The following is a 927500-nucleotide window of genomic DNA, read 5'->3' on the forward strand; positions in this document are numbered from 1 at the left end:
AAAGCAAAGCAACCTCTCCACTGCTGACTGGAGTCACTGAGGATATTAGGAATATATAATGGTGGGAGGATTGCAGCAACTTTCACAGTTTTGCTCCAGATGTTCTCAGAACACTGGGTTCGTATCTGGATGAGTGAATTTCTGTTTGTGACTCAACAAAAATGTCTTCTTCTCTCAGACGATCGTTCGTGAGTTTGCCACTCTGGACTTTGAGGAGGACATTAATAAGATCAATGCAGCCATCTTCTACTCCATCTCCTCCACCCAGGCTGGCCTACAAGGGGTGGAGCTGGGCAACTACCTCATCAAGAGGGTTGTGCGAGAACTGCAGGTAAAATGAAGTGCTTGTATGTTAGACTGTGGAGAGACACACACTTGCCTGTGTGTTGTGTATAGATAAAACTAATGCAGTATAATTTAACAGCCCTGTAATCTACAACTCAGGCAAAGATTTGATTACGTATTACAATTCATTGCTGATGGGACAGACAACATTGGGAACACCTCTCAGTACAAACCAGCACAGTTCAATAGCACCACATATTCCAACCTCCAACATGACTGCTGGAATGAATCAAGAGCGCTCGCACAGGTTCAGCATAAACTTAAAAAAAGCAGTTGTATTCTATTAATTTCATTGAGGTGTAGCAAATTAATTGGAAAGTGAGTGTAGGGGCCTGGTTGTTTTTTTAAGCTGCATTTAAATACTCTAGTTGATCAGTAATTATTGATGGACCTCGAGAAAAAATCACACGTAAACATTCTGAAAAGGGGTTCTTTGATTGCTTGTTTCATTTTTAAATACATTTCCACATTTAAAACCCTTAACTTTAAGATCCAAACATGAAAGCCAGAATGTTCTCTAAATGCAAATCTCTAATTTACTTGTTAGGTGTGGGTCTGAAAGCAGCTCGAATTAAATAGTACACTATAGTATTAAATAGTACACAGACAAAACAGCTTCATAGTTTTATTTTATTTTGTAAATCAGTTATTCATTTCCTCAGCAATTTCAATTTACTCCCTCCGAAAACATGAACATTATGCTTTTGAAATAAGAAAACTATATGTCTACTTAAATAAGATATCTTCAAGTTAAATGTATAAAAGGTCAGATCAGTGATGGTGTGTCGGATTTCATGTGTTTCAATGAGATCGCTCATTTTGCTGAGGGCCCCTGGGCGACCCTCAAGGACCCCTGGATATACTTGGTCCTGAGTTTTGTAACTGCTGATTTCAGGTATACACAGAGTATTCAATCAATAAATCAAAACCTTTCAAAAGTCAACTCATACACAACATTATTATCTTTATTGACCTGTGAAATCCAGCGACCAGAGAGGAGCCAGTCCAATCAGGGCAGCATTTAAATCATCCGTTTCCATTATAGGTCAATAATGAGAGCTGTCATGACAGTGCACTTGCACGGCTACTGTTGGCTCCAGCTTAGCCCCTCTGCTCCTCTTCCATGCAGTCGCATCAGAAAGGCTCATTTGTCTCCACCTTGGGAACAACTTGTTTCGCTCTTTATGACGTGCATGCTTTAACTCAGTTAAAAATCCACAGCAGCCTGCAGGTGGGACCCATCTGGCACAGTGTCGTTCCAGGGAGAGATATATCTCTGTGACGGGCTAGGTTTTAGTTTCATTGCATTTAAAAAGTTTAAAATGTTTCTTGCTGCACTAAAGCATTAATCTCTCACTTGTTTTAGCATTTGCTTACACATTCGCGTATGCACACACACATAAACAAAGCAGTTGTCCCTAAACAGGCAGTAATGAAATCCCATCCATCCCTCTCAATAAGTGTGGAAGAGCCCTTCACATTGGGCCACTCCAGTGAGCTCTTGCAAAATGATTGGAACATTGAATGGAACATCAAAATCCACTCTGCCAAACAGATGGGAAATAGCTCTTTATATTGTATCCTCATAAAATCAGGTTTCCCAGCCTAAAGCTGCTTCCACTTTAGTTGTTCATTCAACAGGACTGCTGCAAGCACTTTACTTATTGGCATTTTTATTAATGGCAAGGTACAGTTCAGTGAGCTCAGCAGATATCGTTGTTGTTTTGGCATTAGGGTGGTTTGTGTCTGAGGGTGGAAAGTAGGTTATAGTGCACTGTGTTTGAAAAGCCATACAGATGGAGAATGTTGTCTCCATCAAAAAGTCTACGAGCTTTGAATGTCGACAACTTCTCCTGTCTTGTTTGTTGTCGGTATGAGGCAAAAAATAATAATCTAAAAAAAGGTGTGCTACTTTTTTCTCCTCCATACAGCCCTGCAAAAGTGAAGTACACAGCAGCCCACCCGAGATGGAAATAGAAAGAAAACTCTTACCTTTTCCTGCTGTTTGATTTAACAACACTGTAGGTCTTTTCCAAGGCAGCCAGCGTGACAGGTCATTGCAGAGACAACGCAGGTGTAATTAATAACAGTAATTATTGCCCTGTTCCATTTAGACGGAACAGGATTGTAGTTCTAGTATTGTGCAAGATGTGGCTGTAACACACTGAAGAGAAAAGACACGGAATTGCTTCGATCAACCACATCAGTGGTTAACCTGCTATGACTTCAACCTCCCCAGTCTTGCATTATTCAAGATCTTTTTTTTTCATCTTTCGTGCCCTTTTGAACTACTTTTGAAAAAATTAACGAAACTTTTTAATTAGTGCAGTCTAGCTCATTTGCTGTGCAACATTTTCCTATTGGTTCAGTTAGTTTTTTCACACAGAAGAATCCAACTGAACTTAAATCACCGCAAAGCACATGAAACCCTTCATTCGTTGTTCAAACGCGTAACAGTAATTACAGAAGAAGCTTCTGGACGAATAAATATGACTTTTAATTCGTTGGATATCTCTTCTGTTTTGTTGTAATCATGCAAGCTGCTGCAGTCTGCATCTGTGCGACACCCAGAAATGCAAAACACAACTGGTTTCATTTAACAGAAACTTGTGTAGTCACCTGGTAGTCAGTATGGATGGAGTTAATGTCATAATCATAAACCAGTTGGGGCCAAGACTAGTTACAGAGGTGTTTAAAAAAAGTATATACAATTTGAAAATAAAGTAAAAAAAATCATATAAAATTAAAATAAAGGCTTATTCTATTGTATTCTATTTGGTCCTAGCCACACATCGGCTTGATTCAACTTAACAAGGCAGATGTGGCGACAGCCTTGAAATGTATGATGAATGAGTCCGCCATTTTTATTTTTAGGTATCTCAATTACACCGAATAACCAAAAGTCTGAGTGGGTAGTTTTGAGATGTTAACTTCTAAAAGATGAGCAAATGTTGTCCACATTGTCAGAAAACTGCCAAAAATGTTAACATCCAGCATTTCTAATATGAACAGTTGGTTACATCAGGGTAGTTGGTGGCTTTAATCATACAAGCCAGTTGCATTAAAGAAAGCTGAAGAAAAGATACCGCAAAAAAGATAGGGTTTGGACAAACAACACAGCCCTCTAAGGGTAAGTCTGTTTCCATCGCACATCATTGCATTTTTTTTCTTGATAGATTTCTTTCATGGCCAAGTTTAAAAATGTGCATAAAATCAGATAAAACAAGCATCCAGATCCTGCGGCGAACGAGTAATATGGACTGCATTTATTGAACAGTTTGCTACTGCAACAGTATCCAAAGTGCTTTATTATTCCTTCTGGTTCACAGACAGCAAACCTCTTACTTATTGAATCACAACTGCCCCATAGTTTGCTGCTACCGTCATTTTTTTTTTAACGCCCGTCATAACGGAGCTTCTGCCTCAGTCAGTTATATCAAATCACCAAACGTAGGGCCACCCAAAAGTGCAATTTCCAATCACAGTTAACATTAAAGAAATATATATATAGCGAAGTAAGTAGGCTGTTTAATATTAGTCTTTAGCTGCCTAGCCAGCTGGCTTTCACCTGTTATAGCTCTCTTGCTTGTTGGCTGACTTGTTGTGGTTGATGGATCAGTTAAGCGACTAATAGGTTACCAAGAGAGAGCCAATTTTTACCTTGCCAAACAAGTCTGATTCTGTTCTTTTCATCTGCTATGGACAGTAGATTCAGCCTTTTGGCTTTGTACTGTCTGGAAATTGAAAAGATCTCTTGTGTGTGTCATTAATGCCTTCTCTGGATACTTTTATCAGAAGCACTCCACCAGAACAGTTATTTTTTATCCCCCTTCGGGGACTCAAATTTGTGACCCTGACAGTAAAAGTGCCTCACTCTATCTTTGGAACCTCTACAGGACTTGTATTCTGCAGGGGTGCTGGCTCTCTGACGGAGCTTTACCTTATGCAAAGGTGAAGAGAAGAGCAGTGCTGCCACAGAGGGAGCACAGTCATGATGGAGAGATGATAGATTAGAAATGAAAAGGTCACAGTCATGATTTAAGGTGAAAGGAGGAGGTCTTGCTTGTCTTTGTAGATTGGACCCTGGAGCACAGTTCTGCCTCTGTTCTTTTTTTTTCCTCTCTCTATATCCTTTTCTCCATGGTCCCTTTTAACCCATCCTGTCCCCTCTAGCCCTATTTCCACCCTCTTTCTTTCTCAGCCCTGCCTGCTCTCAACATTGGACTACACAAATAGCTAGGAGATCATGATGGAGTAGAGAGAGAGAGAGAGAAAAAACACAAAAGGGGGAAGGTGGGTAAAAAAATCATGGATGTATATAGGAAAACAGTGTTGCAGGCAGACAACAGCGTGCCTCTTCAGGGGACACTTCCACTCCCAGAATTTCAATCTTCTGCCCTCCACATTGCTGTGTCACTTTTCAACCCAGATGCCAGAGTGTTCAGATAGGTGGAGAAGAGGGGGAGTTTTGGCCAAAGGCGAGCATAGTGGGGTGAAGGAAAACTCTGGAGATGGGTGAGTGGAGGGGTCTTGATTAGACAGAGCCTCGGGGAGAGGGGAGTGAAAGAGGAGGACGGGTATTAAAGGTGAGAGTGCAGAGGACTGATGAGGGGGAGGATTGAATAAGAGTGTGGGAGGAAGAATGGGGATCATCCATCTCCATCAGCAGGGCAGGATCATGAAGCAATGGAGGCGATTTGTAATGCCGTCCCTGTCTGAGGAGCCACAGCAGCAGTCAGAGCACACACAAGAAATGTTGTTTTGATACTCAGAAGAGCGGAGTGTTAAACCTTATCTCTGCTGTTGCAAACTGGTGCCTTTTGGTTTCTGTTGGGGATCAAATAGCTGCTTCCTCTCATCTGGTTTCTTTATAGCATCACCTTGTTTCCCACTCACCTCCCTTTCCCAGTTTTCTTCCTTTGTGTTCTGTTTTCTTCTCTTCAATCTGTTTAAGGTAGTTTCAGGCGATTCCTCTGTGTTGAACTCGGCTTGCAAATGATGCTGGATTGCATCTTTTTGTACTGTTTCCATAAAATAAATTTACATTTTTTAAATCTTTACCTTCCTCCTTCTAGAGCGAGTTCCCCCACATGGCTCAGTTCTCCAGCCTGTCACCCATCCCAGGCTTCTCCACCTGGCTCCAAGGCCTCCTCAGCCAATACAGGAAGGAGGGGCGTGGCTCAGACCTCCTTTCTGAGCAAGAGTGGCGAGAAGTGGAGCAAGCCACCGACTCAGGCCCAGGCACCCCTTCCATGGATGCACTCCGCAAGCTGATCGGCACCAGTGAATGGATGCGCTCTGAGCGTCTCTCCTGCGTTCTGGAGCCAGTCCTGATGCGGCTCTGTGCCTGGTACCTCTACGGGGAGAAGAGACGAGGCTATGCTCTCAACCCAGTGGCCAACTTCCACCTGCAAAACGGGGCGACTATGTGGCGGCTCAACTGGCAGGCAGACACCAGCCCTAGGGGAGTGGCCAACTCCTGTGGCATCATGGTGAACTATCGTTACTTCCTGAATGAGACTTCCAAAAACAGCTCGCTTTACCTGCAGAATAAGGTCATTACTGCATCCGAGCACGTGCTGGGACTTGTGTCCCAATTTCAGAAGAACAGCAAACTTTAAGAAAGACACACAAAAAGTTACATTGCACTTTTTAACAGCGAGTCTCTAACTGTTAAATTTTTATCGTTGTTTGTTCTGAACCAACTGATTTTTGGTCAGATAGTGCTCCAAGACTTGGAGCAGAATGTGTCTGTGGGAAAGGTGTTAGGATGGAGGTTCCACTGTATTTAAATGTGTCCCATCTGCTGTATGTAGTGCATAGATTAGTGTTTTTGCCTCATTGGCTTTCTGGCGGAAGCTGTTTGATATTCCCAGGCTGAGAGACTGTAGCTAATGAAGCACAAGGCATCTATCAATGCCCCACTATGTTCCTGGATAACAGCGTGTGTAATGGTGAGCGAGAGTGCAGCTACTGGAATAAATGATGTTTCGTTTCTTGCACTTGGCTGGACTCTCTCTCTGCAAAGATGTTCCAGAACAGGGCAAAATCGGATTTTGATTCACCTGCGGTTACACTAAAGTTCAGCACACACACACGAATGGAATCAGACTGGGATTATGTCATATTAGTTACTTTAAACGATAGGTATTTGCATGTATTATGACTACACACATAGTTGACGATGTGAGCTGGACCCTTCTGGTACCATCACTCTGGTGATTTTTCAGATAATTATGCCAGTACACACACACATGCCGCCAGCCTCTCCAGAGAGCCATCACTGCTGTTCTAACGGCTCCGTACAGGTGCCAAGCAGGACTCATATCGGCCCACGCCCCATTGTTGTGAAATAATATATTACAGCAAGTTGACTGTGAAATTACATTTTATGTCTCCAAGGAGCCAAACTTTCTCTTCCTTTTTCCATACTCTCTTTCCCCCTCTCTCTCTCTCTCTCTGGCTTTCTCTCCCCTTCACTTTTCTCACTGTGTCGCTTTGTGTCCTAGAAACTAATGGAGTGAGAAATAAAGTTAAAGTAAATGGCTAGATTGATGGTGTTCAGTAGTGAAGGGGGGGGGATAAAGAAGCATAAAAAGGACAGTTGTTCAAAGGATGCCCTTGAGAGACTGTGAGTGTCTCCAGAGAGACATGCTGCTCCATGTGCGTGGGGGACGACAATGACGAGGAGCAACTCTGTCACACCAGTATGGAGAGGGATGCACCTATGGTATGGGTTGCCATGGAAACACCGATGACATATTCCGCTCCTGCTGCTGGCAGTGCAGGCTTGTTCACCTTTGCCCACTGAGGTCTAACCTCAATGACCAGAGAGCAGTTCAGGTTAAAAGTCCAGTGCCTTTTAATTATGAAATTAATTATGAAAAAAAGTAATTACTTTTTAAAGTAGTCCATCAGGTATTTCCCAAAGGAGTAAGAAGACAAATTACTCATTCAACGAGCAGTTACAGCACTGAAATATGATTTATGGACACACCAGGTCTCTCTAAATGAAATGATGCAAAGCTCCTCAGTAGGGGCTTTTCACAGGACGCATCAATCCAAGCTGCACCTGGCTGATGGAGGACTTTTAACTGGGCTAATCAAGTCCACTTTTCATGTCCTAAATTGAATTTATTTGAAAACGGCTGGTCAAATGAGTGAAATCCGAGCAAGTAATTAGTTATATCAACGCAGCAAAGACGACGCCTGATAATGTTTAACATCGTTGATCAAATAGCAGCGAAATTGGATTGTTATATCAGAGCCTTTTCTATTACTAGTTTAGCAGCAAGTCCACGGTGGTGCAGTGTGTACTCAGAGCAGTCTCCATTTATATCTAATCAGATTGCAGTTTTGTCACATTTCAGCCCGGCACATGATAATGGATTCACAGCCAAGTTCAATATTGTTCTGGGGTGTTATCTGACATGTCTTCAAGGCAATACTTTCCCAAAAAGTAGCAGAAGACCTAATTACAATTGATTAGAAACTGTCGGCTGTGGAAACACATACCCCATCTTCAAATAGTCCAGTAATTCAGACAAGCTTTGGAATTTATTTTAAGATGGGAAGTGCATGGAAGGGGGGGGGGGGGGGGCGTAGCATGGCTCATAGGTAGAGTGGCCGTCTAGCAGCCAAAGGCTTGCTGGTTTGAGCCTCACTGCCCCTGGTGACCATGTCCAAGTATCCTTGAGCAAGATACTGAGCCCCTAATTGTTCCCGATGGCCCTGCAATGGACTTGAGATACGTCCAGGGTGAACCCCGCCTCTCGCCCAATGTCAGCTAGGATAGGCTCCAGCCAGGCCCCTTGACCCTGTGTTTCATTTCTTTTCCGTTGATGTGCGGAAATTGCCTTACAAACGAAGGTAATCATTTTATAATTCACAGTGGCCAGAAACTGCAGTTTTGAATGAGTAACAATGGAAATAAGGAAAAAAAATTCAGGACTGTATAATTATTGATTCAGAAAGTCTTTCAAAAGAAAAACATTTTTAAATCATACAAACACTTTCTTTTGAAATTTCATCCACCCATCCATCCACCCATCCATCCACCCACCCATCCATCTATCCATCCACCCATCCATCCATCCATCCATCCACCCACCCACCCACCCATCCACCCACCCATCCATCCATCCACCCATCCATCCATCCATCCACCCACCCATCCATCCACCCACCCACCCACCCATCCATCCATCCATCCATCCACCCACCCACCCATCCATCCATCCATCCACCCACCCATCCATCCATCCATCCATCCATCCATCCATCCACCCATCCATCCATCCATCCATCCATCCATCCACCCACCCACCCATCCACCCATCCATCCATCCACCCATCCATCCATCCATCCATCCACCCACCCACCCATCCATCCACCCATCCATCCATCCATCCATCCATCCATACCCCTTGTCTGTTAAGGGTTGTGGGGGGAGGGAGGCTGGAGCCTATCTCAGCTGTCATTGGGTGAGAGGTGGTGCTCACCCTCATTTTTGGACTAAATGCTTTGTATGTAAATTTATATTTATTTTGGGGGGGATGGGGTCCTCACAACCATATGATTACCAGTACTTTGATTGTATACTATAGAAATCCATCCATCCATTTTCTATACCACTTATCCATTAAGGGTCACAGGAGGGGGGGCTGAGCCTGGAGCCTACCCCAGCTGACATTGGGTGAGAGGCAGTGTTCACCCTGGATGGGTTGCCAGTCCATCACAGGGCTATCAGGAACAATTCAGGGTTCAAGGACTCAAGGACACTTGGACATGGTCTCCAGGGAAGTGAGGCTTGAACCAGCGACCCTTCAGTTGCTAGATGGCCACTCTACCTGTTTTGGAATTCAACAAAACTAAATACTTAAATGTCATTCAAGGTTTCTTCCCATTCAATAAAGAATAAAAATTTCAAGTTTGCACACTTCAGTATTTCCTTTGTACAGGATGCCTGTCTTGTAGATGTTTCAAGTAGGAATAGATTAAATATAAAGTGACGACCAGAAAGTGAAATGTAAAAATACAACGTGAAGGGAAGAAGGTGCTCCAGGTCTGATATTAAACCATCTTATCGTCATCTCATCCTGCATCAGACAACAGTCTTGTCTGACCCACAAACAAAGAAACATCCCCTCCTTGGGGTTTTAGCAAACTTGTACTGTATTTCTCCGTGAAGCTGATTTTAAAAAGTTGGCGATAGTTTGTTAGGGCATCAACCATGTGATCATCAATGACTCAGTATATCATTTTTCCATATCCGATATCACAACCTTGATGACTGCATTCTCACTTTCTCTCCCTTGAAAATACTCATCAATCATACATTTGTAAAGATGCATTTTGCTTTACCTTGCCATCTTAAGAAGAGTAAACTGTGGAGCTGAAATACCCTGCTTCTGCAAGCCTGCTCTTTTTATCAAAGTTTTTTTTCCGAAATGAGAGCATTTAGCAGCGTCTTTCATTAATCTACACCATTCAACATTCTAAATGACATTTAAAGTACAACTTTGTGAATTTTTTACAGCTTTTGTGCAGTGTAACGCACAGCTAGCTGAACACTAAGTTATGGTCATGCAAACAACCACAAAGCTTGGCTCTTTAGTTTTACCGATCTTGCAGGAATGCACAAAATCATGTCTTTTGGATTCCAGTGTGAATGTACTGAATGAAGCTTTTACAGCAGAAAACATAGTGCGGTGTACTTCTCACGGCTCACATCCCACCTTTTTTCTATCCAGACACATCTCCCTCTTCATCACGTCACTCAAACTCTCGTCCAGCAACGAGATGATAGCGTAGGCTGATGGACTGGGTCCAAATTCTTTGATATCCGATCCGGGATCAGGCCAGAACCGAGAATCAGAAACACCCCCCGCCCCCCATTAGACTGCAGCATTTTGGAGTAACACTTACTCTTGACATTTGAGAAAATCAATGAACCCCTCTTTTTGCGCTTGAGTCATTTTTTTATGATGAAAGCTTTTGTATACATGTTCTAAATGTCACTGTGGGATTTATTCAAAGCACTCTTTGCACGTAAGTGATGATGTGAGGAAAGAGGGATTTTCAGTTGAGAGGGAAGAGAAAAAAATCTGCCTAAAGGCTGCCTGTGTGTGTGTGTGTGTGTGTGTGTGTGTGTGCGCGCGCGCTAATCCATTCTTCTTTGTTACTGACGCTGGTCCTCGATCAAGTCTCCCTCTTTCTTTTGTTCCAGTTCCCCTTCTTTCTTCACCCCAGCAGTAACCGGACCGCTCACCCAACACCCATCCAGTCCCTTGGTGACTCACCTAATAGAAGACCTTTACAGTTTAGGAGCAATCACGACACACTACACACATGCATAGCTACACACGCTCGAACACTGTTCACATTCTGCTCTACCTGCATTTTGCATGTTGTCACCTTTAGAGGGCAGCAGTGCTTCATTCTGGGAACTGTTGCACTTCTTATGGTTTTAACAAGTCTTCTTTAATGTGCCGGCTACCTTCCATGTCTCCAATTTATCATAATCTGTCTCTTCCTCCACTGTCTATCAGTGATTACCTTACTTTCTGTCTTTCCTGTCTAGGTCCACGCTGGTATTTCTTTCCCATCACTCAGCTCGATGTCCCAGTTGTGTGGTGAGTTTGAGATTGACAGATCTGCTATATCTGGTTACAGGCTGTAATTAAAACTCATTTGGCTTGCTGATGGCATCCATTGCAATTAGTCAGTATTAGTTGACCTGACGTCTTGTATCAGATTGGATTATTGAATAGAAACTAAGAGAAAAAAAGTGATGAACAGACATGCTGGCATCACCCAAGGGTAACAGCCACTCAAGGCCATACAGTTGCCAGACAGCTTGAAAATTAGTCACACACACACACACACACACACACACATGGATCAGGTAGATTTTTTTTTTTTAAAGAAGAACAATCAGGTAAGAAATATGGGTTTGTTCTTCTGTCCAGTGATCAGGTCACTGATGATCCGAAGTAGACTAAATTCATCACCTCTTCATCTTTCAAACCTGTGACAGACAGACAGACAGACAGATAGATAGATAGATAGATAGATAGATAGATAGATAGATAGATAGATAGACAGACAGAGACAGACAGACAGACAGACAGACAGATAGATAGATAGATAGACAGACAGACAGACAGACAGACAGATAGACAGACAGACAGACAGACAGACAGACAGACAGACAGACAGACAGATAGATAGATAGATAGATAGACAGATAGATAGATAGATACTTTTTTTGATCCCAGAGGGAAATTCAAACCTCATAAAATGAAACACCTGAAAAAACCTGGAAAACCTGCCTTTTCCTTTTAAAACAAGTGTCTCCTGCTACCGATGTTTCAAATTTTTTCCCACAATTTTGAAAGTAGCAAAACCAACCAACAATGAAATGCCAAAAAGTTGGTAAAACAGATGTTCTGATTCACAGTGCGCATATCAGATTTTTATATCTTGTCCTTCAGCGAAATTTAAATAGTAACAATGCAAACTCCAGCTTCTCCATACTGGAAACATTTCTTGGATCGACACAGAGATACATAAATCTTTGTGAGTTGACTCACTCCACAAGACTGCCACAAGAATTGAACCCCTGCACATACAGTACAGTATGTGTTTCGCAACAAAGCCAGTTGCATGTGGGTGCATCAGCTCCTCAGCAACCTGCCTGCTTCTGGAGAGAAACTTATTGAGAGTGGTATGTGTCCTTTGATGCTTCGATATAAGAAGTGAGAAGAAGACATGAGAGGGGAAGGCTGGACTCAATGTTTTATATCTTCATTTTGTAGTGAGATGTTATGAAGTTGTAGTTGGTCCGAGCCAATGATTTTTGCTACTGAGTTTTGCTCGTCTAAAAGCTCACAGGACTTTCACTTTTGTTGGACGCTTCAGGAAACAAAGCATCTGTTGTTCATTCCTGATGATGTATGTACTGTGAGAGATCATGTGAGCGTGTCTGAGATGTCAGAACAAAGGAATCTGGACCAGTAACAGCTGTAGCCTGGAGGTATAGTTCCTGGTTGTCCGTTCATCATGTGTGTAAAGCAATATCTTTCAAATGCCTTGAAGGCATTGCTTCAAACCTGATGTATTATCGACTGGGACTCAACGATGAACCTAAAAGATTTAGGTTCAAAGGTCAAAGTGCAGTCTCTCTGGAACACCTTTGGGTAATTTCACCAAATTTATCACAAGTTTCCACTCATGGATGTTTGTTGCTGTGTCATATTCTATGTGCATTTTTAAAAATGTTTTTGCTCCAACACAAACTCCAATCTGGGTCAAATAATAAATCCTCAGGGTAATAAACAATTGTGGCAGAGAGTAAGATGCTTGGCCATCTGCTGGTGTGAGTCCACACTCCTCATGAGGACTGGGTGCAGGGTGGGGTGTGGGGGTCACAACTATGACAGCAGAATGAGAGAGAGATCTGCTGATGCTGATTGGCTAAAAAGGAACTTTGTGGGGTTGTGAATGGTTGCAAACAACCGAGAGGCATCTGTGCTGAAAGACTTCATGAGCGTGAGCAAGAAACTAGAGTTCCCGACTGAATCATCACCCAACCTGACCTGTAAGAAGACTGTACAGTAGAGGGGGACTGAGACAGCAGCCCCTGAATAGTCAGCGTTTTCTTCTATTCTGGTAGTCAAGTCAAATCAGTGGTGTCAGCCAGGAGAAAACACACATCAAAAGCGTTAATGATGAAAAAATAATCCTTAATTAGGAGGCACCTCCTTTTATCTCGTCAGTAATTGTTGTGGAAAGGCCCATAAGGTACCAACAAACCCATAATAATGACTGTCATGAACTGTTTTGGAATATTAGCATGCTTAAAATTATGGGTTACCGGGGCAGTTCGCAGTTGAATATGAGGCAGCCAGGATGAGAATCAACCCTTTTAAGTCTGAGGCCATGGTCCTCAGCTGGAAAAGGGTGGCCTGCCCACTCCAGGTCGGGGGGGAGGTCCTGCCTCAGGTGGAGGAGTTTAAGTGTCTCGGGATCTTGTTCATGAGTGAGGGTAGGATCGACCAAGAGACTGACAGGCGGATTGGGGCGGCATCCGCAGCGATGCGGTTGCCAAACTGGTCCATTGTGATGAAGAGGGAGTTAAGACAGAAGGCGAAGCTCTTGATTTACCAGTCAATCTACGTTCCAACCCTCACTTGTGGCCATGAGCTTTGGGTGATGACTGAAAGAATGAGATAGCAAATACAAGCAGCCGAAATGAGTTTCCTCTGCAGGGTGGCTGGGCTCTCCCTTAGAAACAGGGTGAGAAGCTCAGTCATTTGGGAGGGGCTCAGAGTAGAGCCGCTGCTTTCGTGTCGAGAGGAGTCAGTTGAGGTGGTTCGGGCATCTGGTGAGGACGCCTCCCTCAGGAGGTGTTCCAGGCATGTCCGACCGGGAGGAGGCCTCGGGGCCGACCCAGGACACGCTGGAGGGATTATATCTCTTGGCTGGCCTGGGAACGCCTCGGGATTCCCCAGGAAGAGCTGGTGGAAGTGGGTGGGGAGAGGACGGTCTGGGCTTCCTTGCTAAGGCTGCTGCCCCTGCGACCCGAACCCGGATAAACGAAGGACAACGAAGACGAAGACAGTCCAAGACCCCTCAATTCTATACTTCCCATATTACAACCAAGAGGTCTTCCTCACTTGAGTCCACATCTTTCCAACTCTGAGCTCAGCTTCTCTTAAGTGTGGTCTCTGAGTCCAGGCTCAGTCCGAGTCTAAACCTAGAGCTGTAGAAGAAGTTCTCCTCATCTCTATTGAACTCACTTCTGTATACAATCCCTGTCTGAATAGTGCAAAATGCCTGAAAGCATAAAAACCCCTCTGAATCGTTTCCTTGTCTCTTATTTAAATAGACTATTTTGAGATCACCCATAAAGTCCTAACAGTAATTAATATTTTATTTCAAGCTCACAGGTGTTTCATTTATACTTGAACAGCAGCAGAGACAAGCCTTTTTAATGAATTTCAGCTCGTCTTCAAAAGATTTCCTCATCTTGTGGAATCTGATGAAATGTATAACACATACAATGGCAGACTTCTTACTCCTCCAAATGAATAACGAGGTAATGACTTTCCTTGTCACTGTAGTTTGTCATTTACAGTCACCGCAGCATGCATTCTGGCAACCCATTAAGACTATAGACCTCCACACTTTCAATCTATGCATCCACTGAGTTATACTCCACATGGGTTTATTGCATGTCTTTCGCTTGGATCGGTTCCCTCTGTCTCAATTCTGTCTCTACCTTCCTCCAGCTAGACATGCATAGAGGCTGCAGAGCTGCATATTGAAAGGATATGTGGTCTCACTTCCTGAAGCTGTGAGTCTCATTTCAAAAGATGCAGCAGCTGGGCTGACACACAAGACTCGCCTTGTGAATCCATGCTCCTTTGCAGCGGGAGAAAAGCAACGGCGGAATCTGACAATGGTGTGACAAATTGCGTTTTCTTATTTTTCATTCCCCTGATTTATTCCTTCCCACTACCGCACTGCCACCCGTCAGCGACCCACTCTTCCACCCATGCTGCTCAGCCATTCCCCCATTCTGTTTCCCAACCCGTGGCCTCCTTTAGAATGGGGGCCTATAGCTGTGGTAATGAGGGAGGTTAATTGGCCTTACTGGCTCTTTAGGAAATTGCGTAGTGCTGGCAGCCGTGATATGGTTGGGCGACAATTTTCTCCGAATTCCCATATGTTGAGGTTAATACGAGGGTTCAGCAGAGTGATGGCTGATAACCAAATCAAGTACCTTCCCAAATTACAACTTTTTTCACATGAAATTCCCTCCTTGTGTTACTTTTCATCCAGTGCTGCTCAGGAGAGACACACTGTCAAAAGTCACCCTGTGGAAGGGTCATATCAGATTCAAATGAATACGTTGTTGCATGCATTTCTTCCTCACTTCTATCGGAAGCACACCAGGAAGGTCTCTCTAATACAGGGGGAAGAATTCAAACGGGCAAAAAAAATCCCTCCGTGTATCACTTTTCTTGCATATTCAAATTTTTAATCAAAATATTATGTCAGCAAGGTATAAACAGGGTACTCCAAAACCTAGAAAACTACATAGTGTACTGTAATGTACTGTAAATGTGCCGACAGGCTTGCTTGCTATAGTCCACTCCATGTATTTAAGTTATTCCAACCACAATTGGTAATCACATCAGACAACTTAAACTTGTGAGGCTTTCATTGTGGTCCATGAAGTGAAACACATAAATGTGGGTTGCGAACATATGAGGCTTCACAGTGGATCTGGGCACGAAGGGACAAATAGAAGCTTTTTTGAAGCAAGTTAACAATTTGCTCGCTGCATTTTTACTTATGATAGGCAAAAAAGATCCTGTTGAGATTTTATTGTGGAGACTCACATTACTGATGATAGCAACCCACCACTCTAACTCATGTGCCAAAACTTCCAAGCTAGATGGAGCAGTCCATTGTTTTCAGGAGAGAAGCATGGCCCCCGATGTAGAGGTGCTAACTCTCATCTTGACCTACTCAGCCACCAACGACCCCGGGGCCTGCTCAAGAGCACCGTTAGCAATCCCGAGGTCCACAAACATACTCTCTCCTCTCTCTGGGTGCACCTTCAGATCCTGTTCATGAATTTCAGAAACAGATTAAAAGGCGGCCCTGTGATAGAGTGGCGACCCGTCCAGGGTGAACCCCGCCTCTTGCCCGAGAGCCGCTGGGATAGGCTCCAGCCCCCCCACGACCCGTAACAGGATAAGGGGAAGAAAATGGATGGATTGGAGATGAAAAGGCAAGTCAGTGTAACACCAGCTGGGAGAATGTTTGACTGAATGCTGGGAATATGGACACATGCCTGTGAATGTCTGTGATAAATTTGAAGACACTTCCTTGAGGCATTCCTCAGATATTTTATCATCAAGAAGAATGGGTCAGATATTGTGTAAATATGAGGTCACACTGACCTTGACCTTTGACCTCCAAAACCTTTTATGTTCCTCTTTGACTCCCAAAAACGTAATGCCTCCTCAGAAAGTCTGCTGATAAAGGCATCTTGGTTTCAGTAATCTAATAGGCAGCCCTCTTCTTTCTTTGGGGAGTGTGATCAACAGGTGCAGCGGAGAATTTAGTGCCATAAGAATGATTTCCATTTAGACATCTTGGGTGCTTTTGGTCTGAATTGTAATCCAGCTAAACTCAAATGTATTACCTCCCAGCTTCTTACTTATGCAGTTTCCTTTAAATTTCTAGAAAGATCACACACACACACACACACACACACACACACACACACACACACACACACACACACACACACGCACGTATATCAATAACTGTGGAGCCTCTTGAAATGGAAGACCAAAGGAACATTAATGGGCTTATCAAGGCTCTGGCTGCCCTCCCGCCAACCACAGAGACATCAGAAACAACCTTGCTGCCACAGACTGCTTAGTGCTTAACCAATATAAGGCAAAGCAGAGGAATAAACTTATGGGCTGAGACGGATATCCAAAGAGAGACCAGGGAGAGGGAAGGAGGATGAGAGGAAAAGCACGAAAGTGAAAAGATATATAAGAGAAAGTTGAGATCCAAGCAGCTTTGATGTACACGTGTGATATCATTCATTCTATGGTTCCTGCTTTAGCTGAGGCAGAGCCTGAAGTCCAAGATGAGCTCTTTCCTTAAACGACTGTACATCAGCTCTGATTAACCTGATGTGTCACACGCTTAACCGTCTAATTATTCTATGGCTGCAGCTTGTGTGATCACTCTGGGCTTGAATGTAATACCACACAATATTGTAATGAAAGAATAATCAATTTCCTCAGCTGCATCAAAGGCCCATTAAACTGGCTCTGAAAATCAAGGTCAATCCATTCTTTTCAAATCAATCAGTCAAATTTTATACATACCGCTGGAAATCATAAATCAGAATTTGCCTCATGATGCTTTACAATCTGTTGAGTAGTGAGGCTGGTACAGTTTGATTCACAGCAGCTCTACACCATTGTTCTTTCATACTGATTTTTTCGGTACTCTTATTATTTCAAATATATCATGTGTCACACATGGAAAAATATATCTCCAAAAATTTGAGCTAAGCCCTGAAATTTCAAATCAACTGTTTCCAGATTATAATGAGGGCAGAATTTCTAACAACCTTGCAGACCTGTTGTATTTGACAGAGGAAGCGCAACTCCTCATCAGTGCTCCTCCTAGATCTCTCTTTCATGTTTTTTCATTTCTTTTTGTGACGTGACTGAAAGGATAGTTTAACTTCAGGCTATTCAACCGTTGACCTGTTACACTCTACTCTGACTCTTCAGTTTTACATGAGGGGGAGGCAGGACCTTGCATAATTTGCAGCGCGCTACCACAACTTACATAATGAGTGTTTAGGGCCTTCAGGTTGGACTGCGGTTCATCTCTGTTGTAGTGTTGTGGTGTAGAATTGTTCTGGGCAGTGTGAGGCTGAGGTGAATGTGTGTGCCACTCACCGAGGGAGTGTCAACCTTGGAATTAGCATGTAATGCCTCTGGAAGCAGTTGTCAGGGTGCAATTTCTAATATACAATGGTGGGTGCTTTTTGTTTTTCAAGAAAAAGTCTAAACTGCTGTTTATTTTCAGCAGAAATGAAATGTGTTGCACCACAGTGAATGATTTATCATCACTGTCTGTGTGACATCAGCACAGTGATGGGAATATAAACCAAAGTATACAGGAAAAAGACTTTCAATAGAAGACTGTGATTTATCCTCAGGGGACCATGAATGTTTGTAACGCATAGCACAGCAAGCTCTCGAATTGGTTGAGAGATTTCAATAGTGTCAGTAGAAGGAGGTGAGACGAATATAGCATCCAGATATCATTTTACAGTTGTTGAGATTCTACACTGTAATGTACTGCAGTTAACCTCATGGTGGTGCCAGGGTAAAGGTAAGGGGGGGGGGGGTGATTATGGTGAGGGGGGTTCATCCTCTGATGACTATGAATATTTGCAACAACATTCAATGATCATCAAGATATTGTTACGTGGGGTGGAGGAGGGAAGTAGACCCAAGGGCAGACTGAGAGTGGGACAGTGCACAAAAGAGGTTTATTGGAAACAATGGAGGCTGCCAGGACCCTTGGCGAAGCAGGAGTAGCAACAGCCAGGACACCCGACGCCGTGACAGGAAAGGCGTCCGCCGGGACCCCCGACGCCGTGACAGGAAAGGCGTCTGCCGGGACCCCCGATGCCGTGACAGGAAAGGCGTCTGCCGGGACCTCCGACGCCAAGACAGGAGTGGCATCCGCCAGGATACCCGACGTCGAGACAGGAGTGGCGTTTGCCAGGACCCCCGACACTGAGACAGGGTTTGCCCTGGGTTTGCTGCACTAAGCGAGGACCCCCCAAGACCAACCAGGTCCCCGAAAAGTCCTCCAAATACTGTGACTCTCTCTTTGGTTTGCCGTGCCATAAAGGCAAAATATTGAAATAGAGTCATCTTCTGTGGGAGGGGGGCAGTCTGCTGGGTCTTCGCTGGTTGGGCCATTCTGTTATGTGGGGTGGAGGAGGGAAGTAGACCCAAGGGCAGACTGAGAGTGGGACGGTGCACAAAAGAGGTTTATTGGAAACAACAGAGGCTTGAGACAGGGACACTGGAGGCTTGAGACGGGGAGGCTGGTGACTGGCGGCTTGAGACTGGAGACGTGTGACCGGGGACTGGCGACTGGAGACAAACAGTTAGTGACTTAAACACACCACAACAGCACATTAGTGCAATACACAAAAATGGCCCGACACTGCACAGGGGAAAACACAGAGGTTAAATCCATGAGGGGAAACGAGACACAGGTGGTGCAATCACCCAGGTGAGACACATAAGGTAATTACATGAGGGAGGTCAGGAAGACAAGACATGACTACAAAATAAAACAGGAAATGACTTCAACATAAAACAGGAGACACGAGACAGGCATTGTGACAGATATGTCAGAAAAACGTGATGGACCAACAATGGTTTTCTAAAAATGACCAAAGTACAGTTGCTAGGTCAAATCTGTCGAAATCAAATCACATCAACAAACATTGAAAGTACTTGTGCAGCAAAAAATGACTGAATTAATAACTTTGGCCAACTTCCACTGGGGGAAAAAAATCGGATGAAAAAAATGCTGTCCCTTAAGTGATAGAATTGCTTCGATAGTGACGAATCCATATGTGGTGAGTAAACTGAGACAGAAAGATTTCCTTGTCCTCTGGATGTTCCAGTGGTGTCAATAGAAAATGGAAAAGTCAGGCGCTAAATGACTGATTATAATGTCTATGCATGACATCCTGCATTAGCATATCAAATCATGCAAGTGGAGCTGCCCTTGAGTTGAGGACGAGGGCAGCTCCAGCATGTGTATGTTTGTGTGTCTGCAACAGAGGAAGGAGGGCCCAAACAGCTCATGCAAGAGTAGTTACAAAAGGGTAAAATTATGACAAAAACAACAAAAATCTAGTTGTGGTAATGATATTTGTGCAAGCGCTGACTCTCTCCATCTGTTCTCATTAAAAGGAAAGTGATCCATCCATCTTTCTGCCAAAGTCATACGCTTAGATCTGGGGAACAAAGAATGTGGACACATTCAAATGTAAATGCTATGTGTGTATGTGTGTGTGTGTGTGTGTATTCTGTAGTTCAATAAATTGTCCATAATAGAGGTTATGGGACCTTCACAATCCTAATGAGAACTGACTTCAAATAGTTTGTGGCCTTGTGAGAAAAGAAAACACCAAGAGTAGAAGCCTGTCATTATTTGGGACTTGTTTGCATCAAAGCAAATGGAACAGAAAATTGTTACAAATCAGCATTAATGCTTTATTCTGAAATGGTCGGTATTAAAACATGAATGGATAAAATGTGATGACGTACCGACTTTTAAGATATCAATTACTTTTCATTATGTTGCAAAGTGGCATGAGCTAATTCACCCTGGTTCAGGCAGTAAGTGCACCATCATTTTTTATTCTATCAAGTCCTTGGTACAAATTTTTATTAACCTATAAGCGAATGGTTTCAACTTCCTAAGAAATGTAGCCTGCAATAACCAAGCTTTTAGTTGTGTTTGATGTGCTGCAAAGATCTGTGTGCTGATTGTTAGCTATTGTGCCAGTGTGAAACAGGGAGAGCAGCCATAAGTGAGGCAATTTTTGCCTCCTGTGATTAAAAAGCACCTTGCGCTTACTCTTCGCTGACATCGTATGATGATGTATAATACCCATCCACATGATGTGAAGAGCTATGATGTTTGCTATTCTACCTGATTAGAGGGCATTGAGAAAGGACCGGGGCTGCTTTTACCACACAAGTAGTACATATGCACTTATCTAGGTGCACCTTACCTATTTTCTATTAAAAGAAACAAAATGATGTTCCATTCATCTATCCATCCATTTACTTCTGCTTATCATGTTGGGGGTCATGGGGGGGGGGGGGGGGGGGGCTGGGATTAACCTTGTCCCCTCTTGGTGTATTTGGACCGTGGGAGGAAGCCAGAGTACCGGAGAGAACCCATGCAGATACAGGGAGAACTTGCAGACTCCACACAGAAAGATCCCGAGCTCGAGCCAGGACTCAAACCCAGAACCTCCTCGCTGTGAGGCCACAGTGCTGACCACTGCACCACTGTGCCGCCCCACAATAAGTTGTTATTTTTCTTTACATTACCTGATGCACAATGAAGAGAAAGGTTCATGCAGACCAAGGATGTCATACTTTGACTGGATGCAGAGCAATTTATGATGATGTCACAACATGTGTAGTTATAGAAAATTAATTGCTTTACCTGAATTTACTGACTGACTTGATACCAAAACTGGCGTAAATGTATTGGGTGGGTGGGGGTCTGGTACTCAGAGTTACATCAGGTGGTGTCACAAAAAAAGTTGTAGTATCCTTTCAAAGCCCTCGTTCAAAAACAAACCAGTGTTTGCAGTTACACCAACAGACCTGGACCTCTTCCCTCTCCTCCTCTGATTGGCTGTGACCCTGATCCATTTCACTAACCAATAAGGGGCAGCGACAAGCAGTGGGTGGGGATACATACACAGTATGTTCAGTTCATGGGCCGGAAAAAAAGAGGCCCTTTAGCACCAAATTTGTCTGATTCACTCAAATACAGATAAATATTTGAAATAACTTTGTCCCAGTACATCAGCAGCAGACAGACACCCAGCCGTTCAGACCATCTGCTCCAGGGCTTCTAGGGCTAGTATTAATGCTAGCGTTGCTATCCCAGCTGCTGGTGGCCAGTGCTATCTGTGGGAGGTAAAGGGGGAACATACTGTAGCAGGAGGCTGAATGTTTTAGTGGTATACAGGACTTAAAAAAGTTTAGGGGCCCACTGATTTAATGGAAAGTTTGATAATTCGTCCTGCCACTGTGTGACCATGACGGAAATAAGCACATTTGGTCCAGAGCGGCTCTCATTCCCACTGAATTATTACTGTTTTTGTATACCAACAACAAGCAGACGCAGTTACACAAGTCAGCTTAAATCATTATAGCTTCCTACCTAAAGTAGAAGATATAAGATGACAAGAACATAAAAAAAACATCTTTGTGAGTTTAAGACACTTATTGCCGAGTACTTCAAAGGCAAACTACACTTTTTGGGTGAAGTATCACTGTAAAGCCTTTGGATAACCACTGTGTAGCTCAGCCTACTAGATTTCTCTGTGTGAGCGCTTCAGTGTAGCGAAGTGCTGTAATGAGAGAAATACATCATCTAAGCATTATAAAGGTAAATGACAAGTGTTGATGATGGAGCGGCATGGCTCAGAGGTAGAAAAGCGGTATAGAAAATGGGAGGATGGACGGACCACTGATGATACCGCCATCACGACTGTGAACGCTAGTCACTGCAGTGCAGATGTGCAAGTGATCATGACAACTAATATGGCGCTGAATGAGTACAGAGAGCTTGTTTGTTTGAAATAGTTATGAGGAGGAACGCTGGAGGAATCTTCTTATTTATTTCATGGTCATGGATCCTCTCCCATTCAGACTGATTTTTCAAGGTATTTTCTGTCACACTGTCCATGGGAAACTAATTGATGGCGTTGTGAGCAACAGCACTGCATTCTATGTCCAAAAACAAGCGAAGAATCTCTGGAAACCAGACGACGTTGCAGATGGATCAATGTGGCGCCATGTGTTGGGCACCACATGGACTTAGGATCACTTTTCAGTGAGGCAGAGGAGGCAGATGGATGTGCTGGTTGTCCAGGGGGGCAGCAGAACAAGATCAATAGCTATTTTTGACTGTGTATTATAAAAATTACATGTTTATATTTCCATAGTATGCAATCAAAGAACCCCACCCAGTTGTTGAGTACAAATTTACATGCAAAGCTCAGCATTTTGTCCAAAAATGAACCAGCCCTCATTAAAGTGTTGATAGAAAATGAATGAATGAAACTTGAAATGTTTTTTCTTTTCTAAAGAATCAAAACAACGGGTCTGTTCTTTCATTTGATATGTTGAGTTTTTTTCAGGTGGCACGGTGGTGCAGTGGTCAGCGCTGTCGCCTCACAGCAAGCAGGTTTAGGGTTCGAGTTCCGGCTCAGGTGCGGGATGTTTCTGTGTGAGTCTGCATGTTCTCCCTGTTCCTGTGTGGGTTCTCTCTGGTACTCCAGCTTCTTCCCACAGTCCAAAGACATCAAGAGGGGACTACGCTAATTGATACTTTAAATTGACCATAGGTGTGAATGGTTGTCTGTCTATACGTGATGGACTGGTGACCTGTCCAAGGTGAACCCTGCCTCTCACCTGTAGCCGCGGGGATAGGCTCCAGACCCCCAAGACCCTTAACAGGAATAAGTGGAAGACGATGGATGGATGGAGTTTATTTTCACAATCATAGCGCAAAATATTCTGGTCTTGACAGTTTAGTTGTAATGTTTAATAACACTAGCAGTGGCTATCACCTGCTGGTGGGGAAAGAGTTAATAACATGAAGAGAAAAAAAGCAGCAGATAAGAAATCAACATCTAACCATGTCAAACTTTTCAACTTTGCATTTTGTCGGGCTAGAGCACAGGACCTCGCTCAACCTTAGCCCGGTGTGTTCGTTGATGGTTGGAGCTGGGAACCACAAACAGGCAGGAGACCAAGGATTACAATCAAGAGTATTTATTTGCGCAATGCAAGATGGGCGGCATGGCTCAGGGGTAGAGTGGCCGTCTAGCAACCGAAGGGTCACTGGTTTGATCCTTGACCCCAGTGACCATGTCAAAGTGTCTTTGAGCAACATACTGGGCCCATAATTGCTCCTGATGAGTAGGTTGGTGCCTTGCATGGCAGCCTTCACCATCAGTGTGTGAGTGTGTGTGTGTGAATGGGTGAATGAGATGACACTGTAAAGCGCTTTGAATGCTGCTAAGGTAGAAAAGTGCTTTATAAAACTAAGTCCATGAATCACCGAGGTTGTACAGAGCTCTGGGTTAATGTCTATCGGTCCCTGACTGCAACAGAGTGCATGTCAAGTCACGAAGTCTGACAAAGACACAATTCCATCCCTGATCCGGTGTTTTATACGCTGTGTTTGTGTTTTATGTCTTATAGAGAGTTAAACAATGTTTCAAATGTAGCTAGATCTTCTTCTTCGCGGGGCAGTTCCCTCTTCTGATTGTTGGACAACTCTTTCATTTCTGTGTATGGGCAGAGAGGATCTGTTGAGAAGCATAATTATCTGACACACGCACACACACACACACGCACACACACGCACGCACACACAAACACACACGCACGCACGCACACACACACACATTTTCCCCACACCTGCTTCTTTGTCTGTCGAAGGTCAAGAATGCACAACAGTTACGAGTCACGTCCACTCTGCACACTCTGCAGACTGGTTGCCTGGTTGCTCTTCTTTGCGATTGGTGCACCCTCATGTGAACTGTCCTTGACTGCTGATAACACCTGCTAAAAAGCATAGACACTTACTACGTTAATACTGAACCTTCTTTGCACGCACAGCTTGAGAAACAAAGCTTATCTAAACATGACGTAGCATATGAAAATAATTTCCAACAAACTGCAACATGAATAATTATAAAATATATTGACATTTTAGACCCTTTTAACACTTAGCTGCAGAGATCCATCAATACCAGAGGTCACAGTAAATGTTCTCTTTGTCTCTGTTTCCTGCTGTCATTCCTCTCTTCTACTTTTTCCATATTCACAAAGATTCTGCACAGCAAGACACAAATCGAAGCTATGCACCAGTTCAGAGTTGCTGTGCGACTACATCTGTCTCTCCTGTCACATTGTCAAACTTTTCTGGGGTAGCCCAAGGCGGTCCTAAACCAAGTGGGACATGTAATCCCTCCAGTGTGTTCTGGGTCTGCCTCAGGGTCTCCTCTCAGTTGGATGTGCCCAGAATTCCTCCACAGGGAGGCGTTCAGTAGGGTAGGAGTCATCAAGGGAAGGTGGGAGGTCTCTTTCCACATATCAGAGCTCATCAAACTGTGCCTCAGGGTGAACTGGAATACTGCAAAGGAAACTAATTCTGACCACTTATATCTCTCTCATTTATTCATTCAGTCAGTCACCTCCTGGTGCTTATGGCTGGGTGAGGATCCTGGAGATTGACTTGTAAATTGAGAGCGTTGTCTTCAGGCTCAGCTCCTGATTCATCATGATCTTGCACAGATACCACACCCCATTTTATCTTCACTTTCACACAACCTCACAATCAAAATAATCTGAAGCAGTAATTCACTCAGAATCCACATGGAACCGTTACAGAGAACTGGATTCTGTTCACATAGAAATGTACCACTCCCACATTATTCACCACAAAAACACCATTTCCTCTGTTAATTCCAATACTATGAAGGCCTGATCAGTGGTGATGGGAACTCCAGGGCCCTGTTCTCAGTGCTGTGCAATACACTACGGACTGTTTTCCTCCTCATTTCTACTCCACAGAACACTGTAACTCCCTAATGACATTTTTTAATGCTAAAATATGTAATATCCACCAGCAACTGACCCTTCATTCATCCTGCAATCCCTCTCCTCTGGCTTCCAATGCCCCCCTCTTTCAACCGTTCACAAGCTTCCAACTCCCCTCTCCTATTGTAATTTCTGACCTCATTCTGAAATCAAAGACATCCACCTGTCAGCTCGACCCACGGCCGACCTCTTTGGTCACCGCATGCCTTCCCTTTAAGCTGTCCCTGATAACTGCGATCATTCACTCCTCCCTAACCTCTGGCTCTTGTCCCATCCTATTTATCATCTACCTTCGTCCTCATGATCATATCTTCTGAAAAATGCAACAAAACCCACCTCCACCTTTAAGACATTAAATCGTGGTTCTCCTCCAACTTTTCAAACTCAACAGTGATAAAACTGAGGTTCTCCACATTGGTTCTAAATCCTCTCTCACTAACACTCCCAGTTTCACCCTCCCCATGGATAACTCCTCTGTTTCCCCCTCCACTCAGGTTAAGAGCTTGGGTGTCATTCTCAACAGCTCCATGTCATTCCTGATCCACATTAACAATGTTGCCTGGTCGGCCGATTTCCATTCTCGCAATATTAATCGCCAACAATGCTGCCATCCTGGTCCACACTCTTGTCACATCCCACCTAGACTACTGTGACTCCCTCCTCATCGGTCTCCCCCTCAAGTCCATTCATGAATTGCAACTGGTCCAGAACTCAGCTGCTGTATTGTCTCCAGAACTCCATCCATCAATCACATCACTCTTATTCTCCAACAACTCCACTGGAATTCATGTCAAATTTTGTATAGACTTTAAAATCCTGCTCCACACATTAAAGGCCATCCTCAATTGTTGTTTTAATGAACGATATCAACTGCATCGGTGAAAAGTAACAGTGACAATAGAAGGCAAAGAAAATTTGTCTGAAAGCAAAAAATCTGAAATGTGTGGAGTACAATTGAAGCAGTATAAACCACATTTTTGTGACTACTTAGGGACAACAGCAGGGAGTTGTGAACATAACTTGTGAGCAAATGGTTGCTTCTTTTCACATCCAGTCACAGAGGAAGAGTCAAGTAAGGCCAAGTCAATTTTATTTGTATTGCGCCAAATCACAACAAAAGTTATGTCATGACACTTTACAAGTAGAGCAGGTTTAGTACCTCACTCCTTCTCTGAATCTCCACCCAGCAATTCTCCATCAGCAAGCACATCCTGCAACAGCGGTGATGAAAACCTTCCTTTTAACAGGCAGGAAGGTGGAGCAGATCCAGGATCAGTGGGGACGGCCTTCTGCTTTGACCAGTTTGGGGGAAAGAGAGCAGGAGAGAGGGGCAGAGAAAAAGATGGACAATGGAGGAAGACAGATATAAAGAAGGAAAGAGAGGGACAGAGATAGAGAGAGAGAGAAAGGGAAGAGACTGATAGACAGACGGGGACGTGAGCAGGTGGTGCTTGGATGGCAGCTTGAGCCTCTTCAGGTCTGTGGCCCACACCAGCAGCAAATCTGGGATGTAGGAGGCCTGAAGGTTCCAGAGAAGAAGATGAGTATGATTTATATATGACACATACAGGAGGACAGAGAGGAAAGAGAGGAGGAGAGAGAAGCCCAGTGCACCATGGGAGATCCCCCAGCAGTCTGATTGTTGAGGACTTTGTATGTTAGAATTTTGAATTCCATTCTGAATTTGACAGGGAGCCATGCAGAGAACCCAGTACAGGAGAGACATGGTCTCTGCTACCAGTTCTAGTCAACACGCAGGCAGCAGTGTTCTGGACCAGCTGGAGAGTTTTTAGGGACTTACTGGTGCAGCCTGATAGGAGGGAATTGCAGTAATCCAGCCTGGAAGTGACAAAGGCATGGACTAGTTTTTCTGCATCTTTTCGATGTGCCTGATCTTAGGGATGTTATGTAAGAAAGCAGTCCTAGAAATTTGCTTAATGTGGGAAATGAACATCAAGGATAAACCTTGATGACCACAAAATATATATTTTACCAGGAATGTAGCAGCAGACAACAAGAGTGTCCCTTCACCAACCCGCAAGTACCACCCACAATTCACACCTCCACCCCAGCCACAGAACAACAGAAAAATTCAAACAACAACTCAGATTCATTTTCAAACACAAATATATTTCTCTTTTTTTTCAGTTCAGTGCAGTCAGTTCAGTTAGCAGTTTTTGAAATTAATCCAGAAAAAAACAGTCCCAGCCCAAAAAAAAGGATTCGAGAAGAATCTAATTTGTCCAAATAGTTAAAAAAGAAAGAGAAAAAAAAATCCAGTTCAATCAAGGGGGAAGGGAAAAAAAATCAATCTGGTCCAAAAAAAAAAATACACCCGCTCTGATTCCCAAAAACTGGCAGTGACGCGTCAGTCTCGTCTGTCAGTAGTTTGGTAGCGTTGTTAGGTTAGCTGTTAGCTTTAGGCTTTTAGCTTCTAGCTTTAATCCTACCGGAGGAGCGATGAGCGGGGTTGATAGAAGACAGGCCAGCGATGGCGGGTATCCAGTCAGCGGTGACGCTTGGCGTCAAACCCACACTAATGGAGTCGGCCGGTCTCAACTTCCGCAATCCGTCAAGGGACTCATTACCCAAACTTTTCGGTACTGGCTGCGACTGGCGAGTTGCACATTCCTCCCAACAGCTGATCGGGGCCGCCATGTTTTAACTTAGCCCCCGTTCATGGGAACGTGCCTGGATTGGCCAGCGGCTGTCAGCAAATCAGGAGGCTTTTTACATCGCCAGCCAATCTGGGGTGACGTTCAAGAGTGTTTCCTAATAATGTGACCTAAAGGAAGCAGGTACAGTATATGACGAGGACTGGTCCAAGCCCAGACCCTTGTGGAACACCAGAACTGACTGCAGTGGTTTCACAGGGGCTATCATTAGTCAGTACGAACTGAAGGTGAAAAGGTGTCCACGAGAATACAAACTAAAGAGTTCAAACTTAAAAATCCAAGATAAAAGTCCAACAGTCCAACTGTGACTGTGTGTTCACACCAAACGCGAATATGAATTTTGCATCGCGTTATTCATGCGAGTTTGACCGCCGGATCATTTTACTGTCCATTTGTGTCATTCGTGCGAATACGTAAATTCGCTCACTTGCCCGAGAAGTGACTCTTTCCGGCAACATTTCTTTCCGCCATTTCACCATGGATATTCAAAGAACTGTTGCGTTGTATCTGCTGTGGAAGGCCGAAATACTTCGGAAAACTAAACGCCGTCGTATCTGGGTTCACAACACCATCTAGAGCCGAGCACAGCTCGGTGAATTTTGCTCCTCCAGGGGCTGTGTCTGGATAACTGCTGCTTCCAGTTATATTTTCGGATGACGACTGGCCAGTTTCACGATCCGCTAGCTAGGATCAGTGACAGAATTTCACAAATAGACACCAACTTATTCAAGCGGTTCTTGTAATTTTGACACGTAGTGTCAGAGCACGTTCTCACACACAGCCAAAATCAACTTATCCTCCATCATGTGACACAGTCAGTAGTGACGTCGGGACATCCCCAACGCTGATTGGCTTTCGTAACGCAAATTTTTCATCAAAGTCGAATATTTTCAACTTGCGTGAATGGCAAAATTTTGCGTTGCAAACAACGCAAATTTTCAGTCGAGCGTTGCGTATTCATGTCATTTGCGTCATTCACGACGCCCGACTGAAAATTCGGGTCATTTGCGTCTGATAGACTTCGTATGGAAACTGTTCACGCAAATGTGCGAATTCGCGTTTGGTGTGAACACTGACAAATTTCACTCTAATAAACATTGTGATGTGTAACAGCTGTGCTAAGATTGCTTGAACCTGAGGAGACTTTATGCTAATTTACATCTACTTAACAGATGCTGAAGGTTTTTAGTCCTGCCAACAAACAGAAAGAGAAAAAAAAGTTTCAAAAGTTGTCTCAGTTCTCTATTTTTAAGTCAAATAACAACATGGTTGCAGTGTAAAAACTGCATTACTAGTCAAGGAACTTTTGTTATTCTCCACAGGAGGAGACTTCATTGAATGAATGTCGAACTGACAAATCTTCTACAGTTGAACCCATCCCATATTAATCTAAACAGCTCTAATTGTAAATCAATGATTCCCAATAAAGGCAAGTTAATGTGGTCCTCAATAATCCAAATTGAATTTTGGGGCAACAGAAAAAACATTTACTCTATCTACAATAATTAGATTACTCGAGGAAATAGCTTTATATGATTAACAACACAGAGAGATATGATCTTCCAGTCGTTTCTACTCTACGTTTATTTATGTAATGTCTCTCAGCTCAAGGCCTACTCATTGACCTCAAAGTATAAGAAAAAAGTGAAGAACAGATTAAATGCCTTTTCTTCTCTGCTTTTCACTCCTTTCACAGCGAATAACATCTCGTCCCACTTCTTCGCCTCTTTCCTCCACAAGTTTTCACACCTCATTTCTTATTTTCTGCCTCATTCTTATTCACTACCTTTCTTTCACTTTCCCTCTTTTCTCGTCTATTTCTTCACTTAAATCCTGCTTTTCCCACCTTTCTCACTTCCCACCACTTTTCTCAATCAGTTTCCTGCTTTGGAGGGTTTCTCACTCTGACACAACTTGAGTTTAGTGTGTTTGGTTGGTTATTCATGTGACCTACGCCATGGATAAACACTTTAACCTCTGCTGGGTTATAAGCCTATCCAATCAGCCTTAGGGCGAGAGGCGGGGTTCACCCTGGAGGGGTCACGAGTCCATCACAGGGCCAACACATATAGACAGACAACCAACCAATAAGCCTAGTCCCCATTTGGACTGTGGGAGGAAGCCGGAGTACCAGAGAGAACCAAAACAGCCACAGGGAGAACATGGAGACTCACACAGAAAGACCCCGTGCTCCAACCCGGAACAGAAAGACCCCGTGCCCGAGCCGGGGCTCAAACCTGGAACCTTCTTGCTGTGAGGCCACAGTGCTGACCACTGCACCACTGGTGCTGCCTTACTTAGAGAAATACATCACCAAAAGATTTCAGCTCAGAGGAGACGCTGTAGAAATGAGTGTTCTTAAATCTAATGTTGCAAGGTAAGGAGGTGCACTGAGGGCATGTGGAAACACTTTAATTTATGGCATCTGTTTCAACTATAAATAAAGCTTTGCTCTCAGCAATAATGTGTGATTGCACATTTGATTTGAAGGAGGGGAGGAGATAAGATGAGAACCGCGAAGTTGGTAATTCACACAGGAAATAGGAGTAAATAAAAACAGCTAATTGAGATACAATTCTCAATAGAACAATTACATGATGGATAAATTCAGCAAATAAGAATGAAGTCTATATTTAAAATAATTTCATATCCATAGCAGCCCGCCCCCTCAAACTCAATTGTTTGATTTATCCTCATGAATCCCCGGCATCGACTGTCAACAGTTGAACTAATGTACTGAACAATCGAATTCAAGTCAAGCCTGAAGACTCTAAACTAAGAGGTAGGTGCAGCCTCGTAACCCTATGTGAACATATATGTTTAATGCGCCGTCAAAGCATTGTGGTTTCTCAAGGTTGAAGGCCATGCGGTTCTTTTTGGAAGAGGAAGTCTGTAGATTGTAAGTGTTAAGTATCTGAGCTAAGACCAGAGCTCCCTTGTGTTGATAAGGGAACGATTGCGGTGATAGCAGGAAACAGATGTGGCTATTCCACTCTGTAAGGGGGGGAATCCTCGCTGCATCAGTGTATCTTGATGTGACTCAAGTGCTTATGTCAAACACTGCTTGAGGAAACTGCTTAGTGGTTGAATTAATCTTAACTGAATCATCTTTGAAAACATGCAATAGCACCACGTTACACTCACAATGCTGACAAATCTGCATACACTTGTTGTATGCAGCACATGTTCATCATGTCATTTGTCTTATATGGCTGCCCGGCACGGACCAAAATATGACCACATGGACCTGCAAACACCCAAAAGAACCTTCATCATTAATTTATCATTACTAATAGCCCGAAGAACAAAATAGTGTTGCAACAGACTTCTAATCCCTCACGCTGCTACATGAAATGGATGTTGTAATCTTCTCTGTGCCTTTGTTCCTTTTGGCAGCAGGGATTTCATCCACTTTCATTTTGACTCACACTTAATCTGCAATTTCACACTGTTTCCATCATATTCAAGCAGGCGACGTGTTTCCCATTAAAATAAAACAAATGAAAAGTTCTTTCAAGGAGTGAAACATTTTCCTACAAAATTATACAGTGAAAATGCATCTGCAGGATTATGATAGCCTCAGTAGAGTGGTCACCAGCATCATTCATCTCCAGCCAGGATCCTTTATAAAAGAAAAGCCTGTATTTTCAATCCAGTGTGAGAGAATGCAGATGGCACATGAAGCTGCACTCATGGGACACTCAACCCAAGTGTGTGTCGATGGAGCCAGATGGTGGGACATCAGTCTGTTGTGGTTCTTAATGTATTGGGCGGGGGCCCGAGGCCAGGAGGGAATCTCTTATTTTACTGCAACAGTTGCTCCTAAATGATTCCAGGGAGTTTTGTTCGCATTTCGTCGACAAGGACAGCAGCTCAAACCACCCTCAGAATGTGATAATCGGAGGGAAAATATGTCTTTGAAGATTCTCTGTCATCAAGGTCGCGGTTTCTCTTAAGAGCTGTGTCGTAGTCAATCGTAGAAAGGGAGGAATTCTCAGAGGTGGGAGAACAGGGGTATCCCACAAGGAATGTGGAAAGTAATTGAGAGCCCTGAGAAATATAGTCACTTAATATGACAGCGTTTTTGTTGACACAAATAAGTCACTTCATCAATAAGTCTGGGCGGGTGACTGCAGGGAGCAAGTTAGGAGTAGGCTAACTTGCAGTGGCCAGTTTGGATAGCGTTAAGTCTATGTGCAGTATACATTCCTCCCAGCAGCACATAAAAAAATCTATTTTTTGTGAAATTTTATGAGCTTTATGAACATTATGAGCACGAATGAATCAAGGACTTGAATGTAACACTCATTGACAGAGGATATGATGCACCATGGCCTCAAACTCTGCTGTCTGTTTCTGGCTAGAATTCATGTGATTATTACTTGAACAGCTACGACTGAACATGAATGGATTCAGGGGGGAAGAGCAGTCTCTAACCCTGCATCTGTCTCCCAGCATATGCTTATTATATCTAGTATATACAGTACGTAGCTGTTCGAACATTGAGTGGTCAGCAGGTCAGGTTTCTCTCCCCCCCCCCCATTGCTGGTGGTGGTGTGGCCTTGGGGCCCATTAGGAGGGCTGGTCCATCTGCTATTTGCTAGAATTGCCATATTGCCAGTCTGAGCCTGCAAGGCCATTCTGGTAAATTGCAGGGGGCAGATTAACATTGTTAATTCACTTGTTACAGAGGCACAAGGGTGAGCAGTGCAGCCATATTAGCCAGGGCCATTACACAGAATGCCTCCTAATGTACGCAGCCTGGGAAATGTCTCATTTCAGGATGTCACTATCATCTCTGGACAGTTCTGCCATCCCCTGCGGTGCTCAGTCGGCTTTTCCTGTCATTGTTTTAGCTTGTTAATGTTGTTAGCCTCCCTCCGCCCTCCATCCCCACTCCTCTAGTTCTGTCTTATCTATCTCCTTTTATCTTTCTCTCTCAGGCAAATCAAGTTGTTCAGAACAGCGGTGTCTCTTGATGAAAACCCAGGGGAAATGTGCTGGGAATTGCTTTCATTTTGTTAAAGATGGCCCATTCTTTTCTTTTGTGTTCAGCAAGACCAGGCACAGCTGTTTGCTCAGTTCAATACCAACTCTCTTACAAATGGATTTTTTTCACCCCCTTCCTCCCTCACAGCTTTGTTGGGACTGTGTGCACAGTTGTAATTTGTTTGCTCTGCTTATCAGAAGAAATGGAATTGAAATGTTTAACGGGCAAATGTTAATAGGATTTATGGCATTTTATCAGGAGAAATGTAGAGTGAATCTACAGCAGTAATAATATTATGTTAATATCAGAGGGAGAGTTAAGAAAGCGCCACATGAGACAAACACCTCAGTCAGGAGCAAGGGGCTTCGTAACTGCACTCTGTGTTCTGAGGGTACATCTAAAGCCTAAATGAAATATTCATCAAAGGAAAGGAAGACATGGCAGCACACAGTGTGTTGTTGAGTTAAAGCACAGGGGACACAAGTTGTTCCAACCTGAAAGAAAAGAGGGAGGTCACACCAGCAGTCAGTGAGCTGTTGACGTGGATGCAAATTTAACAAGATCTGAGTTCTTGAAAGGGGTTGTTTGGGACAAGGTTGCTACAAGTGGACAAAAACTGAGTCACCAGGGAACCAAAGATTTGATCACAATGTTGAAATTACGAAGGACGTGCAATGTAGACGTGATGACTATGCATTTGGAGACAGGAATGCCATTCAATACATGATTTATTTTTGGAATCTTTCTCAATTTAGTAAGAAAAATATGTTATCTTCACAAGCTTTAGAGACTACACAGGCCGATAGGATTCAAAAGTGGTTCTTTATTATATATATATATTTTTTGGAAGTAACACGATCGAGAATGTTGTCACATCATGGCAAATTATAATGTAGCTATGAAATCATGCGATATCATCCATGACTATGCCACTTGCTCAGAATGATGGGTAAATGAAGGGAAAATAAATAAAAATCTTAGTTTCCTCCAAAAATACCTCACCCAAAAAGTGAATTTTTCCGATCACAAGCAAAGGACTTGAGCTCACAGATATTTTTCCCCTCCACCATCACTCCTTCTTGATTCCAGAATGAAAAAAAGCAACCATCCATGTATATTCAGCTTGAAGATAATGGCAACTGACAGCTAACAACAGCAAAACTGCCCAGAAACACTTTATGCTCACTAATCCACAGGCGCTTGTTCATAGATGCTCCAAACTGGAGGGTGCATGGTTTCTTTGTTTTTGTTTGTTTTCAGCTAAAATCAGTGTTTGCGGATTACTGAGAATACAACTGTACACAGAAGGTGAGGATTATACCGGATGACGCCGCTTGAGTTTGTAAACAGATATTTTCAGGGCAGTTTTTAACTGTTTGTCACCATTTGCTCCAAGCCAAATATGCGTAGCTGGTTCTTTCTGCATTCTGGAGCCAAAAAGATGTGATGCTGGGGGGAAAAATCAAATGTGAGCTCAAGTCACTAATCTTGAAAAGCCACATACACATGTAAGGTGTAGAAGTGCTTGAATGCTGTTTGAGTTGTATTCATGTTTCTTGGTTGTTCCCTATAGGCCTAATTAACCCAGAGGCACCATAATAACCTGTTGTTCTGCCTTTGCTGGACACATTTCTTAAAGGAGCAGTGATGCTTCAGGAGAACAGTCATAAATAGTTTTTGATTGCTTATCTGACTCAAAGTATTGAGGGTTTTCTTTAGCATAAAATAGGCTTGATACATTGGTAATGTGATTATCACTGTAAGTTTGCCAAAGCAACAAGGCAGAGTATTTAAAATTCAGAGGGCACTTTTGGGCCCCTGGATCAGGGCCTGGGACAACCGACTCTGTAACAATAAGCAACTTTGCATTTGACTTTGCGCTCTTCATATTTCTTTGTTATACTTGTTTATGTTTACTAGTAGTGAACAAGCTAGTAGAGCCTGTTCTGCTCTATTACCACTGATATTTTACTTTGTTTTATACAACTATACTGAATGCGTTGGACAGCATCTCCATTGTCTTATTGTTTACACCAGGAGCCAGGCGAGGGCTGAGGCCACCTGGCCCGCCATCATAGCGTCCAGCAGACATCTCTGCTGAATGTATGCACACAGACGATGTAAACAAACAAAGCAAAGCGGGGGGAAAGCTAGATCACAACAGCAGAGTATTTGAACTGAACTGTATGCAGGAAACATTTTAAAAATTGTTACCTTGTCTCTTTGGGGACAAAATGTCATACTGAAAACAAATCAGTATCATGATGTTCTTATTTTGGCATTATTTTGATTGATTTATTGCAAAGGAATCACAGTAAAATCTTAGTCGGAAGCAGCAGTCATCCTGACGCAGCTCTTGGACATGGCGAAGAAAGAGCTGTGTGCAACTCCAATGACATTTGTTTTTACAGCGCATGTTAGACTCCCGCTAATACAACAACAGCAATATGGTGACTTTGGCCATGGCTGATGAAAAGAAGTCCGGAGCGAGGAAGTGTGAGGTGCTACACACCTGCACCTCTCATATTTCCTGGATAAGAAAGGTGAATAATAACAGCTTGATTACACACTGTGTCTGTGTGTGACATGAATGAATTATTATCTCTTTCTCAACTGTATTTTTAGGCTAAGAGAATAAATTCCCTGCTAGGATCATCAAAGTATTATAGATTCTGAATAACACATATGAGTTGGCAAATTCTGACAATGTAGAGTTGTCCATGAATAACCCTGCAGGCTACCATCGGGTTTCCAGAGGAAGGGTGAAGCAAGGGGCTCCAGTTTCCAACTAGATGTCAAGGTTTTATTCAAATATTACTAATACAACTGCAGTGTCATTTCCCCTGATATTAAAATGCAACTTTAATATTCTACATTGGTCTTAAAAGATGGTTATTTTTCACCAGAGGTCATATAGGATGATTAATTTGCTCTGAGCCTTTTCTGCTTGGAACAATCATTATTATTTCAACCTTTAAAAATCCACCAACAGTCGATAGTTAATAGTTTTTTTTTGAGGCATCTAATTCCTTAATAACAGCAGGGGAAGAGAGAGGAAATGGTTTCTCATCAGATTTGATAGCAGGATATTGTAGTTCATGGTGGCTATAACCTCTTAGCCACAGGGGAGCATTGCAAAATGTCATGTCGTATACTTTACACTGGTTGTTGTTTTTAATGTAACTTCATTTTTCCAGAGTAGTATTGATTGTATTGATATTTCCAAAGGTTGTTACAAAGAGCACAGAGTAAATACTTTGATACCACCAACTTACATCTGTTCCACCATCTTATGAATTCATGCACGGAGAAGCAAAGCAGCAAGTTTCCTCGGTATTTTATGATCAGTGTCCTGGACATGGTTCAACTTCACCGTGGAGCTGATGAGCAAAATGGCGCTTCAAGTATTCAGGAACAAATGGAGGTTGATTCAAAAAGAGATGTTGCACTGAACATGCAGAAATAACTAAAACTAGAAATTTTAAAATCATGATCATGAAGTACATGCAGTGCAAACATGCATGTACTGCCCAACACGAGGCCAAACCCTGACCTTAAAGGACCCCACCAACTTCTGGGGAAATATTTTCATTGCACATCATTTTTAGTGTCAGGCAAGCTGACCAGTAGCAGTGTTGGTCCATATAACATTCCTCCGCTGCTTCTGTGCTCCCTGCTCAGCACCTCCACACGCGCACACACACACACACACACAGCAGATGAGAGTCGCCGTGGTGAATCAGGTGTGCTGAGGATGTACTCAAATTGACTAGAACTATGCTTCTGACTGTGAGTGCAATAAAACCGCAACAAGTGAAAAGCAAGAAGCAAATCTCAAACCACCTCTTCAACAAGAATCAACGTGCAAAAAAATGAGTTCCACCTGCTTGGTCTGCCATGCTTTACATGTACATTTTAACAACTTGCTTGTTAATGTAATACTGAGTTGTGACACCTCTACTGGCAGCTGTTTCCTCCTGCACATCTCTGCATTGCTTCAGTGGTATTTAGGTACAAATAAATAAAAACAGCTGAATCTATTAATTACCCTGGGTTTGATATTCAGCTGGGTTCAAAGCATTCATTAGGAGCGTTGCGCTTTGCTTGGTTTTGGTTTCTGTTGAATTGCTCCCCTGTGGCTCATGGGCGGAGCCTGCTGGGAGCCTTTCCACCTGCTGGCTGTCTATCACCTTCACCTCATGATGTAATCAGACCTGCAAAGCAGAAAGTCCCAGCTCTGCTGATCATGGACTGTAGTCACCTCAGTGGTAACAGTCATTTGGCCTCTCAGTTGGAATGTTCTGGATATTCCTGTCTGCCCGACCTAATTCTCTCTGCACCTCAGGAACTCGGTACTCTGCTCTGCCTGTCCGCCCTCAGCCCAACCCCCCACCTTGCATATTCCATCATCTGTACAACAAACTGAACAGCATTTTGTGTGCTGGGATCTGAGTTGATGGGTCCAAACATTTTGTTACTATAGGGGATTTCTTTATGAAGGCTGACCACAATGTCGCTCATGACAGATGTTGTTTTGAAATGAATGTTGTTTGAGTCGTGAAAAAACATACAAAGGGAATTTCAGTTTCAACTCAGAAACTTACAAACTTGTTTGCATAGATAGTCAATTATATTTCTGAAAGTAATTCAAGTGGAAAAACAAATCTGATTCTACTGAAAAGGGTAACTGCTAATCAGACAATGAAATAAATGAGCAGTCAGAAAAATCTAGTAAACTGCAAAAGTTCAAGTTCAAGTTAGCTTGTTTGAAAGATGAAACCTTAGCAACCCAACTACAGGTGTGTGTGAGAAGAAATATGTGATTTTCTGGTACTTCTGCTAATGCACCAATGTAAATATGTGTTCTGCTCTTCTTTCACCACAACGGGGATGTGGTTGAATAGCCTGAGCAGCTTTGACTCACATCGATGAGGTGGATTGGCAAACATAATAACGATATATAATTAATTTCCAACAAGCCTCTCATAATAATAAAGGTTACATCCCACGTTGAACCATAAATAAAACCAACATCTCCACGAGAGCTGCCTTGTTTGTGAAATTAGTACCTATTATTTCTGGGATCCATTGAAGGAATAATTGAAATACACTGTGGGCATTGTTACGGAAGTCAGCAAGCAATAGTTAAAAAAATCCTGTTAGTTATGCATAGACTTGATGAGACAACATGCTCCCCTAGGCAACACATCAAACACAGACAGATATTAATCACATCATTCTTGCTATTTGAGCACATAAGAAATCATAGGTGATGCTTTTTCCATTTCCATTATAACGTATTTTCATTTTCCAGAGAAGCAGCAGGTGATTAGTGAACTGTTTAATAATGGTGATGTTGTGTTGTGCATGCTGACAACCTTCTATTTTCAGACTGACAAAGACATATGTCTTTACTGAGCTTAAAAACCCTCCTCCAAAAGAAAGTGTCATTCTACAGCAGTAATAATGCTATTGTTGCTCTGGGTATGATAAACGGCACGCGTTTCCACACTGAATGCTAATGCTGTACAATAAATATGAGGGTTAAAAAAAGGTAGTCAAAAGACAATGAAATAGTATCTAAGTGGAGAATAACAAACAAAACAGCAATGGCACATAAGTCTGCAGTGTTACTGGTGAACGTCAGATATTCTCTGTATCTCACAACCCTCTGTCTTTTTGGCAGGTTTACTGCAGCAGAGCGACTTGGCAGTCCGACCAAGGACAACAAGAGGTTATTAAGTAAATCTACTCTCAGAAATTGTTACCTTCCGCTCGGCTCCCCCTCAGTATCTGCCAGGGGCCCCCTGGGTGATATGGATTGTTTTCAAGCAACAGGCGGTGAAAATGGCCATCTCATTATTTTTAATGGGTGTTTGAGATGGGCTTCATTGCAGTGATGCGCTGTCATTTAGGTGCCTGGGCAGAGAGCGAGGTGAAAAGAAAAATGGATGATGTGCACTGAGAAGAGAACTTCTTCATTGTGATGGAGTTGTGCTCCAACTATAGTTGCATTCATGAGGGTGTATATGTGTGCGTTTGCTTTGGTTAGAGTTGTGTCGACAGAGGCAGCTAACAGAACAAGGTGGGGACGCAAAAGAAAAGAATGTCCCAACCGAAGCGTAACCCTGTTTGCATCTGGCTGTAACCCAGGTGGCTTCAGCACATGCTAATTGTGGTCGTTTTTCAATCTATATCAGTCAGTTGGTTAGCGAGCTCATCTTTATGACACACATAGAGATCTTCTATAACCATGGAGCTGCCTGCAACACCCGGATAAACTGGCATTTTCTCTGCCACGTTTTCCATCTAGATGGTTTTTAATCAAGTCTCCACGCTGTGCTCCCTCATGGCTGCTCTAATCAGACTCTGTCTCGCTTTTTTTGGGAGGGATCTTACATCATCTTTTGGGCCCCGCGTGTCACCCCTCAACAGAGGGACACAGCACAGATACTGCGGTGAACATTCACAATACGGCACAATAATCAGTGTGTGCTTGTCCTATCGTTAAGATTGGTGAGGTTATTAAACTGCATAGCTATGCACAGATGCTCTCTGATGAAGGCCATGAGACATGCTGGACAACTCATTTTTGAAAGTAGATAAAGACCCGAGAAGACGGCTGTAATCTTATTTTGAAACAGAAGTTTGTCACATCCTTTCTGACCTTTTAACGCCGCCTTTGTAACATGTACACATAAGCCACTGTCATTCATAATCACTTGCAGCTAGCGCCTTTAAGGAAAGACAACCTAGCACAGAGTTGTGGCGGGGGGCGGGTCCTGCATCAAGACAGAAAAAGTATGCACACTGTTTTGCTCTCAGTATTTTAATTTTGCATGCAAAGTTTTCATCAGCATGATCCTCTTCAGGTTTTGTGTGGCAGTGAACAAGCATTGTTTTAAAGTATTGTGTTGCAAAAAAAGACACCCCATGCATTTGTTAAAATATTGCATTAAGAATCACTCCTAGGCCTTCGAGTCTTATTCTTTTAGTGTAGTCACATCCAAAATACTAAACAAATCCTAAAAGAAACGATTAAAAAATTCAAAATTGGTTCCATAAAAAGGGCCGGCATGGTCCTCACTTCCCCCTGTCACCATGTCCAAGTGTCCTTGAGCAACATGCTGAACCCCTGATTGCTCCTGATGGCCCTGCGATGGACTGGTGACCCGTCTGTTTCAAAGAGGCAAAACAAATTTAGAAGAATTAAACGCAGTGATTCAAGAAGAATGGGACAAGATTCTCCCTTAACAGTGTGACAGGCTGGTGGGGAACATGTCAGCCAGGATCAGAGCTCGACTGCATGCTAATGGCAGGACCAAGTATTAATCTGAGGATGTGATGGTTCATTTTTTTTTGCTCAGTTTTGAATCCATTCTCTGTTATTTATTGACTTTGATGCCGACAATATTGAGACCTGATCTATTGAAACTGTTAAGGCTTTAGTTTTGTTAGTTTTTCTTGTAAACAATAAACAAAATAAATATCATTTGTATTTGTTTGTGTCTGTCTAAAGCAGCCACACCTTTTGAAACAAAAAAGATTTTCCCACAAATATTTCATTTTGAGATTGTGTACAATTTAAGGGTGAAAACTTTTTTGCACCACTGTATAGTTGGCAATCTGGCAATATGGGATGGGATCCAGGCTCACAGAATCTGACAATCTGTTCACCCGTTGAACAAAGATGCCTTGAGAAACAAGGAACAACATAAAAAGTACACAATCTATGACTGCGTTTCACAAAATATTGCATATCACAAGAAAAATCCCTTTAAAGACCCCAACCTGACAAAACCATCCACTGAGATGTGGAAGCATGGTGAGAGATGAGGGGGGGAAATTGCAAAGGAATGAATGCTTTTAAGAGGAGCTTGGGAATGGGACTCAGGGTGGGCGTCATGTGTAGTGAGCATAAACTCAGCATCCCTCATGGCTCCAGTAATGATGTATGACCTGCGGTGCATGTTTTGGACGGGATAGGAAACCAGCGGATTCAGTGGAAATGCACAGAAAATGTGTGGGGAACGTGTCAGCTCTTACTTCATGGTGCTCATTGTCTTGTGGATATTGCTCTGCAGTTACAGGAACTGTTGAAGAGACTAAAGCTCCATCAGGCCTCATGAAAACATGTCCGGCAAAAAGAGAAATAGAACCAAACAACTTCTTGTGACAACGGTAGTGATTTCTTCCGTTTTATGAGAGAAAATGGGACATCAAAACGCCCTCGCCCTTAATAAGGAGTGTCCTCCAGCGGCAGCGAGTGTGACTTCATACAGATTGACACTTGTGAAGGGCGAGCGAATGGGGGCTGCTCTGAGAAAGGCCCCTAAGGAGTGACAAAACACAGGTAGGAAGTTAAGTTACCATCTGTCACATGAAGAAAGGTTATCGAAAAGAAAATAGGAACCGGCTGGTGAGAGTTTAAAAAGCAAAACCTGAAGCCCTAAGATGACAGTAGAAAAAGTTCAGAGAGATGGTTTTTCGTTGAAGCGGATCAAGATGGGATCCAGGCTCACAGAATCTTAACCGTGTGATTATTCACATAAATACTGACAAACATGCCGATGGACTGCATTTATTCATGTATTTTGTTTGCAGTGCGTGGTATTTTACATACAAATATAGTATGTTCTCAAATATTCAACGGAGTGTCATGGCATATCACAAAAGTTAAGTGAAATTTAAATTGTATTATTATGCATGTTTGGAGTGGTTTTCTGTTGATCTCTAACTTTAGAATCGCAAATATTTTACTAAAAAATTATCATAACTACTTGTATCTTTCATTATTATATTTCACAACAGTGAAAGGAAATATCTCGTCTCATGTCCTCATTTTCTGTCTATCTATCTATCTATCTATCTATCTATCTATCTATCTATCTATCTATCTATCTATCTATCTATCTATCTATCCATCCATCCATCCATCCATCCATCCATCTATCTATCCACATATCACAGTCAGCTTGCCCCAGACATGTTGGCCAAGCTGCCTGATCATCACCAGCACCCAGGATGACATGAACCCACACTCAGCCAAATTGAATTCATCTGCACCAGCAGTACAATTGAACTGCCACCCACAGCATGCCAGAACCTTCACTGAGGAGACAAAGCAGAGAATAGATGCTGTGGTCTGCCAACAGGTGCCTCCTCTCACTTAATTAACACTGTCTGTGCACTGCATAAAAGACACAGTCTGACCAGCCAAATCCATGGCTACAAAACATTTGAATGAATATGACTTTGACAACTGGATTTACTTTGTGAAATTTATTCAGTCTGAGTCAGTCAGAAACTAGAGTGGCTTACAGCAGACAAAAAAAAACAACAACACTTCATCACACACACAGATGTCCTAGTTCCAGGTTGGTTGGGTCTCACTCAGGGTACCCTGCCTATCGATTTCATTTACAGTCCAATTAATTGCCCCTCCAGTGACACCCCCCTCAGCCTTGCTCGGAGTGCTGTTCAACTGGTACTCACTCATTCATGCACCTGTCACGCTAGCAGGTACACAGCAGAGGACATCGTAGCGAACAATGAGCGGGTGAGGGTACTGGAGTAGAAAGGGCAAGTTGGTTTCATGGTTTCTACATGCTGAACGGTCGCAAAACTACAAAAACGAGTTCAAAACGACTTGTTCATTCTTTTCCCCAACACCAATATAAGGCAGTGACAGCAAAACAAACACAAGAATTATACTGGAGAGGTTTGGTCGTAGGCAAAGACTTCCGTTGGCTATTGCCAAAGCACTTTATCAGGCAGCTCAATATGATCAGCTCAGCAACGATCAAGAGGCAGTTGAGTTGCAGCTGCAGATGAAGTGATGGAGTGATGGATGGTGCTCCTACCAGATGGAGGTTATTTGATCTCAGTAACCCTGCTAGCAGGAAAGCAACCATTAACCTTGTAGTGTAATTACAATGTGTATTACATCTTACTGCATCTGCTTGGGAACAGCTTTGTTCAAATAATGGAAGAACTTTTCATGGACTGTTCAATTTACCCATCAGTGATGCCACCACAGGTATAATCACTGCATCATCAAGCCATGCTCAGATGTTGCCCTCCAAAAGCCTGGTCAATGAGGTCTGGACAGTACCTACGAATGCCTTATATGCTACTGAGAAATGTAACAGTTTCTATTCAGTTCTTCATGTGGTGCCAAGAGGCTCCAAGTGTCAGACACCTGCATCATAAGGAACTTGCAGTGCAGTGATTAATGTGGTCTTTCACAACCCAAACCCAAAAGGGATGGACTTAACAGTGTGGGTCAAGTGGCTTTGTTCTGAACAGGTTTGAGTAGGGGGATATCGAATTCTGACATCTAACACGAGAAGAGTATTGACTTGACTTTTACAAACTTGTTAGCACCCACCTCACAAAGCCAAAGCTCTGTCTGCCACAGCTTGTATGGCAGGAGAAGTTACACACTCCATTTACCTTTATGACCCACTCATGATATTAATAAATCTCACCATTTGACTTGTGTGGCTACAGTGTTCATCATGATAAATCCAATAACACATATATAAAAATGCTACAATTAAATTGCATATGACTTGAAATAAATAAATATGTGGAGCAAAACCAAATCAATATGGAAACAGATATGCTAGCTTCAGCTACAAGCTAGTGGATGATGGCCTTTCTGGGCACATGCACATTTCTAGACTTGGAAAACCTCTGCAAACTTAATGAGCTGACAACGACCTTCATGGCACTGCTGTGCACTTAAGTATGCGCTGAGTATGTTACATAAATCCCATAGAAAAGGCCCTGGGGCTGACTGACCAGAGGATCCCACTAACACTGAAGCAACAACACTGAAATGGTTTAAACCAGGTGGTGGCACGGTGGTTAGCACAGCTAGATGTTTTGAGCCCAGGGTCTTTCTGGGTGGAGTCTGCATGTTCTCCCTGTGCCTGAGTGGGTTCTCTCCGATACTCCGGCTTCTTCCCACAGTCCAAAGACATCCACAGGGGTCTAAACTGACCGTAGGTGTGACTGTGAGAGTTAATGGACTGATGTACAGGCACTGACCCTGACATGAACAGTCCTGTGGTATGGGACTGGCCAGGGCTATGTGTTCGAAAGTATGGAAAAACATGAGGTTATGATTCAGCTCCTATTTGGATTGTCGAACAAATGCAGCCCACTTTTATGCCAAAGCACGTTTGCTATAAGAAGAACAGACTTCTGGAGGTGAAACTGAGGGCAGGTTTGAGCTGACGAGGACGAATGACATAACACAAGTAAAGGAAAAGAGGTAAAAGTAACACAAGTGTTACAGGCGGGGTGGCGGAACCGCTGTTCTCATTTCAAACCTTTCTGCACAGGTAGCTTTCTGTTCAATGCAGCATGTATAACATTCATTTTGCAGCAATTTAAAAACCAAAATAGGTGAATGCCAAGAGTCTTTTGTCTTCTTTGAAACTTTCACAGTCTCGAAGAATACATTGTCTAAGAGGGGCAAGCTTGAATCCAGCCAGGTTCATAGCTGAGGCAGGTGTGTGTGTGTGTGTGTGTGTGTGTGTGCACGTGTGTGTGTATGCAGGTGCAGGGAGAAGCCATGTTGAATGCAGGATCTTCATGTCCTGACTAGCAGTTGAATCTGAAACAGTTACTGCTCCTTCAGTGCTGTGGGTGTACAACTATAAGTCAAGTAATCAAAGAAACCAAACAACCAGTTCAGAGTAATAAACCAAGACAGAACCAAAACAATGAATCACAACAAGAGAGGAAAGTAATAGACCCCAGCACGGAATTTAAACGAGTCAATAGCTGCTTTCTCGTTCGAGCCTTCTGGGGTATGGATCCTGGTGTTCGGGAGCAACAAGGACAGGTACTCAGCTGGCAGAAGGGGTGCCTCACCCCTCACTGAAATCCCCCTCCCTCCCCATGCTAGTCAGGTGCATCATGTTGATCCTCTCACCCAAGCCTTCAAAGCTCCCCACTGCCTCCATGCTCAGCTCTGTCAGTGCTCTCCTCACTGCATGCTGTCCCTTCTGTTTCAGCTTCCCTTGTTTGCCTGCTCTCAACTGCACACCTGTGTAAAAAGACACATGCTCACAGTTGTGATTGGAAATGAGGTGAAATCAAAGTCGGAGTGGATAAGTGTTAATTTTAAAGAATATCTTACATCACTTTCGCACAATTGTGTTTTTTGTCTTTGTATTCAAGAGGATTACTCACACTAATCCAATCTGAGATGGTTGGTAGGTTCGACACGTGCTAATTCCTCCGTGTGTCACATTTCCTGCTTAAAATGCAGTGTTCTTAACTATGTGTAACAATTAGCAGCGTCGCAAAATAACATGGGAATATGATTTGTCACATTTGGTGTCACTGGTTCTCAATCCCGAATGAGATATTATGCATCTGACTCTTTTGAAGTAAATCATGAGTGCGGTGGATTTTTTTCCTTTGGTGGAATATCCCTAATCATTTGAATACAAAAAAAGCAATCTGCTCACCTCTAAAAATCCTATGTACAAGTAAGCAAAGGGATGCTGTTGAATAAATAAATAATATCAGTAAAAACTATATGTGTATGTGTATAAAAACTCAAACGAGGAATGTGCATGTGGCAGCTGTTTTACATGAGTGTATTTTGCACAGGCTACATTACCGTATTTATATTGCACAGATAAAAGCATGAGGCTCCATGTGTATGTTATACTCATAGACATGATGCCATCAGTGTCCATTAATTATTGTGCGTACTCTTCCTGAACAGTGCAGCTGGCAAACCACACCTGGATACAGAACATCAGTACACTTTCAATGGAACATCTGTAGAAGGACACCAGCAGCATCTTGGCCAGGGCGTTGTTCTTCAGGACCCTCAGGAAGTGGAGTCGCTGCTGTGCCTTCTTGATCAGTGACGTGAATCTGAATTATGTGACTTCTGACCAGTTTCTCAAGACACTTCACGATGACTGGAGTGAGAGCCACTGTCCGATAGTCATTGAAACTGTTGAGGGTGGAGTTTTTTGGGACAGGGATGCTGTTGGAGGACATGCTGGGTGGGACAGTGGCTCGTGCTTAGGACCTCTCAAGTTGGTCATCTAATAATGGCTACACCTCTTTCTTGTGACCACATTCACAGGCAGGTGAAGAAATGTTGCTCGATGTAATGAGCTGATAACCATCGCTGTGACCCTGCTAATTTCTGACTATGGTCATTTGGCTTTGTCAAACCATGCAGATTGATAATGTCCTGGATGTGCAGATCCTACCTCACATTAGCGGCACATGTGAGTTTCTGGACACCCAAATGTTAAATTCTGAGAGCAGGACATGATAGAATGTATCTTTGGCATCTGCAATAAAACAACAATTAACAACACTGAAATTCAATGGCATATCTGCACAAGTAAATAGCAAGACATTTCTAAGCAAGGTGGCACGGTAGTGCGGTGGTCAGCACTGTCGCCTCACAGCAAGAAGGTTTCGGGTTCGAGTCCCAGCTCGGGCAGGGGATCTTTCTGTGTGAGTCTCCATGTTCTCCCTGTTCCTGCGTGGGTTCTCTCTGGTACTCCAGCTTCCTCCACAGTCCAAAGACATCAAGAGGGACCAGGTTAATCCAGACTCTAAATTGACCGTAGGTGTGAATGTGAGTGTGAATGGTTGTCTGTCTCTATATGTTGGTCCTGTGATGGACTGGTGACCTGTCCAGGGTGAACCCCGCCTCTCACCTGTAAGCCGCTGAGATAGGCTCCAGCCCCCCCGTGAACCTTAACAGGATAAGCGGAAGAAAATGCATGGATGGATTTCTAAGCATTATGGAGAAGGAACGTTTGACAGATAAGAGAAGTATGTGAACCATTATACACCAAATTATTACAATGCAAATCAGAGATCAATTTCATTTGTATGAGCAGAGATTGATGAATTGATACATAAACCCTCAAAGACAAAATACTCTCAAGTGACTTTCAAAGCTTTAATGATAGTAGAAAACACAATCCCTTTAATTGAACATTTACATTTTACCACATGTGGTTTGGGTCCTTTAACTCCCCACCCAAACAATTAGTGGATTACATGCTTGTTCTTGTCAACAGTGAATGGATCCATACTTCTCGCAAATGATGCTTGGGATCCCCAAATCCCTAATCATCCCAGGTACTGAGGCAGCATCGATATGGCAGGACAGAAAGTGAAGCAGCAGGGGTGTTTTTGTGTGTGCACAACAATTTTGTTTTGTAATTGCCTGGATCTCTTAAAGTGAGACATGGAGCACTACATTTGCCAGCTGAACACAGACACACATCCATGTAGAAGTTTAGTAGTAGTCATAAAAGTAAGTACATGAGTAAGGCTACAAAAGTATTCATGCAAAGATTACTCAAGTACTGAGTAACTTCTGATTCCATGTTTAAACAATCTGAACAAAGGTAATCAAATTTTCCTCTCTGCTTCCCATGTCGCTCTTTCTGCCAGGTCACTCTTGCCATCTCCAAATCATGGATGTGGAGACACGAGCTGTTGAGATCAAGAAATATTCCGAGCTTTATGACCCACAATCGTTTGGTCATCAGCCAGCAGAGATGTTCACAAGTCTTTTTTTGCAAGTCCAAGTCAAGTCTCAAGTCTTTGGTCACGAGTCCAAGTCAAGTCTCAAGTCTTTGTGGGCTAAGACTTGGCCAAGTCTCAAGTCTTTGGTCATGAGTCCGAGTCAAGTCTCAAGTCTTTGTGGGCTGAGACTTGGTCAAGTCTCAAGTCTTTGGTCACGAGTCCAAGTCAAGTCTCAAGTCTCTGTGGGCTGAGACTTGGTCAAGTCTCAAGTCTTTGGTCACGAGTCCGAGTCAAGTCTCAAGTCTCCTTGGGCTGAGACTTGGTCAAGTCTCAAGTCTTTGGTCACGAGTCCAAGTCAAGTCTCAAGTCTTTGCGGGCTGAGACTTGGTCAAGTCTCAAGTCTTTGTGGGCTGAGACTTGGCCAAGTCTCAAGTCTTTGGTCACGAGTCCAAGTCAAGTCTCAAGTCTTTGTGGGCTGAGACTTGGCCAAGTCTCAAGTCTTTAGTCACGAGTCCAAGTCAAGTCTCAAGTCTCTAAAAAACAAAAGTCTCATGTCTCTTCTGGTTGCAATGAGCGTTCTTTCATCTGCTGCTATCTGGTCTGCTAAGAATACTGCACAGCTCTATCGAGGAAATTCAAAGCATTTACTGGATTATTATCACTCCTTTATCCATTAGCATACAGCATCAGTACTGATTAGTTGTTTGTTAAATGATCACTTTAAACAGGGTATTGCAATGTATTTTTTAATTACACTGGGTCTCTAATGACGTTTTTCAAGTCTACTATAAATTAACACATTTCTCTATCCTCTCACTCAAACCCAGTGTAATGGTAATCGGATAAACCTGTAACAATAACGTTCCATGGTCAACAATAAACCTGTAACCTGCCTGTAAGCCGACAGTATAACTATGTATTTTTCTATGTTTAACATAAGCCAGTAGATGGTGGCAGCGGAACGTAACGTACAATTTTTTTTACCTAATGTCAATGCCGCTCAATGCAAACAAGTGTGACAAGCAAATTAACACTAATTCATCTTTTCAAATATTCAGTTACAAAGCTAGTAGCAAACTAAGTTAACGTTACATAGCTGATGCTAAGCTAAACATGTTTGCTAGCCGTCCATATGCGCTAATGTGACTTAACGTCCTGATCTGGGTGAGTTTCAGGTGCCTGACAAAATTTGATGTGGTTGATCCTTCATCCTTAATTTTGATACTGCAGACTTTGCAGTCTGTGCTTCTTTTGTTGGTGCCGTCTTGTTTGACGTTTTTATAACCAAACATAATTACAAAGGTACAGCAGAAGCTGCAGGTGTGCTGGTCGCCATAGTGTTACCGTCATCTGAGGTAAGAGTGTGTGAGGTGCGCACCCGCTGTGTAATACGGTTATGAACATGACAAAAAGGAAAGAATGACATTAAGCTCGTCAGATGTTTCAAAGTTTCCTCAATGTTAATACGCCAAAAAAGAAAACATAATCGTTCTTCTTGAGTCCCAAAACACAAGGCCAAGTCGGGTCTGAAGTCTTTTCAGCACGAGTTCAAGTCAAGTCTGAAGTCTCTGTGTGTGCGACTCGAGTCCCCATCAGTCAGTAATTATAAGGATGTGTCATTTAGTCCCCCTCCTCGTTCATGCTGCTGCTCAATGCTTCATCTTGTGTCACCTGATGTACATCATATGACAGTTAAGCTTTTGAAGTAAACGGATCTAAAGATATATATACATTAAAACTTTTCCTACAAGTACAAGAAAAGACATAATGTCTAATAAGACAGAATTAAATGTGATCACACTTTATATACAAAAGGTCAAAGGTCAACTTTACTGTGACATCACTGCCAAAGCTACTATTGTGCTACTGCTACAACACTATATATATGTATATATATATATATATATATATATATATATATATATATATATATATATATATATATATATATATATATATATATATATATCCACATGTGTCTTGTTCCAGTAGCAACTGACTCTTGCTATTTTTTACCACCAGGCACAGAGGGTTCCACCCTAAGTCCAGCATCCTAAGGCTGTACACTAAGCGAAAAAAGGGAGGACGAGGACTAGTGAGCATCAGACCCACAGTTCAGGATTAAACATCAAAAATCCAAGAGTTCATCAAGAAGATGGCTCCTCTACACGAGTTGCTCAGTGAATTCCTCAGACAGCTAAACTCAGACAGCTAAACCCTGATGAGAGACAGGAGGGAGAGGAGCAGACATGGAGGGACAAGCCCCTACATGGCATGTACAACTGCCAGATTGAGGAAGTGACTGATATCAAGAAGACCTCACAATGGCTGGAATATGCTGGACTGTAAAATCAGGCACTCATCATGGCAGCACAACAGCAGGCCCTACGCACAAGAGCCATAGAGACCAAGGTCTACCACACCAGATCAGACCCAAGGTGCAGGTAAGGATGCTCCTGAGACAGTCCAACACGTAGTAGCAGGGTGTAAGATGCTAGCCACAAAAACATACATGGAGAGGCCAAACCAAGTGGTGGGGATAGGGTACAGAAACATCTGTACCCAGTATGGACTAGAAGTACCCAAATCCCAATGGGACATACCACCAAAAGTGGTTGAGAACAACAGGACTAAGATGCTATGGAAGCTGAAGTCCATAGCATCTTAGTGTGTGTGTGTGTGTCCATCAGGGTGACAACTGAAAACATTTGAGAAGTGACCTGTTTTATGTTGGTTTTAACATTCAGGCCATTACTGCTAAACAGAAAAAAAATGAGAAATACTGAGGAAGTTTAAAAGAGCAGAGGACTGCAGGGAGGATGAATACAGATGATAAAGGACCAGGACCTGGACTTAGTGCATCCCCAGGGTTTGTGCTATGGTTCTGATGGTCCTGTCCTTCTCGTCTTCAAACCCCTTCAGGTGGTTTGGGTCAGGCAGCATCCCATATCGATGAGCTGAGAAAGGACGGAGAGGCTCCATGCTAATATTGCCTGCTGAATCCCTGCTGGGTAATGTCATCCATCAAGCCACTGCTGCCACCAGCACAGAGACAGAGGAGGAGTAAAAGATGGGGCTACAGCTTTGTACAGCTTGATAGATGGCTGAGGACTGCTCTTGCATCATTCCTCGATATCCCATAGCTGATTTTAATAAAAGTGGTAATAGGGAAGCAGGATGTCCCTGCAGTGGGTCTCCAGACCCCCAGACAAAGAAATGAATGCCTGGTCTTTGCAGGTCTTCTGGGACAGAAAGATGTTAATCCATATATTACTTTTTACTTGCCATAGTCTCAGTGTCACAGTCCTGATACATCATGGTAGGTATTGATTGGCCCCTGTCATGACAAGGGCTGCTAAATGAGATATATCATCCACGAGGGAAGCCTCCTGCCTTGCTGCTGTTAGTTTGCTTTGAATTTAATTTAGTTTCATGGAAGCTTTAGTTTTCTAAGGGAGGAGGTCTGATATTATGCTCCTTCTCCAGAGGCAGCTTAAGTCTTCTTCATCAGGCTCAGTCTCGTACATCAGCTCTCTTACAATCTCCTGAATGGTTTTATAACAACAGAATATTTCATCAATTTTAAACACTTTTGAGACCATTTATTGATTTTGGTCTGTTTTATTTTGTGCTCAGTGGCATGCTTACTAAATATTTTTTTATGGAAGAAGGAGACAAGGTGCATCAAAATACAGAACAATTAAAATTTTACCATGTGCTTGTGTTTGTTTCAAAACAGGAAGCCAAATTTGAGCAACAAAGCTGAGAGTTGTTTCACTGTTGCATCATGAATGATTAAAAACTGTAAAAACCGTATCAATTTGCTTAATGCAAATAAAGCCAAGTTCAAAATAAAGACAGCCCAAGGTAAAAACGCCCCGGGTTGATGTAACAATTAATTGAGGGGTGTAATATGAATAATAATATCATATCATATCATATCATATCAGAACCTAAAGGATTGCACTGGATCGGCAAACATTCTGTCATACTGACCAATATGGCATGCCTGTCACAAAGAACTAAGCTAAGACTGCACGTGTCAGTGCACATTTGGAGTAAAATCACTAATGTGGATTTCTGTCCAAGTTTGCCTTAAATCCAGGAGTGAGTTGAGGGAACGCTCGCCAGTTCACGAGCCCCAACCTTTCAGTCCTTCCTTCTATAGTCTTTCAGTAATTTTCATTTGAAATGAAATTTAAATAACATGAATTTACACAAAGTTATTGACAAAAGATTTGTTCATTTGGTCCAATTCCAGTATGAAGTGTGAAGTTCCTACAGTTAACACAATCAACTGTCCCTCACTCCTACATAACAGAAACAGCCTCATAACTTTCGTCTTGATGCAAGGCAGACAAAGACCTGATGGCAGTCACACATGGAGGCAGATGACTTGCTCGGTGGCAGTAATGCACATCTGCATTGGTCACCGCTTTCCTGAACATGTAAGACACAATGGGGGAAATGCTCGTCAGACTTTAAGAGGCTTGAAGAGGACACCTGTCATGTTGTAAAGGAGAGCAGCACAGACGAGTTCGGGACGCTCCACCGTGGCGAGACGTGCCTGGTATCGTGCAGAGTGTGATGGCCACACACTTTAACACTGCAGCTGGAGCTGACTCGAAGCAACATCAAGCAAGATCTCATCTCTTTGATTGTTTTAAATAAGTTGAATCCGTATTTCTACTTTCACTAGTCTTTTTTTTACAGCATCTGTTCTACTTGCATAATCAATGTGTACTTCTGCTAACCGTGCTACTCTGTAAAGAATGGCTTGAATGCAGATGAGAAAATGTATCAAAGTACAATGACATTAAAGATTTGAGCATCATTAGCTACTCTCCCTCGGTAATAAACACAAATGTATTCAAGGAGGTGGCCATGCTACAGACACTTGCATACCGTAGGTCCGCTGAGGCCGGTTCAAGTTCACCACAGACGTTCACCTTTCCATTAATCGTATCCTGCAGTCCTAGTTAACGAGGTTGATTGGTTACTAGAGGACAATAAACACCGGGGGACGGGCTGACGGGGGCTGCTTTCTTTTATACATTGCTAATGATGCTTTGAGGTGCTGAACCGTTTCTCAGAATATTTCCATGAGTTAAGCACAGGCACATTTTCTTCTTTTATTTGCTTGTGCTTATTTACAGGCTCAGCTGAGGATTTTTCTTTAAATAATGTAGCAGAAGGACATGAAAGACATCTGCTCCCTCTTTCCCCCTCCTCTACTCTTCTCTTCCTCCCCTCTGTCTATTAACGTGCTTTATAACCTGTCGTATGTCACCTGCCCTCCAGACACCTAACAGTTTACTTGTGTCTGTGAATTGCGTGGCGCAGTCACTCACCTGCAGAGTTGCTGTGAGTTAACTAATTAACTAGTGTCAGCTTTATTAGAGCTCCTAGCAAGGCATTATTGTCAAGGTTCTCTGTGTTTAAGCCGGTGCTTCGGCTTACTGCACAATTTATTGTCTTGTCCTCACCTGACAGAAGGATAAATGGTCCAAAATAGAACGCATGCAAACATTGGCAGACCACAAGGACTGAGGCACTCCCTCCGTCTGAGGAAATATTCTGTGCACAAACGAAGGAGAAAATGGGGCATTTTAAATGTGAACAGCACGGCCTGATGCTTGCATTCGACTGACTGTATTCTATGTAACATTGTGCTAAAAAGTGTCACAGTCAGAAGATAAATGTGTCGTGGGCTATCAGCGGTGGCCAGCAGGAAGAGTGAGGGAGAGAAGCTATAAAGACAAACATTCATTCTCATTAGCTTGTCGCTGAATTACTTACCAACTCCCTACTGCACTGCTTTTCACTGAACTGCCCTTCACTGCCCATCTTTAAAACCACTGAGGACTTTTGCTGTGTTTGTCCTCTTTTCTCAATCTCCCTTCCGTCTCTGCTGTGACACACTTATTCTTGGGGAAACACACAAAACCTGGAGACACATGCTGTTCTTTTAGAGTTTCTGCTGCAAGAACGGAAGCCATACCCTCCTCCTCCTCCTCCTCCTCGTAGGTCTATGGAGTTGCTTCATTGTTGTTCATCCTCTCATGACATGTTTTACGCATGAAGTCCAGTTAATTAGTCTATATCATACATGACCTCATTACACTGGAGTGTGTGGTGGTGGCAACGGGGTAGCGCCTGCATGATGCGGAAAGTATCCTGCAGAGTCTCATAGCCATAATTAGATCACAACTACAGCTGAGTCTCTTTTCATTCACACTTGGCTTAACACCAGTCATGTGACAGAAGCAATGCACCTCGTAGAGTGCAGCAGGGACGACACAGGCCTACTGTATTTTTGTAGGCCAGCCTGGAAGTTGGCATTTTTATAGGTTACCCCAATCAAAATCAGATGGGACTTCTACACTGGATTTTAAATCCCTGGTTAAAAAATGCTGACAAACCTTAAAGGCTTAGAAATTCAAAAGGGAAGTGCAAAATATAATTGTATGGGACAAAGTATGAAAATATTTGTAAAAGATTCGATGGACAACATTTAGACCTCCTGGTCGGTAGGTGTCTCACTCACTCTTGCTGCACTGATCTATTCTTCTGGTTGCCAGATTGACACAACCAACATCATACTAGGTTACAGGAGCAATAATAAGAGATATTAATGTGATCTATCTTGAGCCTAAACATTTTGTGGTGTTATCAGAAATTGGCGATAACAACATGAACCTGTCCAAGGCTAAACATGATGACTTGAGCAAAAATGAGTGTTGGTAAATGTTAGCCCTGTCCGGTTAAAAATGGGCTGGCTCAGCATGGGTTTTCAGCCCCTTTTGGTCTTTCAGCCTTGGCCACCATAGCAAAGCTGAACCGGTACTGACCCTCATCCCGCTCCACTGTTTGTCCGACAGTATTTAAGACACATAACACAATGAAGCCTCAAGTTTCTCAGCCGGTTGATCCAACACCTGACCTCCCGCCGTCCACGACACATCGAGAACACACAATATCAAGGTGTTTATGCTCTTGGCTCAGAAATCCTTAACAGTTTGTCAGACGCTTAGCTAGAATGTAAATAATTTGATGAATTTGGATACATTTTTTTTCAATAATCGTTTCACCTCCATTTTCAGATAAATGAAGATTTTCATTCTGCACTCGTCTAAAAGTTCAGTTTCCATTTGAAAAAAATTGCTGTGTTAAAATTGCCCTTTGCACCTTTAATTTGGCAGCTACTTTTGAATGCAGTCATTGTCCTGTGTCAACCAAGTTAGTTTTCCTTGTATCTTGTTATTGTTCAGTCAAGATCTTGTTTGAGTTAAAGTCTGAGTATGGAGCAGCATGACTTCTCTTGGGCGAGAGCAAAAAGCCAGCCCCATGTTTTGCCAATTTGTCATCGCATGCAACCCCATCAGCATCTTTGAGATGAAGTGACTGTGCAGGGGTGTCGTTGTTGGACATCACTTTTCAAGGTCATCTATCAGCTGAGGGAACAGGAGCAAATGTGCAACTTGGAATCTTCATTGAATTGAGGCTTTTACATGCATTGCATGAAAGAGTCAGACAGTCCAGAGCTCAGGCGTCCTCATGCAGGGCTTTGATCAATACTTTAAGTGTGTAAATGGCAGTTACACAAGCTACTCTGCTTTTTTTTCTGTTTCACAAGAAAACTATGCAACCGTGTTCCTGAATTTCTGCTTGGATGGAGACTGAAACACACACAAACATCTAAACCATCAAACACTCCAGACTACAAACCCAGACTGGTAAATGAATCCAGCCCATATAGATAACACGACATCTTCATGAGGTTATCAATGGGTTTATGGTGTTATTAATGGACTGGGGAAACCAAATGTTGGAAATAATCCATTGGTGATTAAATGAACCGGCGCCAGCAAGAAAATGTGAGGGCGCAAAAACGAAGAGGAGAAAGAAAGTGATAGAAGCCTTCTGTTAATTTTTCTGTAAGCCAGCAATCTGTCTTCTAATGCCAATACTAACACAAGAGTTAATCATGACACACACACAACCCACTTGTATGTGAAGCACTCAGGCACACATATCCATGCAATTAGACGAGGCCGATAAATTACACATGCAATTATATAGACTTAAAAACATTGTTTGATGTGACACCAGAGTGTATCTGACTGCAGACAGGCTGAGGGGAATGAAAGAGAAAAGTCGCTAGCGCTGTGTTTGACTGAACCTGCCCAAAATCCATATGCATTAACACTTTCCTTTAAATTTGAAGTAACCTAACTCAACATTTCATTTCACAGTCCGTCCACAACCACTTCTTCACCCCAGGTATATGTTTGATCCTCGGTCAGAGTGGGGCATGTTGATGGCCTGGTAAAATATCTCTTCATCACACACAAGATGTCTCTTACTTTATGATAATCATGGCAGCCTGACAATCAAAGAGCAGACTGTTGCTTTGACTGTCCCACTGAGTTCAAAGTGTCACGCAACCACAAATTCAATTCCCATGTACGGAGTTGGTTTAGACTTGGTTTAGACTTTTTTGGGGGGGCTTCAAATATTTAAGTTTCCTTTTTTTTTTTTAAAAAAAAAAGAAAACTATATCAGAATATCTTAATCGATTGGAGATTGTTGAATGACATCAATGTGGTTGATGTTACAGTTTAAGGTTCTTCCCACAGCCTTCATTCCACCATTGCTACTACACAGCTATTGAGGTGTATTCAAGCCCTGCATGAAAAAGAACAAGTAAAACTTTAATTTCACTAAAAACTCAAAGGTTTTCACTAAAAACTCAAAGGTTTTCACTAAAAACTCAAAGGTTTAAGGGGATGGACTTGGGTTGACAATAATTCTGAACACAATGAAGGACTAACATTCACTTCTTTGACACTGCTTCCATTGGTAAAATTCACTTGAAATATTCAAGCCTTGTTTTTTGTGTGTGTTCTCAATCGCCAGATCCATCCTGTGCCCCAATTTACACCTTGTCAGGGTTCTAGAGGTGTAGTGGAGGCAGGTGGACCAAGATGCAGATGACAGCAGCAGGCGAGCAGGTAACTGAGGTGGTGGTTTAATAATGATGAGTCCATCTGACGAGGACTCACATCAGAATCTGATTTAAAATCTAAACTGAACTGACCACACAAGAATCATGAGCGAGAATGCGACAAAGGTAGACAGGAAATGTGTGTATGATCATTCCCAGGCGAATCTCTGCCTTTCGCACTGTGGATGTGAGTGGAAGCTACGACTAAATCTCCCGTCAGGTCTCAGATCACACATTGTCAACTCAGCATGACTTGCTGGTAAAGCACAGTAGACATGAGACAGTTGGAAGACTATTTTGACACTATACTGACAGTATCCTAGCATCTGTACCCATGAATTCCTTTCAAAACAGATCATCAATAAAAAAAATCTAGCTTTTATTTAAATAAATATATAAATAATCAATATAGCTTATGGTGATCACAGCTACAGGGCTGCACGGTGGTGCAGTGGTCAGCACTGTGGCCTCACAGCAAGAAGGTTCCGGGTTCAAGTCTTTCTGTGTGGAGTCTGCATGTTCTCCCCGTGCCTGTGTCGGTTCTCTCTGGTACTCCAGCTTCCTCCCACCGTCCAAAGACATGCAATTGGGGACTAGGCTGATTGATACTCTAAATTGATCGTAGGTATGAATGTGAGTGTGAATGGTTGTTTGTCTCTCTATGTTGGCCCTGTGATGGACTGGCGACCTGTCCAGGGTGAACCCCCCCCTCTCGCCCGTAGATGCTGGGATAGGCTCCAGTCCCCTGCGACCCTTACTAGTAAGGAATAAGACGACGATGGATGGATTTATAAACAGAGGCAGCATGGTGGTGCAGTGGTCAGCACTGTCACCTCACAGCAAGAAGGTTCCAGGTTCGAGTCCCGACTTGGGCACGTGGTCTTTCTGTGTGGAGTCTGCACGTTCTCCCTGTTCCTCTGTGGGTTCTCTCTGGTACTCCGGCTTCCTCCCACAGTCCAAAGACATCAAGAGGGGACCAGGTTAATCCAGACTCTAAATTGACTGTAGGTGTAACTGTGAGTGTGAATGGCTGTCTGTCTCTATGTGTTGGCCCTGTGATGGACTGGCGACCTGTCCAGGGTGAACCCTCTGCCCAAAAGCTGCTGGGATAGGCTCCACCCCCCCCCCCCCCCCACGACCCTTAACAGGAATAAGCATAAGAAAATGGATGGATGGATGTATAGATGAATACTTATAAACAGCTTTATGAGAACTGATAATCTGGATCCTGACAGCATTACACACGAGCGATCTCAGGTCTAAGCATCCTTCCTAATTTCTGCATCACCAGGTCTCCTTGTGTAAAAGAGTGTGTCAAACCCTTAACCCTATAATACACAATCAATTCATATGCATCTCTTTTCCAGTGTGACCTAAAATCATTTTCAATCAATCTGTTGTATGGTTGTATGAGAATATAAGAATATTTTAATATATTAAGAGAATATTTATAAGAATAAAGGAATATCAAAGGAAAAATTGAATTTACAGAATTTCAGTCATTATCCATATCCAAATACATGAATGAGAACCCATGCATGATCTATCAACGATACTCTATTCTATATTGTTAGGGCTTTTAACAACTGTTCTGCAGAGCATGTACATCGATAGAAAGTAGAGAATTATGCAATTATTCAGTTAACTTTACGTCAAGTTACGATAAAAACACTCATGTAAAGTCTCACCTGTAAATCAGAAAATCCCACTTTCAAGCTTTTACACTGAAATTATCTTATTAATATTAGCTGAAAGTTGTGGTGGTGCCAGTAGATATTCAACCCAACCAAAATCAAAGAAACTCACGTTTATGCTGAAAATAACTGGGAGTAAAGACCCATGTGAAGCTGTGTGTACCAAATCCATCCTCCACACCCTGGACCCTGACAACCAGCAGGTGTCTCTGCTGTTTTGGGCCAACAGGAGGCGTCCAGGCTACCCTGAGCTCTGTGGAATGGAGGTTTGATAAGAAGCTTCTTATTTAAAGGTCCCCTAGAATGAAAATCATCGCTTTTGTGTTTTTGGTGTTTATTTAACGTCCCCCAGTTGTGGGGAACACACACGAAGTGTGAGGCAGTGTCATAACCTCTGTTTGAAGTATCTCCCCTTCTTTGAATCGCCGCGGGAAAATGGACCAATGGGATTTTGGCTGAAGTGTTACGTTACAGTTCAGTCAGTGCCCCCCCCCCCCCCCCCCACACACACACACACACACACACACACTGAACCCACCCCTTTCACACACGCCCTTTCGACATATTTCGGGAGGGGGAGATTATGCGAGCGACAGTACAATTGACAGTCACACTTAGCGACAGTTAGCCGAGAAAGTGGGAGTACTTTCTTTTCAGTGACAGTGAGGGCAGCCAATCACAAAGTAGTAGTTAAATGAGGTTACCAGATAAACAATGGCAACCGGTCGCCGTCAACTCATGCACTTGCATAAATAATGAGGTTGCCAGATGAGGTCAGAAACGACCCCAATAGGGACAAACGAGGCATTCTAAACCCAACATGATAACATAGCGGTTTCAGAGAGCCTTTAGGAAGCTTCTGAGCCATCACAGACCCAACCTTTTTTTGTGGGGTTACTGTACATATCACACCACAGAACAAGAATTAATACCCCGTTCAACCTCTCTACAGCACCTTTAAATGGCTCATCACCATGACAACCAATCAGACATTAAGAGCATCCCAGTTGTCATGTTCTCGGTTCCAATGCCTCTCATCTTGATGTCAGACACCGGGCCATCTGGAGGTCGAAGGGGAAATGTTTGGGCCTGCACAACTCAAGTGTCCTCCTGACTGTTCAAAATACTCAAGAATATATTATAATAATAATAATATATTCCTTAGAATTATGATGACCTGGATGACTGAGAATATCCACAAATACACTTGATCAATTTGGAGACTTAAATATAAATAAAGACGTAAGTACATGGGCAGTAGCCAAAGACTCTGGCAGACATAAGATGTGGTTTTAGCTGCAAAAGGATTTCTTTTTTGAGCAACTGGTAGGTAATAAGTCACATTAAACTGGTAAATATGGTTAAAATCCAGATTGTTAAACACTATGGAGGGTCTTCTGTGTTCAAAATTCATCCAATTGACGAGAAACAGAATGAAATAAACCTAAGAGTTTATCGTGATCCGTAACTCTCTCCCCAAACCTCATTGCTCAGGTCGAGTCGTGTCAGCAGATGGGTTATTTATTATTTTGAGACTTGGGTCTTGTTGCTTAGCTGCTGTGATTGGCTGAACTGTTTTGATTCTCACTCACCACTGCTGCTTTCACAACATAAAATGAGGTCTTTTTGTTGAACCAAAATGTCTTTTCATTGTCACCTTAACTGCTTCCTTGCACACTCACACTGACTGAGTGCAGCCACTCGGGTAGCTCTGAAAATCAGTACACATTAAAATGTTTGATTAAAATGACTGTTTTTTTATTCTTACGAAAAGAAAGTGTCACAGCAGTCTATTGAAAATTTGGTTCACGTTTAGGTCACAGACTGAGAAAATGTACACTAGACTAGACCACATTTAACAATCGTGAAAAAAAGTCTTTTTGAGGAAGAGCTCCCTGGCCTATTGCTAAAACAAGTAGCTCAACCAGCCCTAGATTTTCCTTTCTTTAACAAAAACAGGCACACAAACAATATAACACAATGTCTCTACGGCTGAGTGACAGTTCTTAATAGAAAGATCAGTTTCTCTCCTTGAAATTAAAGAGCAGTGATTGAAATGCAAAAAAAGGAATTGGCTGGATGGGAATAGTTTCAATGTCATTACACACGCACACACAGACACAGACACACACACACACACACACACACAGTGCTGTTTCATATCCACACTCGTCTGTTTATCCTGTTTTCATATTCTTCTTGAAGATGATGAGTTTCTCCACATTCTTCCTCAGACAATAATGTCCCCCTCACGAAGGAAAATCCTCCCTTGATACAGATGTTCCCCGACAGTGAGGTGAAATGTTTGTTGCTTCCCCACCAGAGTGGATCTGCATCACTGGAATGAAGCTTGGGACCTTGTGTGAGGTGATTTCCTCCCGTGTTATGATTTATGAGGCTGGACTAAGTCTTGGTAGTTCTCTCCTGTGTTGGAAAGACGAGTGTGTTGGTGGCAGGGGATATTATACTCCTTAGGTACTTTACTTTCATGCTGAAAACCTACATTTTCCATGACTGGATCAGGCTGCATATCTTTTGGCATCAAGCCCCCCCAATGCCTTTGCTACAACTTTTCTGTCTGACTTCAGTGAGCTACTGTTAGGACCCTGTTCTACAGTCCCAAGCGGCTGCTACTCTGCAGTCTCCCTCTGGCCTGACGTGGTTGCGACACACATTCATTTTCTGATTGAATTCTATTTAAGTGACGAAATGTTACATCCCAGCAACACAAGATTTTAGTCCGGTGAGTTTGCTTAGGTTGATGGCTCTGGACATGATACCTGGAGAAAGGAAACACATCGTAAGTGGAGTCCATTTACCACCACTCATTACCCTGTTCTCTCATCCCTGCTACAGCACTGACACTAGCTGCAATTGAAATTGATGCAAATAGGGTCAGTCTTTTCTCCTGTTTGCTCATAAAAGATGAAATATTAAAAATGACCCCTTCTGCAACAGAGAACATGAAGAAACAGGCAATGCAGTAAAAGCATCTATGGCCATCACACAAATGCCATGTTGATTTGCTGCCGACTCAGTCTCCTGCACAGCTCTAGAGGACAGATATCCGGTCTCAATGAGGGAATGAGAACTCATTAAAAACACCAGGAGTAAAGCCTCGGGGAAGAACAGATCATTTATTATCTGGATGACGTGTCATTTTAGTGCCAGGTGTAAATGGGTTCTATGACTGTCTGGAGGTAGTTTGGCAGGGGTGTCATGACCTCGAGCATCTGAAGAGAAGGCTTATACAGACTTTTTTTTATCTCTGAAGTTACCTGACCCTGATCAAGTTTTCAGTAAGAACATGTCCATGCTGGGCCTGTTTTGGTGTTCTTAATGCACCACAAGATCTTCAAGGGTATTAATTTTAGCCCTAAATGTTACCACGCATTGGCCTTGTGAATTGTGTATGGATAAAGGTTTTCAAGAAAAGAGACCCACTAGAAACAGCCCTTGATTTATGTTTCATCCAGACATTCAGATGGTTTGGTGAAGAAAAACTGCTTTATGGAGATGACACGTTTGATCAATGACCTGTAGCATTGCTGTATCCAACACCAAATCATCATAGACAGCTTTCTGTGCAACATCAACACAAATGTGTGCACATGTCAGGGGCTGAAAGTAACAGTCTCAACAACATTCTCACATCAAAGCAGCAATTACAAGGATTAACGGTGCAGTAAGCTACACCGACAGCCAAAAAGATGGGTGGTCGATGTTCAATATTCTGAAGGATGATGTCCTGCTAGGAACAGGAGGAGCAGCAGATGTGTAAAGACAGCGAAGAGTCTATATCTGCCTTCCGTACACAAACCTTATCATAGCCTGTCATAACACCTTATCTCTTACACTGGATCAAAAAATACAGAATTATAGCATCTCATGATTTATATGCACATAGATTATTCCTGGTGTAAATACTGGTCTTCTCCGTGGGTAGGTGCACATATCAGGCATACAACTTCTGGCTGCTTGGACATGTGAAATCCATCGGTAGTCTGGACTAGCACCAGGGTCATTTACCGAGAAGCTCATTTGCTGGTGTAATCAGTGACTGAGCCTCCCACTGTAACCGGTGCAGCCGTGTCCTCACTGGCCCTGATCCGGCTAGCGGTCCTGGATGTCTCATGTCTGCTTCCAGGAGCTGTGAAACATTTGTAGCAGCTCCTAAAGTCTCCTCATGCTCCTGATATTGTCAAATATGGTGAGAACAGACAGAATCCAAATCCAAATGACGCAACATAAAACCAGGTAAGATGCATGAAATTCATGGAAGCAAATCATGAATATTCATTATTCTGCTCGCTCGTATAGCTAAACCTTAATTTGATCTGTAAGCTTGGTGAGGCAGTTTGCCTCAGATGACTTTATTAGCAAACATTTCCTGTAACCTGATTTGGACCAGAAGAATATCCTGAAGAAAAGTGTTGGGTTGTTGCAACCTGAGCAGAATGCGACTGAAAAGACTGATCTCTTGAAATGTGCCGACTCTCACCTGAGCAACATCAACCCCATGCAGCAGGCTGACTGCATGTTCTGATCCAAACTATGTTTCTTTCCTGCATGTAAACAAAATGATGATGCCTATAAATAAACGGGGGTGCTGTCATCCCCTTTTAAGCTACACTGACACAAAACACCAGCTTCAAGGCTACAGCTAAACTAAGCATTTAAAAGTGTATAAATATGTTATTTGTCAGCTTTTCAACTCCTATTTCAATAATGTGTTCTCCAGGGAAGTTGCCTCATTTCTGAGAAGCCCAGCAGTAAATATGACAAATGAGGTTTAACATCAGTTCCCACAGCCGTATTGCTTGTTTTCCAAGACGCTAGGCAAAGCAAATATCTCAAGATGACATATTGCAAGGAATATAACAATGTTGGTACTAAAAATTGATCCCCAATCAATACAAACTCTCCTCCACAGCTTCATCTCTTTGCCTGCCGGGTCAGTGACAGGAGGAGGAACTGACAACCTCCACCTGTCCTGGGAGAAGCTAATTCATCAGTTTACACTCTTCTATACTGTACTTTTTCATCCAGGCAGCCATCAACACAGGTGGGGATCATTTCATGGAAAAAAACTTTTAGTTGTGTATACATATTGCTGTCATGTAATATTAAGACATACTGATCTGCAGTGAAACCTGTTATTATTTTATTATTGGACCACATTGCATCCCTTTGATTAAAAGTGAATGCAATATGCAGCTGCTACAGTCTTTGTATTTTTTCACAACATCCCTTAAAACCAATCCAGCATATAATTAATTTGTTCTGACTCACTGATACATCAGCATGTCAAAAAAAAAAAAAATCTCTTACGAGGTGTGAGCACTATGTTCGTTTCAAATGTGCACGCAGGTCAGGTTTGGATGGAAATGGGGAGGTGGACGATCATACAGTGACCATGAAAACAGCGATATTCACTCACCACTGGAACTGGTCCCAAAACACGTCTCGCACACTATAATGTGTGTCTGACATTATTGTGATTACCATTTTAAAAATAAAGAGAAAAAAGTAAAATGCCACCCAGTCTTTTACCTCTTAAGAAACATTAGAAATACCTGATGACATGAAACATTTGACAGTTGCAGGCTTCAAGTCATACCAGTGCTTAAAATCGCCCCGTGAAAAGAAACTTTGCGCCACTTGAACCTCAAATCTGGCAGGAACTGTAAGTGAAAGCTTGCTATTGTGATGCAGGGATTGTGCATCCTCATGCCTGCAATGTAAAAGGAAGTGGAAAAAAACAAACCTCCTGGAACATTGACAAATTCACTGGGTTCCGTATTGGCCCCTGCTCCAACCCTCCACCAGGTTTCATCTCTGTCAGTCCGTAACTCTTCTCACACCCACTTAATGGAGAGACAGCAACGGAAACATAATTGTCATTGCAGAGGGAACAAAATTTAGACTTTTAGTACTTGACATAAACTGGAAAGGAGAAGCATTTTGAGCCAATTATCTCGAGAGAGAGTTGTTGAGAAAATGTTTCAAGTAATTTCTTTCTCATGAAATGCGATTGAAAATGGGACAGCAACTCTCCCGGTGTGACCTTGTTAAAAACTAAACATTGGCATGTGCTTCGATGTTGTTGTTGTTTTTTTTTTATTCTACAGGCTGTTTAGAATGAAAAGCTTTATTTTTCTGAGCTTTTTTTTTTTTTGCACTTTTTTTCCTTTAAAGTATTACCAAAGAAGTGGCCTTTTTTGTTCTCTTGTTTTTGTGTTTCTTTCTGTATTTTTCTCTCATTTGCCTTCAGGGATGACAGCTAAGTGCTTTCAATGAAGGCTTCTAGACAGAACCAAGCAGAGTATGACAATAACTGTATAATATCATAAGCAGCTTAGCTAACCATGTTGCTGACACACAACCTCCTAACTGGTGCACACCCGTCAACTTCAGGGCATCTTGTTTAATCAAGTTTAGACGTGATCAGGCACATGTTTGGAATCAAAGTCCTGAGGTGCTGGATGGGTTTAGAAAACAGTTTTGCAATTAGAGGGAACAAAATGCATTTCACAAAAAGAGGATGGTGCTCATACTGTAATTATTCACTAGGGTGTCTTGTTACCATTCTTTGTTAGAAGCTGCAAGGTGCAGCATCAGTCCTGAATGTGACAAGTAAAAGACAGACAGGGAAACACGACAAATGCTGTGTTATTGTAAATGTTAGACCGAGGTGGGGCGGCACGGTGGTGCAGTGGTCAGCACTGTTGCCTCACAGCAAGAAGGTTCTGCATTCAAGCCCCGGCTGGAGCACGGGGTCTTTCTGTGTGGAGTCTGCATGTTCTCCATGTGCCCGAGTGGGCTCTCTCCAGTACTCTGCCTTCCTCCCACCCCCCGCGACCCTCAACGATAAGATAAGCGGTAGATGGATGGATGGATGGATGGATGGATGGATAGTCAGGCAGAGTTGGTGCTACAGCTTTGGGAGAAATGCCATCGCTCATCCAGTTTGTGGATCGCTCTAAAATCCCTCCCAGGCAAGCGGCCAAAGCAATGAAAAAATAAGACGTGTAAAAAACACAAATGCCCGGTGCGTGAGGAATACTGCACAAGTACCACTCTATCTAGAATACACTTGAAATGATCTACCAACATGTACCAGGCCAGTTTCAGTACTTTTGAAACTCTGTTCACTTCATTTGGTGCAACAAAAGCCTAAATGCTACTTTAACAAGTGCAGGATTGATTATAAGACTTTCATGGGTTTGGAAACTCCAAGTGTGTATGTGTGTGATGACAAATGGACACAGTGGGTGGATGGAAAGAGAACAGAGGGGCTGATTTTGAATGTTGTAATCTCATTTGGGCTTACTCTCTAAATACATCAGTTACAGCAATATGAGAAAATAAACTTTCAAAGACACACAAACTCACACACAAAACACTCTACACTGTAATGTGTGTATTTTGAAAAGATTAACTTGGAACAAAAGAAGTCACAGACATTTTGCTTGACTTGTCTAAGTCACGTATTTTTGTAATGACATTCTTTTTGTCCATCAGATATTTCTTCTGCATTACTGAAGCTGCATGTGTCAAGTTGTCATAGATTGCTGAATTCTCCACTTTGTGCGTCTCCCACAGTTTCTACCCAGAGACTTTGTTGTTATTGTTCCCATAACTCTGTTAAATGAAATCATCTATTAATGTTCCTCACTGATATGGACGTGGCAACTCTGGTGATCCAGGACAGAATACACTGAACAGAGCGAAATGAAAAGGAAGCTTGACATGTAATTATGGCGCCCTTTAACTGTTTAAATCATCAAAACTTGACCCAAGTTTTCACGTCAAAAAAGATGCAACATGGCATTTTTTTTTTGTAACGTAAATCAGTGAATATCTTTGTTGTACAATGTATGAAATGCATAATCACTGATTATGGATGAACCAGACCGGTCTGTGGAAATATCTCCCAGCCGGTGACTGTGAAGGGGAAAAATCCTGAGAAGAAAAGGAGATGTGACTATTTCTCATTTTATTAATCTTCTGAGGGGGAAAACTTTTATAAAGCAACCTGAAAACTGTAACATAGAATTCATTTGACATCTGACAGCAGAATATTGAGCAGATAGCAATGTCATTCTTTGCAATTTTTCCGCATTTCAACTGACACTGGACGAACTCTCTGGAGCAGAATACTGAATGTTTTTATTGAAATTTCTCTCTCTCTCTCTCTCTCTCTCACTCTCCCTCTCTCTCTCTCTCTCTCTCTCTCTGACTGACCCGAGTCCGGTTCAGAACAATGAGTCACGATGAGATTTGATGCATCTTGTGAAAAATTCAAAGACGCCTTGATTGTAAATGTTCTATCATCGAGCCATTCACAACAAAGCACCCCCCCCCCCCACACACACACACACACAAGGGCTGCTGCAACCACAGACACAAAACACGAGCACATCCCTAAACTACATTGATTAGTATGAATTAGTTTAGCTGGATATCTGTTCATGGAACTTTAATGGGTGACCGAGAAAAACTGATGCTAGTAACTGTGTTTATATTTACACTGACCACTACAGGGTGAAGATGGTGAGCCAAACCATCAATGATTGTCCTTGGTTACTGCAGCTGCACACACAAGGTGCTAATATGCTAGTTTATATAGAGCTGGAAGCTGGAGTTATGTCCAAAAATCAGAGTATAAATGGTTAAAATAAGGATAAGGACTTTAATTAAAAAGTTAAAAGCCAACTACGCCACCTAGGGGTTAAAAGGAGCCTGATACTCCATTAAAAAGCTTCACAGGTTCTATCGAAGCAAAGTAAAATCTGGTCAACTGGACGTAAGTTTATCTTGAAGACGTTTCCCCTCTCATCCGAGAGGCTTCTTCAGTTCTAGTGAAGAGTGTGGAAACTCCAGCTTATAAACCTATGTGGGAGTGGTCAGTGCTATTGTGGTGGAAACGACCCTCCCGAGACTCACCTGGCCTCCCCAAACGACAGTCGTTGTGAGGTGTCAGGGAGTTTCAGGGGTGGTCGTTAGGGAGTTTCACCGACCACTCAGATGCTAATGGGCTGTGCTGGCAGCAGCCGTTCCACATGTGTCTTTCAGCTGAACTCTTTGGGGAAGTTTTGAAAGGACTTGGTTGTAAATAGGTGAAAGGAAATGTCGCAGTCCACCTCCTCTGTTCAAAGATGGTTTCTCTATCCTGACGTGGATGGCTTCTTTAACTCCTCTTTCAAACCATCTGTCCTCTCTGTCCAGGATTTGGACATGGTCGTCCTGGAAGAAGTGGCTTTCCTCCTTGAGGTGGAGGAAAACCGCTGAGTCCTGTCCTCCAGAGTTGGCTCTTCTACGTTGGGCCATGCGCTTGTTGAGGGGCTGTTTGGTTTCCCCTATGTAGAGATCCGTGCAGGCCTCACTGCATCTGACAGCATATACTTTGATTGCTTTTCTGGCTTTGAGGGGTGGGATCTTTGGGGTGAACCAGTCTTTGTCTCAGAGTGTTGTCTGGTTTAAAAGACACAGGGATGCGGTGCTTGTTATAGATTCTCCTTAATTTCTCAGAAACCCCTGCCACATAGGGGATCACTATGTTTTTTCTCCTGCCTTCTTCATCTTCCCTCCTCCTGGAGCTCTCCTCCTTTCTGGACCTGGAAGAGGATTTTACAAAGGTCCAGTCTGGGAAGCCACAAGTTTTAAGTGGTCTTTTCAGATGCTGCTGTTCTTTTTTCCGGCCTTGGACGCTGGTGGGGACGGTCTCCGCTCGGTGTTGCAGCGTCCTGATGACACCTAACTTGTGCTCCAGCGGATGGTGAGAGTCAAAAAGCAAGTATTGGTCAGTGTGGGTGGGTTTCCTGTACACATCCACCCTCAGGCTCCTGTCCTCTTGAACATAGACGTCGCAGTCCAAAAAGGGCGGATGGTTGTCTCACTCAAATCCTTGAGAGAGAGGACAGATGGTTTGAAAGAGGAGTTAAAGAAGCCATCCACATCAGGATAGAGAAACCATCTTTGAACAGAGGAGGTGGACTGCGACATTTCCTTTCACCTATTTACAACCAAGTCCTTTCAAAGCTTCCCCAAAGAGTTCAGCTGAAAGACACATGTGGAACGGCTGCTGCCAGCACAGCCCATTAGCATCTGAGTGGTCGGTGAAACTCCCCAACGACCACCCCTGAAACTCCCTGACACCGCACAACGACTGTCGTTTGGGGAGGCCAGGTGAGTCTCGGGAGGGTCGTTTCCACCACAATAGCACTGACCACTCCCACATAGGTTTATAAGCTGGAGTTTCCACACTCTTCACTAGAACTGAAGAAGCCTCTCGGATGAGAGGGGAAACGTCTTCAAGATAAACTTAGGTCCAGTTGACCAGATTTTACTTCGCTTCGATCAACGATGACCTGGATGAATGAGAACCTACACAGACATCTTCACAGGTTCTAGGAGAAAATCAGAGGTGAGCAGAGTTAGAAACAACAACTTCTAGAAAAATCTGAACAAATGTGTCCTAAATTGCAATAATCTAAAGCCCCAGCCAGTCCCTTGTGGTGGTCCAGTAATTTTGTAGTGGTCTTGACCTTTGGTGTGACACACGACTGCAGACCAGATTCATTGATGGGGACTGAGACAAGATAGTTTCTTGACTGTTCAAGAGCACACAGTGGAAGTACTCAGTCTAACACTAATGGCCAACCAGATCCATAGCAGTGACATCACCGTGATGCCCAATAATCCAGCAGTAACACACCTGTTTATGAACACTCAGACTCACATGTTAAAGCCCCACCTGAGTAAGAAGCTAAATGAACACCATACACCTCACATCACGTGCCTCCCAGAACTAGCCAGTGGGGTAACTGCAGCCTAGAACCAGGCAGCAGGGGCTACTCTTATAACGAAGTACCACCACAGGAAGGATCAAACCCTACAAATACCACCATTATGACCAAAGTTAAAAATACCGTAGTTTAGCAAGTCCATTCATCTACAGTAGGAGTGGACAACATGTCAGTGAGGGGCCACACGTAAGACGATCAAGAGACGTGAAACACACCTGCTGGAATACGTTCATGAATCTGTCCTGGTTTTAACCGTACATGTCAGTCTGGGGAACTCTGCGGTTCCTAGGAAAGGATCCGCTTGATTGCTGACATATTGGTGCATTGATCACTGATGAAACATACTGAAATAGGTTTTAAATATATATGAAAATAATTAACTGGGACTGGAACTCTTTGATGACAAATATGTGAAGCCACAATTCCAGCTGACAGTTATTCTGTGGAGGTGAGCAGGGAAGAAAGAGGGTGCGTTCATCCTCAGGACAGCACAGAACAGATACATCTTGTCACAGCTTCGTCACGATGCCCCCCACACCTGCCTGACCCCACAGCCAGACTTCCCGGTGTCTGTAGCTAAAATCGTCTAAAATGGGATTGTGTTTGCACGGTGGTGCAGTGGTCAGCACTGTTCCCTTAAAGCAAGAAGGTTCTGGGTTCGAGCCCCGCCTCGGGTACGGGGTCTTTCCGTGTGGAGTCTCCATGTTCTCCCTGTTCCTGTGTGGGTTCTCTCTGGGTACTCCGGCTTCCTCCCACAGTCCAAAAACATTAAGAGGGGACGAGACTGATTGATACTCTAAATTGACTGTAGGTGTGAATGGTTGTCTGTCTATATGTTTTGGGACCTGTTCAGGGTAAACCCCGCCTCTCGCCCAAAGGCTGCTGGGAAAGCCTCCAGCCCCCGGACCTTGAACAAGATAAGAGGTAGAAAATGGATGGATGTGATTGTGTTTTTTTTCCTTAGCCCTAGCGCCCCCTGCTGTAGACACCCAATGGTCACAGGGCTCCCAGAGGTTCTCAGTCTAGAATAGGGGGAGGCAACCATGTGCCATGGAGAGCCATGAGTATGCAGGTTTTCCTTACAACCAAACACTTTAATAGGTGATTCCACAGATTAACACACCTTCAGCCACGGAAGAGTGTTACACGGCTCTCCATGGCACATGGTTGCCTAACCCTTTGAACACCTGTTGTGCATCTCACAACAGGTGAGATGTGCTAATCACCGCCATGTGGTGAGTGTGTGCAGTTCAAGGGCAGTGAGAAAAACCATAACATGCTGTGAAATCAAGAACCACTCACGTCCAGACTTTCACCCAGCAATATTCAAACAATTAAAAAACATGCATAAATAAAAACTGACCCCTCACGGTCATTATATTGGCTTTTACTGATATTTGCATACCTGTTTTCTAAATTGATGAGGCCAATAAAACAAAGATACAAACATTTATAAAGCAAGCATCTCTCTGACTTTCCATAATTATCTCAAGCACCATTTATAATGCGTATTTCTGGTGTCCCAAGCAAGCGTAATGTTGGATTAAGAGTTGTAATGTTCAGCCAATAGTTGTTGTTGTTTGGGTCAGACTTCTGAGATCTGTCAGGATTAGCAGGGAGGAAGATGCAAGGATAGTTTTGACATCATCTGGATGGCCAACACTCCCACCCTTCCAACGAGAGTTATAAAACCGCTATTGGAGATGACAAGGCAACAGCCTCAACGTCCTTGCAACTAACCAGGTCACACGACTGCAGTTTTCTTTGAAACACTGTCAAACAATTTTGTTGTGAATCGCTGATCTGAGCTGGCCTTCAGCTGCACTATGGAAACACATCTGCATCCTGCAAGTCCTGGCAAAACTTGACCAAAGCAGGTAGTAAGCAAGAAATCTTGTTGCTGCTGTGTTCAGCAGCTGGATCAGGTTGCCTCTAGGACTCGCCTGTGAATGATCCAATTATGAGACACCAAATTGATCTGTAAACTGGATGGAGCAGAGACCTCGCCAGGACATTTGATAAGGTAAGAGAGCAAGATAGTGAGGCTAGTGACTCTGCTGCCCATAACGAAGACCATGAGTTCATCCTGGCTCAATGAAGAAGTCAGGAATGGGGTCAGGATGACTTAAATGCAGCAAAAATTGAAATAAAAAAACCCTTTTTAGAGGGGAGGTCTCCTGACACTTAATTAGTGTATTGTGCTGCTGAAAATCTACGAATGTGTTGCAGTTTCTTATGATTTACAGCTAATCAAAGGAAATTCAACCCAGGGTGTTTTCAGGGTGCTGATGGGGCTGCAGCACCCCTGTTGGAAAGGACTGATATCACAACACCCCTGCGATCTTGTTAGTTACCCAAGACTTTAATGCTTGGGAAGTTTAAAGAAATAATTAGCAACACTGAATGACTCCAACACACCATATCAGAGAGAGAGGGCAGTTGTTGGAGCCCTGTGAGCTTCTGAAGGAGCTGGATACAGGCCGCCATGATATCCAGCTCAAAATTCTGTCTTCTCTGTCACCAGAGAATCCTGATGAAGCAATGAAAGATGAATCCTCTTTGAACGAGAGGTCTGCCTCCTGAAGGTGAGTAACTCTGTCTGTATTAGTGGCCTCGGCAGAGCGATCATTTCCCAACTTGAAGGAATTAAAAAAATCATTAGAAAGGCTGCTACTAATCTCAGAGCCAATTTATTTTAATTGTAATGCAAATTGACCGTATGAACAACATAACAGTTAATCCTGGGTAAACAGCAATAGTTTGTTTAAAAATCTACACACCTCCAAGCCTAGAACACTGGAATGAACTATTAGTTGAATTGAAAGAATAAATAAAATCTAACAATCATGGCAAAAATGCACAGGAAACATTGACAAACAGATCTTAAGCTTTCCAAAAACAAAGTAAAGGTCCTTGTGCAGTGGTTTGTCAGGCCTAACACAACTTTAGACAGTTTTTGACCTCACTCTGAGAAGAATATTTAAGAAGGACTTGCCCCTAAAATGTCCCCATGACCACCAGAACACCCTCTGAGTTGTTTTATTCAGGGAGTTAGTGTTCTGAGTGTCTGCTGGTCCTCAGTTGTCAGGAGGAAAATCATAGAGATCCGCCTGCAAAGAGACACAAAGATCCCTCCTTATTTTTAACCTGGTTTGGTGAGGAGAGTGCTTCAGCTGCTGTAATTCAGGTTGGAGCTGCGGAACAATCAGTATGTGTGCGGAGGAACTGTAAATAATGGAACAGGCATCACTATGCATGTTTACAGCGACTCAGCGTGGCGTCCCCACACACAGGGAAGTCTGATGTTGTGTGGTTCAACATATGCGTGGGTCAGGCTAAAAATGTATTACGCTAATGCCAAGCCTCATTTCAGCACTGAACAACATTAGAAAAGCATCTTGCTTGACGTATGCTTTGTTTTCCATCTGGAAACACTACATTGCATTTAGTTACTGCACGGTACCTTAAAACACACAGGCAGTTGCGAGTGCTCACTTCACCAGCAGCCAACTCATACCTCCTCTCGTTCTTTCATGAAGCAAAACCCCCTACAGTTTGTCGGTGAAATTAACCAACCTGCAGAAAACACAGAACATCTCAGGGCAGAGTTCCAAACAAAAGCGGCTTATACATTAATCAACATGTGATTTTGCAGGGTCTCAGGGGAACTGGCATCAAAGCAGGAATGTCATGTTGCCAAAGCTCCCTAAATCCAAACAATGCAAAGCAGCTGAATTAATGTGAATCCTCTGAGGCACTACATTATTAGCCCTTACACAAGGCCAACGATTTGAATGCCCAAGAGGCGTTAAAAAAGGTATAATTAACTTAAGCTGTTTTACATAAACACCTGAGACAAATATCAGCCTCCTTCAAATTATCTTAAATCTTCACTTGACACTTAGGTCCCTGCTTGCATGAGTTCTTGCTTGTTCCTGCAAGTTCATGCGATGTACAAGCTTCCTGGTAATTGTAGCGTTTAGCGTTCAGGATGCAGGCTCTCATTTAGTCCATGATAATATATGTACTATCTCATGAAGGCACATTTGCATATGAGTGCCTTAACACCATGAACACCTTTCTGTGTGAAAGACAAAACAGAAAATGAGAGAGATTTATGCTGGTGGCCTTAAATCATCAATCATCAATGGAGCTGAGGCAGATTTACACTCATGCTGCAGTGTAGGTGTTCTGTAGCCTATGCAGGCTTTGTGGCCACACACATATGTCTTGTGATAGATTGCATTTCCTCACACACACACACACACACACACACACACACACACACACACACACACACACACACACACACACACACACAAATGCATCATGTAAGGTTTTAAAGACTGCTGATGAGGAAGAGAGAAGCCAAATAAATACAAACTGAACAGTGTTTTGGTGTTTCAGGCAAAGATGTCTGATACCTTCATGATCTATCAATGAAACACATTGTGTTCAAATATCTTTTGTCTGTGTACCTGCGTTTCTCTTGGTTTTCTTGGTTCACTCATGCCAAGCTGATGTCCTGCTCTTAATATTGCTCTGCTTCCAAATTAAAGAAAAAAAAAGACCTTTACTCCATATTTTACAGCACAAAACTCCCCCAGCATAGACAGGGATTTTCATAATCTATTCGATGATTTTAAATTATATCAATGTTGTTAATATTTGTATTTTTTCTCATCTGAGAGGCCAAATTGAACCACAAAAACATAATTAAATATGCAAGTGCAACTTGCGCGAGTGAGAGCACAGAACACCGTCACCGAAAACAAAAGTCCTTTTTGTGAATCGGAAAACATATGATGTAAAAACAAAAGACAGGATGGCACAGGAGATCATTTTTCACAGACTGGGACAGAACAAGCAGTTTTTTCAATGATGATGCTGTGCTGATTTAACAACGGCTACCACAGCAAGCAAACGAGCCCAAGGTGTCATTCTGGCAACAAGTCTCACTTTCTGGTGTACTGACTGAATTTGTGGGTTCAATGCACCAGTGCGAACAACACTTCATCTGCTTGTAATTGGAGCAGGATCAGTCAGCTTTTTAGAGCAGGTTTACCTGGTTGTGAAAAATCTGCACATACACGTGTGTGCGTGTGTGTGTGAACACACGCGTGCATTAGTGTCAGAGAATAAAGATGCACGTGTTGCCAGTGTGTTCCGACTTCTTTTTCAGGATCGCGTTGATTTGGGAAGCAGGCTGAAGCCGGTGATGCTAGATTATCAGAGTGATGAGTGAGAGGGACGAACAGTTGATGGATGAGAGAATATGAGACCCTTTAGGCCTGGTTGAATATATTGCAGGTGTAATTACCGCCAATATCAGCCAATGGCCCATTCAACATTTGTCACAGGTTCAGGGTGTTACTTAACCTAACTAAACTAAAGTAGAATGAGAGCGAAAATGGTAATTGAGTGGTCATTCTAGATAAGGATCTTCTGTTAACATATGCAAAATGATCATCAAAGAGGGAATTAATGAGTCTGAGTGGCTCTGTGGGAGTTAGCAAATGGAGGATATTAGTATCATTATCATTGGATGTTATGGTTGCTCTTGGTATTTCCAGAAATAAGTTATAGGGAGCTGCAAGGAGATAATCCTCACTGCTGGCAAATCTATAAAGCAGCCACTTGCCATAGGAAGCAAAATTTAAAGAATATCTCTTAAATTGGATGGTTTGGTTTTAAAGCCACAGCCTCTGTGTTTCTTCCTGGAATGTATTTTTGCCATTTAAACTCTGCTGCTTCTCAACATTTTTAATAGTTAAAGTTCCTAATTGTGTTTCCCTTCATGACTCACCTTGTCCTGCCTTATCACCTCTGTTAGCTACTCTGTGCCCATGTGACACGTGTTTGGCTCGGGCCTAATCTGAAGATTTATCTTGCATCGTTCCACATAAGAGAGGAGCACTGTGGCTATACGTGCACAGGAGAATGCTGTTGTGCTGTGTAAGTTCATGGTTTATTAGTGCACCTGTCATTTTTATAAAGGCAAACATTCACGACATGCTGATAAGAACCGAGTGTGTGTGTGAGTGGTTAGATGTACATGTGAGTAGAACAACATGCATCACTTTTCAATGCAACTTCTTTGAATAGGTTTCATTATATTGTGACTTGTCAGGGCTTCCATCCATCCATCCATCCATCCATTTTCTACCTCTTATCCTGTTCAGGGTCCAGGGGCTGGAGCCTATCCCAGCAGCCTTCAGGCAAGAGGCAGGGTTCACCCTGGACGGGTCACCAGTCCATCGTAGGGCCAACACATAGAGACAGACAACCATTCACACTCACAGTCACACCTACAGTCAATTTAGAGTCTGGATTAACCTGGTCCCTCTTGATGTCTTTGGACTGTGGAGGAAGCTGGAGTACCAGAGAGAACCCAGCAGGAACAGGGAGAACATGCAGACTCCACACAGAAAGATCCTGTGCTCCAGCTGGGGCTCAAACCCGGAACCTTCTTGCAGTGAGGAGACAGTGCTGCCCACTGCACCACCTTGCTGCTTGTCAGGGCTTTCACTGAAGGTATTTATGAAGTCATTTAGAGAGAAGTATAGTCTTTTAACAAATTAATTTAGGTCGCTAAGTGGGTGCTTAGTATTGGATAACTATTGGTGTATTGGACTGCTGTTGGACAGAAACATTTTATCTCCATATTTCAACTGTTCTTTTATGAATTGATACCCAACTTCATCGTAAAAGTGTCGCACATCTGCTGTGAGAACAGCAGATCTACAAGTTCAACACATGGCAACACATTGTGAGTTTGTAGATCGGCTATTTGCACCAATAATTACAATAATAAAGGAATGGTTTTAGACATACAAGGTTTCCACACAACAGCAAACCCTTTCTGATCTGAGAATTATGTCTCACACACAGAGGAAGTGGTAACAGTGGCATCAATGTTCGTTGCTCCAAAAAAGCCATAAACTAAAAGCTTCTTAACGGCCACATTTGCCAAATCTCCCTTTGCAGTGCATCAGTGTTTGTTGCTGCTGGATTATATTTAAAATATGTCCATAAATCTTCTTTTCCTGGGGTGGCACGGTGGTGCAGTGGTTAGAACTGTCGCCTCACAGCAAGAAGGTTCAGGGTTCGAGTCCCCACTCCAGCACAGGGTCTTTCTGTGTGAGTCTGCGTGTTCTCCCTGTGTCTGTGTGGGTTCTCTCTGGTACTCCAGCTTCCTCCACAGTCCAAAGACATGCAAATGGTGACGAGGCTGATTGATACTCTAAATTGACCGTAGGTGTGGCTGTGAGGGTGAATGGTTGTCTGTGCTGGCCCTGCGATGGACTGGTGACCTTTCCAGGGTGAACCCTGCTTCTCGCCCGAAAGCTGCTGGGATAGGCTCCACCCCCTTAACAGAATGAGCGGAAGAAAATGAATGGTCCACCTGATGCTGTCGCCGCTGCGGTCCAACGTCTGTGGCAAGTGATTGCTGGTGTGTTGAGCAGAATGTGCACTGCGTGACCAGAGATTTATGTCCATTCTTGTCTCATTAACGAAAACTCACAGACGCCTCCAAATGTTTTAGTCATCAGAGCGCCGTGTTAATCTCATGACCGTCTCATGAGGGTCACGAAAATGACACGTAAATGTCTGAAGAATATATCAAAAAGAAAAGGTCCTTTTCTCAATCCAGTTTGAAGCACAGTGACGTGGTGACAGGGATCGGTAAGGTTACAACATTATTGGTTGAAAACATGGTTATGAGGGTTCAATTTATAAAAGCAAAAACACTCCTGTCTTGATCAAACTCCACCCAAAGATCTGCTAGTTTTCATTCCTGAAATGCTGCCTATTATTATGAATAGTCTACGATTGCTAAAATAAGCCACTTGAAATTCTAATTAATACACTCTCTGATCCTAAAACAGAACTTATTCATCTCAATTTTCCTCCAGATGGCAATAACATCGGGAACGAGTTTTTGCTTTTAGACAAAGCACCTGGCAACTAGTGAGACATTCAATGTGAATGCGGTATTCATTTATTTGGGTGACGTACATTTGTCATACTGTACGTACATGTCACCCGCGACTACACTGAGGCAGCTGGAAATGCATAACTTGATTTAATATCTTTTCCTTGGTGGCTCAAAAAGAAAAGAGGCATACTGAGATTTTTTTTTTTTTTAACAAGGATCCTGCTGAAACCTGTATTTTTCATCTAATGACAATGCAAATGTGAAACAGTTATTATACATAAATTAATAGATTTCTGCCAATGAATTCTTGCAGGGCCATGCCTGGTGTAGTCTAGCTGTCAGTAATGAGAACCCCCTGCAGAAACAGGTTGTGTTGTTTTTTTGTTGTTTTTTTTGCTAAGGGTGGAGTTGTATTAACATAATGTCTGCTGTAAAACTGCGTCTGTCGATAATTTTAGAAATACAGTGCTCTATTTTGTAATAGGACAAGCCTGGTTTTTACCTATTGGCTTCCTTTTTAGAAAAATCATGTCTTTATTCTTTCAATTTATATTTGGTTAAAATCAGGCGTTGTATGTGTGTCTGTGTGTGAATCTGTAGTTATGTGTGGTGATATATATATATATCACCACAAGCTCATGTTTTTTTTTACTAGTAGAGCTAAGTTGCTACTTAGCTTTGGCACTGGTTCTGTTGTGTTCTGTTAGGTTATATATATATATATATATATATATATATATATATATATATATATATATATATATATATATATATATAAGTAAAGCTAAGTAGCAACTTAGCTCTACTAGTAAAAAAAACATGAGCTTGAATCGGATTTGAAGGAGTTAAAGTACGAATTCTCTGACATGAGTTTGGCCGTGGCATCACAAATCGATTCGTGGCCATGAGACAACTGCTGTAGAACTGCTGCCACCTCAATACTGAGACAGTGGCAGCTGCTGCTTCACACTCAGAGTGCACCACTGCAATCACAGCTTTCAAAAATATGGCTGCCTTCATACCCACTCACTGTTTTGATGAGAATATTGTCCCTCCATGTTGCAATTAACAGCATTCACAACTGAAACAGTGATGCTGAGCAGTCAAGGGGATTTCAACGATGCCTCATGGTGGGAAATATACGTTGAGGAGTTTTGGACTGGAGTTACTTGAGGAATTATTTCAGCACCCTGATCACTTTCAAAAAAATGTATTAAATTATGCAAGTTTTTGGCATGCAGATCAATTCTCACCTTGCTGAAATATCAGGAAAAAACAGTGAACTAAATCTCTGAGCAATGAAAATTGCCTTATTGTTGCATTCTCTCAAGGCAAAAAAAAAATTGACTTTGATTGCATTTTTTTTTTTTGGCAGAACAAATGTGTCTTCCTGTTCGCAATGTAAGAAAAGTAACTCCATGATATCATATCCAGAATTTCAACACAGTTAAGAGAAAATATCAGGTTTTATTTAGTCGAAGAACCTGATTGGCTGCAGCTGCTTGACTGTGCGTTCAAATCTGTCAATAATAAAAGTGTAATATAACGGATTTCAGCATAATTGAGTACATAAGTAGCATTCCAACAGATACAAATTAATCTCACTTGGGAAATGATGCATAAATGACAATTTATGGCTTCTTGAGGTAATAATGCTGGCTACTTGTTGGAACAGTTTGGTGAGTTTTTCATGAAAGCCTATCGCATACATTGGAGCTGACAGCCACCTGTGAGGAGGGCTATTAAAATTCAGTCCAGACTCCACAAATGTGTCTCTGCATTACTGACGCGTCTAGGAATAGTGTACAGAAACTAGAAGTCATGAATATTTGAAATGGAACTTTGTTCTTTAAAGGTTTCTATAGCCGACCAAGGATGGATTTGAGCTCTTTCCTCCATGTCCTTGAAAAAGAGTGCACCCTTCCACTATATTTTCATTTACATGGAGCATTTTTGAGAGTGCAGCACTGCACTGTTATCACAAGACTCAGTGGAAAACACACACACACACACACACACACACACACAAACACACACACAGACACAAACACACACACAGACACACACAGGAAGACATTGGTAACACCAAGAAACACCCTGCTCTCTTGAGGGAATGTTTTTTTTTTTTTTTTTTTTACACTGGTGTCTCAACACAAACTGCAGTAATGGAGTGACCTGCATGATGACCTAGTAACATTTTTAAAATCTGTAAAGTTAGGTGTTTGAGGGACACGAGTAAAACAAAAAGGAAAAAAACACCTCTAATCATGTTCCGAATGCACAGTGGTGCAGGGTCTTTCTGTGTGAGTCTCCATGTTCTCCCTGTGCCTGCGTGGGTTCTCTCCAGTACTCCGGCTTCCTCCCACAGTCCAAAGACATGCAAGAAGGGACCACTAGGCTAATTGGATACTCTAAATCAGGGGTCTCAAAGTGATCCAGTAAAGGGCCATGTGGCTGCAGGTTTTCATTCCAACCAAGCAAAAGCAACACCTGATCCAACAAATGAGTTGTGTGGAAACAGCTTAATTGATTTAAGTAGAATCAGGTGCTTTTGCTCGGTTGGAATCAGAACCTGCAGCCACATGGCCCTTTACTGGATCACTTTGAGAACCCTGATTTAAATTCACCGTAGGTGTGGCTGTGAGTGTGAATGGTTGTCTGTCTCTATGTGTTGGCCCTGTGATGGACTGGTGACCTGTCCAGGGTGAACCCCGCCTCTCGCCTGAAAGCTGCTGGGATAGGCTCCAGCCCCATGATCCTTAACAGGAATAAACATAAGAAAATGGATGGATGGATGGATGGATGGATGGATGGATGGATGGATGAATGTGCCAAATGAGGAGTATTGCTAGAACCTTTTTGGAAACCCAACTCACTCACACTACTGTAACGTTTGACTACCAACACAAACCAGCAGTGCCTGAGGAATTAGCTGTTTTCAGCAGTGGAGCTCAATCTCTGGAGAGCAAGACTGGCTTTGGTTAATTTCCTGACTATCTTCTCACATTTGGATAATTGTGTTGTACAATGAAAACTAGTATGACAGATAAAAGAACACCTGACAAAAGAACACCGGGTGGACGGAATAAGGTTTCAAAAAAAGGCAAAATATAAATATCTCTGTATTTAATTGACTTAGTAAGTTCAGTTGAGTTTTCATGATGAGAAAGTGTCCAAATGTTGGACATTCTAGGATGTAGCTCGTACTGAAGCCTAGGAGAGCTCATCCTCACCTTGAGTCTGCATGTGGATCCTGCCCTGCTTGCTGATGGGACGAGCCAAGCGAGAATGTGGTCCATAGAGATTGAATGATGGTTTCTGTTATTTTGCCTGCTCCTGTCCTGTTGTACAGACAGCAAATGTATGCAAGGTCTTTATAAACAGCGGATCTGGGTTCCCAAGAGTTCAAAGAATCCACACTTTTTTTAAAAACCACAGACATGCGTGGTAATCTTATCATATTTTGTGTAACTTAGCAACAAAACTAATTGTTAAAGTCCACTGGTCAAGGCGGCTGCAGGAAACGAACACACACACACACACACACACACACACACACACACACACACACACACACACACACACACACACACAGAGTTAAAGTGATTATGAGAGATGTTTTCTCATCGTAGTACAGTAACAGGATACTTATCTAACAGGCTCTAGAATTGCCTCTGCTTCTGTCAGAGTTGCTTGCTCATACAATGCAGGTGGTGCCTGCCCCCCCCCCCCCCCCCCCATGAGCTCGATGATGCTGGAGTCATACATTTGTGAATTTCTTATGTGCTAGCGATATTCCCTACCATTTCTAGTAAAATTACTGAAATGCAGCAATTTAGGGTAATATTTGCTAAAATATTCAGTTGTGACTGCAGGACATTTCATGGTGAAAACCAAACCATCCATGCAGAAATGGAACCACCATGAAAGCAGTCCAATCTCTATCACGTATGCATCTGCTGTGACCTCTGAACCCTGGTGCTACACTATTTCTCCTGCCCTCTGAGGATTGTTGGCCCGTGTCCCATCTTCCTCAGCCTCCCACCCCATGTTGCATCTGGTGTCTCTGGTGGGAACAAAGGAGTCAGGGAAAGACAGGACCACCAACTACTTCCACTGCTTTTCTTGCCCTGCTGCTGACCTTCCTTCTTATTTTGCCCCTTCCTTTGTCCTCTAGTTTTGGTTGATGGCCCTGGGGCCCTTACATTTTCTATGGAGTATCTACTTTGAAAAGAAAGTCCCATCACTATAAAGTGTTCCCTGCTTAACCAGGCAAATGTGCTGCTGAAGCAAACACTTGACACATACACAAAAATACTGCTTTATTCAATTTTATCCTTGCTCTAGAAAAATTCATTCAACTTGCCCCCGCACTCGAGCCTCATTTAGAGGTGTAATTATGTCCATTTTCTTCATTTTGAAGCTTTTAATATGGAACACCTTCACACATAAAAACATGTTGATGCCTCTCCTGGATTTTAAATAGCTTTCGTAAGGCCTGCATTTTTATAGTCACCTTTGTGGTTTAGTTTCAACATAATGTAGGTGATGAAGAGCGGGGAATCCCACACTCAAGCTGTGTCCCAAATCGCATACTTCCATACTGCATACCTAAAATTTTTAAATCGAGTATACTAAGCATACTATGTACTCAATCGTGCAGTGCGCGAGTTTCGAGGGTGCAGTGCTGTCCCAGATCGCTTACCGCTGTGCGATTCACTCACCGGAAATGACGATGCGATGTCTTCTTCTTCTACGCCGATTTGTGAGCGGCTAGCACCGCATCAGCATCAGCATCAGCATCAGCATCAGCATCAGCTAATTACTGCAAACTTTTGCCTGCGTTTGTTTGTCGATTTTTGAAGCAGTAAAACAGCAACATGAACGGTCATCATGCGTTGTTACGCCTCAAACGGCACCGTCAACGCGATGTCCTGCTTCTATTGTCTGAAGGTCAACGGGATGTAGAGTTTATTTGTGTGATCTATTTAGCGAAACATTTTGCTGACAAGTCATTTTATTTTTTCAAACCCGTGTCCACACAGAATTTCAAACTTGTCCCCGTTATTTAACGTAAAGACGACTCTGTACAAGTCAGTGTCGACGGACTCTCACCACTGCTGTCTGCCGCCATTTCAACACAAACGAGTGTGGCGAGTGTCCACGGTTGCATACCCAAAATCTTGACTGATTTGAGTAGGTCATCGGGGTATTTTCGCATACGAGCCATACTTTTTTCCATTTTGAGTTGAGTATACTCAGAGTTGTAAGTACTGTATGTAGTATGGAAGCATGCGATTTGGGACACACCTGGACTCTGATAATAAATGATATGAACACATACACAGTAACATGTTTGAATAAAATGACACATAATTTGGTTATGTGTATTTGTATTGCTTTTAATAATTATGGAAGTGTGCTTAATTTAAAATCTCTCTCTATCTCACACACACGCAAACACACACACACACACACACTGTGTACAAAGTAGGAAAGACGGCAGTTTAATAATCTTGATAATAATGTTATAAATGTAGCTGCATAAATTATTAATTATGTTAAAGGTATTACCTACAGGAGTGATGTATCTCTAGAGGCACTGCGTGTAACTTTGAAACTAAACAAACGAATCCCAGCAGAGATTATTGATTGCGTGACTTTCTCTCTTTTTTCAGGACAACTTGAATGAGTAAATGTTATTTCATAATGACCTCTTTTGGTTTCAGGGAAGGCTCTTACTTGAAATTAATACAGTTGATTTAAACTTAAGCATTTCAAATCTCTAAAAATTTAAAATAGCCTCTTTTTTTTTTTTTAAGTAACAGCAAGCCCTCACGATGACCTGCGCACCTCAGAGAGAGAAGTAACTGGTAAGCAGTGGTAAACAATGTTGCCAAATCTGCTTTTTATCGCAACTTTGAGCTCGTTTTTCTGTCAGGTTGCTTACAAATATCACCAGTGATTGGTTGTGTTAACTGGGGCTTCTTTCTAAGGTGCAGTTGCTTATTTGGGCTCGCTTTGCTCTGAGTATGAGCCTTGCCGCCCCCCTGTTTAATAAAAGGAAATTCATCCATTTGTCTTGTTGTCCTGCTGCACGATCTCTCCACAAACCCGTTTCCCTGGTTACCAGTTACTCCCACCCCTCCATTTCCCCTGCTCCCACACACAAAAGCGCTCAGGTGACAGATAGTGAGTGACATCAAAATTACAGGATTTGTGGACTGTCTTAGGCTAAAATCGCTTTGCTAAAGATGTCTGGGAAAAACTGGCCAACGTATGGGAAAAATTATAATGAGGAGCAAGAGAAAGAGTGAGTTTAGCGATGGGATCCAGCCTCAAGTGGGAGATGGTTTGAAGGCACTGTTCAGATTTTATGAGTGACACACCTGCACATCACATGGATTTAACTCAGCATGCCAGCACTGATAAACACAAAAGAACTCAGCAACTTTCTCTTCAGTGAGGCCAACAGTCATTGTCTTCACTGCGTCAAAACAAAATAAGACAAGACAGGTAAGAGAACTGAAGGTAGCCACTTATGTAGCCTGTCACTCACGAATTACTGCCGAGGAGCATCTCACAGAATTAATAGGATCTGCTTGTACTGATAAAGAAATCAAAAAGGCACCAGACCATATGCACTTCACCAGGAGCCATACAACCTTGCATACTGAGATCAATCAAGAAAAGCTGATCTATGGCAGGCGATAAGCACGGAGCTGTGGAATATCAGGGGGTAATACGGAAAGTTCCCTGACCTTCAAAACATTTTCTATAGAATGTGAAGAAAAAGCTTTTAAGATACACTGCTGCAACAATTACATAATAAAGAAATAACAAACATGGACAGGACGACAACGTAGCCTCGTGTGGATTGAATTTTGCCGTCCTGACTTTTTTTCTCCATGCCTTCCAGGGGGTGTTGCCGTTCTGCCGTCTTCCGCCTGCCTGACTCCATTTGAATGCAGCTGAAGACTTACTGGCAACAGTTGCCGGCCAGCAGCCAGTCCAGCTTATGGGTGGTGATCAAATCAATTATCGCACTACTTTGGTTTGACAGATCTGGCACTGAAAGGAGTACATTTAACAGGAGAGATAGCAGTATCAGTCTAAATCTACAGTTCTCAAACATTCCCAAAATACTCCTTGTCAACAGGCATTTGGTGAAACCTCGCTCCTCCCTGGTGTGCATGAATGCTGTATGATTTTATGATATTTTTACTTCCTATAGAAAGAACTCAATGCTGGGATTTGTGCCAACAGAGGAGCAGAAAGAAATGGCAGGTGTCTAAGGAGCAGCATTGTTATTAACATTCCGTACCTGCAGCTAAATACAATGTTAAGCTCTCACAACTTTTGAGCACCAAGAATCACAGCATCCATCAATCCAGTTGAAGTTAATTCTGCATCCATCAGTCTCAGGGATACAAGCCAATTTATCTCGGAGGCTTCACTAGTCAAGGACAAACCTGACATCAGGAGCAATCAATGCGTTGTCTTGAGACTTTACAGAGTTTCTTTCCATCTTGATTTCCTTTGTCTCTGTAGTGGTGGTTGATGTTGATGTCTCCATGGCTTAAGGACTCAGGCATGGACTCTTTATTCTCTCACTTCAGATGAATGCACTAATAAAGTTTTGCTTTATTCAGTTTACTTTCTGTTCTCACTGATTTATGTCAGGCTCTTGGAGCTTCTCCTTTCTTGCTTTCGAAGAGTCCTTAAAGGAACATAATATCCCATCATGTCTTTGAGGTGAGATGATTGTGCAGGACCAGTTTTTTTCAGTCGTTCCCATATTGAGAAAAAATGCTGAGACTAGGAACGCACCAAAGAACTGCAATGTAATCACGTAAGGCAAATTCTTCCACATATCCACACGCACAGATGCAGACATGCTGGGCTACTTGATCAGACATTTACCATCAGTCTGGAGAATTTCATGTCTGTACACAATATTTTACACATTTATATCACTGCCACTGTACTTTTTCTTTCTTTATCTCTATCTATTCATCTTTTATTAAATATTGCCTCAGCCATTTCTTAAATTTGCATAATAACTGGAGGGCAAAGGAAGAATTAAATGAAGCTGTGGAGGTGTGCCTCTACCCTGATTCTCCTCCGACATGCTAGCAATTTGTCAACCACAAAGCAGCTGCACCCTAAAGCTGTTTTGATGAGGACTTGAAACTAGCAATAACCAAAAACTCACTGAGGACATGCCACAGATAATAGGAATAGTATATTTAAGGTCATTTTCTCATTGATTTCTACACTGTTGGAAATACACACGTGACCAGTCGCCCCCTGCTGGCCAATAATCAAAGTACGGGTGAAAGGTGGTTAGCTTTACGACCCAGAGGCGAAATCCTCCTCTTTTAAGAAGTGGTCCATATTTTGAGTGGGAGTCAAACTCTGTGTAGTGGAGGTGATGCATGGCCACCAAACATTCTCAACCCATGTCATCAAATGTCGACGCCCCCAGCTTGTCAAACCGCATCATTCCTCACACCGCCATCATAATACTTTGGAATGCATCGCTTCTCCGGTTACAGATGTGGTCAGATTTTGGTAAGGATGATCATGTGGGTAGATGTGCCCTTGAGTCAGGGTTTTTCATGTGCGACTCAGAGTGTGGAGCTGTTACTCTGAAGCATCTGATATTGACACAGAGGAATTCACACTGAGGTTAGTTGAAAGGTGGCTGTGTCTCATCCAGACACCAAAGGTTGACAGTACCAGGGACTGAGGGTAGTGACAGAGTGTTGGTATTTGACAGTGGGACATAGAACTCCATGGTGATAACAGTGGTGAATGATTTGGAGCACAGCTGTTGTCTCATTTGTTTCTTAATGATACGACAGGTGATTGGTAGCTCCTCTGGCTCTTGACATAAATGTCCACTCTAATGTGTCCTCGCATGCTGAGTCATGAATTATTTCTCTTCGGTCTCCAAACCCTGTCTTCATATTCTTGCTGCCCAGTTTCACTCCCTCTGCAAGGTTGAACCAAGGCCCAAATTACCTTTTTGAATCTGTGTTGAAGTTCTATTGATTACTTTGAAAAATATGAATAGTGTGTACATGAATGACCTTTAGAATCACCGCCAGTAATAACTGCACTCTGAGTTCTTTCCAGTCTAGACACAAGGCAAACATGTTCATTATGAACCACTGCATCCGAACTGCAGTCCTAGATGAGAGACAGAGTCTTTACATCCTTTACTCATAAATACATCTTAAAAAATGAAAATAGAATCTTTGTGGGACCAATTAAATGAAAAGGACTCATGGCACTGGTTATTTGCATGAGGACTACAGGTTATGTAAAACTGAGAATTGTAAAAAGCACCTGATGGAGATGGTGAATAACTCAATGCACCAAAATAGACCCACAACAAAAATGTATAGAATTTGCTGGAAAATGCGTGAAAGGAAAAGCCTGGAGACTTCCTATATTCACATAAAATAACCGAGTTATTATTTTCCACAAAAGTACTTGGCGTGCTGACTACAGGTATGTCCACCTGAGCTGTAGCCACGTGAATGGAATCTTCGTTTCGCTTAAACAGCCTCTAATGTTGTTTTTGCAAATTTCCAGCCACCCAGACAGAGGACGCAACAGTCGGCCTGAATGGTCAATGATTTCAGCTCTAACTCAGTCAGGGGATGTGACAGCGCACTGTCCTCATCGAGGTCCTCACCTGCTTCCTGTTTGTCCTTGTCACCAGCGCGTGACGGCACCTGTGATGGCATCTGGCACTCTGAGGAAGCGTTCTCTTCATGGAGGAATCCCGGTTTGCTTTCCCAGGGAGATGGCAGACGATTGGGCTTTTTGCTGTTGTCAGAGCTGTGAACAGAGTGCACCATGGTGGCGGGGGGCTTTTGTATTGGTAGGAATAAACTACAGACTAACAGCACAGGTGTGTTTTATGCATGCCAGTGAGAATGGGCAGCTCGTGTGATGGGTTCCCGAGGTTCCTGGTGGTGCCATTCATCCCCTCAGCCCTCTGTGACTCAGCTTACTTTCAGTTCAGACCTAACAAAGCTCTCCTTTCAGGACAGAACTGCACATTTTGGAGTGGCCTTTTATTGTGAACAAAAATCTGTGAGAAATGTGCTCTTTGAGAAGAACTTTTACTTGATCTCGTGAAATAAATGGGGCAGTATTAATTGTATTGATATTTTTGCTGAGTGAAAGTAAGAGCTGATCTAGCAATCTCATTTAGAACCAGATTGGTTCCAACAGAAAACTACTTTAAAACGAAAACAAAATGTACAAAACAGCCCTGGAATTTTCAGTAACGACTTTATTAAATTAGTGCAAAAGACAGACTTAACTCATTCAAAATGTCATCTTTTTCTTTAAGGTGGTCTTCCACTTGAACCCCCACACACACACGCACACACACACACACACACGCACACACGCACACACACACACATACTCTACTTTCTTTTGATGGAGCAAGAGAGAAAAGAGAAACTATCCACCAAAAACCACAGCCTTTTTTTTTCTTCTACAGCACATCTTCTTGTGACTTTCAAAAGAGATGGAGAGAACAAGAGAGGGCAGAGCTGACAGGAGACTAAATCAAACCTGAACATACCGTTGTCATCAACTCAAGACTCCAGATTCCAAAAAAGCAAAAAAAAAAAACAAAACAAGAATGTTACAGTAAAATAGTCAACACATCAATAGCATTAGAAATAGTACATAAAATTCACAGAAAAAAAGCTTCCTCTTTTTTATTTGTTCACTGTTCAGGTGACCAAAGAACTTGCGATCCACGTACATAAGTTAATCAATACTGTATATTTATACAATGGTAAAAAATAAAATATTTGTTTAATCATACTTTTTTAAGGTTTACACCATTACTATAAAGATATACTGTTTTCCACTTCATGACAACTAATGCAATAAAAACATACGTAAATCAAAGAATCAACTCCAGAGTTTCTGACTTTGAAGGCTTATTGGCTACCACCTTGTCCTAAAAGACCACAACCACTGCAGACAAAGAAACTTTGTTCTCTTTGCTTAAAGAGGGAAACAAGATCAAACACAGTCTGGGATGAAGAAAGAAAGAAACACATCAAAAGCTAATGCTCTTCCCCGACCAGGACAGCAGCTCGGCCTTCGTCAGTGTTCCCCAGCTCAACCAGAGACAGAGAGTTCGATAGATAGACATGGAGGCGCGGGGAGGGGGGGCGACAGACAGCAGGGCAATGCACGGGGAGAGGGAGAAAACGGTAAAGTAGAGGTAGCTATGACAGGACACGGGGGCGAAGGAGAAATAGAGAGTGCTGGATGGAGAGGAGGTTCGGTTGTGAAATGGATTTATAACTTTTCTTTGTTACAAGATCAATATACATGTTCAAGTATCTCCTACAAATGTGGCGTGGTTCAATGAATGCTGCGAACAACTGAGGTTTCTATGCCAGTGCCACAGCCAACATGGAGTACAGTGAAAAACTGTAAAAAAGAAATTGGAAAATCACCAGGGAGGCGGGATGGGGAGAGAAAGTATGACTAAAATGACACTAATGTGGGGAAGGGAAAGATGAAAGATGGAAAATAAAGATGAAGAAAAGGAGATGAGTGGCAAGAAGATAAGTGAATTTTTAGAAAATGCCAAGTAGTCGTGCTGGCGGGGACTGAGTGTGTTTTCACGTTTTTGATTTGTCATGGTGCGAAGACTTCTTCTCGCTTCTTTTTTGTCGTCCTCTTCTCTCCTAAGCCTGGGTTGCGTGGGGGAGATAAGTCGTTGCTTTTCAGTGTTGCAAAAAGGACTACGGGAGGATTCAGCAGAATCTACAGGCCTGGTGGGAGAAGAGATAAAAGGAGAGGAGGGGCGGAATGAGAGGAAAATGAGAGGGGAAGAGGAGGAATGTGTGGAATGGAGGGGGAATGATAGGAGATATGGTATCGTCAAGGTCATCACTTAGGCAGGTCAGAGGTAATCAATAACAGAAGACAGAATTCCTTCGTTAGAGGTGCAGTGAGGACAGATCAGCCATGTTCTTAGTCTAAGTCCACCTTTAGGCAACAAAGTAATTGGCTTTAATGTGTAAGTCCACCCCCAAACTGCGTCAGCCTCAACACGATGGACAGTTCCATCTAAATTGCCGAACACAAGCACCTCTCTCCAAAGTTAAAGCAACAGAACCGGGCTTTTGATTTATCATGCCATCAACACACTTCATGGAGTAGCTACCGAGAAAGATTAATTGAGTTTTGGCACGTGGTTGTAGAATACTTAAAATTTAACTGCAGAATGAGTTCAGTTAATGGTACGATGGACAGCTCAGAGGGAGGAAATATGGACATGTGCTCAACCACTTAGCCTGGACTGAACCCCTGTCAAAGAGGAGAAGCTGTTTTAGTTCACACTGCATCGCTTTTATGAGTGCTGATGAAATTCAGAGCATCCCAGAACATATGCTAATGTTGGACCAACGCCGTGTTGTCCCAGCGAAACAGAAATTTTAATGAGGCTAAAAGGGAGAGTAGTGTAGGGATACAGAGGAGACGGGGAGGAACAGATCAGGTGTACCACAAGCACTCTGCCTTACTTAACAGGCTTATCATTAAGCCTTGCTTTTACTGCTAATCTAGAAAAATGCATGCAGCAAAATGTAGTGTAAAACAAGTGATTTGAGGGTGGTAATTTGTCATAGTTGGTGTTTGTTTCTAAAGGGTTTACTGTTGCATTGTGCTTTCTGTGATTCTTCTGTGAGTGCACAAGCGGGACACACTGTTGCTCTCATCATTGCGGTTACAGCCCTGCTGCGCTTTGTTTAAGAGGTTGGCAGCTGGTATCAGTCAGAAAAACTCATCACACGCCTTGGACTATTCACGTGCCAATATGTCGTTCTGTCTTCACCCCCCCCCCCCCCCCAAGCTCTCTTCCTCTCAGTGAGATTAGGGAGTGGTCTTGGACAATGTGCAGTATGATGTTCCCAGACACTCTGGAATGAATTGGACTGTTTTATTCTGAGGCGATCATGGAATGGGTTGAATAACTTATAAGGTGGAGGATAGGTAACAGTAAGACGCGGGCCAATCACATTTCTTTCCTTATGCTGTTGTTTTTCTTTGAATGCCTCTTTTTCATGTTGCACAGCAGGGCTAAGTACGACCCCCCCCCTCCCCTCCCCCACTCCTCCCCTCAGACTCAGAAAGTGTTTTTTGCAAATCTAGCTGTTAGCAGCCAAAATTCACCTCACACTAAGAAGTGGATATAAAAGAGGCAATTTTCCCCCTCTGGCTAAGACGTCAAGGCGTTGACATGAAAATACATCGCTGAATCAATTCCTCTCAGCTCGCTCACTCACACACAGGCGATGAACTTACGGGTCAGGAGCAGATGAAAGAGAGATTTATGTGGAGATTCGGATGGAGAGAGAAAAACTTGTTATTGTCACCGTATAGAAATGTCTCACAAGTGGACCTGCACAAACATAAATAGCTGAATATAAATGAAATGTGTTTACCTTTAGAATCACCATTTTTCTGATGAATTCTCCATTCACACTCGGAAACCAAAAATAAGATGACACATAAAACAAAAGAGCATATTTCCCAAAACTTACATTTTTCGTTCATGTTTACTTACTCTTGACTTTCTCATAAACAGAACTTTAACAACATTTATTTTTCTGTTAGTTGCAGGTGCTGCTTTATTGGAGAAATAGGGTTCATTCTCATGTTTGAACCCTGACGCATTTCCATGCATTGAAGACAGCTTCAGTTTTTCAAGACAAAATCAAGACTGATTTAAACCAAAATGGAGCATAACAGCGAAAAGATTCTTTGGAGTGTTGCATGGCTCGCATATCATAACTTCAGTGTTTATGGCTTTTGACTGAGATGAGACACCGCAGAGGAATATCTGTCAGGGTTACAATGTCTATAATAAGATTAAAGAAGCCTAGAAATGCAGAGTTTGATGATAAAAATACTCAAAATAAACTTGAAAATTAAAATCTAAAAAGATACCAAATGAGACAGATCAAACGCAGAAAGGAAAAACATGATTCTTTGGGAATTGAGAAAATCACAGAAGATACGTTTCCTCCCGATTGTTGGTCACAAAAAGAAATCAAAGACCCTCTGTGACACTCTTTACTCTTCAGACAGATATCAGCGATACCGGTTCAGGCTCTTTCTGTCTTTCATTTTCAGACAGTGAAAGAATCATTTAAAAAGTTCCAACAATCTCACTAAAAAAGTGTGATGAAAATGGAGAATAACTGACCTTACAGAAGAGAGTAGTGGTTTACTCCTCCCTGGGTTGCTTTGCAATTATCTCTGTATTTATGTCCAACATGAGCTGGATGTCAAACATTTCAGCCAAGAACATGTAAGACCTGTCAATCTCCACACCCTCAGATTCTTTGATGCCCTCTTTGATGATATCTCTGATGTAAAATCCATAACGTGTTCCTTAGTTTCACCAACCTCAGAAATTGTCCTGTTCTCTGTGGAAGATTTCAAATGTTCAAATGAAAAAAAAACCAACAAACCACAGGGATGAAAAGTAACAACAAAAGAAGTACAAGATATTTGTGTTTTCTTCGACGTACGAATAGGTCTACCTCTACCGTGACTGCCCCACTGCGCCGACTGAGACAAACATTAAAGATTTGCAGGTTATTTTTGTACGCTGTCACACAACCGATTGTGTTACTGTAATGGTTTGGGCTGCTAAAAGCTGTTTTAGGGCTTTGTGTGACAGCAGAAACTCTGGGATAATTGAGATGTCATTCAAGACTCTGGATAGCGTTGATGTTTTGTGATGTTCACAACCCGTGGCCCCACCGCTAAAAGAATGGGCTCTACACATAAATGTTTAAATGATAAAACAGTGAAAAAGTAAAGAGAAATTTTATACTTCAGAGGAGGTGCAAAGGTGACTAGACCTTGTCCAGGAAAACTGTAATGTAGGTGTGTAACCAGAGCTCTTCAGTACTAATGGGAGGCCAAACATATTGTTTTTCAGAATATATTAGCTTGAAATGTTGAATATTTAATAATGATTTGTGGTCATGATGTCATTTTAAATCGTCAGACCTGGAAACATGAGCGAAGACTTTCTAAACGATGACAGTAAGTCGACGTACGTGGTGCCAGGGGACTGAATATTTAAACTTGTGATTGGGGTTAATTACACAGATATCAACATTGCTTTGAGAAAAGTCCACTGGCTCCAGCTGCTGCATCTACTCCTTGATCCTATTTCTAACGTTTGGATTTAAATCTCTTTATTTTAAATGGAATTAATTATTGTAATGTATACAGATACACTAACAAATATACCAACAAGCCATTTATAAAGCATGAGTAAGAACATCAGTAGGGGCGAGTCAAACGACTATATATCCATTAAGAATGTATGATGCCTTTGAGGAACACATGCTAATGATCAACAACTAGTTGAGCAAACAGTATATGACAATTGTTCAGGTTCTGAAAATGGTTAATGTGCAATCTCCATGTTATATCAGCTAAATATGCAAGAGACCAAAATAAGTCATCGTCACACCATTGATTGGTATTGATGCACATGTGTGCATGTAGCTCATTCATCAGGAGGAACAATGCACCTTTTACTTGTAGATGACGGATCAAACTCCCGTGGCAGCTTGATCCGTAGGCAAAAACAACACGGCACCATCCCTCTGGCATGAGGTGCCTTCAAAAGGACTTGTTTGAGAAAGCTATATTTCTACAAGAGTAAATAAGCCCCTAAACATCCTGTCTCTCTAGCTGGAAAGGGGATTAGTGTAAAGCTGGAGACGGAAGAGGAAAAGTGGCTGTCAGAGCGAAACGAGGGATCAGAGAGGAGGAATGGTGTGGACTAAAACCCCAGGGGGATGGAGGTAAATTAGTGGCATCTGGGCTGAGAGCTGTTTTCTGTGTTTACTGCTAAATATGTTGTTTTTACTCCACCCCCTTTTGCTCTGTCTCCTTTACTCTTTAAATTACATTATTACTCTTGCTGAAATGTCTCTGTTTCTTGCTGAGAAACGCAGAGAAAAGCAGGTGCAAGCAGTTCCCTGCAGGGCATTACATCTACTGCTGCAGCCTGTAATCCTGCATGGAAAAGATTCGGGGATGAGGTTTGAGTTTGTAGAACTAAATTGAGCACATCCAGGGTGAATTGGCACAGCGTAGGATGAAATGAGTGTCCTTGTGTGTGGGTGTTTATGTGTGTAAGTGCGAGAGCGGTAATAAAAAAATACGGGTAAGAACGTAAGCACCCGCTACCCCAGAGATTTATTCATGATCACCTTCTTTCTCATCCCTCATAAGCCTAAAAACATTTCCTTTTCAGGGTCAGCAGCAATGTTCATCCACATGTGCCAAAGACACATTATTTACATTTTGTCCAACTTGGCCAACAGACTGCCTCCAGCTACACTGCGTCGCCTTTGAGAATTCCAATCTGAACAACAGTGAAGCTGCTGTGAGGAGAGGGATGCAACTGTACATGCTGTACTGTACAAGGAACAGCAGTTCTTGATTGTACTGATGGGGGGCAGTGTGGTCCTCTGGGTTAGTTTGCCACCTGCAAGTTGTATCGTACGTGCTGTGAGAAGACTACTTTCAAAGTGTCGATCACTATTATGACTGGCTTTAAGTGTGCATCTTCCAGGGAGAGCGCCTGCTGACTGCATTTAGGTTGGCCAATTAGGAAGTGTTCAGGTGAACAAAGGATGCTTTCACATAGACCTTGCAAATGCATGACCTGTGGGACTGTGTGTGCATGTGTGTGTGTGCTTATGAGAGAGAGAATTTTCTTCTCCAAGGAATAATTCTTAAATTGTGCCCTATTTTATGCTAATCTGTGTGTGTGTGTGTGTGTGTGTGTGTGTGTGTGTGTGCGTGTAGTGAGTGAGCGAATGCGTGTGAAAGACTATAGATCATAAAAGAATGCCTTACAATAGAGAGGAGTGGAAGTAGGACCCTGCAAAGCCCTGGGATTTAGCTGCCAATCCTGCAACGGCAAACAAAGGTCTAAGGAGCATTCGAAGCCACAGTCCATGATGGTGCACTCATGGCTACAAGCTCACCCTCCTGCTTTGTCCTGTAGCCTTAAATGCATTATTTAGGGACGTGAACACCAACCCCAGTGAACTGCTAAGCTGGCTAAGAGCTGGGACACATGCAGCAGAGGACGACATGTTGCTGTGTTTGACTTGGTAGAGGATATCGTTGACGAGATGTGTCATCAGACTGAGATGAGTGAACTGCAATTGCTGCAGAACAATTTCTGTTTTATTAGCCCACTAATAACTAACAACTATAATTAAGCCCCAAAACGCATAACAAACAATAATAGACACGCATCATTCGATGCCCCAATAGTACGAAACAGTATCAGAGCTGAAATGCTGACTGCTACGACAGCCAAGATGTTATGAAGCACACCATGTAAACATCTGGCAGCAGATCCTGACCAATGAGCTGAGAGGCGGGATTCCAACCGAAGGCACAACCTGACTATGGTTACTGATGCTTGTTCACATAAAAGCGTAACTTTTTTATTTTGTAAATATTTGAGCTCAAATCAATATTTTTGTGGCATATTGAGCACACAACTGGATGAAGAAGAATCAGACTAAACTGGAAGATGCGAACGACAGCTTGTAAATAGATGGTTTGCTATGAGGTAAAAGCACTCTCTGAATTCTGCATTCACCAAGAAGTCATGCCAAGGGAAATAACTTTTTGAATTTGAGACATGGCGGGTAGGGCAGCACAGTGGTGTACTGGTTAGCACTGTCTAGCTTTCTGTGTGGAGTCTGCATGTTCTCCTCGTGCCTGTGTGGGTTCTCTCCAGGTACTCCAGACATCAAGAGGGGACCAGGTTAATCCAGACTCTAAATTGAATGTGAGTGTGAATGGTTGTCTGTCTATATGTGTTGGCCCTGCCATGGACTGGTGACCCGTCCAGGGTAGAAAATGGATGGATGGATGGATGGATGGATGGATGGATGAAGGGATGGACATGGCAGGTACTTGATAAAATAAATGACACCTGTAGGTGAAATATTGCTTTAAGGAAAAGTCTCTATTTTTTGGCTGAACAACGAAGGCCAGCCCTCAGAGCAGGTTTGTCAGTAGTTTTGAACTACAGCCGTTTTTGTGCCTTTATACAAAAACAATGAATCAATGTAATGATCGTATGCAGAAGAGCTATTAAGTTGAAATGGGATTTAATCCATTTGTTCATTATGACATATCGTGGGGAGAGATGCCAGATATCACCGATGATGCAACCTCATGGCCAGACCGAGTGTATCAACATCATACGGACCCAAAACCTCTGATCGGTTGCTCCAGAGGTGTTTGCATGGGAAAAAGGAACCCCTTGAAACTTATACCAAAAAAAAAAAAAAACCTTTCGGAAAAGGATTTGTGCTACCTCAAATGTAGCACTTCAGTTCTTGTGAAGAATATTTTAAGATTCCAGCGAGGACACGAATGAATGGGTTAACAACCAGTTTCACCACCCACACAGATTCTTTGGCTAACAGAAGATACACACAAGAGGAAATCTGTCAGTGGGGAAGATATGATTCAGTTCTCTTATTTTTTCCGACAGAATTGACCTGTGTGATCAATTCTATTGATTCAAATGTCTTTTTACACAGACTTACAAACTAATCTGCATCCTCTTGTCGTCACAGTATTGTGAAAACGTACGACTGTGAAGTACTTTTAGGAATAAAGAAATGGTCATCTGTTCACAGGTAGTCCTTTTTCAAGTCTCTTAACCCTCATTCAAACTACATCAATTTTTAAATACACAGAAACATAAAAGCAGTGTCAGCGTGACTCATCTGTCAACATGCTTCAGGGAGGATAGAGTGGAGGGTTTGGTATTCAGAACACAGAGGTCTCCACGCAAGGGACCAACCGTCGTGTTCTGCTTCTCTCAGGTTTAGGCTCTGAAAACTCTCTGCTGTGGTGATGAAAACACTGAGGTTTTGGTTTATTATTGAAAATGACACTTTTGCGGTGCTTGAGTTTGAGTTCAGGTGTATTTTGCACAGGTACATTTGAAGTTGAAGATTTTCGAGGGAACAAAACAATTCAACACATAGAAAATGAGCGTTTTTTTTTTTCCTCCTGCTAGCACTGGACAAGTTGAACAGGCTCAATGAAAATGACGATTAGCTTCAAGATGTGGCTGGCTCATTCTGCATTCTGGAGTCGCACAGAGGTGATGCAGGAGGACAAAAAACAGCTTTGTGTGCTCAAGATACCAACTTGTGAGTCTTTGGGAGACAAAACACAGTTTTTTGAGAGCGGTATTGCTTTCATGTCTCTCTAATGACCTGTAGTGTGGTGGCAATACTGATGTGTGAAAGAATGAATAATGAAATACAGAGTCAAAACAGCCAATGAAAGCAGAGGAAAAGCAAACCCCTTGTTAGCTTGTGTACGCTCAATTGGAGGTATGACACAAGAAGTGCTTTGCAGAAATGTTCCCTCAAGAGACCAGAAGTACACCTTTTCACTGAGGCTCTGATCACAACTGGTATTCAGATCCATCCTGATGTGATCACAGCTGCTCTGCTGAGTTTGTTCACACTGGCTTTAACATGTGCCTCCACGTGTCTCACGATTCGGATCTTTCCTCCCTGCACAGTATACACATAAAAGAATACCTTAGTTTGCATTGTTGTTCATCAGCCCATCTGGACAACATTTTATTGAGGGGCAACACCGGCTTGGACAAAGTGAGGCAGGGGCCACACATCAGCCCATCAGAGAGAGAGGCAGAGACAGAGAGAGACCAGCTGATGGTTGTGAGACATTATCTCAGTAATAACAGCGCGAGCAGCAATGTTTTTCCCAGGTTTATCAGTCAGAGATTCAAATCCTGGGAGGTACAGTGTAATGATAGCTGCGTTTCTCTCTATGTGCCCAACAAACCAACCCACCAAAGTTTGTAGCAGCCATGACAATAGCTGAACTTCTCACATGATCATGTTCACATACTGTATGCCTCTGTTTGCACATCCAGAGTGGTATTTCTGTTTAAACACAGGACATCAGCTGATGAGGTGGTCCTTCAGTGTGGCACAGACCAGCTCTGAATGTGTTTTCACTGATGATCTCTCAAGACGCATTGTGTGTGCGTGCGCGAGCGTGCGCGTGTGTGTGTGTGATTGGATCGCTCAGGATGGATCCTAACACCAGGTGGGCACAGAATCCAAGAAAAAGGGGTGCAAAGTGAACTAAAAGGTTAGTAGGTACCTGCCAGGGACACACATTTATACCCTTTTAGATTCACACTTGAACTTCTATTTTTGAGAAGCTAGCAATGAAGCAACACGACGAAAGATCATGTCATTTCAAGAATTTGAAGAAGACGCAAACGTGGACACACACATGTGGCTATGAGATCAAGTCCCTGCAATTGCCACTCTGAAATTGTTTCGGGGAGACAACCGTGTGGCCCTTCATTGTGACTGAATCAGACAGAAATGAGGTGAGATACAGATGCAGAGACATAGGAAATTAATAAACTGTACTTTGCTACTTTGCTGTGTGGCCTTTATTGCTTGCGGGTAAAAACTGAACAAAACAGCCAAATGTAATCCCCACACCTTTATTTTCATCTCCTTTTCCTATCATTCCCCTGTGGCTCTTTCCATTTTTATTCCCCCTCATGTCTCTCCTGTGGGGTCAGAGTTCAGCTAAGAGATAAGAGAATTGAAACAGGACGCTCTCTGCCTCTCTGTCAGACTATCTGACTACACACTGCAGCGATCAGTCGCCTCTATCTGTCCCCCAGCACAGGTCTCGGTGATGAGCTCCAGCAGAAGTCATCTCTCTGGCTGCCTGAGCATGTGTGGATTGGTGGAACCTCTGTTCCCCAGTGGACACACACACACACACACACACACACACACACACACACACACACACACACACACACAAAATCACTGTAATCTCCAACTTGCAGCTCCAGGTTAACTTAGTTCACTGTTGGATCTGTTGTAACAAGGCAAGCTAGCTTGGGTCCAGATGGAGGGACATGAGCATAATCAGGGGACCAGGCAGCCCAGGAATCTGTCATCTGAAGCAGCTATTTAGTTCATGAATGCCACTGTCGTTCAGTCCTCAATTTTCAGAGGAGAAATGAATGCTACCATCGTTCAGAAAAAGATGACGTACGTGGAGAAGATCCTCCTGTCATCTTGGCATGTCAACCAATTACCATGCTTTGTAGCTCAGACACTGTGGCTGTTACCATGACAACTAAGGATAATATTCCTCAAAAAAGGGAAAGTGCGAAAACCTTCCTGACTGTTCCAGCTGGGAAACTCTCAGCATCGCTCCCATAAAACTTTCAGAGAAGTGGCTGCTTCCCTGCAGACGCTGACTGGCTTTGCTCATGATTAGTGTTAGGTGGTGAAACCGTGACTAATGGTCTATCAGTGCTGGAGAGAGGGGCTTTCATGATGATGCTTGCTTTAATTTATAACCATGTGTCTCGTGAATCTGGCGCAGCTTCAAACAAAGCCTCCATATACACAGCACAGTCATCCGCGATGAATGAGTGCTTCAAGAAAGATATGCATCAATTGACAAATTGATCCAAACCCTGAGGAAGATCAATGGGTTATGCTAGATGCTGTGATTCACAGATACCTGTAAAAAATGAGAAGATGAGACACAGAGATTTTGCCTGAAAGCAAAGGATTATGGGGAGAGTGTGGCTGATTGCTAAAGAGAGAGTGACAAAGGGGAAGAGAAAACAGTGGCACACAAGGTGAGAGAATGAGAGATAGGAAGCAGACACACCATACAAGCAGGAGAGATCAACAGGACATGTGACAGAGAGAGAAAAAAAGATGTTAAGATCAATAGAACACAAACGAAAGAAGGAAGAGAGCTGAGCGAGATGTGACTCTGATCTTTGGAATAATTACTCTAACACCATCCCAGAGGCTTGTCTTTCTTTCAGTGCCTTCTCTCACCACCATGCCTGTTTTTTTTCTTTCTCTCATATTCACAGTGCTACCCTCCTCTCCCTTTTTGCTCCCACCCTCACTACTGCCCTTGATACAATTCATCAAGAACACATCTCGACAGGAGTACAGGATCTCAAGGTCTAAACATCGCTAATTATTTCTCTTCTTACCATGCTAGCTATCGGACATCCTCCACAACATTTGCGCTGTCTTTTTTTTTTTTTTTTAAGTTGAAAGCACTCAGGCAGCAAAAAAAGAACTTTTTGAAGAAACAAGAAAACGAGTAGGTGGGTTGCAAATTTTACTCACAACTCAGAGACAACATTTTACACTGACATCTATGTGATGCTATGAAAATATAAAATATTTCAATTTTTCATTAAATCCTAGAAAGGGTTTGAAAAAGGCTTTCCTTACTTTTTGATAATCTTGTAGAGCACCCACCTCTAGTGATGGGCATTCCGACTCTTCTCAGAGATTCAGCTCCTTTGGCTCGGCTCTCTTAGAAGAGCCGGCTCTTACGGCTCCCAAATGGCCCTTCAGTTTTCATTCAGTATCACGAGCAATTTTTGATTCAGTGTTTTCATGAACGCTTTATTTTTATGTATGAAACTTTTAAAACTGAACACAACCACAGCAATCAAACATACAAATCAAATGAACAAAGTGTGAACACAGTATGAACAGAGTGTCTAGTGGAGATTGGCATTCAGGAAAGCCAGATGCCTCAGTTTGGATGGGCTGATCCGATTTCTCCTCTGTTACAATTTGTCCTGTGTTTGAGAAGACTCTCTCTGAGGGGACCGATGTTGCAACAATGCAGAGTCTTCCTACCATTACCTTAACCAGGCGTGGGGAGCATGAAGCCTTGGCCTCCCACCGTTTCAGTGGGTCTTCAGCTCTCTGGATGAGGGGCTCCTGAAGGTAGGGCCTCACCTCTGGTACAGCATCAGCTGTGGAATTTCTCTCTGCCGTGTGTGTACCTGGCCTGTACCACTACATTCACGGTCTTTGGAGCGTCTGTCCCCCTTCCCTCTTTCACATAATGGTATGATCCTGGTTTGTCCTCGCATATGATTGGCCGCATGATAAACTCCCGCCCCCGCCTGCATGGATTCTCCGCGGAACGGAGCCATGAACAGACCGCTGCTGAGCAGGCGGTTGCAGATTCGGCTCCCTCCGACGGGCATCGGCTCTTCTCGTTCGCTACAAAGCATCGGCTCTTAGAGCCGGCTCGTTCGCGAACGACACATCACTACCCACCTCATTTGCTGCCTCAAGCCTGGTTCATTTGACAAGTGTGAGTGTGCTGTGCCAGACCCAGGCATGGTGGGGGAAGTGGGCTCCGAGGTCTGCTTCAGCCACACAAACACACATACACTACAGCGAGCGACCAAACCCCTGCTGATGGTGTGATGAATTGTTCAGATAAACCAAATAGTGACCCGACACTCTCAGTACAGAGTGTGTACATAACATTTCACCCATCCTCTACTCACCAAATATCTGGCTCGAACAGCTTGACATGCTAAGGTCAGCCTGGGATGGAGCTGTAATCATGCTTCAGCACCATATGAGGGGACCAGGCCAAGTGTGAGTGTGCCATGTCAGGGGAGAAGCCGTGTCACGCACGTGTTCCCCAGGTATGCACCAAATAAAGACTTCACCCAAAATGAAACCGAACCTTCCAACATATTACAGAAGCTAGAGAGCAAAAGTTTGAGATTAAATGATCTTGAATCATAGAGTATGCACACGCACACAAGTCTCAAAGTGTAACAATTAGCCAATGAGAGTTCTCCTCATGGCGGCACGGTGGTGCAGTGGTCAGCACTGTTGCCTCACAGCAAGAAGGTTCTGGGTTCGAGTCCCGGCTGTACCTGCGTGGGTTCTCTCTCTCGTACTCAGGCTTCCTCCCACAATCCAAAGACATGCAAATGGGGACGAGGCTGATTGATACTCTGAATTGACCGTAGGTATGAATGTGAGTGTGAATGGTTGTCTGTCTCTATGTGTTGGCCCTGTGATGGACTGGCGACCTGTCCAGGGTGAACCCCGCCTCTCGCCCGTAGACGCTGGGATAGGCTCCACCCCCCGCGACCCTTAACAGGAATAAAGAGAAGAAAATGGATGGATGGGGTTCTCCTCACGTGGTGTCCAACATGCTGGGTCTGACCTGAGTAGGACTCCAGCTGATGTACTTAAGGGAGGATCAATGAGTAGGTTATTTAGGTGCAACATAGAGGTCATGTGCTTCGTCTCTGTGGTTATCCTGCTGATAATTGTCATCGTCACAAATTTTTGGTGAAACTTTTGCACCGGAAATTGAAAATTGGTTATTAAACAACAGTTCAGAATAATTTTAGTACCTACAGGAAGTATGCAAAGTATTTAGTTTTATGTTCAATTTAGGGTAAAAATTGCCTCATGTTATCTCTACTATGATGCTTATTGCATCTAAAAGGAATGCACCATGTCATAGGTCGGGTGACGAAAGCTGCAAACACAGGCAAAGAAAACATGTTCATTTTCAAAGCTTTAGTTAAAATGTTGCAGTTTTAGTTCTGAGACTAAACTGATCAGGTTAGGTAGAGACAAACCAAATTGGTAACAGCGGTTGTTTGTTTTTGTTGTGATACTCTGGTTCATTAGATCATGGTGCCATAGGGAGAATTTTGAAATCAAGATTTGCTGACAGGATTTTTCGTCCAAGTTTCTCAAGTTGATTAAGAGTTGAATGCTTTGACAACTCCAATATTGCTCTGTTTAAAGGTTGCAGCAGATTAATTTAGAATGGAGATGAAGTTTGATCTATGTGTATAATCAACAGTTTTGTTGCACACCTCCCAGCTAAATGCAAAGGTACTGTACATTCACATAGACTGTTATATTATATGTTTCTTGTAAACAATAAAACATATTACCTCTTGCATCAGTTCTGTTCCATTTCACTGTTTGATAAACCATTATTTTGCTTTTCAAAACAGCATTACAGGTCAAATGGAAAATGGCACATCCGTTTGGAATGAAAAACTAGGACATTTCAGAAAGCTGATCACGGTAGGGAGCATGATTTGAACAGCATTGGCAACGGGACCAAAAATTACAGTTTTAATGGGTTTCAAAGGGACATTTTGTTTTTTTCTTAATCCACTGGACAAATGCAACAAAGCATAACCATCAATGTTGTTGCTAATCACCTACAGCAAAACTATTGCAGATGAGGAAGATAGCACGGATTTGTCCCACAGGTGGAACCACAGAAAATGGCTCCGTCTGCTTCGAAGCCAGTAAAACACAAACGAACAAACAAAAAAAACAGATGCTTGAAAAGACTGTGACAACACAAACTATAGTGATGCAAAAAACAAACAAAAAAATCAATGTTGTTGCTCTTCAACATTAAAAGAAGAAGAATTTGACTTTTGTGTTACATTAAAAACCGTGGTATTATGTCATCAAACTGGTATATAAATAGATTAAAACCCTAATACAGGTGTAATTTAAGCGTAACTGCCCGCTCTGCAGAAGATCAACATTGCATACAACTAAACTCCTATTATGTGTGTCGTCAGTGTCTCATTGAGTGTGTGTACAATTACATTACTAATCTCAGAAATGAAGCTCATGTTAAGCTTAACATGTATAGCTAAGCCTCCATGTATAGCTTTTCGCTCCTGCTCTGACTGCCCATCATCAGGAGCCCCTGCTGCATCCTCGTCTACCTTTGCAAGAAAACAAAAAACAAAACATAACAAAGGAAAAAAAACCAGGAGCTGCCCAGATTTCTCAGCTTAGCAACCCCCTGACAAAATAAGTCATCCTCCTCTTTCATTTCACGACATGTTGCCAACTCATGTTGCTCTCCCAGCTCTGCCCTCAGTAGTCAAGCCTGTCCACCATTCAAATTACTTAAACATTTTGTTCAAGTTTCTATAGTAACGGTTGTTTTGGATCAAAATGCTTTTTATTCATGAAATGTGACCCCCCCCCCCCCCCCGCCCAACCTACCCTTCAAAATGTCTTTTTCCCCACCTTCTGAGGCAGAAATCTCCTTTCAGTAGCACTGATAGACATCAACCTTTCCAGTTTCATCTTGTCTTGATTCTGAAGGTTTTACTGAAAGGATTTTACATCTATAATTCATAGCCTGGTTTCAGAACATTTCATTCCTATAGTAAACGGTTGTTTTTTAATGGCTTTCGATATTGTTTACTGATTTACAGAGTGATAAAAGATAAATCCAACATCCCCTCAGTATAATCATTTGACTCTTAAGTGTCAATAAAGAAATATATTTTTATAATCACACCTCATCCACAGTTTCTGTTTTGGAAATATATCCATCCATCCATCCATCCATTTTCTTCCGCTTATCCTGTTAAGGGTTGCGGGGGGGGGGGGGTGGAGCCTATTTCGGGCGAGAAGCGGGCTTCACCCTGGACAGGTCGCCAGTTACGGTCAATTCAGAGTCTGGATTAACCTAGTCCCCTCTTGATGTCTTTGGACTGTGGAGGAAGCTGGAGTATGTAGGGGCGTGAGTTTATGTAAGACATACGTGTCTGGAGAAAGTTTATGTAAGATATACTGGTCTCCAAGTAAACAGGGTATTGCTAGTACAAGGTCTTAAGTTCAGGTCATATGAGGACGGGACAGTGGACTGGATGTTCCAGTAAACCTGTACCCCAGTACCTTGCCAAACAGGATGCACCTTGCTGAAGAGAAGCACGTACACACACACGAGTAATGACGTCAACGAAAGGTATAAAATGTGAATGCAAGTTGTAAGGAGGGGTCTGTCTGTATGTAAGATGTGAGGTGGTTGATCTGTGCATTAAACCCATAAGAGGCTGTAAGATGATCCGTCGTTGAGTCTCCTTTGTCCTCTCAACTTGAATGAGAGATCCGAGGTCAACTCCAACAAGTACCAGAGAGAACCCACGCAGGAACAGGGAGAACATGGAGACTCACACAGAAAGACCCCGTGCCCCAGCCGGGGCTCAAACCCAGAACCTTCTTGCTGTGAGGCAACAGTGCTGACCCCCCCCCGCCCCCTCATTAACATATTTAAGCGTAGGTTTATTCGCTTGTCAGGGGCGAGGCCATTTGGCGTGAAAACAATAGTTGCAGCTTGACACTGGAGCCTGACCAAGCACCAGCTGCTGCCGTGCTTAAAACAGAGCCCCAGAGTGTGCAGTGTTTCCCTCAGAATCCAACCAAGTGTGTTTCCCATGGATCATATGAGGTCACCAAATATACTTGTGACACTAGAGTGAACGAATGTAAACTATCAGCTTTACTGTGATGATGAAAAATGACCTTTCTTCTCATTTGACTTGACTGTGCCGTCTGTTTTGGAAATATATGCTAATGTAAAACCCGCCTAATTAGTTAATTCAGTCATTTGAATATTTAAACATACAATTGTAATGAGATAAAATCTGTGGTACAAAAAGTCCTGGAGAACATGAACTATGGATGAAGTTTAGTGCTCTATGATAGTGACAGCAGCCAGTGAAAAATGTCCTCTGATTGTCGGTGATGCGGTTGCGAGGATACTTACAGAGTAGGGTGAGCAGGAGTGTCGCAAGCAGCACCAGAGGGCTGGCGCGGTGGGAATCTGCAGAGCTGCAATGCATCCTGTTCTTCTTACAGACGCACACCTGAACTTTGACCTCTGTGTTGTTGGACAAAGGGGGCACCCCTGAATCCGTGATGAGTAGTGGGAGCTGGTAGTTGGCTTTCTTCAGACTGTGCAACAGCATAATCTGGGAGTGTGTGGCTGTGGGGGACACACACACACACACACACACACAGGGAGGTTTGGTGTTCCCTCATCCTGACTGTATTCAACAGTGATTCAGCATTAACGCCACACAACAACTGCATTGGTGCAAAGCCCAGCAAATTGGCTCTATTACACCGAACATACTGTATATGCCTCCAGTAACTGCCAGGCCCTTCCAGACAAGTGAAGAGACTAAAACTGGCACCACTTAAATTGCAGAAGGTTGTTACATTTTGTTGCATCACACTTTAAAATTCCTTAAGCGACACAAGAGCAAATAGTGGATCCAGTTCACTTTGTGCTGAAATATGCCACAGTATGATTAAGCTGCACATTGTATTCATCTGCCATGAATGTTAGTTCAAGGTGAAGTGACTTTGTTTCTTCTTAAGAGAACCTACATTATCTCCCCTTGCGTTCACAGAAACAGTAAAACTTTCATAACAATTTTTATGGGAGTCACTCCTCCTCACTGGTACAGTAATGTCTATAAAAATTACAATGCTTAAGGTTTTGAACCCTGATAACCCAACAAGCAGCAACTGTCCATCAGAATTCCAACTGAGGTGAGAAACTCAGACTTGCCACCGCTTTCTTGCTCGAGTGTGGTCGCTGAACAGTCTGTTTTTATTCGTCCTTTGACGAAGTATTCTCTACTCAGAAAAGAGATGCTGCTGGAAATGTGCATTTTAAGCACCTTTCAGGTCAGAATTTAGGTGGTTTAACCTTATATTTGGATTGCAGGTACCAAACTACTGTTAAGCTGCTGCAGTCTGGGCGCTGCTGGTGAGTGGCGAGGCACGCTAAGTCAGCTGTCCCACACTCAGTGGCAAACCTCAAAGTGATTCTCCCACATGAGGCAGACTATCAGCGATGACTTCGGACTATCTAACCCCAATAAGCAGCCAACTTTTAATTGACTCAGAACATTGCGAGCAGGGTAAACAGGACTGACCACTGTAGCTTCAGACTCCAGCAGGGCGAAAAAAAGAGGATTTGCAGTTTTTTTTTCTTTTTTCCACCTTCACCTGGTCGGCCTTTGCCAGTCGAGACCAGAATGGGAATGGCAGATGAAGTGAAGGCAAAGCTACTGAGTCCTTCTCACAGATGAAGGGAATAATCAAATTGCTGGGTTTGCAGCTTCAAAAAATGGGAAAAATGTCTGATGGTGGCAGCTCAGTTCACCACCCAGTAACACAACTTTCATCCCCTAATGCATAAAACTATCACTTTTATAATATTTAGGAAGTGTCGAAAGTAACACAGTTCGAATGGACCCTTGATGGATTCATGGAGAAAGTGATGGCTGTTGCATACAGAGATATTATTAAAAGCAGAGTAGCAAGTGAGATGACCGATAGGACCCAGAGGGCTGAATGAGAGAGCCGCTTCAAGCGGGTGTGTTACAGTCAGGCATGGCAATGAAGAGACGAAGGGATGTTTCCACTGCGCACATTGTTATTTTCTCATGCAGGCTTCGAATCAGGCTGTGGTTTGTATTTCAGCAGGTAGGGAAGGGTTTCCAAGCTAGTGGGCCTGACAGTGTGTGGGTTTGAGGGTTGGATGCGGTATTTGCCTGATACGCTATTGGAAAGTAGACCTATGCAGGACTGTGGGTGACGTATAAAGTGCATATATGACCAATGGCTCTCTCACTCATTTTTTCAGATATTTTATTTACTTGAAGGCATTGACAGCCTTTTGGTTTGATTTACTTAACATATAGCCTGAAAAAGGGGAAGTAGCTAGCCTGGTAGGTCACAGTACAAATCAAACTACCCAGTGAACAAAAAATTGAACAAAGGGGTGAAAATTTTGAAACATTTTTCACAAACGGAAAAGTGGGAAAAAAATACAATTAGATGTCAAATAGCAACTCACGACTTTTAACGTTATTTTGAGATATGTGTGTTTGCCTTCACACTTAGACACAAACATGCACACACACACACACACACACACACACACACACACACACACACACACAATGTCAGTAGGAGTGGACTCCTCCTCTGCCGGCCCTATCTGTCTCCTACAGCGGCGATGATTGAGGAGTGTCGGTGCTTCCTTCTCCTGCTGTCAGTCACAGGTAATACCTGTGGGCAGGTTTGAGCTCTGTTCTGTCACTCAAACACACACAGACAGTGCTGTCGGCCATGCAACCCTAAATCCATGTCTTAGTTGTCTGTCTACACCCACGAACCCCCAACCCCTCTTTCGATAATTTTTTTTCTTTGTTTCGTTTGGCAGCTTTTTCGTACTCGTACATTTAAAAGACTGAATTGAACTTTTTACTTAATTGCTGATGGAAAAAAAAAGCCTGGTATGACAGGACAAATAAAAAACTCATCAGAAAATCTAATTCTAATACTCACAGTTGACCCTGGTCACGTTCCATGTTTTATCCAGGCCAGGCTGTTTTCCCAGCTCTATCTTGAAGGGCGCAGCATTAGGTGGCAGATCCTTGTCCCGCCCACCAACGATTGCCACATTCATGTCGTGGGCGTCCTCACACACTCGTGCCACTGATGGAACCACATATGGGGCGTTGTCGTTGTAGTCTTCAAGGTGGATAACCAAGGTTCCAGTTCCTGTGGCTGGAGGGCTACCTGCAAACATAACGACACGTCTCAGGAAAAAAATCACGTCTGCTTTGCCTGCGTTGATGCATGAGGAGGTGAAGTTTAAAGATCTGCTATCTTTTCACAGTAAGTAGCGTCTTCTTCTTACGTCAGGTAATTAACCAGTTTTAATTCTGCAAGTTAAAAATGCTTCCAGCTGGAATCCAAGTGCAGAGTGTTACAAGTGGTTCTTAAAAACATGATTGCAAGTAAACTTTGTAAGATCCACCCTGATCTTTTCACTCCTGTGACCCGATTTAACCCGAACAGAACGAAGCCTTGCATCACTGCAGTGCCGGGGGAGCTTGAATCACAGAAGCTCATATTTTGCAGGAGAGCGTTTTGATGGCAGGCTTCTGTGTTTGTATGAGACTTCACTTAATTGGGGGATGCTGGGTTTAAAAGAGGCTTGCTTTTCTCCATTACTGCTCTCTGTTTCACCACGATTAGAGATTATTAAAATGTCCACATAGCATCCGAAACAGCTCCGGAGGTCAGTCGGCAATTAACACCTAAAGACAAGATCTGTAATTGGAAATGGGTCTCCTCCTCCAACTTCAGGTAAGGGGAAGGAGAGGGGTGCAGCGAGTAGATGGGTGTATGAAATAAATGTCAAGTAATGCAGGTGACATTAGAGATGCTGCACACACACACACACACACACACACACACACACACACACACACACACACACACACGGAAATGTTTTTTGCCTAGAAATTCTGATAAAGTGAAAACTATTTTTAGGACAAACATAAAAAAATGGGGCATGACTCTCTGAATATATTAGTATTTCAAATGAAAAGCAACACGTCATGCAGATGAGGTGAATACGCCATCTCCTTAATAGGCTGACTGAATCAGCAGGTCGCAATAAACACAAAGATCCTTTCAAGATGATATGGATGAAAAATAAATGAAGAGATAGAAAGATAGATAGATGGATAGATAGATAGATTTCCATGAAATGAAAATCTTGCTTGTTCTACAGTTATCTTAAAACAGCAGCAATCATGTGTTCAAAGGCTAAATATATTCTCTTTGAAAATGGGTGTGCCGTAAAAACTACAAGAGTCATCACAGCATTGTATGATGTATAATACGTGCTTCATACGTATCTATATTTTACATGTGTTTTTTTATATAATGGATGTGGAAAAATAAACACCGCTTTAGCGTTCTAAAAGTCCTGACACTGATCAAGTGTGGCTTTCTCCTAATGCTGTTATAGTACTCATATAGTTTGTTTCAGGGACTACAAAGACAGCAAAAGACCAGAGAACGCTGCATCTGATGCAGGGTACATGTCTGAATGTCTGAGGGTGTGTTTAGGTAGTTGACACCTCTGAGGGGTTGTATGTGTAGGTCAGACATGTTTAAGTGTGTGTGTGTGTGTGTGTGTGTGTGTGTGTGTGTGTGTGTGTGTGTGTGTAGTTCACACATCTGAGATTGGCTGCTCCTTCAGAGGAAGCAGATTCAACAAAAACAATGATCCTCGTCAAGGGAAGATTGTTACAATATACCAGTGAGTTTTAACAAAGTGGACCTGATAAAATGGCAAGTGAGTGGACATGTCAACCTGATCTTGTCTTCATTTAAAGTTCCTCTTAACACTGATGTGTATCAGCATAACATTTTTAGACAGACGAGCAGTCATATGAGGAATAATTGATGGATTGCAGAGGACTGTTGGGTATTATAGTTTTCTTCATGTGGGGACATCTACGCTTACATGAGAGCATAACTACACTTTCAGTGGCTTCACACAGTCCATCAAATCTCTGTCAGAGTTGATCATGATGTTGATTATGGCCTGTGGTATATTAGTCTACTCCACTACAGTGGTGGTGACATGATGCTGGATATTGGCAGGAACTGCTGAACCACAGCGCCCCAACATGCTCAGTGGGTGACATGTCTGGTGCTGACGCCAGCTGAGCAACAACTGCCTTGTCTCAAACCATTTCACAGGTGAGGAACCTGGATGTCGGCTTCCTTGGCTGGCTTGGTTGCACATGACCTGAAGTTGTAGGGCTGGTTGGATAAACGTCCAACTGACAAATGAACATTCCTGCAGTCAGCATGCCAAATACACACTCCCTCAAAACTTGACACTATGTTGTGGTGGGTTAAAACTGGCAATTTGACAGTGTCCTTCTATTGTGAGCAGTCCATGGTACACCTCTATAATCTGTATAATGACCCTGCTGTTTAATTGCCAACCTAAATTAAATGAATTTGTGAGAAAGAAACCTTTTGCAGGCATGAAAGAAGTCTTGATCTTTTACTTGAACTGTGTTGCATTTGTATTTTGTTGTGCATGTATTATAGATTACTTTATAACAGACTGCCGAGCCATCACAGACACTAGAAATCATACCTACAACTACCGAGTGTTGAACAGAGGTAACTGAGAGCACTTCTGCTGCACAATGAAAATGAAATATTCTCTTTCCCTGGGGTCTGCTGCTTTTGGATATATATGGAAGGAACAGAACTAAACAGGAAGCAAAAGTTTCATATACTAGGACTATGACTCTGACAATATCAGCAACAGATCAAGTGCAGAGAAGAATTACTTAAAGCAAAGAGAAAACATATTAAAAAAATCAAAGACAGCGGAACTTCAGGCGAGACTGTAGATAATCTCTTATCACTGGAGACAAGAGACTGAAGATGGGGCCCGCTTCTCATGTCAGTGAGAAGACGCAAATTTCTGCCTATTTGTTGAGAGAGAGGCCATCTCTGTGCTTGGATAGCTTTAAAGGAAGCTGTTTGTCTTCCTAAATGTCCATGTCCCACACCCAATCATGCAATTTATCCCCTCTCCTAGGGCTTATCTCCCTTGCATCATGCATGTGTCATCATCTGCCTGCTTCAGCAGCAACAGAGCTTATCTGTTGGCCTCTGCTTCACACCGCTTTGTCACAAAACTTGCGATTAAACACACTACACATTCTCAAAGAAGACAGGTAATTCATGGACCATGGCAGCTTCCATCACTAAAACCTGTTTGGCAATGAAAAGAATATAAACCTAATATATTATGTAAAAAGTAAGGTAGTGTAAGGTGATGAGACCTTAAAAGCGTATTTCTAGCGGTCAAAAATGTATTCATCCTCATGTCAAAATGTCCGGTGACACTGTGCGGTAGCAACTGCCACAGCGTCACCGGACAGTGTTGCACTTATTTGAAAAAAGAAAAAAAAATCTCTTAAAGAAGATAGGGTGTTATTATGAGGTTAGAGTGACCTTTGACCACCAAATTCAAGGTCATCCTTGAATCCAAGAGCAAGAAATTCCCTCACGGCATTCCAGACACACTGAATGAAAAATTCATATGTGTGTATGGGCAGACACAAGAATGGATAAACACAAAAACAGTATGGAAAAATCATTCACTTCTGTTGCTGCACGGTATCACATCAGTCAGGAACAACCACTTTGCAGAGTGTCTGGCGTTGTTTTTTTGATGAAACTACTTTATTCTGTGGTATTCTGCCACTGAGATTGGCTACTTGCTATTTTTGCTTTTGCTCTGTACTTTTTTAGAATGAAGAAACAATTATTTTCATGACTTAATTAAACCACTTCATGTAAAACACTATATTCATTTTTTAAGTGCAGCATGGTTACAGGAGAAGATAGTTCCTCTCTTCTCAGCAACGGCTCACCCTGAAAATTAGGTTCATCATATTTAAAGTTATCCAATCATTTGAAGCTCTGACACGTTGCAGCATGTTAGCCGGTTAAAAAGACTCAAGTTTAGACCCCTTCACTGTTTAACTCTGCAGACTCCTTTATTTAGTTTTAATTAGGCTGTGGAAAAGAAGTGAGATGTTTTTTAAAACTCCCATGAATCCCATTAATTCAAGTCAACAGGGTTTTGTACAAATGCGATAATGATGTTTTATTTTCACTGATCATTTCAGCTGTTCAAAGGAACACAATTTAAGATTGATTCAAGTAAATTAATTTCAGAGTGAGAATTACACTAATTAACGAGTCAAATGAACTTAATTGTCTCCATGAAAGTCCCATGGCAATATTAGAAGGAGCTGTGCCTGTAAAGTAGATCAAGGCAGTGTTGGAAATTATCGAGGGCCACAGGCCACTTGGCCCGCAGTTTAGCCAAGAATGCCCCCAAAAATTATGTTCCAGGTGCCAAAATTGTGCCAAAGTTTTTTTTGCCAGCAACTCATTATTCTCCAGGTGTTATTAACAAGGTTGCGCTGATTACGTGAACCCGAGGATGTGTGCCCCTTATCACACACATACAACGCTCCTCACTAAATCTCCTACCGGAAGCTGCCGTGCTGCGCAAGATCATGGATGCTACTTGTTTAAGCCAGTAAACCACCCACCCACCAAACTGAATCAGTCACAGTTCCTCCACCAGATCCTCCCAAAACTCCTGCAAACACGTCAACAAAGAGATGCAACAATTTTGAACTGGAAACTCGACTGCAACGAAGTGTTATCCTAATTGGACATCATCTAAGAAAAACTCCAAATTAACAGCATTTTATTACTGAAAATTATATGTTGAAATTGGTTTCAATTGGCCAAAAGTTGGCCAATTACTGATTATGCTCTAATGGCTATAATCGGCAGATTAAATCAGCTGGCCAAGTTATCGGTCGGACCCTAAAATTTATCAAGCTCGAATGACAACTTTTTTTTCATGGTTTTTCACCCTATCATTTTATAATGCCCCCATTTTTTAGACCGTGGGGGCCAAAATTGCCCCCAAAATATTTTCCTAATTTCATACCCTGGATCAAGGCATCAACTCAGCAGTGCTTCACTCACACGCGCGAGAAAACGTTAACACCGATATAATCTCTGAAATAAATTTAAGATGCATTTCAACCCGCCCAGAGACATTATGTATAGCGTCAGCGTGAGCCCAGTCAATGTGGTTTTTGTCCAACTTTCTCGAAGAAAGCCCTTCGTAAAACTAGAGCAGCCGACTACTCGGCACTAATCGAGGAACACAAGACCAACCCCAGGTCTCTCTTCAGAACTGTAGCCAGAATGACAGAGAGCCAAGTATTCCTGTTTCCCTGGGTAGCAAAGATTTCATGGACTTCTTCAATGACAAAATTCTACTAATTAGAGAGAAAATTCTTCTCCTCCTGCCATCTGATGACAACATGGCACCTATAGCCTCAGAAACCTTAGAGGCAGCTGCAGGACCAGACATACACTTTGATAGTTTTCTCCCATTTGCCTTCATGAGCTTAGTACAATAATTTCATCCTCCAAACCTCCACCTGTCTCCTAGACCCCATCCCAACTAAGCTGCTCAAAGACTCTCTACCCCTCTTTCTTAGATACGATCAATGTGTCGCTGTTATCTGGTTATGTCCCACAGTCCGTTAAAGTAGCAGGAATTAAACCCCTTCTAAAAAAAACACACACAAAAAACCCAAACCTGGATCCAGAAGTTTTGGCCAACTACAGACCAATATCAAATCTTCTTTTTCTCTCCAAAATTCTGGAGAAAGCAGTTGCTGAACAGCTCTGTGACTTTCTCCATAGCAACAGCCTATTAGAGGATTTCCAGTCAGGTTTCAGGGTTCATCATAGCACAGAAACAGCACTAGACAAAGTTACCAATGACCTCCTACTAGCATCAGATGAGGGACTGGTCTCTTAGTGTAGGTTGTGATACCATTGACCATCATATCCTTCTACAGAGACTGGAACATGTCATTGGCACTAAAGGAACTGCACTAAACTGGTTTAGGTCATATTTACTAGATCGATCTCAGTTTTTACTGACTGATGATAATCCCTCTGAAACCACTGCAGTCACTTATGGTGTTCCACAAGGCTCTGTGCTTGGACCAGTCCTCTTCACTCTGTATCTGTTTCCACTAGATCACATAATAAGGAAACACTCAATTAATTTTCACTGTTATACAGATGATACCCCGCTGTACTTATCAAATTATCCTCATGAAACAAATCAGCTGACGATACTGGAGGCCTGTCGTTAGGACATAAAAACATGGATGACCCATAATTTCCTTTTATCAAACTCTGATAAAACTGAGGTTATTGTCCTGGGCCCAGAACACCTTAGAAACACCCTATCTAATGAGATAGGTACCCTTGATGGCATCACCCTGGCCCCCAGCACTACCGTAAGGAACCTTGGAGTTCTCTTTGATCAGGATCTGTCCTTTAACTCCCACATTAAGCAAATTTCTAGGACTGCTTTCTTTCATTTACGTAACATCCCTAATATCAGACACATCCTGTCTCAAAAGGATGCAGAAAAACTAGTCCATGCCTTTGTCACTTCCAGGCTGGATTACTGCAATTCCCTCCTATCAGGCAGCACCAGTAAGTCCCTAAAGACTCTCCAGCTGGTCCAAAATGCTGCTGCCTGCGTGTTGACTAGAACTGGTAGCAGAGACCATGTCTCTCCTGTAGTGGCTTCTTTGCATGGCTCCCTGTCAAATTCAGAATAGAATTAAAAAATTCTAACATACAAAGTCCTCAACAATCAGTCACCTTCATATTTGACAGAGCTCATAGTCTATTATTATCCAGCTAGAACCCTTCGCTCCCAGGATGCAGGGTTACTTGAGGTTCTGAGAGCCTGAAGAGACTCAAGCTGCCACCCGTAGCTCCACCTGCTCACGTCCCCATCTGTCCATCAGTCTCTTCCCTTTCTCTCTCTCTTTATCTCGGTCCTTCTTTTTCCTTCTGTATATCTGTTGTCCTCCATTATCTCTTTGTCTCTACCCTGCTCTCCTGCTCTCTCTCTCCCTCCAGCAGGTCAAAGCAGAAGAACGTCCCCATTGAACCTGGGTCTGCTTGACGTTCCTGACTGTTAAAAGGAAGATTTTCTTCGCCGCTGTTTCAGGATGTGCTGCTGATGGAGAATTGTTGGGTGTAGATTCATTGAAGGAGAGTGGTACTGGACCTGCTCTACTTGTATAGAGTCAAGAGAGAACTTTTGTTGTGATTTGGCGCTATACAAATAAAACTGACTTGACTTGACTTTCCAGAGCTATTGCAAGCGACACCACTGGATTGTTCTGCACAAGATCTCCGCCAATCAGCACCATAACTGGCAAGTAGCAAACAAGATTTGACTTCAAAAAAACAGAACTACTGTACTCCTTTAACAACATGACGTGAGTTTATGTTTTGATTAAAATAGTCTGAGCACAGTGGGAGGGGACATGCTGCTGGAGTAGACTGTGGTGTAGAGCCCGTCAAAACCTTTTCATTTTATCAACTACAACATTACATGTAGGTGGGTATTTAAGTTATATTTACAATAATAATAATGCTTCAACCTAAGGCTTACAGTTTGCTGACTTTAAGTGAAGCTGTTGGCTATGGTTGGTTGATTGTGAGTGGTCACAGATGGTGAGTGGTGAGTGGTGTGGCTTGCTAGTTAGCTTAGCTGTCCCGCCAGCAGGCGCTCACATCCCGACATCTCCTATTTACATCTCATTGAAACTCTATAGAGACATTTAGGCCAGTGATAAACCTCAACACGATTCAATCACATCCAGACTGGAAACAGATGATATCTCACTGAAGCTACATCAGTCTGGCCATACTCAGATTGCAAGAATGCTAAATTTGCTTCCACCTTCGATTCACCTGACACTTGCGGCACATTGAAAAATCATCTAGAAATCTATCAGTTCAGAGCAGCGATCAGCTTGTGCTCTGCCTTCTGACTTTATGGGACGTCAGCTTCCACCTTGCGAGCGCCACCTTCAGCTCCGTTTGTTTGTCTCTCTATGACCAGGTCAGGGCTCTGTAGCTCAATCACAGTGATTCATTGGACTTCATCATTACTATATTGTGTGATGTCATGTCAGGCCGTGTCATTGAAAGGGGGTATGTCCCCTTTTGGTGATTGCATCAAGGACTACAATCCATCATGGCCTCAAAATAAAAAAAAAACAACTACAAATTCAACACAGTGGAGCGGCTTAATCAGTGCAGCCAGAATAGTGCAGGCTGTGCCAATGATTGCCCTGCTAGGTGAACTAGAGGAGACAGAAGAGACACTGACAGAGAGAGACATAGAGGAAGATACTGAGAGAGAAAGAGTTTCAATTAACTAAAAAAGAGAGAAAGATAACTTTGAGTTAGTAGCCTGTTTTGAGTTGTTTGTTTTTTTCCCACCCTGTGGTATTTGAGGACGTCTCAGTGATTTTAAGTTGAAGGACAGCTTTTTGCCTCTCTTTTTTTCTCACACTCACTTATACATGGCCTCAGGAAAAGATATCCTGACCTCTCAAGACATCACACCCATCATTACTGTTGCAGATAGAGTTCGGATGTCCTTTAATACCTACATGTGCTGGTCTTTTCAGAGGGCAGACTAAAACACAGGTGAAAATGGCAGCATCAAGCATTGCTGCATTTGATACATTGTCCCAGCCAAGGGCATAGCAATGGGTAGGGACGGTGGGGACAAATCCCCACAATATCCAGCCCCTACTGTATTAACCCTAACAATATTACTGCTTTCTAGCAGTGTCCAGTCCATTGATTTCCCATTTGGTAGAGTGTAACAAAAACTGATCTACAATCAGATTTTCATCCAGAGGCTGAACTGATGAGATAATGCAGATGAGAATTACCTGGTCCCAGACCAGCTCTGCAATGCACCGATTACACAGAGGCAGAGACACACAAATACATTTACCACACATGCAGCAGGAGTGAGTGGATGTTGAGCGTCCAAGAAGCAACGACCTGTGTGATCTCTTCAAAAGAGTTAGAGAGGTCAAGTGCACAGTGACTGTGATTGGTGGAGCGCTGATAAGCTCCGATGTTACCGCCCTTTGAGGCTTTTTTTAACCATTGGAAGTGGCGTTCGACAAGTACTCTCCCTCCTTCTCTCACGCACACGCAGACTCTCAGCCCTTGTTGGGCTGAACTCTTCCTCTTTGGTGTGCATCAGTGAAAGTGCTGATGTTTTTCCATTGCCCTCACAGTTTGTTTAGCCACTGTTTGCATCATCTATGTTATTCAAAACAATCCACACTTTTACAGTGATCCTGATTCAAGGAATTCATATGGTAAAAGATAATTTAAAAAAAACAAACCCACAAACATTTACATTCTAGCCAAAACATCAAATATACCTTTGTTTAAAGTACTAGTATTTCCTTATTGTTTGATAGACCTCATCAAGACCTTTAAAATTATATAAAACTCATTTCCAGCTAAGATGTCCCCTGCACCCTTTTTGTAACAAGCCATCAAAGCATAGACTGAAAACCTGATCTTAACGTCACGGTTTTTTTCATCTTCCCTCTTTTGTGATTGCTTGTTCAATCAAATCTTGATGAAGTGAAATTGTGGTCAAAAATATATATATAAAAAAAGAAAATATAAAATATATAAGCCTCTTACTCTGCTACCCTCATGATCCCAGCGAGCTAGGCTAGTGAGTGAGCGTGTACATTCTCAGAGCCCTGGCATCCGGTTCACCAAAACTGAATGCAGACTTCATGAATATTCTCATTTACATCAGATTATTAAAACACAACAGCAAGCATTCCTTGTTATTCCATTATAAAGTCATATATTATACAAGGATATAGCTGAATGTCAACCCCATTCAGTTTGAACTACAGTTTGCATGAGGCCTGCTGGTGAACAGACTTCGACTGGAAACACATCGTAGTGATGGCTCAAACAAGTTCAAGGAATTTTTTTAAACTCTATATGTTTCCAAGACAGATTTTGTGCCTATGTTTGCCAGATGGATGCAACAAAGACGTAAGCTGAGAGTCTCTGCAAAGATGGACTTCATCAACTCTTACATTCAGCGTTGGGTTTTGCCCTCAGCTCTGACTCATGACACCTTGTTTTTTCCCCACGGCCCACCTCCAGAGGAGAGCAGCAAGCGGACTGATAGACTCCTGGACTGTCAGGGGTAACCCACAGCAACAGGCTACCAATTGAGATGTCTTTCTTTCTTCCTTGCTTTCTCCCTTTATCCCTTGTTCTATTCTCAAAACACTTTTTACTACCAAAGGTTTTGGCTCTCTTTTTGCTGTGTTATTCATTTAACTCTTGATATTGTATGACTTTCCTTTTTATAGTTGTAAAAAAAAAAGAATAAAAGGTAACATTGTGGTGCACAGCGGTCTGAAATATACCAATATGTTGATGTGGTATGTATGAAATCAGAGATCTAATGTGTCCCTTCAGGATAAATTGCTTTTAGTAGAGGGGATATGAATGCAGGAACCACTTCAAATCTGAAGGGGAAGGAAAAAAATACAACCATTGTGATCATGGACAGGCCCTACGTTTGATCTATTTTCCCTCAACTGAAATAACTTTGGCAAGTGCACTTTAGTGACCAGTCAATTATCTAAGAAACCCCCCCAAAAAGCACTTGTAGAGTAAGTCACCAGTGACAATACTACAACTGAAACATCTCTCTTTCTCATCAGAATAACCAATAAATGCCAGGAGAGCTTTGACACAAACAATCAGTGGAGGATGACTTTCAGTGCCGTTATTACTGGGATTATTTCCCTCTGTCACACTGAAGTGGATGATGAAGGAAATGAAATAACAGCAGCAGACCAGAGGCACCCAGTGACATGCCTCGCAAATGGGAGGGGCAAGAACGGGAAATGGGAACAAGAGCATATATATGAAGGCTAAACTGAGGGGGCTGATGAGAGCTCCATGATGGAGTTATTTTAGAAATCATAATATTATGGCATGACATATCAGAAATATTCTACTACATTAAATGACTCCAATCAGTGTCTCCCAATGAAAAAGGAGGGAGTTTATACAAATCCCTCTGAAATGACTGAGAATAAATATCCCAACTTATTATCTATTTCCTACTATTTAGGATCTAAAGATCATCAACACCACCTGCCATGTGTTCCAAACAATTTTGTCCTTCTCTGATTCCTCTTGGAGCTGCAACTCAATGGCAAACCTAGACAGTCTCGGAGGGTAGCGTGTAACATTTTGTGTGCTGTGACGCATCAGATCCATGTGTCAGACCACGATAACGGAACAAGTTTCAGAGGGTGCAGTGCGTTCATTATAATAATCGATGCACTGCATAAAAGTGGTATAAAAATATTTCCTGAGAGGTAGTTTAAAGAAAAACAGCTGCTGCTGTGCCCCCCTCATATCATGAAGTCTAGGCAACCAGTTATGTTGGCTGCTGCAGCAAAAGCCAGTAAAAGAATTAATGTAAAAAAAAAAAATAAACCATGTAAACTATGATAGCACCTGCATCACAAAACCACCAAGGAGACAAACACACACACACACACACACACACACACACACACACACACACACACACACACACACACACACACACAAAGACAGATATGGGTGATGCCTAGGGCTGAATAATGTATCAAAATTTCAAAATATGGAAATCAGAATATGGTCTAGTGTAATATGCAAATCACAGTCGTGGGTACTATAATTGCTAAAGGCTAAAAGTGTGTCAAAACACCTTTCTAATTGAAGTATTGCGGTGCTGCAGAGATGCAGATGCTGATTCTATGGACTTAGTCTGGTTCATTGCTAAAATCCCATTAATATTGTCTAAGTTATGTTTTTAAATTAAAATGTGAAAGAGACACAATAAGTATTATTCCTTCTAAAATTGTTGCTGTTGATGTTAGTTGTTCAGTCATTGTTGTTTCCAGTCAAAGTCATCACAATTTGATATTTTCAAAATTGTCCAGACCTAACACCTCACTTCATGAATAGATTAATACATTGAAATTCCATTCCCTCCTGAAAGAAATCTCCGTGACGTCCAGTGTGCTTGTGAAACTCCTCCTTCCTTTTAAGCATCAAACAGCCATACTCCAGATATTATAGGAAAACACAGTCATCCAACATATCCAAGAAGATATTTGTAAATGAAAACCCTGTAAGCCACAATTTTCCAAGCTTGAACATTGTATAAAAGAGTATATTGCTTTTCTCTTGTGCACCCATTTTAAGACGTGAAATTCCATATGAGCGTTCAAAACAAATTCTTGAGAAGCCGTCTTGATACACCTTTCATGGGAAACAACAGGACAAAATAACGAGGAGCACGTTTATTAAAAAAGAAAAAAAATTCTCAGTCACAACTCAAACAATACACAAACACTGATGGTGCTACCACAGATGCGACTGATACTCCCTGGATTGTGAGAGGACTTAAAGCGGATCTGAGCCATATTTTCCGCTTCAGTTTTCTGTGACTGTATTTCAGAAGGATAGCAGGTGTCTCCAATAGTTTGTTTCCCATCTCCTCCCTGGATGTTTGCTGAGAACCAGAGCTTGTTTAAACTCGCTCCAGATAACCCACTTCATTCTGTATCATCCCCTATCTGTGTCTGCTGGGTCTAAGCAAACATCATCACATGACACCCTGCTTATCTGATTGGCTAATCAGAGCAGTAAATGAAACCAGCCAGAGCCAATTACAGTAGGCACATGTCATTAAGAGAGATGACTTTGGGGAGAGACGCAGTGCTGGGGACAGGTGCATCACAGCAAGTCTGGCAAATTACAATCAGGATAGAGTTTAGGGTTATCAGTTGCTTGCTATAAAAGCAAGTGATTGGAGAAGGAGGGTATTGATACAGCTTAAAGTGGGCTTACACTGCAGGCCCTTGTCCAGACTCATTTAACATGGAAATTGCTTTCCTTGGGAGATTTCTTGTTTTGGTCTGCTGGTGGAAAAAATAAAAAGAAAGAAAAAAAACACAGCCGAGGGATTGTTCAGTAATAAGCTGCCAGATCAAAATGAAAAAAGTTTTAATTAGTCAGTCTGTTTAACTCCTAATATTCAAAGCACTCAAGCTCGGGTGGCCTAATGGGCCGATTTGTACTGCAACACAGCAAAATTAATCACACCTTGAAAGATAGTAAAGCCCTGTTCAGACATTACTAATTCACACAAGAGTTTCCACATATGTGCCTTATGAGTCAGGACGGATCATCAGAGTGACTTCCTGGGACAACTCATCTTGATTAAGACATTATCTGTCATGGCTTCTGCCAGCTAAATACCAGCATTCATGATCCTGCCTGCTGGCTGCTAACCTGTTCAGTAACATCAGACCTTATCACACACTCCCTCCTCAGTGCCCTAATCTCTGCCATGCACTTGCCCCTCACTCCCCCAGTCAGGCCTGGACAATTTCCCTGTGGTGTTCAGCAGACTGTCAAATGACCTTTTCAGATATTAGTTATCATTCAGATTATTTATATTATGACCGAAATTAAATATTGCTCCAATGGTAGGTTCAGTTCCAGGGTGGTTGTATGATGCTCATTGTCACAACTCGCTATAAAACAAGGAAGTACAAATTAGGCATCGCTCATTAGTAACACCTGTTTGTTCCTGCTCTGAGGCGTTGTTGGCCGCGGTCAAACTGCAGGCAGGTGTCTGATTTGAGAAGAAACTCATCTGTACAAATCTGAGTCGAATCAAATATCAAACCACATCCAAATGTGGCTTGGACCAGCTTTACCAAAATCAGATGTGATGTGGTTGAGCCTGTCTAAATTCAATCTGGATCTGCCAAACATCAGAGGACAGACTTTTTGCTGTCGTGTCCTGGCAACCTTTTCCCTGCAGCCTTTCTTTCTGGCTCCATTCAGACCCTAGACCTTTGCTGCCTTGGAGGATTTTCAAGGTGACTTTAGGTTAACTAATCAAGATTATCACAGCCCATGTGAATCTTTTTTTGTGGTGGGTATACCACCCTGGTAATGATAATCATATGATAAACTCCATTGTTAAGTGTGTGTGTGTGTGTGTGTGTGTGTGTGTGTGTGTGTGTGTGTGTGTGTGTGGCCTAAAATTAAACAAAGTAGGACTCAGTTATTGACATGATCACATACCGTTAAGCCAAAGATATGATGATAATTCCATGAGTTTGAAAATTGGGGATTAAATTGGCTGCTCAAGATGCTCAACCTCAGATACAAGATCCCAGGAAGCAGAGACTTTTAAAAGAAATCCGTGTCTGGGATGTATTAAGTATGTTAGAAACTTAGCAGCTATGCTATCGCCAATGGAATTATTTTTTGACTCAACCACATACAACACTGCCATGATCCATAAACAGCAGAACCTGTTCGAACGTATAGCTCAGCGACTGCAGTACAAGTCCTGTGTTTGTGGCTGCTGTTGTGATGGCTTGTGTGGATGTTGTTTAATTGCTGATGAAGGAGTGGATGCTGTGCAGCTGCAGCATAACCAGCTGTTGATTTTGCGTCACCAGTGGTGGTGGAGCGCTGGCATCCTGTTCACACTAAAACAGTGTTAATTTTAACACAAACCATCTAAATCTAATTAGAAGTGCTCAAAAATGTGTGGTATCAGATTGTTGGCTCCTATAGCTGTGTGGGATGAGGACCTGTTGCATATGGTGCTTCACTGAATCTAAGCCTCTGACTTATTTCATGTCTGGGAAGACACATTCAGATAAACTGAAAGTTCCACCAGCTGTTTCTGACATCATCTAACTTCATTTTTCATTATCTATCAATCATTCCTCTGCAATTCCATCTCCTCCTCTTCTCATCTCATTTTATTTGAATCCTCCTTGTCATTAAAACATCCCCTAAAACGGTTCAAAAACCAAATCAGAAGAGATATGCTGAGTAAAGAGGTTGGGGCACTGTTTTACATTTTGATCATTTTCTATATAGTCATTTTTTTTTAAACCCAGAAGTTTGGGTGTTTTTATTAATACATGGCCTGGTATCACAACCCTCAGACGGAGGCTATTTTGTTAAGTGGGCAGAGGCTAGTTTGCTTTAGCGTGCCCAGCACAGTGATAACTTCTGATCTTGGTATGAATCACTAGAGAGTCACAGCCTGAGCAGAGAGAGAGAGAGAGAGAGAGAGAGAGAGAGAGAGATGTTTCTTCCCTGCCCTAGCTGAACATTCTTTAATCACAGCCATAAAATGGGCCTGTTTACAACGTGGCACATCCCCAAGAGGTGCTGCTAAAAGTTGAGAAATGAAAGCAGTGAGAAAGGGAGAGGAAGTGAGAGACGGAGGTTAGGGAGGAAGTATTAAAGTGCTAAAGTGAGAATGGCAGTGTGTATTTGGGGTTAATGAAGCAGTTCAGCCAGACACCGGCGGGAGCAGAAGGCAAGGCAGCACAGAGCGGTGTTCTTCCAGAGTATATCCCATTACACCGCCATTATCTTGGGTCAAGATGCCCTTTATCCCCGACTCTGAACCAAGCCCTCGCAATGGCATCACCCCTGCTTACGGCTACACAGGGTCATAATTGATTGACTGGGCAAGAACACATTTCAGGAAGGTAGTTAACCCGTGTGTCTCAGGGCTGTCGCCATGAAGGGATTGACACGAGAGAGAGAAAGAGAGAGAGATATCGTGGGTGTCAAACTGACCTCAGCACAAGCAGGAAGCAAGTAAATCCTTCCAGAATTCATATATGATCACCCAGGATCTGCCTTAGAAAGAAGGAAAGATATTTTTTCACATTTCACTTGCTTTATTTTAGATTTTCACCTTTTACTGTTCATTACGTTCATATCTCACCTTCCTCTATGATCTTCCTTTTTTGTCTCGCTGTCATACAGAGTCTCACTATTATATTCCCACATTTATGAGATGTCCTCAGTACTTTTACTCTATCTCCTTGGTCTATTGTTAACAGGGGTGTTATGTTTCTCGAAATGCACAATACGACTTTCAATATTAAATTCATAATTCAATTTGAAAAAAATACAGCAAAATGAAGGATTATTACTTTATGCCCTGATAATAACTCTCATTTATTTATCCATCCATCCATTTTCTACCACTTATCCTGTTAAGGGTCATTGGGGGGTGGAGCCTATTCCAGCAGCCTTCGGGCGAGAGGCAGGGTTCACCCTGGACAGGTCACCAGTCCATGGCAGGGCCAACACATAGAGACAGACAACCATTGGCTCTCCCAGCCACGCCTACCGTCAATTTAGAGTCTGGATTAACCTGGTCCCTCTTGATGTCTTTGGACTGTGGAGGAAGCTGGAGTACCAGAGAGAACCCAGCAGGAACAGGGAGAACATGGAGACTCACACAGAAAGATCCCGGGCTCTGACACGGAACCTTCTTGCTGTGAGGCAAAGGGATGGTGTGCTGACCGTGCTAACAACTGCACCAGTGTGCCGCCCGTCATTTCTTTCTTATCATTTAGAAGATACAGTATGCTTGACCGTATCATATGCACAAGTGATATACTGTACTGTGTAAACCCTCAATGTTAATTTACAATGGTAACCAAGTTAAATTTAGACAATTTATTAGAAAAAGTCTGTAGAGACGGTTTGTTTCAAAATGTATTTATTTATCAGGGCCTGAGCCTGAAGGTACTTCTACTATTTGTTCTAACGATTTGTTTTTGCCAGAGTGTTAGTCCATTTTACAGGAGTGCCTCGATCCCATTCACTCAGTTACTGGTACCTGCTCAGGGCAACCACAGTCGAACTACGGCCACTGGAGCAGCGTGGGCCTTGCACAAAGGCACCTCGGTGGTGGTAATAAAGGCAAGGCCCGCTTCTTCACTTTCACACTCATTTATCATTTATATTCATATATTCTGCTGGTCTGAGGATTGAAACATTAAAACAATTTATCAGGCCCAAAATGTTCAGCTAGCGTTTGGTAACTAACAATAGCAATTGGACTAGTTAACAAATTTAGTGTCTTACAGTTTTGTATTGTTTTTGTTAGTGTGTGACATCATCACGGAATGTTTCACAGCGAGTAAGACCACATGAATTACGTGTCTCATTACCGGTATTCTAACTCTGACCGTATGTTGTTACTTGTGTCAACCTGGCAACCAGTAGAATAGATTGGTGCAGCAGACGTGAGGGAGACACCTGCTGACCGGGAGGTGGGAGGTCACTGCACCTTTAAGTCAACTAGAAAACAAAGTGTTTCCATTGCGGACAAAGAAAAGGAGGCTCTGAGCCCAGAATGGGGGAGGCATTTGGGGGAGACATATATTGGGGGATATATAATTTTTATAAATAATTTATAATATAATTTACAGCATGTATTTATTTATAATATAATTTACAGTATTTACAGTATAATATAATTTACAGTCTATACTGTGATGACCTCTATAATTTTTTATATATAATTGGGGGAGGTATACATATATATATATATATATATATATATATATATTTTGTTATTTTGTTGTTGTTGTTGTTTTTTTTTTGTTTTGGTCTCTATGCCTGATGGATGGATGGAACCACTACTTGGGAGTGTAGAAGGTAAAAATGTTCATTTCGCCCCTCTAAATTTGGTGATTGAAATTCAACCATCAATGCTCAGTTTCCAATTCAGCATTGATATCTTTGATTATGATGCTTTGGAACATTTTATCTCGCTTGATTTCAAACATCCATCGTTTCCCACTGAATCATCAGTAAGCTTAATGGTTTATTACTGCTGAAAACTAAAGCACTCTACGCTGACTTTCAGGCTCGGCCTGAGGAGCCGGTGCTCTGCACTGCCCCACTGACTCATTATGCCTGATCGTTTCCCCGATGTAGTTTGAGGCCGGGTGATCACAGCAGGCTAAAGGCACTACGTGAGTCTATCCATCTGTATTTAGCCTGCCAGGCCGCCTCAGTGTGTGCCGCTGACATGCCACACTTAGCAGTGCAACCATTGTATCTGCACTGGCCTGAAACAGGGAAATTACTCAGCCCATTACAGCAATGAGCGGCACACTGGTTTCCAGCACTTAGTATGGCAATGAGGCAGCACGGTAGCAGACATCACACACAAAGATGAACACATGTAAAGACACACACTGGTGTGCCTGGATGCACGCACACACACACACACAAGGAGGGGATCTCTGCATCTGACAGCCGGTTACCACTCTCAGTCTTCTGAGAAAATGGATGATGAACCTATAATAAGGGCCTGTCACAGGGAGATGGACAGATACATGTGCACAGTTTACACACACACACACACACGCACATGCAGGCACGCACACGCACAGTTTCCTGTTTAATTTCATATCCCTCTGAGCATAGGGAGTTTTGTTCTGTGACCCATCAGAATTCAGCATCCTCTCTCTCTTTTAGCTGCCTGCTTTTTGATTTAAAGCAGAAGAGATGTGATCTGACTCTGATGAATGTTGAACTCTTTCTCACGCTTCAGTCTGAATGAATGGATGTGTGTGTAATACTTAATATTCCTCCAATTAACAAAGGTCTCTTTTGGCATGGTCTCGTTTTGATTGAAATAGACAGACACACATACAGCAGTTCTGAATCCTATAGGACGTCTCGGGCTCACTCAAAACAAAGACCGCTTGGTGCTTTCATGCATAACCTAAAGAGTTTAATAGCAGGTTTGGTGGCAGAAGACACCAAAGAGTGTGTGTGTGTGTGTGTGTGTGTGTGTGTGTGTGTGTGTGTGTGTGTGTGTGTGTGTGTGTGTGTGTGATTGCGTCTCAGACGAGTGGAGCTTTGATAATATATTCATGCCTCCCAATGACAAATGGCACCCACCAGGAGGTGGTTTACCATTTAAATGAGGAGCAGGAGAAAACACTGAGCCCAACACACAGCAGAGTGGATACACAGGGACAGGCGAGAGAAGCCCCGCACGCACCAGGACAAAGACTTTTAAAAAAAACAAGATAAACACAGAATCCAGTCAGTGAACTCAAATCCACTTTACACACAAACACACAGATCCTGAATACAGAAAGACTAAAATGAAGAAAGGAGAGGGGGGGTGGATGAAGATGAGGGAACAGCTGGCTTCCCTGTGGGGAATCAGAGAACTGAAGAGAATTTGTTGGTGTGTAAAACCAGCAGCAACTGATGAGAGTTTATATAAACAGCCTGTCAAGCCCTCTGCTCAAGTTGGAACTACAGCCACCCCTCGATTCACTGCCAGGTGCAGCTGGCTGGGCCAAACTGGTGTCTTTTCATTCATCAACTCAGAAACAGAAACACATCATGTGAGGAGAGAGACATTACTTGGCAATACTGCCCCATTAAGCGATCCAAATGACAGACTCGTTGCAGAAAATTCTCGAGCTGAGATGACCCCTGACCTTGACATCAGCATCAGTGTTACTTCACTACCTTGTGAAATCCCCTAATGCCCGCTGTTTATTTTTTGCCTCGCTTTACTTTGGTGTTATTTCTGTCGACCATCTTCACTTCTCTTCCTTGATCCTTTCGATCCCTGTGGTGTAGGAGCACAGAGCCACACACATCTGCTGCTGCTGCAGGGCTGCTCCAGCTGACCTGCTCTCATGTTGTTAAAGGTGTGTGGTGGCATCTAGAACAAGGTGGAAGCAGATATCCCTCACCTCCTACAGGAGCACTTATGAAGGTCTTCAGAATGAATTGCCTGTCTTACACAGCCCTCTTAGGAAAGGCCCCACCTGTGACCATCTTCGATCACAGCTGTCTTTGACCTCTCTAAAACCAAGGATTCATGCTAGTTTTCTTTTTGTTGAGCTAAATAATTAACAGGTCCCCCATTTCATAAAAGTAATTCTCAAACAGAGCACAAGCAAGCATTTCATCCTCCAACTGGTGCATTTTCCTGTTCCTGCTCTCTGGGCTTCCACGTCATTTCACCCGCTAACCTCACACTCCAGGATGGCATCATCTCATTATCACCGGTGTATATCCCCCCGCTTCCTTCGTCACCCGTCGCCAAAGTGTTGCCTCAGCTGCTGTGGTAGCACTTGTTCAGGCCAGTTAGGATTAATTATAATGAATTAGTTTATATTCTGAGGTTGTAGGATTTATTTTTGTTCCATTCGATTTTCAAGATATTCAGGTGACCCAGCGTGCACAATATCAGGATCCTCACCCACAACCCAGTCTCATGTCAAAACGTGAAAAGGCTCCGTTTGTCCACAGTGCAAAATGTATCAGTTCTACGATGAAGGCCTAAAAACTGTGAAATGTGTACGTTTTTTTCCCCTGTTCTTTTCTATTGGAACGCTGGTAGGTCATGTGACTCTTTCATGCGGGCCTCTTAAAACAAAAAACATGGCGGCCGCTCCTGTCATTTTCGGAGGAAAGTGCCTTATTCCAAGAGAGTTTTCATTTAATAAAGCATTCTGATGACATTTCTAGCGAGAAATATCCATTTTGTTTTCATAATAATCGCTCAGTTCTTGTGTATAATCTTTGGTTTGTTCGTTATTACGATGAATCTTTCACCTCTGGAAGAGAGTCGTTACAGTGTCACGTTTCTGCTGTTGCTATGTTGGTTGCTAAGGACGCCATTACGGACGAGCGTCATTTCAAGATAGGTTTGATTTTAAAAAAGCATTTTAAGGACATTTCTGGCGTGAAATATACATTTTATTTCCATAATATTCGCTGTTCAATAAAAATAATATGAAATGGATTTTAGTGCCCCAGGAATTACAAACATCCGCTTCCGGGGAAGTCGGCCCCCCCGTTCTTCTGTGAGAAAATCCGGAAGTTATCGCTCACTCCAAGGGAAAAAAAACAAATATTTTTATTACTTTATCTTTTGATTAATAAGACAATCTACATATTAGTTTAATTTCTCGATGTTTATTCTACCTACAAAGTCCATTTGTAACCATTATAGATCTAATAATCAGTATTAAGAATATAAACAATGATTCAAACGAATGGCGCGGTCTGCTGACGTCACATCCGTCACAGAGGCTAACTCATGCACTCAGAGGTGGCCTTTTAGTTCTATCATTTCAAGCTGTATTTACAGATTTATTATTGAGTGGAACAAACCACACTGATGTCTGGGTTAATCAAGGATATCATTAAAGAAATCCAAACTATTTGGCAAGTTAAATTTATCCTAACTGTTCTTCATATATTGTGCTGGTAATGTCATGTAATTTCTTTTCAAATGTAACTTTTTTCATTCTGATATGTGTATTTTTACTGCTCCAACAAAGCTGTTCCTCTTCTGGGGTAACTCAATCATTCAGGCAATCACTAACTGAGTGTCTCTGATGCTGTACAGTAGGTATTGCAGTACAACACCTTGATCCTTCCTTTTCAAATGTTTTTATTGTGTTTCTCTTATCAGGTGTTCAAAATGATTACAATAAAAATAAATAATTGATATTAAGCTGTGTTTCAAACAATAATAAGTGATCAGGAAATGAGGCCTGATGACTGAAATAGCAGCTTTGTGCTGTTCAGTGACTCCTGCTATAAAAAGGAGTCAAGGCGGTCTTAAAGATGTGAAAATGTTCCAAAGATCCTTCTTCATGTTTGTCGTGGAACAAGATTGGTTTCAGGCCTTTTTTCAAAGGAGCTCCAAAAGGCTCACTTAACCCTTTGAGGCCTGGCTGAGACATGAGGCCTGTTGACCTTTGACCCTGTTGCTCTTTGGCTCTCATTTGGCCTCTACAGTAGATACAGACCTGAAACTTGAACTGTGAGGCCTCTCAAATTTATAAAATCATAATCTGGTGGAATAATTCTATAACCCCCTCCCAAACAGGAAGTAGCTTCAGGAAGGAGGTGGGGCTTCAAAATTTTATATATTGGTTCCTGGCAGAGGTGTGAACTCCTCCCAGAAATCTCACCTCATTTGGAGCAACTTTGACCAAGTTATGATGCTCAATTGATAGACTTTACTGGACTTTGCCACGCCCTTTACGGACAGCAGAAAGGACTTAGGGGGGGTCAAACCACCACAGATGCAATCCTTATGGAGGACAGAACAACATATTAAAATTTCAACTTCCTGGGTTCAAAGAGAAAAAAACTATCCCCTTTTGAAACTGGGCAAAATCAGGGTCTGTGACTTCTGCATTCCGAGAGCCTTTTGGAGCAGAATTGAGGATCAAATCTGGGTTCTGGTGTTTCTACTTGGGCTACATACACCAAACTTTACACACTTTGGCGTCCTTAGCAACCAACATAGCAACAGCAGAAACGTGACACTGTAACGACTCTCTTCCGAGAGGTGAAAGATTCATCGTAATAACGAACAAACCAAAGATTATACACAAGAACTGAGCGATTATTATGAAAACAAAATGGATATTTCTCGCTAGAAATGTCATCAGAATGCTTTATTAAATGAAAACTCTCTTGGAATAAGGCACTTTCCTCCGAAAATGACAAGAGCGGTCGCCATGTTTTTTGTTTTAAGAGGCCCGCATGAGAGAGTCACATGACCTACCAGCGCTCCAATAGAAAAGAACAGGGGAAAAAAACGTACACATTTCACAGTTTTTAGGCCTTCATCGTAGAACTGATACGTTTTGCACTGTGGACAAATGGAGCCTTTTCACGTTTTGACATGAGACTGGGTTGTCACCCACCACAATGGAACATTACCACTTGTATTTACCCCGCAATGAGTTCTGAGAATGTTTCCCCTGCTGCCTGCTAATCTCCAGACACAAACCAGCCAACAAACTCTGCTTTGTCCCGCTGGCAGCCATCACTTCCTGCTTCATTCATCTGTCACAACCACAAATATAGAATAAACCACTTTTCTCTCATTTTTTTCCAGTATTGTTGTTCTCTTTTTCTGTGCCACCTAGTTGTTTGTAGCTGAAAATCGAAGATGCGAAAGTGTTTTTGTTTGTTGATTCTGTGCTACTGTAGAAACATGTGTGCAACATGGAGTGTTTGACCTTCTCCTCATATGTGACTCATTCATACAAAACGATTCATTTCAAGAAGACACACCCATTGAAAACATTGTTCTATTCTATTCCATTTCTGCTAAAAGATCCCCCAAACACACGAAGGGTTTTATAGCAGGAGTCAATCTGATGTGAACCATACAAAACATTTGTCGATAGTATCCCCATTCTAAGCCAGCAGAAAAGGGTTGAATTTGCTACCTTGTCCCTGGGACTGGCCCACGCCAAAACAATCCTAAGAAACACTTTAAAGAAAAGCACAACGCATAAGGTAAGAGACAGTTTTCCTATTTGAGTTATTACTAGAAGTATATTCTCCAAGAAATACAAATCTTATTTCATAGAAGAATATTTCTACGTCATACTGATGCTATTTAAAACTTCTTCCCCTTCTTATCTGTCCTGCACATGCCTTTCATTCTCAGGTGTTTTAATTCTCACTTCGTCTTTAACCTTTTCATTTGAGGCGGCTTTATTTTCATTCTTTTTACAGGTAAAGATGAAGATATGGAGGTCAATCGATATCCTGTCTAGTCTGCATAGGAGGGTTGTCATACAATCATCGGGCAGATCATAGTGGAGAAAGCGAAGATTTGTTCTGTCAATGACTTGGTGTGCAAAAGAGGCAGGGAGAGAGGGGTGGACACGTCTGTATTCTGCTCACGTTTGCTGGGTGCGCACACACTCTGACAAGCATCAGCACAGGAGTTTGTTAAAGGTCCAGGTGCAGGTTTTTATGACGGGTTTTCCCCTGCTTGTGATTGTAATTTCTTGCTGAACAGCACAGACACCTTATCCTCCTCCCTATTCCACCCCATCTGAATGGTACAGCTCAGCTAAAGGCATTGCAATGTTAAGAGCTAAAAAATAACTATGTGAGCGTCCCCACTGATGAATCATCATGTTACGTTTGCGGTGACGCCGAGCATGTGCTGCGCGCTGCAGCTGTGTCGCTGGCAGCTCAGGAAAATTGATATTGATGATTTCTGTTGCTGTACATTGCACAGTAAAATAACAAGAAAATTAGGAGGATGTACTAATAATTGATAAGAATCAAACAAGAGTTGTCATTTTTTGAAAATAAATATAATTGAGTCTACATCAGTTTCATAACCCAGCGATGGTCAAGGGAGTCTCAGTAAGGACAAAACAAGGATCACAGTTTAAGTAAAGTAATACTTCATGTGTGATTTTAAGTTTATATTGCGATGTATAAATATTTAATAGGTTTAAACACTGTGCCATCAAAGTTGACTATTTAAAACATGTTTCCTTTCATACACAGAGGGGCTGCGCATTGTGTGTCATGTTTGTGTGATGTCAATATCTAGATATCTGTTTTTTTTTTCTTTTTTTAAATCAATGCTACTTTTATTACGGGTTTTTTCCCCAAATGTTTATAACTGAAACATGCTTGTGCTCTGATACTCTCTGATACTCTGTTTAACTCGCTAGCTATATGTACTGTATATATATATATGTGTGTATGTATATATACTGTATACTGTTTGTCCCTCTTGCACCACCATGAAGTTGAGATTCTTGGCATTCACAAAATATCTCCATAACTGTGAAGTGGATTGCTATTAAATTTGTACTCACGATAAAACTACCCTCCTTATGATGTAGACTAAACTGCCTTGTTTATGAAAAAAGGCTGCAAAACTTCTTTTTATCAGCACATTCTATGCCAATTTGTGTACTAATCATAATTTGCTGAGCTTTCAGGCTGTTGTGTACATGAATGTGTTCGGAATATATAGCCAGTTTTTTGGGTAACGTCATGCCAGAGATGCATGCGTCCAAGAGGGCAGAAAGCAGCACTTATGATGACTTTTTGAAAAGTTCTGTATTTTGAAGCTGATCACATGCCTTTGCTAAGAACAGGATATAATAAAATAAATAGTGCCCAGGACAAAACCTGGAGCTCACGACTTCCTTCATGGGTTCCTGGCACTGATGGAGGCTGTGGCTCTACTGCTCAGTCCGCTGAACGAATAGGAGCCCCTTGGCACAGCCTGAGTGGACAGACTGTCGCACAAAACTGCAATAAAATTATTGATTTGTGAAGGAAGTCTAGACCGAATGTTTTGGAGTGAAATTGTCAGCAAAGATGTCAGGGGAACTGTTCCTGTTGTGCTCACAATGACGACGACTTTTGTGTGAACCGCTGTTTTTATCACAGAACCCTTAGAAAAGGAAAGTATTATTTTGATCTTTGGCCTGCAGCTCATGATGTTAAAATATTTGAAAATACTAATTAGTTGTCTTGTTCTATTTCTTTCCCTCTGTGTGATGAACAATGAAACAAAAGCTACTTCTGTAAAGTATCCATGTTCTGATTGTCAGGTTAAAAATTGACACCAGTAGTTTCACGTTAAGGCCTAAACCCCCCACTCTAACACTCAGGTACACCGAGTTTTTCTGCTCCAAATGGCATGCAGTCCCGGGTCAAATGACCCTGACACGGGCATTTATCGGCAAGGCTCTGACTGGCACTGATCATATACAAAACCCGGTTAACTATGGAAATTTTCAACTGGCTTCTGGCTCTTCCAGTCTCTAGTCAGAGTTTGGCTCTCAGCAACATACATGGCAGAATGAAAGTTTGTAATCTCTGCATCTGTTTTCAACACTCAGGTGTTGCTTTGACACCAGTCACTTCTCTTTGGTGTGGTGTGTGCTTACACCAGTGACAAAAACATAAAGGTAACTTCTCCTTGAAAAAGGAACAAGATCTATCGCCTTTCAATGGCAGGTTTACTGTCTTAATGGTCTGAAAAAAACGCATGTGTTTGCAGTGGAAACGGAGTCGAAATGACCATCAACAACACAGGTTAAAGTGCAGAGGGACAAGAAGTTCAAAAAAATGAGGTAGGCAGAGATGATTATAGACAGATACACTTCATGAATGTTGTCTAAATATTCTCTAAACCCAGGCAACAACACAATTCAGGATTCATCTTGAAAATGTGTATCTTGAAAACTTCTCAATAGTATCTCCTTGGTCTTCCTCCTCTTCTGGTTCCATTCCTACTCTTCCTCCCAGCCCTGTCTGCTCTTAATCTTGGCCCCCTATTTCATGCTCAAACTCTTCCTCACTCACTCTACCACATCTATATCTATTTCCTGATATCTACTTTTATATCCCTCCTTTTCTCTTCCTTTGACCCTTCTACCCTCTCCACCTTCTCCTCGTGCCCCATCATTACTCTTCCTTCAATGCTTTCTAAGGCTAGTGCTATTCTGCTACCTGCCACTAATAGAATATCTCAGTCCCTCTAATGGATCTGTCAGAGACTTCCTGAGCACAGGGAAACCAGGCTGATTGATAAGGAGAAGGAGGGAGACAGAGAGAGACAGGCAGAAAGAAAGTAACAGAAAAGGGAGAGAGAGCCTTTCATCAGAGCCTCTCGGAGCAGCAGCTCCTCCAGCCAGTGACCATATGGTCTGTGAAAGCAGAGACACTTTTGGCCGTCCCATTGTCACATGGTGATGACAGTTTCACTGCAGCCAGGTGACAGGGTTGAGCCCTTGCCAAGACAAATACTGTACTTAAACACAGAGACAGGGTTCCTTTCAACATTGTTGCGATGATTCTGCAGCAGTCTTGTTGAAATCCAGGGGAGAAAAATTGTTGGGAATGTGTGGTAACATGTTGGTGAGGCAAGAAGTAGTAACTTGTTAAGTTAAATCAGAAATACTTTGAAGATATTTAATCGTTACTATAACCGCCCCTGCATCTCTCTTTGTGCATCCCCCACCCACAACAGTGTTTTCCCTTCAGGCTGCCACGGGAGGCAAATTCTGGTCTAAGCAATCATTTTCATATGGAGTTTCAACTCACCATTGTCTGTGGCAATGAAGACGGCTGTGTATTTATTGTCATGGACATAAGGAGACTCGCGGTCCAGAGGGGCGGAGGTGTTGACAGTCCCTCGTACTGGGTTCACACTCAGCCAGCCAGCGAGGTCTCGCAGAACAGCATATCTGGGAGAGGGAGCAAAAAGTTTGAATCATGTAGGGACCATCACATCTGCTGCAGACTGGATCTTGCAGAAGAGAACATCAAAACAATAAAACAACAACATATAGAAAACAGTTTACTTTAGCGACTATGCCTCTCATAGACAAACATCTCTGCTGACAAAACGTCTGAAACCTTCCCAAAAAACAAAAGCTTTTTCTCCAGCTGAAAAACACTTCTAACAAAAATATGGGGAGTTTAATGTCCATCATGATCCGTGTTAATCTGATCAACACGAGCAGGACATTCTTACTCATTCCCATCCAGCATATATAATCTACTAATTCAGTTCATATGTGGGATATAGAAGACACAAAAAATGTGATGAGCTCATTGGCTCTAGTGTTTAAGAGACAAGAACATGCTGTGGAAATGGGGTCACAGTCTCCATCATTGGGCGAGCTCCACCCATAGGCGACTAGAGCAGCTCCAGGCGCAGCGGCAGTCCCTGCTGCGCTGAGGTTTGAGAATGATGGAGGATCTATCCATCATGCCTTGAGAGTGAGCTGAGGAGTCGTCCGTGACCCTGCTAATGGCCACTCATCTGCCCTCTGATGGCTGGTAGATGGTGATTGGACGGGACTTCAGTCTGTATTTATACTTGGGTCCTTCAGTCCCACATGGCACACAGGCCATTGATGCCGTCATCTCTCCATCTATTTCTGTCTTGGGTTAACATTCCTAAAATGTTCCCATTGTGTTTCTACTTCTTTATTCCAGCCTTTGTGTCTTGTTTCTAATAGTTTTTAGGGCACCAACTCTTTCTTTTGCTTAGCCTTGTGCTGTTGTTTGCAGGTAAAAATATGGCCTATTTAATGTGTCGTTACTCCCTTTTTCCATTCGCTAGTAGTTCATTGCACGCTTCAGGCTTGTTAATGATGACCAGTTTTGGATAATTCTCTTTATTATCCCAATGTCTGAGCCATTCAGAAGGACTGAACTGACATTTGAGCTGAATATCCTCAGTTTTGTCCTGTTTGTGAACTCTCTTGCATGTTAATACTACTTTATTTATTCTGACCTTTATGTCCTTGTGATTTTTCCACTGACACTTAAATTACCTCCCTGTTAGACAAAAGATGTCATGGCTTCCAAATTGTTATATATTGTAATTGGCCTCATGCTGACAGTCAACCTTCGCAATATTTGTCTTTGCAAATCTTGGTCTCAGTTGGAGCTTAATAACACGAGCTGTCAGTAACACTTGCTTTTCTTAGTGACCAGCACTGGAAAAGAGAGTGATATCGTCCACAAAATCAAGATCAAGTTGCTGTTCCAAGTACCACACACTGGGTTTACCTGCACAGTTGCAGCAATGCTGTCATTATATACGTACATACACACACATACACACACACAGACACACACACATATATATTGGACCACTGCTGTTATCATGAACTGTTATCTGTAATACACGCACAGGGAATAATTGATGTTTTCATTGCCTCCAGAACATTAGTTGACAATAAGCTCCCTTCCAGCTTTTGGGTCACAGGCCAAACAACAAGCGGAGTTTCCGCAGAACTGCAGGACTTATTCAAAAGCTGTTTATCAAAGATGAAACTACAACTTCTTAATCTGAGACAATATCCAGACTGTCTCTGCGTCTGTCCAGAGATGTGTTGTTTTCGCCGTAGTTTCGCCTGCCACAATGACAATGATGGGCTGTAACCTCAAAGACACTTTTTTGGTAGGACTCACCAACAGCATTGGCTCTGCTGAACATTTAGACTCATCCATCTCATTAAGTGTTAAACAACAAGTCGCTGTTACAGATATGCTCCATACATCAGGTTTCCTTAAAGGAGCCATGACAGCCTCCAAGTATTGCTTCAAACTTAAACTCCCATTTGACTCTAAAATGTCTCCCTCAGTGTATGATCTTGATCACAGTGTTTAAACAGACACTTATTGGTTCAAGCTTTGTTTAATCACTGCAGTCCAAACTGATAGAGATTTCCACACACTTCAATCTTTGTAATACTTCACTTTAATCTGAGCTTTCAGTCCATCAGACTTTCATCAGAGCAAATGTCCACAGATGAAGGTCTGACAGACTGAAAGATGAGATAAACTGTCGGCAAAGATCGAAGGCGTACCTATTAAAATGCTGATATAAAAAAAGCCAGTATATCATTGTCAGATTTAAGAAAAAACAAACAAAATAAAAGTTAAATATTAGAAATTGCAACTCCTGGAATCCCAAAGGCTCAGGGATAACCATTAAATGAGCCACTGTTCAGCTCTCTCTGCAAACATGGGGACAGTTCATTAGAGCCCTTTAAAGGGCAAATTAGAAACACATTAAAAAGCCATTAGAATATTCATATCTGTCTATGTGTTTATCTCCAAAACCAGGAAAGGTCCAAACAAATCAGTCAGCAAATGAGACAGCGCACAAACAGTGATAACACATCGTCATTTACAGTCAAATACAAATATCTCTGTGAAAGCCCTGAAGCCTTCACACTGACACACACACATACACACACCGACTAAAAAGCAACCGAAAAGTAACATCCAGAATGTGGCGTTTTTGAACTAATTCTCCAGAGGGATGTGTACACACCATTTGGTTTGGAGCAGGCGACAATATTGCATTTTCCACTGGACTGCCAGTGTTGCACATTTAGGGGCAACACTGAGCTCCTAGAGCCCAGTCTGGGTTTTGGTATGTTTGTGAGGAATGGTCTATGCTTAGGGAAGAGATTCATGGCAGAGGTGCACATACAACTCTCATTACAAATGCAGGCTCCATGCACGATGCAAACCTATGAGGAGTTTTCTATAGAGCTCAACTGAGAGGTTCCAAAATACAGAATTCCATTCATGTTCTCCATAGAAGAGTTACTTCTTTTCCATGATGTCTTGATCATCTGAAGGTGACTCATCACAAGTGAGCCGTTGTGAAATGATCATATCTACACCTGCGGAAGCTTCAGCTTCGAATGATAGCAACCTTGTTTTAAGAAGAGGAGATTCTATTGACAATCTCACAGAGAATTACTTCATGACCCATTCTCCAATAAGTACATCACCAACGTCTCTGATTGGTGGGGCACGCCCTTGAATTTGAGACTGTGTTCATCACTGTCACCCATTTGAGTTTCATTAATTTAGTCTTCATTTGAAAGGAACAGCGCACCGAGTTAGCAGAAATGCTAATTTACATCCATAGTCCCTTGGCAGGTACATAGCTATGAAAAGGACACAGGAAGACAAAACTACAAAGTACATCAGAAATGCCACAGGAAATCCAACAATGTACATGTATATCAATTTAAGGAACCATTTGTGAAGTGCATTAGCATGGACACGGGTAAGATATAGGGTCAAAGTTTGTGATGTAAAATGTGAAGTGCATAGTTTCTTGTCCAATGCGCTAATTTCATGAGCTCCAGTGGTCACACTCTAACATGAATTCCCTTTCTGATGGGAAACTTTGAGTATTTTGATATCAGTGACGAGTTTGCTCACAACGATAAAATGACCAGTTGGTCACAAAATGGATTTTAAAACAATATTTGGAAAGTTCTGTTTGCAATGCCTTATGAGGTGAGTAGCTCCTGATAATTGTGCACACAGTCTTCCTTCACCTTTTCCCCCCATGTTCATCGTATCTTTCGTGCCGATTCAAATATCTAATTGTCATCTGGTTGCTAGTTGGCTTGGTTCCGGGGGGAAATCTTCCTATGAAGAATTAGCTGAAATGTCAATAGCGAAAATTAATAGGACTTTTACCTCTGAGAGGTGAGTGGCTGTTTTTGAGTTTCATTTGATTTACATAAGCTGCTGTCCGTGTTTAGTGAAATCAAAGTATCAGTCAGCCAAATGCTTGCTATTCATGTGTTGAAAGCATGTAACTGGGTAATGGGACTGCCATTTGTCAAGAATGTCGAAACATAACACACTCTCAACACTGACATAAAAATAATAATGAAGACTAACAAAGCTTCAGTTCAGTGAGTGCTCCATAAAGCTAACAAGGCATCTTATTAAGAAATGTGTAAATAATTTAAACTGACAACTAATTTACATGTTCTCATCCCTATTGGCCCTGTGGATGTGTTGAGACACGTGAGCTTTTTGTAGCATTGGAGCACAATGCTGGTGTACATTTTGTGTGTCGCGAGCAGGTGTGTGTGGGATGAAGAGAGTGATGGAGGCCATTTGTGGTAAGAGCTAATTCAGAGAATAGATAAAAGCTGAGTAGTGAGTGCCACGAAAGGAAAGCTCTTTGCATAAATGCTGGTTATTGCTCTTGCATTGTTTTCACTTGAGCAAGACATGCGGCTGTCATCTCTGTTGAAGTAGTGGCTATACAGTGTGCTTCACACTCCTGTCTCAATGCCGATGGCTTTGCTGCATCAACTGTAGAAATTGTGACTGTTGGTGGACCTCTAATAGGGTCAAGAACACGTGCTTTCACGATGTATGTTTTTGAGTGCCTTTCAGGTTGTTTCATAGAGTGGACTGTTTATCCTGACTCAGGGTTGTGTGTGATCTCTGACTCACTGACTGTATGACACGAACACACCTGAATACTGGGGTCCAACAGTGAGGGGATCAAGTGACTGTTATGTTATGAGGGGGTTGCATCATTTTGCTGACATGGTTTAGGTCTACTTGACCCCTAAGTTCACCAACCTCATTTTGAGTGATCACTTCTATCCTAACTCTCCTCATGGGAATGGTGTTTTCATGTCAATTCAGCATGCTCAGATCAATGCATTTTGTTAAGAGAGAACATAATATGGCCCCTGATTAGGGCTGCACAATCACGAATTTGGCCTTCTGAAATTATATTAACATGATTGAATTGTATTGGTGTTTAAAACGCATGCTATGCCTGTAGAATACTCTGCTACAACATAAATCAAACGCTCCTGAAACCGCAGCATAACCAATCAATCAATGCAATGAAACTGCCAAAACACTGGTTAGCAGCAGAACGTCTTTGTCACTGTGTTTAGATTCTTTACTGGTGGCTGAAACTGAAAAAAAAAAAAAAAAACAGGATTGGAATTAGAGAAAATAAATGTTGAACAACACTTACATTTCGTGAAATAAATATAAAATTGTAAAAAACTCAAGACGGTGTGAGTTTGAGCGTGTGAATGTGCCTAGGAGGGAGTGTGGTGTTACAAAGCGGTCCAGTCAGCTTTTGTGGTCTGTGTCGAAGCCACAACACACGGTTACGTTTCCTAGGAGAGGCACATTATACTACAAGTCTGGTGTATTACATTTTAAACCAAGCTATCCCTGAAGAAATAGTCAGGGGACGCTGCAAACTAACAGTTACTGCAACACGATGCTGTGTGAATGAATAACCTTGCAGCTTCAGTGTCTTCATATAAGAGGTGTGAGTGTCACTGACAGGCTCATATGTCACTTCAATAAAACTCCACGAACATTGATCATTTTCAGGCAAGTGAATGTTGTGCCCTTTGGCCCATCTCATTTGCACCCCTGACATGTGAAATTCAATTCAAACTTTTTTTTTTTTTTTTTAAACTTTCACTTACATCAGTGCTAAGACACAGTGAAGCTGTTTCGGGCATCTGAGATGGAAAAACATCTTTCTCCTCCCTGCCTGAAAACTCCTGCCAATTGCAGCTGGAAAAAGGCATGATGAGAAATGAAAACAGTAAACTAAATACTGCTAAAATGCTTCATCGGGCTAAGGGGAATGGCTGAGCATTGTCTGTGGCTCCATCACTAAATTTAGCCTCTGGCATGTGATGAGCTATGTCCTGATTCACATACTGCACTACTGAAAGGCTGCATGCAAAGACTGAAAGTGTCACAGCGATCTGGCAATGCCATCCCACTGATTCGTTGAGCGAATCCTTAGTGACCAGAGTTTCATTGTGCTAGTGATGATTAGATTTTTCAGTCATGAAAAGAAAATGGAATCTGGAGGACTGAAAGATGCACAGTATGTACAGTAAATATAAGTATTAGGTTCAATGGTATAATTGAGAAAAATCAATGGTGAAAGAGGTTGTGAAGGTTGCTGAATGACGGGAACAGTACTTTGTGGTGTAAGGCTTAGTGTGCGTGCAGCTAGTGAAGCACATAGGAAGTGCTCCATTGATCAGACTGCCATTTACCAACACTCGGCATTCGCCCAATTCATTCATCTCGCTCGTAAACCTTAGTCTGGTTTTCCGCTGTGTTTCCGGGGGGTGATGGATATTCATACACTCCCTTCTCACTCCAAATGTGTTTCATAAATTTTTTTTTACAAAAAAAACTAAATGAATCAAAAATCTGTGACGGGTACATTGGTTTGGGACAGTGGGGTAGTGTTTTTTTTTATGATCTTTGCTCCCTGCAGGAAATGTGAAGTCACATACCCCAAAATACTCCTGTTCTTATGCATTTATAGAACTGTTTTGCATATAATAATAATTTCAGACACCACAATCTGTTGGATTGAAGCAAATGAGTCAAATCAATTTTAATTCTCCAGCCAAATACTCACAGGAACACTCCATTTACATTGATTCATCCAAAATATCATTAATATTTGATATAAGTTTTGACCAGGAGAAGGATTTTCAAATATTTCCATTCAAATAGGCATTGACTTTGGTAAAGTTGTAAATAAAATAAATACAATTTAGCGTTTGAAATGTGTATCCTCCCTGTGTAAAGAACTCTTGTCACTATTCATGGGCAATGATGTACAAATATAAATCAGGCAGTAAAAATCTCATAACCTCGCCTCTATATGATGAACGGGCAGTAGCCTACAGCTTTGATGTCTTTTCCCTGACCTGACTTTTTAGAACAACTGCAGCATGTCAGAAATCTCATGAGCTGAAAAGTTTGTTTAAACTTTTATAAAACACTAAAGTTGTTCTTTCTGTAACCAACCATAGTCGAGCGATTTCCTGCTCAACTATCAAATTGAAGAAGACCTCACTAATGAGTTGGACACAGCCCACCACAAACATGGCTGGATGGAACTGGGCACAATTTGACAGAAGCCGGTTTCCCATTGGGTTGAATTATAACATGTTCTGGGGTTGCAGGAAGTTTTTCCCTCCGTCGCTCAAGGGTACATGTTCCGATCTAATCTACATATTTAATGGAGGAACCTTTTTCTCTCTCTCATGTTTCCAAGCTGCCCTGCATCAACTTTCTGAGCCTACGTGTTACTGTAAAGTGACCACTAACTGCTGCTGACTGTCACAGCCAAGACTGAACAATCTTATAGCCTCTGAGACCAACAGAGGCAAGTTTGACAGCAAAAGATCAAATACAGAGGTGGTTTATTGGTTCCTGACAGTCAGATAACACTGCTTGATGTAATTAGATGTTGTAAGACAGCTAGCTTGTTAGCTGTGCAGCTAATGTTAATCAGATCCTTTAGCTGACTCAGCTCAGGGTGGCAGGAGCCAGACCCGGGAAGACAACCACCTTGATAGGGGTAAACAGTGAGAGTGACTGCTAGTTATGCTGGACTCCTGTTAGGCTGATTAAAATGCCCTCCTGTCAGGAGAAAAATAGCAGCGCACAATCTGACAAGAGCAAGAGTCAGACTTGACAGGCGCAACAGGAGATTCCCAGTTGTTTTGACAAGGAAGGTAAAGCATAAACTGCTCCCAGTATGTGACCAACCACTCCCAGTATGTGACCAACTGCTCCCAGTGTGTTAAACTTGGACACCACACATCCACTAGCTTCACACTGAACACTGGAGCTCCTCAAGGCTGCGTGCTGAGTCCGCTCCCGTATGCTCACTGTACTCACGACTGCACACCTGTCCACTCATCAAACACCATCATAAAATGTGCTGATGAGACTACTGCTGTTGGGCTCATCTCCTGGGGGGCGAATCAGCATACAGGGATGAGATACAGAGACTCATCGTGGTATTTGGTGAACAACCTGGTCTTAAATACCACCAAGACCAATGAATTAATACTGGACTACAGGAAGAAGTGGGACACAAAACCAGCCTCACTCTACATAAATAGGCAATGTGTGGAACAAGTGCAGTCCTTCAAACTCCTCAGTGTCCATCTCTCTGAAAACCTCAGCCAGCACCTCTGCCATGGTGAAGAAAGCTCATCAGAGACTCCACTTTTTGAGAGTTCTCAGGAGAAAGAACACGGAGAAGAGGCTGCTGACTTCCTTCTGCCAGGCCGCCATTGAGTCCATCCTGACCTACGGCATCACATTGTGGTATGCAGGCTGCTTAGCGGATAAAAAAAAAATCACTGGAGAGGGTGGTGAAAGCAGCAGAGAAAATCATCAGCTGCCCGCTGCCACCACTGGAGGACATCGCCACTGCACGCTACCTCAGTAGATGTAAAAACGTAATCAAGGACCACTCCCTCCCTGGACATCACCTAGTCAAACTGCTGACCTTTGATAGACACTACAGATCACAAAACACACACACATGCAGATTCAGAGAGACAGTTCCTTTCCCAAAGCCATTCGTGCTCTTAACACCAGCTGTTAATGCCTATTATTGTTGTTTTATTGTCCTGTGTTTTCGTTGTCTGTTTCTGTTGTGTTTTCAAATTTCGTTATGTCAGATTTCGTTGTTTGCCTGACTTGCAATGACAATAAAGATATTGAATTTAATCGAGTAATGATTCAAATTTTATACAAACACTTGGTTGGCAGTTCAAGTGTATTGTATACCTCCCTGCAGTTTGTCTGACTTTGTTGTCTGTCCTCACCCTCTGGTGGCTTGTACTTTATCCTGCTGTCTTTATCTCTTAGTCACTTCTTTTTCTCTCGTCTGCCCACAAGATCATCCAGTGACTGGGGTCTAACTTACTGAGAGGAGACGGCACAGAGCCAATGCTAACTGTCTGTTTCATTCCAAGAGATGCTGACTGTGTGAGCAATAGATATGAGAACATCTTTCAGGACAATGCAAGCTAAAAGTACACAGGTTGTGCTGACGTGTCTGGCCATAGCAACTGTGCGTTTCATCTATATTCACAAAGCGAGAGGGTGGTAGTGAGGGCGGCGGTAGAGCAGGGAGAGCAAGATACGGAGAGAGATCCAGAATGGAGATAAGACAGGAAGGCATGATTATGGGAATGAGGGTGTCATGAAAACGGATTCTCACCACTCTCCATCTTCCATATCCTCTCATGTTGACTTCTGTGGTTGGTGTCGCTGAGGGGATGCTACGCACCTTTAGCAGGTCCAGTTTTTTGATGTACCACAGCACTTCATTCCACAACTGACCCTTTACCCCCAATTATGTGAAAATCAATTTTTCGAAGAAGAGCGGGCTGACATTTGAACTGTCTTGTATTTAAATGGGTCCAAAGCTCCTGGCAGAGATCATGCCGCCAGGGTACTAAAGGCTAAAAAATTGCCAGAGGAATAAAGTAATCATATACACAGCTCACAGAGGCATCCATGACCACTTATCTGGATAAAAAGGCTCACTAACCTGTGCTTGTCTACTGTACATACCTCTAAGCTTTTGTCCAACATTCCAAGTTTATATGAGAGACAAACTTTTACTTTCAGCAAATCCAAAAATCCCTCTTGGAAGGGTCACAATATCTGATTGTTACAGACCTTCTCTGTACTTCTCACTTTTGCCTATTTTGAAACAGCAAATCCTGAGCAAAAGAAACGACATTTATATACTAACATTTCTTTGTGCTGCATACATTTTGAGGGAAATTTAATTGCTTCCTGGATTATGTTCAGTGGTGTTTATCCCAGTGAAGGAAGTGATACATTCTGCTGATGGCGATGCAGGGTTGGCATACTAAGTACACGACTTTGATCCCTCAGACTGGGTATCGTTTCCTAAAGAGTGGATAGTATAAGAGAGAAAAATAAATAAGTGGATGTCTAGCAATTACTTCTGCATGAGCATTCTGCAGCACATGTATTTACTCAGAGGCTTTCCTCTCTTTGCTGATGAAATACATAATTCAGGTGGCATTAAATTTCCATCAAAACATACCTGCAGTCACTCTCCTGTGCTCATTAAACATAAATAACTACACTTCCAATCCTCAAAGGTGTTAAGAGCCTGGGAGTGATGCCGTAGTGCCTGGTTCGATCTCTAACAACAATGAAATAATTGACAGACCTGACCTGAATTTTTACTACGGGCGGATGTGTGTATGACCAAAGAACTAGAACTGGTAGTGGACTGAGATTCAACTATGCTTCCAACTAGAAATGGGAACGCTACATAGTTATTATTCAAGAGAATCAAACAGAAACCAGCGTGAACATTTCGAGGACGGACAGTGGTGAGATCACATCTGGAGGAGGGCTGGGCCATATGTGATGAGAACTGTGCCATCATTTCAAAAACTGAAAATCCCCATAAATCAAATGTGAAAGTCTGTAAAAAAAGATTTTGCAAAATTTTGAAATTTGTTGGCGTCTCGAATAAAGCGAAGAAAATGAAAAAAAAAATCTCTGCAATCATGTTTGTAGTTAAGTTTTCTTTGTTCACATCTGCAGCACTGCATCCAAAAAAAAAAATCTCTGAAAATGTGCACCACCAAAACTTTGTTCAAACCTTCAAAGCACTTTTCAGTTATAATTTAAAGAGAGAGTGTAAAACCATCAGAATCTTTTACTGTCACTTCTACATTAGAGCATGACGGTCATCCCATACACACTATGCTATTAATGTTAATACAAAATGCCACAGAAAGAGCACCAAACATCTTGGGAAGTTTGGTTTGCCAGGGACATACCAAGCAGCTAACCAAATCTGGACTGTGTTCCAATTTATGGTTGTGGAAAAGTGGTGCTGCACCACTGACTCTTGTTAAAAGTCAAACTAACTTTTATGATAAACCAGACAAATCAACAATATCAGGACAGAATTCCCTGAAATGGAAATGTCACTGACCTAATTACTGGCACAGCAAAGATTTATATATATATATATATATATATATATATATATATATATATATATATATATATATATATATATATATATATATATATACACAGTGTGTTTCTGTAAAATATTAGCTATATACCCATGTATGCATTTGTGATTGTGAAGTACTGTTGAATTGTGTATGTTTATTTTGCATGTCGAGCGAGGAAGTGAGGACTGATCACAAGTGGTCAATCATGGTGAATATTGAGGCAGATTTTAATGCCAAATGTTAAATTCACATAGCTGTCCACTTGTCAAAGGGCCAGAGTGGTGGAAAACAGCTTTATCTACGCAGTGTGGTTTGGCAACTTGTCAACTGAGGATGGAGACTGTTTGACTGAGTGGTGAATACTGTAGGTGCTAATCCAAATGTATGGGATGGGATCTCTGCCACAGAAATCTAAAAAGCTAGAACTCAAAAGAAGAGCCTCGAAGTTTTAAAGAACCCTTCTCTCTCTCTCTTAACTGGTTGACAAATAAGCTTGGCTTCTCACCTCTGTCTTTCCTCTTCAAAATTTGAATAATTGTTCTGTGCATGATACCAAATGGAACATCCTAGAACAATAAATCAAATGCACCCTTTCACAAGTGCCTTTTAGGAAGTAAAGCAAGATGTGAACAGTTAAATACCCCCCGATCCTCATGTGACACAGAGCTTCCCTGAGCTGCTTTCTGTGTTTTTGGAATACAACCGAATATCTTGAAAAATCCCAATTCATTCTGCTACACAGTTGACTTGGGAGATTTTGTGACAAACACACGACACTGGATATCAGTCAGCTGCACCGAGTTAGCCAAAGTTAACTAACAGCCATGTTGTTAAGAAAGGCAGCTGGGCTCCTTCAAGCAGAGATCAGAACACAATGAGAACAGCTCAGAAGGAATTCAGAACAACTTAGAGCCAGTAGATAAGGAGACCACGTTTGGTTCAAGATGAAAAAACGTTAACGATGTATTTTCTTGCTAAAACTGCGACCTTAGCAGGTTTTGAATGTGGGTTTTGAGAGGAAGCTCCTATTCCCACTTAACAGTACTGCATACTAGGGCGGCGTGGCTCAGAGGTAGAGCGGCCGTCCAGAAGCTGAAGGGTCGCTGGTTCAATCCTCACTTCCCCTGGAGACGAAGTCAAAGTATCCTTGAGTAAGATACTGAACCTCTAATTCCTCCTGATGGCCATCAGTATGCAGTTCAGGTGTACTGTGAAAGCAGTTAAATCAATATAATGCTGTCTGTGAATATAAAGAGGTTACAAAAGATTAAACTACTCTGAATCAATCTAACCAACCAGCAATTTGTCAAGATAATCGAAAAAGTGTTTTGATGTGTTTTGTTTTAATATAAACTCAAAGGTGCTAAAGAAGCACTGTGAAAATATTGCTTCCTGGTGCTACTCCTCAAGCTCCCCCCTCATCATCTGGTTCAAACCAGTTATCAAGCATTTGGTCAACTAAAGGTCGCACGGCTCGGCGGTGGAGTGCCTGTCTAGCAACCAAGGGTTTGCTGGTCTGATCCTCACTTCCCCCAGTGACCATGTCCAAGTATTCTTGAGCAAGATACTGAGCCCCTAATTGCTCCTGATGGCCCTGCAACAGACTGGTGACTTGTCCAGGGAGAACCCCGCCTCTCACCCAATGTCAGGCAGGATAGGCGCCACCCCCCCCCCCCCCACACCACCCGCAACCCTTAATGGATAAGGGATATAGAAAACGGATGGATCGTCAGCTAAAAATGTGCCGGCGAAGTATGTTCAAGGTTCAAGGTTGGTTTACAGCATACTCCAGGGATGAGTGTGTGTGCGTGTGTGTGTTTGTTTTGGGGGGGCAGCTTCAGCTCTGTCAGTGTGCTGATGGAAGCTACTTTGGAGCATTCAGTCTGGAAAAAGATGCTTCGAGGCTAGAGTGCAGACCACAGTGGACCAAGAAAGATTGGCAGTTACCAGAACCACCAGAAAGACGCTCTCAGATGAGGCACCCAGATGTGCGACATGTTCATGAAAGGAAGACAGGGATTGTAGCATCAGTCAGTCAGGCAGCATGCTCCTCTCTACCAGTCAGACGGATAGTGGATCTGTCGCCCTTACAAAATACACACTGAGTTAGACTTTAAATCCGTGTTTGCCAGTTTATACTGTAACAAATGGAGTAACAGCTGAAGGACTTGAAGACTCAGTATCAGAATCCCTATCAAAAAATGGCCTACATGCGTTTGCCAGTCCATACCCATAAAGTAAGTCCAGAGACATTGAGGCAGAAATCAGCAGAAGGATGAACAGCTTGACCCTGGGCACAGAGGCCACCTGTTACAAGCAGACTAAACACACTAGGGAGGGAAAGGGTGAAAGCGATCAGGGTGGAGCCAGTAATCACACAGGTGAGGACACATGATGGCTGGAGCTGACGACCTCGATGTGAGAGGTGAGTGCGGAATACAAAATAAAATACTTAACGTGGCCTGAGAGAAGAGGAAGGGCAGGAGATGACAGCTGTCCGCCAGCAGCAGAGGCTTCACGAACAAAGACCCAATGTGGTGACTTAATAACAACAGAAGCTGAAAATCAAAGATGAGAATCCAAGGTTTGTGCTGTTACTGGATGGCAGGAGCACAGAGGAGCATGTAAGGTACACAGACCTGTGTATCTGCACACACACAAAATCACACAAGTACATCGTGCTCACTGAGAGGATGGGATTCATATTTGCAAGTTCAAGTAACACAACACAGAACACAGAAAATATCACAACAAAAGAATGCCTCTTTGCAGCAGTTGCAAACTATAACCCTGCAATTAACAGGCAAGAGCACACAAAATCTGAAGCACCACAGATTCCGCTCCCTCTGCCTTTTAGCATATTTGGGAATCTTCTCATTTATTTCATGACACACTGTTTGACCTTTTCCCCTCTCTCCCTCCCATCGTCTCTTATGCTCCCCTACTTTACCAAGAAATTGCCATGCCATGACTCAGTTGGAATAAATTTCAACATCTGATTGGTCCGTAAGCAGCCTTTTCACACCCAAGAGAGATAAGAGAGAAGAACATTAAGTATACTCCGACTTCAGTGTCTTCTGCTGCAGCATGACCTTAAAGTAATACTTAACATTGGCTTGAAGTTAATGGTGCTGATGGAGTCACAAAGACTTGGTGCTGCAGTGAAAAAAACATCTGTGGGAGTTCACGACACATTTGTCATTAATTGAAAGAGAGAATACGCTCTTAGGGTGGAGTATCACTTAAAAACACACGAATGAAAATGTGTAGCAGAGAGCACACCTCATGAAAAAGACCCTACGAAAGCCGTCCTTCCAAACATAAACTTGAGGATGTAATCAGGCTGTTCACGCTAATAGTTGAAGTGTTTACTGGTAGTAAATAGTATTTAGTTTTTTGTATGTACACATGTGCAATGCCAGCAAAAACTTTAAGGCAACATTATGCAATCATTTCATATCTTTTAAAAATAATGATTATGGAATTGTATCATTTTCTTGGGGATGAAACCAGAGATGATGTCACTGAACTCTTCACACACACACACACACACACACACACACACACACACACACACACACACACACACACACACACACACACACACACACACTTCTCCTAGGCCCCTCACTTCCACTTTGTTCAATTTTTAACATTTTACAAAATTATGCAGCGGCATTGAGGTCAGATCAGGGAGTTTAGTTACTTTTTAATGTGTTCCAGCACAGCTTTTGCGCAGCAGGATGTGGTTACTTAATGAATTATACAACACGATACATAGACCGGTAGTATCATCAAGTGGTCTCACACAGATTTCACCCTGATAAATGCTCAGTGGTGCTAATGCACTGGTTTTGTTGTGTTCTGAAGAGTTTAGGTACAAATCAGTGAGTGTTGATTTTTGTTACTGCAACTGACTGAAATATATCAATTTCTATGAATTTGGAGTACATCAAATAGTACCAAAAGACATTACAGAGCTCTGGTTTTAGAGTAAAAGAGCCACCTCTGTTAGAGCAGCTTTTTCCTCACCAAACGCATTTCACTGTAATTGTAAAAGACAATATAGTGCATTCATTTTAGACAGGAAATGGAAAGAAATGTAAAATGACTTATTGAATGTATTCAAGGTCTGCACAAATTTGGCATGTAATAGTCTGGGCTTGCGTTTTTAATTAATTTTTTTATTTAAATTACAATATACATTTAGAGTGAATGGACAGAAATGCTTCCCCACTCAGACAGGATGTCCCTCTCAGCCAAGAGAAGGTTCGGCCCCTGACACTTGTTGCTCAGGCCCGAATAAAAGCTGCACCAGCAAAGAGCAGGCTCTTATTCCGACATCAGATTTACTCTCTGTATCCACTATGTGGCACTATGACTGAAATTCAGCTTGGTGTCTTGAGGCTGCCGCTCTCAGAAATCATGTAAAGCTTGATGAAGACTAATCTGCCACCACATTAAATGGATTTGATGAAAATTGGCCATACAGATTTTGCGTAATCCTGTTGACAGGCAGACAGATGCCACTTAAAACATTACCTCCTTGGCAAGAACTCACAACTGCAAAATAGAATCAATAAATATGGAATGTTTCTACAATTCAGAAATGGATTAGCTGGACAGAGACCATGACTTCAGTTTATCTAACTGTGAACGTTCAACCCAGACTGAAGGAGAGCAATTTCACATAAAAACAGTTTTTAGCAGTCAAACTGTGCAACTCAAACATCAAAGTGAAGTAATAGTTATTATGGGCATTAAATAAAAACTTTCATAAGTTTGTTGTTATAAACTTTAAAGCCTTTCCAAACTTCACTGCTTATGAAGTCACTTGGCTTGCAGAACAGCCCTCAAAAGTGTATCTGCATTACTCAGCTTTTTTTGTAGAGTCTGATCTGCCCACCAGTAGCTGACTCCGGTCCATGGCAAGCGGACTGCAGCCCGCCGGATGACTCTTAAGCCCTGGTGTATAGTGATACTACAGTTATACCTCTGAGACACTTGTCACTACATCATACAAAAAAAAAGCTGTCAGGATACAAAAAAGCTAGTCGCAGTGAACACAAATCACAGCCATGTGGTTTGAACTCTACAACAATAGCATAAAACTCATGTCAAACTTCCAAAAACTCACATAAATGCAGTTTTTGTTGGTGTAAATCCCATTCATCCATCCATCCATCCATCCATCCATTTTCTACCCCTTATCCTGTTAAGGGTCGTGGGGGGTGGAGCCTATCCCAGCAGCCTTCAGGTGAGAGGCGGGTTCACCCTGGACAGGTCACCAGTCCATGGCGGGGCCAACACATAGAGACAGACAACCATTGGCTCTCACAGCCACACCTACGGTCAATTTAGAGTCTGGATTAACCTGGTCCCCTCTTGATGTCTTTGGACTGTGGAGGAGGCTGGAGTACCAGAGAGAACCCAGCAGGCACAGGGAGAACATGGAGACTCACCCAGAAAGACCCCGTGCTGCAGCCGGGGCTCAAACCCAGAACCTTCTTGCTGTGAGGCGACAGTGCTGACCTTGGTGTGAGTTGTATTTTTTATTTATTTATGTATTTTTTTGATTGCTGTTAGGGTTAGCTGTTAGGAGCTCCTAAAGCAGCCGCTATCAATGCTGATCATATATTCCTTGTTGACTTTCAATGATTTAGCCTCCGACCCATTTAGTAGGTTTTTTTTTTTTCAATTTTTTCAATGTGGTGTACTAGCAGAAAAGGAGAGAGGAGCTTTTAGCGCAATCTACTCTCTCATAAATGAAAAAAGTAAATGTCAGGCCAAATAATTGTGCTCTGCTGTTATGTGTACATGGGCAACTTTGAACTCTGGAGTAACTTTTGGAATTAGCCAAAGACCCCGAAGTCTTAATTACAGAGTGAAATGAATAAAGATGTGAGACACTGCTCTTCCAAAAGGTTCCAGACTGATGACTACGCTGGCTTTCACAACATGAAGTATCAAAAACTCTAAATGAGTTCAATCTAAGTTCTCATGCAGTTTCATTAATTTTATTTTTAGCAGATGGAGTAAAACCTAGGGACAAAATAGGAGCTTTAACTTTAATGAGGTAGTCATACGCTTGTTGCGTGCTGTCAGTGCTTTGTTTAGTTTGAGGCGTATCGTGACCCTGGTCTCAAACTCCTGCTGTTATTGTGTGACAAGGCTCCTTGAAGCTGTGACCCTGTAACTTACCTGACTCTCCTCTTCTTCTCCTGACTCTCCTCTTCTCCACCTCTCCTCCATCTTATACACTCTCATCTGTCAGTCTCCACATCTCTTTTGCTCTCCCCTCCTGATTCTCTCTCTCTCTGTTGTACTTTGTGCTCTCTCTCCCCTCCCCTGTGCTTCTCGGTTTGTCCCAGGTATGACATTTTTACTGTACATTCGGGTGCACGTGTGTGTGTGTGTGTGTGTGTGTGTGTGTGTGTGTGTGTGTGTGTGTGTGTGTGTGCTACTGAGCTTGGCCATCACACCAGCTGCAGATCATCACACCCACTGATCAAGCCCCAGTGTTATACAGTAGGTACAGCCGTCCGGTCAACTTACATGTATATCATGGAAGCCACATATGTCCCAAGTTCTCCTATGCCTGGCTTTGTGATCAGAAACTGTCTTTCCTGATTTGGCTGTCGTGTCCCATTCTACTTCACTCTCAGTCTCCAAATCTGTAATTAAGACGACCTCAATTGCTGTTCAACACAACTTGTGGAGATATAGCCACAAGTAATTCCCAGGAAAACCATGAAGGTCCTTGACCAATCCCTGCTGGGATTGTGCCTTGATAGTGCTGGGTTCCTGCCTGTAATGAGATCTCTCACGATGATGTAGTGAATGCTGGATGGACTCATTATGCCCCTAAAACCCATAGGCGTAAACTCGTATGTAGTCCCTGTGAGGGCCCCAAGCCTCGGCCCTTCTCTGGAGTTCTGATTTGTCTTGAAGGTCCATTGCAGTGTGGGGCTTTGATTAAGTTAAAAGGTAATTTTCCTTTTGTACAAAAACAACACGCATCAAACACAAATCAAAACAACCATGCGCCCACATACACCACTGATACCCATTTTCACATCCCATTACAGTTTTTCTTGCTTGTTTATTTTATTGCTTATTAATAACTATCACTTTACTTTTTGATTCGGTGTACATCTCCTGCCTTTGTTGCAGCCTTTAAGGGACAGTCATAAACAAATTGGGGACTCGTCTTAGAGAAGTGCCAGGAGGTGTTCATATGTTTTCTTTCTTTTCTTTAAATTTGTAATTTGTAGTTATTTCTATTGATTAAATCACATTTAGTTGATTACTTTTTGTTTTGAGAGTGCATGGCCAATTTAGATAACTGCATGTTGAAGGACGTCTTCAACACGGGGGTTTGCCCTTATGGGTAAATGACATCACAAGGACTCCTTCATTGCCGCGCGGGGTTAATCATGTATGGTCATGTTTGAGTGCTTGGGGAGATGTACTTGATAGTAAATTTGAGCGCGTTAAGAAATGTGTTTGCTTTGGTGTTTTTGCAGCAGACTTATTTGCTTTCAAGATGTTTTGCAGCAGATATTTACTGAAGATTGAGGGGTGTTGATCCACCTGTGTGTATGAACTTGTTACCTGACGAAGTGCTTCTCCTGGTAGGTTCAAGCAGCATCTCCCCTTTGGGATTTGTTGGGGGGGGTGGGGTGCAGTGTTGGGGTACAGCAGTTAGAGCTTCTCAGGAGCTCTTAGTGCATAATCCTGCTGCAAAGCCTATGAAGACAAGGGGGGAGTTGTGTAGCTCGGTTGTCAGATAAGGGGGAAGTTTCGTTGGGGGAGGGGGGCTGTGTTTGCCTTTTTTTCTGCATTGGTGGGTCTAACATGTTGCATTCTCATTGTCCTTTGTGGTCCTGTATATTTTGTTAATGATGGAAATGAAATAATGATGGATGAGGTAAAATCATTTGTAGAGGCAGCATCTAGAGGTTTCTGGATGAGAGCGCTAGGGAGCAGATTGTCAAATTAGCTGATTATTATAATGTTGGTGTTGGTGATAAAAAAACAAATGAGCATGTTGGGTGATGCTGAGGCTTCACTAGCGAGCCCTGGGTTGACTTTCAAGCAGCATGAAAACATTTTTCTTTCCCTACTACGGGCACTTTGCACCACCCTGGAATTTTGACTGTTGCCAGCATATCTGACTGAACATATTTCCAGTCTCAGCCAAACAACCCATCCATCCATCCATCCATCCATCCATCCATTTTCTACCGCTTATCCTGTTAAGAGTCACGGGGGGGGGGGGCTGTAGCCTATCCTAGCAGCCTTTGGGCAAGAGGCACGGTTCACCCTGGATGGGTCACCAGTCCACGGCAGGGACAACACATACAGACAGACAACCATTGGCTCTCCCAGCCAGACCTACGGTCAGTTTAGAGTCTGGATTAACTTCATCCCCTCTTGATGTCTTTGGACTGTGGAGGAAGCTGGAGTACCAGAGAGAACCCACACAGGAACAGGGAGAACATGGAGACTCACACAGAAAGACCCCGTGCTCCAGCCGGGACTCAAATCCAGAACTTTCTTGCTGTGAGGTGACAGTGCTGACCACTGCACCACCGTGCCGCCCAAAACCACCCTTCACTGATAACATTCTACTTGTATTATTAAAAAAACAAAACAAACAAACTTATGAAAGTCAGAGGGTCAAAGACTTGAAATACTTGGCTCCAGACTAACATTACACCCTACTTACTTTATCCCTATGTCACCTTCCTGTCCTGTCCATTATCACTCTCATTCTTACTCTTCAATTTCAGGCAGATCTGAAGGTGATAACACTGTCTGACCTGTCTGGGGTCAGCCTTTGTAGCATCCTGCAGCTCGATCCTTGTTGTCCATCTATCCGCTGATCTGTCACTCTCCTCTCTCTCTCTTCCTTTCCAGCCTCCTCAAAGCTCCCTGCCAGTTTATTTGACTGACATCTGAACCCCCCCCCTCCCCACATTTCTTTAAAGTCACTTCTCTTTTAACTTGAATATGACCAGAGTGAGAAGTTGACAGGTAGATGCTGAATAATGGATTTGCACACATTTTGAGATTTCCACAAATTTCTGAGTAGGGAGAGGGAAACAACATAAACTTTCAGGTGGCTGGAGAGGGCCTCTTGTTTTTTGGTGCGAACCATTTGCACTGGATGATTAAGAAATCAAAACATGGCAAATAAGTAATCATAACATGGTATCAAATTGTATTTCATGGACACAACGTAGTGGAAACGCAGGGCTCCATACAAATATGAAAACATTAAAAAAAAAATCCTCTGAAATGGGGGTCTGTCATTTTCTTTAACATGTCTGAAATGAGAACGTCTCCACTCAAACTGAACAACAAACTTAGATGTTCACTCTGGAGGTCTAGCCTCCTTCAGTCCTCGTCTTATGTTACGGGGCGTTCCAAAAAGCCACGCAACACAGCAATGCACATTTTGTGCATTGCTGTGTTGCGTCAGAAGGCCTTTCTTTGGTTCTCGCATTTAGAATCAACCCACACTCTTGCATTGCCACCTGATCTAATTAATGCTCTTCCAGCCCTGAAACTAGCTCAGCCCACCTGAAATCTTTCCGTTTATCCTGATGAGCCACTGAGATGGAGGAGTCATAGGTAGTTGCTCATTCTGAAGACCTATGGTCTTATTTACATCAATATTTCCAATCTCACACTTGCGAAAAGCATCCTGTTCTATCTGTCAGCTGTTTCCCTGTGAGACAGATCATGACTTGGCTGGTTTTGACCTGGAGTGCGTCCACTTCAGTGTAGAGAAGAGGCAATATTTACTCAGATTACTTAATGAGAGAAAACTACAGACACTAGACAAGAAGAAATATCAAGAAATGTAATAAAAGCAGAGTTCTGTTCTTGCCTGTTCACAGGCATTGAACACTGTTCAAACTAAGGTCATAAGTGCAGCTGGGATACTTTACTTTTCTTTGAAAACTTTCACTTTCCCTTCAAGCAGCAATTACTGAAGTGTAAGTAGATATTGAACAAGAGTCCTGTCACTAGAAATGAGACCTAATTAAATCAGCCAAACTTTCTTGATGACACTTCTGATTATTTGCTCCCCTCATCGCAGCTTACTGGATTGGCACTGGAGGAGCATGACGTCTAAGAGAGGATTTGAAAAAGTTTACTTTCTGACTAAACTTTCTGAGTACAAAACCACCCTGAAGTACATCTCCTTAATGTGCCCACGCACCAACCAAGCAGAACACTTCAGTAGTAAGAGGTTTACCAGAGATAAACGTTTGTCAAAGCAAGTCCAACTCCCATCAACGCTGTCGTTCTCTGTCTGATGTGGCTTCGTCTCCAGCACTCTCATGAAGTCACTCTGATTGTTGAAAGCCTTAAACGTGGACGAGGCACATCCCTCATAGTTTGGCCTACATACTGAACAGGGTAGAAAAACTCGTCGCTACCGTAATCATGTATCTTAAGGAAGGTTTATATGAGGGATTGAGGACAGAGACCATCTCAGGTCAGCTGGAGCGCCGTGCAGAGGGACGTGGAGGCAAATGTTTGTGTTTCACTTTAATCACTGTGCTAAAATTACATTTCCATTATGATTAGGAATTAATTATATATACAGAAAAAAAAAATCCACATAGTCATTCTTATGAAAGAATAAAGTGGCTGGAGCATTCGGGGCCCATCAATACGAGGCCCAATTCATTATGTTTATGGTCAAAGTAGAACTGATTCATTTGCTCTTCGGCTGAAATCACATACCTTTGCAAGCAAATCATTTGTCTCTCAGCAACCCAGCAAACGCAGGTTAATATTCTGCTCAAGTGTGGGCAGTAGCCCGGATTTTAGTTTTAGTGACAAAAACAGCTTTTTATGGACAAATGCCCCTGTAGACCAACTCAAACAAATGTTTGTCCCTTTAATTAGAAAGAAAAAAACAGAAAATGTTTCCTGCCTTCAAAATACCGTACATATCATTTGTGCCAATGAAAGGACTTCTCTGTACTGTCTCTGAACTGAAAAAAGCAGGAAAGTAAATGAAAATAACCATAAATTGCTTTCTGTTAGTGGTTCTGCAGTCTGCATTTTCATTCCAAGTTTCCTTTTTTTTTATTCATTTACTGTTCTTTCAACTTACACTCTTTAGCTGTCTTGACTCGTCGTCCATGTGTTGTTCAGTTACTCCCTATTTTATCCGGAACAGAACTGTTTATTCCTTGTGTGTCGCATGCTGCTATATTTGCTGCCTTCAAAGTTTCAACTATTAGCAGTTTCCCAATCTTCGGGTGTTTTCCAAGGATAATTCCTTGGTGGGGTTGGGCTTTCTTCTGCGTCTGGTTCTCCAGTGGCTTCATACATTCAGAGAACTAACAGCCAAATGAGTGTGCAGGTGTTTGTCATGAAAAATGAAGCACAGGACATAATCAGCAGTGGAGAGTAATTGAGTAGGAATATAAATTCACTGCAACTTACAGCAGCAGAGTAACATTGTGTCTTCTTTTATTCACATTAAAATAGATCAATCAAAATGAGGTCTATAAATAGCCCTGCAGTTAGAACCATCAGTGCAGTACATTCAGAGCAGCTGATCATGTCTAAAAATACTGGCTAGGGAAACGGCGGAACGCTGAGTATGGAGCCAAAAATCCCCCTTTGGATCACACAGCTGGAGGACAGCAGCCGTGCTCTACTCTGCTGATGCGTCATGGGCGGGTCTGAGCTCAGATGTTAGTCTTCATTTGCTCCGCCCCTGTTTTCCCACTTGATTAAAACTGTCTCATGAGTTTGTATGCATTTCAGCTCACCTGTTCATTTCAGTCTTTGTTTCCTCTGTTGCACCATCATTTTGTCCACGCTTCTTTGGTTCACTTGAAATAAAGTATCCTCACAATTCTACTGAATTCTTTGTAAAAACCCATGACAATGTCCTTACTGCAGAGTATTCGATAAATTCCATATAATCACCGCTTCCTGTAATTTAGCAGCGGCTAAAACGCTGCCCACAATGATGAATCTTGTTAAATAAGCATGACAAAATATTTTATTATCCATCTCCCATTGGAGTTTTAATCCTGTCTGAATGGGGCCAGAGTCTGCATTTGAGTGGAACAGCTGTCCAGAATTGTCACAGATGACTGCGTTGCAAACATTGAAGAAGAGGGATGACTGTAGAAATTATTACGTCTCACAGGAGAGCCACAGGTGACAATAATCCTGTGCAAAGTGGACTTAGCTGCTCAATGTAATGCAAATGTTTCAAAATTAAAAGTGTCCCTTGTGTCCCTTGGTTTGCTGCTCACACCATATCGAATGCACCACATATAGCAGATACATAATACAGGCGTTCCCGTCTAATATCTCTATAGAAACTCGTGTTAGGGAACATATCTCGGAGTAATCAGCAACACACACACACACACACACACACACACACACACACACACACACACACACACACACACACACTCTTCCTTCTAACTAATGAAGTCCCCGCTCCTACCCTGAACCTAACCAGAACTGGAACTCTAAACCCACACTAAAACTAAGTTTTGACCCTGGACAAGCCGTTTTAAGTTGTACATTCAACATTGTTGCTCCCACAGAGGATGTTGGACTTGGCAGGTGTGTGAGAAACTGAATGTAAGCTTAACGAGAGTTGTTGTGTGCCCATTGTTGAAGGTCCCAGCCTGTAGAGAAGTTGTGTGCATTTTTGCGGCTCTTGGCCTATGGTGTTCCTCTCTATGTCTGTCCGTTAGTAATCGTCTCCCTGTCTGTGCTGGCCATTCCTGACGATAGCTGAAACTCACAAAAAACAAACAAACAAACAACAAAAATAGCACCTGCATGTTTATGTAGAGAGAAACACAGGGCTAAAAAAAAGATGCTGAACATCTTTTCTTGTCATTTCATTCAGCGCACGCTCCCTCTCTGTTTACAACTTTCCGAGAGTCAGTCTTTGTCAGTGTCCTCAAGCTGTCAGCAGGTCAGTGCTATCACATGCCAAAGTCACTATGACAAGAAAAGCAGAAGGTATGAAAGAAACATAGAAATATGCCAAAGAAGAGCAACACAGATAGAGATTGAAAGGCAAACTTTATGACCTCCACAAGACTGACTGGGCCATATGGAAACAGATTTCGGCACGCCGGTGTTCAACGGCAACATAGCACTGAAACTTGTTCAGGGTCTTGTATCAAAGGGAAGTCTTCAGTGCAAAAAACAAAACAAAAACGTGTGCGGACCATGAGTTGCTCCAAGAAACTCTCAAGATACAGTCAAAACTACATATAGAATGAAGGGAAAGATATCAATATTTAGTTTGGTTCAGGGTCTCTCCCCATCTGGATACTCAGACACTTGGAAAAAAAACCAAGACGGGGAAGTCTGGCTTTTCCATCTATACTTGCTGGGATACCAGTTTGGTATTCAGGTGAAAGAATGTATTGTAGAACAGGCTGTTTTTGAGATGGACAACAACGTACCCTCAACCTTTCAACTAGCACCACAGGACTGCATCTGATATTCCAGCCCCTGTTATTGCAACATATCATGACATAAATATGGAGAGCATGTTGTGTTCTCTATATTTGGTCATGTGACCCGCCTTGTGCTCTCACTGCCGCCACCTATAAAACCTTTATGAGTCGGGGTCCTGACTCCTACAGAGCCTGCGGTGAAACAACTTTACTTTATGTAGCATTTGACACTGACACACGGACTACATTTTACAGCACATAGAGCAGCATCAATTATTTAAGTCACGATCCAGTGGGTTTTATTTCTTTGGGTCATTATTATCACCGTGTGTTTACTTAACACTATCTCTCACAGGAAATGTAACTCTGATGATGGAAAAAGAGCTATCTAAATTCAATATAAATTAGTCTTGAAAGCCAATAAATGCAGTGATGAGTTTTCTCTCTTGTAAAATGAAGTGCAACTCACACTAAGGGTCTTCCTCTGGCAGCAATAGGAATCATTTTTATTGTAGCACAACAGAACTAATAGCTCTCCTGTTATAATGATGGTAATATTTGACTTTTTCTTCCACCACTGTAAAAGTAAGACCACCATGACATATGACTTGACAGGGGGAACGTTTTAACCTGCACCAGTAAATTTCAGATGACAGTGAATCCTGTTTACAAAGGATGGCACCTTTACAAGAACGTTACATTGCAGGCAGGGAATGCAGGAATGACGGACCAGTGAATACGATGAGGGGATACAAAGAGCATGTGGTGAGCGTTCAGGAACATCTCAGGGGAGGTGAGAACCAACAGACTGGGAAGTAAGTACAGGAGGAAAAATATGACCCAGAAGGTTCAAATTCCAGATCATTCAAACCATTTTACCTGCATCACATCATCGAATGCAAATGCAGGGAGGTAATCTAGCAGAAACAGATCCAGGAGCTGAAGCAGAGGTCTCTCCTTACCTAACACTCTGTATCTGCAATATGTCTGGATCTGTGGCATTGAGTGAGGCCACAAAGCTGCCCACTGGGATGTTTTCCATCCTGGTGACTGTCAGGGGGTCAGGGAAGAAGACTGGACCCTCATTAATGTCCTGGACCATGATTTGAACGGTTGCTGTGGAGCTGGGGCCATAGCCAACATCAGGAACTAGGGGGTCCTCGTTCTTGACTTTGATGAAGAGCTTGTGGAATTCCATTGCTTCATAGTCCAGGGGCTTCATGGTGAAAAAAAAAAAAAAAAGAATAGGGAGAGTGGGAGGAAAGAAGCTCATGATGACACCCTGTCTTAAGATGACACCAGATGAGACGTGCAGGGGGCTGTTTCATGTGCTTTACCTTGACAACAGACAGCATTCCCTCGTTGTTGTCAGGGTTGGTTTGGATCTCAAAGCTCTGTGTAGGATCTCCATTGATTATGGAGTAGATAGCTCTCCATGCTCCTGTGGCTGGATTGTCTCTATCGTCTACTGTCAGGTTCACCACCACGCCCGTCGAGCCCTCGTACACATGGGCCTCGAACTGTTGAGACAAAGACAGACAGATCAGGATGAGTGAAGACAACTGAGGATATCTGGTTGTGAGACGGTGTCTGAAACAGAGTAGCTGCTTTGATTCGAGCCTCTCAGATCTGTAACAGCCGGTGGCAAATGTGTTCAGACTGAATGTGTGGTTCATTTTGATGGATAAAGGAAAGGCTTCTGTCTGGGGTGATAATTTTCCTGTTCAGTGACATAAATTGGGCTTATTCCTAATCTGCATGACCCCACATCCAGAAAAGGAGAGGAAAGGCAGCCCGGTTCGATTGGTTTGGATCAAGGAGATGTGGAAAAGATTCACACTTAAAAATAGTCACTTTTGTCAGTCCTTTTACATCATCAGCTCCACACTGAGAAGCAAACAAAGTTACCTTTGTATTCTTATCTTTTCTGGTGTCACAAGAAGCTTAAAAGCAGATTAGTCTCATGAGACTGAAACTATTTCACACACATCATAAACAGACAAGTGGTTTCCAAATCCATCGACTGTTAGATTGTGCATTGATTTTATCCCAAATGAAAACATGTGTCTCATTTGTGGTGAAGGGATGCTGCAATAAATGATCCCAAACAAGTGTTAATGCATCTAGAAATAAAAATGCACAGATTTTAATCCCAAAGAATGTCACCAAAATATCAGCTAACCAGAATCTGGTGCCAGGGCAACTAGTTCTGGTGCCTCTACAACAAAGTAGGATTAGACAGCCTGATAATTTCAAGATCAAGCTGGGATATTCTGTATAATGAAGGTGGCTGACTTTTTAACAAACTACAAAATACACCATGGTATCATAGGCTGCAGACCGAATATTAAACATCAGTGTAGGGCTCATGGAAAGTTCTCTCAGGAGTTTGACAGAAAAATCCCCAGTATTTTCCCTGGACCACCCCTATGAATGATATAAATGTTTACATTGACCAGTCAGTGGAATGTATTTATGGTACATAGCCAGTGGAGTAATCACAGTCTGACTGACTGGCTGACTGACTGTCTCTCTGTGTTCCGTCACAACTGCAGGAATTACCCAGCTGCAGCTGAAAGAATGATATCAGTATTGATATTAAATACACTATCACCAGTGCCACCCAATTTATTTGTGGCAATCAAAGGGGATTATCATTAGATCTATTTGTGCTGATTAACAGTGAAATTAAAATTCTAGCAATTTCTCATTCAGTTGGCTATTTATTTTCCCTCCTGCTCTGGTTGTTACTTTTTACTTGTTTTCTGGATCCCTCATATTTGTGAAGGTATTTAACTGTGTTGAGTTGCTCTCCACCTCTTCAATGTTGGTGATTGGTCATCTAGTGCTGGCTCCGCCCCTTTCATTTTAGTGTGCGCATAAACAGCTGGGCATCGCTAGTTTGAGTGTGTTGATAACCACCATTGTAGTAATGGTTACCGCTGCCTGCAGTTGTTGAGCACTGAAGATCTTCCAAATCTGTGGACGCTGCTTCGTAGTTCAGGCCCCTGCTCTCAACACCAGCAGGTGAACATTACAGTCACACCCTCTAGCAAGCGCCGGAGAACAGCACCGTCCGAATCGCAGTTAAATTCCACTGAGTTTGATCGTAGGTCTGGAGGCTCGTAAATTAGCAGAGGTTCACGGGAGTGGGTGGATGTGTAGAGAAATAATAAACACTGGCTGGCATAATGGTGGTCTTGTGATTTCAAAGGTCAAAACGGATCACACTTAATCATGATTTCCACAACATCACTAATAAATAGTGACTCATAAATAAAGGATAGAGGCACAGCCTGGGAAGTGAGAGGAAATTACATTCATCTTCAGTTTGAATGAGCCGAGTGGACAAAGGGAGTTCTTGACCATGGACGTGTACAGAAGGAGGATGCACACAGACATCGATGTGCACGAGGCCAGCATCGTATCTGCACCCTGATTTTTTCCTCTTCTCTCTGATCACCTGTTTGTAAAGTTCTTCTTCTGAGACTGTCCTCATATTTGTTCCCTTTCTTCCACAGTACATTTGGACTTTGAAGCACTTGAAAAAAAGTTTATTGAGTTCACAAATATGTTTTTTTTTTTTTCCCTCCTACATGACTCCTCTCTGATTTCATAATGCAGAGTGTACAGCCACATTTGAGTTTATCTCATGGTCAAACCAAAAATTTCCATTTACAAACTCTCAAGTTCTCTCTGTAATCCACACGCACTCTGATCTGACTCGCAGGAGTTGGTGGCTATAAGGCTCTTTCTGCATTCTGGAGCCTCAAAGAAGTAATATAGGAGGGGATAAAGTACTTGCGATTACTTGAGATGCAAAACACAATTTTGGGATGAAGAATCGCTTTAAGAAATAAGATTAGATAAGTATTTCCCTGAACATGGATTCACAGGGAGACGTGTGTGTGCGTGCGTGTGTGTCTCCGTACCCATTAAGGTGTCAGAGCTTACAGTGTAATCTTTCAGACACAAAACAGTGTTTAAGGCTGGTGCAGGTCCAGCCTAGATTACCGCATCTCTTGTCAGCCCACAGTATTGTTGTTTCACAGATTACTCTTTTACCACCACACGCTTTCTTGCTTGGCTCAATTATTGGACGACAAACCAACTGATCTCTTCTTCTGGTCTTTTATCTCTTTTTACTCACCCACCCCTTGTTCAAAACACCTTTGAAACATTCACATCCAGTTAGTGCACAGGGGAGGCACTCTGTGTTTCTAAGGAAGGTGGTTATGTTTCTACCAGGATGGATATTGTTGGTCTCTTTGTCCTGCGTGCCTGTGGCAGTCAGCCAGTCAAGCAAATTAGGTGAGTCATGAAAAGACAGGCTGTTGCTAAATAAATTATTAAAATAGTTGCCATATAAACAAGTAAAATACACTGCAATTTGAATTTAAATAAAATTCATTTTGTAGTTTCAGTGTACAACCTGGGAGCTATGGAAATCATTTTAGCAAATTTTGCCACCACAGTTCACAAACCCAGAAACACAAGCGCCATCAGCAGTACTGAGTGTACTTGATTGGCATTCCCATAGTGTTCTTTTCTTCTGCATCCTTGGATCCTCTGGACTTCAGACTTTTGACAATAAACAGCCAAATACAGCATTTCAGAGCTCTCTCCCTTCCCTTGTGTACACACACACACATACACACACACACACACACACACACACACACACACACACACACACACACACAAATACAGTACAGACATCAGCCGCTCGGATTGGGTTTAATCATGTGGGGCAGTCATGCAGTTGGAGGGAACGCTGCACTCTGTGTGATGTGGCCACTGGGCCCCTGCCCTGCCTCTGATAAGGCCACCTGGAGCACAAAGCAACCAGTCACCTGAAAGACGGGAAGGAAATGACTAACTATTTGACAGAGCTCCTGGCTTGAAATGACTTAAATATATTAAAAGGGACGGGGAAAGATGGCCAGGGAGGAAAAAAGGGTCTGCCTTCAGGTTTGGTTTTATATGTGTGCAGCTGATGTCTGGACTGACTTATATGTGTGTGTCTGTGTGTGCGTATTTGAGCTACTTCCCCCAACACAGGGACAATTACGGCTGGACAGACTCAGTAAAGATGACAACAGGCCAAGAGCCAAACAAACAGAGACAACTTCTCTGCATTATTTTTATTTTTGTGTCATATTTGCCATACATTTCAACCCATACTACCCCATTATATATAATACAGTATTGAAATAAACAGACAATGTTTTAGGTGGCCATAAATCATCCATCCATCCATCCATCCATTTTCTACTGCTTATCCTGTTAGGGTTGCTAGAGCCTATCCCAGCATCCTTCAGGTGAGAGGCGGGGTTCACCCTGGACAGGTCGCTAGTCCATCGCAGGGCCAACACATATAGATTCAGAATTCAGAATACCTTATTAATCCCTTGCGGGAAATTTCAAAATACACACTCAATTGCCTCATAAAGCTATCACAAATAATCACACTTATTACTGGTTGACCGTAATAATGGCACACATTAGAATTATAGAAACAGCACATATACATTTGATTGTGTATGTACGTTAAACCTGAGCAGTCCGTTGCCTGAATGGAGGCAGAGTGAGTGTGAGGCATCGCAGCGTGCACCGCACTGCTGATCGTGGGGGACTGGGCTGCAGCCAAGGTCTCAGTGCTGCCACCCCGAGGAGGTGGAGAGGGCAGAGGCAGGATGGGGTGGGTGAAAGGGTGGAGAGGATGGGGGACGTAAGGAGCACGAGGGGGAGGAGGGAGACTGCGCGCAATTTTGTGTCACCAACACTGGTGGAATTCTGGAGGATAAGCAATGGGGGTTCAGCAGCTGATAAGATTGCTGTGTTTGGATTTGGGGCAGAGAAGCACACATTCCAATCCCTCTTCTCTTACAGTCCAGTCCAAATTTATATTATACTATATTTCCCTGGTCTTCAACATCGCAGAGAGGTCAACTCCTCCGAGTTGGTTTCTACTTTGTGTTTCAGTTCAGACAGACAACCACTGGCTCTCAAATTAGAGTATTTAATCAGCCTCATCCCCTCTTGATGTCTTTGGACTGTGGGAGGAAGCCGGGGTACCAGAGAGAACCCACACAGGAACAGGGAGAACATGGAGACTCCACACAGAAAGACCACATGCCTGAGTGGGGCTCAAACCCACAACCTTCTTGCTGTGAGGCCACAGTGCTGACCACTGCACCACTGTGCTGCCCGGCCATGAATCAAATTTCCCTAAATGCCAAACATCTATGATTCCAAAGAGTTAACCCAAGGGTGTTGAAATAAACATAGCCTGGGGCCCCAAATTGTAAGGGCCCTCCCCAATGATAGCTCATTATATTCGTCAACATCAGCAACAGTTGAGACTTCAATTATGTGATTGGCGATGTACAAGAGACTGAAACAAACTTCACACCTCATTTCCACATACAGTACATATGTCTGGAGGCCGTAATTGCTTATGATTTGTGGAAATGCCACTGGAAGGAAATAAAAAGCCCACTGATTAGCATGCACTGCGAGGCTAACTTGTCCATTCTTCACCTCCTATTCCTGTGAACCATCGATATGGAACGGAGAAAGCAAAAGTTGTTTTTTTGGGGTTTTTTTTTTTGCAAACAGTCTGTAGAAGTTCATTTATGTTATGATGCAATCAAACAAAAAAGTTAGGAAAAAGAGAGCTAACCCTTCCAAGCTGCAATCAATAAAAAAAGATTTGAGAGCAAAAGTTTCAAAATTTGAGTGTAAACATTTCCACTGTGTAATAATTATTTTTTTAATTGCAATAAAATTCATTTGGGGTTATTAACAAAGTCCTGTTTTCAGAGTACAAAGCTGTCTTTGCTGGATTTTTTTTTTTTTTTGCCAGTCAAAAAGGTTCACTTCCTCAATGATGACACAAAACAGGTTTGAGAGCAAAACCTTCCACACTGCAATCAAAAATTGCATTATATTTTGTCCATCAGTGGCTACTAGCTTAACCCATTTAGCTGATTTACCGCAGTTCAGTAACAATGGATTAGATTTCAACTTCCGTGATCAATAACACATAAGCTAAACACGTCTGTTCAACGGCAGTAACATAGACAACCAGCTACAACCTCTTTCAGTCCAAACCAGCCATCCTACAGCCTAAATGAGGTATATTTTTCCCTTCCTGCTGCCAGCCGCCACACCCTAGGACATGGACCATCCACAAAATGCCACATTCAAAATGAAGAAGAAGCAGGTCCGTTTATTGCCAGCTGCCTGCGCCACGTGAAAGAACTTGAACATGTCACGATCAGACGCAAAAATATTACTAGAAAGACAAGACATATTGCGAAGTTCTAAAAGGCTCACTGTTTTAATAGCATTCTTAGTTTGTCTGACACTGACACTTCTTGACATTTCAGACAGTGTCACACTTAAATTGAGCCATCAAACTCAGGCAGACTGAGAAAAAAAAAATTAAATATGACGGAGGAAGCTGCAGCAAGAGCGGAGGAGTATTTTATGTGCTGCTTATCTCTCTTCTGCCGCTTGCTCGCTGTATGTTAACCTAGTGAAGCTACAATCTGGGGCGCAAACTTGTCTCCCGTCTCCATCACGTCAGTGTTACAATGTGTACAGCCTGACATGTGCGGGGAGTCCACCAATTGAACAGGCTATTATTACTGGCAACGTACAGTACATATTTAATTCAATACATCTACCATTGCTTGAACCTTTTCTTGTGAGAGTCAAAAATCAAGTGTTTCTTTTGTGAATTTTACCATTCCTGTCATTTTTACTGTTACGAGGAAGTGAATATTCTTCAACTCATTTTCTGCCTGTAGGGAGATGAGATCACAAATCTACAACTGTGTGGCACACTTTTGAAATGGCCAGGATGCACGGTTCTAACAGAGCTGAAACCTAAAAGCACGCCAATATGGCTTCTTTTTAATGAGCATAGCTGAATACGCTCGGCGTGCCCCTGTAAAACCACCCTTGCGATGTCCTGCCTCCACTGTAAGATACCTGACCAGGTCTTATCTCACTGACAATAATGACCCCTCAGATGCTGGATGCTGACTGTGTGAAAGGTCCTTATGAGGTCAGTAAGCTCAAACTGCCACAGGACAACTTTTAATTAGAAAACAAAACAAAACAAAACATAACAAGTGTCCTGAAATAACCTGTATTATGAATTTGTTCTAAATAAACATGAATTAACTGACGCATACTAAGAATAATCTATATGGTCTTTACAGCCTTTCGCTCTATCGTGCAACAATGGATCAGTATGAGTTGAAATTGAGTTATTATTATAACATTATTACAGTGACACTATGTTCCTTCCAATAGGACCTCTGTCAGAGCAATTTGAATAAAAATGTTGTTTTTCAACAATATTTTTGACGCTCGTTAAAGAAGATGGAATGAAACATTGACTCGTTCACCCATAAATAGCAGAGATACTGTATATATTGAGAGGTGAGGGCTGAAAAGTTTGGGATCCCTAATTTACAACTTCTTTTCTTTCTTTGAGTTTAAAAGCACGAAAACTACAAAACATCTGCAAGCAAGTAAAACACAGCATGATTCCAACCAACTTTCTTCTCCAGATTAAGTGTCTGTGGAAGGACTTGATGATCCCGCAAACCTTGTCTTCACCACAGTCCCTCTTTTCTGTGTAACAGGGATAAAAGAAAGGAATGAAAGTCTGGCAAAGGCTGTGAGAAAGATGTGAAGCCTTGGAGAGACTACACACATCTGTCAGCTTTACCGACTAACACTAAATGCGCTTTGCCTCATTAACACTACTATGGAAATTGCCTCTTATTCCTTATACAGGCTTTTAATTTGTCTTTCTTTGGCCAGCTGGCATTGTTTGTCAGTTACAAACCAGTAACTCTGACCTTTTTCTGCATTCTAAGTACTGTGTGCAGAGCTGAAAACAGATAGAGAGAATGTGATACTGGTTGTTATACTCATTTGGATTTAATAAATATGACTGTGATGTCTCAGCGATACACAAACACACACGTAAGCAATTAAAGCTGAATGAATATACAAATGCTGAAAATAGGATGGAACACTTTTAGGACAGGCGGTTGCTTTGGGAAAGGAAGGGAAACAAGATGTCTCCATTGTTTAGCAACTTATCTTTTGGGCCAAATTTGAGACGCCTGCTTTTAGTGTTAAAGATGTACGTTCCGAAACAGAATTCGAGCTGGAAAGGCGCAGACTTTGGTATTCTTGCAAATTAACTCATTGCACATTAATTTGTGGGAATTACTCTTTCAGGGTACTAAAAGCATAGAGTAACTTCCATGTGATATTATTTAGCGGGGCCAGTTTACTGCAAAATATGCCATAAGTTTATCCAGAAAATTTTGCGCCTGACATGGATGTCAGGGCTGTTGCAAGGAGGTGGCATCATAATGGGTGGAAGGAGAGAGAAAATTTTGTTGAGAAGCCTGCATTGCCTGGTGCTTCCTGAGAAAGTCCATGCATAAAACTCCTTGTTATGTTCCTGTCACTATGAGTGATGTGCTGCAGCTGTGTTGTTAGAAGATTACTGCTCCTGGTAGATGGCGTTAGAAATTATTATAACCTGGCTGCACCTTTGGTCAAAAATCAGCGCCTCATTACTCTTGGTTACCCATAGAAACAGCCACTCCCAACGCTACGCATTTTGAACTTCATCCTTGCTTAAAATTTGTGCTGCTTCGTAAATGTTGCCAACAGCACACTGAGAGAAAAGAAATACTAGTAGCAATCACCATCTACAGTACGTAACTGTAGGCTGCTAGACCATTGGAAACACTTACAGCAACAGCTTTATTTTAAACGACTACTAATAGAAACTTGCATACAAGATAAGATTGTCATTGCCTGGTGTCCATGGCTTGGTCTTAAAATAACCATGGTGATTTGTCCTAAAGAGGCCAAATGTACAGTATGAGGGGATTAAAGGCCTGGTAGACTCCATTATTCTTTATGAATCACTCAGGATGTTTGCCACTTTCCATCCGGAAGGGAGGAAGAAGGATTTGGTGAAGTGAACAAATTTAAGATTAAGAGGACACCAACATTTCTCTTGAGGAGGAGGAAGTGTTCATGCTATTGCCACAGCAACCAACCTGCCTCCTATGATGCAGCATGACACCTTTGCACTTCCATGTACTGTCTGCCATATGACATAATGAGAGAAATGCACTGACATTGAAGAAATGACTTTTCGCTCTGCTTTCACTGTCCGGAACAAGACACAGACAACCGAAATTTCAGACGTGTATGAAATTTGCCAGATATTGGCTGGCAGGTTGGGAGCAGCTAGGGCCCTGCTTGCTACTCATGCCACCCTGTGCACTGCACGCTTAGAATGCCTGATGAAGCTAAAATTTGTGCCAACATAGAAATGAGTCCATGGCTCAGAAATTGGGCTAAAAACAGGGTGAAGTCAAAGCTTTAAGTGAACACAGTTGGATTTGTTTCGTCTTTTTGACATGGTTTGTAAAAAACAAAACAAAAAAACATAGGTTTATAGAGTAACACGTGAAGGCACTCCTTCAATGAAAAATAGATTATGAAAAATTGATTATATGATGCCATTCAACTGTTAAACTATGAGAATGATGACTGTGATTTTTCTTGAATAACAACACACAGTAAGAGGAGCAACATTGATTTACTGATCTATTAATTACCATATTAAAGTTAAAATTCAAACCCTCCAATTTCTGGAAATAGCTAAACTAATTGGTAAGGTCTACGCCAGGGTACTGGAGAGGAGGGTCAGGGCGATAGTCGAACCTCGGATTGAGGAGGAGCAGTGTGGTTTTCGTCCTGGCCGTGGAACCATGGATCAGCTCTTCACCCTCGCTAGGGTGCTGGAGGGGGCATGGGAGTTTGCCCAACCAGTCCACATGTGCTTTGTGGACTTGGAGAAGGCTTACGACCGTGTTCCCAGGAGCATACTGTGGGGGGTACTCCGGGGGTACGGGGTGGATGGCCCTTTACAAAGGGCCATTCGGTCATTCTACCGGAAGAGTGAGAGTCTCGTCCGTGTGGCCGGTAGTAAGTCGGACTTGTTCCCAGTGAGGGTTGGACTCCGCCAAGGCTGCCCTTTGTCACCGGTTCTGTTCATAACTTTTATGGACAGAATTTCTAGGCGCAGCCGGGTGGTGGAGGGGGTTGAGTTTGGTGGCGGGAGGATGTCGTCTTTGCTGTTTGTGGATGACGTTGTCCTCTTAGCACCATCGGGCCACGACCTCCAGCTCTTGCTGGAACAGTTTGCAGCCGAATGTGAAGCGGCTGGGATGAGAATCAGCACCTCCAAGTCTGAGGCCATGGTCCTCAGCCAGAAAAGGGTGGTTTGCCCACTCCGGGTCGGGGGGGGGGGGGGTCTTACCTCAGGTGGAGGAGTTTAAGTATCTCGGGGTCTTGTTCACGAGTGAGGGTAAGATGGAGCGGGAGATTGACAGGCGGATTGGGGCGGCATCCGCAGTCTTGCGGTTGCTAAACCAGTCTGTTGTGGTGAAAAGGGAGCTTAGCCAAAAGGCGAGGCTCTCGATTTACCGGTCAATCTACGTTCCAATCCTCACCTATGGTCATGAGCTTTGGGTAATGACCGAAAGAACAAGATCGCGAATACAAGCGGCCGAAATGAGTTTCCTCCGCAGGGTGGCTGGGCTCTCCCTTAGAGATAGGGTGAGAAGCTCAGTCATTCGGGAGGGACTCAGAGTAGAACCGCTGCTCCTCCATGTCAAGAGGAGCCAGTTGAGGTGGTTCGGGCATCTGGTGAGGATGCCTCCTGGGCGCCTCCCTCTGGAGGTTTTCCAGGCATGTCCAACTGGGAGGAGGCCTCGAGGCCGACCCAGGACACGGTGGAGGGATTATATCTCTCGGCTGGCCTGGGAACGCCTCGGGATCCTCCTGGAAGAGCTGGTTGAAGTGGCTGGGGAGAGGGCAGTCTGGGCTTCCTTGCTGAGACTGCTGCCCCCGCGACCCGGACCCACCGGATGAAGCGGAGGACGACGAAGACGAAAAAGAAGCTCAACTAATTGTAGAATAATTAACAGTAAACCTTTTGATGAATGAAGTAATTTGGTGACACTATAACACTGCAGAAGAGTAAAGTTATTGAATATTGTGCTCCTCTCCGTCTCAGTGTACACAATGTCACGTCCCCATGGTCACGGGCATGGGGGCGTCGCATCATTTGTGTAACTTCTTTCCTTTCTCAGGTTGGAGCTTTACGGGGCGGAGCTGCTGACTAATTGGGAGCACCTGGGCCCGGCGTCTCCCAGCTATAAAGCAGGCGGAGTGATGGTTGCGTTTCTTGAGTTATGTCTTGTTTAGTTCTCTGCATCCATCACACCGCACACATACAACCCCCCTGTACACTCATATACACACTCGCACTCACCACTGACAATACTTATAACCACGCACCATTGTACGTTATGGTTTGCCTTGTGTTAATTTTGCGTTATTAGTAATAAATTATTAGTGTTGTGTCACGTTGACTCCGCATCTTCCTACTTCGATGTCACGATCTCTGAGCCGGGTTGTGACATATGGGGGCTCATCCGGGACCCTTGTAGTTCTGTTGGTTGTGGCTCGTCTGTCTGTCCTGCCTGGTGGTCGGGCAGTGTTCGGCGCTCTTCCGGGTGCGTTTTGTTTGTGACGTCACTTGAGCTAAGGTGGCCGCAGTGCCAGCGGTGGCTGCGTCGTGGTGAAGGGCGCGGAGTCCTGTTCGTGGGCGTGACAGCTTGGCGATAGGTAAGTGAATGTTCCTGGTGTTGGCTGTGTGCGCTTTTGTGGAGAGTGAGTGTTCCCCTGACAGGTATAGAGGCATTGCTCCTTTGGGTTTCGCCTGGTTGTTGTTTTCTTTTAGTGTTGCGGAGAGAGTGGTTGGAGCTACATGCTCGGGAGCACGTCCGTGTGTCCGAGTGGGTCGCCAGGTTCTGGTTGCTCTACTCGTCCTCTGGTTTACTGTGCGTAATTACCCGCCTCCTGTGCCTGCACAAAGACCAGGGTTGAGTTAGGTAGGTAGACACGGCTAGGCAGTGAGCTTGTGGGGTTCGCTTGCTTACTTGCGCTGCGGCTGTCAGTGCACCGGTTGGGGCTTCACTTGTGCGCTTCGTTCTTAGGTTCGCGGTAAGATGGCGTCAGTGGACGACTTTTTTGTTTGCCCCTCGGGGGACTTGCTTGATTTGTTCACCAAGGAGCAGCTGTGCAGGATTGCGGAGCATTATGATGTTGAAGTTGATGATCGGGGCCAGAAACAGCGAGTGAAGGCCGTGTTAAGAGTGAGTTTGCAGGAGAAGGGTGTTCTGCCGGAAGTTGAGTCGCCGTTGAACCCGTCGGCGTCGAGTTTATCCTATGAGCAGCAGAAGGAGCTTCTCCTACTGCAATTAGAACAGGAGAAGTTCAAGCTCGAAAAGGAGAGGTTGCGCCAGCAGGGCGAGCAGGCCCTGCTGATCCAGGGTTTCCCTTCTTTGATTGGCGACACTCCTAGCCGCACTTACCTGGCCGAGCATGATATTGATGTGGGGGATGCCAAACCGATCCAGCAGAGGTTTTATCGGGTTAACCTTGAAAAACGTAATCGACTTGAAGACGAAGTTAAGTACATGCTGGAGAATGGTATTGCAGAGCCTTGCTCATCTAGCTGGTCCTCTCCATGCCTGCTCGTACCAACATCAGGTAACACCCTGCGTTTTTGCTCTGATTTTAGGAAGGTGAACTCAGTGACTAAGCTGGACTCCTTTCCCCTTCCTAGGATGGATGACTGTGTTGACCAGGTTGGCGCTGCAAAGTTTGTCAGCAAGTTTGACCTCCTGAAGGGTTATTGGCAAATTCCCCTTTCCCCGCGAGCGTGGGAGATTGCAGCGTTTATTACTCCAACAGGTTTATACTCGTACACGGTAATGCCGTTTGGGCTGCGGAACACTCCAGCTACATTTCAACGTCTGATGAACGGTGTGGTGGGTGATATGCAGGGATGCGCCGTATATTTAGATGATGTTGTGGTGTTCTCTGACACCTGGGAAGCTCACACGGGCCGTGTCCGTGAGCTGTTCAGCCGGTTAGCAGAGGCTAGGCTCACAGTTAATCTTGCAAAGTGTGAGTTTATAAGGGCAACTGTGACCTACTTTGGCAGAGTGTTTGGGCAGGGTGAGGTGCGTCCGGTGGGTGCGAAGGTTGAGGCTGTGTCGAAATATCCGGTTCCAACTTCAAAGAAGGAGCTGATGCGGTTCCTTGGCCTTGTGGGTTATTATAGAGGTTCCTGCAGGAATTTCTCCACAGTGGTGGCACCTCTCACTGACCTGCTTAAGGGGAAAGCAAAGTATGTCTGGACGCCAGCCTGCCACAACGCATTTGTACAGGTTAAAACACTCCTTTGCAGGGCTCCAGTCCTGGCGGCGCCACGGCTGGACCGACCGTTCCAGCTGTCTGTTGACGCCAGTCACGTCGGAGCAGGAGCTGTGCTTATGCAGTGTCCAAACCAGCGCCTGATTAGGTGGTCCCTCTTCCTGCAGTCGTACTGCTTGGACATTCGGCATGTGAAAGTGTCGGATAACGTGGTGGCAGACGCGTTGTCCAGGGTTCCCTGATCCTTTCCGGAGTCTTCATGTGTTCTGTTTGCTGTTCTCTCCTAGCCTCCTCCTGCCTTTTAATTTGCTTCCCAAGTGCACCGGTTGCTGGGGTAGGCTGTTGGTTTGGGATTTGTCAAGCTTCCAGAACAATCGGTGGTGGTTCTCTTCTGGCTGGTTGATTATGTGGGTCATCTCTTGGTCCTTCTGTCTGTGAATTTTTTCTCTTTCCTTGGTGTTCAGTTGTAGTGGCACACGTGCTGGCTTGTGGGCACGCACTTTAGTTGTTTTTGTTTTTTGCTCTAATGTCGGGGTTCCTTTTGGGACCCCGTTTTTGTGTGTGTGTGTGTGTGGGGGGGGGGTCACGTCCCCATGGTCACGGGCATGGTGGCGTGGCATCATTTGTGTGACTTCCTTCCCTTCTCAGGTTGGAGCTTTACGGGGCGGAGCTGCTGACTAATTGGGAGCACCTGGGCCCGGCGTCTCCCAGCTATAAAGCAGGCTGCCAACCTGGCCGGCTGGCTCTCTGGCTCACTCCTCCTGGCCCACGTCGGAGCGATGGTTGCGTTTCTTGAGTTATGTCTTGTTTAGTTCTCTGCATCCATCACCACGCACACATACACCCCCCCTGTACACTCACGCACACACTCGCACTCACCACTGACACTACTGATAACCACACTCCATTGTACGTTATGGTTTGCCTTGTGTTGATTTTGCATTATTAATAATAAATTATTAGTTGTGTGTCACGTTGACTCCGCGTCTCCCTCCTTCGATGTCACGATCTCTGAGCCGGGTCGTAACAACAAACCTTCGCTTCGCTGTTAAAGGTTGGGGGGGGGGGTGCCAGAGCCCTTCCCAGCTGACTTGGGGAAAGAGGTGGGGTCCATGACAGGGCCAGCACATATAGACTGACAACCATTGGCTCTCACAGTAACACCTACGGTCAGTTTACAGTCTGGATTTACCTGGTCCCCTCTTGATGTCTTTGGACTGTGGGAGGAAGCTGGAGTACCAGAGAGAACCCACACAGGCATAGGGAGAACATGCAGACTCACACAGAAAGACCCGTGCTTGAGCCGGGACTCAAACCTTCTTGTTGTGAGGCGACAGTGCTGACTTTGGTGTGAGTTATATTTTGTATTTATTTATGTATTTTTTGATTGCTGTTGATGTTTGAGGAGCTCTTAAAGCATCCGCTATCAATGCTGATCATATATTCCCTGTTGACTTTCAATGATGTAGCCTATGACCCATTTAAAAGGTTATTTTTCCATTTTTTTAGTCTGTACATCGGGTGTGCTTAAACGTCAACAACATTTAACTCCACTGCTCTCACGCACTCACCTCTCTGCTCTGACCCTCTTATCCGTGACTCGTTCTTCCCACCGCAGCTGAAATTTGGCAGTAGAACATCCAGGCTAACAACATTAGCCATCTAATGTCTAATCACCCATCTTTTTTATACTCTCCCTAGCTCAATGAAGGACCAGTGGCAGGGATGCACACATTAGCTCTGCTGCTGATCCAAGCACAGAACTGAGCGGTAGCTCACCTGCTGTATCACCTCCCCCTTACAAGCAGCACAAGTCCAGTCACCACAGAATGGCAGGTTTGAAACCAACTTGGCGTCCACACACAAACACAAGTAGATGGGGATCAAACTGTTTCATTCCTGGATGTCTGTTAGACTGTGTCGTGAATACAGATGGCTGCTCTGACAGGAAGCCGGACAGATATTTGAGCGGCTGTTCATTTGTCCTAATGGAAAGTACTTTGTGACGTGTTCCTCTTGCCCCAAAGATTTTCCTTGACAGGGACCCCACAGAACAGTAGCCCATCACATTAAACCTCCTGTGACAAGGTTTGAGAAGCATTTGCTCCTTTGGCACATCACAGCAGGGAGGCGCTGCAGCTCAGCGTTTGAAGTTTATCTTCCTGAACATGTTGGTTACTTTCTTCTTGCCTAAAGGTCCCTTTCATCTTTTCCTCTACATTTTTCTGTTCCCTCTTTCCTAAGACTAAAATGTACAAATAAAATAATGCAACACATTGGGCCGTGTCTCAAAAATGCCACAGGCTGTCAAGTGTAAGTGCTTGTTTCTAGCCGGCACATATAACGTTAGCACATCAAGCATCCTCGCCCTGTCACTCACAAATGAACTTGCGCTCCATCTACATATGGACATTAACACATGTTTATGAGGTTGGTCTGGCATAACCATGGAGCATTGTTACTGTGGAAAAAACCTGGTTCTATTGATGCTCGATAACATGGAAACACTGGCTGCCACCTCCTCCTAGGCCTGGTTTACCTACAATGGCTTCAGCAGGTGCCTGCTGCCGCCTTCTATAAACATGAGACATGCTTGCATGTGTTCACCTGCTGAGAGGGGGTCTGTTTCTCCAGATGAGAAGCGCCCACTTCTCCTGCATTGAAATGCATGCACCGCTGAAATGGCAACACACCCGGTGAGCCCTGGGCTTTAAAGGGAATAACATAAGACACTCAGATTGGTATGATTGTGATGTCACACCCAAAACGCATCCATGAAGAATTAGGTGTCTCATGACTGTGTCTTCACTGATGGTGAGACCTCTAAATATCAAAATAAAACTGAACATGCCCCAAATACACACATGCAATCTCACAATCATTGCTTAAATAGAGACTATCATGTCAATCAAAAGATTCTGAGTTCTCAAACTCTGGATGGTGAAGCCCAGCACCCACGTGGCTGGGCCAGGTTGCAATAAAAATACTAATACAGAAGCCACAAAAAGGTAGAAGTCAGATTTAGACAGAAATCACCCCTCAGTTAAATTGATGTTCCAAGCAGCCGCTTGTCTTTCCTTTATCTGCTCTCTAAAGCAGCTTAACTCTTAACAGAACGAGGTGTAGACTCAGTGAAAATCTGTAAAAAGCATCATTTTCATTGAGCCAGCATGAAGCTGGAATTAAACCAAGTGCACATGATCACTCATCCTTCCCACACAATCCTATTCATAGTGTCTGTGCAAAGGACTGGCAACTCACCTCTGTCTAACCCCCCCCACTCGGGTTTTATTATTTCCCCAGCTTTAATCCAGCGTACAGTAAGTGTGCCTGGAGACTTAATGAGCTTACCTGTGTCTTTATGAGACACTAGCAGGGATACCCACCTAGTATTGCCAGGAACATGTGACTTCTAAGGCCCATAATTGTATAAAACTACAAGGGCCCTCTGCTGTAAACCTCCACTACCTCTATGTAGTATTTCATGAGAAGCATATTAATGAACTAAACTGTTCAGCTACAAAGAAGAGTGCAGAGTCAGTGTGTTTTAATATGTTTATGTAAATTAATATGTCGTTGAAATGTCTTTTTTTGAAAACAATGAGAGCAGCATTTGGCGTCACTGTCGTGCAGTGGTCAGCACTGTCGCCTCACAGCAAGAAGGTTCCGGGTTTGAGCCCCGGCTCGGGCAGGGTATCTTTCTATGTGGAGTCTGCATGTTCTCCCTGTACCTGCGTGGGTTCTTCCTGGGTACTCAGACTTCCTCCCACAGTCCAAACACATCAAGAGGGGACCAGGTTAATCCAGACTCTAAATTGACCGTAGGTATGATTGTGAGTGTGAATGGTTGTCTGTCTATATGTGTTGGCCCTGCCATGGACAGGCGACCCATCCTGGGTGTTCCCCGCCTCACGTCTGAAGGCTGCTGGGATAGGCTCCACCTCCCCTTAACAGGATAAGTGTTAGAAAATGGATGGATGGATGGACGGATGGATGGATGGAGAGCAGCAATGTACCCAGAGTTCATCCACAGTGTAGAGTGATCCCATCATTAACCCCAGCTCTTTACTCTAAGCAATACATGATGAAACAATGGGCCTCATTCAGGAAATATACTTACACACATTTGTTCTGATGATAGGATTTTTCTAAACCTTCAATTTAGTCTTAAAGATGGGCAGTAAAGCCCGACGGCTCTGTTACTCCTTATTCATGACATCCAGAGGGAAACTATGGATGTAGACTCATTGCTCAAAGATTGTAACTGTTATTACCTCAGTTTTTTATATTGCGAGAGACAGAAGTTGGAATATAGTGAAGTGAATTCGTCTGTGGTGTCAAAATTTGGAAAATTCACAGAGTAAAACAATCAGTTGTCCTTAAAATATTTATCTCACTTAACATTGGAAGCTTAGGGTTTGTTAGTAGTTGCTAGGTTAGTCTTGTCACTCAGAAGGTCGCACAGCAAAATGCGTCAGGTTTTTTTGTTGTTGCTTGGTTACAATGTGGATGTTCTGGCAAAGACTATGATTAAAGGTAAGATTTGGAGCCATTGACATTTTATCAATTAAATGTCCTACTATATGTCAGACTGTCAAATAACCCTGTATCTCAGTTCTCCTTCGACATGTTTCAAGAAGATCCACTTAGATCTTTACGTCCATTCATGGTTACATCCCATTGCTTAGATGAGCCTTCATTGCTTTGAGGATTAACCATAAACCCTTGCTACTACAAGCCCATGCAGGTGCAGTTTTACATCAGATGGCACAATTACTTATATTTTACCTTTACTTGAAAAGAGATGGTGAAGTGCCCTTATATATGCACACATATGGGTGATGAAATAATGAGCAAGTGTGCAGTGAAATGTAATTAAATCTGTGCAGGCACAGATTGATTCCTTATACTTTATAACAGATGGATCTAAGCTAAGACCCTTTTGAAAATTACTGAAAGACTTAAATCTCATTTTGCAGAAGTTTCAAGGACATATTCAAATTGTACCAGGGCTTCCACTGCCCTGAGCCATTTGGTTATGTCAAATAACACATCCATACAAACGCACATGACGTGCACAAATCCTTCCCTCCAGGTTGTTTTTTGTGATAGATTTCTGGCCACCCTATCACCCAGGGTAAGCGGCGGCGAGTATATCTCACAGCTAGCGAAGCAATCATGCAAGCCCTGGTCTAATCCGTGAAACCCGTTAGCCATTCTGTCAGACAGAGCAGCACTGACAGGGCCCCGCTGCCCTGTGCCTGGTGTTACACCCATCACTACTAACATCTTTATCAGCAGGACAGATGGATTGCAGGCAAGCATATTCTCCAGGTCATCATAGTGTGGGGGTGGGGGTGGGAGCAGACAGAAAGACAGACAGGTGGAGTGAAAGTGCATGAAATTGAGTGAGGAGAAAATAAAATAGAGACCGGCTGTCAGCAGGGTTGAGTGACAGGAACGATAAAGTCCATCATGATCTTGTTATGAGGAGCAGGGGGGAGTCAGACGTGGCGTGGAATTAGCAGGAGCTGGGATGAAGACGGCAAGCAAGAGTAGGGGAGGAGAGTGACTTTGGGATCAGGAAAGACTTTGGTGTGGAAAGAAGGAAGAATTAAATAAAAGAGAAGAGACGTGAAAGGCAAAAGGTGCCATGATTTGGGAGAAGACAAGTATAACAGCCTGCTCTGGTACAAGCATCAACTGGTATAAATTTAACAGGATCCACACGAGCTGCCAGGACAGACTGAGCAAATGTAATACAATCCACACAGCACAGACCCCCACACACCTAAGACTAAAAGCAAATATGTGGAGTTAATATAACCCTGACTGAGATTGGCAGATAAAATTAATCAGGATAAATATCAACCTTCACCAGGGGGGACACATATCTGGTCTCTGGATCGACACAACAACCAAAGAATTCCATTTCTCTTTTTTTTTTTCTTTGTTTCTCCTTCTCGTTAAAGCAGGATTAGACCCTTGCTGGAAAATTAATCAGGCTGGAACTCAATCCCCCCTCAAAAGGAGGAGGAACAAAATGTAATACATTTCCGACCATCCTAGCTTGTGATTTCAAACATGGAAGACAGATTACACCGAATCATCCATCCTTTAAATGAACCTATCAAGGGGAAAATAAATGGCAATTTGGCAAACTAATTTTTATTCTTTTCATGAACAGTTCCGAATATACTCTGTTCATATCATACATATCATATCATGGCATCATATCAGTGATGGTCGACCTGCAACATTTAGCAACCCCCCCCCCCCCACACACACACACACACACACACACACTTCGACAGAGCCTCTTTGAAGCTAAACTGAAAGAGAATTTCTATGTTTTAGAAATCAGTGTTTATCTTTGGTGGGTTTTGGTCAATATAATAATTACCAAATATCTTAATACATATAGAAACTTTGTTCAATTGAATTTCTGGTTAGACAGTCAAGTCAAGTCAATTCAATTTTATTTGTATCGTGCCAAATCACAACAAAAGTTATCTCATGACACTTTACGGGTAGAGCATGTCCAGTACCACACTCCTTCAATGAATCTACGCCCAACAATTCTCCATCAGCAAGCACATCCTGCAACAGCGGTGACGAAAGCCTTCCTTTTAACAGGCAGGAACGTCGAGCAGACCCAGGATCAGTGGGGACGGCCTTCTGCGTTGACCAGTTGGGGGGAAAGAGAGCAGGAGAGAGGGGCAGAGACAAAGACAGATAATGTAGGAAGACATTTATGCAGAAGGAAAGAGTGGGACAGAGATAAAGAGAGAGAGAAAGGAAGAGACTGATGGACAGACGGGGACGTGAGCAGGTGGAGCTACGGGTGCAGCTTGAGCCTCTTCAGGTCTGCAGCCTCCTCCAGCTGCACCCGGGATCTGGGATGAGGGGAGCCCAAAGGCAGTCTCCTCTACTTCAGTGTTTAAACTGATATTTCACCCAAAAAGTGTATTTATCCTTCCAAGTCCTCACAATTGTGTAGCCTGAGTTGCTTTTCACCACTTTGTCAGTTAATCAGAGCTCCAGGCAGAAAGAGCCAGCCACATATATTTAGCCTGAAGCTAATGGTGCCCCACAGCCACTAACCACCAACAACAGCAGGACTGCCAAAGAGCACCAGTTTACAAATTGTCAAATGCATCATCTGGTATAACCCACATCTTCGACATGCAGCTGTGTGCTCATACTGCACTAACAGCTGATGTGGGCTAAACAAGCTACAGCAGCTCACTACACTGAATGAATGAGCACAAGGGAGTTGGTTGCGCTCAGCACTACCAGAAACATGCAATGAAGCGGAAGGGTTAGAGTTAGTTTGTGGATGACTGCGGTTACGGATGGATGAAGAGGATATGGATTATACCAGATAATGTACTTTGGGGTTTGTAAATAGACATTGTTTGCTGTCAGTCACCATAGCCTCAAAATAAATAGTCACGATGAAGTACTGCAGGAAAAAAATGTCTTTGTGAGTTTGTGGAACCTATTAGCAAGTACTTGAAATGTCTCCTAAGGAAATTAATGATGAACTCATGAATGTCATGTTGTAATTATTTTTATTCTGTAGGCCAGCCACTTAAACTTTACTTTTGAAATGATTACCAAACCCCTGTTGGTGCATTCTGGAGCTGGGTATTACAAAATCTGTGATGTCTAAATGCCTAGTTATTTATTATTATTCTTATATACACCAATTGCTTTTTTTAACCTTTTGTCAAGTTCCTGCTCTAATATGCCTGTAGCATAATGTGTTTGCACTTACACACTGTTAGATTGTCAGGGATTGTACCATGTAAATATAATGGAAACTTTCTCATCTGGTACAAAGCAAATTTATTTATTTATCCATCCATCCATCCATTTCGAATGCTGTTAAGTTGGAGGGTCTTGGTGGGGCTGGAGCCTATCCCAGCTGCCTTTGGGCAAGAGGTGGGGTTCACCCTGGACGCCAGTCCATCGCAGGGCCAACACATATAGACAGACAACCATTCACACTCACAGCCACACCTACGGTCAATTTAGAGTATCAGCCTAGTCCTCAATTGCATGTGTTTGGACCTGGAGAGAACCCATGCAGGTACAGGGAGAACATGCAGACTCCACACAGAAAGATCCCAAGCCGAGACTCGAACCCAGAACCTTCTTGCTGTGAGGCGACAGTGCTGACCACTGCACCACTGTGCCACCCTATTTATTAATTTAAAGAGATATATTGTGGTTGAGATGTCAATTTAGCACATTTTTTTACTGTATGTAATCATTGTTGCTCACAAGTGAGTTACGTTTTTAACGCAAGGTGTCCATCAATCAGTCCGACTCATCTTACCAGTCTTCTATTTGGATGATTGAAGCAACTATGATTAATACCTACCTATCTATCTATCTATCTATCTATCTATCTATCTATCTATCATCTATCTATCTATCTATCTATCTATCTATGGTTGTGATATAGAATACATGCTGGATTTTCCTGGTTTCTGAGGCTTTATTGTCAGAAAAGTGATGTCATTTTCTGAACTTTCCAGCCTGTTCCAGCAAACCTAATAATTGCCTTTCATAAAATTAGCAACTACATTGACAGATGATCAATGATCTCATCATTTTAATATTTTGCAAGCGCACCTGTATTTATCCCTAAAACACTCATTACACAATATCAGTATTGGGGTATTTAACATGGGCCAGATGGGAAATATCAAACTGTTCTAAAGTTTAATTAAATAACCCTTTGATGTCTTCAGGCTTCATATCATGAGATACACTGATATTAATCAACGTGGAAAAATATGTTTGGATCATAATGTTTTGATATAGCACGCAACCTTATGTTGTGATATGATAAAACCAGACAAGCAGTATTTCAGCATGAAAGCTGTTAGCATGTATGATTTGAATACTTCCACCTTTACCATGTAAATTACTTGACTTAAACTTATCCAAATCAGTAGACTAGTTATTTGCAGCCAAACCCTCTGGACTTTTTACTCTTACATTTCTCTACAAATCCACCACATAAAAACAGGAGCGAAAACTAATGAGAGTTCATCTGCCAAGAAATGTTTTTGGCAGAACATAACACCTGAAACAGATGTTCACTTGTAAAGTAAAGAACTTTAAAAAGCATCAGTGGATCAAGATAAGAAAAAGCTCAGATCCTGTGTCGGCTGATCTGAGCATCAATGCAGGAGTCGAGCGGTCTGAATTGACAGTAACAGACACCACGAGTAGCTGTCTCTGCATGGTGCTTCAGTAGGTTAGAGCAAGAACCCAGGCAGCCTGCATGCCTTTCATGTTTGCTGAATTTCTATCAAATGTCACCTCATGAAACCCAGCTACAGTGGATTTAATGGAGACCATCACAATAAATTGAATAAATTCATTTGCTTTTTCTGTCATGTTCTCTGTGTTCTGTCCATGTTCAACTGTTGCTACTCATCTCTTCCGCTTGTCTCGAGCTAGAGGAGAGGCATTGACAGAGCTGTCAGAGGTGGTGCGCTCACAAAAACTCCGGTTTTCTTGGAAGGAAGGGAATTTGGAAGGTTTCTTTGATAAGATTTGAATAGCTAGTTGAATAATTTATCAGGTAAAAGCTTGAGAGATGCCACTGACACAAATCCTGTGCAGATACATTGGGTACCTGTTGACAGTCAGCTGTGAGGTCATAGATGATTGATGAGGAGGTTGGAGGCCATTGCAGGGAGTGGAGGATGTAGGATTTATACAGGGCTTAGCACCTTCTAACACTTGTTTTTTAAAAGCTCCATTTCTCCACTCCCTTAAACGGATCCCTTCTTGTGAGAAATGAGAACATTAAGGGGGACATAGACATGGCGCAGGCTACGCAGCCCTGCCGAGCCCTGCCGAGCCCTGTGAGCTGTAACATTTCACATCTGAGCTGTGCTCCTTACAAGCTCCCCTGACACCCCAATGCATCATGGGAGGGCTGTAAGGGAAGTTTGGTTGGGAGGAAGCATGCTGTGTCTCTAAACCTGACAACAGCTGTGGGCGTTTCCATTAAGAGCCATACAACTCAGGGTTACAACTGCACCTTGAGGTGCCGCAGGGATCTTTTTTTCACCAGGTTTCATTCCTTTTTCTTTTTTTTCTAACATCCAGAGGTGAGAAGGGGGGATGAAGACAGACAAGAAAACAGCCACGCCGGCAACTATTGACAAATTCATCATGAGCTGCCAAAATGGGCAGTCATTTAAAGCTATTTTACTTTTTTATACATGTACATTTTATTTTATGGTGCCATTGGCAGGCACAGGTTTAGTCTGTTGGCTTCATTAATGCCTTGAGGCATTGCTGACTAAACAAACCTCCACTGAACTGGAACACATCTACTCCCACTCCTGCTCACAGTTTCCTCTTATCTCGCCGGTGCAACTATAATACCACCCAGTTACAAAGATGTTATTATTGTCACATATGTTCTCTGAGCACACAGATGCACACCATGTTGTCTTAGCCAAACTTTTCCGGAGCTTTGCTGTCAGCACTCATGTTCGGAATCTCAAAGTTACATGAAGCTATTTAAGAACGCATAAAACATGAAATGTGTAGGCTTGTGTTCTGAGGGTACAGATGACTCACCACCAGAAATGACTGAATGTTTTGCTGTGTGATGATGTTTGATAGCCAAGAATGAGCTCATTATGGGATGTTCATGAGTCCTTGATAGAAATCACTATCGACCAGCTCAAACTGAGCATGAACTCTGACCTTCCTCGGGGGGTAAACAAACACAATCCTCACACAACGTCTGTAGCAGCTACATGAGAGAAACAAAGGGACCAATAGAAAACAAACAAGAAGAAGAAGAGGGGTTGTTTCTCACCAGTGGATGTGTGAACTCAGGGGCATGATCGTTCTTGTCAGCGATGGTGATGGTAGCTGTGGCTGTTCCTGTCAGGCCCACCTCGCTTCCTGCCATGTCCTTGGCCACGATCTCTAATTCGTACGTGGTGGTCGGCAGCGTCTGGATAGTAAAGACACAGTGATGTAAGAAAAGTAGATGTGGGCAAGGACCTAAAATGTCCAGATTAAATAAAGATAGATGAGGTGTAGTGAAGAGTAGATCTGAGTTAGGGAGAAACTGATGCTTTAGATATAAGGATACAGTCGTCACAGCTTTCCCTTTTCACAACAGTATGTTGTTGTTATTTTTTTAAACCCAGGCAAACCCCATTTAAAAAGCTGATCAATTGTGTTGCAAGAGAGATGAAGAGGGGCTGCCTGTCTTTTTCCACAAACAGCAGTCAACGCACTGGAAAACAGTGTAAAGCGTTCAAAACAAACGGCAGAGTGTAGTATCTTGGGTATTGCCGGCGTTTCTGTTGTATCTTTTGCTCCAGACTATTTTTTTTCAAACTCAATTCAAACTGAATTATATTAGAGTTTCTGCTTGAACACAGATAAGTTCATTGTTTTGGGTGGGACACAAATTATTGTGTTCGTCTGCATTTTTGTTCCCAAAGATGCTGATCATGTGACCCGAGAGTGAATGCTGATTAAACTTGCTCCCATTTCAGATAAAAGCACAAAGTTAGCAGGTATTAACTGTTTTTTGACCAGTGGGGAAGACCCTTTAGTTATCCAGGTGTTTCTAAGGTATACTGAAGACAAGTGGACTTGATTGAGGGTCTTGATGTTTGTTTCAGCTTTTGTCAGAAAAGGTTTCTTCTTTTCTAACAAACCAATGGAGAGTCCTGGGCTTTCCACCTCCTGTGGGTTTGTAAAAACCTTGAAAGCCACTGATGTTGTTCACAAGTTATTTATTTATGCGGCCAACATGGGAGTTACTTGGGTCACATGACTCGAGGTGTGTCTGTGGGTTAGGTTGTCTGAAGGAGGATCTCATGGCTGTGTTGTTGCTGAGAGGTGATGTTGTAGACCCCTCCCTTAGTTTAGTCAGGGCTGTCCCAGCTTGATACAGATGGCGTCTTTACTGCTGACTCTAACCACCAGTCATCTGTAGCCAGAGTGAGCCAGTGGACTGCTGAGTGCTGACCTGAGGAGTTGACTGTCCTGCGGTGTGTCAGACGCTCACCTGAGGGTGTCTGTGACTCCCCACCAGTCAGTCAGTTACTAAACCCATTTTAAATCAATTGACCCTTGGCACAGGATTTTGCTCCCCAGCTCTTAATGGGTTTTATCCTCATTAAAAAAGGATGGATTCAGTTGTGATGGAAGTCTTCATCTCTTTTCATCCATAACTGAGATTTTTACATGTTTGGCCTTGAAAAATCCACAAATACAGGACCTACTGCTCAACTGTGCAGATATCTGCTTATCTGCTGTCTGACTTGCAGGTTTCTTACGCGCACCCTTTCTGCATTCCCCCTTCCACTTCCGTGAGCTGTTACGGCAGAGTAGTGAAGATGATCCTTATTTCTCAGAGGTATAACCAAACAGCAACTAAATCTGGTATCATAACATCCTAAATTAAGGGACAAAATCCAGTACAATTAGTTGCAGAACTCTTCAATTCAAACCAGCTATCACTCGCCCAGACACACACGCGCACATACATACACACACACACACACACACACACACACACACACACACACACACACACACACACACACACACACACAAAGAAAAGGCGGTTTCCGAGAGTTATTTTCATCTGACACAAACACAGAGCAGAACTGGTAATCCTGCTCAAGGTTGATCAGACATACATCAGCTCAATCTTTGATTATGCATCACCGGCCTGGTCACTGCACTTCATAAAACTGTACCAACAATCCAAAGTAAGGCAATAACAATAGCATACAGACTCCCACAGCCTGTCTGGACTCTAAGCCGCCCAAAAAGAGGCATCGTCATCATCCTCTCACAGTGACACATAGCCACCAACTAGCTCGCACTGGCGCAGTTAATCCAAGACACACAATGGGCCACTGGAACACCACTTTCCATAATCCAGTAAACAAACCATCATAATCAGCACACATCTGCTATTTACAATACCCACATGAATCAATTTACCTCTAATCTTTTTCATTTCACACATCTCACATGAAGCATTAACTCTACTTACATCACGCCCCCCCCAACACATTGTTTTCTGATTGTTTTCTGTAGTTACCTAAATTGCTTTTTTATACTTGTATTTATATTATTTATATGAGTAAAATCTTTCTGAATTGGCCATGGATAGAAAAGGGCACAAGTACTAACCTAAGTTATTAACATTTCGTACGTTTTGCAGGAACAATCACCTTAACATTATTGAAGATAAACTCAAGGTCAGATTAGCTCCTGCCTTAACACTCAGAGAATGCACAGCGTTGCAATGAAATGTCCTCTGTCTGAATCTAACACTTATTAGCATGTTTTACATGACTGCAAGTCTTTTTAACAAAACGGGAGCGCTCTCCTCATGCTCACTAGAGGCATGAACTCCACATCAGATGTGCTGGTTGAACATCTGAAGAACAGGCAAAAATACAGCTATTTGTTTCAGAAAAGTGAAAGTAGAAGTACTGATTCAACGTATACCCCTGAGTGAATGTGCGTAAAAGTTCAAGCTTGTACTCAAAATGTATCAATAGTATCTTTCGTTTAAGTATTCTGTGGTTGTTGTTGTTTTTTTGAAAAATGAAGATGCCGGGTGTTTTCGTCAAGCTTCTAAATTTTTGCCAGAAATCTTTTCCTTCTTTTATATATTTTAGCAAGTGACAACCGATGTTTCCGTGTGTTTCAGCCACCTATGGTGTGATGGAGAGTGAAAGTGATCAGCCCCAATAAACAAAACCGTCTCTCTGATTACATTTGTTACTTTTTATATCTGCTATGCATCAAAACTAAAGCAATGAGCCTGTCTTATAAAAAAAAATAGATTTGAGTGCAGATATTTGTGTAAAATGAAGGTGAGTAAAAATTTTTAAAAAAATGTCAGAAAAATAATGAAGAGGCTACCACTCCCTTCCAGTCCCCCCCCCCCCACACACACACACACACACACATATACACACACAAAGTGTTGGGAGTTAGAAGTCAATTAAAACTAATTTAATGGTTTTTAAGAATTATTTAACCGTTTACATGTTGCTCACAGCACAGTGTAATACAATGCCCAGCAGGCAACAAGGCTGACTCATGCTGCTTCCCCTCTTTAACTTGATGCTCAAATGTGTGGCGGCTGCCCAAATACACATTGTAAATGTCACTGAATGTGTGCATAAACTAATAGGACTCTAACACAGCAGCGCGCTGAGGGTAAGTACAATTTTGCCAGGGCAAGGCATTTTCTATCCTTTCGTCTCAGAGATGATATAGGCCAGGATGGTGTCTGCATATTAGGCAGCACGCATGCAAGCAGCTGTTCTCAGTTTTACCTGAGCTTTGCCTTTGATAAATTCATATTCAGTTTCCGAGGGGGTCACAATGAAAAATGTAACCGTATTTACAAAGCAGATGAGACTGACATTTGAATTTATTTCACGAGCAGGGATGTGATTCAAATCGGTCACAACAATATTGACAAAATGCATATTTACATGTATATTGCCAATTTCCCCACTGAGGGATGAATAAAGGTTTATCTCATCTTTTCTCATCTTATACAATAAAAATGTTGGCCTAGTCTGGTCTGCAAATAGTTCTGATTTTCCATCTCAGCCCCATCAGAAATCTAATTGGACACCCGATCAATACAGTGTTAAATACAAGCATAACGATGCAGTGTTTAAGATTATCCATTTTAAGAATTCCAAGTTCGTTTTTGCACAAATTTCCGCAACGCTTTGGGCATCAATAATTTAGGTTCCTGGACCTGATGGACCTGGTTTGAAAGGAGAAACTCAAGAAAAGAGAAACTCAAAAAATAAGTAGAGCTCAATCGGGGAGTTTGAGAATTCCAAACCATGGCCTCTCCTCCAACACGTCCAGGGTGAGCCCCGCCTCTTGCCCAGTGTCAGCTGGGATATGCTCCACCCCTCCCTGTGCCCCTAAACGGATAAGCAGTGTAGAAAATGGATGGATGGATTGATGGGCCTCTGCTGCTCTTTTAGGATCTTAAGCCCTGTTTTAGGTTGCTATTTGATATTAAAGGTGAAAGAACAAGACAAAACTAATTTGAACATTGTACTTCAAATGCATTGTTTACTCTGTATTTGAATGCAAACTCAGTTTGATATAAGTGGTGTTCCAGCGTCCTTGTTTGGAGTGGTTTTCCAAGCTCAAACCTCCATATTTGCCTTGCAGTCCATTCACTGGACATATAAATTAGAGGGCTGCATTCGTAATGATCATAACGGCAATAACCATTTGTTGCCATAATTCATGCCTAATAGAAATGTTGACTGTAGAGAACAGATGACAGGGGGTAGGGGCAGGGAAAGGTAACGTTTATCTATCTGCTGCAGTGTTTTCTCCCTGCTGGGGGTGTTAACTGTCACATGCTTAATAAACTTCATCCATCTGTTTCACTGGAAATGCTGCTTGAGCGCTCTGGTGTTGGATTCACCTCAACTACACACACACACACACACACACACACACACACACACACACACACACACACACACACACACACACACAAAGCATATAATTTGTCAAGTGGAAAAATGTAATCTAAAAACCTGTAATACATGTTGAAAGTAATCACCAAAAATGTATGCACACTTCTATTTCATTTGTTGTTCTGTTTTCCTACCAATATAAAGATTTTCATTGGGCCCTTGAAATCTGAAATACTTACAGGAGGCCACTGATGGACCACTGGAACTGCTCCAGATGAGCACGTTTTACAGTCCAGTTACAACTGGTGGAGCACCCAGTAAACATCTTCTTATTGTGTCATTTCAGACGACGAGTCGTTTCATTTTTTCTGGTCATTTTTCCTGTCATGAATATAACTGATATTTCTGATTTCATTAGACTAAAGATGAAAAATGATTTAACTGTGAAGAACAGCTGAGTTCAGTTGTTCCCCAAGCAGTGAGATTTCCACATCTATTTACGAGACACAATCAGACTGCAAAACTAACCAAAATCTGGGAACACGTAACATCAAGCACGTTTTGCATGATGTGATAAGCTATTACATCTCCAGCAGATTATTACAACATTGGCTTTATTAGCAATAAAACATTATACATAATTGTTGCATTGATTAATGTAATAAATGCTTATAATGTCATTATTTATCACCTATATAAAAAACATAATTAATCACAAAACTTTTCCAAATATTGGTCAATGTTATAAATTGGTCAAGAGATTATTAGCTTTTTAAACAATATATAATAAAATTGAACATATGGAGCTGAAAACATAATGTAAATTATGTACTTAAATGACTTGTGCATGTTTAATATAATACCAAGGTAGTGTCACATGGTCGTTACACTTTTGAGTTTGTTGTTATACTGATCAGTGAATGTGAAAACAGCCGTCTGGCATCAAACTTTGCACGTACAGGAACAGAAACAGGGAGGAGATTTAATTTGCACGTATACACATGTGGGCTGCACGGTGGTGCAGTGGTTAGCACTGTGGCCTCACAGCAGAAAGGTCCCAGGTTCGAGTCCCGGCTCAGGTGTGGGATCTTTTGGTGAGGAGTTTCCATGTTTTTGCATGTCCTCCCACCGTCCAAAGACATGCAACTGGGGACGAGGCTGATTGATACTCTAAATTGACCGTAGGTATGAATGTGAGTGTGAATGGTTGTTCGTCTCTGTGTGTTGGCCCTGTGATGGACTGGCGACCTGTCCAGGGTGAACCCCGCCTCTCGGCCGTAGATGCTGGGATAGGCTCCAGCCCCCCCGCGACCCTTACTAGTAAGGAATAAGCGGAAGACGACGATGGATGGATGGTATACACATGTATTAACATATTTTCAGCTGGAAATCCATTAACAGTTAGGTTAGCCAGCTAATGCTAGCTAAGCTCCACACTCTTGGGTTGGTGTTGGCCACTTACCCTTCTCAACAGTCTAAGTTTCTCCTTGAACTCAACAGAGGATCCTGCTATGTGAGGGGTTTACATCTGAGTAAGATCTGAACTGATTGAATCGTAACTCATTGAGAGTTCATTTGACTGGATGCAGTAGAAGGGAGCAGCACATTTTATGTTGTTGGGGTTTCCAGTCAATGCTCTTTCAAAATGTTACATTTAAGTACATTGAATTTTGTACAACAGCAGCAACAAATCACGAGTTTCTGTTTGTGACCATCCACAGTGAAGGATTCTGTGTGAAGAGTGTTGCTGACTGCAGTGATTGCAGTTTGATTCACTGAAATCAATGTGACTTTCAATATGCTGCATGTCTGACAGAAATGTAAGAAAATTAGGGTGTTGCAGGTTTGGCTGAAGATATTGAGCTATGGACAAGAGCTATGAACCAATATCCTCCCGACAAGCTGATTCAGAGGCGGCACAGTGGTGCAGTGGTCAGCACTGTCGCCTCATAGCAAGAAGGTTCCAGGTTCGAGCCCCGGCTCCAGCACAGGTTCTTTCTGTGTGAGTCTGCATGTTCTTCCTGTGCCTGCAGGGGTTCTCTCTGGTACTCTGGCTTCCTCCCACAGTCCAAAGACATGAGAGGAGGGGGGACCAGGTTACTAATTGGATACTCTAAAGGTTACTAATTTGATACTCTAAATTGATCGTACCTATGAATGTGAGTGTGAATGGTTGTCTGTCTCTATGTGTTGGCCCTGCGATGGACTGGTGACCTGTCCAGCGTGAACCCCGCCTCACGTCCGAAAGCTGCTGTGATAGGCTCCAGCCCCCCCCCCCCCCCCCCGGCAACCTTCAACAGGATAAGTTGTAGAAAATGAATGGATGGATGGATGCTGATACAGACACTCTGCTCGGTATCCAGCTGAGCTGCAGAAGCAGTTGTCAGTGAGTGTTTGTACTTGTCCTTGTCATTGAAAGGGCTCTAATCAGTTGAATCTGAGGTAAACAGGGAAGATCTAACGATCAGTGGTGAGACAACTTGAGCCTGGTTTTTACTCCAACATCAACCAGACCAAAGATTATGAACTGAAATGACACATGAGGTCAAGAGCACCATAATAACTTTAACCTCGATTGTGGTGTCAAGAACAGACATTTGAAAATAAATGTGGGGCCCTAATAATGTTTAACTGTCTATTCTTATTCATTCAGAACCTAAATGAAACGATAAAGGACATGGTTGCCAAGATGCCAGTTCAGCCCATTCAATAAAGGAGCTGCTCCAAATAAGTGTGATGGCATCCATCCATCCTTTTTCTATACCACTTGTCCGTCAAGGGTCAGGGGGAGGGGCTGGAGCCTATCCCAGCTAACATCGGACGAGAGGCGGGATTCACCCTGGATGAGTCAGGCGTCCATCACAGGGCCATCAGGAGACATTAGGGGCTCAGTATCTTGCTCAAGGATACTTGGACATGGTCACTGGGGGAAGTGAGGATCGAACCAGTGACCATTCATTTGCTAGACAGGCACTCTGCCTCTGAGCCATGCCGCCCCCATGTGATGTCATGAGATTTTGTAAAAATAATATGCCTCTTTTGAGGGGAATTTGCATGTCATGCAAATGTATTTTGTTTTCAATGTATTATTTCCTGCCCCACAGTCTCCTGTGGTGAAAAAACATGAAGTGTCATGTGTGCCTTCACATCAACAAAATTGGTTGCAGTTGATTCAACGTGGTGGGAAAAACAAAGCAAAACATAGAAATCTCATTTTAAATCCAAACAGTATACTAACGCATGCTTCTGTAGGCTTCTACAGACATCTGGGGTAAGAAATGGGCATTGTAGTAACACAATCTTCATTGAGCCAGCCATGTTGTGCTGGTTTCAGCTTTGTATGTGTGGTGAGATGTTGGGGGTTTTGGCTCCTTGTTAGTGTGCCTGTCTCATAGCCAGTGCAAGGCTGAGCCAGTCAGTAGAACACAAAACCCAGAGCCCAGAACACTGAGCTCAGCTGAGCAAAGCACTGCATAAAGAACCACGAGCAAGATACCAGGAAATCCTTCTTTTCTGTGGAAAAGGTAACATTTCATTATTGGTTTGAAAGCACAGTTGTGGAGATCTGCTTAGGTTTTGCAACAAAAGACACTTGTTGGTTTTAAGAAAAAAATGGAGGTTTGAGTTAAAAGAAAATTTAACAACGGCTGCTTATTCACCAGAAATGCCAAAATAATGCGATTTGGCTGGGGAAGGACACAAATTTATGTCCAAATATCCGGATAAAGTCCCCTGTCAGACCAAAACACTGACGTATAAAGCAGAAAAAGTGTGTTTGTAAGTGCGCGTTAACATATGTGTGTGTTTGTATATGTAGAGGGGTCTACTCCAAGCTGCACAGCATTTTTGCAAGTGTCTCTACCAGTTGCCTGTCACACATATCAGAGCCAGGAGGTCCCTCCCAAGCAGCTCTTGCTGGACCAAACACTGTGTGAGCAGATGGTGCTCACCAGACCTGTGAGTCTCATGCAAACAATCACACGTGAATACACACCCAGCAATTCAACAGACTCCACAACACACAAGACGAACACTTTTGACCTCCAGATGGAGAGGAGCAGAGCTCTGGGAAGCCTGCTGTCTCAGCGGTGTCTAAACACATTGAGCGTGGCCTCCTCAGGAGACTGACAACGTCTTAATGACTATTTCTGGAGTCTCAACTCAATTATAAAGTCACTGTCAGTACCTGGCTAGGAAAAGATGTTCACATTCACTCTGGGCAAGAATTAGAGCAACTGGGAATCCTCCCTCCAGTATGTCTGGAAACCTCAAATGGCAAAGTGTTGATTGAGACTGCGATGAGTGTGCTCATTCATTCTCAGCTCCTTTTCAATTTGTCTGGCAACACTTGATTAAACTAGTTGAACAGTAATACTCCTGCAGTAAATGGGAAAAAAAATTATGAAATGACAACCAATGCATGTGTACTTTGGGTCAAAATTAAAGTTAAAATGCAATAATTCAGTTTATTCATGTCACTTGAGCGTGTCCTGCAGCCAGCCAAGTCACCTGTACTGCACCACTGGCCCTCAGAGGGACTCAGCGTTTGCTCCTCGTACTCATACTTTGTACAGTCAAGAATAGTCATCCTGACAATTTCTTGGAGTATGCTACATTGCTACATCTCTGACCAGCCAACGCAGAATAACCAGTGTGATGCTGAAATGACTTTACATCATCAAAGTTCAGAACAGAGACAGTCAAATGGCTGTCAGAATAGAATAAATAGAATCTCAAAGTCAACTAATAATGGCGCCCCTTTCTCTGTAATGCACCGTATGAATTTATTTGTAAAACACAACCGGGAGAAAAAAACAGGAAGCCACAGGTGAATTTACAGAGCAATTGTGTTTGTGAAAGCTGCTGTGAAACTGAACAAAGCACTAATGAAGTCGAGTGCCACATAATATGACAGGCCTTGTTTCTGAGACATCTGATCTGAGAATGACATTTCAGACCGTCACAGTCTGCCTTGAAAGGATTTCATCAAAGCCCTCGAGTAAGGACTGAACCCTGGCACAAAGCAAGGATAAAAGAGCGTGGGGGGGGGGGGGTTAAGTGAGAAAAGGAGAATGAGAGAGAAAGACAGTGGCCTGACATCTGAGACACCACATTAACTCCCTGAATAGGTGTGATATTATAATAAAATTGGCAGGAAGTCCATTGTTCTCCTCTGGCCCTTCACTAGTATCCACTCTCAGCATCAAATCTCTTTTCACATGCTTTGACAAATGATTGCACGCATAAAAAAAAACAGTTCACATGAAAAACCACAGTACTTCTACATGATGAACATTACTCCTCTCAGCCTGATGCCTTCATCTGCGTCATCTGCCTTCTGCAATGCTCCCCCCCCCCAGCTAAGAGCTCATTTTCACTACAATCATACATTTTTTTTCGTCCCTGGCATCATTGTTCTATGACTACTAATCTGTATGTTTTGAGGCCCCTGAACTGGGTTGGTTCCCTCTTTAATCAAATTCTCTTTTCTGATCTTCATTTTAGGCATCTGCTTTTGTTTTGGGATGAATAAACTCAATGTGTGAGTCTCCTGGATGGAAGAGTTACTGAAATCGTTGCCTCAGGTATTCTCATCCGTCATTGTCAAAGCCCAATTATACTCATTGTATCACATCCAAAAAGTCTTTTTTTTGGTGCTTAAGCATCTCTATAATGACAAAAGCTGAGGAAGTTTGTAGTATGATATGGAGCGTCTGTCAACAGTGGAATGGTTAGCTAGCATTGCCACAGAGACCAGGTTCAGTAGGGCAGATGGTGAGAAGTAATGTAATTCATTACTATAGATCGACGGTAATATTCTAATCTTACTCATTACTGTCAATTGAGCATAACTAATCGTTTGGAAGTAATATATTTTGAAAGACAGCATGCATACATTTCCTCATGCCCTCATCATGCTACAGCATTGCATATTGTAACATTTTTTCTGGGCAATTCATTGTACCAAATCCCCGAAGTGCTCCAATCTGAAGCCCTGCTTCTTTCCAGCGCATGGGCCAGGGGAAGTATACCATATCTGGGCGGGGCATGGAGCGATCACACTCGTCACATCACATCATGTGAGTGCGCTATTCCTTTACACCTGGCATTAAAATGTGTTTTTTGTAATCGGATGTCAATCAGATGGCACTTGACCACATTCATTTCCACCTTCTGTTAACATGCCTCTCCTGTGTCCACATGGAGATTTGATTGAGCTCTTTTCAACTCAGGCAAACATCACACCATCTTGTTGTAATGAACGTCTGCAGAGGGAGGCAAGGTGGTGCAGTGGTCAGCACTGTCTCCTCACAGCAAGAAGGTTCAGGGTTCAAGCCCCAGCTGGAGCATGGGGTCTTTCTGTGTGAGTCTCCATGTTCTCCCTGTTCCTGCGTGGGTTCTCTCTGGTACTCCAGCTTCCTCCCACAGTCCAAAGACATGCAAATGGTGACGAGGCTGATTGATACTCTAAATTGATTGTAGGTGTGAGTGTGAATGGTTGTCTGTCTATATGTGTTGGCCCTGCCATGGACAGGCCACCTGTCAAGGGTGAACCCCACGTCTCACCAAAAGGCAACTGAGACAGGCCCCCCCCCCCCCCCCCCGCAACCCTTAACAGGATAAGCGGTAGAAAATGGATGGATGGATGCTGAAATATTCTGGTTGCAGGCCGCAATGTCAATGCATTTGTGAACGTGTAAAACAACAACAGAAAAAAGATGTTGAAGTTGCAAAGTTGTATGGGCTTCTGCTTGCTTTTCAAAGAAGAAGAGGAAGACCTCCTCAACTACTGGATCACAGACTGAACCTGAAGAGAACATGATGTCATGCAGCTGATCCATGTTAGCTGTGTTCAAGGCCGCTGCTCCCAGGCCAGTCCGGATGCAGGTCTGGATGCTGACATACATCATACTGTCGAGGTATTTTTGTTGCACATTGTAATTTATTGTTTTATTCAGACTGGAGATGCATTTACTCTTTGCTGAATGTGTCCCTGGCCCTTTAAAGTAAATTTGCCATATTGGATCCCAGTCCATCCTCAGTGCGTCTCAGGTGCATTTACTCCTGTACTTTCATATGGCGATGAACCGTCAGATTGCAATCCCATGACAACCCCCCCCCCCAAAAAAAAAAACATTTAATGCCAAGTGTAAAAGTGGCAAAACTTTGTCTGTTGCCTAAATTCAGTCCTGATGGAGAGGAACCCTCGGGGAGGGGAGAGGTCTAAAAAGAGGAAGTGATCCTGTTGGATTTGCAATATGAGCTGATGTCGTTGAGCCAAGAGATCAGCAGCCCTCACAGTGAAACCTTTTCTGAAACAGGCTCTACTTTTTTGTCAGTGTATGCTAATGTCAACATCAGCATAGCGAGGTGTTGCACATGGTTTGCATCATTTAATTCATTAATCATCATTAATCACATCATTAATTGTGTGTATTTTTCAGACACAATTTGATTTGTAGTTGCAACACACTCATTGGGGACTGCCTGAGTGAATGTTAATGTTCTTGTGTGTGAAGCCCTTTCACTTACAGTAATGATGAAGTATACAAACCACAACAAGTGAAAGAAGGGAGAACTACAGCTCTCTCAAGGCGTGTTCACACCAAACGCGATGCGAGTTTTCGCGTTGCTTTATTTGCGCAAGTTTGATCGCTGGATCATTTGTTTTGATTTGCGTCAATTGCGCAAACTTTGTTCCCCCACGAGGAGAATTTATTTCCACCGTTTCTTTCCATCATCGGCCATGGCTGACGTTACAACCGTTGCTGGCTTTTACCTGTTGTAGAAGTCCCAGATATGGTGGAAAACCAAACGCTGCCGTATCTGGATTCACGACACAATACAGAGGCACACACAGCTGAGTGAATTTCACCGCTTTCTCAAGGAACTGCGCCTGGGCGACGGCTGTTTCCTGTGGTACTTCAGGTTGACGAGGGCCCACTTCCATGACCTGCTGGCGAGGATTGGTGCCAGGATATTACGGATGGACACCAACTACAGGCGCCAGGACTGTTGATGTGATGTCACTGACAGCAGGGGAATCTCAATGCTGATAGGTTCGCTGGACACACTGTCACGGAATTTGTCACTCAGGTTGAATATTTTCGACTTTTGCGTAGATGCAAATATGCGGAATTTCGCTTCGCGTTATTCATGTCATTCACGCCGCCCGGCCAGTATACACGCAAATTCGAGTCCATTCGCCTCTACATAGACTTTACATGTAAACTTATCGTGCAAAAAATTCATGTCATGTTTGGTTTGAACACACCTTAAGAACACGGAATATCAAATAGAGGGATGAAATATGGAAGAAATATGAGTAGAGAAGTGAAAGACATTTTGATTGATAGCCCATATGAATTGAATATTACATCAAATGGCTGTACACACTATTTTTATCATTTCACCTCTTTGATCCTACATGTACCTGACCAGTAATCAAACACACACCCATCTTTCAGGTGTGTGTGTGTGTGGGGGGGGGGGGGGGGGGTTAAGTGGGGCTTGCTGGACCTCATTAGGTAAAGCCCTGCTGTGTAGCTGTGCTCAGTGGGGTGCAGGCCAGATTGCAAAAGACACTCAGAGAAAGATCAAGATCATAGGCCAACTGAAATAAAACCAGTTTACAGAGAGCAACTCCAAGCTGGGGTCACCCCTGTGCCTCACCACAGACAGTACTTGAAAGCGAGAGTCTGTGGTGCACAGCAGATGGGACATGAGATGACTGGCTAAACTCACCATGATCCCATTGGTGGATTCTGATGAACATTTGTACGTATTACATGAGAAAAGATGGATGGAAACAGAGAAATTCAAAGAACTCCCCCAATTTTGCAAAAACAAAAAAAGGTTTTGTGCCTTCTTAGGGTGGTTTGGCTTTTTCAAGAGAATAATTACGAAAAACGAGCGATTCAAATAAGCTCTGATGTACCGAATCTTTAGCAGACTGATTAGCTGATCAGCTGTTTTATCGTTTCCATGGCGAATTGTCTCTTCATTTCTGGACAGTAGCAGCATGTCCAAAAGCAGGCACAAAAATGCAATCATAACTTGTCTGACTAAAAAGTATTTCTCAAAACTGCTCTTCTCTGATAGGTTGCTCCTCTTCTTCTACCAGGTTTCTCACAGCTATGTGTAACATGGCCTGCACTGCCATCGTCTGACTGCATATTTTACTCACTGCGAACCAGTTTCTGGAAACACACGAAATGCACATCTCATTTTTTGTGACCTACTCCAAGTTCACTTAAAATTTGATTGACAGTTAAATAAATGGTAACAAAACTGGTTACTTTAAATTTTGCATAAAACACTGTAATCTCAGTGTATGTTTGATAGACACTTTGTGACTCTTGGTGCATTTAAGAATATATGCATTAATGTAGTGGCTTGGTTTTGATATGGTTTCAAACTGTCTGGCCCTCTCAAGCATTTAACTCCACTTCACCTCACAGGTTAGTGGCAGCTTCCTGAACTCCACCTCTACAGATGTATAATTAATCACTCTGACAGTAGTTAAGTAGGGGTAGATGGCAGCCTCCCACATGGGCCTCTTAAGCACAGTTAGCAATCACCCTGTTGAGAGAACAAAGATAGTGGGAGGATGAAGCACTGATCACAGGGTTTGATATCCGCTTACGCATTTTTGGGCAATTTAACGCTGGAATATCAATAACTGCGGCTTTGTTCTGCATCAAAACGCAGAGTTTATACATTTGTGTTTGTTTGTGTCACAATTCAGTTAGACTTAGCTTAATTCTTAACAATATTCAGTGCATGAGATTTTAATGTGAAAAGATAAAATGTCTCAAAACTAATGTAAGGCACTGATTGATTTACCGTATTTTCCACCCTATAAGGTGCAGCCTCAATAAATGGCCTATTTTAAAACTATTTTCATATATAGGGCGCACGGCATTATAAGGCGCATAGAATATAAACGACTGTAGTGGCTGGGGTTGCGTTATGCATCCACTAGATGGAGCTGTGCTAAAGGGAACGTCAACAAAACAGTCAGATAAGTCAGTCGGTCAAACTTTATTCATAGAATACAAACCAACGTTCTGACAAATCCGTTCACTCCCAAAACAAGATAGTGCATTCACAAACGGGGAGGGGAACTTTCCCTGATTCAGTAAACACGTAAAAGAAACAGTCTGATACCGCTACGGTAAATCAAACGTTATTGCTTTGCACTATTTCCAGAGTTACTATATTGTGATTGCACTAACAATATAACAATAACTAAATGACTCAACGTTGTTCAAACGTTAATGTCCATGTTCACAATATCTCCCAGCCTCGTTCAGTTGTAAACACGTGAAAGAAACACGTAAAGCTCACTCTTTCAGTTCATTCCTCATCCACCGAATTCTTCCTCTTCAGTGTCCGAGTTGAACAGTTGGGCGAGAACGGCATCCAACGTGTCCAGTTCCGTCTCGTCAAAGTCGTCATTGTCCGAGTCAGTGTTGCTGTTGTTGTCTGGCAGTTCAGTGACAATACCGTTTTTACCGCTGTTACTTTGGCAACGCCCCCTGACTACGGTAGCCATAATTCACCAATATTTATCCATATATAAGGCGCATCGGATTATAAGGTGCACTGTCGGTTTTTGAGAAAATTCAAGGTTTTTGGGTGCGCCTTATAGTGCGGAAAATACGGTAATGATTTTAACTTGTGTGTTGGGGACCAGAAAAAAAAAAGAATATATCAACATGACTAAGTGGGCAGGTTACATTTCCTCACTAAAACTGAACATGAAATTACATGAAAAATAAACAATAGTGTCACGATCCCTGTCCCGTGTTTCCTGCTTTATTTTGTAGTCATGTCCTGTCTTCCTGACCTCCCTCCTGCGATTACCTCATGTGTCTCACCTGGGTGATTGCACCACCTGTGTCTCGTTTCCCCTTTTGTATTTAACCTGTGTGTCTCCTTAGTTCCTGGTTGGGTCATTGTCTTCATCTGTCGTTTTTTGGCTGTCATCATTTGTCGTTTTTTTGGCTGTCATCATTTGTCATTATCACAGTTTTGTCTCGTCTCGTCTTGTCAAGCCTCCTGCCTCATGTCAAGTCTCCTGCCTCTCGTCAAGCCTCCTGCCTCTCGTCAAGCCCACTGCCTCACGTCAAGCCCCCTGCCTCACATCCCGCCTCAAACCTTCGGCCTCACGTCCCGCCTCAAGCCTCGGCCTCACGTCCCGCCTCGGCCTCACGTCCCGCCTCAAGCCTCGGCCTCACGTCCTGCCTCAAGCCTCCGGCCTCACTCCCCGCCTCAAGCCTCCAGCTCTCAATAAACCTCTTTCGCACCATTCCTACGGTCTGCACTTGGGTCTCTTCCCCCCACACACCCCCGAACCTGACACAGTAGGACATTCATTAATTTGGTTTGACGTTTATAATTTTGCTTTGAAAGTCCTATTTGATGTATTATTACCCATACAAGATAGTTAAGTGGTTAACTAGTTACTTCTTTCTAGATAGTTAAGGGATGGTTTATGTGGAGTGACTTGTTTTATAAGCAACGTTAGAACGACACCATTTACTGCAAAAGGATTACCTCACATCTCATCAATAGAATTTCTCTGCATTCTGCACACACACACACACATATTTCACATGCACGCATACACTCAGAGCAGTGAGATGGTCGTGATTCCTTCACTTAAATCACTTGTTCACTATCTATAGTCTAAATGCATACGAGTGACTGTAGTGATCCTAACTGGTTATAAGCTTATTTGATGACAATGAATACAAACTACATCTATCATATATGATGGAAAAGTGTTATATTAATATTCGTGTAAAATGCTCTATCCAGCCCATGACAAAGAGCATCAAAGAGTGCAGCTCATCAGAAGAGAAAATTGTAAAGCAGAACAGAAGCAGTGGCACAGTTATTGTCTGGTAAACATCAGGTGGACCCTAAAACATCAAATTAAGGATTTAGCTCACTGCTCTGATTTAATTCAAAGACTCTTAGATGTACAACAAATACGGGGATTCTTTTTTTTTTTTTTTAATGTTACTGTCTTCAGAAAAAAGGTACATTTTGATGCACAATCACTGATCCCTAGCAGTGATTAAACCTTGGTGCGATGGATAACAAAAGCCTTCTGTTTTGTTATGTTTGGGCTCATGTTTCAGTTAATTTGAATCTGCCTGGATTAGAGTTGACTCACACCTGGAAAATGAGGTTTGGAATTTGCATGCTGGGGTAATGCAACCTGTTATATCGACTGCAGCTGCTAATCCTTTTAATTACCTCTACAAAGGCGGTTACTGTATTTGTTTGTCGGGAGGATTATGCAAAAACTTCTAGAGCAATTTTCATGAAACTGGAGGGCTGATATAGCATGGGCCAAGAAGTCACCCGATTTGGGGGAGTTTCCCTTCAACTTAAAAAGCCCATTGGCCCTACCAGTTGTACACACTTTTCAAAGTTCTTTTGGGTCTAATTGGGATCTTGTAGGCCAAACAATTTCTCTCTCTGAACATTTAAACATTTACTGCTCCCTATGCCATTATTCTCCATATGGTTATTAAAATGCATTTCTTCTCAAGAACATATAGTTTCAAAGCATTAATAAAAACAGGTAAACTCTGAAAATAGGTGAACAGAAACCAATTCTCAGGGCACACGCACTTGTAACAAAAATGAGAGCAGGAATTGTCTTCTTGTGTGAAATACTGGGGAAATTTTTTTTTTTTTTAAATCTCCACACTGAAGCCTCCTTTTGGTACAGTTCATAATATATATATATATATATATATATATATATATATATATATATAAACAAACCAACATCTGCCCTTCCTGGATTGATTACAAGAAAGCTTACGAGATACGAGAATGTCTGGAACTGAACAACATCAACAGTAAACTGAGAGCCTTCATCAGAAACTCCATGGGGATGTGGAGGGCGACCCTGGAGGCCACCTCAAAGTCAACATTCTAAGTTAGCGTCAAGTGCGGCATAAACCAAGGGGATGCACTATGACTGCTCCTGTTCTGTATAGCCCTGAACCCCCTCAGTCTGATCATTACAAAGAGTGGTTTCTGATACTGATTCCAAAGTGGGGCAACAATCAGCCACCTGCTCTGCATGGATGACATCAAGCTGTATGCCACACCACACCACCAGGATCTACAGCAACGACATAGAAATGACATTCGGATAGGACAAATGTGGTCGGATAGTATCAAAGAGAGGCAAGATGATCAGAACTGAAGGGGTTGATCTATTAGAAGGAAATATAGGTGACATCTTGGGCAGCTACAGGTACCTTGGGATCCCACAGGCTAGTGGAAACCACAAGGAGGTAGCAAGGAAGTCAACCACTGCCAAATACCTCCAGAGAGTAAGATAAGTACAGAGAAGTCAGCTGAATGGTAAGAACAAGGTCTGAGCCATCAACATGTACACACTGCTGGTCATCAGATACCCCTCTGGGATCATACGCTGGCCAAAGGAGGAGAGAGAAGCAACAGACCAGAAAGTTCCTCACCATGCACGGAGGGTTTCACCCCAAGTCCAGCATCCTGAGGCTGTACACTAAGTGAAAAAAAGGGAGGACGAGGACTAGTGAGCATCGGAGCCACTGTCAAGGATGAAACATCAAAAACCCAAGAGTACATAAAGAAGATGGCCCCTCTGGACGAGTTGCTCAGTGAATTCCTCAGCTGAAATCTGATGAGAGTGAGGAGGGAGAGGAGCAGATGTGGATGGACAAGCCCCTACACAGCATGTACAACCACCAGATTGAGGAAGTGACTGAAGACCTACCAATGGCTGGAACATGCTGGACTGAAAAACAGCACAGAGGCACTCATCATGGCAGCACAAGAGCAGGCCCTAAATCAAGGCAGGTCAAGTCATTTTTATTTGTATTGTGCCAAATCACAACAAAAGTGACAAAAAAAACCTTCCTTTAAACATCCAGCAGATCCATGCTCAATAGGGACAGCCTTCTTCTTTAACTGGTTGGGGGGAAGAGAGCAGGGGAGGGGAGCAGAGACAAAGAGGAACAATGGAGAAAGACAGATAGAGAAGGACGGAGAACGTGAATTGGTAATGCTAAGGGTGGCAGATTGAGCCTCTTCAGGTGTGTAGCCTCCTCTGGCTGCAGCATAATTCAGAGATCTGAGAAGTGGGGAAGCACAAAGGCTCCGTAGAAGAAGACAGCTCAATAACACATATGAGTGCAGAGGAGGACTGAGAGGACAGAGAGGAGGAGAGACAAGCCCAGTGCACCATGGGAGATCCCCAGCAGTCTAAGCTTATAGCAGCATATCTAAGGGCCAGCCTAAGCAGCCCTAACTATCAGCTTTATCAAAAAGGAAGGTCTTAAGTCTTATCCTAAAGGTAGAGAGGAGGTCTGCATCCTGGACCGAAACTGGGAGACGGTTCCACAGAAGGGGAGCCTGATAGCTGAAGGCTCTGGTTCCCATTCTACTTTTAGAAACTCTAGGAACCACCAGTCACCCTGCATCCTGGGAGCGAAGGGTTCTAGCTGGATAATAGGGGACTATGAGCGCTGTCAAATACGAAGGTGACTGATTGTTGAGGGCTTTGTATGTGAGAAGAAGAATTTTGAATTCTATATTGAATTTGACAGGGAGCCATGCAGGGAAGCCAGTACAGGACAGACATGGTCTCTTCTACCAGTTTTTGTCAACACGCAGCCAGCAGTGTTCTGGACCAGCTCGAGAGTCTTTAGGGACTTATTAGTACAGCCAGATAAAAGGGAATTGCAGTAATCCAGCCTGGAAGTGACAAAAGCATGAACTAGTTTTCTGTATCTTTTTGAGACAGGATGTGTCTGATCTTAGCAATGTTACATAAATGAAAGAATGCAGTCCTAGAAATTTGCTTAATGTGGGAGTTAAAGGACAGATCCTGATCAAGAGAACTCCTAGGTTCCTTACAGTAGTGCTGGGGGCCAGGGTGATGCCATCCAGGGTACCTATCTCATTAGATAGGGTGTCTTTACGGTGTTCTGGGCCCAGCACAATAGCTTCAGTTTTGTCAGAGTTTGATAAAAGGAAATTGTGAGTCATCCATGTTGTTATTTCCTTTAGACAGGCCTCCAGTTTAGTCAGCTGATTTGTTTCATATGGATGCTTTGATAAGTACAACTGCGTGCCGTCTGCATAACTGTGAAAATTAATCAAGTGTTTCCTTGTTATGTGATCGAGAGGAAGCAGGTATAGAGTGAAGAGGACTGGTCCAAGCACAGAGCCTTGTGGAACACCATAGCTGACTGTAGTGTTTTCGAAGAATCAAGTTAACAAGTGCAAACTGAGATCGACCTAACCTGAGTAAATATAACCTAAACCAGTTTAATGTGGTTCCTTTAATGACAATGACATGTTCCAGTCTCTGCAATGGGACATGATGGTCAGTAGTATTAAAAGCTGCACTTAGATCTAATAAGACCACCACAGAGATGAGTCCCTCATCTGATGCCAGTAGGAGGCCAAGCACCATAGAGACCAAGGTCTACCACACCAGATCAGACCCAAGGTGCAGGCCCTGTGTAAGGATGCTCCTGAGACAGTCCAACACATAGTAGCAGGGTGTAAGATGCTAGCCACAAAGACATACAGTACAGAAACATCTGTACCCAGTATGACTAGAAGTACCCAAATCCAAGTGGGACATACCACCAAAAGTGGTTGAGAACAACAGGACTGAGGTGCTGTGGGACTTCAGCTTCCAGACTGACAAACAGCTACTGGTGAACCAACTGGACACAGTAGTGGTGGACAAACAGCAGAAGAGGGCAGTGATGATAGATGAGACAATACTAGCTAACATCAACATCAGGAGGAAGGAACACAAGGAGGTTTGGAAGTACCAGGGGTTAAAAGAACAGCTAGAATGGATGTGGAAGGTCAAGGCGGATGTAGTGCCCATGGTAGCAGGAGCATTCGGGGCAGTGACCCACAAACCGGGAGCGTGGCTCCATCAGATTCCAGGAACAACACCTGAAACCTCAGTCCAGAAGAGCACAGTCCAAGGAACAGCTAACCCTCAAGCTCCTAGGACTCTGGAAGAGGACCCGAGCTATATGACACAGAACCACCCTACAAAAGGTGAGAAGTACATTCTATGGATAGGTAGATAGATAGATAGATAGATAACACCAATTTGATCTCTTCTATGGGTAATTGAGTCATTCCAACACCATCGACCATCCATCTGTGTTAATTTGACAGCTAATGTTATGCCAGTTCAGTTAAATGATTGAAACTGCCTTTTTGTTGGAATATTTGAAACAAGAGCTGGTGTTTTGAATTTCAGACCCCCGCTGAAAATGATAAACCCTTCAAATTATCCCCTTCATCATTTTATTTGGATCAACAGCCCAGGGATTCTATTAGAACTTCCGATTTGATGGTTATATAAACACAAAGGTTTAACTACAGTGACACGAGTTCGAGTATCATCTCAATCTCCTGCTGTGATTGAAAAGTACTGCAATATAGACGCATATCAATAAAACTTGTTGTGTGGAAAATTAAACATGTAACAGGGCTAGGATCCAACATTTCAAAATCATAATTGCATCAAGGAAGTGCACCCAAGGCTTTAACGCACAAGGTAATCATTTAAATGCCTTACAGAGTTTGTGAAGCAGTGCTGTAAAACTAAACACGGGTAAAAAGGTGCTTCACCTCTAAATATTCAAGGATCTGAGCGATTCACTGTTCACTGAGTTGTATAGTGACTAAAAGGCAAGCATTTTGCAAATGGTGTCATATTACTTAAACAGGGAGGTTAAAAAGGGCAAGACTACGGTATTTGTGGCAGCACTGATATTTGTTCTCCATGAAAAGCCACTGTCCAGGTATCATTGGGTGGCCTGATGGTCTCACCCGGGTATGTTTGAGAGCGTGTGGCTGTGTGTAAAGACACAGATCCAAACACCTCTTTCAAAAATATTTAGGCCCGGAAAAAACAAACAAACAAAAAAATGTATTCATCATAGAAATATCACACTTCTGCTGCAGACATTGACGAACAGTGTTTCTTTTGTCTTCTGTCGAGGAGCTGCCTGTCTCGTAGCCCATTTTTATGGTTTCTGGTATTGATCGCTGTTCTCTGCAGAGGCTTTGTAATGGCATTCTGAGATATTATATCACATACACTCCATATGTGTGTGTTTTTTGGAGATACGAGGGGAAGCAGTTACTTTTTTTGTCGACAAAATTAGCATACTCTATAGAAGAGAAGTGGAGCCCCTTTTTTCCAAAATGACTCCCCTCAGCAGATGTGAATGGGAAGCATGAATGTGGTCCATTTTCTGCTAGCTTTTTCTAAATAACACATCTGGTAAATGTCTGTCAAATGACTAGGATATGTTCCTAGCAGGACATATTGAGTAGGCCCCTTTTTTTATGCCCCCAACTTTCCCCTTTATTATACGGAGAAAGTCATCATGTTTTTCCAATATCAATGCCATGTCCAATACATTCATGACAAATAGAACTGCTGACACGACTCTCTCAATTTGGCCTTTTTTCCTAATTTATACAAGTAATATTTTAGGCCATTCTTTGTCAATGGATTATTTTTGCTCCATTATTATATGATGCATCAAATGTTTGCTCAAAGAATTTTAATTAATCACATCCTTGTTTGATTAAATCTGAGTCCTTCCCCTCTGGGTTTGTTAGCTACTCCAGATTGCACAGGACCAAAACACACAGCATCCCTCCAGATATTAAAAAAAAAAAAAACAAAAGCACAAAACACATTTAATGAGCCATTGTGGGAGGATTACAATGTGTTAGCCTTACAATGCCAGCAGTTTCACACATGCAGTAAAAACTATTTTGAAAGTATGGTCTTGAAGGAGACAAGTGTTGGGCTGCCACCCTTCCATGTCTCTAAACAGAACAAAATGAACAGTTCAAATGATTCAGCTGGAGAGGAACTCTACAAAACAGAGAGCAATTCAACATGCATTTAAAAGAAACAATTTCCCCCTGCGGCTGACGCTCAAAAGACTGTCAAGTGGGCTCTGCAGTTCTAGATTTTTTTTCTTTCCTCTCTTTCCTTTACTTATCTAATTTCATCTCTCATCCTCCTTCCAGCTCACTTCTCTAACCCAAAGCTGTAAAGCTTTTATGACTGCAGCTTATTGCGTAATGGGGTGTCTATTCTCCCTTTCCTCTATTTGTTTTGCAGACATACGAGTCCACAACATCAATTTTTCCATGCATGTATTGACCAGTGGTCTGGAACAAGGATCAACCAGTAACATGAGGACTTTCAGGGCAGATTCATGTTGTCGCTATGAAGAATCACATATTTACAGTGACCTTTGACCACCAAAATCTTTTCAGTTCATTCTTGAATGTAGATTAGAAGTCCCCTGTTAGACCCCTGTTACTTCTTCTCATGTAGAGCCTTTGCTGACAAGGCTTTGTAATTTTGTTAACGTAACGGGCAGCTTGTTGGCTGCCCATATATGCACCGTTGGTGTGGAGCATGCTCCTCCTGGCAGTCTGTGAATTGACAATTCATGACCCCATGAACACCCGTACGTGCGTGTTGGAGTCTGTCTTATGTGTCAGAAAAGACAGAAAGTTACAAAGTTTTTCTCATCTAAATAAAACCAGCGTAAACACGATGAAATTCTCAGGTGCCGCGGCATTGCTCAGCAATTTTTAACACATCCTCACTGATGGAGGAGACATCTGTCAGAATCAGAGCTGTCTATTTCTCCTGGCATTAATCTTGCCACAGAACAAAATGAGTGCTGACAATGTTGAGAACAGTTGAAGATGTCACAAGGAAAAAGAATAAAGGTCCAGAGATCCAACCTTAACTTTTTTTTTTTTAACTTCAAATCATCTTCCTTAATGTCCTCACTTGCTCTTCTTTTGACAGACGTTGAAGTTTCGCCTGCTGCAGCTCATCTGTTTCGATGTTTCATGCCTCAGTTTGCCATCCAACCGTGAGCTTTCTGAATGTTCTTTTTTTTCCTCAATTAAAAAAAGTTTTTTTAATTCTCAGGACTCTTGTTGATTAGATGTTGGATTATCAGAAATCTACAGCCGGGAAAAAATGTAATTCAGCTATTTGCAGTGCCAGTGATCCACTCCATCAACAATTATCTCACAACTTTATTTAAATGCAAATCCTTAAGAAAAATCTCCTTTTCTTTCTAATCACAGGTATGCACCCAATCTCACAAAAAGAGAAGCATAGAACCTAAGTTAGTTTCTGACTCTTTTTTACATGACACACAGGTAAAGCATTTGATTTAGGTCAACTAAAAGTCCCTTTCACCAGCACAAGTCACTTGATGCAAAACACTTATAATAAACTCACTTCTCTCTTCGTGTGCTCCTTCATTGAGTTTATTAGATGTTGTTTAAACATCAGTCATTTTAAGATGAATCAAGAAGATGGATCACTTCAGTCCAACAGTGTCTCACTCAGGACATCAAATGCTGATATGTCATTTTAGTGGTGCTAGCACATTTGACTGTTCTTTAGTAAAACAACAACAAAAATGGGTTTCTTAAAATTCTCACAGACACAAAATTATTAGCAGGCAAGCAATTACTCAGAGAAAGAAGAATAAAACAAATGTATTTCACCTTGTATTTCACCATGTCTTCGTCAGCTCAAAACCTTTTTTGGGGAAACAGGAAATAATCTTCAAGTGTAGCAACAGGTGGCACTAGCTGGTCCATCACAAATCTGGTCCTACCTACTCATTCAGCATTGTGAGGGCCAGTTAGTGAACTGGGATGTAACCAGTGTGGAACCGTAGTTTAAAAAAGCAGCAGAACTCTTTTCTTTATGATTTTAATTCTGTCCATATGAAAAGCTGCTGATGTTGTAACAGAATCTGCAGATCTGCTTCACAATGCAATGCTTAATAAACCGGGCTGCTGTAAAACAATACAACGCTTCAGATGCTCTGTTGCTCCCTCACCACCTGTGTGCTCCCTCCACAAAATACCCCTTTCATTGATTGATTGGGGGAGGTGCTTGTATTGTAGCACTGACCATATTTATCCCACCTCATCAAGTCAATTAGTGGGAGAGTGATAAGCTGCTGGAGCACCGGTGTCCCTCAGCTCTCTCTGATGAGTCTGGGGCTAATTGGGGTCAAGGTTGGGTTGAAGGCTGCGGTGGGTTGGAGCAGAAAGCACAAGCCGTGGCTAATCTAATCAGGTGCGCATTCAGACCACAGGCTAATCGTGCCATTTAGTGAGCAGTTATGTATATTGGAGGCTGAAATAGACCTCTATTGCCACATACCCCCACACTAAGTGTGCACCACACATTTAGTGCACGTGTGCTTATGTGTGAGTGTGTGTGGATGTCCCTGAGTGTGAGAGTGTTTGAGTTAAGTGCAATCATCATCCCGTGCCTGCCACCATCACAGCTATCAAAGGCCCATCTGGGAGGCCTGCGTGAGTGGGGAAGCATGCCTGTTTGTGTGTGTACATGGGAGCCGCTCCAGATCCTTCAGAGAAGAGCCCAGGTGTTCCTGTTTAAGTGTTAATTAGATTAGTGCAGATCAAACGCGGGTGCCATTCACTGGGGAGTAGAGGTGGCAGGGCCATCCCGCTGGGGCAGCAGTTCCCAATACTCCTCGTCAACCACCAATTAGGATAAATTAATCATTCATTGGGCTCATTTGATTGGCTCATCTAAACTGCATGGTGACCCAAAAAGAGGAGTGTACAAATTTCAGCAGAAATTAGAAATTAGCATTCAGCATTTTATTTAGTAAGGGTACGGGCCAGACACTCTGTCCACTATTCTGTGAGTCTCCAGCCTTTTTATTGCAGAAATGTTCAGGTAAAACTTTCCATCATTCAGCATATTAAGCAATAAATCTTTCTCAAACCAAAAAAATACCAAGAAACAACAGAGATTCAGCAATAGGGAGGAAAACTCAATTGACTCAGAAATATTCAAGAGATGTTCCTGGGAGTCATTAACTCTTTCCTCGTCAGGGTGTAAAGTTGCAAGCCACCACCAGCATTTTTGAACTTTTCTGAACAGAAAAAAAAAACAGAACATACCAGAAGAAAGAACAAACCCTCTGTTATTATCAAAAAAGAGAGGAAGAAAAATGTTTCTGGATAGTGCATCCATCTGTGCAACATGTAAAAGATGGCATCTATTCATCTATCTCTTTATCAAACTTCAACCTTTAGAGTTGCATTATTCAGTAGTCCAATCATCAGGCACATTAATTTAAGTCTAGAATTTGACCATATTTTACACTGTGTCGAATTTTGTTAAAAATGATAAGATGTAGGCAGACAGAGGCAAAGAGTAAGAGGTAACATTCTCATGACAGAGACTGGATCATGAAGAGAGAAACGTCAGGGCTGCAGCACATCACAGCTACTGGTCAGAGGTTCCAGCTCCAAATGCAATGTTGAAAAGGTCAGTTTCAATTCAAAGAGGTGAAAGCATCAAACGGTCTAGTCAACACAGAAAGACACTAGTTTTTAGTACAGCTGAAAATCCTGTTACATAGTACATGATGGTTGAAACTGGATACACCGTCTAAATACCATGACCTCATTGCTGAAAGACACAAGACTGACTCTACGCCGAATTTTGCTGATATGTCATTTTAACTGAAAAAGGGTAATTTCTCTGTCGATTTTTCAGCAAAACTGTTGTGAGCATATTGAGCAAAAGTGTTTAATCGTGACAAAGTGTCTGATGCGCGTCTCCTGGTCGCAATGTAGCTGTGACACGTGCTGCGTGTCCCTGGCGTGAAAGTGATGGACAGCAAGCATATTTCTCAAAACATTGGTGTGTTCCTTTAAGTGGGTCCTACATAAATTATGCAGACAAAGAGAAACTACAGTGTGATCTCATCAAACAGTTGCATCTACCGACTATGATTGTTCCTTCCCGGTGTTGTTAACATTCAATATTTCAGTTGTGACTATGGTTGTTGCAAAGAGGCGTGGAAGTAAGTTAGAAAATCTGAGCACCATTGTAGCCCACAAGCCTTACAAAGCTGAGTTGGAGTATATGATCATTGTGGGAAAACATTTTCCACACAGCTCTGAATTGTAAAGGCAAACTTGTGTTATGCTTTCCTCTAAATATCTCCCTAACCAACGCAGAAATAATGCACAGAACAATGGAGCCAATTATATTGTTCTTGCATCACAAATGAGAGGTGCTTTTAATGTGCACTTGGGCATCGAGGGAGCCTGCTATTTGTTTTTTTGTCTCCTCCAAACTTCTAAAACAGTCTTTCATTAAGGAAGAAGAAAAGCAGTTGCAGGACCACATACTGAGAGATTAAGTCTGTCTGTCGACTGAAGGCTTTCTAAACACATCTCTCCTAGTGCGTTGTTTCCATTTGGAAAAAGAGAACTGGCAGAATAGAAGAGTCCATGAATATGCATCCAGATGCACATAGAAGTCTACTCACAGCAAATACACAGCGCAAAGACAAGGATATAGGCTGTCTGCTCTTTTATTTACCATGCAAGACATTTCTGAATGATTTTAGCTTCACCAACTAAGCTCCTCATCTTGTTTGATGTGACGAGCTCTTTCGAGGGAATTTCACAAGACAGAGCACATACACAGTGTTTTCTGATAAGGCGTTTGGAAGTAATGGGTCAATCCTTATTGTATTCATGCTGTCTAAATATACTAAATCTGTAGTAAGACTGATATGCTGCCACAGTGGTTGTTGTTGTTGTTGTGTGTGTGTGTGTGTGTGTGTGTGTGTGTGGGGGGGGGGGGTCCACTTCTGTCTTTCCTATCCTCTCCTACTGAAATGGGGACAGCTTGATTATACAGTAATTACTAGAAAATGTCACCACAGTTGATTACCAGTGATTTGTACCACTGCAAAGGGAATCCAAATAAAAGGAAGAGTTGGTGAGGGTATATTTAATGAGGCTCATGCATACCAATGGAGGTATCTCATCTTGACCTGTTTCCAGCATAAATAGATGAAAATTAAAAGAACAAGTCAATGAAAACATGCAATGTATTGCTAATGAAGGAAATACACAGATATTAACAGTCATTATCTCTACTAACTGGTCAATGTAGAATTATGCAATTTTCTACATCCAGCTGTCAAAACATATCCACAACCTCTTGTGCGTCCCCTAAAATCTGGCAAAAAACAAACACATTTACACCATCAAATATAATTTTAAAGATCAAGAATTTAATTCCTGCTTTTCAGAATTTCTGACCTTGGCAATATGGTGCAGGTTTTCAGTGCAGAAGCAAAGGTCAATTATAATTATATGTTGACAAAAATAGAACAACTAACAGGGGCAAGATGATTCACATTTTTAAAGATGAACACATCTTATTTGGGGCGGCACGGTGGTGCAGTGGTCAGCACAGTCGCCTCACAGCAAGAAGGTTCCAGGTTCAAATCTAGGTGCAAGCACGGGATCTTTCTGTGTGGAGTTTGCATGTTCTCCCTGTGCCTGGTTGTGAATGGTTGTCTGTCTATATGTGTTGGCCCTGCGATGGACTGGTGACCCGTCCACGGTGAACCCTGCCTCTCGCCTGAAGGCAGCTGGGATAGGCTCCAGGCCCTGGCCCCAACCCCAGGATAAGGGGTACAAAAAGGGATGGAGGTCTTATTTGAAGAAAGAGAAAAGATTCTACATTGGGAATCACTTTTTTTAAGGAGAGGGCCACTCACACCTAAAACCAGCTTCTTGTGTGGCTGATGAAGTGTGTAGTATGAACAGCTGGATAATCTCTGACACCCTAAGAGAAGCTGGTCCCAGAGGCCTTGACCTGACTGCTGACCAGCATAGGAGCAGACTTTAGTGGACTAAGGTGGCGCATTCACTTTGTGCACTTCACTGTGCACGTGAGAGTAGACTATGGTGGTGGTGGAGGAATGGTCTGGGCTGGCCTATGTCCTGGACATCAGAGACAGCTGCAGGTCATCCGAGGGAACATGAATACAGTTGGATCACCAGGATGCGGTTCTGCATCTCATTTTTGCGTCCATCAACATAATGTCACTTTTCAAGCGGGTGAGACCGTTTTGTATCTCTCAAGCCCTTGAGCATCCTCTGGATCCTCTCCTACTCACAACCACGAAGAGAGGGTGGAGTACTACCTGGACAAGCAACCTCCTTCAGCCAATTAGCGTAACAACACGTGTCACTATCACATGCCAAATACACTCGGAAAAACAACAACAACAAATATTTTCTGCTAAGAAGCTCTGTTAGTTTATCCTCTTGTTGTGTAAATGCTTTTAGTCTATTTCTGCAATTATCACACTTTCCGCTAAGTTTACTCTACCAATGTTGCTTCTTGAGATATATTTTTTCTATTTCTACATTGTTGATGTACAGTGCTGATGTCAACTACAAGAAGCAATCAGGGGCTAAATTACAGTTGGGTGGCAGAAAAGCAGTTGGAGCACATCTCTTGATGGTTGGACATCAGTGGGGGGGTCCAAACATGGCTGCAGGGTTCAACTCTGAACTCGTGAGGTATGGATGCTCTTTGCATGGTGTTGCTCGGTCTCAGGATCGTGTGCACAGTGTGTGCTCCAGTGGTGCCCAACTCACCAGACATATTCCCTACCAAGTATATGTGGAATGTTGTGGCAAATCAGTGTGTTCCCTGGGAATGCAGTGTGTTCCCTGGGAATGCAGTGTGTTCCCTGGGAATGCTCCACAAGCATCAGTCAATAACCTCATTCACTCCATGTGAAGGAGATGCTCTGCATGATGCCATGTAAATTGTGATGACACACTATTGACAGGGACTCTGTTCCTCTCAATGACTGTTGTTACTGGTATACTTGTAAAAAAGAAAAAAAAAGTGGAGTGAGTACCTGCATTATTTACGAATTCATTCAAGAACATAAAAGGTTCTTTATTACTGTGTTTGTAGTTTTGTTCTGTTCTGTGTTCTATGTGTTATGCTTCCAGGCCACAGGCTCATCTCCAGCCAAAAGCACATAAATGAATTATTGTCATAGAACGTTCATATGTACCCTCTGACAAAGCCAGGCAGAACTGATCAATGTCACAGTACCTGCATTTGTTTCAGGTTTTAAAACTATACAGGATCAGCACACTCAATGTAATTTGATGTACAGCCACACTTCGGTAGTCTACTTCCTTGATAATTGTCCCCTTAAGCACAAAATTGTCTACAACAAGCTGCTGACCCGCCATGCTTCATTTCACATGCACCCTTTTGGATTCACCAGTATGTAAATGTGCCCAACTCTGAGAGTTCATCAGCATATGCTGGGTGTGAAGCAGGGAATGCAGATGCAGGCAGATACGTGTTAGGGAGGCTTCTCACGTCCGCCTACTGAGGAGCAGCACGGAAACCTGGACACAGCCACAGTAGCTCTGACACACTCATTCTTCAAATGGATTGATACACACCAACCACAGGCAAACTGACTCATCAATATTCTGAATCACACGGTACTAGAATAGCTTCAGCCTCAGGAATTTAACCCTGAAAGTGAAACGCGAAACGCGTGAAAGAGGAAAGATAAGGCAGAGTAAGCCAAGTGTACTGACCAGGACAATCTGAGTGATTTAAGGCTTTTTGGGAAAACTGAAACAATTAAAATGAAAAAAAAACCAAAACATTAAAGCAAAACTAGAATTTTATTTCAAATACTTTTGTCTGGATGTCAGACAATCTTTCTCTTCCTCGCTCATGCTGTTTGACATTGGTATTTCTACCTCACAGCACTGTTCTCAAAGCCCTTTACAATGTCATCCCATTCACCCATTCACAGACACAACAGTCACACCGATGGTAATTCAGATAAACTCAACTGTAATTAATATTTAACTCATGTGACTGATCAGTTGTTTCTGACTCTCTCACAAATATTCCAACACTCTGTCTCTATCTCTAGAAAGCAAGCAACGCATCCAATACGATCTGGTATTTACGAGCACTTACAGCTCATCTGACTGCAGGTAATTCCTAAATGGCTTCTTCTTCTTCCGTTTGTTACAGCCATGTGGGCATTGTTTATACCACAGTCCTCTGACAGCATATGTAACTTAATTTATTGGTGCTGAACCGCACTCGTTGCTGCCAACAATGAGAGAGTAAAGTGAGATAGCAGAGCAAGCCAAAAGAAAGCACATAATGTAGAAGAAATAGATGTGAATGTGTCACATCTGTATCTGTTTACAGAGAGCGTTCTAGCTGCTCGGGAAGGCCAAACAACTCACCAAGACACTTTATATTGGGTTTTCTTTTCATTTGCCACTTGTCTCCCTGTCTCTCTTCCACTACCGACTACTTTCTGTTGAGTGCAGCCCCATCCAGCATGTCTTAATCAGTTCAATTGCAGCAAATCCCACATTCAGCTTCAGGCTTAATTAGACCATTAACTGACTTAGACAGTATCTAAACAGTGTGCTGTAGTCTCACTTGTACACAGATCAATGACAATTCTGTGTGCAGTCACCCCAATTGATTCAATGAGTAATTTTATTATCACTGCTAACTCTCCATTTCTATTAAAACAAACTTACCTTTAGGCCATTTTGTCCATCCAGCCCTCTTCTAATGATGCCCAAAATTCTAAGTGATATTGATAGTACAGCCATGAAAAGCTGTTTAGTCCTTGTTCTGTTTGTGTAGTTTTATTAAACAACAGGCCTCTGGCAAAAGAACATTATTTAGCAAGAAATGTTGCATAATATCAGTCAGTTTGGCTGGACCTTGATAGGACTTCAGCCTGCTTTTATTATTATTATTATTATTGTTGTTATAAATTGACCCATCATTTCGCTTGAAGAGGGGACAGGGGGTAGATCATCACTAACACTGTTTGAATATGATGTCTGTGCAGGATTCAACAGCCTCAACAGTTCTGACATTACATAATATACCGAACGGCTCATGGTGGCACGGTGGTGCAGTGGTCAGCACTGTCGCCTCACAGCAAGAAGCTTCTGGGTTCGAGTCCGGGCTCGACCAACCTTTCTGTGTGAGTCTCCATGTTCTCCCTGTGCCTGCGTGGGTTCTCTCCTTTACTCCGGCTTCCTCCCACAATCCAAAGACATGCAAATGATGACTAGGCTGATTGGATACTGTTACGGCCTGTGGCCTTTGCCCTCCTTCCTTCACACTCTTCATTGCCCTGCCTCTGCTGATGACATCATGGGAGCCAGCACAGCTACTTGCTTGATTTGGGCTTACCGTTGGCCACCCGAGCCACAGCTATCACCAGGAGTGTTTGTGCTTGTGTTGGGATTGTGGTCTTGTTCAATTAACGGCCAGACCACAGCTCTTGTTACGTCCCATTTTTCTTGCCCTAGATGCCCACTGCAGCCGGCGGGTCGTAACAGATACTCTAAATTGACCGTAGCTAAGACTCTGAGTGGGAATGGTTGTCTGTCTATATGTGTTGGCCCTGCCATGGCAATCTGTCCAGGGTGAACCCTGTCTCTACTGGGATAGGTTTAGCCCCCCCCCCCACGACCCTGAACAGGATAAGCAGAAGAAAATGGATGGCTAGATGGATGGACTGGCAGCTCAGTATGGAATGACAGTTATTCGCACCACAGCATGTAGATTTGAAAAAAAAAAACCTTTTCAGGGTCAACATCATCCACTAAGAGTATGTAAAGTTTAAGACAGTATTAAATATCTAAAACCTTGAAACCAGATTTAAACTGCAGTATCTCTGTCTCCTTCTACTTCAATAATATAGACACGTATACATGAGCAAGGAATGTGAGACAAAATAATCCTTCGCTTCTGGAGCAAGCACTGGCAGTTTTATTGTCACCACCCTGAGACTGCTGGAAGATGCGCGTGTATCGCTTCCTCCTTTCATAGCTCAACTCTATTGCAATATCAGTGGTTAAGAGGGAACTGGTTTGTTCCAACCCCATGAGATTCTTTTGGGCAATGTACTGCACACTGACAGAGGTCACAGCGTGGTCATGGGAAATCGCTTTTATGATCAGTTATGGGAGGCCTGATAAAGAATTCACCTTAGCATAGTGACAAAAGCTGCACTCGGCCTCATCCTTCACATCAGGATCAATCACCCGGTATATTATCACCTATTCTGAATAACAGAGGAGTCATTTTCTTTTACACGGAAATCTTGCTCATCCAAATGAAACGCATAAGGGATTCTCAGAGCTACACAGACAGCATATAATGCTGCAGCCAGACAAGTACATTTTTCCCTCAGAGAACTTTTCTTGTGGTGTAGTTTCATACAGGTGCAAGTCAGAGAGAGTTTAACAAACTTCTCATTCTGCTGCTGCTGTATATGAATCCATTTCACTGAAATGTAGAATAATGCTTTAAGAATAAACTGCTTGTGTAGTATGATACTACCGCGGATCGTATGCAACATGGCATCTCACCCTGGTCCAAACAATACGTATCTCGATGCACATCCCCTGATATGTGACAACCCTTTTTACAATTCAAAAACCATCCATCCATCCATCCATCCATCCATCCATTTTCTTCCGCTTATTCCTGCTAAGGGTAGCAGGGGGGCTGGAGCCTATCCCAGTGGCTACAGACGAGAGGCGGGGTTCACCCAGGACAGGTCACCAGTCCATCACAGGGCCAACACATAGAGACAGACAACCATTCACACTCACAGCCACACCTACGGTCAATTTAGAGTATCCAATTAACCTCGTCCCCAGTTGCAACCCACAATGGCAAGTCTACAACTGAAGATAATAGTGAGAATCTTTATAATCATAGAGTCAATGTTTCTGCCATTAATGTCAAGAAGAACCATCAATAGCTGTTCAGGCACAAGAAAGAGAAGGCTCATGCTCAGCGATGCGAATGAGAATCTCATTTGTAACAAGGATTTCACTCTTAAAAACTGTTGTCAGATGATGTGGTCCTCTTTTTCAAGGTAAAAGTTTTTCGAATTTGTATAAATGTATGTATGATGTTGCTGCTACCTTTGACACTTGCAGGGTTGTGACTGTAGGGGGTGATGCCGTTTGCCCATATAGCGTGATTAGGCAGTGCTATATTCCCTAATTCTATCTTCACACTTGTTGTGAGCCCTGGTCAATGATGACACAGATAATTGGATTTATTTATGCTGCAAGCTCTCTAGCTCAGTGGCACAAACGTGGCTACAGGTGTTCGTAGAGGTGTGTATGTGTGTGTGTCTGTACATCATACATTTGTACATGGTGAGATGGTGAGTGACTTTCCCTCTTTCTTCTCTGTTGGGGTGCTGCTCTTATCTGTGCAGCCCAGAGGCCACAGGACTTATCAGGCACACATTGATCTATACAGGTCGCTGCCAAAACCCAGAACCGCCTCTTGACAGCTGAGCTACGCTTGCCATATACAAACCTCCATCCCCAGGTTTGTACTGACGGGAAAAAAGTCAAATATTGACTCCATTCCACTGAACAAATGCCGCTGGATGTTTCTGGGGCGACTCCCTTCCATTGTGCCTGCGATGTACTCCCACCAGTTTGCTGAGCTGCGGTGTACTGTATCTCCAGCTTTCAGAGACAAGGAAGTCCCTCTGGCTCAGTGCCGCTAACCTCACTTGCCCTTCTGAACAGCTGCCATTAGATGCTCTGCATCAGAAATGCTTCCTTTGAGGAGTCATTGTAAATACACTGTAGTTGACAATGAAACGGAGCACTGCAAAATTCACTGGACAGATTTTGCACCATGCAAAAAAAGTGATTCACAACCTTTGAAAGTGATCTGTGCTGTTAACATGTAGTGTTACTGAGACCTGGAGGACCCTTGAGATCTAACTTGTGAGACAAATGCATTATTGATTGCCCTCTGAATGTTGCATAGCTATATTTGTTTGATTGCATGCAGGGAATCAACGGGGGTCTGAGATGCTCTTAACTGCTCTTTTCTGCATGTCAAGTCCAGTCAGCTCTATTACTGTAGCACATCTAAAAAAACAACCCAGGTTGACCCAAGTGTTTTACAGAGGAGAAAATAAATTTCAGATAGAGAACAGATAGACAACAACAACAACACAATATAACATAATAATAACAGTAAAGTTTGTTTAGATGTTGGACTCAACCCACAAGGAAGCCAACAGAAGAAAAGGTGGGTCTTCAGTAGGGATTTGAAGGATTCAAAGGTGGGAGCAGGTCTTATTTGAAGCAGTAAGCTGTTCCACAGGATGGGGGAAGCTATCCCAAGGCTCTATAGCCCCTGGTATTGAGCCAAGTTTTAGGCAGATCCGGGAGCAGCTGACTGAACTTGACCTCAGTGCTCTGACAGCAGTGTGAACATGGAGAGGTTCAGCTAGGTAAGGATATGTCAGTTCATCAAGAGCTTTTAGCAAGCAGTAAGATTTTAAAATCCATCTTGTAACAGATAGGAAGTGAGGACAGGAAGTGTAACAACTGTAACATGGTCCCTCTTTGTCTTGCCAGTCAAAGGACGAGTACCAGAATTTTACACCAGCTACAGGTGTTCAAAGGACTGTCGAAATAAACATACAAAGAATGGCAATCATCAAATTATTGATATTATAAATGTAGGAATCATTCTCTCTACATATTCAAGAAAAGCCTTGACCTTAGCAACTCAACTACAAGAGGCTAGTCTGGACAACTTAAGTGATCTGACTGTCAAACTTGAAACCACTGTCAAAATATGCACAAGGAATCGTAACAGAAGTGTGACTATTCAAGGCTAGAGGGCCCAGTGTGTCCACATCTAGCAGTGCAAGGTGTCCAAAACACTGACCTCAGTCTTCTTCTAATTTAGATTGATGTTTTGATGATTTGATGATTTTTATTTCTCTTAAACATTAAATAACTGGCAATTCCCTGTGCAAGTCATACAACACAGCCAGTACAAATGCAAAACATGCCTCTGTAGAAGGACAATGTATTTGCGATATAGTAGATAGAATGTGTAGACAAAATAAAGAGATTGAAAAAGAGGATGTACAATATCAACCACAGTTACACCGATCTCCACAAATAGAAGTCTATCAGACACTTTTACTGACCATGACATACACAGGGTGACCATATAGTGATTTCCAAAAAAGAGGACGCTCGGCCCGGCCTACGTAACAAGTAACACAATACCGTAGTATTCTGTGCAAAGCGTCTGTCAATTTCAACACACGCTAATTGGTCCCATGAAAAACAATGAAAAACGGACATTTTCATGAATTTATACAACACCCCCGGACGCCACGGACAGGCTGTAACAAGTGGACATGTCCAGGCAAAAGAGGACGTTTGGTCGCCCTAGACATACATATCTTAGAGTCAATGCTATTCTATAGTTTGCCTAACTGAATGTTAAAACTTAAATCATTGAAACTTTAATAGTCTCCTCATAAATGGTTCAAACTAGACACTAACAAACCAACAACAATGATAATGAGAGGTCACTAAGGTGTGCCAGTCTCTCCTGAACAGTGGTGGCAATCTTAAGACCCTGAAACCACAGAAGCAGACAGTTTTATCAAATCTTGTTGTCTTTATCTTGGCCATAAAGTAGCACTTGAACCGATTGCAAACATGTCAGCTGAGAGTCATCTAGCACCAATGTGAAAAAAACCTGTCTGAACCAGCAGGTGGCAGTAGTCTGCCTTTGTCAAAGACAAAGGAAAACCGGAACATGTCCGGCCGCAGATCTATCAACTACTGTTATGCTCCCTTTGCTTACAATGTTGGCATCGCTCCTAATCACCACAGAGTTGGGATGGATTTTGGAAAAAAAAAATGCCTATAATCGAGACAGCACTGTCCTCTTTTGGGAAAAAATTAAAACAGGATTTAGTGGATGCTTCTCTACTTGTTTGTTTGCTTTCCTCACTTCTCTTCCTCTTCCCATGGTCTGATACGTTTTGGTAGTCAGAGAACCAGCCAATCAGAGCATGTTCGGCCACTGAGAAAAGCCACTTCAAACCAACGGTGCACAATGGAAAGACTAGTAACTGGTGAAGGGCTTAGTCACGGATGACTGTCAAGCATCTGCAATGATCCACCAGTCTTAAAATAAAGAATATCGGTCAATATTTATCCCAAACTGATTCTGTTTTTTCCCAAATGTCAGTGTCAACCCTTGTCAAGCTCAAACCAATCTTTATGTGATATGAATACCAACTATAGTCAGTTTAAAAAAAAAAAAACTTTCACAAGGGAATACAACTGCTACAAAAAAAACAAACATCAGATTTCCTCACACTTGTATGACAGAGCCACCAAAAAAAAAAAAAATTGCAATAATGTCAGCTTTGGCAGTTCCTCACAGAAGATACCAAAATAAAAACTACACAAACATTGCTGCAGCCAATATTGATCTTTGTAATCTATTTCTGTTTCAGACTGTAAGTGTGGTTTTATTTCCGAGTCATCAGCAGTTTCCTTTGGGATTCTGTTGAATACATTGCAAATAAGCATCTATGACAGAAAAATAAGCCAATGTACTAGAGTGAGAGAGAGAGAGGAGAGGGAAAGTGAGAATATGATGCTAGTTTGAGAGCATTTCCAGCTCTGACTCAGACTGGCTACAAATAGATTAAACCAGATTAAATGGAAAGTGGCAAGACAGGACGTTTAACTTCCCATTTGACAGTCAGTGGGCAGTAGGCTTAACAGAATAAGAGCCAATTTACAGAATCCCACTGCTGGGTTCCACAAGGAGAATTACTATATGACCTCTGCACATATGCTGCAATTTGTACCAATGCCAACTTCCCCTTCTCATTTTCTCTTTTACAGCAGATGAAACTATCCCCACAAATCCAAGCGACATGACAGCTGATCATTGTCTCCACTGAAGGAGGGCTGTGTCGGGATCCATACGCCCGGGCCGTTAATGCTGGTCATCTAAAGAGAGATAGGCCGCCTGATAGCATTGTGTAGCACGTGATAGCATTGGGTTAGCTTTAACAGAGGCGATGAAGCAAGCCCAATTTCATCAGCAAAGAGACAGTGGCATGGAAAAGGGAACAATAAAAAAAGTACTGAGCACACTACAAACTTTTTCAATCAATGCACTTTCTGATTGAGGAGGGGTGAAATTAATTCTCGCCTGAAGGGATATTGTGGGTGGGGGTTCACTGGAGAGTAAGAGCTGTTGACAAATACCCTTTATCCTCAGGTCAATGAGGATGGGAAAAAATAAGGGGTGTAAGAGAAATAGACAGCAAAAAGAAAGCTCATGAAGAATGAAACAGCTGGAGGAGGAGGAATGAAGGAGAAAGATCAAGAGGGATGTAAGAGTACTGAGGCTCTCTGAGTCTAATGACGGTGAAGCGTCACCAGGACCTCCCTGACATTACAGAAGCCCTCACCTCCACTTAGCATAGACTTTTCTCAAAGAGCAGCGAGCAGTTGCTTCACCCTAATTATTCTGCCCTCTCCGTGTATGGTTCACTCTCTCGGCAGTCTCCTTCATCTCTCCACTCTCAGGTCTCTCCCTCCCGCTGTCCCTCCATCCATCTCTACGCTGCCCTTTCAATACCACCTCAGGACACAGGAAACTCCACTCTCGTAGATTACCTCTGAATTTCAAGAAGGTCTCACATTATGCTGCAGTACTTTGAATAGCCCAATGTTTGAGTTGGTCTAATACTTTGCATAATTTGCCACTTTGTTTATGTATAAAGGATGAAAGATGTCTTCTTTTTTTTTAAAAGCAGCCAGTAGCAAGCAGTTAAGAGAAAGAAGAATGAAGCTGTGCAGTACAAACAGAGAACTTCAATCCAGTGGAACTGTTTATATTCTGTTTATAAATAAATACATAAATACATATATGTATCAATATACCCTACCAGTCAGAAGTTTGGACACTTTCTCATTTCATCTTTTTTCTTTATTTTCATGACTATATACATTGTAGATTCTCACTGAAGGCATCAAAACTGTGAATCTATGAACACATCTGAAATTATGTAGTAAAATGAAGTGTGAAATAACTCAAAACATGATTGTATTTTAGATTCTTAAAATAGCCACCCTTTGCTTTGATAACTGCTTTGCACGCTCTTGGCGTTCTCTCCATGAGCTTCATGAGGTCGTCACCTCAAATGGTTTTCCAACAATCTTGAAGGAGTTCCCAGAGACGCTGAGAACTTGTTGGCCCTTTTGCCTTCGCTCTGCAGTCCATCTCATCCCAAACCATCTGGACTGGGTTAAGGTCAGGTGACTGTGGAGGCCAGGTCACCTGGCGCAGCGCTCCATCACTCTCCTTCTTGTTTCAAATAGCCCTTACACAACCTGTATGTGTTTTTGGGGTCATTGTCAAGTTTGTCATCATTGTCAACGATTGTCCAACTAAATGCAAACCGGATGGGATGGCGTGTCTCTGCAGGACGCTGTGGTAGCCATGCTGGTTCAGTGTGCCTTCAATTTTTCATAAACCCCCAACACTGTCACCAGCAACCCCCCCCCCCCCCACACACACACACACACACCATCACACCTCCTCCTCCATGCTTCATGGTAAGAACCATGCATGAAGAGACCATCCTTTCATCTTTTTTGCATCGCACAAAGACATGGCGGGTACAACCAAAGATCTCAAATTAGGACTCATCAGACCAAAGCACATATTTCTGCTGATCTGATGTCCATTCTTTGTGTTTCTTGGCCCAAGCAAATCTCTTCTGCTTAGTAGTGGTTTCTTAGCAGCTATTTGACCATAAAGACCTGCTTCACGCAGTCTCCTCTGAACAGTTGATGTAGAGATGTGTCTGCTACTAGAACTCTGTATGGCATTTTGAGGTGCTGCTAACTTGCGATGTCTGAGGCTGGTGACTCGGATTAATTTATCCTGAGTAGCAGAGGAGACTCTTGGTCTTCCTTTCGTGGGGCTGTCCTCATGTGAGCCAATTTCATGGTCGTGCTTGATGGTTTTTGTGATTGCACTTGGGGACACATTCAAAGTTTTAGCAATTTTCCAGACTGACTGACCTTCAGTTATTAAAGTAATGATGGACAGTCGTTTCTCTTTACTGAGTTGATAGGTTCTTGCTATAATGTGAAATCTAACAGTTGTCAAAAAGGGCTGTCAGCTGTGTACCAACCTGGCTTCTGTACAACACAACTGATAGTCCCGACAACATTAATAGGCAATAAATTTCACAAATGAAGCTGAGAAGTGAAAACCATTTCAAGTGACTACATCATGAAGCTCATTGACAGAAGGCCAAGGGTTTGCAGCACTGGCAACAAGGCAAAGGGTGGCTACTTTGAGGAATCTGAAATATAAATCATATTTAGAATTTTTTTTTTAATTCTTTGCTACATAATTTCATATATCTTTCTTCATATATTTGATGTCTTCAGTATGTACCTACAATGTAGAAAGTAGAAAAAAAAGAAAAAAATATTCAATGTCCAAACTTTTGACTGGTAGTGTAAAAAAAAAAAAGTCACCCTCGTAGGGTGGTTCTGTGTGATTCTCTGTTTTGGGTCCTCTACCAGAGGCCTGGGAGCTTAAGGTTCTACACAATATCTTAGCTGTTCCTAGGACTGTGCTCTTCTGGACTGAGGTTTCAGGTTTTGTTCCTGAAATCTAATGGAGCCACTCTCCCAGTTTGGGGGTCCAGCTGTTCTTTTAACCCCTGGTACTTCCAAACCTCCTTGTGTTCCTTCCTCCTGATGTTGATGTTAGCTAGTATTGTCTCATCTATCATCACTGCCCTCTTCTGCTGTTTGTCCACCACTGCTGAGTCCAGTTGGTTCACCAGTAGCTGTTTGTCAGTCTGGAAGCTGAAGTCCCACAGCACCTCAGCCCTGTTGCTCTCAACCACTTTTGGTGGTATGTCCCATTGGGATTTGGGTACTTCTAGTCCATACTGGGTACAGATGTTTCTGTACCCTATCCCCACCACTTGGTTTGGCCTCTCTGTGTATATTTTTGTGGCTAGCATCTTACACCCTGCTACAATGTGTTGGACTGTCTCAGGAGCATCCTAACACACCCTCCACTTTGGGTCTGACCTTGTGTGTTAGACCTTGGTCTTGCTCTAATGGCCTGCCTTTGTGCTGCCATGATGAGTGCCTCTGTGTTGTCTTTCAGTCCAGCATCCATCCATCCATCCATTTTCTTCCAATTATCCTGTTAAGGGTCGTGGGGGTAGATATCAGTATTATCAGTATCAGTCACTTCCTCAGTCAGGCAGTTGTACATGCTGTGTAGTGGCTTGTCCGTCCATGTCTGCTCCTCTCCCTCCTCACTCTCATTGGGTTTCAGCTGTCTGAAGTATTTACTCAGCAACTTGTCTAGAGGGGCCATCTTCTTCATGTGCTCTTGGATTTTTGATGTTTCATCCCAGACAGTGGCTCTGATGCTCACTAGTCCTCGTCCTCCCTCTTTTCACTTAGTATACAGCCTCAGGATGCTGGACTTAGGGTGGAACCTTCCATGCATGGTGGCACGGTGGTGCAGTGGTTAGTGTGTATATATATATATATATATATATATATATATATATATATATATATATATATATAAAAAATCATTTATTGTCATTGTACTTATTACAACAAAATGATTCCTGAACCATCCAAGACTGTGCAAAATGCTTGGAGACCAAATCCAGATCTCTCAGTCAGTTACTTGGTGGAGACTCGTGACAGAAGCTTTAGTTTGACATGCGTAGATGTCTTGGTGGGGGGAACAGGGGGAAATTGGAAGAACTGAAAGAGCAACAGTTAGCCATTCAGGCAAACAGCCTCATCCATGCATTGATCCCCTCCAGACTTGACTATTGTTTCCTCGATAGTTTATCCTCCAAAATCCTCCAGAAACATATATCTAAAACTCTGCTGCTCTGTCTGCTCACCAAGCGTGCACTGCATTACCCAAGTCCTACAAGAACATTCGCTGGCTTACAGTCCCCCAATGTATCTACTTCAAATTTCTTGCTATTATCTACAAAACCTTCAACAATCTAGCTCACCCTCTACCTGTCCAACAATGCCCTCCAAACAATCCCTCAAAGCAAATAATTTCTTCTAAACTGCCTCTAGCACTGTAGCACCCCTGGCCTCAGTTGACACCCCCCCCCCCCCCCTTGTAAAGTGTCTCTGAGTTAAGTGCAACATAAGCAGAAATATCATTATCACCTCAAATCCAGTACATTTCAATGAAAATCTCCATTTACATTGCACTCCAAAGTCTTTTTCTCCTGTTTGAGGACAATCCGCCAAGGTGGTTGCTAAAATTTGGTGAAATCAATCAGAGTTTGAAACTTAAGGATTGCTCTTCAAGTTGGGGCAGTGACATTCAGAGGTCCTGTACCAATTAACAGTGTCCTACCAGCAACACATGCATTGCACAATTTTGATTAGGATAAGATTCATCTGTCTGGGCAGACTAGGGTTTATTTCACATCAGGGTTAACATCACTTTCCGTAAGTGTGTCTTTGACCAAACTGGGCCTGGGTTTGTGAGTTTCCCCTTGTGCCAATGTCAGCAAATAGATGGTGGTCAGAAATCCTCAGACTTCCATGTTGGACGGGCACAATTTGTTTATAACCAGATTGTGACAGAGTATCTTCTGGTATGTTTATTCAATGCTCCATCATAATAAACACAGCTGTGACGTGCTGTAAGCCACTTTCCAGCAACTGTCAGAAGACTGTCACAAGCGGCTGCCCAGCATCACCCACGGGCCACCGTTACACAAATACACCAGAGACTTCTGATGTTGTGACCGCCAACCTTAGGAAGTAGAATGCATTCTTAAACCTGAGTAAACAGATTTTTGTGCTTACTTGGGGGCAAAGAAAACAAGCTTTGAACACATCACTGACATTGATAGGGCAGACTTGATCTGGTGTGAGACGCCTGGCGAGTGTCAGGTTAGTCTTCTGCTAAATGATCCACTTCACCGACCTCTGCATGCCATTTTCAGCCCAGTAGCTGGGTTTTGAATTTTTTTTCTTTTTAAAGTTGTTGCTGTCAACAAAAGCTGTTGAGACTGGTGAGAGGGAACCAGAGCAGTCAGGTTACAGCTCAAGAATGAGCTGAAATTTGCTCTTCAGCCCTGTATACATGCAGGGTATCAGTGTAGTTTCATCACCACGAGGAAACTGACATCATGCTATAAAAAATATTCAATACAGTCTCTTTAACAATCAAACCAGAGTTTTGGACCCATACTGTGACAGATCTTGCAGGGTGCTTGTCAAAGTTTTAGATTTTGACACTTACAGCAACAAATGTTTTCACACATTTACTTCTTTCTAATTTCAGTGAGGCTAAAAAAAAAAAGGCAAACCTCTCCAATATCAGGTGAAAATCTGATTCAGATTTCAGTTTCTTCTCTTCTATATTTTCCTTCATCTTCCATGTATTCAATATTTATTACATTAAATTCTGTTTATCGTCGGCCTGCATGTATCTTGAGGGGTCGGGGAGTGAGGTTTACACACGGCAAGGCACAACTTGCTGCCCACCATTATACCAGCTTCGGCAAACCTACCAGCTGCCTTTCTCAGATGATCTTTTGCCTCATGTGAATCTCAAGGACTCTAATTTCCCCATGCTCCTTTTTTTCACAATCGTCTCCCTCCTGTCTCCTTCACTCGGGGCACTCCATCCCTGCAGACTCCAGCTAACTCACTAAAGCTAGAGCTAAGTTAGTCCCTGGTTGGTGTGTGTGCCATCTTTTGCTGAAGTAACTTTACTAGAGTCAGAAATATGTTTTTTTTTTTTTACTCATGTCAGCTTCATTAAACAGAAAAACACAGTCACTGTCATCTGAAATCATCTATACACTACAAGCAGACTTTTGACTGAGAGTGAGACCAAACTTTAATGACTAATGATTATTTTTCCTTTTCATGTTGTCCCTTAACAGGATGTAGGTAGAAAATGGATGGATGTTGTTGTTTTTTTCCAATAATGATACGTAGTGACGAAAAAATGTGGTGTAAATTGACAGCTGGTCCCACAAATAACTGCAAAGCGTTTAATTAGTGGAATTTAAATGGTGTAAACTCAAGCAAACAGGAATACAGTAATAATTAAAAGGAGGGGCTGCACAGTGTGAGGTGATAATGAATGCACTATTTTTGTGTATCCCTCTTCACATGACAACAATAACTTGTTTCATCTCAGAGCTAATTCTTTTGTCACAATTTGCCAGTTCAGTTGACACATAACTTTTGTTTATCATTTTCCACCCCAAAGTTATTAATGTATTATGTTGCTGTATTCTTCCTATTTCTGTGCAACATGAACGTAAATAATGGATGTTTAAAAATTCATGACAGCTTTGGGGGATGCCAAGCAGGTTACAGGATGGACACAGCAGAAACTCATTATACTTCTGCAAAGCTCAAGGAAAGAGATTACTTCAATTGACTGTTTTGTTTTTTGGGGGGTTTTGAGGATAAGAGACAAACTTCATTTTGCCTCCTCTTTTAATGGTCATCTGCATTTCCAGAGAAAATTTCAAATGCCAGGTAAAAGGGTGAATGTTTACAGAAAATAGGGTGATCAGCTGGACCGTATTGGGACACAGGAATCGTTTTCTTCACTTTGCCATTTTAATGAGTCAATGTCAACAAGGTCAATTGATGTGTATTCATAATTTTCATCAATCATGACTTCTCCAGTGAAGGCATGCTTATAATAATGCCAAGGAGCTTGTTTTCCAGTCACATCCAATGGCTTCTTTGTCATCAAAACTACACACATCTACTGGACCAAAATTCAATGAAATGTTGTGGAAAGACGCACTGAGGCCCACAGGCAAACCCAGTCCAGTTTGGTGAAGACAGATCAAAGGGCAGATCTAGACTTTTTTCTTTTACAGTTTATTTTTTCTGTCAAAATATTACACGGACCATTTGAAGAGCATTCTGTAATGATGCAGTGTTTTTAGAATTTTAGAACTAGACACCACGTGTCAGACAGACCTCCCTTCATTAGCACTCTCAGTGGCTAATGGTTACATTTTCATAGTCAGTCCCACAACATTGTTGCACTCTAATTCTTAACACTCTTCTTACACAAGGTTTTACCATACATGGTGCTTATGTTGTTGCTCATTTGTTCGCCCAGATAGGCTCCTAGGCATGTGTGTCTGTGTTTCAGTACATCGCTGTCGCCCAGTGACGTGATTCCAAATTTACAGTAGCAGCTGTGGCTTCTGATATGTGCCTGGGGAAGAGAGGGCGTGTTTGTGAAAACAATGAAGTCCTGAAACTTTCTCAGTTAGTACATGACATAGACCTGCATATCCACTGGGAATGACCTGTGATTGCCAAACAAAATAAACCAGTGTTTTATATCCCACCAACATTCTGCATTGACAAGCTCCTTCTCTTCCTCTGATTGGCTCTGACACCGAGAGCCTGAGTCGGGAAGTGCAGCCTTGGGCTTGCATTAAACTTAGCGGTGTTAGCCAAGCCAGTGGTGGTGTTAGTGTTTATGTGAGTGGTGGAGGGGGTAAGAAGCAGACCGCCAAATGTTTGGGGGGTATGGAGGACTTAAAACATGACGGACTAAATGGCTAAATATAATGGCACCGTGCTCTCTGAACTCGGAGTGACTTTCTACTTCTGTGCTGAGTTATTGTAATTCATGATGTGTTCATAGTGAGCTGTACCAGTTGATAACATTCATCACCGTCTTCTTATAATCACATTAATGTGTGTTATCAATTATTTCATTCAATTCGGAATAAAAATGATATGTAAACTTAAACTTCAATTAAGGGGTGCACGGTGGAGCAGTGGTCAGCACTGTCCCCTCACAGCAAGAAGGTTTCGGGTTCGAGCCCCGGCTGGAGCTCAGGGTCTTTCTGTGTGAGTCTGCATGTTCTCCCTGTTCCTGCTGGGTTCTCTCTCGTACTCCGGCTTCCTCCCACAGTCCAAAGACATCAAGAGGGGACCAGGATAATCCAGTCTCTAAACTGACAGTAGGTGTGGTTGTCTGTCTGTATGTAAGCAGAAGAAAATGGATGGATGGAAACTTCAATTAATATTTAGTAGTCATTATAACGATGTGATAAAATGGTTTCATCTACGAACTGCTTATTCAGATGAATGTCCAATTTTTTGCTATGCAATGTTTTCCCTTCTGATTGACATGCACAAACTCTTGGTTTTCAACTCTATTATCACATTTGTCCTGCCTTATGTCTCGCAGCCATTCAATCCCCTCGCTGTCTTAATGATCTAATTTCGCACATTCCTCTATTTCCATTTTCACTTCTCTTCCAGCTGTGCATCTCTTGTCATCTCTTCTGGTGAATATAATTTTCTTCCTGGTTGTTAGTCTCAGGCTTTCATTGACTAGTGTCGCTGGGACTCAATTAAAGCAAATGAAAAAAAAAGAGAAGAAAAAATATTAACAACACACACTTTTACCCACAAAGCCCAAGGGATTCAATTTATCTTGAGGAATGCTCGGCCCAAAAACTATGATTGACACATCTAACCTTCATTGGGATGTAATTTTCATCTTTAGCACTCAGAGATCTAATTAATTAGGGGGTATCTCATTTCCTCACTAATGCGACTGGACAGAGGCATGATAGAAGAGGGAGGGAAAGGAGCAGGAGGAGGAAGTGGAGGAATGAGGGAGGGAGAGAGAGAAAAGGCGAAAGCGTATTTCATCACTATGAACACTTCCAACGTTGTTCACTTCGGCGCAGAACAAGAGAGCGTGAGGTGGTTGGGTTCACACCAACTACGCGGTATTGATTACAGCTGCCAGAACTCTGGCGACTGGCCATCACAGAGGAGACACTGCGGTAACACTCTTTAATGGAATCTCTGGGTAATGTACCTAAGTGTTTAAGTTTCTTTTATGGACTTCTTTCTGGGGTAAAGCAATCCTCTATCTATGAGAAAGGGTTGTCATAAGTGCAACTGGTTGTGCTCCTTTTATTAGCAAATTTGAAACATTGCTATTCCATAGCGACAATGAAATTGAAATCAAACTACTAATTAAAAGAGGAAAGATTAACACCATGGCTCACCTACCACTGATGATATTAAAGAGTAGATCAAACTTCAGAGTCTGAAAGCGAAGCAGAGGCGCCTTAAACCTATGTTCTTTCTAATAGCCAGCCCGGGGGGACACCACCGGTTGTAAATATTTTTTTAGATTGTATAGAAGTCTAAAATGCTCCTGATGGGTTGCCGTGCTCTATCATTAATGTCGAGCCTTTTTCAGTGTGGCATGATGCTCTCTAAATTATGGTCCAGCTAAGAGTGAAATAAAGCAGGGGTGCTGGGAGCCTGCTGATTATCCTATACTGTCAGAATGGATCCACTTTAAATATATGGCCTTTGAAAATGACAGTCTTGTTCATGTGCAAGGAAAAAAGAAAAGAACACCGAAAGATAATGTTTGGTTCCCAAATGGTTCCTTGCGCTTGCCTGACTCCATTTGTGCTCCTTGTCAAGCCAAATAGAACATGTACTGATGCCACAAGCAGTTACACTCATGTGACTACTGCAGTGACTCTTCATTTTTCAGTATTTCTGGTGAGAATATGCTACTACTTTGAATTAATAATAATAAATATTTGAAAACTTGCTGGCCTACCATAATTTAATTCAAATGATGTGGGTGGCCTTGTGAAATTTTTGGGCAGGTGTACTATTCTAGCTCTTGAGTATCTAAGTATCTTGTGATTGACAGGCCACTGTCACCGAGGGTTTGATCAGGATAGACACACTCCACCACAGCTTTACTGTTGTCAAACTATGGTCATGTCCCGAAGGAAGGAAAGAAGATTGAAAGAAAGAAAGACAAAGAAAGCATAGCGCCACAAATCAGCGGTTAGCTATTATAAAGCTCATGTTCTCTACACAAAACATGAGGCTTAAAGAAAGATAAAAGTACTGAGAGCACACAGAACATGAGAGAGGACCAAAGACGCATTCCTCATTGACTCTTTTTGAAGGGTAAGAGACCTACGAATATATTTCACACTTCTTGTCTACAGTGGCTGTTGTTCTTCTATGCACTCCCAGCTCTTACAGATATACACATCTGTATCTTTGAGTGACTTCCACACAACTCTGAGGCTCATGGTTCCAGACGTGGTTGGAAAAACATTTTGTCAGGTGGAGAATGTAAACTCTTAGTTTAATTGGCCAACTCATTGCACCTCTTCCCACAGAGGACAGTCTTAGTATCACTGCCTCTTTTCTTTTCCTCCACCCGGAGCACTGACACCCATCTTTGCCTGTGCATCCCTCCTCCCAGCTCATCTACTTGCACCTTTCCAATCTCCAAATCATAATAGGGGAATGAAAGAGAGTTTATAAACTGAAGTGCACATCAGATTTGATGTAATGAAATCTTATCAATGTGTTCCCTGCGCTGTATTATTTGCATATAAATGACATAATATAATAACTCTCTCCGGCCTTTACCTGGAAGGAGTAAATATTTCTCTGTCTGCTTTGTCTCGTTGCTGTGACATGAGGAAACGAGATGCTAATTGAAGAGAGGAAAACATCTTTATGTGACGACTGACATTCAATTATGTTTGGGGGATCAGATTAGGTGGTGGCCCTGGAAATGTTTGAAAACAACATTTTGCAGAGCGGCAACTCTGAAGCCGGCCGAGGATGTAATTTGAATGGCTCTTTGAGGCGCCCATTGAATGGCACTGCTCTGAACAGAATCACTATGCTATGACCTGCGAGTAATTGGATGTCCACAGTGAAGTGTTGACGGGGTGGGGGGGGTGGGGGTGGGGGGTGAGCCCAACGGGACTATAAAAGAGACACAGCGAGGCAGGAAGACAAAGACAAGATAGCTTGGAAGGAAAATGAGCAAGGAAAAAATAGATGGACGGACACAAAAGAAGACAATAGAGAGGTAAAAACACAATGACAAAATTAGAAAACGAATGCAGATTTCTTGTTGACTCTGTAGTTTTAACCCACCAAAAAGTGTTGGCCATGTCATTGACGTCCCCCTCTATACCAGCTTAAAACTAAAGTCCACTCTGCAACAACAACAACAACAACAACAAAAAACCATTAGCCTCGACGTGTCAGCACTGGGATGGTATCTCAGTATCACTCCGTGCTTTCCCAATGTTGTAACTTTAATGAGACAGTGGCTTTATTGGCCATTTTTCTCCAGGCCAATAATTCCAGCTACAGAATGCATCAGCTAATACAGAGAATGATGGGAACTTGCCAGAATCTACATAGCATTTTTTTTCTGTGTATATATATATATATATATATATATATATATATATATATATATATATTTATTTTTTTTTTACTGCAGATTTCAAACAACAACTGAAAACATTCCAAACAAGTTGACATGCTGCTGGATTCCATTAATGGATCAATAGACTGGCTGCCTTGACACACCAACAGCAGACAAATGCATCATGTTTACATCATGTCAATCTTAGCAAGCAAGCTAGTTTCCCTCTTTCTCTAGTCTTGACTCATCTCAGATATGGGATTGATTCACTGAGAACAAGTCTCTGGGGACTTGTCTTGTCTCTTCACCATACACACCATACTTGGCTCAACTTGAAGTCATGTGTGCTTGTCTTGGACATGTTTGTGAAGGCCAGTCAGTTTATGACACTATATCATTCCGATAAAACACCTTCAGTGAGGTTAGGAGGAAATAGAACCCAGGGTTGTGTCATGGCCCTCCATTGTGTTTTCCTGTCTCTCTCATGTCTCCTCCCACTCCTCTCATGTCTGTCTGTCTGTGTGTGTGTGTTTGTGGTGAAGGTGTTGCTCTCGTTCACTTGGTTATCCAGTGCATGTGTCCTGCTTTTCCTCATCAAGTCAGCTGTCTGCCATTAGCTGGTCAACTCCAGTGAAGAAGAACTCTGCCTACACTCGCAGACCTCATCACTTGGTTCTGTGGACATGTACTCGTGTAGTTGCCTCGAGCTGAAGAGACATGCTGTGCTCCATCCTGGCACATCTTTGCCTTTATCACCCTCAGTGTGGCTCTTCAGCTCGAGGCACCCTGGCCAGACAGGTCAGAATTTCCTTGTCTGCCTCCCATCTTCACAACAGCAAACTCCCCTACGTCTCCATTGAAAATACACTAACTTTATCTCATTATTAATGAATTACACTTGGGTCCAGACACTCATAGATTTGAATAAAAGTAGCCCTGACTTTTGTAAATGAGCTCAGAAGAAAATATTTGTCATTGTTAATGTGAACCCTATGGGCTAAAAGTTATTTTTTTACTTCTCTGTTTCTCAAGTTGATGTAAATCAGCTTCGGGTATCCCAAAGCACCACAAACACACATCAGTTATGAAATGTACTTTGATTATAAGGGGGCAGCATGGCTCAGAGGTAGTGTGGCCATCCAGCAACCAAAGGGTCCCTGGTTTGATCCTCACTTCCCCTGGTGACCATGTCAAAGTGACCTTGAGCAAGATACTGAACCCGTCATTGCTCTTGATGGTCCTGTGATGGACTGGTGAGCTGCCCAGGGTGAACCCCCACCCCCTATGGCCCTTAATGTCAGTGGTATAGAAAATGGATGGATGGATGGATTTTGTTTGTAATATTGTTTATAATATTATGTATTTAATTTCAGCCAGTTATGAATGGATGCTGCATGAGCACATCAACAGCACAGTGCAGTCAAACATTAGCCTCTGCAGCCCCTGTTACAATCTCCTAGAACCACCAGTAGAACCTGCCAAACAGCACGCATGCATGTAACCACAGCTAAATGAGTCATTAGACAGGAGAAGCCTCCCCGTCAGCCAAGCACTGTGAGGCAGCAAAGATCCAAGTTCACACCAAACAAACACTTGGTCACTTTACTCAGAGCCAACGTTAAATACCCTCCTGCTGATCAGGTACATTCATCGAGCTGCCTGCCCACCTTCATAGTTACAACATAATCTAAAGTCAACACATTCACAATGCAGGAAGCGGGAAAGTAAGAACTTATACACACAAGCAAAGATTATTTGCTGACAGCTGATGCATGTGGATCAACAAAGAATATGACCCATCCTGTCAACAGAGATCGCTTTAATTTGTAGTCTGTGCAACTGCTTGTTTCCAGGTGGAGAGCTTTAACTAACCATGCACGATTTCTTATCTGAAAGTCACCCTCAGGTAAAACACACACATACACAAAAAAACCTAGGACTGTATTGGGGTGGACTGTCTGACAGGATAAAATAGACTTCTTAAAGGCCATAAAATAAAAACAGAAAGTTTTACCCACCGGGGTAGAAAAATAACATCTCCAATATTCACATAGACACACACATTACCAGAGAGACATTTTATCTTCATGTAATTCACCTTTGTAGAACATGGAAGGGGATGGAGGGGCTCAGCCGACTCCATCGATTGGCTTTCCTTCGCAGTGACAGCTCCCAGATTGGCCAGAGAGCATTAGAGTCAGAAAGTCACACTACCATTAGCAGTCTGTCCTCTCTGGTTACAACCTGCCTGCACTCAGATGCTCAAGAGATGAAAATAGATTGCAATGATTGGGGTGTGTGTGTGTGTGTGTGTGTGTGTGTGTGTGTGTGTGTGTGTGTGTGTGTGTGTGGCCTAGACAGGCTGTCTGTGTAGATGTCTTGGAAATGTGATCATAGTAACCTACTCTAACTGATTGAATATCCTGAGTAACAACTTCAGACCAATGGAGTTAGCTTTCCCCTTCCATTTGCCTCGTATGGTAGATTTAGCGCCTCTCCATGGCTACGTTCATACCTCAGGTCTTGATGCTCAAATTTGATTTTTGGCTCATATTTGATTTATTTATTTTATTTGTGTAGCTGTTTGTTATTTTTTAAATGTGACCTACATCTTACTGCAGTGTGAACGGCTCACTGTCCTGAAGCCACCTGCATGCACAATGACATGACATCACGCACAGCACTTAGTATAAGGACATAAACTAGGACATGGAGGACAAAGATGTGACTGTTATTGCGTAGAGGAGGCAGGAGAATGTAATGGGTCGGAGAAGCAAATGTTTATTATTATGGCTCTGTGTGGAGCAACGTTGGCTACTTTAGCGTCTGTCATGTTTGTTCTGTCACTCCTTGCTGACCTGCGGTGTGATGCCTATGTGTACTAATTATAGTTGTTTCAGGGGAAAGTACGAACGTGTACGGTGTAAAGTTGTGTTTGTACAAATGTGTTCATTTAAATATTCAATACAAAAATTGACCTGATCAGTACATGTGAATATTCACAGTCATGTTAAAGAGCAAAATCACTGCAGCTGAGCATGTGATCTTGCTGCCACACTGAGCGTGTTTTCACCGGGTTGAAGACTGGTCTGATGACACAAACTCGCAAACATAACGCTCGCAGGTTCTCCTGCATCAAACACTAACGAGAAAGTCAACACCAGCAGCGGCGAACTGCTGTTTGAAACTTACAGACTGTCAATAAATATACTAAATATTCTTTCGACACATCTTCATTTCAGCATGATGAGCACCGGGGGAGCTGCTGAGATCAGGGAGCTGCTGACATCACTGCTGAGAGGACCGTGGATAACCACCGCACGGGATGGCGAAGGATGGCTTGTTGTATGAAAGTGTCGCGGAGGAGCTTGGTCGATGCAACTTGGAAAACCTACAAAAAAAAGTACCACCGATTCTGTGACCACAACAGCAGCAGAGGGCAGTTGGACTGGGAACACTACGAGGTTTGCCAGACTGTCACGGGGTTAAATATTTCCCAGACGTAGATGTTGTATGTCACTGTTAACGAGCAAATTCCTGCTGCATGTCACGTGACATGTTTACACCCACACAAGTGGTGGCTTTTTTGGAAAGAAGAATAGTAAGCCTTCATTTTACACAGACTAGACGGCAAATTCCCGCCTCTACCAGGTTGCAAATTTGGGGCATTCTGTGTCTAAAAGGGCTTATATGTGTTGGCCCTGCGACGAACTGGGGTCAAGGGTTCGTACATCAGCCAGTAATTTCTTCATCTTGATTTTGGGGTGAGTGACATCGCTAGCGAAAGTCAACATACTGTCAAATACTGCTTGTCAAATGTTACTGTCCCAAGGTACTCGTCTTGCTGAAGTGACGACGTGTCGGAAGAAATATTTAGCCCTGCTGAACTTGCAGTGTTAGTGATTTTGATTTTACTGGCATGGTTTTAGATTTCTAACCCATAACTTAACCAAAGTTGAATGGACACTTGGACTGAAAAACAACAACAACAAAAAATTAATTACTTACGATGAACTTGTATTTTTCTGCATTTGGCAAGTGACAGTGGTCTAAAGCCCTATGATTTGTCGATTACCAGGAAACAGTGGATGACTGGGAGGCCACAAGCATCCAGTGTGTAGCAGATGATGGTTGCCTCCCTACAGTTGGTTAAATCCTAATTGGGCTTTATCCCTTATATATATATTCCGTATTTCAGAGCACAAAACACCTAAGTGTATTGTGACACTGCACAGCTGTAGCTCATACTTAGAAATACTCCTGTTTTCTAAGAACAAATGAAGCATGAGATTAAACAGGTTCATGTCGGTATTTTTGCAAAGCAGACTGAATTCTTTGAGTAGCCATCTGATGCTTCAGAAGAATCACCATGTGCCAGTGAAAGACATGAACACTCCCGTCTTTTCAGATTTATGGAAATAGCCTCATCTTGTAGCAATATTAGGTGTCAGAAACTACGGCCTGCAATTGATCCAACACCATCGCGTGTCAGAGTAATGTAAGACAGGGAGGAGAAACGTGTTTAAAATAAAGTGAGGAGAAAAACACAGAGCTGAGGAATAAATGTGCATATCAAGACAGGATTTTACGCCTCGGAGAAGGCACTAGAGGGAAAATCACACTGATTTCAATGTGACAAAATTGATTTGCCAATTTTCCCCGGATTACTTTCCACCCCCCCATCCCTGCAGCAGGTGAATACAGAAAGGGCTCCACTGGAATTCTATCAGAAAATTTATGTAAAATATATCATGAGAGCACAGAGGAGTACCGTTTTTTTTCTTAAAGTCCCTATTTGTATATTTGTTTTCCGCTGTAAAATTCTAAAATGCATTTCTCTATGGACGGCACACACATGCGCTACATAATGTCTACAAATCATAGATTCAGAATGACAGATGGACTCGTGCTGAAGCCATGTTTATACAAATGTGCTGAAGAAGCTTAGCTTAAATCTCTACAGACCAAGGAGAGTACAGTTTACAAGTTATGCCTCCTGCACTTCCATCTGGCTCTGCTGAAAAGAAGCAGTACTTTTAACAGAGGAGCAGCACTGTGGCTTGACCATCGATAAATCTCCAGAGGATTTTTTTTTGAAAAACCCAGTAACAAATTATGGACCTTGGTGGATGAGGGGATAACCTGTAGATACAAGGAAAACATGGCACTTAAGGATTATATTGCTTTCAGGTAGTCTTATCTGCCATGGTACCAGTACCACGGACATGATTAGTCAGTACAGCTCTTTGTAAGAAAGAGGAGAAATAAACCCCTGTATTGGATTTCTTTGGCTACAGCGCCATTTAAAATAAAGGCTTTGGCTTAGGGAAATCCTGGACTTGGACACCACTTCATTTGGAGCACGCTTTCACACTAATGTTTTAAATTGAAAATGTTTAGATGACTCTAATGTGATTCTGCCAGTTTTACAGTTGCTGGGCCTCAGCTCTGAGTGATTTGAAGGACATTCTAATGTCAAAAGTGATAGAAGGAATCACAGAGTTATTGAGCTAATTTGGCTACTAGCACTCTTGAAAGGCATTTAATATTTGAACACCAAGCGTTGCACTAAATGTTGGCGGCAGCTAAACGCAGCACTACTGTTTGGGGAGATGTTTTTTGACAAAGCCTGTTGAATACATCCTCACCAGCACACGGGACTTGAATCACTCAATCTCAGTCACGTCACACACACAGCACTGACAGAGCTCACCGCACCGATTACATCTCATTTCACCGTACTTTTAATCAATTACACCTCTATTAAACAGTTTACTGTAGCTCAGAGAGCGGCTCATCAGGGCACTTAGCCGCAATGGTTCCAGCAGTTCCGGATGGGAGGTTTTCAGCCAGGCTTGTTGGACACCACCCGAGCCAGCGGATGAGTGTGTATCACCTCAATTAAACTATGCGCTAAGTGTCTGACAACAGCTAATATTCCTTCTCCTCGAGCGAACCCAATCAATGTTCTGGCATTCGTCAACCTGCTGAAAAAGCAATCATCTTGTTGTCTCGCTCTGGTTAGAGGGGGAAATGGTGTGACGCTCATCTCACTGTGACGCATGCTTGCTGGCATGTACCCGCGCTCCCCCATAGTTAAACATACACACCATGTGCTCTCTTCATCGTATGCAATGGCTGCGGCGTGTCAAGTGAGATGTCAGAAATGCCAGTGAGTATCCACTTTATGAACCTTTCCAGCCAACATACATACCCTGTTCCACTTAGGATCATCACGTTTGCCAAATTTACCTACCTCTCTGTCAAGTAATGTTGGGGAGATGACGGTGACAATGTCGCCTCTTTCTGCATCGATGTAGAACATGTTCGGGGAGGGTTTGTCTGGGGATTGTCTGATGATGTTGTAGCGCAAAGCGGCGTTATCTGTGGCGGGGTCATCTGCATCGAATGCTGTCATTGTCATCACAGTGGTTCCTGGAGAAGACAGTGGAGGGCAGGGATGAGTCCTTGTTTTAAACTCTAACACTCATCAGTTAACAGCAAAAAGATTAAAGCAGTACTTCGGCAAAACCTTTTCAAGTCCTCCAAAATTGGTGTGTCCGGTTAACAAAAGACATCTTCCCCCTCCTGTTTTCCATCTTTGTTTTGCCAGAATGAAGAAAGAGCTAGCAATGTCTTTTTAGCTGGAAGCTAATGTAGACTGATGGCTAACAAAGGAAAAACTGCCCAAAAACATCAATTGACAAACTCACAAGTGCAAAATTTGGTACATTCCATGTCTTCTTTATGAGTCACATGATCAATAATCCACAAAAACTCTAATTTGAGCAAAAAACTAACCAATGACTCATTAATAACACTTCCTGGTTGAACCAGAAATGTAGTTTGATTGATTTTGGCTAAAGTCAAAGTATTTGTAGATTATTTAGCATTCTGAATCAGTTTTGGATAAAATCCTAAAGCAGCTAGAAAAAAAAATCCTGTGTGCTCAAGACACCTATCAGGAATACTTAAAAGGCAAAATCCACTTTTCTGGGGAATGAATTGCCTTAAGTGTTGCATTTCTCTACTTTGTGAGTGCTAAACCCCATTTTGAAACAATCACAAGAATTTAAGCCAATCAACCTAATGACATTCTTGCAATATGGAAGATGAAGGATTAATCTCATGTTTAGATCAAATATTTAAGAAAAAAAAATCTAAATTTCATGTTATCTATAGTCAGACAAAACAAAACAAAATGTATTGTTGTTTGGACTCCTAAAGTATCAGAACCAATCACAACCATAATCTACTGCTCTGTATATCCATTTCAAAACACAGCCAATCCTATAAATATGTTTTCTCCCTCTTGTCAGCTCAAACAACAGGGCGCGTTTTATTTGCTAATGGGAGCAAAAATGGAAATCCTGCCACTGCAGCTGAACTGAAATAGGAGGCAATCATTGAAACATCCTCAACCCTCAATCTCTGTCTCATATCAGTGATGAGATACACTTGCAGCAATTCTGCAGGACATGCACTCAATCCATTAAACATCCTGAAATGAACACACACGCCTCTGCACACAGTCACATAGGCAAATGCACAGATGTGAGTCATATAGACTGTGTGAGGTTTCCCTTTCTCTGGTGCGGTAGTTAAGTGTCTGCAAAGTGCATCTGGATCCAGGAATTCATGTTCTTGCCTGCCTGCTGTCAGACTGGATTAAATAGCTGCTTAATACTTTTTCCAATAGTTTAAACTTTAGGATTCACTCTGGGAGAAGGCCATGACTGCAGTCCAGAAAAGTGGTATGCGAGTGCTGGACGTTTCAGCAGATCTCTGCATTTTTCAATATGGACACAGGTGGGGGCTACGATCAAGTCTCATGTCAGGTCTTAGATCATGCACGCACATTTTCAGCTCAGCTTGAACTGGCTGACAGCGTCAGGTGATTGTTGTGAGTCCATTCTATCAGACATCTGAGAACATGTGGCCACCTACTCATTTGAAAATAGATAAGGAATCAAATATAAAGCTTATGACCAGTGTTGGGCACGTTACTTTGAAAAAGTAATTAGTTATAGTTACTAGTACTAGTTCTCCCAAAAGTAACTGCGTTAGTAACTGAGTTACTGCACCATGAAAGTATCTAGTTACCAGGGAAAGTAACTATTGCGTTACTCTTTTCTTTTAAGTTTAAAAATGTCAAAGATTTTTTTTCAGAAAAATCCAGCTGTGGCTGCTTGGGCGGCGTGACTCTGTGTCCTTCTATGTTAGCGGAGCTCACTTTAACAGCACCTGCTTGTTATCACCATTAGCGGCGTCAACGGTGTTTCTGGCCACTAGTTTAGTAGAAGCGTGGGCTGTCGAGAGGAGCTTTGGCTGACATTGGACATTGACAGCTTCTTTGCTCTTGCTCTGGGATGACATGACGTCCACTCAACATGTACATTTTTACCTTTAACCTCCATGAAGTTAAAGTAGTGCCTATATTTCCATCTTGAAAACGCCATCTTCCCCTGTGACTCCGGACTCGCCACCTCTAATAGTTTGTGTGTGTGTGCGCTGCTTCATGCTGGGTTTGAGTGTAGTCAAGTCTCTGGTTGGCTGAACATGAAATTTTTCTCTATCTTAGCCAATCATCATGACTTGGGTGGTTATCTCGCCCCTCCCCTCCCCCCTCACCAAAGGACAACCCAACCCTACGATCGAGAAAGTAATTAGTTAGATTACCCGTTACTGACAAAAGTAACCTGCCCATCACACCGTTATCCTCGTCATTGCTTATGACAATCAAAGCAACATGGTAACAGGTCACAACAGCAGGAGCAAAGATTCAGCAGCGCTCCGATGGGAGGGAGCACTTCGTCTGGCAGCTACAGGACGGATGGCTGTCTTAGATCAGCAGGAAGAACTCTGCTGTACGTGACTGTATGGTTATGGTTCTGCACACTGTTGAGCCTAACATGGTGTTTGTGCGACTATTTAATAAGCATTTATCAATTAAATGGCATTAATCAGTTTAAAATATTAAAACATCTGCTAGTGTTTGATTGATGACAATCCCTGTAGGCCGTATACACAGCAGTGATTGCAATCTGAACTCTGGGTTCCGAATACCTTTGATTTCACTTTTCAATCAAAAACTACTTTCGTTTCTCTCTCTGAGAAACACAGAGAGAAGAATGCATGTATTTGTAACCAGCCGAGTAGACACTGACACACTGTCATTTCTGGTCTGCCAACGAATACAATAAATCAGCTGCACGTGATTCATAGCCCAAGTGTCGACTAAGACCCGAAGGACAGCAAACATGACACACATTTTAAAATCTTTACACTGGTTACCTGTTTGCTCTCAGATTTATTCTATTTGTTCATAAGGCACTGAATGCACCAGACTAGATCTTCCCAATGCTTTAGTTTATGAATCAGGAAGGCCACTAAGATCCTCTGTCTCTGGTCATTCCACAGAGCTGAACTAAAACTTAAGGCGATGCTGCTTTCAGCCATTATGCTCCCAAACTTAGAAACAGCCTGCGGGAAGACCTGAGAGAAACCCAGGATATTGATACTTTTAAATATAAACTAAAAACCTATTTATTTGGTCTGGCTTTCATGCAGTGTCTTATATTCCAATGGGGTTTATTTTAATCTTTTCAGTATTAATAGAGATCTTTAATTTATCATATTTCATTTGATTATCCATCCATCCATTTTCTATAGCACTTATCCGTCAAGGGTCATGGGGGGCAGGAGCCTATCCCAGCTGACACTGGATGAGAGGCGGAGTATAACCTGGACCGGTCCTTCGTTTTATTATAACTATTATTATTTTACTATAATGACTATTATAATTTTACCTGCACATTTCATACACTATGTTTCAAGTTTTTCTTTCTTATATAATAATAATAATAATACTTATTATTACTTATTATTATTATTTATCTGAAGAACACTCACCTGTTCATGTTTGAGATCAATAATAAAAGAGGGCCAATATGTTAGATGTGAAAGTACTACAATTTCTTATTCCTTCAGTTTAATATTATTTATATAGTTGACATGCAATTTAATTCTGTGTTTCAGTGACACTAAAATTTATTTTTGAAGAAAGCTCCCATACAGGTAGATTTTTCACTTGCAGGTCACTCTATGCTGTCTAATTAAAAAAAAAAAATATTCAGGGATCCTTTACAAAGCGTTTTTCTTATGTAAACCACATAAATGGTGATTTACAATCTGTTTTACTTCATATTCATGTAATTTAGCTTTTTATTATACCTGTCAGTGTTATTTCTGCCTTATTTTAATCCTGGAGGCCAAGTCAAACCTTATTGGCAGGCCGGTTTCGGCCCACAGGCCCTACTTTGGACAGCCCTGACAACCAGAAATCAATCAATAACATTCGGTGCCGCTTACACAAACAGCAGTGAGACTGGACTGAAATTGTGGGGTTTTGCGTTGTTGAGACCCATAATCAGCAGATCTCAGTGCAATAACACCCCATAATTATAAGATTACACAAATAATCAGTGAACATAATGACGAGACTCTGCCTCTGCTTTCAGTTTTTGACAATATGGGAGCTGCAAGAGGAACCTGGTTTCCCTTGTGTAATATTTTCTATTATTATTATTCTGAAACTATTAAACCCAATAAAGTTTCATGTATTCTCTGGCAAGAAAACCCTTGTGATTAACTGACCCACATTCAAAAAGTCCCCCTTCAGTCAAAAAGGGTTTTTCTTCTTGTTCTTCTGTTGAAGGCTTGGGAATGATCTACGTGCAGAGTTTGACAACAGAAGGCTGTTTTCCCATTCGCTGGTGAAAGTATAATTATTTTCTGAGCTCGGTGAAGATCTGACTTCACCTGTACAAACAGCAGGATTTTATGACATATTTGGGAAATACTTTGGAAGAGATTTTGAGGCCTCAAGTGCACAAACACTAAGATTAAACTGTATAGATCCATCCATCCATCCATCTTCAACCGCCTTTCCAAAAACAGGTCACAAGGGTCGCATCCCCAGCAGGGAACCCCCAGCTTCCCTTTCCCTGGTGACCAGCTCTGACGGGGGGATCCCGAGGCATTCAAAGGCCAGTGCGGAGCTGTAGTCCTTCCTCCTAGTCCTCAGTCTACCACGCGGTCTCCTACCAGCCTTCACCACCTCCCTATAGGGAGGAACCCAGGTGGCATCCTGAGCAGATGCCTCAACCATATCAACTGGTTCCAAAAGACACAACGGAGCAGTGATGCTACTCATAAATGAAACATGTAAAAATTAATGTATTTGTGTAATCTGGAATTTGAAAAGAGAGAAGAGTTGGTGGCATTGTAGGGAGTTTAATGCAGTTGTTATCATGATTTTTTTTGTATGATTTTTTTAATCGCTTTCAATATCAATGCTTTGCAACAGAGCATTTACCAATGTTGAAAATCTGCAGTCTACATTAAATGAAGGTCATCTGATGCTACATTGGAATGTAATGCGGGGCAGAGCGCTGTGGGTTTTATCCTCTTGGCATTTGCACTTCAAGGTGAACTATTAATGGTTAAGCAAACCTGTAATCTTTCCTTGGCAGAATAATTACACAGTCACATCTCCTTCATTACCTGTAGTCTGGCCTATTTCACACCTCAAAAGCCACTGTGTTCAAGATGACATAAACAGGGTGCACAAACACACATGGGTGCACAGTTGCACTTGCACGCAGACACACTAACCGGCAGCAGATTAGAGAGTTAAAAACAATGACTAAATTGGTTGTCTTTAACATATCTCAGTGATTCTCATTCCCATTTGGCTGGCAACGTGGGGCAATCCACGTTTTATGTGACAGAGACGAGCTGTCTGTCTCAATTCTCAGTGTCTCCATCAGATGCCACACTTATTGCATTCAGAAACCAGCATCATGCATCAGTCTACAACTCAGCCATCAGTGTTAATCTACTTACATGATAGACATCTAGATTTCTGTTATGGGACAATGGGGATGCGTCTGTTGTAGCTAATCACACAATGACATCATGTGGATGGCCTCAAATAAGACTCATCGCTCTTTTCTATCGGTGTGATGTGGGCATGGGGGTGAAAAGACTCAGTCTCAAATGAACCAGATGGTGGCCTGCTGCTAAACACCACCAATACCAGAGAGATGGTCATCAGCTTCTGCAGGGCCAAGCCATGTCTACAGCCTGTTAACATCAGAGGCAAGGACACAGAGGTGGTGAGGACCTACAAGTATCAGTGACTGCACCTGGATGACAAGCTGGACTGGTCTGCCAACACTGATGCGCTCGACTGGAAGGGACAGAGCAGGCTGTTCTTCCTGAGGAGACCTCGGTCCTTTGATGTGTGTAGGGAGATGCTGGTCATGTTTTACCAGGCTGTGATGGCTAGCATTCTCTTCTATTCAGCAGTGTGCTGTCTGACTCCGATTGACTGAACAAACTGCTCAATAAAGGCTGGGTTCAGTTGTGGGGCAGAGCCTGGACTCTCTGGGGACTGTGGTGGAGGGATGGATGAGGAGCAAGTTCCTGTCTTTTTAGGGAAATGCCAACCACCCCCTTCATCATACCCTGGCGGGGCAGGCCAGCAGTCGCAGCGGTGGGAGGCTCCTCTTAGCACACTCCCGTACAGAGCATCACCGGAGGTCCTTTATTCCAGCCGTCATTAGACTGCTCAATAAGTACGACTTGACAACAGCTATGTGCTCTCATGTGCATCATGCCAGTATCTAGTGCTAGGACCAACCACTCTCTCAACTTATTGTATTTATTTATTTATTGTAACTCCCATGCTGCTACCTTTTCATCCAAACATTGAGTCGTGTTACCTTGAATTTCCCCCATATTGAATAAAGTATTTTTCATTCATTCATTCATTCATGGACATGAGAAGTATGTGATACAATAAAGAGTGAGGTGAGAGTGTGAATACGGTCATGCTGCTTTCATGTGTTACGTGGTTTATGTCTGTGGTGTGTTCAGTGAAAAAAAAACAGGTGTAAAACATGCACACATATGAAAAACAAAATCAATACACAAGGTGACAAATGTTGTGGATTGATTTCATCGCACATGTTGATGGGATATGGTTACAGTTAACTCATGTGTCAGTCTCAAACACCAAGGGAAATCAGCAGGAGCCACTATGGGCACCACCAGGGGATTGACACAGTGTGAAAAGCCAAGATGTCGTGAGAGAACGTATAGAGAGAGAAAGAGAGAGAGAGAGTGCGAGAGAGAGAGCGAGAGACAAAAAAAAACTGAAAAAAACAAATTATACATGCCAATGTTTTTTTATACCCACCAGCATTGTCTCCTTGCTTCAATGGATTCTGACACCAGTGCTTAACATGAATAGACACAAACACATGAAAGAGAATAACTAAATATATGTTTGCCTATTAAACCAAATTAACTTTAATGAACTCTTCCTCACATTGCATTGTGGATGAAATAAATACTCAGGAGACCACTTCCAGAAGCACATGCTGCCTCCGTCTTGTTGTTTTTCATCCTTTATTCAGCCGTTTACTCAGCTCACGTCTAAAGTTTCTGTCTCATATTGAGTTGCAAATACTGTTGCGTTCATGGTTGTTAAGTAGGATGATGTTGTGAGGGAAATACAGGTATATTGGCAAAGCAACCATCAGCAGCAAGGTGGTATACTCGACTGAATGCTGCATTCTACTTGAGCTATCTATGCCATTTGCCTGCCTATTGTTGCCTCTACTCTATTGACTTAGAGCTTGGATATTGATTTGTTTGTTGTCCACAGTTTCTTTGTTCAACCTGTCAGATTATTCTTAAAATCAGATTTTCTTGAGAGCAATTTACTTTGTCTATGCTTGAAAACGTGTCTTTCACAGTAGTTATCTTCTAATCCATCTGGCTTTCATCATTCTGACTTTCTAGTCTTTGCTCATAGGTTTTTGTGCACTAAAACACTGAGATACAACTTTTGTCTGCATGTGTCTTTGTGGTTTACCTATCCAAGTCAGAGGTCTTCAAAGTGGGGAGCGGGTCTCCCCAGGGGGACTCCAGACAGTTTCAGGGGAGACTCAGTAAAGGAGATTAAAAAAATAAAAATAAATTTGTCAAAAAGGAGTGATTGAGAGGAGCCTAAATGTATGGGAAATGTTAACGATACAATTGAAGCAATACTTTCCCCAAAAAGGATGAGGTTAATCCAGACTCTGAATTGACCGTAGGTGTGACTGTGAGTGTGAATGGTCGTCTGTCTCTATGTGTTCACCCTGCCATGGTCTGACGACTTATCCAGGGTGAACCCCGCCTCTCGCCTGAAAGCTGCTGGGATAGGCTCCACCCCCCCATGACCCTTGATGGGATAAGCGGAAGAAAATGAATGGATGGATGGACTTCCCCAAAAAAAGTGTGTTGGCCTTCCAAGGTCTCACGCATAATATTCCTGAATATGATTTTTCCCTCCTGCGTCATTACTTTGTGAGTCCAAAATACAGAAAGAGAAAGCAGTTATATTTAGCTTGAAGCGAATAACAAGTGAAAGTTTCCAAAAATACTGCGGGATGTAGTTCTGTAATTCCTGTCACTCTCTAGCCACATGCTCAGAAATCCACAAATACTCTGATTTGAGCTGAAGGCAAACTCTCTCACAGCTCGTTCGTGGTAGCACACAGCCACAATAACTGGGTTTGTTTTAGCTCAAGTTGTTTCAGGAACTTTTACTGTTGTTAGCCAACACTAAAAAAGTATCCTTTTGAGATCCAGTAGTAGTTGTGGTGGAATTTGAGTTTTTGAGTGTGAGATTAAAAAACAACAACAACTAATGACTCAGGACAGCCCCTTTTCATATTCTAACATCATTAAAACAACTGCATCATCTTAACTAAATAGTTGACTGTACAGGATGATTATTTTGTTATAGGTTTCCATACACAGACATAGGAATGTATATGACTACAGTAGGTAGAAGTCAGAGGGCCTCTTGCTCTAAGCGTTGCCTATGGGACAAAGACTTTGAAAACTCCCGCTGTAGCTCAATAAACTGATTTGTATGTTTGTATTTCAGCACAACGCCAGGCTTTTGCCAGCGTTTTCCTTCAACCAGACTGCACCCATTTGTCTGACTATTTGTCTGTGTGGCACACGGGTGTACATCTGTGCTATCCTACATAACTTGAGCCAATCAACCACAGAAAATCTGCTGTGGAACAGGATGAGTACTCTTGGCTCTTTGTGAAATATTGTGGCTTATTGTCGCGTGCCAAAAGGAATATTTGGCAAGAAAAAAAAAAGGCTCAGTTGCTGTCTACACCAAACAATTGCTTGCTATATACTCTTCACTATTCACTCTGGTTGTACAAAAAAACAAAAAAAAAAACAACCCACACTGGAATTTAAGAAAATGGTGTTACGTTATTAACTGTGAACTGCAAGACTTAATTTTAATCTGAAGTTATATACATATTTGCGGGTCCACAGTGGTATGGTACACTTGCCCTCCTTCTGGGGAAGTGTACTGTGACCCCTGGAGCATTCTTGGACGTTGGATCTGGGATTGTGGATTTCTTACGACATTTTGGGGGGCCTTGCGTAGACAATGCTTAATTAACATGCAAGTTTTTGTTGTAAACAAAAAGCACCAGGAGGAAACAAAAAAACAAGGAGAGCATGAAAACTCCACAGACCAGGACCTGATAGACCCAGAACTGTCTTGCTCTGGGGCAACCTACATTTTAAATGAGTTATACAATAGCAACTCATTTTTGGAACATCTCAGTCTGAAGGAAGTGCTTGTATCTTTCGCGGGTGCACAGTCAGGAGAGAGTGATGGAGGGTGATGGAGGGTGAGCATGGAATCAGTCATGTCAGGAGTGTGGTGGTAGTGTTGCTCTTGTCTAAATCAAATGACTTTTCAGGGAAGGTGACAAGAAGTACATGAATTAAATAGGAATATTATTTTAAACACTTCTGTCAAGCATTTATTTCAAAACAGGAGGAAGGCAGTTTCTCCCGTCTATCCTGACAGCGAGGGACTTTTCAGTCCGTAGCCTCACGTTCAGCAAAAGTCCAATGATACATATTTTATGCTTGATAAAACCTTAAGGAAGCAGGAGCCAAATACAAACGCCAAGCTTTTTATGGAGAGTAGAATAAATACGATTCAGATAGGAAAAATAAATGTACAGATTTGTGCAGGTGGTTGTGATTGTGCATAGCTTCAGAAATGACAGGCAGCAAGTGCTTAAGGCAGGAAAAACGCCACATCTCTACCTTGGCTACTGGAACTATATTGTTGCGACTAAATACACTGCTGCTTACGACCCTGCAGCTGCTGCTCACCGTGGTAATTCAAGAACCGCTTTACTGCATATATTCATTGGAGTCTAAGGTGGATTGCCAGTGCCTGATCATTCCAGCTGCATGCCTGACTCACTGGCAGCCATATTGGATAATTGAATTTGCAATATCACTTATATTTCTTATAGGACAGTTTAATTGACCAGAAGGAAGGCATGGTTATTCTAGTGTGAGAATAAGTTTGCTATATTCAGCAGGGCCCAAAGTACTCTGATCACTGATACAAACACTCCTGAAATATAAATGAGCACATGTATTTGTTGTTTCACGAAACGTTAAATTCAATTCTGAAGGCCTGAAAATATTCAGCTCGCACTTTTAGGGTTTGTCTCTCTCTCATCTTTCACTTTGCCTGGAGTTATCACATTTCTACCCTTTCAAGCCCATTTCTTTCAATATATTCAATTTTCAAAGTAGAAATTTAGTTTTTAAGAAGAAACTGTGCTAACATGAGTATTGTGTTGATGCCCGAGTCATCAAGACCAGCAACTGCAAAAGTGGGACTCCTTTTCGACCCCTCATTTTTGGAAGTGAAGCTCACTTCTATTCCTGACAGTTTTTATTGTGTTCCAGCCTATTTCATGTCTCCGTCACCATTGTGTTTATACATGTATAAACTACAAAACTGTCCCATAAGCCAATATCAGGAGGGATTCACTCAGGGCTTCCCTCTCGGTGGCAGACCTCAAATACCCTCCTGTATCTGCGTCTCTCCTCTCATAATGAATACCAACAGTGATGCCAAATGTCAAGCCCTGAGGCTGGCAGCCAGTGCTTAGACTGTAATGGCCACCTGAACCACGTCCCATGACCCCAACTAGAGCTGACAGACGAGAAGGGAGTCAACTAGGAGACAAAGAAAAGAAGGGAGAGCCTGACTGACACAGATGCAGAAGTTTTAAAGGGACCTACTTCAATATTTCAGGCTTTCAACATTCCTTTGTCAGTCAATGTTCCTCTCTTTTTGTATGAACACAATATCTGTTCAGGATCCCTCACAATAAGCGTCATGACACGGTTAAATAATAGTTTGCCCTACAAGTCAAAAATGAATGAAGATGTATTGCTTGATCAGGGCTTCTCAAACTTTTTAGCTCATGGCCCCCAAATACAAGGTTCCAGATCCTCGTGACCCCTTCTTCCACATGAAGTTGTTGAAGTTGGAAATCTCGCAGAAACACACCCTCCACACAGCCAAATTTAACCCTTGGAGGGGCACGTACCTGAAACTGTTGGATTATTTAGCCAATTATTTTTTAATCCCCATGTTAGATCTCCCCCTCCCATCTACTTTCTTCCGTCATTTTATTCATCTTTTATTTGATGTTTTTCTCCTCCTTCCACTGACACCAATTCCTTCATTTGTCCATCCTTTCTGTCCATCATGGAGGAGAAATGATGGACTTCCCTCCCAGACTTTGGTGTCTTGAACTTCCATACTTCACTGTGCTGCATCTCCTTTAATCAACCCACCATCTTGCTGCATCTCACTTCCACTCTTTTACTTTTCTCCAATAATTACTCCTATTCTTTACATCACCCCTCTTTCTTCCATCATCTCTTAATCTCTATCTTCTTCCTTATCCCCCACTCACCAATGCCCAGCTTCCTCTCCACCTCACACATACCCACTTCTCTTTCCTCTCCCGCTTTTCCTTTTTCACATTTCCCCTTAGTTGTTTCTTTCATCTGTTACTTTAACTGTCCTCCCCTCCTCTCACAAGTGCTTATTCTTAATCTCTCCACTTTCACATTTTTTTTTTATTTTTCCTTCCATCTTCTTTTCTGCTCTCTTCACCTTTCTACATTTTATCTTCCTCCTTCATATTTCCTTTGCTTTAATTTAAATTGTCTCTCCTGGCCACACTTCTCTTCCTCCTTCCCCCTGCGTCATCATCTTCCCTTCTTTACATTTACACCTTGTGTAATTTACTCTCCTGTCCTTGATCTTCTGTTTCTTTTTCCTTCTTCTCACCTCCACCCTCGGTTTAACACATCCTAAACTCGTAACTTCAGTGTCGCTCCAACTTGTATTTGTCCTTTGATAACTTCCAGAAATCCTGCAAACTGGGAAATGGAATGTAGGAAAAAACTAATTGATGAAAATCAGATCATTTTTCCAGACATTTTTGAGAGAGAAAGAGAGAGATCACACAGACCACCCTGGGGTTTTGGTGTGATCCGAGAAGGTATTGATGACTCGGATGAGCCAGTTGTTGGAGTGATGATTGAAGGTGTTGAGCTGCCATGCAATCTGGAAAGTATTTCCGTTAATCTGCCACCCTTGGTAGTAGCTTGTCAAGGAACAAGGAAAATGGAGAGTTTTATACCAATTACACTGCCTGGCCAAAAAAAAAGTCGCCACCAAAAAAAAAAAAAAAAGGTCAGACTGTAATGTTTCGTTGGACTGCCTTTGGCTTTGATTACAGCACACATTCGCTGTGGCATTGTTTCAATAAGCTTTTGCAATGTCACAGAATTTATTTCCATCCAGTGTTGCATTAATTTTTCACCAAGATCTTGTATTGATGACGGTAGAGTGACCGCTGCACAAACCTCCTCCCGCACACCCCAAGGATTCTCACTGGGGTTATGGTCTGGACACTGGTGGCCAAATCATGTGTGAAAATGATGTCTCATGCTCCCTGAGCCACTCTTTCACAATTTGAGCCTGATGAATCCTGGCATAGTCATTTTGGAATATGCCTGTGCCATCAGGGAAGAAAAAAATCCACTGATGGAATAACCTGGTCATTCAGTATATTCAGGTAGTCGGCTGACCTCCTTCTTTGAGCACATACAGTACTGTTGCTGAACCTAGACCTGACCAACTGCAGCAACCCATATCATAGCACCGCCCCCACAGGCTTGTACAGTAGGCACTAGGCATGATGGGTGCATCACTTCATCTGCCTCTCCTCTTACCCTGATGTGCCCATCACTCTGGAACAGGGTAAATCTGGACTCATCAGACCACATGACCTTCTTCCACTGCTCCAGAGTCCAATCTTTATGCTCCCTAGCAAATTGAAGCCTTTTTTTCCAGTTAGCCTCACTGATCAGTGATTTTCTTACAGCTGTTCAGTCCCAATCCCTTGAGATCCCTTCGCATTGCGCGTGTGGAAAAGCTCTTACTTTCACTCTTAAACACAGCCCTGAGTTCTACTGTTGTTTTTCTTTGATTTGATTTCACCAAACGTTTAAGTGATCGCCGATCTTGATCAATCAGGATTATTTTCCGGCCACATTTCTTCCTCGAAGACGATGGGTCCCTACTATCCTTCCAGTTTTTAATAATGCGTTGGACAGTTCTTTAGCCAATTTTAGTCGTTTCTGCAATCTCCTTAGACGTTTCCTCTGCTTGATGCATGCCAATGATTAGACCCTTCTCAAACAGACGAACATCTTTTCCACGACCACGGGATGTGTGGCTGTTTAAGAAATGACAAGCAACTCATTACACCAGTTGGGGTTAAATAACTTGTTGCCAGCTGAAAGATAATCACCCATGCAGTAATTATCCAATAGGAGGCTTGTACCTATTTGCTTAGTTAAATCCAGGTGGCGACTTTATTTTTTAGCCAGGCAGTGTATCAGCCCTTTCAGAAAAAATGCGGGGATTTTTGTGATTGTTGCGGGTAAAAATCCTGGATTATATGGCACTTTTTCTTAAAAATGCAATGGATTATGCAGGATATTCTTGCAATTTTATGCACTGAAGTTGCAGGAATTTGCAGAAATTACGGGAAATTGCAAAAAATTCCAGTAATTTGCAAATACTGTGGTTTGATGAATAAGAAAAAAAAAAAAGATTTCCCCCAGCACTCAGTTCTCACGAGGCTGCTAGTGGAATGCAACTTCCAATGATCAGAATCAGAGTCTGTTATTGTCGCTGTACAGGGGGGTACAGTGAAAAAAGTTTAAAAAAGAGCCACCGTGCACCACAGAATGCAGATACAATAAATAAAATAAACAATAAACCATGTAAGAACAGTAAAAATATAGAAAAAAAAGATAGAAATGTGCAAGATGCGAATGAAAAAAGTGAGAGGAGCAAAAGGAGATTTTAAAGTGCAGACAACAAATTAAGGTGCGGTACAGGATGAGGTAGTTTGATGGTTGTTGATGGGGGGGGGGGTCAAGACAGTTGTGTGTGTGCATTTAACTGGGGGGGGGGGGATGTAGACCGCAGTCACAAGCATACTATGCCACAGGAAGTGCTGGGAATAATTAAGCCCTCATCTTGATTTATTTCAGACCGAAATAAACACATGGCTTAAACTTACAAAACCTTGATGAGTCAAACAGTTTCCAAGTCGATTTTTGTCGGCAAATGAGACGGATTTGCTGACTTCATGTCTTTTTTTTGTGATTTGCAGTTTTCTGATGATGTCACTTCACAATGTTCCCAAGGCAACAGGAGGAAAATGGCAGCTGGTGTGTGAAGTAAACGCAACATTTTTCAACTTTGAAGATATGTGTGACTTTTTTGCAACAAAAATGCAGGGATTATGAAATCATGCCAGCCCAGCATATTTCACGCATTTTGTGCATGTGTACTTTATGCGGCTACAGTGCTGTGTCTTTGAAAAAATGAGGCCCTGCATAACTGTGTGGACTTTGGTCGATGCGTTGAAGTGTGCGATCGCATAATCACGTTTTCCTGGAGGGAGGGAATTATATGCTCTTGGAGGTCATGATTGTCAGTGCTAAGTACAACAAAATCATTTATATGTTGAATCTGCTTCCATTGCTTTGATTTGCAATTTATTTGCATTTTATTGTTTATCAGTTCACCAACTTTCCTCCTTCCTCCTCCACCCACTTTTAGTTTTTTTTTTTTTTTATTATACATCTTTTCACATTTTTTTGAAAAATCAAAAATGAGCATAAAAAGAGTTTCATAGAAACAAACCAAATGAGAAATTTGGGGCTACATGATAAACATGATAAACTGGGTGTATTAGTTTAAAAAAAAAAAAAAAAGATCGCCGCAAGTGTTTAACAAAACTCACAAATTAAGACTAAGAGCTGCTCTCTCAGCCATTTGTAGCTGCTAGGCAACTCACAGGGTTTGGATAACGCTCAAAACCGGGACTCTGTGAGGAGAATAAAAGACCTGTAAAGACATACATATTTTTGGCCCTCATGCATTTGATTTATCAACAATAATCAGCAGGTATCAAAGGTATCGTTCAGCCCCATGTTGGCAAGACACTGAAGAGAAACACAAGAGTCTTTATAGGAGGATAAATGGAGAGGTTTTTTTTCAGACATGGGTTGATGGAAAAAAAAAAGGAAGAAATGCAAAGACATATAAGGTACAGGAAGACAAATTCAGGAGGAAAAAACAACTGTGTGCGAAAATGTGTGAAATTAGAATAAAAGAGCAAATTGGTGGGTTATTGCTGGGCAATATTTGGTGAATGAAAGCTCATGACTCATATTTGTATCACACAGTTCCGAAAGTAATCAGCAAACCCAGTAACAACCTGGGGTGTATTGATTAATGGGAAACTTCAGCAGCCACACCACACCGCCCCATCATCATTAAAGAATATCTCATTAACGTGGATGTGATGCCACCACACATGTCCTGATATCGCACTCATGTTCTGCCAAAATGAGCCCCATGAAAATCATAAAAAGAGGATGTCATTGATCTGAGAAGGCAGCAAATGTTCCTAAGCTTAATGAAACATCTTTGTGTGGGCCACTTTAGAAAACAGGTCATGTGGGACTCTGCCTGGCATGATAATCGAGGTGAAGCAACGAGAAAGAAAAGTTGATAGATCTACAAATGTAATCTCTACAGAAGTGTCTGGAGCAGCAGAAGATGTCTCCGCTGGGAAAGGTGGGATAATAACATGATAGTACCGTCAGCTTGAGCAGGTGGGTGGATAATACGAATGTGTAACAAATAAATAGCGTGGGCTCTCCTATGAAAATAGAAATTATAACAACTTCCCTCGTATCTGTTCTCTACCACATTCATCCTTTTCCAGTCATGAAGCTGATCCAAGATGGCACTGTCTGTGTGCCTGTTTTTCTTGTCTTTGAGTGAATAGTGTGGGCTGTTTGCTGAAGTATGAATGGAATGAGCTGACACACGTTCCAGATATGCAGCAGGACCAAACACTGAGAAGATGGTAGTTTATTAGAACCAAAACCAACGTATAGCGCCAACCCTGCTGCAATGCTACTGCTGGATTGTTAGAAGAACAGTGTTGTGCTAGTTACTGAAAAACAGTAATTAGTTATAGTTACTAGTTACTGCAATTCAAAGGCAACTCAGTTACTAACTCAGTTATTAAAACCAAAAAGTAAAGCATAACTATGAAAAGTAAGTATTTAGTTACAAAAAAAAGTTCAGAACTGTCAACATTGTAAGCTCTGTACTACTTGACATGCATTTTCATCACTGAACCGAACTCCGCTCAGCAATGTGGTCTACATTTATACAAACACTAAGATGTTTCAAAGTGATTGATTGATTGATTAACTTTAGCCTGGCTAGCAGCAGCACTCCCTCGTTGAAAAGAACAACTCAGGCGCTGTCGCTTAGGTGCACGGGGTGAGGTGACATCAGTGTCGGTATCTGTGCCGGTCCCTGACCCGCCAGCTTTAGCAACAAGTTTCGTTGCCATCGTATGCTGCGTGCCTGCGACGCTGCGTGCCTGCGACGCTGCGTGCCTGCGACGCTGCGTGCCTGCGACGCTGCGTGCCTGGATGCTGCGTGCCTAGATGCTTTAACAGATTAGAGCTGCTGTTTGCGGCCGCAGAGAGGGTCTTAGTTCCGAGACACAAGTTGCATTTAACATAACATTTTTCTCCTTCTGCTCAACGAAGGAGAAGTAGTGAGTGTACTTCCACGTGAAGAAACTTGCCCGAGGTTCCGCCATGATGTCTTGCACGTTCTTGCTGTTATAAACAAACACGCCCCCACAGCGCAGCTCACTCTCCTCCTGTCTCTTGCACTTCCCCCAAGCCCCCCCGACACAGGAAGTAAACACAGTGGCTCAGCCGAGATAGTAAAATAACGTAAAATAAACTCATAAACGGATCCTTTAGTAACTATAACTGAGTTATTGAATTTTAAAAATAATGCGTTTGATTATTAGTTACTGCCAAAGTTACTTTTTTGGCTGTAACTAATAACGCAGTCCCAACACTGTATAAGAACAAGCTCCAATGACTGTGATCAAGTCAAGTCAGCCTCAACTTCAGAAAACAAGGTCACACCCGTCCAAACGAGCCATGGAGCTCTGAACAGCTCTTAAGTGAATGAGAACAGCTTTGAAGAATGAAAGCACTGAACCTGACGACACATCCAGTCAGTTTTGTGTGATTCAATTGGATAATTGATAAAATGACAGATAAATATGAGTCATATGGATTTTACAGTTAAATCCACCAAACTATCATATCATATCGACTTCATTTACTCTAAATTCACACTGTTACTACCAAGACCATTTCACTTCACATTGATAGTCGGCCATTTTCCCTCCATTACAATAACAGGCTGTAGATGTAACTGTCAATCATGAGCCCTAATAGGATGCTGCTGTCTTCCTCCGTAATTGGGCTTCAGCAAAACTTTTACAAATGGAAGAGTGAAAGTTAGATTCACAAGAGAATTCATATTGCAGACAAATCTTTTAGTTAGGTGAGCAATGAAGTCTGCAGGAAGAAAGTAGCAGAAGGAGATGAGTTTTTCATTGTCTTTTCCATGAAATGTTTTTTTTTTTTTTTTAGATAACATTAAGTTTTCAAATATATGTCAGGGCGGCACAATGGAGCAGTGGTTAGCTGCAAGAAGGTTCCGGGTTTGAGTCCTGGCTTGGGCATGTTGCATGTTCTTCCTGTGCCTGTGTGGGTTCTCTCTGGTACTCCAGCTTCCTCCACAGTCCAAAGACATCAAGAGGGGACCAGGTTAATCCAGACTCTAAATTGACCGTAGGCGTGGCTGGGAGAGCCAATGGTTGTCTGTCTCCATGTGTTGGCCCTGTGATGGACTGGTGACCTGTCCAGGGTGAAACTCGCCTCGTGCCCGAAAGCTGCTGGGATAGGATCCAGCCCCCCCCCCCCCCCCGCGTCCCTTAATCAGGATAAGCAGAAGAAAATGGACATTGCAGAGGCATCAATGTATGTACTGGCCAATAATAGAGCTGACAGTAAAGTAGGCAGGAGGTACAGTGACCACACACACACACACACACACACACACTAATCTGTGATTCAAACCTGCATCACTCTCTTAGTTTCCCGTTCATATTTCAGTTTCCTAGCCCCGGTTGAATCTCACAGTGAGCTGGAATATGGACTGAGGGCTCAAGGCTTCTCATTAAAATTCAAGACCCTGGAAAGCTATTTGAAGGAAAGATCGTAACCCCTCACACAGGGTTTTATGCAGGAAGCATGCCAGCTATTAAGAGACAGATTACACAAAAGAAGCAGACAATGGTGGACGTGAAGGAGCTTATGCATGATTTCATGGCAGTTTAATAAGGCAGGCTTTTTCACCCCATCTCAGGCATTCCACTCCGCCATATCGCTCTGATTTGATCGGTTGTAGTCTAACAAGGTAAGTTTTCAGGTTAATATCTACAGGGTCTTGGTTGTGGTCCAGTGAAGTGGGCAATCACCAGCCGGCTTCTTTTTGATTAACTCAAGACTGATGACAAATTAAGACCATGAAAATAGACAGTCGTTTGCCCTCATAATCACCAGACTTCAACTGGATGCTGTGATGTTGGGGCAGTTGGAGTTGGAGCACTGTCAACCAGCAATAAACCCCAAATAACTGGGGGTATCTTTTGGAAAATGTAATACACCCTTCCTTAATAATCCACAGACCTGTAGCTGTGCCGAATGTCGTGTGTACACCTCACTTGTGGTACTGCTGTTGCACGTGTACTTGACAAGCCAACAATTTCCTAAATGAAGTAATTACTTTGATCAATCAATTTTTCTTCAAGCTTCACTGCATTGTGCCATTTACTATTATTCTGTAATATTGCTTAGTTATTAAACTTCAATATTGATTCAATTTGTGTATTTCATTATTACTCTCGTGAAAAATTATAATTCTAAATATGGAGATTTTGGGGATTTGAAGTCCGTTCAAGCCTTAAAAAATGCATTTTCGTTCAGATATGAGTAAATGTATGCAAACAAATAACCCAAAACTTAAATAAGACTATGTAATCATCAGTAGTAGTAGTAGTTAGCAGCTAGCATAAAGATGACGCTGTATTGTCCTGCACTGTGGGTGAACAACTCTGAAGACAGTATGTGTACAGAGAGCCAGTGGAGTTAGCATTTTACTAGCAGGTCATACTCTTGTCTTGAATTAGGATTTAAGGAGGTAAGGAAGTGTGAAATTTAAGTTTTATTGGAACCTTTTCCTGACAGATTGTTTCAATTTAGTATTCAAAGCATGTGTGAAATAATGAATGCAGCAGGTCTGCCCCTTGTAGGATTAATCATAAACAGACAGATGTATATGCTAGTGATATGTTGCAGAAGGTAACAGGAAATGTTTGATGATGTCTCTCACAAGTACACGGGTGCAGTTTGTGTGTGTGTGTGTGTGTGTGTGTGTGTGTGTGTGTGTGTGTGTGTGTGTGTGTGTGTGTGTGTGTACAGTATGTGTGGGTACAGTCTACAGTTTAACTCACCCTCCCCACCACAAAGTCCCTATGCCAGTGAAACACACATGTAGAAACAGATATAAAACATATGTTATAAGTCTGTGACTGCAGCTGCCAACTTTTTAAGTTAATTTGTCACTTTTGTGCTTCTTTACCACACTGCATGTTATGGGAGATGGCAAAACTTTTTCCCTAGAGGATAGATTATATAGTTAAATCCTTACATTTCTCTGTTGGATGGATGGATAGATCAATAGATAGATAGATAGATAGATAGATAGACAGATAGATAGATAGATAGATAGACAGATAGATAGATAGATGATAGATAGATGGATAGATTGATAGATTGATAGATAGATAGATAGATAGAGAGATAGATAGATAGATAGATAGATAGATAGATAGATAGATAGATGATAGATAGATAGATAGAGAGATAGATAGATAGTTAGATAAAAATCACAGTTGTGTTCCATGAAGTCATTTGAATCCAGGGACGATCGCCTCTAGAATCTGAACATGGTCCCACACAGCATCACTCCCCTGTCCTCCATCTCCCAGCTCCTCTACCTCTGAGGTTTCATCTAATGACTCCGCTCATGAAATCAAGACAAAAGATGCCTCCCCTTTAGAAGGACACTTCAATTAATTACCTCCGGAAAATCCCCTTAATTCTGTACCAGGAGCTCAGTGAATAAAACTGAAAACCTATTAGTGGGCATTCATCTGATCTCAGCCAGGAAAAGGAGGCAATCAGTGTGAAGCAGCGAGCAACTGTACAGACAAGAGGGATGAGAAGAGCTGGGAGAGGACTCAAGGCTCGGGATGAGTAATAGCTTTCATGTACTGGAGAGCAAAGCCATACGCACCACCATGGACTTGTTTGTTAAATTAGAAGTTTCACCTTTCTTATGATATTCTTCAGGTGAAATTCCTTTAACATGCACGAATGAGTAAGAGTTTGGGGGTGAAAGTGCATAGGAGCTTGGAAAATGCTGCTTTAAAAGTCAGGCGTAATCATGTGGAGCCTGGCTGGAAATAAACACTCAAACACTGTGAAAATATCAAGAGAAATAACTAAAAGTTGTAGGTCTTCACTGCCCCTGTCTCTAGCAAGCGTTTGCCTCCATGTAACTTCAACATTTACTCCAAATAACATGGAAATGAAGATTTCACAATTATCACTGCATTTGCACAGTTGTCAACATCTGTTTCGACACCACAACAACAGTCTACATCAGTCTGAAAATAAGTTTAAAACCTCCTGCTGCAAACACAACCCGTCTTAGAGGAAGTGACTTCACTTTCCCACAATTAGGGCCAGAGCGAGGGATTCGGAGGCCCAGGCCAAAATAACAAAACCTCTTCATTGTAGCAAGGAGACGAGCTCACTTCCTCTCCAGCAACACAGACACACTGGTGTGCCAGGTTGTCTTGAACACACGGGAGGGACCCAGCTTTGCCTAGACCTGGTGGATGTGTATGGTTCCATCCCCCACATATTTGGTCAGGACGGGCACAGTCTGGAGGTTGGAGCTAGGATCTCTGTGAGCCTTTTCGTCCTGGTGATGAACGTGATTGAGCAAATACAAGCCAAGAAAACAAGACCAACAGCAATCTGATTTCAGTGGCGCCATCATGGAATGATTGCTGATGTTTGTACTTTCACATCATTTTCACAAGTAGAAAGTAGAAAGCCTTGCGATGGCTGTATCAACAGCTACATGAGAAACAGAAATAACAAGTCGGTGTGCTCATTGCTCACCCTTATTACTTCCTTATTACTTCTGCCATTTTTATGGATGTCACTGTGTTTATTTTGCGATATTCAAGCCGTCTGTTATTTGTTTTGTATGTTCTTTTTGCCTCTAATTTCCTGTTGTGTTATTGTGGTGTTCTTAACTTTTTTTGATAACCCAATTTCATTTCAACTGGATGGCGGGTTTGTTAGAGTAGATCAGGGGCGAGCAGCCAAGACCATTACTCAATTCCATGACAAGCTTTGCAGATTTCAGATAACTTAGAGAGATTCTGTTGGCTGTGTGATGTACATAATTACATTTCCAACCAATCTGAGTGACCACTTGAGCCACATGAGCCACAATACACTGAAGAGGGTTTTTTCGATGGATCCAAGAAAGGACAGCTGGATTGAATGCTAGCAAGATGAGAGATTTAGGAGAATGGACAGATGGGCTGAGATGGATCAGGCTGACAGAGATAGGTGATGGATACGACGCAGCTACACAGCCCACAGAAATTGAGAGTATTTGTTGCACCGAAAAGGATTGTTCACATTTTCTACAGTAATCAATGACTTAAACTGAGGAAAGGGTGGTCACTGTGTGTTACTGGCCATAAATGTTTAGATGCCCACATAGCCGTCAGTGTGGTCTTAGAAAAGGTCTTCAGCAAAACAGAATGTCAGAAATGAAACCAAAGGCATTCTCTTCAGTTACCTTCTTGGACTGTGTGTGTGTGTGTGTGTGTGTGTGTGTGTGTGTGTGTGTGTGTGTGTGTGTGTGTGTGTGTGTGTGTGTGTGTGTGTGTGCCTGAGTTATGACTTACTAAAGACATCTCATTAAATTGACCTCAAACTTGGCGGGTGCTTTGCTGCTGTCCAAGAAAATCTGGTTAATATTGTAATATTTTGCTCTCTCTCTCTCTCTCTCTCACTCCTGGAATCTGATGAAGCCACTCTCCCAGTTTGGGGGTCAACTTCCACTGGGATCACGTCAGCCTTGACCTTCCACATCCGATCTCGTTCTTTTAACCCCTGGTACTTCCAAACCTCCTTGTGTTCCTTCCTCCTGATGTTGGCGTTAGCTAGTATTGTCTCATCTATCATCACTGCCCTCTTCTGCTGTTTGTCCACCACTACTGAGTCCAGTTGGTTCACCAGTAGCTGTTTGTCAGTCTGGAAGCTGAAGTCCCACAGCACCTCAGCCCTGTTGCTCTCAACCACTTTTGGTGGTATGTCCCATTGGGATTTGGGTACTTCTAGTCCATACTGGGTACAGATGTTTCTGTACCCTATCCCCACCACTTGGTTTGGCCTCTCCATGTATGTCTTTGTGGCTAGCATCTTACACCCTGCTACTAAGTGTTGGACTGTCTCAGGAGCATCCTTACCTACACCTTGGGTCTGACCTGGGGCCTCATGTATCAATGCTTGTGTGGATCTCATACTAAAAATTTGCGGTCGCAACAAGAGAGACAGTTGCGTACGCAAAAAAAAATCTGGATGTATCAATATGTGCGAACACCAGAATCCACGCACGTTTCCTTGATACATCCCAATCTGCGTGGAACTGAGCGCAGATGTGGGAGCAACCGGGCCTGCCCCCGTTACGCCCACCTATAAATACACAAATTCATTTAAATAGGGTCTCCGCTGTCGGCAATCGCAAAATAATGTCAAAGAAAAAGAGGTTCACGGCGTGCGAGCTGGTCGGGGAGGTGGAGGAGAGACAGCAGAGTTTGTTTGACAGCCTGTCCAGTGGTGTCAGTCCAAACAATAAAGGTTGTGAGTGGGATAAGAAGTGAGAGGGTGAAGGCGGTGGGCTCGGAGCAACGCACCCCCGCGAGATGAAAAAAAAGTGGTTGGACCTGTTATTGGCTAAAGTTCAACACTGGGTAATCACTAAATGCAATAACTACAATAATCAATTAATCACACGAACAGGACCTCAAGGTGGAGGTCAAGCGGCGTACAGCTGCCCTCCGGAGGAGTGCCGGCCAGACAGGTGGGGGTCTGGGAGAGGGGTACATGATACATGAGGCCCCTGGTGTGGTAGACCTTGGTCTCTATGGCTCTTGTGCATAGGGCCTGCCTTTGTGCTGCCATGATGAGAGCTTCTGTGCTGTCTTTCAGTTCAGCATATTCCAACCATTGGTAGGTCTAGATGTCAGCCACTTCCATGCCATGTAGGGGCTTGTCCGTCCATGTCTGCTCTTCTCCCTCCTCACATATATATATATATATATATATATATATATATATATATATATGTATATGTGTGTGTGTGTGTGTGTGTATAGATGTATATATATATACATATATATATACATATGTATATGTATATATATGTATATATGTATACATATATATATACACATATGTATATGTGTATATATATATATATATATATATATATATATATATATATATAATTTCTACTCTATCTCTTTCAACCCATTCATGCACACACATGCACATCAGTGTGATTTAAATCATGCCTGTGATTAAAACATTCTTCTTTCTTGACTGAGGAGCAAACAAGGGGAGAAGAAATAGAGCGAGATTCATGACACACTAAAAATAGTCTCATGCCCACAAAATAAATAAAGAAAGAAAGAAAGAATGTGACAGTTTGTACTTGAATATATCATCCAACACTACATGCAGAAGACTGTTTGGCAGTGAACCAAACATTTGTCAAGGGCAAATTTCTGCAGAACATTTTAAACTGTTTTTTTTTTTTGACACTAACAAAAATGTGCTGTGAATCAAGGACATTTTTTCAAGAAATCCTCTGATCATAATCAATCACTTTTTCTTGTGGTTTTTTTTAATGGTTCACATGGTTCTAGAACAAAAAGAAAATGCGTGAAACATGGATAGATTTCTAAATCAGAATGTCTTAATTAGCTGTGTATGCAGCTGAGGGGAATCTTGCTGCATGTCCTGTTTCCTGGCGTCTCAAAAAGCTGAGACATGTTTGCCCTCATCTCTCTTGCAGGATTATTGCATCTAGCCAAGCACGTGGCAGGCAGTGCTTGCTCGCTATTGCCATATGTTGTGCTTCATAAACTTTGTCATGAGAGGTGTGGCCTCCCAGTGTGTGTGACTACGTCCTGGACCTGTGAGAGGCTCAATGAGCTTCCAGCTCCTCAGGACAGTGTTAGCGCCATCAATCCTGCTGTCACAGAGACACACACTGTGTTAAACTCTGTTCAAATGCTACATGGGGACACTCTTCTGTGCCCTCCTCGTGAATTTTGGTAAATGTTTGAAATTCAAGGGGGAAATGGGTCAGTTATATGATCAGGTTTCATAAAAGTAACATTAATACATTAAAGTTTTCAGATGAACCACAGGCCTTAATTTTGCTTGCTATACACAAAATCCAAATAAACCTTCGGAAGGAGACGAGGCTAAAAATTGCTCCACCAAAGACGGAAAGCACTAAAGTGGCAGTTGAAATATGAATAGCCAGGCTCCACTAAAGCACCTTCTGTTTCTTTTTATCTCTGATGCAACCACAGGCAAGAGCAAAGTGCATGATCGAGTACATTCACATACATTCAGCTGGACAGAAATACGGAGCAGACCTAAATCTCACAGGGAAGTCTGTTGGTGGTGGAATGGAGAAGAGGAAACGGATCGTTTACATTCAATCACATTAACTTCATGTGTGACAGAAATGTGTTGTTTACATATGCAAATTAGGCACTATATAATTAAATATGTGCCAATTTGTCTTCGTTTCAAGAACAGAACTGGGCCAACAGCATCCCATGGACCAGGTCACACCACCCTGGACCTTTGTCTACCGGGTACCAAATATCCCCACTGACTGCAACACCAAAACCCCAGGCTCACTGCCATGATATCCACAGTGCACATTGAACCATGGTGAAGGTGCTCTGTCACACTGTGAAATAATGACGAAAATCTGTTTACCATTTAGTGTTAATGCCTATTATGTGGTTCAGCGTTCGTTAGGAGAACGTGTCAGCACCACAGAAACAATGCATGTAATGGAGGAAACACAAAATCCCTGCTTCACCAACGCGTAGCTCTGGATGTCCTTTGATCTTTTTGGGGGGTTAGAAAATGTGACAACTCATTTGATGATGTCATTTAGCAGAAACCGATGCCCAAAAAACTTGCAATAGGAGCCATCTGTTCATCATGCCCTTCCTCAGTTTCAACCCCGTCCTTGCTTTTGTTTTCAGTTTGTGCCAGAAGCAAGGAGACACTCTTGAGCCCCGTTAAACAAGAGGATGCGGTTGGGGGGCTGTCAGCTGAGGAACTGTAGGGGTGGGATGAGGTTGGATTCTGATCATAGATTGCAGGTAGAGGGTGCAGACTCATTATTCACCAACGATGAAACTTGTTTCATGATGTGTCAACACAGTTCAGGTCAGGTGTGGGTTAGACACAACGAACACGCAGACTTAGACATTGTGACTCCACTGGCATTGTTGCTGAGGTGATGATTTATGGTTCGTTATGTGTCAGTGCAACTGTTCATGGTCATTTCCTTTATTTCCTGTGAGATTGTCCTGAAGACACCTCTAGATAAACACCACTGACGTGACCAGAGAAGATTCAACATTTTATTTTATTTCTCAGGAAACGTATTCAACAGCTATAGAAAAGATACATCAATTTTCATCATGTTTTGTGGAAAAGAATATGATGTAAATTATGAATAAGAACAACATTTTTGGGAAAACCTACAGAAAACGGATACAAGTTTGGCATGTAAAAATGCAGCAGAAGTAGCTCAGGTTCCTGAATTGTTTTTCACCAAATTTCAGTAAATAAACACAAAAAACATGGTCACGCATAATAATTCAAAATAGCTACAGATCAAATGCATATTTCAAAGTTATTGAATTCAAACAATCTAACCTTTTCTTTTGTGTTGTGCTTGAGAGTGTTTCCATCAAGCGCTGATTGTTTCAGAATACACATAAATATAAATGAATAGTCTTCATTGATTTATTTGGCAAGTGACTGTGAGGTAAGAGGAAAAACATCCTTCCCACTGAAAGAGTGTGAAATGTTAGCAAGTCATACTGAAGGCATAACATTTTGATAAAGGCTCCAAAATACCCATCACTCCCAAATCATCCAACTATGATACGCCCTCAAGAGGCAGTTTGGGATGTGCATCATCCCTTCAACATATAGGACTGCTATTTTCATTCTGGAAGTTGCTTTCCAAAATAAAATCCAAATGATCTTCAAAAATAATGATGTTTTGATGACGTGTGAACGCTAAGGTTGAAGTGTAGTGGGGTTTGGGGCTGTGTAAGATGAGGTTATGCTTGGGTTAAGAAAACAGCCCTTTGTCGTCATGGTTAGAATAATTAGCCCGTGTTGGAAGTAAACTTGTGCTTGATGTTCTGTGGTCATGTTTACAACTTGCTGTTCAAAAATAAAGTCAAAATGCTGCAGGAAATGTGACTCTTGCTGCTCCAAATTGGACACAAACAGCTGTCTCCTGCTCCAAAGTCTGGGGTTGCATACATTTAAATTCCTCATCTTCTGTATGTAGATGTCAGAGAATCTTTTACAAACATCAGTGAGGAGAACTGACATAAGACGGATCCCGCCAACTGATACAGTGTCAGGATTTGAAGGGTTGAGAATCAGACGCAGTTGATAGCGCAGGGATTACAAAAGGTAGACTACACCTGATGTGAGATGCTTCATTACTATAATTTCACTTCAGTTTGGAGATCAATGTGCCTCCGGGTGGAGATGAATGAGGTAACTCTGTGTAATCAACTTCTCTGAGGAGGCAAGTCAACAGTGTGATTAGTGGGACAAGCGGATAAGACAGAGACACCCCCCCCCCCCCCACGTACAGACACACACACACACACACACACACAGACACACACACACACACACACACACACGCACAGAGGGTGAAAAACAGAGGGTTCAGCAGCAACTACACTGTTCCACTACAAACAAAAGCAAAGCAGGAGAGTAATTCAGCAACTGGTACATTACAGCAGGGGTGTTTACAGGTGTTGCATCAACTGGTTGTGATTGTCTGTACTTTAATGTTATGTTGCTTTGTATATCTGCTTTGTGAGCAAATGTGTCTGAGCTTCCATCTCTAAAAACAAGCCTTTAGCTTAGAATAAAAAGGCTGAAGAGGTCAGAGGAGTGGGGCAGCAGACCTCTGTGCCAGAATCTCCATTAAAAACAAATGAACAACAAACAAATAAAAATATGTCTGAAGTTTTGCTTATATTGTTTAATATTGTGGTGGCAGTTTTTAGAGGAAGTTGTTTATTTCCTCCAAAAAATTACATGTTCCTTTAAAAGTAATCCTCTTTGTTGAATGATCATATCAAACTAAAAAAAAAAAAATCAATGCAGACATTTTGAATGGGGCTGCGGCCTGGTGCCTGTACCCAGTTCATGTGTTCTGGAGTTGAACTGGCCCCTGGGTAACCCAGGAATTCATTTCCCAAAGGAAAATACTGCAAATAACTGTTGCTATTGTCGTTTTGTTTTGAAGGCAACAAAAGTAACAATTAGTCCCATTGATTTTGATAAAATGCACTCCTGTGGAAGACATAAACACCTCCATTCAAGGTGCAAATTATGAAGGCTAGACGAAATTAATTTTGGAAAAAAAAAAAAGAACTGTCCCTATTGACAGCGTTTCCAGAAGCAGTAAGTTCAGTGGCATGCATAAGTTGGCAGTGAGGCGATCCAAACTCTCAGGCATACGCTGTACTTTCTCATATTACAGCTTCCACCACTAGGTGCTGATACTGACTCAGGTTAGCCTCAGGTATGCCACAGCTGGCAGGGTGAAGAAGTTGATTGGGGTGGAGGGAGGAAGTGAGCCAGCGCATGTCGCTGATGTAAACACAATGAGTGAAGCTCACGGTAAACAGATTTTATCAGGTTCAGTATCAGGTTGATCTCCTGTCAGACAGACAAGGGCATAAAGTGATGCTCCTTACACACAAAAACATACAGAACAGAATGCTGTCAACATCATGGTCCAGTCAGCTGCCCCCTCCCCTTTCTGGTTCTACTCATTCAAAGAGGGGCATCATTGTTCCTGGCAAGGCAGTTACTGTGTTACTGAGTTCACCAGATGCATTTAAACAGCTTCACTTACATTCTATGAAGACAAAGTATTCATGGTCAGTGCGCGGACTGCAATGACAAGGTTGACACAATGACGCCAAACATGAAGGGTTGCTCATTTAATCCAAATCACAACATAGCCAAGAGCAACATCCCGGTCTCAGGAGCTGCATTTTTCTCCTCAGTGAAAAGGAAACGGCAGCTACCATCCATCCCTTCTAATGCCCTCACAATATCTGAGTGCTGTTTTTTTCTCGACGTGTTTTATTTTCTTCATCTGGCATTATGTCATAATCCTAATATTTGCTATTTGTTTTTCTCAAAATAGAAAGCAACAGTAAAAATACTACTCTTGATATTTAGGATCATTGGGCATTGATAATATATGCTGGGTGCAGTGGAGTTGTTGTTTCAACCAATTACTGTCTCAGTATTATGGGAATCAATTCTGATGCTGAAATTGCCCCTTCTGCTCAAAATCATAAAAGCTTTCATGGAGGCAATTAGAAGGTTCTCTGTGGTGCATCTGGAACATAAATACTGCATCGATGTTTCCTCAAGGGGCCAAACAAGCCAGTGCATTCATGATAAATGTTATACAAGAGAGAAAAAAATCTAAAGCTCCCGATATGTTTTTATAAGTGCTATAAGTTTTATTTCCATTGGTACACCAGTTTCCAATTTCAGGGAGGGAGAAAAAAAAGAATTCAGCATGAAAATATATAACAACACACAAGGCTGTACCTTGAGGCAGGGTTTAGTATTCTTCAGTAATCGACAATTCTTCAACAACAGATACCTTTAAAGGGAGTGTGACCTGGATACTTTTTTTTTCTGAGAAAGACTTTTTTTCAAGCTCAAACACTTGAAGAGAAAATAATAATAAAAAAAAATTGTTTTCCATCATGTAACAAATCTTTGCTTTTAGTTTTCGTCTTCTTGCCATTTCACAAACATTTTTTCCGTATGTTTCCACCCAAAGCCAGATCATATATACTGCTACAGTATGTACTGATCTATATCCACTATATTGATCATGCTGCTGACTGAAATGTACTGCTGTCACACCACAGAAGTAAAAAAAGAAAAATGTTCACGTTTTAACACCATAAGTAATAATATGACATTCTCGTGTTATTTCAACACTTGAACGTCTCATGTTGTAGTGAGAAACTTTTATTGTTGGAACGATGTACGACTCATATTGTAAAAACTTAAAACTCACGATAAAACATGATAATTCACCGCTATAACAATAAACCTGTCGTGTTAAAACGTGACACTTATTAAGTTATAACGTGATGAATGGAGGGTCACAACATACCCAGCTTAGATGCAATTAAGATGGTGTAGCTTGCATCCATGAAGCTTGTCGTGACCCTCCAGGTGATCGATGAGGAGTGAGGCTACCTCCAGGGGATGGACTCTTCTGTACCATCCCATATTTATATATATATATATATATATATATATATATATATCCCGCCATGTCTCAACCCCAAGCATGAAGTAAAACTTAATGAATCCCATAAATGTGCCATATTGCAATAATCCCTTCTCCTGCTCATTCTTCATTCATGTGCACCAGAAAAATCTTTTGCTCATGGTGTCGAGGTAAATTATTTTCCAAGCAGTCAGCAGCAGGGTAGTTCAGGCTCCGTCACTGCCTCTGCAGAAATATTTTCTCAAGTTTGGGTTTCACCCCTCATCCAGCAAGGAACTATAAACGGTAACTTCAGCCTCCAACTAGAATGGCGCTGCTGTCAGCTGGGAAGATTTAAACAATGTTTTCTCAGGGCTCTGGGATTCAGACATTAATAGGAAGTGTAGAGGCCCTTGCTTTAATGACTTCAGCACATCTGTGCCCTCAGGACATCACTAGTTTCTCACACTGCTTTGGTTTGGTCTGGTCTGGGTTCATTCTTCTTGCAGTGTCTTCCACAGTTCGGTAACTGCAGAGGGTTTCTTAGCCATTACTTTGTCACCAAGGATTTTCCAGAGAGTCTCTGTGGGTTTTAGATCTGGACTCTGGGCTGGCCATGTCATTGTTTCAATATTCTTGGCTTCAAGGAACCGCATAACCCATTTTGCAGTGTGACAGGGGACACTATCTTGCATGAAAATTGCGGGCTTTTTGGGGGACAATATGCAGTGAAGGTATTGCATGTTGCCAAACCAGGTTCACATATAAATTTGCATTCATCTTGTCTATAGCGTGACAGGAGGCCCAACTCTTGCTGCAGAAAACATCCCCCACGCTGTGACATTTCCTCCTCCAAATTTAACGGATTTCTTTCCACAATTTGGGTTCAGTCTTTCCCAGTCTGAGGTGGAACATAATGCTTCCCATCAGACCCAAATCAATTGAACTCACTCTCGTCAGTACACTGTGAACCAGTCATCCTCGGTCCACACAACATGCCATACATTAGCAAAGGCAAGTCTAGCCTTTTTATTCTTTCTGTTGATGAGAGGTGGGGTCACTGCAGAGTGGGCTTTCAGTCCAAATTGTCTTAAATGGCGGGACACAGTGTATCGAGACAGATCGTTGCCCTGTCCAGCACTAGACAGGTGAGCAATTCCAGCTGCAGTGATGACCTGATTCCCCATTGGAAGTCTTTGTGTGATCCTGTCCTCTCATGCACTTGTTCTACATACACAACAAGCCTTTTGGGGGGAATTAAATGAGTTTGTGTCCTTATAAAGTTTCACTGTTCTTGAAATGACAGACTTGGGACACCCAACGTCAATTTCAGTGGCTGAGAGGGTCATCCCTTGGGCCTTCATCTGGACAAGCTGCTGTTGCAGGGTTTCAGTCACCTTAGAGCAGCTTGCCATCTTGCAAAGTAACTAGGAGAGCTGACAGAAAAATAGGGTGTGTCCAACAGTTAGGCAAATTTTGCCAGGTGTAGGATTAACACAAATGACTGGGAGATATCTTAAAGTGTTCTCTACTTTTGTTTGGAGCTTCGATGAAAAATCTGTCATTTAAGGTTTTTATATCCTGCTTGAGAATATACTAAAATCTGCCCTTCATGTTAGACTAAATTTATATCTATATATCTATATCTATATATATATATCTTTTTCTATCTATCTATCTATCTATCTATCTCTCTCTCTCTCTCTCTCTCTCTCTCTCTCTCTCTCTCTATATATATATATATAGTTGTTTCATAATAAATGTTAAAAATAATGTTCCTTTAAGTTTAGATGTATTTATATCATATTACTTTATATATACACCTTTAGAAAATGTTTTTCTGTTGATGGACAAGACAAGGAACCATATATGACAAAGAGACTTAGATTAGATTGGTAGAAGTAGGGCTGTAGTAGTAGTGGTAGTAATAGTTGCAGTAGAAGTACAGTACCTTCAGCAGATTTTGGTGAGTGTGTCTTCTGAGCGGAGAAGCAGCCAGCAGCAGTAGTTCTGCCTTGTCGTTACTACTGAAGGTACCTTCCTGACTGGCTTCCTCGTACCGCCCCTCTGCCATCATACCTAGTTATCTCCTTAACTATTACAGGGTGAGCTTGAGACCTGGCTGCTGGCTGAGGTAGTTGACCAAACCATCAAGCCCCTGTAGTCTTTACATTCATCGCATGCATACTGTAACAAGAGGCTCTCTGTGAATGCACAGAGCAGAAGTGCGTGTCTTGTGTTCGCCTGGGCATTACACCAAAGAAGGACGCAAATCTAAATGTTGTCAGGGATACAAATCTGCTGTGGCATTTTTTCCTCGCTCTTTTAGTTTGAAATATTACTCCCTGTTTCACCGCAGTACAGTGTATGCTACTTCCACTCTTGAAGTTAGCTCTCTTTTGAGCAGTGAGCACACTGGTCGTTGTGCTGCCGCAGTGGGGGGCGTTGAAGGGAGGAGCGTATTCATTTGGCTGTGCAACATCCATCAGCTTCAAGAATGACTGACTTCACCTTTACAGGTGATGTACAATGTGTGCTATGACGTTAGGAATTTGACAATTCCATTACTCTTGCTTCCAAATCTTGTGCTTTAACAAGACTGGTGACTGTATGATCACACCTCACCGCGGTGATGACAAGACCAAGTAATTCCTGATTGATGGATACATCTGCTTTCCCTGAGGGGGTGATTACAGCAGAGAATGCACAGCAGGCCGCTGCCTTGTTCTTGTGTGTGAACTTTGTCATCAGTGCTTGTCTGACAATCCCAGATCAATACTCAATCAAAGAGCTTTTTGCCTTTAGCTGATCTGTTGCTTCTCAGAGCAAAAGCCCAGAAAAGGCGTGCTGGGCTGCTCACGGTCCTCAAAAAAAAGAGAAAAAGAATGTCGCTAGAGATGAGAGAGGAAGTGGAAGCAGGAGTAGTACGAGGTGTCTGTGCAGTGCAGCTTCACTCAAACACAGCAGGACGTGGCACTAATTTGGGGAAAAAAAATGGGATGGTAGGGCGAGAGAGCGACAGGCTGACTAGATGAAGGAGACTGTTTCTTTTAATCATAATGCTATCAGTACACTGTGCCCAGATCAGTCTCTTAATGAAAGAATTGAAGTGCCACGCTGCCTCGAGGAAAATGAGGATGAAGTTCTCTCCAAGCGGTTTGTAAGTTTGTGAGACAACTCCCACTCTGCTTCAAACATACAGTGTCTTTCTGGATTGTTTAGGTCAATCAGGCGGATGACAATTAGGAGCTAAATTGGAATTCTTTTGACATTTTTTTTGTTCAATGAAAATACAAAACATGAAGCTCCCATTTTCTCTCTGATTTGAGCTGTCTTTTCAGTAAACAAGTTATAAATACACCACGCTTATTCTCCATCATCTATGGCACCACAACTCCTGCACACAAAGACGATATTTCAGTGGAGTGATAATGGTTAGACAGGGAGGCTCCTTTTGTTGGAATTAGAATTCTGAAAGTTCTGTGAGTGAAAGTTTGGTGATCACTCACATCTCCTCAACTTAAGTGGTAGAAATACTTTTCTTATTGGGAAAGAAAAGGAAATGAGAGGTGGGTCACTCCAGAAAGAGAGGAAATACATTAAAAATGCAAAAAAAATCTCACTTTAGCTATAAAAATCATAGAGGCCCATACAGATTTGGGTAGGTAAACCCATGAAAGCCTCGGCCCCTTTCCTTTTTTTGGTTTGGGTTGGGTTTGGGTTTCCTTGCCCCCAGTACCCAGGGCCCTCTGAATACTCCTCTCCCAAAAAAACAAACAAACAAGAGCTGAGATATTTTAAGGGGCAGCTAATATTGTTTCCATCCCATTTATATATATATGGAAAAGAATGCTGTATTTGTATTTTGGCAGCCACGACAGTTGTGCTGTCACTGACAAAACAAAAAAGGTAGACAATACAAGTTGGACAAGTTGAAGTTCGATGAGATTTTGAAAGGCGCCATAGCTCTCTTTTCTAGTCAACCAGAGAGAGAGGATATAGAGTGATGGGGGGAGATTGGATTGTCTGGTGGGACTCGTGAGTCTTTGAGAGTGGCTGAGTGCGAGGAGTGGGTCCCAGCCGGACCAAAAAGACAGATAATCAAGCCCAAGTTGATATGGGACTTTGTGTAGGGGGCAATGGAAAATAGAGACTCTTTAATAGATTAGAAGCACTGGAGCGGCCACAGGGAAGCCAGCAGTTGAGCCATTGTCACACCTTAGATTTCCAATCTTCACTAGATGTCCATACTACTGTAATTTAGGGGCTCCCGAATCATGATCATTTCTTGGCAACTGTAGCTCTAACATTAAGAATAAATTCTATCATCATAATATTCATGCATGACAATGAAAAAGAGAGGAAGGGAGAAAAAGAGTGACAGGAGGCTGAGGATGTTGACGCTATTTAGCATGGGAATGATGCAGGGAACTGTATAAAGCCCAAGAGGAGCAAAATGATTTACTCCAAACCACAGAAATGTATTCAAATAAACTGTTTTTCACAGATATTCAGATCAAATCACCATTGAAAATAAAGCCCATTTAGAGTGCCATTTTTTTTCCTCTCAGTGGTGTAATGCCTATCGCTCCCTATGGTAATTCAAAAGAAGATAGCTCAGTTAAGACGGCTCAGGAAAATCAATGAAGCCTCACTGCTGAAAAGAGAACAGATGCATATAAATGAGAGTTTGCCATTGGATTGGATGATGTGTTTGTGTCCACCGGTCATAAGGACAGTTTAGAATGCTAATGTTTAACATCCCTTTCAATGGCTCATCCTTCATCTGCCTTTATTTAGAAAATGTCACCAGCATATCATCACATCATTTTGTGTTAGGACACTGCAATTCACCGGGACTAAACAAAAGTCACTAAGTAATTAGAGGGAAATAAAAATTGACCAGGTGGGCTTATTACCCCAATGAACCAAACAGCACTATGTACACAAAAGTGCAAGGGAGAAAAAAAACAAAATCCACCGTACCACAACAATGCCCCTGAGTTAATTGGGCAGCAGCCTCAGTAGATACCTTCGACATTAATTTGCCCGGCTTTCTCTGCCTGACAAGCTGATAACAAGGCAATGTGGGACAACGGGTCACTGGCTAGAGTGTTGGACAGACAATGAGAGAGGAAGGTACAGAGAACATAATGGCGCAAATAATCATGCTACAAATTGCCTGCCGGTTTTAGTGTAATCTCTCAGTAGAACAATTACCTACCATCTGAATCAATGTCACTCTCACTTCCTCTGCAGCCACTTGACTATGGCGTCAGATGGCTGTCAAAATCATGAGAGCGCAAATACAAACCAAACGAGCACAGGATCAGGAATTGAGGGCATCAGAAACATAACATTGAGAGGTCAAAAATAATCTTGTGGCCATTAAAGTTTTTGTCTCCAGCGTGTAAATTGTGACAGAGAGCAGTTGTGAGATGGTGGCGCTGCTCGCTCTCTCTTCTAACTTACATGCTCGCTCGCTTTGGATGTTTCCTCGCTCTCGATATTTTTTCCTACCAGAAATACGTCAGGGGGGGTAAGGCTCGACAAGACGATTGCCAATCGAAGTTCGTCAGCGGAATACGCCTGTTAATGGTCAGCTGTTTGAATCAATTTTCTTGTGTGACTCCATACCTTCTTCTGTGTTCAGACTATTTGCTACCAACTGTTGATCTAAACAGGACTTCACAATAAAACTTAAAATAAGAATCAAATCATGGAGCTGGCTAGTTTTGGCGCCGCTGACCATTCACAGGTGTACTTCAGCGAACTTCTTCTTCTACTCCTTCTTCTTCTGTGTGGTTCAATGGCATGTTTGGAGCATGACCGCCACCCACCGCCTAAGAAAAATTGATTTAAACAGCTGACCATTAAGGCAAGGCAAGGCAAGGCAGTTTTACTTGTAGAGCCCGTTCTTTCAAACAGTTTGTCTCAAAGGGCTTCACATGGCATCTTAACAACATCCTCTGCCCTCAGACCCTCACATCGACTGAGGAAAAACTCCATAGAAAACCCTTTTAACAGGGAAAAATCTGAGGAACCTCAGGGTGAGCAACAGAGGAGGATCCCTCACCAGGACGGACAGACGTGCAGTAGATGTTGTTACAGACAAGAAAACAGTTGACAATGCAAAAACAGGCGCATTCCGCCGCGGAACTTCGATCGGCAATCGTCTTGTTGAGCCTTACCCCCGTGACGTGTTTCTGGTAGGAAAAAATATCGAGAGCGAAAAAACATCCCGAGCGAGTGTGGAAGTTAGAAGAGAGAGCGAGCAGCGCCACCATCTCACAACTTCACTCTGTCACAATTTACACGCTCCAGACAAAAACTTTAATGGCCACAAGATTATTTTTGACCTCTCAATGTGATGTTTTTTTACGCCCTCAATTCCTGATCCTGTGCTCGTTTGGTTTGTATTTGCGCTTTCATGATTCTGACAGCCATCTGACGCCATACTTGACTGCTGTTGTATTCCAAGAAACCTCAACTTCTAAGACCAGTTTTCCATAAACTTAGCAAAGGTAGCTGAAGCAGCAACTGAATATTGATTTTGTTCACCTTTTAGTTTCTCCGGTTTGGTTCCGGCCCCCTTGGCGTGTGCTTGCTGTGATGCCACAGCAGACGTGTGCTTTCAGATCAAGGGGCCCTTGAACAGGGTTGAAGAACAGGACAGCTCATGTGTTGTGGAGTGGTGACACAGAATTTGCCTACATGGACTGATGCTGTTGTTGTTTCCTATGTAGCTTTGACTTTGGCAGCGTGGGAGAGGTTGTAGGGGCTGTGTAATGAGCAGTCTGCTGCACATTTTACATATAGTGGCTGTGAGAAAAGAACTAAACAAACAAGCACAGCTGCCACACTGCATATGCACGATGACTGTGCTCTACACCCTGCTACTGAGGCCCTTGGGTGACATGAGCAAACATCTGAGGGGTTGGGGGCTATTCCTGTGCGTGTCCTTCTGTTGTGAAATCAACAGCAGTGAGTTTTTCAATATGACAACATCACACATATTTCACTGGCTGGTTAGATCAGTGCCAATGCGATGTCCTCCAATATAAAATCAAAATGGTGCACAAGTGGGACCAATTGCATTTGAACAAATTTTTTTTTAGAAAAATATGTGATGCCACACTTTTGTTTTTGCTCCCATTTTTAACAAGTTGAAGTTAAAGAACCTTAGACATCTCAAATGCACCCCAAGCTTAGTTCACAAATCTGAGAAAATCTGTTGGGCTACAACCTGGAGTCTAGGGCCTCTCTGTGCGTCTACAGGCAGCCTAAGTCATCAGTGTGCTTTTAGTAATTGTATTTCCGACATGTATGTCATATGTCACGCTGAATGCTGTTACTTGTCACGCCTCTGATTCTAGAGCACCACCATGCCATTTGAAATACACGTTGGGGCTGCATTAAGGGTCCCCTTTATGATAGCATGGTGGGATCAGAGTGTAAAATGGGCTTGTGCGTCAGAGCAGAAAGGGGAGCGCCCTCCCTCCCTCTATCTCTTACTATTAAGAGCTCAGGCCTTAATTACTTCAGATATAAACGCAAATTAGTCTGGAGCACAAACAGAGAGAATGTGCTATGAGTAATATCTTCATTTATCCTCCATGTACAATTACAAAAGATATATCACCAAGCTGCAGGATTTAACTTGTCTGTGCTGTGTTTGTGGAGGAAGTACATTACAAAGTAATTACCAAAAACACGACAGTCACACCACAGTCATTTAAGAGCAGCATAGTATTTCAAAGATTTGAAGATCAAACAATTAACTGTGTGCAAATCCACTGAAAAACCCCTGAGAAAGTGCTTACTAGCTGCTCGAAACCCAAACCTGTGACCAATGAACACTGCTTTTTTTGTTTGTGTATTATTGTATCTATTCATTTATATATCCAGCTATTATTTATTTATTCCCTCTTCTACGCATTCTATTTAATCAATGATGTCTTGTCTTGTTATATGAAGATGATGAAGCCTAACCTGGACAGAGACAGTTAGAGAAGCCGAACCAGGGGTTCCAGATTAGAAGCCCTATATGTAACAATGTCTGTAACCTGTTATTTTAACCATCTACAATGTGTGTTCCATCGCCCCTGTCAAATAAACAAACAAACAAATAAATAAATACATTTTCATAACTTAAAATGATGTAATTTAGAGGATACTGACAATGGCTCCCGTGTGACTCACAAAAAAAAGAGTATTTTTTTCTATCTTTTTAATATGCATATTTATGAGGGCTGTCAGTATAAAGCATGAATTCCATTTTGTTCCTTATGAGAAATAAATGAAACATTTCACATATTTAATGGTGCCTTTGCCCTGTGACTCCATACACTGATTTAACATGGATGTCTGCTGCAAATTAAAAAGAAGACCCACATGCATCATTGCTTTACAAAACTACTAAGCATACTCAGTGCTAGAAACTGATGAAAACAGGAAATACATTTAATCAGTTCTCTTTCCAGCCCTGCTATTTATCATTGGCACTCAAACTGCAAGGATACTGTAGTTTCAGTTACCCATCTGTATGACTCAAATAACACAACCAAATGTTCCACGAATAGTAAATTGACTGTACTTCAAGTAGGGCCTTTCTACTTAACGACACCCTTACCAGGAGGAATTAGGTGTTTAGTGTCTTGCTCAAAATGTCAAAGTCTTAGAGGGACGTGAGAATCAAACCCTGCACTTACTAGCATGCAACTCTACACCTGAACTACATCGATAAAAATGCTTGTCAATTTTACAGTGAAAAACTATAAAACAGTTTTAATACCATTTATATAATGCTGTTTTATATCAGCCAGTTAGCGTTGTAGCCCAGAATGAATCGATGACACGTTTCAGAACTTTTTTGTCAGGTTTATTTATAACGGCCAAAAGAAGCTTGAAGAAAAGAAAGGGCTCCATACACACCCCTTAGGCTATTGGGGTCCTTAGAGCATGAATTTGTAGACTGTTCTAGCAGGAGGCCGACAGTATGTCGCCCTTCAGTTACCAGCAGAATCATTTGTATGACTTTAAAAGCATCTCAAATCTGATAGAGTTTAGAAGCCTCTGTCTCAAACCATGATTTGAAAAGCATCTCCAAACATGTGATTGTTTTAAAAAAGTATCTATAAACTGCTAATATTAAAAGTTTCTCAATTCATAGGAATTATTTTAAAAGCATCTGGAAATTAAGTATAAATTTTATTTCCACCCCCCACACTCAGGCTAAAGCAGGATCAGTCTATCTGCTGAAGCCTCTGGTTCGCTGACCATGCTGCTGGTGATTATTGTGGCTATAACCTTGATGTGCTTTATTGTGGAAGATGTATTCTTGTAACATGTGGTCAAAAGGTTCAGTCTGTAAACGCAGATGTTTTGCAATGCAGACTGCACTGCACTGAAACTCGACATTTTTCAAATGTGTTGTAAGAAGTTGTAAGCTGGTATTTACTGGATACACTGCTTTGAAGACACACTCCTATCACCACCACAACAATACATCAACAGTTAATGTTACTCAGGATGTGACCTTAACGCTATTGAAATGCACCGTGTCACTTTGTGAATGCCCGTGTGAGGGAACAAAATCATTGGTTGCTCACTTAAAGGAGCACATAGCAAAAGGGCTTCATGTACCTGTCCAGTGAGAGGATGCAAAAGTGTGTTCACTGCAAAAATGTCTTTTACCTCTCACAGGTCCAGAAAGTACAGACATTGGTCAGAAAATGTCATTTGTGCACGAGTCCAAGATACAGTGAGTGCCCCACGGCAAGTACTTCCATCCTGTGGTGTGTATTATTGTAAAAGGGACTTTTAAATTGAAATACTGCTAGAGGAAGTAGGCAATTCAGAGCACTTCTGCTAGAGTGAGTTTGCGGCCTGTCATGTTGATGCTGACACTGAATGAATAAAGCTACATTACACAAACCTCCCCCTGGTTATTCAAATAAGTATACGACATGGTGTCAGAAGTGGCTAGTTCGGTGGTCTTATAAATATATGCTTTTTGTTTTAGCCTCAAGTGAAGTGAGTTAGTTGTGTAGTTTAGGTTAGTAAAAGTCCGGATGTTGGAAGAGGAAGACAACGCTGAAGCTAACATTGATGTGCACGCACCACCCCAGCGAGAGCTAGTCAATGAAGCGCCCACTCAAATGCCAGCAATGGCTAACCAAAGGAGCGCAAAATTTACAATCCAGCCCTCTGAAGTGTTTGATTTCGCCAAACCCCAGTCCCTAAGTAAGATCCAGGGTGAGCAAAGAGGGAAGCTGGGGTACTGGTGTGTGTAGTCTCCGCCCCATCAGGAGTTGAGACGGGCTGTAGCCATTAGCCATAGGGGTGGCTCTATAGGCCAATGGAGTGAGATAGGGGTCGCCTGCTTTTGTGCGGAACTGTTTCACAGCCTAGATGTGGCGCTCTGCTTCTCCGTTGCTTTGAGCAAACTTAGGGCCGCTTGTGGCGTGTTTGAACCCATAAACTGCTGCAAAGTCTTTGAACTGCTGACTTGAGGAATGCGGTCCGTTGTCACTGAAGAACAGTTCAGGGATACCGTGTCTGGCAAAGATGGATTTAAGATGAGCAATCACTTGCTCTGATCATGTCAGGGTTAGTTTTGCAATTTCTACATACCTTGAATAGTAATCCACTACAAGTGGGCAAGTGATGTTGTTGGGAGAGAATAGGTCGGCACCTACTTTCTGCCAAGGTCTCCCTAGAAGCTCACTGGACATCAGTGGCTGGACTGGGTTGGCACGTTCTTTGATGTAAGTTGTGCATGTTCTCACTAGATCATTTAGATGGCTGCTTAGGCCAGGCAACCAGAGCAACAGTCCGTCAACAATCACAGTGAATAGAGCTCTCTCTGACCAGTCTGCTTTTAAGTATATGAAATACTTTCCACAGCCACATCATTATTCTCAGGAAGCTGAGGTTCACTTGCGCCAAACTGGTTAGAAAATTTTCAGACACCGTGGTGGAAGCTCCCTGAAGAGTTTGTACTAAGTTTGGAAAGACAGAAAAGTCCCAGTGCACGACTACGGCGAGAAATGCTAAGGATTGTGGTCTCTGGGATGAAGATTTGTAAGAATCCAACCAAACACAACACCAGAGAGATAATAAGAAAGGATGGTGGCCAGGTATCCAAAGTCTCTTCAAGATGTGATTGATGGTGTTGTTATCGGGTTTGGATATCATTCCCTGGTAAAGCTACTACAAACAAGGGTTGAAAATGTCAAACGACGCGACACACCAAAGACAAGGAAACGCAAAGCAGCATCAGATGATTACACCGATGAAATACCTGCTGAACAAAGAGCAAGTGTTCAAGACACGTATGAGTGTATCTACTGGGAGCTGAAACATTTGCTACTCCCTGAGACTGTGGAGTCAGCTAGAAAAAAAGAGCAAATGAAGATGTATGAAGAGAGGAACTACAATTCAGATGCTGTGAAAGAATTAATCAAGTCCACCTGGTTCACAGCGTAAAGAGACCAATAAAGGTGAGAGCAGGAAATTATCCCGGGAAGAAACTTTAAGAAAGTTGGTATGGCAGCAGGCGGCACGGTGGTGCAGTGGTTAGCATTGTCGCCTCACAGCAAGAAGGTTCCGGGTTCGAGCCCCGGCTGGAGCACAGGATCTTTCTGTGTGAGTCCCCATGTTCTCCCTGTTCCTGTGTGGGTTCTCTCTGGTACTCCAGCTTCCTCCCACAGTCCAGTGTGAGTGTGAATGGTTGTTTGTCTATATCTATATCTATATGTGTTGGCCCTGCTATGGACTGGTGATCTGTACAGGGTCAAGCCCACCTCTCGCCAGTAGCCGCTGGGATAGGCTCCAGCCCCCCCACGACCCTTAAGAATAAGTGGAGGACAATCGATGGATGGATGGTATGGCAGCACACTTCCAGGAACTGATTGGTGCATGAGTTTGATTGATTCCTTCTTTGAGATTGTGGACAGGAAAGTGGCACATCTCTTAAACTTCTTCAAATACGTTGCTTAAATAAACACAATAAACACAAAAAAGGACTGGATACTCTTCTTGAATTTCAGACTGAAAGAGGTCAGCCCACTGGTTGCTCAAAAGAAGTCATACAGATGGTGCTTCTTCTCATAACTCCTTTTAATGAGAAGGAAGAGCATCTGTTCCATTTCGTTGCGAGGACAAGCCTTGCTTCAGAGGTGCAGATGGATGGCGGTAAGTAAACTGAAGTAACCTGCCAGATTTCTCCACTGGTTTACCAACACCTGAGCACTACTCTTTGCTTGTTTACTTTCATGTTGTCTTGTCGCCCACTTTGAGACACTGTCTAACATTTCACTAGGTAGATTGTATGACTCTCATCCTATATCCAAATGAGCCTTTGAATTTCAGCTGATGCTGAAGCCCGCGTCATCAAAGTTTGATTTTGATTCACGTAGTTTATTCTTTTAGAGTCCTCCCTCTTTGCTGCTTAGACATTTATGTTGACATCGACCAAGAGGTTGTCAACGACCACATCACTTCCTTCAAATCTGCCATCTGCCTGATGTTTGGCAGTTACTCCTGCTTCAACATCGTAGCTTCAACAGCGGAACTACTGTGTACACTGGAGTTCCTCCAACAGGAAAATTTCTTCCTTTTTATATTAAAAAATTCAAGGCATTTGTAATCCCACCTGAGGTTTTCCCTCTCTCTCTCTCTCTCACACACACACACACACACACACATACACACGCACCAAAGTCAAGTGGAAAAAAGGAATCACTCTGATTTCAGACCTTGTTGACATGAGTGTACCTACAAGTGATGTTGAGGTGATGGTGATAGGATAAAAGGTACACTTGATGTTTTATACACTCCAGATATTTTGTTGGAGTTAAACTTCTGAAAGTTTTACAAAATGTGTAGTTTAACATGATAAACTGTCTGGCACACTTTGTACATGTCCAGCTTTGCTGCACTGGTTTTGTACTTAAAACAAGTTGAGAGCTCAGAAACTCTGTGTCCTTGCTCAAGAAAAAAATTCATACAAATCTGCTTCAAAGTTTGCTGCAATGGCTTTTTTTATTTCAAGCAAGCTGGTGAACTTAACAGAGAGAGCAGGTTTGGTCTGAAGAGTCGACAGTGAATGAAAAGACTCAAACACATTTCAACAGTAAGCCAAGGAGTCAGCTGGACAGCATGTAAATCCTGGTAAAGCAAAGAGAGGTTGCTGTAATGTAGGTGTCAGACAGGGGACATCTTCCAGACATCACGCGTCGGAAGTCACTTTCAACATCAAATAGTTGGTCTGATCTTTTCCTGGTTGTTTTTATATTACTGTCTGATTCCACTCTGAAGCATATTGTACTTGATGATATTTGTCGAGCATTTTCAGCTTGATTTTTGCAGTGATGGAATTAAACTGCAGTTTATAATTCATACGACTAATAATTCACCCCCCCCCCATAAAATCAGCACTCTTTACTCTCACTAGTATAAACTGATTTACTGTAATTTTTTATGGGGTATATCTGTCTGGCAATTTCTGGGAATTTTTACAGAATAAGATTGTAGTTTATTATTAAGACTGTTAATTGTTGAGCAGAAAATGTCTCATAGGCGGCACGGTGGAGCAGTGGTCAGCACTGTCGCCTCTCAGCAAGTAGGTTCCAGGTTTGAGTCCCGGCTGGAGCACGGGATCTTTCTGTGTGAGTCTCCATGTTCTCCCTGTTCCTGCTGGGTTCTCTCTGGTACTCCAGCTTCCTCCCACAGTCCAAAGACATCAAGAGGGGACCAGGTTAATCCAGACTCTAAATTGACCATAGGTGTGGCTGTGAGTGTGAATGGTTGTCTGTCTCTATGTGTTGGTCCTGTGATGGACTGGTGACCTGTCCAGGGTGAACCCCGCCTCTCGCCCATAGTTGCTGGGATAGGCTCCACCCTCCCGTGACCCTTTACAGGAATAAGCGGAAGAAAATGGATGGATGGGAAATATGTCATCGCACAAATTTTAGTTTTTAATGGTGTTTTCATGTCAATTTTCAAGTAAAACAATGTTTTTCTTTTACAAGTTAAAACTTTTTTGAACTGTAAAATATAGAATCAAGCAGTTTTTGACCGTAAAATCAAAAGTATCAATGCATTTTTTTTTTTTTAATAAATGAGGAAAATGTTTTACCATAACTTCACAGCAACCACAGCAGCCGGTGTTTATCCATAAAGATAACATTTCCTTTTACAGTGTAACACAAGCAAATATGTAGGTAAGTCAAAGTATTAATTAATTTGTTGTTGTAAAATTCATTTAAGGCAGAAAAAATAAACCCCATATGATGACAAATACCAGAATTTAAAGTCTCAATGCAGTAGAAAAAGCCTCCTGAGATTAAGCACATTATCTTCAGTATTAAGAGGCACTGTAAAGTCTTAATACAAGTTTCACAAACAAAGCCAAAGATTTTTTTAGGTTTTCTGTTCATTGAACCTCCAATTACAGTGTGTTATTTTCAGACAAAATATCATAAGTGAGCAACACGGTTGGAATGCCTCGTTCAAAATACCGTGCATTGGTCCTGTTACGGCTGCTCAAACACAACACCAAGTTATATAATCTTCAAATTGCTGATTATACAGCACAATAACGCATTGATTTGCAAACATCATGTTTGTGTGTTGTTGTCCCTAACCACACTCCATCAAAGTGTTTGCAAGCAACTGAATGTTTTTCTTTCTTTCTTGTTGACCAAAGGCTCTCTTTCCCTCATCTCATCACACAGATATTCATTGTCAAACACAATGCAACAAAATCCTATTACCTTAGCCATCGTTTTTTAACGTCATTGGAGGCCAAATGAAATAGATTGAACTCAAAAGCATTTCAAATTGCTGGGTGAACCTTTCTCCACGTAGTTTCAGGGAAGGCTCAGTGAGTGTACGTGAAAGAATGTCACATTAACGAGCAAATGGACACCATGTACAGTGGAATAGTCTTGATGTTATGTTGTTTCAAGGAGACCTTACAGATACAGTAGTTTTTATCAGTGTCATACCTTCTTTCCCAGAATCAAATACAAAAAAGAACAACAACAAAAAAGCCTAAGGATAGAGCCTTCAATATATTTACATACAGCAGCTGTTAGGCTACCTTGGCTCAATCACTGAGTTTCTCTGGGTTTAAACTGAAACCTTGATTCCAAAGGCATCCAGGAATTTATCAAAACTAAGTCCTTATAAAGGCAGTAAAGCTTTGTGTGTGGGCAGGTCCACAGTCTGAGACTTTATAAACCTCTGCATGACTACACAAACAGTGTTGGAAATAAAACACCACTGGTTAAGTTCTGTGGAAATCACCACACATAAGAAGGACCGGACCTTAAACACTCCATGTGGGTGTTTATGGTCATGACAGCTGGGATGTCACATAATCACCCAATGTGAGCTCACAGACATACATGAAAATACCACGCATGACTCTTGAACACGGGCGGCACGGTGGTGCAGAGGTCAGCACTGTCGCCTCACAGCAAGAAGGTTCTGGGTTGGAGCCCCACGGGATCTTTCTGTGTGGAGTCTCCATGTTCTCCCCATGCCTGCGTGGGTTCTCTCTGGTACTCCAGCTTCCTCCCACAGGCCAAAGACATGCAAATGGGGACGAGGCTGATTGATACTCTAAATTGACCGTAGGCGTGGCTGGGAGTGTGAATGGTTGTCTGTCTATATGTGTTGGCCCTGGATGGACTGGTGACCTGTCCAGGGTGAACCCTGCCTCTTGCCTGAAGGCTGCTGGGATAGGCTCCACCCCCCCGCGACCCTTAACCGGATATGAGGTAGAAAATGGATGGATGGATGGACTCCTGAACACCACAGTACGTGGCGGTGGTGCCACATCGTACGTGTCGTTTTTGATGTTTGCGAAATGTGGGCCAAACATAAATCTCCACTCACTGCATCTTAGTGATGAAGGAGGTAACCTTTAAAGATGGCCCCTCAAAAATTTAAGTCCGGCACTGAAAGGGGGGGCAGGGGAAGAAAGAACACAGGATTAAAGTATCTGAATTAATCTATTGGTCACAGTTGTTTGCATTTTAGTTTCTGATTCTGAAACATTTTTATGAACATGCACCAACAATCTCTCAATGTCTATAATTTAAGAGAGAGAAATAGATATTAATTAAGCATTTGTCTCTATCAGTTGTGTGTCTTCATCCAGTAATGAGCTGTGTGTATGATTTGAAAGTTGGACATGGAGTGATTTTGGCCTCAAGCACAGTCTAGTTTCGGACCACCAGGATAGCGCCGGCCCAGCGTGTGAGGCTTAGAGCTAAGACCTTGCACATGCACACTCCAATGTCAGTGGATACAGTTTATGAGGTAGATAGGGTGAAGAGGGAAAGACTAGCCAAACAGCAAATATGGGGGGTAGGAAGGAAGCAGGAGTGGGTTGATGCGTACTCAAAGCCCTGGGGAATGCAACGCATGAAGAAAAAAGAGAATGAGAGCGATAAAGAGGAAGAGAGAAAGACGAGTGGAGGAGTAAACAGAAATGGAGGAGAGGGCTTGCCAGTAGACTCAGGATTTGGCTGCCTTTGTTATCAGTTTGCACAGATATGTCAGAACACTGTGACATTCTCTCCTACAGCTTCCCCTGCTGCCCAGCCTCCACCACACACACACACACACACACACACACACACACACACACACACATACGCATGCACAGAGGCACAGGCACACATACACACTCACACACCGAGGCAGAAGCACAGTTACGCACACACATGTACACACACAGCTATTGCATGCATCGGAGGAGTGCACAAGCCAGTGCATGAACAGGAATAACACATACAACATATGCACATATATTATAGTGGAGTGTACAGTCAACACACACACACGCTGAGTTAACCCCTTACTGACTCAGTCTTGGAAACAGCAGTCAAAGCAGAGCTCCACACGACTGAGTTGTCCAGGCTAGTAAATCTTCAGGCCAATCTTTTATTTCTGTGGCCAAAAGACGGCAACATTTGTAGAAGCAGATGGATGATGTAATAATCTGAACGATGCAATAATTTGTAACCTTGTGAGTTTTGCTTCAACTGAGTGGCGGCACTCGACCCCGTGCAGATTAAACTGATTCACCCTGAAGATAATCACATTTTCTTTGTGTTATGTTGTTACGTTGTAGAGTTCATGTTAACTCTTAATCATCTGGTCTTCATGACTGTAAACCAAAGAGGTTTTTGTTTTTTTTCCTCCCTTTTTGAATTTCAAGTGTTTTGAACTCCAGAGGCCCCCAGCAAGCTCCACCTCACACACAAACTCCTCATGGGGAAGCATCGTCACATAGCACATCAAGTTAAGCAGAGCAGAACTTGACTACAAGAATTTAGAAGCCCTTGTTTTATACACACCAAATGCAACTCCAACACCAAGAAAAAGAAAGACTAGGTATCAAAGCTCTACAGCGCCACCTGGACACACTTTTACTGCTGCCGGTCAGCTACTTCATGTGTCTTGCTGAATAAGCAAACAGCTGTTCTAAATTAAAATCAGTGAAAACACAACTTAGAAATCCTTGTGCGTGAATGGAAATCATGAATGAAAAATAAATCCGTCTCTACATAACTGAGATCAAATGGCACGTGTTGCTCAAAAATGGACCAAACTGGACAGAAAAGTAGGAAATTATACTGATTTAATAGATGATCTATCTGCTTTGCCACAAGTCATCATCAGATATCAAATTTCTGCTGCACGAGTGCTAAGACCAGTCAAACAGCTCACATTACTCCCATGTTTAAGTCTTTTACTGGTAACTTGTTGGTTTATTGATTGCACAATTTTATAAGCTGTTTTATAAGCACTACATAGCCTTGCATCAAACTGTACAGATTCTCAGGCTCTTTTCTTTTTTTTGCTGACATTTAAAATGTTCTTTAATTTTATGGTTTGAAAACACATGGGGCGGCACGGTGGTGCAGTGGTCAGCACTGTCGCCTCACAGCAAGAAGGTTCCGGGTTCGAGTCCCGGCTCGGGCACGGGGTCTTTCTGTGTGAGTCTCCATGTTCTCCCTGTTCCTGTGTGGGTTCTCTCTGGTACTCCAGCTTCCTCCCACAGTCCAAAGACATCAAGTGGGGACCAGGTTAATCCAGACTCTAAATTGACTGTAGGCGTGGCTGGGAGAGCCAATGGTTGTCTGTCTCTATGTGTTGGCCCTGCCATGGACTGGTGACCCGTCCAGGGTGAACCCCGCCTCTCACCCGTAGCTGCTGGGATAGGCTCCACCCCCCCCCCGCGACTCTTAACAGGAATAAGCAGAAGAAAATGGATGGATGGATGGAAAACACATGGACTCTATGTTCACTGAATTGGCCTATTTTATCATTACTTTGTTATTACTTCACGATTTAAAGGGTTTTATGATAAATCACATATTTATTTGCGCTACATTTATTTAATTTTTTTTTAATGTTTCCTTTTTATGCAGCTATTTCTTGCATTTACTCATCAAGTTTTAATTGTTATTGCTATTTTATTTTGGTAACTAATTTGTTCTCTTTTATTCGGTGTATTTCCTGTGGGTCAATTGTAATTATTTCAAACTCTTCTGTTTATTCAATCATCTAAAGCACTTTAAATTTAAACTTTTTTTGAAAGCTGCTGAATGTATAAAGTCTTACTGGTTTTAACAGGAATTTCACTGATAGAACAGTGTTATTTTGTGTATTTTTCTATAGATATCACAATATATCTTGCCAACCATTCGCCCTCTCTACTTGCAAGACTACAGCTACATTTATTTTTTCCCATCTTGCTCCTGGTGGTCATCAGTGAAGCAGAAAGAGAGGCACCTCTGAGACACTTTTTCACCCGGACGTGAGATTTTTTTTTTTGCTTTTGCTTTTTTCCTGAAAAGTCACAGAAAGCGAAAGAAAAAATACATTTTAGTTCCCTCTTTTGTGATACAGAGTGGTGGATATGTCAGCGATGCTTGTCTGTTACACAACTTCACCATTTTCTCCTTTTTCACAGCCATCCATCCATTTTCTTCCACTTATCCTGTTAAGGGTCGCGGGGGGAGGGGCTGGAGCCTATCCCAGCAGCCTTCGGGCAAGAGGTAGGGTTCACCCTGGACAGGTCACCAGTCCATCGCAGAGCCAACACATAGAGACAGACAACCATTCACACTCACATTCACACCTACGGTCAATTTAGAGTATCAATCAGCCCAGCACAGTCAAACAATCTCCAACAATTCACCACTGACTTTACTGTGTGTTTACCTTTTTGAGGTAAAAATGTGCAATGAGAATTATTGAGCATTTCATTCTGGATACTAATTATTCTCAGATACATCTGAAAAATAGTGCACAGTGATTAAACACCGTAAACCCACATATATTGCAGTGACATTGAATGGTGACATTTGTACAGGAAAGCGTATTAACTAGAATTACTTTAATTATGATTAAAGGAATAAAAGAACTCAAGTGGCTCATATTGCAACCATGTGGAAACAACCGTAAATGTCTTTTTATTCACATCTGAAAAAAATGCTTGTCGTCATTTAAATCTTATGTATTCATCATATTTATGAATGAATTTTAAATTATTCATATATAATGTATAATATTCAATATATATTGAATGTCCAAAAGAGAAGAATTAATACAAGAGCTGAAAGATCTATCTAATTATATTGATATTATAGCAATTATATATAATTTGGGTAAAAAAAAAAATTGAAGACAACACAAATAATAATTGTCTTTCCTTGACTGATCAACTTGGTCATTTTTAATTGTTTTACATGAACTGCAGCTTCATTTCCTATCGTGTGGATGCACACTGAGAGGTGTCAGTGAGCTTCACACCCACCTGTCCATATAGGATTCTTTGTAGAAGGCTTGATCAAACCGAACATCATCTCAGAATAAATGAGCTCTGACCAGCAAGCCTGGAAACACTTGTTGTTCAAAAGAATTTGAATTATTGACACATTATCAGACAGGTTTTTTTTAATCTAATCACGTCAGCTCAGCAGAATATTTAGGAAGAGGATTTGCGGGCATAATGCAAGTAAGACAGGCTTCAGAGCTGAATCCTTCATCTTATTTCTCAGCTCCATTGGATCTGGCATCCATGGCAACCACAGAACCAAGCAGCTGTCAGATCACGCCATACAGAAAATAAAATCAAACTTCACCATTTCATTTTGCTCACTTTGGTTCATTTTGCCAGCCAATAATCCACCCACAAAATACTCGCGTATATGAAGCTCGCGGTTCCAAAATGATCTGCCCAGCATCTTTCAGATTCAAACAGAGTCCAGAACCATAAGACTACATCTAAAACCAAAGTCAGTTCTATCAGGTCCAGTCACAAGAGGTCTCAAGTGCTAAAATTGCTGTGATGATTCAGCTGGTGTTTTGAGAGTTTTGGCACTCAATGGGCTGAACTGATAAGGGATTTTCTGGCAAGGGATTTGTTCTGATCCACTTCCTGTGTTTATTTTCTCAATGGTACAAAATTAAACACCGACAGGTACGCAAGACCACAAATTCTGACTTGTAAACCTGATGCACAAATATTCTCTTTGGCAAGTTACAGTAAAAAATATAATAATAAGCTTTCCGTCTATTCGGGAGTCCACAATTAAAAAGCTATGCGTGAAAATATAAGAGCAATTCCTCAGTATTCTTCTTCGACATCAGAGTCCGTGAAAGAGGTTTCGGATAAACGTAGCAGCCCTGATCTGTGTGATCCAAACATGAAAATGTTTCAGGAGTTTCACTGTGAATTCAAACGCCATCTAGCTGTGGACATTGGTTAGCCGATGACGTGCCAGGGCATGCAGTGCCCATACTAACAAATCATAACAAAAGTTGTCAACGGTAAAAAATGTGTGTGTGTGTGTGTGTGTGTGTGTGTGTGTGCGCGTGTGGGTGCGCGTGCCTGCCTTTTAGAGTTAGAAAGTTAGAAATTCAAATGTTACAATGTATTTTTACTGCGCAACTGATGTACCATCACTCTGTAGGGCACGGCTTATTTTAGTTTTTCATAGTAGTATTTTACTTTGCTGACACAGGCTGCGTTCCGATCAGCACCGTACTCCCTGTTCCCTGCTCAGGGAATACCCTGCGTCGTCAAAGTTCCTCCGTTCGGAACACCCTGCAACGTCATCAGCGCATTCCTCACTTCCTTTGGTCTTCACCAAAATAAAACATTACATGCGCTACAAAATAAAACTGCCTTCACAGAATACACATGACCTTTCATTTTACTTTTTATTGTAATGCACTTACTGTAACATCACATAATGTAACAACTAAATGTCATAAATGTTCTTGTTAATTAAACGTGATTTGAGAAATGTACGATTTGTATGGTCATTCTTAAAAAATATTGTTAAGCAGGTTCTTATGTTGTGATGCTGGAAAGTGTAATAAGCCAATATTTGTTAATTTATACCTGGTATGTAATTGAAAATAATAATGATATGCCGAAAATTACGATTGGAGTGGCACAAAATAAATGTTGATGCTAAAATTTTATCGACATTCTTGTGGAATTTTTGTGCAGGTGCTGTAGCTAGCGACCATACCTACACACGTAAATGAATTCATTTTTATTATTCGCCATTATTTTCCAGGCTCGGACGCACGTCTGCCGCCACTGGCGAGTTTTTTTTTATTTTCCGCGCCCCACGGACACCGCAATGCATCATGGGGAATCTTGCTTGTCAACTTCCGGCAAAGTGTACAGCAGTTGTTCAGTTGTTCCCTGTACAGTGCTCAGTTCCCTTTAAAGTGTTCCCTGCGGTTTGGAACCTCAGTTAAGATGGCTGTATACCGTGCACAGTCCACTTTGCAGGGAACTGCAGGGCGATCGGAACGCAGCAATAGTGACTCTGGAAGCTGAGGGTTTAATGTACCTCTGTTTTGAAGTCATGGTTTGATATGTGCTGTATTCTGTGCTTTTGGCATAAAATAATATGACATGAAAGTCCTTACTTTTTAATTTTGATATGATACAGTTTTATTGTACAAATTATTGCTGTGTCAGTACTGAGGATGGGCATCAGATCCATTCCAGGATCACAATCAATTACTTGGAAAAAACTCTTCCAGTGCAGTAATACTGCCTTCAAAATAATAAGGTGTTGCTCTATTAATAGTATCAGTTGGTCAGAGCTTACTTTGATAGCCTTGCTCTGAAAAATTCAGAATGTAAGTTAAGTGTCCCCTCAATTATTTGTGGTTAGTGATTGGAAAAATCATTCTGTCAGTGTTCCAAATCACAAGTATTAACTTGTTAAAAGATTCAATCAAAAGTCATTCAGTAGAGCCTGGACTGCATAATGCAACTCACTGAACTAAAAGAAGGCTGGACGCTTCATGATTCGGCTTCTCTGGCTTCCAGAAGTTCTGTCACTTTGACAAACAGGCCAGACTCCATTTATAAATCAGACTTTTTGAAGTGACAGAGATGAACAGTGTTCTTTTATAGTTTCAAGTCTCTTTAACGATCAAAAGCATTGCAATAACACTTTCGAAACATATCACGCCAGTGTCCTGTTGATTCTTCTTGATAAAATCGGCCACATTCATCGGCATCTTGTTGATGTTGCTATTGCAGGACTGTCAGTGTCCTTCTGGGTTTACTTGTCATCCTCATTTATCATGTTGATGGTGTTTCCCTTTCAGCTGAAGTGACCACCATGGCCAGTGGATGTAGCTCATCCCGTTAGTCAGCAGGTCACACTTGATGATAAGGGATACCTGCTACACAGCAGGCCCTCCGGCCAGTGCATCAGTCCTGATAGGGACTCTGCTGTAGCCCAAGTAGAACTCAATCATTGTCAAACCCTTCTCCTGCTGGTCCATGTCAGCATGCAGAGGAGAGACTGAATTCCCTGACATGTGTCTTCTTAGTGAACCAGTCCAGTCTCCTCCTGGTGTTCATGAGGAGGAGAGTTTGTGTGATTGTCAGGGTGTCAGATAGGCCGTGTCCAGCTTCCGCTCCTCTTTCCCTACGTTCATATAGAACTGGTTTACAAATGAACTTCTTTACCGCAAACACTTCGACATACTTAAAAGAGTCAACATGTCACAGACTTGGCTGGGGGTTCCCAAAACAATCTGAGGGACTGCAGGCATAGCAGCTGGCTCCAGTACACTCACCCAGAGCCAGCACCACATGCTTGACCACATTCTGGATACCAGCTCCCTGGCAGTGGCCAGTCCTGGAGCCTGAGTGCCCTTCACATTGATCTGCTCGAAGAAGGAAAAGGTGAATTTTTCCCTGTGATTGATTTCTCGGCCTCTGTAACAGAGTACTTTATGTATACTTGTAATATTAGAACACCTGTGTTTTAAGCTGATCTGTTTTCAGGAAAGTGCCACCAGCATATCAACAAGTGAAATCTCATTAATGAGACAGACTTTTTTAACCCTCTTGTGAGAGGAGAATGTCACCCCTTCACCAGGTTACATTTAACAATATGCACCGTGGCTATATACCGCTGCTCCCTGCATTCCAAAAATATATTTCAGAGATCAGAGCGAAGTAAAATCTGGTCAACTGGACGTAAGTTTATCTTGAAGACGTTTCACCTCTCATCCGAGAGGCTTCTTCAGTTCTAGTGAAGAGTGTGGAAACTCCAGCTTATAAACCTATGTGGGAGTGGTCAGTGCTATTGTGGTGGAAACGACCCTCCCGAGACTCACCTGGCCTCCCCAAACGACAGTCGTTGTGAGGTGTCAGGGAGTTTCAGGGGTGGTCGTTAGGGATTTCACCGACCACTCAGATGCTAATGGGCCGTGCAGGCCTCATGCAGTGAGGCCTGCACGGATCTCTACATAGGGGAAACCAAACAGCCCCTCAACAAGCGCATGGCCCAACATAGAAGAGCCAACTCTGGAGGACAGGACTCAGCGGTTTTCCTCCGCCTCAAGGAGGAAAGCCACTTCTTCCAGGACGACCATGTCCAAATCCTCGACAGAGAGGACAGATGGTTTGAAAGAGGAGTTAAAGAAGCCATCCACGTCAAGATAGAGAAACCATCTTTGAACAGAGGAGGTAGACTGCGACATTTCCTTTCACCAATTTACAACCAAGTCCTTTCAAAACTTCCCCAAAGAGCTCAGCTGAAAGACCCATGTGGAACGGCTGCTGCCAGCACAGCCCATTAGCATCTGAGTGGTCGGTGAAACTCCCTAACGACCACCCCTGAAACTCCCTGACACCGCACAACGACTGTCGTTTGGGGAGGCCAGGTGAGTCTCGGGAGGGTCGTTTCCACCACAATAGCACTGACCACTCCCACATAGGTTTATAAGCTGGAGCTTCCACACTCTTCACTAGAACTGAAGAAGCCTCTCGGATGAGAGGTGAAACGTCTTCAAGATAAACTTACGTCCAGTTGACCAGATTTTACTTCGCTTCGATCTACGATGACCTGGATGAATGAGAACCTACACAGACATATTTCAGAGAGAAATAAATCTTTCTTTTAAGTCAGTCATGTAATTAACTGGGTAAACATTACCTTTTCCCATCCTAATTATAAAAAAGGAAAAGTTTATTTAAAAAAATCACATCTACAATGAACGGAAATGCAATAAAACATCAGTTAAGGTGTAGCTTTTAGAAAATGATCTGTACTTGACCATGAGGAGCTTTTGCTGGCTGAACAGAGGAAACTTCTTAACACGACTTGAGGACTTTCAACATGTGTTTGAAACCTGTGTTCTCAAAAACAAAGTATGGTTTCAAACCCACGTCTATAAGAAAAATTACTCAAACCCTCATCTAAGAACATGCTGTATGGGTATGACTCACCAACAACAACAACAAGAAAAATGAGGATGGAGCCTCAGCTTCAGCAGCGTCTTCTGACCATAAAACAGAACATTTTGGCTTCGTCAGCTTCACATATAAATGTAGTATTAGAAGTCTCATGTGATCGGAGCTGTGAGATATGGTTGTTCTTCTTAAAGAGCTGGATTTAGCACCGCTGTGTCACCCTTTTTTTTCCATCAATAGCTGTTGCTGCGATACTAAGATGCTAAGAGGCTGCTTAAATGTCATGCAGAGCTGGTTTGACCTCCAATGGTTTTGCCTCGTGCTGTTGATCTGAAAGCTCTGGTTCATATTTGTTGGGTAATTAATTTTTGCATCAACAGAAGTTCAGAATGGGCAGCAAATAAAACCCTGCAGTGGAACATACATGTGCCCAAGATAAAGGCACTCTGACACACTGACCCTTGAAACACTATACAAGTCGCCTCGGCTGTTATTTTCAGTCAGTGATGGACAGCAGGGGCAATGTAGAGCAACTGATTTTTGTTAATTTTGTATTCAGCAACATGTCATGGAGGAATGAAAGGTGGAATCACGGTGAGACTGTTTGGTAGGAGCTGCCAATACTGATTACAGTTCATACCTTTTCTCCCCCGATCAAGTAATTGATAACGGTCCAGGGCAGGTCCCCGCATCAAAGAATCAATTTTGTCCCCTGTATGTGTAAATGAGTGGATTCATCACATGGAAATCCAGGTCCCTTGGCCTGTATAGGAAACCATTCATCAATAATATAATAGACCCTGGCAGCTAGCTTGCCCAGGGTGTGAGCACCTCCCTCCACAGTGGAACCATCATATAGTGACTGACAGGCATTCACACAACCGATGCATTATGGAAATGGAATCTTATCTTTTTTTTGAAAAGTCAAAAGCAGTATTGTGTGAGTAGCAGACACTTCATCGATGGCCGTAGAAAAAGTTTAATTTAGATGGATTCAATTTCAACTGCCAAAAAACAACCAAAGTACCCTATCCCCCCCCCCCCCCGATTAGCAGCCAATCAATCAACTTGTGTGTTGTGTTGTTATTGCGCCATCAACGACAACACAATAGAAACACACCAAATATAAAATGAGTGTAGACATTGATCAATCAGTGCCACAGTAGGCCAGCTTGACTGATTCAGTTCCGTTTCTTTTCAGGCAATTAAAATGATGAATTGATCACTAAAATTATCAATTCAAATGCAACATTTTATCAGGATCCATTTTTCATCCACATCAACCAGGCTCATTAAGACTGTACGTAAAACTGAGAACCAGCAGGAATTAAAGGCAGCCCTGAGATACGGCTGTTCTACATTCAAACTGCATTTATTAATATTCCAGCTGAGTGAGGACAAGACTGACGTCCAAAAAATGACAGAAGTGACAGCAGCTCAGATAAACATCGTATGAAGTCGTGACAAAGAGAATGTAAGAAAATGTAAAGCTTGAGAGAGGAGGTCAGAGGTGAATATTCTCAAAGCAGTTTATATGGAGATGGGATGGACAGTTTTCTACTGTGGAACGGAAATCAAATTCAGGAATGCTGAATGATGCTAAAACATCTGCTAGTGTTGAGTTTTCTTTCCATTTGACCTCAAATATAAAAGAAGAGGCCATTACAATGTGCAATACATTAAGGAGAATAAAACATCCAAACATTTTGATTCTGTAATCAAGAGGAGCCGATATGCTTGGCCTAATTTTCGATCATACGTACAAATGTTAAAATGTTGGATCTTAGTAACATAAGAGCCTCTGATGCAAAAAAAGACATTAAAAAATGTATTAACTGAGTTCTGGATATTTGGATATGTATGCTGCTGTACTGACGTGTTATTAAAAGAGAGAGTTATCGTGCAATAAATAAATAAATGAATATATCTATATATATGGACAGAGTGCTAAAGAGAGAGAGACAGAGCCATCTGTCTGCTTCATAGATTGCCCAAATAGGGCCAGTAGTCTTCAGTCAATCAGATTTGGATCAACTCCTTGTAGAGCCACACATAGCCTCATACAAATATTTTCACAAATCTAGATTTCTGACTTTTATATGTACATCTGGCAGTGTTCCCCCTGCGAGATATAATGTAGGTCACGAGACCCAGGAGTCGTTCCATAAGTCTGCACTGTGGACCAAGTGAAGCTCTCATAGGATGTTTTGAAGATGTATTATTTAGCTTTAGCTGATGGGCTTTAGATCCAATCCCCCAAAAAACATACATTCAAACCCGCTCGGCTCAGCACCCAAGTATAAATCACATCAACACCACCGTCACATCGAGCCTCAGACCAGGGGACATCCCCATCACTGAGTGTGTGATGGCACACCAGGTCTGTCCCCAGAGTCCTCCTACATGAACACGGTCACCTACCTGTGGGGGAACCCTCGAGCACCTCTCCAGCATAACGCGTCTCCCTGAAGATGGGTCGGTTATCGTTCTGGTCAATAACGGTGATCACCATTATTGCTGGTCCCTCTACAAGGTTACCGGCTAAGTCTGTGGTTGACACTTCCAGCTGTGTGGATGAAAAGAGAGAATAATTGATTTTCCATCATGATACCATTTTTATTTGGGGGGGGGGTGCTAACACAACATCTCTGTAATACTCAAAAAAGATCATTTGCATCGTCTATAAAGAATACAAAGAAAAAAAAGGCCTTAATTTCCTTTACAAAGATCATTTCCTTTTCAATATTTGCCAGATAACCCAATTCTATCTTTGTTATCAGTGATGAGTGAAATCAGGACATGAAGTTTGGGAGACATTGGAGAGTTATTTATTTATTTATTGACGTTTTTTTCTTCTTTTTTGTAACGAGGAAGATCTCATCCTGGCCACCTCAATATTCCATACGACAGAAGACAGTATAGGGAATGACATTTCCCAACTAAACCCTGTATTACTTCCTTTAAAAGTTCACAAAAACTTGCATGCTGATGATTCCTCTACAGGCACTTATACAGGTGAACATCCTTCCCCACATACACACGTTTACTGACCCACAACCCACATTCACCCACTCAGCTTCTCCAGACTTGTGTTTCAGTGGTTCACCAGAGGATCGGGCCAGTTTAGCAGAGCACAGTGAAAATATGCACGATATCCATACAAGCGGCTATCAATCCAGACTGGGCTCCATACTGCATGAATGAATACATATAGTTTATCAGTCTTTGTTGAAATATCAACAAGAAGAGTCAAAATATGACTGCCAAACATCAAAACTCTAACACTTAAAAAGACCTCATGTTGACCTGAGATGCAAATCAAATTCAGGTCCAATCACAACGAATAGACACATTAGTGTTCATGTTCCTATTTTTATAACTTCTGAGGCTCTTGCCTCAGTTTAATCACACACAGTTACGCAGTCATGTTCAGCACATCAGAAACTGAGATGATATGATATGATGCTGTAAGTCAGCAGTAGGGGCACAGGAGACATTTATTGCTGTGAAAATGAACAAGTAAATACATGGGAAAAAAGCTTCCCTCGCCAAAAAACAGGCAACTAATTAGTGAAATTACTGACGAACCACAACAGGACTATGAAAATACAGATAATTGCTGAAGTGTATTAAAAAAAGTTCAATAGCAGTAAAGGTAGATATTAAAGAGTATGTTCACTTTTCTTTTTTTTTTTAATTAGAGTTCATAGAATCTTCTGCTGTCCATATTAACATGAAGCAGGTCCTGAGCCAACTCTGGTTGTCCACTAACGCGTGTAGACCAGTCACCATCACCACTCGGGTGATGCTACATGTTGATATTACACATATTCTAGAAAAAGGTCCATTTAAACACTTCATCCAAATTGCTTCAATCAGTACCGGAGGGTCTGTATACACCAGTATTAAAAAAATCACATGTTACAGTATAAACTTATCATTAGGAATATTGCACTACATAAGCCACTAAGGCGACTGGTTCCCAGTGGTGTTCTTTCTGTGTGTGTACTGGTAGTGATGTTTGTCATGCTCATCTGGACCCCTGCAGAGAGCTTGTTTCAATTCAAACTTTTAGAGACCTAAATGTAATTGAACAGCCAAGACTGAGGCGAATGAAGACATGCTGAAGCTTAAAAAACAATTCCATGAACTAGAACTGGAACAGACAGAACTGTTGACAAATTAATGCCGCTGGAACCCCTGACAATTGCATACTTAATAGCCTAATCTCATAAATGCATTTGACCCTGCAAACTCTCTGTTTTACCTTACGATGTGATGGACAAAGTGTCAAGGGGATGATTAGGAGGAAAACATCAAACAGTCAAACGTGCCTGGATGTGAGGTTTGATTGGGAGACTCCTGCTCTTGAAGTGACCTCAGATTATGTTAAAGCTAATAGCATTTCTAGTGAACGTACATTTGTACAAGGCATCAATGATTCGTATTTGTGGGGATTAAACTGATTTGACAGACTGAGAGAAGCACAACCCAATAACAAAGAGCACTACACTGAATGGATCACAGATCTCCAGCTGGAGCTGATACAAAAGGGAAGCATGATGTGTGCACGTCACACAAGCTATTCTGATTGCAATTTGCCGGTGCAAGTAAACATCTCATCCCATATAAACAGTCCAGAATCCTCCATTGGAATGCTTTCAAACAAAATGACAACAGCTGACACCCCTCTACAGTTGTCCCTCCATTAAATCAGTCAGCTGCAAGTTTTTTATAGAGCGTACAGAACAGCACAAGGTTTAAAAGATCATAGTTAGGCAGGCAAACACACACCTGTAAACTAAAGCATCAGTGTCCATTCATATTTCAGTTAATAGACAAGTTCAACTCATCGCTTCCCAGCTTGTTTTAACCCAGAGATGTAACCGAACCTTGCCAACCAGACTAGCTAGACAATATGGTCTTGTTTTAATATTGTGTGCACATCTAGCATGAGTAGTGCCTGTAATATCCTGGGGATATCTTTTCAGCCTATCCCAGCACAGCATGGTATGTATGTGACTACATCATAGGAACGTCAAGAAGGTTTTTTTTTTACATTCACGCGGTTCCACCATGTATGATCCCTGCTGCAGAGTTAAGAGTGACGACAACAGGGATATCTATAACAGTGTCATCTCACCCTAATACTGTCTGACCTGGTCTTTAAAGATTTGAAGCTGCACGGAACAAATTTCATTTTGTGCATGCATCCACTAGGCTGGGTGTTGTTCAGTTATTCAACTCAATACTAGTTATTATTGTGTCAGCACTCCTGCCAGACCAGAAGAGAAATGAACAAAGAAAGTTCCTCCAACACAACTTCAAGAAAAAGTAGTTTTGGCAAGCTCCTCTTGCTTAGGTCACATAGCAGGTCAGTGTCAGAACAAAGCAAAGTCAATATGCAATAAGAATTTCTAAAATCAATGTATGCCGTTTTAGTTTCATAAATACAAGTAGCATTCAAGTAAGACTCTGCTCCCAAGACCAACAGACCCGACTGGTCTGAGTTTGGCAGAAAGAACGAGAGTTAGTCTCCAGGTGCTGCACCCACATGGCTGCTCACTGCTCTAGAGGACAGGCAAATGCAGAGGACATATTTCATTCTATCCAGTGTACAATAACAATCGAAGCTTCTTCTTCTTAAATATGAGTGGTGAAAATGAACTATATTGAAGTGGCATATGGTCACCAGTAATGCACACAGGAATGAAGGAAACCTGACGACATTAACAGTGAGAGCGTCTGTTTATGGAGGCATATAGTGGTGAATGGTCTTGGTGCTTTTATTAGTAGCCAGCCATAAGTCAAGGCTGCTGCAGAACACCCAGTAAGCAAACCACCTACTTTACGATAATGAAAGTGCTAATTTGAGCCCAAATCAGGATTCGTCCCGAATACCAAGTGTTTTGGACCTAACACCACCTTAACTGAAGTACTGGCAAATCAAAAACAGTAATCCTGTTTGGAATTGGCTGATTCTCGTCAACAAGGCAAATATAGAGATATGTAGATATGATGCACCAAAGTCAGCTCATGTCTCTGTGTATTTGCAGTTGCTTGGGTTGCAGGACTTGTCCATTTCAATACGTCCACATACATTATTCAACACATAGAGTAAAAGACTTGCCTTTGATGTGCTACAAGTAGACAAAAAGCACCACTGTCAAAATAATTGCTATGGTTTGTGGGTATTGCGGTAGAAACCACAAGGCCGTGTTTAAGTTGACACAGTGGCTTTATTTTGTTTATTAGGGAGGTTTTTCTCAGCAGTGGTCTCTCGTGTTTGCAGTAAATTTACAAATGAATGTGGTATTAATTTTAAAGAGCTGTAATGGCACATCTGGGTAGGAGGAATTAAAAGGCTACAGACTGGGACCATGAACATACCTCTTGTGCAGTATGCTTTAATGGAAGATGAAACCACTTTGTATGGGCAACAGTGCCTGAGGGGGCTTGTGACTCCAGACATAATGAGTCGTATGGTTCCAATGACAGTCACAGGATCAGGATCACTTCTGATATAATCTAATACTATCTGCAGATGACAATGCACCCATTCAGGTCTGTGACCCTACAAAGATAAGTCATGACGTTACTTCCATTTCAGACTTAACATGTGGCGAAAGAGATCCCTTCTGTACCTTCATTAGCTGGAGCACAGCTGTGGAGAGTCATCAGAGAATGAGAGAGAGGCTCTTATCTATACCACCACATTACCAGCCGTTCCTCTTACTATCAGTAATGCATGACATCACACGACCTCTCTATCACAGAGGCCATCCCACTGCGCTTGCTCTATCTCATTCCCCCATCTCTCCCTTTGTCCCTTTGTCCCTCTGTCTCACTGTCACTGTGCAGCCTGGAGTATATCGACCAAACGTAGTAATGGTGCAAACATGGGTGATTTGTTGAGAAGCTCAACTGTTTAAGGTGTGACGTTCCCACCCTAACAGAGTTTATTAGGGCCTGAGCCTGAAGGTACACATGAGCAACACATTAGCAGCACTAAAAACACCCACTAAACAGTGTCCCAGCCCCCCCCCCAACACCCACGAGGCAGCTCGGCCAGACGGCCCGGAGCCGGTTTTCACATACACACCCATTCAAAACCTGGTACTACACTGTTCTTGCTGTCAATGAGCACGCACAATATGTGCATTATGCGCATAACGCGCATAATCTAATTTCACCCTCTGAACCTGCATGAAATTCGCTGAAATTTGGCACAATTGTCCAGTCTGGCTAAACATTTACTAATCTCACAAAAAAAAAAAAAAAATAGTCTATAGCGCCACCTACGGAGCCACATAACTACAAGACAATTTTAAGATAATATGCAGCGCTATAACTCCTCTCACGAATGTCCCACAAACATGGGACCAGCACCGTTGAACACGTCTCTTCAAGACGCAAAATTCATACACTCTGACCCCTCACCTATCTACAACAGAATGCCCACAAATTGGACAAAGCTGTCAAAATTAGGACTTTTTTACTCCCCAAACAAAATCCATCTCCTCCTAGGGCAGTGGTCCCCAAACTACGGCCCGTGGGCCGGATACGGCCCGCCTCCACATTTGGCCCGGCCCCCTGAACAATAACAGAGACGCATTTTGATTTTTTTTTTCGATATGTGTATTTGTATTTCATAATAAAATTGAAAACTAGCTATGAACTATTTTCATTATTAACTATTAAGGTGTGTGCACTTGGGCTGCAACGATTAGTCGACGTTGTCGACAAAAATCGATAATAGAAATAGTCGACAATGAATTCCATTGTCGACTATTGTCGCCACACGCGTTTTTTCCAACAGAGTGAGGCATTTCACTTGATGATAATCTCTGCTGAGAATCACTCATGCGCAGTAGCGTCTCTGTCTCTGAGCGGTAACATACAGGAACGCGGCGTCAACATCAGGTACGCTTACCAAAACTTCTAAAGTTTGGTGGCATTTTAGCCTGGATACGGCGAATAAACAGACTACTTGCAGAGGTTGCAAAGCAGACATTTAAAGAAGCCCGTCGGGCAGTTGAACGAAACGGAGTCTGACTCGCCTCGGTGAGATTCAAGTAACATTCAAGCCAATACGGTTTTTAGGACATACATTGTACATTATAAGCGTATTTTCGCTGTAAAGAGAGCTTGAGCGTTATACCAGATGCATTTTAAATTAATGAATGTCAATAAAAGATGTATTTTTCATTGTACCCATCTTTCTTGTTTATTATCATTTGCCAAATAATTAAATCAACTTCATGCTAAATTTAAGAAAAAAATAATAATTATCCGATGAGTCGACTAATCGTTTCAATAGTCGGTGACTAGTCGACAACTAAAATAGTCGTTAGTTGCAGCCCTAATGTTCACACCAAACGCAACGCGAATTTTCAGGTCACTTTATTGGTGCGAATTTGATCGCCTGATCAATATGTTTATATTCGCGAATAAAGCGACGCGAAAATTCACATTGCCATTTGGTGTGAACACAGTCAGTTATTAACTATTTCATACACGCATAGAGCGTGACATTCTAGTCCACCCTTCTGCAGTCCGTGCCCCTATCTGGCAACCCCCAGAAAAAAATCCTAGACCCGAACCCAGAGAGGGTTATTTGGTAGTGTGGCTTTCTGGAAAACAATCCATTTTTACGTTTAGGCACCCCCATGATCGTCACACTTTTTCTGTTATAAACTGCCCCCGATCGGAGAAGGGGAAAGTTATGTGGCCCTCACAGAAAAAAGTTTGGGGACCCCTGTCCTAGGGCATTCATGCTATCGCTTCCAAACTTTCACACATTACTCTCCCAACTGTGCTGATAAAAAGTTGCTAAAGGTTTTTATATGAATTGCTCGGTTTGGATTTTATAAGCCGTCAAAGTAGGTGAGACACGTTTCACGCTTACAATGGAAGTCTATGGGAAGACCATGTCCTCTCAGGGTACATACTGTCAAAAAAACGCTTCTCACGTCTACACCATACATCACACAGCTTTAACAAACACACCACTGGATTCCTGACAAAAATCCCTACAAATATATATTATGTGTCACTTTTGACCAACGTATGCCGATTTATTCAGCTTTTACACATTAAAAACTGGTTGATCCTCCTCTCTCTCCACTCTAGCACAGATCAAAGACAGAGCAGTGGGGAGGGGTTCTTAAAGGGCCAGCTCTCAGCTCTGCTCTCACTCTCTAATCAGACTCAGGCTTCTAACTCCTAAACTACAAGGCCTACAGATTTGGCAAATACACTCTTGGATTCGGGCCGGCGTCAACGACGCGGCTGCAGGCCGCAACAATGCTGCTTATAGCTTTAATTGAAACTATATCCAATCCAAATTGCACAAGGCTGATTCCAGACCAGTTCTCAACGCAATATACAATCATTCTCATTGCTTAATTGTTTTTAATGCCATTTAGGATCATAAAAAAGTAACTTTATTTTAACTTTGGTAATTTTCAGATGTGCTTATTCAATTCACACACACACACACACACACACACACACACACACACACACACACAAACACAACCACACACACACACACACACAGAGCACTGAAGCAAGTCAATCACTTGTTTCCTTCACTCCTTTCTGGCATTACTGTAGCTTGGTAAAGATGGCAAGTGCACAGCCCCATGACCGGAATTGGGCAGCAGACCAAGGGGCTTTGGCTGTCTGATCCCCAGACATGAAAGCTGGCTTTTGGGACATGGAATGTCACCTCTCTGGTGGGGAAGGAGCCAGAACTGGTGGAGGAGTTTGAGCGTTACCGGATAGATATAGTCCGCCTCACCTGGACAAATAGGTCCGGTTACGGAACCCAAATCCTTGAGAGGGACTGGACTCTCCTTTGCCGGAGCTGCTCCAGGTGAGAGGCGGAGGGGCGGTGTGGGCTTTGATAGCCCTCAGACTCTCTGCCTGTATGTTGGGGTTTAGCCCGGTGGACAAAAGGGTTGCTTCCCTGTGCCTTTGGGTTAGGGGAAGGGTCCTGACTGTTGTCTGCACTTATGCGCCAAACAGCAGTTCAGAGTACCCATCCTTTTTGGAGTCCCTGGGAAGGGTGCAGGATGGTACCCTGACTGGGGACTCCATTGTCCTACTAGGGGAGTTCAATGCTCACGTGGGCAATGACAGTGTGACCTGGAGCGGAAAGATTGGGAGGAACGGCAGGCCCTACCTGAACCAGAGAGGTGTTCAGTTATTGGACTTCTGGTTGCACTTTGTCCATAACTAATACCATGTTCAAACATAAGGATGTCCATCAGTGCATGTGGCATCAGGACATCCTAGGTCGCAGGTCTATGATTGATTTTATATTTGTATCATCTGATCTGCGGTCGTATGTTCTGGACACTCAGGTGAAGAGAGGAGCTGAGCTGTCATCTGATCACCATCTGGCGTTGAGTTGCATCAGGTGGCAAGGGAAGATGCCAGGCAGACCTGGGAGGCACAAACGAGTAGTGAGGGTTTGCTGGGAGCGCCTGGTGGAAGAACCTGTCAGGATGATCTTCATCTTCCATCTCCGGCAGAGCTTTGACCGCATCCCAGGGGCAGTGGGGGACATTGAGTCTGAATGGACCCTGTTCACCTGAGGTGAAGGGAGCTGTCTGGTTGAAGAAAGAGGTGGACAGGGCGTGGCTGGTCCATGGGTCTCCAGAGGCAGCCGTCCGGTACTGGCAGGCCAAGCAGTGTGCAGCCATGGCAGTCGCTGAGGCACAAACTTGGCTCCGAAAAGGTTCTGGCAAACCATCTTGGGGGGGGGGGGGGGGCGAAAACTGCATCTTTAAGAAGGGAGACCAGCGGGTGTGTTCCAACTATCAGGGGATCACACACCTCAGCCTCCCTGGAAAGGTCCACACCAGGGTACTTGAGGGGGGGGGGGGGTCTTTTTGACCGTGGAATTGTGGATCAGCTCTTTACCCTTGCTAGGGTGCTGGAGGGGGCTAGGGAGTTTGCCCAGCCAGTCCACATGTGTTTTTTGGATTTGGAGAAGGCTTACGACCATGTTCCTAGGAGCACCCTGTGGCCCCTTACAATGGGCCATTCAGTCTTTCTACCAGAGGAGTGAGAGTCTGATTTGCGTTGCAAGTCAAGTCTACAAGTCCAGTAAGTCGGACTTGTAGCCAGTGAGGGTTGGACTCTGCCAAGGCTGCCCTTTGTCACTGGTTCTGTTCATAACCTTCATGGACAGAATTTCTAGGTGCTGCCAGGTGGTGAGGGTGTCAACTTTGGTGGCGGAGGATGTCGTCTCTGCTTTTTGCAGATTATGTGGTCCTCTTAGCTCCATCAAACCACAACCTCCAGCTCTTGCTGGTGCAGTTCACAGCTGAATATGAAGCGGCTGGGATGAGAATCAGCACCTCCAGGTCTGAGGCCATGGTCCTCAGCCAGAAAAGAGTGGCCTGCCTGCTTCAGTTTGGAGGGGAGGTCCTGCCTCAGGTGGAGGAGTTTAAGTATCCTGGGATCTTGGGTGGGGAGTGGGAGATTGACAGGCAGATTAGGGCGGCGTCCGCAGTGATGCGGGCGCTAAACAATTCCACTGTGTTAAAGAGGAAGCTAAGCCAAAAGGCAAAGCTCTCAATTTACCGGTCAATCTACATTTCAACCCTAAGCTATGGTCATGAGCTTTGGGTAATGACCGAAACTACAAGATTGCGAATACAAGCAGCCGAAATGAGTTTCCTCTGCTGGGTCGCTGGGCACTACTCCTCCATGTCGAGAGGAGTCAGTAGAGGTGTTTCGGGCATCTGATGAGGATGCCTCCTGAATGCCTCCCTTGGGAGGTTTTCCGGGCATATCCAACCAGGAAGAGGTGTCGGGGCTGACCCAGGACATGCTGGAGGACATCTATATCTCTCAGCTAGCCTGGGAACGCCTCTGGATTCCCCCGAAAGAGCTGGTGGAAGTGGCTCGGGAGAGGACAGTCTGGGATTCCTTACTGCGGTCAGTTTAGAGTATTCAATTAGCCTAGTCCCATTTGTATATCTTTGGACTGTAGGAGGAAGCCGGAGTCCTGGGAGAGAACCCATGCAGGCACAGGGAGAACATGCAGACTCCACACAGAAAGATCCTGTGCCTGAGCCGGGGCTCGGACCCAGAACCTTCTTGCTGGGAGGCAACACCGTTAACCACTGCACCACCATGTCACCCGTTATCAAACATCAAATGTCAATACTTTTCAAGGTGAAACACGATAACACTCTTAAGTGTTAGTGTTGTTCCTAATAAGGAAAGAGCTCTGGTGAAGAGCCATTGCAGATGTGGTGTTGTTTGACATCGATACAGTGCCTACATGTGCAGTCACAGTCACAATATCTGACATTGTGTAACATTTTACCTTAAAGCCTAATAACATATCACACAGCCCCAATTCGAATGTCCATCAATAAAAAAATAAGGTATTAAAAGTCTCTTTCCCAACAGACGCTTCTACACACATGCACAAGGTGTTATGACACTTACTTCTTTACAACTCAATCCAGACTGCCCTGCTGTGACACACACTTCATCGCATTAGCTTAGTTGTCAGGCTTACATTAAAACTTCAGAGAATCTTCTGAACCTTTCTTTGTTGTAATTTCCTCCTATTTGCACACACACACACACACACACACACACACACACACACACGCACACACACACACTCATAAAGGCAGAATACAAGGCTGAAGCAAGCACATGGAGGAAGTTCCCCTCCTTCATGTCTGTAAGCTATAAAGTCTAAGCAATAGTTTAATAACCCAAGTCATCATCTTGTGTCTCTGTGCTGCTTCTGTGAGGAAGTGATAGGAGTAGAATTCAGTGGAACTGTCATAGCCAGAAAGTAAGTTAACATTTATTTATTTAACACTTCTTAAAACAAAGTTACAAAGTGCTGTACAAGATACATAGACATAAATATACATAGTGTACATAAAAGCAGGGATAAAATATGAATAAACACAGAACAGTTAGCCATTCAAACATCTGTCAAGGCATTTATTTAACTGAAATCCCAGCAGGGAGAGCAGGACAGTACTGATGGGTTTTAAGCAGGGGGGAACACAATATGTGAAGAAGACCTTTGTAGGATAATCTGAGTAGTCTTTGGGTGGAATTTGGAAGCAAAAGGTCAGCTGTGTAAGAGGGGGTAGACTCCTATTAAGGTTACGGCCCCAGCCATTACACTATCTTCTTAGTTTGGTTTTTCTTTTTTTTAGTTAGAGTGGGCGCTCCTGTTGTCCTCCCATCTGTGTTATTTGACATGTCCTGCTTCCAACCACCAGCCATTGGTCCTCCACAGCTTATTCACACGACTGTCAGTGAGCCCAATCAGCTGTCAGCAAGATGGTCCCCTTCATATGTACCGTTGTTTGGTCTGCATTCGGCGGCTGTCATTGTGCAGTGTGACACTCTTGCTTGCTTGCCTCTGTGTATTTTTGCCTGAGCTGTGTAACATTAGAGAGTTGTTGTGTTTAGTAGCCTGTGTTGAGCCTAAACTCTGCTTGTTAGCCTATTTTTGAATTCAAGTTTTTTTATTGAACTTTCCATAGGCTTGGTACATGACATTTTACTCCATGCAAGGAAGGGCAGTATATACATATGTATAGAAGACAATAGTTCTAACTACAGACTGACTTACCACATCAAATAAAATAAATAAATATACAAGGAAATAAGAGAAAACAGGCAGCAAAAAGCTAAGAAGGTGAGTACAGGCGCCTGAGTGCACATTCACACATTCACCTATGCACACTCACATACACACATACCCAACATGCTTCCACATATTCCATATGTTATTGTTGCAAACAGTATCGTTAGAAAAAAAAAAAACACAAGACAAAAACTTAAACCTCGTGGGGGTCATTTATCTTTATATAGTCCCAAAACCTATCCCACACGGCCACCCCCTCCCTCGCTTCATCACTCAATCTGCTAAGCATACATTCATAGGATGCAGTCTCAGTCATTGCACAGACCCATTCTTTCACCTGCGGAATATTTGATGTCTTCCAATGTCTTAAAATGATTTGACATGCTGTTGTTATGCCAACTGAGATTACAGAAAAGTTACATTTGGATATTTTGGGTAACTGAGATCTATCCCGCAGTAAGCAGGGCTCTGGACATGAGGGGACATCAGCTCCGAGCCAGTTACTTAAAATAATTAAAATCTGAGTCCAGAGAGGTTTGAGCGAGACACATTCCCACATAGAGTGGAGGAGGGTCCCAGTTTCCTCTTTGCATTTCCAACATAAGTCATCACCTTGTAATTTCATCCTAAACATTCTGGATGGTGTGTAATAACACCGATGTAATACGTTACATTGTGTAAGTTTACTCCTTACCTCTCTCACATATTTACCAGTCAGCCACAATTGTTGCCCATCTATCATTTTTGATCTCTCTACCAAGGTCCCCCTGCCAGATCAGCTTTAAGTGGTTAAAGTCATTGTTGAGAGAGGAATTAGTACTTTTGTACAATTGTGAGGCTTTCCTTTGTACGAGTGGGAGTTTCATATAATCTGTTACCACATTATCAGTAATATTGTATGATTTTGAAGTAATACAACTCCTTATTTGCAAAAATTTCCAAAAGTTATCTTTACCCGTCAGATTAAATGTCTGTAACAATTTATCGTATGATAAAAACACCCCATCTTCAAATAGATCATTGATAGTACTTAAACCACTCGAGTGCCACTGTTTCCAATATATAGGTTTCTTCCCAATAAAGACATCAGAATTATACCACAATGGTGATTAACTTTGTAGAGTGTGTGTAAGTTTAAACATTTTATGTAGTCTGGTCCAAACATCCCTTGAACGTATAAGTATTGGATTTGTAATGTTGGATCTTTTCTGTGAGAACACTTGAATGGGTTGGAAAGGCCAACATATCTCCTTTTCTATATCCATCCAAGCTGCTTCATTTTCTGCAGTTTGCCAGTATCTTGCTATTTTGGCCATCTCAAAAGTGAAATGGTACAACCTGAGATCTGGGAGGCCCAGCCCCCCCTCCTCTTTACGCGCACACAACTTTCTCAGTTTGATCCGCGGCCTTCTTCCACCCCACAAAAATGTTTTATTACATCATCTAGTTGTCTAAAAGTGGTGGATGGTATATTCATTGGTAACATCATTGCCACATAATTAAACTGTGGGGCAACTATCATTTTTATTATATGAATTTTTCCCAATAAAGTTAGTCTTAGTTTTCCCCACTTATCAAGGTTTGTTTTTATCTTCTGGAGTAGGGGATTAAAGTTTAGTGCTGTTATTTTGTCGATATCCTCAGAAAGCTTGATGCCAAGATATTTCATCCCCTCTCGTGCCCACCTCAAATTAAACTTCTCCACCATAGATGAAATACATGACCTGGACAGAGGCATCGCCTCAGATTTGCCCCAGTTGATGGAGTAGCCTGAGAATTTTGACAAGGACTGTATTGTATTCATCAAATGTGGCAGAGAACTTCAAGGCTCAGATACCACTGCCAAAATATCATCAGCATATAATAATAATTCATGTTCATTGCCACCTCCCCGTACTCCTCTTATTCCAGGATGTGCTCCAACGGACACTGTTAGGACCTCTAAGAATAGAATAAATAGTAACGGGCTCAATGAGCATCCTTGTCTAGTTCCTGGGCTCAGATTAAAGAAGGGGGAGATTATTCCATTTGTCATCACTGCTGCTTTGGGCTCTTTGTATAACATTTTTACCCATTTGATAAAGTTAGAGTGGAAGCCAAAATGAGATAGGTGGAGAACAGAAACTGCCACTCCACCCTAAGAAAGGCTTTCTCTGCATCCAAAGAATTGGCAGCAACCGGAACATTTTGGGATGGGCTCAGCCACATGAGGTGTGTCAGGAGTCTAACATTATCGATTGATGTCCTATTCTTCATGAAGCCTGCCTGGTTATGGTGGACGATACTTGTTCAAATTGGCGGGATCTGTTCCATCTCTACCTGTTTTGGGAATAAGGGAGATTACAGCTTCATTAAAAGTTGGGGCCACACAACCCTTATCAAACAGCTCCTGATACACACTCTCTAGTACTGGGGCAGCAATGTTGACAAAGGCTTTATAGTATTCCCCTGGATGTCCATCATAACCTGGAGATTTCCCGTTTTTCATTGAAGAAATTGCCTTCCTTATTTCAGCCTCGGTTATGGGTGATTCCAGAGCAGCTGCTTCAAGAGGTGCTAGCTTGGGCACGTCTATATTTAGGAGAAACTGTTCTATGTCTTCTTGTGAGGCATCAGGAGATATGGAGGATGTGTATAGCTTCTCATAAGACTGTTGGAATATTCCGTTTATATCTTTAGCAGCAAAAAACTGTGCACCCCCGTTTTCTAACTGGTACGGTGTTAGCAGATACTTTTTCCTTTGGCTGGTCTGGCTCGTAATTTACCCATTTTCTCTCCACTTTCATAATAATTAGTTTTCTATCTAAAAAGAGCATATTCTGCTTTTTTTATTATAAATCTCATGCAAAGAATATTTAAGCTTACAGAGTTCTTGGTATTTCCTATCCGAGAAGTGTTTTGATGAATCTAATTCCTTATCTTTTATTTCCTTTTCTAGATCTTTCATTCAGGTAAGAGTCTCTCTTCTATTTTTGGTGGATTGTGCTACGAATTTTCCTCTGATAAATGCCTTTGATGCTTCCCATACAGTAGTAATTTCTTCCGTGCTACCGTTGTTAATCTCAAAAAAGGTTTTTAAGTCCTCTTCTGTTTTCTTTCTGAAAGTTGAGTCTGACAATAACCCAGTATTTAGTCTCCATCTATCTCGCCTTTCAGTTTTAAAAGTGGCCTTAATAAAGAGCTCAACTGGTGCATGATCTGTAAGGGAGACTGTCTTCATGCTACAGTTTGCCACATTGACCGCTAGAGATGTACTTATTAGAAAAAGGTCTATTCTGGAATAGGTTTTATGGCAGTGGGAGAAAAAAGTAAAATCTTTAACATTTGGGTTTGTCAGCCTCCATATAGGTCTGCACTGTGGTGCAGTGGTCAGCACTGTAGCCTCCCAGCAAGAAGGTTCCGGGTTCGAGTCCCGGCTCGGGCGCAGGATCTTTCTGTGTGAGTCTCCATGTTCTCCCTGTGTGGGTTCTCTCTGGTACTCCAGCTTCCTCCCACAGTCAAAAAACATGCAATTTGGGGACGAGGCTGATTGATCCTCTAAATTGACCGTAGGTGTGACTGTGAGTGTGAATGGTTGTCTGTCTCTGTACGTTGGCCCTGCGATGGACTGGCGACCTGTCCAGGGTGAACCCTGCCTCTCGCCCGTTGATGCTGGGATAGGCTCCAGCCCCCTTACTAGTGAGGAATAAGCGGAAGACGACGATGGATGGAACCTCCATGTATCAAGTAGCCCCCCATAATCCTTCCCCCCACGTCTCTAGTTTAGTTTTTCTCTAGTTTCTTTTAGTAAAATAAAACTTTCATTCTTATGGACCAAAATCAGAAAACTGTTACGTTTGTTTGAAAACAAACTATGAAATAAATGTCCTACCCATCCTTCTTTAAATTTCTCCGCCTCCCAGCCTTGCATGAGAGTTTCCTGTATCATAGTAACGTCTGCCTGATTATTTTTCAGAAATGATATCTTGCTTCTCTTTATAGGGTCACTACATCCATTTATATTCCAAGAAATAAATCTAACCGATCTACTGGTCATGTTTTCACCCTTCTAATTTAAAAATAAATAACAATATTCATAATAATCATGTCAATAGTGTTGGGGTAAAACCTCACATGGGGCACCAAAATGTTGGGGCTCGTAAAGGGGGAGAGGATTGGCGATCTTACATTAAACTATAAAGAAAATCATTATTAAATATGATTATTACAATATAATCTATTAACGGGGCACCACCCTGGAATCAGGGAATAGCCAGTCCTCTGTTATCGACCTCAAAGGTGAACAGGGTAAGCAAACTGTCGAATTTGCTTGGCCAAATTCAACAGCTATTGAATCAATTAAAATTAAACAATTAATTATTTAATTAAAATCAATTACTATCAGGTCTATTCAGTCTCAATCGAATAGAAGGTGTGATTCCGAGCACTGACCCAATCAAACCAGCAATCAAAGTTCAATCCACACACAATAAAACCAGGAGTCAATTGTTGCAAAATATAACACATTTATTATCACAATATTAATTTTACAATTAACACAGCAATAATCAATAGGCATATCTTCACAATTACGGACTACTATCTAACATCTACTTCTATCAAGGGTGTGTGTGTGTGGGAGAGAGAGAGAGAGAGAGAGAGAGAGAGAGAGAGAGAGAGAGAGCGCACCTGAGCGGGTCAGGGTAACTGACCCAAAATGGCGGACTAGGACGAATAGAGCCAAGATGGCTGCCCTGACTTCCGCTGAGTAGGAAGGGGGGGGGGGGGCAGGGAGGCTGCAGAGTCCTAGTCGCGTGTGTGGAGGTGTGAAGAGTGGGAGCAGAGTGGGGGAGGAAAGGAAAGATCTAACCTTGCTGTAGATTCAGATTAAATGGCGCCGACAAAGACAAAGAGCTCGCTCCCGCTCGCCGTGTGCGCGCGTACAGGTTTCGACCGAGTCTGGTGCGTGCGCTTCCACATACGAGGTTACAGCTCTTTGGACTTCGTAGACGGCCACCGATCATGAACTCAGCTCGGTTGTGGAAACCAAACAGTGATAACTGTTGATGATCAGAGCCGAGGGCCCGGCGGCCCGTCTGATCCAACAGAGTTAACACAGCACAGTGACACAGTGACAGTGATACAGTGATGAGAGCTCGGCGGCTCGTTCACTCGCAGCGTTTACTGTTACACTCTTGCTACGATCTCTGCCCAGACACAGTGATGCCTTCCTATCGTTGCTCCGCTCCGAGGCGGAGATGGAGGTGGCGCTTGCAAAGGGTCCGTTCCTTGGCTCGGATACGCGCCTCCGCGGTCGACCGGGTCGGGGAATTGTCCTGAGCAACACGTCCCGACAAAACTTGCGTCCTTCTGCAGGGTGGAGGAGACCAGCGGGTGCAGGCTGTCTCCTTTGAATCCAAGGACAAAGTCAAAAAAAAAAAGGGATGCGCGGATTTTCCGTGTTAGGGCATGAGGGGAACCGCGGTCACGTGACTGAATTGAAAGTGGAAGTCTGTGGACTGGACTCGTCCCGCGAGTTGTGGACTGCTGCTCCACGAACAAGAGAGAGGAGCAAAGGGAGACACGTGGTATTTGCTCCCTTTCAGCAGACGATACTTGGTGAAGTTATCGTACCTGGGAAAAAGCGAAGGTTTTTTCGGCAGTACGTCTCATTTATAGGTCCACCGCTGATGATGACGTAGCGGGGACCCCCTGGGCTCTCAGCCAATGAGTAGTGGTCTTCCTCCTTTGAAGAGGATTGCCACAGCTCAACCTGGTGGCTGGCGGGAAAGTTTTTATTAGTCTTTGTCCTGTCCCATCTCCACGTGGAACAGAAGGAGGATGAAAATGACATTCGTCAGCACGTGGGCTCTGAATCCCAACAATAGGAAACAAAAGGAGGAAAATGAGATGTTTTTAAATATCTGTCTGCAGCCATTTGCAATGGAGAATGTCATTCAGGGTCCCTTAGCCTGTACCTGCCTATGTTTGAACACATAAAACAAAACCACAATGTAGCAATACAAACTGGACTTGAAACAAAAGGTGTCCGGCTGCTATAAAGCAGCCAGTTTCCTGAGTGCTGGGCGCTCCTCGCCGTTGAAAAAAAGACAAAGAAAGAAAATGGGTAACCTGCAAAAGGGCCGCGGGATGAACGCCGCTCCCATGGTAACCAGTTTGAGTCAAGAGACGCCCCTCCTCGGCCTGCGCTGAGGTCCATTCAGGACAATACAGAAGCATCCTTTTACAGTGAGTGTATACGGCAGCTCACCGGCTCACGTCATCTCAGTCCACACGACATCCTGGTCATTGCATTGTCGACAGTGTTGCAACTCGCGTTTTTTCCTCTCCATTTAAAGTGAAGCAATGCCAGTGTGTACCGAATGCCCAGCTCGCGTACTTTGCGCTTCACCGATGTGAACGCTTTCCTCTTCTGCGCCAACTCTCTCGTCATGTTGTCAGGGAATACAGACAGACGACATCCTTCCCAGACAAATCCCCGCTTTTCCTCAGTAGCATTTATCACCTTGTCCCTCGCCGATTGCCTCAAAAAGCGGATCAGCAGCGGTCTTGGGGGCTGGTCTGTATCCGGCATCGGTACCAGTCGTCTGTGCGCCCTCTCCATCTCCAACTCCCCGTCTGTTTCAATACCAGGGCCCTCCGCAAGAATCTTCTTAACACAGTTGAGCAGTGTCCCATAAGTACCATAGGTCTCTTTTAGTCCCACCAACCTCACATTATTTCGCCTCTTTGATTTTTCGAGGGTTTGTACTCGGTTCCATAATTGCTCTGTCAGCTTATCCTTGCTCCCCTTGTCATTCAACAGTTGCTCCGACGTCTCCTCCAGGTGTGTGATGCGCTCCTCGGCCTCCCCAGCCTCTCCTGTTTTATTCAGCTCCGCTATTGCTTGTTTGATAGACACTACATCAGCTGCGACGCTCTGCAGCGTGTCATTCATCTTTGAAATTCCTGCAAATAGAGTTTCTAAACTATCCGGCATACTAGTGACGCAGGGGAAGCATTAGCGACAACTTGGTTGTCCTCGTGTTCCGGCCTTTTCCTGGTAGACATGCAGGAAGAGCTTCTGAAATATTTCGATGTCGCCATTTCTTTTCAGGTTTTCTTGAAAAAGGAGATTATTTGACGGACTGAAGTACTCGAGGTGAGCGTTAGGTTACTTAATTATGCGCTTTTACATGAATAATTCAAAAAAGTAGCAGGCAAAGGATGAGAGCTCCCCTAACTTGCGGCCATCTTGGTTGCTGCACCCACGTGACTCTCCAGTCGTTAGCCCATTTTTGGACTGTTTTGTTTGTAGCATGCCAATAGTTGTGTTTCGGTCACTTTGTAAATAAGCACGTTTTTTGCATAATATATTAATCCAGCACACACACCATGCAGTTGGGGGTTAAATCGCCATTTGTTTCGATGTCCAGTTTTCTCCTGGTTTTTTGTTTTGTATTGTTTTGTTTTGTTTTCCCTGGGAGTTACATTTAGTCATTTAGTTCTCCAACTCTGTTTTTTTTGTTTTGTTTTTGTTTTTCTTTCTGGGAATAGTCAGTGGGGTTAAAAAGTAGCTTTGTTTTGTTTATTATCTTAGCCTGGATTTACCCTGAAGCAATGATTCCCTTTACTTTCTGTCACCTTGTTCATTTGTTTATATGATCCTTTCATAATAAACTGTTGTCTTGACGTCTCACAAACGTCGGTCTCATATTCGTTTATGTTCATGCCTCTGTTCCCCTAGACTGGGGTGTAAAGCCCTGAAGGGTTTTATATGTGAACAGCAGTGTTTGGAATCTATGTTCAGCAGGTAGCCAGTGGAGGGATGTGAGGACTGGAGTGATGTGGGATCTCCAACAAGTGCTGGTCAGTGGTTCGTAGTCAGAACAAGGCTGATTGACTTAGACAGGAAAAGAGAGCATCACATTAGTCAAGGCCTTAGAAGATAATAGTATGAACCAGAACAAATACTCCATGTTGCTGTGGAAACCATATAAAACAAGACCCTGGCTTCAGGAGTATAAAGTCATAATAAACTACTGATGCTTCTGGGGACCATGGGAGATAAATTATGCAAGCTGACTTGGATTTCTTTTCAAAGTTCTTTACATGTAGTAAATATGGGAGAACTTCTGAGGTTTACAATGAATATAAATGAATTGAATTATAAATTGTTATATTCTGTTGCTGCTTAAATGTCTGCTGAAACATATTGTCCATGTCTTCAGAATACAGACACGCACATGAGCACACACACGAACTAAACCATATATATAAAAGCTCATCTTTCGTGTATATAAATATATATTATATTTATATACAAGAAAGATTAGCTTTCAATCATGCTTTAAAGTATTTTGATTGTATAGAGTTCTGTGAGCAAACATTAGAGATGGACAGAAACAATGTTTACTGAGCTCACATGACTGCATCAGTCAGTCAAGGGTGGATGACGTCCTCCTGGAGGGAAATCAGTTTTCACTCATTTTAAAATACTCAGAAGTGGCAAACAGCAATATCAAAAGTGAAAGTTGGACATCAACATGTCAGAGCCATTTAAAGATGTCAGCTGGCTTTACCTAATATTAAAGCCAGCTGACATCTTTAAATGTTATATTTATGTTACATATATATATAGATATAGATAGATATAGATAGATATAGATAGATATAGATATATAGATATATATGTAAGTGTTGTCAGACAATTAAAAAATAATCTAATTAATTACAGGAATTGTAATTAATTAATGTAATTGATCACATTTTAATCTCATATATGTTTAAGGTCCCCAAATAAAGAATTTGAATTCTAGGACATTAGAAAATTGTAGTGCATGACAGATCAAACAAATACACTAAGAAGAGAAGATTTGAAATCCATATTTTTATTGGTGATTGAATAAAACCTAAGTCAGGGCATCTTAAGGCTGGGTCTCAAATAGAAACTGACTAGTGACGCATGTGTGAAGTGACGAGCCACTGCCAAGTACGGGTCCTTCAGAGGGCAAAGTTTAAAATGCTTGTGTCTGGGTAAAAGTCCCATTGACTTGCCACTCAAGTGTCCTTTAAAACTTATATATATATATAATGTGTGTGTGTGTGCGATGTAATGATCATGTAGATCAATGTTATGACCCGTTATTTTTCTCATCACTTTTGCTTGCAGATTATTGAATGTAGGGTTATGGGGTTTTACACAAAGGACTTTTCATGATTGCCCACTGCTAGATTTCCTCTACATGCACCTTGGGAGTTATAGTTAATTAGTCATAGTCATATTAACTCCTCTATCACATTTTCATTGTATGTAGACATGACTGAGTCAACACAGAGAGTTTCATGTCAATTTTTGCCCTGAAGGTTGTGTCAAAAGACACGCAATCTTGTCAAATACAGTGCAAATTAACAGGGAGTTTTTTGTTTTTTTTAACTCCTCAAATACATAGGCCCTAGTCTTGACTGATGTCAATCATGAGTCATTGATCTTTAAAATAAATCAATATTGAATAAATGTAGCCAAGGGTCACATGGAATGCTTACATTGACAAAAGCCCGGATCCTGCAGGCATTAACTGGATGGTTCTCTGAACATGTCTTGTTTCCATATTGTTTTTGCAGTTTTTGTTCGTATGTCCTGAATTTATGTCTGTTACTGCTGTCCAATGATACGTGGAGAGTAGAAAGTTAATTGGGTGGCATAACAGTGCAGAGGCAAGCACCTCACAACAAGAAGGTTCTGGGTTCCAATCTGACAGGCACCTCTGTGTGTGGAGTTTACATTTACAGCTGAAATGGAATTATTGTTTTACTGTTTGGTATGAATGGAAATTCTTTTAGAGGTGGCACGTCTCAGAGGTAGAGTGGACGTCTAGCAACCAAAGGGTCGCTGGTTCGATCCTCACTTCCCCAGTGACCGTGTCTAAGAATCCATGAGCAAGATACTGAACCTCTAATTGCTCTTGATGGCCCCGTAAGGGACTGGCCACCTGTCTGGGGTGAACCCCACCTCTTTCCCAATGTCAGCTGGGATAGGCTTCCAGCCCCCCAACCCTTAACAGATAAGCTGTATAGAAAAAGGATGCATGGATGGATGGAAACTCTTTATTACCATTTGGGAATATGTGAAAGAAGGTCCTCTGAGACCGGATCAGCCCCAAGCATACGGCAGGTTTAAAATAGAATGTAACCATCTCGCACTAACATCGTCTGTCACTGCCAACTCAGGGGAACTGCAAAGAGTTAGACATTTCAAAGAACAAATCCCCAGAGCATATTAAAGAAATTCTATGGCTTATTCATAGTTTTGAAATTATTGACTCTGCTGTAAAGTGCAAAAAAGAGAGTCATAAAATACATAAACACACCCAATTGGGGAATTGTTGCTTGGTAGGAATGGATCCCGAATCTTGCCCTCCTGACACAACTCATTGATATGTTGTCTGTCAGTCTTAGTAGTAGCATCTACATCATCTTTCTCACAATTCACAGAACAAACTTAACATATTTGTGCATCAAGAGCAACAACATAAGATGGAAATGGAAGTTGGGCTGTGCACATATCAGGGATCCCCTGTGAATTCAGGAAAGTATGGGTAATGTGACGACAACAAAGTTGCTCTATTTCAACACATATTTTTTTTTATCCAGGTCAAAGGAGGCCCTCTTATGTTATGGGCCCCACTGCCTAACCTGTGGGGCTGTGGTTCCTGTTCCAAATAGAAAAATAATAGGAGCCATCACCAAGGCATGCTTGATGGATTTGGTGCGCCTCCTCCTTGACTTAATAAATAATCCACTGGCATTTATGTCGGGACCATGTTAAAGTTTAACACATTACATGCTGCCACCACCCAGTGAGGTGTTAAGAGGTTGTGGTCACTTCATACTTCTGTGAGCTCACCCTGCCTGCGCTGACAGCAGTGATACAAATCATTTTGACATTTCGAAAATCTTGGTGTGTAGTTTATGACACAGTCAGAGGTTACTCCTAGTTCGAAAGTACACTTATGAAAGAAGACTCTAGCTTAGGAGCTCTAAAAAAAACCTGTTAAGTGTGAAACTTATGGCCAATATTCTGGAGAACATGGAAGAAGCTTGTCAGAATCGGGATGTCATGCCACTCAAACGAGCTTCTATGCATTCCATTCATAAAAACCACACGGTAGCCACAACCTGACATATCCCCTGCTTTACTGACCTTTAAATGGGTCTGAAATTTAAAAACCTTCTGGATGGAGCCTGCATCAAGAAAGACGCACGAGCGGTTACAATTTCAATGAAGCCCGTTGTGACGCTTTAAGGGGCATCAAATCTGAATGGGTCATTGAATCCCGAGACTACAGTGAAAGTCACCCCACATTTAAAATGATTGTTTTCTTATTTCACAGTTTGAGCGCTAGTAGACATATCAGAGACATAAATATTAGTGGTGGGTGGATCGATCCAAATATCGATAGTACGAATACTAAGTCAGCATCGGTATCAGATCAGTACTAGCCTGGTGACATCGATTCTTTAATTGAAGTTCCACTCTTGTTTGCAATTCTGTGGTTTCGGCAAAGAGGAAACAGCCGGGTCGCCGGACTTGCCTCTCCTGTGTCAGCGCAGAGCAGGCGCACTTTGCTCCCCCTTCCCCTTCTTGTGTTTAAATGTTGCGCCGTCACTTGAGTCACGTGACGTGACGTGACTTAGACGCGCAAAGCAAACAAACAAGCTATTGCCACCGGCAGACGCAGAGAAAATACAAAACAAGAATGGCAGAGAGGAAGAGGAGCACCGTGAGGCTGTATTTTCATGCCGAAAATGAGACAACAGCAAAATGTGGGATTTGTAAAAAGCTAGTCAGGTATAGTGGTACAAAATGGAGGGGAAACTACCAGCTCTTTATGAAGACTTTTGTTGTTGAGATTTTTAATTCAATTTTGGGACTGAAGTTTCTCAACAGTACTTGTTTGTTTTAATTTGTTTACTGGTTTGCGAGTACTTTTTATTTAATATTTTTCTGAAAAAGAATTGATAATAAAGCATTTTCTATTTAGTTCTAAACTTTGTCCTCATTCTGTTCTTGGTTTTAACTATTTAATAAAAAAAAACACAAAAAAAACACTTAAGATCATGAAAATTAATTGAGATTTAGCAATTCAATGACACAGCCACCTTATTTATTGAAAAGTAGCTGTGTCGGCGCTCCTGGCTCGTATTAACTTAGTATCGGATCGATACCAAAATATGCAGTATTGCACATCACTAATGAATATTTTTAGTACAAACATTAAAAATGCATTACATCCACAAAATGTGATATTTTCACAGTCCATCCCCTTTAATGAGATGAAAAGGACTTACAAAAGGAACATAGTAATGAGAAAGAATTGAAACAAGGAGGCCACTGGGAAGATTTTTACAGAGGTAATAAATCAAGAGAGAAGTAGGTCTCATTTTATGGAGTTCTCTGCTGTTGGTGGACCCCCCAGCCATGAAGCCACACTTGCTTCACCTTTCACACTTGAAAGTTTTAGGACTGTCTATTTCTAACCTGCCCCAGACTTGCAGTAAGAGTGTAAATCTGTGAGCATAAGCCATCTTTACATTACAGGCTTCAATTTGAGTCATTCTTCCACCAAAGCCTTGATATACTTGAATCATAGAGAGCTCTCATTTTGGTCATTAATCTAGTTTTGCTCATATAACATCCCGCCTAAATGACTAATACATTGCAAATGGGACCAAGCCTTTTAAAAATGGATGAAACATTGTTGTAAGGATTGTGGCACAATCCTCGTCAGGATGACAAGTGATTCAGCGCTATAATTATTCAAAGCACTTCCAAGAACAATTAGAGATATATAAGAAATATCCTCACAATTGGTAAGAGATTACATAGGCACACACGCAGCAAACATTTTATTGTAATCGTTCCATCTACACTTCTCAATATATTTCCTCTTTGCCTGTCACTTCCTCACTATAATTCCAAGCTTTGAGCTGTGAAAGCCTGGGCTGATTACAGGGTGGCCATATAGGCAGCGGCATCAGCTAAAGCCCTCGCCAACATGGTCGCTTGCCTTAATGGGGCTGAAGTATAGGGAAAGGTAGTTTAGCTGGGGCGGCTTTTATTGCAGTCTTAAAGCCAGACACACACAGGAAGAGTGAAACGGAAGTGGTGAAAAGGCGCTGAGTCATGCATATGAAAGCATCTCCATTGCCTTCCATTGCCTCATTTTACATTCACTCAGCATTCATCTCCTCCTGAGCCATTGAAGTAGCCCTCCCTTGGCTGGGGAGGTGAATTCAAAGGAGCTCTGCCTGCCAGTCGTTTTCTTAAGATCCCAGTGAAAATGCTCCAAGGTGAGAAGAACCCAACTCCCTCCACATGGTTAGCCTTTATCAGCAGGCTGTGTCTGCACCCTGCAGAAGTCCTGCTCTAACACAGTTCAGACAGTCCCCAGGAGGAAGATCTTTCAATCCCTTAAAATCCTCAGTCCTCTCCATTGGATACACTGTGAATCTGAATGGTCAGATTAGTTGGGGGGGCGGGGGGGGGGGGGGTATAGGAGTCAGGGAGGCAGCTATGGTTGTACAACACATAACAATATTAGCGATTGGCCACATGACCGAACACTGTCAATAGAACATTATGGGTCTCACGCCTCTGAAATGTGAGGCTTTGCTCACATGCTTCGTGTTACATTCTTGACAACTGAACATCAAAAACATTTGAAATGTCTGAAAAAAAACTAGGCGTTCTCATGGGCAGTTATTTTCTTTCTTTTCAGTTGATAAACTCTTCCAGAGAAGTAACATTAAATGATGAAAATAATTAACCCTAATAACCTGAAATGTGTTTGTCTTGAGATAATGAGATAATATTCTGTTGGTAATAAATAACTGAAAAAAAAATTGCCGGCTTTCGTAATTATGAGTAGATGTAAATTATTGCTGAGTGATGCTAATAACACAATGTGTATTCATCCAACTTGAACACTTTTTACTCAGGCAAGAAATTAGCATGAAACTCAAACTAACGGTTGCTGTTCTGAATCAGACTCATTCGGAAAGCATGCACTTTTAAATCTCTTCGCTTGTTACCTTGCAGACAGACCTGACAGAGCATGAATTCCTAGAATTGTAGAAAACACCATTACACCCTGGTAATTTTGGCTTTTTTTTTTTTGGATCAATTTGTTGACTGTAAATAATGGGAAAATGTAAGGTGGGATCTGCAGCCATCCAAATGCACTTCCTGGACATGACTTTAATCTTCCTCATTTTGGTTTCACCATTTCATTTTGGACCCAGTCACAAGGGCATTTGGTTTCCCATCAAATCCAGGACTGGTGGGAGCATTCTGGCCATTTTAGGTGAAGCAAAGAAATGACAGGGAGAAACTGTATGTTTACAGAGTGCATGTATGAAACTGTATGCAGGCAAGCTCTCTCTCTCTCACTCCCTCTCTCTCCCTCTGCCTCACTCTCTCACAAACACAGACACACACACACACACACACACACACACACACACACACTGTTAGATACACAGAATTCAAGGCAAAAATAATGTAAATCAAATGTATCATATGACACGACAAACTTCCATATTCCTGGTTATTGAAGCGAGACTCCATGTAGGAAAAGAGGGTTGACGGATCAGTCCGCAATGCAGACACACTTCAGAGGAAGGCACGAGGTGTGTATCCCAGGCCTTAGGCTTCAATTTGCTACATGTTTGGTCCGAAATATTATAATACAGCACATACTGGATATATTATGTTTATATTAAGTTATATTAAGTTTCTCTAATATTTGTGAAGAAGAACCTTTCAGCTTTTCAATTTTCATGCATCTTTAATTACATCAGAATGTTTTTTCCTCTTTACCAAAATAGTTTCAAATTTCTCTCCGCTCCTCTCAAAAATGAACATTGGGGCATAAGATTCTGCAGCAAACAACCACCGGAACTAGAACATGTTAATCCCCAGCCCTGTCGCATCTGCTGCATTTACCTTCAGACATTTGAATAATTCTATTCCAACATGGAATTATGTAAAGGAAGCAGGCTGTGCAGAGAGAAAAGCCCAGATGCTGTGTTATTATTTCATGCAATGGGGGTGTGTAAATTTTCAGCTGGAGACAACTGCATAATGTCAGTTAAAGTCAGAACAGGAACTCCTGCTTCCACAATGTGAGGTTCACTTACAAGATTACACTTTTCCCAAAACATCTCCATCAACTGATCTGCTGCTTTTGGGTTCATAAACTTGTAGCGTAGGGCTTAACAAAGATACTCTTGGGAGTAATGTGGAGAGTTGTTTGTTATCCATGGGTAGTTTAGGAAGGCAATGGATGAAGGTGGAGAAGCCTGCAGAGTGACAGGCAGAGATTTTAACTTAACTGATTAATTCCAGCCAAGCCAGCAGTGTTCACCAAGTGCCGCGCCAAAAGGACATTCACTGTCATTTGACACACTTTGGGTAGCTTTTAGGGTGGTAATAGGAAAAAAATCTCCTGTATAGCTTCACTTCTCTGTGTCCTTCTCCATGCTTTCTTCAGCCCCTTTCACACTGCACCAAAAACGGGGTCGACTCCGCATTTCGACCAGAGTCCACCGACCCTCCAAGTGACCCAGGTGTCTAGCAGCTCGCCTCTTTTTTGGAACTGTCATTACCATTACTTGTTGCACTTTGTAGTTTGGCCTTGGTGTCTCGCAGTCTCTCTGTGTTTCCACAGATCCACCAGAGCCCCAACCGCCGCCTGCATCGCCCCCCCCCCCCCCCTTATTCCCTACTGTTACACCGGCCTGCGCTCCCCTTCCATGAACCAGTCTGCCATCCAGTCCCCCATCAAGCTGGCTTGGTCTCCCTGCCTCCCCTACTAGAAGCTTCCTTCTTCAGCTGTTATTAACATTTCCATGTTTCCCACATTTTGGTATTGTAAACTGTTTTCTTGTCTGTAGCAACATCTACTGCACGTCTGTCCGTCCTGGGTGAGGGATCCCTCCTCTGTTGCTCACCCTGAGGTTCCTCAGATTTTTCCCTGTTAAAGGTTTTCTATGGAGTTTTTCCTCAGTCGATGTGAGGGTCTAAGGACAGAGGATGTTGTTATGATGCCATGTGAAGCCCTTTGAGACAAACTGTTTGTGAAAACGGGCTATACAAATAAAACTGACTTGCCTTGCCTTGCCTCAGCTCTGCTCAGCTCGCCTGCAGTGTGAAAAAGGCAACCCGCGTTGTCTCAGGTTTCCTGCGACCTCCCTGTTGCATTCTGATTTTGTCACTGTGCCGCCTGTCAAGCTGTCATTGTGGATGCTAATTAAAAATAACAACAAAAAACTGGACTGGGCTGAGAGCTGCTCACTCATCTCTCAATAAAGTTTTGGCCTCTGCCATAAGATCAGTCTTCCTGTTGATGTCCCTGAGACTCTATTTCACTCCTTTTTTTCAAACAATTTACATGTGTATGATCTTACGTGAATTAATCTCTGCTTGGGAACTCCCAACAATCAGGAAACCCTGGCGTTAACTGTGCAAGCACGACCGTGTTTCTAAACAACTTGTATAGCAATTTTGCACATCTTTTTATCGATCATGGCAGCGCCCTGGCAAGGTCATGAGGTCCGCGAGCTGCTCGCCATCCGCGGCAAAGAAAAGATCCCGCGGCAGATTTCCGGAACCGTACTGGACACGGTGATTTATGGGAACATCAGCGTCATTTTGAGAGAGACACGGCGCACTTTTATGTGTAATGATGATGACGTTGTCAGCGCGATGACGTACAAGAGAGAAAAACACAGGCACACAGGCACGCAGCCTCACAGCGAGAAGGTTCCAGGTTTGAGTCCCAGCTCGGGCACAGGATCTTTCTGTGTGAGTCTCCATGTTCTCCCTGTTCCTGTGTGGGTTGTCTCTGGTACTCCAGCTTCCTCCCACAGTCCAAAACCATGCAAATGGGGACGAGGCTGATTGATACTCTAAATTGACTGTAGGTATGAATGTGAGTGTGAATGGTTGTCTCTATATGTGTTGGCCCTGTGATGGACTGGTGACCTGTCCAGGGTGAACCCCGCCTCTCGCCCGTAGAGGCTGGGATAGGCTCCAGCCCCCCCACGACCCTTAACAGGAATAAGCAGAAGAAAATGGATGGATGCATGGATGGATGGATGGATGGACGGACTACCCCTCCCCCCTGTTCTCAGGTGTACTTGATTTCTTTACTCCTCCTGAGGAGAAAGTGCCAAACTTGTACTTCCTGGCACAAACTCTTGATCAGACTTGTGCTGCATAGAACCATAGTATAGAAATGATTGAAATTTAAGTAAAGCAGAGACAAATTAAATTCTGCTACCTTTAGAAAATATACAGTGGACTGAAAAGAATATGTTATCCAGTTCATTATGACATCAAGATGTCTTTAGGCTAGAAAAAAAAGGATATTTAGTATGTGCATCAACAAAATGTATAAACCAATAATGTATACTGTTTATATGCTGTATTAGTACTTCACATCGTCCAAATCCACTTGATTTGACTTTTGATGTAAAGGTGAAGGTTTTTCCAGCAGTGATGGCTTGTTAGACTTGCAGGATTTGGGTTAGGCTTGTAGAATAGTGTAATATAAGGCCACTGGACAAGACCAATGACTAGGCTAGGCCTCAAATCTAAAATGTTGCCATCAGAGACATAGGCAGTTGCCATATCAGTCACCTTGTCTCCTTTTCAATTGCACAAACCAAATGAGTGCTCTGAGGGCAGTCTCCTCCATCCTCTCGATGCTGCTCCCTTGGCCAACCCTAACCCTAACCCTTGGCTGCTCAGACTAGCGCCTCCATTGGTCCATTAAAGTTAACAATAATATGTTGGATTCGTATTTGTTGCTGTGGGTAAAGGTTGTTACTCCAACTTCAACGCTGCCATTTCCTGTTATTATTGTTGTTGTTGTTGTTGTTGTTGTTGTTGTTGTTGTTGTTGTTGTTGTTGTTGTTATTATTATTATTATTATTATTATTATTATTATTATTATTATTATTATTATTATTATTCCTTACGGTGGTGCAGTGGTTAGCGCTGTTGCCTCACAGCAAGAAGGTTCCAGGTTTGAACCCTGGCTCGGACACAGGTTTTTCTGTGTGATTATGTGTGAGTCTGCATGTTCTCCTGTGCCTGCATGGGTTCTCTTCAGTGCTCTGGCTTCCTCCCACAGTCCAAAGACATGCAAATGGGGACCAGGTTATTCCCTACTCTAAACTGACCGTAGGTGTGAATGTGAGAGCCAATGGTTGTCTGTCTCTATGTGTTGGCCCTGTGATGGACTGGCAACCTGTCCAGGGTGAACCCCGACTCTCACCCAAAGGCTGCTGGGATAGCTCCCCCCCCCCCCCCCCACGACCCTTAACAGGATAAGTTGTAGAAAATGGATGGATGGATCATTTCCTTAATTCCAAAAAAATATTCTAATTATATATTACACTTTAGATTTCAAAATCAAGCGCGTATTCCAATTATTCTATTAGCCTTTTTCCCTTTTAGTCTTTTTTAACCAGCTGGAAAATTAAATGCCCCCAATAAAACACATTGTGATGATAAATAAAAACGGGTCAAATCAGATTGTAAGCAGGTAAATTATCTATGGTATTTAAAATGAGAGTGGAGCAGTGCCACAAAATCTCATCACCGATTTGATTATTTTGTCCATCCATCCATCCATTTTCTTCCACTTAACCTGTTAAGGGTTGTGGGGGGGGCTGGAGCCTATCCCAGCAACTTAGGGGTACACCCTGGACAGGTCGCCAGTCCATAGCAGGGCCAACACATAGAGACAGACAACCATTCACACTCGCCACACCTACAGTCAATTTAGAGTATCAATCAGCCTAGACCCCAATTGCATGTCTTTGGACTGTGGGAGGAAGCTGGAGTACCAGAGAGAACCCACGCAGGAACAGGGAGAACATGGAGACTCCACACAGAAAGATCCTGCGCCTGAGCCGGGACTCGAACCTGGAACCTTCTTGCTGTGAGGCGACAGTGCTGACCACTGCATCACAGTGCAGCCCTTGATTATTTTATCCTATTTTGCAATTGTAAGCTTCTGCTTTAGTATATGTCTAGTAAAATGCTGTGTTGAAAGAAAAAGTAATGTCATTTATTTCAACAAGGGGAAATAAGAAAATAATACACACTTTGCCATTTAAAAAAAAACCAACAACAACCTTCCTTGGCTTTAAATAGATTTATGTATTTATAAGGAGCAGTTGAATTTCAGAGTTTAGCCTGCAGGCATTTGTGTACAGTCTTGGCAGGTAATTTGTAGTTGGATTGTAGTTGCTCAATTGTTATCATTGTAGCTGCAGGTTTTTAGACTCATATTATCTCTGAACTTAGAATTCAGGACATCTTTATGTACATCAGTAGTGCTGTGAATGCTAACAAATGACCTCTTGTGATTAATCTGGATATCATGTTTTTTCTTTGAAACAAATTAATCATCTCATCAGTTTTTTGGTGTATTTGATCCAATGCCACAGGTTTGTTTTATTTCACCTCAAAATGCAATTAAATACAAATATCGTAATCTTGTGATTAATCATGATTGAATACAGGATATAATGATATTAATTTATGCGAAATTTGTATGTAATTGTGTTTCAGTTAATTTTCATGATTCATTAATTTTTGAAGCAATTCATAGAACTTGTAAGTAATTCTTTCATGTAATCCATTCCTAGGCAACCAGCTCAAATCTTTAAAAAGAAAGCTGTATGTCTTGGCGATTTGTAGGTTTAAAGACAGTTTAACTGTTGTAAAACTGTTTTTTAAACATCTGCTACCAGTAGGAATGTCTCCGTAAGGATGAATAATCAAAGTATGACTTGTGCTCATCAGCAATCACAAAACACTCTTACATTGTTGGATGGTGCTCTATGCAGATATTTTCCTGGGGTCTTATCTCAGATTCACTGATCAGTAGTGTTCCTCATTACATCAGAAGAAAAGAAGTCCTCAGAATGTCAAAGAAGATAAAAATAGACTGTCTTTGGAGGGGGACGTGAACTAAATGAAAGATGGTAGGTGAAAAAGTGGCAGTGTTAAAAGTATAGAGAAGATAGTGCAGGATAGAAAATATTTCATTCTGCTGGTTGTCTGGCATGATTAAAAAAAAAAATCCTGCTTCTGAAAGGTGTTGAAAGATGCACAAAGGCTTTCCTTGGAGTATCCGGGTACTAAAATGCTTCTCTCTCCCCTCTGAAGGTATCATTCAATCTCCTTTTGTCTGGCACTGACTCCACTCTTTGGAGCGCCAGTGGAGAACTGGGCCTACCTGTCTGCTCTGCCACTGTCTCGGCCAATTCTTTTGTCATGTGCTGAGCTATTCCATCAATACAACACCACAGTGCAGTCATTTTTCTCTTTGTAATGACTGTTTTTAAAGATGGTTTTTTTTCAAAGACAGGCTGGAAAAAATGCCTTATGGTTCTGTAACATCAAGGAAAAACAAGCAATGCCGGAGGCACCAATCCTTATCAGTGTTGTGATTATTAAGAGACTGAGTGGCAAAGTTGCAGCACGCAGGCAGCATCCACAGCGTCTTCCTCTATTTCCACCAATTGCAGCTCGTGAGGAGGAGAAACTTGCTCACTTAACATTGTTCTCGTATTAAAGCAGCACCAAAGTGCTGGATATTGTTTTTCCTTTTCAGCTGAGTTTTACATCTGCTGGACTCTACAAGCTGAAATTCTCCAACAAGCAGAACTGGGCATAGTAATTTACTGCATGCGCACTCGTCTGCCCCTGCAGCTGAGTGGTTATTGCAATGACTTGTATGCACTGGGATGAAGTTTACAGGCTGGTGACTGGATTAGCCTGAAAAATTGTCTGATATACTTATGTTCACATTCTTGATTTAATTATATATTCCAGAAGAATAAATGTGTTTTCTTCCTGAGCAGTGTTGTTGACTCTTTTACTGTTGGAGACAGCGAAGACAGAAAGCTGTTTCCTGTATTAGGAGGACAGACCTGTTGTCGGCTATAGGTAGCGAGGCAGGTCGGTATTTGGAAGACAGCTGGCTGCTACTGCTTCCTGGTTAGGACAATAGCACTACCAAAACACTCCGTCACTCAGCTGCTTCCTGCAGCAGTCACAGCACCTCTAGCTCAGACCCTTGCAGGGTTGTGTCTCATCGTCTCAGTATACTGTACAGTCCATATTTCTCTGTTTCACTCACCATCTCCTGATATTGCTTTACATGAATACTGTGATTTCCTATTTACTAAATAAGGATGATGCTCTAGTATCTACTGGTGTGTTTGTCTTCTTTCAGGCTCCTACGTTACCAAGGGTCAACAAATTTTTTTTTAAAGGCTCCCCACTCTTCGAGAAAAATTCTTACAACCCAACTTTAATACTAAAAGCAAACATCTGACAATAAATATGACAGGTTTTGCTCTTAAAACAGCATTTAGAACATCTTTGCCTGAGCCATGTTATGTTTTGTGCTTCTTCAGTACTCCATCCATCCATTTTCTACTGTTTATCCTTTTAAAGGTCACAGGGGGGCTGGAGCCTATGCCAGTAGCTTTCGGGCGAGAGGCGGGTTCACCAGTCCATCACAGGGCCAACACATATAGACAGACAACCATTCACACTCACAGTCACACTTACAGTCAATTTAGAGTATCGATCAGCCTCGTCCCCATTTGCATGTCTTTGGCCTGTGGGAGGAAGCTGGAGTACTGGTGAGAACCCACGCAGGCACGGGGAGAACATGGAGACTCACACAGAAAGATCCCATGGGGCTCAAACCCAGAACCTTCTTGCCGTGAGGCGACAGTGCTGACCACTGCACCACCCTGCTGCATAGTACTCTTCGTAGAATTCTTTACTGGACCACTACAGACAACAGATGAACATACAAAATCCAGTAATATAAATTATGAACCAGACTAAACTTAAATGTGCTACAATTTGCCCACATTTTGGTTCCCTGACCATGTGTCAAGTAATATACAAGGTTTCACCTACTCCTGTTTTAGGCTGTACTGTATTAATGATTGTCTGCAATATACATTTCAGAAAAAGTACATTTATGGTAACTTGAAGCCCAGATCACGGCCAAACCAGGGACTTGAATGTAACTGCATTGTTCAAGAGTGAAATGCTTTCCTAGTATAATATCTAGCTCAGTGCTTCAAATTCAGGGGTTCAATTTGCGTGCTTTAATTCGCAACAGTGGTTTGAGTTTAGATTTGTGAATCAGAAGTGAGAGAAAATACCCCCTCATTGTAAAGAAAAGAAAAATATTTCCTTCGAATCAGATGGATGCAGTGGCTTTTTTCCACTTCCTATCTTGTGGTCAGTATCTCCATGTAGTAGATGATACAGAGGATTTTTATGACTACCATAGCTGGAAGTAGAGCTCCCACTAATGCGGGCTGTATTAGAGGTTGTTCAGTGCACCCCAGCAGGAGGTGGACAGGCTGAATTAGATGTGGTAATGCCTGAGGCTGAGCAACAGGGCACTCACTGTTTAATCAGGTTATCTGGGAGTCAAGGCACAGCAGTCAGCAGGAGTTTAAGGGGGTAAGGCGGCAGGATGGTGACAACTCCCAGAGTTGAATGATCCTGATGTGAAAGAAGGCTTAAGATGTGAAGAAATGGTAAAATTTTGGGGGAAACTATCCCTGAACTACAATGTAAAATGAGCTTCAAGCTATGTTTCATTCCGATTATTTAAAATATGCTTACATTTGAAGAACTGACAGTTGTCCGAGAGGCTGTTTTTGACATATGCAAAATAAACAGTTTTACTATATTCTGGGGATCAAGTTTAGCCAAGATAATTAACAATGCAATAACAGCAATCAAAGCAACAGACATTATGTGACATTGTGACATCGGGACTATTCTTTAAGGTGAGCACAGCCATGGCGGCCAGTGATATGTTTGTTCTCAGGGAGCAGGTGATAGTTGTGTTAGCGCAGATCTGTATGTGTGTGTGTGTGTGCGTGTGTGTGTGTGTGTACACGCATACGTGCATGTGTCCTTTATCTCTTGCCCACATTCAGGGAATAAGATGACATTAGACCTATCTCCTTGTGTGCAGGACAGCATATCATGCTCTACAAAGCCCAGGAAATTACAGTCCACCCAGGCAGAAGCCAGGAGCGGGATTTGGACAACAGTCTTCAGTTACACCAACTATAAATGAAGAGGGCCTTAAATTTCTTCTTACAACAGTCATGTGTTTTTGACATGTGTGAGTCTAATCTTTTATTATATATGTGGTCAGATTTAGAGTTTAAAATGTGAAGGAATCTTCTTTTCATATTCTTTCTAATGCACAGAAAAAGATTCAAAAGAGGCAGCAAGTTGTTGGTTTGTGTGTTTGTATGTTTGTTCGTACGTGTGTGTGTGTGTGTGTGTGTGTGTGTGTGTGTGTGTGTGTGTGTGAGAGAGAGAGAGAAAGAGAATGAGAAATTCTTCACTGTTTCAAAGTGAGAATAGCACTATGGTGGACATTACGCAGGGGAAGATAAAACTGTCAGAGTCCCCAATGGTCTCCACTGAAGGATGTTTTTTTGTTGTTGTTTTGTTTTGTTTTTTAGAATTCGGGGTAGAGCGTTCTGTATGCCAACCAGCCTGTTTCTGACAAGTTTTAATTTTGCCCACCAACAACCCCCGCCCTCCCCAATATGGGCCAAACAACACTTCACCAAACATAATAAAGGTTATCTTTTCAATGACCTTGGTCTTGAGGTTTACTTAGCATCGCCAAATGGTGAAGAAACCAACACACTAAATCAAGACAATAAATGCATTGCCTCAGACAAATTTAAGAAACAACTTCTACAACATCAGCCTGAACACCTTCCTCAAGCCAGACAACTCTTCTGCAATAGCAAACCTCAAGCTTGTACCTGCTCCCTATCACTTTGCTATGGGACCTCAGAACAAACCTGGGGTTTATAAGCAAATCCTGTCATGTATGACTGAACAAGGTTACATTTTAGGCTATACAATATCGAAGTATACACCAAGACATACAGATCTACAGTAGAGGAGCCAACACATAATCAAATACAACTTTAAGTAACCATGCTTCCCTTATAGCCACTTCATGGATGAACCAGAAGTCCTCTCCCTCTGACATCCTAGCAGAAGAAAGCTGCAACAGCGGAGCACGTACAGCCGAAGGGACGCATAGAAAGGAGAGCAACGACTGTAAAATTTGATTAAACAAGAAAACTGTGTATCTGTGTGCATTCATGAAATCCTCTCCTGGAGCTGCATGCTGCAAGGCTCAAAACTTGCAAAGTCACCACATAAGCAAGTTGTGAGACGAATGTGTTCTCTGTGCGTCTGCAGAAATGAAAAGCCTAGAGCAAATGCTAACAATGTACAGAATTTTAATACATGTCTGATCACCTGTGCTAAACTACTTAAACTAGCATATTTGTACTGAATGTGTATGGTGTGTAAAGAGGTGATTATAATAAATCGCCTGTTTCTATTCCCCCTCACAACGTGTACATTTGTGTGTTAGTGTCAACATGAGAGTCAATATCACTTTGATGGCCAGCAGGAGTTTAAAACTACATTTATAGATTCACCAGTCAAAACTGATGACAAAAAAAAAAAAAAAAAAAAATTTTGGCTGTTTGGTTGCATGATATGTCATTGCATCATGTCATTAGACTGTTTTCTATTTAGGAATCATAATCCACTGCATCATTATGGGAATACTTATGTATCTGTATCATGAAATTCTTAATCTGTAGATTATTCTCTAAATATTTTGCCGGTTTCTAAATCCTTTGCACCTTCAGCTCTAGAAAACATTCAGCTCTTTAAACATATCATCTAGTCATTTTGAAAACTTCTACCATTTGTACTCCACTCATTTTACAATACAAATCGCTCAGGTATTTTAGAATATTCATCATTGTCTCATCGTTGTCTCTGACAACTTCCTCTCAGCTCCAGTTTGCAACCTGCATTGACAAAATAAATACATGTAGAAGAAGAGAAATCTGGCTTCTTTTAGCTCCTGTTGTCGTCATTGTGACAGGACTTATATTTTTGATTAAACAGACCCCGGGTGGAGAGTGCACTCACCCAAAGCCCCACTAACTGCAATGTTCGACTGAGCTCCCGTCTGTTCTTTTTAAATATTCATTCTGCTTTCTACATATTTTAGTTTATTTCAGCTGTTTGCAACTTTGCATTTACATTGCATTTTCTCTGCAGGAAATGTTATTCTAGTATGACGTGTAAACATTAAAATGAATACAAATGAATTCAATCCAATGTTTGGAGTATGTCAAAGTAGCAAAATTGATAATGAAATATATAAAGAATGCAACTTCTACATCGCTGAGGTCAAATCTCGTTTTGAGTTTTTCAAGGGGCAAATACGTGAATCAGCGGTCTCAGTTCAATTTTCGAGGTGCATTATCAATGACTGCAGACCCAAATGGCTTTGGATACAAATGAACAACATAGCATTAAAGCACATTGGAGCAAGAACTGTATGTTACAAAGACATTTGTTCTTATCAACAAAAGCAGTTGGTGTACTTGTTTATTCCAAAAGCAACTGTCTGAATGTAAATGAATGAATATGAGCTGACTTGTCCTTTTATTGCAGGGAGCTGATAGGTTTGCTGTAAAAGCAAACAGCCCTTTCAGGAAGATTATTCCATGTAAGCAACCCGAAAATCTTTCAGTTTAACTATTGACATAAAGACAGCAACCCAGGGCTGCTCTGTACAACTTAAAATTTTTTTTTTTTTTAAATGTGAAAACTGATGACATTTCCAAGGGACTGGTCTCTCAATGGATGCAACCATTTGATATCCACTCCAGCACAAATAGGAAATTCTTGGTAAAAATATTTCTTTTTTTTTTTCTTTTTTTTGTAGAATTGACAACCTTACAAAACTGTTTTGAGGCGATAGCTTTTCAGTTGAAAGCAGAGATATAGAAAATCTAAAATTCAAAAGAGCTGTCAAATCCCAGCTTGGCCTTTGTAGAGTATAGATGGGTCCATGTGGGTTTTTTTAGTGAGTCCATCCTTTGTCACTGTGCACTGTGGCTTGACAGGAAGGATATAGGCAGCACGTACAGGGCCTTTTAAATCTGCTGTCAGAGGACATCACAGGGGAGGATGCCACTTTCTTCTGCACATAACAGGCCGCAGCTACAAACATGAGGTATGGGAGAGCTTTTAAGGATGGCTAATTTCAAATGTATAACACATCAGTGTTATGAACTATTTAGAACGTTACTCGTTAGTTCCATAAAAGACACGAAAAAAAGTGCCCACTGCACATTTGTAGCAGTGGGTTTCTAGTCTACCTCACACAATGATTGTTGTGATGACCTTCATTACTGAGGGTCAGCCATGTACCTGTGTAAACAAGGCTGTTATTTATCACTTCACGTTCTATCCTTCCTCTGTTCTAAGCCAATTAGAGTTCCCCACCACTCTCGACCCGACCTAAGCTTGTCACAAGCCCGCCGATAAGCCCCCACACTCCCCGCACCCCTCTCCCTTCCTCTCCATTTTCCATCTCATTAACATTCATTTTCACTCTAATCGAGCTTAATAAGAAAATAATGTTTGACATTAAATTCCTGTGAACATGTGGCCCAGCTGATCACGGTGTCTGTTGGTTCTACCACTGCAAATTAGCACTCTGTTACTGGTTTGTTTGTTTGTTTGCTTGGCTTGTTGGGGTCTGTGATTCCTGTAACAGCATTCTTTGAATGGTAAATGGACTCAAATTTATATAGCGCTTTTCTACCTTAGCGGTACTCAAAGCGCTTTACAGTGTCATCTCATTCACCCATTCACACACACATATGGTGGAGGCTACCATGCAAGGCGCCAACCTACTCATCAGGAGCAATTATGGGTTCAGTATCTTGCTCAAAGACACTTTGACATGGTCACCGGGGTCGGGGATCGAACCAGTGACCCTTTGGTTGCTAGACGGCCACTCCACCCCTGAGCCATGCCGCCCACTTTCCATCTGTTTTCACTTGACCCCTTCCTCATTCATGCTGAATTTCTGATGCACTCCTTCACTTTGTGGCATGACTTGCAACAGTTTCTGCATCCACATATTCCAAGCCTACACCCTGACCTCTGCATTTAGATACCAACACAGTCTGCTGTATTGATTTCAGCTTTTTCCAAGCCACTACAATATTATTTTGATACATGATGACCTTGCTTGAAGGGAGGAGCATCTTGTTGCCAATAGCAATCAATCATCATCTTTCCTTAATGGGATATGAAGGAAAGAGAAGGCCCACGTCAGTACAACCTTGATGCATGGTTGTACAGTGACAAAACACACTGATTAAGCATATTGTTGAGCAAGGCATGGGGCCTCATGCAGTGGGATTAGAGTTGATTGCACTTACATGAAATTGTAACTGGATATGAAGAACAACATTCTGAAGAGAAAACGCTGAATCGAAAACGTTATGATATTCTCAAAGCTTGGGATGGATTAAAGACTTGACATTTGCTGACATTTTCTGAAAATGTTACTTCAAAAACTTGGGGATTTATATCATGAACATCTTTTAGATGTTGTGTCCCAATCCTTACATCTGTTAAACAACAGCTAAAATTGATATGTCAGCGCCTGGTGGCCGAGCTTTCACCCATGGGCCCAAGCAACTTGCTCACACTGTCTATAGTGGGGGCAGAAGGCTGCAGATGTCAACTGGGGAGATAGACGGACAGTGGAAGGACCTCCTCAATCCCACCAACATGTATTCCATGGAGGAAACAGAGGCAGGGGAGGACTTAGAGAGGGGTCGTCCAATCTCCGAAGCAGAAGTTGCTGTGGCAGTGAAACAACTCCATAGTGGCAGAGCTCCGGGGGTGGATGAAATCTGCCCAGGGTTTCTCAAGGCTCTGGATGTTGTAGGGCTGTCATGGCTGACACGTCTCTGCGACATTGACTACGACATAAGTGCACCTTTATCTGTTGATAAGTGATGTCTGACTGCCCTAAATGTTCCTCTGTACTATAAACAGATACATCTACTCTGTAGTTTTGCCATGCAGCAGCCAATGATCCTCAACTCAGGGTCATATATCTCATTTCAACCAGACAAAAAGCCAAGAGTAAGAGTTGAATGAAACTGACTGGAAGAGCCTGCAACAACCACTTGGCACCATAAAAGGTGATATAGTCTTCACTCTGTTCAGAGTTAGACCACTGATAAAAAGGCAAAGAGACCCTTGTCCTGAGTTATGTGTCAGGCACGGACATATTTTTCTGTACGATAAGAGGACAGCGCAAGACATAGAGGTGAACAAGTAGACGAGGAGGGCAGACGGAGACGCAGAGGGACTGTGAACCCTGAGTTCAAAGAGTGTTCACAGAAAACTAAACAGATTATCAGTGGCAATTACATACATCAGGTTGGAAAGGGGGAAGTTCATTAGTCATGGCCTAGACACAGAAATACTGTAAGGGCATATTAGACTTTTAGGTTGTTTTTTTCACTGTGTTGAAATTATTCAAGCTTTGACTGCTATGTGTGAGTTCTCTCAGGCAAACCATGATAGAAACCCTCAGGTGGCTTTTAAAAAAATATACAAGATCACAACTAAGATAGCCACTCAAGTAAATCAAGCAAACTTTTTCTGGTGCAGTAAAAGCTAAAGCACATGCGACGCTGTATTTTAGTTCATTTACATTTTATTTCTGACCTCAAAATAGTTCAAGTGATATTTAACCCAAAATGTGTTTTTGGCCTGTCAAGTTCTTACAAATTGGTATCTTGAACTCACAAAGACGTTTTTCATCACTTCATTATGACTCCAGAATGCAGAAAGAGCCAGCCATGTACGTTTAGCTTGAAGCCAGCCCAGTCTGGGGAACTCCATGTCTTCTTTATCCAGCCATAAGCGCTGCACTCGACGAACATTTTTGATTCCGACTGAAAACAAACTCGAACCCCTCTGACTCTACATGCATCTGTGGTCGTGACAAGCGCTACCAACTGGTGCACTCAGCTGCACCAAGTCACTTGCACTGTTCACGGTTCGCTGAGTAGGAAGTTTTGTGGTTTGTTTATAGGTCAAATCAAAGTATTTTTGGCAGCTGTTGTGGACATTTATGCTGTTGCTTGAAATTGATGGTAAAGGGGGGCATTAGCTTCTACACTTCCTGAACTCTGGAGTCACAAAGAAGTGATGAAGGAGGGAAAACCTCTTCAGGAGTGAGTGGTCATCTTGTGAGCTCTTGGAAGGCAACAACACTTTGTGGGTGAAGTATCGCTTGGACTGTTACCTCCACCAAGGAGGTAATGTTTTCAGTTTATTTTAGTGGATAATACTGTACTGTCAGTAGTTACATTAACAAGTAACATTACCCAACACTGGGTAGTACATACTCAGCATTACAATATTAAACTACACTCATGTATCTGGCTGACTGAGTTTTCATGGCATGTGAACATTTTTTTTTTTTTATTGTTGTTCCTTTTTTATAATTAGGTCTCTAAAACTTGAATTAACCCAGATTTTCAAATAATTGCAAGATAATTGCAAATGCTGTTTCCCTTCCTGTAACCACTGAAAAGCAAAGTTTCAGTTCAATCATGCATGTAAAAGACAGCTTTGATACAACAGTAAATAGTGATTAAATTAATTAAATATGTTTTTGTGTGTTTTCTCTTCTTAGCCTTTGTCTCTGTTCCTCAACTCATGTCAGTTTTTATAAAAGCCAGTTCGTTTATCAACTGCTTGCACCCAGCTGAAAACCCTAGCTCATGTCTGGTCTCCGAAAACAGGATAAGATCAATTGACTGACTTAAAAAGTAGATTTTCTCTGCCCCTCTCCTCGTTTCCGTTCCAGGGGAGAAGCTTTCGTCAGGCAGACAACTCCAGGGGCACCAAACAAAGCGGGCGCCTCAAACATGCTTTAATGTTCTTTTATCATAAAGGAAAGTACTAACTTCTAAACTGATAGTATCAATTCAGCCTTCACAAAATAATGAGCCCTCCCTACTTTAGCAACAGATGAAGAGTTGGGTGGAAAAATCAAAGTTCTCTTCACAAACCAGCTGCTAGCTTTGACTGTTTGGGTGAAGTGGGAATAATCAGTGCACAAAAGACTGATTACGTGAACACCAAACTTGAAGTAAACAGTAACTGTGCCCTGGGAGATGTCCAGACTGTCAAGTGTATAGAACAGAAACAAACATGGAAGCAGACTGACCTGGTAGGAGTCAATGGCCTCGCGGTCCAGAGAGCGACTGACAGACACATCTCCTGTGTTTATGTCAATGGTGAAGAGACCTTTGGGATCCTGGTCAGCACCAGGGCCCGTCAGTCGGAAGATATGGTTCCGTGACTTCTCTGCTGAAATCACCTGCGGACACACACACAAACACACACACACACACACACACACACACACACACACACACACACACACACACACACACACACACACATACATCAACTACATACTTTTTCAAGTCACAGCATCATTAAAAAACTTGATTAGAGTTTATTGATGTACATTTGAGCGAACTACACCTCGAATGGTGATGCATTTCTCTGATAGCTACCAATTAAAAATTCATATCGGACAAGACTTTGATTTCATTTCATCAGAAAGCAAATTGATCGCATGTAAAATAAGAAAGATTGAGTATTGCACACCCACTTGCTTGTTAATGCATGGTAGGAACCAATTAAGTTAGGAACATTGGAACAGTTATATAAAAGTGTTTGCGGCTTAATTAATTAAATACAAATGTTTTATAGATGATTTTTTTTATCGTTAGGGAGGTTTGCAACCCCATAGCACAATAATTGTTTGTGACCAGCTGGCAAACAACGGTCTTTTCAGACGGCATTTTTGTGACTCAAGGGCTTTTTAGAGAGATGTACTCACATGAGACTACCGCAGCCAGCAGCATCCGCAGGGATCCGAGCAATAGGAATGTTCAGTTAAAAAGAAAAGGAAAAGAAAACCTGTTAGTTTTGCAGATCAGAAAGCTTGCTGATTTTCAGTTTGAGTCAGGTGACAGGAGAGACAAAATGATAACAGCGCCGCTGCACTCTGAAACCCACAGGCTCCTACATTATCTGAAGATTGTTCCCAGTGACAACCCCCAAACCCTCACCGATTGACTGCACCTTGCTAGATAGTTCAAAAACACACTTTATAAAATCTGACCATAATAGGAAAAAAATGGCATTAGAAAATCGGATGTATATACCTTGAAGTGTCATGTAAGTGCAGTCTGTCAAGTGCAATGCCTGAAACGCACTGGGGATGTTCTGTGTGATGCATTTATGTCAATGGTGAACGGCAGGATTTTTTTTTTTTAAACAACTACACTGATTTTATTTGTTCTTCCTGCTACACAGCAAAAAAGGAGCCATTTATATTGTGACTCTGTCATTTAAATGCCTTGAGAACCTTGTCATCAAACAACGAGGGAGAAGACTAGACCTGCCATGAAGAAGTAGAGATGCGTGCTGAGTGTAACTGCTACAGTCACTGTCAGCAGTGACTGGTGGGGTTAATTTGAGCCAGATCCTCCCGGAACAATAAAACGTAACAAAAAAATTAAATAATAATTTGCATATTTTAATTTACAGAACAAATGCTAAGAATTTCATGTTGTTTACTAAGATTTAACGTCATTTGAAAGAGTCAGAGATCTGTCGATGCACTGATGCCAACAAACCACGCCCCTGACACAGAAAAAACAAACAAACAAAAAAAACGTTTGAAATTCGCCGCCTCTGAGGAGCAAGCAGAGAGGAAAAACAGTTACTATTTCAACGCCAACATGTCAAAAAGACAGTTAAATTTCCTGTCTTTGTTCAAAATGAAGGAAGAATCGCATGACGCTTCAAAACGAGTCAGAAAAGCCTCCACAAGCGGCAACGAGGGCAGCTGCAGCGGTCAAATTTTGACGATCAAAGTCGGCTGCAGCAGGAGCCTAGCGCCGCCACAGCTAGCCAGGTTCACCTCCAGCTAGCCAGGTTCACCTCAAGCTAGCCAGGTTCACCTCCAGCTAGCCTGGTTCACCTCCAGCTAGCCAAGCCGCGTCTGACGTGATGTGGGGTGTATTAGACAACGAAATGGTGAGCATACCGTCTAATAATAGGCCGCCGTGCCAATCTTTAAATACTGTAAAAATAATGCAAGATTTGTGTGATTTATTGTGAGCTCTTTTTTTGGTTGTTTTACAAGTTGGACCTGTTGAGAAAGGAATTGCTGACTGTAGACAGTAAGTCCCACCTGTGGGGATGTGGGCATTTGACTGTGCTGCACAGAGTAGCCTAAAAAAATTGTAAATTATCATCACAACATTTATACCATGGATAGTATAATTGAGGCTTGTAATTGAGGCTTGTAAGTCCCACAGTATGGCGAGTGGGCATTCGTATGTTGTTTTCTGCATGTTTTGTGTATACGTTCCGGGACCAGTGGACCAGGCGTAGAGTGGCTGTCTAGCAACCAAAGGGTCGCTGGTTCGATCCTCGACCCTGGTGACCATGTCGAAGTGTCCTTGTTACTGAACCCACAATTGCTTTGATGAGTTGGTTGACGCCTTGCATGGCAGCCTCCACCATCAGTGTGTGAGTGTGCGTGTGAATGAGATGACACTGTAAAGCGCTTTGAGTGCTGCTAAGGCAGAAAAGTACTATATAAAATTGAGTCCATTTACAATGTGCTGATTTCTATAATTTGCTGCTCTTATAAAGGCGCTACATGCAATCCCTCAGTTCATCCTGACAGGAACAAGACAACAATATGTCTCTTTCAGGACCCACCCATCTCTAAAAGTCCATTTTCTGCCTGATTGGACAGCTTTTGCAGGCCTGCTACAGGGACACATTCTTGAACTTTGTTGGTGTGATGTGCCTGAGGCAGATGACTTTAGAAATGTTAGCTCAAAGTAAAAAAGATCAAGAAAGCCCGAGATCTTTGCTCAAGGAAATTTAGTTTCCATATATTTTCCTCATTAATTGCAATGTTTAATATGAACAACAAATCATCTATACATATGTGTATGACATGAAAGGGGAAAAGCATTACATTACATTTATCGAGAGGGGGATTCTGACGTTTTATGGGAGTGGCAGCTGATGGCGTCAATGCTCCTCACTCAAAAGAGCTGGAGATGTGACAGCAGTGTAGCAAGCCTATTCCAGACAAGGTTCGAGTCCTTGCAGCCTCTCCAGACCTCTCATTCATCTCACCATTTATCTCCATGCCTCTTTTTATCTCTTCTCGTCCCTCTCGTTGCTTTCTAGCTTAGAGCTCTACAATATGTCCTTCGTCTTTGTATTAGGTATAGAATTCTCTTATTCTCTCTATCATAATTCCACTTGTCTGTAATGTTTCCTCTCTCACAATACGACATGGCCCTTAACTGTTTTCATTATGTGTCAGACATCTATTTTACTTTTTCAGTTTTTCTCTCCATTCACCTCAACTTACCTTTGGGTGAGGCTTTGGTTCTAGGAATGAAGAATATATCCTCCCTGGTAGGAAAGGACACTGAGCTTGTGTGGGATGTTGTGTGGCATCGACATATCTGGGCTTCCTTTCACACACATTGACACATTTGGGGCCACACTCACTGAGAGGGCTTGACTGTTTATTTTTTCAGAGTTCCTCAGTGAGAATTATGCCAGGTGGGAGTGGGTGTTACTCACAAGTTCCACGCTGAAGGGGAGTGAGATGGCTGCCTTCTTGCAACGATGTCTCAAGAAGGAAAACCCTGACACAGAAGGTCAAATTAGAATTTGAGGCCTTCCTGTAGTCCCTGAATGGGGCACTATTGTCCCACAAATAATGAGTGAGTTCCTGAGCGAGGCTTTACGAGAGGAATGTCCTGCCTGATTTAAAGGTGGTGGGTAGATTTACAAGATAGTCCTGGTAAACCCAAACAAGTTGTGCAGTTGGACTGTGGCTCTGTGCACAGGGGCTTCAACTCCCAGCTCCAGGGCAATTTCTCCTGCATCCTGGTGAAGGTTGGGGACATGGAAGCTGAACCGGCCATGCTCAGAACATCAATCATGAAAGTTAGAGGGTTGTCAAGGCGCACTATGGCAGCAACCTCAGAGCCCACTGGGGGACACCAGCCTAGGAAGCCTTCTAAGGAGGCTTGGTTGAACTGGGGTCCCCTGAGACTGCAGACAGGTGCCAAAGGAACTTCAGTGAAGCTAAAACAGGGGCGTGGGAAGAACTGGGGCAGACTGTGAAGAAGAGACTTTTTGTCATACCATCAGGCTGCTCAGGGAGACACTCAAGTCTGTGTGCAGCAGGGGCATTGTCAAAATGGAGTCAAAGGTATGTGTTCCTCAGCCCACCCAAGGTTGATTGCTTGGGGTAAAGCAATGGTCCAGATTAATCGATGCAAGCCTCCCAGGTTCCAGACGATTTGGTAGGATGTATGATGAACTATTAAAGATTAGACGAGCCTCTTTCTTATACTGCAGTTGCAGTAACTGTTTACATGTGTGCAGTATTGTCAGTGCACGCTCCACCCTACTGTCAACTTCCTACATCTGATTGGTCTGAACTTACCGAGTATGCAAATAGTTTGTGCTCTTTGAGATCATTCAAACAGCCCCCCCCCCCCACTGCATGCTCATTCTCCAAACTGTTCTACATCACAGCCGGAATCTTTGTTAACGTTTGTAAATTTCAAGACTTTGCTTGCCCCGTGTATGAACTGTTTGTCAAACTGCCTGCAATCTTGTGCACCACCTAAAGTTAGCATCAAACTGTTTTTGAACTTCTTTTTTTTTTTTCCATTTTCTGTGTGATCTCTGCATTTGAATAACCTCCTGGTTTAATGAGTGTGACTCCCTCTGCTCTGTTTGTTTGACTAACAAATGATGAGAACAAGCAACTTTTTCCTAAACTCTGCTATAGTCCTGCTCCTAATTTATCTCATTCTTCCACACTTCTATTCCTACTTAATATATTTATTGACCTTGGTATTTAATTGAGAGGGTGATGGAAGAATTTTCTGATTATGACTTTTACCTCTTCTAACATATAATTAAATCCTACCGTATTTCCACCTGTCATCCAATTATACATGGATACATACACACACAAATATGCAACAGCTGTCACTGAGGACAGAGATATCGCTGAGCAGTAATCACAGTGGCAGCCAGCACCTGCTGCGTGTGACAAACTGGGTCAGATGAAGAGAATCAACAAAAGCAGGTGATGAATTAGTTGAATTCACAGATGGTTTGACATCAAACTCACTTAGACAAGAGGGGAGTGGAGGAAAACCATGCCGATACACAATGAGAGAGAAAATGTGAAAGAGAGGGCAGTAGAGAGAGCAGCAAGGATGGTAATGACAAAATAACTTCTGCTAAAGAGTAAGTGAGGCATCTGGAGAAGTTTAGTGTGATTAGAAGACATCACTGTGGGGGAGAAAAAGAATAAACTGCACTGCACATCCACACACACTCTGCCTTGCGCGCATACTGGCATAAAAACATGCACCCGATGGCTTTGTCTCTGTTGAGTCTGTCTTCCTCTGTGTGTGGGAGGACTGATGGGAGAATCTCCCCTCTTTCTATCAGCTCTCATTACCAGCCAAGCAGACATGAAAGACAGTGGGGCGCGTGATACTGCACGAAGACGACAGGAGGTGTGGTGCTGCTCTGCAACAAACATCTCCAAGCCCACAGAGAGACTGTGCACCAAAACAACGGTTTGTCAAGGGAGTGCATCTGTGTTTACATGTGTTGGCTTGTGTGTATTAAAAGCTTGAGAACGCCTACTGCTGTCTGTGTTCCTGTCATGTGTCAGGAGGGCAAGAAACAAAGTGTTGAAAGGCAATGCAGGTATGCGCAAATATGTACACACAGTCAACTTCTCAGGAAACTTTGTTATGTAACTTGTAAAACTCCTATTTTTTGTCATAAATCAAGATAAGCATCTGCAGTGTAACACAAGGTATGCCAACAAGTGTAAAGTTGATATGAAAAAAATCCCACTGATGCAAATTCTTCATGCAAAACATAATACACATACACTCACCATGTGCTTGAGTTTTTTGGAGAATGTGGAAGAATTCAGTGTCTGTGTGTGTGTGTCTGTGTGTGTGTGCTGTGAGAGTGCAGTAGCATCCCTCAGTGCTGTTTCTGCTTCCCTATCAAGGTCATGCAGGCAGCTGTGAATGACAATCTCTGGCCATGAAGGGTCTCCAGGGACCAGGCCAGGCCTTGTGTGCACGTACGTGTGGAATCACTGCGATGTTGCTCTGAATGTGCCTGTGAATGAGTGCATTTCTGCACGTGACACTCTTAGTGTAGAGGGGTACAGTGCGTGCGTGCGCGTGTGTGCGCTGACATGTATGCCAGACTTGAACAAGTGCAGTGCCTGAATTTCCTGCCACTCCAGGTTGCTAATGAGAGGGACGAAGAGTTGTTGAAAGGTCTGGTGAAAATCCAGCCAAGATCTCAGCATTTAATGACAGGAAAACAGTCTCACTAATTAACTAGCTGGTTAGCCAAGCCATCGCTAATCACAATCCATCCATTTTCTGATACAATCACAACAATCCTGAAAGGGCAGCAATCAAGGCGGGCCTTGCAGGAAAGAAGTAACACAATTAGACAAGAGTGTCATTATGCATCAAGACTATGTGAAGAGGGTCAGCAGACCTTGTTGCTTGTTGTTGATGTGTTCAGTCCTCTGGTGTTTGTATGCATCTGCACCATGTTGTTGTTGGGTTTTTTTTTAAATTTAACTCAAATGTCCACTGAGAATAGAAGACTATTTCTCCTCTTCAACCACAAAACTAGAAATGGCCAAAATAAGTAACAGTAGGACTTTCATTCTGCTCAAACCAGTGGTGCTCCAAACAAAAACAGTTGATTAAAATATAAAATCCACTTAGCTTTCAAGTTTGACTTCACTGCCTGCAGCCTTGCAGAATAGTTATGTATCATCTGTAATCACTCACTCTTGCTTAATCTCATGCAAGGACAACATCTCTTGGGCAGTTCAACCTGACAAATCTGCTTTTATTGCCTCTCCTGTTCATTAAGCTCCCCTCATTAAGATGGATTTCACATCTGCTCCGTGCGTCTGGTGGTCCAGGCACAAATTGGAATTTGCGTCAGATGGTTTTAACTCACCATCGGTGAATATTCACCACAAATTGGCGCAATTAATATGAATGAAAATAACATTCTGGTCATTCTCTGAAAATTAAGAGAATCAATTAGACTAAATTAGAAGGCCACAGGCTATCTGCTTTGAAACATTTCACAAAACAACGTGTTTACTATTTGCGTAGAAGCTCAGGTCGCCCGACTGTTGAATGGCTGTTTTGGGCAGACAACAAGCCCAGCAGAATGAGAAAGTGGGGAGAGAAAATGTGTGCAAAAATGAGCAAACAACCATAAAAAAAACATGTAAGAGCTCCAAAATATCGGGAAGAGGGCAATGTGACAGGAAGGAGACGGACTGACAAGCAAAGGGAATCACGGAGCACTCAGTATACGACACAGGTGCCAGACACATCTGTTCTCCTGACTATATGAGTTGCAGCTGAAACCAGACAATACTCTATATTCTTCTGAGATGCAGTTTTTATTGGAGCTGTCATGTCAAGTCAGACATGTTGGGGTGATTTGTGAGTTGGACCCTGAGGTAAGGAAGGATAAACACAGGTTGCATAACTGACAGCTCCAGGGCGCCACAGGTAAAGTTAAGGTGCCTTTACATGAAATGTTTGATATGTCATGCTTTTGCGTGCGTGTGTGTACAGTAGACATGGGTATTTACCAGCTCTGACTCTTATCGGCATTGAAAGAAACACAAAATCTGGGTACATGTGGTAATTTGCATCCACCTCCTGCATTTCTAATGTCAGACAAGTAGCCAGAGCTCCACTATCAACATTACACATGGAGGCAATGAAACCGCTGCTGCTTCCGCTGGTAACGTCTGTAACATAATGCCAAACTCGGCCACAAGTCCAACCCATCAACATTCAAGCATTGAAGATCTAACCTCGTTCAGTCAGCAATCAGTTCGAAAAACAGGCTGCACCAAAGAATACAAAAGAAATACCACTACTGTCCTCTGCGCTGCCTTTATTACAGCTACCAAAGAGAGTACAAGCCCAAGGTGCTACACATGCTATAAGCTACATGCATAAACAATGCTCACTTCTTTTTCGCATGTTGACTGTGTTGTGATGTTGACCATCATCCATCCATCCATCGTTGTCTTCCGCTTATTCCTTACTAGTAAGGGTCGGGGGGGGACTGGAGCCTATTCCAGCATCTACGGGCGAGAGGCGGGGTTCACCCTGGACAGGTCGCCAGTCCATCGCAGGGCCAACACATAGAGACAGACAACCATTCACACTCACATTCATACCTACAGTCAATTTAGAGTATCAATCAGCCTCGTCCCCAAATTGCATGTCTTTGGACGGTGGGAGGAAGCCGGAGTACCAGAGAGAACCCACACAGGAACAGGGAGAACATGCAGACTCATACAGAAAGATCCCGTGCCCGAGCCGGGACTCAAACCCAGAATCTTCTTGCTGTGAGGCGACAGTGCTAACCACTGCACCAGCGTGCAGCCAATATTGACCATCATGTACCAGATAAACTAACAAACAACAAAAAGATAACTCCTTGTCTGCTTACGATGGCAACAGGACCAGTCTGACTTCTAAAGTGGTTTTAAAAAGCCTGCATGTATGCATGTCACCTTCATACAAGCACATCCTAGTTAGATGCAAACAGTCTGCAGGAAATACAGACATTTGTTAACACCAGTGTATATTTGGGTTTAATCAGTCCCATACACAATCACTTCAGAAAGACAACCCCACTTCTATTCATGTCACCCTATTGTGCTACTGGTTGAAAACCAAGCATAGTGCACAGACATTTAGCAGGAAAAGAGCAAGCACTGCATGGCTGAGAGCTGAAGGTGATGCCTGGACAGCTATTCCCTCTTGTGGCTCCTGACACCAGCAAGGATACTTGTATGATTCACACTGTATTTAAGAGGAACTATTTTTTACAGGTTCTTTTTATACCACATCTCCGTCTCCCCAGTCTTCACGACCTGTTGCCAAGACTGTGCTGATTAGCTTGCCAAAAATGCAAAGTGTCATTTCTTACTGCTGGCTCAGCTCAGACATTTGACATTTGCTTCTGTTAATTTCTTTTAAGCCACAACTTCTTATGCATTTTTGGATTAGATCCAAATGTTGCTGCAGTTGTGGGGAGGCACCAGCCACCAGATCCCCCCTCCCCATAGGTATTTATTTATTTATGTATTTATTTTACCAGAAAGAATTGGCCTTTGTGTTATACACAAATGGGTTCCACTTTTTAACCCTCACCTTAAAGCACACTCCCCCTAGACTTACACCATCCTGCAGCATGATTGCTTGCCCTCCCCCTTCCCCCCACTGGATTGCACTCACATTTGCCCAGTTGTTGACTCATTTCTGCTCCCATACGTGTGAAAAAAAGTCTTTAGCATGAGTTGAGGTTTGATTGATTCATCTTCCCTAATAGTCTCATGTTCAAAGAGCACACTCTCACTCTTCCTGCACATGCATAGGTAGAGGTAGACTCTCCCTGTATGGACATGCATTTGCACTGTCATGGATCAAATCACAGTGCTGGGCTTTAAACACATTGCGCACGTATGCAGGAGCGTCGCATTGGTAGGGCAGAGAAACACAGCAGCTCCCGTGGTCAGCATAGCAGCTACAGTTGTGCTCAACAGCTTTGTCAAGAAGGAGGGAGCATGAAAAATACATGGTTGCCTTGTGGAAGTAGCAGGTTGCACGAGAAGGGGAAAGCTATTGGTGTGGAAAATCAGTTACACCAAGTCACCTATATCCAGCTTGTAATGGGTAAAATAGCCGACGTTAGCCTGTTCTGTCATGTAAAGCTGAGTGTGCAGGCAGCAGAGAAGCATGGAGGAGCACTTGGAGGAGAGAAGCTTGGAAGGAATTTATGAGTGGCAAGAAGAGGGAAATGGGAATGAGGAAAAGGACATGAATAGGGATCCAAAGTACTTCTAATCATATATGCACTATGCATGCAGTTCCCGACATTAATATCTTATGATTGTACTCATTAGCTGACACTTAAAGCAGCTTCATAGCATCATTTTCGTCCACCATGGACTAAACTTATCAGCTGACGCTCTGCTTTTCTCTTGCAGTTCCTCTAGGGACAAATTTGCCTTGGATTAGATTATAATTCAACCAAGAATATTTGCAAGCATTAAGATGGAATCACCAGGTCTACAGTCCCAGCCTGTTACCTTCAGCCCCCCTGGGATGCATCACAGGGACCATACAGCATCCAGCGGTACATCCAGCATCCAGACTCTGAGCTACGATGGCGCTCTCCAGGGTACAATTACCTATTATGTGTCCAGGGTCCAGTATAGGATAATGTTTCATTTTAGTCTCCAGCAGCACTTGGAAGTGGTTGATCTCTTTGTGCCTAACCCTATTTAGAACAAAACTACTTGATGCATCAAAGGTTCATTATTTTAGGATGATGAATGGGCAGCCTGAGCAATGGTGAGTGTAATGAAATTTTACTTGACCATTAAGTTCTATGTTGACTCAGGTGAACTCGTCAGTCTGCTAAACAGCCCCTAATACCAAATGAAACAATGCATGCGCCTCGGAGGACTCATGAAAGGAAGCTTCATGGACTCCATAATGACACACACTGTGTAAACTGCATCTTTATCATGACAGATTGTAGTTGTGTCATTAAAGCACTCATCTAACACACGCACTGCATGAAATCTTACCTTGGTTTGAAACTGATAATTTAGCAAAATATCTGAAATCCCGCAAAGCTTCACATTCTTTGTAATAATCGTCCTACTGCTGACATCATCTGGGAGTCTTAAGAACAAACCTGATGAAAAAAATTGCAGGAAAGTCAAGTCATTTATTTAGGTGCCAAACAATGACACTCTGGATTTTTTTTCATCTTGAGCAGAATCTGAATGAAGTAGAATAGTCAGTGTTTAGTCTATGGTCAGTCTTCTTGATTTATTTGATGTTTGTGAAATTGAAATATGTTTCATTTACTCTGCAGTTTTGTCCCACTTTATTGCCTTGGGATATCCAAGATGAAAAAAAAATGACAAAATGATATTAGACTCAAGAAACAAAGTGTATATATAAGATGAAAAAGCAGACAGGGTCAGTAAAGGTATCCACAGATACGAGGGGGAAATGGAAGAATAGCAAGTATAAAATAAATCTTCTTGCATTACAGTTATGTGTAAGATAATACAGTTTTTACCAGTGTGAAGCACACATCATCCAAAACCCCATTATCAAAAGTTCGCCCTTTCTTGTACCAAATAAAGTATCTCAAAACTTAAAATGATTCTTGTGTGAGCTCCTGAGATTTGCATTACAGCCTGGAAGATTTGTATTCTATGCCTCTCAATGCAAGCCTCTCAACTGATGGCATACCAGGAAACACCATGTAGTCCTTTGCAATGCTCTTCCACCCATGGCATGATGCCTGAGGGGAAAACAAGCTGCGCTCATCATGATACTCAGGTCACAGATTGAGACTAGAAACATTTAGTTATGCCAATCAATAAATAAGCAAGTGTCACTGTAACAACTATAATCACAGCAGTAAAACAAGTCTGATTAACTAGAAAGCAATTAGAGTGACGAAAGTAAAGGCAGGACGAGTTTACAAGAACAGACTACAAATTCACTGCTTTCTCTATTGCCAAAAAAATCCAAAAACATTACCATAATGGGATTTTATTTTTTTTTGCTTCTCCTCCAACTGTAGCCACTACACTATTAATTACATGTAGTGCTCAAGCAGCTAAAATAAACAGAAACAACAGTTAGTAGTGGTCCAACCTTTCAGAATATCCACCAATAAAAGGATAGAATATTAATGATGAGCTGTCAAAGCCTTGGGTACATCAGACGTCATGCGTCTGGGTCTATGACCCAGTGAAGAGCCTCCAGACTTTGTATGCCCTGTGTTATTGAGAGCTCTGTCACTGCCTGATACTTATCAAGCAAAAAAATAAATAAAATTTATACATATATATATATATATATATATATATATATATATATATATATATATATATATATATATCATGCTTCCTTTTACATGTATCTTTTCAAAAATATATGGAAACTGAATCAGGGGTGAGAGCGCTACACCTCCAGTCCACTAGCTGAGGTAGAGCAGCGCAGATCATTGGCTATGTGGAACAGTGCTCATTAAAAACACCACTGTAGAGAGTTTAAAAATTAATCACCTGTTACAGAACATTAAGACACTGTATAAATTCCAACACACTGCATTTAATCTGTCTGATTCTGTATCAGGGTTAGGTTCATGGTGGCTGGTGTTGAGAGGTCACTGTCAGGTCAGTCCAAGACAAAAGGGACTTGGTTTGGATTTTATTTGATCCATTCACTTTATTATTGTCTCTCTCTTCTCTCTCTCTCTCTCTCTCTCTCTCTCTCTCTCTCTCTCTCTCTCACACACACACACACACACACACGCACACGCACTTCCACGAAAACACACTTTTGTGAGGACCCTCGTTGATACAATGCATTCCCTAGCCCCTTACCTGTCATAGCCAACAAAACTCGTTCTAACCCCGACCCTAAAACCAAGTTTGATGTTCGAAGGTAAACCCCCCTTTGAACTTCTGAGGCCTGGCCACTCATGTTCGGTCTCGACTGACCACTCATTCACAATATTACTGAAATGACTTTGCTAGTTCAATTGCAATTTTTTTTTTAAATTTTGAAAACAAATTTTTAGATGCTATTAATAACTGACACCATTCAGTCCATGTGCTTCATTCATTATTGTGAATAGTGATGGTGATAGAAGAGGAGGTGTCATGCACTGCGACTCACGCTGGTTCTTACATATTTCAGAGGATGGTGTCATCTGCATTTGACTGTGCCATTACAACGTTTTCCTATAATTGTGTTTGAAGGTAAAAAAGTTCATGAGCGCAGATCCAGAACCTACTTCAGCTTTGGGCTCTGTAACAAGGCTGATAGTTTCTTTCGGGACATTTTGGTCCATATCTTGGGGTTTATGGAAATCCATAATGAAAGACCAGAAATCCCTTATATTGTATATTCCTTCTTTGTCCATGGAGCTGTGTATCTCCCTTTTAGGTAACAGCAAATGAGACCAATAATGAACTGCTGTCAGTACTGTTTTTATATTGAATACTAGGTCCTGTAATCTTTAGAATGCAGATCTCCTTTTCTTCTTACACACAGTATCAACTCTACTGTCAGAGCTGGATGCTGTTGGGGTGTGTATGACAGGACATTGTGGATAATTCTTACCTTGCCAATCATCCTGGGGAAGGGGGCTCGCTGGTTCTCAGTAACGATCATGGGAGGAATCAGCAGGGATCTTTTAGATCTGTAGGGCCAAGTCTGACCGAGACCCAGGACTTCCTAAAACACAGAAAAGTGAACAAGCTCTTCAGCTTTTCATCGAAAACAATCTTTAACATCCTGTCTTTTCATGAATCTTACTCGTTTGCATCTTCACTGAAACTGTTTCACCAGGCTTAGAGGGATTTCCTTTAAATATGATGGGCTGGTAATCCCCCTAACTAGGAATGCATAGAGGAGAGAAAAAGGGGAGGAGATTCTCTGAGCATGAAATAATTCTCTGCTGCAGTGACTATAATTTAATTCTTTATTCAGTCTGTATGTTCATTATGGACATGAGGGGGAAAAAAGCTACACAGTACGAATCAAAGACTGTTCAACACGGATGAGTATATATGGAAGAACGCTGTTGAGAGACGTCATGTCGTCCGTCCATTTCAATTTATATTTACATCCAAGTGAGAGAGGAGGAAATGTGATGTCCAGAGTTTGTATATATGGAGGACAGGGTGACAGATGGGTCAACAAAGCAATCTGCAAATACACATAAGCACTGTCTTGAAAAATGGTGACTTCACACATCCCCCGACCTTTGAAATGTGGTAATTACTGACCAAAGCCCTATTTGCGCAGGTCAAGCGTGATCTGTCAAGGTTGTGCATATTTTGCCTCATTCAAGAAATGTTCTGTCCCACAAATTTGTTCTTATATACTTGAGGACTTCTTTAGTCCTCAATTTCTTCACCCTAAAGTCTGGTAGCTAATTGTAACTGCTTACCCTTGGTTAACAAAAAGCCTCTGTGGTATAAGAACAGGCCCATCATCAATTTACATGCCTTCATTCATGACATGTGATTTTCAAGGTTGCCGATTACCCTATTAGCCCCCTGCACAACTGAAAGAGCAGTGACCGAAGTGACAAACATTGCTCCATTCCTGCCAAAAGCAGGTCAGGAAAACTGGATCAGTCACTTTGAAAAGTGGGTCACATGCATCGTTTGTCTCCACCATGCATAGCACACCGAGACCCACGGTGGCTGACACAGCGGGGGCTAAGGCAGCCTCAGGCAGCTCCCCTCCTGTAGAGCTCACATTCTAATCACTTAGATGCCGATCGACACGTTTTTATTATCATAATTAAAATATGACAGATAATTGGCAGTGGAACTGTAACTTGAAAAAGTACAGACAGCAGATTTGCACAATTAGGCCTCCGAAGTTATTGTAAATTATGGATTACTTCAGGTAATGCTGGTACCATTCAAACAGCCAAACATTAAGGTGTGACATTTACCCACATTACTGTGTTTCACAAACCTAACCAAGCGTTATTTCAGTAAGGGTTCTGGTGTGTTTGTGTGCATGTGCTACAAGGCTGGACGAACTGTGGCATTGATCGATCAACCATCAAACAGAGGCCGACTTCTGAAGCAGTGACGAATCAAGCCTCACTTTATTCATGTTAATGGCAGATGATATACATTTTAGGTGCAGTTTTCCTATTCTGAAACGTTAAAATGGGAGTGATAAAAAGATGGTAACCTTTTTTTTAAACAACAAAAAAAAATCATTTAATGGTCAGAAGTGGGTTTTGGCTAAGCAATTGCAGTGCTCACACAGAGGGAGCTGAGCAAAAATGTGTTTGTCCTCAAGGTCACAAGAGCATAATCTAATATCATCTTCAGCCTCCTGCTGTTGTATGAGTTACATGTTTTTGTTTTTTTCTGCTGTTCCAGTTTGATGTAGATGAAAAAGTCTGTCACTGATCAGATGAACAGGAAGACGAGTCCAGGCTGCCAACACGGAGGTGATAATCTACTGGGTGGGGCAATCTGGTGTCTGACACATGGGCTCGGGAGACAATTTACACACACACACACACACACACACACACACACACACACACACACACACACACACACACACATGCTACCATATCCATCCATGTTTATCCATAAATATTGTATTTTGTATGTTTATGTATTATGAATACTAATAAAAGTTGCACTGCGCTGTGGACGAGTGTGATGAACTTTGAGTGCTCCACACATTTTAAGGTGATTTACTTTAATGCAGTTGTTAGATAACTTTCATTTAAATGCCATGACATTTTGTCCTTGGCTGGTCTCCATACATAATTCTCAAGATCCAGTGTCTGCACATATAATTTCATTTTACTAAACTGCAGCAGTGCAGCACTGTTCTGCAATACATCTTGATATCCAGAAATAACCACAAGTCAGGTCAGAGGGAAGTTATAAAAGGAAAAGTCAATAAACTGCTCCTTCTTAGTTACGTAGCTGTACCCTGTTCCCTAAAAGCAGCGAAGTGTACCACTATTCAGACTCATGGTATTAAGTGTTTTTAAAATATGGAAGCTGTAACATAAAGTACAGTCATATAAAGTTTACTTCCAAAGTCCTCCAGAAAAAAACTATTAAATTGCAAGGAAAATTTCTTCAATCTGACTGAACCCATGTGATTAGATAGCACCAAGCTAAGTTTGAGAATACTGTACCTTCCCATCGCATCAGTCTATTCCAATAGAAGTGTTCACATGAAACAGTGTCTTCTGATTTGGCAATAATTCTGATTCAATATTTGAATATTCAAATACTAGGGTCCTTGTACATCCAGCAACTGATGCTGTGAGTATTCCTGAGTGGAGCCAACCAAAAGATCACTCGTTCACACCACACAATTCTATCCCTGATTTCCCAAGTGAGTGAAAGAGTTGTGAAGCTTGCAGAGCAGTTCCCAGACCACACTGACACTCACAAATCAGCACTCCAGCACAATAAGTGTTAACGCTAGTAGATGTCAAAACACCCAGACATCCATCGGGGCAAAGTCCAGCCATCTGGACCGATTGGGAACACGACACATGGTGTAAGGCACTGGTTCTCAAATGGGGGTACGTGGAGGTACTCCAGGGGGTACGTGAAGCTTTACAAAAATATATACTGTATATTTTAAAAAAGCAGTAATCCCAATAATAATTAAGTTATGAGAAACAATTAGATCATAAAAAGTTTGATAAAATACAAATGTATGTTCATACACTGAATTCTATATTCAGTATTCAATTTTAATATCCTGAAAAAAAAGGACTCTCCCCAAACCAAGTTTGACCCCGTGATCCAGCATCACTTGTCAATAACCTACCGTTGCCATGACGACACGCTGTAACGATGGCGATGCGGCTAAAGCGAAATGCTGAAAATACGGAGACACAAGTGAAAAAGAATGCGAAACCAGAACCGACGAAGTACTGAAAGTAGGCACCAAGGCACTGTGTTTTTTTTGCAGGGAGAAATTAGCCAATGCTAGCAGATCATTGACATAAGTTGTTTAACTTTAATAAATCAGACACTGATGGCACAGCACTGTACCTCTTTATTTTCTACCAAAAATGTTTTGCGTGTGTCAGGGGGTACTTGACGAAAGCATATTTCAAAAGGGGTTCATCACTGAAGAGTTTGAGAACCACTGCAGTAAGGGGTCTGAAAACAGCTCTGCTCTGTGTGCATTTACTACATGGTTCTTGTACCTACAGCGGCTGTGAATAGAGAACACTTTTGGAACGTTTTCACCTACGCTGATGTAACATTATTAACATTTTTTTCTTTTCTTGTGGCTCACTGTCAAGGAGCGCTCAAACATCCATGTTTAGAACAAAAGATGTTCACTTGTGCATGGATTTGCATCAATTCTTCTATGTGTTTTTGCGATTTAAAAAAAGAGACCAGTCAGATCAGTCAGGGACTTCTGCGGATGAACGATTAGTGCAATATGAGGAAATGTGTGTCAGCAAATTTAAGGTTCCTGACTTAAACAATTAACAACACAAGTATATTTTTTTCCTTTCAACTATTCACTAATAGGTGTGTTGAACGCACAAAGATGTCTTTTGGTTTTTTTACTTCCTGCATTACATCCTTGTGACTCCAGAAAAACAGAAAGAGTCAGTAACCTATATTTAGCTTGAAGCTAATGGCTAACAACAGCAAAACTGGGCAAAACCATCCATTGACAAAATATCAAGTGCATCGTTGAGTATAATTGACATCTATTTTATCTCGCAGTGTGCTCAATAAGCCACAAACACTTTGACTTTGGCGCTGCTGTGAGCTCAACACAAGGGGCCAGCTGTTCAGACTCATCTAAATATGTTCAAAGTAGCACTGCAGCCGAATTGTTGCAGTTTGGTGTTCGCACAAATCCAGTAGTACATGGATTACTGATCATCCAGCTAAACAAAGAAGACATGGATTTTACCAGATGCTGCACTCAGGTTTGTAAAAAGTATTTATAGACACTGGTATCGGCCCATCTCATTTAACCTCAAACTGAATCGTGCCTGATTCTTTCTGGATTCTGGATTCACAAGTAATCCAGGAAGAAATCTTTGTGTAATTTAAACGCAAAATTCCAAGTTTTGGCGGACTATTTCTGTATGATCGCAGGTTGTTTAATATGAAGAATTGGTGTGGTGTTAACGAGAGTTGGTGTGGTGAGACCCTAGAATAACTACTATTATGAAACTGCTTCACATTGAAACATCTGCCCCAGCCACTCTTCCCCATGCTGCATGACAACATAGTTCCACATAAAAATAATCAAGACAAAAAACTATGCAGCAAAATGATGCAAATGATAAATTTTAAAGAAAAACAGCTCAGCCCAGTTGAAAAGACAATGTGGTTTCAACATGAAAAGGAAAAAACAGACGTGCATGTTTTCATTTGCAATGCAGATCGTCTCTTTTGTCCTTCATCGTTTAGAGGCTACAGTGCAACTCTTTATTGACAACTGGCACTGCGCACACATGTGGTTGTGTGTGTGTAAACAGGTGTTGTTTGCGTGTTGACTGCTCATCCTGCTGGTCTTGGCTGAAAGAGACTCTGGCACCACTGCCCCCCTGTCAGGGCGACGAAGGAAGAACAGGTAAGAGGGAAAAACACAGCCATTTGTTTACAGCATAGTGAGTGCCAACTGTCAGAGAGGGCACCGCTGCTGCTGCCATCCGGTGAGTACTCACACCGCTAACCACCTCGGCCCACCGCCCCTCCCACCACCAAAGGTCAGAGAAAACACATTGAAACAGTAATCATAAACACAACTAGACCAGAACAAAGCAAAGACACACAAAGCGCTCTCAGAAATGGCCACTCTTCTCAAACCCACTGGTGGATGACCAGCCAAATGTCAAAGACAGAAATTTCAAACTGGTCATAAAGCAGTTAAACTGAGAGGTTTTATGACTGATTTTGTATCTAAAGAGCACCATCAGTGCTGTGTGACCATTCCTCAGCAAAATGATGGACTTTTAAGCACTTCCTGTAAAATCTGACCTGAGTCTGAAGCTGAGGGATGAGTGCATCAATCCCATCATATTGGGGTCTCGGCTGTGTGATTCCTGTGAAGGAAGCTAAGAAGAACCGAGAAGCCCCACGAGCCTTTTTAAGTGGCCAAATGTAGGGACTGGTGACAGGGGTTGGGGCTAAGATACATTACAGACCCAATTCTACACGTTCACTGAACTGAGACGCAGTGGTTATGACAGGGAGTGATGCTATAAACCGAGTGACGTCCTGCAGCTGGATCAGCACGCCGAAGTGCATTGACATGTTCAGCTGGATGTGACACTGCTGCAAAAAATGGCTCTCACAGGGTCTCGTGTCAAGTTACAGCCCTACTTTCCTGCCACTATACAGCGCCCACCCTTCCTTAGCTCCCACTCAGCAACACCTTTTTTTTCCTCTCTTCACAGTCAGAGATTGTGAGATGTATATATATATATATATGTGTGTGTGTGTGTGTGTGTGTGTGTGTGTGTGTATACACACACATATTCAGGTAACGTGTACTGTTCATAAATTAAAGCGCCACCAGTCCATCCCTAGTAAAGATAACCGTAGGGCATTTCAGTGTTAAATGTGTCATGAAAGTTTGATCAGTTTGAGGCTATACAGTGTGTTTGGTTGTGTGTGTTTGAGGGTCTTTGTCATTGTCATCTGTGCACAGAGTTACTGTGGCAGCAAAGTCACGTCCTTGTCTGTTCTGCCATTTTCACTTTCATTGCTATATTGAGAAGTGTCATTATTCATTTCTGACAATGTGTTGGAGGCCTGGTGAGAAATGGATAATATCAAGGCCAACATCAGCCATCAGTGACAGAGATGTACAGCTATTAAGGGAGGAAAATACCGTGATATGCAGCCAGGTCAGACCATCTGTCCGCATAGTTTAGCTGACTTGTGCTAGCGTCAGCAAAACTGTATGTTCCAAACAATACATTTACATGCTGGCCTGATGAGACAACCTTCAATGTGGGTATCGACAGCACAGTTTCACAATTTATTGGAAGAGCAGTTAACATGGACGTGTATCATCCTCTGCAAGCATCATATCCTAAGACAATGGCGATAGATGATTATTTCAAACATTTCATTAATTCAGGGGTCAGGCTATATATTTTTAAACTTGCATCCAGACAGTGTAGATGGGACACTGACCATTCTAGATAAGAACTGATGCAAGCTCAATTTAGGAGGAATCCAATCAAAGCAGGCCATCGAAGGCAAAGGCCACATTTAACACAACTGTACAAAGCCGCATGATGAAAAGGTCCTCTTTCTAAGAATGAGATTTTCATTTTGTCTGAAATTAAATAAATAAAAATAATGAAAACATGTTTTCATTTGCTGAAAATAACAATTGTGTTCTTACCGAATGAGTCATATACTTCTAAAAGTGTCCTTAAAAAGGTTTAACTGATTTATTTTCAAATAAATACATGTTAGAATTTATTACGTGCATTATTTTTTAACTCTAGGAAGGACAAACTGATGGGGGAGGAGAGCTGGAACCAGACATTAGAGACTGATGGAGAGGAGATATAAACCACATCACCCAGATATTTACTGTACGTCTTTAGAGACGTCTTAAAAGGGGTTTAACTGCGGTGTTGCTTGATGCTTTTCTTGTTCAATTGCCTTTGTTCTCACTTGTCTACTTCTGTGAAGCTTTTCAGCAGCCATTTGCTATTGACTAATTGTAATTTGTGTTGTCTTTGTCTTTATTTCTTATGTATGTCTGTGAACTGCATTTATTGTGATGTTTTGTGACAATATTCTTAATTTTGTTTCCAGGGGTCTCGGTGACAATGGATGAAAACTTGGGCTCATCCTGGCATGTTTGGTTGTAATATGATGAGAAATTTGACATTGTTCAACCCAGTCTCATGTCAAAACGTGAAAAGGCTCCGTTTGTCCACAGGTAAATACGTATCAGTTCTACAATGACGCCTAAAAACTGTGAAATGTGTACTTTTTTCCCCTCTTCTTTTCTATTGGAGCGCTGGTAGGTCATGTGACTCTTTCATGCGGGCCTTTAAAACAAAAAACATGGCGGCCGCTCCTGTCATTTTCGGAAGAAAGTGCCTTATTCCAAGAGAGTTTTCATTTAATAAAGCATTCTGATGACATTTCTAGCGAGAAATGTACATTTTGTTTTCATAATAATCGCTCAGTTCTTGTGTATAATCTTTGGTTTGTTCGTTATTACGATGAATCTTTCACCTCTCGGAAGAGAGTCGTTACAGTGTCACGTTTCTGCTGTTGCTATGTTGGTTGCTAAGGACGCCATTACAGACGAGGGTCATTTCAAGATAGGTTTGATTTTTTTTAAAAAAGCATTTTAAGGACATTTCTGGCGAGAAATATACGTTTTATTTCAATAATATTCGCTGTTCAATAAAAATAATATGAAATGGATTTTAGTGCCCCAGGAATTACAAACATCCGCTTCCGGGGAAGTCGGCCCCCCGTTCTTCTGTGAGAAAATCCGGAAGTTGTCGCTCACTCCGAGGAAAAAAAACAAATATTTTTAATACTTTATCTTTTGATTAATAAGACAATCTACACATTCATTTAATTTCTGGATGTTTATTCTACCTACAAAGTACATTTGTAACCATTATAGATCTAATAATCAGTATTAAGAATATAAACAATGATTCAAACGAATGGCGCGGTCTGCTGACGTCACATCCGTCACAGAGGCTAACTCATGCACTCAGAGGTGGCCTTTTAGTTCCATCATTTCACGCTGTATTTACAGATTTATTATTGAGTGGAACAAACCACACTGATGTCTGGGTTAATCAAGGACATAATTAAAGAAATCCAAACTATTTGGCAAGTTAAATTTATCCTAACTATTCTTCATATATTGTGCTGGTAATGTCATGTAATTTCTTTTCAAATGTAACTTTTGTCGTTCTGTTGTGTGTATTTTTACTGCTCCAACAAAGCTGTTCCTCTTCTTGGGTAACTCAATCATTCAGGCAATCACTAACTGAGTGTCTCTGATGCTGTACAGTAGGTATTGCAGTACAACACCTTGATCCTTCCTTTTCAAATGTTTTTATTGTGTTTCTCTTATCAGGTGTTCAAAATGATTACAATAAAAATAAATAATTGATCTTAAGCTGTGTTTCAAACAATAATAAGTGATCAGGAAATGAGGCCTGATGGGCTAAAATAGCAGCTTTGTGCTGTTCAGTGACTCCTGCTATAAAAAGGAGTCAAGGCGGTCTTAAAGATGTGAAAATGTTCCAAAGATCCTTCTTCATGTTTGTCGTGGAACAAGATTGGTTTCAGGCCTTTTTTCAAAGGAGCTCCAAAAGGCTCACTTAACCTTTTGAGGCCTGGCTGAGACATGAGGCCTATTGACCTTTGACCCTGTTGCTCTTTTGCTCTCATTTGGCCTCTACAGTAGATACAGACCTGAAACTTGAACTGTGAGGCCTCTAAAATCTATAAAATCATAATCTGGTGGAATAATTCTATAACCCCCTCCCAAACAGGAAGTAGCTTCAGGAAGGAGGTGGGGCTTCAAAATTTTAAATATTGGTTTCTGGCAGAGGTGTGAACTCCTCCCAGAAATCTCATCTCATTTGGAGCAACTTTGACCAAGTTATGATGCTTAATTGATAGACTTTACTGGACTCTGCCACGCCCTTTACGGACAGCAGAAAGGACTTAGGGGGGTCAAACCACCACAGATGCGATCCTTATGGAGGACAGAACAACATACTAAAATTTCAACTTCCTGGGTTCAAAGAGAAAAAAACAATCCCCTTGTGAAACTGGGCAAAATCAGGGTCTGTGACTTCTGCACTCCGAGAGCCTTTTGGAGCAGAATTGAGGATCAAATCTGGGTTCTGGTGTTTCTACTTGGGCTACATACACCAAACTTTACACACATAATATGATGCCCAAGAGTAGCATGTGCTGTGAATTTCAGCCATCTAGGTGCAAAGGGGCCCAAGCACGGTCCCGGGGCATCCACTAACCCTAAGGGTCTCCTCAAAGTCTGGCCCTGCTTCCCTGGTTTCATGTGAGCTGAAGCCACCAAAAGTCACACCAATGATTGATGTCAGTGAGAGGACTGATTCTGACATTTTCAGCCATCTAGAAGTTACAGAGCTGAAACACAAGACCCCAAAGCCCCTTCAATGTTTGTTGCCAGAGATATAGTATTAATGACAGTGCACCTCCTTTATGAAAAAAACAACAACTGCTGAAGTCTTTGGGGCTTGTGTTTAGGGGTATCATATTATGTGTGTAAAGTTTAGTGTATGTAGCCCAAGTAGAAATACCAGAACCCAGATTTGATCCTCAATTCTGCTCAAAAAGGCTCCCGGAGTGCAGAAGTCACAGACCCTGATTTTTCCCAGTTTCACAAGGGGATAGTTTTTTCTCTTTTAACCTAGGAATTTGAAATTTTAATATGTTGTTCTGTCCTCCATAAGGACCGCATCTGTTGTACTGCAATACCTACTGTACAGCATCAGAGACACTCGGTTAGTGATTGCCTGAATGATTGAGTTACCCAAGAGGAGCAGCTTTGTTGGAGCAGTAAAAATACACACATCAGAACGAAAAAAAATTACATTTGAAAAGAAATTACATGACATTACCAGCACAATATATGAAGAATAGTTAGGATAAATTTAACTTGCCAAATAGTTTGGATTTCTTTAATTATATCCTTGATTAACCCAGACATCAGTGTGGTTTGTTCCACTCAATAATAAATCTGTAAATACAGCTTGAAATGATAGAACTAAAAGGCCACCTCTGAGTGCATGAGTTAGCCTCTGTGACGGATGTGACGTCAGCAGACCGCGCCATTCGTTTGAATCATTGTTTATATTCTTAATACTGATTATTAGATCTATAATGGTTACAAATGGACTTTGTAGGTAGAATAAACATCCAGAAATTAAACTAATTTATAGATTGTCTTATTAATCAAAAGATAAAGTAATAAAAATATTTGGGTTTTTTTCCTCGGAGTGCGCGCTAACTTCCGGATTTTCTCACAGAAGAACGGGGGGGCCGACTTCCCCGGAAGCGGATGTTTGTAATTTCTGGGGCACTAAAATCCATTTCATATTATTTTTATTGAACAGCGAATATTATGGAAATAAAATGTATATTTCTCGCCAGAAATGTCCTTAAAATGCTTTTTTTTTAAAAAAAATCAAACCTATCTTGAAATGACGCTCGTCTGTAATGGCGTCCTTAGCAACCAACATAGCAACAGCAGAAACGTGACACTGTAACGACTCTCTTCCGAGAGGTGAAAGATTCATCGTAATAACGAACAAACCAAAGATTATACACAAGAACTGAGCGAAGATTATGAAAACAAAATGGACATTTCTCGCTAGAAATGTCATCAGAATGCTTTATTAAATCAAAACTCTCTTGGAATAAGGCACTTTCCTCCGAAAATGACAGGAGCGGCCGCCATGTTTTTTTGTTTTAAGAGGCCCACGTGAAAGAGTCACATGACCTACCAGCGCTCCAATAGAAAAGAACAGGGGAAAAAAACGTACACATTTCACAGTTTTTAGGCCTTCATCGTAGAACTGATACATTTTGCACTGTGGACAAACGGAGCCTTTTCACGTTTTGACATGAGACTGGGTTGCATTGTTGGACAATAAGATGGGCATACTACTTATACATAAGAGGTAGTTGATGAAGTGTAAGTGTATCCCCATCACTGCCATCGATGGCCTGCACTTGTGTGTGTGTGTGTGTGTGTGTGCGTGTGTGAGCGTGGGGGGGCATGAATGATTTGAGCACAGAAGGAAGCAGAAGTGGATTTTTATTTCATGTTAGCATGAGGCTGTATCTATGCTACATACCCACTGAGTTGTTTTCCTCACCACTCTTCTTTTGAAACCACATGGTGTAATACATTCTGTTAATGGAAGACTCTCCAGAGCTTCTTCAAGATGTTGTGGAAGATCAATTAAGACCGGACAATTTGTTCCTCTTTCCTAACTGTGCTGAGTGGCTGTAGATTAACAAAGGAGTGTCCCTATGGAGATCAATTAATTGATTATGAATAAATGTTGAATTTTGTTGGTCAGAGAAGGAGCATGACATCATGACTCACTGATCCCAAACCACTGTAAATTATAATCTTCACAACAGGATGTCACTATATTTTACACACTGGCCCTTTAGTTCTGCAGCGCATTGTACTGTATTAGAACTCAGTTAAATGAAATTAAACTTTCATTTCAATTAATCACTTTTAGAAAACGAATTCGTTAAAAAAACTAATGTCATTAAATATGTCCTTGTGCCTTGACCCCATGACCGCAAATTAAAAGAAAAGGAAGACCCATGTGCCTTGGAGCCGCTCAGTTGTTTTGCAAAGAATGATGGAAGTAAATGAAGGAAGTTGCCTCTTATTTGCCTGCACAAAGTTGCTGTTGCAAAACTATTCAGCCTTGAATGGGTCTCACACCTGATTTGGAACTCCCAGTGGCAGTGGTCAACCCCACATGCTGAACGAGTTTGCCATGCATGGTTTGCGCTGGACCAAACACAGCATCTGAGCTGGACGCCTGATGGAGGAAGAAGTAACATTACTGAAGTGGCTGCTTTGCTGGGTTTGGCTCCTGCCACCCTGAGCTGAGTCAGCTAATAGGGCTGTTTTACATTAGCTGCTCAACAAGCTGACCTTCTTGTAGCAGCTAACTACAACAAGCAATGCTATCTGACCATCAGGAACTTGTAAAGCTCCTTGGTACTTAATTTCCTGTCATCAAACTGTCTTTGTTGGTCTCAGAGGAGAGGGGAGTTAAAGGTCCTTTAGCAACAATTCGCCTTTGCCCTTTGATTGCTGCAAATCCCTGAGAGTTGTGGCAGAGCAACGGGGAATATGGGAAAGAAAATGATTCCTCCATATAATGAGGTCCAAAAATCTGTTAATCAAATACAACAAGACCCTGCCACCAGAAACATTCCAGCAGCATTCTGATGGCTTAGGCAGCTATGGAGTGATATTTCTTTTTTCTTTTTTTTTTTAAAAAGGTACTCACATATCATACTGGGCAGCATGGAAGTGCAGTGGTTAGCGCTGTTGCCTCACAACAAGAAGGTTCCGAGCGAGGTTTGAGTCCCGGCTCGGGCACGGGATCTCTCTGTGTGGAGTCTGCATGTTCTCCCTGTGCCTGTGTGGGTTCTCTCTGGTACTCCAGCTTCCTCCCACAGTCCAAAGACATGCAAATGAGGACTAGGCCAATTGATACTCTCAACTGACCATAGGTATGAATGTGAGTGTGAATGGTTGTCTCTATATGTGTTGGCCCTGCGATGGACTGGAGACCCATCTAGGATAAACCCCACCATTCGCCCAAAACCCACTGGGATAGGCTCCAGCCCCCCTGCAACTCTTAAGAGGATAATAGAAGGAAATGGATTGATCCATATTACCTGTTCGCCCCTTTTCTACAATTCTACAATTCTACAATTTCATTTAGCAGACGCTTTTGTCCAAAGCGACATACAACACAAGCAAGAATTTAGACTTAATTAAGGAAAAGCCCATAGGAAGCGCAAAAGTGCTTCAGTTGTGATTTGGTCACAGGTACTGCCATCTAGTGGCAGAAGAAGTGTCGCCCCCCCCCTTTTTTTTTTTTTGACAAACATATAACATCACACAACACAGTTAGTGCTACATAAAATAGTGCTACATAAAATAGTGCTACCTAATCACGAAGTGCTGGGCCTTGGACCCTCTGACTGATTCTACCCCACAGGACAAAGAGGAGAGGAGTCAGGTTAAGTGCCTCGGTGCTCTCTGAACAATTGAGTCTCCTTCTCACTGCACAGAACAGCTCATGATATTTTAAACCAACTTTTAAAAGCCGATTTGTCCTGTTTCATTGCGAGTAGGATGAGCAGTGACCTTTTTTGTCTTTGTTGCTGATGCATCACTTTCAACATCACAAATGCAATTAAGGCACTGGAAAAAACTGTCAAAATAGCGCTGGATATCAGTATCTTCGGATCATTCATAATCTTTGATCAGCAAATGCAGTTTGGAAATCAGTGACTATGTTTCTGTGATCACAGTTTGATGTCTTCTGCTCCAGTCTCTTTTTCAAACTCAAAGCTGACAGACCAGTGTCAGTGTGCCGCTGCTTGAACACGGATGGGCTGAAGTTGTGGCAGAGTGATCCATCCTTCCCATCCATTTTCTTCCACTTAGCGGGTATTGATATCAAGCACTACTTTGACAGTTTTTCCAGTACCTTAACGGCATTTGTGATGTTGAAGGCAATGTACCCAGAAAGAACCCACGCGGGCACAGGGAGAACATGCAAACTCCACACAGAAAGATCCCACACCTGAGCCGAGACTCAAACCTTGAATCTTCTTGCTGTGAGGCAACAGTACTGACCACTGCACCACCGTGCCGCCCTGGCAGAGTGATGTACAATTCATACATTCATTTTCAGCACTATATGTTCTTAGAGGAGCTCTGGCTACTTGTTGTATGTGGATCTGAAATTAGAAAAGCAAGAAGCAGTCTGCACATAACCCTGTTGTCCTGGGTTTGTCCTCCCATCTAGGCCAATTGGAGCCGGAGCTGATAAAAAAAAACAAACAAACAAACAAAAACACTTTCCATGGCATGGTCATTTGACCTGGGACTAACAGCAAATTAAACCTGTTCCCACCACAGACAAAAGCCATGTGTTAGCAGCTGTTTTCTGGCCAGTGGGGAGAAGGCTTCGTGAAGATTTAATTGAACATAGCAGCTGTCCTTGGTGCTTGCCAGGATAAAGTTGACAAACAATCAAAACAAATCTCCCTCTTATCCTTGTCGGGTGGCTCTGTGTCATCTTCTAGCTCGGGTCCTCTTCCAGAGCCCTTGGAGCTTGAGGGTTCTACCAGTATCTTAGCTATTCCTAGGACTGTGCTCTTGTGGACTGAGGTTTCAGGTGTTGTTCCTGGAATCTGATGGAGCCACTCTCCCATTTTGTGGGTCACTGCCCCAAGTGCTCCAACTACCACGTCCACCACATCAGCCTTGACCTTCCACATCTGTTCTAGCTGTTCTTTTAACCCCTGCTACTTCTGAACCTCCTCCTGTTCCTTCCCCCCAAAGTTGGCATTAGCTGGTATTACAACATCTATCATCACTGCCCTCTTCTGCTGTTTGTCCACCACTGCTGAGTCCAGTTGGTTCACCAGTAGCTGTTTGTCAGTCTGGAAGCTGAAGTCCCACAGCACCTCAGCCCTGTTGTTCTCAACCACTTTTGGTGGTATGTCCCATTGGGATTTGGGTACTTCTAGTCCATACTGGGTACAGATGTTTCTGTACCCTATCCCCACCACTTGGTTTGGCCTCTCCATGTATGTCTTTGTGGCTAGCATCTCACACCCTGCTACGATGTGTTGGACTGTCTCAGGAGCATCCTTACACACACCTTGGGTCTGATCTGGTGTGCTAGACCTTGGTCTCTATGGCTATAGAGCCTGCTGTTGTGCTGCCATGATGAGTGCAGGAAAGCAGTGTTTAGCACAGGTCCAGTGACGTTCGTTACTGCCCCTTTAAGAGGAGCGGAGTTTTTCGGAGTTTTATTCTGCTGCACGGTAGTCTTGTGTGTTGCGTTGATCTGCAGCAGGTGTGTGTGTTTCTCTCCTGCCGTACCGAAGGAGGGTGTACATGAGCAACGCAAGCGGCTGCTATGCATATTCGGCGTCAACACGCCATGGAGACTCTCATCTGGTTGTAGGTATATTACTCCGTCGTATCTGCTTGTTTAGCTCCCGTGATTGTTAGCTCCTGTACTTAGCGAAGCTAGTTATGCGCTCTTGATTATGTGCTGTCGTCGGGCACTGTGGAGATGCATGTTGTGCTTATGTTTACATTTTCTCCTGCTAATTGCAGATGTTGATTATTGTCGGTGGGCATTATTCTCACATTGCATGGTGTTATATATGATTAGCCACATGTATGTTGTGCATTCCATGATGGTTGTGTAAGTTATTGCTTAAGTAGTGTACTGATATGCTATTCATTCATTCATTCAGTAAAGATCATGACCCCTGAACTGCCTCCGTGACTTTCTAGCCGGAGTCACACTTCCTACTGTTGGCGGCTCTATCCAGCAGAACCTGTCGAGCCCCGAAGCTCTCTTTCAATGAGTGCCTCCGCACTTTGTAGTTTGGCCTTGGTGTCTCGCAGTCTCTCTGTGTTTCCACAGATCCACCAGTGCGCCATCTTTACGCTCCAACCGCCACCTGCATCGCCCCCCTACCACCCCGTCTTTTCCCCTGCTGTTAAACCGGCCTGTACTCCCCTCCCATGAACCAGTCTGCCATCCAGTCCTCCCATTAAGCTGGCTCGCTCCTCCTGCCTCCCTTGCCTACCAGAAGCAACTTCAGCTGTTGTCTACATGCCCTGTAGGGGTTTGTCCTTGTCCATCTGCTTGATCTGGTTTGAGCTATCAGAGGCATTCACTGAGTAGCTTGTTCTAATATATATATATATATATATATATATATATATATATATATATATATATATATATATATATATATATATATAATGATGGCCTCTCAGAACAAACTGCTATGGGTTCAGTATAAAATCAGCATTGATATATGAGAAAACAAGACGGATCACTTATGTTCAAGTCCACCTAAACAGCAGCAATATTTTATACATTTTCAAACTGCACAAGGGTTTGCTGTATGAGGAATTGCATTTCCAGTTATTCGTGACTTTAGCCAGTAAGCCTGTATTTCTCTGCTGTGTTTTTCTGCAACTGTTTTCTTTGGTTTGTTTCACTTAGAGAAAGGTGTTTCTGTAGCCAGCAAATTGAGTGTCGTACAGAAAACTGTGTACATGAATAAACACCACTGATCCTCTTTCATATCCTCCCCAAATTCTCCCTCTGTTCAGGCCAAACACTCTAAGTTGATTAGAAAGTGTTTCCAGGGAGTGCAGGTACAGTTGATGTTCCCATCATCACCTCTCAAAGATCATCTTTCTTCCCGATGCAGCATTCAGGAGGCAGCTGCTACCATTTCTCCTGCTCTGAGTTTATTTAATGTCTGCATCCTTTTCGGTGGGATGTGGTTCATTTGTTTCCGGCTCTCTCCATATTTGCTGAGGTAGTCCCAGGGTGCTACCTTGGCAAGTCACTGAAGATATAAGTGAATTAGTCTTTGGCAAACAATATGTTGGAACTTAAGACTCATGTGAGTCATCTGTCTGTGTGAGCTGTCCTCTGCACCTGTGTGTGATGGTTGGTGTCATTGCAGTTAAATCATGCGAAGCAGGAAAACATGGATGGCCATGAAGACATAGGGCAGATAATTAAAATGTCGAAAGTTAGACTCTGAGAAACCAGGAGTCTCATAACAGAGCACAACACATTCTCAATCCCTGTTGTCCCATACTGGTGCCTTGTCCTGCCACTACACGTCTGCAATGATGCACCAGGAAGCCTCTGGTACCCGTGAGAAGCAGAAGTCAGTGAACTCTTTCCAATCAAGCTATTAACACGAGCCTTTTAACTCTTCCTGCCAATGACAAGCTTTTCTGGCAAGCTATGTTTTCACTGTCAAGTGGAATAACACTTGACTACACTTCCAGTCCAAGTCAACAAGCTGCTCCAGAATATAGGAAAAACTGCACAGACTGGTGTTGTGGTTCTCCAGGGGTCCAGTGGTGCTGCATCTGCATCAGGCCCACATAGGAGCACTTTAGGTGGGCAGGGGGGGTGGATAGATGTGCTGACTAAATGGGGGGGGGGGGGTAGTAATGTTTGTCTTTAATATATATTTTATAGGGAGTAAGAAAAATAAATAAATACAAATCTCAAATCAGTTTAATGCTTGAAAATCACCTGTTCTACAAAAGGCCTTTCTCACAACTCCTTTCACCCCCAAATGAAGTTTTTGATTAAAAAGAAAATCCCCTGTGTTGAAGAATGGATGTTCTCACAAGGAACCTTGTTTTATGATCATAATTATAATGTGTTTTAATATTTTTTCAAATATTCTTCTACCCTTCCAAGAGGAACCTTTTTATAGACGTAAAGTTGATCACACTTAGCAGATGTTCCACCTCAAAAGCCATCCTACAGGTCAGAGAGGGAAATTCTAGAGTGCCCTCTGCTGGATAATAAATCAAGCAACTTCAAATGGTCTGTTGGGCTTATCAAGATGGCAGCCTACAAACGGGCAGTCTTAGTTTGAATGGGAACTTCTGACCTAAACTGTAAACAAAAGTACATAGATAAAAAGTGACGGCCCTGGAATGTAATCATAATCTTCACAATACTACAAGTTACTAGAGTCATGGTCTGGTTCTGCATGTAGTTTACCAGACTGGTGTTACTGTGGGTTGGCTGCTCTACTGTAGCTATATTTTCAACTGTTTTAAAAACTGGAAGATTTTGTAGATGTCTGAATTTTTCCATCTGTTACTCACGCAGCTCTGCAGCGTTGTCAGCACTTCACTCCCTCACTATGATTGTTGACATAATCGAACGTAATTAGTACTTTGTTAAAGAGAGTAATTGAATGGAGTGGAAACAGATGTTTTAGGTGAAAATGGGTCAGTTTGGAGGAGCTGGTCTAACGTTAGCTGCTGTTGCTCACAGGCACACACGTCCAAATTACATATGAGAGCCCAAATAATCTGTTGTGAAATGGCACATTATTTTGCTCTTTATTTGTAGATAGAAGTTACCCAGTTATATATATATATATATATATATATATATATATATATATATATATATATGTAGATAGATAGATATATAGATATATAGATATATATAGATAGATAGATAGATAGATAGAAGAATAGATATAGATGGATTATTATACTTGATATAATAATTCAGATCAGAAATGATAAGTCATCCATTAAGGAGAGGAGATGTGAATACTTGTTAAAGAACACCTCTGTTCAACTGGACTCATTCTCCCAAAAATAATAAGTGGTGTGAAACGTCGTCTTTGCTGAACTTCTCTGTGTGAAGGCCTCCACACCACCTTTTACACTAGAATTTACTGACAGGCCTCTGTGTCTAACACAAGAGTCAAATTGCCATGACATAGTGACAGTATTTCAAAACCTGTGATAAAAAGCACACTTCAAATAACACAACACCCGTACGCTCCACGCTTTATAATCCTTACATGTCTTTTACATATTCCGCCTGTTCTTGAATAACTGCTGTAAGATATAACTGTATCAAAAGCATGTGATATATTTCCTGTGGAGAAATACTTGAATATCTGTTTGTATGAAAATAGTCTCTCTTTTAATTAAGTTAATTGCTGAACCAGTTAGAGATCACGAGTAAGGCAAAAAGTAGAGAGGGAGGAAAAAACAGTTGTTGGTGGAGCTGGTCAGAGAGGGGACATCCCGAAGCTAAAAAGAGTCCTCTTTTGAAGAAGGGTGGTTAAAAATTCATTATTTCACTATGCATTATAGTGAGGGAGCTCCTCAACCTCTGGGAGTCAAACCATCAGAAAATCTATCGTTCCTTTCTCTGTCCATATCCTGTATTTGGCGTTCACTCCCAACTTCACGCCTCTGCGCCATCTCAAGTGGCTCATCAAACACGTGTTCAGCGCTGCAGCCGCTTCTAAAGAATCTGTTAGTGATTCATGGTATATTTAAAAGCTTGTTTCAATAAGCCAGCAGTTTGTTTTGTGCAGTCGCCCTGCTGACTACACTGACAGCAATGCTGAGATTCAATCTCCAATCTGAGATGCCCATGTAGTCGTCAAGCTGCCCTGATGGCTCTTCCCTGTTTGTCAAAATAGGATGGAGCCTCTGTGAAATAACATTTTTGTAAAAAAACAAAACAAAAAAACCCCTCTTTGTTATGCTCCTGTAAAAATTCAATTTTGTCTTAGCCATGCCTTGCTTTGTTTCCTCTCAAAGATGGAGCGGAAACATTCAGTTCTGGGTTTATTGGCATAACAAATGCTATTGTGGCAGAAAATAGTGGCTGGTGATAATTGATAAGTGCTGTGAGTGAAGGTGAAGATAATCACTTTACTCGGGGCACAAGCTGTTAGTTTGCTGCAATGCAACCCCAGAGGGAGAAGCAGCTGATGGATGATTACTATAATGCCCAAAACTCTGAATTCAAAGAGTAATTTATTCTTTTATTATTATTTTTTTTTGTGTGTGTATTTTTTGCAGGCGATCAATATGTGAATTAATGGAAGAATGCATTTCAATTTAGCAAACGCATACTCCAAGGTATGGACTTTTGTGTGGGTATTATCCGTGTTGTTTTGGTTGTGTTGTGCAGACATTTTCTTGCCTTCTGGGGCATAAGCAGGCACTATTCAAATGTAACAACTGATAAGAGGCAAAATAATCTGAGTCCAAAAGCCTATTTATTTAGCTTTTGTTATTTTCCATCCATTTTCACACACTGAATGAAATGTAATATTGCATCCTGAGTAAAATCCTCATCCTGCGATGGCAAATAGATTTTTCTCTAACCAAGCTGTGAATGTTCAATAAGGCCTTCTGGGTATGACTACGATGTGACATTTTGCAACCACAGCACACATTATACAACATAACACAAACAATCTGTTTCAGTCACATCCCACTCACTATCTCTCTCTGGCCTGTTCTGTGGCTGTCATTTGTCCTTTTACAGCTTTTGTATATTGTCTCTGTTTCTGTTTAGATCAGCTCCCTCCATCCTCCATCATTTGCTAAGATGACTTAATATACAAAACACCCAAAGGTATTATTCCTGGAGTGGAAACCAAAATGTTTAATGCCATATTCATTTAAAAGACAGGCCAAAATTACCTGGAATATTTTGGGCATAACTGAAAGAGCTACATTCAGTAGAAACACAATATCAAAAGAGAATTAAAAACACAATGAATTGTGGTCCACAGCACTGGCTAGCTATATCCTGTAGCTGATGGACAAGCCTCCAACCCGTCTGCATAGTCAGATTAGGATGGGGGGTGGGGGGTGGGGAGGTGCTTGGGTACGACTTACAGCCTAATCAGTTTTTCCCAAGTGTCCATCTGACATTCAAATGTATTTACTTAGAAAAGGGATGGCTCATGTCCTTCCACACTGGAAGCTGAATCACAAGCCATTTCTCATTTTGTTAAGCAACAGTGTGTGAAAGTGCTGCAGCAAGGTAGATGGGGGAGCTATGACTGCAGCATGAACACCCGCTTCTTCTTTTTGAAGCGAGTAAAACTTGAAGACGAGCTCCCAAAAAAAGCATGAATTGACAACTGGTGAAAGACAGAACAGTCTGGTGCAGATGGGCTGTCCTGCGTGAGCACTCAGGTAGTGGTTAGCAGTGATGGCTCATCAGTCGTATACGTATGTATGCACGTATGTGTTTTTAGATTGAATATAATCTAAAATGTAGGGTCTAATGATGACTGGAATAACACTATGACAACATACTGACATTAAGTCAGCAGTAATAGAGGGCGTGTGTGGGGTTGCTGGTCATCTTAGTCTTAGACAATTGGCCCTGAAGATGAAAGCCCTGGTAAAGACTTTTGACTCAGACGCACAGAGAGGTCTGTCTTTGAATTGGTCAGATTATTTCAGGCAACAAAATCCCTTTTTTTCCACACCACTTTGTAGCCAAGCATTTCAGTTCGAGGTAGCAGAAATCCATTTGCACTTCCATCAAGATGTCATTGTTTATAAGAATGTCAAGCTTACAAACATCCAATTTGCCTTAATATTCTTTCTGTTTTTGCTTTGCTATCTAAAAGTTTTGGTTCTCCTGAGCTGCAGCAAACTGGTTGCAGGTGATTTGAATTAATTGTATGTGATGTCCTCATGAGTAAAAAATAATGGTTATCAACACATTTCTTAAAGTATATTTCCAGGAAAGATTTAAATGTCAGGCTGCACGGTGGTGCAGTGGTCAGCACTGTGGCCTCACGGCAAGAAGGTTGCGGGTTCGAGTCCTGGCTCGGGCGCGGGATCTTTCTGTGTGGAGTCTCCATGTTCTCTCCGTGTCAGCGTGGGTTCTCTCTGGTACTCCAGCTTCCTCCCACAGTCCAAAGACATGCAATTGGGGACGAGGCTGATTGATACTCTAAATTGACCGTAGGTATGAATGTGAGTGTGAATGGTTGTCTGTCTCTATGTGTTGGCCCTGCGATGGACTGGCGACCTGTCCAGGGTTAACCCCGCCTCTCGCCCGTAGATGCTGGGATAGGCTCCAGCCCCCCGCGACCCTTACTAGTAAGGAATAAGCGGAAGATGACGATGGATTTAAATGTCTCCGAAGACCGAAGCCTGCACAAGATCAATGCAACAGGAAAAAAGTCAGACTGATTGTCTCCTGTTGAGTGGTCAAGCTTCTATTTGGCTCATATGAGTCTTTAAAATCTTTGAGTGGATATTGTAGAGACGCCTCGAATGTGATTGTTAAAAACACTGAATAAATCCTAAATTAAAGTGACAGAGATTCTAAAATTAGATTTAGAAAAGGATGCTCAGGTCTCAGCCAGATTTCTCTCATCTGCATGGAGCCCACGAGGAAAGCTTTCAGGAAAATCTGTGATGCAGGTGACTTTTTCAGCCCAGTAAAGGAAAAGATGTGGAAATTAGTTTGGAAAATTGATTAATTGATTCAAGATGTTCCCTCTATAAGTAACTTGTATTCTTTTCATCTTCTGCTTATCCTGTTAAGGGTCGCTGGGGGTGGGGGCTGAGCCTATCTTTTGGCTTTCGGGCGAGAGGCGGAGTTCACCCTGGACAGGTCACCAGTCCATCACAGGGCCAACATATAGAGACAGACAACCATTCACCCTCACAGTCACAACTACGGTCAATTTAGAGTATCAATCAGCCTCGTCCCCCCTTGATGTCTTTGGACAGTGGGAGGAAGCTGGAGTACCAGAGAGAACCCACACAGGCACAGGGAGAACATGCAGACTCCACACAGAGAGATACCGTGCCCGAGCCGGGACTCAAACCTCGCTCGGAACCTTCTTGTTGTGAGGCAACAGCGCTAACCACTGCACCTCCATGCTGCCCAGTATGATATGTGAGTAACTTTTAAAAAAAAAGAAAGAAATATCACTCCATAGCTGCCTAAGCCATCAGAATGCTGCTGGAATGTTTCTGGTGGCAGGGTCTTGTTGTATTTGATTAACAGATTTTTGGACCTCATTATATGGAGGAATCATTTTCTTTCCCATATTCCCCGTTGCTCTGCCACAACTCTCAGGGATTTGCAGCAATCAAAGGGCAAAGGCGAGTTGTTGCTAAAGGACCTTTAACTCCCCTCTCCTCTGAGACCAACAAAGACAGTTTGATGACAGGAAATTAAGTACCAGGGAGCTTTACAAGTTCCTGATGGTCAGATAGCATTGCTTGTTGTAGTTAGCTGCTACAAGAAGGTCAGCTTGTTGAGCAGCTAATGTAAAACAGCCCTATTAGCTGACTCAGCTCAGGGTGGCAGGAGCCAAACCCAGCAAAGCAGCCACTTCAGTAATGTTACTTCTTCCTCCATCAGGCGTCCAGCTCAGATGCTGTGTTTGGTCCAGCGCAAACCATGCATGGCAAACTTGTTCAGCATGTGGGGTTGACCACTGCCACTGGGAGTTCCAAATCAGGTGTGAGACCCATTCAAGGCTGAATAGTTTTGCAACAGCAACTTTGTGCAGGCAAATAAGAGGCAACTTCCTTCATTTACTTCCATCATTCTTTGCAAAACAACTGAGCGGCTCCAAGGCACATGGGTCTTCCTTTTCTTTTAATTTGCGGCAGGTAAAACGCAGCCAAGGCGTATAGTTACCTTCCACTGTTGAGTCACAGCTCTCTGTTTATTAATTAAGTCCACACATGGGGTTAAGGCACAAGGACATATTTAATGACATTAGTTTAGTTAAGTTTAATTTCTGACTGACACATCTCTGCAACATTGCGTGGACATTGGGGGCAGTGCCTTTGGAGTGGCAGACTGGGGTGGTGGTCCCCATCTGTAAGAAAGGGGACCAGAGGGTGTGTTCCAACTATCGGGGGGTCACACTCCTCAGCCTCCCTGGTAAGGTCTATGCCAGGGTACTGGAGAGGAGGGTCAGGGCGATAGTCGAACCTCAGATTGAGGAGGAGCAGTGTGGTTTTCGTCCCGGCCGTGGAACCGTGGATCAGCTCTTCACCCTTGCTAGAGTGCTGGAGGGGGCATGGGAGTTTGCCCAACCAGTCCACATGTGTTTTGTGGATCTGGAGAAGGCTTACGACCGTGTTCCCAGGAGCACCCTGTGGGGGGTACTCCGGGAGTATGGGGTGGATGACCCTTTAGAAAGGGCCATTCGGTCATTCTACCGGAGGAGTGAGAGTCTGGTCCGCGTAGCTGGCAGTAAGTCGGACTTGTTTCCAGTGAGGGTTGGACTCTGCCAAGGCTGCCCTTTGTCACCGGTTCTGTTCATAACTTTCATGGACAGAATTTCTAGGCGCAGCCGAGTGGTGGAGAGGGTCGAGTTCGTGGCGGGAGGGTGTCGTCTTTGCTGTTTGCAGATGACGTAGTTCTCTTAGCGCCATTGGGCCATGACCTCCAGCTTTTGCTGGGAGAGTTTGCAGTCGAATGCAAAGCGGCTGGGATGAGAATCAGCACCTCCAAGTCTGAGGCCATGGTCCTCAGCTGGAAAAGGGTGGTTTGCCCACTCCAGGTCGGGGGGGAGGTCCTACCTCAGGTGGAGGAGTTTAAGTATCTCGGGGTCTTGTTCACGAGTGAGGATAGGATGGAGTGGCAGATTGACGGAGTTTCCTCCACAGGGTGGCTGGGCTCTCCCTTAGAGACAGGGTGAGAAGCTCAGTCATTCGGGAGGGACTCAGAGTAGAGCCGCTGCTCCTCCATGTCGAGAGGAGTCAGTTGAGGTGGTTCGGGCACCTGGTGAGGATGCCTCCTGGACGCCTCCCTCAGGAGGTTTTCCAGGCATGCCCAACCGGGAGGAGGCCCAGAGGCCGACCCAGGACACGCTGGAGGGATTATATCTCTTGGCTGGCCTGGGAACGCATTGGTATTCCCCCGGAAGAGCTGGTAGAAGTGGCTGGGGAGAGGACAGTCTGAGCTTCCTTGCTGAGGCTGCTGCCCCCACAACCCGGACCCACCGGATAAAGCGGAGGACGACAACGATGACGACTACGAAAGTTTAATTTCATTTAACTGAGTTCTAATACAGTACAATGCGCTGCAGAACTAAAGGGCCAGTGTGTAAAATATAGTGACATCCTGTTGTGAAGATTATAATTTACAGTGGTTTGGGATCAGTGAGTCATGATGTCATGCTCCTTCTCTGACCAACACAATTCAACATTTATTCATAATCAATTAATTGATCTCCATAGGGACACTCCTTTGTTAATCTACAGCCACTCAGCACAGTTAGGAAAGAGGAACAAATTGTCCGGTCTTAATTGATCTTCCACAACATCTTAAAGAAGCTCTGGAGAGTCTTCCATTAACAGAATGTATTACACCATGTGGTTTCAAAAGAAGAGTGGTGAGGAAAACAACTCAGTGGGTATGTAGCATAGATACAGCCTCATGCTAACATGTAATAAAAATCCACTTCTGCTTCCTTCTGTGCTCAGATCATTCATGCCCCCCCCCTCCCCCACACACACACACACACAAGTGCAGGCCATTGATGGCAGTGATGGGGATACACTTACACTTCATCAACTACCTCTTATGTATAAGTAGTATGCCCATCTTATTGTCCATCTTTCTTGCTGTGTGGCAACATTGCTAACCACTGCACCACCCTGCCGCCAAGTGATATACAATTATGATCTAAATAAATTACCTAAATAAATGTAATAACTGTTCTTTTTTTCTTTTTTCTTTTTCCTTGGCTGAGGGTTTTTAGGTGTACTTGTAACACTCTTAGAGCTCTGGTTGACTCAGTTTTATTTTCTTTTTCTGAAACAATGACAGAAACAGCTGTGCGTCAGCTGATCAGTGGTTTACCTCCCTCCCATCTGCTTCCAACTGATGATCAAATCAGAATCAGAATCAGAAATCCCTGATTAATCCCTTCAGGGATATTGTTGGATTGCAGTGCTCCATTTCACAGTGAAGATGAATAAGGATGGAGTATCAAAGATATGGATAAAATAAGATAAATAGAAATGAAACACAAACTCAAAAATAGTAATACAAACAATATATATAACTAATAAAGAAAAAATAGAAGATCAAGAAGATAAGGAGTTATCTTTTGTACATATTTACATTTTCACTCTGCTGAATAGGATATTTAGAAGCGAACCGGCCTATAGCTTACCTCTTTAGAGGTCACTTGCTCTTTCACTCAGGAATATCTCCAACTCAATCCAAATTAAACTGAATGAAAGGAAGGTGTTATGAAACCTATTTCTGACTCACCCTGAGACGGTGTGATGAATGAGCAGGTAGTCCAGGGACGTCCACCTGGGCCACGTCATCTGCATGTGCACTGAGCCCGTGGATGAACATGACCTGTTCGCTGAAAAGGTCATCTTCCAGTGGAACCAGATTCAAATCCCTGTTGACGTGGAAGCCAGGGACTGACACCTCAAATGCCACATCCTCATTTCCAGCACAATCATCAAACTCAACTGGAAAGGAGACACAGAATTGGCAGATGTTATGAGTAAATCTGGAAAAAATTACCAACAAAAGTAAAAGAAAATCAGTTTTTAGTTGATTTATGTTGCACTGTGAAGAATCATTTGAGCTGTAGCCACATGATCTGCAAAACAAGTATTTCCTAGGTATAAACAGATGGTTCAGAGAAAAACAGACATCTGAAGGGATTGAAGAATATTCTGAGGGGCTGTTTCAGCAAGGCTACAGTGAGAGTCACTGATCAAAATTCACCCCCCCGTCAACATATTTATGATCCTCTGCATAACATATAACATACTACATGCTATGCATTGTGAAGTCATTAATGTGACTGTTTCTTCAGCTCTGATGCATTTAATGATGTAGTGGAACCCAGTTGCAAGGCTGGATTTCATCTCGGCCCGCCTGTCTCATCATCACTCCATTCAAAGCTAATGAAGACTGCCCCAAACCTTGGAAATTTGCACCTCCATTATTAATCATTGGCTCTTTGCATGCACATTGATGGGCCTTTAAATTTTGAGCATTCTGGAGGGAGAGATCCAAAAAGAATGCATGCGTGCATTTGCATACCTGTTGTTAATTAGTAGAGCTTGTGAATCATATGGTGCAGAGCAGGGGGAGTGGGCCTCAGACATATGGTGACTTATAAGTCTTTGCAATTGTCTTTTTCCAGTTCTGTTTGAGATCAGGAGTTTCCTTGCAACAGAAAGGATATTCCATAAGGCTATCATTTTTGATGCTCTACAATATGGCTTTTTTCTAAATAATACAAAATGTATGAGAGTTGTTGGAAGTGTCTTATCCCTGTGTTCAGACTGGGGACTGATTGGGGTTCTTTCAGAGAGAGGAATGGGTTTAGCTGCGAGCGTATATTTATCAAGATCTCTGAGCAGCTTGTGGATCAGTGGCTCTCTGAACATAAAACACGGCTCCGGTCATCAGTGCAGAGGCTGCAAACCTTCTGCTAAACCAACTCATTAAATGGTGAAGCCAGTGGAACTGCCTTGATGTTGCAGTGTTGAATGCCCACAGGAACCACCACAAACGAGCATGTATTTGAAAAACTGCCAAACACATATATTCACAAACAGGAATAAACATAAGAGATGATCAGATTCATTTTGTGGTACAATTTTCCTTGAAAATGAAATGAAATGTTATACATGTGTTAAGACTGCAGCTTCATAATTCTGTTCAGTTTCTTTGTTGTAACAAAAGAGGAATAAGCTACAGCCGCTAGCTTGTTTGCCGGCATTCCTTTCTTGCTAAGACACTGATGCTTACGAAACCTAACGTAGAATAATGAGCGCATTTTACCAGCACAGGATTCTAGATTGTTCTTCAACACTGTGACTCCTTTGAGAGCCTTACAGAAGTGTCAGTTATCTGTTCCCTCTGCAGTTCAGTCTAGCTGGAAGGAAGATGCACATTGTCACGGTACGATTACACACACCAGATTCCCTTCATCATTTTTGTGCAACCAGTACCAGATTGTTGATTTTATGTGCACCGTTAAACTCTAATTGTTCACCACTGTTTTGTTTTTTCCAGTAAGTCAAGCAGTTTGGCCGCAGTGTCACCTGGAGATTGGAACTTTACCACACAGTAGTTTTGAAGAGCATTGGCATAATTTACCCCTGCCATTTCTTTGAATGAATATGCATCTGCATTTCAATTAAATATATGGTAAACTACATAGTCTCTACAGTTTTTCCTCAGCGGAGGATGATGCCATATGAAGCCCTTTGAGACAAACTGTTTGTGAAAACGGGCTACACAAATAAAATTGCCTTGCCTTGCCATGCCTCCCCCATGTTTTCAGTTGATGCAAAAAGTAGCCAGTGTCAGTTTGCTTTCACCTCCTTTCCATGTAGGGATGTGACTGCTGGAGTGTATGCTGGATGAATGGGAGCGAGCACAGTGTGCTAAGTCAGCAGATAGAGCTCACTGGAGCTCCAGCCCATCCAAGTGCCTTCTGTGGTCTTCGTACTATGGTACCCAAGTGAAATTAATCACATTCATTGTTCTGTGATAATAAAGACATTGTCAGCTGTCCTTGTGTGGCTGACTACAAATGTTGAATTGTAATAGATTTGCTAACATTAGCACTCCACAAACAAAAAACAGATAATTAGCCAATATTCCCAGATAATGCAGAGTAGCTGGTGAAATAACTGTGGTTGTAAGTGTGTTTGTGTGTGTGTGTGTGTGTGTGTGTGTGTGTGTGTGTGTGTGTGTGTGTGTGTGTGTGTGTGTGTGTGTGTGTGTGTGCTGCAGGGTGACTTTGTAGTCTAATAGAATGGCATACCAAAAAAAAAAAAAAAACTGACCCAAGCTTAGTGATGTGCATTTCTGTATCAGTGCCATGTGTTTGTATCCCACCACTTAAATACTCAAGAAAGTGCTATATCATCATATTTTTGCAATACTTTTATGTCACCTTCCAGATAAAACCTATGCTGAAGGTGAAGACTGGAGAACGAATTGTTTGAGCTACTGTATACATGTCAACATTTCGATTTACTCATTCAACCATGTATTTTTACCAGGTCAGGTAATGTGGGATGTTAGAGAAACAAGAAAGCCTCAAACAAGTTTGCATGTGTTTCTTTACGCTATAGATTTTTAGGAGCATATAATCTTAATTATATCCACCACCACCACTGACACCTGCTGTAAGGTAATGTGACAGCTGCTAGGATAAAAGAGGGGGACTGTTAAGTAGTGACAAAAAGCCCACCCAAAAAAAAAAAAAAAAAATCTGCTTAATTGGAACAACAGTTGTATTTTATGTTTCTGAATTGTTAACCCCATTTCTGGGTTCAGGCAGTAATGTAGTTATTCATTAAAACATTGAAAATTGTAGGCTAATGACGCTTGTAAGGATCAGCCCATTTTCACATTGACCTATTTCTGAACAACCCATGAATTAACAAGAAGAACATGCTCACATTTCAACAATCGTAGTTTCAATTGTGTGTGTGAGCGGCAGAGAGAAAGAGAGAGAATGTGCATCACTGGCATTGTGAATGCTTGCTTGTAACAAAACTCTGGACTAATGAGTCTCACTGCATATCCATCTATCCATCCATCCATTTTCGACTGCTTATCCTGTTAATGGTTGTGGGGGGGGGGGGGGGGGGTGTGTGGAGCCTATCGATCCCAGCAGCCTTTGGGCGAGAGGCGGGGTTCACCCTGGACGAGTTGCGAGTCCATGGCAGGGCCAACACATAGAGACAGACAACCATTCACACTCACAGTCACACCTACAGTCAATTTAGATTATTCAGTTAACCTGGTCCCCATTTGAATGTCTTTGGGCTGTGGGAGTACCAGAGAGAGCCCACGCAGGAACAGGGAGAACATGGAACCTTCTTGAGGCGGCAGTGCTGACCACTGCACCACCGTGCTGACCTCACAGCATATGTAACATTTCCAATGGAAAAACAATACTAAAAATGCATAAAATATGACAGGATGATAACATAACAGACAGCACAGCAGAGGAGTCGCACACCTCTGAGTCAAAGTGTCCTTGAGCCAGATACTGAACCCCTAATTGCTCCTAATAAGTAGGTTGGTGCCTTACAAGGAAACCTCCATCATCAAAGAGAGGGGTCGAGAGAGAGAGAGAGAGAGGAGAGAGAGAGAGAGAGAGAGAGAGAGAGAGAGAGAGAGAGAGAGAGAGAGAGAGATAGAGAGAGAGAGAGAGTGTGAATGAGAAATCACTGAAAAGTGTTTTGACTGCTTAAGGTAGAAAAGCACCATTGAATTTGAGTCCATTTACCATTCGTTCGGTGAGCCCTGATTTGAGGGCACCTGACAGGCTGGTAGATACAGCAGATATCCCAGTTTATTCAGATCATTCAAAAACATTTCTAAAAAAAACCCATAAAAACAGTTACGTGTATTGTTAAAACATGTTCATTTAAGTAAAAAAAGGAAAAAGCTTCAATGAAACATCTAGCCATTTTGGGTATAATGGTTTCATCACCTCAACCAGCAAACAGAATATCATGGTTTACCTCAAAACAGTGATTCTGGGTGCTTGGTTTGCAAAATGTAAATACTTACAGGAAACCAAATCCATGAAACAATCTGATGAAGACTGAAAGAAACAACTGGACGATGAGATAGGCACCAACAAGAGGTGCTAAAACAGAATAGAAGACAAGGCGCTGGTTAGGTGGGAGCCCAGCTACAAAATCTATCCAAGAATTAAACTCAGAACAGAAAAAAAAAGTAATAGAAACATGATCTGAAAGGGTCCAGACGGTGGTAAAGAATTTCATCTGGTATCCATTGCTTCAACTTTCTTGGTCTTATCCTCATAACTTGTCTGTAGGGTTAAGAGCTGATCTGGACCCCAGGGCCTTGACCTGGGTCTGGGAGTGAACCTGTGTTCCATCCATCCATCCATTTTCTACTGCTTATCCTGTTAAGGGTCACAGAGGGGGTAGAGCCTATCCCAGCAGCCTTTGGGCGAGGGGCGGGGTTCACCCTGGACGAGTTGCCAGTCCATCGCAGGGCCAACACATATAGACAGACAACCATTGGCTCTCACAGTCACGCCTACGGTCAGTTTAGAGTATCCAATTATATATATATATATAATATTGAAATGAGTCTTGAAACACTGAAAATTAAATGAATAAAAAATAACTTTCATGTTCCTAACAATTTCTATTTTAAAGCACTGAAAGTTCTGTTACCCTCAAGATATCATCGTCGTCATCACTCTCCTCCTGACTGTATAACAGATGCAGACGTGCTTATCCTGCTCCTTCTATTCAGTTTGTGTCTCCAGTGTCAAAAGCCAACAACGATCAGCACAAGAACGGAACATCGATAACGGCCAGTCTGCAGAGCACGTTATATTTGATCTGGTGTGCATTGTTTATTTTGAGAACGTGCGTTCATTTGCGCACCACCTATGTGCGCTCCTTAACAGAACTGACATGTAACATATAAGGCTTATTGAACTGATTGTTTTCTCAGGCATTTTTTCACATGATACAACGGAGCAACTTTTCATTTCAGTGGGAACAGTACTGTTGGTCTCCCTTTGAAGCCAGCGCATCAAAGTCTGGAGTTAGTTTAGTTGTAGCAGTTCTCAGGATGGATCTGAGGTGCTGGTCTGTTAATTGGGATCTGTGGCTGGCCTTGTTGATGTTCATGACGCTGAACGCCTGTTCACACACGTAGGTCGAGCCGAACAATGCCAGCATCTGCTGCGCTGTCCTCCGGAGATTTGGAAATGCGGCTTCACTGATTGAAGCATAAAAGTCATTTAGTTTCAGAGAGATGAACTTGTCTTTCAAGATTGGGTCGGACTGAAGGTCGATCAGTCCGAGCTGCAGCTCCGCTGGAGCTGTTTCGGGGTCTTGTGACAGGGGACAGGCCACCAACTGAAGTGACCTGTCAATTTTTCCAAAATCAGAAAACCAGAATTCTCCGTGCAGCGCATCTAGTGACCCGCTGTATTTCTTCACTTTTGCGCCGGCCTCTTTCAGCATGGCGAGTGTAGGAAAATGAGTTAACGACTTATTTAAAATTTGCCTGGAGAATGAAACCAGCTTGGATTTGAAGGCTTTCACATTTGTGTACATGTCGTGCACAAACTGATCCTTCCCCTGTAGTTTCACGTTGAGCTCATTTATGTGTGAAAATACGTCCACAGCAAACGCAAAGTCACAAAGCCAGCTCTTGTTGCTCAGCTCAGGAAATTCGTCAGCCTTTCCCTGTAACTCCAAAAATGCACCAATCTCCTCTTTGAGCTCCCACACTCATTGAAACACTTTGCCCAAACTCAACCAGCGGACTCAGGAGTGATAAAGCAGGTCCTGGTGATCCGCATCAGTTTCCTCCAGAAACGTAATGAACTGACGGTGCTGAAGTCCTCTTGCGCGTATAAACTTGACGAGTTTCACGACAGGATTCACAACATGATTCAGCTGTAAAATCGATTTACATAGCGATTCCTGGTGGATGTTGCAGTGGAGAAAAATAACATCCTGGTCAGGATTTTCATCTTTGACTTTATTCTGGATTCTCCTTAGCAGGCCAACGTTTTTCCCCGTTAAATTCAGAGATCCATCTGTGGTGACGTTGATAAGTTCACTCCAAGTGAGCTTCATATTTTCGATGACAGCAGACACCCGGTCACACAAGTCTTCTCCCGTTTGTCCTTTCAGAGACTCCATTGTCAAAAACTCCTCTGTTATTTCAAAACTGTCGTTAATCCCTCGGATGAAAATGAGGAGCTGTGCAGTGTCTTTAACATTGTTGCTTTCATCCAGCGCTAACGAATAGAACATGAATGACTCCGCCTTTTTATTTAAGTTGCTGGTGAGATCTTCATCTATTCGTTCCACACGGTGGGTCACTGTCCTGCGTGATAAACTGATTTTTTTCAAATTTGTCTTTGCTCTCTGGGCACAAGACACTTGCTGTCTCCACCATACATTCTTTTAAAAACTCGCCTTCAGACTTGCTGGCCTTTGTCAGTGAATGAAAGCATAAAACTGGCCTTGGTACTTGACTCCTGAATGGCAGTTTGGCAGTGAACATTTTTTTGTTGAGCCTGTAAATTAGCCACCAACCTCTGAGCAGTAGCTTCCCATTCTTTCGTCGATAGCTTGCTAGCATAGCTAGCGTGCTTTGTGGTAAAGTGACGGCTCTTTAAAAACTGCCACAGTTTCGTGACATATCAGGCACACAGCAGACGATCGATGTTTAGTGAAAAAAATGGTTAGTTGTCCCCTCCTTATTGAACACTCGACATTCTCTGTCCACTTTCCTCTTCTTAGGTCCGCTCATCTTTATAGAAGGGCTACTGAAGGGTCAAAGAGCAAAGCGCAAACATGGAGTACCGTAATAGGTGAAACCTCAACAAAGTCAATGTATCTAGAGTGCGCCATCTAGTGGGAATACATCAGAATTGCAGGAAAAATAAAACATTAACAAGGTTTATTTATTTAATTTCTTCAAGTTCGGCGGGCCGGATTAAAAAGTTTAATGGGCCACATGTGGCCCCCGGGTCGTAGTTTGCCCATGCCTGGTTTAGAGTCTGGATTAACCTGGTCCCCTCTTGCTGTCTTTGGACTGTGGGAGGAAGCTGGAGTACCAGAGAGAACCCACACAGGCACAGGGAGAACATGGAGACTCACACAGAAAGATTCCGTGCTGGTGCCGGGGCTAGAACCTGGAACCTTCTTGCTGTGAGGCGACAGTGCTGACCACTGCTCCACCGTGCTGCCCCTGAACCTGTGATGCTTTTCGTAATTCTTTTATAAACAGAATTTGTTGTAGAACACTTACTGATAACAAAGCTGACACAGCACCTGTGTCGTCCAGATGCATCAATGTGTTTTGACTATGTGAAGGTCACATCTGTGGTGGATGTTCCAGTTCCAGTATTACTGGTAGTGCCCGACATTACTAGCAGGACTTTTTATGAGGGGTCAGACACAGATGTTCTGGGGGAGCTGATTCATCCTCATCTCACAGCAAACCTTGTGCATCTGTGGTGGATCTCCAGTAGTGTCCTGTGGAACTGGGCTGCAGAATCAGGGATGAGTCTGCAGCCAGTATCTTGTGTCCGAAGAAATCTTTCATCACGTAAAATTTTCCTACAGACAGGATCATTGTCTTTTACAAGTAATATGTCGTACCATTTATTTTGTATTTTGCCTTTCAAGTACTCACAAATCTGTATCTTTAGCTCACACAAGGTGTTTTTCCCTCCTGCATTACTTCTTCAGAGTTGAGGTGGAGCCAACTATGTACATTTAATTGGAAACAATGAGCAGCCCTCTCAACCAGCTACGAATGAAAGCTGAACTGTCCAAATATGTAGGAGGGTAGAAAGGAAGATGTCTGCCAAAAGCAGGGGCTGATATTCATTCATGCTACAAGCAATTGTGGAAATTATTTGAATATATTATCATTAGATTTCCAGAGTTTGAAAAACAAAAAGCACAGCCGATAACTTAAAGGCTTTTCTTTGAAGGCTTAAAAAGAGAAGGATGTTAAAGCAGAAAGAAAGAACACAAACAATCCACCAATGGCAGTGTGGAAGGTGCTTCGGGACCTCTCGGGAATATCCAAAGAAATCAGAGATTTCTGTGTGGAAACTGCTGGGAATTTTGGAGCATTGCAGAGAGGAGCAAAATGAGAGAAGGCATTGGAGAAGTGAAAATAAGAATGGATACGGATGAGTCTGCTGAAAATGAGGACTAACAAATTGTCCTGACCAGGGTGCTTATCCACGGTCAGTTGACAGAGACAATCGGAGGGAAATGTAAAGCTCTTGAAGGTTGTGACTGAAGGTGCAATTCAGTTATTTAATCATTCATTGTTGAGTTTTTGAGAAAAAAGATGAGAGATAAACTGGACATGAAAGAGGAAATTCATATTGAAAGAGCACATCTGACTGGGCCAAAGTCAGAAAGGTCCCAGGAGAATAACTGTTGGCTTCCAACACTACAATACAAGGAAAAATGGGATTCAAGCTCCCTGGGCAAAGAAAAGAAAATACATGTGAACAACATCAGGACTTTGATGCAGACTTTACAACAGAAACCTTGACAGAGCATGCAAAATACAGAAAAGCAAGAAAATAACTACCGTAAATTCCGGACGATAGAGCGCACCGTTATATAAGCCGCAGACGCTTATTTTAGGGAAAAAATCAACTTTGTACACGTATAAGCCGCACCGGTAAATAAGCCGCGGTGCACGGCGGAAACACCTCGGCCGCCCGTTCTCTGCGTGTTGACCCAGTCTTCCAGAGCGTTTTCAAGTCCGGGCCATCTGCTATTATGACCTCTGAGAGCTTTTGTCGTCTTTTTGCATTGGGTCAGTTCGTCATGTTGCCGCCTCCAGCGTGTCACCATCGATTCGTTTATGCCAAACTTACGTGCTGCAGCTCTATTTCCATCTGCCACCGCCAGATTGATTGCCTTTAACTTGAAAGCTGCATCATAAGCATTCCTTCTTCTGCTCTCCATCTTGAGGGTGAGTACAAATGACTGAAAATATCGTGTGATGCTCTTTTTACACTGCACCGCGGCATGGACTGGACGCTCCAAGTACAGTACTTTTTTTTTACAGAAATTACCATAACATTTGGCCAGGAATTTCCCTAAGTACGGTACTTGGAGCTGCCATCAGGAACAATAGGGAATTACTGCCCGCTGCCGCTGCCCGCCACACCCCAGGGTGAAGGTAAAATCCCCATATAAGACGCACCGGAGTATAAGCCGCGGGGCATGAAGCGTCGAAAAAAAGTCACGGCTTATAGTCCAGAATTAACGGTACAAGAGAGAAAGCTCAAGCTCTGCATACTCTTCCCTGCAATACTGGGAACACCCAAGTTGGGCAGAAGGGCAGCATCAGTATGGGGTTGATATGGGGATTCCTGCCTGGGAAACGATAGAGGCAGCCTGGCACACGCAACGTGTCCGACGGGCCATGAGAACTGCTATCAGGTGTAAAGGCATTACCCGCTTCCTTGGATCAGCATGAAAGTGAGAGCGATCTTATTCCAAACTTTTGTTTGGTTCAAATGATACACTCTAAAACAAGCGTTGTCATGTTCACAGCTGGGGGCATTGTTCAAGTATCTTTTTCTGACATACGAACTACACCTTCCCGCAGGAAGAAACACTTGAATGCCACTGTAGGTCATCCTGGAGAACTTTTGTTGTTTGGTTCAATTTAAGTATCACAACAAGCCTCATCTGTATTGACTGTGTATTGTTCTGTTACTCCACTTGTTGTTCAGGTGTCTCAATTTATCAGGATGTGAAATAGATGCTATTTAAAAAAGACAAAACTTAGTTGAAGACTGCTGCCTGCTTTGAAGCATCTACCTTCTCCTTCACCCTTCTCACCCCTTTGCCTTGAACAAACAATGGCTGAGTGTCTGACTTCAACTCATTTATCTGTCTCTCCTCCATCATGAGAAACGTGTAAGAGAAGAAGTCCGCAGTTAGCACTGCCTGACTATAAAATTAATAGAGTGAACTCTATCAAAGCACTCATTTATTACACTTAACCTTTGTGACTGTTTAGTTTGGCTTCTTTTATCTCTCACTGCAGACATTCTAAAATCCTCCCTCTGGACAGAATTGTTTTTCCGCCATCTGGAAGAACTGAATAAGAGAAGAATGGAGAGAAAAATAGGAGGGGAGAAAAGAAGAGAGGGGAAAGAAAATGACAAGACACTGAGGGAGAGCTACAAAGTCAACAACCTACTCTCCAGGGAAACAAGGCTCCATCTCAATATTCAAGTCTTACTTCTAAGCCAAAGCATGAAAGATGTGTTCATTTCCATTCCCATTACAAGCCTCAGATTTATTTCAATAACATCGGTGCACTCTTTAGAACCTGCAAATTGCACTGCCAAACAGTGTCAGTGGCATTTCAAAAGCAACCAGAAAGTGTTTGATGGTGTTCTAATGTTGTCAGGTTTTGGGGGATTTCAGACGACAGCATGGTGAGCTGGCAGCTTTGAAGTCAGACAACAATGACCAAACGCAACTTACCCCACTTACCAGCCGCACCACAACACACCCGTGTCCTTCTTCAGAGTTCTGGCTCATGGTAGGAATGACTCCACAACATGGATTAGGGACACCAGGATCCCTCACTGAAGACGCGAAACAAGGACGATGGCACATGTTTTTGAACGTTTTGTTTCCTCAAGTTTGACATTCAAGCCTCTTCCACGCGGCAACCTCCCAGGGAGCCCATAAATGTTTGTGGAGAATGTTCCACAAACTCGCTGTGTTTATTTTTAGGGTTGATCGTCTATTCCACCATCAGCATTCACCATCCCCACTGTGTTTTCCAGGTTATTAGACTTGGGCGTGTACTTCAGTAACTGGATTTAAAAAGTAAATATCTAATCATGTTCATGCCCTTTCAAATTACATGCTGTCAAACTCTGATAACTAAGTCACTGTAATTCCCTCCTTGAAGTTACGTGACATGTATACTCAAAATAAATGTTTTAGTGTTAAGCATCTTGTTAATTCCACTCTAAAAGCCCAAACACAATACAATGTTACATCAGATTAACCGAAAAATATCTACACATAACACTGCTATCTGCAGTTTCTGCCTCACATTGATAGAACATCCTCTTTCTGTTCAAGAAGAACCCCGCATACTGGATTTCTCACTCATCTGTGAGGTACTCATATTTTTATTTGACGTGTTTTGTGGACAATTTTCGGTCTTGTAACTAAATGTCAAGTCCCCATGATGGAGGAGATGGGAATCAGTAATGAGTGATGTCGAAGTTGGCCGCATGGGTGTGTTTGAGCTGATAGCTGCTGTTTCTATGCCAGTGGAGGTTAATCAGCCTCGTAAAAAGGAGTGAGAGAACACCATCTCAAAGAACCACCTGGCATCAGAGAGGAGGCTGCCTTTGAAAATGTATTTTCTCGCTTAATTGTATTTTACCCAGAGCTTCCTATCACATAACACTGTATAAGGCCCGCTATTACAGGACTAGGGTTTTATATCTGCAAAGATAACATTTGAAAGATTTTTACCAAGAAGGAGGTTCTGACGGCAGAATCTTTCATCTAAAGTTTAAGAGATCAAAAAGACACCCCCCCCATCCCACCAACCCACCAACCCCCAACAGCACTCAATCTTGACTGTCACTCCAACCGATTCCATCAAATCAAATACGGAGCTGCTTATCATCAGGTAACCCACAAGAGTGAAATATGTATTGTTAGCGACCACATGGTATTTTTTCCTGTGATTCTCTGCAGGGAGTTGTCAGTTTGCCAGTGTGGTTGTACTTCATGCATAGTAACATTACTGCATGCATCCGCTAAATCCACTGATCTTCCTTTGATGTATAGAAACATCCAGTGAGCTGGTGCTCATTTAACAACCCACAGAGCTCCTAACCTTATACAGTTCAACAAACCATGGTGATAAGTTTTTTGTTTTTAAGTTTTATAGCTATCAAATAATAATAATAATAATAATAATAATAATAATAATAATGAATGATACTCTAAATTGAGGGCTGCACGGTGGTGCAGTGGTTAGCACTGTGGCCTCACAGCAAGAAGGTTCCAGGTTCTAGCCCCGGCACCAGCACGGGATCTTTCTGTGTGAGTCTGCATGTTCTCCCCGTGTCTGTGTGGGTTCTCTCTGGTACTCCAGCTTCCTCCCACAGTCCAAAAACATGCAATTGGGGACTAGGCTGATTGATACTCTAAATTGACCGTAGGTGTGACTGTGAGTGTGAATGGTTGTTCGTCTCTCTATGTTGGCCCTGCGATGGACTGGCGACCTGTCCAGGGTGAACCCCGCCTCTCGCCCGTTGACACTGGGATAGGCTCCAGGCCCCCTACGACCCTTAATGTAGGAATAAGCGGAAGACGACGATGACTCTAAATTGACTGTGAGTGTGAATGGTTGTCTGTCTCTATGTGTTGGCCCTGTGATGGACTGGTGACCTGTCCAGGAGGAAACCTCTCACCCGAAAGGCGAGATAATAATAACGACAACGACAATGACAACAACAACAACAACAACAACAACAACAACAACAACAACAACAACAACAACAACAACAACAACAACAACAAACATTTTTACAAATATTATCCTAACATTGCAGGCTTAATTTCCAATTTTATGGCAGGTGGTTCTGCTGTGGATTCTAACACAATGTTTGATGGTGATTCTGAACAATTACATACTTATTAGACAGTGTATTAATGCTGCATGCCCTTTGCAGTTCACCATTTGGAGGATTTAATTCAACGTGTAGACAAAAAGAACCCCAAGGCACCACTCATCCTTATCTTCTTAATGATGTGTGTTAACAATGTTTTTTTTAGACTCAACTATAAGATTTTTCTTTGTTACAGCATTAACACGACAGCAAATTACCTCTTTTCAAGTTTTGAAACAGATGTTATTTCGATCCGTTTGCCACGTACTGAGAGTTTACATGTTCCAAAATGATCTAAAACAATAAAATTGCAAATTTACCACTTTACATTGAACAATACAGTCTGCCTTGAAGTGTGCTATTTCCCTTTCTGAGGGGAAGCAATCCAGTGGTGGGCAGCTGAATATGCTCAGTAAGCTCATGATGCATACAGACACACATACACTATATGCACTCTGCATGATACTTATTATGAACTGCAATTCTGAAAACAATGATGATGGTTTAATCCAGAGAAACCATATTCAGTGTCATCTAGCTATGTTTCCATCCAAATGGAAAGTAAATGCAGCATAAAAGAGACAAAATGAAACACATGATCTACATTATCTTGTGTCCATATATCTATATACAGTAGATATATATAGATATTCATCTGTCCATCCATCCATTTTCTTCTGCTTATCCTGTTAAGGGTCATTGGGGGGTGGAGCCTATTCCAGCAGCCTTCAGGTGAGAGGTGGGGTTCACCCTGGATGAGTCACCAGTCCATGGCAGGGCCAACACATAGAGACAGACAACCATTCACACTCACAGTCACACCTACAGTCAATTTAGAGTCTGGATTAACCTGGTCCCCTCTTGATGTCTTTGGACTGTGGGAGGAAGCTGGAGTACCAGAGAGAACCTATGCAGAATGGATGGATATGTATGTGTATATGTATGTATGTATGTATAGATAGATAGAAATAGAAAGAGAGATATAGAAATATTTAAGTATATGGCATAAGCATTATAATAAGAACATCGAATGTCAATTTTTATGCTGCTACAGGATCGGTAAAGATTTGATGTTCCTTGCTTTGGGCTCCATGTTTCACTCAATTACATATTAAATATCCCCTGATTACCAAACATAACTGTGTGGATAATTCTAAAGCAATTTGAGATTGAGAGGATGTGCTGTATTTCGTCTGCGATCCATTGGAAAACACAATCTTCCCTTCACCAACACCTACCCACAAACAAGACTCTTGTCTCTTCTTAAAGTCACCTTGCGTCCGGACAACCTGCTTCTTAATTACATGCTGGATCAAAACGTAACACCATCTTCACTAGAAAGTCATCACCCCACGGCAGCAATTACTGTATGTTTCTCAAAAAACTTAATTGCCTGAAGAACTTTCGGGGCGATATGAGACATGCATACAATAACTTCAACTCAAACAAATATCTGAGAAAACGCAGTACCTCAGAGACCTGACATAAAATCGGAATGTTCTTATCCACGTAGCAATCTATTGAAGGGTGAGCTGCGCAATTATGTTCCACACCTACTCAGGAGAATGACAAGCTTTTGATTTAACTGATGAAACTGTGTTTGTTGAAACTCTGTTGAAACTCTGTCGACATCTCAGATAAATCAATGTATTTTAATAACAGAAATTGTGTTTATTGTGGAGGTCCAGCCCTTTATTATTTTTTTAACAACTGAATTTTGACTTCTTCTCTGTGTGTACAATTTTTTTTCAACTAACAGCTAGAAAATTACAACACATTACGTGCCCATTGAATGCTCTTACTGATAACAGAGTGAGATGTCACTGACAATTTTTAAAGAAAGAAAAGAAAACAATTCTTTGAGTGTTTTTGTAATTTAAGCACTGGAAAAAGCTGCCAAAAGAGCAGTTATTCAATGCAGCAGTGATATTCAAAAAATTATTAACTGGAGGTTCATAGATAGTGCTGAATCACCAGCTTAAAAATGTGTGAGAGCTGATTATGATAAGCTGGCACTTACAAAATAGATCAGTCACGAACAGTTTAGCAGCTGACATGTCACTCTGCTAAACTGTGTATAGTTAAAGCTATGGTGCCACTGCAGTCTAATTCATATCAAATCATTTCTCATCATCTGGATGGAGATCCTTTGCAGTTCTGCTAAATTCAGCACCTGGAAAGCTACTAGTTTTCTTTGTCACACTGAGATAGTTTGTGTACCATTTTAGTCTGCTGTGTGCTTCTTTCTGCGTTCCTTTTTGTCTTAGGCTCCCACCGTAAATCAGTGAAAGACGGAGAAAATGGAGATAGCGAGAATGAATATTAAAGAATATAGAAATAATGAGGGCCAGCTCAGTGATCTCTCCCTTAAGGCTCTGGCTTATCTTGCATTTCACCGTGACTTACAGCCCGTACAGCATCCTCCTACTAGGCCAGGAATGCTAGAACACAGCCAACAGGCAACTCTCTCTCACTCACACACCTACAGCACCCCCCCCCCACACACACACGCACGCACACACACACACACACACACACACACACAATGCCCATGGGTGTGTTGATCTTAAAAAGAGGTGTGATCAGGCGCAGTATTAGTGCATTCCCATCTTGAGGCATCACAAAGAATTTATGCAATAGACTGATAAATACCAGGCCCAAAAGGAATGAGCAGCATTTTTACTCTTATTTAAAATGTGAATTTCTTTGAAAGCAACCTGCACCCCTAACAAGGCAGGTGCACACATATATACACACACAGATTGGTTGAGAGGTGTCAAGGAGGCCTCTATGTTCATTTTAAGAGACCCTCACTGAACAGAGGTGGGGGTCTACGGCATCACTTATCAGCCACCTGCAGTGCTCCATCCCCATCGAAACCCTGACAACCCCAGTCTCAGGTTTGGGGTTAACGACTCTCGACGAGCCACTCACCTGGCCCTTCGTGATTGAGATGACTCACAGGCTAACAAGGGTGCTAACAATACTCTGGCCAAGCCCCTGGATGATCCCCCTAGTGGTTAAATAACTGGACTTCCTCACCTTCCTTCAGAACTTAAGAAGCCTCTTGGATGAGAGGTGAAATGTCTTCTGCACCAAAAGAAGTCCAGTTGCCTACGCCGAACTCTTAGAGTATACACAAACAATGTAAACTATCACAACTAAAATATTGGATCGATCATTACTGTGTCCATCACCCTGCAACGAACTGGCGACCTGTCCAGGGTGTGAACACCCCCCCCCCCCCCCCAAATCTTTGAGAATAGAGGAAGAAATCCATGACAAGGTGTTTCCTTTTGACTTTTGCCCCCCATCCTCAGAGAGCTGATAATGGTTATACCACAGACATGTTTCAGTTGATCTTATGAGAACCATTGTAACCACAATATTAACTTTCAGCAGCTGAAAACTAAGGCTTTCATCTCTTGCTTTATTAGCCCTCAGGGACCCAAGCTGATTTTGGGGTGAGCTTTATCCTGGTCTTTATAAGCTCAATCTCTACATGCTACATCTTGTTTGTCTCCAGGACAGTCTGTGCTATCCAGATATGCCATCATTCAACTTGGTACTTCTTACATATGTTTTATAAAAAATGTTAAAACACACACAAAAAAAATCATATTACACAATTTTTAGATTTTCTACATGTTTCTCATCATAGAAGGTTTCCAGCACACATATCTTTGCACACTCAGTTGGGGGAGTTTCCCTGGAATCTGACAAAATAAGCACCATGGTGGTGGGCTCTCCTATGTCTTCACATCACAAAACATGACCTATTCGGCTTATGATGAGAAATATGATTCATTTTAAAAGAAACACGCGTAAATAATTTTAAAAAAGTACAATTACACAACTGTTTACACTGACCTGTAGTGACCTGAGCTGAACCAGAACTGAACTGCTCATGCACATTTACAGGAGCATCCGTACGAAAAATGTGTGTGCCTGTGCTCTTTGGTTCACTTGGAGAAAGTTTGGAGAAGGTTTTGAGAAGAAAAACTTTCCTATCATTCAGAAGAGGACATAATGTCGTGCTTATACTGGACACCCTGTAGGAAACAGTGATCAAAACCAGATTATGGACATAATTTGTCATAGAGGAAACATGACAACCCAGGAATCAAAAAGATTTGTTTTTCTCTACAATGTGATTGACAAGTGCGAGTGAAATACTGGAGTAAACAAATAAGGAAACTTACTTAAGACCCATGGTTTCCCAGCAAAACATTGCCTAAAGCATCACACTGCCTCTACAGGCTTACCTTCTTTCTGTAATGCACCCTGGTGCCATCTCACCCACACACCCATCCATCCATGATGTTAAAGAAAACATGAAACCGGGCCACCTCATTTTATTGCTCTGTGGTGTAGTTCTGATGCTCACAGACGAAATGTAGCCACTCATGGTGGTGGCCACTCACTCGTCTGCAGCTACTGTATGTGTTCTGACTCCTTTCAGTCAGAACCAAGCAGCTTTTCTGTGTGACTGGACAACATGCTTCTGCTCCCCCCATACATCAATTAGCCTTCGGTTCCCATGACGCCGTCATTGGTTCGCTGGTTATCCTCCCGTAGACCACATATGTTTGGCAGTAAGCACTGTAGACTGGGACCCCTCAAGACCTGTTCAGGAGCTGTACTGACTGAGTCATCTATAGCCATCACAATTTGGCATCATCAAATTCACTGCTTGTTTCTGATTCCAGCACATCAACACCAAGGACAAAATTTAATACAATCTGAGCAATTTAAGGGAAAATCAGACAGATAAATCTTATTTTGGCAAGAATAAGGGTGGGGGGTCAAGAGATAAAAAGTAAACAAAAGACGGAACAAGGATGGAACATCATTGGGTAGAGTGTGCATCATGAGTCCTTAGTAGCAGCCAACGTTGCTCGGCCCTTGTTCTTAGTTTTGGCCATGATTAATGAGAAGCCAGGTAGATTCACATCTTTGCTCTGGTAATGAAGACTGGCCATGCCTACTTGTTGTGATTAAGTTCCAAACAGTGTGCACTTGCAATTATACTGTAAGTCTATAGGAAATTAAATTATTGAAATTCTAAACCCTCTGATCGAAGAATACCTATCTACTCGCTGTCTTGATTGTCCCACTAGTTGTATTACACTTGGATTTGTGATCTTAATATCCAGCCTTGACAAAAAAGGCAAACAAGGACGAATCTTGGGCTTATCAGATTTTAACAAGGTTTTGTGTGCATCTTTTCTCTGCTATAATTGCAGTCTGTTTCCCCTGGCATGCTGCACCATTTTTAATCACCCATGTTCATCTGAATGCAAACAAAGTCAGACAGCAACTCCTCTCCGCTGCTCACTTGCAGTCACAAACTAAAACAGCCCACAGAGTTGCTCTCTCATTATTACCACCGGCACTTATGAAGATGTCTGAGGAAGGGAAAGTGCCCTTCTGAAATGTTTGATAAAAAAAAGGATGCCCACATATGCCTTAATTTTGTGTTCCCGCTCTCACTTACTGGAGTGAGCATGTGGTTAAGTAGTGTAACAAGAGTAGGTAGCTAATCATATGCAAACAGCATTCACTTAAACTGAATTATCATTTCATCAATGAGCTAGGTAGTGTACGAGGGAGTGTATGGAAGGATCAAGGATCCTCATAGTAAATAACACTCGCACATACCACTGACAGTAAACATCCTGCTGTCTCCACCCCAGCTGGGAAATGTTTAGGCCTACAGGCTTGGTCTTTGAAGTTGCTTCTTTTAAGGTCACACCAGCTTAAATATGAATTCATTTAACGTCCTATTTCAAAACCCATTATTTCACACCTCAACCTGTTTTATGTGAAAATATAAATGAAAATGTATCAGCATATGCAATTGAGATCCCCTAAGGACTTGCTTGACAAGGTTAACCACAGAAACATATGAAGGCAGTGAGTGAGGTTTTATTTCTAACACCATAACAAACTTCAATCAGTCTGCGTTTGCCTGTCAGTAGCAGGGTAGTGTCTCATCAAAGAGTGCCATGGCAGCTGTGGATGCCAGCAGATGATACGAAGATAGCCTAGCAAAACACGTTGCCTTGACTGTGTTTGGCAGTAACATTGCTACATTTCGCAGCATTACTAATTTGAATATATTTCTTACAATATCTTAACACTCAACCTTGAGCAAGATGGTTTGTTTCAAAGAACATCAGAGAAGTCATTTCTGTTTGGAAAAGTGCAGGCATTGGAATACTTGGCAGGTGAGTGGATGAACCATCCGTCAATCATGTGCTAACTTCAATCAGTCAGTGAGCAAACCAATGATGAAGGCGGTATAAATGTGAAAATGTCATTTCCGTGAGAAGTCTCAACTGGCGTCCTTTGCTCTTCTGCCAAAGAAGACATGTCGGTATTCTGCAGTTCTGATAGAACTGATGCCATAGCAGCCTCTATGCTAACCTGCAGGAGCCAGCTTTGTGGTTTTAAACAGTCTCACTCTTGTCACACCTGAATCAAGACTATATGGACACTCTGTATCCATGCACCAAGGGTGCTGATTAGTCAGAACCATTGGTGGTTTCTGGGAGAATGACACTTAGCATGCCAAGTCTTGTCTATTGTCAATTGATTGTTGGATCTCTTTATTTTTTTCTCACTGACCCCCCAAAAACCCACCTACTGCTACTTCCACTATTAGTCTACTATCTGGAAATAGATCATCTAAAAGCTGCCAGCAGTCAGTTTTGCATCCTGCAGTGTAACATGATATGATTTTGCTTTTTTATTGAAAAAAAGAACTTAGTTGCAAAATTAACACTCACATAATTTAATAGTAAAACCTGTCAGTGCAAGTGGCTGACCATCTGAGGACTCCAAGGGTGAGAGCTTTGAGTCAGTGACCACTAGTTGATCGCAGCAGCCGCAGTGATGCGTTCTTGTTGACTTTTAAGTGTACTGGTGCTTTAAATACTCAATTTTTTTCCGCATCTTGCACATGCTGACCACTGTCCTTCACTGAAGCTGTTATCACACTTGGCTGAGGCTTATATGCTTGTGGCACACGAAATAAGTTAAAAGTCGTGAGCATGAAGCCTGCCTATGGCTAAGCCACAATGTCCATACAGACTGTAGAGCACTCCTCAATAAGTCCATGAGGGCTCAGAGGTGTCCTGCTGTGAAGTGCTCGAGGGCTGCCTTGCGGAGGTTTTGAGCCTTTTATGCATTCCTCATCATGCTTATACTTTCCTCAAGTCTGCAGTGCTGCTGCTCCAGGGAATTGACAGTATTTCAGAGCATTCTGACACAAAAAAAATGAACAGACAAAAAAAGAAATAAATCAAACACTGAAAGCTGGCTGAACAGTTTTCCTCTATATGGCAAGCACTGTTTTTGTTTTTTTTTCTATTATCTGATCTGAATCTATTTACCTGAACTAGATCCCCAAATCATCACAAAATCTGACACTAGCTTGGATGTTTTTACATCATTTAACCATGTCAGCTATGGATGGGCAAACGTGGAGAGTAGGGCCAAGCTCATCCTCCACCAGTTCAACAGCACGTTGGTGACATCAGGAGAGCCTCCACATTGATTGGCTTTTGCAACTCAACATCAAGTCAATTTCTTGTTAAATCTTGTCAACTCACTTGAATGCACATAGAAGCGAATCATTCATTGCGCAAATTTGCACATTGATGCTTGCATATTTGCATTGATCCTATATGCAATTGAACGGTAACAGTAATTTACTTTGTGTTTGGAATGAACGCAGAATACGGACGTTTACATAGAAGTTGTAATATGTGCGCTGATCAGAGCTGGAGCTGATGAGGGTGTCAATGGATCTTCAAGGATGACTCTGCGTGACTACATGAGATGCCAGACAGCACAGAGATTAGCCATGTTATCATATATAGTCATGTCTCTCCAATGACACGCTCCCCCTTAGCAGGTAAAAGTACCACTGTTCTTCCAGCATATGTGGAATGAGCTGATGTCTAGTTTCAAAGGGTTATTTTGGCCAAGGCAGAGGTGTGGATGTTTGCCAATCATTTAACAGCCAAGATTAAAAAAAAAAACAACAACAAAAAAAACAAGCTGAAATTTTCTGCTGACAGACGTGACATCCGAGCCTGTCAATCACACACTGTGCTAAGGACATACACGGGGGCAGTGCTGGGGCATGCACAAACACACGTGTAGTCACACAAATTCAAAAGCAAACATCATTTCACAGACAAGTGTTCTCAAGCAATGCACAGGCATCGTGCAATGCATTTCGAAATGGAAGCAGATCGATTGGCTTTCAGGAGGTGGATAACACCTGGACTGAGTCTCCGATGCTACAGCCAAATTACTCAGCACTTTCCTTAGCCACTCAGCAAGAGCCATGAGGGATTCGATGCCAAGAGCCAAAGATGGGAATGTAGGATTAGGGTAAGACCAACACTTTTGAACCCCACTAATTATGTCACTTCTTTTAAAAGAGCCATCGTTATGTCTTTGGATAGCACACAGTTCTCTTGATATAAGTGGTTGATGGTCTTATAAAGTCTTTGCTGGTAAAGCCAAGCCTCCACTCTAAAGGATTTTAGAGGTTTGATTGGGTTTTTTTTATTCCTTGAAACATTTACTTTTCCTGCACAGTCATTTTTTTGGAATCTTGTTTCTTTTTTCTTCTTCTTTTTTTCCCCCCAAAGTTCATTGCTATTTTCATTTGTGTCAAAATGAAATATGATTCAAGAGCCTGCATTTGGACTATAGAGGAAGGAATGAAAACCTGAAAATAAAACAATCACGGATCAAGCAAAAAGGAAGTATTTCACTCTACGTGGATTAATTGACATTAAAAAATATATATATATTGACCAGAGCAAAGAAGATATTCAAGATGGTTGGATTCTTTTGGAAAAACTTATTTTGATTGGCTATCCTGCTCCTTTCTTTATGTTTACATGAAGATAGGTCATTTAAAAAGAATCAAATTAATTACATATTTTATCAGTTTTGTTGGTGACAGGTATTTAAAATATTTGAATTCAAATAAACTTTGGTAAATGTGTCAAAAAAACAACAACCGGGTCAACTTTACAGCTGGGAGTCTTTGTTGTTCTCCATGCACTCAGAACATTCACTGTTCATCAATCATGGGGACCAAAAGAATCAAATGGAGATGGAAATGTTACATACACAGTTATACAGGTACATCAGGGCCCAACAACTTATTTTGTCTGCTTCCATCAATCTATCTTTATTAATAAATGAATCTTCTATGATAAGTTATTATTAATGTATTAGGAAATAACACATTATTCCGCCAAATCTTTTTGTATCAGAATAAGAAACTTGAAGATGGAGAATTAAAAGAGTGTTTGACAAATTATTTTGAAACGGCTTTAAAAACTACAGGTAACTGTTTTCTTAATTTGTTTTTTACAGATTATTAATAGTAATAAAGGGAGAAGTAGATGAAAGTGATTCTGACCAAATATGTTTTGTGTTTACACCCACAACTATACAAGGAAAATGAGGTAATAATCTGTTAAATATGTCACCTAATAAATATTGCACGCTGTCTTCACAGTCTGGGTGAAATTATTAAATAGCTGATTTTATATATGTGATGGAATGTGAACATGTAAAGCAAATTAGGGTAGACAGCAGTTCTAATTCAGAATGACACCTGCTGCATTCATTTGGAAAACTTTGGGATTCTGCCTTGCAAATGGCAGGGTAGAGATGTTTGTGGTCTTATCATGAATGAACAGGTATTCCAAAATAACACGAAATGTCTGACTCTGCCTCGTCATTGAAATGAAACTTTACCGCTCATAATTAGAACAAGACTTTTTGTAGTGCATGAAAATAAAATACAGAGGGAATGGAGAGTGGGCTGCAAAATAATGAGCAGCAGATTCGTGCATGTGGATGACAAATGAAAGAGACTTATTTGGTTCCTTTGATGGCTGTCCTCTGCAGTGGTTAAAAAAAGAAAAAACTGAAAAAAAAAGTCCAAACATAACTACGGTAGGAAAAACGTGGATCAAAAAAATGCATAGTTCAATACAAACACAGGCATTTATAGCCACAGTGGATTAAATATCATAAAAGCGAGACTTTTTATTAGAATTAATTATGCTCAGGTGCAGCTTTCAATCAAGCCACACTTATTTCATTGGATGTCTTGAAATTGATTATTTAGTGTGTTATGTTGTACAACAGCAAGAAGCAGCTTGAACAATTCCATTAGTTATACCTGAAACACACCAGGAGCCTCATGCACATAAGGGTGAGTGTTCAAACACGCGGCGGACGCACTTTTCCACATTCAGATGAATCAAGATTGACGTGACAGCGAGCAACTACAGCCCTCCACATCTACTTTAAGTCTGGTGTTCACACTCACAATCAGAATGAGCTTTATTGGCCAAGTTTGTCACCAGAACAAATCATTTGACTGCGGTTCACTAAGCTCTCTATGAAAAAAAAGTTACGTAAAGGTTTATGTAACATGAAGACAATAGAAGAAATTTAAAAAATATAGATAAAGATATCAAATTACTAGAACAATATCAACAAGCCAACCTATACATGTACACAACATATGAAAAAGCAAATGAGTATGTATATGAATGAAGAGTGCAATTTCATCCATAACCGAGAGTGAAGTGGTGCAAATATGCATGAGAGGTGTTCATTGTGTAGTGGTTCTTCTGGCACTCTGTGACGGTTAAGAGTTCATCAGAGCGACAGCCTGGGGAAAGAAAGAAAGAAACTGTTGCTACTGCTTTTGGTCCGTTGACTACAGTTAGAGGGGATTCTGGGAAAATGTGAGGCATGAAAACAAACACTCCTACAAGTAATTTAGACATCAAATATACAACAATGAAACGTAACTGCCTTTAATGAGATACGTGGATTAAAGTGTGTGCAGGGGGCTGCAAAATATGCAAATTAACAAAGGCAGCTTTGACCTAATTAGATGATATGAAAATGTGTATTCAGAGATTATTTATGTATTTGTTTGGCCCACACATTGACGGGCTCTTCTGCTGCTGATCCACCATGCCAACTGTGTGGATGTTGGTAGGTGTAGGTGTCCATTTTCATTCAATCTATGTGCAAATAATATATGCAAAGGCATGTTGACAATATTGAGTTCAGGCACAACACATGCAGGTGATGCTATGTGAGATATGAGAGTCACAGAAAAAAAAGAACAATTCTAATATGAAAGCTTCATGTTACTTGATCAAATTATACAGAAATACGGGCCAGCTCAAGGCACTAGCAAAGTCAGTGGCTGCTGGTGGCCCCTGTCGAGTGCTTTTTGGCTTTTTTTTCCATCCATCCATCCATCCATCCATCCATCCATTTTCTTCCGCTTATCCTGTTAAGGGTCATTAGGGGGCTGGAGCCTATCCCAGCGGCTTTCGGGCAAGAGGCAGGGTTCACCCTGGACAGGTCACCAGTCCATCGCAGGGCCAACACATAGAGACAGACAACCATTCACACTCACATTCATACCTACGGTCAATTTACAGTATCAATCAGCCTCATCTCCAGTTGCATTTCTTTGGACTGTGGGAGGAAGCTGGAGTACCAGAGAGAACCCACACAGGAAGATCCTGTGATGGAGCCAGGACTCAAACCCAGAACCTTCTTGCTGTGAGGCGACAGTGCTGACCACTGCACCACCGTGCCAACCGGCTTTTTTTTTTAAACATATATCTTAAAGAAGTGACAACATAATTTAACACATGAAGAAGAAGAAAATTCAGATTTCATGACGTGCATCAACTAGACACCTCGCCACGCGCATAGCCAGAAACTGCAAGCTCAAGATTCGTTTGGAGGAGATGGTAGTCTAATGTTAAGCATGACACTTAAAAGGAAGTATTCTCCTGGCTCCCAGAAGAAAAAGAAGAAAAGGACAGAGGATGAGAAAAAAGAACAAGACAGAGGTATGTTTGCATGATTATTACAGTATGTTTTGATATTTTGGACCAAAATCAAATTCTGCTTTGGGCCCTGTTACATGTATGACATGTAGAGCTGGCTCAGGGGAGCCCCTGCATGCTTTCTCCCTCTCCTTCTGTTTCCCTCCTCCCTCTCCTGCTCTTAGGAAAGATCCAGGAGGACGCTGGCTGCTTCCTGTTCTGCCCTCCCACATGACATCTGGGAGAAGAGTTGATTGGAGCCTGGTTGCCCCTCCACCTGGCTGATTATAGGGAGGCCTCTTTATAAGCCACTCCCCTGCTTTGTTCTGGCTCTCTCTCTGGTGACCTGCTGAGCTACAGACGTTGAGACAACTTTGTGAGATCAATCTATTTGGAAGTGGGAGGTGGTAGGTTTAAGTTAGATTGGGGTACCCCACACACCTTTACATCACGTAGTTTTCGTTTGTATACCACACTAGTTTATGGGTTGGTGCCATCCTTGTACGTTTTCGACAACCTTTATTAGTTAGACAGGCAGGCCTTTTGTTACTTGTGTTTCTGGTGTCAGGAAGATTTCAGTTAGGCCTTGTTTTGTTATGTTAAGTTAATTTGTTTGGCACAATCCCCTCACGGCCTACCTTCCCTCCCACTTTGTACACAACTTTGGTCCTTTTGATCACCCCTATTTTTGTGAAATAAATAATTCTTGCACTTATAATTTTCCACTTGGCTGTTTGTGTTATTCCTTGTGTTGCCGCAAGGAACGTAACAGGCCCCCTAAAGGCTTTGGCCGGTACTGAAAAATATTTGATAATAATTAACTGGCTGATTAGTTTAAAATGTGCTGATCCTTCAAGAATAAAAACTCCATAAGAGGACTCAAGGAAGGTCGATGACAATTATTCCAGAACAGCTTGTCACGGATGGCCAGGTGAGCATCCTCCACTGCACATTTATTTTGAGGCGCACATTGACTGACTGAGCTCCTCTCACCCACTGTATTGAAAGCCCCTGCCTTGTGTTCCTGTTCGTTTTGTCCCTTTTACTTTTAATACTTTAAAGACCGAGCATGATGCATTTTCTGTCTGGACAAAGGCAGGCCTGTTTAAACTAATTTGCACGTTGAAATCAGGGAAGAGAGAGTGTGGGGTCTGGTACTCGTGCATGTGGGATTCATTTCATGTTGATTGGGATGTACAAAGGAAATGTGCTTGGATTCATTCATATGCACAGCTTCATACTTTTGAATTTTTTGGTGCACACACTGTTTTCCTGGTTTGACTGGATGCCATCATTGAGTAAGAAACCCACACAGGTCTTTGCGCATGAGGCCCCAGGTCTGTCAGCAATGTGTAAAATGAAGGTAATGACATCACTGATTGTGATGAACAACTTCCAAGCCACAATGACTGCGTCCGTCGTGCAACACACGGATGTAATTGCATCTCTATTGTTTTGCAGCGGCTCTTTTTTTCTTTCCATGAAATGCGACAGCACAATACTGTAGGCATTTACAATGAAACAGAAAGGGCCTCATTTCTGCAGCGGGATGACGAGAAGCAGTACATTAAGATTCAATTCCCTTGCCTGTTATACCATCCCAGGGGGTAATTATACCCACATGTTGGCCGTGTCCAACATTTTTTTTTTTTAAATTAGAGCCGTGCCAGCCAACCTACAAAAGGCAATCTATGGCTACAGATCCATCCTACATGCAGAACAAGAATGACCTGAGGCCCCCGTTGCTTAAAGGAAGGTGCAGTGTATGTGATGTCAATGAGGCAAGAAAAGGAAGCATGCTGCAACTCCCTGATCATTGCACTCATTTAATTTCTGTAAGCAAAAGGACCACTGTAGGACACCCACATACAAGCACAGCGTTACTCAGACACCACAACATGTGCTACGGTGCACATTCCTGTTGAAAGTTGTTGAAATTATTCACGAAACAACATATCCTAAAATCATCCACTTTTCTCCACCTGCTTACTACATGATTTCTATGGAAGCAAATGTGTACACGTTCAAAAGGCCTGTGGGTCTTGAAGGTACAGTTGGTGCACTTTGAACCCACTGACCACAACAATGTGTGCATGTTGTCCCTTTTATCTTACAGTCATAAACCTTCGTTCTTGATTTATTTTAAATATCCTTTCAGACGAAGACATTTCTTGGCATAAGTGTAGAGTATAGAAGGATATTTATACACCCATGTCGTTTGTCATAGTGTGCCACTATAGAGGAATCTTTCATAATGTGATTCAATGATACTTGACGAAAGCAGCACGGTGCTGCAGTGGTCAGCTCTGTCGCCTCACAGCAAGAAGGTTCAAGTTCAAGTTCCGGCTGGAGCTCGGGGTCTTTCTGTGTGAGTCTCCATGTTCTCCCTGTGCCTGCGTGGGTTCTCTCTGGTACTCCAGCTTCCTCTCACAGTCCAAAGACATCAAGAGGGGACGAGGCTGATTGATACTCTAAATTGACCGTAGGTATGAATGTGAGTGTGAATGGTCGTCTGTCTCTATGTGTTGGCCCTGCGATGGACTGGTGACCTGTCCAGGGTGAACCCTGCCTCTCGCCGACAGCTGCTGGGATAGGCTCCAGCCCCCCGACCCTTAACAGGATAATAGAAGAAAATGGATGGATGGATACTTCAATGTTCAATCAAGGGTCTTGAAGACCACATGGCTGCAATTAGTACAGCCCAGATTATTATGGGAGAGGTTAAATTGTAACAGATTTGTCAGCTACAAAGCCATCAAAAGGATTAGCACCAAGGCTGAACGATTAATCGATTTCAAATCAGAATCATGATTTGAGGCAACAACTAGCCAATGGCTATTTCATAAACGGAATAAACTGTGGCATGTAAGGTTGAGGACAAATTCATGAATCTTTATTTATTATTGTCAATTTTTTTCTAAATTCTAACTGGTTATATCTACCATTTTGTTCTTACTTTCTTTATCAAAGACAGAGCTCATCACTTTCATCACTGTGTCTTCCTCAAAAATTGTAATCTTTGCATCAAAATATAGAGTAGATAATAGTTTGATGGTGTCATGTGGCAATGCTCCATCACATCTTGAACTATTACACACAAATAAAACTTTGGAGTTTTTTTAGAAGTTTGGAGAAAAACAATTGCAAATCACAATATCTGTCAGAACAATCGCAATTAGCCCTAATTAACACCGCCAAAATTTAAAAAAAGAAAGATTCTCCACCTAAAATATCATTGCCTATTTGAGTGGCAGGAGTCAAAACCTTACCTTAATGAGAGCGGTTGAACAATTACAGACATGAGGTTATAAGAACTACAGGGTAATTTTTTTTCTATCAAATGCTTTCCAACTGCTGTACACTTTTTGGCATTCTATCATTTCAAATAGCTAAAAAAAAATGTGTGTATATGGAGTTGCTGTAAGTTTTAAGGGGAACACATCCCTGGACTCCCACAATGGCCTGAAGGTTTACAGTGTCTGGCTCTTCCTCTGACTTTCCCCAAGATTTGTGTTGCTTGTTCAGCACAGTATTAATGCACAGCCCACTAGCAGCAGGTAAACAATGAAAAGGGCAGTTACATGAAACATAGCAGGGTTTTCATGTATACAAGGTTATTTTTACTCATTGCGTGTTTTCTTGAGGCCCAAAAACCGTTGGCTGTATTCCTGCTCATACTTTTGAAAATATATCATCCTGTGCACTTTTACATTCGTTTCTGCATTTACATCAGGGCATTGGGAAGTTTGTTGATGTGAGGCACCCACCAACTGACAACCCAAGAAATAACATTAAATCAGCAGCAGGATGTGAATAATGTTTGCCCAAATGCTCATGCACAGTACAAGCAAAGGTCAGTCACTTACGAAAACGAAGCGCTCCTTGAAGCCATAAACTGGAAAAAACTGGATCTCCTTCATGATGAAGTGTGTGTGTATTGGCTGATACGTGCCTGTAGCCCTTCCTGAGCCTTTACAGAAAATTGCACATCTTCACTTTACCTGTTCGTGACCCCAAGCCTGCCAAGTAGTTGTTGAGGAAGAAATTAATATTTTTTTTAACTAAGCTAAACTAACTTAGCTCAAATTATAAGTAACCTTGTTGTGAAGAGACAACAACAGATGATGCATCATTTTATTAATCCTAATCGAGCTCAACTACAGTTCATTATTGGCATACAAAAGCCATGAATGCTTCACCACTGCACCTACACAGGCCCAGAGTGGCTAGTCGGGAGGGCCGGGACAATACCCGGTGGGCCGGTCTGATGTCCGGCTGCGAGGGACAGTGTTCGCTTTCTTTTTTTTGGGCCAGTGTTCAGTCATGGCTCTGCATTGATCACGTATGCTGCTACCGCTGTCCCTGGGCTGTCTCAGCCTCCACTGGCAGCTCCTTTTTTTTTTTTTTTTTGCAGCTGACGTAACACATCCGTGCACTCGGTCAGTGGTGTTTGAAAGATGGAAAACAGAAAGAGCAGGGTTGGCAAGAGAAGAGGAAAGCTGTGGAAACAGACGCAGCCAAATGTGCCAAAATTGGCAAATTGGCTTTTATACTAAAACGAGCTGGCGGTTTGAATTGACCAATGAGGACGATGAACCGGGGAAGGCAAGATGTTGAACTTTGCCTGCAAACAACTGTTAATTAATTCTCAAGTCAATGAATTGTGTGGCGTTGTGGCATATAACATAACGTTATATAATTTAAATAATAGTATGACGCTATATAATTGGGAAACTTTGTCTTGTAGCCCCTCAGAGTCAGACGCAAGATCAAGCAAGCAATATTGAATATTTGTAGTTATTCTTTTATCTCATTTTTAAGGTTTGGATATCTGTGAACACTTATACGAACAGAATACAGATTCTGATACTGTTGAAAAGGATGTGTGGTTATAAATAATGTTGGAGACGCGCTCATGTTTAAATAAATCTACATTGTGACGCAACTCTTACTTGTACTAAATTGGAAATATTTTAGAACAATACACTGAATTACATGGCTTTACAGAACAGAGCAGTATTCTAGACTGAAGACGTAAGGTTATAATTACATGATTTTACTAATAATAGGTCATGATCTAAAGTGGGCTGGCCTGAGGCATGAAACTCCAGGGCTGAAAGTGAGTCCCACGATGGCCCTCTTCCTATGTTTTGTCGGGTTTCATCGTTTACTGATAAAACAAACACTCACTAAAAATTCAGGGAATGCTTCCTCTTCAAAAGAGGCTTGTACTATGATCAAATTTGCAGAATGTTCGGATAGTTTCCTAAGTCTGAGTGGATGCGGTCTCTGATCATTCCAGGCCATCACTTCCTCTCAGAATTGAGAAGTGACTGGTCAGAATAATAGATTAATCTTGACAGTTCCTACGTGCTTGCCAAAACTTGCGAGCTAAATTCTGTCAAATCTGCAATTAAAAACATCATGTTACTAATTGATGAACACTCTCTTCGTGAACAGCCTGTGTTGAATTAAACATGTGGAGTTTATTTTTCATTCCAGGAGTGCTGTGAATCTTATTTGTCAGACCTACTAGCAGATGTACTGCAATTTGCATCAGAAATGTTAATTTCTTCCCGTTAACTAGGGTAAACAGCACAGGCACATCATTACAGGAAGGAAGCAAGATTTATCTTCTCCATGAGTGTGAGAAAGACAAGCAACATGGAAGAGACAGAGGACCGATGCACAGAAAGTGGGTGCTTTCAATGCCTGCCAATTGCTCTATGATTGCAGATGAGGTCTTGGCACAACTGTCCCAGTGCCCCTGTCAGCCTGTGATTCCAGCCTCACAGGGATACTGATAGTAGTTCGTGTGCCAGTGGATGGGTCAGTTCGCTGCCAGCAGCAGGTGTGCAGACACATAGGTGAGATATCAAAGTTTTATATGAGTTCAAAATGAATACTACAACGATGACGATGTAACCCATCACTGAAGTCACAGCCTATACAGTGGTACCCTGACTGCGTGCTGTTTTTCTAGAATATAAACAAGCAACAAGTGTCTTTTAATCTGTATTTTTTTCTTTCAACTCTACAGAGTGCTTAGCATCTTTCAGCGAGTGCTGTCAATCTTCCAACAGTGCTTCTACTGCATCGTTAACTGTAGCAGAGAGTGAGGTTGTGATTCAGAAAACTTTGGTAATCAGAGTGTTTAGCTTTCAGGAAATTTCCCTGTGGAAAAAAAAATACAATAATGGTGAATTAGTTCATGCTTTGTTGACGGTTCGTTATGCTTCATTAAATTTTAGTTGAAAATTTAATAATCCATCCATCCATCCATTTTCTCCCCCTTATCCTATCAAGGGTCCCGGGGGGCGGAGCCTATCCCAGCAGCCTATGGGCGTGAGGTGGGGTTCATTCTGGATGGGCCAACACATATAGACAGACAACCATTCACACTCAGTCACGCCTACGGTCAGCGTAGAGTCTGGATTAACCTCCATCCACCCATCCATTTTCTTCCGCTTATTCCTGTTAATGGTTGCAGGGGGGCTGGAGCCTATCCCAGCCACTACGGGTGAGAGGCGGGGTTCACCCTGGACAGGTCACCAGTCCTTCGCAGGGCCAACACATACAGACAGACAACCATTCACACTCACAATCATACCTACAGTAAATTTAGAGTCTGGATTAACCTCGTCCCCTCTTGATGTCTTTGGACTGTGGGAGGAAGCCTGAGTACCAGAGAGAACCCACACAGGAACAGGGAGAACATGGAGACTCACACAGAAAGATCCTATGCTTGAGCTGGGGCTCAAACCCGGAACCTTCTTGCTGTGAGGCCACAGTGCACTGCACCACTGTGCCGCCCAAGTTTAATAATGTGTCTATAATCATTAACAAATGTTGATCAAGTTAAATTTAAGGTTTACAGCAAAGACGGATGAAAAAACAGGGGAAGGTTAGGGTGAGTGAGCTTTACTTAACAGATACATATTTGCACTTTACAGCACAGGTCACAAGTAGGCTTGCCACGACACCAGAAATTTAGTAGTCGATACCAATACCACTTAAATTCCACGATACTCGATACCAAAAAAAAAACAATAAATCCCCTGTAGTTTAACCTATTACAACCGCGCGCACGCACACACACACAATCCTACCCTAAAACAAGTTACAACTCAGAACATTGACAACCGCAATGCCAGCCCTCTCCAACAAAGAATAACATTTGATCACATGCATTATTTCGGGTGGTTTGACGGTACGTTAGGCAATTCAGTAAATGAGCCGCCAGACAACGTCACGTAACTATTATGCGGGACAGACGAGGCTGGACATAACGTTCATGTTACTTTGCCAGGCAGCTCCTTTACTATGGGCTCATCTCAGCATTGTAACGTTATTCGATATGAGCAACAATGATAACATGTGAATTCAAATGCACTAACTTTGAATTCTTAGCACAAATCTGGATGTTTGTCTTTGAAATGCTTTGCCAAGTTTGATGTGTTGCTCGCCCTCGTCATCAATAAGTAATCCCTCCTCATCAGCCTCGAATCCAAAGTATTTCCATTCGCGACTTTTGGCGTTTTTCTTCTCAATTAACTGAGGGGCAGCTGTCGCTGGAGTTGACGACCCAGATCAGCACCATGGGAGGGTTGCCAGATAATCGCTCATTTACAGCAGAAAAACAATGCTAAAGAAGCAGCCAGATCTCGGTACCACCGGTACTTCGGGTATTCTACAAAAGTCAGTACCGTCACATCTTTGTACCGACTTGGTACCTTAGTATCGGTTCTCGTGACAAGCCTAGTCACAAGATGGTTAAATTTGCTTAAGTAATGCTGATGGAGCACTCATATAACTGCACACAGTTTGGGACTTGAACTCGCCATTCGTACTTGTCTCACACTTACGTCACACTCACAGTGACTTCAGATTTGAATTGAGGTTTAGGACTCAAATCATGAACACAATTTTTGTTCTCTTTTTTGCAGTAAAAAGGCCAGTCTAACAAGCTGAATCTCATTTCCTTAATAAAGTGCATGTGTCAAAATCCATGAATGATCTGCTCCTATAAAAGTAACTGCAAAAAAATAGCACGCTGTAGTTCAGCGGGGCAGCACAGTGGTGCAGTGGTTAGCACTGGCGCCTCAAAGCAAAAAGGTCCCAGTTTCAGCCCCAGCTGGGCTAGGCTAACCCAATACTTAAAATTGACTGTAGGTGTGACTGTGAGTGTGAATGGTTGTCTGTGTTGGCCCTGTGATGGGCTGGTGACCTGTCCAGGGTGAACCCCCTGAGTCTGGGTTGGGACTTGGTCACACTCCTCCTCTCTCCTCCTTTTCTGTCTTGTCTATCTCTGTTTCAACTTCGATCTCAACTCGGTAGTGAACTTTCCAACTACCGTAAATTCTGGACTATAAGCCGCGACTTTTTTCGACACTTCATGCCCCGCGGCTTATACTCCGGTGCGTCTTATACGAGGATTTTACCTTCACCCTGGGGTGTGGCGGGCAGCGGCAGCGGGCAGTAATTCCCTATTGTTCCTGATGGCAGCTCCAAGTACCGTACTTAGGGAAATTCCTAGCCAAATGTTATGGTAATTTCTCTAAGTACTGTACTTGGAGCGTCCAGTCCATGCCGCGGTGCAGTGTAAAAAGAGCATCACACGATATTTTCAGTCATTTGTACTCACCCTCAAGATGGAGAGCAGAAAAAGGAATGCTTATGATGCAGCTTTCAAGTTAAAGGCAATCAATCTGGCGGTGGCAGATGGAAATAGAGCTGCAGCACGTAAGTTTGACATAAACGAATCGATGGTGACACGCTGGAGGCGGCAACATGACGAACTGACCCAATGCAAAAAGACGACAAAAGCTTTCAGAGGTCATAATAGCAGATGGCCCGGACTTGAAAACGCTCTGGAAGACTGGGTCAACAAGCAGAGAACGGGCGGCCGAGGTGTTTCCGCCGTGCACCGCGGCTTATTTACCGGTGCGGCTTATACGTGTACAAAGTTGATTTTTTCCCTAAAATAAGTATCTGCGGCTTATATAACGGTGCGCTCTATCGTCCGGAATTTACGGTACATCAAACTACTCAAATAATCATGGAATTGATCAGCTGGTCTCTCGACATTACTGACACCATAACTTCAACAAGGAAATCCCATCCTGCGGACTTTGTCTTCGATCCCTGGAGGAACTGGCATGTTGCGTGCTTGACGCCATTCTGTGTGGAGGATATCGAGAACCTCTAGTTGTTTTGGATTCATGGTTGCTGGGCTTCTCCTCCTCGAACAAGGAAGTGCCCTCACATACCGCAAAATTGGGAAGATGAAGGCTGCCACCAAATCTGGATCTTCACATCTGCCCGTCATTATTAATGAGGCTGGCAAAGCGGTGCAACAACAGACTATTAATTCTTGAACTACAACGTAAAGTGGAAACCGTCTTGGAGGAGTTGTCCACTCGGTGAAGAGGTTGATGCTCAGGACCAGGAAAATATAGTATCATACGAATTTGGACTGGCTGTAAGATAAGATGGACTGGAATGTGTGCTCCTCTGAACCCAAACCCAAACACGGCAATCTTATCAGCTGCTGAAGGACATCTGCCCCCATTGCTGTCCTCCAGGAGAATCCCACCCGCATTGGTGATGCAAAATTGCACGTACCCTCCCTCATGTTCCTACCCCCATCCTCCTCCCCTTTCCACCACCTCCATTCTGCCTCTGCCCTTGCCACCTTCCCTGGGCGGCAGTGCCTAGACGAGGGGTGGGCAAACTTTTTGACTTGCGGGCCACAATGGGCTCTAAGATTTGACAGGCAGGAGCATTTGGACACGCAATGTAATTTATCAAACCTGGAGATTGCATCTATTTTTTATACATTTCAATTGAAGGTGCAAAGTTAAAGAAATCAACATTTACTGGAAAAAGATCAATGGAATCACTTTCAACATTTATTACCCAACGAAATAGTCAAGCTCAATAATTTCTAATTGTTTTTAAACCCCGCAAAATAACGGACGGTTTGTCCTGAGAGACTGTATTAAATATCCTGCCTGCAGCAGAAACTAGAAAGGGGTCTTTAAATTGAGAGTGATGTGTGGCATGTTAATTAAGCTACTGTATCGCTGCTGTGCGTAAATGCACACATTGCTCTGAATGAAAAGATGCTCCTCCAAACTTTCCATATGCATTTTTTTCATAACACAGTAGAGAAACTTGTTGGTCTCCCTTTTTTGCCACTGCATCAAAGTCTGGAGTGAGTTTTGTTGTGGCAATTCTCAGGATAGATCTGAGGTGTTGGTCAGTTAACCGCGATCTGTGACGGGCTTTGTTCATGTTCATGACGCTGAAAGTCTGCTCACACGTAGGTGGAGACACACAATGCCAGCATCTTCTGTGCTCTATCTCTACCATGCATTCTTTCAAAAACTCGCTTTCAGAGAAAGGCTCTGAGCAGTAGTCGCCCATTGTTGTGTTGACTTCTTGCTAGCATAGTTTGCATGCTTCATAGCAAAGTGACAGCTGATATGGTACTCTTTTTGAAAACTGCAACCGTTTCTTGGCATATCAGACATACAGCCGTTGATTGGACTTCAGTGAAAAAATATTTTGTTGTCCACTCCTTTTTAAACACTCGGCACTCAGTGTCCACTTTTCTTTTCTTTGGTCCGCTCATTTTTACCGAAGGGCGGAAATGGCAGCAGGAATGTTACACTCCAACAAAGGTCATTGTGTCTAGACTAGTGTGCCATCTATTAGGGAAACGAGGGTATTGCAGGGGAAAGGGTGAAAAAGGGAAATGAATTGGGTTTTTACACATCCATGGGTTTTTACTATAATGTGGACAAGTTGGCGGGCCGGATTAAAAAGCCTAACGGGCCGTATATGGCCCGCGGGCCGTAGTTTGCCCATGTCTGGCCTCGGCCCTTGGCTGCAGCCTACCCTCCCAGGCTCGGTGGCGCAGTGCTGCTGTGACGCCTCATGCTCACTCTGCCTCCATTTGGGAAACGGACTGCTCAAGTTTAGCGTACATACACAATCAAATGTATATGTGCTGTTTGTATAATTCTAATGTGTGCCATTATTATGTTCAACCAGCAATAATTGTGATTAATTTTTGATATCTGTATGAGGAAATTGCGTGTGTAACTCATCTCGCCCTTGGCTCATCCTTTGGTGACAAATAAAGTATTTGGTATCTGGTCACATTCCACACATACACAGAATATACAGGGGAGACTTGTGAGTGTCTCAGGTTAAGCATTAACTACGATATGTGCCCTTATCTTACAGAAATAAACATTTAAATAAATGATTTCAGCAGTGAACGCACTTTGTATGAATTACATTATTTTTAAGCTTCCAGTTTTGTAATTTTAGCTCTTCATTTTGTCATTCCACTGGCAACTTGCACGTTGTGATTCCCTCTCACGATCTCATCCCCCCCCCCCCCCCCCCCCCCACAGATCGACAAAGCATATCAATGCAAAAAAGTTCTCAAAACCTTGTGCTACCTCCAAGTCCACCAAAAGTTAGACAGGTTATGTGAAGAAATCCTTGAGGAGCACAGTATTTATTGTGAGTGAATCCAAAAACTGATGTTAAATGAGAGTTAAAAAAGACTCTTTTTTTTGTTTCTTTTAGCCATTTCAGTTCACAGTTTCAATAATCATAAACAAACCGAAGTAATTCTGGTGTGGTCTGATGGGGCAAGTCACAACTCATTTGGTGCTCACATTAAAAAGCCAACTGTTTTACCAGATATTAAAACCACTTTAGGAGTAGATGGGGGATCATATAGCGCCAGCAATAATCTTTTATTAAACAGGATGAGTGTGTGCTTGTGTGTGCTTGCGTCTTAAAGGATCCATAATAAAAAAGCTACTTTTTGATTCCCTCGCTCACATTTTTCTTGTGCAAAGAGCAAAATTTGAATATAGACGCTCGCTGGGTTCAGAAATGATGCCCCTTCATGCATCACAAAGGGCTTCATTGAAAATGTCATTTCATTTATGCTCCACTGACAAGGATGTTTTCATGTCAGGCTGCCTGGAATGGCGAACTCTGGTTATGGTAAGGGAGGTAACACACTCTAAGCTTCTGGCCAATTACAGAATGGGCTTCTTGCGGGGGGAGCAAGACCCCCAATTGCCAGTTTCTGACAGAGTGACAAAATCAGATAGTATCATGGCAAAAATACATGTTAGTGGTGTTGAATACATCACTAAAACAAAACTGTTGAACGGGGATAGAGGTGTAATATGGTCCCTTTATTTTATAATGGTGGCACGTCATGTAAAAATGATGTGCCACAGACAAATGGAACTCCAGTTAGGGCCCTTTTGTGGAGGACGCATCCTTTTGTCACCATTGAGAGCTGTGATTATTGGCTGTGGTTTAGAAAATGTTATCATTTACTTGTTTTACAATTTGAATGACTTCACCGATGCCAGCCTTTTCAAATGAATGAGTGGTTTGAAAAAAAAGTAACTGAAGCCCAATATTTGACTTTCTTGAAACAAAGAATTTGTCTGCCCGCCATAACAAATGATCCGAACTGACTTTCCCTCACGTGGATTGTTTCCATGATACTGCCATGCAGTTTTAACACATTCTGTGTCACCTCCATATAATGCAGTTGTGGTCATTGGACATATTTTCCAGGAAATTAGGCTGCTACTGTATTTTCAGTGCGCACAGGTCCATGGAAAGCATGAGCTCAATCTAGGCATTTCGTTATTTTCCTTTTTCTTCTAACTCATGGATTTGCACTTACATTTCTCATCTGGTGTTTTTTTTATCAACGCTGCCATGTTCCTAAATCTCACTATGAGCTTGACGAGAGTATGTTGACGAATGACACTCACAAGCGCAAACGCACCGGCAGACAAGTGAATCTCCACATTCCTTATGCAGCTTCATTTAACCGTATCAAAATGTATCTACCATCACTCACAATAATGTGTATTTTCATGCCTTTTTGAGCCGTGCAGTGGATTTTTTGTGTGTGTGTGTGTGTGTCACTTTGCTGGTGCTTCGGCTCTACATGTTCTCCCTCCCACAGCCCTCACACCATTTACTTATCTTTCAGCAACAACATTCCCTTGCTTTACACCCCGGCCTTCCTAATTATCCACCAAGCAGCCTCCAGTCATGAGTTGACCCATATGATGGTGAAAGCAGCTGTGGGCCAGATAGTGGTCCACTAGAGACACACATGGATTCTGTCATTACCTTGGCGCCCTCCAAACACACTCTCTCCATGACCACCACATATTTAAGAAAATGTTAGTTGTTAGCAGTTAATGGTTTTAATATGTTCACATTCACCAACTCTCTGTATAAAGATACACCCTCCACACACTCACATACACACTCACACACACATGCATGTTCATATCAATAATGGCCTTTCCTGTAATTATAGTCATTTGTCAAAAGCAGACCTTGATTTATGGTCAAATTAAAAATACACCAGAAAAGAAGCTGGAAGTCCTGGTTACTGTGGCTACAGAAGGTGATTAATGCTCCGCCATTACAGGCATAAGAGTGGCGTGAATCGGAGATGCATCCTGCACGGCACTGAGAGGCAAGTGAGGACATCAATCCACGCATCCACCGTCTCTAGATGGTAGAGGGCGATTGTAAGGTGGGGTTTGTCCAGCCTAGTAAGTAGAACATCAGTGTGTGGGGTACAGCAATTTAACTGTAGGTTTACTTAAACTGCCTTTCGTGTTCATTCAGTACCATGGGAAGCTCATGTCAACCTTCAGTTAGATCCTGACAGTAAAAAAGTACCCTTTAGGATACAGTTCACCCAAAAGGGTATATTTCCTTTCAAGTACTCGAGTTCCTTGAGCTGACAGAGACATTTCCCACTTCTGCATCACTTCTTTGGGACTCTGGTATGCATGTGGAGCCAGCCACATATATTTGGCTTGAAGCTAATGGTGACCCAGTCAATGAATAAGAAGAGCTGTCAACTGCAGACAACTGTCCCTAAATGTCAGTTTATACTTGCCTTTTGCTCAAATCAGAATGCTTGTGGATTATGTGTATAAAGCTGTATAAAGAACAGGAGGATTTTGCCAGCCGGTGCGTTTAAAAGTTTCTAAGCATACATTTTTGGAGAGTTCTGCTGTTGTTGGTAGTTCAGAGGGTCGAGCTCAATATACATGGCTGCGACAGAGAAGTAATGCAGGAGATTTAAAAAGCAACAACTTTTTGAGCACAAAGATACCCATCTGTGAGTACTTGAAATGGAATTAAAACACTTTTTGGGTGACTTGTCACCTTCAACCAGGTTTGTGTTCATACTCAAACTCTGGAGCCTCTGCCCACCCCACTTTGCTTCTGCCAGATCAATACACAACAGCGGTGAGACACAAGCTCCCAGCTGACATGGAGACCAACTGGTGAGGTCAATGTTACATTTGCACAGGCTGTTATTTCAAGACACGTTGATTTGACAAAAATGTGTTCAACTATACTTTTTCATTTGCAAAACATTTTAGGTTCTTAACTTTTTGTCCATGTTGATACAATTGTTTTTTCACAGGTGACATTATATCTGACTGATAAGGAACACGTGCCTTCATTTGTCAGTTCAATGATAAATCATGTGAATGATAAATATCAGTGTGTCTTCACCAAGTGACTATGTGCAGCCCTGCAGAGACAACAGGTCACTAAATCACTACATCACTGAATGACTGAAAGGAAGAGCCAGTATACCATAATGTCCTGTATGAACAGAGGATGTCCACATTTGCATGAAATGTAGCTGGAAGTAAACAACCTTTCAAGCAGAAAATAAATCAGAGAATTCATCTTTTATTAGCTGCTGGGTGAAGCTTTAAAGGATAATGCACCTTAAGGTTTGTAATGTGTACGTGTCTGGTAGTGGTTTAACAAATTTCCTGAAAATATTATTGTGTGCTCTGAGCAGTAAAGGACAGCAAACTTTATCATCTAAACTTCGAAAGCCAAGCCTGTAGCTGGGGAAGTGGAAATAAAACAGTTGAGAGAGCTGTTCCATTTGTCCAATTTATCTAAAACCACTAGGCTATATCTGAATTCAAGTGCTTTTAAATTGCCTGGATGATAAAGTCAGAGGGAACACAGGCGAGAGACAAGAATTGTGCCAGCAACGCGGTCTTTGGAGCCCAAAGCAGTTAATATGCCTCCGGCCTTGTGCCAAACAGGAGAGCTCCACGTCCACACTGCTGCTGAGCATGAAGTGGAAGACTTACTTCTTGTAATGCCAAGCCAGAAGAGGACTATCTCCCTCAGTTAATTTCTTCTTGTTTGAGTCGAGAAATTCAAGGAATGTGGATGATGCTAGAAAAGGCTGGCATGTATTTGAGGGGCAATCATGTTGGATGGCGGGCTTGCAGAAAGCCCAACAGAGCCATCAGTGTTCCTTTTCTGCACCATGCAGATAAGGTGGCTCTTCCCATTTCTTCTCCATATTTTATCTTTCAACATGGCCTACAGTTTGTCGGTGCACATCACATCAAAACGATGCTTTGCTCTCAGTTTTGCATTTGTTACCCTTTTTTATAATGACCTGTAAATCAGGCCCACTCCTGGCTATAATGCTCATGAACAAGCCCAGTGAATGCGATTATGAGTACCATTATTTCTGACAGCTTGCCGGGTTAGCAAACAGAATCAACCTCACAGCCATCTCCAAGGGAGCAATAGTGAGACAAGAAACAAACAGCTTGCAAAACCAAGGTGAGCTATAACACCATCTGGAAATCAATACATCTAACTGCTGCATTTCTCCACATCCCAGCACAACCCACTGCTAGAAAGAAAAAGTTTAAACTATGAAAGCAACTTTTCAGACGTGAGAGTCTCATTTATCATTCACTAAATGCCATTCAGCTCTCGGCCTTTCTAATCAGTTTCAACCCTGCGGAGGTGTTATTTGTAATACAGAAATATGGCAGTTATAATTTTTAGATGTAGGAGGGTGAAGTTAAAGTTCAAAATCATTCAATCTAGAGACCCATAAACTGTTTTCTGAGAATCCACTATGTTTCTGATCATTACTGTTGCAGAGAGGAATTTTCAGAAAAGCATTTGGAGCAAATAATTGACAAATTCCAGCAGTTATTTCATAAATTGGAAGCAATTTTTCATTTGCATCCATTATTCAGCAGAACAAATTAGTACTCACCTCTCTTCTACCTGAATAAACCCAACTTCTTTCTCAAAAAAAGCAACTTCCAAATTTTTCTATTAAGCTTTTATTTTGCTCAGCCCACAATGCTTTTCAAATTGAGCGGTAGGCTTTGGGCGGTGTCAAGCTAACAGTGTAACACTTCAATCTAGCATTGAAGATGCAGAGAGGAGATGAGCGCATTCCTGAAAATCCTCGGTTGGTTAAAAATTAGAAACGTGGGTGAACGGTTTACATGGGTTATTGTTAATGCTATTAGTCTAAAAAATGAGCTGCTAACCCCCCAAAAATGACAACATTGAAGTCTGACAGCAGAGTGAGCATTGGAGCACACCACTGTTAAACATTCACCAGGTTAAATAAAAGGCATGTCTGTACACCCCTGCGTTTATTTATACAGTTGTTCTCTGAGGTGGAAAGAGAAAGAGACATGCTCCCCTGATGTGACCTTCCCTTTTCCATTTATTTATACAGTATGTTTCCATTTTCACTTGCATCAATTTTTTATGTAAGCAATGGCGATCTGAGAAAAGATGAGAAGAGGTGGAGTGAATGGAGGAACATGCAAAATAAAAAGACAAGGGGTAAGAACAAGTGTCAGAGAGAGGAGATGTAGGTAAGGAGCGATGACAAAAAAAGGGCGCACACAGTGAAGAAGGAAAAGAAAGAGTGAATGTTTGCAAATTGTATGTAAATGGGTTTGTTTCTTGGTATGGCCATGAGCAGAGATGGATGTCCTTGAACCCAGGTCTGCGCCAACAGGTATCCAGCCCCTCTGCTGGTAATTATATAGGGAGGTCTACAGCAGGTGGCAAAGGGCTGAGCAGAATTAACATAAATCTGCATGTGTCACTAGGCCTGGCTGCAGCCTGCAGGACTGAGAATGAATCACGGCAACACTCAGCTGACAATTTGTTCAAACAGAACAAAATGGATGGTGGGACGGTGAAAAAAAATCAATGCTCTCCCTTAAGTACATCAATTGGAGTACATGATTTGTACGATTTGCTCAAGCTAGGCACATTCCTCTGTAAAATACTGTTATTTAACTTTGCTGCTCTTTAATTGACACACAAATCTGATCAAGTCACAAAAATAGTCTCAAGCATTTGGCGCAACCGTACAACCTGTTTGAAGCTGAACTGTGAAGTCTCGAGTCACAATTGTTTCCTTTGTTGTCTTATTTTATATCTTGTTTTCATTGCAACTCGTATTCCTTTTTTTATGGCATCAGAACACACTGAGGGTCTACAGTGATCAACAAGCGTCTCTATTGTGCATTTATGTGCAGACATAAATCACCAACATAGCACGGTGTACAGAGCAGTGTACATGTTGGGACTTTATCACACCTGCCTTGTTTCATCCAGATGAGTTTAATTCAGATGCCTCTTTTCCTGGGTACATGTTCACCCTCACCAGGACACTGAGCAGTCAAACACATTTTCTGAGTTGCAAATCCAGATGTATTTTATTCTTATGTTTAATTCCATTTAACAAAAATAGAATTGATGGGGTGTCTAGAGCATGAATCAGTCAAGGATTATTCAAAACATTTAGCCACAGATGTCAGCAACTGACTTCGGGATTACTCACAGGTTTCAAGAATGTATCGTGGGCTGGGGTAGTGGAGTCACGGACAGGGACAGCAAGCGCCTGGACAAACTGGTGAGGACAGCCAGCTCTGTCCTGGACTGTCCACTGGACTGCATCCAGGAGGTCGCAGACAGAAGGATGCTGGCCAAGATGGCCTCCATCATATACAACACCTCCACTTTCCCAAGCAGGTCCTTCACCTCTGGACTGCTGTGCCGTCAGTGCCACCACAGGTCATTGCTGCTGGCAGCCATTGGGCTGTACAACTGCAGCCACTGAGCACTCACATTCACATGTCTGTTTTCAGCAAAGTGCAATGATGGTGCAATAAATATTTTTATTTCTTTCATACTTCATGTAAATATATTTTGTAATTGTCTAATTTAAATGTTAATATTTATTAACATTAATATATAATATTTATTAATTTAGTGAGGTTTTTTCATTTGACAATTTGATCACAAAGTGTGGTCAACTGTGGGGTTACAAATTCTGTTATGCTTGGAAGGTTAACATGCAGCAACTGCAAACAAAATTAAAAAAACACAATAGTTTGCGGTGACACGGTGGTGCAGTGGTCAGCACTGTCGCCTCACAGCAAGAGGGTTCCGGGTTTGAATCCCGGGTCGGGCATGGGATCTTTCTGTGTGAGTCTGCATGTTCTCCCTGTTCCTGTGTGGGTTCTCTCTGGTACTCCAGCTTCCTCCCACAGTCCAAAGACATCAAGAGGGGACGAGGCTGATTGATACTCTATTGACCGTAGGTATGAATGTGAGTGTGAATGGTTGTCTGTCTCTATGTGTTGGCCCTGTGATGGACTGGTGACCAGGGTGAACCCTGCCTCTCGCCCATAGTTGCTGGGATAGGCTCCACCCCCCGCGACCCCTAACAGGAATAAGCGGAAGACAATGGATGGATAACAGTTTGCAAGAGTATGCCCTCATCCAGAACACAGGACCCACATATCATGTCTATTGTCTGACTGCACTTGTGCCACAGACACATTTGACCAATAAGCTCACTCAATGTTCCTGTGTGGATTTCGTGACATATTTTGCATACCAAACCATGGGGGAAACACTGTGTGTGTGGTATGTTTCTTTCCACATGGTGTTGAGCTATGGAACCCCCCAACAGTGAGGAGCATTTCTGCTGACAGAAACATATTCCAGGTAATGGAACCACTCTGTCGTCACACAGCAGAGCACTAAAGCAGAACTACGTTCCGTCTCTTACTACACACACCACTGAACCTCCAGATGACAAAATGCCTCACTGGCTGACCGAATCAAACACAACAAAGCTGAAAAAGAGAAGAAAAAGACTGAGGGAGGAACAGCTCAAATGCTACCAATGTTTTGTGTGGGAAAATGTGTATGTTTGACAGCTAATTTTAAAAACTGAATACTGCAACTGCAAACTGCAAAGGTTAGGTCTTACAAAAACATTTCCACAAGCCCTACACATCACTTGAAAGCCATAAAAGTAGGAAGCTCCATTCCATGTTATTCCAGGGCATTATGATGCAGCCAATTATGTGCATGTCCTTGAAGCAGGTAATGATATTCTACCAATATAGCCTGGTAATGTGGCGTAGGAAACATTGGGGTGATGAAATAAATGAAGAGGTGGCTAAATGAACAGAAGGGAAATATAACATGCTCCACAATCAATGACAGATTGCATTAACAAACTATAAATTATTTCTGTTTGAGTTTACATATTTCTGCTGCATTTCATCATACTGTCATAAAGAAGTCATTCCAACATGAATGAATAACTGAACAAATTAATTTGTAAAACTTGCTCAGCTCTGTGGAAAAAGCCAACACTAGCTGACTGCAGCTGGAGAGACGCGTTGGCAGCACGACTACCTCCAGAGGAGCCGACAGCCAGTCAGCAGACAGATGCGCACAAACACAACAAAACATATTGACTTAATGCAAAATACTCTGATTATAAGTCTATCATACTAAACTAGGAGATACAACAGGCACACAAAATAAAGTACAGTGTTCTGTAGGCAATCAAACAAGCCTTTTCATCACAGCATGAAATAAAAAGATGAACAAACAGAAAACATCAACAGTAAACGTTGATGATTTCTACATCTGTCGACCAACATCTGCACCACTTGTTTTATTTATTTATATATAACTAATATACTAATAGACTAACTGACCTCTTTAAAAACAATAATAACAGCCCTACCATGAATTTTCCCTTAGTAAATGTATTACTTTGTAAATGTTGACACTGTGAGAGAGACTTCTTTATGTTAAGTGAGATGGCAGTGGGTGTCGCCCTTCAATTTAAATCTTTGGAACAATTGTTTGGAACTATATTTAAACATCAAAGGCAGGTATTTTGTCTTTTTTTTACATGAAAAATCTAAAAAATGTAATTGACCGATATAAGGATTTTTTGGATTTTTTAATCCTTAATATTGAAATCAGACCCTGTTCTCCTCTACCATTGTTGAGGTTGCTGATGAGAGCTGTGGCCGCAAGGCTGCTGGGGCTGGACGTGGCAGTAATCCCCGAACCCGCCGGTGGACACCAGAGGTGAGGGGAGCTGTCAGGCTGAAGGCCAAGCAATGTGCAGGCATTGCAGATGCTGAGGCAAAAACTTGAGGGGAAGGCAGAAACTTGTTCACACGATTTACAGTGGGAATGGGAGGTCTACTGACGTCAACAGGGGAGATAGTCTGACAGTGGAAGGATCCATGATGGGGTGGATGGACAGAATTTCTAGGCACAGCCAGATGATGGAGGATGTTGAGTTTGGTGGCAGGAGGATGTCTGCTTTTTGCAGATTATGTGGTCCTCTTAACTCCATCAGGCCATGACCACCTTGTTGGTCATGGCCTGATGGGTCCTGATGGGTCCTGCCTCAGGTGGAAGAGTTCAAGTATCTCGGGATCTCGTTCCCGAGTGAGGGTAGGATGGAGTGGGAGATTGACAGGCGGATAGGGGCGGTGTCCACAGTGATGCGGGTGCTAAACCCTTCCATTTTGGTAAAGAGGAAGCTTAGGCAAAAGGCAAAGCTCTTGATTTACCGGTTGATCTACGTTCCAACCCTCACTTATAGCCATGAGCTTTGGGTGATGACCGAAAGAACAAGATTGTGAATACAAGCGGCCGAAATGAGTTTCCTCCACAGGGTGGCTGGGCTCTCCCTTAGAGACAGGATGAGAAGCTCAGTTACACGGGAGGGGCTCAGAGTAGAGCCAGAGTCAGTGGTGGGTCTGGCATCTGAAGAGGATGCCTCCTGGACTCCGGGTATGAACCGGGAGGAGGCTTCGGGGCCAACCCAGGACACGCTGGAGGGATTATATCTCTCAGCTGGTTTGGGAACGACTTGGGATTCCCTCGGAGGAGCTGTGGAAGTTGCTGGGGAGAGAGCTGTCTGGGTTTCCTTGCTGAGGCTGCTGCCCCCGCAACCCAGATAAGCAGAGGACCACACACACACACACACACACACACACATATATATATATATATCTATATATATATATATCTATATATATATATATATATAGAGAGAGAGAGAGAGAGAGAGATATTCAAGCTATGTGATTTAGTTACATCTAAATTAATATGCTGACCTCGCTGGTCTGCTGGGCTGCACCCTTGTATCAAGCTGAGTTCAAAGTGTGCATACAGGATCTCAGAGCTGACTTGAGATTGTAGCCTTGGCAAACATCTATATTGATAAATGCTGGGATTCGTTTGGAAATGACTGAATGCCATAAAGAAGGGGCCAATATATGTATATCATTAATCTCCGAAAAAAACTTGAAGATTTGCCTGTTTATTCTGGCAAATTTGTGCGTTGCAAACTTCCAAATTTTGAGTTTGTGACTGTGCATTTGAATGTGTGTGTGTGTGTGTGTGTGTGTGTGTGTGTGTGTGTGTGTGTGTGTATGAACCAGCCCAACACCTCAGTTTCAACTGGATAACAAAGTTACAATGAGCACCTGAAACAGTGGCCCTTGCCATGTCTTTTCAGTGGAGTGGAATGAATATAATCACTGAACAGATGAAAATGAAATGGTAATCAAATTCAACTTCACCAAAGAGGATCTGCCCTTCACGAAATTTAGAATGAATGCATGAACTTATGAAAATGAACCATTTGAATGTAAATCCAAAGTATTCCAAGGACAAGGCCTGTTTATTGGAGTCACAGTTGACAACCTCGGGGAAAAGAAGGGGGAAAGAATTGCCTCATTTATGACTTACAGTGACATTATTAATTTTGATTGTAGTGTGGCAGAGTAACAGTGGTCAGATATTTCGGAAATGTCAGGTCCTGAGTGCCTGCCAATCTTTTTAATGACGCAAAAGATATGCAACTACTGATGTGTTCTAAAACAAAGTGTGAAACCCACTGATATTTGTATTTCCATGGCAGCAGAAGATATGTAGTGTTGATGATTTCATGATGATGATGCTCTCATAAGCATCTGGGAAGTGGCAAGGATGCTATCTGATTCTGGCAAACAGCTGCGGGCCCACAGCCAAACAGCTGAAGTTTCTGCCTCCAAATGATAAAATTGATCAGTTTCAATTATTGATAGGACATGAATCATGAACTGCAGGATGTAACACAATCCACAGGAGAGGGATGATGTATTACGCTGTTAGGGTCACAGCCAAGTACCAGAGTAGAGTAGCTTCCCTTTATATCCTCAATGATCTACAACCCAGTGTGACCACTTAACCTGCAGAGAACGTACAAACCCAACAACGACCATGTTTTTTTTTTTTAAGTCTCCCTGTCAAAAGGAGGTTAATATTAATTAACCAATGCTGATCTTTCCATGTGTTGTTTTGAACACCACTATTCTGTGCCAAAGAATAATTTGAGAGTACAGCAGCAGTTCAATGCATTTCAAAATCAGGACACACATACAACAGTATCCTTCTCAAATTGCACTTTGTTGTAATCAGTAAGATAAGATGATGACGTGACGTACTTCACAGGAGCAAAGTAGCAAAGCAGTACAGCAATGAAAGGATAGAGTTCTGCTGGACGAAGATTAAGGGCAGGAAATATGCAAACAGTGAAAGTGAGAAAAATGCCCAGGGAATTTGTTTGTTTAGCAGAATGTTCTGGATGTAGACTCACGGTGATCTTTATGTCAGCAATATGGATTTGAGAATTTTCCATTGGAACTCCGTTGCCTCAGATTTTGTAAAGCAGAAGAGTGTGAGAAATCTGAATGGTCACCCCAGTAACAAGAAGGTGCCAAGGCTCTTTGACCATCTCCATGACAACAACCTATCTGCTGGTGAACGTGGTGACCTTCTTTTGAATTACCCCTCACAACTTTCATTGATCTTCCTGCAGGCAGTCTATCATCTACGACTCAAGGAAAATGTTCATTTGCAGACACAACTGTTGTTGTCATATTGTTGGAAGATAATTTTTCTGTGCCCTGTTTACAACTGCTTATAGCTCCAAAGAACAGTTAGACTGTGAAGACGGAAACTGTGCAGACAAACTCTCAGCTATCCCACTGACCTGGAGGGAACTTGGCTTTTCTCTGCTCAGCTCTCCTGGATATGCCTTTATTCAAACCCTCAGGAGCCAGACAAGCAGACTCTGGGTTTAAATGTGTTTGCACACCCATATGCAGATTTGTATGGAGAAATAACACAGAATTTAAAAGAAAGAGAGAGAGAGACAGAAGGAAAAAAACTGAATTTTTACCATCCATTTTTACTAACCTTGTAGAAGTGGCTGGCCTTTCTGGAAAGGTCCACTGTATGCCACCTGGTATTGTTTGACCTGAAAGCCAGGCACACAGCTCCCATGGTGGCCGTCCTGTTGGCCACCCACAAGGGCAACCTGCAACAGACAGAATAAAGAGATTATACACCAGAAAATAAACCGAACTAAAGTAGCCATTTAATCACTGTGTTGCGTTTAGACCTATTCCTCAGTTAAAATCAACACAGACGATTCCCCATAATTATCTCTGATTTTTTGTAACTGTTCAGATTTTTTATGTCCAATTGACTTATTGTCGAGTTCTTATTATGCCGTTAAATCTATGATTTTTAACAGTTGTCAGATTTTTTTTTTTTTCATTTACAGTATGTATTGTTGTGGCGGTGCGGTGGTGCAGTGGTCAGCACTGTCTCCTCACAGCAAGACGGTTCCGGGTTTGAGTCCCGGCTTGGGCACGGGGTCTTTCTGTGTGGAGTCTGCATGTTCTCCCTGTGTGGGTTCTCTCTGGTACTCCAGCTTCCTCCCACAGTCCAAAGACTTCAAATGGGGACGAGGCTGATTGATACTCTAAATTGACCGTAGGTGTGGTTGTGAGTGTGAATGGTTGTCTGTCTCTATGTGTTGGCCCTGTGATGGACTGGTTACCCTTTCCAGGGTGAATCCCGCCTCACGCCGAAGGCTGCTTGGATAGGCTCCACCCTCCCCCCCCACGACCCTTAATAGGATAAGTGGAAGAAAATGAATTGATGGATGGATGAATGTATCGTTGTACACATTTTATCAAGCCATTAGCAATGAGAAATTAAAAAGAATAATTTCAGCGGTAAATGGTCTGATGCCCTTGGTTTGTGATACAATTGGTTTATACTGCATATTCTCTGCTAATGCTGATGAATTGACAGCTTTTAATATTCTCCTGAATTCTTGAATATTAACAACAAGATTCAGATTCATCTGTCAAAATGCTTACAATAACAGCAAAAAAACTGAAGTGAAAATACCAGGGAGGTTGAAACACTGTATTCATTAACCCTGGCCCATCCAAAAACATCTTTCTCTTTTAGACAGTCTCATTCTATCATAAACGTTACTGACACTCTTGCATGTCTACTGATCTCTGATCCATAAACCCATTAATGAAAGCTGGATCAAATACCAAGGGACAGACATCAGAACAAATTCTGCACCAGTCCATCTGCACTGACGGTGAGCCATCCGCTTCCATCTCTAAATTTTGTGAAGAGTTTTGGCTCAAGAGAACTAACCCAAAAAGGCTCATCAGGGCAGGTGGAAAAGGTCGCTGCTCCTGTTTGTCTGGTGATGCCTTATGTTGGTTATCATTCTTGATTTTAAACCAAATTGACCTCATATTGTCACCACAACAAAATGCTTTGTGTTGTTTCATTATATTACCAGAATTATATTACCAGAACAACAAGCTATAAAACCTCTCTTTGTTTGCCTAACCCTTGCCACAGGGCCAGATGTTGTCAGAGCACCACAGCATGAACATAGCACATATATGCACACAGTTGCTATGCAACTAGGACGTACACCAAAAATTGTCTTTACTGTATGTTCTTCCAGTGGAGGAGAGGAGGAGCAATTACAACAAATTTGAATGCTGAACAAAGTCAGGATTCTCCTCCATTGCCACGACTCTATCCATCCATCCATTTTCTTCTGCTTATCCTGTTAATGCTCACAGGGTGGGGGGGTGGGAGGGGTGGAGCCTATCCCAGCAGCTTTCAGGTGAGAGGTGGGGTTCACCCTGGGTGGGTTGCCAGTCCATCACAGGGCCAACACATATAGACAGACAACCATTCACACTCACATTCATACCTACAGTCAATTTAGAGTCTGGATTAACCTGGTCTTGATGTTTTAGGACTGTGGAAGGAGCTAGAGCACCCAGAGAGAACCCACACAGGCACAGGGAGAACATGCAGACTCACACAGAAAGATTCCGTGCCCGAGCCGGGACTTGAACCCCGAACCTTCTTGCTGTGAGGCGACAGTGCTGACCACTGCACCACAGTGCCGCCCCCATTGCCACTATTGTGAACTGCCAGATTACTTGCTGTTGGACCCGCATTCCAGATTAGCTACTATTGGAGGTGCTGCCTGTTCACCTGTTATTGGAAGTGTTGCCAAAATACCTGCTATTGACCTGCTGACAGATTACCTGCAATCGGATGTCCTTCCAGTTTAACCTGCTGTCAGACATGCTGCCAGATTAGTTTATTTGGCCACGCTGCCAGATTAGCTGCTATTGGACACACTGCCGGATTACATGCCATTGGATGTGCTGCCAGATTGCCTGCTTTCGGACACATTGCAAGATTGCCTGCCTTTGGATATACTGCTAGATTACCTGCTATCAAACAGACTTCCAGATAAACTATCAGACACTCTGCCGGATTATCTGCAATTCAACATGCTGCCAGATTACCAGGGCTGGAGCCCACCCTTAACAGGCCGCCAGTCCGTCACATTCATTGTATTCTATATTACTGAGGCTTCTTGATTTCTCATGTTATTGAGAAAATATTGCAAAGACGTATGTTACCTCATGCTATTTTTGTATTTGCAAATATGCTTCCAGTTGTTGGCAATTCAGAGGACCATTTTAGAAGCATATTTTCAAAAACTGGACAGTCATGCTACATTGAAACAGCTTGATTAATTTGACACACCTAACAGACACAAGTGATTTTCTGGCAATTCCACATTCCTCAAATAAAGGTCGGAGTTGCATTGTATGCTGATAGGTACAGTAGGGATGCAGAGAAAGGAAGCCAAGAGATTGGCAGATCACTAACAGTTAAGTGTTGTAAAACGTTTTCAGGCCTGGACTGAAATCAGCCTGGACACGGTGGATATAAAACCAGTACCAGAGTGAGATGGATGGACAATGTGCCAGTTTTATGTCCTGCACTGCTCCTTACTATTTAGTGATTGAAGTTATATGAAACTTGATCAAAAGAACTAAACATTTTCAAAAACTACAAAAAAACATATTCTGTTGTGTAAAAATATGAAAAACTGCTGGATCATCACCTCACAGTGCTGTAATTAAATAGACAGTACATCATGCACAAGACTGAAGACTATGCAAGTGCAAATTGTGCTATCTGTCACTTGTATGAGGAAAATACATAAAAAGTTAAAAGAAACATCTCAACAGGGAGTTGTAACTTTAAAACACAATGTCCCGATGAACATATCTCAACACAAAAATGAAACACTTAAGCATAAAAGCAACAACAACACTGATGAGACGCCTCTTCAGATTGCTTCCCTTATGATAAATTGAAGCTGCTGAGTTTTGGGTTGTTTTTTTTTCTTACACATTATAGTGAAAAAAATCCATGATCCCACAGTTAGAATGATGAAAATACATATAATGAAGCTGATAACACCTTTGAGAATAACTGTTGATGAAGCTCAATGTAGGTTCAGTCAGGAAGACCAGATATTGCACCCAGGTGTATGGCTTCCGTCTCCGTCCTGTTCTGTTATTCTCTCTTCTCGCACATGCGCAGTCCCACTTCGCCAACACTTCTTATTCACTTAGCAACAGCACACTGAGACACTGTCATTGCTGGCCAATCATAATGATATCATCAAACTAGCATTTTCTATGTAATAAACATGATCTCTTTCTGTAAATATCTCTCCTGTTTGAAATGTTGTGAGTTGTTGCCCCAGAAAACTAATCAGAACACACAGCTGGACGCTGCACAGATGGGACTGGTTTAGAAGGTAGAAAGACTGTTGTGACGTGTCACGTATGTTCTCAGGTATATCTAAAGTTATCAGTGAAAGGTGGCTGGAACTCAGTGACCCAGAGAAACCGTGAGCTGGCAGAAAACATGTGGGAAGAAGCTGGAATAAATACACAAGGGAATTGGAGGCAGTCGAGCAAGACTCCACTTTTAGCCACTCTTGTCCACTCAGGGAGTCTGGAGCACTTGGTGGTCACAGGCATAGAGGGAAACTAGTAACATGGCATATATATATATATTATATGGCTGAGAGTTTAAGGGTTCTATACAATATCTTAGCTGTTCCTGGGACTGTGCTCTTCTGGACTGAAGTTTCAGGTTTATACCTGGAATCTGATGGAGCCACTCTCCTTGTTTGCGGGTCACCGTCCCAAGTGCTCCTACTACCACAGAGACCTCGCCAGCCTTGGTCTTTCACATCCGTTCTAGCTATTCTTTTAACCCCTGGTACTTCTCAACCTTCCCATCTTCCTGGTGTTGGCGTTGGCTGTTATCGCCACATCTATCATCACTGCCCTCTTCTGCTGTTTGTCCACCACTAATATGTCCGGTTGGTTCGCCAGTGGAAGCAAATTGGGCAAGCGGCCTGCTAGTCTGCCTCCCCACAAACATTCATTGTGCTAAGCTAACTCTCGGACAGCTGGTCTCTGTGGGTCAGAGCTCCCTAATGCAAACACAGAAGAGAGAGAAGGATATCTATATTTCCCCCCCCCAAAATTTTGTTTCTAATTAGTATTTCTTTCAGACCTGTTGAGGCAGAAGCATACACTAACACAGGCTCGCTCTCCCCGATCCTGGTGGTATGGATCAGTGAGTCAATTTCTCACTCGCTCCTGGCGTAGAGCTTGATGTCATCCGTGCAAAGCAGGTAGCTGATTGTTGCCCCGCTTCAGAATCGGCATCCGTAACCACTCTTTGTGATGATCTGACTGAGGGGGTTCAGGAGTATGGAGAACAGTAGCAGTCACAATGTCTCCTTGGTTTATGCCGCACTTTATGTTAACCCTTTGGGACCCAAGCTGATTTGGAGGTAATTTTACATCCTTTGCTTTTGAGCTATTACCTTGCTCATTATAAGGTCAATCTCTATGTGCTATATCTTCCTTTTTCAGGACTGTGTGCTATCCAGATATGCCATCAGTTCTTACATAGAGTTTATATATGAAATATTAAAAAAAAAAACATTTGCATTTGACAAAATTCTTTGATTTTCTACATGTTATAACCACCATGGTGGTGGGCTCTTGATTGATTATTTGTCATAGAGGAAGACATGATAACCCAGGAATCAGTAGATTTGTTCTACTCAAAGGTATAAGGCAACTTATTACTTTTCAGTCTTTTATCAGTCTAGTGGTAAAAAGATACATTCGATGCAGATGTATTCGTCTTATATCATTGTAAAGCTCAGTTACTGCCGTTTCATGTGATATGTGTGCCGTATTCGTCCAATCACAGACTCATGAGTTATTTAGATGAGAGTAAAAGGAGTGTACATCAATGCACAGCTTTTTGCAAACTGTATTTTTGATTAAATTCAGCCAAATAAAAACAAAAAAAAAATTCTAACAAATACTTGAACACAAAAATAATGATGTGATAGGTACCACTGTCAAGGCGCGGCTGTGCAGTTCCACATGACGTGAGTGTGGTCGAGCTCCAATGAAGCATTCCAGAGATATTTAAATGCAAAGAATGTGTTTCTAGAGTCATGCACTTTGCCTGAATGGGTCCCTAAGGGGTAACTTGCACTATTGACTTTGAGGTGGCCTCTAGAGTTGCGTTGCACATCCCCATCGAGTTTCTGATGAAGGCTCTCAGTTTAGTGTTGATGGTGTACTGTTCCAGACATGCTAGTAATCAATCCAGGCGATGCAGATGTTGGTCTACAGTCTCGGGTGACTGTTCTGTCAACCAGTGTCTATATATTTATATATATATATTTATATATATATATATGCTGTATTTTATACTGTATATCTAGCCTGTAGCTGCCTGTTAGCAACAGATAGCAATTGCTTGCAATAGCAATAGCTGCTTTCTCAACAACTTCTGGTATCTTTGCTTAGCATTGCTATTACCCTGATGATGGTGGGATACTGTCCTGCCCACAACTCAGGAAAATATGTTTCACTAAAATTAAAGATCAACTCAATGCCAGGCTGGCAGGATGAACTGAGGACCTGGCAGTGACTGACACTGCATATTAAAGTGCAAGTAAGAGCTTGAAAGTTTTCTGTCTAAAACTCAGTCTTGTATTAAGAGTTGAAACTGTTAGAGGCCAGACAAGATCATGACAGACTGGTCCATTTCCCATTCCATTCGATTAACCCGCTGTTTTACAAGGCACATTTGTTCATGATAGAGTTTCAAATTATTCTCAATCATTTCCATGAATACTGTTGTGCATATGGTCATGAATAAAAAGCAAGAAAACACTGTTTTAGGGGTGCAAAATGTATCTCAGTGTTTTGTCTTCATGCCTCCACCAAATACCAGCCCAGTGAACCTGTAATCAAAAAGTAAACAAAAAATTGCATATCAACCCACTGTTACAATTTCACTGGTAGAACTTTTAACCTCAAAAGAATAGGTCAATATCACTGACTGTCAGCTGAGGCAGGGCGGATGCTGCTCTGTTGATATGCACTATCCTGCTGCTGCAGATTAACCACGAAAACCCCAGCAAGGGAAGCATGATTTCTCTAGTATTTGCCATATAAATCTTTACCTGCAAAGAACTGAAGAGTAACAGTTCTGGAATATCATCAGCTTGATAACCTGACCTACATAACCAATATAACTGATGATACTAGACATGCTTTACAACACACATTACAGTACTTTAGTTATATCGCAGGGCTCCAGACTGACCAGGCTTTTGAGATACCAAAAGTAGTCCTAAAAATTACTGCCACTTGCATCGCCTGCAAATTTGACAGCCTTTTTCTCTTGATGTTGAGAAACGAGGAGGGCAGGAGTCCACCACTGTAGGCCTGTGTGTGATGGGCGTAGGATCTAAAAGCGAATAAACTGTGGGGTCATTAATCCTCAAAACCGGTACTCACCTCCTCTACTTCCTGCTACTGTATCCTGCTGATTGGCCAGAGAGGATGAGCTATTATCTACGGCAGGTGAGAAACAGACTGGACGTGAAAAATAACTGAACTATCCCTTTAATAAATAGTACCATTATGCTTATTCTCAAAGGCATATTTCTTTCAAGGATAAAAGGGATTTTTTTTTCTTTTAAACTGTGGCTCTTGCAAAAAAAAAAAAAATAAAAAATAAATAAAATAAAAGTATCTCTTTACCAGGGCAAGGTTGAGAACTATGGCTCTTCAGCAACAAATTATACAGTTCAAGGAGGAACGGACTGAAAAGTTAGATTCTGAAGATGTTGTTGAACCAAAATAATGGTCAGAAAACAATATTTCCAAAAGAATGGCTTAGGTAGAGCAAAAATACCAACCTCTGAACAGTTGCCTCTGCTTTAAATAGGTCCAAAACACACAAGAAAAACAAATTTACTGAGGCAGCTCACCAAGCACCACAGCAGCTTGAAGTAAAAATATGATGAGAGAGAGATATTCATGAAATTGCATCACCAGTTCCAACGCTATTTCATCAACAAGAACTTTCCATTCATTCAGTTTGTACTGTGATGACAGCAGTGTTGCTGATCGCATCGCTGTTGATGTTTAAAATAAGGCAAAACATAATTTCTGGAAGATGTCTGTTTATTACCAAGCCATTTTCACTAATACAGATAGAATGGGTACAAATATGAATAATTGCTGTACAAGTCGATTTAAGGTGTAGTCCCTAAATTTTCTGCTTGGGCTTGTAAGAATTCTCGCTGAGAGACCATAACAATCTGGAGTGGTCTCAGGAGCCCATTATTAATAATCATCTGTACACAGAGCTATAAACCCATGTACACAGAACTGCATGCGGATACCTACAAAGACACCAAACACTACACACATCCCTCATCAGAAACCATCCACATGCACACCCATTCTAATGTCCATTAAGTGGATAATATCATCCATCCAGCCCCAGTGCCTCACAGTGGGATAGTGGAAAAATGCTAATGAGGATGTTGTTAGCAAAAGAGAATGCCATTGTAGAAAATAATTCTCCTTCAGGGAACCATTTTTAAAAAGCAATAGTCACATTAAGGTTTTACTATTCAAGCCTGGCAGTATAAATCAAAGCACTTCCTCATTTATGTCCATCAGTCATCCGCTTCCAAAAATTCCTATTTTCATAAGGAAGAATGAATAAAAATATTAACTCCAAGGACTGTGTGGACATTATTTTATAGAGGAAGATCCATATCAGGAGAGTCTTCCGACAGTATGTGCGTTTGTATTTAACTGTGACAGAATGGAAATTATCAGCACGTAGTGTTTGACTTTTACGACTATCTGAGTTGAATATTAAATGGTCTCCACATTGTGATAAGTTCCCGAATTCGATTAAATGAAATAAGGTTGTTGTTTTTTTTGGGGGGGGGGGGGGGTGCAATGTTCGACATGCAGATATGCACATTGAGAGTCAAGAGTACAGACAGCCATCAGGAACAGGACTGCAGTGTTTGCTCAAAAAAGCAGACAAACTTCAAAATGTGTTTTCTCATGAGGGGGTTGTGAGAAGACATTTTTAGATTGGTTGTTTTATTTTTTTTATTTTTCTTTTGTATCAAAGCATCAGTATCCTGTGTGTGATCTTCACATCTCTGTGAATGAACTATTGCTCTGCAGTAACTGGCTCAGAGTGACTTTGCCAGAGCTGCGCACCATATAGAAGGAATAGAATGGTTTGGTACCAAGGAAACAAAGAGTCTTGGGCAGGTCTAATACTCACGCTCAAGCAACGATGGAGTCCAAGGATGTTTTTGTCTTTTTTTTTTGTCCCAAATGTAATGGGATGGCAAACAGTTAATCAAAGAAAAAAAAAAATCTGTAAGCATTTCGCGGAAGACAAAGTAGGACAGAGCAGTGCAGCAAACTGCAAACAGCCCAGTCATCCAGAAGATAACTGTCAAGTTACAGCATCAGTTGTGCACCCAATACCAAACATTTACGGTCCATCTGATACTGTCGTTCCTCCTGAACCACTACAAGACTTATCGGTTATTATTGACAGTATTTCACCCATCCATCCATAATCTTTTTAACTATTGCAATCCTCTGACCTTTACTTTCAGCAAAAACCTTCTAAGAATGTCTGGCTTCTCCTCTTGGCAATGCCTCCAGGCAGTTATTTCAGGCCTGGCTGATTGAACTGGGAGAGATCCATAACTGCACTTTCAATGGTCATGAAAAATGCAGGTTTAGAACAAACAGGCAAGTATGATAAAAGCATAAAGGTTTGTTGTTTTTTTAGCCCAAAATAAGGCTTGAAATGTAGGTTTTTTTCTTTGCCTGTTTTTTTTTTCTTTTCTTTTCTGCGAGGTACGCTTGACTATGAGGAATGTTACACAAATCTATTACATCTATTACTTTTCAATCATTCATCAATCATTAGTCTTGGCTGTCTTAAACTGTTTGTGTGCTTATCCATTTTCAGCTTTTATCCATTACACACTCAGTTTGCTAACTAAACCTCATGCATTCATTTTGAAGGAGATAAAGCATAATTTAGGGCATGTATCTAATAAAAAATAACATAAATTCTACGTTATGGGTGGAGCTTCCTCAACCTGGCAACTATACTACATTGGCTTTGGAATCACTGATGAGGAATGCACATCTTTATTTTAATAGGGGAGAGAAAGAAAAATAAAAATCAAAGAGCCCTGAAGAGAGAATAAGATAAAGAGGCTGGTTGCTTTGCTATTGATCAGTTTGCATGGAGGAGAAATAAATACAGCTAAGTATTGACAATGTCTTAGTGCCTTGAGGTTTATGTTAGCTTTCCACGCCGAGGATGCTCATTGCTCAAGGATCCATAGATTACACTACACCCAAAGCTTTTTGATCAACTGGCTCACTGTTCCCTGCAATAAAGACTCCAAGCACTCTGAGCTTTTCACATCACACTTTCAGGGCTTTACAAAGGCCCAATGAATTAGAAAACTGGCTCTACAGAAATGCATAGGCAGAAGTATTGATTAAAAGGAGAGACACAGATGACGAAGGAGTTATGGTGGCTTGCGGTGGCTGATGTTGCCGCTACAGTGGTGGTCAACGCATACTCATGTGAGTCGAGTAAAAACAGGTTGGCTCCTCGTGTAAGAGTTTGATATCAGTTCGAGTTCAAGTGCGAAGGATCCATCAGGTGATTTAGGCAATGACTTAGCAGGCCAGAGTGCATAGTAAATGTCACCTCTGGTGTAAATCAATACAGCCACAAGAATCTTCAGTGCATCTGACGAATAGAGATGGGGACGGCCACTACTGGTACGCTTGGTATTTACTTAAAGGGTAGAGGGATAAGAGGCTGTTGGAGAGGGACAGACAGATAGAGAGGCTTCTGTAACTGTTAGAGAGAATGTGTGAATGTGAACATACAAAATGTGTAGGTATGAACATGTTTCTGTCCAATTCTGTGTCATCTGTGCAAGCTTATTTCTGAATATTAGTCACATACATTTGCTGTTGTTGCATTATGGAGTTTTAAATAGCATTTTTGGTGAAATATGGGGGGAGGGTTTCAACTTATTGCGACATAAAAATCAAGCTATAAACCTCAGACTAAAAAAAATATGACAAGGATCAGCGACTTGATATCAAAACATAACCAAGAGGATGGTTATTTATGTCTGGCTGCATGTAATAATGCAGTGGGCAGTGCCAGAGTTTAAACAAGAACCAAAAAGGTCAGCAATACTTTGGTTATCAGTCTCTGTTTCCTTTAGATCATTTTATTGTTGTAATCTATTACTCTTGCTTGTTCAGTTGTGTTCTATCATCCATGAAACCTTTACCCACAGGAATGCGTGCTATACGAATAAATCAACCTTTCCTGAAGACGGAAGCCTACAACATATTGCAGATAGTTTTCAGTATAATTGAATAAAAATAACTGACCTCTATTCCTGCTATTTGGGCTCCAGCTTATTGTAGATGAACCCTGCTCTGCTGTTACTATTTATGCTGTGTTCAGGTGTGTTTCTCTGTATGGTTCTCTTTTCTGTGTATTCCTGTGTGTGAATGTCTGCAAGTGTGAATGTGATAATTATCCAGCAAACTCACCAGGATAATGTCTGTAGCAGGTTTGCATGTCTTGTATGTGTGTGTGTGTGTGTGTGTGTGTTTCTTCATGCAGACACATGTATTTAGCCAACAGTCCAACCACTCAGCCAGTCAGCCTTCCAGTGCTCTGACATTTCATCCAGCCACCAGCTCTCCATCCGTTCTCTACATCTCCCTTTCCTCCTCAATCTTACTCTGCCTCTGTCTCCATCAAGGTAAATGTCAGTGCACACGCCTCAGCCTAGTCTGGCTGACCCGTCCAAGCTTGGCTACATCCAGAGGCCAAGACGAAGCCAGAAAATCAGAGGGGGGGGGGGGGAGAATCAATCAGGCTGGGCCACAGACACCTGCAGCTGGCAGGTTAGCCAGGCATGGAGCACCTGAGTCATGAAACCATCTGGTTCCTGGCCTGGGCTGCCGAACCTTGGCTGCTCCTGATGGGCCTGTAAAACAACACTGGAGCAGTAAACACACAATCTAGCCACAGAGGAGGAGCAGCAGAGCAAGGAGAGAAGAAAAAAACACCATAAAGCAAAGGAACACAGGAAATAAAGGCTGCATAGGCAAATACACAGGGAGCACGGAGTAAACCTTTTAGATATGCAGAGAAAAAGACTATATTAAAATTGTATGGGAAAAGAAGCCAGAGGATCTGGAGAGCACGCAGGCACGGGGAAAACGTGCAGACTCCACACAGAAAGATCCCGTGCCCGAGCCAGGACTCGAACCCGGAACCTTCTTGCTGTGAGGCGACAGTGCTGACCATGCTGCCCTGCCCAGTCTAGCTCATAAAAAAATATTGATACTTTTAAAACATCCTTTTAAGGTCTGCGTCAGACATGCATGAAACCTGGCATGTATGACCTACAGACACTAAAGACGAAATGTTGTCAAATAATGTGATATCCTCAAAATTGCAGAAGTCACAACAAAAGTATTTCCTGTACACTGCAGAAAAAATTTAAAAAAGAAGTATTGTCGGTCTTCGCAACAGTTTGTCCAATTAGCATGAAAACTGTGCACTCTTGATGTGCACCTCATTTGTTACCAATCAGTCAATATGTGGTGCTGAGGCACTAAATTATGCAAAATTAAAAAAAAAAAAAAACAACTCAGTTTTTCCAACTCATCTCAGGCTTTTAGCACCAAATTAATAAAGTTATAAACCACAAAATATTTAGATTCCAGACAGGAAGTGTTTAGAATCTTGGTAACTAATTGTTACGACTTACATCATATCTTGGACTGCACTCATTCTTTTTTTTTTTTCAAGTCTATTTTTTACCTCCAATTAAAAAAAAATGCAGACTGGAAAGTTCTGCTTGCAAATCTATTGTTTTATTACAGTGCCTTGCTCTCAAAAGAATTTTTTGATTGCATAATAAAGACTAAAAATAACCCCTATAGTGATGCAGCCTCACAAGCGTTAACTAACTCTGGAGGTTGGTGTGCAGTTGCAGCCAGGCGGATGAAATTAACATGGTAGAATAGAAGACACCCCCACCCCATTACATCACTCCCAAAAAGACAAAAAGGCTACGCTAAGTCATTCAAAGCAGTTTCACAGCTATCCACTCACTCCTGCACCCGAGAATAAATGATCAAACTTAGTGTTGAGTGACAGGTCCAATCACACAGCATTGACAGAAATACTGGCATCTCTGCAGCCACACAGCTGACGGTTTGCTCCATCCATCCATCCATCCATCCATTTTTTATACTGCTGACAATAAGGGTTGTGGGGGGGGGGGGGGGGGGGGGCTGGAGCCTATCCCAGCTGACATTGGGTTGGGTTTTGGGTACATTCTGGATGGGTCGCCAGTCTGTCACAGGGCCATCAGGAGCAATTAGGGGATCAGTATCTTGTTCAAGGATGCTTCAACATGGGGGAAGTGAGAATCGAACCAGCGACCCTTCGGTTGCGAGACGGCCACAGTCAGTCACAAGCGCAGACTTCAACCTCTGTCCAGCCTTCTGCTCTCTGTTCTCACGACTACTTCCCCCCCAAAGAACACATCCAGCTGTAATGATTCAGTTTTAATCAGTTTTTAACTTTCAAGAGCATTTTCTATTACACATCGCTCTGCCCATGAAGACTTAGCAGCAATAAATGTCAGAAGAGAAATGAGAGAAATCAATTGACACTGTAACTACTTAGTTTGTGGCAACATTTTTACAAAATGTACATGTGAAGTTTAGATCCATGAGAATTCATAGAGCAGAAAAATGTTTACTTTATATGTGTGTCAAAGAGTTCAGCTGCAGAGAAACAGAACTGACAAGATGGTAATAATAAATTATGCACTGTATACATTTTCTCCTTTCAACAAATCACCATGTTTTTAGTCATATATTTTTATCATTTAATTCCTGTTACAAATATTGTCGATTTTTTTGAAATTGTGGAGTATCATCGCATCTTCACACAACGACTAATAATGGATCAGTGCTTTGAGTATGGTCTGGTTAGCTTTAAACTAAAAACAAAATATTCTTGGTAAATCCTTACACTCTACTGGTCACAATGTGGCTGCAGTACGTTGGAGTTGACTGGCAGGCCGCTGCATCACATACAGACCTACAAGGGTATCTTGTCGAGATGCACCGGGATCCCCAAATTTCATAGATAAACATGAAAAATGACACCCAAACTGTTTTTTTTTTGTTGTTTTTTTTTTAAGAAAAATCACGTGAATGTCCAGATATCAAAACGGCTGCAATCGACAAGTGCAGTGTGGGCAAAAATCTGTTCTTCTTTCAATTTCCATTTCCGGTCAAACTGAAGAAATTAAGAGAGAGGAAGAGAGCGTCAAATGTCCCACAGGTAAAGGGAGTTGGAGGTGGGGTCGACAGTTCAGTAAAACTCACATACCTCTGGTTTACCATTCGAAAACAGATACAGGAACACATAACAATGTGACGTGTCTTTACAATTTTTGTCTCTTTACAATGTGTGCATTCACCAATGACTGATATTTCTATTCACAGATCCCATGTTCTCAGCCAGCTCTCTTCCCACGACAAGATCAGTTTCATGTCATGTTTGATCGGGACAAATGCCATGCACATTGATAAATGTGTAACAATTTTCCAATGCTATGCATCAAAGCATTTGTTGCTAGTGCTACTTGCCAATGCCCTTTTCTAGAAGGCTTTTAAAATAAGAGTAATAAAAAACACATACATTGAAACATATGAAACAGATAATTGTCTTTTTTTTTTTTTAATTTCCCCTGTTTTAATAATAAATCAGTGATTCTGCTCAGCTTTTAGCTCACTGGGCATCTCATTCCATGTCTTGGCTACGTTAATTGAGACGGAGGTCTGGCCAAAGGAGGTTTTTCTGTATGGTACCCCACAGTTTCTTGTGGAAGTATTTCTGGTGGCGACTCCATTAGCTTGAAATGTTTTCCAACATGTCACAGAAAGCCTGTACATGTAAACCCTTCAAAATAAGTTTGGTGTTTTCAAATTTAGAATAGCTGTCAAAACTGAGCAAGTTCAGATCTCTCAGTATGTGACAGCGGTGTGATCTCTCAAAGAGCAGGGGGTTGCAGCAAATTGGCCTTCTGACTCTTTCACAGCATCTGAAGAGCTGCCTGGCACACAATGAGGGCTTCACTCACACGACTACATAAGTGATTTTACTTTGGCACTTTTACTGTTACATGTTATTCAAGCAGGCAGGTCCCATTGCGATGCAAATCCAACATCCCTAGGGGGATGTAAAGTTGCGTGGTAAGTGAGCTGCTATAACCCTGACAGTATCATTTCCTTACCGGCACTCTGCTCAAATCTTCTTTTCTAGTTGGCGGGCTTGTCAATATTTCTACCTCACACACCTCTCACTTCAGCGCACCAGAGCGCGGAGGGAGGTGTGAAGCGAGAGACCGAAAAACAACAGGAGCGTCAGCTGCAGGCACCAGCTGCTATCCAGCAGAATTCATTTGAATGCACTTTATTTCCTCCCTGTTGGGATTTGGCATGTCAATCTTAGCACTTTCAGCTTTATCTAGATGGCATGTTCATTCACCTTGAAAGGGGTATTTTGTCTAATCGCCTCAGTAAGTAAACTTGAAAAAAAAGTTTTTATAAACATAGTGGTGACTTTCCCCTGTCTTTGTTCAGGTTTGTTGTGTCTAAACAAAGACCACCTCTACGTTTTACAAATGAAGCTCCCAGCCAGGGCAGTGACAGATGGAAACCCGATGCAACGAGCAGACGTCTGAAGCTAAAATAAAGCCGCATTGACTGAAAAGTAACACCTTTTCAAAGCTTACTTAAGAAGGTTGATGCTATCACACTTCGCTCTCAAAGGCCGCAAATTGCAATACAATTCAAGTTTGGATGTCCCTAATCAGGAAGTTGTTTAAAAAAGCCCATCGGAGGCAGGAATTACTTGCAGATACACTGAGGGGAGATAAAGAATTGACACAGTCTGTGGACATGGATCACTCCATCATGTGTCTCAAGCTTTTGTTGGGAACTATTGGGCTCCAAATAGGTATTCTTAAGGGTGGTCATTAGAAGTGAAGGATTGGGGTCTGGTTTATCTGTCTTTATCAACGTACCCTTCTCTTACCAAGATGACCCCGATTCATGAAAGTACATGTCTGCTGCTGCTGATACTGAAGCTCTCTTCCACATCTCCATCCTGAGCTGCTTTTCTTCCTCCTTTTTTTCTACTCCTTGCAACTCTTTCCACCTCTCTGTGTATGACACTCTTTATGTTTCTTCTCAATTTTCTTTGTCTTTTGTGGTGCTTTCATTTCTGCTAACTCGTTATAACTGGAGGGTTAATGTGAAATAACATCATCACTTCTGGGTCAGAATGGTCAGAGCATGGATACCCGACCCGATGGGTCCTACTGGGCCAAAATTGTGAAAGGTTAGGTGAAGGTTAGCGTCAGGTAAAAACACATCACCTCAGTTTCAAAGTTCTGCCAGTCAAAATAAAATTAAAAAGTCTATCGACCTGCAACTGTTGGGCTACAACCAGTTTGGTGTGGTTGATGTTATGTACATGAAAACACATAAATGCAACAAAGATGCTACTAGTTACATTTCAGGTTGTCTGGAGGAACAAACAAAAGTAATCATCAAGGTAGTTTAAGCTACCGAATACCGAGAAAACAAGGCCACCAATCCAGTTGGAATTCATATAAAATGCAGATAAAACTTGTGGGACTCAGGTGGAAGGACAGCATGAATTAGTGACACATGCTTACGGTTTACAAGCCTGATAAATGGCAGAACTCAAATTTTATTTGTGAGACGAAGCTCTCACAGTGCACTTATTTGTAATTGCTTTGTCTGAATTTTTAGGCACAGAACTCCTCCTGCAGCTTTGAGAAAACTCCAACATGTATATTTTTAAGGAGTTATGGAGGCCAATGGCACACCTGCCCCAATGGAGATGTACTTAAATATATATATATATATATATATATATATATATATATATATATATATAGATGGATAGATAGATAGATAGATAGATAGATAGATAGATATATAGATATATATAATTATTTTATATATATACATATATATATATATATATATACATATATATATGTGTGTGTGTGTGTGTGTCTGTCTGTATGTATGTATGTATGTATGTATGTGTGTGAAGAAAATGTATATACATATATATACATATATAAATATATTTACATATACATATATACATACTTTTATGTATATATATACATATATGTACTTACACACACACACATATATATATATACATATATGTGTGTGTGTCTGTATGTATGTGTGTGAAGAAAATGTATATATATATATATATATATATATATATATATATATATATATATATATATATATATATATATATATATATATATATATATATGTAATCCATTTGAAATTAATGGGCATGCTTGTGAAAATGGCTTCTTCAGAGTGATGCCAATCGGTCACAGTTTTTACACAATCACATTACCTCAGTGGTGATGGTTACAACCATTGTTAATAAATGGTAAACTCAGAATTATTCAAACTCTAATATGATAACTCAATTATATTTTCATTAAATAAGTACTTGTAATACTATCATTTACTGCCAATAATAATGTTGTAATTACTTTTACATTATGTACTGTAGCTGATAATAAGGGAACACAAATTAAATGTCGATGTCATACAGTATGTTGTGTGAACACAACTATATATGTCAAGTTTTTGTTGAATAACTATTTACCATTTAATAACAACTCAGAAGTTGAATGCATACTGGATCATGGACTTTGGAGTTTCTTTCTCTGTCGTCATAAAAAATATAAAGACACAAAATATCACTGGACTCAATGAAGAAATCATAAAATGATCTATTAACAAAGTAACTATACAGAGACGATGGACATTATGAAGAATACAATGAATGTCCCTTTTACATGTTGCTATCTATTTGTTTGACGTGACACATCTCACACTCTGCATTCGTCTTTACCTTTTTGTTCCTATTTTTCCTGCCCGTCACTCTTGACACCATTCCCTTTACGACTCTTTGTAAAAAAAGAAATCACTTACTCCTTTGTTATTTCAGACAGCCACATGATTGCTCACATAGTCTGAAGTTAATGTGATTTAATCACTTAAGCATTAAGAGATTCTTTCTCCAAAATTAATCTTTTGTGCCTAATCTTCCTGGAATATGGATAAATACATTGTGACTGGGTTGTGCTATTATGCCTCTAAAGCGACAAGCCTTTCAGAGTTTGGAACACTGAGCATATGAATGAGATCTGACAAAAGAGCAGAGTTTCTCTGGGTCTGTTTAATACTTTGTATTCCTTTTGTTCATAACTGCTGTGAATGAAATGAAAAATGAGTTTGATTTTCAACTTAGATTTTTGTTATTACATCACAAATGAACAATTGTTTCTGATCAGTTTTGAGTTTTTTCTTTAAACATTTCATCTTTTTTTAAAGAAACTATATATAATATATATATATACTCATTTTCCATTGCAGGGTTTTGCACTGGCTGGACTGTACCACTGGAGCCTGGAGAGGCACCTCAGTCAAGTCTTGATATTTTGTTGCCTATTATAAAGCACATGTGATCATGCACTTATTTTAGCTAACATGTAACAGGTAAAGATGTATCTTTTCTTATCTACATGCTATTTATTTTTCTCTAAAGCAGGTAATGGCTGCAGGACTGCAGCTGCCCATGAACACACGCGCAGTTACCGTCTCACTTCAATAGTGGGAGGTGCACCGTGACACATCATTGTGTGCATGTGCATTTAGAAAGAAGACCCACCTGAACAAGCAAGAAAAAAGAGGCCAAAAATATATGAGAAATGAGAAGTACAAGACACTGACTCAAGGGGTGATAAGCATCAATGAATGACCTCTTGTTGTTCCCACCGAGAGCAGCAAACACCACAAACTTGAGGATATTGTGGGATCAAGAGCTACACTGGAGCATGTGTGTATTAGAACAATTTCCTCGCTCTCAGGCCACACATCATAGAGTTTCGGCAATGTCCAGAGCCTCACGGTCATGGACTGATGATGATATTTGATGATGATGTCATGCTGACATGCTGCCAGACCCAGTAGACATGCAGACACTGAAAGCATGAAAAGACATGGAGACTCAGCCTTTCTCTCTCAGCCTCATGCAGTTCCTGTTGTAGTCAGAAGATGACAATGTTACACAATATACAACTGTCAGTGGGCTAAAGCTTCACGCATTACGTTGTCATTTAGAAATGGACACATTTGTTGCTCACTCCAAATCTACAGTAAAATGCACCCATCAAATATAGTAATGGAGTAAAATGCAGTGTATTTCATTCAGAAATATAGCCAAAATACCAAGAGCCATCCATCTATTTTCTACTGCTTATCCGGTTAAGGGTCGGGGGGGGTGGAGCCTATCCCAACAGCCTCCGGGCGAGAGGCGGGGTTCACCCTGGACGGGTCACCAGTCCATCACAGGGCATCACATAGAGACAGACAACCATTCACACTCACAGTCACACCTACAGTCAATTTAGAGTCTGGATTAACCTGGTCCCCTCTTGATGTATTTGGACTGTGGAGGAAGCTGGAGTACCAGAGAGAACCCACACAGGAACAGGGAGAACATGCAGACTCCACACAGAAAGATACCGTGATGGAGCCGAGACTCGAACCTCGGAACCCTCTTGCTGTGAGGCAACAGTGCTGACCACTGCACCACCGGGCCACCCTTATGCAAAGAGCCTAATATTAAATACAGAAGTAAAAATGGTCTTCATATTCAGTAGTTACAGTGCTTGCTCCACTCTTCATGAATATCTGAGATACAACCATCAGCCACAAACTTAAAACCATTAATAGGGCAATATGAAGTATAATATAACAGCTTTTATTCATCCCTCCCGTCATGGCTATAATTTTTTTGTAATGTTGAGAAAGATGAGATGAAAATATTGGGAAAAATTAGGACAACTACATCAATCAGTCTCATAAATTGAAATTATAGGATATTGATACGAGAAGGCATCAATTTATACTGAGAAAACCAACACAATACAATCAGTCATTAACAATGGTGATGATGAAAGGAATGACAAATGCATTCTTGACAGCACAGACAAAACTCAGGAGGGACAGTGAAAAGGAGTCCTGCAGAGAAAATGAATCAATTCTGAACAAGAAAAACTTGACCACCTATTGAGACTAACTTAATTAAGTTTACACTGATAGTAGAACTTAGTTTTGTCAGATGAATTCCTGATTTAAAGGAGGTGATGGTGAACTTCGTCAACCTGGCGGGATGCAGTAAACTGGGGGGAGTAACGATGCTCCGATTCTGAGATTCTGTGCAGGGTTGTCAGAAATCAGCTCTCTTATGAAGGGAGAGGCTGCAGGGATGCTGTCCAGATGATTCCCTCTCAGCAGGCCCAGGTTGGGATTTGCCATCTTGTCTTCACCAAGTGTGGTAGGGTCACCAGGCAACAGCAGCAGGGTCTCTCAGCTCAGAGTCTGTGCCTTCCTCGGTAAAGCAAGTGTTTGGTCTTCTTGGGGGGGGGGGGGGGGGGGGGGGCAGGTAACTGCTGTCAGGCTCTGTCGACTGTCACTTCATTGCATTCAAAATCTATTGAACTCATTTTCTGAACTAAACTTCTTTTTTGAGCAGTTCCGTGGAGTGGCACGACTTCAAAAAACGCAATCAAAGGCACAACTTCTAACAGAGAAACTGAATGAAAATAGACGTCAGCTTGATGTTGGATAACAACACGATGTCTGTTCAGGCACAGATTAAAAATGCAACAAATAAAAAGGGCAGAATGGAGGCAAAGGGAAGAAGCCTTTGTATATGTGCACTCGTATCTTGGTCATTACTCAGATATTGTATAGTAGTGGAAGAGATTACAAATGATTATGTTTACTGTGGAAATGCCTCTTTGACAAGTGTTCTGATTACTACAAAACTACAAGTTCAGTGATTTAATAGCTGATAAAACAGTCCTCATGAGATGTCACAGTGAGGTCCGTTTGAATGCAACCACTGACCTTAAGTCCGTATCTCAATGGTCATCATATTTATATGTCAAGTCTCAGCCCAAGCAGGAGAAGGTTGATTTTTGAGGTGTATATACAATGTGGGATCGACATGTTGAAAGACTGAGGCGAGGAGGTCAATAAAGGAATTCGGCTGGTATCTGTGAGCAGTGTTGTGCCTGAACGCGTTCATGAACTACCGCTCAGTGAACGCGTTCATATTTTGGAGGAACGTGGAATGAACGCACAGCACTGCTGCCTAGTGAACGCTACTATGTACTTGTTCCATCTGGTGTTTGTGAACGGTTCGCTCTCTCGTTCATCTTCGTTCAGAGGGGTACCAGATTTCAGGTAAAAATCCGGCTGAAAAAACTCCGTAAACACCTCTTAATATATAACGGAAAAACACCCAATCTGGCAACGCCAGCCACCGGTGTCGCGCCGCCGCACACGTCATCAAAACAGAAAGCAGCATGGAGGAGGTGACAGGAGCGGCATGTAGGTCTAGCCCACGGACAAGACAAAACTCGACTCAACAAACCAGAAAGGATGCGTCGTACGGTCATTTAAACGAGTTTTATGACAAAGTTGAGGAAGAATGGAAAAAAATCGTACATTTCTGTGCAAACTTTGCCCGCCGGGTTTCAAAAAGAAAAAAATACGCATTTCAGTCACATCCACCGCAAACCTGAAACGGCATATTGAACTGAAGCAACCAGGTAGCCTTTCAAGGGATGTGCAAGTAAATAAAGGATGTAGAAGGATACAAAATTGAAAATGAAGATGCAATCTGACACATTGTTTCATTGCTAGAACTGATAAATAATTGCTGTCTGTGGTACTACATGGGCTGGAGCAATCATTTTAAAAAATAATAAAAGCAACATGTGGGAAAAAAGAACTGAACAAATTCATTTTTAGAACTGTGAACTTAGTTCAAAATTTTGAATTATGAACTTTGAACTGAACTAGTTCATTTTAAAATCTGTCAACTGAACTTTGAACTAGTTCATGTAGAAAATGAACTTTCCCAACACTGTCTGTGAGGCTCAGTTCTCTCTTTTTGATTTGTGGTTTAACAGACGTGTTGCTCGGATATTAACCTGTTACAGAGGTTCAGAACAAAATGACTGGTAATGGAGAAACAATCAGATCATCAGATGTGCTGTAAAAGTGGTAGCTGAACTCGGCACCGAGGCTGGCGGTGTGTTACTCCCTGTGGTGCTAATGGTATGATGTAACTACAAGCGCAAGATAAAGCAATATCAAATTAGCATAATGATGACTTTTCAATTCAAACTGAAGTCTCAAAATGAAAAAAACAAAAAACTGCAAAGTGTTTCCATGCCCTATCTACTTGTTATCATTTGCTGATGGGAGATGTGGACACAGAAGAATCTCACGTTTTGTTCAACAGTGTAACATCCTGAAAGATGGTTTTGACAGAATCATCGAAGAAGCTGCCCACATTGTTTTGAAAAGGGCAAGCCTGGTTAAGGATGGACCCGTATCTATGTAGGTTGGGATGCATGTTCATGAATAATGCACAGCCCTCTCCATGTATCATCATTATCCTCTTGAGGGTCCTGACCCTAACCAAAAGTGTACCACAGTCATGGAAATACCAGAAAGTACATACAGGATAGGACCAGGCCAACACCACCCAGTACCCAAAATCTTTTGGGCTTTTTGATTTTAAAACAATTTTCCACACCGATGGGTGAGTCTGTAGGGCTTAAAAGGTAATACTGTACGTGTAAGGCAACAGTACTTTTACTATGCAGTTTGAGTTGATGCCATTGATCACTTTCATTATGCAATTAAATAAAGGGAAAACTGGAGAGGGTTTAACTTAATGGGTTAAGGTTTTACCCATGTCCCATATGGTGGATGGACCTACCTTGTCCAATTGGAATTAAATATTAAACTATTAACATCTGTTGTGTCAAGATTTAATGTTATTAGCTCAGGTTGATGATCTTACTGTTATAGTAAAGTTTTTACAACAATGAGCTGTGTGCCCCACTTCCTGGGTGGTAGTTTGGACCCTGGATTGGTCTCTGAGAGTCCGCTAGTATGCTGTTGTTGAACTACTTCTATTTATGCACATTTCAAGTATTTTGTAGCTGAGAATTTAGGTATTTCAACATTTAATTTGTGATTCTTTTATACAATTGACACTTACAAATAACCAAACTTTAGTTGAACTATGCTAGTTACTGTAGCTTAGGTGTCCCCATTCAGAGGAGCTCAGATCTCTGACAACATTTTATGGTCTCAGGACATCATGGTCTTGCAAAACCAGGTGTCTTGCAAATGATATTCAAACATAAGTTTATCAAAAGATGAGGCACAATCAATCATTCATACTGAAAAAAATCAAGCAATTAATGTTCCTCCCTTATGTGCAAAAAACACACTTGAAATCACACAGATATATAAAGTAAAATGTAAAGATACCCCAAACAATAGAAATACTGAAGCACAGCACTGGAAAACACAAGCCCCACTTTCTTGTTCTGCACCTGCAAGGACATTTCATCCGTGCTACCTTTTTAAACATGCTTAGCCCACAAAGATATACACACTACAAGTGATTGTAATTGAAGGAATTAGAAAAAAAACCCTAATAAACATCCATCCATCCATCCATCCATCCATTCATTTTCTACCGCTTATCCTGTTAAGGGTCGCAGGGGGGGCTGGAGCCTATCCCAGCGGCTACGGGCGAGAGGCAGGGTTCACCCTGGACAGGTCACCAGTCCATCACAGGGACAACACATAGAGACAGACAACCATTCACACTCACAGTCACACCTACGGTCAATTTAGAGTATCAATCAGCCTAGTCCCCATTTGCATGTCTTTGAAATGTGGGAGGAAGCCAGAGTACCAGAGAGAACCCACGCAGGAACAGGGAGAACATGGAGACTCACACAGAAAGATCCCGTGCTGGAGCTGGGACTCGGAACCCGGAACCTTCTTGCTGTGAGGCGACAGTGCTGACCACTGCACCACCGTGCCACCTAACTAATAAACAATGTAGTCTAACTGTCAGAAAGCAGTGGTTGCTTCATAGAACAAATATGGGAAAAAAATAAAACATCCAAGTTTGCATGTGTACTGAATGCAGAAGCGATACATCCAGCCTGGAAACAAACACATAGCTGTGCCAAATAACTGAAATATTTCAGGCTTCTTTGTCTACAAGATCGGACATTGTGTTTTTCACAAAGTTAATTTAAAAGCATTTCCCAGACACTGTAGTGGAATTTGATTCTTTTGATGGATTGTCAGCATGTCCGCTCCTAACTGAATTTCAGGAAGAATAGGAAACAATTTCAAATTGAACCATAAATCCAATCCCATTTGATCCTGACAAAAGTACACTAAAAATTGGGAATCACATTCCAGGCTGCTTCTCAACTGTGGGCTCACACTCAGCTCTGATGCAGAGGTGGATGGATTATTTTCAAGCTGGCATCACTGTCTGGCTCCATTGCCCTTCGAAGATATGAAACAATATGGACAAATATGCTATGCGGGTCTCATGCTGATCTGTGTGCCACGACTGCTGAGTGACACCAGCATCCCTCCACTTACAAAATAAAGATGTATGAGTCATGAAGGACTAAAGTTACTTTTGACCTCAGCTCCAATAGGTAGGACTGTCAACGCAAGAGCAACAAAATGATCCATCTGTGGAGGTCCTCATATCGAATATAAATGTTACCATGAACATGTTTTAACGTAAAAAGCATTATTTTAAATCATCAAGATACGTTAAACTTGTTAACAAGGTCAATAACAGTGACTACAGCCTGCTGAAAACAACCATTTTTAAATATTTCCTCTGTGTAACAGTAAGAAGATAGTTATTAATTGTGACTTAAAGGTAGACTATGGAAGCTATGCTTTCTCTGTTAAAGTGTAGCAGAGTAGACCACTGTGATGGCCGAGGCAGTGATTAGCTCAGTGCCAAATCCCATGTCCTCATATTTTCTGATTATGTGACAATCTAGGCAATCATGTCTGCAGAGTCTGAGAGTTTGAGTTTTAAGTTTTAGTTGAGTAGTTTGAGTTATGCTCACCATGCATTCGATTGTACGAGGGACTAAGGGTACAATCGAGAGTGAATCACTCAAGTTTGTCTACCTGACATCAAATATCATGTTGCTACAGGCACTTTTTAGCATCCTGAGCAGATGCACAGGCAAAAAATTTGATTTGAGGTTGGAAGGACGAACTCAGAATTAATGGTCCCTGACTTGTAGTTGAATGAAGGGTAAGAACTCAAAGGGTCCTAAACTTGCAATCTCAAACCTGCATGTGCCTGAAACTGAATGTGCTCTGGCTCTGCAGACACAGGCTACTCAATCTAGAACAACAATGTTTTGTTTTTTTTTTTCTTTCCAAAAGCAAGATCCTCAGAGGCCAGACTTCTATAAAACATATCAAAACCAAAAGAGGACAGCACGATGGTGCAGTGGTCAGCACTGTTGCCTCACAGCAAGACAGTTCTGGGTTTGAGTCCCAGCTCGGGCACGGGGTCTTTCTGTGTGAGTCTCCATGTTCTCCCTGTTCCTGCTGGGTTCTCTCTGGTACTCCAGCTTCCTCCCACAGTCCAAAGACATCAAGAGGGACCAGGTTAATCCAGACTCTAAATTGACCGTAGGCGTGGCTGGGAGAGCCAATGGTTGTCTGTCTCTATGTGTTGGCCCTGTGATGGACTGGTGACCCATCCAGGGTGAACCCCGCCTCTCGCCCAAAAGCAGCTGGGATAGGCTCCACCCCCCCCCCCCCCCACGACACTTAATAGGATAAGCAGTAGAAAATGGATGGATGGATGGAAACCAAAGGGAATGTAAGCATCTGTCAAAATTGCAGTCTCTTGGTCTTACATTTGACAGTTTGCTGCATGTAATCAGTCACCTGATCTTGGCGTAAGGCCTGTGTTGGCACATTTCAGGCTATTGAAACTTTGTGGTATGTATGTGTGTGTGTTTGTGTGTGTGTGTGTGTGTGTGTGTGTTGTATTTTGCACATGCTACCAACTCAAAAACTGGGCTCATTAGATAAAGATGGCTTTTCACTCACACGAGTTGTATGTTAAGGCTTTGTAAAGTGTTGAATATAAAATTGTCATCTTGAATGTGGGACAGAGTGATCCATTCATTGATGAGAGGGGGGTTTTCAGTATTTTCATTTTAACAGTAGGTCACCTGTGACCTTGGTGGACTTGATAGGAGCTGCGACGTAGTGACCTTAGATCAAAAGGTCACGTATATCTGTCTTGTATAAGGAAGCTGTATCATTAAACCTACGGCACATCACAAACCTCAATGCTACTTTCCCTCTCTGCAACTTCTCCTTGATATTGCTCACTGAACCAGAGGGAGAGGAAAACAAATGAGAGGAGACTAGTCATTATTAATCCTCTTCAGCTGCTTCTGATCACACAGAGGTGGCAGGCATTGTTACAACCTAGCAGCCATTGATCCTGCCCTCAGTGAGTTTTTTTTTTTCCTGTTTCACACTTCTGCATCTTTTAATAGCAAGCACTTGAGTAAAAAACGGAAGTGATTAATTAAACAACTAATTTGGTGCTGCCTGCAGGCTGACTGCATGTACTTAACGTTAAAACATGTTTGGACAGACAGTACATAAGTGTCCTGTTTTTATAGGAAGGTACATCCAGCACTGATATCATGATGTAAAATTTTCTCTAAATTAATCTAATGTCCAAATTAAATTGAGATATAATTTAGGTGATTAGTGATAGTGACCTGTTGAATGTATTAAGGTGTGTAGGGAAGGGGATTCAATTGGTCTTGCGGCAGAGTTGAAACTCAAATAACACAGTATTCTACAATTCTACAAGTATTACCCAGTGTTGTAGTACTGTAGTCTAAGACTTGGACGTCGCTAGTTTGATGACTCGTTACTTGACTCTGACTTCCAGGTTAGTAGTTCTCTGACTCGGGCTCATAGGATGTCCAGCGCGACTTGGACTCAAATTTGGACTTTCACGCCCCAGAGATTTGAGTGGGCACTGCACACTTGCATTAAGAAATGATGTGCTAACACAGCAGGGAGGTGACAAACCGAAATTGCGATGGCGAAGATGTGGATGTGTAGCCTAGCTAGCTGACAAGGCTCAAAATGATCTCCATCATGCCCAGACTAACATTAGCATGCCACAAACCTGTTTTCAACTCTCTCAAGGAGTAATCTGATTACATTAATGAATAAATGTAAGACTTTAAAGTGGGCGGCATGGCTCAGGGGTAGAGTGGCCGTCGAGCAACCGAAGGGTCGCTGGTTCGATCCTCGACCCCGGTGACCATGTCAGAGTGTCCTTGAGCAAGACACTGGACCCATAATTGCTCCTGATGAGTAAGTTAGCACCTTGCATGGCAGCCTCCACCATCCGTGTGTGTGTGTGTGTGTGTGTGTGAATGGGTGAATGAGATGACACTGTAAAGCGCTTTGAGTGCCGCTAAGGTAGAAAACTGCTATATAAAATTGAGTCCATTTACCATTTAAAGCATTCTGCATGTTAAGTGGCCATGTGCTTAGGTAATCAGTGAGGTGACTCTCAAATCTTGCAGTTCGCCATTTATTTGTTCATTTGTTTTATAATGTGTTTATATTTTTTCTGCAATGTAACACTGTTAATAATGTGTCCGAGCTCTGGATCCACTCATAAAGAATAATTCATTTTCAGGCATCTGTGTGATATGATGAAAAATACAGGTTCAGGTTACATTTCCTAACGTCACTGTCCACTACTGCACAATACAACTGTATTTTGACACGTATGAGCTCATTCTTCAGTTGCTCTGTCATTGTCTCATCAAACCAACACATGCAATGTAATTTTTTGGCGGACCAGAATGTCAGCTTGTCCCATTATTTAGAAATTATTGTGCAATGTAAATTGAACATACAATTCAAGCTGTAGGAACAATGTTAAGTCGCCTTCAAAACAAAAGCAAAATAAACAAAAAAAGAATCCTTCAAGTTGTTGTTAATTCTTTTAGTGGGTTATTCATTGGCACGTATACTTAAACAGAATGCCAACAATAGCAGATACAGAATATAATAGCAGTTGTCATAGAACAGTTGCTATGAAGTAATTTTGACGTGATTTGTGAACAGTAATAAACGTGACAAAACTGTCACTTTAAAAATCCCTTATTTCTAAAGAACTTGCAGTCCTCTTCCACATTTTATTGCTGGCTGGCTGAAGGGATGAATGAATGATTGTGTATCTATTCATTCATCCCTTCAGCCACAAAGCTTGGTGACATCAGGAGGATATATGACTCATCATCATCATTATGAAAGATGCTTGTAATGTTGATTGCGAGAGGAGGACTGGATGCAATCTTGGAACACGACTTCCACTCAATGTTGACGACTTGGACTATGACTTGACTCAGAATGATACTCATCTCAGTCTTTTCGGTGACTTAGACTTGAAGGCTGGGGACTTGGGACTCAGACTTGGACTCTGAGCTCGAGTAATGTTGGTTTGACTCAGACTCAACTTCAAACCTATTTTGGTGACTTGGAGTTGAACACTGGGTACTTGAGGCTGAATCGGAATCAAGAATTTTTGACTAAACTAGCACGACCAAACCCGTGTACACAAGGTTTTTCTCAAACCTTGGCACACGACTGATCCTGTTCCTAATATGAGATGGCACTGTTCTTGAGGTTTTTTTTTTCCATCTTAGGCTTATCTAGAGTCTTAGGTAGCAAGAGGTCTTTGTTTCAAACTGACTGAATACTGTGAGAGAGCCGCTTGAACACAGATTATTTGCGGTCAAGATGACATAAATCTATTGAAGTTACTGTTGATAGCAGAGCCACGTCCAATCATTTTACATGTGTGTCTGAGTTTACAAGCTACTTTGTTCACCCAGCTTATGCGTGTTTTGTTCGACTGCACGGTCAGTTGACCTATGAGTGAATACTGTTTAAATACTTTTGAACGGCAGACAAAAGCTGATCTGATGTGTCGTATTGCAGTTCAGCAGCTGCACTCTGGACCAGTTGTTGAAAGAGCGAGCACTGATGCTGTAGAGAAAAACGTTGCAAGAGTAGACGAGGAAATGAAGGCACAGAGGATCTTTTCCCAGCACGGCATGCAAAAAAGAATCTGTTTGTAACCAATATTGTGAAGGTGAAAGAAAGACGACTAATTTCATGAAACCTTGTTTGTGCATAAAACAAGTATAACTGGTGTATACAAGATGTTTTAAACCTTTTTGGGGGGTTGAATCAGCAAACATTTTAAATGATTTACATCATATTGGACCGGTGATTTTGCACATCCAGTTTGTCACAATGATCACTGAATGCTGGACTGCGTCTCTACTAATTAATTTAAATAAGTGTGTTGTTGGCCTGAAAGAACTGCCCGGAGGTGTTCCCAAGATGGCTGCCAAGACTTGCCTGGAAGGACTTTGCTATCATGTAGGAGAACTAATTGATACATTTTTGTCACTGTAATTAGTGCCATTAGGCTACACTAATTGTTAGTTCTTTTTTCCCCTGTGATAGGACTGTTTCAGCACAGTGTATTGAACAGAATATCCCTGCAATGCAGAGAAGAGACTACCACAACATCCTTTTTTATGTTACCTTCCCTTTTGATTTCAGAAGCAGTCATAAACAATTAGGTATAACATCAGTCACAGCTGTAAAGATGATTAGATTATGCAATTAGCCCTCAGGCGAAATGATTTTATTTAGAATGAAAAGAGTCACATGTGTGTATGGATACAAGAAGATGATAGAGACACTGTCTTGAAGACTTTTTCAGTTGTGTTCTCACCATCAAGGTTCCCTGCAGTGGTTTGCTGTTTGAATCCAGTGTCGGAACGAGTTACGCCCTGGACCAGGTGCAGAATATCCCAGCTGGCCCTGTACAGGCCAGCGTTCGCTATAAACTCAATTTGGGCAGCCAGCTCAGGTAAACTGCCCACCTACTGTTATTCCTGGTAAGTTCTTCATCACTCCCTTGCATTTAGTGCTGCAACATGTTGCCTGTTGCCTTGGCTTTTTGCACCCACCTCTCTATTTATATACTCAACCATACTCAACTCAACCATGTAAACCACGTTTATGTATATGCATATTTTTTTCTCTACACTGCAAAGCCTGCACCTTACTTTTTGTTTGTTGTTACACTGACAGGTTCAGCTACTCCAACACAAAACTTAGCAAGTCAGCTAAGTAATCTTAATGGGTTTTCTCCTCACCAACATCATTGATGTTTCCACCCAGTCATGATAAACTTGGAGCAGTGTTTCAATCAACAGTTAATTACTAAGCAGCACATGGCTCACGTGCATGCAATGGTTATTGCAATTACATGCTGTAGGCTTAAAACTGTAACCTGAAATTTAGTGAGCCCTTTACTTTTAAATGTCAGTTGCGTGTCATGAAATTGACCTACAGTACAAGCTGGACATACAAAACAGGTCAAGACTGTTTTCATTGTTTCAGACATTAAGCCAACTGAGATCCCTACAGGCCTCATATATATATATATATATATATATATATATATATATATATATATATATATATATATATATATATATATATATATATACATACATACATATATACACACACATATATATATACACATATATATACACACATATACATATACATATATATACACACATATACATATACATATATATATACACACATATACATATATATATATATATATATATATATATATATATACACACAGTATTTTTTTTCTCACAGCAAAGGAAGCTTCATTGCTCAGACAGAAACCGCCAACTTAAAAAAAAAACCTTCTGAAATATTGAAGCTCATTTCATTCTGAAAATATTCTGATCTTTTTTTTTTTTAATGAGAAGAGCTTATAAATCTTTGTTGGCCTGATAAATTCGGTACCAGCTCATCATGTGTCAATTCCACACAGCACAACCCATCACCACAGGTAAATTCTCAACTTATGGTAAACACTGTAGAGCGTAGAAATTCCCATGCGTGGTCATCGGACTATATTCAGAAAAGCACAATAGGCATTGTAATGTTCATACCGAGTTTTCCTTGACATCCCATCACTTACAACAAACACATTAACATGCCCACGTGCTCGAAAACGAGGCCTGCGAGCATTAATTGCTATTTTTTACTCAAACGAACCCAAAGCATTGAAGACGTCATTTTTAAAAAGGCTGAGGTAGGTGATGCTTACAGGAGCACACCAACGTGGGTTCGCCCAAAACGTTATCTAAAAGCTTTTTAGTGTCGTAACTCCCGGCCAGCCACGCCTCTCTCCACCTGTTTCCCATTCCCCTAATGAGCACACCTGCAGCAGATCCCGCTGGAGGTGTACTTATACCTACACCCTGTTCTCCATCAGATCGTTGGGTTATCTCACGCTTCTCGCACTCCAGAAACTTGCGTTCCCTCATCCTGCCTTCCCTTCCTCCCTGCCTGCCTGCCTTCCTGCCTTCCTGCCTTCCTGCCTTCCTGGAAGGTTTTCGTCTGTTGCAGGATATGCTGGTCCATGGGGAATTGTTGGGTGCAAATTCATTGAAGAAGAGTGGTGACTTGACTGCCTACCTTGCCTGCCAGCCCTGTGTAATCCCTTTCCCATCTGCCCGGCGTCCCAGCCCCTACATCTTTGGATCTCCCAGTACCGACCTACACCTGAACCTTGCCACCCCCCCAGAATCTGTTCGAATAAAGACTAATAGTGCGCCAGCTAATGCGTTTGTGTCCTGCTTCACTGTTCTTGTCATTTAGACCATTTTGATTTGTCAAGTAATTGGTCTTATTCAGTGTCGATTGACTGCTCAAAAGGACAAGGGAAACAAAAATAACATTGGGCCTACCTGGACACAAAGCACGTCATCCACAATAGGAGCCAAGAGTTAAGCACTCTTGATGGAGTCTCTGTTATAGTTTACCACTGTATGTAAACTGGTCACCACAGTAGCAAGGGCTACATTATGTGTAATGTGGTTTGAATTAGAATCAGGCCTGTTTGTCATATTTCATACAGGCTTCACCATTCCAGTCATACATGATGCAAAGTATTTAAATGTCCTTCATCATACAGCCTGAAATGTTAAAGGATCACGGAAACTGTAGCCTGTGGGGATAACCCAACACATTGTTCCTGTAGCACCCACATTAGCATCTGACAAGATCTTTTTGTTGTCACCTGATGGACCATCTCAAAATGTCCCTCCTGGCCCAAGATGGTTCAGGGTATGTGTTTGCACCAGGAGACATTTTTCTCATTCTCTGGCTTTTTTTGCACCTCAATTTCATTCCTACCACTAGTAAACAATTCTACCAACGTGTTTACATTCATCTATTTCTCAGTTTCAGTCTGGATCATTTTCTTCTTCCTCCTTCCTGAGCCATTTTCATGAATGGAGCTGCTCCCCAACTGCTAAGGACAGCTGACATTATATGGTGTTTTGAGTGCATTGATTATAATAATTTGCTAAGATGTCGAACTCCTGATGATACACACTATGAATTTTAATGGGACAAAATCTTGGCTGCATTCTAGCGGTTTGATGTGCTACCAAGGATGGTGAACACTGCTGCGGGCAGCTTACCAAGGCTACACATTATAGTTCCTCTGATGGTATTTAGTACGAGTGCAGCCACACAGGCCAGTAGCCAGCAGCCACCCAGCACCCACTATTGTGGAAGAATGCTAGCTGGGACTTGACATATGTTCAGAATGCCAATGAAGAAAGTCAGTGAATCCCATTGTTTTTAGTGTTTAGCGCAACAGGTCGACACCAGATTATAGAATAATGTATTACTAATCTGCACTGGCCATTGATCAATTGAGCAAGGAGTGACTCAATGTGGCACTTGATGGTCAAACCTTCAACTCTCATCACTGAAGATCAAATATTCAACTGTGGGAAGAAGACCAAAAACACCTTTTTTTTAAGGGGCGGGACTTAAAGAAAAATCTCTCTCTTGACACAAACTCCAATCATGTAAATACCCAGAATAACTGTCGCAGAGGTTTCACAAGAGATGCTTTTCTTTCGAAAACAGGCACCAAAAAATATGATAAAACAATCCATTTATGATTTGAATAACTGACTTACTGAAATATTCCGCATACTCCATGGAGTGTTTACAGAAGCATGCTCAGATTGACTGACTGCCAAATGGTTCAGAGGCGGTACTTTCTAAATGTCCTTCGTTTGCTACTTTTAATGAATAATCCATAAGTGTGTGTGTGTGATTTAAATGATAACTTATGCACTATTTAGAATTTGTATTTAGCTGATGACAGGAGTCTGCCAATAAATATGACCCAGCATTCACGAATGGCAAGTCCTCCTATTTCACTCCAACAACACAGAAGGGAAGCTTTCATGTACTGATGACTCTGATTTGCCACCAAATATGTTGTACCAGTAAAGAATAATGAGTGCCGATTAGCCTGTATTCGGCGCTCTGTCCATGATCTCGGCATAACTGCTGTATGAGGCAATTCAATGTGTTACAGTGTTAAAGAAATATACCAAAAATGTTACTTAAACATTACGTCTTAAGTATCTACAGAGATTATATCTTATTTTGAGATGTATTGTTTATTACTGGATGTGCAACCTAATGCGTACATTAAAAAAACACAAGACAATGACAAAATTCTGAGTGGAGATTTTGCTTTTTCTCACAAACAAATTCAGAAACCTCTCAGGACTGCAATGAAGGGCTCGAGTTTTTTTTTTTCTCTCCTGTGTGATGTCGTGCTTTACACAACTTTCACGACTTTAATCTTGAGCGTTCCAATCAACTTTCCAGTATTTTATTTTCAGCTCATGCAACTTTATAAACACAGCATATGTCCTTAACAGTGATTATATTTTTCAAACTTAAACAGCAGTGTTGCTAAAACCCTTTTCCACTCTAATGTATCAGAGCAATAAATGTTACTGCAGTCCCTTGCCCTCTTCCATAGTAGTAAATATTGAATATGCTGCATATACTGCAGTGTTGCTGTACGGGAATAAAGGTAACAAAGTAATAAATGTTGCCTGGGCCCCCTCCTATCACGATGACCTTCCCAGTGTCTCTGGCCCTGAGATGGGATGTTAATGCCTGTGTCTGGACGGCTGCCATGCTGCAGTCTGTGCGCTAATGGATTGATGAAAAAGCTCTGAGCACAGAATCAATCGTGATATAAACCTGGAGTGAAGCTTGTTAAACTCTGAGGAAAGTTCCTCTTCCCTAATGCCCCTAATCTTCAGCCATTTACTGCTTGACAGAAAGATTGCAGCTGTTAGCTTCCTCCTGCTGTGCATTAGAAGGCCTTAACTATTGCAAGTAATGGACCTATGGTGGATATGAAGAAAGTTTGTCTGACAGATTAGAAAAGAACTTACGTATTTGACTGGTTACACTGACTCATAAAAGTATGTGTGCTCCTCTTACTTCTGTAATACCCATATGTCTACATAAGAATTCAGTGCTGACAAGACATAGCACTTCCCTTCAGTTTTGGCTATGACATTAATACCAACCAGAAAAGCAAAGAAGCCGAGACAGCAAAGAATGGCAGTATGTCCTGCAGTTTGAAAACGTGTCATAGGAGGGAAAGAACTCCCATCAGATCTCCTCAAGAAAAAAGATCAGAAGTATAGGAGCTGAAAGTGTGTAATATCCTGAATGCATGCACATGCACACAGCCAGGTTTGGTTCAATATCAATATAATCACAATCATGCAGTATTGCAATGCACTGCCATGTCTCAGTTTCCTTGAGATCAAGTCTGTATAAAAAAATATTAAATGGGGGTAAGTTAAAAAAAATACTGGCATAGATGGAAACACATAATAGTACGGTACAGAATGCAGTAAAAAAAAATTAATGCAGTCATCACTGAAGTGAGACATCCAGTAGACATATATTGTATTTGCAACCAAACCGTAATTATGAATGAGTTGAAAGTCCTTATGAATTTGTTTTTCTGCAAAAAAAAAAAACTTCCTCTGACCTAAAAGGCAATGGTTGTCTCTTTCCCACGTCAAATATTTCAAGAAACGCTCTTCCGCTCCTTCATCACTTCAGTGATGCTGATACCTTCACAATCCTTGCCTCTATGAATTCTGAGCATTGGTAACCAACCATTTGTAAGCAAGCCCTCTGAAGCCAAAGTTCCATTTCAATTGAGGCTGGGTTGAGTGGAAAATTGAGTGCTTACCACCCCCATTTTTATTTCTAAGCTTATATGAGTTCTTCTTAGTCTTGCCTTGGGAGTAAGCCAGTACGTTACTCCCAAGGCTCCTGGCTACGATCCCTATTCAGACACACAGTTTCCTTAAAGATCATTTCAAAATTCACATCACAGTAGCAGGGGGAATCGTGGAAAATGGTCAAATGGTTGTGCTGAGCTGTTGTCTCTTTAAGCAGGGAGCCCCTCCTGTAGCTACTAATTCTCTAACGTTTTGAGGCCCACACACAGACCCTAATTCCACACTGCCCTGGTGCCATTCTAAAAAACTGAATGTAACCAATTCCTGGGAGCAAATTGAGCAGTTATCAATTGTGGTGCAGGGGTGTTTTGTCACAATGGGCATGTCAGAGATGGAGTGAGGGCAGGTGTCAGAGACATGGAGGAGGTTATGGCTCCAGGGGGTTAGTCTGACAACATTTCCCTGTTCTATTGCTCAACAATAAATCTGATTTAATATCTGTTGTGCTGCAGGTCCCGCTTGTTGCAAGGCAGTGTAGAGAGTAAAAGAGAGGAGAAAAAAGCGGGGGGGCATGCAAGCAAGCAGACAGGCAGGCAGAGAGGTATAAATACAAAGTGAAAGGAGAGGAAGCAGAATGGAATATTGGGGGCATTGTTGTATTAAATTAGAATAATCAAACTGTGCATGCACAAACAATATCTAATAGAGACGTTTGGGAGCTCGGAGAGCCACAATTCCCCTCCAAATGGTATTGGTTGTCCTCAGCGATGCTGACATAAGGACACAGCTGCAGCAGCCAGGTTTAATCAACACATAGCAATGCAACTCCCACTCAGAGAGTAAAGGGGCTTATACCATAAAAAGCTGCTCTGCTTCTCTGGGTGCAGAGGCTTAAAGTATTGCTGTGAAATAACAAGCTCACTATTGGCCCAAAGTGTGTTGTAACCTGTTGTAATGTCAACCCGCCCAATGGAAGGCTTGTCAAGGAGGAGTATGACAGCGCGGATGCTGTCTATGCTAATCACTGGCATCGTACTGTAACAACATTTTCAACTGTATATCTTGAGAAAACTTTGATTATGTACTGGTAAGTGAGGGAGAGTAAGAGCCTCATGAAGCTTTTGTGAGAGGAGGTGAGACATGCTCCCATCACTGCATCTGGTACTGTACACTCACACAGACACACAAAATCAGCCTGTGGCATGAGCAGAGGCCTATTATTATCACTCTGATCCCCAACAGTCCAAAACAGATTCAGAATCCTCTTTATAAAGGCAGAAGAGGTTGGCAGCAGGACCTGAACACAAATCTCATTGACAGTTTGCCATGTGCATTATAAATAATGACATTCATACCGATTTCTGTCAAAGGCTTTTGCTCCAGTAAAAAGACAAAAAATTGGGAGTGTTTGAAGTTTGTATGTCAATTATATGTATATCCTCCATATAAAAAGATTAGCACCAGTTTCTAATGCTACATTGGGCAACAGATAGATCTCTGTGCTTACATTTGGTGGGTCTCCAAATGGGCCAAGACTGCAGCTATGTTTGCTTGAAGCAGGCAAGCAGGGTTCCACGGCAGGAAGTCTTATTTAGAACCCAGGCTGTAAACATTTTAGAGCTGCTGCATGTGGGAATTGTATGAGACAGCTTGGACATAATTGTTGAAGCAAACCAAAATAGCAGTCTTCTCTCAAAAAGAAAAACGGCTCAGACCTTGTGAAAGGCAAATACCACACCTTTGCATATTTTGCGAGGCCAACTTGTAAGTAACGAACCTAAGATTCAAAGATGTGATGAATAGAATGGAACAATCCGTTGCTGAATCTTAATTTTTAGAGATTCACAAGTTACCTCCCATTATATAGTGATGTTCCAGATAAAGCTTTGGGCAGATGCCAGGTCGGATTCATCGCAACATTTTCCAATCATTAGTTTTATGTCAACAAGTCTGAGTTGTCAACCTGCATTTGAAAGTAAGTAAGTAGTGTCTGAATTTATGCTACCCCTGAGGGATGGTGCTGCCTTGAAAGCTTCTCCAAAAGCATTAAAATGTTTGTGTCTTGAAAAACTGATAAACTAATGCTGGGCTGAACCTTGTAAAATGAATATTAACCTCAAAATCCTGTCATTGGCCACTTTAAAAGTGTGTGAGTACAACTCAGCCTTGGTCACTATGGCTGATTTTATATTCTGTCAATCATGAGTGTAACATGATCCATGGACACGTTCCGCCTGTTTCTTATCTACCGTGGCTCATGGATGGCTTCTGTTTTGTGTACCTATGCATATCATTTTGCGTGGATTGTAATGACTCTCGACAACCGTGCAATGTGGCTACGATGGCGTGCATCCACTGACAGCATGGGGAGTTCAGCTGTATCTCTTATCATTTCCGTCATCTAGCAGCATGCACTGTGGACGATATCCACCCACCTGATCACACACCTTCGCCTTAGCATCAGACAGTAAAGCAAATGTGTAGAATGGGTATAGGAACAACCAAGCTACTGTTCCGAAACAAGTCACATACAGTGATACAGTGGGATACCATGTACTGTGTAGGGGGAAAACATCAACCACACAGTGAATCTCACACACCGACACACAAATTGGACACTTTTCACCTGGGCTTTCAAAAATAGAAATAAAAACAAAAGCTCAAAGTGTGACTCAGCTACCTCATTTTACCACCGAAACAATGACATTTTTACAGTGTATTGGTCATAGATGCGCTCGGAGGACGTCTAGAGGAAAGAAGTAAGACTAGCCTGTGCAAAAATAGTCAGTGCAGTGACTCCAATAGCAACAATCTCGAATTGTTGATAAATCATGGTTAAAACAAATCTTAAAAAATAAAATAAATGCACAACTACAACTTTGATTAATCTTTATTTCTTATGCTTTAAAATGTCAGCGTAAAACAGTACAATTGAATCAAATGAGGTCAAAATGTCAACATTTAATCATAAATTGCAAACCGGTGCAAACAAACTTGCTGAATCTTAATGAAAAAAAAAAATCAACAAGCAACTTGACAAGCAATATATGTCCAATATTGTGAATTTTCTGAGACACTTATAATACAGTGAAAATCTCAAACCTGTGAAACCTAAATGTGTTACTCAGTTGTTGTTGTTGCTGTTGTTACTGAGTGTAGCTCTGGGATGGGCGGTGGAGGTGGGAGGGAATGCTCTGTCTCTTTCTGTTGAAGGTCTAAGGTACTTTTTGTTGAATGTCATTTTGCATAAAAAGTAATACACACATAAGTCTGATAAGTGGATGTTGCCAAATTCCTCTCAAAACTGAATATAAAATCAAATATCATCAGTACATTGCTGTAATAAAGACTTCTCAATTAAACTTAAGTACCTTGACTAGAAAAGCTTTTTTCAGTTTTATTTTTCCACAATTGTCTTAAAATAATCCATTTGGAACAATTCTGTTATAAATGACAAGCAGGCTTGGGATCATATTATGCAAAACTGAAAACTTGATTTGACAAAATGTAGTCACACAATTAATGCCTGGCCATGCATGTTATGGCCATTCCAAAAGAGCTCGAATGAAAGCATTTGGTAAGGTTCGCAGTTTATGATCAGTGGCTGATCACTTGTCTTTGTTTTCTCATTATGGCAACTCAGATGGTTACATTTGCCAGCCCCTGTCATTATAGATAAAAATGCCACTTCCTCAGAAAGCTCTACGCTAGCCGTGACAGCAGAGTATCCGTGCTTGACCGCATGTTCCTTCCTCATTATGGCCACTCAGGCAGAGTTACATCAGCTGGCCGCTATCCAGCAGGCCAGCGCTGTTTCTGATGAAGTGACACATTGCAGATGTGAGGTCAGCATAGACCCAGGTAGCTGCCACATGTAATTTGATGTTAGTACACACAGGTCAGTTGGTTCATTGTGCAGCGTGGCATGCAAAGTGATAATATACAAAGGCCTAACAATAGCTAAATGATGGCATGCACCTACAGTGGATTATTTTAGTAATTTGTACAACAATAAATGACAGGCACAGAAACACAAAACTGTCTTGCCAACATGTAAAAAAAAGTCTTCCCTATGTTCATGTGTGAAACTGCAGCAGGTGTAAAAAACAATATTTAACATCCATCCATCCATCTTCTACTGCTTATCCTGTTAAGGGACACGGGAGGTGGAGCCTATCCTAGCATTCTTTGGGCAAGAGGCGGGGTTCACCCTGGACAGGTCACCAGTCCATGGCAGGGCCAACACATATAGACAGACAATCATTGGCTCTCCCAGCCACGCCTACGGTCAATTTAGAGTATCAATCAGCCTCGTCCCCTCTTGATGTTTTTGGACTGTGGAAGGAAGCTGGAGTACCAGAGAGAACCCACACAGGCACAGGGAGAACATGGAGACTCACACAGAAAGACCCCGTGCCCGAGGCGGGGCTCGAATCCGGAATCTTCTTGCTGGGAGGCGACAGTGCTGACCACTGCACCACCGTGCCGCCCGCAATATTAAACAACAGAAGTAAAACAAATACAATGCAGGCAACACAAGCTATACCTCTGCAATGGCTGCAGCCACAAACACACAATAAAGAGCTAATATAAAGGCTCAATAACAGCAGGCAAACAGAGATGGGATGTCTCAGATGGGTTCTTCTGTTGTAGAAGAAGTACACAGTTTTAAGCAGAATTACCAATATAAAATAATGCTGTAGTAATGTCTCCATTCAAAATTTTGTGAATGTAAAAGTAAAGAAGTATTTGAAAGTCAATATACAAATACTACATTATATTTTAGTGTTTCAGCGCTGGAGCATTCAGTCCTCGAACCATTGACCTCTGAAGGGCATGTTAAAGTGCCTCAATTACACTGCCGAAATATATAATCATCATTCATGCCTCTCTAACTTAGGTAAATGTGCATAGACCTATTAATAAAAGTGTATGTTACAGCTCATAATTTGTTGAATGCTGATTTACGTCTCATCTTTTGTCGCCCCATCTTTCTGTACAGCTGAAGTTGCAACACTAGGACTGAATCACAGATGTCCTCTGCTGCAATAATTAAGAGTCAATATGACAAATGGATTCTGGTCTGTCATGTAGCTCACTCGACAGCACCTCTGAACAGCTGGAGTGCAGCACTTAACCAGTAATGCACTTCTGATTGTGAGTGTGTGTGTGTGTGTGTGTGTGTGTGTGAGTAAAAGAGAGAGAGAGAGAGAGAGAGAGACAGACAGACAAGTGTCTGTGCTCCCTGTTGTTCACCAAGGTGCTATGATAGTTGATTTCAAAACAAGTTTTCCCTAATCGAACAAGAAACAGCCTGGCACTGCCTTGGTAGACATGAATGAATGGGCGTAGGCCAGCAGTGAACTGGGGTCAAGCAACATTCCGCCTGACAGCCCAGGAAGCTGCACCACCTGTCACAACATTGAAACCTCTAGAGAGTGACAGTGAGCACATGCGAGCAAGAATCCCTGGCGGGGAAGCAGAATAAATGTTAAAGGCTAAGCAGAGGTTGAGTTAGAGCTGTATTGATGAGGTGAAGAGGCAGGGGGGAGCCTGGGTAGATTCATCTGTAAACTGCACTGATAAAAAGCAGTGCTATGTCTAGCCTATCACCATGCTCCACCCCTTGGGGTTACAGGACTGCTCATCTGTCTTTCAGGTGCTGGGGAGGAGAGCGATACATTATTGGGGTGTGCGACACAATGATAGCAGATCGTGAATGATTACAATGTATTCCCAATCTGCAGTTGCAGAGATGGTTTGATTACACTGCAGTGCACATGCTATCTATTGCAGTTCTATGCTCAAACATCTACACATCAGAAGTTTCTTTTGCAGCCAAATAACACTTTTCTCTTCCTCACTATTGCTTGTAGACCCTCTGCCAGGTTAGAGAAGCTGGGACTTTCAAACTTTAAAGGCATTTGAAGACCTTTTTACAAGTGTTTCACAACACCTTTTTACTTTAGCGGTACACAAAGGGCTTTACAGCGTTGTCTCATTGACCCATTCACACACACGCACACACACACTCTCCCTCTCTGTCTCTCTCTCTCTCTCATTGATGGTGGAGGCAAGGTGCCATGCAAGGTGCCAACCTGCTCAAAAGGAGCAATTTGGGTTCAGTGTCTTGCTCAAGGACACTTTGACACGAGGAACCAGCAACCGCTCAGCTGCTAACCAGCAAATCTACCTCTGAGCCCTGCTGCTCCACGCTGCATTTCTAAATATCATAGTTGTATCAGAGCTGGTTTCTAAATAGCTTTTCCATATAGCAAAGCTTTATGAGCGTTGAATTAAAGCTAAAGTTATGTTCCCCCAAATGTGTCTGAAGCTCAAACATAGTGAGCCTTTGTTTTGCTGTCTGAAATTAAACTACAGCTCAATTAGTTACGCCACCACTGCACAGGGACTTGTATGTGTACAGTTGAGAGCATTTGTTGATGAATCCATGCTTCACTTCCTCAAAACTCAAGCCAAGCTGGTGTGCCTTACTAGAAGAGCTTCCATCCTCCCTTGGCTCACTCTTGTGGGCTTTAATGTGGGTTGACCATATTTCCTGACCAAATCCCTGAATGTGCATTAAGCAAAATAATGTGTACCGGCCGATCAAAAGCATTCTAAAACATGGTGGCTCGTGAAAAGTCCTCGTAAAAATGCCAAAAGGTACAGTAATAGATGGCCTGTTATTTTTTCTTTGAAAGGTATTCATTTAATAATGATATTGGGGTTCAAAACCTTGTAAAACAATTTTAAAAGCAACATGAAATAGAATTGTCATATAATTTTGATCATTTTTGAAGGGGCTAATCTGAGGTCAGGGGAGGACAGAAGGATAGCCTGCCTTTTAAATGTTCTTTCAATCGTCCTTCAACCAGCCTGAAGGCACAAGGTGGCCACCACTTGAGACATTCTTCATGTGGTGGTGAGTTAGACCACTTTCTCTGCTGACAACCGTGTTATTGAAAGGCGGGGACATAATTAGAGGGCACGGCAGTAAGTACAGAATGTGGTACATGATTAACAAACTCACATTGTTGAAGAGGGGACTGTAATTAAAGGGTTCCCACAGCAGTGGAAGCAAGCTTTGATTTGACGGTGGAGGGACAACGTGATTTTGCTCATCTACCACTATTGGCTGTTGTGACCTTCACACCGATTGGCAGTGTGTGTGGATGGCTTGCATGTGGTTCAGTATGCAGTGTGTACTATATGTGTGTGTGTGTGTGTGTGTGTGTGTGTGTGCACATCGGGGTGTATTTTTGCTTGATGAGGAAAAAAGAAAGCATCAAGGTCAATTAGACACCCAAGTGTACAATCTATAACATTGTTCATCTGAATAGGAAACACAACAGCCAGGATCACTGATGGAACAGACAATTCGCTGTTCTTCATATGGGAAAGGTCAGAGGAGAAAATCTCTGATAAAGGGACAGAAGAGAGAGTTACTTTCTAGGCCCGCAGGCTAGAGAGAGAGGACAAGAATGAACTGTGAATTCCCTGCCAGTCCCCCGTGGAGGCTTTTGTAACTACTGAATGCATGCAAAGTGATTTACCATAGTTCCTTTCCTCTTTCCTTGTAACTATTTTAACTTGTTGCATGGGTATTTGGGGATTTCTTGCCTTGGCCAATCAGTCAGCTCTCCAGACATGCTTGGATCTTTTGGGGGTTAGGAGTCAATCTGGAAACTATACACAGTTTTCTATCCATGTGAAAGAAGGATCTATGTTCTGTCTATAGCAGAGACTTGACCCAGTGATGCCCCAAAGACCCAGAAAAACATGATGTGTCACCCAGCAGATATCTGACATCAGAGCTACAACTCTGGACGCCTGGCCAGATTTGTCTCCCCCGGAGGGGGAGTACCAGCAAAATGGTGCTTCTCAGCCTGCTTGAATGATAACTCAAAAAATTTTTTTTTTTTATAATACGTTTTGAAATACTTTTGCTTGTCACAATGCATCACTGTAAGAGTGAGAATATACACAAATATCACGGCCATGTAAAGTGCTCTTCTACAATCTTTGTAAAACCAAGGAGGGGCTTTGTAGCACGAAATAATAATAAAAAAAATATACACACAGGATTTTCTGGACTCTAGATAAAAGAGAACATTACAAAGTTTTAAATAAAATATATTGTCTTGAAGCCTTGGAGAGTATTGTTTAGTACATTTGTTTACCACCACAATTATATTTCTGTCAATAGATTTCCTCCAGGAATGCCAAGGGTTTATATTGTACAAATAATGAAAACAAATCAGAAGATTGCAACTTTTGTTCAGCTGTCAAATTAAGAAAAATAAAATCAAAAATACTTTAAAACTGAGTCAATCAAACAAAAGAGTAGGTACACATGAAACACAGATATCGCTTGCTAGAAATCAGTGAAGCCCAGGTTTTACTTAACTAGTTTGACTGGATTAAACTGTATATTTTGATCTCTTTTTACTGATTCTATAACACAGAAAAATTAGATCACTTTCCCACTCTGGCAGCACATATTTTCTATACATATTCATTTGAGTGTAATTCATTTGTTAAATGACATATTGCTGCGGTGCGGTTCTTGCCAGGGATTTCAGCTGTCATTAATTGCCACCCTTAACATCCCTGTTTTTATTCTGCTGATGTCATGAGCGTCCATGCCAAATATAGTCGGAACATATCAAGCTGATCAATGTCACTTCTCTCCAACTGACCTATCGACATCAAGAAGAGGCAGGACTTACCATAAACTGTACATTTACACAGCACATCAACTGCTTCAACTTACTGGCAAGCATATGAGCACCTACGTGAAGCAGCTTCCTTTTTTATCTGAGTACTAAACACTGAAACATTGAAGGAGTTCACCAAGCCATCGCCGCTATCAAGGGTGTTTGACCTAAAAGTAGACCAAAAAAAAAGTTTTCTGCAGTTAAAATTTGATTGATAAGCTGTAGTGTCTGTGATCCTCAAGAGATAACAGGCTTGTCAGTGAATTTCTTGGGTGGTTGAGCGTAACTCCTTGTCCTAAACACAGATTGAGAAACAATTAGGAGAGAGAGAGAGAGAGAGAGAGAGAGAGAGAGAGAGAGAGAGAGAGAGAGAGAGAGAGAGAGAGAGAGAGAAGTAAATGGTATATGAATGCAATCGCTTAAAGTGAGTTTGGAATTGTATTTACGTCATAGAGGTCTAAGGCTGTAGGGCATTATAAATTAATATATTATTTTAGATAACCGCATGAGTAAATATTTGTCATGTTATCTTGGATTTCTTTCTTGATATAATAGAATAGTGAATATGAAAGTTCCTCAGAGGAGAGGGATTCGAGAGGGAAGGTGATGACCAACCACTACTAGAGTTAACTTGAGACAAAAATGATATTAAGACGAGAAATCTGAAAGGTATTATCTTACCCTGCTAACATGTTTGTGAGTACAGATACATTTGTACCCTTACCAATAAGGAGCACTGGACAATGTGGTATCTAGGTCCTGTATGTCTCTGGGACTTTGATATGTCAGTCCACCACTGAAAGATTCTCATGGGAATTATGATTCAAAATTAAGAGTGTGGAGGGATGCTGTCACATCTGTAAGGATGTCAGGTTAGTAGATTTAGTCACAGTCATGTTTCCTTTAAACCAGTTACCCTACACCCAGAGTGGAGGATGTTTTTCCTGATACCACTGACAATAACCGGTTAGGGTAGTTCTTTCAGATTCAAATCATATCTTGTGCACGCTAAAACTCTTGGCATGTACAAGCTGATGGGTAAGTACAGCAGGGAGACAGATGGCCTCATTCTCTAGAATGCAGCACAGTTAGAAAAAGAATCATATTTTCAGTGCAATCTCTCCCTGACTAAGAATGAACAATACCAAAGAGTGCCTGTGTATTTTTGGCGTGTCAAAGCGCAGTATTTTGGCCTTTTAAAAGACCTCTTGTGTCATCAATTGAAAAAGAACGTGAATACAGTATATACCAGCATGCGGCTCTTCAGCCTCCTTGTTGCGCCTCCCTTTGGCGTCGACAAAAAAAAACATGACAATGAATTTTTTTTTTTAATGAAAATGAATAACGGTTATTTCTTAATTTAATTTTTAGTTATACATTATTATTTTTGCATTTTATTTACTACTACTACGGTTATATAGCCTATTTTAACATCTAATTTTGTAAACTTTAAAAAAAAATAATTTGTCAACTAAAATATGCGTCACATCGACGTCTATAACCCTCGCCTTTGCCTGCAGGCGGCTTCTGGAGCGTGCGACCCATTCAGTAACCGTGAGTAAAAAACGAAAAATCTCACACGAAAAAAGAGACTTCAACTCTGCGTGGACAGATGAAGCTGCCTTCACTGCTAACGACGCTGGATTACCGGCGTGCTTGATATGTGGAAACAAATCGAACAACAAAAAATGAAATGTTGAAAGACATTTTCCAGACAAGCACTCAGCATTCGCTGAAAAATACCCACGCGAAGATGAGCGAAAGAAAGCAGTTTCAGAACTGCAACCGAAAGCTGAACAGAGCAAACACACGTTCAAGAAGTGGATCGCCTCTCCACAGTCAGCTACAGTTGCTAGTTGTGTGGCAGCTCAGGAGATCATGAAGAGAGGTGAGCCGTTCACAGACGGGAAATTTATCAAAGAAATGTTCATAAAATATCAGAGCATCTCTTCTCCGACTTGAAAAACAAAGGGCAAATTGATCAGAAAATTAGAGAAATGCCTCTCTCTGCAAAGAAAAAATCTTGGAAGGACTCAAATAGGCCTGAGTAGTTCACTTCTATTTATTTCAGAGTAGGCCCACACATGCACACTGCACTTCTGTTTGTTTTATTCAGTGGTTATAACATTGTGTAAGTGTCTGTTAAAGGGAAAGTTGAAAATAATATTAAAACTTTTACAAGTTTCTAAGCTGTGTTGTGTTTTGTGGCTCCAGACTGTTTTTCTTTGGCGAAAGAGGGGGCGAAATGGCTCTTTTGACAAAAAAGGTTGCAGACCCCTGGTCCTATCCTGTGTTGTCATCTCTCTCTCTCCAACTTTTGTCGATTTTGCCAGAGTGCAGGCACAATTAACAGACAGCAACACAGAGATTTATTGGCCCCATAATGGACGGTCAAACAAAGATGTCATGCCACAATGTGTTCGCTCTAAAACCAACACTGGCCCCATAAATACCACAATTAAGGGTTGGTGAGTTGATTTATGTTGCCTCAGGCTTCACAGGTAAGTAAAAGTCACACCAATAGCAGCTACTGCTCACTATGAAAACATGACCTTTAGTTGCATTGTGAGATCTCATCAAGATGGTATAACACTGGAAAGGTCACTCAACTTGTAAAAAAAATACATTGTACAAGTTCCTAGCTCCTTATACAAAATTATATGTTCTCTTTGTAAATCATGTGACAAGAGACGATGCAGAATAACGTAAAAGCCAGTTAGACACACAATGTCTATTTTTGTTCTTTGAAACAAAAAAAATTCAATTCCAAATGTCTGACAGCAGTTCTATGAAAGCTGACTGTTGTAGCACTGTTGGCTGACATGTTTTATCACTCTGTATGTCATCCAGACTTCTCAGGCGTAAGAGCAAGCGGCATTTCAGATGCAGAGGACAGAGATGAGAGTTTAATCATGTCTGAACGGCGATCTCCATAGATGATGGGCTGGCCTCTCTGTTGATCCTTTTCTGTCTCTAAATCACCTTTCACCCTGTATGAGTGTATTTGCTCGCCAGTGAAGGCTACGTCGGATTATATTCTCTCTTCTTCCCTTGCTTTCACTATTCCTTTTGGTCTGCTATCCTCAGCCTTTTCTACAGCGATCTTTTCTCTGTCACAGCCAATCCAAGATATTTAGTAGATATACACATCTCTAATATACATAGTAGTCCAAGTTTATCAAATCAACGTAGTAGGAACAGGCATGTTATGGGCATCCAATCATCTCCACGCAAGCTCAGTCAGTGTGGACGTGAGCGGAGGCTTCGATCGACTCGGACATCAAGGCTCAGATCGTGTACGCATATGTTCAACTCAGCAGGATCTGGCAGCACAACAGAGTAAACCTGCTGCAGCCCGAGGATTATAATGAGCCCATTCTGACTGACATCAAAGCATCTGCAGCCACATATTCATTTCAAAAAAGAGTTCATGGCAATTCTAGGGACACGTGTACTGGAATAAATTAAATATCAAATCCTTGGCAGCCATTCAAATTATGACAGCAGCACTGTTGACCATACGGCAGTGACTTTAACCTAAACCAAATTTTCTGACATCCTTTTATATCACTTTTCCAGCTGTCAATCATAATCTGGTAATGTGAAGATTTCATCCACCAGGATTGATAAATTCTTTTTTGGTCAGATTATGCGTCTCGAGGGGTGGTGTTTGTGAAAATTCCCTCAAAGTTTGCCAGATTTCTCAGGTCTGTGATCGGCAAAGCACGACCCGTTTCATAGATCCTACATGAATCCTGTCATGAGATGATTTCTACACATAGATTTGTATGTTTGATAGTTTTTTCTATGTGGTGGTAAAATCCAGTGTTGTGATTGTTTGTGTCAATGTGACTCACCAGGTACTACCTCAATCATGCACACGGCTTTGATGTAATTAGCCTTTTCCAATAAAAATAACAACTCATATATTTTGTTTTGTTTTGTTTTGTAAGCCAGGTTCCATAGGGATGATGGAGGTAGCTGCAGACAGAGGGATGCAATGTCCCCTCTGTCTTGGCCAGATCTTTGTCTTCCATTAGTCATAGTTATAGCCCCTAAGACTCTCAGTGAGAGCACTTAAGGCTAGGAAATAAATACAGACAGCCACTAAAACAAAGCTGATTGACAATTCAGGGACAACACGCACCTACATCCCCTTGAATCATTAGTCCTGCACTGCACAAGCACTCCTCCAAAAACACAGACATGGACTGTAGCCTATTTCCTGATTTACATGGCAACTCAGATGGCACGAATGTCCCTCCATTAAAAGTTACAGCGACAAACATTAATTCCTATGTCTTTTAATCATCTACTTCATTGTCAGAAAAGTTTCCCAAGCACCAAATACAAGCAAATATACCCTGGAAAAAACAAACAAGACCTGGGTCAAATTGCCATTTGAAAAGTCTTCAGCTATTTCTCTGTGAATCTTTGATCTCGCCTGGCATCTACATGAAGCCCTCATTAATCCAGTTCTGCCGGCAGGCTCAATCAAACACTCAACTACCCAGCATATTGGAGAGTCTAGTCAGAATCGATGCCAACTGTCAGGTTGGACTCAGCTATACTTTTTCAGTTAATTTTCAGTCAGATTAAATATCAGTAGATTGGTTGATTAATGAGTATCTTCAGGCAGTAAAATTGAAAAGTAATGAGCTGTCTTTCAATCAAGCACAGACAGGGGAAATGCAGCCCAATGCCCGGCGTTATGTTGCATTCCCACTGTGTTATTCATTAAAAGACAAGACATTAGCATTAAATTTTGAAAAAACACAACATTGCTTTGCCGCTTTTTACTCAAACACATGCATAGAACTAAGATTCAGGAAATACTGGGAATATCCTTGACAATAGAGAAAAAATTCACTGCTGAATGGGTGAAATTGGATGTGAGAGACGGGGCTACTATGTGAGATTAGCAGTGGCTGAGGGATTGATGCTGTAATAGAGGAACAAGCACAAGCTCCAATTTCTGATATGAGAGGGATTCAGGAGGGATCAAACAAACGAGATAGGGTTGTGTTTGTACAACACAACTTTGAACTAGTGTTGAAGCAAATAGCTCTTAATGATATGGGAGGTTTATTAATTGCATCTGTGACTCTGCATATAGATTTTTGTTCTGTGCAATACAAAGAAGTAGCACCCTGACTTACTATCTGACAAAAATAAAGATAGTCAGGCCAGAATTTCAGGACTGATTACAAGTCAATGAAATTTCAGCCTACCTACCTACCCTGAAAACATCGCAGTGATCAGAGACGTGGGGCTCAGTTACAGCAGTCTATGCTGTGAAGCACAGGGGGTGAGTGCCTTTGGGAGTGTGTCAAATCAATTAATTTAATGATCTGGGCGCAAAGTCAGGCACACAAGGGACTGCTTAATAACTCAAAATAAATCCTAAGTATGTTTAGGGTCCTGAACATGTCCTTTTCCTTCAAAAAGCAGGTGTTCCTCCACCATGGTGCATCACTATTTAAAATGATTCTGCAGCTTAGAGAAAGGACTGGTTTTCTGCTGAGGAAACAACTTGTTCCTTGCTCATCTGTCTAAATATATATTTTAGAAGCTAAGCTTAACAGCTGCTTCAATGTGTCAGGATATTTACATCATGCACGGAAAGTTTGACGATCTCTGAAAGCAGTCTCTAGCATCTGTAAATCATTAAAGAAACAAAAATACAACGCACAACAAATAAATCTCCCAGAAAGCTCCAGACCTGCTGCTCCTGTCAGAGATTTAAATAATCAAGGAAGTTAAGCTGCTGTGCTTTGTGTGTCACGCGGTTGGGAAGAAGCACTTCTTGTTTCTTTTGCGGTGTGTGGGGTAGGTGGGGTCATTGCAGGTATTTGATAATCATGCATTGTGTATTATCCTCTTATGAAACGCATCAAACAGCTCTGGACAGAGGAGTGGCAAGTATCCACCGAAGCTTCCTCAAGCAAGGAGCAGGCATCGTGTTCACAGGAATAATCTTTCAGATCGAGATTTTTAGTTAGCTGTGGACGTGTCCCTGCATTGTGTGTGTGTGAGTGTTTGAGTGAGTGTGTGTGTGTGTGTATCCATGCTGCATGTCGATACATTTTACTTTCTGAATACTAAATCATTTAAAATCTGTGTCAATGAGTTTAGACCATCTGCAGCAGGCGTGACCACTGCAGTAGACTGGTCCCTGGTCTAATACTGCAGTCAAACAGCTGTAAGATCGTTGGAGAGAAACTAGAATATCTCAGGACATAACTCCACTTCTCAGAACACTAGTTTCTAAAAGAGAAAAATAATTTAAAAAAAGCTAAACTACCTGTATGCAGCCCAAATGTGTAACTAAAGGCCAGAAATATCTGACGAGAACTGTTCAATTTCAACTTGAAACTCATCCATTCAGTTGCTTTTGAAGTCATTTTACTTCATCTATCTTTGTTATTCATTGACATAAAATTTAATTTGTATTTTTTTCTCCAAATTTTCTTGTGGTGGCACGGTGATGCAGTGGTCAGCACTGTCGCCTCACAGCAAGAAGGTTCTGGATTTGAGCCCCGGCTCAGGCACAAGGTCTTTCTGTGTGAGTCTCCATGTACTCCCTGTTCCTGCTGGGTTCTCTCTGGTACTCCAGCTTCCTCCACAGTCCAAAGACATCAAGAGGGGACCAGGTTAATCCAGACTCTAAATTGACCGTAGGTGTGGCTGGGAGAGCCAATGGTTGTCTGTCTCTATGTGTTGGCCCTGCCATGGACTGGTGACCTGTCCAGGGTGAATCCCGCCTCTCGCCTTAAAGCTGCTGGGATAGGCTCCATCCGCCCCCCCCCCCCCCCCCCCAACCCTTAACAGGATAAGCGGAAGAAAATGGATTGATGGATGATGACTTCTCCACCTTCTGCCATTATGAACCCAATCACTTTGGCTCAATTGTTTGCACAAACTGCAAAAAAAAATAAAAAATAGGGAGGGGAAGGCCAAATGTTTCTTTCTGTTTCAAAAATGGTGGAACACCTATACAGTATTATATTTTGAACTTAAATTTACCTTTGAGGGAACATTCTTCCAAAGTGTACCTGTAAGTGTAATTACTTTTTGAATGTGCCAATGCAGTTGTCACAACAGTTTCACAGGAACCAAATTGCTTTGTCACTAATGGTTTATCCAGGTATACTGGTGTGACAACTTTTTATCAAAATTCATCTGAAAAAATATATTCTTTTAAAGTTGCCTTGTAGACATTTGATTTATTTTCAAAATTTTTTCCAAAGTGACAGAATTTATATTTCCAAAGAGTTTGTTCATGATTCCACTTTTTCTCTCTTAGCCTGACGTAAATGTTGGATAAGACCAAATTTCAATTCTTCTGTACTTGCTGAATACTCTTGCTTTGCCTCTCTGTCACCAGCAGCTCTACAACTCACAAACAGATCATGTTACAGAGAGTATATTGTATGCAAATTGCTCTATGCTGTATATTCCTCATTAATCTTACCGTCTAAATACGATTTACAACCCTTGTACTATCGCGACAGATATTCTTCATGTTTAACTGAACTGTTTTATACCGAGTTTTCACACAGTGGAGCTGTTCACACTTAGGGCTGGGCGATATCATGATAAATATCGTCTGGACGATAGAAAATGTCTATTGTTTCATGTTAAACGCTATCGTTTTTATCACGGTGTAGCAAAACAGGCTTTACAGCAGTATTTTATGTCACCGACGCGCCTTACGGCAAGCCCAGGCATGCGGCTAAAACATACACAGCCATGGAGGAAGACGGTGGACGCCACACAGAAGAACATGTTGCCAGTTCTCAATCTAAACAACGACAAGATGACGAACAACCAGCGCAAACCGACGAGCTTGTACCTAAAAGAGGGGGGACTTCTGTCATATGACGGTGATTTGGATATAAAAAGTAACTTTTGTTATCACCTGAAAAAGAATCATGAAAAAGAACACAGAAAGAGTCAACAAGAAAAAGCAGCAAAAGCTGGGCCGAGTGACGTTGACGTTAAGAAGAAACTCCAGACGCAGACATTGCAACAGGCTTATACCCGGGGCTCACAAAATAGCCATACCTCCCGCAGGTGGAAGGAAATAACCATGGCCGTTAGGGTTGGCACATCTGTAAAGATGTGATTCCAATCGACACGGTCGAGAAACGGGGGTTTCTTGAGTTGGTGCAAACACTCGATCCTAGATATGAAACGCCCAGCCGAAAACACATCAGTAGCCTTGTGTTACCTGCTTTATATGAAGAGTGCCGGGCAAAAGTGGAGGAAGAAATAAAAAATAAAATAAACTGTTCATTCATTGAATTCACCAAAAATGTGCTATATCGTGATGTATATCGCATCAGGATATAAAATGAGCTTTATCGGGATATACAATTTTGGTCATATCGCCCAGCCCTATTCACACTGGCACATACATCACATCTATTTCATTTGTATTTGTGCAATATACATATCTGTTTATGACATTCGAGAAATGAACGAAGGCCTGTTAAGTTTTGAAGCCACGTGCAGGAGGTTATCTTGCTAATCGTGGATCAAACTCTTGAATGACTCTCAAACACAAAGTGCTTCGAGATTTGATCTTAATGTTATGGGAAAAAATAAACAATTCTCATTTAACAGTTGAGCCAAAGTGAATCAGACAAACATGAATTCGTAATTTACACAGTGAAATGATAATGAAAGTTGTTATTCTCCTGATAAAATAATCAATTAATCTACAAATTTCTTCAGGTGGAGAATATGCAGACTAATTTAATTAAATTTATTCCATTATGACATTCGTGATAATATAGTCGGAGGCAGTGAAACATTTGCTTTTTGCTGTTCATCTCGTGTCTGTATAGTGATCCAGTAAAGCTGCTGCCACTCCAGATCTTTGCTGTACAAAAAAAATAACTGTTTTTGAGTCTCACTGAAGGCAACAGAAGTGAGATCCACCAGAACCAGAAACAGGCTCCTCACAGCATTGATCACATATCACTTGAACTCCTGCTAGCTGTACAGGTCATCTGCTGATGTCTGATTGGACTTTAGGACAGCAGTGTCTGCTTGAAAAGGTCACCACCCACCACCTGAAGAGATCCTTTTCTGAAGGGTTGCATCTCTTGCAAAATAAAACACTTTTCAAATTCCTAAAGAGAGAAAGAAAGACTGAACTGCTACAACCACTGACACCCCATCACCTGGGCACCATTCATCAGCTCACAGTGAGAGACTGAATGAGAGAGAACAAGAGACATTGGAAGAAGAGGAGAAGGGGGAAGAGGAGGAGGAGAGAGACAGGGAGCTGACAGGTTGTTGCGGTGGCGGGGGAGTAACTGACCCAGAAGGTCTGAAAAGCAGTGAGCGTCACTGAGCTGGAGTCACACACAAATGGGATGCACAACAAACACATGCATAACATTGCTGTCAAGCTGTGTTCATGATGAATGTACAATCCAGTATTTGTGTAATACAGATTTTGCTTCTCAGCTCTGCATACACATAAAAACAGTACCTCTGAAGTTTATATTTGGAGTATTTTCTAAAGACAGTTTGTATTTTTCATCAGTGACATGTGGGTCAGTCACTCAAATTGTGCTGAAATGAAACATCTTTTATAACCTTTGTATTTTCTCTTTAGGTAATTAGCATCTTGTTTGCAATATCTGTCTGGTTTATTGGGTTTGCAATCAGCTGCTGGGGGAGCCAGATTGAATTTGAAATGAGTGGTGGAGAACTATCAATTGGAAATTAAGAGCAGAGGGACAGAATTCAATACAACATAACTTGACGCAATCCTTCATTACAAACCACCCAGGTTGTTTGATACACGGTCTCTGTGGGCTTAAAAAAAAATAAGTCATTGTGTAATTATAGGCTAGAGTATGACATCAGATAATAATCCCTCAATGTGACCAAGGACACTATAGCTATCATTCACACTGCTAAAATAATGTGGCCTCCACCACATCTGAGTCAGATCTCAACGTGTTTACACCGGTACTTAGCTGTTCGCTTGTTATCGGATCCAACTCAGGCAGGAGAATTTCCATGTGGGCCCCAGATAGGCATCGGGTTGTGACCATAGGCCTTTCTTTGCTTGACATAAAATCTAGTCCCAGCAGCATTAAAATGTAAATTTGTGGCACAGAAAAAAGACAGCATAAACTAGTTTATTTTTCGTGGTTTCCCTGGAAAGCAGAGCATATGGATGGTTCTGTGCCTGTCACTGGTCTGACGAGACATTTCACACTAGAAATTGGCATCAAAACAAACTGTCCTCTGTGGCAGTGAATTGGATCTGTCATCTTCTCAGTGGAGTAGGATTGGAAAAACAATACAGAAATCATTCAAAATCCTTGTAATTACACACATGGCTGTTAAAGGATGCCTAGAGACTGGCAGACACACAGGCTTCCTGCAGTAAATGTACACGATATTCTACTGCAACCACACATTTGAAAGTACAGGTCAGGATGCCACAACATGAACCAAAACTAAAAAGACTTTCCAAAAATGGGCTTTTGAGACAGGTTTATAGAGATGGGACTGATGCAGAACATCTTCAGCTGCATTCCAAAGTATCTGCATGTGAAGATGCTTGCAGCACTCCTGCTTGACTAGAAGTAGCCCAGAGTCACACACATGCAGAGATTTTAACTGGAAGATTTCAATTCGCTTCAATTGTTGTACCTCTGTGGACACTTTACCGTTGAATAGATACACGGTGTTAAAGTTGATGAAAAGTAATCGTGCTGTTAACTTACTGCAACTGAAATATTTTGTCTTTAGTTGTTTTGGGTCATTATGTTAAAGACCAGAGAATGATTGTTGATATTGACATTGTTGCACGGCCTTTGTTAACCCGTCTTCTGTCAAACGTATTGGGATTAGAAATGGAATGTGCTCTTTTATCAGTTTTTCTACCTACCCCTGTGTATTCGTTCTTCTGTGTCCATGTGTGTCACAGCCATACGGAACATGGTAATTTAGGTCACTCAAGAATAATTTTCAAGTTTCAAGGCTCAACATTTTTGAACCCCGCCTCTCGCTCGTAGCCGCTGGGATAGGCTCCAGCCCCCCCGCGACCCTTAACAAGAATAAGCCGAAAACAATGGATGGATGGATGGATAAACAATACGATAAATATAACTGTTCATATAAAAAAACACAGCTGCAAATGAACCATGTACATATTTGTGCAAAATAGTGTGCAACATCAGCTGTATGTGCTGCAGATATGCATTAACATCCTCTAGCCCAGTGTTGCTCGTCTAGATAACTTGCACTTGTATTTTATTCTTTCTCTTGCCATTTTCTTTTTGCCTTAAATGAGGGCATTCATTACGTAGCACTAATGTGTTTTAAAATGTTGCAGAACGTGTGTGTATGGCACATATGTTCTCTATCCATCCACAAATATTTTATGAATGCAATAACTAAAAATAGATGAGGAAGATGCACTGAGCTACAGGGGACTCCAGCCCTCCCACTGCTTCAGTATGTAACACAGTATTTGTAGCAAATATCGCATGTAGTAAACATACTGTCTTCTATGCTATAATTAATCTTAGGAAATGTGTGGGATTACTTGAAACATTTTCACCTCAGGATAAAACAGATATTTGGTATCTTCTCTCAGTGTCGTCTCTGGCTTCGTCTTGTCTTGTTTTTCTGCCAAAGGATTTTTGGAACAATTGAGAGTGAGAAAGTGAATTTTCTCATTTGTCTTCAGATATGCCTGATTGAGCAGACTTATTTGGCATTTTCATTTTATTGGAATATGAAAATGTGTCACACAAATAGTGCCAGGCAGATGAAGTTTAATTTCCTGACCCTTGGAGATGTTTTACTTCCAGCATGAATATGGATTTGTTTGTTCATTTCATATGTTTTACCTTCCAGTGAGGATACACCAGGCAACAAAAACACTGGTATGTAGTCCCACATCAATTATAGCCATCAACAAAATATTAATTAAGCCAGCTTGCGTAAAGCCACAGGTGCAAGGGTGATGCAAAAAGAATGGATGAATTGTCCAGGTACTACACAATATTCATATTCAATGCTTTGGCCATTCAACTCACATCCCTGACAACATAACAAGGTTTATTGCCATGGTCCCATCTGGACTGTGTCTAGTTCTCGAGTATGGACTTTTAGTTTGTTTTAGTTCATTCTGTTCAGTTACTGTTTTATTTTGGTAGTCCCCCCCCCCCCCCCGTGTTGTTGTGTGCTTAATTTCCTGCCTTAGTCAGGGTCCTATCTTTTTCCTGCTTCACCTGTGTCTGTCATTTAATCAGTCCTGGTCAGACCCAGCCCTGCTCATAGCGGCACTTACCCTATCAGTTCCTCCATGCCCTCGTGTTCTTCCACTTGTGTCTTGTTGTGTCATCAGTTTAGTTTATTTTATTTTGGCAGTCAGTGTCAGCAGTTGCCGGATCCTTATATGTGTCACTTTAAACGTACTGGTGTCTCTTTGAGTTTCTTTGTAAAATCAATAAAGAAACTTAGTTTCATCAAGTCCTGCTGGGCCTTCTCTCTGTTCGCATTTGGATCCCACTGCAATCGACTGACCTGACACATACCATGTGAAAGTGTGACCTAATTGCACAATAAAACAAATTCAAAAGTATTTTTTTTTTACATAAGCAAATCAGATGGAGTGTAAAAATTGAGAAGGATAAAATCCTAAATTTAAAAATAAAGGAATAATGAAATAAAGTGAAATAAAGCGAAAACATATTAAAATGAATAGGTAAGGAAAAATGTATGAAATTGATAACATTAAAAAGAGGAGTATCAAAATGAACAGTTCAAAAAACAGCACTATTTAACACATTTAAGAGGAAACAAACAAAGGAGCGTTTTAATTTTGCTTTAAAAACAATGAACTATAGTTCATGCTTATATTATTCCTATTTTTTTCTTGTTTAACAAAATACAGTATAACAGCACAATACTTTCTTGTCTCCAGGCATCTGTTGATATCCTTCCATCCATCCTTCCATCCATTTTTTTCCGCTTATCCTGTTAAGGGTCACGGGGGGCTGGAGCCTATCCCAGCAGTCTTTGGGTGAGAGGCGGGGTTCACCCTGGATGGGTCACCAGTCCATGGCAGGACCAACACATAGAGACAGACAACCATTCACACTCACAGTCACACCTACGGTCAATTTAGAGTATCAATCAGCCTCGTCCCCTCTTGATGTCTTTTGACTGTGGGAGGAAGCTGGAGTACCAGAGAGAACCCACGTAGGCACAGGGAGAACATGCAAACCCCGGTGCCCCAGCCGGGGCTCGAACCTGTGAGGCGACAGTGCTGACCACTGCACCACCGTGTCGCCCATCTGTTGATATATGGTTTAGAATTTAAGGTTTTTTTATTTCCATGGATAAAATTTGTTTTCATGTTTGGATGTCAATAAAGTCAGGAAAAAAGGTGAATTTTGGTTGAAAAAAATAGCTCTAATGGTCATTTACAGGAGCAAATGCTGATTATGGGGCAGGGCAGAGGTGCAAAGCTTCTCCTTCATTGCTTGTGCACATGCCCATGCAGCAGCGTTTGCACTAAAGTGTGCTGAGTCCGATCCAGACAGGCATTACAGACACTGGCGCTGCAGAGTTCTGTTCCCTTTATCCTTCTCCAGAGCAGATGGCCATAGATCCATTCAGCCAAGGCCTTAATAGAGCCACAGCTGCTGGCAGACAAAGCGAATCTCCCTCCATATGCACTTCCTTGGAAAACAGCTCGTATCTGTTTGCTCTGCTGTGTGACACAGACCGTAAGCTATGACTTAGACGACTGATACTTGTCCATTTGTAACGGTCCATGCAGGACAATTTGTTTAAATTTCACATATGCTGACAGAGGACATGAATGCCCTTGCTCATACTAAGCGATAAAACCAGCATTAACAAGGTGACAGGGATACATCCAGCTCAGAGTTTTCACCTAACAAGAGCCAATCCATTGACTGTGATGTGCACCAGTGAGAACTGCAGTGAGGTCTGCAGTCTTGAAGATGCCTTTATTGAACTCATTATTACCGAAGTCAATAGAAGTCGCCTTAATTAATGTGCAGATCTCCTGATCGGAAGTGTTGCAGGTGTTTCATATCAGTGCTGTAAACTGCCACTGATGTTATTTTGTACACAAAATCTTACTTGCTGTTGCGCTCAATGGTGTGGTAATACTAAAGTACATCGGAAAACCTTAAGTGTTGTTTGTTATTAATTCTTATACATTTCTGACGCTCTTCATATATCCACAAACACACAAGACCACAGTTCTCAAATTTTCTGTGCATTTTTGAGAATATTTTCCCTGTCGCTGATGTTTTCATTATCTCTCTCTCCCTCTCTGTGTGTCTCTCTAACCAAAAGAATCAAAGGTTTCTTCTGCTCGGAGTAAGCTTGATATCTCTGAATTTGCATAGCTTCTGTAAGTTCTTCAATATCTAGACTTTATGTTTCAGCTCTTTGAGCTCAAGAACAAAGTCCCTTTGAGGAGTTGGGACCATTCATCAAGAATGTGCTGGGCCTAATGAGTCAGATGCTGTTGAATTGATTCAGACAGCATGCGTCAGTAAATAAACTGAAAATCCATCATGTTAGAATTCATGTTGTACTTAGCAGGTGGATAAAATTCAAATATGACATGCATATGTTGCATGTTTGGCATCATGAAACTGCTTTGTTGTTACTTTGTTTCATCTCCTCTCCCCTCCACCCTCACTCACAGTTCTCCTCTTGCTCCTCGTCATTTCCTCGAATGTTGACACACAGTGAACAAATTGACATCAAGGCACCAAACATTCTAGCATGAGTATGCATTGTGAATCACACAAAAAGTAAAGATTTAAGACACTGCTGCAAAACCTCTATGAAAAACAGCAGCGTCCAGAGACGACACGGAACTTTTTACACCTGTTTAGCCCTGCACTGCATGGCGTTACCCTCAAGCAACAAACCGGAGTAGTTTTGGGATATTTTTTGAGAGTGGGAGTGGTTGGAGGGCAACTGAAACAAGATGCCTCATCTCAATCTTGACTGAAGATTTCTAAAGAAAATCAGATGACTTAATTACGGTAACTAGGGGAATTACCAGATGGAAGCAAATGGCAACAACCATAACTGGCAGTAATAGTATAAGTGCAAAATCCAACACTGCATTAAACTGACGACAGCAATAGCGTGCCTCAAAGGGAGCATGCACCCATTGAAGGGGATGTGTTGGATTCTGTTGACAATGATATCTCCAGTCGCACAATAAACAGGCCCAGAATGGTGATGTGTCTTGCTGTCCACTTGAAATGTATTCTTCATTTCAAGGATCACCCCTTGAGATGCACCCTTGAGATCTCTGGGTTTTTTTTTTGGGGGGGGGGGGGGTCCTCACAAATAATGACAAACAAAACAAAAATTTAATAAAATTAGATACCAAACAGAAACATTACAAGGAAATGCTGTTTAACACCAAGTGTAAACAGAGTCAGACTAACTCATTGGGAGCCAGCAACAGCACTCACAACTTTCAACTGTGAAGTGATACTTCACCCAAAAAGTGTTGTCAGGGTGAAGTATCACTTCACAGTGCAACACATTCTTCCACCAAAACAAACTTCATGTAAAACACATAGCATCATGTCACTGGCGTGTTAAAAATATGATACAAGTAAATAAAGAGAACTGCTGATGTCTGTCAAACCAGCAGAGTTTACAGAAGGAAATAGAAAAAAATCCAGTGTGGAATTATGACATTAGATGGCCTAAAGAAAATCCAGGTCCAGGCACTCACCGTAGGCCTGAAAAGTAAAAATCCTTTAGTTCAACAGGGTTTAAGCTTTTCAAGGTTGTCCTTAAGTGCCTTGAAATTGATTTTTTGTACCATCTTGGGTCATAATTCCATCTCGATGTTTATTTGTGTTATGTTGTGTTTACACTATCTCAGCTGTAAATGAAATTCTCTCTCTCTCTCCCCGCTGGATGTAATAAATGTACCTGGATTTCATCTTGCATCTGATCGTAGAAATATTGAACTGATGGACTCAAATGCAAAGTTTCACTCTGTTGTGTTGAACTTAACATCTCTTAAACGCGTCGCATCGTTGAACACGTCAGATGTCTCGTGGGAGAGATGAACACTCCTATCCCCTTCCCATTCCTTCGTTAGTGACAGTGAGCTGAGCTGAAGATTTTCATTCATCTATGTACATTAAAAGTGATGTGTTCCTCTCGGACAACCTGGGTGCCGTCTGCATTGTGCTGTTTGTGCACTGGTGTAAGCCTCAGGCACCCCTGTGACCTTGACAAGGATTCACCGAGTAAAAAAAATGAATGATGGAACTCCAGCAGTGAGCATGAAGCACAACAACCATCATCTCTCTCCTTACACAGAGGGTTGTTCAATTTCAGTGCAAGGGTTGAAGGTACAAGTGCACCAGAACATGGTTCAGGAGATCGGTTGATGAAACTACACACTGTCTGGGAAATGCAAGGACATCCATCCATCCATCGTTTTCTGCTTATTCCTGTTCGGGGTCGGGGGGGCTGGAGCCTATCCCAGCATCTACGGGCGAGAGGCGGGGTTAACCCTGGACAGGTCATCAGTCCATCGCAGGGCCAACACTCTGGGCGCTTTCTCACCTACCTCGTTTGGTCCGGACTTCCGGACTTTCCAGATAGTCTGGAGCAAATTGACAGATGTGAAAGCTCCACCGGACCACGGTCTGGACTAAGGACCGAGTCTTTGTTCCTGCCTCAGAAGGTGGTCTCGGTCCGGATTATCCTGGTCCAAAGTCTGTACTGTAATTTCGGACTATCGGACCAAAAGCAGGAAACACGTCATATTTTCTTGTTCCCGCCGAAAAACATAAACAAAGTAAAGATGAGCCGTGGTAATACTTGGGGGGAGGAGGAAATTAAACATTTCATTCAGATATGGTCAGAGGATGAAATAAAAAATGAACTAGAGACCCACCGGAACTCAGAGACGTTTTGTGTTTTCCGGAGAGGATGGGGGGGGGGGGGGGGTATGACAGAACAGCAGAGCAATGTCACCTAAACATGAAAAAGTTGAGGGAGGCATACAATAAGGCGCGCAATGCCATAAGAAAGAGTGGGGCGAATACCAACGACAAAGTGAATCCGCGGATCCATGGTTGATGGTAACTTCTTTGCTGCCACCAAAACGAATACACCGCCAGAGCACTTCTGACGCCGTAACGGCAGACGCATGCTCATCCACAAGCCAATCAATGACAGGTGCAGACCTTGCAGTTAATGGCGTCATGACGTTGGTAACTCCTTTGGTCCGCTTTCATAATAGCAGTGAGAAAGCGAACTTTACTGGACTATATGAAAACAATGTAACAACAACAGAAAAAAGCGCGGACCTTGGACCAGACCATTAGGTGAGAATGCGCTCATGGAGACAAACAACCGTTCACACTCACAGTCACACCTATGGTTAATTTAGAGTCTCCAATTAGCCTAGACCCCAATTGCATGCCTTTGGACGGTGGGAAGAAGCAGGAGTACTGGAGAGAACCCATGCAGGCACAGGGAAGAGCAAAGGACATGACATTTATAATTATGACTAATTAAATCAGAGCTTTATTTACTGATTAGGAGCAACCATGGATAAACAATGTCACTTACTGAAAAGACAGAATCACAAATGTGTGAAAACGTTAAAAACATCCACGTGCTTTCTCTTGAAGATTTACTGGAGCAAACCACTGCAAGTTCTAACCAGATGTTTCTGGGTTAAATTGTTAAGAGAAATCAAACTTTAGTGTCCACATCAAATTCCAAACAAGCCATTAAGGAGTACTCTGTTTTCATTCTTCAAAGGTACAACTAAGAGAATATCAAAATGCAGGTACAGACACACACACACACACACACATGCTTCAAAGTTTGGTGTGATGGTGCTTTAAGTTGTTATCTGGCTCTCTGCAGCAGCCTCATCCCAGGTGCCCCACAGTGTGTGAGAGTCCACTAATGGCTCCACTCATTCAAGGCTGTATTTCTTGGAATGTGTTTGTAAAAAGCGTGTGTTGGGAGGGGATAAGCTGACAATGTCTCAGCAAAAGAAAAAAAATACGGAGAACTTGAAGGTTGTGAGAAGAACGAGAAGGCAAAATGAAGTGAAGAACGAGAAGGCAAAATGAAGTGAAGTGTTTGTAAAAATAACAATCGACAATAATAGGCTGCCTGCAAATCATGAAATGTCTAATTAATTTATCGTCATCATTCTAAAGTTTTAAAAATGTTAACAGGGAGGTAAACACATTTTAAAACTGCAGTTATGGCTCCACAGTACAAGCAGACTCTGCTGACCCCCCCCCCCCCCCCCCCTTGCCAAATAAACAAATAAAGTCTCTCAGCTTATCACCACACAATCACTAAATGGGCAACGCAGATAATAACGAGGATTGTGACAATGTCCAACAAGAGCATCCACCGCAGAATGGTTTTGGTTATTGTGAAATTGCTGTTTAACTTGACTGAGAGGTACTTATCATGTCTTAGGTGTTACAATATAACTTGCCTTGAACTATCGGTACCATGTGAGACCACTGACAGGAACAACAGTCTTGAAAAAAGATCCACCATCATGAGGACTACAATATTCAGGTGTTATTAAGGATGTTAAACTGTAGATAGTGTAAATGTCATTTTGGAGGCTGTAGTTTGTGGTGAAGGTGCGGCATGGCTCAGAGGTAGCATGGCCGTCTAGCAACCAAAGGCTCGCTGGTTCGATCCTGATCATGTCAAAGTATCCTTGAGCAAGATACTGAGCCCCTAATTGCTCCTGATGGCCCTGTGATGGACTAGTGATCCGTCCAGGGTGACGGCTCTTTCCCGAAGGCTGCTGGGATAGACTCCAGACCCCCCTGACCCTGACAGGATAAGCGGTAGAAAATGGATGGATGGAAAGATGGACATCAACAGATGCCGAGAGACAAGAAAGAATATTGCGCTATTACACTGTATTTTCCATTCGAATTAGAAATAAAAATGTTAAAAATGGAAAAAAATAAGAATAATATAAGCATTGACAATAGGTCATGGGGTCTTTCTGTCTGGAGTTTGCCTGTGCCTTCATGGTTTCTCTCCAGGTACTCCAGCTTCCTCCCACAGTCCAAATACATGCAAGAGGGGACGAGGCTAATTGGATACTCTAAACTGACTGTAGGTGTGAATGGTTGTCTGTCTCACGTCCCCGTAGGTCCATCAGTCTCTTTCCGTTTCTCTCCCTCTTTGTCTCTTTCCTTCTCTTTCCTTCTGTCTTTGTCTCTGCCACTCTCTCTCCTGCTCTCTTTCCCCCCAACCAGTCAAAGCAGAAGGCCGTCCCCATTGAGCCTGGATCTGCTCGACGTTCCTGCCTGTTAAAAGGAAGGTTTTCATCGCTGCTGTTGCCTGATGTGCTTGCTGATGGAGAATTATTGGGTGTAGATTCATTGAAGGAGTGTGGTACTAGACCTGCTCTCCCCGTAAAGTGTCTTGAGATAACTTTTATTTGGATTTAGTGCTATACAAATAAACTTGACCTGACTTGACTTGACTTGTCTCTACGTGTTGGCCTTGCCATGGACTGGTGACCTGACCAGGGTGAAACCCGCCTCTGGCCTGAAGCCAGTTGGGATTGGCTCCACCCCCTGCAACCCTTAACAGAACAACAGTAGAAAATGGATGGATGGATGATTTGGATGCTGTGCAGTAGTTCTTTGATGTGAGCACAAACATTGCCATATTTTTCATGGATATACTCTGTTGTAAACCCTGAAAAAAATCCTATCATTAAAGCTGTTTCTGAAGTGGAATGAGAAGGAGGCAAAAAAGAGGCGATGATGACTGAGCTGTAATCATGTGGATGGTTTGACAATTGCTGAGGGTAGTAAAAATCGGTTTGTAGAGGCTTCGGTCAGGTGAGGAGGATATCAACTAGATTGAATAAATTGTTGGAAAAGATGGGCCAGAGGAGATGGTGTGAGGCAAACGGGAGGGTGCTTGAAATCAATAAAGATTTGTGGAGAGGGAACATTGAGGCGTGTGGAACAGGGAGGAGATGGCACGAAGGACAGATGGTGCTTAAACACCCTCAATGCTGAGAGAGCAGGGAGAGTGTCAAAGAACTCAACAGAGGGAAAATTGGTGTCCAACTTCTGCCATGGTACATACTCCAGCCAACTGAAGTATGGCAACATTATGGCACCAGACTGGACAGGACACACCATCTGAATGCAGCGATCAATCTGACTCTTCATTTCAGCATGTTGGAGCAAACACATACACACTCAAACACACAAATTTCGTTGAAGTAATGCTTCTGTCAGGAAAGGAGATTGTGCTGTGGCTCTACTTTCAACCATCATAAGACAATATTGGTTTATTCTCCCCCTCAAAACACAGAAGAACATGAAAAGTGTAAAAGAAGAAAAGTGGTCATTCGATCCAGTTCAATCTGCTGAATGCACAAACTAACCAACAGAACACAGAGAGGATGCAAAAGCAAAGAGAATTACTGCCTAGCGGATGAATGCCTCCACCAACCAGGCAGTGGCAGCTTAGATCCATGTCCAATGTCCCCAACAGTGCATGTGTGTGTGTGCGTGTGTGTGTGGTGTATTTGTCAGCGAAACAGACATTATCACTAGATTGTGTATGAACAACCTCAAGGGAATAATCTCCAGAGAACCATCACACACCTGCAAATCACATTTGTTAATAATTCTGATAGAACACAGTTCTCGACCCATTTCAGTAGATGATCCTTCTTTTATGGATTGTGCTGCGAGGAAAAAAAAAAAATTCGAAGCATTGATGCTTCAAATCAATATCTTGAAACTGGCAATACGCATTTCTATGCACAGGCCCTCTTTGTAACCTTTAATAAACCTAATCTGCAGGATTATACCTTCATATGCATATACCTTAGTTAAATAAAAGCTTTTTATTTAGTCTTTAGAATTTACTGACATGATTTTCATACGTTTTCCCTCGATGTAATGCAAAGAGTAGTCCTGCCTGCTGGCGTAAGTTGCTTGAAGGGGACCTAATATGCTTGTCCAGCTTTTCAGACTCATAAATATGTTTAAAATGTTGGATACTTGAAGTGTTATATCATGAGGCAGGTGTGTGTTAAGGTAGTCACGGGGGCAGTTTCAGGCAGCTCTGCACTGCTGAACTGCACTGCTTTTTTCACAAGTCTCATTTTGTTAAGTCACAACTTCAGGAGACTCACCTGGCTCTGGTCTCAGTGCCCAGTGGTGTTGCCGCCCACCCCTCTCTGCCATGGAAGTATACGGCGCAGACTACAGCGCTACGGTGCTGTCCTTGAAATGGCTGACAGAAAGAGTTTTTTCGAGTGCAAACACTTCTTATTTTTACATGGACTTCCCAGAGAAGACAAATGCAGTAATGGGAAGGTCTTTGTTTTCGGGGAACAAGTAACTCTTTCGGCTTCCACCGCTTGTGTGCTCTCTGCAATTCACGGACAGCAGTTTCCTAAGCAAACCTCAGTTTGACACTGGATTTGCGAAAAAGCAACTGCTGTGCCATCTTTACATGGTCATGAGGAGGACACCGAACCACAGGCTGTAAGTCACATTCTGTCAGTGTCTTGTCTGTTTTTAGCCCTGAACCCCGGTGAAAGAATTGCTCTCCATATAAATGATGCATGTATGTATGGTTTTATCGCTGAAGTCGACATTTTTAAAATGCTAAAATTGTAAACAAGTCGGTGACTTGGTGAGGCAACTTTCTTGCATGTGAGAGGAGGCATATTACTATGTAGGGGGAGGGAGGGATGCAGGCCCCTTGAAATGTTGACCAGTCTCAGCAAAGTGGGCATGGTGTGTGTGTGTGTGTGTGTGTGGGGGGGGGGGGGGGGGTGTTGCTGAATCTGAGCGTGTCAGAGGGAAGCAGGAAAGAGAGAGAATAAATGAGTATACAGACTGGGATATGCGATGTAGTTTATTTTATTGATCAAGTCTCTCAATAGTGCCCAACTGTGGTCCAACAGCATATAAAAAGCCACTAAAATGAGCATAATAGGGCCTCTTGAACAACTGGACAGCTCCTCCTCCCAATATCCAACAACAGTCAAACTCAGTCTGTTACAGGTGAAGAGGAAAAAAATAGGAAAGACTGTCAAACTTTCACTGTCCAGTCATTCCCACAACATCAGCCACAGTTGGACTACCTACTGCAGCTCAACGCTGCCATGATAATGATGGTTGTCAAACTCATCCAAAGAAAGACATGTACCGACAGCCTGCAAGTTCATGAAGCACATTGGAACTGAACTGTTGTCCAAACTACACCGACTACCACTACCAGTTTCATTGCTGAAGCACAAGAGTCCATCAATTGAATAAAAACACAAGTTGTAGTATTTGCACATTTTCCTATGTGATGAGGAATTATTTTGTAATTACGTATTCCTTCATATTGTGATGCTGTTTTAAAAGATATAATTTTCATAAAGGCGGCACAGTGGTGCAGTGGTCAGCACTGTGGCCTCACAGCAAGAAGGTTCCGGGTTTGAGTCCTGGCTTGACCATGGGGTCTTTCTGTGTGAGTCTCCATGTTCTCCCTGTTCCTGTGTGGGTTCTCTCTGGTACTCCAGCTTCCTCCACAGTCCAAAGACATCAAGAGGGGACTAGGCTGATTGATACTCTAAACTGACCGTAGGTGTGGCTGTGAGTGTGAAAGGTCGTCTGTCTCTATGTGTTGGCCCTGCGATGGACTGGTGACCTGTCCGGGGTGAACCCCGCCTCTCGCCCATAGCCACTGGGATAGGCTCCACCCCCTGTGACCCTTAACAGGAATAAGCGGAAGAAAATGGATGAAATTTTCATAAAATGATTACCTCAAAAAATACCAAGGCCCTCGTTGTAATATATTTAGAAAAATATTATTTGTAGGGGTGGCATGCCTTGGTGGTAGTGTGGCCATCTTGCAGCCAAAGGGTCTCTGATTCAATCCTCACTTCTCCTGGTGACCATGTACAAGTGTCCTTGAGCAAGATACTGAGCCCCTAATTGCTCTGATGGCCATGTGATGGACTGGTGATCAGTCCAGGGTCAACACCGCCTCTCACCCAATGTCAGCTGGGATAGGCTCCACGCCTCCCCGTGACCCTTAATGGATAAGCAGTATAGAAAATGGATGGATAGATGGAATAACGTGTTTGGATACAAATGCACACATTTACGGAGCACCTGATCAACACTGACAAAGTTCATTCCAGACTTTTCTGAAAGTCAAAAAGACTTCCTTACCCTGTTTTCAGCTTGATTTTGTATTCCCATCAACTATACAGGTCCACAAAATGAAATTGATATGAGAGCTGTTTGGTATAAACCCAATGATAGCAGATGTGCAAACTTGGCATTTCATCAAATTATCTATCTGACAGTGGGGAGGCATGCATGGCCCATCCCTCGTAACACTCGCCAGGAGGGTTTACCCTCCGATCAAGGTCTCTCACCTGAGAAGCCTCAGACCACATCAGGCTGACTGGATTGAATATAGATATGTGTAAATGAATTATGAATTATGAATGGGCATCAATCCAAAATGGGAAAATGCAATAGCTTTTCAAATTAAAATTGATTTTCCAACCAACAGACTAGTGATAACCCTTTGAAACTTAACTCTTGACAATTTAGCCCAACAGATGGCCTGATGGGAAAGCGGAAAGTTCTTAGGTTTCAAGGTGATAACAACTTTGTAATACATCACACTCGGTGCCATGACACTGTATTGTATCGGTGTAACAATGCAAAAACCTCCTGGTCTTCCGCCTCCACAAAGAACATTGTTTTTTAAAAAATGTAACAGTGTCACTGGGAAGTTGACCTTTTTGATCTGGAATTTTAACTTCACCATATTGGACATTGTAAAATAATGAAATCACTTAAAGGTAAGAACATGACAAAGTCACAATGACCACTTGCTGATTGGTCTCTGCCCTGTGTAAAGACTTCCTTCCTGATGAATGTGAGGTTACAGTGACCTTAGACTTTGGCTATCTAATTAACTTAATCACTGAGTCCACGTGAACATTAAATTTTAAGAGATTTCTTCAAACCATTCTTGAGAAATCACAAGAATGGGACGGACAGACAACAATGTCTAGGAGTGAATCAAATCACTAAGAACAATTTCACAGGACAAGAAACACAAATTCTAAGATGAGCTCCCTGCAGCTTCCAAGAGGGAGAAATAGCCAAATATCACAAGACAGGGACAGATGGACAACCCAAAAACAGAGTTCCTCCAGCTATGGTTGTTGCCAGTGCGCAGGCATTAATATCGGTGTTTATGCTTTTGGGAAAGAGTAGTGTAGAAGCTTCCCATGTGTCAAAAACCTGTAGGTGTATATGCATGTCAGGGGAGGCAGGGGGCACACACACGCACACATACCTTTACATATGTATATACACACACACGCACACATACCTTTACATATGTATATGCACACACACGCACACATACCTTTACATATGTATATACACACACAACCGCAGGCCAAGAATTCTGCTGTCTGTCAAAGCTATTCTCATTTAGGGACAGCTGATGTTGATCTCATTAACTTGCACTTCATTCAAACAGCTAATTACACAAAATCACATACAAAATCCAAGCCTTCACAGCACAATCAAACCCTGATTGGGGGGCAAGACAGTGGGGCATGAGAGGAAGTCTGCAACGAACACACAAAAGGGAGTGGAGGACATTTACAGAAAGAAAGCAGAGTGAGCAAAACAAAGCGGAAAAGAAAACAGAGGAGACTTCATTACTAAGCCGACGACAAGTCTTTCACTTGAGTGTAAGCTGCTTTTCCCCTCTCACATACAGCGGTGGATTGGCTCAGCGTCAGAAACGGTCTTAAAAGCTATTTGTTTCCTGCATCCCTAATAAGAGGAATTAATGTTATGTTAATGACTTTTCAGCCTATTACTGCACTACTGATGGATCCATCTGTACTTGAAAATGTCTTCCTCCAGAAGCCAGCCTCACGCTTATTTGTGTCAACGGTTTTGTCAGGTAATTTATGGCGGGACATTAAGCCGTTAATACATTGTTTTACAAAAAAGGTGACAGTTTAATGACATTGTGTAGATGAGCTAACTTGCTATCTATAATGCCACATAATGAAGCCAGTTGAAGGTCTTTTGGGGATAGAAAAAAGTCACTACTCAAACATAAAAGAAAATAGATTGCGTGTTCGAGAGTGTGTGAACATGTTAACAGCTGCTGCTTGATTTGAATCTACTTCAGAGCAAAAGAACAACAGAATTTATACTTTGGGGGAAGGAGCAGATGGTGATTGATGAAACAGCAGTGACAGTGTGTCTGCTTCTGCAGAAATCAGGGTGCAGTTGGACAGTCGGGACTCTTTAAAGAATTGTGTTCCAGGTTGATAAAAGTGTATCAAAGAGTAAAAAAAAGTCATATCACTCTCCATCAGTTGCTTTCCAAAAGGCCAAGATGTAGTTTGGGTTATTATGATTGATTCATGGTCTCTAATTTCATGCTTTTCCACCCAAAGCACAAATCTGAAATCTTTTCTCACATCACCCCCAGATCAGCAAACAAACAGTTCGCTAAGAGGACATCTTGTGGTCAGAAAACACCCAAGACTGCATGACAAACCGAGACGTTCTTTCTGTTTGTTTGGCTTCCTGTGTTTTAGGAAATGAGGTGACGTGGATGTGATTGCACATGTTCAAGGTGGAAGCAGGAGAATATAGCTTTCTCTTTATTGTCACTGACGATTGTGCCAGGATGATTGGAGTGCATGTGTTATTGTTTTCCATTTATGCTTAATATGTTTTGGCGGCATATTCAGTGATTTTTATGCTGTAGGGTGTTTTTGAAGTCTTCTGTTTATGGACAGCAAGTTTTTTAATATTTCTTTGGTTTATTTCTGTTTTGGTGTGGAGGTGATGTAAACTGGATAAATTTTCCGCACACAGCGTCTTTTTCTGTTTGATCAGTCGGAGGGTGTGTGTGTGTGTGTGTGTGTGTGTGCGTGTTTGTGTGCACGCGTGTGTGTTTCTTCCCTTCTGGCTTGGTTGAAAATTTGGTTTTACAGTGTTGCTTGTTGGTTCAGACCTAGTTTTTCTTTTATGCTTGATTTGAAGCAGGAGGAGGAGGGGAGGGTATCAGGTCGAGAATGTCAGTGCTGCCTGTTGGGGGGATATGGAGTTTATCAGTGTCTGCCCATGTTTTTTTTTTCCTCAATTTCAGGAAAATCCTTATATAAAGAGTTTTTGACCGGAAACTAAACAAATAAATAAATAGATTAATAAATAAATCATGAGCATAAGATATTTGATGTGGTGCAAAAAGGATAATCGTTCAGCAGAAAAAAAGACAAGGGTACATTACTGTATGGCCTATATATTATTTTAGGAACAAAGGAACTACCACTCCCTGTAAGCCATTACAATGATGCTTCCAGTAACTACATTTTGTTACCATTTTTTTGTAGTTACTGGGTGTTTTGATATCAGTGAACATTAAATATTCTACATCTCTCACCTAGTCAGAAAAGCAAGCATTGTTTTGGTGGGAAGACTCCTCACAAATAATCCCTAAGGAGCTCAAAATTGCCAAAGTGACAAGTGCTGTAAACATGTTCCTGGTAACAGTGTAACCCACTGGTCAGAGAAGTTGCTCTCTCACTTCAGAACTGTGGTATTGTAGTGCTTCTGTGGGAGATCGCTTATAAAACCTCATTTTCCCTTTAACAAGGTTGATATCCACTGGACTTGATAGGCTCTTGCCATCATTTTACAACCTGATGGTTAGAACATGACGGTTGACAGTTACCTCCTGTGGAGAAGTTGTATAGCATTTTCAGTTCTAAGCGGTTGAATTCTGTAGGTGGGGATGACTGATAGACTGGCGTTATTTGGGATCTGCTGGAGTGCCACGTGGGTTTGTTTGATGCTGTGACAGTAGAGCTGTAGAAGATTCTGGCTCGCAATGTCAGTGAATTACCCTTAATATCCATCGTCATCTTCCGCTTATTCCTTACTAGTAAGGGTCGCGGGGGGACTGGAGCCTATCCCAGCATCTACGGGCGAGAGGCGGGGTTCACCCTGGACAGGTCGCCAGTCCATCGCAGGGCCAACATACAGAGACGAACAACCATTCACACTCACATTCATACCTACGGTCAATTTAGAGAATCAATCAGCCTAGTCCCCAAATTGATGTCTTTGGACTGTGGGAGGAAGCCAGAGTACCAGAGAGAACCCACACAGGAACAGGGAGAACATGCAGACTCCACACAGAAAGATCCCGTGCTCAAGTCGGGACACAAACCCGGAACCTTCTTGCTGTGAGGCGACAGTGCTGACCACTGCACCACCGTGCAGCCCTACCCTTAATATGTGTGTGGTAATATCAAAGATCTAGATGAAAATGGCGCTATACTCTACGCTAGATTATTTCATGTTTGGTGAGCTTTTAGAACTTGAATAGGCGGATGAGAAAAGAACAGAAATCTGAACTAAACACCTTAATTTATCTACCAGTGTGAAAGAAGATATAGACTTGACTATAGACTAGACCTACCTTTGAAACACAATATGCCAACTGACGAAAAAAACTAATCACAATGTTTTACCTGTAGTGTGTTGCTTTAAGTTACAACCTCTAGGGCCGAGAGTCTAGGCGCTGTGTTCACTCACAAGTCTATAATGAAATAATTGAAAGTCCAAGAGTGAACTGTAATGATTCAGTAATCCTAATTAAAATCTAAGAGAACACTTACTTGAGAGCAGCCTCTGTACGACAATATGTAAATTCTAGCTGTTTTTTTAACTGAATAAAAGCTTGTTGGGTAAAAGTGAAACAATCTGTTTCCAAACTTTTACAATAAACTAAACAATTGCACTGTAGAACACTGCTTGGAAAGTACTTGAAGTGTAACTAATGCATTAGCTGAGCCAATTGTTTGTGGTTTTGTTCTCAATCTACCACCAATGCCCCAGGTATCCATGCATTTGCAGAACTTTATATGCAAAGAAAACACATTCTTAGATTTTTACTCAATTTTGAAAAATATCCTAATTTTGGCCACTGATAGTCCACCCATCCGTTCATTTTCTATACTGATATTGTTAGGGGTCATGGGGGGGAAGGCTGGAGCCAATCCCAGCTGACACTGGGCCAGAGGCGGTGTTCTCACTGGATGAGTCACCAGTCTGTCACAGGGCCATCAGGGGAAATTAGGGACTCAGTATTTTGCTCAAGGATACTCCGACATGGTCACGAGGGAAAGTGGGGATCGAACCAGTGACCGTTCAGTTGCTAGATGGCCACTCTACCTCCGAGCCATGCCGCCCCTGCTATTGATAGTGTGATCTAAAAGATCTGTTGGATAATAACCCAAAGTGTGTCTTGACCAAATAAGATTTTATTCAAATCAGAATAATGTTGTCTCACTTTTCACTCACAACTAAATAGTTGTTTTCATGCTAAGACATTTAAAAAACCTCAAGTCCACATATTATTAAAACTAAAGGCAGAAAAAACACAACATGCCAAAGTGGATGAATCAAATCAGGGTGGCGTGTTGAAGCTGTAGCTGCAGGATGAGCCTGCATGGAGAGTGAAGGACGACCGTTTATTCCTTGTCACGTATTCAGGACTGTCCTGTAGCTGCATTCTTTTTCTGATGCCTGCATTTCAAACAGGAAGCAAACACAATTTATCCACAGGCAAAACACACACAAACACACATACACACCACACGAACATGCAATTGTATTTCTCATCCACACACATTCAGGTTGATGAGTTCAAAAGCTCTCTTCAATGAAAGAATGAAAATTTCCTAAAAGCTGATTCCCCCCCCCCCCCCCCCCCATTGGAATCAGCGATCATGTTGCTTGACATTTCAATAGTCCCAAGTGATTTAATCCCTCTTCAGGAGTGTCAGACTATACAGTAGAGCTGTACTCCACTCCTTGATAGCAGCCTCGGCTCTGTCGGCAACAACCCTGCCCTGCAGTCATTCCCACAACTGGGAATAAAATGAGCTAAGTGGCAGAAGATTAGCACGGATTAGCACTGTTGGAGTAAACCATTTGAATTCTGTCACATCACTGGCGAAGGCTCACGATGGTATGTGTAATATGTGCATAATGTGTTGGGTTCATTTGCCAAAATAGATACAAGAAATTCCTCAAATGGATAAACAAAGAATAACAAAGACATGCATATATTTTTAAATTAAAATAATCAATTGTGTGTCCTCTATATGTTATGGTGACTACAGTATAATCAGTTTGTGATCTATAACATCTGCCGAAAAAAAACAGGGATTTCATTATTTGACTTAAAGTACACAATGACCTCATACAATCAGTTCTATTCACCTTTTAGTGTATAGTAATGGGGATTATGATGTGTTGAAAATGATTACAATGAATCAAAACTGAGAATTTAATACATTTTAATCTCTGCAAATATGGTCACTGGACAGCAACTCTGTGGTGTTGACACCCCAATTTATAGTGTATAGTAATGGGGATTATGATGTGTTAAAAATGATTACAATGAATCAAAACTGAGACTTTAATACATTTTAATCTCTGCAAATACGGTCACTGGATAGCAACTCTGTAGTGCTGATACCCTTATTTATAAAGCACCACATTTTACGGTGTTTGATGGTCGTTGTGGTAAAGCATTCTGAATATTTATGAATACTTGTAACTATATACACACATTACGTATGTTCAGAATTCATTATAGGCATAGACATCATGATGAGTTATGATTGATTTTATAAGGCCTTATAAATAACCTGGGGTGTTTATACCTATGTTTAAATAGCACTATAGATATTTAGGATTAGGGCTGTCACCTTAACTCATTAATTAGATTAATTAATTGTGCCGCAAATTAACACGTTATAAAAATTAATGTGAGAAATGTCGTCACCGGTACAGGAAGTAAACAACTTTGGTATTCGACACATAAACGGCATACAACTGTGATGAGTTGGGCTTTTTTAGGTGTCTTTTATTATTGCTTGCGTTTTTGTTTCGTGGTTTTTTTGTTTTCCTCCTGTCTCCGCTGTGGAGGTGTGGCCTGGCAGTGCAGCAGGCCCACTGCGCACCTGAGGCTCATCTCCCTAATTACTCTCCCTGCTCTTAAGCAGCTTGGTGGCTTTGCCTCACTGCCAGATTGTCTTGGTCTTTGCCTGACTTTCCAGCCATCTTGTCCTTGCTTTCCAGATCGCGTACTTTGCTATAGTTTCCTTGTGCTAGTTTCCTTGTTTTGTCAAGTCTCAGAGTTTGTAGCGTTGTTTTGTTCTTTTATCGTTCCCGGAGTGGTTCCGTCCTTAGTTAGTTTATCCATAGAGTTAGTTTGTGTGTTTTTCCTACTCGCTCGCCACGGTGTAGTAGATTATTTAGTTTAGAGCTGATTTTGTGTTAAGTTAGGACTTGAAACTGTTTGTTATTGTGGTTTTGTTTTTTGGTTATTAAATCTTTTGTCTGTTTTGTTTGTCTGTTTCTGTGCTTGGTGTTAGCCTTTTTGGGTCCTACAATTCACACGGACTTGTATTCCTAACAACAACAATGTATCTGGACCATCATCGCTCGAATTTTAAATGCTGCTGTTTCGATAAAGCACCAAGAGTCCATAGACGCAGAATATCAAAGGACTTCCTCCAATGATCAGTATTTCCATCGTAATCAATGTTTTACCTGGAAAGCTGCAAACCACACTGTCCAGAGCATCACAGCTAGTCTTCCTTACAGAAAGTGTTAATGTTTATTTTAAATATTCTTTATTATTGCACCATGCTTTTGCAAATGAACCATTACAGATAACAATTTAAAGTTGTAAAGTCATATATAAATGTGAGCCGTGCACCTATTCACGACATACACTGTTGTGTGCACCTCATGAGGACTTGACATGGTTGTATGTCAGTGCTACATCAGCGTGTATGGGCATTATTGGTAACAGAACCTGTCAAAACCTGAATGGATGTTGAAAACAGGTTAAAACTCCTCATCTTTGCATGACTGCATTTGCTAACCTTTAAGCTGTGGGTGCCAGACATCACTGTAGCAAGTTGTAAATGTTGAGGTAATATACAACTCTATTTTGAAATGTCCCCTTTTTTTCCCCTTTAACTTTTCTCTTCCTGTATTACTACATTCACAGGTTCCCTGTGCTTTCATCTCACTGCTTCTCATTAATCAGTTTCAGTGGATGACAAGGAACCTATACAAAGGTACTGGAATAAATGACCTCCTGGCCTGCTATCGACAAGCTCTATTCTATTGAACTGCATGCTTGGCTGCCCTTGCCCGTTTTCTCTCTCAGTCTTACCAGCACCTCATTTATTATAATTTCTTGATGTCTCTATTTGCATCTGTGAGGTCTGACATCAACTCCACCCTGTTGTGGGACTGTGCTTGACTGAGGTGGCACATAATAATTAACCGCTTAATCAGAGACAAATTTTGTAATAATGCATGTCTTGATTAACAACATTGCTATAGGCATTTCAAAACAAGTTATCCACTCAAACACAAATAGGTTGGAAAATGACAGCTCATTATTAAAGCCCAACTGATGATGGATTTTGGGGGCTGATGCTGATTGCTAAGTTTGGGATGGAAAGAAAATATTTAAAAAAAACAACATACATAGACAAAACATTTATGATTATGTGTTGTCTGTATCAGATAAAAGGAATATTTCAGATGTACTGAAGTGGCATAAATTGGACTATACTTTACTACAGAGAGCCAGGACTATCCCCAAATAAACTCCCCAACTTTCACCTAAAAAAAATCTGTGTACATGTACAGTATATTGTATGTGTAATATTTCTAACAATTTACTTTCACCATCAGACAGCTGTTTTTTTCACTGTTTAAATCAGAAAATGCTTGCACTGATAGTCCATGTGGAGGAATACCAGAAGTATAAACGGTAGTCTGAAGCCTAAAGAAAGTGCTGTCTTGGTTTTGCAGCAAGAACTTTACAAGCGGTTTTCCTTGTTAACAGACCTGTTGGATAAGTAGCTGAGCTGCCGCTGCTCTGGGCCCTTTACACAGAGGTCACTCAGACCCAGCGAGGGTCAGCTCTGTCCTAGAGATGATACCTCATACAACATTAAATACAGAGAAGGACAAAGGACAGTCCTTCACCCTTGAATTGAAATGCTCAAATTACTGTAAGACTATACATCAACATGTCTCTACACATGCACACACACATTAAAATGACAGGAATAAGTTGGAATCTCCAAATGTGCATCTTTATTTTTAAGCCATCTGTCCCCTCGATAGCAATGTGGTAGTACTAGGATGATTTTGCAGATAAAATACATGCAAGACGGTAAATGTTTTCTCAGCTAATCTTGTTTCAGTTACAGGGAGCCATTCTTTCAATCTGGGCACACCTTGGGACAACTATCCCCTCTGTTTCTATATCATATCTTTGTGCAGAGTTTGAGTCAGCGGACAGAATGCCATCTCCTCTATCTACCATAGGACACTACAAATATAGAGGAAGAGTACACACTTGCACACACTCGACAGTGTAACTCCAGACTTTCCATCCAAATCTCCTCACGAACATTGCACTCAATAATGGCAAATCCAAAGCTGCTGAATGGAGTACAAACCAGCGAAAGAAAATCCCCAAATCTGAGAGCTCAGTTGCGAATTTTCTGCCTCCTTGGATCACTGCATCTGAGCACTCCGGCAGCTGTCAGTCACCCGGCTAAGCTGGTGCAGATACTTGGAACAAGCAGTCAAACTTTGAAAGCCACCTCCCCTTGAAGAGACCAAGTGCAAACCTCGGAAACATATCGGTCACTGATCAGATCGATTAGACCTGTGTTCCAGACACACAAACAGAGAGGCAGAATAGCAGTGATGCGTTTACCTGCAGCAGCTACAAAAATGCAAGGATTCTGTCCCACAAAGCATCTGCAAAACATCTTCAGAAGGGTATGCTGAGCTGCTTTCAAATCCTCGTAAAATAGAAATAAACTGAAAAAAAATGACATTACTAGTCAATCTCTGCTGTATCGCTCTCATTTGAGTACATTCTGATGGACTTCCAACATTGACAGCAGCTCAGCAGGGGTTAAAATGTATCCTGAAGCTCTGAGTAGGTTGTTGAAGTGACGTATTATTTCACACTGACAAGACTTAAACTTCATAAATCGTTTGCAGTCATTTGTTTCTTTGACCTCTGCTTGTCTTATCACATTTGACCCCTTCAGAACTTTTCTGTGTAATTGTGTGGTCTGTGGGTCTTCTATTGTAATCAGACAAATTTGGCTTTTTGATAAGGCCGTGAAAACCCTCACAGTCACAGTCAGTCATCACAATTTAAAGCAGAACACCAAAAGATGTGATTTTGTTCCTGAGCCGCTCGTACAGGAAATAGATCACTGCTGTCAAACCCCTCCTCCCGCAGATCGACCATAAAATTACAAGTTGTGTTACGTAATAATAAATCATGGGCCTTTAAGATGCAGCACAGCTGTCTTTAGACATGAGCTTGCAACTTCAGGATTTTAGTTTTATAAATGACACTGCTGCAATGACAAAGCCGTTTGTTCTGGTTGGTTAATTTATTCTTTGTGTGGTATTGTACTTTGACAATGAGGACAGAGAATTACTGTGAAATGAGGCTATTTATAATCCTATAAAGAAGTAGATCATTGTTTTTCTTGACATTTTTCAAAATCCATCAAACATCCATTTTCTTCCGCTTATCCTGTTAGGGTCTATCAATTTTCTACCCGTTAAGGGTCGCGGGGGGCTGGAGCCTATCCCAGCAGCCTTCAGGCGAGAGGTGGGGTTCACCCTGGTCACCAGTCCATCACAGGGCTAACAGATATAGACAGACAACCATTCACACTCACAGCCACGCCTACAGTCAGTTTAGAGTATCTTATTAGCCTACTCTCCATTTGCATGTGGGATAGGCTCCAGCCCCCCCATGACCCTTAACAGGATAGGAGGTAGAAAATGGATTGATGGCTTGACAGAAGAACAGGAGAGGATGCTGGAAGCGGAGGTGGAGGGCATGGAGAAAATGAACAGCAAAGTAGGGCATAAAACAAGAGAAACTAACATCAACAGCAGTTTAATGACACAAGATAGTAAATGTGTGCCTGTCTGTTTGTACTGGTGCACGTAGCACCTAACAACGGTCCATCTGAACTGACGTAGCCACATCTTACACTTTGAGTCCGACGTGTGGATACATCAGTGAAGACTTCCTCTCCAGGCTGAGCTAGCTGTGTAGATATAGAATGAACCAGACCACTACAATGAAATGGGGAGCAACTCCAGAGGTTGGCTATCGACTGTAAAACCAAGAACAAGCTGGAATTTCTGCTGGCTTTTTCTTATCCTATTTTCCCATTAGCCGGACAAAATAATATTAATAAAAATTGTATTTGTTTTTATTTTTCTTTATTTTTCTTTTTGATTGGGTCTGCAAGATGTACATTTGGGTTGGCTCAGCCCATACCTGCGCATTGCTGGAATTGGCCCAGACAGAGACAGAAAAAACAAACAACCAAACAAACTGCCTAAGTATTCTGTTCCACCTCCATGGTACAATTTGCAACGGTCACATTCTCAAGCATCACATTTTACCCTGATGGCACATGTACTGACAGAGACGCAGGGTGAACACAGTAGTACTCACACTGATGCAGCTGGTACAGATACAAGAGATAGTGTGAGGCACGATAAAGAACATCTTCAATAACACTGCCAGAGACATTTGCACCACAAATAACATAAATATGAGGTGGACAAAGCAAAGCATCCTAACTTGTGTTTATTGTCAAAGTGTGACTTTAATGACAGTATTATATTTGCTGAATGGCTCAAGAAGTAGAAACACTGTCCAGTAACTGGAAAATTACTGGCTTGATCCCCAGATCCCAGAGACAATGTCTAAGTGTCCTCAGGCAAGACAGTGAACCTTTAATTCAGTTGGTTATTTGCATGACAGCCTCTCCCATTAGTGTGTATGTGTGTGTGTGTGTGTGTGTGTGTGTGTGTGTGTATCACTAAAGCATCTACTGTTATGTAGAGAAGGAACAACACAAATGAAGCCCATTTGGAGAGTTTCATTTAAGAAGTCGGATGTCTCAAATCTATTGAAGTTCGAGCTTGAGTGATATATTTGCTAAATATCATTTAATTCTCACGGATATATCAGTGTCAATGTACATGATGGCTGATTATCGCTGATCGGTGGTCATCGTGATTGAACACAATGCAGAACAGAACAGATTGCCCAGTGTACTCCCCCACCAGTCTTGGCACTTAAACATTTACCGATCAAAAGTCTTGTTTTTCCACTCAACACATTATTTCTAATGTTATTTCTAAGTTTCTACTTCCTGGATGCAGTACATACTCGCTGTAAAGCTTCAGATTTTATTTGTGACTTTTTAAGACGTAAATGCCACTCAGAATGACATGTACAACCAATTTTACGAAACAAAAACAAAACAAAACACCAATCACTTAGGGTTAGAGACAAACTTTTTTTTTAATTTTTTTTTTTTTAGTCGTGTTAGCATTCCTGTTAGCTGTCAATTAAAGCAGGCATGCCCTGGTTGACAACAAATTGATGTGTATAGAGCAAATAAAATCATGCTTAGTAGGCAGTCTGGCCAGAACTCATTTGAAATTAGCGAGCTGGAGAGGACATTTGATCTTTTTGCAAGTAAGATCAGTATAAGCTCAGTATAAGTATATTTTGCTTGCAATTTCCATCACTAATTGGAATAATGACAGAAAATGGGGTAAAACAATGCTAAGAAAATGGAAATGTGGTTGTTTATTTGTGTAAAATTCACACACATGTAAACGCCTTCATTTTGCACTCCTTTTTTGAACATAAGATCAACTTGGACAGGGAAGAATACCTTGAAGCAGATTGGAGTATAATAAAAAATAATGTCTCTCTATTAAATTGTGAGAGTATAAACGTTAAAGGTGGAAGAAACGAAGAAACAATTCCAAATGTATGCATCATGTACATTTTCCACTACTGACCACAGTAGCGCTATGGTGACCTTCAGTCTGGGTGCCCTAACTATGTCTGACAGTTGCCATCACTCCAGGAGTTGTACCAGCAGCGAGTGCAGTGGATGGATCACTCCTCATTCTTAGCGATGCTGTGCTTCATGCAAAGGCTGCTTCATCAATAACTCATAGAGCAGCTCATTTCATTGTGCTAGCGAGCAACCTGCTGGCCTCACAGGCACTTCCTGCAAAGCATGAAACAATATCACACTGGGGAGCACTTGTTAAAAATGTATAATCTCAAGAGACACACTCCAGAATACATTAAGAAGGTACGTTTGACATGGACAGCTGTGCTCATGCATGTATGTATGGCTTTCTTCATTCATGTATACTTCTATGTATACATGTACAATCACGTGGATATTTTAGGTTTTTTGAAGGCAAGCTGCTGTACCCTGCAGGTTGCTACCTCAACTACAGTATGGTCCATGCCACCTACTGGAAATTAACACAGAAAGGGTGGGGCAGTGATGTAGGTACTGGCCTACCTTCTGATTAGGGACCCAACATAAGCAAAAAACATTTCAACTACCACTGGACCAAGAGGATGCACTCTTAACATGTTTATGGTACCAGGGTGCAAGTCACAGCTCATAAGAGATGAGCACAGGTAAGATGAGTAAATGGTGGAGTGAGGATCACGCGTTTTCTTGTTGCTGTGTCTTTAAGCAGAAATCTATGGAAACATCTGTTCTAGATGGAAAACCTCCCTGAAGCAAGAAAAAACATTTTCTGTCAAGGGACCACTCCTGGGAAGCTGGATGCGTCATTATTGACTGAAATTGATCCATCATTTCATTATATTAGCCGTAACTCTGAGGAGAAATACATTGGATTGGAAGTCGCTTCAGAAACTGAATATTAAGGGTTGTAAATGATGGGAGACTGCCTCGGACAGATAGCATTACTCAGTGATGCAGACCACTGATCCTTCAATTTGTCCATCTGTTTCTTGCTCTGTATATCTCTCCCTTTCACACTCATGCGCTCTTTATTTCACCTAATCGCCTTCGCTATCAAAATTTCTCATCTCTCTTTTTATTCGTCTGCCTCTCAATCATCTTGTCTGTTGGATTCCCGCAACCCATTTATACATCTCGACCACAGTGAGTAAAGAGAGGAATAACGTGTACTATCACGCGGCAGTACACTTCACAAACGCACACGATGGCTTGACTGGTTTGTGTGTGTGTGTGAGTGTATATGTGTGTGTGTGTGTGTGTGTGCTTGAAGATTTTCTTTTTTCTGAGGTGTCTGTCTTTCCTCCTTTTCTATAGGTTTCTTACTCCATGGTCCCATAACATCTGCCTCTACTTGCCAGCAGCACGTGATGCTGTGGACAATGAGTTATATATTCAGTGACACAGTACAGCAGCGTGTCCATGTATCACTAACTGGACGCATGCTGGAGAAGTGGCTGTTTCTTTGGGTGCTGCCGTCTAAGTATGAGGTGAGAAATAGATGGAGTTCAGTGGAGTTATTGCACATTCACCCTGCCCTGTCCAATTATGCTGACTGATCTGTCTTTAATAATTCAGACTGAATCAAAGTGAGACAAAATAGAAAAAGACATAACTTTCCACTTGGATGGAAAAAATACTTGAAATTCAAGGTCTTTTACATGAGGTTAAATTCATAGTGCACTGGAGTGACAAGAGTAAATCTTGAAAAAAATCTACAAACTTAACAGTAGATGATGGAGAAATTATGTTATTCAAGCTTAAACAGCAACGAATCAGATGAAATATCTGTGTATAATTTGTACGGCTGTTTCAGATTGAACATGTTAAAATATTACTCCTGTCTGTGCCCCACTTCCCTTCCTACCCCCTACTACTATCAGCCCCGCAGTGGCCCAGCTCAGCAGCACCGGCGCACTCGTTAATCACACAGTGTCAGACCTTTAATAAGTCCTTGACGGAGGTTTCGCCGTGAACGACACTCTTTATCAAAGGTTTACACTGCCAGTATGTCCGGGGGTATGATTGATCCCCTGCTGCTCTGGTCTGCCCTTCATGCTGACTGACGGAGCAACACCCACACATCCAGCGGTAAACAACGCAACAGAAGGGCAAGGGTTTGCGATGTGACTGACAACGTGTGACTTGGGTGGTCGCTATGCAGTGTTGGCACCAGGCAGTTACACCATAGGTGATGGATACTGCAGCGCGTTCCATTTCTCTCCCCACTAACTATAATTCTGCACCTTCAAATGCAAAACACTCTGATTGTAGATGTTGTGATGAAGTGTTGGTTTAACCTTGCCAGTCCCCGGCTGGAAGCAGGCAGCTAATACACTTAATAAATGAAGGAACACCAGAATTCAGTTGGCGTTGACATGGTACTTATGAACATTATATGGTTTGTGAGGCAGTATGAGAGTGCTGACAGGTATGTCCTAACGTAGCCAAGACATCTGGATTAATTAGATAAAAAGCAAATCCATCAAATACAAACTTAGCTTGATCTGTCCTTGAATCTGTCAACTTACGACAGTTGGGAGTGAGGACAGGTTTGCTGCATTTACTATTCCTGTTCCTGTTAACGCTTGAAAAAAAACTTAAGATATCAACGATAATTAAAGCTGCAAGCAGCATTGTTAGGGCCTGAGCCCCTGAGCCCCTGAGCCCCTGAGCCCCTGCGTGGCCTGTGGCCGCGTCCTTGACTCCGGCCTGAATCCAGTGGTGTGTTGGCCAAGTTTGTAGGCCTTGTAGTTTAGGAGTTAGAAGCCTGAGTCTGATCAGAGAGTGAGAGCAGAGCTGAGAGCTGGCCCTTTAAGAACCCCTCCCCCACTGCTCTGTCTTTGATCTGTGCTAGAGTGAGAGCAGAGCTGAGAGCTGGCCCTTTAAGAACCCCTCCCCCACTGCTCTGTCTTTGATCTGTGCTAGAGTGGAGAGAGAGGAGGATCAACAGAATTGTAGTGTGGAAAAGTGAAATAAGTTGGCATACGTTGGTCAAGAGGGACACAGAACACCATATTTTTGTAGGGATTTTTGTCAGGAATGCAGTGGTGTGTTTGTTAAAGCTGTGTGATGTATGGTGTAGACGTGAGAAGCATTTGTTTGACAGTATGTACCCTGAGAGGACACCGTCTCCCCATAGGCTTCCATTGTAAGCGTGAAACGTGTCCCCCCCACTTTGAGGGCTTATAAAATCCAAACCGAGCAATTCATATAAAAACTTTTAATAACTTGTAATCAGCACAGTTGGGAGAGTAACGTGTGAAAGTTTGGAAGCGATAGCATTCATGGCCTAGCAGGAGATAGATTTTGTTCGGGGAGTAAAAAAAGTCCTCATTTTGACAGTTTTGTCCAATTTGTGGACATTCTGTTGTAGATAGGTGAGGGGTCAGAGTGTAGGAATTTGGCGTCTTGATGAGACGAGTCCAACGGTGTTGGTCCCATGTCGGTGGGACATTCGTGGGAGGAGATATAGTGCTCTAAATTATAAAAAATTATCTTTGAGTTGTGTGGCTCCCTAGGTGGCGCTATTGACTTTTGTTTTGAATGGGTGTGTATGTGAAAACGGGCTCCGGGCCGTCTGGCCGAGCTGCCTCATGGGTGTTGGGGGGGGCCTGGGACACTGTGTAGTGTGTGTTTTTAGTGCTGCTAATGTGTTGCTCTGCCTAGGAAACATAATAGGGTCTTCGCCTGAAGTACCTTAAGGCTCAGGCCCTAATTAAGTTGTAGCCTAGGAAGACTTCCATTATGATTGTGTAACCTGTCATCGAGAACATGAGGATGAGTTAAGACTAGTTTTTGAGTTTTCTTGGGAGCTTTACTTGCTTTCTTCGTCTTCTTTCCTCTCATGGCTTTTCTTACTGTCATGTTACATTTGCACAGCATGATGCTCATCCAAACGACGGAATTTTCCGTCTATATGTTATTTATAGTATTGGTAAAAAAAAGGAAAAACCTGACATGAGACAACATGAGATAAGTTTGTTTCAACAGCTCCTATCATATTTAATGTCATGATTTTTTCTGCTCAATAAATAATTTGCACTGCTGCCAGTGGTGTCATGTAACTTCTTAGTACATATTTTACATATGGGCATGTTACTTAAATATATATGCAGTAGGCACTTTTGACTATTATCCCACTTTAAGCAAACATTTATATTTTATGCTCCACTATATTTAAAAGTATTCAGTAGTGGTCCGTCCTTCCTGTCCCTCCCCAGCAGCAGCAGCACTCACCGGTGGTGAAACATCCACAGGGGAGGTGAAGGACTCAGTGAATATACCGTCCATGGTCCTATTTAGTAGTTATTTAATAGAACCAATTTTAAAAGCATACTGACGTGAGAGTAGTGCCTTAACTCTAACATTACCAGCCTTCTGCATCTCAGATTGATTGTTATGTTTAATTGTTATTGTTACCATGCTATTTTTCCATTTTTTTGAAAAACATCTCTCTTTTGGGAAATTCCTCCCCATCCGAAGAGAACGCGTCATGGTCTGGGTTCTATTCTTTCCTATCTTGCTCTTCAGAGACCTCCTCCTCCTCCTCTATCTCTTGTTCCTCCTGGTTTGGAAAAATCTGGTCTATGACTTATTGGGCAGTGAAAGTTGCATTCAATGGCTTCAGCAATTTGAAGTTATTAGGGCCTGAGCCAGTCCCTGGCGAAGACCCTATTATGTTTCGAAGTCACACTCGTTTGAACTTGTGTCTAATGCCGCACGTGCATGAGAATGTTATAGTTGTTTGTTTTTTTTCTAAGATACATCAGTCGCACCCTGTGAAGGAGTCAAGTGTGGGGTTGTGGAAAATGACCTGCACCTGAGTTCAAACTGTAGTACAAAATGTGTGTGTGTGTGTGTGTGTGTAGTCTGTATGTCTGTCTGTGTGATTTTATGTGGTGTATTTTAACTGACGGATCAAAAGTGACCCTAAGACGACCAATGTACCCTGTTGGTGTACAGCTTTGATGGAAATATAAACAAATAAAGATTTTAGTTTTTCTCTTGGTGGGGTCACTTTAGAAAAAGTCATTGAATTTCAAGTGGACAAAAGTTTGTTAAGTGGGTTCTTTTCTGCCCTTTAACGTGCTTACCGGGTCGTTTTTGGACCCTGTTACTACATAAGGGTTAAGAATTGGGACAACGCAGTGACATTTTGGATTTAGAGCCAGTGGTGTGAGCAGAACAACACAGATGAGGTTATATATTTTTTTTCTCTCTTACCATCTATGCTCATTGTTACTGTATTTAATGAGCCAAATTCCAGATAAAGCTGTTCTCAGGTACACATTTTTCTTTTTCTGTTGCAAGACAATGGAACACGTAACATTATGAAATAGTGACTAAACATGCCTCAGCTCATTAAACCTAGATGCTAACCAGCACTTGTTAGCGTCTTAAATTCCTCTGAAATTTTGACTTTGCTTTCATAAGTAAATTGATGAACATTGGAAGCTACTGAATATCCCCCTGAAGTGCTGCTTCACATTATTCATGTCTGTATAGGTGCAGGTAAACTGATCTTCACTGCTTTAGCTAGACAGAACAAGAAGCTTGTGGGGGATTTGACAAATATGTCTGCGTAACTCACTACATCCTCAATAAAGTTTCAGGAATCTGCAGCAGTATTGTGAATGGACTGCGCTAGCTTAACCATAGGAAAGAAAACATCTGGAGCCACAAAACCCTTTTGACATCTAAAATGAGGACAACGCTGCATTTATTGGTTTTGTTACCATTGTGAAATCAGTAAACTGCTACAGAGAAAACAAATTGTATTTCTACATGCACCAAAATGATTTTTCAGAAACTTTTCTTTTCTTGGATTTATCCATGGTTGGGCTACCAGGGATTGAAACCTTCATTAAACTGCGTGCCGGCGGCTGTTGCAGATCCGCAAATTGTTAAGAATATTTTGAGCTTCAAGATATTGAAAGCATTTTATTCTGATGCTCCAGGATCACCACGATCTTCAAATATATGATCATATCAAAAAAACTGATGAATTAAAATAGAATAAATGTAAATCAATTGCTCATTTACTTTCCAAACCACAGAGAGCCGCAGCCAACAGATGAAAGAGCAACACGCGGCTCTGGAGCAGCGGGTTGCCAAACCCTGATCAATGGAGACCCTCAAGTGCAAAAGCTAATGGTAAAATTCCAGCGTCACCAGTCTGATCCAGTTTGAAAGAATTACCACAGTCACATCCCGAGCTCAATATTTGCCTATTTGTCTTCAATTCATGAGTGGCCAACACTTTACAGAGATTCTTGTTAGTTAGGAAGTGTTTCAGAATGCTGCCTCCCAGCAACCCGAGCTGCAAAGACACTCCTGGATAGATACATTATGCCCCCCCTCCAACAAATAAATCTGGAAAAAAATCACGTCTTCTGATGTTACTGCAGACCTTCTAGTCATCTGTGTTACAGCAGAAAACCAGTTATTACTCAGACAGATGGATGCATGAGAACATGCTAATACTAACATGGCTTGTGAAGTATTGGGCCTGCACAGCAGCAAAATATAGAGAAAAGAGTTACAGAATATATATTACACCGTTAAAACCTTCCACTAGACTGGACCTGATCACACCGATTACTCCTTTCAGGTACTTTCAGAAACCAAGGTTCCTCCATTGTTTGCCTGGGGTAGATTATAGATTGAACAATGCACACATTGAGCAATAGATGAAAGTAGAAAAAGAAATGGCAGCGGTGGTTACAGCCAGCATCCTAAGGTAAAATGGCAACAATTTCCCCTCTAACAATTTTGCCCCACTTGCCACAGAGTGCCTGGTGTTTCAAAAGAGACTGTGGTTACTTGCCCAAAGCTTGGAAGGCTGGCAAACAAAAGAGCACTCACACTTATTTAAATATGTGGCCGTTCAGATATATACTGTCAAGAACAGAGGAGAGAAGAACTGGAAAGTGGCAAATCCATTTCTACAGAGGTCTTTCTTGTGTATAAGTATGTGGAGAGCAAAAATGTGTTTTTTTGTTTTGTTTTGTGCTCTCCTAGGTGACACCCCAAAGGTCCTCAATTTCTGTTGTTGATCAAGCCAATACTTGTCAGCTGCACTTGTTTTGCATTTTGAAGTTTTTCTCAAGCACAAACACAAAGACGCAGTAATCATTGTAGCTGTTTTTGCAGCATGGCGTCATTTTGTCGATAAAACTGAACCAAGCCTTTTGACAATAATTCCTTCAAACTGAAGGCAAGGCAGAAAAACACAGACAACCTCTTAACTTCTACCCTGAGGGATACGGGCGACACAATCTCAAACATTCATGTGTGAGGTCACACATGACCAGCCGTGAAGACCTCCAGAAATCCTCAACTTCCCATGTCCAGTTTGTCACAATGGGTCTGTTACAAGATCTCTACTGGGCATTGCCTCTGACCTCAGTGGAGCCATGTTGTAAACCCTGGCATTTTGGCCAAAAGGCAAATTCCAGCTGGAATGCAAACTACACACATACGCAAAAACACACCCTGTCCTCTGTTCAGAAGCAGTCATCATGCATTTCCTCGTGGCATTTTCACTCCTGCTTTATGTACTCCTCTTGAATTCTGATTCATTTCCCCCCTCGGAGCACTTTAAGGGTAGGTGTGAAACCAGCAAACCAAAATAAACTGGGTGGAAACCCTGTGACGACATAAATTCTCATATTTTGTGATCCGACCTCAAAACAGCACAGCTCACTCAGGGACCTCTGTAAGTTTAGTTAAACAGGTGTTTTTTGACCTTCTGTACCAGGGACAAAATGATAAGGATGCACTATTGTGGATTTTTTTTTGTTGCCAAATTTCAATAATTTGTATCTGATTTTGTTGATAGCTGATCTGTCTTCCTGTTTTTCTGTTTGTTTTTTTCAAATCCGTATAAAAACAAGTTCATATGGTAAAAAGACTTTGCTCTTGCTAAGAAAAAACTTTAACATTGTTAATATGAGAAAAAAAAACATTCTTTTACAATCAAAAATCCCATAAATAATATACAATATGATATCATAAACAACAGAAGAAAGGAGAACTGGAGCTAAATTAGGTGGGTATAAATATTGGCCATTGGACCTACAGTATATCCATACATTTAAAACCTGACCAGTGACTGCCAGGACCAAAGCCATGCTGATGTTTTCATACATCCCTCATGAAATGCATCAAGTTTACAACAGGCGGCATGGCTCAGGGGTAGAGCGGCCGTCCAGCAACCGAAGGGTCGCTGGTTTGATCCCCGACCCCAGTGACCATGTCAAAGTGTCCTTGAGCAAGACACTGAGCCCATAATTGCTCCTGATGACTAGGTTAGCCCCTTGCATGGCAGCCTTCACCATCAGTGTGTGAGTGTGTGTGTGAATGGGTGAATGAGGTGACACTGTAAAGCGCTTTGAGTGCCGCTAAGGTAGAAAAGCGCTATATAAAACTAAGTCCATTTACAACCTCATCAATAAAGTCAGATAACAGCAAACAAGTACAACACTCACAATAATAAGAGTTCTAATGGGCACCTGTTTCTTTGCTCTGAATATTGTTTGTTTAGTGAAAGAAAAAGGCTTGTGCTGAATATTTTGTCATTTAATAAAATGTATAAAGCATTTGCAGGGCCCATAAAGATAAAATAAAAGGATGTTCCTTGAGCATATTCACTCAGAACAAGTAAAATATAGATGTAAACGAGCAAACATAATAGGGTCTTCGCCTGAAGTCGCCATCAGGCTCAGGCCCTAATAATTTTTGAAACATACACAAACAATTATTCAAGGTCAAGTTTTGTTTTGCATGGGTCACGAAATGTGGTTGACAAACTAATACCTACAGTATATTCTAAAGCTTTGGCTTTTTCTTGCCTTTACATTTGAATCAAGATTTCTAACATTACCCCAAAATCATCATCAGATGCATTCCCGACTCAATTTCACAGCCAGATGCTTCTCAGTTGCTGAGGGCCCACACTCTGCTGAACAAGCATCTTTCACATACTACATTCTTGGCCAAAATGCAGTCAGAACCCAGAGTGGTGGATTTACCAGTGATCACTCCAGCACCTATCAAGCCATCACCACAAACTACCCGTCACTCAAATGAGTTTGAGGCCCCAAGACTGACTGCTCTCATGACAGGAGATAATAATAGCTAATTCAAGGCCTTAGACGCTTGTCAAGCCAAGGAGACTGATAGTTACCTGTCACACCTTTTCTGTGAAATAATGGACGACAAAAAGGTTTCTTGTTAATGATCAAGCAAGTCGTTAGCCACAGCACAATTCCCTTCCACCCTGTTAATCTAAGGCATGACCTCGCCGTCAGTTAACTCATGTATGTAGCGCCTGTTAATGGATGTTCCTGAGATACTTGCATGTCAAATGCCCATCGTTCCAGGCACCGCAGGCCGACACACTGGCACATGTCAAAACCCTTGATGTACGAGGCACTTTCTCCTTGCTTTAATGCATTTAAATGGAGCTGTGAATCCAGAAGGACCAGCCCAATTTCAGAACCAGCGGTAAAGGCTCAATCTCATCTACTGCCCTGGTGGACGAAGCGTGTACATAGGAAATGAAATTGAAAATCCATCAGGCGCACCCAAATGTATACACACACACGCACGCACGCGCACACACACATCAGGCTTTTTCTGTCCCTATCAGGCACACACAAAATCACACACATGGTAAGGGTCATTTTTCACATTTCAAAGCTTTAATAATAATAACGGATGTGTGATGAGCTGCTGCCTGATGTAGAAAGCTAATCCAAGCCAAAAAATAGATTTACTGGAGTAATTGAACTACAGTCAGAGAATTATGAGACTGAGAGAGCCTCTGACTTCGCTTAGTGTAAAGGTATTCTAACCTTGAATTTAATTAAAATCCTTCTTTTCTCCCTCAGACTCCTTATGGCATGCTGCTCTAAATCATGAAGTCACATCTTCGTCACTTCACTTGCATTCATCCGTTTGTTTTTTTTTTAAATAAAGCCTTAATCGTTTTCTTAAAATAAACATACTGTTGATATGCATCTCTTTATATGAAAATCATTGCACAATAGATATGAATTCAAATATAAATCATGCAGGGTATTCACATTCATATGATCAATGCAATTCAATACTGTTATACCTTAGCAAATACTGTTTTTAATCATTCTCACAAGGTTTTCCCGAGATATCATGTTAACAAGAACAAGATGAACAGATGGATGGATGGACAAACAACATGACAACAACAACAACAGTGTTTTAATGGTGTGATGGAGTAAATAGTACAATCATTCCAAGAGTGATATTTTCAGTCAACCTTCAAAATCTTCCTCAAGATATTTATGCCTCTGCCCCAGTGAAGTCTGTGGGTCGGATGCATTCTGTTGTCTTGTTGTCAGACCTGTTCTTAACACAAGATATCTGGATGCCTTCAGGAATACATTCACATGTGGTATAAACATCCACTGGGACTCGAGGATGAACAAGAAAGATTTTGGATGTCAAAGATCAAGTGCCCTTGCATCTGGCATGAATGTGATATCTCTGGAACAGCTTGGAAGTATTCCTCATTCTTTGACATCCAGTCGGGCAAAAGAATGAATATGAAGGACTTGTCTCAGGTCAAAGTTCAAGGTCACACTGACAAGCATACAGGCATGCGACCACTGTGTCTCCAATTCTGGGCTGCCCTCTGAAAGATTCAGACCTTCTTTCAGAAAAGCCAGAGTTGACTGACTCTTAAAGTCAAGAATCTCTCTTAAGCGGCTCTCTGCCAGATTTGCCACCCTTTAAACACCTCATGTCACAGAACATCCGAAGAATGGGACTTTTGTCATACAAGGATGGAGAACTGGAGCTTTTATATACGGTACATTCTATCAACAAGTTTCCCTGTCAGCTCTCTCCTCTGGTCCATGTCTGCTGTTACAGTGGCTTGTCCTCAAACTTTTATGAGTAAAATGAATAAAGATGCTGCAAGAGCTCCATTTAACCAGATATACATGTTTGTGGTCCCATTATTCAACCATCCATCCATCCATTTTCTATACCTTTTATCCATTCAGGGTCGGGGGCGGCTGACATCGGGCGAGAGGCGGGATGGAGCAATTAGGGGCTCAGTATCTTGCTCAGGGATACTTCAACATGATCACCATTGTTCAGAGTCTGACAAATCCATAGCACTAATTTAAACCTATGTTCTTCCATCATATTCTAAATCATAGTAAACCATTGTTTGTAAGTACAAAATCTGATTTGACTTGAACAGCCCTAGATTTTTGTGTAAGACACCAAACTGTATAATGTAATGTTTAATGTTCTCTCAAGACAATAACTGAACAGCAGTTTATGGAACAGCTGAGTGACCTCAGCATGTTCAGCAGAACGTAAAGTAAGTAGGCAATTCTTTCAAGGAAATGTAAGTTAGATTGACTGAAAAGAATCATGCATGAAACTTCACCAAAATGAATGTAAAATTTCTTATTTACAAAATGCTTTTAATTTCAATCCAATCTAGCCTCCCACCGACAGTATAGCCATTAAGCTTCGCCAGTAGAGCCCGCCCCCCTGTTTTTGACGATAATAAATTCCAAACACCAGATCTCCGGGCCAACTCTCCAGACACCGCTTTGCAGTCGTGCATGTAACCATGCATGTGTGAGTGTGTGGATTCACAGTGAGAACATTTGCTTCCACTGAATGAGCAAAAACATTTGAGGACCTGTCCTCATCCTGCCAACACCTGTCTTCCCGAGTGAACCATCCACAATGGACGTGAAGACAAGAGAGGGAGACATGAAAAGCCAGTGGCATACAGGTTTGGCTCACTGTCACTGAGAAAATGTCAGCAGAGCAAACCACTGCTTCCAATTAGGCAAAAAAATGTTCTTTCTGGCAGGGGGCTTCAGTGAATATTTGGATGGTTGCTTGACCCTGCATCTGTAAGCCAGAGCTGAGAATGTTTTGCTGTTGTCGTGCACTGCTTGGAGGCCAAGGTCGGGGTTGACTTGACTGACGCAAACCAGAGAATCACATCAAAATGCTTCTCTCTACAAAACTAACATACAAAAGGAAGTATTTTCAGTATGTTAGGGGTTTGCCTGAGGCATTGCTCCAAAGCATTCTACAGGATCATTCATGTTGGTGAGAGTAGCAACAGCATTTCACACTGCCTGAATGAACAAAATAGACAATATGACCATGACCCAGAGATGGGAATTATAGCTCTTTCAAGGAGCCCGATTTATGGCTGTGTTTCTTTCCAGAAGCTGGTTCATCGTTCGCCTCTCTGTTTGACTGGTGCCAAAAATATCTTGGCCATTACGTGAAATACTGTGGTCTCACCTCGGCTTTTTGCATAAATGGATGATGGGTTTTTAAGCGACAGTCGGGATTGCTGTCCCTGCTTTAAATTCAATTTTTGATTTGAAAATGTCAAATTCCTCTTTATTTATTCATCTGTTTTTTTAATATGGCTCAAATATATTTACCACTTGTAACTAGCTGGTTCTCAATATTCATGCAACACCAAAGCACAACATCAACAGCACTCAGCAAGTATATCTTTGTTCTCTGTGCTGTGTTACTAGTCTTTCTGTCTTTTTTCAGATTGTTTTTGAAAGAACCCACTAGAAATTTTTATTGCAGTATGTGTGTATACGGTTGCAAATATGCGTTGCAACTGTATACACAGGTGGTGCAGTGGTCAGCACTGTGTCCTCCCAGCAAGAAGGTTCTGGGTTCAAGTCTCATCTCGGGCACGGGGTCATTCTATGTGAGTCTCCATGTTCTCCCTGTGCCTGCATGGGTTCTCTCCAGGTACGCCGGTTTATTCCCACAGTCAAAGACATCGAGAGGGGACGAGGTTAATCCAGACTCTAAATTGACCGTAGGTGTGGCTGGGAGTGTGAATGGTTGTCTGTCTCTATGTGTTGGCGCTGCAAAGGACTGGTGACCCGTCCAGAGTGAACCCCATCTCTCACCCACTGCTGGGATTGGCTCCAGCCCCCCCCCCCCCCCCCGTGACCCTTAAGAGGATAAGCGGAAGAAAATGGATGGATGGAATATTAAGGTAGTTGGAGAATCTGTCTCATATCTTATTTATTTCCTGAATAACAGCTCTTAACAAGGATTGTTGAGTCTCAGGCCTGAGTGTTGTCACACTGCTGCATTTGAGGGTTAGAAGTTAATGAATGGCAATGTGATTTAGAGTGGTATGATGTATTGTTGAGGCTGCACAGTGGTGCAGGGGTCAGCACTGTCGCCTCACAGCAAGAAGGTTTCACGTTCGAGTCCCAGCTCGAGCATAGGATCTTTCTGTGTGGAGTCTCCATGTTCTCCCTGTTCCTGTATGGGTTCTCTCTGGTACTCTGGCTTCCTCCCACAGTCCAAAGACATGCAATTGGGGTCTCGGCTAATTGGATACTCTAAATTGACCGTAGGTGTGAATGTGAGTGTGAATGGTGGTTTGTCTATATGTGTTGGCCCTGCTATGGACTGGTGACCTGTCCAGGGTGAACCCTGCCTCTTGCCCGCAGCCACTGGGATAGGCTCCAGCCCCCCCCCCCCCCCCGCGACCCTTAGCAGGAATAAGCAGAAGAAAATGGATGGGATGATGTGTTGTTTATATTCATCCATCACCAGTCCATTGCAGGACTATCAGCAATTAGGGGTTCAGTATCTCGCTCAAGGATATTTCGACATGGTCACCAGGGGAAGCATGGATCACACCAGCCACCCTAAGGTTGCTAGATGGCCACTCCACCTCCAAGCCCCGTATTATTTAGATTTGACATCCAATTGAATCTTTACGTGTATAAAATATCATGAGAAAAATGACTGCTTGGTCTTAACATATGTGAGCATCTCACATAAGCTCACAGAGGAAATTGGAATTGTGAAACAGTTCCCAGGGAAAGATCTGGTAATATTTCTTTTGTTTAGCTTGTCTTATCATGCAGTATCATATTGACGAGATTTGAAGGAAAACTATGAGTTTTTTCAATCTGGCTGTGTCTTGGGTTTCCAAAAGAATACCCAGGGCAAGTCAGTTGTTTTCTGACCTCCTTCTGACCCACTGTCCCAGCAAAGTTCAAAATAATTGAGACATCTGAATATACTAATTCATTTGAAAATATTTTGTTGACCAGTCTTTCCAAAATGTATTTACTCAAAAATCTGAAAGAATTAGACTGGAAAAGCTGACCCAATAGTATCTAATGTTCCAGTCTTCTCAACATAATCCCTCATAATGATCATTGTATGACTGCTGGAAATGCATTAATGAAATGACGCTGGCGGTTCAGTGGCACTACCTCCAGCCTAAATGGATAGTATATCTATTCAGTGAACTTGGCAGCTATAGGCCACCAACCAAAGCTGACAAGACCATTCCTCCTTGTGTGCTCTAAACTTCCCCCAGAGAGCAAGCCTTCGCTTCCTTAAACAGGGTAAATTGAATTAGGACATTCTAGCAGCTGGCAAGTGTGAAATTGAGTTGAAGTGTACCCCGAGGTTAGGCGTGTGAGATGCTGGATTTAAACACCCCAACAGAACAGAGCAGGATCAAGCTTTGTCTGCAAGCTGAATTCTAAACAAGCAACACAAGGAAACATACAGGACAGCTGCATTTCACTGAGTTAAGGCGGTAAGGGGGAATAGGTTTGCATGTGGGTAGGCTCATTGGAGGCAGCATTTATCAATGTGCATTACTGTATCTCCACAGAGATGATGAAGTCCGTCAAGTGATGTAATATAGGGAGATTTGGAGAGGATTCCCCATAAAGGCCTTAATCTGCAGCTGAAGTTTATGATGAAAACACAATATTGGAGAGAAACATATAAGCCCATATTTTTATCACAACCAAACAAAGTATTCATGTTCGAGTTGTTGTGAACTGTTTGTTCAGAGCATCTTATCTGTTTTTCGATGCTCACAAATAAAAAACCCTGGAGGTGTAAAGATAAAAAAAAAAAACCTCAAAGTTGCTAAACCTGTACTATGAATCAGGATTAAGTTCAGGCTCTGCTTGGGATTTCTGTACTACTACATGACTGACCTTTCTGCGAAATGTGTCACCCCAGTAATGTCTCCTACAAACCAAACCTGCTCCCAACAGACTATGAGCTAAGACATGCAAACAAACAAAACATACAGGTGCACCGCCCAGCGACCAATCACGTCTCACTGACAATTGTTGTCAACCATTAGTACATTGGTAATTTGATGACAGTCACTGCATGAAAAGTAGGATTTTCATCAGTATGTGGCCCTGTAAATTGTGGTGGAAGTTCAAGTTTCTGGCAATTCACGGTAATTTGCAGGTGACACAGAAAACTGACTGAAATGGTCGGAAATTGACGTGGGCGTTGCTTGGCCCATGAACTCCCTCTCCTTATTCTGGAGGAGGTTTTAACATGTAAATGACAATGCTGTGAGCAATACTATCCGTCTATCTATCTATCTATCTATCTGTCTGTCTATCTATTTTCTACCCGTTAAGGGTCATAGGGGGCTGGAGCCTATTCAATGGAGCCTATCCCAACAGCCTTCGGCAAGAGGCAGGGTTCACCCTAAACGGGTTGCTAGTCCATTGCAGGGCCAACATATATAGACAGACAACCATTCACAAATTTAGAGTCTGGAATAACCTTGTCCCTTCTTGATGTCTTTGGACTGTGGGAGGAAGCTGGAGTACAGGAGAGAACCCACACAGGGAGAACATGGAGACTCCACACAGAAAGACCCTGTGTTCAAGCCAGGGCTCAAACCCAGAACCTTCTGACTGTCAGCTGACAGTGCTGACCACTGCACCACCGTGCTGCCCCATCTATCTATATGTAAAATGAAAGGTAGGCCACATCTCGAGACCATTTATGCTATTATGCTATTCAGCAGAGTCCTGAGCATTCTCACTTATGCTTAAGTAATAGCTAATGAGATGTGCTAGACTTGGTAGACTTTGTGAATGAAACAACAGCAAATTCAAAGAAAAACTATGGTATATAGAAATCAGGCTCAGGATAGTCCAATTATAGGCTCTTAAATTTTCGCATGAATTGATGTATTTAATGAGAATAAGCCAGATTAATTACTTTGTATGTCTTTACTCTCGCAGGTTGGGTCATGACTGGATGCTAACTGCAGGCTCTCTACTACCACATCCCTTCTGAATTTTTTCTTCTCTGAAAATCCTTTTTTTTTTAAAAGTGCTTTCTGTGCTTAAAGTACTGAGCATGGCACAGTTCACTGTCGCAGTGGTCCCAAAAATACAAAATCCAACGCAACGCACTGCAGACGACTGAGTGGAGACATTCAAGGCTGCAAGCAAACCGTTTACAGTGCTTTAGAAAGGTAGGCTTCTTGTGCAGGAAGTCGTGTGGGTTTCTATTTGAAAAGCTGTGTGTTTGTAAATGGTTGACACAAAACCTTTTTCTTTGCATAAACTTGTTCTTGTTCTTGTTCCTTGCTTCAATAAACCCCTTTGTGGTCATGCTAGTGTAGGCCCCAGGAAAATAATTCCACAATGATACATCATAAGAGCATATCATGAGAATATGAATGAATAAATATCATTATTAGTATTTTATTGTTGGGGGAGGGGAGGGAGGGCTTTACATTTCTAATGACCCGTGGTTAGCCAATAGGGACAGATCTCTCAACCAATCACAAGTATTTTGTCTTGTTTTAGATGTGCTTTCATCCAACAGTGAGTGAGGAAATTCAAACCAGTCCTGACGTCATTCTCCAACCAGCTGCGGTTTCACCGCTATTCAAATGCAAATCAGACCCCCGCAAGCGCTCGTGGTTCGTTCCCGACAATTTCTGGCACAGCAAACGCAGCGTTTGCAGGCTGTAAATTGGCGTTTACTGCCGGAAATTCGTGAGCTCCACAGGCGTTTACGGGGACGAAAATCCCACTTTTCATGCAGTGAGTGCGTAAATGATCACCAATATCGTCACGTAGACTGTATTGAATGAACAGGGTCGTATATTGACTCTAAATGAAAAACAAAAACTGTTGTTTATCCAATATCACACTTTCATAATGCTAACAGATTCTACCAGCACACACACACACACACACACACATATATATATATATATATATATATATATATATATATATATATATATATATATATTTTATGCTTCAAAGCTGTGTCTCCTGAACAGGAGGAGGTCACATGACTCAGTCCATATGTACAGGTATTTGAAATAATAGAGAGATGCTGGTCACTATTTCAAGGTGACTAGCAGGCCAGCATAGGGCATGAGACAGAGGGATATCCCGTGGACTTTAAAACTGTTCCCTGGCAACAGTAAATGAAAAGGTTCTTCATCCATCTGCAAATTCAAAAGGCTGCATTCTTGCTTACTGTGCTCTTCTAGCAGGGTTAGGTTGCCTGAGAAGACATTTCTCCTCAATGTGCCTTCTGCTGCCATTTGTGGGTATGATTCATTGATTTCTATCAATTGAAATGAACAGAAGAATTGTGCATTCATCCATCCACTGTGTGGTCTAAATCACCTGCGTCAATGTGCCCTGGCCTCCCATAATGCAGCTATCCATCACAACACTGCTGTGGCCTTGCTCTGCAAATCACAACACTGCATACAAACGCCCTCTAAAGCCTTCAACCTCTTCCATCTCCCGCCTTTCCTTTCCTCTCACCAAACTAGTCCTTTTCCCGCTCGTTCTCCCACATGCACTTCTCCTTTGCATCTGTTCAAGCCTCACCTCCCTTGTTGGTCCTTTGCTCTTATTTTAGTTTCCGTTTCCCTTTGACCCCTGCAGCATTTCCATCCCTCACATCAGTTATTTGCAGCCTTGATGCCAAGTGTTTGCTGTATCAATCACATTTTCTCATCCATTCTTTCCCTCCAGCAACGGACTGTTCCATCCGTCACTGCTCAACACCCACGTTCAACCCTTCTCACCCCGCCATGGTGATGGTTAATTCCATCAGTCACACACCTCTCACACACCCTCACCAAGCCCAGGCACTTCCATCAGAGCATTAATCTATTTAAGGGAGATAGCAGCTTCTCGTTCGACTGGTGTGACTGCGAGGTGAGGCCAGAAAGAGGAGTGTTATTCAGAATAGATGTAAATGTCATGGCACAAAACAAGGACAATTAGTGTTTTATTGCCAGGTTAAGGGGAAAATCAGCTGGAACTGAGCCTGAAAATCAGTCTTGAAGTGGGAATTGAGGGTAGAGATGGACTTGAGGCATTGCATTTATGAACAGCATGGGGAAAGTTAGTTCCGCAGGGTTTGAGGGAAAGCAAGGATCTGTTTTTGGCACAGAACTGTGCTGCCTTACAAACAAGACAAGAAGAGTCTCTGGTTATGCTACAAGCACATGTTGTTATGTTGGCCTGGCGGCACTTTGACACGTGCAATACATACTTTGACATTACAACATTCAATAACATGTAAAACATCTTAAAATAGAGCTGTTGTCGTGTCAGCTGCATCAACCTGGTGGTGAGGTATGCGCAAAGGTTACAAATCACAAACATTGTGACTGTGATGTGGTGACAAAGTCGTGTGCGTGGGCATAGAACTGCAATGGATAAAGTGAGCACCCTAGCACTGTTGACAATAACCATCACTTAGTAGTGGCAGATCGCAGACACAGTCTTCACATTATTTTCATATCACTCAATAGAGATATCATTTTTGTCAGTTAGCATAAACACAAAGTGCAGCTTGTCTGATGGAAACGTCATTATGGTGTGGTGGACATTTCAGGGCTGTCAACTCTCACCTGTTCAGTGTGACACTCATACCTTTGACACAGATCTCATATTGTCATGCCACACATGCCTGCCTTATCCATCCATTCATTGTCTTCTGCTTATTCCTATTAAGGGTCGCGGGGGGGGGGGTGGAGCCTATCCCAGCGGCTACAGGCGAGAGGCGGGGTTCACCCTGGACAGGTCACCAGTCCATCACAGGGCCAACACATATAGACAGACAACCATTGGCTCTCCCAGCCACACCCACGGTCAATTTAGAGTCTGTATTAACCTGGTCCCTCTTGATGTCTTTGGACTGTGGAGGAAGCTGGAGTACCAGAGAGAACCCACACACACTGTAAAAACGATAACTAGTAATTGTTGATTTCATTGAAGTTTTCAAATTAAACTGACTCAGAAATAAAGCTTTCCATTTACAACTTACAAAAACTTGTCTGCCCAGAAAACTTCTCATTGTTGTCCTAAATAAGATTTTCTAAACAGCACAACAAAGATGATCAACTTTTGAGTGGATTTTTTGAGTTAAATTGGGAACCAGTGGGAACCCCATAGATGAGTGACCTGCGCATGCACACATGGCCTGAACAAGTTTGAAGGAGACCAAACGGACCTTCTTCTGAACCTGAGCAGTCCTGAGCCGTAAGATGGTGGATATTTTCTGTACTGAAACCCCCAAGAAAAGTTCACCAAATGTGGCCCAAAGTTGGATGTGAGCTGAATTGTTTCGACCATTACGGATTCTCGCCTAGTCTGCAGTTTGAGTGTAGTGTTTGGACATTTTCTGGACAGAGGCGGCAGCTGACGACCATTTTGCCCCAGCAGGTAAGCTAATTAAGTGTGTTGTTAAGGTTTTCTAGCGCCTAAAGGCATTTCCAGCCCTTCACCTACTTCTATGCTAAGGTTTTATTTCAGAGGATCGGCCCAGCTTGTTCGACCCCCGCAAAAATTAATGTTTGATACTGTTTAATGTTAAGCACATCTGAAATTCAGATACAGACTTTAATCACTAAATGACGGTATCTCAGACTGGCTTTTTTACTGCACGTCTGCCGTGGTAAAGCTTATTCGCTTATTACCCGTTTTGTAATCGGTTTTAATGTTATGTTTGTGTGGAGAAATGATGTTAACATTGACCAACAAACTGCCGCCCATGTCATGCAGACGCTTTCATGGGTCGGTGTATGGCAGACGTGCGTCAATTATATGACAGTGATGTAAGTAATGTGGGTATTAGCGAACGTTGTTTTTCTTTTTTTCAATATACACCGTTTGTTTGTTACTTTACAAGAATGTATAAAGCTAACTTGACAGCTGGTGTGACACTGTCTAATGTCCTTAATTACTGTAAGTTAATTGTCACATACAAATTAAAGTTGTGCTTCATGCTCTGTGTTCTAAGATTGCTACATTTTCAGAGCTTTTTACATCATGGGAAAGGAGACAGAATACTTGAGGAATAACTGTTGTGTGTTGCTGTTGTCACATTCCAGATAGTATGAATTTTTTCATAGTTATTGTATTTTTATCATAGGAACAGACAAATGTTTGAACTCACGTTTGCATTTATGTTACATGTTATCAATTATATGCCAGATATAGTAGAAGAATGGTCACATATAAGTCAATATGATTCCCTACATACTTTTTTTCATGACAATATGACAGTCATACAGCAGAAGATGGCGCTGACATTTTCCCTCAGGCGGAGAGAGGTCGTGGAGTGTCAACCTATGGTATCTGAGGTCCAGGAGAGGTGGCCTGCGTTGTTTTCCTCTGAGGAGGTAAAGCTGTCCTGATTTATTCAGTAATTGTGTTATTCAAATTAGGCACAAGTTATTGTACTAGATTGACTATAAATGAAGACGTAGCCGACAGTATTTGCTGGGGGAATGTATTTGCAAACTTTATCGTACCTTGTGCTACCACTCCACTCAAGGCCCCTCCAACACACTGCACCCACTACACCATCAGTCCAAAAATTTGTAATGCCTGTGTTTTTGCTCTGTTATGTCCTCCCAAGGAGTGCATCACTCACTGCAACTGTGATGGGTGTCAAAATAGTCAAATTTTTATTGAATTGTCAATCCTCGAGATCCATGTTTACAAATGTCATATTCTCTTGCCAGTGTTAAATCGAAATCTGTGACTCATTAGATTCTTTGACCTGTCCTATTATTCTTACCCTAAACATTTCACTTGTATGGAAGCCCATTTCTGCCAGTACAAGAAAAAAGAATCCCCATGCTCAATCGAAATTGTGAAATAAAAAGCTATTATGAGACGAACATTTTTATTAGTTTCACCTGGAGAAAAATGCCCAAATCTGGATTTTTTTTTTCTTTTACTGGTGGAAATAGGGCTTCTATAGACTGAGATGGTTAGGGAAAGATACGAAGGCAGGTCACAGAATCTGATTGGTCACAGATTCCGGTGCAACACTGGAACATGATAATATGCATTTGCATATTGATACTGTTTTTTTGTAGACGGTATTTCCATTCTTGTGCAAAAGATGTATTCACGAGAGCTTTTTGAAATAGGTTTTGCTGTTGATAACGTGGTCAGGCATTGAACATGGTGCAGACTGCACAAGATAGCTACTGTGCTGAATAAATGGCAATATTTTGTTGATTGTCTTGTTTAGATATCTGAAGAATTTCATTTGATCAAGAGCAAAGACCTCCTGGGGACTTTATATGCATCCCTTGACAAATTTGCGCCTGGCCTGCTGAAACTGTACCGGTCTAAGAAGGGAGCTCTTGGTGAGAAGATGGAAGACCTCCTGGATAAACCTGATGAGCAGGTGAGTGAAGTGCTCCTTTGCCTGATATTTTTTTAGAAGAGTACGAATATACTTTTCTCATAAGAGAAACAGAAAAAGATGTTGGCTTCAGCAAAAACACATTAGTGGACGTGTCAAAATGAATGTCACCAGTCATTGCTTTAAGTTCTTATTTGGCGGTATTTGATTTAACAGAATTTTAATTTGTAAAAGTGAAGTAAAATTGTTAACATGGTTACATGTTTTTTTTTTTTTAGTTTGACATGTTGCTGGGTCTGACCTGTGCTTTATCTTCATTTCTATAAAAGAGTTCTGATTTTGCATTGTGTAAGTACACTATGTTACGATACTAACTGAAAATTTGTCCACTGATTACTCTCTAGACATCTGACATTGTTTCCCACCGAAAGACAGCAGCACTGAGAGGCCTGCCCATTTTCATCCGAGAAGATGCAACAAAGGTTTTCCTGAAGTGCTTGGTAAGTACAAAAAAAAGTAATGCAAGTAAAACTAATTCCTAATTCCCATGAGATGTTTTAAAGGATGAGTTCATCCAAAATGGAAATATCCACCTCCTCAGTGCAGTGCGGATAATGTTATGGTGAGGATTGCAGTTGTCTATAACTCTCGCTCCCTTTTCTCTGCTGAGAAGCAGCTGGGCATTGTTGGTGGGTGTTCGTAGCAGAAAATGCTTTTGTACAAAACTCATCACAAGGCTGGTGGGTGAAAGCTACTGTGTCATTAATTAAAGAAAAAGATGCTTTTTCTTTTTAAAACATCCATCCATCGTCATCTTCCGCTTATTCCTACACATTAAGGGTCGCGGGGGGGGGGGTGGAGCCTATCCCAGCGTCAACGGGTGAGAGGCAGGGTTCACCCTGGACAGGTCGCCAGTCCATTGCAGGGCCAACATAGAGAGACAGACAACCATTCACACTCACAGTCACACCTATGGTCAGTTTAGAGTATCAATCAGCCTCGTCTCCAATTGCATGTCTTTGGACTGTGGGAGGAAGCTGGAGTACCAGAGAGAACCCACGCAGACACGGGGAGAACATGCAAACTCCACACAGAAAGATCCCGTGCCCGAGCCGGGACTCGAACCCAGAACCTTCTTGCTGTGAGGCCACAGTGCTGACCACTGCACCACCGTGTAGCCTCCGCTTGCCTTATATATTTTTTTATTTATCGTTTATTGCTCTTATGTAAAAGTGGAGGAAAAAACGATGTGTGTTCAAGGGGGGGGGGTCAACCAATCACAATGATTTAGTGACTGAGAGACTAACTCTTAGCATGAATAGCGTTACGCTGGAAGAGCAAATATAAATTATAAGAGAGCATTTGTTGATTTAACCCATTCTCTTCAAAACAGGGGGCAGGGAGTGACTGGTGACTCCTTCCGCCAGTGGCTTACGCAGGGGAACTCACAGGAGTAATATTTTTTTTTAACATAAATATCTCTGAGGCTGGAGTTTCTTCATGGAGTGCACCGTAGCACCCGGGGACACAATGAGAGCGTTTAGATTACACCCAAAAGAACTGCAGTGACCTTCTTCGTGTGAGGCTGTGCCACCATGTTGTCTGGCAGAGGGATGAAGAAGGAGGTGTAATGGTATACTTGTCTCCCTTCTGTTTGATCCATACAGACAGACTTGCGATGGGTGGAGCTGCTGTGTATGGGGGGGGTCGCTGAACTGAAAAAACAACAACAAAAAACTGCTGGATAGAGGCACCATTGTGAGTCACATACAGACATAAGAAAGTCTTACTAACCATTCATTATGCGCCAGCCTCTTGCAATGGCACTAATGTGAGCTAGCGATGATCATGACTAGCGGGTGCAGTTGAACTGACTCATTCAGGCGTCTTCACAGTAGTACTGAGGCAAAAGTGTTTGAGTTTTTAGCTCAAATCAAAGTGCTTGTGGATAGTTGAGAACATGAATACATTTGTTTTTGGAGAGTTCTGCAGTTGTTAGCCATTCGCTCCAAGCTTCGTCTGCGTTCTGGAGACAAAAAGAGATGATGAAGGAGGGAAGCATGACTTTGTGAAGACACCTATTAGTATTTTTACTGTCAACCACTTAGAATAGTATATACAAGTCTAAAAAAATTGTCTGCAAATTTCCTTATAAATTACAAGTGGCTGTTGTATAACTATACCATTTACTGGATTGCAGATATCAGTAATTCAATTCTTCACAATAAAATTCATCCAATTCATAATTGTCATTTTTGATATCCATAACATCATTCTCCCTTGGAGAAGCGTAATTCCTGCCAGTCATGAGGCTTTTAATTTCAGTTATATGCATTTGCATTTTGATGAAGAATTTTCACAAAGAAAAACTCTCATTTCAGATAATACAATCCATTTGCTACTGGTGATCATTTTAACATCAGATATCTAAAGTTAAAATTAATTTCAGTCTTATGAGTAGTAAAAATGCAATTTCAGATATCTACATGAATTATTACAAGAGACTATGCAATTGCAAATACCGTGATGCATTGTGGACATCTGTTGACCGATAGACAACGTTTGAACATTAAAAAAAAGGGTTCAAACGCATTATAGATACTTAAAATGGGAAGATTTCCTCGAAGAACTCCATTGCAGATATGCAGAATGTTAATTTTGGCAAATGTGTAATTTGTAGACATCTGAAATTATAATTACTGATATTGCCAAGCCTGTACACGTCTTCTCCATAATAATTAAATGATTCATATCTCACTTTGGTTTGGGAGGGAAAAAAATAGCCATTGCACAAAGGCAGATGTTGGAAATGTAGTTGATAATTGTGTGGAGTCATTTTAAATGCTGGGCCACACTAGGTTTGTTGTAAATAAGATGAATGATACTCTTTATTTTTCCTGAGCATAAAATTACACCATTAATTCTCATATTGGATACAATATTGTTCTTGTTTTACACGTAGGAATCATTAATGTTTTATACCAAACTTGCTATTAGTTTGAAGGAGAATTTACTTCGCCTCTTGTGAAATTGAAAGTTTTGTTACACAGAGGGAAAAAGTGTAACCAAGTCACAAAATGAATTGCTAAATTACATTAAAAAATAGTAAAATGGAAAACAAAACACTAGTGGGGACATTAATAACTCAAAATGACAGTGTATTGTATCGAAAGGTTGTCAGCTACAATGCTGTCTGTTGGTCTGTCTTGTTGCCTGCCATGAAGGCACATTTTTGGATAATCTGGTATTTGTCCCTGTGGAATATCAATGAGCTGCAATGCCCTCACAGGCAAATTCTGCTTTCATATCTTTATCCTTAAATCATAATCACAAATTCACCTGTCCCCAAATTGATGTCTTTGGACCGTGGGAGGAAGCCGGAGTACCAGAGAGAACCCACGCAGGCACAGGGAGAACATGCAGACTCACACAGAAAGATCCCGTGCCCGAGCTGGGACTCGAACCCGGAACCCTCTTGCTATGAGGCCACAGTGCTGACCACTGCACCACCGTGCAGCCCCGGAATGAGAGTCTTATTTTCCATAAACAAACAAATGAGTAGGAGTCATTTTTCACTTCATTCTAAGTTGTCATGAACTCTCATGCATTCGGGTCATTTTGCTTGAATTCTCCTTTAATCTGATCAACAGCTGTTGGGCTGTTGCTCTCTCATTACTCCATTACAGGCTCTCTCTAGAGCAGGGTTCTCCTCTCTCATTTTCTTTAGTGGATGAGTGTTGATTATTTCATTGTCATTGTGTTTCCATGTATCAATCCAAAGTGACATTTGTGTGCTGATTCGAATGAACTGTGTACCTTAAAACATTCTAAAATATTCCTTTTTATATATCAACTATTGCTCTCCACTGCATCTCGGCTTTTATCGCTCTGATCCTCTTCTGTGATTGTTCAACAGCATCCATTTCATTTTATTTTTCTTTCCGTCCCTCACAATCAGATTCTGACAGTCGGCTCTTTTATACGTCCTACCGGCCTGTCTCTTTCTGTCCGTGCCAACCCACTTTATGAGATGTTTAATCATCTCATCTCTGCTCCCTTGAATCACTCTCTGCTCCTCCTCTGTCTCCCCTCCACCTAAACTTTCTCCATCACCCACTTGCCTGCTTTCCTCCCTTCAATTGATCTCCACAAAGAAAGAAAATCCAGAGATACACAGGCACCAAACCCCTTTTATTCGCTTTAAATCTGTGTGTGTGTGTGTGTGTGTGTGTGTGTGTGTGTGTGTGTGTGTGTGTGTGTGTGTGTGTGTGTGTCTGTGTGTATGTTTTCCATACGTTCAGGTCAGTCTCAAGTGGGTGGCTGATGATCAATAACACCTCACCCTGTTGCAACCCTTAGGGGTCTTCACACACATGTCCATGTAAAGACACAAATCTCACACACATTCACTGTTGCTACACACACATATACACACCACCTCTCCTGGGACCCCCATAGCCTGAGGCTTGTCTCGCTCTCCCATGCTGTTAGTCCTAAACTAGATTTCTGACTCCACCAGCGCATGCCTCATTCTGACAGTGTGAGAAAAGCCAGAAGACAAGTCGAGCCGCTCTAACTAAACAAGCGGTGACACTCGGAATCTGAATGTTTTTTCTTTCATAGTCTGACAAAGTATGGATACTGAGACAAAACACTTATTTCCTCAGTCATTTAGAGCTCCCAGCTGCTGTAGATAGACATACAAACAAGAGAATAAAGACACACAAAAACAAACCAAAGCTGTGTTCTTGTTTTCTGCCTCATTCCCAACTGTGACCCATTATTTCTCATCCCTGGAATACTTCAACAGCATCCATCCCTTCTCCCGCTTTCTCTTTGTTCTTCTGTCAGCTGCCTTCTCATGGACACTGTAAAACAAGTGTGATTTGCTGTCCCTGTGGCATGACCTGTTATCACGCAGCCCTTGTTGTTGCGATAAAACTCAGAGCACAAAGAGCAATATCGAGGGATGGGTTCGAGACGGGCATCAGCGGACCCCACAATCTGAGTCTCTCACCTTCCAAAAATGGCAGCAAACCAAGCGATTCGCCCATCTTTGTGCATTTTTTCCCTCTTGTTTCTTGTTCCAAGAATAATTTAATTATCTTGTCAGCTAGAAAACAGAGTTGCACCTACAGTAACATATTATTTTCTCATCTGTCACTTATTCTTCCCATGAAGTGGTCAATAAAATACACAAGAGTCAACAATGATATTTTCATTTAATTACTTATTTTTTTCTCAGCAACAGCCCAAAACTCAATTAATTTTCAATTACTTAAAGCTTGAGTACAATTATTCACATCAATACGACGATAAAGAAGGTGGGTTTGATTGGAACATGTTTCTGATACAACCAATTTGCTCATTTCAGAAGAGCTTGCCCACATGCACATGAAAGAGAGCTTAATTCTGCAAAGTGGTTGCCAGTATTTCACTGCAGGGATGGCCCATTGCAGTGGGATGAAATCAGTTGGGTACCTGTCCCCTCGCGGCTTCTGGCACCACATGGTGGAAACAATATTTGTATCCCATTTTATGGTCATGAAACTGTGATTTTGAGTTTCAGTATGTCTTACATCTCCCTCCCGTCCTAGTAGCTTCTATGTTGTGGGGACCATCATCCTTTTCTGCATTCATTTATTGAGCCATAATAGATCCACCCTGGGCCGGAGTGTTTATTTTCCAGTAACTTTTCTGCAGTACCATGGTGAATTTGGAGGAGAGGTTCTCCAACAAGAAAAGACTGCTTCACTACGCAGGATAATTCCATGTAAATTGGGAAGAATATGACGGCTGCCATAAAGTTGCCTGGCCAAATGTTAATTTCAGGTCAGGTATCTCTCCTTTATCAATTTTTATTCTCTTACTGTAGTCCCCATCTTCATGTGTATTTCATGATATCAAATATAAACAATTGCATTGAAATGACGAGCAAAACAGTCTTTTCAATGCACATACTTATCATCATTTTGCAGATAAGGCCAAGGTGAGTAGAAAAGGGCAGCCTGGGCAGTGCAATGGCATGAGTTAATCTCCTTTTTTCATCCTACCACCCCCCCCCCCCACACACACACACACACACCTGTCACAGGTTCAACCTGTTTCCCAGTTGTCTGCTATTGCCTGCTACCAAAGGCAGACCTTAATTCCCTCCAATCACTACTACAAAGCCCAATCTCTCCACTCAGCGATAGATCCGGCAGGATAAAAAAGATTGCTTTAAAGCATTCTCTTTTCACACCCAGCACAATAGCACATACACACACAACCATGTGAAAAGCCTTTGCTTACTAGCAGACCAAAAATGAGAAATGTGAACCACCCACACACTCCAACAGATACGCAAGCCTGTTTATCGCGTGTCAGTTTTCATATCCTTCCTTATTTACGCTCCCTGTAATACAGCAGAGTGAAAATGAAATAATAGGACTTAGAAAACAAGGCTGCCCTTTATTTGTTATTTCTCTCCTTTCTGCTTTTGAGGTATTGAAAAACTTGTTCTTGTCACCATGGTTTACCAATAAGTTTAAGCAATAGACGATGTTATGTGCCCCTCTTCCAAATTTCCATTTCTGTTTATTTTGGAGGATTATAGAAAGAAGTCAGGAGGCCTCCATGCAGGAAATGCATCAGAAGCCACACAGGCAATAATGTTTTCCTAGTGTCGACATCTTGAGTGAAACATTACGGGCTGATGCTATTAGCTCACTGACATATTATCTTTCAAATGCTCCTGTAGTTAAATATCATCAATTCATTATTTTTTACTTCTCAGCTGCAGGCTCACATTAATGGCTTTTATTGGTCCCCGTATAGTAAATACATCATGGATTAAAAGGAGAAATGGAGACATGCGAACCAGAGATTAATGTAAAGAAATTGAGCAATAAAAAGTGGAGCCAGTGAAAACATCAGTGTAATGAGCTGGATGGATTTTCTCCCTTCCTTGCTGGAAGCTTTAGCTTCAACACTTCAGCTACAGTGCTGAGAGGAAGTGCCAGCCGGGCCGCAGTGCCCCGGCTAGTGCCTGTACACAGACAGATGATCCAACCTGGATTCAGATCCGTTTCCAAATCTCTGCAGCCATGGCTAGGAGTGTGATAGTAAAAGGATTAATTAGAGAGATGCAATGCTACTGAACTTAAACTGAGAAACAACTAAAACTGAGTAAAAATGGTAGGAACTTCAGAAATGATGAGGTTTGTCCATACAGGGACATGTAAGGTTCAGTCAAACTGGTAAATGAGACCAGGCTCAGATTTGGAACCAAAACTAACCCTTGCCATTTTCTGACCTACTGAGAAACATTTCTCTTTCCTCATCCTCCTCTTCATGAATCACTTCTGCTGCAGCAAGCACAATTTTGCACTGACATCACCTCCAATTTGAAAACCATGCTATCTTTGAATAATATAGGAGTCATCTTAAAACATTTTCCAGCAATAAAACAGCAGGATTTTTTAAATAAAAAAAAAAAATTGTGTCCAAACCTTCACGCGTCCACATTTGTACCTTCATGTAGTCAGGGCAAGGGAGGGTCCTGATCACATTCACTCAATAAGACATTTACACTCAGTACAACCAATGTCCGATTTGCTGGCCACTGAGCAACTCCACTGGAGCAGACGGGGTTAAGAGCCCTGCAATGGTACCTCAGCGGGTGGGGCCAGCACTGCCTCTCCTCCTTTATTTATGTTGCTAATCCTGGGGATTGAACTGGCACCCTCAAAAGTTTATTCCTCATTTGACTTTTGTTTTCAGAGAAGGATGTATTCAGACTTTATTCTGAGGTCAAACAGCTCCACAGAAGACCTGTCAAGAGCGATGGAACCTGTGTCACCTGCTCGGCACAATGTTGTCACACCCGAGAACGCACTGCTGCGCCTAACACAGCATAATTACAGTAACTGTACTGTTCTCAGTAAAAATGAACATACTTCTCAGTTATAAAGCTAGTTTAACATCATATTTTCATTCATTGTCTCCTCCAAGGAACAGGTCATTGGTTGTGTTTGGCAGGGTTTCATGAGGTTAATATATTTTCATAAAACTACAAAAGAAAATAGAAAACTGTAAATTAATAGATTTAATATGATCTCAACAGGAAATACTGCTGTGAAAAAAACTTGAACGTGTTTGGATGCTATAACTCGCAAAAGCTAAGATAGAAAGGTATCTGTACAAAACCTGTAAAACAGTTGTATAAGTATGACAATATAAATGTGAACCCTTGGTAATTTACAGACTAAACTGATTAAGTGGATTGTAATGGATGGATCAGTGTGATTGCTTCACTGAGATGCTTCCTCTCCGAACCAAAGGGGGGGGGGGGGGGGGGGGGACTTCCTGATTATAACATCCTGTTGTTTGTGCACTTTCATTTTTGTCTCACTTCCTTGTCAGTACAGCTATTGGCAATCACCACTAGGTGGAACCAAGCACATGGAAAGAAACAAAAGCATCAATTCCACAACAGTAACAAAGCATGCGAACTAGCTGTGAATCACTGTGGAGAGGGAGATGTGCTCAGAGAAGCTTCGGAATAACATTACACACATGTACGAGCCGTGCAATCCCGGCAGGAGCAACAACCTGCGGAGAAAAAGAGGCACAACACAAAGTAGCACCCCAGGAGAAATATGCTTGTCTACTGGTACTGGAGAAGCAAGACAAAAATCTGCATAAATGCACTAATTTTCATGAAGAAAATGATAATACCCAGGATTGGATAAATACCAATAATAACCTTTTGAATCCTGCAATAAAAACAATTTGCTACCAGGGGAATATCATATAATTTATTAGAGAAAATTTTAGCCTGTTCAATAAACAAAGTTTGCCAAACATCCTAGCTGCTGGCCATGTTCTGTATGTCAATGAATATACTGCAAAGAATACTGATAGCGTTTCATACAGACTCAACCTTGGTTGTGTCAGTGCTTCACCTTGGATGTTTGTGTGTGGAGTGGTTCACCAGAAGTGGTTTTTGGATTCTCACATTATGTGGTGAAAAGTTCAGTTGTAATCCCTATCTGAACACTCTGAATGCATTAAACAAGCAGATGATAATGAGACCATAGATTAGATGAGAGCTACTCACAGGTGGGAAGGGGTGAAGAAATAGATGGGAATGGAATATAGATAGTTTCTCTACAATTTGTCATTCTCCGCAGCAGCCTCTTGTTATATAAATATTCATGACAAGTGGAGAGGCTTGTTCACTCTTGCCCTCCCGCCACTGAAAAAAGCCTGGGTAAATCTCCACGTGAGAAATGACTCTGTCAGGACCCATTTCAGAGCCACAACTCAGCCAAGCTGTCCACATGTTAGTGCTGCCACAAAGGCTCCATCTTCTTTAATTCATCCACCTCTCATTTTCCCAACCTGCTTTCACTTTCTCCCTGCTTTTCCCCTGCCTCACCTTTTTCCACCATTATTGCATTGACTCTCCGGTTCCTCTCTTTATCTGTCTCTTTCCCCACTGAGACAGTTTCCCTCTGATAAGTTTCTTGAACGTTTGCAGAAGGGAGTACAAACAAGAGACATATGTTCTAGACTTAGAAAGAAGTGGGGACAGTAAATTTTCTGCACATCTGAGAGATGATATTGTTAGCAAGAGCAGGTGAATGAGTGAGTGGGGAAGGATGGATGGATGATGAAAGCTTTGCTGCAATCAACAGAGGGAACCCCAACAAAGATGACTATGAGATGGCTTCATGAAGAAAGCAGGAGATAATGATGAATGGAGGGGTGGGTGATGACAGAGAATAGAAGAGGGGATTTTAGGGATGTTAGTTGATAAGCAGCCAAGTACAAAGTGGTCCTGAGGCAAATTGAGACACATAACACAAGGGAAACTTAGTTTGCGGAGACCTGAAGCATTTACTGTCACTTTGGTTGACACAACAATCTGAGAAGAGATACACTTCTGTGAAAATGAGTGGACGGATGACAGTGGTAGAGGAAGAGCAGGTGAGGTGGATCAACAATCAGGGAGCCAGGAGAGGGAGCATTGCACCATGTCCACAACACACACACACACACACACACACACACACACACACACACACACACACACACACACACACACACACACACACACACATCCTAACTTTGAAAGAGGCAAACAATGGATAGGCAACACGAGGGAACAAGAATCAAATGAAACACCAGAAGAAACAAAGCGTCTTAGGAAATAAATTCAAACTGATAGATAGATAGATAGATGGATAGATAGATAGATAGATGATAGATAGATAGATAGATAGATAGATGATAGATAGATAGATAGATAGATAGATAGATAGATAGATAGATAGATAAATAGATAGATAGATAGATAGATAGATAGATAGATAGATAGATAGATAGATAGATAGATAGATAGATAGATAGATGGATAAAACCTTTTCGGTTTCATTTGGGTGAAGTGAACACTTAACTGGTATCATAAAAAGAACTGTGCATGAAGGAGATTTTCTTCCAATCTGAGAATAAAACACAGTTCCAAGAAATAGCAGATGAGCCTAAAAGTGGTAACTACGATCCAGTCATAATTTTGTTTCTGTCACTAATTTGCATGGATTCAAGATTTGATTGAAAGAATACCGGCATGTCGGATTCTGTTACAGCGCAGCCCCAGAACACACAAAGACACCTGACAGCATCAATAGAAAGCAGTAGCATTAATTGTTGGGTGTTCATCTCCACGAAAAAGCCTGATGTCACAGAAATGACCTCCTCACACTGCATCACATGGTGGTGACATGCAATGAGTTAAAGTCCAGTTAGAAAAATAGAATTTCTGTGAACTCAGAAATTCTGGCCTCTGAGTTAAACTGCAAGGCACCCAAAGCCTCATTTGAGTGCTGCTTACAACAATGTGTTTCAGGAGTACACCCAAGCTAGCATGCTTTCCTACACTTAGGAAAAGCTGGGGATGGATATGTTTATGTCCTCACCTGCTCTGCCTCCACCACCAACCAAGGAATGGATATTGTCAGGTTTTATCAATACTGATATGATACAGTACTGCTTATCATTACATGTATGTCAGTAAGACTGGGTTGCCTAAACTCTGTCAATGCTTAATTGCATCATCTTGGATTTAAGCGTACAATGACCAGGACCTGGGTTTTCTTCAGCTGCCAAAGAAGAGCAAAAGAGCAACAGACACTTTCATTTCTGGTTCAATAAGCCTAATTAGCACTTTATTTTAAGACAGATGTGACGTGTGAAGACATGTGTGAAAATGTGTACAAATGTGTGTCTGCGGGTGGGTATTGTAGGATAGCAACAAATTAGGAGAGGTCTACATACGGCTGAGTGACTTACACCTCAAACGGACAACCGCTAAAAAATATTTGTCATATATGTCATCGAAAATCCTGTGGCTCCTATTAGGACTCTGAGGGGGCAATTAAAACAGTAGAGGATACAGATGAGCACACTTAGACACTCACACACACACACACACACACACACACACACACACACACACACACACACACAAACACATTCACTTAAAAAAGCAGGGGTTCACATATCCAATATACTTGGATGTGTTCAACCACTCAAGTCTCAAAATACAAGCCTCATTTTAACTCAAACTCAAAGTCCCCGTCCAGGGTGAACCCCGCCTCTCGCCCGAAGGCTGCTGGGATAGGCACCAGCCCCCCCCCCCCCCCCCCCCGCGAACCTTAACAGGATAAGAGGTAGAAAATGGATGGATGGATGGATGGACACTCAAAGTCTCGAAAGGATGAATCTGAAAGAAATCTGAAACACTATGTTCCTCATTCACGCTCAAATAAATACACACAGGGAAGAAACTGTCCATGGATACTCATGTCTGTCACCTGTAACATACCTATTACCTCCATGGTTGTCATAGCAAATATGATTTCATGTAAAGCACACATTTGCTGCCTTATCCTGTTGTCAGATGCTCAACCTAATGTCCCTGTGTATTAATACATTTTTTCAGTTATGTTTGCTTGCTTTCTAAAGTGCTCTGACCTGCTTCTGTAATATTTGATTTGATTTCATTTTATTTACTCTGAAGCACAGTGAAACAGCTTGTCAGGTTATGTTTCAAAATATCTTTGTGTCATCTGTTGTATCTTTTTAAATGTAAGAATAGAGTGGGTCAATAATTTATTTGTATTTCACTTTTCTCTCTGTCATTAAAGCTGGAGTTCAAATAAGACACCTTTAGTGAATTACAGTGACGATTTCCTCACCATTGATAAACTGTGGCGTTCAACCCTGCCTCTAAGGCCCCTTTTGCAAAACCTGTTTAATCGGCTTTAGTGTGTCGTTAACACGCCTCACTCTTCTGTACAAACAGCATGGACCAAGGTGGATGCTCTGAGTTGCCCTGTCAGTAACATGCATTTGGAGGGAGTATCGGAGCTTTGTCAGGGCTGTGATGTGGCAAGATAACAAATCTCAAACAGCATATTATCAAAAACAACCAGCTAACCAGCATCCAGGTAACCAGCATCAAGCTCCATCAATTTTGCAGTATAAGCACCTTGACACTCACTTCATTGTTTTAAAAATGACTGTGTTCAATGTCTGCGTTAAACGTCACTTTCTGATGTAATTGCATATACACCGGACCCTGGCGCTGACATCGTTCCATGTCTGATCCTCTGACCCTGGCAGCCTGGGCTGCTATGTAAAGGCACACTCAGTCATAGCAATACCCTGGGTTGTCAGGATTTATACAAAAAGCAAAGGCAGATCAGCGGCAGACCTTCTGCTGCTGCTCTGATGTGGCTCTGACACAGGGTCTCTGTGTACAGTGAAACAGCTTAAAAATTCAAAACACACAAATGGCCATGCAACACAACACTTTTCCAGACAATCACCACTAGCGTGGGGTGTCTGAGCGCATGTGCTGTTTCTGTGGCTGTTCCACGAATGAGAAATGGCAGTGCGAGGGGACGCAGCAGCCTGGAGATGACTAAATGTTTATTTTGTCCTTTGGTCTTGTGTAACTGCCAATGAACATTTTTCAGTTTCACTGCCAGTAATGAACCCAATTGACATTACCAGCTATGATATTTTTGCAATGCAAGTCATCCTGTTTGGTCAGCGAGCCCTGTCACATATCATGACCAGAGGTGAGTCGTCACCTGTTCCAATTACTCCATTCCAATTAATTCAGTACTTACTTTGATAAAATGTACTGTAGGTGTTTACTTTTGTCTTGCTCTGATTATTCACACAATAAATCAGAAGTAATTTAGTACTTGGGAAGTTTGTTTGTTTTGTTTTTTCCCCCCCAAAAAACACTTTCTTACCCTTCCTGAAGTGATTCATTGTTTACTTAACTTCTACTTAAATTAATATTACTTTCAAGGAACAGAACTTTTTGGGTACATTGAATAGCGTCATCCTCCAAAAGACTGACTCACCAAAACAGCAACAACATTATTGTGCATGTGTGATGATTTTAAAAATTTGAATGTATTTCACAACAATTGAAAAACTGGTATCTGAGATCAAGTATCATATATAAAATGTATATCCTCTACCGTGCAACATGGTTTGAATGTCTACTCTCCCACACAGTCATTATCACTTCTTGGCTGAATCAAGTTACTTTACAACTTGAATATAGAGCAGCAGAAACAGCTGCCACCCACCCATTACAAAAAAGTTAAGTGCTGGAGCCTCTTCACATTCTGACGAGCAGAGAGAATAAATTGTCTCTTCTTTTGATGTTTAGAGTTAAAGCCAAGCACTTGACATGTTCGTTACCTTTTTAAAGTGTTTTGGTTCATGAATGCTTGGAATAAAAGGCTTTCTTAGTGGTGAATGCTGCATTCCTACTATTAACCCAAGTTATTTAACGCCCCACAGTTGCCAACTTTGGGTACATTTGAATGCATCATGCACACACTCAATCATGTGCACATACTTGGACTCGATCCAAGGAGAGTATGTCGCTTGTGTCTGGAAGGGCAGCTTCAGTCTTACTGCATCACTCCGAGATTTCCACCCATGCAGATAAATTTGAATAAAAGACAATTTCACAAAATTAGACAAATACTAAACCATAAAGGACAAGTAGCCCTGGACATGACCACACTTCATCACACTTCCAAAATTAGCCAGCTGGTGTAAATATAACCAACTGAATATCACTCACCAGACATGCGTTTCACTTGGGAGGTGACACCTTTTGCAATTAATTTTCAATAACTGTCAGGTAGGCAGCTCAAGCAGGGTGGATGGGATGGGTGGAAGACTTTATAGTCACACACCTGCCTGCCTCCAAGATCAAATATAGTCTAATTTTGAGGCGGTGGCGCAGGGATCACAGGGATTACCTTGGGGAAACCAGATGGAGGAGAGAATCATTTTATTTGACAACATAGGGCTGTGTATAATTTACAAATCTGTTTTATCTGTGTTTTAAATTAGATTATATATATGAGCTATTTTTTCACAATTATAATAATATAAATACATTTATTTATATACAGTATATATTGATAGAAATGATGACAATGAGCAACGGGCAGAGCAACATAAGATTTTCACTTTCCCCCTGTCCCTTCTTGAACACTTGAAATATCTGACTAGTCTCTGACTAGTTACCGTTTTTTGTTGTTGTTGTTGTCGTTGTTGTTGTTGTATTTTTTTTATTTGTCATGTGCTGAATATGTTTTGTTATGTTTTTATGTTTAAGACAAATAAATATCAAATCAAATCAAATCAAATCAAACATTTCTAGGACATAAATAGATCTTTCATCATTCACATGCTGAATGATACAAGCTGGACGCAAAGGACCTACTGTGCATGAGGAGGGCACACACAAGATCATCCCCTGTGCTCTTCAAAAAAGTGAATGCAACCCAGCAAAGTTGGTGAAAAATAACAGGCCCAATTTCTCTTAAAAGTAAAACATTGAGGCCTCTGGAGAGAGAGAGAGAGAGAGAGAGAGAGAAGACAGTGGCATCCTTAACACTGCCTTCTACACTTATGTATCATATCACAATTGCCAAGTCATATTTTGGGTTGGGGTTCTATCTGCCTAACTCACCCAACAAACTAACCTAAAAATGTGTTATTTTGTTTTGTGACGAAAACCTCAAAATATCACTTAGGCAAATATGCTGTGAGGCTAACAATAATTTGTCCCAAACTATTGTATCAAAATAAGAGAATAAAAGTGTACATAAAGATCCTAATTGCATTTCTATCTGTAACCTCGTTTGATCTGTAACTGCAGTCTTATTACTGAATGTAGAAGAGTCAAGTCAAGTTAATTTATTTGTTTTGTGCCAAATTGCAACCAAAGTGATCTCAGGACACAGAGCAGGTCTAGTACCTCACTCCTTCAATTCATTTTGACCCAACAATTCTCCATCAGCAAGCACATCCTGCAACAGCGGCATTTAAACTCTCTTTTTCCTAACAGGCAGGAATGTTGAGCAGATCCAAGCTCAATAGGGACGGCCTTCTGCTTTGACCGCTTGGGGGGGGGGGGGGGGGGACAGGAAAACAAGGGCAAATACAGAGAATGATTTGGGAAAGAAAGACTCAGAAAAGAAAAAAAGAAGGACAAACAAAAAGAGAGGTCAACGAGTAAGAAAAGATGGCAGATGACAGACGGATGAGGATGTGACCATGACCATGACAAGCAGAGAGGAGGAGGAGGAGAGAGGGGTCTCTTTCTTGAACAAACAGTAGCAACCGAGGAAATAACAGTAACTAGCTACCAGTAATGAGATCTACTGGTTACTTGAGCGATCAGTTTCAGCATAATATTAGCATTCATGTGCTAGCAACTACAAACACAATGATGATGTTCATGTTAGTACAGTACTGAGAATTTTTACTTATTTACTGATGCTAAAGGTGACAGGTTGAGAATCTTTGGGTCTGTAGCCTCCTCTAGCAGGTGAGAGGTGAGAGGCAAGAGAAGGAGTTACTTTGTGATGGGACAAACCATGAGGCCATGCAAACCTGCCTGTGAAACATCAACAGGAGGCTGGCCTGTTTATATATTTGTGGAGTGTAGAGTGGAACTCCACAGCACTTACGCACCACCTCTACCCTGCTCTCACACCTAATGTAGCCATTTTCATTGATTATAGTGAAGGCTTAGTACTGCAGCAGCTGCTCTGCAAACGCTACATTGCATGTTCAATGTAGCCGGATGTTTGTAGTTTGTTTGTTTGCTAGATGGGCGCTCTATGCCTTCAACTGCACTGCTGCAAACTATAGTCCTCTGTCACAAGTACTCTCCTTTATCTAGGTGTTCTTCTACTGCATTATAAGCTGAATTTTTTTTTTTTCATTTCATTCTAGTTGTTGATGTTGATCAAAACTGCATTGTAGATCATTAATATGGTCATTAGGGTTGGACCACAATTTTTAGAGTGGACTTCAGACATTTTTTTTTTTCATAATCAGTCAATGGTCAAGCATAGGTGTTGATCGCCTAGTCAGTAGGCAGGCATGCTAGCTGTGCCTCGCCGCCGCTCTGCAAGCAGGCAGTGGTCACCAATGGTCAGGGGCTGAGAACAGCTTTACATGGGCATATCAAGTTGAGGATCCCTGTTGGCCTGACATGATATTGTTGGATTTGGGAGCTTATGTACTCACCACCAGCCGTGACCAGTCAGCACACACAGTCCACAGCCACAACAGCTTAACATTAGGTCAGCACACTGTAGGCTTTATCTAGCTAGAGCCACAGAGTAAAGGTTTACACAGCCATTTTTATGCACCTTAAAGATGCTCAAAATGTACATACATAAACAGTAGTAACAGTATTTGATGGCAATATTTGTCTCTTGTTTTCTGGAAGAAAATACTTGGATTCCTTCTCTTCAGAGGCAAATAAACACAACTGATCCAGGGGCCAAATTCATTCAAGAAAATGGTGGAAAGTCTGAGCTTCTGACATGAAGAAGCTCAGATGACTCGGGGGTTGGAACCCTTGAGGTTCAGGGGGCAGCTCTAGCTGGGTGACATTGTTCAGCATTTTGGGAAATGTGCCTGCTAGATTTAAGATGAGAAGTATGAGAGCATGACAATAGATGACGTGTCTGAGTGTGCAGCAGACACGTCCATGTTTACGACCACGTTGGTACGAACGTACCGCAAAGAACATCCATGAATACAAAATGAAGATCCTGTGATGCTGAACATGCACGGACACCAGTGCACAGCTTAAAAAAAGCAATATGTTTCTATAATATCCATCCATCCATTTTCTACCACTTTTCCTGCTAAGGGCCATGGGGGGGTGGAGCCTATCCCAGCAGCCTTCAGGTGAGTGGCGGGGTTCACCCTGGATGGGTCGGCAATCCATCGCAGGGCCAACACATAGAGACAGACAACCATTCACACTCACAGTCATAGGTACGGTCAACTTAGAGTATCTCGTTAACCTCGGCCCCTCTTGATGTCTTTGGACTGTGGCAGGAAGCTGGAATACCAGAGAGAACCCACGCAGGAACAGGGAGAACATGGAGACTCACACAGAAAGACCCCGTGCTCCAGCCGGGGCTTGAACCTGGAACCTTCTTGCTGTGAGGTTACAGTGCTGACCACTGCAGCACCGTGCCGCTGTTTCTATAATATATCATTTTCAATTTCAAAAATATATTCCTGTTATTCATGGTTTGCCCTTGTTTAAATACATGTAAAATAATAGATGACTGTCTCTGTAATAGAAAATGTCCCTACTTGCAGCCACTATCAAGTTTAAATGTGCCCGGAGGAACCTCAGACACCACAGTAAAGGTTTTTAATGGAACTCTCTATTACCTGAAGGTTACCAGTGTAAAGTATAAGCTATGGCTCAATAAGAGGAGTGGCCAGTGCACTCATTTGTTGCTTATTAAATCCTGAAGAAAGGAATCTTACTCAAATGTTCCTATTGTGTCCACGTGCTAGGTATGGCTAAAAAGGACACTCTCCTTTCTCTTCTGGCTCCATTAGAAATAATTATCTTCCATCGATTTCTTAATCCCTCTTTGGAGCAGAAACACCACCTTGTACTGTCTCAGTCTTCAACTGTCTATCAGCAGCATGTGCGTGTGGCTGTGTGTGACCCACACAGCCCAGGTCTGTGAAGTACACTGACAGACTTGTAAATGCTTGCAAGAGTTCCTGTAATTTGGAGGGAGGCTTGTCCCAGCTCATCAGTGGTGCATGTCTCCTAGCGGGACTCTAGGAAAGGCAGAAAAGCCTTCTTTGGGCAGGTCAACCACAGGGGGGCCTCAAACGGTGAATGCACTGATAACTGGCCACCCGGTGTGGCTCTGCTGTGGCGTGAAAAACCAAGCCGTCAGTATGGGGGCCACCATAGCGGAAAATTGTGTCCAGTAAAGCATGCAAGGTGTGTAGAGGATGTGACAGTGGAGACAGGCAATCCAAATGAAAATCAAATCCAGTCAGCTTGCTCCTCGGAGAATCTATACGACAGAAAGCCTATAGCAAAACTCAAACTCTCCTATAGCAGCGAAGAAAGCTTAGATAATGAGAGTATATCACAGCTGTTTGCTCCAAACTTCTATTCTTGAAATTCTTTCGCTTTTTCTGTTGTGGTAATTAGTCACAGCTGGTATCTGAGGGCGGGGATATGGCATGATAATGGAAATAACTGCACTCATCTTACTAGGCCTCAGCTAAAGCCTCAGCCTTCACCTTCATTACTGCTGCCTCAGCCTCCCCATGAGAATCACAGCACAGCCATTTTTACCAAAATCCCTTAAGTGTACTTACAAATAGCTATCCAAGCACTTATCCAAATGGACTGGGAGCTCTTTGCCCTAAACTCCATGTTTTAATTACTTCAAGTCTGTGGGACAAAATTTATGCATGGATCACCCAAAGCATGAACCCACTGAGGCATCGCTTTAGATCAAAACATTAAGCAAATAGTGGGTTTAGACAAGTATAATAAAAATTAACATATACAATTGAAAGCTATGAACAGCCAAGACAGCACATGGCAGTTATGGTAATAGGATGGGCACAAATTGCTGTTGGTGAGAATAAAACCACTGAAAGAAAAATAAAACTGTATGATCAAAGACACGGCAGATTTTGAGATTCTGTCATGTCTTTGAAACCGTCACATCCATCTTAAGAGCCATGGCAATGTTTCAACCAGGAATAGCCTACAGCCACTTAATGAGTTGCAATTTACTCAAGCAGATTTTTACCTCTACTGAATCCTGGAAATGGGAGGTGAGATGTCATTTTCCATCCATCCATCCATTTTCTATGCTGCTTATCTGTTAAGGGTCACAGCAGGCTGGAGCCTATCCCAGCTGACATTGGGCGAGAGGCAGGGTTCACTCTGGACGGGTTACCAGTCCATTGCAGGGCCATCGGGAGCAATTAGGGGCTCCGTATCTCGCTCAAGGACACTTTTACATGGTCACCAGGGGAAGTGAGAATGGAACCAGTGACCCTTTAGTTGCTAGATGGCCACGCTACCTCTAAGCCATGCCGCCCCTCAGGAGTAGGAATGTTTGGACAATCGTCCATTGTCATCTTCCGCTTATCCCTACATTAAGGGTCGCGGGGGGGCTGGAGCCTATCCCAGCATCAATGGGCGAGAGGCAGGGTTCACCCTGGACATGTCGCCAGTCCATCGCAGGGCCAACACATAGAGACAGACAACCATTCACACTCACATTCATACCTACGGTCAATTTAGAGAATCCAATCAGCCTCGTCCCCAATTGCATGTCTTTGGACTGTGGGAAGAAGCCGGAGTACCCGGAGAGAACCGACGCAGACACGGGGAGAACATGGAGACTCCACACAGAAAGATCCCGTGCCAGAGCCAGGACTCGAACCCGGAACCTTCTTGCTGTGAGGCGACAGTGCTGACCACTGCACCACCGTGCAGCCCTGTTTGGACAATTTATTTTTAAATTATTGTATTTCAAAAGAAGAAGCCCTGGCCTTACAGTGTATACTTGTGAAATAGATATATTGAATACAATAAAAATGTAAAAAATAGCAGCTCTGCATTTCCTCTGTCTACAGATGGCAAAGAAGTAGCATCGAAGGAAAGATCATCAGGATGAAAGATGGGAAGTAATATGATCCCGTACTATTGGTCTCTCTGGACTGCCTCATCAATCCTGTTTTGTGTGTGTGTGTGTGTGTGTGTGTGTGTGTGTGTGTGTGTGTGTGTGTGTGTGTGTGTGTGTGTGCACGTGCATGTGAATGTAAGGTTTATGTTCAAAAGGATGTATGTAGCACAAATGAACTCCAAGTTACAAAAAAATCCCATCAAACTGAATAACTTATCAAAGTTATCTGGACACAAAGTAAAAACATCAAGCCAGAATATTTCCTTAGATAACTAGTCTTTGTCTTCTGATCAGGCAATTACCCCAGGGGCTAACGTACAGAAATCGACTTATGTAGCGATGTTTCACTGTGTGTAAGTGTCAGAAAATCATGGAAGTATTGATGAAACTCACATAAGAGGAAGTGGTTCTTGAATTAAAGCAGCTCTCATTTCTCATTCCTATTCAGAACATTTTTGAAAGTGCTTTACAGTCATAATCTCAGTGTATAATCTGTCAGGGACAGCTGGCCCTGATCAGTCCATCAGGATCCTTGATCTTTTTTCATTACAATTTTTGTCCCATCATTTGTGAGCTCAAAGCCTCGGACCTGCCTTCATTCTCATGAGATAAAGCTCTGAAATGCGGTTAACATGAATTGTTTCTTATTCAACTGAAGTGGCAGTCCTCTCGGTCAGCGGCAAGCAAAAGTTGACTTGCTCATTCCCCCACAAGCTGACATGGAAAGCAATAAGTGAGAAGAGCTGTTGTAATTACCTTGAAGAGACCTGCATGCGGAGGCACTGCTATAACCCCTTGTATGTATGGTCTGAACAAGTGCACCTGTCTTTTCCTTGACAGTCAAGTTCTGGAATTTAAATGGCCTCTCTTCACAGTTGCTATGCAAATGCATGTACTACCCAGGAACCAAGCTGTAAGTGCACTTGCAAATACTCTTGAACATATGTCAATACCTACACATGCAAAGTCTCACATTTGAAACACTCAGTGGATCTGAGCGGCAATCATCCTTGACAGCCCTTCAGAAAATAACTGGCACTTTGTCGCCATCTAGGCTGAGGGGGTGGTACAGCATGGATCGGGGAAGACAAAAGGATTGATTTCTTCTCACAGGTCGAATATTTCCCTTGGCCATGTCTACTGCAATAAAGCAGCTGAGATGATATGGGATGGCGTTAACAGGGAGTGAGAGACGGTATAAATATTAGATGAAAAACCTGCTCTGTTGTGTTGTGTGAATAACCTGCCAAGTAGCAAGATGAGAGATATATCAGTGGGAGACGAGGAAATTCAGAGAATTCAGAAGTGAGTTGATGAGAAGGAAAAATTGGGTAAAAAACATTCTGGGACAGCAAAGACAAAAAAAAGATAAAGTGTGTAAGCTGGAGTGATTTCTTGTAAGAATGAAGAAGACCCTCTCAGTTATCTGTTCCGTTTAACAGCAGAGAGGGATTTGATTACTTCAAAGACACTTGCTGAAAATGGAGTGAAGTGGAAAAAAAAAAAAACCCAGAGTCATGTTAGAAAAGAATCAAGTCGGGCTGAAGCCTTCAAACAATCACACATGATGTGTCAGGAGAAAAGTGGTGCATCAGAGAGTCCATTCCCAGCGGAGCTTTAAAGTGAATGGTAAAGTCAAGGTGATGATGATGTCTTCTAGCCCTCTTATGTAGCTTCACGGCTACCTTGAGTGTGTGCAAGAAAGACTCAGTGCCATTTGTTTTTCACCAATAACAGACCATTGGATTTAGTTTTCTAATGGTAAGCTTGAGAGCCAGTGACACGATGTGTTCAAAACAAGTGTAAACACAGAATAAAGCCTAATTATGGGTGTAAAATTGAACAATTACAGTGGATTAGGAAGTGAAAGAAGCAGCGGTACAGCAAGGGTCAACAGAGATGCTCATTCAAGTATTTTGTGCAGGTTATTCCCTATGTTGTGTGGACATAAATCTGTTGACACTGTCACAGTGTGCATACCCATATCACTTTTTTGGGACAAGAAGCCCTCCTCCCTCACACACACACACACACACACACACACACACACACACACACACACACACACACACACAAAGGCAGGTGAGACCTGCTCAACCCAAGAAGTCATAGTTTTATTAAGATGAGCAACAGTTTAGGGATTTGAATGAGGAGGGCGATTGGGGGGGGGGGGGGCAGTTGTATGGGGTTGGAGGAACTGAGAACAGAGGGGTGCTGGTGGGGATTGGTTGTTAGGTCTCATCTCTCATGCTCCATGTAATGAAATAGTCGAAGGTTTACAGCCTGATGTACATGTTTTGGCGGTGCTTGTCTGAGATGTTGCCATGCTCCAACACAGGCTTTTGCAAAATTTAAAAGTGACCCTCATATCTTCACTATAACCTCACTGTTAATATTCATATAATTTATTTTAGTACAGTATTAGCATTTACATCAGCATTGTGTGTATCAGTTTCACTTAAATGCTCATATTGTGCTCAAATCTGTCAAAATGTGCTGTTAATGTCAGCTGTTTTAAGATGATTGCTGCTGCTGTTACTGTTTGTTGTATATCTTAAGTCTCTTGTCCCTCTGTTTTTGTCTGTCTTTATCCATGTTCCTTTGTCTTTTTCTTGGTCCCCATCTATCTGTCTTTCATTCACTTTCTCTGTGTCTCTGTCCCACTCTGTCCTCTGTCCCCAACCGGTCAAAGCAAATGGCCATTCCCACTGAGCCTCGGTCTGCTCCACGTTTCTGCCTGTTATAAAGAAGTTTTCCATTGCCACTGCTGCAATTGTGCTTGCTCAAGGGGAACACTTGGGTTCAAATTATTTGAAGGAGGGGGGTGCTAGATCTACTGTCTTTATAAAATGTCATGAGATAACTGTTGTGATTTGGTGCTATAATTTTTTTGTGTGTGACATAACTCAGCCCTTGAAAATCCCAGAATTTAGCACATGGACCTGTGCTAAATGCCTCAAATCCCTCCAACTCATCTTTTATCCTATCAAAGTCAAAGTGCACTAACAATGTTTCACTTTATACCCTGAGAGACTAATTGAATTTACAGTAACATCGCTTGATATTATCCTCAGCCAAACTGTTCTTGAAGAAAAAAATTGGACCTTGCAGTACCAGCCCTTTACATTTATACTCCCAATGTGCTGCTGGTGGCTTCACACACTTCATGGCCATGGAAAGTCATCACCATCTCACTGACAAGAAATGTGGCTGCTGCCAAGTACAGACTTGTGTGTGTGTGTGTGTGTGTGTGTGTGTGTGTGTGTGTGTGTGTGTGTGTGTGTGTGTGTTTGACGGAGAAAGAGAGGGGAAGGTCTGCATTGAGTGTTTGTGAATGTGAAAAAGATACAGACAAACAGAGTGGGTGAGCAGCTCATGAATATCTGTAATGCATTACAGAGAGGGTTTGTCAGAGTGGATGGCGGAGGAGTCACGGACAGGGAGAGGGTGTAAGTGGAAGACAGAAAGACAAGGGGTGTGAACTATGCGTCTCTGTCTCTCTATCTCACACAAACACACTCGGGGTTTTGTATGTGCTATCTTGGAATTGGCTGGTTTTCTCTCAGCAGTTATCTCTTCCTGCGTATCTATACATCGCTTGGTCTGTCACCTTTATCTGTGTGTTCGTTCATCAGCTTGTCTGACCACAAAATTGACAAGAAGAGAACGATCTGAGATGAAAGTGTGATCAACTGCTACACTTCACTGCCGTGTCCTTCACACGGCTACTTGGGCTTTTATGCATGTGTGTTTGTCTGGTCTCTTCAGTATCCACTAAAACTCATCAGCACTCACAAATAAGCCATTAATCCACTCTCCTAGGATACTGGGAATTTTCTACTTGGCACATTTCAGGATAACACTGTGCGATGTCCATTGGCATTTTGCATAATTAGGCCACTTATATCAAATGGAGGCAGATTCTAATGGAGCGCTAAGGGGACATATTTACTTTAATTACCACTCTCAATATCTCTATCCCTCATCCTCCTTTCATCCACTACCTCCTCAGGAGAGCATGGTGGCTTTGTCAAGGGAAGGAAGATTGAGGAAGACTGTGTTTTCCTCAAAGGTCACACCCTCCCTCGGCAGAGTTAAGAAAGCGTTTGACCTTATAGCCCATTACAGCTCAGTGCTGCTCGATGACAATCGCAGGGGAACCTATGGATAGAAAAACTGTCTGACTCCCCAAACACAAAGAGAAAACCTGCTCAAATGCATGGATGGCCACAGTGTGCCTTTGTGTTGTGTGTGTTTTTTTGTGTGTGTGTGTGTGTGTGTGTGTGTGTGTGTGTGTGTGTGTGTGTGTGTGTGTGTGTGTGTGTGTGCTGGTCAGGTGAGCATCAGTGTGTGTGGTTCATTTACAGGAAGCTTTTAGAGGTAGATATTTTCTGTCAATAATAGCTGACTCCAGAAAAACTCCAAAGAGCTCTCTAGTGCCACTGGTTGTGGTTGGCTATGTGCTTTAATACAGGAGACAGCAGGAATAAGTAGAACGTGAAGGAGACTGAAAACTCAAAGCTGCACACAAGAAAGCCTTTTTACAGCCGACTGTTCGAACCACAGTTACACCGAGGAACATTTAGACAGCAAAATCAAGTTATGTGTGGTGCTGCTTTCACTTGGGCCATTTCATGCTCTTTTTATTCTGACTGTTTGTCTCTCTCTGTTGTCTGTTAAAATTGTAAGTGTCTCTACAGTGTTTCTAAACTCTAACCCTTTATTCCACTAGTTTAGCTATGGGAGCAGTAACACCAAGCAGTTCTGTGAGATGAGATGAGATGAGGGGAGTATGAAAGACAACCAGACAGTGTGAGGAAACGAGACAGGAGGGCAAAAGAAAGAAAGAAATCAGCCTGCCTTAATGACTGGCATTCCTCATTAGTGTCATCATTAGCCTTTGTAGCTTGTCATACTCTTCGTCCCTTAACCAGACTCTGTTTCAAAAGGGCCATCAGTGAAACAGCACAGTGTAACAGAGGGATGGTGCGACTGAAAGGACACTCATGCACACAAGCCTTCTTGGGGGTTTAGCTGGAGCTCTGCTTGGAAAAGATATTTATGTTACCAGTGAAAGGCATGACCTGCTGTGACTCGAGGAAACCATAGTGAAGAGGAAGGAGCTCATATAGATGAAGCATCCATCATTGTCCTCAACTTTCCATACATCTATGACTAAACACGACCGGGAAATGGAAGACAGAATGAAGCAATACTGAGGCTGTGTGTCCATATCTCACACCTGTTGGAGCACTCCTGAATAATAAATGATGCTGACATACCAGGGATGTCCGTGCCTTCTCTTTTTGATAATGTTAGATCAATGGACTGCCTCTCAGACAGAACAGAGTGGGGAGTCAGAGAGCCCGAGGACCAGGGGATAAAAGGATAAAGCACGGATGTCTGTGTCAGGCACTTTCTGTGTGTGTGTGTGTGTGTGTGTGTGTGTGTGTGTGTGTGTGTGTGCGCGCGCGCACGCTTGTGTTTGTATATGTATATGTCACAAGGAAGGTCAGCCTCATCTGTGAGAAACAGGACACCGTGGCATCTCTCTGCCCTCAGCACCCTTTTTCCCTGAGACCATGACGAGCTGCAACAGCTTAAAAAGAAGTTTAACAGTCTTGTAAACATCCATGGCACCCAGTCTTGCAAAAGGTTCATGTTTCAGCCCCAAACTTAAACAGGGGGTGTGATTGTCATCCTCTACTGGTGAGAGAGAGACATGATGAAAGAGAGAGAGAGAGAGAGAGAGAGAGAGAGAGAGAGACTGAGTGAAAATGGCACTGAGCCTTTTGAGGAAATAAATGGGGGTAAATTTAATTGAGGTAAAGGACTTGTTTCACTTGGTGGGAGGACTTGAAACAGAAGACCAGAGGAGAGCGGGACAACTGGAGGGAGGATAGGGAGGACGAATTGAAGCGGCAGAGGGAGAAAAACAAGGGGAGAAGAATTCTAGCACCTGCAGCTCCCAGCTGTGCTGTGCTTATTCTGAATCATTGCTCCACCTGGAGAGACTGCTTAGCGATTCATTTGGAAAACAGGGATTTATAGCTAAGGAGGGGGCTGCTACTGGTGTGTGTGCATCTGAGGGGGTGGTGATAGGGATGTAGGTGTGTATGGCAGCTTATTGTGGAGCAGAACTTGGCTCCCTAACTGAGCGTCTATAAATACGATCTTTTGATTCCACACAGACCGCACTGTAATGTTGCAAGATTAGACGTTATTCTGAGAAGTGGGGAAGCAGGTTTACAGTGTTCTTGTGGCTTGTGAATCAAATGGAGCAGTATTCATGTGTTTTGTGTGCGTATTTAGCAGCATGGAAAGCTGCACATTTAATAACTGTGCAATTTTTAATACAGAATGTGTGCATGATTTATTTCAAGGTTTCATTCACATTTCCGCGTATACACCTGTTCTTGTGGGACAGCCACCAATAAAAGATCCCCCTGAGCTGCCGCAGTGTGTAAATCAAGGAGCCACAAGTGCAAACAAGGATCACACAACCCTGCATCTACCATGCTGATATGTGGCACTGCAAAGAGTGTGTTTTGATGTGAACTTGTGTTGAATCCAAAAGTCATTGAAGATATTTTACCAGCCTTTTCCTAGGGATGGTGATATCTATGTGAATGTCAAGTGTGTGTGTGTGTGTGTGTGTGTGTGTGTGTGTGTGTGTGTGTGTGTGTGTGTGTGTGTGTGTGTGTGTGTGCGTGCAGGTCATAACCAATATAAAAATGTCAGTTAGAGAAATTCTTTATTGGTACTATTAGCCTGAATCATGATCGCTTCAGATGAAACGATCAAACTGCAACGTGGAAATGAAGCGATGGTTTATCCAATTAAAAATGGGCAGAAAGTGACCAGGAGGCCTTCACAGGTCAAACAAGGAATCCCAAATGAGCTGCTCGGTCGGCTGCTCCTCACTACGTCTGGATGAGGGAGGGAAGATGAGAGAAGCAGCACAACAACGCTGGCTTTTCCAAATGAGCTGTATACGCTGCTGGGCTCTCCCATTGTTGCTGTGTTTCCACACACACTCCGCTGGGTTATTTTAACACCCTTTGCAGCGTGCCACTGAGCGATGATTAGTGCCTCACTTATGCCAAGTAAATAACTCTGATTGCCGATGTGTTTTTTTTTACTATTTTCAGTCAAGTACATATACCCACAGCAAAAGTATTTCAAGTTTCAAATTTAAAATATGCAAAATGACCCTTTTGAGAACGTTATATGTTTATAACTACTTTGACATGGAGATATGAATTCAGAGAGCTCAGTTCAGTCGATAGGACTGAATAGCCTTATTTTTGTACAACAAAATCTACAAAGAGAAAAGTTATCATATTTTACATTTAAAGTATGAATATGAACATCAGCCAGTGCAGATATTGTAGATCATCATTACATTTATTAATTCTATGTTAATCTGTATTTAACTGATTTCCATGTATTATTTTAAGTCTGCAGGAGCGGTTCAAAGGTCAGGGGAGCTGGGGACCACCATCCCCAGCAGCAGCATGCCAACACACAGTCAGCAGGGCATGATGGGCACCTGACCAACAGATTAGGAGTTGGAAGAAACATCAGAAAGACATGCAAGCGCCACGACTCGATCAGTTCTATTCTATCATCGTTTTAAGGCTAACGAGCAGGACGAGCTGCCCCTCTAAACATTTAAGTCAGATCGAACGGAAGAGTGGCTCTGTCACAGAGACAACATGAGCCTTTATCAGATACCCCAAGAGAGTCCGTCTGCGAGTAAAAATACCCAGAGAGACGCGACAAATAACGCAGCAGAGCAGCCAAGTTTGCTTCCCTCACCTCCCCTCCATGCGCCTCTGTGCCTCTCTCTCTCTCTGTCTCTCTCTCGCTCACACACACACACACACATGCACACAAACACGCACACAAACACACACATAGTGCAAAGAAACGCTCAAGTTAGAGGCTGAGCGGAATATAGATGCGAGTGGAGACAAGAGCAGGAGAGCTCTGATTTGCACATATAAATGAAATAGCTCCTCTCTCTCCGTCTGGCTCTCCTCTCCTCCAAATGTGAGCCACCGCTGCTGCCCCGTGCCCACATAACTGAATGACTAAACGGGGCTCAACTTGCTCTGCCATGGCAAGGATGAATGTGAAAGCATACAGACTCGGGACAAACTTACGCCAGCTGACTGCGCCACGAGTACACGAGGAGCAATAGTGACAAACTGTCAGTCACATTCACTCACGCTCGCATTAACGTCTCTACTCTCTTACCTGGTGAATGAGGAAAGCCAAACGAATGAGGACTCCGGTCTCCATGGTGAGTTAAATGTATATCGGTGTGAAACAGAAGCAGATTCAAGACAAGGTGATAGAGGCTGATTGAGCTCTGCTCATAATTCCACTGTCCAAGCGTCGGAGTCTCCGAGAGAGGGAGAGCGAGAGAGGGGAGAGATGAGCCTTTCGCCGTGAGCCGCCAGCTGCCAACTTCCTCCAGTCTGCAGTCTGATCAGCAAAGCATTGGATAGTGAAGTCGAGACCACGACCAATGGATTTATGAAGGGGGTGGGGGGTCGGGGGAGCGGAGCGGAGTGGAGCGGGGACTTACTCTCAGTCAACGAGGAGAGGCAGCAGCATCACTAATTCTGCTCTGGTCCGCGATCACTTCTTAATTTCTGGAGTTCTGAATTGTCACCAGGCGGAACATCACATGTTTCATGCAGCGGTTTTTTTTCTTTCTTTTTCCTCATCGATCAGGTTTGTAGCCCATATATTCGCCACCTTAGAGAAGCGATGTGATCCACGCAGGAGCGCACGGTGCGCCTTTAAGCATCCCGTAACGCAACGATGCCTGCGGGAAACCCTAAGAGAGGAAACTTCAGTCATGCTATATTACAGCAGCTTCGTGAGTTATTACAAACAAAACTAAACCCTTCATATAGTTTCAGCTGAGCCTTGCTGTTTATTCTCCTAATGTCCTAAAACAGTGCTGTTATTTTCACGTTTCATGATGACAGCTGCGTTTGCCTCCATCGCAGCTCCACAATAAATAGTTCATTTGTGTGGGGGACTGTGTGTGGTTGTTTGTCAGAGGAAACCTTTTTTCCCCTCATGCAGTGAGCTTACCTCAGCCTTAGGGCTCCTACTTCTGTGCCCCCTCCTCTAATTGTTGTGAAGAGTGGGTTCAGTGAAAAATAATCTCTACGCGTGTATCCAGGTCCAGACCAGACTCGTCATAAATTCAATCATCTGAAGTACAGTGATGATGTGCAGCCCTCATTTACCCAACTATTGTAAAGCGCATTTCTCTGTTTTATGCTACATTATACTTCCACTACTGTTTCAAAGGGCAGAGCCACTGAATGTCATTTGCCATGATAGTCACTTAGGCGTTCAGCTTTAATGTCTTGCTGTTGTTCGTATAACACTGATGGGAGAAGAGAACAAAGCAGTGTTCTCCCATCTGTTTGACTGCTGAAGTCCTTAACAAAGCAGCAAGCAGTCACATCTCAAATTACTCCTCCAAATCGTGTGCCTTCCCTCTGAATATCACAAGGTTTCGTTTCAGATATTTCACAAGAATTTGAGACGGTGCAAATGAGTATAAACAGATTTGTGTATCAGAGTTTTATTTTTACTTCTTTCCTCTTCTATGAATCATAATCTCACAACCCTTCACACTAATCTGGTGTCCTGGCATGTAAACCTGTTCAAACATATGCTGCAGCCACAACGCTAACATGCTGCTGACACAGTGACGCCTCAGAATTCATCAACAAAGGGTGAAACAGATAAACGCAACTTCCACAGGCCAGGGCACAATGTTTGCAGGTTGGCCCGTTTGGTTTCCTCAAACGGGACACAAACATACTGTAGACTGGGGACTCAAAAACCAACTGAAAAGGTCATTTTCTCGACAGTTCCTGTCATCTGCAGTTGCCTCCAGGTGGCATGATGACGAATCTGAACGGGCCCAAACTGCACCTACCTATCCACCAAGTTCTTTCAGAAATCAGCCTCCTTGTTTTTGCAGGAATTAACGGCTCCTTGACGAGGGTGAAAATCCAGTCGCAACAATTTCCTAAGCATTTTAGCTGCGGAACATAATGTGACTAGAATTAAGAGTACCACACACAAATTAAAAAAGATGGCGTAAAGAGATGCAAGATTCAGAAAAAGTTGTACATTTGAATTAGCTCAAAAAAGTTTCGAGCCCAACTTTTGTTTCGATGTTCTGTTTGAAAAGAGAAGAATAAAACAGCAGGAAAAGCAATGAATTTACATTAAAAGATACTGTGAATGATCCTTAAGTTTTCATCTTCAGCCAGCGCTCTGGCTATTGGATGAGCAACAAACTTTTCTCATTGTTGTTTCAAAGGTCATATGTCTGTTATAGTAGCCAATCAGTCTTTCGTTGGGGTCGGAACTGTCAAAGAGCACACTTAATCTTCATGCAAAGTACCCTTAACCTCCAACACACAGACAAGTCATCAAGACTGAAACAGATGGATGAGTCTCCTGCTCACAGAAGCAGCAACGAGACTCGGTGATAATGGAAAACATTTAGAGCTTCCCTCTGTCGTCCATCCTGCTTTTTCTGTCTGTTTTTCACAAATACATAGCACTAAATAACGGTGTGTATTTGGCAGTGACAGATTTCTGCTTCTCCATCTTGAATATAGTGGGAAATTGAGGTGGGGTCTCAGTTTATCTCTCCGTGCAGTCCGTTCTCTATGGAAGTGAAAGCGACGGCAGGAATTGTGTGACGCCTGAGGAAATGCTTTTCCTAGACAATTTTTTTCTGACATATTCATTTATCAGTAAAGTGAAGGCCTTGGAATAATATCCCCAGTGACTGCCTGGTTCAAAGCACACAATTTCAGCTATGGAGGAGCCAATGCACAAGAAAGTAAGATTACTGAAATAATTCAGAGGAAGAATGAAATGTCAAACAGTGTCAAGTATTTCTGTCAGGTATTTCTAAATCATTCATGGATATAATTCTTTGGAGTCACAAAAAGAAATCTTGTTGAGTCAGAAAGCAACAGCGGACATGAATCAACAAATCATAAATGTTGGTTTGGTGGTACACAAGCTCATGACCCAGTCAACTTAAACGCTTTTTCCAAGAAACGGTCGACTTGTTAAACTTGTAAGTCTTTGAAGAGTATTTTTGCGTGCCTTTTGATTCCTATCACTGAACATAACATTTGATTTTTATCATTTATTTTGGCATTATTTTCTTTACCGGATTTGAGATGATCGTGAAGATAATACAACAGAAATGATTACAGTGGCAATAATTCTTCCTGGAATGAATAACCAGTGATATTTCCTTGGACATTTTTGAGGGGATGAACGGCGTGAAATTCAGATGGATGGATTCAAAAATAATGGGTTTTATTTACAAAAAGTTTTAGAAGCTCAAGGGGGAATATTGAGAATAATATATTTTTTTTTTATCATCACTTCCAGAAAACATGCTTTTGGTAAACATTCAGATTAATTTAAAGGTTGTTTTTTTTATTTTTTTCTGGCTGTTTCCTGCGTCATTCACACGTGTGTGTGTGTGTGTGTGTGTGTGTGTGTGTGTGTGTGTGTGTGTGTGTGTGATTATTATTATGAACACTGTACAAAATTGAATTTACAGGGGTTAATTTAGTGCTTTAGAGGGCCAAAGACCAATCGGGGCCCTTTGTCGTTTTAGAAAAACTGACACGACTGATCGGCAACATGTCAAACACTATAGTAATTAGGAACTATTACAACTTGCCCCACGAACATTAATTCTTCTTGATAGCTCTACTTTCAGGTGGACTGTTCTTCGTTTCCCTTTGTAATTGTCGTGCATAACTTTGCCTGGACGGCAATCCTTTGGTGGCGTTACATCGCCTTTTTTTTACCAGCTGATGGACACACACCAACTTCACACTTCCTTTTGTGTGTTTCCGAATGTGACAAACATTCAGTTTTCTTTCAGGTCTGAAACCTGCTCACCGTGCATCTTCCTTTTTCCTCCTTTTCTTGTTAATGGTAACAAATATTCCACTTTTACAATTTCCCTTTTTTTTTAACAGTTTCAGATTATAATTCATATGGATACAGGACTATACATTTTTACCATTAATTTGAACTTTGAGTGGCTTCAAAAATGTCTCTGCCAGACACGAGGTCTCTGATGTTTTATACAGCACAACAATTTAAGTGTTCCGCTTTCAAAAAGTTGAGCTGGCATGCAAAAGATACATTAAAGACAGAAAACTCAGTGAATCCCACATTTTTAATAATGCAACCCAATGACACGTTTAATTGAACTTCCCCTGTAAATGATCTTACTTCTCAAGCTCTCTTCCACATTCACACACGCTTTCTGTGAAAGATTTAAATGCTTGTAGCCCTTGCTTGAGCCCTGATAAATTCATCAGGCTTGTCTTTTTTTGTTTTTTTTGTTTTTTTGTTTGTTTTTTTGTTTGTTTTTTCGGGGGGGTGGGTTCAAACTTTGCAAAACTCCCCGCAGCGTTTTGTTTGTAGGCTGAACAGTACACTCTCTTGTGGAGTAAACAACCTCATGTTTGGGATGTAGCTATCCGATCAGAAACACTTAAAAAATATAACCCAAGCTGATCCATTTCCCAAACTCCCACATAAAAGTTCAAGTAAACATTGAGCCACATACGGTACAGAGAGCAGAGTCAGGAGGAACAAAGATAAATGGCATGTGTTGAGTGTTGCATAACTGATTTGGACTGCATGTATTTCTTTTTTGCATGAGGTGGGGAACGCAACAGTTTTTTTCACATTTACATTTGTTTTCTTTTAGATAGCAGGTGAAGTAGAGCAGAACAAGGCTGAAGTCTATTATTAAGTGCCCTGCTGTCTTAAAGAGGAGGACGGAGAGCGACTGGGACGTGTCGGCACTGGTCGATATTCAAGGTTGTAAAATCATTAAGTCATATCAGACAGTATGTGTATATATAGATATAGATAGAATTTCATATAAGCCACACTGCATGTAGGGGTGAACAGGGTAAATTGAACCAATGCTAAATTGACTCACCCCCAGTATCTACGGTAACTATAAAAAAAAAAGAATAGTCATGTGACCAGAGATAAAGGAAGTGCACCTCACATTGTTTAATCTCTCTTGGACTGAAGCACGTGGAGAGAGCAGGTAAGTGACCCAGAGCAAAGATTGCCTTTAGTTCATATTGATTTAAAGCAGTGTCTGCTACAGAACAAGATTATCACCTCGGTATCGTCGTGGCTCTGAGTCCCTGTGTGAAACAGTGTTCAGCACTGATGTATAACAATGATAGAGGCAAGCTGAGCCGTGAACCATCTTATCATTTCATCAGTGACTGAAAGTTGAAGAGCAACTCTAAATATATTGTACACAAAAACATTTAGACGATACACTTTCTGCAGCTGACATACAAAGATCACAAATTAAAATGAATGAAAAAAAAATTGACGTTAACGTGTTGAAAAAGTGGACATGGATATATGGTTTTACTTTGAAGTGAAAGCTTTTTCCTTTTTTGAAATTTAGGGCCTTCATAGACTTTAAAATGATCTCCAATGTATTTGATTGTGTCAGAATTGTTTGACATTGAGTCTTTTGTATATAAGTACATCATGTTGAGTGTTTACCCACAACATTGTTGGTTTTACCCCTACCTAAAAACTCTTGTAACTTAGAAACTGTCTCATCTTACCCCAGTCCCCCCAGGGGACATTATCAAATGATGTGTAAGCTCAACCACATTTTCTGTTTGTTAATTTAAAGCAAATACTGGATATTTGAAATACATAGAACGATTACAGGAACAGGCTGGATCCAAAAATACTCAGGTACATTTGTTAAACTTGATTTAAATGAGTATAAATGTTTGAATAATATATAACCATTGGTCCAGATCCTGCTGAAGGCTGCACTTTATGACTGCAGCCTCCATACAATACAAATCCCCCATAGTCCTGAAACCTTGAACTGTACCACAATATAACCATGTATACATGTTTCCAATTATTCAGATTCATTAGACTAATCATCTGGAACAACAACACGAGCACACTGGGGACATGGGGAAGCAATTAGCTTCATTTATCTGATTTAAGCCACAAAACCTACTCTCTGTCTCTCACTCTCTCTCTCTCTCTCTCTCTCTGTGTCTCTTTTTCTTTCTCTTTCTTTCTGTCATTCCACAGTGTAAAGGCAATAACAATCACTCTCACAAATCCTTTTGTTATGATGATTATGCTTTTATTTCTACGATGGATTATGTATCCAGGGAAGACTAACAGGAATGTATGTTTGGAGCAGATCTAGAACTCAGATGTATTTGGCAGTAGAAGCTGTATAAACCAGTGTACTTTTTAGAAAATAATCTTAATCCAGTCAAATATGGCCACTAGGTGGGGTCAAAGTGTTCCTGTATGTCCCTAAACTTTTATCTGGAACAACTCGGCAGTGAACTTTAACGAAAGGTAGTGAGAGAAAGGCTTTTTTTTTTTATCTGTAAGGAAACAGTCCAATTATCTCCTATGTGGGCACAACAAGGTCAGTCAAGAGGCAGAAAACATCCACTGAAAAACAACTCGTGTTCTCCACTCCTCATCTTGTTTTTCCTCTCTCCTCTTAAATAACCTTTGTGATAGGAGCCACAGCACAGAGCCCCAGGCTTGAGCTTCCCGCAGTCTCCAGTGGCCTACACCGGAAACCTCTATCTTCCCTGTAGATCCAAGTGTAGAATGGAGGATTTTCCTTGTGCAGCCCCATGAATAAATGTACTCCCCCCTCTCTGTTATTCCGTCAGATGCGGCTGAGTTGACAGAGGGAAGTGAGCCACACTCCATGTTTTCCTGTTTTCACTGAACCTGACATCCAGATGCCACACTGCAACTCGTTTTGCCTGGGGAAAACAAGAGCAGTGACTACAAGCTTTGAACTACAAGCAACACAACAAACCAGAGGATCTGGTGGGCTCTGTAACATCTATGAACATAGGAAAACAAGAGAAAACAACAGATTCAGCTACTTGTATGTTTCAAATGGCAGGGAGTATGTCGGACTTGAAGTGGCTACAGAAGGTTTCGAACATGTTGGGGCGCCATGGCTCAGAGGTGGAGTGGCCGTCTAGCCACAGTAATTCTTTGCTCTCTGGCTTCAGTCAAATGTCTCTTCTACCTTCAGCTCATCTGAAACTCTGCTGCCTTTTACCTTTGTGAAACATGATTACATCTCACTGATCCTGACTTCCTCCACTGGCCACCTGTGGCTTTATATTGATTTCAAGATATTATTGACTTATCCCGTGGAGGCCTCAGCCCAGCTTACTTCTCAAAGCTCCTGCCAGCCTTGTCACTTCCTAAGATCCACAGGTGCATCAACTTCCTGTTGTTTCAAGGTCCATATAACAACGGAGCCTTTGATATTCTGTAATTCAGATGACTCTTTCTCTTGTTTTAATTTCAATGACTTTTTATATAAATGGTGAAACTGAAGGTTTCATAAATATTGTGGTCTCGTCAGTGGGAGTTTTCTTAAGCAAAGGATTTTTTTGGTTGCCTAAAATTACTTGTTCTGGAACTCAGAAGCGACCCATAAACCCTGACCTCATCGTCCTGCTGTAGAAAAATTATGATTTCCCTGAACTCAACCCTGTTCCATATTGAGATGAACTGAAACTTCATTGTTTGCTGAACTAACTTTTTGCTTTGTGGCTGCAAATCCCTGCAGCCAGGTTTCTAAATCCTATGAAAACTTCATCAGAGAGGGGATGCTGTTTGTGCACCATGCTTTTGGACTGAGCATTTACAGAAGTATACTTTTGTCCAGTCTGCTATTGTGTGTTCAACGGGATGATTACAGATCAACTTCCACTCTGTCGAAGAGAACTCTTGATATTGAAATCCCACATAAACTGTGGGAGAGATACCCAATGTCTTGAATGGCTGTTCTTCTTGCAAGAAGGTAAGGACATTTTTTTTTCCATGTATACAGAACTCTTTTTTTATTTTCTGATGATGCACTTTTGCACAATAGCATTAAAAGATTATACTACATGTTTGTAAAGTGTTACAGCTGAAATGAGAGGTGTACAAGTGAAAGATTCTGGCTCCAAAATGTTCCTGTTTTGGCTTGAGAACAATGTGTTCACATAAATAAATTCTGCTTTTCTATTTCTCGCACCATGCTGAGATAAAACTATCCTGAGCACATTAATAAATATATTTACAATCATTGATCCTGAGCCAACCTGGGAGCTGGAGCAGATGGGAAGTAGCCAACAAGTAACTAAGCATGGCCTGGTTGCGATAAACTATTGTTATAGTCATGAATAAATTATGTTTTATCACCATAAAGTGTTCCAAATGGGAGACATAAATCAAGGTGCCTTAGGATGATTAGATATCCATTCATAAGATCTTGAGCAGTTTTACACATATGGCTGCAACACTTTGATGTTCACACACATCTCACAGTCCCCAGCATCACATCACAAAAGAGTGCAAAATTAAATAATGAAACAATGAGATAATTTCATCCATCCATTCATTTTCTACTGCTTATCCTGTTCAGGGTCACGGGGAGTGGATCCTATGCCAGAAGCTTTAGGCGAGAGGCAGGGTTCCCCCTGGACAGATCACCAGTCCATCACAGGGCCACCACATATAGACAGACAACCATTGGCTCTCCCAGCCACGCCTACGGCCAATTTAGAGTCTGGATTAACCTGGTCCCCTCTTGATGTCTTTGGACTGTGGAGGAAGCTGGAGTACCAGAGAGAACCCAGCAGGAACAGGGAGAACATGGAGACTCACATAGAAAGATCCCGATTTTTTTTAGAATCAGAAGTCAGAATCAAATCCATGGCAGGTTTGCTGTAATTGTGATCGCCCCATTGCTTCTGTTGCCATTTCAGCTTTAACCTCATGTTTTCAGCTCTGATTCTGCTGCCACACTGGCCAAACTACTGATACTATATTTTCATTTGTCAGGTAAGTAATTGAAAGCATTACCATTATCTGATTTTGTTTTCAGACCCAGAGTTTTCTGATGTTTAACTTGCTAAATAATAGTTCAATAGAGAAACAGCTAAATACCTGGGTATGGTGGAGGAGAAAGTGATATATTTATCCAGATCGTCGCCTCGTCCCCTCTTGATGTCTTTGGACTGTGGGAGGAAGCTGGAGTACCAGAGAGAACCTAGCAGGAACAGGGAGAACATGGAGACTCACACAGAAAGATCCCATGCTGCAGCCAGGGCTCAAACCTGGAACCTTCTTGCTGTGAGGCGACAGTGCTGACCACTGCACCACCGTGCCGCCTGAGATTAAGTCTTACAGTTCATTTTCAACCGTATAACTAGGGCGTGTGTGCTGCTGTCAGACAAAAGGAAAAATAAAATGAGATATGAGGTGTTTTTTGCTTTTTTAAAATTTGTCGGAGTATGCAGCTTGAATGAAGCAGAATATATTTCTATTTTCATCTTAATTACCCAGCTTTATTCACCTACAAGAGCGGTTAGGAGCAGCAACTTTCCTTCCAGTTGATCACTACACAGTATCCTCGCTGCTGCTTGTTAATGGAATTCATAAGAGCACTTCAGTGGTTGGCAAAGACATGAGAGCCCTCTGTTCGTTGATCACATGGCTCTTTTAGTTAACTTTTACACCACAGCTCCCATGAAAATCTTTAAGTACAGTCCATACACTCCATTGTGACAACCCACATTCATCCATGAGTGAACTCAGTAAAACCATTTCTATGAGGGCTTCTTAGAATTGAGAAAGCTGACATGTAAAAGATGATTCTCCAGGAGTCAAATCAAAATATATACAGACTGAGAGGCGAATTAACCCTGAATCTTCCTGTATCTTTGTTTTTGTACCATTATTGGCTTTAATGTAGAGTTTTATGTGTTCTGTGAGGGCGAGTTAAGAATTGGCACTATCATGAGTAAGCAACATTTACAACTGTTTCAGCGTTCTCTGCTCCTTCTGCTTCTTGTGGGCTTGAGTTTTCAAAGTCCCAAGAAACTGGGAGCAAGCAACCAAAAGTAAAAGTTTTGACAAAGCTCTGGAAGGCCTGTTGGGCTATATCTATCTATCTATCTATCTATCTATCTATCTATATATATATATATATATATATATACATATACATATATACATATATATATATATATATATATATATATATATATATATATATATATATAGTAGTTGGGGATTTCATCGATGATAGAGGCAGAAGGGGAAGTGGAGAAAGAGGAAAAGGAAGTAGAGGCATGGGCTGAAGTGTCCAGCGTGGGATCTTTGGATTTTGAAGATGGTACATACAAACAAGTTTCCCAAATATCACATGGTTTAACGCCAGCATTGAAACTGGATCCTGGGCTGCTCATGCTGATTATGATTGGCCAATTGAAATAAATAAATAAAAAGGGTGTCTTGTTTTACTGAAGCAGAATGATAACAGGTAGAGACAGACATTTCTCCTGCACCGGCAGACAAACAAACTGGCAAACTGGCACTGATTGGCTCAAGGAAAAGGACAAGGAGGGAGTCCACAGTCGTAAAATCATTGTAATTTCTTAAATTAATACTAACATAAAAAAATAACAACTGCAGGCCACCATACGTGAACAGCAGAGAGACCGATGCATAGATTAGAGTGTTTTCTGGTTGTTATCTATTGATTTCTTTCCCTTTAAATTCATTTCGCACAAAAAAGCTATTCAAACAATATATAGTACGAGCAGCATGAAAGCCAGAGAACCTTCAGGGACCCTATGGTGTGTCTCCCTTAGTAAGGAACTCACCTTATACTCATGCAACCTTTTTGCCTCTCTTTTTCCTAGAGAAACTCCCCGAGTCTCAGTAACACTGACACCTATAAAAGCAAATTAAGAGATCACGGCGAGACCAGGAGAGAACAAATTATAAGCCACAAGGTTAAAAAGTTCTTTTCCATATGGCATATATCCAATAGATATGGCTGTGGAAACAACGCCTCTCTCTGCAGTTCGAGATCTGGGTTTGACAGTGATGACAGCAACAGTCATTCCTCACAGAAGAAGACATTTAACCATTTGCTCTTTTTTTAGCAATTATTCATTTGGAAGAACTTGAGAGATTAGAACAATGATCATGAGGAAGGTTGGGAAACAGGAAAATGTCTGAGTTGTTGATTTTTTTTTCCTATTTAAAAGTTATTATTTAACACAAACGATTCAGCGATTTATCTGTAATGTTACAATAAGTTTCAAACCTCTCTCTTTTGGGGCAGCGGATCTGGAACCTTTCAGCTGGTAAACGTCTCAGCACTTCACCTTTATTCTAGATATTTAGGGTCTTCGCCCCGGAGGTCCTCCGGGGCGAAGACCCTATTATGTTTACATTTTCTTTTTTCTTCAAGAACGTGATGAAAACAAACTCCCGAATTTCAACTTTATTCTCAACTTTTGACATTATTTCTCTCGGTGCATCAAAAGAAGAAAAAAAAATCTCCTCCCGGGCCCTAATTTTGTCGTATGAACACTGTGGTTGAGAATATCTGAGATTTTCTCGTCTCATTCTGGAGACCAAGTGTACCTCGCTTCACCTTCAAGTGAGTTTGTGTCATGGAGGACAACTTCTGACTAATCGTCAGCCATGACAGCCACAGACAGATAAATATATCACTTTCTCCTCCACCATACCCAGGTATTTAGCTGTTTCTCTATTGAACTATTATTTAGCAAGTTAAACATCAGAAAACTCTGGGTCTGAAAACAAAATCAGATAATGGTAATGCTTTCAATTACTTACCTGACAAATGAAAATATAGTTTCAGTAGTTTGGCCAGTGTGGCAGCAGAATCAGAGCTGAAAACATGAGGTTAAAGCTGAAATTGCAACAGAAGCAATGAGGCGATCACTATCATAGCAAACCTGCCATGGATTTGATTCTGACTTCTGATTCTAAAAAAAATCGGGATCTTTCTGTGTGAGTCTCCATGTTCTCCCTGTTCCTGTGTGGGTTCTCTCTGGTACTCCAGCTTCCTCCCACAGTCCAAAGACATCAAGAGGGGACCAGGTTAATCCAGACTCTAAATTGACTGTAGGTGTGACTGTGAGTGTGAATGGTTGTCTGTCTATATGTGGTGGCCCTGTGATGGACTGGCAACCCACCCAGGGTGAACCCCACCTCTCACCTGAAAGCTGCTGGGATAGGCTCCACTCCCCGTGACCCTGAACAGGATAAGCAGAAGAAAATGGATGGATGGATGAAATTATCTCATTGTTTCATTATTTAATTTTGCACTCTTTTGTGATGTGATGCTGGGGACTGTGAGATGTCAATGTCTGAAATGGCAACAGAAGCAATGAGGCGATCACAATTACAGCAAACCTGCCATGGATTTGATTCTGACTTCTGATTCTAAAAAAACCCAAACTGAAGTCATTTGATGTCAAGAAACTTATTATTCTTTTAAGTTTTTATTTTCAAACTGAGATTTCAGCATGTTTGGCCATAATAGTCTGACCTTTAAGCCACAATGCTACCTTTAAATCAATTTACCACCTCCACTTTCAAAAATACTAATAAGAATAGATGTTTTAAGTGATATTGTGTGAGTATTTTGTCCAAAAAAAATCTCTCTTGGTACGCAAGAGCCTTTCAGCTTTACTTCATGATTTATATTCCACCAGGATTACATTATTCCATCTAATATTTAATGGCAGTTTCATGTTTGTATTTTAAAGTGAGGCTGTCAGAAGAGATAAGTGAAAGTATGATGCTCTTGAACAAATGCAAGCATGAAGAGGAACTCAGGGAAAACAGTTTATAAATCCAGTCATAGCAAACACAAAATATTTAAATAAATAAGCTAAGAGGACATGATTATATTATATATATATATATATATATATATATATAATTGAAAATTATGCAGTACATCTTTCCATATGAACATGATTTATCATTTCTTTCACCTCTGCTATATTGTCCGATATTAGCTTGCTGTCTGAGCTGTTTAGCCAATCCAACTCATGTCAGAGGTGTGATTTCTGCAATCTACACCCTAACCTCAACACAAATGACCTCATCTATATTATTTTCTCCTAATATGATGATGTGAAGAATCAAATGAATCAAATGGACAGCAACTTCAATAGCCTGGGGAATTTACTTAGTTTCAACACAATACAGTTCAACTATAATCACCACAGTGCATCAAATTTTAAAGCCTTCCTCGATCTCAAGGGGTTCTTATACCCGAGCAACACATCACGTGTGTGAGTGTGTGTGTGTGTGTGTGTGCGTGTGTGTGTGTGTGTTATTTCCTTAAACCTGTGGGCTGTACCTGGAGCTAAATTCCAACTCACCCAACTCCAAAGTTGACCATTAGTACATCATACTGTGTGTGTATGTGACCCTAACCTGGTTTCCTCGAACACATTCCCCCTGAAATCCCTAGTGTTTTCTCAGTGTTCTCCCTGCTGTCATGAACAGGGACAGACTCCTCTGGCCCCACCCCTGTATCAGTTCAGTTTTCTTCTTTCCTTTTTTATCCAATGGGAAATGAATTTCCCGGTCACACCAGGGACAGCCAAATCCCTGCACCTACATGATAACGAAATATCTGACTCCTGTGAATATAAAGGTTTACATACCTTAACACATTTACTGAAAGTTACTGCTTAGCTGACATGCTAATTGAATAATGATATCCTTTACCTGTGGTTTGCATGCATGGACATGATGATTGACTGAACCTATTTTACCAGCACTTTGTGAATAACTGAAACATTAAGATATCATTAACTGCATTTGAAAGCTCGAATTGTTTACTGTCCCCGTCTGAGCTTGATAATGTACAATGAAACATTGAACACAAACAACGGGTAGTGGTGCGGTAAATGAAACTATGAACCATAACATGTAGCATAACATAGTTGTATTACTATATGCATACTGGCAACATGCTTTGGTTTACATCACTCTGAATAACTGTTTTGTATATGGATGGTTGTAGATTGAAACACAGCAGTAGGTGAGGGGCAGCGATCAGCATGCACCCCAGTCGTCTTTCTCAGATATGTGAATGCAGATATGTGAATGAAGAATATGCAAAGATGGGTCATGATGAGATTGTGACAATGGGCAGGAAGAGAACTTACCCTTGAGGTCAGGAGGATGTAGAATTAATGGGGGAGATTCATAAACTTGTGGGGGGGTGATCCAATGAGTGAGTGACCAGCAAAGCATGTGAACCAACTCAAGTCTTTTTGTGAACCAACTCAAGTCTTTTGTCAGTCATTACTACCACTTCAGTCAATCACAAGAACAGCTCCAGCCTACCTGGAATCCCTGATCCAGGTCTACTCTCCTTCTCTCCCACTACGCTCTGCATGCGAAAGACGCCTGGTGCTTCCAGCCCAGCGCTGCTCCAAATCTCTAGCCAGACTCTTCTCTTCTGTTGTTCCCAAATGGTGGAACGAACTACCGAACTCTGTGCCTTCTACTGAGTCCCTTTTTAAGAGACAATTGAAGACTCAATTGTTCAGAGAGCACCGAGGCACTGAACCTGACTCTTCTCCTCTTTGGGGTAGAATAAGTCAGAGGGTCCAAGACCCAGCACTTAGTGATTAGGTAGCACTATTTTATGTAGCACTAACTGTGTTGTGTGATGTTGTATGTCTGTCAAAAATAAAAAATAAAAAAGGAGGGGGGGGGGGCGACACTTCTTCTGCCACTAGATGGCAGTACCTGTGACCAAATCACAACTGAAGCACTTTTGCGCTTCCTATGGACTTTTCCTTAATTAAGTCTAAATTCTTGCTTGTGTTGTACGTCGCTTTGGACAAAAGCGTCTGCTAAATGAAATTGTCGAATTGTAGAATTCAGTCCCAGGTGAGGCTGAGCATCCATCCTGCTTCTGCATTTGGTTTTAATCGCAGCCAGTGCAGAGTAGCTTTCTCACGCAGATACGTTGTTGTGAAAGGAAGGAGAAAGTGCACAGTATTACCCAAGAGTGCAGGATATTCCCTGTGTTGCTGCATCCAAAAGTCAAACCAGTTTTGTGAAAGTGGGCTTCAATGTTTTATTACAACAAAGTTCTGTAGAACTTTCCTGCACACCAGCAGAGGAATCACTGAAAATATCAGCGATTTCGATACTCAATGGGTTTCTCATCCTAGTTATTTGCTTCATGGAGCTATTGTCTGAGCAAGGTGCGGCACTATGCTGTCTCTCACTGCTGCATCCAGGTTCAGTTCCTTGTCAGACAACACATATCACACACTGGGGTCTCGGGTCTTCCTCCATTCCAATCCATGTGGATCCAAATTGGAGATAATGAGAGATATAGGTCTGTACTGTCTTGTGTTGTTTGTTGCTGACATTAGAAAGAGCAGGTGCCACAGAGTATCTGGCTGCGCTGCTTCAACAGCCACTAGCACTCATAGTCAGCTCACTGTCATTAACTTTGCTTTCAGCAGCACTGAAAAATTCAAACTCAAAATTAGATCCTCCTGCTTCGCACCCCTTTCCTGATAGCTCGTATTTGTAGCCACAGTTCAGAGTATTTGAACTTTCCATTATAGTATTATAGTGAAAGCTTAGACTTTAATGAAGAACTCAACAAGGCTCACAAAGCACGCAAGTACAGTGCACAACCCAGGGGGACAGACAGGAACACACAGACAGCCCAACACAGTTCCCAACATGGCCAGCTCCCTCCTACTGCCTGCCAATCAAAAATCTGCAGGAACATGAACTCACACATCAATCAGAAACTGTAAATCCACTATAAACATAGGTTGCTACAATACCTTTGTTCATGACCTTGACACAGCAGTGGCTTAGCTAGTTTCAGCAATTAAACCATGGATGACGTGTCGTGAATAAACTTAACTACATAGCAGTCTTACACTAAAGTATTACACGAAAGACAGAAGTTATTGTGAATTACAATTCAGTTACATATTTTCATTAAAGTATTTGCTGTTTTTGTAGTATTCTTTTAAAAAATATACTTTTTCGATCTGGTTCAGATATTAAATGGCCAGCACAGTATTTAGTATACTATGAATCAAACAAATGATTTCTAGGTGTTGGTTTAGCAGACAGAGCAGATGTAGCAGGCTGAGCATGGTTTAAAGTAACTGAAAACAACCAAAGTTGATTGAGACATGGCCATGGAATGGCCATTCACAGTGAATCCCAAAGGCTTCTGGAAAAGGCTCCCACTCCCCCGTGACCCTGAACAGGATAAGTGGAAGAAGATGGATGGATGGGTTTACAAGAGATTGAATAATAGGAGTATGTTATTGCACCTGTAATTGCACATTGCTGGAAAGCAGTATTGTGAAACGTTCCTAGTGTGCAGTTGTACAGCCTGATGGCTGCAGGCAGGAATGACCTGTAGCACTCCTTGCACTGAGGGTGCAGCAGTCTGGAACTGAAGGAGTTTCTCAGGGTCTCCACAGTGTGGTGCAGGGGGTAGGAGGTGTTGTTCATGATGGATGTCGTCTTGGCCAACATCCTTCTGTCCGCCATCTCCTGGATGGAGTCCAGTGAACAGCCCATTACAGAGCCGGCTCTCTTCACCAGTTTGTCTAGACTCTTCCTGTCCCTGTCAGTGACTCCATTACCCCAGCACATGATGACGTAGCACACTGCTGAGGCCACCACAGTATCATAACAAGTCCGGAGTAGGGCCCTGCTAACACAGAAGGACCAGTCTCCTCAGCAGGTGGAGGCAACTCTGGCCCTTCTTGTAGAGGGCATTGGTATTATCTGTCCAGTCCAGTTTATTGTTCATGTGAACACCCAGGTGCTGCTCCAGTCTTTCCTTGTAGGCCCTTTTACACATCCTGATGGTGTACTTGAGCTCCCACTGTACGTCCCGTAGCTACTCCTTGTCCCCTGAAATGAAAGCCCTCTTCTTGTTCAGCAGGGACTTCAGATCAGGGGTCACCCAGGGTTTATTGTTTGGAAAAAATTTACCATTTTGGATGGCACTGTGTTTTCCACGCAGAAGTTTTTGTAGTCTGTGACGCAGCGGGTTGACTGTTGATGTCCTCCCCATGTGAGCAACACAGAGTGTCCCAGTCTGTCGTCTGGAAACAGTCCCTCAGTTGTTCACATGCTTCATACAACCAGATATTTACAGCCCTCTTCTCTACAGGCTGCTGCTGCAGCAGCACCGGAGTGTATACAAGCTGCAGACGGACAAGGTTGTGATCCAGGCAGCCAAGGGGAGGTAGGGGGGTGGAGGTGTATGCATCCTTGATGATTGCATACAATACAGTAAGTCCAGAGTTTTATTGTCCCTTGTGTGGCAGCTCACGTATTGCGTGAAATTCGGGAGAGTGGCAGAGAGGGAGGCATGATTAAAATCCCCAGAGATGAAGAGGAGGGCATCTGGGTGTCCTGTCTACAGTGCTGACACCACGCAGTGAATATGCTTGCACGCAGAAGCCGTGTCAGCTGATGGCGGGATGTACACAGTTTTAACAATAACATGTGAAAACTCCCACGGGATGTAGCACAGCCGAACACTGACTGCTAGCAGCTGAATGTCTACTGCAGAGCTGTCCTTTAACATTGATGTGCCCAGGGTTACACCACCTGTTGTTAAAAACACACACAAACCTCTGCTTTTCCAGTCTGCGCACACGAGAGTGAATCCTTCCAGGGTGACATCAGAGTCTGGTATGTCCTGGTTCAGCCATTTCTCTGTGAAGCACATGAGGCTACTCTCCCTGTACTCCCACTACATCCTTGTCAGTGCCGACAGGTTGTCCATCTTGTTGGAGAGAGAGCTAACGTTCCCCATGATAATGGCCGGCATGCATTGTTTATACCTCCGTTTTCAGCTGTTAGCCCAGAGGATTGGAGGGCTAACAGCTGCTCCCAGGGGGTAAACAATGGAGCCATGGCTAAGGAGGTCACCTAGGGCATACTCAAAAAGTCCTAAATACAAAACAAAAAGTAGCACAAAAGTTACAAAACTGAAACCCTGAGGTGTGCAATTCCATAGGGGTTTCATAACGAGGGATACAAAACAAGAAAAGTACAAATAAATACTAAAAAGTACTAATTGAGAGAAGAAGCATCAGAGAGCTACTGCAACTCGCTGCCACGCACACGGCACCATATTGAATCTGTATGAATGAATGGTTGTCTGTCTACATGTGTTGGCCCTGGAATAGACTGGTGACCTGTCCGGGGTGTACCCCGTCTCTTGCCCGAATGCTGCTGGGATAGGCTCCAGTCCCCCACGACCCTTAACAGGATAAGCAGTAAAAAAGTGGATGGATGGATGGATGGATGGATGGACAGATGGATGGATGGACAGATGATAAGAAGTTTTATTGTCATTATACACAGGTGTACAACGAAGTCGATAAACTCGGTACAACATATATAGTATGGGATATCACGCCCCCGAGTGGCCTGACTGAAGACACATCTATTCACGCCTTTACGACAGATGATCTGTGGCGACGTATGTGAGGCCCTGCCTGCCGCCACCGCTGCTGCACCGGTTGACCAAGTCGACACATCCTTCCACGCACTGTACCGTCGTGCAGCTGAGAAACTGGAAGTGGACTGGCTCAAAAACCAATGCGGTTCACGGGTTTTTTTTCTCTCCATCACCATGCTTCAAACTTACCAGGCTATGTGTCTGGCAGAGCTCGGGTTGCTCATGCCTCCTGACAGTCCGATGTCGCCTCTTCTCAATGAGGTTCGGGTCACATTGGATTACATCCTCCGTGTATCCCGCTGTGCAGCGCTCTCCCTGGGAAGAGGGATGGCATCCACGGTGGTGGCGCAGAGGCACCTGTGGCTGACTCTCTCCGGCCTTCCGGACTGGGACAGAGCAGTCTATCTGGACGAGCCAGTGTCGGCTGAAGGTATGTTTGGTCAGTCACTCGACGCCATCCAGGCTAAGTTTGAGCTAAGGAAGAAACAAACCGTGACGTGACGCTAAACCCAAGCAGTCAGCCAGTCTCCATAAATTGGCTCCTCCGCCTCCTCCTAAGAGGACAGCGCTGGCTGTGAGCTCAGGGCCCCAACCGATGAAGCAGCAGACGCTCAGCCACAATCCACACCCGTCTGCTTGGAACAAGGACCCTTCCCCAGGCCCCCAGAAGGGTTCAGCGCCTTGGAGGAAGAAGAAGCAGTCGTCCTAACCTCAGGATTGACCCGAGAGGGGCTTCAGCAGCAGGGAGACACTGCTGTCCCTCAGTTGTTGCCGTCAAAGAGACTGCTTTTACATTCTGTTCAGGGTTCCAGTCCCTAGAGGCACTGCGATCCCCTAACACAGTCTTCCAAGCACAACCCCCCCCCTCACACACAAGTGCCCCAGTTATGGTGCCTGTTGTTCACTGTGTGAATGTTCCAAATGTGCATTTATTAGATGGAATAAAGACTTTGTGTTGTCCTCAAAACAATGCAAATCAAAAGAGCTGGAACAGTCCAGGGTTGCTGTTCCCCTCCGGCACGCCAGAGGGCGACAGCCCCTCCCCCACTGTGCTGCAGGTGACCTCCCTCGGTGGCACACATGTGCGGTCTCACCTTGGGTAGAGAGGACCGTTGCCATGGGTTACCATTTACAGTTCAGGGCCCGCCCACCTCATTTCTACTCTGTAGTAAACACAGTAGTGGGAGACAAATCAGCAGCAGTTCTGAGGGAGGAAATAGACGGCTTGTTGATCAAGAGAGCCATAAGAGTTGGTCCCACTTCGGAAATGAACAAAGGTTGGTACAGCTGTTATTTCGTTGTCCCAAAGAAAGGAGGTGGACTCCGTCCTATCCTAAACTTGTGGGTGTTAAACAGGTATCTGCAGACTTACAAGTTCAAGATGCTTACACTCAGACAGCTACTGAGCGCGATCAGACCGGGAGATTGGTTTACAACTAGCGATCTGACAGACGCTTACTTTCATGTAGCGATTCACCCGGACCACAGGCAGTTTCTACGGTTTGCATTCAAGGGCATAGCTTACGAATACCTGGTGCTGCCGTTCGGCCTGTCACTTGCCCCCCATACATTCACCAAGTGTGTCGAGGGGGCGTTGGCTCCGCTCTGAGAGAAAGGGTTTGCATCCTGGCCTATCTGGATGATTGGGCTGTTGTTGCGAGCACCAGAGAGTGCGCAGTGGCTCAGCTGTCACTGACCCTGTCTCACATCCAAATGCCGGGCTTTTCAGTAAGTCTGCAGAAAAGTTCTTTGACACAGAGTCAACAATTTTCTTTCCTCGGCTTAGAAATATGCTCCGTTTCAAGCCGAGCACGTTTGTCAGAGCGCAGGGTGGCTGCATTTCACCCCTGCCTCGCTCAGTTTCAGTTGGGACGCAAACTGCGTTTCCGGACGACCTTACAGCTGACGGGCACGATGGCATCTATGATCGCTGTAGTGCCGCTCGGGCTGTTAAAGATGCGAGCGTTTCAACGATGGACGCAGTCTCACCGGCTGTGCGCATCACATCACCTCCAGAGGAGGCTGACAGTAACTCCATCTTACATGTCAGCTCTTCGTCCATGGAGAGAACCCGGTTTACAACAACAGGGGTCTCCTATAGGGAGGGTGTCTTTTTGCAAGGTGGGGTCCACAGACGCATCCCTGAGGGGTTGGGGGGCTCTGTGCGAAGGCGCAGCAGTGAGAGGGGGTTGGACGCCAGTGCAGTCCAAGCTCCACATCAACTACCTGGAGCTATTAGCGACCCTCTTAGCTCTGAAGCATATTCGTCCTGTTCTGGCAGGCCGTCATGTTTTGGTCAGGACAAACAACACAACGGTTGTTTCCTACATAAACAAACAGGGAGGGACGCACTCCCTTCCCCTGTTAAAACTGTCTCGCTTTCTGTTGCTCTGGTGTAGTGCTCATTTTCTGTCTCTCAGAGCCACACATGCTCCAGGGCATTTGAAGCTGGGACCGGACCTTCTCTCCCGGGGAGGTCCTCTTGTGAGGGAGTGGAGATTGCACCCACTGGTGGTATCTCAGACATGGAACCGCTTCAGCAGGGCAGAAGTAGATCTCTTTGCCTCCAGAGCAAACACCCACTGTTCCCTGTTCTTCTCCATAACAGGCCGCGATGCTCCCCTGGGAACAGATGCGCTAGCGCACACATGGCCGAACGCACTGCTGTATGCTTTTCCCCCAGTGGAACTGATTTAGTCAGTTCTGGAGAGAGTGCACCAGTCGGGGCTCTCCCTGATCCTGATCGCTCCTCGCTGGCCGGCGAAGTCGTGGTATACCAAGATTATCAGTCTGCTGGCCGCGAGGCCCTGGCAGCTCCCTCTTCGCAGGGACCTGCTCTCACAGACAGGAGGAGAGGTGATTCACCCGCGCACAGAACTGTGGCAACTGCATGCTTACCTGTTGAGAGGTCCAATTTGTTAGCTCGGGGTCTGCCCCCAAATGTGGTGGCGACGATCCAGAGTGCAAGGGCATCATCCACAAGGGGCCTGTATGCCTACAAATGGCGGACATTTGAGCGGTGGTGTCAGGACCGGAATGTACTTCCATTTCAGTGTTCTATTGTGGATGTTTTGACATTCCTTCAGGAACTTCTGGATAAGGGTCTGTCGTTCTCAACAATTAAGGTCTAAAATGGACTAAATTTTTCAAATTTTCAAAGGTCTATTTGGCAGCTATATCTTCATGCCACATTGGTTTTGATGGAGTGACGCCAGGCGCTCACCCTCTTGCTACGCGCTTCCTGAAACGGAGTCCGTGGGCTGAAGCCTGTGATTAAACACAACATTCCCTCGTGGGATTTAGTGTTGGTGCTTGAGGCTCTTTGTTGACCTCCATTTGAGCCTGTTGGGTCTGTGGATATGAAATTTCTTTCCTACAAGACTTCATACTTTGTCTGTGCATCCTTGTTGAACCCAGTTCTCTCTGGATGGATCTAAGGTTACATTATGCCCGAATACGGCGTATTTGTCTAAGGTTATCCCCGCAGCCTATAGCTCTATGACTTTTGAGCTACTGTCTCCCTCCGTTTGCATCTGAGGAGCAGAGGAGGTTACATTTCTTGTGCCCTGTGCAAGCACTTCGCACTTTCATGTGACCAGTTGTTTGTTTGTTTTGCTAATCTGGCTAAGGGCAAGGCACTGTCTAAACAGTGGCTTTCTCACTGGATTGTGGAGGCTATCTCCCAAGCATACAACAGCAGGGGTCTTCCATTGCACCAAGGTGTGAGGACACATTCAACTCGGGGCATGGCGGCCTCATGGGCTCTGTTTAAAAGGGCTTCTGTGAGTGATATTTGTGCTGCTGCTAGTTGGTCATCACCGCACACTTTTGTTTGGTTTTACCATTTGGACGTGACAGCCCCTTTGGTGGCTCACTCTGTCGTTTCTGCTGGGTCTATGATGCACTAGAGCATTGGAGGTTTGGCACCAGTTCGGTGGCTGCGTGTATACATGTCCCATACTATATGTGTTGTACCGAGTGTATCGACTGAAAGGGAATGAAATTTTATGAATATAACTTCTGTTCCCTGAAGAAGAGGAACAAGGTACAACATTATGTTGCCCCGCTGCGCAGCTGGGCTCGGCGAAGAATGGCTATCGAACTGAAGGATGACTGTGGTGGTGCACGTATATAGTATATAGTGCAGGCGGGGCCTCACATACGTCACGACATATCATCTGCCGTAAAGGCGTGAATAGAGGTGTCTTCAGTCAGGCCACGCGGGGGCGTGATATCCCATACTATATATGTTGTACCTTGTTCCTCTCCTTCAGGGAACAGAAGTTATATTCGTAACATTTCGTTATAGTGTTCATATTAGCCTATTACAAGCAAAAACATGTAGCTGTAGAGCAGAACAAATAACTACTGTATCCTGCTGCACCAGCTGTGTGTAAGTTCAAACTTAGTTCAAACTAAATTCAAAATTAGTTATATTTAAGTTGTGATTTATGCATTTATGCATGCACCACTGAAATAAGATGACAACACAACTCTGAATAACAACTAACTGGGCGGCATGGCTCAGGGGTGGAGTGGCCGTCTAGCAACCAAAGGGTTGCTGGTTCAATCCTCAACCCCGGTGACCATGTTGAAGTGTCCTTGAGCAAGATACTGAATCCATAATTGCTCCTGATGAGTAGGTTGGTGCCTTGCATGGCAGCCTCCACCATCAGTGTGTGTGTGTGAATGGGTGAATGCGATGACACTGTAAAGTGCTTTGAGTGCCGCTAAGGTAGAAAAGCGCTATATAAAATTGAGTCCATTTACTATTCACCAAATAGTTACACACATGCTGCTGGGCTAGGTGTAAATCATAAAATGTCACAGAACTCACTACGGCCACATAGCATAATTTTCTCTTGAGCCTAATTGCTGCCAATTTGCAACCCACTAATCCAGTGTAGACCTAATTTATTGATATATTTCAATATTGATCGGGTTTACAATAATGTGCTATGATGCCAAGTGGTGCTCACATCTCTGGTGCAAGCCTTGGAGTGCAGATATCTGTTTTTGTGCATGTTAGTGTTAACCATTGTTACTGATATTTCAGTGGAATTTCAGCACACGAAGGAGCAGTTATCCAAATAGCTAGTTACTGGCTTGCAATGCTATCTGAATCCAACAGCTATCGTAGCACTATTATGTAGCATTAGTTTTATTGCTACCTAGTCAGCTAGCTGTCACATATGAAACGTCTAACAATATTACACACTGAATGGCATTTTAAAGATAATGTAATATGACATGCCTCTATATCAGACATTCTTTTCCTCCTCCTCTTTCCTTTGTTTCCTCCCTTGCACAACTGAAGGCTTGGACCTTTTCATTTTTATAAAATGCAGGTAAAATGTAAATATCTGCCTATCATCACCAAAACACAGACTTGGGCTATCAAGGATGCGTATCAAACAGTGACCCATCCCCCACTCGTGCAGGTATAGGGGCAACAGGGCAGGGTGCAAAGTGTATTTCTTTCTTGCTTGCTTGCTTTCTCTCTTTTTTCAGCGGGACTGTCATAGCTAAAAGAGGTAGCAGGGCAACAATAGTCCTCAGTGACATTATACAGTGTGAATGCAGCATCGGTCTATGAAAAATCAGTGACAAAGAAACTTACTACCCTCACGTGACACTTAAAGTCTTCTAGTCTTTCTGACATTTGGGAACTTTGTAAGTTGGCCATGTATTTGTTGTACTCTCGTATTGATGTGCATGTTTGACCATCTCTGCTGGCAGTGACGGCACTGCTAAACAGCTCATTAGTGATTGGCTATATTCCTGTTCTACTCTATCTACTTTGCCAGATAACCAGAATGGTACTGCTGCCATCCAAGCAGGCTCTTTGAAAGTGCAGCCATTTAATCACCTTCACCTCTTCTGCTCTTATCTCTTTTAAGTCTGTCACATCACTGTCTGCCTGCTCCAACATGATGTTGACTTTATTCATAAAGGGAAACATCAAAAAGGTGACACTGTTAGAGTTACAATACCATAAGTTCAGTTTACCTCCGAAAACACTAATATATCCTGGCTGGAATAAGCAGTAGTGATGGCAAAGAAGCCATACAAGTTCTCTCCTCCTGTTTCTTTTCCTCTGGTATCTGATTTTGTTTGCATGAACAAAGTTGCAATTATGTAAACCTCATACTTTTGTATTTTTTCATGTTCCTTTTAATATTGCATGATTTGTTAATTTTTGCGGCTGAATGACTCTACTTTGTAGTTTAGAAGAAGGGGGCATCTAAGGAGATCCTGCCATAACTTTCCAACATCATTTAGAGAATGTTGTACTACTTTGAAAAGCAAATTGAGACGGGTAGTTAAGTTTGCATCGTCTTGAAGTACTGATTAATTCATTTTTGTCTTGAAGGTCCTCACAGGTCCACTGTAATTTCCATGTCCTTCAGTCAGGGAAGGAACAACTCCCCAAAAAGTCCTAAGAGGGAGGGTGCTGTCGCTCAGACAGTAGAGAAGATCATTAATCACAAGGTTGCTGGATTGATATTCATACACCTTCTGCTCATTTGACAATTCCTCAAGCAAGACAATAAACCCCATTTTGCTCCAAATGTATGTGCATAAGAAAAGAGGTAATGTAATCACGCAAAAAAACAAGTTGCTGCCGGAACGTTTGAAATATGCTGTGTAAGGAGTATTCATAATTCTATGAGAGGGATAGTTGTTGTGCAGTGAAGATCCTCGTAGAGATTATAATTGGGGTTATTTACTATGTTGAAGTGAAGTTCATCCTACTCCACTTGAAGATGTACTACCACAAGATATTTAGGTTTACAAATGTAAGTGGGCCACAATATGCAGACTTCCAATCAGAGTTCAGTCAGGACCACTCTCATCCCATCTGTTGTGCGCTGAAGAGAGAATTGGTCAAAAATAATGATAATTGCTAATTAGGAATATAATTATCGATTAATAAATAAATTACTAATTAATATTGAATATTAATTATACGGGGCACCACCCTGATGAGTTCAGGGAAACTATGATACGACCAAACTTGTAACAGTTATCAGTCTTGAACAGAGTTTATCTACAAACAGTCAATATTCTGTAACATTAACTACCTAGGGACAGCTCTGATGTTAAGGATGAGATCCGAGCACTGGCTATTGCTTAGACACGTGACCACAAGTTCGTACACAAAAGACACTACTACTTCTCTCATGTAATGAAAATATATTTATTAACACCGTGTATCCATCAATCAGCAACACGTTGGTACAACTGTTATCTAAACGAAAGACACAAGTGATAATATGTGTGTGCGCGTGTGTGTGTGTAAACGTGTGTGTGTGAGTGAGTGAAGAAGGGGAGGGGGAGTATGGTTGCCTAGCAACCAGTTAGCGTCGCAGCAGGGCTAAAAGCTAGGCTAGTTAGCTGAGGCTAGCTAGCACCGTGGAGGTAGAACTTACGGAATGTTAATAACTAAGCAGAGCGCTTAGCGAGAGAGAGAGAGAGAGAGAGAGAGAGAGAGAGAGACGCCTTCTTGAGAGGTCACGGTTATTGATAACTAACATCAATAAATAACGTATAATTCTATGTAATTTCTGCTAATTACAGGACTTCCGTCACATAAACAGAGCATTCACAGACATTATACAACACACTAAGCTATTTCTCTGCCCAGAAAATGCCTAGTGAAAGGAATCCTTACTTGACCCGGGGTAGCGGTAAGGGATTCAGTTTCCGTGTTCTGGAGCGCGGTTCAGCTCGACTTGGAAGGCAGCAGAGCGGCGGCGGGGCAGCCTGCAGGGTCTGCTGGAGTTACTGGTGGGAAGGATGAAGAAGCTGTTGAGCTTTCCTTCACCAGGGACCAGTTCACGCGGGTTGCGTGGCTCGACGGTGGCCTCTCTGGACGAGTGAACAGGAGGGAGAGAGTTGTCCTTCTGGGGTCTCTGTCGTCGCTGCACTGTACTTGAGGTCCGAGGTGGAGAACGGGAGGGTGGGATCTTCTGAAGACTTGCAAACCACCCAAGGGAAGAAAACCACCGAGAGAAGAGGATCACCGAGAGGCGAAAATCACCGAGCGAGAAAGAATCTTCTTCGTGCTGAGGTTTTATATGTGGAGGCCGATGATGTCACTTCCCGTGGGATGATACTGGCTCTCAGCCAATAGCATTTGACAGGTTCTTGGATGTGGTCAGTGGCCAGAGTTCTCAGAGGGGGGCCAGTGGCCAGAGTCATAACCTTTTACGACCCTTTGTCTGAGAACATGTGGTCACTTGAATTCAGGCTTTGAAAAGGGGTGTTAGGCCTCACAGGCCGAAAGCCTTTCTTCAGCTGGACTAATTGTCACATCTCTGAATTAATCACTTGGTCTGGTTGAGTTGGCACAACACATCTCACTGTGAAAACTAAAGCAGCTACTTAGCATTAACATTTTTCTGTCGTACTGGTAGTGCAATCATATCAAAGAGCAGCTTTAGCCCCCATACAAGCCAGCAGACATAATATCAGGAATACATAAGAATAGCTCGGGTGAATACATAAAACATGAATAAACTAAGGCAACTTAAACGTTAACACTGCTTGAAGTACATGTAATAATTGGATGCCAGAAGTAATAACAAGCCACGTTTTCACAAGCATCTATAGCCCTTTACTCAAGAGAAAGGATGTTAGGGGGAACGTTGACATTCGTGGCCTGCCTGAACTGAGGTTTAGACTTGATGAAGGCAAGTTTTCCCTACAACATGTTAAAGTAACTGGAGTTTCTACAAGGACATAAACCTCTGAAACAAGGTTGCAAACAAGTATAATAAAAAACAACCTGAAGAGGTAATTACATCTTTGAAAATAGCCTACTGGATGCAATTATCGAGAGAGAGAGGAATAAAGGGGATGAGGTGAGGTGAAACTTCACTGTCCATTACATTCTCTAAATCTCTCACTGTGGAAAGGATCGGTGCTTCGTGTATTTCTCGAAAAGCTGGCATGTTTATTTTTGATTCAACTGAACTTCTCTCTTGTACAAAGAGCGGGAACTAAATCTTTGCTTGGCTGATGGAAAAAAAATGAAAAGTTGCAGTGTAGGCAGAAATCAAGCTCTGACTTCATGTAGCAGTGAATCATCATTACAGCTACCAGGGATCTTACTATTGACCAAAAAGACTGGGGGTTGTGCAGTGGTCAGCACTGTCACCTCACAGCAAGAAGGTTCCGGGTTTGAGTCCTGGCTCAGGCACGGGTCTTTCTGTGTGGGGTCTGCATGTTCTCCCTGCGTGGGTTCTCTCTGGTACTCTGGCTTCTTCCCACTGTCCAAAGACATGCAATTGGGGACCAGGCTGATTGATACTCTAAATTGACTGTAGGTGTGGCTGTGAGTGTGAATGGTTGTCTGTCTATATGAGTTGGCCCTGCCATGGACTGGCGACCCCACCTCTCGAAAGTTACCAGGATAGACTCCAGCCCCCCGTGACCCTTAACAGGAATAAGTGGAAGAAAATGGACAGATGGATGGATGGATTGGGGGTTGTGCAATTCCCTTAAATGCAGCAGTTCCATTAAGTGCGTGAAGTGGATGGAGCAAGCCCCAGTGACGAATGGTGTGGAATGGAGGGCTCAGGAAGCAGAAATGGTACAATGATAATTATTTATTGACAAAGTTAAAAAGAAACAGGAATCATTTCTGCACTGTATTATGACTGAACACTAATGATTACAAATGAATTCAATTAAATATCAATGTCAATTAAATCTATTCATGTAAAAAGGAAGAAAGTTCTGCATGTGAAATTTGAGTCAATTCATATCGAAGACATCATTTATCCAACAATTAAGGAACCTGGAGGAAAGGAAAAGTACTGTATACAGCTGTACAACTCTCAGGAAGGGTGGCAAAGATGTTGGCCTTTCAGGTGGATCATTCTTATATTTATTGGAAATGCCACAAAATTTTGTTTTGGGAAATGGTGAGCAAAAGAGCTCCAATACTCTTTGTTTCCTAAGAGGTTGTTTGGCGCTTTATGGCAGTAATGTTTCTGAGGTAAGTTTTATTTCTTTATGTTAATATGTGTCTGAAGATGTTTCAATATCAGAATGGTCTCATAAGAATCTTCTGATTCCTCTGGCTTTTCTCTGATCGATGTGTCTGTGCTTGGCCTTAAATAGACAGAGCTCTTAAATTTGAAAGTTGTTTTTCTCCATTCCCCTGGTACACATGCCCCTCCTCTTAAGATGATCAAGTCTGCAAAGATGGAAACTGTCTATTTTGGGTTTTACAGACCATTTACACTCTGCACTAACTGAACTGGGATGGACCTTGATGTGGTGCACCTACGTGCAGAGTGTAAACAGAGATAGAGTGGACAGAGGCTGGTTTGGGACTTAGTCCAAATGAAATAAAAATGCCAACACGGACTACATGATGGTAATGAGTTCCAAAGTTCCTTTATTGATGTGCCTCTTTTCATGCCTCGAATTTCAAAGATGGGTGCTGCCATGTGGGTTTTTCTAATACCAGTTAAAAAGACAGAGATACTGTTGGTGATCAAAACTAACTTCAGTTTTGGTCTTAACGGCTTTGGAATCTCTCTAGTATTAAATCAATTCTCTCAGCTAATAATCTAGAAATGGTCATTCTTGCCCTCATTAAATGCTGTTTATGTTACAGTAATTCCATGCTTACTTTCTTCACTTCCAACTTCCTCAAAACACTGTTCCCAAGAGGCACAATCATATGATACTGATATTGGCTTCCTTATGATTTGTCACATTGCTTGAGTTGAAGATGTCGTTGTTTATGCACCAAGTCCCAGGAGGCCTCATCCCTGAGTTTTAATTTTTCACTGTCCTGTATCCTGATGTCATCAGAGGCATTATCTCTCACTGTCCCATGGTCCCAAAAATGACCTAACATTTGCAGTGGGGACATTTTAACTTGGAATGTCCTACCTGAGGAGAATAGGAAAGGCAGACACTTACACTCAGGGCCAGATTAGTCATAGCGCCACCTTGAGGCAACAGGAATTGTGGTGTACGCCAACTTATGGGTCAACCAGGTCCATCTGAAATGTGGTCAGAAATATTTAGAACTCAGTGATAGGCTGCTGTATAGACAGCTTTACTGTTGCAAAGTGGACAGCTTTGATAGTTACAATAATATCACTGGAACTCGCCAGGTCTGAACAACAAAAAGTATTGTCAAGTGCTGAACCAACCAAGGATGGGGGTATGATCGACATAACAAAACTGTTTGAATAAGTAACTGCTGAGGTTAATTATTAAACAGAGCTGAGATGCTTTATTTTACACAAACTGGAGCACATGAATTTTAACCGAAGTGAGCCTTTGTGCCTCTGAGTTCATCTTGAATTGGGCCAGTTGACAACAACATCATGTTTGTGTGTGTGTGTGTGTGTGTGTGTGTGTGTGTGTGTGTGTGTGTGTGCGCGTGTACTCTTCTACTTGCTACCTATTGAGGACTAGAATGCATATTTAACCAACAGAGTGAGGACATTTTTGGAAAGGGAGGATATTTTAGCTGAGCTTCACATCTTCAAAGGGCAGTTTGAAGGTCAAGACTTGGTTTTAGGGTCAAGGTTAGACTAAGGTCATGGTTAGGTTAAGGGTCAAGGTTAGGTTAAATGAAAGGTGCAGTGCTCCTGATGGAGAACTCAGAGAGGCACTGGCTCTTAGGGGTTATATCTGCAGTCAGTCAGTTGAGACGCTTAGGGTTAGGGTAAGGGGCTTGCATTCGCTAGCATTACATCGATGAAAGTCCTCACAAAAATATAAGTACCATGTTTTGTGTGTGTGTGTGTGTGTGTGGGGGGGGTATTTGTGAGTGTGTGGGGGTTGTCTGGGGTTCTAGCTCTAAGTGCTGAATCTTTTTAGTTCTTCAAAACATGTTATTTCTAGCAAGCAGCCTTCCTAACAAGCTCCAGTCTCATCTCAGTTCTCAGGTGCCAAGTACTGAAAAGACAGGAGATGTTGAGCAGGAGTGGAAGGTGGATTGGAGGAGGAGAGCTGATGGAGGGAGTGAAAAGTAGCCTGGAATTCAAGATAAGGGAGCAGAAAAATATACGACAAAAAGCAGGAAAAAGGAGAGGATATTGGTTGAATAAGGAGGAAAGAATAAAGGGAGGAGGGAAAGAGAAAATGAGGAAATGAATGATATATGACAAGTTCCGAGGAAATCAGGCAGAGGAAGAGAGAGATGAAGAACAGAGCAGAAGCAGATGTAAGAGAATACGATGTTGTGCATTTAATCTTTTTTTTTTGATCTGAAATTTATGATCAGAAGTCGTAGTACTTATTTTGTTCTATATTTTTTCTCTCACCTGAGGACAATTCCTGAAAGAAATGAGGAGCTGAGAATGAGAAGTGAAATGAAGTGGAAATGTCCTCATGTTTTCACCTGCTTTGAGAGGAGTTTGTATTTTAGTTTGATGTGCTGTCAAATCCCATGCAGCTCTTTTTATGCACAGTTTAAATTTTGTACAACAAATTTCTAAATATCTACAAAGGTTTTCATGCTTCTGGGGGGTGGAAAAGTTTATTGAGAAAAAAAATGAATGCAAATAATTACAATGGAAACAGATTCAGTGGATGAACTATTCAGCGCTTCAGTTATGTGATGGTCAGGGTTCATGGCTGGTGCCTGTCACGGCAGTTACCAGTACTCGAACATCGCTGGAAACATAGCTGTTTAAAACTCAGTTTCAATTGCCCATCAGTAAGTTTTATATCCCTTGTGTTGTATTGTTGTCCTTTCAAGGAGCAACAAAGTTTGGTTGGCAACCATGCCAGTTTCTTATGAAGCTTGGAATCATGGGCTAATTGATGTCTTGAGAAAACCCCTCTCCAGAGGGTGTGCAATAATTAACTTGTAATTAAAAAAGCATGGCTGCTCTCAGCTTCTCCATATGGCAACATGATTTGTTGTAACATGTTTTGCTGTGTACATATACATTTTCATATTTGTCTCAACAATTTTAGCTACAAAATCATTCTGTGATGAAAACTTAATTTCTTTGTGACTGAAATAGACTGTGCATTAGTATGAACACCACCAGTGTGCAACTGTGTCAGACAGAATTATTTGATCGAATTTTCACATCATGCTGCTCACATTTCATATTCAGATTGTAGCTTCATATCCTGAATGAGAATCACTGTTCATATTTGCAGTAATTCTCTCTTTTCAGCCTCTCAGTGGAGTTGTGTTCCACTGGTGAATGGCGTTGGGATGAGGACCATCATTGGGAGGGAGCACAGAACACATTTAATGGATGTTTTAACACAAATTTCCCAATTGTGGGATCAATAAAGTTCTGTCTATCTATCTAAATATCTATTTACATTAACTGTTAAGTTAGCCGATTATTTTTGCCTTTTCCTCCATGCTTGTCTATCCAGAATGCATTGCTGTTAGTTATGCACCAGGAAGTTTTCTTTGTCCATACAGGCATGCGTTATGAAGATGACTAACAAGGTTATTTTATTGGATGCCATTCGTCCAATTCACGTTTTTAGAGTAAATTGGACTGAGCAGCTGGTGAATGGGCTTGGAGAGGATGAGTCATAGTGTATAACACTGAATGTCATTTAACCAACTAGATTCCATGGCATTTATTATTAGTCAGCAATGTGAAAGCACTTCTTCTTAGTGTATCCCATGTTTCAAAAGTCATTTTGGTATTGGTTTATATTCAGAGGTATTCTAAATATTTTGTGGACTTGGATGAAAAAAATATAACCCTAATCTCTCTGGAAACAGATTCAAGAGTAGTCAAGATTTTAATCCTCATGAATTGATGAATTATGACAGACTTCTTATACTATACGGTACATATGCTGTAGTTGTTTGTCTGTCTGTCCATCAGTCTGTTCCCCTTTCTCTCTCTTTATCTCTGTCCCACTCTTTCCTTCTGCATAAATGTCTTCCTCCATTATCTGTCTTTGTCTGTGCCCCTCTCTCCTGCTCTCTTTTCCCCCAACTGGTCAAAGCAGAAGGCCGTCCCATGGAGCCTGGATCTGCTTGACGTTCCTGCCTGTTAAAAGGAAGGTTTTCTTTGCTGCTGTTGCAGGATGTGCTTGCTGATGGAGAATTGTTGGGTGTAAATTCATTGAAGGAGCGTGGTTCTAGACCTGCTCTTCCTGTAAAGAGTCATAAGATAACTTTTGTTATAATTTATCACTATACAAATAAAACTGACTTGTAGATTAGGGCTGGCCAGTATGGCCTAACATTAATATCATAGGATTAAAAATATAGATGATATTGTTTCATATACTAAAGACGATCATCTGAAGGGGTCAGGCCCTGGTTAGGCAGCAGCATGGTGGCTATTACAGGAGTCATACTGCATCTACATCTATGTATTTATACTACGCATGGTAAAGGAGAACAAGAGGTCTCTGAGTATGAGGTAAACTTTTTCTCAGTAAAAGTTTTAGAGGAATGATTGCCTCTGCATGCTCCACGGTAATTTCTCCTTGCAGCATCTCAGTGTGCAGCTTTTCCTTTCCCTTAAAGCAACACAAACTAAGAGCATAAAAATTCAAGCACAGCATGACAATAACTTTTCCTCAGCCAATAGTTATCATCTATCACTCAAAATGCCAAATTCCACATGCGAAACTGCGAGAGCGCGAAAGGTGAACGGCGCTAGAATTTTCAATTGACAAACACTCCTTAAAAAAAACAGTCGCTGTGAGTTTGTGGTTTTATCATGGCAAAATGTATTTAGAAACATCTGATTCAAAGAGTTGCAATATGAATTTTTTAACAAGAGAAAAAGATAGTCACAGGCAATGCAGCCACATGTCAATATCCACAGAGCCAATTCAGCTTGTATAGCATGTTTATAAGTTTGTGAGCAAGGAACATATATCTCTACCCACACACACACACACACACACACACACACACACACACACACACACACACAGGTGGGTGGCAGATCTTACTTTGAAACAGATGTTTGAAAAAGAAAGAAAAAAAGTCACCTGTCATGCACATTAAGTCAACTCCCCGTTAGACTTCAGCCGCACTTCAGAGGAGAGTGTAATTATGAGAATGGTTAAGCGATGAGTGGCAACTGAACATCAGCAGTATTACAACATACAGTGTGAATGACAGAGACAGTGAAAAAAGACAGAGAGGAATGTCTTTTAGAAGCCTTGGGCCCAGTGTGTTGCTCCTTATGGAGATTAAAGCTCAAACCTAATAGGCGGCCTGCAGACAGCGCCCTCGTTCCCCTAGCAAGCCACCATCCCATCATTCCACTTTCATTTCCCTGCTACTGACAGACAGGGCTTAGAGAGCACACGAGTGTCAGTTAGCAGGCCACATGTGTTGCATGAATCGCCACCATTTGAAATGGCATTGATGAACACACATTTTCCAAATAAAATGCAAGACAATGGATACAAAACAGGATTCTTCTGTGACTCTCATTGTGACAGACATTTGCTTCTCCAACTTTGTCTATTCTGTGGGCTGAACAATCCCATGACAGAAATTAGTCTTCAGGAGGGTAAGACACAAAGAATGGAAATCCTGCTATTTATTCTATATTGTTATTTATCGTTTCCAAAAGCTATGATATTTACCTATGTGTGATGGAGGCTGAAATATAATGAAATATATAGTGAAAGGCTAGAAAAGGCCTTCCTGTCTTTTGTTGTATGATGTACTGGTAGTGTTGTTACTTGCTATTAGATGCATGTACACCTAACGGCGAGTAACAGTACTGCCTGCACTACATAATGGCATCCAGTGAGTGGGCCTGTCAGCAAGCACATCATGGCTTGGTTTTTCTTGGAGCCTCCCTGAAGACTCACCATGTTAGGGGAAAAACGCCGGGGCTGGGTACACCTTAAGGGTGGCAGTGCTGTGGATCCTGGCTCAGTGGATCTGTGAGTCAATTTCTTGCTTATTCCTGGCGTACAGCTTGATGTCATCCATGTAGTGTGAGTGGCTGTCTGTTGCCTGGCTTCAGAATATATAGATAATATATCCATAACCGGGCTGCACGGTGGTGCAGTGGTCAGCACTGTGGCCTCACAGCAAGAAGGTTCCGGGTTGGAGTCCCGGCTCGGGCGCGGGATCTTTCTGTGTGGAGTCTGCATGTTCTCCCCGTGCCGGCGTGGGTTCTCTCTGGTACTCCGGCTTCCTCCCACCGTCCAAAGACATGCAATTTGGGGACTAGGCTGATTGGATTCTCTAAATTGACCGTAAGTATGAATGTGAGTGTGAATGGTTTTTCGTCTCTGTATGTTGGCCCTGCGATGGACTGGCGACCTGTCCAGGGTGAACCCTGCCTCTCGCCCGTAGATGCTAGGATAGGCTCCACCCCCCCCCGCGACCCTTACTAGTAAGGAATAAGCGGAAGACAACGATGGATATACCCATAACCACTCCTTGTGATGGTATGACTGTGGGGGTTCAGGCCTATACAGAACAGTCGTGATAACAATGCATCTCCTTTGTCTATGCTGCACTTGATGTTAACTTGGGCTATTGGCTTTAAGTTGGCCTCTAGGGTTGTCTTCCACATCCCCATCTAGTTTCTGATGAAGGCTCTGAGTTTAGTGTTGATGGTGTACAGTTCCAGACATGCTAGTATCCATGTGCGTGGCAGTGAGTCATAGGCTTTCTTGTCATAAATCTGGGCGGCTCACAGGTTGGCTTGTCTGCTGCTACAGTCTCAGGCGACTGCTTTGTCAATCAGTAGCTGGTAGTTGGGTCCTCAGGTGTTCTGAGTCCCGTTCATGTATTGACGGTCAATACATGAGTCAATAATTGACCCATGTGCTTACTTATCTCAGCCGCTATGATACCTAACAGGAGCTTTCATGTTATGGAGAGGCAGGCTATTGGTTGGTAGTTGAATGGGATAGGGTCCTTCACGATCAGCAGCCAGTTGCACCAGCAGAATGTAAGTTCCATCTTAGGCTACAATGGACATAAATTACCCCTGAGTTTGACTTTACGCACGACTAAATAAAATAACGGTTGCACCAAGCAGATAACTTCAACATAACAGAAGTTATAACTTACTTTTTAAAACCTCCCTACAAGCTGGTGTCAGTTCCTGGCTGCAAGTGCTAATGTGATGTTATCAATCTGACATAGCCAGTGCTAGACTTACGATGACTGTAACACTGTAGGCTGAACATATGACATTAACACAAATGACAACAATGAACAATGGATCAGACTAAAGGTTGAAATTTAGCTCAGTTGATGATTCAATAGTGTAACCATGACTTACCTTGAACAGACTATTCCCATATAGATAGGTGGTTGTTGAGAATAGTGAAGTTGATGGTTTCTGTTTGGCTCAAGTCATTGTTGTTAAATTTGCTGGTTGCTGAACTCTATTTGCTACAAACTGTCACAAAATACTTACTTCACATGAACGTTGTTGCTAATCAACACCAACTCAATACTTTGAGAGATAAAAAAATAATTCTACTTCTACAGTAGCTTGAACCAGACCAACCATTATGTGAAAAATGCATAGCTAGGTAACAGATAACACAACAACGATAGCATGCAAAGCAGCAATAAGCTGTGGTTTATTTAAAACAATAGCCATCAAATGGCTTAAATTTGAGACTATAACGACCTTGGATGCCAAGGCAGTCAATAATAAAGTTATCTTTAGAGGACAAACGACCATAGAACTGTCTTCACTCTGGTATAAGAAAACTTGAAGTACTTCCTTTTTACATTTTTGGCTACCGATGATTTGCTTGAAATTGTTGAAACGTCATTAAATGCAACACTGGTTACAGTAAATTTATGCACCACTAGCTAAGTTAAGACTTAAGTCATGGTGGTGCAACCCGAATTTAGAACACCCGTAGTTTGAAAGTAGCTACCCCGAAAGTAGGGTTAAGGTGAACTTTATGCTCTGACTTAAGATCTACCTTACTGGTACAACCAGCTGCAGGACTGTCCTGCCCTGGGTTAGCCACTCTGGGTGTATCCCATCCCTTAGCAGCTGGTTCATCTGTGCTGCAAGGGATTCATGGAGTGCTGTTAGCTTCTTCAGCCAATATGTGTGGATCATATAGGGGCCAGGTGCTATCCAGCTCTTCATCTCAATGGCAGACATCCAAGACAGAGTGTCACAGATGGTTACTGGTTCTTGTTCTGGGAGGTTTCTGTGGTTAGTTCTCAGGTCCACTAGCCTTTGTGCATCAGCATCGTGTGATGTTTTTTCTTTCCCACATACCCTTCCCGTACTTTTCCATCTCAGCTCTTGGTGGGTCTGGATGGTTGTTATTCACCTGCCACTGAAAGAATACTTTGCCTGGGTCTGTGGGGAACATCAGCAGTTGTAAGGGCTTCTGGTATGCACAGATTGGTATATTTTTGGGGCGTACCTTTATTCACCATGTTTCCTCATTGCAGCTCTGCTAGCTGGCTAGCTTATCTCAGTGTGCCTTAATTTTGCCTCTATCCTTCTCATCCATGAAGAGAAATGTTTCTTATGCTCAATGTCCAGTTCTAGCTTGTACCTTAGCAGGTGTATCATGTCCATGATTACTGTTGCTGTACTGTGCATCAGCTTGTTGGTATCTGTGATGGTTGCAGTAGGTATTGTACATATCCAGTGCTGCATTCATATCCATCAGTAGATCTTCTGAGGGTACTTGACAACTCAGCTTCAGTATTCATTGGAGGTTCCAGGATTCTAGTTGGTTTACAATCTTCCTTCTTAGGTCAGCAGCTCTTGTATTGAGCCTGTTCGCATCTCTTGGGGCTTTGGGCCCAATCTCAGTTTGTTGGAGTAATGGGGAACACATCCCCCCGCTGACCTGTCATCCTGGCTCGCCCTTGCCATAACATTGTTATTGTATCATTAATCATAAAAACATGGATGACCCATAATTTCCTTTTATTAGACTCTAACAAAGCTGAAGTTATTGTGCTGGGCCCAAAACACCTGAGAGACATCCTATCCAATGAGATAAGTACCCTGGATGGCATCACCCTGGCCCCCAGCACTACTGTAAGGAACCGAGGAGTTCTGTTTGATCAGGATCTGTCCTTTAACTCCCACATTAAGCAAATTTTTAGGACTCGCTTTCTTTCATTTGCATAACATCGCTAAGCTCAGGCACATCGAAAAGCTACAGAAAAACTAGTTCATGCCTCTGTCACTTCCAGGCTGGATTACTGCAACTCCCTCCTATCAGGTTGCACTAATAAGTCCCTAAAGACTCTCCAGCTGGTCCAGAATGCTGCTGCGTGCATGTTGACAAGAACTAGTAGAAGAGACCAGGTCTCTCCTGTACTGGCTTCTCTGCATGGCTCCATGTCAAATTCAGAATAGAATTAAATATTCTCCTTCTAACATACAAAGCCCTAATCAAATAGGCATCTTCATATTTGACAGAGCTCATAGTCCCTGATTACCCAGCGAGAACCCTTCGCTCCCAGGATGCAGGGTTACTTGAGGTCCTTAGATGCAGGATGCAGACACCCTCTCTACCTTTAAGAGCAGACTTAAGACCTTACCTTTTGATCAGGCTTACAGTTAGAGCTGCTTAGGCTAGCCTTTAGATATGCTGCTATAGGCTTAGATTGCTAAGGGATCTCCCATGGTGCACTGGGCTTCTCTCTCCTCCTCTCTTTCCTTTCTGTCCTCCTGTATATGTTATACATAAATCATACTCATATGTATTACTAACATGTCTTCTTTTCCGGAGCCTTCAGGCTCCCCTCATCCCAGATCCTGAGTGCTGCTGGAGGAGGGTACAGACCTGAAGAGGCTCAAGCTGCCATCCGTAGCTCCACCTGCTCACGTCCCCGTCTGTCCATCAGTCTCTTCCCTTTCTCTCTCTCTTTATCTCTGTCCCTCTCTTTCCTTCTGTATATCTGTCTTCCTCCATTATCTGTCTTTTTCTCTGCCCTGCTCTCCTGCTCTGTTTCCCCCCAACCAGTCAAAGCAGAAGGCCTGCCGCATTGAGTCTGGATCTGCACAGCATTCCTGCCTGTTAAAAGGAAGGTTTTCATCACCGCTTTACAATATCATCACTTTATATATATATATATATATATATATATATATATATATATATATATATATATATATATATATATATATATATATATATATATACACAGACTTTGAACAATCATTTTATTGGTAAATGATAATTGCAGATCAAAGCATTCAGAATATCTACTCATACCCCTCCATTTAGGTGAAGTGAGCTGATGTTATGCAGACACTGAAGATATTGATATTAGCTCAGTAAATTAATTAATTGGAACATAGTTTCTAAACTTAATGTAATACAGTGTTTTCAAAACAATATAACTTATTGATTATTTGAACACTGATACAATATTGCTGAAATCACAAAGTTTCCCTTAATTTGATTTCGCTGTTTCAGGGGATTGATTGACAAATAGTTTATTATTGCTACTATTGTTAGTTTATCAACTCACAATAAAAAATGGTTTGTTGATGTACTCTCAAACACATGACGAAATCATGAATAAAAATAAAATGAAAATTTAACAATTTAGTTATGATTTACCATGAGAACTTCAAATGAAAGGCTTATCCAAGGTGGTGGATCAAAATGTGTATCGATAATGGAATGGTATTGATTACACTGTTGGTTATTGATATTAAACAATGCAGGTAGATGTATGATAGCACACACACACACACACACACACACACACACACACACACACACACACACACACACACACAATCTCAGTGGAAAAACATTGGCAATGGTTATGGTGAAATGTATCACATATAGCATAATGCAGAATGGAGTACATCAGTTATAACAGCATACTTTACCCTAATTTGTATCTCGTCTTGCCACTTTTTAGAAAATACAAGCTTGATTAAGTGTTATTTTAATTAAGTCTATGTTGGCTCACAGATTAATGAGAGTAATTTGACAGTATCTGTGGACTCACAAATATAATTATACACAATTCTCCCCATTGTGTTTCGTGCAATGACCACAAGGAAAGAAGGGAAAAACACTAATTGGAGAATGTTTTACATCCACTAGGCTGCCTGTTGTGAGAGAAGGTGCTCTGTGGAGGCTGACTGCTGTGACTTTAAATGAATTTGGTGTCCATTGTCTCAGCTGTGCTCTGGCCTCACCACAGAGGGTTGATAAGATTGTTAATTGAAAAAAATGCTTTCACTTTGTACCATTCTTGTGCATTCCTGAGGGTATGCCGTGTAGCTTTGATGACTTCAGTAGGTTAGCTTGGAAGGAAAGTGTACTGGGAGCAGTTAAGGCATGGTGTGTATTTCTTTGTTTGTGTGTGCAATGCAATTGTGTCGACCTTGTGCATGACCTTGCATAGGCATTCAGATTGCCTGGGTACACTCAGAAACCAATTTTATTCAATTTATTTTTATTTCTAAATAATGTACTCTTGTTGTATGACCATTATAATCAAAGACACAAGTCGTGTACATGAATCATTCAGCACACAAGACACAAGAGCACACAACAAAATCAGTGTCAGTTTTTGGTTGAATGTCTGGTACTGATTGAACATTCAAACAGGGAGCAGTGAGTGGACAATCTGATGTAGATGTGATGGGCAGATACTAGTTTTGAGTGGGTGGCATGTTTTGCATGTAGACGCAAAAGTTTCACACTCCATCAGCTGCACTTGTGGATTTGCCTTGGGAGAGAAGAGCTGATGTCTTCCTTTACCATTGGAAGCTGTCAGATGAATGCACTACAAGCAAGTGGAAGATCCCAAGGGGCGGATTGAAGTCACAGACTATATGGCCTTCTACATCTCTTCTCATACAGATACACAACTCTTATTTCTGAGTTCAAGTGAAATCTGACAGTGATGCAGCATCCTCAATTGTAGTTCCTATGCAAATTTACATATGAAAATGGAATTAGTGTGTACCGTTGTATCATCTCTCTCTCTACCGCAGGGCATTGATCTCATTATTGCATTGGTTGTTTTAAAAGATTTGTTGAGGGCCTGATCACAACATCCCATCAATAAAACTTTCCAACACATATTTTATAAAGTAATTGCTCAGTTGGTGATTGTTTCTCATTTAATTTAACTGAATTTACCTCCATTTGATTCTGGATAAAACCTATGGAATCGAGGGAAAGAAATATGTTTGAGGTAATTAAACTTTACCATTAAATGCTTGAATGACATCATCCTCTCCCCTGTATGTAAATCTTTCAGAATATTAATACCTGTACCTGCTTTATTTCTTTCTATCTATCTATCTATCTATCTATCTATCTATCTATCTATACACACAGTATATATCTATCTATCTATCTATCTATACACACAGTATATATATATATATATATATATATATATATATATATATATATATATATATATATATGAAAACATGACAACCCTAGTCTGTGAGATATGTATAAATGAGGAAACTTATTATTTTTATTTCTATTATTGCAGTCTTTTATCAGTCTAGTTATAAAAAGATACATTTGATGCACATGTATGTGTCTTATATCATAGACACATATATATATATATATATATATATATACATACACATACATTATATCATTGTAAATCTCAGTTACTGCCACTTCATGTGATATACGTGCCGTATTAGTCCGATGATGGATTTGTGAGTTATTAAATGAGAGTAAAAGGAGTGCACATCAACGCACAGCTTTTTGTGATCCATATTAATGATTAAATTCAGCCAAATTCAAAAATGATTTTCTAACAAATACTGGAACACAAAAATAAGTGACAGGTACCACTGTAAAGGCGCAGCTGTGTAGTTTCACAGGATGTGAGTGTGATTGAGCCTCGATGAACCATTCCAGAGATATTTGAGTGCCAAGAGAGTGTGTCTAAAGTCACACACTTTGCGTGAATGGGTCTCTAAATGGTAAGGGTTTTGCAAGCAGAGGGTGAGCAGGTTATTGATATAAATATACTGTAAAACTTAGGAACAACATAAATATATCTCATGGTAGTGTAATCCAACCTGTATTCCAATCTGACCCTTTTGTCTTTGTATAGTTCTCTTGTTTTTTTGTTTGTTTTTTGTACGTCAGCTGTGAGAAATCGCATTTTTGTGTATCTGAAGCTGTTCCACCAAAAGCATTAACACAATACCAGGGACCAATCATACATTTGAATAAAATCTCTGAATCTGTGTGATTACTATCTAAGTGATTACTGAACACAGTACCTTCCAAAATTAGGTTGCTGTGTGCATTTAGAGGTTAAATTGGTGCCCATTTGGACAATGTAACAGGTTGTAAAATGATACAAGAGCAGCAGGAAGTGAACGAATTTGCCCCAGAAATCCTTTTGCCAGCATGTCCCCGCAGGTGTGGCAGGTGTTCCCTTTAGGTCCAGATTCCACATGTTCACACAGCCACACGAACAACAAATGTCTCAGCTGTTCTCTGTCTCTATACACATACTCCGTTGCATCCTTTAGTGATGCAGTGAATGAGCGTACATATCAGTGAGCAAGCGCAGAGCTCTGAGAGCAAAGGTAGACGAGGCCTTTCAGGGACCGCAGTGTGCATTGAATACTTATCCAATCTTCTTGCCTCTTGGATCCCAAAGTAGGCAGAGTGCTGAGCTGCTTTCAATATCCCCTGACTTCTGAAAGGAAGAACCCCCAGAGAAGCTCAAGCTTTTTTCTTTCTTTTTAAACCCTCAGAGATGAAAACAAACACACTCAGGGAGCTGCAAAGAGAGCTGACGAATAAATCAATATTTTGGTGAATCCAGAGTGAGCAGCATGTACAAAACCAATCAGCTGAGTGGGATCAATACTGTTATGTGTGCTTATCAGGAGGAGTAGACAACATGCACACAGCATAATAGTGCCAGTTGTGTTGTTTTGGGGAGGGTTTTTTTTGTATATCCATGAACCGACATGCTCGTATTCAGTGTATGGTTTTAAGCATTGTGAAAGACAACAGAGGCCCCATTGAAGCGAGTGATAGGTGGAGGAGGAGGTTAATTCAAGGCATTTGTCATGGTGTCTCCACCTTGGACAACCATTGTTTTATGGTGAATGAAAATTACAGCTAAAAAATAACAGCTCGGTAACGCTTTGAAAAGACAAATGACTGCATTGAATTTCTCTCAAGTCCAGTGTGAATATGGATCATTAACTTGGATGGATAGTTTTGTTTTTTTTGCTGACCTCTGGTAACTCCCCCCATGGGGGCTGCAGTCATACAGGAGTACATGTGTTCATATACTGTAAAAAATTTAAAACATCCCACTGTCTTTTAAACGTTTCCTTTAACATACTGTAAAGAAAAGGCCATCTCTCCTTTCTCTGTGCTGCTTAGCCAGGGTTGTGGGGCGTTCAAAAGGAGTTAAATTGGATTCAGGACTGGGGAATGGGCAGGCCAGTTAATAGCATCAAAGCCTTCGTAAGGAGCTGCTGACACGTGCCAGCCATATGAGGCTGGCCATTGTCATGCACCAGAAGAAACCCAGGGCCAACTGCACCAGCGTTTGGTCTGACAATAGGTCTGAGGATCTCATCCTGGTACTTAACAGAAGTCAGGTATCTCTGGCCTGCACCTGGACATCTGTGCAGCACTCCACGGATACACCTCCTAGACCCAAAGTGGTCATGCCGGAGGATGTTGCAGGCAGCAGAACATTCTCCACAGGGTCTCGAGACTCTCTCACATCCATCACAAATGCTCAGTTAGCCTACTCTCATCTGTGAAAAGACCAGGGCACCAATGGCTATTCTGCCAATACTGGTGCTCTCTGGCAATTGCCCTTCTGGTGTGTAGTGCCAGGTTGTGAGCAAAGGCTCCATCAGTGGACGTCAGTCACTCATGCCACCTTCATAGAGTCTGTTTCTGATAGTTTGGTCATGCTGAAGGTCATTCTGTCGGGCTTTGGCGGTGCCTGTTCCTCCTTGCACAAAGGAACAGATATGTTATGTTCTGTCCCATTCACACAACAGCAGGTGACATTGATTTACAATCACTTTTGCAGTGGTATATACTCATACTTGATTTAAATATTTTTTTCTGTAAATTGTCCAATTAAAAAAGTCAGTATGTATTTCTTTTAGTTTTTGTGTCTTATTTCATAAATATTTTTCTTTCTCCTAATTTATATTATCCTTTCTTCTTCCCTCTGGAAGTGCTGCTGTAACTGCCTGAATTTCCCCGGTGTGGGATTAATAAAGAATCCTTATTCTTATTTTTATATGGAGACAGATGACCATTCATACTCTTATCCATTTACAGGCAAGTCAATCTCCAATTAATATAACTTGCATTTTTGTAGTATGTGGGAGAAACCCTTTAGGACCCCTAAATCCTACTGAAAACCCTTTTAACTGACTAATTTCCTAATAACACCAATGCTACTGCAGTGCACAGGAATCTCCAGAACCAATGAGCATAACTGAGAATTGTTTCATCTCCCATCTCTTATTTTTGATAATGTGGTTTAATATGCGCAGTGTGGATTTTGTTTGTTCTGTGTGCAGGGCAAAACAGTCTGCAAAGAAGTTTTGTCATAGCTGTAGTAAACACATGACTCTAAATGTGTAAGGGTGTGTATTCTGAATATAACACTGTTAAGAGGAAGATGAAGAAGACTTGTAGGATTCAAGAAAGTTTGAGTGGAGATGATGAAAAGTGAGTCATCTGTGAATAAAACTGCTCATCACTGCAGCCTGCCGCAAAGTGTTTTCACATATATATAGAAATATAGAAAGGCAATTTTAGAAGTCTGTTCATAAATCTTAAACTGAGTGTAAATCAGTGAATTGCATTAACACCTTTTCAACAAGCGTTAAATGTGTAAAGCTGAGAGACTGTATTGAGTTTAGCATGCTTCGTAAATACAAGTGTTACAAGTGTTGATGGTTGTAGAGAAATTTCTTCAAGAATAACTGGGTTTTATAGTGGCAACACAATGATGACAGACTATTTTGTATGCACATATTTACATATGTCAAGAGGCATATATTCTGCATGATAAAAAGATTTTTTCTCAAGCCTCTCATCTTTTCTATGATCATAATTCTGTATAATCCATAATAATTAGGAATTTATTTAAGTGCCAACCTCAGTGAGCAGCTTGGTTTGATGTTTTTTTCGAAGAAGGAAAGCAAGACATTGATTGTGGCTCTCTATTTTTGAGGACATTAGAATGATAAAAAAAAAATTATCATGAGAAAGGTATCATTATGCCTTCAGTGAAAACTAAAAGGGTTGAAGGATGGATCATACAGCTGCTAATACTTCTATCTCTGAACACTGCAACTGTTCACTGTGCCGCTGTCTGTCTCGTCTCACTCACATGATTAACCTGGGTTTGAACATTTTGGTTAAAAAAAAAACATACGTTTACATACATACATGGACTTTTACTTCATGGGTGCTTGTGTGTGTGTGCGTGTGTGTGTGTGTTCATGAGGTATACTTTGGGTGATTCAGTGCTTTCAGTGGGAGTGTTAATGTCTGCCTCTTTATTTCTTAACCCTCCTGACCCCTACATGGACTCTAGTGGATGTATTTTCTTCTAAAACCCCATTAACCTCACACTGAAAGTAATGAGGCAATCTGTGTTCTCGCTTTATCTCCTTAATACCCTCCTGCATACACTGGTACCTACAGACAAACAAGTATGGACTTTTACTGAGCCAAACCGAATAATAATGATGATAATGATAAGAAGAAGAAGAAGAAGAAGAAGAAGAAGAAGAAGAAGAATTTTTTATTTTTTAACTCCACTTTATTTTGAGAAATGTACGGTTTCCAAAATTAAAAGCACTATTAAAAACAACACATTTAAAACACAATTTTTCTACACAATTTTTCTACAATTTGTCAATAATGTAGTTTTTTTAAAAATTCAGTAAAGTGTCAAATGTTGTTGTCTTTAATAGCACATAAAATACCATTATGGCACCAGGTTTCCATAAAAGTTTGCAGGTCACCCGACATTTTATAAAAACCAAACTCTAGCCTCAGTCTGCACCTCACGTTGCAGCGCCACACTGAGGCCACGTCCTGTCCTGGCCGCTCCTCAACTCTGTTTCTCCTGGACATGTACATGGCCAGCTTTGCTGTGCCAGAAACAAAGTTGAGGAGCTGCCATTTCTTTTCCCTTATTTTCTTTCCTGTCATACCATAAATGAATGTCTTCTCTGACAACTGCACATTAAATCAGTTAAAAACCTGAGTTAAAAGAGTGAGGAAACCCGACAGTCTCTCACACTCGATAAAAACATGAAAAATTGTTTCAGGGTGACCACAAAACGGGCAGGCGTTTGACACAGCAGGGTTAAAGACAGAGACCACGGCGTTGCAGGCAATGGCACTGTGTAGTATCCTCCACTGGAGGTCTGCAGTCTGTTTTTTGATGGGGGGGGGGGGGGGGTGTAGAGACCTTTCCAGCATGGAGCTGCTCCATCTCCACTGAGCCTGTCACTCCATGCGCACATTGCCCTCTTGTCCAGTTCTCTCCTGCAGATCACCTTCACGCAAGTGTAGTAGAGGGTCTTTTTGTCCTCTGTTTGAAGGTTTGTTGCTCTGGCCTTCTCCAGCAGCGGGCCGGAGGCTTCCCCAAGCTGGGGATTCAGGTGGAGTTCAGGGAAAGGATCTCCTTGGTTTGGCTCTGTCCCTCTGCCATACCTTGTCAAGAGAAGTTTCTCTATTTCTGTGAGCCTCCTTTTCCACAGCTCAAGGACTCTCTGCATGTTTCTGGTGGATCGAACCCCCAGGAGCATCCCCAACGCCTCTGCATTTTTCAGCGCCGGTCCAGCTGCATCCACCACCTGTTTGAACTGGAGAGTCCTGGTGCGGATCAGCGCTGTGGTCAAGCCCGGCATGGCCTCTCGGGAGATGTCTAGTCCGGCACCATGGATAAGGGGTTGATTTAAAAGCCAAAACAGAGAATTAGAGCTCTTACCTGACTGCTCTTAAAAAGGGCCCATGACATAAGAAGGCTTTTATAAAAAGGAGGTATCCCATTAAAATTTACAAATTTAAAATCATTTAAAAACAGAGCAGCATCCAGTCCCAGGTTACTCACCCGTCTGAACATGCAGCTGGCCAGTTCTCTCCACATCAGATCTGCCGGACCTGTTAGAAACCTTAGAACAAACTGCACTCTGAAGGTGGCAGTTCTGCTGGCTAGGTGGATGAGGCCCTGTCCCCCCTCCTCTCTCGGCAAAGATAAACCCCCTTTTGGACCCAGTGTTTATTGTCCCAGAAGAAATCCAATAATAATCTTTGAATTTTTTCTAGCAGTCCTGGTGGCGGCTCCAGACATACCAGTCGGCGCCACAGCGTTGAAGCTACAATGTTGTTTGCCACCAGGACACGACCTCTATAGGACAATCTGGGGGTGCAACCATCTCCATTTCTTTATTTTCCCTTCAATCTTTGCCAGGATGTCTTCCCAGTTCTTTTGAATTTCTTTTGTGTCTCCCAGGAATACTCCCAGATATTTGAATCCTGACTTCTTCCAGAGCAGGTTCTGGAGCAGCACTGGGAGACCACCGCTCCACTGACCGACAACGAGGGCTTCGCTTTTGTTCCAGTTTACCTCCGCAGCTGATAACATATTAAAAGAGTCAATTAATTTATGTAAAATGTCAACATCTTTTTGATTTTTTATCATAACTATAATGTTGTCAGCATAAGTGGATGAAACAATGTTCTTTTTAAAACCAGGTAAAACCAAACCAGCAATGCTTGAGCGTATCCTACAGAGGAGAGGTTCCAGGGAGGGTGCATAAAGCATGCCAGACAGGGCGCAGCCCTGCCGGACGCCTCTACACACCCTGAAGGGAGCACACAGACTGCCGTTCAGCTTCAGTATAGACTCAATGCCTGCGTACAATGCCTGGACCTTGGCAATAAAACTCATGCGGAACCCAAACTTCTCCATGGTTTTCCATAGAAAGCGGTGTTCACCACGGTCAAAAGCCTTTTCCTGGTCTAGCGAAATCAGTCCAGTGTTAATCACCAAAAGGCTAGAGAGGTCCAAGACGTCTCGAATTAAGTGGACATTGTCCGCCATAGACCTGCCGGGTACACAGTAGGTCTGGTCACGGTGGATGACCTCCTCCATGGCTTCCCTTAGCCTGGTAGCTAGAGCTTTCGGTAGTATCTTGTAGTCGGTACAGAGCAGTGACACGGGGCGCCAGTTCCTGATCTCCTGTGGGTTGCCTTTCTTTGGCAGGAGGGCTATGACAGCCCTGCGGCAGGAAACCGGCAGTGTGCCTGCAGCCAAGCTCTCATTAAAAACCTCTAAAATGTCAACAGCTAAAATGTCCCAGAAAGCTTTGTAGAACTCTACTGTGAGGCCATCGATGCCAGGAGCTCGCCGTCCCTGCATTTTCAGCAGAGCGGCGCTCTTGAAGCGGCCTGTCCAGTAGGTCACTAGTTGCCTCTGAGACGCGAGGTAGATCGCCACAAAACCCCTCAAATAGGTCTTCCTTCTCCTCGTACTCACTCGAGTAGAGGGAGGAATAAAAACCTGTGGCGTGCTTTCTAAGCTGGCCAGGCTCTGTCAGCTCCTGCCCCGTGTCTGCCAGCAGGGAGTGAATATACTTGCTCTGTCCATGTTGCTTTTCCAGGCCAAAGAAGAAGCTGGAGGGGGCATCCATCTCGGTGATGTTCTGGTCCCGCTATCCGGACCAAAGCACCTTGCACTTTCGTACCTAGCAGGTCTTTTAAGGCCACTTTTTTGGACTTGAGGACTTCAACATATCCTTGATTTTCTGTGGACGCACTCAATGTCTCCAAGTCCACGATCTCACTCTCCAGCTCTCTAATAGATCTGCATGCATCGCGTGTGACATTGAGAGAATACTGCTGACACAGGAGTTTGATTTTTGTCTTACCATGGTCCCACCACTGCCTAAGACATGTAAAATCAGTTTTCCTACGTCTAAAACTTGTCCAAACATACTTAAAAGCCTCTCTAAAACCCTTATCAAAAGTTAAAACTGAATTAAAATGCCAGTAGGCACTCTTCGGTAAAATATTTTTTATAGAAACATTACATGCAACCAAAGAATGATCGGTAAAACCAGCCGGCGTAATGCTGCAGCTTTTAAAAACATTAAAATGATTCTTAAAACAGTAAAAGCGGTGTAGCCGAGCCATAGAGACCCTGCCATCTCCCAGGTGAGACCATGTATACTGCCGGCAGTCTGCAGGCATCCGCCTCCACACACCCACGAGGCCGTGGGAGTGGACCAGCTGCTTCAGAACGTGTTGGGACCCTGGGTGAGGCTCTTCATGGTTTCAGTCCAACAAACCATTTTCTGTACAATTAAAATCCCCACCCAAGATCAAAAACTCCTCCGAGCCACAGCTGTTCAGTTTCATGCTAACTTTTTCTAAAAAGCTCTTCCTCTCTGTTCCACTAGTTGGGGCATAAATATTGATAAAAACCAAGGTCTGCTCATTAAAACGTGCTTTTACTAAAAGACATCTCCCTGGTACGACATGCCCTGCTACTGGCGATGAAGGGGTGAATGATCTTGATAGCAGGAGAGCCACCCCCCCACTTGCAGTCCTACGGTGGCTCAGGACCACCTGTCCCTCCCACTCCTTGTCCCAGTCAGGTGCGTTGCCCCCATCGCTGTGTGTCTCTTGTAAAAACAATACATCAATCTTTTTCCTTCTTGCTGTGTCAAACACCAAAGCCCGCTTCTCTGCCACCCTGGCGCCATTGACGTTCAACGTCCCCACTCTAAAAGAATCCATGAGGGAGAGGTTCAAAGCACAGGCACTAAAAAGATTAAAAAATAAAATCAAGGCAGCCATGTTTAAAAACCAAGTTCTTTTCTTGCCTTGCCCATCAGTTTCTTTAATCTAAAAACCTCCTGATTGGTCAGATCAGAGGTGGCCTTGTTCTGAATGACATTTTTTGCTGAGTTGAGAAACTGTAGTTTGTCTGGGAAATATTTTTCGATATTCAGGCCTTTTCTGTCCTTTGTTTGTTGTAGGAACATTTTCATCATTTTTTTCTCTTGACTTGCAGTGGTGATGTTAGACACCTCAGTGCAGTCAGACAGATACGCGTCTGCATCACTGTCGCTGTCTGCAGTGGTGGCTGATGGGGCCTCCAGCCGCCCGGCTTTACAGCCCCCCACTGCAGACAGCATGCTCTTGCGTTTACTGCGCCGCTGTGCAGGAGGAGGTGTACACTCTCTTGATGCAAACGCATTCTCAGACACACACACACTCTCTGATATATTCTCAGACACACACAAACTCTCTGATATATTCTCAGACACACACACACTCTCAGACACGCACGCATCCTCAGACACACACACACTCTCAAACACGCACGCACTCTCAGATATATTCTCAGACACAAACACACTCTCAGACACACACACACTGTCAGACACACATACACTCTCAGACACACACGCACTCTCAGACACACACACACTCTCAAACACGCACGCACTCTCAGACACACACACACTCTCTGATATATTCTCAGACACACACACACTCTCAGACACACACGCACTCTCAGACACACACACACTCTCTGATATATTCTCAGACACACTTTCAGACATACTGGGGTTCACAACATCAGCAACTCTCAACTCACACTGTTTCTCCGCCATCTCACCTGTTTCACCAACTTTACCTGTCTCACTCACCATCTCGCCTGCCTCACCTGTCTCTTCCACCACCTCATCTGTCTCCTCAACTACCTCACCTACCGCATTACCCTCCGTCTCACCTGACATCGCCACCACCTCACCTGTCTCCCCCACCACCTCACCTACCTCATTGCCCTCCCTTTCACCTGACATCTACACTACCTCACCTGTCTCCCCCACCACCTCACCTGTATCACCTATCTTCCCGGTCTCACTCACCCCCTCCTCACTCACCTCCCTGTGCTCGCTCCGCTCCACCTGCCTCTCTCCCTCTGCTACGTTCCGCTGTGCCGCGGCCGGAGCCCGTTCCCGGCTCCTCACCCTGCGGGGCAGGTCCCGCCTCGGCCGAGGTGGCCCGGTTGGGACAAGGTGTCCCTCCTCCCCGCAGCCGAAGCATTTTAACAGGGAGGAGGTGGCGAACAGTGGGCAGTCGAACAGTCCACCCGCACCATGAAGCGATAGTTCAACTCCTCGGCTCTGTTGTTTAATATCATGAACACTTGTCTGCGATGAGACACGACGTGTTTCAACAATGGTGACTTACACCCAGAAAGCACCTTTCTCATGGGCGACACCATAGCTCATTGATGAGAAAACTATCGCTGATGAACGGCGGCACGTTCCACAGGGTGATCCGGGTCGCGGGCTGCGTCAGCGGCAGCACCGGTTCGAACAGCCCGTTCACCGTGATCCCCGTTTCTACCAACCTGTTCGCCTGTTCTACCTTCTCCAAAAAAGTACCATCACCTTGTTCATCCGGGCGGCAGACTTTACGGCGTTGTGCCCGACCAGCTCCCCCACAGCCAACGCCACCTCCTCCACGCTGTACATGGAGCCGGCGCCCACCCTGGGTTCCCAGCTTTGACGAGCTGTCAGTCGCCATGACGGCCCCTCACCAGTGCCCAGCCAGCCACAGGCCGGCGGGGAAAAAACACACCAACACAAAGACAAACGTTTCTCCAAACTAAACCAGTGCAACCACAAATACCAACATAAACCACCACCAAAAGAATAAAGAGAAAAAAGATAGAAAAAAGGGAAAAAGAAGCCAAAACTCTCCCTCCCGCTCTGCTCCTCCACTCTCACTCCTCTCACACAGGAAGGAGAAATAAATGTGATGCCAACATGTTAGAATGCTGTTTGCAGACCACCTCTGCAGAAGTGACATAGTTTTATATTTCACAATGAGCACAGAAGACAACAAATGGGGAAAAAGAAGTTCACATGCAATGATCTCTTCTTTTTTTTTTGGAAGTTAAAGATCTTGAGTTGAACACAATGAATGGATAATGGCCTTCTCTCCTCAAAGTTTCCACACACATGACCCCGACCTGCTCTGAGGACATTATAACCTTGGTGGATGCCACGCACACACACACACACACACACACACACACACACACACACACACACACACACTCACAGTTTAATTTGCTTTTCAAAGTGTTTCCAGGAGATGCTTTAGAATTCAAACGACAGGTGAAATGTTATGTTACCCACTTAAGCTTCATAGATGTTGCTAAGTACTGTAAGAGTAAAATAAAAAATCTACAAATTGAATTCTGCAGCTGTCATTCATGTGACATTTACATCTTCTTACACATACCCTCCATTAGCCAGGGTTCACCAATGCTAAAAGAGTGACTAAACTGAACCATTTTAGTAGCATTTGTTGTGGTACTCAAAAGGGAGTTAAGACGGTTCCAGGTCTCTCTGCGTGTGCAGTATTGTTGAAATGTGAACAACACAAGCTCATGCTGTCTGTATAGATATATCTGGTTAGTGTGGCCTGAGGGCAGCTGTATGGCTGGAAATAGTTCAGCACCATGGAGAGATCCTGCTCAGTTTATTTTGGAGTTGATTCTGTGTTGAGAACGATCAAAAGGCAACCCCATTATAGTAAGAATAACATTCCAGCTGTTAAAAAAAACACCAAAAAAAACAGCTTATTATAAAAGTTATACTTCGTGGGACTGAGCTCCCATTTCTTAAGGGATAGCGTTGCTGTGTTCGGCATGAAGAAACAAGGGAGATGAAAAAGACTTCCAAAGGTTATCGTCTTGTGCAGGGAGCATCTTTCTTTTCCTCTCCCTCTCAGGAGAAAGATGAATCAATCAGTCACACCTTTTCTTTTACAAAATAGCGCAAATGAAAGGGCTAAAAGATGAGGGACTCGCTGATCACAAGACAGAAAAAAAGATTTCAATGTAATACAGTGGGAAAAAACTCTGAACATATAATACTACTACAACTGCTACTGCTACTACTACTGCTGCTGCTACTACTTCTAACAATTATAACTTATTAGACAATAATAACATTATTATCATTATCGTTTAATTTTTTAAAATTTTTACCATTTAAACAAAGGAAAGCAGATCATTTACAAAAAAAGCTGTCCACCGGAGGACCTGAGGATGCTATGCCCAAACATCTCAAGCAGCAGAGGTCAAAATCACCCGTAACATGTCTATCACTTTAGCTGACCAGATAGGAGAGCATGACAGAGCAGCCTGCTGGATATAAAAGCATGCATTGGTCTGTCTGTGTCACTCAGGGAGAGAAACGCACCATGGTTATATTTTTGAGATGGTAAAAAATACATTTGGTGATGGACCCCTCAAGAGACAAGGATTTTGATTCTCAGTCAAGGATATGTCCAAGGTTTCTGCCTGCAAGCTCAGAGGAAACACCCAGAGAATTCAAATTTATGATCAGTTTTCTCACCAAATGAACAAGTTTTATCCTGGACGGGCTGTACACAGTTTTACAACATCCAAGTAATAATATATCAAATTAAGGCTGCAGTGATGTGTGTTTGTTTTCAAGAAATGGGGCCGTACCGACACTTTCCATCTAAATGGATCTGAACTTTATCATTCTGACGAGACTGCAATCATTAACCTTTTCCGAGAGAAAAGAATGCTAACAATCCACCCGCAGGGAAAGAGAGGGAAACACAACATGGAGCAAAGGAAAGACAAAGAGAGAGCCAACACCTCATCTCTTATGAGCCCCAGATGAACAAACCAGGCAAGCAGCTAAAATGACTTCAAACTTATACAGCCTATAATATTGTAATAGTAATAAAAAAAAAATATCCTAAGATACCATCAATCAAGACATGACAACTGAAAGCCCACCCATGGGTATGATACAGTTTTTCTAAATCAATTTGCCTCGTCTCCTAAAACAGTTTGAACATTCTCAAAGCTCTGATGCATTTATATGGTAGCTACATCACAACAGCATAGTTAATCTGCACAAGGTCATAACTCATATTTTATTCATGTTTCTAAGTCCCCACGTCAGCAGTACTGACAAACACCGAACCTTTCAGCTTTATTTCTTTATTCTGAGGGCTTTTACAGAGGGGTTTGTTCATATATAATTCATAACTTAACAATGGTATTGGTAAATGATCATTTATGATAAAAAAGATACCCAAATCCCTGCAAAAACTTTTTCAATTCAAATCATACAAAAGCATGTGCATGTAACTGGGAACACTTAAGCATCTATAGATGAAGCTATAATGTAAGCATAATTTACCTGAGAGGGAAATTTAGACGATCAAGCAGCGGCATCCATTTACAGGACAAAGTAGGATGAGATGGAATAATACAGTAGAATGAAAACAGCTCCATGATCCAAACACAATAAATTGCGCTGCAGGTTAGGTAAAAAAATGCTGAACGCAATTGCACAACCCCATGTTCCAGGCTCCAGGGGAGGGTTCTGCTTGGACTGTTTGACTGCATTTCAGAAATGTACTGTGGATCCAAACCAAGGAAGACTTCGCCTTGTATTCTCAACACAAGAACTAGCAAGCGAAGATTGATGATGACTGGAGGTCAGACATTCACTCATGGAGAGAGCGTTTTACTGTGTTCTGAATTATGTTATCTCTTGCTTAACAGTTTCTACAAAAACTCAACATTTTGTCGACTCCTAACCTGGCTTTATCCATGGTACATGATTCACATTTACACATGTGATTAAAGGAAACTTTCTTTTCACAGTCATCAAATATTAAACCAGTTGAAGACTGGGGACTGAAAAGTGTCATGGTCCGTGTCTTGACTTCCTCTTTTATTTTGTAGTTTGTGTCCTGTCTTCCTGTGTGCTCCCTCCCGTGATTACCTCATGTGTCTCACCTTGATTATTGCACCATCTGTGCACGTTTCCCTGTGTATTTAACCTCTGTTTCCCATTGTCTGGTGTCGGTTCATTGTAACTGTGTGTGTTTTTGTCACTGGTCACTCTTGTCTTGTTCCCTGCTCCTCTGTGTTCCCCAGTAAGTTTAGTTTTCAGTCTTGTTTTATTTGTACTTTTATCTGTCAAGGACTTAGACCTGTTGACCTCTTTTGTTGCTAGTTTGTTTTTTTACTTCTGTTGAACTTTGAACCCCCTGTGTTTGATTACTTTGCATTTTTTGATATTAAATACTTTTGTTTGAACTCCCATTGCCTGCCATCTGCGTTTGGGTCCTGTTCCCCTCTGACCCTGACAGACCGAACTGACCACGAGAGGACCCAGCAGACCAGTCCCCCCAACGCATTACGACTTTTTGATAGTTTGCTTACCAGGCGGAAAAAACAGCCAGACAGGAATCGTCAGGCCTGTCCAGGTCAGCCAGAAGCTCCTGGCCTGCTAGCAGAAGGTCAGCTAGCCACCCCCCCCCCCCCCGCTCAGTCAGCTGCAGTCTCCTCCAGTCCGCTGTCCAGCCGAGCTGCAGCCACATGTTGACGCCGCTCCTGTTCCGACGTCAGGGGTCCCAGCTGATGCCATTCCTGAACTGGCATCAGGTGATGCAGCACCCAACTCTGCAGTGGAATTTGGGGCACCAAGGAGACGAAGGAGGTGAGGACACGGATCCTTTTCTGGTTTCAGGTTTCTGGTAATTCACAGCAATTTGCACGTGACACAGAAAACTGCCAGAAATTGGCACCCTCGTCCCCTAATTCTGGAGGAGGCTTTAACATGTAAATGAAATGTTGTGAGCGATACAAATGCAAATCAGGTTACAGGTTTCACTCCCCACTGACCAGAGGTGACACTTTTTTGCTTTTTGTGTTAGTTATATATGTGTTATTTTTTTATGTTGTCCATATTTAATTGTGTCCTGGCTGTCTTGCACTACCTTATTATTTACAGTACCTTCAACACACGTACTGTACAGGGTCTATCCCTGCTCTGTCACAGCAAGGTGATGCTGATGCCTCCCCAAGATCATTCATGTGGACTTTTATTTAGTTCTTTTTCATTGTCCATATTCATTCATGTACACTTCTTTTTTTATAACATTGTTTAGGTTGTATGTGCAGGATAGGTGAGAAGTTTTTGAGGCACTGGGACCTTGAAATTTCCCATTGGGGACCGATAAAGCATCTATCTATCTACCTATCTATCTATCTATCTATCTATCTATCTAGCTAACTTTCTAGCTAGCTATCTGTAAAATAAAAAGGTAGGTCCCATCTCGAGACCATTTATGCTATTATGCTATTCAGCAGAGTCCTGAGCATTCTCACCTCTGCTTAAGTAATAGCTTATGAGATGTGTTATAACCATTATAGTCTGTTATAGGACTTAGTATATTTTCATAGGACTTTGTGAATGAAGCAACTTTTTTTGGAAAATCTCTTGTACAAATAAATCAGGCTCAGGATAGCCCAATTTAGCTTGAATTGATGTATTTAATGGAAGTGGTATTTTTTTCTCCCAAATTCCACTTTTAAAATAACAAGAGTACAATGTACAGTTGACTGTCGCAATGGTCACAGAAGCGCCAAGGTCTTTTCTTTTGTCTTGTGACTTCCATTGTTCAAATGATGAAATAAACACTGTTTTCGTTTAGAAACATATTATAATGCTAACCTCACAATACAAGCTCGTCTCGCAAGTTCTTCTGGTGTACATTCTCTGCCGCTTAACAATATAATAACAATGGTTACTTCAACAATACATGTCATCAAAAGAAGAAGGCTAAACATCCATCGGATCAGGAAAGCTACCAAGTAAGCTTGAGTTTGAGTGGCAAACCTCTGTGAGGTCCTGTACCCTTGCTCAAGAGCAATGTATGCAGCGTAGAATTGGCCAGTACATAAGCCAGTGTGGGGATTAGGAAATTTATGGAATAAACTTTTCCTACCCTAGGCAGGTGACTAATCCACAGTGTTAATAGAGTGTTACGTTAGAGCTCCGAGAGCTGGATGCGAGTTTGCAGATGTAAACCGACTGTAGGTGTAGCAGCTGTCCTTTTCCTGCTGCATGGGAGACGCAGCCTGACATCAGCTTCAAGGAGCTTAAAGAGAGAACATGTTTTTAAATGCCTCATAATGGTAAAGGGCAGTCATCACTGTGTGTCCTGCCTTAAAGATCAGAGCTAATTTCCATAGTAGACTTATGTAAGACATAAAGAAACAAATACATCTTAAGATGTCAATATGACTGAAGATGCTTTCAGTAAAGGACGAGGGTGGTTCCATCACAAGCACTGCTGAGCTGCCTATTAAGGTGATGAGGTTCAACAGAATGTCATCATCTGTGCAGACCAGGTCATGTGTGAATGCTTTTAGTTGAGATTTTCTCAAAGACAAGCTTGATCATCTCCTCCTGTCTTTGACTGTACATTTCCTGTTCAGAGGTCCATATTTAGCTGCCCCTTACCATCAGCACAGTGTGAGATGAAGGTTCATTTGGCGCTTTCATTTCCCATCCTGAAAGGCAGCTTGTGTGATTTGGCTCTCTCTCTACATCTGATTACCCACTAGCTTAATTGATCTAATTATTGAACTCTTCTTGTGGGTGCTTTGTGTTTATCCAGTCAGGCAAAGTCTTTACGATAAGAATACACTTCTTATCGTTTTTTAGCTCAAGCTGTTTTGCCCTGAATTATTCAGTCGCAGCATGCCATTATCAGGTTAATTGTGCAATTTGGAGTAGGGTGCAGTGGTGAACTATTTAGGCCCACTGAGTTAAATCCAACCTTACAGCAGCTACACTGAACAAAAGCACAATGATTGCAACTGAAACACAATCTTTGTCAGATGATTCAGCAATTACAAAAACACAGTACATTAATAAACACTCACAGCAATGAGTGGTTGGTGATATATTTTTCAAGTGGAACAGGAGTTGAAGTTGTTCAGTGTTTAAACATGATCCGCCTCTCCTGCGATATTCAAATCCCACCGGGGCTGCGGAGGGCTTTTGTTCCTTCTCCTGCATGATTTCAAACCTCGTTAGAAGCATTTTAGAAATTGACTATTTTGTCTTGTTGACGTGTTTGTTGAGTTGCTGAATTGGTAATTTTTTCCTTTATTTTTTAATTGCGGCATTGAGTTTCAGTCCAGTTACCTGGTGAGTTGACCCGTCCCCACCTCTCTGACTACTGACAATTGTCAGATTATTTTAATGGCTCCCTGGCAGTTAAACATTTGTGGACTAGCAACAATTCTATAGACATAAACCTGCCGACTTTGTGCAGGCAGTAGTTCATTGTTTTGTTGTACTGTCTCATCTGTGTTGGACCCCATTTACACTCGGCATTAAAATGTGATCTGTATCTAGATGATAAAAACATCTAATCTTACTTTTGTATTTATTTCTAATACCTTCTTAACACCCCATTTGAGATAAGCTCTCTTTACATCTGTACATAAGTACTGATGAGGTGGAAGGCCTTGGCTGTAAACATGGCAGGTGTAAGACTTCCAGAGATACTGTAACTGTCCCACCCGTTTCTATGTTATCCTCTATCAAGAAAGCAGTCATTTGCATGTTGTTGTTTTTTTTTCCATTTGTCTTATGATAACATTGCGGTCAGCGTGCTAATGATGCACAAGTTACATTTATAACTGCAGATCCCTAAATTGATGCCCATGATGGACGTTATTATCGATAGATAAAGTGATAGAAGAAGAAGAGAGAGGAGGAAGCATCCTTTCACCTAACTGACAGATACAGACAAGCGCAGTGAACTTTGTCACTGATTGCATTTTTATGGATGAGTGTTACTGCTGAGACATCAGAGTGTCTCGTGCCCACTAGATGCTGCTCAGCATCATTTAAAAAGTAACGGGCGGAGTGAACTTTCCAGAGAATATAATTATCCAGTGCCTGTTTATAACATCCAAGTGCAAAATTACAACATGTTTTCCTTTTTCCCCCTCCCACATTAGCTTCTTCTCCCCTGGACTCTGCTGTTGTGAAATCATTCAATAGCCATCATTTATTGCAGCTTTGATACCTGCTGTCAGTGATTTCTATATTCCTCACAGAAGTGTAAGTGCCATCAGCACAGCCACCCATCCATCATCCATTATGTCATGAGATGTAACACTTCATCTTGGACTGGGATAATGGTGCTACACGGTCATCAGAGAAACTGTCAAACCACTTCATGATCTGGTTGGTTAATCATCTTGTGTGTTGCGGCCATCTGTACAATCACAGTCATGCTTTAAATGTGGCGATTGATTGAAAAAACTAACATATACATGAATCATATGCATGAATAAAATGACTGAATAATGAAATGGCTTTGAAAATGAGAGCTAATGAGGTCTGACTTTTTTGTTGATGGTTTTATTCACCATTATGCCTCTTCCATAATAAAATAAGGGCTTTGGAGAGAAGCTGGAACTTTCTAAAGGCTTCACGTCACATTTACAGATGTGTGACAAAGAGAGAGTGGCAGTAAGACACACAAAAATCAAGAAGACGCGCAAAGAAAAGAATAATGTCCATTTGATCCATTATTTCAGTTGGTCCAGCATAGATTGTGATACTGCAATGTCTGGTCAGTGTTTTTTGGATTGATACAAATAGAAGAAAGAGCAAAACTATTTACACAGAAAAAAAATAGATCGGGGAAGTACAGGGAGACAAACAGAAAAGAGGAATCACATAAAGGAAAAGATTCAATAAATGGCTTGTTTTCAGTTATCTTGAACGGATCCCATTTCTGCCTTTGGTTGAGTTTTTTGATTTATTAGTCATGTCTCAGTGGTTGAAACGGATTGACAGATGGATGCAGCAGTTCCCCACTGGTACTTTCCTGCTCTGTCTTGCTGGCTCTGTTTGTATTCATCAGGTCAGTTTTATCACTTGTGAGCTGAAGTATGTCAAAGAACACAGTGTACCTTTAAAACAAGGATGATAGCATATGCACATGTGCATACATCAACTGACTTGACAAGTGCAGACAGGAGAAGCATGGCAGTGTATATTTATAAGCACACGAAGGTAATCATTTCACTCAGATAAGCCCTGCAGCAACACTGAAGAGCCAGTTGTAAAGCCTTCATTTACAAACATTTCCACCTATTTTATACAAATTGATTGTGTAAACATTCACAGGATAGTAAAATTCTTTTCCCCAAGAAATGCAAATTGTGAGTGAACTTATTCACAACGAACTTTGGTGGAATGACCAATATGAGAGGGCTTCAACGTCATACAATCAAGTATGAACTGGACACACTGACGAGCTGCGGCCCATCCACCTGGTCCTCCGTAAGCCTCTGAGCATGCATGGATTTCCTCCTTTGGGAGGTTGTATCCTAACTACCTACCGAAACACCTCAAATGGCTCCTTTCAACACAAGGAGCAGCAACTGTAATCCGTGTCCTTAAGTGAACATTTTTTTAACTTCCTAAAGAGGCAAGCGTCAGACAAAAATGGATAGACTTGCTTTGTCCAGGCCAATCAAAGAAAAATACCTCTGTGTTTATGCTTGTTCACAGCACTTCACACTGGACTACTTTCAGAGCCTGGACCAGAACCAGCAGGATTAGGGCTCCTTTCCACTGGCACCAACACGGTACTAACTGTTACCTTTTTGGTCCCTGCTCCGCTGGGGTTCCAAGCAAGTTGAGCGGGGACTAAACACAGAGTGGGGCACTGATATGGTAACTTACCCACTTACGTTGTCTACTTTGTGTCATCTTAGCCTCATTGGAATACTGGTCAATCGCTTGGTAAATCTTTTATACTTTTCTTGGCTGCTCTGTTTCGCTGCTTGAAGCCTTGCCTGTCTGTCGTCCCTCACTTTTAGTTTAACCAAAAACCACTGAACGAGCAACAGGCATAACGTTGCCCGCATGTCATCCATTGTTGTTGTGTTGCACACAAATTACACCAGGGAACTCTCGGTCGGTGAGTCCACCCACGCTGATGTGGTACCCAGTGCTTGTGGAAACGCACCTGTACCGAACCGTAACGACCCAACCCCACCCGACCCGAGCCGAAGTGAGCCAGTGGAAACACGCCCTTAGTGACTAGCCTGAAGCTGTAAGTAACATTTTGTGAGTGTCCAAGCTGTGTTTATTTTTGGTCAGTAAGCAGACAATTGTGGTTGTAAGTCATATGCTCTGAAGTCTTGCACTGGTTAAATGGGGATGAGGTGCTCAGCAGAACTTGCAGTGCTCTGTAGCCCTTAAAAAGTCCCAGAATGGTGACCAATCACATTGGAGTGGGTGCAGCAGGAGGTGTACACAGAGGGGGCCAAGGGGGAATGGTAAATTACACAAACTGCTGTCACGGGAAGCAGAAAATACTAGGAAGAGACACAGCAAGAGTCACAGTGCCAGTCACAGTCAAGTTCTACAAAGCTTTCTCTGCATTCATTGGTGTCTAGTTGCTCTGTAGGAGTCCACAATCGATTACAAAGACCTGAAAATGAGCATAATAGCTCCCCTTTAAATAGACCAGTGTATTAGGATATGGAAGGCAAACTCAAGCTTGAGTTCATAGACTCTAAACTGTAACTGTCGTCGTGTTTACCAGGAGAAGTATGGGAATGCTTCATGAGATAGCTCAAAAAATTCTGTCAATAGCAGTACAGGAAAATGACCCCCTGCTGATCAGAAACAGTATTTCCCTTTGTTATGAGGGAGACTGACTGAAACATGTATGGCTTCACGACAGCTGAACCGCCTCCCCTCAAAACTAACCAGATTTGCAACTACTGTAGTACTTTGGTTCAAGCTTTGTATAAACATAAATGCAGATTGCATGTATCGCTCCAATTTGAAATACAACCAGCATGCAGGCTGAGCATTTGCAAATAAGCAGCAAGCAGAGGAAGAACAATCCTCATCGAAAGAAGTGATGGCCTGCTGATATGTGGTCAGTGGGCAGAAAGATCCTTAGCTGAAGGCAAATGAGCAAAAACACCTTTCATCTACTACTGTTGCTGCACAAATAAGTGTATTTGGTTCACTTGGGTGTCACATTTAAAATGCAGCAGCAATAAACATATTATGTTACGATTAATCCTTCATAAATTGATCCTAGACTTTAGGCATTATTGTGTTTGGTAGACTGCTGCAAGTATGAGCTGCAAACAGAATGAACATCAGATAGAAGGTGTTAATAGTTTCTCTGAAAGTCTTGTTGGTCCAAATTGCAGTGCATAACATGCACATGTCTAACATTTCCACTTAATTTGTCTCTGGATTTCCTGAAGTATAATTTCAGACTGATGGTTCTTCACAGTTTACGGTTTGACTTCCAGTTGCAAAGATGAAACTTGCAAAGATGAAACTGCGAGTCACTTGAGTCTCATCATCATCTTCATTAGCACAGCACAAGTTGTCTCATGTAAATGAGGTAACATTTACTTTCACACTCTTTTCAAAACAGTTAACACAGATCTGATCAAAAGGCCCAGAACTGTATCGGATTAACTATGTTTAAATATAAAGACATAATACAAAAACCCTCACAGTTGACATAGATTACAAGCAATAATTATGAATCTCTAACACGCCTGTGTGCCCAACTCTTCAATAAGACCTTCTCCATCTATTAATGACTGTGAGAATCCATTGCAGAAGGGTGAGGAAGGAGAGTTCACATGACTGTTGGAACAGTCACAGTGATAAAACACAGTTTCTTTCGACCCTTTTAAATGTCAGTAAATACATACATGAGCTGTTGTCTTTCGTTGGAGTTCAATTTGAATCTGTGAGAGTGTAAAATAATTCTTTTTAATCAGCACACTGCAGCTGCATTGTCACTTGTCCCAAACAAGCTAATGAGACTACATGTTGAATACAGCTGTGCTCAAAGAGTGGAAGGGATATCTGAGCAGGAGAGAGCAGCTGCAGCAGGTCAAATGGCAGCAGAGGTGACATCACTCGGTCAGCTCTCACTTTCTCTGTCAGCTCTGATTCTGAATGATTTTAACAGCACAGTTGTTGTCATCACCCTGGGTGCTTGTTGATTTTTCCATGTCATGTTGTGACCATAAACTAGTGGTTTGTCAGCAGGCTATCTGTTTTGCTTCTTACAACTGCATGACGTGAAACACTTAGATCATTGTGTTTGCAATACTGCTGTTCCAGCACAATACTTCTCCTCTTCTCCTCTTCCAACTATTCTTGCACCTGTTAACTGTGCATTATACAGGTGTGATGTAGCTTGGCTGTCTCACTGGACATCTCAACTCAAAGCCAAGCTATAATCTCTCCTTTGTTGTCCTGGAAAATAGTAAAAATGCATTTTGCTGTGTGACGTTCAATGATTTCATGTTTGTCGGTGCTCTTGTTTGAGGAACATATTTGTTTTCTTTGCATATTTGCAACATTGTGCATTGCATTCATTTTATAAACATCATTTGTCATTTGCTCAGTGTGAAAACATCATGTCAGCATAGATAAATGACTTTAAGCAATCAAGAAAAACTCCACAGCTGCTTTGAGCTCCTATGATCATTTCTGGAATTACAATTTGTTTCAACATTAATGTTAGACAAAAATGTGCAGCTGTTTCACCACAGTTGTTGCTGAACTCACAACTTCATTCTCATGGAAGGTTTTTGTCCCTTGGAGTGCACAAGAACTTTTTTAGAATTTTACAGAATTTTTTTGTGTGCGTGAGAATGTTAATCAGCTGTTAAACTGAATTTATTTCATGTACAAGAGTTTAGTTTCAGTGAAAAACAATGCAGTCTCATGCGTTCATGTAGCTTCATAATTGCAATGTCTTTGTTCTGTGTGCTTGCAAAATCCCACACCCAGGCCCTCATTTATCAAACGAGCATACGACCGAAAACTAGTGTAAAACATGCGTAGGTTCATTTCTACGCAAGCTGTGGCATTCATCATGTTGAACTATAATATTCCGCAATGAAACCTTATCACAGGTCTGAGTTTGCGTACGGAAATTTAGATTTGACATGAGGTGACGAGGTTCATGGACAGGCGTCAGAGTGTTGTTTTAACAGCAGATATCGTGTCACTGGTGAAGATGTGTGCATCACGACAAATCCTCATGGTAAATATGTAGCCTATTAATTAAAAAAAAAATTCTAAATATATAACTGTGTACCTGATTACCCTTTCAATTTGAATCGGTGCATGGAACACTGCTTTAATTAGGCATAGGTCGACAAAAAAGTGAAAGCGATTATGATATTAACAGATCTGTGATGTGATTGGTGGTTTTTGGCCAGCAGGTCCTTTCAGCAGGAGATCGGTGATGGGTCTGGAATAATCCAGCCATCACTCAGTTGAACTATGCCAGCAGTTTTGAGGGTTTTCAGTTTCCTCTCTGCTGAGTATATTCAATTCCCATATCATGATGCTCAGCAAACTGTGATTAAAAGAGAATTTTATGGGATTGCAGAGTTTTCAAATGTGATTGGAGTGATTGATTGCAGCCATGTGCGTCTGGTGCCACCATCCATGAATGATTACGCATACATCAATCGCAAAAATTACCACTCAGTTAATGTTCAAGTAATCAGTGATGCCAGAATGAGTATTCTGAATGTGACAGCCCGGTGGCCCGGAAGCATGCACGACTCATCCATTTTTCAGCAGTGTAGGTACTCGGTTACAAGAGGGCACACTGCATGGTCGGAGCCATCTCATCGGTGAGTTACACACACAATTATTATTTTAATTGTTGAACACATAGCTCTAACAATTTGATGAGATTCATGTTGGTCAGACCATTTTTCTTGACATTATTGAAAATAAAACAGTTTTTATCATAAGTGGGTAAAACTAAGTTGTATCAAATGTTTAACCATCAAATATTTTATTTACCATCACAGATGTAGAAATTTAAATCTTCCATAGTCCGATTGACTGGAAACGCTGTTGACCACAGCTGTAATTTCTCTCCACACTGTATTTTTTTGCTTTCCTTTTATACCTGATACAGGTGACCACACAATACTAATACTGACTTGTCTTCTTCTCTGGAGCTTTCAGGCTTCCTGCATCCCAGATCCTGCTGGAGGAGGCTGCAGACCCGAAGAGGCTCAAGCTGCCACCCGTAGCTCCACCTGTTCACATCCCTGTCTGTCCATCAGTCTCTTTCCTTTCTCTCTCTCTTTATTGCTGTCCCTCTTTCTTTCTGTATATCTGTCTTCCTCCATTATCTGTCTTTTTCTCTGCCTCGCTCTCCTGCTCTCTTTCCCCCAACTGGTCAAAGCAGAAGGCCGTCCCCACTGATCCTGGATCTGCTCCACCTTCCTGCCTGTTAAAGGGAAGGTTTTCATTACCGCTGTTGCAGGATGTGCTTGCTGATGGAGAATTGTTGAGTGTAGATTCATTGAAGGAGTGTGGTACTGGACCTGCTCTACTTGTAAAGTGTCATGAGATAACTTTTGTTGTGATTTGGCGCAATACAAATAAAACTGACGAGACTTGACTTGACTTATATAGTGCGTGTCTACCAGACTCATGAGTGTCTCCATTACAGCCTCTGAAAAGTTTCTTTTCTCTGCTGGCTTGCATCTCACCATGTTGTAAACTCTAGGCTTCTTAACTGTGTGTTTATAGAGGGCGTAATATGATATTTACGATAGATTTCAGCCGCCGTTTGTACTCTCGTTTGATAAATGAGGCCCCAGTGTTTCTGTTGCTCACTTACTGTGGTTCTGTGCCATTAGACAGACCAGTTTCTGATTGGTTGTGTGAGAGGTTTTTGATCCCAACGTGATTGCTGATGGGGTTACCAATCACTAGGAAAGTAATGACATATCAGAAGAAATGAGTAATTACGCAGTTTGCATACCAATTTAGATTGATTACTCCCCAGCAGCGCGGCATGGTGGTGCAGTAGTTAGCACTGTTGCCTCACAGCAAGAAGGTTCCGGGTTCGAGTCCCGGCCTGGGCACGGGATCTTTCTGTGTGGAGTCTGCATGGTCTCCTTGTGCCTGAGTGGGTTCTCTCCAGGTACTCCGGCTTCTTCCCACCATCCAAAGACATCAAGAGGGAATGAAGCTGATTGATACTCTAAATTGACCGTAGGTGTGAGTGTGAATGGTTGTCTGTCTACAGTATATATAGGAATAAGCGGAAGAAAATAGATGGATGGACTCCCAAGCAGGATCCTTCTGCAATTCATACTGTTTTTGCATATTGCAGCCTTGCTATCTTGGTATGTGGTAACCTAGCCATTTGGCTGCTTTGGTGATTTTTATCCACACTGTCAGAAGCAGAAGGAAGATCCTCCACTCTCTCTGAAACTGAGGATTTCGGCTTTCATCCGCCACTTGCTCTGTCAGGTCTGCTTACATCAAAATCCTTTCATTCACAATTTTGATGTCACTGTGTCTGTCCAATCATCTGTTTGCTCTCATAATACCACCTCAAAGACATGATAAAACCAGCTCCTTTCTATTAAAAGAACTGAACACACATTTGGTTATTTTGATGTCCCTTTGTCTGCTGAGGAAACAGGAACCAAAACCATGGTTAGTTTGGAGTTTCTGAGTCTGACCTTGGAAAACTGCAAAAAAAATGCTTCGCTCTCAGAGAGAGGCCTCAGTGCATCAGAAACATCAGTCACGCTCAACTTTTAAGCATAATCACCACTAAACAGGGGTCAGTTTTGGCAATGCCAAAGTATTTTGTCGCTAAGTGATAAGTTATACAAAGGATTAATAAAAAAGAAAAAGTTGCTCCATCTCCCTTGATATCATCCTGCTCTTAGGGTGTCTTAACTGGCTTTCAGTCATACAAAATTTTATCATTACCAGTCATCTTGGTGTGTGTTACCTTGCAGCACTGGCCAATGAATATTATAGCAGATCGTCTTTTCAGTCTTTCAAGATCCTTTGCCTGGAGGCTATTGCTCAGCTCAAACTGCTGATCCTTCACACTCAGATCTAATCCTGGCATAACACCTCTGTCCATGAGCAATCGCCTTGAAACCACTATTGAGTGCAAAATGCTTCAGCCCTTCCAAAATATGTTCGTCATGTGATTTTGCATTTTGCTTTCTTTTGTTGTCTGTTGGCACTCCTTTTCTTCCCATGCTTTCTCTAACTATTTTAGGACCCATATATTGCTTGCTGGAATTGAGTTTAACGCAAGGTGAAAGAACTTGACTTTTCTGGCCTGTTTACAATCCCATCAGTAAACTGATTATGAAAAGGCATAACCAAACTCTTTCCCCAAAGCTTGAAGCCATGCGGCCTACTACTTTGTCTGTTTGTCATAAGAAGCTAATAGGTTTATGCGGTGTGTTATTTACACCATATATAGATGCTACTACTACTTGACTGCGTTTTTTTTTCTATTAGGTTCTTTTCCATCCCAAATTTATCAGTTATTCCTTAAACACTCAAAACAAAAAAGAGGCGTTTTCATTGTTGTAGCACCCCTTTTGGTTGGAGTTCCAAGTAGGGCCAAGTCCTCTTCCTCTCCTCTTTGTAACTCCTGATAACTACCCCATGTCCAAAAGCTGGTTTATTCATTACCTCTGGCAGGTTTTGCATAAATGGGATCTCAGCCCCCATCACTATTCAGGTCACTTCAGCATCTTCACCCTATTGCAATATCATTCTCTCCACTCAGAGGTTCCTCAGGCCTTAATCGGGTAAGCTTGCATATCTGGTCATGGTGGTTCACTATCTGACTCCCCATTTTAGCTGCTTACTTCTTTGCTTCCTCATTTACTGATTATTTTCCCATGAGCACCTCTAAGCTTAAGCCAAAATCTCTTGCACTCCTGGTCTTCCTAGACACTTTTACACACACACACACACACACACACTGCTTCACTGTCTCACTGACTGTGGCCCTTCCTTGGGGTGCAGGCCATTCTTATCCCACCTCCAACTCTAACCTGCTGCCTAAGGCTTACAGGCTCTTCTCTCTGTTTGGCCTGTCAAGGTCTCTCTCTCTGCTTTCGCTGGACTTTCACTGTCTCTGATTGGATCATTATTTTTGGCCAATTTCACTTTCTACCTGCAGCAAGTTTCTCCATGCTTTCTTTACATACCATTTTTCCAGCCCACTCTGTCTTTTGTTGGTCTAATGTTCTTTTCTCTCTTTGCTGATCTTCAAGTATGTGAAGATGCTTTCTGAACTGGAGGGAAGACGATGTTCAACCCTGAAAAGATTTTAATAGGGGATGTTGGAAAAAAATGTGAAGCCTGGGAAATTAAATGGAAATTACTGAGGCTAAACCAAAAACAAACAGGCAGAGCAGTGGTTTGCAAAAGATGACCAAAATTGTCCTCCCTGCAAAGACATGAAGCTTGCAAGGTTATTTTGATAGTCCAACTTCCAATTAATTTCTTTGCTTACGGACAGACAAGAACACGAGTGTTTTGAGCAGAATTTAATATTTTTATTCTGAAGTGCTGAACAAAATTCAAGAGATACATTTGCTCACTCAAACCCCCATGATGTGTTTGTAATCCATCTGACAGCATGTCTATGTGCTGAGACCTTGCAGAAAGTGTGGCCTGTTTCACTGGGTTAATGACACTTTCCTGTTATGCTCAGAATAAGGCGACCCAAAACGGGTCTGGACCCAGGTAGCACAACCACAGACAGACAGAACACGGAGCCAGATTAAACCACCCAAAGGGTGTTTATTGGATGGAAGAAAAGGGGAAGGAACAAAATTTACACTAACTTAGGGACCTAAAAAATGGGGGGAATGTGGTGCGTAGCTGTGTAACATGAGATGTGTAATTTAACTATGTGTATGCATTGTGAAATGTTGCGTGTACTAACCAGGAAGGGAGCCCTACCGCTAGGGACAGAGGGCACGAGGGTCCAGAGGAGGGAAGGCAAAGGCAGGGAGTTGGGATTTGTCCAGGAGACAGAGATGGGGGTGAAGGCGAGGGTCGTGGATAGGGAATGGTCCAAGAGTGTGGCGTGGAGTCGTGGAGGGTCGACGAGTCGAGGAGGCAGACGAGAGACGCGGAGGAAATCACGGAGGGGTTCTCAGAGGCAGCTTGGAGCCAGGGGGAATCTTGGAAAAAAAACAAAGCCAAATGGGATGAGTGAAAAAAAGAATGGCTAGAAGCAAGCGCCAGGGTGGGTCCGGTAGAACTCTTCCAGGAGGGCAGGGTCCGCTGGGTAAGTGCGTGGAACCCAGTTGCGATCCTCGGGTCCATACCCCACCCAGTCCACTAGGAACTGGTAGCCCCGTCCACGACGACGGACAGCAAGGAGTTTATTCACCTCCCAGACCATGTCACCTCCATCCAGGACCCTAGGAGGTGGAGGAGTAGGGGTCAGGGGGGACAGAGCACTGGACACTGTGGGCTTGACATGGGAAACATGAAACACTGGGTGAACTTTCAGGGAAGCAGGAAGGTGAAGACGTACCGCCATGGGGTTTACGATGTGGTCGTTCGTGTAGGGACCAACGTAGCAGGGGCCCATCTTTTGGGACGTAGCAGGAAGAGGCAGGTCGCGAGCCAATAGGTATACCTTCTGACCGGGCCTCTAAGAAGGAGCTGGTTGTCTATGGTGGTCAGCCGAGCGTTGGGACCACTCGTCGGCCCACAACATGGCACTCCGGGCAGCCTTCCAGATCTGCCGGCATCGACGAAGATGGGCTTGTGTGCTAGAGACTGCCACCTCCAACTCCTGACTAGGGAACAGTGGGGGCTGGTAGCCAAGAGAACATTTGAAGGGTGACAGACCAGTGGCTGAGCTTTCTAGGGTGTTGATGGCATACTCAACCCACGGTAGCAACTTGCTCCAGGAGGCGGGGTTGCTGGTGGTGGTGCAATGAAGAGCCGCTTCTAAGACTTGGTTAGCCCGCTCCGTCTGCCCATTAGTTTGTGGATGGTATCCAGAAGAGAGGCTGGCCGTGGCCCCAATACCTCTGCAGAAGGCCTGCCACACCCTTGCAGTGAATTGGGGGCCACGGTCAGAAACTATGTCCTGCGGGATCCCATGGAGGCGAACAACGTGGGTAACTAGCAGATCAGCGGCATCTGCAGCACCTGGGATCGGACAGCGGATGGTACAAACAAGCGGTTGCGGGGCCCGTTACCTGGGTCAGGCTGAGTACGCTGAGCCGTTCTTACCAGCGTTTCAATACACCAGGTAACCACTCCAACTACCCAGGCTGGCGGAAGGATAGTGTCAGGGGTTTCAGGGGCCTTGGAGGACCCCTCAGGGTCTAGGCAAGAGAGCATCCGCCCTCACGTTCTTGGCGCCTGGGCGGAAGGTGAGGACAAAATCAAAACGACTGAAAAAGAGGGCCCAACGTGCCTGCCGGGGATTGAGTCTCTTGGCCGTCCTCACATAGGTCAAGTTCCTATGGTCTGACCAAACCACAAATGGTTCCTCACCCCCTCCAACCAATGCCTCCACTCCTCCAGTGCCGTGTGGACGGCTAATAGCTCTTGATTGCCGACATCGTAGTTCCGTTCCGCTGGTGAGAACCGTTGGGAGAGGTAAGCGTAGGGATGGATCTTCTGATCCTCCTCAGACCGCTGGGACAGCACAGCGCCGATCCCTGTGTACGATGCATCCACCTCCACAATGAACTGTCGAGACGGATCTGGATGAGAGAGCACTGGTGACTTGGTGAATAGGGCCTTCAAGGCTGTCAATGCTGCCTCCGCCTCTGGAGACCAGGAGAAGGGGCAGAGGGTGGAGGTGAGTGCAGTGAGAGGGGCAGCGACCCGGCTGAACCCCTGAACAAACCGCCGATAGAAATTAGCGAACCCCAAGAAGCGTCGGAGCTGGGTCCTATCCGTAGGTGTTGGCCAATCCTCCACCGCTTGAATCTTCTTGGGGTCAGCTCGAACATGTCCCCTCTCCACGATGTGGCCAAGAAAATCCACAGATGTGGCGTGGAACACACACTTCTCCGCTTTCATGAACAGCCTGTTCTCCAGCAGCCTCTGGGGGACCAGGCGGACATGTTGTTGGTGCTCCTCCAATGTCCTCGAGAACACTAATATATCGTCCAAGTAGACCACCACAAACGTGTTCAACATATCCCGGAGGACATCGTTGACTAAAGCCTGGAAGACAGCTGGGGCATTCGTGAGTCCGAAGGGCATGACTCGATACTCAAAGTGGCCAAGGTGGGTGTTAAAAGCTGTCTTCCACTCGTCTCCTTCTCGTATGTGTACCAAGTGGTACGCGTTGCGGAGGTCCAGCTTGGTGAACACTGTGGCCTGGGTTAGGGGCTCAAACATGGAACTTAGGAGGGGAAGGGGATACTTATTCTTAACTGTGATAGCATTAAGCTGGCGGTAATCTATACAAGGCCTCAGGCCCCCATCCCTCTTAGAGACAAAGAAGAAACCCGCACCTGCTGCGGAAGACGATGGCTTTATGATACCTGAGGCGAGGGACTCTGATATAATTGCGCATAGCCTCCTTCTCAGGGACGGAGAGGTTATACAGACGGCCAACAGGAGGTGAAGCCCTGGGAAGGAGGTCTATGGCGCAATCATAGGGACGGTGAGGGGGAAGTGAAAGGGCCTTGTCCTTACTAAAAACTGAAGCGAGGTCATGGTAGACAGGGGGAACTCCAGTGAGGTCTGGAGGAGAGATGACGGGCCTGGGACTACTGGACGGAGATGGAGCGGAGCGAAGACAATTGGCATGACAAGCGACACTCCAGCCCAAAATCCGCCCAGTAGACCAGGAAATGTGAGGATCGTGTCTCTCCAGCCAAGGCCTACCTAATACCAAGGGAGCCGTGGGAGCACGCAACACCAGAAAACGTGCGGTCTCTACATGATTACCCGAGAGTTTAAGTTTGAGGGGAATGGTGCTATGGGTAACCCTCCCAAGGGAACGGCCATCTAAAGCTTGGACGGTGAAGGTGGAGCCGAGAGGAACGAGTGGAACACCAGCTTGCTGGGCTAAAGATATATCAATCAAACACTTGTCCGCCCCCGAATCCACCAGCACACTGACTGAAAGTGATTCTGTGCCCCAAGAGAGAGTGGCAGGGAAAAGATGGTTGTGACCCTTGGGTTGGGGAATGGTGGATTGGCTCACTAGGACCCCCTTTGCTAGTGAGCCGGGTCTTTTGGGCGAACAGGACAGGCTCGGATGAAGTGGCCGGTCTTCCCGCAATAGAGACAGAGTCTATTGCGCATCCTTTGCTCCCTCTCTTCGGGTAGGAGACATGACCGGCCCACCTCCATGGGTTCGTCACCCACTCTCCCAGATGATGGCATTGTGGAGAGAGTGGAGGCATGGTCCGGCAGAGACATATTGCTGCAGATGAGGGGGTTAGAGGGCACACGGGTGGAGTTGGGCCTGGAGGTCACTCCCCCTGGCATTGCGCACGCTCCTGGCGTCGTTCCTTCAGACGTGCATCCATCTGGAGAGCCAGAGTCACCAGTGCATTGAGGGTGGCTGGAGGTTCTCTACCTATGATCAGATCCTTGATAGAGTCACTCAGGCCTCTCCGGTAAGCACTCCTGAGAGCAAGGTCACCCCACCCGCTGTCAGCAGCAATCACACGAAAGTCCAGGGTATAATCTGCAACGGAGCGTGCCCCCTGCTGGAGGATGTGAAGACGGCTGGCTGTGTCTGCCCCCTCTGCAGGGTGATCAAAAACCAGCTTGAATTCCTGGAGAAACCTCTCAGTTGCTGGCGAGGGAGGCATCTTGGCCAGTGGCTGCAATTGCCCAGCTGAGGGCTTTATCTGAGAGCAGGGACATAATCAAAGCAATGCGGGCTGCATCTGACCCATAACGGGAGGGCTGGTGGGTGAACAGGAGTTGACATTGTCCCAGAAAACCCTTGCACTGATCGAAATTTCCATCAAAGCTTTTGGGAGAGGGGAGTTTGGGCTCTGTTCGGTGGTCTGGATGAGAATGAGTCAAAACGGCGGGAGGATTGGGCTGAGGCAGGGGGGAGGGCTCAGTTCCTGGTGCGGAAAGACCACCAAGCTGAGAGACAGCCTCAGTTAAGGAAGCAAGCTGGTGGGTAATGGCCGCCAGGGCAGAAGTCGTGGAATGGGAGGAGTTTTGGAGAGTGGAAATTTCCCGAAGTGACCTGGCTGAAAGCTGTATTGAGCTGAGTGTGGAGCGCACATAGTTGGGTGGCCTGGTCATCAAGCCTAGCTTGGAGAGCTTGGGGAGTCAGGGGACCGGTGGGGGTAGGGTTGCCTGCCTGTCTGGGTTGGCTAGAGTCCGTCATGGCTTGATCGTTCTGTTACGCTCAGAATAAGGCGACCCAAAACGGGTCTGGACCCAGGTAGCACAACCACAGACAGACAGAACACAGGGAGCCAGATTAAACCACCCAAAGGGTGTTTATTGGATGGAAGAAAAGGGGAAGGAACAAAATTTACACTAACTTAGGGACCTAAAAAATGGGGGGAATGTGGTGCGTAGCTGTGTAACATGAGATGTGTAATTTAACTATGTGTATGCGTGGGTGTGTGTTGTGAAATGTTGCGTGTGCGTGTACTAACCAGTCCGTGGGGAAGGGAGCCCTACCGCTAGGGACAGAGGGCACGAGGGTCCAGAGGAGGGAAGGCAAAGGCAGGGAGTTGGGATTTGTCCAGGAGACAGAGATGGGGGTGAAGGCGAGGGTCGAGGATAGGGAATGGTCCAAGAGTGTGGCGTGGAGTCGTGGAGGGTCGACGAGTCGAGGAGGCAGATGAGACACGCGGAGGAAATCACGGAGGGGTTCTCAGAGGCAGCTTGGAGCCAGGGGGAATCTTGGAAAAAAAACAAAGTCAAACAGGATGAGTGAAAAAAAGAATGGCTAGAAGCAAGCGAACGATGAAATAGTAATACTGCGAGGTAAGCAAAGGAGCTTGTCGGCAAAGTTACCACGTGGGGTCAGTACGATCAAGCCCGGGTTGAAGGTCCTGGATTCCTCTTACAGCTGGCCCGGCAATTGCCTGCAGGCATGGCTGATTGCTGATAGGTGGCACCTGTGCTGGAATCAGCCTGAAGAGGGCCCTGGAGAGCATGGGAGGGAGGATCCCTTACACTTTCCATCAACTTGCTAGTAACCCTTCCTCCAAAAGTGTCACCATTACTGCTTTAAAAACTTATGTCGGTGAATGGCCCTGCCCAAGATGCTTTTAAGGGGGCACTGTCTGTAACTGTCTGTTCAGATGTGAGGCCTAGTACTAGGATCCTGCCTGTTCTGCTGTGCATAATTAAATAGGCTTGAACTTGTGCGTTCACGCCGCCATCTGGAGACGAAAGGCCACTCAGTTTGTCTCCTGGTGACATCTAATATTGTATTCTTTCCAGCAACAACAGCTTCGTGCAGATGAGACAAAGTAGCTTTGCACTGATGAAACCAGGAAGGATGAATGCATTGTTGTCTTTCCATTTTTCTTCATATACCATATTTTCCTTGTCAACTGTCTTCTTCAGACTTTATTGTAAAATGTTTCTCTTGCTGACAAACAATGGTTTGCTAGCTTCACTCTGAACATAATTGCAAACCTCCAAAAAAACTCCAAAAAATGCGATGTTGTACATGAGGAGAGGCAAAAACTGCAGAAAGGTGCTGCACACTACACACTACAAGGTAATTTATTGAAGAGAGGTGATAATGTTTCGGCCAAACTGGCCTTCTGCAGATCACATAATGACATTTGGGTCTGAGCGGCACGGTGGTGCAGTGGTTAGGGGTGGTGCAGAAGGTTCCGGGTTTGAACCCTGGCTCGGGCACGGGATCTTTCTGTGAAGGTTCTCTTTGGTACTCCGGCTTCTTCCCACAGTTAAAAGACATGCAAATGGGGTCTAGGCTGATACTCTAAATTGACCGTAAGTGTGACTGTGAGTGTGAATGGTTGTCTGTCTGAATGTGTTGGCCCTGTGATAGACTTGCAAGTTGTCCAGGTTGAACCCTGCCTCTCACCCGAAAGCCACTGGGACAGGCTCCAGCCCCCCCACCCCCACGACCCTTAACACGATAAGCAGAAGAAAATGGATGGATGGATGGATGGATGGGTTCAACCCTCAGTCTTAAGGGACTTGATGAGGCCTATTGTATACACCTGACATGACACTCAATGTCAACTTAGACTGGTGTGGGGGTGTTAACCTAAACCTAGCGTCACAGTACAATGCAGGAGTAAATATACATCATGTTATCCTAAATGTCTTTTTATAAAAACAAACATATGACAGAATTTCATGTATCCAATGGATTAACAAACAGCATTAAAAAAAATCTGTTCAGTATGAACATACCTCTCTTCAACAAATAACCTTGTATGGAACTCGGAGTGTGTGGCACCCTTCTACATTTTTTGCGAGTTTTGGCCCAGGTTGCCAGCACCTCTTATCTGGTGTGCATCTGCACTTCTCTAAAGTACATGAGGAAAGGATCACTGATGCCAAGAATACAATTTTGACAGTGAAGTCTTTCAAATAATTCATATAAATGGTCAGGATCAAATCTCTCTCAAGGAAGTAAACAATCATTCTCAAGATTAAAATCATACATATTTATTGTTCATCATATGGAAAGGGCCAGTTAACCCTTCGGGACCCATTCAAACAAAGTGCAGGATTTTAGACACACATTCTTTGCACTCAAATATCTATGGAATGGTTCATCACACTCATATCTCGTGAAACTACACAGCTGCGCCTTTACCATTGTACCTATTGCTTATTTTTGCATTTAAGTATTTATTGGAAAATCATTTTTGAATTTGGCTAAATTTAATCATAAATATGGTTCACAAAAAGCTGTGCATTGATGTGCACTTGTTTTACCCTCATCTAAATAACTCACGAACCCATCATCATACAGATACAGCAAACATAGCATATGAAAAAGGCAGAAACTGAGCTTTACAACGATGTAAGACACATACATGTGCATCCAAAGTATCTTTTCACACCTAGACTGAAAATGACTGCAATATAATAAGTTTCCTCATTTGTTTACTCCAGTATTTCACTCGTACTTGTCAGTCGCATTACAGAGAACAACATATCTCACTGGCTCCTGGGTTATCATGTTTTCCTCTATGACCAATTACATCCATAATCCAGTTTTGATCACTGCAAATTCCTACAGGGTGTCCAGTATAGCATGACATTGCATCCTTTTCTGAATGATAGGAAAGTTTTGCTTCTCAAAACCCTCTCAAAACTTTCTTCAAGTAAACAAAAGAGCACAAGCACATACATTTTGCAGACGGACGCTACTGTACATGGGCATTTACAGTAGACTCCATGTGTAAAATGCGCACGGAGGCTACTGTAAATGCACATGTGCAGATCGGTTCAGGTCAGGTCAGGTCACTACAGGTCACTGTCCAACACTGAATAGACACTTGGCAGAGCAGTGTATAATATCAGAAAAAAAAACCCCACCAAAGAAATAAACTGTAGCTGAAGTCATACACCTCATCTATAAAGATGCCACTGCAGACTTTGGTCCCAGTGACCTGGATAATGGCTCAGGCTTTGAGAGAGGAGTATCTGATGATGAGGAGATGTTTTTCATGGATCCAACTCAAGATGATCCAAGATTTATATAAGTTGTAACTATATTCTACATCATAATATGTTGATATAATAACTATAGGGACGCCATAGGGAATCTTGAAAATCACTTTTGATGTATATAGTGTTGTAGTAGTGTTTTCTTGTAAATAGTTGTGTAATTTTATTTTTGTATTATTTATACATGTTTCTTTTCAATGAATCATTTCTCATCATGAGAAGAATGTGTTTATTTTAGTAAAATGGCTTTTATTCTTGCCATGCAGACACCACACATTCTTGCAAACTGTGAAGACAGAGCAGCCCACCACCATGGTGCATGGCCAAACTCCCCCAACTCAATATGCAAAGCTATGTGTGCTGGAAACCTTCTAAGATGAGAAACATATACAAAATCCCCCCAAAAATTGTTATATCATTTTTTTGGGGGGGGGGGGGGTTAACATTTTTTATAAAATATATTTAAGTAGTACCAAGTGAAGTGATGTCATATCTGGATAGCATAGACTGTCTTGGAAAAAAACAAACAAGATATAGCACATAGAGAGTGACCTTATAATGACCAAGATACTGTAATACAGGGGTGTCAAACTGATCCAGTAAAGGGCCGGTGTGGCTGCAGGTTTTCAATCCAACCAAGCAAAAGCAACACCTGATCCAACAAATGAGCTGTGTGGACACAGCTTGATTGAGTTAAGTTGAATCAGGTGTTGCTTTTGCTTGGTTGGATTGAAAACCTGCAGCCACACCGGCCCTTTACTGGATCAGTTTGACACCTGTGCTGTAATAGCTCAAAAGCAAAGGATGTAAAATCACCCCAAAATCTGCTTGGGTCCCTCAGGGTTAAACTGTGTGTTGAAAGGATTTTATGACATTACATTCCCAGCCTGTACTGTGAAGCAGGATTAGAGAGTTTGCCTCATAACTTAAGGCTCAACTCAGGATTCTCTGTACAAAGGTGGCTGACCTCTCATTGGAATATATCAATGTGGCAACATGCTGCAGACCTTTCCTGCTCTGTCAGTGTCATAAAAACTCATTGCATTGATGATTTAACACTGGTGAGTGGATCGTGGGAGGGACCCCTGGGAGATAACCCATTCCATTAGCCATACCCAGTGAGATGGATCACAGCCTGACTCTCACTGGCTGTGTCTTATTCTGTATTAATTCAGAACTGACATTTATTGAGCAAACTTATCCATTGTCTGTCCATATTATGGACTAATATTCCTTGGTTTTTTTGAAAGAAATTGTTCCTCTCAAGTTAAAGGTGCTGCTCTTTTCTGTGTGTTAGTGATTGTTCATGTAGTGCCAGCTCCGCCCCTTCATGTACACACACAGGGGAGGAAAAGCTGGCCTGATATAGTGAGCTGATAAAGAACACCGCAGTACCACTGATCCCTCACTGTGTTTGTCAAATATTTTCACAGTCTTCAAACTGAAGAAAGCCAAGATGAGTGGATTATGCTTCAAAGTACAGACCCCTAGTATAAAGTGAGCTAAACTCTGAGTTGTACTGTGTTGCAGTGTTTGAGTCATTTTTTTGTTGTTGTTTTGGTTGTATACAGTCAATTTTGAGAAAAAAAAGGAGGAATTACTGGTATTTGTGACCTCACATCAACTGCAGTGAAGGTTAATTCTGAATTTATGCAGAAGAAAAATGTTCCCAATAAATGACAGCAAAATGCAGAGATACTAACATTGAGCTGACATGAATAAATAACATAAACATACAATTTCCATGCCAATTAACAGAAAACTGGCATGAACAGGAGAAAAAATCTCACAAGCAAACATAAATCGCTGCCCTGGCAAATGCATGCAATTTTTACTCGTTATACACAGTCTGCGTTGTACCCTACAACATGATGTCATTCTGTTCAGACTGTCCTGGGTCTGTGTATCCACACTTGTGAGCAGTAGATCAGTATCTGTTACTCTAGGCCCGTGGGTCATGATAGATTAACATGATTCAAGGAGCACAACAGAGACCGCAGGGCTGCTGCCCAGTCCCTTGTGATTAAATCTAATGATAAATTTGAACTGTTTTGAACAGAAATTTGTTGGCAGAAATACACCTTAGACAGCTTCTCATAACTAGCTTGCCAGAAAGCTGAGCTTCTGTCACTGATAAAGCTATTTTCATGTATAGTCGGCACCCTTTTGTGGTTTTCAACAAAGTAGCACATCCTGTTATGTGCGGGCAGGTGTGAGGGGGAAATAGACCCAGGTGCAGACAGTAGGAAGGTGCACAAGAGATTTTTATTAGGAGACGGGGGAGACTTGACGACTGTAGACGGGGAGACTAGAGACTGACGTGAGAGCACAACAACACGTAAAAGCACGACAGGACGCAAAAAGCACGACAATGGACGAACAACCTAACAGGGGAAAACACACGGGTTAAATACAAGAGGGGAAACAAGACACAGGTGGTGCAATCACCCAGGTGAGACACATAAGGTAATCACAGGAGGGAGGTCAGGGAGACAGGACATGACTACGAAGTAAAACAGGAAGCACGAGACAGGGACTGTGACACACCCTCTAATCACAACCTTTATGTAACTCAGACCCTCACATAATCATGGAAAGTAGCTTTATGGACATCTGATCAGGGAAAGCCTGAGGTGTGCTAACAAGCAATGCATATTGTCGTTACATATCACGGATTCTGTTGAATATTCCTTGTTTCCCTGCATCCCTGTATGCCTTGTCTCTGAACTAGTATGAAAGGGAACATATTTTAAATTTTTGTTTCTGATTGAGCACACACACATACACCGTTTATTCATTCTTATCACAATAATCATATTCGACCTAATTTAAGTGACAGGCACGGTATACAAAGCTGCTCTCTTAACCAAGGTGAAGCAGTTTGAACTCTCACGCATCTGCTGAGCTCGTATAGGCACATGAATGAAATATATCATGAGTGAAATATTTCATCTTCAGATGCCACATTGGATTTGGGAATTCAAGCAATGCAAGAAAATCAACGCATCTGCCAAGGTAATGAGTGTACTATGCATCTGATCATTGCTTGATAATGTGAGTACCACCAGATATTGTGCATACATTGTCTTGTTTTGTAACTGATTAATCACTGTGGGAGGGAACCAGGTTAGGGTCGCATACACAAAGTATGATCAGTTTATGGTCACCTTTTTAGTTGAGTAAGTTGAAATGCAGCTACATGCCCACCAGACAAGTCCAGGGAAAGAACACCCACAAACACATTGAACTCCAGCCAGTTCTGGGAAATCAAGTGGCAAGGCACCTACACACACATTGGGTGGATGATGAGTGTCTAGGGTCTGTTGTGAGGATATAAGAACCCCCTTACATTGAGGAAGGCTTTGGAATTCGATGCACCGTGAAGGTTATTGTGAAACTGTATTGTGTTGAAACTAAGTACATTCCCCGAGGCTGCTGAAGTTGGCGTCCATCTGATCTGTTTTAGCTTCGTTAGTCCATGTCATTGGGGTTTTTAATGCCTGATCTCCTCAACATTTCATCTCTCACAGAGGGGTGTATTCTCCGCATTACACTGAAAATTACTAAAAATGTCATCATCTGCCAGATATTTTGGGGGTACTGAGCTTTAGCTATCTATTCCAGCTGGGGAGGTGCAATAGCTATGGCTCCATTTGAAATCCTTCTCCCTAAATACTCCGCCTGCATTTGATAATAGTGACATTTTGAAGGATGGCTTCTGCAGGTCCTTGATGGAGTCCTACTGACAACCATCTAACATGGGTGCATAAAGCAGTAAGTTGTTCGCATACTGCAACAATGTGCTGCTAAGCTCCAAACCTTCATGATCAAGTTTTATAACCGTTTATAACGGTTAAACACATGTGGTGAATGTCAATGTTTCTGTACTATTTTCCTCTGTGTGTGAATATAAACAGATTCTGGGAGTCTTCAGCCAAGAGGACACTAAAGAATACAGAACAAAGATCAATTTCTTAAAAATAAATAAATAAATAGCGGCAGGAGGCACATTTGTATGAAGCTAAGTGGGTTTGGCACTTAGGCAGGCCAGTCTTGTCCTACGTCATTAAACATTCTAAAATCATGAACCATGAGATAGCTGCTTCTATCACTGGGAATATGGAAGTATTGAACACATGCTTCATGTTTCTCCTACCACCCCTGCTTGTAACCTATCAGAAATTGTTTTATTTATCCCTTCTTTTGCCTCTGGCTTCAGTGGATATTGTTGGCATACATGAAGTTTCATATTAAGTTTCAGGTGTTAGGTTTTTGTTTATATTTGACAGTTACCTCTTGTGTCTTTTCCACCATCAATCCCCCACACAAAATGTTAATCATTTAGTCCTGAGCTTGAAAAATTAGTGGGATTCCTGTCTCTTTCCATTCTGCCTTTGTTGCAAGTTCCATCATGGGACCCAACTCTCCTGCTTGAAAATTCTCATTTATCAGCAAAGACTGTATTATGCAACCCTTTGGAAATGTAATCATTGGGCGCCACATTCTTGGCACCTCTCTGTTCTCCAACAACATTATTATGATGTCTCCTTTGGTCAGTTCATTCCACTTTACCTCAAACTTTTGGCAGTGTCATAAAATAAAGTACAATGATAGTCCAGGAGTGGCATTGTCACTTTTGGGAGTAAGGCCTTTAGATACCTCACCCATTCCTGAATTGCCTGAGAAACCAGTTCAGTGATGTCACGCAGCCAATAAACCTCGGCTCTTTCTTCCTAGACTGACATTTGGAGATCGAGACAGTCCTCATCTACATAAACACCTTGAAGAGACCACCAAAGTTCATTTTTGATTTGCTTAGCGCATCCCTGCCTAACAAAGTAATGAGGGTATGGTCTGATTTCCTCTCTTTAGGCTGTTATCCGAGTCATTATTTGTGTGAGCTGCTTTGTTCTCCAGGATTCACTTGTCTCACCAAATTTGTCAAACAGGGGGAGGTAAGTGGAATAATTTGGACATGTGTAAATGGCTCCAGTATTCACTAACATGGGTATTTGCCTGCCTTCTATTTAACCATATCATAGGTTCAACATTGGCTCCAACTGTTACTTCCACTATCTGGGCACCTCTAGTAGCTAAACTTTGCCCATGCCCAGGGATGGGCCATTTCTCCTACTCCGGCAAACTGCTGCTCAGGAAATCTGGGGCGTCTGCCAGCATCATGTCCAGCCACGTGATCAGCACACCCAGTTGTTCCTCTATGGACCCAGTCCTCTTCCAACACCCCCCATCTGTACCTCTTTATTTATGCTGCACATGGTGTGGCTTTGAGTACCTGTTAACAATCAGTGTCAGGTGCATTGCTGGAGATACTGGCTGCATGGTTGGAGGCACTCGTTGTGGTGGTGGTGCACCACCCAGCTGCTGTGGTACTGCCTACTCACCAGACCCTTTTGCTCCCAGTGCTTGTGTTTTTGCTTCATTTTTCCTTGTTATTCTTTAAGTTGTAGATAAGATTTGTAGAGTTGTAATGCACAAGGTTCCTGTACACAGTTTTATCATGTTCCAGCTCCCTTTTCTTGTCTCTTTGATATTTGTTGACTGTGTGCACCACATGAGCTCAGAACTGGTAATGCAGCACTGATGCCAAGCCCACCACATCCTCCAGTCTACTATGGATCAGGGCAGGCATGGCCTTCATGATAGCATTCCTAAACAGAGTCATCAGGGCCAGGGCTTTTCTTCATCTCCTCCTCAGTTTTTGGTTTCATTTTCATTTGTCGCATGATATATATGTGTCTGGGTTCTCAGGCAGTTTCCTCCTTGTATGTTCTCATCCACCCACTCACCCCTTCATATATATCGGGCAACTTAGCAGCCAGCCCCACAAGGTTGAGCTTCTGCTCTTGAGCACCTTTTATTTAAATAGGATATTGTCCTGGATTGTATGTAGCTGACAGATATATGTTGGGTCTGCATCTAAGATCCTATTCTCTTTCCTTCCGACTTTACTCCTTTATTGCCTGTGTGATCGCTCGTCCACGATTACAACCTTCTCCATTGTTAGTGAGTTGAGTCTTTGTGGTACTGGTCCATTTGTTCCTTCAATTCTTGTATCACTGTTTGGTTTATTTCTCAGTCTAGGTCTACAGTATTCCTGATTGTCAAGGTTCACCCAGTAGCATTGCTCTTCTGTTCTTGTGTCATATGTTGCATAGCAAGCTAATATCTGTGACTCTTTCCTTCCCCTGCAATATTTCAAAATCAAGCTTTGTTGACATTCATTATCTTTTGACGTTTTACAGAAAAGATTGTAAGCTGGACTGTCAGTGCTGTTCGTTCTTCTTGCTGGAGATCTCTTTTTTGAGCTTTAAACTTTGCAGGTATTAATTCAGAATGTACTTCGACACTAACCGTTCCAGCTAAGAATGGATACATTCCTACTCCGCTTTGTTGCTTGTTTTATTAACTTCTCGCTGTTTACTTTTTAATTTGAGTTGGTCTCCTTTTTTTTTTTTTCTCCTACAATGCTAACTTTCAAATCTGAAGAGGTTCACTCTCAGCTTTCTCACATCTTTTCTTACTTTTGTATTTTAATTTAGTTTCTCTTATTCACTGCTCCATATCCTCACATGCCTCCACATCAAATGCGCCCTCCTTTGGCCAGGCTAAGGGTACATTTTTTTCATCCCCTTCCCCCTTTTCTCAAGAATCTTTGGGATATCTTTCACAAGCTCTAGTTGCTTAGCACCCAGGGGTACAATCAGTGTTCCATTCATCCTTGTAGACTTTTTTTATTACCAGTATTTGATTTCAGTTTGTCCATTCAACCTCTGGTATATTTAAATGCTCTCTCCATGTCAGCCTACCTCAATTTGGGTGCAAACAGCTGAGCCATTTTGCGGACTGTAAATGTGTATTGTTTTCTTCCACCTCTTAACTGTGTTTGTGCTTTTTTTCTTTTCCTCGTGTGTGTGTGTCTTGTTTTGTTTTCCCTCTTGAATGTGTGAGTGTGTGTGTGTGTGTGTGTGTGTGTGTGTGTGTGTGTGTATGTCAATGCTTGTGTAGTTGAGCCGCAGTCATAGATGCTTATGCCTTGAATTCAATGTTATTGCTACCAGCTGAATGTTGTCACTAGTTGACAATGCAAATGTTAGCTAATGCTATTGCTAATGGTGTCTGAAGGCTAACAGTAGCTATGCTTCTCAAGGCTTGGGCTAAGGGGCAGGAGGAATGCAAACAGGGGTCCTGAAACAAAACCAAGTGATGTCAGGATGACATCTCAAATGACACTCCCCAAACAGGTTCTGATTACACTCCCCCTAATTTATTTTCTAATTGCACAATTCCGAATATGACATTTCTTCTACATCACATCTAAGCCTTACAATTAGCTAACACCAATCACAAAATGGAAGCCGTAGCAACATGACCCCCCCCCCCCCCCCATCCAATACAAGTACACGTACTTAAAACAGTGACTTAAAAAAGACTTAGAATATTTCTCTTGTCTACGCACAAAATGCTCACACCCTCAGGGGCAACCAGCTTCAACTCACACGTGTACATTCACTTGGACAATTTATCAAAGAACCTTGCATGCCCTTTGTTAGGTGCGGTGTGTGTGAGGAGACGGTCCTGCTTACCCTGGTCCCCCTTGTGGTGAAATCTTTCCTCTACACACACTCTCCTCACACAGGCTTCGAACTCACCTAGTCTCACACTTAATGATTCTTTTAGAGGCCACTCATACGCGCGCAGACGTCTTAGTCACATAAAGTCAAACAGTCTGCAGTCCTCAAACTGTAATGGTTTAAGTTTGTGAACATTTTATTGAATTTCATTCAATCAGCTCAGAATTTAAAAATTCTTTATTTCTTTTTTACACTTAAACAGGTCCCCTGGTAATTAAAATGTAGCTACTGCCATCTAGAGCCAACTGTAAGTTACTACAAAGAGTGAGTGGGAGAGACACCACTAACCAACACTGTTTTTGGAAGGTTTCCAATGACCGATTAGACCCATGATGCAGACATGGACACTTGATTTAGATTTCAACAGCAAGGAGCATTTATGGAAGCAGGTGAAGTTTGCAGTGTGGATTGAGGTCCTGAGGTGACAGCACAGAGGTTGGTTGATGGTCACAGGGAGGCAGAGGCAAGATGCTGGAGCGCAGACTGCAGCTGAGCTGTGATCACTGGTGAAGCGGACCTGGAGCAAAGTTGAGGAAGGAAAGCTGGTTAGGTGAATCTGGCAGCGGAACCCAGAAGATATGAACCCAGAGTAGAGGAACAGCATATTCAAATGCTTCAAGCAAGAAACAAACTCAATACTAGGAGCCAGGCTGAAGACCATGCAAGGGTAACAGACAATCTCACAAAGTGTGAAAGAATGAGGCGGTCTTATATAGAGCAGAATAAAAAGATGACTTGATGGCGAGATCGGATGCAGGTGTATGATGAGCAACAGGCAATAGAAAAAGGCCTGAAGGACCTCCAGCTCCAGCCCAAATCCAGACAAACATACACATGAGGGAAGGGAGAGAACAGAGAAAACAAAGGGGAAAAATCAGACTTAACCATGACAGTTTCTGTTGGCCCCTGGCCTGGATATCCCTGGCCTGCACTGAGGGCTAAGGGTCTTCATTTATTATTATCATATATTATATAATATATTATTATTTATCAAATACTGAACGCTCTTTCCTTATAGGTCCTAACTTCATCTCTCACAACATACATGTCTGCACACATGGGTCTACCTATTGGCTTGTGTTGGCATTTGTGACTTTTATTTAAACAATTTGGCAAAACAGTCCTCAGCATATTTCCATTCAATGTAGTTCAATAAATTTCCCCACTGAATTAGTTGTAATAATTTTGGTCATCCAAACTGTCAAGCCCCCCCCAGTCGAGTGGGTTGTGACCAAAAAGAGTAAAAGTGACCTTCCCCTCAAACCTGTGTTGTTGCTTTGTATCAAAAGGGAATTAAAAATGTTAACAATTAAACATGTTCAGCACCTCAGTGCAAATAGCCTAAAATGATCTGTCGTGCTACAGTAGGAGAAAAATGAAACAGATTCAGATTCAGAAGACTTTATTTATCCCCATGGGGGGCAATTAAGGAGTGGGGGGCAAGTAAGGTACATTGACACATTGTGGTACCTTGTGTGATTGGCCTTGTGCAGCATTAACGGCACATTCATGCAGCTCACTGGAGCCTCAGTGGCAACATAAGCACACGACTGAGTGTAAGTTCTCTCTGCCCTCTCCAAGAATTGCTATCTTCAACTTCCCCCCCGGAGTCAGGCGAGCCAACCTGGCACAGGTTGGCAGTTAATGGCATTGATTGTTTAAGTAAGTGAGATGTCTGTACAGTCCCTCTGTGGCCTTCTTGACCAAGGATCATTGCATCTCCCTGCCAGACCATCAGACTTCATTATCCAGTGGCAAGGGAGACACACCAAGGCCTTTACTCAAGAGACACACAAGCGGGCAATTTACCTCTATCTCAGTTGTATATCCCCTACACATAGAGAGGTGGCAGACAGAAGAAAGAAAGCAAGAGGGAGAAGGCTGCAGGGAAGAGGGGGCTTGTCGTAACAACCTTTTGTTACTTGGAGAGCAGACCAAGATGAAAAGGGTACATTTTGCTCTTTGTGTGTCTCATTTGCCTCCCTCTCTAGCATTCTCTTTATCTCATGCTTATTACCTTAGTGTCTTTTATCAACTGCACATGTGAATTTTGTTCCCTGTATTTCTCCTTTTTCCCAGTGCTTTCTTATTCATAACCTTTTTACTTCTGCTTCTCTGTGAGTGAGGATGACAGAAACAGAGACTCAGACACCCAACAGCTTCTGCAGGCTTTTGATTCTCCCCCGCTGTTTCCTGATCACAAGAGATGAACCACAATCGCCCAAAAGAGTCACAGCTTAAGGTTCACACTTATCCTGCACTGAATTTGAAAGTTGCGACAGATAGCAAAGTAGTTCATACTTAAGAGGGATTGACTCTTCCATTAGATCAGCCTGGATCATTATTTATTGACCGATTCCTTGTAAAGGAGCACTGCTTCACAGAAATCTGCCCAATCTTTTCGGTTTTACATATAATGTTACTTATTGCAATGATTCATGAATTCAATAATTCCTTGTAATTTGTGGATTTATTCTCCTCAATTCTTGTTAAATCTATAGACTGGCAAAACTGGAAGATCACATATGGAAGCAGAGAACAGCCATACTCAGAATCTTTTTTTAATACCGTTGTCATGACAGCGCAAGTTCATCATTTTGTGGTTTGTGAAACAAAGCTTGTTTTTCTTGTGATAATGTTCTTTTTTGTCACAAGTAAACAAACAGTAGATGTCTCAAGACAATGAAATAATTATTGTGTTTTCTCCAGACGACAGGATCATTATGGACATTAATATGTGTCTCGTTTCATCATACCAGGGTCAAACCTTCACTGTCAGTCCCTGACTGCTGTGAAGGATTCATAACTGAGCAAAAAGTTGAAGTGTATATATATATATATATATATATATAGTTTAGTTTGTTTTCTCGATTATAGAAAGATCATGCTTATGGTTTCTCACCAACCACCACAAATTGACCACAGCAGTTTCTCCAAGTGTCTGATACCCTGAGTAAGAACAGGCTGAACTTAGAAATAGGAATGTTGAGAAAAACACCAAAAAACCTCCAAGAACTGCATGTCCAGTACAAACAAGTATGCGGGGAGTGAAAGAAGACAGATAACCAGAAGGAAAGCAATCTGGTGCCCAGCATTCTTCACGTTTCCCCTCAATGCAAGATCAAAGATAGGCAAATGACAGCAGTGTGAGTTCTTTGTTTGTCTGAGGGGTTGTGGAGAGCCCCTTGAGTCTGTTGCATGTTTGGACAAACATCCATCTGAATTTTGTGATGGACCAGATGAAATTTTTCACCAAACACATGTAACCCACCTACACAGTTAGTCAGCTACTGCTGCATCCTCCCAGCGGATGTTCACTCAGAAAGACTATGAATTGCGCTCAGGGTTGTGGCTTATATCTCACCCCTATTCTAACATGCTCCCTTCTCACACCTGCTCCGTCTCATCAAAGCTGTCAGTTACTTGAGGTGTGGTCAAGTTCAGCTGTCTCCAGCTGATCACTTCTTATCCAATAGCACAGTGAGATACTGTCGTTGATGACCAATCACATTGCTGCGGTCTTTTTAAATGGCCCCTTCTTTCTCCTTAGTCTTGGTTTGCTGCTGCCATGCACACTCCTTCTCCTCCCCACAACCACCTGGTGTTCACAGAGTCATTGATTCCTTCATCTTCCATCAGTCTCATTGTACACATCTTCCTCCACCATTACCACCAGTGTCTGGACTCCATGGGCATCTGCTCCGGGATGATGTACCTGTGGAGTTGAGGTCCTATCTGTTTTCAGATTTGATAAAAATCATCTTTTAAATGTGTCTCCTTATTTCAATATAATGAGCTGTAGGAGAGATTTCTAGCTGATTGACATTCATTGTGAGATTCTGTAATTATTCAAGCAGACATGCTGTTGCTGTCACAGAGTGGAAGAAAAGTGACTTGATCACATGTTGCTCAATGACAGTGTCGTTTTATTAAAGCCTCCATACCTCATAACTGTACATCAAACAAAAGAAAGCGTTTCACAACCCAACAGAAATGTATCAGAAGTAATGAGGTTCATCCATACGTGTTTAACCCTTGAGAGGACAGTTTTTTCAATTAGCAAATGCAGCACAGTGACAAGGAGCCCTCGGCATCACATTCAGCCACTTTCTTAACATGAATAATTGATAATAAATGATAATAAGCCTTACCATGAGCATGTGGTTCATGATACACACAACCTATACCTATCATTTTTTTTATATATTAATAAAAATCCATCAGTCCATCCATTTTCTACTGCTTATCCTGTTAAGGGTCACGGGGGGACTGGAGCCTATCCAAGCAGCAATGGCGAGAGGCAGGGTTCACCCTGGACAGGTCACCAGTCCATCACAGGGCCAGCACATATAGACAGACAACCATTCACACCTACAGTCAATTTAGAGTATCAATCAGCCTCGTCCCCTCTTGATGTCTTTGGACTGTGGAGGAAGCCGGAGTACCAGAGAGAACCCAGCAGGAACAGGGAGAACATGGAGACTCACACAGAAAGATCATTTGCTCAAGCCAGGGCTTGAACCTGGAACCTTTTTGTTGTGAGGCGACAGTGCTGACCACTGCACCACTGTCCCACTAAGACAAATCCCTCACCTAAAATAATAACAAATCTATTGGCCACCGTAATGTATGTGTCCTTCACAAACACATTTTATAAAATTAGTCCAACTGAACAACCATAAGGATATTTCTCATTTCCACATGACTGTCCTATCCAGATCAAGTACCTGTTTTGATGTGGTCCTTTATTTCGATACTAGATGCGGTGCATAAAGCTGCTTTTTGATGTTGCATTTGGACTTTGCATTATGTTTTACAGCTAAAAGATACCGACAAATGGTACATTTGTGCTGCTGCTGAAGGCCCTGTGTGCATGTATAGTGTATTTCAGCCATTAGCACTTTACTGTTACTAAAACTAAAACTTTCAGGAGGAAAAATCTTATTTTCACCAGCAGTTTTATTCTTTGAGTCACAAAAATACAGGTATTGGATACATTGCCATTTAATCTTTTTGCTGATCGCTGTTTATTTTATTAATCAGTCTAACATGTTTGAATTGGTCATTTTCACTTTTATGAGTCTGTTTTAATAGATGTGTATCTGATGACCATTTCCAAATATTTCTGTAGTGTGAGCTCATTTATTTCAAGTACTAAAAAGGATGTTGTCGTTGACGGGTATCTCCAGGGTTGTGTTTTCCTATCTTTTTTTTTAAGTTATGGTCAGATCAAACTGTGTAACATTTAATGGAGATGGTATCAACTTGGAGGAGAAGAAAATGTACTTTTACAGAGAAATGTGGTGGCAAGAAAAGCAACCACTATGCATGTTTAAGTAAAAGAGTCAGAAGAGACCAAACAACTCTCTGTTGTGCAATTTAGAAGTGGCTTGTCAACATTTTATGCTTCTACAGTCATCTGGATCCAATTTACACCATGTTCAGCCTGCAAAGCCAAGGTCCTGGTGTCAGTGTCTGAGTCTTAATGTGTAACCCACACATACACATGCACACACACAATTTTGCCAGGAGGGCAGCAGGGGATGTGACCGACTAACAAAACCCTGGCTTTGCAGTCATTTATTTTTACAGCTCTCATAACCCTCACACCACAGGACCATCATTCCAGGTTGGATACCCCATTAGCAGCTGTGGCTTCACATCAAAATAAGTGTCATCCCCTGTGATATTATAAGCCCTCTGCTATAAAGGTTTACGATCCAACAAATTCAGGTCATGTTTAATGATAACATTGTTGAATGACATAGATTTAATAAAAATACTGTCTTGCAGCATGCCTTTTTTTGTGTGCAATCTGTCAGAGCCGCTGCTACAGTTTGACAGTAACGGGTGGAAGCTGCAGTGTTTGGTTTCCACTCGGAGGGTGATGCAGCTCTGTTGCCAAATTGGCTCCCTCACACTGTTGCATCTTGCCAGCTGTAGTCAATGGCTGACAGCAGTCCTCTAAGGACTCACTCAGAGAGTTTCCCAGCGCCATAGAAGTTCCTCTTGTCCCTGTATGGATGATATACAGCAGTTCGTGATTTTAAAAAAGGAGCCATGAAATTGGCTGACCTGCTTGACAGATGTAATTCGGACAGAAAAAAATAATTGAGACCAACCCACAATCCTGTTTTTGTCTACAGATTCATGGATAATTATACTGTTTGACATATAAATCCATGGGTTTTCAGTATTTGTGGACCTTAATTCAAATTTAGGCAATTCATATAATGTTGAAAATGCTAATTGGCAGTTATGTATAAGGGAACCATCTCCACACACATACACACACCTGCATTAACCTGTCAGCGGAGAAACATTGAGGCCTGACCTCCAGTGGCCAGCCCCTTTAACCTATCAGCTAATTATAACCCTCATTATGTTCAGTCCTGTTCCTCATCCCATCCATTCTGCAGTGGTCAGACTGACTGTGGACTGCAAAACAAGAGAAACGAACTGTGTCTTAATCCTTACAATTCACTTGGACTCATAATAGTTGTTTTTCTCGGTTGAATATTAAGATTGTAGGAGTTACACTCCTGACATTTGCATTGCACCACAAACAAATAAATAAAAAGCACACACTCACACATAAGGTATTGTTTTCTTTTCAACACCTACAGAGAGTTGCACGGCCTTCAAACCATGTAGGACTGAGCATTAACAGACCAAAAGCTGTGTCTTCAAAGACCAAAGTGGCATTTGTTCAGAATATTTCATGCAGAAGACAGACAATGGCCTGTGGGACAGAGTTATGTTAGAAAGAGTTCATGCTGCATGATTTTAAGCGGCTTAAAAGGAAGAGCAATATATAAAGTGGGTTGAGATATATAAATAAAGGTTTACAGGATTGGACAAGAAAGACAACATCCTAAGGCTAATAAGCATTCTTCCTGATTTGACAACAAAAACACAACAGGGCTCCATATACAGACAGTGACACTCCATTTCCATTTCATCTTTACAATTAGAAGTGTGTCATATGTACGTATCATAATATAAGTCATAAACTACCACATGCACTTGACAAACATTAGAAAAGCTGAATATTCCAGTCAGTCTAAAGTGACTAAATTCCACTATCAGTGAGAAAGTGAACCCAGATGGCAGCTGTGAATGGTGGACAGTTTAAGTTTGGATCAGAAAAGTTGAATTTAGCAGATCATTTGTGATTATTTTCAAAATTCCATATCATAAACAGTTGCAGCATTCATGTTTCATTTGTCCCTTTTCAAAATGGTAATTGTCTCCCATTGAATTCGAGCCTAAACATGTAACAACGCTTGACAATCTCAAATATTCAAAATAAACTCTCTCTGAGATCTTTGCAACATATTATTTATGTAAAAAGATGTGAATAAACTAGAAATAGTGGGTATTTTGATACGTGACGGGCTCATACACTTAATAATTAGGTCCATGACTGACAGAGTCAACACAGAAAATAGTGAGGAATTCTCTAAACTGAATGGATTTAGTTTAATGGTATTTTCCATCATGAGAATTCCAAAATTGCTATCTGTTCGTGGATTTTTTGGTGGTTTTGTATATGTTTTTTTTTACATACACTATCACACAACGTAAGTATACATGTTATATTACATCATAACACTCTGCTGAGATTGGTCAACATATCGAGGGGCCCGCCCCCCCCCCCCCCCCCCCGCATAGTAACACGCCAAGTTTGCAGCTCTTAAGATATCTGTCTTTTCCCAGTGTCCACAAGACAAATTCCATTCTGCGTCCTTTGGCATTCAGCAGCTGCATGATATGTTTGGTGCAAAAGGTGGCCGAGCTGCCTGGGTCAAGGAAGGCACAAGTCCTGATGGTTCTGCTGCCATTGTTAACTTGATGTGAAAAGGCACTATTGCTGGACCAGCTGGACATTCTTTCTGAACACTTCCAGTTTGATTAATCTCTCCCACACATCTCCAAAGTGTGCAGCAAATGGAGTATTAAATAGTCACTGAACATGACTGGTCAGCAAAGTGTCTTGAATCTTTTCATGGTCTATCTGGGTTGCAGCAGTCTCTAGTTCCTTTTGTTCACACATGAGGTTTGATGGTGTAAACTTGTCATCCCTGTATGACATTAATGCAGGAGTCTGTGTCCGGCATGCTCGCCACCTCCAGGTGAATGGCTTGGCAAGTGAAGATCATAGCCCATCTTTCACACAAGATGTGCCTTCTTTGACCTCTTCGGCCACAAAGTCGTCAATACACACGTGTGAGAAGGGTGGTAGGTCAGGAGTGACTCCATCTTCTGGCAGGTCTGCCATTTTCTTTACTCCAACTTTGGTGGCTACGAGTCTTGTCCTCAATAAGGTATTTAAAAGCATGAAATAAAAGATTGAAAAGAAAACGGTTTCTGTCAAAGTCTGGAACTTCTCTTTTCTGCAAGAAGTGGGAGTGGGAGCGGGAGTTTGGGTTTGTTTGCATTGTAATATTTATTCATAGCATCTCCTGGTAGTTCTTAATAAAGTTCAATACCAAGTGGTCTGAGTTCAGCATCTGCTGCCTCTATCTGAGGCTGCCACTCAATCTGTTCTTTCTTTGACTTTCGAGCAGCTTCCGCTCTCTCTCTAGCGCCTGAATGACTGGCAAAGCTTTAGAACATGCCTGTAGAGTAAAGTCCTGCTCAGACGACATAACTTTTTTTGTCAGCGACACGCCCTGCTGTTCATGACACCCGACACTGTTCACACTACAAGATTTGTCGGGACGGGAGTGTTCAGACTACACGATTTTCCCCGTCAGTAGGTGTGGCCGACTGCCCAGCTGGACAGGAAACGCTTGAATGCAGTTCACGCCCCTTTCATTGTAAACATGGACGCGGAGCAGAACGCAGCCCTCCAGGTCGTTTGTGCGCTACTATGTAGCGAAAAAAAACAAAAAAAGAGGAAGAGAGCGTGGCCGACGGAATGGATTGGCAAACGTGGACAGCGTAAAGGCAGGGGTGCTCATGCCAATGCTCGACCAAGCCTTCCAGATCCTCCTGTGTCCACGAATAACCCGAACCCTTTTTCCTCCTTGCAAAGTTTAGAAGTAATTTTTTTCTTTTCTTTAATGAGAGTGAAATACTCCCAGCTGCTGCAGTGGACGGCGCCATTGTTGTTGTGATCTGCGGTCGCTAGTGCGCGCAACTCTTACTCGTCTCCCCCCCTATATATTCGCTGCATTACATGTCGAAAAACACTCGTGTTTCTTTGCTGATGAATTATTGATCATCAATTCGTTTGGCAATTAATTTATTAATCTACTTCTAATCGATGTATCGATTCATCGTTGCAGCCTTACTGGAGAGCGGCCTTTTCAGCAGCGACAATTTTAGCAGCAGATGTTGTAGACGTTTTCGATACACTTGAGATGCTCTTTTTGGGCTGAACTGTATCCTGCAGCCTTTGCTGTTGCCTTCTCCACATTTCAACGTCCTTTGTGAAGTAGTCAAAGTTCATCATTCTAGGCTCATAACAATGAACCTGATCATTCTCTTTCTCTTCAAAATTGAGAAGCAATTGGACAGAATTATGCGCAGCTTTAAAATCCTGAATACAACTATGTCGCAATGTCATTTTCTCATCCACTTCAACATTTCCACCTTCAAGTAATTCCTTAATTTCATTACTGTTCCTTGTGCATGCTCCTAGTTTTCCTTTGCGTGTTCCAATATGTGATTTCAAAGCCTTTGCAGCCTCCTTGGTCGTCTGTCAGTCATATTGCTTTTAAAAAGTTCAAAATTTCTTAGTTATTCAATTCCTTCAAGTTTAGTTTATGTGTTCGCTTTGGTTTTCGTTACAGTCTATTGCGTGTTGTGCACACGCGATTATAAACATTCCATTTGCAGCGGCATTCATTCATAAAACCACCGATTTTACCAAAAAATGATGTCCTTTCTTTCATTCATTGTGTCTATCATGTTCCACTTCAACAATAAAACTGTAGCAATTTTCCAATCCGTAGCGAAGTAATCCACAGAAAGAATCCTTTCAAAATTGTCCGTCATCAGGTAGATTTTCGACAATGAAGTGGCTTTTCCCCCAAACTTTTAGCCACGAGAGGTTGATGGAGAGCTTCCCAACACGCATTCCAGATAAGCACTCATGGAGAGCAGAGTGAAATCAAAGGACTTGGTGTTTATTCTACAGAGCGGCTGACTTTCAAGAGATGAAATAAAGGATACAAAATGCATAAACTTAACAGTAATACAGTCGTCTGTGCTACGCAAGTATGTATGAAAAATTATTTCCACTTGACATCTAACCTGCTGCAGTCAATCAAGAGCCCATTAAGTACATTTTGCACCTTACTGCTTACCCTACTGCCTTAATAATCTTCTTTAGGAACCCCATGCAAAGATAAACGTTTGCACCCAAAAAAATAAAAAGCACTTTCTGTTAGCCATTTCGACAACAACACTGTAGCTCTGTATTCTGCACCATATACTTATGCGGCAGAGCGGGGTAGGCGGCAACACCACTGGGTGCCAGAGCCAGTTGAGTGGCTGTATATGGAGCTTCCCCTTAAGTTGTGACGTCACAAAGTGAGACTTTTGAAAAAACTCGCCAAATTCAAGCATTTTCAGCAGTCCAGAGCTGCCTGAAACTGCCCCAGGGATTACTTTATAGATGCAGAGGAGTAAATAAAGTGGTCGAACGTCAGGCCCCCGCGGCACCCCACAGGACAACTTCACAGTGGAAGACCCTACCTAACCTATAGCGAAGGTAAAATATTGATCTTAGAAGTAAGATTGAAACCATTTTTTCTTAAGTCCGAGAGATGCCAACCCAATTTTCAAGATGGTTCAGTAAAACAGAATGATCCACTGAGTCAAATGCTGAAATCTGATTGAGCAGAACTAGAATGAAAACAGAAGATCGTTCCTGGGATTAAAAGAGGCCGTACATGCACTATGGTTTGGCCTAAAACCAGACTTGAATGTCTCAAATAAATCATGCCATTCTAAATATCCAACCAATTATTTCAAAAGAGTTTTTTTCTCAAATCATCCAGAATTAGGGTCCGTAGATTTTTTTTTTTTGGGGGGGGGGGGCAGGTTCAACAGGGCCTATATTATTGCATTCTTAAAGAAAGCAGGGACAGAAACAAAGTTACGATTTTTTTTTTTTTTTAACTCAAGTTCAATTTGTGATTGCAGTTACAGAGCCAGAAAAGTGAAGCCACATATAACTTCTCCATTTTGGCACCATCCTAACTTTGACCGTGTGCTGGTGCCAGACCCTCATTAGATTTGTTGTGGAGGTCAGCACATTTGGCACACAATGTTCCCAGAATCTGGGGGGTAGAGCAAGTTATGAATTTTTCAATGGTCTACACAGCTGCTAAAGTGAGAACAAACACAGCAGCCACACAATCTTTTGGAAAAATTGACCCTGTTCTGCACAATTGCTCTCATTAGCCATTGTGTAAGAGCCCACTTACACTCCAGTAAGACCAAGCAGATAAACATCATGGTAAAAGTCTGTAAAATGCCAACATTTCCAGTAGGTATATTAAATCCTCCATTACTGGACATGCAGTTTGTTTGTCATTAATTAGAGGTAAATTAAAATTGATTGATCGTTGTCAAGCAGACTTATCGCAGGAAGCAGACGGATCTAGCTTAACATTTTAAAATACATTTCAGACATACCCTTTACTCCGCACAGCTGACCTCTTTTTTCTGTTCGAGCATTAATCTCAATTAATTTATTAAAGCGTATCCATTGCTACCATCATTGTGTAGCAAAGGGTTATTGTTCCACAAACATGCTGTTCAAGGATTCTTTCAACCACATGCACCTTATCAAAAGAGACGGTGAAAAAGTGACCAAGAAAAAGCATTAATTGTTACAGAGCAGACAATGGCAACCTAATCAAGAATGTCTAATGATGGTTTCAAATTGTGTCTGTTGTACAACAAGTGTATTCACTGTCATCGTAATTATTATGATTTTTGCCTGTGATTGCTGCTGTACTGGTCTCACCACCAGTTAGGTTACCCAGTCAGATAAACACAGAGTCCAATAACACCAGTAGAAGTCGGAACTTGTTTTGGCCGTTTACTGAACATCAGTGTGAAACTGTAACACAAATATTACAAATACGGATATTATACATGTGTCCAATACAAATGTAAGCAACAGGATGAGTATAAAGCATTTTCTCTATCAGCCTTCATGTCACTTAAAGCGTTTCCAAATAACATAAATTACAGAATAATCTCGCAAATACCACTCTCTAAGCATTAATGTAAACCTTATAAAAAATAATACTTACAGACATTGCGTCTAAACAATGGCTATGAAAGGATGCGGACAGATGAAAGGAGCTAACACTGTTACGCTAGCTGCACATGTCCTTCATTTGCTGCTTCTGACAACTTCCTGTCTAAACCGGAAAAGATGTAGCATTAACTTTAAAAACTAATAACACCCACAAGGGGGCTCTAAACAACAAAATTTCAATAGTCTACTGAGACCTTAACAGCTGCTGCTTACATTCTTCTGTAAGTTTTATTCTCATTTAACATGCTATGATTGGCAATCCATCACAGCTTGTCAGGGAAATGTCACAACAGAATTAAAACTGCCCTCGGGAGTGTTATTGTGAAAAAGAATCCATTATTTTGCAACTTCTTTAGCTTGCCTTCACTGCTAGAATCTTAATGTTATCCCTTGCCTCTGGGAGGTGGTTAAGTGTTTAACAAACAACTAAATTGAATAAAAAAAATACACGGAATTTCACAAATGAAATGATGCCTGCCTGCACTTGGTTTAAGCGCTATTCAATAGTGCCTGTAGAGTCTGCTATTAAATACAGATTGAACATTTTGATCCATCTATCAATTGCTCTTGTGTTTGAAAATACAAAAACACAGCAAGACTTTAAGCCTTGTCACCCACAGTAATTACATCACAGCCAAACTGCTTCTTACGCAATTCCTCCATGTGAAATTAAAGATAATATCATGCTGGTCAGGTGACCGTGAAACTATGAACGTGAACAAAAAAAGTGATCCCCCTTGCTTCCACATTATGACTTGTATGATTTGTTGGGCAACTCATAGCAACCAGTCTTGAAGGCAGGTTGAGGCTGACAAGCTCTTCCATTAAAACAGGCTGCTGCTTTTCAGTAATTACAACCACAGATGACGTGTGATCTAAAAATAATGCCGTGGGAAAATATGACCCACTCCCAACTGATTGGTTGAACAACCAGCTAACATGATAGCATTAGTCATGCTACATAGATGAGGTGAAACAAAATGGAATTCAGTTTTATTATCATACATTTATCCGTATCTGTGTGTGCTGCAAGATGGATAGAGTTTAATGAGACGAATCTGCTTCATTAGATCACTTCAATGTCCATTTATTGGCTATTGTGAAGGCTTCATCACATCTTGTTTTGTCATTAAAGCTAAAAGAGATCTTTGAAATGCAGAGTTGACAGCAAATCTGATCATCTAGACAGCAGAAGCAAGCTTCATCATGGGGAACAATATGTGACGCAAGCAAAAGGTCAAGGACATTCATCCATTGTCATCATTGTCACGGAGTGGTTAGAGCCTCCCAGCCTTTACCAGAGACAGAATTTTCAATATAACTTTATCATGTATATATATATATATATATATATATATATATATATATATATGTCCTCCGCTCATCTGGATCCGGTCCGTTGACTTTTGGCACTAATTTTCCACCTTGCAGATCCACACACAAATGCAACAAATTACATTTCTTTGAACGTTTACCGGCATTTTTGTGTGAATCTGAAGGCATTTGTGTGTGGATCTGCAAGGTGGAAAATTAGTGCCAAAAGTCACATGACAGTTTTTCGTAGTTTTAGAATTTTTTGTACTTGAAAGATTTTTTTTGTAAGAAATATGTTTCTTTGTATGTGTAAAAACTGCTGCATTTGTTTCTGAAGCACGATGTATTTATTTGATAGGTATGTTTCCTATTTGCAAAATAAAAGTGCATTCGTTTCTGAACGATGTTTTGTGTTTGCAAACCACACTGAGTTTGTTTGTGAATTGTTGGGCGTGAATAAAACATGTTTTGTGTGTTTGTGAGGTTTTGGCATGATTTTAACTCCACAGGGCAGGCGGATAAACAGCGTCATAAAAGTCTCTGGTAAAACATGATGTGAAATGCGCCTCTCGGATGTCCTCTCAACATCCGGTCACATTTTCTTTCCTCCACGAAGTTATTAGTTCGACCAGAAACGCTTTTGCCTCCTCAATGCCAGAAGTTAAAAAACACAGTCCGTGTGCTGCTGAAAATAAATGCAGCCCAAAACGGTTTTTGCAAGGGGACGAATCCTTAGCCTTATTTTGTCTGGTCTTTCCTCGTCTGATAGCATGCAGCTGCCTGAGTGAATTTAGCATTACTTTGAGGTACTGTAACGTTGCAGTTACATCATTCATGGTGCCGTGACTGACTTGGTTAAATAGTTTAGAAAGGTGGCTAATATTTCACGCTTGACTGATAATATCAGTGCAGCGTGACAGACAAAAACAAGGCACGTCATGGGAAATGGGAAACTTATTGTTTTTTTTTAATCTCACAAACTGCTGATTATAAATTTATCATTGAGGCAAACTCCTCGGTTTTAGTACGCATGCGCTGTTGGCTTTTCAGCACACTCCTTCCCCCTCACTCTGTAGGGTTGCTGTGGAGTGTGACATAAGAGGAGTAGGAGCGCCCTCTCATGGATACAGAAGGATATCATCCATCCACCTATTTTCTTCCGCTTATTCCTGTTAAGGGTCGTGGGGGGGCTGGAGCCTATCCCAGCGGTTACGGGCGAAACGTGGGGTTCACCCTGGACAGGTCACCAGTCCATCCAGGGTCAACACATAGAGACAGACAACCATTCACACTCACATTCATACCTACGGTCAATTTAGAGTATCAATCAGCCTCGTCCCCTCTTGATGTCTTTGGACTGTGGAGGAAGCTGGAGTACCTGAAGCCTTCTTGCTGTGAGGCGACAGTGCTAACCACTGCACTACCGTGCCGCCACAAGGACATCATTTCTAAGAAAAAACATCCATCCATCCATCCATCCATCCATCCATCCATCCATCCATCCGTCCATCCATTTTCTTCACAGGGCCAAGAAAAAACATATCAGTAGCATTTTATTACTGAAATTATGTGCTGTGCCAACTTTTGGCTGATTACCGATCATGCTGTAATGGCTATAATTGGCCGATTAAATATAAAAGTGTATCCATCGCTACCATTACGGCAGAGCAAAGGTTTATTGTTCCATAAACATGTTGTTATAAAAATAATTAAATATGTATCTATCCATCCATCCATCCATCCATCCGCTTATCCTGTAAGGGTCACAAGGGGCCAAAGTCACATATATATATAGAGCTAGATAGATAGATAGATAGATAGATAGATAGATAGATAGATAGATAGATAGATAGATAGATAGATAGATAGATAGATAGATAGATAGATAGATGATAGATAGACAGGTAGACAGGTAGATAGACAGATAGACAGATAGATAGATAGATAGATAGATAGATAGATAGATGATAGATAGATAGATAGATAGATAGATAGATGATAGATAGATAGATAGATGATAGATAGATAGATAGATAGATAGATAGATAGATAGATAGATAGATAGATAGATCCTCTGCCACAGTCTGTTCATAGCAACAGATGGTGACACTCAGTGGCCAACTATGGCTCTCACAGATCCATTGTTAAAGTCCCATTCCCTCACAATGCCACCCAGAAGATGAAAGCAAAACAACAGAACCCAGGTGTGGGGGGTGGGAGGTTGGGGAGGGCATCCTTATGCCTTCATTCTTCCACATGCTTGTGAGTGTGTCATTGTGTCTTAATAGAAGACTCTCTGATGGCCATCCCAAGGGCTCAGCACCTCAGGATAGCTGAAAAGGGAAGCAATGCAGCTGTGAGGGGGCAGGGACCCCTATAAAACAATCAAAGCTGAATAAATGGAAAAACAAAACAAAAACCTATGTCTGCATGTCAAAGCAAAATAAAAAGGGGGCAGGGGGGTTGGAAGCTCAGCCAAGACTTACAGGCACTAAAGATAATACTGACCAATTTAAATGTGATTATATCTCATAAAACCTGTAATCAACCACAAAACAGAGGGGGGAGAGGGACATTGGCTGAACAATTCAGTCAGCAGTTAAATTTATACAAGCCAACCTAAGTCTGTTTCATGTAAAGGGCTCTCTTTTCCTTTTGAGAGGAAATTAAACAATCCTTGCCCACTGTGCACAGTAAGTCAAGAGGGAAATTGGCAAAAACAAATTAAATATGGACACAGTTTTATTCATTGTGCACCAACACATGGGGGAGGGGAGGTATTAACCCTACAGAGAAGCAACCTGTTGTAAACGAAGTAAACACAAAGAAAAGTTAATCACAGCTCAAAATAATATAATATTTAGTAATCCCTTCCAAGTGTTCTTTATATCTGGCAAAAAAAAAAAAAAAAACTGTGTAAAACAAAGATGAGACAAACAGTAGCTGCAAGCTACAGTATTGATTAGCAGCTGCAACAAATTAGGGACCCTGAAAAAGGGAGGTAAACATATGCAAACACAAATGTGATGGATTGTGAATTCTTGAGTCCCAAACAAACATTTGGATTTGGATCTCAGACAAGGCGAGTGAAGCAAGAGGGGGAGGCCAGCGACTTGACCAGGCACAACCCAGACTGTGTGCTGCGACATACCTGAGACTAATTATCAACAAAAAAGGAATAAGTGAGCCAGAACTGAAGGCGAGGCAACAGAATGGACATGTGAGCTCCTGCCTCAGGCTTGTCTTTCATCCACACCTTCTCCAGTGTGGGCAATTAAGACAATTAAGCCCATGCACCACCCAAACTAGCTTGGGTCTTGGGTGACAGAGGCCACCCCTGGAATCTAACTGGCTCAAGGTGTACTTGGATGTAAATTTACAGCAAAATCTTAACAATTTTTACTGTAGTAGTGTTATACAGAATCATACTGTAAATTGCAATGCATACTGGGGGGAAAAAAAAATCCCTGATTACTGTAATTTAAGAGAATGCCATTATTTATAGCAATTTACTCTAAAAATGTGAAAACAGCAATGCATCTTGGGAAGGTTAAAAAAGTACGAGAAAAAAGACAAGGGGAACACAGCTGAGGTTTCCTTTTATTTTCTGGCTAAAATTTGTTCATGCAACTTTGGAGCACATCTGTGAGTCTCTGCCACAGACACGGCCGCACTACATCTGCTCAGCGCCCAGGCCTGCGTTGAGATAAGACAACCATCCACTGAGTAAGTAACCATTTTTATTCTGCCTTTAAACACCAACATGTTAGGCCATGGCAGAGCATAATCACTGTCAAGGTAAATAAAATGAAAAGATAATTGAAGTTTTATTCCAGTTTAAGCGGCTAATAATTACCTTTTAGAACAGTGTTATAACAAGGCTGTAGGAAAGCTTCATATTGCAATGTTGTAATGTTTCCAGCAGGGTTTCCCACAGCTTAAAGGTCGTCTGAGGAACAAACGCCCGCCGCCTTAAATGACATCTTTAAAAAAACAACAACGATATTGGTCGTGTAATTCTGTCCTGCTTTCTTCCTTTCATTCCAAACCGTGACCAGCGCCAATCGAACTTCTCAACAGAACACATAAAAAAAAACCTGTCATGTGTCAGAAAAGAATCAGTGTTTAAAATCTTTAAATACTGTAGGTCTACGTGGTTTGCCTCTGAATCGTGGGATGCATCCGAACAGCGGCATCTGGTTGAACTTCATTGCGCTGTGCCGGTATCTGACAGCTTTCGCCAACATTCAGGAAAGAAGACAGATAAAACTTTTTGGGAAAACGTTCATCTGGAAGTTGAATAGCCGACCGACCCTTCTTCTTCTATTTAATGTAATATATTTTGATAATTAGTGTTTCAATAATTGTTCAATGTAGTGCAGTTTGTTGTCAACATCACAAACACCCCCCCCCCCCCTTTACTCCTTACCACCTTAACTAACAAAGTTTCTGCGGGAAACCCTGGTTAGCTAGCTAATATTAGTGCATTTTAGCTTTAAAAAGTAAGTTGTTAGTAAGTTCAAAGTAAATTTGAAGGCTTTGTAAATATAATTGTGTAGGAATTGAGCATTCACGGCACGCTGATTTGGGTAACTTACCGGCTTACGTCATCTACTTCGTATCATCTTGGCCTCAGCGGAATACTGGTTGATCGTTTGGTCTTTTATACTTTTCTGGGTGTTCTGTTTTGCCTCTTGAAGCCTTGCCTGTCTGTCGTCCATCACTTTTAGTTGAAGCAAAAACCACTGACTTAGCAACAGGCATCACGCTGTCTCCATGTCATTCATTGTTGTCATGTTGCAGACAAATAACTGACATGGTACCCATTGCTAGGGGAAACACACCCGTACCGACCCAACCCGAGCCGAAGTGAGCCAGTGGAAACATGCCCTTAAACGACGACGTGTCGCCTGTATCAGGACCAGAGGCAGACAGCAGCATGCTGCAGAAACACCATGATATAAGAGGTAAAAGATTAAAAAAAAAACCTCTTCAGTTCATCCACGTCTGCACTCATCAGAAAGCTGAGTGATTTCAAATGGGACTTGGTCTGAACACACACGCATGTATTCACTCACACCACGCGCACACACACACACACTCACTATCACTGACTCACGCACACACTATCACTTATGCGCACACATGCATGCACACACACTATCACACGCAAAAATGTTACAAGAAAAACAAACGTTTCATAATTGTTTTGTGTTCAGAACGCTGGTCTTCTGCAACAAGTCATGTTTATTTTTGTTGCTGATTTGTTGTAGTTTTGTTTGTGTTGCATTGGTGACATGTTTACACTTTCATAAATAACTGAGAGGGAGCTGCAAACCGTCCCCGTGTCATTTTTCATTATTATTGTTGTAGTAGTAGTAGTAGTGGTAATAGTAGAGGTGGTGATGGTGGTATTACAGTAAGTTTCCTTCATCATCATTAAATGCAGGATATATTCTGTCACCCAAAATACAGCAATCAACTGTGAAAATACAGTACTTTACTGGAGAAACTACCAATAAAAAACTGTAAATTTACAGTGATAAACTAAAAATACAGTACTTTGCTGGCAAAGTTGCTACCAGTAAAGTACTGTAAACTTACAGCAATAAACTGTTTATTTCTACAATTCTACAATTCTACAATTCCATTTAGCAGACGCTTTTGTCCAAAGCGACGTACAACACAAGCAAGAATTTAGACTTAATCAAGGAAAAGCCCATAGGAAGCGCAAAAGTGCTTCAGTTGTGATTTGGTCACAGGTACTGCCATCTAGTGGCAGAAGAAGTGTCGCCCCCCCCCTTTTTTTAATTTTTATATAACAGACATACAACATCACACAACACAGTTAGTGCTACATAAAATAGTGCTACATAAAATAGTGCTACATAAAATAGTGCTACCTAATCACTAAGTGCTGGGTCTTGGACCCTCTGACTGATTCTACCCCACAGGACAAAGAGGAGAAGAGTCAGGTTCAGTGCCTCGGTGCTCTCTGAACAGTTGAGTCTTCAATTGTCTCTTAAAAAGGGACTCAGCAGAACGCACAGAGTTCGGTAGTTCGTTCCACCATTTGGGAACAACAGAAGAGAAGAGTCTGGCTAGAGATTTGGAGCAGCGCTGGGCTGGAAGCACCAGGCGTCTTTCGCATGCAGAGCGTAGTGGGCGAGAAGGAGAGTAGACCTGGATCAGGGATTCCAGGTAGGCTGGAGCCGTTCTTGTGATTGTTTTGTAAGCCAAGAGAAGTGCCTTGAATTTGATCCTGGCTGCCACTGGAAGCCAGTGAAGAGAAACCAGCAGCGGGGTGACATGTGCCCTTTTTGGCTGGTTGGTTATTTACAGTACTTTACTGGCGAAGTTACTGTCAGTAAAATATGAAAACTTTTACAGTTCAGTCAAAGGTGGGAGATACATGGTAGTGACTATAAACCAAATTTACATGTGTAAATGCATCATAAATGGATTTAAAGGAAGTAATGCATGGAAGCAGTCTCTACCCTACTAAAATGTCAGAGGACAAGAAGAAGACTGTGTCATGACTCTGATGAGCAGCACACATCTGGGGAATCCAGCAGTGCAGTGCCTACACTCACATTTGGTTATTTCAGGTTAATTCATGCATGCAATGCTGTTCTACAACATATAAAGTTGCATGCTTTGTGGAATTATCATTGCAAAGTAATCAGAAAAATAGACATCTAAAAATAATACCACACTATGAGAGGATGCTACATTGAAATTTTTTAAGTGCATTAACTTTTTGAAAAAAGTGAAGTTTATCTGGAACTAACTGACTCTCATCACGTATTCCTCTGCACAGCCAAGCAGGGCACTGAACCACTCAACCACTCCAGCTCCCTCAGTGAGCCGGAGGGATTCCTCTGAGGCGGGGTTTTGGGCCGCACGGAGGAATGTGTGAAGTGAGTCGGTTAGTTTCAGATGAACTTGGTTTTTCCATATGGTGAATGCACTATTTTTTGTTGCTTCAGAGGGAGAGGACAGAGCTATGTACTGCATCTGTACTTAGTGACCATATGTCACTCATAAAGCCCCACTTCAACAAAACTGGACTATCCCTTTAGGAGTTGTATGATGCTGTCCCCACTAATGCAAATTTTGAGTGTTATTGAAGTCCAGTAGTCAAATTTTCCCAGATACTTGCGAATGATTGGTTATTTTTTGCATATTGATCATTTTTTATACTCTAACCTTTCCTTTAAAGATCTTGTTTTAGACTGAGTTATCTTTTTGATTTTGTTGTGGTAAAGGTGTCCAAACTCGGGGAGCTGGGCGTTGAAACGGCCATATTATCCGTCGACTCCCGAAATCCTGTGCCAACAGTCCTCCAGGTTTCAAGTAACCTGGCTGCAGCCATTCTCTTCCAGTTCTTTTAGCAGGCAGGCAGCATTTGAAAGGCTTAAAGAAAATACATTTTTATGGAAAAAGGTCAACATAATAACATTCTTTATGTGCAAGCTTTAGATTGACTCAGAAAGCGACATGGATGTTCATGCTTACAGGATAAGCCAAAAACGCTTAATAAGTTTCATCCAATTTGGAGTTCAATGCATATTTGAACACGGCCTCAACAGATAGCAAATAACTTTTAGGGTACATGTGTGAAAATGAAAAAAAAGATAGATTCATGCTGCATTGACATTGCATTTCTGTAATTCTCCTAATGAATGAGGAAGGTATACAACATCAATGAATACATTTACCTGCTCAGAAGTATGCTGCTTTTCCTCAATAAAAGCATCAACAATATCCTGGGGAGATTTGTTTACAGTTCACTTAAAAGTCTGTCTGGCGGCTGGAGCGCTTTTTGGAGGAACAACCAGCTATCTCTGCCACTCTACTTTCACAAGACGTGCACAGGAATGAAAAGGATCGGTGCAACTTAACAGAGGAGGATGTAACAATTGCCGAAGATTGGTGGGAGTCTTGAAACCACTTAAAGACGCGACAATGGCAATGTCAGAGGACAAGCAACCAGCTCTGTCCGTCATCGCCCCACTTCTCGCCCTGCTGCAGCAGGCCTTGACCCCCAGCCTCGAAGACTCCAGCGTGGTGAGGGACTTGACGGCTGCTGTCAAGAATAACTTGAGGACAAGGTATGCTAAGGTCTGTGTGTGTGTGTGTGTGTGTGTGTGTGTGTGTGTGTGTGTGTGTGTGCAAAAGTCAGTGGCAGGCAAAATCAAACATTACAAAAGCAAAGGTTTTTTTTATGTGCATTATCTTCTCATTTTATTGTGTGTATGTGTTTGTATGTGTGAGATTGTATATTTGTATGCATGGCATGTTTAGCCTCATACTGTGATAACAAAAATAATTTGTGGAATGTCTTTAAGATATGAAGGGCAGAAGGACACATTTTATGCAGCATCAGCGCTGGATCCTCACTTTAAGGCCCTACCATCCCTGTCAAAGAGCGGGATGACACCTTCTCCAGACTGCAGACTGAGGCTGCCACTGCTGCACGTGATGTGTTTTTTTAAGAACTGTTCAATTTAATAAAAATCTTTTCATTGAAAAGTTAATACATGATTTTCAATTTATTTATTTATGTATTTTTCTGTCTTATTCAACAGCAAAATACTGCTGATGATGCTGAAGCAGCTGAGGAGATGGTGGAGGCGACTTTGCCCAAGAAGTCCTGCACCTTGGAGTCTCTCTTTGGGGCAGTCTACTTCCCAAAGTAGTAGTAAAGGAAAGTGGACAGAACTCCAGCAACGAGGGATGAAGATGAAGTCAGAAGATACAGGGCGGAAAAAACCTGCTGGGCTGAATGGAATCCTCTGACCTGGTGGAGGTCAAAGGAAAGGGAGTAGCCACTGTTAGCTGGCCTGGCAAAGCAATACGTTAGTGTCCCAAGGACCAGCATTGCGTCGGAGAGGGTGTTCTGCGGGTGACATTGTCACTGCAAAAGAGCTGCCTAACCCCAGATCGTGTCAATGAGCTCCCTTTCCTAAACAAGAATCTCACAATTACCAAGTCAGAGCAACGTCACAGTAACAGGACTCGACTTTAGGCAGTTTTAATTTACTTTCAGTTTTGGTACCGTTATTATTTTTGCACTTTAAGAAACAATGCCTCAGTGCAGTTGGAGATTTGTTTACAGTTCACTTAAAAGTCTGTCTGTGCTCTGATAAGATTGTCTGAAGTCTTGACTCCCTGGGGGTTCTACAGTTTAAGAAATGGAAGGGACAGCTAACCCTTTCAGTTACAGTTGAAGTTCAGACTGTCCATTTTACAAGTTTGCACTTGAAACCTGTTGCTTATGTTGAAGACAGGAAAATAAAGGACATTTTTATTTTGTAACACAGTTGAGCCATTTTCATTATTTAAGAGCATTGAATTGAATCAAATCGTGATTAATCAATTCAGAACCTTATGAATCAAAATCAAATCCATTCAGGGAATTGGCCACGATACCCAGCCCTAGTGAACACTGAATTGCTGCAAACAAAGCTTTCAGTGATGCACCACACTAAAGCTGTAGGCAACACACCAGTTCTGGCAGTATCATGGAGATTGCAGTTTGAGGCTGCTTCACTGTTGCTGGCAAAAGGCCACAAACGTGACGCGTACAAGTGACGCGACCTCCATTTCACTGTGGCAGAACTGAATCCAGACATCATGACGCCTTCCTAAAATTTAGAAAAGCACATAAATGTTGTGCTTTTTTTACAAATCAACTTTCAGTTTTGTGCATGGTGGATATGACTGTTTCTGATTTGCTGCATTGCTTACCTTGCTGAACAAACACATTTATTTGATGTGCATAGGATGTTTCACACTGGTGGCCATCCTTTCTTGTCCAACGCCACTGAAAGCCCTTTGGCACTTTCTGGTGAAATTCATCGTCCTTAGATATGACATCACATTTTACATTTTTGGGCCAAGGAACTAAAAACAAGAATACTTGTTAACTAGAGAGCGATTCTACATAGGAAGAATACATAGACGACCAAATTGGCATTCACTTTCATAATGTAAACATTATAAACAACTCTATTTTGCACCACGCTAGTTGATTTTTAAAGGGAAAATACACTCAAACTAAATTCTTTAGATTAGAAAACTGCAAAATTGAAGGGAGAAGTATTAAGTACATACACACCTCCCACTTTTCAAGCCCATGCACCACTGCAGAACTTCGATGCACAGTCTTGACACAGCCTTCACAGGAGTAGCTTTCACTGCCACAGTCACCACATCGCCAGATGACTGTATTACAGGTGAGGGAAACTCCACATGCTGAGTAAACTGCATGTTCTGGAGGACAGAATTGCCCCAATCTCATACCGAGGAGTATCTTCCTTGTTCTACTCCAAGCTTCCACCATACTCTGCTTCTTGCTGGTGCTGGTAGCCCCTTCATTGTCCTCAGTTGCAAATTGCAAGTTGCAAACTGCTGATGGTGGAGCTGCAAAGTTTGCGTGGGTGGGTTTGCGGGCACAGGGGTTCTCTCCCACAAATATCTCCTGGACACTGTTGCCCTTCTTCTCAATGGGATGGCTGTAAATGTAACGTATGGTCTCACTTTCTTTGTTCTTACCATGTTCTTCAATTCAAATACAAAAAAGCAAAGGATTAATATGAACACATTACAATATAACACAGGAACATTATGTAAAAATAAATTGCTTACATTGTACTAAAAGAACCTATTGGCACATAGCCTACTGATAAATGGGAGGGGGGCATTGTATGATAGATCAGATCATATTGGTTTAAGCTAGCTTGTGTTGGTCCTGGAAACATCTGTTTAAAGTGTTTAATATATGGGCCTTGTAGATAAATTTATTCATATATTTGCTTTAACTGTAGATTAATCCATACATATATATTTGCTTAAACTGTAGTTAAATTGATACATATATTTACTTAAACTAGAGTGCAAGAAACACAAGTCAGTGAAGCACAGACCAGACTGTATCAGAGAGGACACAGGTGAAAAGGTCACAACAGGGAATAGCAGGAGTGTAGCTCATGGCTAGCATCACTCCCTCAAGCTGATCAGGTCAGAACAGAGTCCACAGAATTTCTACGGCGGCATGAAGTAGTGGGAGACAGACGTAGATAAGAGCAAGGTCATGAATCAGGAAAAGAGAGGTTTTTGTCTTCACAGATGCAACAAGAAGTCTACAATGGGAACAGATGGTGCTGGCACGCGGTCAGACAGAAGAATCTGCAAAATAACACGAAGATCAAAAATACACACTTGCATGCATAAGCGATCACATAAGCACCTCCTTGTAACACATGAACCTGGAGAAGATAGTTAGATTGTTGGACTTCTTGCCCCAACGTCAGGGACGACGCATCTGCGTATGCTGACTCCAGGATAGGGAGACGATCTCCAGAGCTCTGGATTCTTTCCTGTTAATCTGAATAAATTCTTTTGAACCAACTAGAAGGTGTCCTCCCAAGATTTTGAACAGTGCAATATAGACTCTGTGGGTCCTTCTGATTGATTAATGATGACTTGTTGAAAAATTCCTCCAGCCTCAACTCTGAAATGAAGTATATACACTTGCACACACACACACACACACACACACACACACACCGTCGTTGGCTTCCATTACACACTGGTCTGGTACATCCGCATACACGTAGGCCTACACATTCAAGGGAATGCGAACTGAATGTCATCAGTGAATGATCAGTATGCCTTTTTCTCGTTGTGATTGTTATTTTATCTCATTACATCAAAAACACCAATTACATCCCTGCCGCAACGCACCTTACGCGGGAGATTCTTCTTCTTCCTTTTCTCGTTTGCAGCACCAGGTTTAGTTTACAAGAACAGTACCGCCACCTCCTGTACCGGAGTGCAAGGATTTACTATCTTTCCTTGTCTTCCCGGTACTTGCTCCGTAACAGGTTGTCTAGCAACCGCAGTAAACTATGACTATCGTTAGAGAAGAAACATGAAATCATAAACATGAAATTTTTTTTTTCATATTTTAACAGCTCTGGATTCAGAAGGATTGTCACACACACCACATTTATTCATTATTCATCAAGGCTATTAACATGTTGCACAGCATTAAAAAGAAAAAAATGCTGGGTAAAAAACACGAGCTCCATAACAAGTTTACTGGGCCCACTGGGCATGACTAACTTTGGGTCGAGCCAATGAAAGGTGATCACAGCCTCTCACAGCTACTAGTAGGTAGAGTAGGGCCCTTCTAGACCGTGTCTGTGGGATTACAGTATCAGGATTAAGTTTATTCAATGGCATGAAGTTTCCTGTTTGTTTGCGTTGATGATTACACTTATTGCTTGCTAGAGGATTTAGCAGCTAGCCAAAATTTCAAAGTGCAGAAGATCCTCTATCACCATTTTGTATTAGGCTAACTGCACCGGAATGAGTGTGTGATGTAGGGCTGTCACGATACTCCATAAGTAACGAAAATGTGTTGAAAATGACGTTTGATACAGTGAGTCAAAATTAAAAGCCATATTTCAATCCGCGCATGCACACGGCCTCTCGTATGTCTGAGCGACGGAGCGGGAAAAGTGGAAGCCCAGGAGGCTTTGTCACTGAGTTCATGCGTCACACCTGATGCACGAAGCCACAGCGTGAAAACCCTGCGCATAAAAACAAAACAAACAAAAAAACACCCGTCTCTCCAAACATTGGGGTGGAACGGAGGTACTGTGAGGTCCACGACTTCAGTGCACGCACGCACACACAGAATTCAAGAACTTCTTACATGTTCAATTCAATATTTATTTTATTTATTTTTGTAGAAGAAATTAGGGCACAAAACATATCCCTATGATTACTTTTGTTATCCTCATTCTCTTTAATGTTATTTGTTTGAATTTTTTTTTTTTTTTAGAAGCAAGCATATGTTTTTCTCTACGACTCACACAATAGCCTAAATTCTGTGCATATCAAATCAAATGGTTATTTTAATGTTTCTCTGATTTTACCTAAAAATGCATTGGGCTCTTTTCTGCCCTGGTGGTAGGAAGTACGTGCCGGTTCATCACACATCACAAATGATCAGTTAATTTTTCACACCTCAGACACCAGAAGAGGTGTGAACTGGTCAAAGGAGCAGTCTTTTTTTTTTTTTCTTTTTTGTGTCACAGTTTGTTTTATTTAGTTTTATGTAGTTTATTGTTTTTTGGACAATAACAGTCAAATCTGTTTGGCTCGCAATGATGTTTTTTTTTTTTTTGTCAGATCTGTGGACATCAATCTAGCAACTCAGTGGCCTATGTGAGACATATGAAAATTCACGGCTATATACCTAATATGGTTCTGAACTGTTGCATGCCTAATTGCAAAAGTATCGTTCAAAAATGAACAGGTCTGAAAGCACATCTATAGAGAAATCCTAAGGAGTGTGTGATTGAGCCAAGATTGAGCATGTCAGTGGACCTGGTGCGCCACGTTGACTTCTGCACTGCCAAATGTGATTCCTTGACAGAGTTCTGTTCTCTTCTTAAAGGGCACATCAAAGACGGACAGACAGTTAATGTGATAAGGTATTTACTGTGGCATCTACAGTTCCTTCTCGTTTGTCTAGAAACCACAACACAGCTGAGAGGCAATGATAGGGTCAATTATTGCTCCAGCTGGTGTAAGTGGAACGAGTGCCACTCGTGATGATTGTGATTATCCCCGTGACATGCAGCTGGATGCTGCTGCTGATTCTGAGCATTTGGAGGTTAGCCCTGAAAATATTGATGATGCATTGTTCTTGAAGAATCTCACTCTCTTTTATCTTGAGCTACAAGCAAAGCTGCTGATTCCGTCGTCCACTATTCAGACAATCATCGAAGATTTGCAGTCAATACGTGACATCAGCCAGTCACAATTACTTTTTAAGCTGAATGAAAAGTTGCATGTGCTTGGGATTCCAGATGTTGCCATTAGGACACTTATTGATGATGTGAAAGTAGAAGATCTTTTCACAATGGACTCACAATACCCACACACTGAAAACAGATCAACGGAGGAAGACTATTTTTCAAGAAACACTTTCATCATGTTCAGCCAGTGCTTATATGTCCGGGTCAAAGTGAAGCAGGCAATGACTGCTTCCCTCAATATGTCTCCACAAAAGAAATGCTTGAAGCTCTTTTTCAGTACAAGTCTGTAAGAGAGCAATACAATGAAGTCCACACCCGTATGCAAACTAAGGATGTTGTTCAAGATGTGTAGGATGGGGAAAATATGACTGAGAGCTCACACAAAACAGAGGGGTCTTTCCACTTGATCCTTCATTGGGATGCTTTCAAAGTGGTAAACCCACTTGGGTCAGGAAAAAAGAAACACAAAGTACTTGCAGTATATCTCACACTCACCCCAAGAACAAACTGGACTGGTCCAGTAACACTGATGTCCTGTACAAGAGGGGCCAGAGTCAACTCCACCTGATGAGGAGACTGAGGTCCTTCGGGGTCTGCAGGACTCTGCTGAAAACTTTTTATGACTCTGTTGTTGCACCCGCCATCTTCTATGCAGTAGCCTGCTGGGGGGGCTGATGCAGAGACAGGAACAGGATCGATAAACTGGTGCGGAGGTCAAGCTCCGTTCTGGGATGTCCCCTAGAGTCTGTGGTTGTGGTGGGCGAGAGGAGGATATTAGCAAAGCTGACATCCATCATGGACAACCCCATCACCCTCTCCATGAGACTGTGGGTGCGCTGAGCAGCTCCTTCAGTCAGAGACTGAAACATCCTCACTGCAGGAAGGAGCGCTTTGGCAGGTCATTCATCCCAACAGCAGTGAGACTCTTTAGCTCTTCATGAAGCTGAGAGTCACTCGGACACTTTACCTCCTCCGTCGCACCCCCCCCCCCCCACGCACATATTTATAGGACATATACACACACATCTACAGCTGATGCACGCATATTTATTTATATATATTATTTATCTAAATACCCCCAACCCTCCACCCATACTTGCAACGGTGTATATTTTGGTGTCTTGTATATATGTAACTTTGTTTATAATGTTCTTCTTCTTGTTTCTTGATATATTTTAATTGCTATTTCTATCTATCTACTAGCAGACGTTTTACCACACCATAGGTCAAGCATTGACCAGATGCAACTTGTTCTTCTCTGCAAACAAGAAGGAACATTTTGGTCAGAAAGTGGTCTTGGGTTGCCTGGTAAAAGATCTGAAAGACCTTGAAAGCAATGGTGTAGTCTTACATGATGGACGGGTCTATAAAGGATTCCTGCACGCTATTGCTGGTGACAATTTAGGGTCACACGGGATTGGAGGATTTCAGCTTGAGCGTTCATTTCTGCAGATACTGTGAAATAGACAGAAACACATTTCAGACAGATCATCTCCGCAGGGCCACTGCTCGCACAGTGCAATCATACAGAGAGCATGTGCAGAGACTTGAAGGTGGTTCAGTCCAAAGTGGAGGTATCAAAATTTGACTCCTTGTTCAATGAACTGTCCTTCTTTCATGTGTGTCTGCCTGGACTGCCTCCATTTATTGGTCATGATTTGTTTGAAGGCATTGGAGCCTCTGATCTTGCATTGTGCATCCAAAATTTGGTGAAGGTTGACAAACAGTTTACTTATCTTGAGTTGAACCGAAGGATTAGCGAGTTTAAGTATCTAGGGAGCGCTGCCCGTGACAGACCTTGTGAAGTGACTCCAGGAAGTGATAAGCTGGGTGGGCATGCTGTCCAAAACTGGTGCCTTTTGCGGATGCTTCCAGTGCTCATTGGAATGAAAATTGATTTTCCAGTCAAAAATCAGTCTTGGGAACAGATCATCAAGAGAAATTGTTTCTCTTATTTGTGCACCAGCCATTTCAGCTGGACAAATAGCATATTTGAGAGTGCTTCTTGATGAATATTTGTATTTCAGAAAACAAGCTTTCCCTGATCAACCACTGAAGCCAAAGCATCATTATGTCAGCCACTATCCAGAGCTCATAATCCACTTTGGGCCACTCATCCGTTTGTGGACGCTACGATTCGAGAGCAAGCACTCTTATTACAAACAGTGTGCAAGGAAAATGCACAATTTCAAAAATGTGTTAAACTCTTGCAGAGAGGCATCAGCTCCTCCAAGCTTTTAATGCTGGCAATCTCTTCCACCCACTGCTGTTGTGGAAAAGGCAAGAGTTTTTTCCCAACCAAATCATCAGGGATTCGGTTTCTAGCTTTGATTTTGGGCCTGACAATACTTTTATTGCTCATGAGGTAACTGTGAAAGGCACAAAATACAAAAAAAAAAGATTGTTGTTATAGATGAGATTTCGGAGGGCCTTGTGATTGGAAAGATCATCGTGGTACTTATCCACAAAGATTCAGTTCAGAACTGAAGAAGCTTCTTGGATGAGAGGCGAAATGTCTTCACTTACAAGAGGTGACTCCAGTTGCCTTGTTTCACATATTGAGATTTACCATTACCTGGATGATAGGCGGAATTGTAGTGCACCACTCAATACAATCAATTTTAAACATGTGAGCAAAACATTTGACAAAGGAAAATTCGACTATGTTTGAGCCCCGGGTGGTCAGCCTTGAGGCTCATGTAATATGTGATGGGATTCAGCCAACCTTCTTGATGGGGCTCGCTGCATCGTTTTCCACGAACCACAGCTTTAATCTGCAGTATCTAGAAGAGGCAGCATGTACCCTCGAGTTCATCCAGAGGTTAGATTCTTTGAAGTAAACCTCGTTTATTTATTTATTTATTTTTTCAACACCACATCTACATGTATATGTTTGCTTGCTTTGAATGTCTTTTTATTCTAAGTGAGTTCCAACACTCATTTTTAGGCGCTTCACTGGCATAAATCCGGAGAGGGGCACCAAGGCTGGACGAGGCAAAGTCGTTTCAAAGAAAACAGGCCAAGTGACAAAAAGACGTCAGCAGTCAACCCCCATGTTTTTGAATCTGCTCAGGAGACTCATGGATTTTGGGTGGGATTTCATTTGAGATGGTGACATTACTCACTCCCATTACTTGCATATTTATCAAAACACCAGTTTGCTTCACTCCTCCAATTGTTTCTCCCTCCTCCCTCTGATATCTTTTATTCTCTGTCATTTTAATGGTGACATCTATTATTCTTAAACCACGTATTCTATCTGTCCTTTTCTGCTATTGTGTTCTGTTTCTGAAAATACACACAAACTCTCTCTCTCTCTTTCTCTCTCTATCTCTCGCTCGCAGATGCACGCGCAAACACACACATGCACAAACACACACACAACTGCTCACCTATCACACTGCTTTGTTAGAGCCTGCAGTTCATATTTCAACATGATATATCGTGCTGTTCATTAAACTTTTGCTTTTCATTTGAACAGTTTTTGACAGAAAGCATTATATTGAAAACCTTTTTTTTATTGTTCTTTGTTTTATTTGTACTACTAATATGCCTTGCATACCTTCAGTATATTCAGATGTTACACAAAGACATATATCGCTCTGCATGCGAAAGACGCCTGGTGCTTCCAGCCCAGCGCTGCTCCAAATCTCTAGCCAGACTCTTCTCTTCTGTTGTTCCCAAATGGTGGAACGAACTACCGAACTCTGTGCGTTCTGCTGAGTCCCTTTTTACTTTTAAGAGACAATTGAAGACTCAACTGTTCAGAGAGCACCGAGGCACTGAACCTGACTCTTCTCCTCTTTGGGGTAGAATAAGTCAGAGGGTCCAAGACCCAGCACTTAGTGATTATGTAGCACTATTTTATGTAGCACTAACTGTGTTGTGTGATGGTGTATGTCTGTTATATAAAATTTTTTTTTAAAAAAGAAAAAAAAAGTGGGGGTCAACACTTCTTCTGCCACTAGATGGCAGTACCTGTGACCAAATCACAACTGAAGCACTTTTGCGCTTCCTATGGGCTTTTCCTTAATTAAGTCTAAATTCTTGCTTGTGTTGTACGTTGCTTTGGACAAAAGCGTCTGCTAAATGAAATTGTAGAATTGTAGAATATCACTTGATCATTTTGTTTTTCTTACATTACAATAAAAAGTAAAATGCAATAACAAACTCTGTTTTTCTTTTACAATGTTATGTTCGTCATTCACAAAGGACGTTTTGTTATAGTTTGCCTTGTGTACTTTAAGCTAGGTTTGGACAGTAATCTTTTTTTTAAGCCTACAATCAGTGAGGTCTATTGAAATACGTTAAAAAAGTGCCTCTTCTCATCTGGAAATAACTCCGACTAAACAGTTTGTTCTAAACTACTCAGTTTATTGGCAGTTTGTTGTAATACTTAATTTTGAAAGATGGTTCATATTGTATTTTTTATTTACAGTACAAAACTGAGTCACAGTAAAGATGTTACTTTTACAGTACTTTAATGGCAATCCTGCTGCCAGCAGTTTCCATTTTTACTGTAAAAGAAATAAAAACCAGTTCATACTGTATTTTTCATTACCGTAAATTGAATCACAGTAAGAAGATGTTACTTTTAACGACAGATTAATGGCGACCCTGCTGCCAGCTCTTTACTGTTTTTTTCACAGGAAAAGTTCAAACAGTGAACCGTTTTTGACAGCAGTGCAAAATAAAGCACAGAGAAGTCTCAGTGATTCTGAGGAATCTGATAACAGAGGATTTTCTTAGAAATTCTACAAATGATGCTCGACACAATTCTGTAGTCGCTATAAAAAAAAAACGTTGTAGGCAAGAGGCAATGCAAAAAAAAAGATCTGCAGCAGAAGGAGCAGCTGTCGTGAAATGCTTTCTAGGTTTCCAACATGCTCAACATCTAGATGCAAACGATTAAGGGAAGTCATCACCCACTGTTGAGAAAGATATGGCATTTGGTACAAGTCTTTGGGTTGAACACTGTCATGTGCACTGTCTAAAACCTGGTTTTAGCTGACACTGGAAAGTCCATAGCAGAGACAAATTGTGTCTGCTCACTGCTTGATAGGCTCTATGTGCTCGTCAGGCTCTTGTGTGCGCCAGAACTGACTTGAAGATCAGAAGGAGATATATAGTTGCCCATCTCCATCCATCCATTTTCTATGCCACTTATCCATTAAGGGTTGCAGCTAAAATTGGGTGAGAGGCGGGTTCACACTGGACGAGTCGCCAGTCCATCGCAAGGTCATTGGGAGCAATTAGGGGCTCAGTATCTTGCTCAAGGATACTTTGACATCATACAAGGTGCTAGACAGCCACTCCACCTCTGAGCCATGCCGCCTCTAGTTGCCCACCTACACGGTTACAAAAGCTAAGTAACACAAAATGGGCCTGTAGAGCACTGGCTTGCAGGAATTTGATAGATAGGTTACCAGCTGTGATGTGTCATATTCAGAGTGTCAGCACAGGGAATCAGAGATAGATCCAGTTGAGATCCACATTAACTAGTAGAGTATACCAGATGATGTGGCTATGGCAGTGGACAGTAAGTCACATTGTGATCCATTTCAGGAGAACAGGACAGAGGTATTCAGTGATAAGCTCCAGCGTGACAGTACAGACAGCCAAAACGTGCAATACAGCTGGAGAGGATGGTGAGAAAAAGAGAGTCTAGAAGGTCAACACCAAACTTGGTGGGTCCTGTTATACTGTATGTACAATTTGTAATTGTAGACAAATCCTTGACTCCACAATGACTAAAATACAAAGAAGGCTTTCACAGACTAAGTGCTCTATAATGAAAAGTACACAGACCCTTAATCCTAAAGACAGTGCTTTCCTTCAAGATGACACGATATTTGACATTGGTCAAATGTATGTTTGCGACCATCAGGATTGTACTCATGAGCTTCAGGCTACTTTTGAAAAGCAGAGCTGATAGAGGGGAAGCACAGCTGGCAAGCATCCACGATTGGACTAGGTTTTTAGAATCATACCAGGCGGTGTTTCACAAGCTCATCAGGTGCTGAAAAATAGCTACTGCCTTCCCCCCTTAGCAGTGCTGCCTGTTAACAGAGCGTCTCAGCTCGGAAGCGAATTAAAAACCATTTGCAGCTAAAAATGATGGATAACAGGCTCATTATTTAGCTGTGTTCAGTACTGAGTCAAGCAGAGCTAAGGAACTGAACATGAATGACTTCATAAAAGTTGCATGCCAGCACGAGAATAGTTGAATTAAACTGTTTGTGAAAGTGTCTCTGTGAATTCAGGTTTCTTTGCTTGCAAGAATACTACAGTAGTTGCTCTCATAACCAACTATATTGTAAAACGTTGAAAATTTTTCCAAATTTTAGTCAGGTACTTATTTTGCCCAAAGAGGCTTATTTATTAGGGCCTGAGCCAGAAGGTACTTCTGGCGAAGACCCTATTATGTTTGCTCGGCAGAGCAACACATTAGCAGCACTAAAAACACTAAAAACACACACTAAACAGTGTCCCAGGTCCCCCCAACACCCATGAGGCAACTGGGCCAGACGGCCCGGAGCCAGTTTTCACATACACACCCATTCAAAACCTGGTATTATACTGTTCTTGCTCTCAATGAGTGCGCGCTATATGCGCATAATGCGCATAACGCGCATAATCTAATTTGACCCCCTGAACATGCATGAAATTCGCTGAAATTTCGCACAATCGTTCGGTATGTCTCAACATTCACTAATCAAAAACAAAAACACCACTAAAGTCTATAGCGCCACCTAGGGAGCCACACAAAAAAAAGATAATTTTTTTTAATTTCGCGCGCTATAACTCCTCACACAAAACTCCCACAGACATGGGACCAACACCGTTGGACTCGTCTCATCAAGACGAACAATTCTTACACTCTGACCCCTCACCTATCTCCAACAGAATGTCCACAAATTGGACAAAACTGTCAAAATCAGGACTTTTTTTACTCCCCGAACAAAATCTATCTCCTCCTAAACCGTAAATGCCAGGGCTTCCAAACTTTCACACATTACTCTCCCAACTGTGCTGATTAAAAGTTCAGTAAGAATAATATACTACGCGCTCGGTTTGGATTTTATAAGCTCTCAAAGTGGGGGAGACACGTTTCACGCTTACAATGGAAGTCTATGGGGGGAGCGTGTCCTCTCAGGGTACATACTCTCAAACAAATGCTTCTCACGTCTATACCATACATCGCACAGCTTTTAAAAACATATCACTGTATTCCTGACAAAAATCCCTACAAAAATATGGTATTTTGTGTTACTTTTGACCAACGTAGGCCGAGTTATTCAGCTTTTACACACTACATTTCTTTTAATCCTCCACTCTCTCCACTCTAGCACAGATCAAAGAAAGTGCAGCGGGGGAGGGGTTCTTAATGAGCCAGCTGGCAGCTCTGCTCTCAGCTCTGACAGAGATGGCAGAGATTTGTTTACTGCAGTCATGGAAACCAGAATTGGAGCTTCTCTGCCCTCATGTACATACTCTCAAACAAACACTTGTTGCTTCTAAATTAAAACACTCACACATTCAAAAAGCACACCATTGAATTCCTGAGAAAAAACTCTACGCACTGATGTCTTTACATTCCACTTTTGACCCATATATGCAGAGTTATGACTGTGTTTCACAGTTAAACTGCCAAATCCTCCTCTGCTCTCCACTCTGACAGAGATGGCAGAGAGCGAGCAGAGAAGGGAGGGGCTCTTAAAGGGCCGGCTCTCAGCTCTGCAGTCACACTGTGCAGCGCACTGAGGCTCATATCTCCTAAACTACAAGGCCTAGGGATTTGCCGATTACACCGTTGGATTCGGGCCGGTGTCAAGGACGCGGCCATAGGCCGCGCGGGGGCTCAGGCCCTAACAACGCTGCTTGCAGCTTTAATTTTTGCCTACCTTTTTAAGTTTATTTTTGTAAGAGAATCAAGCTTAGAAGACATATAACATTAGGATGGTGCTACTATTTGTATGTTGTGTTTAGTCAGTCTCCATATTCTTTCAATAAAGCACTAAACACAGAAATATTTCAAACAATGGGGTTTTAGTAATGTGAAATAATGTAAATGAATGCTAATGTTATGCTGGCCTGAACTGGGTTTGGACCTGAGTAGCGCAACCACAGACAGGACACCAGTGAAGCAGGATAATGCCCAACCTACTCTGCACTAGGGAGGCTAGAATGGGGGGAATGTGGTGTTTATATGAGTGGAATGTGTAAGTAACAGAGAGTGTGTGTGTGTGTGTGTGTGTGTGTGTGTGTGTGTTCTGTACTTGCTACATATTAAGGATTACAATATGTATTTAACCAACAGAGTGAGGACACATTTGGAAAGAGAGGACATTTTAGTTCGTCCTCACCTCTTCAAAGAGCCGTTTAAGGGTCAAGACTTGATTTTAGGGTCGAGGTTAGAATTAGGTTCTGGTTAGGCTTAGGGTCAAGCTCTGGAGAGCAGTTCTGGAGAGGTGTTGGAGTCACAGAGGAACTCTTGGGAAGGGAAAAAAAGAACATATGAGTCAATCCATCCATCCATCCATCCATTCATTCATTTTCTACCACTTATCCTGTTCAAGTGTTGAAGGGGGGTGGAGCCTATCCCAGCAGCTTTCAGGCAAAGCGGGGTTCACCCTGGACAGGTCGCCAGTCCATAGCAGGGCCAACACATAGAGACAGACAACCATTCACACTCACAGCCACACCTACAGTCAATTTAGAGTCTGGATTAACCTGGTCCCTGTTGATGTCTTTGGACTGTGGGAGGAAGCTGGAGTACCAGAGGGAACCCACGCAGGAACAGGGAGGACATGCAGACTCACACAGAAAGATCTCATGCTCGAGCTGGGACTTGAACCCAGGACCTTCTTGCTGTGAGGTGACAGTGCTGACCACTGCACCACCCTACTGCCTGCTTAATCATATTACATCATGAATTTTGTGTCCATTTGACCTTGTAAAAGATTAAATGTATTCCACTTTTAACTTCTCACACTCTTCCAGATAAAATACATTTTGTCCCAACAATAATAATTTTATTTTATTTCATACATGAACTTGACACTGAAGATCTTCTGAATTGTCACTTAAAAAAGTCAAAGGTCAAAGTTTGATTTTATCAGCTGTCACATGGGGCCACAGTTCATGTCTGGTGACTGGATAAGCAGTCTTTCAACAGTCTAGTGCTCGTTCATGGCAATAATCTGTATTAAGAGTCCGTAAATTGTCCATTACAATAGTCTGTGGAAATTACCATGGCAACATCCTGTGAACAGTCCGTGAATTGTCAATGGGCTTAAGTCAAACATGTCAAGTCTGTAGGCTCACACATGCTGGGGTCTCCACATGAAGGAGGACTGAGAGTAGTATGGCTGTAGGGACGGCAGCCATGGAGCCAGTCCTGGTGGATGGTAGATGGGTAACATCTGAGGTGCTGGCTGGACACTGTAGTAAAAAGGGATGCCCAGCTTATCATAGGTCATACGTTTTGGTGGGTGTCTCTCTCTTTGTGGCAGTTAGGTAAGTAGGGTGGCTCCACAGGCTCAGCAGCGCTTGATGAGGGAGAGGGATGTGGTGAGGGCTGATAAGGTTGATTTCCAGCAGGTAAGTCAATTTCCACACCAGGCAGATTTTCAGTCGTCTGTGCTGGTGGGGCCAGAGGAACATATGTTTCTCTCTTCTGCTGGTAGGTGCCTGTGGGTCTGAGTCAACAGATGTCTCATTTCTTTCTGCTGGCACTGTAGGGGGGCCAATGTGGCTCATAGTGAAATTCATACCCATCCCCACTGTCTTCGTCTGACTCCTCAGAGCGAGATAGCAGTCTCTTTTTCTGTTTCTCTTTGTCATTTTTACATTACTGTTTTTTTCTCAAAAGGTAAGTGATCGCAGGGCATGAGCAGGTTTCTTTGCAGAACTCCAGAGTGTGACCCTTTTCTGGTCTCGCTTAATGAATTGGCAGCTCAGACCCCATTTGTGTCACTACTGAGTTTACTGTGTCCTCCTAATAGTTTCTGAGTGTTTCTGGTCCTGCTCTTGGTGTCAGGTTTTTACATAAGACATGCTCACCAGGGGACGGCACGGTGGTGCAGTGGTCAGCACTGTCGCGGGTCAATCCAGACTCTAAATTGACCGTAGGCGTGGCTGTAAGTGTGAATGGTTGTCTTCTTGTCTATATGTGTTGGCCCTGCGATGGACTGGCAACTCATCCAAGGGGAACCCTGTCTCTTGGCCAAAGGCTGCTGGGTTAGGCTTCACCGCCCCCCCCCCCCCCCCCCCCGACCCTTATAAGCAGTAGAAAATGGATGGATGAAGGGAGGAATGCCCACCAGGTTGTCGCACTGAGCTCTTCACTTTTGTGTCATAGTGCCTTTTACTCCTTTTTTAGCATTTCAGTGAGCAAAAACATAGCCTCCTCCTTACCTTGTTTTCATTTCTCCACATAATCTTGCAGCTCACTAGAGCCTGATTCTGTTTGTAGTCCAAACAGCATATCAACTGGAAGCCTGGGTGACCTTCCATACAGAGATGAAAAGGAGACGACCCTTTAACTTCACAATGTGTATAGTTAAGAGCATGCATTAGTTTGTTTAGGGACTCTTTCCTGTTGGATTTTTGCATCTCTGGTGTTTTCAAAATTGGCAACGATGTCCAGTCCGTGCACTCCACTTGACCGCTGCCCATTGGGTGATATGATATTGTTATGAACCCAACCACTCCGCTGAGTTTCTCAACTGGTTCTTGAAGTCTCCTCCTTGGTCGCGGTGGAAACAAGAGGAGAAGCTCAACTTCAGGGCAAAATGATCGAAAATGAGATACGCAGCAATTTTTCCTGACTTTGATGTGGTTGTGTATGCCTGTGCAAAATGTGTGAAGTGGTTGAAAAATAACAAGGATGAACCCACATCCACCTTTGCATCGATCGAGATGGAAGAGTTCAATACTAACCAGTTCAAATGGCTGTGTTGTTATGATATTGGTCAAAGGGGCTCTTGTTTCTTGTGTTGTGGAAGGGCTTTTTCTCTTTTAAACGTGGAGGCTTTAGTCACATCATGCTCTAAGCCTGCTTACATATATGGCCAGAAGAAGCAGTCACATTCTAGAGATACTATACAGTCAGCACCTTAGTGTACTATATTATTATGCAGTTCTTCCATCACCGTCCCTTTGTAGCTCTCTGTTTGCAAGCTGTGGTTGTTCATTCGAGAGTGCTGCTGTTATCTATCTTCAGTTTGTCCCACTGTCTCAACACACATTTTATTTGTGGACAAAGTGCTTTCAGCTCTTTTACTGGTGGCTTGGAACCTGACATTTTACACTCTAACACAGCACTGGAACAGATTTTTTTGCACTTTGTTTTTGGTGTGGGGTTAACTAACGCAGCAGTGGCTTTTCTAGTAGTAGTAGCTTTCCCTCAATACAAGAGATAGAAGCATGTTTGGGCGCCCAGAGATGAACGCAGCTGTTTTTACATACCGCCACCCTCCTGCCACGGGGCTGACTTCCCAGCCACATGTCATAAAGTGCGCTGATTGACAGGTCGAGTCGCAGGGGTTGAAGAAGGTTGGACCGAGGAACAAATTGGAGAGAAAAAGATTAGATTTTTCAGTTAAGTTGCTCAAGACAACACCTTTTGAGAGGAGAACATATCAGGAGAAGATTGATGTGATAGAACACTGGCCTGATCAGCCAACCATCAATCAGCAGTCCAAAGACAGAGGGAGGCAGTACACCTGGTATTTTTCCAGGACCTGGTTTAGCAACAAGGCTTTGCTAACTGAGTGTAGTGAAGCTAATGCTTTATTCTGCTCTCCCTGCCTCCTTTTTCAAACGTCAGGCTCTGACCCAGCATGGATCAGTACAGCTATCACTGAGTGAAGCACTTCTCAGAAAGGGCAAAGAAGCATGAACAAACTGTGATCCACATGGAAAATGCACTGGGACTTGCCGTGTCTGGAAAAATAAACATTTCATGTCAGCTTGATGAAGGCTACGGGACAGGGATCTGTAAGCATAATGAGGAGGTTGACAAAAAAAAATAGGCACATCCTATCTAAAATAATAGACTGTAAAGTTCTGTGGTGCATTTCAACCTGCCCTGCGTGGCCATGATGAAAGTGAGAGCTCAGAAAATCCAGGTGTTTCTAGTGGATTGGTGAATTTTGTAGCATCACTGGATACAGTTCTACATGAGCACCTGCGGACTGCCAATAAGTTTAAGGGAACATCGAAGACTGTACAGAATGAACTCCTTGACTGCATGCTGTCAGTTTTGAGAGAGAGCATCACTGGAGAAATCGGGGGCGCAAACTTTGTCTCCATCTAGTCTGATGAAACAATGGACATTTCCCCTCAGTGTCAGCTGGTGCTTGTGATCTGCTACTCTGACAAAGTCCATGATGTCCAAGAGAGGGTTTTGTTGTTGTTGTTTTTTTGAGTTCATGCCTCTCCAAAGAGCCTCAGCACTTCTGGATAGGTTGAGCTCCATTCTCCCTGATGGCCAGAAGAACCAGCTCATTTCCCAAGCATACGATGGAGCAGGTGTCACGAGAGGAACCACAGGTGGTGTGCAGAAGAAGGTCCAGGATGTTTACGTGAATGCACACTACGTCCACTGCTATGCTCACCAGCTTAACCTTCTCATGCAGCAGGGGACTTTCCATGTCCCAAAAGTGAGGAACTTCTTCTCAGACCTGGCTGGATTCTCTGGCTTTTTTTTCAAGATCTCAAGAGAACCAGCGTGCTTGATAAAGTGGTGGCCCACAGAGTCCCAGGAGCAAGCACAGTGAGGTGGAACTTGCACAGCCGAGCGGTGAACACTGTATTTGTGCACAAAGAAGACCTGCTCCAGTGTTGTGAAACCATCAGGGACTCAGGAGAATTTGATCCTACCACTGTGAGAGAGGCTGGAGGGTTTGTGAGGCTACTGGAGGATGACATTTTCCGTTTCTTCCTGAAACTGTTCCACCTCACCATGCCTCATGTGGTCATTGTCTACAGCAGCTCCAGAAGCAGAGCATCGACTCAGGGTTGGTTCATGCAGACGTTCACGGACAACCTAAAAAGATCAGGTGAATTAATTTGTATGTTGTCCTGTTTAATCTTCCTGATATGGTGTTCATCTCCACGATGCTTAAACAACTTCACATTTCTTGTTATTTTACCTGACAACTAAAGCTTAACTTCTCTCTTCTGGTTCTGTTCAGAGCTTCCCTCCCTGCTCTCTGTGGAGAATGCAGAGACAGCAGGTGTCTGGCCCCTATCCACTCGCCTCTGTTGTCATGGAGGGTCTGCCATTTTGGAGGAGTGGAGGAAACACGGAGGAGTGGAGGAAACACGAAATTGAAGCTCAGTCTCATTACTTTGTTTCATAAGTTGTGGTCCATGCATGAATAAAAGTTTAATTTAGTGTCTTAATCATGAATGAGCGGTTGACTTGAACAACATGAAGTATCAATAAAACCAGTCCTCATTGTAATGGGGAAGCTTTACTCACCATTTTGTTGGTGGTCTGTGTAACACCCACTTCAGTATGGAAATGTATAGAAATGTTCAACTTTAAAGATAAGGTTCATCTACTGGAGCAGTAAGGATTTAATTATTAATTAATGAGACCACACAGAAAATTTAGTTTAGATACCTGTATTAAACAGTCAACAACTGTTCACCAGAAAAGCACAAATGTGTTCACAAAATAAGAAAAATAAATACTGGCGCCAGATCACTAAATATGGAAACAAAATACACCCTTGGATTTTTAAATCAGCCACACTGTTAGCCCGGATTTCATATGCAAGTACAAAATAAACTACAGTCTACTTACATGGTTTAAGTTTTATTGTATTACTTTAAAATGTGAGTATATGATCCTAGCTTACTATCAAATATCAGTTTATGAGACTTAAGTTTGACAGTAATGCACAAGGCTCTCAAGTCTCACGCAATGAGCGTGTGACACACGCATTTTGACCCGTTCACACGCTCTCACGCCACACATTGAATTCCTCACGCATTTAAATCACCACAGTGACGTCCACCAAGTTGCACCGCTATAACAGGGGAACAGGTAGGAATCAAGTGAACCTCGTCTCCTCTCATGGCCTCCCCTCCCCTCCACACCCCCGCCCGAGAGCTCAGAAGGTGCGCGCCACGGGCAAGCCAATCAAATAAAGTATATCTACCGAACAGCCAATCAAAAAGGAGCATTGTTGTCTCCGGTCGGATTTTGATATCCCGCGGTTACTGAGGAAGACGGACACTTGCCGAAAAGAAGCAGGCTTGCTAAAGAGGGCAAACAGATCCGATGGTTCTGGTAAGTGATCTCATCATTTATTCGTTGCTGTACAATAGTCTCTAGTCTCTTTTATACTGTCTATGGATGTTTGTCCTGGTAGCAGGAGTGGGAGCGAGTGTGTGCGTGCGTGTGTGTGTGTGTGTGTGTGTGTGTCGGGGATGGAAGTTAGCAGCAGTTACTGTGGGTTAACTTATTATTTATATATATATTTATTTTATCCAGACAATGCATTGTAGTAATTATTGCATTTGCCCTCAGAGATGTCAGGGAAGAGGCAAACAAGCATCCTTTCATGCTTCTCCCAGCTCCCTAAAAAGGTGGCCAGATTAGGCACAGAAAAGGAGACTGTGGAGAGGGCAGTAGTGGAGGACACTGTAGAAGAGGCTGCAGAGGAGACAGTGAAGAAGACAGCTATGGTATCAGTAGAGAAAAAATCTGTGGAAGAAACTGTGGAGGACACCATAGCTGAGACAGTGGAAAAGCAAGAAACAAGAAAGAATGGCCATGGCCGATGGCCATTCATCACAATAGGAACCACTAGCTCCTTCTACTGGTGCTCTGTCTGCAGACAAGAAAACTCTTGTGCCCATCAAGGTGTGAGGGACATAAGCAGGCATGTAGAAAGCCGGGGACATCGTGCTAAAGAACAGGCTCTAAACTCAGCCAGCACTATTACACAGTTCTACACACCAGAAACTTCTGTTGTAGGCATGAGTGTACAAGAGGCCAAGGCACATAGCACAGGAACCCCCCCCCCCCCCCCCCTGGTAAAGTCTGACTCTGAACTCACTTCAAAACTTGAGAGCCCTGGTAATGCATGTGTCAACAACTTTACATTACATCAGCTTTAATTCATCAAGTTTTAGCCGTGATCACTTTCATTCATTGAGTTATCTTTTGACACGCATTGTGGGAAAGAGAAACACCCCGTTTTTACCGCCCTCCATTTCGTCGCTGTTGGTCAGTTGTTACAATTTGGAAAGACCGAAAATTTCAGGAATTGAAAAGTAGTTGGGAAATGTGGTTTATCAGTTAGTCTGATTATTTTGACCCGGAGTCGGACACGCCTCTCATTGAACGCCGGACCCTGTGCATCGCGATTCCACCGGAGAAAGAGGAGGCTGACGGCGGGAGGACTGCCGTCACTACCGCGGTCTACTGGGATATTGTTCACTCCCTGAGTCGGACACCGCCTCTCACCGACCGCTGGAGCTGGACCCCGCTGTGTACCCGCTGTGTACCGCGCTTCCACCGAGGAAAGAGGAGGTTAACGCCGCGACGTCCATACCACAATCTGGTGAGCGCCATTACGTTACTTTAAGCTAACGTTAGCGACCGTGTTAGGTTCTCAGATGGCCGTTGATTGTCGTCACCTAACTTTTCACAGCTGCGCTCCTGGAGTTTGGCTTTGTGTTTTCCTCACGAACAGTGATTTAAACGGGTGAATCTGAGGTACAGTTGGTGAGAATTAGGAGCTTGTGTTAGCCAGATAGACATTTTCACCGGCCGCATTTCTTTCTCCGCAGTAAGGACGTTAGTGGGCAGCGGAAGAGGCAGTTGAAGTAAGTTTTACCGGTCTTTTTTTGTCTGGTGCAGGTGAAATATAAACTTTTACCGCAGTAAATGTTCAGCTTTGCTCTGAGTAAGTAGTTCTTCAATTTTTGTGAGCAGTGCACTTATAATGTGTAGATCCAGTTATGGCAGCTGTCGAAAAGCCAAATTAAGGCCAACATTATTCTTTTCTCGATTACCTTTGCTGTAGTTTCTAATGCAGGATGGTTTCCATTATGAACAGTGAAAGGTACTTTTTTTGATGGGCAACATAGAATTACCAACCGATGTCTTTATTTCTCTGTTAGGATGTGACCAACAAGGACGGGTACAGCCAAACTCAACTGGGAATCCTCTGTATCGATGGAGAAAGTCCTCAGCTCAACCCATCCGATGTAGCCATCATCCTGGAGGGGAGTGTGGTGATGGATGAACCAGCCCACCTGCCTCAGGCTTTCTGTAACCTGTTCAGACTCATTTATGCCGTACACCTGCAGTACCCAAAGTGCATGAAACACACATTCCACTGTGTTCAGCAGGCAATGTTGAACCTGGGTAGGGGACAGCTGGCACCCAAAATACAGACTTTGAAGAACCAGCTTGCAGTGTGAAACAGGGTTCTGAAGAGTTAGCTACTGCTCCGTAGTAAGTATTTTGGCTTTAATGTTGCATGTTTACACTGTTCATACCCTTTAAGTTAGCTGGCAGTAGTGTCAGAAGGGAAGCTCCTGTCTTTGTTCAAGGTTTTGAATGTAATAATGTCCCTATGCTGAAGTACCAATGAGTGCATTTGTTGTCAGCCTCCTTGATAAATGTGACTTTTATCGTCTGGAAGGATATTTCATTTTTGTTGTTCAAAAATTCACTCAGAAGATATATTGACAAAAGGATAACTACAGATCTATGAGGGAAAAATATAGTTTAAGAGAAAGTGTGATTTACCAGAAAAAAAAGTCAATATTCTGAGACAATAGTCATACATTGTTGAAAAAAATCTAAATTTTATGAATCAAACATTTTATCTGGTAACAGTGTCAAGCAGACCTGAGTTCATCAGTGTCCAACCGTGTTTTTTGTTCCGAGTGTGAGATTTTGACTGTCTACATTCAGGATGAGTGCACTTGTTCAAACAACAGGAGCTCTGTTCTACCCACTTTTAAAAGTTTCTCAGGAAAATTTGTGGCAAATTTTAAGCCTCCATTCTATTTAGAGTTTTATAAGACACTGACTTGCATTCAGTATCAATAAAAGGAAAAAAATAACGTTTGGGCTTTGATTTTTTCTTATTTTTCTACACCAATTTTGTAGTTGACATATATTTTATATTAAAAATATAAATATGAAAATTCATCCACCAAAAATTCTAAGTACAATTAATTGGGCCCAGCAGTTCATATTACTCAAGATTTTAAGTTAAATCAGCTTGACATTAAGTGCATTGTACTTCAAATAACAATTCCAGATCTTGACAAATTTAAGTTTAATTCACTCAAGTTTTCATTGTACATTATTTAAATCTTTTAAGGCAACCACTTTCCTCTATTTTTTTGAGTAGATTCAACTTATTCGGGCTTACAGTGCACTGTGGTGTAAATCCACACCACGAATTTGTGAGTTCTAGTGTTCTCCAGAATGTGCAGGAGAACAACAAGTGCAATTTTACCCTTCCACCTGGCAGGATCAGCAAAGTTCAGGCAGTCCAAAGGAAATCAAACTCTCTCCAAATCAGCAGACATCAGTGGGTCCTGGTACAGTTAGCTCGCCACCTCTGGACTGGATCAGCACGCAGAATCATACATCCAAAAAAAAAAAACCTGACCTGTATAACAGTAATATTCAATATCATATCACATCTAACTTTCTTAATCTTTCCTTCACAGTGGTCAGCTTACAGTTTTACCACTTGCTTTAACAAATATTCATAAAACAATCCACAAATGTTGCAAAAAGGTTTCTTCTTACCAAAGGAACATGTAAGCAGGGCTCTCCTGAAGCCTCAAAATGGTGGTGGTTCGCAGCCGCGCTGCCGACAAACCAGAAGAGTCCAAATAAACACCAAAATATCTTGATAGAGCAAAGTTCGCCCCGCTGGTGGTTATCCAGGTCTTCTTCTGACAATTCTCTCACAAAGAAAAGCATTTACAGCTCCGTGTTTTTCTCCTGTCTTTTCCCGGTCTTTTCCTCTCGTCTTTCTAGTTCACAGTCACCACAAGGGGGCGGAGTTCACCTTCCTTGCACTTCTGAGAATTTCAAATTAAGATGCATCTGTTTCCTGTTTTAATAAAACTCACATTACATGAAATTCTTGTATGCTTAAGAGCCTTTTTTATCCTTTTAAAACAATAAAGTATAAAGGCTATTTATGTTTTTAACAAAACAGTAAGTATTTATATTTTTAACACAACACAGCAAATATTTACATGAACAGGGTTACATCTGCAGTTATGAGGAGTGATTGATAAACTGACGCCCCCATCAGGTGAAGGACCAAGCAGTAAAAATGTGATTTCGCTAAAAGAGAAATATGTAGTATGACCATTTAGTTCCACAAAGAAACAAGGTCGCCAACGTGTAGGGAACATGTATGTTTGCTAGACTTAGTACACAAAACACCTGTGACCCACACAAAGTGGACCATGACAGCCACAAATCAAAGGTTTGCTGGTAAAAATGACTTTACGAATAATAATGCAACCAAAAGTGAACTTCTGCCACCACAGCAAAAAACATGGCTCAATACCACAAGTTACTGCAATCTTCAAAGTCCAACACCGTGCACACACACACACACACACACACACACACACACACACACACACAAACTTCTGAAGATGACAGGTAAAGCCCCTTACAATAATTACAACCAATGACTCACTGCAGCTCACATTTGCTGCTTTACTTGCAACATCCACATTTTCCATTCTCTTCATTTTTTGGTAGATGATGATGATTATTATTATTATTATTAATCCTGTTTAAGTCCATCCTTCCATTGTTATGACCGTGAGTAGATGATTACGGCATTTTATCTCTGGGTGATCCATCCCTTTCAACGCCAAACTTGTGAGCAGGCAGCAGACCAGGGACCAGTCCACCGCCAAACTCTGCAAAACAACACCTCTTCATATTTGGGCATCAAAACAAGTAAGCCTGTGTACCAGCCAAATACTGTTGTACCACCCCTGTCAGTGTCATCCAGAGGAGTGGAGCATGCATGTTCACCTGGATGCATCACAAGCAGAGATCCAAGCCTCCCCAGGTTGGTCACGTGACTTGGTGGTTGATGGCATCAGTTAAGGTAAAGACTGCAGTGACAGTTCCTGTAAAGTCAAAATAGAGCGACTGGTGGTGGCACTGATCTACGTTGCTTTGTTCAATTTGTTCTGTGGGCTTAGGCATACTTTGGTTTACTATGTAAACTATTTTGAATCATAAATTAAACTTCTGTTCCTGCCGTTATCTCACCAGCAGCACGCTCCTGCTGTGTGTTTCCATAAATCTCACAGCTTCACATTATTTATTTAAGAAAACAATTAATTAACCTCGCGTAATGATCTACCCCCACCCTCCAACGCAAACACTCACACACACACATTTCTCTCTCTGCCTCATTTTCTCACATATACACTCACACCATGCATGCCTAATGAACCTGTTAATTATCACTGGGTATTGTTTTTGTTTTGATTTTGTTTTGTAGTGCACACGCATCACAGTTTGGCATATACCTTCCCCAAGGTGATTCGGTGTCATCAGATCCAGACCAACTCAAGAATCTAACAAATGTTCTCATATGTTGTATCCAAATGTCGTCATAATCCATCCACAGCTTGTCTGTGCTCTCCTTTTAACCTGGGAGCACATTAAATCCTTGGTAGCAGAAGCCAATTACATGGACAGGGTGGAAAAGGAAAGGAATGTTGACAATGAGAACTCAAGTTCATGAATAATACTTCATTTTTCTACGTGCTGTTCTTGAGGGCGATGAAATTTATCATTCAATTTTTATAGAAAACCTCCTTACTCTTGTAACCAAGCTCTACAAGTCGTTTCCTGATGAATATTAAATACAAAATTCTACCAAAAAAACTGTACTTTGGTTATTATTTATTTATTTTGGTAATTAATTATGTAATAACTTTAGATTAACCCATATTAGTTTCTGATTGATTTTTTTTTTCTTTTGGTAAAACAGATGTCAACAGAGCTAGAGCTTTTATGTTCTGAAAATGTTTTTCAGAATATGTGCAATGTGTTTTTTGGTGAGAAGTGTTTAATTTTCAGTCAGATACTCATTCTAAAAGCATTCTAAAAATGTTAGTTGAAGTCAATCTATACATTTTCTACTGCTTATCCTGTTAAGGGTAGTGGGGGCTGGAGCCTATCCCAGCAGCCTCTGGGTGAGAAGCAGGGTTTAACCCGGGACGGGTCACCAGTCCATCACAGGGCCAACACATTGAGACAGACAACCATTCACACTCACAGCCACACGGTCAATTTAGAGTATTGCGGGTTGAAATGACATTATAAATCAAATATTCAAATGTGAAATGAAATGAGGGTGGCACAGTGGTGCAGTGCACTGTCGTCTTACAGGGAAAAGGTTCCAGGTTTGAGCCCCGGCTGGAGCTCGGGGTCTTTCTGTGTGAGTCCCCATGTTCTCCCTGTGCCTGCGTGGGTTCTCTCTGGTACTCCAGCTTCCTCCCACAGTCCAAAGACATCAAGAGGGGACGAGGCTAATTGATACTCTAAATTGACAGTAGGTGTGACTCTGAGTGTGAATGGGTGTCTGTCTACGTGTTGGCCCTGGATGGACTGACGACCTGTCCAGGGTGAACCGAAATGATGTTCATGCAAGATAAACAGGGAGCCCCCCACAACCCATCCATTTTCTTTCGTTTATCCTGTTAAGGGTCACGGGGGGCTGGAGCCTATCCCAGCTAAGAGGTGGGGTTCACCCTGGACAGGTCACCAGTCCATCACAGGGCCAACACATAGAGACAAACAACCATTCACACTCACAGCCACACCTGTGGTCAATTTAGAGTATCAATCAGCCTCGTCCCCTCTTGATGTCTTTGGACTGTGGAAGGAAGCTGGAGTACCAGAGAGAACCCACACAGGAACAGGGAGAACATGCAGACTCACTCAGAGAGATCCTGTGATGGAGCTGGGACTGGAACCCAGAAACTTCTTGCTGGGAGGCAACAGTGCTGACCACTGTACCACCGTGATGCCTCAGTCAGTCAGTCAGTCAGTAGGCAATTACAATTAGTATCAGCTCCATTATTTCCCTCATGAGGAAGCTGATAATAGGGACAATCACTATGACTAACAAAGCATGGAGTAATCAGAACTGGCAAATGGACCCTGCAGCCACAAGAACAGTGGGAAGATGTTAGGTAAATGAGGAAGGAGGTGTAATCAGCCACATAACTCTGTGCTGGAGGTTACGAACACACTGAAGATGTGCGTTTTGAGCATCAGACATGGGATTTAGAACTTCCAAGCATGTTTTTTACTTAGAATTAGGAGCACCTTAAGAAGACTGTCTTTATTATAAACATGAAACATGTATGTTCTCTTTCACCAAGGAGTTAGATTAAATGTCCAGTGGAGATCTGAAAAAATGAGGGTGGCACAGTGTTGCAGTGCACTGTCGTCTCACAGGAAAAAGGTCTCTCTCATCCTCATCTCTTTTTGTATCTCTTACTCAGTCTGGATTAATTCTGCTTTATTGGCAAAGAACAGTCTGATTTCATTAGTCCTGTCAAGCAAAATTAATCTGTCACTGATTGCTTCTCCTCGAGAGACCCTGTCAAAGTGTCCTTGAGTGAGATACTGAACCATTAATTGCTCTTGATGAGCTGGTTAGCACCTTGTTTAGCAGATTCATCATCACTGTATCAGTGGCGATGCAAATGAAGCAGGTGCTTTTAAGAGTAGGTGTTATTGTTATGGCCTTGAGCCGCGAGGCTTGTTCCTCCCCTTCCTTGTGTTTCCCTGTTGCCTTACACAGAAGCATCCATCTCCAGCGTGCGTGTCCCTCCGGTCCGTCTAGATCCCCGGCAGCTGATTGGTGCAGGGCCCCACCAACGTGAGAGTGACAGCAAGGGGGATAGACTATAAAGCAGGGGTCCCCAAACTTTTTTACTGTGAGGGCCTCATAACTTTCCCCTTCTCCGATGGGGGGCCAGGGTCAGTTTATAACAGAAAAAGTGTGACGATCATGGGGTTGCCTAAACATAAAAATGTATTGTTTTCCAGAAAGCCACACTACCAAATAACCCTCTCTGGGTTCTTCAGAGAAAAAAAGTCAGAAAATCTATAATGTCACCACCAAATAACCCTCTCTGGGTTCTTCAGAGAAAAAAAGTCAGAAAATCTATAATGACACCACCAAATAACCCTCCCTGGGTTCTTCAGAGAAAAAAAGTCAGAAAATCTATAATGACACCACCAAATAACCCTCCCTGGGTTCGGGTCTAGGATTTTTTTGTGGGGGTTGCCAGATAGGAGCACTAACTGCAGAAGGGTGGAATAGAATGTCACGCTCTATGCGTGTATGAAATAGTTAATAACTGACTGTGTTCACAACAAACGGCAATGTGAATTTTCAACGCGAATGAAGCGACGTGAAAATTTGCGTCGCGTTTGGTGTGAACACACCTTAATAGTTAATAATGAAAATAGTTCATAGCTAGCTATCAATTTTATTATCAAATACAAATACACACATATGGAAAAAAAATCAAAATGGGTCTCTGGTATTGTTCAGGGGGCCGGGCCAAATGTGGAGGCGGGCCATATCCGGCCAGCGGGCCGTAGTTTGGGGGCCACTGCTATAAAGGCTCAATGTGGACAAGAGACGCTGGCAGACACTGAGTGCAAATAGCATGAGTACTGGGTTGCCTTTGTTTGTGTATTAGAGCTGAAAATTAACGTGTGTGGAACCCATATTTTGGCCAGGGTTAGGATTATTACAGATTTTGTTTGTCTGCACTCATTTTTAGGATCTTTGTCGCTTTGTTTTGGGGTGCTGTTCACTTGTACTTCTGTTTTCATCACTGAAGTAGTCAGTTAGGCTTTTGTTTTAGGAATATTTGATTTGTTGTAACTCACATGTCACTTCAGTCATTAGACAGTTAGCTTTGTTTTATTTTAAGGAGTCCTCTTTTTGTATATTTGTTTATTGATTTGACAGCACCTGGTGGCCCTTTTCTGTTGGTTTTGGCTTTAATTTCCCCACTCACAATATAATGAAAATCACTATAATTATGCCATCCATACATCAGGTAGTGTGTGTTATTTCCCTTTCCCTTCTAAGAGCTGGGTTCATAACAGTTAAGTTTCTGAAGTATTTGCCACTTCTTGAATAAAAGTAGTTATTCTTTGTGCATTTGCATCCAAAAGTGAAAATAGGTGGAAAAAAGTGTTGTTAACTTGATTTCTAAAATTTAGTGACACCAGTTCACAGGTAAACAGAGCAACACATTGTTGTGGATGCACAGCACACCTCATTATGTCCCCAGCTCATCAAATAGTAACTTTCTCAGTGCCCATGTGTCTTACACCAGAGCATGAGGCAGTCTCTGGTATCTATGCACAACCTGCGCTGTTTAAGTCTGTATGAAAGGTCTGAGTAAGGAGGTGGTTTAGGATGGTGAGTGGCGGCCAGAGCTCTTGAATTTTCCAGCTGGAGATGGGCATTCACCTCAGGGTTGCAATGTAGATTTAAGATTCTCAGGTCACTGCAAAAAAGGTTAGGGTCTTGTGAGCACAAAAAACAAAGGGTTTAAGTGAAAGTTAATTCTTCTTCTTCTCATGCAGACAGAAAAAGGGTGATACAGTCGGCATGTCTGCGTGACATGTAAGGCTGTGACACAACACTCATATCTGATGGCCTACAATGAGGGGAAACATGACATGTAGGACTGCGAAATGGAGAGATATAAATATAATGAGGACTAAAGGGAAGAGATAGAAAATTGTAGAAAGTTTCTACATTTTGAGATCATTTCAGTCCTCATATACTAACTGTGAGGTTGATCAGCCTGTGTCACTCATCGGTACAACTCTTTTTTTCATTTCCTGATTTCCTTCAAAAAAAAAAACCTCCCTTTTGATGGTGTATGACTGCTGACTGAATGGCAAACGGATAAATGAAAACAGCTTGGTGATGAAAAATTATGCAAATACTCACAAAATACAGGGGGTGAGCATCCTCTCAAACAGTCAAGTGTTGCACATATTAACACGCTTAATAAGTTTGCTCATGCACAGAGCCTGCTAGGAAATCTTCCATGGAAATAGCTGGTTAATCCCATCTTTGCTCACGCACATCTTGTCCAAATAGGAATCAGTGCTTCGCTTCACAGCATAAAGTTCTTAGACAGCTGGCATCAATCCTGGAAACAAAAGCCAAAAAGGTCTACCTCAAGGCATTCATACCAGCAGTCCAACATCCCAAGCATTTATTCAGGAATGCAGGAATTCTCAATGGAAGTGGAGTTAGAAGGGGGATTGGGAAAGACAATTAACTATATGCCTTGCAATGGGTTAAAGAGGTTTGATGAGAGAAAAAAAGACTCTTAAGTGGCAAGTAAAGCTGACCACAACCACTGGAAGATGAAAAAAATCCCTTTTCAAGTGGGATAAAAAGGGTGTTAGGGGTTTCTCCCTCCTGAAAGCAGCAAGTCCTTGTCAGAGGAAGCAAAAGAAAGCAATCGTTTTATTTGGATGAAGGGGACTGACAATAACTGTGCCGCAAGATGAAGAAAGGCGAGCAGGGTACAACTTTATTTATTCTGAATGGGCAATTCCTTTGCAGGCTTTCCACATGCACACAAACATCAATCAGTACAAAATCAGAAAGGAAACATTAAGAGGAGGCTGCACGGTGGTGCAGTGGTCAGCACTGTGGCCTCACAGCAAGAAGGTTCTGGGTTCAAGTCCCGGCTCGGGCGTGGGATCTTTCTGTGTGAGTCTCCATGTTCTCCCTGTTCCTGCGTGGGTTCTCTCTGGTAGTCCGGCTTCCTCCCACAGTCCAAAGACATCAAGTGGGGACGAGGCTGATTGATACTCTGAAATGACCGTAGGTGTGACTGTGAGTGTGAATGGTTGTTCCTCTCTGTATGTTGGCCCTGCGATGGACTGGCGACCTGTCCAGGGTGAACCCTGCCTCTCGCCCGTAGATGCTGGGATAGGCTCCAGCCCCCCCCCATGACCCTTACTAGTAAGGAATAAGACGACGATGGATGGAAACATTAAGAGGCACATGGGGGCACATATAATAAATCAAATCAATGATAAAAATCCCAAAAACAAAATCCCATAAATAAATTTAATAATAAAATAAATCCCATAAAAAATAGGTCTATTTTATGTAAAATGGGTGGGGTCTGTTCTTAAGAGCTTAATAGTCGAAGGAATAAAAAACTTGTGATTTGTTTTGCTTTTGGGCACATTCTAGCATCGACTGGAAGGCAGCAGTAAGTTCTCCGTCCACAGAATGTGGTGTAGTTGGCTGATAATTATTGTTGCTTTCTCAGACGCGTGTCTGAGGCAGTGTACCTGGCAGGTCAGGTATCATTGAACACCCTGGAGATGCCGTGGTTCATCAAGATTGCCAATTTACCACGGGGAATAGAGTCATATTACCTCTATTAATAATTTTAAAATACTTTATAGTGTCACATCTGAATGGGGAAAAGTTAGTATGTCTACCTGTTTCCATCAGTTCCTTCCTCACATAGAGCTGATAAAAGCTGCTGCAGATTAACTGAAAGGCAAAATATTCTTTCTGAGCAAAGACACATATTCTGCACATCTCCATCAGCCAGCAGGCCTGCTGAAGACTCAGAAATGGTCCATTTGAATTACAGCATGGCATGGGTGTCTTTTCAATTAGATAACTATTGTAAAACAGAATTCTTTGCTGTCATGGTTAATTGAGGTTATGTTTACATTTCTATTTTTTTTTCACTCTGGTAGCATAACAGGGATTTTCATATTTTTCCATATGGTATAAAATAGTTCAGCATTCTCAAGTTTCCTCATTCTCAAGTACCTCCAGTGATAAAGTAACCTTTTTCATGTAAATTAAGCGAGTTGAACGCTTCCAAAAATGTTCAAATTCAATTTGCTTGAGTAATAGAGAAGTGGATAGAAAGTTATGCAGAAACAGGTCTCATCTAATGTGTTCCTGGTTTAAACAGAGTTTGTATGTACAGAATACAGGTTCTTAAAAAGAAGTTTAATTCTTACAGATGTCTTACAGAAGGCTCTTGATTGAGTCACAATAAATCAGGGACAACTGGCAGGAGAAAAGAGAGAGAGTGAGGGGCATTGTGTTGCTATCCAACAACCTTCAGGGAGTCTGGTGGGACTTAACACCGTATCACCAGATGTGTATCATGTGTTTCTCTAGTATCTTTGTGCAGCTGTAGCATCATAATCATCACCATCATATTGATAGCCATCATCACCGCACCATCATCTCTGATTCAGACCTTCACTTCCTTCTGTTGGAACATCAGGAATTTCATCCGTCTCAAGATCTGTCACAAGGCTGGAGAGCTAGATACAAATCGATATTTAAACACTGAGAACACAGCGAACACAATTCTGAAGAGACGTACGCATCACGTCCTTCTTCTCACCGTCTGAAGTACCTTCACAAAACGACCTCAAAATTGTCGTCACTGACAGGTGTAAATTGCCAGTTAGTAGCCGTTCCAAGATGCAGCTCAAATCTATGACCATTTGCTTTGATGCTCACACTTTACTTGAGCTAGACTGAAGCAACAATTAAAGAAAAACTACCAAGAAGACACACCATATGTTTTTTTTTTCAGTCCTAGACCTGCCCATAACAAATTAGATATTAAAAGTTTGCCAGATGCTGTAGTCATGAGTTTAAATTTCTAAAGATAAAAATTGATCAAAATTTAGAAAAATGAACACATACTTTAACCACATACCAATTTACACCTGTAAAAAAAAGACATTTGCAACAAAAACAGAGCCCATTGGAAAATCTTTTTTAGCAGCTTTTCAAACCGCTTACTTGGACCGCTTACATTTTGATGTACTCAATTTACGAGCATAAGCTCCATTTTACACTTTTCCTGTACTCTGAACTTGACATGGTGGGGTTGAATCATTAATTCAAGTCTTAAAATGCTAAAGCATCAGATGATTCCTACCTAAATGTAATAAAACTACTTGCATGAAAGAGTTGAATATTCAAAACATGCAGATGCTTTTCCCAGGACATTTGTTCATGCCAAACAAGATGTTACAAAAAGCATGATGAAGAAAAATATGATTCAAAGGATTAAAATCTGTCGCACTCCACTCCAATCCGCCATCTCCCAAACGAACCCTGAGAGGGCTAATTTGATGTCAGTATTATAGGTCAACCAGGTTACATATCCTGTTCCACAAGCCCTCATGCTTTGATTTGTGAAGTTATCTGTTTATCTTGCATAAATATCATGTGGTGGGGGGCTGGAGCCTATCCCAGCAGCCTCTGGGTGAGAAGCAGGGTTCACCCTGGACAGGTCTCCAGTCCATCGCAGGGCCAACACATAGAGACAGACAACCATTCACACTCACAGCCAGCCAAGAGTATCCAATTAGCCTAGTCCCCATTTGCAAGTCTTTGGACCTCCCTCTGGAACCATCACCTTACTGTGGTGGAGGAGTGCCCTAAGGACCCTAGGAGCTATGCTTTGCCCCTGGTAGGGTCACTCAAGACAGGCCGGTCCTAGGTGAAGGGCCAGACAAAGAGGGTCCAAAAGACCCTTCATGGGAAAAAAAAAAAAACATAGAGCCTGTGTACCCAGTCCGAAAGGTTACCGGGGCCCCACCCTGGAGCCAGGCCCAGGGTAGGGGCCTGTGGGCGAGCACCTGGGGGTTGGGCCTTAGCCCATGGCATGTTCAACTGGAATGGGACCCCGGGGACCTGGATAAGCGGAGGACGACAAGACCAGACCGGATGAAATATGACCACCTAAATGAGGCTAATTAATCTAGTGCATGCAACAGTTCAGATTCATTAGTCTGTTGTATTTAGTGCTGAAACTAGAATGTGAAAAACAATACGGAAAGCAGTCATGTGCACCATTAATAATGCACTCGTGTTATAACCCAAGTAAATACAATCGGCTGACTCTGTCCTCTGTGGAGCAGCGGCGAGGATTCACTTGCACTTCTTGTCCTCACATTAGTTGAAGTTGAGGGATCTTTTTTCTATTCAAGGAAAAGTGAGCGATGACAGAGGAGGTTGAAGTCCCAACGGCTATGCAGAATAGAGAAAATACACTTATTCCTCCAATTCGTCAGGGTGTTGACACATGGAGCTACATGAGGCTGATAGCTGGGCCAGATATGGGCCCAGTTCAGATCCATTCTTCATGCAGCACTTTTCTTGCTTGTCCACAATGTCCTTGCCATCGCAATGTGAGGCCGGGTCTGAAAAGTCAGCAAGGGCAAAATGGCATGACTTGACTGAAGACTAGTCACCTTTTTAAACTATAGTACCATGTTTATCACATTCATACATTTTCTCCACCAGTTCTGAAGACCTCCACATCAGTATCATATAGATTCCCACTTGGAAGTTACTGGATCTTGTTTCCTGCTGTGATGTCTTTTTTTTAAAATGGTGCTGATTAAATTGCTATATAGACTATAGGAATGCAGCCTAAGTGTAATCAAGTTTCTCATTTTATTAATTTACATACTAAAACTTAGCAATGATGTCAACTCAAACTGCATCTTACACTCCCCTAATAATGTAGGACATGCAAAATGTTTTGAAAACCTTTCAGTGTAGGCTACTGCTAATATCCTTGCTTGGTATATTAAAGGAGATCTAATATTGTACACAGGGTGTATTGCCTCTGTGTTCTATTAGTTTTCATCAAATCAATTTAAGACTAGTTATCACCCCACTGTGCTCCCTCTGCTCCCTCCTGGGTTAGCAGAGAGTCAAAGATGTAACACAGGAGTCCTTGCAGCCCAGATGGGTCAGTGGATGGTCCGATTACACCGAGCTCTGCTGCTCTATTGGTGAGATGAAGCACTCAGAGAAAAGGCAGTTGAGAGGTGGCTGGAGCTGTGTCCACCTGCTGTAAAACCTGGCTTACACCAGGAAGTCTTCCCCACAGCGAGACTTCAACGCTGCAAGTGTTCATGGAATCATGTCTGTAATGGTTCTTACACTTGCGTGTTTGAGTCCCAATTAACAAACACATAATTTATTTAGTGCAGGCAGCAAAACTGAGTGGGGCAAGGACATACAGAATAGATTTATATTTATCTCCTAAGAGGAAGACGTCTGTATTTTCTGTGACTAAACCTCAATGAGTGTCTCAAGGAGTTTGTATCTGACTTCATGTGCTTTTTCTCCCCCTACTGACCGTGTGTTGCCTCTGCAAGCCTGTACAGGTTTTGTTTATCACAGCTCACCAACTGCTGTAGAAGAAAATAGGATAATAGAGTGTTGAGCTGCCGCCACCCGTGAACAATAGATGATATTATTCACATGTATGATGACAGAGCACAACAGAGTTGTAATCTTAAATAATCTAAGTGGTAATGTTTTGCTTGATTAGCCTGGATCAAAGAAAGATGATATTTCTGTCTTTCTGGAGTTTGCATGTGATGTTGGGTTCTGCAAGGTGCTTTAGTTCATTGTAATGTCTTCTCAGGAACCTGGGTGTTGATGAAAATGCTGTTGTTGGCTGGTTTAATAAACAGGAAGAAAGGCAAACACACAACTGTATTTGGTATACTTCTATTCAATACTTATCATTAGACTTGTTTATTTCTTTTTTTTGCCAGCAGGGATATTTATACATTCTCTGAGGGGGGATGTGAGAAAGTTGACCTGACCCATCACACCACACCATACACAAAACTAGTGGCATGGGGGCTCCTGAAGGATCCCTGCTCTGTCCTGTATTTAGCTAATTACATAATTTAAGGTAGTTTTTTTAAATGAATGGTGCTATTGACTGGTGTAATCCTTGGAGGCCCCTTTCAAGTTGGTAAAAAGGTGTCAAATGTATTGAGTGGACAAAAAGATGTATGATCTTTATTGTTGTCATAGAGACCGAAGTAGAGAGGTAAAATTTAAGTCTTTGAAAATTTTCAGTGAAGTTATAAAGATTTTGGGTTCCTCATGACTCCTAAATTCAATGCACTTTGCTCTGCAAACAACAAAACAAAAACTGGGAATTATGCTGATATACTAGTTGAATCTCCATCCATCCAATTACTTCCACTTACTCCTATTAAGGGTCGCAGGGGGGCTGGAGCCTATCCCAGCAGGTACAGGTGAGAGGCAGTGTTCACCCTGGACAGGTCACCAGTCCATCACAGGGCCAACACATACAGACAGACAACCATTCACACTCACACACACCTACAGTCAATTCAGAGTATCAATCAACCTCGTCCCCACTGTGAAAGTGGGGCCAGAGTACCTGGAGAGAACTCACACAGGCACAGCATGCAAACTCCACACAGAAAGACGCCATGCCCGAGCCGGGACTCGAACCCAGAACCTTCTTGCGACTGTGCTAACCACTGCACCACCGTGCAGCCACTAGTTGAATCTGTCCATTGTTTGTCCTCTGCACTGTGTTACCCTCTCAATTAACTCTCAGAATCTTAATTTAAGGATGATATCATTTACGGAACAACAGTTCTCTGTTAATCATCTACAAACTGTACACTTCAGACTCCATCAAATTAAACAGTCCTCTGTGTAAGACCTTCGACCCTCACAGGTAATAATTTTTTAAATTGCTGTGCTCTCAGATGGTAAATTAATGCAGCATGATATTACAGGAAATGAGATGACTCCCATTGTTGGACTCAACGTGAGAGCCTGAAAGATTAGACATGATGGATTTATTGTTATCTCCATGCACATGTCCATGACCTTGGTAGGCATACAATTTAAAAAATGGGCAAATCAATGCCCCACTTTTAAAACTGCTTTAAAAGGTGTTTTAGTTCTGTCTGTTGCTTCTGTGACAGTACTGTTGGCGAGACCTTTAAATGAAAACATGCACATACAGTATATCTTGTCTATTTTGCTGGTTTAATGGAGTTGTGTTCTTTACTGGTATATATATATGTATGTGTGTGTGTGTGTGTGTGTGTGTGTATGTATGTGTGTGTGTGTGTGTAACATTTACATTAAAATATATGTATACATAATGTAAATAAATCCCAGACATTTATTTATCAGCTCCAGGGACAGGAAGAGCCTGTGTGCATGCAGGTGAGTCTGATGCAGCACCAGCTGGGCTTGACTGCCTGTGGGTCACACTGTGATTGGAAGGCATCTTGAGACGACGACAGAGTCGGCCAGAGAACAAGGTCGGAATTTGGATGCTGGTGATGCAGACAGATGATGCCAATGATGACATGAAAGAGATCTCAGAGATCAAAGACATTAGTCAGAGAGGGTTTGTCAGCTTCTGAGTTTGGAATTTATGTCAGAAAAAAATGATGTCAGAAAGCATGTGAGTACATATGAGAATACTTTTGGTTTAAATTTTCTCACACTTGTACATCCAGTGACAGACAACAACCTCAGAGAAAGACTTTGAAAGACAAATCGGACCTGACCGAGTCTATAAGACGCTTGATACAGAAGGAGATGGTTTCAGAAAACCAGGAACTGATATCCCTCAAGATGGCATTTCAGAAGCTTCAGGAAGAAATGCAGGAGCTGAGAGCTGAAGTCTTGAAGCAGGAGGAAGAAAAACTGTCTCTGCAGCTCAGACTGACGTCTGAGGAGGTTATCCGGAAAGAGAAGGAAACAATGGTGTCCTACCTGGAGGAAGAGCTCCATCAGAGAGACCTGGCTGTGGATGATGCCAGGACAAAGGTAAAGCACCTGGAGGGCCACCTGCAGAATGTGCTTAAGGAGGCTTGGACCAAGCTAAATATAATGGTCCAGGCTATGGGTGAGCTCAGGTCCAATACCATTCAGCTGCAGACTGAGCTGGAACGCAAGGACCTGGCTCTGGATGAGGCTGGGACCCATATCTGGCAGCTGCAGGATGAGCTCCAACAGAGAGACCTGGCTGTGGATGAGGCCAGAACAAAGGTCAAGCACCTGGAGGGCCACCTGCAGAATGTGCTTAAGGAGGCTTGGACCAAGCTAAATATAATGGTCCAGGCTATGGGTGAGCTCAGGACCAATACCAGTCAGCTGCAGACTGAGCTGGAACGCAAGGACCTGGCTTTGGATGAGGCTGGGACCCATATCTGGCAGCTGCAGAATGAGCTGGAACGCAAAGACCTGGCTGTGGATGAGGCCAGAACAAAGGTCAAGCACCTGGAGGGCAACCTGCAGAATGTGCTTAAGGAGGCTTGGACCAAGCTAGATATAATGGACCAGGCTATGGGTGAGCTCAGGACCAATACCAGTCAGCTGCAGACTGAGCTGGAACGGAAGGACCTGGCTTTGGATGAGGCTGGGACCCATATCCGGCAGCTGCAGAATGAGCTCCAACAGAGACATCTGGCTTTGGATGAGGCTGGGACCCATATCCGGCAGCTGCAGAATGAGCTCCAACAGAGACACCTGGCTTTGGATGAGGCTGGGACCCATATCCGGCAGCTGCAGAATGAGCTCCAACAGAGACACCTGGCTTTGGATGAGGCTGGGACCCATATCCGGCAGCTGCAGACTGAGCTGGAACGCAAAGACCAGGCCTTAATTAAAAGGATCAAGCAGAAGAAGGAGACAAAGAAGAAGAAGAAGAAGAAGAGAAATTGGCTGTGGAGACTTTTCAGACGAGGCTCTAAATGACCAGTGAATCAGACGTTGTTACATTTATTGTTCATTGCAAAGAAAATTGTTTATAAAGGAAAAACTGTTGAATCATTGAAGAGTCTGTGTATTTGCTTCATATCATTGCTGTTTGTTTTTGAAATAAAGATAAAAACAACTGTACATTATTAGTGTGTGTGCGTGTGTGTGTGTGTGTGTGTGTGTGTGTGAACATGTGTGATAGTGTTGTTGCCTAATGGAGCCCTCTCAGGTATAAGTGTTCACTCTCGCAGGAGCCTTGATCTCCATAGCGACCAAAGACCAGTCCTAATGCAGCAAAACAAGGAGGGCGTTCTTGGTTAAGGTGTGAACTGAGTTTAGTTAACCTCTTCCACTCACAGCATATTTTCAGGAAAACGCCTAAAAAGACATACCCATAGTAAATGTGTAATTACTACACTTTACTAAAGGTTATATGCATGTTCTTGGTGTCCTTGGACATCTAGAGACTTCAGAGAATGTGTTCCAAGTGTCAGAAGTGTTGTATCTGTCATTAAGCCTGAGTAAATTGGAATAAACTAGAGGAAAAATTACGTATTTTTACTCTCGCCAAAATATTTTATTTTTTTGACAGAGGAAAACACTATGCTAGCAATGATTTCATGCACCCAGACACCACTGATAAGCTTCATCCACTCCTTGACCACAAATTTACCAAAGTTGATAGAATTTGGGCGAACAGTGAAGCCCACATCAAGGATTTTGTAAGGATACACCCAGGAGAGAACTCAGTTTGGCACAATTTGGCACCCTTTTGTGCCAAATTGTGCCAAAGGGATTATTTTCTACCTCTGGCTCCAAATTACAATAAATTTTAATTTTAGTTGTCTACTACTAATTAGTGGAGCTTTTGGATATGAAATTTACCTTGTGCCTCATCATTTTTTGTTTGTACAGAATAATGAAAAATAACAGAAACTTCTACTTTTTTGGCTCCACAGGGAGTATATTTATTTTCAGAAAAGTGCAAACATAGAAACAAATAACCATTCTGTGCAAACAATGTAAAATAAAGTAAGAGTGCAACAAATATAAAATTAAAAAAACAATATATAACAATATGAAACACAGCAAACACAATTAGAGCAAATGAAATCTCAGTAAGGAGTGCAACAAATTGAACTATTTACAATCTGCAATAAGGGGATGGAATGGCCTTCCAGCAGCAGTTCTTTTGGTACTTCTTCTCCCTCCTCACTGCTGCAGGAAAGAAGGACTACAGATGTTGAAAGCAACATATTTAGAGGACTGATGATTCACATCAATTTCTACTACCTTGATATAAGCGGTGACACCTCTCTTGCAGGCAAGGTTGGGGGGGGGGGTGACTGGTGCAGGGAGTGCTTGAGGTGTGAAAACCTCCGATGGACCTGGACACTCCTCACTCCTTTCTTCTTGGAGGCCAAGAAAATGGTGAAAAATTACTATGTAGAACAAAAATAAATAATAACAGTTGTACATTTCATGCCATGACCATGACCTCTACTATTATTTGTTTACATTTGTATTTACAGATACAATGCAATATCTGAAAACAAAGTTAGCCAAAAATAAACAAATACGGTAAAATAATACTCAATACTATTGAATTGCCAAGCTTACTACTGTGTTTACTGCTACTACTACTGTGTTTACTACTACTCCTACTACTACTACTACTACTGTTTACTACTGTGTTTACAGGTTTATGACAAACCGGGGGATTTGGTTTTCCATGAAAATAAAAAATTACACAATTTACACAACACTGAGCCTTATAGATAAATGCAAATACCAGTACTCACTCGTAAACGGGGTCCACGCGACTCATAAACAGAGCCTCCTCCACAGAGCCGGTGTCATTGCTGCTGTCGGAGCGAATCCTCTAAGTCAACGTCGGACCCCCGCTGTATCTCAAAGAGGATGTCAGCCAAAGTTTTTTTTTCCATGGTTGAAATGTTTTTTTTTTTTTTTATAAGCACTTCAGTGGCTAGCGGTTCGGAGGACATCCCGAGTGTGCAGGGTGCAGTTCAGCGGTCTGCCTTCGTCTGTGGGGCGCTGCGCGTAAAAGACAGCGAGAGCGCATAGTTTGCGCAGGTTTTACGCTCTAAGTTTTACGTAGCTGGGATTTGCAGTTCTTGGAATGGTAGGTGTCAATTGATTCAGTAGCTTCTCCCCTTTCCAAAGACTACAAACACTGCCGTAAAGAAGAAGTCTACGCGACACTATTCAACTTTGATTCCGCAGTGGTCGTTTCGTACCGAAACAGATTAAAATCACCATAAAAAGGTAATGTATGCACTAAGACAGACACCCGACCCTGTTTTGTGAGCATTAGAGTCCAAAATTTGATTGAGAATTGAAAGTAAACACTGCCGTCAAATTTCAGTACATTTTTACAGCGCCCAATTACGTCCAGTGTTTTTGGGCCCGCTGGCGGGCCGATCGGGCTCAAAGGGTTATGGTTAGGATTAGGACTCGGGCTTGTGCTAATAAGGACAGTAAACCTTAGTGTGTGTGTGTGTGTGTGTGTGTGTGTGTGTGTGTGTGTGTGTGTGTGACTAACCCGACTGGTCAGATATTTCACAGACCCAAAGTTCACACAGTCATTTGTCATGGAGCTCGAAACTGCTGATCATTTTTAAGGGAAAGTCAAAGCTTCATTTCTTCTCGATCAGGGGTGGGGAACCATGTGCCATGGAGGGCCGTGTACTGATTAACGCTCTTCTGTGGCTGAAGGTGTGTTAATCAGTGGAATCACCTGTTAAAGTGTTTGGTTGTAAGGAAAACCTGCATACACGCGGCCCTCCATGGCACATGACTCCCCACCCCTGTTCTAGATAATCATAAGAGGTTGTCTGCTTTGCTTTCATGCGCTTTTGTTTCATCAGTGATGGATAGTAATGAAGTACATCTACTTAAGTACTGTACTCAAGACTTTTTTTTCCTTGTATACTCAACTCAGCCCACTTTTTTTTCTACTGCTCTCTAAGAAAAGTACTTTTCTGTGGAAGTTGTCATTGCATCGTAGCATGGAACGCTGAGGTCAGCTGTTTATTTTCTTTACTTGTGACCTCAAGTTGTGATGCTAACAGGAGAATAAAACCATAACAGTACCTGCTCTCAATGGATTTGATCTAAAAGTGGAAATATGGATCTATTTGTGAATCCTGGGATCCAAGCATGAGAGAATCCACTCTCAAAGCACACTGGCGGCGGTCAGGGTGACGGCAGATAATCATCAGGATTTTGAACCTGGATGCCAGTCGTCACGTCTTAAGTCAGTATTTGAGATTTCAGAAATGAAAGGCAGCTCATATTGTCAGATGTTTTCTGTTTACCTTGAACAAACTGCATCAACGAGCCTGAGAAAGCTTGTTTAGCTACATGGTTCTGAGCAATACAGCGATGTACATTAGCGGTGCTCGCACTTTCCTACCTATCCAACAGTGGACTTTGGCGTCATTACACTTTCACCAAGAGGGGACTTGATAGCCAAGAGTGGACATTTTTTTAAGGTCCCCTCTAGTTCATGCTTTAAATCATGCTAAAATCATATGTAACATGCTCTGGTGACATTTTTTTTTTAACTTTAGCCAAGAGGGGACCTGAAAGTGTGTGAGTGTGAAAGTCCATGCCAGGCTGTCCGCCTACAGGCTGGGGCCGGAATAACAATGACCCATAAACACACGTCGTTTTACACACACTCCCTGAAGGTGTGAATGGTTTGCACTCAAGGCAGCCTTTCTGACTGCAGAGGGGCTGTTTAACAGGTTACTGGGTGCAGAACATGTCTCTTTCAACATGTAATCTCTTTGTTTTTGAAATAATTTTAAGCAATTCCTAAAAAACACTCACATTTTAGACTTTAAGACTCCTGAAGTTGTTCGTTCCCAAAATACTCACTTAACTAGTTTTCACCAGCATGGGATTTCTATTTCTATTTACAGAAAAAAGGGACTTCCACTTTTTTGAATGACAAAGGGCCCCTGTTGGTTGGTAAATAGTGACAGGAGTTCCCACTTAGATAGAACACAGTGACATTCACACTCCGCCACTGATGAAAAGAAAAAATAGGTAATATTACTCAGTAAAATTACAATCTTAAATATATAATTATTGTTCAAATGCAATTTGTTATGTTTTTTTGATGCAGATTACAAAAAAAGTTACTTTTACTGCTTAGATTGACAGAAGTTCCCTGTTGGTTGGTAAATAATGACAGGAGTTCCCACTTAGATAGAACACAGCGACATTCACACTCCAGCATACATGAAAATGAACAAATTTGCTAAATTAATAAGTAAAATTACAATCTCAATAATTAATTACTGGTCAAAAGCATTTTTTTAATGTTTTTGTTGTTTTGTCTTTTTTTGAAGAAAAAAGGCACTTTTACCATTTGGAATGACAGAGGTTCCCTGTTGGCTGTTAAATAGTGACAGGAGTTCCCTCTTTGATGGCATGGAGCGACATTCACATTCCAGAATCAAAGGAAGGGGGAAAGGCAAAATGAACAAGTAAGTCTAGACATATTGACCAGATAATTGTTGGTCAAATATGCTTTGTTATGTTTTTTGATGGACATTACAGGGGGAAAAAAAGGCACTTTTACTGTCTGGAATGACAGGTTCCCTGTTGGCTAGTAAATAGTGACAGGAGTTCCCTAAGCCCCTTTCACAAGGCACCAAAAACAGTGTTTGGGATCTGAAAGGGTCGACTCCACATTTCGGCCCACGTCCAAGCTACCCAGGTGTTGAGTGGCTTGCCTTGGCTCTGCTCGGCTTGCCTGCAGTGTGAAATAGGCAACCCAGGTTCTCTCAGGTTTCACGCGACCATCGTGATTTTGTCACTGTGTCGCCTGTCAGGCTGTCATTGTGGAAGCTCTGGGAAAAAATAAATAAATGAAAAAACTTGGGCAGGGCTGAGAGCTGCTGACTGACCTCTCAATAAGTTTTGGCCTTTGCCATGAGCTCAGTCTTCTGTTGATGTCCCGAGCTCAGACCCGCGGCGAGTGGAGGCCTGAATGCGGCCTAAAGCCGAGCAAACGTGGCACACGCGTGTTTCAATGTGAAAGGGGTATATTTCACTCCTTTTTCTAACACTTAACATGTGTTTGATCTTACATGAAGTAAACTCCCACTTACTGGAACCCTAACGAGAACTGAGGAGGCATGACCATGTTAATAAACAACTTCTGTAACCATCTTGCACATCTTTTTAACGATCGTGGCAGCGCACTGGCAAGATGGTGAAGTCCACTAGCTGCTCGCCATCCGCAGTGTAAAGGAGATCCTGCAGCAGATTTCTGGAACCGTACGGAACACAGAGATTTATTGGAACATCACTCGCATTTTGAGACACGGCGCACTTTTACGTGTAATGATGACGTCAGTGCGATGACGAGAGAGAAAAACCCAGGCATGCAGCCTCACAGCAGGGTCTGGGATGTGTGTCTGCTGGAAGCTTGAATGAGCCCTGATGCCTAGGAAACGTAGCACAAAACCCTTCTTTAACAGTGTGTCAGTGTGAAAGGGGTAAAGGACAACCTGAAATCCTCAGTGAGGAGTCAAGTACATATCCACAAACTGAATGGGCCCCCGGTGCATCTGTGCACCAGCACTCGTCAGATGTGATGAACTAAGCTATTGTCATGTATGGGGCAAGTCGTCAGGTTGGAGGGGGGTTGTGGGGCAGGACAGACAGGAGGGAGCAGAGAAAGCCCTTAGTTTACTTCAGGTGGTTTCTGTATTAGTATTAGTGTATCAAGTTTTTACTGTCATATGGGGGTATTTATCAGGGCCAAGACTGAGGAAGTTCAGAATCGGTATGACAGTACAAATAAACACTTTGTGAAGACAATTGACTCCCAGTCCTATGGACATTAAAGACTCAGTAAACATGAATACCAATAACTCCTCCTAACTGGACAAATATGATAGTCAATCATATAAAACCAACAAATTCCACCCCCCACCCCCCAAGAAAATATAAAATTCAGGTGACTGGAAAGGACTACAGAACTTCTCAGGCCATGCAAGCAGTTGGGAGAGACCAAGCCAGCAGCAACAAGGCCTGGGCAGATGAACTGTTCTGGAGCTGATATCCAGCCCCCCACCCAGCTCTCTATACACCTCTTCAGGCCTGCTCGCCCTCCCCCGCTCAGTCTGGCCCCTTCAACACCCAACTTGCACTCGTCATCTGAGGTGTTCCTCTCTGCAGGGACAGAGGAACACCTATTGAGTGTCTGATCTGATCTTGATCAGTCTATCAGTTCGTGTGTTCATTTGCTTTATCCACTTATTTCCTAAGTACACGTTTTAATTTCAGTTTTCTAACTGAAGACGATTGCTGATCGAAGTTCGTCTGCAGAATACGCCTGTTAATGGTCAGTTGTTTAAATAGAAGAAGGAGTTTGCCAAAGTACACCTGTGAATGGTCAGCGGCGCCAAAACTAGCCAGCTCCATGATTTGATTCTTATTTTAAGTTTTATTGTGAAGTCCTGTTTAGATCAACAGTTGGTAGCAAATAGTCTGAACACAGAAGAAGGTATGGAGTCACACAAGAAAATTGATTCAAACAGCTGACCATTAACAGGCGTATTCTGCAGACGAACTTCGATCGGCAATCGTCTTGTCGAGCCTTACCCCCCCCCTGACGTATTTCTGGTAGGAAAAAATATCGAGAGCGAGGAAACATCCAAAGCGAGCTAGCGTGTAATTTAGAAGAGAGAGCGAGCAGCGCCACCATCTCACAACTGCTCTCTGTCACAATTTACACGCTGGAGACAAAAACTTTAATGGCCACAAGATTATTTTTGACCTCTCAATGTTATGTTTCTGATGCCCTCAATTCCTGATCCTGTGCTCATTTAGTTTGCATTTGTGCTCTCATGATTTTGACAGCTATCTGACGCCATAATATTGCCATTTACTGTTGTATAGTGAAACCAGTGACAATTGTCCAGTTACTACCTAACAGTATTGTCTTACAGATTCTTAAATTTAATATGTTGATCCTGCAGGAACCCTGCAAACACACCTTTTTCACAGTGATGCTCAACTTTCACCAGAAAGAAAAACATGTGCAAGTAGCAGGTAAATTCACTTCAGCTCAGCTCGAGTGAGGAGGCTCGTTTCAGAAGGTGCAGGGAAACCCTTCACCATAGCAATAAAATGTAGGTTCGTCAGTCTGATGAGTTTATTTAGGCCTAGCGATCAAATCAATAGCTATATCATCTAAAATGTTCTAAAATCAAAATGATTGCCTCTTCTTCTCTCCTGATGACACAAAACTAGAAGTGTGAGTGTCGCTCAGTACCATTCAAGAGGGCCCCTGTGTCATTGAGTTCAGGCAGAGAGGGGACTTCATCCAGCCCGTGTGCTGGGGCAGTTCATATTGCACAATATATGTAACCATGAATATGGATTCAATTGGCCCATTTAAAGGAATCAGGAATGTAATGATAGTAGAAACAATTATTTTATTTTATTCTATTTTAATTATTTAATTTAATTTATAGGCTATTATTTTGAAATACTCAAGAGTACTAAAATAATTAGTGAAGGAGCTGGCGACATTGATCTTACTGAAATTGTGCTGTCCCCGTGGAAACCTGCCTGTGAGGTATTGTTGACGTGACATGCAGCGACGCCGGTTCACAAAGATCCGCTTGCCCAGCTTTGTGCCACCTCCTAAAGAACTCCTAAAACACAAAACAAGTCAAAGATAAAATCATGGCATGGATTTCAGCAGTGCTGCAGTCGCTCCACGCCATCTAAGAGGGAACCTCTGTCATTGGTTCCCAGCCAACAGGGAACCTCTGTCATGCTCTGTTTGTTCTCTCAATAAAGTTTAGGCCTCTGCCATGAGATCAGTCTTCTGTTGATGTCCTGAGACGCCACTTCACTCCTTTTGTTCTAACACTTTACATGTATTTGATCTTATGTGAATTAATCGCTGCTTGGGAACTCCCACCAACCGGGAACCCTAACGTGAACTGAGCAGGCGCCACCGTGTTGGTAAACAACTTGTACCGCCATCTTGCACATCTTTTTATCGATCATGGCAGCGCACTGGCAAGATGGTGAAGTCATGAGCTTCTCATCATCCAGGGTGTAGAGGAGATCTGGCGGCAGATCTGAACTGTACGGGACGTGGCGATTTATAGGAACATCACCAGCATATTGAGACACGGTGCACTTTTTTGTGTAATGATGACGTTGTCAGTGCAATGACGTACGAAAGAGAGAAACACAGGCACGCAGCGGGAGCTCAGACTCACGTCTGCTGGAAGCTTGAATGAACCCTGATGGCGAGCAAACGTGGCACGAAAACCTGCTTTAACAGTGTTTCAGTGTGAAAGAGGTACAAGAGTCAGTCGTTACCCTCTGGGAGGGGGAGTGTCGCTCCCCACCATTCAACAGGGCACCTTTGTCATTCTGTTCAGACAAAGAGGGGACTCAGTGGTTACAGTTTATCACTTCGTTTAAAACAAAGAACTACTGGACAGTGGTGAAAACCAGAGTGTTTACAAGGGTCTCAATTTGATTGAATATTTAACCTCAGTGTATTTATTGAGGACTATGCATTATTTTAGCTGCACGCTAACTCCAGTATATCTACATTTTTAGAGTACCGGTACTCTGTATTGTGAACATGTCCATGAATGTACACTATCCTGTCTAAATGAACAATGAACTGAACTGAACGAAACGAAACGAAACGAAACGAAACGAAACGAAACCATTTATTTTCTAAATATTTTCCAGAGAGAAATGTCTCAGTAATGATCACATGCAGGTTAAATCAGACACTTTTAAAGCCACAGAGACGGTTGTGGTGGTGACCAAGCTCTCATCAGCTGTGTGAATGGGTCAGACAGCTCCACTGCCTTATATGGAGGTCCCCTGTTACCCAGGTAGACCTCACTCAAGGATCCAGGTCCCCTCTTGGCAATTTCTTTAAAAAACATTAAAAGTCACATTTCAAGTAACATTATGGCAAAAGACCTTAAAAGAAAATTTTCTGTCATGTTTTTGTTTCATTACAATGACCAGAAATAGGAGTCCCCTCTCGGCCAGTCAATGCTGAGAGGGGACTGTTGGTAAGGTACGCATGTATGTGTGTGTGTGCGAGTGTGTGTGTTTGTTTGTGTTCCCAGTTGGGGTTGGACTCTGCCAAGGCTGCCCTTTGTCAACAATTCTGTTCTTAACTTTTATGGACAGAATTTCTAGGCACAGCTGGGTGGTGGAAGTTTGGAGGCAGGAAGATGTCGTCTCTGCTTTTAACAAATGACGTGGTCCTCTTAGCGCCATCAAACAACAACCTCCAGCTCCTGCTGGGGCAGTTCACAGAGTGTGAAGCGGCAGGGATGAGAATAAGCACCTACAGTCCTCAACCAGAAAAGGGTGGACTGCCCAGTCTGAGTCGGGGGGAGGTCTTTCCTCAGGTGGAGGCGTTTAAGTGTCTCGGGAGTTGTCTTGAGGTAGTGGATGGCTTTCCAGAAGTGCCTTGGTGACACCCGAAAGTCCTTCTCCAGAGCTTCTCCAAACTCCTCCCACGACCGATGCTTTGCCTCAGTCATGGCTGAGGCCACAGCATTGGTACCCTGACACTGCCTCTGGAGTCCCTCAGGATAACATATCCTGAAAGCCTCCTTCCTCAGTCAGACAGCTTCCCTGACCACCATTGTCCACCAAGAGGTTTGAGGTTACAACTCACTGAGGCCCCTCGGACCCTGAGGCCACAGCTCTGAGCAGCAGCTTCAGCAGTGTGAGCACTGACCAATCTTCAATGGCCCACACCTCTACAGAGCTGCCAAAAATGTCTGCTGGAGGTAAGAGTTAAAGGCGCTTTGAACAAGGATCCCAGGTCTCACCCACTACTCATTTCCAGGTCCATCCACAGGCCTCCCCTGCCATCTAACCCAGCTTACCACCAGAGGGTGATCAGTTGACCCCTCTCTTCACTCAAGCGTCCAAAACATTCGGCCTCAGCTCTGATGATATGATCATTGACCCTTTAGCCAAGGGAAATAAGACTCAGCCTGCATGTCAGGGATCACTCTCATTTACCTCCAAAGTTAGCACAACTGTGTTTTTCACAAATTGCTCTGATGGGAGTTAAGCACTTGGCACAGTGCTAATTAGCCACTAGCATTCCCTGGGCATTACAACGTAGGCCTCAGACAAAAAAAACATCAAACGGAAAGGTTACACGGGAATGTCCCTCTCTGACTTTGATTCCTGAGTTGTGACTTTGATCTCTGGTTTGTGACTTCAATCACTGAATTGATCTCAGTCATTCTTTGATCTCAGTCTGTGTCGAGCCTGAATTCTGTCATCCCGACATTTTAGATCTGTGATTGCTTTGATCACCACACATAAACACACAGACTTCCATCGAGAATTGAGTCTGTATAGGTGTAAATGCAAATATCTTTGAATATCACATTATATTTTATTACATCTTGAATAAAAGTGTGAGTAATTTATTGTCTGCTGTGTTTCGCATACATTTCAAGCAGGTCTGCTGTCTTAAATCTGAGAGTAACTGATGTCAAAATCGTCATCACCATCATCGCCCTGTCTAAAGATAATAATGAGCATATTTTAAGATTAACCTACATGTTGCACCTCAGATAGAAACATTCCCCCATTCCTCTTCAGTTCCTTGACTGGATGACAGCTGAGCTGCAAACTTCCCTCGGGAGAATTGAGGATTAAGAATTCTAAATAAGCAAACAGAAAAATAGCATAAAGTGCCAAAGGAAAAAAAACAAGGGGACTTAACGGAGCACTTACTTTATTTCAATTTATTGATCTTTTATTTATTTGCATTCTGTATTCAAAAGGACAACATTTGCTGTCTGTTCTTATATCATCATTATGATTTAAGATATATGCCTTTATATGCACGGATTGGTGGATGTTGCAGGCCATTTGTATGTCTTGTAGAGAGATATTAGGAAACCCAGATGAGCGTGCATAAATCTATTATTCACACTGCTGAAATGCAGCGCTCCACGGTCAGTGTAACAATTTAATTGTGCGTATTTCTGAGCTAAATGAAGGCAAACAATTATGTTCCTAATATGAGTTTTTAATACAAACCTGTTTATGATGCAAATAAATGGAGAATATGCCAAACATGTAGTTTTGAGCAACTTCTCATGGAAAGTGGAACAAAACTGTTCAGCTAAGAAACCCGATAATGGGTCATGTGTTAGATGAGAACACCAAAGGTTATTTTACCAACGCTATTTTGTCTTTTCCACTTCCAGAATATGTTCTTATTATGTCTCAAATGACACATAAATGTCAATTCGTTTATCCCTCAACCTCATGTGGTGAATTAGCAACTCTCATTTCTGTGTGTTTCATCTCAATTGCTCTGTTATCTCAGACCATCAAACTCTCTTCGGTCATCGCCAGTGCACACACCAAGTTTGAAATCAACAGGACGAACACTGCTCGAGTTAAGCCAAGTCATAGCCTGAATACTTAGGGAGAGACAGACTCAAATTTCTTGCACACTCATACAAAGGTAAATGATGAACACCAGAAAAGGAGAGAATGCACTGACTATTATTAATTGGAGCAACATAGAGTACCGTATTTTTTATTATTTTATTATAAGGCGCACCCTCAATGAATGGCCTATTTTAAAACTTTTTTTCATATATAGGGCGCACTGCATTATAAGGCGCATAGAATCTAAACGACTGTAGTGGCTGGGGTTGCGTTATGCATCCACTAGATGGAGCTGCGCTAAAGGGAACGTCAACAAAACAGTAAGATAAGTCAGTTGGTCAAACTTTATTCATAGAATACAAACCAACGTTCTGACAAATCCGTTCACTCCCAAAACAAGATAGTGCATTCACAAACGGGGAGGGGAACTTTTCCCTGATTCAGTAAACACGTAAAAGAAACAGTCAGTAAATCAAATGCTAGTGCAATCACAATATAGTAACTCTCGAAATAGTGCAAATAACAATATCTAAATAACTCAATGTTGTCCAAACGTTAATGTCCATATTCACAATATCTCCCAAGCCTCGTTCAGTTGTAAACACGTGAAAGAAACAAGTAAAGCTCACTCTTTCAGTTCATTCCTCATCCACGAATCCATCGAATTCTTCCTCTTCAGTGTCCGAGTTGAACAGTTGGGCGAGTACGGCATCCAACGTGCCCGGTTCCGTCTCGTCAAAGTCGTCATTATCCGAGTCAGTGTTGCCGTTGTTGTCTGGCAGTTCAGTGACGATACCGTTTTTACCGCCGTTACTTCGGCTACGCCCCCTGACTACGGTAGCCATAATGGACCAATATTGATCCACACATAAGGCGCATCGGATTATAAGGCGCACTGTCGGTTTTTGAGAAAATTCAAGGTTTTTGGGTGCGCCTTATAGTGCGGAAAATACGGTATATGTTTCTAAAATCTCGGATCCTCAGCGTGAATTTATTATTAATATGAACATTAATAAGGCTGTATTATTTCCTTGTGCGGTGTGAGAGAACTCCTCATAGCGAGTTGACCTCTATTTATAATATTCCAGTGCAGATATAGGGGACGCTCCCTTCATTTTCATATCCTATGACAAAAGAACCATCAAAAGACTCTGGAAATTATTTGAGCTGAATGTGAAACCTGCTGTGCAGGGAGTGAATAAGAAAGATATTGCGTGGTTACCTGCAAGAAGCTTTCCTTTTTCTGATACAGTACCATCAAAGGGTTCTGTGGGAGACCAAACTGCACAATCTGTCAATTAAATGTGTGTAATGCCATCCACCTGCTTCACTTTGAGCTCTTTTGAGTTTCAGGGGCCAGATGGTCATGAAAGCAGTGTAATCAAAGAACATGATTGCCTTCATCCAGCCAGCATTTTCTACCACGTGTGGAAATGGTTCTTGAAGTAATTGCGTGTAACCCTTATGGTTATAAAAAAAAAAAAAAAAAAAACCCTGAACCTAGCCTAACCCTTTCTATTTTTCATTTAAGTGTTGAGTATTACAAATCACATTCTTCCTGGAATTAACTTAAATCAGACATAGGTGATTAGAATTCCAAAACAGCTGTATTGATTATTGCAGATGAGTATCTATATTTTAGAGGATGTAATTAACTGATTCTACCTGTTTCCCTGCTGGTAGACGACTTTGTCCTGCATCTATCTTCAGCAAACAGCACCACACAGCATTGCAAACACATACCACAAATTCCAAACCACAAAAACCAAAACACAAGACTGTTACACAAAAGGCTGTGCAAGAAAACTGCAACATTTGATCCTTTTTAGGTTTGCTACCATGCCATGTTAGTCATGTGTTAACCAGTCTTCTGAGGACCACCTTAGATGTGTTTCCATCAACCTCTTGCAATGCATGTTTTCATTTTGTGCAGAAAAAAACTCAACAGTTCTGAGAATTTGAATACAATTTTTATGCTTGGGGCAGGTGAAAGGGTTGGTGTATGGGCAAAGGGGAAATGTGAAAATGTGCAACCCATTCCTTGAATAAATGATGACGTGCTTGCACCTCCATTGTAGATCAATAAATTCATATTGATTGACTTGTTTTGTTTTCCTTCATTTGTATGTATGCTGGAGACTTCATCATGCTGCTCCCCCTGAAAGAATGACCTTGTCACCAATTTCTTATCTTCATAACCAAACACCTAATATTCACATAACAGTAATGAACGGAAACACACTTACATTTGGTATTTTCTTTTTCTGCTGAAAATTCTGTTAAAAATTACACAGATATATTTATATTCATATTGTGATGGAAACCAGACATATCAATTGTTAAAAGCTCACATTCCCTAAATTCCCCTGTGAATGGAAAAACAACCCTCATTTGAAGACATTTTTTCTGACACATCTATAATGATGTATTTTTGTCATTGAATATTGACGCAGCAAATTTTTCCTCTGAATTTAATCTGTCCTCTATGGTGATGATAACATAAAGCACTCGGGCATCAGTGCCTTGGTCAGGAGCACCAACAGTCACATGATCCACAGATTAATAAATCTAATTTAGCTTTAGTGTTTAGATTGACTTCAATACCTGCACTGCTTCAGTGAACAGGTGTACTTCAGGGTAAAAAGAACAATGACATAAGGATATGAGGTAATTTGGAAGCTTGAAAGCATCAAACAAAACAGTCTTATACTGTAGTCTGGCATGTCTTCCTTTAAGAACTCTTTTCATAGTTTCAAGTTACTAGTTTGTCCTATTTTTTCTTATTCTTACTCAGTGAAATCTATTCTTTTCACATAACAAATTGGCAAACCCCAGAAATGATCTTGTGACATGGGAGTCTTGGCCCTCAGGCTTAGAACAACTGAATTAAACCATCAAAGTTGTGTTTTAGATTTCTGTCAAATCCTAAATGTCACCTGTGACCACACTGCTCACTCTCGCCTCCTTGCTCCTTTCAACAAGGATACCATGGAAGCTGGTCAGTAAAATATACATGCTTTTATTTTATTTTTAAAGTTTTTTGAAATCCCATTTCATTTTGTCTGGCTGGCCTTCGGTTCAATCCTCTGTTATAATAGAATTATAATATTAGCCCACCAAGGTGGCAAATTGTATTCCTGGCTCATCGAGTGAAATTCTTATGAATAAGAAGTTTCTTTGAGGGTTTAGAAATACATCTGACATGTGGCACTTTAAATAAGAAGAGTCACCACACATATGTGAATATATAATAGATCATTAAAAGAAACATACTGCATGTGCTTAATTCTTAACATGCTGACAATAAGAATAGAATAAATCTCTCTCTTGCTCTCTCTCTCACACACACACACACACGATATAGACAGTACTGGCTGATGAAATTATTTTTGAAGGGTAAATGCAGCTTCTACAACCATAAAGCTATCGTCATGCTATGCACAAACCACAAAGCATGAACCGCACCATGGATCCATGACTTCATGCATGTCTTCTGTGTTTTGGTGAGGATGTTTGTAATCTTGTTTAACCAACTTGTAGCAACCATCCATCCATCCATTTTCTTCCCTGTATCCGGTTAAGAGTCTTGGGGGGGCTGGAGCCTATCCCAGCAGCTTTCGGGTGAGAGGACAGGTCACCAGTCGATCACAGGGCCAACACATAGAGACAGACAACCATTCACACTCACAGTCACACCTACGGTCAATTTAGAGTATCAATCAGCCTCGTCCCCTCTTGATGTCTTTGGACTGAGGGAGGAAGCTGGAGTACCAGAGAGAACCCACGCAGGCACGGGGAGAACATGGAGACTCACACAGAAAGATCCCGTACCCGAGCCAGGACTCAAACCCAGAACCTTCTTGCTGTGAGGCGACAGAGCTGACCACTGCACCACTGTGCCGCCTTGTAGCAACCAACTATACTGTCTCTGCCCCTGTAAGAGCTGTGAAAATGGTGACACCTTCTGGATGTTCTGAGATGATGTCCCGTGCACTGAACTGTGTCGTAGAAAGCCTCAAACCAGCTGCAGTTGGTTTACCAGCTCACAGTGTTGCCCTTGCAGTGACTAAAGCTATTAAATTATGTATTGAATTCTGCTTTCATACCTCTTATTTTCATACCTATGTAATGATTGTGCACTTAAAAACTAAGCTTGTTGGTGAGGGTTTTGTATGGACATACCAAATTTCATTGTGCTTTGTAAATAAAGACATTGAATTGAACTGAACATTCTTCAGGGATTATCTCAATATCAGTGTTACATTGCAACCACCTGAAATTTTAGACATGCTCTAAAATAGCTCAGGAATTGCAACAACAAAAACATCACAACGTTTCAGGAGATTGGCTGTCTGTACTTCCTGAGAAGGCTGAGGTCCTCCAACATCTGACGCTGATGATGCTCTCTGAGTCTGCGGTGGCCAGCGCTATCCTGTTCGCTGTTGCATGCCGGGGCAGCAGGTTGAGGTTTGCAGACGCCAACAGATTCAACAAACTGATTCGCAAGGCCAGAGATGTGGTGGGAGTGGAGCTGGACTCTCTGGAGGTGGTGTCAGAGAGGAGGATGTTGTCCAAGTTAGGTGCCATCTTGGACAATGCCTCCCACCCACTTCATGACTTGCTGCTCGAGCAGAGGAGTTCATTCAGTGAAAGTCTCATCCCACCAAGATGCACCACAGAACGCCACAGGAAGTCATTCCTGCCTGTGGCCATCAATCTGTTCAACCCCTCCTTCAGAGTGTCAGTCACTTTGAGTCAAAAGACTGGACCTCTGGACTTACATACTGTTTTTTTATCCCTGTAATCCCCATGAGCAGTTGGGCTGTGCAAATTTATGGTCTATATGTATATTTTTCATTCAGCATTTATTTATTACACTGGCAAATACATTCCACAGGTCAGTTCCTGAATCCCAGCGCTGGGTGTTAGGGGCTGCCAAGTGGCTTTCATTACTCTGTCATAAATCTCTTATTCTTAGTCTGTTCATACAGTTGTACGTACTTATTGTAACATAAGGCACATACTCTACATATTTATTTACACACTGCATAACTGTTTACTATGGTTGATATACACTGTTACATCGTGTACATATTTCACATATATTTCTTATTTCCTATTTTTTCATCTAGTACAGAAGAGCATATAGTGTACATATATTTTTACATATTTTACATTCTGTAACATGTTTCTTATTCCCTATTTTTACATATTCCTTTACATTCTTTTTTTATTCTATTGTTGTACAATGGCAGCAACTGCAACTGACTTAATTTCCCGCGGGATCAATAAAGTATTCTAATTCTGATTCAGATTCTGATATCAATCATTACAATCAAAGAAAAAGCACATTATTCCACATAAAGCACATGGCGAAGACAACAGTTCTTGAGGCTGTCCTCATCCACGCATGTACTTTGATTTATCTCTCGGCGACAGAATGCTGTTTCAAATGTTGGCTTGTTTTACTGAAGGCCCCCAGGTTGCACCCTTCCTCGAGTATTTGCCCACAGAAAGGCAACGAATGCAGGAAGCAAAGGTTTTGAGACTCGGCCCAGTGACCGAGGTTTGGGGCGTCGACCTAACTTTAGTCAGACCAATGGGAATCCACGGTGAATCTTTGTAAACAACTCTCACACGCTGTTTTAAAGCTCCTCGGCTGTGTTTACTACGAAAAGATACAACGACGCTGCAGTTAAGAGAGCGAAACGAGGGGAAAAAGGTGAGAACAAACATGTGTTCAGTTTTTAATTTGTACAGTGTGTGCGCGCGTTGCGTGTATGCGCGCCTCAAGCGTCTGTGTGTGTGTGTGTTTGTGTTTGTGTGTATGAGTGTGTGTGTGTGTGTGTGTGTGTGTGTGTTTGTGCGTATTTTCTCGTGACTCGTAGTAGTAGAAGCGGTGCTGGTGCAAAACAGCTGTCAAGAGCACTCTGCAAGGGTGTGAGCTGTTGTTATGAAACAAAAAAAAAAGTGCTTGATATCCAGCGAGTGTGTGGCGGATGTCAGTGAATGTTGTACAAAAAGTTGAATTCCAGAAGTAACTTCACCAAAACATACACGTTTGTGTTAAGTTTTCACTTTATAGCTTGTTTAAAGTTACGCTAATATTCTGGAAATCCATTTAAATTACGTTCAAACCACGCGACGTCGTGTTAATAGTTTCTTTTTAGTCGTAGTAGAGTGGTGAGGTTCCCACCCCATCGGGCTGGTGTGACGTTGCCCCGAAATATTGCTGCATAGCTTAATATACAGCCAGTTAATGGCTAATACCTGCATTTGGTGGCCTGCTCACCTGGGAGTGCTGTCTATTTCGTTATTCAGTTCTTGTATCGTAACCGTGCAGGATTATGTGTTACATGGATGTGGGGGGTGGGGGTCGTTGATTTGGTAAAATGTATTTCCTTTAATGAAAGAGCTAATGGTGGAGCTGAATTCATTGACCGCCTCAGCAGCAGCCGGCTGACTGAGCTGTTATTAGGCCGTTCACTGCCTCTGAGTGAACTGCATTCACTAAGAGAGCGGAAAACGTTCCAGTCGGGGTACTCAGCTGTTAGACAGGGGGGGAAAGTCGTCCATCTTAAAGTGTTCAATCAGGTTTTTAGTGCTCATTATCATGTTGAAAATCCACACAAATGGTGGCTGTTTCTTATATTACAAGTTCCATTCTTTGGAATTCTCTCTCTCTCTCTCTCTCTCTCTCTCTCTCTCTCTCTCTCTCTCTCTCTCTCTCTCTCTCTCTCTCTCTCCTTCATGTTACACACTCAGGCTCTCACAGACTCCTTCTCTCACTAACTTGCTGCTAGAATCCATGCATGTTGATTCCCCTGAGCTCCATTGGTGCCATAGACACGTACCATACTGAAGATCTGCTACCGTGTATTTAGTTTCCTGCTGTTTTGCTGGAGGTGTCAATAACCTGCTGTATAGTCTATAGAAGTTGTTATGTCAGAACGGATGTGGGCAAAACTTAGGTCGTGGAACTTCAATATCTGCATGTTCTGTGTTCCTTCAGCACGCCCACCCAGCTGGAGGAGGGCTTGAGGAAGAAGAGGGAGGGCAAAGCTGCTTCCTGTTCAGTGCCTAAGAAACTGAATCTGCTGTAGTTTGCCAGAAAAATAGACTCCGCTGGTGTGTGTATGTGTGTTTGAGACTTAAAAATCATGAGTTCCTAACTTCTCTGGAAATGTAACACTCTTGCTTCAAGTGCATTAGACAGCTGATGAGTTTAATCAAGGTGAAACCTTAACAAATAGACCGAGATGTCAGTTGCTTACAGTACTCTATGACCACATTTACTGACTTTCTACTTTATAATTTGATATTAAACTTTCTAATTTCATTCCCTCTCTCTCTCTCTGTCTCTCTCTCTCTCACACACACACACACACACACACACACACACACACACACACACACACACACACACACACACACACACACACACACACATTGGACCCTGAATACAACAATGAACAACAGCACAACTGGCATTACAGAGGCCAGACAGGATGGCTTCTGTCCTTTAAACAGTTGATAAGCTGGGACCTACCTTATTTGAACAGTTTACCCGTTTGAGTAATTTGAATAACATTTGGACGATGTGGCCCCAGTCTCTTAACTTCCAATTTTTCCTCATAAGACACTGGAGAAAACTGATTATTAAGAAGATGATCCCCCTCATTCATGTTAGCACCTGCCGTTTTTCTTATTATTATTATAGTTTTTTTCTTCTTCTTTGTCTTTTTCTTCTTCTTCTCTCCCATCCTGTCACTGGTCTGAAAACAGCAGTGTTGGGCTAAATGAAATCAGCCCAAAAGACAAGGAAATCACAGGGCGTGAAACGACATCTGTCAGTCATTGACCCTGCATCAGCCGGCTGCTGATTGGTCAAAAGCAGGCCTGTGGACTGAATGAAGTTTGCCCAAATGGACAGTAAATGGTGAGGGTGGGACATGTTACCTGTCAATCATTTACACCCAGAAAATAAAGAAGAACAGATTCGGTGAGCTGAATAAAATTAGCCCCTTTAGAGATATTCTGTGTGATTCTTTGAAATATTTGGGGCTGTTGCCACTTAACGTCTCACTAAAACTATACATACATACATACATACATACATACATATATATATATATATATATATATATATATATATATATATATACACACACACACACACACACATTCAGTGGTTTTTTGTCATTGAAATATTGAGATAAGCAGTTGGTGGTGGACTACTCCCCTCGACTAGTGCATAAGTAGTAGTCACAGATACAAACAAAAGAAAACATAACAACAGGATAGATATAAAACTTCCAGATGGACAGTTGAAGTGGATGGTTGGAATGTGCTACTTGAAGAGTTTTGGTAACAACTCTGATGACCACTCCAACACCCGTGGATGTGTCTTCTCTCACTGCATAAGTCAGACTGGTCTTTAAGTCTTGACGATGATGAACAAACCTCTCAGTCTGTCTAGTCTTTACAACATAGATAGGAATAAAATTAGAAAGTTCAATGTCAGTAAATGTGTGCATAGAAGAGTGCACTCGTTGTTGTACAGATACTTCACGCTATATTTCAGATCCTTGGAAGATAATGGCAAACTTTATTTGGGTGTCCATGTGATGACGTCTTGTAGGAAGATGAGAAATGTTTGTTATCATGTTGAGCAGTTCACACAGATAAACAAGAAGCACATTAACGTCATCATTTCCTCTCACATTACTGAAACCCAAATGAAGTGCGAGACAGCTGTGACATGGCAACCCTCTGTGTTTTGGTGGTTTGCATTTGTGCTGTGAAGGAGTTCGCTGGGCTTTGAATGAGACTGACAATCAGCTTTGTCATTATGCCGTATTGCTCACATATGAGAAGTACAGAATCATCTCAGATAGCATAAAAAAAAGGAAGAAAAAAAAGGTCTGAGCTAAACCCCCAAAAATGGACTTTACATAATGAAAAACAAAGGATCACGGTGTGGCGATGTAATGATTCCTGCCATCAATCCTTTGATGGGCTCAGTGGCCATGGTTTTCCTTGTGAACCTGGGTTCAAGATGAGGATGAGTTGACCCTTTTTTTTAGGAACCCCAGAGATGCGTGAAGTTCAGTGCTGTATGCATGAGGCTGTGGTGTGTGTGTGTGTGTGTGTGTGTGTGTGTGTGTGTGTTCTTGTACTTGCTACATATTGAGGACTAAGATACATATTTAACCAACAGAGTCAGAACATTTCTGGAAAGTGAGGACATTTTAGCCGGTCCTCACATCTTCAAAGGGCCGTTTGAAGGTCAAGACTTGGTTTTAGGGTCGAGAATGACGTTGTGGTTAGGTTGAGGGTCAAGGTCAGGGTCAGGCAGTCAGTTGAGATTGTTAGGTTTAGGGTGAGGGGCTAGGGAATGTATTACGTCAATGAAAGTCCTCACAAAGATTTAAGTACAAGGATGTGTGTGCATAGTGCAGAAAAACTGTGTGTCAGGTATTGAGTATGTCCATCACCAGGTAGTTTGTGTGTCAGAAAGTCCGAATTTAAATGTTTGTTATCTAAAGATTTAGTATTTCTGCTTTTGTGCTGAGGGGCTTATTTCCAGCTCTGTATCTCTGTTCTGGGACTTCTTTAGAGAAGCGCTGCATGATTCACATTTTCTGTCTTACACTTCATCCTTTGAGTTTTCAGGGTAAATTCCCTGAAATACCACTACCCAGGAACACCTCGCTTGTACTTTGTGTGCATGCTGTTCCTGGAGCAGATGACCATAAAAAAGACATTGCAACAATTTGACATAAGTCCACCAAGTAAGGTAAAAACATTTTGTACCTTGGAATTTGAGACTTGGACTGCATTTACTAAGAAGGTCTCACAGTTTCACATGATCCAGATAAGGGCTGTCCTTGAGGGTTTTTATGGGGGGCTCCTTGTCACTCAGTTAGTTAGGAGAGAATGACGTGGGGGTGCAACCTGAATTTTGAAGGACTTCAGTGTTGATCTGTTCTCAACCGTCTTTCTCTCTGCAACTAGTCAGGTGTTATATCTTATACTTATGTACTGAATCAAAGCCGTCTACAGCGTTGTGATAGAGGAGCCTGCAACTCACCAGAAATGTAACTCCCCATCACAGTGAAGCAGACCGCAGCAACTGTGAATGGTCTGCTTTGTAACAGCATACACTCATTTCTACACACTCATTTCTACACACTCATTTCCACCCATCTGGTCTGAGCTCTTTGAAAAGATACCAGTCATGTCAACCAGGTACCATGCAATGTTAAACAATAGAAACTAAACAACAGCTACTTTAACAGTGGAATGAAGCATTCCCAAAGAGGGGAGGCGTAAACAGAACAATCTCCACAGTGACTCCTTCCATCGTGTATTCAATCAAAGAGAGCGTCAGAGTTTCACACATAGAGCCGAGAATGCTGTGTGTAGCATACAAATACAGTCCTGCTATTCACAGCTGTGTCAGTTGCTTAGGGAAATGTAATCTTACTCTGGTATTCTGGTACAGTATTGTTGAATGTACTTTTGGTTTGCCTTTTTTAAACTCGCATGTATTGTGGTTGAGTTCCTCAAACAAGAAAATGTGGACATGCAGGTTGCTATTCAAAACTCATCATCTTATCAGAATGACCTATTTATCTCTCAGATGATGCGCGACTTATTTATAGCTCAAAGATGTTCTTTCTGATGCACAAACTCAAACTTGTAAAGCAAACTCAACCATTGCTATTTTTTTATGCTACCCAGCATTACTAAGGATGTGGGGTTAAGTCGTGTGACACAAATGACACAGACAGTGGTGAATGAGTCTGTGCTGAGGAGGCAGAGCAGTGCCAGATAGTTTCTACTACAGGGTTGGACCAGAGATGCACGAGAACATCATTTCTTGGCAATGCAAATCCTGTCAGGTCACACTCTGGAGAACAGTTCTGTTGGTTACACATGACAACCTTCCAAGTTGATGTATGTAACATTGCAGCTATTTAGTTTCTGTAGTGTGTGTGTGTATGTGTGTGTGCCTTTCAAGCTTCAGTGTATTTCATATTTTTCTGCTCAGTATTTCAAACTTTAATATATTCATTAGGGAACCTTCAGTTTTATTACATTCTGCATATTAAATCTCGAATATCCCAACTTTTACTGCTGCACGACTGGGTTCATGTTTCATTTCACAAATGTCAACCAAAAGAAAAACTTGTCATGAAAGTCTGATCTATTGACCCAGTCGCAGACATACAGATGTGCTGTTTGGTTGCACCTCTCACTCACATCCCTCAAATATTAGAAGACAGTTGTTTTTCTGTGCTTGCTCACTGACGCTCGCTGTGTGCTGATTTTTGATGCGATCGGTCAAGTACAAATGTAAGGGTTGTTTTTGTGCTTCTTGGTTGTGTTTCTAACTGACAGTCTGTAAAGTAAGTAAGTCTTGCTCTCTCATAGGTAGTTCATGTAACACTGCGGTGTTGCAGTGTTGAAAATTCCCCAAGTCCTGATGTCACGGCATGTCAAAGTTACTGCTGTTTTGTTTTGTCCCAGTCAGCAGGGCTCACTGTGTTCTCATACGTGCACTGTGTTCCCTTACCTGAACAGAACTGGTTCTGTGGTAGGAAGTTAAATGTTTCCAAGACAACCTACTCATTGCAGTTTCCTTAAAGAATTGTTTACATCAAGGCAATGTGAAAGTACAGTATTTTTTTTTCCTCAGGGTAAATACATTCATAGTCAATGTCAAGACAAGAATAAATACATATTTGGACTGAGCTGCAAATACCTTTAAAGGACATGAAGGAACCAAAGACAATGGCAGCTTTTCCTTATATTCTTCTGTGAGTACAAGGCAGCAAGATGTTTATTTGACTCAAAATTGATGATGGAGTGATGTAGTTTATCTACATGGAGGTAAGCCACCTGATCTGTTCTTTTTTTAAAAAAAAAACATTAATTTGTTGTGATAAAATGCAAATTACTAATTTTTTTCTGGTTTTCACAGTACACTCTTGTGTATTTTTGAGTTTTTATATCAGTTTCTTCATGGAAAGAACAGTTAGACACTGCTTTAGACTTCAAATAATCTTCCTCTTATCCTTGTATGTGTGCTGCTGGAACAGTGGTATCATTAAATTAAATCAAAGAAGAAGCAGTATTTCAGCTGAACAATGTCCCAGTGATTCTTCCATTTCAGTGTGTTGACCCTCGAGTGAAGACACCATCATTAATGCGACTGTCATTTTCATTCCAGGTTTAGGCAATAACAGTAAAAGGAAAAAAAAAAAAGTAAGGGCCATTTCAGCAAAAATTTGTGACACCCATATTAGTTGTGGCTGCACGGTGGTGCAGTGGTCAGCACTGTCGCCTCATAGCAAGAAGGTTCTGAGTTCAAGCCCCAGCTGAGACACGGGATCTTTCTGTGTGAGTCTCCATGTTCTCCCTGTTCCTGCGTGGGTTCTCTCTGGGTTCTCCGGCTTCCTCCCACAGTCCAAAGACATCGAGAGGGATTGGCTACTCTAAATTGACTGTAGGTGTTGATGTGAGTGTGAATGGTTGTCTGTCTATATGTGTTGGCCCTGTGATGGACTGGCGACCCGTCCAGGTGAACCCCTCCTCTCGTCTGAAGGCTGCTGGGATAGGCTCCACCCCCCGCCACCCTTAACAGGATAAGCAGAAGAAAATGGATGGATGGATGGAGGTACAGCTACATCTTTAGCTGATTAGAACTTGGAAGGGGAACAGACAACATTATTTTGGTGAAATTGTGCTGATATTCATGAGTAATTATTCATGTAGGATCTCACTCACTCTCTCACTCATCGTCTTCCACTTATTCCTCACTAGTAAGGGTCACGGGGGGCTGGAGACTATCCCAGCGTCGACGGGCGAGAGGCGGGGTTCACCCTGGACAGGCCGCCAGTCCATCACAGTGCCAACATACAGAGACAAACCACCATTCACACTCACATTCATACCTACGGTCAATTTAGAGTATCAATCAGCCTCGTCCCCTCTTGATGTCTTTGGACTGTGGGAGGAAGCTGGAGTACCAGAGAGAACCCACACAGGAACAGGGAGAACATGGAGACTCCACACAGAAAGATCCCGTGCCCGAGCCGGGACCTTCTTGCTGTGAGGCCACAGTGCTAACCACTGCACCACCGTGCAGCCCTTCATGTAGGATCATTATTAAAAATTTGGTTGAATGTCCAAGTCAAAAAATGCTTGTAATGCTCTACTGAAATTAATAGCCAAGGATTTAGACAGAAATGACATTTGGATATTTGCATTACAGAATTTTTGTCTTGTGTCATTGTTGGATGAAGTGAAAGGTCACTTTGGAACAATATGTGAATACGCTGTGATAATAATTAAAATAGAATAATAGTAGATGAATCCTGGTGTAGACTAATAGTGCCTGTAGCATCTCAGACTTATCAACAGTCAACTACACACAGCTGCCGTTCTCATTTTGCTGCCACTAGATGGCAGAATAGCCCTGCTCATGAAATCAAGTTTTAAGCGAGGAGAGAGCATTACCTCACATTGACGTGTTTGCATGTGATTACAGAATTAGCTTCACTAAACACACTTAAGGATGAGTTACAGCATACTTCAGTGAAAGATTTTTTTTTTTTATGTAAGCATCAAACATTTGTATTAAGTTCAAGAGAAATTAGTTCTAATTTTCTGTGGCTGGAAAAGCGGTCTCACATTAACAAAATGTATGTTTGATCCATGAATAAGTAATAAAGGTTATGAATCTTAATTGACATATATTAGTTGTAGGGTTTTCAAAATGCCACTGAGACAACATTTTGTCAGTGCCAGTTAAACAGGTGTTCATCAGCTAGTAATTGTTTAAACTTGTATAAATGTCACAGGGATTTTTCAGCAACCAAAACATCAATCATCCAACAATAACATTAGCAAACGGTGATGTTTTGAAGCAATATTATAAAAGGTAAGAGAGGGCAAAGAATAGACTAACATGCTAGCGTCCCTGCTTAGCGTCATTTCTCTTTGAAGTCAAGCATGGCCTTGTGTCAGCCCCCATGACCCTGAAGTCTGACCCTAACTTGGAAGTTTATACTAGAAGAAAAACCAATCTAGAGAGTGTTCAGAGAGGATGGAAGAAGATGGATTAGATGGGAATGTAGAGTTTATGTGTTTTTAAGAAAGACAGAGCCTAACACAGAGAGAGAAGTCAGCACCGATAAAAAGGTAACAGGGGCCAATTAGAGACAGAGCCCTATTCAGAATACTCTAGGAGGGATGCAGTGCTTGGAACCTCGAAACTTTTGAAACCCCATGGTGAAAAGAACTGAGCTATATTGTAGCCTGGTGTTATTCCTTCATTTTGTGCTCTGAATCTCCTTGTGTAATGTGGTAGATGGCTCAGGATGCTTGGGAGTCACTTGGAGGTTAGTGGCTGAGTCTATGTGTGTGTGGACGTTTTTCTGTGGTGTATTTAATTGAAAATAAACTTCCCTTGATGAATAGTTTCCAATGAAAGGTGAGCTTTGATGAACTTTATTCTGAATTGTATAATCACATGTTTGCTGGTGTGTGGTGTCTAGATCATGCTCATGTGTTTGAGGTGGATGAAACTTTATGAATAAATAATGTATATCTGCTTGTGATATACTTGTATCATCAACATGCACTAGCCTCTGATCTGTAGTTTGGAAGCACACACACACACACACACACACACACACACACACACACACACAGTCACACACAAACTTGTAAAGCACCCACATATAAACACATGGTCTCATTACTACAGTGCACATGCACAGACGCTCCAGTGTGTGGGATTACAGGAGGAGTAACAATCTGAGTTCTCCAGCTAACTGTGTTTATCCAGGCTGTTGGAGGAGGCCTCTCACTGGGCTGCCTCAATCTGCCTCCTTGCCCCTGCTGGCTCCAGCCTCTGTTGATCCAGACATTGTGGACTAATTTCAGCTCCAGAGCCTTGCTTTGAGCCTTCTTCAGCTGGACTGGCTTATATTTCTTCTTGAAAAATGTTGTCTAGTAGGAGAGTACGATCCACCAGTGTGGTTGTAGATGTAGCATAGATGTGTTTGAATTATTAATATAATGTTAACCCTTTCTGACAGTTGCTTCACCCACAATACGAAAGGGTTTGCTTTTTTCCCTGAGTGTGATTGCGTTTCCTTCTCCAGTTTGTCACATCAAGATGAATGACTTCATCTGCACCGTCATGGCCCAAACCTGCTTAATTAGAACAAATAAATCCACAGAACTAGATACGAGGTCAGGTCACTACAGAACGCCACAGTTCCTCATACTCTCACATCATGTCAATCAGCCTGCTCGAGTGTACCGCTGGTGTCTGCTGTGTTGGGGGCCTAGTCGATCTGTAAGCTATGCTACTCTGCCATCTTCGTAACACCTTCAGGCAGTTATTCAGTCTTAATGAACTGCATGAAAACTTCTTGTGTAGAATCACAGGCTGAATCCTTTCTCCATCGCTAGAACGTGCAGTTTTCTAGATACCATCTTCTTTTCTAGATCAATCAAGTTGGTTTTGCTTTGTTGCCATCAGCTCATCTCATCAGGTATAAAACTTGCAGTTCCACTGCCATATCTTTCATGACTTATTTTATTACGGTTCCTTTCCGATGTGGACATAGAATAGCTGTGTACTTGTTTAAAAGCAGATGGCTGGTGTTACAATGACTGAATGACAATAGTCGGTAAGGGTCTCATTTTTCTTTTTCTCTTCTGAAACCTCTTGCTGGGGACTGTTGTGAACTGATAATTTTATCTCCTAGTACCTAAAATGAGTACCAGCTAGCATGAGTTTTTGTCCCATCTGCTCAAATTACATGGTGCAGCTGAACAGAGCTCAGGGGAGCAATGAAGGCAGCAAAGGCAGCAACATTTCCTTCTTCAAAAGTCAGTGTACCATCAAAATGATGTTGAAACTGTTAGTTTAAGCTGAAAGTGCTGCATAATGTTGCTTCAAGTAAAGTGAAAAACAACAGTATCTAATTTACTAACTAGTATTTTCCTCTTGACTGAAAGCAGAAGCTGTCTGTGTTTCCTCCAGCCTGATAGCTCAGAGGTGGATTAGCTTAGTTTTGAGAATCACAAACGAATGTTGGACCAACAGGACAACGAACGTATCCACATCAGTTTACTGGGCATCTTTTTTAAATGCCCCAGGTGATGGGAGATGTCACCAAGCATTCAAAATGACAAAGACTGCTGTGTTGGTCCTTGTAACCTGCTGAATGTGTAATGTTAGCTGAGAAAGGGGCTTTAGAGTCTGTATACTGAAATAAGTAGAGAGGTGAGTGAGGCAGTGGCTCTTAAAAGAATGGATATTCTTGTGGTTGCCCATGACAAGGCTTTTGTCAAAACCTTTGTTCTGATATCATAATCAGTGATGAAGGAATGGCTGCAGTACACTACAAGTTTTCCTGGTAGAACTTTCAACATATTCTTCAACCCGTATTGCTATGTAGGTAATTTATTCTGACCCTCTTGTATGGGACTGTACAGTTAATTTAAGACTCATTGCAAATCGTAAGATGGCCAATTCCATCCATCCATCCATCCATCCATCCGTTTTCTTCCACTTATCCTGTTAAGAGTTGCAGGGGTGGAGCCTATCCCAGCAGCTTTCGGGCGAGAGGCGGGGTTCACCCTGGACAGGTCACCAGTCCATCACAGGGCCAACACATAGAGACAGACAACCATTGGCTCTCCCAGCCACACCTACGATCAATTTAGAGTATCAATCAGCCTCGTCACTATTTGCATGTCTTTGGACGGTGGGAGGAAGCTGGAGTACCAGAGAGAACCCACACAGGAACAGGGAGAACATGGAGACTCCACTGGACTCGAACCCAGAACCTTCTTGCTGTGAGGCGACAGTGCTAACAACTGCACCTCCGTGCCACCATTATTTATTTTTTTAAATTTATATATAGTGTGTGCATACATATATATATATATATATATATATATATATATATATATATATATATATATACACACATATATACATATGTAGGTGTATATATGTATATATGTGTGTGTATATATATATATATATATATATATATATATATATATATACATATATACATATATACATATGTAGGTGTATATATGTATATATGTGTGTGTATATATATATATATATTCGCTTCATTCTCTAGTGTAAACACAGAGCCCAAAGTGTTATCCGACTGTGTTCCACCTACATATACATATGCACATAATTCTCCATTGTGGCTGTATCTACTCTTACACTCTTAATTTACAGTGACTCACAATCCCAACAACCATTTCCTGGAAAGTAAGGCAAAGGTCAGCAAAGCTTTATGTGACCCTGGATTTGCATCTCTATGTGTTTATTTTTTTGTCTGATGTGTGTAAGAGAAAAAGAGGAGGAAACAAGCACATTTGTGAGAGACAACTAGGGCACAGGGCCCAGCAGAGGGGTACCCCAATCAGCCCCAAAATTCCCTGGAGCAGCACCCTCTGTAGAGGAACAACTATAGCCTTTGTTGGTCACCCTGTTGATCTCACACACAGTTAATATAGACTTTTCCCACTGACACTGCCAAGAGTCTGAAGTCATTTAATGAAGTGGCGGCTGAGTTTAGAAGGAGCCAGTGTACTCTATGCTTGTGCTGACAGAATGGAAAATGTCTGTGTTATACAGAAAGTGACAAGAGGAGCATGTTCTGATACTCAGCTCTATACACACATGCTGTTGGGACACGCACACACAGACACAACATGTGGATCATCAGGAGGAGAGACCGTGATTATGCAAATTCAACAGGGTTAAATGCTGCCCGCTTTGTTACGGAAATGTGCAGATCTCCTCTTGTCTCCAGGTGATTTCAAAACATTTCCTCATTCATGGCATCATACACAGTTGTTCAATTAAAAAAAAGAACAACAACTTGTTTTTGATGTGGCTGTTGGAGCTGCATGGCCTGTTGCAGGTCAGCATCAGTATGCATCTGTACAGTCATGTCTTTGTGTCCACGTGTTAAACGTCTTTAAACTGTTCTCTTTCTGAGAAAAAAAGGTAAATTGTGGAAAAATCAAACATCATCATCTTCTAGATGATTATGGCTGATTCATCGGTGCAGCTGCATGCCAGCCATGTGTTCTGATTAGTGTTATGAGAAGTTTTAAAGGAAGGTACTTCTGTTACTCATTGTCAGTGTCTTCCACAGGCATCATCAGCTTCATTGTAAGCCTATTGATCATTCTGACAGTCATTGTTGATTTCATTGTTTATTTTAACATGCAATTTAAAGAAAAACACACCATGTACTAATTTTTCTGCTGTTCTATGCCATTTTGTTTTTGATTTTATGCAAGGAGTTACTTGTTTGCCATAGGTGGAGAAAAAAATAATCAAATTACATAAGAAGTGGACGCTGCAAGAATGACATCACTTACTGTTTTGTGGACTTGAGTTCTGAATCCTCACATTTGGCGTTTTGCAGATGAAGGTAGCCATATTTGGACGAGACTGTGTAGCTGGATGAATCTGACGAAGACACTGACTATCCACTCAGGCATGAATTCACAGTCCTAAGCAATACCCTGAAAAAGTATACACTGACTTATCGTTTGTTTTACAGTAAATAAAACCATAATTATTTTCAAAAAGAACATGTAGCTGTATAACACTTAAAACTAGGAATGAGAACACAAAAGGGTGAATAAAATATCTCTTTTAAGGTATTTTTGCCTCAACATATCTGACTCCTGTGGTCAGTGTAGCAAATTCAGTTGGTAATGGACAGCTTTGTGCTATATCAGCCATGTCATATCATGTACAGTGCATTTCAATATACATTTTTCCCACTGAACGAACAGCTTTTACTGTTAAAGTTTGAATCAGCGATTCGGGAGAAAGACTGTGGTTGACAAACACAAGCTCCTCTCCCTTCAGTGCCTCGTGAAGTTAGTCGACATGCTTTGACCTGAACATATACTGAACATATCAATTATTTTATCAAGAAGGATATTATTCATGAGATTAGGAAGACGTGTGAAGTCTGTTATAGAAACTGGATTATTTATATAGTGATATATCTCAGGGCAGCTTGGATCAAATGGCGCTGTGGCTGTCTTGTAAAGTAAGGTTTATGGGTTCAATCCCCCTCTTCTCCAGCAACCACGTGGAACTCTCTTTGAACAAGGGACTTAACACAGATTGCTCCTGATGCCATAGCCATGCAGGGTTGGTAATTGATTTTATTTTAATGTCATCAGTTCTGCTTATGGTCTGATTCTTTATCAAGTCGCTCAAGGATTCAGTGTGGGAAAAGTAGGCCTACACCAGAGCATCAACATCTATTCAAAGTCTGCCTGATAAGATCTTAACATAAATAAATAGATCACGACCCTCCTCTTCTTGAGGTGCCTGAGAGGTAACTGTTGCCTCAGTTTGGCTGTCATGTAGGAGCTGACTGTAACCTGAAAAGTAGCTGTAGTCTGAGAGCTAGCTTTAGTCTGGGAGGAGGCGGTAGTCAGATAGGTAGCTCCAGCCTGTTGTCTGAGACATGGCTGTTGCCTGGGAGCCTGCTGAAGCACCATCTCTAAATAAAGGTTAAAAAAATACAAATGAACAAACACCACCCATTGCTGAATGGCAGCTGCTTGGCATGGTCAAAACCACTTTTAAGTGTTCACTAAGTTTATGAAAAGTGTCTTGAGATACAATCTCTGATCCACCTTTAAATGATTATCTTGAAATTGAACAAGTATCTGAATGTGAACATTTTTATGTACATTTACTTCTTTGTTCAATAAAGTTTCTCAAGCATGTGTGTTGTGTCGATGTACTTGACATAAGACGGCCTAATTGTTTCACAAATTCTTTGTAGTTATCTCTTTGTCTGCTTCATTAACCTCACCTTTCATGTCCATTTGCGCGGCTGTCTGTTTATCCACTTCTGCTATGAATGGACAGTATCGCTGTATATATTTTGTTGCACTTCTTTTCAAGTTCTCATCTTTTCATCTATCTGTGGGCAGATTGCAGTCTGTTTTGGTGTCCTATTGTGCAGCTGTCAGTTATTTTCCAAACACTCAAGCATCATTTTGCCTCAGATTCCATCCCTTTCAATTCTCACTTCTTTTCAATGGCTCCACTAGCGTACATCTCATTGAGTGTGCATCAGCGGGCAGATTCATTCTTCTTCGAAAAGCACATTTCTTTTTTTCATTGCAGCCATAAGCCTTCTTTTTAAATCCAAGGACAATGTGTTTTTGTCCATCCTCCTCCATCCTTTTCAGGGGCGAGTGCAGGGATTCTCTCTCTTACTTTCTCTCCCTCACTTTCTCTTTTTCTGAGGGCATCGGAGGGGACCCCAGAGCATGGTGCTTCTCTCGAAGCTCAATTGTCTGCCTGTAATGAACCGTGATGAAAGATAACAGAATGAAATGTAATAATTCATGCAGGCCTCAGTGAGGAGCACGTGGCCAGCGCTGAGCCCGGACCGTGATTGCCTCCTGCTCGTCTCCCTGAACAATGTGTTGGCCCTGTGAGCACCACTCGCCCTGCTCTGGTCCAGCAATCTTGTTGTTCTGTCCTCTCACTGCTATTCAGAGTCACTTAACGCTGGAAGGCTGTCTGTGATCACTGACATGCCAGAACATCTCTTTGGGAAACAAGGCAAACAGTCCTGCTGGCTGGACCTACTGAAATTCCTTCATTCTTCAACCATCACCTCCTGATTTATATGCTTGGGTCATCTTGCGTGGCTTTAAGAGATAGCTGAGTGTGTCGGATGAAACTGAACAAGAAAGCAACCTCATGTTATCGCATTGCAGTATGTTGTGGTCCCCTGTCTTTCTTTGCTTGGCAGTTTTATGATGGTTGCAAGGAATGTTTTATCCAGTGAGAATTTAAGCAGCTCTGAGAACTCTCTACCAGTAATTCCCTGTTTTATAATTTTGACAGTACCAAACACCTCGGATCCATGAAATCATCTAACTGGGGATTTACTGTGTTGCTTAAAGATGCACGGATAAGAATTGTTTAGAGGTTTTGTAGTTCCCCCTCCCCAACCACATGCTGTTTCTCAAGCTTCTGTTTATTTGCCTTGCTTTGATAGATGGAGAGCCACTGTTTGCCTCCAACACTGGTAATTGAAGAAATGTTACAAATTTTTCCAAGAGACGTTAACGGGCTGTCCTCCTCTACTCCTTATTCTGTAACCTCCCTAAGGGAACACTACGTATGGAAGCTCATGAGGACACATTTATATACCTGGTTTTAATGTGAGCATGTTGTGAAAGCTGCTTGTCTGCTTTAGGGTTGTGCCGTCCTCTGACATATTATGTGGTGGGGAGGTTGGTGGTGGAAGATGGCAGTGGAGACTAGGAGGGCGAGGAGAATGAACAGAGACTCGATTGATGCTCCAGACTGGCTGCTTGGGATTTTAACGCAGACTGCTTGTGTGTGTGTGTGTGTGTGTGTGTGTGTGTGTGTGTGTCTGTGTGTGTGTGTCTGTGTGTGAGTGTGTGTGTGTTCTTGTACTTGCTACATATTGAGGACTAGAATATGTAATTAACTAACAGAGTGGGAACATTTTTGGAAAGTGAGGACATTTTAGCCGGTCCTCACATCTTTAAAGAGCTGTTTGAAGGTCAAGACTTGGTTTTAGGGTCGAGGTTAGAATGAGGTTCAGGTTAGGTTTAAGGTCAGGGTCAGACAGTCAGTTGAGATGGTTAGGATGAGGGGCTAGGGAATGCATTATATCAATGAAAAGACTCACAAAGATATAAGTACAAAGATGTGTGTGTGTGTGTGTGTGTGCGTGTGTGTGTCTACATTCCAGTGTATAAGCTCATGTGTGCATTTTGTTCTTCAATAGTCCTCTGCTAGTTTTCAAGTAGACAAAGACAATGCAATGGAAAACACATTTTTCATCAGGGTCTCTCAGTCCTTCAGCAAAATTTTCAGCTCCTTTCTCTTCTGTGCTAATTGCCAACACAAAACTTATCCAAGTTATGAGGTCTGTGTGATGATTGAAGATACTGGACACCTGGTAGTCAGATGTGTCCTTGAAGGAACTTAGTTTGGACATTGATCTCTGCACTTAGACTGAAATGCATGTTGATAAAGTAGATTACTTTCTAGACTGTTAATGCAGGTTTAATTTAGAATTTGAAAGATGTGAAACATTCTTGAACCCAAGAAAACAAACCCTCAGGAAAACAGTCAAATGATTTGTTTCAGTTGTCCCTAAATGTTAGTTTCAAAACTTGAGTACTGGGGGCTTGGCTCATACCTTCAGTCTTTTCTATGTTCAGGATGGAAACATTTGCACCTTCCACCTGAATTTGGCAGTTTTAGAAAGGACAGGTTTATGGAGAGTGAAAAATACATACATCTGATCAAACTGAAAGCAGTGTTTACATATCTGTTCTGTATTATCAGTGTGTTTATAGAAAAATTGGTGTACCCTTAGCTTTGAAAATTGAGCCAGCATGGCCAGCAGGGGGCACTATCTCAGGTTTGAATCTGAGTGTTGCTCACTTGATTGATGCTGCAATAAATTTACCTCAAAACTGGGAGTGATGTCACACCTGATTTAAGTTTGTTTTAGTAGATGTATGAAAACTTGAAAAACAAACATTGTTTGTGTGTCAGCTGTTTGCAAGGTCAGTTGAATGTTGGCATACACAGAGCGCAGCAGCATGAATAGTGCTGTGTACCTGACAGATATAATGTGATACAATCAGGCACAAGTGCTAAAAATTAAATACTTTCAAAGTCTTCACACTACCGATGTACAGAGCATCCATTTTGAATTGTGATCTTAGAGTTCATCACGTATCTCAGAGTTTCTGAGTCCAACTGGTATCTTGGAAATTCCAACTTCTGAGTTAAGCTGGAACACAGAATGAAGAGAGCGCGAGATGGAAAACAACCCTGGAAGAAGGGTTTGTGGTAAATTGAGCAGATAATGCTGGTGGAGTACACGGAGACTTCCGGAGATACACCTCTTTAACCACGTTTGATGCTGGCACCTTAAACATCATGATAGTCACACAAAAGTCCGTCACACTAGTATAGTGAGATGTACAGCTGTGCTAGTGCAGTAAAAGTTAAATTTGACTGTGTATATTTTAAGAATGGCCAGACCTCTTGTTAGTATTTGAGCTCGCAGATCTGATCCTCCATCATTCACCTCTGAAGATCAGGTGTCACAGAGCCATGTGTAGACATGTCTGGACACATGGATGGCAATAACCCTACTAGTGATCTTATTCTAAATAAGTCGATACATCGTTTAAGGTGTTTACATGAGCCTCTCATAGACTATAGAACACTCACCAACATTACATCGCAACATTTTACGTCAGAGTCTTCTTCTTGACCTAAAATTTTACTCTTAAGTTGTGACCGATACATTTCTAGTGTGCTCCTGCTAGTAATGTGGATAAATCCACTTAGAGCAGAGTTTAGAGACTCCTGACCATGTGTTATAAAGCTCTCGTATATTTCTCTGTAAAACTCTGGTAGGACTCCATTGTGATTTAAGGTGTTTGTTTACATGTCCACAACACATTTCATTCAGATTCAAAGAACTTTATTTATTCCCATGGGGGCAATTAGGGGAGCAGAGAGTGGTACAGTTTGTTACATGAGTTACACAACAACATACATTAGGTGAGGAAGTGCAGTGACATGGTCTATACATCCCACACTGCTCTGAGCCCCGGGCCGTCATCCCGGAAGCGGAAGATGCTTAAGATAATAATACTCCATATCTATTAATTTGATTAAGAGGGAAAATTAATAAGATTGGACTTAACTTTCCCATCTTGAATTTAAAATAAACATGATTCCAAGCTCATTTCCAATTTAACAGTTTTCAGGTGTCAACACAGGTGTAATGTGTGCCTTTACATTGCTGATACACTGTTGGTAAATGGTAAATTGTTTTGTTTTTTTTTTTTTTATTTTGTCTCAGCTGTCTGTCACACTCCTCTTCTCCGCTGCCTTCCTCCTGTTCTCTTCACCTCTATGCAGCCCTTCTCATTAAAAGGTTGCAAAATGCGAACCAAAATCGAACGAGCCAATCAGATTCCATGGAAGCAAACCACTAATGCACTTTTCCATCACATAGGGGCTAAAGAGTTATCCCTGTTTATTACTTGACTAACAAGCATCACTAGTGTATAAAAGCCACTAATACTTATGCCATGATTATCATTGTGAGTACATGATCTCTTCCATCTGCTTCTCAAACTTTGTGCCTTGGAATTATTCTTATGTATGATGATTCACAGCTTTAAGATGTATTAATGAAATCACAGAATTATTTTAGAACCATGGAATTATCCTCACTAAATACTAACAAGAGATTCTGCCATTCTTAAAATGTGAGCAATCAATGAAAACACAATATTTCTCCTTTACATTAATATAAGTTAGGGCTGCCAAAGGTGAGGAACACCTCTTAGTACAAGTCAGTACAGTTCAGCAGCAGCAACCCCAGCCCTCCAAACATGACCATGGAATAAATGATCCCCTCTCTCAAACAGCAGGAATAAAAACTGAACTGAACGATTACAGGACAGTGATCAGTGTGCTCTCCTTCTTTCTCACACTGACAAAAGTGCAAACTGACCCCTGAGCCTTAAGAAGAATTATGTGTTGTGCAATGGACAGGGGAGCTGAATATGCTGTAGTGAAGTTTTATAAAGTTAAGGGCAACTATAGCAGCTGATGGGTAAACAGGTGAACCCACACAAACTGGTATGCTGGTGACGTCCACCTTAGTTTCACACGATGGAAGCATCAGCCCTCCCTTGCTCCCAGGCTTTACCCAAGAAAATGAATGTTTACTCTCATTATTTGATGGTTCCTTTGTGTGTTGTTGAAGAATAAGGCCAGACACAGGGATGATCAAAACATCTTCAGTCCTGCCAAAGTCATTGCTCATGTACGACTCCATCATGTGGTGGTGTTTTGCACATACGTGAAAGGTTACACGATGGTTGTAATGATGTTCTTCGGAAAAAACACCAGACCAGAGTATAAAAAAATGGTTATTATTTAAAGGTGCAACAGACAGCTTTTACACCCCCCAGTCAGTAGGTGTTGCTCTCACTCCTGCTGCACGAATCTAGTCTACGGGTTGCCAGGTTGACACAACTAACCACGTATGGTCAGAGTTGGAATTGCAATAAGACAGACAAGTCATGTGTTCGATTTTGTCGCCATTCATTCCATGATACTGTCAAGCCCTATCAATGACAACATGAACCAGGCAGAGGCTAAAGTTGATAACTTGTGCAATTACTGTTATTAGTTAGCAAATGTTTGCTTACCTGTCCAGCAGAAAAAGGGGCCGCCTCAGAATGGCTTTTCAGCCCCTTTTGGTATTTCAGCTTAGACCAGCATAGAAATGCTGCACCAATATTGACCATCATCTTGCTCCTTTGTTGGACCGACAGTACTTGAGATGGTAATGGGACGAAACCTTTATTTCTAAGATATTCACCTGGTTAGTCCAACACCTGGCAACTCCCGAGCTCCTGCAGTCAGTGACGACACATAGATAACAAGTGATATCAACATGTTTATGCTCCTGGCTCAGACCACTGTGAGATTCATTCAGTGAAATTTAGACTTTAATTCTGCATCTCTCTAAAAGTTGGTTGTTTTTATTTTTTGGATTAAGTTTTCCTAAAATTTATGTGTCAGCGTGCCATTTCACCTATCCAGCCCACGGCAACACACACACACACACACACACACACACACACACACACACACACACACACACACACACACTGTTGAATGGAAAAGACCATTATGTCATTCTAGTTGCACCGTTTCCAACCGGCCACACCGTGGTGCTTTGTGTGCAGGAGACTGAGGATCTACGTCTACTGTATGTTAAATGGGGAGATATCATAATATAGAGTGAAGAGGTTCAGTGCTGAAAATGATAAAAAAAAGAATGACACATTTATTAACAATTCATCTACTTTTGATGGATAATGTATTAATTTGATTGTAAAAAAGCAGAAGGCTAAATGACCCACTGCCCTAAGTGATGTTAGTTAAAGGTTGTGGTTGTGTTTTGTTGTCTGTCCAACCACCTGTTCAAACCTCAACAGTGCTCTCTTTACAATAACATGAGACAGAAAAATAGCAAATTTTAAGCTGGATCTGGGCTGGCAACTATTTGACTGTTTCACCTACATGACAACAGTTTATTCAAGAATAATTTGTGATAGATTTTCAAAGTCACCTAAGATGTGTGCTCTGTTACAGCACAAAGATTCAGTATAGTCTGTGTGTACAACAGAACTCTCCCTCACACTCTTTCTCTCTTTCTTTCTGGTCTGCATCCTAACATCTGCTCCCAGCCAGCCACCTGTCTGCTGTCAAATACAATATTAATGTCTGCCATACACTTGTTAATTCTTTCCCCTGAATGTGGTCATGTCAAGCTGAATATGCATAACAGGATTGTAAAGAGCCATTTTATTAGAGGTGATCACTCTCTTTCTCCCCTCTCTCTCTCTTTGACCAAATGCCATTTCTCAGGTCTTTTCCATCCTCTGAAGTGGCATGGAGAGAGTGTTTGTGTGTCTGTGTGTCTGTGTGTTTGTGCTCAGCGTGCCTCCATACACTACTACAGCTTGTTTCCCAGGAGACACACAACTGCGTGTGCTTGGAGGGTGGCAGAGGGATGCTCCAGGGGGTGGATGGAGGGACAGGGGGACAGAGGGGTGGCATGTCGAACCGGGGATGGAAAGGGGGACTGTAGAGGGGTGAAGTAATGAGAGATGTTGTGGGAGCGGAGCTGCGGAGGGGGTGGCAGTAAAGCGAAGCCAGGCCAGGCGGGTGGCATGGCAGTGGGGCCTCCTTGTGTCCCAGTCCCCCTTGTCCCTCCTGGTCCCTTTTGCAGACAGCATCTGCAGCCTGCTTTACATGCAAAACACACCCTGCAGAGAGGGCGTCTACACATGGGGCTAAGGGGGCCAGAAGAAAAGCATTCCTGAGGCAGTGCTGGGAGAAGAGGGAGGTGGGTCTCTTCAACAGCCTCTCTCTACCAATGTCTCTCCCAGATGAAGCCACGGGGGGATGCAGTAATGAGGGATGAGAGGATAAATTCACTGCAGATTATTTTGCTTTGGATCTGCTTTGAGCTCATTTCCATACACAGTCAATGGCATTGTTTTTTCCTGACAAGAGCTCAGTTTCATTTACACTAGAACCGACACTATCAAGCAACTTTATTCTAATGGCATCTTTTCTTCTAAGCCCAAGAAGCTGTTATGTCTGGAGAGACTGGAGCATATGCAGACATGAGAAAACCTGAGTAGCCTCTGAGTTTTGAATAACTCAACTACAAAACTACAGCCATGCTAAAAGCTATATGAGATGGTGTTGAACACATTGTTCTAAGCCAAGTGCTCCCATCAGCATGCTAAAACACTCATACCGATAATGCCAACATGTTGACGTAGAGAAATGCTGGGCAACATTATATTACATTACATTGGGTTATATTTATTATGCTTTGAGACAATGATAGTCGTCAACATTGGATATTGTTATATCGTAATATGTAAGTGTTGGTCTACATTACAGGAAAGTAATATCACAACCTCAACTTACCGGACTACTCTAGCTGTTCTAATATTTGCTTTTACCCACTAAGATATTATATTATATTTTTTCAAAAATCTCAATGTGCCTATATTTTTCGAAGGCAGCAATAGGAATCCATAAAATATTGCCACGATCATCATCAATATCTATATCAAGATATTTGTTCAAAAATATTGTGATATTTGATTTGGCGGTATTGCCTAACCCTATATGTGGATTTATACTGAGGCAGGTCTGTCTGAGATCAAGGCACCCAAGGATGAGGATCTTGATCTTTCCTGTGAAATGGAGCAATGCAATCCAACAACTTCCCGCTAGGGAATAATAAAAGATTTCTGATTCTGATTCTGAATCACGACACTCACTCGACTGGGATTGCTTGTTCTGCTGTCAGCTCTGCTGAGCTTGTCCTTTCCAAAGACATTCAGAATATTCACTTCTCATGAACTGATCAATAGGTAATATGGTTGAGATCAGCTGATGGCTGATCAGGGGGTTTAGCAGATTATGATCAGATTATGACTGACAGGACTGCAGCGATATGTTGAGATCATCCATCCATCCATCCATTTTCTACCACTTATCCTGTTAAGGGTCACAGGGGGGCTGGCGCCTATTCTAGCAACCTTCAGGCGAGAGGCGGGGTTCACCCTGGACAGGTCACCAGTCCATCACAGGGCCAACACATAGAGACAGACAACATTGGCTCTCACAGCCACGCCTACGGTCAATTTAGGGTCTGGATTAACCTGGTCCCTCTTGATGTCTTTGGACTGTGGGAGGAAGCTGGAGTACCAGAGAGAACCCACACAGGAAAAGGGAGAACATGGAGACTCCACACAGAAAGACCCTGTGCTGGAGCCGGGGCTTGAACCCGGAACCTTCCTGGTGTGCTTTAAACTGATATTGCCAATGCTGGAGACATGCTCGGGGCTATGGACATCATTTTTGGTCAGACATTAACTCCGCTTCCAGTCAAAAATTGTTCTTTGTATTTTTCCAATAGTGGAATGTTTGAGCTTCATTATGTAGAATGCATGTGCATAGTTTGATACTAGACAGTTGTTTTCACATTCATTTTAAGTATCTGTTTTCTCGGTGATCACTGAAAATTGGACTTTAAGAGATGGTCCTATTAGAGGATTTGTGACATTCCAAATATTTTTGAAGGCAATCTTAAAGAGTTGGAAGTAAAGTTGGAGACATCTCATATCCAGGATTTACTCTTAAGAAACAAAACATGTGCATCTTTATATATTCAGATTTTTTTGATAAGGCAGTTGGTGTCATTTTAATGATCCTAATATATGAATTATGTTTTCTCTGCAAGTAGACAATCGAGTATTTTGTATACGTGGAAGGGATTTTTACAAACTCTCCTATTGAAACTCTGTTTTTGCACAGATTCACATAGTTTGCACCTCCCACCCCTTATCTCTCTGACACCTCCTCCTTCACGAGAGGCTGAGACTGTCCCAGAACCAGTCCACAAATGTCCTCTCCGTCAGCAATACCGTGTCTCATTGTTAATAGAGGAAAAAACATGATTGAAGATCTAAGGTCTAATATCATAAAAAATATTTGATTCCATGGCTTTCTCTTTTTTCTTTTTCCTTCCATTATACCCAGTCTTAAGTCACTGCATGGCCTCAAACAGTGAATCCAGCACTAACTAGATGTCGCGGCATGTGAATCATCTCAGGCGGAGGACTGGACTGTATGTGTATGTTTACATTCAGAGGGCAATACTACCTGCCAAGGAAAGCAGGCATACATTCAGATCAATGCACACACCTGATATTTTTGGACAGAATTTTGACATTTTAACACTGTAACAGCACAGCATTTGTCTGTGCGCTGTCACATGTCAATTCTGTCGGTCACATTGTGCCAGGCATTAGAGAAAAGACCACAGAGACAGCTTCAGACTAATGTCTCACAGGCACTGCAATCAGAACTGGTCATTTTGTGCCTGCTTTCTCTGGAGGCACTCTGAGGTCAACAAGTTTCTCGGTGTGTTTTGCTCTGCCAGTGACCAAGCTGCAGTATAGTTAAATCACTGTAGGGATATGGGATACTTAAGTGACATTTTAAGTGACATTTTTCATCTGATTGCTGATTGTCTCTAATAGGTTGTTGTTCTCTCTATTGTGGGTATGTTTCCACTTGTTGTTGTCACTCCATTCTTTGACTCTGTATCTGCGCTACAACACAACACTTGTTTACTTTTCAGAACACTCTACTCAAAATTATGGACTAGATTTCACAAGTCACCTGACCTCTAGTCATGTGATCGATGTGACCTATCTGTGAATATTTGTTCACCACTTCCTTCTTGTGCTTTTTGCATCTAATGATGATGGTCAGTGGGGGATCACAGAAATGTCTCGTTTGAACCTTTTCTATTTTCTTTTATTTTACAACTGATTGAATAATGGATGTCATAAAAAAAAAATGCATGCTCATCATTCAGGTTTTCTGATTTGTTTTAGGCTCGCCAGACAAGTTGAGGTAGAACTGGCTGTACTTTAACCATTTCCTCATTTGAATTTTCACACCATACTGTAACAACTCTTGTGAATTGTAAAGTCTTTTTTTATTTTCCTTCATCACCGTTATCCAACTTTCATTCTTTCTCTTCATTTCTCCACATTCTTGCAATCCTCAACTCCATCTCCAACAAAGTTCCACCATGAGAAGTGTCATGTCTCTTCCACAGTGTTGATCAAGGCCTGCTGAACGGCAGCAATTACCCACCAGTCTCCTCTGACTTTGGGTGTGTGTCCTTTCTGTTCAGACAGAAGGAAGTGTCCTTTTTACTTTTTTCAACCATCTCTTTATGTAACTAGTGTGTGCAATAATAAGGGAGGAAATGAGTGCTGCTTGCCTCACTTCATGTTAACGTTATAAATACTTTATCAGGAGGTACATTACTGCTGGCTCAAGTTTTAAGGCTCAGTCTAACAAAGACCATAGTTTATGGAAGAGATAAATTAACTGTTCCAGTGTTATTATGTCAATCAAACCAGAGTTTGACCTCTGTGTGAATGAAACGTCTTTTCTTTTGCTGTGGTGGAAATTGTTTCAGTGATTGAAAACTTACAGAAACATTTTGGAAAAGGAATTGGAGGAATAGACCTCAAGTCAACCAGCATTTTTTTGTGCAAGAAAGCACAGGAGAATCATTCAGTGTGTTTTTCTGTGTAGGCACAGCTCCGTTTCCTTAAAAAGAAGGATTCTCAAGCTAACAGTGCTCCACGTCCCTTCGTGTGCTTCCAATATTCACAGTTTAAGAGTGATTCTCAGCATGATGACCTCATACTACAAAACTCTGATGCACACCATGAACCCCCTCATGAAGAAAAATTGCTCCACTCGAAACCTTTTGGACCCACTGTAGTCCCGTTTATTCTCTGTTATTTTTATACGCATTTTAAAGTATTGTCATGATCCCTGCCTCATGTTCCATGTCTCATGTTTCCTGTTTTACTTTGTAGTAGTGTCCTGTCTTCCTGTGCTGTGTGGCTCTGTGCGAGTCTCGTTTCCTCCTTGTGTTCCTCACTTTCCCGTGTAAGTTTTGTGTTTAGTTGATTATTGATTTGTGTCCAGGACTTAGGCCTGTTGACCCCCTTTTGTTTGTTACTTTGCTTTTGCTCCTCAGTTGTTACTTTGAATCCTTTGTTGTACTTTGTCTTGTGGAGTATTAAATACCCCTTTCTTGTGAACCCTCCTTGTCTCGGTCTGCCATTGGGTCTTATTCCTCGTCCTCATCACGTGACAAGTATTACTTCAGACAAAGAATCTACAATTGTTTTTTTTTCTTTCGTAAAAACCCTTTTGTTCTCATTTGCAGTTATTTTCCCTTTTTCGAAAGAGAAATGCACAAAAGGGCAGATGGAAAATCCCATATCCAAAAGTGCTGGGCATCTGTTTCTCATGTGATGGGCTAGCTGTATCCACCTTCGTTGTATTCACTGATATTCAGTATTGCAACATGTCCAGTACTTGCTGGTTCTTAACAATTACAACTTGTCAAACAGAAGGTAATTCCTCACAACCTCTGACCAATTTCTGCTGATAGAGGACCCTTCTTCTTCTACTGTGTTTGTTGGTTCTTTTCAGCCACAGCTATTACATAATGTTGCCTATACCTCCATCTTCTGGTAGCATAATGTAGCCTGTGTTATTTTCACCAAATAAGTTGATGGAAACACACCTGAAGTGCATGCAGTTTTTATGACAGTTCCACAGTTTGCTCAGAAGTTGCTCAACAGTTAAAGGGAACCTTTAATGTTTGTCTTAAGTTCATCCACTTTTGGTGCGAGAAACACCCCACAAGCAGTTGCGTTAACTATACAGGGATTTTGCACCATTGCACGACTTCTCAAGACCATATGGACATCTTATGATGCATACTGAGGATCTGGAGGTAGTGGTTGCTCTCATAAACTTGATATGTTGCTCAGGGATATTTAATTGTCTGTAATTGCTTTACAGACCATTTTGTCTGTCTGTAAGGCAATTATAGACTAAATTGTCTCTTGAATTGTAATATGTGCTCATATACTATTAATTGTTCACCCCAAAACTTCAATCATCTACCACCAAACAGTTTGAAGGCCCTGCGGGGAAGTCTGTCTATGTGCACGCTCATGCTTGTGTGTAGGGCCTCCAAGAAGCTGCTGGAAGGCCTCAGGAGCATTAGCTGTGGCAGCTGGAGCTGCTGGACCGACTGGTTGATTGAATAGCTGGCTGCGTTGTCCGCTCTTGTCCTCTCTTGTCTTCTGTGCCAAAAGAGGAACTCGGGAATCGATTGTGTCCCTCATGTCACGTGCCTTACATGCTTGCACACGAGAAAGGAAAGCCCATATTTACCAGCATTAACTGCTGAATCTCTGTGCCTTTCTTTGTTTCTCCCTCACTCTCACTTAATGTTTCTTTCCCTGCAGTGGTTAAAAAAAGCCTGTCATACCCAATTCCAGATGTTTAAGTTACTCTGATGGGAAGAGGCGAAACCATTGTATAATTACAAACGTACACAATTAGGATCCGGTTTTAAGACTGGTTCTAATCTTAGTTGGAATTCTCTCCAGGCCGCCCTAAGAAAGAGCTTCATGGTATTGTATGGAGTTAGTAAAACAGTGTGGCATCCTCCAACACAAACCCCTGATTTAGTTTGCCTTGCCTTAGTCTACAAGGTCTCCAGTACTTGAATCCCCAACAGGAGTGTGTATGTGTGTGTGTGTGTGTGTGTGTGTGTGTGTGTGTGTGTGTGTGTGTGTGTGTGTGTGTGTGTGTGGACATATGGACTTGGGACAACTTTTGGCTGGTCCTCTCATTTTTGAATGTTTTTTGAAGTTCAAGACTTGGTTTTATGGTCAGGCTTTGAATTGACTGAAATGATCAATTTGATAGAAATTGATAGAAATGATAGGGTATCTTTACCTCCAGCAAATTCACATGTAAGTCATTAATGCAGATGAAAACATTTCCAAACGGTGGAAAAAAAGAAACACCAATAAAGACAACTAACAATAAGATAAGATAACCCTTTATTTGTCCCACGGTGGGGAAATTGGCAATACCATTACAGTAAGACCCATGAGTGGTACCATCGCTTACATAACGGGACCAAGTCATGGGACCTGACATGATTTGGTTACATTTACTGTATGTTGGTTTAGAATAAATGTCTTTCCTTGATTTGGTGCTTTGATATTTGTATTTCCCTTGCAGCTAGTAATTGTGGGTCCTTTATAACAGTGAGTACAGCTGTGGCTACTGCAGTCTGCCTGCGTTGTTGTCTTTTCCAGCATCATGTTGTTTATCATGAACACACATACATGAATCTATCTTCATATTCTGGGAAATGGACATGGCTCTACAAGCTTATTTTAATGTGATACCACCCTTTAACTCTTTTTTTTCATTCTATGTGCAAAGCTCCAACAACTCTGAGCTCTCAGTTGTTGGAAATAGTTGGTCTCCTTTTATCCTCCCTTTTAAGTCACACTTCTCTGACACCAAAGACAAGATGGAAGCCACAAGTGCTCTCTCCCTGTAATTTTCCATGTCTCTTTAAGAACAGAGCACGAGCAGATGGGGATACAAATCTCTGTCCATATGTGTGCATGTGCTTCTGTGTGTGTGTGTTACAGCATAAATCTATACAAACATGTTCTGAATCACCACTCTAAATTTCCCACTCCTCGCCCAGTTCCGCTTTACTGATGTACTCTACATGCCATTGTGTGATGTTGTAACCCCCCCCCCCCCCCGAAATCTTAGAACCTGAAATGAACTTGAACATCACTGATGCCAGCCAGATACTTTTTCTCCTGTCACCACCCATCCCATCCTCTCCAGCTTTGGTCAGGGGGACCTAGCTAGTGATCCCTGTGTCATCCTCCTACACTTACAAGACTAAAACATTCCCTGCCCCCTTCTATCCAACCTCCCTTCTCTTTCTCTCTCTCTCTGTCTCTCTCTCTGTCTCTCTCTCTCTCTCACACTCTCTCGCTCTCTCTCTCACATGCATACACACACACTAGCCAGACATCCTAGTCTTGTCCCAACTAGCTAGCGGCTGCAGAGTGAGGGAACAGGCAGCCCCACCACTGGGCCAGCTGTTCCAGACTCCCTCGCTGCCCTGGGCCCCACATTCCCTCATTCAAGGGAGCTTTGTAGTTCTGACATCTTGGAACAGTTGAGCAGCTCAGCTTCTAATGCTGCTGTAATGGTAAGGGAGAGGGAGAGATGAACAGAGAGGGAAGGGGTGGGGGAAGACAGGCTTTATGTGTGCTTGCTTGTTATGCTCAATGTCTCCACTCCTCTTTCCCTTGATCCCCTCATCTTGAATCCCTTTACTGTACTTTACCAGGCTCTATGTTTGGGTGTTTTGATTATATCTCACCTCCACTACAACACAATACAGAGGAGAGGAGAAGATTAATATTCAGAGTAATATTCTACTTCACTCTTAATTTGACAATTTCTGATTTCCCACACTGTGTGTCATCATGTTTCGTACTGTTATACTAGTACCTACTGCAGTTTTCTCCTCTGGTCTGAATCTGCAAGACCCGTGGTCAGAGCAGTACAAGTATGGCTGTGGTGTCTTTGTCCTCTGTGGTATTACGGCCATGTGCAGGAGCCATTCTACATGCTGTCTATTGTAAACTGTGAAGCTATCAGCTGTTGGAATGTTAGCGGGGATGTACTGCGATTCCCCTCTGGCTTCTTTTGTGCCATATGCTGTTCCACTCTCAATCCAGCTGCCACTTTCAGCAGGGGGAGACGCCTGTGGCTCATGCAGCAGGCCAACTCCAAGAAATTGCTAGAAGCAGTTTGAGAGAACATTTGTAGCTGAGGAAGCAAGGGTTGCTTTGTGTAGCTGTGATCTAATGGATGAAGTTAACTAGCTCTTAAATAATAAGCTAAAAGTATTGCAGAAGTGTTAATACATTTCTCCATGTTCTTAAAGTTTGCATGAAGTTCAGCACTGCCACTGAGAGCCAGTGCTCGAAAGCAGTTCAGAAAAGCGTGTGTGCTGTTTTGACAGACATGCCTTTTACCTTAAAAGCAGCTATATTTGCATGCCTTCAATACCAAGCTATCAATGCAAATCTCACAACCTGTAATATAGTTGATTGGCATCATTCCAGTGGGGCTACGTTTAACTTGCTGATCTCAGGACTTTAGCCAGCTGTGCACTTTACATGGCCCCATTTCTCCTCAATGACATGCCATTCAGGAGAGGCCAGTTTTAAAGGGTAATCAAGAAGGTTTATCTGAGGTTATGGAATTGCAGAACTCAAGACTGGTTGGACTAATTGCTCTCTCCACTCCCCTGTCACAGTGGAAGGGCTGTTTGCTCAGGCCACTTATCCACTGCAATCAGTTCAAGTCACTTTTGCTCCACAGAAAACTTCATGGGAAATTTGGTCTGATCAGGTGCCAAGAGAGGTTTAAGCATCCCACCCCAAAACAGTGCAATGTAAGACTCTGTGCATGTGTGTGTGTGTGTGTGTGTGTGTGTGTGTGTCCCTGTTTTGATATACTTGTGGGTTGTAAAATTGTTTGTGGAGCCCAAAATACAGGACCTGCCAAGTTTGAATGATTGTTTTAGGGTTAATAGAGTATTCAAGTAAAACTCTTTCACCAATAACAAAATGCATTACTTAAAACAATAGCAATGTAGACCCAAACTACAGCAATAGGGAAAGTGTCCATTAACATATTGATACATTTTACTTCGATAAATTACATACAAGCTGCCATGAAAGGATATAACAAATACGCAATGTTCAGTTGCATTCATAGACACAAAGCGCACTCCCTTGCTTTTTCAGTAGCAGCTAAGCCTATCATATCCAGCAGTCAAAGCAGACTAACGAACAAACAACTAATTATTGAAATGGTTGCACCATCAGTGTGTCGAAAGACACTGATGATTGTTGATATAGTTAAAGGATGGGTTTGTTTTCATGTCTGACTGACAAATTCTTTTTCCTCATGATCATTAAAATCTCTTTCTCTCAGACTTATTCAGACCAAATGTGAAGCAAATTTTGTGTAACCCAAGGATTACTTATGCTGTATATTTGGTGTATTTATATATTCACATATACACACATAATTATTGAGAGAGAATGGATGATCTGATCAGGATAGTGATTAGTCCTCCTCATCAATGTCAGTCTCAGCCCCCCCCCCCCCCCCCCCACCAATGAATAATTAGTGCGACAATGATATAAGGCTTAATTTGAGGGTTATTTGAGGGTATTTATGCATATGAGTACATGTGTTGTCCTGGCTATCAAGTTGGAAAGACATGTGCCTGAAAATAATGGGGTCTGCTCAAGGTTGAAGAAAATCCCTATTTACCACAAGCAAACTAGGCTGGTAGCTTGAAGGACCCCTCTGGTCAATGACATGCAGACCTTTTGAATTCCTCAAAGTACAACTCCCTCAATAGTCTCACTGATGGAGCTTTCCTACGCAGATAATGCAAATTGCGCTCTCTCTGTCTCATTCCACTGTCCTGCAGATGTATTACACACATACAATGAATATCTTTTCTGAATTCCGTGAGCAACAGAAGAACAGCGTCTGTATACAAGATGGACAACAACAACCAGACAGTAGAACTGACAGTGAATGTTTTGTCTCTTGTTGTAGTACCTACTTGTGACCTTAAGATGGAACTACTGCATTCAATTTTAATGTTCTAACTGGCAATGTGTACTCACGCTGTTGTGCTCACATGCTATTAATTGAGTACTGGAAGGATGTTTCAAGGACTATCAGAATCAAAATGTATATATCAAGAATTGATATGAGCTGATGACTTGATAAGGAAGCCTGAGGCTTGACAAATAGGACGTAGATTTTTTGCATTCAAAACTTGGAACCAGCTGATTTAGACAAAAGTAACCGCATGGTTTTGCCAAGCTTAGGGGCTGCAGGGTGTCACACGTTTACAATAGGCTAACAGCGACAACTTTAAAAAGGGAGAAACTTGTCCTGAACTGATTTATGGTGCCTCCATTAAGAATTAACATTAACAGTACACTGTTTAGGCAAAATTAACAACATTTGTTGACAAATCATCCAAATTGCTAAACCATACCCTTTTCAGTCTCTTCCAAACCAAAACCCCAGGCCAAGCTTGGCTCTAAAGTTTTGGCTGATATTAATCCTGATTCACAAAGTTAACATGATAGTTTGAGACTGACTGGTAAACTCTTCCACCCATATAAAAGTCAGAATTTGATCATAATCAAACATGAGATGATCATGTAACCCAGTTACTGGTGCAGGCTCTAAATGCATTCTTACATTTCATTTAAAGTACAATTGACGAACAAGCCAGTTCCAATAGAGCAGATGTTTAAACCCAGCCATCCATTTTCTGTACCGCTTATCCTGTTAGGGGGCGTGGGGGGGAGGCCTGGAGCCTCTCCCAGCTGACTTTGGGCGAGAGACGGGGATCACCCCGGACAGACTGCCAGTCCATCAATCAACACACACACACATATATATATATATATATATATATCTATATCTATATCTATATCTATATCTATATATATATATATATATATATATATATATATATCAACACATATATACAGATAACATCCATACCTACGGTCAATTTAGAGCATCCGATTTACCTAGTCCTTTCTTGCATGTCTTTGGACTGTGGGGAAAGAACCTGGGAGAACCCGGAGAGAACCCACGCAGGCACAAGGAAAACATGCAAACTCCACACAGAAAGACACACCGGGCTCAAACCGGGAACCTTCTTGAGAGGCGACACATGTTTAACCCTATAATGTCAATTATTTTCTCAGCAAAGATATGGTGTATTTTTAAACTTCATAGATCAATCTTTAGTCGTGAATGGGGACAATTTTGACCCTTTGATTTAGAAGAAACTTTCAGTCTTAACAATCTGTGTGTCCGTAGCCCAAGTGACGTTTAATGAAACAGGAATTTTCATAACTTCTGAAGCTGCACAATCTATGGAATTATCATCAAATTGTTATATGGTCACGTGCCATGTACAATAACAAGAGCTGCCTTTTTTAAAACAAAATATGATGAAATGTGTCTCATAATATTGTAATTACAGCATTGATGGTGCATCAGAAACTCTGCCTCCAGATCATATTCTCTAAATGTAAGAGAACAGATGCCAGCAATAATCACACATTCATCATCATTTTGTATGAAAATTAGATCCAGAAATTACACTAAAACTGCCAGTGGTGTGTCTAAACCACCATAAGACCTTACATTCCACTGTATGGCACACTGCCCTCACCACCTGTGTTGCTATGGCTCTGATTATTCTGGCCATGTGGATGGAGACAGCGTCAGATTGCATTTTGAAGGCAATGCATGGAGTTGAGTGTTTACAGTACGACATATGTAGGTATAGAATTTGACAAAAGCTATGTCTGGACAGTTAGGAGGGTTGAATCAGGGGAGGCTGATAGGATTTGCGAGACAGACATGGGACCTGAAGCTTTTCATTGAATATCAGCAAAATCACAGGTTGTTTTGTTTTGTTTTGTTTTTCGAAGAAGAGCTTTATTTCTGAGACAAGACATTTCCCATGTCTTCATGATATGCAGTGTGATGTGTTGTCAGGGATGGATCATGTTTGAGTTCTGAGAGCAGTTCTGAATATGGTCTCTGGAGGTTTTATGAGGCTGGGTGTTTTCTTTGACATCCACAGGTGTGCAGCCATCTGGGACCGAGCCGTTGAGCCAGTGAACGATTGTCTCCTTTCTGCCTGCCAAACCAATAGTTCACTTTGATCTAGTTACCCTTCACCTGTACTGCACACCTTCATAATCCCAGAATTGTTTAACTGCCGCTGAATTTGTATTGTTATTGGTGTGTGTTTGACTCCCAGCAGAGGTGAGCATGACTCGTGTGAGTGTTTGGGAGCTCCTAATGCTCCTTAAAGACCTGTTGTTTGTGTGAGAGTTCATATAAAATGTAGTGTCCATGTTTGTATGAGCCAGTAGGTAGTTTGTGGAGAAATGTTTTTTTGGTTTTTTTTAGGTTACAGCTATGTGCACTCTTACATTTAAACCACAGTTGTGACAAATATTGAAGTGTCACAAAGCATAAGTAGCTCTGTACAATAATGTTATATGTTATGAATAACTGTTAACGTCACTGTCGGCCCCAGTGGTCAAAGAACATGTCAAAGTTTGAGCAGTCGTGTGTAAGAAGAGGCAACAAAGCACTGGTTGTCAAGCTACAAAAGAGGAGAGTGGAAACGCAGTGACGCTGTGTGGACGGCATGCACTTCCTGTTCTTGGTATTCACATTTAGAAGGATTTCTAGGAATGGGAGGCAAGTCTTTTGAGTTAGGTTTTTTTAACTTCCTGTTTAAATTTTTGTTTTTTCACATAAATATTTGTTTAAATCTAATGTTTGAATCATAGAAAGCCATTTAGCTTGACAGTTATGAATGAATTAAAAGAATCCACTTCTATATATATATATGTTACATAAGTGTAATAGCATTTACAGCCACATGGATTAGTCAATAAACTAATAAAATGCCAAAAATTGAGAATGAATAAAAGAAATACATTTTAAAAAGTTGGACATTTAGTGTTTGCAACTTGTTCATGTGAGATTTCCAAAAATTATAGTATATTTACTATATTTGTAATTTTGGCCCGTTGATCATACAAAAAAGTAATTATAATGGTCAGTTCATGAGAAAACTATTCTATGAATAATGAATTAAATGACATCCATCATTTTCAAAAGATGAATTACCAAATCTATTTAAGTGATGCATAGATTAATAGATTTTTATGTATAACTTTTATTTTGATGTATGATTATGATGATGATGATGATGATGATGATGATGATTAATTTTCTACTGCTTGTCCTGTTTGTGGTTGTGGTTGGGAGGGCTGGAGCCTGTCCTAGCTGCCTAGTTTCCTCCACAATGATTGAGTGATCAGTAAAGTCTTTTCTCAGCTCAACAGCTCAGCCAGAACTGTTACTTTTACTAAACTTGTATTGCATCATTTTTTTTTGCCATTTTTTAAAGTATTTCAGACTTAGTTTCATAGGCTAACCCGGAAGTAAGCATTACCATGGGGAAGCCAATGGGATTGTTGCCGTGGATTTTGGATGATTGTAGATTATAAGTTTATGAGATGTATACATTTTTCACAAGATAAATTGCACAAAGGAATGTGGCATGAACTTACTTGTTAGAAAAGCTATATTTATGGCATGTTTAAACTACACTGCAGAGTTCAGCATCACCACAACTAGCATGGGGCTACCTTTTGTTACCTTTGATCTTCTGATTTGGGTGTGACAAAGGTGTAGTCTTGGTAGCCACTTGTTAGCTACTATCAGTTGCATGAAAAGCTTCCTTAAATGAAAACTCAATAAAAGCACCCATAGGCACTGAGACAAGGGAACTGGACAATGCTAACTTATTTCTGGGGTTTATGACTGATCGCCATTTTTGGACTTATTTATTATTGAAGTTGGGCCTACTGTTGTACTGGAGTGGATTACTTTGAACAGTGGTTGTAACATAGTTTCCCCCTGATGCTTGTCAATATTCGGAATAGCATTTCAACGTTCATCACCACTTTCATTTAAATAATAGAATACATTGTCTTTGAAAAAGCACCAGTTATCACAAGGGTTTTCTCCCATTCAGGCCCCCCATCTTTTACATGTTTGCCAGTGTTTGTGTTAACAAATGGAAAGGCTGCATCAAGCATGCGTGCATCTAAAGTACAGTCATTCTAGCCCTCTTTCTGGGATTGAATGGGTTGATAAGGCAGGTTAAGTGAGGAGGATTTTGAGAGTCAAGTCTCACACTGTTTGTGGTGAGTCCTGGCACCAGCACAGCAGCTCAGTACTGTTTGACTCAAGTCATCTCCAAATGAAACATACTGGTGATAACATCCACTCTTGGCAGTTAAGCGACAGTGGAAGGAAGATTACTTCATGACAGACAGTTTCTTTTGACAAATTGGTACACATTGAAAACACAAAACAAGCTCAAGAGAGGAAATGATTGTGAAATAGTTTTCACAAAATATCGGATGTCTTCATTCACATGCCTATCTTACACTTTGAATATGATGGACTAATCGTCTGAGTAACAAATGCTGCTGACTAAAAACTAATGGAAATGTACTGCTCTTAGAGCACCTTCTACAGCAAGAAATAACAAAATGCTGTGGAATCCATTTGCTATATTTGCTGGTTTTAGGTGAAAATAAATAAAAATGGATACCCCCATGTTCAACACTTTGTCCTGGTTTAAGGCTTTTAGAAATATTTCAAAATGTCGAAGGCTACCAAAGCAGGCACTTGTCCTCTCAACGTGATTACAATATCAGTGAATCCATCAAGCAACAATGCTGACTTACCCTGTAAGAAGACTTATGTGCATCTGGGTCTCACTTTTTTGAAAGTACAGTGCAGTTCAGGCAAAGCTTTAGCAAAGACTGGAAGTGAGGTTTGCTTTTAATGAAATGAATTAGTGCTGTCAGGCGATTGAAAAATGTATCCAATTAATGACAGTATTTGTCATTAATTAGTTGAATTCATCAAATTTTAATCTCATATCTGCTTAAGGTCCCCAAATAAAGAATTTAAATTGGAGGACAATATAAAATTGTAGTGCATGACAAATCAAACGAATACACTAAGAAGAGAAGATTTGAAATCTATATTTTTATTGGTGATTGAATAAAACCTAAGTCAGGGCATCGTAAGGCTGGGTCTCCAACAGGCACTGACTAGTGACGAGTGTGTGAAGTGACGAGCCACTGCCAAGTGCCAAATGTGTTTGTGCTGTTGTTAAATTCTGAAGTGTACCATAATTACTTTCAATCTGTAACAATTGTGATCTCTTGTGATAGTTGTATCAGGCTGTGAGTTTGTGAAATGGAATTTCGCCTTGGGCTCGATCCCTTGGTGACAAATAAAGGCTACTTCTACTTCTTCTTCTTCCACTTCAAGTACGGGTCCTTCAGTGGGCCAAGTTTAAAATGCTCGTGTCTGGGTAAAATTCCCATTGACTTGCCACTCAAGTGTGCTTTCATTAAACCTGCATTAATTTTTATAACGTGTTAATTTGCGGTGTAATCAATTAATCAATCGAATGAATGCGTTAAAGTGACAGCCCTAAAATGAATATCTGATGCATGAGTATGAGAGACTGTGTGAAAGAGAGAGACGTGCTACATCAATTATTTGTTACTTTTGTTACCGTGGTGATATTTGGGCAAAGCAGTGATGCATCAGTATGACCTACTTGTGTTGTTGGCTGTGTGGTTAATGATATAACAGTGTTCGCACCAGGTTGTATATCGCTGACCAGAAGCGACAAAGAGACTTGAAAACTGTTTGTCATGGTGAAGCAAAAATATTTGAGCTACTAGTCAAAAGGAAAGTTTGTCAAACCAGCCCATGATGCCTTGCCAACATGATGCTTCAGGACAAATTTAGCTCAGTATCTGATCCAGGTTTTTGGATTCATTGAACTTTTTCAGGGGTATTGGCCACTGAGTGGTGTGCGGTCACTGAGCACTTATGTATCAGTTTGTAGCTCTTGTGGCAGGAGTTTAGACCGGATATGGGTCTTCAGTGATTTTCATTAGGCATCGACTCAGATTTTAGAACCATCTGGCATGCCAAGGCTGGGGCTGTCCAGCTTACCTTGTGGCTCTCTTTAAGCAATGGCAAGCAACGTTTGACTCGTGCTTTCAAGGTCATGACCCTTTAGTCATTTCCTTCCAGGCGGCCATTCTGACAGCAGGGTTAAGTTTATCTGATACCCCTGCAAGTGCTACTTGAAAGTGCTAAGTTTCTGGAATCATCCCTCTCAGCTTTGATACTCTAGTTTCTATTATGACCCCACTCCATCCATATTGGCCCTTAGTCCATCTGGACAACACCCTCCCCACACACACACACACACACACACACACACACACACACACACGCACACACACATTGTCCTTGTTGATTCCAAGCTTCCCACCCAAATAGGATTTTTTTTCTCCCTTCATTACCTAATTCTGCATATGTTCAGAAGTGATCACATTATAAGATATAAGAGATGCTCTAATGTGTGGTATCTGCAACTTGTTCCAGCTACTGGATTATACTATATATAATTAGTATTAATAGATAGACACACACAAATATATACACTATCTATCTATTAATACAGCACATACAGTTTTTCAGTCAAATGAGATGTCATAACATCATCATAATTCTCAAATATATGGATTTGTGTGTGTGTGTGTGTGTGTGTGTGTGTGGCCACTCACAAAGTAGCTCTCCCCTGAGAGCTGCCCTGGAATTTGTTGAATCTTTGAACCCTGTGCACAGCTGGCTGGTTTCACAGGCCTGAGGAATCTTTCAGTGGCCCCTGGTGCCAGGAGGAGAGCATTAAGTGTCGGGCCGGAGCCTCAATGCTCCTAGCCTTCATGGTCCTTTGGCTACCTCAGGGTTTTAAAGGTATGAAAAATGAGCTCAGAGTTCCAGAGCTAAGAGTATATAAATGAAAGGAACAATTATAGATTGAACAACAACACACTACAGTTCATGTGCATGTAAAGTGGAGCAAGATTAGCATCCATTTTTGCTCACACAGTAGGTTGGTGGAGGAAGGTAATCCCAAGATCTCTCTGTCCTTGATATATTTAGCATTCTGATAGGAGTCAGCTGGTCCCCTAAAGTGAGAGCTAGGGCAAGGACGACTGCAGCATCCCCCTCACAGGTGCCTCCCATCCCTCATGAAGGACATCAGTGTTGGCTACGAATGCTGAGTGAAAGAGAGAGGAGCTAGGACTTAGTAGAATAAAAGTAATGTCCAGACTTGCACCTCGTCTAATAAATGAAATAGAATGGCATGTGTCCTCACAAGTCTGTTTCATATCATCTACAAAAGAAGCATATCCACTGCAGAGTTCCTGTTCATTATTTTTCTCATCTAGAGGAAGATATACTCACTCTTCCAAAACGAAGGCACACCTTGTTTTGTAAGATACTTCAGTTTTTTAAACAGTTCATTTGTCTAATGTGGTGCAAGTTCAACAGGCAGTGTCTAAAAATGAAAACGCCCTGCTTGGTTTTGATTTGAGATAGATGGCTGTGGGCAAGGATTTCTTAGAATTTTAAGTTTGCACTTTCATACGGTAGGCCACATCATGGTGTTAACTTTTTTGTTGTTTTCAAAAGAAATATATGAGAATGAGTTCCTCAATTTTCAAAACAAAATAGTTAGAAGTAGTGTTTACGAAATGATTATGTGCCCCATCTCATAACCACCTGGTTGTCATTCCTGCGGTTAAGAGAACATATTAATTGATGTTGGTTACATGCATATCCAGAAAAGTCCAATAAAAATATACATTTATTATTATTATCAACATTCTGGGAATATTCAGAACTGGAAACATTCCATGAGAATGTATTGGAATATGTAGGATTTAACTAGAGCAGAATAGAAATTTGGGGGTAAACTGTCATGAATTAAACATTAGATATTCTCAAATTAATATATGCATGGAAACACTTTTAATACACATTTTTTTAGGATGACCTTTTTTTGACCCTGTGAGTGGAACATTAATGAATTTGAATAACTGTTTTTTTTCTCATATATTTCTGTTAATGGTTATTCATATTAATTTCCATGGAATTTTCCAACTGTTTTGCAAAAGAGCAGGTCAAAATTCCAATAATTCAATCATAGTTATTAGTACATACAATTTCAGAAAGCAGTAATGGTACGAACATTCTCATAGATGTTGAGTCTGGACTCGGAGCCCAGCGGTCTTACTTCTGTGGGTTTAAGAACGTAACATGCTCCGTGATGCATTACAATAGTAAACCATTGCCTCAAGTGTGATAATCACATGTCTGAGACTGCTCATTGACAAGACGTTCCCACCAGTGAGTTAAATAGTTCTGGTCATTGTCAGTGTTGTGGTGGGCCACCAGAAATGGATATAAAAGAGCAGAAATAGATATATGAGACGCATTGTACAAGCATCCCTTCCTAGAAAAGGAAGGCTAGTGGAGCATGCACAGAAGTGGCAGGGATGCAAGCCACCAAATCCCACAATTCAGTGGGTGTTTTTTGGGCAAGTACATTGCTGTGTTAAAAGAAATAAGACAAGACCATTTTGGAGACAGAATTGGGCAAGTTAATCACAATATTTAATGGAAATTTTGCAGTAACAGAGCTGTGCACAAGGCTAACAACATTAATTTTTTTGGTCAAATGGTAACACACTCCGGTGATCATGTTTAATCATGAAAATATAGTGGGATGATAGTGATGCTACGAAAAATGCTTATTGGTCGAATTTCTTAACAATGTAGATGATATGCCACACCCCTACTTCTACATGTTCAAAGTCATTAAATGAATGAACATGTCATTATTTTACTGAAACACAAGCTCTTTGGAAACAACAAGGCCTTCCTGGCTCTGTCAGTGCGCAATGAAAATAGAACCAAAAGGTGAAGTAAATACTAAGTGTGCAGCTGTTGTTCCCATCAACAGTGATGTGGTGTTTATGTTGTATGTGTGTTGATGAAAGTCCTTTTTTGTTCGCTCTTTATTGTTGGCTGTCTTTTCTGAATTCTTCATAGTCTGACTTGCATTTTTCTGCTGTTTCTGTTATTGCATCAGGAATTGTAAACCTTCACTGCAGTGGGTCTGATCTGTTGGTAGCAAGCTGTTACAAGTTTCAATTGTGCTCCTCTAATAGTAACATTACTGTAACGTTAGTTTTTTTTGTGCTACGTGGAAATATGCTTTGGTGAATGTTGGAACACCTACTTGCAATATTTTTGGCAAAAAAAAAAAGACTTACTATCTGTGTTTAGTGTTGAACCCTGAGTTGTGTGATGTTCTGTCTGGTCCGTCCGTCTTGTCAGTCTTCTGAAATTGATCTCGGTCAGACCAGAACCAGAACTGCTTTTGCTGATGTTACCTGTAATTGACAATTTGGATGGCGTGTTGTTGGTAGCTGCTAACCAGTAGTGAGTTTATTTAATTCTAGATCCTCACCTATGTTTGTTTTTCTTGCTTTGATGGGAACCTGTGAAACCTGACAGCATTTTTTTGATGGGAAAGATTTCCCAGGGCTTGTATTCGTGAATGGGCTTGAGTGTGAGAGACTTAACTGCTGAGTTACTGGGAGCAGTAGTCACCGTGAGTGCAGTGTCATGACTCAGGAATGCTATCGATGCTGTCTATTTTTTACATGATAGCCTGGAGGCCAAGGGGAGGGGTGAGACAAATGGGTGGGCACATGTTTGATGGAGGTGGTCAAACATGGGCTTTAGGATTCTAATTGCATTAAAGTTTGACCTGGTTGTGCATTGATGTCAGAAATCTTTGATCTCCACATCCCATAAACGCCCTCAATTTGATTGCATTATTGTGAAAACACTTATTAAAAAACTTGATTAGTCATCATTTATCCAATACTGATGGAATTTCTTGTTTAGAGACAGTCGCGAGAGATTGTAGGCATCACCCTTGAACACAGGCTTCAATGTCAAGCCTTTGTGATTTGGTCAGAAGTTCAGCCATTCCGCATTCTTGACTAAAGTATAAAGCAGCCCTAATCCCCTTTACCAGGTAGCTAGAGTTGGCAGCGGAGCTTGGAATTCCTGTGGCATACCAATTTGAGGAAGTTGCTAGGGTTTGGACGGACAATTTGAACAACAATAGAGTACTCTCATTCAAAGAAAAATAGGGTTTAAGTTCTGTGAGAAAGTCCTGCCACCACAGAGATAGGTACCATGTGGAATGTGACATATTCAGAGTGCTTTTGATTCACAGGCATTGGACACTAATAAAAAAGTGGGCTGGGTGATTTAGGGCGTCCAGAAGTATGGTGGAGAGCTGGGAAAGAGAGCGGGAGAGAAAGACGGAGACAAATAAGGAGGGAGGTGGTTATAGAACTTCGAGATGTGTGTTTTTGATCTCATGACAGCCAGGCCATAGTGCGAATGTCCAACCAGGGCAGACTATAGTAACAGCAGGCTCTACAGCAGCTTACCTGGCCATCAAACTGAGCCAATGACCTGCCAGCCTTACTTCTAATAGTCCAATGTCAGGGATCAGGATCAGCCCAACAAGAGTGACTGGAGAGACACAGAAGGCAGCGTCTAGCCCCTTTATTCTGCTCCATAATGCTGCCAAAGTCTCAGGCCTCCGCAGAGGTGGAGCAGCATTACTGACCAGTCCTGCTGCTCCTCTCAGGCCCGGTGGATTAGCTGTGAAAAGGCCCCTAGAGAAAAACTGTGGGTGAAATACACTGGTCTGTCTTTGTCTCGTCTGTCTGCTGGGCTGGGGAGCACTGACTTTAGCCCTCTGTCAACTAGGCTCGGTGAAACCCCTCAACAAAAGCCATTCATCTGTTGTACTGTACATGCCAAATGGCGGACATTCCTCTCCACGAGTTGTTTTGTAAGTCACATCTGTCTGTCTGTCTCTGCAATTACAAGTCTGTTAAGAGAAGAATGGTTTCTGTGCAGCAGGGGTTTTCTGCGTTTGCTGAGTATATCTGATTAACCTTCTGTCCGCTCGTTACTGACCATCAGCCATACAGGTTTTTTGTTGTGATTCGGGCATTGAGATGCATGATTAGGTTTTTGCTTATACAAGAGCTGCACTATGTAAAGTCTTATACTCTGTGTAAGGTTCTTTGTCTGAACACACTCATTGTAATTACTTGTATCCTGTTTATTAGCACTTAGACCTCTGCGTTGTATTGGAATAGCTTTATAATAATGAACTCTGTTCATGTGCTTATGAATAAATAGAGTTTAGCAAATTTGACTCCCATAGCTTTTGAAATCTGTCATGATTTATCCTTTATCTTTTGATTGAGACCATCTTTAGATTCTGTTTGTCGTTACTTATTCATGTCAGAGTGCAGCAGAATAAATAAGGTCATCCTGGGGCATCTCTTGGCTGTCCCAGGTCAGCTGGGATACAGAATCGATCAAGTAAGTAAAGTAATAAAATATTGATAAGATTTTTTTTTCAGAGGAGGCAAGCTTATGTTAATGGATCAGGGAGTCTCGGCACTTGTGGTTGCGTAATTGCAGGACTTTTGATGTCCATATTCATTGTGCACTTTGCAATTATGAATATAATGTAACTTTTTGAACAGGTATCATTTAACTACGACATTGCAAGATAGTTCTGGGTGGTAATTCAGCAGTAATTTGAATGTAGCAATGTCAAGTCCATCTAAAGCCTCTTTTTTCACATTTCTCACTTACACAGAGATGAAAGATGTGTCATATTTTGCGTCTGGGTTAGTGACAGGGGGTTCAATCTACCAAATGTAATTGGTAGTTGTGGACAGATGTAGTTGTCATTTCCCACCAAGCGCCCATTATTTGAATAGCAAATGTTTTTATGCTCAGCTGTGCACCCATGGTTGTCTTAAAATGATGTGTGGTCAGGCACACTGTTGGCTTTTTTAACCTTTATGTATTCAAAGATACTCACTGAGAGTGATACTGATCACTTTCACACAGTTACACATTCACACCTGACACCTGCTCAGGATGGCGACAATCTGATATGCTAGCTAAGTGCAACTCCACTGGAGCAGTTGGGCTTAAGAGCCTTGCTCAGTAGAATAGAATAGAATAGAATAGAATGCCTTTATTGTCATTATACCAGGTACAATGAGATGCAACCCTGCTCCTTAGGATGTGCATATATAAATATAAAAATATACATAGACACATATTTACTACTATACCTACTATGGGACTAGGCAAGGCAAGTCAGTTTTATTTGTGTGCCCGTTTTTACTAACAGTTTGTCTCAAAGGGCTTCACATGGCATCATAACAACATCCTCTGTCCTTAGACCCTCACATCGACTGAGGAAAAACTCCATAGAAAACCCTTTTAACAGGGAAAAATCTGAGAAACCTCAGGGTGAGCAACAGAGGAGGATCCCTCACCTAGGATGGACAGATGTGCAGTGGATGTTGTTACAGACAAGAAAACAGTTTACAATGCAAAACTAGACTAAACTGACATAACTGTACATAGACTCTGCAAAGACATGAGGACATACACATACATATAAGACATATACATAGACTGTACAACTGTAAACAGGCTTGTGCAAGTCCCACTGTGGATACATGTGGGAGTGGATAGCAGCTTTAGGTGGTGCTGTGGTGCATGTAGGTGCACAGGCACATTCTAGTACCAGATTCAAGGTGGCTGTGTCATCAACAGATTGAGGTGACATAGCATTTGCAGTGCAAACATGGCAGAACAGTCCTGGTGATCGTGCAAGACATATAGAGGTACTTATACAGTTCAGTCTTCATCCTGAGCTGGTTTTTTTGTAGGAGGCTGGCAGATTTGGTGGTGGAAAAGATAGTGCCGGTAATTGTGCGGAGGCACTTCAGTTCCTTAGTGCAAGCTTGCGTTGAGCATGGTGACAGCTTTGGGAAAGAAGCTGTCCTGAGCCCTCAAGGGCACCTTGTTAATGGCAATGTGGGTGGGACAAGGGCTGCTTGTTCTCTTTTCCCACCTAGAATTTTCCTGATGGTCCTGATTAAGGCCCGACCGATATGGATGTTTTGCAGCCGATGCCGATATTGCAGGGAAAAAAATCCGATAACTGATTAATCGGCCATTTTTTTAAAATATAAAATTGTGTTTATTTTGGTTTTTATATATCTATATCTATATATATATATATATATATATACACACACACTTAATTTTGTCATATATATAGAACAAATGGCTGCTTTTGAGCCTTTCAGACTTCTACAAAGATGTAAATTAGAGGCAGAAAATTAATTTCAAATCCTTTTTATTGCTGAAGCAAGCAGCGTATTAACACAATAACCATCCTTACATAAGGACAACAACAATTAACCATTAGCTTTTTAAAATAATAATGATAACAATGATAATGCAAGACAGTAATTCTAACATCCAACTATGTTGTTCATCATCTCACATCTTTGAAAACAAACAGCTACAAAAGAATGAGGTATTTTGTGTGGGGCAAGAATTATAAGAACAAAATTAAAATATTCACAAGCCCCTTCTGAAAGTCAAGGCACCGTTGGTGGTGGTGGTGTTTTTGTTTTGTTTTTAAAATAAAGTGCAAACAATAAAGTTAATGTACAACTCTTTTGCTCATCTTACATCTTCGAAACAAACAATAAAAACAAACAACTGCAAAAGACTAAGGTAGTGTGGGGCAAGAATTATTAGAACAAAATTAAAATATTCACAAGCCCTTTCCTTTCAAAGTGAACCTATGTCTTATTCCCTGCATTTTATTTCTGAAAAAAATTGTCGATTATCGGCCAGTTTAGGCCGATTACCGATTATTCTCAAACGGGCTATAATCGGTCGATTTAATCGGCCGGCCAATAAATCGGTCGGGCCCTAGTCCTGATAGGGACTGAAGTGATGACCACGCGGGGACAAGCTTGCTTCCCTTGCCTTCAGGTCACCGCTGCCTCAGTGATGCAATGCAGTTTGTGCCACTGACCAACTAAAACCACTCTGCTCATAATGCACAGGGATATCCAGCTGCGTATTTCAAGTGAAATATCACCAATAAACAGCTATGATGGGAGAGATCATTGTGAACATCACACCCTCTTCTCCTCAGCTGTCATGAGTGGACTCTCCTGCTCCAACAAATTACTTGTTTTGTAATATGCATGCATACTCACTAGAAAGCTCAAGCAGTACTGCAGCAGCAGAAACATTTTGTGCTTCCATGAAAAGAGGTGCTGTACATGAGGCAGAGCCGGGTAACTTCACTAATAAATTTAAACTACCTATATGCCGAGTGGATCGGTTAGGAACTAATTGAAGTTGGTTGTTTTTCAGTCTTGTGTTACACCTCCAAAAGGTCACACACAGTCCAGCTCCACACAGTGAAGTCGTTGGGAGTATCACTGCCATCTTGATAAATCCTGAGCTCCATGTTGAACAATGTAAGCTTTCCGGGTGACTATTTTAATGTGTTTTTGTATGATTTATTATAAGCCTTGTAACCAGGAACAACCCTCAGAATCTCAACCTTATTTAACTGTTTGGTTACCAGTCTGGTAACTAGCAGCCCTAACATGATCTTCAAGCGTAGGTTTATCTCCAGTAGTGCAACTCTATTCATCATTTATTATTTTATGATGACTTGTATATGTCTGCTAGGGTCACACATAGACATGGATCCATGTTGTTCATCAAACCAACAGTCCTTTTTTTTAAAATACATATCGACAACACTCGAATTAGTTTTGTTGTTGGCTTTAACAAGAGGATGTGGAGTGTTTGTGCTGTAGAATTTCGTATCCTTTCCACATCATATACACTTTCATATACACACATTCTGGCATAACCTGAGTCCTCAGTGTGACATTCAGATAAAACCAAGAACCCGACTGATGCAAGGCTACAATTTGACCCAACATGCTATATTAGTTAAGTGTCTGTGCCCCAAATCTAAATGTGCATTTGTCACTGTGTCATCCAGCCCCACATGGAGTGCTATGTTCCCACATGGTTAAAGAAACACTGTCCATAGTTCGATTGCCCATTCCCAACCAGCTCACAGTTTCAGCAGCTGGAAATCCCCCTGTGCACAAAGAGGCCAGATATGATACCACAGCACTGCAGGCAAGGGAGGGAGCGAGGAACAGTATTGATACGGCAAGTACTTTGTGTCTGGGAAAATCCTGAAGGGAATGCAACCAATTGTTGGTAATTGTATGGAGCCACATTCTATCCCAAGTGCTGCTGGTATGTGTTACTTGTTATGAATCGGTGAATATACACTTACTGATGATCAGTGTTTGGTTCTAGTGAGTCATTTTGATTTTAGGGATTGTGCCTTGCGTCTTGTGAAGCTCACAGATGTAAATGGAATCACATGTTCACATTACCCAGTGAGGGCCTTTTTTTCTTTTGTGTACAGCTCATTAAGAGCTTACCTGGAGGCTTTGTACATTCACACACCTAAGCATACTTTTGAAGGCAATATATTGATACTTTTTAGAAAAAGCACCCCTTGTATTGTTCTCCACCATGAATACACATTGTTCCTCAGGATTGTCAGAAGTGTCTTGTCTAAACCAAGATAGGAGCATTCCTTTTTTTGACATGCCTCAATACCGGTAACTACCGTAACTGAAGTCTGTTGGTTTTTATGTTTTTCCTCTTCTTGTGAGCACAGTATTTTAGGGAAGCCTTTGGGGAATTGCTTCTAACTGAAGTTTGGGACAGCATGGCTATGAGGTAGAGTTGTAGTCCAGTAACCAAAGGATCGCCAGTTCGATCTCCCCTTCCCTTCAATCACATCGAATGATCTTGTGCGAGATACTACAGAGATGAGTAGATTGGTGCTTTGCATGGCAGCCTGCACTATTAGTGTGTGTGGATGAGACGATGTTTTAAAGAAAGGCGCTGTAAACGGTCTATTTACTACTTAATTCGGTGGTCCAAACTGAAGGTCACTGTGGCTTCGCGGAACACTCAACTCAAGAATTCATGCACTGATCATGACAAATTTCAGTCAAATGTCAAAGAGGATAAGAAGAGAAGGAGAGGAGAAGAGGAAAGGTCATCTTCACTGTGATGTCACAACTCTTGAACAGTTCTCAACAGTTCTGTTCAAGAACGGAAGAGGAGGTGATACCTTTGAAGTAAACTATTTCTAATTCTTTACTGTACATACTGTATGTTATTGACCCTTTAAATACCAACCTGACTGGTTGATGGAGGCGCACAACCACCAGGTGGTAATTCTAGTTGATACTTATGTGACCTAAAGAAGAGAGATCTCTCTCGAAAGTCATTGTAGCCTGAGTGAACTACATTGTCCCAAGAGTTCCCACAGTAAACTAAAGGGATGGTGACAGGATCCGTGGGGATATTTGTTGATGAGCGGACGCGTGCTGTTCAGTCCTGGTGGTCCTCTAGGGATAGACAAGGTGCATTCCCATAGAAACAGAGAAAGAAACCAGAGAGGCAGATCCACGATGCTGCCACAGAGCCAATGTGTTCCCCCGGGCAGCATAATGAAGCTCTCAGTAGAACGACGTGGTTTGAATGCACTTCAGACGTAAAGGGGGGAAAGATGTACAGCCCCATATGTGTCTACTCACCACATCATATTTCCACAAGCATGAATGAGGCCCTTACACACAGCCCCCACTGCTGTCAGACAGTCAGAGCCAAAAGCTTTCACAACATGTCTTCTACACAATACGGAGAAAAAGTCTTTCTTGGGTTTGCAGAGAGCAGAACCCTTGCGGACAGGCTCTGTCTTTGGGCTGCAAGGGAATATAGAGCTTCAGAGAGAAAGAGAATTTGGGGTTGTTTTTCTCCAAAATCTCAGGGTCTTGTCATCTTACCCCCACTCCTTCAAATGTTTTCAACCTCTTATACCGCGTCCACGACAAATCTAGCTTAACTAATGGTTTTCTGTCTGTACATTGTGTTGCAGTATGATCAAAGACAGTAGTAGATATGACAAAAAATTGAGATGGCTGGTGTCTGTTTCATCATGTTTATCTGAATGAACAGCTCAAATTAAAGCAGGATACTGTGACCATAAGAGCAATCATATGGAACATAAAATGGCACAATATCATCATGAAGCTGGCAGACCGCTTTGCAAATGAAACGTTTCCCATTTATGTGATTGGAATTATGTTAACGGTTGAAAGGCAAAGAATTCAAGTATATCAATGGACACAATTGACAGCTTTGTAATTACTGTGGTCCAGACCGACTGCTTTTGTTGTTGTTTGTTTGGATTTGTTTTTATGTACAAATAAGAATTTCTTATATATCATAACTTGATGCAAAATTGTCTTGTGCTACTGATCATATTTTCAGAAAAAAACCAAATCACATTAATAATGACCTTAGGTATTTAATCATTAAAGCATTTCTAGTGTATAAACAACGTAAGTGTGTGAGCGTGTGTGTGTGCATGTGTGTGTGTGTGTGTGTCTGTCTGTCTGTCTGCCTGTCTGTCTGTCTGGTGGGAGGGCACAGAAGTCCTAAATATAATGTTTTCATTTCACCTAATGTATAATAAATGAAATGATCATGTAAAAGTCACTCTTGTCTTGTATGTTAATGCCTCTCACAGTACTTCCTGTTTCTTTGTTTACAGCCCTCATGCCAGGATTCTAGGGGATTTTTTATTCTCTGAGCCTATTTGCAGCCATCATTTGTGTTTCTGTGGGTGAACACAGCCTGTTTTTGACAGCATGTGCATCCATTGTTGTTGCTGCAATGTGAGGCACTTTTGTCTGTGGTCTAATTTGGTCGACTAATCTCAAAAGGGGCTACGGCAGATGTGGGAGCGAGCAGAGGTCCACCAGTTTGCAGATGTTACATCTTTGTCATTGCACATGTGAGCTACAGACGGCCATGTTGTTAGCCCGCTCACTCCTTCCTGGGTGCTTATGTGTGATATCTCCTCATCTTCAATGCTGTAGTATCCGTTCCATTCATGATGGTTATTATTTTTTTTTGTATGTTATTATTAATACTGTATATTTTACAGACGTTTTCCACAGATCTCACAAGGGGGAAATTTCCTGTGTCACATCAGAAAAGGGAATAGAAAATTATAGCGTCAGTAGAAAGTACCACATAAAAACATAAATAAGTAAAGGTGTAAACTCCTTGTTCTGTGTTACATTATTTATTCATTCAATTGCACAGATACATCAGTGGTACGATGGATATACTGCACATTGTCACTTGATTACAGGATGTGAATCTTTAAATTAAATTAATTGATTGATGAAAACATTCCTGATTAGTCCTCCATGGGGAATTTGTTGGGGCTCTTTTTCTGTTTTCCAAATGCATGGTAAAGGGGGGGTGACAAAATGAAAGCAGATTAAAGTGTGGTCAGGTTTATGGAGTTCAATATATCTGATTGCAATAATATAAACTCACGTTCCCAACCTGTTAAAAGCTTACGCTCCAAACTAGCTTATTAAAACACAGTATGAAATATAACTGGCTTATAAAGTTGGCAGCTTTGTGAATTAATTTCATTAATTCATAAAGATATCATTTCAAAGTCAGTGGGAGCATCTCCTGCCTATATGAGAATAACATGCTGTGTCATTACTGTGACGCCTCCAGTAGAATGGAACAGCCTCTCTGCTGCATTGGTCGCTCCAAAGAAAACCAACACTAAAGCCCAATTTCCACTGGCCAACATCTGGCTTTTGTCTGAAATGGGAAGAGCTTTAATCACCGTTCAATCCTGGGTCAAATGTCCCTGCAGTAGACGCGGGTCTTTATCAGCCCCCACCCCAAATGGCATTTATGAAAAAACAAAACCCAGGTGAATGCAGTCATTTCTGATGCACTTCTGAGATTATGCCGGTAACTTCTCTGACTTGTACTTTCAACTACAAATCTAACCTGACTGCGTTCATTTTTTTCAGTTGCTGTTGAGGTTGTAAACAGACTAGAGCAGAATTAAATATTACCTTTCACTGGTCTCTATGTTGCTTTCTACTGTCTGTTTTTGGTTTTTTTACCTTGCCTTTTTTCTGGTACATTCAAAAGTAAGCCGATGGCAAAGGGGTCAGTTTTTTTGCAGGGTTAGGTCTTCATGTATGTGGGTGTGTGCACTAGAAAAAGGGTATACAACAGTGAGTGGTTGCAGGTTTTTGACACGTTACTTCCTTGAAACTGAACTGCATTACATTGGTTCACAGCGTGTGCTGGAAATGAGTCTCCGTGTGACAGCGTAGAAAGTTCACAACATTCACCCCATTTGTCTCCCATGGTCATTAAATCAAGACATGCATGCAACCACAGCTTGTTTTAAGAGCGAATTTACTCTAGTAACTGTTTGGGTGCACTGTTCTCACAGTTGAGTCCTTTTCGTCCATCAAAGTCACGCGATTAGCTGCTGTTAAGAAAATCATTATCTTTACATGTGTAAATCGACTTAGAATCGTAGGAGAGAAGAATCACAATTCTTATCTCTGTTATATAACTTTTTCATGCCCCTCAGGTGTTTACTGCAGCCTACTGCACACACTCCTCAATATACTTATACTGTAGCTGTACATACTATGTCTCATTACAATAAAAATCCAAGTGTTAACAATTTTTTTGTCACTTTTTAGTGTTGTACTATTGTGTATCACATGTCCCATGAATAATATATTGTGTAAGTATAATAATGACAATTGTGACAATGACAAGGCCACCACCCCACCTCCCCACCGCCCCCCAAAAAAGCTTTTCGAGTTATATATCCACTGAAATCCCCTTTTGATAAAGAGCAAGAAATATTGCAAGGCCGTGACACAGGCAGGAAACCTGGCTAAAGCAAGCTACTATTTTTGTTGAACAGTCTCATTGTCCACAGACAGGACAGCTGACTGCCTGGGGGAGAGGGTGGTAGGGGACAGAGAGAGGAGGGATGATGTACTTGGAGGACATCACACTGCTCATGCACGCTCCCACTCTTTCTCCTCCAGCGCTGATCACTCAGAGGGTCCTCTGTCCCCCTTCTCTTGTCACTGAACTCATGGCAGTCACACTCTAAAACATGCAAAAGAAGGGTATGTGTGTACGTGTTGTGTGTGTGTGTGTACGTGTTGTGTGTGTGTGTGTGCGTGTGTTTGTGTGTGTGTGTGTGTGTGTGTGTGTGTGTGTGTGTGTGTGTGTGTGCTTGCGCTGGGGGGGTATCTGTTATGTAACAGACCCTATCCTCTCTGAAAGATGTAGACTGGTAGAGGAACACCTGAATTAGAACTTTGCATAGTTATAAAAAGAGACATGGGAGAGATGATGTCAGGTTTTACTGTTGCTGTGGACAATCCCTTTTGTTGTTTGGCTGCAATGATGCTGCATGCTAACAATAACTGCTTTAGGAAAGGGTGGGATGACATGATGAAAGAAAGAGAATGTCGGCCTTGGACTTTTTTATAAATTGAGATGTAAATATGGAAAGTTGTACGTGGAAAGAGAGGAGCTTGGAAAGCATGAGCTTGGAAAATGATGCGTTGTCTCATCTCAACGACCCCTAAACTCTACACAGTCTTTGAAGCATTTGCTTTAAAAAGTAGCTCTGAAGAATTTTACAGTATGTTACAGAGAGTTCACTGGTGGACTCGTGTGTCAACTGTGCAACACCACAAGGCCACACAAAGAAACTCACCATACACACACACACGCGCATGCACACACACACACACAGACACATCCGACACAAGCACACGCGCGCACAAACACACACGCACACAAGCACACGCACACAAGCACACAAACTGTAAAATGGGAGGGGAATCAATGTATGTTACGGGAAATGGGTTCTTGTTTTAGTTTTACGGCCACACAAGGTGTCATTTCATGGCTGCATCCTTCCAACCGTCAGAGGCCGTCGCTCCTCAAGTCTTAATCCCACAGAGACGAGTGAGAGGCATCAGACTAGGGATGGCTTAAAGCATCCAAACCTTCAGGGTTTTACACCAGATGATCCGCTGTTCACTGAATGATTGAATGCGCTCTTATTGTTAATTGTCTGTCAAAAAAAACAATAGCATTTGCATCGAACAGCCTGTCTGGTCACCTGTAAAAGACAGGTATTCAAGTAATATCTTCTGGCAGTATTAATTTATCTGGAATGTTTGTAATTTGCTGCAACATTGAAGCATTAAATGGCAGCTAATGTGGACTAAAACAACACAGAACACTTATAAGCTTCTCAACATGTGCTCAGAAGACTGCACAAACAAACAAGATGAAAGTTGCAGTGAAAATGCTATATTGGACATACATCATGTGTGGGCCTATGCGTTGAGTAGCATTGCCCCCCCCCCTCAACACACACACACACACACACACACACACACACACACACACGCACACACACACAGATGTGCATTCATTCACTGTACCTGGAGATGGAATATGTGTACACACATGCACCCACTCAGAACAGTTACCCTCTCAGAGCTTCGGGGCCCCTGTAAAGCCTACAGGCACAGCCTACAAGCACACCCACGCGTTCCTGTTGCTGCTGCACTCATCTTACTGACTGCTTAGACTGAGCAACAGAGCCAGCTGGTGATAACAGCACTTCCTCCTCTCTCCCCTCTTGCACTTAGCTGTTGGGCTCTCACCATCTGCGGCAACTGGCTGGTGCCGAAGCATCATGTTACCCACACAACTGGAGACCCAATATCCTTTAGAACAATATTTTAATGAATGATTCCAGGCACGGAATAGATACTGAGAAGGGGGGGGGGGATGAAAGCATTGCTAAGACGCATGATTTTTTTTAATACCGCATATTTGAGGCAGAGTGAAGGCAGATAAATTGAAGTAAATTGTGCAATGCTTTAGTAGACTCATTCAGCTAAAGTGAACATGCAGAGTTTCATATCTGACTGATTGCAAATCATCTAGATCATGATAACTTATGACAGCAAAAGGAACAACAGTGCTGACCAGTCAGACAGTTTAGCAGAAATGTCTCTTAAAGGATCCACAACAACATTGTTCAAAGGTGTTATGTGTGCATTTTGGCTGAAATAAACTGGATGTTTTTGACAACCATGAATGCCAATGGTTGTCAGTGTCAGGATTAGCCTCAAAACCCCAGCACTGGTCAGATTAGTCACTGTTATAGTCACTAACAGTGACGCTCACAAGTCTTTTGTTTTAAGTCCAACTAATTTCTAAGTAAAGTCTTTGAAGGTGAGTCCAATTGTCATAAGTCACAAATACAGTCTCAAGTCCCGCCCCCTTCTTGAAATTTAATAGTTAATTACATTATATCTTTTTTCATTTGGATGGATTTTATTTGTCTGGCGACCTGTCCAGGGTGAACCCCGCCTCTTGCCCGCAGCCGCTGGGATTGGCTCCAGCCCCCCCCCCCCCCTCGACCCTTAATAGGAATAAGCAGAAGACAATGGATGGATGGATGGATGGATGGATGGATTTTATTTGTCCATAGCAAATCGATGCAGCAATGGAGAACACTCATCTCACAGAATATATAAAATATGAATATCCATCCATTTTCAAGACAGTTTATTTGTTCAGGGTCACGGGGAGTACCAGTATCTTGCTCAAGGATACTTGGACATGCTCAATGGAGGAAGTGAGGATTGAACCAAAGACTCTTCGGTTGCTAGATGGCCACTCTACCTCTGAACCATGCAGGCCAAATATAAATATTTAATGTGTAAATATTCTTTCAACACGATTTATGATCATGTTATAATTTCGAATGAAGAAATAGCAAGTTAGAAAATTAGCATTTAATGCTGCTGAGATTACATAAATCAAGTGAGGGTAACCTCACATGGATCCATTATTTTGACACTGAAATGTTGCATAATGTGTTTTTTGTTGTTGGGGGTGTACTTTTTGTGAAGGTCCAGTTGAGGACAAGTTCACAATCCATCGACTACCATTCATGATGCTAAGCTAACTAGCAGTTAGCTGGTCTCTGTGTGTCTCAACTCCATAATTTAAACTAAGAGCAGAGAACGTGGGGCAGCACGGTGGTGCAGTGGTCAGCACTGTTGCCTCACAACAAGAAGGTTCTGGGTTCAAGTCCCTGCTCGGGCACGGGATCTTTCTGTGTGGAGTCTGCATGTTCTCCCTGTGCCTGTGTGGGTTCTCTCTGGTACTCCAGTTTCCTCCCACAGTCCAAAGACATCAAGAGGGGACCAGGTTAATCCAGACTCTAAATTGACTGTAGGTGTGACTGTCTTTGTCTATATGTGTTGGCCGTGCTATGGACTGGTGACCTGTCCAGGGTGAACCTTGCCTCTCGCCTGAAAGCTGCCAGGATAGGGTTAGACCCCCCGTGACCCTTAACAGGATAAGCAGAAGAAAATGGATGGATGGATGGATGGATGGAGGAGAGAACATATCCTCTTGTGTGACTCTGGGGAAGATGAGCAATCAGTCCCAGGTAGCTTTAAATTAATTTACAAATCAGTCAAGATATATATTCTCAGGTCACTACTAAAAGATGGTGGCCACACACCTCCAGATGCGGCCTGAGACATCATATCTCCTTTCCTGGTGTTTACTACCTGTATTTATGCTGTGCTTGATTTACCTCAGAGCTAAGATGTTGGAACTGGGAGTGATGTCACAGCCAATTTCCAGTAGAACTGGGGAAAAATGAAAAAAAACAACAACACTTGTTTATATCTCAGCTGCTGTGCATATAAGCATAGTAGCAACATGTCTACAGAAAAAAATATGAATATTAATATGTGTAATATGTGACACACACAGTGAGCGGGAGAGAGAGAATGCAGGTATTAATATGAATGATTTAATATTACAAAATTACACTTGAAAGCCCTTTTGAATTGTGATGTCTGGGTTTGTCAGTTCCCTCAAGGTTCTGAACCTCAGGGGGGTTTCAGTTGAAATTTCAAACTGAGAACTCAGAAAATCCAGCTTCCATTTAACTGGAATGCAGCACTACATCTGTCTACATGTGATCGGAGCACTCAGGACACACCATGTAAAAACCTGTGATGGAATTTTGCTGTGCCACTTTCTGACTCAGCTGGCAGAAAAAAAGGTCTGTTCGGTAGGAACATGCAAGTGAAACTGAATTCCTACTAAGCAGGACAGTGTCAACTGCTAACTCTAAATGTGACCATGAATGGCTGTCATTAGAACTTTATTCTTGATGAGAGTGATGGCCTAGTAAGCTGCTCATAGTTGTAAAGAGACAGTGAAGCCAGAGAGGGAGTGGAGAGGGAGGAGAGGAAAGCAGGGCCGCGCAGCTAAAAGGGAGGGCAAGTGTGGCATGCGGGTGGATGGTATCCTTGGGAAAGTTTGCAGCTCACTCTCCCACTCTGGATTTTAGCGAGGGACAAATACCACATGGAGCTGAGAGGAAGCCCGCTGGAGTGTGCAGGGCCACGAGCACACAGGAATGTTTCACTTCAAATGGAAAATGTTCACAGCTGTTAGTTAGGCTATCTCTCTCACTCTGAGATCCTCAGAATCTTTCTATCAATCTCTTTCTCTTTCTCTCACACTCTTTCTCGCTCTCTCTTGCTCTCTCTCTCTCTCCCGCTCACTGTGTGTGTCACAAGCTTGCTGCTATGCTTAGCTCAACTCTTTCTGGGCTTCTGATAAACTGTTTGATTGTTTTATTCTGGACTTATTTGGAGCTAATGGCTGTTAAACATTTCTGGATGCATCCATTGACTGACATGATCATTTTGATTGTCAAGTCTCAAAAGGCTCCTTTAAAACATATCTTGTCATGTAGGTCTCCAACAGCAAACGTCTGCAGTCTATTTTCTATCCATAAACATAGTTTAAGAACCCACACATTTGACAATGTGTGGCATCAGAATACCGGAAGCCCTTGCCTGACCAACAAACAAAAATGTAAACAACAACACAGCCCTGCCGCCCCCACATCAAGCTGTCTGGAGTCTGATGAGTATGGTTTGGCTGCACATGAGTTGGATCACCACAGTTTTTGGGCTGTGGTGGCTGCAAATGAGCCCAGGCTCATGGTTGGAGGTTCTGCCTGCCACACACATTTGACCATGAGAAGTAGTGTACAAGTGCAGAGTGCACAAACACTCACACACATGTCCCAGCTGCAGCCACTTTCCGTAACAGAAGAAACTGTAGATGTCAGATCAGGCTGACAGGTGTGTATTCTGAGTGTATGAGGACAACAAAGACAACTTGGCTATGCACAGGAATTTGACCACTGGAGTGTTTTGGTAATTCACTGCAGTGTTTCTTTGTGTGCTGCTCCTTTGATTCAGTTTGAATTAAAAACTCCAGTTATTTCTGGTATTGTCATACACTGAATAGTTGTCTCTTTTTTCTCTATACTTATAATACTTATAAAGCTCAAGTTATTAATTTTTTGCTCAGGTGCATCCAAACGTGCAAACAACACATCCTCTGACTGTATTTAACATTTCATTAGCGTGTGTGCAAACAAGCATCTTTCATATGTATGTATGTGGATATATATATATATATATGTGTGTGTGTGTGTGTGTGTATGTGTATATATATATATATATATATATATATATATGTGTGTGTGTGTGTGTGTGTGTGTGTGTGTGTATATATATATATATATATATATGTGTGTGTGTGTGTGTATGTATATATATATATATATATATATATATATATGTGTGTGTGTGTGTGTGTGTGTGTATGTATATATATATATATATATATATATATGTATATATGTGTGTGTGTGTGTCTGTAGATAGCTAGATAAACAGAAAGATATAGATAGATACATACATAGATAGATAACATACAGTATATCTATATATATATGTGTGTTTGTCTATATAGATATATATATGTGGGTGGTGTATGTTTATGTGTATACATATACCAGTCTGTCTGTCTTCAGATTTGCTTTATTGGCATGAATGTCGCAACAATAATAGAGCCAAGGTATCAACAGTTAATCAAATAGCATGAATGTAACATATATATATATATATATATATAATTATTTATTTACACACACACACACACACACACACGTGTCTGTATGCGTGTACCACCCACACGTACTGAGATGCTTATACCAGGGTTTTCTTATTTCTTTCTGTCTCAAACCACTTCCCTGCCTTCCTCTTGCTCCTGATGACGACATTCTGTTGGAATTCACTCCTTGTGCTGGTGGTGCTCTTTGAGAGAGAGAAAGAAACTGTGTTGTTAACCAGGACCATTTGGTGTCTCCTTTCTCCAAACTCTGCTCTTAACCCCTCCTATTCTACCCCCCCCCCCCTTTCCTGTCTGGGATATAGCTGTTTTACATTATTATGTTTGAAATCAGTGCTTTGTATACCACTAAGGGTCCACAGGCTCTGGCTGGCCATTGGGCAGTAAATTGCTTCTAAATTGTGTGTATGAAGTTTGAGCGCTTGTATGCACTTTACAGTTTTGGTGTGCAACAGCGCATGTGCAGTTAACATTTATCCACATTTGTGGGCATCTGTCCAGAACAATGTTGTGATATATCTGACTGTGTGTTTTCTGTGGGTGTGTGAGAGAGACATGAGGGCATACTGCTGGGTCTTGTGGAGGCCTGTAAAGGGAAGGCCTTCCCCTCCTCCCTAAAACCCACTGGCTCTAGATTGATGGGGGAGGTGTTGCCTCTGCTCACTCATCCATCACACACTTTATTTGGGTTTTAGAGGAAGGGAAAATGGAAGAAAAGACAGAATAACGAAAAAAAGACTTCCAAAAATATCAGAGCTGGGGGCTGGGGCGTGGAGGGTTGAAGAGTTGAGTAAAGGGAAGGCCCGTTGTCCTGCATGACTTTCCTCTCCTGCCCCCCTCTCTATAAGCAAATGCTGGAAAAGAAGTCTTACCCTTGTGACCCCTTGCCATTCTCCAAGCAAAGCACTGATAACAAAAGGCAGATAAAGCCAAATTGGGAGGGGGGGGCAGATTTAGTGAAGATTAGTGAGCAGGTTTTGCGATTTCCTCTGAGGTTTCTGTCAAGTGTGAGTGTGCATGCTCATGTTTTATATATGCGCCTGGAAAATGCAGGATGCCAATCCCACAGATTGTGGGAGAGGATGGCTAAAGAGGGGTTGGTGGTCTTTGTCTGCCCTCCAGGCTGTGCAGGGTTTATTGTGTGACAGGACAGTGAGGCCAAATAAGTTTGCTGTGCTGACAGAAGAAACAATCCCTGTAGTGCTGGCCCTCCAAACCTCCCATGGGAGGATTTAGTTAGCAAATGGGGATATAGTGTCTGAGCTTGTAAACTAAGACCAGCAGGAGTCATACACATTTTTAATGCATTCAACATGGATGAAATTAAAATGAATGATAAACTGTGGTTTAATGTGACAAAAATCATCAGTAATGCACAATAATTTCTATACATGACCAGGCTATCAGCACAAACATATGATTTGTTGGCCTCTCCAAAGGTTTTGTAAATTTTAAAAATGTCACGTTTCCAAAGTCACAATGTGTACATATATTTAACAGTATGTAGATACATGTGAATATTATATGAAATTGTTTCTATCCAGATAATAGTGACCTTGGTAAATACTGAATGTCAGGCAAAATGAGTTGTAAAGTATAGTCAAAAATTCCACTATCCCCAATGAACATGTATTAAAGTAAATCATTATTAACTGATAGAGATTTTTTCTCATTGGACATAAACTCAATCCCATATACTTTAATATGTATTAATATTTAACATTCTGTGACTTTTCTGGTGTTGCTTTGCCATATGACCCTTTAATCCATCTTACCTTCAGCAACAGAAAATAGTCTTCCTCTTCCACTGAAATTGTTGAAAATGTTTAGTAATTATGGACTTAAACTATAAAAACAATTGGGTCAAAGTTCTTAAAACTCTGCTGTGTATAGCAGAGGCTAAACATGATGTTGGCATACTCTATGGGAAATCCATCCATCCATTTTCTACCGCTTATCCTGTTAAGGGTCACAGGGGGGTGGATCCTATCCCAGCAGCTTTCGGGCGTGAGGCGGGGTTCACCCTGGACAGGTCGCCAGTCCATCACAGGGACAACGCATAGAGACAGACGACCATTCACACTCACATTCACACCTACAGTCAATTTAGAGTATCAATTAACCTAGCCTCCATTTGCATGTCTTTGGACTGTGGGAGGAAGCCGGAGTACCCAGAGAGAACCCACACAGGGAGAACATGGAGACTCACACAGAAAGATCCCGTGCCCGAGCAGGGACTCGAACCCGGAACCTTCTTGCTGTGAGGTGACAGTGCTGACCACTGCACCACCGTGCCGCCTTCTATGGGAAATTTATATCCAAAATCATAAACATTTTATCAGGAGGTAAAAATGGTTCCCATTTAGTTCTGGAGATCTGTAGCTGTCAATTTAGCTCTGTGTGTTGGCCTTTGTCCATTCAGGAAAGTTGGACTGTTCTTAGCTGACTATCAAAAGAATTGATAGATTGATAAAGAATTAACTGTTTTGTTTTATTGCTGCTGTAGTTGGAGGTGACTTGTGTAGTGTACTACTACACTGAATACTCATGGAATAACAAACAAAGAGGGAAACTATAACCTTCTCCAAGCACACGTTGGTCTTTTTCTTTATCATTTTGGCGACAACAACGCAGGTCCCTGACATATGAGTTGTGTTGCTGTTACTATGCTAGCAACACATGTATCTTTGTAGATTGTTAATGATGAAATCTTTCTGCTGAAGTGACACCAAACCATTATTTAAATGTTAAATTGACCACAGAAGGCCGAGGGAATGAAGTCATTTTTTTTTCAAAATAGAATTGCTTTTGTACTCTAGTCAATGTATATTACACCAAATCCTCTTTTACTCCTCCTGCAAGTCACATTTTCATAGTTATTAAACAACATTTAGTTTTAATAGGAGAATATGACTTTGCAGTAAAGACAGGCTCCCTGCTGGTATATGGGGGTGTGTTTGTTTCCTCAGAGAATATTTTCCAACATCCGACCTCATAGCAGAGCCCCCCAGAGGTCCTATTTGAATCACAAATGTCTTTCATTTCACAATCGTTCACAGGTTTTGGGCAGTTGAGGAATTTTGCGACCCATTAAAACCTCGTGACAATGACTTTCACCCCTGGGGCCACCACAGGGGTCTGGCCCCCCACTGACCTCTCCATTGCTGTCCAGTTCGAGCTCTAGAGGTTCTGCTCCAGAGTTGTGATTGGTTCAGCAGTGCACCCAGAAAGCCTCTGAGGTCAATATGTCTTTTCTCTCTGGTGCTGCCTTGTTCTGGCTCAAGTTGGGGCTTATCAAAGACAATCCAGTTCTGTCCTGTGGCCAAATCATCTTGACACCCATTTAGCATGCTCATCAGAGGACAGTTATGAATATTCAAGATGTTGCCAGGGGTCAGTGAGATGAAGAAAAGAAGAGATGAGAGTGACAGTGAAATAGAGGGTGTGTGTCCAAGATAAGGAAAAAACAGAGAAAGATCAAATGTGTACATGTGACAGTTGCACTAATACTCAACTTAGATTCAAATTAAATTAAAACATTAGAGGCCCTATTTTAATCACTCAAGTGTACCGACACTGCACTGTGGCTCTTTCAGCACATGGAGCGAGTGGAAATCTCAATTCCCATCGGCTGTTTTGGTTTACTCATTGCATTCAGGTGCACTTTGTTCAAAAAGGTTTAAAAATGGTACATATGCAGAGGGTTCGTATTGAGCATAATGTTTGAATTCTATAACTTAATTACTTTTAACAATCACACCACAATTTGGAGTAACAGTGTTTGTGACTGCTGAACATTTATTGCTCAAAAGTATGTTTGGCCTTCTGCTTTGTTCTGCTTTGGCATTTTCTCAGCCATGTCCATTGCAAGAAGAGATCCCCAACAGCAGGGCTTGTTTGAGTTAGCCTCTCTGTCAGGTAAGATTCTTCTAGCCCTGCCTTATTCTTAGTATGCGTAATACAGTACATGTGATCAGCATTTCTTGGTATTAGAAAGTTGTCTTAATTGATTAGTTTGGTTATCAGAAAGTGAGTGTGCACATAGGACAAACTTAGGTTGTAAAAGTCCTTACTCCCACTGTCGGAAAGTGAACCACAGTGTAAACTTTCAATTTGCATCCCTTTGAGACTCCAACCTCACATTTTCCTAGGCAATGGTCTGTGGTTGTTCCATCACCACCATTCATATAGGTGGCAGCACCAGTAGAGCTATGGCTGGCCTCAGAACTGGTGGTATGACCTGTGCAGCTTGTACCTCTAATAGCTAGCTCATAGCTTGCTATTAGCTTGTAATTCAGTGCTGAGCGCCATAAAAAATTTGGTGGAACTACTTGTGTTTAACAGGCTTTCTTGTCCATTATCCTCTTGTACCACTGACCGCTGGTTGTTTATGATTTTTTTTGGATCTTGTGAGAAGAAGAGAACTGAGCCAGGAAGGAGCGGGTTTGTCTGAATGAGCCTGCCTATCTGATTGACACTGGTGTCAAAAACTTCTAGGACCACATCCAAGCTGAGACAAGTGGTCATTTGGGCTTCAGGAATGCGGCACTCGTCCAAGCTTTGATGTTTAAGCTCTTAAAGATTGGAGATGAAGACAAGAAGGGTTATCAAGGCGGTTGCATCTTCATAATATGCATATATTTGTGGACCCCGATGATGTTTGTTTGATGATGTCTGCTTGACAAAGTGTAGTTATAGTTGAATCACAAAAGATGGTTTTAGTACTTAAAATTGTATCTCTGATCTCACAAGTTATTTTTTATATTCTGGTCTAGTTGTGGCCAATGCATGACGGGGGTTCGTGTGCCCTGAAGCAGAACTGCTGAGCAGACAGAGAGAGCCTAAGTTGTTTGCATACACTCAAAGATGCCTGTCTTAATAGCATCAGCTCATCAAATTATCATCATATGTGCATGGAAGAAAGGATATATGGGTACAAAAGCTCATTACAGTGATAGGTTACATCGACATGGATAAAAAAGTGCACAGGGTTGCTTGGGTCTGATTGTCAACACGACTGTCAAGTGTGGTGACATTGCCATGTTCCTATAACTGAATATCTCAAGAGCCCATATTACCAAACACTTATTATAAGGAGACGTTTGTTTGTGACGAAAGAGTTCAAACATTTCTCTTCACGCTGATTGCGGTCAAATTCATCTCCTCTATTCACACTGAATGGCGTTTGTGTATGTGGTGACATTTCCGTGCTGAAGGTACGCTGTGCCGCAGAGCTGGGACATTCCTGTTAGAGCTTTGTTCATTTGAATGTGGATGAACAGTTTAGATATGTGGGTCTTAGAGACATCCTAAATGTTGTCAATTAAAAAATTCTGATTGTCATTTCATGGGGAGTTCCATAATTTTTACAGCCAAAACACAACGACGGAGCAGCCTACAGCCAACATAATATTCTGCCCCAATATATTTAATCCTGTCTGTACAAAACTACTTGGGTATGAGATTTTTGGTATGGGTACTCATATGGCCTCCATTAAAACTCAAGCTATGAGGTTCACACTTGGAGGTCGATACTTTTTGAAAAGCATGATTTTTTGCCCCTCATAGAAGAGCTTTGGCTCGCTGATTGATGTGAGTAGTTCAAAAGTGCTTATTTCAGCCCAAACCATGATCACTCCCTAAACCCAACCAGACCTCTACCATAATAAAACACTGCGTTCACGTCTGTATCTTAATGGTTTTGGAGTGCATAACTGATTTGGAGTGTGTAGTGAAAAGCATTGTGGTCATCATGTTTGTCTGATTTTGTATGGAAATAAAGTATATGAGCAGTTAGACCACTTGTCAAGGCTGACAAAGTGCAATGGACTGGATTTAAATCCATCTAAGGTCTATTGCTGCATGCCAACCCTCTCGCTATTGCTTTTGCTTTCTATATCTATTAAAATTAAATAGAAGTGTTTTTTGTTTTTCTACTATTTAATTAAATTATTCACAAATAAGATCTAAATGGACCACCTTACTCATTTTTTTTAACCTCCATCAAGGAGGTGATTTTGCAACAGTTTTACTGTTTTATAATGTTGATTTTCACTAAACCCACGGGTTGGCAGTGGCCTTTAAATTTTGGGTAGATCCATTTAAAACCATCCATTCATCCATCCAGTTTCTACCACTTATCCTGTTAAGTGTTAAGGGTCATGGGGGGGCTGGAGCCTATCACAGCAGCTTTCGGGCAAAAGGCAGGGTTCACCCTGGACAGGTTGCCAGTCCGTTGCAGTCACACTCACAGCCACACCTATGAACAATTTACAGTATCAATTAACCTGGTCCCCTCTTGATATCTTTGGACTGTGGGAGGAAGCCAGAGTACCCGGAGGGAATCCACGCAGGAACAGGGAGAACATGCAGACTCCACACAGAAAGACTCTGTGCTTGAGCTGAGGCTCGAACCCGGAATCTTCTTACTGTGAGGCGGCAGTGCTGACCACTGCACCATCGTGCTGCCCTCATTTAAAACCAAAAAAATAGCAATTTTTCTACGCTGGCACTGACAAAGGTCTATGCTTTCCAAGAGCTATTCTTTGAGCAGAATTGCAATGAAACTACCAACAACACTGCCAATTTTGATAAAACCCATTGGAGGAATGGAGCATGCACCATGAAAGATGCATTTGCATTTTGGGGAGATCCTCAAGAATGAAATAGTGCTGGCTTGTTATTTGATTAAAAGTTCAAATGTATCCTTTAAAAAGTTGAAAACCCACTTTGGAATCTGCAGAATACCCTGTCAGATTTGGGCCAATTGAAACATGTAACAGGAGTAACTCCATTCCGAAGCAAATTATCTCTGTTCATCAAACTATTAAAAGTACGATATCAGTCAGAAAAATCTGTTTTCATGCATTTTGAGCATCCAATTAACCTCGTCACCTCTTGCATGTCTTTGGGCTGGGGAAAGAAGCCAGAGTACCCAGAGAGAACCCACACAGGCACAGGGAGGGCATGCAAATTCCATGAAGAAAGACCCTGTGCTCGAGCCGGGGCTGGAACCCAGAACTTTCTTGCTTTGAGGCAAAAGTGCTAACCACTGCAACACCGTGCCACCTCCAAAACAAATTTTAGACTTTTTTTTCCTGATATGATTGAGTATGCATTATTTTATACAGTCTTCTGCATCACCACACCAAATCACTAGCTTGCATCACCTGAATGCCATATCTAAATCCTAATTTGCCTGGCTTGAGGGGCTCGATCTAAAAGTCAATCAGTGTCCAGGGCCATATCTGTCATTATCTGCCCTCCAATTTTTTACATCTCTGTCGCAAAGGTCTGCGGAATTAGCTTGGTAGTTTTTGGAGGCAGTGGTAAAGATGATGTGTTTCGTATAATTTTACAGTAGCGTCAATTTAGTTTGGGACATTTCTCCAAATCCTTAGTTGTTGACTGCAATGGAATCATGATGTTGCCAATGTACTCAATGAAAACACTCTTAGTTAATTTAAAGAAATAACAACTCAATCTCCTCAGATTATCACATACTGGTGAGTTAACCAGGCTGTCTGTCTGGTTTTAAGTATGATGACTGTGGGGGATTTTTTTAGAGAATCACCCATCAGCAATGTTAGCAGAGATGGAGCTGAAATTAGATAATCAGAAAATATCAGGATGACTCACATCACCGCCCCAAATGAGATTGCTGGGTTATGCTGATTGTATCCAGAATCCAGATTGGTTTTAGACAATCCTGACAAACAAAAAACTAATGAAATCGGATTTTTGTAAATCTGTCAACACCATATTCTGATTCAAATCTAATTTCTATGGATGTGTATCGGTCTGTACACTCAAATACAATTTCGAAGTGTCTTGAGAGTCTCGAACAATCCATTTGCTCATTGATTTTTGCTGCGTTACATTTGTGTCGGAAGCTAGGTTGGTAAATGTTTGAATCCAATGAATCTGATCTTATCTCTGGGGAACAAAAGAAAATTTTGGATAAAAACAGATCTGACTAGAGATTATCTACCTGCAAGGAGCAGGAGGCCTTGGGGCAGGGCAACCTGCAAACACTTCGAGGATAGATTCCAGTCTCTGTCTATGACAGGAAGTCTGCTAATTGGATATCTTGTATTTATATCTAATTAAAAAAAAAAGTGCTGTATTTTTCAGTATTTTTATTTATCAGTCTGACTTGTTTCCATGATGGGTGGAGTGTGAGGGATACACTCATTGACCTTCCACGAGCAGACAGATTCTTTCTACTTCAGCCAGACAAATGCTGCCCATCCCGTCAGCTTGCTAGCAAGGGCAGTGAGGTAGATAATAATTGTCAGCTTGGCTGTGTCAGTGCCAATGCCAGGGTGGGCCTGGCCTGGAGGGTTTGGCTGAGGAGCACTCTGTGGGCACGAAGAGTCCACAATGTAGAGGGAAAAAGGAAAGATGTGTTCAACAGTACTCTCAAAAGCATGCCCAGGCTTAAATGAAGAATAAAGATGTGATATATATATATATATATATATATATATATATATATATATATATATATATATATATATGTTTATATATATGTATATATATATATATATATAAAGACTTCATAATGTCTGTATTCTGAATGTGCTCTCTATACTTTTTTCCCCACAGGTAGCCATCTAAATATCTGAAAGCCACACAGAAGCTTTTTTTTTTTTTTTTTTTTTTTTTACAAAAAGAGGGATGATTAGAAAGAGAACCAGCACCTGGTAACCTGCAGCAAAAACAGAAGTAAGCATAACTCATGCTTGGCTACTTTCTCTGAACTGAGAGACTTTGTGAACAAGGCTGACACGACCAACGAAGATCCACGTGTGCAGTCCATGACCTAAATGTAAGTCACATAACTTTATTTTATCACGATATTGATTATGTATTGCCTTGAGATTGTACACTGGCCTCTGTGTCCTTCGGCTGAGCAGCAGGTCTGGTGCTGATTGAACAGGAAAGGCCCATCAATGGTTTGCTTCAGCTCTAAAGGTGCTGTACTCCTCATTGATCACCTGTATTTGTTTGTCGAACCCACCCAGTACTTCATACCTGTTTATTCTCTGGTGTTAGAGGATGTATATCCATGGGCAGTTGTCCCACATCATTCATAGTTGTGGAGAAGAGGGACAGTGGTCTGGATACTCAGACCTTTTGTTTCAACTGCCGGAGCTGTTGGTGTAAAACCAGCCAGTGTTCCAGCTGCTTATTGAGGAATCAGCAACTGCTGTGTTGTTTTGCTACCATCTTCACCTGTAAAGCCCAAGTGGAAAGAAATGACTTCATGGAAAATTGAAACAAAGTGGTGCAGATTTCCCAGTTTTATTTATAAAAGAAGTCGACTGCATGTGTATACAGCACCTGTGCTTAGTGCTTCACGATATCGCTTAACTTTCAAACATTCACACACTGATGAATCGAGTAACCCAGGGTACAGCTTCTTGATTAAATCCAAAATCATTATCCCCTACATTTTCCCATTATTTATGTGATGATTATTCAGCATGACTTTAGAGACATCATGCTCACTTGCTTGGTGGTGTTTTTCCTCAGTCTTCCGAAAAGGCGAGGGCAAGGCAAGTTTATTTATGTAGCTCATTTCATGTACAAGACATCCCAAAGTGCTTTACATAAAACACTTAGGTGCCATAAAAAACATCAAAAAGTACAATAAAATCAATAAAGAATTAAAAAGGCAATCATATAAAGAGAATAAGATTCATCCATCCATCCATCCGTTTTCTTCCGCTTATCCTGTTAAAGGTTCACGGGGGGTGGAGCCTATCCCAGCAGCTTTCGGGTGAGAGGTGGGGTTCACCCTGGACAGGTTACCAGTCCATCACAGGGACAACACATAGAGACAGACAACCATTCACACTCACAGTCACACCTACGGTCAATTTAGAGTATCCAGTTAACCTCGTCCCCATTTGCATGTCTTTGGACTGTGGGAGGAAGCCGTAATACCAGAGAGAACCCACGCAGGCACAGGGAGAACATGCATAAAATATTTAAATTAAAATTATTAAAACAACAGCAGTCTAGATAAGTTAAGAGATACCCGTGCAGATTTCATGTACAGGCGTATGAGAAAAGAAAGCTTTTTAGCCTGGATTTAAAACTGTTGATATTTAGTGACAGTTTAATATCCACTGGCAGTTTGTTCCACTTGTTTGCAGCACAATAGCTAAATGTCTGGACCAGCTGACTTGAGTCCATGGATCTAAGAGCCCTGCTAAGTTTTTATTCTCTGAACATGTCACATATGTATTCTGGGCCTAGACCATTCTGGGATTTGCAGACTATCAACAAGATTTTGAAATCTATTCTCTGGCTGACTGGAGGCCAGTGTAAAGATTTTAAAAATGGTGTAATGAGTTCAGATCTTTAAGTCCTGGTTAAAACTCTGGCAGCAGCATTCTGGATGAGCTGCAGATGTTTAATGCTTGTTTTGGGAAGTCCTGTTAAAAGACCTTTATGGTAATCCAGTCTACTGGAGATGAGTTGATGTTTCTGAGTTGCTTAAAAGCTGCCTTGGTGACAGGTTTGATGTGGCTGCTGAAAGTCAGATCTGACTCTATTTACATCCCAAGGTTACGAACTTGAGCAGTTGTTTTAAATGCCTGAGTCTCAAGATGACGTGCAACGCTGACCCTCTTCTCTTTGCTACCTAACAGAATGATCTCAGATTAGTTTTGATGTAACTACAGAAAACTCTCTCATCCAGTAGTTTATTTGGTCCACACACTGACACAGTCAATCCATTGGGCTGCAGTCATCTGGTGACAGAGACACACAGAGTTGTGTATCGTCTGCATAACTGTGACAGTAATAACCAAATTGTTGCCAGACAGATGATTTGGGTTTCTTGTTAACCAGAATGTGACACAATAATTGTTTTATTATGCTATCATTATAATTGGATGTCAATATTTCAAGATTGCGATGAAAAAAAAAAAAGTATTAATTGCCCAAAGTCAGAGCTTAGTGCCTGGCTCAATCATAGTTTGCCACATGAGCAGGAGAGGCCAAAGACTGAACCACCAATAATAAGGTTAGTGACTGGAATTCTAAATAAATTAGCTTTAAATTACCAGATATTTATCATGATATCAACCTTGAGGCTTTAAAATATGTAGTACAGTTGAGAACAACACACATATTTCAGTGTTTAATAATAAACATATGACAAAGATGTTAGCATCCTTACAACTGTAGTACCTTCGCCCACTGTAGCTACCCTAGCAGTAGAAATGAGACAGAAGCACGCTGTTGTAAGGAAATATATCCAAATAACCCCTCTGGGTATGACAAATAAAGTCCAGGTGTCTAAAGGAAATGGTCCAGCTCTGGAAAACTGACAGCATACGTCAGGACTTTGACTCAGGAAGCAAATGTGGGGACACAAGAGGTTGAAGGTGCAGGAAACCAAAGGTATAAGGGAATGGGCACCACCAGAAGCCAGAATTTTATTTTAGACTACTGATGTCGATGATGTAGAACAGGAATAATGCCACAACAGCTTAACATTAAAATTCCCACAACCCTCATATTATGTTGGTGAGCTTAAAGCCTGTGATATAAATTCATTTCGCCCTTGTGGTCCCAGGGTGTGAAAGCACAATGACAAACACCACCCACATCAGCTTTGTAGCAGGCATCATGCCAACAGGCAGCGGGGTACAGAGGTCATTTCTGTCTCTCTCAGAGGCACAGCAATAGTCTCCTCCTGGAGTGTACAAAGCACACGTGCTTCATTGACGGGATGTGCTCTTATTGTGATTACCTGCCTCTGTAGAGGAAGGGCTTTCTCTGAGGACCTATGGAAAAATGCTGCTGTCTGCCAAGTGCCATGATTAGCACCCCCGGGCTGAGTCCTGGGTCAGCTCAAAGGGCAAAAGTGTCTAGACCAGTGAGGGGCTTTCCACTAGCTCTAGCCTGGGCTGTAATTATTACTGCTTACAGTAGAGCCCCGACTCTCAGGGCCCACATTCCACTTTGGACTATTCTGCAGCCTTACTCCTTTCAGTGTGTGGTGGAGAAGGATTTGACACGGACTTTACATATGGTTTGAATATTTCTTTCGTTAATGGCCTCAATTTTTCATTGAGTCATATTATCTGATGTAAGCTTAGCAAGAGATAGAAGGGTGGGAATTGTTACGTTGATAAGTATCTGATACTAAAGTTAAAAAAATTAAGTGTTATATTGAAACCCTCAATCATTTTTTCTCAAAGCTTTAGTGGATTGGTTGATTGCCATTGTGTAGTGACGGAGACTTAACTTTGCTGCAGGGGCTCTTATAGTGCATTGTGTATTTGTAAGTCACTGCTGCTGTTTGCCAGAAAAAGCACAACCAGTTAATGGTTCGGAACTCTGGCTTATCTTGGCCATCGACACAACAAAAGCTATAATTATCTGCAAAATAAACTTGCTTCCTTGATTGTTAGACAAATAATGCATTAAACAGTTCCAGATAAACTTTGTTTTCCACTGTGTTGCCTGCCCATGTGGAGAATGAGATATTCAGCCCACCAATACAGGAGGACCACTTCATTGCTGCTCAGGAAGTTCTTCCAGTGCTTTATAAAATATGGACATTTTGTACAAACAGTTATTTTTTTAATCTCTGTTTAAATAAAACTGAACAAATTTACTCCTTCGATGTTTCACCTGCCAACGTATGGAGTCAGCATATGTCTCCTTAGGCTCCCTTTATATAAGTCCAGACATTTTTCCTTGACTTTTACCTCCCACTCCTCCCACTTTCTCTGGCCCACCTCCATGAGGCCAAGGAAGCCTGGCACTCGCCTGAAGCTCTCAGCCAGTCCCGGGCAGCTGGGATCTGGGGTTGCTCCCTGCAGTTCTGCAGTGTGCTGGCAGCCCCTTCTCTCTACCCCCGCCACTCTTAATTCGGCCTTTTTACTTCTAGCCAGCTTCAGAATACAATACAGAAGAGCCCTGTGCTGTGCTGTGAATACAGACCCACACCCTTGGGCGTGCACACACATCCACACTTTTATAAGCCACTGAAAGAGACAAGACCAAAGGCAGAAAGAGGAGCAGACGCCTCTCAGATGCTGGGCTTGGCTTCGTGTGCCACTTGACACAGACGGCCGCACACAAGATAACTGTTGTTTATTGTTTATGGAAGGACCCTCTGCCACACTCCACAGTCTCTTCATCTGGACACTCCTAAAGGGCCACAGCCAGAAGCCTAAGGGAAAAAGAAAACTGGAACTCACTGTACATCTACTGTATGTGTGCCTATGTGAATGCATGCAAGTATAAAAGAGGGAGTATGTATGCTTTTGTCTTGACTTGTAAAGTGGGTATGTATGCTAATTGAATACTCTTGGGGTGGCATTCTATTTAGTATCTTCCACAATGAGGGTGCAGATTAATTTGTATTTTCGGCCTGTCACAAAATCCAGCCATGAAGTGTTGGAAAATGCAATATAGCAGAGTAACTTCACGTGTAATGTTAAACATTCTTGGTTTCCATGTAGCCTAATTTAAGCTCATCTTAAAAAAAAAAAAAAAAAGCAATTTATGGAAAATAAAATCTTGAGCTCACATGTATTCCATCATAATATGGATCAGCTGCCTGTTCCACAAATTAAATGTCCTTTACCTCTCTGGTATCACATGCACATATGGCCCAGTGGTGCAGAAGTAATTCCAACAAAGTATCATGTACCCATTGACATTTGATATATCAGAAACACTTGTGATATAAATGTAACAATGTCAGTGCCATAGGTCAGGAGATCAGAATGTACATTTTATTTGCAAAGATGGAATATGTTGATGTCTCTGTAAACTGGCTGTGGAACTTTACTGGAAACAACATTGAGAAGGCAGTAGCTTCCGACTGGACACATGCACGTATCAGCCAAAACAATGATCCCTCCATCAGGATTTATACTGAATGTAATACAACGACCCTACAATAAATCTCCCTTGAAACTGTTGATCAGTACTGGCTTGTATGGGAGCTGTTCCAAAATAATCTGTCACTTTCATTCATAAAAATGGGATGAACACAACATGCACATTTCAGTAAAGCCCATTAGAGTTCAACAGCACCACCTGAACATTGTAATCGACAGGAAGGAGGGGTCTGTATGGACATCTTGTTCTTATGAACGACTCGAGAGAATTTCTTAAGTTTCCCTCAAACATCCTCTCGGCCTCCAGGATAAAGTAAAAACATTTTAGTTGTCAAAGGTCAAGGTCACAGGCAGACATTGCAGATACATACAACAACGACGCTGGATTTCTAGTTGTACTTTGTACGCAAGGTTTCAACAAACCTAAGTTGTATTCGGGAAGAATTTTTTTCAATTAAATCCCTCTTAACTGTGAGCAACTGTGCCAATGAGAGCACTGACTGAAACGGAACAATTTCAAATGCTAATGCATGCTAAGCTATATTATATTGTGACCTCTTTTTTTTTAAATTATTTTACTGATTTGCTGAGGTGTTTTTTTCATATAACATGATGACATCTCTGAATTTCCTGATTGAGTTGTTCTATGTGAAGAGGAGTTTTTCTGAAGGGTGAGGTTTTAAGCCTTACTTCTTTTTTTTCTTTTTTTTAGCTCTGACAACATGGTTACTGGCTTGTTCACCTACATGTTGTTGCCACCGGTCAGTCAGCCTGTGTGTCCCACAGGTGTAGATATGATGTTGAAGAGGTAGAATTGATTTTTTTTGGTATTCTAGTAAATTTGCTGTTCAGCTATTTTAAATTAGAAGACGCAGATTCGGCAAAGTTTGTTTGAGCTGGAGATTCAGCTCTAATTCACCTGTTAGCCTTGTAACTTTTCAGAAGAGTAAAAAAAAGAAAGCCCAGTAGAGGCAAAGATCCTAAACATCAGTCAACATCTGCAAAGCACAGGTTTCAGGCATCCCGCCCTGGTATCCACCAAACTCCCACAAGTGAGAACACCAGCAAGAAGTCAACAAGTCACTTTGAGATTTTGTTAAGAATATTACAATGACTAAATTGGATACCGTGAAAGTGGAATTGTTTTGAAATGATCCTCTCTTCAATGGTGTTGAAGATTGTAGTTCTATGGTTATAGCTGGTTTATCAAACTCATATTAAAAACTAAGATATGTTAGAAAACTGTGTGTGTGTGTGTGTGTGTGTGTGTGTATATATATATATATATATATATATATATATATATGTGTGTGTGTGTGTGTGTGTGTGTGTGTGTGTGTGTGTGTATCTGGGAGAGAGTGGGTCCAGCAGATTCCAGGAACAAAAACCTGAAACCTCAGTCTAGAAGAGCGCAGTAGGAACAACTAAGACATTCAGGGAAACCTCAAGCTCCCAGGCCTCTGTTTGGCTCCATTTCCACTGGCCCAAATCGTTATCGTTTTGGTCCCTGCTCTGCCGGGGTTCCAAGAGAGCGGAGTGGGGACTAAAATGTGATGTAAACACAGAGCAGGACGCTGATTGGGTAACTTACCCGCTTACGTTGTCTACTTTGTATCATCTTAGCCTTGACGGAATACTGGTCAATCGCTTGGTAAAGTCTTTACACTTTTCCTGGCTGTTCTGTTTCGCTGCTTGAAGCCTTGCCTGTCTGTTGTCCCTCACTTTTCGTTAAACAAAAACCACTGAACGAGCAACAGGCAGGGGTTAATTTGAGCCGGATCCTGCCGGAACAAGATCCGGCACCTCTGAATTTTGGCCTCCCTGTGTTCCGGTACTTATTTGGGCAGACCCGGTACCTCTTGTATTAAAAGAAAATATGAAAACGTTTTAAAAATGTTTAAAATACAATAATAATGTGCATAGATAAATTTACAGACCAAATCCTTAGAATTTCATGTTGTTTATTAAGATTCAACATCATTTGAAAGAGTCGGAGATCTGTTGATGCACTGATGCCAACAAACCACGCCTCCTGACACAAACAAATAACCTTTGGAAATTCGCCGCCTCTGAGGAGCAAGCAGAGAGGAAATAAACAGTTACTATTTCAACGCCAACATGTCAAAAAGACAGTTAAATTTGCTGTTTTTTCAAAAAAGAAGGAAGAGTCGCATGACGCTTAAAATGAGTCAGAAAAACCTCCAGAAGCGGCGACGAGGGCAGCTGCAGCGGTCATGTTGACGATTAAAATCAGCTGCAGCAGGAGGCTAGTGCCGCCACAGCTAGCCAGGTTCACCTCCAGCTAGCCTGGTTCACCTCCAGCTAGCCAAGCCGCGTCTGACGTGATGTGGGGTGTATTGGACAACTAAATGGTGAGCATACCATCTAATAATAGGCCGCCGTGCCAATCTTTAAATACCGTAATAATAATAAGAATAATAATAATGATGGAAGATTTTTGTGATTTATTGTGAGCTCTTTTTTGTTTGTTTTACAAGTTGGACCTGTTGAGAAAGTAGACTCTAAGTCCCACCTGTGGTGATGCGCTCCTGAGGAGGAGGCTAAATAACTGTGAATTATCATCATAACATTGATACCATGGATATTATTTGAAATGGAGGCTTGTAATTCCCACATCATGGCAAGAGGGCATTTGTATGTTGTTTTCTGTATACGATCCGGGACCTGTGCCCCTCTCTCGCCCCTGAGCCGTCATATGTACTTAGCGTTCCGGCACCTTATGATTTACAAATTAAGCAATGGCAACAGGCATAACGCTGCCTCCATTTTGTCCATTGTTGTTGCTGTGTCACACAAATTACAGCAGGGAACTCTTGGCCAGTGAGTCCACCCACACGGATGTGGTACCCAGTGCTTGTGGAAATGCACTTGTATCGTGCTGTACTGACCCGAGCCTAGCCGAAGTGAGCCAGTGGAAACACGCCTTTAACGTATCCGAGCTAGAGGATGACACAGAACCACTGTGCAGGGGTGAGAGGGACATATATGTACACAGACACATATACATGTACACAGACACATATACATATACATACATACTGTATGTATGTCCCTCTCACCCCTGCAGGGTGGTTCTGTATTAATATGCCATCTAAATGATTGCTATAAATAATGCAAAATTGTAAATCATATTTCTCGCAAAATTACTTTTCAAATGTTTGAATTGTCAGATGGAAATGATGGCATCATCAGCATTTGATTTTAGATACCCAATCATATATTGTTAGATGTAGAATATATTGAAATTAGCCCTTACTGATATATTAAGGCCTTTTTTTGCCACATAACCTGACCCAAATATATATGAATGAACTTATACTACCAAAATGATAATGAATATTGCTCAGAAACCCTCAAAGATTTTTCATAGATCCTCAAATAACCCCACAACAAACACAAGCCAAACAGCCTGCTCAAGTACAGTAAATACTATTACTCGGTAAGGTAAGGACTGTATGCAGTAGTTTTTTTTAGAAACTTGTGCTGATGAGAATGAAACCCACATGCATCTCATTCAGAGATGCTTATAAAGATGGAGATGGAAATATGACCTTGTGTGGCTCTCTCCCGCCTTGCATTTGGATACTGGAGAAACTGGTTGCAAACAAGTTCACATCAACAGTCAATACAACAGTTCTCAGCAGAGTCCGAGTCACACATGTGGAATGCAGCAAGTTTAAACAGTAGTCTGTGGAGTCCATTGCTGTCCTTGTACGCGTCTGTTTTGGAATATGTCATATGACCTGAGAATGCAGACTATTTTCATGTTCCAGTGTATTGCTATATTAATATTACCTGCCACTCAGATCTCAGCCCCTCACTGTCACTGAAAGCTGTCTGCTGGTAGAAAGGTGTTGGTCTCTACCAGGTTCTCCACAGTTACAACCAATAGCAAAGAGAAATTCCCTCCTTGTGGTGCATGAAATTAACAATTTATCACTCCACTATTGTTTGAATCCTTTTCTGCATAACCTCAGGTCTTTACCTCAAGAAAATCATATTTCTCTCATGCAGTTTTGAAAATATCCTTTTCAAAATCCGCACTTGGTAGGAAAATGGCTGAAGCTGGATACTGATGGTAGCAGAGAATGAATAGCAGGGTAGCCCTGGGCTTCATGAAAAATCCTGCTGACAACAGTACCGACAGGGTCACAGCCCCACCACACTGTCCCCCAAAAGCAGAGTGAGAGTAAACATGCGTAATAGGGAGAGTCTCAAAGAGACTTGGACTATGTTCTTGTAAATAATTGCATTCATTGTTCTCTGCCACTGTTGGTTATGGTCACAAGCTGTTTGGTAGGCCCCTGTCTGTCTGGTGCTCCCCATGATCCTGGTGTCAGCCCCTACGCCCCCGAAGGGAGCAACTTGTGCCAGGGGTGAGAATGCCAGCTCCCTGACCTGGTGGCCCCACGTCTGACGTGCCCACGCCAGGAGCAAACGGTCCCTGGGCCAGCTCTGAGACTCAGGACGTGCTGTGCGCATGCTGCTCCCCTTTCAAATAAGGCTGGTTCAAAGAGCACATTCCTGCCCCCAGCACAGCAGCAAAATAGTGAGCTCTTTTGCTTGTAGTGTCAAAGCACCAGATTGTTTCATTTTATTGCTTACCCTTTATCTCGGCTGACACTGCTGCAATCTGATTGGATGCAGCGTGCTATTAGCCTCTGTTGTTGGATGTAACAGCAGATGGGCTATTTGACCAGATTACCTGTTCTCCTTATCTTAAGTGAAGAATTTACTGAAGAGCACAAATGTTTCTAGAAAGCTGCTCTTCCACATTAAGAATGTGGTGCATTACAGTTGAGTTTATCTGAATGTTAAGATCCAGTCATAGTGTGAACATGCAGTAGTCACAGTGACATCACACAACTATACTCACAATATGTCTTTTATTAAAAAAAAACAACATAATTAATATGATGTTTATATACAAAATTTTTGATTTACAAAATACATGAACCCACTTGAACCTAACTACAAATACCACAGTAAAAAATTTTAAGTGAAAGGAAATGTGAGCTGTCACCAAAGAATGTACTTGTTCAGCAGGAGCTTCAGTGCCTAGTTTATTTCTTTCTGTTTGCCTTTGAAACTCCTTAGAGGACTGAAAAAGTTCTTGGACAGATGCTGCAAAATGACAGTAACACGAGAGGAGTTAGAAAAAGAAATGATGAAGTCTTGTCTGAAGGTTTGCGTTTTCTTTGCCTCCCTCTGGATTTTTCTTTTCTCTCTGTCTCTCTGCACAACTTTAGTGTCAGCCAGAAGCTTGTTTGCATTATTGCTTCCAAAGTGAAGTTTTTAAAAACAAGCGTGGGAACTAACTCAGCCCAACACACAGCATCATCTACAGCCTGTAATGATAGAACCTCAATGACATCATGTGTGTTTGAGTGTGGGGCTCTGGTTAACGGTGCCATGCATCTCCTCAAAATACCAGTGGCTAAGTGGAACACACAAGCTGAGCTCGGCAATGGAAGTCAGATGCTCTCTGGCTCTTTCCTTTCTTCATCCCCTGATAGGTTTAGGGGATTCAGATTGAGGGGCCTCTATAAGGGCTATGTCTGACTCTACTGTATAGTAAACGTCAGGAAATAAGTGCAGGCCTTGGTAACAAAGTGGAATTGGACCTAATCTGCCCCAGGCCATGGTGTTTGATCTGCACCCCCTTCAGTACAGCTACTCCTGTCTCGAGTCTGGAAAAAAGTCTACAACACATTCAGGATGTTATGGTATTTTGTTGTATAATAATCTTCGATCAGAGCGGAGGAAAACTGTTTTCATATGTTGCTTGACATTATGAAAACCTTGGGTTCTGTATCCATGCGCAGCTTACATGCATACATTTGCTCACAAGTTTTTTTTCTACTGTTTTATTTTTTCTTAGCTTTTTATTGAACTTCATGGAAGCTGGAAACCAGGTTCATATAATACATTTGTTTCATTTGGTTTCATATTTTGTACATTATCCTGCTGAGTATTTGCATCTGTGATGCATTCCTGCAGCGCAAAGAGAATTGCAATTTGTATCCCAGCAGCTGAAACCTAATACAGTGTCTGGATTTAATGGAGCCTTTATATGACTTTAGATCATCCTGTTGTGAATAAGATAGTCTTCATGTGAATTGCAGGAATAATTGTAGGTGGGGAATGTTTTATCAGGTCTGAGTGAGGTCAGTTATTCCACCACAAAGAAGCAGAGATCAAAGACAGATGGGAACAAAAACGCTTGCAGGTAGTGAAGCAGTGAGAACACACAAACACACACACACACACACACACACATTCATTTTCTCAACTCGTGTGAGATGATCCTTAAAGATGTGAAAACCCTGTTGGGTGGGGGTTTTGACGATGCATTTACATTACATGTGTGTAAGTGGTGACTGCTTACAACATGAATGTAAAACACATTTTGATGGTTGTAAAAATAAACAATACTCTTACTGCTGTCATTTAACACAATATAGAAATAGATTAATATAGATAAGAGAGTCGTACTTTTAGATATGCAACCTGTCTTCAACAAGAACGGAAGCAAAAGGCGGGATTGCCATAATTAGTTTTCCACAACACATTCCTGCAAATTTTTCTCAATGAAAGCCTTGTAAATTAATAAAAGGCTATACAAAACACAGGGAGTGTTTATTTATATTGCTGTAACTTTAATAGGATAAAAGGGGGTGGATCAAAATGAGGCTAAGTCTTTATATTTAACAATGACCAAATATAGGTCACTTATGGATGGAATTGGTAAATAAAAGCCTGATATTAATCAGCAACGCAGATCTTAAAACAGCCAACCTCCCTCTGTCTGATGAGCTTGTGTAAGTTGTGTGGGCTGTTGGATCACAAATAGTACTGTATTTTGGCACTTGTACAGTCCCAAACTTACTTTTAGCATTTTGTTAAGTTTTTTTTGTTGTTGTTGTTGTTTTTTTTGAGTCAGTGGGCCAAGCAGGTTGATTCATACATGAGCCTGTTTGATCCTGTGTTTACAGCTCACAGTTAAAGTCATGTTTCCCAGCTTTGTATACCTACAAACTCCTTCCTACATAGATGGATTGACATTCAAAGCACATTATGGCAATGAGCTTCAGGCTCAACTGAACCAACAGAAAAGGCGGTCCAAAAATTGAAAAAAAAACAACAACAACAAAAAAAACAATGCCAATTGTGAACATGGATACTTCTGGAATATCCAGTTTGCTGTGGTAGTTTTTCCATCCATCCATCCGTCAATCCATTTTCTACTGCTTATCCTGTTAAAGGTCACGGGGGGGGGGGGGGGGGAGCCTATCCCAGCTGCCTTTGGGCGAGAGGCAGGGTTCACACTGGACAGGTTGCCAGTCCATCACAGGGCCAACACATGTATACAGACAACCATTCACACTCACATTCACAACTACGGTCAATTTAGAGTATCCGATTAACCTCGTCCCCTCAATGTCTTTGGACTGTGGGAAGAAGCTGGAGTACCAGGAAAGCACCCACGCAGGCATAGGGAGAACATGCAGACTCCACAAAGAATGACCCTGTGCTCAAGCCAGGGCTGGAACCCGTAACCTTTTTGCTGTGAGGTGACAGTGCTGACCACTGCACCAGTCTGTGGTACTTTGTGCCATTTTTAAATGTTGATCAGTTCTTTTAATAATGTCTCATGCTGTTTAATAGGTCTTGTGAAGTTCAGCCAACAAAATGATGCTTTTTTTTTCCAAGAAAACCCACAAGGCCAGATAAAGTAATTATGTCATTTTGCAACTGCATCATAGGAAAGAAAATATACATCAAGCCAGATAACAAAGAGCTGAGCAGCAGTGTCAGATCAACTCTCAATATTCATAAAAAAGTGTGATGATTTTAAGTTTGATTGTAGCTGTCTCCTATCTCCTAATGCACCCCACTTCATTACAGTGAATCAGTCTGAAAATCCATTTGCTTGTTGGACATCATTTTAGTCTAGAATCGGACAACAGCATAAACAGCATCTTATGATCATGAGTCAAACATCAAACAAAGTTTGAAAAAATGTGAATGTAAGGTTGATAGTGAAATGTAGAGTGCTGCATGTGGTCAAAATGCTACAGTCTTTTGTACCTCGTGCAAAGTTGTGTACCTCCCTTTCACATCTGTTTGCCCCCTTCCACTAAAACTAGAAAATCAATTTGCAGCAAACGCACTCAAACAATGATGTAGACCCTGCCCTACCCCGTCCATGGGGCCAGGCATGATTGAGTCAAGATCTGGTCTGGGCTGCTCAAAAGTACGGTCTCAATTACACAATGAAGAGCTCCCACAAACCCCCAGTTATATACAGTACATATATACAGACACATGTATATACCTACATCCCAATTTTCTTCAAATCAATAATTTAATTTGGCAGACGCTTTTCTCATAATATATCTTTTATATAAAAAAAAGCGACATACAACTTTACCGATTTTGCCAGTTAAAGTAAAGTCAGGTCACTATCAGATCATTCCAAATGGCTTTGTCTGCAAATACAACTCTGCTTCCTCTGCCAATCAGGGCACATGAGGCACTGGGAAGCCCCTTCAGAATCCTCAAGAACCCTCTTGCTGCTATGTAAAATTGATCAGCCTGATTGTAGGTGGGCAGGGATGGAGATGGCAATGCTGGGCAGTTATACATGACTGGCCACTCAGAGAGTCTGATGTGGGAACCATTAGTGCGGCGCGTCCATAGAAGCATGGAGGCACATGCAGGCTGTGCGTCTTGAACAAATAAGGCCGTCTGTGTTTTGGAGTGAATACATCTGCTGCCTTATTACCAGTATGAATTGTGGTTTGCTCGCGATGACATCAATGACAAACAGAGCACTCTGGTTTCCTCTTCAGGGATGGAAACTGTTGCTTTGAACTTCGACAACTTCTCCATTCATTCCTTATGGACATACATAGACACGAAGGCCAGGATATATCCAGTAAAACATAACCATTGAATATTCAATGTAATGAAAATCAACTGTTCTCTGATCTAGTTTAAATGGTTGTCTTTACATTTGTTTAACTAAGTTTTATACAGCAGGTAATTCCAACCAGGTCACCCAGATATGTGCAGTATGTGCTCAAATGAGCGCAGTAACACACCGGAAGTGTTCACAAGCGAATAATGCATCCTAATCATTCATACAACACTTCAGTTGACTGGAACTCACCGTGATGTCGTTTCTAGGTTTTCCACACATATACACACTGACACTGGACGCTGGAATGTGCCCAGTATTAGTGTTTGAGTAAAATTCAAATGAAAATGAGCTCTGACTTCCCAGTCCACTAGAACTCATTAACTCTGAATGACTTGCAGTGATGGTAGATAGTTTTGTCGTTAATTTGGACACTTGAGGGAGTGGGTGAATATTAGTTGCGGATGCTTGAAATTCAAACGACTGTGTGCAGATGTTGAACATCTTTGACTCTGCTGTATTTTTATTTACTCATGCTGGGGGCACAGAAGGATTTGGAAGCACAAGGAAGTTGAGCCAGTTTCAAATGGTTACCATGGTAACCTTTCTGTTTGATCAGTCAGACTGCACCCTGGTGTGGAACTCAAACTACTTGGGCTTTTCTGAATATGGGATTCAGTTCCATCATTGTTGGCTACTGTATCATGATCTGGCATCCCCCCCATCATCAAGACTTAATCATTTTCTCTTCTGTTGCAAGTATCTCTGTTGTTCTTCGCCATTCAGTCACAGAGGCTGAAGTTGCCTGGCAGACTGAGCAGCGAGTTCAGATCCTGTATTATTTTCCACATACTTGTCAGACCACATGTATTTCCAAGAAGATAAGACAAGCAAAAGTTTCATTATTTTTGGAGTAAATTGCCCCCTGATATGAATACATTAGTTTATACCTTTCATTTTGTTGGTGGCAGCTGCATAATGAAACTTGGTGCAGGGACCTTGTTCCTAACCCCATAACTGTCATCACGAGACTGATGGTAAGGAACAGCCTTTAATATACATTGATTAATTAACAATACAAACCAATAGATAATGAGTCAGCCATCATAACTAGAAAGAACGTGGATTCTAATTCAGCTGCTAATCAACTAAGTTATGTGTCGACAAGGCTTAAAGGTTCAAAGAGGCCCTTATTTCATGTATATCTGGACGTTTTATCAAACTCAAGATACTGATCAACCATTTCCACACTACCCTCTTACACATGCACTTCTGTCTGCAGCCATCTACTTCCTTCAAATAGAGACTGCAGTCAAGTCAAGTCAATTTTATTTGTATTGCGCCAAATCACAACAAAAGTTATGTCATGACACTTTACAAGTAGAGCAGGTCTAGTACCTCACTCCTTCAATGAATCTCCACCCAACAGTTCTCCATCAGCAAGCACATCCTGCAACAGCGGTGATGAAAACCTTCCTTTTAACAGGCAGGAACGTCGAGCAGACCCAGGATCAATGGGGACGGCCTTCTGCTTTGACTGGTTGGGGGAAAGAGAGCAGGAGAGAGGGGCAGAGACAAAGACAGATAATGGAGGAAGACAGATATACAGAAGGAAAGAGAGGGACAGATAAAGAGAGAGAGAAAGGGAAGAGACTGATGGACAGACGGGGACATGAGCAGGTGGAGCTACGGGTGGCAGCTTGAGCCTCTTCAGGTCTGCAGCCTCCTCCAGCAGCACCCTAGTCAGAGACACAGAAAGACAGAAGCTTTATAATTCTATTGCTTATGTGGTTAGGATTTTTTTCAGACAAGAGCGCATGTAAAAGACTATGATCTTTATCTTTGAAAGACATTTTTCTTACAAAGAAACAAAACAAAACTGGAAGATACTATTGCTGTAGATCTTTTGTCTGTTCATCACTGTGGCTGATATACCCTTGAATTAGGGTACATTTTGCAGACATTGCCACTCACTAATTCACGTTCTCGGTTGACATGATCTCACTTTTTGTGTGCCAAGGTCTTGTTAGGTCTCGGTCTAGGTCTACTTTGTTAGTTTGGGAAAAGATCAGGGTTTGTGTTAAAATGAAATATAATTGTTAAAATCGGAAAGGCCCTGATGTCTCATTAAATTAATGGCTGGGTTAAACGGCATGACATAAGCACAAAACACATCGAGATATTGTGGCAAATGACTTATGAATATGGCTTGCTATTCATGCGCATTTTATGTTAGCCTTTCAGGGTCATGGTGGGATGCAGCCCAACCCAGTTCTGATATTTTTAGTTTTCAGTTTAACTGAGTAGGAAATGTAGAGGAGTGTCTTTACCCACAACTGTTAAACCGTTTTCTTATCAGAAAGTCTGCTCTCACATTCAAAGTCTGAAGCGAAGGTAAGGGTAGTCATCCCTCCATTTTCTCTAGCCCAGTCCTACGGGGTACCAAACTTGCTCTCAGACTGCTATGCAAAAGAGCCAGGCTCATTGGCAGGCCACACAGTCAAAACATACATTAACTGCTTTTGACACTAACTATCAATATTTCAGGTAGTAGGGTTGTACCTGAATTTTTTTTTTGAGTGACTCAGATTTGACTGCTCAATATTAGAGTTTTGACCATTTCTGTAGTGGTGATGGATGGCATCAGAGATGGAATGTCCTGCAAATGAGGACAGCTAACTTGTGCATACCCCATTCTCAGGGCACACACCAGTGTAAATGTGGGTTTTTCAGACCCAGGTGAACTTGCTAATAAAAGCCAATTGATCCTGTTCCCATTGCAAAGAGATGAGGAGTTGCCTTTCAGGTTTTTTTTCCCTTCCTGGTGCATCACTTTCAATGTCTCAAACAGTCATCACACTGCAAAGAAGTGATCAATATCAAAATAACACCAGCGTTTAGTAACTAAGGCTTATATACAATCTTTGGTCATCGTAGTGAAGCCACAGGGAGGATAATGGCAGAGATTCTGATGCATTTTTAATGGCTAAATTCATTTAAAATGCAGAAAAAGTAGTTGTACCACAGCAGCAGTTCCTGAAAGAATATTTTTGTTTTCAAGCAACTAATAAATACAGACGATTCTGCGTCAAAGTCGAGCGGCTGAATGGTGGCAGTCAGGATGATTTGGGGGGGTTCCCAAAAGATGGCTTGAGCCATCAAGTTTCTGTTGATATCCATACGCATAACAAAAAAAGAAATCTGTTTATTGCTGTTTTCCTGATTTTGAAATGCAACATCAGTTTGTTACTCCTCTGTGAAAGCAGCACCCACTGATGCTGATGTGTTTGCTTCTCTTTTCTATCGTATGATGCCATTGAATATGATTATGTCAGTCAAAGAGTCAAATCCAAATGACATTTAACCCCCCAGGCTGTTACAGCCATCTATAGAACTTAGATTTAGTGTGCTGATGTCAGAGCAGTCAAGCATCTCATTTTCATTACAAAAAAAGTGAACGTTTTTCCCGAAATGTCATAATATACCTTTGATTTCACAACTGCGCATTAGAAGTTCAATTGCAAATTCATCTGGTCCAAGCTCCTTTTCAGTCATAAAGCGAGGGGTACAGTACTCTTCACTTCATGCATGAATGCTTTCTTATGCAAACTGCTTCAGTGTTCAAAGACTGTCAAGTGCCCTCTCCTGTTTTGTCAGGCTCACAAGGATTTATCAAGTGTGGGGTGGGAAGGCACGATGGTGGAGGACTTTGGAAGTGTGTGCTTGTGTGTGTGAATGCTGCTCTGCCTCTTTCTGAATGTATTCCTGTGGTGTGTGTGTGTGTGTGTGTGTAAGATGCAACTGCATGCCACTGCGCAGGCATGTGTTTGCATATGATTACATGGGTGTGCTTGTGTTCTGATGAGCATGTGTATTTTCTTCTGTTTTCTCACCCAGGGACTTTGTCCTCTGAAAGGTGTGCCAGCCAGTCAGCTGAGAAATGTGTTAGAATTGGGACAAAGACAAGATTGTAAACGAGATAAAGAGTAGGAGAGAGAGAGAGGGAGAGAGAGAGAGGGAGAGAGAGAGAGAGAGAGAGAGAGAGAGAGAGAGAGTGAGTAAAGACAGAAATGTGGCGCCAGACATTGTATTATGTCATTTTGAACCCTGTTCCAGACATTTGTGCATAGCAAATATCACAAACATAACAATTCAGGACCAAAGCATTAAAGTCTCTTTGATCGTGATTGCGGCTACTCTTGCTCATGGACTGGTTATTGAGCTCACAATAAGAATCATTAATATGATACATTTGTCTTGTTATTTTCAGATATCGTGTGATTGTGAGATATTTATTTTGCCAGGTAAAAGGTAATGACTCCAGAGGTTGCAACCCCAGTTTTCTAATTATTATTTATTTTTTCTGAATTTCTTCCTTTCTTACAGTCCGAAGTAGAGGCCAAACTTAAATCAGGTACCAGTGCTAACTAAAAGTTTGTAAACACTTGTCGCAGGAGGTAGAAAGGTGCACATCTCATCTCTTGAAACCACTCCTGTACTTTTGGGGTAACAAATACCTGCCTTTAAGGGAACATTCTTTAAAACTGTACCTGTAAGTAAAGAAGTGTTCTTGTCTTGTACCTCCATCATTGAGTATGCATTTGGTGTCATAACTGCACTCATTATGTGATTCAAGATAGAGCAGTTCCTGGCTGGACTGTACTGCCACCCACGCTGTTGACAAGGCAGGGTGCCTGATGACGTTGCATTTCGGTAAAGTACAAACAGCAATGGCACTGACTGACCCAAGCACTCTTTGAACTTCAGATGAATTGCAAGTCTATCAGCAGCTGTTCAGAATGACCTTACCCCACAAAAATCAATCAGCACAAATATATGGGAAAAGTTAGGAGAGGTGTGGGGGCTGGTCTGTTTGTGCACAGTCATGCTGGTTCAATGTTTTATTTACAGTTGTGATGCGGGAAAATGGGAATCTTTCCAGAAAGCCTTTTGAAGTTTTTTTTATATTAACCGCAGTTCACCGTAGTCACTGTCTATTTCAAAGCTACTTTTTCCACTGACTCAAGTTCAACATGTTGGACTTGTGGACTCATCCCAATGGAAACTCTTCCACAAACTAGTGTCAACGTGTTCTTTTCAATGATTGAAAGGTGAAATAGGACTTGTTAACCTGTCATATCCAATCAGTCTAAAACCCAATACAGGACGATTGGATGGCATGGATGTAAAAACATCAGGCAAGCTCCTGGTAGAGTTCAGCACTCAACTTGTGTGCCAGGTTGCCATACCCATCTGGATGCCGAGCAGGACACACTGATTGTCAGACCTCCTGCCTGCCATTATTACCTCTGTTGGCAAAAGCTTCACTCACTGGAGTTTTGATGCTTTTGCTCTCCCTTTTCCGTTACACTGCCTGTTGTTACTGCAGTGCATGCAAATGTGGGCCAAGGTATGTGTTGGTTATCTCCTTCTGGAAAGAACAGTGCCCTTGTTGCTTCATATAGCCTGGCTGTTGTGACCGGCCATTGATAAGGCTAATGTCTCCCGATAGCTACTAAGCTTTAAAGTCCTGTCACAAAACAGCCGGCTCCCTTTTATGTTGTTTTCCCAAGCCAAGGACAGACAAGCCTCCCTACAGGTCCGAGCTGGCTAATCAGTAATCGCTTACTTGCTGAGCCCAGCATTCCCCTTCAGATTGGCTGCCTTTCACCCCTTCTCCTCTCTCTTCTTCCTTTGCCTCTTGCTCTTCCTACTCTCACCCTCCTTCTCTTTCCTCATTCTGTTTCTTTGCTTTTCTAGCTTTCCTGATGCTTCTGACTATCCCCCCTGCATCCCTTAAGTTTTTGCTCATATCCATGCCCTTCATTCTTGCCTGGCGGCAGGACAAATGCTGCCTCCTTGCCTGTTAATGAATCAAGATGGGGGGGTGGTCAGGAGGTCTGGGGCTGTCACTGTGCCACAGACACATGGTGTTATATTAAAACATTATTACCACTATATGACTTTATTTAGGACTTGCCAAAGAAAACTGATTAGGTGAAAGAGATAGAACAAAAGAGGAATCATCCCCGGCCACCCTGACTGGGCTTCTCCTGTCTGAGCCAACAGCTGTAGTTCCTCTCCAAACTTTTTCTGGGATGCGATCTGGCCATGCTGTCATGTTGTTCGAAGACACACTCTTCACTGAGGCACTGCCCCATTCATTTAGCTCTAGATTCTCTCTGTTCTTCACCTGCACCACATGCATCACTTTTGGCTAATGTAATGCTCTTCATGGTTAGATCAACAAATAATATTTCTATTATGATTATAATGTGTGTAATTTTTCAGACACTTTTTCAGTTGTCAGTTAGAGTTGTCAGATGAATGCAGAACAGTAGCCCTGTGCTTGTAGTGGCTGCCTGGGGATATCATCAAGTTTATGCTCTTTCACACCTATGGAAACTGAGGAATTGCAGTATAAAACTGAAGGATTTTGCATGATAAATGCTTTTTTAACGCCACACAAAAAGACCATGGGCTTACAACCCGTTGAGTCAAGTAATGGTGGATATATGATTTATGTTTGTTTGTTTGTTTGGAGGACCAGCAAGATAAAAGCAATTGTAGCTGAGTTACCACAGTTGCATCTGACTGATGATAGCCACCTCATTGGTCAGTAGTCAAGTGTTGGAGCTTCTCATTGGCGGCTGCTTATTGAATCAGGATGAAGTAACGTACAGTGCTGATTGCTGTACTTACACTTGTTTCTCTCTGCTGTTTTTCAGGCATAAAATAGACATCAAATATGGATTAAAAAATAGTAAAAGAAAAGTAAAGAATATATTTTACATAGAAAATATGAACACAAATACCCATATAAATACACACATATACACTTGTGTGATCAAATGCAATCCATGAAATTGAAATTTATACATAATATAAAATATTCAGTTAAGGTACCGTGGGTGTTCATTGTGTTTGTGGTGGGGAGTGTTTAAGGTGCAGTGGGTGTCCAGAATGTTTGCTGTGGGTGTCAGTGAAGGTTTCATGTGATCCTCAGCTCCAGAGAGTTCAGGATTCTGACAGCTTGGGGGAAGATGCTATTCCAGACTGACTGTGCTACTGCTGATGCTGAGGAGTCGTCTGCCTGACGGCAGGGCAGTGAGCAGGTTACGGGAGAGGTGGGAGGGGTCCTTGCTTAGTCATTGATCATGTGACCAGAGTTGCATTGCCATAGAGAATCTCCTTAGAGAGTGAATGGACCAAAGACTGTAAAGAGGGCTAAGAGGGGAATCTCAGGTGCTTTGTTGTCAAAGGAGCGCTGCTGCCATTTTGCTGTTGTACTTGTTGTGTATTATCAATACACCAGAGCTTCTCAGCTTGTGTGAAGTGCAGCAGTTCTCACCACAACACCTGTATGAAGCTGTTTCTAGACCTTGATGATGAGGTTAACTCAAGGAGCCCAGTGAATAAGATCATAGTCAAATTATTTGTGGTCAGTAGAGTAGTTATGTGTGGCACAGTGATGATTCTAGTGGTGATTATGTTTCAGCAACTGCAAATGTATTGCATTATTTTTATCCAGGTCTGCTCACAGTCGACACACTACATACTCCTGTGACAAGTGGCCAGTTTTTCAAACACTGACCAGCACAGTCCAGCCGCACACTAGGATTTGACCTAGTTTCACCCCGAGCCTTGGCTGGTGGGGACAGTTGAGGTTATTCACTTGTCTTAGATGGATGCTCTGCTTACTCTTCACTGTAAAGTAAACATAAGAAACATTTGCTATATATTCAGCTTCTTCCATTGTCCCGTGACTGACAAGCATTCAGTTTCTTTATATTTGATAATTTAAAGGCAGTGGCTTCACTCTTAGTATCAACGCTATCACTATCATTGCCCTGCAGTACAGTCCAAGTGTGAGGTTTATTTTTATGTCATTCCGAGCCACAATCTCGAGGCCTTTTCTCCTGAGGGTTTGTTTTCCAAATGTCACTCTATTAAACCATTAAATATTATGATTTTTGACTTAAAATTCTCAGTGTTGATGTTGCTGTGCAACCTGACATACAATGATACCCTTTTTGAGTAATTGAGGCTCAATGAGAATCCTTGGTGCGATGAGCCCAAATTGGCAAACAAAGAATTTCAGGCATTTGCTATGGAGATGTGACATGTTATTTGTCATTGTGTGAAATACAACAAAATTTTGTTTTACTCAAAAACAAGCAGCAATAGAAAAGATAAAAGGAACTACGACTTAGAAAGTAAGAGTGAATTAAATCAACAAAAATAAATAATGGGTAATGGATGCATTTTGTGCTCTTATGACATCGTGTCTCTTCAACAGTGAGGGTTTGCATGTTGACCCTCTGCTAACCCATAAACTAGTTCACCAGCTGGACCAAATGCATTGTGGATGGAGGAAATTACCTCAGTGATGAGGAACTTTTTATCAGTTCTGACCAGGACATCCTTAATACAATAATCATACAGCAGTAAGGTAAAGGTGGTGCAGTGGACGGCTGTCTCTCTTACTTGCTCTCTTTTTCACTCTCTCTCTCTCTCTCTCTCTCTCTCTCTCTCTATCTCTTACTCTTTAAGACACACACATACACAAACACAAATACCACCATGTTGTTAATTTGAATTTAATTAATTCACATCCAATTAATGAGCCAGGTCTAGAGAAATCTTTCTCATTGATTGGCTAGTGGCACATACCACAGATTTTCATTTCCCCTCCAGCAGCGTTGAAATTGCAAACATTTCAGCAGCCATCCGTGCACCCATGGGTGCATAGTTCCTAAAAGTAGTTGTGGTTTAAAGCATTTTTGGCACATCACCATCATGAGGTAGTTCATTAACAAACCAAAACCTGTTATAATTAAGGATGGCGCACTTTTCCGTCATTTAATGGATACTTTACTCCATTATAAGAAGCAGATGCACAACATATATATGTATGCACTTGCTTGGGCATGGAGTAGTGCATTCAAAAGAGTACAACCAAAATAATTGCAGTCTTTTGTAAAAAAAATTCTTTTTTTCCTCATTTCTGCCAAAGTTGATTGTTAATTAAGTTAGCTGTTTTTGAAATGTGAGTGATCCTGTCCGAAATCAGGTTTTATCTGGCACCTGAATCCCTTTTTTATTGGGTTCTCATGGCCTTCTATAGTAAGTTTAACACTGCCCCCCCACCACCACCACCACCACCATCCTCCTTTGCTCCTTCCTCCTCTCCAGCCTTCACTGCTAGGTAACCAGACCCAGATGGTACCTCCTCGTACAAACACCAGAGCAGCCCGCCTTTGCCTTTTGTGAGTCAAACGCTACAATCAGTAGTCAGGACGCACAGGAGTGAAGTGGAGTTCTTCATGAGGCCATACTGGGGTGAAAAGAGGCTTAGGAGAAGTAAGACAGAAGGGTGCGAGTGGCTCAATGAAACAGTTGTGTTACTGGACCTGTTAGGTTTCCCAGCAGCTCGCAGCAATCTCAGATGAGCAGTACACATATGGACTGGAGATCCAATGCTTGTACACATGTAAATGCTTTTTCCACATAATTTCTGTGTGTGTGTGTGTGTGTGTGTGTGTGTGTGTGTGTGTGTGTGTGTGTGTGTGTGTGTGTGTGTGTGTGTGTGTGTGGTAGGTTTGGACAGAATGTCTATCAAGTCTTAAACTCAGCAATTCAATATCTGGCTCAGTGTGTGATACTGTTGAGCCACTACACTTTGGACATTAGTATCATTTTACCAAATGCCATACTGTCTGACCCGAGACAGACAGGGATGATTGTGAATGTTTCAGTCTTTGTGTGTGGATGAGAAAAAGGGGAGAAAACTATTGTATTATGCATTAAGTGGCAGACGTGCAATAAGAGGGACAAGAACACCAGACTTTGGGAAGCAGGAATGTCTGACAGACATCTAATCTGAACCCCTGCAGTGCTTCACTCTGCTACCCACCTGCCTTCATGATATTAGCCCTGCCAGGACCCCACATTCTCAAAGGCTCTCGTGTAAAGAAACACCATGATTAGGCATGTTATCCATAACATACAGTAACTGATGCCTGGAAGTTCTTGCTTTTTCCCGCAGATGTACAATACATCTTCTTGTCGGCTTGCCTGCATTTTTGACTGTCTAAATATCTTGTATGGTGGCAGTGGTTTCAAAGTGTTCTTGTAAACTGTCTTTCATCCAAGCCATAGAAAAGGTTTAATTATTTTAAATTGTGCCATCAGCCACTCTTTAACAGACAGATAACAGGGAAAAACAACATGTTCTTTCATTTCTATCAACTATTTTAACAGTAACAGAAAAATCTTAATGTCGTCCATCATTTTGACAGATTAAAACACAGATGGACAGCCACTTTGATCCTCACTTATCAACATGAGTATCTTTGCATTCAAGTAAATTCCCAGTGTGCCGTGTCTCTTACGGATGCAATATTGTGCCTTGTTATCAGATGCAATTTTCATGTTAACATGTGTGATTACTTCACTTTGAAATCATGATAAAATACCTGCCAGACTGATCAGCATCAACCAAAGTTAGCGGCAGCAGTATCCCAGAGATGGAGGCGGAGCTGTGACGTTAAACGTACATGCAGGTTTAGAAGTGGTAGCCCTTCTTGCCTCCTTCTGAAAATCTCATCACAGGACACAATGCACTGCTGAAGACAATCGGGAGACCAGGACTACTGACTAACTCCATCTCGTTGTCCCAGGTTCAATTAAAACATTGAGTGAGGATAAATATAGACCCTCCCTGTTGGGAACAAAGATAATCTTAGTGCAGTGACTGTCAGTGACAATCACTGACAGTGGTAATAGTCCTTGTCTGTGCTCGCTTAGTTGACCTTGGTTGACAAGTATTTGGGGAGAACTGCAGGAAACAGGGTGTGCATACTGTTTTAATATAAGATTTGCTGAAATGATTTTATTGTGGGCTGCACGGTGGTGCAGTGGTCAGCACTGTCGCCTCACTGCAAGAAGCGTCCGGGTTCGAGTCCCAGCTCCAGCACGGGATCTTTCTGTGTGAGTCTCCATGTTCTCCCTGTGCCTGCGTGGGTTCTCTCTGGTACTCCGGCTTCTTCCCACTGCCCAAAGACATGCAATTGGGGACGAGGCTGATTGATACTCTAAATTGACCGTAGGTATGAATGTGAGTGTGAATGGTTGTCTGTCTCTATGTGTTGGCCCTGCGATGGACTGGCGACCCGTCCAGGGTGAACCCCGCCTGTTGCCCGAAGGCTGCTGAGATAGACATCACCCCCCCGAGACCCTTAACAGGACAAGCGGTAGAAAATGAATGGACTGATGGATTTCATTGTTTGTCTCTGCATTTCTCAGCACAAAACAATACCACAATAATATTGTTGATTTTGATAAGTTTGGTCAAAACAATACAGTTGCATCCCTCTTTGTATGTATTGTATGTAATGTTCTTAAATGTTAAATTTTATAACAACTACAACTCACAGTCCTACCCAGTCACTGATGGCCTGTGTTATTATTGTTTATTTTATTCCTAACTTTATTACATAATTTGTGTGTTTAATGATTTACTCTCTTTCATCTGCATTTCTCTGTTCTTCATTATTTTTCTGGACATCAGTCTCAGATGGTTTTGCAGATTGTCTTATCAGCTTGTAAATAATCTACAACACACTTCTTTACTTGCACTGCTGTGTGAGGCAGGTGCCACAAATGAAGTTTGATTTAACGAGAGAATCATTTTCAAGTGTTCAAACAGATTGGTGCCCACCTTACCCTGTCATGACTGATGTAGAGCGGTCACGCCTCTGCAAACACTAATGTGAAAGGGTGCCAACGGAAATAACACCAGCCGTCCCTCCTCTCTTCCCCTCTCTCCACCCCAGCTGATAAGATTAGGTCACCTTGGCCCACATCAAATGTTCAGCTCCAACTTCATGCTGTCGAAGATCTAATGTGTACATGGCAGTAGTTTCATCCTGTGACTTCCAGATAAATCTAGTTTCATGGAATTATAGAATATTATGCATCACCTGAATAGAGCCCTGTATGTTCCTTGCCTTTACACATTAACCTTTCAATATAGATGAAAAATAGGTTTCATTATTAGTAATTTCACAGAGAATAAGTGTAAATTTCCCCACCTACTTTGAGTTGGTTTACCCCCCCCCCTCCAAAAGGAAATTTTCTGGCAGCAGGAGCCTTTAAAACACCCATGTCTCTTTTCTTTTTTTAAGCTGAATTTGCAGAATTCAGTGTCATACCAGGTATGTACACAGAGGGTGATTCCCTCCACATTAAAACAAAAATGAAAACAAGATAAGAAAACCTGAAGTTGCAGTGTTACATTAACTAGCAGAGAAAAGTAGAGTGCAGCAATGCTTTCTCGAGGAGGATTTTTTGGGCTCCGCACATTTATGAAGAAGCTGGTCTTTGTATCTTGAGGTAACTTGTGTTATGAGTTAGCACTACATAAATTAATTTGAGTTCAAGCAACAACGCTAATGCCATGGGAATGATTTGTATGGGGAAGACGGATGTATTTTCCCCTGGTTACATTGATTGCGGTGCTTATTTTTCACATCCTTAACATTAGTTTGAGTTTTTTTATTTTCATCTTTCGTTTCTATACTGCCACATTGTCTTTATTAATGTCCTGTGCGTGGTAAGTGAGATTTCTCAGAGATGGTTTTGTTAATTTGGTAAGTTTCACATTTGCTAATGAACAACATAAGAATATACCATATAGAGAAGAATATATCTCAATGTGGATTGTGAGTGATATGAACCTCTCAGATGAAATGTCAGCATGGAGGATAAATTCAAAGCTGACATTTTTGTTCACTCCACAACAATTTTCTTTTAATGTGGTTCTTATATAATCATATAAAACTCAGTCTGAAGCCATATGAAGTGTGACCCCAGGAACCTTGCTTACTTGATCCTTTGTTTGTGGTGTAAGTGTGACTGATCGAGCAGCTGTTTCCTGGGCGCTGCACCACTCTCTGTGTTTAACCATGAGTGCTGCCGGTTGCCTGTCCAGCAGCCTGCCCCTCTCTGCTCTGCTGGCTCTTGTTCTGCAGAGACATTAAGTCGCAACTGTTCATAGAGGGCGCTAGTCAGACGAGTGCACTGCAGCTGCTGGAAGGCAGAGCAAAGAAAACAGTGGTTGGAGCTTGCTGCTGAGAGCTGTAGAAGCAAGTCAGATGTATGAATTTACAGATGGAGAGACAAGGAAAAGAAGAGAAATGCATCAGAGTGATCACAGCAGGGTTTTCACAATTTTAATTTCCAATCAAATCTCAATCCAAACAAACATTCAATTTCGACTGAATTGAATGGAGCTGCTATTTAACACACTAGCCAGTGGTCTGCATTGAAGAGACATCAGACCTGCTGATGGAGTTGGAAATGATGGAGCTGCTCACCTGGAAGATTGTCCTGCTTCGCTCAGTGCAGCAAGAGTTTGTCTTTCCAGTAAATTAAGTAAACAAACACATCATGCAGAAAAAGCAGTTAAAAGATGAACTGCTATTGGCAGAAGGTATTTTACTACAATGTGAGTTTTCTCACCCATAATAAGTAACTGGAATATAGAACTATCTGCGTTTGACAGTAAATGTATCATCCAATTGTGGCTCCTCAAGGTCTGATCAGCAGGTGGCATGGGAGTGGGACAAATGCCATCATTGAGGATTTGGTGTCAAACAAAAATAGGAGCTAACACTTGTCACATTTTTTTGGAAGAATTTAACCTGTAAAAAATAAATATCAAATTCTCCTCTATTCAAACACCAGCTCTCTTTTGAATGTCTGGGTATCATCCTGTTCAGTTCATGTTTTTAATTCTTATGGTGTCAGATCCATGAGTGCTCAATGGGCAAACATGCTGCCCGAGCAGTAATATTTCTTTAAATACACAATCGGGGAAGATTATCTCTAGAACATTTTAATTCTGATAGTAAATCAATTTAAATCTGATCAACAATCAACAAAGCCTAATTTCCCACCACATTCCCAAGTTTGTGTTCTCAAGGTTTTTTTTTCAACTCCAAGCGCTCAGAGCACTCTTAACTTAACCTGCACTGAGTGGCTCAGCTCATGATGCAGCAGAAAAGCTCTGTAGCCACATGCTGAGTCAAAACACAAGCTCTCCCTCAGCTGTTCCAAACCTGCAGCCTGCTGATTGCCACACCCCACCGTTTACCTCTGTTTCACATCCTTCCCTTACAAGCCCAAAGTCACATCCTGTGTGCTGCCATTCAGATTCCACTGATGTGTCATTATGTCAACTAACCTCTGTTGACACATCGAAACAGGCAGTTAGCTGTGTGGCATTCATAGGTCCAGCAGTTTTAATGGCCCATGCTTCTGATTATGGGGCATAGAAATAGCAGTTGACTTAAGTCAAACTGTGACTATCTACCAGTAATTTAGGAAGCATGATTAGCTTACCTCTAGATAGTTGGTAAATGCATGGTGTGTGGACCAGGGTTCACCAAAAGTAGCCTTCTCGCATACTGGCTTCTGTTAATCAGTGATTCTGCCCCTCTCCTTTCATGTACAGTAAATTGCCCATGAACAGTGGCGACACAGATTTCAAAGAATCTTTCCATCATTCCAAAGATGGCAATGATCAACTAATCACATGGGAATCAGTCTCCCTCTTGTCATGTGGACTTATTTTGCCCAACAACAGTTAAAGTTTAGTCAGATCCCCCTGGGAGTGAAGGAGAGTTCTTCACAAGGACCTCGATCACAGAACCTTATTCAAGCAGCTAAATGAAGAGAGAACAGGCAAATGTCTCAATCTAAAATAGAAATGGCAATGGAATGCTGTGAGGCCTGGGGAGGTGACTAGTAATTAGCTGTTATCGCTGGAACATTTGGAGAATGCTTCTGCTCTGTGCCAGTGAGTTGAACACTGAGAAGGCCACAAATGGAAATTCAATGACAAGCATTCTTATAGGAGTTGATTGATCATTAAAGCAACTGTTTGACATTCAAATAACCATAAATAAATCACCCCCCCCCCCTTATTCTGTCCTGACCTTGTGTTGACATACCGTGTTGCACAGAAGAAAGGTTTCTGTTTTCTTTTACCCACACCACAGGCAGAGACGCTCAGCTAATTCTGGATGGATTGCAATATAATTTCCTGGAGAATTAATGCTACACACTGATTTTAATTAAGTATCACCAGGAGATGGATATTTTTATCCTCATTATTTTCAAGTGAAATGACTCAACAGCTATTTGCTGGTTTGCCATGACATTTATTGAGAGAAGTTTATGTTCTCTACATTTGTGTCTTGGCTGTAGCTGAACTTAAAACTTAAACATGAACCATTCCGTGTTGCATCAGCTGACGATGACCATTTTGACTCGCTCTCACCCGTCCTCTCATTTCAAAGCAAGCTCCATCCAAACTTCCCTTCACTGCCATGAACGAGCGGAATTTGAAGGATACCTACAGCGTGGTGCGTTCATCACTGTGACTCTTGAATTTAGCGATTGTCCAGTCTTAAAAAAGTTCTGTAATAATGATAATCCATGCTGTAATCAGAATATGATTATGCAAACCTGCCACAACTCATGGTGTATACTTGTAGCCGTAGACTGAATTTTAAGAACAAAACTGTAGCATGTGTGTGTTTATATTGTACATGCCATACATGTGAGACCATCAGTGTTAATCTGTCTTTTATATCAGTGTTCCTTTACGATTGATTAGTTCTTTGGATTAAACTCTAAGTGTTTTCCCAAAGGGACGAAGTCCCAGGTGTTTCAGACACTGAAGTGCTCTCTCACTCTTATTTGCGTACACAGATGTTGAAGCTTTCACCTTCTGTATACAGACATTCTGTAAAATCCCCCAAACCTCATTCTAAACCATCCATTTGTTTCATTTCATTTTTGTGTGTTTTTTCCTGCTCTGACAAACATGCACATTTGACTCTTCTCTTTTTATCGTGCAGATTTGAGGCTTGTTTTTTTTTTCTAGACACCATATGCGTATGTGTGTGAATGTCATGGCCAGTGGAGATTATGAATGAGCTACAGCTGCATGGCCCACTGGTCAGTAAGGACAGCTGATGAATGAAGTGGATATTATTAAAATAAACTGCTGGGTGATTCAACAACATTCAAGCTGGAACTCTCCATATCTCCTCATTATATCTTCCTCACACATCTGGCTTTACAAAGATGCACACAGTGTTGATGCTACAGGCACAAATATTTAAAACACCAAGAGATTATTAGGGTTCTTCATATGCTTAGCAGGAACTACCATCAGATGAGGAATTGAAAAATTTCTGCTGTTTCGTAAGAGAGAATCCTGTTTGCCTGAAAAAGGGAAAAGCACTGAGACAGACCACATACAGATATGCGACCAATAGAGGGGAGTAGTGAAAGCGACAGATGGACAGAGATGGGGAGGTGACAAAGAGAGGGAAACGGGGCTGGCAATGGATAGACAGACGGAGAGAGAGAGGAAGAAGGGCAACGATAAGGACAAAGACATCAGTCACGTTTCGGGGGTTTTCCCTCCTCCCCTTTGTGAGTGGACCTTGATCCAAGCCACACAGACTCTACTGTGTCATGGTGTGTGTGGCCCTGTGTCTGTGTGGGCCTGCAAAGTGGTGACTGGACAAATCATGACTCAGCAGAAAATGGAGAGACATAGAATTGAATGGAGAGCAGCTTTTTTTGTTGGAGCAGGTTTATTTGGGCTCACAGGAGCTGCTATTCCCAGCACAATAGATCTGAATCTATTTACAGAGCATCTCAGAGTTCCAGTGTTTTTCTTTCACAGATACTAATGTCAGTGTCACCTTCACTTATATGCTTACAGGGAGTCCTGTGTGTAAATGATTACTCAATTAGCACTACTACTTCAATTACCCAGTGATGACCTTTGTTGATGTAAATGCCGCAGTCACAAGTAATAGTTACACGCAAAGTAAAGACTGAAGAAGTCATCAAACAAATTCATCACTGTCGGATCACTCTCGGGTTTAGACGGAGGAGACCAAAATTGCATACTATAGCTCTAAACAATTTGTCGGTCAGTAAGAGGGTAAGTTTGAGTTCTTATTCAAGTATTGTGCTGATTATGTGCAAGCACAGCAGGTGAAACAATTGTGAGCAATCATGTCAGCATATCCACCAGCACAAGAGCACAATGGCTGGGTTTCCATCAAAATGTAAAAGCAATTTTTTACCGAAAGTTTTAGAAAATTGGTTTGAGATAGTGTACACTTATGTGTGTTTCCATCCACCTCTGTTCCATGAATATTGCAGGTAAGTTCATCGAGGTAAGCAGTCGATGCTGCAAAACATCAGGTCGGGTCTCATTAACTACAGATGCAGACGAAAGACCAGTTTGAGCAACGCGATGAGGTGATTGAAAGGTGCACATTAACAAACAGAAAACAAAGAAAACGTGGGAAAATGCACGACAGAGAGCACAACTGACATGGAAAATATCACTAAAATCAACCTCTACTGCAGCTGTGTCCACTTGGACAAGTTCTGCTCACCACACACATTTTTAGTGTTTCCGTCTGCTGCCACCATTGCTTGTGCGATGCAAAGGATTATTTCTGCCAGAGCAATTTGTTAGTCACATGATTTCCAAATGTCATCCTTTATTTGATATATATATGATTTATTTATATATATTTATATGATTTATATATATGATTTATTTATATATATGATTTATATATATATATATATGATTTATTTATATATATGATTTATATATATATATATATATATATATATATATATATATATATATATATATATATGATTTATTTATATATATAAAAACCTCTGCATTCATTTGCTTAACTTAACCTTCACTTAACCATCTTCCCTAAGCATAAAAACGTATTTGCTTTTTTCTGGATTTTTTTTTTTTCAATTTTCTGTGTGTGTGTTTTTACAAGCAAATCGAAAATAGTTATTAAAATCATGCTGATGTTTTTGATTGATGTATTTTGCAGTTCATCAGCTATTGTTTATGTCATGTATTTGTTCTCTAGGAATCATACGTATTTTTTTCTCATTACTTAAACAGTAGATAGCCCCTTCTACTGTGATGCATGTTAATCTTACTGACGCTTTCTTTCAAAACACTTTTGATTCCCTTTCTCTTTTCAGTAGAGAAGTAATCCCAAATGATTCAGTAATAACACAATTTACCACAGGGACTGGAACTTAACTGCAAATATGTGTGTAATTATTACTGAAATGTGTAAGCCTGCAAGTATAAGGAGCCCAAATGTGAAGCTGAACCTCACATTTATACAAAGTAAAGATCCTTGTTTGAATTGTGAATGAAAAATGCCAGAAAGTATCTCCACCTGAAGCTGCGGGGATGGTCACTGCTGATCACACATGCTCATATGGCTATCACAGAAATATGTAGATCGGCACCAGAGCTTCCCTTTCAGAAGTCCTATCTGCTATAAGAGTGATAAATGGTCTCAGACCCATTAACTTTGATTAGTTAGTGTCATGACCTGCAGCATTGAAATATCCAGCACATGGAAATGACTCGACAAAGGAAACTCACTTTCTCAGTGGTTAAATGTATCAACAACATTTTTAACAGTTTCAAAGTATCTCAAATGCATAACAGTGGAGGCTACAACATTGGAAACCTTATTTTCAATGTCATTATAGATTGTTGGCTTTCAAATGAAATGAAGTGAAGTTGAAATGAAATTGAAGCGATCAGAAAAGTGACAAACCACATTAAATGTTACATAATAATATTCTCAACATCGGCTCATTCACCATGCATCATAAATGTATGTAATTTATAGGCTTTCGTGTGTGTGTGTGTGTGTGTGCGCGTGTGCATGCGTGTAGAACCCTTGCACTTGCAGTTCCTGTTTGGGGAGGTCCGCTGGTTCTGGCAAACAGTGTCTGGTCTTATCTCTTGTGTTTTATGTTCCTAGCGAGCCGGGGGGCACAAGCAGGCCTTTGTGGCCAAGAGGTGGCTGGTCTCGCTCCAAACTGACCCATGCAGCTGTTCACCAATGTTGGAGTTACATGTGTGTGCTTGCCTCTGAAGGGGTGCACATGTGTATATGTTTGCCTATACATTTGAGAATTTCTTTATGCAATGATATACTTGCATGTATTATATGGTGTGTGTATGCTTATTTCAGTGTATAAGCATGTGTGTGTTATGCATGTACAGTATGTGTGTTTGTGTGTCTGTAAACTCGTCTGCATGTTTTTGCTAAAGATACAGTCTTTGTGGTAACAGGAAACAGTAAAGTAATGACACGGAGGCATTTCAGGGGCTGCTCTGTCATCAGTCGCCAACAAACTTTATAATGTAACAATCTGCAAGTGCTCATTTGTATCGTTGTTCTCCAACACGTCTTACAAATAAAGGACACTGCTGGACTGTGCCATCCAAAACCACTCCCAGACATTTATTAAAAAAAAAAAATCATGGCAACAAGGTCTTGTTGGGTTCAGCAAAAAAAAAAAAAAAAAAAAAAAAAAACACTTTCACACTTAAAATCTCTGCCTCAGTAAGAATCAGTGGCTGAGTTTTAACGTTGTTGCAACCATTGTTGTTGTGGTTGCAATGATTATTTGGTTCAGCCTCATCGCTTGATGACCTCCATTGGTGGTCTGGTGTTTTGTTGATGAATTCAATACAACCTCCTCTTTTTTATTTGGCCACTAGAAGGCGTCCCTCACTTGAATGTAGTTCATCATGAAGCGCTTCCTTTTACGACTTAACGTGCCGTTTTTCTTAGGACAGTCCCAAGTTTCCTCACGCTGGCTGTGAGTGGTCGGACTGCAGGTTGGGGTCAGACAGGAGCTGTATCCAGTAGGCCTTTATGTCTGAGCTCCAGCACAATATAAAGTTTAGTAATGGCTCTCGTCCTTTTCTTCTCACTGTTTCCTTCTCCCTCACCTGAACCCTGGTGACACCAGTGATCCTCTCAGTGAGGGTTTACTGCTTGGTAACACAAAGTGTATTATGTGTGTTACCCATTAAGAACTCCAAAAAGGAGCCATTGGTGAAGCCAGCACAAAGCCACGTGCTGTGTTGGCAGTTGAGTGTAGAGAGGTCAAGAATGTGGCCCCCAGACTCAGCTTCTGGTTATTCAGTGTGGCAGAGAGAGAGAGAGAGAGAGAGAGTGAGAGAGAGACAGAGAAAGAGAGCGTGCAGGTAATCTACAGGCTTTCAGGCATTAATGACATTTTGAGATTTCAAAAAAAAATCACCTGTGATCCCAGAAAATGTAGATTGTTAAACATTCCTCAAATTTAATCAACCCACTTCTACTTTCAAATAGATTCTGGCAGATATTGCATATTTGATATAGGGAAATTTCCAGCCAGGTGATGTCATTAGCATTGGTAGATTTCTAACATTTTAGAGAGTTAGAGACAAATTGTAATAAAACGAAAGAGCAGAAACAGTTATTGCTGATGTTAAAGGTAAAATACAGCAGTCCCATGTGGCACTGAACAAAAAGCTATTAAATGACAACTGTGGAACACTTATGATGCCTTGCAGCATTTATTGCCAGGAGTGGTGTTTGATTTAATATGTCTTGTGAATGTTGACTTTTCCACAAGTTAAAGGATAATTCTAGTATTTTTAACCCTGGGCCCTATTTTTCCATCTCTTTGAGCCTAAATGATTAATAAGGACAAAAATGGTTGGAATCGGTACAATATTGAATGAGAATGTTATAACAGGAAACCGAGAAACTGTTGCAATTTAATCCAAAGGGGCATTTGTTCACGTCAAAATACACCCACTGAAAGTGCTTCTTTTTCCACTGGCAGGCACACATTGTTATTGTTATAAGTGTGTGACAGTATTCTGGAAGAGATCCCTAGCGAGACAGATGTGTATCTAACATGCGACTGGTCTGAAATCTCATGGTAGGTGAGTTGTTGTGGGATAACAACTGAGTGAACATGAGTAAGAGGAAGGGATGTTTTTTTCACTCTAGGGAAGTGTGGAAAACACAGATGGAGTCAAAGTGTAGGTGCTTTCATGGGCTCCGTATGGGGGACAGGGACATGAAGGTCAAAAGTTGTGGTTAGTTTTACTAGACATGAATGAAAACATTCTGTCTGCACACTGTTCCTTGCAGACTGTTGTGTTAGCAGTGACCTTTTGGACAAGGATGACTGCTGGCAGTAAAATAGGATAAAAAATAATCCGACTCAAAAAACGGAGGGGCCTGCCTGCTGTAGACAGAGTTTAAAACGTTGACATCCACGAATTGTGGTGTCACGTTGGTGACTGGCCAAGAATATCAAAATGCTACATCTATGTCAAAAGCTATAAGGGCTGAAAACTTGTTGATGTTCAAACTCAACAGCTTACGAATACACCCCCTTCATCAATGTTCCTTTAGAAGCTCCTTTGTTTCAAACCTTGGGAGCCCATTGCCAAGGTAACAACATCAATAGTGAGGCTCACTAACTGAAAGCGCAGTGTGATAAAATGATGCGCATTTTGATAACATTAGAGAGCATGTAGAATAAGAAAATATCAGGGTTACATCTGCATGTGATATTTAGAATTTGTCATCGTCATGAATTTACATTTCTCCTATTGTATTGAATCAGAATCCAACAGTTCTTTATACCTTACTGGAATGTCACCCTCGATCATAGCTCACCCATCTTTTTTTGACAAGCAAAAGGGGCCAGAAGCTAAACTACAGGTTATAGAGCACAAACTACCACATCAGACCCTTCTACTCCAAAAAGAGAAATGTGCTTTGAGGGGAACTTCTCACCAAGGACCAGGCCAGCAAAACATGTGTCATCTCCGCTCCTTTCTTTGCATATGTTATGACATTCCTCAAACAAAAAGCGTTGCAAGAAGCAGTAGTTTGAGATTCTTTGACAGGTAAAAACTTGCTGCTTCCACTGCAGCCACCAACATCCATCTTGTCCTCTTGTATTTGAAATGCATCATCTGAGTCGACCTTCGACCTCCATAGCCGATTCACTTCCTTTCTCCATTGGTGCCCTTCTCCAGGGGGTAATGATAGACGGGTCACAAAGGTTAGCAGGTTGAGCTGTCAGCACAGGTTCCACAGGCTTGTTAGGGATTGGGGTGGGATGCACAGAGACAGCTGGACATTGCGTGGGGTCGCGGCAGCTCTGATTTATTCATGGTGTCACTAGGAACACTATATTCTTTGTTCAAGTGCCACTTCATCCCATCATTTTTCAAATTATAACCATTTTTCATATAGTGGGAGTTAATCATCGGTGATAAGCCCTGTGTTTGTTTCTGCCTTCCTTTTAAAGCAGCAGATATGCTGTTTCACCTTCTAACTCATTCAAAGTAAATTACTATTTCATTAAAACTCCAATCAGATAACTGAAGGATCAACTGAAGGATCATATGACGATCATCATATGCTCTTAGTTTACTTAATATAAATATATATATATATATATACAGTATGTGTATGTATATATATAAATATAATATGATTTTAACTGCTTTATTTTCACAGCATTTTATACTATTTTTAATCTCCTTATCTTTTCTTTGTTTTTAACCTGTAGACCTTGTAACCTTTGAGAACTCTGATGAAAAGGGCATTACAATTAAAATCTATTATTATTATTATTATTATTATTGTTTTATCATGTTTTCTGCCTTCAAATTCAAATATTAGAATTGTGTCCAAAGAATCTTACATTAAGCACAGTAACTCTTTTCCCACCACCTGAAATGAGTGTAAAAATTAACATTAGATTCTAAAAAAAGGGTGTCATCTCCATTCATGATTTCTGAAGGGATAATTAAAAATGGCATTAAACTATGTTGGTGGAAGCTATGATATTATGTCACTGTATTTATTACCAGAGTTTTTATATCCATGTATGAATGATAGGAATGCTCAAAATAATTCTGCTATCCTTAAAAAATGAACTATTTCTGCATGGGACAATGTTAACTCATAATTAAAATGTATTAATTGTCATTAATAAATAAATAAATAAAACTACTGCATTGCAAGTGGCCTCAACCTATGCCCACCAAGGTGTCAAGATGTTTGCAGTTCATCCTTGAGTACCAGGGGACGAAATTCCACCAAGGCCCTCCTGAGATATCACGTTCACAATAATGGAAGAGATATTTTGCATGTGTGAGGTGACATTGACTTTCTCCTATGACCTTTAACTACAAAAAATCTTCTCAGTTCATCCTAGAGTCCTTTTGTTCGCACTTGAGGAAATTACTTCAAGGCTTTCTTGAAATATTACATTTCAGAGAATGGAGAGATGGATGGACAGATGAAGAGAACACATAATGCCTCCAGCTGACGCTGAGGCATAAAACTATGAGCCACTGTAAAGTACTTTTTTTCTGGTGATTTTCATAATACCCTGGTCTCTATAAATACCACTTAATGAGCTTTTGGTTATTATATCTTCAGTGTCACTAATTCCTCCAGTTAGATTGACTATCTCAGGCGGATAGGGGCGGTGTCCACAGTGATGCGGGTGCTAAACCCTTCCATTTTGGTAAAGAGGGAGCTTAGCCAAAAGGCAAGGCTCTTGATTTACCAGTCGATCTACGTTCCAACCCTCACCTATGGTCATGAGCTTGTGTGATGACCGAAACAACGAGATTGTGAATACAAGCGGCCGAAATGAGTTTCCTCCACAGGGTGGCTGGGCTCTCCCTTAGAGACAGGGTGAGAAGCTCAGTCATTCGGGAGGGACTCAGAGTAGAGCCGCTGCTCCTCCACGTCGAGAGGAGTCAGTTGAGGTGGTTCGGGCATCTGGTGAGGATGCCTCCTGGACGCCTCCCTCAGGAGGTGTTCCAGGCATGCCCAACCAGGAGGAGGCCTCGAGGCCGACCCAGGTCACGCTGGAGGGATTATATCTCTCGGCTGGCCTGGGAATGCCTCGGGATTCCCCCGGAAGAGCTGGTAGAAGTGGCTGGGGAGAGGACAGTCTGGGCTTCCTTGCTGAGGCTGCTGCCCCCGCAACCTGGACCCACTGGATAAGCGGAGGAGGACGACGACAACGATATTGACTACCTGTTGTGAAGAGTACAATGCACTGGGAGGAACAAGCGACAGGCCAAACCTCAAAAGCATTTGAGCATAAATGACAGGCCCTTTCAGTGCCGAACAGTTCATTAGGAGTGCTTGGAGGTGCAGTGTCCTGCTCAAGGACACTTCAGGACATACCTTACTGGAGCCATACTGACGCTGTGGATAAACTCATCAATCCACAAGTTCTGATACCTCCTAAATTCCTTTCCACAGAGTCGTGTAATAATTAATCAAACTCCATCAGTGTTTCCTTTTATTCAAATAACACACCTCAGCAGTCAAGTAGTCTAGGAAAGATTGTTAACTTTGATGTCATAAACTTCCTTCAGAACAAAAAATGTTTTAGTTGCTGGAGTATAGTTTAGTTTCAAGGTTCTTTCCCAAAGCCCTGAAAACTGCACAGGCCACTTAAAAAGTGCTTCAGTATTTAACAGTTACAGTTTCATCCAAACAGGAATTAACCACCACGACAGTTTGTATCTGAGTCCCACCACAGTAGTGGGACTGCTTTAATCAAGGTTCTGACTGACATTAATCTCAACATAGATGCTACTGCATGCATTCAATGTAGTTGATCACTACATTTTAAACCAATTAGACACATAGGGGCTAGGGTTGATTTTCTTTTTATTGTCTTGTACACACTTAATGTAACTTCTGGTATGTCTTTGCAAGGACAGCCAAGCACACACTCTGTGGATTGTTATGTGGAATAGAACAATAGCCAATTAGGAAGAAAGCTGATTGAAGATGGAAACACAACAAACATAGACATGTCTGCCATAACAGACACAAAGCATGAAGTGAGAGAGACATGGAGGACAAACTTGTTGATTTGTGGCACCAACCCAAGTGTTTATACAACATTTCCTCTAAAACATATCACGGTCGTACTGTCCTGGGCGTCAGCTGCCATGTTTGTTTCCCCTCAAGTTGTGTTTGACCACAGGAGGTTGAGAGTTTTGAGAGTCGAGACTCTGGATGTCGGTGGCCGGAATGTGTTCGTGTGTGGTGTGCTGTGTTGGTCAGCTCATTACACAACAAGCTGACACTATTTAGCATCATGTGTTGGGTCTCTCACATTTTCTATTGGACTAAGATTTTAAAAATCGTAAGGTATATGTCAGGCTTTTGTATTCATATGAGGTCTTAACAAGACACAGCTCAGTTTCTTTTTTTCTCATAGAATGAAGATTCTATCACAAACAGACAGGAATTCTTGTTTTTTCCTGTTTCAAGCCTGCAGCTCTTGCTGGCTTATACCTTTCTTCTGCTGCTTTCTCTTACCCCTCTTTTCTCCTTAAAATCTAGGATGTCTTCTTTATCTTGCCTCTATCTTTGACCATCTGTAACATGTCTGTCATCAATGTGTGCTTGTGTGTTTTCATGTATTTGTTGTTCTGTGTGTGTTCTGGCATCTGTGAAGGAACATCTGCCTGGCCACGCTAGCAATGGGCAAACAGAGGGCAAATTCTTAACAGGCCTCAGATAAACTGCTTCACAAAGGTGAACTGGTACAACACTGAAGTCTGCCAATGAACGGATCCCCCCCCCCCCCCCCCCCAATTAACCCGGGGTGAGAAAGACAGATAACTCTGCAAGAACAAATGGCCAGGAGACCAAAGAGTTGACTGAAAGCTCTGTGGCGTTTTTACCTGGGTGGTGAAAGAACAGGTTGTTTGCTCAGGCTTTGGACTAACTCACAAATCAAAGCGTTTGTCAGAATGGAGAGATTAGGGAGTCCGAATAGGTCTGGGACTCTACCTGCAGCTTTTTCCCTTTGTTGTCACCCACCTGGATGAACTGTTAACAAACCCTAACCCACACACAGAAAAACCTTTTTATACCCTGATAAAATGCAGCTGTTTTTATCTACTGAATGTACAGTCTATTTGAAGAATTCATGAGTGTATTTGTTCATAGTGGGAGATTCCCCATCCACTGAAGCAGTACGCCACTGTCCGTGTGGCCTCTCCCTGCAGCTGCTGTCACGGGAAGATTTTGGAACTGATAGTGCACGTCAAATCAAGGCTCTAATAGACAAAATAAAGAGAGGGAAATGTGTGAAAATGGTGACATGATTCAAAGGTAAATGGAAACTTGCAACTTCAGATTTGTCTTTCATCAAATGTAATTAATATTATCAGATGCCATCAGATTGGTTCGGATGGAGTTGCCACAGAAAGCATGAATTACATTTCCATGATGTATTATGTTTGTTTATTGGATGGCAGGTAACTGATGTGCTTTGCCAGGAGCTCACATTTCAAAGACAAGGCTCTGTTTAAAAAGGAATCTCAGACAATGCGGGATCTTAAATCCGGAACGTCTTGCTCCTCATTCATCTGATCCCATTTCCTGACTTCTGAAGATTTAGGGATCTATTTCTGCTTTTCACCTGCTTTGTATTTCTACTGTATTCATCTTGTTTGAAACAAAGAAATGTGTGTTTTGACAGCTTCACATTTCACTGACTTCCATGGCTTCCCCACCTCCCCTGCTTTGTCACTCCTTCACCCTCCTTTCTTTGACTCATTTCCCACTCCTTTAGCTCCCTCTAGGTGAACTGTACCTTGTTTTAGAATGAACTGAATCCCTGCAGGAACCCAGGAGGGGTTGGATGTTACCTTTCGGAAGTGAAGCTAGCTGTCTGACCTGCCACACTGACAGCCCCTCAGGCTTGCCTGAGTTGCTCACATAAGATGATCTCTATGGGGGAAAGAAGGAGATTAAACCTGATAGGAAGGAGATTTAGCATTAAGTCGACTGGCTCCTGTGCAGAGTAATCTCCTCATCCATGTCATTGTGGTGAATGATAAGGTGCATATGAGTGCAGGAACAACATGAAATATGAAACCGATATTATGAGATTTGGTTCCATGTGATGAAGTACAGATGAACTTTAGAGAGGTTTCACAGAGGGCATTTGACAAATTCTCATCGACATCTCTGTGCTGGAGATGTTACATCTGCATATTGTAAGACTAGAGGGGACAAAGGATGGTGTGACACGTCAAAGATTTGACATGAGAATGTGTCACATGGTCTTTTACCTGACTGTCTGTCTGTCTGACAGACTGTAGTAGGAATTTCCAGTTAGTTATCACTGCTGCACGAACATTATGACATCTCACGAAACTACAAACTCTCAGCAAAAAAGTGTGTGATTCTTTGAAATGCCACGACTAAAAATATTTATCCTCATCACCCAGGCTGTACTCATATTGTGGCCCTATTTTGTCCTCTAGGAAATGGATCCTATCAGTGGGAAAGGCTCAGGATTAGTCTTGAGTCATCTCAGGTAAGATGAATTGCCTTTTTTTTCTTTTTTCATGTGAGCTGCTGATTCACATGAACAAGAGCCCCTATCTGTCTTTTTCTGCAGTTCAACTCAGTAGCTTCCACAACAAACTAGCCTGAATGAATCTATTTAGAATGACTATTAATGGGCTGTGTGGGAAGACACACCAGACATGTCAGATTCTCTGGGCCCTGGTTTGTTTCTTAAGAAAATGTATATCATAAACTCAGGTGTGTGACTGAGGTAATACATTAGGAAGCCTTCTCTGGGGGTGTAGATGTTGTCCGTGAATGCCCCTGCTACACCTAGATGCCACCATCTCTGTTCACAATAGGTCTCAGCACTATTGGGCCTGTAGGTTTGTTTTGATTGGAACCAGTCTTGCTGGCTTGTTTGTCTCTTGCAGGAGCCCAAAAAGCTTTTGTCTGTATACTTATAGTCTTCTGTTGTGGCTGTTTAAAAAAAAAAAAAAAAAAAAACCTTTATGAGGGAGTAGAGGAAATATTTGCTCATTCCGTTTTAAGTGATCTTACTTTAGAAATGAAACTTGTAGCTGGGATGGGGCAGCCTACTCTGTGCTGCTGACGTGTCATATTGGTTGGGTTTGCTCAGTCGGTGTTGGTTCCTTTGACACACTACAGTATTCTCAGACATACTGCAGGTGTGTTAATCCTAGAAGAAGAGAAGCAGCTTTCAGTGAGGGAAAGGTCAGCAAGAATCTTTTGTTGACCTTGGTTCTGTGATTTTCAGTATCACAATGATGTGATACCACGGCTGTCTTTCTCTGCCATTGAAACCCTAGAACCATGGATTCCTGTAAATGTGAGCTTCAGGTGGTTTCTGCTACTGTCGTTTTGCACACAATGACTGATTTACCAATCATATTTTTCTTTTACTCTGAAAGGCCACAGTAGTGTTATTACCTGGAAGGCCTTTTTTAATGTACTGCATTTTATATATATATATATATATATATATATATATATATATATATATATATATATATATATATATATATATATATATATATATATTAGTGTATATATATATATATATATATATATATATATATATATATATATATATATTAGTGTATATATATATTAGTGTATAAGTGTATGGGCTCCTAATTATATGACAACCCCCTCTTTTTGAAATTGTTTTTTTTGATGCTCTTTTAATAGAATGAAGAAAATGTATTTAAAATATAATGTAAAATATGTTAAATAAAGTAGATTTTAAACTGTGCATGTTGAATACAGCAAACTACATTTGACTATATCCAGAAGAAACCCTACTGAATATACTGAATAGTATTTTAACAAACCACGTCAGTATTCATGGACACAGCAGACAAACATGCTTTTGCAGCGTATTGCTGTTCTCACCTAAAACTGCAAAAAGGAAACTATGGAGGCCGACAGTGTCCTGACAGAGCTTCGTCTTCGTCTCGAAGGGAAAGTACAGCAATCATAAAGAGAGCTGGATGATTAGCTAGTCTGAGAGAGAGGGAGAGAGAGAGAGAGACTACATGTTCTAACATTTACATAATTAGTACTATAGAGGGATGTCATGATACCAAACACGTCATTGTTGAGACTCTTACCAAAAAAAAAAATTCCATTATCTCGATACCAAATTATTCTGTATACCACAAGAATCGATCAGAGCAAAACTCAAACCACTCTAACGTGGCAGCAGCTGGTCCAGGTCAAAGGAGTAGAGTGTTGAATTTACAGGGGTCTCTAGAAAAAGAATAAATATCCAAAACTATATTTTAAATTCACTAAAAAAAACTTGTGTATTTTACAAACAAGCTTTTATATGTACATAAGGAGCAGATCCTCATCCACAGAGCCTGTAGTGTTGACTGCATTGTCTCTTACTTTCAGATTTTAATTTTTACCCCTTCTCATTTCCTTATTTCTTTGTCACACTTATTTGAAGAAGTAACCTTTTGAACTTTTGATGTTTTTAAGGTTTTTTTTATACAACTATGTACCTATCACCTCTAAATTCTACTTGGTCCTCCCACAAGGGTTTTCAGCTCTGGCACGTCTGCTTGAGCTGACTGCAGCCATTCTGGACTGCTTGTGAATGGCCTGTTTTTGGCGGATGGCCCTTCATGTCACATCAAGCTGCACAATGTAGATTAAACCAGGGCGGGATGTCAGACACAGAAACAACATTAATCCCAGCGTTCAAATTTACAGCCAAGACCAGCTGATCCTTACAGCTCACCAGCCAACCATCACGGCAACCTGCTAGCGGACACCGAGACTAACAGATGAAGGACAAAGCAACCAGATTCAAACCATAACCATGTAGATTGAGCCGAGTAACATTTAGTATTAAAACAGTTTCAAAGTTATTGTCTTATTATTCTCATTATTTGTACAAATCAGATTTACATGGATATTAGGGGGGTGTCAAAAAGTGCAGGGCAAATATTGCTTCAGAAAGATGACTACGATGATGTTTTGAGGAAATTTGATGATTCAGCTGCCGGACTGGTGCCAGACCTTAATTCTGGTGTAGGAGTTTTGCGCGTGCACACACACACACACACACACACACACACACACTATCTATCTATCTATCTATCTATCTATCTATCTATCTATCTATCTATCTATCTATCTATCTATCTATATATCTATATATATATATATATATATATATATATATATATAGATATATATATTAGAATATATTAGAATATCACCAACATGTCTTTCCTGCTAATAGTACTGAAAGAAAGAAAGAAAGAAGCAACAAAAAAAAGAGTAAAAATTTTTTCAGAGCAGATGCTAAATTTTAATGTAAAAAGATATCATGATTGGGGAAAAAACAAAAAATAGCAATATTTTAAAGTTCCACAAAAGTTTTGTGTTCAAACTATAACTATTTATACAGGCTGAGTGTGGGGGGAGGGGTGGGGTTGGCAGACGGCAGCGATTTAGACATGTGGGTCAGACTCTCTTGGGGAGAAAAATTGATTTTACACCCTAATCAACTTTTCGTAATGGAATAACACTCTTTATTTCATGTAGTTGATTTTCTAATGCTGTGCACCGTTTTGGACTTCTTGGCAAAAGTTAGCCTAAACAAACAAACAATTCCAACAATTCATATAAACAATTCCAAGCTCCCGTATAGCCTATGACATCTAAGACCTGCTCCAAACCAGAAATGGAGAAAATTCAGGCAATGTTGGACACACTGGTGAGATCAAATGCAAATCGGAAAAACTAGACACTCTTTCTAAGTAGATGGACAAATACGCTTCTGTGAATTCCATTAGTGCATGCTGGATACGATCCATCATGCTTACTTGAGCAAACCAATGAGGTGGCAGCTCAAGAGATGGTAATTAAAACCTCGGAACATAAACTAGAGGAAGTCATGAACCCAATTGACAACCTAGAAAATTGATCCAGGAGAATGAATCTCCATTTGCTGCACCTGCCGGAGAAGAGTCAGGCAGGCTACGGTATGGAGACCTACCTGGCAAAGACTCTCTCAGATCTCCTTTCTGTTCCACTGAAAGAGCATGACATCAAAACCGCCCACAGAATCAGTCCATTGGTTAAGCTGTCCAGGCCCTGCACAATGATCTTCAGGCTTCATAATCTACAAAAGAAAGTTTTCATTGTGGAGGCAGCGAAATCCATGGCGCTGAGGTCCAGTGGTCTTCCTGGTGTGTAGCTACAGATCACTGAGGATATGTCGATGCGTCGGAGAATCCAGGACAGTGTTTGGATTGAAAAGGAACCTGTTAAATTCAGGAGCTTAGAGGTGGCCACAGCCACTCTGAAAGCTAAATTCCCCAACCTCAAATAGGCTAGAGCAAGCGCTATATGGCTATTAATCAGCACTTTGGGTGAAGTGGCAAGTAGCACTGCTTCCTCGTTATTTTTGTTTTTCTGTCTGGCCTTTAGCTATTTCTATTTTTTTTTCCTTTTTCACTTCAAGAACTAGAGATTTTGGACTTCAAAGATGGCTATTGTTTATTGCTGTACAAGACTCACAAAGCTTTGTCTATTTCATCAAATGTTGATTGCACAGACCTATGGAAATGAGATAATATTCCAGAATCCTTTGATCGGCTTGCTTTTTTGTTTATGTAGTTGTTTCGTTTTACCCTCGCTTTGTTTTCGCTAGTAGCAACAGGCCTGTATAAGGGCATATTACTTTTTCAATGGATTAACAGGATGTATGGATTGATTGCCCCAAAATTAGGGATTAATGTTCTTCTTGTGATTTTTCTCCTCCTTGGTGTTTTGTTAAAGGGACTCACAGAGGGTTAGGATAGGCTTACATGGTGGCAATGCCTTGGCAATATCCATGTACTGCTTGGTTTTGTTTTGTTCAGTCTTGTGATGTGTGTGTGGGGGGGGGGTACTCAGTTGCTGCTTTGCATGGGTTGTGGGTGCTTGCGTGTGGCGTGTGGTAATTATTGGGGCAGACTTAAATGCACTTTTGGACCACTCTGTGGACAGGATAGCTGTAGTAGAGGGCAGTGATCAGAAATCAGCACCTGGAGCATTGAGAAAATGGGCTCAGGAATTTTCAGTAATCGATATATGGTGCGATACCAATCACAATAAGCAAGTTTTTTTTTTTTTCATCATTCATTTTCTAGAATGGACTTAAAGAATTTCCTTGAAAAGGTAAGTACGGACATGCTCCCCCTGGCCCTCTCAGACCATATAGCTGTCATTATGGTCCCAGGCCAGCCGAGAGATATAATCCCTCCAGCGTGTCCTGGGTCGGCCTCGGGGCCTCCTCCCGGTTGGGCAAGCCTTGAACACCTCCCGAGGGAGGCATCCTCACCAGATTCCCGAATCACGTCAACTGACTCTTCTCAACATGGAAGAGCAGCGACTCTACTCTGAGCACCTCATAGGATTCTTGAACTGGAATACGATCTTTGACAACTTGAATGTGCCATGCACATCAGTGTTACTCCAGACTTAATCCTTTAACAAAATAAAATGATAGAGGAGCTGAATTCCCTATTTCAGTTGCACACTGAATTCCTTGTCCATCTTATACCCTTTTCACGCTGAAAAATGCATGTCAACGTTTGCTTGGCATTAGGGCGCATTCAAGCTTCCGGAAGACCCGGGTCTGAACTCCCGCTGTGAGGGCTGCATTCCTGTGTTTTTCTCTCTCGTACGTCATCGTGCTGACAACGTCATCATTACACATAAATGTGCACCGGAACACTGAGAGGTAAACAAACGACAACATTGATGTCGCTGCGTCGAACGTCGAACGTTGGCGTTGTCGTTGTGTGCATTGCAATGTTGTCTCTTTGCAAAGCATACAAACTCAGCGCAGATTGGAAAATGTCTGAGTGAAGGAGGATGGAGTTTTTCGCTCGTCTGGAAGGGAGCCGAAGAAGCTACAGGCGAACCCTGACAGGCGGCACAGTGACAAAATCAGGATGCGACAGGAAGGTTGCATGAAACCTGAGACGACGCGTGTTGCCTTTTTCACACTGCAGGCGAGCCGAGCCGAGCCGTTAAACACCCGGGTCGCTTGGCGAGTCGGTCGATGCGGGTCGAAATGCCGAGTCAACCCATTCAGAGTGCTGATGGAGTGCGCCCCAGTCGGTCACTCGCCAAAAGTCTCCTTGCCAGTGAAAATTTTGCGCACATACCTTCCATTAAAACATCTGAAGGAGCTCTGGTAACGGACCTCAATTTGACTAATTCAACTTTCTATTCTTTATATTCCAACTTGTACAGTTCCGAAGTTTCTTATGGTCCTTCTAATTTTTATTTATTTTTTAAGAATCTAAATCTTACCAAATTTCTATTCCAGGAGGCTACATCTCTAGATTACCCATTCACCTTATTTTAATTGTAGACGGCTTTACACAGTCTTAACAAAGGCACACCTGGGTTTGATGGAATTCCTATTTACAATTTTGGTCTCAACTTGGCCCTTTGTTGAACATGATCAATTATGCTATTGGCTCCTTTTCAAGAAATATTAACATTGCTACAATTAATTCAGTGCATAATATAAGGAAAAGACCTGAATGAATGTGCTAATTATCATCCTTTATTGCTTTTTGCAATATGGACATAAAACTGTTTGCACTAAGGTTTTAGTGCCTTATGAAAAAGCTCACTTACCCTGACCAAACTGGCTCAGTGTAATCTCTACTATCTTCAGACAATGTTCGTAGACTATTGCACATTGTAGAAGCGTCTGCTGAGGTCCAAACTCCTTGTATTATCTCTGGACGGGGAGAAGGCGTTCGATTGCCTTGAATGGCACTACTTGTGGTCTGTCCTTCACTGTAAGGGATTTGGTATCCATTTCATCAACATGATAAAAACTAGGGATCGACCAATTATTGGCATGGCCAATAATATCGGCCGATATTCGGCATTTTTGCGATCATCAGCATCGGCTGTTTTTTTTCACTGATAACCGATAAAATTAATTTATGTATTTTAAAATGTGCTCCTTCGGCTCTGATGCAGCCGTCTCTGCCTGAAGTCATCACTCTCTTGGTTGTGTAACAATGTCCAGCCCACATCCCTCACTGATTGGCTACTTGGCACAATTGAGCCAGTGACAGCCAATCAATCAACACTGAAGCCTCTCCATGCAGTGCCACAGACACAGAGGAGAAACAGACGACTGCTCCGGTGGCTGCTCCAGCAGAAAAGATAAGGCAGTGTCAGTCGAAGTTTCAAAGCCCTTTAGGATGAAGTTTTAAAAATACCACAGCCTTGATCAATAATAGTGATAACATGCAGGCCCAGAGTCGACATTTCACCAACCTACTTGTCGAGTCACATCAAGCATACGGCTTTGCAAGATAGGACGAGCATCACTCACGACAAAATAAAAGAAAAGATAAAAAGATGTGAGTGAAGATGACTTGAAGTCCCTTGCTTAATTAAATAAAAATATGACATAGGTAGGCTGTAGCAAGTATAAGGGTGGAAAACCTGCAGTTTGTCTGTTGAGATTAAACTTTTCACAACTTCAACACGGGGTAGGCTATTTAATGATGGCTCACCGCTACATTATAATTGACACGACCGGCCGTTTTAGAGCTGGAGCCAGACGCACAATAATAGGAGACCCTTACGGTTATCATTACTTTGTGGGAATAATTAATCTCCTAACGTGTCTCAGCCCATGGGGCGGCTCCTGGTTTGTCAATAAACAACACCCGAGGTGGTTATAGCCTATAAGTTTAACACCACACGCTAACGTGTCCTTGTTTGTTTATAGTCGCCTCTCCCTCAGTGCTCATGCTGTCACTACACAATAATCACACAGAATAGATGTTAAATATTTGTTTTTTTGCCAGTCACTCGTAAAGTCCAGGGAAATTATGGGCCATTTCAATGAGTCAAGCAGAGAGCACACGTCGAGTTTTTTCAATCAATAAATTTACCGTCCCGTAAATTCAATCCCAAATTTGAGAACAGTTCAGTTTATTTTGTTGATTTTTTCAAAAATTCAGGGAGCTATTTTATTTATTTATTTATTTATTTGAGTGAGTTTTAAGAAATGCTGCCAGAAGGCCCCTGCACTTTGTTTTAATATAATTAAAAGGCAATTCAATTATGATTATGTGTTCATGTTATGTTAATTATGTGTTCATGTTATTTTACAAAAAGTTAAGGCCATTTTTTCAGTGTAAACAAACAGTATACTGTATTCATTCTAATCCCAGGTGTGTTTCCCAGGTGTGTTTCTGTTCATTTTTACTGCAAATAGATATCGGTTATACGTATCGGCTATCGGTTTCGCTTGGTTATTAATAATCGGTATCGTATCGGCCCTGAAAAATCCATATCGGTCGATCCCTAATAAAAACTCTCTCTGTCTCTCCCTCAGCAATGGTAATGACTGGCAATTTCTGTTCACCTCTATTTCACAGCTCTAGACAAGGCTGCGTTCTTTTGCCACTTTTGTTCATTTCATCTCTAGAACCTCTGGCCCACGCCGTATATCAGTCACCCAAGTCTCCTGTTACCGTTCATGGCACAGATCACTTCATCTCTCCTTATTGTGACAATATTTTACTCTGCCTCGGGGATCCAATTAACTCTACTCCACATATTCTGTCTATATATATCTTTAGAGATCATTTATTGTCCCCTTGGGGAAAATTTTTCTCAGCAAGAGAGACATATGACTGTTAACAACAACCACCTATAAACAACCCAAGGCAAGACCCCAATTTCATACTTCCCACATGCCTAATACAAGGACTTATAAGAACATAGACATTAGACAGTAAAACATAATACACAATCCCCAAGCTACAGTTCACAAAGTTCACAGTGGTAGTCTTGCTCATGTGTGTCAGAATAAATAAATAAATAAATAAATATGGCAGGTAAAAAGATACAATTTTAGAATGTATATTTTTCTCTGGTCAGACCTGCTGAGCAGTAAAATTAAAACCTTCCATATTTGATTAATTTTGGAGTATCTCGGGGTACAAAATAAACTGGTCCAAGTCAGCTCTCCTTCCTCTTAACAAAACCATGAGGCAAGCTTCCTTACTAAACAATATTCCAGTGTTTGACGACTTTAAATACCAAGGTTTATCAAACTTTCCTTTAAAACAAACAACAGTCTCATAAAATTATAACTCAACCCTCAGGCAAGTGGAATCGGATTTGGAGCATTGGTCATCCATTCCAAATTTGTTTCAAGCTAGAGTTTCTGTTCCGGGTTTGAGTCCCAGCTCTGGCACAGGATCTTTCTGTGTGGAGTTTGCATGTTCTCCCCCTGCCTGCGTGGGTTCTCTCTGGTACTCCAGCTTCTTCCCACTGTCCAAAGACATGCAATATGGGGACTAGGCTGATTGATACTCTAAATTGACCATAGGTATGAATGTGAGTGTGAATGGTTGTTTGCCTCTATATGTTGGCCCTGCGATGGACTGGCGACCTGTCCAGGGTGAACCCCACCTCTCTCCCGTTGATGCTGGGATAGGCTCCAGCCCCCCCCCCCCCCCCGCAACCCTTAATAATAGGAATAAGCGGAAGACAATGGATGGATGTATAGAGTTTCTATCATCAAGATGAACATTCAACCGCGTGCCGATTTCTGTAGTACAATGCTGCCTGGCATTCTTTGAAGGAAAATTCACTCAGACCACATACAGGAGGCCTCAGGATGTAATTTACTCTAACATCCCTCTTCGTAGATATAAGTCCAAGTTTGTCTCTTTAATCTTGCACCTTGTTGCCACATGGGGAACCTTGGAATCACACTCCAGCATTCATTTGAAATTCCATCCTCATCTTACTTAATTCAATAATTTTGCCCTTTCCTTGGGTGGTCACCCAATTTCCCTCTCTCAGTGGAGTGATAAAGGGATCAACACCCTTTCTTATATTTTTATTTTAGATAATGCACTCAGATCTTTTCAAGACTTGAAGTCTCATTTCAACCCACCAGGCACTTCTTTTTCTTCTTCCTGTAATGCCACAATGCCTCACAGGTATACGGAGTCCCTTGGGGAGATAACTTGGAGCCTCATCCAATTCATAAAATATGTGGATGTCCATCTACCCAAGGCTTGGTCTCCACTCTTTACACAATCATCTCCAAATGTGCAGAAAAACCTCTGCAAGTGGATAGTCACTGATCTATTAGTCATGATCTCTCAATTTCACCATCTACAATTGATTGGACCATAGTCTGGTCAAAGATTGACCTAGCCTCTTGTAATCCCAACCATCAGATGATTCATTTTAACTTTATTCACAGTCTCTACTGTACTCCTCGTAAACTATTCTTGATTAAATTAAATTCATCTTCCAACTGCCAGCTATGTTCGTTAGAAAGTGCAGGAACCTTTGTCCACATGGTTTGGGATTGACCAGGTGTGAGAGACTTTTGGAGTATGGTTTCTAATAGGATGTCTATAGTACCTGGGCATACCATCCCCTGCTCCCCAATTATCTTCTTGCTGAATTTAACTTTAACTTATTTATTAAAAACATTGAAATGATATTGATGAGTAGGACTGTTTATTAAAAGAACTTAACACATTAGATAATCAAATATACAGGTATACTCACCAAGCAGTGGCAGTAGCAATGGCAGTTGCGGTCTTCGAACAAAGACAAACCTGGGAAGTCTGGCCATTAAATGTTGCACTACGCTCGTCCTAAACTTAATTAAATTTCTACCGCATATCCTGTTAAGGGTCGCAGGGGGCTGGAGCCTTTCCCAACAGCCTTCGGGTGTGAGGCGGGGTTCACCCTGGACGGGTCAGCAGCCCATGGCAGGGCCAACACATATAGACAGAAAACCATTCACACTCACAGCCACACCTACGGTCAATTTAGAGTATCCAATTAGCCTCGTCCCCTCTTGATGTCTTTGGACTGTGGGAGGAAGCTAGAGTACTGGAGACAAACCACGCAGGCACAGGGAGAACATGCAGACTCCACATAGAAAGACCTTGTGCCTGAGCCAGGACTTGAACCTGTTTATTAAAAGAACTGTGAGGCGACAGTGCTAACCATGGCACCACCATGCCGCCCATTGAAAAATAATTCAATAAAATAAAATAAACACAAGACACACAAGAAGAAACACAAGAATAAAAAATAATAAATGCCCCAATGATTAAAACTTAAAAACTAAGGCTATAGCATTTCTCCCAAAAAATCTAGAATAAAGGTATCGCTTTAAATTCCTTTTAAAGATACAGAAAGATCTTGTCATTTTAATATCCATATGTAGTGTGATCCACAGTTAAGAGGGTTAAAACTAAAGACTCCCTCAACACTGAGGATTTTCAGATTGAAATAACTCTGTTTGAGGGGAAACACAGTACAGTGACAGAGACATGCAACCCAGCACAAGCCAGTTCAGGCAGAACAGCAACAGAAACGGCAGGTGCGTCAGATGTAGCGTAACCACTTTAGAATAGAGGTATGTCCAGCGAGAGGAAAAAGCCGCTTGAAATGCACTTTGCTGCTGTTTGCGAGTCAAAATCTGTACAAGAAGTGACCGAACATTATGAGGAAGAGGACAAATTGTTTTTGGGGTAACTCACTGAGGACAAATGTACATTCACAGAGGATAAATGTATCAAGTCAGTAATAGCAGATGATGACCGACCATGGCACACAACTATAGTTATTAATGGAAGTCCAGTACTGTTCAAGATAGATTCAGGAGCAGACACTTCTTTCATTTCAGAAACTAGAAAGCCTAGGCTTAAACCAGTGAAAACCACTCTGCAGAGTTCAGGGGGCACAGTGACCACTCGAGGGCCGTTTATAGCCAGTACAGAAGCCCAGATGAATAACAAATGGCAACAGTGCCATTTTAGGGTCGTAACAGTCAAATCAAGTGGGGAAGTACAGTCTACGTACTCGGAAAAGAGTTGGTTGTGGCCGATGCCCTCTCAAGGCACCCAAACAAGAACACAGAATCAGATGAACTTGAGGCAGATGTTCAAGGGTATGTGGATTCTGTTGAAGAAAACGAAACAGTGAAAAGTCAATACTGGAACAGATAAAGGAGGAAACCAGCAGAGACAGAGATCTATAGAGCATACTGAGATACACAAGAAAAGGGTGGCCAGAGAATGTAAAAAACGAGACAGCTGCGACAAAGCCATTCTTTCCTGAGCAAGGAAGGCTCAGCAAGCACAACGTACTGCCCAGACATGGAAACCAGATCATTGTCCTTGCCAGCATGAGGGCTGACATGAAAAACAAGATTCACCAGGGACATCAAGGCATCATAAAATGCCATTTCAACAGCTCTGTCTGGTGGCCTAGCATTGCCACCAACATAAAAGAGCTTGCAGATTCGTGCCAGCAATGTAACATGCACAGGTCTACTCAGAACAAGGAGCCCTTGATCACTACTCCCCTGCCGGACCTCCTATGGCGAAAGGTCAACACTGACCTTTGTGAACACAATGGCAAGTCCTACCTAGTCATTATAGACTTCTTTTCCAGATGGTTGGAAATACTCCACCTGTCAAACACAGACTCAGGGACTGTTTTGAATAGGATGAGAGGCATGTTCTTGCTGTTTCGTATCCCAGATACAGTCATCAGTGACAATGGCCCACAGTATATGGCCAGAGCATTCCAAACATTTGCAGCACAGTATGACTTTCAACATGTCACATCAAGTCCATACTACACCTGGTCCGATGGCATGGCTGAGTGTGCGATAAAGACAGCTAAGTCAATCCTCAAACACACAGACACTCACCTGGCCCTGCTGAGTTACCATTAAGCCACAGTGGCCTAACATGTAGCAGGTAAAGCACAATGAAGAACTCACACGAGAGGTTCTACAATCGGAGGCACTCAACCAAACCACTACCACCACTAGCCCCTATGCAACAAAGTTAGACTCAAGCTCGACACAGAGAAAGCCTGGCGGGCCACAGCTGTCATGCAGAACCAGGAGCCTGCTCCCTGCTCATTCACCTTCAGATGAGAGCGAGGGGTCTCGCCTAGAAGAAATCACAGACACATCCAGCTGGTCAACAGAGAATACGCTACTTCTCCAGAGCCGGGTGTGGACACAAGTGACCTGACACCCTAGCGCAGTCACCTTGGCATGGAGCAGGGGACAGGTCAACAAAAGGGTCCTGTGAACACCAAATTCAGATGTGCCATGAAGTCACTATCCCAGGCTTGATCTATAGGTTAGAATTGGGTTGATGTTTATAGGGGCAGAATAATCCCCTTTCATCCCAATGGGTTCTTGGCAGTCTACCCAAAACCTAAGGTTACAGTTCGCTAATGATGTTCATCATAGGGTTGTTTCTAACTGCGCATGTTAAACTTCAATTGAGATACAGTGGCCTAGAATAAGTTTGTTATGCATGACTATATAGAAATATGACATTTAGATATATCAGAACAAATATACTCTTATAGTAGTGATGGGGACATTTATATTATAAATGGGGAAATCTTCCATGATAGTTTACATACCCACATTATGTTAGGATGTATTGTGTACTACTGCGCATGTGTTGTGATGTCATGTATGTTGGCTCGCAGTTTATGTATATACTAGCTGTACACCAGCACTGCTCTCCATGTCTCACTGATAGTTACTGTATAAGTGTGTATTGCTCCACCCTGCTAAACTAGTTACAAGTAACTTTATGAGCAATTATGTTTTTCATTACATTAATCTTTACAATTAGAAGCACTTTGCAAGTTTAAAATAGTTATGCAGTTAGTTATACAGCTGTATTTTAAAATGCTCACACATGCTGAGAGGTCAGGAGTGACACTGTTATTTGGTTGGGGGTGGGGGGGCTTTTGTCAAGTAAGAGCAACAGCCCCTCAAAATGTCAAATATCTCTGCTCTGGAGATCGTGTTGTCTTGATAATGTCAGTGTTGTTTCTGTTGTTGTTTTGTCTTTATCGAGGCTTGTATGTATTTTATTTTTGTTTTTGTTTTCAACTTTTGGCATCATTGGATAACATCTGCCATCATGTTATCACCATTCATTTGGTAACAAAATATTAGCTCTTCTTTAACCTCTAATATTGAGATGATTTTGTTGTGAGAAATGCAAGATGGCCCATAATTTTCAAATTTAAATTTTAATGTATTTCTTTAAGATTAATATGAAGTCTTATTAACAGTCAGCATTGACACAGGTCATGTGGCCCAACTTGCTGTGCATGGTTATGAATGGCTGTACTCAGTTCTTTTACTCAGGGTCGGACATAGCATTTATGTAGAGATGTCAGATGTGTTCTGGTGTTTTGTTGGAGGCACATCAGCTAAGAAGGTGTTTGACCATCTCATTTGAAAATCTCTCCCTATCAACATTTCCATCATTCTTTGATAACCCCTGCACACGTTCTCTTTGCTAACTGGAGAAGAAAGAGTACAGTTTAGAACTGTGTGATTAGGCCTCTGTGTTGGCCTCTGGGTGATTTGACACTTTTGACATGCATGTGAATGGCTGTTCACCAGCAGCAGAACACTTGCTCATAATGTTTGACTGTTGGATTAGAACTGTGCAGCTGCCCTGCTGCTCACAGCTGACAAATCTCTGACTCTTTCCCTAAAATCCCTTTTATATTCACAAATTCAATTCTAAATCTTTCCTATGGTCTTGCATCTATGGTGTTAGTTACATACTGTATCACAGCTCCATAGTCTAATACAAGTGTACTTCACAAGATGCAGTTAAAATTGGTTTCACTCCTCACCCAGAAAGATTCAATTTTTTTCTTTATGCTTGTGGCCTACATACGCCTATACTCTGGTCTGCTTTTAAATGATACATATAAGCACTTTTTGTAACCCAAATATCAGCATTTTTTCTTCAGCTTATGCTGATGGGGCGTGGGGTTTAGAGAGCTAGCTGGTAGGGATTTTACAAAATATCACGATTTCAAGCTCCTGTCCTCTAAGTTAGGCTCTTGTTAGGCTGCATGCTGATGTTCTAGGGCCAAACAGAGGAAACATCTGCTTTACTGCAGTTCTAACTGCTTCAGATCCACAAACACACACACACTCACACACACACACACACACACACACACACACACACACAGAGCCATTTCTAGTGTTTTGTCAAGAGGAAGAGCAATATTACACAAAGAATTCATGCTACATACATACAATCAGACACACAGATGCTTTCTTCCTCCCATCCTCATCCTGTCACCACTCTGTAGTTTTTTCCTCCACTTCTCCCTTGCTGCCATTAGAAGCAGCACTCACAGCTACTCTTGCATCACAATCAATCAATAGATGGCACTTTCCTCCAAAGCTAGGAGTACCCAACGCAAGTATAAACCAAGACATTAACAGACATTTATTTGTTTAGTGCAGAAAGTTCTTGAGGTCGCAATACATGTTTTACAATGCACTTAAAAGGCCGCAGCTTTCACTTGGGACTTTGACATTTTGAAACTGTTCCCCCAAGAAAAACTGCTTTACAGATCATAAATGCGAGAGGTGAAGTTGACCTGTATTGACGTCTAAGATGCCCTCTAGTGGCTGTAGTTGTGACAACCACAGCAACACAGGAAATAAAACGATCCCGCTATTTGTCTCCCGTTCAGAACGTGAGCCAAGACAGTGCTTACAAACCATGATCAACCCCCAACCCAACTGTGCTTATTTAAACCCAAACCAAGGTCTTTCCCAAAAAAAACCTAACCATTTTTGTGCCTAAACCTAACTAAATTTTTACCATGAAATATCATTATATTTTCAACATTGATTTGAAACTTGGGCTGCATGGTGGTGCAGTGGTCAGCACTGTCACCTCACAGCAAGCCGGTTCATGGTTCGAGCCCCGGCTCGAGCATGGGGTCTTTCTGTGTGGAGTCTGCATGTTCTCCCCGTCCCTGCATGGGTTCTCTCCTGGTACTCCAGCTTCCTCCCACAGTCCAAAGACATCAAGAGGGGACCAGGTTAATCCAGGCTCTAAATTGACTGTAGGTGTGGCTGTGAGTAAAAATGGTTGTCTGTCTATATGTGTTGGCCCTGCATTGGACTGGTGACCTGTCCAGGGTGAACCCCACCTCTCACTCGAAGGCAGCTGGGATAGGCTTCAGCTCCCCCACGACCTTTAACAGGATAAGTGTTAGAAAAAGGATGGATGGATGGATGGAAAGATGGATGGATGGGTGGAGAGACTTGTGACTGGATTGAAAAGGAAACTTACTGTATGTGCCATTTCAGAGGGTCCGAAGTTAAGACTTTATTTGGTTTGGGGTGGTCATTTGGAAAATATATTCTTAGTCAGTTCAGTTAAAAAAGAGGTCATCGATGGAGCTGATTAGAGGGATAAGCTTTTAAGACAGCAGTATTGAAAAATGATGGTGCTATTGGACAAGTGTTTCTAAATCTGAGTTGAAGAGAAAGTAATATGGTTGAGACATATTCATCAGTGGTAAAAGCTTACTTAGGGAACAGTCCCATGCTGTATGAGGTGGTCAATGGCCTAAGACAATTCAGTGAAAATAAACTGCAAAATCCATTTTTCATTGCCTTTCCCTCCCATTTGAACTGTTTTTGGTCTGGCATACCAACTGAGCCAAGATAATTCCATCCAAAACTGTTAAAATGACAGTCACTGTCTGATCTGTATCTATGATTCATATTTGGATTGGTCAACCACAAAAAGGTACTGGGTTAATGATATGGAAAAGTTGAGGTTGGAAGAAAGCTCCTTGTGGCGAAGGTTAAAAAAGGCCTGCTGCAAACTTATATCTTACGTCCCATCATGTAAAGTGATTTTGCAGCGTTAGTACAAAGTGACGGTACTTACACTTCTGCTTGTAGCACAGCCACTAGATATGGTCTCTGGGTAAATGTGATATGTTGTTTTAGCTGTTAAATTATGGGATGATGAAATGATTCACAGAGAATGCTACACAACTAGGAAGGCAATTATATAACAATGATGTTTATTTATGCTATAGTGGATCAGAATCTGATTATCTTATGCTGTGTCATCACTTAGGTACAGAAATAGCCCTTGAGTGGGCCCTTTCAAAATTTTGAAAAATAAACCTCGTCACCCAAAAAGGAAAAGGCAAGGTCTGTCCTTCCCAGAGATTATGGTGGGAAGAATCGATGACTTCCTCCATCTTTCTCCCTCAGGGGACAGGGGGACAAAGTCTCACTGGTATTAATAGTAGTCGTCTGATAAGCCAGCCAGTATGCTGCCTTGTGGTGTTACAGCCTCTCGTCTCATTGTTGTTGTAGTATTTAAGAGCTCTTATATAATATACATTTCCTTGGCTTCCTGTTTTTGTTCAGCTCCCTGTTTTTCAGTATACACAACAACCTTTTTACAGTACAATAAGGGACACTTGCTTGTCCCATCAATGGACACTTGACACTGCATCTTTGATAATCTTCTCTTCAGCCCTCTGTTGGGGCCATGATATTGCTTACTGCCCCAGAGCTGTGTTACCACTAAAGCTATGTGTTGTAAAATACTGGGAGCAAAGGTAATATGCCTCTCACATTGACGCAGATGTCATACTGACTGGCAGCTTGTATGTTTGCGTAAGGACCAGAAAAGCCATTCACCCCAACACATTGGTTACAAAGGGTGCTGTAAATACAGGCGTTCAACTGTTCGATTGGGTCATTGTTTCTGAAAGCACAGGAAACATCACATAACACGTCAGTACATAGTCACAGAGAGGTTAGAGCTGTGCTGGGTCAAAGTTGGAAACTGTTTTCTTGAAGACTGATACAAAGACATGAGTGAAATGATAAAAATAACAATTGTGTGCTTAAACTGAGAAGTGATTTGTGCCCACTGAATAGATTTTTTTTGTTTTTTAACTTCTCAGAGTTATTTTTTTCATCCTCAGCTGGTTTGATAGCCTCACTGCCTCAAATAGGTCCTCTGAAAGGAGAGCATGGGAAAAATAGCTGCCGTGGTGGAAACTGCTGGGAAAAGCTGGGGTTCTCATTGGTCGCCTTGCTGGGCATTGTGGGACATGAGCGAGCTAAGAAAGACTGTTTTACTCACTCTGAGAAGGAGGAAACATGGAGACATGGACACAAAAAGCACAGAGATTAGAGCAGACCAAGCAGAACTAACTCACTACAGTTAATGCTCTGTTGGCTTCCCTTCACTCAGAGATGGGAAGATGTGGATGGTCTGTGATAGCGGCAGTGGGCCCAGGTGGGCAGGGTAGCCACTTCTGTTATGCAGTCGTCTGCAGTTGTCTAGCTGATTTAAAATCCCCTGACATGGGCATGAGCAATGGCTGCATGCATACCGACATACCAGGCTGATGGTTGCTGGCCCATTAGCGAGGCCCAAGTGGAGGAGCCCACCCAGGGCTGCTGACCATCTCATGCCCACCTTCTGCCTTCCTGCCCAGCCCTGGCTCTGGATCAGAGGCAGGCTGCATGTCAGGGGACAGGGCTAATGATGGCCGCAGCTATACCATCCCTTTCAAGCCCTAACCCATGAGTACAATTTTGGCTAATGCTATTTCCTGCAGATAAGATGCAAACAAGCTCTTTTGACTTCTTTTTCCTCATCAGAGTTTTGGGAGGTGAGGGGAGGTTTAGCTGTGGCAAAATATTGGGAGCGTCATCAGCTGGCTGGATGTAACTGCTGTCAGATTCATTTTATCTATTAATACAGTGATAAATCAAGTTGAATCGATGTGAGGAACAAAATTGCGGTCAGTTTTTCTGCACAAAACCTAAATGAGTTACCCTTATTGAACCATTTTGACCTCCATCAGTTCCTCGGTGGTTTAATCAAGGCTGATTATTTTACTCATCCAAGACCATCTAAATTGTTTCCAGCTTCAAAAGAGATTGTGGGAGATATTCATGCAACATGGAAATGGCCTCCTGTTTTTCAGTTCTGTGGTTGTACATTTTCTCTCTGTGGGACTTTAAATTGTACATGCTTCGAAAACTTTATACTCAGAAAAGACCCAAGTAATCATTTCTGATCACTGAAAATGACCAGAATTTGAAAAACGAGACTATGGAGGGAGAATGACACTAGTTTAACAGATCCCTGGATTTTATGTCCAGTATAGCCAAACATTATTTTGTTTCACACTGCAAGGAGGCTGTGAGCACTGACAGTTGACAGTCAACACCACATGAGGAGCAGATCCGACGACACATTTTACACTAATTGAAATTATCTCAAATAATAATTAAAATGTTTACCTGTAGTTTAATGTATGTTTACTTATTATTTTCATTGATGAACACAAATTCTCAGGTTCACAGATTCTCCAAGAAACATGTGATAATATAATTATCTATTAGCTGCATACACACCAGAATACATATACTTTAATGGTTTACTTGAAGTCAGAATTTAATGCTGTTTTTGTGTAATGTAAAAATACTCTTTGAATACTTGATACCTAATAGTTCATTATTTTTTCATGATTTGGTCATGTAGCAGAGTGACACTGGATGCAGCACGAGTCAGTCGAGTTGAAATTCAGTTGTTGTTTTTTTTAAATGATTAAATATTTCATGTAGAACCATGGAACTACGTAAGTATTTGCATTTTCCCAGCCCAGTGCTTTTGCTTTTGGCCTGCACTTCACCATTAAATTCCAATTTTGATCCCCGAGAAAAAAAGTTTGACACTGAGACGGCGACATATTTTTGTATCAGAATGTTTGGCAATAATGTGGCTTGGAAAAATATGGGATATATTTGGGTGACTATGTGACAAAGGAATTGGTTATAATCTAACATCCCCCTCTTCATTTGAGTGAATAGAAAGACATGCCACTAGTCTCCTCAGCATGTCATTATAAATAGCTCTGGCTCAAAATATCAAGCATAAAGTTTGATATTACCATTAACAAGGTACTCAGAAGTTCTATGACATAGAAATATGCAACCTAATCCAGCCTTACTGTGCTTTAGCCAATCAAATTCATGCAAATCCACATGAAATACTTTGTTGCACTGCGTTCATGTGACCTTGCAGGCATTTGAGAATTTGTGGCTGCTATTATAACTTGAGCACCGAGGTACAGTCACAGTAGAGTTGTGTGATTTCTTTGTATTCAATGAACTGCATCTTCAGTCTGTGGCTATACACACACCATAACACTACTTTATGATATTTTGTGTAGTTAAGTTTAGTGCTATGGTGACAGACGTTGTACCCTGCGATATGCAAGTGTAGCTGGGATACCTTTATCTACCTCCAAAATACCTATCCAAGAACCACTCTTATCAAGACTCAAAAACACACCAACTTGGTACAAAGCGGGTTATCCATTGCCCACCTCTGTGTCTTTGTGTTTGAAGACAACAGTGTCGTCAGTGGGGATGCGTGACAGCTGGCAGGGTCTGAGTAGAGCGCACACATCCGTCCACGTGCCCCTCTGATCCCAATCATTCATAAATTCAGGCAGAGATTTGTATCCACCATCCACCCAGTATATCTCCATCCCCTGAGTCCCTTTAGTTATCAGGAAGAAATGAGATGTCACAGCACATATGTACACACACACACACTTGTGAGTGTAATGGTGATGACAGCTGTCTGTCTCCTCTACTCATCATGCTCTGGCTTCGTCTGTAAATCGCATTCTTTCTTTGCTATGAATTGGCCTCTTACTAGTTGTGACTTTTTCCGTCTTCAGTTTTTCTCATGCAGTGTTCCCTTTCTCTCCATCTCCACTTCTCTTAACTTTTCTCACCATCCCTCAGCCAGAACAGAAAGCAGTGAAATTTCCCCTAGCTCACTTAGCCCACATTCAACACTGCAGGCAGCCAGTGCAGTCTAGAGGCCCGAGCTTACCAGAATGTAAATAGAGAAGTATTTTTCACATTACTTCACCACTTATTTTTAGTCACTGAATAAGAGCAGGCAAGGGTGTGCCTTGCCAGTCCCTGACTGTAAGCCTTATCAGCTGAATACACAAGAAAAGAAGAAAAATTATAAATCAAACAAAACAGTAATGACTAAATGTAGGAAGTGATGTGTGGATTGATGGTTTACATTTGGCAGACAAAATGGGGCTACCTTTTGAAATGTTGACCTGCTGTCTCTACTTTTCTCTCAGTGTGCACTCAAGTTGTAATACATTTCCATTTCATCTTATCCACACTGTATTATGTGGCGTTCTGCAGTCTCAGATGGTGATCAGCAGACACCTTGCTTCCATTATGCTTTTTTTAACATAGTAATGAGTTTGATTTCACATAATCCAGCAACAAAAGCACCTCCCTGCGAAGGTTAGAGCACATGCTGAGCAACAGATCAGTGCTGTTTTCCTCAAAGTTTCCTCAACTGTGCTGTCCAAATGTAGCTGCCAGCCATTCCTGGATTACTGATCCACATCCAGCTCATACTTCCCCTTCACTTCTAGGGATCAGACCAGTGACACCAGCCTGTTTTAGCAGACATGGTGCATGTGGCAATGGTGAGGCTAAGTTGGGCAACTGGATCTCACCTTTTTGCCTGTCAGTCTCCCCCAAGACACCTCTCAGCTCACCCCAGCAAACATATTTTTCCAACTCACTCACCATTGCACTCAAATCCTCCCTGCTCTTTAGCAACAAAAGCAAAAGAGATCAATCGTTGGCACTTCTAAGCATTTGTCAATTGTCTTTTTGCAAACATTATGTATTGAAGACACATGAACAGCATTTGTCAAATGTGGATTTGACAATGAGACAACAAAGCAAAGTGTGCAAGATGATGTTCTGGTAAATTGAAAATGAATTTGTCTGTCTGTGGGTGCAATGTGCGTGTGTGTGTGCGCGCGCACGCATGTGTGTGTGTGTGTTTGTGTGTACACGTGCGTGTGCGTGTGTGCGCCTACACCTACATTTGTCTGTTGGGAAGAAAGAGCTGCTAAACACGTGTTCAGCTCAGTCACTGCACATGATGACTCAGTTGAATTTCCACTGAGGTAAGCTGTCACTCTCTAATGAACAGTGAACTCACAGAAGCACTGAATCACACACACATACACACACAGAAACGCGCACACACACACACACGTATATGTGTATATATGTACATAAATATACGTGTGTGGATATATAGATGTATATACATAGATGTATATACATATATGTATGTGTAGATAGATAGATAGATATACTCCATCTGAGGTTCCTCAGTAGCTCACAGGCACACTGTATGGTAAAAAAAAATTTAATAATTAATGAATACAACTGAACACTCTCTGTAAGGACCTGTGCAGACACAGAAGCATGGGCACACAAACACATACACGCACGTGCACACACACACTTGCTTTTGGCCTTGTCCCTATCCAAACAGCCCTTCCATAGAGAGAGGCTCCAATGGAGTGGATCAGCTCCAGCTAAGACACCCTTTCATACATCCTCCCTCCCATTCTCCCAATCCTCCCTCCTGTGTGACTGCAGGGCCTTCCTTCCTTCCTTCCTCCTGACACAGAGGCATGGGGGAGTCACAGGGGAGTCAGGATGACCGGATGTGCCTCCATCAGACTGACTGACTGACTGACAACGAACAGACATGCAGACCGGAGGATGCTGCTACTTCGGACCTTTTTTTCCCATCCGGGACTTCAAGGAGAATGACATCATTCCTGTTTTGATAGGACCACAGGAAGGTGCAAGGAGACGGACCAAGGGGCGGCAGGGTGTGTGGGTGAGAGCATGAAGTATGCGGACGTTAAAGGACACACAAGTGTTGATCTGGGAAGAGTAGGGCTGTGATCACGCCAGCAGAAGCACACCAGATAATTTGATTTAGATTTACATTTTTCCTCTCCCTGCCCTCCCCCTGGACCAGATAAAGCTAGAAAATATGCTGTTATAAAAACCTTTGTCAAATTGGTGTCACCTGCTGTGAGGTAGCAGGCACTGCTTCTATTTGGGCCTACACCTCAGACAGGAAGAGCCCCAGTTGTCATCAACCTGCAAGCTATTTGTACAGCAAGACTCATCTGAGCTTTGTAGTTTCAGCATGCACTTTATCTTCTCAGCAAGACAAGTGTTTCCTTCACCATGGAGGAGCAGAAGAAAGAGAGAAAGGAGGGAGAGAAAGGGAGGAGGGGGCACAATAACTGCAATCTGTCTTCTTCCTCCTCCTCTATTTTCTTTTTCACAGAAGAGGATACAGTGAGTGCCAGCTGCGCTCTGCTGCAGTACAGTGAACAACCACTTCAGAGAAATCAACCTCGCTGCACTCTGTCCACCCTATTGAACTGCCCCTCTGCTCATCAATTCTGAGCCTTGTACTGTCACTGCGGGCCTCTGGACACAGCAGCTGGCCGCAGGAAGACAAGCAGTCCTCCACTGACTCTGTCCGCTCATCAGCTGCACCCAGCTGTCTCACGGCAGCCCAGCTTTTCAGAGCCCAGATCTGGTGAGGGAGGCCTCTCTCACTGCTCTCCCTGTCACTACTTACTCCTCGACCCCGTCACTTCTTCATTCCCTAAAACTTCAACTGTACATACATCCGCCCTTGATCCTACAGGGCTCAAACCTCTGTCTTTCCTTCTGTACATCTGTCTCTACACTGTCCCAAATTTTGCTCCACGATTTCCATCTTGCTCTCACTCTCTCCCACCCATTCACCTCCTGACTTCCATGCTGGGTCTTAAGATAAACTTTCCTCCTCTTTTGCCGTTGTACCCTTTCTTTCTTTTGCCTCGTCCTTGCTTGCTGTTTCCCCCATGTCCCTTCTGTATTCCTGTTTTGTGGTACCCATTCCTCTTTTACTTCTTTGTTCGATGTCATGTCTCCGTTTCTCCACTCCTGTCTTTGCCAGTCGCTCTTATTTCCACACAATTTCCATCTCATTTTATCGCTCTACTGCAATCTAAACTTTGCCTCCTTTTTCCAAATGTCACAATACTGTATCTTTTCTTCCCTTTTCTTTAGAGCAACTTCTTTTTCTGTACCCCTTTCTGCACTATTTTTTTCACAGGTGTCTGTAAGGCGGGGATTTACATTTTCTCAGGACAGGCAGCCCGTGGAGAGAGGCCTGCTGGCAGATCAAAGGCTCCGGCTGTAAAACGATCTGAAAGAGTTCGGCATTAGCATCCATCAGGGTACCTTGAAAGCTCCCTGGTCAGCCGAGAGGGAAGCTGAGGGCCCCCCAAAGTGAAAGCCCAGTCTGGAGAGGGGTGATGAAGGGAGGGTAGTGGGGGGGGGGGGGAGAAAGTGTGTGAGAGGGAGAGAGAGAGACAGAGAGAGATGGACAGATAAATAACTCTGCTAAAGACATAAGGGGGAACTATCTACAAGGAGGAAAAATCTCACAACAAGGTGCAAATATTTTTACCCCTCCTCCTCCATCGCTTCCTTTACTGCCTCCTCTATCTTTTTCACTTCTTCCTGGCTGTAAGAGGAGAACATCTCCATCTGTGCAACATCTCCACTCAACTCACCAGACCCAGACTTTTACTGCTCCACCTTAAAGTCTACACATAGGGTCATGTCTGGTCGGGCATGGGAAGTTGAAGGAAAGGGGGAGGGTGGGGGTGAGGGAATAGGGAATAGGGAAGCCTAGATTGGTTTCATCTGCCGTATCTTTTTACATTACAATTGAGAGTTTGAGAGAGGTAGTGATGGCAGCAATGTTTAGGGCTTTGTGTGTGCATGTCTATGTATGTTCTTTGAAGCTATAAACATGATTAACAATCTTGAAATGGATATGTACCTAACATATGCAATAGGGATCAACAGTAGACCTGCATTCCTGGTGTGTTCCGGTGCCTCAGTGGTTGTGTCTTTTTCACTAACGAACTGAAGGCCATGCACATTTGTCATATCGATCTAAAAGGTCTAAATCTTTCAGGCTGAACCTTTGATCGAATTCCCTCAAGAAACAAGCCTCATGGAAGCTAAAACCTTAACCCATGTTATTTATTGATATTTCGAAATTTGTTCAAGTCACAAAGTCAGGGTGGAGGGGAGGGAATATCCACATTCCTGCTTGATTATGACATCCCATCTCACCATAATTCACAGGTCAATCTGCTGGCATCTTTCATTGACCTGGGGTCTGCGTTATATCAGATTAGGGATGTTGAGTTTGGAATTAAGAGAGTTTTTATGGATTTTATTAGGAAGGAGAACAAATACAGTTAATCAAGGTTGGCATTCATTCAATGAGGCTACAGTAGTCTGCTGAAGTATTACTCTCCAAGGAAAACTTCTGGACTTACAAATTATTTGAACTTCAAAGTATATTTGAAATGTCATGTAGTGCATGCATTAAATTGAAAGGGCAATGCCTACAGAAAATTAAAAAAAAACATGTATTTGTATGTATTTCTGCAGTTTATATGAAAAACATTTCAGTGAAATGAAATATATAAATATATAAATGAAATATAAATTGAACACTATGTTGCAGTGCAGGTTTTCAAAATCAGCAAGCGTCAGGTATCAGTTGTCTCAAAGCATTACACTGGAACAGGAACAACACTGTGTTCAGTATTTCATCATACCTGTTGGTTGATGTTGGTACTCCATCTGATAATAATGTGTAAGTTTTCAATAGAAAAGTCCTTCCCCTCCTGACAGCAACCATTGGAAAACAAAAGACCCTCCTGGCCCTGGGATAACTGATTAAAAATTGAGCAAGCATGACACATTTTTTCTACAGGCCTGAGGTAAGGTGTCAGCGGTACTCATGTAGCATAAAACATATTAAAATAAAATTTGTGCAAATATGGGATTGATGTTGTCAGTCCAGCTAAAATACATTCAGACATCTTAAAAGTGTGAGGTGTTGAGATCATTGAATGCCGTAGCTCTCGTTACATGACTCTATAGCCAACTGTCCACGGGTGGGCCATCTCCCGGTAGGACGTCAAATAGGGAGGAAAATCTGCCTGCTGCTTGTGGAGCCACATTTTCTGAAAGGTAGAGCTGGCAAGAAAGGGGGAGGATGGACCATCCATCCTTTTTCTACTGCTTATCCTGTTAAGGGTCATGGAGCCTATCCCAGCTACCTTCGGGTGAGAAGCGGGGTTCACCCTGGATGGGTTGCCAGTCCATCTCAGGGCCAACATGTATTGACACTGTCTTTCCATTCACCAGTCCCTCGATGGTGCTCGAACCCTGAACCTTCTTGCTGTGAGGCAACAGTGCTAACCAGTGCACCGCTGTGCCACCCTTAAACAATTCCTTCAGTGCAACATCATAATACTTCACATTACCAAGCCAAGTCTCAGTTACAGTGTTACTTTATACAATTGAAGCAACACAATATTTTGTTATTATTTTATTTTTTGGGTGCGGTGGTGCAGCGGTTAGTACTGACACCTCACAGCAAGAAGGTTCCTGTTTCGAGCACAGGGTCTTCCTGTGTGGAGTTTGCATGTTCTCTCTGTAGCTGCGTGGGCTCTCCCCATCACCAAAGACGTGTCCATTAGGTTAATAATTCCTTTTGGTGCTCCTGACCAAAACACTTCAGGAAGATCTGGAGTTTGTCCCCGCTTGCCTCATTATCCACTTAACCCAAAGAATATGGGTTGAATGTAGAGGACAAATTTTGCTGTACCATGTACATGTGACAATAAAGACTTCCTCTATCTTTGTATTTCTTACAGGATCTGGATTTTATCACTGTTATTGTCTGGATTTGTGGGTCAGTTTCCTCATCAGTCTCATACACTTAAAGCTTTATGTGAGAAAAAGTCTGTGAGTTCAAGTTTTCATATTTTCCATCTAGCCGATACAACTTGCTTTGTTAACACCTGGATGGTCTAACAATATGTGTTTGATGTTTTATTTACAACTCTATAGATCGTTTGAGTAAAATGATTTTGTTCAAAATTCATTCTTTTAAAGCAATATTTGAAAAGATGCACAGTTGTACACTGTTGCTGAACATACTACATATAGCAACTGCAACATCCTAATTACTGCCATATGATCAATGGGTCACGATAAGATTCTATCAGGATATATTGTGTGATAAGGTGTAAATACTTTGGGCTGGATTATTGACACAATATCAAGGAAAAATACAAAAGTGCAATATATTGCTCTAGTCTTTTAATGTTCCATGCAGATGCTTCGCCACAGAAATCTCTGAACATGAAGTGGCTAGATGAAGAAGCAAGAAGAATATTTGAATCCCTCAGTGTATAATTCAATCTTCTCCCTATCCGCAACCCCCATACAAGTCACATGCTCGTGAAGTCTGATGCTGTAATACATGCTTACACATATGTTAAGATGCACATACACATTCTCGTAGATGTAATGTACTTCCCACCCAAGGTCACCCAAACACACACACAAACTCTCTCTCTCTCTCTCTCTCTCTCTCTCTCTCTCTCTCTCTCTCTCTCTCTCACTCCAGTTGTGTGCAGCAGCTTGATAACATGTGCGGGTCCTCCTGCATGCAAGTCCAGCATTGCATGCCACTGTCTCAGCTCAGTAATGGAGGTCCCATTATTTGCACACACTCACAGACAGACAGACAGTGATGTGTCCACCCGAAGATGAGTTCCTCCTCTGTTTAAGGAAAAGGATGTGATCTCACTCTTTAAAAATCCAACCTATGTTGCTTGCCACTCATGACTTAATCCAGGCTTCTCCATTGTGCAGAGCGCCCTCCCCTTCCCTTGGCTCTTACTTTCTCTTGCTATGTCTGTCTGTCTGTCTAAACCACATTATGTGTATTTGTCACCTCATTTATACAAAACATTAGCATACTGGTTTTATTATGTGCTGGTAGTAAATAATTAAATTCAAAAACAGGTGCAAGTATGCAACAACTGCATTGAAAAGGACACCCAACAGGCACAATTCCGACCTGGAAAATGTACATTACATGTGCACAAATGATGTGTTTTCTGTTTGAAGGTCCAACAGCTATTTTCTATGTAAAGTCATAGAGAATGAAGTCACACTCCCTTTGTATGTGTTGTAATCTGAGCTTCTCTGTTCTTTGTTTTGATAGCCAGTCCAGCCACATGTGCTTGTTAATACACGAGTCCCTTCCTGTCAGAGCAAGTTGGTAGAATACAGTCCAAATTGCACAATTATTGCCTATTTGAGTTGATATTTAATTATAGCTAGTCTTAGCAGGATGAATAGCAAGCTACATGGATTTAGTTGCAGAGAATAACTACTTACTCCACCTCATGTCAGTGTTTTGGAAAGTGGGCACTGAGGTGTTTTTGGGGATTTTTGGTGTGTGTGTGTGTGTGTGTGTGTGTGTGTGTGTGCGTGTGATTTTAATGGTTCTATGATCTAACATCCAAATGTACATTTTCTCAATTCTACCACGAGCGCCATCATCTTTTTCAAGAGGCCTTTTGAAGAATTGCTTGCCTGCCTTTCTTTGGAACAGCTGGAAGTCAGTTACAGTTGGCAGTCTTGAAAGAAAGTAATCTATACAATGATACAATACAATTCATTGTCTATAAAATTGCACAAATCACTCCAAAGACATGTAATTGATAGCATTGATAGATAGCTTGGCATTCCAACAATATATAGCAAAACTCCCAATAATAACCATCAAAAACTGCATCAATAACCATAATGGTATTTCAATTTACAACTTCTGAATGAAGTGGCCATGTTAAATGTTTCTAAGAGACAAAAACAAAAAAAAGCTAAGCTAAACTATTTGGTAAACACTGCCGATCTGAGTGCAAGCAGAGAAATTAGGTATAGGAGAGGAGTGATATAAGACAGAAGAGAGACAGTATTGCCTTCTGATAGACTGCTGCCAGGTCTAACATTACTTGTGTGTCCAGGATGAGGTGGTGGCTGCAAGTTCTTCATGTCTAAATGCATCTCGCTGGAGTGCGTACTACAAATGCAACAGCTATGTTGGGCTTTGATTGGGCATTGGTCATATCAATGTCTGTAACCCCTGGGATAAACTGGTCACATTCATGAACACTGATCAACACGGTTCAATGAGAGGTCATTTGCTCATCAGGAACTTCAGTGACATCAGTGTCTCACTCAAGCACACTTGAACATGGTCTCTGAGGAGTCAGAGATGGAAGCAGTGACCCTCTGGTTATGTGATGGGGCCTATGTCAGCCTTTGTTGACATGTAAAGTTCTGCTGCTCTAGTGTGATGTCTATTGGCCATGAGCACCCTACATGAAACCTTAAAAATTGTGCATTTGGGTGAAATGCTGACATGATCACAGTAAAATTCCCAGGACTGTGCTGGTGTGACCCATTTTTCTGTCTATGAAGACAGAGCTCCTCTGGACCTTCCACACAGCTGGGTGTTGACTCTTTACTGCTGCCCTCAAAGTTAAGATATCTTAACTTGAACTTTTAGCAAAGCTGAGAGGGTTGAATCTGATCAGAGTGTTCTGGCTTTTTCTCTGCATGAATGTTGCAACATTGTGATCCCCTGCATGAAGCTCTGTGTTGACTGTTGTTAATCACCAGCTCTTCCATCTGCTTCAAAACACACATGGAGAAAGAAGAATTAGATAGAATAAAATATCTGCGTGCTGTGCTGCACACAGGTGACTTGTCATTTGAAATAGTTTGTTAAACATAGATGAGCATTTTCCGCCTCACAACTTCCAAAACCAACCCCCTCACACTCTCTATAAATTTGTCCACAACTTCCACAAAAGTATTCCATGACTGTGTAAGCTCATATATGGTCAGACCTAATAAAGACTGTAATCTCCTAACCATCTGCAGCTGTTATTGTTTTTTCCAGCATTAAAAACACAAACAAACATTGCATTGTTATGATGCTTGTCATTTGGATGTGCTATGAATGACAGTAGAAATGATAACTTAACATTTGGGCTTTTCACGAGAACCAGTTGAAAGGCACTGTTGTGCAGATTCCTTCATGTAAGAAACAGAAGCTTGTTCAGGGTTTTTGTTGTTTCTTTTAGCATTTTTGGAGTGAATATACATGTGAATACGTGTTTGATCGTGCAGTCTGAAAACACATTTACGTGTTGTGCATGCTGTCATCATCCAGGTCTCTGGTCTTCGTCTCCTCCCAACACTCTCTAGCTTGCCAGTGTTTTCCAGGACAGCTGTCTGCTTGCAGCAATTGATGGCACCTCATAAAGCTGCAAGAAGTGAAAGATAAGAAGTTTGATGTTCTGGACCCCCAAGTTGATTATCAATACGCTGCAGACCACAGATTTTGCTCAATAGGGCCCCTAATAGAGATGACAAGCAATTAAACATGAGAAAAATAATCAGCATGACTGATATGACCCTCAAAAATATAATTTAATACATAACAGTAAGCTGCGCGGTGGTGCAGTGGTTAGCACTGTGGCCTCACAGCAAGAAGGTTCCGGGTTCGAGTCCTGGCTCGGGCGCGGGATCTTTCTGTGTGGAGTCTGCATGTTCTCCCTGTGCCTGTGTGGGTTCTATCTGGTATTCCAGCTTCCTCCCACCGTCCAAAGACATCAATTTGGGGACTAGGCTGATTGATACTCTAAATTGACCGTAGGTATGAATGTGAGTGTGAATGGTTGTTCGTCTCTGTATGCTGGCCCTGCGATGGACTGGCGACCTGTCCAGCCAGGGTGAACCCCGCCTCTCGCCCCTAGATGCTGGGATAGGCTCCAGCCCCCCACGACCCTTACTAGTAAAGAATAAGCGGTTGACGACGATGGACATAACAGTAAATATAATGTTTAGGGCCGGGAATCAATTTGAAAAATGTATCCGAGTAATTACATGTTTTCAAATTAATTAACTAATCTACAGTAATTGCATGAATGAATTATGACCCTGAAAAGTATTTCTATTCAAATAAATGTTGTTTCTTAGGACTCCCCTGGAAGTGCCCTTGTGAACCAATCACAAAGCCTTACAAGGACCAAATGCACAGGTGCACTCGCAGCCGGTAGCACAGCTGCAAAATTTACATGCCTCCTTAACATACCTCAATGGGAATTACAGGACATATACACAACAAAGTTAATCATTCTAAGCTCTGTTACATTAAAGAATATTGAGAAATTTTCTTATGGGGCTTCTGTAGTCCAGAGTAACACTTATCTCTCCTCCTCCTCTTCATGTTGGAGCCTGTCAATGCACCCTTGGCTACAGCTACCATGTTTTTTGCAGCATCATACCATTTGGTAACATTATTTTTGAATTATATGCGTACATTTAAGGCGGCATGGTGGTCCAGTCGTTAGCACCGTCAAGTCAATTTTATTTGTATTGCTCAATAAAAGTTCTCTCTTGACTCCTTACAAGTAGAGCAGGTCTAGTACCTCACTCCTTCAATGAATTTACACCCAACAATTCTCCATGAGCAAGCACATCCTGCAACACTGGCGAAGAAAACCTTCCTTTTAACAGGCAGGAACGTCGAGCAGATCCAGGTTCAATGGGGACGGCCTTCTGCTTTGACCAGTTGGGGGGGGAAGAGAGCAGGAGAGAGTGGCAGAGACAAAGACAGATAATGGAGGAAGACAGGTATACAGAGGCAAAGGGAAGGACGGAGATAAAGAGAGAGAGAAAGGGAAGAGACTGATGGACAGACGGGGACGTGAGCAGGTAGAGCTGTGGGTGGCAGCTTGAGCCTCTTCAGGTCTGCAGCCTCCTCCAGCAGCACCTGGGATGTGGGAAGCCCAAAGGCTCCAGAGAAGAAGATAGTAACACATATGAGGATGATTTATGTATAACATATACAGGAGGACAGAAAGGAAAGAGAGGAGGAGTGAGAACTGGAGAGCTGGACCAGGGTTAAATAGGCAGTGAGTGGAGACTGCTCGATGAGCTGATGAGTAACAGGTGTGGAGACTGTAGGAGAGTGGTGACCAGAAGGAGCAGCTCCAGCTCCGCCTGCGTCTCAGCCAACCTCAAACACAAACAAAAGCAGAACCAGAACACAAGTCCCAAGGCCACAATGACAGAACCACAAGTAACCTTGCATCCTGGGAGCGAAGGGTTCTAGCTGGATCATAGGGGACTATGAGCTCTGTCAGATAAAAAGGTGCCTGATTGTTGAGGACTCTGTATGTTAGAAGAAGAATTTTGAATTCTATTCTGAATTTGACAGGGAGCCATGCAGAGAAGCCAGTACAGGAGAGACATGGTCTCTTCTACCAGTTCTAGTCAACATGCAGGCAGCAGCGTTTTGGACCAGTTGGAGAGTTTTTAGGGACTTATTAGTGCAGCCTGATAGGAGGGAATTGCAGCAATCCAGCCTGGAAGTGACAAAAGCATGGATGAGTTTTTCTCCATCTTTTGAGACAGGATGTGTCTGATCTTAGCGATATTATGTAGACAGTACAGCAGTGTATCATCTGTATAACAGTCAAAATTAATTGAGTGCTCCCTTATTATGTGATCTAGTGGAAACAGATATAGGGTGAAGAGTACTGGTCCAAGCATAGACCCTTGTGGAACACCAGAACTGACTGTAGTGGTTTCAGAGAGATTATCGTTAGCGAGTATGAACTGAGATCGATCTAGTAAATATGACCTAAACCAGTTTAGTGTGGTTCCTTTAATGCCAATGACATGTTCCAGTCTCTGTCTAAGGATATGGTGGTCAATGGTATCAAAAGCTGCACTAAGATCTAATAAGACCAGCACAGAGACCAGCCCCTCATCTGATGCTAGTAGGAGGTCATTGGTAACTTTGACTAGTGCTGTGTCTGTGCTATGATGAACCCTGAAACCTGACTGGAAATCCTCTAATAGGCTGTTGCTATGGAGAAAGTCACAGAGCTGTTTAGCAACTGCTTTCTCCAGAATTTTGGAGAGAAAAAGAAGATTTGATATTGGTCTGTAGTTGACCAAAACTTCTGGATCCAGGGTTGCTTTTTTTTTTTTTTGAGAAGGGGTTTAATTCCTGCTACTTTAAAGGACTGTGGGACATAACCAGATAACAGCGACACATTGATCATATCTTAAGAGGGAGGTGCTAACGAGGGGTAGAGAGTCTTTGAGCAGCTTAGTTGGGATGGGGTCTAGGAGACAGGTGGAGGGTTTGAAGGAGGAAATGATTGTACTAAGCTCATGAAAGTTAATCGCAGAAAACTATCAAAGTGTATGTCTGGTCCTGCAGCTGCCTCAAAGGCTTCTGTTATAGGTGCCATGTTGTTAGGTGGTGGCAGAAGGAGAAGAATTTTCTCTCTAATAAGTAGAACTTTGTCATTGAAGAAGTCCATGAAATCATTGCTACTCAGGGAAACAGGAATACTTGGCTCAGTAGAGCTGTGGCTCTGTGTCAGTCTGGCTACAGTACTGAAGACAAACCTGGGGTTGATCTTGTGTTCCTCCATTAATGCCGAGTTGTAGGCTGCTGTAGTTTTACGAAGGGATTTCACCAAGGTTTTAAGACTATCTTGCCAGATTATATGTGAATCCTCCAGTTTGGACGAGCACCATATTCTCTCCAGTCACGTAGTTTTTTTTTTTCAGCATTCTGGTTTCAGAATTGTTCCAAGGTGCTCGTTTCCTCTGAATCATAGTTTGTTTGTTTTTTTAATGGGGCAATAGAGTCCTAAGTTGTTTCTAAGGTGGCTGTTGCACTATTGATAAAATGATCAATTTGGGAGGGACTAAGGTAGACAACAGCATCCTCCATTATAATGGGACACAACACTGAATTTAGCGCCAAATATCACTTCCTTAAATCTGGCTATGGACTGATCCAACATCTGGAAACTACCGTTTTCCTCAGTGGAGTGTAGTCGATAAGTACATATACAAAAATGATTAATTGATGGTCAGATAAAAGTGCGTACTGTGGAAATACAACTACGTGTTCAGCTTCAATTCCATATGTTAGGACGAGGTCGAGGGTGTACTTGTGACAGTGAGTTGGTTCATGGACAGAGTGATGGAAACCAATTGAGTCAAGAAGACATAAATGCAGTACCCAGACTGTCGTTACCAACATCCACATGAATATTGAAGTCACCAATAATAATGACTTTATCTGATTTGAGAACTAAACTGGATATAAACTCTGAGAATTCAGATAAGAATTCAGAGTAAAGACCATAAGGGCGGTACACAATAATAAATAAAAGTGGCTGTAGAGTTTTTCAGGCTGGATGAGACAAACTGAGAATCAGGCTTTCAAATGAATTGAAACTTATTTGGGATTTATTACTAAACTTCTGTCAAAAATGGCAGCAACTCCACCTCCTCGGCCAGAGCCTCGAGGAATAAGAGAGTCAATGTGACTGGGAGGAGTGGATTCATCACACATCACACAGCCAGGTTTCAGTGAGCCAGCAGGTCAATGTAATTGTCAGATATTAATTTGTTTACGAAAACAGTTTTTGGCATCAGAGATCTGATATTCTGTCTGATAGTCCACATCTAATTTTCATATTCTTTTGAGATAATTCGATGGTCATGTTAATTTTGATTAGGTTTTTCTAATTGCCTTCTCTACGAGTAGAGTTGGAGTAAATAAATTGACGTGGTCGGGGGACAGACACAGTCTATGGAGTTTCGGGTAGGTAACTGCCCCCTAGTGGATGTGCAGAGAAGCGTGCTAGACGGCAGCTCTGCCTCCTGGTCTGAACTCTGGGTTGTCAGAGTTCTGGTTCAATAGTAAACTGGGCCATATTTCTAGAAATGAGAGAAGCTGCGTCCAACGTGGGATGAATCAGGACAGGTCTCCCCCAGAAAGTTTTCCAATTATCTATGAAGCCCACATGGTTTGTTGGACACCACCTGTCCTAATAATGCAATTAGCTATGTAGCTTTGGCAGGTAATTAGTCAGCGTAATATGGAATTAGTAAGGATGATCAAACTTTAGCTAGCTCAACAAAGCAAGGCACTATGTTCAGCAACACACAGAAACAGGAAGTGAGGTCACATGCTGACCGCGACGCAGGTAGAGACAACCAATACAAGGGGAAGAGCTACCACTGTCACCTCAGAACAAGAAAGTTCTGTGTTCGAGCCCCAGGTCGAGCACAGGGTCTTTCTACGCGGTGTTTGTGTTCTCCCTGTGCCTGCATGGGTTCTCTCCCATGCAAGAGGGGACGAGGTTAATCAGATACTCTAATGTGACCATATGTGTGGCTGTGAGAGCGAATGTTTGTCTGTCTGTATGTGCTGGCCCTGCAAAGGACTGGCAACCCGCTCAGGGTGAACCCCGCCACTCCACGGAAGGTAGCTGGGATAGGCTCCAGACCTTTGCAACCTTTAACAGGATAAGCAGTAGAAAATGGATGGATGAATAAGTTTACCTTTTGGTTCTCTCTCTGTATTTTTTTATTCTTTCAATAAACAAAAATTTCATGTAAACTCTTTTCTTTCTTCCTTATTGTTCTGCTCTCATTTGATTATTTCTCAATTGACTTTATATTGATGGATCTGAAGGGCTGGAGGGTGGAGTCAAGTGTCAGTGCCACTTCACTGCAACAACAAATCGTGTATTGACATGATGGAACCATGTAACCAGTGTAGCTTGCCTGTCAATGTTTGCCCACATTGTCAGTGCTGACGTCCCTTAAGTTCATGGGCCAGCACAAAACACATTCAACAGAATTGCCAGACTGCCAGTTTGGGGCTGTCCTCTCGTTAATTTGCTCTACGATTATTTTCTTTATTTCTAGTATTTATTTCTGTTTCGCAACTTAGCTGTTACAACCTGGGGTCTACCCCAACAGGGACAGTTCAATGAGTTTTTAGTCCATTTCGGGTCTTCTTAAGCACATTACATGTATTTTTCTTTCCTCCATTCCTCCAGCACACATATGTCCAACCAAGCTCCTGCCATTTCTCTTCCCTCTGATATGAGCTATGAGTGCAGACTGAGCTGCTTGCAGAATGCCTCCTGTGGGGATGGAGACAGTTGGAAGGTTCCACAAGGCTGCTCTCCAGGAAAGCAGGATGTGAGGGAGGAAAAGAAAGAGTGTGGGAAAAAATACTGAGAGAAGTAGTCTCCTCATTGAGTTAGTCTAAATATCCATTTGTCTGTCTACTTCCACTTTTCCACTTATTTTCATCAACCGCCTTCATATGACATTTTCATAACTGAGAACATAATGTGTACAGACCTATAGTTGTACAGGATGTAGGAAGTCATGGATCAAAGAGGAGCTCCAGTGCGATCAGATGTCAGATGAGATGGATCCTGGACAGGTTGTATGAGAGACAGTAAAAGGCATTGACATACCGTAACCGCCCCTTCCCTTGTATGGGGCTCCAGACATGTGAAATGCTCACACATTTATTATACACTGCATTTACATCACCTGAGGATATACTGTCATTTCCAGTATGCATGTAAAAAGCCGGGGGACTAACAGTCAGGAAGTTCACTATGAAAAAAACAGTGAAGGAAGTTATAAACATGCCAAAATGACCTGAGAAACCAGACCAACCTGATATCTGCTGATGGAAGCTCGAGTTGCACAAGAATCATTGGCATCATTCACACCAACTGCTGGAACTTTGTTGTGTTTTGTTTTTTTTTTAATTCCCCACTCAGTTTTTTTTTATTTATTTGTTTGTTAAAAGCGGGATAGTGCATATTAATGTACGTTTGCATGTAAATGTGCCAGACTGTAGCCAAAGGCTAGTTTCCATCCGTAGTCCCACTGGCAGGTTGTTCTTACGTATAGACAGACAAGGTTATTGTTATGTCTACGTTACATACATTCAGAAAAGTAGGAAACCACAGTTATAACAAAACAAAGACAGACCCACAGCTGTACAGAACCAAATACAGTCATGGACAAGAAACAAAACAAAACAACAAACAGACAGTACTGACTTCAGTGTACTGAATTCACACATAACTATTGCACGAGACCCAGTTTTGAAACCCTTTCGTTAGTTTTAATATTAAATCAATTGAGTGCTGAGTGAAAATGAGACCTGCTCATCCAAATAACTTCAAACTTAGCACTGCGCTCTCTTGAGGAAGTAGTTATGAGCACGTAATGTTTGACTTTGATCAGACCTGTAGTTGTTGAGATAATTGAGGAAAGTCATCAGGAGATTTTCCACTTTATTAGATGGATCGTGTGTACCGTGGCTCCATCAGAGAGACCAAACATACTTACCAATCATTAACTAAATCAAATCACTTCGAGTTCGGATGTGTGGTCTTTTATTATGTAGCTTAGTTTAGACACATCCCAAGGAAAGAAGACTTCTTAATAGAATAAAATATTCCAGCTGAATTTTAACAGGAGCAGCACGGGGTTGCAGTGGTCAGCACTGTTGCCTCACGGCATGAAGGTTCCGGGTCTGAGTCTCAGCTCGAGCACAGGGTCTTTCTGTATGGAGTCTGCATGTTCTCCCTGTGCCTGCGTGGGTTAGGGTTCAGCTTCCTCCCACAGTCTAATAACATCCAAGAGGGGACCAGGTTAATCCAGACTCTAAATTGACCGTAAGTGTGGCTGTGAGTGTGAATGGTTGTCTGTCTGGATGTGTTGGCCCTGCCGTGGGCTGCTGACCCGTCCAGGGTGAACCCGCCTCTCACCCGAAGGCTGCTGGGATAGGCTCCCCCCCTCCCCTCCCCCCCCACAACACTTCACAGGATAAGCAGTAGGAAATGGATGGATAGACTTTTAACAGATCCCTAAAGGTGCTAAATCAAGTTTGTCAATGAGCTTGCTACACTCAGGCTAATCTGAAGGTAATTTGAGCCTGTGTTCTTACATCAGTAATCTTTCACATATTCAGAGAGAAGGATCACTTCACAATCAAAGTACCTCTGTTAATACTGAAGTTCAAGTCAGACTTTATTAAGTTTGTAGATAATTAAGGTTTCAGAATTTTGCAGTGTACAAAAGAATTGACAAAGAAACCACAAAACTAAAGGACATTCAACGGTGAACACACATTGTCAGACATTGCATTCAGGCTAGAGCGCTATTTATTGATCATTAGCGTTGTGATTTCACATGAGTGAAATTTGCTTGGAGACTCTTGGGATATGGGTTGTGTATTCGTTGAGTTAACACTGTTGACCAACACTCACTCATTGGTGCACTTGCGTTCAGCTGAGGAATGTTTCTCACAATCAACCTTATCGGTGTTTAGACTGTCTTGTCTGAGGGACATCTGAAGAGCCATTGGTGTAACAAGCAGTATCATTCCCCCTTTACATTTGCACTAACTTTTTCCTGCATCCTCAATTGCTGTTCAACTTTTTCTCAGCCTTGTCAGACATCTTTAACAGGTCCCTTTGCCTCATTAAACTAGAGGAGTAATACACACTGCACATGTGTCCAGGAATAGCATAAAATTCTCTGCTGTCTCTTTGTAGGCACAAAAGCTTTTTCTTTGAGAATCTATCTGCAGCTGAGCCCTCCTTCATGCAGGAAAAACATTGTTACCTTGTTCCCAGGCCTTACCTCCTGGAGCACCCGTATGCCCGACCCGTAACATTCAATTGATTTATCCCTGATTGTTTGGCGGCCTCTGGAGCTGCGTCTTGATTGGCTCCATATGAGAACGGTGCCAAGAGGTCATCTATAACAATCATTTTCAGTGGCTCATTATTCCCAGGCCAAACAACCCAAAGACCCAATTTCCTACTGCACTGTTCATAAAAGTGACAGATGGCCAAAACCTGGAAAAGCTTTCCTATAATCGTTAGCTCACTGAAGTGCTACATACAATGCTCTTTAGTGTAGTGGAGGTTGGACTCTACTCCCTCTCTCTCTCTCTCTCACCCACTCCTTCCACCTTCTCTATCCTGTTCACTTTTTCCAAGGTGAAGAATGTGAAGGAGGAGAACGCAGTGTGTTTAATAGCTTTAGGCCATTTTACGCCCAGTTCAGTTTTCCCCCTCTTCATATGGCCCACAATGCGAATCCAGCACACAAATATTTGCCAGGTAGTTTGTCTCTCTCTAAACGTTCACTCTACCTTAACGTGGGGCAGCACTTAAAGTCACATGGACAGACAGAGGCCAAGACAAGGTCTCCTTTCATCCCACAGACCTGCCACTCTCTGGTATTCAGGGTCATCTAGTAACTTGAGCAAGTCTGCACCCCTCCATGGCTGCCTGTGAGGGTCTTTTCTTACTGGGGAAGTGCTGTGTGATAAATGTGTGGCTTGGAACAACAGCTGAGACTAAGACTTGGCTCAGCATTCTCACTGCCTGTTTCAGACACAAGTGTGCTTTCCTCATATCTTGGCTCTTTGTCATGAATGACCTCTTTTATTTTTCCCCACCTCCAATGATAACCAAACACATCTACTCAGCATTTAAGAAAAAAAAAAACTCAATTTTTCTCTGAGGAGTTTTTGTCTCATATTTGTTTCCACTTCTGTCTTTTTGGCAGAGTGAAATGCTAGGTCATTGCAGTAACTGTATCCACTGCATGGTGGCTTTCAGGATTGTGTGGGGCAGTGGGCGGGAAGGTGGACGTTCAAAACATCCATCTTTTTTACCAGTGAGGTAAGGCAGGCCCATGTCACAGATAATAAGTGAAATGGCTGTTAACGCGTAGCACCTTGGGTAGTGAGGGCACCTGAATTTTCAGGTTCAACACGATTCTGCAGTGTGGTAACTGTTATTTCAACAGTCTGTGTGTGTGTGTGTGTGTGTGTGTGTGTGTGTGTGTGTGTGTGTGTGTGTGTGTGTGTGTGTGTGTGTGTGTGTGTGTGTGTGTGTGTGTGTGTGTGTGTGTGTGTGTGGAGACAAGTACCACTCCAGTCCTATTTACAACACCTTTACTTCACCATAACTTCCTTATCTTGAGTCGCCGGAGGGCGCTTTCAGTTTACCAGTGTATTTACATCCAAAATGAGTTTCCTCCGTTGATCAGCTCATTCCTTCTCTCCTCCTAAGGTACAAAGTGGGATTACAAGAGTGGATGGACTGGCACTTGCACAACTTTAACACACACCTTCATGCTTTCCAAACCTTAATCAAGAGCTTTATTTTTGTGTCTTAACGTAACCAGACTCTGATTTTATAGATTAATCGTGAAATATTATTTTGATCATTTTTTCTAAACCATGTAACGTATGGGTTTACAATGTTGAATCAGTGTGTCATGTGCACACTGTTAAAGGAGCCTCACTGGGTCTCCATTGGCGTAGTTTCCAGGCACTGGCATATAATTTCAAGATGAGGTGTCCAGCATTACGAGGTCATTTCAAAATCAAATAAGAGTTAGATTTTTAATTGACTTTTTTTTTTTAATCCCACGAGGTTTTCAGTTTTTGCTTTCCTGTAAGCCTTCCCCTGCAGATATAGCATGGCCACTAAGATAAAATTGTACTAAAATATACACTCAACAAAACTCTTACCTCCCACATACCCTCTTTCTGCACATTTTTTTCTGCAGCTTTAGTTGAATACATCATCCGCTGTAGTACAGGCAGCTCACTTGATCCACTTGCAGATTTTACTTTTGACAGTCCATTCATTTTTATGTCACTTCAAACACCAATTCATCTAATAAAAATAGGGGGCCTAACCTCCATCTCCCTCCGCCATCTTTCATCCTGATTTTGTGGCCCTCCCATATGTGCCTCTAATCTCTCCCTTGTGTCTCCGAAATGTCAGTACAGAGGAGTGAGCATGTACTTGCTCGCTATGGATTTCCCATGGAATGCACCATTTTCGGTTCACCCTGCGTACGTTGCCTGTTTTGATAGGCAGTGTTTATGGAGTATTTATTTTCCTACTGGGTGTGGGAACCCAACCTGTTGGTACACTACCATTGTGAGTTAGGTTGCTGTTTCTCCTGAACATGTTGACACTCACCAACCCAAGAACACAAACACACTGAATCAATTAGATAAGATTAGATTAGATATGCAACATTCAGTCCCACACTAAAAGCCACCTCAAGGTGCATTTCTTATAATGGAGGAATACAAAAAATATTTGGACCATCAAGAAAAAAGAAAACTGTCCAGCTGGAGAATAACAAGTGGCAGGACACAATACTTAAAAGTTTGTGTGACAGGATTTGAATTTTTTTTTTTTTTTTTGCCCTTTCATGGTTTATCTTGAGCTCTCTTGTTCTTACATGCAAATTCAACGTGTGTATAAAAAGTGACACCGATATTCAAGGGTGTGTATGTCGTTTCATGCATGTATAGCCTGGGAGCATGCCTTTTCCTGTTTGTTTGTGTTTAAGAGAGGAGAACCCTCCCAAGTCAAAGAGGCTAAGCCCCAACTATCTGACTCATTGGTAAATGCTGGGATCAGGGCTTAGCAGAGAGGAGGGGGTCAAAACAGAGTGAGTGAATGATGGAAGGAGGGTGAGCAGGAGGCCCCTTGCAAGACAATTCCCCCGATGCTAGGTCATTCACAGACGCAGGAAATGCTTGACCTCACACCCTGAGAAATGTCCACAGCGGCCCACTTGTGTTAAAGGTGTAATTGGGCATAATTAGGCGCTGGCAGAGAGAGAAATGGAGACGGACTGCGTGCCCCACATGCCTTCCTTCCCCATGCCTGTCTCCATCTGGCAGCCTGGGACTCACTGGAGCCAAACGCTCACTACACCAATTTATAGCAAATACCATCTCTAAACAAGCAAGGGAAACTTCACAACAACAGAGATCCTTTCAGTTCAGGAGCAGACTGCAGAATATATCATAACTTTCAGTCTTTCCTGAAATCTTTGCTCTCTGTTTTATAATTGACAGGGTCAAATAGACACAATACTCTTTACTACTTAATACTTTTTGACATGAACACGTGAAACATGTTTGAGATAAAGAGATCCAAAGCAGCTCAGTGGACATTAGCTCTACCTTCTGACCCTTCAATTCCTCCTTTGTCTCAACCTACAGAGTTCACACATGGAGCAACCTCAGGTGGTGTGGCAGCACTGAGCACAGAATGCCATTTACTCCTCCTCCTGGGCCCTATTTCTTGTTGATGATGATGATGTTCCTCTTGTTCATGTTAATTCTTCTTCTTTGTTTTCTCTTTACTCTCAATCACAGGCTTAATCTTATTCTCCTGTGATATGGAGTTAAAGTGCAGACGTCTGACATGAACTCACCAAGTAGCCAGCTGCTTCCTCTCAGAGCTGAGGCAGGAATGCACTTTCGTTTGGGTCCTTCATTCATGAGAAATAAACCATAGGCCCACATGCTGGGGTCTTAGTGAGAGTAAGGGCTGTCAGCCATTGATGATAGGGGGGTTGGGTCAGTGAAGGTTGGTGGGTGGGTGTGAGAAGGCTTTGAAAAGGGAGCATAATGTATCAAGCGTGACGTAAATCTCCCTGCAGAAACATCAGATTAATGAGGCAAGTTACTGATCAAATCAAATAACAGCTGAGTTTGTCTTTGTTAGGGATGGATCCCCAATGAGGAAAGAAGGGTTTGGATGTTCGGACTAAGAGGAGACAACATAGGCAAAACACAAAAGGCTTATATAGATTGGATGAGTGTAAACTTTCACAAGAAAAATGAAGTGACGGAGGGGAAAACTTTGAAATGCATGAAAGCAGTGAGGGCTTGGAGCAGGAATTGATGGGGGCTGGGAGAGTAGGGTGCTAGCAGAGAAGGCAGACAAGTCAGTGATCACTCAGGAGGTCTGGAACTCTGACCTCTGACCCCACAGAGGAGCGGATGCCACCATGGTGAAAATGTGAGAGGTGAGGTATGTGAGCCCCCCGAGCCCTAGCGGAAACCATTCCCCCCGTGATGAATGGGATGTTAGCATTGACACAAATTGGCCCATAATAATGACGCAAGGCCGCTAAGCACACAGACATAGAGTGACAGAGTGAGACTTACATAATGAAAGACAAGACCTGCAGAAAAAGAAAGAGAGGAAGAAGCGAAGGAGGAAAAGATGAAAAAAGACTTGCAGGAAAGAATGAGCTTACCAGTGGGACGAACAGAGATGGGGGAGAGGTAGATTTATGACTGTGGTATCTTTGGTGTTTTCTCTCCACTCTCCTGAATGGTGGGATTGCAGAACGGCCTGCAGCTCAGAGGGCCCCTGACATGCACATATAGGCTCACACACACACACACACACACACACACACACACACACACACACACACACAAACAATCCGTGGGATTATTAGCTTTGCATTCTTTCTCCATGCATCCTCTGTGGTAGCCTGCTCTCTCTTCCTAACTTTGTTCCTCTCCTCTCCTCTCTGAGTCGAGCAGTGTGTTTACATCACGTGCAGCCCCCATACACAGTATACATCCTTCTAAAAATAGCTGCTGACTTCCCAGGATGGATCCAAAAAAAAACTGTAGCATCCCTTTTTATAGCTTCAGCATGACGCAGCATGTTGCTTTTTTTCTCTCTCTCTCATCCATGTACCAAAACAAGGCATCCCTCTGTCTTCTGCATGTAACACATATTAGATTAGGTATGTTGGGAGGCAAGGGTCACACTCCCGTCAGTAATTGAAATGCGATTATAAATGAGCTAACATGATTACAGGGGAAAGGGGCTGGAAGATGGGGGCAGGGAGGATTGAAAGGTGAATGCCAGGCTGTGATGTGCTCCCTTATTCCACAGTAGACATTCCAGAGGTAATGGAACATGAATCAGTCCGCTGCCTTCATGCTGATGGGGAGTTTATGTGTATCCCTCACAATTCTCCCCAATGCCACAGTAGAGTACTTGGTCACATCCAGCATGTTTACATGCAGTCATCAAATGTGCTGTAGAGGAAGCCATCAACTTCTCAGGTTTCCTTCCTGCTTTGATTCTGTGACTTTGGAAAGGATTATTTGAAATATGAAGTTAGGAAGATGGTGGCACGGTGGTGCAGTGGTCAGCACTGTCGCCTCACAGCAAGAAGGTTCCAGGTTCAATCCCCAGCTGGAGCACGGGATCTTTCTGTGTGGAGTCTCCATGTTCTCCCTTTTCCTGTGTGGGTTCTCTCTGGTACTCCAGCTTCCTCCCACAGTCCAAAGACATGCAAATGGTGATGAGGTTAATCCAGACTCTAAATTGACCGTAAGTGTGACTGTGAGTGTGAATGGTTGTCTGTCTCTATGTGTTGGCCCTGTGATGGACTGGTGACCTGTCCAGGGTGAACCCTGCTTCTCGCCTGAAAGCTGCTGGGATAGGCTCCACCCCCCATGACCCTTAACAGGATAAGCTGTAGAAAATGGATGGATGGATGGATGGATGCATGGATGGATGGATGGAAGGTAAGTTAGGAGATATATTTCCACATGTAATTGTCACAACTCGACTCAGTCTGTCTGAAGATGCCCATGTCTACCTGAAAAAAGCAGGAGTGAAAACAAGGAAAACTGTTCTTTAGGAGAAATCTAGCTGGGAAAATAAGGTTTCACGTTTCTCCTTTCACTGAGACCTAAGAAACCTCACTGTACCTCACAGTGCATGGGGGTGGATGTACAAACACGTCGGTGCGTGTTTTAGGCGTAAATTTGCTATAATCTGCATTGTAAAAACATGTAGGTACAACAGACATATGTCTGAGTTCAATAGTGTAATCTTTCAGATTCGTTGTCAAATGTCTTTAGTGTGTGTTTTGCCTTTTACTTGACAAAATATCTATATTTGAAATTAGGAATGTGACAATCTAGTTGTGGTATCAACACAGTACTGGCCCAAATCACTGAGTCAGATATTTTGAATATATTTGAATAGAATGCAAACAGTTAGCCCAAATACTGGCACGAGGCTGTGACATCAGTGCTGGTAGTTGGATATACATAGCTGAACCAAGTCATTCCCCCTCAAAATAGAAGTGTGGTGAAGGGGGGTCTAAAACAGCAATACCGCTGTGGACTGTGAGCTGGATATCTATGATTACTAAATTATTGTATATGAATTGTTAACACATTAGCTAGACAGTCGCTTAAACACAATCATAACAACATATACTGACCCCACCCCCATAGCAGACCACATCAAGTGAAGAGTCTGTTCTAAGGCTTCAACCACAAGCAAATTCCTGTGTGGATTGTTTGTGGTGGGAATGTGATCCGACCTGACTCGGACTAGCAGACATAGTCTGGAAGTTTGGGTTCCATTCACACACCTCGTTTCATGATATTGATTTCAGAAGGAAAAGCAGTAGTTGGTTAAGGCCTCATTAAAATGAACGAGTACTGTTAATTTGTTTTTTCAGAGGATGAGGTTTTTTGATGACGGAGTTTAGCTGCAATCAGAGCAGTAATGCCCTATGAAAGATAGTAGGCCGCCAGAAAACCATTCCGTTTGGATGTTTCAAAAAATACAAAAAAAATAGATTTTTTTTATGGCTGTCTACAGAAGCAAATGCATTCAGCAAATTAAGAAAAGTCGTATTGTACATAGCCATACTTCACCCAACAAAGGGTAATTTGGATTTCACAGTACTCACAAATCAATGTTTTTAATCTAACAAAGACATTGTTTCCTCCCTTCATTACGTTGTGACTTTAGAAGGCAGAGGGGGCCACGTATGTTTAGCTTAAAGCCAATGACCACACTGACCACCAATTGCTACCAACAAAGCAGACCAAAGCATCCAAAAAGTTTACAAACGCTCAAGTACATTTTCCCCTTAATTCCATGTCTGCTTTATCTTGTTGTATGCTGTGTAATCCACAAACACTTTGATTTGAACTAAAAACAAACAAACTTCTTGCAGATGGACGTTTTCAGGCAGTTTTGTTGTTGTTAGCCATCGGTCTCATTAGCTTCAGGCTACATATACATGGCTGACTGCTTTCTGCAGTCTGGAGTCACAAAGATACAATGGAGCAAAAAAGTGTTTCTGGTTTGAAATAAATCTAGAACATATTTTGCAGTAATATCACAGACATGAAATGGTATGTCAGCTTCTCAGATAAGATATATATATATTCCAATAAGGACAAGTAAATGGTAAAAGGCTTTTATTTGTATTAGTTGAATGGAGGGGAATGAAGTGGTCTGGTCTGGATGCCAGGTTTTTAGTTTAAATAGACTTGTACTTAAACTGCACATTCAGGTGCAGCTAAAAGGCAGTTCCTTTATGCAATGCAGTTCTCCAATTGAAGTGTTGCATCTGATTAATGAGATGGCATGCTCTACATCAGGTTAGATTGCTCTAGATGTTGCACAAAGTGCACCTTTGCTCATATCCGGTGATGTCGAGCCTTACCTCTAGCAGATATTTGTAGCAGGTTTCTCTAATGAGTAAAAAAAAGAGTCCCACACACACACAGGTCTAGTGAAAGTGCATCTGTAGAGGCTCGGAAGATATTCTGATAAGAATAAACACATAATCAAAAACAGGTGTAACTAAGAAACACAGGAACTTGTGGTTTCTAATCTCCTTCACAGAAGGTTGGCCTCCTCCAGCTGTCATCAGGGCTGTGTACTGTGATTAGTGAATTGATGACAGTATGTCACTGACTGAAGAGTTACGCTCTCACCTAGCTCATCAAGAGGTGTGTGTTCTTTGCAGGAATTATATTATATTCACTTGATATTGCAGTTGTTCAGAGGGTCCCAAACTTTCACGGTTCAAGACACAAAAGACAGATCTTCAGTCTCAGTCCAACATTTATATTGCATCGAGAGTTGCTCTGTTCTAAATTTGGGAAAGGCAGAAGAAGAAATCAGAATATCTAACTCGTATTTGTGGTGACTTTGATGGGTGTCAGAATATTTCACACATTATTAAACAACCAAAGCAATATCTGAGATGTTGTTTCATTTATGATTTGTTACCTTTGAGGACCAACCATAATATCTAGGCACCTAATCACTCCAAACTCAGGCCTGCATGTGCAGTATATTTCAGTCAGATGCTTTAATTCTCTTTTCTTTGTGGGGATTTCCTCTATTAATCAACCGCAAACATTTTTGTGAATAATTAGATTTTTCTCTCTGGTGCACACAGATGAACAGTTAGCGTTCATGACTCATGGCTCCCTCTGATCTTAAACTCAGTCAAAAAGCATGTGATCAGCTCTATTTATCTGATATGAATGAAGAGGCTGAGTTTAGGTCTTCTGTCCACTCACTCAGCTCACGTCATTGGGTGTAAAATGGAAACACCTTTCTTCCTATTAAAAGCCAGTACATTTTTAAGCTGTCATTTGAATGTGTACTAGTTTCATGATGATGCTGTATATGTTCAACAAAACTGCATAAAACAACTCTATAATCTAACTGTAATCAAAACTGCAAAGGAAAACAACATGAACTGCCTACTGATGTCCATTGTGCCGAGTCAAAAGTTCACTGATCTTTTTGTTGCTGCAGTTATTTTAGATTTTGCACTTGATCGCGCTGCAGTTCCTCTGATTGGCCTTTTTTGTTGTTGTTCCATCTATCGTGAAAGTTTTACATTGTATCAACACTGAGTCAATGCATAGTTACACCCAGTATGATAAACTGGTCATTTGCTGTAACTGAGTGAAACTTTGAGCTGTAATTGGTTTTGAATATATGGCCTTATATGAATTATTTGTGTGTGCAATTGAGCTGCTAGTGAGAAATGAATTCATTCATTTCTTCATTTGATATTTTAGATGTTGCTGACACACTGATCTGAGTGTTTATGTGTAATTTGGGAAAGTGCCTAATTGATTTTCTCCATCCATCCATTTTCTTCCACTTATCCTGTTAAGGGTCACGGGGGGGGCTGGAGCCTTTCAGGCAAGAGGCGGGGTTCACCCTGGACAGGTCACCAGTCCATCACAGGGCCAACACATAGAGACAGACAACCATTCACACTCACAATCATACCTACAGTCAATTTAGAGTCTGGATTAACCTGGTCCCCTCTTGATGTCTTTGGACTGTGGGAGGAAGCTGGAGTACCAGAGAGAACCCACGCAGGCACAGGGAGAACATGGAGACTCCACAGAAAGACCCCGTGCCTGAGCCGGGACTCAAACCCAGAACCTTCTTGCTGTGAGGCGACAGTGCTGACCACTGCACCACCGTGCCTCCAATTGATTTCCTCATTTAAGCTATTCTTTTGTTGAGAGACATTGGGCTTGTCAGTGAATTGCACCATAACTCTTTATTTTTTTCATTTCATTTCATTTGTTCCACCTCATCCTTTGCTTGAAAAGGTTTCAGCTTTGAAATGACACTGGATTTCTGTGGTAAAATCTCCCATACAGTAAGTGTATGTTGATGTATTTTAAACTGTTCATGGATGCTAAAAACAATTTGGTCAAATGGTACAACTGGTAAAAATGTGTCAATATTATGGGAATGGCTGTAATTTTAGTAGAAAGTAAAAGCCTCAGGTCTGTGAGGTGAATTATATTTTCATGAGGATTATATCACATTTTTGACACCAAAGATCTTTAAAAATTAAAGGTGGAATCAAATGTTTTGAAACCATTTTACTTCTTGTTAATTACACTTAGCACTGCAGGATTTCATTGAAAAGTCATATTGCAATTATAGGGTTTATTATTGCAAATTGCATTTCCAATGTAATGAACAACTGCTGCCATGAGTCTCAGCAGGAGAAATATCATCTTGAAATGTGAATTTCTCAATTTCTGTATATTAAACTACAAATAAAAAAATACAAAAACAAATATTTCTTCAGGAGGCTGCACAACTGTTCAAAATTTGAATAAAATAGCAACACTCCCTACTCCCATTTGCAGGAAGGTGCAAGTATTTAAAGACTTATTGTGTGTTAAAATACCATTTTCAGTGAAATACTGTGGTGCTGCAGAAACTTCCTCCTGAAAATGATTGTACTGAATTAAAATATCTTTGAAATTCCCCCCCAAAAAACCCACAATAAACAAGTTTAATTAGGGTTTCCAGTGAAAATGAGAATAATGATTTAAAAATTAACATTTCCACTGATATCACAACACCTTGCAACCCTGTTCTGTAGTCCTGTTTCCAAATACATTATTTTACTAAACTGAATAATACCAAAAAGAAAACAAAGAGTAGTGACAGAAATAAGATTTACAAAAAAAAATCAAGATATCTGCAAAACGGGAGCAGCATTATTGAAATGATAATTACATTTTTGTTGTTTTTGATAATTACGTTTTTTTTAGAGTAATCCAATTGTGCAGGCTGACATTATAATTGAGATTAAATTAATACTGCAGTACTAATTTCAACGAAAATCTCCTCACTGCCTCCTACAAAACTGTTACTTCAAAGCCTGGTTCTGAAATGTGGCACAAAGCGGCTCGGCCGACTCAGCACTTTTCCATCCTTCTGTGGCTTCCCTCCATGTTCCACATCCTCCTGCAGGAGGAATGGAGCAACACCATGATAGTAATGAAGGGAAATTATATCTGAGCACTTGTCTTGACTACTTGCTCTATGAATATTTCTATTACTTTCTCCTCTTATTTTTTAGCTCTTGAGTGCACTTCCAACCTGTTACATCTCTCTTCAACACTGTGATTGATTGGTTTTTTTTTTTCATTCATTATAAATCATAAAGTTGAGGCATACTTGACCAACAAGCATCAGCGAGTTAATTTTAAAGCCGAATGTATGACGTTGAAAATTGAACTCTCAATTGTAAGCATTGTCACCTCTATTCACAACAGTATTTCGTCAACATCATCAAAACTTGTTTCTCCTTAAAGTCCTCATGAAGAGCCTCCAGGTGACAGCCAAATAGTCGCAGCCTCAGTTGTCCAGCGTTATCATAGGATGTACATTCGCTATAGATACTCTTACCCCTACCGCCGACTCTACACCGGAGATTTTGGAAGGTGGGCCTCTTTCCTGCAGCCATTCATCTTTCTTTCACCTCCCTCTCCCCCCTCTCCCCCTGTCTCTCTTTCTCTCTCTCTCTCTCTCTCTCTCTCTCTCTCTCTCTGTAATGTCTCAGCTGTTCCCTACAGGCAGGGCTCTCTGACTGAGTGCCTGCTCTGTTATGGGTTCACTGGGCTGGTATGCGGCAGGAATCTTTGGATCAAGGTAATTTCACACTGTTCAACTTTTTCCCAGGCTGTTAAGCTTCCCTTTACCTTTGTGCCACTCAGAGAGGGAGATAGGGAGTGACACATGTAGCCGTTAAACACACACAGTGGCTCTGGGCTGACGCCACCAGCATAGACGGGGAAAGGTGTTCAGATACGGCCTATAAATTACAGTCCAACACCTCAGTTTCCCAAAAGGATCAGATTATTGCAGGCTGATCCAGAGTGGCGGGGAGGATGGTGCACATGCATCTGTGGTGCTGTAATGAAGCTACATATCTGCAAGGGGAGCCACGGAGGTGGGCCCTCTTCATTTGTCTCTGTCACTATGAGGATCAGAAGCTGTGTGTATGTGGGTTTTTTTTTAAACCGATTTTATATTTCAATTTGTCTTTTTTTGTTCTTGTCTCTTGAGACGTGTTCTGTAACTGCATCTGCATCCATATCCCTTCTGACACGTGTGTGTGTGTGTGTGTGTGTGTGTGTGTGCATGCGCGCGTGCGTGCGTGCGTGCGTGCGTGCGTGCGTGCGTGTGTGATTGCTAAATTAAGCCCTTCATCCCAAAGCAGGACGCTGGGTGTTGTTTGTTGCGGCACCTGATGGGGAAGCCCTTCATCATTATGAAGTAATCTTGCTCTCATCTCTGCACATGAACATCAGGTGTGCCATCTGTTACCATCTGCAGGAGAGATAGGGAAACAAGGGCAACAGCAGCACAACTTACTGAATCAGACACACACCTGTGTGCATGCTCAGGTGCTCAGTTTGAGGTGGGGGATTATTTTTATTTGCTTGGGTTATTTTGATAGGTCTATGGTTAACTATTTATGTTTGCATAATTCTCCATCTGTTTGAAATTCTCAGTCAATATTTATTGGCAGGACGCAGCTTAATCCCTCTATGCTATCACCCTGGTACTTCCTCATAGCTGTAATAGCAGTTTATATAGTTTGTCTGAGTGATGCCAAGGCTTTATTGATAAGCCCAGTCATGAGATCTGTTTGTCCTCAAGTCCGGCTTGTTTTAGTCTGTGCTTGTTATGAGTGCAGGTGGAAGTCCTCAGGATGTTGATCCTCCCAAACCACCAACAGACACAATTTTCAAACAATCTGGAGAGATTTTTGGTAAAAAAATGTAGTTACTGCACCAAGGACTCAGCTGGATTAACAATGCCTTTGTTCTTGGTGTGCGCAGTGAAAGAAGGGAGAGCAATAGGCTGGAACGTTGCTGTGGTATCAGCAAGCAGCTGTTGCATGAGTGACAAAGTCAAGGGCTAGCGATATGAACATGGGAAAATCCTGGAGGAGCTGGAGGTGAAGAGACAGCAGCAGCAGCTGAGCAGTGGAGAGTGAGCTGCTTTCATTTATGCTCTTATGTGGAGAAAGAAATGTGAGAAACAGAAAATACAGAAGTTTATTCCCTCTTCGGGCAAGGGAATATTGGCATTGTTCACCCACATTTTCTACTGTTAACTGTTTTCTTGTCTGTAACAACATCTCCTGCACATCTGTCCGTCCTGGGTGAGGGATCCCTCCTCTGTTGCTCACCCTGAGGTTTCTCAGATTTTTCCCTGTTAAAAGGGTTTTCTATGGAGTTTTTCCTCAGTCGATGTGAGGGTCTAAGGACAGAGGATGTTGTTATGATGCCATGTGAAGCCCTTTGAGGCAAACTGTTTGTAAAAATGGGCTCTACAAGTAAAATTGCCTTGCCTTGCCATTATTTAGCCTCCTGTGCCTCTCTGTGTGGCTCATTTTGCCACGTCTTTGATGACTGCATGAAAGGTTGTTGGAGGAGTTCAAAAGACGAGAGGGATGAAGGTTGGAGGAGAAGAGGAATAGTAAATGAATGCCAGATGGTTTGTTTCATGTGTTAACTGCAGCTTTTGGCCTCATTGTTCCAGTGACACCTTCCACAGTTGTCAGTCAGTGCACAGGCTTGTGGATCCATCAGAACAATGTCATTAATGTCTGGGATGCTGTCTCCGTGAATTTCGAGCACTTCTGATGAGCTGATTAAGAGTTATAAGATGGACAATGTGTTTGTCCGAAGCCTCTTTTGTCTCAGCTGTCTAGAGAAATGCTGGGGGGGTTCAGTTTTTTTTCAAGTCAAGTTTCCCAGAGGCAGTTGCACCGAACCAAACCAAAGAGAAGCGTAGTACAGCAGCAAGGCCAACATGTACTGTTATATGCCTGAGCGGAGCTGGTACGTGTGACTCTACGAGCTTAAGATCAGGAGGAACCATGTGTGACGGGAGCAGTCCCATCCCTCAGTGGCGATTGTTTGATAATGCTGCAGTACTTCTCAAGAAGGCACTAACCCCTCCGTTGCTGCATCCTCAGCCATAAAGGCATATTTTTTACATACCGTATACTTTATATCGCAGTATGTGCCATAAAACCAAGTCGCTGTACTGTGGGAATAGGATGTGAGGTAGCAAGAATGATGATTGAACCGCAGGCGGTATCCTGGTGTACAACTCCTTGAATGAATGATTGACTTTATGGATGAGGAAGATGACACGAGGAACTAGTCCGTCCAAATGATGTTTCGTGCGTGCCTCGCAGCTAATAAAGCAGCTTGGTCAGTGCCGCAGCACCGCTCTGTAATGAAGATGTCATCTGGCTGAGGTGTCCAACAGACAGCACCCTCTCAGCCATCAGGCAGTCAACATGTCATCCTAAAAATGGCAAAAGACATCTAAGACTGACTCTTTCTTTTCCAGTTAACAAGGGATGTCTCAAAGACTTCGGGAGGACATGTTTGCATAAAGAATTGCTTGCAGAGCAAATGTTCAGTGTAACAAGTGTAACAATACTGGAACATCAGTCATGCAGGACAATGGAAGAAATCCCACAGGTGGTTCGTAGAGATGCCAGGGACATGCTCACGGCATCCAGGATCAAGAGGTGTGAATGGGGCTGGAGGAGGCACAACCACAATTATTCTGTGTGTGTGTGTGTGTGTGTGTGTGTGTGTGTGTGTGTGTGTGTGTGTGTGTGTGTGTGTGTGCGCGCATTGAACAATCGGGATCATCTCATTAATTTTATTGACAATGGTGCAGGGGGATCTCAGCTACCATACGCAGAATTCCTGCATTAAGAAAAAAAAACTTGGGTGAACTGATTGTGCATAAAATGAGGTTAAAATTAATCCAGCTTATTTTATTTGAATTTCATTAAATTCAGCACATCTCAGATGTGGAAACGTTCCACACGTTCCTTAATGTGGACCAAGAGGCAATGAAGTATTGCCACAACACACAGAAAAGGTTTCCAGAGGTGTATTCCACTGATAAATGTGTTGTTACAAACCATTAAAAGAAGAAGAGGAGTTTTTCCAGTAAAGCTTTGCATGAAGTCTGGTGTTTTTTAACATGGATGAGTAACTTCTTCTATATTGTTTTTGTTTGGTGGAAACATCTGCAGTTAGTCAACCACAGAAAAATAGAGCAAGAATGGGGAAATGTGAGCATGATAAACAAATGAACTGCATTTATCTGAGATATTTTGATATGAATCAATTTGTGACTCATCAGCGCTCCTGTAGACTGGACATGTGGATGAATGTGTGGCATCTGAAATCATTTCTAATTAATAACATTCTATTTGTGCTGGTTACAATTTAGCCTGCAGAGACAAAAAAAAAAAATCCTTGAGAGGACATTTCTGCTGTTGCATGTTGCTTCTGTTCTGAACTGATGTAGGACTGGAAAGGTCCTGAGATGTTGAGTTAGCAGCTGAATCCCTTTGCAGACAGGGACAGGGAGGAGGACGCTGATGTCAGGGCGGAGGTCTACCTGCTGCTTTCCTGCTGTAATAACTGGATAAATTGTGGTGTTCATTGCATGTTCAACCCCTCCTATGTTTCTACAATTGAATACTTCTTTTAAATAAAGCTTGCAAAAATTATTCCTCACATTTGTTTCCCCGCCTCATATTTACAGCTCCCTAAACATGATTCTGTTTATATAGTATTTCTATTTCAATGGTAATTCATTTGATTTCCTTATGTAAGCTAAACAGAAAAGAAATCAAACCTTTTTATGATCCAGAAAATAAAGACATGACCACTTGTGAATTTTAAGAACAAAATGTTTCATTTTATTTGTGTCATTTTATCACAAATAATTAAATTTTAATTAATTTCAGAAAGCCATCCAACAATGATGTAGAATTTTTTGAGAGACCACAGCATTCTCAACATCACTCCAAGAATTATTCACAAGATGGTTTGTGGTCAAGCTCGGGAAAATGTGCATGGAAACAGTTTGAACACAAATCTGTAGAAGATTTAGAAATAATTCAAACCAAATTGATGCAGGTGGAATTTCCTACATGTACACAAATCCAGTCTTCCTAGCTTTTGTTTCCTTTAGTGCTGAAAAGAAACATGATTACCAGTGAGGAAATGTAAGGTTTTAATAACATTTAAACAATACAGGGAATTTTTCAATTAGCTGTAATTCTATGGAGAGGTGTATTTCCTGCATGGCAGGTGTGTTGTTTTTAGATTGCTATTTTCTTTACACGTACAAAAGACATATTTTCTATTTAAACAAGTTCACATTCTGATAACTTTATGAGAAGAAAAGAAGATATAAAAAAGCAGAGAAAGGGATCATTCATCCAGGCTTATTTTTACTATTAGTTGATGGGCATGTAATAGAAAAGCATGTTAACCTGCTTGAAATGATCATTATTCTTTGAAACTTTTTTTTTTTTTACCTTTATTATGTATAAATAATTACATTAAAATATTTTTGCTTTTTTTTTGTAAATTAAAACCATTTAAAAAGAGTGATCCGTCTGTGTCCCATTGCCTGGAAAGGAGGGCAGATCATAGATCATAGACTCGTAACCTGATAGATTTAGAGAAAATGCAAAGTACAGACTTAATTTGAAAGGCGGAGTTGAGTGTGTCCCTGTCTGCTATGCTACACACAACGCAACACGAACACGAACACAAACACACACACACACACACACACACGTGTCATTTCACAACTGTTTCTGCTTCAGTACGTGTCTGCAAAATTCCCCTCCGACCTGGATCTCATGTGGGACAATGTTCTCGATGTCATGACCGCCATGTCGGTAAAAGTAAGAGATGAAACAAGGAGCCACCGTCATCATCGGGAGTGGGGGGTGGGGGTGGGGGACTGCTTGATAACGTACTTTAAACTGTAAAAGGTGCGGGGATTTTTGCGGGATTCTCACTAAAATAGTGGGCACCACTTTTCATGTCTTGAACAATATTCAGCGGCACAAATCGGAAAACTAAACGTTCATCATTTCTGCTTATTTTCGGTGTTTTTGTAGATCAATTTTGAGAGGGCAAATACGCAATAAAAGCAGCAGCATCCTTCCAGAAAATGTCAAGACTCAATATTCGGCCAACAGATGGACTTGTGCGAAGTTTTACAGTTTAATTTTTTCATTATTATTATTGTTTTTCAACTGATGAAAGAACGATTCCACCAAAGTGACATAGTTGCAAGGAGTCATGTGTCCCGGTTGATATTTCTTACAGTGTGCGGCTCACAAACGTCACACAACTTTTTTCTTGACTGTTTGCTTCCCAGTAGAAGTTTCGTGTCAATGTCTTAACTCTCTCCAGCCGATAGGGTGAGTTCCAGTTTTATTGTGAGATGCAAATTGAATGCTTCCGACTGCAAAATGTGCTGCTGCCGCCTGTAAGCTCACTGAGGAATTCCGTCCTGAATGTTTGTACAAGTACCGACAATAATAATGATAATAAAAAAAAAAACATTCAGAGTCTGAGCTCTCGTTTAAGCTTGAGTGTATTTACTAGTAAGAACTGACACCAGCCTGGAGGTGATGGCTCCGAGATGCGTAATTGCGCATCCTACATCCAAGTGGGCTGCCATTGGTCGCGTGTGTGTGTGTGTGTGTGTGTGTGTGTGTGAGAGAGAGAGAGAGAGAGAGAGAGACAGAGAGAGAGAGAGAGAATGAGGCGCACCTGCTTCTCAGCCACAGCCCCTCGTTTTCACATCTTATTCAATTATCCCAAATTAATTCTTATGTTTGCTTTCATTTTAAATTCCTTTCGTCAAAGTAGAAACGTGATCATTTAAAACTCCAAATAGAATTTATGCATATTTTTGGTATCTTAGTGAACTAAAACATCCGCTTAATTCGCGCATTTTAAAGAATAAATGTGCTATTTTCCATCGAAAGATCTGATGAAGTCGATTGTTTTTCTAAAGTTTCACTTAAATTCCTGAAGAAGGGAGTCTTTCATTCTGCCACTTTTTAAAGGTTCCGCGGCGTCCTAGATCGGTTTAATTAGCAAAGTTTCTCTCGCAAATTCACCTCTCTTAATTGTAACTTAGCAGCAGTGTGTATCATCTAGGCTCCTTTCTAAAATGGAGGCAAGCATGTTTGCAGTCAAAGCAGCAGCAGCAGCAGCAGCAGCATCCTTCAGGCTACAGCAGATAATGTCCAGCAGCAGTGGAGGAGAACAGAAGGTAAGAGGAAGTCTGCCCAGTAACAATCGCGCAGCTTTGCACCGAGGAACTATTGGCTATGCAAATACACACGGGGAGGAGGAAACGACTCAGACTTGGAGAGAAAAACTTTAAAGAGACATTTCCTTTACCTCTCCGACGCGTTGCTGCGCATAAGCAAGAAGCCCTGCATCAACTCGAGGGATTGAGCAGCGTTCCCCTGCGCTCCTCCTTTCACAGATCTGTCTTTGAAGTGCTCTAAGAATAGGAGCGGGATTAACGTGTTTACCCATGCACGTTGTCTCTCTTGGTGATTGCTGGGAGGCCAAATTATTTGGCAGTCATTTTTTAATTATCTGCTCAATGACCTGAACTCTCAGCTTCGTTTCCACCTGCATGTAAATGACCACACACGTCACTAAAAGAGCGATGTTTTATTGCAGGAAATGGCGGGTTGCTTGCTATTATTTGAGCTGAGTTTAAGCACATGACATCTCATCTTTGTGTGTTATCTTTAACAAGAAGATTCAGCAAAAGAAACCGCTCTGTCCCATTTCCTAGAGAGCTATCTCAAACCACAAACTGCTTCTGACTGCTATTAAAAAGTTTGCAAGAGCGCGCGTGCACGTGTGTGTGTGTGTGTGCGCGTGGGTGTGTCTGTCGTGGCCGCATGTGTCCGTGCGCATCCCCGTCGATGAAAACGCAAAGGTTTCCAGGCACATGCCAGGCACACATGTGTCATGCTGGGAAGACTCACTGAATCCCTTCTGGAGACGCCGGAATACACGTCGATTGACATATAAAGGAGTCACTTTTCAGCCTTGTCCTTTGGAGTCTCAAACTAATATTCGAATTGCTTTCACAAGGGGGCACAGCCTGTCCTCAAACCCTCATACATACGTCTGGCTTCTTGTGTGTTTTTTATGTTGAAAATATTCGCTACAGTACAATAATTGCTATAAAAAAGTGTATTTAATGTTCAATTGCAGTAAATGATCACTCTCCCGCAGTTTGTAAGAAAAGATGCACCGCCATAAAATAATTATTCAAATAGATAAGTTCATTCCCATTGAACAAGGATAAGCCCCTTATTATTATTATTATCATTATTGTTATTATTGTTGTTGTTGTTGTTAGTACTAGTATGAGTATCATTGATCTAAAACCCTCGATCAGTAAACCCCGCTCACAGTGATGTACCTTAACTATACGCTGTAAAGCAGTTTACTTTGCGTTAACTTGCATGACAGAGAAGAAAGGGGGACAGACGTGCAGCATGTTGCGTCTGGTCTATACAGAGGTAATGAAGTGAATTGCGTCAGTGGCGCACGCAGGGCAGGCTTGAAATGCGCCTGATCTGGCCAGGCGGATGAAAGTAGAGGCGCACTGTGGGGACAGAGGAAAAAGTTCTCAACAAGGAGAGGCAGGACACTCGCACGGAGCCCCTGCAGTCTCACTTTTTATGCCTCGAAAGACTTTCCCTTCCATCCTTGTGCGTATTTCGCTTCGCAACACTGCTATTTAGTCTCCGAGAGAGACCAATCCTACTTTTTGTTGCTGAAGTGAAAGCACCAGCACCATGGAGCTCCTCTGCCTCGAAATGGACACCATCATACGAGCTCGTCCCGATCCGAGTCTCCTGTGCGATGACAGAGTGCTGCAGAGCTTGTTGACAATAGAGGAGAGGTTTCTACCGCAATATTCCTATTTCAAAGGCGTTCAGAAAGATATTCAGCCTTTTATGAGGAGGATGGTCGCGACTTGGATGTTGGAGGTATACGAAACAACTGACAAGCCCTAGTATTTCCGTGCTGCCTTAAAGCCTCTTGATTTGTTTCTTTTCTGCTTTGCTGAGCTGAGTTTGTGGTCTTAGGATCGGTAGATCGGACTTCTAGCTCCCATTTCCGACTGCTTTCCCGTCATATGAACCATTTCTGTTCTTTTGTCGCAGTTTCTCTCCATTTTAAAGTCCGCTCATGTAGACCGTGTTTATCTCCCTGCCAGCTTTCTTACGTGGGACATCGTAGGATATCTTTCCTCTGCCTTTCTTCCGAGCTGCCTGTTGATTCTGTCATGTTATTATTTTAGATAGTCGGAATATTTCCATGCACACGTATGCACTCCTCATTGCAATGCTGCCCTTCGCTGTTCTATCGCCATGTTGTTTTTTACTGGAGCGCTCGTGCTTTTAACAGGACTTTACTGTGTCATAAACGCAATAACAGCGGATAAAAGCCATCAGCAATGACAGAGGAGGGTCTTTGTTGTCCACTGGCTGTACACATGATGACAAAAAGCGATGCAAACATTTTAATTATCTATTTAAAATGTAGGAAGGGGCAAGGGCCTTATCTGCGCTTGCGGTCTTCCCCCCGTGTCAACGCCTCTCCCTGGATTTACGTTCGATATGTGACACTTTGTCCAATATTTCTGATCAACATATATTTGTAAAGATTTCAGAGCCTTTCAGCTTTATTTTCATGTGAATATTGTTGGGGTGCGACGTGCTGGAGATTTTTAATTAATTTTTGAAATGAATATATCGCTTCGGCGGTGACGCACACCGGAGCTACCTCTCGCTACTTGCCTTTTATTTTGACATTTTCTTCATATTTCCCTTTCATGAAGTTGGATATGAATTGTCGGGTATGATGTAAAAGTCCCTCCAGAACATTATGGTGTAATAAAAATCGAACTAGACAATTTATTTATATTTTTAATTATTTTATGAAAATATGACGAATGAAAAAAAGTGTTTCCGTGTGCTGCGCTGCCGGAGTGTTTTTTGGCTCGGCTGATTGTGACTTGAATTCATTTCTTAGTGAATGAACTCCAGGAATGTGGCTCTATTGATAGTATGTGTATGAGACTAAATTCATTTTTTGCATAATGATCTATTTCCATTTAATTTATGATGTCGCAACCGAGTGGGGCAGGGCGCACATTCTTGGCCGGGCCCCAACTATGTGTGTCATTGAATTTATATGTGCTATTTATGTGATTACTCTTTTGTTTCGTTATTGCATAAAGGATTTTATATAGGCTGCCTTTCAAGTGCTGGAAAATAAGTCTCAGGAGGGTGTGTTAGTGATTCCTATTGCTGAACATAGCTGCATTGTCCGCTGTCCTCTCTGTTCAGGTTTGTGAGGAGCAAAAGTGCGAGGAAGAAGTTTTTCCCTTGGCCATGAACTACTTGGACAGATTTTTAGCCGTGGTACCCACCAAAAAGTGTAACCTGCAGCTGCTGGGAGCAGTATGCATGTTTCTTGCATCCAAATTGAAAGAGACTCGTCCATTAACCGCTGAGAAGCTTTGCATCTACACAGATAACTCCATCAGACCACAGGAGCTGCTGGTAAGCAACAGTTAGTTCAACACGTTAAGTCCCCATGGTGCAATGCTGTGTCGCATTTTTCATGTTTTCTTTCTGACATAATATTTCAATTGTTTTGAGGTGTTGTTTTATTCAAATTTGAATGATTCAACAAAAACAAAACAAAAAAACAGGAGATGTTCATATTTCTTCACGAGCTGCTGTCCGATCCTCACTTAAGAGCTTTGCAATCATAAAAGGAGATTGAATGCCAAAACGTCCCCCGGTGAATTGTTCCACAGGGGCTCTTTTTACTGTACAGCAGGACTTTACAGCATCCATCGAAACTGTGCAGCGGTCTACATCGCCATCTGGTGGCAGATATTTGCACAGAGCAACGAGGTCAACTTGAACTGCAGCCAAAGTTCTGACTCTGTTCCTGTCAGCTAGAGAGGGAGAGAGACAGAGAAATTCGAGTTTGCCTTTTACAGTTTTGCTCTAATCCAAAAATAACCACCGATGCACACATTTGTGATATTATGTCATGTTGATCTACGGCTGATTTTCACACAGCACATGCAGCTACAAATATGGCTGAGGTGGTGTGTCATAGCTGTATCAAAACGTGTCATTCATCTCTGTCCCATTGAGTGGAAAAGTCCTGTTTGTCCTGATAATTCCGGCTGCCTTCACCACTGCAAACCAATTAATTAACATCAGATAAGTGTTTCCCCACTGCTCTGCGGTGCAACATAAACATTCCTCAGTCAACAGCCTATCCCACCCATGTTGTGAAAGAGGCCACATATTCTGATTCAGATGTGGCTGTTGGTTGTAGGCCTGACTGGCAGCTCTCGCCGCGGAGCTGATTGCTGCTCTGCATTCAGGTTCCTGAGTTGAGTTGCTTTCTGATCATGTTTGTGGAATGTGTTTCTGCCTAAGAGTATTTCATTTCCACTCTCCTCTGAGAATGGTTCAACGGTCAGCTCATGATAGTTGTGGGTTTGACAAGTAACCCAACTAGGCGCTGCAGTGTGAGTGTGAGGTGGGCAGATGCTGCATTTGTCAAGAAAACTGTGACCTACCTTTATGCTCAGTCTCAAGACAAAGAACTGGTTTGCTAAGACCTCTTCTCCCTGTCTCTGTATAAGGCAGTATTTTGGCTGACATGCAGATACAGGAAACAGAGATCAGCTGCTCAGGACATGTGATCTTTTTTTTTTCTTCTTTTTTTTTCCCCTCATCTTTGGTAACAATTTCTTGTAAAGAGAACCACAATGTTACACAGAAGGTGTGACCAGAGGAAGGCAGCAGCAGAAGGAAGTGGGTTCCTGCCTGCCACTCTGTCAGCATTGAGCCCATGTTGCAAGGTTGTACTCAGCTTCTGCTATAGGCTTGACTCTTGCTCTCTTGCACGGATGGAACGGCTTGCGAGTACAGGAGGCAGCCATGTTGCCAACATAATGGTAAAATAAAATGATATCTAAATATTTGAGAAAATGTCATGGGGAGAAAGATGCTTTTCATTGTCAAATCAAAGGTGATTTTATTGCTTTAATTCTTCCCATATATGAGATAGTGTGGGTGCATACCAAACCTTTCCATTCCTTGTCTGAATGGCTGAAAAGGTCACTTTGATTAGAAAATTGCAGGCTTGCAGAGTCAGTGGCAGCCATGTTGTATTATCTCATGACTGAGACCATGTGGTCTGTCTGAAGGAGAAAATGAATAGCATCCGTGGTAGCTGTCATAAGGCTAAAGTCCGGAACCAAACCACTAAAATTTTTTCCCAAATTAGTCACCAACTCGTCTGTTAATCACCTCCTCCTCTAGGAAGTGAAAGTAACAATACACCCTAAGAGAGGAGAACACCACACCTAGTGTGTCACCTCAGTGACACTGATGCACATAGGCCAGTGTGGTGTCACAGTTTGCCATGAGATCCACAAAAAAATGACCTGTGAGGGTCAGCACAGCCCCTTCTGTTCAATATGATGTCAGAGCAAGGTGTTGAGGGATGGGTGTTACAGAGGCACTGACCAATACCCTCTGACCAGTTTGACAGAAAAATAAAATAAATGACTGGGCATTTTCCTATACTCATCATTGTTGACACTGAATGTTTCAATTTCTTGAGATGGACATAATGTATGTGAGATTTTTGTAACTCAGTACTTAGCACAATGCAGGTTTTGACTTTGAATGATTGGTGGGATGAAATAAGATCAAAAAGTGAAATGATCTTTTTTTTGGAATGATTACTTATAATGCTTGTAACACCCCAGACTATCGCTGATCTTGCCCAGCCCTCCTCCATTTCCATTCTCCACGAACGTGCGTGCACACACGCACACACACACACACACACACACACACACACACACACACACACACACACACACACACACACGCACACACACACACACATACACTTACACATGCACACAGTAGAACCTCTGGTGGGCCTCTTTAGGAAAGTCCCCAGATGCCAGACAGACAGGCGGGGAGGGAAGACAGAGTTGTGAGGTCACCTGGGTTGGTGGCACTGCTGGTGTTTCTCTGTCCCAGGCCCAGCCAAGCAGAGAGTAAAGTAATAACAATCATACTGAAAACTCCACACACTCACCAGTGTACAGGGCCAGAGGCCCCATGGTGTCATTATCACACAGTTTGAGCTGGCATGTAACTGGCAGAACAACTGCACTTTGTTGCAGCATTGGAGCTGAGTGCTTCAGTATGTCTGTAGCCACATTTGTGTCTCTTCATTGTCCTTAGTTTTTCTCATTTCCAGGTGTCTCTGTCTCTCCTCCTCCACAGGAATGGGAACTAGTAGTGTTGGGGAAGTTGAAGTGGAACCTTGCGGCAGTAACGCCAAATGACTTCATCGAGCACATTGTGAGGAGGCTGCCATTGCCTGAGGATAAACTGGCACTTATACGCAAACATGTCCAGACCTTCATTGCCCTCTGTGCTACAGGTAGATGATGATGATGATGCACTGTCAGTCATGCTGTTTTTTTTAGGTCCTGCATTATTAGTTATTGTTGATGACTTGTTTTCTTTCATTGGGGAAACTGTATCCCTATAGCTAAAGACTACCATACAAAAGTGATGTCATCGCTATCTGTTGTAGGATTTTTTTTTTTTTTTTTTTTTTTTTTTTGGTGTCGCAAGTGACGCTGATCATGGATAAGCTGCCAAGTCAAACCAAGAGATAATGGCTTGCATCAATATACTTTCTCACATTGCAAAATGTCTGCGCATTCTTCTTTTAGCTTTCTATCAAAGCCCTCTTCTCTCAATAACATGCAGCAACAACTCTGCTCAGAGGGCCACTGTGGGCCAGTCACGGCCCGCCATAACTGAAGTGAGATGCATTACCTTTAACATGGAATATTCCACCAAAGTCAAGCATGTGTCATGGAAGAGGTTTCAGCATTAGACTCTTTGGTCTGATGTCCATCATCTGTCTTCTCCCAGGCTGGAATGTGGTCATGTTTGAGAGGCATGTCAGTGGCTTCCAGAGCATCCAGTAACACTTCAAAGCAGAGTTTGCTGGTTGAGGGGCATTCCCATGTCGTGCAGGGTCGAGAAAAGGAATGGACAGGGGTGGAGGCAGGCAAGCCATTGTCTTTCTGCTCTTGAGGGGAATTGTTCCCTCAAGATCAAACATTCAGTGAGTGGTGGGAGGGACAGGGAGCATTTAACATGATCTGAGATCCAGGTGGAGAGGGTGTAGGGGAAAGAGGGAAGGCCAGAGAAATGTATTGTTTTTGCACTGCCAATTCTAAGGCATGTCATGTTTTCATATCTCTTTCCCCTACCTCCCTCTTTCCTTTGGTCTCTCCCCCCAACTTCTCACGCCTCCCCACCCTACAGCTGGAGGACATGATAGCTTTCCCATGTTGAGATTCTCTCCAGAGTAGGTTCTTCCCATTCGTGTCACCTCCGATTCTACATTGCACAAACACGGAGGAGTGATATTAACATTAATGATGAAAATTAACCAGTTCCAGGGTCTTTGGCACTCATTTTTTCATAACTTTTTTGTTCTGCAGGACTCAAACAGGAATGCTTACTTCCCCCACCCCACCCTTTGGGAAAGAGCTCCTTCTACTGACATCATTCAGAGGAGTTTGTGTGTAGTTGCAAGAATAGATACAAGAGAGGTGGCAGGTATTTAAAATATAAAGTCATGAAATCTGCTGTGCTAATTGTGCAGTTGACACTAAAGGATAGGAAAGGTTCCATATGGAAGGTTTTGGTAAAAAAGTCATTGAATTTGTTTCTCGTTTTCCACTCCTCTCGCTCTTGTTATCCCCTTTCTCTGTCTCACCCACATCTCTCTCCCTCTGCTTTGTGCCAGTGAATGATTGTGTGGAATGACAGCGTGTCAGTGATCGGACCTATCCCCAAACCAACATTGTGAAAGACTCTGCACGCACTTTGTCCTTAATTACTTCATTGGGGCAGTAGAAATAAATTTACAAGCAGTCTGGAGTGGTCCTCCTGACATTGTGTTTCAGGCGAAAGACTTTCTTGAGATAGCTGTGGATTAGCAACAGGCCATTTATCTGTGTATGCTGTCCTCCTTCTTGTATCCAGGCAAATAGAGAGTTAGGACGAGGCAAAGTAAGAAAGCACGCAAGTGAGTCGAAAAAATTGGGTTCATCTGAAGATCTCTGGGAATTTGAAACCCCATTTGTGGAGCGTTCCCAGATGTAAATCTTGAGTTATCTGGTGTGAATCCTCCTTGAGACATCCTCTGAACAGTGCTGACAAGGTAAAGACACAGTCGAAGGAGGAGATCTCTCAGGAGGATTTACATTTGCAAGACAGTTGACAACGAGTCACCTGTGGCCTTCCTATTTCATACAGTCTCATTCAACCCACCACCCACCATTGCTCCCTCCACTGCTGCCCCTGTACTGAAAAAGAAAACACGCATAAAACCTCGGCTCTCTGTTTTCAAGAGAACAACAGAGCGAAGAGGAGAAGTGGAGAATAAGGCCCCTCATTCCTAATGGCTCCTCTCTTTTGATGAAACAGTTCCGTTCGGGCCACTCGGTGGGATTTTGTCAGGTGGCGCAGGCTGGCTCTGTATTAATTAATAACACTGGCTGGTCCATTCAAAACTATGCAAATGGCTCGGTGTGCTCAGCTAGAGGCTGGGAGAGGGGAGACAAAAGGCTTGGCCCTTACATTTCATATGCAGAGCCATGCGAGGGGCAGCACTGCGGGGCCACTTGATAGGAAACACCGGCATTTCCCTCAGGCAGGCAGCCGGATAATAGCCCAGAAACAAGCTCATTAAGGGAGATTATGAACCTCCATTCCTACACACAGACACCAAGCACTCTGAGCTTCCTCTTCTATTCTTATTCAATTGAGGTAAAGTGGGAGAATGGATGGGGTGCATGGGGCAGACAGATGCACCCCAAACTGTCTGCTGCAGTTATTGAGCTCTGTCTTATGGCCATATTGGAGGGGATTATGGTGGGTTTTTTTTCAACCAATAGCCCTCACTGTAATGGTATGCATGGACTGGTGACAATGGTCATAGACATTTATCAAAAGATAAATCTGGATTACAGCCAATGCTGCTGTCCTCGAGGGAGTTGATTATCTTAGAGGAGGTAATGATTTTGCTACAAATGGAGATGTAATGAAAATGTTGTTCTCGTATCTGAGTTTAAGATCTGTTACCTGGGAGTGGTGTTCAATTACTTACCTCTGATATGAGGAAGCATCTTTGGACTGTGTAGTAATGTGATGATTAAGTGGTTAGTTTCGTGGAGGGATAATTGACCAATGATTGAATCATTATTCACAAACTGGCAGATGTGAGAGATGTACTGCATGAGCTAGATTTCCCCCTCTTCTAACTTTTTTTTTGCCATTTAACAGCAACCTTGGAATCACAAAATTCTTATTGGTCTTTGGTCAATGGTGTCATGTGTGAAGTGCTATTTAAAGGGTGCATCAATCTGCTGAGATCAACATTGCAAGGTGGATATTCTGATGCATGGAAACGTAGAAACCTTGGCCACCACCTCCTCCTGCCTCGCTTGTGAAGGCTTTGTTGGATGCTCGCTACTTCCGTACAGAACAAAGGTTGTTTCTATAAAGTATTAACATGCCAAGCGCTGGCGCATCTTGGGCTTTAAAAGGAATGACACAGAGCACTGCAAGACATCAAGCAAACTGGCATTGCTGTCATTTCCGAAACACACCTATGAATAATTAGATGTCTAATCACTCTGTCTTTGCGCTGCATCTTGGTTTGAGCTCTGATTACGCACCCACTAAATACCAAAATGAAAGTGAAGGCATGGCGCACACATCTCACAGACCATATTGATGGCTTAAATAGGGCGCATAGTCTAAATTACTTTCCTAACTGGATGCAGGGATTTGATTCAGTACTGCAAATCAAGAAAAAAAAATTGTTGCTGAGTATGTGAGGGAGCATGAGTACATTGAGACAATATCAAGGTCAAGCTCCTGAACTGTATTTTCTTGAACTGGACAACAGAGAGGAGGAACGACAGTTTCTGGAAGAGGAGAAGGCAATATGCAGCTATGCTACTCTGCCCATCTATGGCCATTCATTGTGCTAAGCTAACTAGCAGTCAGATAGCTTTTGTGGTTATATAAGACAAGGCTATCAATCACCCTGTCTGGTTCTGGGGAGGATGGCAAATATATCTATTTCCCCAAAAAAGTTGGCATATTTAACATTTTGCGAAGGTACTAAGAACATGCTTACAGAGAGAAAAGAGAATATCCTCACACTTGGATTCAAGATTCATATATAATTTCGTTTACAGAAAATATAGCACTGTTATTTTGGCTTTTAATCAGCTTTTAATCCATGCACTGTGTTTCATTTTGTAATTCAGAACACTAGATCTGTGCAGAGGATAAGTAAATCTACCTAAATCCGTCCTCTAAGAGGGCAGCGCTTGATTTTTTTCCTTTATTCTGCGCTGCTCTTGAAACTTTGTACCCCCCTCTACAGGCCTTTTTTGTAATACAAGGAGGGACAAACTGCCAACCTTCATGCAACAGGGTCCACTCAAATATCTCAAAAATGATTCATAAATCCATATTCGTCTTGGCTGTTATGTCTCACTGGTCCTGAGGCTGGCATGGTTCTAGTAGTTTCCTCTCCAGGTTGCTGTTGTATGGACAATCCCTTCCAGGCTCAGCCCCTCATTCTACAAACGAGTGATTCATCTCAGTTGTGGTCAATGAAATGGTCTTTGTTGGTGTTTGTTTACATAAACCTCCCTTCATGTTTGATGAGTCAGTGCCCAAACAAATTAGCCAACTCCTCCAGCAAATGATCCAGTCTCCACTCATTCTACTAAAGTGAGGAATCATATCCGGTCTGTCTACAGCATCAACACACGGAGCAGGAAGATACCTCCTTACAGTCTGCACTCAAAAAATGTGACACACAGTGTGAATCATCAAGTGGCATGTCCTGAGTTCCTTCCTTCACCTCGCTGCTGTAATCAGCACCATGCACAAAATACTGCGGCCAGCTGAGTCACAGAAGAGGCACAACGAAAGAGAACATTACTCAACAGGAGGGCACTTGTACCACAGAGACTATTTTTTTTTGCTTGAAGAAAATAAATTTGAGTCCAACCATAACATTTTAACTCAGTATGTCTATACCCTACACACACATCTAAATCTTTCCACTTTTTAATGAATTATGCTGAAATATTTTTTTGTTCAAATGATGTAATCTACAGAGACAGACAAACTAAGGAGGGGGCTTTAGCTGCTAGTAACATTAACAATGAAAGGGAGTATATCGGTGGATACAGCCACCACTGGAAAAAAGGGAATTCTTCTGCATCCACCCTTGCATCTGACCCACATCTGTACGCTCCTCCATACTGATATTATCAACATCTCCAGGCTGCAGCTGTGACAGTCGATATGATGGCGCAAGACTAAAATGTGCAGTCCCAGGATGCTACAATTAAGGAGGAATTCTGTTTTCTGGCAAATGAAATCACAGTTTGAGCAGGATGGATGACTCAGAAACAGCCAAGTTTAGTTTTTTTGTTTGTTTCTCCTTTCTAGAATGAAAGTCAGTGTAAAGTTATTCTTTTCTTCCTTGGGTATTTTACTCGCTATGTTACATGTGGATGACTCTTTAAGCCCGGTTGGGAAGTTGTTGTTTGTTTGTTTTTTTGTTTGTTTTTTTGCACCTCAAGAAGCTGCACAAGGTGTGTCATTCTCTGCAGACCTCATTTTCAAAACCAAACTGTGTTGCATTCATGGTAAAATATGCCAATCCCAAAATTATGTTTGTTTTTTAGGTCAATTAGTCAACAGGCCTTGAGTCCTCGTAATGCTACTTTTTTTAATAAACATGGTCAATAACCGCTACATCCATAGAATACAAGACCCTGATTTATTGCTCTGGAAAGTGAGGAGAGGATGAAAAGGAGAGTTTGGGAATTTTTTTCTTTCTTTTTTGGCTGTTGTTCAACTTTCCAACTTTAATTAATTTACAAGTTTAATGTGCATACTGTGTTGCTGCCACCCAGGAGGAGTGGGCCATGTAGGGCAGCAGACTGTGTGACCAGAGGCCTGAGGATGAAGTTTCAGGGAGTAGGAGCATGGGGGATTGGAGACGAGGGGGCACAGGGAGGAGAAAGGGCCATTGAAGGGGGTGAGAGGCGTTCAGACTGGGCCAGCCAGCCACTGCTCACAGGGAGCTTTCCATCGCAGGCGTCCCCACTCAGCTACATACACTGTTTATCCTCAACATGAATATCAATGAGTTCCTCCTAAAATACAGCCATTCTTCCCCCCACATGCAGCAGCCACCAGGCCGGAGTGTCAGCCCGCATCGGCTGCACGCGCGTGTCCTTGTTCTGCTACAGACCTGTCTTGTCTTGAGTCAGCTTGCTGCCCACTGCCCGCCACCCAGCTCTCACACAAACCTATGTCTGTGCTGTGTGTATGTGAGTGTGTGTCGCTCTGTATCTGCATCTTAAAGCATGCAGGCATAATTGCCACTGTCTCGGAGATGTCAGCCTCCTCATCCGTCACTTTGTGCTTGCTGCACACATACAGTAAATCCATGTATGTCTTTGTCCTTTACTCCACTGTAGAAAGTTGTGCTGTTACAGCAGTGATGTAATGCTGAGGGGCTTTGTGTGCTCTTTCCTCTTGGCTCAGGGTAGCCTTTAATAAATCGCCCCTTGGCCAAGGCCCAGCAGCTAACACAGGGGTGTATAATAAGTTCATTTATTTGTCAACACTGAGCCCACAAGATGAGAAAGCGCCTGGCTGTGCATGTTAAAAAGGCAGTGAGGGGCTGCCTTTACAGCTATCAAAGGGCCTACCTCTTTGATTCCAGATAAAAAAAAAAAGAAGGAAGAAAAATCTCCTTCAGAGCCATCGCACACAGTTTGCTTTGCAATTGAATATGGCAATATGTTAATGTGCAGGCTGTCTTTATGCCCCCACTGCCCACTGCTCCACCCCATAGGTGGCCCAAGAACAGAAGCATACTTGTGGGGGGAGGGGGTTGATGGGTGGCAGGAGGTGAGGGTCGCTGAAGGGCGACTCTTTTCTTCATCCAAAACCTCACAAGAGTCTGGACACAGACTTGAGAGTGATGTGCAGTGGGGTTGTCAACCCCCTATCCCACCACGCCCACCACCTTTCCCTCTTTTCTCCTCATTGCCTTGTCGCCATACTGTCCTCCTCTCCTTCTTCATCCTCCTCTCCTTGCTGACCCCCTGTCCCTCTGTCCAGCCACATTCTTTGTGCAGCCTGTCTGACTGAATTGGTATCAGCAGAGAGGGGATGGATGCTGTGTCTCTCAATTGGGTGAAATGAGGTGATGACTCTGGACAATGGAGTCACACTCTTCTGCCTTCCCTCTTGCTGGCCTGCCACTCTATTAATATGCTAAAAGATAGGAGGGCCGCCAATGCAAACCACTGCCTGTTGTAGCAACAAAGACTGGGGCATGTGTGCCATTCACTGGCCCCATCATAGCGAGCCATGTGTTGTCCAAAGAGAAAGGTAGAAGTGGAGAAGTGGAGCAAGACATAAAGACAGAATAGAAAAAAAGACAGATAGAGAGAGAGAGAGAGAGAGAGTGTGTGAGAGAGTGTGTGTGTGTGAGTGTGAGTGTGTGTTTGTGTGTGAAGAGTAAAAATCTCTCTCCCTCTCTTTCTCTCTCCCTCTCTCTATCTCTCTGTCCCTGTATGCCAGTTGCCTTGCCTTTTCAGGCTTCTGGCCCGTTCACAAGCTGTCTCATTTGCATTATGAATGACAGTGAGGGGAGCTAACAAGGTTATTGGTCTTTGAGACGCACGCCTGTGACCACACGTGGAAAAAGGACCTACAGCAGTGAGCATTGGCAGAGGCACTGAGCCTCTTTATTTCTCCCCTTCCAAGCGCTATGGGGCTTTTTCAGTGAGCACACAATTTACTCAGGAGATGGAAGAAAAGGGGCCGAGTTGGGGAAAGGGGGACTGGGGTGGGGAGTGGGTGAGGGTGGTTGCTTTTCAGCTCCTTTACAAGCCAAGTGAACCCTCATTATCCAGGCCCCTGGTCATTAGTGAGCGCAGCACTCAGACCCGGTGCAATAGAGGGATTATTTATTAGCTGACTGCTAGATTACCAAATCATATTGTTTTGGGGAGGGACATGTCTGTACCATTTTGTGGGGTGTATGGTTTCAAACCTGCAATTTAGAAACTACACAAGCTGAAAGACCCACCGGTGAATGAATCCTCATTCATTTATCCACTGAAACTAAGATTAAAGCTCTGATTGCAACAATAAACACCTCTTTATAACCCAAATTTATAATTTGAAAACTTGAAGGGATCTGAACCCAAACATTAGGGTTTCTGTCCATGATGTGTTGTGAAAATCAACCAGGTAGTTTTTGTGTGATCCAGCTGCTACATCTTCAACAGAAGCCATGGAGGAGGTCCTAGGTGGTACTGGAGAAACACTGAATAATGTACATGTCTTCCTCTAACAGATTTCAGATTCGCCATGTACCCTCCATCCATGATTGCCACAGGAAGTGTTGGGGCAGCGATCTGTGGACTACAGCTGGACTCAGCGGACCAATCACAGTGGGGTGACAGTCTGACAGACCTGCTGGCCAAAATCACAAATACAGAAGTGGTGAGTTGGTTTTTATACCCACAATGCTGGTTTAAGCTTCACTGGAACTTTTTGTTTTGATTCCTCTTTAATACATCCATGTGATACTAAGGGAGAATATGTGCTGAGGTAATATTTGCATGAGGAGGAACATTAATAATTCTTCAGACATCAGGTCACAAGTCAGGAAGCTCCACATGAACCTTGTGCCTGAGCTTGTAGCAGATGGAAGTTGTTGAGCCTTCATCCCGATAGGTAGCTCCTGAACTGGGACTTTGTTCCCCATAAAACTATTTTGGGGGTTTAGCATCAGTATCAGTGCTGTTTCTGTCAAGTGGCAGCTTTCTTCTCCTCTCACTCAGTCTGGTCCAGGCCTCCTCATAGAAAGAATCCTCCTGATTGAGCCAGGATGAGAGCATATACAGTGTGTTCGCTGACAGGAATGCTGGCCAGGCTGTTGCGTGGCTGTCTGAGTACAGTGAATGTTGCGGTGGTGGGTGAAATGAGTCCAAACACAGGCAGGGCCTCAACTGACTCTCATATGCCTGGCATTCATCACACAGATGGGAGAGGGCTTCAGCTCGCTATAGAGGGCGAGAATAGTGAGACTTCTAGGTGACATGAGACTATCTGACTTTCTGTTTGCAAGTCCAGTCCTGAGCTCTGGCATGTTAAATTCTGTTGCAAAAGAAGTTAAAGAAGGTGATGCATGCCTCATGACCATTAGCCCTCTCTCATCCACTCCTATGGGTCATAATGCATCACTGCTGGAAAGCATGGCTCCCTCTGGTGCGTGCTGTGTGAAGTCTCACTCAGCAGCTGAGGAAAAACAAATAGCTAGCCTCAGCAGCACAGGACCTCAGTGTGTTTAGACTGCAAGGTCTCAGACTTGAGGGAATTAAGTTGCTCTATGTCTCTATGATCAACCCCGCACATTCCTGGTTTCAGACAAGCCATGGCTCGCAGTAAACACAGGAGGCAATGCAGAGGGCACCTTTCCTAATTCAACATATATGAGGGGCCTTAGTATAAACTGCTAAGAAACCAGCCAAAAGTAAACACATTGAGTATATTTTGGTTTTTAAAGTTACTCAAGAACTTATATCAGACCACCACGTGTGGTACATCATAAACGACACATCTTCACAAAAGATAGGTGGACTTTGTCAGCACAAATGCCTTTTTTTAGTGCCTCTAAGAGTTTATGATAGTATGAAGCAAAGGCTTTCACACTGAAAAGAGGAAATGTGATCATTTGCCATGTCATTTGAACACATACCCTACCTGCCTTCCCCAAAAGCTTAACCACTTCATATGTCAGTCAACACCCAAGGGCCACCTAAACCTCAATTTAGACTACAGTCATCAGGGTGGCAGTGTGAACCTGAGTCTAAAAGTGTACACATAACATACTGTATTTGGTTTTGGCTGGCAGTGTAGAGCCTCGGCAAGATGGTAGAACAGCGTCTCATTGCCAGTGAGCCAAAGCGCCAGGCAAAATATGAAGGGAAAGTAAGTTTCGCCAAACTCTGCAGCTGCTGCTGCCAATATCATCATGGCTAATGCTACTCCCAGGGCACCCTGCTGGCATCTGTGGTATCCAGAAGCTGCGGTTTTCCAGTGGAAATGTGACAAGGCCTCACATACACCTGGTATGGCCAAGTGGGGCTCCCTGTAAGGGACAGAGGGTGGGGAGTTGGGACAGAGATGAGTTGTGATTGCTCTAAATCACTCAAGTCATCTGTAGAGAGAGTGAAAAGCCTGAAATCTTCACTACAAAACAGCATCAAGATAGGATCAAGAAAGAAAAGGATTCCGAGGCACTTTTTTCTTGAATGATTCAGACAGGAAATAGAGGTTAGAGAAGTTCAAGGGTTTAAGACCACCACTTCCTAGATTGTACAATTTTGACACTTATTTTCTCTGAGTCTCTCGTATCTTTTTTGACGGTCAAGGTCACACACTTAGACAGCGGAAACACATCTTCCGATTTCTCCATTTCTTCCTGTTTTCTTGACTGTTTTATAACTGTGGTTTTCATTGTGCCCAAACTATCACTGAGATAGTTACATGATGGCTGGATGTGACATGTTTTGAGACTTCTTGTAATACAAGTGTAATGATTTATTCGTAATGATCGCTGTTCGCCCAGGCCCTTGGCATCATTGCTTGTGGTGTTTCAGCACACATGCTAAAGAAAAGATAGTCCCATTTTACATTGTAAATTGAGGAAATTCAAGTCAAGTGGTGTCTCCGTATTTCCAGTGTCAGCCTCCGGATATTTTCTTTTTAGATTCCTGAGATATGAAGTGTGTGTGTGTGTGTGTGTGTGTGTGTGTGTGTGTGTGTGTGTGTGTGTGTGTGTGTGTGTGTGTGTGTGTGTGTTGCAGCTTTCTGACCACCAAGTCCTCCCACAGCAGCTAACACTGTCTTGTGTGGTACAGTCAGCAGTTAAAACACATTCCATGGCTTCACACATTTCTTCCTTTGGGTTTGTCTGTCTGCATGACTTCCCCAAACCGCCAGTGTCACAAAGGCCGCCCAAGAATCATGTGCATGCCTTGTCAGAGAGACAGATTGTTGCAATATGATGAATGTTTGAAGAAGGACAGATGGAGGACTGCAACAACAAGTAAAGAGGATCTGACATTGACGTGTCTTTTCCAGGTTGAGCCTGAAAAATTAGATGCTTCAGTAAAGAATTGTACCTCCCATGGCCTACACATTCAATACCTTTGGCCCCCTCAGTATCCAAGGACCTAGAACTTCTCTGAATACAATATTGATGTTTCCAGTAGTCACACATTGAAGTCATTAAATTTTCTCAAATAAAGCCCATGGGGCTTGGCATGGGATTTGAATTGCCGCTCTAAAGAGCAGTTGAATTGAGGGAGAATGTCTTTTTAGAAGTAGAGGCGTGCATTCTTGCGGTAAGACACAGGCAGTTCCTTTACATGTTCTGCGCTTTACTTAATTTTCTCACAGGAATTGAGATTTTATGACCAATAGGGCACATGCTAGTGGGAAAGCTGTGTAAATGACTGTGTGTGTGTGTGCATGCGTACACTCGTGTTCGCAGCCAGCCTCTGGAGCAGATTAAGGGACAGACGCTGGTTGGGTTTCCTCCACGTCAGACCTGTTGCTCAAAGAAACATTCTCCCAGAGGCACCAACCCACATCAGTCCAGCCTCCTTAACATCAAATCAGTCTTCATGGATTATGACCCAAAGACTTGATTTGGTTTAATCATCAGTAAATGCTGGAGAACAGAAATTAAAAGTGATGTCAGCAAGAATTACTTGATGCAGGTTTCAGAAATATGCAAAACCCAGGAACATAGTGCTTACAGTATTTTGTCCCTAGTTTTGAAAGCAGAGTTAGAATTCTGAAACATGTGTCGTATTTCTGACAACTCGAACACCATGACTATGTCATGCTTTTTGACCTTTGATATCATGACCTTTTGTCACTGAGCTGTGCAAAGCTTCCAATGAGCAGTTCTAATGTGAGAAATGTCTTGGTTTACAGTTGCAAAGGCCAGCAGCACAGGAGACCATAACCCAGGCTCAAACTGTGACCCATCAGGTTTAAATTAGCTGTACGTTTCTCAAAAATGTTTCCATACTCCACAAATGGTACACTTTCACCCATCCCTCCAGCCATCAGGCATTCAGTCATGCTTCCCACAGACGCCTGGTTCTCTATGCAGGGGGTGATGTGTGTGTGTGTGTGTGTGTGTGTGTGTGTGTGTGTGTGTGTGTGTGTGTGTGTGTGTGTGTGTTTCATTGTTACAATGTTTGACCACCAGAGAGCAGTGTTAACCTAGCGTCTTCATACCAGTTGCAGTAGTGATTTCACATTTCTGAAGTATGAAATGATTCTCACTGCTGCTCCTCACCACACAACAGCTTGAAATCTCTGCAGTGAATTTGTTAACCAGCATCCCTCTAACTTACCTCACCCACCTTCCCAAGTTTATCACTCTTCGCCTGCTGCACTCTGCTGCCCCTCTGTCAGCCATCCATCAGGGACGGATATGAAGGCTCAGTGCTGTTGAGAGCCTCCTCTCCCAGGTGGATTCTCAGATTGCCGCAGCAGCCTTTGATGGTGAAAGGCGAGCCAGCCGGGTCTCACATTGATCCCCTGCAGGCAGGCAGGCACAAGGACTGGCTCTCGTTAAAAAGGCACCACCTTTGTTTTCCCACAGGAGGTGGATGTAATTAACATAGCTTTAGTACTACCTGTGTTTTCAGCCGCCGTTGTCAAGGCTACTTCTGTTTGGGTTTTCTGCCGGCCTGGGAAAGGCGGCAGCGCAGGAATAGGTGGGTGGTTGAATGGGGGGGGGGGGGGGGGGGGCAATGGGGTACATACACAGGTGTGTGTGTACTCACAGTGTGTGTGCGCACTAGCACTATAGGGGTGGTGTTCAGCACTGGTGGGCTGATGTAATACTTGGGTCTGGTCCGTGTCTGTGCTCAACCTTGGTGGTTGTTGTAGATGTAGGAAGTCAGACGTCAAAACCCCCTGGCCCACAGGGGCCCCTTTGCGACAACACCAGAGGCCCCTGTTTCTCATGCACTGACTTTAGTTTTCAGATAACTCACAATAAAGAAGGCCAGTTTTCTCACTTGGTAACTGTCACACTGTGTCTTTTCATTATTTCTCAACTTTATGATGAACAACCTTCCATTCATCAAATATAGAGCAGATTTTTTTAAACAGCAGCCATTTTCCTCACCCATGGAGACAAAACATTATGGGATAGCCGAGCGGACGGAGAATATTTCGTGTAAGAGCTTAAATCCAGAAGTCTTATTTCATCTAATGGACAAATACTGTCCTGTTGGGTTGTACTATAATAAGATACGACTTAAAACTACTTTTGAAATAGATATTTTGCTGTCCCCATATTAATTATTTTTCATAGCTCAATCTCTCTTGTTGTATTGCAGGATGTTCTCAAAGAGTGCCAAGAGCAGATCGAGCGTGTGTTGGTGAGCAGCCTGCGCGAGGGGCGGCAGCAGCAGCAGCAGCAGCAGCAGACACAGAGGGGCCCCAGCAGTAAAGGTCTGGATGAGCTGGATCAATCCTCCACCCCAACAGATGTCCGCGATGTCAACTTGTGAACCACCAGAGGGCATCACTGCACAGGATTTACAAAAAAAAAAAAGAGATCAATCATAAAAACAAACCCTCAACTTTCTTAAAAGCAGAAAAAAATAACAAAAAAATGTTAAAACACAAGCCCTTTAAAAGAAAAAGAACAATGCTTGCTAGTTTTTTTGTAGATATTCTGTTCTTCAAATCAAAAACAGCTGCCCACAAAAGATAGATGTTCTATGATGATAGAATCTACAAGCAACCAATACAGAGCCAGATGAAGCTCTGCGGTGCCTTGGATATACAGAAGGGAAGCCAATTTGCATTCTGCCTTTGATTGTATACCGTGACCTTTAATTTATATTTGAACCATAGCTTGAGAATGAGGCTGTTAGGGCAGAAGTGGTGGAAACCATTTAGACGTTTTATATGCATATTATGATATGCATATTATCACCATTACGTTCATAACCCGCGTTCAAGCGTCTTCAGCATCAAAGGGCCACATGTCTTGAGGATAGAAGCGGCCTTGAGAACAGTATGCTAAATGTTGATGGGTCCCAATTCCAGGGGGATATATTAATTATTAGTAGTATTAGTAATTATTATTAATATTATTATTGGACGCATTTTGGAACTGAGTAGTCGAGATCAATAAGCTCCTTTTGTCAGGCTGCTTGTGCGTGTCTTTGGGTGCAATGTGCCTCGATGAGTGCGTGCGCGTGCGTGTGTGTGTGTGTGAGAAGTTGTTTGAGTGTGTGTGGTCTGAATGCTACATGAAATCCTGTATCTAAATTAGCAGTGAACATTCTAAGGCGCGAGGCACTTGAGCAAAGTCAAGAACTTAACAATAAAGACTATGGAGCGAGCTGAGGCTACGCAAACATACTGTCAGTTATCAGTATAACAGGGCATCTCTGCTATATCACTGCCTTCATGCATTACCAGTGTATCATGGTCCACTGTTGGCCAGCAATAAACTCATGTGCATGGACTATGAGACAGGAAAAGATTCAACAGGAGGGTATGGGTGAGGGAGTATTCCCTTCAGCCCCCTTATCTTTCAGTGTTTTTCCTGAGGTCTTTCACCTCAGCTTAAGACGTCATGTGAGGTGTTTGTTTATTATTGCCTTCCTTGTCAATGAGATATTACCCGATATATTTTCACACGGTGTTACAATATGGTGTTTCCTTAGTTGTGAAAGGCTGTTTGGAGTCTGGACAGAGGAGTAATGACCTTTCCCATGTGCAGGGTGGTCAGCACAAGGGAAACCTGGAGAGGACAATGCCTTGAAGAAAGTAAGGCTGTTCTTAGTTACTTCAAGTCTGGAGGATGTAAGGCTCCTCTGTATTCTTGAGCAGGGACAGGACAGGGCGTGGTGTGGGAAGACGTAAAAAGCAAAGGAATAGAGGTCACTGTGGATGGCGCATGTGTGCATGATCCATCATAGTGGGCTAGAGAGGATGTCAGTAGTGTGGGAGCATGCTGCTGATGTTCAGCCAGTGGCTAGACAATAATATCAAACAGACACCCCAAGGCCTCAAGATAAAGGTTTGATTTCAAATTATTTGGGTAATAATTGCTCAAAAACATTGTGTTTTCTATTGACTTGGAAATTAAATGAGGAATTAAGGCTGTAAGCTGCCAGATCATCTGAGGATCAACTTTCGTGGAGGTGTTGAGATGAGATAATGAGATACTGTCAATGCATCTGGAGTCCCACATAGGGTCATTTTCAGCTGCCCTGTATGATTTCATTGGCAAAGCACTTTGAGAACATGCTCCCCAGGAGATAAGTAAAATGAATTGCATTGGGTGGTGAGTGGAATTGATGAATTGATGTTTTCTCTTTTTTTTTTCTTTTTTTTTTTTTGCCTTTTCTTTGGTTTACTTTGTAGGGCTGGTTTCCCAATCATCACACATACCCTTGTAAAGCAAAAGTCAAATAGAAAAAGGCTTTCTACAACTTGAGACAAGAGGACATTCCGATCAAAAACATTCCTGCTCAGGCAAAGTGCAAGTTAGTAGAGAGCCTGTCTGAGAATTGGAGGAAATACAAAACGCTGATATGAATTGGAAATTTTGACACACAGTTCACTGATCCATGGATTCTGTTTTATTTCCTTTACATTGTCAAGAAATGAATTATTTGTTTTACTTGAATTTTTCTTTCTATTTATCTGCATCACAGCCACAGAGAAGTCACACAAGGCAGCAATGAACTACAAGGAAGGGTGGTCATAACATCCGATGTTTGCACATTGATGTTCTTCAGAGGGCAATACGGTTTGCATTTTTAACAGAACAGAGCTTTTGGTCAAAACCACCCAAAGTGGTGTGTGTTGCAGTGGTTGTTCAGTTTTTATGGTGCTGCCTTGAAATTGCAAAATGCTAAACATTGTGTCATTCTGGCGATATTGTCTGTCAGTCAAACACATCAGTGCTCATTGAGCTTTGCTGCTTCAAATTGTTGGCAAAGGGGTTCCTCCGCCCGGCAGACGTCAGCACAAAACAAGACAGTGATCCCTTCTCTTTTTGTTTTGTTTCAATGGGACACAGCAGGGTGTCTCTCACTTGTGCTTGACTCGTTCATGATGGTATGTGACATTACTGAGTTTGTCAGACTGAAGAAGAGTGTGGGGATGTAATGTTTAAGTGATATTTTCTTGTATAACGGGGCAATTTAATGACTCATTTGCCTCGACATCACATTTTGGAGATTTGATGTGACCCCCTTCATTTTGACTTTGCCGGATGTAAGCTCTCTCCCAAACTTCATGTTTGTGATTTTTTTTTTCTTTCCTGAAATTTACTGTTGCATGTGTTGTATATTGAGACCACATTTTCAATTTGTGTTTGATATATTTTATGGGGTGACCAGACCCACAAAAGGGTTTTCTAAGATTTAGAGATACTGTATTCCAAAGTGAAGAGAGGACAGAGGAGGAGGTGTGAAGACATCAAGAAAAAAGTGTCAATATTTTTATTGAGTTATTGTTGTCTTTTTGCGCTGCTAAAAGCTATGAATTTGTTTCATTTATACAAAAAATAACATTACCTAGTTGTGATGTGTCACTTGAGTGTGCTGCTATTTTATAAACATTTGTATTATAATATAATTATTTTACTGCTTAAGAGATAAATTCAGAAAACGAAGTAGATGGTGATAGAAGAACATGAAATGAGTATTCGACTGGAAATGTTCTTTGTACAGTTTGACAGTTTGCTTAGATAGCATGTCTCCTTTCCCCCTTTTTTATCTATTTTGCTCTCTTTCTTCAGTCACATTCTGCATCAGTGGTATTTCCTATACCTCAAGATTACTGGACAAAAAAAAACACAAATCCATCATCTATACCTCTGCAGTTAGGGAGCCTGGAAATGAAAATAAAAATACAGTGGGGGATGAAAAAGCAACAACAAATTAGCATTTTTGTGGATGGTTCCCACTGTTGTAGTGGGAAAACAACTTGCTCAGTGAAACGGGAAACAGGAATTGTGCAAGGCTTCCATTTGGACTTAACCTATACTGGAGGGGGGGTGGGGACCTGGGTGTCAGCATTTTCTCGGGGTGTTTATACCACAACTAGTTCAAACAGGTTCTGTTTTGCTCCTGTTGGTGCTACATCTGACATGTTGTGTGCGAGGGATGGAAAACCAGCATTCCCATGATGGCCAAAGTGCAGTTCTTGCTTTACACAACCACAATCATTCTGAATGTCAGTTAGTATGGATTCTGTATGTGAGAAAGATTCTGAACATCATGTAAGTGTGCACCATTGTAACTGACACAGACTTTGGGGTTGAGCAACACCTGTCACGCTCAACCATAAATACTCTGATATCTGAAGGTTTCAGTGGTGCAGATTTCCCTTTGAGTTGCCCCCCCCTCCACTATAACTCATATCATGTACCTCAAATGTCTGTTGCACAACCTCTGTTCAATAAACTTCTGCTTTAAAGGGTGTGACACCACATCAGCTCACTGGCATTCCCACGCTTCTCTTCCTTTTCAGCTGCATGCCTGAGTTGTTTCATGATCACCATAGATTACTGCGTGCTAAGTGTGTGACTGTGTGTCTGTGTGCTTACATGGAGGCAAGAATAGTGCAGAAAAAGCACTTAAAAACTACACTAAGTTTTGATGATGACAAGACATTTTATTGGGGAAATGAGTTGCAAACATACCTTCATGGATTGATTTCTAGGATCAGTCAGAAAGAAATCATTAAAAATGATGTGAACATTCTGTTCAGGCTCTGACCAAACAGTCTTTATCAATGAAATTAGCTTTATGACTGCTGATTGGAGATCAATAACTCAATGACACCACAGTTGTCCATGTTTTTTGGGGTTTTTTTGGTTTGCTATTGCTCCTAAACTGTTGCTGCAGTGTGATGCATTTATCAAGCAAACATGACCCATATTGACGTCTCTCAAGTGTAACTGCAAAACGTCAGAATTTGATTTACTGGCTCAGTATATGTACACCAAAGAAATTTTGCTACTTTTTCCAAGTAATTCCACAGAACAGACGTACAGGTGAACAAGGACAAAAGGCTGGGCAACACTAAAAATTCATTTAGATAACTATGTAAAGATATATAGATTTTCCATATACATGTAAACAAATTTACAAGAGAGCAATCATGCAACAGAGCAGAAAAAAGCGTCACAAATATGATTGGAACTTAAGGGAGGAGGATACCAGTGCAACACTGCAGAGTGCAAACATGCACAAACTGAAGCAACCTAAACACATCAGTGGACATTTATAACAGGGCTGTATTCCAGGATATAGAATCACATCAACCTTTTCCTTTTTTTTTTCAGCGCTCAAGTTCAGGGTGAGATATCTTGCCTCCTCTTGCTTAGTGCTGATGATTGCCTGAACTCAATATTAAAACAACCAAACCAAAGTGATTGATTAACAAAAACATCCAAAACAACCTGAGAGACGTGTTATTGATGCACAGAAAAAAGTTACCAATCACAAAGATTGGGGACAGAAAAACAATACAAGGCTGAGAGACAGGTGGGTATGTAGTCACAACATTTGTGACTAAGATGCGATCATCTGTGTCACAATAGGCTTATGTTTCAGTACCATACACCATGTATCATCAGGGTGAACCCTTTCTAAACTTGCTGATGCCTGAATTTTCATGAAGCTCAAGCTTGAATATGTTGAATCTAGAGGGGCTTAGACAAGGTGAGACCACACATGGGCTGTACTTCATTCTGTTCCTCTTGTGTAAGAGCACACCGCATCACAAGCCTACCAGCCTTTTGCGTATTATTATAGAAATGGTTAAATGACTCTTGGACCAGGCGGTGCAGCGGTAACCACGTTCTGTGTGAGTTTCCATGTTCTCCCTGTGCCTGTGTGGGTTCTCTCTGGTACTCCAGCTTCCTCCCACAGTCCAAAGACATGCAAATGCTGACGAGGTTAATTGGATACTCTAAATTGACCGTCGGTATGAATGTGAGTGCGAATGGTTGTCTGTCTATATATGTTTGCCCTGCCAATGACAGGCAACCCACCCAAAGCCTATCCCAACTGCCTGTGTGCGAGAGGCTGCTGGGAAAGGCTCCAGCCCCCCCTTAACAAGATAAGCGGTAGAAAATGGATGGATGGATGGATGGACTCTTGGACCACTGGATTTAAATGAATTCATTGGGGTTTTATCGAATTTTCTTCAAATATATGCTTGTTTGACACTGATAGTTTAGTGTGTATCCTAAAGCGTAGTCGAGTCTTCTATCTTTTGAGAGTTAGAAAAGTGGTGGATCAAAGTCGACGTCCAAAGCGTCTCCTGCAGGCAGCTTATGGTATTCTTACCGTAATGGTCAGAGATCATGAGCGCTCCAAATGTTAAATGCGTCAGGTGGCATGCGGCGATATAACCGCGCACACACAGTAAGAAGCAGGACTGTGTTTCTGCATATTGCCTGTTTTGGGCTATATTTTCAGGGACGTGACAGCTACTAAGCTGTATTTTTTTAAATAAAGGTTCATTAACAAGTTTCCCATAAAGTTAAATGCCAGTAAATTACACTGACCAAGATCAACAATCATACCAGATACACACATTCAGTAGTGCTGTAACAATACTACTAACAGCTGCAGAAAAGAAGGCAGCAGGATTATAGTTCCATAAGCGGAATTAAATGAGATGTCACATCCATGGGAACACCACACTCTCCAGCTTTTCATCACCGTGCACAGAGACCATCCGAAAATGTCTGTCACACAAACAAACATTCATGCTATGAACCACAAATCAATATTATTGTCTTGAACCAACTACTAACAAGAGCACCTACAACAACAGGAATTTTCACAAAGTAAACTTCAGTCTGTTTATGTGACTTGTCATCATAAAATGACCTGCAAGTGAAAAGAGTTACAAGCTTCATAGCAGTCTCCATACCATCTGAGTATTCTGTCTGGCAACTGCCTGGGGAGGTATGGCTGCAGGTCCAAACAGCTCCCCTTTCTGTGCAAGTCATGGCTCGAGCTCCTTCGGTGACAGTGGACACTAAATTGCCATTTCATTAAGCATCTGTGTGATGGCCTCATACATGCCATCTCCTCCAGTGTGGCCATGCAGGGTTTCGAGGCCTCATATGTCCTCAAACTATTTTCCCTTTTCCTTACTGTATTATCTAACAAGGGGGAGTACTGTAGTTGAATCATCCCTCAACAGTGCCACCAGTCTTCATTCAGTAATTCAGTTCTTTTATTTGCAATGAAGATTGGTGAGAGAATCTGCTTATAGAGAATGAATAAATCATTTTAAATGCATTATTACTTGTATTGTTAATACTTCATCAACCATTAAACTATCAGATGTTAATTACATATAACATAATTTCCCATACATCAATATTGGCTCACTATTTGGCAAGGTGAAGGTATGCTATACTGCTTATTCATCTAGGTTTAATAGGCTACCAGATCTTGCATCTGTGTCCCCTCACATGGGGCATTAAAAAACTTCACATCATGTACATATGCACGTCTGGAATCCTGTTCTTTGAACCAATCTCTTACTCTGGGAAAAGGAAGCAGCCTTTTTCTGACATCAGTGCACGCGTGTCGATATATCCATCATAGGGACGATTACAGTTCACTTGTAAGTGTTCTGTTTGTTCATGTGTTTTGTTTTTTGCATCTTTCTGTGCATTCCAGAGAATGCTCCTTTGTACAGAACACATGGTATATGGTGGAAGCAGGAGGAGTAGCCATTGTGATTGCGGATGGATAAAGTCAGTACCTTGATATGATCAGCACTGCCAAACCAAGCATCCCTATTTATTCATGCTGGGATGTGACGATAAGAGACCTGCAGACACACAAAAAAGATCAACCTGTTTTTATTTCTAATGAGAACTGATTTCATGTATGACAGATTATTTTCTTCATGTGATCAAGCGATCTCTACAAAGACCAACTCTACTATGGCACGTCATTTCCATACATGCCAATTTTTCCTCTTTGGCCCAATCAAGACACCTCCATGGACACTCTGGTACAAAATGATGCCCAAGCACATTGTTCACTTCCTCAGCCAATTCCAAGATGTCTCCAATTCTTGCATATTGTCAGTCAGTAAACTCATAGCCTCCCAGGGAAGTTCAAACACAAGTTGGGACACAGCAAAATTACAAAACTTCAAACAAACTTTTCCAAGTTTTTTTGTTCGAGCCATATGAGAGCTTGAGGCACTGTGGCACATACACTGCGGGAATTTTTGGGGGATTTGTCCACGTTAAAATTGCAGGAGCAGACTAAATGTGTGATTAACTGTAAAAACTGTGATTTGTTGAAATGAAGCAGATCATATTCTGCCTACTAAAAACCCAAATAAGACACTCGGCATGAGCCTGTTTTGATGAGAATATTGGGTCATGGAAACACATTAATTGGAAAATGCACCGAGCAGTTACAGTACTATAGCTGCCCCCAATCTTCTCCTCCTGCCATCAGCTGATCCCACATCATCTATGAACCCTGAACCTTAAGGGCAGCTGGAGGCTCAGACATACAGTATACCTGGATAGCTTTTCTCCCACTGACCTTCACAAACTTAGTACAATAACTTCCTCCTCTAAACTATCCACCTGTCTCCCGAACTCGATCCCAATTATGCTGCTGAAAGACACTTTATCCCTAATTAGTGCCTCTCTCTTAGATATGATCAGCATGTCACTGTTCTCTGGTTATGTTCCACGGTCCTTTGAAGTAGCAATAATTAAAAGCAACCCTGGATCCAGAAGTTTTGGTCAACTACAGACCAATATCAAATCTTCCTTTTCTCTCCAAAATTCTGGAGGGAGCAGTTGTTAAACAGCTTTGTGACTTCCATCACAGCAACAGTTTGTTTGAGGACTTCAGGTCAGGTTTCAGGGTTCATCATAGCACAGAAACAGCACTAGTCAAAGTTACCAATGACCTCCGACTAGCATCAGATGAGGGGCTGGTCTCTGTGCTGGTCTTATTAGATCTTAGTGCAGCTTTGATACCATTGACCATCATATCCTTCTACAGAGACTGGAACATGTCATTGGCATTAAAGGAACCACACTAAACTGGTTTAGGTCATATTTACTAGATCGATCTCAGTTTGTACTTATTAATGATGGTTCCTTTGAGACCCCTACAGTCAGCTATGGTGTTCCACAAGGCTCTGTACTTGGACCAGTCCTCTTCACTCTATATCTGCTTCCTCTCGGTCACATTATTAGGAAACACTTGATTAATTTTCACTGTTATGCTGACGACACACAGCTGTACTTATCAATGCATCCACATGAAATAAATCAGCTGACTAAACTGGAGGTCTGTCTAAAGGAAATAAAAACTTGGATGACCCTTAATTTCCTTTTATTAAACTCCAATAAAACTGAAGTCATTGTCCTGGGCCCAAAACATCTTAGAGACACCCTATCTATTGAGATAGGTACCCTGGAAGGAATTACCTTGGCCCCCAGCACGACCGTAAGGAACCTAGGAGTTCTCTTTGATCAGGATTTGTCCTTTCATGCCCACATTAAGCAAATTTCTAGGACTGCTTTCTTTCATTTACGAAACATTGCTCAGATCAGACACATCCTGTCTCAAAAGTATGCAGAAAAACTAGTCCATGCCTTTGTCACTTCCAGGCTGGATTACTGCAATTCCCTCCAATCAGGCAGCACCAGTAGGTCCCTAAAGACCTACCTCTCGCCCTCTCAACCTTTAAGAGCAGACTTAAGACCTTCCTTTTTGATCAGGCTTGTAGTTGGGCTGCTTAGGCTGGCCCTTAGATATGCTGCTATAGGCTTAGGCTGCTGGGGGATCTCCCACGGTGCACTGGGCTTCTCTCGACTCCTCTCTGTCCTCCTATATTTGTCATACATAAATCATACTCATACATATTACTAACTCATCTTCTTCTCCGGAGCCTTCAGGCTCCCCTCATCCCAGATCCCGGGTGCTGCTGGAGGAGGCTGCAGACCTGAAGACTTAACGTGACTCTTCTCCTCTTTGTTCTGTGGGGTAGAATAAGTCAGAGGGTCCAAGACCCAGCACTTAGTGATTATGTAGCACTAACTGTGTTGTGTGATGTTGTATGTTTGTCAAAAAAAAAGGGGGGGGGGGCGACACTTCTTCTGCCACTAGATGGCAGTACCTGTGACCAAATCACAACTGAAGCACTTTTGCGCTTCCTATGGGCTTTTCTTTAATTAAGTCTAAATTCTTGCTTGTGTTGTACGTCGCTTTGGACAAAAGCGTCTGCTAAATGAAATTGTCGAATTGTAGAATTGTAGAAGAGGCTTAAGCTGCCACCCGTAGCTCCACCTGCTCACGTCCCCGTCTGTCCATCAGTCTCTTCCCTTTCTCTCTCTTTATCTCTGTCCCTCTCTTTCCTTCTGCATATCTGTCTTCCTCCATTATCTGTCTTTGTCTCTGCCCCTCTCTCCTGCTCTCTTTCCCCCCCAACTGGTCAAAGCAGAAGGCCGTCCCCATTGAACCTGGGTCTGCTCGACGTTCCTGCCTGTTAAAAGGAAGGTTTTCGTCGCCGCTGTTGCAGGATGTGCTGCTGATGGAGAATTGTTGGGAGTAAATTCATTGAAGGAGTGTGGTACTAGACCTGCTCTACTTGTAAAGAGTCATGAGATAACTTTTGTTGTGATTTGGCGCGATACAAATAAAATTGACTTGACTTGTCCCCTCTTGATGTCTTTGGACTGTGGGAGGAAGCCGGAGTACCAGGAGAGAACCCACGCAGGAACAGGGAGAACATGGAGACTCACACAGAGAGACCACTTGCTTGAACCCGGAACCTTCTTGCTGTGAGGCGACAGTGCTGACCACTGCACCACCTTGCTGCCTTTTCAAGACATTCTTGGAAGAATATTAGTGAACTGTTACAGCAGGTTTTTGTAGAAATATTTGAAACCTGTTTACTCCCACTCATAATGAGATTATAATTTCTATACCAAAACCTGGAAAAATCCCAGATTTATCTAAAACAGGAGGCATACTACTATTAGAAATGAAAGACTATGAACTACTAGTTTGGCCGTCTCTTCCTGGTACCTTGTATGTAACATTACTGTTTTCCCTTGTTTTGATTAGATTTTTTGTTTTTTTTTCTTTTAATCTGCTCTCTAGTATGCTTTTCCCAATTATTGTTTTTGTTATTATCCTTGCATCTTTCCTATACATTGCTGCCGAAAGTGGGCAGCTGTTGTGTAGGCTGTGTCGATGCTTTGTACGAAGTTGCTGAGCTGTTTCCTCTCTCATACTGAAGTTCATTTTTAAGAGCGAATTTCGCCATTTATTTTATTTATTTTTTTGTTACTCTTCAGAAGTACAGAAAGACAACAACAACAACAACAACAACAATTGGACGGCACCTGTCATGGCGGCCACACAGATACTTCCGTATCACGTCACTCAGCTGTAGGATCCTTCCGAGGCGGAAAGGACGATCCGAACGCAACTCCGGAGAGTGTCGTTAACAGAGCTCACTCGTTCGTTCTCTCTCGGGCACTGAGGGCAGTGAACGCAGCAGAGGTAAATGCGAAGAGTGTGTTTTGTCGCGAGCTCCTGACGATGACGACGTTAACGTTCGGCCTCACCCTCGTGCGACAGTAAGTGCGGCTCACATTTCACGAGGCTGCAGTGTGCATGTGTTTGCTTGTGTGTGTGTGTGTGTGTGTGTGTGTGTGTGTTTCGCTCTGGATCCTCACACGGTTTTTGAGTAAATTAATAGAAACATACACTGTGTCTAGGTTTTCTTGTGTACATGGATGGGTCATGGCTCAGAAGTTAAGTCTCCGTCTCATCGAGATTCTAAAGAGCGTCACACCTCTCCTGAACTATTTATAACCGCTCAACCCTCTGAATCATCAGGTGTCCGAGGCAACTTCACCAGCCATAAAGCAAACTGTTTACTTCAATTTGCGTTATTAAAAATGTATAAAACAGCATATTTAAAATTAAAAAAAAGTAAGGAATCACAAGCAGAAGATTAATTTAAAAGCTCACGTCGTGAACAGACGAATAATTTATTTATCTTTACAGACATTTTCGGTGCTTCAAGACGTGATTCAAACGCCTGTTCAACATGGACAGTGTGATCCTGAATTGGTGGTCTTTACCTGCAAGATGTCGGCGCCCCTGTGCTTCTGTCTTTGGTTCATGACCCTTGTGGTCCAGTTCAGGTTTATCGAAATCTGCAGACACTGCATTGTCTCATAAAAGTCAGCAGGGGGCAGAAAGAAGTGAGCTGTGGATCCGTGTTGCATTCTGGTCTGTCTGGCGATAGAACACCAGGGATGCCCAATATTGGGGACCTTTTTGTGAACGGGAAACACTTCTCTTGAAGTTTGTAGGTTGCACTGGAGGAACCAGTCGGATTAAATTCAACCTTTCTCTCAAGTTCCAGCGCTTTAGTAAGCTTGATATGGTGAACCGACTTGAATTGAAGCACTGAATGAGATGTTGCTGTCACTTTGAGTTAAATGACAAAGTTTTCACCGATTTGAATGCCTGGATGTAAAGCAAACTTAAGAATTTGCTGCTTTTTTCTCTTTGTATAGTTTCATTCATCTTACATTGAATAGAACATATCAGAAGAATCATAACTGGCTATAGATCAATGAAATGAAATCAGGCATGAGGTGCAGCGCAACCTCATCAACCTCATGACTCATGAGGAAAGTAAATGCTGATCAGTCATGTGACTGGAAGTATTGGACTATCACACACACACACACACACATACATGATGGAGCGTAGTGTGTAGACTAGAGCAACACCAGCTACCTTGAGAAATCAGGTGACTGACAAATTGTTCTCTTACTTCAGATTCAAAGGTCATGTTCACTGCTTTCATCTGGAACCAATCAAATACTTTCCCTCATAACCTTGTAGAAATATGTCTGGATTTTAGCTCCTATACTTTGACATTGATGAATCATTTATTTCCTTCAGTGGGGAAACACAGCACAATAAAGATGGCCTGCTACAAGGTACCGTGTCACTGGACATGTGTGTGTCAACAAATATAAGCTGATGTTTCACTCTGACAGCACTTGTACAAATTCACCATGAACAAATGTCAAATCTAAAGGTTTTGAAATTATTCGTTTTCTCTGTGATCATCGTGTCTCCTCCTTCCATCCATCCAGGCCAGACTATCGACTCGCCCCTGTCCGACATCGGCCTGCAGCAGGCCGAGGCTGCTGGCCTCTACCTGAAAGATGTCAAGTTCAGCAACGTGTTTGCGAGTGACATGCTGCGTGCACAGCAGGTACGACGCTCTAATCTCACTCGCTTCATCTCACCTCGTCACATTTGTCCCTAGAGATCACATAAATCCCAGTGAATTTGTCAGTATAGGAAGTGATAGGAATGGTGTCCTTCCAGACTGCTGAAGCAATAATGAAGCACAACCACAGTTGTTCTGGTTTACAAATGAAGTGTGACTCTTTACTGAAGGAGGTGGTGAGTCAGGCTTGATCTGTTGGATGCTACAACTATAAAGCAAAAGCGTTTCTTTCCAACACTTCACTTCACTAACTCAACTCTGCTCGTTAGAGCTTTGGATTAGCAGAAGGGGGGCGACTGCAGGACCTGAAAGACATGGCCAAGGCAGCTGGTCAGTCCTTTCCGGGCTTCACTCCTCCTGAGGGCGAGACACAGGAGCAGGTGAGACTTAAGTGACTCCAAAACGTCAGATCTTCCTCCAAACAAACCCATGCTTTGCTAAACTACCCATCCACTACGCCGCCCACTACAACTGGTTTCTGTGGGTTTTAGCTCCCTAATGCACACATCTCGTCTTGCTTTTGAGAGGATGAATAATAATCGTATTACCAAAAGTGCGGTGCATTCCTTTAAGCTGGTAAAGCATGTTTGTGATTATAATACACCAGCATTGATAACTGAATGGAGCATGGATCAGTGCATGTCATGAGATTTTGAAAATGCCCTCTTTGTGCACAGATTAGAAATAAATGGTGACGTTTGTTCTGTGTTTCTCCTCAAAACAAAGTGGTATTTGTGGTATGTCATTGATCCATATAGCAGCAGGCAGCTGGGGGGACACTTCATTTACAACCTTTTATGGTGAAGAATGTTTTGCGAATTCAAAATATTGTTGAACTCATTTGAATCTTTTCAGGGTGCCAGACTTGTAGAACAAAGGTTTTCACTGACAATCCATTCCTTCACTTCCAAGATGATCGTAGCCTTGAGACAAAGTATGAAATGTACCACTAGGAGGCAGTAAACACTCCCCTCCTCAGTCAGTTAGCAGGGATGTGAAGATGGTGCACCAGGGCCTGTGTGCATCCACAGACTTTAATCTCTTCTGCATGGTGCTGCTTGGTGTGTTTGGTGATGTGTGTGTGTGTGGGGGGGGGGGGGGGGTGTCAAAGTCCATGTCCTCCTACTGTCAAACAACTGCAGAGTGTTCGTCACTGCATCTGATTAAAAAGTCACCACCTGTCATTTGTGTGTGCGTGGGTGGAGGGGGAAGCATCGGAAGTCGGGATGTTCTATTTCTGAGATACCTCGTCAGTATTCATCCATGAACGTGTACTCTAGTGCGTGAGCAGCACATGACAATGATGATGCAGATATACAAAGATAGATGTGACATATACATGGAGCGTCCCAATCAGTGCCAGCTCGCAGCCTCCGTCCTAGCTCACAAGTTACAGGTTGTTGCGTCAGGATGAAACTGGAGTTAGTTCTGTGTGCGTGTGTGTGTGTGTGTGTGTGTGTGTGTGTGTGTGTGTGTGTGTGTGTGTGTCATGAACAGAATTTCCAGATTCAAGATTTGCAGTTTTATGTACTTGTATTCCCTTACTTATGCTGTTAGCTTAGAGAGGATGAACCAAAGACACAGGAAACAATTCATAACAGATTTTTACTCCGTGCAGGTGAAGCTGCGGTTCAGAGAGTTCATGTGGAAAATGTTCCAGCAAATGGGGTCCGAACATTGGCTGGATGGAAGGGAGGATGAAGTCTCCATATCTGCTCTTACAGAAACATCCCCAGCCAAGGGGGAGGCAGATGACGGGGTGAGGAGTGTCCCTGTTCATGCCCTGGTGGTCAGCCATGGGGCCTACCTTTGTGTGGTCGTGCGCTACTTTGTGGAGGAGCTACATTGCGTCTTCCCTCAAGGTTCTGACAAAGCTCATATGTTCTCTTTAAGTCCCAACGCGGGTCTGAGTCGTTTTATAGTAACTTTGAGAAAAGAGGATGAGGAGTTCAAATTATCAGGGATCCGGTGCGTATTCATCAACAGGGGCGGCCATGTTAAAAAGTAGGAGCTGATATTCAAATGTAGTGGAGGTCACAGTGGAAGAATAAAGAGGAAATAGTCCAGGAGCACAGAGTTTACAATTTTATCTGTACTGTATTTATTTCGGTCACATTAAAATATAGTAATCATATCAATTTCATTTAAATGACTGTGTTTCCAGTAGTTTGTGAGGCCATGCATTGTGTCACATCATAATACTAGAGTGCGACTGCGGTCCCAGAGATTTAACCTTGATCTCAGGGTTTCGCTCCCTTTAATCTCTCGACTTTGATGTCTGACTTGCTATTGAAAGTAAAACTACATGCCGCGTCCAATTATAGTCCCCTGCACTTGTTGCTGTTTGAGGCACCAAGCCCCTCTCCCTCATGTGTGACAGTGAGCTGACATGTCTGACTTTGATCTCTGGCTTTGATCTCACAATCATCTCAGGCTCTAGACCTTCGACCCTTGATCATTGCACCCTCAAACTCTGCACATTGGTTTAATTTGGCATCGTTTGATTTGAATAGCTGATTAGAGAAATGAATCAAAGACGTTTAATGTACGTGGCCCTGTTACAGCAGGTCAAATTCCTGTGTTTGGGTACTTTTGGCAAAGAAAGAGACTCTGATTTTGATGAACATGAAGCCAGAGATCTTTTTGTGTTTATCGTAAGAAGATCAAAGGAAATTTTACTGTTCGTTGTCAGCATTTTGCACCATGTTAAAACATGACAATTGTTATATTATAATTGTTATTATACGATTATTATATTATATCACATTCATTATTGTATTGTTTTCCAGTGGGAAGGGTTTCAGAACAGTTTATTACAATAAATTGATCAGTTTTATCATAGCAATACATCTGATATGATGTGTCTTCATTTTCTTTCTAGCGGCCATCAATGAAATATTATTTGTCAGGATTCAACCGCCTTCGTTTCACCTCAGATAGAAGGATGGCGTTGCAGGGCCATGTCGCCATCACTTAGTGAGAGTCTGGCTGCTCATTACAGCAAATGTGGGCAGCTTGATGTTATAATGAGTCCCTGTTTCTATATTTGTCATCTGTTGGTTGAGTATTATGCGTTGGAGCTCTGAGCAGAGGTGTAACACTGCTGACCCTGTGGAAATGAGTGACTTTTTCATTGTTGTGAATTAACACTTTTGTCAACAAAGATGAGTGACTGCAGAGAGCGTGGGAGTTGTTCTGCTCCTCTGCTGCTCTTTCTTCCTTAAATCTCAGGACGGCACATGATGCATTGACTTTTCTTGAGCGGTAAAAACCAAGAGGATATAGAGTGACTGGCACTCTCTTTAGGTGACGTGATACTTACACAAAAAACCCATTTTGTTTGAATTTGGATTTTTTTTTTTATCATTTTGTTTTCTTATTGGTAGCCAAAAGTCTGTGGTTGATTTATTTATTTTTTTCTGTTGCAAAAATATTTGCAGTCAGAAATGTTTGAACAAGACGTCAGTATCTCTAAAATGTTGTAATACACTGCTAGCGCTCACCATAATGATGGGTACTCTCCCTCCATAGTCCAGTGATCAGATTTACTAAATGTTGATGGATTAAGTCCATGTGTCTGAACTGTTTTTTATCTGCTTCAAACGAAAGAAAAAAAGAAAAAAAAACGACAGATAAAATCCAGTATGGTTCCGATTTATTTTCTACTTTAGAAATAACACACCAAAAAAACATATAAATAATAAAACATTGCTATAAATGTAATCATTTAGCATATTACAATAAATAAATACCTTTTCATTTCTGTGACCATTGGTGTCCGGCACCTGACATTGTTTGATCCTTTTAATGAATGCATATAAAGTTACAGCAGTACACAAGCCTGGATTTTATGAATTAAACTTTTTGCTAAAACATCATAGTAATGACATTACTTTTGCATTTAAAAAAAAGATCATAATTACACTCAAATTACACATAATACATATGCAAAACAGTCATTGCCACATCTGGCTCGAGGTTTAAAATTTAACTGAGTGGAGAGGTGAAAGGACAGCTGGACGCCGGCCCAAACCTGCCTCATGATCATGTCAGATGTTGCCAAATGAATCCTTCATCTGCTGTTCAAATAGAGCATCTGTACATGCGGCTGTGATGTAACACGGTTTGTTAGTACATTGCTCCGAAGTAACTAGGATTTTAGAAAAACGTCTTCTATCAGAGGTCGTTACACGTTGGAACGACTCACCGTCTGTCATCCGAAAACGAAGAACAATGTGTGCTGAAGAACCCTCTCCTGCTATGCAGTCAGAAAAAAAAGGTGAGGATCAGAACCAGCAGACAGACTTGCAGCATCTTCTGACTCTTCAGAATCAAAAGTTCACCATCTTAGTCTTGTTCTGCTCGGTCTGCAATGTTGGTCTTGACAGGACTCACAGGTCCGTTGGGCTGTAAAACCTTCAAGGGGTCATCACAGGAGGCGATGGTCTCCTTAGACACAGCCCCGGCCTGGTCTGGTTCCGGCTGCCCATGAGTTACGTCCTTGGTATTGACAGGATGTGAGGGATGTGATTCTGATCTTAATGGATCAGAAGGGTTCACCGTCTCGCTCCTTCTCTGTCTCTTTACCATGGGAACCAGGAACCTCTTCAGAAAGACTGGAGCGGGCGTAGATGGATCTCCAGCAGCATTCTGCTGAGTTTGCTCCAGTTTGAGCTGCTGGCCTCCAGTTACCGAGTAGAAGATGTCACGCTGGTTTGGCACATTTAACCGAATGCGCCAGAAGAGACAGTCTTCTCTGTCCATTTTTCTCTGTTTGGGCATGAGAAAAACATTTAGACTGCAGCCATGTTGGGACTTTCCTCAAACAGATCACTTTAACGATACTCACTGAGTTGAACAACTCCCCCTTTGAGTCCATACACAGAAACCGTTTTCTTCCCAAACCAAGTATTGCCACAGGGTTGCTAGAATCTGTCCTCATAGGCACAATAGCTGTATGAAACCAAGTAAAAAAAAAAAAGATAATAATAAATAAATGGCTATAGCTTACAAAACGAAATGAAAGGTTTAGAGACAATCCAACTTGAACTTTATGGGCAGACAGAAATCTTCTGTTTGTGTATATGACATGCAAAACCTGTTTGGACTCATTTGGACCTAAAAGACCTGCATTTGGAGAGATGAAATTGACTCTCCTTGTTTACTTGAGTAATGTTTTTAATATACTTTCTAGAATTAATGAATGAGTGTTTAAGGACAAAGGCAAACTCACCCAAAAAGTTGTGCTGAATGCTTTTTTTATTCGTGGATCTTTTCATCTCCATGTGGACCCACCCCATACTGGCTGATGTATCTGTGTTTGCTCCTGTATCGAAGTTGCTCTGCTGCTGTTCTGGGTCCTGGAGTCTCGGTTTGCAGTCCACCAGTACAGCCACACATAAGGCAATCAGGACAAATGAGAAGATCGCTGGATGCATGATGCCGTGTTCTATTTACTCCAGCAGAACAAATGCCTAAGTTGGTGTGTGAGCACTTACTGGAGAAGGAGAAAGTCCAACAGGTCTATTTAAACAGGAGGTTAGATAAACTGGCTAACTCATTTACCAACATGACACAAAGCCTACCTGAGTTGTTTGTCCATGGTTGGGTGGGCTGGCTTTAGGGAATTCCCACAGGTTCTATATGACACCATACCGCTGTACTATTGTGGAGACATATACTTTTTTAAACAAAAATATTGTAACTACAGACCTCTATAAGTACAGACACTGGAGTGACAACAGGGCAAAGATGGAGAGATGAAGATGGTGATAGCTCAAGAAGATGGAAGAGAAGAGAGGAGTGAGGTGAGAAGGTAAGTCAAGCTCCGATCTGGTCTGCAACTTGAATCAGATTCTCCTACCAACCAGGCGTAGGATCTGTAATAATTTTGACGAATGAGAAAACGAGGTTGTATTCATTCTGTGATCAGCCAAGATTTAGAGGAGCAACAAAAATGCAAACACACAATGTAAACCCACTTTACAATTGAACACACACGTCACAGAAAAACAGTCAAGATTCTGAGACATAGAATCGGATGAAAGCAATGACTTTGGGGTTTTTGTTGTTTTCAAAGGGATTCATTCAGCTCCTGACGGACTTGTTTCATTCCAGCTCACCATGTTGAAACACTGACGACGAAGTTACTTAAACTGAGTTGGAAATGTGTTTATTGATTGGTAGATGCTATGCAAGTTTAGAATTTCATTCAAACAAAACGCTGCAGTTGAACTCCCTACAACAGTTCATTTTCAGTTGTGTTTATATTCAAATGTACACCTTTGCGCCCTGGAACCTTTTGCCACAAGAGGGCGCCATATACTGGGTAAAGGTAATTCAGTGACTCAAATCAGTCATATTCAGGGCCAAGGAGCATGACACTGCAACATGAAGCTTTTTCCTTAAAGCATCCAATCACAACTGCTTTTACAAAACATCTTTTATTATCATTTCAGGAATACAGTTGAATGCTGTGCACAGCACATACGTACAAAAATAAAAGGAAAACCATTTGTAATATAATATTTTTCTTACTCATCATCATATTTTTCAGAAACAAATGATTGGAGAAGTCTGTTGTTTCAAACTAATTTACAATCATTTCAATAATCGGAACTAAGGCAGAAGGTGAGGTATATGTTAAAAAAGAGGAGGGGGACTCAAGAGGAAGCATTCTCCCCTCAGTGCAGGAATAGAAAACTGAGAGAAAAACATAAAGGCTGCTGGTACACAGGGACACACACACACACACACACACACACGACTGATCCCGGATCCTCCCACAAACCTCAAGTTCCCTGTGAACCAACGTAAATTCTAAAACCAGCTGAACAGGTATGATAAGCACAATGGCTGAACTCAGACTCGGGATGGTTATTGAAAGGGAGAACACACACTGAGTCCATTCAGAATCCCATAGGCATCATGGGAAATCAATTACTATTAACTTCCTTATCTCAGTTGCTGCAATATAATACAACCTTTTCAACCCAAAACATCGTGCAAAAGCTGTAGAATTTAGAGCAGCCTTTCATTCCTTGGGATATAAAATGTGGACACCTGATATTGTTGATAAAAGCAAAACCGACCCCATTTCTATTCCTTCTGGTGTCCTTTACACCACCAATGGCGTTTGCGATTGTGACTTCCCAGTCTGCCTCACTTGTGGTGCCCACAGTGTCCTCTGAGCGTACCATGATAAACCAGAAATAACAGACATATTATTGCCATCAAAAACAAATACTTTCAGTTTTTCAGGTCAGCTCGTGTCATTGGCAGGGAAAACAAGTTGAATCCCTGCTCAGTACATTGCACTACATGAGAAGATTTTGCACATTTTCAGTGGATTTGACAAAGTAGCCTTCTGCACCAAGTTGCCACAAGCCAAGGAGAAGCTAAAGATATCCTAGATATGTGAAAGGCTGACTAAATGAGTAATAAAAAATATTCAAGGTAAAACACAGCTATCAGTGGTGAGAATAGTCAAAGACTCAGACTCACTTGGTTGACAGTAGCCTGTTTGCCCGAGTGTCTGGCTCCCGGAAGCATTTGATTCTTTTGCTACATACATAGAAGTACTAGCTTGAAGCGCAGTCACTCTCTCCCCTCAGTCACCTTTTGTGTTGCATGTCTTCCCTGACCCTCTCGCCTCAATGATCCTCGCTGTACATCAGCTTGTACAGTCAGACAATGCCCTGTTATTCCTGACTCAAGGTAAACTGATATAATACCCTCTCTACTGTTGCTTTGGCAGAAACCCAACATGACACATGAACACACACACACACACACACACACACACACACACACACACACACTGTCTAGATAATGCTACTAGACATGAGCTGGAGCTTAAAGGGCACATATACCATTGCTCACAGACATTGTGTCAGTGCATTACAGTAATGGAAGGGCGTGAGGTAAAATATGATAACATACATCATCTGTAAGAGCTACTTTATTTCAATCATATTTCACCAAGCTGGCGATTTGCCTCTTGCAAAATATTGCCAACCAAGTACCAAAATAGAACTGAATTCAAAAGACTAAAAACCAATTGCACCTCATTTCAACAGTAAAATGAATTGTGCATGTTTATGACTACCTACTTTCATTGCACATTAGAGTACATGACTTCTGTACTGACACACAGGTACAGAGCGCCATTAAAAAAAAGTCACAGAGATGGATATCAGTGACACAGGGGACAGAGCACCAACACCTTTGAGAAAAGTGTTTATGGATGAGACAAGAGACAAGGGGCCCACCTTTCTTTTGCTCAGGTATTTTGCAACTCATCATCAAGCCAAACAAAGCCATCATCAGCCAAATTACACCGGCAAAGTCTCCAATAAGTCCCCTGTTCATCATTGAGTGCTGTATGCCTCTGCTTGCTGCCCCGCCCTCTGCCCCGCCCCCTACCTAGACTCACCTCCAAAATGGATTAATGACAGTATCTACCAGATGCAGTGGTTGAATTCAAGTATGGTATGCTGCATCCATGAAGCCTGAATGAACTTTGCTACCATTTCATTCATTCACTCACTTCATTTCATTCACTGCCTTTAGCAACATTGTTCATATTCTTTTCTGTCACAGCAAGCCATAGTGTGACTCGGTGACCAATCAGAATATTGCATAAGTAACTTAAAATCAGCTATCAGCAAGCATGTATGTCTCAGCCTGTTACCTGACGGAGTTCACAGTCCTCTGAACCATGAACTTCAGAGCAACTCTACTTCTCCATTAACCCAATTTAAAAGCAGGAGACTCTCAGATTTACAGTGAATGACTCATCAGTGTGACATACACTGTGCTACTTTCGGCATACACACTTTAAGTGCCAAACCAGTGTATAAAAAAAAAAAAAAAAAAAGCTCAGCAGTGCATCTGCTAAAACATTTTAACCAACAAATCAAACCAGATGCAACAGATTGCACAGCATCAGTAAGAACTGGCAGAAGAAAACACACAGCAGAGAGAGGGAGGCTGTTTAGCTTCATAGCGACCGGTCAGGGCTCTCACATCCTGCTGCACAGATGCCCTTTGACCTCCCACAATCAAAGAGAAAAATATTAACACTATACTTCCCCAAAGAGTGTATTTTACCATTCAGATATTTATAAATCAGTATCTTGAGCTCACAAGTATTTTTTTTTCATCAATGAGCCACTTCTTCATGACTCCAGAGTACAGAATGGCTAACGAAAAACTGACCAACAGCAGCAAAAATGCCCCAAAATATCTCCGTCTGGTATAATCCACGTCTCCTTTATCTGGAAGTAAGCTTACCAACCCAAGACATGTCGCTGCTACGATTAATGAATTAGAGACTGTAAATGGACATTTTTTTGTCAGTCTCCATGAGCTTCAAGCCAGATATGCCTGGCTATCTCTTTCTGTACTCTGGAGTCACAAAGAAGTAATGCAGTAATGAAAAAAACATCCTTATGGGCTCACGACAGATATTTATACTTGACAAGTAAGATACACTTTTTGGGTGAAGTATTACTTTAAGTGGCTTTCAAAATACCAATTCCACATTCATTCTTAAAATAAATGCATGCTCACACACTCAATCCGGCCTGATGACCCAGCTATTTGTTAAAGTAAAACCTGGGATTGTCAAAGCTCCCTTGAGCAAGGGGTGTGGGGGTGGGCGCTAAAACTAGCTGTCCATATTAACAAGAGGCTCCACTGTATCCTGTCCAGCATTGAGTCGTAGTGACCTAATAGATATACTTGTGGAAGGAAAATAAAGTGGAGAAACCTCTGGCCCACACAGAACTGGGCGAAAGAATCGTGGTTGTATCTGAGAAAAGTGATGACTTGTATTTCATTCCTATTTCTGACTTGAGCACATCACCTTTCACACGCAAATGTAAGAGGGCCACAAGTAGGAATTCAAGGCAGCACCACCTCATGACAAAGCAAGAAAAACCACAATTGCAAGTGTTAAAAGTGCCCTGACAGAGATGATAATACTCAAACACTCAAGCAAAGAGAGCTGAGAACATCCTCGATGACAGGAATTCCTCTGTAGAAATTTCATGCGCTCAATATACTTTTCCTCCATCCTCTTCATGTAGGATATAGTGCTTTGAGGTAATTACGTATCCGCTTCATTTCCAAAAGGATGACGTGTCATCCACTGACAGGGCAAAGACTCCTCTGATTCCAGCAAGCACCCGGATAATGGGAAGGGACAAATGGAGCCTCCATCCCCTTCGTATCACAAATGGTGAACCCCCCCCCCACCGAAAAAGCAGCAAAGAATGGCATTTCCATCATTTCTAATACAAAGTAAGCTACCCAAATATACATATCAATTTTGAATAAATACTATCAGATATCATGTATTTCTCTCAATGTCAGTCCATTTTGCATTTGTATGTTCGTATACGTATATGTTACCTGGAAAATAATCCACGTGTGCAAATATGTTTTTTTTATTGCCAGTCTTTGTTATCATATTCGGGGTAGGAAGTGCGTCACAGTCATGGCAGTGGTGGCCTTGTTGCCCCTCTTCACGCGGCCGTGCTTGCTCAGTGCTATGTAGGAGCCTCGGTAAGCCAGAGACTCGTAGGCGTTGTAGTTGTTGGGGAGCAAGCTCTCCTTAAACTTGCACTCTTCATGGAAAATTGTCTGGAGAGGACAAAGAGAGAGACAATGTGCATTTTAATGAGCCGCTTCATGAAAAGGCACTAGTTTGAAGTTATAATGGTACTGCATGAAAAAGCTCCTCTAAAAGATTGATGATGGATGATGATAAATTTAGACAATGCAAAAATGAATATTCTGACACTGCAGAAGTAGCTTTGATCAGTATTCCATCCAAGCTACCAGCTCTGACATAAATACTGGGATGTATTAGGCTTAAAATAAAACAAATAGACCAAGGTTTCTATTCGTCTGTACACACTGCACCAGAGGGAATAGTCTTGAAATGCACTTGATTGACTCCTGTCTGCTTCACAGAGAGACTGAAGATGGGGGAACAGCTAGCTTGGCCCTGTGCAGGTGCAAATGCTGCATTCCACGCCACTCAGAATGAGGAACTTTCCTGTTTTAAACTTTTGACCTCAAAGTTTTCCAGGTGGTAAACATAAAGCATGGCAGGCTGACAAAAACTGACTTTTTGTGACAAGAGCTAAGACAGCAAAAACAAAAAAAAGAACAGTTTACCCCTCGTGACTATTTTCACCAAAAAGGGGCAACACGATGCACAAGCTAACAGATGCTAGTGTATGTATATGTATTTTTTTTTTACAGCAATTTACTTGAAAACACATCTAATCATTCCTGTCAAGTTATGTAGAGTTCCTTGTGCTTACAAATTTTGTTCCTGTTTTAGCTTTCATGAAGAACTGATGCAGAGTAAGAGAACTTTCAGATATCGTTTCCTGTATCCAGATTCAATATTCATGCAGTATAAGTGAAAGTATGTGTTAATTGAATATACTAGTGGCAAATATTATTCAAAAACGACCTCCCCACTTGTGGTTACACTTAGCATTAGCATGGCTTGTGAGACACCGATGGTTCTTACAGTTTGTTGTCAATCGTTTCCTCTGATGTCGATAAAAACTGTGGTTCCAAAGTGAGTTGTAACCAGAGAACAGTTGCATGGTTTGCATTTAATGTTCTCATTCAGAGAGCGCACCAGGATAACACATATCCTTCAGCTTTTTTAAAACTTGATTTTTATATTAACCTTTTCCTAAATCTGGTTTGGAAAACACCAAAGTCATCTTCCACTTGAGGAAATGCCCTCAAGGCCCTTGTTGTTGTGTTTTTTGATTTGTTTTGTTTTTTTGAGAAGTTATTCCAAGGAGTCTTTTCCAAAAAGCTTCAATACCAAAATCTACTCTATCCTTTGACATCCCCAATACAGTGTTGACATCGTTGTTTAGACTCTGTCGCCCAAGGATGCTGACTGGATAACTGGAATTCCAACGACGGCAAACACTCTGGACAAGAGACTTTCCCCAAGAATATTAAAAGTTCAAGTTTTTTTCGGCACGTTCAGCATGATTATCTTGACCACTTTCATGATTTTAGAAGCTATTGTTATGCAATGCATGAAATATGCCACAGATGCATGACTCACATGTCACAACAAACATCGCACTTCAGGTTCTCTTAGAGTGATGACATTTGTAGTCTTGGCAACCAGTTGTTAACAACCACTGTCTTTAAGACACATCAAGTGTTGTAGAAAGTCTGGTATTGACTGATGTGTTTAATGTCATAGAACAAAATATATTCAGCTTGTATGAACTACTGGCCTTAAGCAAACACCTGCTGAAAAAAACCCATTGACTTGGAATTAAGGGAACTGGACAACAATGTAAACATATTTACTTTATGTTATTTGGTTTGTTTCCTCTGTAGAGAGCAAAGCTGGCTGTTGTCTGCAGCTTCACATGAAACTGTAATCAGACATTTCATCAAATTCCAGGCAAGAAAGTTCAAATCAGCCTCTCCTTCAAAATCATCAGTTTTCCTCATTTATTCACAAATGTGACTCAGGAGGTCAAGAGGCTGTCATTGAAAGCTTCCTGGGTCCTGGCTTGGTATCCTGTACCATCAGTTTAAGTAGGAACGGGTGAAGGAGGCAACCTTGTAAAATTTAAGGCAAAGCCGAAAGTAGGGTTGAGCAATAAGGTAAAAATATCATATCCCCTTTTTTTCATTGCAGTATCACCATCTAAATTTTATCCATCCATCCATTTTCTTCCACCTATCCTGTTAAGGGTCACAGGGGGTGGAGCCGGCTTTCGGGCAAGAGACAGAGTTCACCCTGGACAGGTCACCAGTCCAAGGCAGTGCCAACACATAGAGACAGACAACCATTCACACCCACAGTCACACCTACGGTCAATTTAGAGTATCAATCAGCCTCGTCCCCTCTTGATGTCTTTGGACTGTGGGAGGAAGCTGGAGTACCAGAGAGAACCCACGTAGGAACAGGGAGAACATGGAGACTCACACAGAAAGATCCCGTGCCCGAGCCGGGACTCGAACCCCGAACCTTCTTGCTGTGAGGCAACAGTGCTGACCACTGCACCACCGTGCTGCCCCTCAATTTTATTTATTTTTTTAACTTTGGTTGAGAATATTTTAGAAACTACTGTTAATTCAGGTCATAGTTTTGCTTTGAAACATTCATGTAAGATCGTGTGACAGGAGCGACCCCCAACTGCTCCACGCTGCTTAACTATGTTAAGTCACATTGAGATTTTCAGGTGGAAACCTTAAGAGGGGACTTTTTTCGTTGCCCCACAGCTGGACACTACAAATTATGAGGAGAATGTTATAACGGTGGGATCGCAGCAGTCTGCTGTTTTCAGAACCACCTACAAACGCACTGCCTACTACGTGATAGAACTTCAAGAGTGGTGTATTCACACCCCGAGATATACAGCAGAACACCACACAAAGACAGGAGGCCAAGTCTTTGATGTGCATACTGTCTTCAAAATGAAAGCAGCATTTCTAGCTATCAATGAAGAAATGATTATATTTTTCCAAACTGGCATTCTCTGTATGAAAAAACCCTAGGGCTCTACACCGTGACTCCAAACGCTGAAATGTTATGATCAATTTTATAAAATTACATATTTTCACTTCTACGGGAAAGACACAAAGCATTATGGACCCATCAAATGTGTCCAGTGAGATGCTGAACATACATTACTGACACATCCAGATATTTATGACAAAGGCAAAGTTCACATCCATTGCAAGTGGAACACACAACATAGTCAATCTGATCTCATACTTAGTGTGAATAATTAGGAGGCGACTTTGAAATCAGCCTCATCAGAATACACAAAGCAGTTATCGTCACCGTGGCAACCTCGAGCTCCAGTTGAATCCTCCCAAGGTCAGCAAATTCTTCTCTGGGTGGGTTTTCATTTCAGTCAGTCCAACTTATTTTGTAACTTATTGTTGAAAAACATTGTTTTATTCTGTGATATAATGAACTGGAGCCCTGCTTTCAACCACTGCCATGGCTCACATTTATAAGACAGAACTCAAATGTTGATAAGTCAATCACAGTTAATTAATTTAGAGGGATTAAACATAAAGGGATTCTTGTCTATGAATTTTTTTTCCAAAGTTCTCACGACATATTTCAAGGTCTTTGATGGAGGTTTGCATTCTATACGTTATCGCTGGATGTTGTTTTTCTAATCGTACTATGGCGATTTGGCCAACATGCTGGAGCCTACAAGAGCGGCTAACGGTGATGTCAGTGTGATGTCATGATTCTGACTCATTGCCTAAATGAAAATCAATCCTCTCAACAAGGAAACAAACAAGTGCAGCTCCCACAGTAACAGCAATTCCCATGCATTTCTAAAACTGAAATGTTGATGAAAACATTCAAAATATTCAATCAAGATAAAATATATCATCTTCTTTGGAAATAGAGCAGAGAAAGAGGAAGGTTTTTAATATACAAGCACCACTAACCCCACGTGTATTCATGTCCTTGTATTTGAGAATACTCCTCAGTATCCACCACTCTGAAGAACATCATGCTGATCTGACAGTGCAGTGTGTACAGCAATAGAACAAATTCTCTCCATCAGAGGCCATGTGGCCTAATTCAATCTCTTATCAGATCATCAGTCCGCTCACAAGCTAATGCTTCATCACTCACAACCAGATAATCGGTTCACATTCCGTCTGTCAAATATGTTGGCCACAATGAGCAACCCGCAGCCACGTGTCAGCAGCGCTCTCCTAAACATAACTCTTCCTCCGCCCACAGCCACAGTTCTATATTAATAGCTGTCATTGCTCGCAAATCAAAATACATCATGCAAAGGTTAATCGCACTGATTCTTTAAATCATTGTGTGTGTGATGAGGATATAATAGATTTATATTGCTATAGTGTATATTTATATTTATTCAATTAAAAATGGAAGAGTAATACGGTCACAAAAACAAATGCTATTTCTACTATGGTAATAGGAGTTTACTTCAAAGAGAACATGACCAAATCTATTTTTAATTATCTTCCCCTGTCCTAAAAATGGATATTTATCTTTGAAAACTGACAAATTGCACTTGATATTTCAAAAGATGATACAAAATAAATACTTTAAGAGGGAGGATTGGTAGAGTCTTTGGGACCTGACAATCGTAGAGTGATAAGATAATAGTTGAGGCACGCTGCATCACAATTTCAACACCTTGTTGACATCACGTCGACTGTACAGAACGCTGTTGTCAGTAAGTTGCTGCCTGTTCTTCAGCTGCCTAAAACCTGACAGAACAAGTCGCTGACAGAGAAACAGATGCTAGCAATCACATGGTCAGAATTTTTGACACTCCTGACTTTCAAGTACGTGAGTCAAATACATGAAACAATTTAGAAATATTTAGTAATATTCTAGTACAGTAACCAAGGTAACGGTTTAAAACAGTCCACCTTTTCCATCACTGAGGGTGGATGTGTTCTTTGAGACACCCGGTTTGCTCGAGGTTCTACTAGACTTTCACCTTCAGCTGAAATAAGGTTTGCGCTGACGGGTGAATGAGGCAGCATTGGGACTATTTGATCACTCATAAAAGCATTGCATCAAAATGAGTCCAGTTACCATTTCAGAACCAATGAGAAAACAAGCTTAGTTTTGTGGGGATGACACAGTTATTACGTGATTTCAAGATCACAACTTAAACTAAGATTAAAGAAGTAATTAAAAGCAAGTGAGTCTGTTTTTAAATTATTTGAGGAATGAATAGGAATTCAACAAAAGTGTACCAATAATACTGCCTGGCATACTTTCCATATATTTTCAGGAAGCAATTTTAGTAACAGTCAATAACTTTGACATTTTATTAAATAGACACATAATGCATGCAATCAAACCCTCCAGTGCCATGGTGCCAGAGACAGGGGAGGCTACCAAGAGTTCCCATGTTCTGTCCTACTTTGCATCCACAGTTATTCTTTTACATGAGCTGGCAATCTCATGAAATACATCCAGTGTATGAAGGTCCATGTATGGGAGGCCCAACGGCAGTTTGTTCAGGGTGATTATGCTGTCCAATAATTTGTCTCTGACATTAAAGGAAAACACAACTCACATTTTTCCACCACCCCTGCAAGCCCCCCCCCCCCCCAACACACGCACACAAACATATGATTAGCTCGAAATAGGCCAAGTAAGTTCCTGTTGAAAATGGTGAATATCTCTGAAGGCCAAGCTCCTCGCTGCCAGTCTGATGGGGGGGGGGGGGGGGGGGTCCACTAAACGTGTGAGACAATTAAAAGGATGCGCATAAAGGTGCAAGTGGCCGAGCTTATAATCTCATTAACCGACACTGCCGGACAATACATGCATACCTACCGTTCCATATAACCTCCCGCGGCGGTTCATTGCGACAAACAGCTCGCTCCTCACCCCGTACAGGCTGACCACTCCTCTCTCCACCGTGGAGATCTCTATGAGACCTGGCGCAAGGCAGAGAATCACCACATTAGAGGGAAAGAGAAAGAAATAGCGAGGCATCTCGCATCCTGCGCGCCTGCCTGCATTGTGCTCCCTCTGCGTCTATGGGTGTAGCCTTGCAGGATGCTGCGCAGCGTGACAAGCCTTTGTTCTGCAACCTACATCTGCATCCAGCGTACAGGCGCGTGCCAATTAAGCGCATTCTGCTTGGTGCAATAATTGCTGTAATTGCATTGAAGTGCGCGGCTATTGGCCACTGGACCGCCCTCACAGAGCTGCGTAAAAATAAGTTGTGTCTAAAAGCGGCCATACATTCATGTCATGGTTGAGCTTGTGGGAGAGGAGAGGGGAGGGGTCGGGAAGGGAGGAAGGGGGAGTTCAGTACTGATGGATGCGTGTTTTTAATAGATTTGTCTTTGCCCTGGAAGAAATTCAACGCTACCTCGGAGTCTGATGATCATGCAAATGATAGAGGGGATCGACTAGCCTGCCCACCACAGATCCATGCTTATTGACTCGGTCTATTGCATTACATTGGTGGAGGTAGAACTCACTGTACTGGTTTTCATTATGTACACCGTTTATCCTGCCGTCGGGGAGGATCTGAAGGTGAAACCCGATGCCCACGTTGCAGTAGAGTCTCCGCACTCTCTTGATGCCCAGCAGATAGTCACTCTCCCAGTTTAGCTCCGGTTTCTCCCCGGAGATCCCCAGCACGGAGCGGGAGAACAGGGTCTCCCATCGTTTCTCCAATAAAGTTGCATTTGTCCTGCTGCTCGGTAGAGGGTACGCTGACACGATCCCCAGCAGAAAGCCCAGGAGAACCACCGCGGTCAGCGTCCAGTGCGGTGTGCCGGCCTCGCAGGACATACTGACGAGGAGCCTTTGCGCAACGGCCATCCGGTTTACCTTCGGGCCACGTGGTTGAAATTAATGACCCTAAAAATACCTCTCTTCTTGTTTT

At 42.1% G+C, this 927500-nt stretch overlaps 6 protein-coding genes, 2 long non-coding RNA genes and 3 pseudogenes across 12 annotated transcripts in view; 5 read left to right on the forward strand and 6 right to left on the reverse strand.

Moving 5' to 3' along the window:
• mlycd (malonyl-CoA decarboxylase) overlaps positions 1-6844 on the forward strand; it is a 15755-nt gene extending 8911 nt beyond the window's left edge. Inside the window, exons 4-5 of the mRNA XM_086207661.1 lie at positions 179-331; positions 5421-6844. Of these exons, the coding sequence (XP_086063787.1) occupies positions 179-331; positions 5421-5966 (699 nt within the window). The 3' untranslated portion in view covers positions 5967-6844. The remainder of the gene's footprint in view (positions 1-178; positions 332-5420) is intronic.
• Positions 6845-27850: 21006 nt separating this feature from the next.
• LOC147258251 (uncharacterized) lies at positions 27851-50227 on the forward strand (annotated as a pseudogene).
• Positions 50228-87313: 37086 nt separating this feature from the next.
• Positions 87314-554476, reverse strand: cdh13 (cadherin 13, H-cadherin (heart)). The gene is made up of 14 exons (XM_086208214.1): positions 554195-554476; positions 424751-424871; positions 376424-376635; positions 350599-350712; positions 337425-337577; positions 295971-296115; positions 238793-238971; positions 183728-183868; positions 159855-160037; positions 159480-159733; positions 133959-134101; positions 107178-107411; positions 104578-104796; positions 87314-88838 (listed from the first exon to the last, which is right to left on the reverse strand). The coding sequence occupies exons 1-14, from the start codon at positions 554237-554239 to the stop codon at positions 88831-88833; spliced, it is 2151 nt and encodes a 716-aa protein (XP_086064340.1). The 5' UTR covers positions 554240-554476; the 3' UTR covers positions 87314-88830.
• LOC147258253 (general transcription factor II-I repeat domain-containing protein 2A-like) lies at positions 381685-382851 on the reverse strand (annotated as a pseudogene).
• Positions 554477-574924: 20448 nt separating the features above from the next.
• LOC147258254 (uncharacterized) lies at positions 574925-590482 on the reverse strand (annotated as a pseudogene).
• Positions 590483-680001: 89519 nt separating this feature from the next.
• LOC147258255 (uncharacterized) lies at positions 680002-682915 on the forward strand. The gene is made up of 3 exons (XR_015116741.1): positions 680002-680432; positions 680662-680697; positions 680995-682915. It is a non-coding gene; the product is annotated as an uncharacterized LOC147258255 (long non-coding RNA).
• A 196103-nt stretch (positions 682916-879018) lies between these two features.
• ccnd2a (cyclin D2, a) lies at positions 879019-901282 on the forward strand. Its single transcript, XM_086208215.1, has 5 exons — positions 879019-879429; positions 880795-881010; positions 883786-883945; positions 892007-892155; positions 897087-901282. The coding sequence occupies exons 1-5, from the start codon at positions 879235-879237 to the stop codon at positions 897258-897260; spliced, it is 894 nt and encodes a 297-aa protein (XP_086064341.1). The 5' UTR covers positions 879019-879234; the 3' UTR covers positions 897261-901282.
• LOC147258257 (uncharacterized) lies at positions 896778-908953 on the reverse strand. Of its 2 annotated transcripts, none has more exons than XR_015116932.1 (3): positions 908891-908953; positions 904516-904584; positions 896778-897277 (listed from the first exon to the last, which is right to left on the reverse strand). It is a non-coding gene; the product is annotated as an uncharacterized LOC147258257 (long non-coding RNA). The 2 variants fall into 2 exon arrangements; XR_015116931.1 differs by lacking the exon at positions 908891-908953 and adding an exon at positions 908144-908357.
• On the forward strand, positions 907163-913652 carry tigara (TP53 induced glycolysis regulatory phosphatase a). Of its 3 annotated transcripts, XM_086208216.1 has the most exons (6): positions 907164-908380; positions 909726-909763; positions 909923-910044; positions 910161-910238; positions 910332-910442; positions 911681-913650. In XM_086208216.1, the coding sequence occupies exons 1-6, from the start codon at positions 908343-908345 to the stop codon at positions 912068-912070; spliced, it is 777 nt and encodes a 258-aa protein (XP_086064342.1). In that variant the 5' UTR covers positions 907164-908342; the 3' UTR covers positions 912071-913650. The 3 variants fall into 3 exon arrangements, with proteins under 3 accessions (XP_086064344.1, XP_086064342.1, XP_086064343.1); XM_086208218.1 differs by lacking the exon at positions 910161-910238 and having other exon boundaries at positions 907163-908380; positions 911681-913652; XM_086208217.1 differs by having other exon boundaries at positions 908814-910044; positions 911681-913649.
• Positions 913653-913704: 52 nt separating this feature from the next.
• Positions 913705-915591, reverse strand: LOC147258259 (fibroblast growth factor 23-like). Of its 2 annotated transcripts, XM_086208220.1 has the most exons (4): positions 915296-915591; positions 914912-915015; positions 914745-914832; positions 913705-914699 (listed from the first exon to the last, which is right to left on the reverse strand). In XM_086208220.1, the coding sequence occupies exons 1-4, from the start codon at positions 915498-915500 to the stop codon at positions 914410-914412; spliced, it is 687 nt and encodes a 228-aa protein (XP_086064346.1). In that variant the 5' UTR covers positions 915501-915591; the 3' UTR covers positions 913705-914409. The 2 variants fall into 2 exon arrangements, with proteins under 2 accessions (XP_086064346.1, XP_086064345.1); XM_086208219.1 differs by having other exon boundaries at positions 913705-914832; positions 915296-915586.
• An 840-nt stretch (positions 915592-916431) lies between these two features.
• The window catches only part of fgf6a (fibroblast growth factor 6a), an 11209-nt gene continuing 140 nt past the window's right edge, over positions 916432-927500 (reverse strand). The window contains exons 1-3 of the mRNA XM_086207662.1: positions 927091-927500; positions 926435-926538; positions 916432-920709 (exon numbers count right to left, since the gene is read on the reverse strand). The exon at positions 927091-927500 is cut by the window's right edge and continues 140 nt beyond it. Of these exons, the coding sequence (XP_086063788.1) occupies positions 920533-920709; positions 926435-926538; positions 927091-927436 (627 nt within the window). The 5' untranslated portion in view covers positions 927437-927500 and the 3' untranslated portion in view covers positions 916432-920532. The remainder of the gene's footprint in view (positions 920710-926434; positions 926539-927090) is intronic.

This window comes from Aulostomus chinensis, chromosome 7 (assembly GCF_037954235.1).
Source record: "Aulostomus chinensis isolate RoL2024-O1b breed Wild chromosome 7, RoL_Achi_v1.0, whole genome shotgun sequence".
Taxonomy (NCBI): Eukaryota; Metazoa; Chordata; class Actinopteri; order Syngnathiformes; family Aulostomidae; genus Aulostomus; species Aulostomus chinensis.

Bases quoted from the DNA above. Each gene is read 5' to 3' on its own strand.
- tigara (XM_086208216.1), top strand. From the start codon at position 908,343: ATGACGACGTTAACGTTCGGCCTCACCCTCGTGCGACA. The intron at 910,239-910,331 runs GTGAGTCAGGCT...TCTGCTCGTTAG, and splicing joins ACTCTTTACTGAAGGAGGTG to AGCTTTGGATTAGCAGAAGG. The intron at 910,443-911,680 runs GTGAGACTTAAG...TACTCCGTGCAG, and splicing joins AGGGCGAGACACAGGAGCAG to GTGAAGCTGCGGTTCAGAGA.
- cdh13 (XM_086208214.1), bottom strand. From the start codon at position 554,239: ATGGAGACCGGAGTCCTCATTCGTTTGGCTTTCCTCATTCACCAG. The intron at 424,872-554,194 runs GTAAGAGAGTAG...TGTCTGTTGCAG, and splicing joins TGGCTTTCCTCATTCACCAG to GTTGCCCTTGTGGGTGGCCA. The intron at 376,636-424,750 runs GTTAGTAAAAAT...TCTCCTTTCCAG, and splicing joins AGGCCAGCCACTTCTACAAG to TTGAGTTTGATGATTGTGCT.
- LOC147258259 (XM_086208219.1), bottom strand. From the start codon at position 915,500: ATGCATCCAGCGATCTTCTCATTTGTCCTGATTGCCTTATGTGTGGCT. The intron at 915,016-915,295 runs GTGAGTTTGCCT...GGTTTCATACAG, and splicing joins CATTCAGCACAACTTTTTGG to CTATTGTGCCTATGAGGACA. The intron at 914,833-914,911 runs GTGAGTATCGTT...ATGCCCAAACAG, and splicing joins AGGGGGAGTTGTTCAACTCA to AGAAAAATGGACAGAGAAGA.
- ccnd2a (XM_086208215.1), top strand. From the start codon at position 879,235: ATGGAGCTCCTCTGCCTCGAAATGGACACCATCATACGAGCTCGTCCC. The intron at 879,430-880,794 runs GTATACGAAACA...CTCTCTGTTCAG, and splicing joins TCGCGACTTGGATGTTGGAG to GTTTGTGAGGAGCAAAAGTG. The intron at 883,946-892,006 runs GTAGATGATGAT...TTCCTCTAACAG, and splicing joins CATTGCCCTCTGTGCTACAG to ATTTCAGATTCGCCATGTAC.